General features: G+C 39.7%; 4 protein-coding genes and 2 pseudogenes across 37 annotated transcripts; 4 read left to right on the top strand and 2 right to left on the bottom strand.

Moving 5' to 3' along the window:
- The first annotated feature begins 401,122 nt into the window (after positions 1-401,122).
- Positions 401,123-496,518, top strand: ACVR2A (activin A receptor type 2A). 4 transcript variants are annotated; one of them, XM_089329208.1, is made up of 12 exons: positions 401,302-401,440; positions 401,808-401,941; positions 461,936-462,143; positions 464,996-465,105; positions 465,315-465,469; positions 480,631-480,774; positions 482,644-482,787; positions 483,517-483,662; positions 486,173-486,287; positions 488,897-489,035; positions 491,914-492,044; positions 492,809-496,518. In XM_089329208.1, the coding sequence occupies exons 2-12, from the start codon at positions 401,887-401,889 to the stop codon at positions 493,001-493,003; spliced, it is 1,542 nt and encodes a 513-aa protein (XP_089185334.1). In that variant the 5' UTR covers positions 401,302-401,440; positions 401,808-401,886; the 3' UTR covers positions 493,004-496,518. The 4 variants fall into 4 exon arrangements, 2 of the variants coding, with proteins under 2 accessions (XP_017198324.1, XP_089185334.1); XM_017342835.4 differs by having other exon boundaries at positions 401,123-401,941; XR_016231555.1 differs by lacking the exon at positions 488,897-489,035.
- A 2,365-nt stretch (positions 496,519-498,883) lies between these two features.
- Positions 498,884-573,771, bottom strand: ORC4 (origin recognition complex subunit 4). Of its 14 annotated transcripts, none has more exons than XM_017342836.4 (15): positions 573,614-573,771; positions 572,576-572,683; positions 549,386-549,459; positions 545,310-545,386; positions 544,639-544,729; positions 529,860-529,935; positions 527,426-527,511; positions 525,170-525,218; positions 523,503-523,654; positions 518,644-518,817; positions 509,311-509,397; positions 504,310-504,418; positions 503,153-503,248; positions 503,008-503,075; positions 498,884-499,196 (listed from the first exon to the last, which is right to left on the bottom strand). In XM_017342836.4, exons 3-15 carry the CDS (start codon positions 549,440-549,442, stop codon positions 499,008-499,010), a joined length of 1,311 nt encoding a protein of 436 aa, XP_017198325.2. In that variant the 5' UTR covers positions 549,443-549,459; positions 572,576-572,683; positions 573,614-573,771; the 3' UTR covers positions 498,884-499,007. The 14 variants fall into 14 exon arrangements, with proteins under 14 accessions (XP_017198325.2, XP_017198326.2, XP_051705527.3 ...); XM_017342837.4 differs by having other exon boundaries at positions 572,601-572,683; positions 573,614-573,766; XM_051849567.3 differs by having other exon boundaries at positions 572,601-572,683; positions 573,426-573,625.
- Positions 572,886-1,062,283, top strand: MBD5 (methyl-CpG binding domain protein 5). Of its 18 annotated transcripts, none has more exons than XM_089329193.1 (17): positions 572,888-573,014; positions 573,635-573,671; positions 624,750-624,792; positions 732,308-732,400; positions 789,251-789,397; positions 890,233-890,354; positions 982,003-982,176; positions 995,616-996,289; positions 999,647-999,749; positions 1,000,775-1,000,955; positions 1,006,159-1,008,294; positions 1,020,179-1,021,204; positions 1,022,769-1,022,977; positions 1,032,740-1,033,948; positions 1,046,130-1,046,242; positions 1,055,631-1,055,706; positions 1,059,490-1,062,283. In XM_089329193.1, exons 8-17 carry the CDS (start codon positions 996,177-996,179, stop codon positions 1,059,559-1,059,561), a joined length of 5,238 nt encoding a protein of 1,745 aa, XP_089185319.1. In that variant the 5' UTR covers positions 572,888-573,014; positions 573,635-573,671; positions 624,750-624,792; positions 732,308-732,400; positions 789,251-789,397; positions 890,233-890,354; positions 982,003-982,176; positions 995,616-996,176; the 3' UTR covers positions 1,059,562-1,062,283. The 18 variants fall into 18 exon arrangements, with proteins under 18 accessions (XP_069927053.2, XP_089185319.1, XP_089185322.1 ...); XM_017342829.4 differs by lacking the exon at positions 572,888-573,014 and adding an exon at positions 978,886-978,968 and having other exon boundaries at positions 573,534-573,671; XM_070070950.2 differs by lacking the exon at positions 572,888-573,014 and adding an exon at positions 688,422-688,464 and having other exon boundaries at positions 573,534-573,671.
- Positions 1,062,284-1,103,447: 41,164 nt separating this feature from the next.
- LOC149127432 (uncharacterized) lies at positions 1,103,448-1,118,529 on the bottom strand (annotated as a pseudogene).
- Positions 1,118,530-1,140,340: 21,811 nt separating this feature from the next.
- On the top strand, positions 1,140,341-1,141,276 carry LOC149127431 (actin, cytoplasmic 1 pseudogene; annotated as a pseudogene).
- LOC149127430 (actin, alpha skeletal muscle) lies at positions 1,141,233-1,141,617 on the top strand. Its single transcript, XM_089329177.1, has one exon. It carries the CDS (start codon positions 1,141,265-1,141,267, stop codon positions 1,141,544-1,141,546), a length of 282 nt encoding a protein of 93 aa, XP_089185303.1. The 5' UTR covers positions 1,141,233-1,141,264; the 3' UTR covers positions 1,141,547-1,141,617.
- The last annotated feature ends 11,816 nt before the right edge of the window (positions 1,141,618-1,153,433 follow it).

Raw genomic sequence — 1,153,433 nt, 5'->3', positions numbered from 1 at the left:
TCTGATGGGTCTATGTTCAAAATCCAAGCTACAGTCATTCACTGGAAACCTTGGGCCTATTTTCAGCTCTGTAAAATGGATGTAAAATAGTATTTATCTCATAGGACTCAGAATTAAATAAGATAACAATTCTCAAGCACTTAGAATGAGGCTGGCTGACTTTAAAGATTTCTACTGTGTTCAACAACTATTATTACTACTATTATTTTTACATTATAACTGCAAAATCAGAAGACCATAATGAGAACACATAAATTTGTTGATTTTCAGGAGCATTTCTCTAGAAAGTGACAAAAGTATGACTCATTTTTCCATTCTTGGGGTCAGCCTGATCAAAGCAAAGTAATATAGGACAAAGGCCGTAAGTGAAATGGTCAATAAGGCAAAAGACCATGGGTTTTATCACAGAGGTGATCAGAAGCCAGATTTCAGTATCTTCTTTAAACCTGGTAGATAAACAGAACTGCCTGTGAAAAACGTCTTCAAAGTTTTATTCCAATAAGTAGTTTGTATTAATAATTGTGCAATTTAAATAGCTTTCAAAGTTGGTATTATTTAAATGAGTTCATTGGATCTGTCTGTGTTATTTCTTACAGCTGTGCATGAATTTACAATTACCTCAAAGTAAAAATTAAAAGAGAAGCCTGCACCATTTCAAAATGCCTGACCCAGAACATGGGATCATAGAATGTTTGATTCAAAAGGGAACTGGGAGACAAACCATATGGCCCAGCCTTCTCTTTCATGGATTAAAAAGTGAGACTCGAGAAACTCTGCTTTTGAATTGGTCAGTAGCTTCTAATCAAAAGCACAACCCAGTGTTTTTTTCTCCTCCACCCATCAGGATGTATTGTGTGCCCTGCTGTTTGCTCAGTCCCTTGAAAGAAGCTAAAAAGTTGGGCGTCATCAACTGTGATTCACACACAGGAGAAGAAAGGTACAAAAGTGCAGTATTATTTTAAAAGTTTATGATTCTGTTTTCCCTCTGGTTCTAGTATATGGCATGCAATAGTTTCCAAAGGTTGCGATCACAAAGTCCCACAAACTGAATGGCTTAAAACAACAGAAACGTATTGCCTCACAGTTCTGAAAGGCTAGAGGCTCAAAACCAGGCAATGGCTGGGCCAGGTTGACCCAACCTACTGGAGAATCCTCCCTCTTACCTTTTTAGCTTCTGGTAGCTCTGGGTGTTCCTGGGGTTGTGCATGAACCACTCCAGTCCTCTGTCTTCACTCAACATTCTCCCTGTGAGTCTTCACCTTGTCTGTCCTCTCTGTGTGCCTGTCTCTGTGTCCATATTTCCCTTTTCCATAGGGACAACAGTCATGTTGGATTAAGGCCTGCCCCAGTAACCTCATTTTAATTTGATTGTCTCTGTAAAGACCCTGTTTTCAGATGAGGTCGGGTTCTGAGGTATTATTAGGTCTTTAGCATATCTTTTGCAGGAACAAAATTCAACTCATCATGTGGCACATAGTAGATGCAAAATAAATTTTTGATCACTATCTGACAAAAAAAGGAAGGAAACTCACTCACATTACAAACCAAAGAAGCCACAGGTATCAGCTGATGGAGGTAGATATGGGACAGATCATTGGATTCAAAGATCTATAGCAGAGAACTTTGGAAGGAGAGAGAAGTGACGCTGAAAGATAGGCAGGCACCAGGCAAGTAGAGGCTGACTATTACTCTGAGGCAGCTCACAGTAACTGGCAAGAGCAGACAACTGTTTCAGAGCTGTTTTTTTTTTTTTTTTGTTTGTTTGTTTTTTTGAAATAAGAATGGAAGGTAAATAAGACAACTGCCTCGGTCTTTGTGCAGGGGAAAGCAGGTTGTAAGCAAATCATTTCAGTTCAGTGTGTAGTGCTACGTCCATAATGTCCTCAGGCATAGCCTGCAGCAGGTAGTGACTGACTGCTGAAGGGTTTTATCAGTGTCAACTTTTTCTCATTATTTCAGATATAAATATAACAAATAACAAAGGTAATAGTACAGCAATGTATGAAAAGAACTGTGGGAAACATTTTGATGCATTATCTCAATTTTCATCAGGATGCTGTAAACTACCACTGTTGTTAAGTTCTACAGATACAATGTGCCATGTTTTTTGTTTTTTTTTTTTTTTAAGATTTATTTATTTATTTGAAAGGCAGGGGCCGGCTCTGTGGCGTAGTGGGTAAAGCCGCCGCCTTGCAGTGCCAACATCCCATATGGGCATCTGTTCGGGTCCTGGCTGCTCCACTTCTGATCCAACTCTCTCCTATGGCCTGGGAAAGCAGTAGAAGAAGGCCCAAGTCCTTGGGCCCCTGCACCCACATGGGAGACCTGGAAGAAGCTCCTGGCTCCTGGCTTCAGATTGGCGCAGCTCCAGCCGTTGTGGCCAACTAGAGTGTGAACCATCGGACCATCCGATGGAAGTCCTCTCTCTGCCTCTTCTTTCTCTGTGTAACTCTGACTTTCAAATAAATAAATTAAAAAAAAAAAAACTTAAAAAAAGACAGAGAGAGAGAGAGAGAGAGAGAGAAAGAGATCACTCCCCAAATGACCAAAATAGCTGGAGCTGGGCAGATCTGAAACCATGAGCCAGGAGATTCTTTCAGGTCTCCCACATAGGGGCAGGGGCCTGAGCCCTTAGGCCATCTTTCCCAGGCACATTAGCAGGGAGCTGGGTCAGAAGTGGAGCAGCCAGGACCCGAACAGATGCCCATATGGGATGCTGGCCCTGCAGGCAGTGGTTTTACTCGCTATGCCACAGAGCCGGCCCCAGTGAGCTTTGAGAGTTACCCAAAGTCACAGGTCTATGCAGAGCTGGGACTTGAACCCAAATTCACATGACCCTAAGCCCAGGATCTTATCTATAATGCTGTGAGTTAAATTGGTGAGCTTTCCAATTATCTCTTGTTTGTATTCCAATTCTAGAGTTAATGGTTAGGTTTTAAGTAAATCATTATCCTTTCATCACAGGGGGTAAAATCTATATAAAAATGCTGATTGAGTGAAATTCAAGAGCAGTGTGTTTGTCAATGGCGATTAATCAATCTATAATCAATGTGTAAACAGTTTGCTAAACAATTAACTTGCTGGAAAATGTGTAAACAAGACAATTCCAGCTAGGGCAGATATTAGGCAATAGTTAGGTCACGGAGAGCACAGCATTAGTGCTCAAAAGACCAGCATGCTGCCTTGCGTTTAATTATTTTTGTAACATACCTATCCTATATGTAATGAACTGCCCTAGAAATCAGCCCCCTGGGACCCACAGGTAATTGGGGATCCTTGCTGTCTGCCTGATTCACAAAACAATCAGTCTCAATAATAATAAATGGAAAATCTAGTTTTAAGGCAGCAAGTAACAAATAAACAATTAATAAAATTATCTTGGGTTCAAATATACGATCTGGTGGTTTTGGAAGGGAGGCTTCAGAGTCCCGGAGACTTTAAGGACCCAGAAACCACCCTGCACCTGTTTGCCTGTGTACACATGTAACGTGAATACGCACAGAAGGCAGAGGAATCCACAGTTTGGTCAAATTCTTATTGGGCCCTCTCCTCAAGAAAAGTTGAAAGCCAAATGCCCCTTCATGCAAGTGAGTAAACTAAGATAGTCAGACAGTGCCATACTGTCATCTGTGGAAAATGCAGGACAAGGACTATGGCCTCCAGCCTGGAACTCCATCTCCTTCACCAAAAATGCAGTAAACACTGGACCTGACATGAACATGATCAATAAGTAGCTGCAGCCAGAAAGCAATGTTTGGAGGAAGCAAACATCTCCCCACTTCATGTGGCAGTCCCAAACCCCAAATAGCTCACCAGATGCAATAGGGCCATGTTAGGCCATGTATTTTAAGGTAAGTGTTTACTGTCTAACAGGTCTTCCTTTATTTTTTAAAAGAAATTTATCTTCAGGGCCGGCACTGTGGCGTAGAAGGTAAAGCCACCACCTGCAGTGCCAGCATTCCATATGGGCACCAGTTGAGACCCAGCTGCTCCACTTCCGATCCAGCTCTCTGCTATGGCCTGGGAAAGCAGTGAAAGATGGTCCAAGTCCTTGGGCCCCCGCACCTGCATGGGAAACCCGGAAGAAGCTCTTAGCTCCTGGCTGTGGATCCGCACAGCTCCAGCCATTGCAGCCAACTGGGGAGTGAACCAGCGGATGGAAGACCTCTCTCTCTCTCTGCCTTTCCTTCTCTCTCTGTGTAACTCTGACTTTCAAGTAAATAAATCTTTAAAAAAAAAGGAAAGAAAGAAATTTATCTTCAAATACTTTGTGGATTGTATTTAAATAAGATGTAAAAGAAACTGCCCTTTTCTCTCCCTGTCTTTCCCCCAATGCCTCCTTCCCTGCTGCCATGATCGGCCACCTCCTCCAGCAGCAATGACAAGATCCCCTGCTAAGAACCCTGCTGCTATTTGGAATGTAACTGCCTTGCATCCCACAGAGATCGCATTCTCTGAAGCAGCAGCAAAGCTGTTCCGTGGAGACCTGGCAGAACACAGGGAAGGCTAATCTGAAGGATGTTAAGGACTTGCTACAATAACAAACTTTATGTTTTTGAATGAAAATAAAAGCCCTCAAATCAAGGTTTTGACATTCACCTCCATTTTCCTATCATCCCTCCACTAGGGCTATAGTTTCCCAGCCTGGCTGACATAACTGTGGGATTCTAGGAGACACAGACCATCCCAAACATGCAATCCTTCTGATTGATTGAGAAGCTTCCTGACACACGACTGAGGTTTCTAATTCCCACTGAACCTAGATACACACCTCTTCCGTGCAAACTGTGGCCCACTTCTGATTTTCCTAAATCCAGTATTAGGCAGTCCTGAGACAGCAAAGGAAGCAGGGAGGCCATGTCTCCCTTCCCTGATTCCACCACACCCACCAATACTATGTGTGTTGATCAGAGGACCGAAACAACTGGCAATCAGGAAAGAGCAATGATCAAAACCCACGAATCCATTTACCCTAAGGTGCTTTGCTTCAAGTTCATGGGTTTTACGTATCTACAGACATGCATTCGCTTGAGTAATTTAAAGGTAATTTAAAACTTTCATGGGGAATAGAATTAAAAGATAAGCTTATTTTGGTTCAAAATAATTTTCAAACTATGCATAGCTTTTCCATATTACGCATTTCCCATGAAATTATAAAGACCCCTCATGTTGGACTAGGATAGAGAGAGCTCCTCGTTTGCTTCCCGGGATGCCAAGTACCTATGCTTATTGCTCAGATGCTGCAAACTGACACAGGATGTTCTGTGTGTTTTTATTTTAAGTGATAGGAAATATATGTGCTGTTTGCTGCCATGACAGTGAGGGAGCTTAGATGACATAAACGTCTCCAGAAAGATGAGCGAATTGGCCCTTTCAGACAGCAAGGCTGCCAAGAAAGCGAAGGAGTGGGGGTGGTGTCAGCTTCAGGGAAACACAGTCTGGCCTATAAATTAGGCAAATCACTTCCTCTTATAACTGTATTTTAGAAACCAATTTTTATAATAAAGTGGACAGATTGATAGGGCATTCAATTAACACGCCTCACCTTTATCTCCTTTGGTTCAAATTAACCCCCTGTTTAAAAAGCTGTGGGCACCAATGAAATTAAATTTAACGAATTATGTGAAAGTTGCTAATCCCTGATAAGAATCAAATTATTGTATTTTTACTACTGCAAACATCAAAACACTTTTTGAGAGGGTATTTTTTTTTCCTTTGTAGAATGCATTTGTAGAAGAAAAGAGTGTCCTTTTCAAGACAACAGAGAAATCTTTACACTACTGGACACCAGCATCTCATTTCACACCCACAAGACCAAAATCAAAGTTGAGATCTTCCATCTTCAAATCAATTTTCTTGTTTCCTTGGACAGCTGCACTGGTCTCCAGCAATTAAGAAATCAGGGGCTGGCACTGTAGGTAGCGGGTAAAGCCACTGCCTTAAGTGCCGACATCCCATATGGGTGCTGGTTCGAGTCCCGGCTGCGCCTCTTCCCATCCAGCTCTCTGCTATGGACTGGGAAAGCAGTAAAAGATGGCTGGGGTCCTGCACACACATGGGAGACCCAGAAGGAGCTCCTTGTTTCTGGCTTTGAATCAGCCCAGCTCCAGCCATTGTGGCCATTTGGGGAGTGAAGCAGCAGATGGAAGATATCTCTCTCTCTCTCTCTCTCTCTCTCTCTCTCTCTCTCTGTAACTCTGCCTTTCAAAAAAATAATAAATCTTAAAAATTCAGTCATTCATTCACAAATTTTTATTGATCTCCTATGAAGTATCCTGAGGTAGTAGAAAATAACTAACGTCTTCCTCAATGAGTTGACCTAACAGGTAGACAATAAATAAGTAACTGTGGCCTCTATTTTCATATATATTGCTGTGAAGATATGTAAAACAAGGTGGATGGACAGGGAAAGATGCAGTCAGTTAACAAAGGATTCCTCTTCGAAGGGGGTCGTTTGAGTAGAGACCTGTGTAAGTGAAATAGCAGTGTCTCATGAATATCTGGAGAAGGGCTTCTCAAGTAAGGGGAATGAACAGCAGGGTGTGGGGAGCAACTCGGACTAGACTAAGTTACTGGAATTAAGACTTATTCTATGCATCTGCTCTCCCACAATATGGCGCTGAGAAGGGAGAAACAACTTCTACGCAGCTGCCTCTCGCCAATTTGATTGACTGAGCTGCAGGAGCTGATCCTGCTCCTGATTGGAGGAGAGCAGCATACTCGGCGTGTGGGTAGCAGAGTTGGGATTGGTGGAAGAGGACTATAAAGGAGGAGAGAGACAACATGCACCAGGAACATCTAAGAGGAACATCTATCTGAAGGAACACCTGTGCAGCCCCCGAGAGAGCCGGCCAGCGGTGTGCCGCTCCCCCGCGGAAGTGGGGAAAGTGGCCAGGGGGAACCGCCCTTCCACGGAGGTGGAAGGGACGGCAGCCAACCCGGGAAGAACCAGCAGCAAACCCGGGGAGGGCCGAGCAGACAAAAGAACAGCGCAGGGTCCTGTGTTGCTCCTCCATGAAGAGGGGGAGCGACACAGGGGCTAAAGTTCTCTGGATGAGAAGACTACTTGCAAGGAGACTGATATGGCTGAACCTCATGGGACTTGGTCTTAGGAATAAAGTCAGAGAGGTAGTCAGAAGCCCACTGTAGCTTCTCGTGGGCTATGAATTTAATTCTAAGTATCAGGAGAAACTATTGGAGAGTTTTGAGCATGTGAGTTGATCTGCTTCATGCTTTAAGAGAATTTTTCAACCAATAAGAATTAAAATCCCTTCCAGGTCTCTCCTATCGTTATTTATTGTTTTGACCAAAAACTCAGTTGATTCTCTGTCATATAGTTTTCATATCCAGCCCCAACCTAGAGCTCAGATACAGTTCCTTATACATGGACCATCACAATAAACTTCCAGTTTGTATCCTCTGCACCCAGTTTCTTCAGAGTCTAGTCTATCTAGTGGAAATGCCAAACCAACCTTCCAAAAATACAACCTATCCATGCCATTGACTCCCTATGCCCGGAAGGCAAAGCTCAAATTTCTCTTTCTGTCCTGAAGAATTTCACAACATGGCCCCAACGTTACAACCATTGAAGTTATAGGAAAGAAAATAAATCAGCTGATCTCAACATCAGCCCCTCAACATTCCTAGCTCACTGCTGATTCACAGCCATGCCCCTACAATGGGGTCACTTCTCCCTTTATATCAGCCACTTATATGACTTGTCTTTGGGGGCCTTCTTCTCTAAGACCCTTAGCAATGACTCAAGCTCAGAATGTCCACACTACACACATCCAGCACCACATATTTTGGTATGAATTTTTATATTCCACCCTGAAACATGATGTGCCTACTTTCTATCATTATATGCTATCCTCACACTAAAACTGTTAGCTCCTGGGGGACTTAATATTTCTGTAGCCAATTCAACAGCTTGCACACATGGCAAAGAATTGATCTTCTAGCAATGCTTAGAATCATAGATCTTTTAAATGAAGGAAAAGTTAGAACTTTTCCAGTCCCAAGTCCTCATCATATGGGTTAGAAAACTGTTAGCCAGGGGTGGGAGGAAGGGCTTTGCTCAGGATCATGAATACTAAATGGCACAAAAAGAACTCAAGGACAAGTCTTCTGGCTCTTTCTAAGACATCCTGCTGAGTGGATCAAATAATCAGGTCTGATAGCTTGTCTGACTATTACCACATTCTAGCTGTTAGGGTACAAGCTTCTATTACTCTACCACCTTTTTCTTCACTACCAGGAAATAGGGAGAGAAGTTTGGACACTTCAGCTTCTACAGTGGAAAGCAGGTATCAGAAATAGCATTTCCACCAAGACCATTCACAAAGGCAGATTGATCACCACTAATGAAATTGTGTGCTATCCTGAAGGAGGAATGACAAAAGGCAAACACATTTCAAATATGCCCTATACCAATCATCTCAACTGAGGCTGGAGCAAATTTTGAGCTCTTTGATTCCTTGTCTGCCTGCAGTGACAAAGTCAGGAGAGGGTGAGGAAGATGAGAGGATGAGGTTTGACTGCCTTGAAAGGAGATCCATCACTTGTTTGAAATGGGTCAGGATCATTTCTTCTCTTAAGTAATGCCAAAACATAGGTATAATTATTGCCAATTACCCCTATTCACACAGGGGAAATGACTCAGAGTTCTGGCTAAAACAAAAGAGAGACTAAAAAAATCAAAATTCTCCCAAGAGGTATACTTAAATGCAAATGTTCATAGTTCTGTGTTGACCTCTTAGGTCCTGAGTGCTCTAAGTTCAATTATTAATAATAATGATAATAAAATATTATTTTGATCTACTATATACCTACACTTAACCAGGGAGTTCATATACATTTTCTAATTTATTCCTTGGGGACAAAAATCACATAAGTTCAGTATTGTTTTCCCACATTTTAGGCAGGAGAACTGAAATTCAGACAGCATGAGCCAGAATGTGAACCTAAATCTATTCGAATCCAAAATTTTTGTGCTTCCCATCATTGCTATTGGAGAAAAGAGAGAATTTGGGGTTGGAACATTTGGATGCAAGTCCTAGCTCAAATAGATGTTGGTGGACAGCTTTGAGAAAATTGTTTTAGTTTTTGCTGTGCTTCAGCAGCATCATCTACAAAACAAGGTGATTAATAATTACTGTTCATTTTCTTTAAGAGAAAGTCATGGGACAAAGTCTTGGAAACTGTACCTGTAAGTATACATAATGTTATTCTATTAGATCTTAGTATTACCATTTCTTTAATGTGTTAGACAACTGGAGACAAGCAGAATGCAGGCTCAGGCACAAATAACATTCTGGGTTTCCATAGAACATAGGTGAGGAAGAGAAAGGAACCCCCTAGTATCTAACTTTGTTCTGACCAACACTGTGTAGGAAAAGAAATGTCTCGAAAGACTGCACTCAAAAGGATCTGAAATTTAGTACATGATTTTGCAGCTGCCTTGCTGTTACAGGAATTAATGAAACAAAATCATTGAATTTAAAGAAAATCTTGTTACTCTTGATAGATCGGCTGCCTGAAAACATTTTGGAGCTGCCAGAAGAGGAAAAGTCACATTTATATAACTTTAAAACTGTCAGAAAAGTAGAGATCAAAATTAAGTTTGCTCCTTTTTACAAATACAGGTAGAAGTAAATTGCTCTGCTAGATGAAGGAGAAGCCATGTGACAGGTCTAATATTACAAAGGAATATCTTTATGAATACTGAAAGTTTGTGTACAGAGCATGATTTTTCTCCAATTTGGTAGGATTACAGAAAACTGATATATTGCAGATCCAAGCCAAACGAGAAAAGTGGAACCAGTAACAATATAAAAAGCATTCGACAGAAGTCCAGATGCAAAAGCAGATGCATTTGCTTCAATTTAAAGACATTTTGGTTTGAAGGAGATGGGAAAATAGAAGTACCTCAACAGATGTTTACATAGAGCTGCTTCCAATTTACACATTATGAGTTTTCCTCCTTTTCATTGGAGTTTATAAATCATGATCATAACACAAGCATTTATTTATAAATATTGCACTCAAATGCACCCTCCTAACTCCAAAAGCTGTGTCTGATATCACTCCCCACTTTCTCTCCAATGACAATGAAGACTTACCCAAGGACCCTGGGTACCAAACCCCCAACCCTCCACAAACACTACTCACAGCACCCCCTGGCTCCAGAACCACCACTCTCCAGGCTCCTCTCCATCATCACTCAGTATCTCAACCATCTCCTGCCTGGGAGAAGCAAAAGTCTATACTCCAAGTCATCATTCAGTCACTCTTCTTTCACTCTGGCACCCTGCTTAGCCAAAAAGCTCAAAATGAGGCTTTTGACTTCAGCTTCTTCTCACACTTTGTTCAATCCACTCCAATCAGGAATCTGCCCACATTAAAAACCACCCACCACCATCTTGATAGAAATTATTCACATTGCTTGCTTGAATGTGATGTTTCCCACCTTTTATTAAAATCATTTTCAACTCCTCAACAGCAGTCAATGCATGTGACCACTTGCTCCTTTTCCTTTCTCTTGGCTTCCTTAGCCGTGCACTATACCCCCACCCCACCCCAGCTTTTATCTCTCTCTGACTATTTCTTGGTCTCTTCTGCTACCTGCTCCTCTTCCATCTGATGTTAAATGACCTTGACATCTGTTTTTTCATATTATAGTTTAGATTATTTTCACAGGCAATCTTATTTACTATTGCTTTAAATTTCAAACAAAGAAAATAATTATCAAATTTTTATATCAAGCCCATCCTCTTCTTCAATGCTTCAGAACTGCATAGCAAACTAACCACTCAACGAGTCACTTGGTTGTCTAACATTCATCTCATAACAGTCTAAACTCAACTTCTGACATCCCTTCCCATCCCAAATTGGCTACTCTTTCAACATATCCTATATTAGCACTTGATTTATTTTTATGAACCCTAGTGTTCATGACAGAAACCCTCAGAATTAGTTTTGGCTTAAGAGACCCCACATCCACCCCATGGGATCTGTGCACCAAATGTAGCTCACTCCTCTCTAAAAGTGCTAACAATTAAGTTCAAATGCTTGGCATCTTCATGTGATAGCTACAATGGCCTGGTAATTGATCTCCCACTTCCATCTCCGATTCTTTTTATACATGGGACATATAGGCTTTTCAATGCAGCTCTAATCATGCCACTCCCCTACTTAAACACTTTCTGTGGTTACGCTGCACAAAGGATAAAGTCTTCATACACATATACTTGTCCTCACCTTAAGCCATGCTCATCTCTCTGATCATTCACTTGTCTACCCAGGACTTTCACATATTTGTTACACATCCTAAAATGCTTTCTCCTGGCCTACTCCTGGCCTACCTGAAAATCCAGGTTCAATGCTTATGGAAGTTTTCTCCAAGGCTACCCAAAATCTAAATTAGAAGTCCTAATTATATTTTCTCATTGTACTCTTCACATTTGCTTCAATGCATGCAACACTGTTTTGCATTATGTGATGGGACAAATGTTCATTTGTGTCTCTCTTCACTTGCCCCTCTGTTTCTTATGAGCAGAAGTTGTGTTGTATTCATCACCATCTCTAATCTGATAGTGCGGAACACCAGAGGAGGTGTTTAATTAGCATATGTTGAACCAACAAATGAAACAAGTTTATTTTTCCCAGGAATTTTTCTTTTAAAATACATTAACACTACAGGTGTAACATCTGGGTACTGCCTAATTTTTAAGGATTTACAAAAATGCTGAAATCCTAGAAGAAAAAATATTGCTTCAAGTGTGTCACAAAATAAATTGCAAAATTGAAATCCATGTGCTCAGTTAACGTTTCTATAAGACACAACAGTGGTTATTAATTGGCCACAGTTCCATTTGCCTTTTACATGTTACATACAAATTAATTTTAGGAAATGGATGCATTTTAATGTGTATTTCATGTGGGACATGAAGTAGAGCTTCCAAAATTAAGAATGCCTTGGGCAGGGGGCCAGCACTTTGGTGTAGTGGGCTAAGCTTCTGCCTGCGGCACCAACATCCCACATGGGTGCTGGTTCATGTCCCAAGTGCTCCTTTTCTAATCCAGCTCTCTGCTGTGGCCCGGGAAAGCAATAGAAGATGGCCCAAGTGCTTGGGCCCCTGCACCTGAATGGGAGCCCCAGAAGAAGCTCTTGGCTGCTGGCTTTGGATCAGCTCAACTCCGGCCGCTGTGCCATCTGGGGAGTGAACCAGTGGATGAAAAACCTCTCTCACTGTCTCTCCCTCTCTGTATCTGTGACTCTACCTCTTAAATAAATAAAATCTTAAAAAACAAAAAAAGAAAAAATGAATGCCTTCAGCCTACATCATTCTTAAAATGCACCAGGAATATGCATGACAAGAGACATGCAAATGAAGAGGGTAAAAAGAACAATTCCACATTTTATTGATACTATATCAAAAAATAGATACTTAAGAACATTTCCTGGGGGAAGCATTATGTGTTCAGTGGGGTAAGCTGCTGCTTGGGACTTCTGTATCCCACATCAGAGAGTAGATTCAAGGCCTGATGGTTATGCTTCTGATCCAGCTTCCTGGTACTGTGCCTGAGAAGGCAGCAGATGACGGCCCAAGTGCTTGGACCCTTGCCATCCACATGGGAAACCTGGATGGTGTTCCTGGCCCAGTCCCAGCTCTTATATGCATTTGAGGAGTGAACCAGTAAGTGGAAGATCTCTCTCTCTGTTATTCTGCTTTTCAAAGAAATAAATGAATCTTCTTATAGTATTAAAGTAAAACATACAGATTCAATGCTTTGTGTTCTTTTAAATGTTTGACAGAATATTTACAAATCTTTAGTCAATGCAATATCAAATTGGAAATTAGTCATGTTCCATTCACACATTCAGACAGTATCTTTGGCACATTCATTCAACATTTAATAAAATAATAAAATCCATTTTAAAACTCAATTAGAAAAGTGATTTAAATTTCAAATCAATACTTAAAAAACTACTTAAAGTCACAAAGTTATACTATTTTTTTAAATTTTAAATTAATATTGTTTTGCTTGCAAAATGCATTGTAAATTTTATAGATTTTTTTTACTCTTTCTAATTTCAATACGTGGCTTGCTCAAGATGGATTAAATATTGAGTATTGTACAATGAGACTTAAAATGGCAATTACTTTGCCATTTGAATCACTAGCTAAGTTACAAATTATACAAACCTTGAAAACAAAAGAAATAATTATTTCAGGATGCAGTATGATTTAGTAAAAATCATATAATTCAAATTGAATATATTAATTTATTTTAACTTCTCAACAGCCTTAGGAAATAGGCATAATTTTTAAAGTTAATTAATTTCAAAGGCAGAGCAACAGAGAGAGAGAGAGAATGAGAGAGAAATATTTCATTCCCTGGTTCACTCCCCAAATAGCCTCAAAAGCCAGAGCTGGGCCAGGCTGAAGCCAGGTACCAGGAAACTCCATCTAGGTCTCCCATGTGGATTGCAGGAACTCAAGCACTTGAGCCATTATCCACTGCTCCCCAGGCATATCAGTAGGGAGCTGGATAGGAATCAGATTAGTGAGGACTCAAGCTGTTCGAATGTGAGCTATGGACATTGCTGGCAGCAACTTAACCAACTGGACCATAATACCCACACTATGAGTACAATTTTTATCAATATCTTACATATGAGAAAACTGAGCCATAGAAGGTAAGCTGTACACTTAGTATAGGAATCCAACAAGTCTAATACCAGAAGCCATGGAAGTAAACACTGTGACACAGTCCCTCTCGGCATACTTGGTGAGCACAGAAAAGGATACTGTAGAGAAGCCTCCGATTTATTTTTATGGTGGCATTACTTAATAAATCTGAATGCATACCCTGCTTTTTTTCCAAATATTATTTAGTTTTTTTTTTTTTAACTTTTATTTAATGCATATAATTTTCCAAAGTACGACTTATGGATTACAATGGCTTCCCCCCCATACCGTCCCTCCCACCCACAACCCTCCCCTTTCCCGCTCCCTCTCCCCTTCCATTCACATCATGATTCATTTTCGATTATCTTAATATACAGAAGATCAGCTTAGTATACATTAAGTATGGATTTCAACAGTTTGCTCCCACACAGAAACATAAAGTGAAAAATAATAGATGATTTTTTTAAATGATGATGAAATCAGATTTAGTTTTAAGATTTATTGATTTGAAAGGCAGAATTAGAGAGGGAGACAGAGAGACAGAGAGAGAGAGATCTTCCCTCTGCTGCCTAACTCCCCAAATGGCCACAACAGCCAGGATGGACCAGGACAAAGCCAGGAGCCAGGAGCTTCTTCTGGATCTCCCACATGGATGCAGGGGCCCAAGCACTTGGGCCATTTTCCACTGCTTTCCCAGGCACATTAGAGGGCACTGGGTTGGAAGTGGACCAGCTGGGACTCAAACAAGTGCCCATATGGGGTGCCAATGTCACAAGCAGTGGCTTTACCTGCCATGACACAACACTAGCCCCTCCTCCCCTCTTTTTCTAAGAGTCTCTTTTATGAAACAGAGTGAAATATGCTGCTCATGGAAACTCTGCTCCCCACCACTCTAGCATCACTACCCACAACACCTCTTCCTCCATGTCTACTAGTGGGTTCCCATGGGCAGGACCTGGTCCTTGACTATCACCATGTATAGATCATGCCAAGAGGTTACAACATGCAAATGCATATAGAAACAACTTAAGGCAGCCTTGCCTTCAGTGTGCTTGGAAGAGCAAATATCATGTGTGTAAGATAAACATAAGTCTGCTAGATGAGAAGTTATACTTTAATCATGTTTTAAAACAAAAATTATCCAAAAAATCATTCTATAAATATACCCTCTTATCAGTTTTAACTTCACCAATCCATGAAATGTTCCAACTGGTACTATTCCAGAACTTCTTTAAATGGTGGGCATTTGGAGCAGATTAAGATACTGCTTGGAAAGTTACACGAGGTATCAAGAGACATGCAGAAGATCCAAAGAAATGTAAGGACACTGTGAGCACCAAGGAAATGAGAACCAGAAGGCATTGTGATGATGTTCAGCAATGAAACTGAAGCAAGGAAAATATAAAGTTAGTTTAGTGAAAATTTCAGTAGAACTTTTGCTATCTATGTAAAATGAATTCTGTAAGTAATGCTATTGATCTGTTTAAGAGAAATAAGGGTATAATTTTCCAGTTCAATGATCTTCAAAAGGTCATGGAGGGGATTGCTGGGTCTCTTAGAGTGATAAACATTTAAGGAGTACAGGGTGGGAAGTGGAGCTGGGGCCACGGTATGGCCTCTGCATTACAAAATAAAGCCCTGAATATCCACACACACAAAAAAAAGATACTGCTTGGTATACCCACATCCCATATCAGAGGGCCCGAGTTCAAGTGGCAGTGTTGCTTCTGACTCGAGCTTTCTACCAGTGTACAAACTGGGAGGCAGCAGACAGTGGCTCAAGTATTTAGGTCCCTGTCATCCACATGGGAGACCCAAAAGAAGTGCCTGGCTCCTGGCTTCAGCCTGGCCCAGCCTCAGCCTGACCCAGCCTCAGCTCTTGGATACACTTGAGGAATGAACCAGCAGATGGAAGATTCTCTCTCTCTCTCTCTCTCTCTCTCTCTCTCTCCCCTTTCAAATAAAAAATAAAAATAATTTTTTAATTTCAAAAATGTTTAAAAACATCTCTACAAAAAAGAATTTCTTGAAAGAATTTCTCAAGTTAAAAGCAAAATTATTATTCTTTTATACAGTTCCCAATAAAAGTTTTTACTATCTTGAGTCTACTTAAATATAAAGAAGTAAAGAAAATGCAAATTTCATATCCACTTTACAAAAACCTTCCATAAACCTTTGGAAACATTTTTCATTTCAAATTAAGTTTTTTCAATGGAATGTAAACTTTGATTTTCTTATCTTCAAAATTATTTATATAGGAAAATAATAAACATGTGCATGTATATATATAATTTGCATTGTTTCCTGGAGGCCTAAAAAATGGTACCAAATATTCCAAAAAGTCAAACTCATCTATACTCTCTAGCTAGAATAATTAAACATGAATAATGAGTGAGTAGTTAGGGTGACATCATTCACAGTTTTCTGAACTCCAGAATAACTTTTTCAAGATGACTTTTGCAGTTGTTGATAACCATATAAATTCAAGAGATAGTTCATGATTTATTTACTTCTATCATCACCCTTCATTCAGTTACTTTATTGCCACCACAAAGTTGTATAAAATTTCTCTGGTTCCCATCTCATCCACCCACCACCACGCAGAGCTGAGCTGACCAGACAGCTAGGCAAAAATGCATGAGGCCACACTGTTTTCACACCAGAATGTCAGGTTTCCCACCTGTCTCCTGTTTGTGGATCACTTTTTAGTCATCAGCTCAGAAAACCTGTACTTGCTGTGCTGGTAGTAATCCTATCCCTGATGGATCCACATTTATGGGCTGCCAGAGCCGACCAACTAATGCTCCAGTGGAGGGACCATTTAACCCCCGAGTCCCTAGGTTCTCTAAGCTCTGTTCCCATAACAGTTAGGACATCAAAAAACCAATATCTCTGGATTGTACTAACCTACTTCCTGAATTGCAATTTAATGTAACGAGCTCACCATTTCAATGTATTGGCTAGATCTTTTGCAAAACTGTAGCTGAACACTTTGTCTACTTTGTCTCAGAGACAATTCGACAAATTCCTGCTGAATATTATTAGCTTTGAGAAGTTTATCTTTTTAAGAAAATGGGGAATCTTTTATATGTTAGCCATGGAGAACGATATAATTTTTGTATATTTTTTTCTCCTTGGCGGCTAGGAATCAAAGAACTAAATTTACTATTCAATTCCCATGACAAGCTCACTGAAAGCTCTGAGTAAGTATTTCCCCCTTTACTCCAATTTTTTCCCATCTTTCTCTTCCCTATTGCAATAACAGGACACAAGGCACACTCAGCAGTAACAACGACTGCCTACAACTGACCCAGAGGTAGTTAAAAAGGCCCCACAAAAAGGCCTCTTTATTGAGCAAGGATGTTACTTTGAGAGAATTGCAGATTCTTATCAGTGACTCATCAGGCACAAAAGTGAGAATTCTCACTCTAGATTATCCTGAACACACATTCTCTCCTTGATCTCGAACAGATGTTTGACCTAGCATTTAGGATGCCTCCACCTCCTGACTCCAGATTTCTGCTAATACAGATCTTAGGAGGTAGTGGTGATGGTTCATGTAATTGGGTTCCTGCCACCCACTTGGGAAACCTGGGTTGAGTTCCCAGCTCCCAGACATAGCCCAGCCCCAGCTGTTGAAGGCATTTGGAGAATGGACCAACAAATGGGAGGGGTGTGTGTGTGTGTGTGTGTGTCTCCCTCCACCACTCTTTGCCTCTCAAATAAGTAAATTTTTAAAGATTTATTTATTTTATTTGAAGTCAGAGTTACACAGAGAGAGGAGAGGCAGAGAGAGAGGTCTTCCATCCACTGACTCACTCCCCAGTTGGCTGCAATGGCTGGAGCTGTGCCGATCTGAAGCCAGGGGTCAGGAACCTCCTCCAGGTCTCCCACGCAGGTGCAGGGGCCCAAGGACCTGGTCCATCTTCTACTGCCTTCCCAGGCCATAGCAGAGAACTAGATCAGAAGTGGAGCAGCTGGGATCCGAACCAGCACCCACAAGGGATGCCAGCATTGCAGGAGGCAGCTTCACCTGCTACGCCACAGCACTGGCCCCAGTAGATATTTTTTGAAATAATCATCTTTGCCAATCAGGGGTTGACAAACCTCTCGAAAAGAGGCAGATGTAAATATCTTAGGTTTTACAGTTCCTAAAGTCTCTGTCCCAGGTATTCAATTCTGCCACTGTAGCATGGAAGCAACCACAGACAACATGTAAATGTGGCCATGTTCCAGTAAAACTTTATTTATAAAAACACACTATGGGGGGCTGGCACTGTGGCTCACTTGGTTAATCCTCCATCTGCGGTGCCAGCATCCCATATGGGCTCCAGGTTCTAGTCCCAGTTGCTCCTCTTCCAGTCCAGCTCTCTGCTGTGGCCCGGGAGAGCAATGGAGGATGGCCCAGGTGTTTGGGCCCTCCACCTGCATGGGAGACCAGGAAGAAACACCTGGCTCCTGGCTTCGGATTGGCGCAGCACTGGCTGTAGCGGCCATTTGGGGAGTGAACCAACGGAAGGAAGACCTGTCTCTCTGTCTCTCTCTCTCTCTCTCTCTCACTGTCTATAACTCTAACCTGTCAAATAATAAAACACACACACACACGCACACACACAATGGGTCAAATTGGGCCATAGAATATAGTTTGCTGAACTTGATCTAAATGATTTCTCATAAGGGGTGGGAATTTGGCATAGGAGCTAAGACATGGCTTGGTATTACTGCATTAAATATCAAATTTGACTTCTGATCCAGCTTCCTGCTAATGTCTACCCTGGGAGGCAGCAGATATCTCAAGAACTTGGGTCCCTAACGGATACCTACAGAACTTTTCATCCTACAGTTGTAGAATACAGATTCTTCACACCAGTGTATGGAACTTTCTCTAGGATTGACCATATGGTAGGGCATAAAGCAAATCTCAGAAAATTTAAAAAAAAATTGAAATCATACCACGCATCTTCTTGGACCACAATGGAATGAAGCTGGAAATCAACAACTCAAGAATCTCTAGAACATCTACAAACACATGGAGACTGAATAACATGCTCTTGAATGAACAGTGGGTGATAGAATAAATAAAAAGAGAAATTAAAAAATTTCTGGAAATGAATGAAGACTACAGTAAAACATACCAAAACTTATAGAATACAGCAAAAGCAGTGTTACAAGGGAAGTTTATAGCAATTGGTGCCTACAGGAAGAAATTGGAAAGGTATCAAATAAATGAGCTATCATTGCATCTCAAGGATCAATAAAAACAACAACAAATCAAGCCCAAAATTAATAGGAGACAAGAAATAATTAAAATTAGAGAAGAAATAAACAAAATTAAGACAAAAAATACCTCAATGGCCCAACTAACCAAAGGGGCAGGGGAGAGAGAGAGGAAATCCAAATTAATAAAATCAGAGATGAAAAAGGAAATGTGACAACAGATAGTATAGAAATAAAAAGAATCATCAAGAATTACAACAAAGAGCTGTATGCCAACATATCAAGAAACCTAAAAGAAATGGATAGATTTCTGGACATACACTGATGGAACAAGAACATAAGCCTCAGTCATTTTAGGTTCTTATTACCCCTGCCTTCTTTCAAGAGACCAGTTCAGTCTCACACTCTGTACTGTTCCCCACCCCACCTCCTGCATTCCTCTCCAGGCTTGGAAGCCATTGGACCAAACTTGAAGAATCAGTATGGAGAAGCTGACCTCCACCTACTGCCCTAGCCCACCTAAGATATAAAAAGGCCCAGCCTGCTGGGGTATGGGCCTTCTGCTACAGTTCTTTCAGTCTGTGTACAAGCTGGCAGTTGGTCAACCTTTGTGAGTTTATTTTCTCTGAATTCAGTCTGGCTGCAAATTTGTACCCTGTCTCCTCTCTCTTCTGTGCCCCCTTTTCTCTTACATTTGGTGCCTTGTGTGAGGAGTCACCAGTCTGACTCTTTTCCTTACATTTTGATGCCCCGTATGAGGACAGTGGAGGACCCAGTCTCTGGGTAAGAGCTGTGATCTCCCACCTTTTCTCCAAACTTTCTTCTCCTTCTGAACACCTTCCACTCTTTACTGTCTCTGCCTACTCCTTACTTTCTCCTTCCTACAATCTACTTTTACTCTTCTAACTCAGATAGTCCTGAGATTCCTCTCCAGAATACTTTCTCACTCCCACTTGCACTTCACAATTCCTAACAAATTCACAGCCAGAGCCATTGCCAGATCTCATTGCTACATGCCCACACTGGACTTTATTCTCAACCAACTAGATTGGTAAGAGAGGTCTCTGTCAGCTCAAGTGCACTGGGATGGAGCCTGTGACTAGTAAATCCCCACTCTTAGGGCCTGGGTTGATGGTAGGTTTCCTTCGCTCCGGGTAATTGCTCATCTGCCACAGCTTAGAACTGGGATGCTGGTTTGCTTGGGGATTCTCATTCTCTCCTCTAGAGGACTCAGAACTTGGGTTCTCCATTGGGGTAAATCTTTCCTGGGAACACCCTATGAAAAGTCTCTTCCCCCTGACCATATTTTGATTAATCCATGGGTTCCAAATTCCAACTCCCCTCTGGTCTGCCTCTAAAAGGACTTGCACAAGCTGGGCCTGAAGAGGAGATAAAGAAAAGGCAATTTTTTTAAGAAAACTTTTATTTAAAATAAATATAAATTTCAAAAGTACAACTTTTGGATTATAGTGTTTTCCCCCCTCCCACCCGCAAATCATCCTATCTCCTACTCCCTCTCCCATTCCATTCTTCATTAAGATTCATTTTTAATTATCTTTATATACAGAAGATCAACTTAGTATATACTAAGTAAAGATTTCAACTGATTGCACCCACACAGACACACAAAGTATAAAGTACTGTTTAAAGACGAGTTTTACCATTAATGCGCATAGTACAACACATTAAGGACAGAGATCCTACATGGGGAGTAAGTGCACAGTAACTCCTGTTGTTGATTTAACATTTGACACTCTTACTTATAACGTCAGTAATCACCCTAGGCTCTTGTCATGAGCTTCCAAGGCTATGGAAGTCTCTTGCGTTCACAAACTCTGACCTTATTTAGACAAGTCCATAATCAAAGTGGAAGATCTCTCCTCCCTTCAGAGAAAGTATCTCCTTCTTTGATGGCCTGTTCTTTCCACTGGGATCTCACTCACAGATATCTTTCATTTAGGTCATTTTTTTGCCACAGTGTCTTGGCTTTCCATGCCTGAGAAACTCTCATGGACTTTTTAGCCAGGTCTAAATGCCTTAAGGGCTGATTCTGAGACCAGAGTGCTGTTTAGGGCATTTGCCATTCTATGAATCTGCTGTGTACCCTGCTTCATGTTGGATGGTTTTCTCCTTTTTTTTTCAACTTTTATTTAATAAATATAAATTTCCAAAGTACAACTTTTGAATTATAGTGGCCTTTCTCTACATAACCTCCCTCCCACCCACAACCATCCCATCTCCCACTCCCTCTCCCATCCCAATCTTCATCAAAATTCATTTTCAATTATGTTTATATACAGAAGATCAACTTAGCATATACTAAGATTTCAACAGACTGCACCCACAAAGACACACAAAGTATAGAGTACTGTTTGGGTAGCAGTTTTACCGTTAATTTGCATAGTACAACACATTAAGGACAGAGGTCCTACATGGGGAGCAGGAGCAAGGTGACTCACGTTGTTGATTTAATAATTGACACTCTTATTTATGAGGTCAGTAATCACCAGAGGCTCTTGTCATGAGCTTCTAAGAACTATGGAAGCCTCTTGAGTTCACCAACTCCGATCTTATTTAGAGAAGGCCATAGTCAAAGTGGAAGTTCTCTTCTCCCTTCAGAGAAAGGTACCTCCTTCTTTGATGGCCTGTTCTTTCCACTGGGATCTAACTCACAGAAATCTTTCATTTAGGTTTTGGGTTTTTGTTTGTTTGTTTTTGTTTGTTTTTGTTGTTGTTTTTTTGTTTGTTTTTTGCCAGAGTGTCTTGGCTTTCCATGCCTGAGAAACTCTCATGGGCTTTTGAGCCAGATCTGAATGCCTGAAGGGCTGATTCTGAGGCCAGAGTAATGTTTAGGGCATTTGCCATTCTAGGTGTCCGCTGTGTATCCTGCTTCCCATGTAGGATCATTTTCTACTTTTTAATTATATCAATTATTATTTGCAGACACTGGTCTTATTTATATAATCCCTTTGACACTTACCCCTATCTTTTTGATCAATTACGAACTGATCACTTTAACAAGTAAGATGCCATTGGTATATGCCACCTTCATGGGATTGAATTAGAATCCCTTGGCATGTTTCTAGCTGTACCACTAGGGGTAAGTCCAAGTGAGCATGTGCCGAACTGTACATCTCCTCCCTCTCTTATTCCCACTCTTATATTTAACAGGGATCACTTTTAAGTTAAATTTAAATGACTAAGAATAATTGTGCATTAATTACAGAGTTCAACCAATGGCATTAAGTAGAACAAAATATACTAAAAGGAATAAAATAGTAAGTTGTTCCTTGACAGTCAGGACAAGGGCTAATCAAGTCATTGTTTATCATTGTGTCCATTTCACTTCAACAGGTTTCATTTTAGGTGCTCAGTTAGTTGTCACAGATAAGGGAGAACATATGATATTTGTCCTTTTGGGACTGGCTTAATTCACTCAGCATGATGTTTTCCAGATTCCTCCATTTTGTTCCAAATTACCAGATTTCATTTTTTTTTTTACTGCTGTGTAGTATTCTATAGAGTACATATCCCATAATTTCTTTATCCAGTCATCTGTTGATGGGCATTTAGGTCCATGTCTTAGCTATTGTGAATTGAGCTGCAATAAACATTGAGGTACACACAGCTCTTTTATTTGCCAATTTAATTTCCTTAGGGTAAATTCCAAGGAGTGGGATGGCTGGGTTGAATGGTAGGGCTATATTCAGGTTTCTGAGCAATCTCCAAACTGACTTTCATAGTGGCCTTACTAGTTTGCATTCCCACCAACAGTGGATTAGTGTGCCTTTTTCCCCACATCCTCACCAGCATCGTTTGTTAGTTGATTTCTGTATGTAAGCCATTCTATCCGGGTGAGGTGAAACCTCATTGTGGTTTTTATTTGAATTTCCCTGATTGCTAGTGATCCTGAACATTTTTTCATGTGTCTGTTGGCCATTTGGATTTCCTCTTTTGAAAAAAATATATTGAGGTCCTTGGCCCATCTCTTAAGTGGGTTGTTTGTTTTGTTGTTGTGGAGTTTCTGGATCCCTTTGTAGATTCTGGTTATTAATCCTTTATCTGTAGCATAGTTTGAAAATATTTTTTCCCATTCTGTCAGTTGCCTCTTCACTTTCTTGACTGTATCTTTTGCAGTACAGAAACTTCTCAATTTGATGCAATCCCAATAGTTAATTTTAGCTTTGACTGCCTATGCCTCTGGGGTCTTTTCCAAGAAGCCTTTGCCTGTGCTTATATCTTGCAGGGTTTCTCCAATGTCCTCTAATAATTTGATGGCATTGGGCCATAGATTTAGATCTTTAATCCACATTGAGTGGATTTTTGTGTAAGGTGTAATGTAGGGGTCTTGCTTCATGCTTCTGAACATGGAAATCCAGTTTTCTCAGCACCATTTATTGAATAGACTGTCCTTACTCCAGGGATTGGTTTTAGATCCTTGATCAAATGTAAGTTGGCTGTAGATGTTTGGGTTGATTTCTGGTGTTTCTATTCTGTTCCATCAGTCTATCCATCTGTTTCTGTACCAGTACCATGCTATTTTGATTATAACTGCCCTGTAGTATGTCCTGAAATCTGGTATTGTGATGCCTCTGGCTTTGTTTTTGTTGTACAAGATTGGTTTAACTATTTTTGGTCTCCTGTGCCTTCATATGAATTTCAGCATCATTTTTTCTAGATCTGAGAAGAATGTCTTTGGTATTTTAATTGGCGTCGCATTGAATCTATAAATTGCTTTTGGGAGAATGGACATTTTGATGATATTGATTCTTCTAATCCATGAGCATGGAAGATTTTTCCATTTTTTGGTATCCTCTTCTATCTCTTTCTTTAAGATTTTGTACTTCTCATCGTAGAGATCTTTAACATCCTTGGTTAAGTTTATTCCAAGGTATTTGACTGTTTTTGTAGCTATTGTGAATGGGATTGATCTTAGCAGTTCTTTCTCAGCTGTGGCATTGCCTCTGTATACAAAGGCTGTTGATTTTTGTGCATTAATTTTATATCCTGCTACTTTGCCAAACTCTTCTATGAGTTCCAATAGTCTCTTAGTAGAGTTCTTTGGATGCCCTAAATAAAGAATCATATCATCTGCAAAGAGGGATAGTTTGAGTTCTTCCTTCCCAATTTGTATCCCTTTAATTTCTTTTCCTTGCCTAATAGCTCTCGGCTAAAACTTCCATTACTATATTGAATAGCAGTGGGTAGAGTGGGCATCCCTGTCTGGTACCAGATCTCAGTGGAAATGCTTCCAACTTTTCCCCATTCAATAGGATGCTGGTCGTGGGTTTTTCATAAATTGCTTTGATTTTATTGAGGAATGTTCCTTCTATACCCAATTTGCTTAGAGTTTTCATCATAAAAGTGTGTTGTATTTTATCAAATGCTTTCTCTGCATCTATTGAGATAATCATATGGTTTTTCTTCTGCAGTTTATTAATGTGGTGTATCACATTGATTGATTTACGAACATTGAACCATCCCTGCATACCAGGGATAAATCCCACTTGGTCTGGGTGGATGATCTTTCTGATGTGTTGTTGCATTCTATTGGCCAGAATTTTATTAAGGATTTTTTGCATCTATGTTCATCGAGGAAATTGGTCTGTAATTCTCTTTCTCTGCTGCTTCTTTTTCAGGTTTAGGAATTAAGGTTATGCTGGCTTCATAGAAAGAATTTGAAAGGATTCCCTGTTTTTCAATTGTTCTGAATAGTTTGAGAAGAATTGGAGTTAGTTCTACTTTAAGTGTCTGGTAGAATTCAGCAGTGAATCCACCCGGTCCTGGGCTTTTCTTTGTTGGGAGGGCCTTTATTACTGATTCAATTTTTGACTTGGTTATGGCTCTGGCTAAAACTTCCAGTACTATATTGAATAGCAATGGTGAGAGTGGGCATCCCTGTCTGCTACCGGATCTCAGTGGAAATGCTTCCAACTTTTCCCCATTCATTATGAAAGCAAACGCAATTAACCCACCTCTGCACAAATTTGGCATTTAGGTCTCAAAGTTCTCTAACGTTTTAATAAATTTACACAGAGAAATAGCAAATTGTCAGAAGTTCCCTAAGTCCCAGCCCTTGTTCCCCTAGGAAGTCATCTTTCCTTATTCCAAGCCCTCAGGCAGGAGAAAGACTTGGAACCTCCCCTCAACTTTCCCTTCCTCCACTCTTGCTTTTCCTCAGGGATGTTGCCTTCTTCGGAACATGACCCTCTACTAGCCCTGTCCCTCTGTCTGGCTCTACCCCACACCCTCCTCACTGGCAGCCAAAATTGTCTTGCTCCTCCCTTCCTGACATCCACCCCTCCAGCCTGCCATTCTCTCCCCCTGAGCACAGAAAGATAGTGAATGTTTATTGCTCTGGAATTGCACCTGCAACATTCCAAACTGCTAAGAAAATTCACTGTAAACGTCACCCAGAAGCCTTTCTCATATCTTCCTGCCCCCCTTATCAGGGTCTGTGTGGGTGCTCTGCACCTCCCTCAAAAAGCAGCTGCAGAAAGAACTCTGCCTGTTCTTCAAATGCAATGAAACCTGACTTCAGCACCCCCAGCTTCACCACCTCCCCTGCCCTCTGTCCAGGGAGTCCACCCCTATACTCCCTGTATCCTCCCCATTCTATCTTCCCTAAAATAAAGGCTTCTTTAATGAGCCATCTCCTCACTAAAATCCCAAAACCTAATATAATGGAGCCATCTCTAGTTACATATTTGACAGGGCTAGCAAAGGAAAACTCCAGAACATTGGTAAGTCCTAAACAACTTTGCTCCAAAATGTGCTTCACGTCTAGCCTCCTTCTATCTTTCCCCCATCTTGTCTAGTGACAGCCAAAATCTCTTTGCTAATAACTTAAACTGTTTTGTTGTTCTCTTTCCTGTAGTGTCTTAAACCTTTGTACATATTGCATGTCTACATGGGAAAATTTATTAACAGTTCTGTTTTAATTGGCTTACACTTGCATAGATATTCAAGAAATATTTCCAACTACATGTGCTCTTAAAATTTACAGAAGATATTGGACCTTTTGGTAAATGTTTTTGTAAGTTATTTGAAAGCTAAAATTATTTACCAAGTTTTCACTTGATATTAAGAAATCTGGGAAACCTGACTTGTTTCCTCATTTCTCCTCTATTCTCTTCAAGACAGAAAACTGATTCAATTCTGTAGGACTCTCCATCAGGATGTACAGTTTGATCTTTAGACCTTATATAAGACAGATTGTATGAAGTGGTCTTAATGTTTGATCTTACACAGAAGGACATAGCTTTCTTCATGGGCATCATCTTATCTAACAGGTAGAATATTGTCATAATATGCCCGTGACCACAGATTTCTAGTTCAGGCCACCAAAGATTAGGGATGGGATTGAGTGCCCCCTTGGCTGACATTCTTAAAAGATCCCTCATAGATTCTCTAATGACTATCTCTTTTTTTCTGGACCCTGTGTTAGATTGTTAGATTCATTTGCTCCAGGCAATAAAATTCTAGATGGCCATGCACATGAAACCTCAAATGGAGACTGTTTCTCTGAGTTAGTTCTGCAGACCCCTCAAGAGGCCACCTGCTGGAACCCTGTCTTGACCACAGATCCCTACTCCACCCCTACTCAGCTTGAAGTACTTAACTTCAGTCCTGCCCAAACTCCTGACAACAGCCAGGGTTTCCATATGCAGAGGGAGAAAATGAGGGATCTCAGGACTAGAAGCAGGCCAGACTAACTCCATCCCACAGCTGATTGCCAGCACATTCACACTAAATAGGAGCATCCTTTCTCTTTGGCAACCAGGCATATGCCTATCTTCCCAAAAACTGGGCAAGACTCTTGTTTTTCTATTTTCCCCTTTGTCCCCCTCACTTTGGCCATCTTTTCCACCCTGGACAATGTCTCCAATACCTCCTTTACGCTCATAATCATAGTGCTCCTATTTCTACCATGTATAATTAACTTATTCCAAAGGTTCTTCCAGGAATGGATGATTGTTATATCCCAAGCCATCATGCAGGAACAATACAAGACTGCTTTTTAATCAATCCAATCCCAAGTATAAATCCTCACCCCATGTCTACACCCCACATCAGCAGGAAGTAACTAGAAAAAAAAACAGTGCCCAATCTCCTTATCTATACTCAAGAGTCAGGATTGATGGAACAAGGACACAAGCCTCAGCCATTTTAAGTTCTTGTTACCCCTGCCTTAATTCAAGTGACCTGTTCAGTCTCACACTCTGTATTGTTCCCCATCCCCCACCCCTGGATTCTTCCCCAGGTTTGGAAGCCAGTGCACCAAAAGTGAATAACCAGTAAGGGGATGCTCACCTTAAGTACTGCCCCCCACCCCCACCCCTAGCCCACCTAAGATTTAAAAAGGCCCAGCTTGCTGGGTCTGGGCCCTCTGCCATGTATTCTTTCAGACAATGTACATGCTGGCAGTTGGTATACCTCTGCAAGTTTATTTTCTCTGAATAAATTTGGTCTGGATGCAAGTTTGTATTCTGTCTCCTCTCTGTTATGCTCCCTTTTCCTTATATTTGGGGCCCTGTGTGAAGCAGAACCAATCTGCAACCTTTTTCTTACATTTGGTGCCCTGAGTGAGAGGCATCAATCTGCACTCTTTTCCTTACACATACAACCTACCAAAATTGAGCCATAAAGACATAGAAAGCCTAAACAGACCAATAACCATGACAGAGATTGAATAAAGACCCTCCCAAGGAAGAAAAACCCAGGACTGGACAGCTTCACTGCTGAATTCTACCAGACATTTAAATAAATAACTCCAATTCTTCTCAAGCTCTTTAAAACAATTGAAAGGGATAGAATTCTCCCATAGACCTTCTACAAAGCCTGCATCACTTTATTCCTAAACCTGGAAAAGATAAAAAAAGAGGAAGAGAACCATAGTCCAATTTCTCCAATGAACAAACACACAAAAATCCTCAACAAAATGCTAGCCAATTGAATCCAACAATGCATCAAAAAGATGATTCACCTGGTCCAAGTGGGATTTATCCCTGGTATACAGGGATGGTTCAACATTCACAAATCAATCAATGTGATACATTAACAGATTGAAGAACAAAAACCATATGATTATCTCAATAGACACAGAGGAAGCATTTGATAAAATACAACACCTTCAAGATGAAAACCAATGCAAATTGATTATAGAAGGAACATTCCTCAACACAATCAAGGCAATCTATGACAAACCCATGGCCAACATCTTATTTAATGGAAAAAAGTTGGAAGTATTCCCACTAAGATCCAGAACCAGACAAGGATTCCCACTCTCACCATTGTTTCAATATAGTCCTGAAAGTTTTAGCCAAAGCCATTAGGCAAGAAAAATAATTCAAAGGGATACAAATGGGAAGGAGGAAGTCAAACTATCCCTATTTGCAGATGATAAGATTCTACATAGAGGGGATCCAAAAGATGCCATGAAGAGACTATTTGAACTCATAAAAGAGTTTGGTAAATTGGTAGGATATAAAACTAACACACAAAAGTCAATAGCCTTTGTGTACACAGACAGTGCCATGGCTGAGAAAGAACTTTTAAAATCAATGCCATTCATAATAGCTACAAAAAATTAAATACCTTGGAATAAATTTAACCAAGGACTTAAGATCTCTACCATGAAAATTACAAAACACTAAAGAAAGAAATGTAAGAAGACACACACACACAAGAAAAAAGGAAAAATCACCCATGTTCATGGATGGGAAGAATCAATATCATCAACATATCACGCTACCAAAAGCAATCTACAGATTAAACAGATCCCAATCAAAATACCAATGACATTTTTCTCAGATCTAGAAATGATGATGCTGAAATTCATATGGAAACACAGGAGGCCCCCCATAGCTAAAGTAATCTTATAAAACAAAAGAAAAGCTGGATTCATCACTATACCAGATTTCAAGACATACTACAGGACAGTTATAATCAAAACAGCCTGGCACCAGCCAAAAAATGGATGGCTAGACCAATGGAACAGAATATAAACTCCAGAAATCAACCCATACATCTGTAACCAACTGATCTTTGACAAATGAGCTAAAAATCAATCCCTAGAGCAAGGACAATCTCTTCAACAAATGGTGCTGGGAAAATGGAGCTCCACATGCAGAAGTATGAAGCGAGACCTCCATCTTATATCTTACAGAAAAATCTACTCAAAGTGGATCAAAGACCTAAATCTACAACCCAATACCATCAAATTATTAGAGAACATTGGGAAAACCCTGCAAGATATTGGCATAGGCAAAGACTGCTTGGAAAAGACCCCCAAAACACAGGCAATCAAAGCCAAACTTGACAAATGGGATTACATCAAATTGAGAAGGTTCTGCACTGCAAAAGAAACACTCAGCAAAGTGAAGAGGCAACTAATAATGGGAGGAAATATTTTTAAACTATGCTACTGATAAAGGCTGAATATCCAGAATATATAAAGAGCTCAAAAAATTCAACAACAAAACAAACAATTCATTAAGAAATGGGCAAAGGACTTTAACATACTTTTTTCAAAAGAGGAAATCCAAATGACCAAAGACACATGAAAAAATGCTCAGGGTCACTAGCCATCAGGCAAATAAAAATCAAAACCAAAATAAGGTTTCACCTCACCCCAGTTAGAATGGCTTTCATACAGAAATCAACAAACAACAAACACTGGCAACGATGTGGGAAAAAAGGTACCCTAATCCATTGCTGGAGGGAATGTAACCTGGACCTGGTACAGCTACTGTGGAAGACAATATGGAGATACTTCAGAAATCTGAATATAGACCTACCATATGACTCAGCCATCCTACTCCTGGAAATCTACCCAAAGGAAGTGAAATCAGCTTATGAAAGAGTTACCTGTACTCCCATGTTTACTGGAGCACAATTCACAATAGCTAAGATATGGAATCAACACAGATGTCCATCAACTGAAGACTGGATAAAGAAATTATGGTATATGTATCCACTGAATATCACACAGCAGTAAAAAAATAAAAAAGTGAAATCTTATCATTTGCAACAAAATGCATGCAACTGGAAAACATTATATTTAGTGAAATAAGCCAGTCTCCAAAAGACACACTATTCCTGATCTGCAGTAACTAATAAAGTACCTAAAAGGTAATCTACAGACATGAAATTGACATTTTGAGATGCTATGACTTTGAAAAGCCCTTGTCTTGACTGTTGAGGAACAATGTTTTTTTTTTTTAATATTATTTATTGAACTCTTTGCTTATTGTAGGATTAACCTTATGTATATAAAGTTAATTAAAATAGATCTTTATAAAAAATAAGAATGGGAATAGGAGAGGGAGGAGGAAGAAGGGTGGGAGTGTAGGTGGTAGGGAGGGTGGGTTGGGAAGAATCACTAAAGTTGTATTTATGAAATGCATTATGTATACCTTAAATAAAAGGTTTCTAAGTAAAAAATAAAATAATTTTCAAAACGTACTTGGGTACCAGCCACCCATGTTGGAGAACCAGATCGAATTCCTGGCTCACAGGTTTGTCCAGTACATCTCTGGCTTTCAGGGACATCTGGGAATAAACTAGCAGTTGCAAGACCTCTCTCTGTCCATCTGCCTTTTAAATAAAATGAAAATGAATAAATAAAATTTAAATGGTTTCTAATAATGATTTTTAATCTTTAATGTTCCGATTTATGTTCAGTATTGTAAGCCATTTCAAAATATTTTATTCAAGTAGAAGAAGGGTAAATTATAAATTAGGAATGAAACAACACTGAGACTCTCTATATAGTAGACAGCTAAACTATAATTCATTAAAGTCTTAGACTGAAAACTGGAAGTGGGTCTAAGCTCCCATAAATTTTCTCTACTGTGGGAGAAAAGTTGCCTCCATAAATAAGTGTAACATCAGTGGTGAAAGAGAGCCGCAAATATGTCCTGAAGGCATCCACATGAGAAAGGATCCTTCACACCCTGGGAGCAGGAAGACATCCTTTAGAAATGATTCTGGATCTGAGTGAGATTTTACCAAGTGAGGTATAGGGAGCTGGTATTTCAGATAAGGGTGTGGTGTGGTCCAATCAGAGCTGAAACGGCCTGGGTGCTCAGAAACTGAGGAGTTTCGCCACATATAGGGTAAGCATAAAAAACATTGAGTGGTCATAACGAAGCTCCTCCAGGTGCAAACTTTATAACTGCAATTTTTAGTAGGTAGTAGAAAACTATTGAAGGCTTTAGAGCAGAGGAAGATTATTCCAATGATTATTAAGAATCAAAAAATTAGTCCATCAGCAGCTTACAAAAAGAATGAAAAATAATCACAAAATCTTTAGCAGAATGATATCAGAGATGCTAAAGGCATGGGGGAGGGGCGCATGTCTCTTTTTTGGAGCATATACCAATCACCTATAGAAAATTTGCACACTGCACACCCTGATCTCAAAGATTTTGATATGATTTCTACTGGAGAATAGTCCATACTGGCTCATTACTGGTGACTGAGAATCATTGACTTTGCAAACCATTGTTAGCATGTGTGTGTGTCAAAAATGTATGAGGGCAGAAAAGAAAACTTGAAAAAAGAACTGATAAGAAGGCTGTTGCAAAGAAGTGAAAAGAGAGGTGAAAATATGGTGGTAACAGTGAGAATACAAATGAGGTTTGAGCAGCCTTCTTCCCAACATGACTTGTCTCCCCAGGAAGAGTCCCCTCTGAGTTATCTGGGAATTCATGCGACATCACTAGAAATGAGAAGCTAAAGGAAAAGGTGAATTCAGAGACAGGCGTGTGGAGTCTGAAGTGTCAAACTGACCATACAGGTGAAGAGCAAGCAAAACACTGAGTGTGTGAACCTGAAAAGTGAGGATTTGAGACTGGTTATTGTCCAAAGGTGATAGTCACAGCCACCATTGTGCATTGGGTCACTGCGAGAGCATGTTTAGAGAGAAGCAACTATATGAAGATCCCTCATTTTCAGTGGCACAAGAAGAAAGAGCCAAAAAAGAATGGTTTTCAAAGGGAGGAGAGAAAACATAATTGCTCCAGAAACTAAGAATTGATATAAAGGGGACTAATGGAGATCAAAAAAACAAATAAACTGAACACCGAGAACCAGGCTTTTGGACAGAGCAAAGATGCCATCATCCACCTTAGAGAGAATAGCAGATGGGTTACAGCGCAGCACACACTGCAAGGGCTGAAGGCGTGAGCTGGGTGAGGAATTGCAAGTAGCAACTGTAAATCCTCTTGAGAAATTTGGGAGTGGTTTGTTCCTAGAATACTATAAATAACAGGAACGCAGGAAGCAGGAAGTCGGAAGATGAAAGGACATCTTAGTAACAGGAGAGGAGTTCCCAATGGACAGTGTTTGGGATTAACTAGCCCCAGGGTTACAATCACCTCATGGTATGATCTGCAGGCCTTGAGATTTTTGCCATCCAAAGGATGGAGGGTTCTAGCTTTTGGTAATGGGACAACTGGTCAGCAGTCACCATCACCATCCTCGAAAGTAGTTAGAGAGCCCTGAGTGCAAGTCCCATAATAGGACACTAAAGTAACTCAAGCAAATGAGGCTTATATTATGGAGAAGTGAAGAAATTCTCACAAAGAAATAACCAATTTTGACATGCATGTGACAAAGAAGCAGTTGAGAAAACACTGAGCTAATTGAAATAATGACTACATATTATGGGCGAATGATACAGACCTTTCATTTTATAAGACAGAATGTGAAGACAAACATGACTGGGAAATGATGAAGCAGTGTTGTTGGGGTGGCTCCAGTCCCTTCAGGGAGCCCAGAGACTGTCATAACCATCAGCCACCCACCAATTAACCACAAGCATCCACAGACCAGCTCATTTCAGGAGCAATATCAATTTCTGGGTGTCCCAGCCATGCCTCCTGAATTCACTATAGCCAATTCAGCTTCCTGTTGATTTCTTTGCTCCTACAAATGCAAAAAAAAATTCACATCATTATGGGCAGAATGTAGAAAGATGTCATCACCCTTAGACTTCTTTCAACTTTCTCTTTGCATGAAGTCCTTGGGCTTCTGTGACTTTCCGTGACCAGGGCCTAGCCTTACAGTGAGATCACAGTCATGCCAGGTAACAGGAACATAAAGGCCAAGGGTTTTTCTCAATTGCACTTCGCCTCAGTTGCCTTTCGTTCCAAAGTCCTGGTCCCCGGAGTACTTGAGAAATGGAGTGTCTGGGACCCCGGGGAACTCTTCTTGCCCTAGAGCTGAGAACAATCATCATTCATTCAAGGAGTGATATAGGAACAGCCACCATTTCTTATTAGACGCAAGCAACATTTTGTGTTGCCACGAGGAAAAAAGCCAAAAGTGCTTTTTCAGACTTTGCCATGGTGTCTGCAAAGCTGAGCTGAGCAGATTTCACAGCCCAGGCCATTCTGGCTGCAGGCCTTGCGTTCCAGAGTTCACTCTTCCCCTGCTGGAAAGGTTTCTCCCAACTATTTTGTGGAGTGAGTTTTCTAGCTGGGGAGTTTGATGAATCCTACCATCCACCAGGTCTGAGCCTGGGGGAGGCCGTCATGCCCCCTCACTGCTGAGTGGGAATCAGCTGTGTCAGGTAGCCCAGCAAGGGTGATTGATGGAAATATTCCCAAGAGCCAAATAACTCATAGCCTCCCTGCCACAGGGGGAGACCTTCACAATTACTCTGGTGTCCTTGTTCCTACTCGAATCCAAACTGTTCATTTCTAGGCCAGGCCACTGAAAAAGTTCCAATTGGTGTTCCTAATAACATAGCTACAGTCTCTTAGCACCTCCTTTCATGTTAGTGAGTTTCTACTCTTCCTCTGAGTAGAAATCATACTAAACTCAACAGCTAATGGCCTCATCTTTACTGGAATCCTGCCATATATACTTGATGGCCTTCTACACGCCCTGTCATGGGGCTCTTTATGTTCTCTGACAGGAGTGCATAGAGTGGTAATATGGTGACTACACAGCAACTGCATGGAGACCACCCAGCAAGTAGTCTTGGAGCACAGCTCACCCACAAGCAGCCTCAAACAGGTTCACAATGCATTTTCCCATCCTATGTGATGTCATGGGAGAGGCTGGGAGACGATTCTGATCGTAGAATCCTTAGCAAATGAGCTGCATACAGCTCTATCTTTTGGCTTCTTCTGAACTTTGCTTAACTGATCTTGGTACTAAAATAAAGCAGAAGCTGCGGTCCAATCTACCGCCCCAGTATCTCTCAAATCCATCATTTCGTGGAAAAATTTTAAGCTACTGCAGAGCAAAAAATAGCATAATTTCAGAAAAAAGAAAACAACAGATTGTCATCCATATTTGCTGAAAATATTTTCCCCAAAGAGTTAATATTTATATTACATAAAACTCATATAAAGTGATAAGAGAAAAACCTCTAACTATGCCACTTATCAGGAATTCAACTTTGGATATAAAATTTCACTTCTTCAAGACTTGGTCTTCTCATCCACAGAATGTGAAAAGACATATCCACCTGTCTGAGGCCTATGTGATTAAATGAGATGATTTATTTAAAGTGCCAAGAGCAGGATCTGAGCACAGAAGGTTCCCTTTTTTTTCCCCTGAAATTCTTCAACAGCAAAATGGGGACAGTCAGAAAAATAATTTTATATTGGTGAAACAGAGGAAACAAGCAAGAGAAAATACTCAAGAAATGCACAGTAAAAAATTCCATATAACTACTATAGGGAACAAATTTAAAATGACAAGTACTGCACGGTTGTTGATGAGGTAGTAGGAAGGAATAGGTGTTCATGTATTCACTATTCCTGGAAGTACAAGCTGGCACGGCCCTTTTGAATAGGCATTTGGCAATTCTTTTACACAAATAACATCTTCATATCTTTTGACTGGCTTTTCATATCAGACATTTCTCTCAAGGAAACAATCAGAAAAATGGGCAGAATGACAAACACAAAAATGTTCATTGCTACAAGATTCATGAGAGTGAAAAGATCTAGAAACAACTTAGTGTACAACATCAGATAGATTAATAATTTAATGACATAAGGAAAAAAGCAGGGAATGCAAAATGATATCTGCAGTGGGGTTATGCCATTATATGTGCATGTAAGCAAGTAGCAGATAAGAGTCTGAGCCAATTTTAAGCGACTATTAGCATCTGAGGTAACAATTGTTACCTCATTGGAGTATTTTGCTTTGCTTTCTTATACTATTGCCGTAATAGTAATTGTACAATCAATAATGCTTTTAAACAGTAACTCTACTCCTACTTCGACAGCTTTCACCTAACAAGGACCTCTTCACCTCTTGGCTACATCAGGTACTCACCTCCTAATGTTTCGATTCTCCCTGTTTTGTTTTTCCTATACCAATGTTGGCAACCATGGTATGCAGTCCTCACAGGGTTTTCCCATTTGTCCTTGGCACTGTGCCTTCAAATCCATCTTTAAGACACTTTAAACACATTTGTGTCCCCTTTAACCCTCACACCCATTGTGAGGAAGTTCTCATAATGATCCACACAGTTCAAGTGAGGAGTGTGAGAGTTAATATCCCTGTCAGAATTGTGCATTCCTTGTGCTCAGGATCCAAAGTGGAAGCTATATTTCTCCAGCCTTAACCTTATTTTGAACATGGATTTCAGTTTATAAAAATTGTACATTTTAACTAGAAGAGAGCATGAAAGGTTTAATCCTCTCATTTCTATAGGACAAAATACACCCGTAAGGCCCAGTCATGGAGCTAGAGGCAAGGTTTTCCTGAATTTTTCTTATATCTTGAATCCCTTTTTTTCTACTATCTATGAAGTCCTATCAAATGGGAAATGGCATGTAATTTTGAGCACACCTCTGAGCATAGAGGACATACCTAGTAAATAAGCAATGGTAAAATTAACCACCTGCCCTAAGCCCAGGCAAGATTGTGAAGTCAGTTTTCAAAGCTTCCAGGCTCTCCTTCCCACCTTCCTATGCACATCTTTCTACCAACTCTATTTAACCACACAAACCCTTGCTAATACTCATTATCCATATGCTCTAACCCCCTGCCTTTAAGGAAAAACATGGGTAAATATCCAAGTGCTCCTGTGTTACTTTTTTGATGTTGTTATCATTTAAGTCAGAAAATCTCAGGACAAAGAAACAACTACCCAACCATGCAATATTAGATTTCCAGTTATTAGCCACCGGAGAAAGAAACTTGAAAGAGGCAACCAACTATCAATAAATGCTTTAAGTGATATTTGAAGGAAGTGTTCTACTTCATTAACAAAAGGCATACAACAGGCCTACCTATTATCACAGGTGTACAATAAATCACTTTTTTCAAACCTCAACTATACAAGGGTCTTCAAAAAAGTTCATGGGAAAACAGAATTGGAAGGTAAAGTTCATTTTGATACAAAAGCATTTTGAAATCATCCTTATTTTTATAACATGAACTTTTTGAAGACCCTTCATCCTTGAGCATCTTAATTATAAAATGTTATATGTCCTTTTATAAATCCTTTAGTGCATGTTCATTTGTAAATTTAAAGAAATGAAAGCACTAGGAAACTTTTCTATTATAAGGTCCAGCTAGAGAAAAAACGGATAAATAAAAACTGCCCTGATTACATAATATCTATGATAGATAAGAACATCCATGCAAAACAAGGTGATACAGCAGCTGAAAACAGCATTAAAATGTAAAAAAACGACATTTGCCAAACTCCTTAAGGTTGCCAGATTGATTAAACTTGACATCTGTCTAACTTAATAGGACTGATGTAAGGAATTTGGCTCTTCTCTTCTTATCCATTGTTGCTGCAGTTGAACCTCGTTAACAGCTTTATTAGTGTCAGACTAGATAAGAGGGATTGGCCCTTCCACCTTCCTCCACAGGGTTTCCTGACATGCAGATTCAGGAAATGAAAAGGACCAAGCACTTCTAGAATTTACCATCTCCAAAGACAAATTTTCTTGAAACAATTCTTGGAACGAATTTGAAATACCCCTTCTACTTGACCACACGATCCAAGGAGGAAAAAATATTTTCTGATTAAAGAATTTCACCTGGCAGGGATGGTGTTCACATTTCACTCGGAGCCATCAGCTGTGTTTCAGCTATCCTGAGGCAACAGTCTGCTTAGCAGGATGGGCAGTAATTGACCATCATGTTTCACTAGCAGAACAATCCATACCAATGGATTGAGCCAGCTCTCCTCCCAGGGGGTCAGTGCATGAAGCAGGCATTCTAATTGTCTGCAACCACCTGAAACCATACCTGCTGGGGCTTTTTCCATTGACTTCTTGGCTAGGAAAGCTAGAGAAGCACACAATGTGTCTGTGCAGTTACTATATATCCAAAGTCAGCACCCAAACAATACTTAGTCCCACATCAAGCAGGCATTAGTCTAGTAGCCCTGGTATCTATGTTGGACCCCTCCAGTCTCCTTAAACTCTCCACCTTGGTGTTGAACCCTGGACAATGCCTAAGGACCAGGGTGAGTTTAAATACTGAAACTGAAAATCATTGCCAGAAATTCTCACAAAGCAAAAGTTTCTGCTCTCTCTCTCTCTCTCTCCCCCTTCCCCTCATCCTTCTTTCCTCCCTCCTTCTGTCTGTCTCTCTCTATCTCTATCTCTCTCTCTCTCCCCACCCCAAATCAGAAATTGTGAACCACATGTAAATTATATGGAAGTCAAATTAATAGATAATGTGTTGATCTTGCAAGATATAATGAGAGCTCTATCTGCATACATAAAATCTCATCTATATTCAGATATGTCCATGCAGTGAACCTACAAAAAGCTAAATTTCGCAATGCACATTTTTTCTCAAATATTTTGCCCCAGGAAAATCTAACTGATAATCTACATTTCCTTGCCTATTCAGGGAGACTCAGGTGAGCATGTGCAGGGCCCTTTGGGATCTATCCAGGTTTTCTTCACCAGCCTCATCTTTCCCTCCCCTCCCCTCCCCTGGCTTGGATTCTAGGCTCTGCTACACAGGCTGAATGCCTCTTAAAAACAGGAACAGACTGGCAGGAGTGCAAACCCATACCCTTAAGCATCGTCTCTCTTTTTTGCCTGGCTACTGCCTACTCATCAAAATACCCTTCCTCCAGGAAGCCCTTCCTGGTTTCCTGATTGCATTCAAGCTGCTTCTTGCAGTCTCATCATGCTGTTACATTCATATGATGGTATCTGCCATGTTTATGATAGTAATAAGGCTAAATCATCCACCCACAGATTATATCTGAAAAATCTTTCTATTACAAGAACACAGTCCCATATCTGACTCATGCTAAGGACTCAATAATTGTTAAATAAGTAAATGGATGAATGAATGACCAAATCTTCACCCTTTTGCCTATATTATTGCTTCTCCTGCTCTGTAGCTATTTAAACTTTCCTTATCCCATAGACAAATGGGTAATGGATATACAAAAACAACCACTAAGACAATGTAAACATGAATAGAATTCTCAAATCAGATTGTGGCGATGGTGGCACAGCTCTGTGAGTTTATTACAGATTATTGAATTGCAACTAGTGATTTCTATGCTATTTAAATTATACCTCTTTAAAGCTGTTAAAAAACATGAATAGAAAATAAAATGTTCACATTATAAATGGTCCATAGTGAGAGCATTTCAGAGTAGAAAATGGTTTAGAAAATGAGGTGATGGGTGAGAAAATAAGTACAGAAATTCCTCACTGAGATTTTTTTCATATTTTGTTAGTGAATTTGTTTTTTACTTAGAAAAAACACTACTAGGAACTTTGCAGTAAATGCATTTAATGAGAATATAAGAGTTCACAAATCAAATTGGTCTATTTCCAAATTGATAGATGGACTAATCTAATTTCAGAGTTTGATTCCTGGTTTGGAAAAACAACAAATCTATTTTTAATCCTATTTTTATTAAATTAATGAGTAGGATTCAAATTAAGTAACAACTCTAAAAACTGTGTTGGTAGTAAATTAAAAACAATAAATTTTTGCAATGAAACTATTGATTTAGTTTCTGTGATTTGCTATTTCTAAACAAATGTAAGTATAATCTATTTTTAATCAGTTTTACTTAATTTCCCTTAAAATTTTATCTGCCAGGTCTTGTCTGACAGGTTGCCCATGAAGTGACTCCTTCACATCTTTAGTCTTTAACATCTAAATTATGTGAAAGTAGCCCTGTCTTTCTTTAAGTTCTTAACTATTTTAAATTAAGATTGGGTCTGTTTTAAATAGATCCTCTTTTATAAATAATAATAATAAATGCTTTCATCTGTCAGTCAAAATCATGTTGAAAATTCCTTTCCAAGTTCAATTTTATGATACCTCCACTTTTTCTGATAGAGTTTATTATTAAGAAGGGAAATCCCACCACAACAGTGACTGACTTCAGACTTCTCTGCTTTGTAGAGATCGCCTGAGGTATAAATCCAACATGCAAACAATTCCTTTCATTACCTGCCTGTTAAAACACAGAAGAAAAGTTAAAGACAATGAATTCCTGTTGGAAACATCAAAGTGAAATACACTCCTTGACAGACGTTTAATAAAATGAGATAGGACGAGCAGGAAGGTGAAGCTGTAATAAACATCAGTTGGCGTGCCTGGGAGTTCTTGGTGGTCTGAGAGCACCGCTTTCTATTTCAAAGGCGGTGAATAAAGAGCTTCACAGTTGCTCTCAAGCCTTCCCATCTGAAAGAATCCTTTCACAGATCTAAAACGGGCTGATTTGATATTTATTACAGAGCCGTCATGGTCTTGCAAGAAATCAGTGATTTACATTTGTAACCAGATTTCCAATGTGCGTTTCTGTTTGATGAAGTGGGGGGGAGAGGAATCTGAGGGGGTACATAGATTATACACAGCTGTCTTTGTCAAGCAGTTGCTTTTTGTTTGCATCCCAATCCTGGAATCAACACCATCCTGGCACTTCCATACTTGTTATGAGGGTTTCTGTGTTACTGTTGTTGCTGCTCTGATTAAAAGCATGCATTACTTGCTTTTTAAATGGCATGTCACTTTGTTGTGATTGTTATTTCTGGCAATTTAATAGTCTGTGAACAAGAAAGCTTTGAAATGACTGTCCTCTGTCCTTTGGCATAAACCAATTACCAGGATTTAAACTTATCTGACAAAAATTGCAGCGATGATGCGTTTGAGAACAAAGTGGTTTTAAATTGTTATTTTTGAATATTTAACCTTTCCTGTTTTCAGGTAAAGTATGTGATCATGAATACAGCATCAACTTTTCTAACAGTTCTTCCAGACTTTCCTACACACCATAGCAATGAGAAATAGCTTAATTCATTTACAGTGAACTCCCTCCCATTGTTGTAATAGCCTTAGCAATATGCATATGTGAAAGTTCAGAAAAAAGATTTAGGGGCTGGGGCTGTGGCACAGTAGGTTAATCCTCCACCTGAAGCACTGGCATCCCATACGGGTACCGGTTATAGTCCTGGCTGTTCCTCTTCCAATCCAGCTCTCTGATGAGTTCTGGGAGGGCAGTGGAAGATGGCCCAAGTCCTTGGGCCCCTGCTCCCGCATGGGAGACCCGGAGGAAGCTCCTGGCTTCAGATCGGCAAAGTTCGAGCCATTGCGGCCAACTGGGGAGTGAAACAATGGAAGAAAGACCTTTCTCTCTGTCTCTCCCTCTCACTGTCTGTAACTCTACCTCTCAAATAAATAAATAAATAAAATATTTTTTTAAAAAATAAAGATTTAGTCCTAAGCACAGAATTTGTCTTTTAAAGAAACATATGCAATTGTTTCTTCAAGTTTTCATTAAGGGAAAAGAATTCGAAGCAGAAATCCTTTTTCTCAACTTAAAAGTGTATCTGAAAGGTCCCCAAACCAAGTTTAGAATGCACTACTCCCAGGGTCAGTGTTGGGGCTCAGCAGGTTAAGCCTCCACTTAAGGATACTGGTTTCCCACATCACCTGCTCCACTTCTGATCCAGCTCCCTGCTAATGCTCCTGAGAAAGCAGTGGAGGATCACCCAAGTCCTTGGGCCCCAGTCACCCATGTGGGAGACCCAGGCGTTCCTGTATCCTGGCTCAGCCACTGTGGCCATTTGAGAGTGGAAGGTCTTTCTCTCTCTCTCTCTCTCTCTCTCTCTCTCTCTCTCTCTCTGTCACTCTGCCTTTCAAACAAAAATAAAATAAATATTTTTTAAAAAAGTGTTACTCCCAGGTTTCCCTGAAGCATATTCAAATGTTTTATTAGCTATGGATGATTAATATTCACAATAAACCTGTAGAAGGGTTCCTCATACTCTGACTAGTAACAACAGAATAGTTGTGAAGAGAAAGCATAGTGTGTGCTCACCAGACACCCTACCAGCAAAGCAGCTCCTTGGCAGTTTGATAAAGTGGCAAAAATAGCCAAATTCCTCCCCTGCCACATATTGCCCAAAAGTTGACATCATTTTCCCAAGGCCGTGAAAGAGTTGAAACACTTAAAGATATATCTGGCTAAAAGGATATGAAGGAAAACAATGAAATGCACTTTTCTTTGGTTATTCTCAAACAGGTCATAAATATTTACATCCCATTATAAAACACCTTAACAGCTCAGTGAGATTGAATGAAATAACACTTAATACAATATAACTCCCAACACCGATAGATTTTATAACTACACTTTCCAGGGTTTACCCAGGCAGGTAAATCTGGGAATTGACTGGTTAATGATCTTTGTTTTTAAAAAGTGTTAAAGAAACACTATATGCCCTATATGGAGGTATTTATTAAAACAACATCTATTTTAATTACCACTTCATTGAAAAGATCACGTGAGTCTCCAAGGAATAAGACAAAGGCCCTGGGTTTGTTTCCTCTCATTACACCAGTTATCCACTCGTCTTATAAAAATGAAACTGCATTTACTTAAAGCAAAGCATCTTATGTTTCAAGAATCTAAGTTGAAATAGTGCTTTATGGTTCACCAGCCCTTTTTGTTGTTGTATTTTCTTGTTGATCATCAAAATAGTCATCTGAGATAAGTAAAAAGAGAAAGAGAGAAAAAGTTATAGGAGGAGGGACTGGATACTTACTGACCACCTACTACTTGTTGGTTCCCCTGACAACCATGTGGGTGGAGTGCATGTTTGTATCTACATTTTAGAGGAGAAGCTCACAAAGATTAATTATTTTTCCCAGTGTCTTATAGGAAATAACAGCAGAAATGGTATCGAATCCCAAATCTTACTCCCCTAAAGAAAAGTCCTTTTCTCTATTCAAGTAGTTAACAACATTGATCTGAACAATTCTGAGAGTTTGATTCTTTTAAAATCTTGGTATTATAATGAACTTTCTTTTAGGAAGCATCAAAGCTTTCTGAAGTATCCTTTAATATTTGCTCTTTCAAGTAGCATTTTGTTTTGTTTTGCAAAATAAAACAAGGAAGGCCGTGTTCGTCTCCCTGGTTTCGTCTTAGTTTCACAGCTCTATGAAGCACAGAACTCTGAATCTGTGTATTCTGGTTTTCTGTATACAATGATCCACTGCAGTTCTCTCAAATATGGTGGCCCCCTATCCATGTGGAATGCACTCCAAGATCCCCAGTAAATACCCAACACTGCAGATAGTACTGAACCATACATGTACGGTGCTTTCCCTATCCATATATAACTGTGATAAAGTTCAGTCTGCAAATTAGGCACAGCATGAAATTAACAACTAATAATAAAATTGAATGATTATAACAATATACCAAAATAAAAGTTATTTAAAATGTATGAATTATTTATTTCTGGATTCACCATTTGATATTGTTAGGTGGCAAGTGATGGTACATAATTGGAACTGTAGAAAAGGAATTTGTGAGTAATAAGGGGACTACTGTGGGGTCACAGACCAGAGCTTCTACATCTGTGGACAAATGGGATAGGGTAGAGGAAGTCAAGGTCTCCTTGGTTCATGAGTAATGTATGAATGATTCTTAAGTGGATAATCGGTTAGTTTACTACTATCCCTGTTATCTGCTATTTACTGTGCAAGGAGGACTGGGGATGTTGCTGAGGCAATAGTAGTAGGAAAGGAAGTAAAGAGAATGTGCTCTTCACCCATATTAGCAATATTTTCAGCTGCTTTACTTACGGAGGTTTACTTTTGTCAATTCTTTGAATAATGAGCTTTGTTGGGGACAACGCTGTGGCATAGTAGGTAAAGCCACCACCTGTGGGCCCTGCATCCACATAGGCACCAATTTGAATCCTGGCTGCTCCATATCTGATCCAGCTCCTTGCTACTGTGCCTGAGAAAGCAGTGGAAGATGGCCCAAGTGCTTGGGCCCCTGTACCCACGTGGGAGACCCGGAAGAAGCTCCTGGCTCCTGGCTCCTGGCTTCGGATCGGCCCAGATCCAGTCGTTGCAGCCATTTGAGAACTGAACCAGTGGGTGGAAGATCTCTCTGTGTGTCTTTCCCTCTCTCTCCCTGTAACTGTGCCTTTCAAATAAATCTTTTTTAAAAAGGAAGAAAGAACTTTGTACTATCTAAGCATATTTATATACAGATTATATAGTTACAGTATATATGTATATAAAAAGATAGAGAGGCATATAGATATTAAACACTATCACTCTTAGCTTCATACTTATCACTTACTTTGGAATTCCCACATCCCCCAATATCTAAAACCTAGTAATAAGTTTTTGGAAATGATTTTTGATATTTTTAGCATTACACACTAATATTCCATTTTTAATTAGTTGATTAATTTATTTGAGAGGTAAAGAAAAAGAGATAGAGCGAGATCAGTCAGCTGGATAGAAAGAGAGCTTTGTTTAGCTGGCTCATTCCCCATGTGCCCACAGTGGCTGGTACTGGGTCAGGTCAAAGCTGGGAGCCAGAAATTCAATCCAGATCTTCCATCAGGCTGGTGGGGACCTGATGGATTGAGCCATCACCTGCTAAAGAAAACTGGAATCAAGAAAGGAATTGGGACTCAATTCCAGGCACTCCAGATATGGGATGTGCATAATTCAAGAAGCATTTCTACTGTCAACTACCCACCCCTGCTAGCAATTTTCACATAATGAAAAAGACTTCTAGAAAAAGATATTTGTGAATCAATGGTTAACTATTCACTTTATAGGAAGTCAGTGATTTATATCTCAAGGTACTCAGAGTATCTTGCCAGCAATTACAGTGATCTTTGATGACCAAAAAGAATAAAGACACTGATACTTTAAATAAAGGCATTAGTTTGAAAGACCAAGTGATTCAAAACATGGAACCCATATTCAGAGAAAGATCATTAAAAAGATGACCAAGTCAGGTATTTAGCCTAGCAGTTAAGATTTTAATTAAAGATATCCACATTCTACATCAGAGTGTCCAAGTTCAAGTCCCATTTCCAGCTCCTGACTCCAGCTTCTTGCCAATGTAGCAGTCATGGCTCAAGTGAAATCCCTGCTAACTGTTCCTGTCACCCAAATGGGAGACCTGGATTGAGTGCCTGGCTACTGCCTTCAGCCCAGCCCAATAGGCACGAACCATTAGAAGGAAGTACCCTTCTCCCTTGTTCTCTTTCTGATTCCCTCTCTCTCCCACTGAAGAAAAAGATTTTCCCTATCAGGCTCTTTTCCTTTACAGCACTCTAATGTCCACCTTCTCTGTTAACCTTCACTAAACTCTAAAGGCTATCGAGAGCATGTGGTACTGTTAGGTGTGAAAACTGGCACTTAGAGGACCTTCTGACTATAACTGCTCATATTTGGCAGAGCCAGGAATCCAGGACATGTGCTTCATCCACTAATTCTTTTCTAGAGGCTTGTAGAAATTCCACCCCACTCCCCATTTTGAAGAACTAAACAAGCATCTAGCAGTACCACTTAGCTGTATAATGGCATCAAAGGTTAATACTACTAAATTCATACTAACAATGCTAACAGTAACTGCATTACTTGAAAGTGAAGAATATTACTTTACATTGAAGAACACTGGTAAAATGCAGAGTAAAGGGAATAAAATTCAAGAAACCCTCCAACCATCCCCAGTGCTTACTTGCCTAACTGGGTCCTTATCCCACTAGCATTACTCTTTTCCTTTTAAGAGTGTTACATGGACACTAGGATTTACTTGCTAGGCTGCAATCGTAGGTCATAAACAGAAATAAAAAACAAACCATGCAATAGCTTTTCCCTATCAGAGATAAGGTGAGGGTCTCTGTTTCATTGATTTCTTGCTAATATTTTTAAGATAGAAAGTTCAGTGATTTATTTCTTAAGATTGCAAAATAGTGTGACACTCTTGGCTACTTTCTGCTGTTACCATTTGGCCTAATTATACCATTTCAATGTTACACTTCAAAATGTGGTCAGACACATTAGGGAGCCATGAGATGAGTGAGTTAGAAGTTTCGGAACAAAACTTGGATGATACAAGTACATAGTTTCCTCTTTTCCACACTACAAGATATGCCTCTAGTACCTTCTGGAAAGAGTTTCAAGAGATTTTCCTTCTCCAGCTTAGGTGCTTTACATATTCCAGTCTACTGTTTTTTGTTTTTTGTTTTTTTTTTTTTTTTTATCTTATAACTTGCCCTACTTCATGTATTTGCTGAATATCTTTTGTCTTTTTGTCCCCATCTCACTGACTTCCTTAAAACTGATTCCACTATTAGTACAGTTGAGCTCTCATCTGGGGAAGACCACCGTGGTTTCACATTAGTTGTGGCTGGGTTTCTTCTAGGCTCGCCAATAACATACCTTGTAGAACATGCATTCATTTCTCTCCAAAGACCACCTGTCTGGTCTATATCACAAATCCTGTTTCTCCCAGTTATATGACTGTGATTCAATCTCTTGTGAAATAATATTCCTAGTTTTTTTCAGATATAAAATGCAGTTACGTCCTCCCTACTCTGGGTTTTATTACACAATCTTTTGTATCAAGCATTTTAGAATTCACTGAAACTTCCCTCCCTATTGCTTTGTCTGAACTAGGCACTGGTTTCTACAGTTAGCTTTTTGTGTTTCTTACCAGCAGGGATGTTGGAAGAGCCCCATTATTTAAAGAATAAAGGACAAGGTGAAAGGTAGGGCAACTAATTGAACATCCATTAAACAAATGTGAAAAGTGTAGGTCAGAGAAATCCAGTGACCTGTCAATCCAGAACAGCTACCAAGGAGAAGGACTTAAGGCCTAAAACTCAGATTTCCTGTTAAGTAATACACAGCCAGTACACAGCCTGACACTCACTTTACAGAATGCATTTGTTTAAGAAAAAAAAAAGTGTTTTTATGTAGAACAGTTTAATCAAGCAGAGAGAAGAGAAGCCACAGAACAAGTTTTTGAAGATAAATTTAAACTCTTGCAAAGACCAGAGATACGTCTACTTCATCCAGTCTAATAGCACAACAGGTTCCTATGAACCCTCTTTGAGAATTCAAAGAACATTCTATCTACAGGTTAGAAAGTCAAGATCACACTGAGTCCTCTCTTCAGCCCCAGGGTCAGGCTTCTCAGCAAATTAGCTTAAGTCCAACACTAGTTAATGGGGCTAAGTTTCACACACGTCATCTTTCAGTTTAAAGGTGTTGCTTTCAGTCCAGGAACTGAGATAAAAACATTTCTCTAGTGAAAGTGGCTTAGAATAGTCCCTCTCCCATCCTAGAGGCACTAAGAGAACCAAGAATAAGCTATGCAATGGGCATCTAAGGCATCTAGTTCTGATAGCCCCAGGCTGCGAAACTTTATAGGTCACCAATAGAAAGACTATAAATGTCAAACTTTGACCTATAGGAGCATGAATCTTTCAACATTTGAGCCACTTCATTTTTCTCCTTGGGATGATAAGATAACCATCATCATTTAGAGGATTTCTCAATCATTTTCCAAAAAATGTCAGCAACCCATGATCAATACCTAAGAACCAGACTACAGAGAAATGATAATTAACAAGGGAAGTGTAAAGGTTTTGGACTAACACCAAGAACTTAACATCCCACAACCACCACCACCAAAAAAAAAAAAAAAAAAAAAAAAAAAAAGAGAAAGCTTTACTTATTTACTTATGCTAAAAAAGAATCAGCATTTCTCAGGATTTTATATGCAGATTAGCCATTTCCCCCTTCCTGATAGCTCTCTTGATCATTGTTGATAAGTCCTACAGAAATCATTACATTGCTGTTATGACTAATCCTATCACTATTCTCAAATAATGCTAATTAGCCATTAAACCAGGACCATGGCCTAGTTCTTAACTGATTGACAGCCAAAGAAAGGTCATTTGGTCACAAACATACACACTAAAAGTATAGAAAAATCACTTGACATGCACTGCCTCTTTTGGTTGCTTAGATTTACAGATTTCTTTTTTTTTTTTAATTCAAAGGCCATGAATGCAGATAGCTTTTCAGTTGTCCTTGTGTTTCTTGCCTGAAAGAATCCTTTAAGTGCTCTTGAAATGGTTAGATGAGTAGCAGAAACAATTATATCTTTTCATTTTTGATCACAAGCATTCTAAGATTTTGATGAGTAAAAAGTATTGGGCAGTATTAAGTCAATGGTGGCCCTCGAGTTCTTAAAGTTCTTTCAGAGTGTAAACACACTGCTTGAACTTCTCTGGCATGGTTTTGCTCATTTGCAGGAAAACCATATTTTGTACCACATCCTCACATATTGATATGTTGAGGAAATAAACAGCAAACATCACTTCCCATCCATCTGCTAAGCTTGTTAGAAAGATGAACACCAAGTGCTCAGATGTTTTTCACTCAGGTTGAAAATTCCATGCTCAACATAATTTGCTTTACTTTTCAAGACAAATTTTAATCCAATAAGAGGAAATTCTGCTCCTTTGTTGAAAACAAATGATACTAATAAAGTAGAAAAGCCAGCCATGTTAGACGTTGTCAAGATACTTCTACCATGAAGTTTCTGTTGGAACTCTAGCAACATATGCAACAATTTTGACAGAAGACAATTCCCCCCACTTTATATAAGTGAGTCTAGTAATTAATGTTCATATAGTGATAATGTAAATCGAAGTCACAGAAGAAATGTTAAAAATCGAGGGTAAGGCACTTAATCTGTCATTTCTAACAAACTGTTTTTTCAAAAGATCTTTTCACTCATCCATCAGTATCCAGAATTACACAAGCTTTTCTTGGGTTGCAAATACTTTAAAAGCCTGCAGAAAAGCAATAAAAGCCAATTGAACAAGCAAAAACCTGGCAATGGTAGTGCCCACTGGACACTCAGCCAAATGCTTTAGTTTAAAAAGCATTGAAAACAGAAGGTGCACACATCCCTACATTTGTACCTACCAAAATTTTTGCTTCCTCATCTACTCAGAATTCTAACTCGTCAGAAGTTTGCCTTCCTCCTACTTTTGAGAGGTTCTTCACGTAATAAAGGTAAAACTGGTGATTTTGCAAATTATATGTCAGTGGGAAAGAAAACAGCAATGAAGCAGGCACACAACTGAGAATTCCTAAGTTACAGCAAACACAAACACTTGGGGTTCTGTACAACATATTTTTATAATACCCATGTTGATCTTTCTTTGTATGATTATAAGATGGATATATTATAAATCTCTCAGCTTTTCATATTGGCATGAAGCACCTCAGTATAATGAGTACAGCCTCACATGCTATTTTACAAAATTCAGTATATCATTTTGTCGTGGGGCAATAGTTCCTGGAAGGACCAAAATGACTCTGCAGGAGCCTCTGAGAAGTTTTAATGAAGATGTAAATAATATGAAAATACATAGCACTCAACAGAAAAGGATTTCAAAACTTTACCTATAGTCCAATGCGTCTCAAATTGCCATGTAACATGATAACCAGGTCACTTGGGAATTTTGTTACAATGCAGATTCTGATTCAGTAGGTTGGAGGTAGGGCCCTCAGCACTCTGCTCAGCTTTCATGTGATGCTAATGCTGCTACTCCATGGGCCAGAGTTTGAGTGACAAGCATCTGGCAGCCCAGTCCCCAGGAACCAAAAAATCCAAACCATGAAACTGTTGAACAACAGTTGTTCATGAAATAAATGTTATTAAATAAACTTAATAAGCATTAGCACTGTGGGGAAAAAATTGAAGTAAAAGAAAGATAAATGGTTAAATTCTACACACAAACTTCTAAACGACTATAAATCAAAAGACATTCATCATTGGGTCTAGTATATGTAAGGCGTATTGCATAAGCAATAAAAATTTTAAAAGGGGGGCCTGCGCTGTGGCATAGTGAGTTAAAGCCCCAGCTTGCAGCACTGGCATCCCATATGGGCACCAATTCAGGTCCCGGCTGCTCCTCTTCAGATCCAGCTCTCTGCCATGGCCTGGGAAAGCAGTACAGGATGGTCCAGGTCCTTGGGCCCCTGCACCCACGTGGGAGACCTGGAAGAAGCTCCTGGCTCCTGGCTTCAGATCAGCTCAGCTCTGACCATTGCAGTCATTTGGAGAGTGAACTACCGCAATGGAGGACCTCTCTCTGCCTCTTCTTCTCTTTCTGTGTCACTCTGACTTTCAAATAAATTAAATAATTCTTTAAAAAATTTTAAAAGTAATAACTAAAATAAATTAAAATAAATAGTCTTTATCTTCCCATGGCTAGGGCCTGGTACTCTAGTTCCTTGGTTCTTACCTTTCCCCAGATACAGGGCATCTCCGTAAGAATAATTCTTTTGACCTGGTTACCGAATTTCCACGTCCTCCTGCCTAATCACTTCCTGTATGGTGAATCTGTCCCCCCAGCCTTCTTCCCTTCTGCTATTTACTCTTCCAAAAGTAATCGTATTACCCTCTATTACCAGGGCTTCAATGACAGTGGTTCCCAGTCCTCCACCTAAGAAAGACAGAGACTCCTCACTTAAGACAAAGCCCTTATTTCAATCTGCCCACTGGCCATCCTATGCCATGTACAATTCAACTGAGTTCATTAGCACAGCCACAGAGAGCTCCTCTATTCTTTTCCTACTTTCCAGAACTCAACCTTTCCTCTGCGTCTCACCACTTGTAGCTTAGATCCATAACTGGCTTCCCTGCTACCGTCTCTCTCCACTCTGGTCCACAATCCATTATTTGTACCAGAATTCTCTATCAAATAAATCTGACTGTGTTAGTTCTTATAAATTGTAGCACTCCAAAAGCAAAATATACAAACTTCTCAATGCCACAAAGCAGATAAGGACCCTGGCAAACTGGCCCCACTTGGGCTATTATTTTAATATTTTTCCCTCCTTTCAAACCACACAAGCACTATATATACTTAAGTCCCATTACTCAGTTCACCAACACCACTGTGCCCTCACATAACTCTGCTTCTACACGGCTTACTCCTTTTTCCTGGAAAATCCTTCCTACTCTTCTGCCTAGAAAACTTCAACACATCCTGTAAGATCCAACCCAGTCCACATGAAACCTTTCCTGTTGGAATTAAGCATTCCCTCCTTTCGGTGCTTGTAGGAATCTAAATCACTCACTTTATACCCCCTCTTAAAGCACATACCAAATTGAAGTGCTAATAGCATGTTTTCTTCCACTAACATAAGAACTCATTAAGATCAGGCACAATGCCTGTCTTGCTCTTCTTTCTGTTACCAGCACCAGGCACATCACAGTATCCAGACTGAAGCAGATTTTCAATAAATGTTTATTGAAAGGATATAAAACAGAAATTAATAATGCAAAACCACAGATGAAAAATGTCTTGTATGCGTGAAAAGGATTATAAGCATGCAGAAGGAAGTGTTGATCATGTGTAATGAAGTGCTAAAGTGCATGCACTGTGAGGGTCAGAGCATACATTCAAGGAAAGCCTCATTCAGGAAAAGGAAGTACGAGCCGGGCATAAGACGATGCATGGCTCTTGGACAGGGGGAAGAGGTAGCATTGCCTGTAAGAAGCCATAGGCGTAAGGCAGGGATGTAATTGTATGCTGCTTGCCATAAGCTGATCATCCTGATTAGGGTGGACAGTATTTTGTTACAAGATAAACAAGTGATAAAGTTGATTAAGGAGCTGGGGATAGGTATCAACCTCCAGAGGAAACTGGCTTGGCTGCAGTAGGGTCTAGGCCTATGGAGAACACACCACACCCTTTCATGGTAGCAAATCATATTTATTATCAGTTCTTGCTAGTTCCTTTATATCATTTGTGAGACAATGCAAATCCATTATTTCCAGTGCCATGTCAAAGCACCTGCAATTGTAAATTCTCATGGTAACCAACTTCATCATCATCTAAACCTTTCCTCATCAGGTCTTTTCTTCTCTGGAGTTTATCCAACTTCTTACCTTCTCCTGGAACTTGGACCCCCTAAGCCTATTTGAGTATGACCAAGGAATACTGACCCAGCTGCTGTGAGTCTAGCTCCCTGGGTTGGGGGTTGGGGTGGGGGGACTGTACTGGTATCGAGGACTCACAATTCAAGAAAATCCCACTGAACAGCACTGCTCACTTCTCCTCAGTGCCTCGAAGACTAGCTTGGTCCTGGTTGCTGGTGCTGGTTCTGGCCCCAGACTAGCAGGGACTCTCCCAGGTCACTCACTGGGAGAGTTGCCAATGATACTTGAGTAGAGGAAATGTAAACCTTGCTAGTTGCTACTGTGTTCCTGCTGGTTCCTGTCTTGGTTTAGTTGCTGCAGAAAGTAAGTCCTGCAGAAATCCAGCACACAAAGTCAACTTTAATGCAGGAATAGTTAACGCTCTGTGTAAAAGGATGACCAGATTAAATTAAGTCTACTCTCTCTTTGCTTCACTTTTCTCCCCCTGAGCCTGGGAAAACTACCATTTCAAAACCAAAGCCACTTTCTCTCAAAAGAAAGGGAGAACGGAATTCACCTTTGGGGTAGACTGTTGCTTTGATGGGGGATAATTGCTTCAAGTGGGCCCACAAATGTAAAGGAAGTTCCCACCCACTATTGTTCTTGGGGAAAACTGTGAAGTAAACTGAGTGCAGGTGTTTTCTACTGCAAAAACAAGTGCTCTGTTTGGTGATAAGAGTACAAACTAACATAATCCCACAGGGTATGAGTTTTAGCCAGACTCCTAATACTTTTTCAGAGAGGGGTTGCTTTTACCACCCTGTTTGACAGAGAACCTGTCACCAAAATAAACATCTCTTCCTTTCATTTTTTCCATGGATTTTTGAAGTACCCTCATATTTCCTTTCCACTGCTCCATGGCTTTAGTAAAGTCTTCTAAAGTTTTCCAGCTGGCTCTCAGCTGTGCTTCTAGAGAATGTGAGCGATGATCCTCAGATGTGTTAAGGAAAACGGGTACAGGAGGCAGCAGCCCTCCCCTTCCTGGCCAGGGCCTTGTGCAAATTGGTAATGGTGCCCAGGAAAGACCAGCTGCCCAGCACTGAAAGAGTGACAAGGAGGTCAAAGTAGAAGAAAACCATGCACAGGAAGAAAGAACCAGAAGACTCATTAATACCCAGAGAGCAGTTTGAGGAGCCTAACCTCCTCCAGGGGCAGGTGGGGCAAAGTCATTATCACTGACATATTCAGGAAAATGTAACCTACTTGGGGCCAGACAGGCCAAGGAGGGCTAGTGGTACTTGTGAATTAGAGGATTTTATTGTTATTTTTGCTGATTATAAAACTGAAGCATGATGTTCTTTGCTGAGAAATCAGAAAATAAAGGTACCAATAAGAAGATTAAAAAAAACCCACAACGCTGACAACATAAGTAACCATGGTTACTGCTAGGCAGTTTTATAATCTACTTCCTTGATCTTCTGTTAAAAGAAATTCAAAACTACTTCCTCTTTTAAAAAATTTCGTTTATTTATTTGAAAAGCAGAGAGGAGAGGAGAGAGAGACAGACAGACAGACAGACAGATCTTTCTTTCATTCCTTTCATAATTCTCCAAATTCATGCAACAGCTGGGATTGAGCCAGGTCAAAGCCAGGAGGTTGGAGCCTGAAATTTAATACATTTCCCAGGTGGGTAGAGAGGCAGGAACCCAGGTACTTAAACCATCACCTGCTGTCTCCCAGTGTGCAGCACATTAGCAAGAAGCTGGAATACGGAGATTTAAATCCAGGCACTCCAATATGAATGTGGGTGTCCCAATTGACACCTTAACCAAATGCCCACCCCCAAACTATTTTCTAAAGGAATTCTTGATCCCATCTATAGGTATTCTTGATTTTCCTCTAAGCCAAGGCAAGAGGGTCTTTTACTTAGGCATGTTCCTAAAGAGGGCTCCTTAATTTCAAAGATGTCAATCTCCATCTTGGCTCTAACTTGAAAAATAGCACTATACACTATCAGCAACATAAAAACATTGCATTCCAGGTGTTAAGAAATGGAGTGTGAACTTGGAGCCACTGCTTCCAAATATTATTCAAAAATGTCACATAGAGAAAAAGTACTAAGCAAGGATATTTGTAAGCAAGCACAGTTAATGTTTCTTCTTTGTATGCCAAAATTCACCCTGATACATGCACAGAACCATGCACATAATTATACTCTATTTGCTCATTTGACGTGGTGATATTATGCATGTTCTCAGGTCACTAAATAATTTTTGAAAACTATAATCTCTATATCTATCTATATATATGTATACATACACACACACTATATATATATATATATATATATATATATTTGCTTTGGAAACTTCTTGCAATTTGGATATTTCATTTAATTCCAATTTTTTACGATTATGTCCAAAACAGCAGTGAGCATTGTGGTGCATAAATCTTACATAAAGACAGAGAGTGGGACAGAGAAAAATGACAGAGATGGGATGCTTAGTGAAGAGCCCTAGTCAACTAGAGGCTGCATGAGAAGTGAAGTTCACACCAAGGGGTAAGAGAGCTGTAAACCAAAATACAAGGAACTTGAACAATTCAGTAGTAAGAAAACTAATAACCAAATTAAATCATGAGTAAAAATATTGGACAGACATTTTTTAAAAGAAGACACACAAAAGGCCAACAAGTACATGGGAGCATGCCTGACATTAGGGAAATGCAAAGTAAAGCCAAAATGTGGGGTTCAGCACTGTGGCACAGCTGGTTAAGCCATAGCCTGCTGCACTGGCGTCTCATATTGACACTGGTTCAAGCCCTGGCCTCTCCGTTTCCAATACAGCTCCTTCTAATGCCCTTGGGAAAGCAACGGAGGACAATCCAAGTCCTTAGGACCCTGAGCCCAATTGAGAGTCCTAAAAGAAGCTCCCAGCTCTAGCTTCGACCTGGCCCAGTGCCAGTTTTTGTGGCCATTTGGGGAGTGAACCAGCGGATGCAAGATCTCTCTCTCTCTCTCTCTCCCCCCAACCCCCATACCTTTGTTTTTGAAATAAATAAATAAAGCTTTTTTAAAAAAAAAAAGTGCAATGGGATACCATCTCACACCTGTTAAATAGTATTTATCAAAATGGTGAAAGGTAAATGCAAAAAAAGGGAACCTGTCATACATGGTTGGTGGGGATGTAAATTAGTACAGCGATTATGCAAAACACTAAAACAAGAACTTCCAATGTTCCCATTTCTGGGTATACATCCAAACACACTGAAATATTGAAGGGATGTCTGCACTCACACACTCACTGGAACCTTACTCATAAAACCAAAACATGGAACCAAACTAAGCATTCTTCAACAACTGAATGGATTTTAAAAGTGTTTCATATATACTTTTATATATGTATATATATAAAATAAGTAATGAAATATCATTCATTCATAAGGAAGCACAGAAACCTCTCCCTCCACTGCAGAAACATGGACAAATCTGGACTACAAAGTGCTGAGTGGAATAAGCCAGACACAGATCAACAAATACCTCTTAATCTCGCTTACATGTGGAATCTAAAAAAAGTTAAAGTCACTGAGGCAGAGAGTAGAGTGGTGGCTACCAGAAGCTGGGCGAGGGGGTGGGGGGGGGAATAGAGAATGGACAAAAGGATGCACAGTTTTAGATAGATAAGAGGAATAGGTTTTATATATATTGCACAGCAGGTGATTAAAAAAACATATATTCAAAATAACTAAAAGAATAAATTTCAAATGTCTCAGCATAAAAAATAAGTAAGCAAATTGATGGACACAATAATTAACTTTATTTAAATATTCCACATGTAGACATATAGCAATACCTCCCATCATACCCCATAATGTATACAATTATGAATTGCCACTCAAAAATAATATTAACAGTAAAGAGGAACTAACCATGTCCCCTTCTCAATTTTATCTAAGGGCAGTGTAGCCCTCAGCTTATGAGGTATTGAGATATCTGTCAATAATGTTATCTACTTCTATCAGTTATCTGCCAAGTGGTATCACAGGAAATGATAGATTTATTTTGATTAATTAAAATGCTGTTATGCTAAACACCAATGGCTAATCATACAAGGCTAGAATATAACAAAGCTTACTAAATCCTAAAGCTAATGATTTAAAATTTATGTTCTTGTTGATAATTCCAAAGATATTTCAGAATCTGTCCATTATTTATTTCCCAAATACCTATTAGCAACCACTAATTACGCAAGGTGTTTTAGTATGTTATTACATTATAATATTTCTATTGATTTCTATCAGTATGTATGTCATTCTGACTTTTCACAAGATTTGAGGTGAGTCTGCCTTTTAAGAGAGTTAAAATCATGATTTTTAGAAAGTCTAGGTTTCTTAGTTCAAGCTGCTTTAATGAAATAACACAGATTGGGTGACTTAAACAACAGAAATTTATTTCCCACAGTTCTGGACTATGAAGTCCAAGATCAAACAGCCAGTAGTTGTGGTTCCTGGTAAGGGCCCTCCTCATCATTTGCAGAAGTTCATATCCTCATCGTACCTTCTGTGGTGGGGAGAGAGATCATGTAAGCACTAATTCCATTCATAATGGCTGCACCCTCATGATCTCATCTAAACCTAATCACCTCCCACCACATTGGAGCTCTAGAGCTTCAACAAATAAATTTGAGGAGACACATTCTGTCCCTAGCCCCAGGCTATTCAAAGTTATTGTTAAAAAGCAGAAGCAATTTTTAAAAATTACCAAATTGGATTTAAAAATCATCCTGCAAAGCCTTCAAATATTATAAAATAGAGTCAACACCTAAGTGAAATGCTGTGGCACACATAAATTTTTGTTTTGGTTTTTTATTTTTAATGTTATATTTTTAATTTTTAATTATTGATGAACAGATTCAATGTGATTTGTAGATATAATTCTAAGAACACAATTATATTCCCTTTTTCCTTCCCTCCCTTCTTCTTCCTGTCTCCCTCCCTCCCCGTTTCCCTCCTATCCTCTTTTCTTCTCCTTTCCTTTCTTTTTTCTTTTTTTTTTTTTTTTTAGTTTTTGAGATAACATGTTTTAAATGACAGTAAAAAAAGGCTTAATACTTCACCAAATAAAAAGTTTAACATGTAAAAAACTGGTTTAGTGGAAATATAGACAATGGCTATAAATAATAATTGAATGGGAAAATGACCATTTCACCCATATACAATACATTTTAAAGTAATCACAAATTATTAAAATTATAGTAGTAGGGGCTGATGCTGTGGCATAGCAGGTAAAACCTGCAGGACCAGCATCCCATATGGGTGCCAGTTCAAGTCCCAGCTGGTCCACTTCTGATCCAGCTCTCTGCTATAGCCTGGGAAAGCAGTGGAAGATGGCTCAAGTCCTTGGGCCCCTGCCCCATGTGAGAGACCTGGAAGAAGCTCCTGGCCCCTGGATTTGGTCTAGCCCAGCTCTGGCTGTTGTAGCCATTTGGAGAGAGAACCAGTGGATAGAATCAATCTCTCTCTTTCTACCTCTCTGTAACTCTGCCTTTCAAATAAATAAATAAATCTTGATTAAAAAAACCCACAATCTTTAAAAAAATAAAAAATAAAACTATAGTAGTATAGCATTCTTAACCATTGGTTTCTTAACCATTGGTTTAACAAAGGTACAAAACAAAGTTTTACAAATATTTGCAGCAATACTGATACACACAGACATTTCTTTTTTTCTCTTTCTTTTTTGCTTAATTTTTAAATTTTAGCTCCAATATATAAGTAGAACATGCAGTATTTGTCTTTCTGGGTTCAGCTTATTTCAGTCAACATGATATCCTTCAGTTGCTTCCATTTTGCTGCAGATGGTAGAATTTCATTCTATTTTATAGCTGAATAATATACCATTGTGGGTGTATTCCACATTTTGCTTATCCATTCAGCTGATGATGGACACCTTGATTGGTTCCAAATTTTGGCTATTGTGAACCATGGTGCTATAGACATGGTGGTACAGGTATCTCTTTGATACATTGTGTTCAAGTCTTTTGGGTATATACCCAGTAGAAGGATTGATGGATCATATGGCAAGTCTATTTCTAGTTTTGTAAGAAATTTCCACATTGTTTTCCAGAGTAGTTGCATTAATTTACATTCCCCCAACAGTGTATAGCTATTCTCCTTTATCCACATCCTCGCCAGCATTTGTTATTCTATATGTTCTCGATTTTAGCCATTCTGACAGGGGTAGGTTATATCTCATGGCTTTGGTTTGCATTTATTTTATGGCTAGTGATGTTGAGCAATTTTTCTTTTATTTGCTGGCCATTTGTGTTTCTTCTTTTGAGAACTGTCTATTAAATTCCTTTGACCATTTCTCAACTGGATTGGTTGATTTTTGTTGTTGAGTTTTTTAAGTTACTGATATATTAATCCTTTGTCAGATAGGGGGTTTGCAAATATTTTTTCCTAATCTGTTGGATTTCTCTTCACTCTATTGATCATTTCCTTTGCTATGCAAAAGTTTCTAAGTTTGATATAATCCCATTTGTTTAGTTTTGCTTTTATTGCCTATGCTTTGGGGGTCTTATCCAAGAAATCCCATACATCAATGTCTTGGAGTGTTTCCCCTACATTTTCTTCCAGCAACATCATTGTCTAAAGTCTTAAATTTAGGTCTTTGATCCATCTTGAGTTGATTTTTGTATTTTGTATATATGTATTTTCTACATATATACATCCCATTTTGACAGCATCATTTTTTGAAGATTATCTATACTCCACCGTATGGTCTGAGCACTTCTGTCCAAAAATCACTTGGCTGTATGCATGTGAATGAATTTCTGGGCTCTCTTTTCTGTTTCATTGATCTATGTGTTGGTTTTTATGCCAGTACCAAGCTGTTTTAATACTATTACTTTGTAGTATGGTTTGAATTCAGATACTGTGATGCCTCCAGCTTGGCTTTTCTTGCTCTGGATTGCTTTGGCTCTTATTTTAATAAGAATTTCATTGAATCTGTAAATTGCTTCAGGTAGTATACACATTTTGATGATATTGATTCTTCTGATCCATGAGCAAGAAATATCTTCTCATTTTATTGTATTTTTGATTATTTCTTTCATCAGTTTGATCATTTTCACTATAGAGATCTGTGACTTCTTTGGTTAAATTTATTCCTAAATATTTGATTTTTCATGGCTATTGTGAATGGAATTTCTCTCTTGATTTCTCTTTCTGTGAACGCATTAGAATACAAAAAAGCTACTGTGTTTTGTATGTTATTTTGTAACATAAAACTCTACTGGGCCGGCGCCGCGGCTCACTAGGCTAATCCTCCGCCTAGCGGCGCCGGCACACCGGGTTCTAGTCCCGGTCGGGGCGCCGGATTCTGTCCTGGTTGCCCCTCTTCCAGGCCAGCCCTCTGCTGTGGCCAGGGAGTGCAGTGGAGGATGGCCCAGGTGCTTGGGCCCTGCACCCCATGGGAGACCAGGAAAAGCACCTGGCTCCTGGCTCCTGCCATCGGATCAGCGCGGTGTGCCGGCCGCAGCGCGCTGGCCGCGGCGGCCATTGGAGGGTGAACCAACGGCAAAAGGAAGACCTTTCTCTCTGTCTCTCTCTCTCACTGTCCACTCTGCCTGTCAAAAAAAAAAAAAAAAAAAAAAAAAAAAAAAAAAAAAAAAAAAAACTCTACTGAATTGTTTTATCAATTCTAACAGCTTTTTGGTGGAATGTTTAGGTTTTTCCAAGTACAGCATCTTGTCATCTGCAAACACAGATAATTTGACATCTTTCTTTTCAATTTTGAAGCCCTTTATTTATTCCTCCTCTCTAATTGCTTTTTTCTAAAACTTCCAGTACTATATTGATTATGAATGGTGAAAATGGACATCCTTGTCTTGCTCCAGACCTGAGAGTAAATGCTTTCAGTTTTTCCCCATTCAGTATGATATTGGCTGTTGGTTTGTGATACATAGCCTTTATAAATTTGGGAAATGTTCTTTCCCAAATGTTCTTTCCCTTTCTGTGTAAGGTTTTTTTCATGAAGGGGTGTTGAATGTTATCAAATGCTTTCTCTGCATCTATTGAGATGACCATATGCTTTTTGTTCTTCATTCTATTGATGTGATTTATGACATTTACTGATTTGCAAATGTTGAGCCACGCTTGTATTTCTGAGAGAAATCCAATTTGATTGTGATGTAGAATCTTTTTGATGTGGTTTTGGATTTGATTTGCTAGTATTTTGTTTAGAATCTTTACATCTATGTTCATTAAGGATATAAGTCTATAGTTTTCATGTTGTATCTTTATTTGCTTTTGGTATCAAAGTAATGCTGGCCTCATAAAAAGAGTTTGGCAGAGTTCCATCCTGTTCAATATTTTGGAATAGTTTGGAGAGCGTTGGAGTTGCTTCCTCTTTGAATGTTTTGGAGAATTCAGTAGTAAAGCCATCAGGTCCCAGACTTTTCCTTGATGGAAGACTTTTGACTACTGTTTCAATCTCATTGCTTCTTATGGTTCTGTTTGTCTATATTTTCTTGATTTAATCTTGGTAAATTATATGAATCCAGGAATTTATCTATTTCTTCAAAGTTTTTCCAGTTTATTAGCATATAGTTCCTCAAAGAAGTTTCTTCTGAGCTTTTGTATTTCATTTTTGTTGGTTGTAATGTCTCCTTTTTCATCATTTCTAATTTTATTTATTTGAAGTTTTTTTCTCTTTTTTTCTTTGTTAGTCTGGCTAGTGATTTATCTATTTTTTATCTTCTCAAAAAACCAACTTTTTGTTTTGTTGATCTTTTGTGGGTTTTTTTTAAGCTTCAATTTCATTTATTTCTGCTCTGATCATTATTTCTTGTCTCTTGCTGATTTGGGGTTTGGTTTGTTCTTTCTTTTCTAACTTTTCAATATGTATCATTAACCCTTTAATTTGAGACATTTCTCTTTTTTAATGTAAGCACTTAATGCTATAAACGTCAATATTCATATTGCCTTTGCTGTATCCTACTCATTTTGATATGTTGTGTTTTCATTTTTATTTATTTCACAAAAGTTTTTTATTTCCTTTTTAATTTATTCAGTGACCCCTTAATCATTCAGTAGCTTTCATTTAATTTCCAAGTATTTTTGAGTGTTCTATTGTTCTTCTTGTTGTTGATTTCTAGTTTTATTTCTTTGTGGTTTGAGAAGATATGTGGTGTGATTTCATTCTTTTTGAATTTGCTCAGACTTGATTTGTGACCTAATATGTGGTTTATTCTAGAAAATGTTCCATGTGCTGATGAGAAGAAGTAAGCTTGTAAGAAGTACCATGTCTTTATTTTCTGTAAATCAACTTAATTTTCAGGCTCTCCCTTCCTACCAGCCTGGGAAGTGGGAAATGCAACTCTGTGTTCTGGCCCAGAGCTGGGCCAAGGTACAGGGTCTTTCAGAGTTCCTAGGTTTTGTGGCATCCCTTAGTGTCTTTAGCCATCTGCAAAGTTTTGGGGCTTAGACATCCTCTGTCCCAGCCAGCCTGCCTAGTCTCTTCACATATGACACAATGGTGTCCCTGACATGCACTTAGGGTCTGAGTACTGGGCAAGGTTAGCCCCTCAGGCCTACCAGCTATTCTTCTGGGAGCCACTGACCACTTGCTCTGTGTCTGTGCTTTTATATAATCAGGGTACAGGCTGGCAGCAAATCTGTTCATCTTCTCTCTGGACCCAAAGACCTTGTCTTCCATCCACAACCCAGAGGGAATTTTTTTGAGTCTCAGATCTCTATATGTTTCCTCAAAAGCCAATTGATCCTCTCCAATGGAGCTTATGGGCAGTTGATACATACAAACATGGTTCTGAAAGCTATGTGTGCATCACTTTGTTGAATGTGATTCAGTCCTTACCACCACCCTGCAAATGAGGTCTTATCCCCAATTTACAGTTAAGGAAACTGAAGCCAAGAGGACAGGTCACAAGCTAGCAAGCTAGAACTACAAGTTATTCTCTGTCATTCTCATTCTTACATTTCTATGCTTTATATCTCTTACCTTGCTTAAAAGCCAGAACATCTGAGATATGAGAGTTTAAGTGATATATTCAAGGGCACACAATCCAATATAAAGAAAATAGCATTTAGGCTCATGTGCACATAAAATTTAAGCAAGGCATGATCATCATAATGGCTAGAGTACAAATTTAGCCAGACTTGTCAAGAAAACAGGGACTTACCAAAAGGATCAAAATGCACTCCTTTTGTAAAAAAAAAAAAGTATTATTTTGTAAATATGGATTGTATGTGCAAAACTCTGTGTTCACTGTTCTGAAAGATAAGAACATCTCTATCATCCCTGAACTTGCCAGTTAATGGAGCACTTACAGGTGTATGAATTGATCAAGGAGAATAAATCCAGGGAAGAGTGATGTTGCAAGCGGCAGAACGTAGGCTGAGCGTGGACACAGCCAGCCTCAAGTTTCCAAACCAGAGTGTAGGAGCGTGAGTATCAAGGCAAACAGTGTGGGTGACCCTGTCTTTCTCCTCCTCCCAGGGGATGAGCCTGCTGGAAGCTCAGCTGTTGCAGAATGTAAACCATACGGATTGCCCAGAGTTACTGATTTGCCTAAAGCCATAAAAAAATTATGAGTTATTTTTCACTTCTTTTTCTGCCAGGATCAAGTATCAGCATTGTTATATTCAGAAGCATGCCACTTTTAACACACTAAAGAAGAGTTGGCCCAGCCCGGGGTAGGCATAAAACAGTTGTCAAGGCAGGAAGTCTCCCAGACTCCAGCCCCAAGCTACAGTGGAGTAAATTTGAGACATTCAACAGATTTCTAATGCACTGAAATGCCTGAACTAGCCTTAGTATTTACTGGTGAAGAGACAAAGAATGTTGTTTTGACAGAGCCAAAAGGCGATTTCAGGCAGATTTTGAATACTCATGAGTTTTTCAAGTTATAGCTGAAAAATTGTAAAATCACTGCCCAGAACCTTAAAACTATTGCAGAGACGTTTTTCCCTTCATTGCTGGTTTCCTGGAGCTGTGTATACCCAACAGTATTTCTACAAGAAATAATTTGACTTCATATGTCCCCCCACTGTTTGTTGAATTCTTTACCAAACAGAAAAATGTCAAGAGGCTCCAGTTGCTGGGATTTTTGGTTTTGACTGACTCCTACCCTATCAGGGGCCAGGATCTCCATTTTCTTTGTCTTTGACTTTTCAGGAGACCCAGAGACTGAAATCCAATACTTTTGTCTGCATCTGCTGCTAAAAGCCTTTTTTCCCTGGCCATGCCACAGCTCCCTGGAGGCTCATTAAGCACATTTACATTTGGCTCTTAAAATCCTAAATAGCCCATTTCACGCCTAGCAATGGTGTATTGATGAAAGAAGCACTCAGTGATGGCCTGTAGGATGAGAGGGAGGACTCCTTTGACTCCAGCTACCTCCCACAAAAGATTTGAACATGCTGTTAAGGACTTAAACAGAATCACGTGAGAAACAGATTATTGTCAGAAAGACACATACATGCACACACCACCTCTGTGGATCACCCATTTGTGTGCAGGAAAAAATGGCAACAGCGAGGGTCTAAAATTTAGTGGAAATGCATAGAGATGGTCACAGTGGCCTCTGTGGGGGAGGGGAGGAGACAGACACAGAAAAGGAAGAACAAGGTGGAAGAGAGGAAAGAGAGAAAACAAGGGCCAGCACAGTGCAATAGCAGGTAAGGCCATGGCTTACAGAACTGACATCCCATATGGGCGCCAGTTTGAGTCCTGGCTGCTCCACTTCCAATCTAGCTCTCTGGTGTGGCCTGGGAAAGGCAGTACAAGATGGCCCAAGTGCTTGGGCCCCTGTATCCATGTGGGGGACCCAGAAGAAGTTCCTGGCCCCTGGCTTTTATCTTCAGATTGGCCCAGGTCTGGCTGTTGTGGTCATTTGGGGAGTGAACCAGCAGAAGGAAGATTCTCTCTCTCTCTCTCTCTCTCTGTAATTCTGCTTTTCAAACAAATAAATCTTTTAAAGAAGAAGGGGTGGGGGGGGACAAGGATAAGTAGAAAAGAGAATTCACATTGGATTGGATTATAAATTTTCCCCCACAGAGTTGTAGCGATAAAAAGGAGGCCATAAGCTAAAGCAGCTAATAAAATCACAGGAATCATGTTTAGTGTGGATGGAAATAATTGAGCTGGGGCTGGGTCATGGAAGATTAATGAAGGACCAAAGGGCTCAAATCATTGTGAAGATTAAGGTGGACACAGTTGGGCAGAAACGGGAGAGCCAATGGTTAGCATTTTCTCTTGCACAATCTCCCTTTCCACCCACTCCCTACATGTAATGACTAGAACAAAGTAATACAAACAGTCTCAAGTTTTCAGTTGTTCTATTTAGGATTTTTTTATTTCACAGTGGTGTGAAAGAGAAACATATTTGATTGAAACCATGCTCTGGATTTTGATCTTTTCCCTTTTGCAATATGGGAATATGCAGTACAATACTCTTGCAGCCGTGAGCCATGGTGCCCAGGCAGCCACATAGTCTTGACGGCAAGCAATTGCTCCTCTACAGTATATGTGTCGCTAAGCTATGATGTTTGGTAGCCAAGGTGTATAAGGCACATTTTCAACTTCCAGTATTTGCAACTGACAATGGGTTTATCGGGATGTGATAAGTCAAGGAGCATCTGTATCTATTTCTGTGACCTCTACCTTCTGCGGGGACTCAGTGCATGACAGAAAGGACCTTCTTAGTCCTATTAGCCATGTCAAGAAAGGTTCAGTTCCACATTGATTTCTCAAAGGTATACAAGAAATTCTTGCTGATATTCGAGGATTGAGGTGGAAAATAAATATTTTCTTTTTCATGTTATATCTTTCTGTATTTTTACACAAGAAAAATAGTAGATGCATAGGGTTAAGGTCAGTAAAAGTTATCTGTGTGTTGGCATAGTTTATATTTTAGTTTCCTTCATTATATTTTTCTGTATTTAAAAAATTATCAATAAAGTATTTTCAGAGGCAGAGTAGAGCAAAAAGGGTATTCACAGGATCCCTTTTTTCACCCTCTGCTATACTCATATGTATAAGCTGATTACAATTTTATATCCATATAACCAAGTAAATTTCTCATTACAAAATAGATACATTCTTAAAGACAAGAGCATAAATCAAACGTTTGCCAACTGAATCTTCTTTTAAATGTGTCAAAATCATTTACTATTTACAGAAACATTTTACAAAATCCTCCTATAAAAGTGAATAATCTAGCTTTATGTATAGGAAGCTGCAGTTGACACAATGTTCAAAAATGGAGTCCCTGTGTGTTGCACAGACAGCTGTTTATGAGGCTGGGTTCTGAAGCCAGACCACTCGGGTGGAAGCACAATGCTGCCACTTACTACTAGGATGACCTTGGTCACGATGTGTAACTTCTGTGCCTCTGCCTTCTAATCTATCAAATGGACAAATTATTAGCACCTCTTTCATCAGGTACATTTGAGAACTGCATAAACAACCTGTTGTATTAGTTTGTTATCTGTTGCTACTACAAAATACCTGAGGTTTATGCAGCTCACAGTTCTGGTGATTCAAGAGCACGGTGCCAGAATCTGCTTGCCTTTTGGTGAAAGCCTTCAGGATACCTGAAAATGTGGCAGATGGCAACATGGCAGAGGCATGGGCAAGAGGGAGAGAGTTCAAGATAAGACAGGAAGCAGGAAGGATTCAGGGGCCACACTTGCTCTCTTTATAATAACTCACCCTTGTGAGAACTAACTGGAAACCCGTGAGACTACCTTAATGCCTTCCCAGGGCAGCACCTCCAGTGACCTAACCACCTTTCACTAAGCCCTAAGGAGCCACCATCTTGACACCACCACACTAGGGTCCAAGCTTCTTGAACATGAACCTTTGGCTGACTCACTCAAATCATATCCAAGCCATAGTATCTGTTTAGATTACTTATGATCTTCTACATAGTAACAAAATCATTGTTAGCTATCATCATTTTTATTATCATGATGATGATGACTCTTCTGATACATTATTAGTATTACAGTACTAAAGGCTCCAAGTCAATCTTTCTTCTCCTACAACCGAATGGCAAGCCCTTTGAGGGCAAGACCTGTGTCTAAGCTCTCTTGCCTGGGTCTAAGCTCTGGGTCAGATCCAGTGCTAGAACGAAGAGACTGCCAATTGAATGGGGTGTACAGCTTTAAAAAACGACCACTGAAGAGCATAATGAGTCCCAGCTGCTATGTGGCTTGCCACTCTGAGACCTAGTGGTATGCCTGCAACACAGTAGGAGCCTGATAAAGGTCAGCGAATGAATGAATGAATCCACACAAATGGGAAATAGCCCCTGTAGAGTCTAAAAGATAATATATACATATTCATATAATTAAATCCTAATTTTATTTTTCTTAACAAGGCCTTTAGGAAATATAAGGCCCTCAAAGGCAAAAGCACAATTAGCAAGCCAAAAACAGATGATATTTTCAGGAGGTGTCCATCTTGTTAAAAGGAAACAAATTGTACAGTCCTCACTAAATGCACCTCATCTATCACTCTCTCAAGTCCCCGAGCTCTCCCCAGAGCTCATAGCCCTGCTTTGCCTCCTCAGTTCTCCATGTTGCGCTAACAGACTTTAAATGTTTGTCAACTGAGAGTGAAGTCAGGCCTCTGAAACTGGCCTTCCCCATGACTGCTGCTACCAAAGGGTCTCTTTAGCCTAAACACGTATTTTATAAGAAGTGTCCCGGGCTGGCGCCGCGGCTCACGAGGCTAATCCTCCACCTTGCAGCACCAGCACCCCGGGTTCTAGTCCCGGTCGGGGCGCTGGATTCTGTCCCGGTTGCCCCTCTTCCAGGCCAGCTCTCTGCTGTGGCCCGGGAAGGCAGTGGAGGATGGCCCAAGTGCTTGGGCCCTGCACCCACATGGGAGACCAGGAGAAGCACCTGGCTCCTGGCTTCCAATCAGCGCGGTGCACCGGCCACAGCTCAACGGCCACAGCAGCCATTGGAGGGTGAACCAACGGCAAAGGAAGACCTTTCTCTCTGTCTCTCTCTCACTGTCCACTCTGCCTGTCAAAAGAAAAAAAAGAAAGAAAAGAAGTGTCCCCAAACCTAGCCATTCCCACACCAATAAAGTGAGGCTGCCAAGGCCCCAATTACAAGGCTAGTTGAAATTGCCAAGGTTAATCCAGGCCCTTGATGTTATTTTATTGTGCACATGCAGGGTTGTGTGTGTGTGTGTGTGTGTGTGTAAACCAGTTAAGGCTACTAGTCAAAATGCTTCTTGAAGTGTATTCTTCATGCAGCTAGCTATTGCCTAAAATAATACAGCTTCTCAGCAAGACTGAGGTGTGGGAGGATGAATAACAGAACTCAAGAACAAAGAACCAGGCTTGGTCAGCCTGCTCCATTGAGTAGAGCACACGGAAAGCCCAAAACGGCCATTAGTTCACCAGATCTCTCTCCATCCCTACCTCCTTTTTACAAAGGAGGAAACTTCAGCTCAGAAGAGTAAAATGACCTCATCAAGGACTCATAACAAGTAAGAGTCAGCTAGGATCTGAGTCTACTCCATGCTTGCTTTTCTCTGATCATCACAAGGTCAGAAAACTCTCCTGAGCCACATGGGAAAGGGAGAAAGGAGAATCTAAGAGAAGAATGGTTGAGCATCCTTCCTACTCAGCTGGGCTCTCACAAAATGAAAGCAGTTTTGTGTATTATTAGCAGTAGCAATATTTACTAAGTATAATATTTTTTTTCTTGACAGGCAGAGTTAGACAATGAGAGAGAGATAGTCAGAGAAAAAAGGTCTTCCTTCCATTGGTTCACCCCCCAAATGGCCGCTACGGTAGGTACGCTGCGCTGATCAGAAGCCAGGAGCCAGGTGCTTCTTCCTGGTCTCCCATGCGGGTACAGGGCCCAAGCACTTGGGCCATCCTCCACTGCCTTCCTGAGCCACAGCAGAGAGCTGGACTGGAAGAGGAGCAACTGGGACAGAATCTGGTGCCCTAACCGGGACTAGAACCCTGGGTGCCGGCGCCGCAGGCGGAGGATTAGCCTAGTGAGCCACTGTACCTGCCAGTATAATATTTGTTAAGAAACTACCACAGGTGGCTGGCGCCGCGGCTCACTAGGCTAATCCTCCGCCTAGCGGCGCCGGCACACCGGGTTCTAGTCCCGGTCGGGGCGCCGGATTCTGTCCCGGTTGCCCCTCTTCCAGGCCAGCTCTCTGCTGTGGTCAGGGAGTGCAGTGGAGGATGGCCCAGGTGCTTGGGCCCTGCACCCCATGGGAGACCAGGAAAAGCACCTGGCTCCTGGCTCCTGCCATCGGATCAGCGCGGTGCGCCGGCTGCAGCGCGCCGGCCGCGGCGGCCATTGGAGGGTGAACCAATGGCAAAGGAAGACCTTTCTCTCTGTCTCTCTCTCTCACTGTCCACTCTGCCTGTCAAAAAATAAAAAAAAAATAAAAAAAAAAAAGAAACTACCACAGGCAATATCCAATGCTAGGTGAAATGGTATAAAGTATGGTCCTTTGAAAGGCCTAAAAAGCAGCCTCCTGATTAAGATGCACAAACAAGGAGATAATTACAGCTAACAATAATCATGATCTAGCACTAGCCTCTTTGCAAAGATCACCTCATTTAATCAGTAGTACTATTGGGTGGGTATAGGTACAATATCCATTTTATAGATGAGAAAATGGAAGCTGGGAGAGGCTCAGTAACTTGTTTCCACGTAGCTTATCAATCAAAAGACAGGTCTTTAATTTAGGATGTCTGACTTGAGAGCCTGTACCCATACTGTGTTTTGTTTCTAGATCTGCCATAACAAAGTACCACAATATAGATAGCTTAAGAACAATAGAAATGTACTGTCACACAGTTCCGGAGGCTCTGAATTTGCAACCAAGATATTGGCCCTGCTAAGGGCTCTCAGGAAGAATCTGTCTCATGTGTCTGTCCTAGCTATGAGTGACAGCAGGGAAGTCTTGGTGTTTCTTGTCTTACGGATACTTTATTCTACTCCCCGCCCCTACTATCACATGGCATTCCCTCAGTGCATCTATGTCCAAATTTTGCTCTTCTTCTAGGACACTAGTCATATTGCAGCAAGGGTCACTCTAATGGCCTCATCCTAACTTGATTAAATCTGCAAAAACCTTATTTCGATAAGGCCACATCAGTGCTAGGGATTAGAATGTCAGCAAATCACTTTGAAGGAGATACAATTCAAGCAAGCACATAACCAGTACCTCATGCTGTCTCCTATAATCCCAGTGGTGACCGCCAAATGCTCTTATAGAGATGTTTTGTACTGCTTATGTTTCCTTTTTAATTTAACAAACACAACATCACATCTCACCATCTATACTGGCAGCTGAACAATTTCAGACCAAAAAAGTCCAAGGAACTTTTCTGACCCAGGCCATGGGGATCTGAATCCTGACTCTGCAAGTGGTTATTTAAAAATGAGTGTCTATAGAGATTTGAACTTTGTTTTGCCACAAATTGACCTCTTGAAGCAGATTTAGCTCAAAGCTACTATTAAGACATCTAGAAACAAGTCATACATAGAATTCTGGAATACCCCAGCAGAAAAGGTGCTGAGAAACCAAGCCACCACATTTCACAAGTAATTAGCATGAGACTCAGGGTCAGTGACCTTCCTGAAGTCACATGGCCAATCACACTAGCAGCAGGAGACTTCAGCGTCCTGGCCTGCAGCCCTAATCTCTTTCCAGGACTCACAGACAGCTGGTCGTCTGTCTGTCCATGACAAATGTGACAAGAGACATTGCTGGTGCTTTGCACTATGCTGGATGCCTAGAGAGGCAGGTATATCCATTGAGGGCCACACACAGGCTCCAAGACAAGAGTTCCTACCACACATGCTTTCTGATATGCATGGTTTGACTGGTGAAGCTGAGCATCACCTGTCTGGTAGCTGGAGCAATCCAAGTGCTAGTGTTTTATACTCAGTCCCAGGAGCCTACTTTCACTCTAGAATCCTTGGCTGTAAATGACAACTTAACAGCACTTCCTCTCTTCACTCCTTTCAGTTTGACAATTCACATTTGAAAACATTTGCCAAAGTGAGTGTAAAGTAAAAGACTCCAAAGAGAAAAACTACATAGGTTCACCTTGGAGAATAGACCCCACTGGCAGTGTCTTGTCGAGGCTCTTCCGATGACGTCCTGCACTAATGTATCACACGTGAAGATCGCTCAGATCAGGGCAGCAGAAAGGAGCAGCTTACATCCCATGACTGTCCTGGCCAAAGCAGGGTTAGGCCTGCAGCACTTTCAGTGTCTGACTTTACAAATAATTCTCTTACCCAAGTGGCGTTTCTATCCAAGAATTGAGCCTGGTTAAATAAATCAATGATGAAAAGCGCCAATGTGGATCACAGTGGAACTCTACTTAATGGCTACTCAATAGATTAATTTAGATTAAAATGTCTCTGCAAAGTTAGTTCTTTTATGGAATCCCAAAATCACAATCACATCTCACCTTATGTTCTGAGTGTTGTCCTACAGGAGCCAGGATGTCAAGAGTATTTATGCTCAGGTGGGAAAAGGGACTATGGGATAGGGGGAGGAATAGGCAATTGGGGGCAGTGCAAGACTGGCTCTTCAGACATCTGTTTTCTTTTTTTTAATGCTTTTCCTCTTAGCCCCTTGACAAGTGAGTATTTATTCCTAGGCAGATAGAATGTATTAAAGCATCCTTGGCACTCCCCTTGCCTGAAAGTCCCTCCTAGTCCTTCTCCCTCCTGATCAACTCCAGTGCTTCCTCTCCAGGGCACCCTGCATGCTCCCTGGCTCTCAAACCATTCTTGCAGCCCTTGAAATGAGGGAGTTCCTACATTCATTTCTGTGTGCCTAGTAGCTGAACAGCAATGCCTGCCCTACAGCAGGTCTCCCTAAGTGGGTGTTCCTGCACCTTGTCCATCTTCCCATATGCAAGAAGAACTCCCTTCTCACAGGATAACTCTGAGAGGTGATCAGGAGCTTCCAGTTGGCCCTTTCACCTGAATTCAGGTAAGACAGCTCTCTTCTCTCAGGCAGGTCTTGCCAGGTGTGGGCTAGAAACTGAGCCGCTGCAACTGAGTGCAAAACATGGGCATGTGTAATGTCCCAGCTACCCACACTGATGTTGCTCAGTTTTGCCAAAAGAGAGGCTATAGGAGGACCTCTCATACTCACACATGCACACCCCTGTAACATGCACACTTGAGTCTCGGTTCTGCCCTCTGGAGCCACCCTGAATAAGTCTTCCTCTGTCCCTTTTCCACAGGCCACTGCCACCCCAAGGACAGAGACTTAGGAATGCTCCTACACACATCTTCTGAAGCTAATGTGATCATGTCACCTTATTTTCTCAGGAAGATGGGTTTGAACGATGTAGACTTGGAAAACCCATCATGTATCCCTATTTCCCCTAGGAAATATTCCCTGAGTACACTTCAGCTACAGTGGGTTCATCTGTTTTGTCTAATATCACCTTGTACTTCTCTTTTGTGAAATGTCTCACAATTGTGACTTAAATAATCAACATGGAGGTGGTTATTTAATGCTGTGTCCTCTGTAAGACGGCAAGCTTCGCATGTGTTACTCATCTTTGTATACTCATCTTATGCCTGGCCCAATTTAGTAAATAATTTTTTAAAAGATTTTATTTATTTATTTGAGAGGAAGAGTTACAGACAGTGAGAGGGAGAGACAGAGAGAAAGGTCTTCCATCCATTGGTTCACTCCCCAAATGGCCACAACAGCCGGAGCTGTGCCGATCCGAAGCCAGGAGCTTCTTCCAGGTCTCCCACATGGGTGCAGGGCCCCAAGGACTTGGGCCATCTTCTACTGCTTTCCCAGGCCATAGCAGAGAGCTGGATTGGAAGAGGAGTAGCTGGGACTAGAACCGGTGCCCATATGGAATGCTGGTGCCGCAGGCGGAGGATTAACCTGCTGTGCCACAGCGCCAGCCCCAATACTTAATTTTTTTTATTTAATTGAAGTTTCTCAATTTTTTTCTACAGAAGACCAGCATCAAGTTCATAGTTCTACAGTTTATGGCTTCCAGTAAATGATAGTGTTCCAGAGACAGCTTATCAAGTGCTGAGATTTTATCAGAAGGAAAGGTCAAGCTGTCTGGATGGGGGAATTTGCCCAAGATGCTGCCCCGCAGGGACTCTGCTTCGGTGATTACATCAGCACTTGCATTTTTCACCTGACCAGGTAACACAGTATGCCCACACCCCAACCCTCAAATCTCCTGTGTGTGCTCTCCTTTTATGTTCAGTAATGTTCTCTAGCATGCGCTCATGCTTCAGCTGTATGCATGTCCATAAATAGCTAAGGCTCTGGGGCATGTCCATCATTTCTATTTCATTGGTCTGTTTCCTTTGAACAAGACAAACCTTTGTGTGTTGTTCTAAATTCTAGCCCACAGAGTTCTGATGCTTTCCATGTCATTGGATTTAGTTCCTAGTACTAAAACTCCAGGTTGACTTATTTATTACTTACAATCTGAGATCATAAATATAGTTCTCAAACATCTCCCCTGTTATTTTTTTCAGTAAATTACTGGGCACCTCTTTCATCACTGTTCTTTCTGTGCCACACTGACTGTCTTCCATAATATCTAGTTTATAGACCTTTTATCTCCTCCTCCTCAAATTTCAGTTTCAAGCTTTCTTAATTGGACTTGTGAGTCTTCTTGCTTTTTAACCTTATTCTTGACTCTTTTCACTGTTTTTTGGTGTATATTTTGCCTCTGGTCATTTTGCTTTCATGAGACACATTTGAGAAAACTCAATCTGTGACTCTCTAGAGGTGACGGATTCCTTTTTGAATTTTCTTTTCACCTTCAAAATTATTATCATTACCTTAGAAGGAGAATTGAAAACAGCACTGTGGCTTGGAGTTATTGAAATTCCTAACTCTGATTTTCATAGACAATAGAGAAAACCTTCGTTGGAAATTTCAGAGGAGAAAGAGGGAGTAGATTTGTTAGGTTTCTAGGCTGTGCTTCATATCCTAGATGTCCATAAAGGAGAAATGATAATATTTAAAATAAAGGATGATTATTGAAGACCCACTACATGCCAGACAGAGCTTTAAGCATTTTCATTCATTAACTTGTTCAGTGCAGGTTCTGGAAACAGGGCCAGTCTCTGTTCATCATTGTAGGCTCTCCATGCGACGTATCTTGTAATCCTTCTGCTTGTATGAATTCTCTCCATTGCTCTGTGAAACACAGAGCTCCAATTCCTTTACACAGGAGTCCAGCTTCCCCTCAAGGGGATAAATCAGCCTTTTCTAGGAACTCCAGGGATGCAGAATCTAATCTCCTTCATATTTCTTCTCTATGTCATATTTTTGTAACCACTAGCATCTGACTACTTTTAACTCCTCCTATACCCTTCAATACCTTTTTCTTTATGTTGTCTTCCTTGAATAAAACTCCTTGCCCATCCAGAAAGGTTTCTTCAGCCTTTCCAAGAATCCAGGTTTCAGAGCAGCTTTCTTCACATCCTTTGATCTTATATCCAAGCAGGAGATCAACCTGCATTGATAGTACAAGAATGTTCATCCCCTAAATCCACAAAGGTGCAAAGAGTTAACATAATTGCTCATACCCAAGGATGAGGATAGAGTTCTTTCAGTTTGACCTTCTATAATAATTTACATAAACCTAACGAGGACAGTAGGTGGGGCAGGGTTGGGATGGGATGGGGAGAGCAAGGGGAGAGGAAGGAAGAGAGGGAGGAAAACATTCAATATATAATTTTAGTTCTTTAAAAGAAATATCTCAATCTAGTTCTCCACTCAACAAAATCAATTCATTTGGCCACTCTTTAGTTGTTATTTAATTGTTGCATTCTTTAAGGTTTACAATGATTAGACACATCTATATGTGTGGAAAAAATTTACTAGAGCTCTGCTGATTTTCTCCTGCCATTTCCAACTCCAGGGGTTACTAGGGAGGCCATTTATATGCTTCCGAGAGGGGATATAGTAACAGGTGGCATGGGGACCCCTTGCATAGAAGACTATTTTCCATGGTCTTTCCCATTGCAGTGTGGGAATATGTTTAATAATCAAATTCACTCAGCAAACATTTGTTGCAAGCCTATCCAGAGTACACCTGGTACTGGATACAAAATGAATATCATAGGCAAATGGGATGACCAGAAAATGGGCTATAAGTTTAAAGAATTGAATTAAGTGAATGAATGAATGAACTGCCCCTGCACATGTTGAGAAATGGCTTTCTTCACCTTCTGGGTGAATATTTCCTACTTGCTAATAGCAGTGGTGTCACTATTCTAGATGCACTAAATTGACTGTCACACTGCATTGACAAGTGTTTTGAGATACATATCTATGTTTGTAGGTCTTCATCTCTGCCAGAGAAACATCTTTTCAAAGCCATTAACTGTTTATTTAAAACTATTTAAATTTATTTTATTTATTAAATCTATATAATCATAACTATAGTTCAGGTTCTCATCTACACTCTATCCACAACTTCCTGTTCAGCATTTTCATTAATCTGCCTTGCATGCCACCATCACCATCACATTACCTCTATCACATTCAGGGTAGATTCCCAGGCTTCACAAGCCCTACAGATCTATTACAAGTGGGCTTACAGGTATCTTTCAAGCCTCCTTTCTCTTTCCCCTTAAAATAATACTACACTTATCAATTGTTAGCTCTTAGAGGCAAAAAAAAAAAAAAAAGAGAGAGAGAGAGAGTGAGAGAAACCATACCCTCTCTCTATCTCTGTACAGGCTGCTTCCTTTTTAATTGGATGACACCCATTGGTATTTGAGGATTCAACTCAAGTATCCTCAGAAAGCTTTTCTAGAAAAACCCAGACAGATATGGATGATTCTTCTAAGGTTCCCAAAGCATCCTGAACGTGTAGTATGCTTAAATGGGCAGCTTTTAAAAATATGTATCTCACCGATTACTCCTGCTGTTGAGAACAGAGACTGTGCCTTATTCTTAACTTTATCTCTAATGGCCATCGCAACAGCTAGAAGACAGTAGGCATGTGTGTGCATGTGAGTGTGTATGTGTGCATACAGGATAGAAAAAGATAATGGGAAAAAAAAAACATTTAGAAAAAATAGCACCTGGTTCTGGGATCTTTGCCTCCCAGAGGTAGCTGGCAGGCAAGCAGGAAATTGCCAGTGTTGACTGAGTTCTCTCTCTAAGGCTGGAAAGAAGCCAAAGGAACAGAATATTCTAGCACTTAGAGAGACGTTACAGCCTAAGAAAGAAAAAAAAAAAAATTGGGCATTTAAAAAAAGGCATAATCCCTTGAAAACGTACAAAGAACAGTGTACAAATTACATTATCATGATGCTACCAGATTTTTAGAAGATGTTTTGTAATACAAACTTTCAGCATTATTTCCATGTTTGGGAATAGGTTTTATAAGAAATATAGGTGATCACTGAAGTTCACCTATGCTATCATTAAGGGATAAGCCAGTCTATTTTCAGAGCCTCCAGTGCCCTCTTAGCTGCATCCTTCTTCCTCACCCACTAGGTGGGTTTGGGATGAGAGGTTGTGTGAATCAGTGCTTGTGGCCTGCTCACTTCATGGTCAAGTTACACCTCACTGGTAAAGAAAATCTTCCTTTGTCCTGATCCCCTCTGCCCACAGAATTATGTACATCCCCAGGCTCATGGGCTCTGCTTTTTGAAAGGAGAGGGGACATTTCTTGAGCACTTTCCATGTGTCATACACATCTGATTTAATCTCCAAATGCCTGCAGGAATGGAAGAATACGCCCATTTTTATATTAAGGACATACAAAACTCTTCAAGATGGATAACCTGCCCACGGCCCCAAGGTTGGTAAGGTGAACATCCAGGATCCAAGCATTTGAAAGCTTGATTCTAAGGACTGAGTCCCTTCCATCACAATACACTCTTTGTGTTGGGGCAGCCCTACAGTGCTATGTCTCTTACCCCAAAGAGTTAACCACTAAGGCTGTTCCAGGTACCATGGCAAGATTAGCAGATGGGATAATTTTGGCCATAAGTGTCTTGCAGCTCTCTCTAATCATAGTAGTGAAGATAACTTGGACTTTAAGAACTGTTCTGCAATAACTATTCAGGGTTTTTTTTTTTTTCTTTAATTGCTCACTGTGTGTGATCAAAAGCACAATTATATGGAAATTCAGAGTAAGATAAACTATGACACGCTATCTATCCACAAAACTGCCTTTGTATTTATAATTTCATCAGGAAGGACAAACTTATAGAAAGATAATGGCACCATTAATTCTCAAAAGCAGGTTTATACCTGTGACTACGTATGAGTTAAGGTTAGTTTAAACACAGTAATCTCTTTTCATGCATATTTAAAATTTTAATTTGTGTTTAAAATATTTAGATGGCTTCTTTGTACCCATGAATAAATAATTGTATATGCGTTATTTTGGCCCACTAAGCACAGAATGACTGATCTGTATTTTAATCCTTTCTCGAAGTTAATACTAAAATCACAGCTTTCCTAAGATCTCAGCAGAGATGTGGGCTCTACCCTTGGTGTGCACAGCTTCCCTGCTCAACTCTGTATCTGAGGAGAAATAACACAAGATAGTTCTGGAAGAGAAAGAGGGTATGGTGTTGTGGTGCCTCCAGAGGATTGGCATGATGATGCGATGTGAAGGGAATGCTGCTTCCAGGTACTCTGTTGGCAGTAAGAACTCGGCTTGGAACTGCCATTACAATTCTGAGGCCTGTTTGTAGGAGATGCACTGAGTGATTGGGGTGGCTCATTATGACTGAGACCTCTGAATGAATGTGAAAGAAGAGTACAGTGTGAAGAGAGGTGTTCATTTGAGGCCCAACACTGGCATAGAGTTATTGAGAAAAGCAGGGTGCAGTGTTGAAGCCAGATTGATGTTTGCACATGATTAGCATAGTCACCAACATCAGATGCTCAGAAGCCAGCCCTTCCTCACTTCCCACTTCCACTGCATCCAAAACACAGTTTCAAGAATTAACACTAATGAAAATAATTCCCTCATGCACATGCTAAAGGTGTTTTCCCTTTCATCTAAGATTCTTTATAGACCCTGGCAAAATAAATCTAATGACAACTTGTGCAGCCTAAATAGTCCATTCAGGGAGCCTGAATAGAGCAGAAGTGGGCATAACCATGGGCCCTATGCCAGTCTCAGTTTTCACTTCATAGATTGACATTCTCCAGTTGAGCACTAAGGAAGTGATTTTCAGGAGGTCTCATTGCTGGCACTAGGGGAAGACCCTCCGGTGAGGTGAAAGGTCACAGTTTTGTAACATCTCTGTGGTTTTGATGACAAAGCCAGAGATTCAGATAATCAATGCTCATCTCAATACTCGTTATCAACATAAAACTCTTTATTAAAGTAATTAAGGTTAATGATTTGAAAAAGCACTCTAAGAACATAATACTTAATTCAAGTTCTGAAAAAATATTTAATTGATCGATTTTCTCACTAATACTTCATTTTGCTAAACAGAAAGCAACAGAAATTTACACATCTATAAAAAGGTTTCAGTAAAGGCCTGTGACAAAAACAAAGTTAGATAAGGTCCTAAGGAAATGTGTTTCACATAAGTAAGAATTATAATTAAAATTGACACTAAGCTTGACAACATTGGTCTTAGACTAATAATAGCTGGTATTTAAGTAAAATAAATGCTATGAAAGCACACTGGGTTTGATAAAAATATGTTTCATCTGTTATTTCCTTTTATCATCATGAAATTCTCATAAGATCCATTAGGCAAATATGATCTTTTTTAATTTTATAAATCAGAGTTAGGAGGGACTGAAGAAAAAATTTGAAATGTGCTGTGGTGTTAAAACAAGTAACACTGTACAGTGTTACACAGACAGTGATGATGGGAGCAAGGTCAAGATTCCAGGTCTTGCAATTCTCCCTCCTTCTTCCATCCCCAAGGCCAGTCCAGCTGCTCACACTTCTGAGACTCACCACCATCAAGGAGCCCTGGAGAAATAATAGTGAGATGAGACTGAATGGTGTTCAAGCATATGTATATATGTAAAAATGCGTGCACACTTAAACTACATTAGGCATAAAGCAAGAAAGGAACAATTGAAAAATGGATGACAGACTCATGATCCCAAAAGGACATAGGCTGAATTGAAAACACACTTCCTCCTGAGGGAATTCATCTATCCTTGGATCGCTCTGATTTTTCTACTTAAAATCCACAGTCCTTCTTTTCGCCAAATGCCTTATTCAAAAAATATGTATTAAGTGTTCATTCTGCAAAAGGTAGGCATGTATGTTAGGTCCTAAAGTCACAATGATGTATCAGTTAGCTGTTGCTACATAACAAACCACCCCAAAACTCAGTGACTTTAAATAATAAGTATTTTTTATTGATCACTAGTCCACAGGATAGCTGGGTGGGTCTACCTATCCAAGCCAACATCACCCCATATACCCAGTCAGCTGGGTGTTTTGGTTGTGGCTTAATTTTACATGTCTGGCAGTTGGCTGACTGTTGCTTATGTACCTGTTGTCCTACAGCAAGAAGCTGCAGGGGACTAAGAGAGCGAGCGGAAACATCTAATGCTTCTTGAGGTCCAGCCTCAGAAGTTCCACAATGTCAATCTCACTGAATTCTATCAGCAACAGTAAGGACAAGTCCAGCTCAGAAATAAGAATTGAGATAATAGAATCCACATTTTTATGGGAAAGCGGAAAAGTCACATTGCAGGCCATGAGTGCAGAAAGCTATGAAAATTGGGGCCATTTCTATAAATAGTTTACTACAAATGATGAACCAGATAAACATAGACCCTATCCTATCAGAACTCAAGGAACTCTATTGCTATAACTTCCTCCTGTGAATTCAGAGAAAAAAATATAATAACTTTGCACATGACCAGTTCTTCAAATGCTTGGAGGCATCTTTTATATCTCATGTGAATTTTCTTTTAAGAACAATTATGTCAACTTCCTTCCAAACTTCATGGTGCCACATGTAAGATGGTACTCTGCTATCATGGGAATGTTCATCTCATGTGGTTTCTGAGAGCAAAGCAGGATAAATTCGGCAACAACATGAGGCAACTTGTTTCAGTTTAGAGTCTCACTTTCAAAGAAACCCATAGCTATCTGGCAGCAAAGCTTTGGTGCACACGCTTGCATGATTGTACATTCTTAAATAAAAATTATTAAGTCACATTTGGGGTGAACTTGAATAAACCAGAAAGTAAACCAGTGGACGTCATTTTTTAAAACATGACATGAGGATGAAGCAACACCAAGAAAAATGGGACTTTCACGGGCATAAACTCAGGGAGAGCAGGGAGAGTATACAAGACATTGATCTAAGATATACCTTGTCCATAGGATTTATGAGAAAATGGCTACAAGATTAAAAGTTTGGGGTCATTTAAACAAAGAGATGAACTTGAGAATTTCAGCTGAATAGGAAATAGTAGGTAAAGAAATGAAGTCAATGTGGGGGGCATGAATGTACACTTTTTTTTTTTAATTGTCCTATCAATTATGAGGAATAGTCACAGATAACAATATAAGTTTCTATCAATCGGGAAATCAACACCACCTTATTTTTATGTAATAAGCAGTGATGAGCAGTAAGTTTCCAGCATGACCAGAAAATAAATCAGAACCATCTCCAGTAGGAAGCTCTTAACAACTCAAGATTAAACAATAACAACCAAAAGACAAGTACACCACACAAGTATAGAGGATTTTACATTTGTTTCTCCAATATCAATAGTATTATTTGGAGGAAAATTCATTCCTAAAGCCAGGTCGATTATTGGATTCAGCATGAAAATATTTGAAAGATTTGAAAGTGTGTGCTCCACAGAAGGGAGTGAATGGCAGCCTATTATGGGGCTCTGGTTTACAATGAGCTTGTTTCTGAAAAAGTCATTGACTGAAAGACCATCTCCCAGTTTGATCACCTTTTGTATAAATCAACTTTGGCTCTAAATGACCAGCACAGAAATTTCTAAAACTGCAATTCACCTCATCTTAAAAGATAATCCCAAAAAACAATTTCAAGGCATTTAAATAATAAAACAGCATTAGAATGAATGGATGGTTGCCTCTAGAAACCATTTTTGAAGGATATTCTGTAAATAGATTGCTTTGCTTTTTATCAAGCAGACACTGGAATGCATGACCACTAGTATTCGTATTTCAAAACTTAGATTAGGGTCAGGAAACTGGCATTCTTAGTCCAAATGCACCCCTCAGCCTGTTTTTATGAATTAAGTTTGGAACACAGCCCCACACATTTATCTACCTGTTGTCTGTAACTGCTTTTGCCTTTAGCAGCAAAGCTGAGTGGCCAAGACAGAGACCTTACAACCCATCAAGCTGAAAATATGCAGTATCTGGTGCATTCAAAAAATACTTATGGGGCCAACACTGTGGCATAGTGGGTAAAGTTGCCACCTGCAGTGTCATCATCCCATATAGGTGCTGTTTCGAGTCCTAGCTGCTCCCCTTCCGATTCAGCTCTCTGCTATGGCCTGGGAAAGCAGTAGAAGATGGCCCAAGTCCTTGGGACCCTGCACGCACGTTGGAAAGTGGGAAGAAGCTCCAACTCCTGGTTCCTGGCTTCAGATTGGCCCAGCTCCAGCCATTGCGGCCATCTGGGGAGTGAACCAGCAGATGGAAGACTTTCTCTCTCTCTCTCTCTCTCTCTCTCTGCCTCCCTGTAGCTCTACCTTTCTGTGGCGAGCAACCCGGACTAGACTAATTTACTGGAATTAAGACTTATTCTATGCATCTGCTCTCCCACAATATGGCGCTGAGAAGGGAGAAGCAGCTTCTACACAGCTGCCTCCAGTTCAACCAATAAACTGTAGGACCTGCTCCTGATTGGAGGAGAGCAGCGTACTCGGCGTGTGGGTAGCAGAGTTGGGATTGGCGGAAGAGGACTATAAAGGAGGAGAGAGACGGCATGCACCAGGAACATCTAAGGGGAACATCCACCTGAGGAACACCTGTGTAGCCCCCGAGAGAGCCGGCCGGCGGTGTGCCGCTCCCCCGCGGAAGTGGGGAATGTGGCAGGGGGAACCGCCCTTCCACGGAGGTGGAAGGGACGGTAGCCAACCCGGGAAGAACCAGCAGCAAACCCGGGGAGGGCCGAGCAGACGAAAGAACAGCGCAGGGTCCTGTGTCGTTCCTCCACGAAGATGGGGAGCGACACTTTCAAATAAATAAATAAAAAATACTTATTTACTTAAAAGAGTTACACAGACAGGGGAAGAGAGACAGAGAAAGAGAGAGAGAGAGAGAGAGAGAGAGAGAGAGAGAATGTCTTCCATCCACTGGTTCACTCCCCACAGTGGGTGGGGTTGCACCAGGCCAAAGCCAAGAGTCTTGAGCTTCTTTGGGGTCTTCCACGTGGGTGAAGGGGCCCCAAGGACTTGAGCCATGTTCTGCTGCTTCCCCAGGCATATTGGCAGGGAGATGGATCAGAAATAGAGCAACCAGGACTCAAATCAGCACCCATATGGGATGCTGGTGTCCCAGGTGGCAGCTTTACTTGCTGCACCACAACACTGGCCCCAAAGAAGTATGTATTATATCACAAAATTTTTGAACAATTTTACAGACACAAAGTTTCCAGTGAATATTTTCCTCAGGGACTAGAAAATCAGGACTATCAGAAGCAAACCTGGATTCTTCATGTTAGAAATTACTCAGAATCACTAATAAATTTTTAATTGTTTCTGTTTTCTATTTTTAATTTTGCTTTTTATTTATTTTAATTTTCAGTGTTGAACAGGTTCAGTGTGATTTGTAGATACAATTCTAAGAACATAATAATATTCCCTTCCTCACTCCCCCAATTCCTCCCAGCCTCCTTCCCTTTCTTTGTCTTTTTTTTTTTTTCAGTTTTTGAGATAATGTTTTAAATTCACATTATGAAAGTCAGTGTTTCAGGGAGAGAGGAAGAGACAAACAGAGTGGGAGAGAAAGAGCTTCCATCCACTGATTCACCCCACATGGCAGCAATGGCCAGAGCTGAGCAGACCCAAGCCAGGAGTCAGGAGCTTCAGCCAGGTCTCCCACGTGGAAGGCAGGGGCCCAAGTACTTGGATCACCTTCTGCTGCTTTCCCAGACCATTAGCAGGGAGCTGGATTAGAAGTGGAGCTGAGGGCCGACGCCATGGAGCAGTAGGTTAATCCTCTGCCTGAGGTGCCAGCATCCCATATGGGCTCCAGTTTGAGTCCCGGCTGCTTCTATTCCAATCCAGCTCTCTGCTATGGCCTGGGAAAGCAGTGGAAGATGGCCCAAGTCCTTGGGCCCCTGCACCCACATGGGACACCAGGAAGAAGCACCTGGATCCTGGCTTAGGATAGGTGCAGCTCCAGAGGTTGTGGCCATTTGGGGAGTGAACCAATGGAAGGAAGACCTCTCTCTGTCTCTGCCTCTCACTGTCTGTAACTCTTACTCTCAAATAAATAAATAAAATCTTAAAAAAAAAAAAAAAAGAAGGGGAGGAGCCGAGACACAAACCAGCACCTATATGGGATACTGGCTTTGCAGGCAGTGGCTTTACCAGCTGGACCACAATTCCAGCACCAGGATCTAATACTTCACTGAGAAAGTTTAGCCAGTGCTGGTTTAGGCCATCACCAGTGTATGTATTTATTGAAATATCTCTTATTTTGTAGTTATTGCTCTGAATTATTTGTTAATTTGTTATCTATTTGTACTGTTTCATTTTATTTGTTAGACTACCTCATTAGAAAGTAAAGGAAAGATACAGCAAACTGCTCAAACATGTAGAGTGGAATGTATTGTTAGAAGACAACAACTCCAGTACCATTAACCAGGCAAAGAAATAGAACATGGCCACTCCAGATGTCTTCTATGTGTTTCATCCCAATCAGAGAGGCTTCCATCTCCCCAAATACATAGCCAACATCTTAACTTTTAAGGTAATCTTTTTTTTTTATATTTGTATAGGTTTATCATCCAGGTATGCATCCTTGGATACTAATTTTATCTTGATTATTGAAAAAGACTCATGTCTTTTGAGTTACTGTATTTTTTAATTTTTGAGGAGAGAGAAAAATAGAAAAAAAGACAGCTCCCATCTGATGGTTTACTCCTCAAGTGCCCCCAACATCCAGGGCTGCTCCAGGCCAAAGCCAAGGAACCAGGAATTCAGTTTGATCTCCTATACAAGTGGCAGGAATCCGACCACCTGAGCCATCATCTGCTGCCTCCCAGGGTGTGCATTAGCAGGAAGCTGGAGTCAGGAGCTAGGGCCAGGCACCAGAGCCAGTCATTCCAGTGTGGAGTGGGATATGGGCATCTTTACCAAGGTCTTAGCCACTAGGCTAAACTCCCATACTTTAAACCACTTTAATGTACGGTTCCTTGCCTTTGCTACTCACTTACCTTTTCCTTATAATTTGGCTGTCACCATTTGTATTATTCTCACGCCATTTAACATGTTCCTCTGTACTAGTACTTCCTGAAAATTGGGAGCTAGATCCAAAAGCTCCATCAGAATGTTTTGGTTTATTTGCATATAACTTTCATATGAACAGGCTTCACAAAGCAAATAAAGTCAAACATATCATTTTTATAAAGCTATGAAAAAATTATAGCACCAGTGAAAGAATGGGGCTGAGTGATCACATGCATATGCCCCTCTCCATCTAGTCCTTACAATACCTTGCAGGGCACATGTGCAGCTGTTTGCAGCCCTATTTTACAAATGAGGATAGGGAGGCTCAGGAGGGTAAGGGGCCTGCCCAGGGCAAATCAGCCAGTCAGTGAGGAAGCAGGACCAAGAGCCAGCCCTTCACCTTCCAGACTCCATGGAGTCTCTGTGTATCTGTTCCCAGTCTGACAGTCTTTTTAATTTCTTAAATGTAGTGTACATTAATTTGGCACCTACAGCATTCTGGAATGGTGTCAGACACTGAGGACATAAGTAGACATGGTGCCTATCTTCAAATCACATAAAGTATTACATGCAATGAAAGAAAAACATAGAGTGCTTTGTGAGTAAGTAAATACAGTCAGGAACTCAGATTAGGGGAGTGTTAGGGAGCTAAAAGGATGATGCAAGAGATAAGCAAGCTGGGAAGAGAAAGGAGTGGAAATGGAGGTCAAGGAGGCAGAGGCTTGAACTCCAGGCACAAGGAACACATTTCTGAAGTCCATGTAATAAGAAGGTTGCACAGCTCTGGAAGACATAGTGCAGTACGGAGGTTGGGGTCCAACTTTGGAGCTGGACTGACTGGCTTGGAATTCCAGTTCTGTCCCCTACTAGTTACCTGGCCCTGGGCAAGTTATTTAACCTGTGCTACAACTTCCCCATCTGTAAAAGGAGAAGGAGAAACCTAATAACAACTGTCTTAGGCATGGGCACTGCTATAACAAAATACAGACCGTGTGGCTTATAAACAACAATTATTTCTCGCAGTTCCTGAGATTGAGAAATACAAGATCAAGCTAGATTTATTTGGTGTCTGGTTGATGCCCTGCTTTCTGGTTCATGGACAGCACCTTCCTTCTCTTTTCACATGTCGGGGAAAGGGCTATTGAGCTTTCTAGGATTTCCTCCATGAGGGCATTCATCTGTTAAGAGAGCTCTACCCTTGTGGCCTAATCACTTCCCAAATGTTCTGTCTCCTTGTTCTGTCACATTGGGTGCTAGGTTTCAACACATGAATTTGGGGGACACAGATATGTAGTCCACAATAATAATAATCACATAATCTAGCATTATTATGGGGGTCAAAGTAGTTAATAGATACGAAACACTTAACACAGGGCACATACACAGCAAGATAAGTATTTGCTAAATAAAAGAGGGCAAATACGCTGAGAAAACAGAGAAGTTGGTGGTGGTTACATTGTCATTTCTGGACTTTATCCTAGGAATAATGGTAGACCTTGAAAGTGTTACATATGAGAGAGAACAAGAGGGAGACAGGATCAAAAGAGTGGGAAGACGAATCTCTGAGATGGCAGCCTCGGCAAAGGGAGCATACGACACTCACTATCTAACATTAATATTTTAATCTGCTCAAACTTCTGAAGAAAACAGCCACCCTCAATCAAATAAACAAAGGACTAGATAAAAATGAAAGTTCTCACATATACACCATCTCTTTCGCCACAGCTAATGAATCATCAGCTAGGAATTCAACATTCAGAGAAAAATGATTTAGATACTGGACAAGCCTGATAATTGTAATGCAATGATTCTGTCCTTGCAAAATAGTGATTTGTACATGTATCTCAAGCTCAGAAGGGCCAATAGCTACCTTTTAGGTCAAGGATTAAGTCTTGCTCATCTTTGTGTTCCTTGCCTTGTATCTTTGCTTATAGTAGGCACTTGAAAAATCCTGTTGCAGTGGGTTGAACAATTCTGTGACATTTGATCTCAGAGCTGTGTCCATTCATGCTGCTCCAAGCTAGGAGAATGATCTACACAGTGCACAGTTGGGAAACTCAACCACATTTCAGGGGTGTGATCAGGCTAGAAGGCCTGGCTCTTTGCACCAAATAGCACGTATTTCCACCAGGAGCTGCGGCAGTAGGAGGCTCTAAGTAAACTATTGTCCAACTGCCTCACTGACAGAGGGTCACTTTAAGAATCAGCCTTCCATTTGGTTGTGTCTTTGTGTCCAGTATAACTTTAAATGAATACTTTCTTAATTTGTCCAGTTTCCTGTTCTTTCTAAAAATGTTGGCTTAATAGCAGTACTTCCTCCCAGATGTCCTAATGCCATTAGAAGATATGGTGAGTTCCCAAGAAACCACCGTAAGAAACCATGAAGATGACCTCTCCCATTTGCTCAAACATGAGGAGCATTTCTCCCTCTTGACTATGGCAGGTCCAGACTCCTGCTTCCCATGGTAAGATTTGACCTTCATGACTACACTTGCTATGTGACCTTGGCCATGACCTCACCTCTTCCCACCTCAAGTTTATCATCTCTAAAGCAGTGCTCATAAAAAGACCCACTTCATAGGGCTGTGGAGGATATAAGGAAAACTAAATCACTTCGCCCTGGGCCAAACACAAAGGTAAGAATTCACTCAGCGTAAGCTACAATTACCTTCTCAGAACCTTGGAAGCAACAAATTCAGTCCCAGTTTTATACTGTCCCAAATTCTGAAAACAAACAGTGCCAATTCACTTTAATTTTAAAAGTGCCACACAGCACTTTTAAGAGAAGTGTAGGAGGGTGACATGAAGTATTTGGTATTTGCAACTCCAAAAAAAGGTCAGGAATTATAGTCTAGAGGTGGACTATTTTGGTCTGGCCTTGCTGCCTCAACCATACACTGAACAAATCGTCCTGCTCCACCTGGGTCACAAAACTTTGAGGAGGACCCACAGTAAAAGACTCTCCCCAGATACACAGCAAGGACCTGAAAGGTACAGCACGCCAGAAAAGGGCATGCAAGCTCTGGACCAACTTTGCCCCCACAAAACCCCAAACTCAGTTTGGCTATAGCCCATTTTCCAATGCAAATTTAATAGACTTCACAAGGGAAGATAAACCTAACATTTCTTTCACAAGTACATACAGAGTTCAGATTTCAGAATATAAATCAATTCTGTGTGCTACAAACAAACGGTAATGCATTCAGCCTTCAGAGCCATGGGCAGCAGACAAGCCCTGTAAGAGCCACCATGCAGGCACATTCCTTGCCTTTAGTCTTTGACAAAGTAATTCTCCCTACTCCTTTTTCATAAAGGCACAAGCATGGCCACACACACACACACACAGCTATTGCTTTTTAATTACAGAAAAGTTACACTTTCTGAACAGGCTAAGATCATTTTTGTCTAGTAACCCATATGTTTTTGTACTTAATTTTAATACTTTATAGATGAAATTCTCTCTTTCATGAACTCTAAAGTCAGTACAGATTCACTCTTAAAGTGAGCTAACCTGCTGCAGTAATTCACAGTGATTGTTCTGTGGGGATATTTGTTTTGAATCCAAATACATGAAGTCACTAGCCATTCTTATTATTGCTCAGAAATTGAATGAGAGAAGAGTTACATAGGGAGGAGAAACTGAGACACTAAACCTCTTCCTTTGCCTCACCTAGCTCCAAATTCTCTTGGAATGCAAATACTGGCAGTAAGAATTTCAAAATCTCTCACAATTTTACACCATTTTATACTAAAAAAATCAGTGTGTGCCAGCCCATAAAACTCTTACAGGAATTTATTCAATAGAGTTGTAAATAAACAAATGTAGTTGCGTATTGAGACAAGATTAACGCCAGCGCCGCGGCTCACTAGGCTAATCCTCCGCCTTGCGGCGCTGGCACACGGGGTTCTAGTCCCGGTCGGGGCGCCGGATTCTGTCCCGGTTGTCCCTCTTCCAGGCCAGCTCTCTGCTGTGGGCAGGGACTGCAATGGAGGATGGCCCAAGTGCTTGGGCCCTGCACCCCATGGGAGACCAGGATAAGTACCTGGTTCCTGCCATTGGATCAGCGTGGTGCGCCACAGCGCGCTGGCCACGGCGGCCATTGGAGGGTGAACTAATGGCAAAGGAAGACCTTTCTTTCTGTCTCTCTCACTGTCCACTCTGCCTGTCAAAAAATAAAAAAATTAAATTAAATTAAAAAAGAGACAAAATTAACAAGGGGAAGGGCTAAATACTTCCTGAATCAGGTAGTACTAAGCACAAATTAGTCTTTTTATTTTATAGATGATAATAATAATACACACACAAAAAAAAAAAACAGACAAAATAGCCAATATGAGACATTGATCCTAAAGATCTCCTCCCTATTCCAGGAAATAGATTGTTATTAGCCAGGTCTTCAATAAAGTGAGGGCATCCCTGTCCATTCAAGGTCCAGCATGGCTCTGAATCTGAGGAGAGCCTGACTGATCTAGGGATGGGCAAATGTGGTGTGCAGCAGGTCAGCTGGAAGTCCGGAACCCAAGAAGGAAATTGTGTTCCCAACATCCCAATCACTTCTCGTTCTTGGCAAGTCACTGTTAGTGTGTGAGGCTACTGGCCTTAGCTGCACATCTCCAAGGCATCAGTGTCCAGCCTACATGGCAGGACACAGCAGCCCTGACCAGCAGTTCTGTCTTCTGTCCAGGCAACATGGTGACCAGGGTGAAGCTCTGCGAGGAGAAAGACACTCCAGAAAAACACAGTGTGCTCTGCCACAATAGGGGAGAGAGGTCCAGGAAAGGCTCCCCACATCGTTCCCTCGATGACAGTGTCACACTAGCCTCACTCCTAACGTGAGTAAGAGCTGAGACAAGAGGCTGCAAAGCAAGACTGTGGGGCAGCGCCGTGGCTCACTAGGCTAATCCTCTGACTGCGGCGCCGGCACACCGGGTTCTAGTCCCGGTCAGGGCGCTGGATTCTGTCCCGGTTGCCCCCCCCCTCCAGGCCAGCTCTCTGCTGTGGCCAGGGAGTGCAGTGGAGGATGGCCCAAGTGCTTGGGCCCTGCACTCGCATGGGAGACCAGGAGAAGCACCTGGCTCCTGGCTTCGGATCAGCGCAGTGCACCGGCTACAGTGGCCATTGGGGGGTGAACCAACGGATAAAGGAAGACCTTTTTCTCCATCTCTCTCTCACCGTCCACTCTGACTGTCAAAAAACGAAAAACAAAAAAAGCAAGACTGTGACAACTTTCATGGCTGATCTTCACATTGCCCAAATGAGGTAAGAATTGATGGACAATGCCAGAATTATGAGCAGGCTCCTGGGCTCTGGCTCTGATTATGACTTCAACTATCTGTGTGCTTTTAAATAAATCACCTCTGAAATAAAAATAAACTCATTTTTCAAAGTGTTAAGTGCTAAACATATATTGACTTCCATTGTTATTACAACAGTACCACAATGGAGCAGTGTAAGAACGTGGGATTCAGAAGATTTGCTTCAGTGTATATCCTTTCACTTACCACCTAGACAATTTCTTTATTTTTGACTCATTTTTTAATTCTATAAAATGGGGATAAAATTATATATTATCTCATTCAATCATCTATAAAATTAATACACAATACCTCATATATTTTCAATGAAGTGAGGTTGCTTCTCTTCTTTTTGTTCATAGTGTCCAAATAAAGTCACCTAGATAGTAAAGATGATCATTTACCCCTCAGGATTCCTGTTCTAGGGAGCCCAGAGAAATCCTTCACAAAGCCTGGGTCCATCTGCTTAGAAAAAATTTCCCAGAACTTGGCTCTTGCTCTACAAACTCCTTACTTAGTCGTGTTTTGTACCTCAGACATATTTAACACAAGCAGCTCAAGGGAATTGAATGATATCTCTGCCCTGGTGTGAGACACGAAGCCATCTGGAGAACATAACTTCTAATACTGCCTCCCGGTTGCATCACACCTAACCACAAAACCCCATCCAAGCTCTGAGTCTCTTCCACTTTCCTCTCTCCATGGACTGAAATTCATGAGCCTGCTATGACCTTTTAAAGCTTACAAAAGGCAATCCATTCTCCCTTTAGTCTCCTCTGGGCTTTTTCCCTAATGAGGGAACAGAAATGTGGAGAAGGCAACTTAAGAATAAAGCCAAACCATCAAAAGTAAGTCATTGTATGCATTGTTCTGGAATGTATGGCACATGTTTTCTAGGGAGCAAGTTTATCTTCTTAATTGAGTTTTATTTAGGCAACTATTGAAATTAATTTCCAATCCCTGAGCACATTTCATCTGATGCAATGGCAGTCAGCCTGACATTAAAATATCACTATGAATAAGCTATAGAAGAAATTGTGTGGCTAATCAATATAGCACATCTTTGATACACACCTAAAGATGTCAAAGCTCTAACTCAGGGATAGATCAGTGTCCTGCTGAACAACCAACAGTCTATTAAAATTTGCCTTCCTGCCTACACATTTGGTCTTAATTTTTATCCTGGTATCATTCCCAAACTTTCCATCCCTGTTGGACTAAAGTTACTTCAGAAATCCTTCCACATGAGATACAATCATTAATTGCTCACTGCCACGTTGGCCCAAGCCAAAGAGAGCTGGCCACCTCCATTGCCTCAAGGTGGCTTATTGTTCCCAAGACACGTTTTCCAGCATAAAGAATGTTGCTGCAGTCCTGAGATTTGGCTCTAGTTAGAGGGTGGACTCTGTCTGTGACCAAGAAAACAGCTGAGGTGCAGGCTGGTGAGTGTTCTGAGTCAACATAAGGCAACCAGATACTTAGAGAAAGGAAGTTATGAAATATATTCAATAAATATCCATATCCAGCTATGGTCTCTTTCTGTAGTTCTGACAGGGAATACAAACAAATCTGCAGAACACAATCAGTTTTCCATCCATGGAATGGAATTTCTCAAAATTTCCACTTGGCAACTCATTCTAAGACTGCCACGTAAACTCAAACACTTATATGAATGCTGACTGAGATATACAGAGTGTGCTGTTTTGGTTGATTCTGTCCATTGTCTTAACCATCTTCTCAGACTCTGAATTTGGTGAATCTTTTTTGCCCTGGTAATTGACTAAGGTCCTGATATGCATTTTTGTCAATTGTTTGAAATAAATTGATCCTAATATCAGGGATTTCTCTAAAAGCAGGAGGAAAGAAGCAGCCCTAATGGTAACAGCACTAATCAAAAGGGTTTTTTTTTTCCTGAAAATTCATAACTAATAGGTAGAAGTGGAATCAACATGATAATAAATTCAACAGTATAAGTATCATCAAGCAACTTGATCCCATTGTGACTAAAGTGATTTTACTTGGGTATTCAAAGGTGGGAGCAAAAGCATTAGCATGGAAGAATACAGTGGTTAAGAGTTGGGCTGTGGGGGTCAGACCTACATTCAGATCATAGCTGTACTATTTATCAGCTATGTGACTCTCAGAAAGTAATTTAACCTCTAAGCCTCAGTTTCTTTTACTATGTGCTTAGTGGAGACGACCACATAGTAAGAAGTCAACAAAAGATGAGCAATGGAGGTCAAAGTTGTAGCACAGTGGGCTAACTTTGCATGGGATATCTGTACCCCATTCCAGAGTGCTGGTCCAAGTCTTGGATGCCCCAACCTCTAATCCAGCTTCTTACTGACATATCCTGAAAGCATCAGATGATGGCTCAAGTACTTGGGTCCTTGCCACCCATATGGGAGACCCAGATGGAGTTCCTGGCTCCTGGCTTTGACTGTCTAGCCCCAACAGTTGTAGGCATTTGGGGATTGAGATAGCCAGTGGATAGAGGAACTCTCTCTCTCTCTCTCTCTCTCTCCACCATCACCAATTTTCAGAAAAATAAAAAGAAATAAAATTTTTAAGTTAACAATAATAAAGTTCCAACACAATCTTTACGGAACTATCTTAGGCCCAACTTTATCTGAGCCCAAGCAATCAGCAGGGTACCAAGCAATTAGAGCAGGATTTACAAAACAGATGTTTTCAAGCTGTTTTAAGACCCTTGTCCTCTTACCAATTGATGGGCACTAAAATTAGTTTAGTACTGGATGAACTGAAGAGTGGGGAGAAGCTTTTTTTTCCTTTCTTTCTTTCTTTTTTCTTAGTAAATATAAATTTCCAAAGTACAGTTTATGGATTACAATGGCTCCCCCCCCATAATTTCCCTCCCACTCGCACCCCTCCCATCTCCCATTCCCTCTCCCATTCCATTCACATCAAGATTCATTTTTAATTATCTTTATATACAGAAGATCAATTCAGTATATATTAAGTAAAGATTTCATCAGTTTGCACCCACACAGAAACATAAAGTGAAAAATACTGTTTGAGTACTAGTTATAGCATTAATTTACATTGGACAGCACATTAAGGACAGAGATCCCACATGAGGAGTAAGTACACAGTGTCTCCTGTTGTTGACTTAACAATTTGACACTCTTGTTTATGGCATCAGTAATCTCCCTAGGCTCTAGTCATGAGTTGCCAAGGCTATGGAAGCCTTTTGAGTTCACCGACTTCAATCTTATTCCGACAGGGTCATAGTCAAAGTGGAAGTTCTCTCCTGCCTTCAGAGAAAGGTACCTCCTTCTTTGATGGCCCCGTTCTTTCCACAGAGATCTTTCATTTAGGTCTTTTTTTTTTTTCCCCAGAGTGTCTTGGCTTTCCATGCCTAAAATACTCTCATGGGCTTTTCAGCCAGATCCAAATGCCTTAAGGGCTGATTCTGAGGCCAGAGTGCTATTTAGGACATCTGCCATTCTATGAGTCTGCTGTGTATCCCGCTTCCCATGATGGATCGTTCTCTCCCTTTTTGATTCTATCAGTTAGTATTAGCAGACACTAGTCTTGTTTGTGTGATCCCTTTGACTCTTAGACCTATCAGTGTCATCAATTGTGAACTGAAATTGATCACTGGGACTAGTGAGATGGCATTGTACCAACATGCCACCTTGATGGGATTGAATTAGAATCCCCTGGTATGTTTCCAACTCTACCGTTTGAGGTAAGTCAGCTTGAGCATGTCCCAAATTGTACATCTCCTCCCTTTCTTATTCCCACTCTAATATTTAACAGGGGTCACTTCTCAGTTAAAATTTAAACAGCTAAGAATAATTGGGAGAAGTTTTTGAAAGGTCTACCCCTACTTCCACACTGAGAAAGACTAAACAATTAATAGAGAGTTGACTATGATAATCTGGATTTTGAGTAAATGGAAACTGGGCCACATCTGGGGAACAGAAGAGGACAGAGGAGGCTAAAGAGACCTAGGGAAAAAGAGTAGAGAATGAGAGCTGAAGAGCAATTGGATTCCCACAGAAAGAGCCTCAGATAGGGGCCCCATAAAGGAGATGGCAGCAGCATGAGGAGGCCTCATGTAACCTTCCCAATAGACATAAAGTGGGAAAAACTCTAAGATGCCCCTCATGGTTCCACTCCCTTTCATACGTTCCTGTATAGCCCTCTCCCCTTGTGTAATAACACCCATAAGGAGAGACCTGTGGATACGGTAAGATAACACTCTCAGGCTAGGCTACTAATCAGTGGACTTTGAGTTGATCAAAGGAGAGGATGCCTAAGTAGGCTTGACCCAACTGGTGTCCCTTTAAAAGAAGACACAGTGTCAGAGAGACAGTGTCCCACTGGCCTGGAAGAAGCAGCTTCCTTGAGTTCTGGTGCTGCAAGGAGATGCATTTTCCTGACAGCCATGTGAGCTCAGAAGAGGACCCCCAGCCCCAGATGAGGTCACAGCTCAGGCCATCGCCTGGATTTCAACCTGGACTTCTGACCTACAGAAGCTGTGAGACAATAAATTTACATTGTTATAAGCTAGTACCCCTGAAGTGATTTGTTTCACAGTAATAGAAAACTGACTTGAGGACACTGGAGGAAAAAGGAGCTAAATGGGCAGAATCCCAGTGCTGAGGAAGGCAGCAGTGACAGCCAGCCAGAATGTACCTCATTTGTGACAGAGCACAGCAGGTGAAAGATCCTCAGCAGTGGGCTGTTAGGGGTGGAGGGGAAGCTGAACACTAACAACCATGATCTCTCCACAGGAGAGTCATCTTCAATCATCTCCCTCAACCACAAGGCTCCAATCACACAAGACCTTCTCTGTCCTCTTGCCTTGCTCTCAGGGCATCCCCAACTTGAACCCATCAATGTGAATATGAGAATCAGAAAACACACACACTAAGCTGAGAGAGGAAGACAGACCTATCATTAATAATGAGGGCACAGACGTCTGTTAAGATTCTACTTGGGATGACTTCATTTCATATCCCAGTACCTGGGTGCAAAATCCTGGCCATGCTCCTAATTCCAGCTTCCTCTTAAGGCCTACCATGAGAGGCAGCACATGATGATAGCTCAAGTACTCAGGCCCCAGCCACTCACACAGGAGAGCCAGACTGAGTTCCTAGCTCCCAGCTTTAGCCTGGCCAAGCCCTGGCTGTTGCAGCATTTGGTGACTGACTCAGAAGAAGGGAGCTCTCTGTCACTCTTTCTAACTTTCAAATGAATAAAGTTAATTAATTTTCTTTTTTTAATGTAATTTTTTTGACAGATAGAGTTAGACAGTGAGAGAGAGACAGAGAGAAAGGTCTTCCTTCAGTTGGCCACTATGGCCAGAGCTACGCCAATCCGAAGCCAAGAGCCAGGTGCTTCCTCCTGGTCTCCCATGCGGGTGCAGGTACCCAAGCACTTGGGCCATCCTCCACTGCCTTCCCGGGCCACAGCAGAGAGCTGGACTGGAAGAGGAGCAGCCAGGACTAGAACCCGATGCCGGCACCGCAGGCAGAGGATTAGCTAAGTGAGCCACAGCACAGGCCCCAAGTTAATTAATTTTCTAAAAAGAAATGCAACACTGAGAAATGTGGAAGAAGTCCTTTAGCACCCCATCCTTCCTGCTGCCAGTTTGTATCGGCATAGCTTTAACTTCAAGTGAGGTTTCTGCTTTTGATCCTTCCACTAAACTGAACCTAGTAAAAGGAATAGAGTCTAATTTTTTTCCTTTCCAGTTAAAGTGACTAAAGAGAATTTTACTATTTGAAAATAAGAAGATACATTTCAGGCTTAACTAAGATTTTATCCAAGGTTAGGAGAAAAAACTGAGTAGGTTTATTAAAGAGTTATTAAGAAAAATTAATGTGGGACCAGGGTTGTAGCATAGCAGGTTAAGCCACTACCTACAATGCCAGCATTCTATGTGAGCGCCAATACCAATCCTGGCTTCTCCACTTCCAACCCAGTTCCTGGGAAAAACCCAGTTCCTAATGTTCCTGGGAAAGCACTTGGGTCCATGCTAACCACATGGGAGACCTGAGTGGAGTTCCAGGCTCCTGGCTTTAGCCTGGCCCAACAAAAACGGTTGTGGCCATTTTTTGAGTGAACCAGCAGATGGAAGGTGTGTGTGTGTGTGTGTGTTTGTGTGTGTGTCTGTATAACTCTGCCTTCAAATAAATAAATAAATAATCTTTTAAAAAAATAAGGTTTCTTCACTGTGGCCCCTGACTCAGTGTGTTCTTTGAACATGAGAGTTAAAGAGATGCTGACAATGACTAAATACACCAAAAAAACCTTCTTTTCCAGTTTCTAGAGAGAATCCATCAGTTTTCAAGAATGAAGTGAGACAAATTATGTCCATGTTATTAAAGAGTCTTGAAGATGACATATTGCAATGACTGATCAGGCCAACCACAAAAATTCTGCCATCAGGTTGTGTTAAATTCTGCTCCAAAGGGGATCTAAGGCTCTGAATTCTTTCTTGAGGGGAAAAGGAAGAAGAATTGGGTGCTTAATATAGCTTTCAGAGTCTAGTCTAAAGTGAGGCAACTGCTTTCCAAGCAACACTGCTGCCCAGTTGAAGTGGAAGCGATTTCCTACACACTAAAATTTGAAAATTCTTCCAAGGTAATTCATTATTTATTCAGTGCAAATGCACTTGAGAACTGTCCTAAGCAAGATCCAATCTTACTCCTGAAAAGCTTGCTGTCTAATAGAGTGTTTTTCATATAAATTCTCTCCCTAAAATAAAGGTGAGCATGAATGGTAAGCACGTATAGAAATACGCTCACAAGGAGCCAGCACTGTGGTGTAGTGGGTAAAGCTGCCACCTGCAATACGTCCCCATATAGGCACCGGTTCAAGTCCTGGATGCTCCATTTCCAATCCAGCTCTCTGCTATGGCCTGGGAAAGCAGTAGAAGATGGCCCAAGTCCTTGGGCCCTGCACCCACCTGGGAGAACCAGAAGAAGCTCCTGGCTCCTGGCTTCGAACTGGTGCAGCTCCAGCCGTTACAGCCAATTGGGGGGTGAAACAGTGGATGGAAGACCTCTCTCTCTGCCTCTCCTTCTCTCTGTGTGACTCTTTCAAATAAATAAATCTTAAAAAATAAATAAATAAATACACTCACGGGCACTACCTCTTTTTAAGAGCTGTCCATTTTTCATTAAAGTGTGAAAAAGTGGCAAAAGCTATATTTTTATTTCTACTCCTACAAAAGAAATGCTGCTTTTGTGGCTTGAAGTGACTCAAGAAACTGATAACTAGAATAGCTGGGTTTGGAAGATTCCCACCTCAAATCTCTTTCTTTCACACACCTGTTACCTAAGCTGAGATGACTAAAGAACAGCTCAACGAACACTCAACTAAAGTGTCTACACATGGCCACCTCAGCATGAAGATCTAAGATACCCAGACTTCTTATATAATAGCTCAGAGTTTCAAAAAAAAAAAAAAAAAAAGAATGCTGTCCAACCATTTATTCAGCTGGCCTTAGAGGCCATATGCCATCAGTTTTCCAGTCCTCTTTTGGTCCAAGCAGAAACAATCTGTCCAGATTCAAAGGGGAATATATACAGTCCACCCCTCAATGGAAGAAATGGCAAAGTTTTGCAAGTACATTTTTTTGGTAAGATATATTTTATTTATTTGATAGGGTTACAGAGAAAGGTAGAGACAGAGAGAGAGAGAGAAAGAGAAAGAAGTCTTCTGTCTACTGCTTCACCCCCTAAATGGCCACAACGGCTGGAGCTGAGCCAAACCCAGGGAGCAGCCAGGACACCAGCGCTCATATGGTATGCCGGTGCTGCAGGCCAGGGCCTTAATCTGCTGCACCATGGCACTGGCCATGCAGTTACATTTAAAACCACCACAGAGCCAATCACACACTTAATTCTCACAGAAATGTTTACAAAGCATTAGTGCTTCTCCTTCACAGATGAGGAAAATCAAGGCTCAAAAAATTTAAGCAAGGTGATTATTATGTCTCACACCTGGAGAACGGAGACCAAGTTTTTCTCATTTCAATGCCACTGGCTCATTTAGAATTTCTGGCCCCCTTAAGTCAACATCTCATTGACACTCTATAATCTTAAATGCTTCAATAGTACAGATGATAGCTTTTGTTTCTTATGGAATATACATCATCCAAAGGCCTAAACTAATAGTGGGAGTTCTTACAATATTAGCCAGCTGGTTTGCACTCTTTCTTCTACTAAGAAATTAATTTTTTTACTGACAAAGCTTTATTTTTTATTTTTTTAATTTTTAGTGTTTTTCCCTAGAAACCTTTTATTTAAGGTATACAAACTTCAAGCATTTCATAAATGCAACTATAGGAACATTGTGATTCTTCCCACCATCCCACCCCGACTCCCACTCCCACCACTCTATCCCTCTCCTATTCCCAATCACTTTTTACTAAGATCTATTTTCAATTAACTTTATACACGTAAGATTAACTCTATGCTAAATAAAGTGTTTAACAAATAGTATGAAAAAAATTTTTCCTCATGAGTCAAAACAAGGGCACTTCAAAGTCATTGGATCTCAAAGTGTAAATTTCACTTCTGTAAATTACATTTTAAGCACTCTAATAGTTACCACAGATCAGGGAAAACATATGGTATTTGTCCTTTTGGGACTGGCTTATTTCACTAAATATAATGCTTTCTAGTTACACCCGTTTTGTTGCAAACAACAGGATTTCATTTTTCCTTATTGCTGTGTAGTACTCCATGGTATACATAGCCCATAATTTCTTTATCCAGTCTTCAGTTGACAGATGATTTTATTGATTCCATATCTTAGCTATTGTGAATTGAGCTGCAATAAACAGAGGTACAGATAACTCTTCCACATGCTGATTTCATTTCTCTTGAGTAAATTCCCAGGAGTGGCATGGCTGGGTCATATGGAAGGTCTATATTCAGATTTCTGAGGTATCTCCATACTGTCTTCTAAAGTGGCTGTACCAGGTTACATTTCCTCCAGCAGTGGATTAGGTTCCTTTCCCACCACATCCTTGCCAGCATTTGAAAATTGTTGATTTCTCTATGAAAGCTATTCTAACTGGGGTAAAGTGAAATCTCATTGTGATTTTGATTTGTAGTTCCCTGACAACTAGTGATTCTGAACATTTTTTCATGTGTCTGCTGGTCATTGGGTTTTGTATTTTGAAAAATACCTGCTTACATCTTTTGCCCATTTCTTAAAAGCATTGTTTGTTTTGTTGTTGAGTTTCTTTAGCTCTTTATATATTCTGGATATTAGTCCTTTATCATTGTATAGATTGAAAATAATTTCTCCTACTCATCGATTGCCTCTTCACTTTGCTGAGTGTTTCTTTTGCAGTATAGAAGCTTCTCAGTTTGATGTAATTACATTTGTCAATTTTGGCTTTGATTGCCTGTGCTTCTGGGGTCTTTTGCAAGAAGTCTTTGCCTATGCCGATGTCTTTCAGGGCTTCTCCAATGTTCTCTAATAATTGGTGGTATTTAGTTGTAGATTAAGGAGATTTAGGTCTTTGAATGGATTTTTCTGTAAGGTGTATGGTAGAGGTTTTGCTTTATACTTCTGCACATGAAGATGCAGTTTTCACAGAATGATTTGTTGAAGAGACAGTCCTTGCTGCAGGAATTGATGTTAGCTTCGTTGTCAAAGATAAGTTGGTTGTAGATGCATGAATTGATTTTTGGCATTTCTATTCTGTTCCATTGGTCTATCTATCGTTTGTTGTTGTTGTTTTGCCAGTACCAACCTGTTTTGATTATAACTGCCCTATTGTATGTCTTGAAATCTAGTATTGTGATCCCTCTGGCATTGTTTTTGTTGTAAAATGTTTTAGCTATTTAGATATTCAGCGTCTCCCATGTTTCTATATCAATTTCAGCATTATTTTTCCTGTATCTGAGAAGAATGTCATTGGCATTTTGATTGGTATTGCATTGAACTGTAAATCGCTTTTGGTAATATGGACATTTTGATAATATTGATTCTTCCAATCCATGATCATGGAAGATTTTTCCATTTTTTGGTGTCTTCTTCTGTTCCTTTCTTTAATGTTTTGTAATTCTCATCATAGAGATTTTTTATGTCCTTGGTTAAATTTATTCCAAAATATTTAAATTTTTTGCAGCTATTGTGAACAGGATTGATATTAGAAGTTCTCTCTCAGCCATGGCATTGTCTGTGTACACAAAGGCTATTAATTTTTGTGTGACATTGTATCAAACTCTTATGAGTTCCAATAGTCTCTTTGGTAGTTTTTTGGATCCCCTGTATATAGAATCATGTCATCTGCAAATAGGGATAGTTTGATTACATCCTTCACAATTTGTATCCCTTTAATTTTTTTGTTTTTGCCTAATGGCTCTGGCTGAATTTCCAGGACTACACTGGCTAGCAATGGTGAGAGTGGGCATCCTTGTCTGGTTCCAGATATCAGTAGGAATGCTTCCAACTTTTTCCCATTCAATAGTATGTTGGCTGTGGGTTTGTCATAAATTGCCTTGATTGTGTTGAGGAATGTTCCTTCTATACCCAATTTGCTTAAAGTTTACATCATGAAAGGGTGTTGTATTTTATCAAATGCTTTCTCTGCATCTATTGAGATAATCATATGGTTTTTGTTCCGCAGTTTGCTAATGTGATGTATCACATTTATTGATTTGCAAATGTTGAACCATCCTTGCATATCAGGGATAAATCTCACTTGGTGCAGGTGAATGATCTTTCTGATGTGTTCTTGGATTCAATTGGCTAGTATTTTGTTGAGGATTTTTGCATCTATGCTCATCAGGGAAATTGGTCTGTAGTTCTCTTTCTCTGTAGAATCTTTTTCAGGTTTAAGTATTAAGGTGAGGCTAACTTCATAGAAGGGGTTTAGGATGATTCCCCCCCTTTCAACTGTTTTGAATAGCTTGAGAAGAATTGAAATTAGTTCTTTAAATGTCTGGTAGAATTCAGCAGTGAAACCAACTGGTCCTGTTTTTCTTTGTTGGTCATTATTACTGATTCAATTTCTGCCTTGGCTATTGGTCTGTTTAGGCTTTCTATATCTTCGTGGTTCAATTTAGGTAGTTTGTATGCATCTAGAAATCTGTTTCCTCTAGGCTTCCCAATTTGTTGGCATGGAGCTCTTTGTAGTACTTTCAGATGATTCTTTTTATTTCTCTGGTATCTGTTGTTATATTTTATTTAAACCTCTAATTTTATTGATTTGGGTCTTCTCCCTTTTTTTGTGACTAGTTGGGTCAATGGTGTGTCAATTTTGTTTATTTTTTTCAAAAACCCAGTCTTCATTTTGCTGATTATTTTCTATTTTTATTTCAATTTTGTTTCTTTCTTGTCTAATTTTAATCATTTCTTCTCTCCTTCTAATTTTGGGCTTGGTTTGTTGTTGTTTTTCTAAGTCCTTAAGATGCATTATAGCTCATTAATTTGTGCCTTTCCAATTTCTTCATGTAGACACCAATTTGTATAAACTTCCCTTTTAACATTGCTTTTGCTGTATCCCTTAAGTTTTGATATTTTGTATTGTCTTCATTTGTTTCCAGAAATTTTTTATTTCTCTTTTGATTTATTCTATAACCCAGTGTTCATTCAGGAGCATGTTGTGCAGTCTCCATGTGTTTTCATATGTTCTAGAAATTCTTGAGTTGATTTCCAGCTTCATTCCATTGTGGTCAGAGAATATGCATGGTATGATTTCAATTTTTTTGAATTTTCTGAGACTTCTTTATAGTCTAGCATGTGGTCTATCCTAGGGAAAGTTCCATGCATTAGTGAGAAAAATGTGTATTCTGCATCTGTAGGATGAAAAGTTCTGTAGATAACTGTTAGGTCCATTTGGTATAGAGCATCAAATAACTCTGTTGTTTCCTTGCTGGTTTTCTGTCTGGTTGATGTGCTCATTGCTGAAAGTGGGGTATTGAAGTCCCTCATTAATATTGTATTGTAGTCTATGTCTCCCTTTAGATCCATTAACATTTCATTTCAATAGCCCAGTGCCTTGTAGTTGGATGCATATACATTTATTACAGTCATATCTTCGTGTTGAATTGACCTCTTAACCATTATATAGTGCTACTATTTGTCTCTTTCAACAGTTTTTGTGTTGAAGTCTATTTTGTCTGATATTAGGATGGCTACACCAGCTCTTTTTTAGTTTCTGTTAGTATGAAATACTTTTTCTATCCTTTCACTTTCAGTCTGTGTGTATCTTTGTTGGCAGATGTGCTTCTTATGGACAGCAAATAGATGAGTCTTTCTTTTTAATCCATTGAGCCAGCCTGTGTTTTTTAACTGGAGGGTTGAGGCCATTTACATCCAAGGTGACTATTGATAACTAACAACTTAGCCCTGTCATTTTTCCATAAATATTCCTATTGTTTACTTTGGATTTCCTTTGCACTTACTGGAAGATTTTTTTGCCTTCACCCTCTTTCATAGTTATGACCATGTTTCTGTGTTTCTGTTTGTAGCACATCCATAAGCTTTTTTAAAGTTTAGATCAATACTAACAAATTATTTCAATTTCTGTTTGATATGGAAGGGTTTTATTTCACCTTCATTCATAAATGGCAGCTTTGCAGGGTATAATATTCTGGGTTTACAGTTTTTTTCTCTCAAGACTTGAAATAAATCTTGCCATTCTCTTCTAGCCTGTAGGGTTTCTAATGAGAAGTCAGCTGTGAGTCAATTTGAAGCCCCTCTGGAAGTAATCTGGCATTTCTCTTATGCACATTTTAGAATGTTTTCTTTATGTTTTACTGTGGAGAGTTTGACTACAATGTGTCGTGGTGAAGATCTTCTCTGGTCATGACTGTTAGGAGTTCTATGTGCTTCTTCTACTTGGCATCCCTTTCTTTCTCCAAATTAGGGAAGTTTTCTATAATTATTTCACTGAAAAGGCCTTCTAATCCATTCTCTCTTTCCACACCTTCAGTAATTTCTAAGATGCATATGTTGGGTCATTTGATAGTATCCCATAAATCTCTAACACAGTTTTTTTAGTTTTCTAATTTCTTCTTCTTCTTCTTCTTCTTCTTCTTCTTCTTCTTCTTCTTCTTCTTCGTCTGACTGTAAAATTTCTATTTGTCTTCTAACTCAGATATTTCTTCTTCTGCTTCACTGAATTTGTTGTGATAGCTTTCCACTGCACCCTTTTTATTTGATCTATTGAATACTTCATTTCCAATATTTCATTGTGGTTTCTCTCTAAAATCTCAATTTCATGGGAAAAATTTTCATTCATGTCATGTATGGGTTTCTTTAATTTTTGGATTTGCTTTTGATTACTTCTAAGTAATCATGATCAATTTTTGTAATTCCACTTTGGGCATTTCTTCAATCTCCTCATCTTCACATTCTTATATTGAAGTGTGGGTGTGTTCTTTTGGGGGCATCATGTTTATTTCCTTATTCTTATGTGTTGAATTTCTGCATTTATTTTTAGGCATTTGTGAAGATACTTGTTCCCTGCCCCCACAATGGTTTTTAGCTTTGGACTATGCCTCTGCGGCTTAGTTGAGTGTCTGCTCTTTCAATGAGTACCCAGAGGCATGTTCTGGGTATGGCCAGGGAGCTCTGTTCAGTGCTCCAGGTTAAGGGGAAATCCAAGGTGATGCCCAAGTTGGGTGTGGTAAATCATCTTTTTTTTTTCATCAGAGTGGAGGATTCAATAGCTCTATTGATATAGTCTCATACTTACCTCTTCTCCAAGGAGACCAATGCCTGGGTGCTAGTCCCAGTGGGCACAATATTCATCCACGCTGCCACTAGAACCACACAAAGGATCTGTGTAGTCTTCAGTGTGAGCACATATCTCACAGCAATGACCCTCACCAGGCAATCAGGGAGCCCTGAACATGTGGAGCTGCCCACAGTGACTGCCCAGAGACTAAGCCACATCTTGCACCTTCCCAAATAGCCACAGTGTATTCATAGACCCAGCACACAGGGCTCCCACAGTTATGAGCACCCAGCCCCCTGTCAATTCTCCCAGCCAGACTCAGGTTATGCTGCTGTTACATATGTTTAAAATGGCACCCACCCTCTCTCAACCAATTGCAGGATGCCTGTGCTGAGTGGTTGGGGAGAAAGAATTGTGAACCCACCCTTTTACGTCTCTAGGTTGGTAGGTACACTGTCCCCCACATGCTTCATGCCAGACTCATGCCAGGCTTTTACAACAGCTTTATAGCTAGTGGTGTGGGCTGATGCTGTCTGGTCTCACCTTACTCTCCAAAGCTGGTGCTGAGGCTCTCATCTGCTTAGGTCATAAGTTGTGTGTTTCCACACTGTCCACATAGATCCACAGTGTCCCTCCAATTTGTGTAGAGTTTCTGCTGCAGTTTTCTTCCTAACTGTTCCCCAAGACTGCACTCTCTACTTTTTTCTATCTTCCCCTAGACCAGAGCAGCAAGATCCCTCCCTATTCCACCATCTTGGAATCTCAAGAGAGAATTGTATCTTTCATCTCCCTTCCTCTCCTTGAGTCTGATGCCTTAGACCACTTGGCCATCCTGACTACTCCCTTCCTCTCCTTATGCTGCATAGGTAAATGGACTTGACTGACACCAAGACTACTTCTACAGGGAAAGAAGGAAGGTACAGCAGCATAAAGTCAAAGGTACAAAAATTTAATTGGCCTCTTTATTCCTATGAAAGGAAAAAATGTAAACACGACTATTTGTTAATTCAACAAATATTGATAGAGTACCTGTAACAAAACTGTTAAGCAATGAAGATATGAAATCTCCCTGCACTGATGCTCAGGCTAAGTAGTGCTAATCACAGATAAAAAAAAAAAAAAAACACTATATAATGTCAAGTAATGATACATTCCTTGGAGGCAAATAATGTAGGGCAATGGTATAGAAAGCAACAAGGCACTACTTTAGATAGGGTTTCAGAGAGTACAATGAAAAAGGTGACAATGAAAATGAGAAAGTTGATCAAGAATCTGATGTATAGAATCTCCCAGTGCATAGTTGCAAGTTTTAATGCTATCCTGAGTGTGATGTATAGACACAATAGTTTTAAAACACTGGTGAAGCTCCTTGCTAATATGCCTGGGAAAGCAGCAGAAGATGGCCCATGTCTTTGGACCCCTGCACTCATATGGGAAACCTGGAAGAAGCTCCAGGCTCCTGGCTTCAGATCAAGCCCAACTCTGGCTGTTGTGGCCATTTCGGGAGTGAACCAATGGATGGAAAACCTCTCTCTCACTGCCTCTGCCTCTTTATCTATTTATTTTTTTAGAAAATTTTTATTTAAAATAAATATAAATTTCAAAAGTACAACTTTTGTATTATAGTGTTTTTCCCCCATAACCTCCCTCCCACCCACAAACCATCCCATCTCCTACTCCCTCTCCCATTCCATTTTTCATTAAGATTCATTTTAATTATCTTTATATACAGAAGATCAACTTAGTATATATTAAGTCAAGATTTCAACAGATTGCACCCACACAGACACACAAAGTATAAAGTACTGTTTGAAGGCAAGTTTTACCATTAATTCGCATAGTATGACACATTAAGGACAGAGATCCTACATGGGGAGTAAGTGCACAGTGACTCCTATTGTTGATTTAACATTTGAAACTCTTACTTATGATGTCAGTAATCACCTGAGGCTCTTGACATGTGTTTCCAAGGCCATGGAAGTCTCTTGAATTCACAAACTCCAACCTTATTTAGACAAGTCCATAATCAAAGTGGAAGTTCTCTCCTCCCTTCAGAGAAAGGTATCTCCTTCTATGATGGCCCGTTCTTTCCACTGGGATCTCACAGAGATCTTTCATTTCCTCTGCCTCTTCATAACTCTGTCTTTCAAATACATAAATAAATCTTTAAAAAAATAAAACACTGGTGAATGACATGTCTGATTTGTGTTTTCTTTTTTTAAGATTTATTTGTGTATTTGAAAGGCAGAGTTACAGAGAGAGAGGCAAAGACAGAGAGAGAGAGAAAGATATCTTTCATCTTCCAGCTCACTCCACAAATGGCCACAAAGAACAGGGCCAAAGCCATGAGCCTTAGATTCTATGTGGGTCTCACAGTGGGTGGCAGGGATCCAAATTCTGGGACCATCTTCTATTGCTTTAGTAGAGAATTGAATCAGAAGAGGAGCAGCCAGGACTTAAACAGTTGTCATATGGGTGCCATGGTTGTAGATGGTAGCATAAACCAAGCACTACAACACTGGTCTTTTGATTTGTGTTTTCTAAAATCATATGTGATTTGACAGTAATTGATTGCAGAGGAGCCTGGTAGATTAAAGTCACAAATATTTTGTCTTTCTTCTTGTTGAAAAGTGAGGTCTGCCATTCTTCCCTTTAACTCTGGGTAGGCTCTGTAATTTTATTGAGCTAAAGAATATGATGAAAGTGATTTTTTGCCATTTATTCAGGCCTAGGTCTTAAAAAACTTCCATCTTCCACTTCCAATGTCTTGGACACTCATCCATGTGATCTAAGCACTTCTTGCAAGAAAGCCTAGGTAGCTCAAGAAAGGGACTTTTATGGGAATTGAGACTCCCAGATAGCAATACTCACTAAGCTCACAGCCAAGAGTCAACACCAACCTGCTAGCCAGATGAGTGGACCACCTTGGAAGTGGCTCCTCCAAACTCAATTAAGTTATACTAGGTGACAATGCAAGGAGTATACACAAGCTGTGTTCCTGAGCTCTTTTGAATTCCTGATGACAAAGTTAGGTGGGTAGGTTTTGGTACAGTTCATTTTGCAACAATCAAGAAACAGAACAAAGGACAAGAAAGGAAGCAGAAGGACAAATGAGGAGGAGGCATTGCAGGAATCTATGTGAGAGATAATGAGGTCTAGAGTGTTGTCAGTAGAGAGGATGAGAATTATTAAGATATAATTATTAAGGAGGTAATTTTACATAAAGAATTGATAAACATGTATGTATTCATGGCTACATAAAATCTAATGTGAAAAGAACACTGATGTAAAATTAATGGTAAGAAGTTTCATTATTAAGTGATAGGCATTGTTTTAAAAGTCCTCTGTGGGGCCAGCACTGTGGCAAGAAGGTTAAAGTCACTGCCTGCAGCAACAGCATCCCCTATGGGCACCGGTTCAAGTCCTGGCTGCTTCATTTCCAATCCAGCTCTCTGCCATGGCCTGGGAAAGCGGTAGAAGATGGCCCAAGTCCTTGGGCCCCTGCACTCGCATGGGAGAACCTGGTTCCTGGCTTCAAATCAGCTCAGCTTTCACCACTGCAGTCATTTGGGGAGTGAACCAGCTGATGGAAGATTCTCTCTCTCTCTCTCTCTCCATTTCTCTCTGTAATTCTTTCAAATAAATAAAATCAATCTTTAAAAAAAAAAGTCCTCTGGATGTTTCACCTGGTGTAAACCTTATTACTCACGGGTTACATGAGAATAAATAGAGGCACAGAGAACTTAAGCACTCTCCAAAGGTAATTACTTAGAAAAAGTTGTTCCTGATAACTTCAAAATAGGTTGTATGGCTCTGGAACTAGAGTCCTTAACCAGTCTTACCCACTGTGTTGTACAAATGCACTAAATTCTTGATTATTCCAGGAATTAGCTACATGACCTTTGACAAGTTACTTGGCCCTTTTGAAACTCAATTTTTTAAACTTTGAGGAGAAGATAATCTTTAAGGTCTCTGCAGACTGTAACATCCTGTGATTCTAAATACCAAAGTTCCTAGAATTTGGTATGTTTGTTTCTGGAATTTAGAATGGATAACTTTAAGTATAGTGATGAGAAATAAGAGACAGAAAGTTTATGACAATCCAAGGGACATTCCAGGCCAATGTAATCTATGCAAGATTAGGCACTTTAAAAAAGTCCCTTCAAGACAAGATTATGCACCCCAAGTCAGCTGCAATTTATCTCCCTCCTTTGTCTCCTCTGGCTCTTTGGCTGAGGATGACCAGCAAGACTGCCTGGAAGTTCAGCCCCAAGATCCATTTAATGTTGGCTACAAATCACTCTATGGCCCAAATACTAGACAAGCTCATCACGGATGGTAGGGAGATACACAAGCACTTACGGATTCTAACCACTTTGGTACTTTCCTTATTGCCTCAAACATGTTACCAAAAATCAAAGTATTTTTGAAAATTGAGAACATACACTGGGCTTATTTCTGAATTCCAGATGCCTCCAATTATCTCAAATGATTTCCAACTCCCAAGATACCATGAAGACAACAATGATTACAAATAGGGAACACTTTGAACACTTTGTTCTTAGAGGAAGGGTACTATATATACTCACACAAGGCTAGATTGGTCTCTACTATAAATGTTGCATGCTAATATAACATAAAAATGAAGCACTCTCAAGACCCAAGATCAGAACCACAGGCTCCTAACAGCCTAAAAGTCAGTTTTTCTAAATCTGCAAGGTTCCAAGAACACTTTCAGAAATTACCCCATTGTATGTAGCATGAATATTTTAGTAGGGGATGGAAGGATCCTAAGTCTTCCCTACACATCCACCAAGAGAAAAGTTACTAATATTGGACATGTTTCAGGAAGCTGCTAGGAACACAGTGGATAAAACCATTGTACATGAAAAGATCCCACCCAGGAGAATTCACTTCTTCCAACTTTCAGCTGCCATTTCTTTGGTTGATTTATCACCTGAACTGATCTAGCCATCTTATCTTGGCCTCTACATCATGTTACATGGCCAGTCTCATGGGCTGAGCCAGACCACTCAGAAATCTGTTCATCTTGTTATCTGCTCATTGCTTTCCATCTGGCTCAATGAGCACCTAAGCAGGCCAGGAACTTCCTCAGACCTACCCTGTTATTCTCTTTGTCACGCTCCCAATTCAATGACTTTTCCTGTACAAGGTTCTAGACCAGCAGTGTTGGGCCCATATTCCAGTGGGTGGAATTACAATGCATTTCAAGGTCACCTAGCTGCAAATGGTTTCTTTTCATGACTCCCAATCTCTATCCTCCTGGAAGAGTCATGGATCCTCATCTCAGGGGGCGGTCACCTTGCTTTCACTTCCCCATGGGACCTGCGGTACCTCAAGATATCCAGAAGCCCAGGTTCTACTCTCTTCTCAAACATGATAATAAATGTACTGCATGTGTCTCTGTAGTGAATGGTTTTTTTCAAAGGAGTTCAGATTCAGAGTTTTCAGTTTTAGGACAGAAGGGGCTGGGCCTATCTGTGCCAATCCAAATTTTACTGGAAAGTCCTACATTAGTGAAAGAGACATTCATCCAATCACTAATAAATTATAACATGGTTTCCCAGGTCATTTCATTTTAAAAAAAAATTATTTATGTGTTTATTTGAAAGGTAGAGTGACAGAAAGATTTTTACATCTGCCAGTTTAATTCCCAAATGGCTGCAATGACTGAGGCTGGTCCAGGCCAAAGCCAGGAGCCCAGAACTCCATTTGGGTCTCCCACATGGGTGGCATGAGCCCTAGTGTATGGGCCATCATTTGCTATTTTCCCAAGCACTTTAGCAGGAGGCTAGATCAGAAATAGAGCAGCTGGGACTCAATCGGTGTTCCAATATGGGATGCCAGGACGCCAGCATCACTAGAGGTGGCTTTACCCACTGTACCACGATGCTGGTCCCACTCAGGTCATTTTTATTCATGGGTTGAGCTCCCTGGGAAACTTCCTGCCTTTTAAGAGGCTGAAGGAAGGCAAAAATTCTTGCATTCTTAGATCCTGTGACTGTACTACATCTTAGTACCGACAAAACCCCAACTGAATTCCTAGCATACTAACTCAGCTTTTGTTAGAGAGCTCTATATTGATTTTTCAGAATAACAGCTTATTATAAGAGTGGGATTTTCTTTCCTATCTGCTGTTGTTCTTTGGGTATATTGTCTGCCTCAACAACTTACAGAAAAGAATACTTGAACTAACCCAGGATCTAGACATTCCTCTTGTTCTGCCCATAATATCAAGTCTTCTCCTGATTCTTAATTGTTATCTTCTCTTTCCTAAAGATGCAAAGCAGAGGCAACCTCCTCCTGCTGCTCCTGGGAAAACCTGCAAAGCAAGGATAACATGGTTCAAGGACCACCAACCAAATTCAAATGAGGAGGGCAAAGCTGTGCTTTAAGAAAGCTACTCTCGGCCGGCGCCGCGGCTCACTAGGCTAATCCTCCGCCTAGCGGCGCCAGCACACCGGGTTCTAGTCCCGGTCGGGGCGCCGGATTCTGTCCCGGTTGCCCCTCTTCCAGGCCAGCTCTCTTCTGTGGCCAGGGAGTGCAGTGGAGGATGGCCCAGGTGCTTGGGCCCTGCACCCCATGGGAGACCAGGAAAAGCACCTGGCTCCTGGCTCCTGCCATCGGATCAGCGCGGTGCGCCGGCTGCGGCGGCCATTGGAGGGTGAACCAACGGCAAAGGAAGACCTTTCTCTCTGTCTCTCTCTCTCACTGTCCACTCTGCCTGTCAAAAAAAAAAAAAAAAAAAAAAAAAAGAAAGAAAGCAAGCTTCTCTCTGGCTGGTATTGTAGCACAGTGGGTTAAGACACCACCTGCAATGCCAATACCACATATGGGTACCAGTTCATATCCTTACTGTTCTACTTCCAACCAGCTCTCTGCTAATGCACCTGGGAAAGAAGTGGAAGATGGCCCAAGTGTTTGTGACCCTGCCACCCACACGAGAGACCCTGATGGAGCTCCTGGTTCTTGACTTCAGCCTGGCCCAGCTCTGACCTTTGTGGCCATGTGGAGAGTGAATCAGTGGATGGAAGATAGCTCTCTCTCTCTCTTCTCCCACCCTTCCTCTCTGTCACTCCCCCTCTCTCTGTCACCCCCTCTCTTTCTGTAACTCTGACTTTGAAAAGAAAGAAAGAAAACTTTTTTTCAATAAAGCCACTCTATTTATGTTTGCCCTCACCAGAAGCTTGTCAATTTGGTTTTTATAGCACTGTTTCCATAGAATAAATGAAAATCCAGATGGCTATATGCCCCAAGTGACCTGACACATTTTCAATAGCATCAGCAGGAACAGAAGTGACATGAAGCATCCTGATAAGTTGCTCAGTCACAAAATCTTAAAGTGAGGACCTTAGAGGTCATGTACTTTAACTATCTCTTCATAGAGAATTACTGCTCACATCTGCCTCAGGATTAGATCACTGGCCTCTGTTTTCCCACAACTTGAAATTTCTGTGAATAGAAACATTCCTCACCTACCAGTGTCATCATTCTGCCCTTTGAGGCATGAAATAAGGAGTTTAGATCCTCTCACAATTTTTATTTCCTTGAGAATTTAAATTAATCTTCATTCCTTGATGATGGGTCAAAGGATCTAATACCTTGAACTACCACCAATTCTTCAGAAAATTTAGCTCCAGTTTCAGTGTTTTCTCATGGTTTTCCAGACCTTGTGTCATTTGGTTCATTTGCTTCTGGGTGTCCTCTAGGGTGTCAAAATTATTGTGTAAGTGTAATACCATGAGGGATCACTATTCCAGATATGCTGTGGCCATCACAGAGACTCTCCCTCTCTGTTGGTAGGATTACTAACATCTCTTTAGTGAGATCCATGATTATGTTACATGTTTAGCAGGTAGATCACGACTGCAGATAGTCAAAGACCAGACTGTAAGTGGGATGAAACTAAGAAAATGACACGTTCGTGCCTCCTTCCTTCCCTGAGCTTAAATTCTATCCCAGTTCTAAAGCAACTTTTTAGTCCTCATGTGCGATGGCATAACTCCTTGAAAACTACAGTGTAGTTGGCTAGAGTGGGCATCCAGATATAATAGTCATACAAAACTATTGAAAGTTCTGGGAGGGGCACCCACAAGGAAAGCCAGGGGAACATTAACATTTTATGGGTCCCCATCCAACCACTCAGAGTTTAAAGAACTAGTCCAAGATGGCAGAGCTATGTGGAAGTATAGCTGACCAAATCGGTCTGGGTAGTGTCCTTGTTCACTACTCTAGAACTGGCTAGATTTGTCTTTCTCAAGTTATAATCTATTCTATTAGAACCTGAAAAAGACAGATTCTTGGATGCCACAGTAGCCTTACTGAATCAGATTCTCTGATGGGACTCTAAAATCATCTTTTTCACAGACTCCCTAAGAGATCCTCAAGTACATCAATGTTTGATAACATTGGGTATTGGGTATTTGGGTAACTCCAGTTAAATCATTCTCTACTTAGGAGAATAAGAAGATAAAGGTCAGAGAATCCTTTAGAAAAGGAACAAATTCTCCCAGGTGTGTAAATGGAAATGTCTTCTCTCTTAGTCTTTAAGATTTGCTAGGAGGCAAAAAAAATTTTTCAACTATTCCACAGAACATCAAACAGTGGTTAAGCAATAGTGCTCACAATACCTTGTCTTTTTTGTTTGGTGGGAAAAAGTGTTGAGAAAAGCTGGTTGGCACCAAGGGACTAAAGATAAAAAGATCAAAAGATTTGAGTAATTGCTAGTCACTGTTCTACTGGCAGACAATGTTATTACATGAGCTATCAACACCTCAGGAATCTCTATGATTTTGTGACCTGAAACAGAAGAAAGTTCAAAAGACAAGATGAGGTTCTAGATGTAAACAGGAACCAATCATGAAGGATCGTGAAGTGCTGGAGGAATAGTTCAGACTTTACTCCTTAGAGATGAAGATTTGTTAACAGAGAAAGGCTCCTTGTTTCCTAACTCTTTGCCTTTCCTGCTTGGTAAGAAGATTGCTCCTGGACTACATTTCCTAGCTTCTCTTTGGCTACGTGTGGCCATGTAACTGATGTCTGGCCAATGGCCTATGGTTGAAGTTTTGTACTCTATGTCTATGATTGGGCCATAAAGTCATAAAGTCTCCCATATCATCCTCAAATGTCTCTTTCTCTCCATCCAACTAGCAGAAGATAAGAACTACAAGGTCATACAAGTTGATAGAATCAAAAGAAAGAAGGAGCCTAAATCTCTGACCCACCATGCTAAAAGCCTATTTATTGCAAGGGCTGGGACTGTGGCACAGGTTAATCCTCCACCTGGGGCTCCAACATCCCATATGGGCACTGGTTCTAGTCCCAGCTGCTCCTCTTCCAATCCAGCTCTCTACTGTGGTCTGGGAAAGCAATAGAAGAGGGCCCAAGTGTTTGGGCCGCTGCAGCTGTGTGGGAGAACTGGAGGAAGATCCTGGCTTCTGGCTCCTGGCTACTGGCTCCTGGCTCCTGGCTTCGGATCTGCTCATCTCTGGCTGTTGTGGCCATTTGGGGAGTGAACCAGTGGATGGAAGACCTTTCTCTCTGTCTCTCTCTCTCACTGTCTGTCACTCTACCTCTCAAATAATAAATAATTTTTAAAGAAAAAAAGAAAGCATATTGCAGACTCATACTGGCCATAAGCAAGAAATAAACTTGTATTTCAGCATGAAATTGAAATTTGGGGGATTTCTCATTACAATGAATAACATTATCTTAAGTAATACAGGAATTATTATAGGACTGAAGGTAATATGAGTTCTTTATATAGAAAGTCCACCCTGTTGTCATGCTATTTGGCAAGAAAAAAATAAAGATCACAGACACTAAAAATCATGTAGCTTAGAATGACATCTATGGGGGCCGGCACTGTGGTACAGCACGTTAATCTGCTGCCTGCAGTGCTGATATCCCATATGGGCATCAATTCAAGTCCCAACCTCTCCACTTGTGATCCAGCTCACTGTGAGTGCACCTGGGGAAAGAATGCAGTGGAAAATGGCCCATGTTCTTGGGTGCCTATACCCATGTGGAAGACCCAGATGAAGCTCCTGACTCCTAGCTTCTGCCTGGCCCAGCCATGGCCATTGTGGCCATTTGGGGAGTGAACCAGAAGATGGAAGAGCTCTCTCTCTCTGTGTCTCTCCCTCTCTCTTTATCTGTAACTCTGCATTTCAAATAAAATGCATAAATCTTAAAAAAAAAATGACATCTATGGATGGTATGACTCTGTAACCTGACTATGGACTGGTGAACATCCATCAAAAATGCAAATCAGTATTACTTTCATATTTTTAAAGAGTTCCAACAACTTATCCAACCTTCCATAGTAATTCAGTATTACCCTTTGGCTCAAAGCATTTTTCTTTATAAAAATAATTTTGCCGTATTTGAAAAAATGTTCTCTGAATGCTTTTATGGTGGTCTACTAAGTTTTCCCAAACTCTACTCTTGTCAACAGCTAAACTATCAGTGTTTCTGCAGGACACATGTAGGACTAGTTAGAAACTATGTTTTCCTGTCTCTCTTGCAGCTAGGTATGGCTAGGTGACTGCATTCTCTCATGGAACGTGAATGGAAGTGTTACAAGTAACCACCTCCAGTTAGACAAAATATTTGTTAAGGTATTTGACAGATTTGGTTTTAGACTACCTGTCAGATTGCTTTCTATCCCATTTAATCTCAGTTTTGAACTCAAAACAATACATTTAAAGTTATATTATTATCTGAGTTCAAGAAAATTGAATCAAAGAACAAGGAATTGGATCTTCTGGCTCATTGTACCAGAGTTCATGGTTCCCATTTGGTGCATATTTCCCAGGTCCACATTTCCCGTGTTGTTTTTTTTTTTTTTTTAAAGTATGCTTACTGAAGTCACCATTGACGCTTCTTTTTCTTAAATTTAAAAATTACACTTATCTTCAAAGTTTTATAAAATAAGTCAGCACGACTTTTTGTAACTGTAAAAAATACAGATAAGCCCAAAGAAGAAAATGCAATATTCTCTTATAATATCATCCATGGTAATATATCAATCTAGTCTTTTCTATTCATATATGCCAATACCTGCTTTGTTTCTAAAAAATAAGATTTTCAGTAGTAAATGATTTAGGTAATTTACTTTTTTGTTATTGTTTTTAGCCTCATTTTATATACATACATATGTATATGTGCATGTGTATGTGTGTATATATATATAACTATAGACAGATAGATAGATAGATAGATATCAGGTTGAGATGTAACTCACATAGCATGAAAGTCACCCTTTCAAAATGCATAGTATAGTGTGATATTCTATATATTCAGTTTGCAACCATCCTATCTAACTCCAGAAACTTTTTACCACTCTGAAAAGAAAGTCAATATCCATGAGCAATCACTGCCCATTTTCTCCTCTGCCCAGTCCCTGGCAACCACTAGTCTAATTTCTGCTCTAGGTAGTTTCTGCCTCTATCCAGTGGGACTATTCTGTATGTTTCAGATGAATGAAACAATGTAATATGTGGCATTTTGTGTCTGTCTTCTTTTTATAACATGCTTCAAAAGCATCTTTCTTGTAGCATATATCAGTACTTTATTCCTTTTTAAAGATAAGTAATATTCTATTGCATGGATACATGTATTTTATTTATCCATTCATCAATTGATGGATAGTCAGATTAATAAGTTGCTTTTTCACTTATCAAATTTTATTAACCTACAAGTGATCTTTAACAACATGTTAATGCCTGTAGAGTCTTCCATTGAAAACTAAGAATCATTGTGCTGAATGAAATGTACTATATCATTTAATCTAACCCACCTGTTTACAAACATATCTCAATACATACCTCTACAGACAAAGCTTAGCAATTCTGTCTCCGTTTAGGTTAGAACTGAGCAGCCAGAAGGGAACCAACACTACCCTAAATTGTATTCTGGAAAGAAAGTAAATGCAACTATGAGGTGAGGAGGGTAGAAAAGGGAGAGAGGAAGGCTACCTTCTTAAGCTATCTATCATCAAGGAAAACAAATTCAGGAATATCCCACTGAAAATATCTGTTCTCCTTCAAATAAATGATTTGCCTGACCAAGGGCAGATGTAGGTCACAGACTGCCAAGATGTAGCTCTCATCTCTTTCAGACCTGAAGCAGCCTGAGGCAGTACTCCCCCAGTCTTAAAAGGTTGAATATAAATCATGCTTCTTGGCAATTTCTGCTGACGTGCTGCCTGACACATGGCTAAAAGCCTTTCTCAGAGCTGAGAATAAATTCCAAGACAGCAATGACAGCTATAACAATGATGCCACATGCTAAAGCATTTAAAAGCCCTCAACAGGAGTAGTCATTCAACACAACATCCTTTGCTTAGATAGATCCTGCACATTGCAAGACAATGGGAAGGGGGTGGGTGCTATGCTAAAGAAGAAAAGGAGAATAAAATTGTTTTGAGAAAGACTACATGAGTGAAGTTTAGAAGCAATATTTAGATGAAGTAGAAGCCCCTGTCCCTTCCTCGCTTCCCCTAGCCCACAGAGAACAAGTTCTAAGACATTTCAGTCATGAGCAGATGTCTACTGAGCAACAAGAAAATGAGACAAAGGGGGATAGAGCATTGCTGGAGGGAGCATAATAAACACAAATCATGCTGCCCCCAATAGATTGCATGGCTTTCATTAGCAATCTGGCTTATTCCACGTGATGTGTATCTAAATAACGCAGGTTAGTTCTGGGTTAGGGTGGTGGTATTTGGTGAGGCAACACTATGTCCTTCTGTGGGGGCGTCTACTCAGGAACATGTGCTCTAAGAACTTATCTGAGGTTCAGGGGTTTTGCTTCAAAAGCAAAGTCACAAAAGGGAAAAGGTTTTCCAGCCTCTCAGAAGGGATAAAAATTATCCCTTTTTATCAGTTTGCCTTTGCAAAAATTAGTCAGAGACTAATATTTAACCAGTAAAACTGTATGTGTGTGCATATGTGTATATGTGTGTGTTTTCAGAGAGAGTTGTTTTGCAAAGAGAACATGCTTTGAGGTTTACAAGAAGACTTGGCAACATGGAGCAAACTGAGAGACCTTCATGAGTCAAAAGAAAAAAAAAAAAAAAGAAAAGAAATGAAAAAGAAAAAGAAATCCCCCGGTGGTTGCTGGCTCACAGATCCTCTGCAAAAAGTCCTAGGATGGGGACCATCTGGACAAAAATATTCCCACCCCATTAAACAAAATGTGAGTTAGAAAACAGGAAAAACACACCCCCACACACAAAGCCGAGCCAAGAAGCCAAATAATATAAGGGTGACAACTCTACACACTGCCATGAGGAAGTGGTGCTCCATCAGCACCTTGGAACACATGGACCCCCCCTCAAATGACCAAGGAGAGGGAAAGAGCCTGGGTTCTGCTGCCCTGGGGACCTTATAAGGCTGGCCAAAGGAAAGAGGAAGACAGGAAATTGAGAAATTTTCATTTTCATTACCATTTTCCATGCTTTCTCCAAGTACTCAGCGACTGTCCAAAATAAAGATTATTTCCTGGTTGGCTTTTGAAGATAGAATGGCCACTTCTCTTCCTGGGATTCAACAGTATATTTGAAATCTTAGGAGGACAAAAAAGGATGAAGATTTCATCTGCTAAATTGTATGGACAGTCATGTTATCAAGCATGTAAATAAACATGGAAGACAATCACAAACACAAAAGGAGTTGTCACTGACAAGAGAGAGTATCTACAAACTTAACTGATTTTTTTTAAAGTTTACTAAAAAAAAACAGTTTAAAAATTCTCCTACCAGACCAAGTTCTCTAATGCACAGGTTATTTCGAAAAAAATCTTTTATCATCGCCTTTAGTGGTCCACAGAAATAAAGCAAATATGTGTGCTGTGGTATCACAGTTGTTTTCATGGCATTGGTTTTCCAACTATAGCATGGTGTCAGGCTTTGCATTATTTACACAGAAAAATTACCAATGACTTTGTATGGAGCAGAGTCTAAAAATATTATTTTCTCATCAGCAGGGTAAGGGATGCTCCCAAATGACTTCAACAATCTATTTCTTTTCACTGTATCTTTGATCTGCGTGGCCAGAGTGTCATCTGGTACTCAACAGGCCATCCTTCCCCATCTAAGAAGCCATTGGTTACAGGCTTCTTCTTTTCAGAACTGCTATTCATAGCTCACGGTCTGCAGCTCTGTGCCGATCCAGGGAGACCCAGCAAGTGGTCCTAACCGACCTGCCTTGACAGAGGTGCAGTAAAAAGAAGCTTGACTGCTGCCTGTGAAAACGGCTCTACAAACACAGGTTGGGAATCACTAATACAGACCACAGGATAGTCTTCAGCTGTTATCAGAGATTTAAAACACAAAATCAATCCATGTGGCCAAGCCAGAGACATTGTGGTCTCTGGCCTCCACTGCTTGCAATTTTCTCTAAAAGGTTTTGGTGCATTTGTGTATTTCACTCTCTTTACCTCTGAACCGGAGATAAAAAGATACTAGGACTTTAAGATTAGACCATTCAGGGAAAAGAAAATGGAGTAAAAATAGACATGTTCTAGTGTTTCTTTTCTTTTTCTTTCTTTTCTCCTTCTTTTCTTCCTTCTATCCTTCCCACTCTCCTTCCTCTTTTTTGTTTCTGTCAGTGGATTGCTTCTCCGTAGAAGAAACCTCTGTTAAAGAAACCTCATTGTATAAAGTGGTAAAAGCGAAGTTGCTCTGTTTAAGGCTGGAGTAAGAGATCCTGATTCTTGCTCTATCTTCCCTGACAAGTACTACTCTTCTTTGTCAGCTACTGTCACCATTCTAACATGTCCTGGGGATCTGCAAAGTCTGATAACCACTGGTGTGGTCAAAAGACCATTGGATGTGGATAGGGGTGTCAGGAGACTCAGATTCTCATCTAGAAATGGAGCTCAGCCTGTGTTGGGCCATGTCGGGAACCAGCAGGACCAGAACAGTCTCAACAGGAATAAATTGGCCAGAGGGTTGTAGCTCCCATACTTCAAAAAGAGCAATTTGGTCTTGCAACTGGTTTTCATGTCAGGGTTCCACTGGAAATCCAGAATTTGTAAAGGTGATCCTCCTGACTTTAGTGAGCTCTTTCAATCACAAAGCTCTCCCCTAAGGTTCTAATTCAGTTGCAGCCCAGTCAACTTTTCTTTGGAGAAAATACTTTATGAGAGTCATAGAACATAGCCAGTTTATTCACTTGCAAGCTGTTGAGCAAACATTATTAGCATTTTTCAGTACTTCCTTTCTTGTTATGCAAAGTCTCACAGGAAAAATTGCCTGGCTATGGAAAGATCACCATGACAATTCAGAAAATAAAGCATTAATTAATTTAGTTTTATTCTTTAAAAATGACTCAAAGAGGAGGGCACTGTCGCACAATGGGGTAAATTGCCACTTGGGATACCTGCATTCTATATCTGAGTGCCTGGGATCAAGTTCTGCCTCTATTTCTGATCCATCTTCCTGCTAATGCACCTGGGAGGCAGTGGATGATGGCCCTAGTATTTGAGTCCCTGCCATTCATATGGGATACCTGGATGGAGTTCCTGTTTCCTGCCTTTGGCCTGGCCCAGCCCTAGATGTTGCAGGCATTTGGAGGCATGAACCAATAGATGGAAAAATATCAATCTCTCTCTCTCTCCCTCTTTCTCTCTTACTTTCAAATAAATAAACTTAAAAAAAATATTTAGATGGGCATTTATCCTAGCATTAAGACAAACAGTTAAGAGGCTTGCAACCCACATTGGAGTACCTTGGTTTGATACTTGGCTTCAGCTCCTGATACCAGCTACCTACTAATGCAGATCCTGAGAGGCAATAGGTATTGGGTCGGATAATTTTGTCCCTGTCACCCATCTGGGGCACTCAGATTGAGTTCCTAATTCCTGAATTTGGCCTAGCCCAGTCCCAGTTATTATAGGTATTTGGGGAGTGAATTAACAGTTGTGAGATCTGTCTTCCCTTCTTTCTTTCTTTTTTTCACTCTCCCTCTCAAATAGATAATTGTTAAAAAGTTATTTCTTACATATATTAACATAAGATATAAATACTACAACCAAGTCAACTTCATGAGTTTGTCCCAACTCATGTCTATTAAGTTTCAACACTATTACCAAGCATACATATTTCAAAAACTGTCTACTTCAGTTTTCTAAATTATACCAAGCATCGGTGGGTTGTTTGTATAAAAATTATGTTGTTAAGAAATGGTGGAAATACAGTAAATAACTTTTTGAAAAAAAAAAAAAGAATCCCCAAATAAGCCAACTTTACCTCTTAATTTTTGTATCTCACCTTCTAGTTCCCAATTACAGTTTAGAGTACATAGCTGTCACCATTGTGTCCATGTCAATTTACAATATGATTTTCAATTACTTTATGAACAGTTTATAAGTTTTTCCATAATATTCCTAGTTATAATTGCTAAAGACTACACAATGTCCCCTTGTGTTGGCATATTATAGTTTTGAATCATTTCCTACCTGTGCAAGTGTCAGTGACAGATCAAACAGCAAGAAAAGTTAACAGTCACAATGCCAGAGGTTATAGGTCTGTTTTGTAAAGGTCTACCCCTGAACCATGAAAATACTTTGCTTGTCTTACATTATTCAGTCAAGGGCCACAAATTACAGGGCCTCATCTGATCTTCTCAAGGCTGGAAAATACATATGGGAGATGAAATGCAAAATTTTACCATGCAAGGGCATTTCAACCTACCCTGAGAAAATTAGAAGTATTAACCTTGACAGTCCCATCAGGTTTTGACTGAAGTTCCCAGGTCTCAGATACTGTCTTATCTAAATCATCAATTCTGCTTTCCAGGAAAATCTAAGTCAGAAATATCTATAGAAGTGACTCAGTTGGGAAGTATCATCTTCTTTTTTAAAAGTATGTAAATTGGAAATAAACTCACAAGCTTTGGAGCTGGAAATTTTTAAGGATCAAAGAAATATGTCCTCACCTAAAACAATATGCCTCTTCTGTTTGATGTTCTGTGAGCATCTGAGTATTTTGAACAAAGTTTTTCTCATCTTCTAAAACATTAGGCAACACTGGGGCTTCATTGAAAATGGATAGACCTCAACTTTCTTCAACCAAAATTTGGTTTTCAGATGGAGTGGGTGGTTGTTCTGACTATGTTCCACATATGTTCATAAGGTTTTGTCAACAGGAGCCTAAAAATGTCATTTCTTAGAAACATTCCTTCTTGCTCCCCTCTTACTGTTACTCCTTGTCATTCCTGCTCTAAAACACGCTAAATAATTCCAGCCTTCCAATGCTGTTTGCACCTTTCCAGTGCTCGTAGCAGGTACATGAGGCTGTATAAATACTAACAAGGAAATCAGTCTCTGAAAAGTGCTAAATAATCACATTGTTGGAGCTATAACAGCAATACAAAGCACTTTCATTTTCACAAGTACATTTTGAATGTAATAAAATAAAGAGTGTTAGTTAAACAGAGACATTTGCACCATGGGAGGTTGTAGAACTATTCAAAGGTAATGTTGAAAGAGGTTAATATATGAAAGGAGCTGCTGGGAACAGATTATTATTATTATTTTAAGTGGAAATATACTTACAGTGTTTAAAAAGGAATAGGACTGCCATCTTATTAAGACAGGTCCTCAAGTCCTTGAGTTTTTAAAATACAAATTTGCATGTGGTTATTATATATCCTTCAATGAAAAATGACATAATTCCAGTATTTCCCCACCTTCTCCTTCTTTCCATTAACCTTCCAAGTTCAGTATGTCAAGTTGGTAAAGTCCAACTGAGATAAAAGACTGGCTTGAAATGAACTTTGATTCTCAACAGCCACAATCAGGCAAAGAATAATGACCACTTTCCTTGGCTGTCACCAGAGCACATGTGTCATTAAGCAAATGGGATCTTAGCCTTGGTCTCCACTTATGAAACCTATCATTGGGATGCTGAAGATGGAAACTCCATTGCAATCAACACCAACCACCATGAAGCATTTTGTGCCAAAAAGTAAGTATGCTTTAGGTTTTCTCCCACACCACTCTGGAAATACACTATCAAAACTACATTTTGATAACCACTAATACTAATTTTTTGAAGGATTTACAGAGACGCATGTGGTCAAAGCAGTGTGTAAGTGTCCAGAATTGTCCTAATTGCTTACCTTCCTATTCCCTCTAACCTCATTTAAGAAACTTTTTTAAAATTTTTATTTGAAAGGCAGAACAAGAGAGAGAGATAGAGAGCAAACTCCTGTCTACTGGTTTGTTCTCCAAATGCCCAAATTGTCCTGGGCTAGACCAGGCTGAAGCCAAGAGCCAAGAACTCAACCCAGGTCTTCCACATGGGTGGCAGAAATCCAACTACTCAGGTCGTTATTACTGCCTTCCAAAGTGTGCAATAGCAGAAAGCTGATATTAAAAGCGAGAGGTAGGCATTGAACCAAAGCACTCCAATATGGATCAGAGGCATCTTAACTGCCCATCCCAACTGCATTTTTTTAATAGAAGGAAAGATGCACTGGATTCCTTTGCTGCATAGGACAATGATAACTGAGCATCAACCAAAATTCCATTTCATATGCTTTAAAATATTCTACTTGCCAAATTCATTATGTAAATCAAGGGAAGAAATGTCTTTAGCATTGTTTCTTCTCCTCCTCTGTAGTGTGTGCAACTCCTTTGTCAGACATTACTTTCTGGAGCGTTCAAAGCTGTAAGAAACTAAAAAAAAATACTACTCCCCAAAACAGTGTAGTCCTGGACTTCATGGAGCTTACAAACACACCTATCACTTTAACTCACAGGACAGGCATTGACTGGCAAGAATCACTAACTCTACATTTTCTTCCTCCATCCCACTTGTAACAAATTTGAATTTGGTTAAGCAAACATCTCAGTAAAGGCTAGAAAAACAGCAGAGCACATTAGCCTAAAACAGCACATCAAATTGCATCCCTATCACTCACTAGCTGTTTGATATGTGACAATCATGTAATTTCTCTAAGCCTCAGTGTCCTCATCTGTAAAACAGGACAATAATTGTGTCTATGAAATTATTGTTAAGAATTTAATAGAATGCATATGAAATAGCTAGCCAAGACTTAACACAAAATAAATTTAAAAATATGTTACTTGCTTTTTCATTACCTTTGTTTTTATTTTAGTGCCTTTTTGTTATGTTCAATGATGGCCTGGACTCTTAACTAGGACCAAATAAATATAGCTTCTATCCTTGTTCCATAGGTTGAAGCCACCTACACCATATTATCTTCCTTCTGATGATCTGGTGCCTTATAATTTGTTCTTAAATTATTTCCTGTTTTAACTTTTCATCTAGATTGTACACACTTTTGAGAAGGGATTTATCTTAAATTTATCTCTTGTGTTGAATTTTTCAAGGGAGAAATCATTTATTGAACATCTATTAGGTGCAAAGTATCCCACACACTGTCAATCAGCCAGCAAATTGTTGAGTACCTGATCTCTATGTACAAATATTATCAAATATTTACCCTGGGAGGAATTATCTTCTTACAATTTAGTTCTTATTTTGTAGAAGATTCAAGTTTAAAATAACCAAACTACTCTGCTTGGTGTAGATTTACATTGTCAGAAGAACTTTGCATTTAAGTGTAAACATCTTCTCAATGTGAGCAGGAAATTCAAACTCTATTAGAAATGTTCATGTACAATAAACATAAAGTTATAAAGATATCAGAATTTCAGTGCAAAGTTGCAGAGAGCTCAAGAATCCCACAACCATATAATGTTACGATTTCAAAATACTTTTTAATGAGCATCTGTCGGAATTGAGTTAAAACATCTTTCTTCTGAAGATTTGTAACATGATATGAATTGCCTATCAAAGTGAACCTCATGTTAGCTTCCAATTTAACATGTTACAAAACTGACTTTATTGCTCAACATCTGTTTTATCATCTGATTATTCTGTTCTAAGATTATGATACAAAAGTTATTCAGCAGAAGTCAAGAGACCCTTGTGTCACCATTATCTTTAGATTACTTTCCTATTGCTCTCATATCAGACACTCAGCTGGGTAGGCAGAATCATCTAGTTGGAGAAGATCATAGAATGTCACCATAAAATTCATGGATTCCAAGCAGTGCCCTCTCTCATCTTCTCCAAAGAACTGCCTATTTGTCAAGCAATATCCTTGGCAAATGCCAAAAGCAATTTCTGTAAACTCACAAAGGAAACATTTTTATAATTTCATTTCTTATTTTAGTTATTTCAGTAAATTTTTTCTTTACTTGACTTCAAAGTGTTTTAACTTGACAATCCTACAACCAATGTGATGTTCTGCTTACTGGTAAGTATATAGATATTGTTTCATGGTACCAATAAAGTCCATCTTACTGCTATTTTGCAAATATAAACTGCTAAACATATGATTAACAATTACTTTTGAATATTTAAGCTATTTGAAATAATCCACTCAGACTAATTTCATTATCAAAAGTCTCCAGTCCATACTGCACACATAGTAGGCACTCGAAAAGGTAAAATAAAGAGAGTTACATATACATGCATGGAACTTTATAATAACCTTTTGTGGCAACAGTAAGAACTAAGCACACATTTGATCATGTGTATTTTTGAAAGATATTTTGTTAGGGCAAGAGAATAAATTCTATGACAATGTGGGGAAATACAAGGCTAAAGTATAACTTGCTTTTTTCCAGAAGGAAAAGGAAAAAGAAGAGAAAATTTAAGGTTACATGAGTATGCTAGTATCACTATTCCTTGAGAAACCAGAGTCCCTCAATTATAGGAACCCATTTATCAAAACAGTTACAGTTTTAAAAAAATTGAATGTATTCCAAGTTTCTACAATAAACACACAATAAATTATTACTATCATCTTTCCTCACCATTCAAAAGTACAATAATGATAAGAGCAATAAAGTGTTTGTTACTGGTCTCCTATATTGTGCCCCTACTTTTCCAGTTGCTGGAGGATAGGAATTGCCTTCTTGATTCACTGCTGAATCTCCAGCTCCTAGAGGAATGTCTATAACAATAAAGAATTGTTGGCCAATGGATTGGTTCTTCCCTTGCCTCCCTCAGTCAATCTTAGTCCTGCCTCTCCTTCTAATCTCATTGGATCCTAAACCCAGGAGGTGGGAATCAGGTGAAGAGCAGAGAAGGTGACAAGTGGGGGCTGGGAAACCTGATGAAGGAGGCCTCAGCGTGTGGGACCACACGCTCGGGCTTGGATTTCATGATCTTTTTTTAGCTCTGACTAAATCGCCTGTAAAAGCATTAAAGATTAATGCCCTAATGCACCATTAGGACTTGACTGTTCATTATGGTAAATGATGCTTTGTTTGAAATTTGTAAATAAAAAATAATTTCTTCAAACTTTACAGAGGTTTCCATCCAAATCAATAAGACCCTTGGAACCTCTCAGAGCAGCAGGAGATTCAGATGAGAAAAACATTTTAAAATGCAAATCAATATAGGAATCCCATAAAAAGATAGAAAAACAGCATCAGTTAAAAAGAACAACTAGATTCTTATTTTATTTTCTGAAACCAAAATTGAACAAGGCAAGGTGTATTGAATCACTTTGAAGGGTCATCCGTCTTCAGATCTTAAAAAAATCACATTCTGGGATGCTATGATATTGGCAGGTTTATAAATCAGCCTTGTTTTGCTCAATCATTTCAGAAAATACAAGATCTGATCCTGTCGTCTTTATGAGGTAGGCTGCTCCAGAATAAAACCAATAGTATATACACAGTGGTACTTATGCATACTTAATAAGGAAACATATATACACATAGGAGGATACTTTTAAAAGTTAATGGAAAATTAAATTAAAACATCAATTTATTGTAGTACAAAAAACTTTTGAAGTCCATACATAGATTTTTTTTATAAGACACATTTTCTATGAACTTTCTGAAGATCCTTTAAATGCATATATTTCACAACTCTCAGACCAAAATAAGTGAAAATTACTTCCTAGTATTCCTTGTTTCAGCCCACTAGATAAAGCATTGTTTTCTCTTCAAACGACCCAGCACAAATATTCTGTTGGCACTGTGGAAATAACACTAAATTTAATCATGTAATGGAGTTAGTATTCTATTAGAACACATACACACATATTTAAGCTTAAGCAACATATAGGCCAAAGATTATTTTCTTCATAACTTGAATCAAAAAGAATTTAACTTACTTAACCATGTTAAATACTTGTAGGAGACTGTACAGAAGAAACATGGAATTTATAGCCAAATGAAAATTTGTGGTCTAGCAGTTATTGTTGGATTTTTTTAAACTCATTTAATAAGAAAGATGTTTCCAGTAATATTCAGGTCTTTAACATCCTGATATTAGGGAAGAAGGTAAGGGAGGAAGTTGTAGGATGTTAGACTACCATAATGAATTATAGATATTCTCTCTTGAATTGAAATTTTACTTCTTTTTTTAAAAAAGAGTTGTTTATTTGAAAGGCAGTGTTACAGAGAGGCAGATGTAGAGGCGGAGAGAGAACGAGAGAAGTCTTCCATTTGATGGTTTACTCCTAGATGGTTGCAATGGCTGGAGCTGAGCCAATCCAAAACCAGGAGCCAGGTGCCTCTTTGCAGTTACAAGGACCCAAGGACTTGGGCCATTTTCTACTGCTTTGTCAGGCCATCAACAGAGAGCTAGATGGGAAGTGGAGCAGCTGGGACTCGAACTAGCACCCATATGGAATGCTGGTACTGCAGGCAGCAGCTTTACCTGCTGAGCCACAGTGCCGGCCCCATGACTGTTTGTAAAGTAGGACATCATCCTGAAATATGTTGGAATACTCTTGAACATATAGGACAAACTATAAGTAAAAAGGAATAAAGTAAAATAGATGCATAGTCATTGTTTAGAAAGAATTTGCTGACATCAAAGTATAATACTCTAAATTGAAGGCCAAAGGTTACTTTCCTTATGTATTTGCACTCAATAAATGTTGACTTAGAGATAAAGATTGAGTTTACAGACTAACAAATTGTGACTCAAAGTTTAAATATCTTAACAAGATCACACTTTTAGAAGATCTAATCTGAACCCCAGATCTCGGAGTCCCTATTATCATCAGCACAGCTCTATGAAATGCAGATGGCTCAGGTCCACATCCAATTCTGCAAAGAGAAGAGGACGCAGAATTGTACAAAAGGAGGTGAGGAGGGAGAGAGAACCTAGTGGGATTCTGTAGGTGGGGAGGGGAGCAGTCAGAGTCCAAAATCAAATTCTAAAGGATAGAAATCAAACTCAAGTCTATCTCAAGCAAGTACTAGTTGCAGGCAAGAGAAAGGTGACTTCTGCCAGGTGGTAGTTCTTGCCAGGGAGAAGGGTTATAAAGAATGGAGTAGAGAGGTGGAAACCAAAAAAAAAGGAGAGGCTCTCTATACTGACAGGAGTCCCAAGCAAACCCTAGAACCTTGGAGTACACTCATTTCCAACGTACAGGAAATGTAGCAGAGAGAACAGAGGCTGGGACTTTGATTAAAACATCTGCTGGGATTAACCGGGTAAACACAGATGGATCATGGATGCTTTAGCTTGAGTTTGTCATTCAACCATGACTTATAATAGCCTCTAGATAATTGGGCAGTCAAATATTCTTTACAACCCTGCCATGAATAAGGATATGGCTAATGACACATACCCATTTTGTACCTACTGGTTCCATGCCTGGTAGGGAAGAATCTGCAGGGGTGATCTGAGGCGGCTTGGGCCAGGCAGAAACTGATACAACTCATCCAGAACAGTTCTAATAAATACATGACATCCACAATCCACATGTCACAAAAACTCACATAAATGCAGGCTTGGTGATTTCAAGGCCATATAATAAGGGATCAAAAGGTACAGACACTAAGAAAACAGTAAAAATTTAGTCACATTTTAAGCCAACCAAAAGGAGCAAAATGATGGTTATAGTGCCATGAGCAATTACTTAAGGTTGAAAATATAAAAATGTTTAAACTATTAATAGTGTAAAATATCAACATGCCATTTTAATGAAATTCACAAAGGATTTATATGCAGCGAGTGCTACCCTGATATAATGGAATTTCAAAAAGCTCACAAAGGATGAAATTAGGTAGCTATTCTGGTGCAAAAAAAGGTTTTGGAGCAAAGTTATTTGTTAAGGTATTCCATAAAGTACTGATATTGCATCCCATCCCAATAATGTCATGTATACGAAGACATGTGCTCCTGTGTATTTGTTCATAGGTATAGGTATGTGCTCATGTGTATCTACACAGCTGTAGATACAGGTATATATGAAAAAGAAAAGTGGATGGAACACCATCAAAATGTGGCTATTTTTGTTTTATCACTTAATATGAACTCTAAGTTTCTTACAATGAATCTATATTACTTTTTATAATCAGCATAATATAATAATTTATTTCTTTTTATTAGACTTTTTCATTTTAGATAGACATACATGGCTTGGACTTTGGGACCATATGACTTTTCACTGAAACCTTATTAGTCCCTTATACTAGTTCTGTGATTTGGCAGATTAGCTTTCTTCTCTGAAATGAATTTTCTTCACATGTAAAATATTCATATCACTTCAAAAGCTCGTAAAGGTTAGGTAAGAAATTAAAAGTGTTAGCCTGGTCACAGACAATTGTCTGTAGGTTCAATAAATATCTGCTATGTACTGCTATCCCAGTGACTTTGCCCCACCCCCAATTATAGCTTCCCACCACATACATGTTCCCTACCCCAAATGCATGTACGCAGATTTCGTAGACAAGGGGTATAATGATGTTAAATTAGCACCCTCTGCCAGGCAGTATACTACCTCCAGGGTTATAAGGAACTCAACCCTGGGATTAGAAAAGAAAACTACTTGGAACCACATGGTTCATAAAATTAAGTACCAGCAGCTTCCCTGTCAATTCATCTCAGCCCCACAATTACTTTCTTCCATATCTGAAGATCTTTAATGTCACTGCTGCTTACAACCTATCTCTTTTGTTGAGTTGCACAAGGTCCTATACTCCCATACTCTGTGAGATTAATTTTATGAGCTATAACTTGGCTTCCATGCTAAAAACATACTCCCCTGCATCCTTGTTTCTTCTGCATCCTTGGACAGATTTATTTGTTCACACAGTTTTTGGCCTAGGTTGAGTTAAACAATTTTCTCTGCTTGCAGAGTCTCAAATCCCTCTCCCTGAAGTAACATGTAACCAATTACCCACTGCAATGTGCACATATAGACAATTTCAACAGTGGTAAATTAATATTCAGCAAAAGATACTAAAGAATGTTATATTGTATAGCTTAGGAAAATAAAGACTATTGACTGATAGTCTGAGAGGTTTTACTATATAGACCTATTGTTTCTTCTGGTACTTACGTGAAAGAAAGACAAAGAGAGACAGAACCCAGGGAAAGAGATTGACTTAAGAAATAGCAAACTACCAAGTTCCCACCAAAAGACAGAAAGAAAGAAGTGGGGGTGGGGGTCCAGAGGGAGGAAGAGAGGGAGGGAGGGAGGGAAGAAGTGAGGGAGGAAGGGAGGGAGGAAGGAAAAATGAGATTTTCCAGGTGATAATACTCTTTAACACTGATACAAATACTTTCAGAAACTGTGGATTCTTCTTACTTGGGGTGGGAGGAGGAAATGGGGAGAAAATTTGGAAATAGCTTTCCATCTGTCTAAATTGTTGGATAAAGGTGGGGTTCATCTGATTCTACATGTTGTAACCATTCACTTATTCTACTGTAATCCTCTTCTTTGAAGATTATGTACAAACATACCCCACGATAGAAAGATTTTCAGATTTTGGAGATGTTTCTATATGAGGTCAATATGGGAGGAGAAATCAAGAAAGCAATGCTTTTCTGTATACTAAGTGCCACTTGCAAATCGCTCATTGACTCATTCAATAAATATTTATTCAGAACTTACTTTATGTCCTGCTGAGCAATAGGGCTACGGATACAGGAGTGAACAAGACCTTCAAGTCCTTGATCTCATGACTACATAGCTTTAACAGACAGTCGTAAAACTAAAAGAATAATATATGCCACATTTGCAATGTAGATTACTCCAAATAAAGTGATCACAAATTTCCAGCTTGCTTCATGCCTTGAAAATAAACAGCTGAATAGATAAGTGGATGGGTGGATGGATGCAAGTATGCATAAGTCAATCCTCATTATTTGCAGATTCTGTCTTTCCAAATGCACTTGCTCACTAAAATACAATTTCTAAGCCTAAAATCAATACTTATGGTGCTTTCCTAGTTACTCATGGACATGCACAGAGCACTTGATACACAGGTTTCCAGCTGAGCTCAAAGAAGGTGACATTCAACTTTCTTGTTCCAGGTTTCATACCATAAACAAGTGTGCTTTTTGTGGTCCATTTAGTGAAGCACTTTTCATATGTTTGAGAGTTTTGTTGTTGATTTCACTGTTATTTTGATTGCCAAGTATAACACTGAACTGCTGTCTAGAGTTCCTGAGCACAAGAAGTCTGTAACATGCTTTGTGGGGAAAATACTTGTGTCAGATAAATTTTGTTCAGGTATCCATAGTGAATGTTGTTGGTTGTGACTTCAACAATATGTATTATCTCATGTAACCAGATTATGTACTGCTTATTTGACAACAATGTCATGACCAGGGTGTTTTGGTCCCCAAACAGCCAACAGATACCTGGAAAGAAGAGAACCAGCAGGAAATCCACCAGCAGGAGTCTCCTGAGGGTCGGGCTCCCTGCTAAGAGATGGATTACAGGGGCCCAGCCTTAATGACCAACGACAATATGAAAGTTTGGGAAGAGAGAAAGGACCCATGGGCCAATACCTTTATTGGATCTAGGGTGCTATCAAACAGATTTTTCAGGGGGAGTTTTAATAAAGGGCTTAAAATAAGCAGGTATTAATTCCAGCTTATGCTGTCACTGAGAAGTGGTCACTTCAAGTTTAAGGGCAAATGCCTGAATGGTCCATTTAGGGGAAAGTGGGGAACCCATCCTGCTAGTGGATAATTCTAAGTTCTTATTTCTGGCCACCTGCTTGAGCCATGTGGGTGTGATGTGGAATTGGAAACTGTGCCAAGGGCTACTGAGATCTGCTTCTGGCTGTGGGAAATCAAACTTCTATTTAAAAATTTGATGCCGCAGTAACAAAATTATAAGCACTCAGTACACGGGGGCTCAGGACCCTCATTGTGTATTTCCCCCATGAGCAATGGTTCAGTATTCACTAATTCAGTGTTCACAGCAACCTTATACAACTATCATTAATAACTCCAATTCAATCCCATCAAGGTGGCATGTATCAATGCCATCTCACTAGTCCAAGTGATCAATTTCTGTTCACAATTGATCATAATGATAGGACTAAGAGTCAAAGGGATATACAGCAGACTCATAGAATGGCAGATGTCCTAAACAGCACTCTGGCCTCAGAATCAGCCCTAAAGGCATTTGGATCTGGCTAAAAAGCCCATGAGAGTATTTCAGGCATGGAAAGCCAAGACACTCTGGCAAAAAAAAAAAAATGACCTAAATGAAAGATCTCTGCGAGTGAGATCCCAGTGGAAAGAACAGGTCTTCAGAGAAGGAGGTACCTTTCTCTGAAGGGAGGAGAGAACTTCCACTTTGACTATGGACTTGTCTAAATATGATCAGAGTGATCATCAAAAGGTGAACTCAAAAGGCTTCCATAGCCTTGGAAACTCATGACTAGAGCCTAGGGAGATTACTGACGCCATAAACAAGAGTGTAAATTTGGTAAGTCAACAACAGGAGTCACTGTGCACTTACTCCCCATGTAGGATCTCTGTCCTTAATGTGCTGTGAATCATGATTTAATGCTATAACTAGTACTCAAACAGTATTTTTCACTTTGTGTTTCTGTGTGGGTGCAAACTGTTGAAAGCTTTACTTAATATACGCTAAATTGATCTTCTGTATATAAAGATAATTGAAAATGAATCTTGATGTGAATGCAATGGGAGAGGGAGCGGGAGAGGGGAGGGTTGAGGTTGGGAGGGAAGTTATAGGGGGAGAAAAGCCATTGTAATCCATAAGCTGTACTTTGGAAATTTATATTCATTAAATAAAAGTTAAAAAAATAAATTGCATTCAATAAAAAGAATTAGCTTCAGAGAGAGATTTTGAGAGCTCTTGGACAGGTCATATATAAATGAGTAAAGACACATGGTTTTTGTTTTGTGATTAAAAAATAATAGTCCTGGGGCCGGCGGCATGGCGCACTAGGTTAATCCTCCACCTGCAGTGCCAGCATCCCATATGGGCACTGGGTTCTAGTCCCGGTTGCTCCTCTTCCAGTCCAGCTTTCTGCTGTGGCCCAGGAGGGCAGTAGAGGATGGCCCAAGGGCTTGGGCCCTGCACCCACATGGGAGACCAGGAGGAAGCACCTGGCTCCTGGCTTTGGATCGGCATAGCTCCGGCTGTTGCGGCCATTTGAGGAGTGCACCAATGGAAGGAAGACCTTTCTCTCTGTCCCTCTCTCTCACTGTCTGTAACTCTACCTGTCAAATAAATAAATAAAAATAAATAAATTTAAAAAATCCTTACTCCTGGATATAGATCATTTTACCTTGAATTCTTCTGGAGTGATGAGTTTTAATCAGGAGGCTCTGCTTCCTGAAGGGATTCTAAAAAAGTAGGCTAACCTGTAGAGATCTCCCTGCATACCAGCAGTCACATTTCCTGCCTGCCCCATCAGAAAGGAATATTTTCCCAGGCCTCTATTTGATTTCAACACTCAATTATTTTCTTCAGGCTCACCCACATGCTAGTACATGTCCAATAAAGTCTTGATTTTTTTCCTTTTTAGCTGTAAACACAGCACAAATCCAACTCCCACATAAACAGTATCTACTGCAAAATCATGTAGCACCCACATATTTGTTTAATGAAACAAGGCCCAAATGGAAAAGTTACAATCTCATTTAAAGTTTAGATGCCTGGGGACAATTCTGATAATGTTTAGAGGTATATAATTGTGGGAAGCAGAAGAAATGAAAGATAAATATTGGCAGTGGCTGAAAGAAAACGAAAAGGCTATATTCAGCTCTGTGAGCAACACCAATAAATGGCATGATGTAAAGCTCAGAGCTTTCATGAGGATTTGATGTCCAGGTATAGATTCTCCTAGAGTGCCAGGAGACTTCTGATGGCCACAAACACAACTGCTTAGGAAAAGGAATAAGAAATGCTCATGGTTGCAAACCATGCTGTAATGACCTTGCCTTTACAAAATTTAACTAGAAGTCCTACTGTTTTCAGAGACCAAGGACTTCTAGGTAGATAAATAAGGCTCTAATAAATCTTGATCTTGGTAGCTGGGTCATGCCTGAAGGAAAAAGAAGGGGAGAAAAAGATGTTTTGATGCCTTTACTCAATTCCAGAGGGATGGGTGGCACATTGCATGGACATTACAGGGAGTCACTGAAAAGCTGACATTTTAGATGTAAATGGAAGAACTACAGGGGTTCATCACAAAGACTTCCTTTTGCTTTTATTTTTCAAGATAAAAAACTTAGAAATTATATAATTGAGTCTCAATGTGTAGTTCTGAGGATGACTTATTGTAACCTTTTGACTTAGTGTTTACAAAAAACCTTTCAAGTTACCAAAACATTCAATATTTACTTGAAAGGATCTGATGACCTTGTAGAAGCATCTGATGACCAGATTTAGCTTTTGTTAAAACTATGCATTTTATCATTATGGTTTTGCATCTGGTGTATGTACGTTTCAGATGTGGGTGTTTTTTGTCTTACAAAATACCAGGAAGAATATTACAAAAAAGTTAGTTGCAGGCAGAACAAGGAGTTAGAGGCCAGGGGCAAGGCTAAAAGGGGAAAGGATCAAGGTAAAATAGTTCATCAGAGATCATAGATGCCAAGAAGTCTGTCTCAGAGTCATTGGCCATGGGTCCTGATGTGAAGTTGACTGGACCATAGGCTCTGAACTTAACACAGCATCCCCTGTGCTATTCTTGACTGTGGCTACAACAACCTGGGCCACCCCACGTGATGTCAAGGTGCTAATTATATAAATGAGCTTGACAGTCATCTAGATCAGCTACTTCCACTTGGTTTCATAGCCAGAGGCATCCTCACTCTCTCTAATACATAACCATTGCACATGTGAACTCTTTACCATAGTCCATTTCACCCAATAGTTTAATGATAGGAGGTAATGGCCAGTGTATGAGTTCTAGAATCAGACTTCCTTGGTGCAGGTCCTGCCTTCACTGCTTCACACCTCTGTGGTCTTGGACAAATTACTTTATACTCTCTATGCTCCATTTTCCTCATCAAGAAAATCTTATCTAGTGAACACATTGTTTCTGTTGTTTGTTGTTGATCATAATTAATAAACTTCTCAAGTTTGTGTTGTAGAATCTTGACACAAGGTAGAGCCAGACTCCCATGACAGAAACTGAGGATGTGGGTCATTTATCCTCCCAGGTTCCTTTGCAGCTAGGATGCAATCACAGGGTCAATACTTGGCCACCATTCACCCACTCAGGAGTTTGCCTCAGAGAGGCAGAAATATTGGTAGAATAGCATTCCAGTGGTAGATGGTGCAGCCCTGGCAAGGGGGTCTACTGAGGCAAAAGTGCCAGTAAGAATGATCATGTGGGAAGCACTACAGTGAGATTTGGAGTGCAGTGGTATCAATTCTAAGACATAATTTTGGCTAAGGCAAAAAGCAATTGCTTAACAGAAACACATTATGACTAGAAGGAAAACAGAAATAGAGCAAGAAAAACAGACCTGCTCAAATCAGTCCTCTAATTTAAAACTTTTAATAGCTCACTATCCAATGAAACAATAAGCAAATTATTCATTTAGCCCATAAATCTCTTCTGAGATTTATGGAAAGTTAAACTTTCCAAATAGAAATCTCAAGGCTGGATCCACACAACTAAGTTTCAAACCACAACTGACTTCTCTCCAGGTGGCAAACATTATCTTGCCTTTACTGCCTACTCCTACTCACCTCTAAGAACACTTTCCAAAAATCCCTTCCTCGCTGTATCCTTTTCTAACTCTTCTACCAAGGCAGAATCAATTGTTCCCTCCTCTGTGTTTCTCTAGTCCTTTGTAATTGCCTTTGAGAGCATTTACCACATAGAATTGTTATTTGCATGTCTGACCTGGGGCAAATTAATTTTCTCATTTTCTGATTCCTGGCTTCTAGCACAGTGGCAGTCAGTTGATGGGTGATCAACAAATAATTAAGTGTAAGCATGAGGGTCAAGAACCTAGTTTGGACAGGAGCCAACAACAACAAGAAAAATCCTTTAATAATTAAGACACAGTTTGGTCCAAGCCAGGAAATACAGTTGGGTGCAGTGGGTCTACATAGTAAAAGCATACAAATGTGAATATTACACATAGCTTGTTGGTGGGCAACTAACTAAAAGGGGAATTAAGTGAACAGATCCTGACATTCCAACACACATTTTTCTCCAACAAACACATATGGTTTTTTCACTTTGGTTCTTAAGTTGCTACAAAGTCTTGGACTGCTGGAAGCCAAAGAAATCAACTCTGAATGACAAGGAATCCAGAGTAAAGCACTTTAAAGTAGCTTCCTAAATCATAAAGTTAAATCTACTTAATCATATCTCATCAAATTCTTGGTAAAGAAGTCATATAAACAACAGTACACCTCTGGGCAAAAAGAAATGTATTAAGACTATAAAAACATTAGGTAGTAAGAATACATGAAATTTAAGATAGGCTGACTTGTTTCACTCTTTTTCTTTAATCGCTAATCATTAGAACTTTTTTTTTTTTTTGACAGGCAGAGTGGACAGTGAGAGAGAGAGACAGAGAGAAAGGTCTTCCTTTTGCCGTTGGTTCACTCTCCAATGGCTGCTGCAGCCGGCGTGCTGCGGCTGGCGCACTGAGCTGATCCGATGGCAGGAGCCAGGTGCTTCTCCTGGTCTCCCATGTGGGTGCAGGGCCCAAGCACTTGGGCCATCCTCCACTGCACTCCCTGGCCACAGCAGAGAGCTGGCCTGGAGGAGGGGCAACCGGGACAGAATCCGGCGCCCCAACCGGGACTAGAACCCGGTGTGCCGGCGCCTTTGGGGAGAAGTTCTAGACATATTTTCAATCAAAATAGGGATGGATAGGCTGTGGAGAGAGAAGTTATAAAAAACAGTAAGAACCTAAATATGTATGAGTGAAGCTGATGGCCAATGTAAGGACTCTTGTCTTTAATGTATTCACTGTAGTAGTATGTTGTCATCAGTTCTTCAACTCATTGACTTCTCTCTGTTCATTAAACCCCTTACATTCTTGTTTCCTTTCTTGCCAAGATCAAGTCTGACCTATCGTTAAAATAACTCCTTGACAAATACCTATACTTTCCCCCTCCTTCTTTTATAAAGGGACCAATGATCTCTAACGGCACTCTAAGTGCTCTCTAAGTTATTATGTCCTCATCTTACCAAGCCACCATTCCTATTAAACAAAGGCATGCACTCTCTTCTTGCTGAAACATCCTCTTTTGTCCCTCCTGTGATGCTGTACTCTACTGAGTATCTTATCTCTCATACTAGTACCTTCTTGATCTCATTCACAGAATTTCTTATTTGTGATGTTTAAATTTTAGAGTTTCTCGGGGCTTATTCTTGGGAGTTCTTCTTGTCTTACCAGATGCTATTTTTCAGTAAAAATCTGATATACTCACATGGTTTTCAGTGGCATCTGTATATCAGTGAATTTTCAATTTATATCTCTAACCAGAGATCCTTATTCCCAACAATGTATTTAGTATCTTTAATATAATGTCCCAAAAACATTTGAACTATGGTATATTCAACACTGAATCTTGATTTACTTCTCCAATTTGTTCCAACTCCAGTCTTCCATATTTCAGTAAACATTATCATCTCCATCCACCTAATCACATTAACCAAAAGTTGGGCAGTTGAAATTCTTTTTTCCTTCTTTCTCACCTCCTTATTCAAGCCATTTACAAATCCTGTCTATTTTATTAACAAAATATATTTAAAATCTATTAACCCCTGCTCATCTTCATGTGGTTCAAGCTACCATAATCTTGTAGTAATCCTCCATTGTCCATAGTCCATACATGCTTCCCTCTGCAGTTGATTTTCCATATAGCTACAGTGGCCTTTGGCTACTTAAATCCCATTGTGCTATTCTCTTGCTTAAAAGTTTACAATGGCTTGCTATATTAGTCAGGATTTTCCAGAGAGCATGTGTGTGTGTGTGTCTGAGTGTGGGAGGGGGAAATGAGAGAGAGATTATGAGGAAGTCCCATTATCTGCTGTCTACAAGTTGGAGAACCAGGAAAGCCAGGGATGTAGTTCAGTTCAAGTCTGAAGGCCTGAGAACCAAGGTGGCTGATAATAAAAGTGCTGGTATGACTCCAAAAGTCCAAGAACTAGGTGCACTTATACCTGAGGGCAGGAGAATGAGTATGGCTTAGCTAAAGACGGAAGAGAGAATTAATCCTTCTTTGCCCCTTTTGTTCATCTAGACCACCAATAGATTAGATGATGCCCACCCACATGGGTAAGAGTGTTCTTCTTTATTTATTCTATGAATTCAAATGCTTATCTCTTCTGGAAACACCCTTACAGTCACACCCAGAAATAATGTTTTACCAGCTATTGGGTGTCCCCTAACCCAGTTAAGTTGACAAATAAAATTAACCATATCACTTGGTATAAATCTGTAAAATAGATCACAGGTCTTACATGATTTGCCCCTGCACATAGCTTTAGATTTCTTCCCACAACATACACCATGCTCTACCACACTGGATGCCTTCCATTCCACCAATGTTCTTCCCATGCCAGAATCTGCATACTTGCGCTTCTATATGCTTGAGACAACAGAGTCTCCAAATCACCCCTTGGCCAAATCTTATTCATCTTTCATGGTCATTCCTGACTTGTCAAATCAACTTCAATTTTAATCTTAGATTGTATTTTATATTTTTCTTCTACAGTCTCTAAAAGAATTTTGAATTATGGAATCTTTCCCTTAATTATCTGTATTCCCTTAATAATCTGTTTTCCATATGGACAAGAATTATGTTTTCTTTGCTCTTTGCAGCCTTCTCAGCATGTACATCATCATCTGATCCACTGATAGGTATTTGCTGAATTATGAGAAGTTAACATTTTTGAAATGCTGTATTTGCTTGTCATCTTCTGATGTAAAGAGCTTAAGAAATTGGTAATTTCCAAAGGAGTCAAAAAGAACTATATGCCTTCAAGACACAGAAGAAAAATACACAGAAAAAAGGATGTGGCTTTGATACCATGAGATAAAATCCTAGCTTAGTTCCCTGGATGACTGGTATAGAAGAAAGGGATCAGAATGTGAGATCAGATCTGATTAGGGTTATAAGTACTGTTAACTACAATTGCAACTATTCAATTTAATTTCTGCATCTTGCGCCTCTCTTCGTATCATTCAGGAACTTACAAGCTCTATTAAACCACCAGACCAAATGCTTCAAGTGTGATGCACATACTTTTGCAAGCATTTACAAGTATGTACTTTAGTACATTTCACACAGAACAATGAGGCTGACTGCTTCATATCACTGAGCTGCACACAGGTCTCTCTGTCCAAAGATATAAACATGAACATTATGCATTTGGTTTTATGATTCATCTTGTCACACACACACAATAACAAAGCTTAAAGAGATGCTACAGAGATGGAAAAAGAAAGGTTGCATGGATGAAAGAAAGTCCAGAGCTGTGAATAATATTCCTGGAGAATCTCAAGTAAAATAAAATAATAAGCAAATCCCATATCATTCCTGGGCCAGATCTAGTGGTTAAAATGTTATATTACAGAAATCCTGATACAGATTACAGAAATATCAGTGTTCATTAGAAATGCATGCACCAACATCCAGAAGAATCCTGTCAGTGCCCCTCATTGCTGCTCCCAAAGAATAAATGTCAGATCCTAAAGATCATATAAATTTTGCTTCACTGCTTTCTCCCCTTACCATAAACTTTACCATTCCAGAAAAAATGTATGCTAAGGATTCTTCTTATGTCCAGCTGAATACTTCCTAAGCAAAATTTTCTTGTATTCTACAGAGTACTCAAACCAAATACACTCAGAATGAGATGGATATTAATTCCTTAAGCTATATTGGTGAATAAATCTCAATTTATATTATAGCCTGAGAAAACATGTCTAAAGCTTAAATGTATTATCTTCCACACTAAATGGGAGGTCAATGCCATTCCATCCAAGCAACTAGCTCAGCAAAATTTCTCTCTCTTCCTACAGGGGCAGTAAAACTTAAATTAATCAGCAAGTTCAATAAGAGATTTGATAATGAGGGTTAAGCAAGAAAACACTGAGTTTCAAACTTTTTTATTCTTAAGACTTTCTGGATTTTTCTCTCATTTTTAAGGTTGTATTATGTCTTGTATCATTTCAGGATATTAATCATAGTCATAAACAGTAGTCACAAATTAGCAGGTATAAGAAATTAAACAGATTTTCCACTAATCCCACATATCATGAAATTTGGTTCCTTAAACAAAGCACCATCAGGTACTTCATTGGCATTTATATTTTTTTCTTGGAAACAGGATATATCAAAATTACAAACAACAACTCTTCTTCTAAATTAAAGCCTTTGTATTTTATGAACAAACAAAATGTCCCCAAGGAAAATCCCATGGAAGTAGGGACTTCTAATAGAGCAATCCTTTAATATATTCAAACTAGTCTGTAAGTTCACACGCAGTTTTCTCCTGGAATTCAAAGGAGGTTAGAGTTGTTCGAAAGAAGGGTGGGATTCTGATTCTGAGGGACTCTGAAGCCATTTGCTCAAACCTCTATGATATATGTTCACTGAATCTCAGTGAAGCATTTTACTATAAAGCAACTTGTAATAAACTGACACACAGCTTGAGAAGCCACAAGTTTTCACCATTATGCTTCAAATGCCATGCATTTTTCCTTCATATTCTGTCCTCATTCCCAACTTAGGCCCCAAAAATCTTACCTGAATGGCTAATTTTCGTTTTCACAACTGAGTGTCTTAGAATAAACAATCTTTTTAAATAAGTAGAAGTAATGCAAAATATAAAAACAAATACAAAAGCAGGGGCCATAGATAGCAAGGTAAGCTAACGGGAAAGTACTGACCATTTGAACCAGGCTGGTTTGGGTGCCCACATAGCTAGCCATACACTGACAGATACACAACAACCTCCCCAAAACACAGGCCTGAAGAGCAAGCTTTCCAAAGGTCTTGGGGTATGGATCCTGCACTGCCGCCCCGGTGACACCATGCAACTTTCACCCCTAAGACCCAAGGAAACCAGTGCCAAAAAGAGCCTCTCTGTGCTCTCTCATGGCAAACACTGTGGCATCCCAAGTCTGCCTTGCAGAGGCTCCTGAAATGAGATGCCAAATTCTGTTCCCTCCATGCTTCCTCTCACAGCCCTGGACTGTAAGAAGGTCAGAATCACAGGAGCAAAAGGTGAGCCCTGAAGAGCTGCTCCATCCTCCCCAGCCCTCGAGACCTAGTTACAGCAGGACTGGCCGCTCACTGGAAAACCTGAAGGAAGCTCAGCCTAAGGAGGATGTACTACTTACCCGAGGTCACCCTGCTGGTGGGAGCCCACACTGGGAGGTGAAAGTATCACTCTGCCCAACTAAATGTTTTTCCTTTTCCAGCCCACCAACCACCCCTCCGCCAAGCTTACTTGCTCGAAGAAGGGCTGGCTCAAACTTTCCTGTGTTTTGTTACTTTATTTACTTCAAATGTTGTTATTATTATGTGACTGTCCAGAAGCAGCATAACCAAGGGAGAGGGGCAGCAGCCTGAAGCATAACACAGTTCTGCAAAAGTCACTTCTCCCTTTAGTGTGGTCCAGCCACCAGCTCTCTGCTTCTCCATGTTTCCCAACCATGTTGGCTGCGTGTCATCTCTGCAGCCTCGAGAGTTACATATGGTGAAGATCTCACTGTGTAAACTGACAGCAGAACCACTCCAAGTTCTCCCCCATAGGAAGGGACTGGTGGGATCCCCTTGTGTCAGAAAAACAGAAAGAATTTGTACTGCAAATAGCAATGCTTCCACAGGGGGAGAAAGACTCCTTGTTCTAAGCAGTGGTCCCTAAACTTGTGCTTGCGTCCATTGGCAGTCAGGTAAATCTACAATTCCTTCTCACAATCATGTCTTTAAAAGCAAAAATTAAAACACATAGGCATACAAAGGGAATGAATCATATTTAAACAGTAATATCAAAATATTTAAAAACAAATTGGTGATATAGTAATATACCTGTCCTTTATTTATACATTAAATAACAATTTCTAGTTGCAGATTTAATTATCATATTTTCCCAGAAGTGTTGAACATAAACAATACTCCATGATATAGAAAACAACTATAATGTGACACAAAAAATGGCTTGTGATTTCTATTAATGACTGACTAAATCACAGGTAATGTAAATAGTACTATAATTAGTTGCCTACATTCACAATAAAAGAAAATGTTAAATTCCATCAGAAGATAAAGAAAATAAAGTGTTATCACTTTTTAATCCAATTTCCACAGAATTCCTGAATTGCATCTATGGAAGCCAAGTGAGGAATCTTACTCACTATGATTTTAGGATAGTTATTTGTTCCACCTAATGCTGCGTACATTTGAGCATTCTCAGTTTAACATTTCTTAATGTCATTACCTTTAAGTTGAAGGTTATCCAGGAGCCAGTAGGAATTAGATTATTCTGCCATCCTTTTCACAAAACCAATAGCTAATATATTCTCATTGGCTCAATTAGCTCATAAGCATTATTTCCCAGAGTGAGATCATCACACTAGAAAATATTGATTATTTGCATGTATTATAGCAAGTCTTTGGTGCAAGTCTGTCTGTTTCTCAGGTTGTCTGTACAGGTCAGATCTCAGCCGAAAATGCTCTGGTGAAGTGCCGGTTAAATGAGTTTAGGGATTTCCATTTACCATAGGGAAGTAAGGAAATACCCAGTACACAGCAAGTAAGGATAGACAAAATCTCAACACTTATAAATTCAACTTAGGCCGGCGCTGTGGCTCACTAGGCTAATCCTCCACCTTGTGGCGCCGGCACACTGGGTTCCAGTCCCGGTCGGGGTGCTGGATTCTGTCCCGGTTGCCCCTCTTCCAGGCTAGCTCTCTGCTGTGGCCAGGGAGTGCAGTGGAGGATGGCCCAAGTGCTTGGGCCCTGCACCCCATGGGAGACCAGGATAAGTACCTGGCTCCTGCCATCGGATCAGCGTGGTGGCCGGCCACGGCGGCCATTGGAGGGTGAACCAACGGCAAAGGAAGACCTTTCTCTCTGTCTCTCTTTCTCACTGTCCACTCTGCCTGTCAAAAATAAATAAATAAATAAATTCAACTTAGTTCATAAACCTGGTTTTGCCTTGTATTGTGCTTATTAATATCCCTATCCAATTTTTTATTGTTGAATTTTTAACTAAAAACTACCTCTAATCACATTCTTTTTACCACTGCTTGTCAGTTTTTGTTACACAACTAAACTCTAAGTTGTATCTAAGGCAGAATACACACCTTACTGGCCAAACTACCAAACTCAGTCCTGGGCACTTTGTAGTAATTTTTAAATTTCTTTATATTTTTTAAGATTTATTATTTATTTGAAAGCGTTACAAAGAGAGAGGGAGAGTCACAAAGAGAGAGAGAGAGATCTTCCACAGGCCAGTTCACTCTCCAAATGTCCACAATGGTCAGGGCTGGACCAGGGCCAAGCCAGGAGACTGGAACTCCATCCAGGTCTCCCATATGGGTAGCAGGAATCCAAGTACCTGGACCACCTCCTGTTGCCTTCCCAGGTGCATGATCAGGGAGCTGGATGGGAAGTCAAGCAGCCAGGACCCAAACCAGCACTCTTATAAGATGCCAGTGATGGAGGCAGTGGCTTAACCCATTGCACCACAAGGCTGGACCCTATATGAATTTTATAAATACGTGACTGTTGACCAGAAGTAAGAAATGCATTTAAAAGAGGAAAGTAAACATACTAATTTCTTTCTGACTACTGTTCGTTTTCATGGGTATTGTGTTTCTGAAAAAATAAATAAATATGGCAGACACATGAGAGGGAACTGGTGCATGGGGCTTGTTTGGGTAGCAGTTGCCAAGAATGGATAAAGCTTTCCTTAGGGGAGGTTATATGAGTAGGAGTTTTATATAGGAATATATCTTTTGTGACGGTCCTTGGCAGCAGCACCCACAGCTAGCATTCATTTGCTCATTCATTCATTCATTAAACAAATATGTGTTGAGAGCTCATTAGGTAAGGAAGAAGAAAACCTGGTGAGAGTCTTAAGGAAAACAAACTTGGGATGTTAATAATCCAGTTGATCTCCACTTTCCTTTCCTTTGCTACTACCTAACTTGGGCCTTGAGTCACTGAAATTTCTTCCTATCTTTGGCTCTCATTTGCAATCATTTGCTGTTTGTGCAACACAGCACTGATACAAAGTGAATCTTAACAAAATCATTATGAATTAATAATAGATAATAACCCAAGTGTTCAACAATAGGGAAATGGCTATGGAAAAGTAGCATTTTCACAAAATATTGTCCAATAAATAAAAAATCATGTTTATGAAGGGTTTTAATAATATTCTTGTTATACCAAATACAAAAAGCTGAAGATAAATTGTTTTTTGTGTGATCTCAAGCATGTAAACACACATATAAACAGAACAGGACAGAAACTTAACAAAATATTCATCAGCATTATGACTATGAGCAATTACAGAAATTTTTGAAAATGTAGAAATTCATAAAGAAAATTTATGAGAATGCATAACTTTCATATGTTTTCAAATCCACTTCTTCCTTTTATTAACCAAAAAAAAAGAATTTCTAGACTGTAAATCTGATTATGTAAGTCATAATCCTAGCTTCTCACCCTTCAGTGCCTTGCTGTGACTTAGTGAACTGATGCCAATTCTCTTACACCGGGCTATCCTCAAAAGCCCCTTCAAGCTGTTGGCCCTGCCTTTGAGCGTTCTTCCAGCTTCCCTTCTGCGGAGGGCACCTCCTGTTCTGGGATGTTACCCCAAGCCCTCAGCCTCTGAACTTTCGCTCAGACTGTTGCTTCTTCCTAGAGCAAGATAAAGGACAGGACCAGATGGCAACTACTCCAGCAATGCTCAAGAATGTAATGAAGTGAAGCAAACTGTGTTTACTAGGACTCCATTCATGAGCAGTGCTGTAGGTGTTAGAAAGGAATAATTTAATAAAGCCACCTAGGGGAGGGGAGGATTGGCAGGCATAGGTGTGAATAACCACAGATGGTAGGTAGTTAGCCTGCCTTCCAAGGAGAGCAGGTCCAGGTAACCACAGCACTTTCATCCTGCTAAATAGACTACTCAGTGTTGGGGTCGGAGCTGAATGACTCAGGGCAAAAGAGAAGAGAGTCATGGGGTTTGTTCCCTCCACTAAACAAAGGCTGAGAAACTACATAAGACCATCAGTGTGAAGGGTCCCCAGGTCATAAACCTGGTCAGAACATTCTTTGTCCAGTGTCTACTGCGAGGTGCTCCTGCACCTCCCAGTCGTTTCCTGCTCCTTTCCTACTGCACACGCACTCACACAATGGCTCCCCTTTCTGAACTCCTTTTGCTGTTGGCAGACTTGGTGCTTCTCATTCATTGTCTGAAAACTGTGACGGGATGTGCCTTTCTTCCTTCACTAGATGAAATACTTCTTGAGGACAAGTTTTATTTTTAACTGTGCCTAGCCTGCTACTCGTTACATATTAAACAAATGAATGGCTGAATTAATTCGTGGACAAGTAAACCATATCAATGCTAAACTGAGAAGACAGAGATTAATTAAGAAGAAGAAAGGTCCTATGGATCCATGACAGAAGGTAATTCATTTAGGGCAGCTTGGCATCGAGTAGAGGCTTGTTGAAGATTCCACTTTGGCCTGGTCATAACCTAGAGAAATAAAACCCTGAAGTATCTAGGGCCTTGCTCAGAGCACATTTCTGTATCACTATCTGACAGCTGGCTATAAACGGTCCTATATCTTTCATGAGAAAATGTCATTGATATGTGAATAATTTGAATCTCCATTGGAATCCCCTAAGTAATTTCACCTAGACGAGCAGCTCTTCAGCCTGATGTCACATTGAGTTCTCTGGGTGGAGGTGGAAGTTGAGCTAACGCTCAGAACAGCACTATAAATAGAAGAAGACTGCCTCACACATTCTAATAACAATAACCATCCCTGAACCATTTAGCCACTGCCTGCTATATTTCACACTCCTCATATTTCCTAGCTCATTTGCAAGAGTCAGGCCTCTCCTGTGAAACACTGTCTGTTGCTAGCTCAATCCACTCTTCCAGAATTAACCTACAGACTCAGCAAAAAATCACAAGTCCCAGAGTAAGGCTAGTCTCACTTGGATAAACCAGACCATCTCCATTCTCACTTCTCTGCAGGACACATCTCCCTGGGGAAGCCATCCTGCCATGCTTCGCCAGCCCCTTGCATCATCTTCCATAGGGATTTTGCTATTCTCTCCAGACTTCACTGCCAAAGCCCAGCTTTGCCACTCCCTGTGGTTGACTTCTTGGGAATTTCATGTGTATGAATCCTGGCTATCCATATAGACAGGAACTGTCTTAACCTGCTCAGATCATCATTTCCCCCTCCACATCAGAGCTCTATAAATTGTATCTGCTTAGAAGACCAAAATGGTTAGGAATGGTAGCATTCATTTTCTTTCCTTTTTTTTTTTTTTTTTTTTTTGACAGAGTGGACAGTGAGAGAGAGAGACAGAGAGAAAGGTCTTCCTTTTTGCCATTGGTTCACCCTCCAGTGGCCGCCACGGCTGGCGCGCTATGGCCTGCGCATCACGCTGATCCAAAGCCAGGAGCCAGGTACTTCTCCTGGTCTCCCATGTGGGTGCAGGGCCCAAGCACTTGGGCCATCCTCCACTGCACTCCCTGGCCACAGCAGAGAGCTGGCCTGGAAGAGGGGCAACCAGGATAGAATCCGGCGCCCTGAACAGGACTAGAACCCGGGGTGCCGGCGCCGCAAGGTGGAGGATTAGCCTAGTGAGCCACGGCGCCGGCCGGTATCATTCATTTTCTATCTTCTGAGGTTCCCACTACAACTTTTACTTTAGAATTAACTTAAAAAAAGACCAAAACAAGAATACACTTCAAAGAAAATGCTTGTTAAACATTAAATCACAGCTGGTGCCGCAGCTTACTTGGCTAATCCTCCACCTGTGGCGCGGGCACAACCGGGTTCTAGTCCCAGTCGGGGCGCCGGATTCTGTCCCGATTGTTCCTCTTCCAGTCCAGCTCTCTGCTGTGGCCCTGGAATTTAGTAGAGGGTGGCCCAAGTGCTTAGGCCTTGCACCCGCATGGGAGACCAGGAGAAAGCGCCTGGCTCTTGGCTTCAGATCGGCGCAGTGAGCTGGCTACAGCGCGTCGGCCGTAGCACGGAAAAGGAAGACCTTTCTCTCTCTCTCTCTCTTTCTCTCTCTCTCTCTCTCTCTCACTGTCTAACTCTGCCTGTCAAAGGAAAAAAAAAAAAAAAACATTAAATCACATTCTGTCTTTTGGCTACAGTTGATACATTTTTAGCCCATTTTACTTGTCTTATTGACCATTTTCACTTTCATAGTGTGGGGTGAAAACATTCCAGAAGGATCCTCTTCGAGTGGCTGGATAGAGATTGGTATTTTCAGTTCTGCCGAAATAAAGATTCTGATGAACAAAACTCTTCCTTCACTAAGTCCCAGAAATCACCCTTACAGACTTGATTATGCACCAGGAGTTACACAGGCTTTAAAGAAATCCACAGACCCTGTGCCTCTGTGCCCCCACAGCAGGTTGCCAGAGGACCTGAAGCTGCTCAAAACATATTTGTTCCTCGAGTAAAGTCACTGGGTTTCCTGGAAATCCTCCCTGGGATGATTCAATGTCCCCTCCAATACTCTGCACTCTGTAAGTAAAGGGAAACATACTGGTACTTAAGCCACTTCACCTCTTTTGGACAATGCCAGTTTTAAAACAATCTTTAATGTACAATAGTAAAATAGATATCCAAGTATCCTGGGACACATTTGGAACTTCTCACTTGGAAGTCCAGAGGCTGGTGTTGTGGCATAGCGGATAAGGCTGCCACCTGCAGTGCTGGCATCCCATATGGGCACCGGTTCAAGTCCCGGCTGCTCCACTTCCTATCCAGCTCTCTGTTGTGGCCTGGAAAAGCAGTAGAGGATGGCCCAAGTCCTTGGGCCCCTGAACCCACATGGGAGACCCAGAGGAAGCTCCTGGCTCCTGGCTTCGGATCGGCACAGCTCCAGGCACTGCAGCCTGGTGGGAAGTAAACCAGTGGATGGAAGACCTCTCTCTCTCTCTGCCTCTCCTTCTCTCTGTGTGTGACTCTGACTTTCAAATAAATAAATAAATCTTTTTAAAAAATAGATTACCAATTTGCTACTACCAGTGATCATAGTCAAAACTTCCACAACAATAAGTGAAATCTCACTTTTACCCACTCTCATCTAGCTCAACACGATCGAGGTTTTAAATTTTTTGCTAATGTAGGGGAAAAAATTGTTTCATCTGGTATTTAACTTTCACTCTTCCAATTATTTGTGGGATTGTGTAAGCTGTAGTTTCAAATAGTTTACCTTATGCCAAAATTTGTAATTTCTGCCCATTTATTTCTTTTGTCAGCAGTCTTCAAACTTTTGACCCCAGGATTCCTTTAGAATCTTCAAAAATCATTGCCTATACCAAAGAGCTTTTGTGTATGTATATTATATATTAAAATTTGCTATACTAAAATATTAATATTTACTATATTAGCAATTTTCATTGAAAACTGTTTACTCAATATAAAAAGTAGTGAACCAATTGCATATCAATTATTAAAAATGAAATTTATTTAAAATATTTTCTGAAACAAAAAATTTAATGAGGATAGTGGCCTTATTTTGCATCTTTACAATTTGTTTTAATGTCTGACTTAATAGAAGATGTGAAATTCTCATACCAGTTTCCACACTAATCTGTTGTGATATGTTCACTGAAATACACAAAGAAAATTCAGCCTCATATAGATATGTCCTTGGAAAACAAAAGAGAATTTTAATAGCTTTTGGAGATAACTATTGAAATTCTTTGATACTAACCAAGACAGCCTTGACAAATGGTAGTGTCTTAAAAGTTAGTTGTAATATGTAATCTGAGTCCATATCAATGAACATTTTGTTTTCTATTGTAGTAAATTCCATTAATCTTGTACTTTAAATGGATCTTTGACCCATCAATGGTTTTAGAACAGCAACATCGGTCATTCAGAAAATATTAATTCACTGAGTTATCATATCTCCCAAATGTTGACACACATTTCATACAATACCAAAATGTCATATTCATAATATTACCACCGATCTCATTAGCAAAGTCTCTAAGGATCAGGAAACTGTCAAGCTTAAGGCGGCAGATATGAGTTTTCCAAAAGCCTAACCTCCACTTGAAAGCTTGAATTCTATCGCTGGTAACAAATGCTCAGTTTTTCCTTGGAGTGACAGGCTCATTTTGTTGCTGATTTTTCAGAAAATGTCTACCAAATACCCAAGTTTGCATAACCATAGTCTGTCATTCACTCAATTTAAAATGCCATCCTATGAAAAATGCAGCCAGCTCAGCTTGCAATTCAAATAATTGCACACTTGCTTTTCCTCAAAACAATCATATTTGGATATGCAGCAGAATTACTTCATGCAATCTCATTTTTAAAGAGATGTGTATTCAAGATTTAAAATTTCATAAAATTAAGAACTCTAATTCTTTAATTCTTCATTGGAGACTTTTAAAAAAAAAAGATTTAGTTATTTTCTGGAAGGCAGAGTAACAGAGAGAGGGGGAGAGACAGAGAGAGACAGGGGGAGAGAGAGAGAGATTGTATTTGCTGGTTCCCTCCCTAAATGGCTGCAATGGCCAAGACTGTGCCAGGCAGAAGCCAGGAACCAAGAGCTTCATCTGGGTCTCTCACGTGGGTGGCAGGGGCCAAGTATTTGGGCCATCATCCACTGCTTTCCCAGGCACATTAGCAGGGAACTGGATCAGATGTGGAGCAGCTGGAACATGAACCAGCGCCCATATGGGATGCCAGCATTGCAAGCGCCACAACTCCAGTCCCATCAGGAGATTCTTAAAAGAAACGTCTCTGCCTGTGTGGAAGTGAGACGGCAATGACAAGGAGCATGGTTTGGTGCCATTGCTTTGTTTCCTACTAAGGTGTCAGAAGTTTTACCACCACTACCTTTGAACCATGAGTACTTATGTCAACACAATAAATTGTAATACTGTCATGAAAATAGTTTTGACATTGCAGACTTTCCAGAAGGCCTCCAGAAACCCAGGCCATCAGCAGATCACACTTTGAGACTCACCTAATATGCTCTTTGAGACCTTTGCCAGTTCTCAACTTATCATCTTTCAACTCCACATTCACCCTTCACTGTCTGCCCTGAGAGTAGAGTGGAGCCCTGGAAAAATTTTCCCTCTGCCACCTGGCACCATGTTGAGCTTTGCTAGTAGAGTGACAGGGGGACACTGCAGGTTGAAGGGGCCCTCCTCCTTGCCCTGAATCCAGCACACATGGCTTTCCTAGTTCCCAGCTCCCAGCTCTTGCAGCCCGTAAGACTCCCCCAGCAGCTGGCTCCTGTAGTGTGCAGAGGCTAGCAGCCTCCCTTGGCATCTCCCACTGGTGGTTTCCCGGCAGACAGTCTCCAGCAATACAACTCTCTGTGAGGAGCTCTCCCTGGCATTGCATCAGGTGTGCTGCTGACAAGTTCTGGAGGACAGAGTTTCAGCAAGTTCTTCCAGCGGTGCACCACAGTGAGCTCTCACGGCACAACTGGACCCCAGCCACACCCTTCAACAAGGTCTGAATCTTAGTCCAGGCCTAGGAGGTCCTTCCTTGTGTGCTCTAGCTCAGCACAAGGGTAGGGCTTCTCTTTATTTCTGTTTTTTCTATATTCCTTAAGGTTCTCTTTAGTTTTTCCTATCCAGTTCCTTAAAACTCCAATCTCTGTCATAGTCATCTTTCCTTATTCAAATAACTATGTTTTTTGTGCCTCCCCATTGGATCATGACTAATACAGACCTATATGAAATAAAATGTGATTCTCTTACTTCATAAATATAATCTATAATACTTATTGTCAGAGATTTCCCAGGTGTATAAAAAAAAAAAACACTATACGGGGCTGCTATTGTAGCATAGTGGGCAAAACAGCCATCTGCTCCTGACACTCATGTAGCAGGCCTGGAAGAAGCTCCTGACTCCCGGCTTCAGTCTGGTTCAACACTGGCCATTGCAGCCATCTGGGGAGTGAACTAGCACATGGAAGATCTCTCTCTCCCTCCCTCCCTCCCTTCCTCTCTGTAGCTCTTTCAAATAAATAAATATTTTTTTAAAAACTCTAAACAATGAGACTTAGAATAGGTAAGTTTGGGAGAGGAAAACAGAAGACTTGGAGAAATGCAATGTCCACAGCATGGAACTTGAGATGGGTAGGATAGAGGTGAGGATTTAGAGTGGAAATTGTCTCCAGGAGTTCAGACAGACAAACTGAGGACTCTGATAAGCATGAAGGGAATTGACTGGGAGAAGTGTTATGGTGAGCTGTTCGTGTTCACTGGTGTATTAGTCTCCTACGGCTGCTGTAACCTATTACCACAAACTCAATGGCTTATAACAGCACAAATTTATGATCTTAAAATTCTGGAGGTCAGAATCCACAATGAGTCTCACTGGTCTCAAAGCAAGGTATCAGCAAGGTTCTGCTCCTTTCTGCGGGGGAGAAAGCATTTCCTTGCCCTTTATGGCTTCCAGAGGCTGCCACCTTCCTTGCCCTGTGGTCCCTTCCTCCATCTTCAAAGCCAGACATGAGCTTATGCCCTCATGGGCCCACCCAAGAAAGCACAGAATCATTGCCTATTATTAGGTTAACTGATCAGCGGTCTTAATTCCCTTTACAATTCTTTCCTCACTTTACCCTGTGAGGGAACATATTTACAGGTTCCAAGGATGAGAATGTGGCCATCTTTAAAGGACCATTAATGGCCAACCACGACTTATTACAGGGTGCTTTGCAGAACTCTCTCAAGCAAGCTTAGAAGAAGAATGATTGGAGTGCTTGTCTGAGTTCCACCTGCTCCATTTCTGATCCAGTTCCCTGCTAATGCACCTGGGAAGACAGTGGAAGATGGCCCAAGTACTTGCAGCCCCATCATTCATGTGGTAGACCCAGATGAGTTCTAGGCTCCTGGCTTTGGCCTGGCCACCTCTGGATGTTGCAGCCATTTGAGGAGTGAACCAGCAGATGGGAGATCTCTTTCTGTTGCTGTCTCTCCCTCTCTTTCTGTCACTGTGCCTTTCAAATAAATGAAAAAATAAACAAATAAAAGCATCACCATTAAAGGGAGTTAATTAATGACACCAAAGAGAGTCACCACTTTTAATAAATAAGCTTTTATGATACACTGTTGTGTTTTTGTATTTGAGTATATTTATTTATATGATGCCAGTTTTTAGCCTTAAAGAAGTTAAAAATCTAAGAAAACAAACCATATGTCACTCTAAGAGAAGGGAACCTTATTATTAAGAACATAGAATATTTTATCCTTCTTTGTTTTACTGAGCCCAAAGCACAGTGCCTGCATATAGGAGAAAATATTTGTTAGTAGAGAGAAGGAAGAGAGAGCACTGATATAAAGAATAATATAATTTTACACACAAGCACGCATACACACATTCTGGAAGGCAAAGAAAGGAATGTAGGTTAGGACAATATTTTAAAATAAAGAGCTGTGGAAATATATAAAGCTTTAAATCCATGCCCATATTAGATTGTCTTTCTTTCAAAAATAGTCAAATGAAGCAAGCTTTCTGTTTCTCTTCCCATTTTAATAGAGGGAGAAAATGCATCCTTCTTCTTAAAAAATGCAAAATATCAGCAAAAATATATTGCAAGGTGATAGCTTTCAATTCAGAGGGTAAATGTTTATAGTTATGTTAAATTACAGCTCCCCCCATTCCCTGAGGTTTCCAGAATGGAAATGCAGACAGACCCTAAAATATACCAGCCATATCCAGGGACTCCTGCCCTTCTCTCTCTCTCTCTCTTTCCCACTCTCTCCCACCTGTCCCATTGCTACTGCCATTTCTACCACCAAGAAGAAACTGCTATTTTTAAATCAGCTTTTGATTTCAGTGCTCAAAGAAAACCTTGCCTTATAAATGAAAAATTCACAAAAATATTATTATATAGTTGCCAGAACTCCTGGTATCTTTGATTGACATGTCTGTCCTGGAACATGTTGTTATCTAACATCGCCTACTTTGTGTGACTCCAGACACTCCCAATTAGGGATTCTGAAGGGCAAAACCAGAAGCAGCAACTGCCAACTCATTATGTCTGAGTCCCCTGCTGCCTGTGGAAGGGGCTCTGAGAAATGGCAAAGTTGGCAGGGTGGGGGGGGGGCGGACGCAGTGGGGAAGTATCTTGGGACACATGGCCTCTGGCTATTGCCAAGCTTCCTTTCTCTTTGGAGAGCTCTGGGATTGTTATGATCCCGCGGGATCACCTCTGGGTTTACATTCTTCTGAAGTCTTTTGGAGGACTTTAAAGGAAGTGAATGCCTTTTGGAAATGCCTTTTATGTACAGCATGATATCTTGCTGGTCAGGGAGAGGATGGATGTCCTCACAGGTTACTGCCCACCTGGCAAGACCACAGCTGTCTACAGCTCTGCTGAGTGTGATCATTAAGGCTGGGCACAGAAGCAGGTGAGCACTTAGGGTTCGTGTTGTGCATTGGCAGCTCTGAATGCAGACCTGGGATTGCGTTGGAAAACCAAACAGGCAACATTTTCTAGTTACCTAGTGTTTTCAAAATCCCTATATCTCATCCTGGGAATACTTTGAAAGATGCAAAATATACGTCTTTTGATCCAAGTATCCAAGGACTCTTCCATCCAGAAGCATCCAACCCTGCATCCTTACCACCAGTCCTCTCTATTCACAAGACATTTTCTGCCCGTGACCCCTGCCCTCGAGACTCTATTCCCAGGTAAAACTCTGCTTTAACAGATGCTTTCTGAAAAAAAAAATATTAGCCCTGAAACAGAGAAAATTCAATGAAGAAATTTCAAATTGGAGAAAATAGGCTTAATAACAGTAGGTTTGATATCCCTCAAATCGACTCATATAGTTTATTAGTATGGCAGGCCTACATGATTTTCCCTTTCTATGTCTTTAATTGTAAAAGAAATCTTTACTAGCCACTGCTAATAGAGAGGTATATCTGAAGATCTGTGATGACAAAGAAGTTCCAGTATGGTAGGTAAGTGGCAAATGATTCTCCCTAATAAACAGAATATCTGCCTATATTCAGGGTCAATTTCCTACACAATATTTCCAATGTGATCATACAGTTTTCAACAACACATATGAGTTTCATTGAACCCCAGCTAGCCTTAACCCCTTTCTCTGTTTATAGTTTAATGGCAGGAACAGAAAGTGGAAGAGAAAAGTGATCTGATGAGAGAAAAGAAACAATTATGGAGCTTATAAAAATACCTAGGATGAATTTTGTTTCTTTCTAGCTGTCACTGATCTCAAAAACAAAAAGAATATTTGTAACTTGGGAAAAAAAAAAAACACAGAATTGGGTGCCAATTTGATTTTGTAGGAAATTAAGAAAATTGCAAAATGTATCACAGCTCTTTATACCTAAGGCACAATGAGCACCTCAACAGGAAAGAGCATCAAAAGATCATTTTCCTAGGTCTGCTTATCTGTATGTTGCTAGGGGAAAATTTAAAATATTCATCAAAAGTGCATTTGGAAATATTTACTGGCAGAGGAATAGCATCCCAGCCTTTTGGATATTTCATTGTCACCATTTCAGAAATCTCACCTGCCTGGCAGATTGCTTTGCTTAAAGTGGGGAAAAAAAAAATAGTGTATCTATTTTAAGCAACAAGATCTTTAATTTCTTAGTCTTCTTTTCTTGAGTTCTCTAACAATGTACATTCAAACCTGTATACATGCATTAAAAACACATAACAGTCACCTTTCCTTTCCTCTCAAAAACATGAAAATTTTTTTATTGTTTTTAAAAAGCTTTTTGTTCTTAGAGCATCTGAATCCCATGTCAAATTGCTTGGTTTGAGCCTGGCTCCCCAACTTCCAATCCAGCTTCTTATTCATGCAATTCATGGGAGGTTCAAGTACCCGGGTTCCTGCCACCCACTTCGGGATTGAGCTATGGGCTCTTAGCTTTGGCCTGGTCCAGGCCTGGCTGTTGTGGGCATTTGGGGAGTGAACCAGTGGATGCAAGATTCTGCCTGTCTCTCTATCTTTCTCTGTCTCTGTCTTTCAAATGAAAATGAAAATAAATAAATAAATAAATAAATAAAATGTTTCCAAAAACAAATTAGCTAAACCAACTTTCTAATCCATACATTATAAAACACGAGGATATGTTGGAGGCAATAGCTAGTGAAATATCTGGTAATTTATTTTACCCCTCATTAATTCAAGAGAATTAGACCTAAGGTCTGAATGTTTATATTCCCCCAAAATTCATAGGTTGAATTCTTTTCTTAAAAAAATTTATTTTATTTATTTGAAAGGCATAGTTAAAGAGAGGCAAAGGCAGAGAAGAGAGAGAAGTCTTCCATCTGCTGGTTCACTCCCCAGATGGCCACAACAGCCAGAGATGGGCTGATCCAAAGCCAGGAGCCAGGAGCTACTTCTGGGTCTCCCACGTGGGTTCAAGGGCCCAAGGTTTGGGCCATCTTCTACTGCTTTCCCAGGCCATAGCAGAGAGCTGGATCAGAAATGGAGCAGCCAGGACTTGAACCAGCGCCCAGATGGGATGCGGGCACGGTAGGCAGCTGCTTTACCCACTATACCACATCACCAGCCCTTGTAGGTTGAATTCTTAATCCCAAAGGTGATAATACTTCAAGATGGGGCCTCTGTGAGTGATTAGAGCCCTCAGGAATAGCATTAGGCCCCAGAGAGGCCCCTCACCCCTCCTACCATATGAGAACACAGTGAGAAAGCCATCAGTGAATCTGAAATTGGACCCTTACCAAATGCCAAATCTATTGGCATCTGGATCTTGGATTTCCCAGCCTCCTGCATGGTGAGAAATAATCTTCTGTTATATATAAACTACCCAGCTTATGGTATTTTGTTACAGCAGCTGGGATGGACTAAGACAAGTAGCTTCTGTGGCAGGGCCAGGACCAGCTTTGGAGAACAGAGTGGGAGTGTTGTATTCAGGATTTGCTCTCTCTCCCACCTAAACACAGCTCAGTTTTCACAAAGTCACCAAAATAGCAGTGAATAGAATCCATCAAGGACTCATTACAAGTGCCTTAATACTGATAGAGATCTCAAGACACACTGCAGGGAAGACTACCCTAATCCACATACTCCTTCATACATCCAAACCCCAAATACACCCACTATGGCCCCAGTTGGTTCTGAGATGGAGGTGTTTGTCCAGAGTTATTGATTAGGATAGAAAAAGCAAAACTCTCTCTCTCTCTCTTCCCCTCCCTCCCTCTCTCCCTCCCTCCCTCTCAAACATAGTAATAGACATCTTAGGCATAAGATTCAAAAAAAAACAATGATCTATAAACATCTCCACATTTCCATATTTGAATACTTGTCTGCTTTAGAAATTCAGAGGTAGATTTTCCAGAAAAATTAGCTCCTTTTTGCAATTATAGTGCTTGTGCTGACAAAATGTTCTATACTTTAAGGTCTCTGGGGGTCAAAGCCTGAATACCATCAAAGTAAGCCTCTCAACGTTATTGATCTTAATAAGTAAAACACACACCTACACACTCAATAATTACAAAGTACAACCATGATTTAGCAAGAGACGTTCTGCACAGCCCTCCCTGGCTTGTCTTGGGCTTTGCCTCATCAATGTTTCCGCTCCTGAAACTCCAGAGATCTCTTAGCCCATTCCATAAAAATCTCTCCTTTCAGGCTCACCTCAAGCGCCACATCTACAGATTTTTCACTATCCTGTGATCTCTCCTGCTTTTTTTTTTTTTTTTTTTTTTGACAGGCAGAGTTAGACAGTAAGAGAAAAAGATAGAGAGAAAGGTCTTCCTTTTCTGTTGGTTCACCCCTCAAATGGCTGCTACAGCCAGCCTGCCAGGAGCTTCCTCCTGGTCTCCCATGCAGGTGCAGGGCCCAAGCACTTGGGCCATCCTCCACTGCCTTCCCAGGCCACAGCAGAGAGCTGGACTGGAAGAGGAGCAACCGGGACAAAATCCAGCGCCCCAACTGGGACTAGAACCCGGTGTGCCGGCGCTGCAGACAGAGGATTAGCCAAGTGATCCGCAGTGCCGGGGCCTCTCCTGCCCTTTTTTTTTTTTTTTTTTTTTTTTTTTTTTTTTTTTTTTTTGACAGGCAGAGTGGACAGTGAGAGAGAGAGAAAGAAAGGTCTTCCTTTGCCGTTGGTTCAACCTCCAATGGCTGCCGCGGCCAGTGTGCTGCGGCCAGTGCACCTCACTGGTTCAAAGGCAGGAGCCAAGTGTTTCTCCTGGTCTCCCATGGCATGCAGGGCCCAAGTACTTGGGTCATCCTCCACTGCACTCCCGGACCACAGAAGAGAGCTGGACTGAAAGAGGAGCAGCTGGGACAGAATCCGGCGCCCCGACTGGGACCAGAACCGGGTGTGCCAGCGCTGTAGGCGGAGGATTAGCCTATTGAGCCGTAGCACAGGCCTCCTGCTCTTAATAATCAGTCATTGATGGGGGCTGGTGCTGTGGTGCAGTAGGTTAATCTCCTCCTGCAGCACCAGCATCCCATATTGGCACTGGTTCTAGTTTTGGCTGTTCCTCTTCCCATGCAGCTCTCTGCTATGGCCTGGGAAAGCAATAGAAGATGGCCCAACTCCTTGGGCCTCTGCACCCGCATGGGAGACCAGGAAGAAGCACCTGGCTCCTGGCTTTGGATTGGCACAGCTCCGGCCGTTGCGGCCATTTGGGGAATGAACCAACGGAAGGAAGACCTTTCTCTCCATCTCTCCCTCTCACTGTAACTTTACTTCTCAAATAAACAAATAAAACCTTTAAAAAGAGATTTGCTGTGTATTGATAATTTCTAAAAAAATAATAATTGGCCATTGATGACAACTCGCATTATAAAAGTCCTGAGATTTAGAACTTCTCTAGCTACTATGCCTTCTATCCATTCAAGGACGCTTCCAGGAAGTCTCGTACTAGGTTTCTCTAGTGATGCTGACAAAGTCAGTTTCCTGAACAGTCACCTAATGATTCCTTCAACATCCATGAATTACAGTGCCTTGGTGATGAACCCCAAACATTTTACCTGGGCCCCTCCCAGCATTCACAAGTCTTGAAGCAGCCAGCACCTCCCAGCTTCCAAGCTCACTATTGTGGTCATTTCCTCCCTCTGACACCAGCCCTGCATGTCTCTCCTCTTCTATCATCTTCATGCCTCTCCTCTTCTAACACCAAAGTCCAGCATTGCAACTTTATTCTTGCCAGCATCCTGGGATTCCCCCAAAATGTTCACCTTGTTCACCTACATAATTCAGGTTGTCAATGCTTCCATAATACTAGATAAAGTGGGCCAAACCTTTTTGCTCCTTCCCTGAATTACTGGCAGTGGTAAGAAAAACTGGCTGTCAGAGCTTACTGGCTCCTCCACAAATGCACACCTGTGCCCCACCAAGAAAGATCACAGGTTGCCTTCCTACTGTGGACAGAGACGAAACATCCCAAAGTATGGTGCTCCTTTTGTTGGCCCCAGGAAAGTACCAAGTTAACCCAGCTCCCCAAGGCTTTTCTCATCCTCTCCTTCGAACACTGGACTTTTCTCAAGGTTACAGTTTTCACTTCCCCTCCCCCAGGACACCAGAGTAAGCCGCTTCTGCAGAAGCTGGGAGGGAGAAGCGAAAATCCCTCCAATAAGGTGTCTAAGCTAAGGGACAGCAGTGCAGAGTGCAAAAACCCAGAGGTACACTTTCTTTTCTTCTTTTTTTAAGATTTCTCTTTTTATTTGAAAGTCAGAGTTACACAGAGAGAGGAGAGGCAGAGAGAGAGAGAGAGAGAGAGAGAGAGAGAGGTCGGTCTTCCATCCACTGGTTCATTCCTCAGTTGGCCACAGTGGCCGGAGCTGCACTGATCCAAAGCCAGGAGCCAGGAGCTTCCTCCGGGTCTCCCACACAGGTGCAGGGGCCCAAGGATTTGGGCCATCTTCTGCTGCTTTCCCAGGCCATAGCAGAGAGCTGGATATGATGTGGAGCAGCCTGGTCTCAAACCAGCACCCATGTGGGATGCCGGCACTGCAGGCCAGCGCGTTAACCCAGTGCGCCACAGCGCCAGCCCCTCAGAGGTACACTTTCAAAGTTCCAGCTCTCAGTGTACTGCTTATTTGCTGTGGGACACTGAGCACTTAATTTAACTTCCTTGTGCCTCAATTTTCTCATCTGAAAAATGAGAAGAATAACACCTAACTTTGTCTGCAAAGACAAAAAGAAGTTAATACTTATAAGCTGTTAGAGAGTACAAGTGGAAAATATTCAATAAATCATACTTTTGGTTATTAGAGAGCAGCATTCATTTTCTTAAATGAGCCTTCAAAAAGGTTATTTCCCCATTAGTGAGAATCCTGGTCTACCTCTGCTCGCTCTGCCCCAGGATTCTCAGTTGCACATTTTAAATGCCCCGTGCCCCATATATGGTGATGTTTCCCACACTCTCTGCTCCCCACAGGAAGACATGCACTAAGGTTTTATTCTTTTATATCTCAGCCTTTTGGTCATATCTCTAAGTCTTATGCCCAAGCTAAATGAAAGCCAAAGTTGGCTTAGACTGCTCCCCATCCCCTAGTCGTCATGATCATCATATTTAGTAAATAAGTCTTTGGCAGACTTTGACTTGATTTGCCTACTCAGATCCACAGAATTTCCCTAAGTGGCCTGAAGAAACCCAATCACCCATATGCACCAAAGCTCCAAATTCACAGTTTGTCCCTCAGGCACCAGGATCTATCAGGCCAAATGACACACAAATGTCTCTCCACTTCTAATAGGTGCCCATCCACTGCTCTCTCACTTGCCTCCCCTCAGATTTGGAAAGAGTTAACCTGTGAGGCTTAGTTCAGTAGCAGATCCTCAGAGATGATGAGCAGCTTTGGAGTAGAGCTCAAGTGTCTGGATTTTTATTTTAAAGATTTATTTTGATTTATTTGAAAGGCAGAGTTACAGAGAGGCAGAGAGAGGAGAGAAAGAGAGGTCTTCCATCTGCTGGTTCACTCCCCACATGGCTGCAACAGACAGATCTTGGCCAATCCAAAGCCAGGAGCCAGGAGCTTCTTCCAGGTCTCCCATGCAGGTATAGGGACCCAAGGACTTGGGACATCTTCTGCTTTCCCAGGCCATAGCAGAAAGTTGGATCAGAAGTGGAGCAGCCGGTTCTAAAGCCAGCACCCATATGGGATGCTGACACTGCAGGTGGCAGCTTTACCCTCTATGCCACAATGCCAGCCCCAATGGCCTGGATTTTTATTAAGTCTCTAGATGATGATGATGAAGACAATGACTCCTTTGGAGGACAGGGGAATGGATCTTACCCATGAGTGTCTTCTCCAGTACCTCGCACAATGTCTGGTACACATTCATTGGTCTGACCCCAAAGCAGTCAGCACTGTCGAGGGGCAAATCAATATGGAATTTAATTACAGGGGGGGCGGGCACTGGTGATGAAGTTGGAGATCCCAGTGACCCTGTGCTTTGTCGGCACCATCCTTTTCCCTACTTGGAGCCTTTCTCAGCCTCACTTTGTACGTTGCTACAACTTTTGGCTGATTCCAGGAGCACACAGCTCTCTTTCATCATCATGTTGTCTGTTCCACCATCCATAGCAGCTCCAAAAATAAGTTCAGGTGACTAGAGACTACAAGCAATCTGGAGGAAAGAGAAGAAATGCAGGCCAAATTCCAAGATGAAACTGAGCCGACACAGACATACTCAGCCCTTCTCCCTGTTTCCCTCTGACTGCACAGGAACTGGTGCCTTCGGGGAAATTGAGACTGTGGACGCCGGCATTTGTACACGTTGTCTGAGGGGGAATAGGTGATGATTAGGTGGGAAGAGAGTGAAGCCAATGCTAATGTTGTGGGCCAAAATAAGTGCTTCAGGAGTTTAAAAGTCTTTCACCAGGCTGATTTCCATTGTGTCCTGATTTCTGCCCACCCACCCCAGCTCCATCCAGAAAGCAAAGCAGAGGCAGGAAGGAAAGCTTCCCAGGTAATGCATTTGGAGTGGCTCAATGTGAGGCCCATTAGGGTTGAAGGAAACGGAGCTTCAAGAGACGATCTACCTGGATCCTACTCACAGCTACCATGACTTCAGCCACCATTGTTCATTCACTCTGCTGTCTACATGGAAAATTTAGGTGGTGCAAGGCAATGCACCAGGGGCTTTTTCATTTTTGACGCCAAACTAAACCTTGTATCCAAGTCCTTTTACCCATTCCTTCCTCAAATAGCATCATAAGAAGCTCACTTCTGTGCCCTGCAGGATCCCTGAATGCATTAAATAAGAACAATTTTGAGAGCCTCCATTTCACAAATATTGGTGCACAGAAAACTAACAAATGGAAGGAAGCACCTAGAAATGATAAATTATTGTAAATTTGTGCACTCATCTCATGAATGATGGTGTGCTGCTGTCTTCTCCATTATTAATGAACTAGACAACCTTATTTAAAATAGACAATGGTGAACAGCAAGAAGACAGATAGTTCACAGTTTGCATTCAAGGCCTTCTCTCTACAAAGAGAAATTTCATCTTATAAATATCTCATGTTGTTTATTCAATTACTTCATTGCACACTGATCTTTCCCACCTGAATTTATACGGGAAGAATAGCCCAGATTGTTTTTTCCTTTGTACTTGAAACTTGAGGTCATTCCTGTGTATTGCACTAAATAAGCTTCTTAACACATTTTCCTTTGCCTCTCTTAGATTTTAATATTTAAAAAGGGGGCAACTGCTTATCTTCCAGCAAGGTGATGATTTACTACTCATATAGTTCAACTCCCAAAATGTAATAGATCGCAGAACCTAAACAATGCTACTTGCCTTGCTGTGCCAATTTCAGCCAACTCCAATATGTATTACTCTCCAACTCTCAAGACATAACACAAGGACGAGGGCACTAAGTAGAAATTCCATCATGACTTAAACTCTGCAAACATTCAGTGGAGCGCATCAAACACAACCAGCCCTCACTACATGCTAATTAGCTAATCTGCACACATGTCCTAGTATATTTGAGGTGCTATCACAAAACACCTTAGCCTGAGCAGCTTATCAGCAACACACACTTACTGTTCACACTATGGAAGTCTGGGATGTCCAAAAGCAAAGTGCCAGCAGATTCAGTCAGTGTCTGGCAGGGGCTTGTCTCTGACTTACTGATGGTGTCTTGTTGTTGCAGAAGGGGTGAACAAGCTCCCTCCAGACTTTTTTTTAAGATTTATTTATTTATTTGAAAATCAGAGTTACACAGAGAGAAGGAGAGGCAGAGAGAGGTCTTCCATTTGCTGGTTCACTCCCCAGATGGCTGCAACAGCTGGAGCTGTGCCTATCCGAAGCCAGGAGCCTGGAGCTTCTTCCAGGTCTCCCACGTGGGTACAGGGGCCCAAGAACTTGGACCATCCTCGACTGCTTTCCCAGGCCACAGCAGAGAGCTGGATCAGAAGTAGAGCAGCCAAGACTCGAACCAGTGCCCACATGGGATGCCGGCACTGCAGGCGGTGGCTTCACCCACTACACCACAGTGCCAGCACCCCCTCTAGCCTCTTTTGTAAGGACACAAGTCCTTATTATAGGGCCAGAGTCCTCATGATCTAACCACTTCCTACCTCTTAACATCATTATACTAGAGATTAATTTTCAACATAGAAATTTGAGGAAATAAACTTTCAGATCAATGCACCACCCTTGAAGCAAGTTCTACAGGTAGTAAGAGCATAATGCTATGCATTTAAATTATACTTTCCAGAGAAAGAAATGCTAACATATTTTATATGATTCCCACATTAATGCAGCCATTAGCCTGTTTTATAAATTAAGGTGCTGAGCAAAAGCAAGAAGTCATTTCACCACTTTTAAAAAAGTCATAAAACCACTCCAAATAAGAAATGGGGGATTTTTTAACCCTCTCACTTCAAGCAACATTTATAGAAATAAAGCAGAAAGCTGAGTACACAGACTACAGGAAGCCAACAGATGTAAATCCAAATTCTAGTTCTGTCACTTGTCAACTGTGTGGGCAGAGCACCTTAGCCCCTTGAAGCTGAAAGTTTCACCAGTATAAATTGCACTAGTAAGAAGCACTCTCGCTGGGTTGCTAAGATGGTTAAATAAAATGCTGCAAGTGATGGGCCTGGCTTTGATGCCTGTCACTCAGTAACCACTCAGAAAAGGATAGTTTATACCAAAAGTTCACAGCACCACCTGTTCTTCCTAATTAACACCCCTCATTAACACACCCAAATGAAATAACAAACCAAGTAAAATCCCATCCATGTCCTGAGGAAGATGTAAGAACGTGCCACTTTCTCTTGCCATGAGCAGGTATTTTTCCTAGGGGCTTCCAGAAGCAGATTGTCTTTAAACTGGACTCAGAGAGTTTGGAAAATGAGTCTCCTTCAGTGGCAGTTTTTGTGGCCATCTTCAACCTACACAGAGAAGCTTTTCTTCTTCCTCTTAGCTGCTGATTAATGGCCTATTTCGTAAGTGATTTACAAGCCTTTAATTCATGATGTCCTGAGCAGCCTGGCAGAACCATAATCTTGGGTTTATCCACCTGTCACATTTCAGTAACCTACCCTGGGAAACATATCATTCTTTGTCAAAAGGAACTATCTCATGCACTTGGGCTATCCACGTTCCTCCCTTCCTGTCCTTACCCAGTCACCAAGCAAATGAGATTCCTTCAGAGAATGTTTGGATGGAATCCAATTCACAGACAATCTTTTCGTTTTTCAGAGGCCTTTTGTCAATAGTCATGATCCTACAGTCAGGCCCACTTTGATTCCCACAAAGCATGGCCTCACCTCTAAGACTGTTACTAGAATATAGAGAACATCATAGTCCTGAATGTATAGGCAGAAAGGCAAGATTTTCCTCCTACATGCAAAGGCCATTCAAACTCTTCCTCTGCTTTTCTGCAAGGCCAAGCTAAGGATAAAGGATGGAATCACCAGGATGGGATATTCGAAATAAAAGTCAGAAACCAGAGGGATGAGCCTGACTGGAAATGGAATGGGAAAGACCCTGTAGTATGGAAAGCTTTGCTTATGACAGTCACCAGTTACTAAGAGGACCAGATACCAGCATCAGAAAAGGTATCCACATGGATGCCCATGCATGTGTACATACAATCAGGAGAGGACATGAAAATTAGCCACAGGAGGCCAGCGCTGTGGTCTAGTAGGTTAAGCCTCTACCTGCAGCACCAGCATCCCATACGGGTGGTGGTTCATGCCCTGACTGCTCCTCTTCCAATCCAGCTCTCTGTTATGGCCTTGGAAAACAGTAGAAGGTGGCCCAAATGCTTGGACCCTTGCACCCATGTGGGAGACCACAAAGAAGCTCCTGGTTACTGGCTCCTGGCTTTGGATTGGCCCAGCTCTGGCCATTGTGGCCATTTGGGAAATGAATCAGCAGATGGAAGACCTCTCTCTGTCTCTCCCTATCTCTCTCTGTAACTCTGCCTCTCAAATAAATAAATAAATATTTAAAAAAAAAAAATCAGCCAGAGACTGAATGTCTCCACTCCTCCTTGTCTAAATTCAGAAAGTCAGAGAAGGAAGCTCTAGAATTTGTTAGGCACTAAACAGCTTGAGGCCCTATTAATATGTCAATATGGTATCTGAAAAGTTTTGCATTTTAAAGAGTTGTCCATGTGTTTTGTTTTTGTTTTTGTTTTTGTTTGTTTGTTTATTTGGGTTTTTTTGACAGGTAGAGATACAGACAGTGAGAGAGAGACAAAGAGAAATGTCTTCTTTCCATTGGTTCACCCCCAAAATGGCCACCATGGCCGGTGCTGCACTGATCCAAAGCCAGGAGCCAGGTGTTTCCTCCTGGTCTCCCATGTGGGTGCAGGGCCCAAGCACTTGGGCCATCCTCCACTGCCCTCCTGGGCCACAGCAGAGAGCTGGACTGGAAGGGGGCAGCCGGGACTAGAACCCAGCGCCCATATGGCATGCTGGCAGTGTAGGTGGAAGATTAACCTAGTGAGCCATGGTGCCGGCCCCCATGTATTTTTTTTTTAAATATTTACCCATTTATTTGAAAGTCAGAATTACACAGAGAGAAGGAGAGGCACAGAGAGAGAGAGCGAGGTCTTCCATCCGATGGTTCACTCTCCAATTGGCCGCAACAGCCAGAGCTGAGCTGATCCGTGAAGCCAGGAGTGGGCGCTACTTCCCAGTCTCCCAAGCCACTGCAGGGAGGGGCCCAAGCACCTGGGCCATCTTCTACTGCTTTCCCAGGCCATAGCAGAGAGATGGATCAGAAGTGGACCAGTGCCCATATGGGATGCCTGCACTGCAGGCAGTGGCTTTACCCGCTACGCCACAGCGTCGGCTTCATCCATGTGGTTTTTTAAAATACGTATTTTATTTGTTTGAGAAATAGAGAAAAAGAGAGAAACAGTGAGGGCCAGGCATGGAAAGGTTTTCCATCCACTAGTTCACCCCTCTACTGTGTACAACAGTTGAGGCTGGGTTGGACCAAAGCGAGGAGCCAGAAACTTAGTCAAAATCTCCCACATGGGTGGCAGGAACCCAAAGTACTTGCAATAGCACCTGCTGCCCACTGGAATGAGCATTAGCAGGAAGCTGGAATCAGGAGCAATCTGTAATGGAGCCATGACTCAAATCCAGGCATTCCAACATGGGATGTGAGCCTCCCAACTCAAAGCTTAAACCCAGGTCAAATACCCTCCTTCTGGCAGTTTTTAATATATCCACAAAGTCTTTGATATACTCTTTCCTTCCAAAAATAGAGCACAATTCTTTTTTCCTTAAGCATGACTGTATCTACTGACTCACTTTTCATTGTAAGAATGTGGTAGAGTGACAGCAATGCTGTCATAAAATCAGGATATGAAAGGCCAAGTGACTGCCTTCTTACGTTCTCTTACATAAACATTCTGGGGGAAGCCATGCCATGAGCACACTCAAGCAGCCAGTTGGAGAGTCTCACAAAGACAGAAACTGAGATAGGACTGCATTCAACAGCCAGGTGAGAGAGTTCTCTTGGAAGATTATCCTTCAGCCTTGAGGATTACTGCAGTCTCAGAACATATCTTGACTGCAGTGAACAGTCCCCAGGCAAAAACCATCGGATTAAACGCCACCCACACTCCTGACCAAATAGGTGTTTCTTGTTTTAAGACACTCAGTATTGGGTTAGTTTCTTTTGCAGCAGTAGATAACCTAATACATCCACTTTCATCCAGAAACACATTAGTTAAAATAAGTGAACAATCCAGCCACTGAAGAAATTGGGCCTGAAATTATTTTCAAGGGAGAGTCAGATATTTTTACACTCTCTTATCATTAATTCATATTGACAGAGAGCACAAGCCAGGATAGAAATGTTGGGAAAACATAGAGCACTAGACTAGAGCACTAGACTAGAGTCAGCAGGATCCAATAGAGATAGGAGTGATCTAGAGAGAAACTTTGACCTTTTCTCAGCATTTCCTAGCAACTGCCTATTGGTAGCATGGATCTGGACCCACCTCTGCTTCCAAGAAATGAGAGTTATTTGTTCTTAATGGGCAAAGCAACAAGCACAGAAGACCAGAGCAGGAATAAGACCCATCATGACTAAAAAAGAAAGCCTAAGCCGCCCTAGTTTGAATACCCTAAGATGGAAAGACTGACAGTTCAGAACCCCAAACAATTCATAAATCAGCGTTTGGCATGTACCATACAGGTTTAAACAATCAGACTAGTCAATGTGAACACGATAGGGTTCCTATAGCAACATTTCCCAAACCTAGTTATACTTCAACACCTGAGGAACTCTGGGAATACGCAGATTACTTGATCTCACTCTCAAACTGTGGAATCAGAATCTCCGGGAATGAGGCACAGATAGGCGCAATGAGGCTGCAGTTAGGAAATCATAAACTTCTCAGAATGCATCAGAAGACACTGGATCAGTGGCTATGGTCATACTATTACCTCACTGGCTCCAGATTCCTGAGCTATAGTAAATGTATAATAATAACTTCCTCACATCTTCCTAAGGATGAAGAAACATTATAATGCCAGAGACCTTGCACTCAACAGAGGAAAGTACCCAACAAATACAGGGTTTGCTGTTATACTTCTCAAGGAACATTCAAGATCTTGTTTGTAGACTTTGAGTTGCTGCAGAAGTTACTTCAAAGAAACCTTTGAAGCTGGTCAGGATCCACTTTCAGTGGACTGTATGAAGGACATTTATACTGGAAGTGGCCTTCAAGACACCTGATATTTAAGTGTGTATGTGAGTGTGGATAGTCACAGGCTAGCTGTTTGTTCTGTTTTTATTTCTTCATTTAATTTATTTGAGAGATAGAGACATACAGTAAGAGATCTTCCATCTGCTAATTCACTCCCCAAATGCCCACAACTACCAGAGCTGTGTCTGTCCAAAGCCAGGAGATGGGAACACAATCCATGTCTGCCATCTGAGTGGCAGGGACTCAGCTAGTTGAGCCATCACCTACTGACTCCTGGGGTGCACATTAGTAGAAAACTGGAATCAGGAGCAGAGCCAGGACTCAAATCCGTGCTCTTTTAAATGGGATGAGGATGCCCCAAGCAGCATCGTAACTGCTAGTCCACATATGTGCTCCAACTTGCTATATTTTGACATTTGTATCTATCATCCTGGGAACTGGACAGATAATTTAGATAGCACAAGCATTTATCAAAGAAGCTCATCCACAAAGTATAGCACTGAAAAGTTACTAACAGCATCTAGTAGGTGTTTCCAAAATCATTCCCAGTTTATGTACAGTGGAAAAACACACAGGAAGGAAATACACTGAAGATAGCTACTGCTGAGTAGTGGGATTCCAGGTAATTCATATTTTTGTTTTTATAGTTTTATGGCCATGTATTATGTATAATCAGAAAATAATGTGTTAGGATTTCTCTTTACTATAAATGGAAGGATGATGGTACCAGATCTGAGATCTAGCTGGATCTGAACAGGCTTTCTGGGGAGGGAAACTGAAACCACAGGTGGGGCCCATTTCAGAGCTGGAGATGTTCCATGAGGCAGAGAGAGGACAGAACAGCCAGGTTCTCCCCTCCTCCATGCCTCCAATTTCCTGCCCACACCTCCTTTGGCTAATTCAAACTATGGCGAGTAGAGCCCAAGAAGGACCAGGAATCAATCTGAGCACAAATAGTGATGACCCGAACACCCTCGCTCTTCACAACACCTTCCAATAACTCTGCTGTTGGCGAGCATAGAAAGAGAGAAGCCCACTGTCTTCTCCAGTGCTCCTGGCACCACCACACTAGAAAGACGATAAATTTTTAAAACTCCTTTTAAAAATCCTAGTAAGATTTCATAAGTTCATTTTTCTTTTTATGAATTTATTTATTTGACAGAATTAGACAGTGAGGGAGAAAGACAGAGAGAAAGGTCTTCCTTCTGTTGGTTCACTCCCCAAATGGCCGCTACGGCCTGCACTGTGCCAATCCAAAGCCAGGAGCCAGATGCTTCCTCCTGGTCTCCCACGTGGGTGCAGGGCCCAAGCACTTGGGCCATCCTCCACTGCCTTCCCAGGCCACAGCAGAGAGCTGGACTGGAAGAGGAGCAACCAGGACTAGAACCCAGTGCCCATTTGGGATGCCAGCACCTCAGGCGGAGGATTAGCCAAGTAAGCCACGGCACCGGCCCCAAGTTCATTTTTCTTTGTGTGAAATGATGCTAAGGCATCAAAACCCAGTATGTGGCCGGCACCGTGGCTCATTAGGCTAATCCTCCGCCTGCGGTGCCGGCACCCCGGGGTTCTAGTCCCGGTTGGGGCGCCGGATTCTGTCCCGCTTGCTCCTCTTCCAGTCCAGCTCTCTGCTGTGGCCCAGGAGGGCAGTGGAGGATGGCCCAAGTGCTTGGGCCCTGCACCCACATGGGAGACCAGGAGGAAGCACCTGGCTCCTGGCTTCGGATTGGCGCAGTGCGCCATTCGCAACGCACCGGCCATGGCAGCCATTTCGGGGTTGAACCAATGGAAAAGGAAGACCTTTGTCTCTGTCTCTGTCTCTCTCTCACTGTCTAACGCTGCCTGTCAAAACACACACACACACACACACACACACACAGTATGGAAGGAAAAACTCCAATCCACAGTATGAACTGTACCACTTATTTGGGAGTGTTTTATACATAGGTTTGTGTATTTAGGCCTATTCATAAAATTTAGAAATAGCTCTCTCTTGTGGATAAGGTTTCATCGCCTATTTGCAAGTGGTAGAAGTAGTTATCCAAGGCTGGGTTTTCTATGTAAATTGTCATTTTCTCCATCTTCTTTGTTCTTTGTGCAAGCAGGCACAGCTGGGAAACATGATGACTCCATTACAACAACAGCAACAGTAATAATCCACTTTAAAGAAGGAGACAAACACTCACCAAACCAACGAATGTTGTGCAGACATGCTGGAGGTTCTAGTTCTGAGAGAGAAGCACCGCCCACCTCCGCAGTAGTTCCCTATGCCTTCGCCTTCTAAAACAACATGAGATTCTGTTACATTTTACGACATACTCTGTTAAGTGTGAGTCAGTGAGGTTTCATTTTTAATTCTCTTTTATACATTTCCCATTCATTTATTAGAATGTTGAAAATTGCAGCCTTTGCTAAAAGCCAGTCCACAAACACAATAAAATTTTTCATTAAAATATTTAAAACCCAGAACAGCAGCAATGCCATCAAAACTAAATGCTTGCAGCCTGCATCAGCAAATCTCAAGTGGCCCTTCCACTCTGCAGCCCTGTTGAAAGAGGCAGACTTTCACACTTTATCCTAAACGCTATTATGCTCAGCCTCTCAAAGGTAAACATAGCTATCTAAAATCTTGAACTGTCCAAAGACAATGTCTGACAGCCTCCAACCTCACCCCTCTATTCTGTTTTTAGTGGACAGTTAAACAGAGGGTGGAGGGGCGAGGAGCAGGGTACATGAATAGATTGATAGACTTGATATATAATAGACAGATGCATGAAAAGATAATTAGGTAGATAGATGGATGAATAGATATGTAGGTGGATGGGTAGATAGATGACAGACAAAAAGAATTATCACATGAAGTTGACCGTGCTGTAAACATGCTTAGCAAGCCAAAGTACTCCAGTAACGAAGACCTAAAGCACTAGACACTGTCACTCCACCAGGAAGGACAAATAGAGGATCAACTTAACACCAACAAGTAGAGGCGTTCGTGTCTACTGCCATTTAACAAATCCATTAATATAACAATTAAGTGTCTAAGATGTACCAGACATAAATAGGTTCTCCAAACCAAACCCAGGAAGCAAAAACAAATGGTTTGATACACACAACAGAATATTGGACATAAGGACTGCCCTTGAAAATCAGCCTTGAAGTCTGTGAGGACAGGCCCAGGAGCTGGGGAATAGAGGACATCGCTTGCTTCCAGGATTCTGCTTTTAACAATCTGCCCTTCAACCCTACCCCCCAACACACACTCAGGCCCTATCCCAGAAAATTTTGGAGTTGTCTGCAATCCCTTTAACAGGGAGTTCCCCAACTGCCAATAAAAATGCCAGATTGCAAACACACCTGAGAAAGGTCATGGTGCTAATTTGACTTCATAGTGGCCTGCATAGCTGCCTTCTTGAGTGTGGTTTCAATTTGAGGGTGAGGTTTGGGTGTAATAGGGAGGAGGAGATACAAGACAAGGAGCTCGTGTTCCTGGAAAGGACTTGTCCTGTGAAGGGAGAAACTACAGGCAAAAGGGATGTCTGAAATTAGCTTCATGTATGCTGTAGTGTAACCCACAGAAGAACTTGCTTCCTTTGCTGGGTTTTAGATTGCCTTACAGACAATGAATATATCATAGCAACTGTCTCAAGGACCCCACTCCAGTGTGACAGTGCCTGGGTCAATTCCCTGCTGGTGACCGGAAACAGATTCTGGAGCCCAGTATCAAGAGCTCACAACATAGCTATTCTGCAACCAGGGAGAAAGCACCATTAACATGAAATGCAAAGGGAAGGGCTTACATTCTGAGGAGAAGAGGGAGAGACTCAGATTTACTTAGAAGATATGTTAGTTTTTTGTTTTTTTTTTTTTTTTTTTTTTTTTTTTTTTTTTTTTTTTGACAGGCAGAGTGGACAGTGAGAGAGAGAGACAGAGAGAGAAAGGTCTTCCTTTTGCCGTTGGTTCACCCTCCAATGGCCGCCGCTGCAGCCGGCGCACCGCGCTGATCCTGGCAGGAGCCAGGAGCCAGGTGCTTTTCCTGGTCTCCCATGGGGTGCAGGGCCCAAGCACCTGGGCCATCCTCCACTGCACTCCCTGGCCATAGCAGAGAGCTGGCCTGGAAGAGGGGCAACCGGGACAGAATCCGGCGCCCCAACCGGGACTAGAACCCGGTGTGCCGGCGCCGCAAGGTGGAGGATTAGCCTATTGAGCCACGGCGCCGGCTAGTTTTTTGTTTTTAAAGAGATCATTTTTCCTGTTTGGTTGCTGGTTTTGGTCATTCCCAGCTCTACAATGTTCTCATTAGCTATAGTGTAATAGAGTTCCTATTTTCCCATAAAAATTAAGTATCATTTAATCTTCCCAGCCATTCTGTTAGGCAGATACTGTCACTGCATTTTATTTATTTTAAAACTTTTTAAGAAGCTGAAAGACATAGATAGGCAGAGGGAGAGTTCCCAGATCTTGTTCACTCCCCATACGCCCTCAGTGGTTCCCTGCCTGGAACCAAAACTGGGAACTAAAAACTCAATCCCATGTAGGTGGTAGGAGCTCAATTACTTGAGCCATAACCATTGCATTAGCAGAAGGTTGGAATCAAGAGCCAAACCTGGAAATCAAACCCAGGCACTCCAATATGGAATGAGGACATCTGAACTTCTAGGCTATATGCCTGCCCCTGTCATCACATTTTAAAGTTAAGGAAATTGAGGCTTAACAAAATTACAAGGTATGCCCAAAGTCACAAAGCTAATGGAAGATACCAGAACTGGAGCCCAGATTTGCCTATCCTTTTCAAATCACTGAATCCCTGACAGCAAACACTATCAGAATATAAACTATCTGTACTTCGACATACTTAAAAATAGCTTCACTAACACCACACATTCTGTAAACAAACAGACTAAAACACAGTGTGTTTTTCTATTGTTCTGGTTCCCCCTTGTTCTTGTTGGACAACTCTCCTTTTCTCTTTTTCCCTCCCTATCATTTCCAAACACCAACCCCCTCCTCTCTATCCTCTACCCTTTCCTTTCTTACCCCTCCCTGACATTTCTTCTCTTTCTTTACAAAAGGGAATATTCCCCAAGCAGAGATAAGTAAGCTAATTGGTTCCACTTGACAAGAACAACCTCAAGAACCTTTCTCAGCCAGGGTTCTTTATCTGAACCACACAGAATATAGAGGAATTATTTTCCCAAGTCTCCTCCAAATGGTACATAGATCGTATTATTCTAAATAGATGCATGAAAACTTAACTCATTGCATACAGTAGACACAACTCTATTGAAGATCCTGAGGCAAAAAAGAATTCACCTATACCTAGAAAGTTAGTAAGAAATCAAAATAAGGGGTTTTACCAATCAAAACCTTATGACGTAGGAATAGTAAGAAGCCAGACTTGTATGGAACAGGTAATAGGGACTTCAGTGGAAAATGTGAGAGGGGCCAGCACCATGGTACACTAGGTTAATCCACCTGCGGCACCAGCAACCCATATGGGCACCGGTTCTAGTCCCAGTTGCTCCTCTTCCAGTTCAGCTCACTGCTGTGACCTGGGAAAGCAGTGGAGGATAGCCAAAGTGCTTGGGCCTCTGCACCCACATGGGAGACCAGGAAGAAGCACCTGGCTCCTGGCTCCAGTTCAGCACAGCTCCTGCCGTTGCGGCCATTTGAGTGAACCAATGGAAGGAAGACATTTCTTTCTGTCCCTCTCTCACTGTCTGTAACTCTACCTGTCAAACAAGCAAAAAAAATCTTTAAAAAAAATAAGAAAGAAAAATATAAGATAGTGATAACAATAGTTAATTTTAGGAATAAACCTAAATAACAAGAGAATTCTTTCCTAAGCCAGCTTTTTGACATTTATACAGCACCTGCACCATTGCTTACTTCTTCTATAAATAGTTTCACTTTTTCTACCTGGATTTATTGTATTGCCAAAAATGGACAAGCATTATCATTTACACCAAAAGCTGAACTAAGACATACTAGTATCTAACTCATCTGCTTCTTTTATATAATGAGAAAAATGCAAAGTAATTGGGAAAAAAGAGTAACTCTCAATGTGATTCAGCTTACTGTAAGGTAGGATCCTAGCCCCATCTAAAACTATCTTGACCATCACTAAAGCTACTCTCCTTACTGTGGGAAATCCTGTGTTTAAAAAATCCATCAACAAACGCTCACAGAGCCCAGTAGTTTTCATTGCACTGTACTTGGAATTACAAAGTCTCTTTGAATGAAGAGCTGATATTCTAATTTTGGAAGACCCACTCCACTACAATATGGCAGATGCTCAAAGTCAATTCCATCTGCCTCTTTGGAGGATACATAAAACCTTGCAACATGTAACACATTTCACGTTCTTAGGACCCCAGAAAAAGAAAGTGGTTGCCTAGACAGAACCCAGTTCTACAGTAAACAGTGAAAGCTCTGTCAACCAGGAGGTAAGAAAGGAGTTCCTGGGCAAGGGAAGCAGCAGCTCACAGGTCACAGGTTTGAGGATTAAATTCACACAACCAGCTAACCAGTCTTTGTTTACATGGATCAATTGCATTACTCGCATTATTAACCAAAATTCTAAAATTCCATCACAGGGTGCATTTATTGTTCATGTTTGAAGGTTGTTATTGAAATGATATCCTAATGTTATGGAAATAATCAAGCTACCACTTAGCACTTTTATGACAAGATATTTATTTTTAGCCTCTTACCCTTAACTATGCTATAGAAATGCCAACCCTTGTTATTATTCAAAGATTATGCATATTAGAGTAAAGAGAAACAAGAAAATGTCAATAAACCAAAGTAAAATTACCTTCCCTCTTTCCCATTATTCCTATAATAACCAGAAACACAACACAGGGATCATTATATTTCAGCAATTGTCATGGTGACAAAATAATGCCACGCAGCTGCTTAAGATTTTTTTTATTGTTTTCATTTGCTAAGATATTTAAAACATTGTTTGGATCCTTAAGCCATCTGGCCAGAAACAGAGTTCGGTTCACTTAATGTTACAATGTCTCCCAGGCCAAAGAGCCTCAGATTTTTTGAAGTGCCTAGATTAACAGGGTACACATGTGTAAATAAGGAAAGCCAGCTTTACAACTTGGAGGTGTGTAGCCCTGGACCTCACTCCCACAATGGTGAAAAATTCCCAACTTGATTAAATTTCAGAGCCCATAAACTTCTTTGAGCTCCTCCAAGAAAGATGTTGTATAAATACAAAGCATTATTATTAGGTGGCACTGGAATTTATTAATGGTTTAGTTACTCCATCAGTTTCTTGGGACATAGCTTTTCTTCTGCCTTGCACAAATTCACCTGTAGAGTTCAAACAGAAATCAGTCTGAAGGTCCAAGAAGCCACCCTCTCACAACAATTAAGAAAGCAAACATTCTCATCAACCAGTAATAGCTGATTAACCTTGCATGCTGTTGAGCCTTTATGCCTCAACTACCTGTGAGTAAAGTCACACTAAGCCACTGCCAGGGTCAGGCAAGCCACATTATTCTGTCTGTTTCAGAAGCCACCTTGGTGAACCCTTACTCTTACCTTTTATAATATCTACTACCGAGAGAATTTGCATACAAAATATTAATATATTTTAACTTTTTTCTCAATAATTGAGGCAAACTTCCATGCCCCAACTCTTTTAACATACATTTATGCATATGATGAGTTTCATTAGTAGAAACATCAGAATTCACAATTTATTTACCAGTTAAACAAAAAATATTAACTGATTTCTCTATAATAATTTTAAGAAAAACTCATAAATGCAAAGTTCTATGGATAAGACATTGAATGTGTTGGAGAGGAAAGAATATAAAAGATAAATATCCAAAGGATTTAGGATTCATCCAAGGAAATTAGAGCTTCGTAGCCTGAAAGATGATTAACAACACATGACTAACAAGAAACATGGCTATTTCTTGTTGAAAGAAAAAGCAGGTATTATATTAATTATGAGAGCATTCCAGCAAGAGGTCACAGGAACAAGTGAAATTGAGGAAGGAATGACCACAGTTGAATTGATAGTAAACTGGTGATCCAGGTCCATTAAAGTCTCCTGGAGAGCTTTAAAATAGTACTGATGCCTGGATCCCACCCCCAGACCAATTAATACAGAACTTCTGGGAATGGAGTCCTGCCACAGTAGCTATTAAAACCTCCCTGAGGGGGCCGGCGCCGTGGCTCACTTGGTTAATCCTCCGCCTGCGGCGCAGGCATCCCTTTTGGGCACCGAGTTCTAGTTCCGGTTGCTCCTCTTCCAGCCCAGCTCTCTGCTGTGGCCCGGGAAGGCAGTAGAGGATGGCCCAGGTGACTGGGTGCCTGAACCCACGTGGGAGGCCAGGAAGAAGCACCTGGCTCCTGGCTTCGGATCGGATCGGCGTAGCTCCAGCCATGGCAGCCATTTGTGGGGTGAACCAATGGAAGGAAGACCTTTCTCTGTCTCTCTCTCACTGTCTAACTCTGCCTGTCAAATAAAAAAAAAAAAAAAAAAAAAAAAAAAAAAAAAAAAAAAAAAAAAAACACCTCCCTGAGGAATTCTGATATGCATCTGGGGGTGAAAACCAGAGTTCAAGTCTCAAAAGGAGGAGACAATTGAGCAGAAAACCAGTGGGGGTAAGCATAAAGGTGGGGGAGTCCCCCAGTAGGTGTATTCGTGGACCATAAATTGACTCTCCTCCTGATATTACTGTTTTTTAAGATTTAAATTTTTAAAATCAAAAATGTTTTGAAGCAACAATTTCTAGGATGTCTCTAGAATGTTCACTTTTCTAGACTAACTCCCTCACAGTTCAAGCATTTTTCATAAGACATCCAAGCTTCCTCAAAATCCAAAGGCTAGAGAGACTCGGTCTTTGCAATGTGGTCTACTCTAGCTAGCGGAGCCTCTGTCTGCCTTGGCGCTAGATGCTTGCAAGGAGGAAGTTAGGTGCGAGAGCTCTTTGTGTTCAGCCACATCACTGCATGCATGCGGAGATCTGTCAATGCCAACCTCTGAGCTTAGGGGATACTGTTTTCATTTGCTTTGTTTTGATCTGTTTTGTTTTTAAAACACTGCATGGTTATTCTATGTATGTGCAGTCATTTTGCTTTTAAACTGCAGGACTTCACATCCATTCCTGCTCCATTTTAGCATATTTGTTTTGGCCTACTCTCCCAGCCTCCTTCCTTGAAAGTTAATTATGTTTGATTAACATGATCTGAATGTGTCTATTTCCAAGTGCCAAAGTGAAGTGTTCATTAGCCCTTCGGTGAGATGCACAAATTACTCCACCAAGTAGTAAGAAACCAATTTGGACACTTGGGAACAATTTAACTCAATTCCAAGACACTTCCCTGGTATTCCTCCCACCTAAACAATTTATGTGAAGGAAAGGCAGCAAGGCATCCAGGCACTAATCAAAGAAGCGAAGAAACATGAGGCGAGAGCTTCCTATCTGTTTTCCCAGGGCATTGGCTACCTCACGCATCATCTGCATTTCCTCTGCGCAAGTCCAGTGCCAGATGGCAACGTCGGCCTCCACTCTCCTTCTGCCTCTTGGTCTCCGCCTCACGATAGACTGACTTCTTTCATGCCAAGATCCTAAGCTTTAACCTGTTGTTCCTCATGAGCATCTTCGAAACTCACTCTAGGAAGAATGTAATTTCTCCTTGGAAGACAGGTGGAGGAAGGCATTATCTCCAATTAGCATTCCCTTCCACAGAGCAAACTCCACCCTCACCTGGACTCAGCTCTTGCCAGGCCCCTTTCCTCCTCTGTAAATCAGAAATTATATTGACCTACTTTCTTCAGCATAGCTAATAAAAAGTTGTGTGAAGCACCGTTCAGACACAACGCGGCCTATAAATGCTTTATGTTCTGCAAGTGGCATGGGACAGCTACACATTCTAAAGCTGAGGAGCCATATGCCTCTAAAGTTTGCATCTTAATTACAGCTAAGAGAGTTCCATGTGTTTGCAAGAGATTCTATTTTTACCTGGCAGGTTCATTTTCCTAAATAAATTAGATAATCCACTGGGTTCTTTTTGCCTTAATTTTGCACTATTTTCTTCTGAACAAGAAAAATGAAAGAATATATGATGCCTGTGGAATGTTTCAGACCTTGCATTAAAGGCTAATCTATCTGTGTGTGAACACACAGGCATGGAAGTGTATGTTCTCTAGGACATATGTTTGGGGCATGTTTAGATGGAGATTGACTCACCTGCCTCTTTGCGTGGTGACATATGGTAGAGAAAGAGGAGGGGAGCTCTGGACACCCAAACTATGAAGACAAAAGGCTGCTTCACAGCCCATCAGAAAGAGTGGAGATGGTGGAACTGAGGAGTCACGTGGCAGCAAGCACTTCACGTTCACCTTCTGCAGTTTCTAAAAGTGTTCGGTATGCTTAATTTTTCCCCTTTGCTGATATTAATAATGATAGCACTTAGCATTTCTAAAACACTTTTCATCTTCAAAGCACTATATGAACATTACCTAATTAACTAACATTAACTAATTATAATTAAACTTGCCCTGGGCTCACGAATCAGAAGAACTTTAAAAAGGGAGGGAGGTGGGGAGGAGACAAGAAGAAAAAGCTTTCTAGCCAGACAGGTTCTCCAAGTTTTTCTCAGAGTGAGTTTTCATTCAAATTATCACAGATTTTGAAACAAACCCTTAAGATAACCTAATAGACATCCCTGCTTCCCAGGAGTTAAATATTGATGAGAAAGGATGATAAACGGGTCTCCAGAAAAGGAAATTGTCACTCTTAAATCAACTTGTCTTAAGAGAAGGATGTAAATGCTACTTAAAAGTGTTTCTCTGAAGCAACATGATCTAAAATACAGAGACAAAGAAATCTCCTTTCCTATGGCAACTTCCTCATTTTACATACAATATACACATATAGGCACACACACACACACACACACACACTGCTGAGTGGCGTCAGAATTCCGACTTCCAAGCTTTAAGTGCAGTGAGCTCAGTGTTCTAACTCATGAGCCTATTTCAGACATTTTAATGTATCTATTGAATTTCGTTTTTATTAACCTTAGCAAAAACTTTCAGTAATATTATATCCCAAGATCAAATAAAACATCCTGTTTCCATAATTCCTAGACAGAAAAGCCATATAATCAAATGAGCCTATTTGGATGCTTATGTTCTGTACATTACACTTATCTAAATTTATGCTTGAAGGAGCTGGTGGGAAGATAGGGTTTAAGACCTCTTCAAAGTCCCCTCTCCTATTCATTCTCGAAATGTCTAAATGAAATATGTAGCTGTGCTTGACTGGAAGCCATTGCTAAGACTTTGTTCTAGTCAGAACTTGCTCAGACTCTGTTCTTAAGCACTCGCTTTGGTAACCTGCAAGTTCGGCATTGTATCAAAAAAGAACGCTCCTCCTTCATACAAACTCCTCTTCAAAGGTCAGTTTTTTGCAGGGTGGCTGTGAAAAATGTGGCCATGGTGGAACAATGCATCTTGTTTTTTGCTTTTATTTCATTCTGCTTGCATTGGTAAAACTATTCTATTTCCATCAATAAAACAGACCTCTGTAATGTTATAGAAAAATCATTGCCACACGCCTGTATCCCCCATAGGTTTGCTTCCTTTAATGGCCTCCAAGCTTGAACAGTATGTAATCTCCACTTCTCCTGAGTCGCAGAGAGGGGCTGATACAGCTGGGCTGACAGTGGTTACACTCAGAAGCCAGTTATCGATCAGCTAAGATGATGATGTGCATCGTCTATCTTGGCTGAATTTGATCTTTTTATTGTGCCCTTCCAACCTCCGCGTAACAAGAGCCGGCAAGCCCATGCTGCCCACTGAGGTCACTTCCGCCTTCTTATGGCCTACGTGTAAAGATACACTTCATCTTTCTCCTCTGAAGAACGAGTATCAGAGAGAGGGGGCAAGGACCAGGAGGCGTGAACAGAAAGCTGGAAGTATTATCAAAATGCCATCTGATAAGGGACCAGAGCCTCTCACCGAGTGCTAATACTTTTGGTTTCTCAAATATGACCCCTAGGCACATGGGCATATTAAATTCTTTGCTCTCTCAAGAGGACTGTGGTTTGTTTTTGTTTTGTTTTTTGGGTTTTTGTTTTGTGGTTTTTTGTTTTTTTGTTTTTTTTTGGGTTTTTTTTTTGGTTTTTGTGTTTTTTAGCAGCAGAATTAATTTAACACTTGGAAAGTGTCCAATATCAAAGGCAAACAAACTGTGGATTATACAGAATTCAACATGCCACATTAGGACAGGGATGATCCCTTGGGCACCCCCGTCACAGGCGTCCTTCAGAAATGTGAGACAAAGGAAAGGGACCACAGCATAAATCTAAAGAGGACATCATTTTCGAGAAAGATGCTTAAAATCCTTTCTCTGCAGGGCTAATGGCATGTGCCGTTTTTTATTTGATGGCCTCAGGCAAAGTCACCTAACAAACAACCCATAACATTCACATAATCGCGTCTCTATTTTTTAGCTTCTGCCAGGGAGGTTACATGACTCCTTACGGCATCTTAGGAAAGCTCAGTGTAAAACTCAGTGTACAGTGTATACAGATCTGCAAAGGCTTGCTTGCTCCCTTAATCCTTTAGAGAGATTTATTCACTGCTGATGAAAACCTAATTTCTGAGCCCCGCCTATTTGCTGAATTCAAAATCTCTGTTACCCTCTTGATAATTGCTCTACATAATTCCAGTTTCAAATGGCATAAAATCTGCCTCAGCAACAGTGAGATCTTTCTCAAACATTCTTCCAGGTACAGAAAACAGGGAGTAGTTTGTAGGCCATGAGTACTGAGCTTGGCAAGCCACACAGATTGGATGTGCAAAGATATTACAAACCCAATATAAATAGTTGGAGGCCAAAACTTGCTGTGCAGAGGTTCAAGACACAGCCTATTACACAATATTTTTATATTATTTAAATTTACAACCTCAATACTTTGTAATTCCTGCTGAAAAACCCAGGAGGCTATGGTATGCAGAGTCTCCACCTTGGCTTCTTTGATCTGTTCTGCTTGGGAGAGAATGAGGACTCTAATTAGAAGTTGAGTTTTGAATAACTTTTTCTGAGTAAAGGTAAAGTAACTTCAAAAGCTGAAACTGTCATCTTCCAAAATGAAATGATCTCAAGATCAAGGCTGTGTGGGGATTTTTAAGCAGAGAAAGGTTCCACATGTGAAGGGGTTGGGAGTGGAGAAAGAATCCATTTAGAATTTCATGTTTCAAAAGGAACTCTCTAGAATATACAGAATATCTGAATAACGTGCTAATGCCATTTGCCAGATCACCACTGTCAGCCTTTGCAAAAGGAACCCCAGGAGCCAAGCCAGGAAATCATGAGCAGAATAGAGAAACTGAAGACGTGGATTCGTGTTTAGTAAATGAAATAAGATGATCTTTAGAATGACTGTTACATTTGACTTATGTACCCAAAGTGAAATCTATAAAAAATAATTATATATGTTTAAACTGGAAGTGTTCCTAGCATAATGGCATAAAATACTCAGGGCTAAATCGAAATGATCATTCTAAAACTACAAAAATCTCAGGAACATAAATTATAATTTCATGGTATGCCTTGAATGTGGTGGTTCTGCAATAAAATTAAAATATATATTCTCAGTGTTTGTCTGGCAAATGCAAATACATGAAACAAACATGGTTAGTAAATGAACCAACAATTTGCTACATTTGAAGAAATCTGTTTTTACACTGAATACTTCAATTAGTAAAATCTAAAAATTGTATCTTTCTTGGGGAATTACCATTGCTACAATTCATATCATTGTCCCCAAATGATCAGTGATAGTAACAAGCACTTGCTGGTTTAAAATAAATAAATAAGTAACATAAGCAACAGAGGAAATGCTCTTGTTACATTAGTTTTCTTTGTTGCATGTGCATAGACTCCAAATAAGGACAAACACATATTAATTCAAACTTTCCTTGCTGAAGGATCAAGTAGCAGTAAAACTAGAGTTAAGAATTACAAAGCAAACAAAAACCAATCTGAAGCGAAGAAGACATTGCTCTGATGGTTTTTGCTTTCTTCTTACCTAATGCATGTTGTTTGCGAAGAAGCCTAAAAATGAGGCTTCTATGGTTTCAGTGAGGTACCCATTCAACTAACCTGTCACCCACAGAGCTTCTTGGATGCAGGTACTCATCTTTTTTGTTTTTGAATGTAAACAAACATCCTTGATTTACTAATTTTCAAAGTAATGACACAAATTTGGCATCCTCCTTCAGTTAACAACTTGCTTAGAAGTTACTTCACTCATTTTCTCTTTTTCGGAAGTGCATTTGGTAGCACCACCACCTGCTTATCTCCAAAGGAGTGCTTTTTTTAAAAGCGATTTGTTTATTTATTTGAAAGGCAGAACTGAAGAGAGAGAGAGAGAGAGAGAGAGAGAGAGAGATGAATCTTTCATCCTCTGGTCCACTTCCTAAACATCAGCAATGGCCAGGGCTGTTGATATTTACTTATTAGCAAGTTCTCCACTAGCCAAGTGCGGATCTTTTTTTTTTTTTTTTAATTTTTTTTTTTTGACAGGCAGAGTGGACAGTGAGAGAGAGAGACAGAGAGAAAGGTCTTCCTTTGCCATTGGTTCCCCCTCCAATGGCCACCACGGCTTGCGCGCTGCAGCCAGCGCACCGCGCTGATCTGATGGCAGGAGCCAGGTGCTTCTGGTCTCCCATGGGGTGCAGGGTCCAAGCACTTGGGCCATCCTCCACTGCACTCCCGAGCCACAGCAGAGAGCTGGCCTGGAAGAGGGGCAACCGGGACAGAATCCGGCGCCCCAACCGGGACTAGAACCCAGTGTGCTGGCGCCACAAGGCAGAGGATTAGTCTAGTGAGCCGCGGCGCCGGCTGCCAAGTGCGGATCTTTAACTCAAGTGCTCCAGCCCTAGAAAGCTATACAATCAGATCACACAGTCCTGTATATTTACAGAGGCAAAGGAAGGTCTGAATTACCATACCTGTTCATCTTTTACCTAAAAGGTCTTGAGAACCTTGTATTTAAACCTGTACTTAATTCTGTTACCTGGGGGCAATAATGCAGAGTGAAGAGATCAGGAAGCTACTAAGTTCCAAACCAGTGTTGCAGTTCAGAGACCCACATTCTGTCTGGTCCCAGCTGTCCTTCTACCATGGGAGGAGTTCTGACCAATCAGCTCCCACCCTTTATACCTCAGCATCTTTGCCTATTAAACCAGGTGGTTTGTCTGGCTATGAATGCTGAAGGCCATACCAGAGCCTCTGATCACACAGTGAGGTAAGGCAAGTGACTAACTAGGTGTTAGATATTGTTTAAACCTTATTTGAGAACATTTGCTGATTCTTTTCAGAGGTCATGGAAATTCTAGGCTACAAATGTTAATGGATAAAGCATTAATTAATACCTTTACAGACCAGAAAATAATACACCATCAGGTGGTTCATAGTTTACTCTTAGGGAGAATACTAATCAATATATACTAAATTTGCAAACTCAAATCTTATGGTACTTAGAAAACAGAACTTTCTGCTTTCATGCAATAAATCCTCCCTTTGGTTTTTACTATTTGAATTTAATGCCAACTTGCTTGCTAATTAGTAGGACAATATAAATTCTGTTGCTTTTTGGAAAGGAGGGGAAAGTTGCCTTTCTGGAAAACATGTTTATCAAAGCCCCTACATTTCTTCCACTCCATCCCTCTCTGTCCCCTTACTGTGGTAGATTTTTCTTTATAGCACCTGTTCCTTTATGGCATGATTTTATCTATGTATGTATGTATGTATGTATTGGTAGTTTTGTGCTTCTTCCAGTACAAAGAAAGTTCCATGAAGGTAGGATTTTTTTTTTCCTTGTTTACCTTTACATACCTACTCCATAAAATTACCTAGCATATTTGTGGGCATTTGGTAAATATTTTTTTGACTGAATGATGCTAGTTATTTTAAACACATTATCCTGTGGAATATCATCAAATACTAATAACAGGAACAGTAAATATGCCACATCATCTCATGGGGCAAACATTTGGCTTAGCAGTTAAGCTGCCAGTTAGGATGCGCCTATCACATATCCAAGTGCCTAAGTAAAACACTAAGTTCCACTCCCAATTTCAGCTATATGCTAATGTGCACCCTAGAAGGCAGTATTCATGGCTCAAGTATTTGGGTCTCTGCCACCCAAAGCAAGACCTGGATTGAATTTGTGGCTCTTGGCTCCAGCCTGCCCCACCCCCAGCTATTGCAGGCATTTGGAGAATGGACTAGCAGATAGAAGTTATATCTTTATCTCTATCTCTCTCTGCCTCTGAGATAAATAAATTAATAAATAAACTTCATCTTAGGAAAAGAGAAAATCAATAAAATACAAGATAGACTTGGAAGAGTAGAATCTTCTAGATCCTTGCTACTCAAATGGTGTGACCTAGGCATCGGGAACATTAACATCACAAATGAGGTTGTAAAAATGTAGACTATCAGGTGTCACTCAAAATCTCATGAATCAGAATCAGCAGTTTAATAATATGCCAGTGGAGGCCGGCGCCGCAGCTCACTAGGCTAATCCTCTGCCTTGCGACGCTGGCACACGGGGTTCTAGTCCCGGTCGGGGCACCAGATTCTGTCCCGGTTGCTCCTCTTCCAGGCCAGCTCTCTGCTGTAGCCAGGGAGTGCAGTGGAGGATGGCCCAAGTGCTTGGGGCCTGTACCCCATGGGAGACCAGGAGAAGTACCTGGCTCCTGCCATCGGATCAGCGCAGTGCGCCGGCCGCGGCGGCCATTGGAGGGCAAACCAACGGCAAAGGAAGACCTTTCTCTCTGTCTCTCTCTCTCACTGTCCACTCTGCCTGTCAAAAATAAAAAAAAAATAAAATAAAAATAAAAAAATAATAATAATATGCCAGTGGATTCAAATGCACATGAAATTTGAGAGGCACTACCATAGGGACTCTTATAAGAGACCTATATTTGGTGGGAGACACAAACCATACCTTTCTTTTCCTGGTACAAACTGCCAATAGCCATAACTGAGTAGAAGATTATTCCTGAAAATTCTAATTCAGATCCCTCCAGGGTAGAGAAATCAACTTCACCTGCAGAGCCTTACAATAAAATTTAGAATGATAACCAGATGACAATCTTACCCAGATCCAGAAAGACTCGTTTTTGGTTTAGTGATGAGTGAAACTCCTCCTACCAGGGAGAAAAGCGTTTTATTTCCCAACCAAAAAAAAAAAAAAAAAAAAAAACCTAAAGTACAAATGTGTAGAAAAGGTCAAATGTGAACAGAACTTTAATCACACTAAAGTGAAATCCAACAAGAAGAAGAAAAGACTGAGATCAGATTTCAACAAGTTTTGCTAGGAAAGGAAGGCTCAGGAGAAGAAGCGAATATTCAATGCTTGTAGGTTAGTCACTAAGAAAACGATATGACAGAAAGAATAGAATGTAGGACCCAGAAAAGATCATTTAAAGACATGACAACTTTTGTAGAGCAAATTCTACATTGAATTGAATGAAAATAATGTACAATACTCACATAAGTTTTTGAAGGTGTCTTAATTTCTGACTTTATTATCAAAGTGTTTTATTCCTATGGTTTTGAGAAATCAAATATCATCCAATAATCCAAAATAAATGTGGAGCCCAAAGAACTACAGTTCACATCAGCAATCCTACCTGTTAACAACACATCCAACAAAGAGGTGACCCCAGGGGGCCATGTTGAAGAGCAATATCCTGGCAGGTTTGCCCTTTGGAGCAAAGAGGACAATGAAAGCATACTTTTTCTGGGAATTCAACCTGCTACCAGCTGATAGTCATCTTAAGAGGCACTTTTCTATAAATCACTGTAATTTAAAAACCAAACGCTTTGATATTCTTTTTGCCAGATCAAATCAAAGTGACTCTCAGTTGGTGGAAGGCCCAGATGTGAGTTTCATAACATACATCAATTACTATCTAATCCATCATTTGTAATGACTGAATGTGCTCAGCACCATTCCCAGAACCAGTGTCATGGAAACAAATAGCAGCATCTACGTAGGAATGGAATTAAAAATGCTCTAGTCACTGTCTGTAAAGCATGAGTTGAACATGTGTAAGCACACACTCAGTTTGGCCTCTTAATCTCAAATCATATTACCTCTTGAGCTATTTAAAACCCAAGTTGTAAGAAGCAAGAAATGCTACTATAGTAAGATGTCTAATTTCTACTATACTTTCCTGGTAATAGCCAAAATTTTCTAGTCAATGGCATGACCACAAACATTCTCAGTGATACACACATGGATCCTTCCACAAGGGAAATGTTGGTTTATTTGTGTCCTTCACATTATCATAGAGTGCTTGGTACAGAAAATACCATCATAAATCTGCACAACATGAATAAGCTAACAAAAACTTGAACTAACACCCAGGCAATTTGAAAACCAAACCATCCTCACAACTGAATTTTTAGACATTTGCCAATCTGACCGGGTGTGTGAGCTATAGCTTCACTTCCTACTTGAACTGGCTGATTGAATCATGGTCAACCATCAGTGAGAAACCATCATCATCATCATCATCATTATTATCACCATCACCACTAAACTTTAACATTTAATATATGCTAAGTACTGATCTATTTATGTTACATCATTAATTCATTTCTTCCTCATAAAAATGATTATATGGCAGGTACTTTTATTATCTCCATTTTACAAATGAAGAACTGAGGTCAGAGTTGTTGATTAACTTGTGCAAGATCAGACAACCCTGCTGGGTGCTTGACAGAGTACAGCCCTTTCCTTCCTAGTCACAGCTCCCATAGCTCTGTTTTTTTGACAGGCACAAACACACTGCCCCCAGACTCTCTGAATAGTTAGAATGTTACCAAAGGGACCCAGCAGGGGTGGGTATTTGGCAGATAGCTGGGAAGCTGTTTGAGACAGCCTCATCTCTTATCACAGTGCCTTTCTTTCTTTCTTTCTTTCTTTCTTTCTTTCTTTCTTTCTTTCTTTCTTTCTTTCTTTCTTTCTTTCTTTCTTTCTTTCCTCTCTCTCTCTCTGCCTTTCAAATAACTAAAAATTTTATAAAGGAAGGAGCCAGATGACTAGAGGAGATACAGAGTTACCACTAGGGAGACTCCTTTGCACCAATGACTTTAGATATTTAAAAAGAATATCCACAAGGATGATATTGTATGAGCCCAGATTTATGGTTTTGGAGATACAATTTGTAACCTAAAGGGTAGGACCTCCATTATTAGGCTGCTTGGGAAGAAGGCCCATGTGAAAACAATCAAATGACAATTATCCCAACAAGCATATCATTCCATGTCAAGTATTATTCCTTTTGTCAGCTCACTCAGGGTTCTATAATCTTAAATGAGCCATCTGCAAGGGATACACCAGGTTGAAGATTTTATGGAGACTACCAATAATTAACTACAAAGACACATTTCTTTCTATGGAGGAACTATAAGCAGTTTTCTATACATTTAAGTTAAGCAAATATCACGTTGAAGAAAATACAAAATTCATACGACCCTAGACTACCTAACATAGCATCTGGCCAACAGTACTCACTTGGCAAATATTTTTCTTTCACTTCAACACCACCCATTAAAAAATTGGTGAAAACTCAGCCAGATATGGCTGAGGATAATGTCCCTGACCTCAAGTTCCTGTCTAGGATGGTCCATCACATTCTGTGTACTCTGCATTCCCCTTTCTTGCCTATGTCCTATGGTTGGGAATGTCATTTCCTCATGTAAATTTTCTCAGTACTATGTTGAGGCAACTTCTCATCTGTTTTTGCCCTTGTGTAGGACGTGGCTTACATGTGGAGTTTATGTAGGTAGTATTTCTAGGAATGTTTGCTTCCTCCAGCACATTTTATAGTGCTTCAACCCAACAAACTCACCATTTCCCAAGTGCCTGGTCCCACAATGCTGATCTTATCTGCTTGTCTCTGCTCCAGGGGATTCCTATGTTTGTCCCCAGTTTGGCCACCCTGAGTTTGTTGGAGGGATGTCTATTTACTTTTACTCATTTTGTTGTGAAAAACGTTTTACAGATTGAGGTGTAAGCAGAGAATGGCCCTCCCCAAGCTGTTTATGGGAATATGTGGCATTTTCCCCCATCATTCCTTACACTTTATTTCTGAAACAATTAAATAACCTTGTTGACTCTTCTAAAGAACTTAGCACACGATCTATCTCAGCTCAAAGAGCTGAAAATTAATTTACAGAGTTCACTTTCGGTGTTTACAGCAGGACACATTGAGGGCAAGCTAAGGAATCATTTGGGATTCACAAAACAGCTCCCCCAGGAAGGAACCTGGCTTCAGCTCCTGTTCTCAGTAGCTTTTGCCACATTCTTGGGCCCCAGAGCAATATTTAATGTGCTGGGATAATAAGCTTCCATATGCTATTATCTGAAGAACTGAAGAATATTTTTTAAAATCCCACAATGTTGTTAACTTTGACCAAGGAGGAAGGAAATTCTGATGCCAAAATTTGACCTAAAATGTGCTAAACAAACTCACTAGAAAAGCAAGAGAGAGTAACATTTTGTATTTGTAGAACTGCCAAAGAAAAACCCATTCCTTGGCTCCTATGATTCTTTTTAAAAAATCCAATCAATACTTTGCATTAGAAATTGCCTTAAATAACTTTATTTAGTGAAATAGTTAAGCCACGGAAAAGTCACAAAGCAATAATGCAATAGAAAAATCAAAACACTTTAATACTTAAGTCAGGATTCAATTTCAAGCAAAAGAATAGGTGAATTAAAAAAAAAGGAGGGAAATTGATGGCTTACAAAATAGTAAAACTCAAGGAAATATGATCCCAGGACTTTAAATGGTATCCTCTGGACTCAGTCTTTTCCCCATCCCCCACCGTGGCTCTACAAGCCCTTGGGTTGGCTTAATTCCCAGGTAGATGTTGCATGAAGACATTGCAGCTTGGATTCTCAGCCTGGAGCTAGCAAGCACTGTGGAAAGGGATCATCTCTTCCTTGTAATTCTAACAAATGTCCCAGAATTGAGTGTCACTGTCCTTCTAAGCCAACCATATGCCAAAGAAACATAATGTATTAGAGCTGGGGTGAAGGGGATGCTACAGGAAGCCCCGCCTAAACATCATGGACTAACATAACTGGGGAGGGGCAGTTACCCAAAGTAAAATCAAGGTATTGTTTCAAAAAGGGAATGGATGCCATATAAGCTTAAAAATGCACAATCCAATTCTCAAATAAATTGACTTCGGCACTGAAGCCTATAAAATATTGACAGGAATGTCTTAAAGAGAAATTAAGCACAGTGATACAATGTCACAATTCCAACTACTGATTAATCAGCCAACACAGGCATACATACATGAATATATTAGAACAGCAACCCTTCCAATTCAACAGGAAAATATATGGGTCACTCAGATGGAAATTGAAATCCAAGTCTATTCTGAAGCAATTGTTAACTCAGTTCTAAAGTCATGAGCTTCCAAGCACATGATAATATGCTCTCGTGTCAAAGAGGTCCTATTCCTCTTCACTTCAATTTGCATCTTGTCCTGACATTACACCATATGGTGTGGGCCAAGTGCTCTTGTATGCTAAGTGGGTTCAGAGTAAATGAGCTAAAAATGTCTTACATACATAATGGCTCTTGTTTCAACTAGGCTGTGAATACTAGATTGCTGCAAACACCAAAATAATAGTGCTGCTAATGAGGAGATTTGTTCATAACTTACTACACTGTCAACTCTAATGTTCAGCCATAATGGTTATTATTTATTGATATGTTGTGTGTACACAAAGCAGTAGCTGAGGCCAGAAGCTCTCTCTTACACAGTCCAAGCCTATTAGAATGTGAATAATCTCCTAAAGACAACAATGTAAGAAAAAAATTTTGTCCCAAATCTCTGTTCATGGTATTTTGACTCAAAAGATCAAGACCTATATTTAATGTCAGAATAACAAGGTTCATCCTGTAAGAGACCGGAATAAATTTACAAGTGACAACCTCCAGTGCTGGTGAGGATGCAGACAAACAGGCACTTTCATACATTGTCAGTGGTAATGTCTTTGATCCAGCCTTTTGGAGAGGAATCTGACATGATGTATTAAAATTTTAAAAGCACATATCCTTTTACTCAGCAAATTTACTTCTGGGAATCAATCCTGTAAAAATTAAAGTACCAGTACATAAGGACACACATAACAAGGATGTTTATTGCTGTTGTGTTAGTAATGGCAAAAACTTGAAACAACCTACGTGTCCACAGAAGCTGGAAAGGTGGAATAGGGTACAAGGTATCATGTGACTATTAAAAGAATGAGTCAGATTTACATCTTAACTTGAAGAGATGTACATGATCCAGTATTAAGTGGGAAAAGTGATTTGCAAAGAAGAGGATGGGGAGATACACAGACGGTACTTCAAAAAGTTTATAGAAAAGACAGAATCAAAAGATGAGTTTATTTTGGAGCAAAGATTTTTTGAAATACATGCATATGAGAGGCCTTCAGAAAGTTTGTAGAAATGAATGTTGTAAAAGAACTATGCATTAATGTCAACATTTTTGCATCAAAATGAACTTATCTTTTAATTCATTTTCGCAAACTTTTTGAACTACCCTTGTAGATAGATAGATAGATAGATAGACAGACAGATAGATGTTAGGAACAACAGATTCACATGTATATGTAGTATGATCATATCTTCATTGAAAAAAGCATAGCATATGCAGTTTAAGTGATCCTTGAGCTTCATATGCAAAAGTAAAGAAAATCTTTGATGGAGATCAAATGAGATGAAGAAAATGATTTATGATCTGTGAATAACAATAAAATGTGATATGATAATGTTAATATAAGATGATCTCATGTGAGTCTGAAGTTTAAGCCCCACAAAACCTCCAAAGAGTGATATCAACTTTAGGTCTTTCTATGCCATTGTCAGCTACCTTCTCTGGTTTCCAATTTTGTGAAAGTAGATTGGCAAGAGAAAAATAAATGGTGAACTGTGTTTAATACCCCGGAAGATGACTGATACTTGAAAAACAACTGCATGTACTCCCCAAAGAAACCACACAATCCGTTTAGCACTTTCAGGCCCCAAAAAGATGTATATTTTAGTGGTTACTTAAGCAGAAGACCGTAGAAGATAATGACCTTGCAGAAACATGACTGTATGCATTAGTGTTTTCACTTTTTTTTTTCTTGACAGGCAGAGTTAGACAGTGAGAGAGAGACAGACGGAGAGAAAGGTCTTCCTTCCATTGATTCACCCCCCAAATGGCCACTACAACCTGCACGCTGTGCTGATCCGAAGCCAGGAGCCAGGTGCTTCCTACTGGTCTCCCATGCGGGTGCAGGGCCCAAACACTTGGGCCATCCTCCACTGCCCTCCCGGGCCACAGCAGAGAGCTGGACTGGAAGAGGAGCAACCGGGACAGAATCCGGCGCCCCGACCAGGACTAGAACCCGGTGTGCCAGTGCCACAGGCAGAGTCTAAAATCAGTGTATCCCCTCTTCATCTAAGCTTTATAGGTATTTTTCATCACACAATGACACAGAATGTTTTTATCCTATCTCTGGGGCCAGATGGTCTGTATTCCAATCCTGGACTCCATTTCTTTCTGTGTAAACCTGGAAAATGATTTCACCTCTCTCTCTTTTTTTTTTTTTTGGACAGGCAGAGTGGACAGTGAGAGAGACAGAGAGAAAGGTCTTCCTTTTGCCGTTGGTTCACCCTCCAATGGCCGCTGCGGCCGGCACACCACGCTGATCCGAAGGCAGGAGCCAGGTGCTTCTCCTGGTCTCCCATTGGGTGCAGGGCCCAAGCACTTGGGCCATCCTCCACTGCACTCCCTGGCCACAGCAGAGAGCTGGCCTGGAAGAGGGGCAACCGGGACAGAATCCGGCGCCCCAACCGGGACTAGAACCCGGTGTGCGGGCGCTGCTAGGCGGAGGATTAGCCTAGTGAGCTGCGGTGCCGGCCGATTTCACCTCTCTTTATCTCAGTTCCTTCATTAGCAAACTGGGTGAAAACAATAGCTACCATTGAAGATTGTGATAATTAAATGAGTTAAAACATTTAAAGGACATAAAACAGAAATATTACCTAGTACGTGTTAAATAAATGCTAACTATTAGTACACACTTATTTTTACATTCAACTGAGTTCATATGCTTTTCATGTTTATTATTAGCCTTCATAATCATAATTTTATTAATGCTTAATAGTACATAAATAAATGGGCATACTATAATTTATTTGTATATTACTCCCAATAATGAATTGATGCTGCCTTTTTATTTTTGAGGTTTTTCTGAAATTTCACAATTATGAATAATGTCTTAATCAATGTTTTCTTATAGTGAATTCTTCCATATTCTGGATTATTTCCATGAGATACACCCTTGGAAAATTTGTAGAGAAATAAAGGGCAAAGCAATCTTTAGGTATTTTGACACATTTTAAAAGTAGGAAATTTAGATTGTGAATGTATATTCACTTGTTCTTAGCTGAACACCCTTCAGAACTTGACACATACTGTTCCTCCAGCTCTTCAACATGCTGATCTCTGTTCTCAAAGGTCACTTAAGAAAAGTCATGACAAGAAATTCTTATAATAAAATTAATCTATAAAATTATTTGAGTTACATATCTTTAAAACATTCCCAGAGAGGGGTTGGGCTTTTGGTGCAGCAGCTAAGACTCTCACATCCTATATAGGAATGCCTGGGTTCCACACCCAGTTTCCTGCTGATGAACACCCTGGGAAGCAGCAGGTGATGGCATTCCTGCCACCACCCTACATGGGAGACCCAAATTGGGGTCCTGGGCCTTCATTTTTGGCTTGGCTCAGCCCTGGCTGCTGTAGGCATTTGGGGAGTGAACCAACAGACAGAGATCCCTCTTTGTCTGCTCACCTTTCAAATAAAAATAAAACAAAAAAAAAAAGACAATATTCCAAACTCTTAAAAATAAATTAAATAAATAAAAATTTCCTGGTGTGAGCATTTGGCCTAATGGTTAAGACCCCAGTAAGATCCTGTGTCCCATGTCAGGGATGCCAGGGTTCAATTCCTGGCTGGAACTCCCAATTCCAGCTTCCTACCAAGTCAGATCCTGGGCAACAGCAGCAGATAGCTCAAACGGTTGGGTGCCTGGTATTCATGTGGGAGACCAATACTGAATTCTTAGCTCCTGGCTCTGGCTCTGCCCAGCCCCAGTTGTTGCAAGAGTAAACCAGTAAATGGGCTCTCTTTCTCTCTCCAGAAAAAAAAAAAAAAAAGTTCCCTTGGCTTTATGTTAGAACTCTGTTGCAAATAAGACAAATTTGGACTTAAAAAAAGACAGGAAAACCCACTTACTCAATGGCATTTTTAGCACATAAAATTCCCCCTATGAATCATATGATCACAAACCATGCACCCCTAAACACTGAGCTCTTTCTGACTCATTCTGAAACACTCTGGCAACTTCTTCATTGAAGTTTAAAATTTCCCAAAACTGTAAAGATCCTCCTTTCTTCTAATTAATTGGTTCCCTTTCCTAATAGTAAATGCAGTGGTGATGAACTCTATATTCACAGGTTGCAAAGTAAAGCACACAACTAGAATCTTCTACCACCCACTGCTTAAGTTTTCCCATCTTTAAGGTTTGCCTCTCTCTAAGCTAACACTGGACTTCCAATGCTGTTCTTTTCTACCACCCGCCTCCACTGCCCAAAGGTGATATCTTCCATCTTATCCTTCAAATTCTTGCATGTTTCCTAATGCCCTGTGTCCACCTGTATTAGAGTTCTTCAGAGAAAGAACATCAATAGGATATATATGTGAGTGTGTAGATAGTGTGTGTACACTCATATCTCTCTGTATGTCTGTCTCTGTCTTTCAGGATATATTGCCATTTCTGGATTCTGATTCCAGCTTTCCCCCAGTGCAGACCCTGGGAGGGAAGCAAAGCTTATAAAGAATTGGCTGGTGTGATAATGGAGGCGCTGAAGTCTCAGGATCTTCAGCTAGTAGTTGGAAAACTGGAGATCCAGGAGGACCAATGTGCAAGTGCCACACTGAAAGTTAGCAGGCTGAAGACCCAAGAGAAACCAATGTTTCAATTTGAGTCCAAAGGCAGGAAATTGCTCCAGCTCAAGCAGTCAGGTGTGAGGCATGTCCCCTTTACTCAGGGGAGGGTGAGCCTTTTTGTTCTAGTCAGGCTTCAACACACGAGGTGAGGTATTACCCAGTCTACTGGTTCAGATCTCAGTCTCATCCATAAATAGCCCCAGACACACCCAGAATCCTATGTGTTGAAATATCTGGGCACCTTATGGCCCAGTCAAGTGGAAATATGAGTTAACCATGACTGCCTCTAAGGTCTGATGGCTTCTCTGTCTTCTCTACTCTGTTGCTGAAGGAATCACAACGTTCCTCCCAATTCTGTGGATTGATCCAGTCTTGCAAAGCACAACTAGAACTCCCCTAACAACCTGCTCACTTTCCTTCTCTATCAGCACACCCTGAGTGCTCCATCATGTAGAGGGGTCACTCCACACAGACAGCTCTGTTCTACAAGAGAAAAACTGAATCCATGGTATTGGCTCTCCCTGGCCCCTTCCATTATTGTCAATTATTACAATACTCCTCCCCCCAAATAAACATGAAACTGATTCCTCTGGAATTTTTCCATTCTGTTGCTACAAATCACACTGGGCAACTGGTCTGACAAGCTTTCAAGTTCCTTTGCCACTAATTATTGAATTAATTAGTTTTCCAGCAAGCTTGCTCTTTGTTCTGTATAGCATGTAAGTGGCACTCAGGGATGGAAAGTTTATACTAAGGAAGCAAGACAAATGTTAATTTAAGTCACTATGACAAACCCTTAAAACACCCCACATCATCCAAGTTGAACTTAACTGACCATTATCTACCTCCAGGGCAGGACCAGGTGAGTGATTTCAGAGACCTGGAAAGTTCACCTCAGTGGCCTTGCGTGAACCCAGACTAAATTTGAAATTAAAGTCATCCCTTGAAACCTCACTGGAAATGTCAGCAATGCAGCTGGGGTGATGCTTCTGGCTGGCAAAATGGCAAGTCATTTATCCTTTCTGCCCTTGTTTCCTCATATGTGAAATGAGGAACACTGACTCACTTCACAGGAAGGCAGCGTGTGTTTAATTAATTAACAACACATCAAAAATACAAACTGCAAAATACCTCTGCACAGTCTCTGAGCCCAGTAAATCTACTAGGAGCACTCATTGCTCGGTTGGTCAAATCTTGATCGCTCCTGAAGTGGTCCCCATAGGTCTGAACCATGCTCACACTTTTTTCTGCACTCACAGATACTTACAGACACACAGATAGATTTTCATTTCCTTTTTTAATGTTTTCTTTTCATTGCTGCAATTGTTGAGGTCTCATGTTTTCTTCATCAAATGCTCACTGAGATCCCTATTTACTACAGAAAACTTGAGACACTCGTGCCAAAAGATTTCTTGTCCGACTAGCAGATACCCAGCCAAATGAGCCCACATTAAACTCAGCTTTACTTTCCCTACTCCAAAGTACCTTCTGTGACTAGACAAAAGATGATGAAAACTTCATCCTAGAACATCAAACCCTGCCAGGCACATTTCCATCTGTCCTATTGAAGATTGCCAAAAGCATTTTTTGAAGATTTTTTTCCCCCATAAAGTTAGTCAATCAAAAATTCTTTCAAGGCAGAAGTTATTTGAGGACTACCAAATGTGGTGGTTCCTACCCTGACTGATCTTTTGGATCATGGGAGATACACCTGACCAAAACATAGGAAAACAACTGATGTACAGAAGTGGTACCTACAGACTCTGCTCCCTTCTTTCCGTTAGCCACACATATACACACACACTCAAAGACATCCAGCCTAAGTGATGAAGAATCGTGTACTTGGAGAGAAAAGCCTATTTCTTAGATGCTAAAAGGAAGTAGAAAGCTTCACAGCCACAGCCTGGAGCCCAGAAGGTTAGAAGAGAAATTAGATTAATGCCAGTGAGAGGAGAGGAGGCTAAGGGTTTGGATTTGAATGATCTGTGGCTGGTCATCCAAGTCAAAAAGTAGATTGCTTGTGTTGACAATGGAGCAAGGGAAAGTCTTGTTCATAAACAGGTGCAAGGACGAAAGGCATTTGTGTTAAACATATTTGTTCTCTTCCATAGTGAAGACAAAATAGGTAAAGGGAAGAGGGTTTTTTAGATTCTACTCCTTGAATTGGCACCATGTTAATTTGTTAAACTAGCCCAAATTAGTAGTGCTACTCCATCAGTCATCTTTTGTCAGTTCTATTTTTCCATATTCCCTAAAGAGTCTGAGGACCACCAAATATGCCTGTAACCAGTTCCCATGCTTGGTTAGGCCTTTATTGCTTTAGGCTGTTCTGTCAATCTTCTTTTATGTTTTTCCTAAATAGTCATGGCAGTACTATACCTGGACATTCCAGTTTCTAGATACATCGCTATGTTAACAAGTGTTTATTTACAGAAGTTACGGAGTGCTGATCATCATGTTAGTGCTATAAGAATGCTTTTAAAAAATGAGGTCCTTCCTTCCCCTAATAAAACCTGCTAATTAAAGAGTTCATACCCCTACAATAGAGTAACATCGAACAAATACATTAACAAAATGATGTATGGACAAACAGAAGTTAAGATATTACAAATTAAGCAGAATCCTAAGGTCCTAAATAAGCACCCTGTAACCACAACCCCAGGAAATTAGGTCAGAACCAACTCAGGAAAAGGATCATTCATTTCTTACTTCCCATTCACTCATTAACCCTTCAGTGTCTGGTTTCCTTCCACCATATTCTTGCTTCCGGGTAGCTGGTGATTATTAAATTCAGTGTTTATTAGAATCACCCAGCGGGCTTGGTAGAACACAAATTACTGGGTCCACCCCAAGTGTGTCTGATTCGGTATGAATGGGGTGAAGCCTGAGAATTTGCATTACCAATGAGTTCCAGTGTGATACTGCTGCTGCTACTAGTTTTGGAACCTCACTTTGATAACCACCTCTCTGTGGACCTGAGCAAACATGACCTTGAACAAGTCTTCTCTGAACATGAGAATACATAGCCCCTCTTTACAGTAGAGAATTACTGAGACATGTCAATGACATGAAACATGGTAAAAACACTGCAATTCGTGGAGATGCAACTTTAGTGATCTTCAACTTTTAAAAAGACTTATTTATTTATTTTAAAGGTGAAGCATTGAAGTGGAGGGGGTGGAAAGAGAGAGAGAGAGAGAGAGAGAGAGATCTTCCATCAGCTGCTTCATTCCCCCAGATAGCCACAACAGCCAGGGCTGTGTCAGGCCTATGCTAGGAACTCCCTCTGGGTCTACAGCATGGGTGGCAAGGCCCAAGCTAGAACTTGGACCATCATCTACTGCCTTCCTAGCCACACTATCAGGAAGTTAAATAGGAAGCAGAACAGCCAGGACTGAACCAGCACCCAGTATGGGGTGCTGGCATCACAAGCCACTGTTTAACCAAGTGCACCAACAACCCTGGGCTCTTGATCTTCAAACTGCCTCATTGCTTGTCTTCATAGCATTTGATGTCAAGGGTCTCCTTCTTCCCTAGTCTATTGCTCTTCTCTGTCTTCTTCGCTCATTCTTCCTCCCCCATTCCCTTCTCTCTCCACACTTTCCCTTTGAAGATTCATCTAATACCACTGAACCAAAGACAAGTCATGAAAATCACTCCCAAGTTCATATTACATATCTCCAACTTAGCCTTTGCAGCTCACAGCTTCCCAGGCTCAAAGAGAGTTAGAAGCTTACTTAAAAATATTTCTTGGACAATGCATATTATGAATAAAACACACGCATTTCAAAAATATGTATCAAAACAAGTAGCTTTGAATTCCATCCTTCACGAACTTTTTGAAGTACAAGTAATCACATTTTACACTCACCCCTTCCTAACTCTTCCTCTCAGTTATCAACAGTCCCAAATGCTTTCTCATATGGCCTTTAATGTCAGCTTATCACTTTGCCTCCCCACTCTGCAATCCCAATGGTACCACGTGTGTTGATTCTGTCCCTCAGGCTTCATACCCAATTTCTCTGCTTCTAGACCCTCCAAGCCGAAGTCCTAAATATTTCCTCTTTTTGCAGCTGTTTAAAATACTGTCTCATCAAGTTACTCCACACTTTAGGCCTGGTTCTCATGACCTAAATAATAAACTCCCAAAGCTGGCTTAGATACTAAGGTCTCTGCAACCCGGACTAGGGTCTCTGCAATCTGGCTCACCTTTAAGTAGAGGCAGGATGGATCTCTAATTCATCAGTGACAGAAACAATTCCAGCAATAAGCAAAGTTTTCTCTGTCCATCCCACTGTATCAGTGATTTCAATCTTTATTTCAATTATTTCCCTAAAACTCATGGCTTCAACTAATGCATCCCACTAATATTTCACAAGATACAATCTTAACTGCCACATATGCATCTTTACTAATGATATTCACATTCATTTCTGCCCTAAAATATCCAAATCACCCATAGAGATCAAGTCCAGTGTCTTTTTTCCCACTGGTTCTCACAATCCTAAATCTCTTAAGCACTTTTTCTTACCATCTTCACCTTCATCTTCTTTCTCTTCTTCTCCTCCTTTTTCTCTCCTGATTCCTCCTCCTTCTTCTCCTCCTCTCCTCTCCTCTTCTCTCTCTCTCTCTCTCCACACAACAGGCTTTAGAATGAATTCTCCACTGAACTGTGTGACCCACCATCTGCACACTTTCTACTGACCAGTCCACCTTTTTGTTTGCTTTTCTTTTACAATGTTTTTATACACCGCTTTTCCATTTTGCATTTACTTATGCTTCAACATTTTGCAATTTAGCTTCTGGCTCCATAATTTTCTCTTTTCCATTCACCAAGAATATCCTCTGTGCCAAATCAATGTAAACATCTATATTCTAATTTTGTGCCCCAATAGACAACAACATGTTTACTCCCTATTTCTTAACACTCTTCTCTTGGCTTCCAGAACTCCACATTCTTCTACATTTTTTCATGCTTCATGGATTCCTCATTCTCTTTTCTGCCATAACTTCTCTTCCACTCAGGCTGTGCAGGGGTACAGTCCAGTCTCCTTCTCTTACTGTCTACACACATTCCACACAAGACATCATCTACTCTCATGGATTTACATGTTATCTAGTCACTGATGACTTCTTGTTTTATCCACAGGTTTAACATCTAGACTCTGATTTCTTAATTTTGCTGTCTAAAAAGTACATTAAATTTATGTAAACAGAGCTTTTAGTTCACCTCCCAATCACCCTCCTGATTTGACTCCACTCCTCTCTCTCTCAGGAAATGACATCATCTGTTTAACTCAGGCCAAAAATGTAGACATAATTTTCATATTCACCCACACTCAATCTATCAGCAAGTCCTGTATGTTCTAACAGAGAGATATATCTTGAGGATCTCCAATTCTCTCCATTTCTGCTTCTGCTATCCTACACCAGGCTACCAAATTATCTTTCCTAGCAAGTTGCAGTAGGTCCCTCAGTGGCCTTCTGCTCTGGTTTGAATGTGTCCCACTAAGTTCATTGTTAGAAACTTCATCCCTAGTGCCACATCTTTGGGAGGTGGAGCCTCAGATGAGATGATTAGGTCTGCTCTCATGAATGGGTTCCACATTGTGAATATGAGTTAATTATTGTGGGAGTGGATTATTGTAAAAATGAGTTCAGCTTCCTCTTGCACTCTGCTCTTTCCCCTTCCACCTTCTGCCATGAGATAACACAGCATGAAGGCACTTACCAGATGCCAATGGCAGGCTCTTGGGCTTCTTGACCTCCACTACTGTGAGCCAAATAAACTTCTATTCATTGGAAGTTATCCAGTCTCAGATACTCTGTTACACAAAACAGACTAAGACAACTTCCTGCATACATGCTTGGCCTTCTCCCATTGCAAAGTGTCTTTTTAAAATATAAATAATGTCACATCACTCTCCTGTGTTAAATATAGCAATGGCCTCTATTTTACATAAAATAAAATTCAAGCTTTTTACATAGCCTACAACATCAAAGTAGTTTCTGTGATCTCAAACAATCCAACAGTTGTTTACAAGAACATTACTCAGGCCACCTTCATCTGCCTTTCTTCTTCACACAAGCCACACTTTTCCCTTTTTGAAAAAAGATTTATTGATTTGAAAGGCAGAGAATGTTGAAACAGAGAGAGAAAGGGAAGGAGAGAGGGGGAAGGGAGGGAAGGAGGGAGAGAGAGAGAGAAAGAGAGTAAGAGAGAGAGATATCAGTCTTCCATTCACTGGTTCACTCTCCAAATGCCTGCAATAGCCAGGGACAGGCCAGACCAAAGCCAATAGACCGGAACTCTGTGTTTCCCATGTGGGTGGCAAGAACTCAAATACTTGGACATATCCGTTGCTTTCATGGGCACATTAGCAGAAATCTGATTGGGAAGCGGAGGAGCTAAGACTTGAACTGATATGGGATGAAGGCATCCCAAGCATCAGCTGAATCCTCTGTGCCACAGTGCCCACTCTCAGCCATTCTTTCTTGAGCTCAGGGGTTTTGGCTATTCTCTCTCTCACGAACATTCCCTGCTAAGTTTTAGTCCTGTTGGTGCTTCTTCATTCTTCAGATTTTAACTACAAAGGTCACTTTCTCAAAGATCTCTAATATACCTCTTATTAAAAACATACTTTTTGTCCTACCATCTTGGTAAGAGCTATCACAGTCTAAAGTATATTAGTATGTTTCCATTTGTTTCCTCGTCTCTAGCTGCATCTCCTAACATCCCCACAACTAGAAGAGAAGCTCTAAAAGAATAAAAAAATTCATCTGTATTTTTCTACAATTTATTCCTAGTACCTAAGAATAGTGCTTAGCATCTCATAATAAATATTCATTGAGGATTAAATGAATGGGAAACTTACTCATGAGTAAGGATGGGCTATAGAAAAACACAACTTCAAAATCTCAATGGGATGACACCATGATGATGTATACCTTGTGTTATATATTTATGTACATATCTTGATGTATATCTTCCTGGTCCTTTAGGCCAGCAACTGTCAGGCTTCCATTCAACATGCATGTCCGTGAGAAGAAACACACCTGTGGAAAGACAAGGTGTGGTTAATTGTTTGTGGATCTTAAGGTTTCCAACAGAAAGCAATGCATGTCACTTTTGCTTGCTTTGGCCAGTTATGTAGCCAGGCCTAACTCTGAGACAGCAGGAAAGTGTAATCCTGTATACATCCAAAACCAGGAAAGATGGAGATACATGGTCAGCAGCACTTAGGACTGCCACACTTAGCTTACACTACAAGATTTCTTACACTGAAACAGTGGGAATACTTGACCTTGGCATCTTTGACTTCCACATCCACCTTCTACTTCACACATTCCTCTATCACAACAACATAATGTAACATTTTGTATACTTGTAGCACTTATTTCTGCAATTCTCTCTTAGTCTTAACTGTCTCCAAATCTACGTGTAAATAAAGAGGAAAGTGACTAGATCTATTTTCTTCTTCATTATGTTCTGAAACTAACTCAGTGCCTATCACATAGCAGATTCTAAACTAACATTTATTGGAAGAATATCTTGTAGACTTTCTTGCATATGTGTTTTTATCTGCACAATTAAGATTGGATATTTCTCTACATTTAGTACATAAAGACAAGAATTTATGTTTCAGCTGACTCATCATGGAGATATTCACATATTGGCAGGAACACAGAAAATAATTGTTGAACTAAGCCAATTAGTCATATTGGAGCCAGTCATCCAGGTGCAATGTGCAAAATATTCCTATTAAAAAGGTACTTTCAGAGTCCTGGCACCATTATCTTTTGAACACAGTCTCACAGGAGATGCACATTGCCATCCTTGGCTTCCTGCAAAAGATCTCTGCCAGATTTTTTTGGTAGGGAAAAAGCAGCAGATGATTGCATGGGCCTTCTTGGTTCTGTTGGTGGTCAATCTGTGTCTGGAAATGAAACTACCCTTTCCATGGGATTTCATCATGTCAGTAACCACAAGCTTGAATTTTGCTCGTTGATAGTGCCTCTGCTCAGCTGTGTCTCCCAGTGTGAAAATGAAACGTGTTCCACTCCCTTATGTTCCACTCCTTTAGTTGCCAAATCCTAAAATGATGCTGTGATTAAAATCTGTTCTTCTTGAGCAGGGTCATCAGGTGTGACGACAGAACTGTCACTGAGACCTTTACTATATGAGGCAGAACTATGATACTGTTGAGATGTTTACATTAGAAAACATTCTTTCATTTCCAGGTGGTTTCTGTATCCTCTGACAAGTTCAAAGGACATGTATTCAGACATCTTCCTTGCTAAAATACTGTGGAACTCATAACTTCCTTAGACAAAATGCAGTTGCAGCTGACTGAATACTTCCTTAATCTTCCAAATCACCCAAGTGATATAGGAAGCTTCAGTTGCATGGTTGAAAGTGTCAGAAAGGGCTTCTTTAAGTCCATAGTATGCCTTGGGCCAGTTATTTAACTGGAACTTCAATGTCTTCATTCAAAAAATGAGGATAATAATACTTAATTTCATAAGATTAAATATCCAATATAGGAAATGTTGATCTCTGTTCCTGACACACAGATTTCAATAGATGTTTTTTTCCTAACAGCTACTTTAATTGTTCAACAAGTTAGCAATTTAAAGTCCCTTCAATTACAATCATGCAACAATCACAGAGTTATTTTGAATTCATGACTCTAAGAGCCCACAACAGGGTCCTGAACGTGAGCTCTCTGCCTAAATGTGGCCATCAGTAGCTACACTGGGATATGTCACATGCTACAATATGATTTTTGTACTTTCTCCATATTTGTATCTTGTGTATATAGTTTTTATACAACACATCATGCTCTCTCACCTTGTGATTGGAAATATAAATTAGTGCAACTCTTTTCTATGAAGAGCAATTTAGCATGTCCATCAAAATTTTAAATGCACAAATTCTTTCAGATAGCAATTCTATTTCTAGGAATTTATTCCATTCCATTTGACCACATATGCAATATGTAGAAAAACATTTATTGTGACATTATTTTCGATAGCAAAAGATGGAAAATAACTTAATATTCATTATAGAAAGGCAGTTAAACAAATAATGGTATATTCATTTACAGGGATACTGTGATGAGATGCAATTGTAAATACTGACAGTGTGGGGAGTAGGGCCTGTCTCCCGCAACATGGCGAAATAAGTACTGAGACTACCGAGACTAGACTAGACCACTGAAACTATTAAGACTAATTCCATGCATCTGATCTCCCATCATATGGCGCTGAGAGAGAGTAAACAAATCTTACACAGCTGCCTCGTTAATTAGCTGATTTCTGACCCAACCCCTTAAAAGGGGGAGAGAGACAACATGCACGGCCACGCCCCCTGAGAGAGTCGGTCAGAGAGCTCACCGGTGCCGCTCCTCCGCGGAGGCGGGGAGCGGCAGCAAATCCGGGAAGGACCAGGGTCGTTCCTCCGTGAGTGGGGGAGCGACAGACAGCAAAAATCTCCAAGATATATCATTAAGCAAAATAAACAAGTTGCAGAGCAATGTGTATGATACACGACCATCTGGGATTAAAAACTATATGCTCATACATGCTTATGTCAACGTAACACCCCTAGATGGATACAGGAGCCAGTGCTGACCATCTCTGGGAAGGTCCTGGGAAAGGACATGGGGTACGTAATTTTCACAGAATACCGTATTATAACTCCTGCTGAATTTTATACTATGTGCATGTAGCTCATTTTCAAAATTATTTTAATAAAAAAAAAAAAAGCTCAGCTTAATCCTATCACAACTCAGTGATTACATCTGGGAATAACTATATAGACAGAGAGAACCTGAAAAACTTTAAATTTTTCACAAGATATTTATATTGTTTTAAGGATTAGAAATTTAGTATAAAAAATTAAAAATGAGGCCTGGCATTTTGACACAGTAGGAATGTCAAAATATGTCAGAGAGCCAGTTCAAGATCTGGTTACTCTGCTCCCTATCCAGCTCCTTGCCAATGCACCTGGGAAGCAACAGATGATGGCTCAAGTACTTGAGTCCCTGCCACTCACATTGGAGATCCAGATGGAATTTCTGACTCTCAGCTTTGGCCTGGCCCAGCCTTGACTGTTGTGGCCATTCGGGATGGAAGATCTCTTTGTGTGTGTCTGTGTGTGTGTGTGTGTGTGTGTCTCCCCTATTTCCCCCCATCCCCTTATCTCTCTTCCTGTCTCTGACATTCTGTCTTTCAAATAAATAAATAATAAAAATGACCACAGGAAGAAAGAAGAATGACCAGAAAGCGAAAATAAAGCTAGTTAAACCAGTCACTTCCACACCGCATTGACTGTTCATGAATCAGTAAGCATTTGTTGAGTCCTTATTGATTTCCCAGAGTTCTGTTGAAGGCAGTGAGAGGGAGAGATACAAAAGAGACGGTAGACCCAGCTCTCCCCTGGAAGAGCTCACAGTCTGGCTGGCTGGATGAGACTAACAGATGAGTGGTCAACAGCATCCAGCAGTACAGAAGTATGAAAAAACAGGATGGCAGCTGGTGACAGAAGACTTTATACAAGAGGATTTCTCAGGGCCTCTGCAACACAGGTAATTATGACTTCAGGGACAAGTTATGTCTCTTCCTTTCTCCACTTCCCTGTCTTTAAAATGGAATGATCTTCCTTGGCTCTCCTCTCACAGGAAAGCTGTCAGGATCAATGAGGTAGTTTGTGCTTATGTAGCGTCTTTCTTCTGAGAACTCAGAGTGCTTTGCAAAGTATTCTTATTAATATTCATATGGTGGTTTATGTATTTTTCTACCTTTCACTTTGGAAGTTGCACATGTATACCTAAATACTCCAGTTCTTCTCTCATTCTTCCTCAGCCTCAACATCACTCTCTTTTTTGCATCAAAACAGTGCAGGTTCAAACTTTAGCATCTTGGTGGTTTTAAATAGCTCAGGGCTAATAACATCACACAGCTTGTTTGCAGGAGAACCCACCTGTACATTTTAAAACTTCTACAGTACCCATTGTATCCATATGCATGACAAACCTGAGCGCATGGTATTGTATCAAATGCACAACAAGGGGAAGAATTATCCATAGCCAAGACTGTTTTCTAAGAAGGGTGAGTTGCAATAGTAGCAAAGGGTTTGTGGTTGCACTTGCAAGTTAAGGAGCAAAGGCTAGGCCTGGTTTCTCTCCACTGACCTCAGGAACCACGCTGTTTTGCACAGTAGGGGTGGTCTGGGTTTGAGGTGGAAGGCAGACAATATGGAATGAGACAGGGTGTGGGAACAGAGAAGACAATAAGAATGGAGCAGGAGGGTAACAACTGGCCATGCGGAGTGGGATGTTACATTTTCTTGTATTCTTCCTCCCCAGTTATGAAAAAATTCCACTCAAGCTTACAAAACACTAGGAGTTCATGGATTTGTTATGGCAACCAGGCTGACTTTGCACTCAGCAAGATAAGAGTGGTAAAACAGACAAGCTGATGAGCCTGAGAAATTACAGAAATCATCTGAAAACTTTGGACTTTCTGTATCTTAGGACTAAGATCCAAGTTAATTAGACTAAATTTCTAGACTAAATTTTCTGAGGGAAAAAGGAACTGGGCTGGCACTAGGATATGCATATGTGATGTTTATTTAAGCCTGTATACAAATGTTAAAGTTTTTAAGAAATAAGGGACCAGCGCCGTGGCGCAGTAGGTTGATCCTCCACCTGCAGTGCCGGCATCCCATATGGGCGCCAGTCTGGTCCCAGTTGCTCCACTTTCAGTCCAGCTCTTGCTGTAGCCTGGGAGGGCAGTGGAGGATGGCTCGAGTGCTTGGCCCTCTGTACCCGCGTGGGAGACTGGGAGGGGCACCTGGCTCCTGGCTTCGGATTGGTGCAATTCTGGCCATTGCAGCCATTCAAAGAGTGAATCAACGGAAGGAAGACCTTTCTCTCTTTCTCTCCCTCTCACTATCTGTAACTCTACCTCTCAAATAAAATAAATAAAATCTTTAGAAAAAAAAAAAGAAAGAAAATTTTGGGTTTGGAAAGATGACTCAACTGTCTCTTCTGTTGGACTAGGTGGGGAATGAGAGCCAGAGAAGTCCCTAGGCCAAGAGTGGAACTCAGGTCTCCTACTTCCAGTCTGGTGCTGGCTACACGTAACCAAACCAGCATCTTTCTGCTGACTTGTTTTTGCCCTGTTTGGATGTTTGAAAGTGCACTGGCTGGAGCCTTCCTCCTGAGAGGTACTAGAAGTGCTGCCTACTCAGATCACCCTACCTGTTTGGCCCTAGGCCAATATCACAAAGCAAAGCTTCTTGCAGCAACTGAGAAGAAACAATTTGCATAACTTAAAGCTATGTTGGGTTGTTGTGCTTCATGTCTGAGCAGCATAAGTCTTGAGCTTTAAATAGCCCAACCTAACATACATTTAAGAACAATGTTCTAAAATCTTTGTTACATAAAGTCAAAGAGTAACACCACTGCTAAGTGCAAGAGCCCCATTCCTGCAAATTGACAGGTGCCAGCTCCAGTTAGGCAGCCAGGAGGAACACTTTCTTGTGATAGGGAACTAAAAAGAGGTCAGCCCTGTTCATAATTTGAGGAGCCCTACAGTATCTTCTGCTTTGGTCTGCTGTGGCCTCACCAACCTTCTGACAGAGTCACATGAGGTCTTTGTATTAGACAATAAAAGAGCAATCAAGATTCTTGGAAGGACACATAGGAATGCCTAAATGTGCCATACATGCAAAGGGAAAGCCCTGGTGGATGGAAGTAGTAGGCAACATTTTTTCTCTTTTAGCCTTCTCCTACTTAACATCTACACCCAGATGAGTTTTCATTACTCTCTTGGATTTCCTAAGAGTTGCTTCACACATTTGGAAAGCATGAGAGACCAAGTAATATAACTCTGATAGATATGTATTTTAAGTTCCAATCCAGTTTTACAAAGTCAGAGTCTAGAAACGAAAGGAGGTTTGAACAGGTATACTTTGAAAGTGCTCCCAGGGGCCAGCGCCATGGCTCACTTGGTTAATCCTCTGCCTGTGGCACCAGCATCCCATATGGGCACCGGGTTTTAGTCACGGTTGCTCCTCTTCCAGTCCAGCTCTCTGTTGTGGCCCAGAAAGGCAGTGGAGGATGGCCCAAGTGTTTGGGCCTCTGCACTCGCATGGGAGACCAGGAGGAAGCACCTGGCTCCTGGCTTCGGATCGGCATAGTTCTGGCAGTGGTGGCCATTTGGGGGGTGAGTCTCTCTCTCTCTCTCTCTCCCTCTCTCTCTCTCTCTCATTGTGTAACTCTATCTGTCAAATAAAAAAAAAATTAAAAAAAAAAGAAAATGCTCCCAAAGATATTCTGAGACAAGCTCCTGTCTAATAACCACTGGAGGTAGAATGGGGTGTAGATCAAGATCAGAGTTGGGAAAGAGTTGTACTGAAGAACTGGTGACTGGGGAAATAAAGCAATTGTAAAGGATAAGACCTAACAACATTACTAAAGGGCAAGTTCCCGATATGGAAGTAACGGAATTACTGAAAGGTAACCTCTGTGGAGAGAGGCTGGGAGTATTAAACTGTACTGAGGACAAATATCCCAAAAGGGACTGCCTGAAACAAATCCATGTGTATACTTACATGCTCGCACTTGTTTCTGCACTTAATTTGTGTTCATCACTAAATACCAGGCAGAAAGTTAGGTGCTGAGGATAGAATATTGAGAAAATCAGACACAGTGCGTGCCCTCCTCAAGTCTACATTCTAATGGGGAAGGCAAAAGATTAAGGAAGTAATTACAACTAAATGTGAGGAGCAGTGTCATAAGGAAGTAGAAGATGCTACAGGAATGCAGAAATGAAGAAACTAACCTAGTCAAAGGTCATCAAGAGGGGCTGGTGCTGTGGTAAAGTGGGTGGAGCTTCTGCCTGCAGTGAGGGCATCCCATATGGGTGCCAGTTTGAGTTCCGGCTGTTCCACTTCCAATCCAGCTCTCTGTTATGGCCTGGGAAAGCAGTGGAGGATGGTCCAGGTGCTTGGGCCTCTGCACCCACGCGGGAGACACAGCAGGGGCTCCAGGCTCCTGGCTTCAGATCGGTACAGCTCCAGCTGTTGCGGCCATTTGGGGAGTGAACCAGCAAAGGGAAGACCTCTCTCTCTCTGCTTCTGCCTTTCAAACAAATAAATAAATAATTTTTTTTTTAAAAAAAGTCATCAAGAGAAGTTTCTGGAGTCTAAATGACCCTCAGATTAAGAAGGACATCACCTGAAAAGGTCTTTAAACTCCCGGCTACATACTGCACAAGTAGAATAATAATCTCTGGAGGGAGAACACAAATGTCAGTAATTTTTATAGCATCCCTGGTAATTTCACTGTGCAGCCAAGGGGGGAAAAAACACTGGTTTAGAAAGAGAACTTTTCTGGGGTGGGCCTTTGGTGTGTGGTTAAGACACCGCTTGGGAAGCCTACTTCCTATATTAGAGTACCTGAGTTTCACTTTCAAGTGTACTTCTGATTCCAACTTCCTGCTAAGGCAGTAGTGATGGCTCAAGTGCTTGGGTTCCTAAACCCATGTGACAGACCTGGATTGAGTGTTGGACTCCCAACTTTGACCAGGCCCAACCCCAGGCAGCTGTTGCAAGCTCTTGGAGAATGAAATAATTAATATAAAATCGCTTCCACCCCCCTTCAAATAAACAGGAAGGAAGGAAGGAAGGAAGGAAGGAAGGAAGGAAGGAAGGAAGGAAGGAAGGATTAAACAGAAGAGAGAAGAGAACTTTCCATTCAAGGGATTGAAAGGATTCTGAGTATTGTCAAGCTGAGAGATTGTAAAAGTTGAAGCAGGAGATATAAGATCAGCTTAGCCTTGCTAAAGAGCTCATGTTACCTTAAAGCCATGAGACTCTTTTAAGCAAAGGAATATGATTTGATTCACATTAGCATGTTCATTGTACTTGCAATAAAATAATAAAGGGAGAGATACAAAGTAGTAAGTTCATTAAGAGGCTGTTGGAACAATCCAGGTATATGATACGGCAGCTTGGCCTAGGGTACTGACCAAAGGCATGAAGAGAGATGGAGAGACATGATCTATCTGCACAAGAGAAGATTCAACAGGACATGGGAACGATTGGATATGAAAAATGATGGGGAACAAAGATTCAAGAAAGACTTCCAGGTTCTCACTTGAACAGCTGGGTGAGTTGGAAGTCTACTCACTGAGATGGGACCCACAGTCCTTTAGAGAGCACTCTCTTCCAGACTGCACCTGGACCATCCAAAGCAGATGAATACACAGCTGGATTTCACCAGCCCTAAAAGAAAGTCCTAAGAGATGATGAAAAAGTACTGAGAAGCCAGATAAATAGAGGATAAATGTACTTGCAGTGCAAAAGCTTCTCAATTTGATGTAATTGATTCATTAACTTTATCTTTGGAAACCCAAAATTTTCCCCCTTTGCTTCCTATCGTAAGCTGAGGTTCTGCTTCAGAACAAATTGCAGAAGTCTTAGATCACAGCCTGGCATTGGTGGCAATAAGATGCTTTCACCCATAAGTGCTGCTCAAGTAGATGCAGTCAGATGGGTCACCTGCAAACCATATCACCTACCCTGGCCTCCATCAGATAACCATCAAGCCCTCTCAACTCAGAAAAAACCTCTACCTAGATCTTACATCCTTTATTCACAAACAAGGAGCATGGACCCTCCAAGTATAGAGAACAAGGCCACACTTACTAGTTTCATCATTCTTCTCCACTGGGGTGATGCAAGGGTAGCTGCTGACGCAGGGCCACTGCAGTGTGGGAACACTGTGGGCCCTGTGCCTGGCCTCACCACAGAAAACCTAAAAGCACCAGGTGCCCTTTTGCAAAGTTTCTTTCATAGGAGGTTTCCATAAACCCAGTTTCAGCACTGATTTGAGCAACTAAGCTCAGTAATATAATTGTATTTAGCTTGAGAAAGTACCTAAGTTGTGGTTGTTAGCTAGCAGAATGAAATTGTCAAGCAGCTAGATTCATTTCTAGGACTGCTGTAACAAGTTACCACAAAACTTGGAGGCTTAAAGTCACAGATATGTATTTGCTCACAATTCTGGAGGCTGAAAGTCAAAATCAAGGTGTCAACTAGGTTGATTCCTCTGGAGACTCATTTGGAGGGAGGGTCTGATCCACACCCCTGTCCTCACCTTTGGTGGTTGCCAGCAGTCTCTGGAGTTCTCAGTTTATAGATGGATTATTCCAACCTCTGCCTGTGGCTCCATATGATGTTCTTCTCTGTAACTGCTTCTCTTTTTATAAGGGCATCAGTTATTAAATTTGGGGCTCACTCTAATTCTGTATTATCTCACCTCAATGCTTTTTTTTTAACTTTTATTTAATGAATATAGATTTCCAAAGTACAGCTTATGGACTACATTGGCTTCCCCCACCCCACCATGACTTCCCTCCCACCCGCAACCCTCCCCTTTCCCGCTCTCTCTCCCCTTCCATTCATATCAAGATTCATTTTCAATTTTCTATATATACAGAAGATCAGTTTAGCATACATTAAGTAAAGAATTCAACAGTTTGCACCCACATAGAAACACAAAGTGAAATATACTCTTTGAGTACTCGTTATAGCATTAAATCTCAATGTACAGCACATTAAGGACAGAGATCCTACATGAGGAGTAAGTGCACAGTGACTCCTGTTGTTGACTTTACAAATTGACACTCTTGTTTATGGCATCAGTAATCTCCCTATGCTCCAGTCATGAGTTTCCAAGGCTATGGAAGCCTTTTGAGTTCTCCGACTCTTATCTTATTTAGACAAGGTCATAGTTAAAGTGGAGGTTCTCTCCTCCCTTCAGAGAAAGGTACCTCCTTCTTTGAAGACCTGTTTTTCCACTGGGATCTCACTCACAGAGATCTTTCATTTAGGTTGTTTTTGTTTGTTTGTTTGTTTTTTTGTTTGTTTGTTTGTTTGTTTTTGCCAGAGTGTCTTGGCTTTCCATGCCTGAGATACTCTCATGGGCTTTTCAGCCAGATCCGAATGCCTTTAGGGCTGATTCTGACCACCTCAATCCTTAACAAATTAATATAAAAGACCCAATTTCCAAATAAGGGCAGATTTTGAGGTTCCAGGTGGACATGAGTTTTAGGAGGAAAGTTCCTAGGTCTACTATGGTGCCATATCAAATTTGGTGTTATTAAATGGATGTCTACAATCAGCTATACACACATAGCTGTCATTCCTTCTTGGATCAAGGATCCAATGGGGGATTTCCAAAAGCCTATAGTGTTCGCCCCTGGAAATTTTACAAACTTCCCCACTCCCACTCTGCATTTCCCTTACTGAGTCCTTTTTTATGAATTAGAAACTTACTTTTCTCAACACATTCACCCATCACTTTCTCCTCCAATCTCAAAGAAACAAAACACAGCTGCAGTAGGATCTGACTGTTTATGAATGTATCAAATAAATAAACTGCAATCATTTTCTACTTCTCAATTTATTTAAAGTAGCTTGACACCTTACTCTTTTTTAGAGCAAAAGGATTTGAAGACTCGTGGGAGTCACAGCACTTCTTGGACGAAAGGGATGGTTAGAACAAAGACCATTTGAGAATCTAAGAAATTGTGACCCTCCTGGGGGAAATATTTGCAAATACAGGGAGCAATAAATATTATGTGCAGCTATCCTGGCTTAAGATGTTTCAATCCTAATGTATCACAGTCTGTTTTAAATGTAAGACATTCACACATACCTCAACCCAAGCCCATGAATGAAACAAAGCTGTGTCAGAGGAACAGTTTAGCTGTACTTCTTGTTGCCTAAATATAAACTTTCCTTTAGTCTCAGAGTAGTAACATCAAAAGAATGAAAGTTTGCCATTAAGAGTCCAAAAGCACTTTTCTTTATAAAAAAAGACAGATGCATTAAAATGTAATTATTTTCTCCCTACCTGATAATCAAACAAGGAGAAAGCACATTTGGGGAGGGAAATATACATGTGTTCATCCAGCACAGGAATATTTTGAGCCTCTTTAAGATGTCCCCCCATACCCAGGCCAAGTGGAAGGACACATGATCGACCTCATATTTATAAGAGCCAATATACCCGCTGCAATAGCTAATAGGTACAAATCTGGTACATAGGAAATGCTTTCAGCTTCTTAACCCCATGCCTGTTCCCATTGTCTCTGCAGACCGTGTGCGCATTTGACTTGGCGGGGGATCACATCACGGGTTTCTCAATCCACGTTTTCTGCTGCTTCAGGATAGGTGAGTAGATTCCTTTCCGGAGCGTGAAAGCTCGCAGCAGCAGGAACACAGCATATCGCATCTCTAATTTATGACTGACTAACTGAAACTCCTCACTGTCAGCAAACTCTGCCGTGTTTACTGGTCTGACAGCACACACACATATGGCAGAAGCCAGATGGGCCTTCTCCCCCAGCTTTGAGCTAAGGGTGCTTCATTAGGAAAGAACTGCAGCCAGTCTTTGAGATCTCTGAACAAGGCTTTCCAGCACGACAGCAAGGCACTCAGTCAGCAATCTGGAAAGAAAAGACCCTCCTCTAGGCAAGAGATTAGGTCAGAAAAGAGCTATAGTTGCCCAGTTGAAGCCCATCAAGTTTTAAAGAACAAATGGCCTGTCCTCCCTTCTACAAAAGTTGGCCAGCTGCTTCCAAGGAAATCAGTGGATGTGAAATCTGCGTTTCATCTGCCCAGACAAGGGTAAATAGGACGATAAATCCATTTCCTAAGCCCTGATTCATAGTTACTAGTGTCAAAAAGTTCCAGTAGGCTCCAAGAAAACAGCAGTGTTTTTTGCACTTACAAAGATTGCTGTTTCCTGCTACCATGAAATATTGTTCATATGTTATGAAATAAAATGCAACCTGCTGAACCCAACCACTTGAATCTAGAACTCCAAGGTGGGAGAACAACATTTTTCTTCAGTTTATCTAACAATACTGTGTGTCATTCTTATTTTCTTTCTCCTTGGCATGTAATATCCCCTGCACCTTTCCTGGCCACTTAGGTAGAGTCCTTTTCCTCTCCATTCTCTTGCCTCAGACTTTTGGAATGGGTGGCAAATGCAATGGGCTTAGGTACCCATCAGAGTCCTTGGTAGCCACACTTGAATGAGTTAAAGCAGAGGTCTTTCTCTCTAAACCTAGAAACAAGGGTTTGTATTAAAAAAAAAAAAAAGATTTATTTATTTATTTATTTGAAAGTCAGAGTTACACAGAGAGAGAAGGAGAGAGAATGAGAGAGAGAGAGAGAGAGAGGTCTTCCATTTGCTGGTTCACTCCCCAGATGGCTGCAACCGCTGAAGCTGCGCAAATCCGAAGCCAGGAGCCAGGAGCCTCCGGGTCCCCCACGTGGGTGCAGGGGCCCAAGGACTCTCCCAGAGAGCTGGATCAGAAGTGAAGCAGCTGGGTCTCGAATCAGCACCCATATGGGATGCCAGCACTGCAGGCAGCAGCCTCACCTGCTATGCCACAGCACCAGCCCCAGAAACAAGAGTGTGTCGGGTGGTAAAGGATAAGAAGAAGCATCAGGGTAGAAGGGGTCCCTAGCAAGGGACTAGATTGTCCCCTCTCTCAATTATCAGACTGATCCTCTGGGTCAGCTAGAGTCATTCATTTCTCATGTCTCAAGAGCCACTTTCAATCCAAGCAAGATCTAATCCCAGGGAGGAGAGTTGGGGGCCAGTTTCCCAGTTATGACCCTTTCTTCAGGACCTGGTAGATTTCACAGGATATCTAGAAGCCCCTCCACTGCCTCCATGGCCCTTCTGATGATTAAGCTTTAATGAATGGAAGTAGTGAGAAGGAACCACTGGACTTCGTAGAGAACTACCTCTCTATACCCTGCAATTAGTTCACACTGACTTGAAATTCTCCTCCCACTCAGAGAGGCAAAAAATTGCATATTGCTACAGAACAGGCTATAGAAGTAACCAGCAATTTTCTCAACATTCAACAATGCAGGGAAAAAACTCTACTTCTCAAGAACAGCCTTGTAATTGAATGTCGGAATATATGGGGCCACTTCTAGCTTCTGCCATTCTAGGAAGAGTAATTAGATCTAAGGCTTTTAGACGTACCTCAGGACTCCAGGCTGAGAGCAAGGCATTAACCTTCTGTTTAAATGCTACTCCATAGCACTAAAAAGAAGACCCTAGTGTGAGGCTGTGGGTATACTTTAGCCTGATGTTTTCCCCTCATGCCAGTGGGAAACAGATTCAAAATATGATTTGAAACAGAGTGATCATTGTGGGTGAAACTCCACAGAACCCAAGCTCCATGAATCCAAGTTCCATCCACAGCCAAACAGAAATTGAATGGTGTGCCCTCTGGGCGGAACTGCCCGGAGCCCTTGGGACACTGTATTTCACCTTATTCTTTTAGACCCTGTTAGCAAAGGTCCAGAAAACCATACTCCTCAAAGGATTCCACATCTTTCCCTCCCATTTGCACCTTTGATGAACTGTGAAATAGCCAGAAACATTACTATTAGTCCCCTTTCACAGGTAAAGAAACTGAGGATCAGATAGCTACATGGAGCATACCTAAGTGGTTAGTGGTAGGGACAGAATAAATCCTAGGAATCTAATGGTATCCTCTTATACAGGTTTTCTTCTGGGGCTATTTAAAGGTCTAATATTCAGTTAATGGGATTAAGTAACCAATGGGTTGGAAAGTATAGGCTGCTTGGTTGCAGTTGAGAGCATCTAAATATAAGAAGACAACTCAGAGTAAAGGGAAAGAAGAATAAAATAGAGCCAGCGCTGCCAAGTTTACGGCTCAGCACACATACTCCTGAATTTCTCCACGGTTTACACCTCAGACAGCCCCAGTCCATGAGAATGGAAGTGAAAAGAAAATGCAAATTCAGCTGCATGTTACATCCACAGTAAATGCAAAGACAAATTAAGAATTAAAGACAAATGCAAATTACTCTGCTCATAAAAGAAACCTATACAAAAGACAAGGAATGAAAAGGCTCTGACAGTTATAGATGAATCTCTGAAGAGGCACACAGCGACCGTATTTCCAAATTCAAGGCTTTGAAAAACTGGTTAGAAGAATGAGAGCAGCTGCTGCAAAAAAGGGAGGGAAACTGTTGCTAACAGTAAACCAAGCTACAGAAAAACCGAGAATTGTGTCCTTATTGTCAAGGTGAGGATGAAAAGCAGCAAAGGGACAAAGCCAAAGAATTCTCTCCCCAGAAACTGCATGGCAGACTTTAAAAGCCAAGCCCCTGGCAAGCCTTAGGCTGGGGAGAGGGAGACAGGAAGGGAACAAAAGAGAGAGGGAAGGTAGAGAAAGAGGCGTATGTTGGAAGACAGAAAAACCACAGATGTCAGAGTGGGAAAGGCTTGCAGAGGTCAGAGGTCATTCATGAACTCAGATGACTGACAGATCAGGCAGGTACTAGAGACTCCATTTTGGCTAGCAGAGGTACTGACTGCGGGGAACTCTTGAAAAGCATTCAAATTCACTCCTTAGGAAGATGTAGAAAGATGTTGGAGGCAAGTATTTAGCCCAGTAGTTAAGATGCAGGTTAAAACATCTACATCCCACAGACAAGTGCCTGAGTTCAAATCCCTGGCTCCAGCTCTTGACTTCAGCTCCCTAGAAGACCCTGAGAGGCCACAGTGAAGGCTCAAGTAATTGGGCTTCTGCCACCCACTGTGGAAAGCCCAGGCCATTGCAGGCATCTGGGGAGTGAACTGTGAACCAGTGAATGGGAGCTCACTGGCTCTCTACCTCCTCCCCCAACTCCGGGCTGTGTGTATGTGTGTGTGTGTGTGTGTGTGTGTGTTAACACACCTCTCAATTTAAAAAAAAAAAAAAAGTTGGACATCAATACAGAAACTGCCTACACAGCATCTGTTTGTGTAATTTTATAATTGAGCTCATTGATGAGTTTTCAAATCTGTGGAAGAGAATAGGTGTGTTTCAAATGTTAGTTGAATGAATCAATGAGCAAATGAACCCTTCACTTTCTGGATGAAGAAACTGAGGCTAGCAAGTGGCTCTCTTGAATTCATAGATCAGAGCAGGGATCACTAGATGCTAGTCCCTGCCCCTAGTTCAAGACTCTTCATCCATGCTGCAGTGCCCCATCCAGAAGACAGAAAAAGCAATATGTCCGCCAGAGAGGGGAAACCATGTGCCCTCACAGATGGCCATCACTGTGCTACAATGAAGTGAAGGCCTCCAGGGACCAAAGAAACAACACACATGAGTCAACCTATGGCAAACTGTAAAGTTCCTGCTCTGTACATGGGGCAGCTCTATGCAATCCTGGTCAATCAAGACCAAGGAGGAATCTGGGCCAGTCTTTCTTAGAATTTGCGCATTTTTCAAGAGAGTCTAGAAATAGGTCTATTTTTTTAATAATTTGAAACATCCTCAAGTTAAAACTTGCAACTAACTTGTTTTCTAACACAGTAAGAGCCAAACATAACACCAATTCCAGGTCAAAGGTGGGCTGAGCACTGTCAGCTGACACCCTCTGATGTTAGTCATGGCAGCCATTTTAAGAGAAAGTACAGTGTATTGGTTCTAAAACACCCTTAACAATTGAGCTACTTAGAAGTCTGTGATCTAAAAATGTCCAATTTATTAAAGGATCAAATAAATGAGACCCGTATTATGATTGGAATGAGTGCCTGCAATAGGCCACAGCATTTGCAAACTTGTCTATGACATTTGCTTGGAAGTTCATGTTCTATTTATCCCTGAGTGGCATTAACTTGTGTTTACTTTTCTTATCTACCTACAGTTGGGATGGTTGTCAAAATCAGACTCTGTGGCTTCCTCCTTTTTGGCATTTACAAAACACTTACCAGCCATCACATGAAAACTCATCCAGTCAGTACAGGCCTCAAGTGGTTACACAAGCAAGACAACAGTGCCTTAATTTGAGTCCAGTATTCAAAAAGTGCAATTTTATATAATAAGATTGTATTAGAAAATAAAAACCTATTGCATTTCTTATGACCCACAACTGAAAGAATTCCACAGCTCCTATCTAACAGATAGCAACTTATCTTTGAGTGTTGCTTATTCATTTAATTTTGAGGGGAAAATTTTTCTGTCTCCTAAAGCTATTAGAAAACCAGTTTCGAGAAATATCCAAGAAAAAGAATTCAAGCTGTTTATGAAGCAAAGAGCCCCTGAGGAATGACGTCCATACAATGAGCTTAGTCCTCTGAGAGGAGAGGCTGTAATTTAAAACCTGTAGGAATGCAATTTAGTTTAAGGTGCCTGCCCCTTTCTCCTCACAAAACCCTGGGCCATGGGAAAGAAAAGTGGTAAATGTTATATAAATAGTGCGTGACATTTGCAAAGGTTAAGAAGAGTCTCTTTACTGCTTTTCTTCTTTCCCCAAGCATTATATTTGAGCAGTGAACCCCAAGGTTTCAGTATTCAGGTACAAGACTACAGGTCAGATTACTAGTGATATAGAGGTGGATCAGGAATTTCCACCCTGTTTGTTCCCTGGAAGAAAGCAAGGCCTCACCAAGTAAGACTGTGCACAAACATCACCCAAGCAAAGGGTGATGTGGCATTCAGCCAAGGGGTCCTGGTGTTACTGAATTTGCACAAAACAATCTTGGCTTTGCCTCCAGTTTCCATAAGGAATGCAAGCAAAATATAGAAGCCCTGACATACAAAAACAAGCTCCATTTCATCTATTTGTGGCTAGTCTCTGATTTTTTTCTTTAATCCTCCTTTTCAAATGGCTAAACAAAGCAGCAGGGTGTTCCTGTTACCAAATCTGCAAAAAAACATTCAGTGTCTAGGATATCTGAGCAGTTGAGGTGTTGGGTTTTCCAATCTACAAACACAAAACTAAACTTAGGGCTAGAAGACCAGAGCAGGAGTCCATCAAAGCCCTGCCTTCCTCCTATGTCAAGCAGAATTTACACCCCAAATAAAACTTCGACATTCATAGAGAATAAACTTTGAAGTTCCTTCCTAAGTGAACACATCAGAGGCTCCCCAGAAATTGTCACCCATGTCTAATTTACTTCAATTCATGCTCTGTGTGTTCCATGTAACAGGGAGAACTTCTGTCATAGGTAGCATGAACATCCAACATTTGGAACTGTGTTCACATTCATGTAGTAGTGTAGATGGACTCCAGCAGGTTGCTCAAGTGAGATGTAACAAAGATCAATCTATACATTGCTTACAGGTCTTTGGAATGACTTTGTGGTTTTCTGGAGACTCCATAACTAGTTCTTCAGTGGCAACAGGCTTCTCTGATTCACAAATATTCACACAACTCATTCATCCACCACCCAAACCTTCTACTCCACACATACCCAACTCAGTGTCGATAGACAGTGAATAGCTGCATATTGATTGACTAATGTTGACCATTTGGCCTTATGGGAAGCCTTCTTGGCTCTTTCTAAGTCCTTAGCTAAACTTTATTTAACAGTTCTCTCATCCCTTGCGCTCTCTCATCTTTGCCCTGCTAAGGCACCCCTTAGTGTACTAGCCTTTAGATCCCAACCAACTAGAAAGTTTAACACAAAGCAAAAACCAAGTTTGCCACATCCTCAGTTGTGGTCCACTTTGGATTACTTAGTGTTTTGATTGGTATACTTGCTGTACTAATAGCCTGCCCAGGGTTCTTTTTCAATTGCACTTCAGGCTAGGTCTTCTCCTATCTTGCTTCCTGACCCCAGCAAAACTATCAAGAGATGAGCCAAGGATTGCCAGATCTTACAGTAAAGATGGCAGTGGGGGTTACTCAGGACCAAGCACTGCAGGTCCATAGAAGCTATTTAGCTATTTAGTTTATAAATAGACAAAAGAAGCTGCATTTGCTTAGAAAGAAGAAACTTTGTTTGAATAATCTAGATTTGGTCATTTAGGATGCAGCATCCCTACCCTAAGTCTTCCAATCAATGTGTAATGTGAAAACTAACAACATCAACAACACCTGAAAGCTTATTAGAAATATACAATCTAGAGCCCCACTTTGTACCGACTGGAAATAAGAATCTTTATCAAGACCCCCAGATGAGTGACATGCACATTAAAATTTGAGAAGTAGTAAGCTATAGCATTGCTTCTTCATTCTGGCTGTACACCTTCCCTGGGAAGATTCAAAAAAATACACCAGCCCCTGTACACACCAATGGTATCAGACCCTCTGGATGGGGGAGGTGCACTTCGGTACTTTATGAAGGCTTCACAGGTGACTCTAATGTGCAACCAGGGAGTGAGATCTACTCCCTTACAATTTAGTTTGCTTTACAGATGTGAAAAGCTGACCTTAATTGCTTAATTAAACTGCTTCAGGTCACATAGCTCATTAGTAGCAGATAAAGGTTTAGAATCACATAGATTCTGTGGTTAAAGGAACACAGACTTCAGAGTCAGGTTCAAATCCTACTTCCACAGCTTTCTAGAAGCATGACTTTGGGCAGTTTTTTTAACCTCTCTGAGTTGCAGTTCCTCATTTGTAAAATGGATAGATAATAAAATTCTCATGGGGCTGTTGAGAGGATTAAAGGAGATAATGTCTGTGAAGCCTCTATTATACTCTATCCTCTCCTTTCTCTTGTATTTTAATCCACTGTGCTTTCCAGTACACAATATTTGCACGAGTCCCAAGTCAGAATCATTTATTTATTCATTGGAGAAACATTCATTGAAAGCCTGCAAGGTAACAAGAACGGAGAATTCAGAAGCAGTGGAACAGCTCTTGCCCTCAAGGAGACAGCTCTTGCTTTCTGGTCTGGCCCCTGCTGGGAAGGAGAGATAGGTACATAAACAAATTACTACACAGCCTTGGAGAAGCCAAGCTGGGGGTGCTTGAAGGAACAGAAGTGCACACAGAATTAAGTTTCCATGTGAGATTTCAAGGAAATCTACCCTCGCCAACAATGTGACACCTGAGCCAGAGAAAAGAAGTAAAGATTTCCAAGCAGACAAGGGAAGAGAAGGGCATTTCACAAGGCAGGAACAGCATGTACAAATGCAAGGAAGTGTGAAATGCCTTGGTGTGTTAAGAGAACTGCAAGCACTTCAGTGTTACTGTTGCATGAAGTGAAAGAGGACAGTGGCAGAGGATAAGAGGGCAAGGAGGGCAGGAGCCAGAACACTGAGGGTGTTCTCTGCCATTCTAGGCAGTGTGGACTGGAGCCTGCGGATGACAGGAGTCAGGGGAAGGCCCTAAGAAGCTTATTCAGGTGGTGTCTTTCAGAGGGAGAGGGATTTAAGAGGTACACTCTGAGTTTCTAAGAAGGGAATAAGTCAGGGACTAGATGGAACTGAGATTCTCGACTTTATCACTTGGTTGTCACTGAACAGCCTAACCTTCAGTTCTTGCACCGCAGTAGGACTTACTGGACCTCAGACAACAGAGGTGATAGTTGCACAAGTAAGGCAAGCAGCAAAAGAAGAGAAGATCCAGAGATCCAGTGAGCTTGCGCTCATTGCTCACACATTCTATTCCCATGAAGGCACTGACAATTATCTGGGAGTGCTTTCTTCAGAATAATTAAATAACATTTAGAAATAAAAGCCAACGCCTCTCTTTGCTTGAAGTCCTTCCCCCAGTGCAATTGGACATTGCCTTTCTTAAGCCCTCTTTGCCTACACCCTAGATCTGGCTCCATTCTTGGACTTCGACCTAGGTCACTTGAATTTACTAAATGTATTTTGCCCTAGTTTTTGTTCTAATGATATTTTCACTTTTACAAAAATGATGTATTCTAATGATGGGAAAGTACATATATGCTCAAAGAAAAAAAATGAAAACCACCCATAAATCCATCACTTAGAGATAGCTATTAAGAAATTTTATTGTGTCTTTTCAGTTTTTCCCTAAGCTTACATACTTTATAGGATGAGATTGTACTATATGCATTTATTTATAACTTGCTTTACATGCATATTTATTCATTGGGTAGGTCTAGTTCTAGTGAGTCTGTTTTAAGAATGAACAAGGAAGTAAAGTCTTGAAGGAGCAGGCTGTGCCCAGAGAATCCTCGAAAGTCACTCTTTAGAGAGACACAAATGAAGCAGATGTGCAGAGGGAGACAGAGACAAGAGGCTACCAGATTCCAGAAAGCTGGAGAAAGTAATTTCTATTCTTTATTATTTTTATGTTAAAATTGCAGTATCCCATGAGCTCCAACCAACTTCCTTTCCTTGGGTTCCCTACTATTACTTGTACCTTCCTTTTTTCCTGGTTTTTCTTAAGCTTATTTGAATGGGTTCTCTTTCTTACAGACAAATAATTCCTAACCAAGACAAAATCCTGAAATATCACAGAGACAACTTGGGCATGAGAAAGCAGATGGATAATGACTTGCTTAAATAAACAAGTGATTTTTATCTAGAAGGTAAACCATCCCCCAAATAGCCAAGTCTCTTCTTGCTGAAGTTTCTATGCCATGTTGTTTCTTACCCTCAGATGTTAGATGAGAAATTCTATTTAACACACCATGACAACCTGTCAAGAAGAATGACTACCATGCATTGTATAGTCCAAGCATCCTGGTTTGTTTTTCCCTGGAGTTGGATAATTGCCCCCTGCTTGTTCCTGTCATACTGGGAGCCAGGTACAATGATAAACTAAATCAGTGTCCAAACAGGGATTGTTCAGATTCATGGTACTAGCAAAGCTACAGAGCGCTGCAGAATTTCAAGCCCAGAGTGTGTTAACTTTCTGGCAATGAGAGCCTATGAGGACTCAAGTCCTTTCCTAAGTATCCATTTAGTGGTACAGCCAAATGCCTTATGGTGTTCAAGAGGAAGTCTCATGAGCTATCTCTCGTAGTCACTCTGAAACCTACCCTTGCAGTTACATTCTGCTTGCTATGTTTTACTCCAAGAGTTTCTGTACAGACCAGTCCTTTGTTCAGAGTCTGATCTCAGAGTGTACTACCTTAAGCATTTTGTATAAAACAAAGCATCTCCCTCATTAAAATTTATTTCCCTTATCCTGCTTCTTTTAGTTATAGCAGTTAGCTCCACCTGATAGAGTCTCATATTTATTTGCTAATCATCCGTCTATCAGGGGTGGGGAATGTTCTGAAATCATTTGTTCAGGCCCTGCCAAGGCAACCACAGACAGGACTCAAAATTCAATAAATCTTTAGCAGGCTAATTTTTTTTAACTTTTATTTAATGAATATAAGTTTCCAAAGTACGATTTATGGATTACAATGGCTTCCCCCCCATAACGTCCCTCCCACCCACAACCCTCCCCTCTCCCACTCCCTCTCCCCTTCCATTCACATCAAGATTCATTTTCGATTCTCTTTATCTACAGAAGATCAGTTTAGCATACATTAAGTAAAGATTTCAACAGTTTGCTCCCACACAGAAACATAAAGTGAAAAATAATAGATGATTTTTTAAATGGTGATGAAATCAGATCAGACCTATTGTCATGTTTAATCCCAGTGAGAGTCAAGTTGGGAATTGATAATTTCTTCTTCTTTTTTTTTTTTTTTTTTTTACAGAAGATCAGTTTAGTATACATTAAGTAAAGCTTTCAACAGTTTGCACCCCCATAGAAACACAAAGTGAAATATACTGTTTGAGTACTCATTATAGCATTAAGTCTCAATGTACAGCACGCTAAGGACAGAGATCCTACCTGAGGAGCGAGTGTACAGTGACTCCTGTTGTTGACTTTACAAATTGACACTCTTGTTTATGGCCTCAGTAATCTCCCCATGCTCCAGTCATGAGTTTCCAAGGCTATGGAAGTAGCAGGCTAATTTTTAAGTTGATAATTTTGTATGCCCCGTGAATGGTATTATAAATATCCAAATGGCCCTTGATACAAAAAAAGATTCCCCATCCACAGACCCATCAGAATGTTAGCCTCCTGAAGATGAGGACTCTATCTGATTCACCGCTGACTGCCTACAGTGTAACACTGACTCTGGCACGTAACAGGCCCTTCATAAATGGTTGTTGAATTAATCTCAAAACTTGGGCAGGGATTAAATTCCTGACAGAATGGGATGCCATACTCAATTCCTTTCCTGCATTGACAATACTAATTTCTACTTAGATTTGGGCAAGAAAGTCAAAGGTCACCACTCTTTCCACCCTTCTTTTCAGACCTGTACATTCCAACACTGAATTTCCTGCCTTTTCTATCTCAACTATTAAAATGATGTTCAGCTGTTCCTTCTAAATTAAAAATGGAAGGAGGTAACATGTAGGTTTCGTGTGCATAATGCCATAATTTCTAGCCCAGGGATGCTTCCTGCCACAAAGTGCCTTTAATTACCCCAAGGGAACATCATTAGAACTTCAGAGAAAGGATCATTTTAATCCATTTGGAGTTTTAAATAAACATAGACCACAAATGACAAAATCAAGCAAACAATGATGTAAATGTTCAAATGGTAAAAATGCTAGGAAACCCTGCTTTAATGGATTTCAGGGGCTAGAGCCACAATTCTGAGCTGCAGTTAGCGTGATGAATGCCTACTATACATTTCCCAAAATGACTCACCTTTGAGTTTTCTGTAATTTACACACTTCACCTACTCTCCTTCCAAATTACCAGGTCAAGAAATGCCTCTAGTTTTCCTCTCTTAATATGCTGCTTTGCCCATTAAGCTTCACATATTAAGTTTTAACTTATTGGCTTCAGTGACACTCGATGATCCCAAAGGGGAGTGGGATAAAATACGTGTTTTTCCAAGGTGCTTTCATGCCTGGATTGCAGTTTCTAATCTCTGAACTATTGCTTGCTCTGTATCTACGTGTCTTGTAGAAGAGCTATTGATCTGTAATCTCACCAGTGTATTTTCCCCTCCTCATAATATCCCAGGGACATTCTAATTAAGGATGGACTCTAGCTATAAATTATAGAAAAAGAGGCACTCAGGCATCCAAATAAAATTCAGACCGATGTCCTTTCACACCCTGGGCAAATAGGAAGCAGGTCTGCAATTCTCCTTAATCAGTCACCTGGGTTCTGCTATGTCCCAAAGGCAACAATAGTAAATAAATAATAAATAAACAACAAACAAATGAAATATGCTATCGTGCGCAAAACTACTGGTGCCAGGTATACAACCTGTGAATTATGAGAGGCAGCATTGAGGTCTTAGGTAAACAGACTCTGATGTCAAAGCAACCTGGATCTTCAAAGACCTCTATTTGAATCCTGGCTCTTTCTTTACTGGCTGTATGCTAATTTGCTCTCTGAGCCCCAGTTTTCATACTTGCATAATAAAATCAGTACTACTTACTGCAAAGACTTGCTGCAGTGAAAATGGATTGTATGGTGTCCAATGTACCACAGTGTATGCTCAGCAGATGACAATTCAGATTTCCTGTTTCAGATTCCCATGCACAAGATTAGGAGTTGAAGACTGCAGAAGCACTAACGTTCTTATCCATCAAAGACCTTGACCGAGATAGGTGTTGGGGATCAGGTTGCCTTAAGCTAAAAGAGTAGGAGAAGAGGAAGCAAGGATAGCAAGTTGAAAGAACTCTTTTGAGTAGCTTACTTGTGAAGGGAAAGTAATTCTCACCTTCCTCATTTTGAGAAATAGAAATCTTAATGCCAAAAATAGTGCAAATTGGAGCTCTGAGCTACAGAGAAGGTCCAAATTACCAATACAATCCTTTACCCTTTCTCCTCCTCCCCAAGCAGTTCTTCAGCAGTGATTCTTTGGATACCACAAGTGCCTGTTTGAATCTTCCTTCCCTCTCTGAAAACTTCTGAGTTTCACTTACACTGGTTTTGTGCTTTGCTTCTTCCCACTGTACAGTGAGGGAGCTGGGAACATTGAGTTGGGAGTGAGAGATCTGGGTGGCATCCTGGCTCCACTACCCAAGGGCTCTGTGACTCTGGGCAAGATGCTAACATCTCTTTGTACCTCAGTTTCTCCTCATATATGATAATAATAACAATAATGCCTAGATAGGGGTATAATGTGGACTAAATGAGCTAACACTTGTAAAGCATTTAGGCTAGTGCTTTTCATATTATAAGTGCTCCATAAGTGTTAACTACTATTGTTAGAAGATTGGATAACCTGAAGGCCTATAGCTCTGAGAGTCTCTAGTCCATCTGTTTCTAGTCTTGTGTTGCTTTAGTCCACCACAAAATCCTGTGGTAACTCTTTTCTTCTGTCTGTCAACCTGAGCCAACCTCTCTCTTGTCCAAACTAGTTCTAGTAAATCCTATCTGTGATCCAGGCCCTATGCCACAGCAGTATACTCTAATAATTACTCTAACAACTGCCTTTTATTATTGGTTAGCCACATGCTGGCACTGTGCTAAGAGTTTTACATATCTGTAATCCTCACAAGCCTATGAGGTGGTTGTTATAAATAAGGAACCCAGCTAGTCAACAACACAGTCAGGATTTGAATCCAAGTCTAATTGCACAGCCACATTCCAAAGCCTTATGTTTCATTCACATATGTTACTCCTCAGGTCTCCTTTCAGTTAGATATATAGGTATCTGTATGGGACATTGCAAAAATGGATGCAAATTCACCCCAAGAGCTCTTGAAATTTATCAAGAAATAAATTTTAAATCTGTGCTGGCTTAATGACTTGCTTAAGCTAATATGGGAGCAGATACAATTCAAGCACAAACTTCAGGAAGTCTTACATTTCCACTGAGTGTTTTGGAACCTCCTTGCACCATAGCCATGTGAACAAGTCCTGGAAAATTACAGGCTACTTAAAAGCTGAAGCACCCCAACAAAAGGCAGTCAGCCTCAGTTGATCTAGCAACCAACAGTAAATACATGAACGAGCTTCAGCTAAGAGCAGGCAAACCTGACCAAAACTATCCGAGCAGCCCAGCTAAGCCCAGCCCAAATTATCCACCTGAAAAATCATCATTTAAGTACATAGTTATGTTTTTGTTTGTTTGTTTGTTTGTTTTTACTTTTATTTAATGAATATAAGTTTCCAAAGTACGATTTATGGATTACAATGGCTTCCCCCCCATAATGTCCCTCCCACCCACAACCCTCCCCTTTCCCATTCTCTCTCCCCTTCCATTCACATGAGAATTCATTTTCAATTCTCTTTATATACAGAAGATCAGTTTAGCATACATTAAGTAAAGATTTCAACAGTTTGCTCCCACACAGAAACATAAAGTGAAAAATAATAGATGATTTTTTAAATGATGATGAAATCAGATCAGACCTATTGTCATGTTTAATCCCAGTGAGAGTCAAGTTGGGAATTGATAATTTCTTCTTTTTTTTTTTAACAGAAGATCAATTTAGTATACATTAAGTAAAGCTTTCAACAGTTTGCACCCCCATAGAAACACAAAGTGAAATATATTGTTTGAGTACTTGTTATAGCATTAAGCCTCAATGTACAGCACATTAAGGACAGAGATCCTACATGAGGAGTAAGTGCACAGTGACTCCTGTTGTTGACTTTACAAATTGACACTCCTGTTTATGGCATCAGTAATCTCCCTATGCACCAGTCATGAGTTTCCAAGGCTATGGAAGCCCCTTGAGTTCTCCGACTCTTATCTTGTTTAGACAAGGTCATAGTCAAAGTGGAGGTTCTCTCCTCCCTTCAGAGAAAGGTACCTGCTTCTTTGATGACCTGTTCTTTCCACTGGGATCTCACTCACAGAGATCTTTCATTTAGGGTGTTTTTTGTTTTTTGTTTTTTGTTTTTTTTTTTTGCCAGAGTGTCTTGGCTTTCCATGCCTGAAATACTCTCATGGGCTTTTCAGCCAGATCGGAATGCCTTTAGGGCTGATTCTGAGGCCAGAGTGCTGTTTAGGACATCCGCCATTCTATGAGTCTTCTGTGTCCTAATCAGCTTAGGCTGTTAGAAAGCCATAGACATGATGCCTTAAATAACGAACATTTATTTTGCATAGTTCTGGAAATTGGCAAGTCCCAAATCAAGGTGCCAGCAGATCCAGAGTCTGGTGAGGGTCCGTTCCTGGTTTGCTGCTAGATGGCTGCCTTCTCACTGAATCCTGCATGACTGAGAGATCACTCTAGTTTCTCCGTCTCTCCTTTTAGGGACACTAATGCCATCATAGGTCTCCAACTCATGACCTCTTTCAAACCAAATTATTTCCCAAAGACCCTATATCCAAATACCATCGCATGGGGGATTCAGATACATATGAATTTGGAGATCCTAAAATTCAGTATGCAGTAGCCAATAAACTTTGGGTAGTTTATTTCATTACTGATTAATCCATCTCCTTGTCTTCTATTTGAGTCTCTGTTTACTGTTCGGTCCCAATTGCTAGACTTTCTGATACCTGCCTTTACCTTGCTCTTGATGAGAACTTGGACAAAAGATAAACAGTATTAAACGAGATTCTTCTAGCACTCTTGTAATAAACTTCTTTGGATAAGATCCTATTCTCTTTACATGAATTTCATGCTATGGTAAGTTGCATTATAGAAAAGTGCCCAGGAAATTGTTATACATGCAATAAAAGAATTGAAGTCAACTGCTAATAAGAGAGATCCAACTAAGACTTATATACTCATATATTCCCCCTTCTCTTACAGGTAAAAGAAGGCATACAAGGGTACTTCAAAAAGTTCTTGAAAAATGAAATGAAGAGAAAAGAAAATGAGCCTAAGGCTAATGTTGGGGCTCCCAAAGTCATCCAGGACCATTCTCCTTTTGTCTTTTTAGTCAGTCACACATAACTTTCATAGTCCAAGATGGCAGCTGGTTTTCCAGCCATTACATGTGTATTCCAAGCCACAGGAAGAAGGACATAAGCTTCTTCCCATATATTAATAACTCTGCCCCACATAGTACTATTCTTCACATATCTATATCCACAAACACTATAGTCATGGGGCCACATATCACTTGAAAGAGGATAGGAAATGTAGCCCAGGCTCTGTTGCTAAGGATGAAAGGTGAATGGATGTTGAGAGATAATTAGCAATATGTATGTTCAAAGCACAGTATTTCAATACTAACATAACTAGTTATCAGGTGGTTGGCTCCTGGCATCAGCTCAGCTCAGGGGAATGAACTAGTGGATGAAAGACCTCTCTGTCTCTTTCTCTGTAAATATGTCTCTCAGTTAAATTAATAAATTTAAAAAGAAAAAAAAAAAAAACAAGTTCAGCATGTGTACAACTAAAGTTATTTTGCCCTGAAAACATAGTCCTTCTCCAATAGGTCTTATCTCAGTGATCAATACTATCATTCACACAGATCTTCAAAACAGAATCCTGGGAGCTATTCTTAACCTTCCCTTTTCCTTAGCACTAGTATCCACTCAGTCACCACAACCTACCAACTTTCACTCTAATATCCACTGAATCTTCCTGTTCTTCTCCATGTCCTAGGCCAACGACCTTATTCAAGCTAGCTTCCAGTCTTGATTGGCTAGCAGCATTAGTTTCCCAATTGGTCTCCCCATCTCCATCCTCCCCACACATCCAATCCATTATCTGCATGGCAGCCAAGATGTTTACTTGGAAACATAGACGAGATCATATCACACCTCCATAGAAAACTCAATAGTTTTCTGTTACTTTCAGCACAAACACTAAAATTCTTTGCATAGCCTACAAAGCTATTTTTTTCTCCACCTAATTATATTTTCCGATTTTACTCACTCACCGCGATCCAGTCATACAACCTTCAATTCCCCAAATATGCCAAGTTCTTTTTCTGCCTCAGAGATTTTGCATAAGCTGCTCCTCTGCATAGAATATTCTACTTCCTTCCTTACCTGGTTAATACCACTCTGTGTTCCAGAACCAAGTTTGAATGTCACTTTTTCAAGGAGGTGAACTAATCAAGCTATTTGTTTAACCATATTACATATTCTGATAACATATGTTTCCTCACCTTAACCCATTGGTTTGTGGTGTCATTCATTCAAATTATTTAAGAATGATTTAATTGTGTCCATTGACTCCCCAGCTAAAAAGGATGCTTCATGAAGATAGCACCATTCCCTGTCTGCGTCCTGAGTTCCTAGTATGGTGCATAGCGTGGTGTCATCAATAAATATTAGGTGAAGGAATGAGTAATTAGTGAAAACAAGAATTGCACTCAAGCAGAAGGTCTCCTCTTCCCAGGAGGCCAGCAAGGGATTTGATGTAGTTACGAGAGAAAACTCACTTTCTGGGGAGGGTAGTGTGAAGAGGGGCCTCAGAAATAAAGTACATTGAGAATACTTCTACTCATCATCAGACCAGAGGTGGACAAACAGTAGTTATGACCAGCAAGCAACTGGATAAGGATTTTTACACTCATTTCACCTTGAACCAGTTAGATTCCAGGTCCCTAGGCAGGGTTGATGGATATTTCATTGGCTCAGTTGTAACCATAAGGGTAACTAGTATGGCAAGTTGGTCTCATTAAACTATAAACTCTATGTGGACAGAAGATTTCATTCACTGAGTAGCCCAGACACCAAGAGTGGTACCTCATAGAGAACCAATCCTGTAAATATTTGCTGAACTAAATATGTATGACCACAAGAAAGAAAGAAGCAGACATGAATTAAAAACAGACAGGGAGTGGTTGAAAATTGTTCAGATTGTCATTTTAAAAATAATAATAAGTTATTTTCAAGGGGATACCATGAAGTCTTTAGAGTTTTTTTTTTTTTCCTTCAATCACAGAAGCTGCAGAGTATCTCATTTAATCATACCTTTTTTAAAAAGATTTATTTGTTTATTTGAAAGTCAGAGTTACACACAGAGAGAGGCTGAGGCAGAGAGAGAGAGAGAGGTCTTCCATCCACTGACTCACTCCCCAGTTGGCCGCAACTGCCGGAGCTGCGCTGATCCAAAGCCAGGAGTCAGGAGCTTCCTCTGGGTCTCCCACATGGATGCCAGGGCCCAAGGACTTGGGCCAATCTCTACTGCTTTCCCAGGCAATAGCAGAGAGCTGGATAGAAATTGGAGCAGCCGGGACGTGAACTGGCACCCATATGGGATGCCAGCACTGCAGGTGGCGGCTTTACCCACTACGCCACAGCACCAGCCCCTTAATCACTTTTGACATCTTTCATTTTACCCCTACCGCTTGGCCAGTTTGTTTTAAGTACAGCTTTTCAACACGTTAATTCCTTTTATTTTGTAGAGCACATTCTTTTACCATTTTAACCATGTCACGAAACGGTGAGTTAAGGTGTTTTCAGTCCCATTTGGCACATGAAAAAGGTGAACATCAAGAGCACTAAGGTGTTTGTCCAAGTTAGCACAGCTCATATAATGGCATAGGGGGCAGGAGATATCAAGGGAGAAAAAAAAACTTTTTTTCTCTCTCTATTCACACTCAATCCAGAATGCTGCTATAATCAGATATATGGGGACCCTCCCCCCTTGGTACCAACTTGTTCAGCAGACGTCAGCTGGGGGTCCTAAACTTGAACTCAATTCTATTTACCTGCAGAGCTCTGGATCCCAGAGGTTGAGGGCTCAAATCCCCAGACTGTCTCCCAGTTCAGACACCAGTTGCAAGTAGGTTGCCACCTCCACTTATGACTCATGGGCTATAAATCAGTGTTCCCACTACTCTCTTTTTTTCTTTATAAAATTCAGTTGCATAGACTTTATCTTAATTTTTAAGTTTATTTATTGTTTTTATTTGAAAGGCAGAGTGACACAGAGATAGACAGATCTTCCATTCATTTGTGCATGTCCCATATACCCTCAACAGCTAGAACTTGGCAAGGCCAAAGTTGTGAGTCAGGAACTCCATCTGGGTCCCCCTTGTGGGTAGCAGAACCCACCTACCTGAGCACCATCTGAAGCTTACCAATGTGCTCATATTAGCAGGAACCTGGATCCAAAGCAGAGGCAAGATTCTATACCAGACACTCCAAGATGGGATGCAGACATCTCAACCTACTACACCACAACACCTGCCCCTACTTCATCTTTTGATACAATTAATCTGCTCAGGAGCTAAAAAAAAAATAAATAAATAAAACCCTCAGGAAATATATATACCAGTTTATTATATAGGATATTGTAAAGGGTGCAGATGAACAGTCAGATGAAGAGATGGATAGGGCAAGGAACGGGGGATAGATATAGAGCTACTCCTATTAATTGGGAAATTCCATAGATCTTAGAGTTCTGCGATAGACAGGACTGGCAACAAAGACCAAAAATATTCCATATGATGCCTGAAGTAACTTGGCATGGGCTTTTTTTGTTTGTTTTGTTTAAAGGTTTATTTACTTACTTATTTATTTATTTATTTATGTGAAAGGCAGAATTACAAAGAGGCAGAGAGAGAAAGAGAAAGAGAGAGAGGTCTTCCATCCACTGATTCACTCCCAAGATAGCCACAACGGCCAGAGCTGTGCCAATATGAAGCCAGGAGCCAGGAGCTTCTTCTGGGTCTCCCACTTAGGTGCAGGGGCCCAAGGACTTGGGCCATTTTCTTCTGTTTTCCCAGGCCATAGCAGAGATCTGGATTGGAAGAGGAGCAGCTGAGGCTCGAATCAGCGCTCACATGGGATGCCGGCACTGCAGACAGCAGCTTTACCCACTCCACCACAGCACTGGCCCTGACATGGTCTTTCCTTTACTTACTTCTGGGAAATAGCCACACAGAATGGAGCAGCACCTTCTAAATCACTGATCAGGTCTGGGGGACAAAATAACCCATGAAAAGTTTCAAGATAGCATCATTTAAAACCTGCACACAAGGGCTGGTGCTGTAGCATAGTAGAATAAGCTGGCATCCCATATGGGCACCAGATCATGTCTCAACTGCTCCTCTTCCTATCCAGCTCTCTGCTATGGCCTGGGAAAGCAGTAGAAGATGGCCCAAGTGTTTGGGCCCCTGCACCCACACAGGAGACCCGGAAGAAGCTCCTGGCTTCTGGCTTCAGATCAGCCTAGCTCTGGCTGTTGCAGCCATTTTGAGGAGTGAACCAGTGGATGGAAGACCTCTGCCTTTGTTAATCCCTTTCTCTGTCTGTAACCCTACCTCTCAAATAAAATCTTCAAAAAATAAAGCTGCACTTAAGATTTGCCTTGTCTTAGTTGCAAACACACAATTCTGCCTTTCTAACAGTTTCTTCTATTGTGGTTCATACAACAGTACATGTGAGTCTTAGCTGACGTTTACTCCTGCAGAAAGTATGTGGTGATCAAATGCCCTGCATCTGCTGATACAAGATATGGTCACTTTGAGAAAGATGTTTGTTTTCCCACAACATGCTTCAATGCATTGCAAAGACCCTATCTTCTAGGGCTCAACCTTCAGCTACTACAAAATAGCCAGCAGATCAAGTAGTTTCCTGGCTCTTCTACCTGAATGATCCTAAATGTCACCCAATCTCTGTCTTGCACCAGGCATAGCATCTAGCCTGCGGTGTTTGCCCAGGCAGGATTGAGAAACAGGCATTGCAAGCTTTCCTTGTTTATGTAGAGTTGTAACACAGCCCCCACGAGTTCTGTGAAATCACAGTAGATATGAGCTGGCAGCCCTGCACCACCGTGACCAGATTAAATGTAGATCCTGTTGTGGACTTTCTCTTCTGAGCTAGAGTTAAAATGCGGATTCTACATCAGCTGTAACTATGGTGGGATCTGGTATGCTCAGAAGTAACAAGATGACCCAGGGGATGGCAAGTGAGTAGTAGTACTCCTTAGCAGATCACAGTGTGCCATTACACATTTACAGGGCTGTATTAATATATCCATTCTCACACATGCACACACAAAAACATAAAGGATTAAGATTGTATCACACAAAGTCTAGTCAGGTAAGCAGAGACCACACCGGGTAGTCTAACAGAAGGAATTTATCTTAGAAAACTAGTTGCAAAGTTGTTGGAGACATTGAAAGTGAAAAAACGAAAAAGAGAAACAGAGTTAGGCAACAGCAAGGCACTTTTACCATCCCTAAATCTGGAAGTACAGAGCAAGAAAGGATTATTACATGATCATTCGTAGATCTGAATTGCCAGGTGAAAATTGTCCTCATGGCAAAAGCTCCTGACATGAGGTGAAACATGGAAAAGATATAGTCACTTTCTAAAGTGGGAAGCCAGGGATACAATGAGAAAGACTGTTGCTTCTCCTCTACTTCTTGCTCTATTATTCCCTTCTAATGTTTTCCATTGGCTGAATCTAGCATGAAGCAACTTGGCAAGGGAACCTGGAAACTACCATTTGCAGGAGAAGACCAGGAAATTAATCTGCTTGCAAATAGCTTAGCAGTGGAAGTATATCTGCTTTACCTATACTTGTAGCATGTGCCTACCATAGAGTAGACAGTCAGTAAATATTTATTGAAAGATTGAGCAACAAAAGAAGTAAAAGCCAGGTACCCCTTTTATACACAGATACACACATAATGTAGACACAAAGCTTACAATTATAGAAACCATGACAGTAGTTCTGTGGCCACTGGCCTGTTGAAACACCCAGCTTCTGCATCACTCAGGGTTACCATCATGTCCAGTCTCCAGCCACTTGGAATGGTTTCTGCAAGCAGTGAATGTGACAAGTCCAGTAAATTTCTTTTGAAGTGACTGAGGCCCATTCTTGAGAGGGTAGGGGCGGATGAACATAGAAGACCCTCAGGAAAATTGGGCTTTGCTACAGCATGATCTTTAGCCAATGCAAGCCTGATAATGGAACAAGCAATGAACTATTAAACTAAAACTTAATTTCTCCTAAAGATTCATCTCTTATCAATACAGTATTCAGCCAGCCATTCCTTTAAAGGATAAACTGAATTATCACTCTCAAGAATCCACAGAGACTGAGAAAAATTACTCATAATAATAGCCACCATTTTCTGACAACTCACTGTGTGTCTAGCACTTTATCAAGAACCTTTCGTGCTTTATTTAATTTAATCCTTACCACAACTCAGCAAGGTTGGTACTATTATCATCTCCATCTTGTAAAAGTGGAAACTGAGCTCAGCGACTAATTTTTCTCACTCAAGATCATGCAGTAGATAAGGAACAGAGTCCGACTCAAATTGAGGCAATGTGACTCTAAAGCCACATCACACCTCTGATTCACCAAGAAAGGCACTCGGCTTGAGGAGAGATTCCCCCAGGTGAGCTTTAGTATGTGATTTCATTCTTGAGCCATGGCACCATGCTGCTTCTGGAAAGTGAAGTCATATCTGCTGTGTATGCCTTTCTCAGGGACTCTGAATCACCCTGGGTTATTGTCTTAAGAAAGGGCTTTACATACCAGGGGATTCCAATTCAATCCCATCGAGGTGGCATGTACCAATGCCATCTCACTGTTCCAGGTGATCAATTTCAGTTCACAGTTGGTCATGGTGAAGGGACTGGGAGTCAAAGGGAGCACTTAGACAAGTCTAGTACCTGCTAACGCTAACTGATGGAGTAAATAAGGGGAGAGTGATCCAACATGGGAAGTGAGATACTCAGCAGACTCATAGAGTGGCAGATGTCCTAAATAGCACTCTGGCCTCAGAATCAGCCCTAAAGGCATTCGGAGCTGGCTGAAAAGCTCATGAGAGTATTTCAGGCATGGAAAGCCAAGACACTCTGGCAAAAGATCTCTGCGAGTGAGATCCCAGTGGAAAGAACAGGTCATCAAAGAAGGAGGTACCTTTCTCTGAAGGGAGGAGAGAACCTCCACTTTGACTATGACCTTGTCTAAACAAGATAAGAGTCAGAGAACTCAGAGGGCTTCCATAGCCTTGGAAACTCATGACTAGAGCATAGGGAGATTACTGATGCCATAGACAGGAGTGTCAATTGGTAAAGTCAACAACAGGAGTCACTGTGCACTTACTCCTCATGTAGGATCTCTATCCTTAATGTGCTGTACATCGAGATTTAATGCTATAACGAGTACTCAAACAATATATTTCACTTTGTGTTTCTATAGGGGTGCAAACTGTTGAAATCCTTACTTAATGCATACTAAACTGATCCTCTGTAAAAAAAAAAAAAAAAATTATCAATTCCCAACTTGACTCTCACTGGGATTAAACATGACAATAGGTCTGCTCTGATTTCATCATCATTTAAAAAAATCATCTATTATTTTTCACTTTATGTTTCTGTGTGGGAGCAAACTGTTGAAATCCATACTTGATGTATACTAAGCTGATCTTCTGTATATAAAGATAATCGAAAATGAATCTTGATGTGAATGGAAGGGGAGAGGGAATGGGAGAGGGGAGGGTTGTGGGTGGGAGGGACGTTATGGGGGGGAAGCCATTGTAATCCATAAGTCGTACTTGGAAAATTATATGCATTAAATAAAATTAAAAAAAAAAAGAAAATGAAAAAAAAAATAAATAAATATTTTTAGAAAAAAAAAAAAAAAAGAAAGGGCTTTAGATATTCAGTAATCAATGATAACTGCCCCAAGTTTTCTAAGAGATCTGAGCAGTTCTTAGACTTCCCGTGGCTTCATGAGTATAGCTACATGAAAAAGAGTGAGGCTGAATCTTTTGGGCAGTCCTTCCTCACTCCTGTGGTGATGGAAAATGACTATGACACAAAGCCGTCAACTCTGACCCACCTGACCAAAGTCCATGGAGCTCAGCGACTTTCTCTGGCAGTCTACTTAGCATCTGTCAGAGCCAAGCTTTACTGGGAAGGACAGGCATTCTAGAAAAGCTGTCAAATAGGATTTAGATTCCAGAAGTCATCGTGGGCATTTCTCCCATGTCAGCTTCTCTGTAGAGACATGCACCACCTCGTAAGGTATTCTGAAGCCCACCAGCCCCAAAGGGTGGAGGGGAGGTAGGTGACTTCTCTCTGGTCAGAAAGTCACTAGACATTCCATTCAGCTGCCTTACCCGGTCCCTTTCAGGGACTGCCTACAGAGCCCTTTCAAAAGAGCAAAGAGAAAGGAATGGGTGCTTTCTTCTTTCTGGCTGGAAAGTTTTAGAAAGGCCACCAACATTAGCTCAGGAAAGTTCCCATTTTTCATGATTCCAAAAGAGGTATTAAAACCTTTGACCATCTAAGTCCTATATTTATCAGTTATCAATTATATATTGAGCACTGATAGAAAAGACATGGCCCGGGGCTGGCACTGTGGTGTAGCAAGCAAAGTCGTTGCCTGTGGTGCCAGTGTCCCATATGGGTGCTGGTTCATGTCCAACTACTCCACTTCCAGTTCAGCTCCCTGCTAATGCACCTGGGAAAACAGCGGAAGATGACCCAAGTGTTTGGGCCCCTGTACCCATGTGGGTGACCTGGAAGAGGCTACTGGCTCCTGGCTTCAGATCAGCCCAGCTCTGACTGTTGCAGCCATTTGGGAAGTGAACTAATGGATGGGAGTACTCTCTCCCTCTCTTTCTCTCTCCCTCTCTCTCTCTCTCCCTCTCTCTCTCTCTCTCACTCTCTTACTCTCTCCCTCTGTCTCTCTGTGATTCTGCCTTTCAAATAAATAGTAAATCTAAAAAAGAAAAGACATGGCCCTGTCCTCAAGGAGTATACAGTCTATTTGGGTAATACATTAGTTTCATATTTCTACATTAACACTCATAATAAATGCCACATGCAAAATAAACACTTAGCGATCATATCCCTGGGGTTGCTGAGTGGCTCTGCTGATAACGGCTGAGTTCTCCCACACAGTTGTGTTTGACTGGCTGTAGCCTGGTGCAGTATGGTCTTGGCTAAGTTGACCAGTGTGACCTGGTTCCCTCACACATCTTTCCTTCTCCTTCTGGGATCAGCAGACTAACCTGAGCATGTTCCCCTCACAACAGTAGCAGTGTGCAAACCACAGGCAAAATACACTAGCATTTTTTTCAACAGGAGTTTCAGACATCTTATTACACAAGGCACGTCACATACCCAAATCCAGATTCAATCATGGAGAATAGACTCTGTCTATTTAATGAGGGGAACAACAATGACACATAGAAAAGGGCAAGGAAACAAGAGGTTGTGAGAAATAGGTTTATGAGTATTAACAGAATAGAATTAGTCTGTGCAAGTAGCTAAGAGAGAAAACATACGACCAAGCTGCTTACATGGTCTTCATGACCTGGCCAGTTCTGACCTATACCTTGAACTTCCCATCTCTTTTCCTGCTCAAATTGCTCCCATATCACTCTCTTAGTCTCCCTGTGTGACCTGGGTGACTTGAGTGCTCTCTCACTTCCTAGCACAGGCCCATTTCTCTCTACCTGGAAGGCTCTTTCCTGCTCATCTCACCTCACATTTGCTCAGTGAACTACTCTTTCCTCAGGCTTTGACTTGCCCATCGATTCCTTTCTTGAATCTTTTCAAAACTCTTGAACCTAAGATAGGAGCCTGTCTTCCTGTGCTCCAGCAGACTGAGGAATGCACTTGCAATCCCACGTTGTCATTTACTGTTTACCTAACTGTATGTTCCAAGATAACCTAGCACAGCCCTTGCTCAGAGCACTAAAATCAACAAACATCCTGTGATTGACACTGCTTTGTGCCTTGGCACAGATGGGACTGGGAGAAAAAAAATGGCAGAGAAGGGGGCAACAAGCAATGCATTCAAGAAAGGGAGGGGTGGTTTGTCCCTAAAACACTTAAGACGGATGCATTTTAGAGAGGCCTTAAAATGAACATATAGATTGTATAGATGTGCACAGTGCACCACTGAAAGTTCCTGAGAACAAGCATGTGGGAAAATTAGTTTTGTGCAAATACTCTGGAGCAGCACCATCCAACAGAAATATGTGAGCCACAAATGTGGGCCTGCTGATGTAAATTTTTACATTTCTTGGAAGTCACATTTTAAAGAAAATTAAACTGGTGAAATTCATTTTAATAACACATTTTATCCAAATATATCCAAAACATTATCATTCCTACACGTAATCAATACAAATAATTAGTAATGAGCTATTTTATACACATAGTTTTCCTTCATACTTTCTTTCTGAAATCCAATGTGTATTTTGTACTTGAAGTACGTCTCATTTTCAGAGCTTAGTAGCCACAATGGCTAGGACTACTATATTGAACAGTGCAGCTCTAGAGGCAAAGAAATCATCTGGGACTAATCCAGGATGATAATAGTGATGAACATGATGACAGCATTGAGAATGGAGAGAGAGGCAAGTGCGTGACATTCCACTGGCAGAATTAGTGTGTCAGCTTATCTGAGAGAGAGCCTTAGCACTGGTAATGTATATTTACACATTTGGCCTTCAGTCTGCACTGGAAAGGAGAACTGGTTCACATACAAGCTGTGATTTTGTTCATATTTCTGTTCTCAAACATAACTATTTGTTAGTGAAATCTACCACCTTTATCCTAGCCATGAAAATAGTGAAAATACTTTCTGAGGCTGATTCTTAGTGTGAAGTGCAAGATTTATGAAATTTGAGCATACTTGATAGAATTCAAACCCTTTTTTTATTTTATTTTTATTTTGAAAGGCAGAGTTACAGAGAGGCAGAAGCAGAAAAAAAGAGAGAGAGGTCTTCCATCCACTGGTTCATTCCCCATATGGCCACAACGGCCAGAGTTGTGCCATATCTGAAGTCAGGAGCCAAGGAGCTTCTTCCAGGTCTCCCACAAGGGTGCAATGGTCCAACCACTTGGGAGGTCTTCTACTAATTTCCCAGGCCATAGCAGAGATCTGGGTTGGAAGAGGAGCAGCCAGGACTAGAGCCAGTGCCCATATGGATGCCGGCGCCACTGGCAGAGAATGAACCTACTGCACCACAGCGCCAGCTCCCAAACCCATTTTTATATACCATTAGTTACAGTCAATTCAGTTCAAGCACCAGTGAATGAGTTCCTACTAGTTGAAAATCAGTAGTGAGAAATTATCCTTGGAAAAAGAGTGGGAAAAAAGCTTAATTTATTAATTTGCTAATTATTCTACCAGTTACATGAATAACTGTTATATATTTACATTGTCTATATAAGAGTGTACCGATGACATATTTAGAGTTTATCTACTCTAATGTCTTTCAAACTGCAATTTCTTCTTTACAAGTAAAAAAACTGACACAGAATAAAGGACTTACCTAAACATCATCAATGGGAGCTCTGTTGAGAAAATCCTCGATTCTTCTTCCTAGACAAGTGCTTTTCCTGGATTTTGTTTATTTTACATAATGCACTGACTTTTATAGGTTTTGCTCAATTTCATTCATTTGACATGAAAAACAAACATTCATAAACATTAGTTTCTTTTTAAAATATTTCTATGGTTGTGTGTATGAATAATAAATGAGTAAAATATAATGTATTAAATAGCTTCCTGCTTATGGAAATATTTTGACTATATATGTTTCTAATAAAGTGTATTTCAAGCAAAGACCTCAAGACTCTTACCACTAAATTTGATTTGTTCCCAAACTGTATCTTCATATTAGTAGATAACTCTCTTGCTCTTATGAGCATCCTTAACATATCTTTTTAAATGATCTGATTGACTGTCTAGACTGTTTCAAGTCCCTTGGATAATTTTGCAACTCCCTCTTTGCTCTGACAGTGTGCATGTGACCTTGAGTTAAATTAGAGAGCTTTCTTTTCTTCCAAATGCTTCCTATGCACTACATACAGCACTTAATATTGGAGATTTTTCCTTTAAAAGTATAGAAGAAAATTTCCTGTTGAGAAATATTAAATACCACTTATCTGAGATTATCAAGTTACATGGCTGCACATTTCCAGCCCTTCATTTCTGAAAATGAATCCATTGCTATGTTATTGAAATTTAAAGAAATTAATGCATTTTAATCAAATCAATATGCATTTGCTATAACAAGCACACAATCCATTTCGAATTGAGTGCTATGTTTTTCAAATTAATAAAATAAATGCTGTAGGTCAAGAAATAAGTATTGGAACTTAAATATATATAGATACTTCTTTGTTGCTAAGAATAACTTCATTTCTTAGGAGCATCTGATAAATGTCAAGGATTTGATAAAATCAGGAACACCTTGGAATAGGAGACAACATTCCCTTGTTCTGCTTTCTCACATGACAATATGGGCAATAAAGAAGTCATAAATTACTTTAAAGGGTATTCTCATGAGGCAAAATGAGAACCTTAAAGTTAAGCTCTTTGGATTCAATAGGCAGTCTCCAAATTTGACATTAAGGTGTTTTTTTTTTTCTTGTAGAAATTCAACTTCTGAATTGAAGGGATATGTCATTCAGGATCCCATAACTTCCATTAAGTATAATCGGAGTCATAGAATGTCAGAGTATTCTAATCCAAGTCTTTGAGTTGCATATTCAGTGTGGAATTTAAATCACATGTCCACCTGTTATTGAGGTAAATATCCATGAATTTGTTAATCATCCTCTTAGAATTCTGCTACATTTCCTTTATATCACTAATGGATTATTGTTAAGCTGCAGCTAAGTGTAAAGAGTTAGCCCTTTAACTTTAAAGCATTGACAATGGCTTTTAGCTTTCAGAGATTTGGTGAGCCAGTCTGTATTCACACTTCTCAGACCCTTCGTGTGACTTTATAGTCTTCAATCATGCCCCGCCAGCCTTCATCTTTCAAATTATTCCATCCAAACTCAAGACATCTGAAGATTTGAAACATTTGGAAGCATTCCCTTTCATTTCCAGCCAAGACAAAAATAGAGGGTTCTATTGTGCTCTCAAGGAAAAAAAAAGTCTATGTGTTGGGGCCTGGAGGCTGTCTCAAAAAAATGGGGTCTTAAAAAGTGCCTCTGTAGCAGGCACACCAATGAGTGCCATTTAGGCCTAGGAGAGATCCAAACACAAGCATGCAAATCCAGGTTCACCTTGAAAGGACCATACTTGTTGGCAGAAATAGGAATGCTAACTCATTTCCTTCTTTGGTGTGTGTTGACAGAAACCTGTCACCAGAGGAGGAAAGGTACACTGCCCCCAAATATTTTTCGTTTATCTTGATCTTCCACATACCTATTGCTGAGTTCTTTGATTTAACAAGTCGTGTAGTTTTTTTTTTTTTTTCAAATAAATATATTTCTCCTAGTATTCAGGACAATCTCCTAGATTGTCTCTGAATCAATTTATTCATTATTTAAATCTTACTCTGAATTGTCTTGATCAGATTGCTTTGCTTACTGATCTCCAAATAAAATGAACACAAAGAGAATCATGAGTTTCTGGAAGAATCATTTATGACAAGAAGCACCAGGCAGGGACAAGAAGGTCAAGACTGAATTGGTACACCAATAAAAAGCTTTCAATCACAACTGGAAAATTTAAGGTCCAAGATCCTTGGATACAGGAAGAGAAATGAGGAAACATAGGGAGAAGTGACAGGGAAATGTAGGAATGGTAGGAAAAGACCAGAGCACCCAGACTACTGTAGGTATTTCAAAAGAGCATTGGTTGAAATCTCACATTCATTATCTCATTCTCAGAACTGTCTTGAACATTATGGATTACTGAACCAATGTATGCTTATGTATAATTATGTATAGAGAGAATTAGTACAGTTATGAAAATTGAGAGACAGACCAATGGGGTTTCCAAAAACCACACAGCAAATGTATTGATTAAATCCTTTAGTTTTTTTTTTTTTCATAAAATCCTCACAATAATCTTACAAAGTAGATGTTATTATCTACATTGTAAAGTAGAAAAAACAGAGGCTTAGAGAGTTTGAGGTATCTCCCAAGCATTCAGAGCTAGTAAGCAATGAACTAGAATTAAAATTCAGGTTTTCATGACCATGATGTCACAGCCAAGTCTCCCAGCTAATCAGTAGCACTACCCTCTAGCCAAAGCTGAAGTTTTCTGGTAACCCACAACAGCCCAGTGTCATGACACTGAGAACCATAGATTTCTCATTGAGGTCTTGAGTCAGTGTTTTTTCTTGGAGGCTCTGGTGTAGCCCCACCTCCCTTTCTTCGCTAATTAAGATTATTCAGCAAGAACAGGTTAACCTGCTGCTTGCAACACGAGCATCTCAGATTAGTGTTGGTTTAAGTCTTAACTGCTCAGCTTTCAATCCAGCATTCTTGTTAATGCACCTGGGAAGGCAGCGGAAGATGGCCCAAGTACTTGGGCCCCTGCCCCCCATGTGGGAGACTAAGATGGAGTTCCTGGCTCCTAGCCTTGGCCTAGCACAGCTCTGGCTGTTGCAGACATTTGTCAGAAAATCAGGTGTCCTGAGTACTGAACAGCTCCAGAACTACCCACAAGCTGCACGCCTGTAGATCAAAAACAGAGCTACTACAGACATTGTCACATCTATGAAATAAAGCAACCAGAGGCTTCCTACCAAAAAATTTCACAATCCTACTACAGCAGTCTGTCATCCTGATATACTGCAAATCTGTTCATAAATGCTAAAACACTGTATCTTAGCAAGTCCTCAAAGAAGTGGAGAATAGAGGTAAGGGAAATGTCCTTTATCCTCCATTGTTTCCCCTGCCACACTCAAGGTAATATTGTTGGAAAGAAGATGGATGGGTTGTGTTCTTGGTGTGAATGCTCCATATTGACTTGGAGGCTTGCTTTGTATTTTGCTTAATTTGTTTTGCAAACTGGTTTTCACAGTGTCACCAAGAGTAAAGCATTTACTCATTCAACATCTATTGAGTATCGAATACATGCCAGGAACTAGAGGAACAGACATGAATGTTGACATATGCATTGGGTCCTATGGGATTTCAGTGTAAAGGAGGAGCCAAACAATTCACTATTACAGCCAGCTAACTTTTAATGAGTAGCCAATACACAACAGGCAGTGCTCCAAGGACTTTACATGGATTATCCCATCAAATCCTGATGCCAGCCCTTGGAGATAGGTACTCCTATCTATAGAATAGTGGTGGTACTCCCATTGCTAGATAGTGATGCCCTCACTTGACAGATGAAGAAACTGAATCTAAGGGAGTTACGAACTTGCTTAAAGTCACACAGATGCTAAGTGGTGGAGCTGGAATTGTTCTTCAACATTTGGACTTCAGCTTCCACTTTTTCCCTCCTTGTCGTGCTATTTTCTTTTGGTATTTGTAGTAAGAGTTGAGACAAAGGTATCCATTGGAAGCTATGGGATGCTGTGGGAACACAAGACCCAGATGGACATCAGAAATTTCAAAAAAAAAAAAATGTGCTTGGATTTGGGCCACTGAATTTTCTCTAGAGAAAAAAGGGGAGGGGGGAACAGGTTCTTTTCCTCAGTATTTATTTCTCAAATATATTTGAATTAAATACTACTTACTTTTCATAATATTTTTAACATTAGAATTCAGAAACTTTTCACTCCATTGAAGAGAAAGGGATCTGAGGAAACTCATATATTTTAGAAATTATTTATACAGGTTATTTGTTTTAATTCAAACCCTAAAACTATTAGGACATGTTATCACGAGGATAAATTCTGAGTAAGTGCAGAGCTTTAGAGCAAAGGATAAACTTAATGACTTCACACATAGTGTTTAACAAACCAGCTAAAGGTGTTTCTTTTTAGAGCTCTCTTAATTGTGTTTCAATAAAATTTTTTTAAGGAATGTAATTTTGCCTCATAAAATAAAAAGAAAAAAAAGGAGGTGGTAAATGTTTTCTGAAAACACAAATCTGAGACTCTGTCAACACTGAAGTTTACTTTTACCATCCTGGGCCAGCCGCATCTGACCTTTCTCTACTCTTCCCTCTAAGCAGAGCTCCCAATTCCAACTCCAACTTCTTCCATTGTCAAGTTATGTTACACTGCTTAATTAAATAGCAAAGCTGAAAACCAAACTGAGCAGTTAAAGCGGTCTTGCCCATGGGGTATATATCTAAGGAAGGGTCAGAAGGACAGAAGAGTGAGAACTAGGACTTCATTGCCCATTATCATCACCCTTTGATGCTTCAATAGCCACCCATCTGGATAACTTTTGTGAGAAGGTGAAATTCTCATTTAAAGAAGGGTGGCATGGAACCCAGAATAGACAACACAATGTTTAGGGTCATGCCCAAGCACACTTAAGACAAAGTGTATTGACAGGCTCATATTCTCTACCACCACCTCACCCACCCCCCACCCAAACACTAAGACAGTGTCATGAGCCACAGCTGACCTTGAAATCAATTCCCAGGTCATTACACACAATCTATACTGCTGAAGCCCTAGACACAGGCTACCTGGAGACTTTAACCAAACACCAGGGCTAAGAAATTTTACACATCACCTTCCTTCCTCCACTTAACATATGGCACCCATCGACACCTCCACCAACCACCAAGAGCAGGTTTTGCTTACCTGCTTTTTATCTACCTACTTCTCAATCATTTATTTTTAAAGATGAGCAAATTGATAGGAGTTATATACATTACTATACTTTCAATGATTTTTTGACTACTTAAAAATTTATATGAGTGAAACAGAACATCTTTTCAGTTGATTACTGTTTATAATCCTTGGCTATTTTTCTGCTGAACTATGGTCTTTTTTGATTTTTTAAAAATTTGTTAGAGTGGAAAAAACCAAAAAGATGATTCTGTGAGGATCCTTGTGTAGGAAATTCTGTGCCATGAAGCAAGTCAAACTGCTTCCTCATTTTTGTCTAATTTTTTCGTTTGTTCCAAAAATCCCTTTGAGGTCTTCTATTAAACAGATTTTTTTAAAAAAATTACCCTTCTGGGCCTGATGCTGTGATGTAGTAGATTAAGCAAGTACCTGCAGTGTCAGCAACCCATATGGGTGCTGATTCCTGTCCCGGCTGTCCCACTTCTAATCCAGCTCCATGCTATGGCCTGAGAAAACAGTGGAAAATGGCCCAAGTGCTTGGGCCCCTGCACCTGCATGGGAGGCTGGGAAGAAGCTCCTGGATTGTGGCTTTGGATTGACGCAGCTCCGACCATTGCAGCCATTTGGGAAGTGAAACAACTCTCTCTGTGTCTCTCCCTCTCTCTGTAACTCTAACTCTCAAGTAAATAAATAAAAATCTTTTTTTCTTTTTTTTAACTTTTATTTAATGAATATAAATTTCCAAAGTACAGCTTATGGATTACAATGGCTTCCCCCCCATAACGTCCTTCCAACCCGCAACCCTCCCCTTTCCCACTCCCTCTCCCCTTCCATTCACATCAAGATTCATTTTCGATTCTCTTTATATACAGAAGATCAGTTTAAAAATTATCCTTCTAATCATTATAATGTATTTCAAATCTTTATTTAAGTCTAATCTAACTAGAAAGAAAAGGACTGAATAAAACCACCTCTGACATCAATGCAAGATTTCATGACACCATAGGAATTCTCAGTAGGGGACTGATGTTGTGGTGCAGTGGGTAAAAGTGCCCTGTGCAACACTGGCATTCCATATCACAGAGCACCAGTTCCAGTCCCAGCTATACTGCTTCTGAGCTAGCTTCCTGCTGATGTACCTGGGAAGGCAACAGAAGATGGTCCAAATACTTGGGTCCTTGCCATCCATGTAGGAGAACAGGTAGAGTTCCTGGCTCCTGGATTCAGTCAAGCCCAATGCTGGCTAATGTGGCCATTTGGAAAGTGAATCAATATGTGGAAGACCTCTCTCTCTCCTCTCTCTCCCTCTCTCCATCTTGCAAATAAATCTTTTAAAAAATAAGAATTACTAGTAGAAAAGCAACTATAAAAATGAAATAGGAATATAGGAATGGCTTAGGTTTAATACAAAAAAGAAATTTCTAGATAGAGTAATCGTCAGAGATATTTCTAGAGGAGCTATTATGAATATTCAAGAAACACAGTTCTCTGTCTCTCTGCTTTAATATTCATACCTGTCGCTCCCCGTCTTCGTGGAGGAACGACACAGGACCCTGTGCTGTTCTTTTGTCTGCTCGGCCCTCCCCGGGTTTGCTGCTGGTTCTTCCCGGGTTGGCTACTGTCCCTTCCCGGGTTGGCTGCTGGTTCTTCCCGGGTTGGCTACTATCCCTTCCACCTCCGTGGAAGGGCGGTTCCCCCTGCCACATTCCCCACTTCCGCGGGGGAGCGGCACACCGCCGGCCGGCTCTCTCGGGGGCTGCACAGGTGTTCCTCTTAGATGTTCCCCTTAGATGTTCCTGGTGCATGTTGTCTCTCTCCTCCTTTATAGTCCTCTTCCACCAATCCCAACTCTGCTACCCACATGCCGAGTACGCTGCTCTCCTCCAATCAGGAGTAGGTCCTACAGTTTATTGGTTGAACTGGAGGCAGCTGTGTAGAAGCTGTTTCTCCCTTCTCAGCGCCATATTGTGGGAGAGCAGATGCATAGAATAAGTCTTAATTCCAGTAACTTAGTCTAGTCCGAGTTGCTCCCCACAATACCTTCATCCATTTAACCAACATTTCTTGGGCCAGTCATGTGCTAGGTATTTTGCCATTCCAATAGAGTTGTACTTTCATTGAAATTAGGTTTTAGGGTCAGTATTTGAGTCAAAAATCATACGGAATCAAAATTAACTTTGGGAAAAAGTCCATTAGGCAAACTTGTAACTCTGTTTCCCTCAGTCCCTTCTCTGACTGAATATCAGGTATAGTTGTTAGCTTGTTTTTAGCTGCTGTGGATGAAAATTGTCTCCCTAGACACTGGATATATTCATGGTGCAGGGAGATAGCAATGTGAGAAGAGCATAAGAACTGAGACAGACCCAGGGAACACTTTGGTTTCACATCTCCCATATCTTGCTCACTCATTAGGTTGAGAGGCAAGCAGAATCACTCATCCCATTTAAATTATTTTCTCTCTCCCTCCTCACTTCCAAGGAGATTGAGTTTAATCTTAATCTGAGTCATTTAAACCCAAGTACATGAAACCTCATGCCATTTATCCTGACCTGCCCTCATTTTGTGTTGTCCTGCTTCATCTACTTGCTGTTTTCTTGAATTGATTCACTTTCACCCACTGAAAAGAAAGAAGTGAGAGAATGTTTGTTAAGAGGTGCTCCTCAGTTTCCCACTGTATTATTATCTGCTTTTCAGTTATGTGGTTAGTGTTTTCCCATCTCCCTGTTCTTAACATCCAGACCAGGGGCCGGCACTGTAGCACAGTGGGTTAATGCCCTGGCCTGAGCGCCGGCCTCCCATGTGGGCACTGGTTTGAGACCCAGCTGCTCCACTTCTGATCCAGCTCTCTGCTATGGCCTGGGAAAGTAGTAGAAGATTGACCAAGTGCTTGGGCCCCTGCACTTGCGTGGGAGACTGGGAAGAAGCTCCTGGTTCCTGGCTCCTGGCTCCTGGCTTCTGATCGGCGCAGTTCCAGCTGTTGCGGCCAATTGGGGAGTGAACCATTGGATGGAAGACCTCTTTCTCTCTCTCTCTGCCTCTCCTCTCTCTCTGTGTAGCTCTGAATTTCAAATAAATAAATCTTAAAAAAAAAATCCAGGCCATAGTTCTTAAAACCTAAACAGCTGCAGACCCTGGAATGAACGGACTGGAAGGCTGCTGGCCATTTTCCACAGTGCTCTTGAAGCTTTCAGGCCCAAGGTGGACCCCAGTCTCTTTCACTCTGAGTTCTTTCTCCTACCATGGCCCCATTCTCCATGTAAGCCCACGATCCCAAAATAACTCTGAATAACATATTTGGATCTGTAATGAAGTTTCATTGCATTTCTGTCCATAGTTTACCCTATCAAATTGCCTAAGCTCTTAGAAGGGAGGGAGAAATTATGTATAAATTATTTCCAGAAGCCATTCCATTTGCAGCCCGTTTGTCAACCCTATGGAACTGAGAATACCATGTGACACTGAGTTACTGAGATTCTTGTTCATTAAAAGTAGGATTGACAGCAACAGCTTATCTCTCAGGATCCTCTAACTGGGGTCATGAAACCCAATGACTTCTTGATCAGCCCTGAATGGTAACCAAAAGATGAAAGGCTCCACACTTCCCTCTCTAATCTCATGAGCCTCTCAGTGTAAATCCAGAGTTTTATCATCAAGCATCATACTACATGGAGCAATATAATAAACTCCCAAGCAGGTCTAGTTCACTCAAGCCACACATAACTGCCTCAGGTGTAGGAACCTTTAGGCTAGTGACCACAACTTGTGAAGAACTAACTTTAGAACTAACTTTTCTCTAACTTTAGAAAGTCTGAAAACACCATTCTACCAAGAGAAACAATAATGGGACAGCTGGCAAGCACTGAAACTTGGGACTTTGTTCTATTTTATTTTGCTTTTATTTCCCTGTTCTCATTATGCTTTCTTCCCCCCCCCCTTTTCAGTAAGTGTCTCTTAATGAAAGACTTCAATAAAAAAATTACTAGAAACATGTAAAGAAATATTTTTAATATATAAATGGTCATTAAAATGAAAGCATGACCTGAGGGCAGAAAACCAATACCTCTGTTCAAAATTTCAAAGCTAATAAATACAGTGATATAAATGCACAATTAAATTGCTCTGTAACCAACAAACAGATATATGAATTATTGAGCCATACATAAACTTTGGGATCTGACAGAAGAAAAGGCCAAGAGGCAAACAACAAAAGGTCCAAATTAATTGAACAAGTAATAGGATCCAGAAGGTTTACAAATGGAACAACTGAAATATTCAAGACAACAGTCTCCAGAGAAGAACCCCCAAATGGACAAGAGAGCAGAGGAGAAACAACACCGAAGAGAGCAGAGGTTACTCTGGTCAAGGGGCACACTGTGGTTTAGATCTCAGCACTTATGCCATCTTAATTCTGAAGACAAAAGCAAGTTTCTAGAAAGAGCCCATCTGCAGAAACAAAAGGGATTCTGTTTTAAAAGTAATGTGTGACACCACCTGCCTCCCTTCCTTGCAAGTCTGTGGTGGGCTTGCATTTCTGCCTAGAATGGAGTATCAAAGACCGGATTTCCCACCACCACCTCCCACCAACGCACACCTTAAAAACTTTAAGAAGCAGACAAAACACATAAAGCAACTGTTTTTAGACATTGAACAACAGGGATCACTGGACAGTGAGTCCAGAGTGAAGGGAAGCAAACTAGGTGAGTTCCACCTCCATCATCACCTTTACACTGCCTAGAGAGAGTTTCCAGGCTGTGCCCAAGGAGGAAGCCTAAACAGAGCCTGGCTATTTTCCCTAGATTGAAGAAATAGAATTAAATGTTTGGGGAGGAGGCCACAGTGGCTGGAATTCATGGCACACAGAAGCATGGAAGAGAGAGCTGCATGGACCTATTCAGGAGAACTCATGGTTCTTCTGGGGCTTCAGATGGGTGCTGACCAGCCAGAGTGTGCAGAAAAATACTGGGAGCTTGATAAAGACCTCTGAAAAGGAGCAATCCACTGAGTTCACACAGGTCTGGAAATAGTTTATGTTCCCTCCGTCAGAATGAGAAACCCTCATAATACACAGGGCAGCAAGTAGTTCTTGGCAGCCCATTGCTTCTATAACAGGGAAAAACGATCCTTACATGAAAAGTTACTCTGATCCCACCTAAAGAAGTTCAAAAAACAAGCCTACAGGCTCACATGGTTTCCAAGCAACTTAAATGAATCCAGAAGAAAGCTCAAGAATATTTTTAAAAATGCAAGACCCAGTACTCAATAAGACAAAGTTCACAATAACTGGAATTTAGTAAAACATTACTAAGTATGCAAAGAAGCCTAGTGAAGAAAAAAAGCAATTAATGGAAACCAACTCAGAAATTGTACATATAATAGGACAAGTGGACAATGACATTAAAACATTTACTGTAACTATATCCCACATGGACAAGAAAGTAGAGCAGGGTTTCTCCTCCTGGCCACTACTGACATTCTGGGATGATTCTTTGTTGGGGAAGTCATCCTGTGCATTACAGGATGCTTAGTCGTTTCCCTGACCTCTACCCAGTACATTCCAATAGCATCCTCCCTGCTCCTGTTGTGGCAACCAAAAATATCTCTAGATACTGCCAAATGCCTCAGGAGGGGGATGAAACCCTCTCTGATTCAGAGCCACTAATGTAGAGAAAGAATGAACAAATTAAAGAGAGACATGGATAATAACAAAAATGAATCCAAATTTCTATAGATGAAAAGTACTGTGTCTAAAAAATACACTGAATGAAACAAAAGCAGATTAAATAAAGCAGAAAAAAATGAGTGAACCTGTATATACATCAATAGAAACTATTCAAAATGAAAGAGTGTATGGTACAGTTAGTTATTGTAGAAGATGCTCGGAGAATACAGTTAGAAATATCAGCTATGAGGCTGCTGTAGCAACCCAGGCAAATGAAAGAGTGTTACTGTAATGATGGTGGTAAAATAGTAGTACAAGAATAACAACAACTACTACTACTATATAAGTATAGGAACTAGCTAACATTAAGCTTTTTAGACCACTTTGCTGGGCATTTCTATTTCATTTCATTTTAGACAGAAAGAGAGACAGAGATCTCCTATCTGCTGATTCACTCTCCCAAATGCTCCTAGTGGCAATGCTGAGCCGCTTCGAATCCAGGAGCCAAGAACTCAATCCAGGTCTCCCATGTGAGTAGCAGGAACCCAAGTATTGGGCCATCAGCTGCTACCTCCCAGGATGCATGTTATCAGGAAGCTGGAATCAGGAGTAAAACCAAGACCCAAACCCAGGCACTCTGATATGGGATCTGGGTGTCTCAAGCAGCGTCTTAACCACTAAAGCAAACTTCCACATCTACTAAGAATATTATGAGCATTTTTAATATAATACTCCCAATAATCTGAAAAGTTAGGTGTCCCCTTTTACAGATAAGAGAATTTAAGACCACTAATTTAAAGAAACAAAGGTCACACAGATACTGACAAAATAAGAATTTGAAACTAAATCTATTTGACTTTAGAGACTGTGCTTTACTGTCGCTCCCCCTCTTCGTGGAGGAACGACACTAAACCCTGCCTAGGCTTCATATCCGAGTCACGGCACCATTATGTCGCTCCCCCTCTTCATGGAGGAACGACACTAAACCCTGCGCTGTTCTTTCGTCTGCTCGGCCCTCCCCGGGTTTGCTGCTGGTTCTTCCCGGGTTGGCTACTATCCCTTCCACCTCCGTGGAAGGGCAGTTCCCCCTGGCCACATTCCCCACTTCCGCAGGGGAGCGGCACACTGCCGGCCGGCTTTCTCGGGGGCTGCACAGGTGTTCCCCTTAGATGTTCCCCTTAGATGTTCCTGGTGCATACCGTCTCTCTCCTCCTTTATAGTCCTCCTCCGCCAATCCTAACTTGGCTGCCCACACGCCGAGTACGCTGCTCTCCAATCAGGAGCAAGTCCTACAGTTTATTAGCTGAACTGGAGGCAGCTGTGTAGAAACTGTTTTCTTCTCTCCCAGCGCCATATTGTGGGAGAGCAGATGCATAGAATAAGTCTTAATTCCAGTAACTTAGTCCAGTCCGGATTGCTCCCCACAGATCCCCCTTTCTTTTTATTTTTGGCGTTGATACGCGCCTGTCTTCGGTGTCCCGCGGCACACACTCTGCTCTACTTGCTAGAGTTGCCACAGGTTCTTACAAGTCCTATCAATCAGGCAAACCGAATCCGGGTCCTCTCTTCGCCATGTTGTGAGGAGGTTTTTAGGCGCTGATGCGTGCCTGTGTTCGGTGACCTGCAGCTCATACTCTGGTCGAGCTGCTTGCTGGTGCTTACCGCCTTAATCAGGCAGACCGAATCCAAGCCTTCTAATTGCGGTATTGTGGGGAGGCCTTACTGATGTTAATTCGTGCCTGTCTTCGGTGACCTGCGGCGCATAAGCTGCTAGCCGCCCGCAGGTGCTCATCGCCTCACTTAATCAGGCAGACCGAATCCAAGCTTTCTTATTGCCATGTTGAGGGGAGGCCTTTCTATTTCTCTATTTCTCTATCTCCGGGCATTCCTATTTCTCCCATTTTACTTCTGTCTGCCAACATTCCTATTTCTCTCATTTTACTTCTAAACTTCTGTTTCTCTTATCCCTGCGGCTTCCCGGCGGCGCTTGCCCCGAGGCTGCTTCTCGGCACCTCGCCCCGCGGCAGCTTCACGGCTCTGGGCGGCTTCCCGGCGCCTCGCCCCGCCGGCCGGTTCCGCCCCGAGGCTGCTTCTCGGCGCCTCGCCGGCTCTGAGCCGCTTCAGCCCGCGCCTCTCTCATCTGCGCGGCTCGGCTTTGCGCGCACACTCCGCGGTCTCGCACTAGCCCTTTCGCGTCTGAACCACGGCCTCGCGCCAGCCCCGCGTTCCTTATCTATTCACGCCGCGTGCTCTCTCTGCACGCGGCGGCTTCCGCGAATGTTTCCGCCACCACCGGCATTCAGTCCAAGTTCCCCGGACTAACCTGGAGAATTCCAACCTGGCGGCCCACGTCTCTGCCTCTGGTTCCAGATCTTCGCCTCTTGCTCCCCGGGGTGACTTGAAGAATTCCAAGGTGGCTTATGTCTCCGCCTCGGCCTGCACTCGTGGCTTCATCCTCCCTAACATTTTTCTCTACCCGGTATGTTTCCCTAAGTTTTCTTCCAACAATATTCCTCCCTCATTTCTCCTGGCCTCTCCCCACAGTCCGTATCCAAGTCTAAGTTTCTTATAGGTTTCACTTTCACTTTCAACCTGCAGTCCGTATCTGATTCTAAGTTTCTTCTTGCTTTCACTTTAAATCCTAACTTCTTTCCCACAGTCCGTATCCAAGTCTATGCCTAGGCTTTCAATAGCTTCTTCCGGCACCTTTCTCGTCCGGCTTTCCCTAGGCTGTTTGCTAGTCTCTCTCTCCGATATTTTCCACTTCTTCCCGTTTCTTCCCTCCTAAGTTTCCTATCCGTCCTAGGTTTCCTATCCGAGTCACGGCACCATTATGTCGCTCCCCCTCTTCATGGAGGAACGACACTAAACCCTGCGCTGTTCTTTCGTCTGCTCGGCCCTCCCCGGGTTTGCTGCTGGTTCTTCCCGGGTTGGCTACTATCCCTTCCACCTCCGTGGAAGGGCAGTTCCCCCTGGCCACATTCCCCACTTCCGCAGGGGAGCGGCACACCGCCGGCCGGCTCTCTCGGGGGCTGCACAGGTGTTCCCCTTAGATGTTCCTGGTGCATACCGTCTCTCTCCTCCTTTATAGTCCTCCTCCGCCAATCCTAACTCGGCTGCCCACACGCCGAGTACGCTGCTCTCCAATCAGGAGCAAGTCCTACAGTTTATTAGCTGAACTGGAGGCAGCTGTGTAGAAACTGTTTTCTTCTCTCCCAGCGCCATATTGTGGGAGAGCAGATGCATAGAATAAGTCTTAATTCCAGTAACTTAGTCCAGTCCGGATTGCTCCCCACACTTTACCACTGGTTTCTTGACATAAAATGATTGGTTGAAAGGAACACATCTGAGAGATATCTTCAACAAGAATTACAGTGGAATTTGATGACTGACTTGCATGCACAAAAAAAAGATAATTCAGTGTGCAAATGAACGGTACTTGTATGTTATCAAAAATAACAAAAGGGTAAAAAATATAAAGCCATATGCATGTATACACCATCAAACTTTAGAGTTGGAAGGAGCATGAAAGACAATCTCTTGTAGACACACACACCATTTTTAGATAGTAGAACAAATATAGGTCTAGAGAATTTTCTTTCCTCCCCTGCATTTGCTGAGTGTTTGAAATGACTTGCTTTGTTCTCTCTGCTCATTAGTGACCATACCAATAGTACAGTTCTAACTACCCTGCCCCTTCTACTCCAACGGCCTGCTTCTCCTAAATAAATATATACATGATCCTCTCCCAGGTCTAGCACATGGTGGATTTTTAACAAATATGTTCCTATTGACAACGAATTAAGCCATTCAGAATGACCTGTGCATATAGACACAGCATTGCTGGATTGGCCAGACCCAAACTAAGGCTGCCTCAGCCTCCTCTTCATGGAATAATCTTATCTGCTATCAAGTGATGTAGCCAGGGCACAGTGGATGGGAGAAGAGCCAATGTCCTTATGGTTATGTCCCCTCCTACAGTGTTTTCCTGAAATCCTCTCACTCCATAGTTCCCACTATCTGAGCAGAATGGGATGAGAATAAATATTTTCCCCTCAATAACACGGCCCATGTTTACAATCATTTACAAGAGGGATTAGTGATGCAGGCAGCCGGTCTACATGCACATTGCTGTGAACGTGATGGGAGCCAGGTGAGCTATTCTCTATGGGGCGCCATAATGTTCCCACTCCATGTGAATCCCACACTGGAAGCCTTCATTGCTTTATCCTCACTTTCTGCTCACATAATTGATATGCCCAGCTAGAGACGGCTTTCTCAGCCCGCGATTGCTGTCCAGAGCAACATGTGCACCATTCTGCTTTTAAAGAGCCTCTCCATTGCCCTTGGCACCGGCATCTCCCAATGTTTATGTTTTTGAGTGGAGAGCTTTGGTGATAAAGCCCTCGGTCACATGGAGGTGCCTTGTTGCTCTGGTGGTTCACAGGATCTTCAGTTTTATTTAATGGCTTAACTGCTTCGTAATTGCTCATATTCAGCTGTGCCTAAGCCTGAATGATCTCAGCTTTTAATATGCCTTGTCTAATTTTTAGCCACATCAATCTGTACAAGTAGCTCATCACCACTCTGAAATGCTAATGCTTGTCACATATTTCAATCGTGTCTATAAGACCTTGTTCCTGCGTCCATAAATCTTGTTAACATTGCAGGACCTTTATTTTCTTGTCCAGTGATTCAAAGATATATATACATATATAAAAGGCCTAGCCTTCTCCAAGGACAGAATTCTTTAAAAATACCAAATAAAAAAGATAAAGAACCTCTTTTTTTCACTCACCTTACATAACACTATTTATGATTATTTATAGCATTTTATACCCAATGCCTTTTTTATGGTTATTTGTATATTTTGTCTTACTTGCTCATGTTTGTAAATGCCTTAGGATTAGACAGGGAGATAAAAGAATAATGGGGAGGGGGAGGTCGGCTACCAAATGTGTAGATCAAAGTCCACACTGAGAGATGGTATCTGAGCTGAGGCCTAAGACATGGGAAAGATCAGCCACAGTGAAAATTGATTGGATATTTTCATCTTTGGTAGAAGAATAGCAGCAAAACATTATTTTTTACAGTGACATCATTGAAAAGAGGCAGATAATAAAAAGAAAAAGTTCTCAGACCCAAAGTGATGTCTAGGGATTTCTTTGTACAAATACTTATTTTTTTTTAATTTATTTGAAACGCAGAGATAGAGAAAGAAAGAGGGATCTTCCATCTGCTGGTTCATCTTCAGCCACCAAATGGCTCAAGCCAGGAGCCAGAAGCTTCTTTCAGGTTTCCCACATGAATGCAGGGCCCAAGCACTGGACCATCCTCCACTGCCTTCGCCTGTGCATCAGCAGAGAGCTGGATTGGAAGTGGAACAACCAGGACACAAACCAGTGCCCATATGGGATGCCAGCACTGCAGGCATCACCCTGACATTCTATGTCACAGTGGCTGCCCGTGACAAGACCCCTTAATAGGGCACACTGGATATTAGCTAGAGAGCCACAAATGTCCTTAAGTTAATGATACCATATTTTTATATTCATATAATAAGTTTATGCATATATATATTTGTCCAACTACAATGAGAGCTTCTCCAGGGTAGAAACCATTCCTCAAATGTCACCTGTTTATCTTTGTTGCTTATTGTATATCATACACACACACAAAACATGAGCTCCAAGTGTGATGCTGCAGAGACCACATTGGTCTGATTCATTACTGTACACACAATGCTGGAATAGAGCACATGGTAGTCATCCAGTAATCTAAAGAAATTAAACAACCTTGGGCACAGGTTAAAGCCCTGGCCTGAAGCGCCAGCATCCCATATGGGCACCGGTTCTAATCCTAGCTGCTCCTCTACCGATCCAGCTCTTTGCTATGGCCTGGGAAAGCAGTAGAAGATAGCCCAAGTCTTTGGGCACCTGCACCCACATGGGAGACCCAGAAGAAGCTCCTGGCTCCAGACTTCAGATCGGCACAGCTCCAGCCGTTGTGGCCAATTGGGGGGTGAACCAATGAATGGAAGACCTCTCTCTCTCTCTCTACCTCTCTCTGTAACTCGGTCTTTCAAATAAATAAAATCAATCTTTAAAAAAAAGGAAAGAAATTAAACAACCTGGTATCAATGTTAAATTTGTTGCTAATAAGACTGAAAGGCGCTTGGGTCTAAAGGAGAGCCTTTATTACTAATTTACATAATTAATATCTATTTTTGAAACCAGTAAAATGTCCCCACATAAATGACTATTAAAATGGTTCTAGGCAATGGTGCTGTGGTGAAGTAGGTTAAAGCCCTGGCCTGCACTGTCAGCATTCCCATTTGGGCACTGGTTTGAGTCTGGGCTCCTCCACTTCCTATCCAGCTTCCTGCTAATGCACATGGGAAAGCAGCAGAGAATGGCCCAAGCCCTTGGGCCCCTGCACCCATGGGGGAGACCTGGAAGAAGCTCCTGGCTCCTTCGTTCAGATCGGCTCAGCTCCAGCTGTTGCAGCCATTTGGGGAATGAACCAGTGGAAGGAAGATCTCTCTGTCTATGTCTCTACGTCTCTCTGTAACTCTTTCCAACAAAAAAATAAATCTTTTTTTAAAAGGTTCTATATTTTTTAGACTACAAGTGCTGGACATGGCATACCCACCCAGCACACTAAGCTGCCCCTCTCCAAGTACCATGCACCCCAGAAGCCCAAGCCCAAGCCCAGGGTGAAAACAAAAACAGGGGCTACAGGAAACTTCTCGTGTGAGCCGGTGCTGTTCCAGGGCACTTTCAGAGTGCCGCTATGGGGAGTAGGAAGGGAGATAATCTGGCTCCCATACCCCAGTTCTCCTCTTCTTAACCTCTATTCTTAGCAGAGAATATATAGGGTTTTACTCTTTTCTTGAGCCTAATGGCATACACACCATAGATGAAGTGTTTGTCTCATTTCATCCAGGTAAGAATCCATTTTCCTTAAACTCAGTGTTTTTTGCCTTCAAGAGCGCAATCATCCACAGGACTAACTGTTGCAGTTGTGTCTTCCAGAGTTTATCATTCCCGAACACTGTAAGATCATTTATGGATCACAGTGTTCCCCAAGACCTGGAAAATAAGGTACTGGACATAATTCTCCACTAGACTGACTGAACCTTGCACAAATGTGCCAATAAAAGAATTGTTTTCTCTTATTCCTTAAATGCTTATTACCCTTAATAGCACCTGCTATGGTGGAGGCCTTTAGCAAAAAGAATGTTAGTTTAAAATTGTATACTGTTAGTTATACTTTACTGCTGGGAAAAGGTTGCTTAAGTAATAAATACATTCTATTAATAGGTAACTAGGTAAAAATTTTAAAATGTATTCTCCAACTACCTTCTTTCTCCTTTTTCCTAATTTGTGCTGCTTTCCAAAAGCTTCAGGTGCTCTCAGGAATGATTCTAACAGCTGGGTCAGGGTTCTTCTTACAAGGAAGTCCTGGGAAAATACTTGAATTAGCCAAATTGGTCTCTTGTGTTCTTCCCTCCCTCTCTGTAACAATTTACCTCCACTTACCATCTCTTCCCTTCATTAAAGTCACATGACATCATGATTTGATAAACTCACTCAAAATAAAACATCAGAGGTATTGAAGGCTCAGTATGTCATTCTACTCAATAGTATTTGTGTCTCAAGAGAAAGTATGAGCAGGAAAGAGCAATGCTTACAACCAGGAAATTAATTTCTGCTAGTGGAATTTCAAGTAAGAGTAAAGGATCTACAACTGTCTTTTCTATCTACCAATAAAAGCCAACTATGCACAGATCTTGGAGGCATTCCTTGTATCTTTCATTCATTCACCAAATATTAAGGGCACATTATGCTAGTCACTGAACTAGATGCTGAAAATGTATTATGTGACACAACCTATCATGCACAGTTCTCTTGACCTTGATTCACAGAAAAAACACTGAACTTACGACTAAGACATTTCAAATACTCTTTGCTTAATAGAAGTCCCAAACTTCCAGATGTTTTGTATTGATTGCAGCTGAAAAGCATTACCTACTTAAGATTTCTGTTGCCTTTCCTTCCTCTTTAGCCTCTGTGGAAGAAAAGATGACCCACCAGGAGCTTCCTAAAGCTTTTCTCTGAAAGGATTCGGGGACAGTTTCAAACTCACAAACTTGGGAGACCCCTTGAGTGATTTCTATGTAAAATCATCCTCATGGTAGAAGTAGCAGCTTTCTTCAAACAGGAAAGTTGCTCATCACTGTAGGAAACAGGAAACCTTCCTTTCCAGAAGTCCATCACAGAAATGTGTAGCAAATCGGCTGACCCCTGGCTTAGCAGAATTCTAACAGTCTAGACACGGCCATTGGTATCAGTAATCACTACCACAACTGTATCAGGTGTCCCCATTCAGCCTCCATTCTGATGGTTGATGCCCAGTTTCCCCATAAATGTACCTCATTTTCCTTTTTTTATTTTTTTATTTTTTTACTTTTTGACAGGCAGAGTGGACAGTGAGAGAGAGAAAGAGAGAAAGGTCTTCCTTTGCCGTTGGTTCACCCCCCTCATTTTCCTTTAACTTTCATGTAGGCTCTTTCTCTTTTTGGTTACACCACTGAATATCTTTCTATTTAGCTGAGCCTTATCATTTACAAACATGGATCATGCATCTTGATCACATTCCATAGAAGAGAGGAAACAAAAGACAGTTTTGTCATTGAAACCCAAAGTTGCCAGCAAAATCTGATGAAATTTAATGATAGTCAGGAGGCTCATTGCTATATGAGCAGAGGGATCCAGGTGAAATTGTCAGTGGCTCCCTAGGAACATGGCAACAGTGATCAAAAGTGTATCAAACTAAAGTTGTAGTCCTAGTGAAGTGAAAGGATATCATTTTAGAGCAAACAGCATTTGTAAATTTGGGGACGGCTGACTTAAATTAGTAGGCTGAATAGAAACTTAATTATTTCTGGAGACAATTTTGAGAACTGCTCTAGCAGACTTTGAAGACCAGGAATTAGAGACACTTTTAGAAACTGTTTGATCTATATATAGGGAAAAGGAGCTATATAAAAGGAAAGGATGTACTGGGCTGCTTCTATATGAAGCCGAGCAGAGTCTTCTACAGTAATTTTCTGCATGTGGAGCCATGCTGCAGTTCCTTTAAAATGATTACAGTTAATAGCTGGAACAGTCAAAAAGCATTATAGGTTTTAGAAAGTTATAAATCAGTCGTTATTGAGACATTTGGGGGATAAGTTTAAACAGGTGTACAAATCTTAATGATGACTAAAAAATGAAAAATCTATGCTAGCAAACAAAATACCAGAAGAAAAAACACTGCAGATAATAATGATCAAGAGTTTAAATTTCTCTTGGGGCAAGCATATAACCTAGTGGTTAAGACCCTGGGTCCCCTGTGGGAGCACCAGAGTTCAATATTTGATTCCAGCTTCCTGATAATTCAGATTCTGGGAGGCAGCAGTGATGGCAGTGATTTGGTTCCTGTTACCCATGTAGGAGACCTGAAATAGGTTCCCAGCTCCTGGTTTTTGACCTAGCCTAGAACTGGACATTCTGGACATTTGGGGAGTGAACAAGCAGATGGAAGACATTTCTCTCTACCCCCACTCCCTTCTGCCATTCAAATATATAAATATTTAAAAATTAAACAAAAAGATTTTGAATTTCTTCTTTGGATTTAAGGCCAAAAAAATCTACATCTTTGGTCTTAACATATCTGCTTTAAATGGACATTATGCATATGTTGTAAGATTTTAGGATTAAAGCAAATAATCCTCTCATGCTCTTATATCAACTTCTTCTCTCTTCCAAGGAGATAGTCAATGTACAAGGGAAGTTCCTCCATGCTCCATCCCAACACACACACACACATGCACACATGCACGCACATGCATGCATACAAACAGTTCTTTCAATACAAGCACCCTTCCAGCCATGCAAGAGAGACTGGAAGTTGGAAGGAATACTCTCTCATTGCCCTGACCACAAATGTCCTCAGGATTTAGTCTCTCTGAGTAAGAGGTCAAGTAATTCATTTTTTAAAATAGAGCTATTGATTCACAGTTGTTGCACATGAATCTTCCCCATCTCCATGATAGAATATTCCACCCAGCCCTCTCTATCAGGACAAATGCTACCCCTGTTACAATGCTCCATTCAATTTCCATCTCATCCAAACACATTCCCTGATCCAACCAGAAATCTTAAACACTTTCTCCTCTCTGACACCATGTAACTCTCAAAATTGGGACAATACTGTAGGATTTGGGGCCATCCCAACCTGAGTAAATGCTCACTAGTCACAGACTGTGTAGTATTGAATAGTGTCCACCCCAAAATGCATATCCATCTGGAACCTCAGGTTGTGATCATATTTGGAAACAGGGTTTTGTGCATTCATTTAGTTATGATGGGATAATACTGGATTGGGTTGGGCCCTATCCCAATTACCGGCATCCTTGTAAGAACGGAGACACAAGTCCATGGTTATACTACAACTATCTAAAGAGCACAATGATTGCCACCATCAAAAGAGAGAAAACACAAGAGAGGATTTTTTCCTAGAGCCTGCAGAGGGAACACAGTTCTGCTCACCCCTTGGCTTCAGAATCTCGGCCTCTAGAACCATGAGAGATGTCTGCTATTTTAAGCCACTCAGTTTGGGGTGATTTGTTGCAGCCACTCTAGCAAAGTATTACATCATCCATGTCTTACACTTGTATCTCTTCAGAGTTGATAGGTAGTGATCAATAATCAATACTTTTTGACTACAGTAAGACACTTTACGAGGATCATGGAAGCCAGCACAGCTGGCCCCTGCAAGTATGAATGAAAGCTTGTCAACAGGTGGAGACAATGAAGGAGTTTCAAGATACTGTGAAGTACTAGAGCCCTTCTGGTGATTTAACAGGCCCAAGGAGAGATTCGAGTCCAAGAGGTAGACAAAAAATATCAGTGTTTGTGGATTTGTTATTGGGGGTGGTAGCTTACTACATGAAATTCATTTTCTACTCAAAACTATCTTCTCTCACTTACTCCTGTCTAGATTGAGAGCTGTTAGATTATAAGCAGAGGCAAAAATTCTTTTAGAAGCATTTTTCTCTGAGTCTTTGGTATTCTAATTTGATCATTAACTTCCATGACCATACATAGTTTTCAAATTTCCTGTGCTTATTTGATCATGGATTGCTTTGGGTTGGAGAACATATCTAGGGAATAGTATTTTGAGTTCTATGTTTCAGAAACCTGACCTAATTAGTTACCCTTACCTCTTGCTATGAAATTCTTTGGATGGGACAGTAGTAGCATAAATGATTCAAAATGGCTTGAAAATAAGAACAAACATTCTCAAATATAATAAATTCTTCATTAGGAATCTCCAGGGATGGTTATTTCAGCTAATCAATGACTTTGTCAAGCCCAGTGGGCTTTGTCTTTCTCAGTATGTTATGTCTGTCCTCAGACTGCAGCGCCACTGGCCAGTGTCTACCTGGAAAATAAAGTATTCATTTTCCTAATCTGTATCTTTCAGTCAGAGAGCAAATCTTTGCCAAAAGCTTCCTTTGCAATACCTTTCCCATCTCATTGGCCAATCACCACATCCAGGTTTAATCCACCACTGACAAGGGGAATTGGACAGAGGGTTGGCTTATCACTCATGATTGTAATTTACCCTCCAGGACTGGAAAGTTAGGCCTCCAGCATGAGTGAGTCACACACATCACCATGACAGGGTGGAGAAAACTCAGTGAAACTGTGGTTATGTGTCAGACACTGTTGATTGTCCCCTCAACAGCCATCCATTCCTTCCTCCATGCTAACAGAATTGTTTGGGGAAAAACAGCAATATGTCCAGACCCCATGTGTTTAAATAAACTAAGCGATTCCCAGAAATTCCAGTCACTTTTTTCCCAATTATTAGTTTTCTCAGACCTTGCATTGTGGTGGCCATGGTGTGAAAGTTTTCTGGAGCATTCAAATGTATTTACCTAGATCTATCTAGAAATAGATATAGATGATAGATGATAAATGGATAGATACAAGGAGGTCTTCAAAATTTCATGGAAATGTATACTATGAAAAATTTATGCATGAATTTCAAAAGATGTTTAAAGAGTTATTTATTTGGAAGACAGAATGAGAGAGAGAGAGAGAGAGAAGAAGAGAGACACTGATCTTCTTTCTGCTGGTTCACTGGCTAAATGGCCGCAATAGCTGAGGCTAGGCCAGGCCAAAGACAGGAGTCAAGAAATCCAGCCAGGTCTTCCATATGGATGCCAGGGGCCCAAATACGTGGGTCATCTTCTGCTGATTTCCCAGCTGCATTAACAAGTAACATAACTGGAAGCAGAGCAGTTGCAACTCAAGCTGGCTCTCCAACATGGGATGCCAATATTGCAAATGGTAGCTTAATGCAATACTCCATAACATCAGCACGGATTTCAAAAGTTTTTGCACCAAAGAAATTTATCTTTTAATTCCGTTTTCCTCCAACTTTTGAAGTACCCCCAAATATGTATATATTCATCTATGTATTAGTCCATCTACACAGAAAAAGATTAGCTTAAGCTACTTCCTCTCCCACAATGTGGATATGTTTGATATGAATACATTGCCAGGAGTTATGGCAGCCCTGTTGTGACCTTGAGGTGAACTACCCTAGTGTCAAACCAATATAAGGAGAGTGAGTAGGCAACAAATGGAAAGAACCTGGTTAACTGCTGTCCTCACCAAATCACAGAAGCCACCCAGATGCCTGCCCTCCAAACCATCTTTACAGCGCACTCAAGTACATCAAATGGATCAGCCACAAAACACAAAATGCAAGACTGGGGAACACAGAATCCTATAATGGGCCGGCTCCGCAGCTCACTAGGCTAATCCTCCACCTGCGGCGCCAGCACCCTAGGTTCTAGTCCCGGTTGGGGTGCCGGTTCTGTCTCGGTTGCTCCTCTTCCAGTCCAGCTCTCTGCTGTGGACCAAGTCTTTGGGCCCTGCACCCACATGGGAGACCAGGAGGAAGTTCCTGGCTCCTGGCTTCAGATCAGGGTAGCGCACAGGCCATAGTGGCCATTTGGGGGGTGAACCAACGGAAGGAAGACCTTTCTCTCTGTCTGTCTAAACTCTGCCTGTCAAAAAAAAAAAAAAAAAGAATCCTGCAATGGAGATAGTGTTGCAGCAGCAAAACACCCATCCCCTGTCCCATCAAGACAAAATGAAAAGACAAGAACTACTGTTTTAGGGAGCATCCAGAAAAGCATTGATAAACCAGGTTTGTCTGGAACTTTGCCTCATCCTGAACAGTTTGGAGGTACCCCTAAATTCCCTGTGTTAAGTGGAGAGATGCAGAGCGAACAGTTTGGAGCGCCAGAGGGATCTGGGATGGGAAGATGAGGCAGGTGTCCCCTCAAAAGAATCCCCATAATAATAATTTAACCAGTTTGTCTAAACGAACCTGTGATGTGAAAAGAAATGGATCATCCAGAATCATTGGCACTGGCTCTGGACCCCAGGACATCCTAGTAAGAAACCTCTCTCTTGAGTACTTTCCTTCAATCCTCCCACAAACCCCTTTCCAATCTCCTACTCCTTTCTGTCCAGTTTTTGTAAAACGCAGGAAAAGGACTGAACTTTCAAGTACACTTAGAAAAGAGGAAGTGAAAGTATCAGTAACAAAATGGGATGAGCTGGCAGCGCAGCACATGCTTGGTGCTGTACCACCAGTAAAGAGGAACTGAGCAAGTGCATAGAATCACCTGCTCACGTGGCCCAAATGATTGTCATACCCTCATCCTTACCAATTGTACAAGAACAATCTCATATGCCTTCCTCCAGCACTTTCATCACATACCATGGAAGTTTAAAATGCTATTACATGTATTTGTGAATTACATCATTCTTAAAAATGTACATATGATTCATGGCTTCTGAAATTTTTAAGACTGAGTTCAGGTCACATGAAGGAGGAAGAAAAGGAGAAATTGGGAGTGGAGGACAAGGAGAAGAAAAAGAAACGGATTTTCTAAGTGTCTTGTAGAGGTTTCCTCATTCCATACCCTTCCCTATTCACACACACACAAAAAAAACAGAAATTAGTTTTATGCCAACAGAAAAATCTGTATTTCTGTAATTCCTCTCCAGTGTGTCTCTCAAGGGACTCATCGTTTTAATTTCAGCACAAATTTGTCAGACTAAGAGTGGGAGAATTTTAATCATAAGTTATTCACATGGATGCACATTAAAAACATGCCATAAAAAAATATATATGCCTTGAAATACACACACAAATCACTTTCCATACCTCTGAGCTCTTTGATTTGTAACATGAGTGGTATCAGTTGAGCTTGTAATAGACGCATGATTTAAAAAGGCTTAAGAAGGCTTCTAAAACATGACTTTGTCACACTCATTCCTGATTTTCCAATCAGGACAGTATCAGGATTGATAAATATTCAGCTAAAATACCACCATGAATTACAGTTTTTCTGAGAGTTTATTTCATCACTGAAGACCCTTGGGGTCATGATCAGTCTCTCCCTCCACCATCCTCAAGGAAGGGTTGAAGCAGAGGGAAGTCAAAGGATGCTCTAAAGCTTCGGGCAATTCCTCTGGCTCTGCTGCTAGAGCTTTCTCCCAGCCTTCTGGTTCTCACTGGTTTCCTTCTTGCATTGATTTCAATCTCTAAGGTGATCTCAATAGAAACTCCAGTGTTGCCTGAACACTGGACTCTCATCTGGACAAGCATTTAGAGTTCCTTTTGTTCTTTTCACAATCAGTGAGCCAATTCTACCTACTCAACATTTCCTGACTTCCTGCGTCCTATTAGCCCAGGTCAAGCCTGTTCTAAGATCTGTTAGCTCTGCTTTGACAGATGCACAAAGACAAACAAATGAAGAATGAGCACAGATTTGGCTTTCCTACATGTTCAAAAAATCTAATTTGGAAAAATTATATGTCACACCTGAAAATAGCGCTGTCCTAGGAGTTAGAAAACCCATAAACAGCAGGAACACACCAACCAGTGCACCTCAGTTTTCTGAAGTCTGTGGTCAGAAGATTCGGATCACTCAACCCCTGAAATCCCTTCCAGATCTAAAATTCTATCATTTGATGAAATGAGTGGCTCAGAAATGATGAGCGCATAAACTTTCTAGTAAGAATGTTTCTTAAAGAACACAAAAAGACTGGGGAGTTCAGGAGAAAACACCAAGCAAGCAAAAATCTGGAGAGCTAAATCCTCTTCTGTTCTCCCTGCCCTCTTTTAGAGAAAGCAAATGGATTGTGATTCTAGGTGCGCTGACAAGCATTGCAGAACAAATCAAAGATATTTATTTACAGGATTCCTAAAACCCATCCATTTTTCCAAATCAGTGAATGTTAAATTATGATGAGGAAAGTAGACATGCATAATTGATCTTTTTGCCATTCTGGAGATTTTGATTCAAAAAAAAATGTGACAGTTAATTTTTATGTATCATTGCGACTGGGTCAAGCGATACCCAGATAGCCAGTAAAATGTTATCACTGGGTGTGACTATGAGAGCATTTCTGGAAAAGATTAGCACTTGAGTCTGTAGACTGACTACAGAAAATCAGCCTCTCTAATGCAAGAGGGCATCATCTAATCTATTGAGGGCCCTGGCTCTCCTGTTTCTCAAGCATGCAGACGACAGATCATGCGACTTCTTGACCTCCATAACTGTTTAAATCTCAGTTTAAATCTCCTGATATATATAAATGTGTGTATATATCCTATTGGTTCTATTTTTTTAGAGAATCTAGTCTAATACAGAACATATTACCAATTGTTATCCCATTTGAAGTAAGTCTGAATATCAAGTTTTAAACGGCCCAAACTTTAAATATATATACAATAAAAGAAACAACAACCTCTGGGTTGCATTTGAATAAGATACAGAATATATATTTTCCCTCAAATTCATCACTTTCCTTACAGGAAAATGAGTGCAACACACAAACAAATGTCCAGATTTACCCTGTAAAAACAAGGAGGACATCCAGAGAGACAGACTCACCCTTAACAGATTCTGCCCTCATTTCCTTGGCCTACATCTCCTATTTGTTTATTTATTTTGAAATGCAGAGGAAAGGGTAGAAGAAGATGGGGGGAGGAGAGAGCAAGAGAGAGACAGAGAGAGAGGTATCTCTCATCCTGTCAACCTGGTGCTGGGCCAGGTCAAAGCCAGGAGCCGGAACTCCATACCTCCAAGCAAGGGGTAGGGACCCAAGCAAGGAACTCTATACATCCAAGCAAGGGGTAGGGCTGGAATCCCTGGATTCCAGTGTGATATGTGAGTGTCCAAGAGGCACCTTAACCACTGAACCAAAGGCTCACTCCTACATATCCATTTTCTGCTGCTCTTCAACCAATATTCACTTCTTAGAAATCTTAATAACTAACTGTGAACTAGTCTCTCTACAGATAATGTTTTTTATCCAATAGTGGTTTAGGGTGTTCTTTTCCCAGGTTTACTTGCATATATAAATGAAAGTTTCAAGCCATCTGCCTGAAGTTAGGGATTAATTATGATTTGGGGGGATGTAGGGTCAGGGTGGAAAATAGGAAGCTCTTTGGTGGAAAATTCTCAATTGGTCAAAATCCAAAGGAGGGAGAGTTATAAATAGATATCAAGTTATTTAAACCAAAAATTGTCACCTGCTGGTATTTCAGATTTCTTTTAGTTGCAAGTGACAAAAACGTAATTCAAATCAGTTTGAACAAATATGGGGTTTTGCTGCTTTATAATAGTCACAAAAGAAAACAGCAGTAAGGCATGGGAAGGGCAGGGACATTGCTGAACCTTGGAAACACTGGAGTGGTTGACTTAAACATACATTAGGCTTTCGCTCTGTTCTTTGTTCCTGCTTTTCTACCTGTCTGCTTCATCTTTCCCTGCTGATCGGCATTCTTCAAATGAGAGGATACATGGCCCTTGACAGCTTCTAACTTAGGTCTGTAAGACACTTATAGACTTAACCCCTAGGAAGAGAGGATCCTCAATCTATCTGGATTGGGCCACTGTCCAGCCAAGGACATGACTCACTGGCCAATCAACCTTTGGACCAGAGGGCCGAGGGGACTGCCAGTTCCCGGGGTGGACCTGTCAGGTGGAGCCTGGGAATGGAGACATGAAAGATTACTCAAGTGTTCGTTCTGTGTTAACTATGACAAGAGGGGAAAGGGAGCGGGAGTTCTTCAGCAAAGGGATCCTGGCAGACAATCCCAGGTGCCAGGTGTCCTCTACATCTGAGCATAGCGCAGTGCTGCTTAAGCCTTAATGTCTCACATTGGCAGAAAACTCTCACTCCTTCAATATGGAACACCACATGGTTTCAGCTCATTGGATACTCCAAAGAACAAAGCCTTCTTGGATAGAAGTAATTGTAACATAGAGGTAGTAACAAGGCAGTGCTGAGGGGGTGCTCAGGCAGAAGGAAAGGATTTAGTAGATACTACACAATATATCAATATTCTCTGGTGCTCATCCATCAGATATTCTCTGACGCAGTTAGTGGTGGTGGTAAAGGGAGTGTTGCTGGAGCCTGGAGTTTCGGCAAACAAAATAAAAATTATTTTTGTTGGTGTAGGACACAAGGCCATAGTGCTCAGAATTGGGGCTCAGGAATTAGATTGAGTTCAAATTCTTGCTCCACTACTTCCTGTGGGGATTTAGGCAAGTGATGAGTGCCTCTGTGCCTCAGTATTCTCATCTATAAAATGGGACTAATGCTTATCTCACAGGGTTGTTTTTCAGGTCTGAGTTAATACTTGTAAAAAAGCTTTTAAAGGCCGGTGCCGCAGCTCACTAGGCTAATCCTCCGCCTGTGGCGCCAGTACCCCGGGTTCTAGACCCGGTTGCTCCTCTTCCAGTCCAGCTCTCTGCTGTGGCCTGGGAGTGCAGTGGAGGAAGGCCCAGGTATTTGGGCCCTGCACCTGCATGGGAGACCAGGAGGAAGCACCTGGCTCCTGGCTTCGGATCAGCGCAGTGTGCCGGTCCCAACACGCTGGCTGTAGCAACCACTTTGGGGGTGAACCAACAGAAAAAGGAAGACCTTCCTCTCTGTCTGTCTCTCTCTCTCACTAACTCTGCCTGTCAAAAAAAAAAAAAAAAAAAAAACGCTTCAAACTGTTGAAATCCTTACTTAATGCATACTAAACTGATCCTCTGTAAAAAAAAAAAAAAAAAAAAAAAAGAAAGAAAGAAATTATCAATTCCCAACTTGACTCTCACTGGGATTAAACATGACAATAGGTCTGCTCTGATTTCATCATCATTTAAAAAAATCATCTATTATTTTTCACTTTATGTTTCTGTGTGGGAGCAAACTGTTGAAATCCATACTTAATGTATACTAAGCTGATCTTCTGTATATTAAGATAATCGAAAATGAATCTTGATGTGAATGGAAGGGGAGAGGGAGTGGGAAAGGGGAGGGTTGTGGGTGGGAGGGACGGTATGGGGGGAAAGCCATTGTAATCCATAAGTCGTACTTTGGAAATTTATATACATTAAATAAAAGTTTAAAAAAAAAAAAAAATTTTATCTCCTAGACAAATGGAGATGGAGATTCCTGAAAACTGAAACATGCCCATATCCAAAGGAATGAATTCTCAGTGGTAAAGTTACAGATATTAACAGAATATTTCAGGGCATAGAGTTATGCCTAATATCCCCCGCAACAACTCAACATACAGGCATCTATGCTTTCTGATTATGGGTTCACTGCATCAGGCAGGAAGGGGCTATTTTTAGCCCTTCTCTTCCTAATACATCATTAAGATATGGTATTAAGAAACATTTGAGGATTGGCATTTTGGTGTAGCAGGTTAAGCTTCCACCTGATATGCTGGCATCCTGTATGGGCACCAGTTCAAGTCTTGGCTGCTCCACTTCTGATCCAGCTCCCTGCGAATGTGCCTGAGGAAGAAGCAGTGGAAGATGACCCAAGTCCCTGGGCCCCTGCATCCATGTGGAAGACCTGGATGGAGCTCCTGGCTCCTGGTTTCAGCTTGGCCCAGCCCCAGCTGTTGTGGCTATTTGGGGAATGAAGCAGCAGATGGAAGATTCTCTTCTCTCTCTCTCTCTCTCCCCCCACCCCCTTCAAACAAAATAAATAATTAAGAAAACAGGCTGGCGCCGTGGCTCAATAAGCTAATCCTCCACCTTGCGGCGCCGGCACACCGGGTTCTAGTCCCGGTCAGGGCGCCGGATTCTGTCCCGGTTGCCCCTCTTCCAGGCCAGCTCTCTGCTATGGCCAGGGAGTGCAGTGGAGGATGGCCCAGGTGCTTGGGCCCTGCACCCCATGGGAGACCAGGAAAAGCACCTGGATCCTGGCTCCTGCCATCGGATCAGCGCGGTGCGCCGGCTGCAGCGGCGGCCATTGGAGGGTGAACCAACGGCAAAGGAAGACCTTTCTCTCTGTCTCTCTCTCTCACTGTCCACTCTGCCTGTCAAAAAAAAAAAAAAAAAATAATCCTTTGGCCCAGACCTTGGATCATTCATCCAGTTTGTGCCTCATCTTCCACTGATTCTAGTCTGTAGAACCTGGAACTAAGAGTCTCTAAGAATTACTGGGGGGAGGGGTGAAGAAAGAAGAAAAACCCTGGAAAAACAGAGGACTATCCACAATGGCCCATTGAAGGAGATAGGAAAAAACTGGGAAGAATGTCCATCTGCACAACCTGATGTTATGGTCCAGGCTATCTCAGAGACAAATGATAACACCCAGCTGCCCTCCAGGACAAGGTCAAGGCAAACAAATTCATCCTTGGCCACCTACCATGGCTCTGAAAATAACAAGAAGGCAGAAGACAATGAGGTTAACCTCAGGCACCTGAGATCAAAAGGTGGCCACAGGGAGGCAGCTGCACTACCCCTACAGAAATGTCAACTCAGAAACAAGATGGAAAAGTGGACCCCTCTGAACTGTTGACAGGAGATAACCATTGATTGTGAATGCAGCAAGTTTTTTTTTTTTCCTCTTTAAAGGAAGTTGCTAAAGTTGTTACTGGAAAGAGTCTGATTCCTTAGATTGTTCCATATGCCCAAATCTGACAGTTACACTGGCACACTTTGATTCCCTATTTCAAAAACGTGTGTGGAGACGCAACTGAGCGACTTCCATGTCACATCCTGTTCTCTCAACCCAGCTTTGACATTTGCAGAGGACTCTTCCAAGGGAATAAACTAAGCGAAGAGACAACTCAGCCTTTTCCCTTTAAGCCATCTCTTGCGATAACATATTCTTCATCAAAGATGCACTAGAAAACACTGTCTAGTGCGTAGAGAAGGTGTAATTTTTCAGTTTCACACTGAGACGCAGGTTGGCAAATAGGTTAATTTTAACTTCACAGATTGCAAGGTGTGTGGATAGAACAGCTATATCAAGAACAAAATAGAGCTGAGAGGAAGGAGCTGCTCTGAACTGCCACGCTCTTCCATCCCCCGGGTCAGAGACGCAGCAAGCTCTGCCTAAGGAACGGCTGCAACAGCGCTGCATTGACGAAGCAACAGTATGTGCCCCATCAGTCTTACCAGGAAAAGAGAAGTGTGTGGGACACGAAGGAAAGGGGCATCCAAATTTTTCATGGCAAGTCATTACAGGTAATGTTGACAGGGAGCTCATGACATGCCAGTCAGCTGAGACTATGACATGCATGACCTCACTGACTCCTTACAACAACTCTACAAAAAAGGACAGTTTCATTGGCTTTTACAGATGAGGAAACCAAGGCTCAGAGAAGTTAAATAATTGCTTGAAATCACGTAGCTGGTAGGTGGAGGAGGTGAGATCTGTACCAAAGTCTGTTGACTTCAGAGCCCACAATCCCTCTCTCTATCCTGCCCTTAGCCACAAACCCAGTGACAAGAGAAGGCCATTCACAGCCCTGGCACCCTCAACCAGTTAAGGGAATACTGCAGTTACTTGGCACTCTGCCCACCACCATTTGTTTCATCTTCCTACAGAAGGGTGAACCAGCAAGGGTTGAGGGCAAAGGAACTGGGAGGAAGAGAACACTTAACTTGACCCACACAAGTACCAAACCCATGGAGGAAGTAATTAAAACGCATGGGTAGAGTGAGATTTAGGGATTATCTGTGTTTCAGTTATCAAAAGTATCCTCTGTTCTTCCTAAACCTACATAAGCACATTGGCTCCAAAGCAGTTTTGTTTGCTTTGCCCTTTTACCCACCTCATTAGCCTAGACAATAGCTTCACTTCTGATTTTAGATGAACAAGGTGATTCTGTATGAAATACAACTGGTTCTACAAGTCATACGGCAGCAAGGTCACACCCTTAGATTAAATACAATTTAAGACCAGTAATGAACAAGATCATTAAGTCATTTTCAGCCTCTTACTCCTACTACCTACCAAACCAGAATGTGTTTGTTCATTTTCAAATGCCAGAAAAGCCCAAAGAAGAAAATCATGCTCACATTATTAAGTGAATAATAATAAGTGAACCTTAAGGAGGTTAACTTACAAGTGACTTAGACACACAGTTTTGTTATTCCCTGGAAATTTTGCACATACAGATACATACTTTAAAAAAGGTTTTCAATGATAATGTTTTGAACTAAGTAAAGCTCTTTTAAATTCTTTGTTAAAAAAAAAAAAAAAAACCTAAGTAATAGCCTTGGGCTGTTAAATAACTGCCTTGGAGAATGAAGAAAGAATGTTATTCTGGTTTGATTTGAGGGCAGAGCAGACAGAGCTAGGGCAGCATGGAGTGCTGAAGTTTTGCAACCTTGTATATTAAAATAAAAACCTCTCCTTGCATGAAGTCACAGATCTTTGAATGCCTTGGAAACCAGAGCTTCCTTCTAAATCTTTTGGACAAAATGTATCCCTTGAATGACCTGTGTCTCTTTCTACAGCCTACAACAGCCATTGGTTGATAAATGGACACTGACGAAAAACTTGACTAAAACTCATGTTCTCCACTCTCCTGGGAACACAAGTAGGCTGTGTTTTCCACCCTCCTCTGCAGTTAGTTGTGGCCATGTAGCAGTGGAATGAGAGCAGCAGCGATGGTGTCCCTCCCAGGCCTGGCCCACAAGAGCCTTCCATTTATGTTCCTCTATAGCCTTTTCATCTCTCAGCTGGCAACACTGGAGGCCACATGTCAAAGATGGCATGGCCTCCACTGGCCTGCACCCCCTCAATAACTCCATGAAGAGAGACTCCTGCTGACCTGTTCACCTGCCCAGAGTCATCATGTGAGTGAGCCAGAAAGAAACTTCTGTTTAATCCACAATATCTCTTTTGGGGTCTATTCTTGTGGGTATCAGCCTGCTCTACTACAGGCACATTTTTTCAGCTAAAAATCAGCTTTGAATTTATTAAAATCATTTCAATCTTGACCAACCTCCTGGGGATCACTCAGGAGAAGCACTAACCAATCATGAGTGAATCCCTGTTGTTATTTACCTGGAAGCACAGCCACACGGAGCTGTCCATGTGAGAAGAACCCTGACTGCTAGTCAACAGAACACCTGTCCCTGAGACTGTTCACTAAAGATGAACTTTGAAACAACCGGTGGTTTTCTCTGTATAGTGAGTCTTAACATGGGCACAGTATCTTCCAACCCCCAAGCCAAGAATTTCTAATGATGTCTCCATTTCCACTTTCTGGAGAGTGAGCACCCATGTCTTTAAAGTGGACCCCAGGAAACTCACAAGTGCATTTCTGAGATGGCTTAGAGTAATTCTTTAAGATTATAGATTTTCTATGGACAAATTTTACATCAATTCTTATCCCAATTTCATGCTTAGAAGAAATTTTTAGTATTTTTTAACAATTTTGAGGAACAACCAGAAAACAGTAACTGGAACCCAGTGCAAGGTAAATGCTGTTTTTTCCCCGAATATTCTATATAATTAATCTGAAGTATTTTTAAAAATTGATTCAAAAGTACTTTACAATTATTTTTAATCTGCATAAATAACATTCATTATATATCCATTGTAGCATGCAAATTATTTTTCACATATAAGATCACCCAAGATCACTCCATTACTGAAGAGCCTGCATTTTAAGAAACTGATTGGGTTCCTTGGTTTCTGACTCCAAGATTGCTGGAACAGGGCAGCAGAATAGGGGTCAGAGCAAGGCCAGTGCTGGAAACCAAGGAAGGAGATTGGGAGGATGATAGACGAGAAGATGTAAGGGGAAAGAGGGAAGATCTGAGCTTAGAAAAAAGGGAAAGAAAGTACTAAGCTCAAAAACCAGGGAATATGGGATTGAGAATACATGAACAAGGTGTCAAGTAGTTAGTACTTGCAGTACTGAGGGGAGGGTGAGTCACACACCATCCCTTTATAGTCTGCTTGGAGTGACTCAGTAATGTGATCAATGTACTAAGATTCCATTGGCCTATAATCTACAAACTCAGCGTATATTTACTTTTTATTATTTTTAGTAATATAAAGACAACAGATTTCATAGATATAGCTCTAAGTATATAATGATACTTCCTTCCCTATCTCCTCCTCCTCTACCCCTCTCTCTTTCTCTCTCTCTCTCAATATGCTTCCCTTTAGGACAACTTTTGCATCCATTTCAATCCTGCCACTGCATCAGACTCATGTTACTTGGGCAGCACAGTGATAAATGATGCCTCTTCTAGTGGCATCTGCCCTGGGAAGGGCCCCAACTGAAGATTAAGAAGGAGGAAACCAGATAGAAAAGGGAATATGGTCATCTGTTAGGTGGGGTAGGGGCTGAAAGTGGAAGCTATTATTGGAGAAGCAAAGAGGATTGGTGTGCAATATTAGTCCCCATTTTTCTGCATGTAATCACATTTCTTCTACTCCTTAAGTATATGGCAAAGATCATCCAGTTTAGACTGAGACTTATTTTGGGAGTAGCTCAAGGTCATTCTCTGAACATCTTTGGGCCCTTGTTTGCTCCAACTATAAATGAAGAAGAACAATTCCATTCTTTTACACTTTGATGCCCAAATCACATGGCATTCCCTGCAAATCAAGATCTCAGCTTCCTGTCCAACCCCTGCAATGTGTTTACCCCCAAGTTAATTGTGGGACCCTGTAAAGGTGTGAGTTCTCTGTGCCTAAAAACAAGAAACTACACCCTGGTCACCTTTGTCTTCTGTGGTGTCTTCCATGGGTGATACCCATGTCCCTCCTGGAGGAAGCTTCTTGGTTGCCAGTGGGAACACAGTACTCACAACGTTAACTATCCCACAAGCAGGAATATCAGGAGTGTCGGTGGCTAGAGTAAAATCAAAAATTCAAATTAATGCCCGAGGTTTTGACAGCCACCTGTCCTCTCATCCAAATTCTGCTCATGTTAAACACTGGCCAAATGACGTCACTTTTTGGTTGCATGCTCTCTCCACACTTCAGTTCATCCTCTGTTTCCTCTAGTCATGATTTCTCCATACACAAGTCCTGAAGGCAAAAGGAAACTGATCTCAAAATGGAATTCTGTACTGGTTTTTGAGGTCTGCCAATAATTTGTACCATTGAAGGGCATCAGAAGGAGCTATTTTGACCATAACCAGATGGCAGCAACTTCCTAAAATACCAGTCTTTTATTTGTTTCATGGAACTTTCTGTGAATCTATTGGTATCTTTTATTTCAGCAACTGAAATTCCCCCAAGAAACATCTTTTTAGCCCACCTGCCAGCTTTTACCTGATAGTTGAAATTATGAGGTTAAAATATGGATTTAATAATATGTGCAACTGTATCATGCAGCAAAAAACATCAGTAACTTCTTGGTAGGCCATGCTTATTTAAACAGGCAAATCAGTTTGAGTCTCCAGAGTCTCAATATCTTAGTACGTCCCATTCTCCATCTACCTAAACCTCCCCTCAAAAAAGAAAGAAAAAAATTAAAATACTGTACATCAGGTGTATATGCATATGTGTGAATAAAATTTATATATTATAAAGATATGGATTAGGAAAATAGAGATACCTAGATTTTAACCAAAACTGGAAATAAAATGGAAAGAGGGTCCTCAGCTCTTTTGGGACACTTAATGAACAATTAGTGATTGGGGTTACTGATAGGAATTGGCATAAGACAGTGTTAAAAATGAAAGCAATGGAAAAGCCATTATTATTGTTATTGGACTGAAAATCAAGATGAGATTATTCAGTGTGTGTGTGTGTGTGTGTGTGTGTGTCTTTCTGTCTCTCTCTCCCCATCCCCATATGCTCCCCTTTAGAATGACAACTTTCGCATCCATTTCAATCCTGCCACTGCATCAGACTGGTGTCACTTACACAGCATGGTGATAAATGATGCCTCTTCCCATGAAGCCTACCCTGGGAAAGGCTCCAACTGAAGATTAAGAAGGACAAAATCAGATAGAAAAGGGAATATGGTCATCTGTTACATGGCGTAGAGGGCTGAGTGGAGGCTATTATTGTAGATGCAAAGAGTATTGGTGTGTGGTATTAGCCCCCATTTTTCTGCATGTAATCACATTTCTTCTACTCCTTAAGTATATGGCAAAGATCATCCAATTGAGGCTGAGACTTATTTTGGGAGTATATCAAGTCATTCTCTGAACCCGTTTGGACCCTTCTTTGCTCCAAGTATAAATCAAGAACGGGGTTTTTTGTTTCTTTGTTTGTTTTTGTTTTTTTTTTTTTTTTATTCCCCAGGGAGACTTTGAAGATTTGAGATGCTGATGTGTCGTCCTTAAACATTTTAATTTGTATTATCAGCATGGGCGGGGGGGGGGGGGGGGGACTATTCTGTGGTCAACAATAGCAGCAAACTAAACTACAAGCTCTGAGACTTTGCATGACACTAATGATGAGCTCATACAAAGGTCATAGCAGATCATGGCAACTTTCCCGAGCAGCTACGCTCTCTCCCAGCCTCGGGGTAGGAATCTCTGCCACCTAGACTCTGGTATTCAGATGTTCTTCCATGGCTGTGGAGGCAGGAAAAAAGAACCTGGAGAACCACCACTCACAGCTATGGCCAGAGTTTGTCCTATGACGTCTCCCAAACGTGAGAACATACACCCAAAAGGATCAAGAACTAAGAATCTGTTTCACAGAGTTAGAAAAGGAAGCCCACAAAACCAGAGATCATAGTTCAGAACATTATCAATATGCTCAGAAAGTAGCTAACAAATACAATATTTGGGCCCAAGACTCAACTACATGCTAAGGGAGCTGAAGACAATGCTAAGTAACAGCCCACTTCTCTCAAGGAGCTTTTGCTCTTGGTGCAGTCAAGATATGCTTCAAAGAATCAGAGCAACAAGAAATAGTGAGATCACTCTGTTAGGAGCCAGAGTGCCTAGATTCCAGAACCAGTTTTGTTACCTTCTATTTGTATCAACATGGGCAAGAACCTTAGCCATTCTCTGAGTCTTCATCTGAAGATATAAGAGCATCTACTTAACCACTCTTCAGGGCTGTGGGGAGGGTCAGATGGGATGCTATACCTGCCTGAGCATTGTGAATGAGGGAGTCATTCTACATGTAAAACATAGCTGGAGAACACTACAAAAGAGAACAAGAGTACATGATCCACTGATTGAACACCCACTCATTTATAAACTCTATGCTTTTCATAGAGTTCCTCTTCTTGACAGGACTGGGGTTGTGGCATAGTGAGTAAAGCCACTGCTTGTGAACTTGTTATTCCACATGGGTGCTACTTTGTGTCCTGGCTGCTCCACTTCCAATCTAGCTCCCTACTAATGGCCTGGGAAAAGCAGCAAAAGATGATCCAAGTACTTGGGCCCCTGCACCCATGTGGGAGACCTGAATGAAGCTCCTGGCTCCTGACTTCAGCCTGGCTCAGCCCTGGCCATTGCAGCCACCTGGGGAGTGAACCAGAGGATGGAACATTTCTGTCTCTCCCTCTGTCTCTATAACTTTGAATTTTGAGCAGAATACATAATTCTTTTAAAAAAAGAATTATTCTCCTTGGAATTTAGCTATGGATTTAAACAGGAAAAGAGAAGGCAGAGGAATTTGATTCCATGTGTGAGGAGCAGCTTGAAACAGATGGAGGACTGGAATCCTTGAGTTAAAGACAAAAAGAAGGCGAGTCTAGTAGTACAAATGGCTTCTGAGAAATAGTGTGGCAGAAACCTGTGGTGCTATAGGGAGGAACCCACTGATAGGGAAATTTTGAAGGCAGGCTGACAAGAGCTGCCTAGATCCAGGTGTTAATAGGAAGCCATAACAGGTTCTGGAATAGGAACCCGACACAACAAAAATGCTGTTTAGCAAGGTTAATTGGGCACAATATTCAGGGTGGTTTAGAGTACTGAGAAGCTGAGAACAAGAATCACTTAAAAGTGTGTGTTGAATGGGGTTGGGGAATAGAGAGGAAGGAAGCATGGCTGTGAACACAAAAATCAACACATGGATTAACTAAGAGGCTAAGAGGAGAGGCAAGAACGCCCCAAGTTTAAACCTGGAAGGTTAAAAAAAAAACTATTTTGCACCTTTATCTGATTAAAGAAAAAGGCCATCTTAAATATTGATACAGGGAAATGATGTGATTAAACATTTTTTAAAGATTTATTTCTTTTATTTGAAAGGCAAAGCTTCAGAGAGGCAGAGGCAGAGAGAGAGAAAAAGAGAAGTCTTCCATCCTCTGGCTTACTCCCCAGAAAGCCACAACGGCCGGAGCTGTGCTGATCTGAAGCCAGGAGCCAGGAATTCCTCTGGGTCTCCCACATGGATGCAGGGGCCCAAGGACTTGGGCCACCTTCTACTGCTTTCCCAGGCCATAGCAGAGAGCTGGGTCAGAAGTGGAGCAGCTGGGACTCTATCCAGTGCCCATATGGGATGCCAGCACTGCAGGTGGCAACTTTACCCACTATGCCACAGCGCCAGCCCTACCTTATACATTTAAATAAGGGAAAACGACCAATTGCTATTTTAATCTATTTGAAGTGGGCACATATGTTCTCATTGGAAAAGTAGAATTTGGGGGCCAACACTGTGGTGTAGCAGCTTCAAGCCCCATCCTGTCATACAGGCATCCCATATGGGCACCAGTTCGAGACCTGGGTGTTCCACTTCTGATCCAGCTCCCTGTTAATGGCCTAGGAAACCAGTGGAGGGTAGCCCAGGTGGTTGGGCCCCTGCACCTATGTGAGAGACCCGGAAGAGGCTTCCAGCTCCTGGTTTTAGATAGGTCCAGATCAGTCATTGTGGCCATTTGGGGAATGAACCAGTGATGGAAGACCTCGGTCTATCCCTCTCTCTGTAACTCTGCCTTTCAAATAAATAAGATAAAATCTAGGAAGGAAGGAAGGAAGGAAGGAAGGAAGGAAGGAAGGAAGGAAGGAGGGAAGGAAGGAAGGAGGGAAGGAGGGAGGGAGGGAGGGAGGGAGGGAGGGAGGGAGGGAAGGAGAAAGAAAAGAAGGAAGGAAAGAGGGAGGGAAGGAAGGAGGGAAGGAGGGAAGGAGGGAAGGAGGGAAGGAGGGAAGGAGGGAAGGAGGGAAGGAGGGAAGGAAGGAAGGAAGGAAGGAAGGAAGGAAGGAAGGAAGGAAAGTAGGGTCTGAGTAAGGTTTGAGACATACCCACCATAGTTCTGCTGCAGGCACTTGGACCTATTACTTCTGGAAAAATCCTCAGACTGGAGTGTGACACTCAAGGACCACACCTCCTGGAAATTTTAACTTACTCCAGTCTCTCACACACTTTCATGCCTCCCACACCAAACTGCTTCAGGCCTCCATAGCTGCTCTGGTGCTTTCTCACCTCCACACCTTTGCTTCCTCAGTGCGTGGCATATCCTTTCCCTCATCTCTAACAAGGAGCCTGCCGTGCCTTACCCTGTGCCTCAATATAACTTTGTGCCTCTACTATGCAACTTGATGCACTGTTAGAGATTATTGCCAACTAACATATGTTCCTCCATCTCTAGGGTGAGCAACTCATCCAGATTTGACTGACACTGCCAGTATCCAAAGGACCATGTACGAGGAAACTCATCAGCCCCAGGCACATTAAAGGGATGATAACTCTGTGCTTCCCTTGCTGTGCCACAAGCCAAAAGCAAAGAGAGTATTCTGGTCTCCTGGATGTTTACACGCTGCTGAGAATAGTAGCCTGCACACTATAAGTATGTAAAAGCACTTCTCAGAGCACTTAGTATTTTTTTGTAATCATCATAGCCACCCAATGAGAAAGGTGTTATTATTGCTTGATCACTGATGAGGAAAGTAGGGCCCCAAGTAGCATGTTTAAGAAACGTCAGAGCTGGTATTGGAAGACAGGAGGTCCGATTTTCTAAGCCTATTCAATGGGAACCTAAACATCAAAGATGTTGGAGCAAGGGATAGAAATGCTTCTCCATGTTTGTGCTTAAACCAAACCCTATCTCTCATCATAAAGAACTGTTTATTCTACATTCTAGTTGTGGCAACAACTGGCTAATAAATGCTCAGTAAATGTTCACTGAATTGAGGTTAAGTGATTGATAGGTACCTAATGTGAAAGATAAAAGAAATGGAGCAAGGTTAAGGGAGGCATGAAAGAGAAATTTTAACTAGCTTTCATTATTACAAAGGAGAACGAAGATGGCAATGTATTTCTAGTTAGAGTTTAAGACAAAATTACATCTAGTCTGACTGCTCTCCCAAGTCTCACCTCCTTTCAATCAGATGGAAACCAGACCCTTTTTGCAGCATTTTCTCAGAACACTTCCAAGTATTACTTCTCATTATTCTTATATTATTCCATTTGCATTTTAAGCATACAGTGTAAAGGCTGGAAAACAATGAAACATGCAAATAAGGAAGCTGAAAGTGTTCTTTGAAAAGTTAAGTGATGAAAAGTAATGGCATTCAAGTTCTTTAAATGCAATACATTATCTCCTAAATCGACTTTCCCATGCCTTTTCTACCTTCCCCCTGCTTTTGTTATACTGTGCCTTCAAATAAAAAAATCCACAATAGTGTTTTTGTAGGGAAAAATAACTTTTAGAGTTTAAATTATTTATTTTTAATCTTACAAACACAAAGCCTGTTTAGGAAAAGAAAAAAAAAAGTTTAACCTGGGTGGATAATTCGATGACAATACCCTGTCATTGCTATATGAGATGTTATGTAATTAACAGTGGTACATTGGGAGCTGTCATGAAACTCCAAGACTTTCTCTCATTCCAGTCCAGGGCTATGCCCCAAATTTCACTAAGGAAGATTTTAACCAATTGTATCCTCTCATAGCCTTCCAGGGTTTCATTGTGAGGAGCTACGTTTTATCAATTCTGTTTACATAAAGTAAGCTTTCAATTTGTGATCTTTAATAATCTGCAAGCTCTTAGAACAGAGGGAGCCATTTCTACTTAATTTGCCTGCTTTGGAAAATGCCTAAGATAGCCCTCCATATAGATCTTTCAGAATAAATGTATCCTCATGATGACAATGGGGGCATTAACTACAGAAACGTTCCTCAGGGATGCTGGGATGGTCAATAAAGCAGTGAGTATCTACTTTTAAATAAATTCAAGAGATCGCTGAACTCACCGAATGTCTTATGTGAACCATGCCCAGTCTCTTCATTATCAACCTTGGCCTCTCTCCTTCCCTCTCATTCCTGATTGCTAGCTGGGCCCTTTCTCAATTCTGTCAATTCTGGTTCTGCCTCTGCTACACCTTGGGAGAAATATCTTGGAAAGCATTGGCCCTCAAGCACTATGTCTTCCACATAAGAAAACTATGCAGGGCTGGAGTTGTGACTTAACAGGTTAAACTTCCACCTGCAACACCGGTTTGAGTCTCAGCTGCTCCACTTCCAGTCCAGACCCCTGCTAATTCACCTTGGAAAGCAACAGAAGACAGCCAGAGCACTTCAACCCCTGCACCCATGTGGGAGACCTGGAAGGAGCTCCTGGCTCCAGTCTGTCTCAGTCCTGCCATTGTAACCATTTGGGACATAAACCAGCAAATGGAAGATTCTCTATGTCTCAATCTATATCTCAGTCTTGATATTGTTCTCAATCTCTTTCTCTCTCTCTCTCTCTCTCTTTCTCTGTCAACCTTACCTTTCAAATAAATAAAATAAATCTTTAAAAAATAAGAAAACTATTTACTTTAATGATGAAATGTGTAAGTACTGGTCTTGGGTGTACATGAAGCTGATGAGGCTTCTCTTTAGCTTTATCTTTAGGATCCTTATAATCTACTCATCTGTGGTTCTCACAGCCACAGAGGGTTCCACCTATCCCACCTACCTTCATAAGCTACTGCCGCCCCCTCTTGCACCCCCGTCCACTGCCTTCACAAGGTAGGCTCCCAGGTTGTCAGGAGCTTGTCTTCTCAGTATTTACAATTAAAATGCAAAATCCCAATCCCCAGTGAAAACTACTTTATTGTTTTTAATTATAAAAACATCTTCTTTCATAAAACATAGAAAACTATAAAGAAGAGAAATCCATCATTATACCATCACTAAAAGGTAGGCTATATCCTAGATTATTACATGCACATACAAGGGGTTTTCAAAAAGTTCAGGAAAAAAAGTGTATCTCATGGAAAAACTATGCATGGATTTCAGATTTTGCACTAGAACAGGCTTATCTTTTCCACTTTTCTGAGACCTTTTTGAAGAACCTTCCTCCAAGTAAAGAAGACCACAACTTCATGCCATATTGCAAGCTGCTTTTCCACTGCACCGTTGAGACCATAAGGGCAGTCATAGCTCTTTCTTAAAGTACCTTCATAAATGCTAGCAGAGTATGAATCTAACATTTTGTCTTTTCCTGATAGAGACACCGTGCAGCATGCTCTCCCTCTGCTCCCCATCAGCACCAACAACATTTGGTTAGAACGATGCAGAGAGAAACCTCTAAATTCATTAAGTAACCGCAGTTCACTCCACACATAGAACTCAGAACAAACACCAAATGTGGCAGATCTGACTTCCCCCAACACTGGAGCCCCTGAGGGCAAATACCAGGTCCTGTTCTTCCTCTTTCTGCAAAACCTTCAGCAGGTAGTCCTTGCAGGGGATCCTTCATGTGTTTCCTCTTGCTGCTTTATTTTCTTCCCCTTCATTATCTCTGGTTTTATCTTATTTTGTTCTGTTTTGTTGTTGTTTTCTTTTAGGGGGGTGGGAAGATGATGGACCTCCTAAGTTGGTCCTCTTACCTCATGTGCTTTCACATATTTCTATTTCTTATTATGGCTTTATATTCTGGGAGAGTTCCTCTACTTCATTTTTCAACTCTTGCACTAAATTATTTTTATTATGGCAATAATATTTTTATTCCTTAAGAGCTCTTATTTTCTGACTGCTCTTATTTTATGTAATATTTTTCTTGATTTTCTCTGAGATTTTTTTAAAGGTTTTATTTTATTTTATTTGAAAGAGTTACAGAGAAAGAGAGGGAGAGATAGACCTTCCATCCACTGGTTCATTCCCCAGATGGCTGCAACAGCCTTTGGTGAGCCAGGCCAAAGCCAGGAACCGGGAGTTTCTTCCAGGTCTCCAATGTGGATGGCAGGGGCCCAAACTTGGGCTATCTTCTGCTATTTTTCTCAGGCCTTTAGCAGGGAGCTGGATCAGATGTGGAGTATCTGGAACTTAAAATGGCTCCCATATGGGATATCATTGTTGCTGGCAGTGGCTTTATCTGCTATACCATAACACCAGCCTCCAAGAGTTTTTTTTTTTTAATTTTATTGTTTCCTAAATGATTTTCGTTTCCTTTAGTTTTCTTTTTCTATTTATTCTTCTATATATTTTTTTCTTTTTTATTTAGTAAATATAAATTTTCAAAGTACAGTTAATGGATTACAATGGCTTCCCCCCCCCATAATTTCCCTCCCACTCACACCCCTCCTATCTCCCGCTCTATATATTTTTTTCAAGACTTATTTATTTGAAAAGCAGAGTTACAGAAAGAGAGGGAGAAACAGAGAGAGAAAGACATCTTTTATTCTCCGGTTCACTTCCCAAATGGCTACAATGGTCAGGACCGGGCCAAGCCGAAGTCAGGAGCCAGGAACTCCATCTGGGTTGCCCACATAAAAGGCAGTGGCCCCTGTCATTTTCTGCTGCTTTCCCAGATGCATTAGCAGGGAGCTAGATTGGAAGTGGAGGAGCTTGGACATGAACTGGTGCTGCAGGAAGAGACTTTACCCACTACACCACAATGCTGACCCCCATTCTTCTGCTTTACAGTGATAGTTTTCTTCATGCTTCTTGGTCATCCTGTCACACTTAAGAAAAGGGGAGTAAACCAAGAGGATGCCATCATTGTCACATAAGCCAGTTTGAAAGACTTTCCCCACAAGTCGGAAACCTGACAGAGAACTACACGTCCATCTGTTAACCACAAACTAGCAGCCCTCCTTTGTGGAGTGAGTGTAAGAAGCCAACTCTGGCTGAAGTCCCTGTCCTACCCAGCTTCTCCAAGGTACCAGCACCCTCATCAAAAGTCCTAACTTTGCTGCAAGGGTTAATTCCATTACTTAAGAAAGGAGTTCTCAGAATATGTTCTAAGAATAATTAACTCTTTAGGTTTTTAGAAATAGAAGCCAATTCACACTGGTTGGGGATGGGGTGGGAATCCAATATGACTGGCTCAGGTGCACAATCTCATATAAATTCTGAAATCCAAGCAACGTCAAAAACTCTTCAAAAATAAAGCTTTACTTAATATATGCTAAATCGATCTTCTGTATATAAAGATAATTGAAAATGAATCTTGATGTGAGTAGAAGGGGAGAGGGAGAGGGAGAGGGAAGGGTCGCGGGTGGAGGGAAGTTATGGGGGGGAAAAAGCTATTGTAATCCATAAGCTGTACTTTGGAAATTTATATTCATTAAATAAAAGTTTAAAAAAATCTTCAAAAATAATGTTTTTTCGAAGTTCAGGGCTGACTGTTCAGGTGGAAAACCTGACCTCAACTGATTGCAGCTGTTTATTTATCCACTTAGTGTGAAGGGTGCAAATAATAGGTCTTTATTTATCTGCTTAGTGTAAATAGCCATAGGTTTCACTGTAGCCCTAGTAAAGGCTTTGGTTATGAGTGGCTGATCGTTCTGAGGTGTTATTATAACATATGACATGTGTGTTTCTCCAAAACATCTTTTTTCCTTTCAAAGAAATTCCTCAAAATAAAAGATTCATATTCAAAAGGTAAACTGAAGAAAACTGATTTCCAATTCTAAATAGCTGTATTTTAATAGCAGTTTGGTGGAGACAAATTTTTGCTGGTTGGTTTTGTGGTTTTCTTTTTTCAGTTTATTTCTATAAAGTGTTTTTTAAAAAGTCTTAAGACTCAGTTTTAGCCAGAAACAAGGAAAGTGTTGATGATGCATTAATTTATTTGTTTTATCACCTGGAGTTAATGACACTGAATTTTCTAACCCTCTTTCTGATTCCTTTTATGCCTAGACCAGTTTTTTTATGTATTTTTTATTTTTAACTGGCACAAAGTAATTGTACATATTTGTGGGGTCCAGTGTGATATTTCAATATCATGTATACAGTGTGTAATGATCAAATCAGCATAATGGGCATTCAATTACCTCAACATTTATCATTTCTTAGTGTTGGAAACATTCAAAATCCTTTCCATTTGTTATTTTGGATCTGTCAAAGACCAGAATCTTTTCCTCCTGACACATATGTAATGGTGAGGCTAACTGATAGAAAATCTATAGTGAATTACCCTAGTGAAGAAAATGTGAAAATGAAGCTTCCTTTGAGCAATGGTTCTTAACCCAGAGTCATTCCTACTGGTTACAAAAGATTCGCCAGTTATCTCAAAATCATTTCTACAGTTGCATAAGATGGAAATCAGATTAGTCTCCCAATTGATTTTTATTTTTGTTTACTTATTTCAGAGAGAGAGATTTCCTAAACTCTGGTTCATTCACAGATGCCTACCAAGTCCAGGGTTGGGCCAAGCCATAGCCAGGACCCAGAAACTCAATCCAAGTCTTCCATGTGAGTAACAGAAACTCAGTTACCTGAGTTGTCACCACTGTCTCCCAGGGTCTGCATTAATAAGAAGCTAGAGAAAGGAGCCAGAGGCGGGAATCGAACCCAGGCACTCAATGTGGAGCATGTGCTTATTAATTGGCATCTTCACTGCTAGGCCAAACTCCCACCCCTAGCATACTTTTTTTACATAGTCCAAAGCTATTAATAATAAATCCAAGAGACATAATTTAATTTAAAAAAAACTAGAAACTATTGTTAGACAGAAGTCACCTAATAAAAAAGTTATTTATAATGCATACCCTAATTAATAATTTACCCCCTAGGATAAAAATAATTACCAAAAGTAATTACTATTAGAACATATTCTATTTCTTTTCTTAAGGAAAATAACAGAAGCTAGGGTAATCTCAAGTAACAAATTTAACTATTGCCATCACCCCTATCAAAAATTATGACTAATTTTAATGCTTTTTTTAAATACAGAATTTCCATTGCCTTCACTCACACTCCATTAAACTGGTAATTGTCACTTTACAAATGGTAAAATCTTCTAACCATAATCTAGCATAATTCTGTCTAAGAAAGATATCCACTAATTTAAAAGGATAAGAGAAATAGCAATCATGTGCTGAAGGTTTGAATAAGCGATTAAAATTGGCTTATATTAGGCCACCCTGAGTTACTGACCTAGAACCAATTTCTGATTAAACAAGAGACTGCAAGTAAGATTAAATACAAATAGCCTCCTGCAGGCAATAACCTGTAAGAACAGGAACCCCGTACAGATTTTTCATCATCATATCCCAGTCTATCTCAGAATGACTGGCAAAAATTTCACTCTTAAAAATTATGTTAAGTAAATGAGAGACTAAAGAATCACAGGTAGAAAAGCATATGAATATGAACAGTTGTGTTGGGTGCTCCAATGACATGCCCTGATCCCCCTGAAGGGGCAGGTGCTATTGGCCAATGGCTCAAGAGGGTAGTTTGTAGGACTTGCTCCATCCAGGGAACAAAAAACCTTACCTAAAGTCATACACTTTCCCCAGGATGACCCACACCCAGGAACAGATCCAAGGGGATATAAACAGCCCAGCCTCTCAACTTCACCTCTGAAAAAGTTATCTTCACTTTTTTTTTTTCTTTTAAGATTCATTCACCTTGGGGTTGGTGCTGTGGTGCAGCAGGTTAACGCCCTGGCTTGAAGTACCGGCATCCCGTATGGGAGCCAGTTCAAGACCTGGCTGCTCCACTTCTGATCCAGCTCTCTGCTATGGCCTGGGAAAGCAGTAGAGGATGGCCTAAGTCCTTGGGCCCCTGCACCCACGTGGGAGACCCGAAAGAAGCTCCTGGCTTCAGATTGGTGCAGCTCCAGACGTTGATGCCAATTGGGGAGTGAACCAGTGGATAGAAGACCTCTCTTTCTTCTCTCTCTGCCTCTCCTCTCTGTGTAACTCTGACTTTCAAGTAAATAAATAAATCTTTAAAAAAAAAAGATCCATTCACCTATCTATTTGAAAGTCAGAGTTATAATAGAGAGAGATCTTCCATCCATTGGTCTACTTTCCAAGTGACCACAATGGCCACAGCTGAGCCAGGCAAAGCCAGGAGCCCAGAGCTTCATTCACGTCTCCCACAAGGATATCAAGGGCCCAAACACTTGGACCATCTTCCGCTGCCCTTCTCAGCCCATTGGAAGCTGGATCAGAAGTGGAGAAGTGAAGCACAAACCAGTGCCCATATGAAATGTTGGCATAACAGGCAGCAGCTTAACCTGCTACACTACAATGCCACTCCCCTATCCTCACCTTCAAGCTCTTCCTAGGGCTGTCTAAGAACTTGGTTGAAATTGCATCATAGCTAAAATTCTTTCCTCTACCTCATCCTTCCTCCTTCCATTTCTTTCAAAGGTATTGATTCAAAGGTACTCCCAAATAAATGTCCTTTTCACTCAACTCCATTTCAGAGTCTGATTCCCAGAGGAGTCAACCTGTGACTAGCATTCACTTCAGTTGAAAAAAAAATTAAACATTTATAAACATATTTGTAAAGCATAATTTCCTGAATTCCTTCCTCCAATACTCAATCTACAAGTAAATTCAATGAGTCAGTGAAGAAACGCCAGAGAAGGAACATTTCCTTTGAAACAGACCAGAATCACCATGGGTACATCATCTTGCAATACCACATTGTTAGAAGTCAGACTTACAAGTCAAGTAGAGACCTAATTTGTGTGTTTGATATGTAGTAGTAGTGGTACCCTGGAGGAGTATAGCATGGCTGTCAACAACATGGAATTAGGTATCCAACAAAATTGGATTAGAATCCTTTCTCCACAACTTACTGATTAAGTGACCTTAGGCATGTTGCTTCATTTCTCTAATCTTCAGTGATGGAGATAACCATATATAAAATTGTTGTGAAATGCTTAACAAGGTATCTGACACATAGTAAGCACTTCCTAGATGGTAGATATACTTAATTTTTAAAATATTTAATACTAAGAAAGCAGAAAGGTGATATCCTTCCATTGTTAATCTCTCAATGTGAAAACTAGATGATTCCTATTGTCGCCAAGAAGAAAAGCAATCCTCTGCACATCGGTAGTCAGTGCTGAGAAATGAGAACACTGAGTGTTTACAAGAAAACAGAAGAAGAGGTGCAGGGAGAGCTCCAAGCCTGTTTGCTTCTGGAAGTATGAGTAATACATGGAGTATTTCCCATTTTTGGACATACTGTCAAATATAGTGCATGACATTTGGAACATGGACCAAGCTTTTATACCCATGGGCAAACAGTATTGGCAGGCCATCTTCAGTATAGGTCTTGTCATTAAAATTAAGATTGAGAGCCTCGTCAGAATAAAGGGGTCATAAAATCCCTTCTCCCAAAAGCAACAATAAAGTTGGATAGTCATACACAACCATCTTAGCACTCTGGATGTTGAATGAAAACACACAATAAACCAAGAAGCATTTATTCATGAAAACTATTTAACTTTTGAGTAAGACCAATAGAAGCTTATGGCATAAAGCTCACAGTCATTCCTTTTTCAACTCTGAGCCCAGTAGTTCAGCCAGAGCAGGGTAGACTATGAAAATAACGTTCACTGATACTGTAGGGAACTCTCTTGATTTGGAACACTTCTAGCAAAGAAGAGGCAAAGAAGGACCAGGGCTCTGGCCTGTTTGAGGGCAAATAGTGGACTGGAAGACTGGCCAGATTTTTAACAGGAAGTTGTAGAAAATGAGACATTCAGAGGGAAAGTGACAACTCTTAAAATATCCTGGATTGACCAGAGGCAATGCACATGCACAGCCATCCACACATCCTGGTTGACAGAACTAGATCTAGGTACATGAAGAGGAGACCCAAGAGAGTCCAGCAGAAAGTGAAAGCTGATGCCATCTTGAAAATGACCCGAAATTTGAATATGTTTCCTGGACTACGCACAAATCCCCTAGTAGGCACTTGAAGCCCTCAGGGCTCACAGTATTGGGCACAACTGCTGACCAATAGTTGGCTGAACATTAAATCATGTAGACACAGAAAGGACCCCTAAGAAGCCAGGTCTAAAAATAAAAACAAACAAACAAAAAGCTGAGTGACAGAATCTAGGGCCACAAATTACCGAGGACACAGATTTCATAGATTTAGTCTAGGCAACTTATTAAATAAACAAAAATAAATACCTCTAGAGGAATAAGAACCCAGCATTGCTATAAAAGATTATTTAAAATGTCTACAATTCAATAAAAAATTATGAGACATGCAAAGAAATGAGCAATTATGACCATACTCAGGGAATAGCAGTTGATGGAAACTGTCCCTGGGGGAGGACAGATGCTAGATTTAGCAGACAAAGACCTGAAAGCAATTAATGTAAATCTGTTTAAAGAACTAAAGAAAACTATGTTTAAAGAATTAAATGAAAATATGGTGACAATGCTTCAGCAAAAGAGAATCTCAATAAAGAACTACAAATTATTTTTAAAAATGAAAATTCTGGTATGAAAAAGTACAGTAATTAACATGAAATATTCATCAGAGCGTTTCATAGAAGATGTGGCATGGCAAAAAATATGGATATTTGAAGATAGACTGATAGAAATTATCTACTCAGAAGAACAGAGATTAAAAAAAGCGAAGAAAACTGAACAGAGACTTGGAGATCTATGGAGCAATATTAAGCGACAAACATGTACTCAAAGGCAATTTCAGAAGGAGAGGAGACAACAAGATAGACAGATAAAATGTGAAGAAACAAAGTTCAAACTTCCGAAATCTGATTGTTTTAAGAAAGGAAGTACAGTAATCTGCAGATTCAGGAATCTCTATGAGCCCGAAGTAGGATATATACAAGGAGATCCATTCCTAGACATATGAGGGTCAAACTGTTGGATGAAAAGCATCAAGAAAGAAGCAACTCATCTTGCACCAGTGAACAACAATGCAATTAATTACAAACTTCTTTTCAGATACAGTGGAAGCCAAACAAGTGAAATTATAAATCAAAATATTAAAAACTGTTGAATTGTACACTTGCACTAGGTGAATTTTATGGAAGATAAATTGTAAATCAATAAAAACGTTTAAACAAAAATAACCAGGGAGTGAGAGATCTCAATATAGGCATACTTGGAAGCATCTGCTACTCCCAGTCTCTACCTCCTTTTCTCCTTCCTTTTCCCTTTTCTTAGTCTCCTTTTTCTTTCCTCTCCATCACCATCTCTTGCTTCTTCCAGGCCACAATTTCTGTGGTAACTGCAACCCATGAGGTTCGCTCAGGCCCAGAAATAATCCTCAAAGAGAGAGGGCATCCAGTTGTTGTCTTTAAGTCATAGATATTCTGAGATGGACCTTCTCTGTGTTCAGATCTTTCTCTTTTCTTTCTTAAAAAAGAGATTATCTTCACACACACACAAAAAAAGAGGCAAATTGAAATTACCAAAATTTCAAGATGTTTAACATTCAAAGACAACTTAAGAAACCCAAAGGAGTGCTGTCAATCTATACTTGGTTTTGGCTCCACAAATGAGCACCATAGCACTTCTTATGTAAAGCTAGGTATTTCAACATAATGGTCAACTCTTTCACAATGTGCTCTAATTTATACTGACATTTTCTATGGAAAAAAATAACTTCATTTACTTCTGTGCATTGATTTGAAGCAGGTTTGGGGGAAGGCGTCCTTGATAATCACCAGACACTAAAGACAGCATCTTTCTGTAAAATTAGTCAGATACGGGGGAAATTGGACAGCCTTTCAAAATTAAAGCTGAACATGACAGATAGGGGCTAGCATCAGGTGGGACAAGTTACATAGTGTTCTTGGAGCCTAGTGATGGTACTGTGCTGGCTAAGCTGGTACACTGAGTTGGTGCAGTATGCTACCAGGACATTCAAATGAAGCTCCTTTTTACAGTGCTAAAAGTACATAATGTGATGCAGGCTTCACAAAACAAACTTTTATCAAAAATGAAATATCAATTATTAAAATTCTACCCAAGCCAGCAGCTTGATCTGGTGGGAAAATCTAAGGCAGCAGGCCCTAATAGCAAAGCCTTGGGCTAGGAACCAAGAATTCATTCTGGTTCCACTGCTAAAAGTTACGTAACCTAACGTGTGGCTTTTATATTCTGTGGGCTCAGTTTTCTCATCTGTAGAATGAAAGCATTAGTATGAATGACCTCAAGTCCCCTTCCAAGCTTAAACATAAGTGAAGTTATAAAATAGTCACCAACCTGACCTCAATTTGTTAATTGCTGGTGGATAAATCATTTTCAAACTCCTTCCCCAGGACTAGCTGTGACCCTTCTTGAACAATCTGGCAGATGATAATCCTACAACAGACCAAGAGGCCTCCAGATACCCCAGAGAACAACTTGTTATATAAATTTTACCATGTTATTTATAGTATTAAGACACTTCGAAGGCCCAATCCTAACTAGATATGAAAGAGCTTAAAGCTAACAACCACAAAAATGTCTTCTTTCAGACATTTTTATGTGTGGAATCGTGTCTAGGATTTCATCACAAGATATTCAAAATATTCCACCCACTTTCCGTGGAATTGTTAAAAGGTTTAGTCAGATATGAAGCAGGATCAATTCACCAGCCTTTTCTACTCAAGTTATTCACTGCCTGTGTGCCTCACAAAATGTACCCCTTGATGCTTCCAACATTCTTCAACCCAGTAAGAGACTTGGGGAAATGAATAGGGCAAAAACACCAAGGTAGAAAGTGTACCCAGGGTGTTCTCTTTCACTTTGAGCCAAGCCAATGTTGAGCAAAGAGAAACCAGACAAGAGATGAGAAGAAAAAGAGAAAGGGAAAAGAAATTCACAAATTCAGAATCTGGTCAATCTGCTCTCTACATTGAGTAATAACGCTACCATAAGGAACCCTGTTGTTTCTTATGTTCTGAAACTGAGTCAAAGCTCCTATTTTTGTGTTTTTCGGCAGGACTTCCATGTTGAGAGGATTATGTTTCAAGCTAGATATTTGCCAAAGTCAGTTGGTAGAAATTTTCTAATTTGCATTAGATCCAGTGTAGTCCTGGGGGCTTGTCCAGTAAAGCAGGAGCAGAAAAATTTGCATTTAGGCTCAATGACACCTCACAATTTAATCACCCAGTAAAAGAGAACCATCTTAGAAAATACACATTATCTTTAGGTGGCATTTAACTGTCAATAACTAGGCTTTTCAAGGATCACATTTGACCATAACAAATGTTTCCTTCATTTTAAAGTTCCTTAGAGTATGTGTGCTGCAACAACCTAACAAGAAACCAATGCTTTATTTCAGCAATTAGATATTGTCTCTCTAGACCCCCACTCCAGTGTCACTACCTATACTTTTTTCTACACGAATTCAATTCTTAATGAATCAATGAGAACTAAGTTACCTTCATTGATCATTTCCACCTGGAAATTAAAGGTTATTTTTATTACCCTGGATTTTTGTTGACTCTATTGATTCCATCCAAGAATTAGGAATAAGGGTTCAACTGAAGATGCACGAAAACTGGACATGATTCAGGGATGTTGTGCTTGATGAAATTTTTCATGGTCATACATCCCCTCTTTGCTTCTATCAGTTCTTGTGGGGAAGGCTAGACTGCCATCTGTGATTTTTAATGAAAGATGATCCCAAGCCATAAGAAGCAGCTAACCCTCACCACAGCAGCTGGGCTCTGTCTCTAAAGAGAGTTAAGGACAATCATTGCATGCATAGCATTGCTTTGCAAGAATCTGATTAGATACAGTGCAGTAACCAAAAATGTGAACAAGCACAGTAAAACTTCAGAAACTAAGTTTTGCTGTTCTATTCTCAGGTCCACATACTGTCTAGATTTCATGATAGAGTGCCATCATATCTCTAATGTTCACAGAAGCAAATAATTTTACATTGTATCTCTAGAAGTAAAATTATGGAAGGAGAAAAATAAACAAAGGTATGAAAATTATAAATAAGCTTATTCCCCCACTGCTGCACCTAAAGATCCGGGAGAAAGTAGGATGATTCTTACCCAGATAGAACTTGTAGCTTTTATTAGAGCATAAGATCAGAAAGAAGCCACAGGGAAACTAAGATCTTATGAGACAGAAAAAGAAAAGTAACTTGTCTAATGAACTTAATGAATTTAAGAGTAACTTAAACTTTTCCCACAGTGTTGTTCCTTGAAACAAAATCCAGAGTCAACTATTTTAGAAGGACAGGGGAACAAAGCCCCATAAAAGCCAAGGATGATAAACTATGGAATCTACAAGACCCAAGAAATTGCTGCTGTTTGAGAACACAGGCCCCCTGTTGCTAGATCTTCCAAATTGTTAAGTGATGCTAAAAGTCTTGCATGAAATTCCCTAACTTTGAAAAGTCATTGTGGCCCAAATCCAACATCAGTGCACATTCAACTTAAGCCTCCATTTGCAAGCCTTTCTTTGCACAAAATGAGGACACTGAGGCTGAAGGAGTTAAAATTCAAGGTCACATAGCATTTGTGGACAGATCCAGGTCTCCTAAGGCCGGCTCTGTGTTATGTCCATGTCCTTCACTAATTGGCTTTCCCTCAATATGTCAACAATGGAAAGACAATAAAAGGGAAAAACAAAACTACAGATAAGAACCCTTTCCATTCTCCCATATTAACTACCCAACCTTGCTGAAGAAAAGAATCTAATGCTTTCTGAAGGCCTGCACTTAACGCTATGAGAAGCACAATGCTTAGGCTGTGCAGCCACAGATCTTTTGAGAGATCACAGGGATACACAGGACACTTCTCAGATTAGAATGTGACACAAGGAGTGCAAACCATCTTCTTCTAGGATTGTGACACTTTCTCAAAATGACAAGCGTGTTGACATAAGGCAATAAACACAACTGACCAGTATTTTCTAAGAAGATTTTACTCTTTAATGCCTTGAAATAACAAACACTATTTTAAAACATTTTAAAATAACTCATACTGCAGTATTTACTTGTTCCTGTTGAGAACTACGAACAAAAATAGCCACTCATGGAGGTTTGTCTAAGAGTCTGCTATGTTTTTCAGTAAAATCAGAACCAATTCTCTAAGGTCAGAGGTTAAAATCCTCAAAACTTTTCACAAAACCAGATAATGCAAACTAAGGGGGCTATTTTATTACTACAAAGAAAAAAACATAATGTTCTATGTAAGAATGTTGTTATTAGGGTGCAGTGACTTGCATCTTGCCAGAGTGTGGAATGCATTGTGTATGCATAGTAGACTCATAATAAGGTTGAGGATTGGTATTTAACAAGTTTGCCTTAAAGGAACCTTCAGCATGAGCTCTAAGATGAGAATTTAAGTAACTAATACCACAAATACTATAAGGAAAAATCAAATATTTTTGTTTGTAAGTGCATATATTATTTTGCAAACAAGATCTGGTTTATGCAATATAGACATTTAATGTTTTTACAATCAAGTTGACAAAGCATGACTTGGTACATTTACAGACTGAAATTTTTGTGCCTCTGTAATTTAGAACTGCATGATCAACAAGGAAAGAAAGTTGGAGGTAATTCATTTATAGAGGGGTTGATTTCATTTCTTACCTAATGTCACTGTTTAGTCGGTTGTTTTGTGCCACTGCACAGTCTCAGAAGACCCTGGCTGCATGAAATAAATTGCGCTTACCACAGGTCATACAACTAAATGTCCTCTTATGTTATCAAAAACAATCAAATTAGAACAGCAGCACATTGTAAATAGCTGATCACATGATCAGACATTAAGCTAGGAGGTCATTTTGTTAGGACATACGTGCTTAAAAAAGATCTAGGAAGACAGGAAACTGAACCAATAACTAAATACTACCATGATCTCATGCTTCATTTTGGGAAACAGTGTAGAGGCAATAAAGAGAATTTTAGGACTATTTTAGATACAAGTATGCAAGGATGGTGAGCTTGCTGTCTGCAAAGGAGCTAACTGCTCCCTTATAAATGTCAGGACCGACTTCAGAAAGATCTGAGCCAATATAACATCATCTCAAAAAATAACAGGCATTAATATAGACCATACTGCAAATGGCATTTTGAATTTTTTCATCCACACAAAATTAATCATGTAATTCTGTAATAATCAGTGGTACATCTTCAACCAGTTTCTTAAGACTCAATATTTGAAAAGGCTACAGTTGTTGGGCTACTACTTTTTATTATATATCCTATAGTGAGAAATATTTTGTTCTCCCAAAAAGGCCATACTTTTTTAATGAAAATGAAATTTCCTACTTTGTATGAAAGCATTTGTCATCTTTCATGTACATATTTTTTAAAGACAAGGACCATGATTTATTCATCTTTATAACTCATACCAACTAATGGTGCTTCACTCATAGTAGATGTTTAATGCATGTTTGTAGATTGATAGTCATCAAATCTACCTTTCATTCATCCAGTTTAATCAAGCAATCTATGCATTCAGATAATTTAAATTTTTGGAGGGTTGAAATATAAAATTTGTTCTATTTGCTTTGTATGTTTTCTTTATAGATTTGCAGCAATTAAAGATTTTTTAACCAAGTTCTCTGCAGTCCACAAAGTACATTTTCTCCCTGACATTCCTAGACTTAGTGTTGCAATCAAGGGAAAATAAAATATTGATTTCAAATGTTGTTTATAACAGCAATATGTTCCTTAAGTCTTTTCCCTACATGCAATGACATATATGAATTTCATCTTCTCATGGAGAACTTACAAGGTTCGCAGTGCTAACCTCTTGTGTCATGAAACTTAATCTCCCAGCGTCTGGCCAAATTTAAATTGGAGCACATCCACTGTGCTTTTATAATCCAGCAAGATGCTAGCAGGAATTCAGGGACCATTTATCTCATCCTTCTCAGTTAATGGGGGTCCCTTCCCCCTTTACCCTGAGAAATATCCTTTGGCACCACCCTTAAGCCATTGCTGCTTTTGGATTTTCAGTTAGCAACTTGAACTGACAGTGTCAAATTCCAGCTGTGTTGGGGCAGAAACAACAGCCACTGTCTGGGTATCACACCTCTGCTATCTATCTCGTTCCTCTTCAGACCAGCTTCCCAAGTAGCATATGGTGATAGAGAGAGACCAGAGCTGGAAGGTAGATCTTCCAGCTGGCTTCTGGTCCTAGCTAACACTCTTTTCAGTCAAACAGAGTGACCTTTTAAATTTATTTCTCTGTTAGTAAAAATAAATGTTTAAATAAAAGTTTTTCCAATGTTCTAGAGTTGAAAATCTGTAGTCTCACTCTCTCAGCACTGTAATTTTGTCATCAATTAAGAGAGGATGTTGTACAGATGAAACCAAACAATACAAGTATTAAATCAGGAAACTTGACTCTTCTGTAACTGTGATAGCTCATGAGGGTCATAACAATACCTGCCACTACATAGACAACCCATAGAAATTTCTTGAGTGAATCAGCGAATGCTTTGAATGGGAACAAAAGGAATATGACTCCTTCTTAACGGCTGGTTACACTGGGGCTAACCAAGGAGATAATCCACTGTTCTGCATGTCTAATAAGCAGAATCAGCACAACTGCTACCCCACACTTTACATCTTCCTGTCTTATCTCTAGTGCAATTTAACACTATGCCCATCTTGGAAATGCCCCGTGGCTTTTCCCCTCATCTGGACAGCAGTATTAGAATTAATTATAGGATTGGACTAGTTCACACCATTTTCAGGTTGTGCTCCCACACAATGCTGCCAACTGCTAAGAATAACTTTGGAAGCTGGGGAGCAAAGACACTTTTCAGATGGGCTGCTACACAAAGTGTGCCAGGGATGATCCATCTCCCGTCACCTCTTGGCCTGAGGCACACATTGATCAAAAGTCCTGGATTCATTGATGCAGGGTAAATGTCAAATTATCAATTATAAGAAAACATGTGGGGCCAGCCTTGTGGCACAGCAGGTTCAGTTGCTACCAGCAATACTGGCATGTCTTATGGGTGCAGATTCGAGTCCCAGCTGCTCCATTTCTGATCCTGGCTCCTTATAATGGTACTGGGAAAGCAACAGAAGATGGCTCAAATGCTTGGGCCTCTGTCACCCACATGGGAGACCTGAATGGAGTTCCAGGCTTTTGGTTCTGGGTTGGCCTGGCTCTGGCTTGGCCCATCTCTGGCCAGTGGGGCCATTTGAGGAGTGAGCCAGTGGATGGAAGATCTCTCTGTACCTTTCCCTCTCTCTGTAACTCTACCTTTTAGATAAAATATAACAATCTTAAAAATATATGTAAAATGGTTTTGGCAATTTTTATTTCTGGTTATGTATCTCCTCCCTTCTCTGCTTATGTTCTTGTTTAGGATATCATTTCCCAATGCATTTCCCCCAAAACCTAGTCATCAGAGATATTCTGTGAATAAAACAGTTTGTGGGAAAGTAATTAGGGGGAAATATTGCCTCTATAATGAATATTACCCTGTTAAATGTTCTGAAAAATTCTTTAGAGAACAAACTTACCTGTTTTTCTAGCATTTCACCAATCTTGTCACAAGGAAATATTTTATTTTTTCCAGAAACACTTACAAGCACCTATGGAATGAAGAATACTTCTTGAAAAAATGCCCCCTAAGTGTATTTTAATTGGAGGGAAAGAAGGAAACACAACAAAATGTTTGAAAGAATGGCAATCTTCAATGTCATACCGATAAAGCCATGTTAATATTAAAATTTACATTTGAGTAAACTTCATAGTGAGGAGACAACTCTAGGTTTGATAGATGCTGGCTGGCAATAAACTGCTAAAAAGGACACAGGGCAGGCATTAGCCTAGTGGTTAAGATGCCTGTTGTGCCACCTGCATTCCATATGGAGTACCTAGGTTCAATACCTGGCTTCAACTCTGACCAACTTCATGCCAGTGCAGACTCTGGCAAACAGTGGTGATGGCTCAACTAATTGGTTCCCTGTGACCCATATGGGAGACCTGTGCTGCATTCCCAGCTCCTGGCTTCAGCTTGGCCCAGTGCCAGGCAGGCATTTAGAGATTTGAATCAGGTCTCTCTCTCAAATAAATAAACTTAGAATGTTTTAAAAAGAAGAAAAGCAGCGCCATGTTGAGGCATGTCTCCTTTACAGAACAGTCTGCTACCTCAGCTGTTTTAGCTAAGTTTGGGAGTGGAGAGGGTCTACACTTGACAGGTTAAAACAGCAAACTGCCTCAGAGAAAAGGACTTCTGACCCATAAGGGAAAAATCTTCCAAGAGACATGCAGATGGAGGGCTGTCTTCTTCCTCCTTGGTAACTCCTCTCAGATTCATTTTAGATGTGGAAGAAAGTTCTGTATTTTTCAAAAGCTGTTTTAAACCATATTGATTCACATGAGAGGAAAAGCACACATTTAAGTTTATCTCATATATTTTCACAAGAGTAACATGGAAAGTCTGAGTCAAAGACAATTACAATAGACACAGGTCCTGTGTGAAGTGAGAAAGCTATACTAGAGAAGGACATCCCAAAAGGACTGATCCCTTAAGGGGCAGACACAGAGCCCCCCAGTCCAAAGGGGCAGTTTGCTGCTCTCTTGATTGCTTTCCATGACTGTTGGTGGCCTTTGATTTCTGATCTGACAGGAATACCAAGGGGTGTCCTATGGAGGATTAGCTAAGCTATCTTCTGTGGGTTCCATGCCAGGCACCTGGGCACCTGCATGTTATTAACAGCTCTCCTCAGTTACTCCCCACAGCAACCTAGTGCACTGGAGAGTGGTGTTACTCTCCTACACAGAGAGAAAAGTAAAGCATGGAGAAGTTAGGTAACCTTCCCTAAGCTACACTGTTAGAAAGCAAGGGACAGAGGCAGGGTCAAGCTGGACCCTGTCTGACCAGAGTCCCATGCTTCTAATCACAGTGTCACACTACCTGGATGGAAAACCTATAATTGCACACTACCTGCAAGGCATGTGTTTATGATATGGACAAGGACCAGGCAGACCTCTGCATCTTTTCCACTGTGAAAGAATACTAGAGCTGAGAGTGTCCTTGTCCCATGTCATTCCTGAGGCAAGATAACATTGTCACATAGCTCCTGAACTTACACATGGCTACAGTGTCCAATTTCTTCATTTTCTTGGATTTGTAAGCACACTCACACTGCATCACATGAAGCATACTGAGAAGTGTTAGCTCATCCATGGTGATTCCAGGTGTTGTTCGCACAGCCTATGCTCTAGCTCCATAACTGGCAGTGTCCTTAGTTACACTGGTGGTCAGCCTTCGTACTCCCTCTTACAGCTCCACCTGTCCTGAATGGCATGCCCTTCAACCTTCATAGGGTATACTTATCTGACTGAAGGAAGAACCCCATTGGCTATAGCCTAGATCACAAATCTTAGCCCTAGAGTATAAGAAAGGATATATTTCTCTCCCCAGTTGCCTTTGGCCCAATAATAGCAACAATTTTCAAGAACAGATTGTTAGCTTCATTCCAAACAGGTAAACTATCATTTAATCAGTTCTGCTTAGTGCAGCAATTTCCAGGTCTCCAAGGAAAGGCCATAGTAACAGTGCTTCGCTGATCTGGTTTTGACAAAAAAAAAAATCTATTAAAAGAAAAGCCTTTAGAACAGATGTGTTGACAAATCCCTGTCCACAAGGCAGTCAAGCTATTTAACAAAAATGTTGGTTCAGTGTTTGTTCTCTCTGTTGTAACTGTGCATTTGCTGAGTCTCTGTGGGGGTGCACTGGTGGAGGTGGGGCATGGAGGACAGGGAAGGAAGCATTAGCAGAGCCAGGGAGGGTGAAAGAAAACAGCAATGGGCGTGAGAGTGAAGCAGGCAGGACTGTCAAAACCAAAATTCTCTGGCAGTTTCCAGAAAGCCGGGAAAGCGACAGCATGACATTGACCCTTGCAGGCAGGCAATGCTAGTCCCAGTGGTTCTAACGCCTCGAACTTTCTCTTCCCTCAACATACCCTGTGTAAGGACAAGAAGCCATCAGATTCTGAAGACTGAAATCTGTGAGTCGTCTTTGACTCTTCTCTCTTTCACACACCTGCACTGAGTCCATCACCCAGTTCTGGGAATGCTTCCACTTTACTGTTGCTCACACCTCTCCCCTCCTCCCCATTCCTGCTGTCACAAATCCTTCAGGTTTCCCAAGTCGTCTCCTACATGCCATCCCGTGGGCCCTTCCTTTCCCACCAGCCAGAGGATGTGATCGAAGATGCACATCGCCTACTTGTCTCTGCACAGTCATTCTACCCACATCTTTTGGTCCCCTTCCTCCTGCCCCTGATGCCAACATGAGGTTTAAATCCTCCAATGGCTCCCGCTTGGCATTCCAATTGGAATGACAGACAAGAACCTCTAAGATCAACCCTGCCCACATTTCCAGTCTATTTTATGCCATGTCTCTTACCAGACCTCATCTATAGCCCTGACAGCGTGCTCAGCCCCTGAGTGTTTCCCGTCTCTATAGCTTTGCACACGCTGAGTCCCATGTGGATCAGCTCATCACCCTCACCAACTCCTCCTCCTGCCCTTCTTTCAGTTCCTCAGCTCTGGTGGCAAAATTGAGAGCAAGGCAATTTCAGATAATTTTAATGAAGTTACATATACAGGGAATTATTCAACTGTATCTATCTGAGTGAGAGATCAGCTATAGAACTTGGCACAGATTGAATACTCCCCTCATTGCCCCTCTCCTGACTTCCTAAAATCATTTGGGCTTGCCTTTCTCAGAGCCCTTATCATTATCACAATCTTCTCATTGCCAAAACACTTTAGCCTTTTCAAGAGCAAGAACTCTTTCAGGATATCCTTAACATTAGCCTCATGGTCCCCACACAATAGCAATTGCTTCTTTTTTTTCGAAGATTTATTTATTTGTTTGAAAGGCAGAGTTACAGAGAGAAACAAACAGACACAGACAAACAGATCTTCCCTCTGCTGGCTCACTCCCCAAGTGTTTTCAGTGGCCAAGACTTAGCCAGATTGAAGCCAGCAGCCTGGAACACCGTCCAAGTCTCCCACATGGGTGGCACGGAGTCGTGCACTTGTGCCACCTTCTGCTGCTTTCCCTGGTGCATTATCAGGGAATTGAATCAGAAATAAAGCAACCAGGACACAAAATGGCACTCATGTGGGATGCCAGCATTACAGGCAGCAGTTTAACCTGCTGCACTATAACATCAACCCAACTATTGCTTCTTGAATGAAAAAAGAAAACCCATGTCCACACCAAAGACTTGTCATGTTCGGAAACTTACTACAAAGAGAGCATAACTAAGTAAGGTAGGTGAGGGGTAAACTGTCCACACTTTGAAGCACTTGCTTTTTACTGTGACATGATGGGAATTTAGCGAAACCATCTGACTAACTCATGTGTCTGGTTAAAATGAAATGTTTACCTGCAACAATGAGTAGAGATTTGAGAAAAGAAAAAAAAAGCTTTGCATAGTATTTGAATTGTTCTCTCTGATGGAATCCTATCTGGAGTTTAATCACAGCGTTTATTGATGTTTCCATAAATGTATCTGTACTGAAGCACAGTTTATTTTCTGGGCCACAGAGCTCTAATTTCGAACACCCCAGAGAATACCCATCATTTTCATCCAATTCTTTGACTTCATAGGAGGTCTTGCAGTCTGTTCCATGGGATAAATGAACCATTTTCCATCAGTTAAGCTCATAGTAGCTGCCGTAGTGAAAGTTCTTTGTGCAAGAGAGAACAATTCATTAGGCACTCAACAATACTACACTAAGTACCATGAGGGGAAATTAGGGACCCTGTAAACACCCTGCCATTGAGGAACAACCATTTTTAGATGTGAATCTTCAACAACGTGGAAGCACCTGCTGTGAGAGCATAGTACTCTTCCCAGTTAATCAACCTCTTTTCTCTGTTTGCTTTTGCTTTTCCTTTTCTGTTTCCTCAGCCCCTCTGTCCACTGCCCTCAAGGCTGACATTAACATCCCCAATAACTCAAAGCTTCCGGGGTAATACTAAAGTTTTCTCTTACTCCTGCCCTCAGCTTCTACTACCTCTGGCTCAGGGGGGTTATGCCAACAACCGCTCCCCACCAGTGAGGGGTCCTCTGCACATCATCTGACTGCTCTGCACCACCACTTCAATTGGCGGAAGTCGCATCTGCAGTCTTCCACTGAAGTTTGTTGTATCAGATGAGATAACTATAAAAATATGTCAGCATGGCAAAGTGCTACACAAATCTCACCATCATGACATTTATGATAATTTTTAAGTAAAAAGGATAAGAAATAAGCCTATGACACTACCTGGACCAAAATAGTTCATTTGACCTTGATTTTTAAGACTGCCAAAATTTGCTGTCCAAAAGCCAATCTCAACTTTTAAGAATGTATATGGTAGATGAATGGAAGTGGTACAGAAGCGATTCAAGATAGGGGGAGAAGACAGTCCTAGCAGGTAAGATGCTGGTTAGGAAGACTTTATCCCACATCAGAATGCCTGAGTTCATTGCCTTGCTCTGGCTCTGGATGCCAGCTTCATTCTTATGCAGACCCTAAGAGGCAGCAGTAACAGCTCAAATGATTGGGTCCTCACCACTCACGTGGGAGACCTGGGTTGGATCCCCAGCTCTCAGCTTTGGCCTGACTCAGACCTGACCATTATCAGCATTTGGGGAATGAATGAGCGGATGGCAGCTCTCTCTCTTCCCCTCCTGTCCTCCATCTCTTTTTTCTCTCTGCCTCTCAAATAAACACATAAATAAACAATTTTCAAAGAAAGATGAGAGAAGAAATAAATTCAGTGACAAAAGACAAGGACTTCCACAAAATCCCTTTGGGAAGCATTGTTTGCATGGCTATAGGGACTCTAGGTTCATAATATAGAAGTAACATTCATTAAGCAATTTACTCTGTGTGCCAGAGTGCTTTTCATGTATGAGAGGCCTTCATACAGTTTATGGAAAATGTGCTTTACTCATGGATTTCAAAACGTAGCAGCATCAATTACCTTTTAATTTCATTTTTCCACAAACTTTTTGAAGTACCCTCATATTAACTCTCTATCTTCCCAAAAATCATATGAGAGAGGAAATGTTAATACTCTGATTTTACAGAGAGGGAAGCTAAGGCGCATGAGGTTACATAACTCACCAATCTGAGCTGCAAGCCCTCACTCCTGGCCAACGTGTTATCTTCCAGCATGGAGCATGCTGAAGCACACAGAGCGCCAAACTGCCAAGGGTTGAAGCCGCGGCACCGTTTACAATTTCCCCCCAGATTAATGAGATAATAAATACACAGCACATAAGACACACACAGGAGATGTTAACTAGCAACGTGTTGGCTCAATTTGCTTTTCTTTGCTCCTCAATGAACTGGTGCTGTTGATCATCCCAAAGCAAAGCAGTGTTTGAAGGCAATACATTAAAAAATAAGATGCCAAGTGGACAGTCACTCCAGAAACAGACTGATCACAAGCTCAGTTAAGATCATTAAATTTGGGAGGCTCAGATTTCTCCAGACTTTACAGTGAAATACGGCAGTGAGAAACCAGCAGCATTCATTCTGTCATATACTCAGTGCTGAGATGACACTCTGTGGAAAAAAATAATTCACTATTTTGTCCCCAAACCGATCTATACAGGGTAAAAGCAGACCCAGTGTAATGCATCTCTAAACAGATAAGGTGAGAGAGAGGGCAAGACCATTTTAGATCATTTTAATGTAGTTAGCCCTGTTGAATAATTTAAACAAAAAGGCCCTGTTTAGCCTTAATTAAGTTTTCTTTTTAATGAAATAATTTGGGTAATTTTCCCAGATTTTCATTTCACCTTGTATGTATCACCAAAGCTGAAACTCGCAAAGGAGAAACTAGTTTTTAAAAGGATGAAGACTTTGGCTACCTATTTAGGTAGAAGGGAGAATCGTATCCAGTTTAACCTTCATCTGATCAGGATCATCCTTAGCTGGTTGTCCTTCAAAAGTCCTCCAACACTACCTCCCCTCTAGTCTTTATGATAAAAAAAAGACACAATCAATTATTTAATAATAATGTGTGAATTACTCAATATACTACACCTACATCTCTGGAGTATTCGCCATTTAGAAAAGAGCCACTGTTTGAGGGAAAGCTTTACAGAAAGCAGTGAATCATTCTCCCTGGCCTCGTATTTCCACAATAGGTCCCTATCTTAGAACAAAAAAATGTTTCTACTTCCTGGCACTTATTTGTACCGTATCAATCAAAAACATTCCAAAACTTTGGATTTTAAGAATCAGTGATAATACATTGCAATGGAGCTGGCATTGTGGCATAGCAGGTTAAACAAAAACCTGCAGTGCCGGCACCTTATATGATTGTCAGTTCAAGTCCTGGCTGCTCCACTTCCAATCCAGCTCTCTGCTAATGCAGCTAGGAAAGCAGCAGAAGATAGCTGAGTGTTTGGGCCCCTACACCCACGTGGGAGACCCAGATGGAGTTCCAGGCTCCTGGCTTCAGTCTGGCTCAGCCCAGGCCTATTGAGGCCATCTGGGGAGTGAACCAGCAGATGAAGGATCTCTCTCTCTCTCTCTCTCTCTCTCTTCCTCCCTCTCTTTACCTCTCTCTGTAATTCTTTCAAATAAAATAAATAAATATTATTAAAAATAATATATTACAATATCAAAATCAAATCAACATGAACTTTCATTAATGGGAAATAATGGATCATGGAATTATCTATTCCATATGCCAAAAGGCTATGAAATAACAAAAGATGCCTTCCTATTAATAATTGAAATATCTTCTATGTTTTAATATAATATATAAGGTAATGAAGATACTCTTTTCAAATGCAATGTGATATAGAGCAGTCCATCTTTATCTGTGGAGAATATGTTCTAGGATCCCTAATGGATGCCTGAAACCAAGGAGAGTACCCAACCTGTATATATCATGCTATTTCCTGTACATACATACCTACAATGAAGTTCAATTTTAAAATTAGATATAGTAAAGGATTAATAGCTATAACTAATAATGAAGTAAGACAATTATAACAATATACTGCACTAAATAAAGTTATGTGAACATGGTCTCTTTTTTTCTCTTTCTCAAAATATGGAATTTTCCCATTAATACTTTCAGAATACCATTGGCCATCAGTAACAAAAAATACAGGTAAGGGAGGAATACTGAATGCTCTAAAAGTAACAACAGCTAAGTCTGAACATGATATTTGGCACTATAAATGTGATTTTTAGACATAAAAAAGAGGAAGTGTAGACAGACACATGTGTCTCACAGGGAAGGCACTGGCTTATTAACTAATACATGTTTTCAGAGGAAGTTAATGGTTAGAAAATGTGTGATCTAGCTGTGAGTCTGCAAGAACTCAATGTCTGTGTGTGTCCCCAAAGGGGAAAAAAAAAAAAAAAAAACACCTGCAATCAAGTTTTGGAGAAACGAACCATGTCTTGAATTTTCACCAGTTTTTCTTAACAGCTATTCAACAACAAGATGACATTTGTATAAATTGTCTCAGTGAGTGCATGTGTGTCTTAACATAGTAACATTTTAAATCCAGAATTTAGGACAATTGCATTATGAAAGAATTTGACCAAACTCATCATTAGAACTACTATCTTTAGTAGCAAAATTGAGAGTGTATCATCAGAGGTAACACAGCACCACGTAATATTTCAGTCCACTCTTAAGAATAAGGTGTTTTTTTTTAAGATTTATTTATTGATTTGAAAGTCAGAGTTACACAGAGAGTGAAGAGAGGCACAGAGAGAAGGTCTTCCATCTGCTGGTTCATTTTCCCCAGTTGGCCGCTATGACCTGAGCTGCACCCATCCGAAGCCAGGGGCCAAGAGCTTCCTCCAGGACTTCCACACAGGTACAGGGCCCAAAGACTTGGGCCATCTTCCACTGCTTTCTCAGGCCACAGCAGAGAGCTGGATTGGAAGTGGAGCCGCCAGGACTCAAACTGGCACCCACATAGGATGCCAGCACTGTAAGTGGCAGCTTTACCTGCCATGCCACAGCGTCAACCCCGGGAATAAGGTTTTTTAATAGTGGTAAAATACACAAACATGAAATTTATCATTTTAACGGTTTTAAGTGTACTGTTCAGTATTAAGTATGTTTATATTTTTGTATGACCAGTCTCCAAAACTTTTCATATTGTAGTACTGAAACTCCATTTCTAGTAAACAACAACTACTTTTTCCACCTCCCAACAATAACTGGCAGCTGCCATTCTACTTTCTGTCTCTGTGAATCTGACTACTCTAAGCTACTCCATATAAGGGGATGCCTACAGTATCTCTTCAGATAATTGGCTTATTTCATGTAGTCTAATGTTCTTAAGGTTCATGCATGCTGTAGCATGTGACTGGAGTTCTTTCCATTTTAAAGTCTGAATAATATAGTCCTTTGTGTGTGTGAGTGCCACATTTTGTTTATCCATGCATCTGTCAATGAACATTCGAGTTGCTTATACCTTTATCTATTGTGAATACTGCCACTATGAATACGAAGATACAAATATATCCTTGAGAACCAGCTTCAAATTCTTTTAGGCATACACTCAGAAGTGGAATTGCTGGATAATATGGTAATTCTATTTCTAATTTTTCCAGGAACTGCCATACTGTCTTCCATAGCAACTGCATCATTTTACATTCCCACCAACAGTGCACAGGGGTTCCAATTTGGAATTGGTTCTAAGTAGGAAGAAAGTCACTGAATTAAGGCCATTATCTCAGGAATAGATTGGTTATCATGGGAGTGCGCTCCTGATAAAAGGATGACTTCAGCCAGACTTCTCTGATTCTCTCACACATACTCTTGCCAGTTGTTGGCACCATGCTCTTGGATTTGCCAGCCTCCAGAACAGTGTGTCAAATCTATTTTCTTTGTAAATTGCCCATTCTGTGGTATAATATTACAGCAGCAGAATTTTAGTGAGGCTATAGGGAAACAGTCTCAGACACTGGGGTGGGAGAATGTATAAATTGGTGTATTCTCACTGGAGAACAAATTAGCAATATTAAACTTTCAAGAGTACCTATACCCTTTGACCAAGCAAGCCTACTTCTGGCAATTGATCCTGTAGTAGATTTAGACATGTGCAAAATAGCAAATGTACAGGATATTCATTGAAGAATTATATTTTATAGCAAAAGTTTGGAAACAACATGAATATATATCATCAGGAAAGTTGTTAAGTAAATTGTGATTCATCTCAAAAATTGATATTATTCTGCCATTTAAAAGAATGACACAACTATGTGTATCATATGGAAGGTTCCTAAAGAAAAGTCAACTTTTAGATTAGTGTCTTAAGGATATTAATGATCTCTTATATACAAAAATAAAAGAATACAGATATAGTGTTCCTAGAATATCTCTGACAGGATACACAATAATCCACTTACCACAAGGTTGTCCTTGGTCATGAGAACTGTGTGAGGTGGGAGACTTAAACTCAGTTTAGAGCCTTTCGTATCTTTTGGATTTTACGCCATATATAACTATTACCCATTCAAAAAGTATTTAAGAAATTAAGTAAGGGGTGCTACCAAGAAGTCAAGTGAGATAGAAACTGAAAACTGACTGTTGCTAGGACAAGATGGAGATGCTGGGTGGCTTTGATAAGAGCAAGTTCTCTGGAATGGTGGCAAGGTGTCCCAGATCGGATATTCAAGAGAGAATGAGCAGAAAATTATGGTAGTCCATTAGAGTTCTCTGTACAAAGAACATTGGTCTTTCTGTATTTCTGTTTCTGAACCAGGCATTTCTCACCCTTCCAGCCTGGACAGTTCACTTAATTTCTGTGAGCCCCAGTTGCTTCCTGAGCAGATTAAAAAAAAAAAAAAAAGTTACATTTGATCTGCCTACTAGAGAGCATTTGTATTGTGCTCAAATGAAAGCATATACTTTAATTGGTTGATTATAAAACTCTATTAGATTAGCTACACCATTATTATTAGCATCCAAACACCATTTTACAACAGAAGAAATCTTAAAAGAAGTAATTTAGAGAATTTGAGATTTAATTTGTTTCTCTACTGGTCCATTTTTATAACAAAACCTACATTATATTCTAAGTATGTCTCTATTGCTACTTTCTTAAATACCTCTTTTTTTCCAAATGCAAATATATTTTATTTCTGACTTAAAATCCATTGATTTTAAAACCATCATTTTTAACACAAAGCTTTTTAAGTTCTCTTGGCTATCTTTGCTTTAACAATATTGTGCTAGGGGCCAGCGCCATGGCTAACTTGGTTAATCCTCCACCTTGTGGTGCCAGCATCCCATATGGGTGCCGGGTTCTAGTCCTGGTTGCTCCTCTTCCAGTCCAGCTCTCTGCTGTGGCCTGGGAGTGCAGTGGAGGATTGCCCAGGTGCTTGGGCCCCTGCACCCGCATGGGAGACCAGGAAGAACCATCTGGCTCCTGGCTTCAGATCAGCACAGCGCCAGCCATCATGGCCATTTGGGGAGTGAACCAACAGAAGGAAGATTTTTCTCTCTGTCTCTCTCTCTCACTGTCTATAACTCTACCTGTCAAATAAATTTTAAAAATATATATTGTGCTAAATCAGAAAAACATAAAGTATGAAAAAAAGAATATCACACAGCCTTATTTCCCAGAGATTCCCACTGTTAACTGGTACATGTTAAATAGTCTTTCCAGACATTTATCTATTATTACAATCAATAATACAATAAATATCTCTCTATACATTTACTTTGGATTTAAACAACAACAACAAAAAAATGGACCTGTCCTGACACTTCTTAATCCCAAAAAAAAAATTAGTCACAATGTCTCCCTCCCCAAACATATATTATCCATTAATATATGTCTACAATAGGAAAATTGAGAAAGCTTTTTCTGGTATAAAAGAGTAGACAGAAACAACAAGTTTAGATATTAGTTCCTTCCTAAATGATAAATTTTTGGATTGAGTTGAAGTTGTTGGACCTAATTTTGTTCACCAAATAATTCTTATCTCATTGGAAGCTGATGCAATAACGTGGATGGATGTCCTGCAGAAGGAGAATTGCAAAACTCTGCTACTAACTCCTTTGACCAAGATAATTAGGAATCTCCCAATTTGGTTCTGAATACTCAGTAGTGAATAACATATTTCCACTTGAAAGAGAAAATTTAAGATGTAATAAATATTCTTTTTAATCAAATTAATCTTTGTTTGCATAAGCAGCCCCATCTCTAGGGCAGGCTCAAGACTAGGATTTGCCCATAAATCATGCAGTACACCTGTCTACTTGTAAATTTGCAAGTCACAGAAACTTAGCATTCACTTCAAAGATGAAGATACTTCTGTTTTCCTTCTCACCTTCTAATTGCAACATCAATACTTGAAACAACATTAAATCAATGGGAAAACAGTGAAATTGACCATAAGAAAAAAAGTGTTTGTTCTTAATCTGATTGTACAAGGGGTCTTCAAAAATTCATGGAAATGCGGCTGGCGCCGTGGCTCACTAGGCTAATCCTCCACCTTGCATCGCCGGCACACCAGGTTCTAGTCCTGGTCAGGGAGCCGGATTCTGTCCCAGTTGCCCCTCTTCCAGGCCAGCTCTCTGCTGTGGCCAGGGAGTGCAGTGGAGGATGGCCCAAGTGCTTGGGCCCTGCACCCCATGGGAGAACAGGAGAAGCACCTGGCTCCTGCCATCGGATCAGTGCGGTGCGCCGGCCGCAGCGCGCCAGCCGCAGCGGCCATTGGAGGGTGAACCAACGGCAAAGGAAGACCTTTCTCTCTGTCTCTCTCTCTCACTGTCCACTCTGCCTGTCAAAAAGAAAAAATTCATGGAAATGCATATTATGGAAAAGCTATGCATGTTTTCAAAAATCCTTGCACCAAAATAAATTTATCTTTTAATTCCATTTTCCAAAAACGTTTTTGAAGTACTGTCCTGTTAGTCTACTCAACTACCATAACAAAATACCATAGATTGGGTGGCTTAAACCACAGAAATGTGTTCTCTCACAGCTTCCCAGTCTGAAGTCCAAGATCAGCACGCCAGCACAATCAGTTTTTGGTAAGAACTCTCTTCCTACCTTGCAGGTGGCCACCTTCTCACTATGTCCTCACATGGCAAAGAGAAAGTCAGCAAATTCTCTGTTATCTCTTGCTACACAGAACCTTAGTCCCAGCACCAGGCCACACCCCCATGACCTTATCTAACCCTGATTACCTCTGGAAGGCCCTATCTCCAAATGCCATCATTTGGAGGTTAGGCCTCCAAAATAACAACTGTCATGAGACACAAGCATTCAGTCCATAACATTAGTCTTTTCTGAGAATATTTTGTAATTGGAAATGTTATAGAAATAATGAAAAGTACCCTGGATTAGAAATCAAGACACTCGATTTGTGTTACAATTCCATGTGTGTTCTTGACCTACACTTTCAATATTTCTCAGTTTCTTCCATTTGTTAACCTGAAACAAGAAGACTAGAGACTCATTAGTAAAGCTAATATACTATTTATTCAAAGCAAAAGGAAAGTTGCAAATCTTAATTTTTCTAACATAAGCTAAAATTAATTTCTACCCAGCTGTGAAAATGATTGAATCACAACCTCTCCTTCCCTTTCAAAAGTTTTCTTTTATAAACAAAAACATCAGTTTTATTGCTAGAATCAAATCCCAGTGTCTATGGGAGAGATTGTGCTAATGTTGTAAAACCATGTATAATGTATATCATCTGACTGATGAAGAATGAAGACAGACACTGGGGAACCACCCACCAGAGAAAAAGTTTAAACGACTTCAAATTTCTTATTAATTTCTTCCTATCATCTCACCTTCATCTAAGATTTACTCCTTCAAACTATGGTAATGTTATTATGACTAAGATTTAATACAATTAGAAATCTTTCCACTTTCATAGTGATATCTAATTGCATAAGCCTCATTTTTTGAGGGTGATATGTGGGTTATGTGACTGTCACAATACACTTTGAATTTATATAGTAAGTATATAGGAATTTTGCTATTTGCAGGACTCGGACATCTTGTATACTCTAAGAATAAAAATATAAACTTGAAACTTACTCAGTAAGTGTTTATTGAGAGTTTAATAGTACCATGTAAGGTAAGCAGTGTTTATATTTTTAAAAATACGGATAGCATAGAAGATATTCCACCAGGAAGCCATTGAAATGATTTCCACACAATTGTGGATTATATTTCAGATAAAATCCAGCCAGTAGTTGCTTTCTTATGTCAAAAAATCATAGAAGTACATTTAATTATCTCCAGCCCCTCAATATAGGGCAGACCAAAAAACTGGGAAAAGCCAATGTTCAGTAATATTTGCAAACAACTCCATTCCAGAAACTAAAATGGAGGCAAGGGCATTGCAGAATTTAAAGGAGGCAGAGGGATTCTCCTTATATTGGTTGCAGTTGATACAGGCAAAAAGATAGCCAGCAGAAAGGAACTGAGGATTACCAGTGCTTACACTGCAGTCCCATGTGCACTACAGACCCTGTGTTCTGCCCAAACCTCATCAGCTTCCATGCTAACCACAGCTGCCAATGTTTTGCCACTTAAGAGAGGGCACTGACCAGAAATATCCAATATGGCTGCAATAAAAATGACTTCTAGGTCACTATAATAAAATTACTGTGTCTGGCACACCCTTTCCCATTAGGTACCTGATGCCATGACGCTACCAAGATTTCCAAAATGGGCATGGAAATAGGAAGTGCTGAAGTCCCACAACAAACTACAGTGTATTTGAATATTTAATTAAATACCACACCAGACGCTGCTCCCTGTGCCTCCAATCCCACAGGACAACCCCAAACTTTGTTCATTGTAGCACTGTTCTTCCAGGCTGTCCACCCTCCATAGTAGGCACTTCCCCTGTACTTTAAAATAAAGCTTACTTCTCTGCTCACCTTTATCTATGTCTCCTTGAATCCTTTCTCACGTGAAGACAAGGACCTAGACCAACCCTAGATGAGTCAAGCTTCTCACGACATAATTATGAATTTGATACAAAGTGCACTTGATGAAATTATCTAAAGAAATGGTTTATAAAAACTCTGCTTGAAGACTCCCTGAGGAACTGCACATGTAGCAACCAAATATCCTTTTCTAAAGGTAATCCTGACTCTGAGGCAATGCATGTCCATTCTAAGGCAGGCAGATGTAGGGTATGCAGAGTACAGGAAACAGAAAAAGGAGTCATGCAAAGGGATCAGCACGAAGTTGGAGATGTTACTCTGATCCACACTCATCTAAGGTCTCCCCCCTTCCCTCAAGTGGGTGCATGAATTTCACCATCAGAATCGCTTTCAATATTCATTGTCATTTATTGGATCTATATTCATGTTTAACTGAATTTTAAATATGCCAATACGTCATAGCATGTGTTAAGTTATTCTAGACTACAAATAATTCCTTCAACCTTTGGATTCAGAGAACATCAAGACCTCAGCTTATAGTAGCAGTTAAGATTCCATTGCTCAAAATGAGTAACTCAGGTAAGAACTGTTCCTAGCAGAGGGCATCTGAATGAATTATATTTTCATTATATCAGCCTTTCATTAAAGGGTGAATTGTCTCTGGTTTCCAGAAACTTATTAGGTCATTGAAGAGGCAAAATTGATATGATATACACTCACAAATCTATCCAACAAAAGTATATATGGCAGACACTATGCTAAGGAGATTATAAAACAAACAACATGGTCCCAGACTTCAACGTAATTACAAACTTGTAAGTAGAGGAAGATATAATAAGAGAAATACAATGCAATCAGGGTGGGCATTGTGGTGCAACGGTCAAGCAAGCAGCTTCTTGGGTTGCCTGTATGCCATATTGAGTCCCACCTCCACTTCTGATCCAAATGATGCTCAAGGACTTAGGCCCCTGCCACTGAAGTGGGAGACCCATGTGAAGTTCCTGGCTCCTTATTTTCTGCCTGGCTCAGCCCTGCTGATTGTGAGAATTTAGGGAGTGAACCAGTGGATAAAAACGCTTTGTCTCTCTCACTCTCTGCTGTTCTGCCTTTCAACCAAATTTTAAAAGTAAAGTAAAATATAGACAGCTCACATAATGTGCCAGAGATTATGCTAAGAGTACTATATCAAATATATGAATTCATTCAATCCTCATATTAACACCATAGGGTAGGTCTACTTAGTCTTATTTTACAGAAGAGAACTTCAGTTCACAGAATTTAAGGATGTAGTTCAAGTTAGAAAACTAGTAAGCAGGGCTTGTCTGTCTGTCTACTGTGATACCACATTGCTACAAATAGACAAATCATTGTGATATGGCAAGTATCATAAAACATGGAACAATACATTTTCTATAGTGCTCATTTCTGGCGAGAGGGAACTGGAATTCTTTGGTCCAGGAGACCATCTTTGAGCTGGCCCTGGAGTGATTACAAGGATTATAACAGGAGACGAATAACTATAGGAAGCTGGGTCCTTCAGGGGAAAGAAGGCACATGCACAGAGGAGCAGAGGTAAGGGAACATTTGGTTGGTAAAGGAGAGATGATTAAAAATCTACTGTGGTGGCAGTCTAGGAAAAAATATGGTGGAGTGGTGGGAAAAGTGAGTTGGAATCAGATTGGAGTCAAATGGTAACAAGCTGGTCATGAACGCTTCCTTAAGATGTTTAGGCTGCTCAGTAGGTGCCACAGAGTCAGTGAAACATGTTTGAAGAACAACAGGGTCTTAGTGTGATTAAATGAGAAAACCATAATTGGGTGATAACATGGATAATCATTAGCAAATTGTATTTTAAAGTGAGGAATATTCTTGTTGTAACAAAAGGAGGAAACTAGTAGATCTTTCAGAAACAGTAAGTGACTGATAGTTTCTTGACCAGGTCAGGTTTTACCAACTCCCAGCAGTGTGATCACCCTGGAAGAAAAGGGCAACGTGGCAAGGAAAATAAAACACTTATTTATGATAATAGCTGAGCTTAGTGGAGCTTACATTTTGTGCCAGGCATAGTCCTCAAGCTCTTTATTACTTATAACCTTGTGTCTCTTCCATGGGCCCAGATTCACTGCAAAGGAGGTTAGGCAGCCCTGTGAATTATTGGTATCAAGCTGTCTGAGAAATCAGGGAACTCATCAGTTTTCAAGCGATCAGAAAATTAGTGACACCAAGTCTAGTCTCTTCCTGCAGGGCAGTCATGGGTAAACACCAAAAAATACTCTCACCACATTCCCTTTCCTAAGCCCCACAGGACTATTTGTCACTAACATGTTTCCATTTCCAACATTATAGTTTCTTTTACATCAGTTACATTTTGTGGTCCTTGTTTCCCGGCACTTCTGTCTCTTCAGTAAACTCTCACTTAAAATCAGAGTGTAGGATGGGTTATTTCTAGGAAAAACTCCTCCAAATAAACTGATTCCGCCCACTGTGTATTCATTCTGGTGTCTTGTTCCTGCATTTTGAAGCACTCTTGGAACCTGAAGCTCACAATCTATAATTGACTAAACTTTGTCAGGGTAGGGGTGGGGGTAGGGGCTGGGAAACAAAAAGCAAGATGAAGTCCATTTTAACTCTAGCAGGCTTAGTTGCCTGTGCCCTCACTCACAAAACACCTACTGAAATTAAGCTATGTGCTTAACAAGACACAATAAGACAGAATGTGGGAGAATAAACACTAGTTTGAGCCAAATTATTATATATAAGTTCTCTAATGATAGAAATTACTTCTTAATTATTTTTGTGTCTCTGAATTGGCTGCATACTCTAGACACTGAATAAATAAATATATGTTGAATAAATGGGTAAATAAATGCCTTCCTGACAAACCATAAGTTGATGGAAGAGAGAGGAAGCAAAATTCAAATGTGCAGAATTCACTTATTTTAAGTATATCATGAAGATGGAGAGTGGATAAATTTGAGCAGAATGCTGGATTTTTGTAGAGATTCTATGAAGTACTTTTCACGGGATCAACATAATGAATGCCTCAATAATAATAATAATAATACCTGATGATTTAACTCAACAACTCAAGTCCACATCAGGGTCATCTCTGCTAAATAAAAACCGTATGCATTCCACCTGTGTTACCCACAACCAACCCATTTCAATAAATGATGTAGTGGGTGGCATATTACCTTATTGCCTAGAACCTCCAGGAGGGGTGCAGCCTGGCTGATACTTTGGTGTGGACTTCTGGCCTCCACAACTCTGAAAGAATACACTTCTATCATTTTTAGCCACCTAGTTTGTGGCAACTTATTAGACTGGCTAATGATCTGATACAAATGGCAAACCCCTCTTTGTCCCAGAATCATCCATAACTTGCATTTTTCTTTAATGACCAATCCAGCCAATAACATGGCTTTCACAATACATCCAGAGTCTGACCATTTCTTGGCACCTCCAGTGCTCCTTCCATTCAAGCCACCAGACAGAATTCACTTCCTAGATATTCCCCAGCCCAGATGCTGTGGCACAGAGGGTTAAGCTGCTGCCTATAGCACAAGCTTTCCATATGGTCACCAGTTCAAGTCCTGGTTACTACACTTCCAGTCCAGCTCCATGTAATGGCCTGGGAAAGCAGTAGAAGATGGTCCAAGTCTTTGGGCTCCATGTGGGAGACCAGGATGAAGCTCCTGGCTCCTGGCTTAGGTCTGACCCAGCCCTGGCCGTTGAGGCCACTTGGGGAATGAACCTGCAGAAGGAAGACTTCTCTCCTTCTCTGCCTCTGCTTCTCCCTCTCTGTAACTCTGACTTTAAAATAAATAAAAAATTTTTTTAAAAAAGGAGACTCTGGGGGCTGGCGCTGTGGCTCAGCAGTTTAACTCCTTGGCCTGAAGCACTGGCATCCCATATGGGTGCTGGTTTGAGATCCGGCTGCTCTACTTCTGATCCAGCTCTCTGCTATGGCCTGGAAAAGCAGTAGAAGATGGCCCAAGTCCTTAGGTGCCTGCATCCGCATGGGAGACCCGGAAGAAGCTCTTGGCTCCTGGCTTTGGATCAGCACAGCTCCAGCCATAGAGGCCAATTGGGGAGTGAACCATCAGATGGTAGATCTCTCTCTCTCTCGCTCTCTCTCTCTCTCTCTCTGCTTCTCCTCTCTCTGTGTAACTCTGACTTTCAAATAAATAAATAAACCTTTAAAAAAAAAAAGGGAGACTCCCCAATCCCTTCACCACTCCCTGCCTTCTATTCTCAACACCCAGACAGAGTGAGTCTTTTCAAACTTAACTTCTATCATGTCAAAATATATCCAGGCTTTCCCATCTCTCCAAGAATGAATGCTAACATCCCCACATTGTCCTCTACAGAGCTCAGTAGGTCACCATTTGACCCATCTTCCACCAGTCTTCCATGCATTTTTCTGCTGCAACTCTGAGACCCTGCACCTCTCTTGGCTCCTCCTCAAGGCCTTTGCACTTAAAGGTCCCTCTGTATGGAAGTTATTTCCTTAAGGTGCTTTCAAGTTCCACTCTATCACCTCCTTTAAGTCTTATTCAAATGTCCCCTTCTCAGAAATGAGTAAAAACTTATTAGGAGCCAGCATTTTGATGTAGCAGGTAAAGCTGCAGACTGCAGTGCCAGCATCCCGTATGGATGCTGGTTCAAGTCCTGGCTGCTCCACTTCCAATCCAGCTCTCTGCTAAGGCCTGGGAAAGCAGTAGAAGATGGCCCGAGTCCTTGGGCCCCTGCTCCCAAGTGGGAGACCCGGAAGAAGCTCCTGGCTCCTGGCTTCAGATCAACACAGCCCTGGCCATTGCAGCCATCTGGGGAGTGAACCAGCAGATGGAAGACCTCTCTCTCTCTGCTTCTGCCTCTCTGTAACTCTGCCTTTCAAATAAATAATTTTTTTAAAAAAAACTTCTTAGATAATTAAGAGTGTGCATTTCAAATAGATATCTTTTATAACCACCAGGAATTTTGCTTTATAATTATTTTAATTTCCTTAAAATTGTTTTTTTATTTTTTGACAATGTGACCTGGCTTTACTGTCCCATGCATTTTTTCTCAGACTCTACAGAATTAGATTCTTTCACAATGTCTCATATGTTAAATCCATGATTGCTTAATGATCTTGGATGCTTTAGAAACATACAATAATGTCCAACATTTTCTGAAGTACTATGTCATGTCTTGACCCAGTCATTAATTAGTTTTAATTTGCAACATAAGGGAAGTTGTCTTTGTTTTAGGATCAGGGAGACAATTATGTATCTTCTCATTTTTCTGGAAGTTACAATCTACTGCTAGAAGCACAAATGGTGATTAGTTAATGAATAATTTAAGAGAGTGGTTAGAGCAACAGAGAAAGTTAGCTTCAGAATGAGCAAATCTATCAAAGAAAAAGCTATTTCTCCAATATGGTCAGGATAGCAGGTATATTATCACTACAGGAAGCAAATTTGACTGTCAAGTTGATGAAGAATAATTACAATTGTCAGGCAGAGAAATGATGAGATTGTGGGAAATCAAGCATTCCAAAATTCTCACAAAAGTGTTGACTTCATGTTATAGTCCCCAAACTCATTTTAATGCTATAAGATCCAACTCACTTCTCCAGAAGTTATTGTTGCCAGTTTTTATGCTGCCAATTGTGAGATGTTCCAATGTGATTTTTGTGTTTGTTTGTTTTATTTGTTTGAGAATTCATTATCACATTGTCAGATTTCTAGGTCATTGCTTGGAAAGGCAATTTTAGTAGTGTTTTAAATCACCCATGTGATAAACCTTCCCTTTGGAAAGACCTCTGTCCCAATCATCCAAAATAATTTCATAATCTCTCTTGGTTTGAGAGTTTATAGATTTGAGATCCACGTGATTCTTTCTTTGGCTAGGATAATAAGCTAAAAAGAACTTTCCCAAACCATGTTGAAAACAAAATTGTGACATTTTACTAAGTTTCAATTTTACCAGATCAAATACTTTTGCAAAAATTTGGAGCAGATCAAACACTTCTCCAAGTTAGGCACTGTGCATGCCCTTCCTGTCTTGTAAGGCGTATGAGTTGTGAGATTTACAACAGTGCAGCATCTTCTTTGAAGTCGTGTTCTTGAAGGCTCTAGAGGCACTGGACTCAGATAAATTGTTCAGGGCTACTAAGAGACATACCTGTTACAATTTGTACAACAGCCCGTGGCGTTACCATTTCACACTATAATTTTGCCAGAGCTTACAAACTAAGCAGCCTCAGCCCTAGTCATTAGAGAGATGGGAAGCCTCCAGGGTAAACCCAGTTGTTGTAGAAACTATCATTAAGACTATTATTGAACATCTATCTGGTGCCAAAAATACATCCAAGTGATTGTAGTTGTTCAGAGCCACAGGAAGACAATGCCTGTGCACTTCACAAGGGACACATGAATGCGTTGGCAGTTTAACCCAGGGAAATGCTGAAATAGAAAAGCCCTAATCCTGGAAGGCATTCAGGAAACATCATTCTATCCCCTCTGATTCTGGGCCATTTCCAGTTCCAGCATCCTTTATCATCCCTCTTTGTAGCCAAGGCTCTGAAGGGAGGCCCAGAGGTCATTTGATCATGTTTGGCAAATGTTATCATTGAAAACACTTCTCAAACACTTCACAAACACCTCTCTCTTCTTGCCAAATACCAATCCCTTGGTTCAGTCCCTCATACTGTTGACCTGGACTAACACCAGAGCTTGCAAGTGGTCATTCTAACTCATTCATTCCCACTTCTCCTAACCCAGATTGCCCTCCTTGCATACATCCTCTGCACTAGAGAGGCAGTGATCTGCCTGATCATTTCACTCTCAAATTTTAAATGGTCCTAGATTAATTCATGGATTCACTCATTTCATTCATTCAACAAATCCTCAGTGTTCCAACAGTAAACACAGCAGACACATCTTTGCCTTCTTGAAGTTTATATTCGTGTGGGTGACTGACAATAAGTAGAAGAGAATACAAACACATATACTCATAAATATGAGAGAGAGAGAGAAACAGAGATCAGCTGGGGGCAAGTTTTAGCAACAGTTTCCAGGAGAACCATTTCTGAGTACAGAGGAATGAAGGGAGAATCTGCCATGAGAGGGAAGAGGAGTGTAGAAGCCAATGCAAGCAAAGCCTTGCCTTTCAGATCTTGGTAAGCATGCTGGTGTTCTGCTAGATGGGGAGTCATTGGAGGTTTGAGCACTGGAGTATGTCATTATCTAACTTGTGCTTTAGAGGAAACACTCTTGCCTCTAAGTGCAGAGAGACTTCGGAGGGGCAGAAATGAAAGTGAGGAGACCCGATACCCCCTTGATCGTGAGGCTATTGCCATGACTCAGGTGGAGGTGACGGTAGCTTAGACTAGGTCATTGATGAGGATCACATTTGGAATATCTGGCCAAGAGGATCTGCTTAAGGACAGAATATGAGTATGAAAGAAAGCAAGGAATGAAGGACTCAGCATGGCCTGCAGAATCAAACCCAAGCATGTCATCCAAGTCCTTTATGATCTAATTCACAATTCTTCATTCTGTTTCATCTCCCACCATTCCATGCCTACAAGATTCCCCTGCAGTAATTCCAAATCCTCTGAGTTACTCTGTCCATTTTCGCATGTTGCTTCCCATCTCTGTGATATTTCTCAAGCTGTTCTTTTCACGCAAATTTCCCTTCCCACCTAAACAATTCTCTGTCCTCTTTCAAGATTTAATTCAGCTATCATCTCTTTGGGAAACCTTTCCTGGATGCCAGGTTACACTGAATACCTTTCCTTTGTGCCTCCTCAGTGGCCAGAAGTCTTATTTTGGTATGAATTATGCTACATTGAAATGCTGAGGGTTTTTTTTTTTTTTTCTGTCTCTTCCGTTGGACTGCCATCTTCACAAAAATAGGGATCTTTGCATTATTGGGTTTGGGTGTCCTAGTGCATCACTCGGGGCTTGCACACAGCATAGGTTCAATATATCCTTGTTAATCTGAACTGAACCTCCCAGGAGTTCTCCACAAGAGCAGGTCAACCTGATCCTACACAAGAGGGAATGATATTGTCAATGAGAACTAGAGAGTAAAGCTCTCCTGGACAGATTGCAGACACAGATGGATGTGGTGACCGCATGAATCACATGTTCCTCTTATGGAGTGCTCAGGATCTTGGTCAAAGTTAGCCAGTCCCAACACATCTCTGGATGTGGTAAACATAGAAATCAAGGATTAATGGCTGAGGAGGGGCAGTGAAAAAGAATATAGGTATTCTCTTTTGCACATCAGGGTAACGGGCATCTAGAAGAATGAAACAGCCAGGCAGTAGCAGGCAGTTACCCTCACCTGTGTCCTGAACACCAATCCTTGCTGCTTTTCACATCTGGTAAAAGCAACATCAAGACAATCGGTGTGCATGCTGCAGGTAGAGAGCAGTTCAGGGGATCTATAATCATGTTACATAAAGTGGGGTTTATATAAAGTTGACAGAATGTGCTGATGTGAGCCATTCACAGTTCAATTGTAACAGCACAGTCTGGCAAGCAGCTAGCTTTATCTGGGATATGATGTACTTTGGATTCCGCTATCAAGTCAGATTTAGAATAACAATCTGAAGGGAACACAATCCCCTGTTTTAAAACCCTGCCTTTCTTCCTTGGATCTAGGAAAGTGAAAGAAGCTAGACAAGTCTGCATAATCCCAGCAAACTTTTCATTACTTTTTACAGAAAAGCAAATCAAGGGAAATACGTTCAATACAAAAGCTTAACTTAATACAATAGATAACAATTTTTTTTAAAATGAAATACAGTTCTCTGAATTTAAAAAACTTGTTAGATGAATTAATCAAATCTTAATTTTTCTGCATAATTTTAGTAGGTACTGTAAGACACATAGCCAATGAATATTCTGTGAGGGAACTAAATAATGGGAGAGATAGTCACAGTCTTTATACAAGGGTACTTCAAAAAGTTTGTGAGAAAATGGCATTAAAAGATAAGTTTATGGGGCAGGTTTTTGCCTTGCCATTAAGACATCAATTAAGATGCCCACACCTCTCATCAGAGTGCCTATGTTCAATTTCCAGCTCTGGCTCCTGACTTTAGCTTCCTGCTAATACAAAACTTTGGAGGTAGAAATGACGGCTCAAGTAGCAGAGTAGTGGACTTCCTAGGACCCACATGGTGTCCTAGATTTAGTCGCCTGCTTTGGCTTTGGTTGTGGCCTAATCCCAACTATTGGACACTTGGGAAGCAAATCAGAAGATGGGCACTTTCTCAAATAATTTTTTAAGTATTTCTTTATTTGAAAGGCACAGTAACAGAGAGAGAGGGAGAGACAGAGAGAGAAAAAGATAGCTTCCATCCAGTGGTTCACTCCCCCAAATGGCCACAATGTCTGGGACTAGGCCAAGCTGAAGCCAGGAGCCTGGAACTCCATCCAGGCCTCCCACATGGGTGACAGGGACCCAAACACTCTGGCCATCTTCTGCTGCTTTCCCAGGCACATTAGCAGGGAGGTGGATCAGATGTGAGGCAGCCAGGTCTTGAACTGAGGCTCATATGGGATGCTGGTATCAGAGGTGGTGGCTTAACACACTGCACCATAATGGTGACCCCAGGTCCTTCTTTTTTTACTGTACTGAAATATTTAGCTATAAAAGTTTTTTTTCTTTAAGGTTTAGGTGTAAATGTGTATGTGTGTACGTATGAGTAGGTGTGGTCTTGATGAAGAAAATCTTTCCTCACTGTAGGAGTATATAATACACAGCACCTTTTGTCTCATAGTTCTGTGGTTTGATTTTTATATTATATACTTGATCCATTTGAAACTTATGTTAATAGAGTGATTGAAGTCAGTATTGCTCTTTTTTTTCCTAATAACTAACTCTATTTCCCTAGCTCTATTCCTTAAACTCTGTTTCCTAATTCTATTCATTAAATAATACATCTTTTTTTGCATTTCCACCTTTGCCATATATTTTAGTCACCTAATTACATGAGTCTCCCTAATTACATATGGAATCACTGTTATATCTCATCCTTTTGTCTATTCCTACACTAAGGAGCCATATGCCTTTACTTAGCCCTCATCATTTTATTTTTCAGAATCTTATTGGCTATTATATTCATTGGCTATTATATATTTTCAGAATATTGTTGGCTGTCTTTATGTTTTCAAGATTATCTTTAGAATCAGTTAGTCAAGTTCCCTCCAAAAACCCAAAAACTCACTTGCAAACTGATTAGGGTTATCATTCTTGTACAGATTGAGTTTGAAATAATTCACCTATACATGTAGTAAGTATGCCTAGCCAGAAAAAAAGATAAATTTGTCTTTACATTTCTTCTCTTTTTTTACACCTTTCAGTACATCACTTTCTTTATGGGTAATGAATATCTCATGTTAAATTTATGCTTAAGTATTTTGGATATTTGCAACTTGGAAATTATGATTCGGCCACATCTGACTCATCAATCCAAAAAAAAAAAAATGGCTCCCAACTTTCAGTTGATACACCAGTTAGTAGATCACTAATTTAATTTCTAGCTCATCCTGGAACAAATGTGTCCTCACTGAGGTTATTTAGTCATAACCCTTGGAACTTTATTATTCATAGCTACTTGATATCTTGTGAACACTCAATATTTTGATAGATTCTCACATCTAGCCTCTTCAAAAATAGAATCACTATTACTCCTTCCAGACTCACTTGCAGCTAAACAGTATCAGACCTACATTCCACCAAGCAAAGACACCCGCAGGAGATTTGAGAAGTGAAGCATGTGGAAGGCAGCAACTTAAATATGTGGCCACATGTAGGGAGATTGGTCCTGTGATAACAAGGTAATGGAGGACTTTGATTCTTCAGGAGCTGTTTGTGGTTGATTTGTGGCATGTGGAGCAAGTACAATGTGAAGCATGGCAGAAGTAGTGTCTGGGTAATAACAATCTTGCGGCGTGGGGCGTGGCAGAGCTCTGGACTGTGTTATTGGAGAAGGCTCTGCATTCAAACCTGGCCTGATGGCCCTTGAAGAGATTCTAGGAGCTGAGCTACTTTAATAAATCACTTTCGCTTTAAACTATCCAGAATAGATTCTGTGGTTTGCAACTAAAAACCCTACTAATTCATAAATGAAGGATGGAAACTGGTGCAATAGGCACTTAAAGAAATGCGTATGAGCTTTGTCTAAACTTATCTTTCTATTCACTAGACACATATTTAATTATGCCCTTACCTTGCCTCTGGCTAACAAGCAAAGTTTCTGTTTGAATTCCTCAAGTGCTGGTAAACTCGGCACCCTGGTGTGAAAAGCAAACATTACTTTCATGACCCACAACTCTGATCCCTCAGTTTCTTAACTAAATTTGTGCTATAGAGAAAATGTGTGAATTTGTAAATTTGTTTTTTTTCTATCCTTGTTAATATCAGCCATCCTTGTGTCTGAAGGAGATTCAAGGATATGTATGCTTGGACACAAATTAACTTCTCATATATAACTATTAATCCACAGATAAAAACAATAAGCACATCTATTATTGCTAAACTACATACTTCTCAGCTACACCATTCACCACCACCAGTAACTGCATATTTTAGTCATGTCCTAGCCATGTTAATAAACTAGCCATGTTAATAAGCTAAGAGACTAAGTTTTTCAAATTGAATAGAGCCAGAGTTTATTGCTTGGGTTATTGAATTCACTTTCCCAAACACTACTGAAGGTTAAAAAAAAAAAAAAAAAAAAAAAAAAAAAAAAAAAAAAAAGACCCTGCCCTTAATGCCCTTAAGATTGCTAGGTTTAAAGTACAAAAATGTAAAGATGAACATAAATGCCAGTTTCTTTTTTTTTTTTCTAATCTCATTTTTTCATCCCCCTCATCTCATACACATGACTGATTCCCTTTGCTTTTCTTGTCTCCTATCCATTTTCTCAATTTAGATGGAGAAATATAACTTCTTGTCCTACTTAATCCAAGTCCAAAGGTACCTAGGACTTCTTTTCTATTTCCCTTATCCAAGAATAAGATCACTCCTGCTCATTCTCAGAAAGTGATCTGTCCAATGTGTTTGTTAGTCACTAGAACAAATACTAAAAGAAGATGGAGCCCTGGAATGCTCACCCCCAACTTAAAGGCCATTTTCTCTCTCTAGCTCCAGAACCTATAACCTCTCTAGGAAAGAACCTTGTGTGACCAGAGCCTAGCACAATTATTGATACTCACACAGGGTTCACAGTTCCCAATGCATACTCACTTACGATGTACAACTCCCATTGAATACTTACCCAAGGTACACATCTCCTGATTCATACTTGCACAGGCACACAAACAACATTGATTAAATCATGCTTTGCTTGAATTGATACTGATCAGTTTCTTGGGTATATATAAAAATGTGCCTTAAAAAAATCTTATATTTCCAGTGAATTTGAGACAGTCTACAGTCACAACAGCAAAGATATTTTCAATCAGCATATATTTGTCTCCTCTGAAATTCATTTTTCTAAATAACTTTAGAACAAAGAGGATGAAAGGAAATTCATATTCATTTCCCAAATCGCATTAACTAAATACTTTTTTGGAAACTTTATGACTCTGCTTATATTAGCAATTATATGTACTAGAACTAGCTAATTCAAGCTATTATTCAAGTAAAAATAATCAACAGGGACCATCTAATGAAAAGTTGAACTGAAGCATTTAGAAAGAGAGAGTCAGTGGGATTATCTTCACCATTTTGCATATGGAATCAGTACTTTTCTAGTCTTCATATTACAGAACAATTATGTGGAAAATCTTTTATCAAATTGAAAAGTCTGACTTCTCTTTTTTTTTCCATGCCGCCAAACGTAGTATTTCCCTGTGAAGACATGGCTAAAATGGACTTTTAAATACCAATTTTTTTGAGTCTAATTTTTTCCAATTGCCCATTTGATAGATAAGCCACAACTCAGGTGATTTCATTTTTCTCCCCCTGACCTTTCTTTTTCAGTAATAACTAAAGTAAAAAATTAATAGCAATTGAGAAACCAAGAAGAATTTTTACCCAAGAAACTCGAGGAGGTAAGAAAAATTAAAAACTGGAAGGGGCCAGCGCCGCGGCTCACTAGGCTAATCCTCCGCCTAGCAGCGCCGGCACACCAGGTTCTAGTCCCGGTTGGGGCGCCGGATTCTGTCCCGGTTGCCCCTCTTCCAGGCCAGCCCTCTGCTGTGGCCAGGGAGTGCAGTGGAGGATGGCCCAGGTGCTTGGGCCCTGCACCCCATGGGAGACCAGGAAAAGCACCTGGCTCCTGGCTCCTGCCATCGGATCAGCGCGGTGCGCCGGCCGCAGCACGCCAGCCGCGGCGGCCACTGGAGGGTGAACCAACGGCAAAGGAAGACCTTTCTCTCTGTCTCTCTCTCTCACTGTCCACTCTGCCTGTCAAAAAAAAAAAAAAGAAAAGAAAAGAAAAGAAAACTGGAAGGGTAGTAGCCTTTGCACATACTTGAAAGAATTTACTTATTGCATCAGACTAATCATGTTACTTGGCATTGTTGACTTGCAACATAAACACAATTAAGAAACACTTTTTTTTTCATATTAAAAAAAATGGATGGGTACTTGTTTTCTAATAAAGCAAAACTGATGACAGAATGAAAAAGAAAAAGCAGAGAAGCTCTCCAAAACCTAAACAATTGTAATTGCTGTTGCTGCTGCTGCTGCTGCTTAAAGAAGACGAAAGGGTCCTTTCTTGCTCTTTCATACATCAGTTATTCATCTCAGCTTCAATCACCTTTAACAGGAATCTCATGGTTTACTGCCTGTTCATCACATTGAAAAGAGAGGGAGAAACTCTAAAAAAGCCTTCTAAGTGATGAATTTGTTGTTAAAGAGCTTTCAAAACCACTCTGATGAAAATCAAATACATAATAGTTGGATACAAGAAATAAATAAGTGACAGTCTTCAATAGTAGGTGGCCACTTACAAAGCAGATGCTTCCTTGGCTCATACAATCTCCACATTGTGGATTTCAGTTTGGGTGATCCATTTCTTTGCTATTTCAAATTGTGTAAACTCTGGTCATCTCTTTTCCTTATGTACAACACTGCAGATTAAGGTCACTGATTTTGCACAAAGCAACATGAAGGGGAAAAAAAAAAAGAAAACAGAACAAGAACCAATTTCCATCAGTAACTAGGAAGGAAAAGGTCAGTCTGTTAGCAATTATCTGTTAAACAGCCATGATGTGTACAGTACTGGAATAGATTCTGTATTGGGGGAACAAGAAGCAAGAGATAGTAACCATACCTCTTGAAGAACTTATGATCTGGCAGGGAGAGTACAAATATAAAAATAATGACAAATAAAAACATGATGGGGTAAGGGTGTTAGTGTATGAACAGACTGAACAGTTCATGCAAGACCAAAATCAAAGCTCCCTGGTTTACCATCTTGACTTTGTAGTTCAGGTCTCCCCACATATCTTCCACATCTTCACTGCTTTTGCTGAACTCCCAGGATGGACCGAGGACAAAAAAGCAGGATAAACAGTTGGAGCCCACATGTATCAATCATTCATCGTGTGATTGCCTAAACTATTCCAAGTTCATCTCATATGTGTGAATTCAAAGAATTTAAAGGAACCTTTAATTCCAAAACCATATTTTAGAAACCCATCAACTTAAATCTTCATTTGGAAGTGAATGTTTCCCACTCCCTCTGGTTTAATAAAAACAATTCAAATAACGAGTATTTTTCATTGGATTCCTGAGAAAAAAGAATTTGAGAAAGCAAAGTTTCTCCATTTGTGAATCTAAGCCAAGTAAGCAGAAGACTGTGAAAACTGAAAGCTGGCTCTGGACACCCCATGGAGCTCTGGGGAGAGCGTCCTGTGACATCTCCTGCTTCTCCCCATGGGGGGCTATCCAAGCAGAGCAATTTTTGAAAAACAGTAAAAGATGAACACAGAACAGTACCCTGGGATAATCCACCAAGCTCACCAACAGATAAGGCTCTTAGTTTTTCCTTCCTTTTCCTATATTTTTTAATAATGAGAACCACCAAAACACAGGATCATGTGCATTCAACTTCTTCAAGACAAGTTCCTCTGTTAAAAATAGTAAGCTCCTGGTGGGAGCAGGTTAAGAGGTATGTTGATTCTTTTGCAGATAGATGGTTACTACTGTGGATGCCAGTGTTTTGTTGTTTTTTTTAAGTGCTTAAAAAAAAAAAAAAAAAGCTATCCATCTGTCCTTCATCCGGAAATGACTCAGTAATTTAGAAGCTTTTGTTTAGAGCTCTCGGGCTTGCTATACATTGACTTGATTGACTAAATGTAAAACCCAGGCCTTCAATTAGACACCTAAGTGAGAAAATTATGAGAGTAATGGAATTACATTTCTTATAACTATTTATTGTCATCTAGTGTATTTAACTTAATATCTTATGTCTTCCTTGACATCTAGTTAAAATGTTAGTCTCATCTCACTGAAATTGATGAAATCTAAAATGTATAATTAATGACCTCCTTTGCAGAAGAGTAGAAAATTAACTATATTTCTTTTAGAAAAGGTGTTATTCTCATGAATAACCAAATTTCTCTAAGTTGTTGGAAGTAGTTTAGCTTAATAGTCTTATAAAAAAAGATCACAGAATTTTTATTCTTCCTTTTGCAAAAGAAATGAAAGCTGCATTTACTGTATCACTAATGCTCATATTGGAAATTTTGTGGTGGCTACTTCTATCCTCAAACCCCCATTCATCACTTGCTCTGCCCCTTTTTTATTCTTTTGTATGATTTCTGCACTTCTCTGTCCCCCAACAAGACAGCAAGCTCTTTGGACGACATAAAACAAGTCTTATCGACTATAAGCTTCAGACCTCCTGTCTCCCACCCCAACAATATGCACCTAGTTGGTGCTTAGTAAATGTTTTCTTATAAATATGTTAAAACTCAAGTTAATAGATGAGTAAGAGATTGCTTAGTTTCTGTATACAAAAACAGAAGCATTATTGAGGTCCCAGCCCTGATGACAGCAAGACTTCCAAGTAGACAGATGGTGTGTGAGCATCGTTTACCCGCTGACACCTTTCCCCGACCTGGCTGGAGCTGCTGTTAGAGTGAATAGTGTAACATTCCTTCTCACTCCCAAGGCTGTTCTTGATACCAGCCAGAAGTGTGTCATAAATGCTCCAAGGTTGAGAACCCATATAAGCAGAGCTTAGTGGTGTGCAGTCTCTTATTTTCCAAAGACATATATGGCCCCTGGCAAAACTCCTCTAGACTTCCGCATCCCACTGATCTTCTGGGGGAGACAAATGCTGCCAGGGACAGGAAATTGCAAAGTTCCAAAGACAATGCAAATATGTTTTAGCATGCTAGTCCCATGGCCTAGGTCTGACTGGAGAAGAGAAGGTTTCCCAGCTTTTGAAAGTTGGTCGGGGGCGGTGCTGGCATGATGCTGATGAATGTCATGAGTCTGTGTAGTGCTTGTCCAAATTTCCTTGGAGTCAACTGAGCGTCTGCCATCAGCAGAGCAAGTGCTGCAGCACACATGGATTACAGTGTTTGACTTCTCATTGCCCATTCCTCTTCCACCCTGGTTGATAATGAAGGTCCTCAGTAGAGAATGAAAATGCTGGAATAGGAACCATTTGGGCTCAATCTTCATGAAAAGAAGAATCTAAGAGAAGAATGAGCACAGCTAGTTTGAGGCTGTGGCCAAAATGGCTTCAAAGTCCTAGTCTTGCACCAGATGGCCCAAAGCATCAAACCCAAGGATCAAGCATAGAACAGAAATAGTTCTAAGCACAAGATTTGTAACAGAAGGCAAAGAGCCAGTGGGTTCAGATTCAGAGCCACAATGACATACTGAGAAAGAAAGTTTTTGATGGTATTCCACACACTAATCCACAGAACTGTCAGTGGCTCTGGCCAGTTAGGACTTCTTGTTTTCTCAGTTCCCAAGGATATCAGAGTGGGAGGGGGAGCTAACGCAATCCAGGTACATGTCCTTCAAGGAGCAGTGTTGGGTTTGGGGTTGTTTTGTTTATTTTCCCAAATGAGAATCTGAAAACATCCACTGGTTCTGGAAGGGAGTGAAGAGCTTACACGTGGTTCATGGCAAAGTGAATGATGGAGGCAACATTGGAGATAGCAACAGAAAAAAAAAAGATTCAGGAAAGTCAGCAAAAAAGGAAATCTATCTATGGCTGCAAGAGAGACATCTCTGATGGAGACCAACAAAGGGAAAGCCAGAATAACTTGTTTGGCTGTACAAACATATTATCTTCAGCAACTAGGAGGGCATTTGAACAGCTAAGAGGATCCTGGGAGAATGAAGGCACCAAAGTAACATTTGAGGCAGAGTTTGCAAAAGGAAACAACTAGGAGTGGAAAGCTGTGCCTGTGAAGAACCAAGTTCTTCCATGAGTGAAACAAGTCTTCAAGAGGGGCTATCCTCCTGAGACTGGGACTTACCGGTGAGCTTGGGACATAGAAAGAAAGGCACAGGGATGTTTAATTTTCATCCACATCAGTGTCCCTCAAATTATTAGTGAACCATCACTTGGCACAAGAGATTATTCCACGCACTGGAGAAACACGGCCATAAGCAGAAAAAGATACCATTTCTGCTTTCATGGAGCTTTCTATTAAGGGAAATGATTGATAATGAAAACACAGTATTTCTGAGAATAGTGGTAAGAACTGTAGAGAAAATAAATCAAGGAAGTTGGATAAGGAATGTTGGTGGGCAAGAGGTTAGCAATAAGTAATGTGTCCAGAGGTCTTACTGAAAAGGTGAGGTTTGAAAAGTGACATCTTCACACACATTTTTAACCACAAAAATGTATATTATCTCTAAATGAGTGGACAACACTCCAGAGATATAAAAGGAGGGAGGCAACATCACTTAGGGGTAACACGCATCCTAAGAAGCATATGTGGAAATGGGGTTGTGGGGAGCAGGCCGTGGGCCCAGCAGTGGTATGTTTGGAAGGAACCTGGGAGTTCTCTGCAGCCCATTTCCTCCCCAGGACAATGGTGTCCTCTGTCATCGTGTGCAGTGACAGCTGCTCCTACCACATGTCCTCTCCACAAGTCCCCTCCTCCATGCTGATGTCTCTCGGGGCTCTCTTTGGTTACTAGACCCTGACCAGGAACACAGAGCACCACCGGAACCTGGGAGAAGTTGGGACGGGATGGAATTTCGTTCTTTTAGCACAACAGCCTTTTAGCTTCCACAAGAATTGCTCACTAGACTGTAGAGAAGTGAGCAGATTCTTTTCTAAAATAATGGTGGGATTTCAGAAGGGAAGGAAAACAAATACCAAAATTTTAGGAATGTAGCCTTTCTCCTTGAGAGTCAAACATACCTCACAGACACATCTCAATAATTAAACCTTTCCCAGGGCAGGCATTTGGCAAGGCAGTTAAAACTCAGTTTGAGGGGACAGCGCTGTAGCACAAGAGGTTAAGCCACCATTTACAGAGCCAGCATCCCATATGGGTGCTGGTTTGTGTCCCGGTTGCTCGAATTCCGATCTAGCTCTTCGCTACTGCACCTGGGAAAGCAGTGGAAGATGGCCCAAGTGCTTGGGCCCCTGCCCCCACATTGGGGACCCAGATGAAGCCTCTGGCTCCTGGCTTCAGTCTGGCCCAGCTCCAGCTATCACAGCCATTTGGAGAGTGAATCATGAGATGGAAGATCTCTGTGTGTCTCTTTCTCTCTCTCTCTCTCTGACTCTCTCTCTTTCTTTCTCTCTCTCTCTCAACTCTGCCTTTCAAATATGTAAATAAATCTTTTTAAAAAATGCAAGTTGGTGCAGGTGCTCTCTGCTATGGCCTGGAATGCAGTAGAAGATGGCCCAAGTGCTTAGGCCCCTGCACCTGTGTGGAAGACCCAGGGGAAGCTCCAGCTATTGTGGCCATTTGGGGAGTGAACCAGAGGATGAAAGATTCTCTCTCTCTCTCTCTCTCTCTGCCTCTCTGCAACTCTACCTTTGAAGTAAATAAATCAATATTTTTTAAAGAAAACTGCAATTTGCACACCTGCATCCCATATAGAGTGCCTGAGTTCAAGTTCTGACTACAGTCCTGATTCAAGCTTCCTAACAATGCAAACCCTTGGAGGTAACAGGTGCTGGCATGGGAAGATGGGTTCCTGACATCCATGTTAGAGACCTGTATTGAGTTCCTGGCTCCTGGCTTTGGTACAACTGAAACTGAGCACTTGTAGGCATTTGGGGAGTGAACAAGTGTATGAGAAATCTCTCTCTGGCTGACTGGGTAGATGTTTTGCTTTACGAATAAATTTTTAAAATAAAAGAAATAAACTCTTGCAAAGGAGGGTCCCTGCTTTTCCCAGCTCTGACCCTGGTTCTCTTACATAGACACACAAACATACACACACACTCCTTCAAGTGACTTTCTCTCCATCACCACCTCCCCACAGGTGGATGTTGATGCTAGATTTTAAAGAGACAAAACAATATAACCAGATGTGTGTAGTTTTTATTAGTTCTTATGTTACTGGTACATATATAAATTCCTCATTAATAAGTCTCCTGGATCCTTTGTAGTTTTGAATTTTTGGTGATTTTTTTAGTATTGGCTGTTAGAACTGTCTTATTATTTGCACTGTCTCCAACCTATAACCCACTGTTTTAGTTCCAAAGTGCTGGGAGTTCATCCTTTCCCCAAATTGACTATCTATATTTGAGGAATGGCTCCAAGCACAAAAGCAACATAGAAATCCAGCCACATGAAGAAAATGATTGGAAATAGGAAAATTACCCAAATTTTCCTCAGTAATGAGAAAATACAGAGTTTGAAATTTATCTATGAAATTTCCTCTTGGAATTGACATCCAGCTGAAAGAAGAGATTAAAATTACCAGTATATACTTTATTGAACAGCTATTGAAGAAGAGTGAAGGTTGAATGGTTTGTATTTTTAAATGATAGAGGGGAAATGACCAGTTTTAGCACAACCCACCCTGAGCCATGCCTCAACATGAGGAAACAGACCACTGTGGTCATTCTGATTTGTCAAGGGTCACTTTATGTCTAGCAGAGAAAATATTAAATATTCTAATATTTAATTAGAGGAATCCCATCTTTGAGAATACAGGGCGCTCATGTTTTCGGCTCAGTCTGATTTGGTGAGCACTGTCTTTCTTTCTACAGGTTATTTTCCTGTAAGGTTTTCTTGATAAAGTTGCATTTTCATCTGACTAATATTCTCTTTATGCAAATCGATGTTATTTACATGTATAAAGCTAGTTAAGAAATCAAAACGACATCCAATTGATATTTACAGGCAATTTCATCTGCTTATTTTTCAGTTTCGTGGAATTTAAATTTAGCATTTTCTGACTCGGCTTCCATTAGATTGGTACACTTAAGAGTTAAGTTGATTTTCTTTCATTAAAGTTTAGTTTCTGAGGCTTAATCAGTGAACATATAATTGCTTAAAGTATTCATTTTATGAGATTTTTCAATAAATTACCGAGGTTGTTTAATCTGAAAACTGGTGCTATTTCTGTACTTGTGGTCATAGATACACAGTGCAATCTTTGCAGCTCGTCAGCTTGCTCTACTTTAATCTAATAAACCAACTGGAAAAATGGTTCTGTTTTCTCCCTGCTGGATTTATTTTTTTCTATATCAATATGGTCTTTTCATACTTTATCATTAGGTCCAAAAGCCCACAAGTTTTTATTTTGATACATTAGGTAATCGTTAACGCTGACTGAGAGCTTACTACACGCTAAGCTCATAGTAATTGATTAACTCATCTATTACTCATAACAACCCTAAAGGATATCTACTACTACTGTCTTATAAAGATAAGGAAATCAATGCCAGAAAGGTCAACCTCAGGGAATAATATTCACCTTCCAAGTCTTCCATTCTCATTAAGTGCTAGAGTACATATGGAAAACTTGTGAGTACACATGGCCTGCCATGTTCTTATTCAACACGATGATATAAATGAGGCATGCAGCATACTCTTTGCACTGTACTCATTCAATTAGAGTTAGTTCCCACTGTATTTTCTGTTGCTCTATTATAGCAAGTGCCTCACCATGTTCCAATTATGTATTTGGCTAAATGACCTTGAGAAAATACTTAACAGCTAGTAAGTAGCACAGCAGGATTCTTATCCAGGAAATTCTTATCTAGAGACCTAGCTCTTAATCAATCTAATATCCTGCTAGACAAACAATATAGCATGGGTAATTCTGTCAGATTAGCACATGTGCCACTTATTATGCCATAGTGGTGCACAGGGGATGCCTCTGTCACCACACTGATACAAGGATATCCACTACAGCCACAGGTCAGTGACAATATAATAGGGAAATTATTTACATGGAATAAGTGCACATAGTCAATGGTGTATCTGAACAAGGCACTCTCATGAAATCTAGATTCAAGATCAGGTGAGACAAGAGCATGAGTTATCTGTCTCTGCAGAAAAGGGAGGATGCAAAACCCAAGCTCCCAAACGGGACAGGGATAATGCATTGTTTCATTATGGCCTTCATCTTGATGATGCGCTCAAGTCAATAAAGTATTACAGTAACCGTAATTGATAAAATTTTCATATAGAGTCATTCTTCTTAACTGCTACCAGATTGCTCTTTCTTAACTCATGTGAAATTCCTTTACCTAAATCTTGTGATGACTGCTCATCACCCTCAGAGTTCACTATGATCTTCCCCTAACACTTGCACTTTTCTCTTTTCCTTGCCTTGTACAGACCACTTTACATAGCAGTGAAAACTTGTGTTTGGAAGCCAGAAAGATACACACTACAATTCTTTGTTTCATGACTGCTGAGTGATATAGGGGAAATCACTTAGTCTGTCTGGCTCCTATATGACTTCTGTGTAATCTAGGGATTATTATACATACCTTTGGGGTAATATTATTTAGATTAAATATAAATGATGTATATAGATATATAGATATAGATAAAACATAATGCTTACCATACCATAGTCAATGTAGGCATTCACTTAACTTTAATCCCACTGTTTTGTTTGTTTGTTTTGTTTTTTTTTTGGTGTGTTTTTGTTTTTTTTTTTTTTTTTGACAGGCAGAGTTAAACAGTGAGAGAAAGGTCTTCCATCCGTTGGTTCACTCCCCAAATGGCCGCTATGGCCAGCGTGCTGTGCCAATCCGAAGCCAGGAGCCAGGTGCTTCCTCCTGGTCTCCCATGCGGGTGCAGGGCCCAAGCACTTGGGCCATCCTCCACTACCTTCCTGGGCCACAGCAGAGAGCTGGGCTGGAAGAGGAGCAACCGAGACAGAACCGGCGCCCCAACTGGGACTAGAACCCTGGGTGCCTGCGCCACAGGCAGAGGATTAGCCTAGTGAGCCATGGCGCCAGCTGATCCCACTGTATTTTATTTGCATGTTTTTCTCTTATAGCAAGGTTAACACTATATTCCAAATACTTGCAAGTTCCTTAACTTGTGTAGTTCTCATTTTCCTCTTCTTTAAAATTGGCACATAAATAACCATTCACCTAGAAGAGCTTTTGTGAGGATTAAAGGAAACAATGAAAACAAGGCAGGTAATAAGCACTCAGTAAATGTTAGCAGTATCAATACTTCTGCTGCTGTCCACAAACTCCTTAAGGACAAAACTCAGTCTTATTCTTATATAACATCTGTTTATGTAGCAGATGTTCAACAAAATTTCAAAATGTGAAGCAAGGGTTTTATTTTCTCTGCTCTTGAAGCAGGGCTTCCCAGGGATCCTCCAACAATGGTGGAACTTACAGCAGTTCCAAATCTCATATCCTCCTGAAGATTTCAGAGTGCAACTTTATTAGTGAAGGTAACTAACTACAATTGATACAGTAGACAACTCCCAAGCTCAACAGTTCAGCACAGCAAAATTTTTTTAAAGATTTATTTATTCATTTGAAAGACAGAGTTACAGAGAGGCAGAGAGACAGAGAGAAAGAGAAAGTGTCTTCCTCTGGCAAAAAAAGAAAAAAAAAAAAAAACCTAAATGAAAGATTTCTGTGAGTGAGATCCCAGTGGAAAGAATGGGCCATCAAAGAAGGTGGTACCTTTCTCCGAAGGGAGGAGAGAACTTTCACTTTGACTATGACCTTGTCTAAATAAGGTCAGAGTTGGCGAACTCAAAAGGCTTCCATAGCCTTGGCAACCCATGACAAGAGCCTAGGGTGATTACTGACGCCATAAACAAGAGTGTCAATTGTTAAGTCCACAACAGGAGTCACTGTGCACTTACTCCCCATGTAGGATCTCTGCCCTTAATGTGTTGTACAATGTGAATTAATGCTCTAACTAGTACTCAAACAGTACTTTAAACTTTGTGTTTCTGTTTGGGCGCAAACTGTTGAAATCTTTACTTAATATATACTAAATTGATCTTCGGTATATAGATAATTGAAAATGAATCTTGATGTGAATGGAATGAGAGAGGGAGCCGGAGATGGGAGGGTTGTGGGTGGGAGGGAAGTTATGGAGAGGGGGGGAAAGCCACTGTAATCCAAAAGCTGTACTTTGGAAATTTATATTTATTAAATAAAAGTTAAAAAAAAAAAAAGAACAAAGAGAAAGTGTCTTCCATCCATTGGTTCACTTCCCAGATGGCCACAAGGGCCAGAGCTGAACTGATCCAAAGCCAAGTGCCAGGAGCTTCTTTTGGGTCTCCCACGTGAGTGCAGGGTCCCAAGGACATGGCCATTGTCTACTGCTTTCCTAGGCTGTGAGAGAGAGCTGGATCAGAAGTGGAGCAGCTGAGACTCAAACTAGCACCCATATGGGATGCTGACACTGCAGGCAGTGGCTTTACCTGCTACACCACAGCACTGGCCTCTCAACACAATAAATTTACTTTTTACTCACAGTATAATCTGAAGCATATTGGTTTCCCAATGATTTGTGACAGAGATAAAATTACTAAGTGTCTAACTTCTTATCCAGTAGCATTGGTATTGGGTATATATTTTTACATGTGACTTTTTAAAATCACCACTACCCCTTGTCCACAGATACCAGCACAATACTTGTTTTCTGCAAGAATTCAGAAAACATTATTTACTGATCAAACTGTACAATCAACTTAGGCTATTATCCAAATATTGAGGGGGAAATCCTGGTATTGAAGAAAGGTTGTTATAAACGCTCATATCTGCTACTCTTATCTAAGTTAGTTAACTTTGTAAGAAATTTGCAAGAAAATTGCTGAAATTATATCCACACTTAACAGATCTTTGTGTACTAATTTCTAGCACTTCCACATCAAAAAAAAATTCTCAACTAGCTTAGTGTGTATGATGAGAGTTGATTAGTATTCTCTGGTAGACAGAGTTCTGAATTTTCCAGAGTGTGTCCTCATATAGGGAGTACTCATACACAGAATATAACAAATACAGAATGTCCCTGCCTGAGAATAGTTCAACGTATGATTTCTAAACTTTATAATGGTGCAAATGTGAAATGAATTTTGTAGACATTGAATTTCAAATTTTGGATTTTGTTCTTTCCTGGGCTAGTGATATGCAATAGGATACTCTGTCATGAAGCTGGGCAATGGCTGTGAAACAGCCCCCAGTCAGCCAGGCACTGACAAGAGGAAACAACCAATGCTCTGCAGTATACTGTGCAGCCAAGCCATGACGTCCAACAGGTGTATTCAGTGTTTTCAATTTACGATATTTGCTGTTTACAATGAGTTGCCAGGATGTAACCCCATCCTAAGTTGAGGAACATCTGTACTTGTGGAATGCTTTCGATTTGTAGGAATTGAACTAAATGTTTTGTATGTATTGACTTGCATAATCCTCTCAACAAACCCCATGAGTGAAGTCTTATAATAATTCTTTTTTCACATATGAAATAACTGCAGTACAGAGAGATTTAGAAACTTACCCAAAGTTTGATCTGTTAAGACATCAGTTAGAACACCTGCTGCCCATATCAGAGTGCCTGGGCTCTACTACCATCTTTGGTTCCTGACTCCAGCTTCCTGCTAGGGCACACCCTGGAAGGCAGCAGTGATGGTTCGTTCAAGTAGTTGAATCCTGACACTCACTTGGGAGACCTGGATTGAGTTGTCACTCCCACTCCCACTCAGGCCAATACAGTCATTGGTGAAGTGAACCAGTATATTGAAGTGTATGTTCACGTTCGCGTGCTCTCTCCTCTCCTCCCCCTCCCCCACACCCTTTGAAATAAATAAATAAATAAACACTTTTTTAAAGTGTTTGCTCAAAGTCTCATGGCTGGATAGTAAGGGAACCAGAATATAACTCTGTACAGTTAAACTCAGAGCCTGTGCTCTTAACAACTCTATTGTTTTGCATTGAAACACACACTAAAGAAAAAGACACAGTTTTGGTTTCCCACTACTGTCTTAGTTTTTACAAGTGGAAGAGACTGTGTAGTAAACCACATGGATGAATTGAACAAATTGTCACTAGAAACAATGTAGATATAATTGCCTTTTATCCTTTTAAATTTAAAAAAGCTAAAGTTTGAGCATAACCTAAATTGACAGCACTTGAATTATGAATAGGCTTGGGAGATGCTTTCTTTGATGCCAAAAAGGCATTTGATATGATGTGGCAAAATGATACAATCCAGTTTTAAAGGTAACATTTGAACTTAACTCAAGATTTGCTTTTTAAAAAACAATCTGGAATCTTCAGTTTCCAATGGCTGATTTCCAGGTTCTATTTTGAAAGTGATAATTAAGCCTGGAATTTTTTTGCTAACTTTGTTATGTAAATCACACCTTGTAGGGGGGAGGATTGGACAAAATAACACAATAGCTATAGAAAGCCATTTTCCCTTGGATGAGTTTTTTTCATCTATTCAGTCAGATGAGCTATATGCCAGGCTTGTTACCACACTCGATTCCCAGAGCATTTCAAAACTGAACTCCAATTTTTTTTTAAAAATGTATTTGTTTTTATCAGCCTTAGATATAACTTGAAGTTCTGCATCCCTTGCCTAGTCAGAAGCTCATTATAGAACCATGAACCCTCAGAATCTTAGACATTTTTCTCTTTTACATCATGTTCTTTCCCCCACTTCATTTACATTTACAATGATGCTTCTCTGTAAAGAATATAAATAAATCTCCTGTTTATGTTTTTAAATTCCTATGTCTACATCTTTTTAAAACTTTTAGGCTAAATTACACAATTGTCAAAGACGTTTCTTATTCAAGGTAATGCCTAAATAAAACTTCTATCACCTACAGTGCACTACCAATGGGAGATGACTTGTTGGGACTAGACCAGGAAGGAATAACTATACCAGCTTTTTAGCATCCTTGCTGCATCTCAGTGGAAGGCAAAATGGAAATGGTCCTACGAACAGCTCTGAGCACCCTATTCTGGCTCCTCAAGAAGCAGTGTCTGGTTTTGATGGGAAAGTCCAATTCCAATGACAGACTCAAGACATCTGCAGAACTAAATATATCTCTAAATACAGCACAGCTTGAAAAACAGACCAGATCTGGTTTCAAAACACTATATTGTTAACCCTTTTAAAGATATGGAATTCCTTGAAATGATTATCTTCATAGATAAAGAGGAAAAAAAAAATCACAGAAAATAATTTGGATCCAAATAATTGCTTATATCTCAAAATATGACCTTTGCATGATGATTGTATCTGGCTGTACATTTCTTACTAAGAGACATCCAATGGCTTACCAACTGCTGCAGCCAAGAACAAAAGAAAAGTGGATATAATTCTCTTATTCATATGCTGAGGACAGACTAGAGAGGCTGACTCATCACAGAGTCGTTAACAAGTCATAGTCTCTTCCACTATCACTTTGTTCATTTGTCATTATGAGTGACTTGATTGTTGTTTTTCTTTCTTCATTCAGGGCAGAAACATAAGGTCTAGGTCAGAGACAGTAGAGTCCTTAATGGTTCATTTCTCTTTGACTTTGCCACTTGACAAGATGGCCAGTTGGCTTACATAGCCAGTTGGACACAAATGCCTTTGTCTTCTCGCCTCCTCATGTCTTCCTGCTTTAATCACTTGCCAATGTGCTTTTGTCTCTTGTCTGTTGAAAGGATAGTTTTCCTGAGCACATATGCTCTCTCTGTTGCTAGCTATGACATTTATCATAGTGTAGTTTAAGTTTAATGTATATTTTAACAATGCATCTACTTTAAGGAAGTCACTTACCCATAATTCATTTTCTTCACAATGGTGAGGATTCTGCATGAATAAAAAGAGAACTTTTCTTTTTCAAAGTTCAGATCCTAGTGTATCTAATTTTTGGTAAACATGATGACTCAAATAAATCTTCCCTGATTTCACATAACATTTCCTTTTCCCTTCTATTGGTATTATTTGGGGGTATCTATTTACTACTTAATTCTATGGCATTTTAGTCTTAACTTCACTACCAGTAATTTCCAAACCTGTACCAACCTGAAATACTTTGAAAAAGACAACCCCTACAGATGCTGATTTGATAATTCACAAAACACTCAGGAATCTCTATTGCTTTTAAAGCTACGACATTTTTTTCTTACTCTTATTCACACTCACAAAAAGAGATTACTTGCATGGGTATAGTTAGTGTGAAATAGATTAAAAGGATCACCATATCTAGGAGGGTGTGGCCAGAAAATATAATTTTTAGAAGATCTCAAATGACTCTGAGGTAGATAGCCCATTCGCTGGTGATTAAATGTTTTTTGTTTTTTTGTTTTTGTTTTTGTTTTTTTTTGACAGGCAGAGTTAGACAGTGAGAGTGAGAGAGAGAGAGAGAAAGGTCTTCCTGCCATTGGTTCACTCCCCAAATGGCAGCTACAGCCAGCGCTGCACCGATCCGAAGCCAGGAGCCAGGTGCTTCCTCCTGGTCTCCCATGTGGGTGCAGGACCCAAGCACTTGGGCCATCCTCCACTGCACTCCTGGGCCACAGCAGAGAGCTGGCCTGGAAGAGGAGCAGCCGGGACAGAACCAGTGCTCCAACTGGGACTAGAACCCAGGGTGCTGGCATCGCAGCCGGAGGATTAGCCCAGAGAGCCACTGAGACAGCCGGTGTTTGAATCTTTAATAATGATCCATGCAGGTTGAATAGTCCTTGTCCAAAATGCTAGGGACCAGAGCTGTTTTGGATTTTGGATTTTCTCAGATACTGAAGATAGGATCCAAGTCCAATACAACAGTTCTTCTTTCCTTTATTTTTTTTTTATTTATTTATTTATTTTTTTTTTTTTGACAGGCAGAGTGGACAGTGAGAGAGAGAGACAGAGAGAAAGGTCTTCCTTTGCCGTTGGTTCACCCTCCAATGGCCGCCGCGGCCGGCGCGCTGTGGCCGGCGCACCGCGCTGATCCGATGGCAGGAGCCAGGATCCAGGTGCTTTTCCTGGTCTCCCATGGGGTGCAGGGCCAAGCACTTGGGCCATCCTCCACTGCACTCCCTGGCCACAGCAGAGAGCTGGCCTGGAAGAGGGGCAACCAGGACAGAATCCGGCGACCCGACCGGGACTAGAACCCAGTGTGCCGGTGCCACAAGGCGGAGGATTAGCCTAGTGAGCCACAGCGCCGGCAGCAAAATTATTATTTCTAGGGGCCAGCGCCGTGGCGCAGTAGTGGTGCCAGTGTCCCATATGGGTGCCAGTTCTAGTCCCAGCTGCTCCTTTCTCTCTGTTTCTCCCTCTCACTGTCTGTAACTCTATCTCTCAAATAAATAAATTAATTAAATCTTTAAAAAATAAAATAATTATTTCAAAATTTATTTTTAAATAAACTTAACTTATTTAAGATAGATAAAATTTATTATTTCAAATACACCTTATTATACACATAACCTTTATGGTAATTTTATGTGATAATTTTAGTGCATCTACGTTTTGATTGTGACCTGTCATGTAAGGTCAGGTGTGGAATTTCCACTTATGGCACTGGGTGCTCAAAAATCACTGGAATTTGGAGCATATGGGATTTCGGATTTTCATATTAAGGATTCTCAACCTGTGGTATTAATGGAGGATGGAGAATGTTATTGTGGGCTGGTCCTGCTCAAAGGAATTAGGTGGTGGAAGTATGCATGGAGAGACTGACTGTAAGAACAGGACAAGGTCTTTAAATGTGAAGCTGAAGAGTATGGATGTATTCTGTAGATAATGAAGTACTACCAACACTTCTTTGAAAAGGAGTGTCATGGGGCCAGTGTTGTGGTACAGCAGGTTAAGCCACCACTTGCAATGTCAACATCCTATGTTGGAACACAGGTTCCAGACCTGGCTGCTCTGCTCCCAGTACAGCTCCCTGATAATGCACCTGAAAAAACAGTGGAATATGATTCAAATACTTGGGCCCCTACTCCTCCTATGGGAAATCTGGATAGAATGCTTGACTCCTGGCTTCAGCCTGGCCCAGCCCTTTCCATTGTGGCCATCTGGGTAGTAAACCAAAGGATGATTTCTCTCTTTCTCTCTGACTCTGCCTTTCAGATAAATAAATCTTTCTTTTTAAAAAAAAAAAAAAAAAAAGGAGTGTCATGATCCAGTCACAATTTAAAATATATCATTCTGAACACACTATAAGGATGGAGTTACTAGGGTTTAGATTAGCGTCATGTGAAACCATTCATGGACCAGAAGTGAGATGCAAAGTCATCATTAACGAAGAAGAGAAAAGAAGGAAGAGATTTGACACAACAAAGGAAAACTGTCAGGCATGAAATTTTAAGAGAGCAGACGAGGGTCACATGGCAGGAGAGGCTGAAAATGACTTTCAAATCTCAAACTGGATTAGGGGAAGATGTATGATCACCTGGGCTGAAAAAGGAGGCACAGATTTTTGAGGGGGAAAGAATGACTGCAGCAATGTGCTTCTAACCTATAAACCCGACTCAAATGGATTTCAGAAAGACATTCATTAACCAGTTGGAAATTGAGCTTTGGGATTTAGAAGAGAGATTAAACACTGAAGTAGTCTACACAGAAGTCCTAATGAACAAGTTCAAGCAAGAGACCACTGGTCAGGAAATAGAATATATAGACCCCAAAGAGATTGGGTCAGTTGGGACCTTCAATACGAGGGTATGCTGGCAGCATCTTCCATCACTCCATTGAATCTGTGAGCCCACAGAAGAGGCTATTGTGGGGAATGTGAGAAGGAATTAATGCAGGACTCAAAGGATCCCCCAGGAGCAACAATGGCTGTACCAGTCAGGCTCTCTCAACCCCTGTGAGAGACAGTCCCCAAATCTCAGTGACTTAACACAGGAACAGTGTCTTTCTCCTTTTTGTCACAGTTCAATGAGGACTGGGGGGAAGGAGAGGCTAAAAGTAGAGCAAAGGATGAAGGTCTATGGGAGGCTTGATTCCACTCCACTTACTCATTCAGAAATCTCAGGACTCTTCACTTTTCAACAATGGTGTCAAGATCACCAGGCATCATCCAAACTCAGGATTGGAAAGGAGGGAATATGGAGGATTCATTAGGCATTTTAGGAGTCAGGTGTAGTAGAGGTGTATCCCACTCCTATCCACACTACACTGGTCAGAACTCAATTACATGGCTTCACTTAATTTCAAGAGATGCCAGGAAATATAATTTTACCACATGGGTTTTCTTAAGTTCTTGAAAAACAGAGGGGCTCAAGTAATCTGCCGCTCAATACACAGTCTCAGAAGTCAGTGGTGGAATGGGCACAAATGACCACTAGCAACACTCCCATTTGGGAAGGGGAAGTAGACGTTATTTCAAGCAATTCTAGAATCCTACTGGGCACTATGAGGGTTTTCTATCCTGGAATGGGGGTAGGGAAAGTTTTTATTATGCAGATCCTGATTCTGAGCTTTGGTAGTCTCCTCTGGCCATTTTACCCATGACCACCACCTTTGCCCTCTGGAAGCTTCTTCTTTGTCTATCTTCTTTGGCTATGTCTTCAAGGGCTCTGGGGAGTATTCCCTTTTGCAGATTGCATAGCTATTACAGGCTGCTTTCTGTTAGAGAAACTTGGAAGGCCAAGAGTGTCTTACTACTTGAACAGTTAAGGATTTTTTCATCCATGGTTTCAGTTTCTCTGGTGATACAGTTCCCTCAAAAGCATAGGATACTTCTGATCTACTTTACTGGAGTTTTACCCACCCCAACGCTTCGATAAATAAGTTCTTCCTTTTGTTTCTGCTAGCTAAGTGGCCAATGCTTTCCTAATGGTATCTGTTTTCAACATGTTTTTCAAAATGCAGCCAACAGTAGTCAATGCACATTAACACTTTGCTTCTTTTCAACCATTTCCTCCAGCATTATTTGCTCAGTAAGGATGTCATTGCTTCCCGAAATATAAGAGGTGACAGTTTTTCCAAACCATTTCTCACTATATAACATAGATTACCATTTCTAGCAGATAATATTGTCTCATTTCTTCTTGTTCCCTCCCCACCATCCCACCTACACACACTGGTAAGCCAGTGCCACACATTTTATTATAAACTTGTATCCCCCTCCCCCGAGTCTTGGTAGTGATTTCTGTCTTGGCCAAGATATGAAAGCTGCCGTAGTAACACCAAAACCTCCGTGAGTTAAATAATAAAAATCTTTAGCTCATGGCACCATCAATGCACATTAACGGCAGGGGCCATCTAGGCCCCCTCTAATTTTAACATACAGTTTCTGTTTGGGCTTAAACATGTACCTCCCAAAATTCATCATGTGCATATTAGCTTCCAATATCTCAAAATGTGAAGCATTTGGAGATGGGGTCTTGACAGATTCAATTAAATTAAAATATGGTTATTAGGACGAGACTTAAACCAACATAACTGGTGTCCTTGTGAAGGGGGAAATTTGGAAAGAGACAGAGAGATGACATGAAGACAGGAAGAAGACAGCCATCTACAAAGCAAGGAGAGAGGCTGTCGCTCCCCCTCTTCGTGGAGGAGCAACACAGGACCCTGCGCTGTTCTTTCTGTCTGCTCGGCCCTCCCCGGGTTAGCTGCTGGTTCTTCCCGGGTTGGCTACTATCCCTTCCACCTCCGTGGAAGGGCAGTTCCCCCTGGCCGCATTCCCCACTTCCGCAGGGGAGCGGCACACCGCCGGCCGGCTCTCTCGGGGGCTGCACAGGTGTTCCCCTTAGATGTTCCCCATAGATGTTCCTTGTGCATGCCGTCTCTCTCCTCCTTTATAGTCCTCCTCCGCCAATCCCAACTCGGCTGAGTACGCTGCTCTCCAATCAGGAGCAAGTCCTACAGTTAATTGGTTGAACTGGAGGCAGCTGTGCGGAAGCTGTTTACTTCTCTCCCAGCGCCATATTGTGGGAGAGCAGATGCATAGAATAAGTCCTAATTCGAGTAACTTAGTCTAGTCCGGATTGCTCCCCACAAGAGGCCTTGAACAGATCCTTCAGAACAAACAATGTTGATACACCTTGATCTCAGACTTTCAGCGTCCACAACGGTGGGAAGATTTAAATCTGTGGTTTAAGGATGACATGATGGTACAGGGAATTAAGCAGCCGCTTGGAACACCAGCATTCCATATCAGAGTGACAGTTCAAGTCCTGGCTGCTCCACTTCCGCTTTACTTCTTTGATAATGCACCTGGGATAAAAGTGGAAAATGACTCAAATTCTTGGGTCCCTGCCACCCACATGGAAGACCCATATGGAGCTGTGGTATCCTGGCTTCAGCCTGGCCCACCCCCAGCTGTTGCAGCCATTCAGGGAGTGAACCAGCAAAGGACAGATCTCTTTCTGTCTATCTATCTTTTCTATTTATCTATCTATAATTCTGCCTTTCAAAGATATAAAATAAATCTTTTTAAAAAAATCTGTGGGGCTGGCACTGTGGCATAGTAGGCTAAGAATCCACCTGCAGCATTGTCATCTCATATGGGAAGGAATTGATGTCCGGCTGCAACTCTTTGGTTCTAGCTCTATGCTATGGCCTGTGAAAGCAGTAGAAGATGGCCCAAATGCTTGAGCCCCTGCACCCAGTGGGATACCCGGAAGAAGCTCCAGGTTCCTGGCTTTGGATCAGCCCACCTCTGGCCATTGCGGCCATTTGGGGAGTGAATCAGTGTCGCTCCCCATCTTCGTGGAGGAACGACACAGGACCCTGCGCTGTTCTTTCGTCTGCTCGGCCCTCCCCGGGTTTGCTGCTGGTTCTTCCCGGGTTGGCTACCGTCCCTTCCACCTCCGTGGAAGGGCGGTTCCCCCTGCCACATTCCCCACTTCTGCAGGGGAGCGGCACACCGCCGGCCGGCTCTCTCGGGGGCTGCACAGGTGTTCCCCTTAGATGTTCCTGGTGCATGTTGTCTCTCTCCTCCTTTACAGTCCTCTTCCGCCAATCCCAACTCTGCTACCCACACGCCGAGTACGCTGCTCTCCTCCAATCAGGAGCAGGTCCTGCAGCTTGTCAAGTTGGTGAGAGGCAGCTGGGTAGAAGCTGTTGCCTCCTCTCCCAGCGCCATATTGTGGGAGAGCAGATGCATAGAATAAGTCTTAATTCCAGTAACTTAGTCTAGTCCGAGTTGCTCCCAGTTGCTCCCCACAAATCAGCAGATGGTTATCAGATGTCATGCTGATGGGGAAGGAGGGAATGTGGAGAATCTTATAGGAGATTGCAAGGGCAAAGCCTAAAGACTTCAGGGCCTCTGATGGTGTATCATATCCACTTAGGCCTCACCTAATTCCCGGAGAGGTAGGGAAATGTTTAGCTTTCTGCCAGGGATAAAAAGGAAGTGGGTTTGGTGAATCCATGAAAGCATCTCTGTTATTAAATGAACTTGCTTAAGGTGGGTAGCTTGAATTGAGAGTGGGAATGACTCTCCACTAAGACCAGGAATTGGTGTTATTTCAACAAAAAATTGAGGCCAAAGCAGAGGGAAAAGAATCTTCCCTCACTTACAAATTACTCTACTATCTACAAAATACTTTCCCAAATTATTACTTAAATCATTGGTTCCAAAACATCCCATTCAGGTTTTTACTGAACAAATATTGGTTAAATTCTGTTTTGGACTTTTTGTGTCCTCCAAAATTCATATGTTGAAACCTTAGCTTCCAATAGAAAGCTTTCAAGAGCTAGAGCTTTGGGGAGATGATCAGATTTATATGAGGGCATGGTGATGGGATTACTGTCCTTGTAAGAAGACAGAGAGATCACACAGTCTGGCCTTTCCTTTGTGAGACTACAGTAAGAAGACAGCCATTTGGAAACCAGGAAAAGGTCTCTTAACAGAACCCATTCTTGCTGGAATCCTGATCTGGGACTTCCCATCCTGTGAGAAACAAATGTCTGTTCTTTAAGTCATCCAGTCATGGCATTTTGTTATAGTGACCTGAGCTGATCACTAGTCTGTTATTCATGCTACACACAGAGGCTCCTGGCTCCTGGCTTCCGATCAGTGCAGCTCCAGCCATTGTGGCCATCTGGGGAGTGAACCAACAGAAGGAAGACCTTTCCCTCTGTCTCTCCCTCTCACTGTCTGTAACTTACCTCTCAAATAAAATAAATAAAATCTTAAAAAAAAAAGAACATTGGATTAGAAAGAGATAATAACACACAATGCTTTGTAAAGCATCTTTTGTTAAAGTTTTATTTATCTACTTTGAAAGTCAGCGTGACAGAGAGAGAGGGAGTGACAAAGAAAGAGAGAGAGAGAGATCTTCCATCTGTTGGTTCACTCCCCAGATGGCCACAAACAGCCTGCACTGGGCCAGGCCAAAGCCAGAAGCCAGGAGCTTAATCCAGGCCTCCCATGTAAGTGTCAAGAGCCCAAAGACTATGGTCATCTTCTGCTGCTTATCCTAGGCCATTAGCAGGGAGCTAGATCAGAAGTAGAGCAGATAGGACATGAACTAGGATGCTGGCACTGCAGGTAGTGGCTTTAAATGCTATGCCACAATACTGACCCTATAAAGCATCTCTGATAGTAAATTGGCCTAGAAGAAAAATAATGACTAGATTTACACATGAAAATCACTTGCTTTCCCTGTGAGTTGGTGGTTGGGTCACAGAAGGGTTCCACATCATTCAGAAGTAGCCCAGACAGGTTCTAAATGCTTCTGAGAGAGACTGGAAAGGGTAAGCTGTAAGACTCAAAAGTACCTGCAGCATTATCTTGTGATTCTCTTGGCACACTTTTCCACGGTACCATGCAGGTTGTTGATACTCAAATGTCATACAATACTAACATCAGAAATATCTTCATCTTTGTTTATGAGCCTCATGAACAGAAAAGGATACTCCACCTACACTCAAACATTCCCATAACATTTAAGGCTCAGCAGCTGAGATGTCTTCCCTCACTCCGTCATAAAGTGTTTTTATTATGCCAATAATAGGAAATCCAATCAGTCAAACAATTCATAGTATGATGGGGCAAAGTACGTGTGAAGAACCATGGGGAATAATCATAAAACTGGCCATGGATGTGAGTATAATGATATAAAAGTCTCTAATTTCAATGATTCCTGATTTCTGAAAAAAAAGTAAATTAATCGTTCATTCCTCCTTTTTAACTACAAACCTACATGTAAATGCACTTAGGTAAAGGAGTTGAGTTGCACATCATATTTTCAGTATGGATGAGGTCAACTCAAAGAAGGAAAAGACAAAGACTAAGGCATTTTCGCTGCCTCTCTCCTATACATACATACATGTACTCATCAGCAAGTTAAGCCTCGTATTTTTAACTTATTCTTTTTTAATTTTATTATTTGAAAGGCAGAGTTACAGAGAAGCAGAGGCAAAGAGAAAAAGAGAGAAAGGTCTTCCATTCGCTGTTTCACTCCCCAACTGGCCTCAGCTGCTGGAGCTGTGCCTCTCTGAAGCCAGGAGCCAGGAGCTTCTTCCGGGTCTCACACTCGGGTGCAGGGGTCCAAGGATTTTGGCCATCTTCTACTGCTTTCCCAGGCCATGGCAGAGAGCTGGATTGGAAGTAGAGCAGTCAGGACTCGAATGGGCACCAATATGGGATGCTGGCACTGCAGTCTGCAGCTTTACCCGCTACATCACAGCACTGGTCCCTAATTTATTCTTCAAATAAAAATAATTTAAGGATCTGTATTATACAACATCAAGATGAAAGAAGCAGAATTAGACCCTTCCTTCTTCCCTTCCTTTCTGGAATGTACCTACACATTTATAGGTATTTCAGCAATATCAATTTTCTTAATTACAGAACAAAAGTAGCATGCTGATTATCTGCAGCGTTTCTTAGCTCTATTTTCTTATCACACAAAAATGAAGAAACTATTCCCTTTGTTTTCCATTTAAACAACCTCACTGCCAATCGAATTAATATTAACATGTATATGAATCTTACAAACAAAACCCCGTAGAGATAAAAGTCTCCTTAATAATCTTTTTGTTGTCAGAAATTCTTCTCAACATCTTTACTGTGTTACAAAAAAAAAAAAAAAAAGAAAGAAAGAAAGAAAAAAAGCTAATCTAAAATCTTACTGGAAACAACAAACATTCCAAAAAGAAAATACTGTTGTCATGATCTTTCTTCAGTTCATTGCAACAGAGCTTCTCTGCACCAATGACAATGCTTTTGCACAATTCCTCATCAGCACTTTTATCTGTCCTACATCTAACCTCAGAAGATGTAAAATCTCAAGGAAGCACGCCTGCGTGAGTTTCGGGTGGAGAAGAATGAAGTTCTGCAGTTCCATTTCTGAATGAGTGATGAGTCAGCTTTCCCTTCCTCGTGTTCTGCTCTCTGCCCTGGAATGCACGCCCACGGATGGAGGTGGTAGAAACAGGTAGGGAGCTGTCACAGGTCCAACCAACCCTACTCAGGGCCGAGTCAATGGGATCTGTCTGTGGTCCTGTACATACGGGTGATAACTGGAGAAAGGAAAAAAAATACAAAGACGGAACTTCTCCAACCTCAGCTATTTGAATTCTTAACGATGCCAGGCAACCACTTTCAACAACTTACTGTACATTAACTGCAGATCTCTGTTCAAATGAAAGCGTTAATCCTCAAAGAGTGACTTTTCTAACGCTTCAAGTAGACAACCTACATGCTCACAAGGCAAACAAATTCTCGTTTATTTTTAAAATGTCTTATGTGCTTGGAACCAAAACACTCCTCTAAACAGTATCATGTGGTGGAAAGAGAAAGGAACAAAGGATGTTTTAGTAGCTGAGGTTTGTTGTGTTAAATAAATGCAGCATGAAGTTTACATATTTATGTGGGTGTAATGATGTAATCCAATCTCAGAATACTCATACATTAACAAATTGATGTGGGATATATGCATTCCTGAGCACTAAGATAAACAATACATTTATATAAAACTACAGTCATTGTTGACAAAGAAAAAAATATAGCCACCTTTATGAAAAGAACAATGAAGACAAAGACCAACCATTCATATAAAGTATCTCAGTCCTCTATTAATTTAAAACTGAATTATCTCAGCTTTCTGCTTCCAGTTTAAGAGAATCCAGAAAATTTTCTTCAAGTACCCTTAGCTGAGACAGGATCTCCTTTTCCTACTTATTTCTTTATTTTTACCCTAAATGTTTGTCTATTTTCTATCATGCTGTATTGCGAATATGCTACAAAAATCTTTTTGAACCCTTTATATATACCCTTTATATCCTTTTCAATCCCAAGGAGTAATTGGGATATACTCTGCCTTATTCATAGGATCTATGTCCAAGGCTCACCTCCTTGATGCCTTGGGAAAATTATCCATGGTAACTGCACTCTTAGCTTCATGTCGGCAAACAAGAGTTTGGGGGGATATGGGTGTTTGGACATTAAGAATCACTGCTTAGAAAACCTGGCTTGAGTTATATACAAAGCCAGGGCCTGCAATTAGAGTTGTTTCAGTGAGATCTATCTCAATTCTGCCCCTAATTTCAGGCAATGACAATAAACTGAATTGCCCCCTTCATATCCCTTCCCCAATCTGTTAACCCACTACCTGACAGGATTATGACCTCAAGTTTCTTGGCATTCCTCCTTGCATTCCCAATGACCTTACCCAATGCTGTACCCATAATTGTCAATATTTGTTGAGCACATACTATATATCAGGCAGTGTTCTACCCACTTAACATGCATTATTGCATTCAGTCGTTTCAACAACACTATAAAATAGGTATCAATTTTATCACGATTTTACAAATGATAGAATTAAGGTGCAGAGATGTTCAGTAACTTGTCAAAGTTCACATCCACATTTGTAAGTAGAAGAGCCAGAATCCAAAACCAGAGTATACACCCCTAACCACCCAGCACCCCTCTGCCCACTAAGCACATCACAGGTGTTTAATCCATTGTTGATAGGGAATGGGAGGTTTGAGCAACCAAGGTCATGAAAACATAGGAAAGCAGTTGAAAGGCCGGTTGTTAAAAGAAAGAAAGAAAGAAAGAAAGAAAGAAAGAAAGAAAGAAAGAAAGAAAGAAAGAAAGAAAGAAAGAAAGAAAGAAAGAGAGAGAGAGAGAAAAGAAAAAGAAGAGTATCCTTGACAACACAGAAGCTCTGCCTTATGTCATACATTCAGACACAGAACAATGGCATCTTTTGAGTCAGACTGTGCTATGGACACTGTCCTAATCTCAGTGACAACAGTAACTTCCTACCTGGCTTCCCTGTCTCCAATTTATCCTACTTTCAAATCATGTTCTAGGCTTTCCAAATAAATGACGTTAAGTATTCTGATGTAAATCAGATAAAAATAATGTAGTAAAATCATTTGTCTCCCCTTTTAGTCTCAAAATTTGAGATGGGAGCATACCTTATATATTTTATGTCTGGTGTATTGCCTTTCAAATAATAAGCATTCAGTAAATGTTGAAATTAAATGAGAGCCTTCACAGTGTAGCTACTCTTTAGTGCAAGAAAAGGGTAATCCTAATGGACAAAATATTATGGCAAGTGGGCAGCTATGAATGTATGCAAAATTATGCATATACATGCAATTTCTTCCCTTGCTTCTGTATTGTTAGGGATGTCTTCAGCTACAAGTGACAGAAATCCTAATCACCTGGCTCAAAGTAATAAAGAGCTTCTTTTTCTCAATAGCAAGATCAAGGTAGTGTTGCAGGGTTAGTTCAGTTGCCCAAGTATGTGCTGAGTATCTTCCCCTTCCCCTTCACCACACTCAACCTATTGGCTTTTCCACTTCATGGTTTTTCTCTTATGTTTGAGCAATGACTCTGAACATCCTGTTCATACTCAGGATAGGAAGAAATAGAAGCTACCCAGCCACCCTTTTACCATTAAAGGAATACTTTTCCAGCAACCACTATTCTCACTCCAAGCAGGTTCCTACTTATGTATAATTGGTCAGCGTTTTGTCACTGGTCACCCATATGAAAGGAAAATGAAGCTGGATTCTCCAGCACCTTTAATGGAGGTGGTTTGGGAGTGGTTGTGGTCAGCCAACAGTGCCATTGATGCTTCCTTTCCCATCTTCCTAGTCCCCATGACAGCCTCATCTTCAGACAGATCACATGCTTATGTTCTTCCCACCATCTCTTACTATCCCATATGTCAAAACTAATTCCAAGGGAATAATCTGGAATGTTTGGTAAATTCCGAGTGACAAAGGCAACTCTGACATTTACATGTTAAAAGGAATCATTCTTAAGGTAGATATAATCAGTCTCTCACCACACTCACCACTGACATTCTGAGTAGAATAATTCTTTGTTGTGCAAGGCTGATAGCTCATGCGAAATCTTTGCATCATTCCTTACTCCTACCATCTCACTGTAGTGATTCCAAAATGCATCCTCTTATTCCCAAATGCCCATAAGGAACTCTCAGTTAAGTACCACTGAGCTAAAGGAATGGACTGCTAGGGTGAAAGGTCAAAACCAACAGCTAGAGATGGGGTAAGAAATTGACTTGAGAAAGGAAATTTTGATGAGTGAACACTATCTCATCAAAAGTCCTGAGAAAAGTTAGTGGCATATGAAAAAGAGAAGAGCCTAAAAAACTTTTCTTCACTGTCAGCCATTAGCTCTTAAGAAAGAAGAGATCATCCAGGTCCTTGTTTAACTGGCATCACTACTTTGCATAATCCATCAATGACTAAAAATGGAAAGAGAAACAGGGTCAGTGAAGAAGTAGGTTTGCCACTTGGTTTGGAAACTGGCCAAAGAAGCAGGCATTTACACACACACACACACACACACACACACATATACACATGCATGCATATGCATGCACACACACTTTCTCATTCTGACTATTTTTAAAAATACATTTTTATTGCAATGTCATCCACCTACCATCCAGTTTACCCACTTAATATATACAATTATAGTTCTCTTTTTGAAGTGGATTTAACTTGGATCTGGAGACTGGATGATCTCTCTAAGGTAGATATTGCAGTGGAGGGATGCTCCAACTTGCTGTGCTTATCCACTTTTTCTTTTTAAGAGAAGGCGATAGGTGATGGAGAGAGAATGGCCCAGCCCTGCAAGCTACCCTTGCCCCTACCATGTATATACTAAGAATGGGGTGCTACTGAACAATGATCACTACAACTATAAATAGTATTGTCCTGCAAAGAGCTCAAAGCCAGCCTTACCTTACAGGAGTATTTCTTTTCATATCTGGATTAGGTAGATGGGGGTTAAGTATGATTATCTTCACTTCACTGATAATGAAAATGAAAGGCATTGGTTGTAGGTGGTTTAGTCAATGTTCCACCATTTATCACTGGGTTAACTGCGATTTCCAGGGAGAGTGCTCTGCTTTTATCTCTTAAAAGAATAAACTTTAATGGCAGTTTTCTACAGAGTTGAAAAGCAAAAATTACAATAAAATACAATTCCTTTGTACAATATGCTTGATGTGTTCTTTCAAACTTGAGCTTTTGTTAGTAACAATGAAGATTTAGCATTTATGTAGCACTTTTAATCCACAAAGCACTTTTCAAATGTTAACTAATTAAACATCACAAGCACCCTGGGAATAAGAAAGAAAGTTATTATATTAGAATTATATGCTTTCTGTAACATGTATATTAAATACTTTATTTTGAGTTCATCAGAATGTTCATGACATGGATGAAGAAAATCTCATTTTCACTAACTAATTGTCTTTTTTATGTGATGCAATAGAAAGTATTATCGAAAGTACTGGTTAGATATTCTGAAGTTTTCATTTAAATGAATAATATAGGCCTTGAACTCTTAATGTATTCTTGGTGTGACAGATTGTGATTTGAAAGCACAATAAAGTAATATTAATTGAATTGTTTAAAATCAACCATTGAGAAAGGGTAACAAAATCACCAACAATGATAAAAATTACTAACATTTATCAAGTCTCCTCTATGCCAGACACAATTCTAAGAGGTTTACATTTATCAGCTCATTTAATCCTGGCAACAGCAACAGCCCTATATGAAGTGTAATTATGTGTCCCCATTTCAGAGATGAGGAAATTGAGGGAAGAAAGGTTAATGACTTTGAACAAGACTGCAACAGCCGGTGCTAGGCTGATCCAAAGCCAAGAGCCAGGAGCTTCCTCCAGGACTCCCACGTAGGTATAGGGGCCCACACAATTGGGCCATCTTCCACTGCTTTCCCAGGCCATAAGCAGAGAGCAGGATGAGAAGAGGAGCAGCTGGAACATGAACCAGCGCCCATATGGGATGCCTGCTATGCCACCGCGTCAGCACCCTAAGAGTAACTTCTTAAGAAGAAGATTATAAGTTAAAGGCTCATGAACACTTATTAGGATACAATCTGTCCAGACACCTGAGAAGTCTTAAACATGCTTATTTGTGAGTATAGAAAACGAACTAAAGCGCTGGCACCATTTCAGATCTGTGGAAAATGAGAGATTTAATATATTTCAAGATGATTTTAATGCTTGATAATTATTTTAAATGCACATATATTAAAAATATTCTCTGACACTAACCACAGTTAAATTTTTGAATTTTTAATTTGTCAGTTTATCTGTTAATAACTTTAAAACAACTGTTAAATCTAACTGAGTAGGAAAAAAATACCATATGTAAAATTCTTCAGTAGTTATGTAAAGTACCTAATGGGATATATGTATGTGTGCATGTGTGTGTGTGTGTATGTGTGTGTGTGTTTTATAAGCTAAGAATAAGCATAATAAAACTCTCATATCAGAAAGAACCCAAACTTAACTAATGGGGGTCAATATAAATCATTTCAAAAAATATAGTAAGTTCAGTAAATAGTCAGCAAGAATTCTCTATGCACACGAAATCCATTGAGCTTCTACTACGAATTTTTGGCAAGGAAAAAGAATATTTTCAAATTTGTCTAGCATCTATACTTGAGTATATTACTACAAATATCTTGCTAGAACAAGCAATGCTCATTTACTATAATTTAATGTACCAAGATACATGACAGCATCTAGGTTCAATCAAAGTATAGTATCATTTTGCAATAAGTTGTCTCATTTTACTGTGAATTAGATTTATACTTTGGTTCAAATAGTGACCTTGAGTATCTCTTTCAATAAAATGCAGAAAAAGCTAATTGTTGAATATAAATTTTATCTCTGTCACCATGTTACAACAGTGGCTCCATTATATCATCAATGTTCTAATAACCATCTTTCAGAAAGCTACAGAATTCTCAACTGCTTGCTGAACCAAATTTCCAAGGCTCTTTTCTACTTCTCTTGTCTTCCTTTTCTTATCACATTGCCCTCCCCCACCTCCACCCCCAACTCCCCAAGCAATAATAGCCCTAAAAAGCCATGTATGGTCAAACACACTGGAAAATTTCTCAATGTAAAAAAAAATGCTTGCTATTATATCACATACTAGGAAGACATATGAACTATACTATTTTGTAACCCACCCATCCCCTCCCCATCAGCAGTTCTATCACTTCTATATTCCTGGAGATATAAACAGACTATGATGACAATTTTTTTTAAAGATTTATTTATTTATTTGAAAGTCAGAGTTACACAGAAAGGGGAGAGGCAGAGAGAGAGAGAGGTCTTCCAACCGATGGCTCACTCCCCAGAGCTGTGCCGATCCGAAGCCAGGAGCCAGGAGCTTCTTCCAGGTCTCCCATGCGGGTGCAGGGGCCCAAGGACGTGGGCCATTTTCTACTGCTTTCCCAGGCCATAGCAGAGAGCTGGATTGGAAGAGGAGCAGCCGGGAGCACCTACATGGGATACTGGTGCTTCAGGCCAGGGCGTTAATCCACTGCGTCACAGTGCCAGCCCCTATGATGACAATTTAAAATAAGCAAACTAGGCACTGAGTTTATAAATTGACCATGCCAATGATATTTTGAAATTTTTATTAGGTTAATGTCAGCCTGATTAGCCCTCCAATTTGAACCACTCATTTCCTTTGCTTTGTCAGAAAGACAATTAACTATTTAAAGGCTGTGGCACAGCGGGTTGACGCCCTGGCCTGAGGCGCCTGCATCCCATATGGGTGCCGGTTCAAGACCCAGCTGCTGCACTTCTGATCCAGCTCTCTGCTGTAGCCTGGGATAGCAGTGGAGGATGGCCCAAATCCTTGGGCTCCTATACCCATGTGGGAGATCTGGAAGAGGCTCCTGGCTCCTGGCTTCGGATTGTACAGCTCCGGCCATTGCGGCCATCTGGGGAGTGATCCAACGGATGGAAGACTACTCTCTCTCTCTGCTTCTCCTCTCTCTGTGTAACTCTGACTTTCAAATAAAAATAAATAAATCTTTTAAAAAAAGCTATATGTCAAGATAGGAACAATAAAATTAATAACAATTAGTGCATATAAAATCATTAAGACATTTTACATTTACCTTCAAGAGTGAAAGGCTTTTCTTTCACTCTTGCTTTGTTTCGTAGCTCCAACTTTAGGAATGAGAAACTTTGTACCTAACACATGTGCTAGGCAAGGCCAGTATTGATAACAACTCCATTCACAATCACTTAGAAATCTTCAGCAGAACTTGCTAATTCAAGATATGGAGCCTAACCATCAAATAAATCTTCCAATTTAGGAGTCAATCATTTTGATAAAAGCCCCAAATTTGGTGATGTTAAAAGAAAGGTACAATGAAAAGAGGGAAATGTGACAAAACAGCAGGGCACACTATATTCTAACTTGTCTCACTAGAGAATCAATGCACTGCAATGTTTGATCACAATCTGGTTGTTAACTGAGATAGTTGTGTGACAAATGAGCATAAGGTAAGTGCCACAAGGAAGATGTAGATAGGGAGGGAGTACTTCCTGCCTATGAAGAACAATGCCCTACTTTAACAGCTCATGGTAAGGAGGTGTATGCTGAATAACGTTTATGATTTTTGTCATTAAAGTAATATTTTCCTGTATGTTTCTACACAGCTGATATTGTGCTGTCTGTACAACAATATATGGATAAGTATGTATATGCTTTTTTCATTGTATGTCTAATACCTATTTTCTTAGGAAAGAGTTTTGAAAGTGTAATTAAGGGATCCTTATTCTGCTACACACCCCAAATCAAAAAGGAAGGAAAATAATGAGAAACAAGCAGTCAACTGACTGTGCCACAGTGGTAAAGCAGGGCTGTACCTCTGAAAAAACCAACAGAAAACCTCTCAGAGGCATTATTGATCACCTGAGTGTTAGGCATATAAATAGGGGTGTGGCACATAGTGTATTAATCTTTATGTTGCAGTTGACAGAAAATCCAACTCAAATGACCGTACACATTAAAATAAACTTATTAAGCTTAAGGAGTTAAATTACTTCAGGTGAGGATTGATTTAGTAGCTCCCTTGATCTTACCAACAAGCCAGCTTAACTCTATTTTCCGTTTCTACATTCTACTTGCTTGCTGTCAACTTTATCCCGCAGTCCCACATATTTTTCTTCTTGTGGCCCCATCTACAGCAGCTGCAGGCCTGACAACTTCATACCATACCAGTCAAGTAAAGAAAGACTTCAAAAGCAAAATACACGTTTTTAGTTCAAGATCTTCTTGGTCCATGTTGGATCACATGCCTAATTTAATCAATCATGAGGGCCAGAGAGATGAGATATTGATAAAACAGTGAGGACCCAGACAAGGTCAATCCTACCTACTAAGCCACTGGCCAAGAATAAAGACAAGATGAGAAATGAACAATACTAGACAAAATAATAAAATAAATACTCTATACCAGACTACTGTTTTTCCACTGAAATTGACTCAAATCAGAACTTCCTTTATCCACAGTCTTCATAGAATAAAATGATAAATGTGAAAAACGTATGGGTGAACATGCATAATGATAATTAAAAGTATTTAGATTCTTGAGCCTAAGGACAGAAAATCTGAAATCTGATACAACAGACTAAGTAGGAATAGTTATTAAAAATTATTATCTAAGGAGCCAGCACTATGGCGCAGCAGGTCAACGCCCTGGCCTGAAGTGCCAGCATCCCATATGGGTGTTGGTTCGAGTTCTGGCTGCTCCACTTCCAATCCAGCTCTCTGCTATGGTCTGGAAAAGCAGTAGAAGATGGCCCAAGTCCTTGGGCCCTTGCACCCACGTGGGAGATCCGGAAGAAGCTCTTGGCTCCTGGGTTCAGATCAGCTCAGCTCTGGCCATTGCAGCCAACTGGGGAGTGAACCAGTGGATGGAAGACCTCTCTCTCTCTCTTTCTCTCTGCCTCTTCTCTTTCTGTGTAACTCTGACTTTCAAATAAATAAATAAATAAATCTTTAAAAAAATTATTATCTAAGGGTGGGTATTTGGCCTATAGACTAGTTGGGATGCTGCCCGAATTGGATACCACTGGAAAAAGCAGGTCACGTGGCCTACATCAACATTAATGGGATAGAGAAATATATTTCTCCAAAATAGGTGTTTGAGAAGGAAGAGAGTAAATAATGTCTGAGCAATAATTTATAACTCCTCAAATAAAGATGAGAAGAGATTAGGATGTATTAGTCACATACCAATTTATTCATCAATTTAGAAAATATTATATATAGTAGGTATGATGTTGCAATTGAGGTAGATGATAAGTCAACAGTAGCGAACAACAGTCTATTGGAAACCTAATGTTTTTCTTTGTGAATACTAGCAGCAAATTTATTGGTAGACAAATTTTCCTAATTTTGTAGTTGAAAAAAGTAAGGCATCCCCTGTCAAATATGAGAGTGGGAATAAGAGAGGGAAGAGATGTACAATTTGGGACATGCTCAATTGGACTTACCCAAATGGTAGAGTTAGAAACATGCCAGGGGATTCCAATTCAATCCCATCAAGGTGGCATGTACCAATGCCATCTCACTAGTCCCAGTGATCAATTTCTGTTCACAATTGATCATAATGATAGGACTAAGAACCAAAGGGATCACATAAACAAGAATAGTGTCTGCTAATACTAACTGATAGAATCAAAAAGGGAGAGAAGGATCCATCATGGGAAGCGAGATACACAGCAGACCCATAGAATGGCAGATGTCCTAAACAGCACTCTGGCCTCAGAATCAGCCCTTAAGGCATTCAGATCCGGCTGAAAAGCCCATGAGAGTATTTTAGGCATGGAAAGCCAAGACACTCTGGGAAAAAAAAAATGACCTAAATGAAAGATCTCTGTGAGTGAGATCCCAGTGGAAAGAACAGGTCATCAAAGAAGGAGGTACCTTTCTCTGAAGGGAGGAGAGAACTTCCACTTTCACTATGATCTTGTCTAAATATGATCAGAGTTGGGGAACTCAAAAGGCCTCCATAGCCTTGGCATCTCATGCAAGAGCCTAGGGTGATTACTGATGCCAAAAACAAGAATGTCAATTTGTTAAGTCAACAACAGGAGTCACTGTGCACTTACTCCTCATGTAGGATCTCTGCCCTTAATGTGCTGTACATTGTGATTTAATGCTATAACTAGTACTCAAACAGTATTTCACACTTTATGTTCTGTGTGGGTGCAAACTGTTGAAATCTTTACTTAATATATGCTAAATTGATCTTCTGTATATAAAGATAATTGAAAATGAATCTTGATGTGAATGGAAGGGGAGAGGGAACAGGAGAGGAGAGGGTTGTGGGTGGGAGGGAAGTTATGGCGGGGGGGAAGCCATTGTAATCCATAAGCTGTACTTTGGAAATTTATATTCATCTAATAAAAGTTTAAAAAAAAATGGCCCAAATGCTTGCTTCCCTGCACCTACATAGGGGACACGGATGAAGCTCCTTTCTATGGTCTGGCCCAGCCATAGTCGTTACTGCCATTGGGGAGTGAACCAGTGGATGGAAGACATCTCTCTTTCTTTTGCTGTCTCTCCCATTCTCTCTCTGTAACTCTGACTTCCAAATAAATAAGTAAATCTTTAAAAGAGAGAAATTTTCCATACATTGGTTCATTTCCCAAATGGATACAAAGGCCAGGGCTGGACCAGGCCAAAGCCAAGAACTAGGAGCCTCTTCCTGGGCTCCCACAAGTGTGAGGAGCCCAAGGGCCCATGGCATCCTCTGCTGTCTTCCCAGATGCACCATCAGGGAGTTAGATGGGAGGGGACTAGTGGGAAACCAAACTGGCATTCATGTGGAATGCCAAGCACTGCAGGTCATGGCCCAAACCCCTGCACCATAGAACTGGCCACAATAAAAAAAAAAAAAAAAAAAAAAAGAATTCTCATGGCCAAGCCTAGCTTGAATCTATTTGAGAAGAGAGAAAAGTTAGGTATTTGATGAAGGAGAAAGTCATCAGATTATTTTAGAACTCTTACTATGAATTAATTAAAATAAGCAATATGAAATAAAATAATTTCCTAGAACTTCCAAGAGCAATAGAGTGAAAAAATACTGAGAGATATCAAAGAATTTCTGTCCAAAAACTTCTTGCTCAGCTTCCTTTCATTGTTAACTTTTAGGGGGGCAGTGACAGATCTTGAGTACTTTTCATTTATTTGGCACTAATTTTTCATACTCAGAGAATCTTCACATTTAGTTGTTCTCAGCACAAGGTTGTTCTAATGTATAGTTTTGGTTACAAGTGATAGGGCTCCAACTGAAGCTAGCTTAAGCAGGAAAGAGGGAATGTTGATTTGTACCTGGAAATTCAAGGATGACTCCCCCCTTCAGGCATGGTTTGGTTCAGGCACACAAATAGTGTCATTAGGGTTTGCTCAACATTTCTCAACTATGCTGCTCTCTGCTGCCTTGTATGAATCAGATTCATATCTTGTGACTCCAAGCAGACTGTCTCCACAGAGCAGACAATTTTGGTGCCAGTATTTCCCCAAAGAAATTCTCTCTATCTGCCCCCTTGCTCCTCAACACACACACACACTTACCATTCTCATGGGAGAACTCCAAGTCTGGGTCACACACCGACCAATGGAATCAAGCACCATAGGCAGCTAGCAATCCAAACTGGGACTGGCTCTTCCACCAAAACTTGTGGTGTGAGGAAGGAACAACTCATCAAAGGGCACAGGGATTCTGGTTGGACTACAACGGTGCCTTACTGGCATATATTTTAAACCAAAGAATCCTAAGATATCCTTTAATTTAGAAAGACGTTGCTATTTTTTTCCATTTTCTAAAAAGCATGGCAGTGGCAGAGGGAAGCACCTTTATCAATTCTCTGATAACAGACGGAGTGTAGGGGGAAAAGCTACACATATTGACTATAGAACCAAATGCAATTTTCTGTGGATAGCATTGGCCTACTACTGACCCAATTTAAAATATACTAAAGGAATTGCCATGAAATGAACAGCTTTAGCTTTGGGGGAAATAGAGAAAGCTAATGTCCAACATAAATCCTGGAATGGTTTGCTTTTCCCTGAGATTTTTTTTATTAACAACAATCTTGCATAACAGCTATTATATATTGGTCATTCATAGCCTGTATGTGTATATACATACATATATATATGTGTGTGTGTATATATATATATGTATATATATATAAGACATATTTCCTAATTGTAATGGATTTTGCTTCCAGATAAATTGGTAATAGCTAATTTTCACAGCATGACTTAAAATTATATTTTTAATGGCTTTGTTTCCAGACGTATGTGAATCCATAAATAATAAAACTGAAACTGGTTCACAACTAAAAGTAGTAAAGGGTTTACTCATTCATTCAATTCCTTCACTCTCTGTTGAGGGGCCACTCTGTGCCATGCACTGAGCAAAGCACTAGAAATATCAAAAGAATGTCCTTGCTTTGAATAAGTTCCCAGTGAAGTGGAAGAAAAAAGAAAACTCAAGAAACACGAAGTGCTATAATCTAATTGTGTCCAACCTACCATGACAGCAAACATTCACTTTTTTCTGAGCATGTCAGAGAAGGTCTTTTAGATGAAAATCTTGATGGAGAAATAGGAATGTTCTAAGCAGAGGCCTAGAAAAGGATATTTCAGGAATAAAAGGCAGCTTGCACTGTTATAGGGTCATTGACAGGACAGGAGCAGTAGACAGGAATGCTTGGAAAGGCAACAGGAATGAGAGCAGATAGAATGAGGTGGGAATAGTATGTCCTGTCAAGGAGCTGGGAAAGATAACAGTGGAATCAGGCGAAAGGGTAAGTGACAGATGGAAGCGGACGATTATGCTGAAACCTTGTGGAGGTTACAGAGAAGGCTGACAATGGGCCTTCATTAAGACAGTGGAAGTCTACAGAAGCTTCTCCATGCTAGAATGAAAATTAAGCAATAGATTGAATGAAGGTGCTAAGGAAGAGGAAGAAACCAAAATACCTCTCATGTGTCCTGATTAGGAGACTAGTTAAATGGGATTATCATTAAAGGTATTAGGGGAAACTACAAGAAATAGACATGGGGGTTGAGGGCAGGGTAGGGATGGATTAGGAAGAGAACAGAACTGTGATTGCCTGTGCTACTAGTTACTAATGTCATGTTTTAGTGCGATAGCTACTCAAAATAATGTCGTACTCACATATGTTATTATCTGATATATTTTGATTAACATTATTTACAAATGTATTTATATTGTTAATGCACATGTTAGTAAATAACAATATAAAACGAATCATCTAAATAATTCCCAATACTATATAAGGAGTAGCAATAATCTCATGTCATTTTTGGTATTCTACTTTCATGAGTAGTATATTTATTACAGATACTTAGGAGGAGTACAGAAATATTTTCTGTTTGTGAATGCCCACTTTTTTATCTCAACCTGTGATCTCCTTATTAAAACTGAGAACTGATACAGATCATATTTCCTAAATTCTATTTTTCATGTGGAGATGTTTTCAACCATATAACAAATGCTAAGCTTTTTCAAATGATATGTTTTGCATTAACTGGAAAAACTTGAGAGCTATGGATTCTGTTGGGTTAGAATTAAAGTGCATTCACCAGAAACAATGACAGCTACTAGTTGCTAAATACACATAGCATCTTTCAATGATGTTCTAAGAAATGAGCTTACTCCTGTATTATAACTTTCACAGTGATCTTAGATAAGGCATTAAAATGCATTACAAGAGAGGTTGCTGAGTTTTTTATCACCAGATGTCAGGAATAGGGGGAGGGTAGAGTGTCTAGTCTTATTTCACACTGAGTCTTTTTCATTTACTTTTCTTAATGCATTCAAAAGTTGTTAAAGTTCTTATATAAAAATATGATTGATTGTTACAGTGACAGTAATTGCATTTTAGCAAAAGTAACCATTATAGTAATTTTCTTCAGGGAAGAGAACTCTAACTAACTAAAGGAGCTAGTCACTTCCTCACACATTAACTCAGAAATTTTTTTAACAAGAAAATACTTGATAAGGGTAGTACAGACTGAAGAACATAAAATGATGTGCAATATTTATAAAACTACTCCCATTAGGTGGCTCACAATTTTATGTAACTCTTAATCACAAATGAAGTGAAAGAAAATAGGGGGGAAAACTAAAATTTCTGTAATGGGGAGGTCAATGAAACTAAGTCCTCTTATGAAGACTTTTAAAGGTGACTCTCAGGTGCCTCTTCCATTTCTAATCCACAGAAAGTAATGATTTTTTATACCAGGAAGATTTATTCATATCATGCCCTTAGAAGATCAAATCAAATGAATACATGAAGATGTTATGATTGCAAAGAAAAAACCAACAATTATACATGTGCATAGACAAGCTAATGTTGCATATCATAACAACTTGTACATGTTAAGTCACAAATGAAGCAGCATTAGCATTTAATTTCATGTCTTCCACTGCACACCTGAATACTAATTAGCAACTAAAATAGTGGATGTATGGTACTGCATGTATTGATAAAATCTCAGTTCAGTGTTCTTCAGACACCAATGATTAAGGATGAATTTCATGCTGGGACAAGCTAGTTCATCATTTTCATCATTTCCTTTCTAAAATTATTTTTCTGTATTATTAACTGCAACATGCTAATTTCAAAACTGATCAAAAGGAATTGAAATGTTGGCTAAGTCTGGAACTGCATCTTTTTAATATTTATTGTTTACAATGTATACAGTAACTGCTATGATAAATATAAGGCAAAAGCCTCAAATCCAGAATGTAAATACATGAATGTAATTCAAGGCAACCTAAAGTGTGTGTGTACATGCACATTCACCTGTTTATTTTTGAGTTGTATTCTAAGAATTTAGGGCAAAATTGGTCCATAGTAGTCTTATGGTAGTCTTTCAGCAATGTCCTATTTGCTTAAAATCTATCTTGTATCTCACATTTTCATGAACAGAACACAAAGGTGAAAGGTAATTATAAAAATAATTATGCTATCAGACACTGCAATAAAATCTTTCAACCTAATAAATATCAACTGAGAAAGTCACAGGGACTGTACCAGTTAGGATGCTTTTTTATTTTTTTTATTTTTTTTTTTTTACAAACAACAGAAAACCTACTCAAATTTGCCTAAACAATAAAGGAAATGTATTGGCTCATGTAACAGTCCAGAGGCTAGGAAAGACTCAGGTGCAAATAATCAGCATTCTGAGTCCATATGACTACAGTTGTTTGAGTTCTTCCATTCTCTGATTTTTGGTTCAGCCCTAGGCTAGCTTCTTTCCAGTTAGCGCAGTTTCAGCCAGCAACAACCAGAGCCATGTTCTTTCTTCTTCACATCTCCCAGGAGAAGGTATGTTCTCCCCCAGACAAAGAATAAAAGTCCTGAGCTTCATTCTGATTGGCCCAATTTGGGTCACTCTTGAGTCATTTGTAGAGGCAATAAGGAAAGATGTATTGGTTTAGACTATCCAGGGCACCTGCCTAGTAGACACTGAAAGAACCATGTAGGTGTTTAAAACACAGAAATGCTTCTAGACCATAGGATCAGAAATCAATGCTTTCAGTCTTTCCTCTCTCCTAACATTCTTCACCACAGCAAAAACAGAGCCTGGAATGACCCTGACTTTTCCACTTTCCAGCAACTAAAATGTTAACATCTGAAAAGTAAGAATCCAGTTGGATCTTGCTCCAGCCATACAGCAGACATTGCTTCTGTTTGAATGGATCATGTACTGCTTGTTAAACATTTGAATGCCATCCCAGTCTGCAGCTGAGGGCAAGATCAATTACACTGTATTAGTTCCCTAGGGCTTCTATAATGAAAAAACAAAAACCAAGCAGTTTAAAACAATAGAAACTCATTCCCTCATCATTCTGGAGGCAAGAAGTCCAAAATCTGGGTATTGACTGGACCATGTCCCTTTAAAGACTCCAAGAAAGACTCTTGCCTTGCTCCTCATTTTTGGTTGTTGCCAGCAATCTCTGGTGTTTCCTGGCAAATGGCAGTATAACTCTAAAGTCTGCCTCTATCTTCACTTAGCTATCTTCCTTATGTGTCTGTGTCTAAATTTCTCTCTTCATATATGAGCACCAGTCATTGGGTTAGGGCCTACTCTAGTCAAGTATGACCTCATCTGAATTTGATCGTATTTGCAAAAATTTTATTCCCAAATAAGGTCACATTCCCAGGCTCTGGCTAGACAAGAATTTGGGAAAAACACCTACCCAAGTAGAATGACTGCTATGCAATGGGAAAGTAGCCGGGCGACATTAGGGAAGTCACTTCACTGTCCAAACAAATACTGAATCCTTTGGGTCTCAGCTCTCTTCATTTACAGTTGCAGTCAATAGGTTTATAACTTACTGGCATTTCAAATTTTACAAAAGTGCTTTAAAATGATCATGGAAAAATGGAACTAGAAGATAATTTTACCTGTATTTTGGTTAAAAAAATTGTAATCCACGTATAGTTTACTAATAATATACATTTTCCATGGACTATTTGAGGACTCCTTATATGCATGGATGCCAAATTTTTTTTTGCCCCAAAATAAATGTGTCTTTTAATTTCATTTTCTACAAACTTTTTGGAGTACACTTATATTTGCATTTTCTGAGCTGGTTTCCATACTACTCAACCTGATTTTTAACTCTAAGACCTAGGTACATGGATTTTAAAAAGGATCTTAGAGGGAGGGGTTTGGTAAAGAGGGCTTAAATTCATAGGCCAATTCAACACATTACCAATAGAATGAATAGTATTACAGCTCATCTAAGTCAATACTGTTACTTTTCAAATCTATGTAGTGGTAATTAATAAAAAATCACTTTAAACCTTCCTGCATTTATAATATTTCCCTGTCATTATGTGTTTTCTCTATCAACAAATAAAATAAAGCTACCACAATATTTTAGTGCACCTGCCTCTATCGGGAGGGCCATGCGTACATTGGGATACAAGTCTGGCTGCTGTCACGTAGACCAAAAAAGCAATGGTTCAACAAGTAAACACCAATTTCTTTCTTATCTGGAAGCTGGAACATAAGCAGCCTAGGGGGTATATGGGCAGCTCCACAGCCTACACTTTCACTACAAGCAGCATATTTGTAAATCAGATAAATTCTCCTGGTCTTTAGTTCCTCTTCAAGTTGGTGGACCCAAGGGCTTAGGCTCTTGCTACCTATATTCCTCCCCTGATAGTACATCAACTTTAATATCCTAATGAACATTTCTATTTCAAAATGCAATAGGCATTTTAATATCAAAGTTAGCACATCTAAATCCAAACTAAGATCTCCTCCTCACGCCCACTCCAATTATGTTAACGTTTCAGTCCTTCTTTCAGCTGACCGGCAGCTTCAGTTTCAGATTCCAACCACTTCTCACCAGTTCCTCTGCTGCCTGCTACCTGCTGCTCTGGTCAAGCCACCACCACTGCTCCTGTGGATCGCTGTAGCGGCCTCTTCATTGCTCTTCCTGCCTCTGTCCTGGTCTTGCTAACACTCTTTTCCCAACACAGCAGCCAGACTGTTTCTTCCTAAACCATAGCCGGGTCATGTTATTCCTCTGTTCCAAACCCTCTGTTGGCTCTGCTTTCACACAGAGTAGCATCCAGGTCCATAGATTGCTTACCAGGTCCCACATGCTGTGGCCTCTGCTACTTGTCTGGCTGCATTTCCTACTCCTCCCCATATAAACCAGCCTCTTAGCTTCACTGTAAGTACTGAACGTCACCTCTTCCCCAGATATTTAAATGGCTCACTCTGTCAACTCTTTAAGTCTATATTTAGATATTACCTTCTCCTGGCACAACATACTTCTCTGTAGTAGTGATTATCACTTGACATATTATATATTTCACATATTTATTTCATTTGTTGTTTGTCTTTCCCATAAAGATATAAATTCTTGTACAAATTTAATACTTGCTGAATATTCTCAGTTTAATTTGCAACATATTCTCAGCTCTTATACCTGTACCTGGTACTAGGAAGGTACACAAAAATATTTTATGAATGAATGTAAGTACATACATATATGTTTTTAAAAATAAGTCCCTTTACATAAATATACAGGCCTGCTAATATCTCAGATAAATTTAAAAGGAACTCATAGGTATAGAGCACCAACTATGTGTTAGGCTCTGCGTAACACTTTACAAGTATGATCTCCAAGAATTTTCATATTAGGTCTTACATATTTGTTCTTATTATAATCAGTTTACAGATGACATGCTGTGTAACTTGTTTAAGAAGTGAAAAAGTCATTACAGGGGCCTGCACTGTGGTATAGTAGGCTAAGCCTCTGCCTGCGGCACCAGCATCCCATATGGGTGCTAGTTCGTGTCCCAGCTGCGCCTCTTCCGATCCAGCTCTCTGCTAATGGCCAGGAAAAGCAGTGGAAGATGGCCCAAGTGCTTGGGCCCCTGCACCCACATGGGATTCCCTGAGGAAGATCCTGGCTCCTGGCTTTGGATTAGCTCAGCTCCGGCTGTTATGGCCATTTGAGGAGTGAACCAGCAGATAGAAGACCTTTCTCTCTTTCTTTCCCTCTCTCTGCCTGTAACTCTACCTCTCACATAAATAAATAAAATCTTTCAAACAAAAAGCCACCAGCATGTGGGTTCAGATCCTGACATATCTACCTCCAGAGTTCATTCTTTGTTCAATGACTCTGAAATTAAAAAAAAAAAGAAAAGAGGCATCAGTAGCAGCAACAATAAAACAAAGGTGTTTAAATGACTACAGTTCAATGCCTGACTAGGATTCCAAATGTATAAAAATTATAAATCCTGGCCTTTAGAAGGAAAAACATTGAGTAGACCAGGCAAAAGGCTGAGTGCTGATGAGAATGGAAGACTTACTCACTCAAGCAGATCAGGGGATTATAAATGGAGAACGTCCTCTGAAAACCCTATCTGCTCCTCCCTTTTGTGGCTGTCACTGATGTAATAACAGTCAAAATGAAGTCCAGTCCCTTTGTGACCTCTGACCAGAGCAGAACCATGAAATAAATTTCAATCTACCATGGCCGGTGCTGTGGCGCAGTGGGTTAACACCCTGGCCTGAAGCGCTGGCATCCCATATGGGTGCAGGTTCTAGTCCCAGCTGCTCCTCTTCCGATCTAGCTCTCTGCTATAGACTGGGATAGCAGTAAAAGATAGCCCAACTCCTTGGGCCCCTTCACCCACAAGGGAGACCTGAAATAAGCTCCTGGCTCCTAGTTTCCCATCAGCGCAGCTCCGGCCATTGCGGTCATCTGGGGAGTAAACCAGTGGATGGAAGACCTCTCTCTCTGTCTCTACCTCCCTCTGTAACTCTGTCTTTCAAATAAATAAAATAAATCTTTAAAAAAATTTCAATGTACCTTCCCATACAACAGGAAGGTTATTGAACACAAAGCCATTTCTCACCAAGTAGGAAAGGAAAGGGGCAAACATAAGGAAGAAACAATTCAGAAGAGGCAGGAGTAAAGTCATCTTATATACATACAACTGTCTTTTAAAAGCTATTAAATTTGAAAAATAAAAATTCTCTGCTCATCCCCATCCATGTGGTCTACCTAATGCCCCACACTCCCACCATCCAAAATGTAAGACATTATTTCAACTTCTTGCTGATTGATTTTATCCCAATCTAGACCACACTGACATAGTAAAAGAGTTGCAGAAATAAAATTAAAGGCCTCTTTAGTGAAGACTTCTCCAGTCTTTGTCAACTGTACAGAGGTAGGAAGGGACTTCCTTTGCTTTCTGCTGCCACAGGAGAAACCTAGGCTTGGCTCTACCTCTGGTCTTCAAGTCTTTTTTCCTATGAAAGATGTACTATATTTAACAATCAGTTTTCTTTTAAAAGATTTATTTGAAAGTCAGATTTTCAGTGAGAGGGAGAGACAGAGAGAAAAGAGAGATATCTTCTACCCTCTGGTTCACTCTCCAAATGACCACAATGACCAGGGCTTAGCTGTGCAGAAATCAGGAGCCAAGACCTTCACCCGGGTCTCACATGAGTACAGGGCCCCAAGCACCTCCAACACTGTCCCAAGCCCATTAACAAGGAGCTGTATTAGAAGTGGAGCAGATGGGACTCGAACCAGTGCCCATATGGGATGATGGCACTGCAGATGGCAGTTTAACATACTATACCACAGCACTGGCCCCAACAACCGTTGTCTTTAAAGTAGCTAGCACAGAAAAGAAAAGGATAAAAGCCATAGCACTTGCCACATATAAGGAAATATTCTTAGGAAACATTTGCAAGTAAGTACCTGTGACTTTTTTTAACCATACAATAAGAGACAACCAGAATCACTTCTGAATATTAAAACTTCAAATACGTTGGCAAACAAAGATAGTTATAAAGTAAGACAATGCCCTTTCTACCATCTCCTAAGGTTTATCCCATAAACAGAGATTCCTAAGGAAAATTTAGGTAAGGAATTCCCATTTGAAGACATCAAATGTTTCCCATTGATGAGGGCCTTCCAATATCCAATGCCTTCTGGTTAACACAGAGACTATGAAGAGTCCAAGATTTCAGTTCTTCATGTTAACTGATCTGGTTTCACTGGTTCTATTTCAGAAGTAATGTTTCAGAGAAAAATAAACATTATATAAAAGTTGAGCATTTTATATCTTGGTTTTCTCCAGAGAAATTTATAGAAGAGGAGTAAAATACTAAAATTCAACCATACCTGAAACAAGGCAATAAAACTGAATTTAGTAGAGTATTCCAGTATCAATAGGTAAAATCTATATATTCATGATATTTAGTTACTCTATTAAAATACTTTTATGTATTGACACAACTGCCTAATATATGCATTTAAATTGTTTCTGAGAGTTGGAAACAAGGCACAACTTGTGATGCACATCAAATGAAGAGTCAACACAAATTTCACATTATAATAATGGCCAGCTCAGTATTAAGACTTGAGTGATAGCTGCAATTCTCTGGAAACTAGCACTTAAGGACACTAATGTCCTAGGATGTGCTTAAAGAAGACAAGCAGTCACAATTTGACCTGTGTATAGAAAAAACACCAGAAGTCTGTGCCTCCTAGCAAAAGAGAGTTGGACAACTCCTTCAAAAATGTAGCAAGGTATTACTCAAAAATCAAATATTTGCCTGTCCATTTACTAGGAAATAATATAGTCTCTCACCAAATCCAATATATGTTATTTAGAAAAGCTCTATACCCACCACTAAATGACTGATTTCAGCTATACATATGAGCTAACATGTCAAACAAAGAAAACAGGCTTGGCCACAAAGTCAGTGAAAGGCAAATAAAAAGCCAAACTAAACAGATGAGACATCAGGCCCTGAAGATCAACAATGGAGATCACTGTTAGGTCAGGAGGGCTTCGAAACTTCAGTAAGGAGGATTTCTATGTCCATCACAAACACAAAGCAACTCACTTGTGCTACTTAAACACAATCCTACTATAAGGCCTGAAAGGAGTTGTTGGTATTTAATTGGATTTTTTTTCTTTGCTGTACTGAATTAAGTTAAACTCCATTGCATCCTACATGGATATCCTGGAGATATTTTTTAAATTTTTGCAACAACAATTGTCATAGCAAAGAGGTAGCTTTGTATTAGTTATCTTCTCTAAAATAATGAGAAAGTGCCATATAAATGTCAGATGTGATGACAAGTATGATGACTAAGATTAGGATAATCAGGCAATATTCTGTATTAATACAATTTTTCATTCTGGCATAGCCCTTCTAAAACAATTGTACACTTTTGAACACTGGGCATCACCTGGGCTGATCAAGGAGTGTCCGTAATTCAAAAGTATTCACCTTTCCCGAAACTTGTCAAACGGAAACTCCTTGTCAAAAGAAAACATTAAACCTTGAAAAATCAGTATCCTCTCTTCCTGGCAGGTGTTACAATTATTTACCTGGAAAACTCAAGTATTCGAAGGATGTACCAGAATTCCTTTTAAACACTGCAGTGGAGAGGGCTTTATAATCATAACTCAAATTTCATCATCCATAACATAAAAGAAATAATAAATTTAACAACATAAAAATATAAAATATGTAAAAGACAAATGGCAAATTGAGAAATTCTCATCATATCTCCCTAATACATAAAGTGCTGCCAGAAACCAATAAAAGACCAACCACATAAATGAAAAGTAGACAAATATATATATATATTTATAATATATATATTTATAATATATATATTTATAATATATATACAATAAAAATGTCCCAACTGGCATTTTATTATAAAATAATTTATAATAAAATATATATTTATAACATAAATATTTATATTTTATAAATATTTATAACATAAATATATATTCAAGTTATGGAAATAAAGTAGAAATGGCTTATAAACATAAGCAGGGGTGATCAGGTCCACTTACAAAAATACTATACTGTTGGCTGGCGCCACGGCTCACTAGGCTAATCCTCCAGGCTCTAGTTCCAGTCAGGGCGCCGGATTCTGTCCCGGTTGACCTTCTTCCATTCCGGCTCTCTGCTGTGGCCCAGGAGTGCAGTGGAGGATGGCCCAAGTGCTTGGGCCCCTGCACCCGCATGGGAAACCAGGAGGAAGCACCTGGCTCCTGGCTTCGGATCGGCATAGCGCCAGCGGTAGCGGCCATTTTGGGGGTGAACCAATGGAAGGAAGACCTTTCTCTCTCTCTCACAATGTCTAACTCTGCCTGTCAAAAACAAAAAACAAAAAACAAACAAACAAAAAAAAAACTATACTGTCATACCATAATTGTCTATAAGCCTGGTAACACATTTTATTATTTGTAGGAAAACAGGCCTTCTCGTACATTTGGGAGAGTTGAAATGTGTACAAGCTTGACAGCAGGCAATTTTACAACACTTGTCAAAAACCAAAAGTGCATTGTCCCTCTGGGAATTTATAAGATAGACACATTTGTCCACATGTAAAATGATACTATGTTATCCGTACCAATATTGTTTGAAATTTTAAAATTGGAAGTAGTCCAAGTGCCCATCAAATAGGAGAATGGTTAAAAAGTTACTGTACTTTGCAGTGGTACACAGTGTTTTTTTTTTCCCAAAAAAGATGCAGAAGCTAGTATTGATCACCAAGCTGTACAAGCAATGCTTAAAAGAAAACATTAAAAACCACAATATATAAAATAGTGTATACTGTGTGAAACTTTTTGGGAAAAGAGAGATTTTCTGAAAATATGAAGTGAATACAGCTCTATGTGTGAGTATAAGAGAGCTGTGTAAATGGGGGGCTGAGTAGAGCAAAATTTCTGACCATGGCCTTTGATTTTATTTTTTAATGACATGATTGGATGATATTTTAGGGAAGGGATAGGGAAGTTTGAAGGGGAACAGAAGAGCTGTTCCTTACAGCCCTAGTCATAAGCACACCATCTGCTGTTAGGGTGAAGGGACAGTCCACTAAAAGTCATATTCATTGATAGATGATATACTAAAAAGTACACCACTAAGGCCGGTGTTTGGCCTAGCAGTTAAGATGCCAGTTGGGACAGCGGCATCCTTTACTAGAGAGCCTGGGTTTGAGTTCTGACCCCCCTCTCAATTTCATGCTAATGTATGCCCTGGGAGACAGCAGGTGATGGCTTAAGTGATTGGCTCCCTGCTACACTCAGGGTGGAAAGAACATTCTTCATTCACATTTTCTACTTACTTTTATTGTTTCACTTAAAACAAATGGAATTATGTTGAAATACTATTTGTTCTTCTTTGTCGTTCTCTTTTTAAATCTTTCTTCAATATAAAAAAGCCTCAAAGTGCCTTTTCATATTTTTTTAAGATTTATTTTATTTATTTGAAAGACAGGGTTATAGAGAGAGGCAGAGCCAGAGAGAGAGAGAGGTCTTCCATCCACTTGTTCACTCCCTAAATGGCCACAATTCCAGGTCTCCCACACAGGTGCAGGGGCCCAAACTCTGGGCCATCTTCTACTGCTTTTCCAGGCAAGAGCAGAGAGCTGAATTGGAAGTGGAGCAGCAGGGACTCGAACTAGTGCCTATATGGGATGCTAGCATTGCAAGTCAGGGCTTTAAGCAGCTACGCCACAGCAGTGGCCCCTTTCATATCTTTTAATACTATTTTGAGAGCTGAAATTCACTCTACTTTTGTTGATTTTGCTGTTAATGTTGCCAATTCTTCCAATTTGTGCATGAAATGTAAAGGTTTTCTGGCCAAGATGGATGTACAGAGTTAGTACAAGTCTGTCAAATGAAAAATATAGTGTCAAACAGTAGGTGGAATTTCCTTCATACTTAAGCCTTACCTTCTATTTGTCTCCTATGATTTCACACCATGATTTCAGACTAACATTTGCCAACTTATCAAGGTCATTTCTCAGCTCTAAGATATTAACAAACTACCTAATTCAGCTCTCTCTGAGACTAATAATACGGTCTGAATTCTTTCATCAGAACATCAGTAAAGATGTGAAGAGAACGATCTCATTGCAAGTTTCCACTAGTTGCCACTGATTCCTCTGCTCTGGAAGCATAGCCATGGCTAATGATGCTTCAGTGGCAACTTTGCCAAATACTTCAACTGCTTCGAAGTGGGGTAAACAAGACTGTACTATTTTAGTTCTTCGGAAGCTTCTTTCCTCGTGGTGCAGCTGCTTCAGCTGCTAATACTTCACCATCAATAGATGTTCCTAGACCTTAACTTGCCTAGATCGAAACTTATCCAATCTTCTTTCCAGAGGTTTCACTGAGGAACAAAGTGCCGGGTAACTATGACAACAGTGGTGTGATGAAAGAAAAGTGAACTCCAATAATCCAGAGTTCCCTTCAGCCATTGTTTTGGAGGAGAATTTATAACACACTTTGCACTGTAACTTGCCTCATGTGGCCAAGATAATATGAAACAGCTACCCCAGGGATTAAAAACCCTCTATTCAATTTGCTTGTATTTTTTATTTCCCACCACTATTTTGTTCTGGTATTTTAGTTGGATTTCAAGAATGGATTTAGAAATAAAAAGCAGAATGGTCCTAGGGGATAATTCTTAAGAAAACATTCTAATAATATAGAGGGATTTAAAATATTTCACTTGAAAGTAAATATAAACTGACTATGATAATTGTAGAAGTTAGGTGATAGATACCTGGAGGGTTCAATTTAACAGTCCTCTACTTTTGTCTATGTTTAAAGTTTCCCTTAAAGTAAATAATTAACAGTAAACACATTCTCAATCTCTTTTTGCTATGAGCATTTTATTAGCTATCCTCCAAATTACCCCTTGGTTCTAAACTGGATCTAAATCCAGACAAGGATTAAAGTACGATTGAGATAGAATGTACTATTTGATAATGTAGTGGGAAAAATAAAGATTTAATAGTAAAGTGATGAATGATCCCCGAGAGCCATTCAGGTTGGTTGTTGGTGTTTGTATTTAGAGGTGAGGAAGGAATAACACAGTGTGGGATCACTGTGTTGCTGTGGTTGCTGTGAGGAAGCCGGGTTTTAAAAAAAACTTTGGGGCCACACAGTAAATAACGTGAGACAAGAAGGGAAACACACTCCCAGGAAAGGCTGGTCTTTCAAGGCTGAGCTCGGAAGACCTCTGCGTGTTTCCACATATTCAAAACAAAGGAAAGAAAAGAGATCATGCAATTTCTGTGGGTTCCATCCCAATAACCCAGACAGACAGCCTGGAAACCCAGATCACTGCAAGGACTGTAGTTTTGACCTGAAGCTCATCCAGGAAGAAAAGGATTCTCTATCTTCAAAGATAAAGTTTTCTGGAAGAGGAGGAAGGGGAAGAGGAAGAGGAGGAGGAGGAGGAGGAGGAAAAGAAGAATTGGTGGCTTGGCACCATTGTCCCATACAGGCTCTGGTTTGAGTCCTGGCTGCTCTACTTCTGATCTAGCTCCCTGCTAGTGCACCGGGGAAATTAGTGGAAGATGGTCCATATCCTTGGGTCCCTGCACCCACATGGGAGACCTGGACGAAGCTCCTGGCTCCTGGCTCCTGGCTTCGGCCTGGCCCAGCCCTGGCCATTGCAGCCATTCGGGTAGTAAACCAGCAGATGGAAGATTCTCTCTCTCTCTCTCTCTCTCTCGCTCTCTCTGTAGCTCTTCCTTTCAAATAAAAGAATAAATCATAAAAAAATTTGTTTGCCTTTGGCTTGGGAACAAAAGTAAAGTGAACCAGAAAGAAAAGAATGATTTCAAGAGTTTGGGCTGAAGGAGAGAGCAGCAAGTAAAAGATATGACAGCATTGGAGAGATGGTTTACTGCTCTCAGGTTGTGTGGAGCTAATGAAGCAATACTCAACAGCAACTCATTTTGAATAGCTAGGGTGTGTTCCTGAAATTGCCCAAGAGGATAGTAGTAGCAGTTGTAGGATTGACTAGGGTTTGTGTACTGTGTTTTGGTGACTATAACAGTAAAGGTGTGCTGCAGAGAGGGGAAGGGGTGTCAGGCTGCACAAAGATATTTGGAAAAGACATCTCTTTCCTTTTGAACGTATAAGTGGTTGAGAAGGTTATGTTTTTGCTCAAGATGAAAGGCAGAGAAAATCCAGTTAAAGTTCCTTTCTGTTAGAGTGGTGTTTCATCATTTAGAATTAAATTGCAAAATCATAAATATGTTTTCCAAGCCTTTTATTCTCTTTATAAATAGCACTTTCTCATTTGTGTGTTATACTTCATTTGCCTGAAAAATAAATTAAGGCTTTCTAGTAGCAATCCACAAATACATAGCAGCTTTGTGGGTCCTGCTTTATTTATTATCCTCACTTGGGATTTCATAATTTTTAACTGAGAGTTTTCTTATTAAACTAGCCGAAGATGCAAAGTTATCTGACATGTCTATTATTTAAGAAAACATGATTGGGGCTGGCATTATCGTGTATCAGGTGAAGCCACCACCTGCAGTTCCAGCATCACTTATGGGCACTGGTTCATGTCCCAGCTGTTCCACTTCTGATCCAGCTCCCTGCTAATGGCCTGGGAGAGGCAGCAAAGGATGGCCTGACTGCTTGGGCCCATGTTACTTATGTAGCAGACCTGGAGGAAACTCCTGGCTCCTGGCCATGGCTTGGTCCAGCCCCAGCTGCTGAGGTCATCTGGGGAGTGAAACAGTGGATGGAAGACCTCTTTCTCTGTCTCTGTCTCTTTCTCTCTCTCTCTCTGCAACTCTGACTTTAAAATAAATAAATAAATAAATAAACAAACAAACAAATTCAAAGTCATCGTCACCAAGTCTAATGATCTTTAATGTGAACAAATGCAGATCAAATCACTTAAAGAAAAGAAGTAGATGCTACAAATGTGCACCAACATGAAAGAATACCTTCTAGTAATCATGATGCACCAGAAACAATAAAACAACAACAAAATCTTCATATTAACCACTGGTCAGGTCTTAATCAAAGTACTGTTTCTCAGAGGAAGTGTAGAGTCAATGAAATGACAAGATCAGAAAACTATCATTAAGATAAGGACAGGTTCTAATGTTCTTCAAATATCTTAAAAGGAATCACAGACCTGAGATCAACCATTCGGCATCTGAGTAGAAGACAGGGTAAGTTACAGGAATACTTAGTGTAATCATGGAATGACTCCCTTAACATAAAACATGTGATATTAGAATGAGTGCGCCTTGAGACATTTCAGTACATGGTATGTGTCAAGGGCAGGCATTGCGTTCCAGTGAGTTAGGCCACCACCTGTGATGCCTGCATCCCATATTACAGTGCCTGGGATCCAGTACCACCTCTGCTTCCCATCCAGCTTCTTGATAAAGTCCATCCTGGGAAGAAGCAAATGACGGCTCAAGTACTTCAGTCCCTGCCACCCAGGAGGGAGGCCTATGGGCAGTGTGATGGAGTTTCTGGCTCCTGGCTTCAGCCTGGTTCAGCCCTGGCTTTTGTGGGCATTTGAGGAGTAAACCTAGGAATGGAAAAATCTGTGTGTCTGTGTGTGTATGTGTGTGTGTGTATGCATTGCTCTGTCTTTCAAATAAATAAATATACTTAGAAAAAAAAGATATGTGTAAACTGAGTGACAAATAGTCTATCTCCCAAGATCTAAAAGTGGAAGTTTAAAATTCTTCTTATTACTGGAATCTTGAGCTAGTCTACAGAATCAAGGATTAATATTCTTTCAGAATTAACCGATATGGAGCTGGTATTGTGGTACAGCAGACTAAGCCGTTCTCTGTGAGACCAGCATCCCATATAAGAGCTGGTTTGAGTCCCAGATGCTCCAGTTATGATCCAGCTTCCTGCTTATGCACCTGGGATAACAACAGAAGATGGCCCAAATGCTTGGGCCCCTGTCACCCATACAACAGACCAGGATTGAGTTCCAGGCTTCTGGCTTTGGGCCTGGCCCCCAGGTGTTGTAGTCATTTGGAGAATGAACTAGTAGATGGAAGACCTCCCCTGTCTTTCCCTTTCTCTGTAGCTCTGCCTTTCAAATGAGTAAACCTTTAAAAAAAAAAAAGAATTAATTGATAGACAATTGTAAAACCTTGAGAACCTCTCTAATTCTCATGTTAATGGCCAGGAGCATTCTAAATATATGACTTAGCAGTAAGTATGGTAGAAAAGTATAATAATCTAAGAATAAGAAAATCCTGACTCTACTCTTCACAAATTCTGTAACTCTACATCTGAGACTCCCCATTTGGAAAATGTAACATTTGAAATCCAACTTCAAGAGTTGTACAGATGGTATGATAATGTTAAAGCAGTTTAAAAGCTATACAACATTGTAGACATGTAAGTTTTTCCTATTAGTAATACTACCATTAGAAACAAGTCGTTCCTATGCTTCAGTGGCACACATGAATCTCTTTAACTACAAATGTGAAACCTTTTACTCCTTGTGCAAAAAATCTGCCATAGAATATATCCAAGAATTGAAGAAGGCCTTAAAGGTAGCCATGCATTTTTATTTGTTTTGGAAGTTTTGTACGAGAGTATATATTCATATAGTAAAGTTTACAAAGTGTACATTTTGCTCTACCATTTTAATTAGCCAATATATCTGTAACTACCATTCAGATCAAGATACAGTTTTATCCACATCCTAGAATATTCTTTCATGCCCCATCCTAGTTAGCACTCCCTCTTTTGACTTCTGTTTTGGAAGTTCACATAATGAAATCATATCATTTGTATTCTTTGTAGCTGGCTTCTTTGACTTGATATTATTTCTCTAATTCATCAGTGTTGCTGCATAAAGCAATTGTTTTATTATTTTTATTGCTGTAGACCACTATTTTGCCTTAAGAAAATACCAAAACAGAAGCACTTCTGGATTGGCAGAGTAAGGATATCCAAACATCACCATTAACAGAAAGGTAGGAAGAAAACTAGTATAAAGTCAAAGTTACCTTTTTCAGAAGCCTAGAAATAAACCAAAGACTTGCAACAGTCTAAGTAACATTAATTAAAGAACAACTGAGTTTTATTAAGAACACTGAACTTTATGGTGCTTTAATTTGCCCTATTCCCATAGTTCTCTGTCCAGGAATGTGGTAGCTATGAAAATCTGCAGCACTGCAGCCACCATGGGATGTGCAAACCACCCAAGCAAACACAGGATGAGTTTGGAGCTCTCCAGAACTCCTCAGTGAGTTGTCACTAATGATTTATCTGGCAGCTCGGGGACAAAGCTCCATTCACAAAACTTGTCTTCATTTTCAGTGACTTATAGTTCACTGAGTGAGGAGAGCTCTATACCCAAGGCATTTGTTAAAAGCACTCAGTGGCAATTGATTAACATCATAGCTATCTAAGGCAGAGATAGCATTCGAGACAATTAAGAGGCCTGCCAAAAAAACTTAAAGGAAAAATCTGGAGAACAAGATGTGCACAGTAGGCCTGGAAAAGCTCCAACACATTCCTTCTAGGACCTGGGAATGCCCTATTCTCTCACCTCTAGCACAACTTGAGGCTCTGTGCAAGCAGGAAGGAAAGGTTAAGGCAGGGTAATAAAATAGCAGAGCACTGAAAACATGCCCCAACACAAACACAAACACAGCCTCTGGGCAAAATCTGGGAGACTTACTGTTGTAAGGCATTTAAGGAAATCTTCCTGCAATTCTTAGCTGGCCACTATTACAACCTAACAGAGACTTTAGTGGTCACATGGAACAAAAAAATAACAATGGTAGAGAATTAACACAAGGAAAGTCACTACACAAAAAAGACTAGCAACAGAATGACAACATTAAACCCTGGAGGACAAATTCTGATTTCTAAAACTCCTACTTTATATTACATAAAAATTTCCAACAATAATGAAAAATTATAAGATGTGCAAAGAAATGGGAAATATAGCCCATACATGGGACAGGGGTGGGGTTGTGTGGGAATCAGAGGGAGTAGTTAACGGAAACTTTCTCTGTGGAATCCCAGATGTTGAGCTTTTTCAGAAAAGAATTTAAGTCAGCCACTATCATCGTGTTCCCCAAAATTAAAGGAAATCATGGCTGAGGAATTAAAAGAAAGGATGAGAAAGCCATTTCATCAAATAGAGAATATCCATGAGATAGAAGCTATTTTTTAAATAAATAGAAAAGTCATGGTTTGAAAATATAACTAAAATGAAAAATCAACCAGAGAAGCACAATATATAAATTTGAGCTAGTAAAAGAAGAATAAACAAACCTGAAGAATGGACAACTGACATTGTTCATTCTGATATTTTTTAAAAATTAGGTCAAATGAACAGAACATCAGAGACCTATAAGACACCATCAAGAGTGTGAACATATGCATAATGGAAATCTCAGAAGGAAAAGAGAAAGAGAAAGGCACAGCAAGATTATTTTTTTAAAAAATGGTCAAACACTTTCAAAATTTGAAAAAAAAACTTAATTTGTAGATCTGTGCAATGAACCCAAAGTACGATGAATATGTATTCATCCCTAGACAAATAATCATCTGTCACAAGACAGTAAAAATTGATTTTTTGGAAACATTTTTCTTCTCCTGTATGATTCAAAAGCTATCTGCATAAAACAATAATCATAGACTCTGTTGATGTGATTTAATGTATAAAAACAGTTTGTGGGGCTGGTGCTGTGGGGCAGTGGGTAAAGCCGCCGCCTGCAGTGCCAGCATCCCAAATGGGCACCAGTTCTAGTCCCGACTGCTCCTCTTCTGATCCAGCTCTCTGCTATGTCCTGGGAAAGCAGTAGAAGATGGTCCAAGTCCTTGAGCCCCTGCACCCGCATAGGAGACCTGAAAGAAGCTCCTGGCTCCTGGCTTCAGATCAGCGCAGCTCCAGCCATTGCAGCCAATTGGGGAGTGAACCAGCAGATGGAAGACCTCTCCTCTCTCTGTCTTTCTCTCTCTCTCTCTCTCTTTCCTCTCTCTCTCTCTCTGCCTCTCCTTCTTTCTCTGTGTAACTCTGACTTTCAAATAAGTAAATCATTAAAAAAAATATGATCCAGTGGAATGCTGCATATATGAGTTATCTGAATGTATTCAGTTCAAAAATAGAGAGGTGAAGAAAGAAAGATAGTAGAAATCTGTTTGGTTACTATAACCAATGAAATCTAGCAAGCAAATGATACCTAGATTGAGGTGCTAATATCAGATTAGATAGAACTTAATACAAAAATGATCCCTATAAGCCAAGAAGGGCATTTGATAACAATAAGTGGGTCAGGGGCTGGTGCTGTGGTGCAGTCGGTTAAAGCCCTGGCCTGCGGTGCCTGCAAACCACATGGGCATTGGTTTGAGTCCCAGCTGCTCCTCTTCCAATCCAGCTCTCTGCTATGGCCTAGGAAAGCAGTAGGTTGCCCAAGTCATTGGGCCCCTGCACCCACATGGGAGATCTGAAAGAAGCTCTTGGCTCCTGGCTTTGAATAAGCTCAGCTCTGGCCATTGCAGTCATTTGGGGAGTGAACCAGCAGAAGGAAGATCTTTCTCTCTCTCTCTGGCTCTACCTCTCCCTGTAACTCAGAAAAACAATAAATGGATCAATTCAGCAGGATGGCCTGGCAATATGTGCATACAGCAGCAGAGTTCCAAAATACATGGAATAAAAGCTTGCAGACTTGAAATAAAAAAATAGTTTAAAGATAATAGTTTAAAATAGCAATATCCCACATTAAATAATAGATAGAACAAGAAGAATATGAACAAGAAAACAGAGGACCAGAATAGGATGACAACCAGACCTAATAGACTTCTACAGAACATTTCACCCAAAACTGCAGAATTCATATTCTTCTCACTTACACATGGAATAAATTTTCTAGGATAGACTGTGTGTCCAGAAAACATGCTTCAATCCATCTGAAATTATTAAAGTCATAACAAATATATTCTCCAACCACACTAACTAAAATTAACAGTTAATAACCAAAGGAAAATTTGAAAATTCACAAACAACTTATGCCATGTGATGAAAGCAGTGCTAAGAAAGAAATTTATAGTGACAAGTTAGGATATTTAGAAAAGAATAATGATATTAAATCAATAGTCTAATTTTCTACTTTAAGAAATTAGAAAAAGATAAGAAAAATAAATCTAAAATGAGCAAGAAGGAAATGAGAAATGTTGAAGAGTAAATAGAGGAGCCGGCGCCGCGGCTCACTAGGCTAATCCTCCGCCTTGCGGCGCCGGCACACCGGGTTCTAGTCCCGGTCGGGGCGCCGGATTCTGTCCCGGTTGCCCCTCTTCCAGGCCAGCCCTCTGCTGTGGCCAGGGAGTGCAGTGGAGGATGGCCCAGGTGCTTGGGCCCTGCACCCCATGGGAGACCAGGAAAAGCACCTGGCTCCTGGCTCCTGCCATTGGATCAGCGCGGTGCGCCGGCCGCAGCGCGCCGGCCGCGGCGGCCATTGGAGGGTGAACCAACGGCAAAGGAAGACCTTTCTCTCTGTCTCTCTCTCTCACTGTCCACTCTGCCTGTCAAAAAAAAAAAAAAAAAAAAAAAAAAAAAAAAAAAAAAAAAAGAGTAAATAGAGGAAACAGAACAGAAAAATTGAGAAACTACAATAGAAGTGGTTCTTTAAAAATCTCAACAAAATACATGATCCTTTGGCCAGAAAACAAGATAAGACAAAACCTGAAAGACCAAAATTACTAAAATCAAAGAGGAGAAAATGACCCATCACTATCAATTTTACAAAAACAAAAATAATTATAAAAAATATTTCAAACATCATATGCTATCATATTAGAAATGCAATATGAAGTGCAAAAAATACTAGAAAGACAAGTTACTGAGTCTGACTCAAGAAGAAATAGAGGCCGGCGCCGTGGCTCACTAGGCTGATCCTCTGCCTTGCGGTGCTGGCACAACGGGTTCTAGTCCCGGTCGGGGCACCAGATTCTGTCCCGGTTGCTCCTCTTCCAGACCAGCTCTCTGCTGTGGCCCGGGAGTGCAGTGGAGGATGGCCCAGGTCCTTGGGCTCTGCACCTGCATAGGAGACCAGGAGAAGCACCTGGCTCCTGCCATCAGATCAGCGTGGTGTGCCGGCCGCAGTGCACCGGCTGTGGTGGCCATTGGAGGGTGAACCAATGGCAAAAGGAAGACCTTTTTCTCTGTCTCTCTCTCTCTCACTGTCTACTCTTCCTGTTTAAAAAAAAAGAAGAAGAAGAAGAAGAAGAAGAAGAAGAAGAAGAAGAAGAAGAAGAAGAAGAAATGGAAAGTGTAAATGGAAAGTGTCAACAGACCTATAACAAGTAAAGAGATTGAATTAGTAGCTCAGACTCATATGACTTCACCAGTGAAATCTATGAAGCATTCTAAGAATACCAATCTCACACAAGCTCTTTTAAAAATTAAAGGGAGGGGCCGGCGCTGTGGCGTAGCAGGTAAAACTGCTGCCTGCAGTGCCAGCATCCCATATGGGCACCGGGTCAAGTACCGGATGCTCCTCTTCAATCCAGCTATCTGCTATGGCCTGGGAAAGCAGTAGAAGATGTCCCAAGTCCTTGGGCCCCTGCATCTGTATGGAGACCCGGAGAAGCTCCTGGCTCCTGGCTTCGGATCGGCACAGCTCCAGCCATTATGGCCAACTGGGAAGTGAACCAGCGAATGGAAGTCTTTTCTCTCTCTCTGCCTCTCCTCTCTCTGTGTAACTCTGCCTTTCAAATAACATAAATGGGCTGGCACCGTGGCTCACTTGGTTAATCCTCTGCCTGAGGCACCGGCATCCCATATGGGTGCCAGGTTCTAGTCCCATTTGCTCCTCTTCTAGTCCAGCTCTCTGCTGTGGCCCAGGAAGGCAGTGGAGGATGGCCCAAGTGCTTGGGCCATGCACCCACATGGGAGATCAGGAAGAAGTGACTAGCTCCTTCCTGGCTTCCGATCGGTGCAGTGCCTGCCGTGGGGGCCATTTGGGGATTGAACCCACGGAAGGAAGACCTTTCTCTCTGTCTCTCGCTCTCACTGTCTATAACTCCACCTGTCAAATAATTTTAAAAAATAATAACATAGGCTGGCACCGTGCTCGCTAGGCTAATCCTCCGCCTGCGGTGCCGGCACCCTGGGTTCTAGTCCCGGTTGGGGGTTCGGATTCTGCCCCGGTTGCTCCTCTTCCAGTCCAGCTCTCTGCTGTGGCCTGGAAGTGCAGTGGAGGATGGCCCAAGTGCTTAGGCCCTTGCATCCGCATGGGAGACCAGGAGGAAGCACCTGGCTCCTGGCTTCGGATCAGCGCAGCGCCATTTGGGTGGTGAACCAACGGAAAGAAGACCTTTCTCTGTCTCTCTCTCTCATTGTCTAACTCTGCCTGTCAAAAAAAAATAATAACAAATAAATCTTTAAACAAAAAATTAAAGGGAAGACTTCTCAAGTCATTCTACAAGGCCAGTATTATCGTGACACCAAACCACTCAAAGATGTTATAAGAAAAGAAAACCACCTTTAAAATATAGATGCAAAAATCCTCAACAAAATATTAGGAAATCAAATCTTGCAACATGTAAGAATGATTACACACCATGACCAAATAAGATTCTTCCCAGGAATGCAAGGTTTGTTTAACATTCTAAAATCAATCAATGTAAGGCCAGCATTGTCCACAGCAGGTTAAGCTGTCACCTGTGATGCTGGCATCCCATATGAGCACCAATTCTTGTCCAGGCTACTCCATTTCTGATCCAGCTCCCTGCTACTGCATCTGGGAAAGCAGTGGTAGATGGCCCAAGTACTTATGTCTCTGCACCATATGGGAGACCTGCATGGGATTCTAGGTTCCAGCTTCTAGGCTCCTGGCTTCAGCCTTGCCAGTCCCAGCCCATGTGGCCATTTGGGGTGAGAACCAATGGATAGAAAATCTCTTTCTCTGTCTCTGTCTCTGTAACTCTGCCATTTAAATAAACATAATGAATAAATTTTTTAAAAAACAGAATCAATTAAGGTTATGTATCATACAAACAGAATAAAGGACAAAAAAGCCACATGATCATTTCAACAAATGCTGGAAAAGCATTGATAAAATTCAATAGTCCTTCATGAAAAACCCTCAAAAGGGCAGACATAGAAGGAAACTTCCTTAATCTGATGAAGGGCCTACACAAACCATGTAGCTGACATCACATTTAAATGTGAAAGACTGAATGTTTCTTCACTAATATGAGGAATAAGGCACAAATACCCTTTCCTGCCTTTTTTTAATTCAAAATTTTATTGGGGATTCTAATCAGAGTAATTGGGCAAGGAAAAGGTAATCAAATACATCAAGATTATACAGACAGTAGTAAAACTATATTTAGTTTCAAATGACCTGTTCTCATATATAGAAAAACATATAGAATGTGAGCGTTTGTGCCCATATACACAAATTCTTAGTACTAATACAGAAGTTCAGTAAGAGTATAGGATACAAAGCAATACAAAAAATAAACTGCATTTTTATATTCGAGCATGAACAATTTGAAAGTAAAATTTAGAAGGCAATTCTATTTACAATATCATAAAAATAAATAACTGCCTAAGAATAAATTTTAAAAAGAAGCACAATACTGAAATCCATAAAACATTGTTTAAAGAAATAAAAGAAAATCTAAACAAATGGAAAGACATTCCATGAAAATGAATTGGAAAATTTAATGTTGTTATGATGGCGATATTACCAAAGTTATCAAGGAAACACAGTTTTTTTTTTTATCAAAATCCCAACTGGTTTTTCTGCAGAAATTGATAAACTGAATCTAAAAACTTACATGGCACTAAAAATTGTCAAAACAACCTTAAAACAAGAACCTTCTATAAGACTAACACTTTTGGGCTGGCGCCGCGGCTCAACAGGCTAATCCTCTGCCTGCAGCACCGGCACACTGGATTATAGTCCCGGTTGGGGCGCCAGATTCTGTCCCGGTTGCTTCTCTTCCAGTCCACTTCTCTGCTGTGCCCCGTGAGTGCAGTGGAGGATGGCCCAGGTCCTTGGACCCTGCACCCATATGGGAGACCAGGAGAAGGCGCCTGGCTCTTGGCTTCTGATCAGCGCAGTGCACTGGACGCAGCACGCCGGCTGTGGCAGCCACTGGGGGATGAACCAATGGAAAAAGGAAGACCTTTCTTTCTGTATCTCACTCTCACTGTCTCACTCTGCCTGTCAAAAAAAAAAAAAAAAAAAAAAAAGACTAACACTTTTGGATTGCAAAACTTACTACAAGACAGTGTGGTAAAGGCATCAAGACAGAGGCTTTAATAGTCCAGAAATGGGAGGTGCTGTGGCTCAATAAGCTAATCCTCTGCCTGCAGTGCCCGCACACTGGATTCTAGTCCCGGTCGGGGTGCCGGATTCTGTCCCGGTTGCCCCTCTTCCAGGCCAGCTCTCTGCTGTGGCCCGGGAGGGCAGTGAAGGATGGCCCAGGTCCTTGGGCCCTGCACCCCATGGGAGACCAGGAGAAGCACATGGCTCCTGCCTTCGGATTAGCGCGGTGCACCAGCCATAGCACGCCGGCCGCGGCAGCCATTGGAAGGTGAACCAACGGCAAAGGAAGACTGTTCTCTCTGTCTCTCTCTCACTGTCCACGCTACCTGTCAAAAAAAAAAAAAAAAAGTCCAGAAATGAACCTTTACATTTATAATCAACTGAATTTGTCAAGATTTTTAAGACAAGTCAATGAGTAAAGAACAGTCTTTTCAACAAACAGTTCTAAAACCACTAGATAGCCCATGTGAAAGAATGAAGTTGAACCCACACCACACACCATATACAGAAAATAATTTAAGAATTAAATTAATTCTCAGAGATCTAAAGTAAGACCTAAAACTATAAATCCCTTTGAAGAAAACATGGGCATAACTGGGATTTGGAGCGAGGCAATGTTTTCTTAGCCATGACATCAAAATTACAAGTGCTGAAAGAGAAAAACAAACGAGACTTCATCAAAATTAAAACCTTCAGTGTCATAGCAATAAAGCAAGACAAATAGGAAAGGAGGAGATGAGACCACTCCTATTTGTAGATGACACGATTTTGTGTGTAGAAAATTCTAGGGGTTGGCATTGTGGCACAGCAGGTTAAAAGATACTGCCTGCAACACCAATATTCCCATAGCAGAGTGCTGGCTGGAGTTCCTGTTGCTCGACTTCTAATCCACCTTCCAGCTAATGTGCCTGGGAAAGCAGAAGAAGATGGCCCAAGTCCTTGGGTCCCTGCCACCCACATGGTTGACAAGGATCGAATTCCTGGTTCCTGAATTCAGTCTGGCCCAGACCTGGGTTTTGCAATCATTTGGGGAATGAAGCAACAGATGGAAAATATCTCTTTCAAATAAATAAATAAATCTAAAAAAAAAAAAAAAAGAGTACTATGGACTTCACAAAAAGAAGAAGGAGGAGGAGGAGGGGAAGGAGAAGAAGAAGGAGAGGAGGAAGAAAGAGGAGAAACTGAGGAGGAGGAAGAGGAAGAAGAAAGGGAAGAAGAAGGAGGAGGAAGAGAAGGAGAAGAAGAAGAAAGAAGAAGAAGAAGGAAAGCAGCAGCAGCAGCAGCTGTTAAAACTGATAAACAATAAGGTGCAGGACACACAAAGCCCCCAAAAGTCCCCAAACTATAAAACTGCTAAAAGAAAACAGGGGAAGGGCTATAGGATTTTGGCCTTGGAAAATATTGGGGGGGGGGATTGGCTCCAAAAGCACGGATAACAAAAGTAAAATTTGACAAATGGGATTACATCAAATTAAAACACTGCACAGCAAAGGAAAAACTCAACAGAGTGAAGATATAATCTACAGAATGGGAGAAAAAATTGCAAACTATTCATCTGATAAAGAATTAATATGCATAATGTATAAAGAACTAAAAAAACTATACAACAAATCAAGAATAATTTTATGTTAAACTGGAAAAATTAGTGGTGGGCATTTGATGTAGCAATCACTATGCTCCTAAATCTTTATATATGAAATTTGCTTACCTTAAATGTTTGAAAAAATTTTTTAAAAATGCCTCTTAGAACCCACATCTCAAATCAGAGTATTTCGTTTCAGGTTCTGGCCCTGCTACCAATCCCAGCTTCTTGCTAATGTGTGTCCTGAGAGGCAGCCCATAATGATTCAAGTAGTCAGGTTCCTGCTATCCATATAGGAGACATGGACTGAATTTCTGACTCCTGGCTTTGGCCCCAACTATTGCAGGCTTTTCAGAGAGAACCAGCGAATATGAGACCCTCTCTCTCCCTCTCTCTCTCCAACTCTTCTATCTCCTTCTCTGTCTGCCTTTAGCAAAAAGTAAAGAAATAATTTTTAAAACACATGGAAAGGCCAGCGCCATGGCTCACTAGGCTAATCCTCCAGCTGTGGCACCAGCACCCCAGGTTCTAGTCACGGTTGGGGCGCCGGATTCTGTCCTGGTTGCTCCTCTTCCAGTCCAGCTCTCTGTTGTGGCCGGGAGTACAGTGGAGGATGGCCCAAGTGCTTGGGCCCTGTACCCCATGGGATATCAGGAGGAAGCACCTGGCTCCTGGCTTCGAATCAGCACAGCGCGCTGGCTGCAGCGCACTGGCCGTAGCAGCCATTTGTTGGGGGGGGGGGGGTGAACCAACGGCAAAGGAAGACCTTTCTCTCTGTCTCTTTCTCTCTCATTGTCTAACTCTGCCTGTCAGAAAAAAAAAAAAATGGAAAAAAACTTAAGAAAATGCACCAGTATCCCATATGGCTAAAATGTAAGGACCTTGCAATACCTTAACTTCATCTACTCCTTTAATGAATCAAATGTTTCTGTGCTCCCGAAATTCTGTGTTGAAGCCCTAACCCCCAGTGCGCTTTTGTTTGGAGGTGGGTCATTTGAGATGTAATTGTGTTTGGGTGAACTCATGAGGGAAGGAGCCTGACTTTAGGATTAGTGCCCCTATAAGAAGAAGAAAAGAGCCTAGAGCATATTCTTTCTCTATTATGTGAAGACATGAAAATGCCATGTACAAGAAAGGATAAACCTTCTGGAAACTTGATATTGGTTTCTAAGCCTCAGGAACTATGAGAAATATGTTTGTTGTGTAAGTTACCCAGTCCATGGTATCTTGTCTTAGAAGCCTGAACTGAATCCCCCTTTTGCACTTTGTGCTATAGTTGTCATGTATTTTAATCCTAGATCCATAAGGGTACTTCAGTAATTCATAGAAAATGGAATTATAAGATAAATTTATTTTGATACAATAATTTTTAAATCCATACACACTATTTTCATAATACACATTTCCCATGAACTTTTTGAAGACTCCTCATATTTTAAACTCCCAATATATTACTACACTTTTTTTACATTTATATTTATGTATATGTTTATCTTTCTCTGTTTTCTTAATTTTACTCTGTAGTTCCATTATTAAAACAGACTTATTTATTTCTTTGAAAGGCAGAGTTACAGAGAGGCGGGGGGGGGGAGAAAGAGAGAGAGGGAGAGAGAGAGAGAGAGAGAGAGAAAGAGAGAGAGAGAGCAGATTCACTTCCCAGATGGCCACAATGGAGCTGTGCCAATCTGAAGCTAGGAGCCAGGAGCTTCTTCTGGGTCTCCCCTGCAGGGGCACAGGCCCAAGGATTTGGGCCATCTTCTACTGCTTTCCCAGGCCATAGCAGAGAGATGGATCTGAAGTGGAGTGACCAGGACTCAAACCAGCACCCATATGGGATGCTGGCACTGCAGGTGGCAGCTTTACCCACCACACCACAGTGCCACCCCTGTAGTTCCATTTTTAAACATTAACAAATTCTCTTTAAACTGTCTTTTAGTGAAGGTCTGCTAGGAACAAATTTTCTATGTTTTTTATTATCTCAAAATGTATTTATTTATTTTTTAACTTTTATTTAATGAATATAAATTTCCAAAGTACAGCTTATGAATTACAATGGCTTCCCCTCCATAACGTCCCTCCCACCCGTGACCCTCCCCTCTCCTGCTCCCTCTCTCCTTTCATTCACATCAAGATTCATTTTCAATTCTCTTTATATACAGAAGATCAATTTAGTATATATAAAGTAAAGATTTCAACAGTTTGCACACAAATAGAAACACAAAGTGAAAAATACTGTTTGAGTACTAATTATAGCATTAAATCACAATGTATAGCACATTAAGGACAGAGATCCTACATGAGGAGTAAGTGCACAGTGACTCCTGTAGTCTTGGCATGACAAGAGCCTAGGGTGATGACTGACGCCATAAACAAGAGTGTCAATTTGTTAAGAAAATGTATTTATTTAACATTCTTTTTGACAGGCTTTCTTATGAGTGTATAGAAATTTGCTTGATAGATCTTTCAGAAGTTTAAAGAAAATATTCCATTGTCTCCTGGATAACATAGTCTCTGTTGAAAAGTCAGCATTAGGTCTCATTTTTGCTCCTCTGAAATTAATGTGTATTTTTCCTCTGATTACTTTCAATATTCTGCTATTACTTTTTAATAGATACTTGAGGCCAGCGCCATGGCTCAATAGGCTAATCCTCTGCCTGAAGTGCTGGCACACTGGATTCTAGTCCCGGTCGGAGTGCCAGATTCTGTCCCGGTTGCCCCTCTTCCAGGCCAGCTCTCTGATGTGGCCTGGGAGTGCAGTGGAGGATGGCCCAAGTGCCTGGGCCCTGCACCCCATGGGAGACCAGGAGAAGCACCTGGCTCCTGCCTTCGGATCAGTGCGGTGCACTGGCCTTAGCGCACCGGCCGTGGCAGCCATTGGAGGGTGAACCAATGGCAAAGGAAGACCTTTCTCTCTGTCTCTCTCTCTCACTGTCCACTCTGCCTGTCAAAAAAAAAATAGATACTTGAATATGATATTGATATTTTGGGTGTGGTTCTCTTTAATGTATTTTATATGTGATTTGTGGAGCCTCTTGGATTCATGATTTTCTTTCTTTTAGCATTTTTGTAAAATTAGTTGCCAACAGTTTTTCAAATGCTGCTTTTGTTCAATATGCTCCAGCTGTAGGTATCACAAATCTTTAAAATTCTGTTCACCTATCTCACTATTCTTTGCTATGTTAACCTTTTATAATGTCACTGTAAAGTGTGTTAGTTCTTATAATTTTTTGCTGGTCACATTTCTATTTGGTTTGGGTTTTTACAGGGTTGGTAATTTTTTAATCAAATGCTAGACATTGTGAAAAATTGCAAAGATCCTACAGAAATTTATTTTTTTTCATAGTGAATTTAATTTTAGGCTGTTTTTATTTAGAGGTTCATCAATTTCAGTTTAGTCTTTATTTTTTAAGGGGTAAGCTTCTTAGATTTTCATCTGAAGTCTTGAGGTTTCATTGGGGTTCTTCTTCCTTAATAGTTCCAAAAATTCCCATCTTGGTCTGCCAAAAACTCTAGATGCCAAAATATCAGATCAGTACTTTAATATAACAGACTTTCCTTAATGATTGACTTCTCTGCATTTTTCTGTATATTTAAGGAGTCAGCACATACTTTGTAGAGATTGCACAGAACTTTGTGCTTACTATTCTATTGTTTTCTTAACTCCCAGATATCAGTTCCTCAAGTCCTCTCACTGGCAGCCTCAAACTCTAACATTTGTCTCCCTAACTCAAGGAGAGTGCCATAACCCTAGAATGACACTTTCTTCTTATCCTCTATTATCCATGCATAAATCTGCAAATATGAAAGAAAAGTTTAGGTGCATTTGTGGCCTATTTCTTTAAATTTATGTCCTCTCTGGGATCTTTGGCCCTCTAGTACTGATTACTTAGTTCCTTTTTAGTGACTTCAAACAATTATTGTTCATGTAGTTTTTAATAGCTGTACTTAGCAGAATTAATGCAATACAAGCCATTTTATCATAGCCAGAAATGGAAGTAAATCCATTCATTTTCAAATTTGTATTTTCCTTAATTTCCACTTTAAAAAAAATCTTCTCATTGTTTTTTTAAAACTGCCAAGTTAGAGTTGATTAAAAAGATTATATACCTGGGTGAACTTAAAATACAATGAGTCAAGAAAGCATTTTTTGAAATATTAAGTAAAATTTGTACAATCACTTTTTTTCTATTATTAGCCCAAATAACAAATGGTACGTGGATTTCATTTTTTGTAAAAAATATTATTTATTTTACTTGAAAGTCAGAGTTACACAGAGAAAGAAGGAGAAGCAGAGAGAGAGAGAGAGAGAGGAGAGAGAGGAGAAAGAGAGAGAGAGAGAGAGAAGTCTTCCATCTGCTGGTTCACTCTGCAGATGGCCGCAATGGATCTGGAGCCAGGAGCCACGAGCTTCCTCCAGGTCTCCCACATGGGTGCAGAGGCCCAAGGACTTGGGCCATCTTCCACTGCTTTCCCAGGCCACAGCAGAGAGCTGGATCAGAAGTGGAGCAGCCAGGACTTGAACCAGCACCCATATGGGATGCTGGCACTGCAGGCGGTGGCTTTACCATCTACGCCACAGCACTGGCCCCGACAAATGGTACATGGATTTAAATTATCTGAATATTTACCTGGTTCAGCAAGTTCACTGTTCAGTATATCTCTTATCTAACAAAAGTCAGAATTGAAAACCAAAATCAAAACATCTGATTTTATGACTATAAAATTTAGTGCTTTCTGTGACATACATTTTTGTATTATTTTGTTGAATTTGTAACAGATTTCTTGTTAAAAAAAAAAGGTGAGCTTGACAGTTTTTTGTGTATTTTTAACTAAGTAAAAGAAGTAGGTCCCTTCACTATGTTGCATGGGTCTTCTGGATGGGACATGCTCCATTTAGAGCTCTGTTTCCTGCTTGCAGGGACAATTAATATGCTTACTACTTAAGAAACAGCATGGATCATTGGACTAAGCTTTGAGTCAGTAGCATGGAGTTACAATCCCACTTCTGCTACTGATTCAATTTGTGCCCCTGGGCAAGCCATTTACCCTTTGTATTTGTTCACCTGAAAAATGGGATAAAATTATTACTTCTTTGCAAGAACAACGAATATTAACTGATTTTAAATACAAAAGAAATACAATATATTTTGACCAGTTAAAGTTATTATAAACATTTCTACAGTTCACTTTCCCCTAAAGCATTACTACCTCTTTGATTAAAATTCTTCTGATCTAATTTAAAATGAAGCACAATAAAGTGCAGTTAAGTGTTTTGTTTAATTTGCATGCTTAAACAGGTGGAAAAATCCAGTGTAGTTAAGCTGGGAAAACAAAGATAATAATAAAAAATACATAGGAAAATAATCTTTCTTTCCCCCATTAGCTTTTTAAAAAATGTTTATTTCCATCTTCTTAAAAGGCACAGCAAGAGATGGAAAGAGAGAGAGAGGAGGAGAGGAGAGGAATCGAGAGGAGAGAAGAAGAGATGAAAGGAGAAGAGAGATCACCTATCTGCTGGTTCACTCCACAAATGCCCACAAAAGTCAAGACTGGGCAAGACCAAAGCCAGGAGCCCAGAACTCCATCTAGCTCTCTCAAGTGGGTGCAGGGACCCAAGCATTTAAGCCATCATCTGCTGTCTTCCAGGATGCATTAATAGGAAGCTGATCAGAAGCAGAGGAGTCAGGTCTCAAATCATTACTCTGATGGGGCAGCTTAACCCATTGCTCCACAACACCCACACTAGTGTTTATTTTTAATCATTTTTATTTAAAGATTTTATTTATTTATTTGACGGGTAGAGTTACAGACAGTGAGGGAGAGAGACAGAGAGAAAAGTCTTCCTTCTGCTGGTTTACTCCCCAAATGGCCGCTGCGGCCGGAGCTACGCAGATCCAAAGCCAGGTGCTTCCTCCTAGTCTCCCAGGTGGGTGCAGGGGCCCAAGCACTTGGGCCATCCTCCACTGCCTTCCCAGGTCACAACAGAGAGCTGGACTGGTAGAAAAGCAACCGTGACTAGAATCGGTGCCCATATGGGATGCTGGTGCTGCAGGAGGAGGATTAACCTACTGTGTCACGGCGTCAGCTCCTTATTTTTAATTGTAAAAAGTATATATTTTTTGTTCTACTTAATACTATTGGTTGAACTCTGTAATTAACACACAATTATTCTTAGGTGTTTACATTTAACTAAAAAGTGATCCCTGTTAAATATAAGAGTGGGAATAAGAGAGGGAAGAGATGTACAATTTGGGACATGCTCAATCAGACTTGCCCCAAATGGTGGAGTTAGAAATGTGCCAGGGGATTCCAATACAATCCCATTAATGTGGCATGTACCAATGCCATCTCACTAGTCCAAGTGATCAATTTCAGTTCAAAATTGATCATACTGATAGATCTAAGAGTCAAAGGGATCACACAAACAAGACTAGTGTCTGCTAATACTAACTGATAGAATAAAAAAGAGAGAGAATGATCCAACATGGGAAGTGAGATACACAGCAGACCCATAGAATGGCAGATGTCCTAAACAGCACTCTGGCCTCAGAATCAGCCCTTAAGGCATGCGGATCTGGCTGAAGAGCCCATGAGAGTATTTTAGGCATGGAAAGCCAAGACACTCTGGCCAAAAAAAAAAAAAAAACACTAAATGAAAGATCTCTGTGAGTGAGATCCCAGTAGAAAGAATGGGCCATCAAAGAAGGAGGTACCTTTCTCTGAAGGGAGGAGAGAACTTCTACTTTGACACCTTGTCAAAATAAGATCAAAGTCGGCAAACTCAAAAGGATTCCATAGCCTTGGCAACTCATGACTGGAGCCTAGGGAGATTATTGATGCCATAAACAAGAATGTCAAATTGTTAAAGTCAACAACAGGAGTCACTGTGTACTTACTCCTCATGTAGGATCTCTGTCCTTAATTTGTTGTTCAATGTGAATTAATGCTAAAACTAGTACTGAAACAGTATTTTACACTTTATGTTCTGTGTGGGTGCAAACTGATGAAATCTTTACTTAATATATACTAAATCGATCTTCTGTATATAAAGATAATTGAAAATGAATCTTGATGTGAATGGGATGGGAGAGGGAGCGGGAGATGGGAGGGGTGTGGGTGGGAGGGAAGTTATGGGGGGGAAAGCCATTGTAATCCATAAACTGTACTTTGAAAATTTATATTTACTATAAAAGTTTTTAAAAAAGCATTATATATCACATATAGATGTTATTGTATATCATTAATGTACAAAAAGTCACATTCCCTCAAAATAATACCAATAAGTTGACATTTATTCTATTGTTTTTCTTATTTTTAATTCTTTAGAAATAGTTTTAAATAATAATTATTCATAAAATTTTATGATTATTCTATATCAATACTGGTTCAAAAATGTTCTCCTCATATTATGAAAGCAGCAAATATTCAGATCAATTTTTTCTCTGGCATTTTTATCTTACTTTATATAATACACGCTTCTGAATTAATATTGATTGAATCTTTCTATATGCAAAGAAATTCAAAATTTGCTTATGCCTAAGATGCATTAAAAGGGACCCTGTACAAAGAATGCTTTTAAATATTTAATAAATGGGCCTCGATTTATTGCACAAATATGAGTTTAATTTAAAATATGGTACAATATACTGTCTGTCTTCACCATATGTTTCCTTATAAATGCCCCTAGTATATTTGTGGTTTCTCTGAGGCTCAAGTTTCTTCCTTCTCTACAGAATAGGAATAACATCATCAAACTACCTGTATCACAAAGTTGTACTGAAAGTCTAGTAGGAATGTATATAAAAACACTGAAAATAACTTTTCTTCTTATAGATAACACCGAGAAATGTCATGTACAACTTCACATCCTCGAAGTCTAATTTTTTACTCACCAGCTCAGTTTTTGTCACCATTACGTTACAGGTCATTTCAACATACTTGTGAATGACCTATCCAACTCTCTGGATACTCTGATATCCTGATTCCTGGACTTTCTCATCACCAGTGACCATTTTTCCTATCATCACAATGAAAACTCAATTGCCATTGTCATCACCTGACACAGTTCCTCTCCAAAACCTGCTTAATTCCTATTTTCCAATCATAGCTCTGATCCTTCGGGCTCACTTGCTTAAAAGTCTGCATGGGTCCTCACCCCTAATCCATTGCTCTGATTAATTTTTTCTACCTACAACAGCCTCTTCCAGGCTATTCTTCCTTATTATGAAACTCAAATTGGGGCCGGCGCCACGGCTCACTAGGCTAATCCTCCGCCTGCGGCGCCACCACCCCAGATTCTAGTCCTGGTTGGGGCGCTGGATTCTGTCCCGGTTGCTCCTCTTTCAGTCCAGCTCTCTGCTGTGGCCTGGGAAGGCAGTGGAGGATGGCCCAGGTCCTTGGGCCCTGCACCGACATGGGAGACCAGGAGAAGCACCTGGCTCCTGGCTTCGATCAGCGCAGCGCACTGGCTGCAGCGGCCATTGGAGGGTGAACCAACAGCAAAGGAAGACCTTTCTTTCTCTCTCTCTGTCCACTCTGCCTGTCCAAAAAAAAAAAAAAAAAACAAAACAAAACAAAAAAACCTCAAATTGACTCTGATACAACTCCCAAAACTTGTTTATTCCTTTTTTTTTTCTCAAAGTCATTGGCTTAACAAACTCAACTATGTGACAACACAATCATCTAACTTCTCTGTGCCTCACAACGCCTGTGTGTTGCAGGAAGTAACCACACAGCCAAGTAGAAAGGAGTCCCAATAGACACATGATCTCCAATCTAATGGAAACTCAGCCTTGGCAATTCCACTACAATCCTTCATCTCCCTCTCTCCAATCTCAGAACTACTCCACACATTTTCATCATGCCCCTTTCATTTTAAGATTAACACTTTTGCTTTATATTTCTGAGAAATTAAGAGTGCTCAGCTGAGATTACTATCATCCTCTAAACTCACTTCCTTCTCCTTCTTGTCTCCTTTTCCTTCCTGTTAAAAAAAAAATGGAAAGGTGCAGCCACCTTCCTTTCAAAGATCAAACCTATGTCATGTCTTGAAGCTTCTCCTTAACAAGCATTGTGGACATTTGATTTCCTGTGTTTCTTCTACTACCTTTTCAATCTTTCCTCTTAAGGTACCACACTTACCAGTTTACAAACATAATTTATGATTTTTTTGAAAACAGAAATGATAGAAGAATCTCCTAATTCCACCTTTCCCTCCTGCCTCTGTCTCATTTATTTGAATTTTATTGGAAAATAATATTGGCTTAATATGATTGTATGAAATTAAGGTATGATATAGGAGTCACTAAAGGCAAAATCCAAAGCAAAACAGTCTCATTAGCTTTCTGTTTCTTTTTTTTTTTCCTTTAAAATTTATTTTATTTGGAAGGTGGAGTTACAGAGAGAGCGAGAGACAGAGGAGGATCTTCCATCCACTGATTCAATCCCCAGATGGCTACTGGGCTAGACCAAAGCCAGGAGCCAGGAATATCTTCCAGATCTCCTACATGGGTGCAGGGGCCCCAAACACTTGGGTCATCTTCCACTGCTTTCCCAGGCAAATTAGCAGGGAGCAGGATTGGAAGTGAAGCAGCTGCAAATCAAACGGATGCCCATGTGGGATACTGGTGTTACGGGCAGCAGTTTAACCTGCTACACCACAGTGCCAACCCCTGGATTTCTGTTTCCTTAACTAGATGTTAATATAGTTTCATTTTCATAGACATAAACTAAATAATTTTAGTTCATCTTCCTGCTGTTAATTTATTTACTTTAAATTTTTTATTTCAGAATTGTTTTGAATTTACAAAACAAATATTGTGAAGTAGAGTTCCCATATATCCCTCATCCAACTTCCTCTTGTATTAGTATGACACACTTGTTACAATCTATAAACCACACCCAGTTTTCCATATTCAAATTTTCAGTTACAGCTGATTCCTCAAATATTTGTCTGGCTTCTGCTGAAACTATTGATAGACATACTATGTTAGGGCTGGCACTGTGGTGCAATGGGTTAACGTCCTGGCCTGAAGCACCAGCATCCCATATGGGCGCCGATCCACTTCCGATCCAGCTCTCCTCTATGGCCCGGGAAAGCAGTAGAAGATGATTCAAGTCCCTGGACGCCTGCACCCGCATGGGAGACCACGAAGAAGCACCTGGCTCCTGGCTTTGGTTTGCCGCAGCTCTGGCTGTTGAGGCCAATCGGGGAGTGAACTAGTAGATGGAAGACCTTTCTCTCTCTCTCTCTCTCTTTCTCTCCTCTCTCTGTGTAACTCTGACTTTCAAATAAATAAATACATCTTTAAAAAAAAAAAGACATGCTTGTGGATACTAGTAAAATATGATGGGAATAGTCTGCGTGTCAGACAACAAAGAAACATTGCACTGTCATTTTAAACATATTTTTCTTTTTTAGAATTATTAAAGGCCAAATCACAGGGGGAAAAAAGACATGCATTCTCTACATGATATTGTGTCCAGTGGTCTGTCATATTTTTGTTCTTCAATTTACTGGGTCTCTCTATAGAATTCAATAGTGATCCTATTTCTTTTTTATAAAAACTCTAATGTATAACTTATTTCTCTCCTAGTCCTTTTTTTTTTTAAGAAAAATTTATTTGAAAGGGAAAATATGAGGGAGGGGGAGAGGAAAGGGGAAGGGAGGGGAGAGAAAGGGAGGGAAGAGAGAATGATTTTCTATCTGCTAGTCTGGGCCAGGTTGAAGGCAGGAACCAAGAACTCCATCCTGGTCTTCCACATGTTGGCAGAGGCTTAAGCACTTTGGTTATTTTCTGTATTCTCAGGCAGGAAGATGGATAAGAAGAACAGCAGGGACTCAAACAGGCACTCATATGGGTTATCGGCATTATTAAGTGATGGTTTAATTCCCTGTACCACAACATGGCACATTTTTCCCTTAGGTTTTAGTTTATCTTTCTGGTTGCCATTTCTTCATCCCCTTTCTGGCATTTAGTCCCCAATTTGATTGCTAAAATTCTTTCTTTCCCCTCCCTATTTAGGTGCTCTCCTTTCTTTTTTTCCTTTTTCTTTATTTCTTTTTCTTTCTTTCTCTTTTTAAATAAAAATCTTTTCATTCAATTTTCCATGAATTTTTTTTTCTAATTTATTTACTCATTTGAAAGGCAGAGTTACAGAGAGGCAGAGGGAGAGAGAGAGAGAGGTCTTCCATACACTGGTTCACTCCCCAGATGGCTACAACAGCCACAGCTGTGCCAATCTGAAGCAGGAGCCAGGAGCTTCTGCCAGGTCCCCCATGTGTGTGCAGGGGCCTATGCACTTGGGCCATCATCTATTGCTTTCTCAGGCCAGAGCAGAGAGCTGGATGGGAAGTGGAGCAGCTGGGGCTCGGACTGACACCCATATAGGATGCTGGCACTATAGGCGGCGGCTTTACTCACTAGGCCACAGCGCTGGTCCCTCATTAATTGCTGGAGTCTTATACTCCATTCATATGTTGATTGTTCACAAATTTATATCTATATTATCCTATGTTCCTCCAAATTTCATTCACATACATTCCCTTGCTTACTTAACCTCTCAATTTGAGTATCTCACAGACATCTCAAATTTAACATTTTCAAGACTAAATCTTCCCACTATTCATCTCACCAATCTCTGTTGAATAACATGCTTCACAGCATAAATCTTCTCCATTTCAGTAAATACCACCTCCACTCATTTGCTCAAGAAAAAAAGGAGTAATACAGTCCATGAGTAAATTCTGTAGACTCCACTTCCAGAATACATTGTGAATCTGCCCACTTCTTTCCATATAAGTTCACAGAACAATTATCTCTTGCCTGGTTTACTGTAGTTCCCTTCTAATTAGTCTCTCCTCCTTTTTTTTTTTTTAAATTTGCAATCATCTCCATATAACAGAAAGTGATCTTTTAAATATAAACCAGACCACCTAACTGCCTTACTTAAAAATCTTCCAATGGCTTGATGCTTCACTTTGAATAAAATATAAGACTCTTACTTTGGTCTATACAATCTTGTATGATCTGGGGCCCATTTTCCTTTCTCCTTATTTACACTGCTCTTCTCATTGCCATGAGTGTTCTTTCGATTTCTTAAATACATCACAGGCTTTGTATACATGATTTTTTCTTCACTTGCTTCTTCCGTGGCTATCTCATTTGTATCTTTCAGGCTTCAGTTTAAATGCCACTTGCTTAGTTATTCCTTCTGAAATCATTCTCTCTAAATAGGTCCTCTTTCTCTCTCTTCCTTACCTCTTTTGTAAATAACCCTGCTTGTTTATTAGTTACTTATTTACTGCTATTTTTCTGTCTGCATCATGATATTGTAAATTCAGTGGGGGGTAAGAGATTATATCCATTTCATTTGTCACTTATACAATCAAAACTTAATACAAATCTTGTACCTAATAATTGTTGGATAAATGACTATCATAAATACAGATGGACAATGTAATGAAAATGAGTGACCTTTATGCAATCTTACATTATAGAACATTTCAGGATTGTAACATCAAACCTTTGATGAACATTCTAAGCATTTGTTGAAATGGAAAGAGGGCATTGATTTTGAGAATCAGCCTTTTCTCTAACACTTCTCAGATTCTCTATGTTGAACATCCAATCTATGAGACTTTTGTAAAGTGAAAGTATAATTAAAATGAATTAATGAAAACACAAAATAAAAGCAAACAAAACTTAAGTTTAAAATTTTTAGTTTCAACAAACAAAATTATGCTGTTTCTCCATAACTTTCTAAACAGTTGTCAACACACAGATACATCTCACTGAAAATCAATAAAAGTTTGAGATCAGGACTGGCTTGAGAACTGCAGTTTAAGAAGTACACTTTGACAATAGAATCAAAAAGGGAGAGAACGATCCAACATGGGAAGTGAGATACACAGCAGACCCATAGAATGGCAGATGTCCTAAACAGCACTCTGGCCTCAGAATCAGCCCTTAAGGCATGCGGATCCAGCTGAAAAGCCCATGAGAGTATTTTAGGCATGGAAAGCCAAGACACTCTGGCAAAAACAAAAAACAAAAAACAAACACCTAATGAAAGATCTCCACGAGTGAGATCCCAGTGGAAAGAACGGGTCATCAAAGAAGGAGGTACCTTTCTCTGAAGGGAGGAGAGAACTTCCACTTTGACCATGGCCTTGTCTAAATATGATCAGAGTCAGTGAACTCAGGGGGCTTCCATAGCCTTGGCAGCTCATGACAAGAGCCTAGGGTGATTACTGATGCCATAAACAAAGAGTGTCAATTTGTTAAGTCAACAACAGGAGTCACTCTGCACTTATTCCTCATGTAGGATCTCTGTCCTTAGTGTGCTGTACATTGAGATTTAATGCTATAACTAGTACTCAAACAGTATTTTTCACTTTATGTTTCCGTGTGGGAGCAAACTGTTGAAATCTTTACTTAATGTATGCTAAACTGATCGTCTGTATATAAAGAGAATCGAAAATGAATCTTGATGTGAATGGAAGGGGAGAGGGAGTGGGAAAGGGGAGGGTTTCGGGTTGGAGGGACGTTATGTGGGGGAAGCCATTGTAATCCATAAGCTGTACTTTGGAAATTTATATTCATTAAATAAAAGTTAAAAAAATTAAGTCAAAAAAAAAAAAAGAAGTACACTTTGAGTAGCGGTGATTATCATACTTTCATATGATTTAAGGTAGTACACGTCTTTAAAAAAGCCTGAATCATTCTTCACTGGGCAGGAATACCCAACCTACTATAATGTGTTTAGCATCTAGCCATAAGAAAAACACTGTCAGTGACACAATCTTTACCAGTTATTTTCCAAAAGAACACCTTGCTTCCCACCTCTTCCTCCTCCTCACTTCATATACATTTGCAGCTGCTGGGGGGCAGGTCAGTATAGCATTTGAATTCAGAAGCACTGAAGGGTGGGCAGGGGTTCTGTCAGCTGCTTAGTAATGATTAGAAAAGGTACTCTTTTATCAGTCTAGGGAGGACTTTAGACTTAGTACCTGTTCAGGAAGACTAACCATCTGTGGTCGTGGATATGGATTACAGAATGGGTGGGAAATCCTTTCCAAATTAAGTCTATTGTTTTTGTTTTCCACACATTTACTTGATTTTGAAGGGGATGATAATGGGGAGAAAAAGTCAAATGTTACTTCTGGGATGTCACAGAGAAACCAATTGGTTGTTGAGATTTATATTACTAACTGGGTCAGTGTAGCTTTTATAAAGTGTTGGATACATTATTTCCATCATGCTGGTTTCTCTGAACTCTTCTCATTTTCCTGCCCTAAAATATTTTGCCTTAGTGCTTTACCCTTCATCCATTCCCACATCCTTATTTTTCTCAGTATGTGTCTTTTGGGGGCCATTGGCACAGTGTAATTCAAGGGCTGGATATAAGCAGGAGAGGAATAAACAGCAAAACCTAGGATATAGGGAGTTTTCTTCCCACCATGGGCACTTAGGGAGAAGAGGATATTCATAAAAGATATGTTGATCCTTATCTGCCTTCCTTTAACTTACAAAGTTTGTGCCCCATGTATGCCTTAGAGAACTGGTATAAGAAGTTTGTTACTTTACCACTTCAGGAAGACTCATGTTATCTGAAAAGAGATTTTTGTAGTAGCTAAAAGCAGCAGTAATATTTTTAGGGGCCAGAGTTCTGGCATACTGGGTCAAGCCATTGCCTACAGCACCAGAAGCCCGTATGGGCAATGCTTTAAGTCCCACCTGCTCCACTTCTGATCCAGCTCCCTTTTAGTGCACCTGGGAAAGCAGCAGAAGATAGCCTGAGTACTTGGACCCCTGTACCCATGTGGGAGACCTGGATGAAGTTCCAGGCTCCTGGCTTCAGCCTGGCCAAACCTGGATGCTGTGGCCATTTGAGGAGTGAACCAGCAGATGGAATGTCTGTCTCCCTCTCTCTCTGCAACTCTGCCTTTCAAATAGCCTTTTTAAAAAAAATTTTTTTTTTTATTATTTGAGAGTTACAAAGACAGGGAGAGACAGAGACAAAGGTCTTCTATCCACTGGTTCATTCAAATAGCCTTCTGGGTCTCCCATGTGTGTTCAGGGGCCCAAGCACTTGGGCCATCTTCTGCTTTCCCAGGTCATAGCAGAGAGCTGGATTGGAAGAGAAGCAGCAGGGATAAGAACTGGTGTTGGGGCTGGCACTGTGGTGTAGCAGGTAAAGCCGCTGCCTGCATTTTTGGCACCCTATATGGGCACTGGTTGAGTCCTGGCTGCTCTACTTCCGATTCAGCTCTCTGCTATGGCCTGGGAAAGCAGTGGAAAATGACCAAAGTCCTTGGGCTCCTGCAATTGCCTGAGAGAACCACAAGAAGCTCCTGGCTCCAGGCTTTGGATTGACCCAGATCAGCCCAGCTATGGCCGTTGCGGCCATTTGGGGAATGAACCAGCAGATGGAAGACCTCTCTCTCTCTCTCTGCCTCTCTGTAACTCTGCCTTTCAGATAATAAATAAACAGCTTTTTTTAAAAAAAAAAAATTAGAAATGATTAGATTAGAATTAATGATTAGAAAAGGTACTCTTCTATCAGTTTTTTTTTTTTTTAAAGATTATTTATTAATTGAAAGGCAGAGTTACAAAGAAAGAGGAAAGGCAGTGAGAGAGAGAGAGAGGTCTTCCATCCGATGGTTCACTCCCTAACTGGCCGCAATGGCTGGAGCTGCGCCAATCCAAACCCAGGAGCCAGGAGCCTCCTCATGGTCTCCCAAGCGGGTGCAGGGGTCCAAGGACCTGGGCCATCTTCTATTGCTTTCCCAGGCCATAGCAGAGAGCTGGATCAGAAGAGGAGCAGCCGGGACTACAACCGGTGCCCATATGGGATGCCGGCGCTTCAGGCCAGGCTGTTAACCAGCTGTGCCATAGCACCAGCCCCAAATAAATAAATCTTAAAAAAAAAAAAAAGAAAAAAAAAAGAACTGGTGCTGTAGGTGGAGGCTTAACCCATCATGCCACAGTGCTGGCCCCTCAAATAATCTTAAAAAAAAAAAAAAAAGAATGTAGAAATATTTTATGTCTTTCATGTAAGGGAAACTTCTCTCTCATACCAAAGGTTTTTCAGTCTCTTCAAAAAAATGAAGGAAGATACATGACATTTTGCTCATAAGTGGATGTTGGTGTGTTCAAGAGCGAGTGAATTACCCTAAGGCTAATTTTCCCACATTACATGGCCCACTACCACATCTCAAAGGCAAGTTCATATATCTCAATTCAATTCCAGCCTTACTTATGAGTTGAAAATTTAAACTTTGTCTCTCTTTGAGCCATAAGAGTTCTTAAAAAATTATTTAAGAGGCAGAGAGCAAGTGAGTGAACAAGAGAACCTCTATCTCCTGGCTCACTCCCTAAATGCCTGCAATAGCCAGGCACAAAGCCAAGAGTCTGGAACTCAACCCTCCCAGGGTCTGCATTAGCAGGAAGCTGGAATCAGGAGCCCAAGCCCAGATGGCACTCTGACCAAGCCGGGGCATCCTAACCAGTCTTAACTGCTATACCAGTTGCCCACCTCCTGGCCCCCAACATGTGAGTTTGTAACACAAAACAGGAATTATCCTTTATTATAGAAGCAGTTTGTGTTACTTACCTCTGTGTCCTCACCCAGCCCACACATACTTGAATCTCAAGATTGAACTGGCTTCATAAGATTCTTCCTGGGAATAACTTGAGGTTGAACTAAAGTTCTTGGCTCAACTCTGGACTTGGCATTCCTGCATTGGAATAATACAAGGCTAGAACTTGGATTGGAGTAATGAATGGTGTTAGCTGAAGTTTCTCATTTCGTTTTGTCCTTCCTCACTTTCTTAGGCCGTACAGCTTGCATTGTTAGGAAACTCTTGGATTTGTGAATAAGAAAAGGTGATTCCAGAAAACAGGGAGTAAAGATCCACAGTAGGATTAACTGAAGCTTTCTTTTCTTTTTCTTTTTTTTAAGGTTTGGAACCCCAATGGGAATTAATCACACACTTTTTCAACTTAAGTTTTTGAATTCTCAAAACACACAGGGTGGGGCGGACAGATTTAGGGACAGGATGACTATTGTTACTGAGATTATTTTAACTCTTTGCTAGAAAAAAATCTTCTAGTGGAAACTTTGATTTGTTGCTCTTCTAATACCACAGGAAAGTAATTTTCACGTTCCCTATTCTTATACCGCAAATTTGGGTATTAAGATAAGGAATATATTTTCAAGTTTCAATTCTGTTACTTGTTATTCCAGTTAATCTACTTGAAGTGATGCAAAGATAAGACAACAGTGGGGCCCCATCTAGGTTATAACCAACATGAAACTCCTGAATGAACTGAAAGTTTAGTGGTTTTAAATTAAAATACAATCTTTCAATCCAGAACCGCAAGTGACAACTCTTAATTCATATATATTCCTCTGACCAGCTCATAAAGACAGGAAAACTACAGAACATCCCATCAGACACCTTTAAGACCAACTTGGGAATTTAACTGTTGCACAATATCAAATTCTGAGCACCAGGAGTCGAGAATAGAAATCTTGGAGAGAGTTTAAAGAGCCACAACGATTAATAATAATCCTGACAAGTTGTAGAAATGGACAGATAATTACAGGATGAACCTAATAGGCAGAAATAGAGTAATTTAAAGAGAGAGATAAAACACTATAAAATACAAGTGAGAAGGCTTGGGTTTGTGGAAAAAATGCAGGAATTGATAAACCACAAGTAAAATGCGAATTAGCCATATGTTTAGTTGCTTTACTATTATTAAAAACCAAAAACCTATGGACTAAATGCACATACTGTTTTAAGAAAAAGGCAGTCATCCCTAGTCATTTATACAATTATTTATTAATCATTGAGCATACAGTTCTGGGTGCTACACTTCACGCACGGAGCTCACTTGTGTGGTAAATGACAGAGCTGGTACCTTTAATAGTCTTTAGTTTACGTTCTGCAGCCAACTTCAAATATAGTAAATACCCTGAACTCCTTGAGGTAGGGAGCCTATTTTTACATTTTGGATCCCATTCCGTGCCTAGCACAGCACCTTGTAAGCAATCAACAAGGATTAAGGGGTAAAAATAGGCCCTAAACGAGCTAAAATTTGAAACAGTAAACACTTGTCTGTCAAATATGTCGATCGAAACCCCCAGTTTTCCCCTTCAAAGTGTAACAAATATTTGCGAACCTATCACTTGAGGAACATTTTCAAGCACAACGCTTTGTGTATAAACGGGATGTTGGGAACGGATTCAAATCGCACATGGTGATAATTGGCGTAGGTATTCAGACCGGGTGGACAGCCCTTCCTCCGTGAGTTTTTTTTTTTTCTTTTTTTTTTTCTTTTTTAGCTGAAAGACAAAACGCTTCTGTGTTAGCCTCATTGGTGGGATGCAGAGCTAAGGCTGGGGGTGCAGACAGCAGCTCGCAGGGGCAGCGCGGCGAGCGCGCCGGGCCGGCTCCCACTCCCGGCAGCACAGACTCGGCTCTCGGAAGCTCGGAGCGAAGCAGGCGGAGCCCCTCTGGAGGACGGAGAGCCGCAGACGCCCCTCGGGAGTCACCGGCCACTCGCCCCACGGCGGGGTCCTTGTTCCTCTCGGACGCCCCCTGACTATTCGGGAGGGCAGTGGGGCGCGATTCGGAAGCCCGGCGCGTAGGTCTCCGGCCCCGTCCACCCAGCCACAGCTTCAGGGACTTTGAGGCGCCCGCGCCCCTTTGTCGCGGGCTCTCTCCCCCAAGCAGGCCGGACGCCGAGGCCTCGCGGTATCGAGCCTCGGCCCGCCCCGCCTCCTCGCCATCCACTCGGCCCCGCCCTCGCTCCCACCCCTCCCCCGCTCCCGCCGCGCTTCCCCGACAATCTCCTCGCGCTCCCGGCCCGGCACGCGCGCTGCGCCCGGCCGCCGCCGCCGTTGCCGCCGCCACAGCCGCCGCCGCCGAGCGTTCCTCCGCTGCCTGGCTTCCAGCTTCGGGCCGGAACCGGAAGTCTGGGGGGCGGGGCCGGCGGAGGCCAGGAGACCGAAAACGCGGCCGAGCCCGGAGCCCGGAGCCGGAGCTAGAGCCTGGACCAGAACTTGGCCGCCGCCTGCAGCCCCGTCGCCGCCGACTCCCGCCGCCCTGCTCAGCGCCTTTGCCGCCTCGGCCGCCACCGCTACGAGCTCGGTCGCCAGTGGTCCGCGGACTTAAGGTGTCCGGGTTGAAGGTCGGTCCGGACGTCGGACCCAGCTCGGTTCCCGGACTGTCCGGGCGGCAGCGGACGCCGCCGCCGCCGCCTTCTCGTAGCCTCAGCCTGGCGTTTTGTTCCGAGAGACCCGAGAGGCGAGCGCAGCTGACAGTGATTTTGACAGTGATTTAAACCCGCTTTTGTTGTTGTTGGCTTTTCGTTGTTTGGTTTTGTGTGTTGTGCGTGTGTGTGGCGGTTTTTCCCCCGTGGTGCATTTTTTTTATTGTTGTGCTCTTTTTTTCCTCCTTTTTTTTTTCTTTTTTTAAACCCCGTGAACGTGGTTTTTTTTTTTTTTTTTTGGCTCGGGGCTTCCGAATATGTTTTATGACGGTTGATTTTACACCAGGAGGTTTGTCTCCGAGGAAGACCCAGGGGACTGGATATCTAGCGAGAACTTGCTACGGCTTCCCTGGCGCCTCGGGAAAATGGGAGCTGCTGCAAAGTTGGCGTTCGCCGTCTTTCTTATCTCTTGTTCTTCAGGTAGGTGCAGGGAGCGCGGCGCGGCGGGGCTGCGGGGCTGCGGGGCTGCCGCGGCAGGCGCTGCTGGCGGCGGCGGTTGTTGTCGGGTGGGAGAGCTCCCGCCGAGCCCGGGGAGGCTTCGCGCACGCCGAGCCCCTCGGCTGCCACCCCCAGGTCTGATTGTGATCTGGAAACCTCCATGAATTTTTCCTGGTTTTGAGTTGGGTTGGCGAACTGATAAGAGTGAGTGCTGTGTTGTTGTGGAAGTGAGAAAGTCATGGTTTGTGGCCATAACACTGGATGACAGCGCTGGTTGGGTTGCAGTGAAGCCGCAAATACCACAAGTGACAATTTCTGCAAAGGTTGAGACCCGAAAGGAGCATTCCGAAATGTCACTTGCTGCAGGCTCTCCCAAAACAGGGCTTATTTTTCTTTTTTTTTTTTTTTTTTTTTTTTTTTTGCCTCGCCTTTTAATTAGGGCTTCACCGTCGACTGTCACGATCAACTCCGTTGCTACTTAGGTTTTGACCGGGAGAAACAATGCACCATTACTACATCGTAATCTGGGGCTCCCCTCACGTTTTTCTTCAACTTGAGTGTCCAGCGGTGTTAAAAATAGTTGTAGTTGTTGTTGTTGGAGTGTTGACCATCACCCAGTGCAGGAGAGGTATGCCGCTGGTGTGCTGGTAATATGCTGGCTGGCGACCACCATTTGTGTGCTGTTTTCAGGCATAGATTCTGCTTACCTACGGAATACTTATCTGAAGCGCTTTGTATCGAAGCATTGTTTTCGCTTTAGAACAGCCCGTGTGAAATTGTTTGTGCTGTTAGATGTGCTATACTCATGAAATAGATTCTAGCCCAGGGTTGAAGAACGTTCTGGCCATTTTATATTCGAAATTTACGTTTTGTGAGGACGTTGTATGGTTGCAACCAGTGGTTGGAGAAACTATCTAGTCTTTTGTATTTGAATTCCTGTAAATGGATACAGCATCTAGCTAGCTCAAAGGTGTGAAGACATACATAACAGGAGAGTTAGTTCCATAGATGAAACCATTTAAAAGTCGCAGTGAATCTGCTTAGCATAATATTCAATATCCATTTGCTAGGTTGTGAAATAGAATCATGGGGGGGGGGGAGAATTGACAGGTTTCATTGCTATGTCTTTATCTCCTTTGCCACAGGAAAATTAGAGGGTGGTAGCCCTTTCTTTGTGTACCTCTGTGATATGTGTGTGTGTGTGTGTGTGTGTGTGTCTCCCTCCGTCTTCCCCACCCCCACCCCCTTTAATAGAATCTTGTAATGTATAGAATTTTGCTGAATGGTACATTTCCTTGTGGTTAATAAATGGATAAAGTCTAGTCTTATGTCTGTAGTGGTATTGATCAGTTCCGGGTGGGCTGAATGTGTTGTGAAATGGCGATCATTGCCAGAGATTAACCAAAAGAATCATGTCTGTTTAAATGGAAGAAGGAACATGCTTAAGGCAGGCTGACAGTTCTTTTTGTGCATGGTTTGCGGAGGAAGCTAAACAATGGTGTGTCTGAAATGAATGAAGGCCTTGATAACATTAAACCTCTTGCTTTTGTGAGATGACTTAGCCATGTAGTTTTTATCTTTCCCATGGTAATCTTTCTCCTCTGTCCCTGTATGTTCTGGCTGGTGAACTCATCTTGTTAAGATCCTTTTTCTGATCTGTTGCCCTTGAGGAGGAGGGGCAACATGGCCACTGACCAAGGAATTGTGGACATTATTTCCTCCCAAACCCACCTGAGTCACACTAATTGGTTAAAGGAGGTTATTCTTGAGCTGTCTCAAGGTTTACTTCTGAAAAAGCAGGTTGTCCTTACAGATCTTACAGCTTCCTCTGCTTGATTTGAAAGTAAAAGGAATGAGCATTAGTTTCTTGTAGGATTATTTTTCACTGGGTCAGGAAGTTAATAGTTAGATTTTTGAAGTAGTGATATTGTTGCTATAGAACACATATGTAGATATCATTTATATTAAACTAATATTAAGTATTGTTGAATAGGCTGTTTTTAAAAAAAACATTCTAGGTTAAACTAAACTCTGTGATTCTATTGAAGACAATTGAATTTATCTTAAAAGCCTTAATTTATACAGGAAAATTTTTAGTATTTAAAGTCTCAGATTTTTGAAAGAACTTTGTTATGCATCAAATGCCCTCTTAAAAGGGATTATTGTGTTTTCTCCTTCTAATTGATTTTTCTGTGTCATGTGTAATTTGACATACTGGAAGCATGAGGGTCGCTATTTTTGAGAATTTAAAAAATTTGTCAAGTTGTCAGTTTTCTGTCTTTGGATATTTGGTTTAAAATCAAATGGGAATAGTAGGAAAGAACAGTTTATTACAGGTGTTAAGGGTGGATGTTTACTGTTTCCTTTAGTAATTTGTGGACTTTGATTTTTTAGTTTCTGTATGTATTCTGGAGGCTGATTATGCTGATTATTCTTACAGGATATGGCCAACTAGATAATGTTCTTCTCTCTTACAGTCCAGGAGAAACATTTTGAGTTTTGCCCTCATCCTGGAATGTTTTCGGATTTCCTTTGACTTTGAATTTTTTTCATTCCCTTTATCCCTCCTCAGATTGTGTTTCCAAACAGGGAATCTCCTCAATTTTTTTTTCTTTTTAAAGCATCATGTTTAATTTGTATCTTTTCGCATAGTTTGTTAAAATGTGAGGATGAGTTTAATACCTGTCCTAGTACTTAGGTTTATTCTACCTAGAGTGATGCAGCTGTTGTGGTATTTGAGTTGCATTGAAGTAAGTTGAGAATTCTGAGATTCCTTTGGATTTGCTGGAAGCTGGAGAGGTATGGTCATTGTATTTGATGAAATAAGATGGAAATATCGTGGTTATGTTGCATATTCAGTTCAGCTAGGCAATAATGTGTGTGTGTCAGTGAGTATGTGTGGTTGGAGGGAGAGTTGGCAGTACAGACTCTTCTAACTTTGGCTAACAAGTATTAGATAGTAAGTGATGAGTTTTCTAAAAGGCAGAATCTCAAATGTCTGTGATCATATTCAAATATAATAGCAGGGATGCTGCCAAGTATCCAACAGTACACAGGACAGTGGAACAAAGAATTATCTGGCTGAGAATGTCCATAGTGTCAAGATTAGGAAACCTTCTTGAAACTTTTAATTTTAGTCCACTAGTAAAAGGGCACTGGCCATCACGGCCCCCCCATCCCCCACCCCCATAAAGGCAGTCATCTAAATTTTATGAATACATGGTTTGATGATCTCCAGGTGACCTTGAATTGAAAATTTTCATTATCTTTTAAAATTAGAATATGATTAGAGAAACAACAATAAATATGTATGTTATTTATCCTGTTATACCTTAATAAAAATTTTCTTTATGGCTTTTGGATAAACTCTCCAATCATCTAATTGATAGAATGCTCATGAAGACTGTATGTTCATGGATATGATGAATGATAGGTCAGGCTATCAAATTTAATAATACTTGCTTTTGATCCTGTATTCTTTTTGTCATAATCATCATCTTTAAGGATGTTTCATTTTATCCTTGTTGAAATCACTGGACTGCAAGGCAGGTGTGTGTGTGTGTGTGTTTAACATGGTGATTGAAAGTGTCGTAAGTATCATATGGAACAATATGTTCACTGTTAAATATTCCTTGAGTGGTTTCAAGGAAATTTGATTTTTTTAAAAAAGGGATTATTTCTTTTGTCTACTAGCTTTAAGAAACTTTTATGATGATTTCTTAATTACAGCATTCTCTTGAGAATCATTTGCTGGGTTTTTTTGTTCCTATTAGACTCATTTAGGGTACACCAAGTAATACTCTGTGATGTATTACAGGTCTTTTTCCCTTTTGAAGGTTAAATCTTGACCACAATACGTGCTTACTTTGTTTTAAACTGTAGTTTTCTGGAAATTAGCCGAACTAGCCTGATTAAAAATGACAGTAAAATTCTTAACAAAGTAAGTAGCACTATGCCATTGAGAGAAAAATTCGGAAGTCACTCCCACAAAAAGTATGCAAATAAGTTCATACTCTCTCTGTAACACACCTCCTCATAACCTCCTTCTAATACTTCTGACATTTTCACCTTTTGAGTCCATCAGAATCGCTGTTAGCTGTTCTTGAGAAGTGATGTATAGCTAAACAGGATGAGATTTTAATAATCTTTAAGTTGCTTCTCAGATTCTAAGGCTTTACTTGTTGCATTTTTACTTTTGTTAAGTACTATTTCTCATCTTTGATGTGTCGTAACTGTGATTTAAATTTGTCTTTTCATGCTCTCTTCTGTTGCTACTTGTCATGGTGTCTCTCAGATCATAGATAATCTTGGCAAGATATGATACTGGGGTTAATAGTATGCCTTTGCTTATTACTCCATGTTCTGGAACATACCACATCTCTTTCTCTTTCATTTTAGTTTTCTTCCCACTTGTCTCCCTTTTTTACTGTTTCGCTACTCTATCCCTTCTGAACTTCTGAATAATATAGGCTGCTTGCTAGGAAACCTAGCCATTGCTTAGTTTCATGGGTGGCTCATGTGGGATTTACGGGTTGGATTTAGGATGCTTGAGAATTGAGTAGATAGACTTTTCCATTTTTCTTTCATTTGCTGGTTTCCGTTTCTCCTTTCTCTCTCTCTCTCTCTCTCTCTCTCTCTCTCTCTTGTACACACACACGGAAGTAGTGTTACTCTCTTAGAAATCAGATGACTGGAATTTTAGATTGCTCTTATTCCCTTTTTAATATTTAGGTTTTCCTTATGTCTTTGTTGCTTCAAATGTGTATCACTTATTTTTATTCATTCGTCATCTCTGTTTAGGCCAAAATTTGACCAGACTCGAGAGTATATATATTTATTGCTACTGATAGGACCTCATTAGACTTCCTCTGTGGTAGATTTAATTCTGTTAGATTATAACAGTCATGTCTAGACAGAACATTGATTTCAAATTGACTATTGAACATGAAAGTTCCAGGAATAGTGTATAGAGGAAGAAGGCAAGAAAACTATTGGAGATAGCTATTGACTTTCCGTCATTCTCCAGTGAGATTTCTGTTAGTCACTTTCATATATCCAAAGCATCTAATGGTCAGGTTTTGTTGAATAAAGGATTTAAAGGAAATATGCTGTCTCTGAGGTTGAATTTCATGAATTGTTTAAATGGTAGGGTTAAGGGGAAAAAATGGGAGATTCTTAGGGATAGTGACCAAGAATATGGTCATGGTGGTTAGATGACTTGGCCTCTGGTGCCAGTACTGCCACTATCTGGCTTATCTGTCATTTTCTCTTACCTGAATTATTGTACTACCTTTCTAGCTAAGATGAGATGGTTTCCTGTCACTACTTCCTCTCTTCCTAATCCATCCACATAGCTGCCAGAGTGACCTCATTAAGAAATAAATCTAAATATGTCACTCTTGCTTGAAACCTTTTGCTGACTGTGAGTCACCTTTAGCATATAATCTAAAGCCTTAGAATGGCATATAATGTCCTTCATCATTTAGTTCCTGCCTTTTTTTGTATTACCTCTTGTTATGTAGTTAAGAGTGTGCATGCTGGAGTTAGACTTCCTTAGTTTAAATTCAGGCTTCACAACTTAGTCTTGATCAAATCATTTCACTTTTGGGCCTCACTTTTCTCAACTGCAAATGCGGTATTAATACTGCCTACTGTAAATAAATGGTTGCTATTCTGCCTCTGCTCCTGATCAACGTGAGTACTATATTCCGCCATAATAAACTTCACTTGCAGTTTCCTGAATGCTTCTTCCTTTATTGTGTATCAGTGTGTACCTTTTATATGTTAGTGCTACCTCTGTGTTTCTAAGACAGAGAAGTTATCACCTCCTTAGAAGCATTTTTCTCTGCTACCCAACCCAGACTGAATTAGTTGCCTTCTGTTCACTCAACACCTTGTAAATAACCTTGATTTCAGTAATTATTGCAAAATGTTTACATGCCTGTTTCTATTTTACATTATGTAAATGTTCACTTTCCTGGTTCTACTCTTTGAAGACATCTTCCCTTTATTTACAGATCCATTCCTGGAGAGTGGCACACCATAGGTGGTCAGCAAACGTTTATTGAATGAATACAAAAAAAACAATTTCACCACCTTGGGCCAGGTTTTTCCTCTTATGTATTGAAGTGATGATATTGGGTTGATGATCTCTGATTTTTTTCCTACTCTAAAAGCTTTATAATTATGTTCTTTTAAGATTGGAATTGGATAGTGACATTTTATTAAAAAATGAATTTGTTGTTTTAATATCCTCTTCATTTTTTAAAAAATATGTAGTCTTCTGAGCCTTAGATTAAATCTTTTGATATAATTTGAATTGTATAGATTTAAAAGGAATCTTTGATATTCAAGTTCAGCGGCTTTCATACTTTTTTGACCATAACCCACAGTAATAATTATACATTATGTCATGAGTTGCCTCCTATGTAATAGTAGTAGTCTGTGTGTGTATATACAGAGGCCAAATTGCATGAACTGTTTACCCTTACTGTGTGCAGGACTTTATTTAGTTTAATACTCTACTTCATTTTTAAAATGTGGATTTTGACCAATTAATTGATTCAGTGACCAACTAATGGATTGTAAACTCCTAAACAACACTGACAATAGTTCAGCAATCCCCTGTTTTGCCTATTTAGTACTCTCTGAAATAAGGAAACATCCTAAGTAAATATGTGCAATACAAATATATGCATTGAAAACAAACTGCAGTGAAAAATATAGTCATTAGTTAATTCAAAGTAGAGAATGTGTGCCTATGGGCCCCAAGGGGATAACATGGACTTTCCCTGATTGAACTGTTCTTTCTGCTGGACTAGTCGGATAAATTAAGCACACATGAAGGCCCTGAAACAAAATTAGATTTTGGGGAGTTTGGGTTTTTTTTCCATTTAGGAATGACTTGCTGGAGGAGATAGATCCTAATACCAGGGTAAAAAGTATTAGCAGGCAGTTAAAGGTATTCATGTTAACATGAAGGAAAAGGCACAAAATTTTATCAGTAACACAGAAGACATTTGAGGGTAAACTTGACCGTGATGGAAGATAAGTTGATTTGGAGAAATTTTGCCTAAGTCTGAAGAAGAGATTTGTGTGTTGAAGGGATATTCCTAATTGCTTGAAAGTTTGGGAGAGCCTCAGTTGAGAGGGTAAGTCCAGATAAAGAGTAATTAAAACCAAGGAAATATAGGAGTAGATGATGCAGATCCTGATGGACATAAATAGATATGGACAGAAACGCAATTTGAAGATTAAGACAGGATGGTTAAGAGATAATTGTAAAGAGAGAGCTTGCTGAAAATAGAAAGCATTTTCATAACTAAAGAAATTCACAGATAGAAATGGATTCAGAGGATAAGCAAGGGTGATGATACAGTCATAGATTTGGAAGAATAAAAGTGTAGGTGAGCGTATGCAGTACTCTTACAGGGGCAGACATTGTGTGATGGATATGTCTCCATTGTGCTGTCTAGTTAGAGAATTTTAAGCATTAGTGGCTCAATACATTGTTTGTGCTTAAATAATGGTCAAATTCCAGTAATTTCTCTTACTGGTCATCCAGATTATATTCTTTGAAATCTATGTGATGCATTGTCCTTAGAGCAAATTATGCTGTTCTATAGAAGTACCTTAGATACTTTTTTAAAAAAAGATTTATTTTATTTATTTGAAAGAGTTACAGAGAGAAGTAGAGACAGAGAGAGAGGTCTTCCATCCGCTGGTTCACTCCCCAGATGGCTACAATGGCCAGAGCTGAGCTGATCTGAAGCCAGTAGCCAGGAGCTTCTTCTGAGTCTCCCACACAGGTGAAGGGGCCCAAGGACCTGGACCATCTTCTACTGCTTTCCCAGGCTTTAGCAGAGAGCTGGATCAGAAGAGGAGCAGTCGAGACTAGAACTGGCGCCCATATGGGATGCCGGTGCTTCAGGCCAGGGCTTTAGCCCACTGCACCACAGCGCTGCCCCCAGATGCTTTTTGGATCTTAGTAGTGCCATCTTAAGGCTGCAGCCTAAACCTTTCTTTTGGACTAGATAGCAGTTTTTTGTTTGGTTGCCTGTAGTCACACTGGAAATCATTTTATTTAATTTATTTTTTAAAAAGATTTATTTTAGTTATTTACTTGAAAGTCAGAGTTACACAGAGAGAGTCTTCCATCTGCTGGTTTACTCCTGCGCTGATCCGAAGCCAGGAGCCAGGAACTTCTTCCTGGTCTCCCACATGGGTGCAGGGGCCCAAGGGCTTGAGCCATTTTCTGTGGCTTTCCCAGGCCATAGCAGAGAACTGGATCAGAAGTGGAGCAGCCGGGTTTCGAACCGGCACCCATATGGGATGCCAGCACTGCAGGTGGCAGCTTTACCAGCTACGCCACAGCACTGGCCCCTGGAAATCATTTTATTTCCTAATGTTGCTGAAGAAAATAAATGTAAAGCAAGAAGATCTAGATTAGAAGATCTGGCTATACACGGGGGAGTGGTTGACTTCTAAAAGATTTTTAAAACTAACCAAGTCTTGTCTAAATATGATCAGAGTCAGTGAACTCAGGGGGCTTCCATAGCCTTGGCAGCTCATGACAAGAGCCTAGGGTGATTACTGAGGCCATAAACAAGAGTGTCAATTTGTTAAGTCAACAACAGGAGTCACTGTGCACTTACTCCTCATGTAGGATCTCTGTCCTTAGTGTGCTGTACATTGAGATTTAATGCTATAACTAGTACTCAAACAGTATTTTTCACTTTATGTTTCTGTGTGGGAGCAAACTGCTGAAATCTTTACTTACTGTATGCTAAACTGATCGTCTGTATATAAAGAGAATCGAAAATGAATCTTGATGTGAATGGAAGGGGGGAGGGAGTGGGAAAGGGGAGGGTTTCGGGTGGGAGGGACGTTATGTGGGGGAAGCCATTGTAATCCATAAGCTGTACTTTGGAAATTTATATTCATTAAATAAAAGTTAAAAAAACTAATCAAGTCTTGGGGCTGCATGGGAAGACCAGAGAAAGCTCCTGGCTCTTGGCTTCAGATCAGTGCAGCTCTGGCCATTGCAGCCAGTCGGAGAGTAAACCATTGGATAGAAGACTGACTCTCTCACTCTCTCTCTCTCTCTCTCTCTGCCTCTCTTTTTCTCTCTTTTTCATGCTTTCAAATAAATAAATCTTTTAAAAACCTAATCAAGTCTTTACATATTGTAATAAAAAGTAAGCCTGTCTGTTTAGAAAGTGTGGAGTGAGAACTCTTCCTAGTTATAACTACTAATTTTAAAATTTATACTTTATAGAAATGAGACCACTACTGGTAAAATAGTATTCTCGTATTTATGACTATGTTTATTAAATCTAGCTTGCTCTAAGGCATTACAGTATTTCAGTTTGAAGGGGCATGAGCAGGTTATTAGATGTTGGCAATATTCTGAAACTCTGTGATTAATTTTTTAAATTTGTAAACGGAGATGTATTAAATGAAACAATGTGCCATGTAACACAGTAGCTACTTCAGGGAAGATGTTCCGTACATATGTTAGTTTTTAATCTAAGTTAATTTAAAAAGATACAGGATGTAAAATACTTGAAAAATATAGATCTATTTCCTGGGAGGTAATTTTTTAATTTGCAGGTAAAATTACTCATCAGATAATGTGAAATAATATTCTGACCACATGATCTAGCCAAAGAAAATGTCAATATAGGATGCCAGAGAGGTGCCAGGAAATATTTAGAATATTCAGATATGATGGTTGTTTACAAGGAATACTTTAAGGTTTCATTGTTCTAGCATGCATTAAAAAGAAACATTGGAGTCATTGGAGTAAATCTTTATTTAATTTGTTGGAAATATGTTTTTCTTAGACAACTTCACTCAAGTGTGTGAAAACTTTTTATTGTAGAACTAAAGTTTTGGAAGATAATCAAGTCTGTTTTTAGGTATGATGTGCTTAAGCTTTCAATGTAATCAAATTTTGAGATCAATTTTTTTTTTTTAAAGATTTATTTATTTACTTTGAAAGAGTTACGCAGAGAGAGATGGAGAGGGAGAGGGAGAGAGAAAGAGAGGTCTTTCATCTACTGGTTCACTCCCCAGTTGGCTGCAACGGCCAGAACTGCGCTGATTCGGAGCCAGGAGCTTCCTCCAGTCTCCCATATGGATGCAGGGGCCTAAGGGCTTGGGCCATATTCTTCTGCTTTCCCAGGCCGTAGCGGAAAGCTGGATCAGAATTGGATCAGCTGGATCTCAAACCGATGTCCATATGGGATGCTGGCACTGCAGGTGGCGACTTTACCTGCTACACCACAGTGCCGGCCCCGAGATCAATATTTTGAATGTGGTTTAATTTGGACTACTTCTTAACAGTTTATCATTCAAATTCCTACTGACTGTTCTTTGACTTTGACAACCATTAACCCCTTACTTCACTTATTCCTAAATTAGAGGATGGAATAGGTATTCATTCAATATCAAATAAATATTGAAGCACATGCTAGGCATTGTTCTAAATTCTTTTGATGCAGCAGTGATTAAGACCTGATTGCACCCTTATGGAGGGTAAATTCATAAAGTAAGTAGTCAGATGAATGAAATAATTACAGATTGTGATATGTGTTGTGATAGAAACAGGGTGCTGAGTGGATAACTGTTTGCATCATATCACGTGCCACAATCTATAGTAGTTATTTATTTATCTGCCTGCTTATTAATTTTCCTTGCCACTGCTAGAGTATAAGATGGGGAAGAGGGATGCTTTTGATTGGTTCATCACAGCACCTTCAGAGCATAGCAGTTTCTGGCACTAAGTGGAAGCTCAATAAATATTTAACTGTCTGCCTTAAGAAATGAATGCAGGGTTGGGACTGGAGAGATAGGGAAAAGATTATGTAGGTTTTGCTTTAACAAGAAGGAGTTAGGATAAAATGCAAAGGGCAGTGGGAAGCAGAGTTTTGAGGAGTACTAGATTTGTGTTACTCATTGAGATCACTCTGGCAGCTATCTGAAGAATATATTGGAAATATGTAGGAGTGAAGAGGTGAGACTGTGGTTAGAAGCCTGTTCATCAACATAAGCCAGAGAGACTGTCTAGGATCCTTCTAGGTTGGATGTTCTCTGTACTGTAAAGCTTACCTACACATATTGGTCTTCCTCTTATGTTTTTTCAGTCACACCATTTTTTCCTACTCATCATTGCTTAAAAAAAATGGATAGTATTCTTAAGCAAATGAGAACTGTGAATATAACGTCTCAGAAAAAAAAAAAATCCCCCAAAAGATAATAAAATACAAACCAGAAGTTATTGAATTTTTTGTGACAAATTCTTATCTTTAGGTTTTGTGCATCTGCTAATTTATATTCTTAAGTATGCCTATTTCTTACTGAAATTTTGCCTTTATTCCATTTCAAATACCTATTTTTTCTTTTCTTTTCTTTTTTTCTTTTGTTTTTTTTTGACAGGCAGAGTTAGAGAGAGAGAGAGAGAGAGAGAGAGAAAGGTCTTCCTTCTGTTGGTTCACCCCCAAATGGCTGCTACGGCTGGCGCCCTGCACTAATCCAAAGCCAGGAGCCAGGTGTTTCTCCTGGTCTTCCATGCGGGTGCAGGGCCCAAGGACTTGGGCCATCCTCCACTGCCTTCCTGGGCCAGAGCAGAGAGCTGGACTGGAAGAGGAGCAACCGGGACAGAATCCGGTGCCCCGACCAGGACTAAAACCCTGGGTGCTGGCACCGCAGGTGGAGGATTAGCCAAGTGAGACGTGGCGCCGGCCTCAAATACCTTATACCTATTTTTTCATACATTGTTTCCAACTTGTAATATTGGCATGGTCAGTGATTCATAAGTAGAAACTCAGTGTATTTTTTTTTTCTTTTTAATTTGAAAGTCAGAATTAGGAAGGAGGAGAGGGAGAAAGAAAGAGATATTACATTTCCTGGTTCACTCTCCAAATGACCACAGTGGCTTTGCCAGGACGAAGCCATGAGTCAGAAGCTTCCTTCTGGTCTCCTACATGGTACAGGGGCCCAAGCACTGCTTTCCTCAAGTGCGCTTGCAGGGAGCTGGATAGGAAGTGGAGGAACTGGAACCTGAATTGGCTCCCATATGGGATGCTGGCATTGCAGGCAGTGGCCCCAAAACTCAGTCTGTTTCTTAATTTTTAACCATTTGATGTCTTTTTTTATTTGATTATCAAGGACTTAAAGGATAAATAGTTAATATTTCCAGCTGTTAGTTTTACTGAGGGCTATAGCATCTAACTCTAGGTAGCCAGCTTGAATATTTTTATCTGGAAAGATTTCAGTCCTGTAGTGTTGGTGGGGGTTGTGGTACTTGTTGCAAGCAGATCAAATCCCTTTTATAACAGAAGTTCAGTAGTAGCATCCTTGGCTAGGAAAAGCTGCATTGTGACACATAGGTGAAACCACAAGAGTATTAAACTTTACTGAATTTAAAAAATATAATGGTGGCTGCCTCTGTTCATTTGGTCTCCTTCATTTTGGAAGCAGTTGAAGCTGACTATTTTTGGGAAGTTTCCTTCTATAAATAGGTGCAATTTTACACTATAAATATTATGAACCATTTTATTATTACCTTAAAGTATTTCTAGAAAAAGAGCTGATTACTAGACTTTGTGTTTCTTGGTAGTGGAGTGTCATTCTTTAGAACTGGTGAATACAATTTGCTAATTATTTTTTATTTAAACTAAGATTTGAAATGAACTTGCTTGCATTCACCTTATGATGATATGGGTAGAGATGAAGAGTCAAAGAGTATAAGAGAATGATGATAAATAATGAGTAAAAACAGTTTTAAGAAAATGACTTACTAGTGGGCATGGTAATAGTAAAGAAATTTGATTAGCAGGCATCCAGAAGTAGAGTAAAATGCTTTTCAAAACGGAAAAAATAATTGAATAATCACTGACTACCCTTTTGTGTGTGTGTATGTATGTAAATATTATATAACAGATATTACCTTTTCTTTCTCAGTTCTTTTTTTTTTTAAGATTTGTTTTATATTTATTTGAAAGTTAGAGTCATACAGAGAGAGAGAATGAGAGGCAGAGAGAGAGAGAGAGAGAGAGAGAATGAGAGAATGAGTGTCAGTCTTCCATCCGCTAGCTCACTTCCCACTTGGCCACAATGGCTGGGGCTGCGCCGATCTGAAGCCAGGAGCTTCTTCTGGGTTTTCCACGTGGGTGCAGGGGCCCAAGGCTTGGGCCATCTTCCACTGCTTTCCCAGGCCATAGCAGAGAGGTGGATTGGAAGTGGAGCAGCCGGGACTCGAACCAGCGCCCGTATGGGATGCCAGCACTGCAGGTGGTGGTTTTACCCACTGTGCCACAGCACCAGCCCCTTCCTCAGTCCTTTGAGATAAATAAGCTTGTTTTGAATATAGAATTAATAAATTAATTTCTAATTCTGTTGTTTGTTAGCTCAGAGGGCTAGAATAATAGAGGCAATTCAATTAGGAGGCTTTGCTGAGAGGGCCTAACAAACTGTGTTGCTGTTTCCTCCTATACTTGCTTGTATCAGAATGATTCTTGTGAAGAACGAACTACTCAAGCTGCTCTTCACTTCTGAAGCATGAAGTAAAAGTAAAATGGTCAGAGAAGAGGAGGGTGCTTATACCTTTTTTCTTTTGAATCTGAGAAAGGATAGTTTTGAGCTTTCATCTACAGATCTGATTTTTTATTACTGTAGCCCAAGAACTGTACCAATAATTGTAATTTCTGCTAAGTCTGGCAACATATTTAGCCACTCTGATTGAAGCAGTGTTTTAATAATTGATATCTAGCCCTGTATTCATGATGTGGAAGGAAATCAGCTAGTCACTAAGCCAGAGAACAGAAGAGTAGATAGCTGAGTCTGTTACAGATTATAGAATTTTCTATCATTGGAACATTTTTGATTTGCCAATAAGGGCTAGTTAATAAAAATAAAAGCTGATTATTGGCAAGAATGGTTTTCTCCAGAAAGCATACCTAAGAAATTTTATCTCCAATAAGAATTTTTATCTCTAAATTCAGTGTATATCTAAATTCAGCTGGTATAATAGAAACAGCAAACATTCTATAGGGATTAAACGTGGGTGTTGAGCTTCTCTATATAATGATACACCATGAGAACTCCATAACCTTTTTTCATCTGTAAAGTGGAATTTATAATGCATATTTCACAAGATTACAGTGAGGAGCCAAGGCAACACACACAAGTCCAAGCATAGTCATAATACATTATATGATTATATATATATATACACGCACATGAAACTTTTAAGCATTTTAATTATTTATTTGAGAGGTCAAGAGAGAAAGTGAGCTGTCACATTCATTTGTACACTCCCCAAATGCTCATGATAGCCGGTGCTGGACTGTAACTGGAGCCAGGAGCCAGGAGCCAGGAACACAATCCAGGTCTCTGATGTGGGTGGTAGGAACACAATTACTTGAGCTGTCACTGCTGTGTCTCAGTGTCTGCATTAGCAGGAAGCTGGAATCAGGAGCTGAGCTGGTAACTAGGTGTGGGATGCAGGCATGTCTTAACTACTAGGTTTAATGCACACTCCACATGAAAGTTTTTTTTATTTTTTTTTTTATTTTTTATTTTTTTGACAGGCAGAGTGGACAGTGAGAGAGAGAGAGAAAGGTCTTCCTTTTGCCGTTGGTTCACCCTCCAATGGCCGCCGCTGCTGGCGCGCTGCTGCCGGCGCACCGCGCTGATCCAAAGGCAGGAGCCAGGTGCTTCTCCTGGTCTCCCATGGGGTGCAGGGCCTAAGCACCTGGGCCATCCTCCACTGCACTCCCGGGCCACAGCAGAGGGCTGGCCTGGAAGGGGGCAACCGGGACAGAATCCGGCGCCCTGACCGGGACTAGAACCTGGAGTGCTGGCGCCGCTAGGCGGAGGATTAGCCTATTGAGCCGTGGCGCCGGCCCACATGAAAGTTTTAAAAATATTTTTAATTAATATAGTAATTTTTTCAAGGAATAGGGAGCAGTAGGAGGGGTTCAAGTAAACCATAACACTTCTAATTGAATTTGGGATTTTTTTCAATGGTTGAACATTTATTTTTGTTTCAGTTAAAGAGATTAATTCCATAACCATCTGAATACAAAATACTAGAGGAATGTTTATTCCTTATGATGATCTTAAAGGTGCTACACATTATAGCCTCACTCTAACTCCATTTTTCGCCACTTTGGAAATTGAGTAATTCCTAGAACCAACCAATTGTTTTATATTTCTCTGAGCTTTTTTTCACCTTCCATCAATATTTTTGAGAAGGAATATATATAACTAATTCCTGTGGCTCCCTCCAGAGCCTGGCACATAATATTACCAAATATTTGTGAATGGATGTTGAATACTTCCAAGCACTAAGTACAGGGATCTGAAAACTTTTTTGGTGAAGGACCGGATGTATGTATTTTAGGCAATCTCTTTTGCAGTTACTCAGCTCTGCCAGTTATAACACAAAAGTAGTTATAGACAAAATGTAAATGAATCAGTATGACAATATTCCAGTAAAACTTTATTTGTGGGCACTGAAATTTGCATTTCATATAATTTTCATGTGTTGCAAAATATTCTTTTGAATTTTTTCAGGCATTTACAATATAAAGAACATTTCTCAGGGGGTATAAAAACAGGCTGCAGATTGGATTTGACCTTTGGGCTGTGGTTTGCCAGTCACTTGGACATTTATAGGTAGTACCCCTCCTCCAACTTAAAAATGTATTATATTTGAGAAACTTTATAATGTAGTAGATATTTTCTTCTGTATTAAGTTTTTAGACCAGAAGCTCACATTGTGTAACTATGGGTTAAGCTGCAGGTTGAAGTCCTGGCTACTCTACTTCCAATCCAGCTACCTAACATTGTACTTAGGAAGACAGCTGATGATAGCCCAAATGGTTGACTTAGATGGAGATCTGGGCAACTGGCTTCAGCCTGTCCCAGTTCTGGCTGTTGCAGCCATCTGGGGAGTGAACCAATGGATTAAAGATCTGTTTCTTCCCCTCTTTCTCTTGCTCAGCCTATCAAGTAAGTCAGTCAATCAATCTTTTAAAAAAAGTTTTCAGACCAATCTACAAGTCTGTTTTACTTCCTGTGTTGCATTCTGGCAATACTATACAACTTTACCCCCCAGGAACAGCACTGTCTCTGAGGGAAAATGGATCTAGTATTCTTCTGGAACAGAAGAAGCACAAACTCTCCCCCATACTGGAAGAATTTCCTTCCTGATGTCTCTTCTACCTCCTGGACCTTACATCTGAGAAAGTACTCTGTTTTTAGGGGTTCCTTAGTGTGATGTGGTAACAAAACTAAAGAGTTTTGCATATTTGATTAGGGAGGAGGACTGGAAGGAGAAAGTTAAGGAGAGAAAAGAGGGCAAAGTAGTTTCTTTTCAAACTACTGTCACAACCTATAAGGTCATGAAAGTGTCACCACTAACAAAAAGAAGAAAAATAGAAAATACCAGAATGAATCACACACAGTAAAGGATAACACTGTTTTTATAAAATTTCAATTATATGTGTTATTGTGTATGTATATGCACTAGATCACAATGAAAAATGTATTTTTTTAAAGATTTATTTATTTGAAGGGAAGAGTTAGAGAGAGGTGGATCTTCCATCTGCAGGTTCACTCCCTAAATGGCTGCAATGACCCAGGCTAGACCAGACCATAGCTAGGAGCCAGGAACTTCTTCTAGGTCTCCCATGTGGGTACAGGGCCCCAAACACTTGGGCTATCTGCCTCTGCTTTCCCAGGTCATTAGCAGGGAGCTGGATCGGAAGTGGAGCAGCTGGGACTCAAACCAGTGCCCATATGGGATACTGGTGGCACAGGTGGTGGCTTTACCCTGAAAAATGTATTTTTTATTGTGGTTTGTCTTCGGAAAAATTTGAAAACCTGAATTCTTGCTGCAGTGTATTTTTAGTAAAACGACCGTATGAGATAGTTACTTGTTTTATAGATAAGAAAGCAAGGTCATGCAGCTAATAAGCCTCATAACTGAGAATCAGAAAAAAAAGTTGTGTATGACTTTCTTTGTGCTTTGGAGGACAAAAATAAGCCCAGCGGAATTCTTTGTTTTTATTTTAGTAAGCTCAATATTCAATATTTAATATTCAGTTTGAGAGGCAAAGAGAAGAAGAGGGAAATACCACTTCCATCTGCTGGTTTACTCACCAAATGCCTGTAGTGGCCTAAAACTGGGAGCCAGAAACTCAGTCTAGGTCTTCCACATGGGTGGCAGTTTTTGTTACTCGAGCCATCACATTTCTTTTTTTTTTTGACAGGCAGAGTGGACAGTGAGAGAGAGAGACAGAAAGGTCTTCCTTTGCGTTGCCAGGTGCTTCTCCTGGTCTCCCATGGGGTGCAGGGCCCAAGCACTTGGGCCATCCTCCGCTGCACTCCCTGGCCACAGCAGAGAGCTGGCCTGGAAGAGGGGCAACCAGGACAGAATCAGGTGCCCTGACCGGGACTAGAACCCGGTGTGCCGGTGCTGCAAGGCGGAGGATTAGCCTAGTGAGCCGCGGTGCCGGCCACATTTCTTAAACCAGAGGATTGGCTTCAGTGATAGGATGGGACCACTGGGCTGGTGTGAAGATAATGTGTGAAGGAAGATAGTGTGTAAGGAGAGGAGGGATTTTGCCTTTAGTTATTCTCTCTTCTGGACTGCTATTTCTACTCCTTTATGTCTCACCACCAGGTGGGCTTTTAACTCATGTTAGAAATAGCAAGGAATTGAGGATGAGGTGTTTTGAGGAAGAGCAGTAGAATCATACTCTACCTGACAGGGGAATGAGAGAAACCCAAGTAGCAAGACCACCTGGCCACCCAGATGGGAAGGCTGTCCCCAGGTGGCAATTTACAAGTGGGTGTAGGCGAAACAGGGCCTGCTACTAATTGTGTTACAGGCAGAAGTCTTGACTTTGGAGACTGGTAGCTTTGATATGGTAATTGAAAATAATTCTTTTAAAAGTTGTATTAAAGGAAAGCTTCTCAAGCAATACTTGATTAGTCCAGTTACCTACATTAAATACTTAAAGATATTTTAAAGACATGTATTATTATTTTTAACATAACAGGTATGGTGAAAATTCATTTATGGTGATTCTGATCTTTAACTTGATTTGGAATTGTCTTGGGGAGAAGATTGATGGAAATGTTATTATTCTTCACTAGAATAGTGACAAATTCACAGCAGACAGATCCCTGGTTAATTGGATGGAATGAAGACAGACCCTTAACAAAATGTGTCCATCTTTCCCAGGCTTTGTTGGGATTCTTGCTTTGTAATGAGAATTATTAATTCATATGGAATGAGTTTCAACTAGTAGTATCTGAAGATACATTTAATATTTTCTAGCCCATTGCTTACTTCTAGGGCATTCTGTATTATAATTGCTTGTTAATTTGTCCATCTATCTGCTAACTAACTTCTTATAGGTTAGGTGTAGGCTAAGAGCATTGGAACCACATTGCCTGGTTCTCATTTGGAAAATGGAGATAATAATGGTACCCGTTTTATACAATTATAAAGTATCAGTGAGTTAATACATAAAGTGCTTTGAAAAATTTCTCACATGTAGCCTTCTAAATAACTCAGCAAATATTAATTGCTAATGCCACTTGTTATTTCCTAGCAGGGTCTGGCTTAACTGTTTATTGACTATGAGGCAGGTAAAATGTAATGAATTTAAAACTCAGGGCATTCCTGTATGTTTAGTGAGAAACTATGTTTGCAGATGGCCATGCTGTTTTGTTCAGAATGCAAATAAAGTTTATTTTTTTTGCAATATTTGTATTTATTTTTTTACTCTGCTTCAATTCTAGAGCATTAGTTTTCAGGGAGGAGTGCTCACATTTCCAATGATGTAATTTATTTATTTTTTTCTAATAAAGATTTTAGAAGACATCTTTTTGAGAAAACTACTGAGTGGAATAGCATGTCATTCAGTAATTTATTCCCCAATAAGAAGACCTCAGAACTTTTTTTTTTTTTTTTTTTTTTTTTTTTTCAAAACATAGAGATAAAGGGAGGTGGATATGTTAGGGGAATAACTGAAATGTCAAAAGTTTATCTTGTTTACAGGTACCTGAATATCATCATTTCTAGGAAAATAGCTTCCATTTATTAATGCTTTATATGGTTTCTAGGTGAGTTCATGTGTGTTCCTACTTGATCCAGCGTGAAATAGATTCCATGAATTTGGATGTGGATGGTGGTTTTAATTCAGACCTTGAGATAGTATAAGTTGCCTGAAGTCACTAATCTGTGAAGCTACAGCTAAAAGTCAGTTTTTAAGTTCAGGCCTCTTTTGTAAAAATAAAGAATACATGCCAGCTTTTAGAGAGTCCTATTTTGCCACCTCCCACCCTTAGTGAGGGAAATGTTTGCAGTGATTTATAGAGGTGGTTGCTTTGTAGATATCCTTTGTACTCCGTTTTGAGAAACTCATGTTCAGAGCCTGGGGAGTCGGAAGTAGCAATATAGCAATCGGAAGCATCAGAGTGAGCTTTAATTCTAGGACAGATGTTGCTTTCCTCTTTCTTGGCTAGCCTGATGGCAACCATAAATCCACATGTGTTAATTGTTGCCTGAAGGAAATTTGCAGGTAAATCCTGCCCTTGATTGCTGCAGAAGTGCTTTTCTCAGTCACTTTTGCTTTTTGATTGGGAATGTTTAAAATTGTCTCATAATGAGCCTTAATTAGGTCAGTCTTATTACACATGTGCCAGAATTTTATATTTTTACTTTATTACATTTATTTAGTCAAAATTGGGGCTGGCAAGTTATGTCATAGTCTAGCTATTATGAATAACAATGATATTGCTAATGATTATGATTTGTTAAAACTGACGTTATTAACAACTACCACTTACAGCATGCTCTGGGCTAAGTGCTTTTAAGTTGTAGTGATAGTGTTCATGAATCACCCTGCAAGGTAAATACTATCCCCATTTTATAGATGAGGAAACTGAGACTTAGTAATTTGCTCAAGGCCATATAACTAAATAGAGCCAGATATCTAACCTGGGATTTCGGGGCTTAAATCTATTCTTTGTATTGAATCAAATGCTCTGAAACATATATTTAAATATGAGTTACCAGTTCTAGGGCAGTATGACTTTGAATTTCACTGGCCAAGTTTTCATCCCTTTACTCCAATAATAGCTGCTTCTGTTGCTGACAGCCCTTGAAACCCATGATGCAGTAAAAAATGCTGAGTTATCAAACTGAGGTGTTGATCTGCTGTGGCTTCTGTGACTGTTGTAGCTCTGAGATGAAAGTAATTGTTTGTACATAGCTTTTGGAAGGCTGAGAAGCAGAGGTTGTTCCTTTAGATTATAAATTGAGCCAGAATAAGAACTAGGTCAGGATTCATTTGCTCTGATCACTATTTGAGTAGTGAATCAAATGTTCAAAGTAAATGCACCTTCTTAAAATGTGTACCTTGATTCAGAGAAGTTGAGTTAATTGAAATTTGCTCATGTAGAAGAAAGCAAATTCATGTTCTTTTTGACTCAAGAATATAATTTAAAGCTAGTGGTCATTAATTACTCAGTTGGTACTGTTACCTATTCTGGTTATATGAGGGAGAACATGTTAGATAACTATACATGGCTCTGTGATTAGGATTGTGGTTGCTTTCCCCATATTCATACTAAGATTGATAAAAATATATAACACATGCTTTAGTTCCCCAATTCCAAGGACCTAACTTTTTTTTCTATAACTTACATTAAATTATCAACTAACTTGCAGAAACTGGGGAGAATAGGAAGAAAATCTTTTTTCTGTACTTTTTAGACTAGAGATTATGGATGAAAAGTTGTATTTTAATAGTGGAAACAAATAATGAATACATGAGGATTTGATTTGAAGGGACTGAATTTATAGAAAAACTGATATGATGTCCATAATCCATTTAGTTAAAATTTAACTCAGCCATTAAATATCTACTCTGCACTTCTCAGTGTGCCAGTATCTCAGAAACTAGTTGTGTTGGAAGGATAAACCTTATACTCTAAATATTCTGAAAGTGTAATATAAAAATATTTGACATATTATTAAATTAATGGCACCAAGTGTTTTTTGAAGGCTTTGTTGTCTTTAAAACTTGACTAGGTGAGAGGTGCATTTCAGATTCTCTTTGTTGGTTTTTTTGTCCTTCTTGGCCTCATTTCTTCCTTAATTTATTGCTACTAAATAAAAGCACCATGAGGATAGGATTATAGTCCTCATGTCCATCACTGCATTCCTAGTGGCCAGAACTCAATATTTTTTGAATAAATTACTGAGAAAGAGTCTCCGTTTTTCCTCTCACTGTCCAATTTCTTGAAATGGCTCAATATCTCTATCTTTTGTTCTCTCTTTAACCCATTGTTAATCTGAAGTAAGTGGAATAATTACCTCAAAGATTAATAGTTTTTTTTCTTTTTTTCTTTTTTTGTTTCTTGACAGGCAGAGTTAGACAGTGAGAGAGAGAGAGAAAGGTCTTCCTTCCGTTGATTCACCCCCAAAATGGCCACTACGGCCGGCCGGCGCGCTGCGCTGATCTGAAGCCAGGAGCCAGGTGCTTCCTCCTGGTCTCCCATGCGGGTGCAGGGCCCAAGCAGTTGGGCCATCCTCCACTACCTTCCCAGGCCACAGCAGAGAGCTGGACTGGAAAAGGAGCAACCGGGACAGAATCTGGTGCCCTAATAGAACCCGGTGTGCTGGCGCCACAGGTGGAGGATTAGCCAAATGAGCCGCAGCTCCGGCTAATTAATAGATTTTTTTAAAAAAAGGTTTATTTATTTCTTTGAAAATGTTACAGAAAAGGATAGAAATCTACCATCTGCTGGCTCACTCCCCAAGTAGCCACAACTACTGGGGTTGGGCCAGGCCTCAGCTAGGAACCAGGAGCTCCTTCCTGGTCTCCTACATGGGTGGTAAGGGCCCAAGATTCTGGGCCATCTTTCACAGCTTTCCCAGGCACATTAGCAGGGATCTGGGTTAGAAGTGGAGCGGCTGGGACTCAAACTAGCTTAACCTGCTGTGTCACAATGCTGGCCTCAAGATTAATAAATTTTTACTTTCCTTGTCTAAAGGGTTGTTGTTATCTAAATTTGGTTATAATTTGACTTTCTGTAAATTCGGTGCTATTGTCTGCTTTTCCTTTTTGAAATCCTTTTGTCCTTTTACCATCCCAATTCTGATTATAGTTCCTCATGAACTTAATATTCACCTGCCCATTCTTTTCCTGTTGCCTTTTCTCAGAATTTAATCTTACTTGTGGATGTTTTACTCTGTATACCCTTTCCTGCTAGAGTAATTCCACTGCTTCATCTTTAGTTTTAACTAAATGTTGGAGATGTCCAATAATATATTTCTGACTTTGATCTCCTTCTTGAGGCCCAGACGTATTTATTAGTCATCCTGTAAACATTAAGTATATGTCAGGTCTAGGACTATGGTGTTGAATGAAACATAGTCTTTACCCAGGAGAATTCACAGCCTGTTTGGAGGAAAATCATTAGTAAACTAGCAATTAGGCAACACATCATATCTACATTAGAGTGTTTTGGGATTACAGGAAAAGGCAGCCTCTTTAGTTTGAAGGGGATTAGATACTATTTTCTCACAGCAGTGCTTGATGTGATCATGAGAGATGATTAGAAATTCACCAGGTAAATAAAGTGGGAGTCAAATTTTTTGTTGTCTCTGTCCAGCCTGATGAGTGTGGTCCCTCCTGGTGGGATAGCTCTGTATGGGGAGATTCCCCAAAGCCTTAAGCTACTTGGCCTCAAGCAAAGGGTAAGAAGTGCAGTCCAGTAGAGGCAATGTCATGGCCAGCAAAGTGGTATCAAGCATTACATTTAGAAGGAGAGAGTGACTGTGAAAACAGGAGTTAATAACAGCTATCTCCACTCACTGAGTATACGTAAGGGAATAATTATACAACTGCTCTGAAACTGGTGTATGCTGGATTTGCCCCTGTTCTGTGTTGCCTGTTGTATATTTCAGTAGTGATCATGCTCTCATGAGAAGCAGTGCTTCTCATAGTTTAATGTGCATGTAAATCACTTGGAGATGTTGTTACAATGTAGATTTTTATTTGATATGTCTGTAGTGGGGCCTGAAGTTCTGCATTTCTAACAAGCTCCCAGGTATGCTATGCTATTGATTCAGGGGCCATACTTGGAGTGGAGATGTTAAAGGAGACAAAAATGGCTGGACTGCTGCAGAGGAAACAATTTATGAGAGGGCATGAATAATTGTTACATAGTTGAGGAACTGGAATTAGTTCAGGAAATCTAGATCACAATTTATGGGAAATGCAACAGTGTTGGAGGCTGGGTCTGGAGAGGTGGGTAGGGATCAGAAGGTAAAGGGCTTGATTTGCTAAAAAGAGTATTTCACGCTAAAGGCTGTTGGAGGAGCCATTTTGAACAGAGGAGTGCTTTCAGATCCCTACTTTAGAATTGAGAGATGCAGGCCGGCGCTGTGGCTCACTTGCTAATCCTCCGCCTGCTGCGCCGGTACCCTGGGTTCTAGTCCTGGTTGGGGCGCCAGATTCTGTCCCGGTTGCTCCTCTTCCAGTCCAGCTCTCTGCTGGCAGTGGAGGATGGCCCAACTGCTTGAGCCCTGCACAAGTAAGTTAGTAGATGTAGATCTAAACTGGAGGGAGAGATTTGAGTGTTTAGCATAGATGCACAGTCATGAAATCATCTGGGCAGAATGAAGAATGAAAATAGAAGATGAGGAAGAGCTTTTAGAGAAGACCAAGATGTGGCAAGAAAGAAAACAAGTAATTTCACTGTAAGAAATCTATATGGAGGGAGTATTTAGTACTGCCAGATCAAGTATGGAAGAGCCAGTTAAGTTACGAGGCATGTCAATTAGAGATTATTTGTAATTTAGGAAGGGAAGTTTCACTGCAGTGATAGAGACAAAAGCCAGGTTGTACAACATAGGGAGTGAATGTAGTTGAGGAAATGGCTTCAGCTGTGTGGTCTGTTACTTTTTGAGGAATGTAGGGTGAGAAAGATGTAAAGAGATGTGGAGGAAAGCAAGAATTGAGATGTGTATGTGTTTGAGGGGTGGATTCAGGAGAGAGTTTACAGAAAGAGGAAGAGTAAAATTAGAGCCAGAAACTGGGCTGCCATCTTCTTTCAGTTGTTCCAAATCGAAGCAATTACTAAATCTTGACATTTTGACCTTCTAAATGTTTATTCATTCTATTCATTTTATGCTGCCTTTCCCATTCCCTTCACCAGTGTTTTATTCCACCCTTACTATGTTTTGTTGAACTCTTAAATGGACCCTTTCCTCCTCCAGTCTGCAACGGAGCAAAGCAAACAGAAAAACACCAGGCAGGGAGAGAGTAAACCTGTCCTCTGCATTCTTTGCTAAAAGCCGAGAAGATCACTGAAGCTAAAGACCTATCCTAAATGATTAAAAAGACAAAATCAGACCTCAGCACTCAACTTCTTGAAACCCTGCTCACTGATTCTTCATCACCTATGGATGATGAAAGTCAGGGTTTTTGACAGACATAGAGTATCCCAGGTACTCTTTTTCTGACTTCATTTCCTGGTATTCATTTCTTCTACTTTGACACTTTGAAACTAAAAACTTTTAAACTCTCTTCTCCCACATTCTTGTTCCAGCCTGCACATTGCACTCATTTTGTACTTCTGCAGTTAGTTTTACCTCTTCGTGACAAGTTGTTAAGTATTCCCTTCTCTGTGTTCCTTGTAGCACCTTACTCATTCACTTACTGTTGTACTTCCAAATTATTGAGTTATTCTCTAGTCTTCCCTCTTCACAGTAGGTCTCTAGGGGGGTTTCTAACTCTTCTGTATCCTTGCTGTGTGGTCAATACTGGTGGAGTTGTTACTCACTCATTTCTTGTTTAGGGAGATAGAAGCGTAAGATTGGACCTGAGGAGAGTGGTAGGTTTCTGCAAGTGTCATTTTTTTTTTTTTTAATTTAGTTTATTTGAAAGGCAGAGCTACACACACACAGCAAGAGAGAGAAAGAGAGAGCGTGAGCAAGCTAGCAGAGAGATCTTCCATCTGCTGGTTTACTCCCAAATGGCCGCAATGGCCAGAACTGGGTCAGACCAAAGCTGGGAGCCAGGAGCTTCTTCCAGGTCTCCCATGTGGGTGGAGGAGCACAAGCACTTGGGCCGTCTTCTACTGCTTTTCCCAGGTGCATTAGCAGGGAGCTGGATTGGAAATGGATCAGCTGGGACTTGAGTCCATCCCACCCATGTGGGATGCCAGCATTGCAGGTAGTGGCTTTACCTGCTGTGCCACTGTGCTAGCAAGTGGCCTCTGATGAGAAGAAGTCTGTGCAAGATAGCCAGAATATCATGTATTCAAGAGCATTTAAGAAGTAATTATGGTGATGTTTGTAGATGTGCTGAATACTCCGTTTAGACAGGAGAGAAGTAGAAAAATATATTGGAGGATAGAGTTAGAAAAAATAAGTTGGGTACAAGTGAAATGGACCCTTGGGTGCTTTGCTTTAATATTTTTCTTTTCCTTTTCACCCTCCCCCACCTAGCAATGGACAACTCTTGTGGATTGATAAACTGGGAGGTAGCATCAGTTCTTGAATTTTGAGAAATGGCTTTTTATCTTCTGGAGGTATCATATGTAGATAACTCTGTCTTTACTTGTGTGTGAGGTTTTAGTAATTTATGCTTTTTGTTTTGTTCTTTTTCTGGTTTCCTTTCTAAAGATTATAAGATTGTGCCCTTTTTAGATATATTGGTACTTTCTGTCATTGTCTTTTCATTAAAACAATCCTTGATGTTGTCTAGATTTTTTTTTCTCAAAGAGAATCATGTAATACAGATTTTGTGGAATTTTTCCTTTAGTATTAGAAAGTGTTTTAATATTCATCTACTTATATCATTTAGAGAACTTTCTGAAGTTACTCCCTTTTGGCTTGATAACTGGCTGCTTAGACTTGTTTGTTGAAATCTGTACATCTGGAGGTTTTATTATTCATATGCCTTTCCAAGCTATTGGTAAAAATCTTAAAATTGATTTTGTATCATTCATGAAGGAGACTGTCCATTTTTGCCTTTTGCTTATTCCCTTAAGGCAATATCCAATTTATGATTATAAGATCTTCTCAATGTTATGTGTGTGGGTATGTATAAATGTGATATTGTGAAGTTGTAGAAGGAAAGCCAGTGATTGAATGTGTTTGGGGAACTATTAGACATGATTAGGTCTAAGAGGGAAGTAGTATGCAGGGTAATAGCCATTCAGAAGGGATGTGCCTTGTGTTGTGTGTCTATAGAGAAAACAGAAAGCTTTGGTCCATGCTCTGTGCTCTAGTTGAAGAGAGAATTCTATATATAAATCAACAGTAAATGTTACAATATAGTTTATATTTAAATGTTGAGTTGCATGAGAAACCAGCTGAATACCAGCTGAGTAACTAAGAAATCCAGGACAAAGAAAAATGAAGAGGCAAATTAGCCTGGAAAGCTTCACTGAGAAAATGGAACTTCAGTGAACCTTGATCTAACATGTAGATAAACGGGAAAGTGATTTAGGGCAGGGTGGAAGAGGGATGGAAAAGTAAGGGTAGTGGCATCAACTAAGATAGAGTGGGACAATGAGAATGACATATTTGCACTGTAGGAATTAGAACTAGCATGGGACTTAGGGTGAGATGGTAAATTATTATCAGATTGTTTAGGGCTTTGAATGTCAGAGTAAAGCCTTAGTGAGATGTTTGGGGGTATAGGAGGGGGTGTGTGGGGATGTGAAGGTCTGTGGGGATGTGAAGATATATGGGATGTGTAAGAGGGAAGTGTAGGGAGATATGTGTGAGGTGTGTGAGAGGAGCGTGTGTGGAGGGATGAGCAAGAGTGTATGTGTTCTAAAGCAAAAGCAAAAAACCTTTCAGTAGAGGGAGAAAAGTCCTAAGTATAAGAAAACTTTCAATATTCAGAAATGCCTCTTGGTCGTAGTAGTAACTCTGTAGCATCAAATTCAGTGTTGGCTTTTTTTCTTCCTTTGATATTGTATGTGGCCATTGCTTATTTAATCAAAATTGTTACTTTTAATCTAAAATAACTGTGTATGCCCCTTTTTGTATTAAGTCTTTGAGTAAAGTATGCCTTGCTAGAATGCTGAATTGAACTTATTTCTGAATTTTTTTTTAGTAAAGCGTTTGCATCTTGAGAGAAGATGTCAGATTTTGTATGCTTCTTTGGCCTAGCTAGTACACTGTGGGCTGCCCAGGATGGAGTTGGCATTAAATATTGGAGGTTTTTACCCTTACACCTTCAGGCCTGAAAACCTATAAAGTCAACGTGCAGTGACTTTGTTACAGATAATTATCATGAGTCTTTTAGTTGCAAAATCTGTTTACCCTGATTTATCTCATTTCATTCTCCTGTTTAATCCACTATCTCATGAAGGAGACCTCGTTTTTCCTTCTTTCCTTTTAATGAGTTTCTTTTTTCATTACTTCTCAGTACAGACTGCTTTCTGCATATGTGCCATTCTTTTCCCTGAGTACCCTTTTCCTTCTTTATGTACTTCTTTTTATACTTTCCAAATATAGCCAGAATCTTTTTCATATACTGCTTCTCCTATGAAGCTTTTCTAATTAATCCTCTTTATCCCTTTTAGTCTGTCTTCACATTTTTCATATACTTTGCTTGTCCATAAGTACACACATTATTTTAAATTATTTCTAAGTTTTTGGTGTGTTTGATATTCAGAGTGAATGGCAGATTCCCAAAAGGCAGAAATATTCCTGTCCTTGGTGTATGTTTTGCTTATTCTGGAGCATTTGGGTATGGCTGTCGCCTGAAGTCCTGTGTCCTTTCTTCCTTTCTTGTGCTCCAAGCTCATATGTGGAAAGCTGTCTCCCCTGCTGTGCCAAAAGTCCACTGGCTCTAGAACTTGCTGATTCTTATATTAAGCATTTATTAGGGGCTGGCGCTATGGCTCACTTGGTTAATCCTCCGCCTGCAGTGCCGGCATCCCATGTGGGTGCCGGGTTCTAGTCCTGGTTGCTCCTCTTCCAGGCCAGCTCTCTGCTGTGGCCCAGGAAGGCAATGGAGGATGGCCCAGGTGCTTGGGGCCCTGCATCCGTGTGGGAGACCAGGAGGAAGCAACTGGCTCCTGGCTTCGGATCGGCGTAGCAGCCATTTAGGGAGTGAACCAACGGAAGGAAGACCTTTCTCTCTGTCTCTCTCTCACACTAACTCTGTCAAATAAAAAAAAAAATTAAGCATTTATTAAAATTTTCTGGTCACTGTTAACATCAATACTGATTAAATTAATTTAAGTGGTATTTGCTGGGTACCTGCCTTGCTAATCATTTTCCTTACATTTTAATACTTAAATTTTAAGCACTTGAGGAGATATCAAAAAATAATTTGGCATACTTTACAAGTCAGGGTTTTATTTAAGAAAATTTACAGAATATTTAGCTTGGGCACCTCTTCATTTATATAGATATGATGTATTTAATGATGAATATATTTTAATATCAGCCATATAAATATTTTGTGAAGAAAAAAATAAAAAGCTGTGTTGTCTGCTCTGGGTAAGTTCTAGCAAGCAAAACTGTAGAACAGCTGTTCTTATGCCTTGTATTATCTTTTCAAATTCTGTGGAATTGAACAGAATAGATATTGAAAAAGTCATTATATAAATATTCTGAGGACTAAACTCATCTTAACCATCTGTTAAGATTTCATTTGGAAGACAAACTTGCCTCCTGCTTTTTGGGGTCACTCAGAGCTACTTAAATTGCCATCTTCTTCAAATTGACATCTTGTTAATTTTTCTGTTCTTTTGTTTCTTTCCTTTACATTCCTTATGACTTTACTTGTTCATTGGCCTTTTTCCTGAGTAGGAAATAGCAGTTTGTTGAGTGTCTACTCTGATGTGTGAAGTTTGCTTGCTTCTGATGCTGGTAGTGACAGATCTGACATGCTTTCCAGTTCCTTCTCTGAATTAGTGTTGAAAACACGGAACTTATGGTTTGGTATGTATGTATTCTATCACAGTTAACTTTTAATGGTTGATGGCTAACTTCTTAAATGTGTCTCATCTATCAGTTTTGCTTCTAACAAGAAGTTATACAGTATTTTTTTCCACATTAAACATTCTGTGTAAAACCCTATTAAAAAGTACAACGTGCCTTATGTAAAAAGCTTCTTATTATGTCTTAAGTGGAAAGTTGACTGCATGAATAATCAAACAGATTGTGAGCAGTTGATTTAAAGCCCTGATAGTTTACACTGTGCTGTAATTTTTAAAAAAGATTTATTAATTTATTGAAAGTCATAATTACAGAGAGTGAGGGAGGGAGGAAGGGAGTGTGAGAGAGAGATCTTCTGTCAGCTGGTTCACTTCCAAAATGGTCCCAAAGGCCATGGCTGGGTCAGGCAGAAGACAAGAGCCAAGAGCTTCTTATGGATTTCCCACGTGGGTCCAGGGGCCCCCTCTGCTTTCCCAGGTGCGTTAGCAGAGAGCTGGATTGGAAGTGGAGAAGCCTGGACTCAAACCAGCAGTTTAACCTGCTGTGCCACAGTGCCAGCCCCTGTGTTGTACTTTTATTTCAGATTATTTCCAAACAGATATCCCTCTGTCTTGCTTCTTTTCCAGTCTGAAAGTAACAGACTAAGGTTTTTTTTCTGATGTTTTAGTTTATGGCCACCACTTCAAATTCAAGAAAGTTGTCATGATGCATTTCATGGATCACACAATTAAAGAAATATTGGTTTGACTTTTTCCTTAACAAAAATACCACTAGATGACTGTAGTAGGAAGCTGAGTCACCTGCACTATCTCCTGGTCATATGGTTGAGCAGGTTTATGGCAGATATTATTGAATGAATTCCTCCTGAAAATTACAATGATTCTCCCACCCCTCTCCTTTATTAACATGTCTTCTAAGTCTTAGTACCTTTAAATATTGATAAAGCAACAAGAAAAGTTCCAGAAAATAATTTATAAACACCACAAAGGATTAATTGTAGTCATGCTGATTTATGTGCATTTGAATAGCTCATTTATTGATACCTGACTTAGATTTCCAACTTTGGAGATATTCATGGTAGCTTCATTTCCAGATGTGTTCTTTGAAATGCACACATGTGTTATTTTGTGATGAAACATTGTTTTGGATGTTTTCAGTCAGATGAACTAATTGTTGTAGCTGTGCGGAGATGATTGAACATTCTAAAATGGCCTCTCATACCAAGTGTCATAATGAGGGTATTGGGCCAGTTAAGCTTAGGATGATGGAGTATCTAGAGCAGTGCTGCAAAAGAAATAAAAAGTAAGCCATTATTTGAAGCCACAAAATGACGTTTTAGATTATCTGGTGCCCACATTTTTTAAAGTTTAAAAAAGTTATTCTCATACTTTATTTAATACAACATATTCAAAGTATTTCAACATATAACCTACATGACCTGCCAGTGAGGTAGCTGTTTTGTACTAACTCTTTGAAATGTGTGAATTTTATACTTCTGACACATTGCAATTCAGATTAGTCACATATCTAAGGTTCAGTAGGCCACACATGACTAGTGGCCAGTTTGCTGGGCAGCTCAAGTCTAGAGAAGGCATTTGGTAAAATGTGACTATACTAGAAAATTGGTAAAGACATGGGGAGAGCAACCTTTTTTTTTTTTTTTTTTTTTTTTTTTTTGGACAGGCAGAGTTAGAGACAGAGAGAAAGGTCTTCCTTCCGTTGGTTCATCCCCCAAATGGCCGCTATGGCCAGTGTGCTGCGGCCGGTGCACTGCGCCGATACGAAGCCAGGAGCCAGGTGCTTCTCCTGGTCTCCCATATGGGTGCAGGGCCAAAGCACTTGGGCCATCCTCCACTGCACTCCCGGGCCACAGCAGAGAGCTGGACTGAAAGAGGAGCAACTGGGACGGAATCCGGCGCCCCATCTGGGACTAGAACCCGGTGTGCCGGTGCCGCAGGCAGAGGATTAGCCAAGTGAGCCACAGTGCCGGCACACAACCATTAATTTTTAAGATAGACCTTGTGAGAAGAATTCTGTATGAAATGGTATGTATTTCAGTTTTAGGGAACTGATGTGAAAAAGCTTTGGTACATGATAATGAAATCATCTGGAAGATGAAAGTGGCAGAGATTGAAAAGAAGGTGTAATAGTGAGTGGGAAATGTCAGACCTTGCTTATGGCCAGTGGTGTGTAAGAAGACCAAAGTAATTGATTATTAAGAAAAACATCTTTACCAACCAGGGGCTGTTTAGCTTAGGCTGTCATTAGTTTGGAGGAGAGAGGTAGTTATTCATAATAACACCCAAGAGAAAACATTGAGATCATCAGATAAAATTGATTGCAGAAGAATAATGTCAGTAGCATGGAGGTAGAGAGGATGATTTATGCTAATCTAGTAGAGAGGAATTGTGAGGTAAATGATTGATTTTTATGAAGTAAAAACTGGACAAAGTTCTTGGTGACCTAAGAGCCAAAGAAAGATTATGCAAAATACTATATATCAAAATTTATTGCTTAAGCAGTGAGTAAGAGGATATTGGTCACTGGATATAAGTAAGCATAGATACGGGCTCAGCCCTTTAGTCCAGGACCACTTAAATTTGTGTTCATTATCTTGTATAGCCACCCAAGCATCATTTTTTTCATGTATAAAATGGGCAGAAATAGTGTGTACTTCTTAGAATTATATGGATTAGATGATATTATGTGAATAGGGATCTTGACTGAAGTTTTTACTCTTAGTTTGGGATGTCCACATAGAAACAAGTTACTTTTGTGTTTTCTTGGAAAACATGTTTACATCAGATGTAAGCTGTTACTTTTAAAGCAATTTTAAGAATTCAACTTGGTGAAACCTCTTGATTAAAAGTATAGGAAAACTTCCTTACACACAATTCCTTTTAAGTAAAGAAAGAACTTTTAAGTTTCATTTGGTGAATGCTGTTCTTAGTGAAAATGAGAACAGATATCCGAGATTGAGCCCCAACCCCACCACATAATGGCCTGATGGACTTCATCTCTCTGAGACTTAGTTTGGAATTGAATTGTTCTCAAACTGTGGTTTGAGGATTTCACAGGATGAGAGTCACTCTTGAATAGTGAATAAAAGTGTGAATTCTTGGACTCTACCTTAGGCCTACTCAATATCTGATGGTAAAATCAAGGAAGTTTTATTCAGCACTCAAGGATGGCTGTTGGCATATTGCATCCAATAGAAGAACCATCAGAAAGAATGACTCAGGCTGGTGCTGTGGCATAGCCACCGCCTGCAGTGCCGGCATCGCATATGTGGGTCGGATCAAGTCCTGGTCTCTGCTATGACCTGGGAAAGCAGTAGAAGATGGTCCAGTTCCTTGGGTCCCTACACCCTTGTGGAAGACCCAAAGAAGCTCCTGGCTCCTGGCTTTGGATCGGCATAGCTTTGGCCGTTGCGGCCAATTGGAAAATGAACCAGTGGATGGAAGACCTCTTTCTCTATCTCTCTCTCTCTGTAATTCTGACTTTCAAATAAATAAATAAATCTTAAAAAAAAAAGAATGACTGACTTTTAAGATTTGATTCAAATATGAATTTACTCATTGTATTGCAATGGTAGAGTGGGAGCTGGCTAGGGATAACCATATCTATTCCTTTTCATTTTGTAGGACTGTTGTGAGGATCAAATATTTTTATCTTTGTAAAAATAGGTTAAAGTTAAAAGCATTTCAAGTTTTAGATTGTTAATAGATTGTAATACCCAAAGGGCAGGGATTCTTATTTATAATGATTTCTGTAGTAGATCAATCTCAGTTCTTACTGAGTAGTTTTTGGTGGGGTCAGCGCTGTGGCGTAGTGGATAAAGCAGCCACCTGCAATGCTGGCTTTGATTTGACCGCTGGCTTGAGTCCCTGCTCCTCCACTTCTGATCCAGCTCCCTGCTAATGTGCCTGGAAAGCAGTGGAAGATGGCCTAAACCCTTGAGCCTATGTATCCACTTTGGGGACCTGGAAGAAACTCCAGGATCCTGGCTTCAGATCCGCTCCGCTCTGGCTATTGTGGCCATTTGAGGAGTGAACCAACAAATGGAAGACCTTTCACCCTCTCTGTCTCTCTGCCTCTGCCTCTCTCTAACTGCCTTTCAAATAAACTAATCTTAAAAGAAAAAAAGTAGCTTTTGGTTTCAGATTTCTTGTATTCAGTATTACAAGCTTGTTTTATCATGCCTGTCTCCATTCACTTTTTTGCTTTTATTAGTTGCATAGCAGCTACACAGGATTATTTACATTCAAACCAGATGAATACAGTTAGCCCTTTGTAGCCATAGGTTCTGCATCTTCAGATTCAACTAGCCATGGGTTGAAATATTTTAAAAAATATGTCTGTACTTAACATGTTCAGACCTTTTTTCTTGTCATTATTCTCCAAACAATACAGCATAACTAGAATTTACGTAGTATGAGGTCTAAGTAATCTAGAGATGACTTAAAGAGTATGGGAGGATTTTGCTGGTCTTATGCAAACAGTATATCATTTTATTTATTTACTTTTAAAGCCTTTAAAAATTTAAAAAAAAATTATTTTCAAAGGTAGTGGGGAGAGGAAGGGAGGGACGGGGAGAGGGAGAGGGAGGGAGAAGGGAAATGTATTTTTCATGTGCCGGTTCACTGCTCAAATGCCCACAACAGTGTCAGGGACCCAAGTACTTGATGCCCACACAGGGAGGCAGCAAATGATGTCTCAGCAGGAAGCTGGATTGAAAATGGAACCAGAACTTGAATGCAGGTGCTCTGATGTTGGATGTATGCATCCAGTGCTTAACTGCTGAGCCAATTGCCTGCCTATTTTATATGCAGAACTTGAGCATCTGCAAATTTAGGTATTTTGAAACCAGTTCTCTGAGGATACTGATTTTGACATAAACTAATATCTGGTCTGATTTTTAAGATTTATAATCCACCTAATAATCTTTCTCTATCAGTTAACCTCTTTTGCCCTCAAAAAATAAAATTACCAATCCAGAGGCAAAAGCCCCATCTCATTATGAGTGTACTTTCTGGAGGCAAAATATAATTCCCCATTTTCTCCATTTTCAGAGAGGACAGACTATTAGTGAGCATCTACTTTGTGTTACTCAAAATGTGTTTCATGCTTAAAAACATTCTCATGTAATTCCTACATATAAGTTAATAAACTCTTCTTATTTTCCTGGGAAAAATGAAATATGCACAGTCCCAAATGAACAATAAACTTTTGGAGAATCTGATAAAGTGGATATGGAATGGACCCCAAATTGGCATTTTGATTTTTTTTAAAGATTTATTTATTTAACTGGAAAGTCACAGTTACACAGAAAGAGGAGATGCAGAGAGAGATAGAGAAAGAGGGGGAGAGGGAGAGGGAGAGGGAGAGGTCTTCATTTGCTGGTTCATTCCCCAAATGGTTGCAATGGTCTTAGCTGCGCAGATCCAAAGCCAGGAGCTAGGAGCTTCTTTCGGGTCTCCCATGTGGGTGCAGGGGCCCAAGGACTTGGGCCATCTTCTGCTTTTGCAGTCCATACCAGAGAGCTGGATTGGAAGTGGAGCAGCTGGGTCTCAAACTGGCGCCCATATGGGATGCAGACACTGCAAGTGACAGCTTTACCCGCTACGCCACAGTGCTGGCCCCTTGATATTTTTTAACAAGAGGTTGTTCAGGACCCATGCTTTGAGAAACATTTCTGTTTCTTATTGCCTCCAGAAGCATAAATTGTAGTTAGTGACTTTTGTGTAAATTGGGAATGATAGGCTTCTAGCTTGAAAATGAGCATAAATATTGCGTATTAGAACTCCATGGGTGTTTATGTATTTTCCACAGAAAATCATGCAGGTATGGCAAATGAAGGGACAAACCCACTTTCTGCAAGTCATAGCTGACAAAACATTTTTATAAAAAGGAAAATCAGGAGATGGCTGGTTCTCAAAGGAGTTTGTTCTTAGTCTTCCCTTTTAGGTTAGTTTCAGGAATCCAGAAACCCAGGATCCATTAGAGAAAATTTGAGATTATGTAGCAGATAAATAGGGCAGCAGAAATAGAGTAGACAGGGGCCAGCGCCATGGCTCTCTTGGTTAATCTTCCCCTGTGGCGCTGGCATTCCATATGGGCGCCGGATTCCAGTCCTGGTTGCTTCTCTTCCAGTCCAGCTCTCTGCTGTGGCCCCAGAAGGCAGTGGAGGATGGCCCAAGTGCTTGGGCCCCTGCATCCGTATGGGAGACCAGGAGGAAGCTCCTGGCTTTGGACTGGTGTAGCTCGAGCCGTAGAGGCAATTTGGGGGATGAACCAGTGGAAGGAAGACCTTTCTTTCTCTCTCTCACTGTCTAATTCTGTCAAATAAATAAACAAACAAACAAAAAAGAAATAGAGTAGACAGGCAGTATCTGCTGTTCTTGTTAAGGAAAATTGTTGAGTTTTATTGTATGCTTAGCACTATATGTCTGCAAGCATCTTTTATGGCACTTGTGTTCACCTCTTTTTTTTTTTTTAAGATTTATTTATTTATTTGAAAGAGTTACACAGAATGAGAAGGAGAAACAGAGAAAGAGAGGTCTTCAATCCACTGTTTCACCCCAACAGTTGGCTGCATTGGCTGTAGCTGTGCCAATCCCAAGCCAGGAGCTTCTTCCAGGTCTCCCACACAGATGAGGGGGCCCAAGAACTTCAACTTCTACTGTTTTCCCAGCCCCTAGCAGAGAGCTGGATTGGAAGTGGAGCAGCCGGGACCCCAACCAGCACCCACATGGAATACTGGCACTGCAAATGGTGGCTTTACCTACTACGCCACAGTGCTGGCCCCTGTTCACCTCTTAAAAGATAAAGTGATATTGGCCTTGCCTTCATTCCTTCCCATGGACAGTTCCCCATTTTTGGTTCTTTTTGCTGTTTCTCATTTAAACAACTTAGTTATTTCTGTCCTTCCTGTGATTTTTTTTTCATTTTCTTGACTTTTTTGTTATATAGTGAAATTGCAAAATGAATAAAATAGTGTATAAAAGAAAATTAAAAATACCAGAGTACTGAAGTAAACAAAAAAAATAAAGCTTGGTTTGATAAAGCCCATTTTCTTTTTTAAAGATTTATTTATTTATTTGAAAGGTAGAGTTACAGAGAGGCAGAGGCAGAGAGAGAGAAGGCTTCGATCTGCTGATTCACACCCCAAATGACCAAACAGCCAGAGCTGGGCCGATCTGAAGCCAAGAATCAGGAGTCTCCTCCAGGTCTCCCACACGGGTGCAACGGCCCAAGGACTTGGGCCGTCTTCCACTACTTTCTCAGGGCATTGCGGAGAGCTGGATCTGAAGTGGAGCAGCTGGGACTTGAACTGGTGCCCATATGGGATGCTAGCACTGCAGGTGGCAGCTTTACATGCTACGCCACAACATTGGCCCCAAAACCCATTTTCCTTATATCACTGCTGTTGCCTTTTCTCAGCATCTCTTCTAGGTGTTACGTGTAGCCATAAGTGATTTATTTATATTTAAAAGTGCTAACATTAAAGGCTGATGTCTTTGGGTAGCACCTGGGGACATGATTGTCATCTGCTCACCACTGCGGCTGTCTTCATTAGATTCATGAGGATTTTAAAACCTGTAGATATCTGAGTTCCTGTTGGGCTGTAGCTTTTATTGCTGTTGTTCCTACTTTCTTAATTTGTTTTTAAAAAGCAAAATTGTTTTTTGCTGGAAGTTGGAGCAGGTGGAGTATAAGTGATAAATGGCAAGAAGGTGTGTGAATGCCTTCAGGAATTGGTCTTCAAATTTTGTAGAAGGGCCAGAGATTAGAATTGTTGATGCCTGACTCACAAGCCAGCTGGCTGCTTCACTGAGAACAACTCTGGTGGATTCAGTTGTGCCTCTTGTCCTTTCAACTGCATTTGTCCTTATCCTTTTCTTCTTTCTGATTGCTCCTGTCTCTTTCCCATTTTCTCAGTGCACAAATACCGTTTTGAGCATAAAAAGGAGTAGTAGCATTATTATTAAGCTGCTGTGTCTGAATTCTTTTACTTTCTGCTACACACATCTTGGTTCCAGGCATCCATGTGAGGATAGATCTAAACCTAAAAACTGACCAGCTGTGGCTTTACTTAGTTCTTAGCATTATAAAAATAACTTTCATTTTGAAGCAGAATACCATCTTATTTGAACTTCTTTGAGTTTTATTATTTATAAGTGGCCTAGTAGTAGGAATATTTTTTGTCTCCAGTTTAAATGTTTCACAAGTAGGAGATTGGGAATGTCCCTAGTAATTGTTATAGGTCTACATAATTTTTTTTTAAAGAGTATGATGGATGTAAATAAACATTTCTGTGTGGGATGATATGGAAGAATGGTGGGATGGCATTCCAGATGGACTAACAAAAGTCATAAATTCTTTTCAAGACATAATATTTCATTAGAACATAAATAAGGATGCTCGTTCCAGAGGCATACATGGTAAAGTTAGAATGTTGTGGTAAAGAGCACCATGACCCCTGGGTAAGAGTGACACTGCAAATTCAGAAAGATCATAAATAAAGGCATATTAGTTTGTTAACTCTAGTCCACTATTGGACTTAAAAACAGTTTACCTTCACTATGCACTATTTTTCTAAGGTTATCTGTCATATACCTGAAAAAAAAGTTTCTTTCTCTTAGCTTGGTAAACAGGAGTCTTCCTAGTTTAATTGTTTTATATGTGGTAGCATATTAGAAAATAGAAAATGGTTCATTCATATAGAAAGTGAAATTTGTTACTAATGTTGAAGTAAATGTGACATTTCGAATGAAAGCTTTACAATGAAGTTGATAAAATTTACAGAATAAATCTGAGTAATATGCTTTACAGATATTCATATGAAAATTTCCTGAAGGAGACCAGTCTAGACTATGTTCTGCTCTAACTGCGATCCTTGCTTAAAACTGCTAATGTTAACATTTATCATGGTTTTTTTTTTGACAGGCAGAGTGGACAGTGAGAGAGAGAGAGAGAGACAGAGAGAAAAGTCTTCCTTTGCCGTTGGTTCACCCTCCAATGGCTGCCGCGGCCTGCGCACTGCGCTGATCCGAAGGCAGGAGCCAGGTGCTTCTCCTGGTCTCCCATGGGGTGCAGGGCCCAAGGACTTGAGGCGTCCTCCACTGCACTCCCTGGCCATAGCAGAGAGCTGGCCTGGAAGAGGGGCAACCAGGACAGAATCTGGCGCCCCAACTGGGACTAGAACCTGATGTGCTGGCGCCGCAGGTGGAAGATTAGCCTATTGAGCCGTGGCGCTGGCCAAGATGGTATTTCTTTATTGGTACAGAGACAGAGACAAAGGTATTGTCTGTAGTATATATGTTTTTTTCCATTAAGTTTTAGAAAAATATATTGTACCATTAATGTAGAACAACATTATCTTTTAGTTAAATTTTGGGCATTACTAATACAGCAAGACTTTATAATGTTAGAGAAAAAAAATTTTTTCTTTGGGTTAAAAACATATAATAAAGCTAGCTTTGGTGGAAATGTTTTTAAATCATAGATCTGAAAGATTTATATTAAATACACTTTGAGGTATTAAGTAAAATGCTTGTTAATTTGATTTTATTACTCTTATGAGTCCTCATAATATCTAGGCAAGCTAATATATAAAACAACTTTAATTGTTGAAAGGTGTTAGATGAGTGTCTTTATCTTTAAAGTAGGCAAATATGACTTTTAAAAACATAACTTTTACTTTTTTATTAAACAAGAGGCCAGGAACTGTGAAGTAGATTTACATGTTCATTTGATTCAGACTGTTTATTTTTGTTTGATTTTCTCTTGTATTGGGCTGACTTACTGGGTTTTGGTAGAAAAGTGAATGTTTTGTGTTACTGCAATAGAGGGACTTTCAGAGAAGGATTATTAGATTTGAAGGCTTTCCTTTTTCTCTTACGAATTAAGTAGCAGATTAGGTAGCTTTTCTTTTGAGAGAGATAGTTAATGGTTAGAAAAATATTATAGAAATTGATTATTTTAATTTCTTAGGAGTTTAAAGTTCAGTAGTGTCTTGAATGAAGAAGAGAGTATATATACATATAGCTTGAAAACTTACTAATGCAGTCAAATTGTGTTCTCAGTGGTTTAAGAACTAATTGCAAATTCAAAATGATGTTTTGTGTTTTTTTCACTTCATGAACTGATCATTTTTCTTTAGCTTTGTCTTAGTCTGTTTTATGCTGCTATAACAGAATACCTGAGACTGGGTAATATATAGAGAACAGAAATTTATTCTCTCACTAGTCTGGAGGCTGTCATGTTCAAGATCAAAGCACAGACATTTGATGTGGGTCTTGTATCCTCACGTAGTAGAAGGACAAGAAATAGGAAGTACTCACTCTTGAAAGCCCTTTTAGAATAGCATTAACCTATGACTTAGATACCTCTCATTAGACCCTGCTTCCCAATACTATTGTATTGACAATTCAGTTTCATCATCTGAAGAGACAGATGTTCAAATCATAGCAATTTTTTTTTCATATTTTTCTCAATCTGTTGTCTCAAAGGGCTGGGAAAAGTTTGATGTTCAGACAAACAAGTTCATATGATAGGTGTGAGTTGAGGCTGAAGATGAGCCAAATTGTAGAAGGCCTCATAAGATTTGTTAACAATTTTGTTTTTAAAGCCAAGAGCAGTGGGAAACATTGAATATCTTTTAAGTTAGGGGAGTGACAATTTTGTTTGCTTTAGGAAGGGATTTGTCTGACTTCTACATGAAAAACTGATTGATTAAGGTTAAGTGGACCCTGGGAAACCCAGTTAAAGAGGCTACTACTGTTAGCAGTCCAGGAAGAGAAACAGGTGACTTGAAGGAATAACTTTCTTTTTACAATGGCACTCACCTTCTTTGAAAAAAACTAGCTCAGATTTTCTGACTTTATTGCTTATGACTTAAATTTCTCACCTGACTCTTCTTTTTTCGTTTCAGTTATCTGTACAACTTAATCTGACAAGATTTTTATTGTTTTATTAAGAATGCTAGTCTGAATGGGAGGTTTCTTTTTATGGCAATATGAGTGCTTTTATAGAGTGTTTATTCACTTTCTAAGGTGTCCTTACTCCCTACCAGTAAGGAGTTTTGATAGGGCTGCTGCTCTCCACTGTCAGGCAGTGGTGACTAGTAAGCATTTTTGTGTGCCAAATCAGGATATCTCACTCAATTTTTATATTTTTTATACATTTTTAAACTTTCTGAATGCAGTTTCAAGACAAAAATCTGTTTTATCTGATTTTTTCTCTAAAGTACATTGATAAAGAAGTATATTTGAAATTCCCTGGGCTTTTATGATATGGTTATCGCTCCTGCTTTCTTACTTCACAGGTGAAATTAGAATATGCTGTAAATAGGTTCACAAGTATCTGAAGAATTTTTTTCTCTTACTTCCACTGTTTTGTTTTGGAAATCAGTATTCTGTCCCCTCCCCCTTTTATTCTAGATTGAGTTTCGAGATTTCTCTGAGTTGAAATTACTTTCTTCTTCACTATTTGTATTTAGTATGTAGATGTCAAAGCGCCTGGCACATAATAAATCAGCAGTGTACAGTTGTTGAAGGCAGAAGATACTCTTCTACATGGATGAAAGACACTGTCCTTTTAGATTTGTGTAGCCCAGTACCAAAATAATTTTGAAGCTATCTACCATGGGTGGACATTGTGAAGAGGAAAGTACTTGGTTCCTGCAGTGCTGACATCCCATATGGGTACCAGTTCTAGTCCCAGCTGCTCCACTTCCCATCCAGCTCTCTGCTATGGCCTGGGAAAGCAGTGAGAGATGGCCCAAGTCCTTGGGCCCCTGCTCCCTCTTGGGAGACCCGGAAGAAACTCCTGGCTCCTGGCTTCGGATTGGCTCAGCTCTGGCCATTGCGGCCATCTGGGGAGTGAACCAGTGGATGAAAGACCTCTCTCTCTGTCACTGTGACTTTCAAGAAAAATAAACAAATCTTAAAAAAAGGAAATCTCTCTGCTATAATGTTTTGAATGAAATGAGGCCTACTTATATTGATGAAAAGTAGAAGAAAGCCACTCTTTTCTTAAAATCATCATCCTTTCCCTTTTTTAATGATCAAAAAGACACAGGAGGTTGAGATCTGGAAATTTGTCAGTCTTTCTTGGCTTATCCTAACAAAGCAATCTTAAATATGGTCCCAGGTGCTATTCAGTTCAATGATGTATTTGGGGTTGTGTGATTTGCTGTTTTCCTAGTTCCTGTTATTCTACATATACTTTCAGTATTTAGTAAAGTGAAGATCTTTGGTTGCTTTTTTCTGGGATACCGACCAAATAATACCAACATGAAGTATGTTTCTGCCCACCCAGATGTCAAGTAATTCCTTAAGCATGTGGGAACGATTACCTTTAAAGATGATTGCTCAGGGTCTTGAGGCTCTCTTACTGTTTTGCTGTGATTTTTAAAGAAAATTTTTCTTTCTTTTAGGTCTTTTTGGAGAAAGACTAATGAATGTCTTGTTATTTAGTAACTGAATACAATTTAGTATCTCTTATTGCACAGCCTTAATGTAGACTACCTTCTGTAGTTAGGGAAGAGAGAAAAAATGAGGTCCTTTAAAAATTTTGTTAATACAAACATGGACCTTTTGGTATTGAACTGGAGCTACTGTTAAGTTTAGAAATAGGCAAATTGTAAGGAGTTTTTTTTGAAGGGTGGTTGCTTCCTTTTATAAAAAGAAATCCTACCATTACAAATTTGTTTCTCTCTTTGGAGATCCAAAACCTTATGTTGAGGCTTTTTAAGAGGATTGAGGAATTAATGTAGTTCTTCAAATCTTGGTCTGTATCAGAGTAACTGTATATTACTTATTTGGAGCTATCTCTGTGGGGGAAAGTTGTTTTTTATGTGCTAATGTTGAAATTCATTTTAGTAGCTTACCTTTCTAATTTGTTGGGAATAAGCCTTAGGAATCCTTATATAATCAGTAGTTAAATATTGACTTCTAGATAGTTTTATTCTGTTTATTACACTCGTGTATGCACAGACTAGTGCCACAACATAGTGTTTATATTTTTAGTTTATATTTATTGTTTTAAATTTAGTTTTTTTTCCTTAAAATTTCTTTTATTTATGTGAAAGGTAGAGTTAAAGAGATAGAGCAGAAGGAGAGAGGTCTCTTCCATCTGCTGGTTCACTCTCCAAGTGGCTGCAATGACTGGGGCAGAGCCAGGCTGAAGCCAGGAATCAGGAACTTCTTCCAGGTCTCCCACATGGGTGCAGAGGCCCAAGCACTTGGGCCATCCTCTGCTGCTTTCCCAGGTGCATTAGCAGGGAGCTGGATCAAAAGTGGAGCAGCTGGGACTTGAACGATACTCATATGGGATATTGGCACTGCAGGCTGGGGCTTTAACCCACTGCGCCACAGTACCAACCCCTTTAGTAATATTAAATACATTATATTACTTATGTAAGATGGACAGAATCTTGTGATATTTTGTCAAACTCCTAGACACATTTGGTGAAACACATAGTGTCAGCCATGGGGTATATAATCGGTAAGGCAAAAAAAATTTTTTTTTTGGAAAAATACCAGATATATTGGTGTTCTTTTAGAAGTGATGGTTTGGTATTAGGAAGGTGTTCAGTTTAAAATAAAAATTTAGATTGACAGGGCTTAGAATATAGCACTGCCATGCAGAAATTTTGTTTGAAAACTTGCTCTGTTTCCTCATATTTCAAACTTGTCTCAGAAATGTTTTAGGGACATTTTAGGCTTTTTGGCAAGATTGGACTGTGTTACTATTTGTAATGTTTAAAAACAACCCAGGGCAGGCAAATAGGGAGGGTAACTGCATCTAAGAGGTGTATTAATACGTAAAATAAAGGATATCAAAAGGCCTGAAAGGTGTTTATAATTGTATAGAAACACATTACTAAAATTATTTTTCAAGTGGGAAAGAAAGTATGTAGCACAAAAAAGTAATAAACAAGAACTTTTGATTTGTTTCTGTTTTAATGCTAGATATCTTGCTTCTTATGAGTCAAAGCAACATAATTACCAGTATAAAAAAAAGCTGTTGGTGATTTTTAAAAATAAAGATCAGTGATTCTTTGTCCTTTGGTAATTAATGCTTCGGTGACTCATCAGTTTACATTCTTTAACTGTAATACGGCTATATTATTTAATTTTCTCCCATTGCTGGTTTAAACTGCCAGATATTGCTTTGATAAAAACATTTGTGGTGAGGTTCCCCGCCACCCCATGCCTTTGGTAACAGTTTTTCAGTTGGCATTCCTAGTTCCTCAAGGATGTTATTTCACATTCATCGAAAGCAAAAGTGATCCATTTTTACTCTTTGTACATCAAAGTTTGATGATTGACTAAAAAAGAAGGTCCCTATCTTCCCAAATAAACAATACACTAAAAACCCTAATGAGGGTTGTGATTTTCAGTTTAAATGAGGCTTGTATGTTGTTTTAAGTAGAAACACTGTATATGTGTGTGTGTGTGTGTGTGTGTGTTTCCTTCATCTATCTTTGTTCTGGTAATTTACTTTTCATCTCTTACTCTTCTAAATTTATGCCTAATTTTTGGCTTTTGCATGTTTTAAAAAATATATATTCTTTTAAAAATCTGTTTATTCATTTGAAAGAGTTACAGAGAGAGAGAGAGAGAAGAGAGAGAAAAGAGAGAGAAGATCTTTCTTCCACTGGTTCATCCTACAAATAGCCACAACAACCAGGGCTAGGTCAGGCGAAAACCATGAGCCAAGAGCTTCCTATTGGTCTCCTACATGTGTGCAGGGGCCCAAGCACTCAGGAAATCCCCTGCTGCCCTCCAAGGCACATTAGCAGGGAGCTGGATCAGGAGTGTAGTAGCCAGGACTCAAACTGGCAGCAAAATGAGATGCCAGCCCCACAGACAGTGGCCTAACCTGCTGTGCCACAGCACTGACCCTGTCCATTTAGTCTGACAGGTGTATTGTCCTGTAGTTAAAGTCTCAGTGATCTCCCTCTGTCCCTGCAAAATGAACGTCTAATTAGAGAAATCTCCTTTGCATGGTCTTGGTAAAACTTGTATCTACTTGTACCTGTTTTGATGTAAATTATCTTTGGAATGAATGCCAGAGAACTGTGTAGAACTGTTTTAATCTTAATATCTGGGCACTTATAGATACCTCACACGTTTTTGTGGCTGTGGGCAGAAACAATTTTCTGTTGTGCCTTATCTTTGAAGATATCCAACTTCTCTTAGACAGTATATTTCTTTCATGACAGAAAGGCTAAATATCAGGAAGAGAGTTAGCAACACAGAAACATAGGATAAATAAGTATGGAAGCAAGTTTGTTTTGTTGGGAGGTAAAAGGTAAATGTTTATAAATAGCAACCACTCAACCTGATAAAGCAAGCATTTTAATCTTTTACTTTCTTAGACTCAGGGAGACCAAATAAGGGGCTGTGAAAAGCAAAGCTTAATCTCTTTGTATTCTAATTTACCAATACTTTTGATATCTGTTGCTGTTTAGTCAGCATGTATATTATAAACCCTTGGTTTTTATTCAGTTAGTATGGCTTCCTGAGTTTCTTTCCATTCCAACACAACTCACTGTTTTCTGATTAATTTTGAAAACATTACTTGAATTTTTTTTAAAAGATTTATTTATTTACTTGAAAGAGTTATACAGAGAAGGAGAGGCAGAGAGAGAGAGGGCTTCTATCCACTGGTTCACTCCCCTATTGGCTGCAAAGGCCGGAGCTGTGCCGATCTGAAGCCAGGCTCCAGGAGCTTCCTCCAGGTCTCCTACGTGGATGCAGGGGCCCAAGGACTGCTGGGCCATCTTGTACTGCTTTCTCAGGCCATAGCAGAGAGCTGGATTGGAAGTGGAGCAGCCGGGGCTCTAACCAGCGCCTATATGGGATGCTGGCACTGCAGGCAGCTGCTTTACCCACTACAACACAGCACCAGCCCCAAATAGTACTTCTGTTCTTTTGATGTCTGTCACATTTGTCCTGACTATATCCAACACCATAGAATATAACACTCCTGGAGGCCAGCTTTGTGGCACAGTGGGTTAAGCCTCCACCTGCGATGCTGGCATCCCATATGGGTGCAGGTTAGTGTCCTGGCTGCTTCACTTCCCATCCATCTCCCTGCTAATGCATCCAGGAAAGCAACAGAAGATGGCTCAAGTGCTTGGGCCCCTACATCCATGTGGGAGACCAGGAAGAAGCTCCTGGCTTCTTGCTGTTGTGGCTGTTTGGGGAGTGAACCAGCAGATAGAAGATTTCTATCTCCCACTTTCTCTAACTCACCCTTTCAAATAAATATGCAAATAAGTCTTTAAAAATATATAACATTCCAATTCACTGAGGGCAGTCTTGTCACTCATATTCTTTGATCATCACCTTCCCTGCCTCTGTTTACCTTAGTGTGCCTCTCTTTGATACTCCTGCTTTAGTCCCATTTCCTCCATCAACCCTTTTCTTTCCATACTGTTCTAGACTTTTGGGACAGGGGAGGTGTGGTCAGAAGTTTAAATAAGTTAGAAATTGTTCAGTAGCAGGGAGTTAAACTGATATTTTGCTGTAAAAATAGCCTTCAAAATGATCACTTTTAAAAGCATTACTGTGATTAATTTATGAAGATCACAATATTTACCTGAAGAACAATTTTAAAAAACAATTGTCACAATACTGGATAATGGATATTTATGGCTTGGAAGAACATTTTTAATTGCAGTATTACCTGTGACTTCAAACATATTGTTTCTCAAAAGAAATGGAAGTTAAGATTATTCATTTTAGAGTAATTTTCAATAACTTACAGTAACAAGATAATACTTAAGATGAATGAAAATTTTGAATAAAATCACTTTGTGCTTAATAAAAGTTCATAAAATTAATAAAAACTGTGCATTGAACTGTCATGTAAATATACAATCATGTGCCACATAACATTTCAATCAACAACAGACTATATATACAAGAGTATATATGATAAGTACACCGTGTGATATTCATACAAGGTCGAAGTCACCGGACATATTTCACAGAACACATCCTTGTCATTCAGGGATGCATGACTAGTTAAAGGTTTGTATATTTTAACTTTATCAAAATTAAATCTTATTGAGGAAAATTGGGGGATTTCCTTATATTGAATGTTGCCTGATACTCATTCATTTGTGGTAGCTTGTAAGTTTCTGGGGGATTGAATGGTTACCTAGCACAGTTGAGAGGTAATTGAATAATACTTATTGAACCAATAAAATCCTGCATACATTTACTTATTGTAGGGTTCTTTTATGCCATGAAAGTTTGAACTGTACCATAATTTCCCAACTACTTAAAATAATTGATTTGTGTAGTATTTTTGTTACTACTTTGTTTTTATTGTACTATGTCTTGGATTAAAAACATTCAATTTGATCAGACCTCCACAGCCATTTTTCTGGACACGTGGTCTGATTGTAGAATAGTAGGAATGGCCTTTGAAAAGGGGTACAAGGATTTCTTTGGATGTTAAATTTGTTATGGTCACAACTTTACTAATTATTCTAGAGGAGGAAATTGCTTGTGGGAGGTATAAGTGTGGAGAATGCATTCAGCTGCAGAATTGTTTATACTTTTACTTTATTCTGTGGCTTATTGCTAGTTTCAAACATCATTATAATATTTTTCCAGGCGTTTCAGGTTTGTTAGTTGCCAAAACAAGTCTTTTTCCTTTTTTTCCTGTTTATTGTTAGTAATTCCTTGTAATATTATAAGGTGATAGGCTCATCACAGGTCATTATCAGCTTATCAGAAAAAATGTAAGTGGACTCATGATTGTGAGAGATCCTTTAATTTCATCCTTGTGTTTAGTAGTTGATTGGTTTTATTCAGCTTTTTAATTGCATTTTTTTATTTTATCATTCATTAAGTACTGTTTGTGTTTTGCAGGCAAGTAATATTAATAGTCTTAGACTTTATGGCATTTTTTGGGGGAACACTTGTATTGCATTTATTTGATTCAAAGCTGCAGGTCATGCAAACTTCATAATGGTAGTGATCAGATGGTTCCACCATATAGAGAATTATATAATCCAACCATAGTTATATTTTAGAAAACAATAAAACCTTCAAGAGGGGAAACTATATGGAAGAGTTACAACAGAAAATAGCTTGTTGATTTCAGATTAAGCTACATCCAGATATTCTGTGATTGACTACATATATTTGTTGCTTAATTCACCAAATATTGAGTGCCTTCTGAGTTTCAAACATCATGGTAGATAATAATGATTCAGTCTTGAATAAAGCACCATTTGTCAGCAAGAAACTGACAGTGTGATCGAGGGCATGCCTGTCTATCATCACCTTATATCTTCTATTTAAATGAATACATATCAATTCAGCCCTTTGACACTTGTGCAACCTGCAGTTGGTACAGCAGGCATCCATTGCTCTTTTTATTTTAAATCATTTCTTAATTGAAAATCAAAATTGTATATATTTAGCATGTACACATGTGTACAGCATGTGCAACTGTGGAATGGCTAAATCAAGCTATTGCATTACCTCACATACTTATGTTTTTGTGGTGAGAACACTTTGAATCTAACTCCCTAATTACATTCTCATGCATAAAAGGACATACAGGGTATTTCAAAAGGTTCGTGGGAAATGGACTTAAAAGATTAGTTTATTTTGGGGCCAGAATTGTGGCACAGTGAATTAAGCCATCACTTTTGATGCCAGCATCCCATATCTGAATGCTGGTTTGAGTTCTCTCTGCTCTGCTTCTGATCCAGCTCCCTACTGGTGTGCCTGGGAGAGTAGCAGATGCTGTCTTAGGTACTTGGGGCCTTGCCACTCACCTGGGAAACCTGGATGGAATTCCTGGTTCCTGGCTTTAGCCTGGCCCAGACCTGGCTGTTGTAGCCATTTGAGAGTGAACCAGCAGATGGAAGATCTTTTTCTCTGTTACTCTGCCTTTCAAATAAATAAAATAATTTTTAAAAATTATTTTGATGCAAACAAATTGATATCCATGCATACAAGAAATCTTCAAAAAGTTGATGAAAAAGTCATATTATGAAAAAACTGCATAGATTTCAAATTTTTTTTGCACAAAATAAACTCATCTTTTAATTCATTTCCATGAATTTTTAAAAATGTCTATATTTGAAACGTAGAGCAATAGCAAATCTTGCATTGATGGTCACTCCCTGTTGTCAGGGCTGGGCCATGCTGAAGCCGGGAACCCAGAACTCCATCCTGGTCTCTCACATGGGTAGCTGGGACACAAGTTTGTGAGCAATCATCTGCTTCCTCTCAGGGCATATATTCGCCGGAAGCTGAGGTTGGAAGCAGAGTAGCAGGGGCTCAAACCAGGTTCTGTGGTAATGGGATGTGGGCATCCCAAGTGGTGACTTAACCACTACACCATAGGCCCACTGCTTTCTGAACCTTTTGAAGTATCTTTGTACATAGGCAACTAATTAACAACAATAAACACATTTAATATAGGGGCAGTTGTTAAGCTAGTTGTTAAGATGTGAGTTAAGATGTCCACATCCCAAATTGGAATGAATGCCTGGATTCGATTCCTGTCAGGTTTCCTGATAATGCAGACCCTGGTAGGCAACATTGATGGTTCACCTTATTTGGTCCCTGCCAACTATGTGGAAGAGCCAGATAGTATTTTGTGGATCCTGGCTTTAATCTCGGCCCAGCCCTGACCATTGCAGACATCTGTGGAATGAACTAGCAGGTGGGAGCTCCCTCTGCCTCTCAAAAAAAAAAAAAAAAAAAAAAAAAAACCACTTACTTTAAAAATTATATACAAAATATTTTATATTGAATTGTAAGCAATTAGTACTTTGGAGGAGGAGGAATCCTTATAAAAGAACTTTCAATATTATGTGTGCTTTGGGAAAACTTGACATGTGTTCCATGTCTGCGGGTTAGTTTGGGAGGTTTTCTGCAAGAAGTAGGCTTGCAAGAACTACTAAAATCATGGTGGATAGCAAGGGAAGGACACTCAGGATGTGTATGCTTGAATCATGCCTTAGTTATTCCAGCACCTTTTTTTTTTTTTTTTTTTTTTTTTTTTTTTTTTAAGATTTATTTATTTGAAAGAGAGGAAGAAAGAGACAGGTTTTCCATTTACTGGTTCACTCCCCAAATGGCTTTGTCTGGGCCAGGCTGAAACCAGAAGCCTGGAGCTCCATCCAGTTCTCCCATGTGAGTGGAAGGGGCCTAAGTACTTGGACTATGTTCTGCTGCTTTCCCAGGTGCATCAGCAGGGCGCTGAATCAGAAGTGGAGCAGCTAGGACAGGAACCAGCACTCATTTGGGATGTCCATGTTGTAGGCAGCAGCCTTACCTGCTACAACATAATGCCAGCCCTCTCAACTATTTTTGAAAAAGCTATCCTCTGTTGAAATTGCTTTTGCTCATTTGTCAGAAATCATTTGGGCTTATTCATGTGAATCTATTTCTGAATTCTTTGTCAGGTCTACTGATCTATGTGCGTGTCCCTTTACTAGTACCATACTGTTTTGATGACTGCAGCTGCATGTTAAGCCTTAATATCAGGAAAGCGGGGAATAGTTTCTCTGACTTTATTCTTCTCTAGGTTTTTTATTTTTTTAGAAAAAACTTGTTTATAAATAAATTTCCTGAGATCTTGATATGAACTTCACTAAACCTGTATATCAATTTAGGAAGAATTGACATCTTTATTGTGTTCATTCTTCCAATCCATGAACATGGTGTATATCTCAAAATATTTAGATTTTGGATTTCTTTTATCATTTTATAATTTTCATGGTGTAGATCCCATACCTGTATTGTTAGATTATGTAATATATTTAGAACAATTGTAACTGATACTGCACTTATAAATGTAGTTCCATTCATTCATTGTCAGTGTTTAGAAATGCAGTTGATTTTTGTGTGTTGGTCTTGTATCCTGGGACATTACTGCATTACTGAACTTACTCATTGGTTCTAGCAGGTTTTTTTTTTTTTTTTTTTATTCTTTGGAATTTGCTACATAGACAATTACATCATTGTTTAGAAAATTTTTTAAAAGATTTATTTGTTTATTTGGAAGGTGGAGTTAGAGAAATTTTACATGCACTGGTTCACTCCCCAAATGGCAGCAACAGTTGGAGCTGGGCCCGTCTGAGGCCAGGAACCAGGAGCTCTTACAGGTCTCTGGGTACAGGGGCTCAAATATTTGACTCATCCTCTGTTGCTTTCCCAGGCACATTAGCAGGGAGCTGGATCCAAAGTGGAGCAGCCTGGACTTGAACCAGTGCCCACAGGGGATGCCCACATCAAAGGCAGCAGCTTTACCTGCTACACCACATCGTTGACACAAATCTAATCAAATTAACGTACCTGAAGTAAATTGTGCTCAGTTATGATGTAGTACATTTCTTTTCCTTTTAAAAATACATTGTTAAATTCTATAGGATAAAATTTTGTTGAGGACTTTTGTATTTAAATTAATGAGAGCTATTGGTCTGTAATTTATGTGGGTGTGTGTGTATACATGCACATACTGCCTTTGCTTGTTTTTGGTATCAAAATAATACCAACTCCATGAAATTGTTTGGGAAGTTGTCCCTCTTTCTGTTTCTGGAAGAGATTATGTAAAATTGATGTTGGTATATTAATGTTAATATTGCCATGTTTTTAAGAAACAAAACTTAGATTGTCCTCAGATGTAGTTACTTGGATGAAATTTACATTTGCTTTTAGGAAAACTGTTTTAGATTTGAACATGACTCCTTCAGGGTTATTTTGCTGCCCAGTATTCAACCAGATTTCCAGTCCTGTTATTTTTATTTATGGGAGGAAAAATGAAGCATTCAGTACTAGTCATTAATGCATACGCGCTTCTTTGAATATAGAATATTATCTAAATAGATTCTGATGCTGGATTAAGTGATTAGATTTATTGATTTAACATAATTAGACTGCATGTGAATTATGAATTTGAACATAAGAAATGCAATCAGTATGCTTACTTTTATCTGTATAAATAAAGCGGAGATTTGGTAGCTTATTCACGGTCACAGTTTGTGAACTATATTCCATGTTCATAGTGTAGTCTATTAAGCCAACAGTGAGTCTTTGCAAAAAAAAAAAAAAAAATGCAAAAAAGCACAAACACACAGTATCTGTGTGTGTATTTGTGTGTGCACATTATGAATGTAGTGTGTGTTTGTATATATTTGTCTCCAAAATGCACTTTTCAGCTACCTATTCCCAGGACCTACAAAATGGTACTCAAATGTGAATGTGAAAAAAATGAGATTCTGATGCACATCATTAAGAACCACTGTATTAAACTATGTATGCAAACCTTTTATATCTAGTTACTTTTTTTTTTTGCAAATGGAGTATTAACTATTTATAGATACTCTGGTAGACTAAATCTATAGGTAGAGATGGAAAGTTTCAGAAAATTAAGTTTCAGAAAATTTGATGAGAGATGCCAACAAAATATATGGGGAGTTAGTGCTCAGTGACTCTTGTTGTTAACAACGCCCTTTTATTTTTTTTCCCAAAGATTTATTTATTTACTTGAAAGAGTTACATTGAGAGAAGGAGCAGCAGAGAGAAAGAAAACAATTAACACTCTTAATGTATGATGTCAGTGACCACCCCAGGCTCTTGAAATGAGCTGCCTAGGCTATAGGAAGCCTTTTGAGTCCACAAACTCCGTCAGTATTTGAACAAGGCCATAAGCAAAGTAGAAATTCTCTTCTCCCTTTAGGGAAAAGAACATCCTTCTTTGATGGCCACTTCTTTCCACTGGGGTTTCACTCATAGAGATCCGTGTGTGTGTGTGTGTGTGTGTAGACTGTTGAGCTTTTTACTTAGTATAGAGTTGGTCTTCTGTTTACAAAGTTAATTGAAAATGAAACTTAATGGAGAATGCGACTGGCAAGGGGAGAGGGAGGAGGAGAAAGGGTGGGAGTCTGCCTACGGGTGGGAGGGCTGATATGGTGGGAAGAATCCTATATTTCTAAAGTTGACTTTTGAAATTTGTATTCCTTAAAAATAAATTAAAAAAAAAACTTAATATATGGTGCTGGTGCTGTGACATAATGGATAGAGTTGCCGCCTGCAGTGCTGGCATCCCACGTGGGCACTGGTTTGAGTCCCTGGTGCGCCACTTCCAATCCAGCTCGCTGCTATGGCCTAGGAAAGCAGTGGAAGATGGTCCAAGTCCTTGGGCCCCTCTGTCCATGTGGGAGACCTGGAAGAAGCTCCTGGCTTTGGATCAGCACAGCTCCAGCCATTGGGGCCAATTGGGGAGTGAACCAGCAATGGAGGACCTCTCTCTCTACCTTTTCTTTCTCTGTGTAACTCTGACTTTCAAGTAAATAAGTGAATCTTAAAAAAATGCTTAATATATGTAAATAACTTTGACATCCTTGTAGAACTGGCTTAAGTGAGCTTAAGAATATATAAATAATGTCATTTGATTTTTATAATTGTAATATTGTTATATTTAATACTTAGTTATATAATTGGATAGAGACTGATTTTACAGAATCAGTTTGTGGAGGGTTGAGAGATTGTCAAGGTTTTCCCCTTCTGTAATTTTCTGTCTATGAAAAATATCAACCAAATGAAAGTATGGAAATAATTTTTCATAAATAAATGCTACTAGTTTATCTTTTTATCTGTAGTAGGAGAGATGAATATAAGACACTGATGTTTCTCCATTCCTTCTGTACTATAAAATCCTTTCAAAAAAATTCTGAAAACTCTTTTTGGTATTATGCTCCAGGTAGCCACTCAACATTGTTTGAAATTGACACCAAAGGTGAAAACTATTTGGCAATTCTGCTGTAGGCCAGGTTCAAGTTTTTGTTGAGTTTAGTTTAAGGACTGTTGCTGTGCTTCAGTGGACTATTCCTTTTGAAGCTGAAAATTTTTAATAATGATTTTCATGTTCAAGCATGAGTTAAATGGGTGATAATTCACAAGATTCCCTTGTACAATGAGATATAACAGAAAAGTCAGATTAGCCAGACTGTTGGAATTAAGATGTTAAGACAGGGCATGGCAGACCATATAACCTATGGGACCAGAACAACCAGGTGTGCTAGTCCATTTTGTGTTGCTGTAACAAAGTACCTAAGATTGGGTCATGTATAAAGAAAAGAAGTTTACTAAGCTTACAGTTGTAAGGATTCAAGAGCATGATGCTAGTATCTACTTGGTTCTGAAGAGGGCCTCATAGCAGATGACATCAAGTGATGGAGGCATCTAAGAAGCACATATAATGAGAGAGTGAACTGAGACAGCCACTCACTGTCTAATAATCCGTTCTTGGGAACAAATTCACACTTGTGATACTTGCATTAATTCCTTTATGAAGGTGGAGCTCCCTTTTCCTAATTACCTTCCCCCAGCCCCTACCTGTTTTGCTGTTTTTTTTTTTTTTTTTTGACAGATAGACAGAAAGTTCTTCCTTCCTTTGATTCACACCCCCAAGTGGCCGCCACGGCTGGTGCTGCGCTGATCTGAAGCCAGGAGCCAGGAGCTTCTTCCTGGTCTCCAATGCGGGTGCAGGGCCCATGCGCTTGGGCCATCCTCCACTGCCCTCCCAGACCACAGCAGAGAGCTGCACTGGAAAAGGAGCAAGCGGAACTAGAACCGGCACCCATATGGGATTCCAGCTTCTCAGGCAGAGGATTAACCAAGTGAGCCAAGGCGCCGGCCCTGAGCCCCTACCTCTTAATGATCTACCAACTTAGCGCTGCCACCATACATCTAGTACATGAACTTTGGGTGACAAACACATCCAAAACCATAAGCACCAACCTAAATTCAAGAATGAGTTTTACATTTCTAAATGGTTAAAAAAAATTCAAAAAACATAATGTTAGAGGGGGGCCGGTGCTGTGACATAGTGGGTAAAGCCACTGCCTGCAGTGCCAACATCCCACATGGGTGCCGGTTCAAGGCCCAGTTGCTCCACTTCCAATCCAGCTCTCTGCTATAGCCTGGGAAAGCAGTAGAAGTTGACCCAAGTCCTTGGGCACTTGCACCCATGTGGGAGAGTCAGAAGAAGCTCCTGGCTCCTGGCTTTGGATCAGCCCAACTATCACCGTTGCGGCCATCTGAGGAGTGAACCAGTGGATGGAAGATCCCTTCCTCCCTCCCTCCATTCCTCCCTCTCTCCCTCTCTGTCTCTCTCTCTGCCTCTGCCTCTCTGTAACTCTGCCTTTCAAATAAAGTAAATAAATCTTTTAAAAAAATAATGTTGGTATGAGATGTAGAAATTACATGAAATTCAGTTTTCAGTGTCCATAATTAAAATTTTATTGGAATATAATCATGATCATTTATTCACTGTCTGCATGCTTTTGTGCTACAAAAGAAGAGAAGAGTTGGATAGTTACAACATTCTGTATAATTTACAAAGCCTAAAATATTTACCATCTGGACCTATGCAGATAAAGTTTGCCATTTATGTTTAAGATGGCAGTATGAGGCCGGTGCCGCGGCTCACTTGACTAATCCTCTGCCTGAGGCGCCGGTACTCCAGGTTCTAGTCCTGGTTGGGGCGCCAGGTTCTGTCCCAGTTGCTTCTCTTCCAGTCCAGCTCTGCTGTGGTCCGGGAGGGCAGTGGAGGATGGCCCAAGTGCTTGGGCCCTGTGCCCACATGGGAGACCAGGAGGAAGCACCTGGCTCCGGGCTTTGGATTGGCGCAGCGCCAGCCATGGCGGCCATCTGGGGAGTGAATCAATGGAAGGAAGACCTTTCTCTCTGTCTCTCTCTCTCTCTCACTGTCTAGCTTTGCCTGTCCAAAAAAAAAAAAAAAAAAAAAAAAAAAAAGATGGCAGTATGAGAAGCAAGTGATTGCTTTTGGATTTATTAATAAAGGAAAAGGAAACAATTTGCTCATATTTTCAGCAAGTTTCTGAAAAGGAGTAATTGGGAAAATGCCTGTTGTTTGCATACAGATAAATAGTACTAGCAATGCAGAAGATGTAGAGTCAGCTATCTAGATACAGTTGACATTGTATTACCAGCACAATTTTTATACATTGATTTATACTATTTCTGTCAGAGATGGGAGGGATTCCGTGGCACTGTTGCTGCTTACAGGCACTAGCAGCTAATAGTTATGTCTGTGCTGGTGTACTATATAGAACAGCTGTTCTTGGACTTTTTGGTTTTAAGATTTCTGTAGGCTCTTAAAAATTTGGAACCTTAGAAGAGCTTTTCTTTTTCTTATGTGGGTTATATCTATTGATGCTTGTATTAGAAATGAAGAAAGAACATTTAAAAATATTAATTTCCTGTTAAAATAGCACTAATAAATCCATTACATGTAAGTAAACCAGATTTTTGTGAAAAATATTTTCCAAAACCAAATGAAACTTGTGAAATGTTTAGATTTCCTTAATGATTTTTAGTAGAGGATAGCTGGATTCATGTGTCTGTTTCTCCATGCAGTTGGGCATAAGTGTGTGGATTTCAAATGCTTTTTTTTTTTTTTTGTACTGATTATTTGTCTTCAAATTTTATCTTTCCACAAACTTTTTGAAGTACTCTCTACAGTCATATACCACAACTTGTGAGGAATATTTCCATCATCCCTTGAAATTTCCTTATGTCATTTTGAATCACCTCCCCTCCCATCACCCCCCACCCCAGCTTCTGGCAACTTCTGATATAATTTCTATTTCTGCAGTTTTGCCTTTTCCTAGATACTGTATGAATGTAATCATATAGTATCACCATTTGAATATCTCTTTCACTCAATATAATAGGTTTGAGATCCATCCAGGTCATTGCAACTATCAGTACTTTTCATTGCATGGATGTTTGCTTATCCATTTACCAGTGAAGGGCACTGGGTTGTTTCTGTTTTGTAGAGGTTAATAAATAAGGTCACCGTAAACATTCATATGCAGATGTTTGCATGGACATATGTTTCCATTTTTAAATTAAATATCTAGAAATGTGTTTGCTGGGTAGTATGTCAGGTGTATATTTAACTATTAACAAGCTGTAAAACTGTTTTCCTAAGTGGCCAGACCATTCTGCATCCCTGTCACCAAAGTATGAACGTCTCAGTTGCCTGCATATTTAGCAACACTTGTTATTGTCCCTAATATGTTTGTGTTGTTTTTTAGTCTTTTTTTTTTTTTTTTAAGATTTTATTTGAGAGGTAGAGTTACAGGCAGTGAGTGGCCACAATGGTCGTAGCGACGCTGAACCGAAGCCAGGAGCTTCTTCTGGGTCTCCCATGTAGGCCCAGGGACTTGGGCCATCTTCTGCTTTCCCAGGCAACAGCAGAGAGCTGGATTGGAAGAGGAGCAGCCGGGACTAGAACCGGCGCCCATATGGGATGCCGGTGCTGCAGGCAGATTAACCTAGTGTACCACAGTTCCAGCCCCTTTAGTCATTTTTTTAAAAATCTTGTTTACTTCCATATAATTTGAAAGTAGGAGGGGGAGGGAGAGAGAGAGAGATGTGGATGGAAAGAGATCTTCTATCTGCTGGTTTACTCCTCAAATGCCCACAACAGCCAGGGCTGAATCCACAACTTAGGAACTCAATCTTAAGTTTCCCACATGGGTGGCAGGTATGACAGGGACCCAGATACTTGAGCCATCACCTGCTGCCTTCGAGGGTGTGCATGAGCAGGAAGCTGGATCGAAAATTGAGTAGCCAGAATTCCAATCAGGCCCTCCAATATAAGATGCAGGCAACTTAATCAAGGTGCCAAACACCAGCCCCAGTATTTAATCATTCTAATAAATATTTCATTTTGGTTTTAGTTTATATTTTTTGTAATGATTGATGGTGTTGAGTAGCTTTACTTTGCTTTTTTTTTCTTTAATGTATTCGCTTATTTGAAAGGCAGAGTTACAGAGAAGGAGGGAGAGCCGGAGAGAGATCTTCCGTCTGCTGGTTCACTCCCTAAATGGCCACAAAAGCCAAGACTGGGCCAGGCCAAAGCCAGAGGCTTCATCTGGGTCTCTGGTGTGGGTGGCAAGGGCTCAAGTACTTGAGCCATCTTCTGCTCCTTTCCCAGGCACATCAGCAGGGTGCTGAATGGGAAGTGGAGCAGCCAGAACAGGAACCATTGTGCATACAGTATGCTGGCATCCCAGGTGGCAGCTTTACCCACTATGTCACAACACTGGCACCATTCATAGTCTTTTTTGATGCTGAAACAACTGGACACTGACATGCCAAAAAAACAAAAGAGGAAGGATGGACAAATCATCTTATTTTGTGCCACATACAAAAAGTCTAAGTGTATCACAGACCTAAACATAAAACCTAACTTCTAAATTTCCAAAAGAAAACGAAAAATTTTTGCACTACAAATCTTAGACATACAAAAGATTTCTTAGAATGCAAACCATATAAACTAAAAAACAAAGAATTGATAAATTGAACCTCATTAAAATAAGAATTTTGACACTTTCTAAGTGAAAGGGGGAAAAAGACATACTGGGAGAACATAATTACGAAATACATTTCTAGAAAAGGACTGACACTCAGAATATATAAAGACACCTCACAAATAATAAAACAATGTCAAAATTTTCTTAATGGGCAAAAGAGTCAGATAGATGTTTTGCTGAAGAATAGCTTAGAACAGAAAAATTCTACATGAAAAGCTACTTGGGAAGCAGGCATTGTGGTACAGGGTTAAGCCACCATCTGTGATATCAGCATCATATATACCAATTTGAGTCCTAGCTGCTGTTCCTTCTGACCCAGCTCCCTGCTAATGCACCTGGGAAAGCAGCAAAAGATGGTCCAAAGGCTTGGGCAAAGTGCTTGGGTGGCTGACACCCATGTAGGTGGAAGATTGCTCTCTCTGTAACTCTTTAAAGTAAATTAAATCTTTTCTTTTTAAAAATATTTTTGAATATTCCAGTTTTCTTGCTTTTCCAGATAAGACATAATTTCCTTAAAAGTTAGTTTCAGTGTAAGATTTGAAACCATTAATGAACTTTTTGTCCTTTGTAACATTGAAATGTGTTGATCTGTCTCACATATTGAATAGATTATTTTTTTTACCGTGAATGCTGTTGTAACACAGTTAATTTAGTAAATATTTTCTCTGAATTTATAGAACTTCTAAATATTCATACATTTCATTATTTAAGACTAAAAAAATCACATTGTTAATCTCATCAGTGGTCTCATAAAAAGTTCTTAAATATTCACAAGGTATCATCCTGGTAGCGGATAGTTTTCCCAAATCCTTATTTATACTTGGAAACTCAGGTATTATCATTGCCAGTGCATTCTATTGTTTGCTTTACTTGAAGTAACAGGTCCACCTGGCTCACTTCTGGGAACTCAACTGCTAGATAACCAATTCTTAATAGCTGTGATTTGTTGAGTATACAGTGTGGTTATGTAAAAGCTGCTTCTTGAAGCAGCCATTGTACTCCACTCTGCAGGAGAATCATGTTTGCTTACTTCCTTTTTTGTCATACAGAATATTGAAAACTCTACTCAAGGGTTGAGACTTAATAAAATTAACAAATTGTGCTTTTCATCAAGGACATTCTTTTTTTTTTTTTTTTTAACTTTTCTTTAATGAATATAAATTTCCAAAGTACAGCCCATGGATTACAATGGCTTCCCCCCCATAACGTCCCTCCAACCCGCAACCCTCCCCCCCCACTCCCTCTCCCCTTCCATTCACATCAAGACTCACTTTCGACTCTTTATATACAGAAGATCAGCCTAGCATACATTAAGTAAAGATTTCAGCAGTTTGCTCCCACACAGAAACATAAAGTGAAAAATACTGTTTGAGTACTAGTTATAGCATTAAATCTCAATGTACAGCACACTAAGGACAGAGATCCTACATGAGGAGTAAGTGCACAGTGACTCCTGTTGTTGACTTAACAAATTGACACTCTTGGTTATGGCCTCAGTAATCACCCTAGGCTCTTGTCATGAGCCGCCAAGGCTATGGAAGCCCCCTGAGTTCACTGACTCTGATCATATTTAGACAAGGCCATGGCCAAAGTGGAGGTTCTCTCCTCCCTTCAGAGAAAGGTACCTCCTCCTTTGATGACCCGTTCTTTCCACTGGGATCTCACTCGCGGAGATCTTTCATTTAGGTCCCCCCCCCCCCCCCGAGTGTCTTGGCTTTCCATGCCTGAAATACTCTCATGGGCTTTTCAGCCGGATCCACATGCCTTAAGGGCTGATTCTGAGGCCAGAGTGCTGTTTAGGACATCTGCCATCCCATGTTGGATCATTCTCTCCCTTTTTGATTCTATCAGCTAGTATTTGCAGACACTATTCTTGTTTATGTGATCCCTTTGGTTCTTAGTCCTATCATTATGATCAATTGTGAACAGAAATTGATCACTGGGACTAGTGAGATGGCATTGGTACATTGAATTGGAATCCCCTGGTATGTTTCTAACTCTACCATTTGAGGTAAGTCAGCCAAGGACATTCTTAAGTGAAACTGGCATTGTCCAGAGAAATCTTTGGAAATATTTGGTCACTTCCCATTATTATTTTCATACTTAATATAAAGAGATTAACCTGAAGACCTAAACCCAAAATTGTAACACTGGGAAGATGAGATTTTTAGGAACATCTGAAGTTGCTATGTTGGAAGACAAACTCTTATTTAAGAGCTAATATATGGGGCCAGTGCTGTGGCATAGTGGATAAAGCCGCCACCTGCAGTTCTGGCATCACATATGGGCACCGGTTCAAGACCCAGCTGCTCCACTTCCCATCCAGCTCTCTGCTATGGCCTGGGAAGGCAGTACAAGATGGCCGAGTACTTGGGCCCCTGCACCGATGTAGGAGACCTGGAGGAAGCTCCTGGCTTCTGCTCAGTGTAGCTCTGGCCATTGCGGCTATTTGGGGAGGGAACCAGCAGATGGAAGACTTCTCTCTCTAACTCTTGCTTTCAAATAAATAAGTAAATCTTTAAAAAAAAAAAGAGCTAACATAATACATTGTTTTATTGTCTTATAGGTGCTATACTTGGTAGATCAGAAACTCAGGAGTGTCTTTTCTTTAACGCTAATTGGGAAAGAGACAGAACTAATCAAACTGGTGTTGAACCCTGTTATGGTGACAAAGATAAACGGCGGCATTGTTTTGCTACTTGGAAGAATATTTCTGGTTCCATCGAAATAGTGAAACAAGGTTGTTGGCTGGATGATATCAACTGCTATGATAGGTAAGGATGCATTTTATTTGTTAAGATAGTCTTAAGTAATTCTCATCACTGTCCCCTTTTTAAAGGAGAAAAAAAGATTATGAAGAGTTATGATATATTCTGTTGATAAAATATATTTAAAGAAGTAAGATAAACATGGTATATTTATATTTATCTTTGATATTTTTGAATAATCTAAGAAATGAGAATTTTTAGAAAAGAATCACTTTCCCTAGATTGTTAGGTCTTTACTTTTTAATGGCAATTTTAAGGAAGAAAGGACTTTTAAAACCACTTTAAAAGAGAGTGTATGTGTTGGAAAATCTATCCTCTTGGAGAATAAAACCTAATTGTAGTATTTAATTTTAAGTTTCCTTCATTATGTATCTGGAAGAAATTGATTTTGTTACACCATGCCCCCTTTTTTTTCTTGTGGAGGAGGCCTTTGTTCTTTACCCCAAGAGACATTTTAACTTGACATTCAGAATTACATCAGAACACAGAGTCCCTATAGAAAGCTACATTTTATTTAATGTACATTGTTTGAGTTGTTTTATTCTGTACTGGAAATAAAATACAGTGGTCATGTTATTGACTGCCTATGTTCTCTCTGTAAAGAGTCCCATAGATGTTGGGCTGATCGCTTCAACTGTTTGGGCCACAAGATTTCCACTGCGGTGGGTGCTGAAGACTGACATTTGCACCCAGAAAGTGTTGCTGTATACACTGGATTGTAGATACTGTGGGTCTACTTTTAGGAGCCTGAATTGTTATCTTTAAATTGTGATTGGTTAGCTGTAACGGATAGAAAAATGCATTTACTGAGCCCATAAAAAATAGTTCTACTTTTGTTGAGAGATTAAAACAGTCATTTAGATATATATTTAGTTTTTAGGATATACTTTTAAGTCTGTGAGTTTCCCAGGGATTATTCCTCTATAATTATGTTTTAGCTGCATTTCTGATTAACCCCTCTACTAACAGAAATGGTCATCGGGTGATATGTGGTATCCTGAAAGGTAAATAGAAGAAATTCAGAGGGGAAGGGAGATGAGATTTGAGAGTCATGTTTGTCCAAAACTGTCTTCATGAGTTGAAATCAAGAATTCTTACCTTTTGTGGTGAAAAATTACTAAAAACAGTATTTCATTTATGTGAACTGCAGGCAGTGGTGAAAAGGGTACTGAGCCGTTTTCCACTGGAGATCTGGATCGGGGAGTGCATTATTCAGTGCAAATGTTTGCTGTTGGAATGATAATTACTTCAACAGCTTTGTTTTGGGGGATTGAAGGCTGATTTAAAAATAAGTGAAATTTTGGTTTTATGCTCTGGTTTTGATTGAACAGTAATACAGATAGTAAGAGCAAGAAAAGTCAAAGAATGTCAATGTATGAAAGAAAAGGTAGTAATAAAAGATGAAATTGGATAGTGAAAGGTAATTCTTTTCAATTAGTTATTTAACTGTTCATCTACAATTTGAGGTGTGATTCTAAATATTTTTAAATTTATGCATTTATATTTATAAATTAATATTTAGCTTTGATTTGTTTTATCTTTTGGCAACTAGGTTTTTGTATACTCATAGGTTATATTTTAAAATTTCATTTGCTACAACTACTGTCTCCCTCATGTTTCTTGAGCTTTTCACTTAGGAGTTGAGTTCAAACTTATTCTAATAATCATCACAAAAGTTCACTTTATTGGTAAGATTGGTCTTTAAGTGCACCTGATGTTTATTAGCAATATTTAAAAGTTTGATTAAAAATGTAGATATAACTGTTTTCTTGCTGTTTCATTAGGGTTTGCTCTAGAGACTACACATTCATGTGTTCTCAGTGACTTCCTATTGAGTAGGCTGCCTTTTTTCCCAATGAACCTAATTCCATCTGTTTGCATTATTAGATCCTATATATTTAATGTTACATATTTGTTTTATACTTGTTGATTATCTCAGTTGTGTTCATTGTGTTCAGGGAATTTAAATCTACTATAAAAACATGACACTATTAATTCCCAAACCTTGTTTGGGTCTCGGATGTTGAAATATGTTCTGCCCAAGAGATATATGGGCTTGCAACATTTAGTGTGTATATGTGTATATGCCCATACAAATAGTTTTATGTATAGTTTTGATTTTGTGTTCACGAAATGAGAAAGCTCTGTTTCCTGTCAGTAAAAGCATTCTTAGACCAAATTGCTTCATTGACTTTGTTTCTCTTTAAGCTTTCCTAATAATTACAAAAACAAAAAAGGTGGTTGCTTTAGAATGCTCATTGAAAACCAAACTAAAGCAATAGTCTCAAGGAATCAGTGTGATTGTTATAAAATCAACCTATGATTTTTTTTCTCATGAGATTTAGTAACAGAAATTCAGAAACATTTGTTTTCTTTTAAGAATTGATCAGGGGTGGTGCTGTGACACAGTAGATGGAGCTGCCATCTGCAGTCCCTGGTTTGAGTCCCCACTGCTCCGCTTCCAATCTAGCTCCCTGCTAATGTGGTTGGGAAAGCAGTGGAGGATAGCCCAAGTACTTGGGACCCTGCACCCATGTGGGATACCTGAAACAAGCTCCTTTCTTCAGTGTGGCCTAGTCCCAGCTATTGCGGCCATTTGGGGCGTAAACCAACAAATGGAAACCCCTTCTCTCTCTTTCTCTCTCCCTCCCTCCTTCCCTGTCTCTGTAGCTCTACCTTTCAAATAAATAAAAATAAAATCTTAAAAATTATAGAGTTGATCCTTGGGCATTAATAAAAATCTTGAAGCTGAATACAGATGGACTCATTCAATATTTTATATCTGAGAAGAAAAAACACCTATTATAGGGACAACATAATGTTTATTTTGATTATTATTTTCCTCTGTTTGTTTGTAGGACTGACTGTATAGAAAAAAAAGACAGCCCTGAAGTATATTTTTGTTGCTGCGAGGGCAACATGTGTAATGAAAAGTTTTCTTATTTTCCGGAGATGGAAGTCACTCAGCGTAAGTTCACAGAGAAAATACATAAATTTGTTCAGTTAGTAGATTGGAAACAAAGAATATTAGAAAATTAATGATGGAATACATGACTCTGAATAACTGCCTCATATTTTGTTTGTTTTTTTTTTTTCTCCCAAATTTGACACTATGATATTTTAGTATAGAATTTTGTGGACAAAAATCTGAGTTGTTTTTCCCCTCCTTTTCTACAGCCACTTCAAATCCAGTTACACCTAAACCACCCTATTACAATATCCTGCTCTATTCCTTGGTGCCACTTATGTTAATTGCGGGGATTGTCATTTGTGCATTTTGGGTGTACAGGCATCACAAGATGGCCTACCCTCCTGTACTTGTTCCAACTCAGGTAAGTTATTGTCCTGCCCTTTGTACTGTTTTAAATTTTATATTTTTAAGGAATGTTACTGTGATGGAACTAGATTAATACAAATTGTTTTCTTTTGAAGTTAATTTTTGAATGTTTATCATCATGGGAATTATAACTATTTTGGTGAACTTGTGAATTTGCTACATTCTAAACTTTTCTTATTTAAGGGTAGGGGTAGAGTAGAATGAGGGGTATTCCCATTCCTGTTATTTTGGGAGTTTTTATTTTAATACTTTTAAGTGTGGGGTACACACTTTACTTTTTGAGAAGTAATGATGGAGAAGTGGTGTCATAACCGTTTTTTCTTTTTTATCCTCTTTTACATCTGTAAACTACCTTTTAACTATGGAGATAGGCCCAAAAGGTATCTAAAAAAAGAGTTAAAGAGATTTTATAAGGACTTCAGGAAGATACACTGACAAAAAAGTTATTTTAGGGAAGGGGAGTAGAAGAGCCAACATTTTTTATCATGTGTTGTTGTTGGTGTTGAAGTGTAATTTTTTTCTTCAGCCCATCAAATGTGTACTGAAGACTAAAAACTTCTTAATGTATTTGATTCTCATGCACCCCACCATAAGTATTTCTGAAAATAGATTAAATTCATTAAGTTATCCTCATAGTCTATCATGTAGATAATTGGTCAGTGCTTAACAAAGACATTTCATGGAATTAGTTAATATTCTACATGCCCAGAAAGCTGATAACTTTGGGTTTTACTAGCTTGAGTCATCTCTAAATTCTAGTTTTTCCTGTGTTTAACTTTTTAAGATCAGATTACCTTGGTCTTGTGGATCTCTTGGTTTAACTTTGTTTCTTTAATATCAGTAGGATTAATGGTTAAAACTTGATAGAAAAAAAAATGGTGAAGCTCTATAATTTAATGATCAAAACAGCTTCTTCTCTCAAAGCTTTATTTACATAACACACTTCTTTCAGTACTTGTAGCAATCTGTTAGCATTAAGTCATTGATCCCCTTAATCTTTCTAAGATGTGTGTATGGAGAAATAAACCCAAAGGTAAAATACCTTGCTCAGTAAATTAGGTAAACACACTCTGAGTTTTGTAGAGGTTAAATATTTTTAACTTTTAAAAAAATTATTTATTAACGAGGGGTGGGGGTGAGGGATGAAGGGAGGGGGAGAGAGAGAGCGATATCCCATATGCTGGTATACTCCAAACGAATGCAGCAATACAGGCCAACTGGAGCCAGGAACTCAATCCAGGTCTCCCACAAGGGAGGCAGGGACTCAAGTACTTGTCATAACTGCTGCTTCCTATGGCTCCCTGGAATGTGGAATGGGGCTAGGTGGGACTGGAACCCAGACAATCTGATATGGAATGCAGGCATCCCAAGTGGTGTCTTAACTACTGTGCCAAATGCTTGCCTCAGATATTTCATACTTTTCAACATTAGTTACTATATGTGTTTTTATTAAAAATCATTTGTAAAAAGTATTTTAAAAGACTGTCTAATGTGTATAGTTTATACCAAATGCACATAGAATGGCTAACAGTTTACCTCTGTCTGTGGTAACTTTTTAAAAATGTGTTTTAATATCTAAATTTGGAAGAGAAAGTATTTAATGTGATTATAGTTGTTCACCTTACCCTAGACTTGTGATATGGTAGAAAGATAGAAACAAGCTAGAAACCACATTTATGACTGCATATAAAGAGGTTTTAAGATGGCAATGTGATCTTATGGATAACATTGCTTTGCATATAATCTTGATATAACAAAAGTGAAACTAAGACATTTTTTAAAAAGACTTGATATGTTATATATGAGATCACATTATTTAGAAATGCTAATTAATTCAAGGATTTAGGCTTTTAGGAAGGGAAAGATACTGTTATTATTTATAAATAAGAATCAAGGTTCTTCCATGAGTATCCATTCTGAGGGTTTTAGATATTTATTGTTGTTAATGTTATTGTTCACATCTATTTAGTACTTGCGCTCATCTGTCATGAATTTACATGAACTGTATGAATTGCTGAAAAATAAGGGATATGTTTATGGATTTTTTTGGCATGGAATGACTTGGCATGGTAAAGCTACATTATGTGGAATATGACAAGTCTGCTTTTTTGCTTTCCTTTTGTCTGTTGTGGAAAATGGGCATTGTCATCATTGTCAAACTTCATTTTTGTCATCTTCCATTGTCTCTAAAGTATTATGATACCATGCTTTCAGTCTCATTTTTGATAGAGGTTTATGAAACTGTAGCTCTTCAAGGCTACTTAGTGACCATTTAGTCACAAATGCTTTAGTTTTATCTTTTATTTGAAAAGTGAATAATAATTACATCAACCATTTATTGATTAAGCATTTCCAAAATGTGGGACTGATATGTAAAGATAATTTTTGGAATTTATTAAAAAAACAGGTACTTCTGGATTATATACGTGAAAGTGTAGAATGAGACCTGGCATATTATGTTATTAATTAACTTCACAGGTGATTGTGGTGACTAGGCAGGTGTGCACAGCCCTGATTTAATTTTATATCAGAGAGTGGTTTATGTAGTATAAATCCCCATTTTATAGATAAAGAAGTTGAGACATAGCAAGACATACAAGTGTCAGAGCTCAGACCTGAACCAAGGCCCTCTTAACATTAAAGCTTTAACTCTTTTTTTTTTTTTTTAAGATTTATTTATTTATTTGAAAGGCAGAGTTACAGAGAGGCAGAGGCAGAGAGACAGAGGTCTTCCATCCGATGGTTCACTCTCCTGCTGGTTATAACAGCCGGAGCTGCCCCGATCTGAAGCCAGGAGCCAGGAGCTTCTTCCAGATCTCCCACACATGTGCAGGGGCCCAAGGACCTGGGTCATCTTGTACTGCCTTCCCAGGCCATAGCAGAGAGGTGGATGGGAAGTGGAGCAGCCGGGACTTGAACTGGGGCCCATTTGGGATGCCAGCACTGCAGGTGGCGGCTTTAACCCACTGTGCCACAGCACCAGCCCCTAAAGCTTTAACTCTAGTACTTATATTGTCCTACCTCTCTTTTCAGAAAGTATATGCTTTTGGTGTTTCACGTCATTCATTAAGCTTCTTGGTAGTTTGAAAATCATCTGTAGGCTCATTTATTTTCCTGCCTTTCATTATTGAATGGCTTGTGTGACTACTAAATTGAGTAATAGCATCATTTCACATTAGCATTGTTTCACATAGTACAAAAGCAAGTCATAGATAGTAGGACATAATGTGGTTTTCATTTAAAAAAAAATGTTTCAGCACATTTTTTTTAAAGATTTATTTATTTTACCTGAAAGTCAGACTTACAGAGAGAAGGAGAGGCAGAGAAAGAGAGAGGTCTTCCACCTGCTGGTTCACTCTGCAGTTGGCTGTAATGGCCAGAGCTGCACCAATCCTAAGCCAGGAGCCAGGAGCTTCTTCTAGGTCTCCCACGTGGTTGCAGAGGCCCAAGAACTTGAGCCATTTTCTACTGCTTTCCTAGGCACATTAGCAGAGAGCTGGATTGGAAGTGGAGCAGCTGGTACTCGAACCAGCACCCACATGGGATGCTGGTGCTGTAGTCTGGGGCTTTAACCTGCTGCACCACAGCTCTGGCTCCTCTTTGTAGCTGTTAAGCACTGTGCTTTGTGCTTTTACGATTGTTTTCATGTTTTCACTTTCTTCCCAATCATTCTGGATAAAAAATCTTGGTGACAGCTATTTGTGGCTCTGTCATTTATCAAGTCCTGTTCATTTACCTTTTCATCCTTATTGATCCTATTGTAATTAAGGGCATTATTATACTTGAGGCTGAGCTTATTTATATAATTTCATGGTTGATCTTTTTAAGGTTTATTTGTTCATTTATTTATTTAAAAGGAAAAACACCAGAGAGGAAAAGAGAGTGTGATATCAATCTTCCATCCTGTGGTTTACTCCCCAAATGGCTGTAACAATCAGGTCTGGGCCAGATTGAAGCCAGGAACCAGGAGCTCCATCCTGGTCTCACACATGTGTAGCAGGGTCCAAGTACTTGGGACTGTTTTCCACTGCCTTCCTAGACACATTAGCAGGAAGCTGGATCAGAAGTGAAGCAGCTGGGACTCAAACTGGCCCTCCAGAATGGGATGTGAGCATTCCAAGTGGTGGCTTAACCTGCTGTGCTGTTACGCTGGCATCTCCTGGTTGATCTTGCTGCCAGTTCTCTTCCTTTGTTCTGAACTGTTACTAGAACAGCAATTTTACTTTTTTTTTTTTAAGATGGTACTTCTGTGCTTTAAAATGTTTGCGAGCATCCCATGATCTATAGCTAAGAACAGTGTTTGGAGCACAACATGTCATTCCTCATACTCTGCCTTTTCATTCTTTCTTCCCATCACACTCTAAACCATTCATCATAGGCATTCAGCATTATATTATTTACAAACTATTCCTGAAAGAATTGAGAAAACATTTTCTTTCTTCTGTGATTGAGATGTGCAACTCCAGTTGAGAAGGGCTCCTTGAATACAAGGCATACATTATAATTGCTACTGTATCTTATACAGTATAAGTATTTAATGGCTATTTTAGTAAGTGCTGAAATACTGGATAGGGTTTTTGCATATAGAGTTAGCTGCTGAAATGCTAGTCATATGGGCAAGGATTCCTTTAATAAACATTCAGGTGCTTTAGCGCTTTGCCTTGAGATAACCTGAGGCCATGTTTTTGAGGGACATAAAAGAAGTTGAAGACTTCAGGAGTTCTATAAGAGAATGACATTATTCAGTTCTTTCACTAATGGCACACTGAAGCATCCTATCAGTTTGTGTTACCCAGGTCACTTTTCTTTTGCCTGTGCTGAAACTATCTTTCCACATGTAGGAAGATGCTTTTATAAAATGCACTGAGTAGACTGAAAGCAAACTGGTTTTTCTAGTGACAGTGAGTCATGAATTTGAGGGAATTGATGGACTCTATTATTAAGAAGTTTTATTGTGGTTAATGTGGTTTCAGTAAAACTGTTTGCATTGCTTTTATAACCACATGTGAGGTCAAGCTTCCTGCTTATAAGATCTATATTTGTCCTGATCAAAAAAAACTTGATAAGAAAATGAATTTTAGGAGAAAGAAATGACTTACCTTTAACAAAGTACGAAGTTAGCTTCTTGTTCATTCTTAAAGGCTATATAAATAGCTGATTAGTATGTCAACATTAATACTTTTATAAATTACATCAACATCTTTGGTCCTTACATCATGACATTTTACCTAGGTGTGGGTTCAGTAAGACCTGAAGGCTCCCAAATGTTTGGGATATCTGAGTTGGGCATATAGAATAATCCTCTTGTCCATAATATTAAAGTAATTTGGCATAGCATTAAATAACAAATCCACTGAGAATCCAAGCCATCTTTTGAATGCTTTGTAGGAGTTTCCTCTTGGACAGGGTTCCATATATGTACCCATTTAAAATGAATGAGACTCTGAAAGTAAAGGATAACATTATTCAGCCAAGTCAATTTAAGAAAGCATGCCACTTCCTTATTGGAGAGGATATAGGGGAAATTGATTGAATTTTATTTAGAGTAGTTAAAGAGCTAATATTAAGTTCTACTTACAGAATAAATATTACATCCACAGAAACGCATTTTGAAATGGGTTAACTACCTGGGCAGAGAAAGTTACCTTAAAGATTTAAATGGTTGGAGTTATGAACATATTCTCTCGCTTTCTCCCTCTCTTTAAACTCTTCTACTTAAACAGGTAGTTATAAATACATACTTTTTGTATGGAGATATATTATCTTTATAAAAGTGTGTCAAAAAAGAGAGAACCCCTTTGCTCTTACTTCTTTATCATTTTCTTGAAATAACCAATTTTTACATGCTGGTATGTATTCTTTGCCACTTTCTGCAATCTCTTTTTTTTTTTTTTTAAAGATTTGTTTATGTATTTGAAAGTCACAATTATATATAGAGAGCAAGGAGAGGCAGAGAGAGAGAGAGAGAGAGAGAGAGGTCTTCCATCTACTGGATCACTCTCCATTTGGCTACAATGGCTGGAGCTGTGCTGATCCAAAGCCAGGAGCCACGAGTGTCTTCCAGGTCTTCCACGTTGGTGCAGGGGCCCAAGCACTTGGGCCATCTTCTGCTTTCCCAGGCCATAGCGGAACACTGGATTGGAAGTGGAACAGCCAGAACTTGAACTGGTGCCCATATGGGATGCTGGCACTGCAGGCAGCGGCTTTACTCCCTACGCCACAGCGCCAGCCCCTCCAATCTCATTTGAATATATGCGTTGTCTTATTTATAGCTTATAAAAAGTAGTTGTACAACTGGCTTCTTTGACATTATATGGAACGCAGCTTTTTTAGCTCAATATATATATTTTAGCTCAATATATGTATTTAGCTCAATATATATAATTTAAATGGTGTTTTTTGGTGAAATTTAATGGGGCTGTATTGTAAACTCATGAAATACTGAAATTTTTTTATTTTGAGTAAAAATAGTGTATATTTCCATGTATCACATAGTATTTTATTAGCTTAGAGGTTGTGTTGGTTTTCTTCTAACAGATAGAACCTACATTTCACAGGTTTTTTTCAGTTTTATTTTAGCATATTTAAACAGTGGTGATATAATGCCTGGGTCTCAAGAAAGGAAAAAAAGAATGCTATTGTCTTACTCATGAGCGTCTTTTTTTGGTATGTGCCTAATAATAGGACAGGGCTACTATAGATGTTATTTTTTGTATCCTGGCAGTATATTATTGTTGTGTCAAAAGCTTAAATTATAACTTCCTTTAATATATCCAAACCATAGGAAGAAGTGTCATAAATTATCCATAGAAATTATTCTCATCAAGCATATATAATTTAGTCTACTTAAAAATGCTCAGACCGGGCCATTTGGAGACAGGCTAAAATTTCATATAAAACAAAAAAAGAGTAAGGGGGAAAGGAAAAACATCGTAAGCCTTATCAACAATTGAAAAAAAGTAAAAACTGTATATTAATCAATATACCTTATTTCTAGAAGTGGCTTCCATTTAAATTTTTAAGCTTTGAGTTTAGTTTTTGTTTGGGCTATGCTGGGCCTTCTATGCTAATTTACATATGGGGCTGATGCATAAAGATCAGAGTACATAATTTATCCTCTTTCCTATCTGCCAAGGAGATGGTAGATAGGAAGAAGTGAGTTTGCTTTTGTCTGTTTAATCTTCATTTCCTGGACCTCATCCTAGACTTGTTCCTTCATTGCTAGCTACTTAATTGCTGTGAAGTTTTTTCTATTAATTTAAGATAATAGAAGTGAAAAAGTCCATTTGTGAGTGAAAGCAGCTTATAGTAGATGGGCTGCATTTAGCTTTGATTGTTATTGTTTGGGCTTACCCCCTTATCAAAAGCCTGAGTGCCTATTGTGTGCCCAATATCCTGTGGACAGGGAATAAAAGAGGCACAGATATAGTCTTTTCTTGCCTTTCTTGAGCCTTCAGCTAATATGTAGTTGAACTAAAAACAGGTTGAGTAGTTGGTTGTTTGACTTTGCAGCTTATAAGTCAAATGGTAGAGTAAGAAGGGAGTTGCTTCAATAATTTTAGGCAAGAGTAGAGGAAAGAAGTGATTGGGAGAAGAACCCCATGTGTGGGGCTTGTCTAGTGTAAAATGGTCAGTTAAGGGGTAGTCACTATTGCTAACAGTAACAATATCAACATTGAACTTGAAAAGAATCCTTTTTTTTATTTTAAAGATTGATTTATTTATTTGAAAGGAAAGTTACAGAGAGGCAAAAAGAGAGAGGTCTTCCGTCCACTGGTTCACTTCCCAAATAACTGTAGCAGTCAGAGCTAGGCCGATCCACAGCCAGGAGCCAGGAGCTTCTTCTTGGTCTTCCACACGGGTGCAGTAGCCCAAGCAGTTGGGCCATCCTCTGCTGCTTTTCTAGGCACATTAGCAGGGAGCTGGATTGGAAGTGGAGCAGCTGGGGATCAAACCAGTGCCCATATGGGATACTGACACTGCAGGCGGCGGCTTTACCCACTATGCCACAGCGCCGGCCCCAAAAGGAATCCTTTTATTGAAACTGTTGTTGATGTGTATTATAGCTAATACTTTGAAATTAACATAAGGTAATAAAATATTTCATTTTGAGTACTGTGTCAAGAAGTATACAAAGCACTTTATACTCCATGAAATAGGCTCTGCTTTATCAAGTCCATTTTGTGGATAAGAAAATTAAAGCACATATAGGTGAAGTTATTTGATTTCAAGTTCCCTACTGAGTGGCAAAGCCTGGACATTTACAGCCAAGGATTATTGTCCATTGATTGAATGATTTATTTCAATAAATAGTTTTGAAATAAGTTGTAAAAATTAATATATTTATTCAAAAATTAATAATTAAGTGGCATCTATAAAAAACAAAATACAATGAAGGGATCAGAATACATAAATTACGTTTAAAATAATTTTTAGAGTCAGTATATATAGCTTTGTAATCAGACTTATTTCACCATATCAGAACTTATTAATGGTCCTTTTCCTTATTTTCATCTTTGCTTGCAGGATTCAAATGCTGAAGTAAATTTAAAAATGTCTTTTATAGCTATCATAAAGCTGATGCTTTTGAGCACTGGGCAGGAGAAATGGGCACACCTACATCCCTTTCAGATTTGCAGCCTTAGTGCTAGCTACCCTGAGTTGCTAGCCACTTCTTAGGGCACTATCCAGAATACTTGTTTCATTCTCCTTGATCTTTGCTTTGTTTTCAGAAGGAGTAAGATGAGGTCAGAAACATTTGTCCTAAACACACATTGTATTATTTCTTTATAGATTCTGTTGTGCTTGGCAATAGTCTTTTTAAAAAATGAACAAATTGAAAATATTTTAGAACGTAAGAAAATTCGATGACTAAGAGAAGAGAAATTCCAGAATTTGTCCATTTTCACATACTGTAGGTTGAAGGACCTTAATTCTTCATAGTCTTAAGAGATTGTTGAGTGAAGTGTACAAAAAAAGATCAGCTAGGCTGTTCATTCAGTGGTCTGTCTTTCCTTCTTCCTTTAGAGACAGGGACATCTTGGGATGGTTTAAGTAGTAAATAAAAGATATTTTATAATATGTATCATATATACACATTTATAGTATATAAACAAAAATCTATAGAAAGATTTCTTTGTATTTCAGATCTGTATATTTAACTACCTATTAAATATCTCCAACTTACATGTCTCTGAACAATTACCATTCAAAGATCATGAGTGTGTCTCTCAAACCTTCTTCTCAATAAACAGAACTACTTTCCCATATTGGTTAGATTATAGGTAGCCAGTTACTGGCCCAGAATAGGCCATCAATAAACATTTGCTGAGTGAATGAATGAATGAATGATTAGGAAGCTAAAAGTTCATTATTATCTGATGTTTGCAGTAATTTCTTTCCTACTTAAGAAATAAGCGGCAAGTCTCTTTCTTATCTACAACCCTAATTACTTGACATTAATGCGGATTTGATTTTTACTGTTAGCTACAGTAACAGTACATGATATTCAAGCTATATTTTTCATGTTGTGAATTCAGACTGGTTTTGGTTATTTTTTATCTGTTCATATATGACAGTGATGTTTATTTCTGCGGATTTTTTGCTTTGACCATTCTTTGGTCACTTTTTTTTTTTTTTTTTTTTTGACAGATAGAGTGGACAGTGAGAGAGAGAGACAGAGAAAGGTCTTCTTCTGCCGTTGGTTCACCCTCCAATGGCCGCCGAGGCCTGCGCACCGCGCTGATCCAATGGCAGGAGCCAGGTACTTATCCTGGTCTCCCATGGGGTGCAGGGCCCAAGCACTTGGGCCATCCTCCACTGCACTCCCTGGCCACAGCAGAGAGCTGGCCTGGAAGAGGGGCAACCGGGACAGAATCCGGCGCCCTGACCGGTACTAGAACCCAGTGTGCCCGCACCACAGGCGGAGGATTAGCCTAGTGAGCCGCAGCACCGGCCCATGGTCACATTTTATACATTGATGACTGGTATCTTGTTTAATTTGGACCATTTTGGTTATTTTCATGGTCACTTATGAGAAGTATATTAAGCAAATATATACTTGAGCTTTTGTAAAATGTATTTGTTGATTTCAGTGAATTAATTTTTTGAATTTTGTCTTGATCCTTCTTATTTTGTGGCATAGTGTATGCACTGAGTCCTGTTCTTGATGCTTCTTGTTTAGCATGGCTCACTCTATTCTAATGTTGATTTGTTGGAAAGTGTATTGAGTAGGGATTGTGTGTGTGTGTGTGTGTGTTAATCTATTTGGATGGCACCTCCTTGCACAATGTTAGTAGTACACTGCCATCTTTATCTCTAAAAGCACCTGTGTTTAAACAAGATTGAAGAGATTCTTGAACCTTGGGAAGCTATAGTCTGTAGTTACTCAGTTGGCTTGCATTTCTTTCAAGGGATGAATTTAACTCTGGAGTACTGATGTTTCAATAGCAGGATTAGCTCAGCCATTTGGTTGAATATAATAGTCTTGAATCATTATCACAGGAGAAATATCAGGAAGGAAGAAAAACTAGGTTGCAACTGGCATAGATAAATGAGTTGTCAGTTCTTGTCAGTGCTATTGTTCTTTGTAGAAATAATGGAAACTGGGGATATAATCATCCGTTAGAGGAATTCTTAGCCTTCCTTGACCCTAGTGACAAGATTTCTCTTAATTTTTCAATTTGAGCTCGTACCTGTTCTGTGATGATTGTAAAAATGAAAATCTTACTAATTCTCTGTCAGTATCTAAGTATCTTCAAGCTGTGATAAATAAGTGTGGATTCTCATTGCCAGGGCCACCACTGCTTAATTTCTTTACTTGGTGTGGCTGGTCAAATAGGTTAAAAATAGGCCTTGCCTGTCACTATGTTTTATAAACTTGTTCTTACCCTGTCTTATTTTCTTCCCATAGTGCATTATTTATGTTGCACACACTTAAGTAGCCACTAAAACATTTTTCTTTGTCACTGTTAGGATTCTGCTGTCCTCTATGGAAAGAGAATGAGGCAGTTCAGGAAGTAGGAAATTCTAGAGTTCCTTAACATAACTGTCAGAAAGTGTGATCTTTGAGATTTATTCTAGCTTTGTGTAAATTTCTTCAAGGCCGCTAGCTAGTTTTGTTAAAGGCAATACTGCCCTCTGGTGTCCAGAAACCAATTCTTACACATCTTCAGTTAAATTGCCCATCTTACAGTTTTGACTCTAGAATCTCTTTAGTAAAAATAAATGATAGTCTAATAGAAAAATAAAAAAAAAAATTTAAGTTTATTTGCTGACTTGAAGTCCATTGGGTCAGGTAACTTGGGTTATGCTAGAGTCAACAATTTGCTTAGTACCCCCTCATCTAATAGGTAATATCTAAAATTTTGGGGTTTTTTTTTGATGTTACTTTCCTATGTTTATAAGGAAAGTATACCCAATCCATATTTTAAAAATATACATTAAATCATTAATTATACATTAAAATATAATTATACATTAAATCATTAATAATACATTAAATCATTGCCAACTTTTTGAAAAGTTAAATCATTATTCTCTTTCCTTCACTTTTGTAACTTATGTGTCATTTTTCATTTCATTATGGATATGAATCGTAATTTCTTTTGCCTGTGTTTTTTCTTCACAAGCACGCCTTTCATATAATGATAGAGGTAAGATGCATTGATGTTTGTTTTATGGTTGTGGAACTTTTGTGGATGCCTAATAAACATCTTGTCCTTAGATTTTTATTGTTATTATTGCTTTACTGTGCATCCTTTATAGTTTATAACTTTACATTATGAAAGTTTTTCCTCCAATGTAGTATTAAAAATAAGGTTGACTTGACATAGTAGCAGCTTTTAATTTTAAAGGATTGTTAACAGTATTTATACTTATCTGAAGTAGAATATAGAAACAACTATTTTACCTAATTAGAAGTTAACACCTAATGCTTCCCATAGCCTTAAAAACCTTGTATTGGTTAATTTTTATAATGTACCATTGAATTAAATGCCAGTATGTACTCATTTTTAACAAGGGCTAGCTTTGTGGTCCATTCCATTATCTTTTAATGTGAAATCTATATTTTTCACAGTTTTATCTTTGCTGTCTTCAGCAGATAAGTAGCTGCAGAAGTATAACAGGATGATTTGCTATCTGGAGGGGTCAGGCTGTAACTAGATTAGAATTCACTCTTCAGGTGGAGAACTCAGAAGAAGTAAAATGATCACAGATGACTTTGCAGTGCCCCACCTCGAATAATGCATTCTTTCTTTATTGATTATAGTAACAATATTGGGTGATGGCATTGGGGTTGGGGATCTATATTCAGTCATTGTCATTTCAGAATGTTTTCTCAGCATGATATCTTCTGATGTCATAATTTTCACATACAGATAGGTAAAGAACAAATGTAATTGGAAATATGTTCTAATACCTATTGTTTTAATTTTACAAAGTAGCATGAATATTTCAAGAGAACTGGAGACCTAGGGAAAGGTTTTAGGAATTTTGGAGTCCTTATAGATGCCACACCAAAAGGAGTTTCTCTGTGTAGCAGGGCAAAGCCATGCTTTATGGATGGCATCAGAATATTACAGCTATATATGATGTTTAAGTCTGTATTTGTTTCAGTGGGTCCATATATTTTAAAGATGTAAACCAAGTGTTGAGGTTTTTTGTGGGTAAGTTAGTATAAGGATGCTAATAAACTAAAAATCATTTCTAATATTCTTAAAGGATAAGGAGTCTGAATAGTTTTGTTAGACATATAAAGCTTCATTCTAATAATTTTTCATTATAAAGGTATAGTGATTAATGTTAGAGATTTTATGCAGTTATAACCTACATAGCTATTCATATTTGAACCCCATACTTTATGTACCTTTATAGACCTTTCTTTCACTCTTTGAAAACTGGCTGCTGTTTTGAATTGAAGCTTATTACCTTAAACTAATTTTGACAACAGTGTATCTTCTGACCATTATGATACAATATTGAATGTAGTTGTTATGTTGGGAGGGTGATTCAGGATTTCTTTTTGAAATAATGGTAGCTTAGAAATTTGCTGAACAGAGCCTTGAAAATTTATGGTAACTTTGAAGTTAAATATAAACATAAACATAATACATTTGGAAAATCATTTAATGATCATTTTTTTCTTAACAAAGGAAGCTATTATATGTTTCCTAGAATTAAAGCTAGTCTTATGTACTTTGAACAGCTTGTATTTTCTTAATTTGAGATATGGATTAAAACTTCTAAATTGTATTATTATAAGATGATCACAACCATGTGGTTAGCAACCTTTAGAATAGAGAATGGATAATGTATATGTTATCTAGAGAAATATCAGTCAATTTATATAAGTTACTAAATATAGTATTTCAATTTAGAGCCATATTACTTCCTATGGTTATTTTCTCTCTTCAGCTTTCAGCCCTTTTCTGTATAATTTAGTTTTTGGCATCCATGCTTTGAAAACTCTGCCTTTCTAACTTTTAATCTTTAGCTTAACTATTCCTTAATGCTGTTATGTCATAGTTCTATGTGAGTACTGAATGGTTTTCTTTGCCTGTAGAAAAGTAATTTTCAACCCTTCCTGCCATCTTCACATTCCTAGAAGCAGTCTACTCCTGTCAGTAGTCTCTTATTACAGGTAGGGCTGATGCATTAAAGAATGAGATAGGGACAGGGTAGTTTCCAGATTCTTGTGTCCCCTTCCACTGCGAAGTATAAGATTTGTATATGCCCTGCTTGACCTCTCTGCTAAATGAAAACATTCTGACTTTACTAACTTGGTATTTGGAATGAGAAAGAAAAACAGTTTTGCATACATTTCAAAATAGATATCTGATTTTGAAGTGAGTCACAGAAAGTCTTACAGTGTATCTTACAGCTTTAAAATGGGAGTCTCCAGCCATTTGATGAAGATCTAGTTCTGTTTTTCTTATTAAATACCTTGCAATTTTTGTTTTATTGAGGGTCTTTCTAATGTAGATATAAACTTTTTAAACTTCTGAGTGGCACCATGGACTGATTGATGTGCAAAGAAAGCCTTAACAGTCTTCCAGGTGGTAGAAGAGGAGGAGATGAGAGCAAAGGCAGAGGGAGTTCTATTGATGGAAGGTGCCATGCCACTCCCATGTGTCTGAGGTGCCGTCCAGGGTCTTCCTAGCAATTATTCTTGCTGCAGAGATTGCAGCTCCTCCTCATGATGCTCCTCAGGCAGCTCTTGAAACATTCCTGTTGCCTTTCTTTGGAAGTTTTCCAAAAGGCTTCTTTCTTGCGTTAGTTATAGATAATGAACGAATGGAATGCTTTCAATGAAGTGTCCCCATTCTGCTTTGGATAGGGAGGACTCCCTTGTGACTGTACATGCTGTACTCATTTATTTACTGTGTTTGCTCTATTTAAAAACATGATAGCAGTTTACTTCTCTTTCAGTGACCATACCTTCTAATCTATGATGGCCACTTCTGGGTTTTTATTTTTACTTTATTTGCCAATCAGCCCCCAGAATACAAATATTTTGTATCTCAGATCAGTATTGAGAGATCATTATAAGAAAAGTGATGAATTGTTAATGTGTTAAACATTAGAATGAACACAACAGTCTGGCTATCACAGTGTGTTTCTTTGGTATACTATGTATTTGTTATACTTATCTGCAATATGTTTAAAAATGTCTGGGTATTTCTGAGGTTAATGAAGAAAAAACAGCCATTAGAGAAGGTAGCGTATTTTGAAAAGAGGTTGCCTTTGAGTCATAGGCATTATTTGCTATTTCTGGCAGTTTTCTAATATTCAACCTCTAAAGAACTATAAACTGGAGGAAAACAATGAAATAGTGTTCTAAAGTTCACAGAAACTGATAGTAGGGAAAATTAAGGAAACTGAATAAAAATAATCTAGATCTTTTCTCTTGCTGTACACATATAGCAATAATGCCAAAATATTATTATGAAAACTCTTAAATCAAGTTGCCTGCCTTGTAACTTTTACAGAGAACTAGTAATGCTGGAGAACTCAGTCCAGAGATTGAAGTTAATGTCATCCATATGTGTTTGCCATTTCTGTCAATTGATTCTTCAATAACCTTTTTTTCTCATTTTCAGAATTGATGTGTATCATGTTCTGCTTATTTACAGTATTATTATTGTTTATCTATAGGACCCGGGACCACCCCCACCTTCTCCATTACTAGGTTTGAAGCCACTACAGTTATTAGAAGTAAAAGCAAGGGGAAGATTTGGTTGTGTCTGGAAAGCCCAGTTGCTCAACGAATATGTAGCTGTCAAAATATTTCCAATACAGGTATATTTGTTGCAGATTTTTAATCTGCATATATGTTTTTAAAAGATGGAACTAGCTGTGTCATCATAAATCAGAAAGTCTGTAAACACAAGCTATATCTTCACGATGGTTCTTTGTAGTGCTGGGAAAAGCATTTAGCTCTTTTATGTTTGCCTTCACATCTGAGAAATGGAATTATTAGTACAATAATCATTATGTTTGTTTGAAGTGGTAGAATTACAAAAAATGAACATGTAGGAGATCTTTTGCCAGTAGGAAATCTACAGATACGCTAAATAAAGATGAGGATTCCAATTAAATGAAACCTTGTTGTCTGAGTGGTTAAATTTTAGTATCCCCTTGATATTTTCAGAAAAAAACAAACAGAAGAGCAAAGGAGTAGTGTGCTTTGTTTTAGAATTGCTGTTTAGAGGTATATTACCAGACCACTTTATTTTCATTGTACTTTGAGTATTTAAGTAATCATTTTAGTTTTGTTGTTTGGTAAATTTTCAAAGGCAATGGAATCAAGACTCCAAGTGGTTTGGTGTTAAATTGTTTTTATTTCAAAGGTGGCTGGACTTCTTATAAAATCCTGATCTAATATACCTTTGAGCTGTCTTTTGTTTTGTTCTCATGATGGTGTAGATGTAGGACGACTCCATCTTCCTTTATGCACTCCTCTAGTTAATGATATTTTTGGGACTGAAGTCCTGGCTGGATTAGATGCTATGAAAGATAGCATATAAGCAATTTCTTTGTCTTAATATACCTAGATTTTAACCTTTTTACTTTCTCTGAAGCTTATCTCATAGAATCTGTGAAGAGGTTTGTAATCTTATTTATTTCTTTTTGGTGGCAATGCAGATACTGTAAACTACAGTATTATAAATTATAGTGTAGTTCTGGGAGAGAGTTTATTCTGTTGTGCCAGATTCATAAATAAGATCAGGGAAGAGGTTATTTCAAAGTGTGAGGAATCTTTAAATTATAGATGGGTATTTGCAATGATGTTAATTTAAGAATACCAGTAATAACAGTAGGTAACATTTTATTGAATGCCTTTTTTTGTGTTAGGTCAAGGTGCTTTACCTTTGTGAGTACTCACTCATGTATGTACATATATTGCCCATGTATACATGTGATACAACAACTCTCTGAGACAGACCTCACCAAATCCTTGTTTAATTTAAAGAGGAAAAAGGTTATTTATGTAGCTTGCCAAAAAGGTTCATGTGAGAGCCACGATTCAGACTTAGATCGGGTCTAGAGGGTTCTTGACCCTTTTTCTCTGGTGCCTATGACTTTCTTAGTGAATAGAAATTAATTTCTTGTAAGTTGATGTAGTTGACATACATCACTTGCAGGCTTAAATAGCAGTGTGATGTTTTGAATTGCCATATTTGCATATGTATGCTCCTTGTTCCCTACTTGACTTTGCAGGGCATGCTAAACGTTTTTAAAAGAATGTTTGGTATTATGGTAGTTTTTGAAAAAAATTGTTTGATTTAGATGAAGTCCTTCTACCTGAATCTATTTTTCTGGAATAGTATCCTAAAAAGTGATACAAATAACTTCATACCATGAAATTTGTAATAACGATTATTGCTACTGTGAAATACAGAAGTGCAGCATTTCTGATCATCTCCTGTGTTTATGAACTAGATACACAGAAAAGTATGTTTTGAGGGAATGGACCAGGGCAGACATTTCATATGGAATGTTACCTGTGTCAGAGCTTTCACTCATTAAAAAGTAGGACAAAACCAAAGAATCTTTTAAAGAGTTGGCTTTATTTTTTTGTTTTACTTTGAATTTGAGTAATCTCCCAGACATGATTTATTTAACTGTGTTCTTTGCATTTTCACCATTCTTTCTTTTTAACTGCAGGACAAACAGTCATGGCAAAATGAGTATGAAGTCTATAGTTTGCCAGGAATGAAGCACGAGAACATACTACAGTTCATTGGTGCAGAAAAACGGGGCACCAGTGTTGATGTGGATCTTTGGCTAATCACAGCATTTCATGAAAAGGTAAAGCTACTCAGTAATTTAATCTAGTAACATCAGAGTTGGCCTAATCTAATTAATGTTAGCTATAAATCCCTCAGACTTAATTTTTAGAGGTACCACATAGTTGCTTAATATTTAACTTAAAGATATAAGTCACTCTTATCTAAAAATCTGTTTAAAAAATAATTTATTTTAATAGAAAAGCAAAGATGATACCATGTTATCCTAATTCTCTACTTATATTATTGATACCAGTCTTTTGTTTTTGGTTTCTTGTGCAGTAATTACATCTTATATAAATAATTACTTTAATACAGACAATGCTTAGTAATTTGCATTTACCATTATAATCTAATTTGATTATATGAACTATTTTTCAACTTCATATTTCTGTCACAAAATCCCTCAGTTAATCTAGCTTAGTGACAAAACCAGTCAGGAAATTTATATAATCTTTGATCTTTCATTAGCCTACTGGGTGATTATTGCTAAAACATGTTTGCACTTCAAAAAATTTATGGAAAATGGAATTAAAAGATAATTTTGGTGTAGAAATTGTTGAAATCCAATGTAATTAAGGTTTTTTTTTTTAAGTTCACGAAATATGTGTGCTATGAGATAAATGCATGAATTTCAGGTTTTTTTTTTTAATTCCATTTTCCATGAACTTTTTTATGTATCCTTGTACATATTGCTTTGTCAAGATGATGAGTTTTTGTTTTGTTCTTCCCCCTTTCCCTGCTTCTTTAGGGTTCATTGTCAGACTTTCTTAAGGCTAATGTGGTCTCTTGGAATGAACTGTGTCATATTGCAGAAACAATGGCGAGAGGACTAGCATATTTACATGAGGATATACCTGGCCTAAAAGATGGCCACAAACCTGCCATATCTCACAGGTAGAGCTACATTTATATTGTTTTCTCAAGTAATTTAGCATACGTATGTTATTTAAACTTTGAACACCTAGGGTGAAATTTACTTCCCTAGTTAGCCAGTCATGCTGTCAAGGCAGATGATTTCCATTTTTTTTTAAATATTTATTTATTTATTAGAGTTACAGAGAGAGTAAGACACACACAGACACACAGAAAGAGAGAGAGGAGAGAGAGAGAGAGAGATCTTCCATCCACTGGTTCACTCCCCAAATGGCTACAGTGGCCAGGGCTCGGCCAGGCCGGAGCCAGGAATCAGGAACTTCCAGAACTCCCTCATGGGTGCAGGGTCCTAAGCACTTGGGCCGTCTTCCACTGCTTTCCCAGGTGCATTAGCAGGGAGCTGGATTGGAAGTGGAGCAGCCACATCTCAAAACTGCACCCAGAAGGAATGCCAGCATCACAGGAGGCAGCTTTACCCACTATGCCACAACACTGGCCCCAATTTTCATTTTTTTAAAAGATTAACCTTGAGATTAGCTAGGAAGTATGTGAGTACTTCAAAAATTCATGGAAAATGGATCTAAAAGATATGTTAATTTTGTTGCAGCATTTTTGAAATTCACATGTATGAGGGATCTTCAAAAAGTTAATTTAATGCTTATTATGAAAAAAACTCTACATGACTTCTAAAATTTTTGACCAAAATAAAATTTTAATTCCATTCACATGAACTAAAGTTTATCTCTTTGTGTTTTAATTTGTCTCCATTTTGAAAGCAAGATTGAAAATGAAAGCATATTTTCTGGATCTCAAAGGAAAAATAAATTCTTTTACTTTAAAATATGATTTATGTTAAATATGATTGTAAATAGGGAAGAGTAAGATGTAATTAAGAAGATTGACTGTGATTGTCTTTCCTGTGTTTTGAATGATCACATGATTTTTACATTGAGCTAACATAGAGGGAGGCATCATCAACAACTGTCCAGTGAATAAATAGTAATGAGCCTCAACAATTGTCATACCTTTAAAGGGAAAAGTGTTTCTTAAATGTGGGGTTCTGTTTGCCATGGTTTTTAATTCCTTGAACATGGGATTCAGCTTGTCATCTCCAGTTTAAAGATGGTTGTGTTAAAAGTAGGCAATAATTCAATTTATTTATCAGAAACTTAATTGAGTGCCAACAGTTTGTGTTTTATGTTGCTGGGAGGCATTGCCTTAAATATACTTCTAATAAGGTAGATTCTGATCTTGTGAAACTTTAGTGATATTCTTGTCAGAGCCTCCCCCCTTTATCTTCATGCAATCTAATCACTTATTGCTGGATTTCCTTGTCCCATATTTGCCATAAAGGGAGCAAATCCTTTGGAGTCCTCAAAGTTGTTTGAAAGAGGGACCTTGAAAATCTTTTAAAATTAAAAGTGATTTTTTTGGCTGGCACCGCGGCTCATTAGGCTAATCCTCCGCCTTGCAGTGCCGGCACCCCGGGTTCTAGTCCCGGTCGGGGCACCGGATTCTGTCACGGTTGCCCCTCTTCCAGGCCAGCTCTCTGCTGTGGCCAGGGAGTGCAGTGGAGGATGGCCCAAGTGCTTGGGCCCTGCACCCCATGGGAGACCAGGAGAAGCTCCTGGCTCCTGGCTTCGGATCAGCGCGCCTGCGGCTGGCCGCAGCGGCCATTTGAGAGTGAACCAATGGCAAAGGAAGACCTTTCTCTCTGTCTTTTTCTCTCACTGTCCACTTTGCCTGTCAAAAAAATTAAAAAAAAAAAAGTGATTTTTTTTTTGGTAGCATTTGTATCTACCTGTCCTTCTTGTATTCCATTCTTGGTATAAATGTCTATCCACATAAAGTTAACCATTGTTCATGGCACAGATGCATTTAGCTAGGGTATTGTAATCTCTAGGATGTGTAGAGGAGAATACCTTATTGTTTTAAAAGTTACCCTTTTCAGATCACCAAGATTTAGCTAGAGCAGTGTAAGCATATAGTAAAAATGTTTTTATTTATTAATATTCCTAGAGATGCCTGTCTACAACCAGGTAAAAGAATATAAGAACTAGCAAAATAAGAGGCCATTCTAAGATTTTGTCTTTACCAATATGCAAAAGGCACTAACTCAGCTATGTTTTGAAAATTCTTTCACTTTGGCCTTTAATTTCAGTTCCTTTGGAAGTTTATAACCATAAACTTTGAAATATTCTACTGTCTTAACAAATAACAGTTTTGAGTTTGATAGGTAGGAGTCATACAGACCACATGTGTTTTGGAAGTGTAGTTCTTTAGAAAACTGCTTTATGGAGAAGATTCCTTTCTGTTATCCCTGTGGTGATAGGGATCTGCCACAGTACTCGTGTGCTTCAAGCTGTATAGGGCACTCTATTTAAATTGTTCATTCTTGCCCTTTCTCTGTATTTTATACTTTTAAGCAGCTCTTCTTCTGGAGCATACATATTTTCCTTCTTTCTTTATTAAAAGTTTTAAAAGGTAACTTTAAAAACATAGTTTGAATGCTTTATCTTTCTATTTGCAAGGGACATCAAAAGTAAAAATGTGCTGTTAAAAAACAATCTGACAGCTTGCATTGCTGATTTTGGGTTGGCGTTAAAGTTTGAAGCTGGCAAGTCTGCAGGTGATACCCATGGACAGGTAAGGATGATGATGACGCATGTAAAAATAAGCTTGCTTCACTTTTTCCTAGATGGCATATTAGGATTGAGGTGATCCAAATTAGTGGCAGCAGTGATTAAATCAGCATCTGATAGAATAGCGTGTTAAAAGCTTATGAAGAAGAGATTTTTAGATGGTGGTAGAGGACTCAGGTGGTTTAGATCAACCATTTCGTGAAACAATTGTTAGAAAAATATTATGGGACTTTTCTAACTGATCAAAGAAGAATCTAGCACCTTGTAATAGACCTCTCTCTCAAGGAGTTCTGAATAGTAACTGTAGTTTTAACTGTTGATTCTTTCACTGTCTTTAGAGGAGTGAAGGAATAATCAGTTACTATTTATTCTTGCTGTGATGTTTTAAGATCCCTTGCTCAGTTTTCCATGCAATTATAATTTCTTTTTTGCCTTTTATTCCTCAACTCTTTAAATCAAATGGCTTTTCTCTTAGTTCTTTTAAGAGCTCAGAGGACTTACAAAGCCATGGTGAGTGTCTGACACTAGTTAGGGTCTGTACAAAAAGGTCTGAGATATGAGAACCTTTAGGAAGGTCAAAGAGGCAAAACAAACATTATCCATTTATTTATTCTCAGAAACTGGGTGGCTACATCACTTTTTAATTATGAAAACCAGTTTGACCAGAAAAGTAACATTTCCTACAAACCAAATGATTCAGGCATTGGCATTATCATTTCTTCATCTTTCAAATCAGGTATATTATTTTGTCAGCTAATTCTGAGCTGTGTTTTTAGTTTAGGACACTGTCAGCAGTTTTACAGCTCTAGAAAAGTTGATAGCAAATGTGTTTGAAATGGAGGCAGTTTTAGAGAGAATTCTATTGAAATGGAGATTGTGGAGAAAGACCAGGTTATAAGCTCATTTTGTGACTGACCATCATTATACTAAATTTGGAGGGCAATTTCATCCCTTGATACTTCAAAACCCTCCTTTTTGCTTGAGAAAAAAATTGCGGCTCCATTGGTGCCATCTTTTAACTCCCTCATGACCCAGTTACCTGACATGGTCAAATGAACTAATTGCATATAATGGTGGCCCCTTGATTGGATTTCATGGGCTAGAAAATAGTCATAACTATTTGAAGGGACTTGGATACTGCACATTTTATATATTGCAAACAAAGAACACTGGCGAAGAAATACAGATCTTATGTATCATTGATTTATGAAAAAGAGGCTATTTTACACTAAAAAGATAAGACATAATATAATACATTTAAGAGAAAAGTAAATTTTAGTACAATTAAAATAGTTTAGCAAAGATGCTTGTTTTTCTATTGTTAAAGTGTTCTTATTAAATAAGTTAAACTTGAACTTTATTGTCTTAATGATTTTTCTTTATTTTTAAAAAATCTGTTATATGTAAGTTGGTATTTAATTGCTCAGCTTCTAGTCTAGACATTACAGTTGCTTTCAGGAAATACCACTATCTAAGCTGTTCCTTAGGTCCACTAAAGCTCAGGTATACTGTGGTCTACCCAGCTACCCTGACAAGGCTTTTTTTCCCCCAAAGCATTCAGATATGACAGTTGTTAAGCATCAACCAAAAGCTGTACTGGCTTAGTAGCCATGGTTACAGTACTAAGAAATACAAAATTGTTGGGGACAGATATAAATAAAGGACTCTAAAAATTTGTGAGTAAACAAATACGCTGATTTTGTACAAATAGAAATTTTTTTTAAAAAAGATTTATTTATTTACTTGAAAATCAGAGTTACACAGAGACGGAGAGGCAGAGAAAGGTCTTCCATCTGCTGGTTCACTCCCCAGTTGGCTGCAATGGCTGGAGCTGCACTGATCTGGAGCCAGGAGCCAGGAGATTCTTCCTGGTCTTCCACGTGGGTGCAGAGGCCCAAGGGCTTGGGTCATCTTCTACTGCTTTCCAAGGCCATAGCAGAGAGCTGGATCGGAAATGGAGCAGCTGGGCCTCGAACTGGTGCCCATATGGGATGCTGGCACTGCAGGTGGTGGCTTTTATCCACTATACCACAGCGCTGGCCCCACAAATAGAACTTTAAAAAAAAAAAAGTTTCTCCATCCTTTACTTGGCTAATTCTTGGACAATAATTTTTATAATGTTTAGTTTTAACACAGAGAAAAAGAAGCCTGTACAAAATATTTTTTTTCAGTATGTTTCAAGCAACATCCAAAGGTACAGTTGAAAAGGATGCAGCTTTCTTCTTTGTTCCATCCTCCCAACAAAAATCATTATTCAGTTCTTGTGATTACTTTTCGTAAGGGAAGAAAAAGTTTATTGCTTCTCAGCCATGATCTTATGTATCATCACTGATTTATAATCCATTTATAAATCCATGATCTTTGGCTAAGGTCAAGTGTGGGAGGAAAAAATTCTAAGCCTGTACCAGCGTATTATCTGTTGATAAATATTTGAAATGTGCTCAGTTAAGATCTTACTCTGTGGTCTGATGGTCATAGTTTAGTTCCAGTGGTCATAAGTTACCTTACATGGGTAATAGACCATTTTTGGTTTTGATTCTGTTTACAAAATCATAAAATGTTAGTTCTTAAAGTTAATGAATGAGTACTGTTTGCTTTCAACATCTTTTTCAGGTTGGTACCCGGAGGTATATGGCTCCAGAGGTATTAGAGGGTGCTATAAACTTCCAAAGGGATGCATTTTTGAGGATAGATATGTACGCCATGGGATTAGTCCTGTGGGAACTGGCTTCTCGCTGTACTGCTGCAGATGGTAAGGGAAAAATATTTTTTAAAAAAGGTACATATGCCTACTACTCATGATTACATCCAAAGGTAGTATTTTAAAATTATAAAAGAATTTTTAATAGACTCCAAAAAGTGATAGAGAATTCAGGAAGCAGGGAACCAAGCATGGGGCAGCAGAAAGGAACTGATACGTAGTGATCCGTTACCTTGTCAGGTGTTCTGCTGGACATCTCAGGTACCTTTGGCTTACCTTAAAACGGCTTTGCAGGCAGTTACCATCTCAGTTTAACAGATGAGGAAATTGAGACTCAGAAATGAAATAGCTTGTTTGCTCTAGATTCAAGCTGGTAAATGATGAAAAACCTCATTTCCAACTCTGATCCAGATTACAGGGAGGGGGCCACTGCTTTGGAAAAGGGGGTATGGGTTCTCAAGTCAGTGCTCATGGTGACAGATACTAGTAGGGTGGGAGGGACTAGCCACACTCAGCACTGCCAGCATATACCTAACTAAGCAGGTTAAATTTGCACTCTGTTGTCTGAGACGCAGCACCGTGAATGTGCTTTTTGGGTATGCCACAGGTTAAATTCTGCCTTCGTAAGCTTTGAAGGTCTGACCCGTATCCTAATTACATTGTCTAGCACAGCACCTTAACTGTAAAGAATTCCTGTTTTTTTTTTTTCTTACTACTAAAGTCATCATTCAAGTCCTATAAGTATGTGCTTATTTATTATTTTTTTGTAAACTCACAGACTGTGTATTCTTATTATTGACCAAACTAGTATTCTAGGTACTCCATCTTTAGGGTTCTACTTTCTTCTAATGTGATGCAGTGCTTTTTTGGAAAATATAAGGCAAACTTCCTGACCACTATATTTCTAAAAAGTAAATGACATGGCCTAGGTTTTATAATTACATATAATTGCCTAAAATCTTCCTGTAACTGTCAGAAGTACATAGAATACACAGTGTAGAATTTTTACAGTGACATAACAGACATAATCTGTGTTACTTAGAATATGTTATCTTTTGAGCACTTTAATAGGCTCTGGGCATAGGACAGACTACCCCTGCAAGATGAAATTTGAGTTGGGATACCATAAAAGGGAGCTTCATAGAATGCTCAGAAACTCATTTTTTCTTCCAACAGTGGGGATTTGGGTTAGAAGTGGATCCAAAATCTAAGTAAAGCTGCAGCAGTTTGGGAATAATTTGAGTTTGAGTGGAGAAGAGGCATTACATTTATTATGTGCATTTGTGGAAGAAGGTCAGGTGGCAAAGGAAATATAAGAAATATAAGAACTTTTAAATATACTTGTTCCCTATCAGACCATTATATTAAGTGTTATAGGAGATACAAAGCCCTACCCTCAAGGAAAATAGTTTCGTTAAGGTTCTAAAATATGTTCTGGACAATTAGCTCTAGAGTAAGGTAAGTGTGAATTATCTAGCTCAGTGCCCCATACGTATGCATTTAGTGTATAGTTTTGGATGAAAGCAATACCTGAGATACATAGAGGGGTGTTTTGGGAGTTAGAGGAGAAATTGTTTTGTGAAGTTTTCATGGAAAAAGAATGGATGCTGACTTTTCTTAAATACCTTACATGTGCTATGGAATCCTTAATTGTGAAGTCAGGTTTCTGACTTCTTAAGTCAAAACCTGGGGCATTGGGGACAATATGAACAATATTGCTAAAGCGGGTGCTTTGACATTTGTTGAAGGCTAGTTGCTGATGGTTAAATCTGATGATTTTTCAAACTTTAAGGTACATACCAGGCTTCTGGGAATCTTGCTAAAATTGACTCAGTAGGTCTAGGTTGAGGTTTGTGGGTCTACTTTTCTTACACGCTACCCATATAGATGCTGCTGACCTGTGAACCCAAGGGCTGAACACTTTCAGATGTCGGTGTTCTATGCAAGTGGAGGTGCTTACAGACTAAACATTCAGTCATCAAGCGGGTTGATTTAGATGACCCCTTGAGGATTCTTTGTTTTGTGCAGGAGTATTTGGTGCATTTCAGGGGCTTGCACAAAGTTTGTCTATACATATACAAACCATTGCTCAGTGGTGACTTAGGTCTGTCAAGGGGAAGACAATGCAATGCAGATTGCAGACCTCAGAGAAATGGGTTCAAACTCTACCACTTAACAACTTATGTTTAGCATGCTCTTACGTTTCTTGAGCTATTAATCTGTAAAGCAGAGGTAATTCCACCTTCACCCTTGGAAGACAAAAGGAAATTATGTAAAGTTTCTGGTCAGGTCAAGTGCCTATCAAATATTAGTTATTAACTCCTAACTGGGTTTTGCTTATTTATCTGAGTAGGCCTAGAAAAAAAGATCATGTGATTGAACACATCTTGTTATCTGTGAAGGCAACTTCTGATTTATTGGGAACCTTGGCTGGAGAGTGTGTGTGTATGTATTTTTTTTTTAAGTGCTTTGGGCAGCTCTTGTGAGGCACTGCAACAGAGGTGTGACTAAAGTGCCTAATTCCTTGTGAAGGACATGCAGGGATTTAAGTATCCCAGAGAATAAGATGGCATAAGGGATGGAACTTAGTCTCCAGAGATGGAATCACCACTGTTAATACATGATATGAAATGCAAGGGATGTGTACCTTCTAGGATATTACATCTTTGAGTTACAAACATCTTTTGTTTTCTGTGCCCTGTATACTGATGGGTATAGGCATTCCTTATACACAGTCCTTAACAGGGTGATATGCTCAGTCACAGACCTTTTAATTTCCCATAAATCTGATTGAAGTACAATGTAAGAACATTTTCCTCCTGCCATTATCATATAAACAGTTTGAAAAAGGTGATAGAATACATTTTGGAAAGTTTATACCACTTTGGAAGTCAGCAAGATTTTAATGATTTTTCCTTTTACATTTCAGGACCTGTAGATGAGTATATGTTGCCATTTGAGGAGGAAATTGGCCAGCATCCATCTCTTGAAGACATGCAGGAAGTTGTTGTGCATAAAAAGAAGAGGCCTGTTTTAAGAGATTATTGGCAGAAACATGCTGTAAGTTACAGAGTTAGCTTTTAATTTGAAATTCCAATAAAACGTTTTTCAGAGGAATGATTTCTCTGCACATTTCTCTTCCAGGAGGATTTTCTGAGAGAGCAATGGTCATCCAGGATGTTTTTAACTAGAAATCTAGATGCAGTAGAGTGACAGCTAGGTGGTATATGCCCGTAAGGAAGACTGAGGAGTCAGAATCTTAGAAAGGAATGTCTGGGCTGGCGCTGCAGCTCACTAGGCTAATCCTCCGCCTGCAGCGCCGGCTCCCCAGGTTCTAGTCCCGGTTGGGGCACCGGCTTCTGTCCCGGTTGCTCCTCTTCCAGTCCAGCTCTTTGCTGTGGCCCAGGAAGGCAGTGGAGGATGGCCCAAGTGCTTGGGCCCTGCACCCCATGGGAGACCAGGAGAAAGCACCTGGCTCCTGGCTTTGGATCAGCGCGGTGTACCGGCCATGGTGGCCATTTGGGGAGTGAACCAACGGAAGGAAGACCTTTCTGTCTGTCTGTCTGTCTCACTGTCTGTAACTCTACCTTTAACAAGAGGAAAAAAAAAAAACCACATTTTTATGATAGTCTCCAGTGCTAAAACAGAAAACAGTGTTCGTGCTTTTCAATCTTGCACACAGTACTCAAGAAAAGTGAATGCTTTAATTTTGAAACTTAAACTTTTGAACCACAGAATAGCAGTTTCTTCACAAAAATTTTACTCCATTCCCCCATAGAAAACAACAATGGATGGGGCGTTTGACAGTGTTTTTCTTCTTTCAGGGAATGGCAATGCTCTGTGAAACGATAGAAGAATGTTGGGATCACGATGCAGAAGCCAGGCTATCAGCTGGATGTGTAGGTGAAAGAATTACTCAGATGCAAAGACTAACAAATATCATCACCACAGAGGACATTGTAACAGTGGTCACGATGGTGACAAATGTTGACTTTCCTCCCAAAGAATCTAGTCTATGATGGTTGCACCATCTGTACACAGAGAAACGGGACTCTGAACTGGAGCTGCTGAGCTAACGAAACTGCTTACAGTTTATTTTCTGTGTGAAATGAGTAGGATGGATCCTGGAAATTGAAGAAAGAAAACCCTTGTTGGCAAATGTGGTTCTGGGAGACATTGCATTGCCTACAGCACAGATGTGAAGGACGAAAGACTAAGAAACATTGCAAACTGTAAAGAAGGTTTTGAAAAGCTCAAAGGATGTGGCCCTCTCCAAATCAAAGATCTTTTGGACCTGGCTAATTGAGTGTTTGAAAACTGACATCAGATTTCTTAATGTCTGTCAGAAGACACTAATTCCTTAAATGAACTACTGCTATTTTTTTTTTAAATCAAAAACTTTTCATTTCAGATTTTAAAAAGGGTAACTTGTTTTTATTGCATTTGCTGTTGTTGTTTCTATCAATGACTATTGTAATGCCAATATGACACAGCTTGTGAATGTTTCGTGTGCTGCTGTTCTGTGTACATAAACAAAGTCATCAAAGTGGGGTACAGTAAAGAGGCTTCCAAGCATTACTTTAACCTCCCTCAACAAGGTATACCTCAGTTCCACGGTTGCTAAATTATAAAATTGAAAACACTAACAAAATTTGAATAATAAACCGATCCATGTTTTGTAACAAGGTATTACAAATTCACTGTGTTATTTAAGAAAAACAGGTAAGCTATGCTTAGTGCCAATGCTAAGTGGCCATTCGTAAGCAGTGTTTTAGCTTTTCTTGTGCTGGCTTGTAATTTAGGAGAAAAAAGTGCTGTTTTTTGAAAGGAAAAAAATTGTGTCATCTCCCTCATCCTTCCAAGTTTTAAAGTTTCATCTTATATCCAGGTCCCAAAATACTGCATTCTTTCCTAAGTATTTTTTTAGATGTACTGTGTTTGGGGAATATTTGAAAACTTAAAGCATGATTTAAATTTTTAAGTGAGCTGTGACACTGGAAAGCTCTTTATTTTAGCTTTTAAAATATTTTTTTCCTATTTATATATGTAAAATTGTAGTGTATTTCATTTCACTCAACAGTGTGTGGGATGTTCTTAATCACTGTTTTAGGATCACCTCAGGAAATGTCATTACCCAAAATTCCCCACTTTCTGCTATGAGACTTGTTAACTCTATCAGTATACTTCTGCTTGGTGCCATCTTGTCAGAGTAATATTTGATGTCTGTGATATGTAAAGAATTATCCTAGGATAGTGATAATAAACTTTAAGCACAGATTTCAGATGTTACTGCTTTAAAACAAATCAGGGATGAGTTGAACCTGTAACTTAAAATATGCAATGACATTTAGAGGTAACCAATGTTGATATAGGTAACATAGCCTAGCCTCCTCTAAAATTGTTTTCACTATTAACTGATATTAACTTAGGATAGCTCATGCCTTATCCTTGCTAACAAAATGGAATTAATGGTAGGTAGGTGCCAAAGTAATTTTTAAATCAATATTACATTAGGATATAATTGGATTTGTGCTCAAATTTACATGGGCCAAAACTAAAACAATTTCCTGAATTTCTAGATTACTAACCAACAAATAGCCAGTATTATGTTACATACTATTGTCAGGTCATCTAAAAATCCATAGGTTGATTTTTATAAAAGAATTTTTTACAAGTCACTATCAGGATCTCACTGTGAATGTGTTATCTTAATGGTTATTTTACCACACAGTACACTACATTTTACACATACCATGCACTTAATCTCTGGGAATAATATTGTTATTTATAAACAACACATAGGTTGACTAGACTCTAAGCAGGGGAGGAAAGAAGAGTAACAGCATCTGGTTTGTGTGCCACATACCATACAGCTAGAGAAATGTTTGTGCTCTTGGTCACATATGTACCCAGGGTTTTATTGTATTCCTAAGAATTCCCATTTCAATGATGAGTTCAGTTTTTTATTTCACAAAGTATTTTCCTTCTCAATTTCTTGCTTTGGTTTTGCTTCCATTATAAAACTAATCAAGAAGGGAAAACATTGAGAATGCATATTAGAAAATTGTTGATCTCCTGATGACAAATTTCTACCAGCTGCAAACATTTAACCTTTTTCAAAGAAAAAAAATAAACAAGGGATATTGTAATGAATGTTTGGGTTATGTGAGTACTAGAGATAAATTTTATAAAACCAGTTAATCACAATATAAAATGTTTTCTCTTCATGTTAGGAACGATTTTTAGAAATCCTGGATATTGTGCTTAACTCTAGCTAAACAGTTTGAAACTTGTATCCATTTGAGAACTATATTAATAGAAAACCTTTTTATAAGCAGTAAAATAAGAATGTTCCAGTGACTACCTGTCCTGATATCTAGTCTTGTTAAAACTTTCTTTTGCAGGGCATTTGGTGTTTGGTTTACAGTTAGTACAAAGTGGGCAAGTTAAGAGTAAGTTTCAGCTAGGGATAATGGAAAAAAGATCAAAGAATGAGAAAAATGGTGATTTGTTTTGGGGCAAACTAAGACCCCCATTAACTTTTCCCTCATTTGTATGGTGCTCCTCATGATTTGTCTTGTGTTTTGCCTTTCTGATACCTATCAGAGCTGCTGCTCTAACTTACACTCTTTATCTTGCCCAGATCTCCTTTTAAGGAACGCTTTATGATCAACTGCCATAGGACTGATGGATTAACCAGTGTTTGACTTTATTTGAAGTCTATGCCCTGCGCAGCTCTTGTATGTATTTTAGATGCTAGGAAGTTTTCAGCATGTGATACGTGATTCTTGTTTGAATGTTTATTCCAGGTACCTTGTGAATTCCAGAACAGAGACTGTGCCTCACAATTGTTGGTCCCATGAACTTACACTTTCATGGTGATGTTTTGAAAACACAATCAGGAAGGAAAAAAATTCTTAAAATTTAAAAATAGAATCCTGTATCATGAAATTAAAAACTGAATCCCTTCTGTCCCCTCTCCTCAGTTAACAGCTACATCACGTAAATGAAGGTGGTTGGGAAAAACCCTTGGCCAGATGATAGTTTAGTGGAATAAAGTGAATATTTTTTTTCCTAAGAGCATCATAGGTATTTTCCAGTTTCTTCTTTCTTACTTTTTTTGAAAAATTACTTTTTAAGAATATTTGGTATACTGTGCATAAAATTATTTACCAATTTATGGGCAAAATGATACAAGTAGCATCTTGATTGAACATCATTTACCTCAGATATTCAACCAGCAGTACGTTTTTTATGCAGTCTCAACCCATATCCTATTTGTTACCTCTCAAAATATTGGTAAGCAATTACTTTAGCTTTACTCTGTATTTCCTGTCAGTGTTTTTGGGCACAGGTTGTTGTACTACTGTCAAATTGTACTTGCTATTTTTTTCTGCAAGTATTTAACAGAAAGCTTAAAAAAAAAAAAAAAAAAAGAAACCCCACCTTGGATAAGTGATTGTTAAATATTGTACAAATAAAATGTATGCTATCCCCATTCCATCCCCAAGTTAAATAAAAAATGAATATGGTATGATTTGCATATGCAGTTTTTCTTTAGCTACACATTATTCTTATAGAAGGGCATAGTAATTTTGTAATTTAGTGAGGTTTACACCTCGAGATTTGCAAGAATGGGGATAGTGGTGAAAGAATGAAGTTTTGTAAACTGGCATTTCCCTCCATTGTGTCTAAGCAGATTGTATCTCCACCTGAGTATGTATGTTGGTCTGCTGGTATTAGGAAGCCAAGGCTTACTGGTACTGTATCTTAGTTCAAACCAATGGATTCTTAATTTTTTAAGGCTAAAGATGAAGGTCCCTAAGTTAAAGATAATTTGGAAGAACCTGCATAGGTTTTCAAACCAACTGAAAATGCAAACCATAGTGAAATGTGCCTGGGATTTCTACAGAAAAGACTGAATCATTTTCCACAGTGTGTTCTGCAAAAACACTAATTCTTTATGAAGTTAAAAGATGGTGTGTTTGGACCACACAAAATTAAATTCTTCAGAGAATGTGAAATCAGAGGTCCTGGTGCAAGATTCTGTTTTTGTTGTGCCACCTGATTGGAACAGGAGTAAGACTGACCCTAAGGTAACATCAGCTGCTTTTCAACCTGGAGACCCTGAGTTCATGACAGTTTTGTTTTGTTTTGTTGTTCCTCTAGAAAATGAAGACAGTATCTTTTTAAGTGATCCTTACATTGTTTACATTGTTCTTAAAAGGTATTTTTATGAGAACTTTTCAGATGTTTTTATTTCACAGATGACAGTTTTAACAATTTAAGAGATGAAATTAGGTCAAACATTTTACAAATACTATATTTTAGTGTCTTTATATTAGGGAACATGGAAAGACCACGAAAATCCCTTCTGTCCACAAAAATCCCTTGGGAAGGTAGGCATTCAACGTCACTAATTTGACTTTTACTAGTTTTAATTTTTTCTAAGTTGCTTTGTAACTGTTGCATGTTTAACTCTATCACTGAAAATGAAGGCCCACCTTGCTGTTTATAGTTTTTTAATCCGTATACCTATTGTTGACTGATCTTCTGTATCTCATGTCGCCAGGGAGGCACATAACGTCTCTTGTCTTTTAAGTGGCATTTTAAGCTCATAAAATTTTGTCATTAGACTGTTAGCTTTTTGGGCAGACAGTGCTTTTCAAATAATTCAACTTTTTAAGGACCAGTTGCAGCTCAAGTATAAAGTCTTTGCTTTTAGTAATACTGATGCTACTGTGGTTACATATTTTGGAAAACTATTCCCCTAAAAATGTGTACACTATGACACAGAAACACTATGCAAGCCTTAGCCTTAATGAGATAGTATTGAAAAGTAACAGTGATTTGAGACCCAGAACTCTTTGTGGGGAAGGAATCACTATGTATACAAAAGAATGGGTTGTACTACTGAAGAGCTGCCTTTTTTTTGCACAAAAGCCAGATAACGTACTCCTTTTACTCTAAGAAATACTTGACAAGGAACCCATTCGTGAACATCCGGGTTTGGTGTCAATCAAACCTGAGTTGAATTCCAGGACCTCTCTGTCATTTCTAATTCTGATTCTGGACTCTGCCCTAGTTTTCCAATTTGTAAAAAACATTAATTCTTACAGAAGAATGAGTTACTAGCTACTTAAGGACAGGGATTTTGTAAACTTTCTCCCATGAACACAATATGCAATTAAGTAATCTTAAACAACTGAAGTCACTAATACTGAATGCTCAGTAAACTTCAATTTTTATCAGAAACCCTGTATTAGTACTTAGATTTCTAGCTTATGCTAAGAATTACATTTCTACATTCATGTTAGTGATTTATAGTCAGCTAACTGCCAAATACTTCCCATTATTCATGGGAGTAGTTTTCTAGGAATCTCAAGATACAAATAGGCAAATTTTGGTCCTTTTGGTCTAGGCAGGCTCAAGAATCTACATTTAAAAGACAAATCCTACAAAGGATTCAGATACAGATCATATGAACACCAGACAAAAATGTTCGGACTTTTTAAGCATTGTTCTTCCATGTGAACCATTCTCTGGCTAAGTTGACCAGTCTGCTGAACTAGAATTCCTGAATATGTAAGGAAAAAAAGTTATAGCACTCTACTACACCATAAGATTACTTCTAATACCTCAATTTTTACCATTCATTGTTTCTTCACTGCTTTAGTTTATGGTCTGTAAAAACATCTGCCTACTAATTTGAAATGAACTCTTCAAAGGGAGTGCATAAATGCAAATGTTACATAAGCATATAGTCTAACCCCTAAAACAGTTGCATTTATTCTTCTGAGTAAAATATGTCACTTAAGCATAATCTAAATCAATCACTGGAATTATAAATCAAGTAACTGCACAGGATTCAAAGGTAAGAAAAGACACAGCCAAGACACTTAACACATCAAACAATCTCTAATAAATACAAAAATATTTATAAGAAAATGTCATATCTTGTGAAACAATAACTTTTTAGTTCTTTATAGAGGAATGCATAAAATGCCAAAGCTGAAGTTACATTCATAACCAGCTTAGTGAGGATGTCGCCCACTGCCTAACATCTGTAGGACAGTTGGGGTACTTCTGCAGAGCATTCATAATTTGAGTATTATCCAAAAGTAGCTTCATCAGCTGGTACTCTCTCTGTGAATTTACTGAAGTTCTTTCGATGGGCTTTATTAGTTCTAATTGTTGTAAGTGTTCAAAAGCCTGAAAGATCAAAGAAAAAAGTTGAATAGAGGTGGAAAGTAAAAAATGTAACCCAGAGAACATTTATGGTTTTGGTCATTTGTAGAACAGAATACCAGGAAATAAAACTTAGCAAAAATCAATTGAGTTTAGAAACAACTAGCATAAACCCCATAAAAGTTTCATTACCTCTGGTAAAACAGTCTCAATGCAGTTTCTGTGTCTGTATTGTTGAATGTAAATAGGACAGACTAATTCAGCCTGCATAGTATGGTTTTGTTCCTAACCACATTCTAAATCGATTCCTTCTGGTACATTAACTGACAAAGTGTTTGCAGTTCTCTTTAAGAACCCAAGAATCTAATAAGACATTTTATCACCTAGGTTGCTCAAATCTGCACTTATGTTTTGTTTCTACCTTTATAAGACTCTGCTGGGTAAAAGTTTAACGTGGGAGGCAACTCCTGTTCATGCCAAGTCTGTTCAGCTAATACTGTAAGTAATTTTTTCAACAGTGTAATGCAGGCATGAATTAGAGCTAACCAATTCCTGATACTATTAAGTCTGGCTGACATTGTCTCCTTCTTCCATCATCCCTCTCCAAAAGGGCTATTTACTATCTGCTTTCTCTTACCCTAATATTCATGTTTTTATGTGGCTTCTAACTTTGTTGTGTTAGGTATATTATTAGGATATTAAAGAATAATGGCAACATATTAACCATTAGTGATACACTGAAAGATTCATGAGCATTCCCTTCTTATAGCTTACTGTAAAAATACTGTTTGAAGGGCTGGTGCTGTTGTGTAGTAGGTAAAGCTGCTGCTTGCAGTGCCGGCATCCCATGTTTGCCAGTTCAAGTCCTGGCTGCTACACTTCTGACCCAACTTCTGGCGAATGTGCCTGAGAAAGCAGTGGAGGACAGCCCAAATCCTAGGGCCCTCTGCAGCCACATGGAGACAGTGAAGAAGCAATGGGCTAAACTGGTCATTGCGGTTATTTGGGAAGTGAACCAGCAGATGGAAGAGCTGTCTCTCCTTTTCTCTCTCTATAATTGCCTTTCCAGTAAGTAAATAAATAAAATTTTAAAATACTGTTGGAATATATTCTCTATCACAGAATTCTTCTGCAAAGATAAACAGATACCATTGATTTCTGATAGTGAGAAAACGCTGGAGGTTCCAGATGTTGGGGCTCAATGAAATAAGACTTAAACTACTCCTAGGCAGCAAAATATTTTCCTTATTTAAAATACAGAATTGAGCTGTTGCAAATTATTTTTAAGAACTTAAATACTGTGATAGGCACTGGGCTCAGTGGTTTAAGCTGCTGTTTGGAAAGCCTGCATCCTATATCAGATTTCCTGGTTCCAATTCCCAGCTACTATGCCCTTAACGATTCAGCTTCCTGCCAATGTGGACCCCAGGAGGCTGTGGAAGATGGCTGAAGTACTTAGGCTCCTGCTACCCATGTAGGAGACCCAGGTGGAGTTCGTGGTTCCAGGCTTTGACCTTCTGTAGCCCAGAATGTTGCAAGCACTTGGGGAGTGAACCAGATGTATGATCTCCCTACTCAACACCCAACCTCCCCGAGGTCAAAGTAACTTTCAAAAAATAAATAAAAACAATTTTTGAATGCTTAGGTAAACTTTTCCACTTTTTAAAAATAAATTTATTTATTTGAAAGAATTACAGAGAAAAAGACACAGGGATCTTCCATCCACTGGTTTACACCCCAAATGGTCGCAACAGCCAGGCCTGGGCCAGGCTGAAGTTAGGAACAAGGAGCCAGGCGTTTCATCCAGGTATCCCATGTGCGCGCAGGGGCCCCAGTATTTGGGCCATCCTCCACTGCTTTCCCAGGTGCATTTGTAGGGAAATGGAGCAGTTGGGATTCAAACCAGCGCCCATATGGGATGCCAGTGCTATAGATGGCTTAACATGCTACGCTGCAGCACCTGCCTCAAACTTTCCACTTTTACAACTCCCAAAAACTATGAGATGTGGAGTTAGAGGGAAAAACACCACCTGCATGATGCTAAATACTCTGATTTCTTTTTGAAAAAAAAAAATGGCAGCATTCTCTGCACTCCCATTTTTTGGTGGTACAAGAAATAAAATTGTGATTACTAGAGCCTAATATCACAAGGCTGTTTCAAGTCCTTGTTCTTCCACTTCTTATGCAGCATCCTCTTGATGTGCCTGGGAAGGCAGCTGATGATGGCTCAAGTATGTGGGTCCCTGTACCCACGTGAGAGACCTGGATAGAGTTCTTTGCTCTAGGTTTCAGCATGGCCCAGCCCTGGCTGCTGCAGGCATCTGGGAATGAACTGATGGTTGGAAGATACCTCTTTGTGCTTTCAGATAAATCATTTCTTTAAAGTAGTTCTTTGTATAAAACCCTCTAGAACTGTATTGCCCATATTGAGCATTCAAGTACTTGAAACAGAGGACTCCATTTTTAATTTTATCTGTTATTCGCTTAATTTAAAAACTAATACTTGGCTCAATCAGAAAATTGTATGTCTGGAATAATCTCAATATATAAATTACTTTCTCATTTATTTTATGGATTCTTTTTTTTTTTTCCAGAAAGATTATTTATTTGAAAGGCAGAGTTACAGAGAGGCAGAGACAAAGAGAGAGAGATCATCTATCCACTGGTTTACTCCCTATGTGACCGCAACAGCCAGAGCTGTGCTGATCTGGAGTCAGGAGCCAGAGGCTTCTTCCGGGTCTCCCACATGGGTGCAGAGCCCAAGGACGTGGGCCTTCTTCCACTGCTTTCCCGGGCCATAACAGAGAGCTGGATTGGAAGTAGACAGCCGGGATTTGAACCGGCACTCATATGGGATGCTGGCACAGCAGATGGCAGCTTTACTAACCGCTACACCACAGCGCCGGTCCCTATTTTAAGGATTCTATAGAGCAAGTATTTCCAATGAATATTTAGAGGCTTGAAATGTGCTATAAATATAAACATACACAAAATTTCAAAAATTTACTGTAAAAGGAAATAAAGCTACATTCATTAATAACTTCTTATACTGACTGTGGTGTTTAAATATTTTTTATATACTGAGTTCGAGCTAATCCCCCCCTTTTTTAAGTCTTATGGGTAGAATGGAATCTAAAACTGTATCATATATTCACATTATCTTTATTGTGAAAAACAGTACCCTAAATAATACCTTAAGAGGGTGGGCATTGTGGTGCAGTGGGTAAAGTAGCCATTGGGGATGCCTGCATCCCATATCCGAGTGCTGAAATTCCAGTTTCATCTCCACTTCAGACGCACCTTCCTGTTAATGTGTACCCTCAGAAGCAGCTAGTGATGACCCAAGTGCCTGGGCCCCTGTCACCCATATGGAGAACCTGGATGGAGATTCCAACTCCTGGCTTCACCTGGCACTGGCCTGGCTATTGTGAGCATTTGTGCAGTGGGTAGAGGTTTCTTTTTCAAATAAATTAAATGTGAAATAATTTTAAAGTTTTAAATGACTCTTGTCTGCACTTTTATCTCCTTTTACTGGTGTGATGACAAGCAATTCTTGGACTAGAATGAGACGATTACAGCAATGTTTTTTTTTAACTGTAATGAGTAGCTCCTTTTCAGGATGCAAGTGCTATGAATAGACAGCAGAGGGCAGTGCAACACCACAAACTAAAACAGAACTAGTTGCCTTCAAAATACTGAAACATTTTAAAATTTTTGTCTGTTTAAAAAAAATCCCTAATACTTAATGTCTGAAAGTGCAACTTTGATATATATATATTTATAATCAAACTGGATGTAAAAGCTACTTGTCTAAAAAACAGCAAACCAATCTTACCTTCATGACAACAGGTTTCTCAAAATTATAAACAGAATGGGCCTTTCTTTGAACAAACTTTTGAAACTCTGGATAGGAAGAAATGAAAATATCAGAACCTTCACACAAGCAATAGAAGAGAGAAACAATCAAAGTCTTAGCTCACCATTATAGACCATTTGAAAATTAAAGGGCTCCTCTTCATAGATGTCATTTAAATGTTTCATTGCTATAATAAGACAGATTTCCAAAACTGACAGACCTGCAGTAAAATAAAAACTATGAGTTGTAGTTAAAGAGACATAAGATTATACTGTCTTCTGAAGAGCATAATACAGTCAAAGATCATAGCTTCGTGGGCTGGAGGCCAAGCCTCTCCTAGACCCAAATGGTTTCCATCACTATTATCTTTACAAACTTAAGTTACTTAACCATGTGAGGTTTAATTTTTCATAATCTGAAAAATAAGGTACTTTCTACACTTAGAAAAATTACAAGGATTAGAGACACGATAACCAAACATTCATGATATAGCCCACAGTAAACAATATATAGGAACTGCAATTACTGTTTTTAAATCACAAAGGTCCTTGGGTGGGATTTATTGAGAGAATCCCTAAACTTCTTCAAATCATATCCAAAACTGTACTGTTTCCCGGGAAAGAAAATGTTCATCAGAGACTCAAAAGGGATAATGAATCCCAAGTGACAAAAAAATTAGTGAATGCTCTTCAGTGGCACTGGTTTAATGAGAATGTCAGCAACATAGTCTTGCCTGGGTTTCCAAAGTGGCATGAGAAGTGTCAAGTTTCCATCACTTTAAATAGTAGTAGTAATGCCTTTTTAAGAACTGAGTTAGGGGCAAGCGCTGTGGCATAGTGGGTAAAACTGCCACCTGCAGTGCCAGCATGCCATATGGGTGTCGGTTCAAGTACCAAATGCTCCACTTCTGATCCAGCTCTCTGCTATGGCATAGGAAAGCAGTGAAAGATGGCTTGGGCCCCTGCACCCACGTGGGAGACCCGGAAGAAGCTCCAGGCTTTGGATCAGCGCAGCTCAACTCAGGCCATTGTGGCCAATTGGGGAGTGAACCAGCGGATGGGAAGACCCCCCTCTCTCTCTCTCTCTCTGCCTCTCCTTCTCTCTTTGTGTAACTCTTTCAAATAAATAAAATTTTTTTTTTAAAAAGAACTAAGCTAATGGTTCTCCATGAATATAAAAGTATTCTTAACATAAAATGATGCCAATGTTAATTTCGAAAAAAAATATATTATCTAAATTCAAACTTTTTATAACTAAAAAAATTATTATTAGGCTTCTCACCATGTACAATATTGGCTTTAGAATCCATGCTACACAGCTGGTTAGCCTCCATAAGATCTGCTGGAGTCACAAATGGATGAGATGCTGTTACTCGATTTAAAGCAAGCATCTAGGCAAATGTAGAATAGAGAAAGGATTACGTATTTACTGTGTGCTTTTGGAGATATAAGAGGGCAAAACTTCTGAATTTGCATAATTTATGCCTAAGAGAAAGTAAATATTAATGCTTGGCAAAGGTATTCTCCAGTTTAGGTCTAATAAACACAGTATTTCAACTCATTTCATATTACTCTACAAATGTACAATATGAACAAATTCTTGCCACTCTTCCTACCCCTTTCCTCATGTGTAATTTACCCCTCAAAAGAACATTTCAAAGCGTAAGGTGATGAGAAGAAACAAAGTAAAAATGCTAATCAACCAGCCAAAGTTAGTGTAAGATAGAAAGAAGTCAGCTATTTTCTGTTTGATTGTACAAAGAATATCTATACCATGAAATAATTCTCCTTGAAAGCAGAGCCTGCTTCTTATTTAACTAACATTGTCACACAAATACCTTGAGATTTCTTTTTGCTTTCTTTATATACATAAAATTTTTCATAAAAGTTAAATTTTTTCATTTAAGGTTAGCAGATAAAAACTGGTATCATCGGGGCCGGGGTTGTGGTGTAGCAGGTGAAGCTACTGCCTGCAATGCCGGCATCCCATATAGGCACCTGTTCTTGTCCTAGCTGTTCCATTTCTGATTCAGCTCCCTGCTAATGCACCTGGGAAAGCAGCAGAGGATGGCTCAAGCCCTTGGGGGCCCTGCACCAATGTGGGAGACCCGGAGGAAGCGCCTGATCCTTGGCTTTGGCCTCACCCAGCCCTGGCTGTTATGGCCATTTGGGGAGTGAACCAGCGGATGGAAGATTTCTTTAGCTCCCCTCTGTTTCTTTGTAACTCTGCCTTTCAAATAAATAAATCAAAAATCTTCAAAAAGAACAAAAAAAATCCCTGATATCATCAGGTTAGAATTGAATTTTGGATAAACAATGAGAAACTGCTTAGTAAAAGTATATACCATGCAATATTTGGGATATACTTATCTTCCATCAAAACCCAGGCACAGGTGCCTTACTTGAGCAGAGGAGTTTGGCAATCCTTGTCTTTCATCCTCTGCCTGGCTGGAAACCAGGTCACCAGTAGCTGTTTCCCTTCCTCTGATGTTTCTTTTTTTCCTTTCACTTTTTTATTTTATTTTGAAAGGTAGAGTGACAGGGACACATACATACCTATCTACTATCCACTGGTTCACCTCCTCAAATGCCTGAATCAGTCAGGACCCAGAACTCTATCAAGGTCTCCTTTGGGTGTGCTCTGGTACTTAAGCCCTCATTTGCTCCCTCCCAGGATGCACATTATCAGGAAGCTGGATCAAAATTGAAGCAGGACTCAATCCCAGGTACCAGCTTAAGCTGCAGTGCCACACATGCCCTTCATTTTTCATTCTGAAATACTTTTTAACACGCAAAAAGACAACAGAGTAATACAATGCAGTATCTATGGCCCCTTTCCCAGTTTAATGTAATTTTACAGAGATGAAGCCCCTCTCCTCCTAGACTCTCTAGACTTCTCCACACAAAATAAATCGGTATGTATTCCTAGAAAACAGAGTAATTTTCAAATATCATATAAATACTATTGTAGTTTCACAACTATCTTTTGACTTACCATCTATTAACAGAATTATCCATGTTGAGGTATCAATTCTACTTTATTAATTTTTGGCTGCTATACTGTATTCCTTTGGATATATCCATTATTATTCATTTTCTATTGATGCACATGTCATTTCAATTTTTTTCCTGATTATAAACATGATTCTAATCAGCAATCCTATATCAGACTTCTTGTGCTTTTGAGTTTCTCTAGTTACCTACTTAGCTAAATGGATCTCCAAAGCGACTATACACATTTACATTAAAAGTAGTAACTTTTGGGGCCCTAGCAGGTAAGGCTGCCACCTATGGTGACAGTATCACATATGGATCCTGGCTTGAGTCTTAGATGTTCTACTATGATCTAGCTTCCTGTTAGTATGCCTGGGAAAGCAGCAGAAGGTGGCTCAAGTACTTGGGCTCCTGCACCCACATGGGAGACCTGGAAGAAGCTCCTGGCTTCTGACCAGCCCAGCTCTGGCGGTTGTGGCCATCTGGAGAATGAACAAGTGGGTGGAAGATCTCACTCTGTCTCTAACTCTGCCTTTCAAATAAATGGATAATTTAAAAAAAAAAAACCTTTTTATATTCATACTATAACATAACATGTAAACGCTAATACACATCAGACTAGTAGAAAAGTCTAATTGCAGCATTTGTCTGTAATCTTCTCAAATGTAAAGATCTTCCACAGCAAAGAAAAAGATAATCAATAAAGGAATGAGATAAGAATATGAGCAAGCAACCCATCAAAGTAGAAGTCTACATTACTAAGCAAGCTATTATTTAATTCATTATGATGCATTAAAAATTTAAGAGGAAACTGGCAAAATAATAGTTGTTCCTGTTGACAATACTGAGGCAGAGATACTTTCCCAGAATAATGGGAGATATATATATATGTATATGTGTATGTATGTATTTTTTTTACTCTAAAAATTCTTATTAACCAAATTCCTTCATGATAAAAACAGCTGGTGCTAGTGCTGAGGAGCTAGTGTTGTGGCATGACAGGCAAAGCTGCTGTTGCCTGCAACAATGGTACCTCATACAGGTGCTAGTTTGGTTCCAGGCTGCTCTTCTCTGATCCAGCTCCCCGCTAATGGCCTGGGGAAAGCAATGGAACATGGCTCAAGTGTATGGCCCCCTGCCAGCCATGTGAGAGACCTGAAAGCAGCTCTTGGCTCCTGGTTTCAGCCTAGATGAGCCCTGGCTGTTGCAGCCATTTGGGGAGTAAACCACAGCAGGTGGAAGATCTCTCTCTGTCTCTCTCTCTCTGAAATTCTAATAAATAAATCAATCTTTGTTTAAAAACATAGCTGGTGCTGAAAATATCAGTGTACTTTTGATTGATGGACAGGAGATAAACTAATAAGTAGGAAGCCATATAAAAAGAAAAAGACTTAAATTTCCTTAGCAAAACAAGAAAAGGGAAGGCAATCTGTAACGAACATGGCAGAACCACAGAATAAAGTAGAAAAGAAACTTGAAGTCAGCCAGCCTTGGATGCAAGTATTGCTGACTAATATCTCTCAGATCTTTATCAAGTTATTTAGTGTCAAGGTGCCTCAGTATCTACAAGGGTAAGGATAAAAGTACCTAAGGAAAAAAAGTAAGATTGTAGAGGTTAGTAATGTAGGTAAATTAACAATAATAGTAACATTTCTTGTCAAGAAATATTAGCAATTATCACTATTGTCCTATTACTATTAATGAATATTGACCAAGAGACTCCTAAAACCAAAGCTATTTTCTTTGAAAGGTATTTGCCCAAGACAATTTTCTAGAAATACTACACTAATTTCAAACTGTTAGGAAGAAGTTCTTTAATTTTCAGAATAAAGTAATTTTAATTGATATTGTTTAAGGTTAGATGCAATTACTTGGTGAAAGACTATGATTAACTAGAATGTATTCCAGGTATAAGATACTGGTTGATTTTTCAAAAATCTATCACTGTTACCCAAGCAAATCAACAGGTTAGAGAGAAATTATATAATCATATTATACTGATTAAGAGTAAGCATTTGACAAAATCCAACATCTACTCATAAACTCTCAGCAAGTTAGAAATGAGGAGGAATTACCTCAAATGTTTAAAGAGCGTGTATAAAAAATGCATAACTAACATCATTATATTTCATAGTAAAAGACTGAATGCTTTCCTTATAGGATTGAGAATGAGGAAGGATATTTACTTTAATTGTAGAGTTATTTCTAGGCACTGCAATAAAACATAAGAAAATCAGGATACACATTTGGTACTGTTATTAAAATGCCTCTTGGGAATGCACATTACGTATCAGAGTGCCTGCTTCAAATGCAAGTTCCTTCGCTTCCAACCTAGCTTTCTGCTATTGCATGCTCTGTGAGGCAGCAGATTTTAGATAGCGTAAGTACTTGCATCCTTGTCACCCACAGGGGAGAGCTGGTATGAGTTCTGGGCTTGCCCTTAGCTGCTGAGGATATTTGGTGTTTGGGGAGTAAACCAGCAGATGGAAGATCTTGCTCCAATCTCCTGCTCTGGCTCCAAATAAAATTTTGTTAAAAAGAAAAAAATAAAATGCATACAGTCTAAAAAAGCAAGTAACACCATCTCTATTCATTGTGATTGTTAACATGGAAAATCCCAAAGAATCTTAAAACAAATTCATAGAATTACTAAATTTAGCGAAATCATAGCAGATCAAAACAATCACATTCCTGTATAGTAACAATGAGAATACTAAAACCAAAATTTAAAAATGCTGTCTACAGGAGCCAGCACTGTGGTGCAGTAGTTTAAGCCAAGCATCCTATACTGACGTGCTGGCTAGAGACCTGGGTGCTCTGCTTCCGATCTAATTCCTTGCTAATGCTCCTGGGGAAGCAGCAGATTTGCCTGAGTGCTTGAACACCTACAATCCATGTGGGAAACCAGGATGGAGCTCTGGGCTCCTGGCTTTAGAAAAGACCAGTCCAAGCCATTGTGGCCATTTGGGGAGTGTACCAGCAGATGGAAGATCTCTGTCTTCACCCTCCTCATTTTCTTTCACCCTGCCTTTCCAAAAAAAAAACAACTTATTTAAAATTGTATCAAAATTAATTAAGTATAAACATTAAATATATTTATTATCTGTGTGGTGAAAAACATTACAAAAAAGATTAAGTAAAATGAGATACATAACATATTCAGGAATTGGAATACTCAAAGTGGTAAGCATGTCAGTTCTCCCAAATTTATCTATAGGTTTGATCATTTCCTGTGAAAACTTAATCACTTGGTGAAAGAAAGTGACTGATAAATCAAACTAATACCAACCAATAGCATGTGTAATGACCGCAGGTTTTTGCTGACATTGAAATGCTTCTGTAGTACTTCTCTCACACTTCTATCTTCTGAGAGACACTAAAGAAAATAACAACAGAACAATGTTGTTTAAAACCTAAGTAATATATGGGGTGGGCATTTAGCCTAGCAATTACAATGCCTGTGCCTCATATCAAAGTATCTGGATTTGCTAACCCAGCTCTGGGTTCTGACTCCAGCTTCCTGCTAACATAGATCCTGTGAGGCAACTGTGATGAGTTCCTGCCACCCACCACGTGGACCTAGACTGAGTTCCCAGCTTTGGCCCAGCACAGCCCCAGAGATTTCTCACAATTGAGGAGTAAACCTGCAGACAGGATTGCTCTGTGTGTCAGTCTTTCTCTCTCTCTTAAATAAATAAAAAAAAAAAAAACCATACTAAATATAATCTTGTGCTTCATTGGTTGGTATACTTTTTAAATCTATCTGATACTGACTCAGTTTTCATATATTGTGGTTTTCAATGCTAAAATCACAAGATTTCAAGTCCATTGATTTTCTTCATATCCTTTAACATTAATCTGCTATTCCAAAATTTCTAGTCTAACAAGGGAAACTACACAGTCACACTAATGCAGCATGGAGCACAGAGAATGAGAGCTACTGTACCTGAGAGAACGAGGAAAAGTATTACAAGAACATTTAAGCTGCACGAGTTACTATGTTAAAATGAAAAGGGGGCTGACGCCATGGCCCACTTGGCTAATCCTCCGCCAGCAGCGCCGGCACCCTGGGCTGTAGTCCCGGTTGGGGCACGGGGTACTAGTCCTGGTTGCTCCTCTTCCAGTCCAGCTCTCTGCTGTGACCCGGGAGGGCAGTGGAGGATGGTCCAAGTGCTTGGCTAATCCTCCGCCAGCAGCGCCGGCACCCTGGGCTGTAGTCCTGGTTGGGGCGCGGGGTACTAGTCCTGGTTGCTCCTCTTCCAGTCCAGCTCTCTGCTGTGACCCGGGAGGGCAGTGGAGGATGGTCCAAGTGCTTGGGTCCCTTGCACCCACATGGGGGACCGGGAGGAAGTACCCGGCTCCTGGCTTTGGATCGGTGCAGTGCCTGCCGTGGCGGCCATTAGGGGAGTGCACCAATGGAAGGAAGACCTTTCTCTCTGTCTCTCTCTCACTGTCTATTAACTCTATCTCTCTCTCTAACTCTGCCTGGGCAAAAAAAAAAGTGGGGGGGGGGAACATTTCAGTTATGGGAACTGTATAAGCATATAGGAGGATCGTTGCATACTGATAGACACTTTTGAGTTGCAGTTATTGGCAAATGAAGAATATGTAAAGAAAACAGAAAAAGTTAGTTGGAGGCAATTTCACCCAACAGTGAAGGAGGGTGTGAAATAACAGAGTGGTACAAAGACAAAAGAGAATTAAGACATTCATAGAAGGCATCTCTGATGGAGAATTAACTAATTGGGAGAAGAGAAGGAAATGACTGAAAGAGGGAAGGAAAAGTTAAAGATGATATAGGAGCAGAATGAACCACAAACAGTATAATGAGGTCAAAAAAATAAACCTTGGATTATCAGTTCTTATAGTATAGATGGAAAAATAAAGAGCAAAGAAGACAGAAGAGAACACAAGAGGGAAGTGATCCAGAACACAAGAGGAAAACTTCAAGACCAAAGGTGATGATCAACAATGTCTACTTTTCTAAATTAAGATAATTAAGATTAGAAATTCAGAGATCAGTAAGGTCCTCTGAGAAAGCAATACCTAAACGAGCCACATATCTGCAATGAATTAGGATTGAATGAAAAGTGAAAAGTACTTGGTAATGAGAAAAGATTAGATGAAAGGAGACTAAATTCAGAGGCGGCAGTTCCAAGAAGGGCTCGGGGAAGATTAACGGAATTTTTCAAAACTCACTGGCATGAAATAAGGATTCTATTTCCTTATTAAAAAATAAATCCCAGAAAACTAAGCATTTCTGTATTTTCTACATCTATTATTGCATGTCTTTACTTCTGGCACTACAAGAAAAAACCAGATTCAGGAGTAAGTTCTATTCTATTCGAAAGGAATTTCTAATATTTTCTCAGTAAATATGTTATCCTAGATACTATTTTAGTTATAGTTCCTACTATTTTAATATTACTTTTAGCTGTTGACTCTTATTTAAAAAAAAACAAAAAACAAACAGTCTTAAAGACTGGAAGAAGACTCTGTAGAACAGGTGACTCTCTGAATTGACTTCTTATTATTTATTTGAGAGGCACAGTTAGAGATAGAGAGAGGCCTTCCATTCGCTGATTCACATCCCAAATGGCTGCAACAGCGGGAGCTGAGCCGATCCAAAGCCAGGAGCCAAGAGCTTCATCCAGGTCTCCCACATGGGTGCAGGGGCCCTAGTACTTGGATCATCTTCTGCTGCTTTCCCAGGCCATTAGTAGGGAACTGGATCAGAAGTGGAACAGCTAGGACTTGAACCGGTGCTCATATGGGATGTCAGCGCTGCAGGCAGAGGCTTAACCTACTATACCACAGCGCCAACCTCTGTTTACATTTTAAAGGTACTTTTTTCGTTTATAAATTTTTATCATAAATAAAGGCAAATATATTTTGAAGTCCAGAGGATGAACATAAAATAATAAAGCTAAGAAATATAAATAAAAACATTTTAGAAATAGGGCTGGCACTGTGGCGTAGCAGGTAAAGCCAACGTGGTTGTGTTCCTATCCCAGTTGTTCCACTTTTGATCCAGGTAAGGCTAGTGGCCTGAGAAAAGCAATGGAAGATGGCCCAAGTACTCAGTCCCTTGACACAGACTTGGGGGACCTTGATGAAGCTCCTGGCTCCTAGCCACTTCAGGGAGCAAATCAGCAGATGGAAGACTTGTTTTCTCAGTCTCTCTCTCTCTGTTGCTCCGAGTTTAAAATAAATAAATCAATCTTTAGGAACAAAACCTTTTTTTCCCCTAAAGATTTATTTATTTATTTGAAAGGCAGAGTTAGAGAGAGGCAGATGCAGAGGCAGAGGCAGAGGCAGAGGCAGAGAGAGAGGTTTTCAATCTGCTGGTTCACTCCTCAAATGGCCACAACGGCTGTAGCTGGGCAGAAGCCGAAGCCAGGAACCTGGAGCTTCCTCTGGGTCTCCCACTGGGGGTGCAGGTGCCCAAGGACTTGGGCCATCTTCCACTGCTATCTCAGGCCACAGCAGAGAGCTGGATCACAGGTGTAGGAACCAGGACTTAAACCAGTGCCCCTATGTGATGCCGGCACAGCAGGTGGCGGCTATACCTGCTATGCCAAAGTGCTGGCCTCAGAAAGAAAACTTTTTATAGATAACAATTTTAGCTTTTCGAACTATTTTTCACTGTTCAGTATGGAAGAAATGTAAGAAACATGTAACTAAATATCATGGACAAACTATAGTCATGACTTTTGTGCTGGATCATATTAAGTCATCTATAAAGCTAAAGTAGTAAAATCAGAGCACTTTCCCAGGAAAAACTAAAGAAAACCACTTGGGACAAAAATAACTGATGAAAACATTTTCTCTTCAAGAAATAAGTTATTTTTTTCTTTTTTAAAATATTTATTTATTTGGAAAGCACAGTTACAGAGAGGCAGTGGCAGTGGCAGTGGCAGTGCAAGAAGTCTTGCATCAGCTGGTTCACTCTCCAAATGGCCACAGCAGCTGTGGATAGACGAGACCAAAGTCAGAAGCAAGGAGTTTCCTCCAGCTCTCCCACCAGGGTACAGGTGACCAAGCACTTTGGCCCTCACCTGCTACTTTCCCAGGCCATAGCAGAGAGCTGGATAGGAAATAGAGCAGCTGGGACTCAAACCCGCACCCGGAAGGGATGCTAGCCCTGCAGGTGGTGGCTCTACCCACTACACCACAGGGCAGACTCTGTAAATTACTTTTAAAATCCCTATTTGCCTTTCTTTGATAAAATACTTCAAAAGGTTCCCTGTATTTTGCCTTCCTATCTCTATACATTTAGAGCTCTGACTCCAACTCCCCCTTTTTCTAAAAGGTATTACTTTTTATTTCCATAATTACTTTATCTGTTTAGGAAAAAAAAGTCTATGTCATTTAAATGTTAGCCACTACTAACAAAAACTTCTCTCATTTTATTTTTTTGATTCCTTCAATATTCAAACACTATGAAATACAAGGATAAGGCTATTATCAATAATCAACTCAACTTAGCTGAAGTGCTTTGGGGAATTTCCTTTGAGGAGAATTAGCTAAAATTTTTTAAATTGCTCTTTTCCAGAGAATTCTCAGCTGTGCTGAGATGGGGCCTGTTCTGCTTATTTATTTGACTAATTTGAGTGCTAAAATAAACCTTGAAATCAAGGAGTTTGTTTAGGTTCAATTCTATACTGAAGCTATTTATTAGATGAGACTTGATGGGTGATTTATTATCTATACTACTGCTTTTGGTTTAACCTTGTTATTAAAAACAACTGCTAGGGGGATGGTAATGTGGCATAGTTGGTAAAGTTGCTGTCTGCAGCGCTGGCATCCCATATGGACACGGGTTTCAGTCCTGGATGCTCTACTTCCTATACAGCTCCCTGCTAATGAGCTTGGGAAAGCAGCAGGAGGTGACCCAAGTACATGGGCCACTAGACCCATGGGGGAGACCTGGATGAAGCTCCTGACTCCTGGCTTTGGCCTGGTCCAGCACTGGCTCTTGTGGCCATGAACCAGTGGATGGAAGATTTATTCCCCTCCACTCCCTCCCTCTCCCTTTCTGTAACTATACCTTTCAAATAAATAAATAAATAATTCAAAAAAAAAACAAAAAAAAAAACACCCAAACCTGGATAGTCAGCACTGAGCAAAGGACAGCTCCTTTAATATAGCCCATCTCCTTTCCTTGCAGGGCAGGGACTCTGGCCATGGTGCTGACAGGTTTTTCAAGTGAAACTTATGCGTATTTGAAAGGGTGGTGGTACAAAGTGGTCTGGTTAGGAAAAGTAAACATTAGAACAAAGAGAAACAAATCTTAGTGGTTCTAGCTCTACTTTATGACACTGGTTTTAAGATTAAACAAAAAAAGGGTAGTGCTCACATTCATTCCTAGCATCTGCTACTAAGTTTGGGGGATTACAAGTGTCTTTAATTGCGATTCAGAAAACTAGTGCTGAACCATCCTAAATACAGTGTTACCATTTTATAAGCAACCCAGAGTTATGCTTTACCAGTAATCCCTCATCATTCTCTTAACTTATATACTGTCATTCCTTGGTATTCTCACGTGTGGGGAGGAGAGTAGAGAAGGGAGAGGACTGGTTCCAAGACGTCCTATGGACACCAAAATCCATGGATGCTCAAGTCCCATATATGAAATGGCCTAGTATTTGTATAACTTATACAATCCTTCCACATAGTTCAAATCATCTCTACATTACTTAAAATATTTAATGTTATGTAGTAACTTCAGAATAAAAGAGTGAGCAGGGATGGAAATTAAATCCCTAGGAGAGTGTAGATACTCTAGAATGGCTCCATTTGAATTTCTACCAATCAGAGAAACATACCGCTGGAATGAGACAATCAGATGTAGCAGGTCTGTGAGGCACTGAAAAATGGATCCAGAGGCTAAAGATCCAGAGTTCAGGTCTGCTCCAGGACTAGGTAAGAGAGTGATAATGTGAGGGTATCAAGTATAAACTGTTCCTAGAGAATTCTTATCAGGTAATGGAATCCAGTAACACATCAGAAAGATCATTCACCTGGACCAAGTTTGTTTATCCCTGGTATGCAAGGATGGTTCAACATTCACAAACCAATCAATGTGATACATCACATTAACAAAAACCATATAATTATCTCTGCATCTGTTGAGATACATATAATTATCCCAACAGAAGCGAAGAAAGCATCTGATAAAATACAACACACTTCCATGATGAAAACTCTAAACAAATTGGGCATAGAAGGAACACTACTCAACACAATCAAGGCAATTTATGACAAACCCACAGCCAGGATACTCTTGATTGAGGAAAAGTTGGAAGCATTCCTACTGAGATCTGTAACCAGACAGGGATGCTCACTCTCACCACTATTATTCAATATAGTCATGGAAGTTCTAGACAGAGCCATTAAGCACAAAAAAGAAATCAAAGAGATACAAATTTGGAAGTAGTACATCAGGCTATCCCTATTTGAAGACAACATGACTCTATATATAGGGGATACAAAAGACTCCACTAAGAGACTACTGGAACTCAAAGAAGAGTTTAGTAAAGTGGCAGGATAGAAAATCAACAACCACAAATCAACAACCTTTATATACACAGACAATGCCATGGCTGAGAAAGAAATTCTAAGATCAATCCCATTCATAATAGATGCAAAAAAAAAAATCAAATACCTTGGAATAAATTTAAGAAAGGATGTCAAAGATCCATATGATAAGAATTACAAAACATTAAAGAAATAGGAGATACAAAAAAAAAAAGGAAAAATCTTCCATGTTCATGGATTCGCAGAATCAATATCATCAAAATGTCTACACTACCAAAGATTTTAGAGATTCAATGCAATAGCAATTTACAGATTCAATGCAATACCAATCAAAATACCAAAGACATCCTTCTAGATATAGAAAAAGTGATGCTGAAATTCATATGGAAACACAGGAGACCCCGAATAGCTAAAGCAATCGTACACAAGAAAAACAAACCAGAGGCATCACAATACCAGATTTCAAGACATACTACAAGGCAGTTATAATCAAAACAGTTTGGTACTGGTACGAAGATAGATAAACCAATGGAACAGAATAGAAATACCAGCAATCAATCCATGCATCCATAGCCAACTTATCTTTGACAAAGGAGCTAAAACCAATCCCTGGAGTAAGGACAGTCTCTTCAACAAATGATACTGGGAAGCAGGACCCCTACCTTAAACCTTACACAAAAATCCATTCAAGATGGATTAAAGACCTAAATCTACAACCTGATACCATCAAATTATTAGAGAACATTGGGGAAATCCTGCAAAATATTGGCACATGCAAAAAGTTCTTGGAAAGGAAAAGACCACAGAGGAACAGACCATCAAAGTCAGAATTTACAAATGGGATGACATCAAATTGAGAAGCTTCTGTACTGCAAAAGAAACACAGGAAAGTAAAGAGGCAACCAACATAATAGGAGAAATTATTTGTAAACAATGCAACTGATAAAGCATTAATAACAGAATATATAAGCAGATCAAGAAACTCCACAACAAACAACCTACTTATGAAATGGGCAAAGGACTTAAACAGACATTTTTCAAAAGAGGAAATCCAAATGGCCAACAGACACGTGAAAAACTGCTCAGGATCATGAGTCATCAGAGAAATGGAAATCAAAACCACAATGAAGTTTCACCTCACCCACGTTAGAATGGCTTTCACACAGAAATCAACAAACAACAAATGCTGGTGAGGATAGTGGAAAAAGGTACCCTAATCCACTGTTGGTGGGAATGTAAACTGGTAAAGCCATTATGGAGGAAAGTTTGGTGATACCTCAGAAATCTGAATATAGACCTACCACATTTTCCAGCTATCCCACTGCTGGGAATTTAACCAAGGGAAATGAACTCAGCATATGAAAGAGTTATCTGCATCTCCATGTTTATTGCAGCTCAATCCATAATAGCTAAGATATGGAATCATGGCCGGCGCCGCGGCTCAACAGGCTAATCCTCCGCCTTGCGGCGCCAGCATACCGGGTTCTAGTCCCGGTCGGGGCGCCGGATTCTGTCCCGGTTGCCCCTCTTCCAGGCCAGCTCTCTGCTGTGGCCAGGGAGTGCAGTGGAGGATGGCCCAATTGCTTGGGCCCTGCACCTCATGGGAGACCAGGAGAAGCACCTGGCTCGTGGCTTTGGATCAGCCCAGTGCGCAGGCCGCAGTGCGCAGGCCACAGTGCGCCAGCCATGGCGGCCATTGGAGGGTGAACCAACGGCAAAAGGAAGACCTTTTTCTCTGTCTCTCTCTTTCACTGTCCACTCTGCCTGTCAAAAAAAAAAAAAAAAAAAAAAAAAAAAAAGATATGGAATCACCCCAAATACCCATCAACTGCAAACTGGATAAAGAAATTAGGGGATATGTACACCATGGAATATTACACAGCAGTAAAAAACAAAAAAACAAAAAACGTTGTTTGCAACAAAATGGATAATGCTGGAAAACATCATACTTAGTGAAATAAGCCAGTCTGATAAGGACAAATACGATATGTTTCCCTTGACTTGTGATACAGAACACCTAATAGGTAATCTAGAGAAGTGAAATTGACACTCTGAAAAGCAATGAGTTTGAAAAGCCCTTGTCTCACCTGTTGAGGAAGTTTTTTTTTTAATACTATTAGTTGAACTCTTTACTTAACATAGAGTTAATCATATGTGTATAAAGTTAACTAAGAATAGATCTTACAAAAAAGTAACAATAGGAATAGGAGAGAGAGGAGGAAAAGGGCTTGGAGAGTAAGTGGAGGGTGGGAACGGTGGAAAGAATCACCATGTTCCTAAAGTTGTAATTATGAAATATATGAAGTTTATATTCCTCAAATAAAAGGTTTCTGGGAAAAAATAATCCAGTGAGATAAAAGCTGAAATTGTGGGGCTGCATTGTGGTGCAGTGGATTAAACAGTACCATCTGTGACTCTGGCATCCCCTATGAGCACTGGTTCACTGGTTATTCCAATTTCAATCCAGCTCCCTGGTAATGCATCTGGGAAAGCATCAGAAAATGGCCCAAGTACAAGGCTCCTGGCTTCAGCCTGGCCCAGCTCTGGCCACTGCAGACATCTGGGGTATGAACCAGGGTGTGCTCAATTTTTGTTTTTCTTTTTTCTCTCTCTCTCTCTGTAAACTCTGCATTTCAAATAAATAAATAAATCTTTTTTAAAAAACAGCTGTAGTTGTTTATGAGAACTGAAGGTGGGAAAAAAAGCTGCACAGGATATATATAAACCACTAACAAAGTAACTTGCTAAAGCTGCAAAAGATAGAAAATAACTTTTACTTTTCACATTCATTAATAAAATGCTCTACAATATAAAGCAGATTTGGATAACACACAAATCTCATTAAAGTTTACTTGATATTACTGACATAAGTCCTATGGTTTGAATTTAGGAGATATTTCAATTGCCTTTAATAGAAGAAAATAAGAAAACAAAGTGCATAATTTGCATTCTTGTGGTTACGTTTTTAAACCATAGTAACACCAGAGTTAATGCACAAATTCTTAAGATTTGTAATTTTCATTTTTTTTGTTTGGTATACAAGGATATGTAAGTCACTTTAACATAATTGTCTTCAAGTTACCTGAACATTCTCATTCCATTTTTCAGCAAAAACCTTGTCTGGAAATTCTGCAGGTAGAGATAATTGTTCCTTAAATATTTTAACATACTGTGGAAAACCAAACGAATTCATTAAGTGTATCTGTCTGTGAGAAAATCGTGACTTCACTCTTTTTTCTAGGAGTTCCAAAATATCCTTAAAAACAAACAGAAATCTTTGTTAAGATAATTACACCAATGTTATAGGTATATGTAAACTACCACCTCTAATTAATAATGCTTATTCTTTAATACATTATTAAGCATTAAAAAAAAAAAACTTCATGAAAATTAAACAAAACACTTCCAGCCACTTGCAGGCTTGGAGATGCCATGTCTTTTTCCTGTATTATTCTCAGCTAATGTGATCTATAATGATTGCTAAGGAAAAATTGTGACAATTTAATGACTAGTCATATCCCTCAGTAAAAATAAAAGGAAACTTGATACATTCTATGAAGAATTCAAATAACAAATTAATAAAACACAGTGAGCTTATTACATTCATAAGAATTTAAACATCTTCATAGTTTTATGTAACAAAGACTCAAGAAGCAGGAGGTGTAATGAGGCAAACTTCAGTTTGTTAAGCTATCTATAAAATTAAGCTACCACAATCAGCTATAGGAATCAACTGCAGGAGAGCAAACAGGTAAGAATACAGTATAACACTGGGAAGGAATCTGCCTTTTTGTTTTTTTATAGTAATATTCTTAAAAACCACTTGTATTTGTATCATTTCTTCTTTTTTTCTAAAAATGTATTTTATTTGAAAGGTAGACTTATATATAGAGACAGAGCCAGAAAGAAAGATTTTTCATCTGCTGGTTCACTCCCCAAATGGCCACAACGGCCACATCTGAGCTAACTGTAAACCAGGAGGAGCCTAAAGCTTCTTCCAGGTCTCCCATGTTGGGGCAGGAGCCCAAGCAGTTAGGCCATCCTCCATTATTTTCCCAGGCACATTACCAGGGAGCTGGATTGGAAGTGGAGTAGGCAGGACTTCCACCAGCACCCATATGGGCTGCCAGTGCTGCAGGCAGAGGCTTTACACACTATATCACGGCGCTGGCCCCTGTGCCATTTTTCTTAAGGAGAAATTAGATACTAAGTTTACTGTCAAAGAACACTAGATGCCAAAAGATAACTAACATATCCTACTTGTAAGAATGAAGGAAATACTCTCACAAAACTGATATGCATTCAAACTGCCCCAGATATCAGGAGCACAGTATGGAAGTTGTCTTTGTCATGTATGAGGAAACATCAAACACTGAGTGAAAAATGGAATTAAAAGATAATATACATTTCCCATGAACTTATGGAAGTCTCCTTACAGCTGGATAAGAACTCATTTCTAATTTTTTTAAAGATTTATTTATTTATTTGAAAGGCAGAGTTACAGAGAGACAGAGGCAGAGAGAGAGAAGTCTTCCATCCGTTGGTTCACGCACCAGATGGCTGCAATGAATGGAGCTGTGCCGATCCAAAGGCAGGAGCCTGGATCTTCTTCCTGGTCTCCTATGCGGGTGCAGGGGCCCAAGGACGTGGGCCATCTTCTACTACTTTCCCAGACCACAGAAGAGAGCTGAATTGGAAGAGGAGCAGCCACAACTCGAACTGGTGCCCACATTGGATGCTGGCACTGTAGGCAGCAGCTTTACCTGCTACACCACAGCGCTGGCCCCTCTAAATATATTTTTAACACTGAGCTTAAACAATCTTTCAAAAGATTTTATGGTATACAGAATTACCCAAATCACCTAACAATTCCCCTTCTACTTATACAACCAAGGGAAATGTAAAAGTATATGCAACAGGTCCAGCACTGTGGTGCAATAGGTAAAGCCATAGCCCTCAGTGCCAGCATTACATATGGGCACAAGTTGGAGTTCTGGCTGCTCCACTTCCAATCCATCTCCCTGCTAATGTGCCTGGGAAAGCAGTGGAGAATGGCCCAGGTGATTGGGTCCCTGCACCCACATGGGAGACCCGGATGAAGTTCCTGGCTTTGGCCTGGCCCAGCCCTGGATGTTGTGGCCATTTAGGGAGTGAACCAGCAGATGGAAGATCTTTCTGTTTCTCCCTCACTCTAACTCTGCCTTTCAAATAAATAAATCTTTTTAGAAATGTATATCCACCAAAAAACACATAAATGAATGTTTACAGCACTATTATTCATAGTAACTTAAAACATGTAAAGACCCCAAATGTCCATAAATTTGTGATTAGATAAACACAATGTGGAATAGCTATACAATGGAACATTAGTTGGCAATAAAAAGGAACAAAGAACTGATAAATTCTACATTATGGATATATCTTGAAAACATTATGCTAAGTGAAAGAAGTCAGTCAAAAAGACTATTTTTATCTTCTAAAAACATTCATGAAATGACACAATGTCTGGCAGGGATGGAAGGATTCAGTGAAGGATAACAAGAGCTAGTTTGTTGTTACTGCTGAAGCTATGGAAATCAGGGATTACTACTTGATTCTCTTCTATGCATACTGTTGAAATTTTCTATAATAAATTATTTTAAAAGAGCATGCAGAGAAGCCCAAAAATAAAATTTTTAAATATAGCCAGGTAATTCTCATAATAGCAAGGTAAGGAAACCAGGCACAAAGAAACAATTCAAATGATCAAAATGGGATAATGGTTAGTTTGTGAAAGATAACTAGAACGATGAAAAGCTTGGGGTGGGAGGAAAGGAAATGGTAAATGGAAAATGTAGAATGCTTTTAAAGGTCAAGGAAAAGTGTCAGTATGACAAAAATGAAAGAAATGATATTCAGAGAGATAGGAATATTCACCTTCTAAAATTTTCTATTAAGGAAGACTTCTAAATTAACCATACAGGTAGGTGCTAAAAAAACAGTAAAAATGATATTTATGCAATTAACAATTAACAGCCCAAACATAGGAATGTCATGGAAATGGAAGTAAAAGATGTTTTAGTGGTAGATAGCAATATCAACACAAGTTAGCAATGTGGGGATACAGGGTTCAGTTTGAAAAACGGGGGACAGGAGAGGACAGTGCAGCATTATGGTTTAATGAGTTAGGCTACCACTTGTGGTACCAGCATCCCTTGTTGGGGTGTCGGTGTGAGTCTCAGCAGCTCTGCTTCTTCTGATTCAGCTCCCTGCTGATGCACCTGGAAGGCAGGAGATGAAGGCCTCAGGTGCTTAGACCCTTTCCATCTTTGTAGGAGATCTGGATGGGTTTTCTGATTCCTGGCTTTGAATTGGCCCAGCCTAGGCTTCTGAGACTGTTTTGGGGATAACCAGTGGCTAGAAAATCTCTTTGTCTCTGTCTGTCTCTCTTTCTCTGTCACTCTGTCTTAAATAAAAGGAAAAAAATAAAGCCGGAATTCCTTGCACAGCAAAAAAGGCTGCCTGCTCCCAGGCAATTACTGCTCCATCCATCCTTCTATTCTCCGTAAATATGAATACCTAGATACAATTACACTTGAAAGAACTATGCAGTTGGAGAATTATACATACAGAATAAAAATAAATCTCTGGGAGCCAGGATTGTGGCGTTATCAGATAAAGCCATTGCCTGTGACACCGGCATCCCAAATGGGTGCCAGTTTGAGTCTTAGCTGCTCCTTTTTTGATCCAGCTCCTTACTAACATGCCTGGGAAAGCTGCAGAGGATGGCCCAAGTGCTTGGGCCCCTGCACCCATGTGGAAGGACCTGGAAGAAGCTCCTGGCTCTGATTTGGTCTAGCCCTAGTCATTGTGGCCATCTGGGGAATGAACCAACAGATAGAAAGTCCCTCCCTCTCTCTTTCTTTAACTCTTTCAAATAAATAAATCTTAAAACAAAAACACAAACAAAGAAAACTGAGAAAACTGCAAGTTACTCTGAGTCAATAAAATTTGCCACTGCCTCCTCTATGTAAAAATAATCTTTTAGATATGAAAACTGGTGCTTCCTTTAACCCTGTGATATCTCATACTTTTGGCAAGGTTGGAATACATACAATAGAGAGCCTTTAGTCAGATGCTCTATAAGGGAGGCTAATTCTGAAGGTATACATCATAAGCTCTAGAGTGCAAGGAAAGGAGGTACAAAGACAGTAACTCTGTAGATAAAGAGCACTGGAAAGAGGACTCTTGAACAATGATTTACACTTTTCTAAAGAAGAAAAGTAACTATAGGAAAGGAGAATAAGTAAATGGGCCTGATATAGCCTGCCAGGAAAGGAGAGTAAAAAAGATGGAAAAAGCGTTGGAGGGATGGCAGTCATGGTATGGGAGAAGAGTTTTACTTGAATTCACAAGTTCATACTATGCGAGGAAAAAAAGCAAACATAAAAAGGCCTGTCTAGCTATCCAATGGCACATAAGATTCACTATGTATAATTCCCTCACAAAGTAAAGTGACAATGACATTGAAATTAAGGTTAAAATCATTCTAAAATCTTCCAAGGAATGAAGAAACCACTCTGCTGTAACTGCTAGATGGAATCTCTACCATTTCTGGAGATGCATAATTACAAAGTTAGGATAATTCATTTTTTGAGTTGATTTCAAGCATTTCAAAAATATTAAAAGAATCCTAAGTGTAAAAATAAAATTAGCATAATCCAATTGCATTTTTTTTCCTGTAGTTATTTCGTTGGGAAGAGGGTGGTCATTAGTATATAGGTAGCTATAGGTTCTCCTCAATTTAAGGATCAATGCACTATGCATTGTTAGAATAAAATTTTGAAAATCCTTAATACAATGACCAACATAAATGAAAAAAAGACTAATTATATGGTCAATTGTCAATTAAGTTTGAATTTTGTGAATACTAAACTCCATTTTTTAAGTAGAAATACTTACCAGTCTACACGTAAGACCAATAACTGATACTGGAGTCTGTGCAGTCTGAGAAATATCAAAAAGATTATAAAGGAGTGTTTGATTTTTATGATGAGCAAAAAGATCAAATTCATCTAATATGAAGATCACAGGGCAACTGTTAGTACGGTCACCTAAGATGAAAGAAAAGCTTCATATTAATGAGCTATTATGTAAATATTTTTCAAATTTCCAAAGTATCTACTACATTTCAGTAAGCCTCAATTCAAAAAGCATACAGTTATAACTTACTTTAGGTAGGGTACTTACCAGTGCATGTACACTCATTAAACAGAAAAAATTATTCCCTCAGGTAATTTATAGTCTAGTTACTAGAATCCAGTTTGTGGATAAAAAACTTTAAAATAATTTAAATGACTAATTATGCAAATGTAATTCTTTAATAATTATAAAATTGGCAAAGGTTTTTCAATACCTATATAGAACCAAAACACACTGGGATTGAAATATAGTCACTAACTAATGAATAAAATTGCTTTAAAAGAGAACTGTTTCACTAGTAGAAATGCAAAATATTTTACTATAGAAATAATAAACAATGTTGAGACTACTGAAGTTCAAGTTAAATTTTAATTTCTTTTAACCACAATTTTAAATTTGGTATTTATTTATTTAATTTCTATAAAAGGGAGAGAGGCAGAGAAAGTGGTATCTCCTATCTGTTTGTTCACTCCCCAAATATCCACTGACACTGAGGCTGGGCCAAGCTGAAGCAGGAGCTAGGAGCTACAGCCAGGCTTCCCATGTGAGCGGGAAGGACTAACTACTTGAGCCATCACTGCTGCTTCCCAAAGGTACACATTACCAGGAAGCTGGAATCACCTTTTAAGGAAGAGTTTAGAAATATGGTTTCTCTTAAGTATAAAGCTTTTATTCCAGAATTCTACTCATTAAAGTTCACGCCAGGAAGTATCTGCATGATCATCTAAGCATTTCCTAACTATTAAAAAGACAGAAACAAAAGTCAGTAACTTAAAAAATTATGGTGGGGCTGGCACTATGGCATAGCAGGTAAAGCCCCCACCAGCAGTGCTGGCATCCCATGTGGAAGCTGGTTCAGGTTCACTTCCAATCCAGCTCCCCGCTAATGTGCCTGAGAAAGCACAGAACATGGCCCAAGAACTGGGCCCTGCACCCACATGGGAGACCTGGAAGAAGCCCCTGGCTCCTGACATTAGCATGGCCCAGCCATGGCCATTATGGCCATTTGGGGAGTGAATCAGTGGATAAAAATCTCTCTTCTCTCTCTGTAACTCTTTGAAATATATAAATAAATCTTAAAAAACTCATCACATATTTATAAAATGGAATGTATAAGAAATCATAAAATGATGCACAGCAAAATTTACTGATTACAAAACAAGAAAAATGATTTCATTCTTGTAAAAAACTCTATCTCTCTCTCATTTGTATCAGTGGTGTAGGATGTAGGTGAATAAAAATAAAAAGCCAAATGTTAACTGAGATAATCACCATTATAGTAGTGGAATAACAGTAATCATTATTTTACTTTTTTATATTTGTGTATTTTATGAGTTTTTTCCTAAATGTATGTATTACCTTTATTCAGGAGAAAAGTAAAATTAAAAACAAATTATTTTGACAGCACAAAACAAGTTAATATTTACCTTTTTTTAAAGCTTCCAGAAGAAATGAAAGGTTTTCAGCAAAGCTTCCCTGGGTAACAAAATAAGATACCATGACATGAAGTCCAGTGAAATAAAGAATAAAAATGGGCTATCTGACTCTCAGACTTTATGTAGACACTATATGTAAACTTTTTCCTAGTAAACCAGGGTTAGTGGTCAGTTTTCAACTGTCTGAGAATGTGTATTATGATCTAAAACTCAAACATAAAGGTAGAGATGATACTACACCAAAACCAGCAATACTGTGTCATATTTATAATTTTACATAGATATAACCAGAATACTTTAGAATACAACCTTAATATTATAGATGATTTTTAATAAGTTATTAGATATAATTATCCAGATACTGCAGATTGAGGGCAGAGTAAGAACTTCCACATATTGTGATGACTGCATGCTGTAATGCTGACACCATTTCTAAGGCAGGGCAAAAGCCATTGCCCATAATTTACTATAACATAATAAATATAACATACCATAATAATAACCATAATTGGCATATAACCTTTCAACCTGTTGGGAAATTAGTGTTCAAAGTTACTAAAAGGTTGAGCTGTGTTTTAAAAAATGCTGAGTATATACTTACATATAAATATATGAAGGAACTTTCCATAAAATTCATGGAAAAACAGAATTAAAAGACAAGTTTGTTTTGGTGAAAAAAACTGAAGTCCATACATTTTTTTTTTTTTTTACAAAATGTATCTTCTGTGAACTTTTTGAATATCCCTTACATAAAATGGCATAGTATTGGAATATAACCTACAGAAATTCTCTGTTATACTATTTATCATCTCCAGATTACTTGTATTATCTAGTACAATGTAAGTCCTATAGAGTTGCACTATATATACTGTACTGTTTAGGTAATAATGACAAAGAAAAATAACTGTACATGTTCAGCCCAATTGCAATTTCCTTCCTACATATTTTTAACCTATAGTAAGTTGAATTTGCAGATCCAGAACCATAGCGATGAAGGACCAATTACACGTGATGAAGAATGACAACAGAATTAGGATAGGATGATAAATTTTGTCTTTTATTTCATATAAGTTCAATATGAATATTTTCAGTTAGGAATGTTAGAAAAGGCTATCGAGAGCACATGGAAACCAAAAGCCAAACTGAACTCATTCAATGGGAACTCTTATTTGATTACACAGGGCACTAACTTCAACACTGCTTTGTAAATAAGAGGTAGAATATTAAAATTTATAGAAGGGACATTTTGAACTTGTACTTTAAAGATCTACAAACTATGGAATGAGAACATATGGTTCACTCCAATTTTTATGCACATTAAAAAATTAGAATCCTAAATGCTAGGAATCTTACACACTACGGCTGCAGCACTGCAAAGGGAGCATAAGGTTGCAAAGTTATAATGGCAGCACTACATAATTACCAGTGACCAGAAAATGAACTTGGAATATATGTAACCTACTTCAATTGTGTAACTAGTATGAGGACAGGTAATTTCATTGTGAAAATCAGGGCAGGTACATTAATCATGCTTTTTTAGATCTCATAAATTAGGCAATAGGTAAAAAGTTTAGTGAAAGTTATAAAACATTTAAACCAGTTTCTTTACTGATGTTCACTTTCCTGAGAATTCAAGATGTTACAGTAAGAAGGGATAAATTTATGAAAACATGATAGTAAGAGAGAACAGATTTATAGCACATCACTACTCAAAGTACTTTTTTTTAAAAAAAAAACTTAAATGTTTATTGTTTCCTGTATTCTTTATAATAGTTCTGTGAAGTACATATAAAATAATGCCCACTTAAAACATGAAGAATCTTAAATTAGGAGACATTCATTAATCCAGGATCACTAAGAAGTCAACTGGTAGTAAGACAAAAAAATCTAAAATCACTTATTGTAGCTTCAAATTCAGCACATTTTCCACTATGCTCTGCTACCCAAATGTGCTAGAGCATAGAATGGAGAATCAGAGTATTTAGTTTATACATAAATAGGCAAACTTAAAGAGTATCTGATCTAAACCTTGACTTTTCAGGTATTTTATGGCTAGTATAATCTTACTCCAAAAACACCCAAATGCAAGATTTAGTGACTGTATCCTAATACATTATATATTATTATGAAAATTTGGCAAATTTTGATTTATAATCCTAGAACTCCTAACCTAAATGTCCAGAAATATAAAACATATGTTATAGAGACTTTAATTTGAAGTTTAATAAAATAACTGCAGATACTTACAAAAACTTTATCTCCAACTGCATTTTCCAGATTTAACTGCCTTGTGATTTCCTTTAGAGCAATTTTATCATTGATCTGCAAGAGTCCTAAAATAAAGTCCATTTAAAAGTATTTAATTTAAATGAAATATGCGTTTGACACAGATCGCTTTATAGTCAAGCCTATTTTCCACTATTTTTAAAATTTAAGTGGAGGGGCCAGCACTGTGGTGCAGCAGGTTAACAACCTGGCCTGAAGCGCTGGCATCCCACATGGGCGTCAGTTCGAGACCCGGCTGCTCCACTTCCTATCCAGCTCTCTGCTATGGCCTGGGAAAGCAGTGGAGGATGGCCCAAGTCCTTGGGCCCCTGCACCCTCACGGGAGACCCGGAACAAGCTCCTGGCTCCTGGCTTCGGATCGCCGCAGCTCCAGCCATTGCGGCCAACTGGGGAGTGAACCATAGGATGGAAGACCTCTCTCTCTCTCTGCCTCTTCTCTCTCTGTGTAACTCTGACTTTCAAATAAATAAATTAATTTAAAAAAAATTAAGTGGAAAGAAGAGTCAAACCCATTCACAGTACTTTCTTTTTAAAACTTAACAATAATGACATTATCTCATAGAGACAAAAAACAATCTTTCTTGGAGTTAGTATTATTTTCCAAAAGGAAAACTAAGACAAAACTAGAATTCTTATGTGCCTCTTTTATTGTTAGTTTGTAATTTATTTGAGGTAGAAAGAGATGAAAAGAATGAGACACACAGACAAAGCAGTGCACTGCCATCCACTGGTTCAGTTCATGAACTCAGCAAAGGCTGAGGATGAGAAGGACAGAAGCCAGGAACCTGGAACTTAAACCAGTTTTCCCAAGTAGGTGGCAGGAATCCAGCTACCTGAGCCACCACCTCTTCCTAACAGGAAGCTAGAATCAGAAGCTGGAGTCTGGAGTCGAATTCACATACTCTAATATGAGATGTGGATGTTTTAAGCAGTGTCTTAACCACTAGACCAGATGTCTAGCACTATTATGATTTTAATTTCTAAAATTATTGTTTGTTTTGCATGCCATCCTTCAAATCAGTTTTATTCTCTGAAGGGACAGGGCACCAAAGATTAGTTTTTTACAAATGGCCAATAGCCTACAGTGGAGACCAAATGCCCATCCCTATCCTATCATTTGTAACATTGTAAATTGCATTACTCTTGTCATTTATCCACTATTAATATATTTTTTTTGACAGGCAGAGTGGACAGTGAGAGAGAGGACAGAGAGAAAGGTCTTCCTTTGCCTTTGGTTCACCCTCCAATGGCCGCTGCGGCCTGCAGGCTGCGGCCGGCGCACCGCGCTGATCCGAAGGCAGGAGCCAGGTACTTCTCCTGGTCTCCCATGGGGTGCAGGGCCCAAGCACTTGGGTCATCCTCCACTGCACTCCCTGGCCACAGCAGAGAGCTGGCCTGGAAGAGGGGCAACCGGGACAGAATCCGGTGCCCCGACCGGGACTAGAACCCAGTGTACCGGCACTGCAAGGCAGAGGATTAGCCTACTGAGCTGTGGCGCCGGCTATCCACTATTAATATTTGCTGAGACTGTTCAGTGTTACGGTTACAAGGATGGAAGATCTGCCTTTCACACTCGGATAAAGGATATGAACAAACAGAAGCAACTTCAGTGTGGTAACAATGACAGTTCAGGACCCTACAGATTCACAGTGAGAAATGAGGATATCCAGGGCTTTATTTTGTAATGCAGAGGCCACACAGTGGCCCCAACCCCACTTCCCATCCTGCACCTCTTAAATGTTTATCACTCTAGGAGACCCAGCAATCCCCTTCATGATCTTTTGAAGATCACTGAACTGGAAAATTATACCCTTATTTCTCTTAAACAGATCAATAGCATTACTTACAGAATTCATTTTACATAGATAGCAAAAGTTACAGTAAAATTTACTAAAATTTAATTTCTAAAATTATTGTTTACCATATGCTAAAGGTTGCTAACATGGATCTAAGTTTTAAAATCTAATTATTGGCCGGCGCTGCGGCTCACTTGGCTAATCCTCCGCCTGCAGCAACAGCACCCTGAGTTCTAGATCCAGTTGGGGTGCCGGGTTCTGTCCTGGTTGCTACTCTTCCAGTCCAGCTCTCTGTTGTGGCCTGGGAGTGCAGTGGAGGATGGCCCAAGTGCTTGGGCCCTGCACCCACATGGGATACCAGGAGGAAGTACCTGGCTCCTGGCTTCGGATCGACGCAGCGCACCTGCTGAGGCGGCCATTTTGAGGCGGTGAACCAACAGAAAGGAAGACCTTTCTCTCTGTCTCTCTCTCACTAACTCTGCTGGAAAAAAAATCTAATTATCACTACAGAAGTAAAACATACAAGTGGGTTTAGATTAACAATGTAAGAACCCCATGTGGTTAATATCATTTCCAATGGAAAATGATAATATACTTACCATTTAGGTGAACTTGTAATATATTTTCACTTGCTTCTCCTATTTCCATGAGTTCTTTCAAAGCATGATTTATTAACTAAATAAATATGAAAAGTTTATTGAATATTTAATAATACATAAAAGATGAAAATAAAAATTTTTTAAACTATAAATGAGAACAGACCATAAACAAATTGTTTCTTTTAATTAACAAATAAGATCTAATTTTTCACATTTTTTATATCTTTTTCTTCTTAAGATATCAGAGCCAGGACTGTTAATCACATTCACCAAACCATCTATCTAAACTTCTAATAAGCCTACAAATATGCCTCAGGTTTTAAGATATATTTCTTTTTATTTTAACATTTATTTTACTTATTCAAAGACAGAGTTAGAGGGGGGGACAGGGAAGGAAGGAGACAGGGATATAGGAAGAGAGGGGGAGAGGGAGAGGAAGAGATACAGAGAGAGAAACAGAGGGGGAGAGACAGAGAGGGATTTTTCATCTGTTGACTACTCTCCAAATGACTGCAATGGCCAGGACTCGGCCACGTCAAAGCCAAGAGCTTCATCCAGGTCTCCCATGTGGGAGCAGGGACCCAAGCACTTGCACCTTCCTCAGCTGCTTTTCCAGTCCCATCAGCAGGGAGCTAGGCTGGAAATGTAGCAGCTGGGATTCAAATTGATGCCAGTGCTGCAGGTGGTAGCCTAACTGTTACACCACAACACTGGCCCCTGAGATATATTCCTTTGCACAGCACTCTAAACTATAGTCCCTCATGAATTTGATGACTTAGTATATTATTTATCTCATTAACATCTGCTCTATCAAACATCATTAAAATCAGTTAAAAGTTATTTAATAATGTATATCAGAACAACACTAAATGATTATAAAGTCTACTCCCCATTATAATAATGCTATGAAGTCTACTCCCTATAATAATGACTACTAAAACAGTTATACTCAGAGCACAGTATCACTTTAAACTGTTTACAGACTCACATTGTCATAATTAAACGTATTTCTATGCCACTTGACATTCTTTGATTTGTGACACTGTCATTCTTGTGTTACAATATCATATATCTCTTCATAACATTATTGCATAAATTTTCAAAAAATTGAAAACAGAATTAAGAAAAGCTGAAATCTTTTTTTAAAGGAAAAGTCATTATAAAGTACTATTTCCAATATTAGAACAGGAAGGAACTATCAAAAAATAAATGGTCGTGCAAAGAGACTATAAACTAAAAAAATAAAAAAAATTAGATGGGATCATTAAAATTTAATGAAAACAGAAGGGTCATTCAGCAAAGTGTGACAATGAGTGAACTTTCATAAACAAAATTCACAATATGCTACTTTTATTTGTTACTGTACCGTATCTGTGCACAAGGAAAAAAACCAATATCAACATTATCTTAGATTTCACAAGAGAATATTAAACATGCCAGCTCTGTCTGGTTTATTCACATACCAGGGAATTCTACCTGGATCACAGGTAGATTAGGTCCTTAGGAAACATAGAAATCTCAGGATATAAACTGTCATTCCACTAGTAAGACACCGGACTACTAGTACAACTAAGAAGTGACATTGAAGAATTGCCTGAAACAAAAGTGGTACTTCTCTGCCTTTGGATCAGGTCAGTCTCTATCACAAGAGTATTCCCATATCCCTAACACGATACAAACTTGGTTCCACAAAATATTCTTTTGAGCATGTTTTTCATAGTAATCCACAGTGATTCTTTCCTCATCTCTTTTACTTACATGAGGGTTTTTTAAAAAACACAGGAAATAAGTGTTATCAAACACCTGCAAGGATTTCAAAAATTTTTTGCACTCTTATCTTTCAATTCCATTTTCCACAAACTTTTTGAAAAACACTTGTAATTATATTTTCTTTGGCTCTGATTTTAATTCATATATCAATTTATGTTTTGATGAATTACTGAAGAACATTCTAAATTCTTTGCATAATGAACCAAGAATACATTAATAATAACCCCATCTTTTATATATATATATATATATAGCGAGAACATGTATACGCAGACTTAGATAGGATTATAGCATTCTCTACACGTACCTTATTCTTTTTTTTTAAAAAGATTTTATTTATTTATTTGACAGGTAGAGTTATAGACACTGAGAGGGAGAATCAGAGAGAAAGGTCTTCCTTCCATCGGTTTACCCCACAAATGGCCACTAGGGCCAGCGCTGCGCCGATCTGAAGCCAGGAGCCAGGTGCTTCTTCCTGGTCTCCCATGTGGCAGCAGGGGCCCAAGCACTTGGGCCATCCTCCACTGCCTTCCCGGGTCACAGCAGAGCACTGGACTGGAAGAGGAGCAGCCAGGACTACAACTGGCACCCATATGGGATCCCGGGGCTGCAGGCAGAGGATTAACCTAGCACGCCAACGGCACTGGCCCCATCCACGTACCTTATTCTAAACACCAGCTTACTATGCTCTGCTTGAATCTGCTCACTAATGTTTTACGGAGGGTGTGTATGGCTTGAAATGATAAATTAATTGTGCATCTTCAAATAATTATTTTAGCTTCTATCTGGATATTGCTAAAATTTGTGGCATAATTAGCTAGGTAATCAACCATACCATTTAAGTCATTTTTTCTACGATCTGTCATCTTTTCAAAAATTTAAACTACATTTTACATTAAAAGTTTTTTTCTAGTTATTAATAGTACACTTACCAAAATAAAAAATTTGGTTTATCTTATGTAGCTAAAAATTAATATTATAAACATACCAGGACAACTCTCTTAAATTTGTCAGCATCCAGGGATTTTACAGGATCACCAAAAAGTACTGCAATAAACGGAAGATTCACCAATATGCAACTGGAAGAAATAACCTGTTTAACCATCGAGGAAGTTTGTCTACAATCAAAGTCTATGTAGAAGAGTACATTCAGTTTGATGCAATCCCAAATGTTAATTTTAGCTTTGACTGCCTGTGCTTCCGGGGTCTTTTCCAAAAAGTCTTGGCCTGTGCCTATATCTTGCAGGATTTCTCCAATGTCTCTAATAATTTGATGGTGTCAGGACGTAGATTTAAGTCTTTAATCCATGTTGAGTGGATTGTTGCGTAAGGTGAAAGGTAGGGGTCTTGCTTCATGCTTCTGCACGTGGAAATCCAATTTTCCCAGCACCATTTATTGAATAGACTGCCCTTACTCCAGGGATTGGTTTTGGATCCTTGATCAAATATAAGTTGGCTATATATGTTTGGATTGATTTCTGGTGTTTCTATTCTGTTCCATTGGTCTATCCATCTGTTTCTGTACCAGTACCATGCTGTTCTGATAACAACTGCCCTGTAGTATGTCCTGAAATCTGGAATTGTGATGCCTCCAGCTTTGTTTTTGTTGTACAAGATTGCGTTAGCTATTGGAGGTCTCCTGTGTCTCCATATGAATTTCAGCATCATTTTTTCCAGATCTGAGAAGAATGTCTCTGGTATTTTGATTGGTATCACATTGAATCTATAAATTGCTTTTGGGAGAATGGACATTTTGATGATATTGATTCTTCCAATCCATGAGCATGGAATATTTTTCCATTTTTTGGTATGTTCTTCCATTTCTTTCTTTAAGATTTTGTAATTCTCATCGTAGAGATCTTTAACATCCTTGGTTAAGTTTATTCCAAGGTATTTGCTTGTTTCTGTGGCTATTGTGATTATTGTGGCTAATGTTAATGGCTATTAACATTTGGGACTGCAACAAAGAGAAGTTTCTGTACTGCAAAAGAAACAGCCAGGAAAGTGAAGAGACAACTGACAGAATGGGAAAAAATATTTGCAAACTACCCAACAGATAAAGGGTTAATAACCAGAATCTACAAAGAGATCAAGAAACTCCACTACATCAAAACCAACAACCCACTTAAGAGATGGGCCAAGGACCTCAATAGACATGTTTCAAAAGAGGAAATCCAAATGGCCAACAGACACATGAAAAAATGTTCAGGGTCACTAGCCATCAGGGAAATGCAAATCAAAACCACAATGAGGTTTCTCCTCACCCCAGTTAGAATGGCTCACATACAGAAATCTACCAACAACAGATGCTGGCGAGGATGTGGGGAAAAGGGGACACTAACCTACTGTTGGTGGGAATGCAAACTGGTCAAGCCACTATGGAAGTCAGTCTGGAGATTCCTAGCATACAACCCAGCCACCCCACTCCTTGGATTTTACCCAAAAGAAATTAAATTGGCAAACAAGAAAGCTGTCTGCACCTTAATGTTTATTGCAGCTCAATTCACAATAGCTAAGACCTGGAATCTACCTAAATGCCCATCAACAGATGACTGGATAAAGAAATTATGGGACATATACTCTATAGAATACCATACAGCAGTAAAAAACAATGAAATCCGGTCATTTGCAACAAAACGGAGGAATCTGGAAAACATTATGCTGAGTGAATTAAGCAATATCATATGTTCTCCCTGATTGGTGACAACTAACTGAGCACTTAAAAGGAAACCTTGTGACGTGAAATGGACACTATGGGAAACAGTGATTTGATTAGCCCTTGTCCCAATTGTTGATGTACAATTTAATACTTTATCCCTTTTAGTATTTTTTTTGTTTTACTTAATACTTTTGGTTGAAGTCTGTAATTAACACACAATTATTCTTAGGTGTTTACATTTAACTGAAAAGTGATCCCTGTTAAATGTAAGAGTGGGAATAAGAGAGGGAGGAGATGTACAATTTGGGACATGCTCAATTGGACTTGCCCCAAATGGTGGAGTTAGAAATGTGCCAGGGGATTCCAATACAATCCCATCAAGGTGGCATGTACCAATGCCATCTCACTAGTCCAAGTGATCAATTTCAGTTCACAATTGATCACACTGATAGGTCTAAGGGTCAAAGGGATCACATAAACAAGACTAGTGTCTGCTAAAACTGATAGAATAAAAAAAGGGAGAGAAGGATCCAACATGGGAAGTGGGATACACAGCAGACTCAGAGAATGGCAGATGTCCTAAACAACACTCTGGCCTCAGAATCAGCCCTTAAGGCACTCAGATCTGGCTGAAGAGCCCGTGAGAGTATTTCAGGCATGGAAAGCCAAGACACTCTGGAAAAAACAAAACAAAACAAAACAAAACAAACACCTAAATGAAAGATCTCTGTGAGTGAGATCCCATTAGAAAGAACGGGCCATCAAAGAAGGAGGTACCTTTCTCTGAAGGGAGGAGAGAACTTCCACTTTGACTATGACCTTGTCAAAATAAGATCGAAGTCAGCGAACTCAAGAGGCTTCCATAGCCTTGGCAACTCACGACAAGAGCCTAGGGAGATTATTGATGCCATAAACAAGAGTGTCAATTTGTTAAATCAACAACAGGAGTCACTGTATACTTACTCCTCATGTAGGATCTCTGTCCTTAATATGTTGTCCAATGTGAAGTAATGCTATAACTAGTACTCAAACAGTATTTTACACTTTACGTTTCTGTGTGGGTGCAAACTGATGAAATCTTTACTTAATATATACTAAATCAATCTTCTGTATATAAAGAGAATTGAAAATGAATCTTGATGTGAATGGAATGGGAGAGGGAGCAGGAGATGGGAGGGTTGCAGGTGGGAGGGAAGTTATGGGGCTGGGGAAAGCCATTGTAATCCATAAACTGCACTTTGGAAATTATATTTACTAAATAAAAGTTTAAAAAAAATTTTGTGAATGGAATGTAATAGGAGAGGGAGCAGGAGATGGGAGGGTTGCGGGTTGGGGGGAAGTTATGAAAGGAAAAAGCCATTGTAATCCATAAACTGTACTTTGGAAATTTATATTTAGTAAATAAAAGTTAAAAAAGATTAAAAAATCAAAAAAAACAAAACAAAACAAAGAAGAGTACATACTGGGGCTTGACCTTGTATTTAGAATCACAGCTATTTTTTTAATGAAATTTTACAATAGAACAAACCACACTATTATGTTTTTGAATTAACTATAGGTTTAGAATTTTTTGTGTTTCAGATAGTTTGACCAAAGATAGTTTGATCTTTTTTTTTTTTTTTAAAGTTTTACCAATCTATTTATTTATTTATTCCAAAGGCAGTGTTATGGGGAGGGGAGAGGGCAGACAATGAGAGAAAAAGGGATCTTCCATCCAGTTGCTTATGCCCCAAATGGACTCAGCAGTCAGGGCTGGGCCAGGCCGAAGCCAGGAGCCTGGAATTGCATCTGGGTCTCCCACATGGGTGGTAGGGGCACCATCACTTGGGCCATCTTCTGCTGCCTTCACTGGTATATTAGCAGGCAGCTGAATTGGAAATGAAACAGCTACTACTTGAACGGGTGTTCATATGGGATGCCTGCCATTCGGCAGGCGGCTAAACCCACCAGGCACAATGCTGGCTCCCACAATAGTGTTTTAATTGTACTATGTTCTCATTTTTAAATTTGAACACATACTTTGCATTCTGGCTGCTCCACTTCCAATCCAGCTCTACTATGTGCCTGGGAAAGCAGTGGAAGATGGCCCAAGTGCTTGAACGGCTGGACCCTCGTGGGAGACCTGGAAGAAGCTCCTGGCTCCTGGCTTTGGCCTGGCCCAGCTTTGGCTGTTGTGGTCATTTGCGATGTGAACCAGCAGATGGAAGAATTGTTTCTCTTTGTCTCTTCCTCTCTGTGTAACTCTGACTTTCAAATAAATAAATAAATCTCTAAAAAAATTTCTGAATATCTATAATTATGTTGTGGTGAGTTCTTCTCCAAGAATAATCTATATCTCACAATTTACTGAATCTTTTTTATATCTAAGTGTACTGTTGCCTAAATCAGAAAATATAAAAGTGGAACAAGTCAAAGACTCCTCTTCATCTTTTCAATCTCTCAATATTAAAGTACAGCAGGAATAAACTGAGCTGTAACAAAATGGAACACTAGATGGGGAATTCTTCCAGATCTACTGAAGTCATACTAGGTGAATGGCTCCAGTGTACCAGAAAGGGGCTCTGATTTAAGAAATAAAAACAACTAAATTCAGCCTGGCCAAGAATAATCTATCAATTTTATTAACTGATATTACTTTTAAAATTTAATATACATAATAAAAAACACAGAAGCTTAAAAAAGAGATGAAAGAAAGAACACCAAACTAATGAAAAAGATTAACCACTATTAAAAATGTGTATTTTATGAAATAAATGTTTTGGCTTATTTAAGGCAGACTTAGATAAACAAAAAACAGACTAATAAAATGCATGACAAGGAACTAGACAAGAAGGAAGAGCTGTTTGAAAACTAAAAGGCAATATCACATTAGACTTTCAAATAAAGAAATAAATCTCTTTTTTTGGTTGTTTTTAAGAAAAATGCAGCAGCAGTAAAAATAGAACTGTCAGTGAAGGAAATCACATTGGTCATATGGTAGAATGCTGAGGGATAGGACAAAGGAATATAGGCATAGAGAAAAAGAAAACAAAGGTTTAATAACTGGATATTTTCTAATGGTAAAAAAGGACAAGATGAAATGAAAGCAAATATTCAAAATAAACTATTATTTACTGAAGAAAGGCTTAAGTTCATATTAACAGGGCATATACAGAATATCAGTTAAATTTTAAATGTTTATATATTTTTATTTATTTGAAAGTGACGAAAACATAAACAAACCAAGACAGATATCTTCCATCTGTTGGTCCACTTTCCAAATGCCTGGAACAGCCAGAGGTAGGCCAGGCTGAAACCAGGAGCCCAGAACTAAACCATTATATATTAGCAGGAAAACCAAGATAAATTAGCAGGACACTAGATCAGAAGTAGATGACGAAGGACTTGAACCAGCACTCTGATATGGATGCAGGCTTACCAAGTGGCAGCTAAACCCACTGTACAACAATGCCTATCCCTTGAGTATCAGTTAATTTTATGATCAACCCTTACACATAGCCTAAAAATAACTAATGCAGTAAGACAAGGAAAAGAAACTGAAAAGTATACGGTATGGGATGAAGAAGTAAAACTGTATTTGTTTACAGGTAACATGACTGCCTACTTAGAAAATCTCCAAAAATGAACCAAATAACTTCCTGCAACTGACAAAGAACTGTAGCAAAGTTGTGAGAAACAAGGTTATATACAAAAGCCTATATACTGGCTTAGATCCTTGGAAAATAAAACTAAAAACACAGTATGATTCACAAATGTAAATACTTAGGTATGTGTCTAAAAAATACATGTGAGTGAGCTGGTGCCATGGCTCAATAGGCTAATCCTCCGCCTTGTGGCGCCGGCACACCGGGTTCTAGTCCCGGTCGGGGCACCGGATTCTGTCCCGGTTGCCCCTCTTCCAGGCCAGCTCTCTGCTGTGGCCAGGGAGTGCAGTGGAGGATGGCCCAAGTGCTTGGGCCCTGCACCCCATGGGAGACCAGGAGAAGCACCTGGCTCCTGCCTTCGGATCAGCGCAGTACGCCAGCCGCGGCGGCCACTGGAGGGTGAACCAACGGCAAAAGGAAGATCTTTCTCTCTGTCTCTCTCACTGTCCACTCTGCCTATCCAAAAAAAAAAAAAAAAAAAAAAAAGTGAGCTCTAAATGAAGAAACTCACTACAAAAAGTATTCTGATGAAATACCTACATGAATGGGAAGACTCAATACAGTTAAGATGTCAACTCTTCCTAAAATCCTAGTAATTCAATATAAGGATTCCTAATATCTTCTGGATATTGACAAATTGATTCTAAATGTAGTATGCAAAGACAAAGTGCCCAGAATAGCCAAATAACAAAGAAAGAATGAAGTCAGAAAACTGACAGTACCTGACTTCAAGTCATTAATTACAATACATCAAGACAATCTGATACTGGGAAACAGAAAAATAAATCCTCACAAATATAGCCATCTGATTTTGACAAAGAAGTAAAAGCCATTCAGTTGAGAAAAGACGATCTTTTCCCCAGTTGTATATTCCCAAAGCAAAAAAATGAATCTAGATAAAATCTTTAAGCATTTCATAAAAATTAATTCAAAATGAATCAGACTTAAATATAAAAGGCAAAATTATGAAACTTCTAGAAGACAACATAAAAAAAAACTAGGTGACCTTAGGTTTGGTCATGAGGTTTTAGAAAAAAAAACACCAAATCATTATCCATGAAAGAATACATTGACTCACTGGACCTAGTAAGGCTAAAAACTTCCCCTCTGGCAAAGACACTGTTAACAGAATAAAAAGACCAGCCATATACAGGGAGGAAATATTTTTAAACACAACTAAAAACCAAAAATACACAAAGAACGCTTAAAACCTACCAAAAAGAAAACAACCAAATTAAAAAAATGTTATGAAGGCAAATATCTCAGAGACACGCTGATGAAAAATAAACATGAAAAGACACATGTCATTAGAGAAGAGCAAATAAATACAAGGAGACACCAGTTCATACCTACTAGAATGACTAAAATTAAAAAGAATGACAATACCAAATGCAGGTAAGGATGTGGAGCAACAAGAAATATCATTCATTGCTGTACCTAAAGAAAACTTGGATGTTACATTAGGAGACAGTTTAGTAGCTTTGTCCAAAGCCAAACAGCCTTATACGGCTCAGAAATCATGTTCCAAAGTATTTTACCCAACTGAGTAAGAAACTTTATTCACACAAAAACATGAACGCACATGTAGTAGCTGCATTCATAACTGCCAAACTGGAAACTACCAAGATATCCTCAGGGTCCCATGTTGTGGAGTAGGGGGTTAAGCCACTGTCTGCCATGCGAGCATCCCATGAGGGCCCCTGGTTCTTGTCCTGGATGCTCTACTTCCCATCCAGCTCCCTGTTAATAAATCTGGGAAAGTAGCAGAAGATGGCTAAAATACTTGACTCCTGCACAAAGATGAAGATCTTGGCTTCTGGCTGTCACTCAGGCCAGCCCTGGCTGTTGCAGCCATTTGACATGTGAAGCAGGGGATGGAAGATCTCTCACTCTTTCTCTCTCATTCTAATTCTGCCTTTCAAGTAAGTAATTTTTCTTGAAAGATGTCCTTCAAAACGTGACTGTATAAATAAATCATGGTATATGCAAACACAACAGAATACTGTTCAGTGATAAAAAGAAATGAGCTGGGGCTGGTGCTGTGGGATAGTGGGTAAGGCTGCTGCATACAGTGCCAGCATCCCATATGGGCACTGGTTCCAGTCCTGGCTGCTCCACTTCTGATTCAGCTCTCTGCTATGGCCTGGGAAAGCAGAAGATGGCCCAAGTCCTTGGAAGACCCAGAGGAAGCTCCTGGCTCCTGGCTCCAGATAGGTGCAGCTCCAGCCATTGCAGTCAACTGGGGAGTGAACCAGTGGATGTAAGACCTCTCTCTCTCTCTCTCTCTCTCTCTCTCTCTGCCTCTCGGTTTAACTCTGACTTTCAAATAAAAAAAAAAAAAAAAGAAAGAAACCAATAACCAATGAGCTCAAAAGACACAAAAGGACGTATAAGAACTATAAATCCAAGTGCTAAGTAGAAGAAGCCAATATGAAAGGCTACATATAAGATTCCAATTGTGTAACATTCTGGAAAAAGCAGAACTATGGAGACAGTAAAAAGGTCAGTGGTTATCGAGGGTTGAAGTTGAAGAATGAATGGGTAAAGTACAAGGGATTTTTAAGGCAGGAAAACTATTTTCAAAGATATTGTGATGGTGTATATATACATGTTATTACCCATTTTGTCAACCCTATAGAACTGATGTAGTTAATAAACTTTATCTTAAACTTCAAACTTTAGTTTATAAAAATTTATTAATATTGGTTTCTTAATTATAACAACTCTAAGGCAAGATGTTAGCAACAATGGGAACTCCGTGCACATCTGTTGGGAGTTGAGTTATGCGGGAACTCTTTAGACTACTGGCTCAACTCTTCTGTTAAAAAATATTTCTATCTAGCCAATTTACTAATGAAGTGATATTTCCTTCATCTGTATTTACTTGAACTTTTTTTAATTTTTTTTTTTAATTTTTTGACAGGCAGAGTGGACAGTGAGAGAGAGAGACAAAGAGGAAGGTCTTCCTTTTTCCGTTGGTTCACCCCTCAATGGCTGCTGCGTCTGGCGCACTGCACTGATCCAAAGCCCGGAGCCAGGTGCTTCTCCTGGTCTCACATGCGTGTGCAGAGCCCAAGGACTTGGGCCATCCTCCACTGCACTCCCAGAGCAGAGAGCCGGACAGGAAGAGGAGCAATCGGGACAGAATCTGGTGCCCCAAATGGGACTAGAACCTGGTGTGCTGGCGCCACAAGCGGAGGATTAGCCTATTGAGCCATGCGCCAGCCTACTTGAACATTTTTACCACTTCTATTAATGTTTACTAGATTTTTTTCCCTTTTTTTCTAAATTTTTCCTGTGTCTGTGGCAACAAACTGCTAGGAAGTAAGTTTGAATAAATTTAGCTACTAGCTGCTGCAGTTGTATGTTTAGGCTCAACACACACTGATGTGCAAATCACACAGATTAACCTACTTTGTTCTAAAGCCAACTTGTTTAAAGGTGTAGAGTTGACTACTGAACATGTTGAATGTACTAACTTTCTAGATCTCATTTTTCCATCCACTAATACAAAAATATCACTATGGAGCTTATCTAAGAATTAAAGAAACTATTACCTAAAAATGTTCTCTAACTGTTAATATGATAATGTCTATTCCAAAGGTAATAATGAAAATTGGGGGAAAAAGCTATCATTTACTAAAGCCTGAATTCATACTAAAAAGGTTTCTAGAATATCAGTATTTTTTAAATCATTAACTCTTAGACATGGTGCTTGAAATTTTCACATTTCTAAAATGAATTCTAGAAGCATCCAGAAAGGGAAAAATCACATACAAATCTATAACAAGTTAGTTTTGGCAGTCCTTACTAACATTTACCAAATATTTTAAGGTTGACCTCCCTTTTAGGTACTTTACTTTCTTTAAGTTAGAAGTGAACAAGTGACTTACTCCAGCCATTGAATAGTGAAGAGATAAATAGTGATCACTTCTGGGGGTTGGCGCTGTGGCACAGTGGGTTAATGCCCTGGCCTGAAGCACGGGCATCCCATATGGGTGCCAGTTTAAGTCCCAAATGCTCCACTTCCGATCCAGCTCTCTGCTATGATCTGGGAAAGCAGCAGAAGATGGCCCAAGTGCTTGGGCCCTTGCACCTGTGTGGAAGGCCCGGAAATTGTTCCTATCTTTTGGCTTCAGATCGGTGCAGCTCCAGCCATTGTGGCCAATTGGGGAGTGAACCAGCGGATGAAGACCTCTCTCTTTTTCTCTCTGCTTCTCCTCTCTCTGTATAACTCTGATTTTCAAGTAAATAAATAAGTCTTTAAAAAAGAAAAAAAAAAGTAGGTTTGCCTGCACAGGACCACTTGCAAGGAAGTGTGCAGCCTCGTGGCCCAGGACTGAGTCCAGCGCAGGTAGGACTGCATGACTGTCCAGGGTATTGGCAAAAAAAGGCAAACCATCACAAAAAACAAAAACAAAAACAACCTGATCACTTCTGGGTAAAACCTTTTAACAGCATTTCCATGATTTGCCCGTCATTTCACTGGAGCACTAGTGAAGAACACACTGAGGTAACCTCAATTTGAGTAACTACAAAGCAGAATGCCTTTTGTTGATCCACACTGAGCACAGAGTAAGAGCAGCTCTAACCTTCTGTTGTATCAAGTAACTAAAATGTGAGGGTGTGATGACTGTGTAATATACTGTCTATTCAAACAGATAATTTATAAAGAAAAAAATGAAACCTGTCCTTGGAGTTTCCCCACAAAACATGAGTTGAGTAAAATCTATAAAGTCCCAAGGAAAGAAAACTGACACAAGAATTCAATGTCCAGACTTGTATGTGACCTGCGATACCAGCATCCTATATGGGTACCAGTTCGAGCCCTGGCTGTTCCACTTCCAATCCAGCTCCCTGCTAATTGCCTTGGTAAAGCAGCAGAATATAGTCCAAGTGCCTGGGCCACTACTACCCATGTGGGAGATACAGATGAAGGCCCTGGCTCCTGGCTATTGCTTGACCCAGCCCTGGCTGTTGTGGCCATCTGGGTAGTGAACCAGTGAGTGGAAGATCTTTCTCCTTCTCTCTCTCCCCCTCTCTAACTCTTTCAAATAAATAAATAAATCTTAAAAAAAAAAAAAAAAGGCAATGAAAAATACTGTGTGCAACAAAAGCATCTCATAGGGATGCCAGTTCAAGTCCTGGTTGCTCTACTTCTGATCCAGCTCCCAATGAATATGTCCAGGAAAGCAGGGGAAGATGGCTCAAGTGCTCAGGCTCCTGCCAACCATGTGGGAGACCCACATGGAATCTCTGGCTCCTGGCTTTGGCATGGCCCAGTCTTGGCCACTGTGACCATTTGCGGAGTGAACCAGTGGCTGGAAGACTCTCTCTTCTCGGTAACTCTGCCTTTCAAAGAAATAAATAAATAAATTTAAACAAACACAAAATGAGGGAAAGTAGAAAAGATTTTTGAGTGTAAGATATGAGTGTATTGGGGCTGGTGCTATGGCATAGTAGGTTAAGCCTCCGCCTGCAGCACTGGCATCCTATAGGGACACTGGTTTGAGTCCTAGCTGCTCCAATTCTGACCCAGCTCTCTGTTAATGGCCTTGGGAAAGCAGGGGAAGATGGCCCACATGGGGGACTTGGAAGAAACTCCTGGCTTTGGATCAGTTCAGCTCTGACCACTGTGGCCATTTGGGGTATGAGCCAGCAGATGGAAGATCGATCTCTCTTTTTAACTCTGACTCTCAAATAAATAAGTAGAGCTTTAAAAAAAGAAAGAAAAATATTTGAGTGTATGTATGAGAAAATTGCTAAATGTTAGACTTAAACAATAAACAGTCAAAAGAAAAAAATGTATGGCATGATAGTTCTTAGACTTATAAAAAGAGGATAAGGGGCAAATGTTATAGTAGAGTAGGTTAAGGCTCCACTAAAGATGCCTGCATCCCATATTAGAGTGCCCGGTTGAAGTTCCAGTTACTCCACACTTTCAATCCAGCTTCCTGCTAAGGCATCTTGGAAGCAGTAGATTCTAGCTGTGGCCTGTCCTAGCACAGACAGTAACAGGCATCTGGGGAGTGAACCAGCAGAAGGAAGATCTGTCACTCTGCCTTTCAGACAGATAATCTTTACAATCTCTAATTTTTGAAGGACAGAAACTATGATGGAACAAACATAATTGATAATTTGTCAGGAGGAGGAAATATGGTTAAAAAAAAAAAAAGGTATGCCCAACTCACATATACTTGGGGCCAGCACTATGGCATAGCGTGTAAAACTCCTGCCTACAACGCCAACATCCCATATGGGTACTGGTTTAAGTCCTAGCTGCTCCACTTCCAATCCAGCTCCCTGCTAATGGCCTGGGAAAGCAGCAGAAGATGGCCCAAGTGCTTGGGCTCCGGCCACCCAAGTGGGAAACTTGGATGAAGCTCCTGGCTCTTGGTTTTAGTCTGGCCCAGCCCTGGCCATTGCGGCTATCTGGGGAATAACCCAGCAGATGCAAGCTCACTACCTTGGTCTCTCTCTCTCTCTCTCTCTCTTTCTCTCTGCCTCTCTAACTCTGCCTTTCAAATAGATAAATAAATCTTGAAAAAAATATATATTTTATAAGGTTTTTGCTTACCTTCTATGATTAAAGAAAAAAAGGAACAAAACAAAACAATGAAGTGAAACACATTTTCACTATTATGTGAAATAAGAATCACCATATGCCCACCAAAGCAAAGAAATGCTAGAAATTAACAAGTTTTACCATTGTCTTTCCTGATCCTCGAGGTCCAATAATAAGTACAGAGTTACTTTCTCCATGGATAGCAGTTCTTTTTAACAGCTCAATCAAATGTCTAAAATGACATAAACAGGAAAAAACTTAAAAAAATAAAACTGGAATAATTGGCTAGGTAGTACTTTTTAAGAACTGAATATGAATATACACAAATTCCTTTTTCTTTTTTTCCCTTAGGGTACTTGACTTAGGCTCCAAATAGTCATAAACAGGAATATACTGATTCTCTGGAAACCTCAAGAGAAAACCTAGAAAGTTTAATATATTTGAATATTTTGATGGTAAGGAACAACTTGGCACTTATAGAACCTTTGCATTTATATCCCCTTTCCCACTAACACTACAGCCTTTATTTTCTAGCTGGCTGCCAGGGATTCAGGGCAAGAAGATCAGAATCTTCTGAGCAGACAACAGAAACAAACTAAGATTGAGAGTTAAAAGACCTTCTTATCAGGAGAATATCTTTACCTACTCATATGTCATAATATTCAGTTTATCTATAAAGCAAAGTATTATGATTCTATGAAAGTATTCATTAGTCATATTTAAGATCAAATTTGTGTAAATTTTTTTTTTTGCAAAAACCGGAAGGACATTTATAAATAGATTTATAGAGATAATGAATTAGACAAACTTACTTGTACTGTACTTGCACTCCAAATAGGTTACTATGTGGATTCTGGTGACAAAATCTTGCACGTAAAATTCTTTGTACCTGAAGAAAATATAATAAATATTAGACATGTAATCAAAAATGAAAGGGAAAATACATTTATAGCATTCAGAATCAGGTATTAATGAGCCAATTGAATCCTCCTTAAAAACTTGTCCTTAAGAATTCTGGAACCATTTTCATGACCTATAAAATTAATCGCACTCTTAATCTAACTCAAAGCCCAAATAAAGGATGAAAATTCAGTTGTTACTATTTCAAAAAGAAGGTGAATTAAATAACCAATTTGAGGACTGTTTTAATGCATACGAATGAATGTATAACATCACAACCAAGGAACAAAGACAGGAGAATATCTAATAATGCTTTTCAAGCTAAATGCTCATGAACTACATAATCTCTAGAGAACATCACATCTAAATTGGCTTCAGTCAAACACTACAATCTGTTGAAGAAAACAAATACATTTTATAGTTCAGTTATTAAGAACTTGTTGGGCTCAGAACACAGTATATTAAAATGGCAATGATCCATACCTAAATAGATATTGCAAATAATTGGAAAAAAATGCTAAACCATACTTTAATAGACACTGTAAATAACTTGAAAGAAATGCCAAATTTAGGATGTCCCATACCAGACTGCCTAGAATAGATTCCCAGCTCTGGTTCCTGATTCAAACTTCCTGCTGATGTGTGCCGTGAGAGGCAGTACTGATGTGTGATATAATTGGGTTCCTGCCATCCACATGGGAGACCTGGTCTGAGATCCTAGCTGCTGGCTTCAATCTCCCTGTGGGCATCTACGAGTAAACCAGGGGATTAGAGCGGGTGTGCACTCTCTCCTTGTCTCTCAAATAGATAAAAAGTTCACAAAAAAGTAAAATTCAAGAAACAAACTGCAAAAATGTAGTACTCTGGTATTTAAGCAAGCATGCCAGAAGCCACATTTACCTAGGCTATGAAGTATGGAATTACTGAAATGAATTAAGAAAAATTATTGGCCGGCACCACGGCTCACTAGGCTAATCCCCCACCTGCGGCGCCAGCACCCCAGTTCTAGTCCCGGTTGGGGCGCCGGATTCTGTCCTGGTTGCTCCTCTTCCAGTTCAGCTCTCTGCTGTGGCCTGGGAAGGCAGTGGAGGATGGCCCAGGTCCTTGGGTCCTGCACCCGCATGGGAGACCAGGAGGAAGCACCTGGCTCCTGGCTTTGGATTGGCACAGCGCGCCGGCCATAGCGGCCACTTTGGGGGTGAACCAATGGAAAAAGGAAGACCTTTCTCTCTCTCTCTCTCTCACTGTCTAACTCTGCCTTTCAAAAAAAAAAAAAAAAAATTTGGGGCCAGCACTGTGGCTCAGTAGGTCAATTCTCTGCCTGCAGTGCCAGCATCCCATATGGGCACCAATTCAAGTCTGCTCCTCCTCCAGTCCAGCTCTCTGCTATGGCCTGGGAAAGCAGTAGAAGATGGCCCAAATCCTTGGGCCCCTGCACCTGCGTGGGAGACCAGAAAGAAGCTCCTGGCTCCTGGCTTCGGATTGACACAGCTCTGGAGTGAACCATGGAAGGAAGACCTTTCTCTCTGTCTTTTCCTCTCACTGTCTGTAACTCTACCTCTCAAATAAATAAATAAAATCTTTAAAAAATTATTTTAAGGTAATATAAAAGGGCACATCAAAAAGTTTATGAAAAATTAGAATCAAAAGATAAGTGTAGAGGCTAGTGTTGTGGCATAGCAGGTTAAGCTGCTGCTTATGAGCTGACATCCCATATCAGATGTTTGCCAGGTCAAACCCAGCTGCTCTGCTTCTGATGCAGATTCCTGCTAAGTGCTTGGGAAGCAGCAGATGATAGCTCAAGTACTTGGGCCCTTGCCACCCACATGGAGTTCCTGGATCTTGGACTCACCCTAGCACAGCCCTGGCTGCTGTTAACCATTTGGGGAGTGAAACCACAGATGGAAGACATCTTTCTCTCCCCCTCTCCACCCACCACCATCTCTTTCCTTGCCATATTCTCTCTGATGTCCTTCCTTTCAAATAAATAAATATTTTAAAAATTAAAAAAACAAATTTATTATGGTGCAAAAAATTTTGAAATCTGTACATAAAGAAACTTCAAAAAACTCATGGAAATGTGTATTATGAAAAACCTATCTGTGGATGTCAGAACTTTTTCATCAAAATAAAATTTTAATAACATTTTCCACTATTCTCTTTTTCAAAGATTTATTTATTTATTTGAAAGTCAGAGTTACAGAGAGAGAGAGAGAATCAGGAATCGTCCATCTGTTGGTTCACTCCTAGGAAGGCCACAATGGCCAGGGCTGTGCCAGGGCTGTGCCAGGCCGAAGCCAGGAGAAAGGAGCTTCATCTAGGTCTCCTACGCATTTTCCACTAACTTTTTTGAAGTACACTTGTAGTTTGAATTCACCATGGAATCAGGTACTTAGACTTATTTGTAAAGAATCATGTCATACAATCTAGCAGAGTCTTTTGGAAAAGGGACCAGTAAAGTCATTACTTTTCTGGATCTGCTGCAAATACAGTGTTCCTTCCTTAGGAAGGGACAAAAACCTTGCGGAACCATCTCAAATTTGACTACATTTACTAAGAGGTTCCACGATTATTTGGTTTTTCTTTAATGTACCTGAGATGAATCTTAGTTTGCTTTACATGTAGCAGACCTTAAGCAAAAAAGAACTAATTCACTAGGAATAAAACAATTCATATTTAGCACTACAAATAAAAAGACAGAACAAAGAGATTGGTGCCAGAAGAGACAGTAATATGAATTTAAGAAGGTAAAGTCCTTTCTAATTTTCAACTTCTCTACCTACAAAATGGTAATAAAATCTTTCATGATTAAATAAGACAATTATTTGTAACAATTCAGAAATTGTATACATAGTAGCTCATACCTGTATAACATTTAAATGAGTGCACATGCACATACACACATGGACTTTATTAATCTTCCTCTATCTAGACTAGAAATAAAGACAAATCTCGGCCGGCGCCGCGGCTCACTAGGCTAATCCTCTACCTTGCGGCACCGGCACACCGGGTTCTAGTCCCAGTCGGGGCGCCGGATTCTGTCCCGGTTGCCCCTCTTCCAGGCCAGCTCTCTGCTGTGGCCAGGGAAGTGCAGTGGAGGATGGCCCAAGTGCTTGGGCCCTGCACCCCATGGGAGACCAGGAGAAGCACCTGGCTCCTGCCATCGGATCAGCGCGGTGCGCTGGCCGCAGCGCGCCGGCCGCGGTGGCCATTGGAGGGTGAACCAACGGCAAAGGAAGACCTTTTTCTCTGTCTCTCTCTCTCACTGTCCACTCTGCCTGTAAAAAATAAATAAATAAAAAAATAAAAATAAAAAAGACAAATCTCAATCCTTTCCTTTAAAAAAAAACAAAAAAGCAACATAACTTAGTAGAACAAATTAAAAAATTAGTAGAGCTATTTATTAAATCATTTTAGCAAAGTTACCAGATACAACATGAAGAAACAGAAATCAATGGTATTTCTATACACTAGCACCGAATTATCAAAAAGGAAATTAAGAAAACAATCCCATTTACAACTGTATTACAAGGAATAAAACATCTAGAAATAAATTTTTTTATTTTTAATTTCTTAGAAATAAATTTAACAAAAAAAGTCCAATAGTTATACTCTAAAGATAACATTTAACTAAATTGAAATTAAGTCTCTTTTAGAAAAACAAGAGTAAAAATTAATGTTCTAACTAACCAAAGACTTACAAAAGATGAAATTAAATAGTAGTGTCAATAATAAGCAAACAACATGCATTGGCAGAAAGGGATCAAGAACAACAAAATTTGTAGATGCAGAAATTAATTTTAACTAAGAGTTTAGAAAGATTTGCTCCCAGATGATTGTTGTTAGGTTCTTGCACAGGTATCTCCTTAAGAACAGAATGTGAATCTTACTAGCTGCTAAGGGACAAATTCAACCTAAGATGACAACTATTTTTCTGGTCACCTTTGTATAGTAACAGACCTTCAGATTAATAAAAATACATACTAACCTGTGAAAGGCATTCTGCATGCATTAAGTTGTTATTCTTTGATTTACGATTGCTCATTTCAACAAATTCAAATCCTTAAAAGAAGAAAATTTAGCATGAATATAATACACACTATTGGCTTAGTGAGATTATTTAAGTTTCCTATTCTACAGTTAAAATAAATATAATTTTTAAGTGTGAAAAATGCTTACAGTTATCAAACATTAAAAATGCTCATTGGGTCCTGTTTGTGTGACTACAGGCTTAATTTGACATCGCCATACCAAATTTTATACAGTATTTACAACTACTCCTACCTTTCTCGTAAATCTACTATTCCTATTTCCTTCCTTTTTCTTTTTTTCAACCTATAATCCCTGTATGCAGAATATTGCTCTCACCTACCCAATCCACAAGATCATCTCTTATAGAGAATCTTCCCTTCCTTGCTCCACTCAACAACCATACACAGTTATTACAGATGAGATTAAATGATTCTCTGTAAACAGCCATGAGTGTCTATATTTCTTTTTCCATAATTAAATTACAGTGAACAAAATTCTGTTTAATAGTGACACCAAATTTAGTACATTTTCATATTTCAAACATTTTAGCATAAATTTCAAGACAAAGTTGACAATGAACTAATATGTGGAATGAGAAGCAATACTAATGAAACATATTATAAATTTTGTAAACTTCTAGAGGGCAACATACTCACAGATAAATGCCTTTGCTACAAGAACTAATTTTCTTAGCACTGACTATGAATAGGAATACTTTAACAGTCAGGCTATAATAGCATAAACTATGTTTACTTAAGAATTATTATAAATGCTCTGCTAATTTAAACATCAAAAAAACCATACAGAATAAATAATATTATAACCCCATTTAATATTATAAGACACAGAAAGGTTAAGTAACCTGACCAAAACCAAACAGTAGGTAAGTGGAAGAGCCAAAACTTGAAATAAACCAAGCATACACTTTTTAAAATAATGCTTTCTGCTCTCTCCTGAAGTCTCCAGAAGGAACACAGATCTGCTGATACTCTGATTTTAGCTCAGTGAAAACCATTTCAGAACTTCTGATCTTCAGAACTCATAAAATTCAAGACATGCTGGCCTACCATCAAATCACCAATGACTAACAATACTACAAGGTGAGCATGACAGCACCAAGAGGGAATAAAGAGACTCATCCTTGTTTGTATCCCCACAGAGCAACAATTTTGTAGCTGTGCAGATAAAAGTGCCTTTGTGAGAAATCTTCCAATTGGGGGAGCACTTTATTAAAATCTTGGTGGAGTCAAGGCCTACAAAGATAGTTTTGAGAGGGCAGACCCTTCACTCAGGAAACAGACTTGATGACTGTGGACCTGTCTCCAAGGGCTCAGCCACAGTCCATCATGATTTTGATACTGTTACCTAAACTATGAGGCTAGGAGTCAAACACATAAGTGCATTATAAGATAGCATGCCACTCCCACTCCCCACCCTTCCATTTTTCACACTTGCCTTATAGACTAGAAACATCAACTCTCAAACTTAGCTCTAGCCCTCTCATTGTGGTCTGAGATCAGTTCTGCTCCCCTCAAAATCTAGAAGACATACCTGTCGGAGTCCATGGGACAGGCTTTCCAAACTGAGTCCCACCCAGATCCCAACTTTCCTGAACCTTGGTCACTGCTACTCTTGGCTTTGGGCCAAAAGCAATCATGCCTGTACAAAGAACTCTTGGGAGACTTACTTGTCTGTGCCACTAAAAACAGGCTTGCCAACCTCAATCCCTAGCAAATGGTCAACCAGCTATGAATCCTGGACCTCGCCCTTCTTCGACAGTCCTGAGAGCAATACTACATAGGCACAAACTAGATAGGAGACATGCCCTTCTGTGTCCATGTGGCAGGCCTGCCAACTTCAATCCCACATTAGATCCTAAAACAACACTGAATCTTATTCCCATTTCCTCTCAGCTGTGGATGGAGAGCAGTTCTGCCTACTCACATCCCAGGGGAAGGGAGGCCCATCTGTGCCCTTGGAGGCAGACAACCTGTGTCCTACAGTAGACCATGAAACTGCCCAATAAAGCTGTTCTAGCCTCTCTCAGTCAGACTTCAGAGCAGGTCTGCCCACTCAAGGACCTACTGGGAAACACACATGTTCATGATCCCAGAAGTAGGCTTAAAAACTTTGGTCTTGGCTATAGACCTGAAGCAGCACTGCAACCTACTTCCAAGTCCCACTCACCATGAACTTGGCAGTACTGCCTGCCTAATGATCCAGCAGAAGTCCTACCAGGGACTTAAAATAAGTCATATTTGTCTGCACATCTTTATCCCAGTGCTATCCATATGGACAAAGGTTCTGGAGACAGTCCAGTCCACCCATTGGGACCAAACAGAATTCACACCCACTACAATCCCAGATAACAGGTCCAATAACCAGGAGACAGCAGCAGTCACATGACTCAGTTCCAACTCCACTGACCAAGATACAGGAATCTCATAGGGAACCAGTCTGTAAGGACAAGAGTGCTCCTTCAAATGCACAGAATGACAATGTAAGGCTATAAGGATAACAAAGAATCAGGTAAATACGGCATAACAAAGGAAAATTAAATAAAGCTCAAGAAGCTGCCCCCAAGGAAATGGAGATCTACAAACTGTCTGAAAAAGAAATCAAAATAATTATCTTATAGAAGCTCACTGAAGTAACAGAAAACACTGAAAACTCAGATTAGGAAAATAATGCATGAGAAAAATGAGAACTTTAATAATAATAACAGAAACCAAAAGTTAACTATTATTCTGGAACTGAAGAACACAGTGACATGAATGAAAATTTCAATGACAAGTTTTACTGAAGAATTCAATAGAAACTTTCAACAGCAGACCAGATCAGCAGACCAAATCATGCAAAAGTCATGTCATTTGAAATGACCCAATTACAGGAACAAGAAAAGAAGAACAAGAAAGAGTCAGGAAAATATAAGGGTGCTCTGGGACAGTAATATATAAATGATCAGAGTCCCAGAAAAAAGAGAGAAAGTGAAAGAAAGAAGTACTATCAAAAAACATTCCAAATCTTAAGAGGCACATAAACACCAGATTCATGAAGCTCAAAGGGCACTAAGAAGGATCAACCTGAAGAATATACCAAGATATATTATGATTAAACTATGCGCTGTAGCACAGTAGGCTAAGACTCTGTCTGCCATGCAGGCATCCCATATGGGCACCGGTTGTGTCTAGGCTGTTCCTCTTCTGATCCAGCTCTCTACTATGAACCTGGGAAAGCAGTAGAAGATGGCCCAACTTTATCCTGCATCTATGTGGAAGTCTTGCAAGAAGCTCCTAGCTCCTGGCTCTTGGCTTCAGACTGACCCATCTCCAGCTGCTTGTGGTCATTTGGGGAGTGAATTGGTAGATGGAAGACCTTCCTCTTTGTCTCTCCCTCTCTGTATCTCTCTCTCTCAAATAAACAAACAGAAATTTAAAAAAAAATGAAAAGAAAATGACAGATTCTAGAAAGCAGCAGGACATAAAAGACTTGTCACATACAAGCAAACTTCCATAAGCTATTAGTGGTTTTCTGAACAGAAAATTCTACAAGTCAGAAGAGAGGACAGTGATATATTTAGAGTATTAAAATTAAACATTCTTAGCCAAAGATTGAGGGAGTTCATTAACACCAAGCTTACCCAAAAGAAATACTAAAGGGGAGTTCTTTAAGTTAAAAAAAAAATGGTTAAATATGTAGTCAAATTCAGAGTACTCTTAATAATATTTTGGTAGTGTGTAAATCCCTTATATTTCTAGAACAAAGGTTAAAATACAGAAATAACAAAAATAACTAGACTTACACTAATCTGTTAAGGCAAACATAATATTAAAAACAGTAAATTTAGCCTTCAAATTCAAAATGTGGAGGTAGTAAAAGTACAGAGCTTTTATATATGATCAAATATACATTATCAGCTTAACATAACATGTTTTAAAGAGAAAATGTTTTATCTACATCTTATGGTTACCATACAGCAAAAATCTGCATTAGCCATAAAAGAAGCAAAAGAAGAAAAAAGGAAGAATGGATTTATGAAACAGCCTGAACACAATTAATAAAATAGCAGTAGTTGGGGCTGGTGCTGTGGCTCACTTGGCTAATCCTCCGCCTGCAGTGCTGGCATACCATATGGGTGCCGGGTTCTAGTTACGGCTGCTCCTCTTTCAGTCCAGCTCTCTGCTGTGACCTGGGAGGGCAGAGGAGGATGGCCCAAGTGCTTGGGCCCCTGTGCCCGCATGGGAGACCTGGAAGAAGCTCCTGGCTCCTGCCTTCAGATTGGCGCAGCACCGGCCGTGGCAGCCATTTGGGGAGTGAACCAACGGAAGGAAGACCTTTCTCTCTGTCTCTCTCTCACTGTCTCTAACTCTACCTGTCAAATAAATAAAAAAAAATAGCAGTAGTAAGTTCTTAATCTATTATTATTCTGAATGTAAATGAATATATTCTTCAATCAAAAGATGAGCAGATGCATAGGGAAAAAAAGCAAGATTCAGTTATATTCTGTCTAGAAGAGACCCACTTCACCTTTAAGGACACACATATACTTAAAGTGAAGGAATGAAAAAGATATTCCCTTTTAATGGAAACAGAAAGAAAGGATAGCTATATGTAGAAGATATAGACTTTGAGTCAAAAACTCAGATATCTGTCAGAGACATCTGCACTCCATGTTTATTGTACCACTATTCACAATAACCAAGAAATTAACAACCTAAGAGTCCAACCACTGATGAATGGCTAAAGAAAATGTGGTACATACATACAATGGAATATTAATAGGCTATATAAAAAGGATGAAATGTTGTCATTTATGACAACATAGATGGAACTGAAGGTCATTATGTTAAGTGAAAAAAGCAAGGCACAGAAAAACAAATATCACATGATCTCATTCAAACGTGCAGTTTAAAAAATAGGTGAGAGGCCAGCCTTGTGAAACAGTAAATTAAGGTGCTGTGTGCCAATCTGGCATTCCCTATCAGAATGCTGGCTAAGTCATAGCGGTTCCACTTCTGATCCAGCTCCCCACTAATGTTCCTGGGAGGGCAGTGGAGGATGGCTCAACTACTTGGGCCTCTGGCACTCATGCGGGAAACTGAGATGGAGTTCTTGGCTCCTGGTTTTGGCCTGGCTGAAACCTAGCTGTTGTAGACATTTGAGAGGCATGAACCCAAGGATGAATGATCTCTCCCTCCCTACCCCCCGCCCCCTTTTTAAGATTTATTTTATTTATTTGAGAGGCAGAGAGGGGAAAAGACAGAGAGAAAGACATCTTCCTTCCACTGGTTCACTTCCTAAACCTTAAGAGTCAGGAGCCAATGTAGTTAAGCTATCATCTGAGGCTTTCTCATGCACATTAGCAGGGAGCTGGATCAGAAGCAGAACAGCAGGGACTGTAAACAGTGCTCTGATATGGGATGCTGGCACTGTTAATCAGCTGTGCCACAACACCAGCCCACACTCTGCTTTTCAAACAAACAAATAAATAAACCTTTTTTTAAAAAAATTTAAAAACAGGCAGTCTAACATAATTTAAAAATATAATGGTGGTTACTAGCAGCTTGGAGGGAAGTGGGGAAGGCTGGGGAAAAGCTGATTGACAAATATTAAGTTACAGCTGGATAGTGAATGAGTAGTTCTATTGCAGAATAGGGTAACTACAGATAATGTGAATGTACTGTATATTTCTAAGAAAAAAGAAAAACAAGTATTAGATGCTCCAAATAAAATCATGAAGAGGAAGTCCATTATCACTGCTAATATTTAATACTAAAGAAATCAAACAAAAAAAGTCCTTCTGATCCAATTTTATGTGGTTACCACAGGAAATGAGCTTAAAAACAACCATTCTTCCCAACAAAACTATAAGAGTCCTTCAATCTGAAAAATGCTCAATTTTAGTTCCCAAATGGAAAATTTTGCCACTGGAAAAATAGTCATGAATTCATTTTTTTTCCAAAAAATTATAAACAACTCTTATTTCAGTGTTTGTAATATTAATGGGGTAAATGGAGATGTTCTATTGTTTACCATGTTCTACTCCCTTTTTAACTCACACTTATAAGTGGCAAAATCATTAAATTATAAAGTGATGTTAATGCAAAATAACAAAACAAATATCTCAAATTTAAAAACCAATTACTTATTATACAGGAAAAGTGTTCTCTCTTAAAAAGTAAATGTGATTCCATTTTGGCATACAAAAGTAAAGAGTGTTTTGTTTTGTTTTGTTTTAGTTAATAGTCAACAGTCCCAGTTGATGGAGTTGCAGTTAATGGAAGTAAGACAGAATCATGGTAGAAGCACCTTACCACTGATATGGTGTAAATAGGCAGGTGGTTAGTTAGGCCTAGATGAGCTGAAATTCTTGCCAGCCCTGCAATACGTTATCTCTTTACCTGTCAGTCTGCAATGCCCAACTTCCCAGAATATAACCTGTGTCTCATCAAAGACTAGGAAGGAAGAGATGCCTCGATACCACATGGATATTAAGCTCCACATAGAGGTGCCATAAAAATCCTAGAGAGCTTCACACATGCTAAGACCCCAGCCCATTTGTTTATTCAATTAAAGTACCATATCCTACCTCATAAAAAAGGCTGAGAACAGGGAGGAGCTCTCTTTTTGTTCCTGAGTACTATTTAGGCTTTTGTTTTTCTCATAGGCAACCTTCTGGTCCATTCATAATGGGTATTTCTCCATGTGGAGTGGCCCACACTCATGTGTTATGTTTTCTCTCTCACTGCTAAATAAATCCTGTTCTCATGCCTATATATGCCTCCACTTAGAATTCTTGCCTCTGTCAGGGGCAAGAACCTGGATTGAAAATTAAAGTGCCAGACCCACATCACTATGGTCTTTTATCCAGCTACTCTATCTCTAGGACTTTACTCCATAAGAAATAATCATAGATATGCACTATGGGTGTGTTTACTATAGTAGTTACAACAAAGGAAATATGCAGTAGTTGGAGATTGGATAACTTAGCATGATACATATACATAGTGAAAGACTATTCAACATAGCAATTAGTTGATCAGCCTTGATTAATTTAGTTGTATTATTAATAAAGATTAATGAGTAATTTTTGGTTCAAAAAGTCTCAAGGAGTTGGGGATATCGTGGTGCTGTGAATCAAGCCACCACTTGGAATGCCTGAATCCCAAATCAGAGTGCCTGATTCCAGTCCTAGCCATTCCATTTCTGATCCAGCTTCTTAATAATGTGATCCTCTCTCTGTGTCACTCTTTTCAAACTAACAAAAAATCCCATAAATACATAGTTTTTCATAAAATTTTTACAAAAAAATTATAAAAGTTTCAAGGTCTCTCATATAAGGCATTTGGAAGCTGACAACCTTGTCACAAGCGAAAGGCTGGACAAACTGAAAGCAACTCATACATAGATCCAAGAAAAAACAGAAGTCACAGAACCAACTGTTTTCCCTCAAACTGGAAAGACACAGGCAGATATTCACAGCTTATCAGGAACAGAGACAGAAATCACACTGGAGCCCTTATTGGGGTGTCAATGAAGGTTCAATGAAGAGGTCTGACAGTTATGAACTCCAAGGCAATTTATTCTAAGGGAGGTTTCAACAGTCCTGAGTTTTTACTTCCCAGAATCTACCAGGTTATTACAGTGACGATCAGAGAAAAACTCCTCCTGTTTTAGCAGAAGTCTGGAAAAAGTAGCCATAATGAAATATACCCAGAGCACTGTTTCCCTTAATAAAGCTTGGCTTTAAGAGAATCAGTCTTAGCAGAACCTAACTAGAATTTTATCAAAGCCTAATAGATCTGGGGAAAGGAAATATCCAATTGCAGTCCTCTCTCATCTTCCTGAAACACTTCGGGAGGAGGGAATAAAGCACCTGTAAAGGATACAGGCTCACACACAAAAATCTGGGACTTATTTCTTCAAAGGATTACAGAATGGCTATCTCCACTAGTTAATACCTCATCAATAAAGACTCCTACTTTTTTTTTTTTTTTAATTGATTTGAGAGGTAGAGTTACAGACAGTGAGAAAGCAGAAAGGTCTTCCTTCCGTTGGTTCACTCCCCAAATGGCTGCTACGGCTGGCACTGTGCCAATCCAAAGCCAGGAGCCAGGCACTTCTCCCTGGTCTCCGATGTGGGTGCAGGGCCCCAAGCACTTGGGCCATCTTATACTGCTTTCCCAGGCCACAGCAGAGAGCTTGATGGGAAGAGGAGCAGCCAGGACTAGAACCGGCACCCATAAGGGATGCCAGTGTCCAGGCAGAGGATTAACCTACTGTGCCATGGCACCTGCCCCCCAGCTGCTACTCTTCCAATCCAGCTCTCTGTTTATGGCCTGGGAAAGTAGTGGAAGATGATTCAAGTACTTGGGCCCCTGTACCCTTGTGGGAGAACAAGATGACACTCCTGGCTCCTGGCTTTGGATTGGCTCAGTTCTGAAAGTTGTGGTCATTTGGGGAGTGAACCAGTGGATTGAAGACCTTTCTCTCTGTGTCTCTTCCCCTCTCTGTAACTCTACTTCTCAAATAAATAAATAAAATCTTTAAATAATAATCTGAATGGATTAGAAGGTTTTTATTCCATTTTTCACAAACTTCAAGTGCCCTTGTATAAATTATCACACCAAATACTTCTTTACTCAGTTCCTTATATCAAGTGTACATGTTTGACCATAAACAAAAAATGTAAAGCATATAAAAAAAAATACCTTAATGTGGTGGAATGAGAAGTCCATGCCAAGATGGCCAGTGAGCATCAGTTACTCAGGAATGGCTTCAGAAACCCCCTGGGAACCCCCCCCCCCCCCCGGAAACCACCTGGCAACAGAGCCTGCTTGGCAATGGGCTGTGATTGGTTAGGGCATAAATTGCCCCTTGACTGGATTGGCTGCCTCCGTTATTTAAGCTGCTGTACCAGCTGAAATAAACAAGTCTGTGGGCTGCTCCCCTCTGGCCCGCTTTCACCAGACTCCTGGTGTCTTTGTGGTGACTCTGCGCCTCTTGCCCCCATCACGCTCCTCCTCTCAGAACAAATCCACAGCAACACCTTAAAGAGACTGATGAGCCAGAGCTGCATTTGGATCAGATACAATAAGATAGTGAAATTATCAGACTGGGAATTTAAAAACAACTATAAATAGTAGGATATTACTTCAAAAAATTCATAGAAAATAGAATTAAAAGTTTATTTTGGTCTAAAAACCCACGTATACAAGGGGTCTTCAAAATGTTTAATGGAAAATGTATATTATGAAAAGATTCACACAGATTTCAAAAATATTTTGCACCAAAATAGAAGTTCTAATTACATTTTTCCATGACTTTTTGAAGTATCCTTGTTACATGTAAGCAGAAAGCTGGAAATTCTGAGAAAGACTCAGGAAGATATGCTAAAAGTCAAAATCTGTGACAAAAATAAAGAACACCCTTGATGGGCTCAACAGGGACATGATCCAGAAAATAATCAGTAAGGAAAAATCTTTACTTGCAAAACTGAAATGCAACAAGAAAAAAAATGAATAAAAGGGATGGAAAAGAATAGCTAAGAATCATGAGATGACTACAAAAGATATAACATGCATAAGGGAAAAACCAGAGAGAACAGACGAAAACCTTTGAATGATTGAGGTTTTTTCAAAATAAAGGCACCAAACCACAGAAACAGTACATTCAGTAAGGTGGACCCCAAAAATTTTTTTTAAAAAAGTATATCAAATTCAAACTGCAGAGGAATCATAGACAAATAGAAAATCTTGCAGGTAGAAGAAATGGAACACTTGACCTGTAGAGGAGCAGTGATGTTTTACATCAGACTTCTCTTCAAAAACCATGTAAACAGGAAGAAAGTGGAACAAGGGATTTAATATGTTCGAAATAAAACCATCTAGAATCTGGATCAAGTGAAATTATCCTTCAAAAAAATGAAGGACAAATAAAAGACTCTTCCAAACATTGAAGGAATTGTGCTGTCAGCAAGATATGTTTAAAAAAAAGTTAGAAAGCAATTATGTAGTTCAGAAATTCAGATCAACATAAACAAAGGAAAAGTATTACAGAAAGAATAAACAAAGTTAAAATAAATGTTATTCTTATATTCTTAACTGATCTAGCAGATAAGCATTTGTTCAAATAATAGGAATGAGGGCAGCCTGTGGTACATAGGCTAAGCTACCACGTGGAATGTCTACCATCCCATACTGGAATGCCTGGGAAGGAGTCTCATCTCTACTTCTCATTTAGCTTCTCAATAATGCATACTGGGAGGCAGCAGATGATGGTTCAAGTGTGTGAGCCCCTACCATATACATGAGATACACAGATGAAGTTTCTGACTCCTGGATTCAAACTGAATCAGCTCTAACTGTTGTGAGCATTTGTGGAGTGATTCAGTGGATGGAAAATCTCTCTACACCTGTGTCTCTCTCTCTCTTTCAAACACATCAAAATAAACAAAAAACCTTTAAGAATTAAAAAAATGTATATATTAAGGGGAAAATGTTTCACAGTGGAATCTGGCATAGGAATAAAGATGCTGCTTGAGACATCCGCATCCCATACCTGAGTGCTTAGATTCAAATCCCAGCTCCACTCCTAATTCCAGCTTCCTGTTAATGTACGACCTGGGAGGCAGAAGACAATGACTCAAGTTCTTGGGTCACTGTCACTCATATAGGAGAACTGGATTGAGTTTCTGGCTTCTAGCTTTGGTCTGCCACAATCCTGGCTGTTGTAAGCATTTGGGGAGTGAAGAAGTAGTTGGAGATTTTTCTTTGTGGTTCAAATAAAATTAATTAAATAAAATTTTAAAATGTGATCAGTAATCACGGTTTATAGATGAGTGCAATGAATAAAAATGTTTTAAGGGATGGGGTGGAGGATTTAGAATACTGGTGATACATTGTACCATCCAGTAAATGGTACAGTGTTATCTGAAAGCGAACTTGAATTGGATGTAACTGTATACAGCAAACTCAAAGGCAATCACTAAAAGAAGTAAATAAGAAGTATGAATATGAATATGATAGGCTGAGTGAGGAAAAAACTGAACATATTAAAAGCATAACGAAAACCAGAGAAAGCAGAAAAGAACGGCGGACACATACAGAAAAAAATTAAGAATAAAGATAGGGAAAAGAAATAGCAACAAACATGGTAGATGTTGATTCAAAAGAGCAACTCCACCTTTCAAATAAATTAATCTTTTTTTAAAAAAAGGAATATCAATTATGAAAAGACATGGAGGAAACAGACGCATGGATGCATATTGCTAAGTTAAAAAAAGACACTCTGAAGAAGTTACATACTGTATGACTCAATATATGAGATTATGGAAAGGCAAAAGGACAAAGAGTGAAAAGACCAATGGATATCGAGAGTTCAAGGGAAGGAAGGAATGGTGGAACAAAGGAGATTTATTTTCAAAGGGCAGTGAAACCATTTTGTATGACACTGTAATGGTAGATCTATGTAATTTCAAATTTGCCAACACTCATGGAATATTCAACAAGAAGGCTGAACCCTAAAGAAAATTAGACTTATTGATAATAACGTTAACATCAGTTTAGCAATTGTTAATATCAAATATATCACAACACCTATTACTAGCATACTGCTAGTAATAGGCCAGACTAAGTTAATAATTAGTAAAGGAGGTTGAGTGGAAGAAAAACAGAGACATATGAAAACTTCCTACTTTCTACTCAATTTTTCATGAACCTATCTTATTCAAAGCATTTATTTAGAGAATTTTTAAACCTAAAAATCCTCTTAAAAGCCCATTAATTTTAAAAAACCTGAACAGACCACATCAATCATGGGAAGGAAAGAAACAAGCAAGGAAAAAGGAAGGACAATGGAGGGAAGGTAGGATCAAAGGCCTAAGTTTTACTTTCCATTGCAGGCAACATTTTTTTTAAGATAGCTTTTATTTAATGAATACAATTTTCATAGGTACAGCTTTAGGATTATAGCTTTCTTTTTTTTTTTTTTTAACAAAACTTAAAGTCAACTTTTTTTTTATGATTTATTTACTTGAAAGTCAGAGAGAGAAGGAGAGGGAGAGGGAGAAAGAGATAGAGAGAGGTCTTCCATCTGCCAGTTCACTCCCTAATTGGCCTAAATGGCAGGAGCTGCACAAACCCAAGGCCAGGAGCCAGGAGCTTCCCTCAGGTCTCCCACGTAGGTGCAGGGGCCCAAGGACTTGGGCCATCTTCTACGGCTTTCCCAGGCCACAGCAGAGCCGGAAAAGAAGCAGAACAGCCAGGTCTCAAACCGGCACCCATATGGGATGCTGGCACTGCAGATGGTGGCTTTACCTGCTACGCCACAGCGCCAGCCCCACAGTCAACTGCTGAGATTCAAAATATGCGTAGAAGTCTAGGCCTGAAAAATACTTCAACCTTATTTATGACAATCAGTAAAAAAGCCAGGTGATCTACACAATCTTAGGGGAGATTTGTGAAAAAAAAATGTAAGTACAAAAGTTACTTACTTTCAAGCCAGTAAGGCAGACAACCTACAAAATGAGGCACAAATATCAGTAAAATAAAATGTATGGGAAATACCTGCCTTAGCAGATTGTGTCCCTACAGCAATGTTGGCAAAACAATGAAAGATAATTCAAGGGAAATATTAGCTACTAAAATAATGCTTTAAAACTCATTCATCTATTTCTTGTGTATTTGTTATTTTTAAGAAATCAGAGGCCTCAAGAGCATTTAAATACCAAAGTAAGAAAATTTTTATATTGTATTTTCCTTTGTCAACACCAATCATGGCACTATCCACAAACATAACTCTCAAAAGTTGGGAAAGAAATTTTTGGCAATTTCAAGCAAATAATCATACCATTATTCTTTAAAGGTTTTTAATATAAAGATGGTGTCTACATATTATTCCTTTTAAATGTAAACAACAAAACTATATGATACCACTCTGATAATATATAAGAACAAAGTTAAGAGTCTAAAATTATACGTATAAGTATCTTAATATTAATAGGAGCAGAAATTACAGGTGATTCTCATCTTTTTCTGTTAGTTTTACACTAAACATGTATTTTTTAAAAAGATTTATTTATTTTACTTGAAAGTCAGTTACACAGAGAGAGGAGAGGCAGAGAGAGAGGTCTTCCATCCAATGGTTCACTCCCCAATTGGCCCCAACGGCCTGAGCTGCGCCGATCCAAAGCCAGTAGCCAGGAGCTTCCTCCGAGTCTCCCACACGGGTGCAGGGGCCCAAGGACTTCGACCATCTTCTACTGCTTTCCCAGGCCACAGCGGAGAGCTGGATTGGAAGTGGAGCAGCCGGGTCTTGAACCAGCACCCAGTTGGGATGCCGGCACTTCAGGCCAGGGTGTTAACCTGCTGCATCACAGTGCCGGCCCAAATATGTATTGTTTTTATAACTAATTTGACTATATAAATTTCTGTGTGCTAATTAGGATATTTGTTTTAACTTTTAAATATGTCAGAAGTGGTGGGCATGTGGTACAGTGGTTAAGTCCCCACTTGGGACACCTGTATCCCGTATCATAGTGGCTGGTTTGTCTCAGCTAATCCAATTCTGATCCTCTTCCTGTTAACACTCCCCATGGGAGGCAGCAGATGATGGTTTAAGATCTTAAGTTCCTGTCATTCATATGGCAAACCTGAACTGAGTCTGGGCTTCAGGCCTTGACATGGCCCAGCTCTGGCTGTAGGGGTCATTTAGGGAGTTTACCAGCTGATGGAAGAGCTCTCTCTGTCTCTCTCTCTCTGCCTTTCAAATAAAAAGAAAATAACATGTCACAAATATATATGAGTTTTAAGGGAAATTTTTAAAAGCATAAAAGTTGTCAGACATTATAGCAGGGTGATGCTGCAACACATGGAGATAATACAGTTTTTGTGTTATATATTCCAATAAGTCTAACGGTTATTAGATACACCCAGAATTTTAGGGAAACATTTTTGGTATTTACTTATTAAAAAATAAGATGACAGAGATATACACAAACTCTGGAAGTGATTATCTTAAGACAGGAACATAAACTGAATTTATGGATTATCTAGATTAAAAACAAAAATATATTTTTATAAATGGTAAAATATGAAAACAGATTTTGGAGGAAGTTAAAATGTGTATGTAGCAAAATAAAAGATAACAGACTCACAAGTTTAATGCTGAAAAGTCTAAACTTTATACTATTCTCAATCTCCCTATTCCTCATGAAAGTAGTACAGGATTAATATTTTATTATGTTTCACTGGAGGAGGCAGGTGGGCAAATATGGATTTAAAGGTAAAAAGAAATAAGGAGGGCCGGTGCCTTGGCTCACTTGGTTAATCCTCCGCCTGCGGCAACAGCATCCCATATGGGTGCTGGGGTCTAGTCCTGGCTGCTGATCTTCCAGTCCAGCTCTCTGCTATGGCCTGGGAAGGCAGTGGAGGATGACCCAAGTTCTTGGGCCTCTGCACCTGCATGGGAGACCAGGAGGAAGCACCTGGCTCCTGGCTTTAGATCAGTGCAGTGCTGGCCGTAGTGGCCATTTGGGGAATAAACCAACAGAAGGCTGACTTTTCTGTCTGTCTCTCTCTCACTGTCTCTAACTCTACCTGTCAAATAAATAAAAAAAAAAAGAAAAGAAAGGAAAGGTACTAATTCCAATAAATGTGTTTGAAGGTCAGTATTTTGTGCAGGAATTGAATAAAACTGAAATAAAAGGATGGGAAAAACCATCAATTCCAGATTTCATATATTTTCTAGTTTATAATCTTCAACTTGTACCTTATTTTCCTATTTATGCATGTACTAAAAACCACAAGGTAACCAGTCTCACTAGCCAATCCTGTCCAAATATTATCAGCATGCAATACCATGTTCATTGATAACTAGCCTTTTAATTTGGGCTAGAATTGATTGATAAATCTGTCACCTGAAAGATCTAACATGGTTTACGTTAAATTAAAGGGAAGCCTCTATTTCATGTCCCCAGAAGACAAGGCATTTTTTGTTTATAGGTTAAAACAAAAACAGTTTACACTGGGAAAACAGGAGACTTAGCAGAAAGTGTGAGTACCACAGACAAAAAAATATTAAAAAACTGAGAGGGAGAATATTAAAAGTGTTCATATATTGACTGTTGAAATTCTAAAGCTCTTTTCTTCCAATGTGTTCTGAGAACATTGACAGCTTTATCACCTGGAGCAAGGTTTCTCAAGATAGGCACTACTGATATTTTACATTGGATAATTGTTCATTATGAGAGCTGCCCTACACATTGCAGCATTCCCAGCTTCTACCCACTAGTTTTCAGTAGCAACCTACCTATAGACAAAACATTTCTCTGGCAAATTTCCCCTGGGGAGCCAAACTGTTCCAGTGGAGAATCACTGACAGGAGATTAGAAAATTCTTAGACCAATCTTAACAGCCCTAGAGGAAGTTTTTCAAACACCTAAAGATATTGACATCAGGATTTCTCCCTTAAAAAATGTTGCAGTTAATGTGGCCAGTGGCTTTACCTGCTAGGCCACAGCATCGGTATCTCATATGGGCACAGGTTCGAGACCTGGCTGCTCCACTTCCGTTCCAGCACTCTGCTATGGCCTGGGAAACCAGCAGAATATGGTCCAAGTCCTTGGGCCCCTGCACTGGCGTGGGAGACTCAGAAGAAGCTCCTGGCTCCTGACTTTGGACCAGCCCAGCTCTGGCCATTGTGGTCAATTGGGGGAATGAACCAGCAGGTGAAAGACCTCTCTCTGCCTCTCCCTTCTCTCTCTGTGTAATTCTGATGTTCAAATAAATAAATCTTTTTTTAAAAAAAAAAATGCTGCAGTTAAATAGTTCCATGATGAGAAGCATCTACAGCTAGTTCACAAAGTCCTGAAACAGCTTTCTTTTTTTTTAAAAAAAAAATTAGGTATTTCTTATTTTTTCTTTAAGATTTATTTCATTTATCTGAAAGAGTTATAGAGAGAGGTAGAGAGAGAGAGAGAGAGGTCTTCCATCCAATGGTTCACTCCCCAGATGGCTGCAACGGCCAGAGCTGCACCGATCCGAAGCCAGGAGCCAGGAGCTTCTTCTGTGTCTCCCACACTGGTAAAAGGGCCCAAGGACTTGGGCCATCTTCTACTGCTTTCCCAGGCCATAGTAGAGAGCTGGATGAGAAGAGGAGTGGCCGGGACTAGAACCAGCGCCCATATGGGATGCCAGCACTTCAGGCCAGGGCTTTAACCCACTGCACCACAGCACTGGCCTCCTGAAACAGCTTCCTAACACCCCTAACATCAGTTTGAACACAATCAGGGATCAAAACTCAGCTGAAGAAGCCTTCAAAGTTTAAAAACAAACAAATAAAAAACCCAAAACATACTAACAGAAAGAGTAACTTTGAGGAAATAGAGAAGGTATGGAGAAATAAACTTCAAAACAAAATTCTAAAAACTTTAATTAAATTCCTATTGATATTAAAAACCAGAATGTCGTCAAAAATAAAACACACCAAAAACATGGCTTTCAGAAATTAAAAACACAATAGCAAATGTGAAAGTCTCAAAGGTCTGAAAAAGTAAAGTAAAATTCCACAAAGTATAAAGAAAACGGCAGATAAGAAATAGGACCAGGAAATACAGCATGTAAATAGAGTTCCAAAATCAAATACACAGAAGTGAGAAAATTAAAGAAAAAAAAAAAAAAAACAGAAACTTTCTCAGAGCTGACAGGTAAGTTGCTAGACTGAAGGACTCATAAAACGCTTGGTAAATAGAATTAAATCATATTACTGTGACATTTCAAAACTTTAATACAGAAAAGCAGATTCCATAAACTTCAGATAAACAGAATGTAAAAGCTTCCAGGGGGAGATAAAAGTATGTAAAGTATTTGAAATAAAAGTGGTTTCAGATTGACCAGATGCTAAGAATTCTTTCATAATCCCCCCCAAAATCTTCCAACTTATAATTCTACATCCAGCCTAACTTACAGCTGCTTTGAAATAGACACTTAAACAAATATAACATGTCAAAACATAAGCTTCTCAGAAATCCATTGAAGACTGAAGAATCAAAATGAAGACAAAGGATTACACAAAATATAGGAAACAGGATGCACAATAGGAGGATGTACAAGTGGCAACCATATCAGGCAAAGGGCTTAAACTGGAGCAGATCAAAAGGTTCCAGGAGAAATTTCATAATGGTGGTTAAATAGAAATTACTTGAACTTCCAAATACATGGAGAGGATAAGCTGAAAACCAGCAGACAAGCTAGGACCCAACTAATGGCATGTTAAAACTATACAGACACAGAAAAGTTATCTACAAAAAACTATCACATCAGTGAGAAGAGGAAGGAGTGTAAGTGGAAATAATCTAAATGTGCACTGTCCACAGTAGTAATTTGACAATGCCTGAAATTGAAACAAAAAGAGGCAGCTATCTAAGATGTTTTTTAGAGATTTGAAACTTTAATATCAAAGGAATCAGCCAAAAATTTCTAAATGTGTTTGCTTTGTGGTGTGTGATAGTGGTGGTGGGGAGAAATGACGGACATGGAATCCACTTTGTCTAACATCACACCCTTCATGGGAATAAGCAAAGTAAGGGAATAAAGGCTCAGTCATTTTGTCCACCATGGAGCAAATGCAACAGGAAATACTTTCAAGAACTCAATCTGTGACAAAGAGCTATTTTTATTATTAAGACATGCAGATGTATTTGAAACTTAAATAATATATTAGATTCTTCCACCCTTGAAACTGTAAGCTTTTCATTAACTTCACTTCTTATACTAAATAGGCTAACATGATTTTAGAAAAATAAAACAAATATGAGTTAAGTTTAATCATAAAATTTTGATTAGAAGCATAAAGATCTGAAAACCAAATCTAAGGAAAAAAAAAGGAAAGAGAGTTGAGTATGCCATTTATTGCACTGTCAAACTGGACCAAGACTCCTGCTAAGGATGACAACAACAACAACAAAAACCTTCAAAGTGAGGATGAAAGAAATAAGGCAGTGTGAAATTACATGCCAAAATCTAGGAGAAAGTAAACCAGAAATAAACTACATTCTCACTTCTGCTCCGAGAGCATTTGTCTACCCAAAAGAAAAGGCTGAGAAATAAGGCTGAGCTGCTACAAACTCTGCTAGGATATTTTAAAAAGTCAAAACACAGGGCCTCACAACACAGTTGGAGACTCTGATAAAACACAGCCTAATTTAAGTTGAGACTTCAAGGGCAACATCATCAAAACGAAGATTGGAAGTAAAGTAGAAATATGAATTCAAATCTGTTTACTGTTATGTGTGTTAACAGAAGGAATCCCAAATATTAAAAATCCAGCAAGTGACCTGAGATTGGTAGCATCCCTAAGTATCTTTCTGAGAAAAGTGCACCTTCTTAGGAAAGATACTATTGGGGCCTGTGCTGTGGCTTAACAGGTAAAGTTGCCGCCTGCAGTGCCGGCATCCCATATGGGCGCCAGTTAAGTCCCAACTGCTCTACTTCTGATCCAGCTCTCTGCTATGGCCTGGGAAAATAGCAGAAGTTGGCCCAAGGACTTGGGCCCCTGCACCCACGTGGGAGACCTGGAAGAAGCTCTGGCTCCTGGCTTTGGATTGGCGCAGCTCCAGCCATTATAGCCAATTGGGGAATGAACCAAAGGATGGAAGATCTTTCTCTGTTTTTCTTCCTCTCTCCGTGTAACTCTTTCCAATAAAAAAATAAAGCATTTTTTTTTTTTTGACAGGCAGAGTGGACAGTGAGAGAGAGGCAGAGAGAGAAAGGTCTTCCTTTGCCGTTGGTTCACCCTCCAATGGCCGCCGCGGTCAGCGCGCTGCGGCCGGCGCACCGCGCCGATCCGATGGCAGGAGCCAGGAGCCAGGTGCTTTTCCTGGTCTCCCATGGGGTGCAGGGCCCAAGCACCTGGGCCATCCTCCACTGCACTCCCTGGCCACAGCAGAGGGCTGGCCTGGAAGAGGGGCAACCGGGACAGAATCCGGCGCCCCGACCGGGACTAGAACCCGGTGTGCCGGCGCCGCTAGGCGGAGGATTAGCCTAGTGAGCCGCGGCGCCGGCCCAAAATAAAGCATTTTTTAAAAAAGATACTATTATACTATGACTCATATAGACTTATATAATCTTTTTTGAAAAAGACTTATTTATTTCTTTGAAAGAGGTACACACACACACACACTCATACAGAGAGAGAGGGGATTTTCACCTGCTGGGTCACTCTCCAACTGACCGCAACAGCCCAAGCTGAGCTGATATGAAGCCAGGAGCCAGGAGCTTCTTCACAGTCTCCCATGCTGGTGCAGGAGCCCAAGGACTTGGGCCATAGCAGAGAGCTGGATAAGAAGTGGAGCAGACGGGACTCAAACCGCTACCCATATGGGATGCTGGCACTGCAGGCGCTGGCCCCTATATATTCTTTTCTAATACAATACTTGGAAGACCAATATGTGTGCATGCACACACATACGCACACACACACAGACACAAAAATGAGCCGGCACAAACAGATTTATCAAAAATTTAGAAACTACAGTTATCTGGCATAGACAATAAATGAACTACAAACACTAAGCCAATAAAAGCTGGCATTTTCAGCAGGTAACTAGAAACAGTACAGATGGACATGGCCAATATTTTTAAAAAATACTGATGAATGAGTTAAGAATCCCAGTGAACTCAAAGCAGGAAAAAGAATACCAACACAAAAACATCTTAGAGGAATGGAAGAAAAATTATGGGGTCTGGCGCTGTGGCATAGCAGGTAAAGCCGCTGCCTGTGGTGCCAGCATCCCATATGGGTGCCAGTTCGAGTCCCGGCTGCTCCACTTCTGATCCAGCTCTCTACCATAGCCTGGGAAAGCAGGGGAAGATGGCCCAAGATCCTGAGCTCCTGCAGCCACGTGAGAGTCCCAGAAGTTCTTGGCTCCTGGCACCGGATCAGCCCAGCTCTGGCAGTTGCGGCCATTTGGGGAGTGAACCAGTGGATGGAAGACCTTTCTCTCTCCGCCTCTGCCTCTCCTTTTCTGTAACCCTGACTTTCAAATAAATAAATCTTAAAAAAAAAAAACTTTGACAAACAAAATATGCTAAAAGACAGATTCCCTTCAAAGTAGCAAGAACCTGACAGCTGACTTCTCAAAATAAAGAATAAAAACCAAAATAGGGAGAGTGTTATCTTCAAGGTAGTAAAAAATAAATAACCACAAATGTATAATTTAATATCCCCAATATACTCCTAAAGATTTAAGGCAAAACAAGGACATTGTAAGATAAGCAAAAACTTAAGAGAATTGGCTAACAGAATGGAATGTCTAATGGATATATATACACATACATATATATATTTTAAGATTTACTTATTTATTTGAAAGGCAGAGTTACAGAGAGGCAAGAGCCTCTTCCAGGTCTCCCATATGGGTCAGGGGCTTTCCCTGGCCATAGCAGAGAGCTGGAATGGAAGTGGAGCAGCCTGGACTCCAACTGCTGCCCACAAGGTATGCCAGCACCACAGGTGGCAACCTCACCCACTAAGCTACAGTGCTAGCCCCTGATGGATATTTAAAATTAGATATTTCTAAAGAGTATACTCACATTAAAACAGAAAGATCCCAAAATAAATGAAGGAATTAAGAACAAAGAGGGGGGTAAATATATTAAGAACTAACACTGATGGCAGAAAATAGGGCTGGCCAACAGAAATACATAAAATAATTTGACATTTTGTAACAACTATATTTCAAAAAACAAGGTTAAATTAACTATAATCTCAACTTGCAATCAAAATGAAAAGGACAGATATTTTAAATGTTGTCATATTAAGTCTTTGAAATCTGGTATTTATTTTACATTTACAAACATCACAACCTAGACTGTCACACTAGCCAAATTTCAAATGCTCAAAATCCACATGCAGCCACTGGCACTATAATGGGTATGGTAACTGCAGAACTTGCTTTCTGAAGTCATGGCTACACATAAAATTCAAATAACAACATCAGCAGAATATAAACCAATAATGGACTAAAAGGAGACAAAGCTATGATCTAGGAAGAGAGTAATACTCCAAGCACAGAAAAGATATTTGCCATATTGCTACAAATCTTTAAGTAAAACAGAAAACCCCATATAAAACTGGGAAAGACCTAAAAAGACAATGAGATAATTCCAAAAAAAGGGACACCTAAATAACTAAAATGTTTTTGAGAAAGTGCTCAATATCATTAGTAACCAGAACAGTATAAACTAAAACAACATAAAGCTACATTCCTCAGAATCTACATCCAACTGTTAGTTGGATGGCAGAAATAAAGGGATCTATCATATACTATTGTGAGGATATAAACTGCTATATCCAGTGATAGAGAAGTTTGACTAAACAAAGTGATGTTGAAGATAAATATATGTAAATGCATGTTATGAGGATAAGAATACTACAAGTATAAGGACATTCATTGTGGCACTGTGCATAACTGCTAAGAATGAAACACAATACAAATGTCCACCAATAATTAGACTAGTTAACTCCACTTATTCCTAAAAAGATTGTACTGTTACACTATAAACATTACCATACAGCAATGAAAATATCTGAACAAGGTTAAGTTCAATAAACATTAACAGTTAAATCTCAGAGAAAAAAGCATACAAAATGATATATAAGTCAATTTTCACAAAGTAAAAAGAAAAGCAAAACTAGTGTATATTGTTTGGAATGCTGACATATGTGGTTAAAAAAATACTAGGAGGAAACATGGAAAATTATTACCACAGAAATCAAGATAATGTCACCCTCTGAGGTGCAAAGGGGGATGTCAGGAATGAATGGATGACAGGTGCTCCTCTGGTGCCACTTATATTCTAGTTCTTGACTTTAGTAGTGATTACAGAGTTCACTTTAGTTACACATTATACTATGCATATGTTTGTGACACTTTTCTGCATATTTAGTATTTTTTCATAAAAAGATTTAAAAATTCTAAGGCAAATTAATTGCCTTGTACTTTTTCTACTGTGGTAAATATTCAGTTTCAGTACAAAGGAATCTAGTTTTGAATCTATCTGACATGACTGTACAAATAGAGAGCAGTAAGCACTAAGCAATAATGCAAAAATAGGATCCACGGCCCAAACTTTTACAGTATGTAATCTGTGACTTCCATAGTGTACCCTAAAAAGGTCACACCACACAATCAATAATACCAACACAATAAACGGGAGGAATTTTCAATTCGTAGTTTTAAAAAAATACATAAGTGATGATTCCTCAAAGTATCTTTATAAAGAAGAAAACGCAAAGATTGGGATTTTTTAAAAGTAAGATAATATAAAACGAAAGTGAAAAAGAAATTGCAGTTTCACTATGAAAGTTTTACAAATCCTTTCTTAAAAAATGCTGAACCCTTATAAGGTATAAACATTATTTCCAACAAAAACAGGTAGCGTTTAACTGAGAAACCAAAAGCTTAAAATATAGCACGTATCCACAGAAAGGTAAGATAAACAACCTTTTAAAAAAATCTATCATCCACGGTATTGGGAGAGAAAATTTGACTATGACCCTTCTCTATCAACCATAAAACTCAGTATCAGCAACTACACAACTGCATATCCCTCTGAGAGCAAGCACTGGCTTTTCGTTGCGGCAACAACAGAAGACAAGGAGAGAAATTCTACTCCAGGGTCCGCTACCCGCTCCTTCCTGCAAGCCGCCCAGGGAAGGCTTCGAGCTCAGCAAAGAAGCGGGCACAGCCACTTAAATGCAATGCTCTGGTCAAGTCAAAATGCACACACCGGGGTTGTCTCTCTCCCTGGTTAGGTTCCCTGCTCTGTGAAAGTCATCAGTCACCTGCCGAGGCGGCAGAGATCCCATTTCTCTCGAACCCGGACAGCGTGCATCTCACCCAGCACCTCGCTGCAGGCCCAAGCGTCCTCAGGACTCCCGCTACTCGTCAGAGATTTAAAGACAGGCTTATGGTGAGGTCACGAGAGAGAACGATCCCGACTGGTCCTGGCCTGCCCGGCCTAGAAAAGCCTTCCCACTTCCCACATTCTCGGTCTCCCCAACCTTCTATCCGCCCCTTTTCGGTTTGCCTTTGGCCACCCGCTCCCCTGACCGTCCTTGTCAGGACAGCCTACCCCCATATTACCTCGCGCAAGAAAGCGTGTCTTTACCAGGACAAAGCGGGGATCCCGCGACTGTAAGTACCGCTTCCCAAGACCGCCTCGCTGCGTTCTCTACTGGGCTCCACCTGCAGCTGCCAACGGTAAAACAATTACTCCCGACATGCCCCGCGCACGCACAGCCTCTCCTAGCCCGCACGCCCCCAGAGCAAGCACGTGACCTCCTTGGGCCTCCGTCCACGCCCACTTCCGTTCCTCCACTTTCTCTTAGGAGGGAGGAGGGAGCTAGGGGTGTTAAAGAGAAGCGACTTCCTCCTCCTTCCAGCCCCCGCCCCTCTACCCCCTGCTACAATGTCTTCCGGGTCGTGAGCGCCTCGGAGCCTTCTGGGAAAACATCTCATTTCCTCCCCTCCCCCTCCTCCTGCCTTCAACCAACCAGCCTCCCGTCAGAGAGTGACATGCGCAGTGAGTGCCTCCAGTCTCTTCTACCCGAACCCCCCCTCCCCCCCAAGCAGAGAGACCCCAGCAGCAGCAGCAGCTGATGATGAAGAGGGAGGCAGTGGCAGAGGGGGGGCACCTTTTATTTCTATTTTTAAAGGGACAGGACACTAATTTTACCCCACTTCAACCTTGAATTGAGGGGGGTTGGGGGAAGGCGACTGAGTTCCTTCCCCCACCCTCCAGCCCCGAGCCCTGAGAGGGGGATTGAGCCAGAGAGAGAAGGAGAAGGAGTTTCTTCTTCTTCGAAAATCCCCATCCACGACTCCTACCCCCTCACCCCTCCACTCGCCTCCCTCTCGAGCCCCCTCCACCCTCCTCCTCTTTGGCCGTGAGAGGAGGAGAGAAAGAGACCAAAAGCCTCTTAGCAACACAGACCCTTCTCTGCTGCTACTGCTGCTGCTGCTGCTGCTGCTGCTGTTGCTGCTGTTGCTGCTGCTGTTGCTGCTGCTGCTGCTGCTGCTTGGCCCTGGCTGGAGACATCTCACTACACCCAGGAGCAGCCACTTCCCCAGCTCTCCTCCTCCTCCTTCGCCTCCTCCTCCTCCACTCCCCCCCTTTATTACCCTTTGTGTCATCCTCCACAGCTCCAGGGAAGGCACTCAAAAGTGGGGGGCAGGAAAGGTAAGTGTGTCTGTGGGGGCTTCACTGCCTTCCTCTGGCTCTGACTTTCACTCCGGGGCAACAGTAGCACCAAACCACAGACGCAGTGGCGCTCCGGGGTGAGGAGGGGGTGGTGCTGGGGGGGTGGTGAGTGAAGGAGGGGTTGGAGTGGGGAGGGGCGTGTGAGGTGGGGTGTCCATCCTGTCAGGGGAGGAAGGGCACTTTTATTTTTATTTGCTGTTGTCAAAAGTGGTTTCTCTCCTCCAGCTAACATCTGATTGTGTCTTGCTCCACTGGGGGAGAATACAAAAACAACCCCCTCCTTCCTCCAATGAGGCGCCAGGGAAAGAGACAGAAAGAGGCACACTTTCTAGATGTCACTTACAAAATTCATTGGGAGAGCTTTTTTCTCTTTTCCTAGGAAAAGCTCCACTGCATTTGTTTCTGAGTGGGAAAATGTCGGGATCTGAATTGTATTGGAACTGCTTATCCATTTGTAGACCTGAGTGTTTCCCCCCTTTTTGGTCCTGTATGTGATTTGGATATTGACTTCAGGATTGGAAGACTTGATTGGTTTTGGCTTTAGGGTTTGAATTTTCCATTTTTTGATCTTGTCTGACTTGCATAGAAAATTTCAGATTTTTAGTTCATAGAGGCCTTAGGTTGGGTTTTGACTTGTATTATGGCTTTTTTGGTTAATGTGTGTTTGATGTATCAGTGTATAAAGTTAGGAGCTCAGAATGCTTGAAGTTTAAATGCCACTGGTATTGTCTCTTCCCACATATGTTCCTGATATTTATTTTCCATAAGATGAGAATGTGAACTATTTTGTAATTAATCTGAGTATTTTTATAATCTTTGTAACTTGTCTGAACAAGTAATCCTCATTGAAAACTTCATGTTGCCTGGCTTCATGGAAGGCCAGACCTCTCCATCAATAGTTTGCTGGATTGGTACCACTTTTAGTTTTAACTGAATTATTTATTTTAGTGTTGTAAATTGAGATGAGTTTTTCTTCTCTCAGGGTACTGAACCAAATTGCTCACTATATGTAAAAGGAGACAGATTTTTAAAATGTTTGTATAAGTCAAAGAAATCATGAAGTTATAGTTGGTACACTAATTGTAGTTACAGATAAACTGAAAGGTAAATCCACATTTAGGTTTTTAAATTAGCAATTTTGATAAAAATCACTGTTCATTTTTACATGGTATGTTCTTAGTGAACAAATTTCATTCAGTGCTGTATTTTATTTCAGAAACGCTGGAAAGTATTTTTATCTGGTGTAGGCTTTTTACCAGAGCTTACATTGGAAACTAGCATTTTGTTTCATACATATATTTCTTGATCTTTTCCTTGAAGATGGATGCACACATTCATTCTCTCTCTCCCTCTCCCCCACCTCTCGTTTTTTTCTCTCTCTTTCTCTCCCTCCCTCTTTTTTTTTTTTTGTAACTGCATTGGTATCTCTGATCCCATAATTTATGTCAGCAAAAAATATTCCTCTGTAAAGCAGCAATTTTGCGATCAGACTGGCAATATGAAAACAGCAATTTGATCAGCTAGAAAGGATTGAAGAAATATAAATCTAGAAAGATATTTGACAAATATTATAAGGGCATGATAATACTTTTAATTTTTTTACTTTCCTCATGGTAAAGGAAAGATATAACATACTCATTTTAATAACAGAAAAGCATTGCATATGTGGAAACGTGTTCTGGAAAATTTTAATTACAAACTGTGTGCAAAAGTAGACATTTACACACAGGAGGAAAAAAGCTGTGTAGCAATAAATACTATGGCTTTATTTCCCTCTTTCTGTTAGAAATTTGAACAGTTTCTTCCCTTACTGTGAGATATAATTGGTATGCTTAAATGGAAATTTGTGCCAGCTCAAATTTTTCTCCCAACATCAATACTACTATTCCAGGCCACCTAGGATTTCTTATCCTCTAACCCTAACATAAGAGTTAGAAAGTAGAACTTAGTGAAGAATACATTTTAAGTAAGTGAATTGTGTAGATAATTGAAGTGGTAGTTGCCCAGCAGGCAGCTGAATAAAAATTTACTCAAATACCTTTACTTATTTTGTTTCTGTTTTTCTTTGAAAACATTTCTTATCCTTCTCCGCTCCCCCAGATGACCCTTTATGATTGTTGGAAGATTCTAGACTTTCTCCAAATTGAATAATGATTTATGCTGGAAACTTTTTATTATATTTTTTATTACAGCTAATTTTTTAAGCACTAAAACCTGGATTTTTGGTGTGGTGATTTTTCAACTAGGTGATATCTTAGAAGTCAGATGGACCCAGCTCTTTTTAAATATTTATTTATTTATTTATATTTGAAAGGCAGAGAGGCAGAGGGGGGACATCTTGCATGCACTGATTTACTTCCCAGATTCCTATAATGGCAGGACTGGGCCAAAACAATGCCAGGAGCCTGGACTTCAATCTAGGCTCCCATGTGGGTGGCCAGGACCCTACTTCTTGAGACATCATTGGCTGCTTCCCAGAGTGTGCATTAGCAGGAAGCTAGAATCTGAAGTGGAGCCAGGACTGGAATCCATGCACATCAGTACTGGATGCAGGTGTCCGAAGTGAAATCTTAGCTGCTGGGCCAAATGCCTACCCCTATCCACCTCTTCATGTTGCATACTGCTGAAGTTCAGGGAGCTTGAAGAACTTCCCCAAGGTTGCAAGGCCTGCAAGTAGGCAGAGGAGGTCTGGAGGATTCAGGTCTCTTGACACTATGCTGCACTACCTCAATTTACTTTGTCAGGCTTAAAACTAGCATGTATGATTTCTGTGTATAGCATTTTAGGGCTTTTTTTTTTTTGACAGGCAGAGTGGACAGTGAGAGAGAGAGACAGAGAGAAAGGTCTTCCTTTGCCTTTGGTTCACCCTCCAGTGGCCGCCACGGCCGGCGCACCGCGCTTATCCGATGGCAGGAGCCATGTGCTTCTCCTGGTTTCCCATGGGGTGCAGGGACCAAGGACTTGGGCCATCCTCCACTGCACTCCCTGGCCGCAGCAGAGAGCTGGCCTGGAAAAGGGGCAACCGGGACAGAATCTGGCGCCCCGACCGGGACTAGAACCCGGTGTGCCGGCGCCGCAAGGTGGAGGATTAGCCTATTGAGCCACGGCACCGGCCCAAGCATTTTAGGGCTTTATGTGGAAGAATATTAAGGTAAATAGCTTTGAAGCCATAAGCCTGTCTATAATTCAGTAATTTTCACTGATTTTTTAAAAAGTAATAATTTCACTCACTGTTAATGGTTCTATTTTAAAAATTATTTTAACTTTCTCTAATGCTTATGTTTCTCCCTGTGCTTCAATTTACTTACTAGTCTTGTGTTAAGGATATATATATATGTGTGTGTGTGTGTGTGTGTGTATGTATATATACATATATTAAGAAATAGAATTCAAGTTGCATTTTAAATATTTACTTGTGAGTCTTGTCACATGAACTAGTTAAGGACAAAGCCTAGTACACAGTAGGCCTTACTGGTTGTTTGTCATAAAACATACTAGTTTTGGAGTTTAATGTGTTTGAATTTCTTTATTTCTGTTTGTGGCATTCCTTTCTTTTCCTTCTTGCTATACTTTTCACTATTATGAAATTCTTTTCATGAGAATTTCCTTTTATTTTTTTTTTAATCTCTGCTGTAGCTTTCTCTTTTTCTAATTAACAACCAAGTTAAATACTGTTAACAACATAACACTCATAATAAGAAGTAAAAACATGTTCCTTTGTAATCCTTGTACAGTATATAATTTATAAAAAAGTGAGTTATTTTCTATAAGCAATGATTTAGAAAATCCATTTAAAAATATACTTGTAATTGTTTAGGGTACACTGAAATTTCATTTCATTGAGTTACTAGTGCAATGGGTTATTGGAATGATTAGACTAATATTACCATCTCTATAAAGCAACAGTTATTTAGGTAACACATTTCCCTGACTTTGTTTTTTTGATCCTTACCCAGACAGTTATCAACTTTCCAGTTTTCTATGGATATGAAGATTTACTCCTAGTCATCAGTGGGACCCCATGAAGTCAGCCAGAAAGCCTTTGTCCAACTTATGTACCTTTGTAAACTTGTCTGGATTTTGAATGTATGTGCAAAACAGATTGTATTTAGCTATTCATTAAAAGTCTATTATGTCTATCAGGCATTGTGCTAGGTATTTGAAAACAAGGGTGGTTGTTATAGGTTAATGTGAAAGAATATCTTAATTGTCTGTAAGTGTATTTGTCATATCTTTATTCTGGTGTTTTAGCTAAATGAATTTTATATTAACTAAATGGATACTGTTAGGTGGGAAGATATATGTTAAGTAGGATATTTCTGCATTTTGTTAGAAAAATATTTTTCAAAATTTTCCACTTAATGCTATATTTTAAGGTTGTCTTCTATATAGAGTTTATTCATTTTGGACAGCCATAAAGTCCATGTGGCTATCATTGCTGAATTTTTATTGCTAGCCATATATAATTCCATTATTTGAATATGATTTATACTCTTTATTAAATTAATTCATTACTTTTTCGAAAACACTAAATGCAAATTCTCCAAACTTAAACTTTCTTCTCAAAAGTAAATTTCCTACCTCATATAGCAGGTAATCTTATATGGTTGAATTGAAAGACGTTATATGTTTTGATTTTGACTTTTAAAATATTTTCTACTATATATCATGCAAATCTAACATCATGATTTAATTATTGTGCGGTAATGCGCAATACTTAGGAGCTTTGGGGTTTTTATTATATTTTGGATAAATTACTCCAAGATTCTCACACAGAACTTCCCAGTACTAGTTCTAAATCTGTAGTGATTTTAAATATTTTTGGTATGGTTTCTTCAGCTTTAGGAAAATTACTTGGAAGTTTCTTAGTAGATGAATGTTTCAAAAATCTTATCTCAGTCTTTGCCATGGCTTTCATATGTAATAGAAATGTTTGTTGAGAGAAAAAGTACTGGATTAAATTTGTCCTCCTTAAAGTCTTAACTTTTAGGATACTGTTGATTCACAGTTTTTAAAAAGGAAGGGGTGGCTGTGTGAGTGTGGTATACTAGGAACACAAATAGATTTGTGAGTGGTAAATTCTGATCTCTTTCACATTCATTCCTAAATTTCTATTTTATAAATAGTCATAGTTTCATTTAATACTACCCAGCAATGTGATAAACACATCAATTCCAATCAGTCCTTAGGGTGCTCCTGTGAACTTTCATTATGTTCCCCATGTTACAAATTCAGAAACTGATTACTAAGCAACAGCATTTTGTCATTATATAGCAGCAAAGTACTTTAGCACATTAACTTTGACACTTCCTAATTGAAGACACAGTCATAGTAAAGAGTATTTGTCAACCTATGCTTGAGAAACATTAGTAAAACTATGGCCTGATAGCTTATTGATACCGTGTTAAGAAAATTTCTGAAGGTTTACAGTCAGAAAAACAAACAGTAATCCCCAGTCTTTATAAGAAATGTAGGTGTAGACAAGTCAGCAACTTAAAGTATGCATGAAGTCAGTCTTCACTTTATATGACAAAAATAACGTTTGGGCCTTCTAGATACTGAATTTCCTTTAAATTGCAAAGATTTGGGTTTAGTGTTCTGTTACATGAAGTTTAGAGGATCCAACAATATATGGCCCAATGAGTATTTATTATAAAATTTTTATGTAAATGTGTTGATAGTGAAAAATCACTAAACAAAAGGGAATTCTGTTTAGTGCTTTGATGTGTTTGTACACATTATCTTCTAGACTCTTGTCATAAAACCTTCTCATATTATATTACATACATAGAATTAAGTTTAATATATTTTTAGCACTACAGAAAATCAAAATTAAAAAAATATTTGAGAGGCAGAGAAAAAGAAAATTCCTATCTCTGATCACAATGGCCAGGACTGGACCAGGCTGGGACTAGACCAGGCTGAGAACTCAATCCGAGTCTCCTTTGTGGAAGGCAAAAACTCAGTAATTAGGACTATCACTAGAGGAAGCTGCAGTCTAGACCCAAGGTATCATACCCAGTGATTCAGATATAAAAGACAGGGATCTTTTAAAAATATACTTATTCACTTATTTATTTATTTGAAAGAGTTATGGAGAGCTAGGAAGAGACAGAGAGAGATCTTCCATTCATTGATTCATTCCACAAAGGCCAGGACTGAACCAGGAGCTTCACCCGGATCTCCCACGGGGGTTCAGGGACCCAAAGACTTGGGCTCTCTTCTGCTGCTTTTCCCAGGCCTGTAGCAGGGAGCTGGAACAGAAGTGGAACAGCTCAGACGTGAACTCTTGCCCATATGGGATTGCCAGCATCACAAGCAGTGGCTTTACCTGCTAAGCCACAGCACAAGTCCCAGAACACAGATATCTTAACTAACATGTTGACCACTAGGCTAAATGCTTGCCCCCAGAAATAGTTTTTAGCATAAGAACGAACAACTTGGGACCAGTGCTGTGGCATAGCAGGTTAAGCTGCCATCTGCAGTGTCAGCATCTCACATGGGCACTGGTTTGAGTCCTGGATGCTCCACTTCTGATCCAGCTCCCTGGTAATGAACCTGGGAAAGCAGTGGAGAATGGCCCAACTGCTTCAGTCCCTGCACCCTCGTGGGAGAACTAGGTGAAGCTTCTGGCTCCTGGCTTCTTCCTGGCCCAGCTATGGCCTTCACAGCTATCTGGGGAGTGAACCAGCAGAAGGAAGATCTCTGTCTCTGTCTCTCTCTAATTCTGACTTTTAAATAAATAAATAAGTCTTTAAAAAAAAAGAGTGGACAACTTGTTGAATTCTCTAGATTACTAAGTTGCCCCATAGTTAGTTGTTCCTTAAAATTGCTACTAAATTAAAATCTGTTTTTCAACCAGCTAATCAGAATTGATGTCTACATCATTGTTTTTTAGGAGAAAAGAGAAATAAAAAAATTTGTTTTTGTATTTTATTTATCAAGTAAGTTTAATGTTCTCAAGTACATACACATTCATTTATATATGCTTGTACTGATTATCATCATATAAACTTGGAGGCCCACAGATTTTGGAAATACTTTTAAATGCTAAAGAAATTGTACTTTTATAAATTATACTATTATATTTCAAAGACAAAAATTTTTTACAAATGATTTCTTGCTAACAAAAACAATCTGAATAGTGAGCAGGATAGAGTTTATCTCTGGACCCAAATAATTTCTGTAGATAATTTAAAGTTAAGTCAATTTAAACTGAAGATTCTACTCAGCATTTCCATTTCAAACATCTCAGAAGTTATAATGTGTCGATATCACTCCTGAAAGAGACCAGGAGGATCCAGGGTTAACATACTTAGATATGTCTTCTAAATGTAGTTGTACATAATAGATAATGGAAAAGAAAATCGCTAATGATAGCGAACATGGTTTAAAACTTATACTTTATTCAGAGTTGTTGCAAATTTTTGTTTGAGTCTTTATTTCTGTTGACCTATAAAACCTTTCTTAGAGAACTTATAATTAACTTTTGTTATACTGAGTAAGTTGTTAGAACATACTGTTTTGAAGGACTCAGGTAAGTTTTGTAAGTTAGTCAGCAATTCTACAATGGAGAACAATTATTTGTACATTTGTGTTTTACTGAGTTTTTTTTTTATTTGTTTGGTTTGGTTTGTTTTTGCCAACCAACCAAAAATCCAGCATTAAGAAGAAATTTTTCTGTGAGGTGTTAATGTTAAAACTTATATTCCTGTACTACATTTGTTTTTTAATTTAGTGACTCTATCTCAAGTTAGGAGTAAACCTAAAATATGTTTTAAGATTAAGTGCCAAATTCTATTTAGTTTCACTCTTATATTCACAGCTATTTTTTTTAACACACATTGTGAAGTATCTACTAATCTGTTGGCCGTTAATTAACCTAATCTGTACATTTTTAATATTAGCATCTAAAAAGAATAATTCAAACTGTATGTAACAATAATTGGGGGAAACGGGGCGGCCAGTGCTGTTGCAAAGCAGGTAAAGCCACTGCCTGCAGTGCCAGTAACCCATATGGGCACCAGGTTCGAATCCCGGTGCTCAACTTCCGATCCAGCTCCCTGCTGATGGCCTGGGAAAGCAGTGGAAGATGGCCTAAGTCCTTGGGCCCCTGCACCCATGTGGGGGATCCTGAGGAGGCTCCTGGCTTCTGGCTTTGGATTTGCACAGCTCTGACTGTTGCGACCAATTGAGGAGTGAACCAGCGGATGGAAGACCTCTCTCTCTCTGCTACTCCTCTCTCTGTGTAACTCTGACTTTCAAATAAAATAAATAAATCTTAAAAAAAAAAAAGATATATCAATGTAAAACACAGCTACTGAGTAAGAATAAAAGGAATTCTGTTTGGAAGTTAAATGTAAAATTTATCATTAATATTAAATGGCATCAGAATATCAGAATATGTAGAAAATCATCCTTAATAACAGAAATTTAATGTTATTTTTAAAGCATTGTTCTGAAATCATTTTCTTCCTTCCACATTTATTATACTGGAGTTTGTGCTGAAGGATTTCTTGGTCATTTTAGAGACTGTAATCTAGTTAAAAGGTTTGTTTATGCTTCCATCCCTGTTCTGCTGATGGTATTAGAATGCAGGCCAGAGCCAGACGTCTAACTGTTTACAATATTCAAACTTCAATTAAAGCTACAGTATTAAGCCTACTATATATCAAGAAACTCATACCAGCTACAAGCATCACTAGACTTTCCTAATTCTACCACTTCTTGAGAATATTTCTCTTATGAAATGTTAGCATTGAATTCTTTCATAGATGTGTAAAAGGAAGCTTGTTTTTCTACCAGAAGTAATAAAGTATTTTGATTTAACAATTTGTTTGGATAATAGAAGTCTTAACAACTTATATTAATGCATATATCTCAGTTTAAGAAGTCCATCTTAGTTGTTTTAAAATTAATATATTCTTTTTTTTAAAGATTTGTTTTTTATTTATTTGAAAAGCAGAGTTACAGAGAGAGAGATCTTTCATCCACTGATTCACTCTGCAAATGGCTGCAAAGGTCAGGGCTGTGCCAGGCTGAAGCCAGGAGATTGGAGCCTCTTCTAGGTCTCCCATGTGAGTATAAGGGCCCAAGTACTTTAGCCATCCTCTGCTGCATTTCCCAGTTACATTAGCAGTGAACTGGGTCAGAAGAGGAGCAGCAGTGTCTCAAACTGGTGTTCATATGGGATTCCCGTGTTACAGGTAGCAGTTTTATTTGCTATACCACAGGACTGGCCCTGATACAGTCTATGACAGATGTAACTTTGCAATCCAGTTGGTTGGAAAACTACAGCATAAAAACATAACAGTATATTGCTATTAGTACATTACTCTTAGATGTGAAAGGAATGTAGGTAATACTTAAATTTAATCTTACGTTGCTTTTCTGTGTTACTGCTCTTGCTGTTTGTAGTTTTTTTTTTCTTCTTTTTTTTTGACAGGCAGAGTGGACAGTGAGAGAGACAGAGAGAAAGGTCTTCCTTTGCCGTTGGTTCACCCTCCAATGGCCACCGCGGCCAGCGCGCTGCGGCCGGCGCAACGCACTGATCCGATGGCAGGAGCCAGGTGCTTCTCCTGGTCTCCCATGGGGTGCAGGGCCCAAGCACTTGGGCCATCCTCCACTGCACTCCCTGGCCACAGCAGAGAGCTGGCCTGGAAGAGGGGCAACTGGGACAGAATCCGGTGCCCCAACTGGGACTAGAACCTGGTGTGCCGGCGCCGCAAGGCGGAGGATTAGCCTAGTGAGCCGCGGCGCCGGCCAGTTTTTATGTTTTAAGCATAGTGTTAAATTGTTTTAAAGGTTATCAAGAAGTCTTTAAAACATTTCTTCAGCAGCTTTTTATTTTTTGCCGCTAACCTTTGCCAGTTAAAAAATTATTTGAGTTCTAAGTGTGTTTTTCTAATTAATAGGCATATTTGCTATATACATCTTTCTTTTCTGTAAAACTTGAATGTATTCTTTAATTTTAGATATTGATTGGTAAAATGTATATGTTATTTAGGTATGTATGTACATTTTTATTGGAGTCTAAGTTTATAGCAGATATAGACAAAATGCATCCATTCTTTATGTATACATATTTTCATTAAATACTAAGTTTATAACAGGTATAAAAATATTCAGAAAAGATGGAAAATTAGACTGTATCAAATTAATTGCCACTAGCACACTTTTAATTAAGAAATAATGCAGTGAATAATACAGTGTAAAGGTTTACATGACTCATTTTCCTGACCACTGAAAGAAACAAGAGATTTATTTAGGAATAATATAAGAAAATTAAATAACTACCAGTGGTATGTGAGGATACGAACTAAAAACAACCATGTAAAATTTAGATTTGTAAGTTAAGTAAATGGGAAGACCTCTATAATAAGCTAAGTGGAAAGAAAATGATAGAATAAATGGAATAGTGTAAACCAAATTATGTAAAAAAAAGTGTGTAATAATACACATGTAATGTTTAAGAATAGTATACATGGATTTCAAAATTTTTTACCAAAATAATTTACATTTTAATTCAGCTTTCCATGAACTTTTCAAAAATTTTGAAATCCATGTAGTTTTTTCAAAATACTTGTTTTCCATGTATATTTTGAAGACCCCTTGTATGTTTATGTGGGATATAATACATGTTTTTACTATACATACCATATATCCATAAAATATATACCATATTAAAATATAGTTCAAAAAATTCATGGAATATGGAATGAATTTTAAGTTTATTTAGTGCAAAAAATTTTTGAAATCCATGCATACATGGAGTTTTGAGAAAACACATGAAAAATTTCTACTATGAAAAAACTGCATTATTTTCACAACTTCTTTTGAACCAAAATAAACTTGTTTCTCAATTCTATTTTCTATGAACTAGAAATACACTAAGAAAATGACTGGAAGATATATATCAAATTATTTCCTTGATATACAGAAATTGTGCTGAAAGGGTAAGGATGAACTTATTGTTCATATATATATATATATATGTTCAATAATAACCTATTATATGTATAACCTTGCTGTATATATTTCAGTACTACTTGTTTTTTTAAATAATAGATTATATTCATATAATAATTATGTGATGAAAATATACTTATGTGTTAAAGGAATGAGGGGGAAAAAAAGACCCAAGTTAATTACAGTTCTAGCCAAATAGTCACATGAATATATTCCTTGAATACCTTGGTTAGACTTTAGTAGTTGCTGACAATTGTTATAACTTGATGTGTAATAAAGTCTGAGACTGATTTTATCTTTTCTAACAGTGTAAAAAGCCTACTCAGTTGAGAAAGGAACAATGGAAATAATCTGTCCTGACTTTTTAAATATTTTGCTTCTTAGTGAGAAATGCACCTCTCAGTAGCCTGAGAAAATGGAGACTGGAGTGCTGATGGTGTTGAAGGATGTCAGCTATGAAGTGATACACAGTCAGTCTCAGTCTTAAATGACGTATAATATATGGGTCTAAGGTGAACTTTTGTTATTTTAATCAGTGATCCAAATTATATGTTCACTCAAAGTACAGATGGTACAGTCACTTAACATTCTGTAATGTTTTCTATATTCAGGTACTGGTTTAGATGGAGGACAAAAATAAAACAGCTTTGAAGACTAAATAGTTTTCTTGTGTGACTAAAACATGTACTTGAAAAACACTTTAGGAACCTTTGTAAGGTAACATCAAACTGAGTATGCAAATATGCCTAGTAAAGAAGCAATTAGATTCTGTAGAGCTAATCAAGATTTGGGTAGAGGAGAGATACTTGGAGAGATCACAGAACATGGTATTCAAGTACAGATAAAACTTCCAATGGGTCAAGGAATTGAGAATCTTATTTTTATTAATTTGAAAGCTGGAATTAAAATTCAGAATAGCTGCTAAATTAGGGAAGTAGTTGCATGTATGTACCTTTATGTTTATGTAAAAAAAATTTATTTTTCAGAATTAGGTCAAAAGAAAGAAGAAGAAAAAATTGGGAAATAACTTGCATAAAACATTAGGAAATGAGTTTTTCTTTGCAATTATGACTAGAAAATCCACTGAAGTCTGAAATAAGTATTCAAAATATGAGTTAGAAATGAAACACTAGTTAAAATAGCAAAATATTATGCAAGAATATCAGCTGAGGTTGTTTTTCCTTTTATAATTAAAATTCATTCCCAGGTTGTTCCTGGGATCAGTAGTAAATAATATGCAATTAAAGCTATAAATCTTATACATAAATAAATGCCAAAAGTAGAAAAAAGATATAGCTTATATTTTTTCCATTTATGTTATAAGTTGTCAGCATCTTATTTCTTTCCTGTTAGCCCTATCATGTAAAGCACAATTCCATCTACCTCTGAACATTATTTTTTTTTTTTTGTAAACTGGCAAGTTTAAACAGTTCTACCATATATGGCTCTGTGTTTTGTTTTGTTTTCAGGTGAACAGTTATAGTGATTTTTCTTTCAAAACTTTATGGTTACCATTGACTCAGTGTTTGTTACCTCTCTTTTACTGATGGTTTGCCAGTGTCTTTCTTCAACAAGTATGAATATGATGATTATTTGTTCTTAGTGCTAATGAGCAAAAATAGATCTGGGTCTTGGTCTTCTGGAACGTATGTCATAGAGATAGAAAAGGTACTTGTGTTAATCAAAAAATCATACAATTAAATACGAAGTTGGAACTATTTCAGTTGTTGTAGAGAGAGAGGTACGTGATATTTAATATGTGGTTGTTTTTTTTTTTTTTTTTTTTTTTTTTTAATTTTTGACAGGCAGAGTGGACAGTGAGAGAGAGAGAGACAGACAGAGAAAGGTCTTCCTTTGCCGTTGGTTCACCCTCCAGTGGCCACCGCTGCAGCCGGCGCACCGCGCTGATCCGATGGCAGGAGCCAGGATCCAGGTGCTTTTCCTGGTCTCCCATGGGGTGCAGGGCCCAAGCACCTGGGCCATCCTCCACTGCACTCCCTGGCCATAGCAGAGAGCTGGCCTGGAAGAGGGGCAACCGGGACAGAATCCGGCGCCCCAACCGGGACTAGAACCCGGTGTGCCGGCGCCGCAAGGTGGAGGATTAGCCTATCGAGCCACGGCGCCGGCTCAATATGTGGGTTTTATAAGAAGAGTTTAGCCTTTCATTGAGATCAAATGAAATTTTTTAAGTGTTTATTTGGCTGATAATTTAATGAGTAAGTGTTGACTTGATTAAGATGAAGAAAAGAGCTTTCTGGAAAGAAGGAGTAGCATGTATAAAGATCCTGAAAGTAGGAAGTACCCTGTTACCTAATGTTAAACAGAGTTAGAAGTTTAAAGCAACAGGATACATGGAGAAAGATATTAAGGAGTTCAATAACAGCGAAACTGTAGGACATTGTAGGCCTACCTTTTCTTTATTCTCAGGGTTGAATTTATATTTTCACTGAAATTCTTCTTTCTCAATGGAGAGAGCTTTCTATTAGATATGAAAAAGTTATGTTACAAGACTTCATTTTTATTTCAATTTAAAACTCATTACATGTTTTCCTGTAGAATTGTAGTGATAGTGTCAGATCTCCAAAATACCCTATTAACTTTGGATAGGACAACATTGGAAACTAGTGGTTATCACATAGTACCCTAAATGTAATCTGGTAGAAATTAAAAAATAAAAGGAAGATAGGGATTAAAGATGATATCTCTTATGTTCAAAAGAGAATGCAGAATGCTGTGGATATGACTGACTAAACTATGAATAATGAAGACAAAAAGCCTTCAAGTGCACTCTAATAGTGAGTTTCATAACCAAAGATTTTAAAAGGTTCACATTCAGTAGGGAAACTTCAGAAGACCCTCAAGTGGAACCTGGATATATGGTATATTACGATATCTAGAGCACATCAAGGTAAAGAGAGAGTAGAAAGCATCACGTTCACAAATTTAATATTTGGGAATATAGAGTATATGGGTGACCTCAAAAACTTCATGGAAAACTATAATTGGAAGATAAATTATTTTGATGCAAAAGAATTCTGAAATCCAGGCATAAAGTTTCCATGATAGACATTTTCTGTGAACTTTTTTGAAAATCGCCCATATGCATGGATCAGTATTTTTTTGCACCTAAATAAACTTAGATTTTAATTCCATCTTCATGAATACTTTAGAGTGTACTCATGTGTCTCAGTTATTGGAGTACTTTTTTTTTTTTTTTTTTTTTTTTAGAGTTATAGACAGTGAGAGAGAGAGACAGAGAGAAACGTCTTCCTTCCATTGGTTCACTCCCCAAATGCCGCTACCGGAGCTGTGCCGATCTGAAGCCAGGAGCCAGGTGCTTCTTCCTGGTCTCCCATGTGGGTGCAGGGTCCAAGCACTTGTGCCATCCTCCACTGCTCTCCAGGGCCACAGCAGAGAGCTGGACTGGAAGAGGAGCAACTGGGACTAGAACCCGGTGCCCATTAGGGATGCTGGCACCGCAGGCAGAGGATTAACCAAGTGAGCCATGGCGCCAGCCCTTGAGTACATTTTATAAAGTTCTTTCATTTATTGGTATGAAAAGTAGAATTACAAAATAATAGCATTACAAATGCTACAATTTTTGTTATGTTTAGAGTAATTCTTAAAGTCATAAGTGATTATAAATTACTAAGTTAACTTTTCCAGACCATGATACTAGCCTTGTGTATGTGAATACTGATGTAAATCATTTAAAATGGTACATCTTGAAAGATATTATTTATTTTTATTTATTTGAAAGAGAGGAGATCTTGTATTTATTGGTTCACTTCCCAGACACCACAGCAGCTGGGGTTGAGCCAAGCTGAAGATAGGAGGCCAGAACTCAATCCAGGTCTCCCACGTGGGTAGCAGGGCCCCAAGTACTTGAGCCATTACCTGGGCCTTTCCATGGTGTGCATTCCCCACAAGCTGAAATCAGAAGTGGAACTGGAACATGAACCCAGGCACTCCCAATAGGATGCCCAGGTGAGCATCATAATGCCTGCATTAAACATCTCCCTCTCCTTGGAATAGTAACTTCTAAATATAAAATTGAAGAAATATAATTTTTAATTCTTGTTTCAATAAAATTGTCTTGATTTTATGTTGATGTTCAGTTTTAAGGCTCTTTGGACCACAGTTTCTATTTGTATTAAGTAATTAATAGCCTAATTATTAACTAGAGGTTAAAGAAGTACCCAAAATATATAAAAGTCATTATAAAAATAGATTAAATCACTTTCAGTAAGAACAGTAGCACAAAGATATATTAAATTGTATGAAAGAATGTATATACAAGTATTAATTACGTTGACAGGGTATGTCACATTACTGTTGTTAAATCAGTTGTACCAACGCAACCCATTGAATATTGAACATTGTTCATCAAGTGATCTTGAATGTAACTTTCTGACATTCTCAGGTATAGCATATCAAGCTTTGAAAACAGATTATCAACGATTCATATCTAAAAATAATAACTACGGAATTGAATTGTAGTTATTTGTTTACTTGTTTATAAGATATCACTAGTATTAATTTATTTTTCAGTATTGCTTTTGGAACCATCCTAGAAATTTTATGATTCTTTCTGTTTTGTTTCTCTGAACAGACTCTGAAGTGTAAAGGAATATGCACATTGAAATTTGGAAAGCACTAGATTTATAAGGTGTATAGTATCTGTTTTTATTAGCATTTTTTAAAGATTTATTTATTTACTTGAAAGTCAGAGTTATAGAGAGAAGGAGAGGCAGAGAGAGATAGAGAGAGAGAGAGAGAGGTATTTTCCATCCGTTGGTTCACTCCCCAGTTGGCCGAAACAGCTGGAGCTCTGCTGATCTGAAGCCAAGAGCCAGGAACTTCTTCCAGGTCTCTCACGTGGGTGCAGGGGCCCAAGAACTTGGGCCATCTACTACTGCTTTCCCAGGTCATAGCAGAGAGCTGGATGGGAAGTAGAGCAGCTGGGACTCAAACTGAAGGCCATATGAGATGTTGGCACTGCAGGTAGTGCCTCTATCCACTATACCACAGTGCTGGCCCCTATTAACATTTCTTAAAGAACATTTTAAATAGGTGTTTATTCTTATTTAGAATATATCCTAGTATCTGTAAGTTTAAAAAAGTGATTAACTTTCTTCTCACAGGTTAAATTCAGAAAGTAATAAATGATGACAATCAAAAAATTCAGAATCATCTCTTTCAGAGAGAATTGTAAATGATTGTTTAGATAAATATATTTAATTTCAGATTTTTACTTCATGTTGACAGTTGTAACCAAAATAAAGGTTTTATGTAAAGGCAGACTGAATTTTCTAATTAAAAATAAAAACCTTATTAATTAAATATTTAATTATTTTTTTAAATTTTAAATTCAAAAATTTAAATTTTAATTTTTAAATAATTTAATATTAAATTTAATATTCTACTCTGAATATTGTCTGCATATATGGAGATTTCCACATAAAGGCCATTTTTATTCTAGAAAAGAAAACAAATATAACTCTATAATTCTTTAAAATAGCAAGGTATTGACTGATTTCATATTCACAGTGTCCCTCCAATTTTTCAGATGAAATAATATTCAAATGTTATAAAGAAATTGTCCAAAATTTTTTAAAATATTTTTTGTGTTTTCAGTTCTTTCTATTGATCAGATTGCATAGATTCAGGAAACCTAATCACCCAAAATTCCAGTTTGAAGTTTATTTTATAAGTCCTGATATGATTAAACCACCTTGAATTTCTGCTTAAAGATGTCAAGTTTGTTTAAATATGCCTTTTGAAAGCTTTGGCTTTTGCAAAGGATTATTCTCTTAAACTGAGTAAATTATAGACATTTTAGGCTATTAAGGCTAACATCAACTGCTAAGAGACAAAAAGAATAGTAATTTTTTCATGGGCACAAATTTTTCTCAAAGTAAAAAAAATACTGTTCTACATGATTCATATTATAAATAGAGTTAGCAAAAGAGAGTCCTAGGACTGGAGAAGCAATCTCGAGCTTTTCATACTGATATAAAATATAAATATTCATTGAATTACTCAGTCAAGAGAAATTAATTAACTTTTGTTACCTGGTATTCAGCAATGAATAAAACAGGGAAGGGTCATGCAGTTTTTTAGTCTCTACAGTGAAGACCAGTAATACAGAAATACTTTTAAGAGTGATATACATTACAAAAGCATGAACAGTTCTTTCAGGTGCCAAAAAAAGAGAGAGCAAGAGAGAAATGGATGTAGGTTGAGTTGTAAGACAGACATTTCTCAGTGGTAATAAAAAAGGCATATAATTTTTTTATTCTTTCAATTTTGTTGAGGAAATAAGAGACCTAGTAAAGGTCAGTGGGTTGTCCAGGGTCATATAGCTAGTAATGTGTCTGGGTATGAGGTTACTAGCTTCCTAATCTACTTATATTTACTGTGTGAAATAAACCGGGAATCTAAGACAGGAATTTCAGGTAAGGTTACTGTAAAACCACTTTGAGCTTGAATATACTCAATTATCATATGAAGAGTCAGACTTTCTAAACTTTTTTCAGTGTCTATTTTATTTTAATTTCTTTCCCTCTACTTTAGCATTTACTATGCTTTTCAGGATCTTTGCTAAGTCCATACTTACACAGAATTTTACAAGAATGTTCTCTTGGAAGCCAGTATGCTGGTGCCATGACACCTAAATCTCATCTCTACAAAACTGCTCTGGGTTTTATAGTGTTTTTCCTAAGAAAATAGTGTTGTTTTGTTTAATTATCATGAACTTACTAAGTTACTGTCTGTCTATTGCTAGAAATAAGAAAAAGGAGGATGGCCGGCACCATGGCTCAGTAGGCTAATCCTCCAACTAGCGGCGCCGGCACACTGGGTTCTGTCCCGGTTGGGGCGCCGGATTCTGTCCTGGTTGCCCCTCTTCCAGGCCAGCTCTCTGCTGTGGCCAGGGAGTGCAGTGGAGGATGGCCCAAGTGCTTGGGCCCTGCACCCCATGGGAGACCAGGAGAAGCACCTGGCTCCTGCCTTCGGATCAGCGCTGTGCGCTGGCCACAGCACGCCAGCCATGGCGACCATTGGCGGGTGAACCAACGGCAAAGGAAGACCTTTCTCTCTGTCTCTCTCTCTCACTATCCACTCTGCCTGTAAAAAAAAAAAAAAAAAGAAAAATGAGGAATCCCGGACATTAAGGACATCTTTTTTCCTGGGATCATTTTGATCTGCTACTGTTTTAAAATTCTGTTACTATAGAGCAACCCTTGATATGTCTGATAAGAAAAGAGTTCATAATAAATCAGAAAAACTATAATCATGTTTAAGGTTTTGACTAAACTAATGGATAGAGATGAAGTTTTGTAAGAAAAGTGATTTTACCTTATTTCCATTATATTCTTTATTTGGTTTTTGGTCTTACTGTTTGTCTAGATTAATAAAAGTTGGTTTCTTGTTTCCATAAAAAAAAGAATATTAAATAGCAAAATTACCCATCCTAGCAACTTACTTTGACTTGGGGCAAAATACAATTATAGGTTCATAAGTATGAAAAGCAAATAAACAGTATGAAAGTTGAGTCTGCAATGCTAGACATAGTAACAACAGGAAACATCCCACCTACAATGCATATGGCAAAGGAGAAAGATAATGCAACAGACTATAGTCAAAAATAATAGCTGGGAGTTCAAAAACTGAGAATTCTGCTTTACAACCTTAGAAACAGTCATCCAAAAAACCGTTGTCTTTTTCTGGATGTATTACAGTGATATAAACATACTTTAATTTAGAAGAAAAACCTTTAAGTATCCCCCTTCATAATTTTGTGTCATAGTTATAGTATAATATCTCCTGTGTGTTTTAAATGTAATTTTTCTCATGTACATGTGGTTTTGTCTCAAAGGAACACATACTGTTTTTACTTTATTGTGGTGCCATTTTTTAAGAAATTTGTTACATGAAAAATAGATCATACAGTATCTACAAAATAGGTGGTGAAAAGTTTTCACTGAAGAATTCCTTTAAATAGAAAGCTCTTCTGGTATACCTGTTTGTAAAATTGCTTCCTTCCCTGGACTAAAATAGACACACAAAAACTATGTGAAAATGTCAGAAGTCACTGCTGCTTGAATAGTAATCAGAAATAAGAAAAAAATCATTTCTGAAATTTTAATTATGAACTAATGGAAAATTATTCTGCATGTAGAAACTTCATTTATATCTCACTTCTGAATATATTCATCTTATTAAGTAAATTACTACTGTATATAGTTTAATTTTTTTGAGAGTAGTTTGAAGCATCTCTATGAAAACAGTGCATGGAATAATGTACTGTAGTACAAAGAGTTATATATTAAAATGACATTAATAATGGGTATCAATTAAGTACAAGAGTGCTGGCCTGTCAGTTATGTTTCTTCTATTATTTTGTTTGAGACAAATGTGTTTGGGAATGCAGTGGTCTATAATACTACAGTATTGTCTACTTTGATGTTTAATATTCAAAGCACCTTATTGGCAGATAATATCCAATTTAGTTTTTAATTTGTAAGAAAGACTCGAGAGGTTTTTTATTTATTTGAAAGATAAAGGAACTCAAGAGAGATCATCTATCCACTGATTCACCTCTCAAATGCCCAGTTATCAGGGGTGAACCAGGATAAAGCCAGAATTGCCAACTCCCACTTGGATGTAAGGAACCTAATTGCTTGAACCATTACCTGCTACCTCCCAGGGTGCATATCAGCAGGAAGCTGGAATTGGGAACAGAGTTGGAACATGAAACCAGGCCCTCTAATATAGGATGTGGGCACCCCAAGGGGAAAAAGGTCAAAAGCCTATCCATTCTTTAGTTCTTCAAAATGATGAGCAAAGTCATATCCATTAATTCTAAGCTTGTATAGTATATGGAATATGTAGTGTGGAATGTCCAGCTGTCTGATTCTCTTAATTCTCTATTTCTGTGGTCTACTTAAATAAAAGTGTTGGTTTGATATATATATTTCATAGTATTCATAATAGTTATTGAAATTCACAAGTATGATCATTGTTGTAAATTACAGTGATAGTTTTTTAAAATACAACCAGCTTTTTATGTTGTTGTTGCTTCATTTTTCCAACTCCAGCATTAGTTTTGGTAACACAATTACATCTTCATTGTGTTTACACATTCATTAAATTATTAATTGCATGCCCCATGTTAAAATAATACTTTTTGTTTGTTTTTACATACATCTTTCTCCTAGAGCAATCTTAACTTATTTTTGCTAGTTTACTTCACAGATAATTCAGAATTGAATTTCACTTCCGTAGGGACATGCCATTACGTCATTTCAAATTATTGAAATGATAGTATGCCCATGGAACTAAATAATTTAATATTGAGAATAATACTATTGTACCATGGCACTGAGAGATTGATTATAAGTCCACTCTTCTTATGAATTACTTTTTTAAACACAGAATAACGAATTGTCTATTCAAAGATTATTCCAGCTATTTTAGTCACCTTTTTCATCAGACATGTTTTGGGGGGGCTAAAATAAATCAGATTAAATAATATGAGTGGCTCACTAAAGAACATTTATTGCTAAGGGGAAATTCATGTTATAAGATGATGAGTGGGTAAGTTAGAAATACATTTTCTATGTGGGAAAATACTTGCTTCTGTTATATTCATTTGTATAATAAAAACGCTTAATGTTAATCTGTGTATTTTTTTCCTAGAAACAAAATTAGTTCAGTAAATATTGCCATGTGAAATAGGTTATTCCCAAGGTTCTTATATCTGGCAAAATACATAAAAATACTCTATAAAGTTTTTATTTCTCCTGTAGTCATCTAAATTTATATAAAAATAATAGGTTAGATAGTTATTCTACAAATATTAAAATTTATTTTACCACTATCTCTTATTTCTGACTGAAAATTCATTTGTTTTACTGGAAGATGATGCAACTTTGGGGGTATACTTTTTGGTGGCTGTTGAATTATTTCTTGGTTCCCTTTGACTTTTCTCCTCATGTGTTCCTAAAGGGTAAATACATTCATGCAAATACACAAACAAGTCTAATGTTTTACCTTTGCAATAGAGGCACATTATATTTTGATATTTTACAAAATGGAGCATAATGACTGCAATAGCAGCTAACTCTTTTATTAGCACTCTAGGTACATAATAAATACATACTTCACAAATGTGTTCTGTCATTTAATCCACAGTCACCTTCAAATTTAGTACAATTTTTTTTTCCATTTAACAAATGAGAGAAAACTTATTTAGGTGAATTAATTCAACTAAAATTAAACAAATAGTAAATTTTGAACTGGATTTAATTTTAGTACTTTACTTCTTAACCACTCACTATGCTTTACTAACTCTTGAAAGTGACTTTAAAATTCAGTGTCCAAACTGTTCATTTTAAAAACAGGATTAAATATGGATAGCTAAATGAATAGATTCCTTCACCCCCACCTGGTACTGAAGGCTACATGAAGGAAAGAGAGATACTAACTTACCCACTTTGTGCCCAGTATAGTTAAAGACGCTGTGTGTGTGTGTATGTGTGGCATTTAATCTTTATCTGGATGATACATCTTGTGATCCTTTTCTACAGATAACTAAATTAAGGGTCTGGTGTTCGGTGGCTGTCTCAAGGGCATTCCTTAGATGTCATTTCTTTTTTCCTCATTGCCTTTATGCTATTAAGCATATTTGGGTTCATTGTATGTAGAAATTTTGAAGACTTATGCTCCTAGTTCTAGAATATATAATAAAATTGCATCTTAATTTATGTAAACAATCATAGTCCATTCAAATCAAATCAGCTTACCAGAGCTTGTGGTTTTAATGAGGGCTCACTATATGCTAGTAAAGTTGAAAATGAGATAAACTAGAAGATCTTCAAAGACTATCATTGGCTGAAAAGTCCACATAAACACACCAAAATAATTTGATATTTAAGCATATGTTTACTTCCTAGCCTGAGTGTTTATCAGTAAATCCCAAGGATCCATCAAATTCAGCACTTATTAACAATTCTTAACTTACTTTTTTGGATGGTGTCATCCCTGCTTTCCCCAGTTCCGAAATTCGAAATATATTAGCCTTCTGCCACCCTTTACTTTACTTCCATGCTCAGCCCATTTCCAAATCCTTTAGAATTTTGTTGTTTTCTAACCTTTAGATCTGTTCTGTCTTCACATTATGCATATTACTGCTGCTTTAACTCATTTCTTGACTAAAGAATTACAGTAAGTAGTCTCCTCAGTTAATCTGAGTCTGGCTTTTTCTTTTATATCTTGTCCATATTCTGTCTGTTGCTCAGTTGTTCCCAAATGTAAATCTAGTTATGTCACTACCATAATTCAAATCCTTCAAGAATGTACTTTGATCTTTAACGTGAGATCCTAATTTCAGTCTAGCCTCCGAGCTAGACTTCATCTTCAATTTAGACCTCCAACCTCTTCAGTCATTACTTTAACCTTTATATCTTTTGTTGCAGCTCACTGAATTATTTCCTTTTCAGGATATGCTGTGTTTCTTTAGGTCCCCTAGGCTCTACATGTGTGCTGTCTCCAGTGCAATGTCTCCTGCCATAACCATCTACTTCCCTCAACATAATTTTACTACAGGTCCCAAATTTAGTATCACTTACCAAATCATTCTGGCCACCCTTGGGCAGAATTAACTTACCCCTTCTAAGTAAGTGGTACACACATTTAATGTTATGAAAAGATGGTCTTCTGTTTCCTTTTAGTGCCAGTCTACCCTGAGATTAACTGAACCTACCTTCCAAAGTTTTAGGAAGGTTCAGAGAGGTAGTGCATACAAATTGTTGACCCACTGTCTTGTTCATAAGAAGATCTGGATAGGACTCAAGAAATGTTAACATATATTTGGCTTCTGATAGGATTTTTTTTCATGATTTAAGAAATAATTTATTAAACAGTTACTGTTTATTAGGTGCTGGGATTACAAAGAAGAGCAAGACTCAATTACTGCCCTTGAATTTATAATTTCCTTAGGTTATGTAAGTGTGTGTGTGTGTTGTATATGCCTATTGTTGATAATCAAAATTATAATACAGCTTAAGTAATGCTTTTGTGGATAGGTTTATGAGAAAATAAAGACTGAGAAAAGGAGTCCCCAAAGAGGAAATAGGAAATTTCCAAATTGGAAAATCTTCATCAAAGATGACTGTGACCTGAAACAATCAAGGGCAAATTTTTGAGGTGAAGGTAACATGACTTGTTCAGAAAAAGACGAATAGTAAGACAACCTCTAAAAGAGAAAAAGGTGGGAGTAGAAAACAGGGAAGGGACAAAATCTACTCAGAGAAAATCTCCATCATTGAAAAGTTCCCCAAAGAGTCTTAAATTATAATTTCCCTCCTCTGAGAAAAGGAAAATGAATTCCATACAGTGGGTATGAGAAAGCGCTGTGTGAAAAATTGCCCTTTCTCAGGCTGGGATGCTGGGGTAGTATATTCATCTGGCATCGATTCTTGCCCAGTTTAAGAACATTGCTCAGACAAAGGGTAAGGTAGGAGGAGCAAAGGAACAGCATGTCATTAATTTTTCATCTAAGGATATACCTCATTTTGTTTATCCATTCATCGGTATTTGATGGATATTTGGGGCCCTTTCATAGCTAATGCTGTTATAAACAACCATGTACACATTTTGTGTATGCATGTATACTACTAGATATTCCTACGAGTAAGAATTGCTAGATCTCACGGTACTGTGTTTGACATTTGAGTAACTGCCAGACTGTTTTTCAAAATGGTTACACCATTTTATGTTCCTACCCGCAACATATGAGAATACTAGTTTCAGGACTGCTTTAAAAAATATGTTGATTATAGATGTATTTCAGACTCAGTTCTAGTGTACTGGTCTATTTGTCTCTCTTTATGTTAGTACCACACTGTTTTGATTACTTTGCTGTTGTATATTTCGTTTTGTAATCAGGAAATGTAAGTCCTTCAACTTTTCTTTGGTTGGTTATTTGTTTTTCTAAGATTGAAGATCAGCTGCTTAGTTTCTGGAAAAAAAAATATACGTAGGCTGTTAACATATTGATAGTTTTAGTGTTGAGTCTTTTGGTTTATTTTATGTACATGTTTTCATATATATCTTCTTTAATTTCTTTAAGCAGTATTTTGTAGTCTACAACGTACATGTCTTGTACCTCTTGGTTAAATTCTTTACTAAGTGCTGCCAGCATTGTCTCAGTCAGTTAATGCACCATTTGTGACAGTGACATTCCATATCAGAGTGCCAGTTCAAGTCTTGGCTATTCCAATTCCAATCCAGCTTCCTGCTAATGTGCCTGGGGAGGAATTGAAAGATGTTCCAATTACTTGGGCCACTTCTACTCGTGGTGGAGACCAGGATTGAATTACTGTTCCCCAGCTTCTACCTGTCCCAAACCTGGCTGTTGTGGCCATTAGGGTGTCAACCAATGGATAAAAGATTTCTCTCTCTCCTTTGAAAAGTCACTCTGCCTTTCAAATAAGTAAATAAATCTTTTTTAAAAAATTGCTTAATATTTTATTAATTTTGATTCTGTTCTAAATATATAATTTTTTTAGAAATTTCAATTTTGGTTTGTTCATTACTAGTATTTACAAGTAAAATGGCATCTTGCATGTTGATGTGGTATTCTGCAACTTTGCTGAATTCATTAACAATTTTTAGTGGATTCATCAGTGTTTTTTTTATAGATAATATTACATCAGCAAATGGAGATAGCTTTTACCTCTTCCTTTCTTATCTTTTTTTTTTTTAAGCTTTATTTATTTATTTGAAAGGCAGAGTTACAGAGAGGCAGAGGTGGAGAGAGGTTTTCCATCCACTGGTTCACTCCCTGATGACCACAACAGCTGGAGCTTCCTTCTGCTCTCCCATGCAGGTGCAGTGATCCAAGGACTTGGGCCATCTCCTACTGCTCTCCCAGGTGCATTAGCTGGGAGATGGATTGGAAGTGGAGCAGCTGGGACTCAAACCTGCATCTATATGGGTTGCTGCCACTGCAGGCAGTGCTTTACCTGCTGTGCCACAGCTCTGGCCTTTTACTCCTTCCTTGCTAATCTGGATGCTTTTTATTTCTTCTTTTTTCCTACTTGCCTTGGCTAGACTGTACCATGTCGAATAGAAGAGATATGAGAAGTCCTTTACATGCTCCTGAATTTAGAGGGAAATCTTTCAGGGTGTTACTGTAAAGCATAATGTTAACTATGGGTTTTTCATAGCTGTTGCTTTAGGTTGAAGAGGTTTCCTTCTGCTTTTAGTCTGTTTGAGAGTTGAGCTTTTTTTTTCTTCTCTGTATGTGTATAGCCTTGAAAGGGTGTTGTATTCTGTTTCATGATTTTTCTGCATTATTAAGATGAACATATGGGTGTCTTTTTCCATTGTTCTTTTAATATGGTATTAAACTCATTGATTTTCATGTTTTGTAACAACTTTGCATTTCTGGGGTAAATCCCACCTGCTGTCATTTGTAATCCTTCTAATATATTTCTGTTTTTTTGTTTTGTTTTGTTTTGTTTTGTTTTTTGACAGGCAGAGTTAGAGAGAGAGACAGAGAGAAAGGTCTTCCTTTTCCATTGGTTCATCCCCCAAATGGCCCCCAAATCGGCCGCACTGCGCCCGATCCGAAACCAGGAGCTAGGAGCTTCCTCCTGGTCTCCCATGCAGGTGCAGAGCCCAAGCACTTGGGCCATCCTCCACTGCCTTTCCAGTCCACAGCAGAGAGCTGGACTGGAAGAGGAGCAACTGGGACTAGAACCTGGGGTTACCGGCGCCTCAGGCGGAGGATTAGCCGAGTGAGCCGCGGTGCTGCCTTATTTCTGCATTTTTATAGTGTTTTGTTGAAGATTGTTGAATTTACATTCAAAAGAGATTAAGAGATACTGGTCTGTAGTTTTCTAGTGATTTCTTTGGTGTTGGTATCTGGGTGTACCAGTCTCATAGAATGAATTAGTAAATGTTCTTTCATCTTTGATTTTGAGACACGCTTTAAAAGGATTGGTGTTAATTTTTAATTGAATGTTTGATATGATGTCCTAAACAGCACTCTGGCCTCAGAATCAGCCCTTAAGGCATTCAGATCTGGCTGAAGAGCCCATGAGAGTATTTTAGGCATGGAAAGCCAAGACACTCTGGCAAAAAAAAAAAAAAAAAAAAGGACCTAAAAAAAGTTGACCTAAATGATATAATCACCAGTGAAGCCATTTGGTTCTGGGCTTGTTTATTAGAAATGTTTTGGTTATTGATTCAGTTTCTTCATTTTATAACTATATTCATTTTCTCCTTCTTCTTCCATCAGTTTTGGTAGTTCATGTGTTTTTAAGAATCTGTCCGTTTCATTTAGATTATCTAATTTGTTGGCATACAATTACTTGTATCAGTTTATTTTAACTCTTTCCAATTTTATAAAATCAGTAATATTGTCACTGCTTTCATTAATTTGAGACTTTACTGTATTTTTTTGGGGCGTGGGGAGGGTGAGGTGAGTCCAGCTACAGATTTGTCAAATTTATTGATCATTTCAAAGAATAATTTTTTCTCATTGATTATTCTCTTTTGTTCTATTATTAATTTCATATGTCCACTGTAATGCTTATTATTTTCTTTATCATGTGGATTTAGTTTTCACCTTCTTTTCCTGGTTGTGGAAGATTGTTACTGATTTGATTTTTAATTTCTTATTTTTATTTATTTTTTCTTAAGATTTATTTATTTATTTAAAAGGTAGACTATCAGAGAGAGAGAGAGAGAGATCTTCCATCCATTGATTCACTCCTCAGATGTCTACAGTCAGAGCTACACCAGTCTGAAACCAGGAACCAGAAATACTTGGCCATGATCCACTGCTTCCCAAGCTCATTAGCAGGAAGCTATGTTTTAAATGTGTTTATCCCATGTTTTGATCCTTTATCCACCAATACTTTGATTTGATTTTGGTGTAGAGTTTGAGATGAGAATGTAATCTTTTTATTCCCCTGTGTGATTAACAACCTTATCATTATTTATCAAGTAGATTCTCCTTTACCATTGTTTTTCAAAGTTAATGTTGTCTTACATTGTCTTTTCCTGTGTGTATGTATCAAACCTCTGGATTCACTATTATATTTGAGTGCTCAGCTTGTCTAATCTTTACCTTAATTTCTATAACTTTAAAATAAGTCTTAACATCTGATAGTGCAAAATTTGTCTAGAGTTCTTCCTTTGAAATCTCATAATCAGTTTGTCATTATCTGCATAGAAACTTCTGGACATCTTGATTGGATTTGCTCTTGTTATTTTAGTTAGTCTAGGAATATTTCTTATATTTTGCTCTTTAATATCTCTCAATGTTTTGCCTGCACTGCGGCTCACTAGGCTAATCTTCTGCCTTGCGGCGCCGGCACACCGGGTTCTAGTCCCGGTTGGGGCGCCGGATTCTGTCCCGGTTGCCCCTCTTCCAGGCCAGCTCTCTGCTATGGCCAGGGAGTGCAGTGGAGGATGGCCCAAGTGCTTGGGCCCTGCACCCCATGGGAGACCAGGAGAAGCACCTGGTTCCTGCCTTCGGATCAGCGTGGTGCGCCAGCCGCGGCGGCCATTGGAGGGTGAACCAACGGCAAAAGGAAGACCTTTCTTTCTGTCTCTCTCTCTCTCACTGTCCACTCTGCCTGTCAATAAATAAATAAATAAATAAAAATATCTCTCAATGTTTTAAAAGTTTCTATTTTTTTTTACATATAGTCTGGGTACTCTCATGAATTTTATACCCCTTGTTTGTAATCAAAATTGAAATTGGCTGTTTATTTGTTTAAAAAGTTAGTAAAACATTGTTTTAATTCTAATTTATTTGTAAATTTTTGGGAGCTTTTTTATTTTTTAATTTTGAAGGTTTTTATTTAATGAATACAAATTTCATATGTACAGCTTTTAGGAATATAATGTTTATTGTCCCTATTCCCACCCTCCCACCCCCACTCCCATACCACCTCCTACTCCTCTCCCATTCTATTTTTCATTAAGATTCATTTTTAATTAACTTTATATACAGAAAACCAACTCTATATTAAGTCGATTTCAACTGTTTGTACCCACATAGACACACAAAGTTTAAAGTACAGTTTAAAGACAAATTTTACAGTTAATTCTCATAGTACACCCCATTAAGGACAGAGGTTCAACATGGGGAGTAAGTTCGCAGTGACTCCTGTTGTTGATTTAACAATAAACACTCTTATTTTTCACGTCAGTGATCATCAGAGGCTCTTGACTTGAGCTGCCAAGGCTATGGAAGCCTTTTGAGTCCACAAACTCTGTTGGTATTTAGAGGGAGCTATTTTTAAATAGATGAATAATCTCAGCAAATAATACCACCTTATTTCCAAACCTTCATGCCTTTTATTTCTTCTTTTTTCTTTCTGTCTGTGCTAGAATCTCCTCTGCTATTTATATTCTTGGGAATATTGCTGATCATTAAAAAAGAGCTTTCTATATATAAACTTTAAGAGTGACTTATTTTTCTTGTAGGCACATTTAATTAGATTTTTAAAATTCTCTTCTATTGATAGTATAAGAATTTATAGCATGAACAAATAATGAATTATATTAAATGCATTTATTGAGATGACTATATTCTTGTCTCATTTGTTAATTCAGTGAATTATATCTATGCAATTTACCTTTATTTTTTCCAAAGTGGACTTTTTTTTTTTTTTTTTTTTTTTTTTTTTTTTGACAGGCAGAGTGGACAGTGAGATAGAGAGACAGAAAGGTCTTCCTTTTGCCGTTGGTTCACCCTCCAATGGCTGCCATGGCTGGCGCGCTGTGGCTGGCGCACTGCGCTGATCCAAAGTCAGAAGCCAGGTGCTTCTCCTGGTCTCCCATGCGGGTGCAGGGCCCAAGCACTTGGGCCATCCTCCACTGCACTCCCTGGCCACAGCAGAGAGCTGGCCTGGAAGAGGGGCAACTGGGACAGAATCCGGCACCCCGACCGGGACTAGAACCCAGTGTGTTGGTGCCGCATGCAGAGGATTAGCCTATTGAGCTGTGGAGCCGGCCTCCACAAGTGAACTTTAAAAAGTACATGAAAAATAAAATTAAAAGATAAGTTAACTTGGTGCAAAAATTTTTTAAGTCTATGAAAAGGCAACCATTCAAAAAATTCATGGAAAATGTAGATTATATAAAAACTGTGATGGATTTCAAAATTTTTTGTATCACATAAATTTACCTTTTGATACCATTTACCATGAACTTTTTGAAGTACCCTCATACTTTAGTCCTTAAAGGACTATTCAGCTTCTCAGTTTGTAATTTAGGTAATATACACAATGTATTTTTTCTAAAGATTTATTTTATTTATTAGGATTATAATTCTTAGCGTTCCATACTGTAGTATGTATGTATATATGCATGTAAGTATAAATGGATGAATGGGTGTGCTTTAGGGCTTGTAATTTAGGCATATGCTTTTGCAGTATTGTTATTATATAGGTTTCTCCCTTGAATCTTTCTTTTTAATATCTATTCATTTTCATCTATTTGAAATGCAGAATGACAGAGACAGACAGACAGACTTTCTGTCTACTCATTCACACCACGGATGTCTCCAGCAGCCAGGGCAGGGCCATATTTTGGCAGGGGCCCAAACGCTTTGAGCCATTGTCTATAGCCTCCTGTGATACACTAGCAGCAAGGTGAATCCGAGTCCAGCTGGGACTTGAACCACCACTCTGACAGGAGATGTAGGTATCCCAAGTAGCAGCCTTTTTGTGCCACAATTTCTGTCTCCTCTTTCTTGAACCTTATATCCTAGAGATTAGCAGTTGCTTGAAGAGTATGTCCACAGAATTATTTTCAAAGTTAATAATGTTAGATTCTAAATTGATTTGCCATTTTTTTCTGTTTTCTGTTTTGTTTGGTTATATTTTCTGAGTCCTACAATAAATCTGTTGTAGGTTTATTGATGTTAAAGAATAGATATTAAAATCTTCAATATTATCCACAGTTCATTCCAGAAGGTATTTTTTCAAGGATGTTGTTCTTTGTTCTGTATTTTAAATACTTGTAGCTCCACAAGGAATATTTTTCTTTGAGTCCTGCTTTTTTTAAAAAAAGATTTGTTTATTGATTTTGAAAGCCCAGAGTTAGAGAGAGAATGAGAGAGAGAGAGAAAATGATCTTCCATCAGCTGGTTCCCTACCCAGATGGCTTTAAACAGTCATTGAGTGCTGGGCCATTCAGAAGCCAGGAGCTTCATCCAGGTCTCCCATGAATGTAGCAGGAGCCCAAGCACTTACAGGATTCTGGTGTCACAGGCAGCAGATTTACCTGCTGCACTCAAATGACAGCCCTTTGGAGTACTGTTTTAAGCCAGGAAGGTGTTACTCGCACCTCTCTACCTTTTCTTTTGATTTGGGTCAGTATTTTTTTCTTTTTGTTTCCCTCCTCCCACCCTGTTTCCTTCTTGTTATATGTATTACACTTATGTAGCATTAAACTCTTGGTAAGCTGTTTTCTCTGACACAGTTTCTTGGATATTCATAGAAACCTGGAAAATCAGATAGTGTCCATATTTTCCAGATAATGAAACCAGGACTGAAATGTTAAATTGAATTGTTATATCTCCCAGCAAGGGAGTAGGAACAGCCAGAATTCAAATCTTTATCATCCCTGTGCTGCCAGCTTTATATTTGTCTAAGTTTTTATTTCTGTTTGTCATTGAAAAGCAAGTTTTGGCCATCAGTGAACTGGTATGTTCTAATATGTAAATTTTTAAAAAAGATTTATTTATTTCAGAAGCAGAGTTACAGAGTGGGAGAGGGAGAAGGAGAAGGAGAAGGACAGAGAGAGATCTTCCATCTACTAGTTCACTCCAAATGGCCACAACTGCCAGAGCGGACCTGATCCGAGGCCAGGAGCCAGGAGCTTCCTCATGGTCTCCCATGTTGGTGTAGGGGCCAAGCACTTGGGTTATCTTCCACTGGTTTCCCAGGCTATGAGCAGAGCTGGATCAGAAGAGGAGCAGCTGGGATAGGAACCACTACCCATATGGGGTGTGGGTACTGCAGGGGAGGTTTATCCTGCTGTGCCACAGCACTAGCCTCATGTAAATATTTTTGTTTAACCAGATTGCTTTCATTTATTTGTATTACAATTCCCTTTTGGAAAGTTTTTTGGAGGCTATTACTTATTTATACTTAATATTTTCCACTCTCATTTCTTCTTAGTTTAATTGCATCATTACAAATTATTGAGCAGTATTTTCATAAAGTTTGATTCTATCTCTTTGCATATTTTTCCATTATTTCCAGCTACTATATAGGACAGACACAATGCTTGAAGTTATGCTCAAATAGATTTAACTTATTTCTGTTTGACTTCAAAAGATGTAGTCAAAGAATGATTGTTAAGCAGAGAATCTGGTTGAGTTATTAGTTTAAATATGTCTTGCCAGAAAGTTTTTTTTTTGAGCATAGTGTTCCAGAAGAACATAGTGACCTTATATGAGATTGATCGGAGTTTCTTTTGGCTATTTCAGTCTGTAAATTAAGCCATTAGAATACAATGAAAGTGGTTTATGTATTATATTGAATGGCTGTTGGATGGATGGATGTTGGAAGGATGGGTGAATGGGTAATTAAGTGAAGATTTTTATGTAGATTTTTAAAATATCAAACTTCCTGTATAATATAACTTTGTTGTGATATTGCTGATTTTAGAGGCATTAGCAAAAGGAAGACTTTTTTTTGAAGAACCCTGGCAAGAGCTTTTTATAATAACTTGTTGTGGTATTCTTTGCTTATGTAAAAAGTAGTTTGCATAATATGTATATTCTAGCATCACTTATACATGCATATATTTTTAAAATATTTATTAATTTGGAAGTCAAGAGTTACAGAGAGGCAGAAGCAGAGTGAGGTAGGTCTTCTATCTGCTGGTTCACTCCCCAAATGGCGGGAGTTGGGCTGATCTAAAGCCCAGAGCCAAGAGTTTCTTAAGGTACTGCAGGCAGCAGCTTTACCCTCTGTGCCACAGTGCTGGCCCTTATACATTCGGACAATTGAAAAAAAAATGTTTACTGCTTGGTTTCCATATATACCAAAAATGTGTACATTTAATAATATAGTACCCACTAATACTTTTTCTGCCCTTTTGACATCACCTTTGTTATTAAAAAGTTGTGTTTAGTAAGACAGTTTTACCTTAATATATTACGTTAGTGGAAATTCAATTAATGTTAAGTGAGCTATGTAAATATACTAACATAATTAAACTGTTGTTTAATAGTCTGAATTTAAATACATTTAAATTACTTTTCAATGAAGAAATACCAAAGGACATGCCTCCAGTTCCTTAAAGGATTTTTCTAGCACAGAACCAGAGAGGAATCTTGCTTCTTGCTGGCTGATGAGATTCTTTTCTCAGATCTCAAATGTATGAAGCCATGCCTTAAAAATGTCCCACTGGAGAAGAACACTCTATAAATCTTTTTTTTAATTTATAAATCTTTTCATTATATGATTCATACAAAACTACATTTGGTCATTCATTCTTATGACACTTGATAAATTTTCATATCACAGTAGTAAGATTTAATTGTTAGTCTGCTTATATGTTATATATTTTTAAGAAAAAAATATGTTGTATATTTTTATAAATTGATTATGTTCTCAAATATTCCAAAATACACTGAAATGTTTAAGGTAAAATATATTTATTCCTTTTTTATAGTATTCTCCTTAATAATGTCTAGAATTTTATTACAGTTTTGAACAGAGTAATTCACCAAGGAAATGGGAAATAATTATTTCTTTGTTTTTTAAGATGACTAATAGAGTATGATTATATTGTTCTATAAGTATATTTATGTCATATGTTCAAAATGTGTTATTGTAATCAAATCATGTACCAGCTTTTAAAGATTTATTTGAAAGAAAGAATGAGAGAGAGAGAAAAGGAAAGACAGACAGAAACAGAGAGATGTCTTCCATTCACTGGCTCACTCCCCAAATAGCCACAAAACCAGTTCTGAGCCTGGCTGAGACCAGAAACCAGGAACTCTATCTGAATCTCCAAATGGGCAGAGGCCCAGGGACTTCGGTCATCTTTCTTTGCCTTCCCAGGCTCATTGATAGGAAGCTAGATCAGAAGTGGAGCAGCTGGACTCAAACTGGGACTCTCTGATATGAGATGCCAGCTTTTCAAGCTGCAGACTACCCCACTGTATCACAGTAATGACCCCCATAGTACCATTTTTACCTACTTTTTGTAGACTGAGAGATTATTGTGCTATATAGTTCACCACTTTGGCATTTTACTGTATGTTAATCAGCTAACCAGAGACTTTATATATACTTTCATTAAGATTGTGAAAAACTTAAATAATTAGGACTATTTCTGATACTGACGTTTTTATCTTCCCTTTTCTCGTTTGTATTTTATACATTTTCTTTTCCACTGCAAAAGACATCCCCAAACCTAGAGTGACTCGGTTGTTTTTTAAAGATTTATTTTATTTCTTTGAAAAGCAGTGTTACATGAGTTAGAAATAAAGAGAGAGATGTTCCATTCACTGGTTCATTTCCAGATGGCAACAACTAGGGTGGTGGACAGGCTTAAGCCAGGAACCAGGAGCTTCATCTGGGTCTCTCACCTGGTGGAGCCAGGGGACCAAATCGTTGGTCCATTTTCCACTGCTTTTGCCATGTTAGCAGGGAACTGGATCATAGCAGCCATGACTTGAACCAGCATTGTGGACATGTTTTTATCCACTGTACCACAATGCCAGCCCCATTCTTGAGGTCATTTTTAAGTTTTGATATTATCAGAGTATGTAAAAATCAAATACATAAAATTTCTACTAATTTTTCATTCTTCTGAGCTTATTTACAATCCTTGTTTTTATTCGGAATGATGCTCTTTATCATGTGCTCTTTCCCTATACCATATCCTGCTTGTTTCTTAGAGATGCAATCTCAGTGATCTACAATTACAAGATTGTGGTAATTATATGTAGCTGATAATACTATTCACACTGGCCAATTCTTTTTCTCTCTTTTTTTTTTTTTTCTCTTTCCTCTGTTAGTCTTCTTCATGTTCACTTTGGCAAATCCAGGTAGTACATACAGAAACAGTCAGTGTTTTTGTTTTTGGGTAAGATTTTCTTGACATTTCTGTTTCCAAAGACTAGAATTTTTGAAAATGAAATTCCAGAATAATAATTTGAGAAATTTTGAACTTGCTGGTTTATATCATCAATTTACTTCTTGGAAAAAGTGAATCTAATTTACACATCCAAATTAGCAATATATCAGAATGTCTATACCAGTGAAAACTTTAAATTTTCTCCAGTTTAAATCTTTAATTTTTATTTCTTGTGTCCTTGGGATTTCAAACATTTCCTATAGATTTTCTACCATCTCTTTTTAGGTATCTATTCATGTACATTAATGTTGATACTTATTGAGCACTTATTTTTACTTCAAAAATGTATATGAGTGTATGATAAAGTATACATGTTAACATTTTTGTCATGTTGGCTGAAGGTCTTTCCCATTTTTTGTGTGTTAATTTGCAATTAAAAGAGAATTGTTTACTGTCTTAACCTTCAGCTGAGCAGAGGTAATATATATTCACACATAAAATAATGATCATTTTAACTTACTTTGTCAGAGGACAGTTGCAAGATTATAAAATGATGATAATTCCTAGAATTTTAATTTACTAAAAAAAAAACTTCAATAATGTTCTTGAAACAGTTAGATGGTTTATTCAATATTTGCTTTCTTTCCGAACTTTGACACGCTGATAAAATAATGTGAGCCCTTTCAAAATGTAGAATTTTTAAAGATTTACTTATTTATTTATTTGAAGAGAGTTACAGAGAGAGGCAGAGAGAGAGATGTCTTCCATCCACTGGGTCACTCCCCAAATGGCCGCAATGGCAAGGACTGGGCCAGGCCCAAGCTAGGAGCCAGGAGCTTCATACAGGTCTCCCATGTGAGTGCAGGGGCCCAAGTGCTTGGGCCGGCCTCCACTACTTTCCTAAGCACATTAGCAGTGAACTGGATTGGAAATGGAGCATCTGGGACTCTTAACTGGCACCAACATGGAATGTTGGCACTGGAAGCAGTGGCTTTACCTACTGTGACACAGCATCAGCCCCTGTGAATGATTTTTTATTGATTACCTAAATATGGTAACATCTGTTTAGTAAATTATGAAGCTCAGCGTAATGTAAAAACATTTGCTTAAGATGTTCTTTGTTTCAAATTCAAGTAAACAGTGTTTTTTACAGGAAGTAAGTATCTAGTTTAAACTTTGGTTTAGGCATTTTTAATAATTATTGGAATCATAAGTTCATTCCTGAGTTTTGTTAAGTATGTAGTCATAATTCTTTAGATATTATTTTGATTTCCTCATTGACATAACTCAGTTGTGGATTTCTCTAATTTACTACTGCTTTTTTCAACTCCAAAAGGAAAAGATTTCCAGATTCTTATTTTAATCTAGAAAGCTTCTTCAGTACATATCAATATAAATAAAGGATTAATTCAGTTTCTTACATTTCTTGCATAGGTGTAATTACCACCCTTCATTATTGAAAATAGGGAGCAAGCAAAAAATAAATGTTACAAATTTTCCTGGAGACTGCAGAAATTTCTGAGTAGTTATTCTCAGACTCATTGGGTCCTGTGACATAGTTCAAGAAGTTCAGTTAGCTTCTCTGTGTTTCAGTATCTTTAAAAAAATTGGTAAAAATATTTACTATTAATCCAGATAAAAACTACACGTTTTTAAACAAATTTGAAGTACATATTACTCTTGGAATTTTTTAGGGATTACAGAAGGGGTTGTTGTTTCTTTAGAATTAACTTATTCTTTAGGAGTTTTGAATTTCTGTTTTTCCTGATGTTTTAGGGCCTTTATTCATTTGTTGTCTGTGTTTTGGTATGAACTGTCTTTGAAAAACATCTAGATTTTAATCTGCCTCAGAAATAGATGTAAAATAATGACAGGAATGGAAGTTGCAAATCCTTAGGATTCTTTCCAGATTATGTTACTGTAATGCAGGGCTCAGCACCTTTCTCTATAAAGGTCCAGATAGTAAATATTTAGGCCTTTGGAGCCATACCAAACTCTGCTTTTAGAGAAAGCAGCCACTGACAATATATACGTGAATGGGCAGGCCTCCATTCCCCTAAACCTTTTTTTTTCTTTTTTTGAACAGCAATAGGCTTACTTTGCTGATTCCTGTACTAATGCACATTTTGGATGATACAGCTTGTGTGAACAATGGCTCACTTTTTGTAATGTGATCTTGGTAGGAGCCTCTCCAATGATCACTTTTTGCCACCACTGTTCAATTTACACATTCTGAAAAACATACCAATATACCAAATAATATTTCTGCTTTCTTATTTACTGATAGCTAAGATATTTTGTTTTACAGACCATATCCAACCTTGTTGCTGAATCAAAGCATCGAGATTAATCTTTTACATTTTAGCTTAGTATTCAAGTGCCTTCCTTGAGTCTGTAAGTACAGTAATAGCATTCTCCTACCATTGACTCCTGTTCACTGAGTCCGAAGCGTTGACCTAACACTAGCATACATCCTTTTCCTGGGGTCTGTCCCTCTTGCACAGGTAAAAATTCCTTATTCCTTGGCTCCTTCTTTTCAGAGTAGATCTCCAGGAAACTTACTGCTCCTGCTACTTATCTTCAAGTGTCACCACTATACAATGATTTCTTACTTATTGCCCCTCCTACCAGATGAGATAATATAGAAATTGGTGCTTGCCTGAATAAAATCTCCATTTTTTTTAAAAGATTCATTTATTTACTTGAGAGAGAGTTACAGACAGAGAGGGAAAGACAGAGAGAAAGGTCTTCCATCTGCTTGTTAACTCTCCAGATGGCCACAGTTTCCCGAGGAGCTGGGCCCTTCCAAAGCCAGAAGCCAGAAACCAGGAGTCAGGAGCTTCTTCCGGGTCTCCTATTTGGGTGCAGGGGCCCAAGCTGGATCTCAAGTGGAGCATCCAGGACCTGACCTGACACCCACGTGGGATGTCGGTGTCACAGGCAGATGCTGAACCTGCTATGCCACAGATCCAGTCTTTCAAACCTTCATTCTTTTTCAAAACCCTGGAGAGACTTCGTTTGAATGCTACTTGTATTTCTCCAAGGGACACCAGATCCCCTAGACCCTGCTCTGCCCAGTCCCAGCTGTTTTGTGTAGGGTTTACAAACCTTATAGCTGTAATTTGCCCTGTTTCTCTTACTCAGTAACAAATGATAGGAGCATATCTCAGATAAGCACCTAGAAAAATGATTGGAGACTCATTCTTCTTCTCTTATTTCCTTACTTTCTTTTTCTTCTTTCCTTCCTTTATTCCTTTAATAATTAGTTATGGAAAACAATACTTATAATATTGACAGTTCTGCCATATAGATAGCTCACTACTTTTATATTAATGTATTTCTGATAATATACCAAGAACTGAAATCACATACTACAGTCCTTCGTGATTTCCGAAATTATGGCTTCTGCTTGTCTTGCTACTTTCAGGCCCTACACCGCATGAGGAAGATGAAAATCTCCCCCTGCTTTAGAGTGTAGTAGAGATGGAGTTGCACAGGCAGTATCTGAGGCATCACAATTCTCCAAGGGAAGATTAAGTGTTTAATAGTTGCAACTTCATCCCCAGTCTTCACATACATAAGCCCCACCTGTTTGTAGTAGTAGGTGTGAAAGAGTAAAACATCTTTGCTGTCTTGTGGACATGCTTCAAGAATGGCCTAGCACATCTCCTTCCAGCCTTCATAATGAGGCTCTCCTATTTTAAGACAGCCTAGTATTTCACGGTGTCATTAAGGCAATAGAGAAAGAAAGGTAATATGAGAATACTTCTGAGGTTGGAGCAGTGTCATCTGTTGTGAGTTTGTGAGATATTTCTGTGTTCTAGATTGTGAGCATTTTCTGTCCTTTGGTGAAAATCAGACTGTCCTTTAGCAATAGCAGCAGTGTCATAAGCAGTTTTTTGAACGGGTAAGATCATGCTTCAACAAAATGTAGGAAAAAAACCCCGCCAAAGTAAATTAATGTAGGAATATCATGGTATAATGTAAGAAATTATGGATTGCTTCAAGGTTGAATGTTATTAAAGTAAATGACTGCCTGTAAGGTAAACCATGGATGACATGGAAATTGGAGACTAGGAAGATTACAAAATAAAATGCTAAATTTGAATATTCTGTGGATTATAGGCTTTCAAGTGAAAAACACTGTAAATTGAGAATCACATGAGCTTTCTTCAAGGTAAAAGATTTTGTTTCTATTCATGCTCATTGCTTGGAATATATGCAAAGAAGAATTTAATTGATGTGTGTTAATAGAAATCTCTAATTTGTATGTTCCAAAATTAATAATATATACCATTTGTTAAAATTTTAAGGGTGAGAAGAAGACAAGGGACATTTACATCATTATTATCATTGGATAGATTTATATACTTGTCAGTCAAATTCCATTATGTTAATAGATAAGTATTTTATGTTTATCTCATGATGAAGCCTCATTACTTACTTCCTATCCCTAGCATTTAGTATTTCCCTCAGTGGTACTAAACTATTTTTAGATCTACCACATAATATTGTGTTATTTCTCACCTGCAGGCCTTTGCTCAACTTATTCCTTCTTTGTAGAATGCACTTCACTTACCCATGTTTGTCTCATTCTTATTTAAGATTTGGCTTGAACATCCTGTTTGAAAGACCTCCTTTGTCCTCCTTCAGGACACACTATGTCATACATCTGCTTTTTTTTGTCCTCTGTCATTTTATTAGAATTGTTGGAGAACACCTAGAAAGCAAGTGGTATTCCTAGTACATATTCCAGAACGTGGCACATAGAGGTGTCCAATAAATGTGTGTTGCAATGATTATAGATTTAAGAGTGCAACACCTACTCTTGTTAATGGCCAGAAATGCTAGTTGATATAAGTTTTGACCCTGTTCATAATAGGTGCAAAATAGAATATGAAATGTACCTACTCTGAGTATTTATTAATTTGGTACATTTATTATGTACCCACTCTGAAGATCTGTGCTACAAATTGAAATGTATATGAATTTTCAATATAACTTCATCAAAAAAGTTTTCAACTCCTGATTAAAAGCCAGCCCTTAATTTGTTTGTAACAATAATAAAGAATATTTATTAGAGTAGTTCCGAAAGTTAGTTGGAAGATAAGATCAAAAGGCAATTTTAGGGTAGGCATTTGGCACAGCAGTTAAGGTTCCACTTGGGACACCCACAATACCTATCAGAGTGCCTGGGTTCAAATGCGAGCTCTGCTCCTGTTTCTAATTTCCTGCCAATGACCACTGTGGGATGCATTAGGTGATGGCTAAAGTGCTTGGGTTCCTGCCATCCATGTGGAAGATCCGGATTAAATTGAGGCTCCTGTCTTTAGCCTGGCACAGTTCTGGCTGTTGTCAGCATTTGAAGAGTGAACCAGCAGATGGGAAATATCTCTGTCTCTGTCACTTTCTCTCTCCATGCCTTTCAAAAAAGAAAAAAAAAACTTAATTCTAATACAAAAAATTTTTGAAATCTATTCATATAAGGATCATTAAAAAGTTCCTGGAAATTTTGTACTATGAAAATTTATACATGGATTTCATGTTGGTCACAAAAATAAACATATTTTTATTCCATCTTTCCGCTAGCTTTTTGAATTACCCTTGTGTTTGATTTTCTTTAAAAATTATCGTTAGACCATAGGGCAAAATAAAAATCTTCAGTTCTAAAAACATATTATTTCCCAGGACATAAAGTTTTCTTTGTCTTTTTTTTTTAAGATTTATTTATTTATTTATTTGAAATGCAAAATGACATACAGGGAGGAAGAAAGATCTGCCATCTGTTGGTTCACTCCCCAAATGGTACTAGGCCTGGGCCAGGCTGAACCCAGGAGCCAGGGAACTTCATGCTAGTTTCCCATATATGTGGCAGGGGCCCAACTACTTGTATAAGCATCTGTTGTCTTCCCATTTGCATTAGCAGGAAGTTGGATGGAAAGCAGAGAATCCAGCACCTAAACCAATCATTATAGATGCTGGCATCATGGAGAGCAGCTTAATCTGCTACACCACAGCAATGGCCTCAAAAAGTTTTCTGAATCTAGTCCTGGTTGGGGCACCGGATTCTGTCCCTGTTGCTCCTCTTCCAGTCCAGCTCTCTGCTGTGGCCTGGGAAGGCAATGGAGGATGGCCCAAGTGCTTGGGCCCTACACCCACATGGGAGACCAGGAGGAACCACCTGGCTCCTGGCTTTGGATCGGCGCAGCACTCCAGCTGTGACAGCCATTTGGGGGGGTGAACCAACAGAAAAATGAAGACCTTTCTCTCTGTCTCTCTCTCTCACTGTCCACTCTGCCTGTCAAAAAAAAAAAGTTTTCCAAAATTCTGAATCTTCTAAAACCCCCTGAAATAAATCTGTACTTTATAGATTCATTTAGATAAAAAAATGAATTGATTCTATTTTTATGCATCTATCACCTGGAATTAAAACACTTAGAAGTGGGCTATTGTTAGGGGAGACAAGAACATCTCATTCATCTCCTTTCCTCTATCTTAAACTACCTTCTCCTCCAATTCCCTTCCACCCAGTCAGTAAGAAAATTTGGCCTGTTTATTCTCTAGCTTGGTAATCTGATAAGGGTAGTATGTCAGCTAAATTACTAGGCTATATTGCATACGGTAGAAATGATCCCTTAAGTGGTAAACTACATCTGGTCTAGTAGCACTGTAAATAGCCTGACAGGAGACCATATCTTTGGGCTTCTCTACATGTGGTAACTCATAAATGGACATGTCCCTTGAAGGGATTCTGGAAACCATGCATTTGGAGTTGTTACAGGAAATATTGGCCCTGGCAGGACATGAAGCCCTTAAGTCAGTGCAGCGCTCTTGCTTGCTGCCTGTGAATCTCAGCTTGCATCCAAGCCATGATCTAGGAGGACAAAAAAGAAAGCTCCCAGATGAGTGTTTGAACCATTGTTAGACTGCCTCAGAGATTCCTGAAGAAGAGGTGTACCCAAGGCTGTCCTGCTGACAAGTCCCCATTCTTATTTCATTACCTTCTGGGTAGAGTGGTGTCCAGAGTGGCCTATGGTTGTCCTGTAACCTAGCATGTTCAGTTAAACCTTAGAAGACCCCTTAGTGGTCATGCCAGATCTGGCTGCCCTTTGTTCCTGGATCGAAGAAAGAGACTGTATGGAAAAAACAGAAGCAAAGATCTTGGATTAGTTATTTCATGTTGATACTGTCTCTTTGTGATATAGACCCTGTATTTTCTGAGTCCTAAGAGCTCTTTCTACACTAGGTTGTAGGAGGAATACTTCTAGCCTATAACTTCTGTTGGAGAAAGTCTCATGTGGCTGTGTAGTGCAAGGTTTCATTCATCAAATATTTCTCCTGATCACATATTGATTGGTTCTTTTTTCTTGGTTTTAGTTTTTGAGATCACTTTAAAAAGTGAGGAAATGACTTGAGATAATTGTAACTAATTAGCACTTTGTGGGAACCTTATTTAACTTTTCACTATATTGTTATTCTTTATCATGTTTATGAATTCTTTATCTAATTTGACTACTACACTTATTATATTCTTATATATTAAGATATTGCCTTTGAAGCCATTATAAGGAAGCTTTATTATCCCTGGTTTTTAAGTGATGGGTTGTATAATAAGTGAAAGATTATGTAACAGTTTTTTAATAACTGGAAAAAACTTCAACCAAATTGAACTTTTCAACTAATGCTAGATTTACTCATTAAATTGTGTGTGTGTGTGTGTGTGTGTGGTATAGAAACAGTGTTAGTTCTCTTTGGAAAAGTTGTAATGTATGGAAATATGAGACAAAAGTTTCAAAATGTACAATGCCATTATTTAGAGATACCCCCTATTTCCATGCATGTTTTTCATTCCACACCTCTTACATGTATATACAGAGAAAGAAAAAGGGGAGCGAGGAAGTGAGAGAGATGAAGAGGTATACTTATTTCTCTTATTTTTAAATTGAATAAAAATGTACTTACTGTTGTGAACCTTTTTTACTTGATACATCATGAATGTATTTTCATATCAATGCATGTTCATCAGCATCATTTCAAAATACAGAATAGCATTCTACTAAATGAAAATAATCTTATTTGACCAGTGGGTTATTGTTGGCATTTATTTTTGTTTTCTTAATGCCAGGAGTCTCTGTTAATTGCTCACAGTAGGTGATTATGTAGGCAGGGCTTTTTTCTAGGTTTACCATTTGTATAAATGCCTTCTTAAGGTATATTACTGTGTTTAGTAGCCATGTCACAATATCTGCTATTAGAGAATTTGTAATGAGGTTTCTGTTTATAAAAAGCAGTGAGGCCGGCACCGCAGCTCAATAGGCTAATCCTCCGCCTGCAGCGCCAGCACCCCGGGCTCTAGTCTCGGTTGGGGCGCCGGATTCTGTCCTGGTTGCTCCTCTTCCAGTCCAGCTCTCTGTTATTGCCCAGGAATGCAGTGGAGGATGGCCCAAGTGCTTGGACCCTGCATCCGCATGGGACACCAGGAAGAACCATCTGGCTTCTGGCTTCGGATTGGCGCAGCACGCCGGCCATAGCAGCCATTTGGGGGGTGAACCAACGGAAGGAAGACCTTTCTCTCTCTCTCTCTCTCTCTCACTAACTCTGCCTGTCAAAAATAAAAAAAATAATAAAAAAATAAAGAGTAAGTTGGGAATCTTTTATTCATTGCTTTGGTAAACTTCATGCCATTCCTCTGGTACTATCTGACACTTTTTAGATTGTTAAAATTATAGACCGGTGTGACAACATCCATAGTGTGAAATTGGGAATACAGAAATAACATAACAAGATGTTACAGCAATCTTTTTAAATGGCAGTGTCAAAATTATAATACCACAAATTAATAATCCTGCCAAGTAAAGTATGAATTTAACAGAACAACAAACATGTTAAAATATTGAGAATCATTTTTTGTTCAAAATTAAAGTCACAGATATTGGCCTAATAGGGTATGATAGTCTCCATTTCTGTCAAACTACAACTATCCTCTGTATATAAATATGCAACAGTATTCATTTACAGTAGTTTTTCTGTTTATGTATGTATGTATGGTTGAGTTTTATGTACTTGTACATGTAAATGTATGAAGTGTTTGGAAGCCACATTTTTTACAATTTATTTATTTAATTGAAAGAGCTACAGAAAGAGATGAATGAGAGAGAGAGAGAGATCAATCTTCCATCCGCCAATTCACTCCCCAAATCGCCAAAACAGCCAGGGCTGGGCCACGCCAGAGCCATGGATCTTGTTCTGGGTCTTTCACTTGGGTGGCAGGGGCCCAAGGACTTGGGCCATCTTCCCTGCTTTCCCATATACATTAGCAGGTATCTGGATCAGAAGTGGAGCAGCCAGGTCTGGAACCATTACCCATATGGGATGCTGGCACTTTAGGTGATGGCTTAATCAGCTGTGCCATAGGGCTTGTCAGTTACTGAGTTGTAGGTGTTGTGCTGAGTCAGTTTATGTTTTCATTTAAACCCCTAGTAATGCAATGATTCTTGAACCCATTTTTGAGGGGATTAGGAAACTGACTTGCAGAGATTTACACAGACCTGGTATGTCCAAATACATAACCCTGGTAGGGTTATGTAGTCATTAAATAATAGATCTTGGGGCTCAAATCAAGTTCATTGTCTTATAGTTTTGTAGATTTGCCCAATATGTTCTTACCTGATGGACGACCCTGGTTATTAAAGATGTATGTTCTCCCTGATAATTCAACACTACCCAGTTCTCTCCTTGAGTTCTTTTGCGACTTCCCTCTGTCTTTAAAATGCAGTGTTTTTAAATTCTTTTAAATAATAATTTGGCTATTTTTGTCCTAAAAATATTTCATAGAGGGTACTATGTTGGATAATTCTCTTTTCGGTTGAAAATATGATAAAAATATAACATTGTTTTTTTAACATTTTACATAAGTTTAGTATTTTACAAATGTTTCTAATGAGTTCTAAAACCCGATTTGAAATATCATGTGGAGAAGATTTTGTTTCATTGGACATTGTATTTTTTTAAAAAGTAAACAAGATTAGGCATTCTTAGCTTCTGATGCAAATAAATTATAGCTAAATAGACATATCTGTCTGTAATTTTTATATATCAATGTTTATTTACTTAGAAAATTCAGTATTCCAACTTGAATATAGGTTAGATAATAGACCTGCATAAACATATATGGTTACCTGAAAGTCATCATTAGTTTATAGTAAGCTTACTTGTACCATCTCACAGTGTGTCAACTATAGGTATACATATTTTTAGATGCAAAACAAATTCCTGTTTCATCAGGAATCAGACATTTTATTTGGGTCCCTTGATTGCCCCTTATTTTTTGTAACAGGTCCATTTATTATGAATGCATAAGATTTATTTATTAACTCAAAACCTTTATCATTGCAAATTTTTATGTGCCTTTTATTACTAGATCAGTTGAATCTTAATGAGGGTATATGTCCCTTTGATAACTGTAAATGTTTATGAAATTTTGAAGTATAATATTTCTAAATTATATGAATTTAATTAAAAATATAAATTTCTAGTATTATTTTGTTAACGTTCTGGAGTATACATATATAGCTGTAAAGTTTACCTTTTTTTTTTTCTTTTTTTTTAAAGCTAATCTTTTTTTTTTGACAGGCAGAGTGGAGAGTGAGAGAGAGGCAGAGAAAAAGGTCTTCCTTTTGCTGTTGGTTCACCCTCCAATGGCCGCCGCGGCCGGCGCACCGTGCTGATCTGAAGGCAGGAGCCAGGTGCTTCTCCTGGTCTCCCATGGGGTGCAGGGCCCAAGCACTTGGGCCATCCTCCACTGCCTTCCCGGGCCACAGCAGAGAGCTGGCCTGGAAGAGGGGCAACCGGGACAGAATCTGGTGCCCCGACCGGGACTAGAACCCAGTGTGCCGGCACTGCTGGTTGGAGGATTAGCCTATTGAGCCGCGGCACCGGCCAAGTTTACCTTTTAAGAAAAAAATGACATTGGACATAAAAATGATAGACACTAGAGTGAATACCCTATCTAGGCTTTTTTGCAAACCCAAGGGCTTAGACCCCTCCTACAGAACTGGCCAAGAATTTCTCCACTTACCAGACTTAATCTAAATAGCCTTCACTTCTTAGACATGTGAGATTTTCACTGTGATGATTTTCTGTGCTGTGTGCCAAAAGATCGTCAGATGAATACTCCTACTATGCTGATGAAGTCAATGTAGAAGAGAAGAAAGGTCACTGTTGTCTTAATTTTAGTTACAGTTTTCTTGGGGCTAGAAGGGGAGGTAATAGCGGAGTCTCTTAAATATTTTCTCTTGATGTGCAAAGTAATCTCTTGGAGTTAAGGCTTAGAACCATTGTTAAAAATGTTAGTTTTGAAGTTCATTTTAAAATTCAGTGTCATATTAGTTTTTAATGATAAAATTAAAACTATATATATAATCTTCTTAACCACTCTTTCCAGCCAATCTTATATTTAGAGGCATTGCTAATGTGGAAACTTTGTAAATGTGTATCAATAGAAGAGTATTTAAATACAAATGGCACATGCTTATAATGACCCACTGGGTAGACAAATGGATTCTATAGGTGTAGAAGTAAAAATTATACTTATTGAGCAGTACATGTATGCTAGAGAGTGTTCTAAGGAATTAGCATGCTAGGTCTCAGTGAATTTTCCTAACAGCCCTACAAAATAGATACTATTCTTACTCATCATGATTTTAAAAATGATTGCATGAGAAAAAGAAAAATAATTAACTCAAAGTCACATAGATATAAGGAAAAAAAGATAGCTTATGGATCTAGGCTGTATGATTCTAGAACAAGTGCTCTTAAATACTATGCCATATAGAAACATGTTGCTGGTATGGAAATGTATCTCATTTGTAAACCAATAGGTTAAAATAGCCTATCATTTATAGCATGATTCTATTTTCATAAAACTGTTAACCCTGCTTATTTTCTTTTTTTAATTTTTATTAATATGAGAACAGATTTCATATATTGCTACAATTCTAATACAATATAGCTACAGTTCTAAGAGGATAACCATACTTCTCTCCACCTTTCTCTTTCCCTCAATCCCCCTCCTTCCTTCCTTTCTTGTTTTTTTTCAGTTTTTGCTAAAACATGATTTCAATCCATTCCATAATCACAGGCTTAATTCACCACTAACCATAATATTAGTTGACATAATAAATACCATAGAGTCTTTGTTTCCTTCCACAAATTTTTTTACATTGAGTACTTTTAATTTTTCTAATTAGGAAAAACAAAGCTTTTGTGTTCTGTAAATAAATCACCACACAGACTATTCTCTCCTCCATTTCTCTGAGTTTAAATTTTCCTTCCTATCTCTATCAATCTTGAGGTGTTAACTCCTACACAGCAGCAATAACCAGTTACACTGCTTAATCTGTTTACTTTCACCAACTGTTTCAGTGTTAGAAGAACTTTCTCATTTGTATTTTGTATATAGGTTATTTTTAATTCCTTTGGATACTTCCTCTTTCTCTATAAACGTACATAGTGTTTAACTTGATGTTTGTTGGACTGCTAATAAGTTTTTGAATTGATGAGGAAAAAATAAGCTAATGTGAGCATTCTGGCTAAGTAGTTTTATAAAGGATACTGTTTCCTTTTATAAGTATTATTTTTATATATTTGAAAGAGAGAGAGTGGCAAAGAAATTTCCCATCAGCAAATCCCCAAATACCTACAAGAGCCAGGGCTAGGCAAGGACAAAGCCAGGAGCCCAAAACTGCTCCTGGGTCCCTCATGTGGATAGTAGGGACATAAGTACTTGAGCCATCATTTGGTGCCTCCCAGTGTGTGTGTTAGCAGGAATCTCAAATTGGAAGCAGAGCCAGGACTGAAAACCCAGGCACTCTGATATGGAATGCAGGCATCCCAAACAGTGCCTTAACTGCCTTCCTGAATGCCTACCCTGTGTTTCCTTTTGAAAGTAGATGTGGATACAACTGGAAAACAGTACACCTCAAATGAGTAGAATCGGGCCGGCACCATGGCTCACTTGGTTAATCCTCCGCCTGCAGTGCCGGCATCCTATATGGGCGCCAGTTCTAGTCCCGGTTGCTCCTCTTCCAGTCCAGCTCTCTGCTGTGGCCCAGGAGGGCAGTGGAGGATGGCCCAAGTGCTTGGGCCCCTGCACCCGCTTGGGAGACCAGGAGGAAGCACCTGGCTCCTGGCTTCAGATCAGTGCAGCGCTGGCCATGGAAGCCATTTGGGGGTTGAACCAACGGAAGGAAGACCTTTCTCTCTGTCTCTGTCTCACACTGTCTATAACTCTACCTGTTAAATAAATTAAAAAAAAAAAAAGTAGAATTTTTATATGAGGATACGTCAGTAATGATTTGGAAATGATTAAGAGTGGCTAAAAGAATGCTGACTCAGTGTTTCTCCAGACTCGATTACAATGTTACGAAAAGGTCTTTGGGTGAATAAAAGTTTCTCTAGAAAGGGCCACCAGAGGAAAGCTGTCCTCTGTGTTTCCCTCAAAGAGGTCTCCAGAGAGAGCATTTTGTGAAGACAGTAAGATACAAGGGATTACCAAATGTGAATTGATAATTATAGGAACAGTGGTAGAGATACAGTAGAAAATGTTTATGGGAAGAGATGAATGCAGAGATGGCTCAGGGGAGAGGCAGCTTGCAAGTAGAATGAGGCAGCGAAGGAAAAATAGAGACGATAGGAGAGGGGATTATGTGCTGGCATGTGACCAAAGAGGGCAAGGCTATCATTCATCCTTAGGTAAAGTAGGACTTGAAGATTCAGTCAAGTTTATTTCTTTGTTTTTTCAGTAATGAGAGGCAAAGTTACAAACTGATTTGCTGTCTGAAACAAGAATGGGGATCTGGAAGACCAACAGCCGTATTTCATGGTTATCTTACCTAAACCGCTAGACTGGACAAAGAGAAATGGAATTAGTTTTCTTAAAAGGAGTATGTCATTCGGTCTATTAGAACTTTTTCATCAATGGCTCTTTAAAATATCTACAATAGAGACCGGAACTGTGGCACAGTAGATTAAGCCTGTGATGCAGATATCCCATAAGAGTGTAAGTTTGCGTCCCACTTGCTGCACTTCTGATCAGCTCCCTGCTAATGGACATGGGAAAGCAGCAGAGTATGGCCTCAGTGCCTGGGCTCCTGCCACCACATGGAAGTCATAGATGGAGTTCCAGGCTTCTGGCTTTGCCCTGGCCCAGCCCTGACCATTGCGCTCATTGTGACCATTTGGGGAGTGGACCAGTGGATGGAAAAATCTCTCCGTCACATTCTGTGTGTATGTCTCCCTCTCTGTAACTCTGCCTTTCAAATAAATAAATCTATAAAAAATAAAAAACAATACTGATGTCATACTGATAAGTTAAAAAGTGCCCTTAATTATTGTCATACATCATTTACTTTTCCGATTTTTACAATTGCATTCCAAGTTTAGCTTTTTTTGTTTTTTTATTTGCCATTGTTTGAATCAAGTTATAAATAAGATCCATATATTGCAGTTGGTTGATATATTCTTTTTTTTTAATTTACTTTTTTTTTAACTTTTATTTAATGAATATAAATTTCCAAAGTACGATTTATGGATTACAATGGCTTCCCCCACATACCATCCCTCCCACCCACTACCCTCCCTTTCCCACTCCCTCTCCCCTTCCATTCACATCAAGATTCATTTTCGATTATCTTAATATACAGAAGATCAGCTTAGTATACATTAAGTAAGGATTTCAATAGTTTGCTCCCACACAGAAACACAAAGTGAAAAATAATAGATGATTTTTTTTTAAATGATGATGAAATCAGATCAGACCTATTGTCATGTTTAATCCCAGTGAGAGTCAAGTTGGGAGTTGATAATTTCTTTTTTTTTTTTTTTTTTTTTTTTTTACAGAGGATCAGTGTAGTATACATTAAGTAAAGATTTCAACAGTTTGCACCCCCATAGAAACACAAAGTGAAATATATTGTTTGAGTACTCGTTATAGCATTAAATCTCAATACACAGCACATTAAGGACAGAGATCCTACATGAGGAGTAAGTGCACAGTGACTCCTGTTGTTGACTTTACCAATTGACACTCCTGTCTATGGCATCAGTAATCTCCCTATGCTCCAGTCATGAGTTTGCAAGGCTATGGAAGCCCTCTGAGTTCTCCGATTCTTATCTTGTTTAGACAAGGTCATAGTCAAAGTGGAGGTTCTCTCCTCCCTTCAGAGAAAGGTACCTCCTTCTTTGAAGACCTGTTCTTTCCACTGGGATCTCACTCACAGAGATCTTTTGCCAGAGTGTCTTAGCTTTCCATGCCTGAAATACTCTCATGGGCTTTTCAGCCAGATCCGAATGGGTTGATATAGTCTTTTTTTTTTTTTTTTTTTTTTTTGGACAGGCAGAGTGGATAGTGAGAAAGAGAGACAGACAGAAAGGTCTTCCTTTGCCCTCCAATGGCCACCGCAGCCGGTGCACCGCGTTGATCCGATGGCAGGAGCCAGGTACTTATCCTGGTCTCCCATGGGGTGCAGGGCCCAAGTACTTGGGCCATCCTCCACTGCACTCCCAGGCCACAGCAGAGAGCTGGCCTGGAAGAGGGACAACCAGGACAGAATCCGGTGCCCCGACCGGGACTAGAACCCTGTGTGCCGGCGCCGCAAGGTGGAGGATTAGCCTAGTGAGCCGCGGCGCCGGCTGATATGTTCTTAATTGTTTCTCAATCCATAGGTCTTTTTTTCTCAGGGTTGGCTAGACTTAATTTTATATGTGTACTTTAACTGTAATGATCTTAGGAAATGATAGTTTATGTTGTAAAGCTTAAATTTATTAGAAAGTACTGGTCTCACTATGGATTTAAAGACATTTAAAGATCCACATCTTAAAATTCTTACCAACTTTTGATTCAATACTCACAATTTATTAATGATCAAAATAACTAGTTTGTTAGCACTCTGGAGCCACTAGTAATTCATCAATTTATTTGATTGTAAATGATATCTGTATAGTTGTCTTAAGTTGCTTTACAAATACAATCTTGGAAAGTCAATATTGTGATGGTTAAGAGGACAGGTCACATTTTTTTCAAATTGCATCCTGTACAAGGATTAGAAGGAAATATGTTTTTCTTATTATGAGTATTAACATTGTTAACAGTATTTCATGTGGTTCGTAGTTTGAAAAAGCACAGCAAATTTAAGAAAATTTGAGAAAAAATTTTCACAATAGTGAAAAATTACAGGAAGAAGGAAAGGAAAGGAATCCTGCATATGGGAGTAAAGAAATTCAAATACATTGAACTCCAAAATTAGTATATTTTATTACAAACAACCAGTAAAACCTTCTGTGCACTAGGCATTGTGCTGAGAGTGACACAGATAATTTTTCTCCTTAAGTACTTCATATGGCAAGATTCACAATCAGATATTTTAAATATAGTTTGCATCCTATTTCATTATATATAGATAGATATAGAACCTTAATACAAGACTGGCAAATATATTTATTGATTAAATGGAAGCACATGGTGAAATATAAGCATTAGAAAAAGTTAAAATAATTTCTGAAATAGGAATCATCCACAATAAATGAAATTACTTTTATAAATTAGCAAAAACTAGGTGCCTAGGAGAGAAGGATCAGCTGTTATGAATACAAATAATTAAATCATTATAATTGTACTAATATATTAAGTAATAATTCTGTCTGTGACTGCTAACAGATATATTCACTTAAATATCACTTATTGAATAGCTGCTTTATGCATGTCACTGTAGTAGTCAGTAGAAAAATTAAAGTGAATAAAACACATTCCACCCCTCTTCTCTAGGTTTTCTTAGTATATTGGGGACAGAAGGCATAATTCTGTGAATAAAGTAGATTGGCAATCCAACATTCTCAGGCCAAATATGGCCCACAGCCTATTTTTTATGGCCCATAGCTAAAAATGTCTTATGTTTTTTAAAGGTTGAGAGCACAAATGAACAAAGAAGAATATGCAACAAAAACTGTAAGTGGCCTGAACTGCCTAAAATATATGTCCTCTAACCCTTTAAAGGAAATAGTTTGCTGGTGTCTATCCTATACAATCTGTACTTAAAATTGGAGCTCTTGGAGCTCTTCAAACTAATTAACTTCAAGCCTACTACAAGATAAAAGGCACAAAGTTGTCTTGTAAGCTCTCAGTATCTCTTACTAGTGTACCTGTGTTCTTCAATCTGATACTACATGTTTATGAAAATGTATGTCTTTTCCATATTGTTAGAATGGTGATTTTATTAGCACTTGGGTTGTCTTTCACTGGGATTAGCATCATGGAGTGCCTATTGGTTTTAATGCATTGTTAGGTAGTTATGAGATGGACAGATCCCTAAGAAGCATATATGCGGATACTAAATGATGATATCTTTTGGAACAGAAGATAAAGCAACCTTGAGGATATCTGCTTCCTTAAGGAAAATGACCTAACGTTTTTGTTATTTGGAATTCAGATGACAGTGAATGAAAGAAAATACATAAAAAGATAGATTCTTTCTTTCTGTGCTATGGAATAAGCTACCCTTGTGATAATTATAATTTTAAACTTAATAGGAGGCTGTAACTCCCAAGTATGTAGGATTCAAAGACAGTATGTAGAAAGTCCTGCTATGTGTAAGGCACTCGTGGAGATATAAGGACAAGTAAGAATCACATGTGGTGCTTAAGTTCAGGATAAAAGTAGAGCATATTCTGTTTCAGACTGAAAGGGATAGTGTTGTATAAAACAAACCTGGTTTGTTCTAAAGCAATTTTGGATGGAAAGTCTGCAAAATATGACACTTTTATAGTGGGAAGGTAGAGTGAACAATGAGAAAGATGCCTTGAGCTTTTATCGTCCATCAGCAGTCAATTTAATTATATCCTCACTTTTGGGATCCATATTAGGTTATCTAACTCTGCCAGATTCCACACCAATTTTGGGATCTACTTAAGGTGTTCTGATATGTGGAATGTAAATTGTCAGTTCTTAAAGTACCTGTTGTCTGTAGAATTCCAACCTTGGTCAAGGTCGTCATCTATCTTGTAGAGTTGCTTTCTAATCTTAGACAAGGTCATCTTCTATCCTGCTGAGTTGCTTAATAGGCAGGAAATTTTTATAGATTTGAGAAGAATCCTTATAAGTATTAGTTGCTTCAGAGCTTAAACCCTTAACTGTCACTCTTAACTCATTTGAAAGCATTAGATTCTTTTCCTTTACAGTGAAGAAGTGCGATTTTCCAGGTGATTCCTGAATTTTAGACGGATTATGATAGGATGACAGTCCTGACTTAAGTTTATGATTCTAGTGACTTGAACTTAGCTCTGACCTTGATCACCTGTCTTATATATCAAGCTAGTGCTTGTTTACTTGTTTGCATCATTTCATGAGTGTTTGTAGACTAGCAGATCACTCTGTATACAGCAAATGTTCCAGTTTTTATTATGGATTATGTATAATCTATTTCTCATGGCTACCAACTATCACATGATGTAATTATGGATTCATTTAAAGTTTTATTTTCCTTGCATATATTTTATTGTTAATTTTTGTAAAGTGAACTGCCACACTGCATGACTATTTTCTACAGTAGTTAAAGAAGTCTAGTGTAAATATATCTTATCCATTGTTACTTTTACTATATTCTTTAACCCTTTCAGATCTCCGATTTCTGTGTTATAAATGTAGCATTTTTATTGGTAATTGTGAGCCTCTTTTAGTTAATGCTAATTGTAATTATTTATTTTTATCAGAATTGTTTTATTAACATTTAATTATTCATGGAGGTGAATATTACACAGATTGGAACAAATGACCCCATACTGAAACTTTCCAAGACACAATTATAGGGACATGTTTAATGTTGATTCATCTCTCTCATGTTAGGGATCTTCTTGATGTAATTTTATAGCATTTCTCTCTTCCTTTTGCTTTGTGGTGCAGCAGGTTAAGAACCACTTGCTTACATCAGTATCTGAAATCTGAGTGATCGTTCAAGTTCCAGCTACTTGTCTTTCTTTTTTTTTTGAAAAAAGATTTATTTATTTGAGAGACAGAAAGACATACAGAAATATCTTCCACCCACTGGTTCACTCCACACATGGTCACAACTCCACGGCTTGGCCAAGCTAAAGCCAGGAGCTAGGATCTTCTTTCAGGTCTCCCACATTGGTGCAGAACTCCAAGCACTTGAGCCATCTTCTGCTGCTTTCCCAGACCGTTAGCAGGGAGCTAGATCGAAAGTGGAGTAACTCAGAAGAACCAGTACCCATATGGGATGCAGACAGTGGTTTTACCCACTTTGCCACAATGTCATCCCTCCCTTAGCTGCTTGGCTCTTAATCAAGCTTCCTGGTCACATGCCTGTAAGGCAGTGGATGATGGCCCATGTGCTTGGGCCCCTGCCAGTCATATGGGAGATCTGGATTGAGTTCCTGGCTCATGGCTTCAGCCTGGTCCAATTCTGACTATTGTGGCCATTTGGGAAGTGAACCAGTGGATAGAGGATCACCTTCTCCCTCTCCCCCCCGCCCCAACTCTGATTTTCCAACAAATAAATTAATCTTTTATAAAAATAAGTAAATGATCTGGTAAAAGGCAAATACATGTCCTTGCTTTTATCCTAATTTCTAAATCTAGTAAACAAAATATGAAATAATGAAAATGCTCAAAATAAACTCAAATAAAATAAAACAGTATGTTTTATATAACATTATTTTATATTATGATTGTAACCTAGTAAATTCGTAGCTATGTAAAGATTTAGGAATATTAGAAGGTAATACATGAAAATCCTGAATGTATGAAGGTACTTGATTAGGGCACTTTTTTCTTATACATTATGTTTTTTCTGTAATTTAGTTGTTATTGTTTTAATGAGAAGGATAAAGTTTTATAAAATGCAGCATAAGAAGCTACCATTAAATATAGAAAGGCATTTGCTGTTTCTAATTATGGAAAGTGTTTCAAAGGCACTTGTATCAAATACAAAGATAATTCATGTACCCAAAGATCATGCTTTCTTTAGAGTGTATGTCAGCATAACAGGCAGCTCACAACTCAAACTGTCAGACAGGCAATTTTCAAAATTGATGTCCAGTAAGTTTTTATGTAAAAAGGGTTTAAAACTGTTAACTTGTTAATTATCTTCTCCAGAACTCCTCATTCTCTGTAACAAACCCTTGAATAAAAGCATAACAAGGGTGGCATTCTTGTCTGTATTTTAAAATTGTATCCTTGCATTTAGAGTAGTTCCTGGTACAAAATAGAAGCTAAAGAAGTTATTTGTTGAATGAATAAATAAAAAACAGATGAAGGAGATATGCAGTTCACTACTAAGTTTATATGCAAGGATTACTCCTAATATGTATTATTTAGATTCCCTCATTGTATTTTGGTTTATGGTATAAAATTAGAGCAATATTAGACTTATTGTACGTATTAAATTTGCTTTGAACTATACGATAAACAGCATAGCAAGAAGGAGCCAAGTAAACCCAACTTTGATAATGAATTATATCACCATTGCTTTTTGTAAAACACTCTGGTTGTAAGGAGGAAGGAGAGACTACAGTAAATAGGGCAGACCAGTGGTAACAGTATCTCACAATTCCAGCTCTGCTTGTGTGGCAGCACAACACAACGTGGCATCCACTCAGAAGGCTTCCCAGATGATCCTGTACATGCTTAAATGACCTGAGGTGGAACCCTTCTGTGAGCCTCTACCAGCATCATGACTTTAATCTTTGTTTTTCTTACATTGAACCTACTACATTGTAGTAGGTTCTGTGCTTTTGTCAGGAAATTCTACATATTTTAGAATACAAATGATACAAAACAGAAATTACTACTCATCTTGAAAGATGTTACTTTAATTTTTGTCATAGTCAATATATTCCCCTTTATTCAATTCAGCATGATTCTTTATAAATCATGTTAGACTCTTCTAGATTGTTGTGTTTTCATGTATTCTGTGTCCTCCTTTTTGGTTGCTGTGTCCCTCCATACATCTTTCCTCTTTAAGAAAACATTTCATATGCAAAATCAAAGGTCCAATTCTTATTGGTCCTTTAGATTAGGAGGAAGCTGACTTTCATTTCTCTGATCCTCTACCACTCTAATTTTAAGCTGAAACTGCTCTCACCAGAACCACTTGAATGCTGGTATATCAGTGTAACTGTGGGCCTTGAGTTTTCCAATTTTTGTGATTCATTCATTGTTTTCTGTGGTGTATTCCATTTTCTAGAGCACACAGCCATCTCCCTAGCAAGCTTTCTCTAAGATTCTTCATTCATTTTGATTGCAACAATTTCTCTGAACTCACTAGGTCCTTTGCCATTTGCCTAGGACTACCAGTAACTCACTCTGAATTACCTCCTATCTTAGATGTCTTATTTCTTGTTATTCATTTACATACCCTTCTATATTCTCCCTGGTTATTCATTCAGTTATTCAAAAGATGTTTATTGGGTCAATAATATGTTTCTGAGCTCCCTAAAGTGTTAGGATTAGTGGGAAAAGAATGTACTTGAACTTGTGGGGTTTACTGTGTAGTTGATGCATAATGTTAATCTTTCATATCTACAACTCAGACTTCTAGCACTTATTCTGGTTGTGATTTCTGGAGAACACTGTCTTTATTATAGAATTCCCTTGTGGTTTTGTAACCTAAAAAAAGAGTACAATAAGCTTACTTTTTTTCTGGTGATATTGTCACAATTTTAAAACAGTTTGGTGTTTTTCTAAAAAAATCAATAGGTTATCCTCTGTAAAAATCTTATTAATAATTATAACCAACATTTATTAGGTATTATGCTTCTTGCCCTGTGTAAACATGACCTTACATAATCCTCACAACAAACTAATGAGGAAATGTGTTAGAAAGTGGTTGTCATGTGCACAAAGTCATTCATATACAGAGAGAGTAATGTTTTGTATTTAAATATGTTCAGTCCCAGAACATGAGTTCTGTTAACATGTTTGCTAGTTTCCATCACTAGTAATATTAATTGAAAGTTGAATCTTTTTTTATTCACTTTATTTTATTTTATTTAAGGAATACAAATGTCATGCATTTCATAGATACACATTTGAGAATGTGTTGATTCTTCCCACCTTACCTCCCTCCTCTCCATAATCCCCGCCTTCTTCCTCCTCCATCTCTCATTGTTAGTTTTTACAACAATCTATTTTCAGTTAATTTTACACTCATAAGATTAACCCTACATGAAGTAGAGTGTTTACCGAACAGTATGAAGAAAAAAGAACAAAAACAAACAAAAGTTTTGTTCCTTAACAGTGAAGGCAAGGATTGTTCAAAATCATCACATCTCAGAGTGGTACTAAAATTTTTGAAAACAATACGTAGCTTTCTCGTTGAATCTATTTTTGTGTCTATTTTTGTTACCCCTTTGCTCTTCCTAACCCTTCATATTTGTGCTGTATAAGGTGTTAAGGAGTCTTAGTTCCAAAATATTAACATAAATATATAACATTCATAAAGCTATGTATTAGTTGGTTAGTTAATTTTGCTTATGAAAGATATTATGACTTTTGACATACTGGGTCATGTTTACTATTAAGTGGAAAATATTTTAGTGAAGATTGATTACATTTGGGTATTATTTATTATTTTAAATTGTAGCCTCTGTAAAATTGGGGATCAGCAAACTTTGTTAAAAATGAACGCCGCGGCTCACTAGGCTAATCCTCTGCCTGCGGCGCCGGCACCCTGCGTTCTAGTCCCAGTCGGGGTGCCAGATTCTGTCCCAGTTGCCCCTCTTCCAGGCCAGCTCTCTGCTGTGGCCAGGGAGTGCAGTGGAGGATGGCCCAAGTGCTTGGGCCCTGCACCCGCATGGGAGACCGGAAGGAAGCACCTGACTCCTGGCTTTGGATCAGCACAGTGTTCTGGCCTCAGTGGCCATTGGAGGGTGAACCAACGGAAAAGGAAGACCTTTCTCTGTCTCTCTCTCTCTTTCACTACTCTGCCTGTCAAAAAATTAAAAAAGAAAAAAAAGTGAAGTGAAATGACACTTATGTGGTTTTCTCCATGGTATATTATCTGTATTTTTAACTTTGCCATATTTATTTAATAGAGCATCCTAATCAAGGTTGTGTATTCTACTCTGTACTTATTCAAATAGTTCCTTTTTAATTCATTACTTTCATAGTATATAAAAAAATCATACTTATTACATTTTCAGCACCAGACTTTTCCCCCTACTTAAAGATAACACAAATAAGACTGAAAACATGACTTAGAAATATATTATAAGTGTGTACTGTTACAACTGTTTACAACTTAAGACAGTTTCATGTTGTGGAAAACATACTTGTGTAATACTTGAAACTTTTGGACTTGCAGTCGTACTAAGACCTCTGTTAGCATTAATACTGGACAGTTCATTTACCTTTTCCATGCTTCTGTTCTCCCATTGAGATACCACCAGCTCCTTGTGACATGTCTAGTCAGAAGACCCATCTACACTGAAATTACAAAATTTTGCCCAATTAGATTTAAAAATATTCTAAAACCATGGACACATAAAGGTATTATAGTTGTTGAAGAAATAAAACAATTTTTACAGATCTAAGGTAGTATTTACCTTAAGTTTCTGCCTCTTAAAATATAATTTTAAAGATGCTTCAATACAGTGTTGATTTCTAAGTTATTATTTCAATGTAGATTTTTCAGCATTGTAAAAATTGGTCTTTTCAGTGGAATCTTGAACCTATTAAGGTCGTTGAAGACTTATATACTGAGATGCTTAAAACTCACGCCTCTCTTATGAAAACTGGGACCATTTAATTATTAGATTTCACATTAATAAACTTTTCAAAGTGTATAGTATAAATATTAGGAGCAGTATATGAATGTATGCACAGTATTCATTTTTAAATTAATTCCATTACTATGAGCTAGAGTTTTTGATGACTCTTGTTGCAACTTCCATGAGATTCAGAAAAAAGTGCCATGAATGGAGAAGCAGGTTTTGGAATGTTAAATGTTAACTGAGATCTCTGGGCTGTAAAGTCAAGTTAAACCTTGTTATGTGTGGGAGAAGGAAAATCAAGGTATCCTTTCTTCCTAAAAGAGAATACAGAAAAACTAATTGAAATACTGTTAAGATTTAAAAGAGTAATATTATCAATTTTAATTACCCAACCTTTGATAATAAGTTTAACATTTACACATTTCCATTTTCTTTCTTTGATATGCTTTTGGCCATTTAAGAGCAAATTACAAGAGAACAAAGAAGGAAAAGGAAATGATACAGACAGACTATAAACATTTAGCCTGGTAATTTTTTAGGCATTCTGGAAAAAAGTTGGGGGATAATTTGCTAAAATGACAAAGCTGTAGAATTATACAGTATTGTTGTTCCTTACCTTAAAGTAGCAGTTCTCAACTGGGAATGATTGCCTCGGGGCAAAGTTGGCGGTATTTGGAGATGTTTTTGGCTATCCAGACCTGAAGTAGTCAGGATATTAGTGCTAGCATCTAGCGTGTAGAGTTCATAATGCTACTAAAATCTTGGGCACAGGATAGCCTTTTACAACAAAGCATTATCTAGTCTAAAAAAGTCAATGATGTAGGCCGCTGCCATGGCTCAATAGGCTAATCCTCTGCCTGTGGCACTGGCACACCGGGTTCTAGTCCTGGTTGGGGCGCCGGATTCTGTCCCGGTTGCCCCTCTTCCAGACCAGCTCTCTGCTGTGGCCTGGGAGTGCAGTGGAGGATGGCCCAAGTGCTTGGGCCCTGCACCTGCGTGGGAGACCAGGAGAAGCATCTGGCTTCTGGCTTTGGATCAGCACGTGGCAGGCTAACGCCCTGGCCTGAGGCGCCGGCATCCCACTGGCTGCTCCACTTCCGAGCTGATCCAGCTCTCTGCTATGGCCTGGGAAAGCAGTAGAGGATGGCCCAAGTCCTTGGGCCCTTGCATCCACATGGGAGACCCAGAGGAGGCTCCTGGCTCCTGGCTTCGGATCCGCACATCCGGCCGTTACAGCCAATTAGGGAGTGAACCACTGGATGGAAGACCTCTCTCTCTGCCTCTCCTCTCTCTCTGTGTAACTCTGACTTTCAAATACTATATATATATATATATATATATATATGGAAGGAAGGAAGGAAGGAAGGAAGGAAGGAAGGAAGGAAGGAAGGAAGGAAGGAAGGAAGGAAGGAAGGAAGGAAACAGAACAAAACCCTGGCCTTATAAATTGACACACTTGGCTCCTGGCTTCAGATCGGCCGAGGCGGCCATTTGGGGGGTGAGCCAACGGAAAAGGAAGACCTTTCTCTCTGTCTCTCTCTCTCGTTATCTAACTGCCTGTCAAAAAAAAAAAAAAAAAAAAAAAAGATAAAAGATACTGCTTGGGGTGCTCATTTGCCATATTAGCATGGGTTTAAATCCCAGCTCCACTACTAATTTCAACTTCCTACTAATGGCATCCTGGGAGGCAGCAGGTGATGGTTCAAGTACTTCAATCCTTACAACTCACTTGGGAGAAATGGATTGAATTTTGGTCTCCAGACTTCAGTCTGGCCCAGCCCTTGACTTTGCAGGCATTTGGGGAGTAAACCAGCAAATAGAAATTGTCTTTTCTTTTTCTTCCTGCCTTTCTTTCTCTTTCTTTTGTTCTCTTTGCCTTTCATATAAAAATAAAGTTCACAACCTAATATTAAAATATTATACAAATAAAGAAATATTAAGCAATGTACTTGAAGGCTGTGCAGTATTAAGTAAAGAAGCCAAAACTTCAACCCAAATCTCCTGACACTAAGCCATGGTGCTTTCCTTAGTTCTTGTTGTTCTTAAAATCAAATCCTCAGTTATCTTTGGAGTATTAAAAAAGATAAGAATTATCAAAGACTATACTGTGCTCCATTTTTACTATGTTCCTCTTAATGGTAATATAATTGGGGTTATATTTCGTTGTTCAAAAGTTTCATTAACATGATATCTAGAAGTACCCTTTGTTTTGGAATTGATAACTTCATTAACATTTAATCAATACCTATTTTCAGTGCTTATTTATTTCAGTGCATCTGCCAAGGCATACCATTAGGGGTATAAGAATATTAAGGGGCCGGCGCCGTGGCTCACTTGGTTAATCCTCTGCCTGCGGCACCAGCATCCCGTATGGGCACCGGATTCTAGTCCTGGTTGCTCCTCTTCCAGTCCAGTCTCTGGTGTGGCCCAGGAAGGCAGTGGAGGATGGCCCTGGTGCTTGGGCCCCTGCACCTGCTTGGGAGGCCAGGAAGAAGCACCTGGCTCCTAGCTTCTTCAGATTGGCACAGTGATGGCTGTAGCGGCCATTTGGGGAGTGAACCAATGGAAGGAAGATCTTTCTCTCTGTCTCTCTCTCACTGTCTATAACTCTACCTGTCAAATAAGTAAAAAAAAATTTTTTTAAAGAATATTAAGAAAAAATTCAAACTTTCTAGGACGCTCTAGAATAAAAAGAATATGCAACCCTTAAACTACATGGGAAAAATTACTTGAAATGTAAGTTGAACAAGGATAGAAACAATCTTGCATCTAAAATTGATTGCAGGAAGCTACCTAAATGTCCAAGAACAGGAAATATTGGGTACAAAGAGATTTATATATAAAGAAATTTTGTGTACTCATTATAAATGATACATGTTGTTATAAAACATGCTTGTGTTAAATGAAAAGATACAAAATTCATAGATGCTTTTAACTAAATGGAAAGATGTAAGAATACCAGCAGTTTAATTACCTGGTGTGAAGTAATAGTTTCAAGTTTAAAGTGGTAGTACTATTGTATTCTAAACAGTATAGATTGACCATTCATTCATGTAGAAAATATTTTCTTAGTCCTTTCTGTTTTGATCACGTTGCTTGAGTTGAAAGACAGTGGTGAGCCAGAGAGATACAGAACTTTTGCTTAAGATGGTGAAAGTCCTATAGGAAAGACAGATTACGAACACCAAACTGTGTTAAGTACTTCCTGTGGAACTGGACAGCTGCAGCTTTATATTGTTTTTAGTAAGTGTAGGCTAGGCTAACTGCGGTAACCAATTAACCCAGAAATCTTCACATAATTTACCACAGAAGGAATTTGTTTCTCACTCAGGTAATAATCCAGTTTCTTTCAGAAGAATCCAGATTCTTCTGAGAGAGTAATGGCTTTTGAAATAAGGCCTGAGACCTTTAAGAGGAGTAGGAATTTGCCAAATGAAGGTCAGTGTGAAAGTTGTGTCACTAGGGGGAATGTCGCAGACTGAAGGAATAGCTGGAGTAGAATGTTCTTTAAAAAAAAAAGCAAATAATCATATATTGACTATGAAAATTAGATCACATAGTGACCTCCTTTTGCCTCAGTTATCAGAGGAATACTCTTATTTTCATATGAGTACAAGACTCTACATATAGCAATCCAGTGGCAAGATCTCAGCCTTCTTGTAGAAACCTTTTATTCCTGTTCTCTAATGCTGCATCAAAAATTGCCCAAAATTAATAGAATACAGAAGCCATTTATAATACAAATTCTGGATCAGGAATTCAGAGAGAGCACACTGGGGATGGCTTATCTCAGTTCCATGTTTGAAGTCTCAACTTGAGGACTAGAAAATGATGAAGCTAAAAATTATCTGCTGCATTTGTCATTCATGTCTAGCTTGGATGCTCTGTTCCTCTCTAAAATAATCTGTACATATAGTGTCTCCTCATAGGCTGATTTGGACTTCCTCACAGCATTGTGACGAGTTCCCAAGAGCAAGAAGAAGAAAACTAGGTGGAAGCTTTATCCTTTTTGTGACCTAGTACTGAAAGACTTGTAGCATCATTTTTGCCATTCTCTCTTTGTTGCAACTGTCACAAACCCTAACCTATAATCAAAGGAAGGGAGCAAAGAACCTGCTTCTTACTTAGTAGGCAGAGGGTCAGTCACATTGTAAGAAGAGAATGTAGGCAAATGATTGATTGATTGATTGACATCTTTGTAAAGTTATGACATACTTGAACATTCGTCACTTAAAAAAATGTTCACCCGTAAAAACAAATCTATGATCCACTGTCACTAATTCTCAGTTTTAGCTTACTTGCTAGTTATTCATCCATGGTGTCTGTAGTCTGTAGTCTTACTTTTGGGGTAGGCTCTAAATTTTAGTAGCCCCATGCCTGTGTTTGTGCAAAAGCAGATGAAGGCTAAAGAAAGAATGAAAAAAATAAAATGATTCTGTTGGAAATTACGGAAGATTTTTAATTAAAATGATAAAAGTATAATTAGCACATATATATTATCATGTTAGACATATAACTGGACTTAAATGAACATCCTTTAAGAATCTATAATGATTTCAAGTACAGGAATCTCAGTATTGTTTTATCATCTTTATAAAGTCATCTATCTGGATAAGGTAGTTATTTTTAATTATATTTTATTGTACTGTGCTCTCTGCTAGTTTGAGCTATGATATAAACAAAATATTAAGCTAGAAAAATTGCATTCTCAGTAAAATTGGTGCTTAAGTTAGTAGTACAACTTAGTACATCACTGTTTTTCCTTGGTTGGCTCTGATTTTTTTATGCACAGAATTGTTCTGTATGTGGTATGTATGTATGTGCCCATGAGCCATACATGAATATATAGACATACAAATATGTTGAGCAGTTTTTATATACATACATACTTACCAATAAATCTGAAATGAAAACATTTCTCGTTTCATTTACTCTTTTGTTTTTAAGATTCATTGATTTGAAAGGCTAAGTGATAAATTAAGATATTTCAACTGCTGGTTCAAACGGCCGCAATGAACAGGACTGGTTCAGGCCAGGAGCCTGGAACTACTTCCAGTCTCCTATGCGGGTTGCAGGGGTCCAAGTACTTAGGCCATTAGCAGGGAGCTTGATCAGAACTGGAGCAGCCAGAACTCGATCTGCCTAATTCCAAATTCTGTGTTCTTTCAATTATATCATTAGTTGAGGGTATTTTGCAGGAGTTTTGAGTTTACCTTAATTTTGATTTAACATTTGTATGAGTGGTCAGAATTAAATTGCTTTGCTTATTTTACTCAACTAGATGGAAATTCATATTTATAAATGTATGAATTTATAAATATGTGATGTGTATGTATATGCACATGAGCATATATGAATATATAGTCATGCAAATATGTTGAGCGGTCTTTATGTACATAAACACTTAGCAATAAATCTAAAATGAAGACATTACTGGAAGACTTACCAAACCAAAACACTAGTACTAGTACAAACTCACAGTCTGTTCATTGGCAGATTGAATGTTTTGCATGAGGTTTTTTTGTTGTTGTTTTAGCTCTTTGTTACTACTAAAAAAGTATACAGAAAAAGTTAAGAGGAGGTGGGCACCATGGCACAGCAAGGTAAGTTGCTACTTGAGTTAAGCCACTGTTTGGGATGCCCATATCCCATATTGGAGTGCCTGGGCTCTGCTTCCAGTTCAGTTTCCTGAGAATGCATCCTGGGAAGCAGCAGATTATGCCTCTAGTACCTAGGCCCCTGCCAATCATGTGGGATACCTGGATAGAGTTCTTGGCTCCTAGTTTCAGCCTGGGCTAGCACTGGCTGTTGCTGGCATTTGGGGAGTAAACCAGTACATGGAAGATCTCTCTCCCTGTCTGTCACTCTGGCTTTCAAATATTAAATCTAAAAGGAAAAAAAAACTATGAAAAGCATAATTTATTATAAGTTTTACAGGACTAGGACATTCTAAGTCACCAACAATAGAAGGAAAAGTTTAACCAAAATATAATGTTTCTTATGAGGAAATATAACTAATTTTTTAAGAAATCAGACTATTGCCTTAGAATAAATTCCTCAGGTAATATGAAGAAAATAAAATTCATACTGTTCATTTGTATTGTACCAAAGCCAAATATAACTCCAACTGTGTTGCTACTTGGTCACTTTGTAATTTGCTTTCCGTCAGTGATTTTCTTTCCTTCTCAGGCAACATATCTCTAATCGTAGGGTTGCATTTCTTACAGAGATCAAAATTAGTGTAATTGAAAACATTGCAGCTTTGAAAATTTTTAATACTTAATGTAGTGACTCATAAGTAAATATTTGTGGAGCCATAGAAAAGTAAAGATAGAAGCAATGGTGTTAGAAATTCTCCCAGAAACCAGTCACTGAAGGTGGGAGAGCCAGACAGTGCTCTTAGCTTATGGAACCTTTCCAGGAAGCCACACAAACTGTTAAAGTCCTGACACATTCTACACTATAAGGGGACAAGTAAATGAATGGAACCATTGTTTTCAAAACAGCCTCAGAATTTAGTGAAGTGCCTTTTTTGCTCTGGATCAGAGTTACCCCCAACTTTCTCATTTCATCATACATCCCCAGCTTTGTGTTTGTTTGTTTTTTGACAGGCAGAGTTAGTGAGAGAGAGAGAGAGACAGAGAAAGGTCTTCCTTTTCCGTTGGTTCACCCCCCAAATGGCCGCTATGGCCGGCATGCTGCTGAGCTGATCTGAAGCCAGGAGTCAGGTGCTTCCTCCTGGTCTCCCATGTGGTTGCAGGGCCCAAGCACTTGGGCCATCCTCCACTGCCCTCCTGGGCCACAGCAGAGAGCTAGACTGGAAGAGGAGCAGCCGGGACAGAATCCGGCGCCCCAACTGGGACTAGAGCCCGGGGTGCCAGTGCCACAGGCGGAGGATTAGCCAAGTGAGCCGTGGCACTGGCCTCCAGCTTTGTTCTTGTCGCTCCCCGTCTTCGTGGAGGAACAACACAGGACCCTGCGCTGTTCTTTTGTCTGCTCGGCCCTTCCTGGGTTTGCTGCTGGTTCTTCCCGGGTTGGCTACCGTCCCTCCACCTCCATGGAGGGGCGGGCCCCCTGCCACTTTCCCCACTTCCGCAGGGGAGCGGCACACCGCCGGCCGGCCCTCTCGGGGGCTGCACAGGTGTTCCTTCAGATAGATGTTCCCGGTGCATGTTGTCTCTCTCCTCCTTTATAGTCCTCTTCCACCAATCCCAACTCTGCTACCCACATGCCGAGTACGCTGCTCTCCTCCAATCAGGAGCAGGTCCTACAGTTTATTGGTTGAACTGGAGGCAGCTGTGTAGAAGCTGTTTCCTCCTCTCCCAGTGCCATATTGTGGGAGAGCAGATGCATAGAATAAGTCTTAATTCCAGTAACTTAGTCTAGTCCGAGTTGCTCCCAGTTGCTCCCCACAGTTCTTAAATTATTAGTTATGCCAGTATATGGGGAATAGAAACAAGATGGGCATGGCTTTTAAAAATTTGTTTGTATTTTAGTCAGGTATGAATCTCTGAAGCTTGATTTCAAAATAAAACATGCAGCTTAGAAGTCATTGCTTCAGGAGACATTCTCTGGTCTCTTTGTTTTGCATTAGGTGTATCTCCTCTGTAAACATCTGTAGCATCCTGGGCCAACTTCTTTCATAGTACTTCTCCATCTTTCTTCCTCACTGAACTGTATGATTGCTGCAAGCTTTACTGTTTTTCATCTTTTTATTATCAGCAACTAATCTTATGCACTAACATCTTTATTGAATGAATGCATACGTGAAAAAAAAAAGAATAGATTTATTTACTGATATTCTATGTAGCATACATTCATATATTATATTATAGGAAGAAAACAGCATGAAATCATTTCCCATGAAACACTGAGCCAGTATCTTTTGTATGCTGGTTCACCCCATCCTGGGAATTTTTTTTTTTTTTAACATCTTCAGCCCATTGAACAAAACAAATCCGACAGTTGTTATTTAACTTAAAGTCTGTAACTTTGCCAGTAATGTTTTAACACACAATTTTGGTTATGTAAAAATTTGTGTTTAAAAATTTTTTGGTTCTTGATTTGCGATTATATTATTTTGCAGCAAATTTTCTTTCCAATTTTTGTTACCTTACTTAGTGGATGCCAATAGCTAAGGAAGATTTGCCTTGTGGCAGAAACTTGACATTTTGCAGTGTGTCTATATTCAGTGTTATAGGTTTTGTGATTTAAATCTAAACAGTAGTGGATAATATTTACAGTTTTTATAACACTTTCTAGTTTAGAGATTGCCCTTATGTACTTTTTCGTATAATCCTTGAATCAAATGCTTATAAAATAGTACTCATAATTCTTGTCATCTACCTTAATTGAGTACTATCTCACTTCATGAGCAAATACACCTACTGTCATACAGTTTTAATAAAACTTGAAATTGTACAGCTAGACAAATTTTACTCATGGAAACAATTTTACTATTAAGTCAATTTCTTTAACAGTATTATTTTAGATTTTCTTATTTCATCTTGACTCAGTTTTAGTAAGTTATCTTTTTCTAGGAATCTGTCCATTTCATCTACATCAACTGTGTTGACATGAAATTGTTTAAATATCCTCTTATTATTAATGTCTGCACAGTTTTATGTGAGCCTCCCTCCATCTCTCCCTTTTCTGTTTAGTTTTTTTTTCTATGTCATTAGTTTCTCTGAACATAATTATTTCTTTTCCTATGTTTTAAATTTATTTTGTTTCTGTCATCAAACTTACTTTATTGGAATCTCAGATCACTAAATTTCATCCTTTTTTCTAGTAAGGGCATTTATTGTGATTAAATTCTCATCAAATATTGCTTTTGTTTTATGCCACAGAAATAGTACATTTACCTTTATTGTAATTATTATTCTATTTGAGTTTGTTTTTACTTTTCTGCCATTTGTTTCTGTTTCTTTTCTCTTGCCTTCAGTTCATGCTATTCATTGTTCTTTTTGTTTTATGTATTTCTGTTGTGTTTATTTAATCTTGTCAGTTTTAATAATGTAAGAAATAACTATAGTTGCTTTATGTATAATGTTGCTTATATTTATAACCTTTTTTTTCCCATCATTCCTGTAGCATTTACAATCTTCATCTGTTATTTTTCTTTTCCCAAATGTGTATTCAGTGAGGATATTAGAATGATGAAGCCTTTATTTCACTATCATTCTTAGATGTTATTTTTTTCTGGGTATAGAATTTTAGGCTATATCTGAACTACTTTTACTGTGTTGAAGCTATTGTCTGTCTTCTGGGATCTACGAATTTTAAAATTTTTTATTTATTTGAGAGGCAGAAAGCCAAAGTCAGAGAGAGACAGAGAACAAACTCCATTTGCTGACCCACACTGGCCAGCGGTGGACCTGTGCTAGATCAGGGCCAAAACTGGGAGCTGGGACTCAATCCAGGTCTCCCACATGGGTCACAGGATCCTGGTTACTTGAACCATCATCACTCCCACCTTCTGAGTTGACAGGAAGTTGGAGTCAGGAGCAAGAACCAGAAACTGAATCCAGATACTTTAGTGTGGGGTGCTAACATCTTAACTGCTAGTCTAAATCCCTTTTCTTTGGCTTCTATCTCTTAGAAAAACTCAATTACTACAAATTTGTTGGCCATTTGAATGTAATTTGTCAGACCTCTGATTGTTTACTTTTAAAATCTTTTTTTTTGTTTTCTACTTTAATATAAGCGTAGATTCTTTTTATTTATTCTAGTTGAAATTTGTTGGGATTCTTGAATGTTTAAGTTGATGTTTTTCTTTAGACACAGGAATTTTGTAGATATTATCTCTTCTAGTTTAACCATTACCTCCTCTGTTTGCTGGAATTCTAATTCACGTATGTGTTAGATCTTTTCAAATTATTTCCATACCTCTTTACTTCTCAGTACTACATGTAGCATAATTTATTAACTTCTCATTCTAGTTCTCTAATTCTCTTTTCAACTATATTAAAGTTAGAATTTAACTTTTCACTCATTTTTTGCTTTACTTCTTGAACTTTGGATTCTTAGAAATTGTTTTCTGTTTATTCAGTATTCATTTTCTTTATGTTGTTAAGTCTTTCTTAAAACATTATACATCTTTTGTGTACAGTTGTGGTATTTCTTTTTTTTTTTTTTTTTTTTTGACAGTCAGAGTGGACAGTGAGAGAGAGAGACAGAGAGAAAGGTCTTCCTTTTGCCGTTGGTTCACCCTCTAATGGTCCTCGCGGCCGGCGCACCGCACTGATCTGATGGCAGGAGCCAGGTGCTTCTCCTGGTCTCCCATACGGGTGCAGGGCCCAAGCACTTGGGCCATCCTCCACTGCACTCCCTGGCCACAGCTGAGAGCTAGACTGGAAGAGGAACATCCCGTGGGGGGGGGGGGGGGCGGGGGGGGGCGGGCGACAGAATCTGGCGCCCCGACTGGGACTAGAACCCGGTGTGCCGGCACCGCAGGCGGAGGATTAAGCCTAGTGAGCTGCTGCGCTGGCCCAGTTGTGGAGTTTCTAATCTTTTGATTCTTTTATTTCACATGTAGTGTTTTTTAAAATGAATTTAAAGAGCTTTTTTCCAATCTTCATTCATTTTTCTTTAAATGTGAAAATATTTTGATATCTGATAAATGTGGATTTTTCAAGAAAATATTGCTTTGTTTTTATCAGATACTAAGAACAATATTAGTATACTAGTATTGATATTGGATCATCTGAAATTCTTGGCTTGAGCTTTTGTGTATCAAACGAGATGTGTGAATTCAGACTACAAACTTCACCAAGGACTACTTTATGATTTAATATTGTCAGAGATGTGGTGAGTTTTCGGCCTGGGTGTCAAGATGCTTCTTGGAATGCTTGCATTCAAGTCAGAGTGCTGGATTTGAATTCTGGCTCCCAGCCAGGTTCCAGCTTCCAGCTTCCTGTTATTGAGGACCATAGGAGGCAGTGATGATGGCTCACGTTGCTGAGTCCTCGCTGCACATATGGGAGACTTAAATTGAGCTCTCTGCTCCCAGCACTGGCCTGGCCTAGCTCCAATTTCTAGTTCATTTCTGGGGAATGAACTTGCAGATAAGAGTGCCCTTCTCTCTTTCCTTGTCAAATAAAGAAAATAAATAAATTTTCTAAAAAATCAATTCTCAGAGCGGATTTATTTTCCCCATTTACCTAAAACCAAAATTTTGTCCAGATGATTTTACTTGCATTTCCTTTAACAATAAGGATCTCACGAGGTTGGGGAGTGGAGAAGAGTGCTAGAGGACTGGGTAGTATGGCATATTGCTTTAAAGCATAATTTCAGAAACAGACTTTCAGGATTTGCAGTTTTGCTTCTTCTACCAACCAAGCACAAATTACATAACCTTTCTGTACTTCACTGACTTGGTCTCTACTATCAGGATGATAATGCTGCCTTTTTTATGGTTCTCACTGTGCATCTGTCAGGATTTCATAGTTCTTGTCTTTGAGTACTTTGAATATAGTAAGCTCTGTAAGTCTTTACTTTTGTCATGATCAAATACCTATATCTAGCTTACAGTAAGTGAGCAATGAACTGTGGTCCCAGCACTATGGACCATATGCTATTGGATATCTCATTCTCTGAGGCAACAAAAAATTAATGCCCAGTTCACTTGATCCAGCAAATATTCTGAAACTAAAAAAAAAAAACAATCTCAGAACTGCTGTACCTTTCTGAATACCAGTCTTCACTTAATCTTGTCCTCAATAGTCCTTACCATTTTTGGTTGGTTCATGGGTACATTATAACAGATTTTTTTTTAATATATACTCTTCCTGGTATTTTAGTTTCTTGTAAGTGGTACTTATATTAGAGGAAATAGTAACCCTTTATACTAATTGTGAATGTCAAAGCCAAGACTAAAATCCCAAATTGATTCTGAACATGTGTATCAAGAAGTAACTTGACAAAGGACATAAGCAGACGCTTCCTAAAGAAGAACTGCTTCTTGGGGATAACATTCAAAATCACCAGAAATGCCAATAAAATACCTTTTTTCTTATCTACAGTTGAAACTCAAAATCAGTAAGTATTCAAGAATCACATAGATTTATCCTTGGCAAGAATGCTAATTGCCACAGCTCCCATACATACAGTTTTAGGAATGTATACCTAGATTGTTAAAATGTTTCTATTTGTAATACATAAAGTTGATTTCCAAGAATTTATAAAAGAAATCAAAGATATGTGCAAAGAATTAGCACAATTTCATCATCACTTTATAGAAAATTGGAATTTTGAAAACCTGAAATTGCCTCATAATGAGAGAATGGGGTGAGTATGCAATATCCATGTAATGAAATGCTAAGTAGCACTTCTGAAAGATGATTTTGAAATGTATTTATGTCGTGGGAATAAGTTCTTTTGATTATTTGGGAAAAAATTGTAAACTATAATATACATAAAAAATTTAAATAATGGTATATGTTAATATTACCAATAACATTAATTATTATGTTATTAATAATTAATATAATTAATAATATAATTAATATTAATAATTATATTATGTTATTAATGGAAACTTGTTAATCTCAAAGGGTTTTAAGTGTTCTAACTTATACATTGTATACATTAAATATATGCAATTTTGTGTAATTCAATTATACCTCAATGAAGCTGCGAGTTTGTGGTTTTTTAAAAAGTGTTAAAACTTACATCTCTTGTGGCAGGCCTGTGATAGCAATGCCTGCAACCCCTATCAGACTGCCTGCTAATGCACACTCTGAGAGGCAGCAGGTGATGGCTGCAGTAGTTGGGTGTTGCAGTTGATTTCTCAACAATGTTGCAGTGGATTCCTTTCTGAGAGGAGGAGCATGGCGGGGGCAAGAGGCACGGAGTCACCACACAGACCCCGCAAGTCGGGTGAAAGCGGGCTTGAGGCAAGCAGCCTGCAGACTCGTTTATTTCAGTTGGTACAACATCTTATATAGCCAAGACCAGCCAATCCGGTCAAGGGGCGGTCTATGCCCCAACCAATCACAGCCTGTTGCCAGGCAGTTTCCAAAGCCTTCCGATCACAGCCTGTTGCCAGGCAGGCTCTGTTGCCAGGTGGGTTTCAAAGCCATTCCTGAGTAACTGACGCTCACTTGCCAGTGGCCACCTTGGCATGGCCTTCTCATTCCACCACAGTTGGGTCCCTGCCACCCAGTGGGTAGACCTGGATTCAGTTCTTGAGTTTTAGCTTTGGCCAGGCCCAGCCCTGGCTGTTGCAGGCATTTGAGGAGTGAACAAATGGTGGAAAAACTCTCTCTCTCTCTTTATCTATCTTTTTCCCTCTCTCTTTCAAATAACATTTAAAAATTTTTAAGTTGTATCTCTTGGGCCGGCGCCGCAGCTCACTAGGCTAATCCTCCGCCTTGCGGCACCGGCACACCGGGTTCTAGTCCCAGTCAGGGCACCCTATTCTGTCCTGGTTGCCCCTCTTCCAGGCCAGCTCTCTGCTGTGGCCGGGAGTGCAGTGGAGGATGGCCCAAGTGCTTGGGCCCTGCACCCCATGGGAGACCAGGATAAGTACCTGGTTCCTGGCTTCGGATCAGCGCAGTGCGCCGGCCGCGGCGGCCATTGGAGGGTGAACCATAGGCAAAAGGAAGACCTTTCTGTCTGTCTCTCTCTCTCACTGTCCACTCTGCCTGTCAAAAAATAAAAAAAAATTTTAAAAAAAGTTGTATCTCTTGGGAGAGATTTTTGTTTGATTTTCAAAACATTTTCTTTTAACTTTTTCATATTTTCTGCAATGATTGAACATTATTAAAAAGAAATAACGTCATTTAATTCTTAAATGAGAAACAAGAATTTATAATATCAGTACTAGTACATATTTTTTTTCATATTAGCCTTCTAATTCTAATGCACAGTAAAATATTGTTATGTGATTAAAATTATTTTATACATATAATTTTTTTATATTTATTTATTTGAAAGCCAGAGTAACAGAGAGAAAAGAGAGAGAGAGAAAGAGAGAGAAAGAGAAAGAGAAAGATGTCTTCTAATTGCTGGTTTGCCCGCATTTAGCCACAATAAATGGGGCTGGTCCAGGCCAAGAACCTGGAACTCCATGTGGGTCTCCCACATGGGTGGCAGTGGCCCAGTTACTTGGGCTGTCCTCCCTTGCTTTCCCACATACATTAGCAAGGATCTAGGTTGGAAGCTATGCAACCAGGACTCAAACTGGAATATGGAATGCCAGTGTTACAAGTAGTGGCATAACTCACTATGCCGCAATGCTGGTACCTCTACATATGCATTATACAATTTGACTTTTTCCTTGGCATGGTTTTGTATTTCTCATGTTTCTATATGGGTTTGCAATTTTCAGTTTGATGATGATTATATCCTAATTGCTTAAGGTATTGTTTAAAATATTTTCACCAGTTGCTTAAATATCTACTTTTTAAACATTTATTTATAAGGGATAGCACATCAATTAAAATAATAAAAATGATAATTCTGAAGTTAATAAGCACAGCTATAACTTATCAAGTACATTTTTGTTGCTTCACAGAAGTAATCACATTTAATTCTTAGAAGTCTATGAGGTAAGCATTATTCGCCTCCCATTAAAATGATGAAGTTGAATCAAAGAAGCACAATAATTTATTGGTAGAGTTTGAGCCAAAATTCTGTCCAGTTTTACCTGATTATCTTCTCGTTTGACTCTTTTCTGATAGTGTTTTTGAAGCTGTTCTGTGAATGGTAATAGGAATGGAAATTAGTTTGCATTAATTCTGTTTTGTAGTTCCCATAACTATTTCAGAATTTGTAAGACCATTTTCTTTGAATATCCAGTGTTTCTATTAAGACCAGTACCCTTCAGATTCTCATCTTGTGCATAAGAGCTCCCCTCTTCAGTCTCCAGAAGCATCTACTATCATTTCTTTCTCCTTGGTGTTCTATACTTTCTTAATAATGAACCTGTTGTTTGTTTGATTTTCATTCTTTGACTTGCCTGTTAGCTAAACATATTCTATTTGGAAGTTGCTCATATGTTATTAATTTATCTGTTCTTGTTTTGTTATTTTGTTATTGTTGGTAGTGTTGTTGCGGCCTCCATTTGGCCTTCATCATGTTTGGATGTCAGACCTCTTCTACTAGTCCTAGGTTGTTCACTCTTTTTTTTGCCCTGTTGTTCATTTTTCTGTCCACATGTAAAAACAAGATTTTATCTGCTAAACTTAAACTTATGATATTTTTATTGTTTCTGGTAAACCTTTTCTATTTGCTTAGAGTTTCTTTTCTGTAGCTTCTGATTCTTGGTACATACAATATATTTTCTTATTTCTGTGAGTTGTTTTATTTTAAATACCATTTTTAAGTTTTTCCTTTCCCTGAATTGTTAACAATTTCTCCAAGTTCACTGTTTTTCTAATTTTATAGTTAGTATACTGTCTGTGCCATGAGAAGAGCTTGCTTCCCTGACAGTTGAGTAAGCATTGAATTGACCTCTTGAAAGATCACCAAATATCAGTATTTGAAGATATTTACTCTTGAGTAAATTACCAATTGAGTTACAATTGGTTACACAAAGAGGAATTTTCCAGTCTTTTGCTTCTGGAGTCAAAGCCTGAATGCCAGCATTCTAGGAGGCAGTCAATGCGAAGGAAGTGGCAATAGCAAAGATCCTTACTTAATCCTACTGTATTAACAAGGCACCTCATCACATGTAAGTTTGTGATGTTTCTGAATCTAAGACCTCTCTAGTTCAGCCTTGTAGAGACTAAACCTCTAGTAACCTATAGAAGTAGTTACCTGGCTTCAGAGTGGGGAAGGAAATCAGTTTATTTTGCATCCTTGAAAATCATTTTTTGAACAAATCCTATTTAAAGTCTTCTCTTTAAAAAAAAAAAAAGATTTACTTATATTTATTTGAAATGCAGACTTAGAGAGACAGAGAGGGAGAGACTGACAGAGAAAGAGGTCTTCCACCCACTAGGTCATTCCCCAGCTGGCTTAAATGGCTGGGGATGATCCAGACTGAAGCCAGGAGCCTTTTCCAGGTCTCGCACATGGATGCAAGGACCGAAATACTTGGGCCATATTCTGCTGCTTTTACCAGGCCATTAGAAGGAAACTGGATTGGAACTAGTGCAACTCGGTCTCAAAACTGGGACCCATATGGGATGCCAAGCACTGCAGGTGGCAGCTTTACCCTCTAAGCCACAGTGCCGGCCCCAAAATGAAAATTTTAAATTTAAATGATATCCTATTAAATATCAATTTTCAATGTCCTGCATGTGATAATTATGTAGGGCAATGTCATTGTTTTTAGGGGATACATATTGAAATGTGTGTCTTCAGAATAAGTGTAACTATTCAAATCATTCAGAAAGAAAAAATACATATACTTGTATATGCAAATATATATACACACATAAATAAATACTCAGAAGAGAGAATAAATGTGGCATGAAACTAGAGATAGGTTAAACTAGGTAAAAATAAATGGGTATCAACTGGGTACTATTTTAGAACTTACCTTAAATTTGAAATTTTTCAAAGAAATTGGGAAAGTGAAATATGTTCTTGTAATTCTAATATGTAACATCATAAAAGTTTAACCTATAATGCAAATTTTATCACCTTCGAAGTAATTTTTTTCCAGCAATTTGTTTTAATTCACATTTTCTCAGCCTATATAAGAAATTTGTGTGTGTACGTGTGGACACACAGCATTTGTGAGACTCTGGGATCTCTACTGAAATCCTATTCCCCAAGGCACTTTCATGGAATGTCTGTTTTCTGTCAGTGATTCTGTTATGTCATAAATATCCTGAACTAAAATGGGCTTTCCTTTTTTAAGAGTACTATACCATTTATTAATTTTTCTTGGAACACTTTCCTAAAATGGCCTAGAAAACCTTTGAAACCTTTGTCCCAAATACTTTCTACATGGTGCAAAATGAATGTCTTTGAATTTTTCTCACCACAAAATTACATGAGCATGTAGACTTATCATTTGAACCTCTTTTGAATTTGTGATTTTCAATACTTAATAAAAGTAGTTTTTAATACGATTCTGAACAGATTTGCAATTTTCAACTAATTATTTTCACTCTCTTTTGACACCCATTATACCTAATTTTTATTTAAATCTTCCATTATGTTCTCTTTCTGACTCATCAATCTCATTTGGTTTAGTATATTGCTGAATTTGAAAAAAATAATCTTTCACTCTGGGCTGAAATCCTAGGAGCACAGTCCTGCCACTAACTAGCTGTAAAACTCAAGCACAGCCGGCGCCGCAGCTCACTAGGCTAATCTTCCGCCTTGCAGCGCCGGCACACCGGGTTCTAGTCCCGGTCGGGGCGCCAGATTCTGTCCCGGTTGCCCCTCTTCCAGGCCAGCTCTCTGCTGTGGCCAGGGAGTGCAGTGGAGGATGGCCCAAGTGCTTGGGCCCTGCACCCCATGGGAGACCAGGAGAAGCACCTGGCTGCTGCCTTCGGATCAGCGCAGCACGCCGGCCGTGGCAGCCTTTGGAGGGTGAACCAATGGCAAAGGAAGACCTTTCTCTCTGTCTTTCTCTCTCTCACACACCGTCCACTCTGCCTGTCAAAAAAAAACAAAAAAACAAAACTCAAGCACTTGTTTGGTCATCTAGAAATGTCATTAGATTGGATACCCAGATAACTGTCCTCAATATTGCTTCTACTTTAACATACAGTGGAATCAATCATGTCCCCCTTTAATAATCTGCCTTCTGCAGGTATTCACTTCCAAAGTGTAGCCACCGATTGTTTCTTTTATCACACAAACTCTAACTTTTGAGATTCCATCGAGAAATGGATGGAATGACCTGCAGCTTCTTCCTATTTAAAATAATTCATTCAAAGGTGCTTAATTGATGCATCCCTTTTGCTCATAAAGTTTAACTGTTAGTGTCAAGAGCATTATATTTCATCTGCAGGGGCTATTACCGTGTGGAAAACTGTCTTGTTTATAGTACATTCTCTCAAATTTGTGTTATTGATATTTTTACCATTTATCATGGACACTCTGTAATCTGTAGTTTAAATATTCTTGAAATCCCTAATTTTAGAGGTGCTTGAGAGCTTAAAATTACATATGTAGACAAACCATTTTAAACTTTCTGATTGAGGGGACTGAAGTTGCCTCAGTGTGCTTCACTCTGTTTTGAGCAACCATGTTTTACAATGGAAGTGGTCCTAGGAAAAGTTAGTCAGTAGGATAGGATGGTGAAACTGGACTAATGAATGATGAGCTCATTATTTTGCTTTTGTATCCCAATTTTCTTCTCTAAATGAAAAATGTGAAGGTAACTTGTACCTGACATACAAGTTTGATTCTTTTGTTTTAAACTGATATTGTTATTACAAGTAATTTTTTTCATATAGAAAACATATTTAAAAAGACAAAAATAAAAATAACATGTAATTATGCCATGCAGGGGTAATAATTTACTTTAGGGATTTTGATTTTTTAATATTTGACAGAGTTATAGACAGTGAGAGAGAAAGACACAGAGAGAAAGGTCTTCATTCCATTGGTTCACTCCCCAAGTGGCCACTACAGCCGGCACTGCGCCTATCTGAAGCTAGGAGCAAAGTGCTTCTTCCTGGTCTCCCATGCGGGTGCAGGAGCCCAAGCACTTGGGCCATCCTCCACTGCCTTCCCAGGACACAGCAGAGAGCTGGACTGGAAGAGGAGCAACCAGGACTAGAACTCGACGCCCATATGGGATGCTGGCACGGCAGGCGGGGGATTAACCAAGTAAGCCAAGGCGCCAGCCCTGAGGGATTTTGATTTTTTAACTAAATTCATATTATAAATGTCATTTTGCTATCTGATTTTTTAAAACAGTATTTTGTAACTATCTTTCTAGATTTTCTTCACCATTACCATTTTATTTGGCTATACCATCAGTGTAGTTGTTAGGACTTCTTTAAATAACATCCCACTGTTGATTCAAATAGTTTAATATACTAAAGGGTAGTATGAAATAAATCTTGGGCACAGTTTCTTCTGGATAAAAAAAGGCAGCGTCTAGGAAAGGAGGAGTTAAGTGTTTAAAAATTTGATATATATTGCTTAACCGCTTTTCTTAAGTACTCCATATTTGAATAGTTTACTTTTTAGAGAAAGCAAATAAGGAATATTGTGCTGGCTTAAATACTAAGAACTCCTCTTAAAAGGCCTAAAAATAGTTTAGGTGGTAATAAGTTATCATCTACATCTGATAGGAATAACTTATTAGAAATTACCAATATAAATTAATAAAAATTATCAATATAAATTAAAAGTTATATCTATATAACAGCATAGGACATTTTACCAAATAATACTTCTTTAGAAAGTTCTTGGAAAATGCATGCTATGAAAAAAAATGCATGAATTTCAAAAATTTTTGCACAAAAGGAATCAATCTATTGCACATACATTTCCCTTATTCTTTTTGACTATGAAATGATATTCCATGGTATAGAGGTATTGTATTTTATTAAATTGTTCCCTGTTTATAATTATTTATGCTATTCCTTCTCAATTACAATTAGTGGGCACTCTGATTGTCTTGTCTTTTATAAATGTATGTTTATCATTATTTACATAAAATAAGCATGCCTTTAATAATGAAATTATTTGTTATTGGTGAGCAGTGATAAGACACTGAGCCTGAATCCCATCCTCCACCACTGACATGCTATGTAATATAGCAAGCTAATTGACCTCACTATAAAACTGATATGATCTTTGAAACCTCTTTTAGAATTTTGTATTCTTTTCAGATGAGGAAATGCATGTAAAGCCCCTATTTTGTGCCTATTACTAAAATATTTGAATTTCTCTCAGTAAATTTCCTTTTTGTTTCTTTTTATTTTCTCAGAATAACATGTCTATTGAATTGTAGCCTTTTTTATAATAAGAATATTTACTGTTCTTTTTTGTAAGCTATAAATATTTTTTCTAATTTATCATGTCTTGCGTTATTTTATGTCTTTTACTGCATGTAAGTTTCACAGCTTTCTTTGGTAAAATTTGTCAATCTTTTTTTCTTCTTCTTTTTTATGATTTCCAGGCTTTGTCTTTTACCTAAAAGGGAAATCTCTACTCTAATGTTATTATAATCTCCCTGTATTCTCTCCTAGAGATTGTTTTACTTCTTCTTTCTACTTTTAAATTTTTATCTCTATAATTGTTTAATGTGACTAAAACAGCTCCTCCCTCCCTTCTTCATGGAACATATTGGAAATTATAGGGTCCTTATTAGGTTATCACCATCCTTAAGAAGCAATACTGGTATTCAGTAGTCAGAAGCCAGGGATGCCTGCCAGACTCCTGTAGTGCACAGGATCATCCCTCAACAAGGAATTTCCTACTTGACTTTGAAATGTCCTGCCAAACATCAGAATCTTAGTATAATTATTACTTTCTGCCAGCAGCAAATATGAAGACTAAGCATCTAAGAATTAGAAATGAAAATAGTGATGGAATTCAACCATTGCTTCTCATATTATTTGAGTTTAAACATAATACCTAAGTATGTGGAGAAATTATAAATTTCATGTGGTAGATTAGGTATTTAGATTAATTTTTTGGTTTTATTTTTATTTTTATTTTTTATTTTTTGACAGGCAGAGTGGACAGTGAGAGAGAAAGACAGAGAGAAAGGTCTTCCTTTGCCGTTGGTTCGCCCTCCAATGGCCGCCGCGGCCAGCGCACCGTGCTGATCCGAAGGCAAGAGCCAGGTGCTTCTCCTGGTCTCCCATGGGGTGCAGGGCCCAAGCACTTGGGCCATCCTCCACTGCCTTCCCAGGCCACAGCAGAGAGCTGGCCTGGAAGAGGGGCAACCAGGACAGAATCTGGCGCCCTGACCGGGACTAGAACCCGGTGTGCCGGTGCCACAAGGCGGAGGATTAGCCTAGTGAGCCGCGGTGCTGGCCAATTTTTTTTGTTTATTATTATTTGTTCCTTTTCCTTGGTAGAATACAAAGGGGGAAATGGAATTAATAGATAAGCTCATTTTAGGTCACAAATTTTAGAAATCCCTATATACACTAGTGGACAGTATTTTGAAAAAGCTATACATTGGTTTGAAAATTTTGTTGCACAAAAGTATGTGTATTATACTTTTCAACCAACTTTTGAAGTATTGTATTTCTCTTTTATTGATACAGTATCTCCCAAATATAATAAAACAAAATTAGAAAATTTCAGTCACCTCTGCAGTTTTGTACATTATATCTCTTCTTTGGGTACCATTTACACTGATTGAGAGTGATCTTTTTCTTTGAACTGCTGATACTACTTTCTGTCCAGTAATCTTTATTCATGTAGATCCATTGTTAGTATTGTTGGCTCTCTCAGGCTTGTGCAGACACACATTTTTCTGGCTTCCAGAGTAGGCTGGAAACAATGAGTTTTTAACTACTGAATCTGATAAATTGCTGGAATAGAAGATCAGTTATTTTCTATTCATTACAATTGTCAGATAAGTCATTCCTTGTTATTTGGTACCTTTTCATGCAATATCAGCCAGATAATATAGTTTGATTTTATATCCTTCTAATGATTAATGTTTACTTAAGTGTAATATCTAAAAGGTTGATAAAGATATTGCTTACATAAAATTTTCCAGAAATATCATTTCTCTCATTAATGTTTTTCATAAAAGAAGTTACCCACAGGAGAAGCAGAAAAAAAAGCTTTCTATAATGTGAAGTCATCACTGGAAATAATGATGCAAGCGTAGTAGATAGATACAGTTTCTGCAGAACTTAAGCAATAAATGCAGAAATAGATCTCTTATTGCTGTTTCTTATTCCTTTTCAATTACACAGACTAAGTTTCTGCAGTGACCTAAGATAAACATAGCCCAAGTGTATAGCCTTTTATTTTGTCTAACCAAAAAACGTAAAATATTTAGAATAATGAACAAATTACATCAGGGGTGGGGAGCCTTTTATCTGCCAAGGGCCACTTGGATATTTACAACATTTGTAGGGCATACAAAATTATCATCTTAAAAGGTAGCCTGCTGTAGGTTTATTAAATTTGAAATCCCACCTGCAGTTGACTAGGTAGGACCAGACCAAATGATTTTGTGGTCCTTATAGGGCCCATGATATACCCCATCCCTGCTAAGTGGTTTCCCACTTACCATTTTTCTCAGATCTCACATGGAAGCTTAATAGAAAGCAGTTGTTAATAGTTTCCAATCCAAGACATACCCATATTTTTTAAAGTCAGATGAAGAAAGTATAAAGTTAACATCCTTTTAAAATAATTAGAAAGACTAAACGGAAGAATGAAAAATGACTTGCCGTTGTATGTAAAGAAATGCTTGAATGTAAACCACCACCACTGTTGTTGACTTCATCTTCATCGTGTTGAGTGCTTAACTGTGTGTTGGGCAATACTTTATGTACTTTAAATGGATTATCATTTAATTTTCATAAGAACCCAATAAGGTAGATATTATCCCCGTTTTGCAAGACTGAAAACTGAGACAAAGAGGATATAAATAATTTTATTCTTTATAGTCTTTCACAAGTAAGACATTTCTCCCTAAGAGTAATTTTATACACAAATAGTTTATTTAAAGATAAGATGGTGTTGAAATTAATAGCTTTATTCACACATAACTCAGACTATGTAATTCACCAATTGAAAGTACACAATTCATTCATTTTTAATATATTCATAGTGATGTGCAGCAATCAGCAAAATCAATTATTGAATGTTTTCATTACAACCCATAGAAACCCCACATCCATCATTAGTGATTGTTACCCATCCTCTCGTGAACTCGTACCTCCAACTCTAGCCAATCATTAATTTACTACCTTTTCTTATAGATTTGCCTATACTAGACTTCATAGAAATGGAATAATATGGTATGTTACTTTTATGGCTAGCTTCTTTAGCATAATGTTTTCAAGATTCATCCATTTAGTATAAATCCTAATTTTATTCCTTTCTGTTGACAAATAGTATTCCATCTTCCCTCATCAGTTGATACATTTGGATTGTTTCTACTTCTTGCTATTAAGAGTATAGCTGCTACTCTGGCCTCAGAATCAGCCCTTAAGGCATTCAGATCTGGCTAAAAAGCTCATGAGAGTATATCAGGCATGGAAAGCCAAGATTCTGTGGAAAAAAAAATGACCTAAATGAAAGATTTCTGTGAGTGAGATCCTGGTGGAAAGAAGGATCCATCAAAGAAGGAGGTACCTTTCTCTGAAGGGAGGAGAGAGCTTCCACTTTGATTATGGTCTTATCTAAATAAGGTTGGAGTTTGTGAACTCAAGAGGCTTCCACAGCCTTGGCAGCTCATGATGAGAGCCTCGAGTGATTACTGACGTCATATATAAGAGTGTCAATTGTTAAATCAACAACAGGAGACACTGTGCACTTACTCCCCATATAGGACCTCTGTCCTTAATGTGTTGTACTATGAAAATTAACGGTAAAAATAATCTTCAAACAGTGTGTGTCTGTGTGGGTGCAAACTGTTAAAATTTTTACTTAGTATAGAGTTGATCTTCTGTATATAAAGATAATTAAAAATGAATCTTAATGCAGAATGGGATGGGAGAGGGAGTACGTGAGTGGTTATGGGGGGAAGAACCACTATAAAGTTGTACTTTTGAAATTTATATTTATTAAAGGAAAGTTTTCAGAAAAAAAGAGTATAGCTGCTATGAATATTGTATGCAAGTATCTGGGGGAACATTTTACTCCTCTTGAGTATATATCCAGTAGTAGAATTGCTGGCTAACTTTATGTTTTGACATTTTAAGGAGCTTCCACAATATTTTGAAAAGCAGCTATGCCATTTTACATCTCCAGTAGTAACATACTAGGGTGGTACAGTCTCCGTGTCCTCACAAATATTTGTTTTAGAATTTTTATTGTAGCTGTCTTAGTGAAGTGGCATCTCAGTACAGTTTCTCTAATCACTAGTGATGTTGAGCTTGTTTTTCTTGTCCATATAAACCAATTTTATAATTTCTTTGGGAAAAAAAATCTGTGTAGATACTTTGCTCACTTTAATTGAGCTGTCTTCATTACTGAGTTACCATAATTCTTTATATAGTCGGAATAAAGATCCTTTATTCTACATGATTTAAAATAATTTCCCCTCTTCTGGGGAATATCTTCGTTTTCTTGATGATACACTTCAAAGTACAAAGGTTTCTAATTTTTTTTTTTTTTTTTTTGACAGGCAGAGTGGACAGTGAGAGAGAGAGACAGAGAGAAAGGTCTTCCTTTTGCCATTGGTTCACCCTCCAATGGCCGCCGCTGCAGCCGGCGCACCGCGCTGATCCGATGGCAGGAGCCAGGAGCCAGGTGCTTCTCCTGGTCTCCCATGGGGTGCAGGGCCCAAGCACCTGGGCCATCCTCCACTGCACTCCCTGGCCATAGCAGAGAGCTGGCCTGGAAGAGGGGCAACCGGGACAGAATCCGGCGCCCCGACCGGGACTAGAACCCGGTGTGCCGGCGCCACTAGGCGGAGGATTAGCCTATTGAGCCACGGCGCCGGCCCGGTTTCTAATTTTTAAAAAATCAAATTTGTTTTTTTTTTCCCTTTTGTTCCCCATTTTTTGGGTGTGTGTCTAAAGAGAGCTTTGCCTAAGCCAAGATCAGAAATACTATCCTATTCTTTTAAGATTTTATAGCTTTACCTCTTGGATTAGCATAGGTACAAGACCAGTTCTGAGCTAATTCTGGGGTATAAAGAAGGGGTCCAACTTCATTATTTTTCATGTGGCTCTCCAGTTGATCCAGCAACATATGTTGAAAAGACTATTTTTCCTCTTCAGTGGTCCTAGTACCCTTGTCAAAAAGCAGGTGATTATAAATGCAATGATTTATTTCTTGACATAATTTCTGTTCCGTTAGTCTGTGTGTCTCATCATATGCCACCATGTTTTGATTACAATAGCTTTGTAGTAAGCTTTGAATTGTGAAAGGTGAATTTTCTAACTTTGTTTCTCTCTTTCATGGTGGCTTCACTTATTTCTGCATTTCCTTGTGAAATTCTAATCAGTTTGGCAATTTCTGCAAAATCACTAGTGAAGGTCTTGAAAGAATTTACATTGAATCTGAAGATCAATTTGGAAATAGCACATTTTAATAATATTGTCTTTAATTCATGAGAATAACATTTCTATTTATTTAGCTTTTCATTAAAATATTTCAGCAATGCTATGTGGTTTTTAAAGCATAACTCATACTTTTTTAGTTAAATTTATTTTTTAGTATTTTCTTTTTAATGCTAACATAGTTCTAATTTCACTGTCAGATTTTTTTTATTGTTAGTGTACTAACATAAATTGATTTTTTTTATACTGGACCTGTTTCCTGGTACTTTACTGAACTCATTTATCAGTTCTATAGTTTTTTTACTTGACTTCTTAGGATTTTCTATATATAAATTCTGTGCTCTGCAAATAAAGATTGATTTAATTCTTCATTTTTAATATAGATATTTTTAACTCTTTATCTTGCCTAATAGCCTTGGCTAGAAACTCCAATGAGGTATTGAATAAAAGTGACAAAAGTCATGTTCCTAGTGCTACAGGGATTGAATCTAGCGTCTCACCAATAAGTATGACAGTAGTGGCTCTGGGGCTTTTTTCATAGATACTCTTTATCAGGTTGAGGAAGTTCCCATCTTGTTCCAAGTTTGTATGTGTGTCATTTAACTTCATGAATTCAAAATACTTATTTCTACATTCACATAATAGATCTGACATATTGTATTTTAGAATCCACAGCATATAAGACTGAAGTAGCCAGAATATCCTTCAGTTATATTAACAGCATAGTCTTGCAATTCCTCTTTCTACCTGTGTGAACTTAGGCAATTTTTCTGCACCTAAGTTTCCTCATCTGTAAAATGAGGTTTGATTGTAGTGCCTAGATTATAGGCATTGTAAAGGTTAAACTATTTACAAGTAAAATATTCAGTCCTTATAAGCACTGATACATCTTCTTTGTCCTTAAGAAGAAGCATCATTTATGTGTAAATTAGTTACAATATATTATTTTTACATGTGCAGCTTATTTGAAAGATACTTCTTTAAGTAAGTAGCATTTTATTCAAATCCTTATTTCATTTTCTGGCCTTTTTATAATTTTTTTCCCTTAGTTGTAGAATATTCAATTCAACTTGTCTATGGCTACATATCTAACACCTACAAAATTGAGTGATACACAACTCAGAATCCCTTGTTCGATTTTTGGAAGATGTTTAAGTTTATGTCTTTCCTGATTCTGCCGATGACTTTAGTTCTTCAAATTATGTTTCTTTAAAAAATATGCACTTCAAATAATTTGAGGTATCTTCCTGGTTTTGAAATATAGTTAGCTAAACTACTTCCGTAAAGAACCTGACTGAATAGATATGAAAGCAATACATTATGTCTTGGCTAGCTAGACATATTAAAGATATCCTAAAATTTAAAAATGTTAAGCTTTTTATATCAGTAACCAAGATGATTTTGTGTTCTAAAAATTCCTTGTGATGTAAATTGAAAGAGAAAGGGACAGATAGTGCTTTCTTATTTCCTGTTGGTACGAATTAGATGTGTAGATCAAAGAAATGTCAAAAATCAAAAACATTGGATTTTTTTGGAGTCAACTATGAGAAAATTAGTTTCAGCATGTTAATTTCCTTACATAATGGACAACCAGTGCATATGATCTGCAGTCATAGGATCAATATCATTTTTTAAATCATTCTTATAAATCTGTAGATTTAACTGACCTCCCCACTTTTGATCAGAAAAAAATTTGTGCAAGTGACCATTGGGCACAACTAATAAGGTACAACGGTAAAATAAGATATTTAGAGCCTTAGAGCACTGAAAATAGTTATCATGAAAATACTTTGTTAAAGCAAAGTTTAGGAGTGATACCTGATTATGAAGATTTGTAAAGGTATTCTGGTGGACAAGAGAGAATCTATCTGAAAAGAGGAATGTAAAAACTGCAAGTGATATTTTGACGATGTATCCTGATAGATGGGCTGCAATTATCAAGGAAGTTAAAATTATTCTTTGCCTTTCTATTTATGGAGGTAGGAATGTATATGATTTTAGAATGTTTTTCTTCAAAAATGGTTATATTTTGTAAAATTTTGACATTTGAAGACATAGCTATCTAGAAAATTAATTATTTCAGACATTTCATTTCTTAAAAGCTACATCAGTGAAGTGTTTCATTTTCTTAACTTTTTTAAATCATTGCTCCTCACAATGATTTAATGAAACCTAACACATACGCTTACCGTTGATTAAATTAACTCTTCTTCTGCCTGGATTTAGTAAACTATGCAAGACTAAAAGTGTAAAATAAATAGTTAATAGCTATGTTAAATACTAAAGATGTGAAAACAACCTTGTAAACTGAAGTGCTATGTAAGCATACAGTTCATTTTTGGCAGTTTTTATCACCTTCAAAGCTACATTTTATTTTCTTTGATCATTGCTTTCTTTGTTTAAGAAGCATTGGATAAGTGAATTTGAGGAACATATATGAGACATATATTTCCAAAGGTAAGGGCAACTAAGGATAGCCAGATTAGGGTGAGCAATGGAGAGTGCTGGGAGGAGATGGTAAAGATTAAGAGCATAGAACTTTGTGGTCTTGGCAAGTTCTGCTCTTCTCTTTATATTTTACCTCTAATCCTAATGGTTTTTTGAAGTCTTATCATATATGCAGGTACATATTAATATCTGTAGAATTATTAGAAATTAAAGAATTTGAGTTTTATTCTCATATTTAGGAGCTTTTCAAGTTTTTAAGTTAAGAGTATCAGTTTGAACAAAGTTATAAGAAAATTAATATGATATGAATTGATGTGGGGAACTTACAAATGGAAGACTCACAAAACTGTTGTAAGCCAAGGGAGAAATAGATACAAGTTATGGTCTCTTGAGAGGGAGACAAATGTTAGAAACACTGTAACTGTAAATTCAACATTATTTGGGATCTTATTTAAAGGATAGTCATCAGAGATGATTCTCAGAGCTCTAGGATGAAAGTTTCTGATTTCATTATCTAAGATGTAGAACAAATGTCAAAGTAGGATTAGTGATGAATAAATACATGGGTTTTGTTTTGAGTGTACTCATTCTACATAGACTATGTGCTGCCTACTTAGCAATGTTCACAAGACAGCTAGAAATAGACATCTATTTTTCATACAGGAGAGATTAGGTCCAAGGAACAGATGCTGAACAGATAAGAGTTGACCCATTAAAATAGGTGAAGTCCCCTGAGAAGGTATCTCTGCAGGAAGAAGACAGTCAGGAACTAGAGAGTTTGTATGCAAAGTTGAGCATTAGAAGAGGATCCAGAGAAAGAGATTCTGTATAACATTTAGAAAAGCAGAAACTCAGAAAAGTGAGGAATTGAAGAAGACAAATGACAAATCACTTCCATAATGGTAATTAACTTAAATATCTATAGTGTTTTCCTAAAAGAAACTTTAATTTCAAGAGTAATACATTTGGGCCTGGTGCTGTAGTGTAGAAGGTTAAGCCTCCGCCTGAAGTACTGGCATCCCATGTGGTCGCCAGTTCAAGTCCCAGCTGCTTGGCTTCTGATCCAGCTCCCTGCTAATGTGCCTGGCAAAGCAGAAAATGGCTCACGTGCTTGCACCCCTGTACCCATGTAGGAGACCCAGATGAAGCTCTTGGCTCCCGGCTTTGGCCTGGTTCAGCCCAAGCTGTTGCAGCCATTTGGGGAGTGAACCAGCAGATGGAAAATCTCTCGCTCTCCTTCTCTCTCTGTATCTCTGCCTTTCAAATAAAATAAATCCTTAAAAAAAAAAAAAAAAACAAAAAAAAAAACTAAGAGTAAGCTTATTTGTGTTGATTTAAAAAAAAATCGCTGAAAGAATTTCAAGAGACAGTGGAAAATAGGTGCTACTTTCCCCACTAAGATCTTCTCTGTAGTACTAATGTTAAATTTCTTCTGCACAAATATTTTTCTTCTGTATACTGGCATTACTCTCTTCTATTTCTAGATGCAGAACTGTCCTAATTTTAATCTTTCTGAAATTGGGAGTTTTTACAAGTACAGTTTATGGGTATGTTAATTTTAAAGAATTTTTTTTCTGGAAAGACTGATACTGAATTAATACTATTTGAAAATCAGAATATACATACATACATACATACATTTATAATATTTCAAATCAAGAAAATGTAACAGTTTTCCCTCTGTATCCACGAGTTTCACATAAACAGATTCAAACAACTAAATTTTTAAAAATTGTGTTATACTAAACTTGTGCAGATTGTATTCTTGCCATTATTGTCTAAACAATACAGTAGAACAGCTATTTACAGAGTGTTTACATTATATTCATCTTTTAGATGACTTAAGATATACAAGCTGATATGAGTAGATTATATGCAATTTCATATAAAAATACAAAATTTTTAAAAGTATATCCATGTATGCTGGAAGTCCTAGAAGCAGTCCCTCAAGGATATTTAGAGTCATCCATAAATAAATATAAACAATATATTATATATATCTGATATATATATAAAAACACACACAAACACAGATAGGTCCTTTTTATATATAATTGGGATCAGGATATATATATATATATTATGCTAGAAGATGCTTTATAAGCATAAGATGCTTTTGAAATACAGAAGTTTCAGATTCCTTATTTCTTTATGACTAAGATAGCCATTTCACATTTTAACATACCTGAATCCAGGTCATATGTTTTTTTTAAACATTTATTTTATTTATTTGAAAGACAGAGTTACAGTGAGAGGTAGAGACAGAGAGAGAGAGGTCTTTCATCTGCTGGTTCACTCCCAATAGGCCGCAGAGGCTGGAGCTGCGCCAATCCAAAGCCAGGAGCCAGGAGCTTCCTCAGGGTCTCCCACGTGGGTGCAGGAGCCCAAGGACGTCGGCCATCTGCCACTGCCATCCCAGGCAATAGCAGAGAGCTGGACCGGAAGAGGAGCAGCCAGGACTAGAACCGGCGCCTGTATGGGATGCTGGCACTTATTTGACCATTGTTAGCATATTAGACTCAAAGAAAATACAGTAATTAGTTCTTTCTCTTTGCTGCATATTACTCTGTATGTCTTTGGTAGTTTTTTAAATTACTGTAGTCCCTTATTTAGGGCAAGGGATTTTATTTTTTTTATTATTTTTAATTTTATGTCTTACTTTTTTTTTTTGGTTTGTTTTCAACTTTTTACTATTGCCTAAAATGGCTTTATAAACATTATTTTCTACCTCAAATGTTGTGTTTTTTAATTTCATGTAAGTGCTCACAAGTTCTGTTTATTGTCACCTAGGTCATCTTTCTAAAAGGTAAATGTGGGCATAGCAAACATGGAATGTAGTATGTAAATTCATATGGCAGCCCCTCTGTGGACTACCCTTTATGATTGTTTACATTCCCATTCTGACATCAGGGCTCAGCCTGATAACCATGCTGAAATCCTTTCTGTACTTAGCTCATGGTACTGCTGATATCTTATGTATTATTCTCAGCCTCCTGCAAGGCTTTCTTGAGGTCTAGTACTATGCAGCTAACACAAGTGTTGTGACTGTCACTAAATGGGTCAATAAGTTTGAAAAGCGTGGATCATGCTATATAATGTTTTGTTTCCAAATATTTTTAAAGGTGTGCTATGAAAAGTTCTTTACTATGAAAAATATATTGGCAATACAGATACAAGTTTTCCTCTCTAAAAAGCCACCAAAAAATAAGCAAGAACTAATATAAAGCTATATTCAAGATGTGTTAACCAGCCATCTGGGGTTTTCAGAATTGTATCTCAAGAAATAGGTAACCTTACCAAGGAAAAATTACTAAAAGTTTTAGATGAGGAAATATAATTGTAGTTATTAGATGGCTATTATTACCTTACATTTGTGAAAACCAGAGTGTCTGTGTTAATTCTAATAGTGAGTGCCTTCTCCCCATTCTTTCCCCCCACATTTTCCTCAAACAGCAAAAGGTAAAAACAGAGCAATCCTTTGTATGAGAGTCTAAAAGAGTTAATGGGAAATGAATATTATTTTTTAAGATTAATTTATTTATTTGAAAGTCAGAGTTACACAGAGAAAGAACGAGAGGCATAGAGAGAGAGAGACAGAGATCTTCCATCTGCTGGTTCTCTCCCCAATTGGCCACAAAGTGGGAGCTGCACCGATCTGGAGCCAGGAGCCAGGGACTTCTTCCAGGTCTCCCACATGGGTGCAGGGGCCCAAGGTCTTGGGCCATCTTCTATTGCTTACCCAGGCTATAGCAGAGAGCTGGATTGGAAGTGGAGCAGCTGGGACTCGAACTTGCGCCCATATCGGAAGTCCGCACTCCAGGTGGTGGCTTTACCCACTACGCCATAGCACCAGACCCATGAATATTATTTTTAAAACTGCATTGATTTTAAGAAATTTCGCACCAAAATAAACTTACCTTTTAATTTAATTTTCCCATTAATTTTTTGAAGTTTTTTTTTTTTTTTTTAACTTTTATTTAATGCATATAATTTTCCAAAGTACGACTTATGGATTACAATGGCTTCCCCCCCATACCGTCCCTCCCACCCACAACCCTCTCCTTTCCCACTCCCTCTCCCCTTCCATTCACATCATGATTCATTTTTGATTATCTTAATATACAGAAGATCAGCTTAGTATACATTAAGTATGGATTTCAACAGTTTGCTCCCACACAGAAACATAAAGTGAAAAATAATAGATGATTTTTTTAAATGATGATGAAATCAGAGCAGACCTATTGTCATGTTTAATCCCAGTGAGAGTCAAGTTGGGAATTGATAATTCCTTTTTTTTTTTCATTGATTTTAAGAAATTTCGCACCAAAATAAACTTACCTTTTAATTTAATTTTCCCATTAATTTTTTGAAGTTTATACTTCATTTCTCAGGATGACATTTGTGTATTACAGTATTAAGAAGGAGACACCCTAACCTTGGTTGTTTTACTAATAAGAACAATGATAGTATCCATCCAATTCTCCCCTCCTCCAGCTCTTTATCCTTAAATGGCAGTTTTCAGTCTCTTATCCAACAGAAATTCATGATGAATAGTGGTCACATTTCAAAGTATCCTCAAAAAATGTAAGGAAAATGCATATTATGGAGAAACAACACATACATTTCAGATATCTTTGCCTCAGGATAAATTTCTAATTCTGTTTTGCGTGAAGTAGCCTTGTGTAATACTTTTTTTTTTTTTTTTTTTTGTAGTAACCTGATTAACACTCATTACTGAAGAAATGTTGACTGCAAACTTTGGTACTTAATTATAAATTACAAATTACTGTAACTCTGTAGTTGAGAAATCCCACTTTAAAAATCCTGTCTACATGTGTTACTTTTCATATATACATATATACAATATGCTTATTATTGATCTTTATATTAGCTCTGCAGTTTTTGACAGAATAGATCCTGGTACCCTGAAGACTAATGACAAACAGTTACACAGTGTCACACATTAAATAAATGTAGAATACAAACTGAGTGCCAAGTTTCTTTTTTCATAGGATTACCCTTTTTCCTTCCTACCACATTTTTATATCATTAGCTGAAAATGATAGTGTAATGAAGTAATACATAAATTTTCGCTCACACACGCTTATATACACATGCATGTGTGTGTGCATATATTGCCAATGAGCTACTCTTTAAATATTGGAAAATGACTCTATCACCAAAAATCTAGGGCATCAATTCTACCTGTGTTCTAGGAAAACCTTAACTAAAATTAAAGGATTTCATGTACATTAAATTTTTGTACTTTTTTTACCATACTGTCAAAATTCCTGATTTAAAAAAAAGAAAGGTAATGTAGCATCTGCTTGAATGGTTCCTCAAATGTAAGATTTAGTGCAGAGTTTTCATCTCTAAGATCTGCGTTTATTTTGGGGGTAGCAATTTCCCATTGCTCTTTGTCATTTTTAAAATTACCTCTATCCAGCCAATTTTAAAGACCTTCACATTCCAAGAGAGTTAAAAGCAGCAAAGCATTGTTGCCATTTCTGACCTGTCAGATGGAAAAACAATGGCTGAGGGAAACGTAAGAAACTTCTCAAAGTGTTGATTTAGATCATAGTGATCTCTTAAAACATTAGGTGAATGAACATACAACTCATGTGTTGTGCAAAGATTGCCACAGTATTGAAAATGTCACTGATCATTAAAACAAGGTAGATTTGATTGATAATAGGTTTTATAAATCTGACATTTGATGAAAATTTTTAAATTTGAGGGCAGAATTCTATATGTTTCCCTTTTCTGTCAATGTATAGTTATTTCAAAGATTACATATGTACGTCACTGGTTAAACATAGGCAATAGGGGCCAGCACTGTGGCGCAGTAGGTTTACGCCCTGGCCTGAAGCGCTGACATCCCAAATGGGCACCGGTTCTAGTCCCGGCTGCTTCTCTTCTCATCCAGCTCTCTGCTATGGCCTGGGAAAGCAGTGGAAGATGGCCCAAGTCTTTGGGCCCCTGCACCTCTGTGGGAGACCCAGAAGAAGCTCCTGGCTCCTGGCTTCAGATTGGCATGGCTCCAGCCATTGCAGCCATCTGGGGAGTGAACCATTGGATGGAAGACCTCTCTCTCTGCTTCTCCTCTCTCTGTGTAATTCTGACTTTGAAATAAATAAATAAAAATCTTTAAAAAAAATAGGCAATAGTGGAATTTAGTACTCATAATTAATTTATTATATGGGCCTTCATTTTTTATTTTTGTACTAGCATTTATAGAATACTTAGGCATAATTTAAAAGCATATTATCTGAACATTTAGGAAAATATTAGCTTCAAATCCATGTATGATTTCCTAAGAGTAGTGTACCCATCATTGCTTTTCTGAAAAAAGGTTAGTATAAATTTTAGCTCAATTAAGTAAATAGCTTCACCTCTGATTTATTCTGATGGATTTCAGTTTTCACACATAGAATTGTGTTTGTAATAGCTTAGACAATATAGCAGTCTCTATCCCTCAGATGCCTCTAGAATATCCTTCTTTTATAGAATAGTAGGGTAAGTGATGAAGTAGTCGCTGGAAACATGCACAATTATTTTTAATATGTTGTTTACTATAAAGGGAATATTTCCATTTGTTACTATGAACATCTGGACACAAGAAAATTTTCACTAACTTTTTTTTTTTAAACAGGCAGAGTTAGTCAGAGAGAGAGAGAGAGAGAGGTCTTCCTTTTTCCGTTGGTTCACCCTCCAATGGCCGCTACAGCCAGCACGCTGCGCTGATCCAAAGCCAGGAGCCAGGTGTTTCTCCTGGTCTCCCATGCGGGTGGAGGGCCCAAGGACCCACTACCTTCCCAGACCACAGCAGAGAGCTGGACTGGAAGAGGAGCAACCGGGACAGAATCCAGCACCCCGACCTGGACTAGAACCCGGGGTGCAGGCGCTGCAGGCAGAGGATTAGCCTATTGAGCCATGGCGCCGGCCAAATTTTCACTAAGTTTTAAACTTTTATTTGAGATGGTCTAACAAATTACAATCTATGTGATATAAATAAAAGTCATTCTGGGGACCACAGAAACCTGTCTTACAGACCAAATGTAATGATCTTACTAAAGGATATCCCAGGAATTCTGATCAGGAGAGACATGCATATATGTTTAGACACTGTAGAAGGAGAAAACAATAATGTTAAATGTGAATCTCCAGGCCAGTGCCGCGGCTCGCATTGGAGGCCGCAGCATGCTGGCTGTAGTGGCCATTTGGGGGGTGAACCAATGGAAGGAAGACCTTTCTCTCTGTCTCTCTCTCTCACTGTCTAACTCTGCCTGTCAAAAAAAAAAGTGAATTTCCAATTAGAAATCCCAAGGAAGGACCTGCCAAATTGCAGGGTTTGATTTGCTATCCCATTCCTTCTCATTTAGCATACACCAAGGTGAGCAGCAGCAGGAATTTACTCACTTAATGATGGTGAATGATTCTCATGGGCAAGGTCAGAGACCTGCTAACATGTAACATACGTTAGAAAGCTCACCAAAGGTAATTAGAATCAAAATACTTTGGGCATGTAAGTGAAGCTTCACTTACCTAAAAACTGCATTCATCCATAACATTTATTTCCTGTTAAAAATAAAAGATGAATGAATTATTTGTCATAAAATACAGTATAAAGGTGATTCAAAAGAACTTATGTTGTTGATGTTTTTATAAAGAAGATTTATGGCCTCAAGTTATCAACTAATTGCAATAATCATTTGTCTGTATGCTAAAGTTAAAAGTATTGGGAGCTTATTAATTTAAAATATTGCTTTTTGTTTTTACTATTTTTACAAACATTAGATTCTGAGAATTTTTTTTTTTTTTATTTGAGAGAAGGCTCACATTTGCTGGATTTGCACTCCCCAAATGACCTCAAAAGCCAGGGAGGGCCAGGGTGACACTAAGAACCAGAAACTCATTTCCTGTCTCTCATGTGGGTAGCAGAGACCCAGGTGCTCCAGCCATTATCTATTGCCTTGAAAAGTGAGCAGCAGGAGGCAGCTGGGATTGGGAGCAGAGGTGGGATTCAAACCCAGGCACTCTGGTATGGGATACAGGTTTCTTAACTACTAGACCAAATGCCTGTGCCACCCTTGTTTTTTCAGCTCAAGGACTGTTTTGGTCATCTTTATACTACCAATGTCTACATATACTGAGTGACATGTAGTGATTGTTCTGTAAATCTTTAATGGATGAATGAAACAGCCTTTCAGGTTTTTTCACATTGTTTTTTTTTAACTTTTATTTAATAAATATAAATTTCCAAAGTACAACTATCGGATTATAGCGGCCTTTTCCCCCCATAATCTCCCTCCCACCCGCAACCATCCTATCTCCTACTCCCTCTCCCATCCCATTCATATCAAGATTCATTTTTAATTATCTTTATACATGGAAGATCAACTTAGTATATACTAAGTAAAGATTTCAACAGTTTGTACCCACACAAAAACATAAAGTATAAAGTACTGTTTGAGTACTAGTTATACCGTTATTTCTCATAGCACAACACGTTAAGGACAGAGATCCTACATGGGAAGTAAGTGCACAGTGACTCCTGTTTTTGATTTAACAATTGACACTCTTATTTATGACCTCAGTAATTACATTGTATTTTAAACTCCTCTGTTTATAAGGCAGCTCCTTTTACATCACCACTGTCATTCTTTTTGTCTGGAAAGAGATACCATCTTACACTCAAGAAATGAAGCATTAAGTGGAAACTATAAATTCATCTTAAAATATTTATTAGATAGCTCAATGCCTCAATAATGACAAAAGCATTTTAGGAAAATTGTTTATCAGTAATTTTCACAGTTATAAAATCTAATTTTTGCTAGCATCTAGCACCTAAAATAGATAAACAATATTTGTGAATTAGAAGAAGGGAGAAAGGTTGAAATATCAGCTTATTTTTCTGCTTTCTCATCCTGCAATTGCTTGAGGAATTTTTTTTTAGGGAGTGAGGATACTTCCAGCAGACATAGACATGCTTATAGTAGCCAGCTTATAAGAAGCAATAGAAAAATTGTTAGAATAAAGATTTAAGAAATCAAAAGCATGATCATCTGAATCCTATCACTGTAAATAGCAGTCCAGTCATTGACAGCTGAGGTCACTACTATAATCGCAGAACATTGACTGAATTTGTTAGCCAGAATAGTTCCCAATTTTCATAGAAAGTAACTTGCATTATCAAGAAAAGTTATATTATCTTCAGAATATTAAGAAAATAGCAAGTTATTATGTGCATTTAGGAAAATTCCTTTAAATATTTTCGGTGGTGTGTAGAGTTCTATATTTTGGTTACCTGGAAACATTTTTTACTTACAGTTCCTGATATCTTTATAGATACCGATGAGTGACGTGTTGTTGTCCTTTCAGCATGATGGCCTCTTCATCTAAGGGGCATGTGTGTGTGTATGTGTGTGTGTATACATGCTCATTTTTTTATGTAAGGTAGTAACTAATGACTGTTTTGGATCTAGACAGATTAGGGTTAAATGTTTTTAATAAATGACCTTTCTGTTGTTTCAAAGTACTTTAAAGTCTGACTTGAACTCTGATTTTGCCCAATGTTATGTTTTCTCATTAGCAAAATTGAGTGTGTGTGCCTGCTTAATAGATCTGTTACAAGGTTCAAATGAGGTAATATGCTGAGCACAAGACTTGGCACATTGAAAGTGCTCAATAAATACGTATTATTAGAGGATTACAAAAAGAATTTTATATGTATTTTTGGGATCTGCTGTTCACAATTTTATTTTTCTAGATATCTAAAGTCTACTATTTAAAAACTGGACGGGAAATAAAATACATATAGATGATACATAAATTATCCTCTTTGCTTTCAACTTTATTGTAAACAGAAATTCTCCAGGCCTTCAATAAGAATGAATCTTCAGTGAAATACATCCATATGGCAATTCTGAAATGTAAAAATGAACTGCTTTTTTAATATTGAATACACATAAAAATCAAATTATGTTGCTTAAAAAGGAATACTCACACTTCTTTTCTCATATTGCATAAAACAAAAATAACTAACTGCTTGGCTCATAAAATCATATTTGGAGAATGACTAAGCATGAGACAGTTCCTAAACAAATCTTTGAGAAAGTTATGCAGGAGTGGAAGTGGTATTTCAGCTGTAATCAGTCCTCCGAACTGGGTTAGTGAAGTGAGAGTAGACCGGCAAACTTTAAAAACATGATTTAATCATAGATTGTTTTGACGTGTTTTGGATTTTGATGAAATATTAAAATTTGAAATGATTTCTTTTAAACTGTTACCTGGATTTGTAGGCTATAGGTACTATGTACTTTTTTCTTTATAAGCATACTACTTAATTTCATAAGAATACTGGTTTATTTATATAAAATGCAGGCAGCAGTGAAGCCTTATCTGAAGAATGACTTGGTAATCTTACTTGGATCTTGTATGTTCACGTACTATCCTTGACACCTAAAAGTAATTGTATGGCTCAAATTTAAGGCAACATGATTTTTATTGGAAAGTGAGGATATTGATAGTGCTTTTCCAGAGTGTTACTTTTTTTCTTAGATATATTTTATTCATTTGAAAGAGTTATACAGCAAGGTAGAGAGAGAGAAAGTCTTCTATCTGCTGGTTCACTACCCAAATGGACACAATGTCTAGAGCAGAAGGCAGGAAGCCACAATCCGAAGCCAGGAAGCCAGCTTCCTTCAGGTCCTCCTCATGAGTGCAGGGGCACAAGGACTTGGGCCATCCTCCACTGCTTTCCCAGGTGCATCAGCAGGGAGCTGGATTGAAAGTGGAGCAGCAGGGACTCGAACTGGTGCCTATATAAGATGCCAGTGCTGTAGGCTGGGTCTTTAACCCACTGTGCCACAGTGCCGTTCACAAGAGTGTTGTTTTAAAAAGTTCAGAGTTTGTGTCTCAGAATACACGTAAATTAGAGGGTTTAGGCAATCATTTATAAAGAAAACCAACAAGTTTACTAAAAAGTCTGATAAAGAGCATACGTGGGGCTTGTGCTGTGGCGTAGCGGGTAAAGCTGTGGCCTGCAGTGCCGGCATCCCATATTGGCGCCAGTTCAAGTCCTGGCTGCTCCATTTCCGATCCAGCTCTCAGCTATGGCCTGGGAAAGCAGTAGAAGATGGTCCAAGTCCTTGGACCCCTGCATCCACTTGGGAGATCCGGAAGAAGCTCCTGACTTCAGATCAGTACAGCTCTGGCCATGCGGCCATCTGGGGATTGAACCAGCGGATAGAATACCTCTCTCTCTCTCTCTCTCTCTCTCTTTCTCTGCCTCTCGTTCTCTCCCTGTGTAACTCTGACTTTAAATAAATAAATAAATAAATTTTTTTTTAAAAAAAGTGCATATGTGCATTTTTTAGGACAACTTCGTATAATTTTTTCTAGGGGTAATAAAATGCCATTTCAAGGTACATCAAGACATTTGGTATATTGCAATATAATTTATAGATTTTAAATTTACAGGTTGTACCATGCCAAGTAAATTATTCAGAGTAGCAGATTGAGACATGATTTTCATTTGGAAAAGCTTTCCTAGTTGAACATTTCTATGTATTCTTCCTTTTTTGTTTGTTTGTTTTGGTTGTCAAATATAGAAAATGGTATGTTTAAATGAAAGAATACTATTTTCAGAAAAAATATTATTTTTAATATTTTTAAAAGAAAAATTGCTGCCTGAAAACTTTATGAAAATTTGTTTTCAGTGCAAAGATAATGAGAGCAGATACCCTGTCTGATGCTGTGATTTCATTGACATTCCCAAAAGAAAATATTCCCCTAGGATATCCCAGAATATGAAAAGAAAAATGTGTTCTGCTAATGGCTAAGTTTCAGCTGGTCTTTGAACTAAATTTGATTTGACTTACTATTGATCAAGCCTGGTTCTTATTTTAACTTTAGTGCTAAGTGACATATATATTGGTAGGGAGGGAGGTAGAAAAGACTTAGATGTACAATACATTGAAATTCTTGGCACTAAAGTGAGGAAGCTACTCAACATTTCACATTATTTCTAAAAAATATCCTATAACTGTATTTTGTTTTTTACCCCATCTTAGGCTTTCAGAATGTAAATACAGTTTATTTCCCTTCCTAACTTGATAATGTGGAAATCCTGTGCTTTTTATTCTAACATTCATACCTAATACATACTTATCCACAATTATATGAAAGCCAGAAAGCAAATAACCTCTCACTAGTACACTCTATTTCCCTCTCACATCGAAAAGCTTTAGAATGTTTTAATTCACCATTTCTTTCTCATTCCCAAATGAAACTTGTAGGGTGCTTTTACTTTTTTCCACCTCTTTTAACTTCTCAGTTTGCTGATTTAGTTCAAAATTTTGGTTCTAGATTTAGCAGCTTTTCTCTTTCCATTTATCTCTTTTATTTTAAGAATCTTTCATTAACCTTTATATTACAAATAATCATTATCCTTTTAATTTGAAGATGCATATTATGAAACTTATTGCACTATTTTCTTTTTATCTTCCTCTAATTTGAGATTTCTGTTCTAATTCATACATAGTTTCATTCAGTTACTTGAGTATTTTCCTCAGGTAGGGTATATGGGTACTATTATCTCTCAGTCTTTGGATATCCAGTATTGTTTTTCATCTAACCTGCAGGAAAGCTATGTGGTTGGGCATATTGTTTGCTAGCACTTCTTTTCTCTCTGTTCTCAGTATTTCACCATCTTCTAGCTTCAGTGTTAAACATCTGATATACAGTGCAAATATGATTATTTTTCCTTTGTAAGTAGCCTTCTGGAATTTTGTAACAGTTTCTCTAAATGACTAGAATGTAGGAATTTCACCAAAATACCAAGGTTGCATGCTTCATTTTCATCAATCTACTTAGAACTTAGTGAAACCTCCTCCTCTTTTTGTGAATATAAATTCACAAACTCATTTCTTCAAACCAGGGAACTTTACTATGTCATTTCTTTATTCCCAAATCTATTTTTGATTACTTTTTCCTATTTCACCCTTGAGATTCCCTTGGAGGTTTTTGTCAATTCTGTTTTCCTTAAATATTTCCCTTCTCTATAGTTAACTCTGTATTTTTTTTAACTTTTATTTAATGAATATAGATTTCCTAAGTACAGCTTATGGATTACATTGGCTCCCCCCACTCCCCCAGTTAACTCTATATTTTGAAATATTTCTTCCATTTGGTCTTAAAGGCCACTAATTGTGGGCTCAGCAGGATTCTTGTTTTACTTCTTTTTGAATTTAAAAGTCACATTTTAAAATTCTAGAATGTTTTAAAGCTGGCCATTCTTCTGTTTTGCTTTTGTTCAAATTTTTTTTTCTCTCTCCTCTGACTATTCCATTCCAACAGGAGCCTCTGTTTATTTTTTCTCTTCAATTATTGGGTCTTCTTAAGTAGCATATTGTGTCACTTTCCTAAAATTTGTTCTGTACAGCTTTTGAGTTTTGAGAGTCCAGGATTCTCTGCTCTGTGAGCATTAAATGTAAAAATTGGCGAAGTTACTTCTGGTTTCTTGAAATACAGGGATATTTGGGTTTAAGTTCTACTCAGGGATGTAGAGCAACTCTGACCATTTTTATACCTGCTTGGACGTCTTAGACTAACACCATCCAGACCACCTAGGACCACACACATTGGCAGGCACGCACTCTGAGCAAAAGCCAAGATCTCTCCAGGACCCTGTGACTTTTAGTAATACCTCTGGCCCCTCAACCATAGCTATTCAAGCCTCTGTCAGCTCTAAAATGAACAAAATTGGGTACTTCTTCCTTCTTTCTGTAATCCCAGCATGTCTCATGGCCTTGCACATTTTCTGAGCTGTGTGATCACCAAATAATGCTCACCAGAGGGGGCATATCAGAATCCTGAGATGAAAACATCAGGGACAGGATCCCAGGTGGCCATTTTCCCAGCAAGTTAAATGAAAAGAATTTGTTTAACTTCAAAGTTCAACTTTTTCCCAGAACTACAGAATCATCATCTTACATGTACTGTAATTATGATATCTTATTTTACAAATAAAGAACCTGAGATGAAGAGCTATATTCTATGCTTCTATATCTTCAGCTTGAATTTATTTTGTGGAGATCAGGGGAAGGAATGGCCACAGACAAGTTATAAATAGCAAGAGAAATAGATATTTTGGCTTAAAATAGATGTTTTCAGGAAATAGGATATTGGGAACATTTATAAATGAATGAATTAAGCAGAGTATCATGAAACAGTAGTCTCTTTCTGGGTACATTTATTTTTGTGGCCATCACCGGAGATTTGGGATCTCTTTCCAGAAAAATATTTGGTTAAGTGATTTTAATTCTCTTTCTAAAAGAAGGCAGGAATAATCATTAGGTCCATAAAGTTACATGACTAAAATGTGAGGTTTTATTAGTTGCTAGTCAAAGTAAGTAAGTGGGTTAGGTACTAGCTGGTTTTTAGTAGAAATTTTACTTAGTCCACAATACAAGAGTCTTGTGTTCAATTCACTGAATCCAACCCCTTCTTAATTGAATTGAATCTATCTATAGATAATAATTAGAGAATTACAACTCTTATTTTCATTTAGACCCTTTGCCCAAGTTCCCTAAATCTTCCTATCTGTAGCCAACAGGTATCTCCTTCCCAATTTTCTTGCTTACTTGCTTACTGCATGGCACTTGCATTTCGTACATGCTAGGTTTAGTCTTTCTGAAACATTCATGATGTTTCTCACTACTGACTTTTCCAGTTGCTAAACCCATTTTTCAAACTACTTTTGAACCCATCATATCAACCATTATTTCTGTTTTATCCTGTGCTGAATCTGTGTAGTGCAGTTGTTCCCTGTAGTTTCCCTCCCTTGCTTTTTTTGTGATTTCCCCCTACTCCTAGAACAACCTTCTTTTCCATTTTTGTCTGCTAAAATCTTAAATATCTTCCAACATCCATCCTAAAGCTCCACCGCATAGTATGTAATGGAGGAAACTATATATAAATGTCAAGTTGAGATTTTAAATTATTTCTTAGAAGACAGACTACTGGCACAGGTGTTGTGGTGCCACTTGATAACACCTGCATCCCTTATGAGAGTGCTGGTTGAGTGTCCGATACTCTGCTTCCACTCCACCTGTTTGGGAAGGTAGCAAATAAGGGTCCAGGTACTTGTGTCTCTACCATCCATGTGGGAGACCAGGATGGAGTTCCTAGCTTCAGCCTGACTTAGAACAGCTGTTGCAAGCATTTTAGAAGTGAATCAGCAAAAAAAAAAAAAAAAAAAAAAAAGAAAGAAAGCAAAAAAAAAAAAAAAACCCTCTTCCAGGACAGCTCTCTGCTATGGCCCTGGAGTGCAGTGGAGGATGGCCCAAGTGCTTGGGCCCTGCACCCGCATGGGAGACCAGGAGAAGCACCTGGCTCCTGGCTTCGGATCAGCACAGTGCGCTGGCTGCAGCAGCCATTGGAGGGTGAACCAACAGCAAAAAGGAAGACCTTTCTCTCTATCTCTCTCCCTTACTGTCTACTCTGCCTGTCAAAAAAAAAAAAAAAAAAAAAAAAAAGAAGAAGAAGAAGAAGAAGAAGTGAATCAACAGATGGAAGTTTTCTGTTTCTCTCTTTCTGTTACTCTGCCTTTCAAATAAATAAATAAATTTAAAAAAATACTTAACATAGGCAGAGTCCGGAAGTGGGTAGAGGATTGAACCAAACCTTAGAAAACAATAAAATACTTAAATCTTTGTTAACAATAAGCAGCAACAAAAAAATAAAATAAAATATAGTGCCACCAGCAGTAACTATCTTTCATCATTTTCTGATATGTGAAAATCCTGTGCGAAGACTTCATACACACTGTCATGTGAGTTCTAAGACTTGTATGTATTTTTACATAGTTTATCTATAGGACAACCCTAAGGTATTCTTGCAGTTATCCTCACTTTTAAAATGTGAAAAATAAGCACTTGATAGATGAAGATGTTCAAAGTCACATTCAAGTTCAGTCAGTATAGCCCTAGATTTCAAGCTTAAATTTCAGATTATCAAGGAAAAAGTATATTTATTAAGTAACTTTGCTTAATTCATTTGGAATAAAACATTCTTAAAATAGAATGTATACAAATTTTTTGGAATGTAACATATAGTATAATGTGACTTATTCCTGAATAGCAGAATGTTGCTTAAGGGAACATAATGGGGAAATTTGCATTTAAGGGGCTAACTATAGAACAAAAAAGTAGAAAGTTAGGAAACTGTTATAATACTTTAATCAAGAGATAGTGTGATTTAGGACTAGTTGAGGAAGTGGGAATGTAAAGGAAAATTTGAATGCTTTAGATAAGAAAGTTGAATAAAAATGACCTGACATTTGAATGGTTATGGAAAACAAGTTCCAGAAAGTATTCAGTTAACTCAAAGCCCCAAATTATATGTCTGCTGAACTCTACAGAATAAATCTTTTAGAAAGAACTGTTAAAACATTTGGTTTTGAGATCTTTCTAAATACTTACCTTAAAAGAATATTAAACAATTGATATTTCATGTCAAGGTAACAATTTAGCTGTATCACTTGCAGACCTCAGAAAATGCAGTTTCTGGTGTTTTTTTGTTTATTTTTAAAATCTAAATTGATATCTAATGACTCTTGATGTCATTTAAAAATATTTTTATTTGATGTTTCAAATAAAAATTTTGAATTATGATTTTTAGCAAATTTAGCTTGTACCCTATTGATTATGAAATTAGAGGCTAGGTTCAAGACATATATTGGTGAAGGGGAAACTATTGAGTCCCTGAGTTTATATCTCAAATGATATTTTTTTAAGATTTATTTATTTGAAAGGCAGAGTTACAGAGACAAAGAGAGGGAGAGAGATAAAGAAGTCTCCCATGCTGGTTCTCTCTCCAAATGGCCACAACAACCAGAGCAGAACCGATCTAAAGCCAGGAGCCAGAAGCTTCTTCCGGGTCTCCCACTTAGGTGTAGGGGCCCAAGAAATTGGGCCATCTTCCACTGCTTTTCAGGCTCACTGGAAGGGAGCTGGATCAGAAGTGGAGCAGCCAGTGCTCAAATTGTCACTATATGGGATGCCAGCACTGCAGGAGGCGGCTTTACCCATTATACCACACGGCATAGGCCCCAAGATCATTTCTTTGAATTTTTTCTTTTGAGGTAATATGTAGATGGGATATTTGTTAGGTCTATAATGCATAAACAGACCAGTGTGAAAGCTAGGCTTTGGTATATGTAGACAAAATAATTATATATCAGTCTTTTTTATGCCCACTCTCCCCAGACAACAGAAAGTACAGAACTCCTCACACTTGTGCCTTTCCTCCCAAGATATCTTCTCTAATATCAGACTGTGATCCTGTTACCTCCCAGTGTGTTCACCAGACTAAACATGTACTTGTGCACCTGTGAACTTCAGTTCCTGCTCTTCCCTGGCTTGGTGGGTCCCAACACATTCAGTTCATTTTCCACCCCATAAAGTCAAGCTGCTGCTCAGTAGTGATAGCACAATGAGTGATTGTGGCAAAACCTAAACATCAGAATTGTAAAACTAAATATCGCCAAAATTATGGGTTAGTAAATATTGTTACCTTGGAAATAATTGCATTGAGGTAATGAAACATTCAATGCTAGGGAGGCCCTTAGAGATAACTAGTCTAATGTTTTTATTAAGTATTAGACAGAGCTGACACCCAGAGAAGTTAAAGGATTTGCTCAGATTCAAAATATTGCTGGCAGAAAAGAACCCAGGTGCCTTTACTTCCATTTCAGTATACTTTTTGCCACATTATATTGGCACTGTCACTTTTTAAAATTTCATCCTATGGGCAGTCTGTCTATGTATAATGACAGTGAATTTTTGTTTTGAATTGTGGAAAAATAATGTGATTTTTAAATATTTCAATGAAAAGTGCCAAAGACTACTAATGATTTTGGTATCAATTAAATACTGTAAGAGTATAGGTTGTTTTGCCGCAGATAAAAATGTTGTATGATACATTAATTTGAAATACTTGACCTCTTTTTTTGGAGAGTTTATTTGCACTTTTGCTTCTCCTATGAAAGTAATTAACTAGTCACAGTTCCCCTATTTAGTTAATCTCTTGAGTGAATTACCCAAATTCTGCTTCCTGTTCTTCAGCACAAGGTAGTAGATCTGGAGTGATATCTCCAAATCCTTTCTAGCTCTATATTTATCTGAATCAGGGCTATCTAAAACTTGAATTTTAAAATATTGTGTCACCGAAAGTACTTTTTTTTTTTCTAATACATATGTGGTAAGTAGGTTGGTAAAGATATATGAAACCTAACATATTGTGAAAATCTGTAGGAGTGTCTGAAATAATTTGAACTTTATCTTGAGTAATGCATTTAAATTGACATATATAAAAGTATAACCAAATTTAATTATAAAAGAATTTAAGGGATTTTTGAAAATTCAGTTGGCAAATAAGAACTGGATATGTGGGAAACAATGTGATGTTTTCATCTACATATATGCTGTAGAAAGATTTGATCAAGCTAATTAACATATTCACCATCTCTACCAGTCTTACCTTTTTTATGGTGACAATATTAAAAATCTGTGTTAGCAACATTCAAATACACATTTTTGTTAACTGTGGTCACCACTCAATATAGTAGATCACCAAAGTTTTTTCCTCTCATCTAACAAAATTTGTTCCCTTTGATCAACATCTTTCCTTTCCCCATCCTTCTCCCTCTCTCCCTCTAGCAGCTGGTAACCACCTTTTTCTCCTTTTTAAAAGAATATTTATTCATTTGAATGGCAGAGTGACAGAGAGAGAAGGAGAAACAGAGATCTTCCAACCACTGGCTCATTCCCTAAATGGCCACAATAGCCAGAGCTGGACCTGGCCAAAACTAGGAGCCTGGAACTCTATCTGAACCTCCCATGTTTGACAGGGGCCCAAGTACTTGGGCCATCAACCCATACTTTCCCAAGCACATAACTAGAGGAAGCTACATGATAAGCCAAATAGGCTCAGATAAGCAGTCTGATATGAGATGCCATTATCACAAGTGGCAGCTTAATCCACTATGTCATAATACCAGCCCAAGGTAACCACCTTTCTACTCTAAGTTGCTATGAGATTCACTATTTTAGATTCCACGTTTAAGTGATAGCATATAGTATTTGTCATTCTATGCCATTTTGATTCCATTCATTATAATGTCCTTGAATTCCGTCTATATTGTTGAAAATAACAAGGGTTTTTTTTCTTTTTAAGGGTTGTGTAGTATTCTGTTGTGTATGTATGCACAGTTTCTTTATCCATTCATTTATTGATGGATACTTATGATGCTCCCTTCTCTTGACTATTGTGATTAATGTTAAAATGAACATATGAGTGCATATATCCCTCAACATCCCAATTTTAATTCCTTTGGATATATTCACAAAAGTATAATTGCTGAGTCATATGATAATTCTGTGTGTTTGGTTTTGGGGGAACCTCCAAACAGCTTTCCAAATTGGCTATACTAATTTCAATTTCCACCAGCATTATACACATGTTCCCTCTTCTCCACATTCCCTCCAACACTTATCATCTTTTTGAGAACAATCATCTTTAACAAGGGTAAGACGCTATCTTGTTTTGGTTTAAATTTGTATTTCCCTAATGATTACAGATGTTGAGATCTTTATATCTGATAGACATTCATTTCTATTCATTTGAAAAATCAGTATCCAGATCCTTTGCCCATTTTTCAAATTGCATTTTTTTGCCATTGAAATATTTGGATTCCTTAAATAATTCAGGAACTAGCCCCTTTCAGTTGTATGGTTTACAAATATTTTCTCTCAGGGCTACCTCTTCACTTTGTGAATTACTTCCTTTGCTATGTAAAAGCTTTGTGCTGTATTGCAGTCCTAGCTGTGTACTTCAATTTTGTTGCCTGTACATTTTGGTCTCGTATCTAAGAAAGTAATGCCCACACCAATATTGTGAAGCTTTCTCCCTGTGTTTTCTTCTAGAAGCATTAAAATTTCAGGTTCTATATTATATCCATTGTGAGTTGATTTTTGTATATGATGTTAGACAACTGTACAATTTCATTGTTGTGTGTGTAGATATCCAACATTACTTGTTAAAGAATCTGTAAATTCCCCCCATTGAATGCTCTTGGCATCTTTGTCAAAAATCAGTTGACCCACAGCTAGTATCATGGCACAGCAGGTTAAGCCATCTCTTGTGATGCAATTTGGGAGTGGCAGTTCAAGTCCCTTCTACTCCACTTGCAGTCCAGCATTCCTGCTAATGTGCCTGGAAAGACAGCAGAAAATCGTGCAAGTATTTGCCACCCAAGAAGGAGACCTGGATGGAGTTCTGGGTTCCTGGCTTCAGCCTGACCCAGTCCTGGCTGTTGTAAACTTTTGAGAAATGAACCACTGGTTGGAGGATCTCTCTCCGCACCCCCCCCCCCCCGCCATGTATCTGTGTGTCTGTGTCTGTTTGTGTGTGTGTTTCAATATGCCAGCACTTTAAGAAAAATCAGTTGAACTTAAGTTCTTGGGTTTATTTTATGGATTTCTACCTTGCAACTTTGGTCAGTGTGTCTGCTTTTTGGTTTTATGTTATATTGTAAACCAGAGAGTGCAGTACTTCTAGCTTTGTTGTACTTATTCAAGATAGCTTTATAGTCTTCAGTGTGCAAATATTTCACTTCATTGATTAAATTTACTTTCAAGTATACTTTTTTTTGAAGATTTATTTATTTATTTGAAAGACAGAGCTACAAAGAGGCAAAGGCATAGAAAAAGAGAGAGGTCTTCCATCCTCTGGTTCACTCCAGAAATGGCTGCAATGGCCAGAGCTGGGCTGATCTGAAGCCAGGAACCTGGAGCTTCTTCCAGGTCTCCCACGTGGGTGCAGGGGCCCAAGAACTTGGGCCATCTTCTGCTGCTTTCCCAGACCATAGTAGAGGGCTGGATCAGAAGTAGAGCAGCTGGGCCTAGACATGCACCCATATGGGATGCCAGTACTGCAGGTGGCAGCTTTACCTGTTAGACCACAGTGTTGGCCCTCAAATATCCTTTGATGTTATGGTAATTGGGATTGTTTTCTTCATTTCTTTTTCAAATAGTTCATTGTTATAAATACATTACTGATTTTTATGCTTGTTTTATAATGTGCAACTTTATGGAAGTTTCCTTTCTGGAAGATGGTTAGAATTCCCTATATTTAAGATCATGTCATCAGCAAACAGAAACAATTTCAATTCTTTCCTTTATCAGCTTCCAATATTATGTTGAATCAAGCGATGAGAGTAGGCATCCTTGTGTTGTTAGCTCTGGGCTAGTTATTTGTTGACTTTTGCCATTAGGTACAGTATTTCTGTGACATTTTTTGAGAGTTCTAGAACAAATAGATACTAAATTTTGTTAAATGCCTTTTCTGAGTCTGTTGAGATGACAGTGTGGTTTTTGTCCTCTTATTTTGTTAATACGATGGATCACACTTATTGACATATGTTGAACAATTTTTGCATCTTGAGGATAAATCTCACTTGATCATGGTGAGTCATCTTTTAAATATGCTGTTGAATTTGGTTTGCTCATATTTGTTGAGGATTTTCGCATCTTATTCATCAAGGATATTGGCTTGTCATTTTATGCATTGTCCTTGTTTAACTTTGGTGTCAGGGTTATTGGCCTTTTAAAAATTACTTTGAGGCCGGAGCTGCGGCTCACTAGGCTAATCCTCCTTCTTGCGGCGCCGGCACACCAGATTCTAGTCCCGGTCGGGACGCCGGATTCTGTCCCAGTTGCCCCTCTTCCAGGCCAGCTCTCTGCTGTGGCCAGGGAGTGCAGTGGAGGATGGCCCAAGTGCTTGGGCCCTGCACCCCATGGGAGACCAGGAGAAGTACCTGGCTCCTGCCATTGGATCAGCGCGGTGCACCGGCCACAGCACGCCGGCCACGGCAGCCATTGGAGGGTGAACTAACGGCAAAGGAAGATCTTCCTCTCTGTCTCTCTCATTGTCCACTCTGCCTGTCCAAAAAAAAAAAAAATAGTTTGAAAGTATTTCCTCCTTCAGTTTTAAGAATAGTTTGAAAAGAATTGGTCAAATTACATGAATATACCTCATTATGAACATTTTGAGATTAATGCAAGTTTAGGAATAACTGTTAAAATAAATTTTTAACCGATGTATCAACTTTGTGTAGTAAAACGAAGTAAGGAAGTAGTTTTTTACTGAAGAGTTCTCTTGAATATTCAAACAAGATCTCTAGGTCTTGACAGGTGAAAATATACCTATAAATTGTCCATCTTAGCCGATTAACCAAATTAATGCTCAGTGAAGTCTATCAGTTGACAAGTCCAACCCACTCACATCATGTGTTTTCTTGTACTTTCTTTTTTCATTTTTGCTTTGCATTTTTGCTCACTACGTACTTACTTCTCACATGAGATCTGTCCTTAGTGTGTTGTCCAATGTGAAGTAATGCTATAACTAGTACTGAAACAGTATTTTACACTTTGTGTTTCTGTGTGAGTGCAAACTGATGAAATCTTTACTTAATACATACTAAATCGATCTTCTGTATATAAAGAGAATTGAAAATCTTGATGTGAATGGAATGGGAGAGGGAGCGGGAGATGGGAGGGGTGTGAGTGGGAGGGAAAATAAAAAATAAATAAAAAATACACAATTACTCTTAGGTGTTTAATTAATGCTATAACTAGTACTCAAATAGTATTTTACACTTTGTGTTTCTGTGTGGGTGCAAACTAGAAATCTTTACTTAATATATGCTAAATTGATCTTCTGTATATAAAGATAATTGAAAATTAATCTTGATGTGAATGGGAGGGGAGAGGGAGTGGGAGAGGGGAGTGTTTTGGGTGGGAGGGAAGTTATAGGGGGGGAAGCTATTGTAATCCATAAGCTGTACTTTGGAAATTTATGTTCATTAAATAAAATAAAATAAAAAAGGAAAAAAATATATTATTTAAGTAATACAAGTTTCATGTATTTCATATATACAGACTTAAGAACATAGTGACACTTCCCACCCACCCTTCCTCCAGCTCACGCTCCAACCCTTCCTCCTCCTCCCTCTCACATTCCCACTCTTAATTTTTACAAATATTTATTTACAGTTTACTTAATGATTGTATAGTTAACCCTGTATTAATCAGAAGAGTTCAAAGAATATGAAGAGAAAGAAAAAAACATTTTTTGGTTGGTTTGTTTCTGTTTGCACTTTCTTTTTAATCTCTTGGCTTTCTATTCCACTCTCTAGGACCAGTCCATAATTTTTTCTCTCATCTTTTTGGTTTCTAATTCAGTTTTTGCTTATGGTATAATTTCCTTTTTTAAAATATTTTAAATTTATTTTTATAATTTATTTGAAAGGCACACACACACACACAAAGAGGGAGAAAAGCAGAAAGAGATTTATCCACTGGTTCGCTCCCAAAATGATGTTAACAACTCCAAGTTAAGCCAAGCTGAAGTTGGGAGCCAGGAACTCAATCCATGTCTCCCATGTACAAGACAGTGCATGCATTTGAGGTATCAGTTGTTTGCCTCCCAGGCTACACATTAGCAGGAAGTTAATCAGGGCAGCAGTCAGTACTTGAACACTGATATGGGTATCCTAAACAGCTTCTTAATTGCTACATCAAATGCCCATCCCTATATTTTTAATATTATATATTAAAATATATAATATATATATATACATACACATATATATTTTTTGGGTGTTAATTAACCTTTTTTTTATTTAGTAAATATAAATTTCCAAAGTACAGTTTATGGATTACAATGGCTCCCCCCCCCATAATTTCCCTCCCACTCACACCCCTCCCATCTCCCGCTCCCTCTCCCATTCCATTCACATCAAGATTCATTTTCAATTCTCTTTATATACAGAAGATCAATTCAGTATATATTAAGTAAAGATTTCATCAGTTTGCACCCACACAGAAACACAAAGTGCAAAATACTGTTTCAGTACTAGTTATAGCATTACGTCACATTGGACAACACACTAAGGACAGATCCCACATGAGAAGTAAGTACACAGTGACTCCTGTTGTTGACTTAACAAATTGACACTCTTGTTTATGGCGTTAGTAATCTCCCTAGGCTCAAGTCATGAGTTGCCAAGGCTATGGAAGCCTTTTGAGTTCACCGACTTCGATCTTATTCCGACAGGGTCATAGTCAAAGTGGAAGTTCTCTCCTCCCTTCAGAGAAAGGTACCTCTTTCTTTGATGGCCCCATTCTTTCCACTGGGATCTCACTCGCAGAGATCTTTCATTTAGGTTTGTTTTTTTGTTTGTTTGTTTTTTGTTTTTTGTTTTTTTTCTCCAGGGTGCCTTGGCTTTCCATGCCTAAAATACTCTCATGGGCTCTTCAGCCATATCCGAATGCCTTAAGGGCTGATTCTGAGGCCAGAGTGCTATTTAGGACATCTGCCATTCTATGAGTCTGCTGTGTATCCTGCTTCCCATGATGGATCGTTCTCTCCCTTTTTGATTCTATCAGCTAGTATTAGCAGACACTAGTCTTGTTTCTGTGATCCCTTTGATTCTTAGACCTATCATTGTGATCAATTGTGAACTGAAATGTACCAATGCCATCTCACTAGTCCAAGTGATCAATTTTAGTTCACATATATATTTTAACATATGCCCACTGTATTCAGAATACCAGGATTAAAGATAAGATCATAAGCACTTATCTAGTACAATAAGTTGGAATTGTTCACATTCAAAGGAGGGAACAGGTGTTGGTTCTCCAATATTCTAATTATAGACCTATTTCTTCACAATTGTAAGAGAGCCAATTTCATTACTTAGCATTTGTTATCCAGCCAAATCAAGTATGATGGTAGAATGAAGAGAGTTTTACCACCACACTCAAATACTTCTTGTTCAGTTTCTGAGGGAACTTCTGGAGAACATGATTCTTCTACATGATGATTAAATCAAAAGGTAAATCAAAAAAAGTGAAAAAGGTGATAACTGAATATAGCTCAGGAGAGAGACAAAGAAAAGTTCCAGCACTGATCTTATTCAGTAAATCAAAAGGGAAACCACATCGAGCTTGTGCCCTAAAAACAATGGAAATTGATTCTAGAGTATATAGAGAAAAATACTGGTATGCAGATAAGAGGTATGTTGGAAAAGTACATAAAATCTGTGATTAGTACATAGAAAGTTCAATGTGAGAAAATCTTGCAATTAATAACTACAGGAAAAATAATAGTCATGGTGCTAGTTCTTTTTTTTTTGCTTTCATTATTTTTCTTTTTTTAAGTATTCCTTTTTTATCCATTCTCAAATTAATGTGATATTAATACAAAAGGAAGAGATTTAATGTAGTTCGTAGATACAATTCAGAATAAAATAATACTTCCTTTCTTTCCTCCCTCCCCCTTTCTTTTCCTTTCTTTCTTCTTTCCTTCCTTCTTTCCTACCTTTCTTTCTTTCTTAATTTTTGAGATAATATATTTTTAATTTATATAAAGAATTCAGCAAGTGAAAATCAAAAACACCATAGTTCAGCAAAAAATAGGCCTGGCCTATGAACCATAATCAAATGAAAAGATGTTCACCTCATTCATTTATACTAATTTTTAATCACAAATCATTAAAACTATAGTAATACTGCTATATTTACTACTACAAAGAAGAGAAAACATGATGTTTTTCTTCTTGAGTCTGCATTATTTCAGTTAATATAATAATCTCTGCAGTAGCATCCATTTTGTATTATATCACAGTAGTGTAGACATTGGCTGTTCATTTGACCCAATATTGTAATGTCATTTTGGCATCAGAAGTGTATGGAAATGTGGAATAGTGATACAAAAAATCTAAGTCTTAATACATGATGGAGATGCAAATAATAGTGTTTAAAATTGGTAAATGAAGAAATAGACCTATAAAGTATATTTTAAAAATAGAGGTTAGAGGGGCTAGCACTGTGGCACAGCAGGTTGACGCCCTGGCCTGAAGTGCCGGCATCCTATATGGACACCGATTCTAGTCCCAGCTGCTCCTCTTCGGATCCAGCTCTCTGCTATGGCCTGGGAAGGCATTAGAAGATGGCCCAAGGACTTGGGCCCCTGCACCCACGTGGGAGACCTGGAAGAAGCTCCTGGCTCCTGGCTTCGGATCGGTGCAGCTCCAGCCGTTGCGGCCAATTGGGGAGTGAACCATCGGATGGAAGACCTCTCTCTCTCTCTGCCTCTCCTCTCTCTGTGTAACTCTGACTTTCAAATAAATAAATAAATCTTTACAAAAAAAAAAAAAATAGAGGTTAGAGATAGGTTCTGGCCCAGAGGTTAAGCCACCATTTTTGGATACATACATCCCACATCAACGTTGCTGGATTTGATTTTCATCTCTTTTCCTGATTCTAACTTTCTGGGAGGTAGCAGTTGACGGCTCAAATATTTGGGTACCTACCACCCATATATGAGCCCTGTTTCCAGGCAGTGTGGGCATTTAGGAATTGAGCCAGCTGATGGAAAAATATCTCTCTACCTCTCTCTATCCATCCATCTCTCTCTCTCTCTCCCTCACCCTCTCCCTCTCTCCCTCCCTCCCTACCTTTCTCCCTCTCTCCTTCCCTCCACCCTATTCTTCAAATATATTAGTTTTGTTTTTTTTTTTTAAGAGAAGAAATGTGGAGGATAATTCTAAAGCAGAAAGGCAGAAAAGTTGAGGACAGTTAACTACCTCTTAGGATATAAGCAGGAGTTGAGAACCTTTTTTCTGCCAAAGGTCATTTGGATATTTATAAGATCATCCACTGATTATACAGAAATATCAACTTAAAAATTAGCTTGCTATAGACTTCCCGCATATCAAACTCTACCTGTGGTTACCTTGCAAGAACAAACCAAGTGATTTTATGGGCCATATGCAACCTGTAGGCCAGGTGTTCCCTACCCCTGACAGAAATGCAGCAGGGTAATGCTGTTTTCACTGTAAGCCTTTTTTACTTGATTTTACTTTAGAAACTACATTATGTGTATTGCCTTGCTAAAAAAATCAATTTAAAATAAAATAACCAACTTTTGTAACAGCGAGTTAAGTTTGTATTGATAAGACACTTTGGAGAAGATTGAAAAACAATGACAGAAAATGCAATGCTTAATGCTTTTATCTAGATTATCTGAGTCATTGCTATGCATTTGTTTATAGTATATCCTTCTAATTCTTTTCATGTCTTTAAAGTTGGCAGTGATGTCACTATCTTATTCCTGATTTTTGGTAATTTGAGTCTAATCTGTTTTTTTTAGCCTACCTTAAGAATTTCAACTATACCAATTATTGATTCATTGATTTCTCTCTTTTGTTTTGCTATTATTTTTCATTTATTTCTAGTCTTTATTCTTTTCTTCTGCTGCTTTGAGTTTAGTTAACTTCTTTTCTAGAAAAAGATGGAAAATTAAGATGTTGGCTCAATTTTTTTAATGTTGGCACATATAATTTAATTGCTGCTGTAGCTGAATCCTGTAAGTTTGATGCAGTCTGTTTCTGTTTCCATTCATTAATTGAATTTTCAAATTTTCCTTGTGTTATCTTACTTGATTTGTGGGTTATATAGGAATGTCAGTTAATTTCCATATATTTATGAATTTCCAAGTATTTGTGAATTTCCATGTTTACTCAGAAAGAATGTTATTCTCTCATTGAGTAGAGTGAGTAGAGTGTACGATAGATATAGATGTCTGTTAAGCCCAGTTGGTTTATATTGCTGTTCATGTCTTCAATTTATCTGTTGATCTTCTGCTTATTCTACCTGTTCTTGAAAATGAGATAGTGAAGTCTCCAACTAGTTCTGTTAAATTCTCTGTTTCTTCCTTCAAGTCTATAAGTGTTTTTTTCATGTATTTTTGAGCTTTGTTGTTGGGTACATATATGTATCTTATACTTATGTCTTTCTGATGAATTTTTTATTATAAGATGTCTGTCTCTAGTAAAATTTTTATATTAAAGCCTATTTTGCAATATTAATATATCTTCTCCAGCTCACTTTTGATTATTCTTTCCATGGCATATTTTTCTTTTTCTTTTTTTTTCTTTTTTTACTATTTTTTTTAACTTTTATTTAATGAATATAAATTTCCAAAGTACAGCTTATGGATTACAATGGCTTCCCCCCCACCCCGGCATATTTTTCTAATCCTTCTATTTTCAACCTTTGAATCAAAAGTACATCTCTTATTGACAGTATATAATCAGATCATTTTTAAAATCAATTTTGCCAACATCTGTCCTTCATTAAAGTATATGTTCCACTTACAATTCAGTAATTATTGATGATAGGAATTACATCTGTCATTTTACTATTTGTTTTTATGTGTCTAAGATCTTCCCCCACATTCCTTTATCACTTCCTTCTTTTGAGTTTGATATGTGTTTTTAACATAACATTTTAACTATTATTTCTTTTCCTGTGTGTATAAGAGTTATTTTATTAGTAGTTGCCCTGGAGTTAGTGATTAACCTTTTAATCTAGAATAATCTAATTTAGATTAATATTAACTTAATTTCAATACACAAAGTGTGGTATACTTCCATTACCTACTCCTCTAATTTGTACTATTACTGTCATGCAAACAATATTTTTAGATTATATACCTACCAACACACTTTAAAGTTATATATTCTTTTAAATTGTGAGAAGAAAAGTTACAGGGAAAACTATATGTATTCTTTTTAAAAGATTTATTTGAAAGGCAGGGTGACAGACAGAAAGAGGGAGATACAGAGAAAGATCAAACTTCCATCCACTGGTTCACTCTCCAGGTGGCGACAAAGGGTTGACCTGGGCTGGGCCAAGCTAAGGCCAGGAAGCAAAAACTCCCAACAAATTTTTCCCACATGGATGGCAGGAACCAAACACTTGGGCCACCATCCGCTGCTCTCCCAGGCACATTAACAGGGCACTGGATTGGTATTCTGATGAGGGATCCTAGCATTGCAGGTGGAGGCTTAATCTGTCTTGTATTACCCATGTAGCAGCCTTCACTGGTGCTCCTTATTTATTTGTGGAGAATACTGTCTGGAGTCCTTCGTATGAGCCCAAAAGGTTCTGTTCCTTGTTTCATGGAAGGAACTGCTAATGATATGCTCTTTTGTTTTACTGGGAGGATCTTGATCTCTCCCTATTTTTGATGAATAGTTTCCTGAATGCAAATTTCTTGCTTGGCAGCCTTTTTTATTTCAGCATTTTGAATATGTCATCCCAATGCCTTTTGGCCTCCATAGTGTTTGATGAGAAGTTATCTCTTAATCTTATTGTAACTATCTTGTATGTGATAAGGCTTTTCTTGCTGTTTTTAGATTATCTCTGTGCCTTTTGATGTCTTGACTGTGATAAATTTGGGTATGTATTTTTTTGAGTTTATACTACTTGTGAGTAGAACTGGTTGGATGTTCAGATTACTTATGTTTTAAATTTATTTTTGGGAAGTTTCAGTCATTTTATCTTGAAGATATTCTTGCTGTTCCTTTCTCTTTTCTCATCTCCTTCTGTGACCTCTGTTACATATGTGTAAGGATACTGGATGATACCCCATGAGTATATTAAGGCTATGGTAATTTTTCTTTATTCTTTCTGCTTTTGCTTCTTATCTCAAGTGAACTTTAGCTTTACTGATTCTTCCACCAACTCAAATATGCTGTTCAGAGTTTTAGTAAATTATTGTGTTTCATTTTAGTTCCACATTTTTACTCCAGTTTTTTATTTAAAAAAAAAAGTATTTTGGGGGGCCCACTCTGTGGTGCAGCAGGTTAAAGCCCCAGCCTGCAGAGCCAGCATTCCATATGGGCACCGGTTCGAGTCCCGGCTTCTCCACTTATGATTCAGCTCCATGCTAATGTACCTGGGAAAGCAGCAGAGGATGACCCAAGTACTTGGGCCTCTGTACCCCTGTAGGAGACTCAGAATAAGATTCTGGTTCCTGGTTTCGGATCGGCTCAGCTCCAGCTGTTGCGGCCATTTGGGGAGTGAACTATTATATGGAAGACCGACCTCTCTGTACCTCTCTCTGTAACTCTGTCTTTCAAATAAATAAAATAAATCTTTAAAAAAAATTTTCATCACTATCTCTATTTGATGAACCATTATTTGCATATTTTAGTTCTTAGACATCATTTCTTGTAATTCATTGAAAAAAATCTGTTATAAGAGAATTAATACCTTTATCTAAAAAGTCCAAAATTTGGACTTCCACAGAGACAGTTTCCCTTGACTGTTATTTTTCATGTATAGGCCATATCTCCCTGTTTGGATAACTCATAAATTGTTGTTGAAGTTGGATATTTTGAATAATGTAATGGTGCCAGTTCTGGAAATTTCATGCCCCATCCCCTTTCCCTTAGTCATTATAATTTGGTGTTCTTAGTGTTTCTATGTGTTTTTTAAATGATCTTTTGTTCCTTAAAGCCTTTCCTTCTTTGTTGTGTGTGACCACTTAAGTTTCTACATTCTATTACTTTCAGGATCAGTAATGGTATATTAAACCAGTAAGCCTACCAGCCTTTGCCAGAGGGTTTGGTGTGTTAGGGGCATTTCTTTAGTGCTCTATGAACAGACAGTTTATAACTCTGCTTTAGCCTTGGCTCTGACTTTCTGCTTGCACAGAGCCTCAAGCTGACCTCTAAGCAAGAGCTTAGAGGCGTCTCAGGTCTTTCATAATCACACACAAAGTATTGTACATATGTATGGTTCTTTAGATAGATTCTCAGAAGGACTTTAGAGTTTTTCGTAGATCCCTGTGGAAGTTTCATCCCTCAGTTTTTCCCCTCATTTCTTTGATCTACTTCTTGTTAGCCCCAACTGTTAAAGCTGTCTCCAGTGATTGCTTTATTAAGCAACTGCCACTGATTGTTTTTGACAATACTTGCGAGGTGCAACTGTTTGCAGAAGGCAGTTCTGAGTTAGCTGAAACAGAAGACCACCCATGAGAAAAGCTTAGTGAGCAGCCAGATGGGTCAACATGTCTCTGAGTGTGGACATTTGGGAACTCTTTAAATTGTTTCCAAAAGTAGAAGTCTTAGAACTGTTCCAGCTTCTCAGTGACTGCTAGACTGATAGTTTACACAGCTACCACAGTAGTGAAGCTCTTGGCTTTCAATATTATTCCACAGCTAGAAAGGGAAATGGGATTAGAACAAATTAAAATGCCACAAAATTTGTTCTTACAGAGATTCAGCCATTTTGCTTGAATCAATACTCCTTGGATTGTTGCAAGCCTTTAGTTAATTTCCAGAGTTCTATAAAAGATGATTTAAACAATAATTTTTCCAGTGTTGTCATTGCCTTTTTTTTTTTTTTCTTTGACAGGCAGAGTGGACAGTGAGAGAGAGAGAGAGAGAGAGAGAGAGAGAAAGGTCTTCCTTTTGCCGTTGGTTCACCCTCCAATGGCCACCGAAGCCAGGAGCCAGGTGCTTTTCCTAGTCTCCTATGCGGGTGCAGGGCCCAAGGACTTGGGCCATCCTCCACTGCACTCCCGGGCCATAGCAGAGAGCTGGCCTGGAAGAGGGGCAGCCGGGACAGAATCCGGCGCCCCGACCGGGACTAGAACCCGGTGTGCCGACGCCACAAGGTGGAGGATTAGCCTAATGTGCCACAGCGCCGGCTGTCATTGCCTTTTTATACAGAAACAGATTTTTGGAGGTCTTGTCATTCCAAAAATTGACTTATGTTTTAAATAGTAATTCAACCAGTACAAATAGAACAATAAAGAGTATTGTGACTATGATGCTACCTTGACTGTCTAGTCCCTCTTATTCTAGCCAGAACATTAACTAACGCTAACATTTATTGTGTATTCTTCATAAAGGTCCCTAGAGAAGCATATATGTGTATAAGGATAATATCAATATTTCTTTTATATATGTAAGAGAATATTAGATATTAATTATGTTTTGTGTTTGACTTGGTAAGAGAGCTTGATCCATGTTAATACACAGTGCTGCCTTAGTTTTTTGTGTTGCTTGATGGGTATTTTATGGCTTGCTTTTGTTTTGTTCTTTGGTGGTGGTTTATTTCATGGATGGATAATCTATAATTTATATATATTCTACTATCAAACTTTTGGATTGGTCTACTGTTTTTGTTACTTTAAACAATGATGGAGTAAATATTCTTGCATCTTTTTTTTTACCGTGTATGCTGGTATAGTGATAGGATAAAATCCTACCTTTGAAATATAAGATGTTTTTGTTTTTAGATTTTTTTTTATTTTTTGCAAGGCAGAGTTAGACATTGAGAGAGAGGGACAGAGAGAGTTATAGACAATGAGAGAGAGACAGAGAGAGAAAGGTCTTCCTTCCGTTAGTTCATTCCCCTAATGACCGCTACGGCCGGCACTGTGCCGATCCAAAGCCAGGAGCCTGGTACTTCTTCCCGGTCTCCCATGTGGGTGCAGGGACCCAAGCACTTGGGCCATCCTCCACTGCCTGCCCGGGCCACAGCAGAGAGCTGGACTGGAAGAGGAGCAACTGGGACTAGTACCTGGCGCCCCCAACTGGGACTAGAACATGGGGTGCCAATGCCACTGGCAGAGGATTACCCAAGTTTTTAGATTTTGATGGATGTTGCTACATTGCCTCCCTCACCCCTCTGCCACCCACAGTGAAGTTTCATCTGTTTATACCTCTGTGGTTTAAGAAAAAAAAAACTGGCTACTTCCCTTCACTTATGCCACATTGTATTATCAATTGTTCTTTGCCTGTTTCAAAGAATTGTAAGATACCTCTTAATTTTTTTTTTAATTTTCTTTAACTCTAAAGTAAACAAATTTCTTTTCATATACTTCCTTTTTTTAAGATTTATTCATTTATTTGAAAGTCAGAGTTACACAGAGAGAGGAGAGGCAGAAAGAGAGGGAGAAAAAGAAAGAGGTCTTCCATCCACTGGTTCACTCCCCAAATGGCTGCAGTGGCGAGAGCTGTACCAACCTGAAGCCAGGAGCCAGGAGCTTCCTCAGGGTCCCCCACACAGGTACAGGGGCCCAAGGACTTGGGCCATCTTCCACTGCTTTCCCAGGCCATTGCAGAGAGCTGGATTGGAAGTGGAGCACTTGAGACTCAAACCAGGGCCCGTATGGGATGCGGGAACTGCAGGCAATGGCTTTACCCTCTGCACCACAGCACTGGCCCCTTTTCATGTACTTGTGTACTGTCTTCCTCCACTCACCACACATACTACAGGGGAAAATGCCTCTTTGTGTCTTTCATTCATTTTTTTAAATTATTCAATTTAATTTAAGGACCAGCGCTGTGGCTTAACAGGTAAAGCTGCCCCCTGCAGTGCCGGCATCCCATATGGGAGCCGGTTTGGGTCCTGGCTGCTCCACTTCTGATCTAGCTCTCTCCTAAGACCTAGGAAAGCAGTAGCGGATGGCCCAAGTCCTTGGCCCCCTGCACCTGTGTGGGAGACCCGGAGGAGGCTCCTGGCTACTGGCTTGAATAGCCGACTGGGGAGTGAACCAGTGGATGGCAGACCTCTCTCTCTCTCTCTCTCTCTCTCTCTCTCTTTTTCTGCATCTCCTCTCTCTGTGTAATTCTGACTTTCAAGTAAATAAATAAATATTTAAAATAAATAAATAATTCAATTTAAATTAAAATTTATTACTTATTTTTCAATTTAATTTAAAATAAAGTTTGGGGATAATTCTTTGTCAGTTAGGGCAACTGGTCTTTTTGTCTATTTTATACGCTTCAGGTATTTCTCCAATTGATAATTTTTTTCCTATTTTTTTTCTTGCTCAGGCCTTTGCTTCTTCTCAGTTCATACATATTTGTTCACAGTCCCTCCAATAACCTACTGTTATATTGATTGATTGATTGTTGGTCCATTGTTTATGAGTACTAACCTATTCTCATGTAGGAAATTCTTTTATATAAAGAAAATATTTCTGAACTCTCACTTCTTTTCTATTAGTTATCTTTAACAATGTGTTCCATCTCTAGTTCCAAAATTTTAATGCTTATTTTTCTTTCTGACCTTTAGAATATTTTTGTCTAGTTCTACTTCCTTTTTGTGGTACCATTTTTGTTATTGCTTTTGTTGAGATGCTAAATCAGTAGTTCTGAAATTTTTGAATATATCAATCAGGATATAGAAGGCTTATGAAAACATACAAAGTTCACTGAAATGCTTGAATTTCAATATTTATCTTTTAGGGTTGGGTGTTGGCACAGTGGTTTGGTCACCACTTGAGATGCTCCCATCCCGTATGATAGGGCCTGGTTCAAATCATGGCTCCTCTGTTTCTGATCCAGCTTCCTTCTAATACATAGTCTGTGAAGCAGCAAGTAAGGGTTCAACTTCTTTTGTCCCTGATAAAAACTAGGAAAACCTACATTAAGTTGCAGGCTCCTGACTTCATCCTGGCTCAGTCTTGGTATGTGTGGAGTGAATCAGTAGATGGAAGATGATTCTCTTTTTCTCTGACTTTCAAATAAAATGAAAATAAATAAAACTGTTAAAAAGAGAGAAAATTTGTCTTTTAAATCCATTTTTCCATGAATTTTTTAAGTCTCCTCGTAATATGATGGGCTTCACCTTTTGAGATTCTGATTCTTGAAGTTTGGATTGGGGCCTAAGGATTAATATTTGTAATAAATTCCAAAGGTGATGTTGATTCTGCTGATCATGGACATCATACTTTGAGAACCACTACAGCAAATACATATGCACACATGAATTTTGGACTAAATGTCATGCTTCTAGTATTAATATAATTCTAAGAACAAGATATAATCAGTTTACATCTTATTTTGTCAGTAGAGTTTCAGAGTTTTATTTATGTTGTTTTTAAATATTTATTGTTATATAATTTGCTTTTCTGTTGATGTCATAATAAAAGCTAGTTTGTAATTATTATCTAAATCAGAGATTCCTCTCCCCCTTTATTTGTGAATTATTATTTTAAACATTTATGGCTATCTGTTCCTCTTTGCTGTATAGGAATGATGAAATAATATTAAATTACTCTCTGGACAATTGAAAGAAAAGTTGATGGTAAAGAACAGAAGATGGGGGCTGGTGCTGTGATACAACAGGTTAAGCCACTATATGCAGTGCCAGCGTTCCATATGGGCACTGGTTCAAATCCTGGGTGCTCCACTTCCGATCCAGCTCCCTGCTAATTTACCTGGAAAGTAGCAGAGTATGGCCCAAGTGTTTGGTCCCCTGCACCCACATGGGAGACCCAGATGAAGCTTCTGGCTCCTGGCTTTGGTTTAACCCAGCCCTGACCATTGTGGCCATCTGAGGAGTGAGCAGGCAGATGGAAGATCTCTTTCCTCTTTCTCTCTGCCTCTCTCTCCCTCTTGCTTTAACTCTGACTTTCAAATAAATAAATAAATAAATTTATGTTAAAAATGGCCTTACAATGAAAGATATTTTAAAAAATAAATTTAAAGAAAAGAAGGTGAAGCCATGGTAATACCAAAGCTTTCCCAGCTCCTGGCTTAAAAATCATTCCCTCATGTATTTCTGCTGCTGAAAGATTAGTTGTGATAGTTGACTCTGAAAAATGTAGCTCTCACTACTTACAAAGAATTAATTACAAATATTTTCATTCAATCAGCATGATTTTATATTGTATATGTAAATATATAGGCCAAATGGCATCCTGGGGCAGATTCAGAGTTTGTAAATTGTGAGGGCATAAGATGAAGATTAAAGTGTGGATGAAGACTTAACAAGAAGGTACTTTTACTTTTATTAAAAAAGACTGTGTTTGAGAACCATAGCTATATACTGTGAAATATTATTGCCTAGGATGTTTGACAATTAATTTTTAAGACCCATAAATCAAACTTTTTTAAAATCGTTTTTTTTCTGTTAGATACTGTAATACAATTTATTTAGCATTTCCCAGTTTGCCTAGTATCTCTTCCCTACCATGTCCTTCAATAAGAGAATATACAAAATTCTTACCTTCATTTCTTTTAATAGTAGAATCACATTATGCTATAGTTGAGAGATTTTCTGTGTTTTATAGTAGGCAGAATAGTGGCTCCCTAAAGAAAACTAGGATTCTTACATTAAAAAAAAAAGGAAATTAACATTACAGATGGGATCAAAGATGCTAATTAACTAACTTTAAATAATGAAGGTCTACCTGGATTATCCAGGTGAGCCCCTTGTAATCATAAAGGTCCTTAAAAGCAGAAGGTCATTGATTCCATTCAAGATGACTTGACCTTTGTGGTCTTTGAAAATGGAGGAAGAGAAGCAGAAACCAAGGATGTGGGTGACCTTTAGAGTTAAATATGTGAGTTTTTGAATTAAATGCCCAGAGATCTAAAACTTCTGCTTTGACTGGCTGTTTGACATTGTATACATTATTTAACCTCTTCAAGTCTTTCCCTTAATAATAGAACTCAACTCATAAGGTTTTGCTGAATATATAGGCTGACAAATTGTAAAATGAAAGCATCAATACTAGAAAACTTAGGAGATCCCAAAGACACAAATTCAGCAATTCATAATAACATTCTTGAGTTAGCAATTAAATTATAAGATTTCGAATTTTCTTCTATAGATCTTTAAAGGATAAGAGTATAGATGCTAAAAGTAGAAAGCTTTTGGGACCTGGGAAATTAATTTATATAGACTTCGTATCAACAGTGTCACATGAATAAATTATTTTAAAGTACATTATTATGATGGCTCATGGCTCAATCTTCAACTCTCTCGCTTTTTAGCCATCTAAGTAAACATGAAGCACTTAACCTCTTTGAGCCCAATTTCTTCCATAAAATTTAGATAAGAATATGGCTACTTGACATTATGGTTGGGAGAATTAAAGACATAATGTATTTTGCACATAAAGAATATAAGTACTTGCTTAGTAAATGATATATTTTACAATCCTCTAAAGCTGCATTTCCTGAAGTCAACAGTGGCCTTCTGATACAACCCTCTGGGTCCTTCTGTGTATTTGATACCATTTAAAATCCTAATTTTTCCTTTTCTAACAGCCTTCCTATCTGGTCATTACTTTTCACACTTCCCTGCTAGATCTTCCTTTGCCCATTCCTTAAATATTTGGTGTTTCCCAGTGTATATGAGTTTTATAAATTCTCTTTTCATCCACACCTTATCTCAGGATATTTCCAGCTTGATAGCACCAAAAACCTTTTCCCTACATGCTGGCTAGATGTGCCAGAGACAGCCTAATTAAGCTTATTTTAAAATGAACTTACAGTTATCATCTATATTTGTTTTTCTGTCTCTGTGTCCACATGGGCAACACTGTTCATTCAATCATTAATTTGACACATTTTTATTGAGTACCTACTAGTTTCTAGCCCCTAAGGCTATAGCAGTGAAGTAAACAAACAAACCTTTACCTCTTAGGGGATTTTTCTGTGAAAGAGATAAAACAAAATCTATTGTTTCTCTGATATTCCTGTAAAGAAAAAGAAAGCAGGGAAGATTGCTAAGGAGTGTGAAATGACATTTGAGGTTACAGTTCTAAGTAGGATGATTGGGGTTGTCACCACCAAAAAAAATGTACCATATGAGCAAATATCTCAGGAAGTGATGAAGCGAACCTTGTGCACATCTAGGGGAAAGGTTGTTTCAGGTTGCACAAACAACAACAAATTGTGAGGCAGGAGTGTCCCATTTTGGAGAAACACTCTCATGGTACTTGAGTGAGAAGGAAAACCATATGAGAGAGCTCAGAGAGATAATAGGAAACATGATTGATTGTATTCATGTTGTCAACCCATTTTTTTAAAAATTGGAAGCTGTCCTTCATTCTTTAAATTCTGTCATTCTTTTTTTCTCCTCCTTTGAAAACTCTTTAGTGACATTTTATTGATTCTGACTCCTGTTTTGCCCATCCTCTTCATTCTAAATACTTATGCCTTAGTTCAGGGCCTTATGATTGGTCACCCAACTGGTCTGCTACGTGATTCATACCTCATATTCAGCTCTTTTTTAGAAATCTTATTTAATACCTTCTGTGTCATTCCCTCTGTCTGCTATTATGGATAAAATGGTCACAAAACTAGAAATGAGCATTCCATTTACAAAATAGTAAATCATAGAAAACCATAACACAATAGCATAATAAGTATCTTGAGAACAAGCAGTCCTATTCACACATGGGAAGTAGGTGAGTAGCTCAGATATATGAGGGTTAGTGCAAACTTATGGTAGAAAATTATACTTCTGTTGATAAGTAAAAGGTTAGACCCTAAAAGAGAAAACAGTGTTCAAGCAATGGTACCAAATGCTCAGAAAATGGAACTCAAGCAGTTAGTGTTACCATATGGAGGACAGACGAGGGTGATTTAGGATTAGTTTGTAGGAACTACATCCTACGTAATATCCTCAGGCCCTACTAATATGGTTAATTCATTTGCCACCAAAATAATCATTAAACCCACCAATGATTCCTTACAGACTTTAAATCAAACTCTGGAAAACAGCGCACAAAGTGCTTTAATCTGACTTTTGCCTCTTCAGCATTAGCTCTCACAAATCCCATTCCTACCTTTGTACAGTAATGGTGAAGAACTGCCACTGCCACACCCTCAAAGACAGATTTCAAATCTCTAGGCCCTAGAAAATTCTCCAAATACTCCTTGACCCTTGCTAACTTTATAAATTCATATTAGTCCTTAAAAATTAGTCTCAGATGTTATTTTCTATAAGAATCTTCACCCGAAAATACAAAATAGAGCTCGTCATTTCCTCTTCTGTGCTGGCACCCACATCGGTATGATCTTTTCTTTTTTTTTTTTTTTTTTAAAGATGTATTTATTTATTTATTTGAGAGGTAGAGTTACAGACAGTGAGAGGCAGAGACAAAGAGTAGGAGAGAACTTCCACTTTGATTATGGCCTTATCTAAATGAGGTTGGAGTTTGTGAACTCAAGAGGCTTCCATAGCCTGGGCAGCTCATGACAAAAGCCTGGGGTGATTACTGACGTCATAAATAAGAGTGTCAATTGTTAAATCAACAACGGGAGTCACTGTGCACTTACTCCCCATGTAGGATCTCTGTCCTTAATGTGTTGTACTATCCATATTAACAGTAAAACTAGTATTCCATCAGTACTTTATACTTTGTGTATCTGTGTGGGAGCAAACTGTTGAAATCTTTACTTAGTATATACTAAGTTGATCTTCTATGTATAAAGATAATTAAAAATGAATCTTAATGCAGAATGGGATGGGAGAGGGAGTAGGAGATGGGATGGTTTGCCGAAGGGAGGGTGGTGATAGGGGGAAAACTGCTATAATCCAAAAGCTGTACTTTGGAAATTTATATTTATTAAAGAAAAGTTAAAAAAGAAAGAAAGGTCTTCCTTCCGTTCGTTCACTCCCCAGATGGCCACAAAGGCCAGAGCTATGCCAGTCTGAAGCCAGGAGCCAGGTGCCTCTTCCTGCCCATGTGGGTGCAGGGACCCAAGCACTTGGGCCATCTTCTCCTGCTTTCCCAGGCCATAGCAGAGCTGGACTGGAAGAGGAGCAGCCAGGACTAGAACCGGTGCCCAAATGGGATGCTGGCACCACAGGCAGGGGATTAATCTACTGCGTCACAGTGCTAGCCCTGTGTGATCTTTTCATTTCAGTTATGATTGATGATGTTTAATGTGTTCAACTTCTCCACTTGTACAAGCTCTTTGATAGTGTAAGGTTTGGGGGTGTTTTTTGTTTTTATTTTTTTTGTACACTTAGTACCTAGCATAGGGAATTAGCTACAGTCATTTAGCTTTGCTTAATAAATAGTGAATTTAATTACTATAAAGGAAGGCTTGGTTGATTTTGAAAAAAATTTTTAATAATTTGTAGAAAAGAATTGCTAACTTATAGCTCACTTAAATCAAAATATTATGATAGTGCTCAGCACACTTCTTATTTATGGGATAGCAGTCAATCATGTTATAATATGAACTTCATGAAGACAGAAAGCATATCTATCAATTTAATTGCTCTGTCTCCACACCTAGCACAATATCAGACACATAGGGAGATATTCTATAAGGACCTATCCCTGTCATACTTGATATATTATTGTCGATTTTACGATTTTTGGAATTCTTTCATTTTGTCACAGAGAATGATAAGGTCACCAATAAGTCTCTAAATAATTTAATCAACATTATAGATATCAATGTTAATAGTTTGACTGGACAAAATTTATCTTCTTTGAGCTCCGCTAAGTACAAAATGCCCTTGTCTCAAGGGTTTAAAGGCCAGGTATTCTATTCAACAACAGATATAAACTCAGTTTTACATATATTTAGAAACACAACCAGAGAGTTCATAAATTATTTTCAACTTCAGAAGCCTGGTTAGACTAACATAAAAAAACATTTTGTCATGTAAGCATGTACTATTCCTTCAGAAATACATTTTGGTCATAATATTTAAGTTTCATTCTTAGGCTAATGATACTATTTATTTCCTATAGTCTGTTTGGAGAACCAAGAAATACCATATCAAACCTCTATCTCTGAATCAAGCAAGAGAGGGAAGAAAGAAAGTAGGAGGCAGAGATAATTTTAAATATATGCTGTATGTAATTTTGTCCCCTCACAAGATTTTGCAATGTCTTGCCTAGAAGTGGAGCACCTGGAATGTCAGGTTGTTTCCCTTTGCACATTTTCCACCCCATTAATCACATTAGAGGCATGTGAATTTAAGTATTGACAGACACACTGGATATGTAACCCTTTGGCTTAGTTGAGGAGTGTCAGCTTTCCTCACAGTAGTGAGGAATCTCTTCTACAGTAAGATCAAAAGCATTTGTAGGATAAAAGCCAGGCTTGTAGTAAGTCATGTTATGCTATACACTATCTGTGAACTATGATAAATGAATAATTTCTGTATCTCTAGATGAAACTGATTTGAATTATAATTAATAAATAATTAAATGAAAAAATATGTTCAAAATTAATTTTATGGGTGTTATTTTAGAAATGGTAAATACATAGAAGTCTTACTTGTTTATGATTTCTTCTTCCTATGTTCCACATATAATATGACTAACATTGGCTGTTAATGTAATTTGTTGAAGTGAGTTACCCTGATTTGACTTAATGTGTCTCTGGGCATGAATATATTAGGACCTGGAAACATCTATGTAGGTGCTCTTGGTCATTGCAGTAGTTTTCCCACAGACTTTCTTTATTACTCTGTTAGATATAAAATAACTAAAACCTCTAACCCCATGGTTCACATTGTCCCCTTTTCCCCACTTTGGTAATTTACTATTTTGGAATTGGTAATATATTATCTACTTATAAGAACTGTATAGTAAATGGAACTAGATCACAAGGAAAATGTTCGCAGATACCAAACCATCCTGGTTATTTGAGGAAATGGATGCATGACTGAGTTTTGGGTAATTGTTGACAACTACATCACTGAAATCAGAGGAATACATAGAGAAGAGAATTTTAAAGACTTCATACTTTACAACACTGGTGGGCCTGTCATTCAATTTGTTTTGTTAATATTTTGAACAAACCTCTATTTTAGTAAGGCAGGTCATATATGTTAATGTCATTGTACCATCAACAGTGATTTTTTAAAAAAATGTGTGTCCTACAACTCTTTATTAAACTTTTGCTGTTTATAATTTTCCTTTGCCTCAATTTTTTCACTTATTTCCATTTTAATAAATGGTACTGATTTTTTTAAGCTACCTTGATCACTTTGGAATAAAACAGGGACAAATAAATAAAGATTTTTTAAAAATATTGTTAAATCTAAACTTTGGCACAACTGTAAATCAGTTTTGTGAAAGCACAGAAAATGTGGCAAGATAGAACAGAGAACCATAGGGGGTTGGTGCTGTGGCACAGTGGGTTAAGCCACTGCCTGTGATGTGAGCATTCCATATGGGTACCAGTTTGAGACTTGGCTGTTACACTTCCAATCCAGCTCCATGATAGTGCACCTGGAAAAGCAGAGGACAGTGGCCCAAGTCTCAGGCCACTGTACCAACGTGGGAGACCTAGAAGAAGCTCTGGGCTCCTGGCTTCAACCTGTCCCAGGTTTGGTCTTCGGGTCATTTGGGGAGTGAGGCAGCATATGAAAAAATCTCTCACTCTCTCTTCCCTCCCTCTCTCTAACCCTGCCTTTCAAATAAATAAAAAAATGAATCTTAATAAAGAGAGAGAACTAGGCTTTCGGATGAGATTCCAGCTTCAACACTGTCCACCAGAGCAGAGGCTTGGTCTTTGTTAGTCTTCAGTTTTCTCGTCTCCTAAATGAGGATGATAATAAACATACTTTTAAGGGCTTTTTTTTTTTTTTAAGAAAAATGTATATTTATTTGAAAAGCAGAGTGACAGAGAAGAAGAGAGAAAAAGAGAATCTTGCATCCTCTGGTTCATTCTCTAATAACTGCAATAGCCACAGCTGGGCCAGGCTGAAGCCATGAGCCAGGAACCCCATCCTTGTCTCCCACATGAGTGGCAGGGGCCCAGCTACTTCGACTGTCCTCCACTGCTTTCCCAGGCACATTAATAGGGAGCTGGATCAGAAGCAGAGCAGCCAGGACTGAAACTGTCAATCATAAGGATTGCTGGCATCACAAGCAATGGCTTATCCACTACACCACAACACCTGCCCCTTTGAGAAAGTTGATGGAATAAACCATCAATTTAGTAAATGATAATTAAATCTAATCAATTCTTTACAGATTGGAAAAAAATATTTTCATTCCTGACCTTCAAAACCTTTAACTCCTGTGGCTAAATTGTTGCAATTTCTTCTCATTCATTAGGAATATGAGTCAGGACATTCTGCATTCTGAGCACTGGTTTATGATGAATGCTGCATTTATGCTATGCCTGTAGAACTCCCTCTGGACTGGAAGGATGATTATCTGAGTTTCCGTGTTGCCTCTTCCCATAGAGTATCCACAGCCAGAGGAAGATATTTTTCCAGACTTGAAAGAAGGGACATAAAACACATTTTCTTATAAAAGCTGCACTATAAATAGTATTATTTTGTCATGATTTTTTGTCCAAAGCTGTTTCACTCAACATAATTAAACAATTGTGCATTTGTGGGAGTATATAAATGCTTCCTATATCTCCAATTGCAAATGGGCCTTCCCACTACCCCTGCCCCACTGGATCTAGATGGAGACTTGTAATCTCCATGTTGGCTTTCCTTCTGAGCCAGCTTTTAGAAGATTGGAACTTCCTCCAACTTCTTTCACATCCAAGCCAACAAGCCATATACCTATGCTATTTGCTAATAAAGTAGGATTGTATGGTTGCCTTGAAACCTTTTATAGATTAGTAAACAACCATAAAAGTACTTTTTCATATTTGTGTTTAGCTTGGCAGAGGAATGAAAGCCTTAATAAAAACAGTAGACCAGGCCGGCGCCATGGCTCAATAGGCTAATCCTCCGCCTGCGTCGCCGGCACACCGGGTTCTAGTCCCATTTGGGGCGCTGGGTTCTGTCCCGGTTGCCCCTCTTCCAGGCCAGCTCTCTGCTGTGGCCAGGGAGTGCAGTGGAGGATGGTCCAAGTGCTTGGGCCCTGCACCCCATGGGAGACCAGGAGAAGCACCTGGCTCCTGCCTTTGGATCAGCGCGGTGCGCCGGCCGCAGTGCGCTGGCCGCGGCGGCCATTGGAGGGTGAACCAACGGCAAAGGAAGACCTTTCTCTCTGTCTCTCTCTCTCACTGTCCACTCTGCCTGTCAAAAAAAAAAAAAAAAAAAAAAAAAAGTAGACCAAATTAAATAAATAAATAATGCTTCAAGAGTGCTGGAAAAATCTTTTAAAAATTCATTATGTCTGAGTTCCCTTTTCTCAATTTCCTTACTTTTAGAAGGTATGCCTTTTAGAACATGAGTTAATCTGTAAAATTGATACTTTAATGTAAATTTAAGTAGAATTACAGGGGTAAGCATTTGGTATAGTATAGTTGGTAAAACCACCCCAGCTGCGATACTGGCATACCATAAAGGCACCTGTTAAAGTCCCAGCTGCTCCACTTCCAATCCAGCTCCCAGCTAATATACCTGGGAAAGCATCAGAAGATAGAGCAAGTGCTTGGGCTCCTCAACTCACATAGGAAACTTGAATGAAATGACCATTTTGCCATTTTAGGGGTGAATCAGAGGATGGAAAATTAGCCTCTCTCTCTCTCTCTCTCTCTCTCTCTCTGTCTTTCTCTCTCCTCCTCCTCTCCCTCACTCCCTCATTCCCTCCTTTACTCCCCCCATAATTCTGCCTTTCAAAGAAATAAATCTTTTTTTTTAAAAATTACAGAAAATCAGATGTATTTCATATTAATGATTAAGAATGTGGTCAAGGCCTAGTTCCTAATATATAGCTTATCCAAATGTTTATCTCAAGTATTCCCTTAATAGGGAAATGATTTGAAAGTAGAGATATGCAGATTTCAGATGTGTTCATGTTGGGAGGTGATATAATGCTAATAATACTTTCTATAGTTATCATTTATGTTGAAAGTGTTAGATTTTCGCACGCAAATGAAAAGCGCTAAAAATCACAAAAGAAAGAAAAAGCAATAGTAATAGTATTTTTAATTTATTTGTGAAAAGGGCTTTTGAGAGGAAATGAGGAGACCTAAATCCTCACTCTTCTTCTGTCACTATGACCTTTAGCAAGTCAACCTTTTAGCTCTGTGTTCTCTTTTTCTTAAAAAGGAAACAAGATTTTCAGCATTGCTATGGTTCTTCTTAGTTGTGAATTTCTTTTCCTGTTAATAAAATTTGAGGTAAGAAGAAATTAGTTATTCTCTCCATAAAATAGTTGTTTTAGTAATGAATATTAATAGCATATAATTTTATATTGCAGAGTGGTATTTTTAGAATGTAGAAAAAAAAAAGATTTTTATCCCTTTTTACTAGGTGTCTACTGTTTAATGCACTGTATTGCTTTTCCAAATCTCCCAAAATTCTCATTTCCTCCTACATCTGTCACCTCTGCAGAATCACCCCAACCCTTTCTGCCATTCCCACACTTTAAGGGTAACTCTAGTAACTCTAGAATTCCATAGAGCCATAGCAGAGGTGCCCTGACAAATTCTGGGGCACACTGTATTCTGCAGTAGCAGTAGACCCATGCTTGGCAACTATGTTTTGAAAATATAATTCAGATTAAATAAATGCATATCACTGACTCAAAGAGAACCATTCATAACATAGCACCTTTTAAGAGGTAATAACATTTCTTCGTTTTCTTTTTTTTTCTTTCTTTTTTTTTTTTTTCTTTTTTGACAGGCAGAGTGGACAGTGAGAGAGAGAGACAGAGAGAAAGGTCTTCCTTTTGCCGTTGGTTCACCCTCCAATGGCCGCCGCGGCCAGCGCACTACGGCCAGCGCACTGCGCTGATCCAAAGGCAGGAGCCAGGTGCTTCTCCTGGTCTCCCATGGGGTGCAGGGCCCAAGGACTTGGGCCATCCTCCACTGCACTCCCTGGCCACTCCCTGGCCACAGCAGAGAGCTGGCCTGGAAGAGGAGCAACTGGGACAGAATCCGGCGCCCCAACCGGGACTGGAACCCGGTGTGCCAGCGCTGCAGGCGGAGGACTAGCCTAGTGAGCCGCGGCGCCGGCCCATTTCTTCATTTTCTCACACATATACCCGCTTTCCACTATTTTTCCTATATTCTTTGCAAAAAAGTAAAAATAACAAATCAGTTTCATAGATATAAATTTTGGACTTGGTATAGACATTCAGTTTACATACACTTATGTATTTTACGGATATACATAGTTTTCAGAAGATTACCATGAAAGTATATCAAAAAGTCCATGGAAAATGGAATTTAAAGATAAAAAAATGTAGCAAAATAAGCTTAAATCCATATATAGTTTTCTTTGTTTTTTTTTTTAATGACAATTTAAACATACCAAATATAATTAGCTCTCCTCCCTCTTCCACCCAGGTATAAAAGGTAGTTATTTTGTGATAGTTGACAAAAATGGATTATGGTGAGTATATTCCTTGTAACATAGAACCCTGAAAAATGCCTGAGACCACATATTTATGTAGTCAGGCCTTTCAGTTAAAGACCACTTGTGGTTCTGTTTCATTGCTTTTAAACACTTAACGAATTTCAGATCAAAGGTGATGACTGTGAAATGCACTGTCCAGAACTCCTGTCAAAGGGAGCATGGGTGACTGACAGTTCCAGCTGGTGCTTCTCTGGATTTACCACCATGATTGCACTGACATCAGGTTTCTCCGTGGCTGCTCCCAGCCAATGACCAAGAGTGATGGGGGTCCCAATGTGTGTTTTTTTGTTGTTTTTTTTTTGTTTGTTTTTTTGTTTGTTTTTTTTTGTTTGTTTGTTTGTTTGTTTTTGACAGGCAGAGTTAGACAGTGAGAGAGAGAGACAGAGAAAGATCTTCCTTCATTGGTTCACCCCCAAAATGGCCACTGCTGGTGCGCTGCAGCGGGCACGCTGTGCTGATCCGAAGCCAGGAGCCAGGTGCTTTCTCCTGGTCTCCCATGCGAGTGCAGGGCCCAAGGACCTGGGCCATCCTCCACTGCCTTCCCAGGCCACAGCAGAGAACTGGCCTGGAAGAGGGGCAGCTGGGACAGAATCCGGCGCCCCAACCAGGACTAGAACCCAGGGTGCTGGCGCCGCAGGCAGAGGATTAGCCAAGTGAGCCGCAGCGCCGGCCCAATGGGTTTTTCTAACTGCCAACTTTTTTTGAGGACATCCCACTGGTTGAATTGAAAATTTTTTAGAACTTCATTGCATTCTTTATAGTTTTTTATTTAATCATTTCCATTGAGTTTTGGAAGACCTCTGTTATGCATGGATTATAAAATATTTTGCACCAAAATTAACTTGGCCTTTAATTCTGTTTTTCCCTGAAGTTTCTGAATACCTTCATGCTCGGGTAAATCCACATCAGTAGCTAGCATATGACCAGAGCCATGCCTTTCTAACAAGCGCTCAAGATTTAGCCAGCCTGTCTATTGTAGTCGTTCATTCAACTGTAAGCTGTTTTCCAGAGTGAGATATTGAACAAAGTAAAGATACAGAAATAATATTTTATCAGACTTGTCATCACAGTGTTAAAAGAAACTCTGGCATTCTGGTGATTCTAGGATCTGGACATGAGGCCTCCTCTTCATCACTAATTACCTGTCCCCAAAAACATAATGCTGTGAAACAATCTGAAATAAAAGAAACCCTAAGATTTACATCAAAAGATTATCAAAGAGGGACCAAGAAAGGCTTGAACCTGATGGAAAATCAAAGCTTAGAGAAGTTTTACTTAGGTTGAGGAATACTGTGTCTACTCAGAGAAAAATATTTAAGGATCCAGATGCCTTTAATACATAATTAGATTTTTTTTCCTTACCAGCATCTACTTTCAAATTGCATTGGGAATGTAGCCATTTATACTTAAGGGAACAGCCAGGTTGATCATTTTGGATGGTGCTTCACATCTTTGGCTCTTGTTCTTGTGGGTGATTGTTTTTTCTATACTTTGGGCTATTGCAGTAATCTTTAGTTATTCAGAGTCAGGCCACAGCCTATTATTATTATTTGAATTTATCCATGGTTTCCTTTTGTTTTTTGTTATTAATACTTAGAATTGAGAAGAAGTTGGCAATTACTTTATTACTAATAATGCTTAACTATTGTTAAATACATTTAGCTTCCAGGCAAAAATGGTTTACCAGAATTTTACCAACATTCCGTGCTAGATTGGCTGCATCAGAATTATTGCTGTCATGATACTGGAGGCCTAATGGTTTCGCTTGTGTGGTAAATGATGTGGGGTGTTCTCCCCATACTGCTGTTTGAGCTCCTTGCCCTTTTGTTTATATCAGCCGTCCAAAGGCCAGCTTCTGCATCTGAGTTTTAAGTCTGCCTTTGGGTTGCTGTAAGCCAGCCATTGGCATGCAAACACCCCTGCTTCCATGGTTTAGGCAATTTTAACACATGTGTTTTATACCATTTGCCAGAGTTTTCCCCATGGGATTAACCTTCAGTTGGCTTCTGTCATAGCTAGTTTAATAATTTGTCCTATATTAGCTGCCTGCTCTCCTGTTAATATGATCCCCACATCCCTGCCAGTCTCAGGATCTGCTTCTACGGAACTCCAACTGAAATACTTGTCTAACAACCCAAAAATTAGAGATCTTCACATTTAGTATTTTATGTTGTTAGGATAAATCATTTGGGAAGAATAATAACTAAAAGGGTAATCTATTTGAGTTTCTTTGGGACTTAATATATTTAGTATGGTAGATTCCTTTGTGTGCATGTGAGTGTGTGTGTATGTGACCTAAAATTTAAATTACTAGCCATCAAATGTTAGTAAAAATTCGCAAAGGTTCGTAAGTAAAAGGGTCTTACACAGTCACTCTTTCATTAAACTTCTAAGTCAAACCTTAAAATACTACAGTCAATTTAAGTACTGAAGTCTTAACATTAGAAATAAGGAAAAATGCATTTTAGCCAAAGTAAAGAATATACTTCTAACAAAGTTTACTGAGACCTCTGATCTAAACTAAAACAAACCTTAACTTTTTTTAAGATTTTTATTTATTTATTTGACGGTAGAGTTACAGACAGTGAGAGAGAGAGAGAGAGAGAGAGACAGAGAGACAGAGAGAAAGGTCTTCCTTCCATTGGTTCATGCCCCAAATGGCCACTACGGCTGGCACTGCACTGATCCAAAGCCAGGAGCCAGGTGCTTCTTCCTGGTCTCCCACGCGGGTACAGGGACCCAAGCACTTAGGCCATCCTCCACTACTATCCCACGCCATAGCAGAGAGCTGGACTGGAAGAGGAGCAACTGGAACTAGAACTGGCACCCATATGGGTTGCCGGTGCCGCAGGCAGACGATTAACCTAGTGCACCACTGCACCAGGCCCAGTGTTTTTAAAATGCCTGAGTGAAAATGCTAAAGAACTGAAAACCATTTTAAAAAGTAAAGAAGTAGAGCCTGAGACACTAAAAACTAATATTCAAAGAACATACCAAATAAACTAATAAAATACTTAACAACCATCTTGATACTAAGATATAATAAACTGTGGGGCCAGAGCTGTGGCATAGTGGGTAGAACACTGCCTGCAGTGCTAGCATTCCATATGGGTGCCAGTTTGAATACAAACTGCTTCACTTCCGATTCAGCTCTCTGCTATAGCCTGGGAAAGCAGTAGAAGATAGCCCAAATCCTTGCACCCCTGCACCCGCGTGGGAGACCCGGAAGAAGCTCCTGGCTCCTGGCTTCAGATTGGCGCAGATCTGGCTGTTGAGGCCAATAGAGTGAACCAGCGGATGGAAGACCTCTCTCTTTGCCTCCCCTTCTCTCTCTGTGTAACTCTGCCTTTCAAGTAAATAAATAAATCTTTAAAAAATAAAATAATAAATGCTCAAATGAAAGTATTAAAAGTGTTCTAAAAATGCTAAGAATATTAGAATAGAAACCATTTTAAATTCAAAAACTGAATTTAAAAAATGCAAGGCAAGGGACTGGCACTGTGGCATAGCAGGTAAAGCTGCCACCTGCAGTGCTGGCATTCCATGTAGGCGCCGGTTTGAGTCCTGGCTGCTCCACTTCTGATCCAGCTCTCTGCTGTAGCCTGGAAAAGCAGCAGCAGATGGCCCCAGTCCTTGGGCCCCTTCACCTGGCTCCTTGCTTTGGGTTGGCGCAGCTCCGGCCATTGAGGCCAATTGGGAGTGAACCAGCAGATGGAAGACTATCTCTCTCTCTGCCTCTCCTTCTCTCTCTGTGTAACTCAAATGAATATATAAATCTTTAAAAAAAGAAGTGCAATGCAAGAGGAAGAGCTGTTGATAGCTCCTATTTGGGATCCCTGGCCAATTGAAGCTAAGGCCTGTTTGCAATCTGTTGCTTAAAAAAGACATTTCCTCTGAAACAAGAGGGAGAGATCAAGCCTGTGTTAGCGACATCAGGCTTTCTTAACTGTAAGTAACATCTTGTAAGAGGCAATGGCAGATATGTAAATAAGAAAAGGAAATAAAAGAGTAATGTTGTCTGAAATATTAGATGTGAAGAACCAATGATAGCATTAAAACCCTACACAGCAGACTGTCCACATCATATATACACAAATCTTAGCTTCCTCAGCCTGCTTTTCCACAAGCCACCAACATGTTACTTAAGTTCATTTTATCTTTTTATTCTTTAATTGACCAGATTTTTTTTCTATATCACAAGTTGAGAAGCTACCATGTATTTTTTATAAAATGATCTGGTTTTTAAAAATAAGAATGTTTTATGATTCAAGTAATTAACAACAAAATATAGTAATTATGAACATCCATCTGGAAGCCTTTTTGCTTGGGTCTTCTTGGCTCTTCCACTTATTATCTGTCGACCTACAGCACTTCAGCTATTTCCCTTAGTCTCCTCATCTGTTAGGTGGAGCTGATGAGGTTGTACTCTCCCACAAGATTCTTCAGAGGATTAAATAACTTGCACAATGCTTAGAATACTATGTGGCATATATATTAAAAATATTACCGTTTTCAGTTATGAAAATTGTAGAGTATAGATAAAAATGGATGTATAAAATTGTTGAGATATATGACCACCTTTCATAGAATTATTATTTTGGAGAAAATGAATTCTAGTTACCAGACTAGACTTTGAATGTGGATATTTGAAACACACCCATTTTTAAGTATCAGGCTGTGATTTTTTTTTTTTTTTTACTTATGTTTCCATGAAGTATTTATTGTGTTTCCAATAAGGTAAAAACAAAGTGCATGTTATGCCTATTCTGTGCTGCTAAGCACTTCATGTCATTCTCTGTAATCTGTAAACATTCATATTACTTATCTAGTAATAGCCTCCTTTTAAGAAGAGAATATACAGTTTCAGAAAGGTCCAGTGATTTGCCCAGATAGTAGACCTGGTATAAACAGAACCTGTGTGAAGCCAAGCTCAAAGCATCTGCTACTATCCCTATCCTACTATCAGGGGAAGTTTAAAATGGTACTGTTAACTAGTATTGCATAGTCACCTCCAAGTTAGTGGATATAGAGTCCTGAAAGCTCTTTACTGTACTAGTTGTTGACATTTCATAGGGAAGATTGAAGTATCTTAGCTGGGGAGAGTTCCATAAAGAAGGAGAACTTAGAGCAATGGCCATTTTCAAATTAATTACAAAGTCATTTTCTGTTTAGTATTTTAGCAGCCACACTGTTAATGCTGACCAATCAACCATAACAATATTAGGTAATTTTAATGTACCACATGTTACAATTAACTATATAAAATTTCTGAATGCCATTTTGATTGTTGTTGTTAATACATTTTTTATATTTCTGACATTTCTATTCTGTTCCATTGGTCTATCCATCTGTTTTTGTACCAGTACCAGGCTGTTTTGATTATAACTTCCCTGTAGTATATCTTCAAATCTGGTGTTGTGTTGTCACCTTCTTTGTTTTTGTTGTATAATATTGCTTTAGCTATTCCGGATATCCTGTGTTTCCATATGAATTTCAGCATCATTTTCTTTATATCTGAGAATAATCTCCTTGGTATTTTGATTATTATCACATTGATTCTGTAAATTACTTTAGGTATTATAGATGTTTTATGATATAGAATCTTTTTTTTAAAGATGTATTTATTTATTTTATTTGAAAGTTAGAGTTACACAGAGAGAGAAGGAGATGCTGAGGGAGAAAAAGAGAGGTGTTTCATCCACTGGTTCACTCCCCAGTTGGCCTCAATGGCCGGAGCTGGGCCTATCTGAAGCCAGTAGCCAGGAGCTTCTTCCACGTCTCCCATGCAGGTGCAGGGACCCAAGGATTTTGGCCATCTTCTACTACTTTCCCAGGCCAGAGCAGATTGCTGGATCAGAAGTGGAGCAGCTGGGACTCGAACTAGCACCCATATGGATCGCCGGCACTGCAGGCGGCGGCTTTACCTTCTACACCACAGCACCAGGGCCAATGATATTGATTCTTTGAATCCATGAACATGGAAGATTTTTCCATTTTTTCATATCTTCTATTTCTTTCTATATGTTTTGTAATTCTCATTGTACAGATCTTTGACATCCTTGGTTAAATTTACTCCAAAGTATTTGATATTTTTTGTAGCTATTGTGAATGGGATTGATATTGGAAGTTTTTTCTCAGCCATGGCATTTTCTATGTATACAAAGGCCTTCTCTGGCTCCAGATCTCAGTTGGAATGCTTCTAAATTTCCCCCATTCCATAGGACCATGGCCTTTCCAATTTTTTTGACGTAGGCACCAATTGCTATAAACTTTCCTGTTAATACTGCTTTTGCTATATCCCATAAGATTTGATATGTTGTATTGTCTTCATTTGTTTCCAGAAATTTTTTGATTTCTCTTTTAATTTCTTCTATGACCCACTGTTCATTCAGGAACATGTCATGCAGTCTCCATGTGTTTGCGTATGTTCTTGAGATTCGTGTGTTGTTGATTTCCAGCTTCATTCTATTGTGGTTTGAGAAGATGCATGGTATGAATTTGATTTTTTTAACTTGCTGAGACTTGCTTTACGGCCTAGCATTTGGTCAATCCTAGAGAAAGTTCCATGCACTAGTGAGAAGACATGTACTCTGCAACTCTAAGATGGAAAGTTCTGTAGATATCTATTACGTCCATTTAGTTTATAATGTCAATTAATTCGGTTGTTTCCTTGCTGGTTTTCTGTATGGGAGACCTGGAAGAAGCTCCTGGCTCCTTGCTTTGGGTTGGCGCAGCTCCGGCCGTTGAGGACAATTGGGAGTGAACCAGCAGATGGAAGACTCTCTCTCTCTCTCTCTCTCTCTCTCTCTCTGCCTCTCCTTCTCTCTCTGTGTAACTCAAATGGATAAATAAATCTTTAAAAAAAGAAGTGCAATGCAAGAGGAAGAGCTGTTGATAGCTCCTATTTGGGATCCCTTTCCATTGCTGCAAGTGGGATATTGAAGTCCTCCATTACTATTTTATGGGAGTCTATATCTCCTTTGAGTTCCATTATCATTTCTTTTAAATAGTCATGGATCCTGTAATTAGGTGAATATACGCTGAAAACAGTCACACCTTCCTGTTGAATGGATCCCTTAACCATTACATAGTGCCCTTTTCTGTCTCTTTTAACAGTTTTTGTTTGCAAGTCTATTTTTTCTGATATTAGGATGGCTACACCAGCTCTTTTTTGGTTTCTATTTGCATGAAATAACTTTTACCATCCTTTCACTTTCACATATATCTTTGTTGGTGAGATATGTTTCTTGTAGTCAGCAAATAGATGGGTTTTATTTTTTAATCCATTCTGCCAGTCTGTATCTTTTACTACAATGTTGAGTCCATTTATATTCAAGGTGAAGATTGATAAGTAACAACGGCATTGCCATTTTTCCATAAACATTATTATTATTTACTTTGGATTTATTTTGTTCTTTTACTGGGAGATTATCTGTTTCACCTTCTTTCATAGTAATGACCGTGTTCCTGTGTTTCTATGTATGTGTAGCACATCCTTAAGCATCTTTTGTAAGCTGGACGGGTGGTGACAAATTCTTTCAATTTCTGTTTTTTATGGAAGGTCTTTGTTTCATCTTCATTCATAAATGATAGCTTTGCAGAGTACAGTATTCTGGGTTCACAGTTTTTTTTCTCTTAATAGTTGGAATATAGCTTACTGTTCTCTTCCAGCCTGTAGGGTTTCTGATAGAAGCCAGTTGTAAGTCTAGTTGAAGATCCTGGAAAGTAATCTGGTGTTTTCTCTCAAGCGCATGTTAAAATCTTTTCATTATGTTTCACTGTAAAGAGTTTGACTACAATGTATCATAGTTAAGATCTTTTCTGGTCATGTCTACTTGGAGTTCTATGTACTTCTGTATTTGGAAGTCCCTTTCTGAACTTAGAGAACTTTTCTGTAATTATTTCACTAAAAAGGCCTTCTAATCCATTCTTTCTTCCTACGCCTCAGGAACTCCTAAGACCCATATATTGGGTCGTTTGATAGCATCCCATAGATCTCCAACACTGTTTTAAAGTTTTCTGATTTCTTCTTTTTTTTGTCTGACTGTAAAATTTTTAGCGATTTGTCTTCTAACTTGGATATTCTTTCTTCTGCTACTGAGTCTGTTGTTAATGTTTTCCACCACATTTTTTATTTGTTCTATTGAATTCTTCCAAGATTTCATTTTGAGATCTCAATTTCATGGAAGAAATTTTCTTTCATGTAATGTATAGATTGAATAAGTTTGTACATTTGCTTCTGATTACTTCTAAGTAATCCTACAATCAATTTTATGGATTCCATTTCTGATATTTCTTCAGTCTCTTCATCTTCACATTCTAGTATTGAAGTGTTGTATTCTTTTGGGGGCATTATGTTCTCTTCCTTATTGTTTCCTGAATTGCTGTGTTTATTATTCTGCATTTGTGGATACACTTGTTGGTTTCTTTATTTTTTTTATTTTTTTTTTTTTAATTCTGTGATGGCTTTTATCTTTGGATTATGCCTCTGTGACTTAGTGGAGTGTCTGCTTTTTCAGTGAATACCTAGAGGTGGGTGGTAGGTGTGGCCAGGGAGCTCTGTTGTGTGCTCTAGGATGAAGGGAGTGTCCAAGGTAACACCCAGGTTGGGCATAATACGCCTTTTTTTTTTTTTTAATCATAGGGAAGGTTCATTCAGCTCTCTTGGCCTAGTCTCAGCTCACCTCCTCTCCCAAAGGAGTAAGTGCCTGGGTACCAGCCCCCAGTGGATATGATACTCATCTGCGCTGCCACAAGAACCACACAAAGGATCAGTGCTCAGCATGAGCTCAGATTCTGTAGCAATGACCTTCATCAGGGAATCAGGGAGACCCGAGCTGTGGAGCCTCCCATAGTGACTGCCCAAAGTCTCAGCCACACCCTGAGCCTTCTCACAAAGCCACAGTGTTTTCACAATCCCCACACACAAACCTCCCACAGTCATAAGCACCCAGTCCCCTGTCAATTTCCCAGCCAGACTCTGGCATCTCCACTCAGCTAGTTGGCTGAATGCATGGACACAAACTGGCACAACTGTTACTTCTGTCCAAAATTGCGCTCACCCTCTTGGCTTGTTACAGGATACTGGTGAAGGGTGGTCAGGGAGAAAAAAGCATGCCCCCTTTTTGTCTTCTCTAGTTTGGCAGGTACACTGTCCCTCACAGGGCTCTAAAGCAGTTTCCTACCATGCTCTTCCCACAGCTTTATCGTCGGTGGCTTGGCCTGCTGCAGTCTGGTCTCACTTCACTCCATAGCAGGTGCTGAGGTTCTCATCTGCTAGCGTCCTGAGTTGTGTGTGTCCACACCCTCCACATATGTCCACAGTGTTCCTCCAGTTTGCATGGAGTTTCTCTGCTATTTTCTCCCTAACTCTTCCCTGAGACTGTACTCGCTCCAGTTTTTTTTTTTTTTTTTTTTTTTTTTTTTTTTTGTTTCACAGGCAGAGTGGACAGAGAGAGAGACAGAGAGAAAGGTCTTCCTTTACCGTTGGTTCACCCTCCAATGGCCGCCGCGGCTGGCGTGCTGCGGCTAGCGCACTGTGCTAATCCAAAGGCAGGAGGCAGGTGCTTCTCCCTGTCTCCCATGGGGTGCAGGACCCAAGCACCTGGGCCATCCTCCACTGCACTCCTTGGCCACAGCAGAGAGCTGGCCTGGAAGAGGGGCAACCGGGACAGAATCCGGCGCCCTGACTGGGACTAGAACCCGGTATGCCAGCGCCGCAAGGCAGAGGATTAGCCTGTTGAGCTGCGGCGCCAGCCTTTTTTTTTTTAAACTGTCTTCCCCTAAACTAGAGCAGTAAGCTCCTTCCCCATTCCACTGTGTTGTATCTGGTCTCCACAGCTATATTCTCAATGCTGAGGAATCACTGGTAAATCATAGCATTGTAAATGCCAACAATATAGGAAACACTTACTATTTAATTTACTGTAAAGATCACTTGAAGCTCTATGTGAAACATAGTATTAACTTACTTATATAGAGCAAAAAGCTGATAATGTTTTCATTTAATAATTTTGTTAATTCTTTGCATAGTTATTTTTCGTTATTTATAAGCACAGAGAAGATTCAGCAAGTGTCTGGAAATACTTCACATTGTTTTCTGTATTACTTTCAATTTTTCACCTATGAAATCTAAAATGATACTCCATTTATTTTCTGTATTTTTTGAAAATGACAGGATAATGCTCTAAACCTAAAAAAAAATCTCTAATAAGTGAGAGTGACTCAGATGTCCTTTATCATTGTAGCTTCTTGTATTCTGATTTCATTTTTTTGATTTCCCAATTATCAGTCAGTGAGTCAGTAATGATCCCATCTTTGTTTACTCTTGTAGGTAATTGATGTCAACCAGACGTTTTTTGTTGATAAGGATTTTATGTGTCATTAAATCAATGAATGTGTTGTTTTCTCACAAATCTCTTCCGTATTGGGCAGTTTGGGAGTGATATTGAGCTATTCTTGGTACGATTTGAAATATCCTGCTCTGTTGGTAAAGATAGCTGTTTCCAGACATGAGAAATCAGGCACTACTGCTGTCTCACAGAATTCCTCACATTATGTGGTTTATTTTGCTGTTGTGCGTGCCTGCACCAAAAATCTGCAGAAACAAGGCACCAGCTATATTGATGCTAGAGTCATATGAACCTACCTCTTATACTCTTATTCTCATGTGTATTTGCATTTCCTGTGCTTCTTATTTTATTCTTTCAGTTTCTTGACATGTGGAAATTTTTCATTTCTTATACAAAGTTGTAATACCTTTCCCTGCTATTCTTTTGTGCCTATTGTAAGTTATTGTAGAATTTCCTTTAATTATGTTGGAAATTTTCATTTTTCTTTTATTTTTTCTATATTCCACTTTTTTGTAATTCCTTAATATTTTCCCAAGATGTAGCTACTTGCTGCTTTTTTGGCAGCTACGCTGTCTAAAGTATCCTTTGAGGGCTTATTTCCAATAATTAGAACTCTTCCATTTTGAAGGATTTTTTTAAAGATTGATTTATTTATTTGACAGAGGCAGAGAGGGAGAGAGAGGTCGTCCATGTGCTGGTTCACTCCTCAAATGGCCACAGTGGCTGAAGCAGGGCTGATCCAAAGCCAGGAGCATGGAATTTCTTCCAGGTTTCCCAGGTGGGAGCAGGGGCCCAAGGACTTGAACCATCTTCTACTGCTTCCTCAGGCAAAAGCTGAATCAGAAGTGAAGCAGCTGGAACTTGAACCAGTGCCCATATGGGAGACTGGCGCTACAGGAAGCTGGTTTACCTGCTGCACCACGGCACTGGTGCACCATTTTGAAGTTTTGTTTTTGGTTTTTGATCATTTTTAAAATTCACTTTTGAGGGATGGTGTTGTGACACAGTTGGTTAAGCTGCTACTTGGAATACAGGCATCCCATATCAAAGTTCAAGTCTCAGTTGTTCTGCTTCATTTTTGTTTGATGGGTTTTACTTTTATTTTATTTTAATTAGTTTTTAATAGATTCAGTATAGTTTTTAAAAAAATTTTAAAAATTAGTTAATGATTTAATAGATACAATTCTAAGTGTAGAATGGTATTCCCTTTATCCCTTTCCCTTTCTCCCACATTCCCCCTTTTTTCTTTAACTTTATATTACAGTAAAAAAATGTAATGCTTCACCAAATATGAAATTTAACAAGAAGCAAAAAGACACTAAAAAGAACTGAAAGGAAAAATGATCATTTCACCTATGTACAGTAAATTTTAAAGTGATCACAGATCATTAAAACTATCTCAGTATAACATTCTTAACCATTAGTTTGACAAAGGTATAAAACAAAGTTTTGGGCCGGCGCCGCGGCTCACTAGGCTAATCCTCCGCCTAGCGGCGCCGGCACACCGGGTTCTAGTCCCGGTCGGGCGCCGGATTCTGTCCCGGTTGCCCCTCTTCCAGGCCAGCCCTCTGCTGTGGCCAGGGAGTGCAGTGGAGGATGGCCCAGGTGCTTGGGCCCTGCACCCCATGGGAGACCAGGAAAAGCACCTGGCTCCTGGCTCCTGCCATCGGATCAGCGCGGTGCGCCGGCCGCAGCGCGCCGGCCGCGGCGGCCATTGGAGGGTGAACCAACGGCAAAGGAAGACCTTTCTCTCTGTCTCTCTCTCTCACTGTCCACTCTGCCTGTCAAAAAAAAAAAAAAAAAAAGTTTTACCAAACTGTATGCAACAATACTGATGTACACACACAGGCATTTCTTTTTGAGTTTTTTATTTCTTTTTTTTCCTTTATTTTAGCCCCTATATAGGGGATGTCATGTGATATTTGTCTTTTTGTATATGGTTTATTTCACTCAACATAATATCATCCAGTTGCATCCATTTTGCTGCAAATGGTAGAATTTCATTGTTTTTTATAGTTGACTGATATTCTGTTGTGTTTTTATACCACATTTTCTTTATCCATTCATCTGATAATGTACCCTTTGGTTGAACAATTCTGGCCTTTGTGAACAATGCTACTTATAAACATGGTGATAGAAATATCTCTCATGTCTTTTGGATATATAGCCAGTAGTGAGATTGCTGGATCATATAGCAAATCTATTTCTAGGTTTTTTTTTTAAGAATCTCCATACTGTTTTCCACAGTGGCTACCCTAGTTTACATTCCCTCCAACAGTGTACAGTTGTTCGCCTTTCTTCACATCCTCACCAATATTTGTTATTCTTTGTCTTTTAGATTTTAGCCATCCTGGCAAGAGTGAGATGATATTTCATTTTGATTTGCATTTCCCCAGTGGCGAGTGATGTTGAACATTTTTTTGATATATTTGTATTTCTTATTTTGAGAACTATCTATTGAGGTCCTTTGCCCACTATTTTATTTGGATGTATTTGTTGGTATTGAGTTTTTAAGTTGCTGATTTTTTTGGATTTTTTTTTGTCAGATAGGTAACTTAAAAATACTCTTTTTCCCCATCTGTTGAATGTCTCTTCCCTCTCTTGATTGTTTCTTTTGCTATGTAAAAGCTTCTGAGTTTCATATAGTCCCATTTGTTTAGGTTTGATTTTATTGACTGTCCAGCAGCTTTGCTCCAGATCCAGCTTCCTGCTACCCCACCTGGGAAGGCAACCACCCTGGCCAACCATCCAAGTGGGAAACTGGGGAAGTTTCTGGCTCTTGGCCTCAACCTGGCCCACACCTGAATATTGCCGCCATTTGGCGAGTGAGCCAGCAGATGAATGATCTCGTTCCCTCTCTTTCAAATAAATACGTAACTAATTTTTTTAAAGTCATTTTGCATTGTATAAAAAAATTGTGCTTCTCATTATCAATGTCATAAATATTAGGTGGATGTTTACATAATACAGAACATCTTTAAAGTCATATAGTTAAAATGATCTTTGCATATAAGCAGTTTGTATGCTAATTTTAATAATAAATAGCTGCATCTTAAATATACTCCTTTAAAATATATCTGAAAGAGAGTATGCACCTACTTTAAAATTGTATTTATTTAAAAGTTCTTGATAACTTAATTTAAACATATCTTCCCTCTAATTAGTTTTCTCTCATATTAGTCTTAATTAACAAGTACTAATTAATCAACCTACCATAGCTCATTAATATTTTTAACTTACATGCTTTTCTTTTTCTTTATATAAATAAAGTCTTCTCAGAAGACATTTTCTTATTTCTAACTCAGTACTTCTGCTGTAGTTATTACAACACAATGGTAATTTGATCAGCTCAACCCAGTAGAATTATTTTTAGACCTATCATTATCTTCACTATCACCATGTAAATAAAGCCTAATGGTTTGTGTTCTGCATCTGGATATCTTTTCATGCAGTGGAGTAGATTTATGATAGGTTAATGAAATTTACCTTTAGAAGAGTATTTATCTTTGGGACAGCAATGTGTTTCCAGTGTTCAAGAATGTTGTCACAGCACTTTGAAAATATATGAACCTTCTGTAGGACACCCTAATTTTTGTTCATAAGAATAACAGTATCAGCCTCTCTCTTGCCCCACAGGGTCATGGGCCCATTTTCTTCTTGATCATGAGCAAAATAATCATTTTTTGTTGTTGAGTAAGACCTCAATTATTTTATGGTTTTTTATTTGGTGATTTTTTTGTTGTTATTGTTCTGGTTTTGTCCGTTTATCATGTTGGCCCATCACCAATTGGAGTTAGTTAAATATTAGGTAATACTCTGCTGACTGGTACAGCTCAGCCTTGTATTTTGCCATATTGCTTTAGATTTTAAAAACTGATGATATCGGCTGGCGCCGCAGCTCACTAGGCTAATCCTCCACCTGCAGCGCCGGCACACCGGGTTCTAGTCCCGGTCGGGGCGCCAGATTCTGTCCCAGTTGCTCCTCTTCCAGGCCAGCTCTCTGCTGTGGCCCGGGAGTGCAGTGGAGGATGGCCCAAGTGCTTGGGCCCTGCACCCCATGGGAGACCAGGAGAAGCACCTGGCTCCTGGCTTCGGATCAGCGCAGTGTGTCGGCCGCAGCAGCCTTTGGAGGGTGAACCAACGGTAAAAGGAAGACCTTTCTCTCTGTCTCTCTCTTTCCCTGTCCATTCTGCCTGTCAAAAAAAAAAAAAAAAAAAAACTGATGATATCGTGTACATGCTTATGAATTTCTTTTGTCTGTCTCCAAAAAAGAAGGCAGTACAGCTTTGGTGTTTAATTTGTGAATGCATTTTTCAAAACATCCTCCTCTTGTTTGCTCATATATTTTCTGTGATTAGTATCATCAAATCTTAGAGTTGTAAGGACCTTACCATGATTCAGAGGGACTTTAAGTATACCATCTCATGCCTGCATTCCTTGTTTAAGTATACCATCTCATGCCTGCATTCATTGTTTGGTGTCCCAGTCTCTTATTCAGTAATTCTACACAGAGATTCAGCATAATTCTATACAGTGAAATCAGCAAGATCACTCACTTGTGTTTTTGTCCCTTCCCTTTTCCTTCTTTGTAGAACTTTCTGGCATTGAAAAATATTTAATTCCTAACAATCTGGAAAGGTTGGCAACTTCTGTTGATGATCATAATGAATAAAAGAATATAATATTAAAAAAAGAAAACAGAAGTGTGTCAGTGGTGATGAGTTAAAGAAGCCATGAAAAAGATAAAGACTGCTACTGTGGAAAAGTAAATTTAGAATTTCAAACTGCACTTCACTGATACCCATAATGAAGGGCATGCTACTAGCAACAAGAAATAGAATCCAAGAAGACATAAACATATTCCTTTTATTTTTTTCAGTGTAACAGCATTTCTTTATTTATTTGAAAGGCAGAGTTACCGAGAGGCAGAGGCAGAAAGAGAGAGAGGTCTTCCATCTGCTGGCCTACTCCCCAAATAGCCACAAGGGCTGGAACTAGGCCGATCAGGATCTAGGAGCCAGGAGTTTCTTCTGGATCTGCCACCTGGGAGCCAGGGTCCGAGCACTTAGGCCATATTGTACTGCTTTCCCAGGCCATAGCAGAAAGCTCGATAGAAATGAAACAGCCAGGACTCAACCCAGCGCCCACATGGGATGCCAGCAATGTAGACAGAGGCTTTACCCGCTATGCCACAGCGCTGGCCCATAAACATAATCTTTTTTTTTAATAAATATAAATTTCCAAAGTACAGTTAATGGATTACAATGGCTTCCCCCCCCCATAATTTCCCTCCTACTCACAGCCCTCCCATCTCCCGCTCCCTCTCCCATTCATTCACATCAAGATTCATTTTCAATTATCTTTATATACAGAAGATCGATTTAGTATATATTAAGTAAAGATTTCATCAGTTTGCACCCACACAGAAACACAAAGTGTAAAATACTGAGTACTAGTTATAGCGTTACTTCACATTGGACAACACACTAAGGACAGATCCCACATGAGAAGTAAGTACACAGTGACTCCTGTTGTTGACTTAACAATTTGACACTCTTGTTTATGGCGTCAGTAATCTCCCTAGGCTCTTGTCATGAGTTTCCAAGGCTATGGAAGCCTTTTGAGTTCGCTGACTTCAATCTTATTCAGACAAGGTCATAGTCAAAGTGGAAGTTCTCTCCTCCCTTCAGAGAAAGGTACCTCCTTCTTTGATGACCCCATTCTTTCCACTGGGATCTCACTCACGGAGATCTTCCATTTAGTGTCGCTCCCCCATTCGCAGAGGAACGACACTGGACCCTGCGCTGTTCCTTTTGCCCAGCTCTTCCCGGGTTAGCTGCCGGTCCCTCACTCACGGAGGAACGATGCCGTCCCGGGTTACCTGCCGCCCCCCCCCCCCCGCCTCCGCGGAGGGGTGGCACCCCCCGCCGTTTTCCCCGCTTCCACGGGGGAGCAGCACACCACCGGCCGGCTCTCTCAGGGGTCGCTCAGATGTTCCTCAGATGTTCCCCGGTGCATATTGTCTCTCTCCTCCTTTATAGTCCTCTTCCACCAATCCCAACTCTGCTACCCACACGCCGAGCATGCTGCTCTCCTCCAATCAGGAGCAGGATCAGCTCCTGCCACTTGTTTGTCAAATTAGCGAGGCAGCTGCGTAGAAGTTGTTTGCTCCTCCCCAGCGCCATATTGTGGGAGAGCAGATGCATAGAATGAGTCTTAATTCCAGTAACTTAGTCTAGTCTCAGTTGTTCCCCACAATTTAGGTCTTCTTTTTTTGTTTTTTTTGTTTTTTGTTTTTTGTTTTATGTTTTTTTTCCCCCAGGGTGTCTTGACTTTCCATGCCTAAAATACTCTCATGGGCTCTTCAGCCATATCCGAATGCCTTAAGGGCTGATTCTGAGGCCAGAGTGCTATTTAGGACATCTGCCATTCTATGAGTCTGCTGTGTATCCTGCTTCCCATGATGGATCGTTCTCTCCCTTTTTGATTCTGTCAGCTAGTAATAGCAGACACTAGACTTTTTTTTTATTTTTTTTTATTTTTAACTTATTTAATGAATATAAATTTCCAAAGTACAGCTTATGGATTACAAAGGCTTCCCCCCCATAACGTCCCTCCCACCCGCAACCCTCCCCTTTCCCAGTCTTGTTTGTGTGATCCCTTTGACTCTTAGACCTATCAGTGTGATCAATTGTGAACTGAAATGGATCACTTAGACTAGTGAGATGGCATTGGTACATGCCACCTTGATAGGATTGTATTGGGATCCCCTGGCATGATTCTAACTCCACCTTTTGGTGGAGTTAGATTGAGCTTGTCCCAAATTGTACATCTCCTCCCTCACTTATTCCTACTCTTATATTTAACAGGGATCACTTTTCAGTTAAAATTTAAACACCTAAGAATAATTGTGTGTTAATTACAGAGTTCAACCAATAGTACTAGAACAAAACAAAGAGAAAATACTAGAATGGATAAAGTATTACATTGTACATCAACCATCAGGACAAGAGCTGATCAAGTCACTGTTTCTCATAGTGTCCATTTCACTTCAACAGGTTTCCCCTTTGCTGCTCAGTTAGTTGTCGCCAATCACGGAGAACATATGATATTTGTCCCTTTGGGACTGGCTTAATTCACTCAGTATAATGTTTTCCAGATTCCTCCATCTTGTTGCAAATGACTGGATTTCGTTGTTTTTGACTGCTGTATAGTATTCTATGGAGTACATGTCCCATAATTTCTTTATCCAGTCTACTGTTGATGGGCATTTGGGTTGGTTCCAGGTCTTAGCTATTGTGAATTGAGCTGCAATAAACATTAATGTGTAGACAGCTTGTTTGTTTGCCAATTTCATTTCCTTTGGGTAAATTCCAAGGAGTGGGATGGCTGGGTTGAATGGTAGGGTTATATTCAGGTTTCTGAGGAATCTCCAGACTGACTTCCATAGTGGCTTAACCAATTTGCATTCCCACCAACAGTGGGTTAGTGTCCCTTTTTCCGCACATCCTCTCCAGCATCTGTTGTTGGTAGATTTCTGAATGTGAGCCATTCTAACCGGGGTGAGGTGAAACCTCATTTAAACATAATCTTAATTATAATCTTCTAAAGAGGCCAATATTTGAATGGAGGCAAACATCAAAGTCACTATTTCATCTGTTAGTCACTAATAACTGCCTACCTAGATAAAGAGATATAATTAGTAAAAGTAAGGTAGGTTTATAGTATTTCTATGACATTACAAAAGAAGTTATTGAATGGTTTTAACAAGCATGGAAGAATAAATGGAAATGATGCATAAATTCAAATTTATTCATTGATCAGATTTTTCATTTGCTCTCAAAGTTCTCTTTTAGTGAATGTAAACTTACTGACATAGGATCGCTGTCACTTAATCCTGTTTGCCTTCACAATGTATTTATTTTATAAACCTTGAGTTCTCAATCCTTGATCTTCAAGATTCTTATTTTTGAGGTAAGAGAGATGCTACATAAAATTGGAGTTATGAATGAGCTGCCAGTCCATTCACTGGATTACAAATTGATTAGCTCATAATAGTCTTCTCATTGACATGCCCAATCAGATAACAAAGCTAAAGTTGAATTTATTATTACCAGAATGCTAATATCCATCTTCTTGGTAATATATGTATTATATATAATATCTATATATACACATGTATAATGTATATATATATATAAACATACATTTATCAATAAGTTGTACTCCTTTCTCTCTCTAAAAGCTCTCAAGGTATTTTCCAATGAATGTACAGGAAAAAAAAAAAAAAAAAAGAGTCACTCTCTAGCATCCCAAACTAATGTATACAATATAAATGAACTATCAGAACCAAAATGCATATCATTCCACCAGAAGAATACCTGGTCCAGATTAGATGGGCATTTTTAGAAAATTGTGATGAGAAGGGTCAGCGCTGTGGCAAAGTGGGTAAGGACACAGCCTGCAGTACCGGCATCCCTTATGGGTGCCGGTTCAATTCCCGGCTTCTCTGTTTCCAATCCAGCTTCTTGCTGTGGCCTCTGAAGGCAGTAGAAGATGGCCCAAGTCCTTGGGCCCCTGCATCCACATAGGAGACCTGGAGGAAGCCCCTGGCTCCTGGCTTTGGATCTGCTCAGTTCTAGCTGCTGCAGCCATTTGGGGAATGAACCATCAGATGGAAGACCTCTCTCTCTTTCTGCCTCTGCCTCTGCCTCTGCCTCTCTGTAGCTCTGCCTTTCAAATAAATAAACTTTTAAAAAATAAAAAATATAGATAAAAAAGAAAATTATGATGAGAAAATAGATGAGAGGATTTAAAAAAACCTTTTCATTTCTCTCATTAAAATGCATCTTATACAAGGGTACTTCAAGAAGTCTGTAGGAAAATCGAATCAAGATAAGTTTATTGGAGTGCAAAAATTTTGATACCCATGCATGGTTTTTTCATAATGTACTATCTCCATGAACTGGTTGAAGATTGTGCATATTTATGTATTTTGAAACCTTTATATCCAAAGCAACTTATCCTTTAATTCCAGTTTTCCGTGAACCTTTTAAAGTACCCTATACTATTAATACCCTGTTTATTATCAACTTTTTTTTTGGACAGGCAGAGTTAGAGAGAGAAAGACAGAGAGAAAGGTCTTCCTTCTGTTGGCTCACCCCACAGTGGCCTCTATGGCCGGCGCACTGTGCCAATCTGAAGCCAGGAGCCAGGTACTTTCTTCTGGTCTCCTATGCGGGTGAAAGGCCCAGGCACTTGGGCAATCCTCCACTGCACTCCCAGGCCAAAGCAGAGAGCTGGACTGGAAGACGAGCAACCAGGACAGAATCTGGTGCCCCAACTGGGACTAGAACCAGGGGTGCTGGCACCACAGGCGGAGGATTAGCCTAGTGAGCTGCGGCGCCGGCCATTATCAACTTTCATAGACAGAACTTTGGTGGTTTCTTCAGGTTTTTTTTTTTTTGTTAAATTTTAAAGAAATTTTAACAGACACACAAAAACTGCACTTTTATGGGATACTGTGTGACATTTTCTTACATGTATCCATTCATAATATCCAACCATGGTGAATGTATTTATCCTTTCAATCATTTAACATTTCTTTATAATAAAAGCATCTAAAAACCTATCTCCTAGTTTTTTTTAATAGAGAAATACACAGTATAATCACATTATAGTCACTTTACTATACAATAGAACTCCAGAATATGCTTTAAATATAGTTTCTTACTGAAAGCAGATTGGATAGGTTTGCAGTAGAACTAGGCTTAATTTGGAGCACAGGACTAAGAATTAGCTTTGGATCTTTGTTTTTGAAAGTGACTTAAGCATACACTATAATGACTGCTGTTCTTTGTCACAAAAATAAAATAGCTGCCTTAGCAACACAAATAAAAGTAACTTAAAGTCCACCAAAAGAGTGACCTAGATTAAAGCTACTAATAGTTTTAACTGGTACTAAGCAATGAGTTGGATATGCTCAGGCTAAATTTATTTTCTGTGATGAAAACTGTTAAGAATGTAAATCCTCCATAGATCGCATGATTAAAAATCTTTTTATATTGGAGAAACTTGGGATCTTTTAAAATGCAGAAACTAAAAATATTGTTAATCCTTTGCATGTTTAATTTCTATCAGACAGTAATGTTTTTATTTTTATTTTATAGTTACCTGTTATGATCTCTTTCCATTCAACCATCCATGAAATTTGTGAATTAGAATTTTTGTTAAAAGTCAAATCAGAATGAGTAGCTCTTGAGGACTATTAATGTTGTAGACTGCTAATGGTGTGAAAATATTCAGCTATGAAGTTTATGCTTGGATACAATGCTGATAATGCAAGGATACAGAAAGCATGTTTTCCTCTTGCATACATTGCCATATTTCAATCCTAGGAGTGTCATTACATTTTAAGACAATTTCTATAAGAGATCTGAAAATGTAATCTTAAAAGATATTAGAAATGTAATCTTAAAATAAAATCCAATAAGTGTGTACAGTTGCTAATAGTGTGAGTTTAGTAATAGCACTTATAAATGCTCAGAGCACTTTTTTATAGAGATTGTAGGTCTGCATTTAATCTCCAAAGATTCAAGTGAAAAACAGAATCTGAACTCAGCCTAATTCTTTGAGTGAGAATCTCTGGGCATGACCATTAGGGTTCTAAATTTTAGTCTTACCTTTTTATTACATTTGACATTCACTGCCAATTAAGTCATGCATGTGATCCTAAGATATTACATGGCTGTTGAGGTATGTTTATGTGTATGTTTTTGGGTATCATGAAACTTTGAAGTCACTTTATATAGTAGTCAGATTAGCAAAATCTCAGTGCTTTTTAAAAGATTGATTGATTGATTGATTTAAAAGAGTTATAGAGAGAGGGTGATAGAGAGAACCATCTGATGGTTCACTCACCAGATGGCCACAACAGCCAGGGTTGGGCCAGACTGAAGCTAGGAACCAGAAGTTATTTCCAGGTCTCTCACCTGGGTAACAGAGGCTCAAGCTCTTGGTCCATCCTCTGCTGCTTTTCCCAGGCCATTAGCAGGGAGCTGAGTTTGAAGTGGAGCAGCCAGGACATGAACCAGTGCCCATATGGGATTCCAGCATTGCAGGCAACAGCATTACCCAGTATGCCACAGTACTGGCCCCTCAGCATTTTTCATAGACATTTGTGCTCAGAATTATTTGGAAGTTAACATTGTATGAATGTGTAGAAACTAAGCCAAATAGTTGCTGCAAAATTGTTCCTGAACTGGAAGGAAAGAAAAGATTCCATTCTGTAATGCTTTTTAAAAATATCACGGCCCTGGCCCTATCTAATATACAGTACGCAACTGAGTCTGTCATATATTTTAAAAGTGTACCAAGTGTTTTTAATATAAAGCTGCAGCTAAGAAATAAGCATCTACACTAATGATATTAACTAGGTGAAAAGCCATTTATGTTTGCCTTAAAGCATGCTCAAAACCACATTCTAGGGGCCAGCACTGTGGCGTAGCTGGTAAAGCCACTGCCTGCAATGCAGGCATCCCATATGGGCACTGGTTCGAGTCCCAGATGCTCCACTTCCCATCCAGCTCTCTGCTATGGCCTGGAAAAGTAGAAGATGGCTCAAGTCCTTGGGCCCCTGCACCCATGTGGGAGACCTGGAAGAAGGTCTAGGCTCCCGGCTTCAGATTGGCACAGCTCCAGCCATTGTGGCCAATTGGGGAGTGAACCAGTGGATAGAAGACCTCTCTCTCTGCCTCTCCTTCTCTCTCTGTGCAACTCTGACTTTCAAATAAATAAATAAATCTTAAAAAAAAAAAAAAAACACACACACACACACATCCTAAAGTATGGCACTGTAGCATTCAAATCCTGCTTCCTAATTTTATCATCAAAGAAGACAGAATCCATTTCTTTAGGCAAAGGTTATTTTCTCTGTTTAATCCTATTTGTCACTAAAAGGCAGTTTCTCTTACAAGGTATTTTTTTTTTTTTTTAGCTAGATTTATGATGAGATGGCTAGGTCTAAATACTTGTCTCCCATGCAAGAACTATTTCAAAGATGAAGTGTATAGGAAAAGGTTAGAGGAACAGGATTCAATGTTAGCCATGCAGAGTACACATTTGAGGAGTATGGGCATGTTTGACAGAGACCTGCGCCCACTGAGAATCCACACTATCTCTTTATATAATTTGGAAACAAAGTTATGGTTTCTGTTGGGAAGTTAATCCTTAACTTTTTTGAAAGTCTTGAAAGTGCCATGGCATCAGATGCATGATGGAAGTAGGAGTGTAAGCATGGTAATTTCATTATAATGATACTTAAATTCAGTTTGGGTCGATCAGCTATGTTTATTTCCAGCCAGTGCTGGTTCTCAGCAGCGTTTCGTGGAGACTATGGTTTTCCACAGAACAAAAAGGGTCAGGGACTTTGTGGAGTAGGTGGGATTATAAGGACTTGATGACTTTAGCTTCTCCTTGTCTATTTCATCTTTTCCTTTCAGATTTTTGTCTTTCAAAATTTATAGTATGTGAAGAGAGGAAGGTCTGTAAGTTCTGTATGCTATGTTAACTTGTCATCCTGCCAGCTAATCTAGAGGTTCATCACCAGCCACTGGTAATGGCTAACATTTCTGCATAACTGTCATCTTTACATGAAACTTTTGAATTTGGGAAAACACAGATTTGACTGTTAGGATGAATATATATGGGCCAAAAAGATCAAGAGTGGGAACCATGTCAGAGAAGGGAGAGAGAGCACTTTTCAGGTGGTGGAAGTCAGAGAACTTCCCTTACTAAAATCTTTGAACCAGGCTTGATCATAAACTCTTTTACTATCTTATTGAATTAAGTGCAGCAGGTTTTATTACTCATTGAACATACTCCTCCATGTTCAGCCAGTAGGTAATGTAGAGCTAGTTAGTTGTCTATGACAGCTTTAGCTAGGGAAACTAAAGAATCTTTTAGTTGTTCTAGGGCTTGTCCAGCAGTCTGGGCTACATGACCCAAAGCACCAGATGGGTTTCTTAAAGCAACTTCATGGTCTGTAGTACCTTTTGTTACCTTGTTGGGAAAGTTTACTGGCAGGATTTCTTAACAATGGCAGTTTCCTGAAGAAGATAGTGTGAGTATTCATGGGCTTTCCTTTCTCTGACATGGTTCATACTCTTGCTCCTTTTTGACCTATGGAATAAGAAGGAAGAAAAGCATGTTATCAGGAAATGCAGCCTCATTGAGGGGAAATTTCTCCCAATCAGAAAGCCTCTCTCTCCATAATCACCATGTGTGCTTGTGGCACAAGGCAAGTATATTTGGAATCTGTGTAAATATTGAATCTCCAGTCTTTTCCCAGATTTAATTTATCTAATCAAAGCAATAAATTCAGCCTTTTGAGCCAAAGTATTGTGTGGTAGTGACTGGACCTACACAGCTTTGCTATCAATTTCTGTGACATATCCTGCTTTTCTGATCCCTTTCTTTATGAAACTACTGCCATCAGTGAATCCTTCATGGTCTAGACTTTCCAGAGGTTCATCTTCCGAATCAGGTCTATTGGAGTAGGCCTATTCTGTGAACTTTACACAAGACTGAGCCAGCTTTTCAGTATCTTCAGAAGGTGTAAGAGTGGATTGAGGACTTGGCATGCTTTGAGAATTACCTATGGCAAATTTAAAAGGAGAGTCTGGTGTTCAGTGAGTATCCTCCTGTTAGCCATTGGTGTACTTTTAATCTCTAGATATCCTTTGTGTGGCGTTTGAACTTCAAGCGACTGGCCTGAAGTCAATTTGGTAGTTTTCCTCTACCAAAAGTACAGTAGCATCCAGGCCATTCTGTAGCCACAGAATCCAGCTGTTTAGAAAAATAGGCCACTTGTCATGGAAGAATACCCACTTTTTGTTTTTTGGTTTTTTTTTTTCAGCTAGAAACGGGGTGACGGGCTTGTCTAAATTAGGAATCCTTAGTGCAGGGATTGTTGGCACCAGACCTTTCATCTTTTTAAAGGCCCTGTGTTGTTTTCCCATCCACTCAAGTGTATCAGCATCTGAACTCTTTAAGCCTCCATCTAGGGATTTGGCAATCAGTCTGCTGGGCTGCCAAGAAGTCAGCATGGGTGTGGGGCTTGGCCCAGATCCAATCTCTTATTTCAGGGGCGCACAAAGAGGAAAAAACATTATCACATCTGGTCGATTCAAAGGTCAGAGTAAGGGCATGAAATTCCTCCATAAATTTGGTAGCATATTCTGAAAACTTCCCTAGCTTTTCTTTACAATTATTTACATCAGTCATGGAAAAAGGAACATGTACTCTAATTGTGCCAACATGACTGTCAGCCATCCCTTTCAGATGACAAAGCTAACTTGTACCTGGATAAGATGCCCCATTGAAAGTGCTTCTGGCTAGGCTGTCCTCCAGAGAGAGGTTGTAGAGTGAAAGCAGTAGGATAGCAGATGAAAAAAATTGGGGCATGAGGAAAAAGGGGAGGACTCGTTGCCCCCCAATGACAGTTTTGATGAAATAAGAGGGAGGTGGTTGAGTTCTGGGTAGTGGAGGACCACTCAATAGCAGATCATCCATCAGATCTATCTGGTGCTCTTTTGACTCTGTTATCTATAAGAGGAAATAGGCATAAAAGAGCCTACAGCTCCCCCTAAGTACCTGAGTAAGGTTATGAAATAGTGCCATAAAGGCCTAGACATAAGGAATTTCTGACCTTTTTTTTTTTTTTCTCCTTTGCAGAAGAAGTCAAGTTGGAGGATAAAATTAAAGTTGTGGGTTCCTTTTTGTGACCAGGTTTCCCTTGGTCAGTCTTGTAATGGGGCCAGATAATGTTGCAAAAGAAAATAAGTGTTTTCTTTTTCAAAATATCTACTTTAATGATTTCCCAATTATTAAGGAATTGAGTCAATGGGAATGGACAGATTGTTATCCATGGTTGAAAGAGCTTTTTTATAACCTAGGGAGGGACAAAGAAAGATAGTGGAATGAATAGGTCTGGACTCTATTAGAGCATTGGCAGTGGTCTATATCAGTTCTGGACCCTCTTGTGAACTGATTGAAACCTGACTGAGCACCTTCAGACCCCTTCATTTTGGCCAAGCATCCACAGCCTCTGAGTATTTCTGTGCAGAGGAGAAGGGGTATAGGGGGAGTCATGAAAGATCAACAGATCTTAAACCTCATCTTTAGCATTTTAGCAAAATGTAACGTGTTTAATGCTTCAAGTGCAGTCTGTAGTGGTTTGCTATGAACGTTAAAAGAATCTGGAAAGTTACCAAAAGAAAGGAGCGTAGAGGAACCTTCTTTAGAAGAATACAGAGAAACTCATGCATGGACTGCTCCTTAGAGCATCCATCAGTCATGTCCCAATACCACATCCAGACCCCTCATTCTAGCCATTGCCATGAATATGGGAGACAATAACACTGTACCAAATGAGTGAGTGGCATAGTCTCCTGATCAGATTTATTTTGGGTCCAAGAACATGAGGGTGGCCATATTCCAAAGGCTTATCCACAGAGACAATATGGGTTCCTGGGAGTCCCAAAATTGATTTTTCCATATATAGATATATGCTTATTGTAGTGGAATAAAACACCTCATTGATAAGGGTGGTAAAATGTGTAATGGGGCATTCATCCCAGTGGTGCCAAAAAATTGGTGTTTTAGAAGGCATAGATGAAAGAGAGGTCAGGCAGTGTAGAATGTCCATGCCCAAATAGTACCAAAACAAGGCAGAATGAAAACAAGACTCTAGTGCAAGCAAGGTTGAGTTGGGAGAAAGACACATTAGCTGATTTCTGGATGGGCTTTCACCTTTCCCCTGGCTGACTCTCCACAGATATCCTGGGGTGGCTAGATTCAGATTCTTGCCTCCAACACAAGAAAAAATTTGAGGATGTGATGTACATAGTGGTTTGGTTATTAGCTAAGCAAAAGTGCACACTCAAGAGGACATATGGTTATGCTCGAAAAAGTTGTGCCCAAAGAGGTTCAGTGCCATTCTCTTGTATGAAATGGAGGCATGGAGATGGTGTCTGGGATGAATTAATAAATATTCATAGGGGGCAGTGTTCAGGCAGGATGGAGAATTGCCCATTTCCTTGGTTTTCTTTGGAATTCTCAGAAGTTTGGTTACGGTCAGGTGTGTGATGAGAGTAGGAGTGTTACCGTGGTGATTTTATTGTAATAATATCTGATTTAGTTATAGGTCATCACAAGCATGCAATCAGCAGCCATGTTGGCTATTTTTTAGTCAGTGTCAGTTCTGGGTGATGATTTTATGGAAACTGTGGGAGTATATTGGATGAAATAGACCAGGATTATAAGGAGATTCTGCTAACCCCAGCTCTGCCTTGCAAGCTACCTCCTTGCCTATATTAAGTTGGTATACCGTACTGATTAGGAAGTTTAAGTGATAAGGGGAATTGAAATTTCACTTTTTTTATGAGCACAAAAAACTGAGGTAGTTAATTTCTATGATTTGGGGTCTTCTCAAAGTCAACTCAAGTGTAATCAAGAGTATGTTTTTGTAATAATGTTGGACTGTGTCCATACATGATATGAGAATCAATGTATTAAAAGTATATTTATGAAGAATTTTCATGGAAACTATGTACCCAGATAAAATTAGGTTTATATCCAGTTCTCAACTTTATGACATACATCAAAATCTGTGTTCCACAGAACTTTCAGATTATTCAGAAGGGGAAATCTCGATGTTACTGTGTTTATTTACATAAAATCATGCCCTATGTTGCACACCTTTCTTTGCCCAAATGTATTAAAGAAACTCATGAAGAATAACTACATGGATTTACTTTATGTTTAAAAAAATGAAATAATATTTATAACCTCAAATTCATGGATTTTTTTTCCATGTGTTTTAGATGAACATTGAAGATGGGAGTTTCTGCATGTGGGAACTAGACACTGAAGCTTTATGGTTTACAGACAAGATCTTTAGAAGTTAGACACTCAAGGTGAGTAATAACTGTAACCTCATGAATAATTTAATTTAAATGATTCAAGTTGCCAGATAATGATTTTTTCTTTCTAAGCTTTCTTTTTATCAGTGAACCCATCTAAGTGACCTCATAACTACATTCATTTATATTCAGGTACAAATTTTCATACCCTAATACCATTTTCTCAGGAGGTATCAGATTTCATATATAATAGGCATCTGATTTTAAAAATTATGTAATATTATGGGTAAAAGCAAATCAATAAATATATAAAGAATAAATTAGCTCCTATCGTACCAGTGAGTACACTCAGTTACTTGATAAAATAATTAAACAAAAACTTCCTTCAACCACTGTACAGTGTTGCATTTAATGAATCAGCTCCCTTAACAATGTAAAGTTTTTTCTTTACCCACTCCAAAACTCCCTGTAAATAGGTTCCATTCTCACAGTATTAATACCACTGAGTATTAATAAAAACCTCTTCATTATTTCATAACTTGCCAAAGATTTGCCCTGACCAAGCATATCCTCTAACTTAGCATGGCTGTGCATGCTTCCAATGGCTGGCTGCTTATATGACTAGGAAAATTTGTTACGATATTTTGATATAATTTCAGTTGAGTTACAAGAGGAACAAGAATACTTTAAATAATATTATCTAACAGGTGGGACAATGGAAGCCTGGAGAATATATGACCTATATATGATCTTATATATGATATGATCTTATATATGATCTTATATATAAGATGAATTCCTGTTCTTCTCTAGTGTCTGCTAAGTGTGAATGAGAGACTGTACTATCAAATCTAAGGATTTTTTTTTCAAAAGAAACCAGAAATAAATACTTGAAAAGCCCATTTCAATATCAGCCTAAGCATTTACCTTTGAGGGGGAAAGGAAACAGCATCTGCCACTGTAAACCAAGTAGAAAGAATTTACAGATTCTAGTTACAGGACTTTTTTGGCTTTTTTTTTCCTTTGTTCCATTTTGCTTTATTCTTTTAGAGTACAAGTACTTAGAGCCTGGTAGTTTGGGTTTTTTTTCCTCTCCTTAATATGTGGTTAGCAGCTTCCTGATTTTTCTAGCTTCTGTGTTGAATATGTTTGTTAGAAATGACTTCTCATGGATGGATAAGTGATATAACTTGCTTTTAATTCAGTTCTGTTGCACAAGGTTATTCAAAAATTTCTTGGAAAAGAGAATTAAAGTTAGGGGTTTTTTTTGGTACATGTTTTGAAATGTATGCATAGTTTTTCCATAATAACCATTTTCCATGAAAATTTTGAAGATCCCTCATAAATAGAGTTTATTACTTAAAACAGTTATTAAAGCACAAGAATTGTGGCACAGTAGATTAGGCTGATGCTGGGATGCCTATATCCCATAAGGGAATGCCAGTTCCTGTCCTGGCTTCTCCACTTCCAATCAGGCTTCCTGCTTATGCATCCTAAAGGCAGCAGATAATGGCTTAGTGCTGGAACCCTTGCCACACACACGGGACACCCTGATGGAGTTCTAGTCTTTTGGCTTCAACCTAACCCAGCTCTGGCTATTATGGGCATTTGTAGAGTGAACCACTCAATGGAAAATCTCTCTCTTTGTCTGATCATTGTTCCATATACATTCCCACATTCCAGATCAGCATGCTAGTTCAAGTCCTGCTGCCTCTGCTTTCAATCCAGCTTCCTGTTAATGTTCCCTGTATGAGTTCCTGGCTCCTGGCTTTGGGCTGAGCCTAGCCCCAGCTGTTGTGGGCATTTGGGGAGTGAACTAGTCGAAGGAAGATCTCTGTCTCTATCTCCCTCTCTCTCTATGTGTCATTCTACCAAATAAAAAGAGAGAGAGAGAATAATACTATGAATTACCTTGTGCCCATCTCTCATGCTTCAGCAGTATTATCCCAAGGTTGAGTATATTTAACTTATATCTACCACCCCCCGAATTATGTAGCTAAAATTTAAGTATGCCATACATTTTATTGTGCTCTGTATTTCATTATATGTAGAATTTTACTTTATTTAAATTAAATTTTAACATTTATTTACGTTGCTATATGTACATTGTATCTGACTGCTGCATGGTATTCTGTTGTTATAGGTACTATGTTTCTATTATCCATTTCCTTCATTGGTTGCTAACCTAGATTGTTTCTAATTCCCTGTCACCAAAAATAAGACCATGATGAACATCTTCATGATGGACTTATCAATCATGGAACTTCGTGAAAATTTCTTTGAAGCAAAATGTCTAGTTAATTGGGTATTTCTTTATACTTAATTTGACCCTCCCATCTGCAACCCTCCCATCTCCAGCTCCCTCTCTCATTCCATTCACATCAAGATTCATTTTCAATTATCTTTATATACAGAAGATCAATTTAGTATATATTAAGTAAAGATTTCAACAGTTTGCACCCACACAGAAACACAAAGTGTAAAATACTGTTTGAGTACTAGTTATAGCATTAAATCACATTGTACCACACATTAAGGACAGAGATCCTACATGAGGAGTAAGTGCACAGTGACTCCTGTTGTTGACATAACAAATTGACAGATGGCGTCAGTAATCACCCTAGGCTCTAGTCATGAGTTGCCAAGGCTATGGAAGCCTCTTGAGTTTGCCAACTCCAATCTTATTTAGACAAGGCCATAGTCAAAGTGGAAGTTCTCTCCTCCCTTCAGAGAAAGGCACCTCCTTCTTTGATGGCCCATACTTTCCACTGGGATCTCACTCACAGAGATCTTTCATTTAGGTGGTTTGGTTTTTTTTTTTTGTTTTTTGTTTTTTGTTTTTTTTTTTGCCAGAGTGTCTTGGCTTTTCATGCCTAAAATACTCTCATGGGCTCTTCAACCATATCCGAATGCCTTAAGGGCTGATTCTGAGGCCAGAGTGCTGTTTAGGACATCTGCCATTCTATGAGTCGGCTGTGTATCCCACTTCCCATGTTGGATTGTTCTCTACCTTTTTAATTCTATCAGTATTAGCAGACACTAGTCTTGTTTCTCTGATCCCTTTGACTCTTATTCCTATCATTATGATCAATTGTGAACAGAAATTGATCACTTGGACTAGTGAGATGGCATTGGTACATGCCACCTTGATGGGATTGAATTGGAATCACCTAGTACGTTTCTAACTCTACCATTAGGGGCAAGTCTGATTGAGCATTTCCCAAATTGTACATCTCCTCCCTCTCTTATTCCCATTCTTATATTTAACAGGGATCACTTTTCAGTTAAATTTAAACACCTAAGAATAATTTCGTGTTAATTAAAGGGTTCAACCAAGGCTAATAAAGGTGTTCTAAAAACAAACAAAAAAAATACTAAAAGGGATAAAGTATTACATTGTACATCAATAGTCAGGACAAGGGCTGATCAAGTCACTGTTTCTCATAGTGTCCATTTCACTTCAACAGGTTTCCTTTTTGCTGCTCAGTTAGTTGTCACCAGTCAGGGAGAACATATGATATTTGTCCCTTTGGGACTGGCTTATTTCACTCAGCATGATGTGTTCCAGATTCCTCCATGTTGTTGCAAATGACCGGATTTCATTGTTTTTTATTGCTGTATAGTATTCTATAGAGTACATGTCCCATAACTTCTTTATCCAGTCTACTGTTGATGGGCAATTAGGTTGATTCCAGGTCTTAGCTATTGTGAATTGAACTGCAATAAACATTAAGGTGCATCTAACATTCTCGTGTTTTTAAATGTGTGTGATTTTTTTAGCTTATTATTTTGATTTAGATTTCTCTACTGCTTATGAGTTTGAATATCTCTTCACATAATTGTTCACCTTTTGGCTTCCATCTTCTGAAATTGCTTGTTTATGGTCTATATTCACTTTTACTTTGCATTTTTGTCTCTTTTTTAAAAAATGATTTATTTACTTGAGAGGCAGAGTTACAGATAGAGAGAGGGAAAGACAGAGAGAGAAATCTTCCATCTGCTGATTCACTCCCCAAATGGCCACAATGTCTGGACCTAGGCCGATTAGAAGCCAGGAGCCAGGAGCTTCTTCCGAGTCTCCCATGCAGGTGCGGGAGCCTAAGCACTTGGGCCACCCCATATTGCTTTCCCAGGCCATCAGCAGGGAGCTGAATTAGAAGTGAAGCAGCCAAAACTCAAACCAGCCCAATGCAGCCAAATGCTTAACCTACTATACCAAGAGCTGGCCCCGCATTTCTGTCTCTTGATTAATAATGTATTCTAAAAAATTTTTAGTCCTAAATATCAATTTTTATCAGCTTTTTATATTATATCTATATATGTATATACATTTCCACTTTTTAAATGAATGATGTTTAGGGAGACATTCAAATTTTAAATATTCCATTGACTATTTTCTTGATGCTTATTACTAACACTAATATAGACTACTAATTTTTTCAACATTGATTTTGATTGTAAAAATATTCCAGAGCTCTTTAAATCTTAGTAGGTTATTCTTTTTTCTAGATATGTGATCATACCATTTACAGGTAATGACAATTTTATTTCTACCCTCCCCTTCTGTATATGTAAACTACTACTTCTTTTCCATACCTTGAGCTAATTCCACTAGTATGTTAAAGGGCTATTGTAACAGTGAAGCATCCTCACCTTATACCCAGTCTTAAAGGAGATGCATATAAAGTTTCTCAATAAAATATAATACTAAGTTTTTTAGTTTATAGCTTTTACTAAATTGACAATGATTCTTCTAGGACTGGTGTGTAGCCTAACAGTTAAGATGCCAGCATCAGAACACCTGGTTTGATGCCTGGCACTCCTGACTCCAACTTTGCTAATGCAAAACCTGGGAGGCAGCAGTGATGTCTCAAGTGATTGTTTTCCTACCATCCAGGTAGTAGACCTGGCATCTGGCTGCAGCCTCAGTCCATCCTCAGCCATTGCAGACGTGTTGGGGGCGAACCAAGAGATAGGAGCTTGCTCTCTTTCTCTGCGTCTTAAATAAATAAACGATTTTTTAAAAATATTTTATTTCTAGTTTGCTATGCATCTTATACATACCTGTGAGCCTTATCAAATGCTTTTTATGGTATATATTAAATGACTATATGATACTTATCCAGTGATATTTTCATGTTTTGAATTATTAGCATTACTAATGTTAAATTTTCATGCATTTCTCATTAATACTGTGATGTATTACTGGATCATGATATATTACTTTTTTTTAAAGATTTTATTTATTTATTTGAGAGGTAGAGTTACAGACAGTGAGAGGGAGAGACAAATAGAAAGGTCTCCCTTCCATTGGTTCACTCCCCTAATGGCCAGCCACAACAGCTGGAGCTGCGCCAATCCAAAGCCAGGAGCCAGGTGCTTCTTCTCAGTCTCCCACACAGGTGCAGGGTCCCAAGGACTTGGGCCATCCTCCACTGCTTTCCCAGGCCATAGCAGAGAGCTGGATTTGAAGAGGGGCAGCCAGGACTAGAACCGGGGCCTATATGGTATGCCGGCACCGCAGGCAGAGGATTAACCTACTGTGCCACGGAGCCGGCCCCATGATATATTACTTTTAATATAATTTTCTGTTTGGTTAGCAAATATATTTTTAATTATTTATTTATTTGAAAGGTGGAGTTACGGAGAGGGAGAGGCAGAGGCAGAGAAAGAGAAAGTCTTCCATCTACTGGTTCAGGGCTGGGCAAGAACGAAGCAACAGCCAAGAGCTTCATCCAGGTCTCCCACATGGATTCAGGTGCCCAAGCACTTGGACCATCTTCCACCGCCTTCCCAGGTGCATTAGCAGGGAGCTGGATAGGAAGTGGAGCACATCAAGATTCATTTTCAATTATCTTTATTAAACAGAAGACCGATTTAGTATATATTAAGTAAAGATTTCATCAATTTGCACCCACAAAGAACATAAAGTGTAAAATACTGTTTGAGTACTGATTATAGCATTAATTCACATTGGACAACACATTAAGGACAGAGATCCTACATGAGGAGTAAGTGCACAGTGACTCCTGTTGTTGACTTAACAATTTGACACTCTTGTTTATGGCGTCAGAAATCTCCCTAGGCTCTAGTCATGAGTTTCCAAGGCTATGGAAACCTCTTGAGTGGATGGGAGGGAAGTTATGGGAGGGAAAAAGTCATTGTAATCCATAAACTGTACTTTGGAAAATTATTTGTACTAAATAAAAGTTAAAAAAAAAAAAAAGGAAGTGGAGCAGCAGGGACTCGAACCGGTACTCACATGGAATGCTGGACCTGTAGGCAGCAGCTTTACCCATTACATTATAGAGCTGACCCCTTGGTTAGCAGATATCTTATTGAGGATCTCAGAATCTATATTCCAAATGGGATATGCTATAATGTTCTTCATCTTCCTGTCTGGCTGTACAATTCGGGTTATACTAATCTTATAAAAGAGATAGGCAGCTTTTGCTCTTTTATTTTCTGAAGTAATATTATAAATTTAATGTAAATTAAAGCTCACATGTAAAGCTGTCTAGCTGTGGGCATAAGTCTTTAATTATTATATATATGTATCTTCAATACTTATTGGTCTGTTGGAGTTTTCTTCTCAGCTTCCTCTACTCCCTTTCATGTGAGTATTGATAGCAGCATTCTCCCTACATGTAGGTATAACCTAGACCCTGTTTCCTTTGAGTCAGAAAGTAACTCTGTAATCTCAATGCCCCTGTCCAGCTGAGCCATATAATGGCCACCTTCCTTTGGACCAAACAGGAATTTAGTGTACTAAAACTCAGCACTGAGCTCCACTCTGTCCAGTCTTGCTTCAAGTAAACTTCTGTTGCCACCTACATTTATCAGCCCTGCATTTTAACACTTTTCTGCCTTTCTGTAACTAGAAACTTGGGTTAATAATGTACTGAATTGACTTTCTTACATCTCTTAAAACTGTTGCAATACCACTGTTTACATGTATCAAGATTATGTAAAAAGCAAATATTCTGATAAAAGAATAAGATGTCCATATTCAGGGGGAAGATAAATTTTAGAGAAGAAATTAGCCATTATCTGGTCTTGTGTCCTTTACAGTATATACATAATTATAGTGCACTCTATAATATTTTCATAATATCTCTAGAGTTTGAATCTTATAGTAACAGAAGAAAAATTGAAGGTGTTTCCACTTACAAAAATAAATGGGAGTAGCAAAGAGAGCAGCAAATGTAACCAAGGAGTCCATAGATACACTAATAAGGAGATGAACTAGTCAATATATAATGTTAATTTTTATATATTTCAGTTCATTTCTGTGATCTTAAATGCTTCAATTTTTCCCATACTTTATTTCTTTTTACTTTTAGCACTTTCTTACTTTAAAAAAAGCCTTGATATTTATATATCTCCTCAAAAAGATTCTTACAAATTCTGACATCCCTTTGTCTTCTTCACTTCCTCCTTCTCCAGAATGTTGCTGTTACCTGCTTTAAGTTCTAAACTTTTTTGCTCATATTTTCTCATTTTTGTTTATCCCTAGCTATTTTAAAAGTCAACAAAAAATGTACTGGAATATATTTTCAGCATTACTTCATACATCTTTTAAGCATCTTCTGTATTTATCTTTTCTATTTGAGTATTTCATCGAAAATTGTTTTCTGAGGACTTTGTATGCATAAAAATATGTATTATCATATCTTATATGTGAATGACTACATAGCTGACTATAAAATTCTAAGCTTAAATTTTACTCCATCAGTACTTTGAAAATCCGTGGTCTTTTGGTCATATTTATCTCCATTTCTTCAAATATATCCTCCCTTATATTTTCATTTTTTATCTCTGAGTCTTTTTTATTCAGATATTATCACTGCTAGTACCTTAGCCTTTATTTCATGTTTTTATTTCCTTATCCTTTCTTGAAACATCCTCCAAATATATTAATAATTTTAAGTCTAATGTTAATCTGTTCTGTATGTGTCAAGTATTATTCATATCTAATATTTCTGCTTGCTTCTTTGTTCTTTTGTTCTTATTATGTTAAAATCTTCCCATGTATCTTAATATGATGATTAGACTGTTTTAATTCTTGTGTCATCAGATCTAACATTCCTGTTTCTCTTAGAATATGTGTGCAGTATGTTGATTTTTTATTGATGTTATTCTTATTAGAAATAGTTTGCTTCCTAAATGTCTTGATACTTTGACCTATAACATCCTTTGTCCCTGGTGATATTGACTACTCTGGCATCTGACATATATGGAGAGGCCAGCCCCCAATCTGTGTCATTCTCAATGAGCTCAGAGGATAGAAGGTAGATTGAAAAGCCCTAAGCCACCTGAGAAATCACAGTAATTTTTCAAGTCAACACAATGATGCCCCAAGTCTCTGCTTTACCATCCTCTCTCCCTACTCTCTCACTCCCCCAGGAAGAAGCAATATCCAAAACTAGTGGTTATAGTGCACCAACTCAGCGTTTGGTAGGAAAGGCAGAGAAATGACTATCCAAGATTTGTTAATCCTCACCTATTTTTCTCAGCTGTCTATCAGCAGTCTGTTTACGCTTGACAGCAATGTTGTAGTAGTTGTAGATCCTGCAGATGGGAGAACATTTTCTATCTCAAGTTGGGGAAGAAACAAAAGTAGAACTCTAAATAATTCATTTCCTTGTCTTATCCTCTCAGCCTTGGAAAGGGTTGTCTCCTGCCCTAGAGCAGCGGATTCCCAAGTCCAAGCCACCAATCTAGTAATACTTACCAGTTCATGACCCTTCCTTCTCTAGGAATTTTCAGGATGTTTTAGTTTTCTTTCTCTCTATCATTCCTACTGGAGTTGATGTTTGGACAGGAACCCAGCGGTTGTACTATTCTAACATCTACTACTCTTTGTACAGGAAACTCTAATAAAAACAGCATATAGGTATGTACCCTTTGACCCAGAGATCATAGTTCCAGAAATTTCTCTTAAGTGCATTATCAATAATTATTTAACCATGAAGATGGAACAGAAAAATACCCTACAATAGGGATTACATAAATGCTTGCTCATAGAATAAGATATTCTGAATAATTTGCTATTCATTTTTATTTTTTTAAAGATTTTATTTATTTATTTATTTGAGAGTTACAGACAGTGAGAGGGAGAGACAGAGAGAAAGGTCTTCCTGCCATTGGTTTACTCCCCAGATGGCCGCAGACAGGAGCCAGGTGTTTCTTCCCGGTCTCTCATGCAGGTGCAAGGCCCAAGCATTTGGGCCATCTTCTACTGCTTTTCCAGGCCATAGCAGAGAGCTGTATTAGAAGAGGGACAGCTGAGAGTAGGACCAGCACCCATATGGGATGCCAGCACCACAGGCAGAGAATTAACCTACTGCACCACGTTCCGGCCCCTCATTTTTGTTTTTTTTAAAGAATGGATATCTGCACACACATGCACCTAAATGTAACTAATTTTATCTTTTGATATAAAGTGATGGATAAATTTATTTTTGCTATCCTTTTTTGTGCTTCCCTAAATTCTATAATAAGTAGGTATTGCTTTTGTACTGCAAATTAATGAAGAAACAAGTAGCTATAAATAAAACCACAGGAATCCATTAGAATGTGAGGCATTGATGTGCCAAGCATATAATCCACATTTTTGTTCTCTACTTGTTCACTTGATTTTTATCTGATAGTTTGAAATTAAGAGAAAAGTATTGGCTTATATAACTTCATTTCTTTGTCAAAATAAGGAAACTAGTTCATGTGAAAGGTCAGACATTTCCGTTAGATATGTAAGGAATAATGGGTATCACAGTGGATAATAACATTTACACAGAAGGCTTTCCTGACCTCTTACTTTTGGAATAAAATATATTTTTTATGATGCTGATCATCCCTTTTTTAATATTTCTTTTATTCATTTGAAAGGCAGAGGTACAGAAAGAGAGAGAGAGACAGAAAAAGAGATATCTTCCATCTGCTGGTTTACTCCACAAATGGCTGCAACAGCCAGGGCTGAGCCAGGCTGAAGCTGGGAGCCAGGAGCTTCATCTGGGTCTTCCACATGGGTTCAGGGCCCCAGGACTTTGGCCATCTTCCACTGCTTTCCTAGCTGCATTAACAGGGAGATAGATTGGAAGTGTAGCAACCAGGCTATAACTGGAGCCCATATAGGGTGCTGGCATTGCTGATGGCAGCCTCATCTGCTACACCACAATGCTGGCCCGATCTGCTTTTTATTTTAATGCTTGATTTTATGCACAAGTAGCTATTTCAGAGTTTTTACAAGTTATATTATTGCTGTCCGTTCTTGTTCTGTTTCCATTGACTGTATATTCCTGTGTTTGTGTATTCTATGATTCTTGACTAGGTGACCTTGCGTTGGATAGTCCTTATATATATTTAGCATTATTTACATATCTAATTAAAGTACTTTTCAGATTTTACCTCCTTGTCTCCAATTGTAGCATTCTTAGCAAAACAGTATTATGCCTACTTGAACATATATCCTTATACATGTTAATGAATATTATAACTTGGAAAATTAGAATTGCAGTTGGCATTTACATCCTGATTTGGTTTCAGTTTAGTACTACGGTGAAATTCAGAGAGGATAAAGAAAATGAACGGCAACAAAATCCTTTCATGTAGTTTGTTAACAAGAGAGTAGATGCATATTTTTTCCCAGAAACATTTTATTTAAGGTATACAAACTTCAAACATTTCATAAATACAACTTTAGGAATATAGTGATTCTTCCCACCTTACCCACCCTCCCACCCACTCTTCCACCCTTCTTCCACTTCTCTGTCCTATTCTCATTCTTATTTTTTACAAAGGTCAATTTTCATTTAACTTTATACACATAAGATTATATACTAAGTAAAGAATTCAACAAAAGTGTCAATTTCACTTCTACAGATTGCCTTTTGGGTGCTCTATTAGTTATCACAGGTCAGGGATAACATATGATATTTGTCCCTTTGTGACTGGCGTATTTCACTAAGTATGATGTTTTCCAGTTTCATCCATTTTGTTGCAAACCACAGGATTTCATTTTTTTTACCACTATGTATTATTCCATGGTGTAGATATCCTATAATTTCCTTATCCAGTCTTCAGTTGATGGGCATTTGGGTTGATTCCATGTTTTAGTTATTGTGAATTGAGCTCCATTAAACTTGGGGGTGCAGATAACTCTTTCATATGCTGATTTCTCTTGGTTTGGGTAAATTCCCATGATTGTGATGGCTGGTTAATATGGTAGGTCTATATTGAGATTTCTGAGGTATCTCCAAACTGTCTTCCATAGTGACTTTACCAGTTTACATTCCCACCAACTGTGGATTAGGGTACTTTTTCCCCACATCTTCACCAGCATTTGTTGTTTGTTGATTTCTTTATGAAAGACATTCTACCCAGGGGATGAGGTAAAATCTCATTATGGTTTCTTTTTTCTTTTCTTTTCTTTTTTTTTTTTTTTTTTTTTTTTTTTTTGACAAGCAGAGTTAGGCTGTGAGAGAGAGAGAGACAGAGAGAAAGGTCTTCCTTTCCGTTGGTTCACCCCCCAAATGGCTGCTACGGCCGGCACACTGCGCCGATCCAAAGCCAGGAGCCAGGCGCTTTCTCCTGGTCTCCCATGCAGGTGCAGGGCCCAAGCACTTGGGTCATCCTCCACTGCCTTCCCAGGCCACAGCAGAGAGCTGGACTGGAAGAGGAGCAACCAGGACAGAATCCGGCGCCCCAACCGGAACTAGGACCCGGGATGCCAGCGCCACAGGTGGAGGATTAGCCAAGTGAGCCGCGGCACCGGCCTCATTGTAGTTTCAATTTGTATTTCCCGGATGGCTAGTGACCCTAAGCATTATTTCATGTGTCTCTTGGATATTTGGATTTCCTCTTTTGAAAAATGTCTAGGCCGGCGCCGCGGCTCACTAGGCTAATCCTCCGCCTTGCGGCGCCGGCACACCGGGTTCTAGTCCCGGTCGGGGCGCCGGATTCTGTCCCGGTTGCCCCCCTTCCAGGCCAGCTCTCTGCTGTGGCCAGGGAGTGCAGTGGAGGATGGCCCAAGTGCTTGGGCCCTGCACCCCATGGGAGACCAGGAGAAGCACCTGGCTCCTGCCATCGGATCAGCGCGGTGCACCGGCCGTGGCGGCCATTGGAGGGAAAACCAACGGAAAAGGAAGACCTTTCTCTCTGTCTCTCTCTCTCACTGTCCACTCTGCCTGTCAAAAAAAAAAAAAAAAAAAAAAAGAAAAATGTCTAAGTCCTTTGCCCATTTCTTAACTGGGTTGTATGTTTTGTTGTTGGGGAGTTCCTTGATTTCTTTGTATATTCTAGTATTAATCCTTTATCAATGGCATAGTTTGCAAATAATATCTCTCATTCTGTCAGTTGCCTTTTCACTTTGCTGAGTGTTTCTTTTGCAGTGCAAAAACTTCTCAATTTGATGTAATCCCATTTTGACAGTTTTGGCTTTGATTGCCTGTGCCTCTGGGGTCTTTTCCAAGAACTCTTTGCCTATGCCAGTGTCTTGCAGGGTTTCCCCAATGTTGATTTTTTTCCCCCTGTGATGGATATTAGCTTTGGACTGTGCCTCTGTGACTTAGTGGAATGTCTGCTCTTTCAGTGAATACCCTGAGAGTGTGCTGGGTGTGGCCAGGGATCTCTGTTCTGTGCTCCAGGATCAGGGGAATATCCAAGGTGACACCCAAGTTGGGCATGGTAAATCTTTTTTTCTTTAATCAAAGGGAAAATTAATCAGCTCTGTTGGCATAGTCTCAGGCTCACCTCCTCTCTTCCAAGGAGACCAATACCAGGGTACTAGCCCCAGTGGTTACAATATTATCTGTGCTTTTCAAGAACCACACAAAGGATCCACGCAGCCCTCAGTATGAGTATGGATCCTGCGGCAGTGACCCTCACCAGGGAATCAGGAAGCCCTGAGCGTTTGGAGCCACCCACAGTGACTACCCAAAGACCCAGCCACACCCTGTACTCTCCCACGTCACCACAGTGTTTTCACAGTTCCAGCAAACAAGGCTCCCAGTCATGAGCACCCAGCCCCCTGTCATTCTTCCAACCAGACTCAGGCATCCTCTCAGCGGATTGCTGGACACACAGACACAAGTTGGTGCAGCTATTTTATATATCCAAAATGATACCTGCCCTCTCTCAGCTAGTTACAGGATGCCCGTGCTGGGTGGTTGGGGAGTGAGAAATATTCCCCTCCTTTCTTTTAACTACATTGGCAGGTACACTGTCCCACACTTGGCTTCAAGCCAGACTTACTCCAGACCCTTCCTACAACTTTATTTCCAGTGGCTTGGGCTGCTGCAGTCTGTTCTCACCTCACTCTCCAAAGCTGATGCCGAGTCTCACCTGCTGGGCTCCAGAGTTGTGCACGTTTACACCCTCCACATAGGTCCACAGTGTCCCTCTAATTTGCGTGGAGTTTCCTCTGCAGTTTTCTCCCTAACTCTTTCCTGAGATTGCATTCTCTCCACTGGTTGTTTTTTTTTTTTTTTTTTTTTTTTTTTTTTTTTTTTTTGACAGGCAGAGTGGACAGTGAGAGAGAGAGACAGAGAGAAAGGTCTTCCTTTGCCGTTGGTTCACCCTCCAATGGCCGCTGCGGCAGGCGCGCTGCGGCCGGCGCACCGCACTGATCTGATGGCAGGAGCCAGGAGCCAGGTGCTTTTCCTGGTCTCCCATGGGGTGCAGGGCCCAAGCACTTGGGCCATCCTCCACTGCACTCCCTGGCCACAGCAGAGAGCTGGCCTGGAAGAGGGGCAACTGGGACAGAATCCGGTGCCCCGACCGGGACTAGAACCCGGTGTGCCGGCGCCGCAAGGCGGAGGATTAGCCTAGTGAGCCGCGGCGCCGGCCCTCTCCACTGTTTTTTAACTGTCTTTCCCAGACTAGAGCAGTAAGCCCCCTCCCTATTACGCCATCTTGGAAACTGTGTTATACATGCATATTTATGAAGGAAAAATCGTAAGGCCTCAAACATCAATAAAATCAGGTGGCCTTCCAAAGAAGGAGGTACCTTTCTCTGAAGGGAGGGAAAGAACTTCCACTATGATTATGGCCTTGTCTAAATAAGATCAGAGTTTGTGAACTCAAGAGGCTTCCATAGCCTTGGCAGCTCATGACAAGAGCCTAGGGTGATTACTGATATATAAATAAGAGTGTCAGTTGTTAAATCAACAATGGGAGTCACTGTGCACTTGCTCCCCATGTTGGACCTCTGTCCTTAACATGTTGTACCATGAGAATTAATAGTAAAGCTAGTCTTCAAACAGTACTTTACACTTTAGTTTCTATGCAGGTGCAAACTGTTGAAATCTTTACTTAATATAGAGTTGATCTTCTGTATATAAAGATAATTAAAAATGAATCTTAATGAAGAATGGGATGGTAAAGGGAGTAGGAGATGGGGTGGTTTGCGGGAGGGAGGGTGGTTATGGGGGGAAATCACTATAATTGAAAAGTTTTACTTTCAAAATTTATATTTATTAAATAAAAGGTTTCTATTAAAAACTAATTAATTAATTAAATGTTTACCATGAAAAGAGAAAAAAATCAGATGGCCTTCAAAAGATTAAAGAGAAGTAAAGGGATTAAAATTAAAGTATTTACTATTAAATAGCAAAATATTTTGCTTTCATGGTTTTGGAAAAGTTAGTCACATTTTGTTTTCTTACAGTTTTTAACCAAATAGAGAATAGACACAAGGAGGCAAATGATAAGGCAAATAGTTCTGGATATTTAACACAACCTTCATAGTGTACACCTAGCCATGATTTCCGAGATATGTGGGAAAGTAGGAAAATGTAAATCAAAAATGAAGAAACAAGACAGTCAATACAAGCAGACCAAAAATGAAGGTAGTAATTAAATTAGCAAACACTTTCTTTTGGGGAAAAAGATTTATTGATTTATTGGAAAGGAAGAATTACAGAGAGAGAAAGAGAGAACTTCCATCTGGTGGTTCACTCTCCAAATGGCCACAACAGCCAGGGCTAGGCCAGACCAGAGCCAGAATTCAGGAGCTTAATATACTTCTTCCACATGCGTGCAGTGGCCCAAGCATTTTCTCAGGAATTTGAAGCATCTGGCACTTGAACCAGTGCACATATGGGAAGCCAGCATTTCAGGTGGCAGCTTTACAGTCTATGCCACAAGAGCCCCCTAGCAAACTCTTTAAAAGAGCAAATGGTACACATCTTCAAGCATTTAGAGAAAAATATTAAAATAATGAAAAGAGTTCTGGAAATACCACATCTGAAATGAAATCAACTGAATATGATTATCAATGCATTAGATAAATGAAAAGATCAAGACTTAAAGAATGTTTTCAAACTGAAGAAAGGGTCTGAAAACTGAAAAAACAAACATCCCCTCAATGTTTTGGTACTATGTGATATAAGGACCATGTAATTAGAGTTCTAGCAGTGGTGGCAGGGCAGAAAAAAAGCATTTGAAGAAATAATGGCTGGTATTTTCCATAATTAGTGAAAAATAGAAACCCACAAATCCAAGACTCAACTAACTCCAAAAAGGAAGAAAAAACCACCAAAATACATCATTGCTGAAACCAGTGGTAAAGTCATAAAACAAATAGAAAAAACATATATATTATATATAAAATATAGATATAAAAGTGAGCTGACATTACATCAGAAACGATGCAAGTAAGACAGCAGAATGGGATCAGCATTAATCTCACTGATAAACCTAAAATCCTATATCCAGTAAAAATATCTAAGTAATGAAATTCTCAGATAAAAATAAATGAGCTGAGAAAATTGAATAGAAGTGGATCTGTTGTACATGAACATTAAGTCTTGGCGAGTGAATCAATGGATGGAAAGCCTCCCTCTTGCTCTGCCTCTGCCTCTCTGTAACTCTACCTTTCAAATAAATAAATACATCTTTTTAAAAAAAAACAGCAACAATAAAAACTGTTACTATATGCAAAAAAAATGAGAAGCCTCGGAGATGATATGCATAAGGGTAGGCATAAAAGATTTTATTCTCATAATCGAAAGTTTTTAAGATAACTGACTTTAAGTAAAAAACAACAAAAATAAGAACATTGTGTAATATATGTAAAATTTATGACAAGGGTGCAAAGAATGGGAAGCAGAAATTGAAGTATAATGTCCTAAGATTATTATGTTATTCAGCAAGTAGTATACTATTATTTAAAGTTGGACTATAATAAAGATTAATACCTGAACCCTAGAGCAACCACTAAAGAACAACAACAACAAAAAGAAATATAACAAATAATTCAGTAGAGGAAGTAAATTGGAATACTGAAAATTTAATTAGTTCTAAAAGAGGCTCACATTGAGATGAAAAAACCAATGGGACAACTGGTTAACAAATAGCAAGACAATAGATACAACCAACTCATGAATTTTCTTTCAACTTTTTGCACCATAACAAGCTTATCTTTTAATTCTATTTTCTCTGAACTTTTTGAAGTACTCTCATGTAGACTCCAAAGTTTTGGAAAACTTTACTATAGGGATACATGGTAAACATTTTAAGCTTATAGTCACAACTATTTAGCTCTGCTGTTGGAGCTCAAAAGCAATCATACACAAAATGTAAACAATTATATCTGTGCCCACAGTAAAACTTTAAGTATGTGCTGGGCATTTTGGCACAGCAGATTGGGACACCTGCATCGCATATCATAGTTCCTGGGATCAAGTCTTGCCTCCACCTGTGCTTCTTATTCATCTTCCTTCTGTTGCTCCTAGGAGGCAGCAGATGATGGCTAAAGAATGAGTCCCTGCCACCCACATTGGAGACTGGATGGAATTTTTGGCTTCTTGGCTTCTGCTTGGTACACTCCCAGCTGTTGAAGCCATTTGGGGAATAAACCAACAAAAGATACAAGATATCCTCTCTTTCTCTCTCTCTTTTTCTCTCTTGCTTTGCCTTTCAAATTAATTTTTTTAAATGTAAAATGCAGCTGGGCTTTTCTTTTTGTAGTGTACCAACTCCCAGCATATTGGATAGAAGAAGTACATTTTAAACATAAAAATACAGGTAGGTTAAAAGTAAATGGATGTCAAAAAATATACTAGACAAGCACTTCAGAAAAATTAAAAAAAAAAAAAAACTAATGTTAGACAAAAAAAAAGTCTCAACAGAGTTTTACCAGAGATAAAGAAGAAATTTTATAATGATCAGACAGTTCATTAAGAGTACATACTATCCTAAATGTATGTCCAATTAGCAGTACATCTTTTTTTTTTTCATTTTCAATTTACTTTATGCACAAAATACCAACTTTACACTAACTAAAGAATGCAACAAGTGGGAAAAAAAAAAACTGTTCCTTAACAGCCCAGACAAGGGCTGTTCAAAGTCATTATATCTCAAAGTTAACTTTACTTTTTTTTTTTTTAGAAACTTAATTAACCTTAAAGAAGCACCCAAGAGGCCAGCGCCACAGCTCAATAGGCTAATCCTCCGCCTGGGATGCTGGCACCCCGGGTTCTAGTCCTGGTCGGGGCGCCAGATTCTGTCCCAGTCACTTCTCTTCCTGTCCAGCTCTCTGCTGTGGCCCAGGAGTGCAGTGGAGGATGGCCCAAGTGCTTGGGCCCTGCACCCGCATGGGAGACCAGGAGAAGCTCCTGGCTTCGGATCAGCATGGTGCGCCGGCCGCAGCGTGCCTGCTGCAGCGGCCATTGAGGGGTGAACAAACGGAGAAGGAAGACCTTTCTCTCTGTCTCTCTCTCACTGTCCACTCTGCCTGTCAAAAAAAAAAACAAACAAACAAACAACAACAACAACAACAAAAAAAGAATAATACATCTTTTTGGAGCACTTAGACATAACTGTAACTTATGAGACATAAGAATATCCTCCACTTAATACATTAAATGAAAGTAAGTCCTGAGAACAGATTTTAACATTAAGATACACCTAAGAAAACAAACAATGGAGTTGGACACTTAGGCATAATTAAAACTCATGAGACATAAGAATATCCTATATATATATACACTAAAACAAAATAAATCTTTGAGAACAAGGTTTACTGCTAACTCATATAGTACAACTCCTTGAAGACAGAGGTCTTGCATGGGAAATTAGTGCACAGTTAATCCTGTTGTTAATTTAACAATTAACACTCTTACATATGATATCAGTGATCACCTGAGCCTCTTGAAATGAGCTGCCTAAGCTATGGAAGCCTTTTGAATCCACAAACTCCCATCAGTTTTTAGACAAGGCCATGAGCAAAGTGGAAGTTCTCTCTTCCTTTCAGAGAAAAGTACATCTTTCTTTGAAGACCACTTCTTTCCACTGGGTTCTCACCCTACAAGGTCCTTCATGTAGGACATTTTTTGCCACAATGTCCTATCTTTCCATGCCTGAAATGCACTTGTGGGCTTTTCATCCAGACCAGAATGCCTTAAGTGCTGATTCTTATGTCAGAATGCTACTTAAAGCAATTGTCATTCTGTAATTCTGTTGTATGGGCTGCTTCCCATGTAGGAGCATTCACTCTTTTTTAACTCTATCTATTATTATTATTACCAGACACTTAATCCTATCTATATGATCATTTTAATACTTAAAATGCTGTTTTTACCACCCAGCTTCAGGGGATTTGGGGTCCCATGGGAAGTTTTTAAACTGTACCCTTAGAAGTAAGTTTGTAGGAATGTATGCAGAACTGTACAGCTTTACAGTTACAAACTTCATATACTTCATAATCACAACTTTCAGAACATGGTGATTATTTCCACCATGCCTACAATTCCACCCCTCACCCTCCTCCCTCACTTATTCTCATTCTTATTTTTTATTAAGATCTATTTTCAATTGACTTTATATACATACGAATAACTATGTAAAATAAAGAATTCAACAAATAATATGAAAAAAAACTATTTCTCAGCAGTCAAGACAAGGGCTGTTCAAGTCATTGCTTCTCAAAGTGTCAATTTCACTTCTGCAGATTGCCTTTTAGGTGCTCTATTAGATGTCATGGGTCAGGGAGAACATATGGTATTTGTCCCTTTGCGACTGGCTTATTTCACTAGGTCTGATGTTTTCCAGATTCATCCATTTTTTTTACAAATGACCTAATTTCATTTGTTACCCTTGTGTAGTATTCCATGGTGCATATATCCTATAATTTTCTTATCCAGTCTTCAGTTGATGGGCATTAGGTTGATTCCATCTCTTAGCTGTAGTGAATTGAGCTGCAATAAACGTGGGAGTATAGATAACTGGTTCATATGCTGATTTCATTTCCTTTGTCTAAATTCCCAGTAGTGGGATGAAACATCTTAATATTTGAAACAGAAACTGTAAAGGTTGAAAGAAGAAATATAAATCCATGATTGTAGTTATTTGTTTCAGCCTTCTTCTCTGAATTATTATTGGAGCAAGTAGTTAGAAGCCAATAAATAAACAGAAAGTTTGAACAACACCAAAAACTAACCTGAGCAAGTTGACATTTATAGAACATGCAACCAATAATAACAGAATGTACAGGGTTTTTCCCTGCGTGCCTGGAGCCTTCACCATGATAGATCATACTCTGAGCCATCAAACAAATGCCAATAGATTTTAAAAATTTGATATCAAATATGTTCTCTTCACAACACAGAATAAAGTTATGAACCAATAACTAAAAAATTGGGATCCACCCCGCAAATATTTGGAAGTTAAAAGCCACACTTCAAAACTATGAGTCAGAAGGAATTCATAAGGGAAATGTGAAAATACTTTGAACTGGCATAATGATGAAAGCACAACATATCAAAATTTGTGGAATGCTGTTAAATAGTCCCTAGAGAGAAATACATAATGTTAAAAAGAAAAGCAAATGAAACACAAAGTAACAACAAACAAGGAAATAATATAAAAGCAGAAATTAGTGAAATAGGAAATAAACTGAACAAATGGGAAAACACGTGAAACTAAAAGATAGTTCTTTGAAAATATCAATAAACTTCATAAACTTCTGATCAAGAGTAAAGAGAGAGGAGAGGATCAATTAACATAGCAGTGGGAATCTTGATGGTTAGGGCCCTGGGTTTTTTTTGTCACACTACTGCACTGAGATCCTGCTGCCAGCTCTTGATTATACAGATCACCCAGGGATCTCTCTTTCATCAGGATTCCCTTTGTCTCTCCTGTGTTGAAACAATTGTTTTTGTTGTTGTTGTTGTTAAATATTTATTTATTTATTTGAAAGTCGGAGTTACACAGAGAGAAAAGGAGAGGCAAAAAGAGTGAAAGAGAGAGAGAGACACAGGCAGACAGACAGAGAGAGAGACATAGGTCTTCCATCCACTGGCTCACTCCCCAGTTGGCTGCAACAGCCAGAGCTGCTCCGATCTGAAGCCAGGAGCCTGGATCTTCTTGGTCTCCCACATGGGTGCAGGGGCCCAAGTACTTGAGCCATCTTCTACTGCTTTCCCAGACCATAGCAGAGAGCTGGATCGGAAGTGGAGCAGCTGTACTCGAACCAGCATCCATATGGGATGCCTGCACAGCAGACGGTGGCTTTACCCGCTATGCCACAGTGCCAGCCCCACAACTGTTTCTTAAATCTGGTTTCTGTTGCATTCTCATTTTGTAGAGCAAGTCCTTCAGCAGGTTCTTGAGAAAGTCTTTGTAGGATGTAACTTTTTTTGGTAGTACTTTTATTTTTTACTAAGCTTTAAATTTCATAGTATTAGATCTTTCCACTTTGCTTTCATTTATATTGCCTTAAACTGTTATGTCTTGGGAAGATAATTACAAGTAGCTATTTAAAGCTATTTTTACCAGCATTAAAGTACTTTTGCTTTCCTTTATTTAATGCCTTTAACTACATGGGGGAAACATTCTCAAAGAGTTTCATTTGTAAGAAAGAAAATTTAGAAGACATTCTTATAAAAAGAATCAGTCCCTTACATAAGGTTTATTTCCCTGAATTTTATCTACCAAAATGGGCATATCTCCATTTGTTTACATTTCTTATATTTCAAATTAAGATTTTTTTCATCACTAATATTGTTAATACTCATTCTCTGGAAACTTGTTGTGTTATATGAAATGTAAGCATCTACACAATTTGTTCACGTAAGTGGTCAGTGGGAAATCTGTGGGCTAGACTCTGCTTTGAGTCCTATGGTTACTTCATATGAATTTGAATGAATGGTGCCTCACAGTGTTTGAGACTCTCTGTGTCAGAGGAATTTCTGTAAGCAAAGTGAAGTGTGTGTGTAAAAAACAAATATTTAACAGATATATAGCAGCACGTGATGTGTCTTTATCCACATTTATCAAAATAGGTATAGCACTTTAAAAAAAAAGTGTGGCTAATTATATTTCCTGTAACTGACCACAGAAATATTTCTGATGTTACCCAAGCTACATGAGGATTTACAGGCACAACCAGGCATGTGGCTGAGCAAGTTTTCAGATGATCCCAGTCTAGAGCCTTCAGGTTGCCCCCGCTAGCCCCAAGTAGGATGGAGACATGCTATCCCTGCTGAACTCTTCCTAAACTTGTAAGCAAAGAGTTGTTTGTTATGTAGGATTAGTTGATTGGGACCAACAGGTTCTGTTTTCAGTTAAGCCTGGAAAAGGAAGATTTCTCACTGTGGGAAAGCCTGTAGTATATGCTACAAGATGATAGAGCATTCACACTGCAAGACTATCTCCTGTGTCTGTCTACCTACCCTCCTGTGGAGCACAGCCTGGTAAATCCTTGTCCTTAGACATCATTTTAGTAGCTGTGCATTCTATTAAACTAACATGCTCCTCTTCATTCATGTGTACTTCAAATTTAGATTTAGATTATTTACAACATTTTGCTATTACATGTGGTTTAGATTTTTTTCTTTCAGGCTCTATATCTTGCTATTATGCCATTGCACTTTAAAAATTTAATGTTTGAAGACTAGTGTCTGCTAATACTAACTGATATAATTAAAAAGGAGAGAACGATCCAACATGGGAAGTGGGATACACAGCAGACTCAGAGAATGGCAGATGTCCTAAATAGTACTCTGACCTCAGAATCAGCCCTTAAGGCACTCAGATCTGGTTGAAGAGCCCATGAGAGTATTTTAGGCATGGAAAGCCAAGACACTCTTCAAACACACACACACACACACACACACACACACATCTAAATGAAAGATCTCTGCAAGTGTGATCCCAGTGGAAAGAACAGGTCTCCAAAGAAGGAGGTACCTTTCTCTGAAGGGAGGAGAGAACTTCCACTTTAACTATGACCTTGTCTAAATAAGATCGGAGTTGGCAAGGCTTCCATAGCCTTGGCAACTCATGACAAGAGCCTAGGGTGATTACTGATGCCATAAACAAGAGTGTCAATTTGTTAAGTCAACAACAGGAGTCACTGTGCACTTACTCCTCATGTAGGATCTCTGTCCTTAATGTGTTGTCCAATATGATTTAATGCTATAACTAGTACTCAAACAGTATTTTACACTTTGTGCTTCTGTGTGGGTGCAAACTGTTGATATCTTTACTTAATATATACTAAACTGATTTTCTGTATATAAAGAGAATTGAAAATGAATCTTGATGTGAATGGAATGGGAGAGGGATCGGGAGATGGGAGGGTTGCGGGTGGGAGGGAAGTTATGAGGGGAAAAAGCCATTGTAATCCATAAGCTGTACTTTGTAAATTTATATGTATTAAATAGAAGTTTAAAAAAAGAGAAGGACTAAATCTATGAGGTTTTCCAGAGAAACTAAATCAATAAGCAAAATGTGTGTGTTTCTATATGTATGTATGTAGATATTATATACATTTTTTGTGCCTTTATCTATATAGCTTTATTTTAGGGAATAAGCTTAAGCAAAAACGGAGCTGGCTTAAAGAAATTTGTAGGGCAGGCTGAAAATTCTCAAGCAGGAGCCGATGCTGCAGTCTTGAAGCAGAATTTCATCTTTGTAAATCTCAGTTTTATTCTTAAAGCCTTTCTACAGATTGGCTAAAGCTCACACAGATTTTGGAAGATAATCACTTTTATTTGAAGTCCACTGTTTGTAAATCTTAACCTATTTATAAATTACCTTCATAGCAATATCTAAATACATGTTTGATTGTATAACCAGGTACAGTAGCCTATCCAAGTTGATGCAGAAAATTGTCACCAACCAAAGACCAAAAAATATGACTTTTTATTGTGCTTTTTCCTAATATTTCAGAATTTCAGTATTCACAACTTGAATTTAATTTAATTTTTAAAAAACAAAAAATTACTGCATTGATGTGAAAGAATAAAGGTTTGTTATCAACGTAGATTCCATGGGTTTCTTTATTATCAACAGTTCTCTTTAACATATTTCCTATAAGTGTCTACTATGCACATAAAGGTATCATTTGCAATATATAAAATATGACTAACTGATAAAATCATTTGACTTTTAAACAACTTTATCATGTCATCTGATTTTCAGTCCTCTAAAATATAGGAAACTGTGTTTCTTATCAAGCTAAACTTCCTTAATATTTTCATTTGTTCTTTAAAATTGCCTATTGATTCTGAAATACATCCTTTTGACTATATTTAATATGTCCCTCAGCTTCTTTGTATTTATTTATTTTTTCATTTATTTATTGATTTGAAAGGCAGAGTTACAGAGAGGCAGAAGCAAAGAGGGAGAGAGATCTTCCATCCACTGGTTCACCCCCAAATGACCAAAACTGTCAGAGGTGGGCGGATCTAAAGCCAGGAGCCAGGAGTTTCTTCTGTATCTCCCATGCAAGTGCAGGGGCCCAAGGACTTGGGCCATCTTCTGCTTTCCCAGGCCATAGCAGAGAGCTGGATCAGAAGACGAACAGCCAGGACTTGAACCAGCGCCCATATAGAATGCTGGCACTGTAGTTGGTAGCTAGCTGTACCCATGACACCACAGCCCTAGCCCCTCCCTCAGCTTCTTTAATGTTCTTTAAACATTTGCTCAAATGTCAGCTCCTCAGTAAGGTTGATTAATCTGTTTTAAATTCCATTCTTTCCTTACCTTGCTTTCCTTATTTTTTTTTCTAACTTAACATTTTGTAACGCCTTATATAATCTACATGTTTGCTATCTGCTTAGTCCAGAAGCTAAGGAACACTGGAGCCAAATGTTTTTTGCTTCTGCTTTGCCAATACAATATAGACACTTTCTGAAAGATTTTGTAACTTAGATCATTATAAACAAATATATGATCTGGTTTCACCACAGAAGAAATGCTGAATATACTTACACTGACGAATGCTAATACTAGGAACATAATTAAGCAAAACTTTTTTTTAAAGATTCATTTATTTATGTGAAAGTCAGAGTTACAGAGAGAGAGAAGGAGAGGCAGAAAGAGAGAGGTCTTCCATCCACTAGTTCACTCCCCAAATGGCCACAATTTTGGGATTTGTGCCAATCCAAAGCCAGTAGCCAGGAGCTTCTTCCAGGTATCCCATATGGGTAAAGGGACCCAAGGACTTGGGCCTTCTTCTGCTGCTTTCCCAGGCCATAGCAAATAGCTGGATCAGAAGTAGAGCAGCCAGGAGGTGAACTGGTGCCCATACGGGGCGCTGGCACTGGCTTTACCCACTACTCTACAGTGCCAGCCAAGGAAAACTTTTCATGCAAGAAGTAAAAGAGGGGCCGCACTGTGGCAAAGGAGGTTAATCCTCCCTCCATCTGTGGTGCCAGCATCCCATATGGGTGCTGGTTCTAGTCTCAGTTGCTCCTCTTCCAATCCAACTCTCTGCTATGGCCTGGGAAAAGCAGTGGAGGATGGCCTCAGTCCTTGGGACCTTGCCCCCAAATGGGAGACCAGGAAAAAGCACCTGGCTCCTGGCTTCAAGTCGGCAAAGCTCAGACCGTTGCCGCCATTTAAGGAGTGAGCCAACAGAAAGAAGACCTGTCTCTCCCTATCACTGTCTGTAACTCTACCTCGCAAATAAATAAATAAATAAATCTTTTTTAAAAAAAGAAGTAAAAGATGCTTTTATGATCTAAATAATCGCCTATGTTATCTTTTTATTTATGGAGGAATTTTTTTTTTTTTTTTTGACAGAGTGGACAGTGAGAGAGAGAGACAGAGAGAAAGGTCTTCCTTTGCGGTTGGTTCAACTTCCATTGGCCCCCGCAGCCGGCGCGGCCGGCGCACCCCGCCTATCCAAAGGAAGGAGCCAAGTGCTTCTCCTGGTCTCCCATGGGGTGCAGGGCCCAAGCACTTGGGCCATCCTCCACTGCACTCCCTGGCCACAGCAGAGAGCTGGCCTGGAAGAGGGGCAACCGGGACAGAATCTGGCGCCCCGACTGGGGCTAAAACCCGGTGTGCCAGCGCCGCAAGGCAGAGGATTAGCCTAGTGAGCCGCGGCGCCAGCCAATGGAGGAATTTTTTTAAAAGGAGGCTTTTTTAAAAACTTTTTAAATTCAACATTGAAAAAAAGTCTATTTTTATACCAACTTTTTAATTTTTTATTTATTTGTTTGTTTTAAAGATTTTTTGGCAGAGCTATAGAGAAAGGAGGAGAGACAGAGAGAGAGCAAGATCTTCCATCCATTGGTTAACGTTCCAAATGGGCACAATAGCCAGGTCTGTGCCAGATGAAAACCAGGAACCACGAGCTTCATCTGGGTATCCGAGGCAGGTTTAGGGGCCTAACATCTTGGGCCATCTTCCAGTGCTTTCCCAGGTGCATTAACAGGGAGCTAGATCATTAGTAGAGCATCAGGGTCTCAAATCAGTGCCCATATGGGATGCCACTTTGCAGGCAAAGCCTAACCTGCTACACCACAATGCCGTCTCCAGTACACCAACTGTTGTTCTAGCAACTGATATATACTATGAGGAAGTCATAGTCCTTGCTCTCATGGAAATTACTAACTAACTTCCTTATTAAGACAAATAATTCCCTCGTGTAGTTTCAAAAATGTAAAAAAAAAAAAAATGTTTAAAAGTAAATAATTAAACCGACACCGCGGCTCACTAGGCTAATCCTCCGCCTTGCGGCGCTGGCACACCAGGTTCTAGTCCCGGTCGGGGCGCCGGATTCTGTCCCGGTTGCCCCTCTTCCAGGCCAGCTCTCTGCTGTGGCCAGGGAGTGCAGTGGAGGATGGCCCAAGTGCTTGGGCCCTGCACCCCATGGGAGACCAGGAGAAGCACCTGGCTCCTGTCTTCGGATCAGCGCAGTGCGCTGGCCACAGTGGCCATTGGAGGGTGAACCAACGGCACAGGAAGACCTTTCTCTCTGTCTCTCTCTCTCTCACTGTCCACTCTGCCTGTAAAAAAAAAAAAAAAAAAAAAAAAACTAAATAGTTAAACAGATCAAATGTTTCAGTGAGAAGAGTTCTGTTTGAGGCAAGATGATCAGGGAAGACTTCTGAGGATCTAAGACACATATTTAAGCAAAAACATCCTGACTGATGGAAGTGGTGAGCAATCCCTAGAAGAAGAATGGTTCACACAGCAAAATGGACAGCAAATGAAGACTGTTAAGGGGCTGGGGCTATGGCATAGCGGGTCAAGCTGCTGCCTGTAGCGCCAGCATCCAGTATGGGCACTGGTTTGGGTCCCGGCTACTCCACTTCTGCTATGGCCTGGGAAAGCAGTGGAAGATGGCCCAAATCCTTGGGCCCCTGCACCCGTGTGGGAAATCTGGAGAAGCTCCTGGCTCCAGGCTTTGGATCGGCTCAGCTCCAGGCGTTGCGTCCGGTAGGGAGTGAACCAGTGGACGGAAGACTCTCTCTCTCTCTCTCTCTCTCTCTCTACTCTCTCTCTCTCTCTCCTTCTCTATCTGTGTAACTCTGCCTTTCCAATAAATAAATAAAAATTTTTTTTTAAAAAAAAAGACTGTTAAGTCAGCTAAAACTAATGTTTTGAGATACAGTGAGAAATCTGGTATGCTGGTATGGAGGAAGTGAGAGAACAATTAAAATAACACTGAAAAATTGTAAGGGCCTTATAGAGCATATTAAGGAATTTTAAATGGGAATTTAATTTTAACTGTGAAGAGAAGCCTTTGGTGAGTTTTGCACATTGAATTGATGTGACTTTTTTTTTTAACTTTTATTTAATAGATATAAATTTCCAAAGTACAGCTTATGGATTACAATGGCTTTTTCCCCTCATAACTTCCTTCCCACCCGCAACCCTCCCATCTCCCGATCCCTCTCTCATTCCATTCACATCGATTCATTTTCAATTCTCTTTATATACAAAAGATCAGTATATATTAAGTAAAGATTTCAACAGTTTGCACTCACACAGAAGCACTAAGTGTAAAATACTGTTTGAGTATTAGTTATAGCATTACTTCACATTGGACAACACATTAAGGACAGAGACCCTACATGAGGAGTAAGTGCACAGTGGCTCCTGTTGTTGACTTAACAAATTGACACTCTTGTTTATAGCATCAGTAATCTCCCTAGGCTCTAGTCATGAGTTGCCAAGGCTATGGAAGCCTTTTGAGTTCACCGACTCTGATCATTTTTGGACAAGGTCATAGTCAAAGTGGAAGTTCTCCCTTCAGAGAAAGGTACCTCCTTCTTTGGTGACCTGTTCTTTCCACTGGGATCTCACTCACAGAGATCTTTCATTTAGGTGGCTTTTGTTTTTTTGTTTGTTTGTTTCTTTGTTTGCCAGAGTGTCTTGGCTTTCCATGCCTAAAATACTCTCATGGGCTTTTCAGCCAGATCTGAATGCCTTAAGGGCTGATTCTGAGGTCAGAGTGCTATTTAGGACATCTGCCATTTTATGAGTCTGCTGTGTATCCCACTTCCCATGTTGGATTGTTCTCTACCTTTTCAATTCTATCAGTATTAGCAGACACTAGTCTTGTTTCTCTGATCCCTTTGACTCTTAATCCTATCATTATGATCAACTGTAAACTGAAATTGATCACCTGGAGTAGTGAGATGGCATTGGTACATGCCACCTTGATGGGATTGAATTGGAATTCCCTGGTACGTTTCTAACTCCACCATTTCTGGCAAGTCTGATTGAGCATGTCCCAAATTATACATCTCCTCCCTCTCTTAGTCCCACTCTTATATTTAACAGGGATCACTTTTCAGTTACAATTTAAACACCTAAGAATAATTGTGTGTTAATTACAGAGTTCAACCAATAGTATTAAGTAAAACAACAAAAAATACTAAAAGGGATAAAGTATTACATTGTACATCAACAGTCAGGACAAGGGCTGATCAAGTCACTGTTTCTCATAGTGTCCATTTCACGACAACAGGTTTCCTTTTTGCTGCTCAGTTAGTTGTCACCAGTCAGGGAGAACATATGATATTTGTCCCTTTGGGACTGGCTTATTTCACTCAGCATGATGTGTTCCAGATTCCTCCATTTTGTTGTAAATGACCGGATTTCATTGCTTTTGACTGCTGTATAGTATTCTATAGAGTACATGTCCCATAATTTCTTTATCCAGTCTACCATTGATGGGCAATTAGGTTGATTCCAGGTCTTAGCTATTGTGAATTGAGCTGCAATAAACATTAAGGTGCAGACCGCTTTTTTGTTTGCCAATTTAAATTCCTTTGGGTAAATTCCAAGGAGTGGGATGGCTGGGTCGAACGGTAGGGTTATATTCAGGTTTCTGAGGAATCTCCAGACTGACTTCCATAGTGGCTTAACCAGTTTGCATTCCCACCAACAGTGGGTTAGTGTCCCTTTTTCCCCACATCCACGCCAGCTTCTGTTTTTGGTAGATATCTGTATGTGAGCCATTGTAACCGCGGTGAGGTGAAACCTTATTGTGGTTTTGATTTTCATTTCCCTGATTACTAGTAATCCTGAACATTTTTTCATGTGTCTGTTGGCCCTTTGGATTTCCTCTTTTGAAAATGTCTGTTGAGGTCCCTGGCCCATATCTTAAGTGGGTTGTCTGTTTTATTGTTGTGGAGTTTCTTGATCTCTTTGCAGATTCAGTTATTAACCCTTTTTGATGTGACTTTTTAATTTAAAATGTTTTTGGAACACGTCTTTGATGTATTAAGATGACTACATTGATTATAACCTAAGTATTTTAAAAGCAACTCTTCAAAAGCCATGAAATAATATATTACTAAGTTTGTACTATAATTATTTTTAAATAAAAAAATCTAGAAATCAAATCAAGTCTGGTAGACATTAAAAGGAAGATGCTGATTTCCTAATATGCAAAGAGTGTTAGCAAATCAATATTGAAACTATAGCACATTTGTATAGAACAAAAATGCAGTTTTATCAAAGAGAAAATGCAAGTGACTATGAAAATATTGAATTTCTAATGTCTTGTTTGTACTCTAATAACATTTTCTAGCAATGGATTGCTGTTTTTATGATTTACTGTTTTTTGATCAAAGAATATATTTGTTATTAATGTTTTGCTAATTCCTTCATCACTCATGAATAATTATAATAGTTTTTCTTTGCCATTTTCTTTTTTGGGGGGAGTTGTTTTTTGACAGTGTTAAGACAGTGAGAGAGAGAAAGAGACAAAGGTCTTCCTTCCCTTGGTTTACCCCCCAAATGGCCGCTATGGCTGGCGTACTGTGGCCAACTCGCTGCACCGATTCGAAGCTAGGAGCCAGGTGCTTCCTCCTGGTCTCCCATGCGGGTGCAGGGCCCAAGCACTTGGGCCATCCTCTACTGCACTCCCAGGCCACAGCAGAGAGCTGTACTGGAAGAGGAGCAACTGAGACAGAATCCAGCGCCCCAACCAGGACTAGAACCTCGGGGTGCCAGTGCTGCAGGCAGAGAATTAGCCTATTGAGCCGCGGCGCTGGCCTTTCTTTGCTATTTTCAAGAGGTATGTGTGTGTGTGTGTATTGGGATGGAGGGTTGGGGTAAGGGAAAGTCCAAAATATTGCACCAGTTTTGCTACCCTTCACTGGCAGGTAATCTTTGCAGCCTCATTCTCAAAATACTTCTGGGCGCTGGATTCTGTCCTGGTTGTCCCTCTTCCAGGCCAGCTCTCTGCTATGGCCCGGGAGTGCAGTGGAGGATGGCCCAGGTGCTTGGGCCCTGCACCCGCATGGGAGTCCAGGAGATGCACCTGGCTCCTGGCTTCAGATCAGTGTGATACGCCAGCAGCAGCGGCCATTGGAGGGTGAACCAACAGAAAAGGAAGACCTTTCTCTCTGTCCCTCTCTCTCACTTCCCTCTGCCTGTCAAAAAAAAAAAAAAATACTTCTGACTAAAAGGACTTTCCTGTGATTTCTTTGTGTGTCTGTATCTTTTCTGCCTCTCTCAGCCTAAGTCTAGCAGGATTCTGCTGACGACTCAGCTCATCTGTGTGCCCATAACTCTGATGATGAGCAACACTGTTCGAATTTGGGGTCTGTTATATACCTTCAGAGCATACTTGATTTTCTGGGATCTGCTCTGCAAGGCCATTTCCCAATGATACATAGCTCAAAGACTGCCTTTCTTTACCTTCTTTCACGTGTCTCCTACTTGATTTGTGGCTGAGATCTGCCTTTACCTAATTTACAGTGTGAGAATTCAACCTGAGTACTTACTTTTCTGAACATATGTAGTGGTCGGTGTTCTGTGTGAAGGAGCAGGAGGGAGAAGTAGAGGAAAAGAGAAGAGGACAGGGAGGGTAGAAAGGAGAAAACAAGTGAAATACACCTCTGTTAGAAAAATCCACAATCAAGAAAGCAAAAAAAAAAGTCTATAAATGGCATTGTAAAACAACAGGAGAAGATGTATTATGAGCTGGTCAAACTTAGAAAAGAAATGTTTATATCAAACATGAAACTAGAAGGAGCGTAAGGGAAGCTACACAGCAGAGAAAGTACATTAAGTAACATAAAGGATTTTTCTCCGAAGAATCAGTAAATCAGACTAAGGAAAGAAGAAATGATGGGGCAGGGGATGTGCTGGGTGTATACATAGAGACAAACACTAAAGAAATCAAAATAATATAAAGAAATGAAGATTTAAGATAAAATTGGTTGGCATTTTTATAAAATAGAGGACAATTTGTATCAGCATACTCAGAGATCACATCATGGCCAGAGAAAACTGACTTAAAGCTGTTTGTACTGAAACATGTTATCAGAAACATACTGGACTTTAAACATGCAGAACAGATGATCAGGGCACTGATGAAAGGAGGGGAAATAAGTCAAGCTTGTCTGTTTTTTATCCACATACTATTTAGTGTCAGTTGGAAGTAGAATAACATTTGCAGAGCCTTGTGTGTCGCTCCCCCTCTTCGTGGAGGAACGACACAGGACCCTGCGCTGTTCTTTTGTCTGCTCGGCCCTCCCCGGGTTTGCTGCTGGTTCTTCCCGGGTTGGCTACTATCCCTTCCACCTCCGTGGAAGGGCAGTTCCCCCTGGCCGCATTCCCCACTTCCGCAGGGGAGCGGCACACCGCCGGCCGGCTTTCTCGGGGGCTGCACGGGTTCCCTTAGATGTTCCCCATAGATGTTCCTGGTGCATGCCGTCTCTCTCCTCCTTTATAGTCCTCCTCCGCCAATCCCAACTCGGCTGCCCACACGCCGAGTACGCTGCTCTCCTCCAATCAGGAGCAAGTCCTACAGTTTATTAGTTGAACTGGAGGCAGCTGTGCGGAAGCTGTTTACTTCTCTCCCAGCGCCATATTGTGGGAGAGCAGATGCATAGAATAAGTCTTAATTCCAGTAACTCAGTCCAGTCCGGATTGCTCCCCACACTTGTGGAAAGGAAAATGTTGTCTTGAAGTATAAAGATAACAGTTTTGAACTCAAGCAACGTTGTTCAAACGTGCCCTTGAAAAAATTACTAGAAAATAAATTACTGCCAATCAGATGGAAATAACTAGAATGATTACCATAGAAGGACTGATAGCAGGCACTGAAAAGAATTAACTGTAAAATGAAAACAGAAGTATGGGAATTAGAGCTAAGGAACAAAATGTACATACTATATTCCCTAAAAATAAAAAGGATATACCACCTCTACAATTTTCTCCCTTTTTTCCCAGTTCGCACATTTGTTTTAATTTTTCATTTTCTAATACTTAAAAGGCAAATAACGTCCATTACAGCTGACAGATTGTAAAGAAGAAGCATTATTTAAATAGTGCAAAGAAAAACAATGAAAATTATTATTAACTGAACTATGATGAAGGAAAAAGCCCAGGAATGAACTAATATATCTCAATACTAAAAAAAGGACTAAGATATAAATTATATAAATTAATTTAGAAATACAAAGTTTCCTGAAGTGATAAATATGTAACTTACATTTTAAAATATAAATAGTTTATATAAACTATTGGAACAAAGATCCAGAGAAACTGCACATGGAGAATAAGATGAAATACATATAAAAATATTTTCTTTAAAAAATGTAGAAAACAAAATAATAACAGAATTAAGACCAATTCTCTTCCAGATGTGCTGTGTCCCAATTATCATTTAATATTGTACTAATGGGAATCAACCAAGGATAAAATTAGTGTAGATAGCCATAAGTGGCATATTGGCTTTTTCAAAAATAGATTTCTGATTAAATCCTATATCAGAGGAGAGGAATTCAGTCCACATAAACATTAAATGAGATGAACATTGTCATTTCTTAATATAAAGAATACATTTCACAATGTAGAAGCTGTTTTGAGTATAAATCAAATGCCATGGCATAAATACTTGTTCAGCAAAAGTAATCAGACACAATAGAAAACTGCAACACAACTAGACTTGTAAAGTTTATTTTCCTCTCACCTTAAAACAGATCAGTCAGGGATTGGGGTGATAGAGAAATAAGAAAGCACTAAAAGCATATGTACAAAAGTCAGTAACACTGCAATACATCCACTATCATTTAATATTGTATTGAGTGGTAGAACCCAAGCGAAAGATCTTATAAGTTAAAAAAAGAAAAAGAAGAAATGAAATGAACCCGCTGCATGCAGATGAAATAATTATATACCTTAACTCATCACCCAGTACAAAATCAACTCAGTAGCTACCACAAATAACAAAATTCATTAGCATATGTGGCAAAAGGGATAGTTGTTTGGTGCGATGTCGCTCCCCCTCTTCGCGGAGGAACAACACAGGACCCTGCGCTGTTCTTTCGTCTGCTTGGCCCTCCCCGGGTTTGCTGCTGGTTCTTCCCGGGTTGGCTACCGACCCTTCCACCTCCGTGGAAGGGCGGTTCCCCCTGCCACTTTCCCCACTTCCGCGGGGGAGCGGCACACCGCCGGCCGGCTCTCTCGGGGGCTGCACAGGTGTTCCCTCAGATGTTCCTCGGTGCATGTTGTCTCTCTCCTCCTTTATAGTCCTCTTCCGCCAATCCCAACTCTGCTACCCACACGCCGAGTACGCTGCTCTCCTCCAATCAGGAGTAAGTCCTACAGTTTATTGGTTGAACTGGAGGCAGCTGTGTAGAAGCTGTTTCTCCCTTCTCAGCGCCATATTGTGGGAGAGCAGATGCATAGAATAAGTCTTTTTTTTTTTTTTTTTTTTTTGACAGGCAGAGTGGACAGTGAGAGAGAAAGACAGAGAGAGAAAGGTCTTCCTTTGCCATTGGTTCACCCTCCAATGGCCGCCGCTGCAGCCGGCGCACCGCGCTGATCCGATGGCAGGAGCCAGGATCCAGGTGCTTTACCTGGTCTCCCATGGGGTGCAGGGCCCAAGCACCTGGGCCATCCTCCACTGCACTCCCTGGCCATAGCAGAGAGCTGGCCTGGAAGAGGGGCAACTGGGACAGAATCCGGCGCCCCAACCGGGACTAGAACCCGGTGTGCCGGCGCCGCAAGGTGGAGGATTAGCCTATTGAGCCACGGCGCCGGCCAGATGCATAGAATAAGTCTTAATTCCAGTAACTTAGTCTAGTCCGAGTTGCTCCCCACAGTGCGACAGTTAAAACATGGAGTGAGATACTGCTTCCTTTTCAGATTGTCTGCATTCCAGTCCCATCTCTTCTCTAGGTTTTTAGCTTCCTGCTAATTTGCACCCTGAGGGGCAGTCCTGTTGTATATTGTTTATTTATTTGTTTCTAATGACTTCTGTAACAAATGACCCCAAATTACTTACTTATACTTGCTTAATGTAAAGTATATAGATTCTCTCACATTTCCAGAGGGCAGAAGCCTAAAATCAGTATCACAGAACCAAAATCAAAATGTTTGGCAAGGCCATTCTCTAAAAGTTCTTAGAGAGAGTTTTTTCATCACCTCTTCTGGCTTCTGAACACTGCTGGCATTTCTCTGCATACAGAAACATCACTTTGGCCTCTGTCACCATGGCAACATTGTCTCCTTCCTTCTGTGTATATTTGTTTGTCTCTAATAATCACCCTTGTGTTTGCATTTAGGTCCTACATGGATAATCTAGGATAATATCCACATTCCCAAAATCTTTCCTCACACATGGAAAGACCCTTTTTCTTTATAAAGTAGCATTATAGGTTCCAAAAGTCAGTACATGATATCTTTGGCCATCATTCAGCCTACTGCAGTATAAAATGAATTAACTTCCTATCCATTATAGGTAATGTTACTAGCCATGTACCGTCCTTGGGAAAAATCAGGAAAGTAACACCCCTGCAATAACTAGGAAAGTAGCCACACATCATCTTCTTTAAGGTGTAATTCTCTCATTTAGTGCTATTTACAAAAGGCTATATTATTACTTGTACTGGTAGAATGTACAGGATTACCAACTCCAAAAGATTCTAATAAATGCAGAATGTTGTAAATGATAAGGTTGACATGTCAGTGGAAAAAAAAGAATTATTAAGTACATATTGTTAAGCTGGCTGTGTAGTCTTCTGGAAAGAAATGTTGCATACATACCTCACACTGTACACCAAAGAAAATAGGCCAAATATTTAAATATAAAATGTGAAGACACAGAAGTAAAAGAAAAACATTTTGCCTATGACTTCAGTGAGGAAAAAAAATTTTCTAATTCCAAAGCCATAAGGGAAAATGATTAAAAACAGGATCATGTTAAAGCACACATACACAAACATGCAAAATTTAATCTACCATTTTTAAAAATTAGGATTTATATTTAAAAGGCTGAGTTTTCTGAAATATAACTAGATAAAAATACAAAACAGTAAAAGACTAACAATGCTGTCAAAAATGGCAAAGGATACAGTCTATATTAAAGAAACACAAATGGCTCTTAAGTGTATGCATCTTTAAACCTCACTTCTCATAAGAGAAAAACAGATTTAACCTGCAACAAAATACATTTCACCTTCAGAGTTTATGGAGAGCTGAAGATTGGCCTAGCAGTTAAGAATCCCAGGTCCCATATCAGAGTACCTGAGTAGGATTCCCGGTTCACTCCTAACTCCAGCATTCTGCTGATGCAGATCTGGGAGGCAGCAGTGATAAGTCAAATAACTGGGCTCCTGACACCCACACAAAAGTTCTGGATTGCATTCTCGAGCTCCCTGCTTCAGCCCTGGCCCATCCCCAGCTACTGTGGGCATTTGAGGAGTAATCCAGTGAATGGAAGTGTTTTTGTATGTGTGTGTGTGTGTGTGTGTGTGTGTGTCATCCTCTGCCTCTCAAATTAAAATTTTAAAAACAGAATTTCCAAATATCCTAAAGTTTCATATAATGCTCTTGGTAAGACTGAAGGAAGCAGGGGCCAGCACTGTGGCGCAGCAGCTTAAAGCCCTGGCCTGCAGTGCCGGCATCCCACATGGGCGCCAGTTCTAGTCCTGCCTGCTCCTCTTCGGATCCAGCTCTCTGCTATGGCTTGGGATACCAGTAGAAGATGGCCCAAGTCCTTGGGCCCCTGCACCTGCATGAGAGACCTGGAAGAAGCTCCTGGCTCCTGGCTTCAGTTCGGCGCAACTCTAGCCTTTGCGGCCATCTTGGGAGTGAACCAGTTGGTGGAAGACCTCTCTCTCTGTCTCTACCTCTCTAACTCTAACTAAAAAAAAAAAAAAAAAGACTAAAGGAAGCAAGGATTCTTTTACAGTCCTAGTGGAAGTGTAAATTGGCATGATGGATAATTGTCAATGCCTATCAAAATTAGAAAAAACACTTTTTCCATAAATCTAGCTATTTATCCTCCAGATATACTCACCCTTGTATGAAATGAAGTATTTATTTTACAATATTTATTTATCAAAGGTTGAATAAACTTGCATGTGCTTGCTTGCTTATTTATTTGGAAAGGCAGAGTTAGAGAGAGGCAGAGAGAGAGAGTGAGTCTTCCATCCACTGGTTCACTCCCCAAATGACCACAATGGCCAGAGCTAGACCAATCCGAAGCCAGGAGCCAGGAGCTTCTTCCAGGTCTCCCACGTAGATGCAGGGGCCCAAGGACATGGGCCATCTTCTACTGCTTTCCCAAGCCATACAGAGAGCTGGATCAGAAGTGGAGCTGCTGAGACACAAAATGATGCCCAAATGGGATTCTGACACTGCAGGTGGCAGCTTTACCAGTTACACCATAGCACCAGCCCCTCTCATTGATTATAATATAAAGAATCTTCAAGGTCTGTTCTTTTTTTTTACAGTTAAAATGCAGAAATCTACACTTCAGATGTTACCTTTTGGCTCAAAGATACTACAGAAAAGAATATTCATGTATCTTTGCATACTAATGAAAAAAATTATAGTAGTTACACACGAAGAATAATGATAATATTATGTCAGGGAGGGGCTAAGGATTAGGTGAGTGAACATGGGAGTGGGAAGAAACTTTTACTATGAGTATTTGTCATGTTAATATTTTTTAAATGTTTAAACTAAGAGTATTAACTATCAAATTAAATGAGTAAATTTTTATTGAAGGCCTACCTTTTTTTTGGACAGGCAGAGTTAGACAGTAAGAGACAGAGAGAGCAAGGTCTTCCTTCCATTGGTTAACCCCCAAGATGGCCACTACAGCCGGCGCGCTGCACCGATCCGAAGCCAGGAGCCAGGTGCTTCCTCCTGGTCTCCCATGTGGGTGCAGGGCCCAAGCACTTGGGCCATCCTCCACTGCCCTCCCGGGCCACAGCAGAGAGCTGGACTGGAAGAGGAACAACCTGGACAGAACCGGCGCCCCAACCAGGACTAGAACCCTGGTTGCCAGCGCCGCAGGTGGAGGATTTATTGATTGATTGACTGATTGATTTTTTGACAGGCAGAGTTAGACAGTGAGAGAGAGACAGAGAGAAGAAGGCCTACTTTAAAACAGGTGTGTGCTCAGTGTTTGGGATCAGTGAACAAAACAGATAAAGATCCTGACCCTTTTGGAGCTTACATTCTTCTGGTAATAGACAGGCATTAAAAAATAACCATCATATGGAGTGGGCATTTGGCCTAACTGTCACGCTAGTTAGTAAGATAGCTGCATCCAGGGGCCAGCGCTGTGGCGTAGCATTGTAAAGCCACCGCCTGCAGTGCCAGCATCCCATGTGGGAGCCGGTTGGAGTTCCAGCTGCTCCACTAACGATCCAGCTCTCTGATATGGCCTGGGAAAGCAGTGGAAGATGTCCTTGGGCCCCTACACCCACATGGGAGATCTGGAAGAAGCCCCTGGCTTGGCTTTGGAAAGGCCATTTGGGGAGTAAACCAGGAAATGGAAGACCTTTCTCCCTCTCTCACTCCCTGTAACTCTGCCTCTCAAATAAATAAAGAAAATATTTAAAAAATAGTAAAAGAAGAAGACAATTTGGCCTTTGGGAGAAACATGAAGCAGATTAAGTTGTATTGGCAGTGTCAGTAGGATTGGGAGTGGTATTCAGTATTAAATTTGATTGTCAGGGTAGTTGTCATTGAGAAAGAGAATATTTGAGCAAAGACTTAAAGGAAGCTGGAAGGTTGGTTTTATTTATATCCAAGTAGAGTTTGTTGGTTAATTAGAAGAGTTAACAAGAACTTTGAGAGAGCAGTATGACAGATAGCTTAAATAGTAGGTTAAGAGGCCAGAGAGACTTGAGCAATTTAAGAGGAATAGGTAGGACATGAAGTCAGAAAGATAGTGATGCTCATTGGAGGGTTTTTTGTTTGTCTGTTTGTTTTAGCAAATTAGTGACTTGATCTGACTTAACGTTTAAATGGCTTACTCTGCTATATGACTGACAGACTTACCAGGGTAAGGGTAAAATGCTAGGAGATAATCTAAAGATCATGGTGCCTTAAACCAGAGAAATGACATGAGAAGTGTTGAGAAGTAGCTGGAGTATGAATGTAATTTGAAGTTAAGCAAACTGGATTCCTGACAGACTGAATAGGGAGTGTGACGGAGAGGACTAAAGGAGAAGATGTAAAAATGTTTCTTAAGAAAATAGGAAACTGGACTAAGGAAATGTACTATGATTGCCTGGGACCTTGAAGAGCCTACTGGAGTTCTTCATGAATTTAAAAGTGAGGCCAGTCATTGGTTACAGGATTTTCCCCTGCCATACTCAAGTGCACTAAATAGGCCTAAACATCTCTATAAGGAGGTAGATCTATTTGGTAAAATTGGAAGGATGAGGGTGAGCATTTACGCAGCAGTTGGGATGCCCACATCACATGGTACTTAGAATTGAGTACTTAGAATTATATGTGCAAGGTACTTAGAATTGAGTCCCAGTTCTACTTCTGATTCTAGCTCCCTGCTAATGTGTACCCTAGGAGGCAACAGGTGATGGCACAAGTAAGTGGGTCCCTACCACTCATGGGTAGATTTAGATTGAATGCCTGACCCACCTATGGCTATAGCAACTATTAGCTTTTTGGGATGTGAACCAGCAAATAGAAGATTCCTTAATGACTATTTCTCTCTATCTCTGTCTGCCTTCCAAATAAAAATAAATAAAATTTTGGAGAAAAGATACCATTGTTAATTAGAAAAGTTAATGATATATATATATATATACACACACACACACACACACACAGGCCGGCACCGTGGCTCACTAGGCTAATCCTCCGCCTTGCAGCGCCAGCACACCAGGTTCTAGTCCCGGTCGGGGCACCGGATTCTGTCCTGGTTGCCCCTCTTCCAGGCCAGCTCTCTGCTGTGGCCCGGGAGTGCAGTGGAGGATGGCCCAGGTGCTTGGGCCCTGCACCCCATGGGAGACCAGGATAAGTACCTGGCTCCTGCCATCGGATCAGCGCGGTGCGCCGGCCGCAGCGCGCCAGCCGCGGCGCACCAGCCGCGGCGGCCATTGGAGGGTGAACCAGCGGCAAAGGAAGACCTTTCTCTCTGTCTCTCTCTCTCTCACTATCCACTCTGCCTTTAAAAAAATAAAAAATATGATTGATTTGCAGAGACTTACTTTATGACCTAGCAAATGGTCTATCCTAGATAATGTTCCCTGCACTGATGAGATAAAGGTGTTTATGAAACTCTAGGGTGAAAAGTTCCGTAGATATAAGTTAGGTCCATTTGGTCCATAGTGTCAATTAGCTCTTTTGCTCTTTGTTTTTTCTATTTAGCTGATCTATCCATTGATGAAAGTGGGGTGTTGAAATATCCCTTTATATTGTATTATAGTCTATGTCTCCCTTTAGATCTATTAAAATTTCCTTTAAATATCCTGGTGCCCTGTAATTGGGTGTGTATACATTTATTATAGCCACATCTTCCTGTTGAATTGATTCCTTATTCATTACATAATGCCCTTCTTTGGCTCTTTAATGGTTTTTGTGTTAAAGTCTATTTTGTCTGATGTTAGGATGGAAACACCTGCCCTTTTTTGATTTCCATTAACTTGGACTATCTTTTTCCATCCTTTCACTTTCAGTCTGCATGTATCTTTGTTGGTGAAATGTGTTGCTTGTAGGCAGCAAATAGATGGATCTTGTTTTTTAATCCATTCGGCAGTCTGTATCTTTTAACTAGAAAGTTAAGCCATTTACATTCAAGGTGACTATTGATAAATAATGACTTTGCCCTACCATTTTTCCGTAAATATTCCTGTTGTTTACTTTGGATTTTGTTTGTGCTTTTACTGGGGGATTTTCTGCCTTCACATTCTTTCATAATGATGGCCATCTTTTCTTTGTAAAGCTGGACGAATAGTGACAAATTCTTTCAATTTCTACTTATTATTGAAGGTCTTTATTTCACCTTCATCCATAAATAAGATCTTGGCAAGTTACAGTATTGTGCATTGACATTATTTTTCTCTTAAGACTTGGACTATGTCCCTCTTTCTCTCCTAGCTTGTAAGGTTTCTGATGAGAAACCAGCTGTGATTCTTTCTTGGTGATCCTCTAAAAGTAATCTGGGGTTTCTCTGTGGCACATTTCAGAATCATAGTCACTGTTGAAACTTTGACTATAATGTCATAGTGAAGATCTTTTCAGGACCTATCTATAAGGAGTTCTATGTGCTTTATGTTCTTGGATGTCCCTTTCTTTCTCGAAAATGGGGAACTTTTCTGTAATTATTTCACTAAATAGGCTTTCTAGTTCATATTTTGGGTCATCTGATGGTATCCCATAAATCTCCAACACTGTTTTTAAGTTTTCTAATTTCTTTTTAGTGTTTTGTTGTTGTTGTTGTTGTTATTGTTCTGACTGAAAGGTTTCCCAAGATTTGTCTTCTAACTCAGATATTCTTTCTTCTGCCTCACCAAGTCTGCTGTTAAGGCTTTCTACTGCATTTTTTATTTCATCTATTGAATTCTTCATTTCTAATATTTCATTTTGATTTCTCTTTAGAATAACAATTTCATAGGAAAAATTTTCTTTCATGTCATGTATGGTTTATTTTGTGGATTTGCTTCTGATTGCTTTTGAGTAATCCTATGATTAATTCTTTGCCCTCCATTCCCAGCCTTTCCTCAGTCTGTTCATCTTCTCATTCTAATATTGAAATATTGTTGTGTTCCTTTGGAGACATCCTAGTATCTTCATTATTCTTGTTTCTTGAATTTCTGCATTCATTTTTAGGCATTTATGGAGTTAATTTTTTTTCTCTGATGGTTTTTATCTTTGAGCTATGCCTCTGTGGCTTAGTGGAATGTTTGCACTTTTAGTGAATACCAAGACGTGTGTGGTAGGTATGACCAGGGATCTCTGGTCAGTGCTCCAGTGTGGGGAGAGTATCCAAGGTAACACCCAAGTAGGGCATGGTAGGTCTCTTCTTGTTAACAGAAAGGGGAAATATTCACCTCTGTTGGTATTATCACCACCTCTCCTCCTCTCCTCCAGGCTAAGCAATGCCCAGGTGTTAATCCCCGGTGTGTTCAATACTCATCCATGCCACCATATGAACCACACAAATCATCTGCACAGTCCTCACTGTGAGAATGGTTCCCACCACAATGTCCCACCCCAGGCAACCAAGAAGCCCCTGAGCCTGGGAAGCCACATCCAGTGATTGCCCAGAGACCCAGCTGCACCCTGCACTCCCCCACGGTCTCAGCACACCAGACTCCCACAGTCTCTTGGGTATAGAGGTTTCACTCTGCCCTGCCAGCCTATCCAGTCAACAGAGAGGCAGATGTTCCCCAAGCCAGCTCCACCTAGGTATCCTTGATACTAGCAGACTAGGGGCAGTGCACAGTCCTATGTGGGTGCCCAGCCACCTCTCAGCTAGGCTCAAAATCAGTGGGGACTGCAGATTTTTACCTCCACTACAATGTCTGGATTACATGCATACATAAGAGCCGAATGTTGCTCTCTCTCCACCACTGCCACCAGTACTGCCGAGAAGTTGGTGTCCTGTCTCAGCCAGTTGCTGTGCACACAGAGTCTTCTGCTGCTTTTGCCCAAACCCAAAATGGTGCCCTCCATTTCTCAGCCAAGCAGCAGGAGCTGTTGTGTTGAAGCTGGGATGAGATAAATGTACCCCCTCTCTAATTCCACTGCTTCCGCGGAAAACCACTGGCAACCACTAGCCCCCAGGTCTCCAGTCCAGACTCATGCCACACTTCCCCTCTGGCTATACCACCACAGGCTGCTGCAGTGTTTCCAAGCTGCCGCCCGCTCCAGCTCTCAGCTGCTGCAGTTGTGTTGTGTTCCTGCTGCACCTTCCACACAGGTCCACAGTCTTTGTCTTCCTCTTACAGGATTTCTCATGGTTTTTTTTCTTCAGTTCTCCTCTAAGAGTGTACTTCCTACACTTTTTTAAAATTTTTTTACTATTTATCCCTAGCCTAGCACAGTATGTCGTTCCTTAATCCACCGTCTTGGACTCTTTAGGTTCATATCTGTCCTAAGAGTTTCTAAGACAGGTCTATGAAATTGTAACATGAGAGACACTATTGATAGTGTTCATATGTGGTAAGAAGAGGTGGGACTTTTATTTTTCACTTTACACCTTTCTGTGCTCTTTGAATTTTTATCACTAGCACAAATTTTTTACTAAATAAATTATGACTTTGAAAATGTGACAGTGGAAAAATAAGTTTACTTTTACTGTGTCTCATCAGTTTTTAGTTGATGTTATTCTTTTTGTCAAGTTTTATTTTATGTGTTTGAAACACTATCATAAAAGGAAAGAAAAAGAGAGCAAGCTTCAATCTGTTGGTTCACTCCCCAGATGGCTGCAACAGCTGGAGCTGGGTTGATCCAAGCCAGGAACTAGGAGCTTTTTCCAGGTCTCCCACATGGATGGAGGGGCCCAAGGACTTGGGCCATCTTCTGCTTTCCCAGGCCATAGCAGAGAGCTGGATCAGAAGTGGAGCAGCCAGGACTTGAACCTGCGCCCATATGTGATGCTGGTGCTGCAGGCAGTGGCTTTACCTGCTATCTTTGAAATTACATTGACATTATATAACTTATTCACTTGATTTATCTGAATACATAATTTTCATTGTATTCTGAAACTGGTAGGTCAACATAGGAGTATCGCAAGTAGCTGAATTTGCTACATGACTGTTTTAGTGTATGTATTCTTGTTTTATTTTTCTAAGATTTTATTTATTTGAGAGGTAGAGTTACACACAGAGAGAGTGAGAGACAGAGAGGAAGGTCTTCCATCTGCTATTTCACTCTTCAAATGGCCACAGTGGCTGTAGCCAGACCGATTCAAAGCCAGGAACCAGGAACTTCTTCTGGATCTCCCACACAGGTGCGGGGTCCCAAGCACTTTGGCCATCTTCTACTGCTTCCCCAAGCCATAGCAGAGAACTGGATTGGAAAAGGAGCAGCCAGGACTAGAACCGGCGATCATATGGGATGTCAGTGCCCCAGGCGGAGGCTTAGCCCACTATACCACAGTGCTGGCCCCCATATATTTCCTGTTGTTTCATATTTTTAGTTTTGTGTATTACTTAGTGCTATGGTCTGAATATTTGTGACCACCAAAACTTCTTGTTAAAATCTATTCCCCAGTGAAATAATATCAAGAGGCATGGTATTGATGAAGTGATTGAATTATGAGGGCAGATCCCTCAGGATGAAATTAATATCTTTGCATAAATATTAACAAGGGGTCTCGTGCTGTGGCTTAGCAGGTAATGTGGTACCAGCATCTCAGATGGGTGCAAGTTGAAGTCCTGCTGCTCCTCTTCTGACCCAGCTCTCTGCTGTGGCCTGGGAAGGCAGTGAAAGATGGCCCAAGGGCTTTGGGCATTTGAGCCGGCTTGAGACCCAGGTGAAGCTCCTGGCTCCTGGCTTCAGATCTTCCCATCTCTAGCTGTTGCGTCAATTTGGGGAATGAACAGCAAATCAAGGACCTTTCTGTCTGTCTCTCCCTCTCTCTGCAACTCTACCTCTCAAATAAATAAATAAACTATTGCCAAAGTATCTCTTCAACCTTTCTACCAAATGAGAACACAAAACAGGTGCTGTCCGTGAGAAAGAAGTTGTTACCAGATATCAAACCTTTTAGTGCCTTGATCCCACCCATCAGAACTAGGAAAATAAATTTATGACATTTACCAATTACCCAGTCTAATATAAAACAAAAACTGTTATCTGTTGAAGAAAGGCATTGGTTTTTTCAGTGCTTTTCAATTCCATTTAAAATTCTGATGATGACCTTTAGAAGGCTAACAATATTTGATCATAATGTGTTATTCTAGATAAATACTTCAGAGATGTCAAGGAAAATAAAATTGAAACATAAGTTTATTTTGGTGCAAATTGTTTTGAAATCCATGCATATAAGTATAAAAGATCTTTTTTTAATTAAAGATTTTTATTTTTTTACTTACCAGGTAGAGTTACAGATAGTGAGAAAGAGAGACAGAGAGAAAGGTCTTCCTTCCGTTGGTTCACTCCTCAAATGGCCGCAACAGCCGGAGCTATGCCAGTCCAAAGCCAGGAGCCAGGTGCTTCCTCCCGGTCTCCCATGCGGGTGCAGGGACCCACACACTTGGGCCATCCTCCACTGCCCTCCCGGGCCACAGCAGAGAGCTGGACTGGAAGAGGAGCAACCAGAACTAGAACCCGGCACCCATATGGGATGCCAGCACCGCAGGCGGAGGATTAACCAAGTGAGCCACGGTGTTGGCCCCAGTATAAAAGATCTTAATTTCATTTTCATTTCAAAAAGAAAAAACCCACAAAACTCCTTATTTCAAGCTGTAACCATTAGCCAAATTTCTACATTCTAAATAAGTACTACATATTTTTATGTAAAACAGTTGCTGTTGCTATATTATCTCATATAATGTCTACCTACCTTTTCTAACCCCAATGTTAAAGAAAAGATTAACTTTTATGAAAGACTGGTGAATTATTTTCATCTAATACTCAGACATAGTGCATTATTTTGCCTGGATTGTTAAAGAGATACTATATCTTATAAAGTGATTGGCAAGCTCACATTTGGCAAAATTACCTAGATACAATTACATTTATACTTTAATATTATTAAAATCTCTATAATATTAAATTTATGTTATCACCTTGAAGACACAAAGTAGTGAAAAAATTTTGAAAACCTGTTATAGTTTATCATGTGTTAGGGTAAATGCTAGAAGTTTCTTAAATTTAACTCATGATCATATAATAGTAATCAGATTTATAGTCAAAATTTACCTAATTTTTTATAATTAATTGTGCAATATGAGGAAAACATATAAATTATTAAAAAAGTAAAAGATGCTGATTTATTTCTGTATGCTTATATATACTATTTTTGATTATGCTAAACTTTTCATAGTAACGTGATTTATTGTTTAAGATTAAAATTGTGTAGTTGTACAATCATGTAGACTTTCCCAATCTAAAGTAAATTTCCCTCTTTACTCATTTCTGTCATTGATGACAAGCAGTATCTGCCAGTGGAAGTGATCATTCAACAGGTCTTTATACTGTGATTATCAAGCCAGTGTATCAGTTCTGGAGACTAATATCTTCTGCCCAAGCCTGCTAGATTATCAGTCTGGACCCAAATGAATGAACATATTTTGGTGGACTTTGTTGTCCATATCTTCACTTGTTTCTTGTTTCTTCTTTTCCCTCTATAATTAATATTTTAAGTGTGAAACTGAGATTTATTCAAAATCAGATAGATTCTAGTTTCTTTATTCTTTCTTTCTTTTGGTTGAATCTTCATTTTTTATTTTTTCCAATTTTAAAAAGCCATTGTTTAAGTGATCCTGTTGTAGTGGCTTTAGATTCATTTTTGAATATTCCCTAACCTGAATTGGAATCAAAAGAGTTTAGACTTTAGATTCAGAAAGAAAATTGCAAGATGAACTCTTTATTGCTATTTTTACTACTAGATATTTTGTATTTTTTTATTTTTGTAATAAGGAATACACTGTAACCCAGCCTTATTGTACTATTGGCTTCTTTTCCTGTTTTTCTTTATCTATACTAATTATATATGTTCCATGTTTAAATTTAGTGTTTTGTGTTTAGATTTTTCCAAGGAACCTTATTTCCTCTTTATTTTCAGTGAATCTTGAAAGATCAGTGTGGTTATTCAGAGTCACAGATAGATCTGTTTCCCTATTGTAATTCACTTTGGGAAATTATTTTAAATGAGTTCTCTGATAAAAGTGAATTATCATTTGAAAAAAAAATGTTAGCAGCTTTATTCAGATATGATTCATATGGCATAAAGTTTATATTTTAAATTGTGTAATTTGTTGCCTTTTAGCATATTCACAGTGTTCTACATCATTCACTAGTATCCAGTTCTAGAACATTGATAACAGTTCTTCACAGCATCCTCCTCTCCTGCCAGTCCTGCGATCTCTAGGCTACTTTCAGTCTCTATGGCTTAGCCTATTCTGGACATTTTCATAGACACAGAATCATTCAACATATAGCCTTTTATGTTTTTCATTTGCTTTACTTTTTTTTAAGGTTTTTCTGTGTTGTAGTTTAAAACTGCATTCTTTTTGTGGCCAAATAATATTTTATTATATAAATATACTACTTTGTCTTTATTCATCAGTCCATGGGAATCTGTTCTCTTCCATTGTTGTTAATCTTCAACAACAAGTAGCCTGAAGTTATAATTTGGTATAGAGCAATCTTAGATGTCTACTTTAAATATTAAAAATGTGTGTTTATGTTTTAAACTTTTATGTTTGTTTAAAAGTTATGGATTCACAACTCTAAAAAATCCTTAGTTCTGAAACATGTCTGGCTCCCACAGGTTTTGGGTGACAGATTGTGTAGAATATCTGGAAATTTAGAGGAAAGGAGTATTCAGTTATCTGTCAAGGAGAATGTTTAACTTTTCAGCTTTTTCTAGGCAAGCATTTACTAGACTTCACCCTTCTTTCTAGGTATCCATTAAAAAGATCCTTATTGACAATTGTTTCAAATCTTTGCGTTACTAGTTTAAAATAAGTAGTTGCTAGGCAGACTGGATTTGTTCTATGGGCTGAAGTTGAGCAGTACTTGCTCCAAATGGTTAAATCCACTGATTGGAAAAATCTGCTTTAGTAATACATTCTTCAGTTCCTGCAGTACCACTTCTACCACTGCATCCCAAGGTCATGCTGATCTAAACTTAAGCCTTATTAAGAAAAAAAAAAAAAAGCTATTCAATTTGTTACCTGTAGCTTCTGTGTATGTGACCTCAATATTGTTGCTCCTCTGTCCCACTTCACAAGTAGTTCAGTTCTAGACACTGTGAAGGTATTTGTCTTTGGTTATGATGATGTAGTATAATAGGAATAAAACTAGGAGATTTGGAAACCAGGCTGTAACTCTGCTTCTACTACTAGTCAAAGTCCTCAAGTTTCTCAGATTTCTGGGGCTCCATTTTCTCACCTGATCAATGTAAAGGAGTAGTAAGGCATTATATTATTATAGTAATAGATATAATTTATATCACTTACTTTTAGCTTACTATTGCCATTTTTGGCTATTGCCATAGCACTGTTGTAATTATTATTGCTTTTACATATGACTTCTAGGAGGCCTCCCTACAGATAAGGAGTTTTCAGAAAGTTCATAGGAAATGCATATTATGAAAAAAAGAACTATGGATTTGTTTCTAAATAGCTTGCATCAAAATAATCTTATCTTTTAATTTCATTTCCCATCAACTTTTAAAAACACTCTTCTCTGCTGATATATCACTCTTCAAGACTAGATATAGGTTATGGATTGCTTATACATTTATTCCAGGCATTTTTTTTATTACCCTTACATTTTAAGCTATTCTTATGTTCTTCATAGTGGTAGATGTACCAGGTTCATTACTATGAAAGCTTCACATTATAATCCAAAAAAAATTATTTATTTATTTTAGAGGTACAGTTACAGACAGAGAGAGGGAGAGACAGAGAGAAAAGTCTTTCATCTGCTGGTTCACTCCCCAAATGGCCCCAGTGGCTGCAACTGGGCCGATCTGAACTGGGCCAGAAGCTTCTTCCAGGCCTCCTACATAGGGTGCAGGGGCCCAGGCACTTGGACCATCTTTTTTTTTTTTTTTTTTTTTTTTTTTAATTTAATTTTTTTTTTTTTTTGACAGGCAGAGTGGACAGTGAGAGAGAGAGACAGAGAGAAAGGTCTTCCTTTTGCCGTTGGTTTACCCTCCAATGGCCGCTGCGGCCGGCGAACTACGCTGATCCGATGGCAGGAGCCAGGTGCTTCTCCTGGTCTCCCATGGGGTGCAGGGCCCAAGGACTTGGGCCATCCTCCACTGCCTTCCCAGGCCATTAGCAGAGAGCTAGATCAGAAGAGGAGCAGCCAGGACACAAACCACTGCCCATGTGGGATGCCAGCACTGGAAGTTGAGGCTTATCCTACTATGCCACAGTGCTAGTTTCCAAATATTCTTTCTTATTACTACTGTATGAGGGTAAACTTTGTCTATTTTGTCCCTATTGTATCTCCAGCACATGAAAAAATATCTGGAATATATTTGAGTCTCATTAATTGTTTCTAAGTAAATCATTGATGCATATAATCCCGTATGTTCACTTGCCTTGTATTATCAAAAGGACTATAGAAAGCTCATTATAAGTAATGTGTTTTTAGTTCATAAAATACAATACATAGGATTACTAAGGAAACTATTTAACTTCATTGAAATATAGTTCTGCCACAGACCCCTTGAGGGCCCATGGGCCCTGTTTTTTAAATATGGAAGAATTTTTAATTAATATGCAGGGGAATATAATATATAACTATCAATTTCAAACTTACTTTGATAGCATTTAAAGCAAATATGAGCTTTACTTCATCTCTTTGAGATATCTATCTTTTGTACTTTTAAAAAACATTAAAAATTGTGTTATTTTTAGCCAGTTTTAGTTAAATTTCATTGGTTTTTATCAATGTTCACATTGCTTGAAATGTAAAGAGACAAAGATCTTCCCTTTGCTCATTCACTCCCCAAATGCCCACTCCATCCAGGTCTTCCAAGAACTGAAGTACCTGAAGCATCATGTGTTGCCTTCCAGGCCATGCCTTAGCAGGAAGTTGGATTGAAAGCAGAGGAGCTGAAACTCAAATCAGGCTATCCAATGTGGTATGCAGGCATCCCAAGCACAAATAACCACTGTGCTAAACATCTTCCCCAGTTAGATTTCTTAGTTGTAACAAGCAAAACATATTTCAGAAAGCTTATATAAAAAGTGGCAAAAAGTGGCACTTTCTGGGAAGATAATGAAGTATCTCAATAAGTTGACAGATACAAAGGAAAGGAACAAGGGTAGCTGTGGGGACATCAGCTTTCTCCCAAGTATAACTTTTGATGAGAGCTCCCAGTCATGCATCCAAATTTGAAAGTACTAGAAGAGATACTTGGCTGATGCAGACTGAATCACAGATTCATGCCTGAACCAGTTAGCCACAATCTGAGAGTGGAATCATATGGTAGAGTTGTCAACTGTCCACCATTTGGTATAGTAAGAGCTAGAAAACTACCCCAGGATCAGGCCAGGATTGTGACACAGGAGATGAAGGCACCACTTGCAACACTGGCATCCAATCCAGGCTGTTCCACTTTGGAGCCAACTCCCTGCTAATACACCTGGAATGGCATCAGAAGATGGTCCAGGTTCTCAAGCCCCTATCACCCATGCCAGAGAACAGAGTTCCTGGTTCCTGGCTGTTGACTATCTGCAACCATTTGGTGAATGAACCAGTGGCTGGAAGAACTCTTTGTTTTCCTTTCCCTCTGTTATTCTGCCTTTCAAATAAAAAAAAAGATTAAAAAAAAAGATAGCCCTACAAGAAATGTCCATCATGTAGATGTACTAATCTTCCTCCTGAAAACATTTGTTTGCCTTTAATTTATGCTTTTTTAATATTTTAAGATAAAAAATTTCCACTCCAAACTGCAAGACAGCTTTGTCCACTGACAATTTTATAGACAACATTTATGATTATACATTTTAATGTGTGCCTAACTACCCTCTGGCATATTTATAAATAATTTAGTTCCATGTAATATAGCCAGCATAGTATAGTGGCAAAATAGAACAGGGGTTAAGAGTATAGATTCTTAAGCCAAATTTGCATGACTTTGTATCTGATTTCTACCACTTAGTAGTTGTGCAAGTTTGTGCTAATTGCCCATTTCCTGTCCCTCATTTTCATTATATGTAAAAATGGAAGGAAGAATGCTTAGTTCTTGATTAGGTATTTGCATGTGAGCTGAAGTAGGTCTGTTCCCTGTTGCGTTTAGTGAACTTGGTTGTAAGTAGAGGATGGGTCTAAGGCTGTACCACTTATCTCTCATCTCCTTTGAACCAGCAGATGCCTGAGACATTTATGCTTACTGTGGAAGACAGGATTCCAAGGGGATAGGCCCAATTGCACAAGCATATTTTAAAACTCTTATTATATAAGAGTCTGTCTGCAGTTATTCCGTTGGCCAAAGGAAATCACATGGCAAAGCACAATATCCAAGTACAGAAAGATACATGTGTTTCCACTGAGATATGTTGCAGGAAAGAGAGAATTAATCTAATTTACTATAGAGTAATTTTTAGTGCCTACCTGTTAGAGTTGTCATAAGGCTAATTAGAGAGGTCCTCAAAATGTTCATGGAAAATGCACATTATCTTTTTAAAAAAAAAAAGAATTATTTGAAAGTCAGTTACAGAGCAAGAAGAAGAGACAGAAAGATGTTTTCCATTAACCGGTTCACTCCCCCAGGTGGCCAAAACTGCCAGGACTGGGCCAGATCAAAGCCAGGAGTCAGGAGCTTCATCTGGTGTGGGGAGCAACCCGGACTAGACTAAGTTACTCGAATTAAGACTTATTCTATGCATCTGCTCTCCCACAATATGGCGCTGAGAAGGGAGAAACAGCTTCTACACAGCTGCCTCCAGTTCAACCAATGAACTGTAGGACCTGCTCCTGATTGGAGGAGAGCAGCGTAGTCGGCGTGTGGGTAGCAGAGTTGGGATTGGCGGAAGAGGACTATAAAGGAGGAGAGAGACAACATGCACCGAGGAACATCTAAGGGGAACATCCGAATAACATCTGAGCAGCCCCCGAGAGAGCCGGCCAGCGGTGTGCCGCTCCCCTGCGGAAGTGGGGAAAGTGGCAGGGGGGCCCGCCCCTCCACGGAGGTGGAGGGATGGCAGCCAACCCGGGAAGAACCAGCAGCAAACCCGGGGAGGGCCGAGCAGACAAAAGAACAGTGCAGGGTCCTGTGTCGTTCCTTCGCGAAGAAGGGGAGCGACAATCTGGGTCTCCCACTTGAGTACTGGGGTTCAAACACACCCAAAATTCAGTATTATATAACTATAACAAATACATATTTGGAAAATGTTAACTTAGTTGGAGTCAGATGTTCTTAAATGTAATTAAAAAGGCAATATGTTGTTTAAATTGTATTTTTGGTTAATAAGATTATATCTTTTTTTTTTTTTTTTAATTTAACAGAGTTAGACAGTGAGAGAGAGAGAGGTCTTCTTTCCATTGGTTCACTCCCCAAATGGCTGCCACAGCTGGTGCTGCACCAATCCGAAGCCAGGAGCCAGGTGCTTCTTCCTGGTCTCCCACGTGGGTGCAGGGTCCCAAACACTTGGGCCATCCTCCACTGCATTCCCAGGCCACAACAGAGAGCTGGGCTGGAAGAGGAGCAACCGGAACTAGAACCCAGCACCCATATGGGATGCCAGCGCCACAGGCAGAGGATTAACCAAGAGAGCCATGGCACCAGCCCAATAAGATTATATCTTTAAGGCTGATCAGCCAACTTCTAGGATAGTCAAATTGGTTGCTACCATAGTTACTTAACTGTTAATTAAAATCAAGGAGCTACTAAACATCATTGTGCTCTACTCTCTAATTTTACACATAGTAAATTAAGCCAAAATGCTGAGATATATATCTTACTCAAAGAGGGACCAATGTTATACTGCAGTAGGTTAAGCTGCTGCCTACAATGCTAGAATCCCAAATGGGTGCAGTTCCAGTTCTAGCTGTTGCACTTCCAATCCAACTCTGTGCTAATGTGCCTGTGAAAATCATGGAAAATGGCCCAAATCCTTGGTCCCTACGTTTCTGCGAGACACCTGAATGGAGTTCCAGGCTCTTGGCTTTGGCCTGGCCCAGTCCCAGCCATTGTAGCTGTTTCGGGTGTGAACCAGGGAATGGACAATCTTGCTATTTCTCTGTGCATGTATGTTTCTGCCTCTCTCTCTGTAGCTCTGCCTTTCACATGAATAAATCATATATATGTATATATATATACACACACACAGATATATTTACAAATACACATGTGTATGTACACTCAGAGAAAAAGCTGGATGAATGGAAAATAGAGGAAATTAAATAATTATCTAAATAGAAAAAGGAATTGCAAGGAAGCCAACAGAGATGTCTAGAATTCTAGTTGAGAACTCTTGCCACTCTTCATACGTCCCAGGTATTGATTTCTGTAGTTTTTGTTGTTGTTGTTGTTGTTGTTTGTTTTGTTTGTTTGTTTGTTTTTGACAGAGTGGACAGTGAGAGAGAGACAGAGAGAAAGGTCTTCCTTTGCCGTTGGTTCACCCTCCAATGGCCGCCGCGGCCGGCGCGCTGCGGCCGGCGCACCGTGCTGATCCGATGGCAGGAGCCAGGAGCCAGGTGCTTTTCCTGGTCTCCCATGGGGTGCAGGGCCCAAGCACCTGGGCCATCCTCCACTGCACTCCCTGGCCACAGCAGAGAGCTGGCCTGGAAGAGGGGCAACCGGGGATTTCTGTAGTTTTCACACGAACACTGTTTATCATATTTTTTTCTATCCTTCTGCCTTTCAATGAACTCTAAACAGAAATAATTTTAGGAAACGTTTGAAAGATTTTTAAGAACTATTTCTTTAATTGAGAAGTGACTGTAGTATACGATTTACTTAAAATGTAAAAATTGAAAACCTAATCCTTTTTTGACAGGCAGAGTTAGACAGTGAGAGAGAGAGGCAGAGAGAAAGGTCTTCATTCCGTTGGTTCACTCCCCAAATGGCCACTATGTACGGCGCACTGCGCCAATCCAAAGCCAGGAGCCAGGTGCTTCCTCCTGGTCTCCCATGCGGGTGCAGGGCCCAACGTCCTGGGCCATCCTCCACTGCACTCCTGAGCCACAGCAGAGAGCTGGACAGGAAGAGGAGCAACCGGGACAGAATCTCACGCCCCGACCCGGACTAGAACCCAGGGTGCCCGGCACCGCAGGCAAAGGATTAGCCTAGTGAGCCGCAGCGCCGGCTGAAAAACTAATCCTTACAGGGGCCTTCATTTATCCACTTAATTAAAAGAAATTTCTATTGTGGTATACAGTATGTAGGGAAAACAAACACATTAACAAACTAACATGTAGTATGTCCCAAACTCCTTTATCTGCAATTCAAAAAATCAAAAATCTCTGAAAACAGAGTTTTGCAATTCATAATGGTAAAACTTGACCTAATCTTAACTCCTTTAGTAGTAAAAATGATCTTAGGCTATTTGTAGTCTTTTAAATTCCTGCTTAGAGTGAGTATATGTTTTGCTGCAGGGATCGTAACATATTTCAGAGTGCTGTTACAGATGTCTTAGATGAAGGTAAAGAATATATTACATTATTACAGTATATACCATATTGCCTTTAAAAACTCAAAAAATACTTAATTCTAAAACATATGTGGCTCTCAAACGGATTGTGGTGCTGTACAATTATGGTATTGAGGAGTCATAAATATTATGAAGAGAAATGAACCATATGTGACTAAAAAGAATGAGGGGCAGTGGGTACAGGGGAATGGGCTCCAGAGGGAAGTTATTTATCTGGGGGGTGGGAGAAGCCTCTTTGGAAGTGACCGTGGCACAGATCCCAGAGCCATGCTGTGGGACTCTCAGGGAGAGAGACTATTTTAGTCATTGGGTACAGATGTGAGGCTGTCTGGAGGTGCTCCAGTCGGAGGGAAGACCAAGTTCAAACACCTAAACCAAGAGTGAGTTTGGCATGTTTGAGAAAGAACATGAAGGCCACTAAGGCTGTAGATTACCAAGCAAAAGGAGGAATGATCAGAGAAGAGCAAGGAGCTTAGCCACCTAAAAATTTTATCATAAATCTTATGGGAGGCCTAGGAGGATTTAGAGCAAAAAAGTGTCCTGAATCCAACTTCTTAAAAATATATATCACTTTTGGATCTCTGTTAAATATAGGAGTGGGAATAAGAGAGGGAGGAGATATATAGGTTGGCACATGCTCACTCAGACTTACCTCCAATGGTGGAACTAGAAATGTGCCAGGGGATTTCAACTCAATATTACCAAGGATGCAGGTACCAATGCCAGCACACTTGGTAAAGTGACAAATATAAATACACAACTGATCAAAAAGATAGGGTATGTGTCGATGAGATTTCACAAATAAGACCAGTGTAAGCAAATAATGAAGGATAGAATTAAAAGGGAGAGAATGATCCTGTCGCTCCCCCTCTTCATGGAGGAACGACACTAAACTCTGCCTAGGCTTCCTATCCGAGTCACGGCACCATTATGTCGCTCCCCCTCTTCATGGAGGAACGACACTAAACTCTGCCTAGGCTTCCTATCCGAGTCACGGCACCATTATGTCGCTCCCCCTCTTCATGGAGGAACGACACTAAACTCTGCCTAGGCTTCCTATCCGAGTCACGGCACCATTATGTCGCTCCCCCTCTTCGTGGAGGAGCAACACAGGACCCTGCGCTGTTCTTTCGTCTGCTCGGCCCTCCCCGGGTTTGCTGCTGGTTCTTCCCGGGTTGGCTACTATCCCTTCCACCTCCGTGGAAGGGCAGTTCCCCCTGGCCGCATTCCCCACTTCCGCAGGGGAGCGGCACACCGCCGGCCGGCTTTCTCGGGGGCTGCACGGGTTCCCTTAGATGTTCCCCATAGATGTTCCCGGTGCATGCCGTCTCTCTCCTCCTTTATAGTCCTCCTCTGCCAATCCCAACTCGGCTGTCCACACGCCGAGTACGCTGCTCTCCAATCAGGAGCAAGTCCTACAGTTTATTAGTTGAACTGGAGGCAGCTGTGCGGAAGCTGTTTACTTCTCTCCCAACGCCATGTTGTGGGAGAGCAGATGCACAGAATAAGTCCCAATTTCAGTAACTTAGTCCAGTCCGGATTGCTCCCCACAGATCCTGCGGAGGAAACAGGGCACACAGGAGACTCATAGAATGGCAGCACTCCTGCCTCAGAATCAACCCTTGGGACATTCGGATCTGGCTAAAAGGTCCATGAGAGTCTCACAGGCATGGAAAGCCATGACACAGTGGCAAAAAACAATCTAAATGAAAGATCCTGGTGAACAAGACCCAAGCGGAAGGATCAGGCCATCAAGGAGAGAGGCGCCTTTCTCTGAAGGGAGGAAGGAACCTCTACTGTGATACGGCCTTGACTAAACAAGTTCAGAGTCGGTGAACTCAAGGGGCTTTCATAGCCTAGACAGCTCATAGCAAGAGTCTCGGGTGAGTGCCAATTGTTAAATCAACAACGGGAGTCACTGGGTACATGCTCCCCACGTAGGATCTCTGTCCTTAATGTGTTCTACTATGAAACTTAAAAACAACACTACTAGTCGAACAATACCCTATACCTTGTGCGGGTTGTGTGAGTGCAGCCTGTTGAAATCCTTGCTTAGTATTTACTAAGTTGGTCTTTAGTATATGAAGGTAATTGAAAATGAAACTTGATGAAGGGCGGGATGGGAGAGGGAGTGGGAGAGGGGAGGACCACAGGAGGGAGGGAGGTGGGGGGGGGGACCCACAACAATACAAAAGCTGCACTTTGTAAATTCACATTTATTAAATAAAAAAATAACTATATAACAAACAAACAAAAAGAAACAGAAAAAAATAACTTAATACTTTACCCTTTTAGTATTTTTTATGTTCTACTTAAAACTATTGGTTGAACTCTGTAATTAATACACAATTACTCTTAGGTGTTTAATGCTATAACTAGTACTCAAATAGTATTTTACACTTTGTGTTTCTGTATGGGTGCAAACTGTGGAAATCTTTACTTAATATATGCTAAATTGATCTTCTGTATATAAAGATAATTGAAAATTAATCTTGATGTGAGTGGAAGGGGAGAGGGAGTGGGAGAGGGGAGTGTTGTGGGTGGGAATGAAGTTATGGGGTGGGGGCTATTGTAATCCATAAGCTGTACTTTGGAAATTTATGTTCATTAAATAAAATAAAATATAAATATAAAAAAATATATATCACTTTTACTCTGTGGATAGCTTTGTTATAGTAGTAAGAATTGTGCAAAATAAATGATTGTTATAGGGCCTGTGCTGTGGCATAGCGGGTAATGCCACCACCACCAGTGCCAGCATCCCATGTGGATGCTGGTTTGAGTCCCAGCTACTCCACTTCTGATCCAGCTCTCTGCTATGGCCTGGGAAAGCAGTAGAAGATGGCCCAAGTCCTTGGGCCCTTGCACCCATATGGGAGACCTGGAGGAACATCCTGGCTCCTGGCTTCGGATCGGTACAGCTCTAGCTGTCGCAGCCAACTGAGGAGTGAACAGTAGATGGAAGACCTATCTCTCTCTGGCTCTGTGTAACTCTGACTTTCAAATAAATAAATAAATCTTTTAAAAAATAAAATAAAAATAAATGATTATGTCTCTGAATAAAATTTAGAAATTTAATAGTTACTGGCCATACTTTTTAATAAAATAATATCTTAATTAAATAATATCTTCAATAAGCAACTGTGCTATAAAGTAATAACCTAAGTATTATTATACTGCCTTTGTTGTTCCTTGTGCTGGATTTTCCTCTAAGCAGTAGGGTGAGAAATTAACATTATGGTGATAATGTTCTTCCCCATCTCCCTCCTTATTCTTAAAGATGCTTCCTTTCTGCCTGCTGAGAGACAATTGGAGAAAAGAGCCATAGACTTGGAGTACCAAGAACTGGTTTCACACATTGGCTCTGCCGCTGACTGGCTGTAACTCTGGTTTTGTTAATTAACCTCTGGATTTTAGCTCCAGTAGTATAAAATAAGGAGATTGAATCATCTGGTTGACAGAGGTCTTTTTAGTTGCAGTCTTAAGTTTATAGTCCTTTGTGTTAGACTCTAAAATTATTGTATTCTAGATGAAACCTCATAAAATGCATCAAAATGTCCTTAAATATTAATGTAAAAATATTAATGAATCACTGCATATCTGTTCATAATTAGTAAATTTGCCCTTCTTTCCCTTTTAACAGGACCAAGAAAATAAACACCAGAAACCAAGAGCACAAAATATTTTCTTCATCAGTACATAGAATCCTGATATTTCTCTAATTCCATCAGACGCAGAGGAATGACTACCTTGGTAGATGGCCACAGAGGATGTCAACAATTTTTTGGAGGCAAGCAATGAAATATTTGTGCTATGAGTTTTCTGTTATTAACTATATAGAAACAAGTACAATTAACCAAAAGATCACTTCAATATGAAACTTTTTATAAACACAGTTATTTCTTTCTTTCCTTTTTTTAAGCACTGTTGTGTATCACTTATATTAACATGGTTTTACCCTTTGCTGGAGTATTTTATTAAATAAATTGGCATTAAATACCTAAATACAAAATAAGAATATAAATAACAAATTAAATATCAATATTATAAAACCAGGCTCTTTGTATCTATCTTGGACATATATAACTACAAATACTAAATAGACTGGAAAATGATAAACTATTTTCTACCTACTTCTGAGTTGTACCTTTTATGATTTTTTAAAAAGTAATTCCAACTCTTTTTTTACTTGCTTATCTTTAACAACTATTCTAAAGGGCTCCAAAATCTTGGGAAGCCAGCCTTTTATTTCTCTCACAGCATAAATTTTGTGGGACTTCTACATCAAAAGATTACATTTAACTTGTAGTTCATTTCATGCCTACTCATGGAAGAGCCGTCAGACAAGGGTCCTGGGCCACTATTGCCATCTTCAAAATTGAAATAAATTACATTACCATTTAAAGGGAAGGTTTGCTTGAAAAGAAATTGACCTTATTTAAAACGGAAAAAAACAGTAAGGTATCTGCATTCCTCCCCATATTCGTTAAGATTTAAGTAGATAAAATTTTGTACAAAAATGAACTCTTAAACAATATGTACAATGCACTAAAATGGAATTTCCCAGCAGAGTTTGTACAAACAGAAACTATGGATATTCTCAGAATTTCATTTGTGGTGTTAATTCAACTCATAGACCTAAGGTCATTCAGTAAGCATGTCTACTTATCAAGCTGTACATCGAGGAAGGTTTTCTTTTTTTTGTTTGTTTCCACAGGCAGAGTGGACAGTGAGAGAGAGAGACAGAGAGAAAGGTCTTCCTTTGCCGTTGGGTAACCCTCCAATGGCCGCCATGGCCGGCACACTACAGCCGGCGCACCACGCTGATCCGATGGCAGGAGCCAGGAGCCAGGTGCTTTTCCTGGTCTCCCATGGGGTGCAGGGCCCAAGCACCTGGGCCATCCTCCACTGCACTCCCTGGCCACAGCAGAGAGCTGGCCTGGAAGAGGGGCAACCGGGACAGAATCCGGCGCCCCGACCGGGACTAGAACCCAGTGTGCCGGTGCTGCAAGGCGGAGGATTAGCCTAGTGAGCCGCGGCGCCGGCCAAGAAAGGTTTTCTATAAGTAAAGAAGTCTATAAATGTTTAGAAAACCCAGTGAAGAGTTTCTGAGTTTTCTTTCAATAAGTAGAATTAAAATTAATTCTTTTCTGTTGGGGAAAATTTCATCTAATTACAGTCAATTTATTCTGCAACTTTCTGGACAGCAAGTCCTGATCACCAAAGAGAAACAGCTATGCTGCCCTTGCCGCACAGTTCTTTTATTTATTTATTTATTTTTATTTTTTACAGGCAGAGTTAGACAGTGAGAGAGAGAGACAGGGAGAAAGGTCTTCCTTTTCTGTTGGTTCACCCCTCAAATGGCCACTATGGCCGGCACACTGCACCAATCCAAAACCAGGAGCCAGGCACTTCTTCCTGGTCTCCCATGCGGTTGCAGGGCCCAAACTCTTGGTCATCCTCAACTGCCTTCCCGGGCCACAGCAGAGAGCTGTACTGGAAGAAGAGTAACCGGGACAGAACCAATGCCCCAACCGGAACTAGAACCCTGAGTACCAGAGCTGCAGATGGAGGTTTAGCCTAGTGAGCTGCAGCGCTGACCTGCCGCACAGTTCTAACAATGGTATTATTTTGCAGTCACTGGGCTTTATGAAACCATGAAGTGTAGTTATCCACTGGCTGCCTCCTGGCACAGACACACCTGAACCTTTCTGAACCACTGATAATGTATGCCTTCTGTTTGTATGAATCTTCAAAGAAACACATTCCCTGGCTTTCTTCAGCAAGCCAATTTAGTAAAACAGCTCTCAGGGTAAGAAATTCTTTCTTACAGCCTTTTATGTACTTTCATTAAGTGACTATTTCTAAAACTTTTGTTCCCAGAATTACACTTTAAACATTATTTAAATCTTTTCTTAGTTTGATATAACTAACTTAAGTATTTTGGTGGAGGTGCTGAAAATTAACCATTGCTTAATTAGTGCAAAGAGTTCTCATAAATCATGCTTGTCCATAAGCAATGTACTATATAAAATATAGTACTTTGGGGAGCAACTCGGACTAGACTGTTACTCGAATTAAGACTTATTCTATGCATCTGCTCTCCCACAATATGGCGCTGAGAGAGGAGGAAACAGCTTCTACACAGCTGCCTCCAGTTCAACCAATGAACTGTAGGACCTGCTCCTGATTGGAGGAGAGCAGCGTAGTCGGCGTGTGGGTAGCAGAGTTGGGATTGGCGGAAGAGGACTATAAAGGAGGAGAGAGACAACACGCACCGGGAACATCTATCTGAAGGAACACCTGTGCAGCCCCCGAGAGAGCCGGCCGGCGGTGTGCCGCTCCCCCGCGGAAGTGGGGAAAGTGGCAGGGGGAACCGCCCTTCCACGGAGGTGGAAGGGACGGTAGCCAACCCGGGAAGAACCAGCAGCAAACCCGGGGAGGTCCGAGCAGACAAAAGAACAGCTCAGGGTCCTGTGTTGTTCCTCCACAAAGACGGGGAGCGACAAGTACATTTTCATTCATCCTCATAACTTGTCTTACCTTGCACTGTTATTCTTTGCCACTGCAACATATCTGTTAGATAGCTTTAATTTATATTTATTCTACATAACAAAAACTCAGTCCTTTATTCTGTTAATTCATTCTATTTATGATCATGTTATTAATAAGCCACTAATATTTAGAATAATCTAGAGTACTATATTTTATTTCCCATGTCATTAGAATTATTTACAAGTTATAGTGGTGACATCTTTTAGGGGTTAGAAAGGCAATTGGGTGGCCAGCACCGTGGCTCACTTGGTTAATCCTCTGCCTGCTGCGCCAGCATCCCATATGGGTGTCAGTTCTAGTCCCAGTTGCTCTTCTTCCAGTCAGCTCTCTGCTGTGGCCCGGGAAGGCAGTGGAGGATGGCCCAAGTGCTTGGGCCCTGCACCCGCATGGGAGACCAGGAGGAAGCACCTGGCTCCTGGCTTCGGATCAGCGCAGCGCCAGCTATAGCGGCCATCTGGGGAGTGAACCAATGGAAGGAAGACCTTTCTCTCTGTCTCTGTCTCTCTCTCTCTCCCTCTCACTGTCTATAACTCTACCTGTCAAATAAAAAAAAAAGCAATTGGAGTATGTTAGCTATGATTTATAAACCTGGTATGCAAGAACACGAATTCACAGAACAGATTGAAACCCACCGATTACCTACTACTGTACCACTCACCCAACATTGTGACCTTCAGCCAATCGTTGACTCTCTATGACCCCCAATTTATACAACTTTAAAATCTCGGTGCTAATAATAATATAATTGTGATGATTAAATTGGATAAGTAATATAAGAGTACTTGCTTAATACCTAATTCAATAAATAAATGATATAGCTATTCCACTTTTACAAATGAAAACAAGTTTACCCACAGCAAGATCTGTTGTAGTGCTATCAAATTCTGTTGAGACTGAAGCATCTCAACCATCAATGTAAAATTCCTGTTTAACAATATTAAAATGCAATTGATGATGCAGATGTCACCATTAAAAGCATGTTACTGGGGCCGGCATTATGGTGTAGCAGATTAAGCCTCCGCCTGAGACCTTGGCATCCCATATGGGCACCAGTTCAAGAACTAGCTGCTCTTCTTCAGATAGGCTCCCTCTAATGACCTGGGAAAGCAGTGGAGGATAGCCCAAGTGCTTGGGCCTGGGAACCCACAGGGGAGACCCTGGAAGAAGCTCCTGGCTCCTGGCTTCCACCTGGCCCTCCTGACCATTTGGAGAATGAACAAGCGGATGAAAGATCAATCTCTCTCTCCATCTCTCTCTCTCTCTCCTCTAATTCTGCCATTCAAATAAATAAAAAAAAATCTTTAAAACAAACAAAGAAGCATTATACCCCTGATTCTTAATTTCAGTTACTTGGAAACTGTGAACATCCAAATTTTGTAAAATTGTAGGGTGTCCATAGACTCATTAAAATTTTAACTTTATGTTAACCACTATTATTTAGAGAAATATTTCATTTACAGAGCAGTGATTTGAAGAATTTTCTGTGTGGGACTAAATATATTATATATACACATTAAGCAGATGTTTCTTTAGTCTAAGAAAATGATTTGATGTCCATACTAGGAAAATAAAAGTAAACAAATAATTTTATTCTATTAGTTTCCTGGTCTGATGTAACAGAGTACCACAACTGGTAGATTAAAATAAGAAAAATTCATTCTCTTGCAGTTCATTAGGCTAAAGGTTGAAAACTAAGTTTTCAACACCGCAATGCTCTTTGAAGTCTGTTAGGGAGAGTTTATTCCATGTTGTTGATAATCCTTGGCATTTGTGACTGATAGATATGTCACTTCAGTCTCCACCTCTGTTGTGTATCTTTGCCTCTCCTTTTCATCTGAGGACCCAGTCTTACTAGATTAGAGCCTGCCCTATTTCAGTTTGACCTCAACCTGATGATACCTGCAAAGGTTACTCAGTATTTACAAATTTAGTCCCATTCATAGTTACTGTGGGTAGGATTTGAGCATAACTTTTGGGGGAAGATAATTCAACTCACAAACCCTGTCTTTTTTTTTTTTTAACTATAAATTTAGGGAGTAAAATGTAGATTTGAAAAGTAGAGAATTTTCTTCTGTTCAACCTGTGGAAACAGGCTGTTACTTTTATGATATGACATTGTCTCTATAGTAGCTGTAATTGTTTTGCCTAAGAGTATAGGATAGCACTGCATTTTTAGTTTAGTTTCTTGATCATTTTCCTGTTTACTCAAAAGCTGTGTTTTCCTTGTAAATAGCACTATAATTCAGTTATTTACATGAGATAAGACCTCAAATACTAAGCTTATGGATTTATGATGAAAGGCTACATATCACATGTGTCAATAAGAGATTTCCCAAAGATTCTAGAGATGGACAAATGATTGCATTTATAATTATACTAAAGTATTACTTTGTAAACAAGTTGAGATAATATTTCGCTGCTAAGCTTATTTATTGGCTATTTTTTATTTTCATTACTAAGAAATTCACTTTAAGTTGAAATTGAGGAAAATTGTTGACCTTTCAAAATGATCATGTTCATTATATATCTTTAACATTAATTCTACTGCTTGTTCTAGAAAAGCTTATTCTAGTAAAGATGCTTTTCTAATGTATAACTTAATATCTGGAATATAGTTCATCAGTACAATTTAGTTCATCAGTACAATTTTATATTACATTTTCTTTTTAGGCATCTTCCATAATTGTTAGGCAATTGTCAAAGATTTTTCATATACTAAAGCTTACACAGGTGTATACTCTTACTTTAGCACTCCCAAAATGGAATTTTCTGTGTGCTTTCTCCTCTTTGAACTTCTGAATTGGAAAGGAAGTGAAGTATTATAAAATCCTATTATGGAATCCTCTGGGTTTATAATCTTGCATGAAACACACAAAATTTCCAAAAAATAGTTTTCCTGCAAGTAAAACCTGCTTCAAATTAGTCTTTCCATATAGTAAGCACTCAATGAATTTTTATGAATCAAAAGAAAAAATTATGAGCCCTTATGCTTACAGTAACATCCAGAAAGAGAGCTCTTAAAGGATACGACGTTTCTGAAGCCAACCCAGTTATGTGTCTTTCATGTCAAGTATCTTCGTTGAATTTGATAAAAAAAAAAAAAAAGCAGAGACAACAACTGGATGCAATGCTATAAAATGGATATATTTTCTTTATTTCCCAGAACTTTTTTGTGAACTGTAAGACCTCAGGCATTGGTTTATAATTGCATTTCATTTTCTAAATGAAAGCTGAAACTTTGCCAAAAAACTGTGAAGTGTGTGGATAAGTAAATAGCTGAGTATGTACTTGAGGAGTGGGAGTGACTGTCAAAACGATGGATTAAAATACTATAGCAATAGTTCTCCTGGACCATGCTTCAGTGTAACCTAGAGAACCCTATCTCTAGTATATAATTTCTGCTATGCTTCCTTGAGCATCATTTAACTCACAGAGTCAGAATCTTTAGAAGTGTGGATTACACAAGAGTAGTAGGATTTTACATAAAAATATGTCTTACAGCAACTGGAAATAACAGATTTGGATACAGATATGCTGATCTAATAAAGAGAACTACAAATTGGAAAATTTGATAAGGAATTTAAGGAAATAAATAAGCATATAAAGCCATAAGGATTTAGTGTGGAAGATAACAGTAACAACAAAATAAATAACCCTGAATTAGTAGTAAAAATACCTTGGAAAAATGCCATGAATTGTACTTTTGCCCTTAAATGTCTACATTCCAAGGCTGGGGGTTTGTCTAAAGTTGGACTGGACAGGTGTAAGTGGAGGATTTAAAATCAGTAAGGTATTCCCAGAGAGACTGAGTAACCATTTTCTGGAAGTATAAAAATGGTGGCTGTGGTATGATTAGGGATAGGATGGGGATGATTTATGGAATTGTTATACATTTGAAAACCTCTAAATTGTCTTCCAACTGTAGTTTACTGTGTTTCTGAGTGTCAGTCCTTTGCATTCATTTATTCATCTATATATTTTTAAAAATTTTTATGTGGGGCCAGCATTGTTACATAGCAGGTAAACCCACCACCTGCTGAGCTAACATCCCAAATGGGTACCAGTTCCAGTTCCTGCTGCTCCACTTCTGATCCAGCTCCCTGTTCATGGCTTTGGAAAGGCAGCAGAAGATGCCCAGGTGTTTGGGCCCCTACCACCCACATGGGAGACCCGGATGAAGCTCCTGGCTCCTGGCTTTGGCCTGGCTCAGCCCTGGCCATTGTAGCCAACTTAGGAGGAGCCAGCTGTGGAACATCTCTCTGTCTCTCCCTGTCTCTGTATGTAACTCTGACGCTCAAAATAAATAAATAAATCTTTTAAAAATTTTACAGGCTAGACACTATACTGAAATATAAAACATATGGATATGAACAAAAATAGAACATACTAGGTTTGATAACCCCTACAATAAAACATGAAGGCAATTAAATGAGATAGTAATTTTTTCTCTATACATGCATTGGTTATTTCTGTTACTATTTAGGAATTAACAAATTTATGAAGTAGGAATTCCAATATAATTAATTGTTTAGACAGAAATTCTATTATCAAGGCAGGCATTGTATCACAGAGCGTTAAGCCCTGCTTGCAACACCCACATCCTACATCAGAGTACTGGTTCAACTCCTGGCATCTCAACTTCCAATCCAGTTTCCTGCTAATATATCCTGGAAGACAGCAGTGATGTCTCAAGTGCTTAAACCCTTGCTATCCACATGGAAGACTAAGATGCAGACCAGTCTCCTGGCATCAACCTTGCCAACCCTTGCTGTTGCAGACATTTGGAGAATGAGCCAGCAGAAGGAAGATATCTCTCTCTCATTCTGCCTTTCAAATAGGTGAAATATAAATAAGTCAACGTTTTAAAAAAACTATCATGATTACTGGATAAATTGTCATCTGGATCTTGAGTCTTTGAGAAGAAACTTCTTGAAAATTCTGTAGTGGGCCAGCTCTGTGGCATAGCAGGTAAAGTCACCTCCATACGGGCAGGTTCATGTTCCAACTGCTCCACTTCTGACCCAGCACTGTGCCAACGGCCTGGGAAAAGCAGTGGAAGATGGCCCTAGTATTTGGGCCCCTGTCTCCCATGTGGGAGACCTGGATGAAGCTACTGGCTCTTGACTTTACCCTGGCCGAGCTCTGGCCATTGTAGCCATCTGGGGAATAGAAGATCTCTCTCTCCATGTCTCCCTCTCACTCTGTAGCTCTGCCTTTCAATTAAAATAAATAATTCTAAAAAAAATTCTGTACAATATTTAGTAATTAAACCCAGATGTTAATTACTGTTATTGTTCTTGGCCTTTTGGCTCCAATACTGAACAGCATAGCTTTTGATGCAGCTATTGCTTGTTAATAGTCAATATCTTGGGGTGCGAGGCCAGTTTCCTATTTAAAACAAACAAACAAACAAAAAACACCTCTGCTCTGGTCAGAGAAGCTGCATCCTTAAGAGAGGTCTGAGTGTGAAGAGGCATGGAGGATGAAGTCAATTTACTCCAGAGCCCCAGATAGTGAAGAGAAATGAATTCCTCAAGAAAGCTCTCTATTTCTGAACTTCAAAGAAACAAAATGAAAACAGCAATAATTATTTCCTTTTTTTTCTGTATATTTCAGAAGCAATTTGTGGATAGCAAAATAAGTTCACAAGTAAAACCAAGCTCTCTTTAATTACTTATCTTCCTTTACTCTAGAGTTTTAATGCCTGTGTTTTACTAGATTTTAGTAAATCACTCCTTTTAAAAATATTTTTACTCTGTATTAGAACTTAACAGATCACACTCTCAGTAAGAGAAGAGAGACACTATAGAAAGTTCAAACAATCAGCCTATTACTGCTGTGTTTTTTTAGCAGAATGAATATATACTGGTGGTAAGTTTTCCTTTTGAATTATAAAAGCTAAACATACTCATGGTCTTTAAAATAATATAAAAAAGTATAACATAAAAGCTAAAATTTGTCTAACCATCTTGTATCATTTGAGAAATATTTTATCCACTTGAAAATGCATGTATGCACATATATATAAGTGTTACATTTATATATATGCTTTTATAGCCTTTTTTAAAACAAACATAACTGATATATTATTCTTTGCTAGTGCTCTTTTGTATTGTTGTTTTGGTTCCAATTTTGTTTATTTCTTCTCCAATTTTAATTGTTTCTTTTCTCCTAATAGTTTTGGGTTTGGTTTGCTGTTGTTTGTCTACATCCTTGAGAAGCATTGATAGCTCACTTATTTTGTGCCTTTCTGATTTCTTGATATAGGCACCATTTTCTATAAACTTTCCTCTTCAACACTGTTTTGGCTATATCCCTTAAGTTTTCATATGTTGTATTGTCATCTTCATTTGTTTCCAGAAATTTTTTGATTTCTCTTTTGATTTCTTCTATGACCCACTGTTAATTCAGAAGCATAGTGTTCAGTCTCCATGTGTTTGCATATGTTCTAGAGATTCCTGAATTGCTGATTTCCAGCTTCATTCCATTGTAGTGCAATCAGATGTATGGTATGATTTCGATTTTTCTGAACTTGCTGAGTATTGCTTTATGGCCTACCATGTGGTCAATTCTATAAAAAGTTCCTTGCTCTGCTGAGAAGAATCTGTATTTTGCAACTAGAAGAAGAAAAGTTCTATAATTACCTTAGGTCCCTCTGGTCTATAGTGTCAGTTAACTCTGTTGTTTCCTTGCTGATTTTCTGTCTGGTTGATCTGTCCATTATAGAAAGCGGGCTGTTGAAGTCTCCCATTACTATTGTATTTGAGTCTATGTCTCCCTTACATCCCTTAAAATGTTAAATAACGATGTGCCCTGTAATTAAGTGCATATACATTTATAATAGTGACAGCTTCTTGTTGAATTGATACCTTAATCATTACATAATGCCCTTCTTTGTCTCTTTTAACAGTTCTTGTGTTAAAGTCTATTTTGTCTGATATTAGGGTGGCCACACCAGCTCTTTTGTAGTTTCTGTTATCATGGAATATCTTTTTCCATTCTTTCACTTTCAATTTGTGTGCATCTTTGTTGGTGAGAGTGTTTCTTGTATGCAGCAAATAGAGGTGTTTGGTTTTGTTTTTTTCTCCATTCAGCCAATGTGTGTCTTTTAACTGCAGAGTTGAGGACATTAAAATGCAAGGTTACTAATGATAAGTAATGACTTTACCCTGCCATTTTTCCTTAAATATTCCTATTTTCTACTTTTAATTTCCCTTGTAACTTTTCTGGGCAATTTTGTTCCTTTACCTTCTTTAAGAATGATGACCCTGTTTCTGTGTACAACACATCCTTCAGCATTGTTTACAAGGCTGGATGGGTGATGACAAATTCTTTCAATTTCTGTTTGTTATGGAAGGTCTTTATTTCACCTTTATTCATAAATGAGAGCTTTGCAGGATTCAGTATTCTGAGTTGCCAGTTTTTTTCTCTGAAGACTTGGAATATATCTCACCATTCTCTTCAAGCCTGTAGCCTTCTTATGAGAAGTTACTATGGGTAAAACTGGAGATCCTCTGAAAGTAATCTGGCACTTCTCTCATATACATTTTAGAATCTTTTCTGTATGTTTTACTGTGAAGAGTTTGATTACAATGTATCATGGTGAAGATCTTTTCTAGTCATGTCTATTTGGAGTTCTATGGACTTCCTGTCTTTGGATATCCCTTTCTTTTTCCAAATTAGGGAAGTTTCCTGTTATTATTTCACTAAAAAGGTCTTCTAATCCTTTTTCTCTTTCCACAGCTTCAGGAACTCCTAGAATATGTATGTTGGGTTAATTGTTAGCATCCCATAAATCTCCAACACTGTTTTTTAGTTTTCTGTTTTCTTATTCATATTTTTTGTCTGACTGTATAATTTCCTGCAATTTGTCTTCTAGTCGGATATTCTTTCTTCTGCTTCACCGATTCTGTGTTAAGGCTTTCCACTATTGAATTCTTCATTGGAAGATTTCATTTATATTTCTCTTTAAGATCTCAATTTTGTGGGAGTAACTTTTCCATGTCTTGTATGGATTTAATTAGTTCATGCATTTCCTTTTGATTGCTTCTAAGTAATCCTATGATCAATTTTTTAAATTCCATTTCTGGCATTTCTTCAATCTCTTCATCTTCACAAGCTAGTACTGAAGTGTTGTATTCTTTTGGGGGAATCATGTTGAATTCTTCTTTCTTTCTTTTATTCTGCATCCATGGAGATACTTGTTGGTTTCTTCTTTGCTTTTTTTGCTGTGGCAGCTTTTTTTTTTTTTTTTTTTTTTTTGACAGGCAGAGTGGACAATGAGAGAGAGAGACAGAGAGAAAGGTCTTCCTTTGCCGTTGGGTAACCCTCCAATGGCTGCCATGGCCGGCGCGCTGCGGCTGGGGCACCGTGCTGATCCGAAGGCAGGAGCCAGGTACTTATCCTGGTCTCCCATGGGGTGCAGGGCCCAAGCACTTGGGCCATCCTCCACTGCACTCCCTGGCCACAGCAGAGAGCTGGCCTGGAAGAGGGGCAACCGGGACAGAATCCGGCGCCCCGACCGGGACTAGAACCCGGTGTGCCGGCTCCGGAAGGCAGAGGATTAACCTAGTGAGCCGCAGCGCCGGCCGCTATGGCAGCTTTTATCTTTGGACTATGTCTATGTGGATTAGTGGAGTGTCTGCTTTCATCGAATACCTAGAGGCCTGTGGTGGGTTTGGCCAGAGAGCTCTTTCAGTGCTCCAGGTTGAAGGAATTAAGGTGACTGACACCCAGGTTGGACATGGTAAATCTTTTTTTTGTCACAGGGAAGGGTTGTCCTGCTCTGTTGGTGTAGACTCAGCTCACTTCCTCTCTTCAAAAGACACCAGTGCCTGGGTGCTAGCCTCAGTGGGTATATAATAAATGTGCTTCCACAAGTAGCACACAAAGGGTTTATGCAGTCTTCACTGTAAGCAGATTCACCAGCAGTGTCCCTCACCGTGGAACCAGGGAACCCTGAACATGTGGAGTCTCCCACGGTGACTGCTCAAAGTCCCAGCCATACCTTGAGTCCTCCCATGCAGCCTCAGTGTTTTCAGAGTGCTGGCACTCAAGCCTCCCACAGTCACGAGCTCCCAGCCCCTGTCAGTTCTCCTTGCCTGACTTAGGAGTTTCTGCTTGGCTGGTTCCTGGACCCGGACAGGAGCTGGCTCAGCTGTTAGGTATGTCCATAATGGCACACTCTCTCTATCCACTCATTACAGAGCACTATTAGGGTGATTGGGGAGAAAGTAACGTGCCCCCCCTCTTGTTTTCCAAATCCGATTCCAAATCCGATTCCCTCCAGGCTTCTCCTGCAGCTTTATCCCCAGTGGCTTGGGCTGTGGCAGTCTGATTTCAACCCACTCTCCAAAGCTGGTATGGAGGCTCTCTGCTGCTGAGGTCCTGATTTATGTGTATCCACACCCTCTACACTGAGTCACTCTAATTTTTTTTGTTAAGATTTATTTATTTGTTTGTTTGCAAGTCAGTTACACAGAGAATGAGATGCTGAGAGAGTCTTCCATCTGCTGGTTCACTCCCCAGATGGCTGCGATGGCTGGAGCTGCACCAATCCGAAGCCAGGAGCCAAGAGCCTCTTCCGAGTCTCCCATGTGGGTGCAGGGGCCCAAGGACATGGGCCATCCTCTGCTCTTTCCCAGGCCACAGCAGAGAACTGGATGACAAGTGGAGCAGCCGGGACTTGACTTGCGCTCATATGGGATGCCAACACTGTGGGCAGCGGCTTTACCTGCTATGCCACAACGCCGGCCCCGAGTCCCTCTAATTTGCATGGAGTTTCTTCTGCTGTTTTCTCCCTAACTCTTTCCTGAGACTGCGCTCTCTCCACTTTTTTTAATAAACTATCTTCTAGACTAATCTTAATCAAATCCCTGCTCTAATTCTCATCCAGCTCCCTGCCTATGCACCTGGGAAAGCAGCAAAGAATAGCCCAGATACTTGGACCCCTTCACCCACATGGGAGACCAGGACAAAGTTTCTGGCTCCTGTCTTTGGTTTGGCCTGTCCATGGTCATTTATGCATGTCCACATAATTTATGAAGTGAACCAATGGATAGAAGATATCTCTCTGTGACTCTCCTTCTCTCTATAAGACTGCCTCTCAAAGAAATAAATTTTTTAAAATGTAATGTATATGAGCAAAATTGACATTTTGACATTTGATTATTGTACAGCCATTGTCTCTACTGTTGAGTAACCGTTCTCTTTTTTTCTACTTACTATTTCTTGAATTATTTACTTAGTGGAGGGTTAAGCTTACGATTATAAAATAAACTGAAAGTATGTAATTGTAAAAATTGAAAGGAAGGAGGAGAGAGGATGGGCAGGAGGGTGGGTAGGGTAGGAAGTATTACTATCTCCTAAATCTGTATATATGAAACCCATGAAATTTGTTCACTTTATATAAATAACAACATTTTTAAATATTATTGATACTATAATTCAAATCTTATTAAAGTAACAAACTAATTTAGGCAGAATCAACAGTCTATGAATATTGATTATATATATCCTGAAAACAATATACATGTCATATATATATATAGTTTTGTTTATTCCAAGTAGTTTTATCTTTGTGTTTTTCATAATAATTTGTTTTGTTTTTAATACCATCAATTTCCATATGTCAATTTTATAACTAGCCACTCTTCTAAATTATTATTTTTTCCTAGTTTTTCATTAATTTTCTTGGCTTTATCAGGTGTATATTCATCTCATAATGTAAATAATAATATAAACTCCTCTTCTAATGTTTATATCTCTACTGTTTTCTTATCTAATTAGCTAGTATATTTAGAATTATATTGAATATAATTGTTTTTATTTTGTGGGATCCATTAATACTTTTACTACCTCTGGTAACACATAACATTATAACTGTCTTGTGTTTTTCTGATTTGCTTTTTTAAGAAATAATTCCTTTTATTTTTAGATTTATTTTATTAATTTGAAAAGTAGAGTTACAGAGAGAGAGAGAGGAAGAGACAGCGAGATCTTCTATCTTCTGGTTCACTCCCCAGATGACCATAGCTGCCAGGGCTGGGCCAGGCTGAATCCAGGATCCAGGAGCTTTTCCAGGTCTCCCATATGGATGCAGGGACCCAAGTTCTTGGGCCATTTTCTACTGTTTCTCTAGGTGCATCAGCAGGGAGCTGGATTGGAGGTAGAGCAGGCAGGTCTGAAACCAGTGCCCTAATTGGATACCAGCATTGCAGGTGGAGGCTTAACCTGTTACACCACAGCGCTGACCCTAACATAACTTTCATAGCTCCAAGAAAAGAAAAAAGTGGTTTTTACAAAATGTAATATTCTTAGAAAGTGAAATAAAACCATATAACTGAATTCCTAGAGTTACGTGAATTAAATGACCAAAAAAAATCCCTCTTTTTTCTGTGGCTACTTTATGATTTACTGTTTATCTATGGTCTTCAATAGTTTGACATGATGTCCTTAGATGTAATTTTCTTTTGATATTTTCTGCTTCAGATTCGCTCAGTTTCTTGGATCTGTGAGGGTTTTTGGTTTATTTGTTTTGTTTTGTATTCATTTTGTTTTTACCAAACATCTGAGAGTTTGGCTTTTACTTTTTCAGATATTTCTCATGCCTCATTTTCTTTCTCTTCTCCTTCTACGATGTCCAATACAAACAGGATTGATTAGTCAGTTTTGTTATTGTTATATGGATATGTGAGTTCCTGAAATCCCTTTTTCCCTTAATATTTTTCTCACTGTTCTTTAGTGATTTCTATTTATCTATCCTCAATTCATTGGTTGGTTTCTCTACCATCTCCACTATGTTGTTAATCTCATCCAGTTAATTTTTCATTGTGAAAAATTTGTCTTTTTCAGTTCTATAATCTGATTTCACTTCTTTTGAAAAAAATTTGATAAAATATATGTAACATTATATTTTCCACTATTATCTATTTTTTTAAAGATTTATTTTTAATTTATTTGAAAGTCAGAGTTACACAGAGAGAGAAGGGGAGGCAGAGAGAGAAGAGGTCTTCCATCTGATGGTTCACTCCCCAATTGACTGCAGCAGCCAGAGCTGCACTCATCCAAAGCCAGGAGCCAGGAGCATCTTCTGGGTCTCTCATGTGGGTGCAGGAGCCCAAGGACTTGGGCCATCTTGTACTGCTTTCCCAGGCCATAGCAGAGAACTGGATGAGAAGTGGAGCAGCTAGGACTTGAACTGGTGCCCACATGGGATGCTGGCACTGCATGCAGCACTTTACCCCTACACCACAGTGCCAGCCCCCCATTTTGATTTTTATGTATACTTGATCCTTTTTATTGCTTCATTTCCCTGCTGCAATTCAGATTTTATATTAATTATGATTATCTTTTCCTTTAGGTTCTTGATAATAGCTACGTTAAAATACTTGTCTGAACCATCTCAGAGTCTGTTCTTTTGACTGCTTTTTTCTAAGGACTTAGGTCATATTTTTCTTTGGGGTTAGATTCTCTTTTCCATTGAAGCTTTTTGACTTTTTCCTAACACTTAAAAACTGATTGTTACCTTTATCTAGTCAAGGCATGGTTTTATGTCGTCTTTGCATTGGTCTGTTTTGCTTTTGACCTTAATCCTGGGGTAATTCCCAAAATCCTAGTGATATAATCTTTCTTCTAAAATGTGACCTTCTAGTATTTCTGTGGAAATCCTGAATTGCCTCATGTAGTGAATGCAGCAGATCCCTGTCTCAGCTGGTTTTTGTTTTTTGTTGTTGTTGTTGTTGTTGTTGTTTTCACCATTGGGTTCCTTGGAAACTTAACCAGGCAGAGGTCAGGTTAGGTGGGAGTTCATATGAAAAATTTGTAGGTCTCCCTCTGTTTTTCCCTTTCCGGAACCCCTTCCTCTACCTTCAATTTTCAGCTATTCTCTCAACCCTGAATTCTGGCCTCTGATACCTCCATTCAATAATGCTGTGGTTTTCTGCTGAAATTCTACCTGTTCTCAAAACTTTGGACCTCAGAGAAAAGCCATATAAAAATAAATCTTTGCTGGGCGATATTCTCTTCTTTCAAAGGTCAAATCCTCTCTCATCCTGTTTTAGCTCATGTATGTTTGTACAAGTGACTTTTGATCACTCTTCAGTATGTCTTCAAATAGTTGTTTTTGTTTGTTTCACTATTTTTCCATAGTTTATAATTGTTATCGCTGAGTGACTGTGATTCAAATCACTCCACTTTTAACCAGAATTGGAACTCCTAGCTCTTTCTATAAAAATAAATAAATAAATAAAATTGCCAGTTAAACTCATTATTCACACTCATGTGACCACTTAGACCTAGATTTGTTCCTGACTCTATTTATTAGTGTGATACTTCAAATTTCTGATCATCACTGTCCCCGTATGTAAAGTAGAAGTGGTCATTTCTACTTCAAAGAACTGCTTTTAGATATTAAATGTAAAAATACCTGTAAATCATGTGGCACTTTAATAACATAGTTCTTTTAAAACATCAGAAGGGCAAATATTACTCTGTGGAGTGTTACTACTGGGTACCAGGAGTATAAGTTAATTTTGTGTTACCCAGAGGTCCCAGTTTCAGTATTATCCCAATACATTGTGATAATATTTCACAGGAGGAGCAGCCAAACAAGGGTCAGTCATAGCATACTCAGTGATACAGGAAATGTTGCTGTCTCTTCTGGGTACATTTAAAACCAGCAAACTGGTGATCAGAAAATACTTCTGTAGCTTTTTTTGTTTCTCTGCATAAGAAGACTGAGTCTAAAGAATTGTCAGATTTTAAAGCCATGTGGAGGGGCCTGTGCTGTGGTGCAGTGGGTTAATGCCCTGACCTGAGGCACCAGCATCCCAAAAGGGCTCCATTTCAAATCCCAGCTGCTCCACTTCCAATCCAGCTCTCTGCTATGGCCTGGGATAGCAGTAGTGAAGTAGGCAGGCATATAGGTTAAAATTGATTAGGTTTGTGAGCTGGAGGACCACATCTTCACCACGCCCCTGTGTGACCTCATCCCCCTACCTGGCCACACCTGGGTGCCCACCAGCCAATCAGGTTAATTAACCACTCCCCTTGGAAGTGAGTTAAAAGCCTGGGACACAGTGTGTCCGGCCCAGCTCTTCTTCCCTGGCCTCTTGCCAGGATGGGGGCTTGCTGTAGCCCTGTGCCTCCAGGGCACGTGGCCTTCGGGCCACTTCCTCTAGGCTTCCTGGCCTAAATGCTCCTCCACGTGGCTGGCTGGTTCCTGGTGCTCGGTATGAACCCAGATTTACCTCTCTCTCTTAATAAAGCTCTCACTCTCCCATGCATCTTTCGCACTAAATAAAACTTAAAACGTACCATGCTGCCTCATTTATCTGTGCCGGTATTTAGAATTCTTCTCTAAATATTAGGCAGGAACCCTCTTGGGCTTACTAATATTGGGGATTTATTAGTAAGCATATGGTGAAATTGTATGGTACCCCAAATTCCGGTAGCATTTGTTTATGTGGTCGGTATAGAGTGTAATAAAACATACACCACTATTTAATGACTATTCTATCATCAGAGATTCCTTACAACTCAAAAATGAATGATTTGTACCCTGGGTAAACATGCAGTTTCTGAAATTGGTTATTGAATGGGTTTTTCTATGAATAGTTAACATTAGTGTCCAGACTGTCTGCTAGAATTATGTTATGAATGTGTGCTTATATGTTGTTTTCTTATAATTTAAGAAATACATAGGATATGTGTGTGATTTTTCAGATACAATTTGCAATAGTGGAAGCAATATAATGCTGAAGATAAAAGGGGAACTAGCTGAGGTTGCATTACTCTCCCCCCCTTCCTGCTTTCTCTCTCCCTCTCTACATCCCTCCCCTTCCCACTCCCCCCCCCCCCCCGGTCTGGTAAGCATTATTACAGTTGCTTTTCACATTTATGCCTGTTCAAATAACAATCCATCAATCATGTAAACTTAGCCCCAGATTCTGATCTCTAATACATAGCATGAAATACATGTATTTCTTTGCCACCACCCCCCCCAAAATGCTCAAGTAACATCTGAGATTAAAATCTATCCTTTCAAATTGATTTTATTTTTATCTAAGTAAGAAGCAAACTGCAGTGTCAGATGAAGAAATAAAATATTTCATGTCAGGATGTGGTTTCCTTTTTAATATATAAAATACTTACAGAATCAAGTCTGCCTGTATTTCTTTAATCATAATAATGGCTTTGAAAGAAAGTAGAAACATTGTTATTTATGCTTTTTACAATGGAATCTTTTATCCTGGAGCAATCATATACACTAATACGTTTTGTAGTAGAAGGCCATGTTATAAAAAGAACATTACCTAAGGTTATAATATCTGAAAAGCAAATGAAGACTATTTAACATAGAAGGTGAAATTCATCAGAATATGTTTTATATATGTTTCCAAGGAAATTAACAATTTTTATAACAACTATAAAATAAAAACTTATCAGTAAAATAAAAATATTTAAAATAATAAAGCTGTCTTGTATTGCTATTTATGTTACTTTTTAAAATTATGGGATAACTGATAAATAATTTGAAGATATAATTTTTATTTTAATTTTCTCTCAGTCACAGAAAATTCATTCAATTTATGCACATTTTTCTTTGTTTTTAAGCAGTGTTCATTAACATTTGTGAGCAAAACACTAAGCTAGTCAGTTTAGGAGATTAAAAAATACATCTGTATCATTCTTCCTCAAAAAAGAGTGTGGTTTAGTACAACAAACAAAATTATACACATCACACAGAGGTACATATAGATAGAAAATCACTAGTTACTAACAATAAGACTGCAGAGAAGACTTGGTATGTGCCACTTTTTAATTGTATTTCAGAATCACAAGTTGTTTTTATGCAAGAATAGTATAGTGCCTGGAGCATAACAGGAGTTCAATATGTTGAAAGAATAGGTGAATATTCTCTCACGCCTGGGTTAAAGAGCTAGTTAGCTGTAGTGTGAGTTGTATATGTATATTAACTATTTCTGCAGGTAACCAATTATTTTAGAATAAGAATGATTTTTATCTGAGTTCTAACATCTTTGTGACTTTGGGCAAATTATTTCTTTAAACTCCAGTTTCTTTATCTGTAAAACATGATAATCCCTATAAGTTTGCTCTTAAGAATAAATGACATAATGTATATAAAGCCGATATTACGGTGGCTATCATAGGTTAGGTTAGAAAAATTGTTACAGTTACTATTACTACTCCTTTTTTTATTGATAAGAGATGGATGAAAGTACCTCACTATGAAACACTAATAATTAAACTGTATCACTGACTTTACATGTGCAGAAGTAGAATAATTTTTATTCCAGATAAGTACCACTTCATTCAGTCTACAATTACTTGATTTTTTTACCTAAAGAAAAATATGTTTTGAGTTATAAATTAATTACTTAACTTTGTACTTGATAATTTTGTGTCTGTACCCTGAAAACTCAGATGAGAACTTGGGAATTATTATTTACTCTTTTATTCATTTATTTATTCATTGAACAAATAGTTACTCACATTGTGGTAGGCACTGGTGCGACAGTGATGAGTAGACAATTTGCAAGTCTAGCCTGTCACAGATTGTTCATTATAGGTAGTTGTATCCTAAATACAGTTCTTAAGATATAGGGACTAAAACAAGGCTTTCTTGATATAGGGACTAAAACAAGGCTTTCTTGATCTGACCCCATGAATCAACCAGATCAGTCATAAGGTTTGAAAAGTTACAAAGCCCACATTCCTGTAAGTTGTATAAAGGAGACTTCAAAATGTTCATGGAAAAAATGGAATTTAAAAAATAACTTATTTTGGCACCCAAAAAATTGGAAATCTGTGTATATTTTTTCATAATAAGCATTTTCATAAACCCCCACATATGTAATTATCTGTTCTCCTCTGTCATCTTAAAGAAAAGATAAGCTTTGGAACATGCTTTACAAAACTATGAGAACCTAGATATAAAGAAAGAATTAAGGTCAGGATGTAAATGATCACAACTAAATGTAAATGATTTTCAGTATTCTACTATAAGTGCACTTGTACCTACGCTCACAACTATATTCTTTTTTTAAAAAAGGACTTACTTATTTATTTGAAAGTCAGAGTTATACAGAGAGAGAAGGATAGGTAGAGGGAGGGAGGGAGAAAGATACTGCATCCACTGGTTCACTCCCCAATTGATCACAACAGCCGAAACTACACAGATCCAAAGCCAGGAGCCTGGAGCTTCTTCTGGGTTTCCCATGCATGTGCAGGGGCCCAAGGACTTGGGCCATCTTCTACTGCATTCCCAGGCCATAACAGAGAGTTGGATAGGAAGTGGAGTAGCCGGGGTCTTGAACAGGCATCCATATGGGATGCCAGCACTGCAGGTGGCGGTTTAACCTGCTACAGCACAGTGCCGGCCCCTCAACTATATTCTGATTGAAACTTTTTGACTGTCTTCTCCACTATTAATTACCTTATTACTAATTGTAGTGAAAGAAATTTATTGGTGAAAACATTGTTATAAACCTTAAAAGTCTATGGTCCTGTTTTTCTCTTTTTTCCTGTTCACTGATTGATTACATGACACATTAATTGACACATAATAATTATACATAATTATAGAGTTCAGTGTGATTTAATAAAGAGTACAAAGTGTGATTATCAAATCTGGGTAATAAGCATACCCATCGCCTAAAAGATTTATCATTTCTCTGCTGGCTCCTCTGAAATACACAGTGTATGATTATTCACTGTAGTCACCCTAGTGCCCAGCAGAGCACTGGAATTTATTCCTCCTTAGTAACTGTCATTTTGTATCTATTTGTACTTTTACCCCCACCCAGCCTCCTCAGCCTCTGATAACCACTGTTCGATTCTTGACTTCTGTGAGACAAACATTTTTTACATTCCACATATGAGTGAGAAGATGTAGTATGCTTCTTAAAATAATTCCTTCTGGATTCATCTGTGTTGTCTCAGAGGACAGGAACCCATCTGTTTTATGGCTGAATAGTATTCCATTGTGTACAGGATTCCAGAAATTTTCATGGAAGATGTATATTATGAAAAAACTAAGAATGGATTTCAAAAAAAAACTATACAACAAAATAAACTTAACTTAAACTGCACCTTCTATTTTTCCATGATTTCATGATTCTATACAGATTCCATTTCCTTTACTCAGGAACTTCTGTAGTATATTCTGTAATGGCTATTGATTTACATTCTGACCAGCAGTACATAAATGTTCCTTTTTCTCCACATATTCACTAGTACTTGTTATTTCTTGGGTTTTTTTAATTACCATTTTGACAGGTGTGAGGTGAGATCTTATTGTTGTTTTGATTTGCACTTTCCTGATGATTAGTAGTGTTGAGCATTCTTCCGTATACCTGTTGGCTATTTGTATGTCTTCTTTTGAGAAGTGTCTATTATTTTATGTTATTTGCCCATATTTTAATCATATTGTTTGCTTGAATTCCTTGTATATTCTGAGTTTAACCACTTGCCAGATGTATAGTTTATGAATATTTTCTGACGTTCTATAGGTTGTCTCTTCACTGTTGATTATTTCCTCTGCTGTGCAAAAGCTTTTCAGTTGATGTCATTTTATTTGCCTATTTTTGCTTGTTGTATGTGCCCTTGAGTTATTCTCAAGAAACAAATTAAAAAGACAGCTTGGGGGCCAGCGCTGTGGCACAGCAGGTTAATGCCCTAGCCTGAAGCGCTGGCATCCCCTATGAGCGCCGGTTCGAGTCGCTCCATTTCCCATCCACCTCTCTGCTATTGCCTGGAAAAGCAGTAGAAGACGGCCCAAGTCCTTGGGCCCCTGCACCTGCATGGGAGACCGGGAACAAGCTCCTGGCTCCTGGCTTCGGATTGGCTCAGCTCCAGCTGTTGCGGCCAATTGGGGAGTGAACCATTGGATGGAAGACCTCTCTCTCTGCCTCTCCTCTTTCTGTGTAACTCTGACTTTCAAATAAATAAATAAATCTAAAAAAAAAAAAAAAAAAAAAAAAGACAGCTTGGACCACAAGTAGGTTCTGTGGCATAGATAGCAGGTTTAGCTGCCAATTGGGATACCCAGATTCACTATTGCAATGCCTGGGATCAAGTGCTGCCTCTGCTTCTGATCCAGCTTTCTGTTAATGCATTTTCTGGGAGGCAGCAGATGATGATGATTCCAATATTTAAGTCTCTACCACCCATGTGGGAAACTTGGATTGAGTTCCAAGCTCTGCTCTCAATGGCTATTGGGGGGATTTAGGGGCTGAACCAGTGTAGTAGAGAAGATTCATTCTCTCTCTCTCTCTCTCTCTCTCTCTCTCTCTCTCTCTTTCTCTCTCTCTCTCTCTCTTTCTCCCACCCTCACTCCCTCTCTCTCTCCCTTTCCTTTCCTCCCTCCCTCCCTCCCCTCTCATTCTGCCTCAAATATAAATATTTTTTTTAAATGCTCTACTCAATCCAATGTCATTAAACATTTCCCCCTGTGTTTACTGTAGCAGTTTCATAGGTTGGGTTATTAGATTTAAATGTTTAATCTATTCGATTCAAATTTTTAAAAAGATTTATTTATTTGAAGGCAGAGTTACAGAGAGATAGAGAGAGGAAGAAAGAGAAATCTTTAATCTGCTAGTTCATTCCCCAAATGATCACAACAGCCAGGGCTGGGCCAGGCCAAAGCCAGGAGTCTGGAACTCCATCCAGATCTCCCAGGGCTCAAACCAGAATTCTGATTTGGGATTCTGACCTCGCAAGGAACAGCTTTAACCCACAGCACCATAATGCTGACCTTCAATTTTTTGTTATTATTATTAACAATATGTTGTTATATTAATAATGTGGGAAGAGATAAGCACCTAGTTAATTTTCTTCTTCTGGATATGGATCTGATTTTCCAAGCACCATTTGTTGAAGAGATTGTCTATTCCTGCATGGACTCTTGTGTGGACTTTTTACACTAGTACCAGGCTCTTTTGCTTACTGTAACTGTAGAATATGTTGAGGTCAGGCTTTTTCTTTTTCTTTTTTTAAGCTCAAGATAGTTGTGGCTAATACAGTTCTTTTGTCATTCCATATGAATTTTAGGGTTATGTTTTTGTAGTTCCATGAAGAATGCTGTTATTATTTTGATAGGAATTGCATAAATCTAAAGATTGCCTTGGATAGTATTGACATTTTAACAATATTAAATCTTCTAAATCATGAATGTGGAATACTTTCCATTTACTTGTATCTTCAATATTCTACCAATGTTTTATGGTTTACAATATAGAGAAATTTTTATGTAGATTGTTTGTATCTAAGTAACAAAATTTTGTGGCTATTAAAAATGAGATATTTTTCTTTTTTTGACAGGCAGAGTGGACAGTGTGAGAGAGAGACAGAGAGAAAGGTCTTCCTCTGCCGTTGGTTCACCCTCCAATGGCCGCCACGGCCAGTGCGCGGCCCAAGCACTTGGGCCAGTGCAGGGCCCAAGCACTTGGGCCATCCTCCACTGCACTCCCTGGCCACAGCAGAGAGCTGGCCTGGAAGAGGGGCAACTGGGACAGAATCCAGCGCCCCAACCGGGACTAGAACCCGGTGTGCCAGCGCTGCAAGGCGGAGGATTAGCCTAGTGAGCCGCGGCACCGGCCGGAGATATTTTTCTGAGAATTTACTATTAGCATACGGAAATGATATTGATTTTTACATGTTGATTTTGTTTCTTGCAAGTTTGCAGAATTTGTTTATTCTAACTTTTATGGGTGAAGTTTTTAAAGTTTTCTAACAAAGCTTGACTTCCTCCTTTCCAATTTGAAAGCCTTTCACCTCTTTTTACTGCCTAGAGGCTATGGCTAAAGTTTCTACTACTATGTTGAATAGTAATAGAGTGAGCATTCTTGTCTTAATCCAGATCTTAGAGGAAAAATTTTCATTTTTAGTTCTGTGTTTGTCATATATGGTCATTATTGTGTTAAGATATGTATCTTCTATACCTGATTTCACTGAGAGTTGTTAACATGAATGGATGTTGAATTTTGTCAGATGCTTTTTTTTACATTCATTGAATTGATATAATTTTTCTCATTTCAGCTAATGTATCGTATTTATTGGTTTGTGTGTGTTAAAACATCCTTGCATCCTTTGGATGAATCACACTTGATCATAAGAAATGATCTGTTCAGTACACTGTTGAATTAGGATTGATAGTATTTTGTTAAGAAATTTTGCATCTATGTTTACCAGATATCGTGACATCTACAGTTTTCTTTCTGTGTTATGCCTGGTTTTGATATCAGAGTAATTCTGGCATCATGGAATGAGTTTTAAATTGTTTCTTCTTCTACACACTGTTGTTTGTTTGTTTTAGGAGGGGATGGGGAATAGTTTGAGTAGAATTGATAATATTTCCTTTAAATGTGTGATAAAATTCGGAGGTGAAGCTGTCAGCTCATTTACTTTTCTTTGATAGAAGGCTTTTTATCACTGATTCCACTTGCTCACTCATTATTGGTCTGTTCATATTTTCTGTTCATAATCCCATATCATTAGATTATCTGTGTCCAAGAATTTACCCATTTCTCCTGTTTCCCAGTATGTGGTCATGCAATTATGCTTAATAGTTTCTCATGATCCTTTGTATTTCTGAGATATCTGTTGTATCTCATTTGGCATCTCTGACTTTTTTGAGCCATCTCTAGTTTTCTTTTAAAGTTTCCAATAAACGAACTCTTTATTTCATTGCTATTTTATATTGTTTTTCTATTCTCTATTTTATTTATTTCTGATCTCATTTTTTTTTCTCCATCTAATTGAATGAGCAACAATGAGAGAGAGAAATCTTCTGTCCACTGGTTCACTTCCCAAATACCCACAAAATTGGAGCAGGGTCAGGCTGAAGCCAGTAGCCCAGAACTCCAGGCCTATCTCCCAAATGGGTGGCAGGAGCCCAAGAGCTTGAGCCATCATTTGCTGCCTCCCAGAGTACATTATCAGGAAGTTGCATCTGAAGCAGAAGGGCCGGGACTCAAACCCAGCACTCCAGTATGAGATGTGGGTGTCCCAGCTTGCAGTTTAACCAACCTCTCCACAATGCCCACTCCTCTGCTGTGATCTTTATTATTTCCTTCCTTTCATTAATTTGGGGCTTCCTTTGTTCTTCTTTTTTCTAGTTCCCTCAGTTGCAGTGTTGGGTTGTTTATGTGAGATGTTTCTGCTCAATATGTAGTCATTTATTACTATAAACTTCTCTTTTATAACTCCTTTTAGTGTATCATGTAAGTTTTGGTAACTTGTATTTCCATTTCCATTTTCAATCCATTGACCCCTTGTTTATTCAGGAAACTGTTGTTTAATTTCCCATGTATTTGTAAAGCTTCTAAAGTTTCTATAATTTTTGAACTCAAGTTATACACTTCTGTGGTCAGAAAAAAATATTTGATAAGATCTCTGGTTCCTCTTCCAGTCCAGCTCTCTGCTGTGGCCTGGGAAGGCAGTGGAGGATGGTCCAAGTGCTTGGGCCCTGCACCCCATGGGAGACCAGGAGGAATCACCTGGCTCCTGGCTTCAGGTCGGCACAGCACGCCGGCCGTAGCAGCCATTTGGGGAAGTGAACCAACAGAAGGAAGACCTTTCTCTCTGTCTCTCTCTCTCACTGTCTAACTCTACCTGTCCAAAAAAAAAAAAAAAAAATCTCTGTCTTCTTAATATTTTTCAGGCTTGTTTTGTGGCCTAACACATGATTGCTCCCAAAGAATTGCCCATGTACAGTTGAGAGGAATGTATATTCTCAAGTGCTTGGATGTAATGTTCTCAGAGATACCTATTTTTTTTATTAATTTTGTTCAAGGTATACAAATTTTATGTATTGCAAATATACAGATTTAGGAACATAACACTATTTCTCACCCTATCCTCTATCCCACCCATGCTCTTACCCTCTTCTTCTACCCTCTCCTATTTTTACAAAGATCTGTTTTCATTTTACTTTATATGCATAAGATTAACCATACACTAAGTAAAGGGTCCAACAAATAGTATGAGAAAAATCACTGTTCCTCAACAATACAGACAAGGACTATAAACAATCATTGATTCTCAAAATGTCAATTTGAATTCAGTACATTACATTGTAGGTACTCTATTGGTAACCACAGATCAGGCAAAACATATGATATCTGTCTTTTGGGGACTAGCTTATTTTCACCAAGTTAATAGTTTCCAGTTGCATCCATTTTGTTGCAAAACAGGATTTCTTTTTTTCTTTTCTTAACCACTGAGAACTATTCCATAGTGTATATATAGCATAATTTCTTTATCCAGTCATCCGTTGATGGACATCTGAGTTGATTCCCTATCTTAGCTACTATGAATTCAGCTGCAGTTAACATGGGGGTACAGATAAATCCTTCAACTGCTGATTTCATTTTGTTTGGGTAAATTTTAGGAGTGGGATTGCTGGGTCATATCATAGATCTATTTTCAGATTTCTGAGTTATCTCCATACTGTCTTCTACAGTAGCTATGCCAATGTAGTTTTCAGCAGTGTGTTTAGGATACTTTTTCCCCATATCCTTACCATCATTTGTTTGCTGATTTGTATGAGAGCCATTCTGACTTGAGTGAGGTGAAAACTCACTTTGGTTTTGATTCGCGTTTCCCTGATGGCTAGTGATCCTGAGTATTTTTTCAAGTGTCTGTTGGCCATTTGAATTTCCTATTTTGAAGACTGCCTATTCATGTCCCTTTCCCATTTCAAAACTGAATTGTTTTATTGTTGTAGAGTTTCTTGAGCTCTTTATAGATCCTAGATATTAATCCTTTATTTGTTGCATAGTGTGCAAATATTTTCTACCATTCTGTTGATGGCCTCTTTGCTTTGCTGAATGTTTGCCTTGCTGAATGTTTTCTTTGCAGTTCAGAAGCTTCTCAGCTTGATTTTATCCCATGTATCAATTTTGCTTGGATTGGTTGTGTTTCTGGGGTTTGTTTCAACAAGTCTTTGCCTCTGCCAATGTATTTCAGAGCTCCTCCCAATGTTCTCTAGTAACTTGATGGTATCAGATCATGGATTTAAGGCTTTGATCCATTTTGAGTGGATTTTTGTGTCAGGTGGAAGGTAGTGCTCTTGTTTCATACTTCTGCATGGGGAGATATAATTTTCCCAGCCCTGTTTGGTGAAGAGATTGTCCTTGCTCCAGCAATTGATTTTAGCTCCTTTGTTAAAGACAAGTTGGTTGTAGATGCATGGATTGATTCTGAAGTTTATATTCTGTTCCATTAGTGTATGTGTCTGGTTTTTTTGTTTCATTTTGTTTTCTTTCCTTTTTTTTCTTTTCTTCCAGTACCAGGCTGTTTTGATTATACCTGCCCTGTATTATATCTTGAAATCAGATATTGTGATGCCACCAGCTTTGTTTTGGTTGTATAAGATTACTTTAGCTATTTTGGGTCTCTTGTATTTCCATATGAATTTTAAAATCATTTTTTCTGTGTCTGAGAAGAACGTTTTTGTTATTTTGATTGGGAGTGCATGTTTCCAGTTGTATTTACATTTTCATGACATTGATTCTTCGAATTTATGAACATGGAAGACTTCCATTTTTTGTGTGTCTTCTATTTATTTCATTAATGTTTTATAATTTTCATCATATAGATCTTTCACCTCCTAGATTAACTGTATTCCACAATTTTTAAAATTTTTTGTAGCTACTATGAATGGGAATGATTTTGGAAGCTCCTTCTCAGCCAAGGCATTGTCTGTGTATACAAAGACTATTGATTTTTGTGTGTTGATTTTATATCCTGCCACTTTACCAAACTCTTTCACGAGTTCCAGTAGTTTCTCAGTGGGGTCTTTTGGATTTCCTATATATAGAATCATGTCATCTGCAAATACAGATAGTCTGATTTTCTCCTTTCTAATTTGTATCCCTTTGATTTTTTTTTTCACGCCTAAAGGCTCCAGCTAAAACTTCCAGGACTATATGAATAGCAATGGTGAGAGTGGGCATCCTTGTCTGGTTCCAGATCTTAGTGTGAATGCTTCTAATTTTTCCCAATTCAATTAGATGCTGACTGTGGGTTTATTATAAATTGCCTTGAATGTGTTGAGGAATGTTCCATCTAAACCCAGTTTGGTTAAGGTTTTTCATCATGAAAAAATTTTGTGTTTTATCAAATGTTTCTCTACAGCTATTGAGATGATCATAACAATTTTTATTCTTATGTTTGTTAATGTGATGTATCACATAAATGATTTGTGATTATTAAACTATCCCTGCATACCAGTTATATTTCCCACTAAGTTTGGGTAAATGGTCTTTATGGTATGTTGTTAAATTTGATTAGCTAGTATTTTGTTGAATTTTTGCATCCATGTTCATCAAGGATATTAGTCTTTAGTTCTCTTTCTGTGTTGTTTCTTTTTCTGCTTTAGGAATTAAGGTGATGCTGACCTCATAGAAGTAATTTGGTAGGATTCCCTCCCTTTCATTTGTTTTGAATAGTTTGAAAAGGATTGGAATTAATTCTTCCTTATATATCTGGTAGAATTCAACAGTAAAACCGTCTGGTCCTGGGCTTTTGTTTGTTGGGAGGGTCTTTATTACTGATTCAATGTGTGTTTTGGTTATTGGTCTGTTTAGATGTTCTATGTCTTCATGAATCAATTTTGATAGATGGTATGTGTCCAGGAATATCTGTGTATATCATAGATTTTTCAGTTTGTTGGCATATAGCTCTTTGTAGTAATTCCTTGGTGATTCCTTTTATTTCTGTGTTACCTGTTGTTACATTTCCTTTTTCATCACAGATCTCGTTGATTTGGGTCTTCTCCCTTTTTTTTTTTTTTTTTTTTGGTTGGTTGGGCCAACAATATATTAATTTTCTTTATTTTCTTCAAATAACCAACTCTTTGTTTCACTGATCTTTTATAATGTTTTTGTTTGTTTCAATTTTATTTCTTCTCTGATTTTAATTATTTCTTTCCTCTTATTAATTTGGAATTTGGTTTGTTGGTTTGTTGTTTTTCTAGGTCCATGAGATGCATTGATAGCTCATCTATATGATGCCTTTCCAATTTCTTCATGTAGACACCAACTGCTACAAACTTCCCTCTTAACACTGTCTTTGCTATATTCTGCAAGTTTTGATATGTTGTATTATGTTCATTCATTTCCAGAAAAAATTTTTTTTATTTCTCTTGATTTCTTCCATGATCCAGTGTTCTTTCAGGAACATATTATACAGTCTCCACTTGTTTGCATAAGTTCTAGAGATTCTCGAATTGTTGATTTCCAGCTTCATTCCATTGTGGTCAGAAAAGATGCATGGTATGTTTTCAACTTTTTTGAATTTCCTGAGACTTACTTTAAGGCCTAGCATATGATCTGTCCTAGAGAAAGTTGCATCCACTGATGAAAGGAATGTTTATTCTGCAACTGTGGGATGAAAGTTTCTATAGATATGTTAGGTCCATTTGGTCTGTAGTGTAGATTACTCTATTGTTTCTTTGTTGAATCTCTGTCTGATTGATCTGTCCATTGATGAAAGTGTAGTGTTGGAGTCCCCCATTACTATTGTATCCAAATTTGTATCTCCCTTTGAATCCATTAACAGTTGCTTTAGAATAGCAAGACCCCTTGGCATTTGGGTACATATACATTTATTATAGTCACATCTTCCTGTTGAATTGATTCCTTGATCATAACATAATGGCCTTTGTCTCCTTTAACAGCTTTTCTGTAAAGTCTATTTTATCTGATATTAGGATGGCTACACCTGCTCAATTCTGCTTTCCATAAACATGGAATATCTTTCCATCCTTATAGTTTCAGCTGGTGTGTATCTTTGTTGTGAGGTGTTTTTCATGGAGACAGCAAATATATGAGCCTTGTTTTTTAATCCATTCATTAGCCTGTATATTTTAACTGGATAATTTAATTAGAGAAATGGAGAGTTGAAACCATTTACATTCAAGGTTACTATTGATGTAACAACTTGCCCCTTCCATTTCTTGGTAAATATTGTTTGCTTTGGATTTCCTTTTTACTTTTATTGGAAGATTTTCCTCCTTTACAGTCTTTCATAATGGTGACTGTCTTTCTGTGTTTCCTTGTGTAGCACATCCTACTGCATCATTTGTAAGTCTGGATGAGTGGTCACAAATTCTTTCCATTTCCATTTGTTCTGAAAGGTCTTTCACCTTTATGCATAAATGAGAGGTTTGCCAGGTACAGTATTCTGGGTTGCTAGCCCCAGCCAATACTGGTTTCAGAATGGTGGCTTCTCCCCACTCATTGCCAATGTGGGCACCTGAGCTGCTGCAGCCACTAAGTGCGTCAAGATGGTACCCTCTCACTGCCAGTTACCAGGCATGGTTGTAGGAGGATGGAGAGAGAGAAATGTGCCCTTTTTTTTGCTGAGTTAGACAGATACGCTGTCCCCCTTTGTGCTCCAGGCTGGACTCAGCCAGGTTCTCCCTCTCACTATATTGCCAGTGGCACAAGTTACTGCAATCTGCTCTCACCTTTCTCTCCAAAACTGGCTCTTCCTCCAGCTCTCAGCTGTGGGGATAGTGTGTTATGTCTGCATTCGTAGCTATGAGTCTGCACTTTCCAAGCTGATCCACACATCCCTCTATCTTCTGTAGAATTTCCACTGCAAATTTTTCTCCAACTCTCCCCTGGGAATACCCTTCCTCCACTTTTTTGCTGCTCTTTTTACCTAGCCTAAAGCAGTATATCCTTCTGCTATTTCACCATCTTAAGGATCTCTAGACAGAACTATTTTTGAGAGAGAGCAATATCCAGTTTTGTTTCAAGTTTAAATTCTACCTTAGAGAATCTGGGCATGTTAACGCCTCCTTTTTTGCTCAACTGTGAAGTGCAGATTATAAAATTCTCCCAATAGTTATATGATTCATATTTCCAAATGAGAATGAAACTTTTAAAATGTAAGATTTAATATAGTTATCATTTTTATTGATGAGAAGAGAAATAATAATTTATTGTTAATAGAGCATTTTAAGTGTCCTATACTTTACTTAGATTACCAGTAGTTTTCACATGATAGAAATTATTATTTCCTAATTATATAGAAAGAGAAATGTGCTCTCAAAATCATAAGTGACTTGCACAAAGACTTTCAAATTAGTCAGTTGCAGAAACAGAATTCAAGTTCAGGTTTTAGTGGATCTTAATCCAATACTCATTGTAACATATTACCTCTCTGATGAATGCTAAAACACAGCAGTGGAGTAAGAATGCAGGCTCAATCTTAGGTTCCATTAATGGCCTTCCCCATTTTTCCCTTCTAGATTTTTATTCATGTCTTATATGCACATGTTAAATAGTATTGAGTGTCCCCTCCCTTGGAATGCAGTAGAGGTAACTACTTATAAGTATTCTCTCTTATTTACCAAACTATTTCTAAATCATGTAGTTTTTACTTCTATCTCTAAGTTTACCTAAATTCAACATTATTTATATGTAAAAAATATAGGAAATTTTCTCTGTCATAGATGATGACTTAGCTCACTTATACCAACTCATATTTCTGGGTCATCCCACTCTTTAAATACAAAACAAAAACAAATATTTACTTTATTGATCCTATATAAATACCATTTACTGTAAAACCAAGTAGTATATTGTATTTCCTTCCTTATACAAAATTTTTATTGCCTAGAGTTTTCCTCCCATTTCCCACTATAAGTTCTTTATAACATGCAGATAAATTTTTCCATATATTCCTTTTCCTGTTTCCATCACTATTCTTTGAAGCATTGTTTGGTTTAATTAAATTTTTATTCAGTTAATGTCATGATTAAATTTTATAGCAAGTTTTCCTGTAGGACTGCAGTTCGTCTTTGCCAGTAATGCCTTGTAATCCTTTTTTAAAAAAGATTTGTTTACTTGAAAAGCAGAACTCCAGAGAGAGGGATCTTCCATCCAGTGGTTCATTCCCTGAGATAGCTGTACCATCTGCTCTCCCACCTGAGTGGCAAGGGCCCAAGTACATGGGCCATCTTCTGCTACTTCCCATGGAGTAGAGACCCGTTAGCAGGGAGCTGATTCACAAGTGAAGCTGGCTCCCTAAATTGTAATTCTTAAAAAACCTACACCTTTGTTTCCAAAATCTCCCCTAAAAGTTACATTTACAACTTCTTTGCATAAAATACACAAACTTTAAAACAGAGATCTGCATGCTTTTTCTCACAATAAATAACCCCCGTGGAAGGAGTATTTTATATTAATCAGTAAGGATTTAAAATATATTATCAATTTTTAGCTTATATTTTTAAAAATGTGTAATCACTACCTTTTTTGATAAGTAGACATTGAAAATATTAAAGATAATAGATGTCGTTAATTGTTCATTTGATCCCTCAAAAGAGATAGTCTTTCCCCATATATACAAAATAGAAAAGATAGTAGCCCAAGACCAGTTAGAAAATTGAGTCCCTTACTTGAGTTTAACAGCTACTTGGAATCCACAATTGGGCTGTTGAAATTGAAAGTTGGATAGTATGTCAAAACACTTTGTAAGTCTTCTAAATATGAGAGCAAACTGTTAACAATATCTTTTCCTAAGGGTTATGTGGAAGTTGGAAAAGAGGACTGTGATTTTTTTTTTTTTTACCTGTATACTGCCTTAACATTTCAAATTATTTTGAGCATGTGTTTTTTGAAGCCAAGGTCGGAAAGGAATAGATACATTTTAAAAGAAATAAAGTAAAGAATAAAGCTGAGGCGGATAAAGGTATTTTAATTTTTATGTATTATTAAAATGGTGAGCTAGGTACCCCGATATCTCAGGGTAAATAACTAATAAAGATGTGAAAGTTACAAAACTTGTGTTAGCATGCAACTGTGAACTGAAAAGATGGAGACTATTACAAGGCTACAACAGAGAAAATAGTGTCTAGAGAGATGAGGCTTGAGAGTGTTTGCTGAACTAGAAAAACCCTGGATTACAGTTTTTGTGGCCTCCTGTTGAAAGAGGAACAGGAAGCAAGATTAAGATTCATCCAAGGTAGAGCATCATCGGTACTTAAGGTCTTCTCAGCACAGACTCCAAATCTCTACCCATTCATTGTAAAGGTACAAAATAAAATCAGCCTATTACTTTCCTCAACACTCTAAGAAAATTATGTTGCTTAAAATGACGCCAAGAATTGACATCTCCTTGATCATTGATAAACAAGAGCTACTGTTGGAAATTGCTATTGAAGTTCACACTACACATGTGATACTTAAGAAAAGAAACACTTAAAAGGAGTTTTAGATGACCCCAAACCTTTGGTCCCCCTCTAGTAGCCAGCAAAAATAAACATAAATCCTTCCTGAAGGACTCAAAAAATAGTTATATGGCTTTTCTTTTTCACCTATTAATATGATAATATATTTTATTAAATTTCCCATCATAGGCATGGAAAATATTAAAATATCATGACAGTTATCTGTTCTACTTGTCTTTAAAGAGCCAGTTTATATGTTTAGCTACATCTACATTTGGGTTTGTTTCATTTCTTCTTGTTTTTAATCTATGCCTCCTTTTTTTCTGTGTTTTCATATTTAAATTATCCTTTTATGATTTCTTGGATTAAATATCTGGATCATGTATATCAAATTTTATTTTTTTGAAATTTTACTTATTCATTACAGAGAGGGAGAGAGAGCACCCATCTACCGATTTTTTTTTTAGTGTTTTTTAAAGATTTATTTTATTTATTTGAAAGGCAGTTACAAAGAGAAAGGGAGAGACAGAGAGAGCAAGATATCTTCTATCCACTGGTCAACTCCCCAGATGGCCGCAATGGCCCAGGCTGGGCCAGGCCAAAGCCAGGAGCCAGGAGTTTCTTGTAGGTCTCCCACATGGGTGCTGAGACCCAAGCACTCCTGTCCTCGTCTGCTGCTTTCCCAGGCACATTAGCAGAGAGTGGAGTCAGAAGTGGAGCAGACGGTATTTGTACTGGCACCCATTTGGGATGCCAGCATTGCCACAAAGCCAGCCTCCATAATCCTCACAATGGCTGGGACTTGGCTGTGCCAAAGCCAGGAGCAGGTCATTGAATTCAGGTCTCCAATATGGGTGGCAAGAACCCAATTCCTTGAGCCATTTCCACTGCCTTGCAAGGTCTGTATCAGCAAGAATTCAGAGTCAAAAGTGAGAGCTGAGTATTGAGTTGATATACTAAGATATGGGACATGGACATCTTAACCCAGCTACCCACCTGCCCTTTATTTATTTCTGTATTTTAATGAATGAGTTTAAAGCTCCAAGTTTTATACTGATCACTACTAAGTAGTCTGTGATTTACTTTTAACTTCTGTTATACAAGTATTATTTAGGAAAATGTTTTCCTTTAAGTTGAAAGAGAATACAGTTTTAGCTGTCCTTTTGTTATAGGTTTATATTTTATTTCTTCACATAATGTGGTATACATAATTTCTACTTTGGAAAACTCATTAAAATTTTCTTTATGCTCAATAACCATCACTTATATTGGCATCAAATAATATGTATTCTCTGTTGTTCATGCAGCTTGATATTTCTGTTATGTATTTTTGACTACTCATTTGTTGATTTGTTAGAGCCCTATATTTTGTTTCCCACTGTGGTTATAGATAAATTTCTCTTTGTATTATGAAACAGTATTTTTGTGTGCCTGTGCATATATATAAAGTATAATATATGGGACAAGGCTTTGAGAGTATTATATATTTTCCTTGAAATTTAACTTTGATCAATTTAAGTATTATTCTCATCCTATTTAATGAATGTTGTATTTAATTCTGATAATTCTTCTGATAGCATTGCTATGATTCATCTTTTTTCTCTGATTGTAACATCTCTCCAACATATTAATTGTGTAGTTTTTAATATTATGTCACTATCTATTTTGTTAGTTGGAGTCTGTGTCTTTTAATGGAGGAATAAAATTCATTAGTACATATTGTTGACTATTGATAAATTAACATTGAATCCTGCCCCCTCAGTGGGTTGGTTTTCTACTCTATTTTCTTGTGTATTTGTTCATCTTTTCTCTATTTTTTTCTCAGACTGACCTTTTATTCTGATGTTTTGCAAATTTTATGTCCTGTTCTAATTTTTGCCACATACACATATATGTAAACTTCTATTTTCTAATGAATTCTAAGTAGTCAGTACTTATGTCACTCAGTTGTAATAAAACAAAAGGAAACTTTGAATTTTCTCTCCCATTTCCTCACATTTCTGTATGCCCATTGCCATCTCCCTTTGCTAGATTATATTTGTTAGTCTGACCCTGAAACATGTATCTAACCTGTGTATCTGAATGAAGTACTGTGTTTCTTAGATAACCCCGCCCTTCTTTCTTGATTTCTTCTGTTGTTGTTTTTTTTTTTTTTTTTTTTTTTTTTTTTGCAGGCAGAGTGGACAGTGAGAGAGAGAGAGACAGAGAGAGAAAGGTCTTCCTTTGCCGCTGGTTCACCCTCCAATGGCCGCCGCTGCAGCCGGCGCACCGCGCTGATCCTGGCAGGAGCCAGGAGCCAGGTGCTTTTCCTGGTCTCCCATGGGGTGCAGGGCCCAAGCACCTGGGCCATCCTCCACTGCACTCCCTGGCCATAGCAGAGAGCTGGCCTGGAAGAGGGGCAACCGGGACAGAATCCGGCGCCCCAACCGGGACTAGAACCCGGTGTGCCGGCGCCGCAAGGTGGAGGATTAGCCTATTGAGCCACGGCGCCGGCCCGATTTCTTCTGTTGTTAAAGGAGTGCTCAGCTCAAGTGAAATATGCATTCAAGAAAGGATACATAGGAGAGAAATTTTCCAAGTCTTTGCATGTAAAAAAAAAAATCTATTTTATTTTTTTATTTGAGAACTGCTTTTGTTGGATACCAGAGTTAAAAATCATTCTCACAATTTTTAAGATTTTTCTGTTTCTTTAACATTGTTAATCAAATGATTGATATATGACTTTTTTTTCCTTATAAAAACCTGTAAGATCTCTTTACCTAGTGATCCAAAATTTTATAAAGTCCAATCGTGATTTCCCTCCATTGACTTGACTTGGCGTACTCGTAAAGGGGCTTTCATTCTGAAGTCTTAGTCCTTTTTATCTCTGAAAAATTATCTTCTAGTAGTCTATGATTATTTTCCCTCTATATTTCCCTTCTTTTTTTACCCCATTCATTTTATTTTAACCCTATATAATCTGTCCTATTTACCTCTTAACTTCTTTCTCATATTTTACCTGTCTTGTGTTTTTATTCTAGTTTTTGAAGATTTTTATCAATTTTATTTCAAAATCCCCTATTAAACTGGTTAGTCATATATTTAATTTCCAAGAGCACTTTCTTATTCCATTGTTAGTCTTTCTTGTTTTATGGATTAGAGGTTTTGCGTTCTATAAATAATCTCCCTTTACTCAATGATCAAGTTTTTCATTTGTTATCTTTTTTTCTTCCTTGTGATATGTATTTCAAACTGTCTGGTGATTCTTGGTCCCTTTTTACTTTTTAAATAGATTAGCAGATAAGCTCTGAGTTCTGTATACCTGAACACAGAATATTAGCTAGTTTCCCTTAGATGAGGAGTATGTGAAGATAGTTATTATGTTTTACAACCGCTAAATTTGAAGATGCTATTGTTTCTGATGGGCATAGAATTACCTCTTATTCTAGTCACCTTGGTTCTAGTATGTTCCATTCCTTTTGAAAAGGAATCTCCCCTTTTTCCTTTGAAATCTTGGTAGAGGGGCAGGTGTTGTGGCACAGCAGTTAAGCTGCAGCTTGGCATACCCACATCCAATATCAGAGTGCAAATTCAAGTCCTGACTCCTCTGTTTCCCATGCAGCTGCCTGCTAATGTGTTCCGGGAGACAGCAGGTGATAGCTTGGGCCCCTACCAACCACATGAGAAACAGGGGTGGAGTTCTGGCTTTGGTGTGGCCCAGCCCTAGCTGTTACTGGCATTTGGGACTATATGAGTAGATGGAAGATCTCTCTCTCTCTCTTTCCCCCTCTCTCTCCCTTGCTGCCTTTCAAGTAAATGGAAAATAAAATTTTTTTAAAAAAAAATTTTAATGGAGGAGGTTACCTGTCTGCTGAGTGTTCTGAGGCCCTGAGTAGGTCTGAAGTCCATCCACACCTTTGTTCAACACTGCACATCTCTACTCAAGTCCAGAACACTTTGTGTTTCTGATTTCCCTGTCTTTCTAGGGTCCTCCTGCAAGTTGGTCTCTCCCTTCTACCATCCCCTTAACTGCTGTACTTCATCACTCACTACCCCTTCTAATTTTCTTCCTTCTGAATTGTTATACTCCTTTTCCACTGATAGGTGACCCCTCAACCCTTTCCCTTATTGTTTGTTTTCCCTTTAAAATTTTATTTCTTTACTGCTGATTTAATGAGATCTCAAGAGAGAAGAGATAGGAATATGAGCTCAACCTATCATCACATAACAGAAACCCATCTTAAGAGCTGTGACTTCCTTTATTGTTATTTTTAAAATATGGAATCTTTAATTGATGTTTTGATTTCCACTTGGAGATTGATTTCTAGTCTCTAGGTAGTTTTATTTACTCTCCTTATCTTTAGTCAGTAATTTCTAGTTTTATTGCCCTGTGATCAGTGACTGGCCTATAAAATTTTAATTTTTGGAGCACAATGAAATTTCCTTTGTAGTAGGGAATCTAATCAGTTTTGGTAAACATTCCACGGATGTTTGGAGATAATTATGTACTCTGTTATAGTCACAGATATATGCATCTATCATATTGGTTACTTTTGTAATTTACTTTTGAATGCTTGATTTGTAAATGACTATGTGAAAGAAGTTTTTTTCCCAAAACAATTATTTCCATCTTTTCATGTTCTCCTTTAATTTCAAATATCTTTTGTGTCATGTCTCAGTGCCATGTTGCTTGTAGTATAAAAGTTCATAAAACAGGGACCAGGGTTGTGACATGGCGGGTAAAGCCACTGCTTGCAATTCTGGCGTCCTTTATGGGTGCCAATTTGTGTTCCAGCTGCTTCACATCCAAACCAACTCCTTGCTAATGACCTGAAAAAAGCAGCAGAAGATGACCCAAGTGTTTGGACCCTTGCCACCTACATGGGAGACCCAGATGAAACTCCTGACTTTGGCCTGGCCCAGTGCTGGCTGATGCTGCCATCTGTGGAGTGAACCAGCAAATGGAAGATCTCTCACTCTCTGTAACTCTGACTTTCAAAATAAATAAATAAATCTTTTTAAAAATTTTCATCAAGCTCATAAAACTGCATCCTCACGGTGGATCTGTACTCTTTAGAAGAAAAATTTTGAGAGACAGAGGTAGAGAGGGAGATATAGACAGAACTCCTATTCACTGGTTCAGTCACCAAATGCCAGTAACAGATCTGTGAATTTAGTCCGAGTCTCCTACTTGGTGACAGAAACCCGAACCTGAGCCTTCACTACTGCCTCCCAGAGTCTGTATTAGCAAGAAGATGGAATCGGGAGCCAAAGCCAAGTTTTTTACTCAGGCAGTCTAATATGGGATATATGCATCCTAACTGATATCTCAATTGATAGGTCAAACACCCACTCCATGTACTTTTGTATCATCTTAAAATAACACACTTTGCCTACATATTTTGTTTTAATTTCTTCAGATATGCTATTAATACTGCATATTTTATTGTTATTTTAATTGACAGAGTAAAATTATATATAGTCTACAAAATGATGCTGTGAAATATACATATTTAAATGACTAAATCAAGCTGATTAACATATGTATTACTTCACATATTTACCTTTCTTGTCTTGGAAGGCACTTAAAATTTAATCTCTTAGCAATTTTAAATTTTATAATACATTGTTTTTCATTATAATGAAAAATGGTGACTATAGTCACCATGTTGTAGAATAACTTTATCTTATCCCTCCTAATTGAAATTTTTACCCGTTAACCAATAGCTCCACAGTTCCCTTTCCTACCCAAGCCCCTGATAATCAGTTCAACTTTTTTCTATTTTAATATTTTATTTATTTATTTGAGAGAGCCACAGACAGAGAGGGAGAGACAGAATGTTCTTCCATTCACTGGTTCACTCCCCAAATGGCAACAACGGCCAAGCTGGGCCAATCCAAAGCCAGGAGCCAAGAGGTTCTCCCACATGGATGCAGGGGCCCAAACACTTGGGCCATCTTCCACTGCTTTCAGCAGAGAGCTGGATCAGAAGAGGAGTGACCAGGACAGGAACTGGTGCCTGTATGGGATGCTGGCACCACAGATGAAGGCTTAGCCTACTGCACCACAGTGAAGACCCCAAGTTCAACATTTTTAGCTATTTCTTCCTTCCTTCTATCCTTCTTTCCTCTCTCCCTCCCTCCCTTCCTTACTTGCTTCCTTCCTTCGCTTTTAAATTATTTATTAGAATCAAGGACTTCCCGCCAGACCTTGTGGAGGTGGGCTTCCAAGAGAGGAAAACCCAAAGGGGACTGGTGACAGTTGGGCTTTAAGTACAATTTCAAAGGAGAAAAAACTTGTCCATTAGATTGGCATTCAGTTACCAGGTAGGGACAAAAAACCATCAAAAGAACTCATTTACAGTTCTCCATTCTGTCTGGCCTGCTAAGGGTGGGAGCTCTGAGGAACTCCCTTGCTATTCTCATGGTAAAAGGAGAACAGCCTGTTAGTTCTTGTTAAAGATAACATTTGGGGGAAGGAAGCAAATATTTTACACCCCAAATTCCACTGGGATTCCCTGGCTATTAACCTATCTGACTCCTCCAGGATGGAAACCCTAACAAAATCTGTTAGTGGGAACTGGGCGATGATCCCTCTAGCTGCTTCATGCTGAAAGGGGGCATCTTTGGGAAGGGGAGTCAAGGCAAGGTTGCAGCAGGAGGTGGTTTCTGCAGGGGGATGCAGTGCCAGCTTGCAGAAACTGCTTCCATCAGAGGGTTCATGTGCATGGCCACCTAGAATTTTACTTTTTTAAGTCTGGAGAAAACAACTCTAACAAGCAGTTTAAACTCACAGGATCTAAAATCACAGGATCTAAAAACAAGGCCAGAGTCATTATTAGAGGCCCTAAGAAAAGTGTCTAAACCATGAGCAAGTTTTTTTCATTGAGAGGCAAATACAAAGTAACAGGAAGGGCTTGAAAATAATCAGATGGGTTTAAGGCCTTTTCGGTTATGAGGCTCAGACACATCTATATCTCTTCACAGGCACCCTGTTGACTTCCATTACCTAGCTGGCCTGGGAGGAGAACTGGCTTAAAGAGAAGATAGGTGGCATTTCTAAAAGGAAAACATTTATTAGTTAGTATACAGTTCTGCCTGCAATGTTGTTGACCCTACTTGGCCATCCCCTTGATAGCAGTGGTTACTTTGGAAGCTGCTTCGCGTGAAGGGCGTGGCTTTTCTGCTTAGAGCGAACAAGGAGCCCTGACCTGGATCCCTCCGACTTCAGGACTGGTCCATTTCCAGTGACCCAACCCTTGGCTGGCATAGCTGCCAAGCGCTCTTCTTAAGCTGATTTCTGCTAAAGCCCTGGCTTTCCACATGGAAAACCAGTGCAGTGGATTGGCCTGTTGGGTCTCTAATGGCACATCACTGTGTAAAGCAGCCATTAATTGGCCTGCCACCTATCTTTATACTACTTCTGCAGCCTCGCTTCCTCTTCCTCCTGTTTTTTTGTTAACACGGACCAGAGGAAACCTTTAAGAGAATGCAAGTCAAGGGGGTGCTCCACCCTCATCTTTGTTAGCCTAAACTAGAAATGTATAGTCACAGGCATGTTCTGATAGTGGTTCTTCTTTGAGGTAGACAGTGCCCATGAGGAAATCTATGTCAAAAATGATGACCACCTTATTTATTACATTTTAAGTCATTAGTAAAACTCTCTCCCTTTGTTTGGTTAAAAAAAAAAAAGGGAAGGGAGGTTTTGCCTGTTCACTGTGCCTATGGCAAAGTAAATGTAGCTGGGGAATCATAATTTAAGTTCTCATTTTGGCAATGCTATTATTACAGAAAAAATGTTAGCCATCCCTTTTATAAGGTCTAAAGATCACATTGTACATTCTAGAGAGTTCTTCAGAATAGAATTAGCTTTCTTTAAGAGAATGGAGAAATGAAGGAACAAGTTAGGCTTCCCAGATTGCTTGCTGACAATAACAATATCAAATGAAAACTAGCAAACAATTTTAACTGTTAAGTAACAACTTAACATTTACCCGAAAACATTTACCGGAAAGTCCAATGCCTTTTTTTTTTTTTTTTTTTTTTTTTTTTTGACAGGCAGAGTGGACAGTGAGAGAGACAGACAGAGAGAAAGGTCTTCCTTTGCCGTTGGTTCACCCTCCAATGGCCGCCATGGCTGGCGCGCTGCGGCCAGTGCACCGCGCTGATCCGATGGCAACAGCCAGGTACTTATCCTGGTCTCCCATGGGGTGCAGGGCCCAAGCACTTGGGCCATCCTCCACTGCACTCCCTGGCCACAGCAGAGAGCTGGCCTGGAAGAGGGGCAACCAGGACAGAATCCGGCGACCGGGACTAGAACCCGGTGTGCCGGCGCCACAAGGTGGAGGATTAGCCTAGTGAGCCACGGCGCCGGCCCCAATGCCTTCTATAAATTTCAAGAAGTAGTGTACGTATTCGGAAATATTGCTTGTATATCTAACAGAAGTGTAACTTAACATCAATAAATTTATAACATCTGGTACAGAAATTTAGGTCACACGAACCAAAAAAGTATCTTTGATTAATTTAGCAGCTTGCATTTACGAGTGATATTTTATCTATAAGCCAATTAAAACAGAACTCTTAATAAATTTTCCCATGTAGACATATACTATGTGCATATGTGTAACATAACATACAAGATATAACAATAGAGTAGCTTCAGTAAGTTTTCTAAAATCTTTAGCTGTTTTTCTTATTACCATCAATCAATTAGAATTACTTTCTGCTCTTAGTAATCTGAATTAACATACTTTTTTAAGTTGGAAACTGTAGAACGTTATTGGCTTTATCTACTTACAGAACTGTCCCAGAATATTGAACACAATAGAGGTCAGGGTAAAAAGAGATCCTTTGGAATCTAGAAGGACACATTTAAACATAGAACCAACAAAAATATGTTTTAACGTCATGAGCAGTAAATCTGATTTTTAAGATTTGGAGAATACAAAACTGTGGGTGACAAAGGCTTTAAATAGCCATGTTTAAAATAATAAACTCATTAACTAACAAAAGTAGGCACTTGCTTATTCCATGCAGTATTTTTGAAAGCACCTGTTGGATTTTATCAAACATTTAACTCTTTTAGGCCTCTGGGCCTTTTTCATTAAAATAATCATCATGTCTGATAACAACACAAGATCATTAGAATTTTGGACATTTGTATCAGTAGGAATTTACATTATTATAACAAAATTTAGCACCACTTCACATCTTGACAGTGCCTTTAATCTAATCCAAATAACCATGTTAGTTAAGACTCAAAATATCTGGTTGAAATAGGATCCCTTTACATAACAACATAATGTGGACCAAATTTGATCATTGAGACAAAATGATTACTCAAATGCTTTAAAATAAGCACATATAACAACCCATAGCTCTTAATTAAAAAAAAAAACTCTACCGTTTTTGTTTTTTAACAATTAGAATTTAACAGAGACATTAAGAGAACACAATAGATAACTTCAACAGAACACAAAACCTGTCTTTGGTCATCCCAAGAATTAAGTAAATAAAACTTAAATTAGCACATGGAATTATCCCATAACTTGGAACAATTTTAACAGAGTCAGAATAGGGAAGAAAAAATAGCTTACTTACTGGAGCTAGTTAGAAAACTGACAGAGAGTCACCAATTAAACAAAACTATTAAAAGGAGATGCTGCAGTTTCAAAAAACAGATTTTTAACATTATTTTAGAATATTTACTAACATATATGCATTGCAAAAACCTTATTGCTTTAACAGAGGATTGGATTCTAATTCTATGTCAAATAAAAATGGATAAATGGCTTTTGTATCCAAAAATTTCTTTTTTTCATAACCTTCTGTGACTTCCAACACCTTTTCCAACTTACTTGAAACGTCCTGTAATTTCCATTCTAGTCTAAAACTAGCCATCAGGATAATGTGCTTCTTACAAACCATGACCTGTCTGTATTCAAAAAAACTCTCCATCTTAACTTTCCTTACCAAGAACACTGTTTCCTTCTTAACCTCTCTTGATTTACATTTTGAAATAACCCTTTAGATGTCTCCAAATTAAGACAACATTTTTAAATAAGTTAACACATCAAATTTCAGTTTAGTTACTTTCAAGTGGTGAACTATTTTCATATGGACAATTTATGAAACATATGTTAGCAAACCAAGTAGTTTTTTCTCCACAGTATATAAGGTGCCAAGAGTACCAAAGTTTACATCTAGACACATTTATCTCATTTGCTTTACCCGATTTACATTTAGCGATTACACCTAGATGACTGAAGATGCTGATACTGTATCATACCTCTATCTGAATTAAAGTCAAAGTTATATTTATATCAAATTCTACTCCTTTTACTCAAAGGAAAAAACACCTTAGGCCTGTGATGCCTAGTCAGCAGTCAACTACTTGGGACTGCCTCTGAAACACAAGGTTTAGCAGCTGTGAGGTGGGTCTCAAGGGTTACTGTAGGCTAGGGATCCATGTGCAAGACAGGAAGTCCACTGGAGATTGTTCACCATTGTTGGTTTTTGTTGTTTTGTTTTGTTTTTTTAAGATTTTATTTATTTTATTTAAGTCTCAGTGAGAGGGGGAAACAGAGAGAAAGGTCTTCTTTCCATTGGTTCACTCCCCAAATGGCCGCAATGGCCAGAGCTGCACCAATCCGAAGCCAGGAGCCAGGCGCTTCTTCCAGGTCTCCCACGTGGGTGCAGGGGCCCAAGGACTTGGGCCATCTTCTACTGCTTTCCCAGGCCATTGCAGAGAGCTGGACTGGAATTGGAGCTGCCAGGACTAGAACCGGTGCCCATATAGGATGCCAAGCACTGCAGGTGAAGGATTTACCTATTGCACCATGTCACTGGCCCCTACTGTTAGATTTTAATAGGAGAGAGCATCCATCAGAGCAGGTGGACACCCCTCCAGATATTCCTAAGGAGAGTCTGATAGGTGGTAGAAGAGGGCAGTTACTACAAGGAGCTCCTGTAAAAGCCCACAAAGGGGCAGGGTAGAGAAAAACTGGAGGCCCTGCAAAGAGACAATAACCTTATACTCTAAAAACCAAAAACCAATACTGGACATGTCTAATAGTGAAGCTGTCACTCAAACCAGTGTCAGGAACTGTCAGGGACGAGGAGTCAGGTCAAGAGGTGTCTCAAGAAGTCATAATGTGGATTAATCCATATGCATTCAATAGCATCTGAAGTTATTGGGCCTAGATTCTTGCCTAGAAACTCCCAGGCAAAATTAAAACAATGGGGCAATTGTCACCTGATTAAAAAACTCCACTGGGATTAAAATCTCAACAGTCACAAGCATTAACAGCAGAATGCTGGTGGCTCAATGAATAGAACCAGGGACTCCGACACTGTGGAAAAGAATTTAATACATATCCGAGCACATGCAGGGAAATGGAGGCAAGAGGTCTGCTAGGAGACAGAGTTCTGAGACAGGGAGTCAGAGTAGAGGGGCTGGCACTTTCTGTAACTCACTTAAGCTAACTTCTCCATACTCTACCTTGTAACCAAGCCAGGTGGTGGTGTAGAAAATGACAACACATTTTTCACTGAGGCATGGAGCTGGGAGCCCATGGCCTCACTCCAGGCTGTGCCCAGTTTCACCGACAGATTAATCTCTGGGAAGGAAGAACAGAATGGGGTCTTCAGCTGACATCCTCACAGGCCTTTGGGATCTGGTGTCCAGTCAGGGAGTCCTTGAAAAACACCAGAGTGGCCCTGGCCTGAATTTTAAGGTTACTCCAAACCTTTCCTCCAGTCCTGTGTGTCGGGCCCGTCCCCACAAAAGGAAGCTGAGTGGGCCAGACCAACATTCCCAGAGCTGAGATGAGAAGCAACGAGAGTGGAGTCTCTGGCTTTCCAGCTTGTGAGGACTCCAAAAGGGCAGGGGACTGGCTCCCCACTAGAAATTGTGTTTCTCAGCCCAACACCATTCCAGCAGTGGGAGCCTGGTGCCCAGCCAGGAGACCTGAAAATGCTGGAGTGTAGCCCCAACCAGAAGCAATCCGTTGTCTCTAGGCCTTCCTCCATGAAGGGCTGATCCACGCAAGAGGGAGGGGAGGTGTTAGGATAAAGGCCCAGCTCCAGGGGATTGATCTGGCCTTAGTCACGAAGCCTCACCCCTGAGTCTTAGGACCGGCAGCTGGCTAATCACTTCTGACTGGCTGAAAGGGACCCGGTGTTTTAGGGAAGATGCGTGTTACCATGAAGCAGAGAGAGACTCTCTGAAAAAAAGCGAAAGCAGTCTGCATGTTCACCTGTCTGGTGGGATGATCCGACATTGCATCCACTTCATGTAGGAGTTACAATCCAAGTCACAGCAACCAACATGTTACCAGAAATGGTGGCAGAGAAACTATGGTTACCTCGGTTCTTTGTCTCACATGGAAGAATTTCCAAGCAGAGAGCAGAGAGATTTAAAAGTATTTATTAGAATCAAGGACCTCCAGCCACAGCGGTGTGGAAGGGGACTTCCAAGAGAGAAAAAGCCCTTTAATGAACAGTTAAGTTGATTCTGTGTCTTCGCTATGGAGAATAATGTTGCAGTGAAAATTGGTATCTCTCTGACAGACTGATTTTGTTTCCTGTGAATAAATGCAGTAGTGGATTAATAAATCGTGTTAGTTGCATTGATAATTTTTTGAGGAACTTCCACTGTGTTTTCCACCAGCAGTGTGTATGACTTCACCTTTCTACACATCTTCACCAACACTTTTCTTTCATATTTTTATAATAGCTGTCGTAACAAGCATGAGGCAGCATCTCCTTGTGGCTTCAGTTTGCATTTCCTTGATGTTAACGTTAACTTTTCTTCTTTCTTTTTCTTTTTTTAAATACTTTTGTTTTTTTTTTAATAAATCTTTTTTTAAGATTTATTTATTTATTTGAAAGTCAAAGTTACACAAAGAGAGAAGCGAGGCAGACAGAGAGAGATCTTCCATCTGATGGATCACTCCCCAATTGGCCACAATGGCTGGAGCTGCGCCAATCCAAAGCCAGGAGCCAGGAGCTTCTTCCAGGTCTCCCACGTGGGTGCAGGGGCCCAAGGACTTGGGCCATCTTCTACTGCTTTCCCAGGCCATAGCAGAGAGCTGGATCAGAGGAGGAACAACTGGGACTAGAACTTGCGCCCATATGCGATGCCAGTGCTTCAGGCCAGGGTGTTAACCTGCTGCGGCACCACAGCACCAGTCCCTTATTTTTTTTCTTTTCTTTTTTTTTTTCTTTTTTTTTTTTTTTTGTCATATTTCTTTTAGCAGTTTGTATGTCATCTTTTGAGAAATATCTATTCAGGTACTTTGCCCACTTCTTAATTGGATTGTTTTCTTGCTAGTGAACTGAGTTCCTTGCGTATTTGGATGTAAACCCCTCCTTTATCAGATGTATGGCTCACAAATATTTTCTCTAGTTCTGTAGATTATTTTCTCTGTCTTTTGCTGTACAGAAGCCTTTTAGTTTGATGCAGTCCCTTTTGTCTATTTTTGCTTTTGGTGTCTGTGCTTTTGGGGTCATATCCAAAAACATCATGGCCCAGACAACTTTTGATTTTTAATGTTACTGATTTTTTACACTAAACAGATTTTGTCAAATGATTTTATCATGCCATTGCCATACAGCTGTTACAGAACAACCCATTACTAGTTGGAGAGTTGCTATAGAACTCCTATACCTGGGTCTACTCACTGGATGCACAGAAAGCCAATCACTAACATCAGTGTGGCAAAAGAAAGTAGATATTTATTGCAAAGCACAGCTCATGAAGGAGGGCAGCAATTGGTTAATTCCCAGCTCCCTAAGGGGTTCAGGTATAAAGGTTCTTAAAGATTGTAATTGGGGGCCGGCGCTGTGACTCACTAAGCTAATCCTCTGCCTGCGGCGCCAGCACTCCAGGTTCTAGTCCTGGTTGGGGCTCCAGATTCTGTCCTGGTCGCTCCTCTTCCAGTCCAGCTCTCTGCTGTGGCCTCGGAGTGCAGTGGAGGATGGCCCAAGTGCTTGGGCCCTGCACCCCATGGGAGACCAGGAGAAGCACCTGGCTCCTGGCTTCAGATCAGCGCGGTGCGCCAACTGCACAGCCACTGGGGGGTGAACCAATGGAAAAGGAAGACCTTTGTCTCTCTCTCTCACTGTCCACTCTACCTGTCAAAAAAAAAAAAAAAAAAAGAGAGAGAGAGAGAGATTGTAATTGGGGCTGAGAGATGCATGTTCTGCTTAATTCCAAGTTTCTAGTTAGTCAGTGGTGCTCTTTACCTTTATTTGATTGGTAAGTGATGCTGTGTTCTTCATGGGATTCTTATGATGGCCAAGTGGGCTTCCAACAGTCTTGGGGCTACATGCAGATAGTAGTTGCCTCCTCCCCTGGACCGAAAGTACCTTAAAAGGAGGCCCTGTGAGAAGATAGTGGCCATTTAGATATTAATTACTGGAGAATTTTGCTGGACCATTTGCACCACTCCCTCGATTCCATGAATTTCTTTTGATAAGTGGTTAATTAGCTATCTTTAAGGAAGGGCAAGGACACCTTGGGCCAAGGGTGGGAGGTTGGGTCCTCATGATATCTTACTTCTGCTTTGAGGACACTTGTATAGGGGTTAAGTTTGGGAGCCATGCTAAATTAGACATAACCCAAAGTTTTACTGAATTTCTTGCTAATCCATCCTCATAGTTAAAATACTTTGCCTTTCTATTTTAAAAATATTGTTTTATGTTATTTGAAATGTGGAGTTACAGAGAGAGACAAAGGGAGAGACAGAGCAATATCTTCCATCCTCTGGTCCACTCCCCAAATGGCACAGGGCTGGGGCTGGGCCAGAACAAAGCCAGGAACCAGAAGTTTCATCCAGGTGGCCTGTGTGAATGCAGGAGCCCAAGGACCTGGGCCATCTTCCACTGCTTTCCCAGGCATATTAGCAGGGAGCTGGATTGGAAGTAGAGCAATCAGGACACAAATTAGCCTCCATATGGAATGCCAGCAATACAGGCTCCTTGCCTTTAAGTTAAAATTTTCAGGAAGGATGGTGAGGTTCCTGGGTCCTTGAATGACTGTGATATACTTTTGTATCTGAAAACTAAAGATAAAACTAGGATAGGCTTAGAAATCTTGGTCAGAGATACTTTACTTTTTAAAATTAATTGAGTGTTCTTATCTCTTTTTTTTTTTGCACAGAGTTAGAAAGTGAGAGGTAGAGACAGAGAGAGAAAGGTCTTCCTTCCATTGGTTCACCCCCCAAATGGCTGCCACGACTGGCGCTGTGCTGATCCGAAGCCAGGAACCAGGTTCTTCCTCCTGGTCTCCCATGCAGGTGCAGGGGCCCAAGCACTTGGGCCATCCTCCACTGCCTTCCTGGGCCACAGCAGAGAGCTGGACTGGAAGAGGAGCAGCTGGGACAGAATCCGGCACCCATATGGGATGCCGGGGCCTCAGGCAGAGGATTAACCAAGTGAGCCACGGCAGCAGCCCCGAGTTCTGTTATCTTTTATTACATATGATTATATAAGGAAGGTTTGATATCATTCTACATTTAGTTTTGCTTTAAAAAAAAAAAAAAAAAAACTTTATTGGGGACCAGCACTGTGGCATAGCAAGTAAAGCTGCCACCTGCAATGCCGGCATCCCATATGGGCACCATATGGGCTCCTCGTCTCTCTGTGTAAATTTTTATTTATTTATTTGAAAGTCAGAGTTACACAGATAGAGGAGAGGGGCCATCTTCTACTGCTTTCCCAGGCCATAGCAGAAAGCTGGATCGGAAGTGGAGCAGCTGGGTCTCAAACCTGTGACTATATGGGATGCTGGCACTTCAGGCCAGAATGTTAACCCACTGCACCACAGCGCTGGTCCCAATAAATCTTTAAAAAACAAACAAACAAACAAACAAAACCCTTTTTTTCTGCTGATACCCATACAATAATTTGTTTTTTCTTTATTCTTTATTTCTTTATTCTGTAAATTTGTACATACCATCAAGTTCTTCTAGGTGACAGCCTTTTTTGGCTACATTTGAGCAAGCCCTTTTCAGTTTGAAAATTTACGTTTTCGTAATCTCAGGAAAATTCTCAGTATTATTTCTTTGATTATTACTTCCCTTCCATCTATTATCGTCTCACTTAAATTCTTATTGTATTGGAACTACTGTATTTATCTTCTGTATATTAGGGTTCTCCTGAGAAAACAATCAACAGAATATATTCATACATGGAGAGGGGAGGAGAGAAGGGAAGAAAGAGAGATTAAGGAATTGCCTTGCATGATTATGGGGTTGGCAGGACATCAGACTGTAAACTCCAACATGTATTACAGTCTTGATCTCACAGTTTTCTCCCTCACATTTAATCTACTTCACTCAGAGTCTACTGATTTAAATATTATCACTTTTAAAACCTACCTTCACAATATATCTAGACTGCTGATACCCTGAAAATAACCATCTTCTAAGTCATCTATTTTCTGCCTACAGCATTTGCCTGTTATAAATTTGATAGTCATGTTTTACATTTAAGAGCAGCAATTTCTGATTTCATTTTTTATACTTCAGAGTTTCCTTACATTTTATTGAAAAAATATTTTAATTTGAAATATTTCTTGGACTTTTATGTTTTTATTAGCTTTTACTGTTTTCTAACAACTTTTTTGAACAATGTAAGAGTTACGGAAAATGTGTAACACTAGCATAATTATTACCATTACATCTTTCACTAAGATTGCCATTTGTTAACATTTGCCATATTTGATTTTATCTTTTACCATGTGTACGTGTATCACTTACTATTTGACTAAACCATTTGAGAGAAGTACTTAAGTACTTCAGCATGTATCTGCTAGGAACAGGGACATGTATTCACATAATTTAAAACACTTACCAAGAGCTGACATTTGGCTTGGTGGTTAATATACCCATTGAGATGCCTGTATCCTCTGGTTCAAGTCCTAGCTGCTCTGCTTTTGATCCCACTCTCCACAAATGCACCTCGGAAAGCAGTAGAAGATGACGCAATATGCCTTTGTTCCCTGCCACCCATATGGGAAACCAGGATGGAATTCCAGGCTTCTGGTTTTGGTCTGGCTGTTGTGGCCATCTGGGGAGTGAACCAGTCAATGGAAAATCTCTTTTTGACTCTAATTCTGTCTGCCTCCTTCTCTATGTCACTCAGCCTTTCAAATAAATAAGTAAATAAATATTTTTTTTTAAAAAAAAAAGATGCCACATCACATAGCAGAGTCCCTGGGCTTGATACCTAGCTCCACTACTAACTTCAGATTCCTTATAATGTAGACTCAGGGAGATGGTGATGATAGCTCTAGTAATTGAGTTCCTAACACCAATTTGAGAAACCCAGATTGAGTTCTAGGCTCCTAGCTTTGGCCTGGCACAGTCCTGGACATTGTGGGTGTTTAATGAACAAGCAGATGTAGCACACACCCAGATTTCTCTCGTTCTTTCCTTGCCTCTCAAATAAAAGATTTTTTAAATTATCAGTTATTTAACACTGATAAAGTACCATTATCCAGTTAACAATTTTGTTCAAAATTTTTCAATCATTTTAATAATCTTTTATAGCCATTTTTTTCCGATCTAGATGCCAGTCAAGAATGAAACTTTAGTTATCATGTAACACTTTCTTACTAATCTGCTTTCTTGACGTAAATGTTTCATAGGAAATATTTGATATGACTCCTTCAGATGAATCTCTTTTTATATTTATGATGAGTTTTCTTTATTTTGTCATCTTCCAACAACAATTGTATACATATACAGTGTGAGGATTTCAGAACTTTTCATAAAGATTATATTGGTTCTTGTTCAAAAATTTAAAACCAGAAATGAACAAAGCAATGTTTGTTTTTTCTGTAGTTTTAATATACTCAGATAGGGTACTTCAGCTCTTTTACTTTGGAAAACTCCTGTGCCTTCCTTTTTCAATATCATTCTTTTTTTTTTTGGACAGGCAGAGTGGACAGTGAGAGAGAGAGACAGAGAGAAAGGTCTTCCTTTTGCCGTTGGTTCACCCTCCAGTGGCTGCCGCAGCTATCACGCTGCGGCCGGCGCACCGCACTGATCCGAAGGCAGGAGCCAGGTGCTTCTCCTGGTCTCCCATGGGGTGCAGGGCCCAAGCACCTGGGCCATCCTCCACTGCACTCCCGGGCCACAGCAGAGAGCTGGCCTGGAAGAGGGGCAACCGGGACAGAATCCGGCGCCCTGACCGGGACTAGAACCCGGTGTGCCGGTGCCGCTAGGCAGAGGATTAGCCTGTTGAGCCGCAGCGCCGGCCTCAATATCATTCTTAAGGTGTAATCTTCAGTTATCATCCGCAGGTTTTTTTTTTTTTTTAACTTTATTTAAGTTACACAAGTTTCATGTGTTTCATATATACAGATTTAGGAGCATAGTGATGTCATCCACAATTTTTATAGAGCATTATGATAAGCACAGGTGATGTTACGCAATAAGTATAAGATTTGGTTCAAGGGATAATAATCATAGTTAAGGCAATAATGAGAATTGGTAAAAGCTGATAGAAAGCTCAAAGGCTTGAATCTTAAAAAAAAGATAAATAAGATTTCGGTAATCAACATTTCTCAGAGTTCAGGAAAAACAGAGATCATTACAATTTGTTATAACACTATGAAGCATATTTTAGGACTCATCCCTTTACTTGAATTTTACTAGAGGAAATCTGAGCATTAAAATATATATAATATAATATATAATCTATTATGGATGAAAATATATGTATAAATTATGCTGTTCCCCCAAGCTATCAAATATTTCTTAATTTTTTTAATATTCTGTTACCTTTTATCTACCTTATAATTATGTCCCTTTTGTCATTTACAGTGCCTTTGACCTTCTCCATTTTCTTTGACAGTCTTGTTAGAGATAGGTCTATATTATTTATCTTTTTCCTCCTTCTTCTTTCTTACATTTACTCTCATTGTTTCTTCACTTCTTTGATTGGAACACTTAATTGATGGGTTCTAGTATTTTTCCAAATGTAATAAATACATTTGTGGCAATACTTTATTTTTGTTTTAATTAAATGAATGAGGTTTTTATATAATTTACTTAAAGTGAAGTCAGCTTGTTAGTAAATAGTTCTCAGTTTTGGCATGTGTACACATTGGTTTAACTAGCACCATAATCAAGATATAGAACCTCCTTTCCCAACAGAAAGTTTCTCATGCTCTGTTTTAGTCAGTCCCTTTCCTCAACTCCTAGCAACCAGTTGGTTTTGCCTTTTTCAGAATGTCATATAAATAATAAAAATGTGGCCTTTTGGTTCTGTCTTCCTTCAGTTATCATAGTGCATTTGAGATTCACTTGCATTGTTATGTGAATCAATTGGTCATTATGATCAGAAGTCTGCTTTATGTAATTCTGATTCTGTGACATTTGTTGAGTTAGGCTAATTTTGAGGTTTAGCGTGTGATCCATGTTTGTGAATAGTCTTTGTGTGTGATTGATTTCTCTATTTTTCGGTGTAGAATTTTATATACATGGAGGTATTAGTAAGTCTTGTTAATTGCATTGTTCAAATCTATTATTAATTTTTTACCTGTCTAATCTATCATTTCTTGGTGGCAGTAGGGTGTGTGTGTGTAGCAATGTCTTGCAATATTTGTGAATTTTTCCATTTCTTTGTATGATTTCTATGTGTTTCAGTATATCTAGAATATATTTTTAAATCATCATAGGTTCATACATTTTTAATGATGCATCTTTTTCTCTTTTTATGTTTACTTTCCCTGAATTCTATTTATTTTAGTCAAGGTTCTCCAGAGAGACAGACTGATAAGATATCTGGAAAAATGTGTGCAAAGTGATTTCACTTGATTAAGATGGCTTGAGATGCCTATTTATTTTTATGTCTATCTTTGTATTTGTTGATGATAATGCCTTAAATCTAAGGTATTGATCTTTGGTACTGAATATATCTCAGATATTATCTTTCCAAACTTTTTCTTCTGCCATGCCTTCTGTATTCTATTTTTAAAATTTGTTTTGGTGTATGTTAAAGCCTCTATCCTCCATGACTTTTAACTGCTGTTTCAGTTTTTTGTCTCTTTGTATATCTGCATCTCATTCTCAGTGAATTCCTCAGTTTCTATTTGCGGTTTACTCTTTTCTACTATATCCAATATAGAATTTGTAGTGTCTAGTAGAGTTTTCTAATTAACAGACTTTTCATTTCCACTCATTTTTATTGTATTTTAATGTACATGTCTTGTCAACTTTTCTTGTTGCTTTTGTTTTAAAATCTTTAATTTTATATTTAAATGTTATTTCTTCCTTTATTTCTTTATGGATCTTAGCCTCTCTAAGATGTTTTCTGATTGCTCTGTATATATATTTCATCTTCCTTTTTTCCTTTTTTACCCTTGTTTTTTAACCCTACATACTTTTCTAACTGTTGTGATCATTTACCTTCTTAACTTTTGTTTTCCTCAAGTGTTTGTGAAATTAGTTTGCAGGTTCATGTGGAGAGAATTTTTTTTTTCTATATCTTCTACTTATCCTAATCACTGAATCATCGGAGACTTTGCCTAAGTCTTAGGAGCCACACTTTGTTTTCTTCCTCTTTTCTTGGTTTTACGTAAAATTGAGTCCCACAAGCTTTTTCCAGCTTATTTTCTCAGTTTGAGGAATCATGCCTTAGTGCAGATTTCATGCACTGAGACTGGATCAAGTGTTTTGCCAGAAGTTTTTTTTTTTTTTAAACTGTAACTGCTATCAGATATGAGCCTAACAAGTATACAATGTCAGTCTTTCCTTTCTATTTTACATGGTGAGTTTATTTTTAGTACAGTTCTGTCTCTTGCTTTTTCCTCTTCATCATTTACATTTATATATATAAATGTCTATCTATATATATATGTGTATATATAAAATTTATCTACATTTCATCTATAGTTGCTGAGTTCTGGAAACAGAGAAGTCTGTAATGTGTCTACTTTCATCCCATCTTGACCAGAAGTCCTGTCAATATAGTTTATCATAAGAATTTGGAAATTGGATGTGAATTTTTCTCAAATCCATCATCTTTGGCTTATGTAAGATTCATTCTCCTATCTTCTTTAGGGCACAGATATAGTACATTAAAACACAAATATAAATGCGACTTCATATTCTAGAAGAATGACTTCTAGACTTAAACTGGTCCAAGCCATGGCATCAACATTTGCTTCCTGTGTGTCTCAACCTTTATAAGTCTTTGTTTCCATATCTGTATTTATGACAATTTATTTACTTCATAGTTATCTTTAAAGGAATATATAAGGGAATATCTAAAGCATTAGCATAGTACATGACTCACAGTGAGCCTTCAGTGAATGTTATCCATAATTTGTACAGTGGAGTTGCAATATTTACATGGTTAATGTATAAATTCACCTGTAACCATTTTTTCTTGTGGAATATATGTAGAATAAAATTCTATTTTAGATATATACTATTATATGTGACATTCATTTCAATTTAAAAAAAAAGGATTTCTTTATTTATATGAAATTCAGAGTTACACAGAGAGAGGATAGGCAGAGAGAGAGAGAAGTCCTCCATCTCTGGTTCACTCCCCATTTGGCCACAATGGACAGAGCTGAGCCGATCCGATCTGAAGCTAGGAGTCAGGAGCTTCCTCCGGGTCTCCCATGCAGGTGTAGGGGCCCAAGGACTTGGGCCAACTTCTGCTTCTTTCCCAGGCCATAGCAGAGAGCTGGACTGGAAGTGGAGCAGCTGGGTCTTGAACCGGCGCCCATATGAGATGCCAGCACCACAGGCTGCGGCTTTTAACCACTACGCCACGGTGCTAACCCCTATTTATACTTTTAAATGAAATAGTGTTGAGGTTTTTAATCACCTCACACGTTGGATCTCCTATAATTTTTGAAGTGATTCAGATGATATTCAAAGATAATTTGCACTACTGTATATTTTTTCCTCATAGACTAACTTTTTTTTATTTTTTATTTATTTATTTTTTTTATTTTTGACAGGCAGAGTGGACAGTGAGAGAGAGAGAGAGACAGAGAGAAAGGTCTTCCTTTTTGCCGTTGGTTCACCCTCCAATGGTCACCGCAGCCGGCACACCGCACTGATCCGAAGGCAGGAGCCAGGTGCTTCTCCTGGTCTCCCATGGGGTGCAGGGCCCAAAGACTTGGAGCATCCTCCACTGCACTCCCGGGCCACAGCAGAGAGCTGGCCTGGAAGAGGGGCAACCGGGACAGAATCCGGCGCCCCAACCAGGACTAGAACCTGGTGTGCCGGCGCCGCAAGGTGGAGGATTAGCCTATTGAGCCACGGCGCCGGCCCATAGACTAACTTTTGACTTATTCCCTCCTCAGATATATATATTACTATATTATATTAGCTATCTCTCTATTAATCAGGAATACATTTATGTCAGGCATTGAAAACTATACAAAACTGTAAAAATTTGGGCTAAACTTTGGCTTCTGCAGTTCACTGAAAAGGTATTATATCAGATTACCTCTTTGAACATTGGTTTTCTCATTTGTAAAAGAGAAATGATAATACCCACATACCAGGGTGTTTGAAAAATTAAATGAAATAAGGTTTGAGACTGCAGTCTGTAAACTGAGAATCACTACATGTGTAAGCTGTGGTTGCTGTCTTCATTATAGTTGCTTTACAGAGCCGTCAGGGAGAAGATGTGCCCCTGAGCCTGCATGGTCAGTTGCATCTCATACCTTTCCTGCACGTTTGTAGTAGGAATAATTTTTTGTGAGAGTCCTGTGAAGAATGATTAGAATTTTTTCTCTTTCAGCCACAACATATAATATTGAGTTTTTAGCAATTTGAAACAGAAATAAAAGAAACTTTTAGTTCTGAAGTGTGTTGAGCAGACATTTCCTTTCCTGTTCACATCAACTTTTACCTGTGGTGAGTCTAAGAACTAAGCTTCTCATCCTTAGCTGATGGCTCTGTTTTAAGTCACAAGAAGCATGTTTTCCACCTGAGTCCTCCATTTGGCTTCTCTCCTCTTTCTCCACAGTTAAATGTGGCAGAAAGTTCTCTAAATGAAACATGCTTTGTTCTTGCTAGGGCAGGACAAAGGTTAAAATAAAATGGCAGCTTCTGTGAGCGGAGTAAAAAGCTCCCTACATAAACTTGTAGCTTTACTCAGCTGCTTTTTAGTCCCCTTCTTTATTAACTACCTTCTTACATTTCCTCTCATAATTCAAAATCAGAGCAAAAAAGTATATAATCAGTATCTTGTTTCCACCAGCCTCAGCCACTAACCCCTTATATTCACTGCTACTACTAATTTCCTTTGAATCCTTCTGGTATTTGTTTATACAAATACAAACATAACAATATAGATACCCACATATTCTTGCTCCATCTTGCACAAATGGTAACATACTAAAAATACTATTAGATATGTCTCTGTCTCAGTACATATACATTTTCGTTCCTATTTGAGCTGCGTTGTATTCCGGTAGAAGTTTATGCTATAGTTTATTTAAGCAGCCCCACATGGAGGAACACTTGAGTTCTCAGTATTTTCTGATATAAACACTGGTACAGTGAATAACCTTGTGTGTTGTCATTTTATACACATGCAGGATATCTATAGGGGAAATTTCCAAAGGTAGGATTATTGAGACTTAGAGTAAATGCATTTTCTTTCATCTCTTAGTTTTTAACTACCTCAAAACAACAGATAGTGAGGAAGAACATCAGAGGAGGAACCTGCTGGTCACTCTCAGCATGTAGCTTTGGGCAAGTCACTTCCCCTGTTAGTGAGGTCCACCCCATATCCTCCACTATAAAGAATGGAGATTAGTTCCTATCTCCATTGAATGATCATAAAGTTAGATGATATCATGGATGGAAATTGTGTTTAAGGTGTTGAGATTATTGAACTGAAATTAGCCACCACAAACTATGTCTATGTGCTATGCATATGCTATGCGCACTTCCTTATTTTTTTAATTATCATGCAGTACAACCAACTTTTTCTTTATTTTGATCTTGCAGTCTATAATTATTTTATTTGTTTGTTTACTTGAAAAGCAGAGAAACTTCAAGACAGGTAGCGCTCTCTCTCAACCACTGGTTCACTCTGGAAGAGCCAGGGCTAGGTCAAGCTGACATATAAACTTGGAACTATATCGCATCTCCCACATTGATGGCAGAGAACCAAATGCTTGGGCCATTACCTGCTACCTCCAAGGGTGCATATTAGAAGGAAGCGGCAATCAGGAGCTAAGCCAGGACTTGAACTCAGGCACTCATTATAGGATATGAGTAGCATTTTAACTGCTACACCTACCACCAGCCCCACCTTCTATAAATTTTAATACATATGATTTGTGTAATGATCATCAAAAAACAGTGAATACATTTTTAATTTTGATGGACAGTGGATATTTACCCTCCATAAAGGTTGTAAATTCCAGTCTCCACTCCCCCAATAACATATGAGTGACTTTTTCCTCACAGCCATACAAAAGATAGAGTTGATTATTTGTTTGCATGCATTAGCATAAGTGGTGGACTAGAGCTGCAGCAGCTGTCTGGTACTTCTTCCCTTGATTAAAGTTGCTTAAGCCTAAAATCTGAAGCTTAAAAAGAAAAATAAATACTAAACAGAGGCCTCATATTTTAATCACACTTTGAAGCAGCTACTTTCCCCATCTGCTCCTGGAACAAACAGCTTAGTTTACAGCAGTCTTTCATTTTGAATAACTAAGAGACAACTGAAGGAAAGCAGAAAGAGAACAACTCCACGTGGTTGAGATGGAGATGTTTAACTGGTCTTCACTGAGTGTTCAAGTTCTCATCCACATAAAACTTTTCTCTTCTGCCTCAACCTAATATCAAAACATTTGGAAATAAAAGCTCATTAAAAAACTTGTATAATTTTAAATTTCCATTTGTAAACTTACCAAAAGAATGTATTTTAATGGAATTGACATGAAAAAATTGGACTAAAGTGTTTTTCATCTTCTGTCCTTCTTGTTCATGTAAATAAGCCATACCAAAATAGCATAACCAAATAGCATTCTCTTATATCAGATTTGCAAACCAGTAGCCTGCAGGCCAGATTCAGCAAATGGGCTTGTATCATGGGCTTCACATAATCTTCTAAAATTTGGATAAAATACATTAAAATCCAAATCTCTGGCTTCTCTTGAATAACAAAAATATTAGGCATAATTTCTTATCACATCACAGCTATTGATTGGGGCATGTTTATACCCAACTACTCCACTTATTTTTTTTCTCTTCTTATTCTTCTGAATATTATATAATTTAGTTAAAGTGTTGCTTTATTATCAGCAACTATTTGTTTTATTACCAGAATTTTCAGTTGCATATGTAATATTTAACAAAATTCAGTTAAAATTATAATTATTATGATTAAAATATTCTTACAAACATGAAATCTGTTATTTGTCGTAATTGTTGAACCACTTAACATAAAGCAGAGGTATTTTGTTCTTTTTATAAGTGAATTTTTTTTACCATCTTATTGATTTGTATCTCGTTCCAAATGCTTCTTTCTTTTACCTGATATATTGATTATTCTATAACTGTTTCGTTTGACTTTTAATATACACCTACAAAAAATTTCCATTGCTAAAAATTGTTGCAGCGAGATTAATCAGAGTTATGATCATATTTCTTTGGCATTTCGATCTTGAGCTGATGAGCTGACTTACCATATAACTTCTCATTGATTTTAATCTTCCAGACTTTGCAGACCCCTGTTTATTTAGGTGAGCTTTAATCACTTTTTAACACTACCCCTACATTCTCTGAATTGAAATCTATCATGGTATAAACAGAGATTGAAAATGATGGAAATTTCTTTGTTAATGGTATATGAGAGCTATGGGTGCTTTGTTTATGAGCCTAATAAAGTTTGCATCTGTGTCAAAAAAGCATTCACTTGATCTGGCTGTATTCATTATTTAAGATCTAAATTCCCCTTTTTGACTTGTCCTTTATTATTCTTGTTACATAACAATAATTGCTACCAAGAAAAGGAATCTAAGTGAAATAGAAACCAAATATTTCTAGCAGATAGAGAGGGCATGAAATTATGGGAGGGAAGGTTTTATTATGAAAATTATTAAAACAAAATCTGTTTAAATTCAGTTTAAGATTTTAGCTGTGGGAATAAAGAAAATCAAAAAAGAAGGAATGATATTTTGATTTTCTTTTTAGTAACTTCTAACAAAGTTGATGATAACATAGTACGACATCCTGCCCTTAATGTTTAACATTCTAGCATAATTTGAAAGAAGTTCTTTTTTGGCAAAGCAATTGGAAGATTTTTCAGTTTTCCTAAGGAACTCTCCAACCTTTTGATATTCAAATTATTGTTCTTTGACATCTATTGAATTATAATCTTCATCAATTTTCTCTGTTTCAAGTTTTAGTTGGTCTTACTGGCTTTGTGTATGTACTGAATAGTAGTCATATATCACTTTTCTTAACTCCCTGAAATCCCATTCCTTTCTCAACTACTGATTCTGAATCAGTTGTATTAAATTGTTTAGAGCTATAAATAGTATCACAAAAGAAGGGATGCAAGAATCCTTAACAAAGTTCAGGAAAATGAAATTAAAAGGTCAGTTTATTTTTTTGTGCAGAAAATTTTGCAATTTGTGCATGTGAGGAGTCTTCAAAAAGTTCATTAAAAATTGCATACTTTGAAAAAAATTGTGCATGGATTTCCAAATCTTTTATACCAAATTAAACTTGCCTCTTTTGATTTTTTTATTTGAAAGGCTCAGTGATAGAGAGAAAGAGAGAGGATCGTCTATCCACTGCTTCACTACCCAAATGGCTGCAACAGCCAGAAATGGGCCAGTCCTATGACGGGAGCCAGGAACTCTATTCTGGTCTCCCACATGGTGTCAGGGGTTCAAACATTTGGACAATCATCTGCTGCCTCCCCCAGTTCATTAGCAAGGGGCTGGATCAGAAGCAGAGTAGGGCATCTTGAACCAGCACTCTGATATGAGATACCAGCATCCCAACTGTTGAGTTAACCTGCTGTACTACAAAAGGAAGGAATTATAAAACTATCTCTTAATTCCATTTTCCACAAACATTTTGAAGTACCCTCCTACATATATACCCTCCAATGATTTTGGAAAGAATAACAAACTTCTGTCATGAAGGTTAAGAAAAGGTTCTTTATAATTTTTTCTAAGATTTATTTATTTGAGAGAGCAACAGAGAAAGGGGGAGAGACAGACATGCACCACACACACACACACACACACACACACAGAGAGAGAGAGAGAGAGAGAGAGAGAAATCTTCCATCTGCTGATTCACTCTCTAGGTGGCTGCCAACAGCCTGGGCTAAGGGAGGCTGAAGCCAGGAGACAGGGGCTTCCTACAGGTCTCCCCCATGTGTAGCTAGGGTCCAAACATGGGCCATCTTCCGCTGCTTTTCCCAGCCCATTAGCAGGGAGATAGATCTGAAGTAGAGCAACTGGGACATGAACCAGCACCCATAATGGGATGCTGGCATTGCAGACAGCAGCTGTACCCAGTACACCACTATGCCTGTCCTTTTTTTTTTTTTTAAGATTTATTTACTTATTTGAAAGGCAGAGTGACCGAGTGAGGGAGACAAACATGGAGAGATCTTTTATATGCTGGTTAACTCCCAAAAAGTGGAGTACTGGAACTCAACCCCAGGCAGTCTAATATTGGACACAGCATCCCAAGCATCAACTTAGTCCACTGTGCCACAACACTCACCCCAAAACATGTTTCTTTAAAAATGAAAAATGAGAATGAAGTTCTGGGCTCCTGGCTTCACTCTGGTTCACCCTTGATCGTTACAACCATTTGGAGAATGAACTAGCTGATGGAAGATCTCTCTCCCTCCCTCTCTGCTGTTCAAATAAATAAATAAATCTTTTTAAAAAATGATATCCCTTTATGTTCTTAGACTTGTATCTACAAATTATATTGAACCTGTTAAAAATTAATTAAAATTAAAGTGTAAAAAATAAGATTCTTGTATTTTAACAAGGTTTAGGATTTTATTTTAAAAAAAAGAGAGAGAGCTAGAACTAGTTTAGAATACTGCACACCTGATCAAATTCACAGTTACATTGACGTGATTTTCTCCTTCCTGATGAATTAGGCTTCAAAACAACTCATCAGTCTCTATACCATGCCTTAAAAGATCTCTCTTGCCTTATCAAAACTAACCTGAATGTCCAACCATCTTAGTGTGGCAACTGCAGACTCCTGCCCTACTCTTTATTTGTTGTTCATTTTGTTCTTCCAAGACCAGCCAGAATGGCCCCTCTCAACTTTTACCTAATAGGTGCTGAGTCCTACCTGTTGTATTCTGTGTGTGGCTCCAACCCCTCTGGCACAAAACTTCATTTTCTGAAATGCATCTCATATCAGATTCTTATTTCAGGCACTGTTGTTCATCTTTTGCACATGCTAGTATAGTTGGGCCATTAAATTTTTTAAATACAAGGATATTTTTTAAAAATTTATGGAAAAATAAAATTAAAACATAAGTTTATCTTGGTGCACAGTATTTTGAAATCCTTGTATACAAAGGGTTTTCAGAAAGTTTCTGGAAAATGCATATTATGAAAAAAACAATGCAGTTTTTGAGTATGTTGTGAGGAATGGCCCCAACTTTTGTCAGTTTGGATATCTAGTTCTCATAGCAACATTTGTTTAAGACTATCCTTTGTCCAATGAGTTGTCTTGAAACTCTTATTGAAATTTAGTCGACCATAAATGTGAAGATATGTTTCTGGATTTTCAATTCTATTCTGTTGATCTGTGTGTCTGTCTTGATTACTGTGGCTTTCATAAACATGAAATAAAGGAGTATTAGTCCCTCAGATTTATTCTTGTATTTCAAGATTGTTTTGGCTGTTTTGGGTCTCTTCAATTTCCTTGTGAATTTTAAGGTAAATGTAACAATTTCTCAAGCCAGCTGGTCTTTTGATAGAGATTTCATTATAGTTTGATTTGCACTTCTCCAGTGATTAGTGATGTTGTATATTCTTTCACATATTTCTTGACCGTTTTGCTGGCTGTCTTTGATTAAATCTTCTGCTCATTTTTAAATTGATTATTTGGTTTTTCACCATTGAATTGTGTGAGTTCTAAATATTTTCTGGTTCTTAAATTCTTGTCAGATACATAACCTGCAATTATTTTCTCCCATTCTCTGGGTTGTCTGTTCATACTCTTTATTGTTTTTTCCACTGTTCAGAAACTTTTGACTTTAATAAAATCATATTTGTCTAATTTGCTTTTGTTTGTTGTACTTTTGAGATCTGAGCCAAGAAATCTTTGCCATTCCATTCTCCTGAAACACTTTCCTAAGTTTTCTTCTAGTAGTTTCATTATTTCAGGTCTTACATTGGAGTCCTTAATCTACTTTGAGTTTATTGTTATATATGGTGAGAGAAAAGGGTCTAATTTCATTCTTCTGCATGTAGATATACACTTTTTTCAACAACATTTATTGAAGAGTGGGTTTTTTCCAGTTCATGTTCTTATTATAACCATTTTCAAAATTCAGTTGCCTCCCAGTGCATGAGTTTACTTTTAAGGATCTATATTCTGTTCCATTGATCTAGGTACCAATTTTTTATATATCCTATGCTGTGTTAATGACTGTAGCTTCGCAATATATTTTAAAGTCAGGTAGCATAACACCTACTGCTTTGTTCTTTTTGCTCAAGATTGTTTTGCCTATTTGGAGTCTTTTTTGGTTACATACAAATTTTAATATTGTTTTTTCTAGTGCTATAAAATATGTTACGGATATATCATTAGGGAATGCTTTGAATTTGCTAATCATTCTGGATAGGATGGACATTTTAATAATGTAGATTATACCAATCCTTGAACACAGGATTTCCATTTCTTTGTGTTCAGTGCCCTTCATCAGTTGTTTATAGTTGTCATTGTAGAGCTCTTTCACCACTTTGGTAAATTTATTCCTAGGTATTTATTTATTTGAGCTATTGACAATGGGATTGCTTCTCTTATTTCTATTTTTTTTTAAAGATTTATTTATTTATTTGAAAGGCATAGCTACAGAAGCAGATGCAAAAAGAGAGAAGGAGAGAGATCTTCCATCCTCCAGTTCACTCTCTAGATGGCTGCAATGCCGGAGATGCCCCAATCCGAAGCTAGGAGCCAGGAGCTTCTTCTGGGTCTCCCACGTGGGTATAGGGGCCCAAGGACTTGTACCATCTTCTACTGCTTTCCCAGGCCATAGCAGAGAGTTGGATGGGAAGTGGAGCAGCCAGGACTTGAACCGACATCCATATGGTTTTCTGGCACTGCAGGTGGTGGCTTTACCCGCTATGCCACAGCACTGGCCCCTCTCTGATTTCTTTTTCACATGAATCACATTTGGTACATGAAAACACTGCTGATTTTTTCACATTGACTTTGTATCCTGAAATTTGCTATTTCTAATAGCTTTTGTGTGGAATCTTCAAGGTTTTTCTGTATGTAAGATAATATTATCTGCAGACAGTGAGAGTTTGACTTGACTCCCACCTTTCCAATTTGGATACCCTTTATTTCTTTCCCTTGTCTAACTGCTCTGACAAGACCTTGTACTGTATTGGATAAAAGTAATGAAATTGAACATCCTTGTCTTGTTCCAGATCTAAGAGAGACAGCCTTCAGCTTTTCCCCATTCAATGTAAAGTTAGCTGTTGGCTTGTAATATATATACATTTCTTATATTGAAGTACATTCCTTTTTTTTTTAACTTTTATTTAATGAATATAAATTTCCAAAGTACAGCTTATGGATTACAATGGCTTCCCCCATATAACGTCCCTCCCACCCGCAACCCTCCCCTTTCCCACTCCCTCTCCCCTTCCATTCACATCAAGATTCATTTTCAATTCTCTTTATATACAGAAGATCAGTTTAGCATACATTAAGTAAAGATTTCAACAGTTTGCTCCCACACAGAAACATAAAGTGAAAAATACTGTTTGAGTACTAGTTATAGCATTAAATCTCAATGTACAGCACACTAAGGACAAAGATCCTACATGAGGAGTAAGTGCACAGTGACTCCTGTTGTTGACTTAACAAATTGACACTCTTGTTATGGCATCAGTAATCACCCTAGGCTCTTGTCATGAGTTGCCAAGGCTATGGAAGCCCCCTGAGTTCACTGACTCTGATCATATTTAGACAAGGCCATGGTCAAAGTGGAACTTCTCTCCTCCCTTCAGAGAAAGGTACCTCCTTCTTTGATGACCCATTCTTTCCACTGGGATCTCACTCGTGGAGATCTTTCATTTAGGTGTTTTTTTTTTCCCCCAGAGTGTCTTGGCTTTCCATGCCTGAAATACTCTCATGGGCTTTTCAGCCGGATCTGCATGCCTTAAGGGCTGATTATGAGGCCAGAGTGCTATTTAGGACATCTGCCATTCTATGAGTCGGCTGTGTATCCCGCTTCCCATGATGGATCATTCTCTCCCTTTTTTATTCTATCAGCTAGTATTTGCAGACACTAGTCTTGTTTATGTGATCCCTTTGGTTCTTAGTCCTATCCTTATGATCAATTGTGAACAGAAATTTATCACTGGGACTAGTGAGATAGCATTGGTACATGCCACCTTGATGGGATTGAATTGGAATCCCCTGGTATGTTTCTAACTCTACCGTTTGAGGTAAGTCAGCTTGAGCATGTCCCGAATTGCACATCTCTTCCCTCTCTTATTCCCACTCTTACATTTAACAGCGATCACTTTTCAGTTAAGTTTCAGCACTTAAGAAGAATTGTGTATTGATTACAGTATTCAAGCAAAAGTATTAAGTAGAACAAACAATAAAAAAGTATATTCCTTCTATACCTAATTTGTTTTATCATGAAGTAATGAAATGTCTTTGCTACATCATTGAGATCATCATAAGATTTTTTCCTTCATTCTGTTGATGCTGTGTATCATGTTTATTGATTTGTACTCATCGAACCATCTTTGCACTCCTCAGATGAATCCCACTTGATTGTGATCAATAACCTTTTTCATGTGTTATTGGACTCAATTTGCTATATCTTTTTGAGGATTTCTGCATTTGTGTTCATCAAAGATATTAGCCTATAGCTTTCTTTTCTTGTGTTTTTGTCTGATTTTGGTATCAAGATAATGCTGACTTCAATAATGAGTTTGGAAGGATTTCTTTCTCTTTTATATTCTGGAATAATTTGGATGGGCAGGGAAGCAGGAGCAGCAAATCCCATTAGGATGGGGGTGGAGCTTGACATCAGTGGTTGGGTCATGTGGCCACCTGGCTACCAGCAGTGGCGACGGGGGCTAGAGCCTAGGATGGTGTCAGGGTGTAGATCACGCCATAGATAAGACTGTGCCATTTTACTAACATTCCTCTCTTTCTTGTTTTTGTATAATGCAGGAGTTGTATGGGATTACATTAGTGTCCTGGGCTTTTCTTCAATGGGAGATATTATTACTTATTCAGTCTCACTGCTACTTATTGGTCTATTTAGCCATTCTGCTCTATTATGATTCAATCTTGGAAAGATGTATAGTCCAGGAATTTGTCCATTTCTTCAAGCTTGTCAAATTTGTTGCTTATAATTATTCATACTAATCTCTAGCAGTTTTTGTATTCTGTGGCATCAAATTATCTCTAATTTTATGTATTTGATCCTCCTTTTTTCTTAGGCTAGCTAATAGTCTGTCAATATTGTTTATTTTTTCATAAAACCAAGTTATCATTTCATTGATTTTTGTGAGGAGGGTCTTCTCTCCATGTCATTTATTTGTGCTCTGGAGTTTCATTATTTCCGTTCTTGTACTAATTTGGGGTTTGATTTGTTCTTATTTTTCCTCATTCATGGGGGCAGCAGTTAGGTCTCTGAGATTTTTCTGGGTTTTTTGGTACAGGCATTGATTGCCAAAAATCACCCTCAGAGTACTGCTTTTGCTGTATCCCATAGCTGTTGCTATGTATGTTTCCCATTATATTCATCTCAATAAATCTCTAATTTTCCTCTTCACCTATTCCTTGAACTATTGGTTGTTTAGCAGTAAGTTGTTTAATTTCCATGTATTTCTTTTTTTTTCTCAATTTGTTGATACTCATTTTGTGACCTACTATATGACTGTCATGGACAATGTTCCATGTGCTCCTGAGAACAGGGTTTATTCTGCAGCTGTTAGATGCAAAGTTCTAGAGATATTTGCCCAGCTGAACTAGAGTGCAGTTTAGTTCTGCTGTTTCTTTAAAGGTCGAATGGTGTGTCCATTTCTAAAAGAGCGATGTTAAAGTCCATCACTATTACTATACCAAACTTTATCTCTCCCTTTATGTATATTAATATATACTTCATGTGTTCAGTTGCTGCATTATTTGATGCATATATATTTATAATTGTTACTTTCATTGCTGAGTTTATACCTTTATTATTATATAATAACCTTTCCTGTCTCTTCTTACTGCTTTTAACTTAAAATATATTTTTTCTGATATAAGTACAACTACTGTTTTATTTAGGGTTCCATGCAATATGTTATTTCATTGTTTCTATTCTAATTCTATATGTGTCTTTAGAGTTTCTTGAGAGCAGCATATAGTTGTCTTATTTTTTATTCCCTCAGTTATTCTATGTATTTTTTATTTGAAAATGTGATAAAGTCAATTAATACTTTTGTTCTCTCAGAAATGCTTGCAGGATGTCTACTAATAAACCCAACCCAATGCCTGATCCTGTGACCAGCAACACTAAAACATGCCTGGAGCCCACTAACAGCCACTGGTGATGCTGGCTGGAATGTAAGACATAAGTGGAGCCATGGAATTAAAGCAGGTCCAGTCTGCAGACACTGGCCTGGGGACAAGGGATATTTAGGATATGTTCAATGCTGGGTTTTACTAGCCTTTATCAGTTTGGGGTTTCTCCACAGCAGTCTGGGCAGTGAACTATAAAGCAAAGTGCTAAAATCCTTATTCTGCCTTACTCTGTAGGAGCTATAGTCTGGCTTCCCTTGCAGCCTGCGTGAGGTTGGAAGAGATGCGATGGAGATATTTTTCTGGCCTCCTGGCTGCAGAAGATCCAAATGCTAAGTCTGCAGGTACAGTTCTGTGGGCAGGAGCCATGAGGCCCTATCTGAATGAATTTTTTTTTTTTTTTCATTTTATTTGAAAGAGACAGAGACAGCAGGAGCAGGGGCAAGAGGGAGGGAGAAGAAGGATCTTCATTTACTAGTTCACTCCCCCAGATACTCACAACAGTGAGGTCTGAGCCAGGCCAAATCCCTGAGCTGGGAACTCAGTCCAGATCTTCAACATAAGTGGCAGGGACTCAACTACTTGAGCGATTACTTGCTGCCTCCTAGGGTTAGCATTAGCAGAAAGATAGGCTCAAGCAGAGCCAGCACTGCAACCCGGGCATTCTTTTAAGGCATGTGTACATCCCAAGTGGCAACACCTAACCGGTGCACTGAAAGGCAAACTCTGTTTAACTAAATTTTTTTTAAAGATTTATTAATTTATTTGAAAGGCAGAGTTATTGAGAAAAGGAGAGAGACACGGCCAGAGAGAACTTGCATCTGGTTCATTTCGCAGATGGCCACAAAAATTGGCCAAGATGAGGCCAGGATGCTGGAACTCCATCCAGTGTGCTCCTTAGGCCATCTTCCTCTGCTTTCTCAGGCACATTAGCAGAGAGCTGGATAGGCAATGGGCTAGCCAGGACTCAGAACTGTCACACATATGGGATATGGTATCACAGGCAGTGGTTTAACCCACTGCAACATGATTCCATCCCTGATCATTTAATTTTATCACAGAACACAGGGATTCAACTCTAAGGACTGAAGTTCATTCAAAACTAAGGACTTAAGTTCATTCCCTATGGCATATCTCCCCATGCTGGGTTCTGGAGCCCAGGAAGGAGTGATATGGTTAATTCTTTCCTTCTTGCCTTCTTCCATGCATCTTTTCTTAGGCATTGTGTTCCCTCATTTGGCTTTCTGAGTACTTGTAAAGGTGACTTGGTACATGAATAGCTTTCAGTTGGTGTCTCGGGGCTGGTGCTATGGCGTAGCTGGTTCATGGTTCCTGTTCAAGTCCTGGCTGCTCCACTTATGATCCAGCTCTCTGCAATGGACTGGGAAAATAGTAGAAGATGGCTCAAGTCCTTGGGTCCCTGCACCCACATGGGAGACCCAGAAGAAGTTCCTAGCTCCTGGCTTCAAGTCGGCCCAGCTCAGGTTGTTGCAGCCATCCAGGGAGTGAATCAGCAAATGAAGACCTCTCTCTGTCTCTGCGCATCAGCCTCTCTGTAACTCTGCCTTTCAAATAAATAAATAAATAAATCTTAAACAAAAGAATTTGTGTCTTTGGGAAGATGCTCAGTGGAGCATCTTATTCTACTCCCTTCTTACTCTACCCTCTGTGTTTAAGTTTATACTTCCTTTGTTAAGTGTAGTTTTTTAAAAGTTTTATTTATTTATTTGAAAGTCAAAGTTACACACAGAGAGGAGAGGCAGAGAGAGAGACAGGTCTTCCATTCACTGATCCACTCCCCAATTGGCCCTGATGGCCGGAGCTGCGCTGATCTGAAGCCAGGAGCCAGGAGCTTCTTCCAGCTCTCCCACGTGGGTGCAGGGACCCAAGGACTTAGGCCATCTTCTGCTGTTTCCCCAAGCCATACCAGAGAGCTGGATCAGAAATGGAGCAGCCAGGACTTGAACCAGTGCCCATAGGGGATGCCAGCACGATAGGAGGCGGCTTTACCCATTAAGCCACAGTGCCTGCCCAAATATATTTTTCAGTGTTTTTCTTTTGATACAGTTTTAATGGAATTGTTTCTTCACTTCATTTCAGATCATTCATTCATTGCTAGTTTAGAGAATATGACTAATTCTATATATTGATCTTACATCCTATAATTTCGCTGAATTCATTTATTAATTTTTACGTTGTCTTAGAAGATTCCTTTAAACTTTCTATGTACAAGATTATATCATCTGAAATGGATATGATTTTTCTTCTTTTTATTTTCTTGTCTACTTTCCCTGGCACCTCCAGTACAGTGTTGAATAGAAGTAGTAGGAAATGAACATCCTTTTTGTTATTCCTGATTAAGGGAAGAACCCCCTTTCATAGATGTCCATAACTGTTGAGGAAATACCTTTCTATGTCTATGAGTATTTTTAACATGAAAATATATTAGATTGTGTCAAATGCCTATTCTATGTCCCCGTATATTGTTGTCAAATATATTTCTACATGTTATAGGCACAACAGACTTTATTCTACAATATTATTCTGTAAAACTCCCTTTAAATCACTTAAGAAAGGAGAAAAATATTATCCTGTCCTTTATAATTATCTTTATTAGTGTTCTTCCTGTGAAGTCAAATCACCAACTAATGTCCTGGAGAACTTTCATTAGAATTTCTTATCCAGTAGGTATGTTAACAATGATTTCACTGAGTTTTGTTTATTTCTCTTTTCTTTTTAAAGAATGTTTGACTTGATAGAAAGTCTTGGTTGAAAATTTTATCTGAGTGTGCTTTATTTATGTCATTCCACTGCCTTCTGGTCTTCACTATTTCTAATGAAAAGTCATCTGTTAATCCTAATTGGCTAAGTCTTGGTGTAGATCTCTTTCTGTTCATCCTACTTAGAGATCATCCTACTTACTTCCAAGCTTCTTGTGTAAGAAAAAGGGTGCAGAACAGAGAGGACACAAACTTGCAGCCAGACCACATTTATTCAGAGAAAATAAATCTGCAAAGGTGGGTGACCAACTGCCAGTGTGCACACAGGTTGAACACTTGGCAGAGGGCCAAGGCCCCAGGGACTGGACTTTTTTATATCTTACATGGGCTAGCAGTGGGTGGGTGTGGGGGAAGGAGGCAGAGATGAATTGCTCCATGCAAGTCTTTCAACTTTGGCCCACCAGCTTCCAAACCTGAGGAAGAATGGGAGTGGGAGGGCAAACAATAGGGTGTGGGACCGAATTTGAATTCAGGGTCAAGGGATAAATTCTGATTTTATTTATCTTTTGGGAAATGAGCAAAAATGCCCAAGGCTTATGTCTTTGTTCCATCATCTTAGACATGCTGAGTAATGTTTTTTATCAAATTTGGGGAATTTCTGTGGTGGGTATTGTTGTGAAGCTGGTTAAGCCACTACTTGTGATGTCTGTATCAATATCAGAATGCTTAGGATCAAGTCCCACCTCCACTTCAGTCAAATTTCTTGGTAATGTGTGCCATGGGAAGCAGCAGGTGATAGCTCAAGTACTTGGCTCCTAGTCACCCCCATGGAGATACAGATGGAGTTCCTGGCTTCAGCCTGATTCAGCTCTGGATATTGCAAGCATTTACAGCTGTTGGGCAGGTGTAGGATTTCTCTCTCTTTCTCTATGTCTGTCATTCTGTGTTTCAGATAAATATAAATAAATAAAAAAACTTCAAAATTATTGGGGACAATTCCAGCCATTATTTTCTTTAATATTATTTCTATTCCTTTTTGTTGTCCTTGTACTCTGATTATGCATATGTTGTGATGTTTAGTAGTGTCTTGCATTTCTCTGAAATTCTATTCAATTTTATGCCTTTTTAAAAATCTGTTCCTACTTTCTATCAATCTATAAATTGATCTTCAAGTTCACTCAATTTTTTCTTCTGCCAGTGCAAATAGCCATTGATCTCCTTTAGTCAATTTTTATTTTTATTTTTATTTTATTTATTTTTTTTTACAGGTAGAGTGGATAGTGAGAGAGAGAGAGAGAGACAGAGAGAAAGGTCTTCCTTTTTGCCGTTGGTTCACCCTCCAATGACCGCCACGCTGATCCAGCAGGAGCCAGGTGCTTATCCTGGTCTCCCATGGGGTGCAGGGCCCAAGCACTTGGGCCACCCTCCACTGCACTCCCAGGCCACAGCAGAGAGCTGGCCTCGAAGAGGGGCAACCGGGACAGAATCCGGCACCCTGACCAGGACTAGAACCCGGTGTGCCGGCGCTGCAGGTGGAGGATTAGCCTATTGAGCCACGGCGCCGGCCTCTTTAGTCAATTTTTTATTCATTGTCCTTTTCAATACAAAATTTCCATTTGGTTCTTTTAGATGTTTATCCCTTTATTAATATTTTAAGACTATTAAATATTGTATCCATACTTTCCTTTAGTTCTTTAAGCATGATCTCCTTTAGTTATTTTAGTTTATTTGTAATGTTTCTTTTAATGTCTTTGTGTGCTAAATCTTGACATCTAGGCCTTCTTGTAGCCAGTTTTTGTTCAGTACTTTTTTCCTGAATATGGATCACACTTTCCTGTTTCTTTGCATGTCTTAACAATATTTTGCTGACAACTGATCTTTTTAGGTAGCATATTGTGACAACTCTGGACAAAGGTCCTTTACCCAAGGACTCACTGATAGTCCCCTGTTTATTTAGTGATTCTGCTAGACTATTTTAATGGAGTTTTACCAAATGAGTCAGGTTTTAGATGTTACTTCTCAAGGGACACAACCTTGCCCTTGCGTATAGTAACCTTGGGATGGCAATGGTTGTAACAGAGCTCTCTGACCCTTTGATTTCTGTTATGCTGCTTGCCCCTTTATTGATCACACACATCTGTTAAGCTCCACTAATTGTTGGTGGAATATTATGTTGTTTTCAGGCACAAATGCTCTAGCCTGCTGCAGTTAAATTCTGGTCCCTTCTTATTCCCTTTTTCTGAGAGAAACTCATTCCCCAAACTAGGTACAACTGACCAAGCCATACTCTCCTCTTTTCTCCAACAGCTATTTTCTTCCCAGAGCTTCCCTGCATGGCAAAATATGAGCTTTGCTCTGTCCTGTTTAAAGAACTTTCTTTTAAAAACTTTGTCTAAATTTCTTTATAAGTTTAAAAGTTCTGCTCTACGCTGTAACCCTTACTTCTCCCTATCCAATCTCCATTGACTGCTAGTCCTCCTTTTTAATTTACACAAGAAACATGGAAGAACAGATCTGGGTTTATAGCTTGATTAAGCCTTTGTGCAGATGCATACAAGAAGTATAAAAGGCTCAATTTATTCCATTTCCTTGGGACTCTTTTTTTTTTTTAATGTTACCATTCATTTCCTATTGTATTTACTAGAGTATTGTATTTTATACAAATGAAGGTGATATAAAGCTCCCCAGAAGTGCTTGGATTAGTTGCTTATAGAAACCCCACCCCCACCCCCACCAACTGGTCCACTCACCCAGTGTGTAGAAAGTCAATTACTGACCCTGGGGTGGTGGAAGAAAGGAGGTGTTTACTGCAAAGTATAAGCAAGAAGCCAGGCATCTGTCACCCATAACCAAGGGGTTAAGGGTGAAGATTCTTACAGATTGAAGTTGGGGCTGAGAGATGCATATTTAACTTGTGCCCAAGTTCCTAGTTGGTCTGCAGTGCTTGTGGCCTGCCTTTGACTGGTTGGCAATATCCTGTACCTTAGGGAATTTTGATGATGGCAGAGTGGGCACCAGTGAATCCAGAGACTACATACAGGTGGTAGTTACCAATCTGGGGGCTGGCTGGAGTTCCTAGAAAAGACACCCCTCAAGACAAGACTGAGCATCAAGATGTTATCTGTAAGGGAAATTAATGGCCTCATACGTCTATTGATTAGGGGTCTAGTGTATTGGGGCTTAGAGATCTCGTAGGGCTGGCTGCAGCACTCCTTTAGTATAGTGAGCTAATTTTTCTAAGAGTTTGATTTGCAATTATAAAAGCTGGACAAGGAAACTTTAAACCAAGGAAGAGGGACTGGAGGCTAGGAACTGATACTCTCTACCATCTGCATCTACGGCACTGTATAGGGGCTTGGTTTCACAGCATTAACAGATTTATATGTTGTGTGATTTCCATTTTCAGAATGTCTAGGGGCCTGCAGAATAACTTCAAACTGTTCAGAATGTCACTTATAACCTTTCCAATTTTCTCACAGTTTATTTTCTTGCCTTATTTCTAATATTCTCCCTGTGTTCCACCTATACTTGGCCAACAACTTACTACTTTATCCAAACATATGATTTATTTCATATACTGTTGCTATTTATTTTATAGATACTTAACCAAGTGATTAGTGATTGCCACAGAATGTTCTCATCATGCCAGGTGCCAGAAACCAAATCCACATCTAACTTTACATTTGAAGATTAAAAACAATAAATAAAAACCCTCTTCAATTGATTCTAAAACTACTTACCTCTTAAGAACCATTTCTATTCTCTTTTCTCTCCCTACAGTGCCCTCTGATCAATTGCTTTCACCTTATCTGATAAAATATTGCTTAGCAAAAGCAAAAATAACTAGACAAGCTAAAATATTAACTCCATAAAGATCTTTTTCTCAGTTCTCTAGATTATACCTAATCTGCTGTATATTTGTTTCTATTCAGGGTTAAGTGGTATCAGATCCCCCTTTCTGTGCTTTGGGAATATCCTGCTTTCTGAATCAGTGATATTCTGCCTTAGAGGCTCAAAACAACTTTATTTCCCAGCCACCTTTACACATTGGCCATAGTCCATAAATAAGACTCTGGCAACCTAGAATATCCACTAGGGACATTGCAGGAAAAATTAGAGACATGAAAAAACAAAACTATAGATTCCATTTCTATAGTCTTCATTTTTGAAGTTACAGCCTCAGCTTTTTCCGGTTGCCAGATATAAAAGTTAATTCTAGTAGCAGCTTCTATCCTGCAGCTTCCAGACAGCAGCATTGTACACTGCAAGCTCCCTTCCTAGTTGAGTAGCCCACAAAGCTGATTCTGTAGTCTCCTAGAGAATTCTGTAGGTACTTCCTATCTCTTAAAACATTTATTTTCTGCTAAAACTACAGAAATTTTCTGCTGAGTTGGTTTCAATTTCTGGTAATTAAGACCCAAGGACACCAAATAAAACCATCACATCTCTATGCCCCCCATAGCACTTTATTCACAGGCCCATGTAACAGTAGATAATATTGTCTTACAATAAATTGCCAGTGGAATATGGGTTAACTGAATCAAGAGAGAAGGTAAAAGTAATCTAGTCAGAAGACATAGCAGAAAGCTGATTAACTAGAAGGAGCACAGAAGACATAGCAGGAAGCTGATTAACTAGGAGGAACAGAAGGGATAGTATTTCTAGAAGATAAAATGAACTATCTGGTGAAGGCTGTCAAAGGATAGAATTTACTGGAGGAATTAAGTAACAGGATCATATTAACTCCACAAGACCTTGTGAAGACAATTTTATTGCTGTTGAGGCTTTATAACTGCCAAATGTTTTGCTCAGATTTGTATTTTTTAAAAGACTTACTTTTTTGAAAGGCAAAGTGACAGAGAGAGGTATCTTCTATCCACTAGTTCACTCCCCATGTGCTGACTTTAAGGGCTGGGCCGGGCTGAAGCCAGGAGGCAAGAACTCCATCCAGGTCTCCCACATGGGCAACAGGGATCTAGACATTTGAGCCATCAACTGTTACCTTCCCAGGATACACATTAGCAAGAAGTTGGATCTCAATCAGGGTAACTGAGACTCAAGATACACACTGTGAGATGGAATGTGGGTGCCCCAAGCAGTGGTTTAATGGCCCACTTGTCTCCCTATTTTTATGTAAAAACAGTTCCTCATTGTTGCATGGAGAATAAAGTAGAGGCAGAGAAATACTGATGATTTTACTTCCATTGGAGACATGCTCAAGGTGTTAAGAGGTTCTGTGTTGTTTATCCCTGCCTTCTGGCCATGTTGTTCTACTAATCCTAATTTTGGAGCAGTGCAGAATAAAGACTTCCCTTCCCTACCAAACAGCCTTTTAACCATTGAAACTAGCCGAGACACAGAACATACCAAAGCAAAATCTGCTTGCTTCTTGCTATTATTAATAGCTATTGTTAATAGCTATTGTTAATTGAAGATACCTACATTTTTATGAAGTCCACTTACTTTCATATAGATGCATAACTGAAACTATCTTATCATAATTATCTTATAATTATCTTATCATCCAGATGTTAAAGCAATTCTGCTTTGTTTTGTTTTGTTTTGAAGAGGGAATTGCTTTGGAAACTAAAAATGAAATTTAAAAAAGGATATACAACACTAAAATATGAACAATGTTGTTCTATTTTATATACTATTCTCTTTATTTAAAGGGTTATTAGGCCGGCGCCACGGCTCACTAAGCTAATCCTCCGCCTTGCGGCGCCAGCACACCAGGTTCTAGTCCCGATCAGGGCGCCGGATTCTGTCCCGGTTGTTCCTCTTCCAGGCCAACTCTCTGCTGTGGCCAGGGAGTGCAGTGGAGGATGGCCCAAGTATTTGGGCCCTGCACCCCATGGAAGACCAGGAGAAGCACCTGGCTCCTGCCATCGGATCAGCGCGGTGCGCCGGCCGCAGCGCGCTGGCCACAGCGGGCATTGGAGGGTGAACCAATGGCAAAGGAAGACCTTTCTCTCTGTCTCTCTCTCTCACTGTCCACTCTGCCTGTCAAAAAAAAAAAAAAAGAGCTATTAAAAATAAAATTTTGAAGGTATTATTTATATTTCAGTTGGTCTCAGGGAATGAAATAATGATTGCAGATGGCCAGCCAAATAAATTGGAGTGGCCACTGATTTTTATAAGTACATCCATTTGAAACGTAGCAAACCCGTCAAATCATTACAAAAGACATGAAACAATAATTCAAACAATTTGGTGTTTCATTCATTAATCATAAGCCTTTAAGTTTTGAAGAAAAAATGTTACTGTGCCAGAAAATCTTTCTAAGCATATGTGAAAAAGCAATGTCCTAAGCAGAGGTGCAACATTTGGTGAGTAATGCATGCAGAGTGGGTAGGGCAGTCTCTGTGCCAGCCTGCTCACCTCAGCAGCACAGCTGGAGCAAGGGGAAGAATCAGAGGTAGAGGCAAAGGATTTTCCCAAGTTCCAGAGTGTTAGTTTATATGAGTGATTTGGTTTGCTATTGTTGAACTTACTGTCTCTTCGTTTCTTTATTATTTTAATTGATAATAAGAAAAGTATAAGTATATATTATTTATCTAAAAGTATAATTAAGGAAATGTTGCATTAAACCATATAAAATTACCATTTTTGGTCATCAAAAAGGATTGAATATGATGTAAGAAAGCCTAATAAAACCTTCTACTGCATTGTAATACTCCATAATATACAGTATATCTTAATCATTGAATTTTCCCATTCTGACTAGATGTGGATACATTCTTCTACCTTTTCTTTATTGTCAACAATTTTTTGTAACAGAAAATACTTACTTCTCTCAAATAAATTTAATTTTATTGAATGCTGAAAATACTTGGTAGAGACATTTGAAAAAAATTATTGTACTCAAAGGAAACATTTTAATAGTAATGAAGAAGCCGGCACTGCGGCTCAGTAGGCTAATCCTCCGTCTTGCGGCACCAGCACACTGGGTTCTAGTCCCGGTAGGGGCGCCGGATTCTGTCCCGGTTGCTCCTCTTCCAGGCCAGCTCTCTGCTGTGGCCAGAGTGCAGTGGAGGATGGCCCAAGTATTTGGGCCCTGCACCTCACGGGAGACCAGGAGAAGCACCTGGCTCCTGCCGTCGGATCAGTGCGGTGCACCGGCCACAGCGCGCCAGCCACAGTGGCCATTGGAGGGTGAACCAACGGCAAAAGGAAGACCTTTCTCTCTGTCTCTCTCTCTCACTGTCCACTCTACCTGTCAAAACAAAACAAAACAAAAAAGTAATGAAGAAACCCAATGAACTCAATGCCCAAAGTTGATGTTTTCAATGCCCTCAGCAGTCTCTTAACTGATATTCAAGGATTCCCTTCAGCCATACATTCATACTGTATGTAATCCTTGATTTCTGGGAACTTGAAATCTCAGGAAACGTGAGAGTCAATACAAATAATGCTATTACCACTAATAATAATGACAGCTAGGACTTCCTGTGCCAGGTGTTGTTTTAAGTTATTACATGTAATAACTCATTTAATCCTCATAGCAGTCTAATGAAGTAGGTAATATTATCATTATCCCCATTATACAGATGAGGAAATGGAGCCAGGGAGCAATTTAGTAACTTATACAAAAGTCATCTAGTGAGTAAGTGCCTGAGCCAAAATTTAAACCCCAGCAATCTGGGACATGAAGCAATATTTAGCCAACAGTAAAAAAGCTCCTCAGTATAAAGATATTCTAGCATTGTTGAATTAATTCTAATATATTATGGAGTATAAAAATCATTGAAATACTACCTTCCTTAATGGAGATTGTAAAGCTTCCCCCCAGTCTAATAGCTATCATATATGTCTATTTTAAAGAAAATGTATTCATGACACTTATTAAAGACAGTAAGGAAGATTTTATTCAAGTAGATGGTACAGTGGAAACTTGCAGTTTTGAGAGATTGCACTCAAGTAGGTCTCCAACAGGAAAATTGGAATGTATCCCCAAGGAACAGGGTGAGGTCAGGAGAGACAAAGTACTAAGAGGAAATAGGGGTAAAGGGAATTCTCACTAGATGGACTGATGTGACAGGATTATGGAAGAAAGCGGCCCTAGATGATAAAATATTGAGTGTGGGGAATGAGAGTTTGATCAGATATCAGCAGTTTCACTAAACTACTCCAACAGTATTCTTGCTGAATTGGAGGAAAGAGGCAGAATCTGACTAAGGACAGAGCCCAATTTGGGACCTATTTAGAAAGAAGACTTGGAAAAGCCTGATTAAAATTTGTTAAAAGAAATCATTCACTGATTCTGTAGTTAGGATTCAGATTCTTCTCCCTATTCTGGGCCAATCTGCATCATGCTGGTAGATTAATGTAACTACATCATCACTTTAACCCTGTTTCTGTCTTTCTCAAATCCCTTTCATGATTCTACATATCCACTGCAAGCAAGATATAAATGGGTACCCACTAGGACCTGGTAGCATAGCAGAAAGCACCTCGCTCGAGCTTAACATTTCTTTGAAGTCCCATGTTTTATCTTAAAAATTCACATAATACTTGAATCCCACTCCAAAATACATGTTTATTTTGACATAAAAATAATTTTTTAAATAGGATATCACTTAAATTATTCACTCAGCACTTCAAATTTTCAAAGAAATTGATTAGTCAAGAAATTACTCCATATTTATCATGGGCCTTCCAGTTCCCCATGGGTGCACAACATATGTTTTAGATAACTTTGTTTCATATTTAAGAACCTCAGTTATCTGAGCCCAGTACAATCTTCCATGTTGTAACTTGATGTTTTCCTGCATTAATTGTCTAATAAATCCATCCATCCACTCATCCAAATTTTTTTTTTTTACTATATACTCACTAGGTATCAGGCACTGCCTTGGAAAGATGTCTTGTCTTATACTGAATTGCACCATGCATCTTTGCTTTTATCTTTTCTACCTACTTAGAATACCTTTTCCCCTTATTTCCATCTATTGAAATGCTAATATTTCAAGACTTAGCTTTTCATGACTGCTCCAGTCAATACTCTAAGTTCTTAAGACTTGATGTTCATTACATAAGAAGTTATATTTCTTAAATTTTTATTACTATGTCTTTTATATACATTTTTAAGTAATAGTTTAACATCCAGAAAACAGTATTGATCTGAGTATTTAAGATGAAAGTGAACTTACTCACTTATTTATATTTCTGTGGTAACAGTTGTAATAGCTCTTTCTTTGTCTCTTTAATTATTTGTGTCTTCCCTCTTTTTCTGTGTTAGTCTAGCTAAAGGTTTGTTACCTTTTTTTTTTTTTTTTGCCCAAAACCAACTGATAATTTCATTGGTCTTTTGTGTTCTTTTTAAGTCTATTTCATTTATTATTTCTCTGATCTTTGTTATTTCTTTCTCTCTACTAATTTTGTTCTTTCTTTTCTAATTCCTTGAGATACTTCAGTAGATTACTTATTTAAAATCTTTCTCTTTTTTTTTAATTTGATGTGGATGCTTACTTCTATAAACTTCCCTCTTTTTTTTTTTTTTTTTTTTTTTTTTTTGACAGGCAGAGTGGACAGTGAGAGAGAGAGACAGAGAGAGAAAGGTCTTCCTTTGCCGTTGGATCACCCTCCAATGGCCGCCGCTGCAGCCGGCGCACCGCGCTGATCCGATGGCAGGAGCCAGGATCCAGGTGCTTTTCCTGGTCTCCCATGGGGTGCAGGGCCCAAGCACCTGGGTCATCCTCCACTGCACTCCCTGGCCATAGCAGAGAGCTGGCCTGGAAGAGGGGCAACCGGGACAGAATCCGGCGCCCCAACCGGGACTAGAACCCGGTGTGCCGGCGCCGCAAGGTGGAGGATTAGCCTATTGAGCCACGGCGCCGGCTAACTTCCCTCTTGATACTGCTTTTGCTATGTGCCTTAAGTTTGGTATTTTATATTTCCATTTTCAGTTATTGCAAAAATTGTATTTACTTTTCATTTTGATTATTTTGATACCTCAGTGTTTCTTCAACAGTTTTTTTTTTTTTTCTTGAGGGGGGCTCCTTGTAATTATACAATCTCTAAAATTTCTTTCATTTTCAGTTTTTAGTTATTTCAGTTGTGGTCCAAAGTGATAGATGATATGATTTTGATTTTTGAATTAGCTGAGATCTATCCTATATAATGTTCCATGTGCTAATGAAAAGGAAGTCTATTTTGCAACTACTAGATGAAATGTTCTGTAAATGTCAGTTAGGTACATTTGGTCTTCAGTGTAGTTTCTTTTACAATTAACTTATTTTTTATGACTATAAGGAGGACAAATTTCATTATAGTTCATAAAGTTCTGAGAATATAATGATGCTTCCCTATGCTCATCCTCTTGCCTTTTTTTGTTTAATTTTTAATAACATATATTTAATTTATTTTATAATCACAGACATATTCCTCCACTAAATAAGGAGTTCAACAAGTAAAAAGTAGAAAGACCACTGTTCTGCAAGAATGTGGACAAGGGCTTAAACAATAATCAATTCCAAGATGTTAATTTCACTCATATACATTAAATACTTTTTTATGTGCTCTGTATACTAGCTACCACAAGTCAGAGAAAACATAATATTTGTCTGTTGGGTTCTGGCTTTTTTCACTAAGCATATTGGTCTCCATTTCCATTCATTTTGTTCAAAAGACAGGAATTTCATTCTTATGGCTGAGTAATATTCCATTATAAATATATACTCTATTTTCTTTTTTCTTTTAAAGACTTTATTTATTTATTTGAGAGGTAGAGTTACAGACAGTGAGAGAGAAAGACAGAGAGATAGGTCTTCCCTCCACTGATTCATTCTCCAAATGGCTGCAATGGCCAGAACTGAGCCAATTTAAAGCCAGGAGCCAGAATTTTCTTCAAGGTCCTCTATGTGAATGCATGGGCTCAAGGACTTGGGCCATCATCTGCTGCTTTCCCAGGCCATAGCAGAGAGCTGCATCAGAAGAGGAGCAGCCTGGACATGAAACTGTGCCCATATGGAATGCTGGCGCTGCAGGCGGAGAATTAACCTACTGGGCCATAGCATCAGCCCGTACTTTATTTTCTTTATCCAGGCATCAACTGATGGACATCATGGTTGATTCTATATCTTAGCTACTGTGAATTGAGATGCTATAAATATGGGGTTACACATAACTTTTTCATATGCTGATTTCATTTCCTTTTGGTACATTCTCAGGAGTGGAATAGCTGGATTATATGGTAGATTTATTTTTACATTTCCAAGGGATATCATGCTGTCTTCCACAATGGTTGAACCAGTTTACATTCCCACAGACACTGTATTAGGGTGCCTTTTTTTTCCACATCCTCACCAGCTCTTGTTATTTTTCAGTTTTTGTGTGATAGCCATTCTAACTTGAGTGAAATAACCTCATCTGGCTTTCATTTGCATTTCCCTGATGGCTACTGATCCTGAACATTATTATTTCATGTCTGTTGGCTATTTGCAATTCATCCTTTAAAAAAAAATAATGCCTGTTCATTTCTTTTGCCCATTTCTTTTTTTTTTAATACTTATTTATTTATTTGAAAGAGTTACAGAGAAGCAGAAGCAGAGAGAGAGAAGGTCTTCCATCCACTGGTTTACTCCCCAAATGGCTGTAACGGCCAGGGCTGCGCTGATCTGGAGCCAGGAGCCTCTTCTGGATCTCCCATATGGGTGCAGGGGCCCAAGGGCTTGAGCCACCTGCTTCCTTCCCAGGCACATTAGCAGGGAGCAGGATCAGAAGTGGAGCAGCCAGGACTTGAACTGCCACCCATATGGGATGCTGGCACTGCAGGTGGTGTGACTTTACCCACTACACCACAGCACCGACCCCTTGCCCATTTCTTAACTGGACTGTTTTGTTGTTGTTGAGTTTATGGAACCCCTTATGTAGTTTGGGTGTTAATCTTTTATCAGTTGCAAATATTTTCTCCCATTCTGTTAGTTGCCTCTTGACTTTTGAGAGTTTCCTTTGATTGCAGAAGTTTCTTAGCTTACTGCAATCCCATTTCTATACTTTTATTGTTTGCGCTTCTGAGGTCTTATCCAAGAAATCTTTGCCTACTCCAATGTCTTGCAGTGTTTCCCCTATGTTTTCCTCTAAATATTTTATTGTTTCAGATCTCTCTGATGTTTCTTTGTTGATTTTTTTCCTGGCTGCTCTGTGCATTGATGTAAGATGATATAGACACCTACCATCATTATGTCAAAGCCTGTGTTTTTCTTTCGATCTAATAATTTTTGCTTTATAAAATTGGGTGTGCTGGCATTACATATACCTTTCAATCTATATCTTCTTGTTAAATTATTCCTTTAATTATTATATAGTAATCTTTGTCTTTTTTTACAGTTTTTTAAAGTCTATTTTGTCTGATATAAATATAGCTATTCATGGTTGATTTGGTGTCCATTTACATGAAATAATCTTTTTCTATCCTTTCACATTTACTCTCTATGGGTCCTTGCTGATGGTGTGCGTTTTCCTTTTGGCAGCATATAATCAGGTCTCACTTTTTTTTATCCATTTGATCTATATCTTTTAAATGGGGAATTTAATACATTTACATTCAAGAATATTATTGATATGTGAATTTCCTGCCATTAACTTTCTTTTGTGTGGTTTGAATAAGCTTTTTTCTTTTCTTCTTCATGTTTATAGTTGTAGTTTGATCGATTTCTGTACTGTCTGTGTTTGATTCTTTGCTGTTTCTCTTTTGTATTTATGCTTTCTTTGTTTCCTGATTTATTTTGTGTTATTTTTAATTTTAATTTATACATGTTTCATGTATTTTATGTATTCAAATTTAGGAACATACTGATACTTTCCCACCCACCCTCCCTCCCACCTGAGCTCCAACCCTTCTTCCTCCTTCCTGTCACATTCCCAGTCTTAATTTTTACAAAGATCTACTTTTAGTTTTACATCTAGTTAACTCTACACTAAGTAAAAGAGTACAACAAATAGTAGGAAGAAAAAAAAAAAAGACACCATTCCTCAACAGAAGAGACAAGGGATGTAAACAATCATCGAATCGCAAGATGTCCATTTCACTCCTAAACATTACATTTTAGGTACTCTATTAGTTACCTTAGATCTGGGAAAACATATGATATCTGTCTTTTTGAGACTGGTTCACTTCACTAAGTATAATTGTTTCCTGCATTTGTCTTATTGTAAAAGACCGGATTTTTTTATAGCTGAGTAGTACACGATAGTGTATATATACCATAATTTCTTTATCCGGTCAATATTAAAGGACATCTGGGTTGATTCCATATATTAGTATTGTGAATTGTGCTGCAATGAATATAGGGGTACAGAAACTCTTTCAGATGATGATTTCTCTTGGTTTGGGTAAATTCCCAATAATTGGATATCTGAATCACATGGTAGGTCCATATTCAGATTTCTGAGGTATCGCCATTCCATCTTCCACAGTGGCTGCACCAGTTTCCATTCCCACCAACAGCAGATTAGGGTACCAGTTTTCCCACATCCTTGCCAGCATTTGTTCTTTGTTGGTTTCTATATGAAAGCTATGCTGACTGGGGTGAGGTGAAACTCACTGTGATTTTTGATTAGCATTTCCCTGATGGCTAGTGATCTTGAACATTTTTTCAAATGTCTGTTGGCCATTGAATTTCCTCTCTTGAAAAATGCCTGTTCAGGATGGTGCCATGGGTCAGTAGGGTAATCCTCTGCCTGCAGTGCCAGCACACTGGGTTCTAGTCCCGGTCGGGGCGCCGGATTCTGTCCCAGTTACCCCTCTTCCAGGCCAGCTCTCTGCTGTGGCCCGGGAGTGCAGTGGAGGGTAGCCCAAGTCCTTGGGCCCTGCACCCGCATGGAAGACCAGGATAAGCACCTGGCTACTGGCTTCAGATCAGCGCGATGCGCTGGCTGCAGCGCGCCAGCCATGGTGCCCATTGGAGGGTGAACCAACGGCAAAGGAAGACCTTTCTCTCTGTCTCTGTCTCTCTCTCTCACTGTCCACTCTGCCTGTCCAAAAAAAAAAAAAAAAAAAAAAGAAAGAAAGAAAGAAAAAAAAGAAAAATGCCTGTTCAAGTCTTTTGCCCATTTATTAACTGGATCATTTATTGTTGTTTCTTAGCTCTTTATAGATTCTGAATGTTATCCCGTTATCAGTAGCGTACTTTGCAAATATTTTCTCCCATTCTCTCAGTTGCCTCTTCACTTTGCTGAGTTTTTGTTTTACAGTGCAGGAGCTTCTCATTTGATGTAATCCCATTTGTCAATTTTGTCTTTGATTGACTGTGCCTCTGAGGTCTTTTCCAAGAAGTCTTTGACTATGCTAAAGTCTTGCAAACTTTCTCCAAGGTTCTATAATAATTTGATGGTATCGGTTGTAGATTTAGGTCTTTAATCCATTCTGAGTGGATTTATGTGTAAGGTGTAAGGTATGGGTCTAGTTTCATATTTCTGCATGTAGAGAGCTAGTTTCACCAGCACCATTTGTTGAAGAAACTGTCCTTGCTCTGGAATTGGTTTTAGCTCCTTTGTTAAAGATAGTTGGTTGTAGATACATGGATTGATTTCTGAAGTTTCTGTTCTGTTCCATTGGTTTATGTGGCTGTGTTTTTTTGCCAGTACCAGGCTGGTGTTTTTTGTTTGTTTGTTTGTTTTGTTGTTGTTGTTGTTTTGTTTTTCGTTTTTTGTTTTTGTTTTTTTGTTTTTTTTTTTTTTTTGGGACAGGCAGAGTGGACAGTGAGAGAGAGAGACAGAGAGAAAGGTCTTCCTTTGCCATTGGTTCACCCTCCAATGGCTGGCGCGCTGCGGCAAGTGCATCATGCTGATCTGAAGCCAGTAGCCAGGTGCTTCTCCTGGTCTCCCATGCGGGTGCAGGGCCCAAGGACTTGGGCCACCCTCCACTGCACTCCCGGGCCATAGCAGAGAGCTGGCCTGGAAGAGGGGCAACCGGCAAAGAATCCGGTGCCCCGACCGGAACTAGAACCCGGTGTGCTGGCACTGCAGGCAGAGGATTAGCCTATTGAGCCACGGCGCCAGCAAGGCTGTTTTAATTATAACTGCCCTGTAGTATGTCTTGAAATCAGTTATTGTGATGCCTCCAGTTTTGTGTTTGTTGTACGAGATTGCCTTAGCTACTGAGGGTCTCATGTTTCCATATGAATTTTAGCATTCTTTTCTCTAGATCTGCAAAGAATGCCATTGGTATTTTGATTAGGATCACACTGAATCTGTAAATAGCTTTTGGTAGTATGGACATTTTGATGATGTTGGTTCTTCTAATAATGAACATTGAAGACTTTTCCAATTTTTAATGTCTTCTGTTTATTTAATGTTTTGTAATTTTCATTGTGGAGGTCTTTGACATCCTTGGTTAAATTTATTCCAAGTTATTTAATTCTTTTTGGAGCTATTATTAATGGTTCTGATCTTAAAAGTTCTTTCTGAGCCATGGCATTGTCTGTATACAAAACCTATTAATTTTTCTGTGTTGATTTTATATCCTGCCACTTTACCAAACTCTTTTATGAGTTCCAATAGTCTCTCAGTGCAGTCTTTTGGGTCCCCTATATATAGAATCATGTCATCTACAAATAGTGATAGTTTGACTTCCTCCTTTCCAATTTGTGTCCCTTTGATTTCTTTTTCTTGCCTAATGTCTCTGATTAAAACATACAGGATTATATTAAATAACAGTGGTGAGAATGGGCATTCTTGTCTGGTTGGATATCAGTGGGAATGCTTCCAGCTTTTCCCTGTTCAATAGGATGCTGGCCAAGAGTTTGTCATAAATTGCCTTGATTGTGTTGAGGAATATCCCTTCTGTACCCACTTTGTTCATCATAAAAGGATTTTTTTATCAAATGATTTCTCTACATCTATTGAGATAGTCATGTTTTTTGTTCTTCAATTTGTTAAAGTGATGTATCACATTGGTTGATATGCAAATATTGAACCATCCCTGCATACTGGAGATAAATCCCACTTGGCCCGGGGAAGTGATCTTTCTGTTATGTTGTTGGATTCAATTACCTACTATTTTATTGAGGATTTTTGCATCTATGTTCATTAGGGATATTGGTCTATAATTCTCTTTCTCTGTTGTATCTTTTTCTGGTTTAGGAATTAGGGTGATGCTGACTTCATAGACATAATTTGTGAGGATTCCCTCCCTTTTATTTGTTTTGAATAGCTTGAGAAAAATTGGAGTTAGTTCTTCTGTAAATGTTTGGTAAAATTCAGCAGTTAAGCAGTCTAGTCCTGAGCTTTCTTTGTTGGGAAGGTCTTTATTACAGATTCAATCTCTGTCTTGATTATTGGTCTGTTTAGTTTTTCTTTGTCTTCATGTTTCAAATTTGGTAGATTATAGTGTCTAGGAATCTATCCATTTCTTCTAGGTTTCCCAATTTGTTTCCGTCCACCTCTTTGTAGTAATTCTTCATGATTCTTTTTATTTCTGTGGTATCTGTTGTTACATTTCCTTTTTCATCTCTAATCATTTTTTTTGTTGTTGTTGTTAGTGGGGCCAGTGATGTATCATTTCTGTTTATTCTTTCAAAAAGCCAGCACTTCATTTCCTGATCATTTTTTTTTGTTTTGGTATAAATTCTGTTTATTCTCTAATTTTAAGTATTTCTTTCCTCCTACTAATTTCGATTTGGTTTATTGTTTTTCTAGGTTCTTAAAATGCATTGATAACTCATTTTTTTAGTACCGTTCCAATTTCTTCATCAATGCACTGATCACTATAAACTTCTCTGTTAATACTGCTTTTGCTGTATTGCAGTTTTGATATGTTGTATTGTCATCTTCATTCATTTCCAGAAATTTTTTGATTTCTCTTTTGCTTTCTTCTGTGATCCACTGTTCATTCAGGAATATGTTGTTCATTCTCCATATGTTGGCATGCATATGATCTGGGGATTCTTGAGTTGTTGATTTCCATCTTCATTCCATTGTGGTCAGAGAAGTTGCATGATATGATTTTGGTTTTTTTTATTTTCTGAGACTTGCTTTATGTCCTAGCATATGTTCTATTCTAGAGAATGTTCCATGTACTGATGAGAAGAATGTGTATTCTGTAATTCTGTATTCTGTGGAGTGAAAAGATCTCTAGATATCAGTTAGATCCATTTGGTCCATAGTGTTGATTATCTGTGTTTCTTTGTTGATTTCTGTCTAGTTGATTTGTCCATTGATGAAAGTGGGGTATTAAAATCCACCTTATGTTGTACTGGAGTCTGTGTCTCTCTTTAGATCCATTAACATGTATTTTAAATAGCCCAGTACCCTACAATTGGGTACATATACATTTATTATAGTCACATCTCCCTGTTTCATTGATCCCTTTATTATTACATAGTTCCCTTCTTCCTCTCTTTTAACAGTTTTTGTGTTAATGTCTATTTTGTCTGATACAAGATGGCAACACCTGCCTTTTTTCTGGCTTTTCATTAGCATTGAATATCTCTTTCCATCCTTCCCTTTCAGTGTCCTTATATATTTGTTGGTGAGATGTGCATCTTGTGAACAGCAAATAGATGGATCTTGTTTTTTCAATCCATTCAGCCAGTCAATATCTTAGAACTGCAGACTTGAGGCCATTTATATTCAAGGTGGCTATTGATACTAATAAGTAACGAATTGACCCTGTACTTTTCCATAAATATTCCTGTTCTTTACTTTGGATTTCCTTTATACTTTAACTGGGGAATTTTCTGCTTTTACATTATTTTGTGATGATGGCCATGTTTCTGTGTTTCTGTGTGTAGCACATGCTTCCCATGTTGGATCACATAAATAACACCAAGTGTCTGCTAATAATAATAGATAGAATTAAAAAGGAGAAAATGATCCAACATGGGAAGATCTTTTTTTGGTCGTGTCTAGTAGGAGTTCTATGTGTTTCATCTACTTGGATGTCCCTTTCTTTCTCCACATTGGGGAAGTTTTCTACAATTATTTCACTAAAGATGCCTTCTAGTCCATTCTCTTTTCACACCCTGGGGAGCTCCTAAGAATCGTATGTTGAGGCCGGCACCACAGCTCACTAGGCTAATCTTCCACCTGCAGCACTGGCACCCTGGATTCTAGTCCCGATTGGGGCGCCTGGTTCTGTCCCAGTTGCTCCTCTTCCAGACCAGCTCTCTGCTGTGGCCCGGGAGGGCAGTGGAGGATGGCCCAAGTGCTTGGACCCTGCACCCGCATGGGAGACCAGGAGGAAGCACTTGGCTCCTGGCTTCGGATCAATGCAGCGCACTGGCCATAGCAGCCATTAGGGGAGTGAACCAACGGAATGAAGACCTTTCTCTCTGTCTCTCTCACTGTCTAACTCTGCCTGTCAAAAAAAAAAAAAAAATCATATGTTGAGTCATTCGATAGTATCCCTTTAATCTCCAACACTGCTTTTAAGTTTTCTAATTTTGGTTGTTGTTTTTCTCTTGATCTGACGGGAATATATCCAAAGACTTGTCTTCTAGCTCAAATATTCCTTCATTTGCCTTGCCAAGGCTGCTGTAAGGCATTCCACCACAATTTTTATTTGATCTATTAAATTCTTCATTACTAGTATTTCATTTTGATTTCTCTGTACAATCTTAATTTCATGGGAAAAATTTTCATTTATGTTATGTTTATTTCTTTATTTCATGGATTTGCTTTTGATTGCATTTGAGTAATACTGTGAATAATTTTTTGAATTCCATTTCCAGCATTTTCTCAGTCTCTTCATCTTCACATTCTAATATGGAAATGTTATGTTCGTTTGAGTGGGTCATGATGTCTCCCTTATTCTTGTTTCTTGAATTTTTGTGTTTATTTTTGGGTATTTGTAGAATTGTTTTTTTTTCTGATGGCTTTTATCTTTGAGCTTTGCCTCTGTGGCTTAGTGGAATTTCTGCACTTTCAGTGAATACCAAGAGGTATGTAGTAGTTACGGCCAGGGAACTCTGGTCAGAGCTCCAGGATGGGACAATTATCCAGGGTAACACCCAAGTTGGGCTTGGTAGATCTCCTCTTGTTAACAGAAAGAGAGGAATGTTCACCTCTGTTAGTATAGTCACCTCAGCTTCTCTCCACGCTGAGCAACACCCAGGGGTTAGCCCCCATTGTGTTCTGTGCCACTGTACGGACCGTACAAATCATCTGCACGGTCCTCACTGTGAGTGTAGTTCCCACTGCAATGACCTGCCCTAAGCAAGCAAAGAGCTCCGAGAGTGATTGCCCAGAGACCCAACCACACCCTACACCTTCTCATGTAACCACTGAATCCCCACCGTCTCAGTGTATAGGGCTCCCACAGCTGCTGGGTGCTGAGGTTTGGCTCTGCCCTACCAGTCTGACTAGTCAACAGAGAGGCAGATGGCTCCCCACACCAGCTCCACCTAGCATCTTAATCCTGGGAGGCTGGGGGCCCAGACACCTCCCAGCCAGGCTCAAAGTCAGAGGGGAGTGCAGATTTTTCCCTCCACTGGCCAAATGTTGCTCTCCCTGCCACTGCTGCCAGTACTGCCAAGGAGGCGTCCTTTCTCAGCCAGTTGCTGTGCACAAGCATGGAGTTTTCCACAGTTCCCACCCAGACCCAAAAAGGCACCTGCACTTTCTCAGCCAGGCAGTAGGTGCTGTTATGGGGAAGCTGGGGAGAGATACACAGCCAGAAGCCAGGAGCTTCTTCCTGTTCTCCCATGTGGGTGCAGGGGCCCAAGGACCTGGGCCATCTTCCACTGCTTTCCCAGGCCACAGCAGAGAGATGGATCAGAAGTTGAGCAACCGGGTCTCGAACAGGCACCCATATGGGATGCTGGCGCTTCAGGCTCGAGCATTAACCTACTACACCACAGCTCTGGCCCCTTGTCAGTCTTTTTCTTTGAGGCCTGTTACCAGAAAGCTAACTGTATTCCTTTGAAAGTTTTACGTTTCTGTGCATTTTCATATCTTATGTCCCTGTATGAGATTTGCACATCTGGCAGATCAGATTTCTCTACCAGTTTTATAAGGTAGCTTGCATAGAGAAGACTTCCTTCTAAAGATGTGTTTTAAGATGTTAGTTTAGTGGACTTGTTGGTTTGGGTTCTACTCAGGCACTGCTGTGTAATCTCTTCTTTATTTATAATCCGTGACTCTGTTCATGGTGTGCAGCTGTGGTGTTCGGGAGCCTGTCAATCTCCAAGGGCCATGCCAGAGTATAGGCAGTCCAGCTCAGGTGGATGTAGTACCCACAGCAATAGGAGTGGGACACTCACTGTGTGGGAATTCCATCAGAGTAATAGAAGCACAGTGTACCAGAGTGACAACTACCACCAAGCTGAACAGTGTCCCCTATACTACAAGGCACTACATGGGCATGGGTGATGGTTACAATGGTGCTGTGTTATGGTTTGAAAAGGATGTGGCTCCTGAATCAAGCAGACAGTCACAAGTTGATGGTCCTAAAAGGGTAGAAACTTAATTTAGTTGTGATGTCCAGGAAGAGGGCCAAGTTGGAGATCCTTAAGTTATCGGGGAGCCCTCACAAGAAGACAGGATATAAAAACCGACTTGGGCCCAGCTGCTCTCTCTGCTCCTTCATTCAATATGTGGTCATTCCTCCACTCCATCATTGCCATCTTCTGGCCTCACCAGATGGCCAAACCAGTGGGGCCTGCCTAAGGACTGTCAGCCTCCAAAATTGTGTGCCAAAATAAACCTCCTTTCCTAAGTAGCTTAGGGATTTATTTATAGTGGCAAAAGGCTGACTGATACCCACTGCTAAGTCTACTTGGGTTTGTAAGGCTGCAGCTTCCTGTGCTGTGTACTGTGTCTGTCGAGACCAGGAATGGGAACATGCAATTGTTTCTTTCCTCTATAGCAACATTAATTCCTACAGTGTTCATTCTCAACATGGCACCAAGCTGCAGCAGCCTGGCCTCTTGAAATACAGCTATTCACCATCACTTTGGTTTTTCCTTAAAGAAGAGGAAGTGAGCAGAATTGGGCTATCTTTGAATCTGCTAAGTTAATTGGTTTTAATGGATTAGAACTTACACATTTTCTTGACTAATAATCTAGTACTATTTTTGACTGGCATTGAAATTTTTCTAGTGACCCTGACATTATAACTTGTTTTTAATTAGATAATATCCTTATTTCATTATTTTCTTTCTTTGAAAAGTATGCCTTTATAGCTCGGGGTTTTTTTTCCTTTTTCATTAGATATTGTTCATCATGAGAAAAATTATTCCATCATGCTCATGATGAATTTCACTTTATTATATTCATGACAGTTAAGGATAAGTCCAAAAATCAACCTCACTACCTCATTTTCTATCATTTACATAATGAATCATAATCTGGAGATAAGATGAAGGACCTACCAAATGGAACCAATGCTGTAAAACAACATTTATTTCAATTGCACACATTCAGCTTCTGAGAAATGAAGCAAAAGTTGAACCAGAAAGAAAAGAATTGCCAGTCAGATTAATCCTATAGATATGAGGAGAATGATCTGTTTAAGAAAACCACTGTCTTTTTAAAGTCTGTGAGCTCAATCGGAACATCCATTTACTTTCTTTTTTTTCTTCTGTCTAAAAAGAATTTTATTTGAAAGTTTATAAAATTACCTTCTAGTATGTGCTAGGTCCCCTTTTTCAATTTCCCTACAATTTATTTATAAATTTTAAAAAGTGTACCTCCCAAGAATTTACTAATTAACCCTGATATCATTCATTTGAGAGTAATTAGTATTCACTATATATATTTTTTAAATGTCTCAGACAGGTCTGTGGAACATTAATATCAAAGGGTATAATAGGAGGAATCAACATGGTGGTTAAGCAGGTTAAGCCACCACTTGGGATGCCCATTTGCCAGTTGAGTCCTAGCTACTCCCTCCTTCCCATTCAGCTTCCTGCTAATGTGCCTGGGAAGCTGTTCATGGTTATCCAAGTACTTAGGTTCCTGCCACTCTCATCAAAATCCCAAACTGAGTTCCTGGATCCTTGCTTTGGCCTGCCCCAGCCTTGGAGGTTGCTGGCATTTGGAGGGTAAACCAAAAGACGGAAGATCTCTCTCTCTCTCTCTCTCTCTCTCTCTCTTTATTTCTCTCTTACTCAGTCACTCTGCCTTTCAAATAAATAAACAGATAAATCTTTTTAAAAAAAGTAAAATAGGGATTTGGAGGGGGTGTGCTAGCTTAACATTTTATATTTTATGGATAAGGAAACCAAAAGAGCTGCTGTCAGATGCATAACCTACAATGATTTGAACACTCATGCATTCTTATATTTGTATAGAAAAATATACATTTATAAATAATACCAACTTTTTAATGGAGTACTTTGATATTTATAAAAATTACTTATAGCTTGCTTTGTGAAAAAAATTGGGATTATTTATTAAAAATTGTGATGATAATAATATCAGCTAGCATTTTATACTGCTTTAAGTTTACCAGATGTTTTTATATTCATTATATCAGTTGATATAGAAACATTGCAGATGTTTCCTATAAGGTGGATAGGAGTTAAGACTCCTTTGATTTCAGAGAAGAACATTCTCCTACCCCCACTTCCCTCTGTCTCCTTTCTGCTACACACACACATACACACTCAGAGATATACTGTGTTGTGCCAAAACAGGATGTAGGTCCATTCAAAAAGACTAACTTGAGGCAACTATGTCTTTCCCTCTGGATTGATGCCATTATCGTTTGCACACTTGGTGTCCCTGATTGTTTTGAGTATCACTGGCTATGGTTTTGTTGAGTGCTCATCCCTAGATGAGGAGTGAAGGATAATATTGATCTTGGCAGTTAGGTCCATGTCTGGAGCTAAGGTGAGCTGTCTAAATGAAAATCTATATCCAATTACCAGAAGTAGCAGGAAAGAATGGTGAGGAGGCAAACAAAGCAAGGATTGTCATCTCCATTTTGCTGATGAGAGAATGGATACTCAGAGAAGCTGAATGACCTACCCAAACCTAGATCCTCTTACTAGAAATCCTATTCCAGGCTGCCTTATAAGGAAAGAGAAGCAGCAATGCATAAGGAAAGGGAGGTGATTCCATGTAGGATATTCATTGCCATTCTGTTTGGAAGTGAATTACTTTCAGGAACCCAAGTATGCAGACCATCATCCTGTACCTCCCAGGCACATTAGCACGAAGCTGGAGTGGAATTACAGAATAGCCAGGACTCAAACCAGCAATCCAGTATGGGGTATGGGTGTCCTAAGCAGTGAGTTAACCCTGCTACACCACAGTGCCTACCTTCCAAGTATTTTTGTTCTGTGGTTGATTGAATCCAACAACATGAAACCCCTAGATACAGAAGGATGACTAAACTGGTTACCACTAGTCCTTAAGTCTTTTGGAAAATGTGTGGTTCAGATACAATTGCTTCCTGACTTTTTCCACTGCTAGTTTAGGATTCACCTTGCTTTGTCTTCCATGGCTGTTAGCAGTCGTCCTGCTTTCTGACTTCCAAGTTTTGGTTACTCAAATGCTTCTCATTTTCCTTTTCCTTGTTGGTTTATACTTTCTTCATGAAATATTATTTTGATGTGATTTTGGAAGGAGATGAAGGTAAATAGTTGTGTTCAATCTATTATCTTTAACAAGATTTAGTACTGTTGGGCCGGCGCTGCAGCTCACTAGGCTAATCCTCTGCCTTGCGGCGCTGGCATACCGGGTTTTAGTCCCGGTCGGGGCACCGGATTCTGTCCCGGTTGCCTCTCTTCCAGGCCAGCTCTCTGCTGTGGCCAAGGAGTGCAGTGGAGGATGGCCCAAGTGCTTGGGCCCTGCACCCCATGGGAGACCAGGCCAGCCGCAGCGGCCATTGGAGGGTGAACTAACGGCAAAAGGAAGACCTTTCTCTCTATCTCTCTCACTGTCCACTCCGCCTGTCAAAAAAAAAAAAAAAAGATTTAGTACTGTTATTATCTCACGTGTAGTTTATTCTTTTAAACATTTGTTAGAGTTGAGTTAAATGCCTTTAAAAGGATGATTTATATTTGGGGAAAAAAAAAAAACAAAACAGGAAATTACCGTATCCAAGCCCTACACTCAGTCTCAGGGTAAGAGTTAGAGGTATTTCTGTTTATGTATCATATAATTTGTATTTAAGTGCTGTTATTATGACCCAGACCTGCTTCCTGTACAGCCTAAGGAGATGTATATTACTCCTCAAACCTGGGAACAATAACTAGAATTTATTTATTACAGAACTCAGACTCTTGTAGTCAGAATGTTTAAGATGATCCAATTTTCCAAATCAAAATATAAGTAACATAATTTAAACTTTGAGAAAGTAGGCATGCCAGCCATGTGCAATATACATTTTATTATCTCACATAAAATATACACAAAATAATTTTTATTTCTATGTCTTATGGATAAAAACCTGGAGACTTCCTCAAATTTATATAGCTTAGTAGAGACAAAGGTAGAATTTGAACTCAGGATTCACTTCTCGACAGCTAATACTCTTTGGAAGTAAGACTGTATAAGAAAAGCCAGAATGTTTAGTTTCTATATATGATGATGCATTGAAGATTTCCAAAACTTGGAGAGAAGTCAAAGAAAGATTACTATCAGAAAATTGTATCATTCCATCATTTAAATATCTCCACACACCCATTTTAACATCCCTACAAACTGCCCATGTAAATTCAAGTGTGTAAAACATCATTTACTTATATGTAAAATTGACTTGTCTCACCAACCTCTCTTCCGGGCACCCCAGGCACTGTTTCCACAGATAAAAGAAAACATCATCATGCTCATTTCAAGTTACTTGTTCATTTCTGAGTTAAAAATTGAGTAAATTTAAACTTCAAACTAGGATTCTACCCCTTTACTTCTTTCTTTTCCTTCTGCTCTTCCTTGAATCCCAAGACTCACCCTGTCAGACATTAATGGCTGAATACGAGTTTACACACCCTTCTCTCTCCTTGCTGGCCCCTGATGAATTACTGCTTGCCCATGGCCTTTCAGTATCATATGCCAGCATCTCTGTAAGTATAGTTCCTCTTTCCTGACCTCTGAACTTCATATCCTGGGTCTATTGTCATGGTCTTTTCCATGCTGTCCAGTTGCAAAGACTTAACATTCCTCACCCCTTTTCTTCAAACCCATCTCCTTTACATCTTCTAGTGCTGTCTTGGTCATTTTGGCACCCTTCCCAGGACAAAGGCTTCAGTAACTTTTCATATGCTCTGCCATAATATCCTGGAATGTTTGATCCAGAGAAATTTCTAGACAAACCCTCCCAGGTACTTCCTCAGCCACTGTCTTTGGTACATTATAATTGGATACTTCATTCACAGCCCCTTCAGCTTTTTCTTACCTAGTGACCAGTATTATTCCTTTGCGTGGGAAAAAAATCTGTTATTTCCTCTTACATTCTTATGTACTTTTTTCCTTAAGATTTATTTGTTTATTTATTTGAAAGAGTTATAGTGAGAGAGGGACAGACAAAGAGAGCAAGGAGGTAGATTGTCCATCTGCTGGTTCACTCCCCAAATGTCCACACTGACCAGGGCTGGGCCAGGAGCTTCATCAAGGTCTCTCACATGGTTGCAAGGTCCTAAGCACTTGGGCCATTTCCCACTGCTTTTCCCAGGCACATTTGCAGCGAGCTGGATCAGAAGTGAAATAGACAGGACTCAAACCAGCACCTATATGGGATGCCGGTGCTGCAGATGGCAGCTTAACCCACTGTACTGCAGCGCCAGCCCCAGTACTTTGTTTTTTGATGTACAAACTTTATATAAATGAATAATTGGTTATATTGTTTTATCTTCTTGTCTATTCTGTTTTTTTTTATCATATAAGCATTATATAATGAAGTTTTTTTAATAAGGCTGCTCTATACATACTGATATGGACAGTTGCCTTGAAGAAAACAAGGTATAGAACACTGTGTATAGCCTGTTCCATTTCTGGAAATAAATGTGTAGATATGGCAGTGCATTGAACATCTCTGGAAGGACACATGAAGCTGGTAACAGGGGTTGCCTCCAGGGAAAGAAAACAGATGGCTGGGGGACAAGACTGGGAAAGAGATTTTTCACTGCCTGTTTATGTCTTTCAAATTCTGTATCACATGAATAACCTATTTACAAAATAAATACAAGATAATTATAAAGCCTTTATAATTTGGCTTCTTCAATCCTACTAGGCTCCAGATTACCTGATTCTTAGCCACAGACAGAAAGTAGCTCTGTTAGCAAAGCCATCTTTTTTCCTTCCTCTACTTCCTGAGCTGCCAGTCTTTCTTGTAGGTCTTTACTGAAGGCAGAATAAAGCAGCCAACCTGCTCCAACATTCAGAATTTTTCCCTTCTATTAGAAAGGAAAATGTTTCAGTAGGCAGATGGTCTGAGTCTCAAAATATAACAGATGATAGTGTAGCTATTTTGTTAACTTGCCAGACTGAGATAGCAGAGATAGCAGGGTCCTCTCTACCCTCACCTGACCCCTTTGGCCAAGCCAAGTATATATTTTTGGGTCTGTTACTTGCAAGAATTTTTTATTTGCAGGCTTTTCACACTGAATAGGTCTTTAAAAAATAGTGATGATTGCAAATGCATGCACATTTATAATAATTTTATCAGGAGGAATTAGCCACTTAAGATGGCTTTAAATGGGCTACTGATGAAGATTCTAGAAGTCTGTGTTTAAAATTTTCTAGTTGTCCAGTAATATAGCTACAGTTTTTATTTCCTGTTTCAGGATCCTGTCAAAGTTCATACATTGCATTTGGTTGACAAAATCGATTTAATCCCCTTTGATATATATATAAAAAAGTTGTACTCTCTTTGTTTATTGGCATTTACATGGTTTTTAAATTTTATTGATATGCTTAAGAGATAGCAAGAGAGACACAGATGTACAGAGCAAACTTCTATCCACTGGTTCACTCCCTAATGCCCACAATGGCTGGACTGGGCCACAGCAGGAGCCAAGAGCCAGAATCATGATCCAGGTCTCCCACATAAGTGGCAGGAGCCCAGTAACTGGGGCCATCACTGCTCCCTCCCAGGATCTACATTGGCAGGAATCTAGAGTCAGGAGATGGAACCAGGAATCAAAACCTGGCACTGGGACACAGGCTTAACTTTCAGGCTAAATACCTGTTCAAGTCATTGACATTTTTAATGAATGACCAAACTGGTAGCAAAAATGGCCCCCTTTTTTTTTTTCTAAATAATGAATTTTCTTTTATTGTGAGAATCTATACAGTTTTTCTTATACTTTCTTTTTTTTATTTAGTAAATATAAATTTCCAAAGTACAGTTTATGGGTTACAATGGCTCCCCCCCCCATAATTTCCCTCCCACTCGCACCCCTCCCATCTCCCGCTCCCTCTCCCATTCCATTCACATCAAGATTCATTTTCAATTATCTTTATATACAGAAGATTGATTTAGTATATATTAAGTAAAGATTTCATCAGTTTGCACCCACACAGAAACACAAAGTGTATACTGTTTGAGTACTAGTTATAGCATTACTTCACATTGGACAACACATTAAGGATAGATCCCACGTGAGAAGTAAGTACACAGTGACTCCTGTTGTTAACAATTTCCACTCTTGTTTATGGCGTCAGTAATCTCCCTAGGCTCTACTCATGGGTTGTCAAGGCTATGAAAGCCTTTTCAGTTCGACAACTTCGATCTTATTCTGACAGGGTCATAGTCAAAGTGGAAGTTCTCTCCTCCCTTCAGAGAAAGGTACCTCCTTCTTTGATGGCCCCGTTCTTTCCAGTGGGATCTCACTCGCAGAGATCTTCCATTTAGGTCTTCTTCTTCTTCTTTTTTTTTTTTTTTCTCTTTTCTCCAGAGTGTCTTGGCTTTCCATGCCTAAAATACTCTCATGGGCTCTTCAGCCATATCCGAATGCCTTAAGGGCTGATTCTGAGGCCAGAGTGCTATTTAGGACATCTGCTATTCTATGAATCTGCTGTGTATCCCGCTTCCCATGATGGATCTTTCTCTCCCTTTTTGATTCTATCAGTTAGTATTAGCAGACACTAGTCTTGTTTGTGTGATCCCTTTGACTCTTAGACCTATCAGTATGGTCAATTGTGAACTGAAATTGATCACTTGGACTAGTGAGATGGCATTGGTACATGCCACCTTGATGGGATTGTATTGGAATCCCCTGGCACGAGTCTAACTCCACCTTTTGGGGCAATGGACACTATGAGAAACAGTGACTTGATCAGCTCTTGTGCTGACTGTTGATGTACAATGTAATACTTTACCCATTTTAGTATTTTTTCTTTGTTCTAGTACTATTGGTTGAACTCTGTAATTAACACACAATTATTCTTAGGTGTTTAAATTTTAACTGAAAAGTGATCCCTGTTAAATATAAGAGTGGGAATAAGAGAGTGAGGAGATGTACAATTTGGGACATGCTCAATCGGACTTGCCCCAAATGGTGGAGTTAGAATCATGCAAAAATGGCCCTTTTTTAGAATTTTTTGAATTTTTTTTACTTATTAAATTCAATTTAGACATTTTTGGCAAGAATATTGCATTGATTATGCCTTACCTTTTCAAAGTGTCATATCAAAGGTAAGAGACAATTCTTAACATAGTAAACAAGCTATGGCTTGATGGAAGGTCCAATTTGAGTTTGCAATTTTCCTTGCTTTAACTGTGTACTAATCAGGCAATTGCTATGTGATTTGGTTTTTAGGATGTACTTGATATTAGTAAACAGTGGTCCCTTTTCAGTTGATCAGTTTCTTTAAGTTTGTTTTTAACAACTTGGAGAGCTGAGGGCCAGTAATGATATCTACCTCACAGGACTAAAGTGAGGATTACTGAAGATGTTAACAGATGTAAAATCTGACTGATGGGGCCAGCGCCTTGGCTCACTTGGCTTAATCTCCACCTGCGGTGCCAGCACCCCAGGTTCTAGTCCCAGTGGGGCACCGGGTACTAGTCCCGGTTGCTCCTCTTCCAGTCCAGCTCTCTGCTATGGCCCGGGAAGGCAGTGGAGGATGGCCCAAGTGCTTGGGTCCCTACACCTGCATGGGAGACCGGGAGGAAGCACCTGGCTCCTGGCTTCAGATCTTCGCAGCACCAGCTGTAGCGGCCATTAGGGGAGTGAACCAACGGAAGGAAGACCTTTCTCCCTATCTCTCTTTCACTGTCTATAACTCTCTCTCTGTCTCTCTGTCTCTCTCACTGTCTAACTCTGCCTGTCAAAAAAATTTAAAAAAAAAAATTCTGACTGATGCTAATATGCTCTGTGAGGGGGCTCTATTAATATTAACTAACCCAGGGCTTGCATTATGGCATAGCAGATTAAGCCTCCACCTGCAACACTGGCATCCCATATGGGCACTGGTTCGAGACCTGGCTGCTCCACTTCTGATCCAGCACCTTGCTGATGTTTCTGGGAAAGCAGTGGAAGATGGCCGAAGTTCTTGGGCCCCTACACCCAACTCCAGACTCCTAGCTTTGGCCTCACGCAGCCCTAACCATTGTGGCCATTTGGAGAGTGAACCAGCAGATGGAACATACCTCTCTCTCTCTCTCTTTGTATCTCCTCCACTTTATGTAACTCTGACTTTCAAGTAAGTACAAATAGATAAAATCTTTAATATATACATATATATGTAAAATTAATCCCATCCAGGTATTTGTTTAAAAAAATAAAAAGACATATAGATAGGATTTATATTGTGCTAGGTATGGTAAGTGCTTTAAGAGTATAAATCTTTATAAAAGCCCTACTCATTAAGTATTGTTATCTCCATTTACAAATAAGGAAACTGACACCCAGAGAAGATAAATATCTTTCCCAGAGTCATACAGCAAGTGGTAATATTTCCTACTATTTATCTGTGAGACCCCACTTAAAAGCAGGCAGCCTGCATAGCTACAATCTGTACTTGAAGATGACTTTCGTTCAGTTTCTCCTTCCTAGATAGCTATTTTCACCTGTTACTACCATGTAGGTGTGTGACTGTGTGTGTGTAGTATGTGTCAGTGCATAGGTTTATCAGACTTTTTAATTGAGTTATTGTTCTTACTGCCTTATTTCTTTTCAACATATAAAATTTTTCTTACTCCTTTTGATTTTAGGAACAAATTCAGAAGACCTAGACTTAAGCTTACTATGTCACTATTCCCTGTAAGCCACATTGTTATCATCTTAACCAGGGGAGGGGAACCTTTTTACGGCCAAGGGTCATTTGGATATTTATAACATCATTCATGACCATACAAAATTATGAATTTAAATGTCAGTTTGCTGTATATTTAATGAATTTCAGGTCCTGCCTACAGCTGCCCTGGAAGGGCCAGACCAAATGATTTTGCAGGCCTTATTCAGCCCACAGGCCAGACATTCCCCAGGCCTGAACAATGAGACTGCTAACACCTATATTATGGTATTGTGTGAATATTAAATTAGGTGGTATTACAAGTCATAAAAGCCATATAAAAATATTTTGTATATATGTCATACTGCATTGAAATTGGCAATTATTCTTTGGTGGTTTCTTCATTTTAACATAAAAGGTTTGGGGTTTTGTGGTTTTTGGTTGTTGCTGGTACTCATGGTGTTAAGACTTGGAACTAGATTAACTTTTTTTTTTTAAGGTTTATGTTTTTGAAAGGCAGCGTGACAGGAAGAAGGAAAAAGAGAGACCCTCCATTCACTGATCCACTCCCCAAATGGCCACAAAGACTGGGCTGGGCCAGGTCAAAGCAAGGAGCCAGGAGCTTCTTCTAGCTCTCCCACGTAGGTGCAGGGGCCCAAGGACCTGGGCCATACCCAGCTTTTTTCCCAGGAACATCAGCAAAAAGCTGGATCAGAAGTAGAGCAGCCAGGACTCGAACCGGTGCCCATAGGGGATGCTGGCACTGCAGGCCATGTCTTTGACCTGCTGTGCCACCCTAGATAAACTTTTTTTTTTAATTGAGCTATAATAGAGTAGCTTTGAAGTTAGGCTATTTGAGATCAAATCTCAAAGCCTCAATTGCCCCATTTAAAAGTGGGAATAGAAGTAGATACTTTATATCATGGTTGCAATCACCATTGCATCTCTATGCTTCACGTGGTGCCTGAGACAGAGTTCATTATATTCAGTAAATTTTTCTGAATACTGAATGAAAAGGATTGGGCATATTAAATGAGATTCAGAGGCACACTGCCAGGTCATAGATATACAAAAATTACATTAATATATTCATTGACAAAATGTTAAATTATTATATTTCTGCATATATTAACAAACATATGAAAATAAACAACAGTAATTTTTCTTTACTATTTGTATTAATGAACAATAGTATTCTTAAGGATGAAGTTACTTATACCGTGATTCCCCCTTTATTGATGTGTGGAAATGCAGAAGTAGCAAATAGCATCATTAAATAAATTGTAAATCAGCATTTGAATAAATGAGTGTGCCCATGTCACTTCTGTTACAGAAAGAAGAGGTACTCCCTTACAAAGGCCCGTAAAGGCATAGAGCATCTGGAGAGCTGCTACCCCCCTTACACAGCTGGATCCCACAACATTTGTTATGTTGTCATCACTTTCTCTCCAGAAGGTAGGAATTAAGTTTACTCTCCATACGGATACAGTTTTCTTATCTGTGGACTTAATTTTTTACTAAGCATGGAAAGCATTTGATGTCTATAGATTAAAATGTCAGGCATCTCCGAATAGTTAAGAGGCTTAAATATGTTGCCTCTAAAAACTGTTTCTATTATGAAGTTAAAAATGTTCATTGTATTTAGAAAAAGTAATCCAGAAAAATATGGTAGTCCTACTACCTTGAGAAAACTACTGTTTAGATTTTGTTTTATATATGTGTGTAGGTTGGATATAATATGTGTATTTATATAATCATAATAATTATTGATAGAAGACATAGAAGTAAATGCTCTTTGTCTACCCTGCTTATTGGTAAATATCATCTACATCATTTTTAGTTGTTGTTAATGTTCCAGCTTAAGATATAACATAAATCATGTAACCACTTTCTTATTATTTAATATTTGAGATGTTTCCGATTTTTCCTTTGGCAAATATTACTTATACCCATTCCTTGTACTCATGTTTGATGATTTTATAAAACCATTTCCAAAAGCAAGTATTGCAGAATCTTTTCACCTAAATAGGCTTTCTGATAGAATTATTCCGTGGCAAATAGCATAACATGACCATAAACATACTTAGTATAATGAGGGCTTAGAAATCAAACTTACTTGACCATAGATCTTTTCTTGAAATAACATCTGTCCTCAGGATGTTAATAATGGAGAGTTAGTCTGAGGATAAGGAGTATATGGGAAATCCATCTACTTTCCACTCAGTTTTGCCAACATCCTAGGACTATTTTTTTTTTTTTTTTTTCAAAGCAAAGGTGGACATTGTGGTGCAGCAGTTAAGCCACTGTTTGGGGCGCCCATATCCCATATCAGAGTGCTAGGGACCAAGTCCTGCCTCCACTTCCAATCCAGATTCCTGCTTATTTACCTGGGAGGCAGGAGGTAATGGTCCAAGCACTTGGGTCCCTGGTCCCTGCTACCCACATAGGAAAGGAGTAACTGGCACCTGACTTCAGCCTGGTCCAGCCCTGACTTTTGTGGGTATTTCGGAAGTGAACCAGCAGATGGAAGATTCTCTCTCTCTCTCTCTCTCTCTTTCTCTCTCGTTCTCATTCTCTTCCTCTCTCTTTCTCTCTCTCCCTCAGTATCCCTATTGCTTGTGTTTTCAAGTAAATAAATACATCCTTTGTTAAACAAATTTGTGGATCAAAGGTTAAGTAACTTGAAAACTCTACCAATTTACACTCTCACCAACAATGAGTGATGATATGAGAGTGCTACTTACTCTGAAGTTTTTGTCAATATTTGGTATTAACTGTTCTTAATTTTAAATAAAGCTGGTATGAGAAATGTATATGTCATAGCATTTTTAATTTTCATTTACATTACTAGTGAGACAAGTATCTTTTTATTTGAGTTTTGAGTTCTTTTATGAGTATGCTGTTTATGCCCCATGCCAAACTTCATGGAGTCTTTGTTGTGATTTTTTTTTGATTGATAAGACTCAGGAATCATATTAAGAATATTAAATCTATTAATCATATCCGTTGCACTTATGCTTTCCCATTTTTTAATTTTCACTTTATATTTTGTTTTGGCATTTTATTTGATGTTTTATATGGCTTTATTTTTGCCATAAAAAGTTGGCATTTTTATGAGATCACATCTATCATTTTCTGCATGGTTTATAGTTTTGGTGTTTGTACCTTGGGTTTATTTTTTCTTTCTGCTATTTATTATGGAAAGTTGCAGTTATAGAAGATAAAATAGTATGAAGAACTCCCATGTACCTGTTTGGCTTAACTAATTAAGAACTAATGGCTAATCTTATTTCATTTCTATTTCCTGTATAATTCTGAAGCAAAACTCAGACATTGTATCATTTCATCTTTTATTATTTTAGTGTGTATGCTGACTTTAGATGTAATTTTACCTAACCCATATTTTATGTCTGCCTTAGTTTGGCTGAAATCCCTGACTTCCAGCATAACATACTTATAATGTTAAAGCAAACATCAGCATTGCCTGAGATTAATGTTACTTAATTTACTATTTTTAAATATCCCATTTAAAGGTTTAATTATATTAAATATCTGTGACAAAAATATTGCTTATCTTTCATATATTAAAAGCAGAATGTTGAACATATACAAAAAGCCTCTGTTTCTTTTTATACTAAAGTTAGGTCTTATTAGAATCTATAAATCATTGCACCTTTATTTAAGTTTCATTTTGTATCCTGAGAATGTACTGTCCTAAATTGTAGATTTTGTTGTCATACTGGCATGGATTTTCTCAAGTCTTTAGAGTAAAACTTTCTCTAGAAACATAAGATTTTTAAAAAAAAAATCATGGATTAAATACAAAATTTTGCATGTAAAAATGTTTTTGCGAGTTATTTTGTGTGATTAGTATCTGATTTTTAAAGCATCAGTTCAGTAGAAGGCATTACCTTCTTAAGGTCTTCTGTAGAATTTGATTGTGGCTGGCGCCGTGGCTCAATAGGCTAATCCTCTGCCTTGCGGTGCCAGCACACCGGGTTCTAGTCCCGGTCGGGGCGCCAGATTCTGTCCCAGTTGCCCCTCTTCCAGGCCAGCTCTCTGCTGTGGCCCGGGAGTGCAGTGGAGGATGGCCCAAGTGCTTGGGTCCTGTACCCACATGGGAGACCAGGAAAAGCACCTGGCTCCTGGCTTCGGATCAGCGCGATGCGCCGGCCGCAGTGTGCCGGCTGTGGCGGCCATTGGAGTGTGAACCAACAGCAAAAAAAGGAAGACCTTTCTCTCTGTCTCTCTCTCTCTCCCTGTCCACTCTGCCTGTCAAAAATAAAAAAAAATAAAAAAATAAATTAAAGAAAAGAATTTGATTGTGAATGTTGTGCTAATCAGGAAACTAGGAAATTATCCCATGATAATTAATGCTAGAAAACGTACAAAGTATTGTCAGATGTGGTTCTTTTTCACAGGATACAAAAACAAAATTAGTCTCCACTAGAAATTGAAATTGGCACTACTGTGAAAATCAGAGGAAAAGTAAGTTGTACCTTTATGGCAACTATGTAATGTCACATAAATTATTACCATTAAGAGGGACCTTTCGGAACCAGCACCATGGCTCAACTTAGTTAATCCTCTGCCTGCAGTGCCAGCATCCCATATGGGCCCTGGGTTCTAGTCCCGGTTGCTCCTCTTCCAGTCCAGCTCTCTGCTGTGACCTGGAAAGGCAGTGGAGGATGGCCCAAGTGCCTGGACCCCTGCACCCGCATGGGAGACCTGGAGGAAGCACCTGGCTCCTGGCTTCGGATCGGCGTAGCTCTGGCCGTGGCGGCCATTTGGGGCATGAACCAACAGAAGGAAGACTTTTCTCTCTGTCTCTCTCTCTCACTGTCTAACTCTGTCTGTCAAATCAAAAAAAAAAAAAAAAAAAAAAGGACCTTTGAGGTAATATAATCAAATTATTTCCTTTTATGATTGGGAAAACCAAAGTCACAAAAAAATTTTTTTACAATATTCCCTGAAGACATTTTGCAAGTTAATAAAATATTCTAAACATTGATAATTGACAACTATTGAGTATACTATGTATAAGACTAAATACTTGTAATCACTTGTTTCAATCCCAATAACATCTCCGTGAGAAAAGAACTATTATTATGCCGTTTATAAAGGTAAGGAATCTGACTCTGATTCAGGAAGTCTGAGACATATAACTCTAAGCTTTCAATCACTGTTCTTGAGGGAGATTATTTCCCCATTTTTTTTTAACAACTAGTAAGCAATTTATGGAATTAGTTGGTTGACTTAGGTATCTGCAATGGTAACTTCCTCTTCTACTCCTGGCTCAGTGCTGAGGGAAGTAATCTGTTTAACAATCTCAGAAGGACTGTGCACATCAGTGTGCCACTTGTGGATTTTCACCTGAAGGGGATCACATCTTAGAACCTTCACCACTAGGTATTTTTCTTTTAGTGATTCACCGATTCTTTTTCAGATTCTTTTCCTTTATGCTCTGAGCAAGTCAGCACACACCTTCTCCAGAGACTTCGCTTTTCCTCTGGGCAGGGTGAAGCCAACTCAGCAAATGGCCACCACTGGTTCCACAGGTGTCTTTCAAGTATCTTTAAAAGCCATGACTGCAACGCTGCTTCCTGAACAACTTGGTTCTTTAGCGAGAGCAAACAGCAGTGAGTCAGGAGCAGGAGCAGGTGAAGGGACTCTGCAGCTGGTCCTACATGTCTTCCTCAGAGAGCTATTCACTATGTTTACTAATGTATAAATGAGAGATTAAAACTACATATATCTATATTGTATAGCATCGTGTTCTAGTGTTTGACTTTGCAGTACATGTTATTAATTTTTTAAATTTTATTTAAGTTATGCAAATTTCATGTATTACATATATAAAGATTTAGGAACATAGTGATAGTTCTTACCCTACCCTCCCTCCCACTCACATTCCCATCCTTCTTCCTCCTCCGTCTCCTATTCTCACTTTTAATTTTTTACAAACATCTATTTTCAGTATACTCATAAGTATACTGAATACTTATAATATTAACCCTACACTAAGAGTTCAGATATTATGAAGAAAATAACACTGTTCCTCAACAGTAGAGACAAAGCCTGTAAACAATTGTGCAATCTCAAACTGTCAATTTCACTCCAATAAATTACATTTTAGGTACTTTGTTAGTTACCATAGATCAGGGAAAACATATGGTATCTATCTTTTTGGGACTGGCTTATTTCACTAAGAGTAACAATTTCCAGTGGCATCCATTTTGTTGCAAAAGACAGGATTTCCTTTTTTTTTTTTTTAACTACTGAGTAGTAGTCCATGGTGTATAAATACCATAATTTGTTTATCCAGTCATCAGTTGATGGACATCTGGGTTGGTTCTGTATCTTAGCTATTGTAAATTAAGTTGCAATAAATGTGGGTGTACAGATAACTCTTTCATATGCTGTTTTTTTGGTTTTTTTTTTTGTTTTTTTTGTTTTTTTTTTTGGACAGGCAGAGTGGACAGTGAGAGAGAGAGACAGAGAGAAAGGTCTTCCTTTTTGCCGTTGGTTCACCCTCCAATGGCCACCGCGGCCGGCGCATCACACTGATCTGAAGCCAGGAGCCAGGTACTTATCCTGGTCTCCCATGCGGGTGCAGGGCCCAAGTACTTGGGCCATCCTCCACTCCACTCCCAGGCCATAGCAGAGAGCTGGCCTGGAAGAGGGGCAACTGGGACAGAATCCGGCACCCACCAGGACTAGAAGCTGATGTGCCGGTGCCTCAGGCGGAGGATTAGCCTAGTGAGCCACGGCGCCGGCCGCTGATTTTGTTTCCATTGAAATTCCCAGGAGTGCAAATGCTAGGTCATATGGTAGAACTATTTTCAGCTTTCTGGGGTATCTCCATACCATCTTTCACAATGGATGTACCAATTTACATTCTCACCAACAGCAGATTAGGGTACCTTTTCCCCCATATCCTCACCAACATTTGTTGTTTATTGATTTCTGTATTAAAGCCATTCTAATGGGTGTGAGGTGAAACCTCATGGTGGTTTTGATTTGCTCTTCCTTGATGGGTAGTGATCCTGAGCATTGTTTCATGTGTCTTGGCCATTTGAGTTTCCTCTTTTAAAAATTTCTTGTTCAAGTCCTTTGCCCATTTCTTAACTAGATTATTTGTTTTGTTGTTTTGAGTTTCTTGAGTTCTTTATAGATTCTGGATATTAATCCTTTATCAGTTTCATAGTTTTCAAATATTTTCTGCCATTCTGTCAGTCTTTTCTTCACTTTGCTGAGTGTGTCTTTTGCAGTGCAAAAGTCTCAGCTAGATATAATCCCATATTCAAATTTGGCTTTGATTGACTGTGTTTCTAGTGTCTTTTCTAAGAAATTCTTGCCTAATCAAATGTCAAATTTCCCAAAAATTCTCTAAATTTGATGCTTTCAGGTTGTAGATTTAGGTCTTTGATCTGTTTTGGACAGATTTTTGTGTAAAGCATAAAGTAGGGGTCTTGTTTCATATTTGTGTATGTGGAGATCCAGTTTTCCCATCACCCTTTGTTAAAGAGACTGTTCTTGCTCCAGGGATTGATTTTAGCTCCTTTGTCAAAGGTAAGTTGGTTGTAGAGACATGGATTGATTTCTGGAGTTTCTATTCTGTTCCATTGATCTGCACATCTATTTTTTGCCAGTACCAGGCTGCTTTGATTATAAGTGACCTGTAGTATGTCTTCAAATCTGGTATTATGATGCCTCTGCCTTGGTTTTTGTTGTATAAGATTGCTTTAGCAGGACCAGTACTGTGGTGCAGTGGGTTAAAGCCCTGGCCTGCAGTGCCGGCATCCCATGTGGGCACTGTTCAAGTCAGGGCTGTTCCACTTCCAATCCAGCTCTCTGCTATGGCCTGGGAAAGAAGTAGAAGATGGCCCAAGTCCTTGGGCCCCTGCACCCACATGGGAGACCAGGAAGAAGATCCTGGTTCCTGGCTTCAGTTTAGCTCAGCTCTGGCTGATGCAGTCATTTGGGGAGTGAACCAGAGGATGGAAGACTCTCTCTCTCTGGCTCTACCTCTCTCAGTAACTCTGTCTTTCAAATAAAGCACATAAATCTTTAAAAAAAAAAAAAGAGATTGCTTTAGCTATTTGGGATCTATTTTGTTTTCATATGAATTGCAGCACCCAGTTGTCTAGATCTGAGAAGAATGATTTTGGTGTTCTTCTTGGGATCATATCAAATCTGTAAATTGCTTTAGGTAATGTGGACATTTTGATGATATTAATTCTTCTAATCCACAAACATGGAAGATTTTTCTATTTTCTTTGTATCTTCTATTTACTTGTTTTAGTGTGTTGTAATTTTCATTGTAGGGATCCTTTCCTTTCATGGTTAAATATATTACAAAGTATTTAATTGTTTTTGTAGCTATTGTAAATGCGATTGATCTGAAAGTTCTTTCTCAACCATGGCATAGTTTACAAAGGCTATTGATTTTTTTTTTTTTTTTTTAATTTTGACAGGCAGAGTGGACAGTGAGAGAGAGAAACAGAGAGAAAGGTCTTCCTTTTGCCATTGGTTCACCCTCCAATGGCCCCTGCGGCCTGCGTACCGCGTTGATCCGATGGCAGGTCTCCCATGGGGTGCAGGGCCCAAGCACCTGGGCCATCCTCCACTGCATTCCCTGGCCACAGCAGAGAGCTGGCCTGGAAGAGGGGCAACTGGGACAGAATCCGGCGCCCCGACCAGGACTAGAACCCGGTGTGCCAGCGCAGCAAGGCGGAGGATTAACCTAGTGAGCCGTGGCGCCAGCTAAGGCTATTGATTTTTGTGTGCTAATTTTATATCCTGCCATTTTACCAAACACTTATAAGTTCCAGTAGTCTCTCAGTGGAGTCTTTTGGATCCCTATATATATAGAATCATGTCATCTGCAAATAGGGATGGTTTGAATTCCTCCTTTCCAATATGTATCCCTTTGATTTCTTTTTCTTGCCTAATGACTTTGGCCAAACCATCCAGGACTATGTGGAATAGCAGTGGTAACAGTGTTCATCCTTGTCTGGTTCCATATCTTAGTGGGAATGCTTCCAACTTTTCCCCATTCAATAAGATGCTGGCTGTGGGTTTGTTATAAAGTGTCTTGATTGTGTTAAGGAATGATCCTTCTACACCCAATTTGCTTAAGGTTTTCATCACAAAAGCATGTTTTATCACATGTTTCTCTGCATCTATTGAAATAATCATGTGGTGTTTCTTCTTCAATTTGTTAATGTGCTGTATCACAGTATTGATTTGTGAATGTTGAAAAATCCCTGCATACCAGGGATAAATCCCACTTGGTCCTGGTAAATGATTAGCTAATATTTAAATTGAAGATTTTTGCATCTGTGTTCATCAGGGATATTGGTTTATAGTTCTCTTTCTCTGTTGTTTCATTTTCTTTTTTAGGAATTAGGATGATGCTGAATTCATAGGAGATTGGGAGGATTCCCTCCCTTTCATTTGTTTTGAATAGCTTGAGAAGAATTGGAATTAGTTTTTTAAATGTCTGGTAAAATTCAGCAGTGAAGCCAACCAGTCCTGGGTTTTTCTTTGTTGTGAGGGTCTTGATTACTGATTCAGTCTCTATCTTGGTTATCAGTCTATTTAGGTTTTCTGTGTATTCATGGTGCAGTTTTGGTAGATTTTATGTGTTCAGGAATCTATTTCCTCTAGATTTTCAGATTTGTTGGCATGTAGCTATTTGCAGTAATTCCTGATGATTCTTTTTATTTCTGTGGTATCTTATTACATTTACTTTTTTCATCTCTGATTATATTGATTTGGTTCTTCTCCCTCTGTTTTGTTTTGGTTAGTTTGGCCAATGATATATCAATTCTGTTATGTTTTCAAAAAACAGCACTTCATTTCACTGATTTTTTTGTTTCAGTTTTTTTTTAATTTCTTCTCTATTATTTTTTTAAAGATGTATTTCTTTTGAAAGTCAGAGTTACACAGACAAAGGAGAGGCAGAGAGTCAGAGAGGTCTTCCATCTGCTGGTACAGTCCTCAGATGGCCGCTACGGCCGGAATTGTGCTGATACAAAGCAGGAGCCAGAAGCTTCTTCTTGGTGTCCCACACCTTGGGCAGGAGCCCAAGGACTTGGGCCATCTTCTACTTCTTTCCCAGGCCGTAGCAGAGAGCTGGATTGGAAGTATAGCTGCCAGGACTTGAACCGTTGCCCATCTGGGATCCCAGCACTGCAAGCAGTGGCTTTACCCACTACACCATAGCGGTAGTCCCTCTTCTCTAATTTTAAGTATTTCTTTCCTCCTACTAATTTTGAGTTTAGTTTATTGTTGTTTTTCTAGGGCCTTGAGATACATTAATAGCTCATTTATCTGGTACCTTTCTAATTTTTTGATGTAGGCACCAGTAGATATAAACTTCCTCTTAGCACTGTTTTTACTGTATCCCATAGGTATTTTTTTTAATTACTTATTTATTTGAAAGGCAGAGTTACAGAGAGGCAGAGGCAGACAGAGAGAGGTCTTCCATCAGCTGCTTCACTCCCCGGATGGCCACAACAGCCAGAGATGGCCAATCCAAAGCCAGGAGCCAGGAGTTTTCTTCCAGGTCTCCCATGTGGGTGCAGGGGTCCAAGGACTTGGGCCATCTTCCACTGCTTTCCCAGGCCATAGCAGAGAGCTGGATTGGAAGTGAAGCAGCCGGGACAAGAACCAGCATCCATATGAGATGCAGATATTGCAGGAGGTGGCAGCTTTACCCACTACGTCACAGTACCGACCCTCCATAAGTTTTGATATGTTGTGCTATTTTCTTTCATTTCCAGAAATTTTTTGATTTCTCTTGATTTCTTCTGTGACCCACTGTTCATTCAGGAGCATGTTGTTCACTCTCCATGTGTTTGCATGTTTTCTTGAGATTCCTGAGTTGTTCATTGCCAACTTCATTTCATTGTGGTGAGAAAAGGTACATAGTGGGGCCGGCACTGTGGCACAGCAGGTTAACGCACTGGTCTGAAGCACCGGCATCCCATATGGGAACCAGTTCTAGTCCCAACTGCTCCTCTTCTGATCCAGCTCTCTGCTATGGCCTGGGATAGCGTAGAAGATGGTCCAAGCCCTTGGGCCCCTGCACCCACTTGGGAGACCTGGAAAAGGCTCCTGGCTCTTGGCTTCAGATGGGTACAGCTCCTCTGGGAAGTGAACCAGTGGATGGAAGTCCTTTCTCTCTGTCTCTACCTCTCTCTGTAATTCTTTCAAATACATAAAATAAATCTTTAAAAAAATTAAAAAAGGAAAGTTGCATGATATGACTTCAGTTTCTTTTTAATTGATGTGAGACTTGATTTATAGCCTAACATATGGTCTATCCTTGAGATAATTTCATGCACTGATGGAAAGAATGTGTTTTCTGCAACTGTGGGATTAAAGGTTCTGTACTATTAGGCCCATTTCGTCCATAGTGTAGATTAGCCCTGTTGTTTCTTTATTGATTTTCTGTCTAGTTGATCTGTCCATTGATGGAAGTGTGGATGTTGAAGTTCCCCATTAGTATTGTATTAGAGTTTATGTCTCTCTTTATATCCATTAACATTTGTTTTAGAGTCAGGCGCCCTGGCATTGAGTACATACACATTTATTATGGTCACATCTTCCTGTTGAATTGATCCATTAATCATTACATAGTGCCCTTCTTTGTCTCTTTTAACAGTTTTTGGGAAGAGAGAAATGTGCCCCTTATTTTTTACTGTGTTAGCAAGTACCCTGACCTCTTAGGGCTCCAGGCTGACTTAAGCCATGCCAAGCTCTCCATCTAGCTATATCCCCAGTTGCTGCAGTGTGATCTTACCTCACTCTCCAGTGTTTCTCTTCTTTCCATAGAATTTCCATGGTGGTTTTTTCTCTCTAACTTTCTCCTTAAAATGTACTTCCTGCTCTTTTTTTTTTTTTTTTTTTTTTTTTTTTTAAGTATTTACCCCCTAGCCTACAGCAGTACAACCTTCCCTATTCCACCATCTTGGAATCGACCCATTGTTACTAATTATCATCACCATGCCATACCAATGATCTTTAGAACTTATTCACATTATCTGAGTACCTAGAATGTAATGTATTGGGGTGAAGTGGACATTTTGAGATTCGATGATTTTTTATAGCTCTTGCCTCTACTGTTGAGGAACGGTGTTTTTTTTCTTCATACTATTTGTTGAACCCTTTACTTAGTATAAGGTTAACCTTATGAGTATAAAGTAAACTGAAAATTGATCTTTGTAAAAATTAACAGTGGAAATAGAAGTGGGAGGATGAAGAAAGGTTGGAGCATGGGAAGGAAGGAGGGTAGGATGAGAAGTATCACTATGTTCCTGAATCTGTATATATGAAATACATGAAACATATACTTTAAATAATTTCTTTAATTAAACAACAAAAAAGAGACAAATAAAGTCTCATCATGACCATTCTCTTACTCCCTGACAACTCCCATTCTACTCTGTTTCAATGAGTTCAACACATTTGGATTCCATATATATAAGTGAGAGCATGTGGTATTTGTCTTTCTGTGCTTGGCTTTTTTCAGTTAGCATAATGTCTCTAGCTTCACCCATTTTGTTGCAAATGACAGGATTTACTTCTTTTGTAAGGCTGAATAGTGTTTCATTGGGGAAGATATATATATATATATATATATATATATATACACACACACACACACTTATATATATATATAAATCTCCGCTCTAACAATGCACAAGTTTTCTCTGTTCTCTTCATTCTCACCAACACTTTATCTTTTGTGTGTTTTTAATAGTCATCCTAACAGGTGTGAGGAAACCGCTCATTGTGATTTGGGAAAGGAGATCCTTAAATGCAATAATCAATAAGAAGTTGCATTTCACTTTAAATCAAGCAGAGTTACTGGAAGAAGAGGGAAAGGATTGTCTTGGTCAATCCTAGAAATAAAGGAAGAATGGAAAGTTTTAGCTGGGTAAATTTAAAAATTAGTACATTTTATGTTTTATGTAAGAAAATATGAAAGATCTAATTAATGTATGACATGATTTGACTCTGGGTAATACCCTGCTATTGAGAGACTGCTGCATCCTTAAACTAACTTTTGCACTTATGAAACTTATTTTGGCTTTTAAAATAAAAGCTAACTTATGAAAAGTATACTATAAAATTCTAAATTTACCAAATTCTTCCTCCTTATTACTGCTTTTCATATCACCTTGAAGGACTTTATCCACTTGCATGCATGAGATAATGAAGTCCTTAGGCATTTTTATTATTAGCATATCTTTTTTTATAAGTGAGTACAGACAGCCGTCACGTAAAACATATTGGCTGTTCTTCTAGGTTTTAATGCTTGCAGTTGGTATCTGAGGATGCATATGAATTAATCAAAATATGAAGTAATGAAAGCAAAAGAAAGGATGTTCAAAAATGCATTTGCAAGTTTAGCTGTAAATAGCAATCGCAGTTTCAGCTTAGGGTTTTTCTGGGATATTTAGAATCATGTTTAGGTTGGCCTCAGGCAAAGCCTCAAGGCCTTAGTGCTCCTAGCCAGTCATTCATCCTCAAAAAATGCTCCTTTGGTTGTAGGGTTCTGTTTGAAATAACAGAGGGAATCAAACCTGAGTCTTTCACTTTATTCCAAGAATCATCTCAGGAGTCTGAAGCTTTGATGATAAGATAAATGTTTACCAAAACAAAAAGCTCAAGTAGGCTTTCCATTTAGTGTTACTTTCTTTTATTTTTACTCTTTGGGGGCACATATTTTTATTGATCTGCAGAAAGAATTAGGAATAAAATTTTTTTTAAGATTTATTTTCTTTATTTGAAAGGCAGAGTTACAGAGAGGGATAGAGACAGAGAGATCTTCCATCCGCTGGTTCACTGCCCAGATGACCACAATGGCTAGAGCTGAGCCTATCCAAAGCCAGGAGCCAGGAGCTTCTTCTGGTCTCCCATATGGGTGGAGGGGACCAAGGACTTGGGTCATCTTCTGCTGCTTTCTCAGGCCATAGCAGAGAGATTGATCAGAAGTGGAGCAGCCAGGACTAGAACTAGCACCCATATAGGATGCTGGCACTTCAGGCCAGGGCCTTAACTTGCTGTGCCACAGCGCCACCAGGAATAAAAATTATACACCATGAAAGTAGTCACTATTGAAAATTGTCTGCAACTATGTTGAGCATCTATTAAAGCATCTTTTAAAGAGAATGAATTCCATGTCCCACATTTATTTGATTATCATGGCAAGTTTATATTTGAAAGCATTCTGATTTACTCTTCCTAACTAAAAATATTCCTCTACCTGATTATATCATATAAAAATATGAACTAGTTAGTGTGGGCACTTTGATAGCCCTGAAGTCTAGAATTCTTGGTTAATTATTTCCAGTTATGTAAACCTCAGTTTGCTTTCATCTTGATAGCTCCTTTCTTTCTTTCATGAAAACTTTGGGCCTTAAAGTTTCTGTGAATGACTCCAATCCTTTGTAAAATGCACTCGTGAAACAGTAAAAGGGAGGGAACTAACAAACCAAAACACTTACTTAACCCACCTTGTTTGTGGAATAATAATGAGGATAATAGTAACAAAATAGTATAGTAGTAATCATCTAATAGTATGAAGAAGAATAGCCAGCACTATTCTGACTCATATTCTAATTCATAATTCCATTTATTATCATCATTTTAAAAATGAAGAAACTGGGACTGGCACTGTGGCATAGCGGGTAAAGCTGTCACCTACAGTGCCGGCAATCCTATATGGGTTCTAGTTTGAGCCCCAGCTGTACCACTTCTGATCCAGCTCTCTGGAAAAGCAGTGGAAGATGTTCCAAGTCCTTGGACCCCTGCATCGGTGTGGGAGACCCAGAAGAAGCTCCTGGCTCCTGGCTTCGGATCTGTGCAGCTCCGGCAGTTGCGGCCATCTGGGGAGTGAACCAGCAGATGGAAGACCTCTCTCTGTCTGCCTCTGCCTCTCTGTAACTGTGCCTTTCAAATAAATAAATAAATCATTTTTAAAAATGAAGAAACTGAGTCAAGAAGGATCTACATAGGAGATTAAATGGTGAAAAGTAAATCTGGAATCAGGAACTTGGACTGAAAATGTATCCCACTTACAGAAACCTGGAATTTAGGAGTAGTGTTTTTCATCTGCTAAGACTGTTTTTCTTTATCCTTTAACATCAATTCTCTTATTTTCTTGATAAAACAGAAAATGTTATGGTCTTTGTTTCTCTTTAATTTTAGAATAAATTAAATATAATGACTAAAAATAAATCAAAAAGTTGTACAGAGCAACTGATGTTGTTAAACTACCCATCGTCTTCCTATTCCTAGCTGAAGCTCTCTGGTTTGAAATATCAGTTTAGTTTATTCAATAAGCAACTATTTTTTAAAATATTTATTTATTTATTTGAAAGTCAGAGTTACAGACAAAGAGGGAGAGACAGAGAGAGCAAGATCTTCCAGTTACTGATTCACTCCCCAGATGGCCTCAACAGTCATGGCTAGGCCATACCTAAGTCAGGAGCCAGGAGCTTCATTTAGATTTCCCACATAGGTCGCAGGAGCCCAAATACTTGAGCCGCCATCTTCTGCTTTTCCCAGGCCATTAGCAAGTGGAAGTAGAGCGAAGACACAAACCAGCACCATTATAGGATGTCAGCACTGCAAGCAGCGGCCTTGCCCGCTACACCACAAGCCCCATCACCAAATAACTACTCAGGGTCCACTGTGTGTCAAATGTTATACACAGGATCTTCAAGGTTGTGGAAAATGAAATTGCAAGATAAGATTATTGTGTTGAAAAAATTTGGAAATGACATGCATGATACACATTTTCCCTGAACTTTTTTGAAGACGGCTCCCACTAGGGGCTATTGTGTAAATCGAAAGCAAACCACTTCTGAATGAGAAGCAGGATAGAAAAACTGGACAACTTTCTGGTGATTTTTAAGTCTTTCCAAAAATCCAAATGCAAGAAATTCAAATGCAGTAACAAAAACTCATTACAGAGCCACATGCTAGTTGCCTACAATGTTTGAGTGTCTGTACCCATAACCCCTTCTTTTAGCACAAATAAAAACACTGAATCAATTTATAATTCAGTAATATTAGGATTGTTTCTCATTGTTTTGCCAAGTATTTCTTAGAATGTTTAGATTTGCAAGACTACTCTCAAAAATTTCTTAATTCAGGCCCAGCGCCACCACTCACTAGGCTAATCCTCCACCTGCAGTGCTGGCACCTCGGGTTCTAGTCCCAGTCGGGGCGCCGGATTCTGTCCCGGTTGCCCCTCTTCCAGGCCAGCTCTCTGCTGTGGCCTGGGAGTACAGTGGAGGATGGCCCAGGTCCTTGGGGCCTGCACCCGCATGGGAGACCAGGAGGAAGCACCTGGCTCCTGGCTTCGGATCGGCGCAGCACGTTGGCCGAAGCGGACACTTGGGGGATGAACCAACAGGAAAAGGAAGACCTTTCTCTCTGTTTCTCTCTCTCTCTCTCTCTCTCTCTCTCTCTCTCTCTCTCTCACTGTCTAACTCTGCCTGTCAAAAAAAAATTGTTAATTCTTCCAAAGCAGCCATCCTATAATTTATGTAGCAGCTATTTATTCTATATTACTTCATTGAATGCCCCAGTATGGAAGAAAATGAGCCAGAGCACATAAACCTCAAAAATGCTAGGCATTAGGAGGTGTCAGAAATGTTTTCTAATTTGGAGGAAGAAGGAATGTACAGAGCTTTAATGAGGGGATCAGCTAAAGTTCAGCTAATTTAAGGAAGAGTTAGATTAAGTATGGTTCTTGCAGGAGAGAGGAGTTGTTCTTGTGGATTTGTAGCCATTGTTTAGTCAATCTGGATTTTATCAAGATGGATAGAGGGAAACAATGTCTAGACAAAGGTGGGGAGGTATTCTCAGCCTTTCATTTTTGTTAGCTCCTAAATAGATTTTGTGCCTAATGGATAAGTCAGCCCAGCCATGTTGGGATATTGGGCGAAGAACGTTTTAGATAGAAGGAATAGAATTTACAGAAGCTTCCAAGGGCTGGTTTGCTCAGGGAACTAAAAGGAGATCAGTGTAGCTAAGGCAGAGAGGGCAGCATGAGGTAAGGCTTGTCAGCGAGGCAGTGCCCTGTAGGCCCTGCTCAGGATTCTGATATTTACCCTAAGAGAAATGGATAAACCTCTGAAGAGGGTATGTGTTTAAATCAAATTAATATAAACACATGATTAAAATCAATAGAGTTGGGGCTCAGCTTTTCCCACTGAAGACTCTTTTGTCTTTCTACTGTAACATTGATATTCATCTCTATTAATCCACATAAAAGTCATTTTCTTCCACCTCACATTTTTTATTTATCATATATTAACATGCGGGCACATACAAATAAACAAACGACAAATTAAAGAGGCATGCAGTCACTCACCCCACTCAACCTCCTTCCACCCTTTCTGTTCCTGTAGCTCTTCGTTTGATTTCATCTCCATATTTGGTTTCTCTGTTGTAGCTGTGGATAATAAATAAATACCTTCATTTTGGCTTCCATGAATTATAGAGGCTGCTTTGTGAAGATCCCCTCTGTCAAATGAAGATACTAGTACACCTATCTTCTCCTTCACTTGTATTTCTAAAATAGATGCGATTTATATCTACTTTATAACCATAATTAATTTACATTTATGTGTGAAAAGAGCTTTTGCATTTGCTATTCCCACCACCTGGAAGATAAGTTAACCCAGAACTGCATTACTGATACTCTTCTTTCCTTAAATTCTTGACCCAGTGGCAGCTGCTCAGCAAGGCCTTTCTCTGGTCATCTTACTTTGTTTTTGTTATTTTTGTGGTCTTTAAAGATTTATTCATTTATTTATTTATATAAAAGGCCAAATGACAAAGATGGGGGTAGTGGAGAGAGAGATCATCCATCAATAGCAAGAACTCTATTGAGGTTTCCCACATGGGTGGCTGGAACCCAAGCTCTTGGGACATCCCTGCTACCTCCCAGGCACATTAGCAGGAAACTGGAGCAGAAGAGCAGAGTAGCTAGGACTCAGACCAGGCACCCTGATATGGGATGTGGGTTTCCCATGGGCGGTTTAATTAACTGCATCATAACGCCATTTCCTGACCATCCTATATATTAAATAGCAATTCCCCTATCTGGTATTATCATTGTACTTTCCTTGTTCTGCTTTTTCTTCAAAGCTCATACAATTAGTATAAATTCTATATTTTATTTTACTTAATTATTTTTAAATAATTATTTATTTACTTGAAAGGTAGTGTGACAGAGAAGGAGAGACAGAGAGACAGAGATCTTCCATGCACTGGTTCATTCCCCAAATGGCCAAAACAGTCAGGACTGGGCCAGGCTGAAGCCAGGAACCAGGAACTCTATTCTGGTCTCCTGTATGGGTGACATGGGCCCAAGTACTTGGGCCATCCTCCATTGCTTTCACAGGCACATTAGTAGGAGCTGGATCAGAAGTAAAGCAGTGGAACTCCAACCAGCACTCAAGTGTGGGATGCCAGCAACATGAATGGCAGCTTAACCTGATGCACTACAATGTCAGCTCCTGTTTTGCTTAATTATTAAGATTGTTGTCACTCTCCTGCTACTGAACTATAAAGCTTCAATAAGACAAGCTAATTAGGGGCTGTTGCAGTGGCATAGGGGATAAAGCCTCTGTCTACACTGCTAGCATCTCATGTGGGAATCGGTTTGAGTCCTGGCTGTTCCACTTCAGAACCCTGCTAGTGCACCCAGGAAAGCAGTACAAGATGGGCCCCTGCACTTACATGGGAGACCTAGAAGAAGCTCCTGGCTCCTGGCTTCAGACTAGCTTAGCTCTGGCCATTGTGGCCATTTGGGGAATAAAGTAGTGGATTCAAGTTCACTCTTTGTATCTTCCTCTTTCTCTCTCTATAACTCTACCATTCAAATAAATAAATAAATCTTTTAAAAAAAGATGATGAAGAAGAAGGAGCAGCAGCTTGAAAGGAAAATCCTTAAAAAAAAAAAAGAGAGAGAGAGAGAAGCTAATTGGATATACTATTCCAACTAATTTGTTTTAATTTTTGTCAGTTATTTCTATATATTTACTGTATTCTCAGTGCCATGTACCCACCTGACACTAGATAAGTATTTTTTTTGGCTTTAAATTTTTTTTTACTTAGTAAATATAAATTTCCAAAGTATAGTTTATGGATTACAATGGCTCCCCCCCCATAATTTCCCTCCCACTCGCACCAATCCTATCTCCCGCTCCCTCTCCCATTCCATTAAAATCAAGATTCATTTTCAATTCTCTTTATGTACAGAAAATCGATTTAGTGTATATTAAGTAAAGATTTCATCAGTTTGCACCCACACAGAAACACAAAGTGTAAAATACTGTTTGAGTACTAGTTATAGCATTACTTCACATTGGACAACACATTAAGGACAGATCCTACATGAGAAGTAAGTACACAGTGACTCCTGTTGTTGACTTAACAATTTGACACTCTTGTTTATAGCCTCAGTAATCTCCCTAGGCTCTACTCATGGGTTGCCAAGGCTATGGAAGCCTTTTGAGTTCACTGACTTCGATCTTATTCCAACAGGGTCATAGTCAAAGTGGAAGTTCTCTCCTCCCTTCAGAGAAAGTACCTCCTTCTTTGATGGCCTGTTCTTTCCATTGGGATCTCACTCGCGGAGATCTTTCATTTAGGTGTTTTTCTTTTAACCAGAGTGTCTTGGCTTTCCATGCCTAAAATACTCTTATGGGCTCTTCAGCCATATCCGAATGCCTTAAGGGCTGATTCTGAGGCCAGAGTGCTTAGGACATCTGCCATTCTATGAGTCTGCTGTGTATCCCACTTCCCGTGATGGATCATTCTCTCCCTTTTTGATTCTATCAGTTAGTATTAGCAGACACTAGTCTTGTTTGTGTGATCCCTTTGATTCTTAGCCCTATCAGTGTGATCAATTGTACTGAAATTGATCACTTGGACTAGTGAGATGGCATTGGTACATGCCACCTTGATGGGATTGTATTGGAATCCCCTGGCACAATTCTAACTCCACCATTTGGGGCTAGTCTGATTGAGCATGTCCCAAATTGTACATCTCCTCCCTCTCTTATTCCCACTCTTATATTTAACAGGGATCACTTTTCAGTTAAAATTTAAACACCTAAGAATAATTGTGTGTTAATTACAGAGTTCAACCAACGGTACTAGAACAAAACAAAGGAAAAATACTAAAATGGATAAAGTATTAAGGTGTACATCAACCATCAGGACAAGAGCTGATCAAGTCATTGTTTCTCATAGTGTCCATTTCACTTCAACAGGTTTCCCCTTTGGTACTCAGTTAGTTGTCACAGATCAGGGAGAACATATGATATTTGTCCCTTTGGGACTGGCTTAATTCACTCAGCATGATGTGTTCCAGATTCCTCCATCTTGTTGCAAATGACTGGATTGCATTGTTTTTGACTGCTGTATAGTATTCTATAGAGTACATGTCCCATAATTTCTTTATCCAGTCTACTGTTGATGGGCATTTGGGTTGGTTCCAGGTCTCAGCTATTGTGAATTGAGCTGCAATAAACATTAAGGTGCAGACAGCTTGTTTGTTTGCCAATTTAATTTCCTTTGGGTAAATTCCAAGGAGTGGGATGGCTGGGTTGTATGGTAGGGTTATATTCAGGTTTCTGAGGAATCCTCAAACTGATTCCATAGTGGCTTAACCAGTTTGCATTCCCACCAACAGTGGATTAGTGTCTCTTTTTCCCCCACATCCTCTCCAGCATCTGTTGTTGGTAGATTTCTGAATGTGAGCCATTCTAACCGGGGTGAGGTGAAACCTCATTGTAGTTTTGATTTAAATTTCCCTGATTGCTAGTGATCTTGACATTTTTTCATGTGTCTGTTGGCCCTTTGCATTTCCTCTTTTGAAAAATGTCTATTGAGGTCCTTGGTTCATCTCTTATGTGGGTTGTTTGTTTTGATGTTGTGGAGTTTCTTGATTTCTTTGTAGATTCTGGTTATCAACCCTTCATCTGTTGCGTAGTCTGCAAATATTTATTCCCATTCTGTCAGTTGCCTCTTCACTTTCCTGACTGTTTCTTTTGAAGTACAGAAACTTCTCAATTTGATGCAATCCCAATAGTTAATTTTGGCTTTGACTGCCTGCACCTCGAGGGTCTTTTCTAGGAGGTCTTTGCCGGTACCTATATCTTGCAGGGTTTTTGCAATTTTCTCTAATAATTTGATGGTGTCAGGTCATAGATTTAAGTCGTTAATCCATGTTGAGTGAATTTTTGTGTAAGGTGAAAGGTAGGGGTCTTGCTTCATGATTCTGCACGTGGAAATCCAATTTTCCCAGCACCATTTATTGAATAGACTGTCCTTACTCCAGGGATTGGTTTTAGATCCCTGATGAAATATAAGTTAGCTGTAGATGTTTGGATTGATTTCTGGTGTTTCTATTCTGTTCCATTGGTCTATCCATACCAGTACCATGCTGTTTTGATAACAACTGCCCTGTAGTATGTCCTGAAGTCTGGTATTGTGATGCCTCCGGCTTTGTTTTTGTCGTACAAGATTGCTTTAGCTATTGGAGGTCTCCTGTGTCTCCATATGAATTTCAGCATCATTTTTTCCAGATCTGAGAAGAAGGTCTTTGGTATCTTGACTGGTATTGCATTGAATCTATAAACTGCTTTTGGGAGAATGGACATTTTGATGATATTGATTCTTCCAATCCATGAGCATGGAAGCTTTTTCCATTTTTTGATATCCTCTTCTATTTCTTTCTTTAAGGTTTTGTAATTTTCGTTGTAGAGATCTTTATCGTCCTTGGTTAAGTTGATTCCAAGGTATTAGATTGTTTTTGTAGCTATTGTGAATGGGATTGATCTTAGAAGTTCTTCCTCAGCCATGGCATTGCCTGTGTATACAAAGGCTGTTGATTTTTGCGCATTGATTTTATATCCTGCTACTTTGCCAAACTCTTCTATGAGTTCTAATAGTCTCTTAGTAGAGTTCTTTGCATCCCCTAAATAAAGAATCATATCATCTGCAAAGAGGGATAGTTTGAGTTCATCCTTCCCAATTTGTATCCCTTCAATTTCTTTTTCTTGCCTCATAGCTCTGGCTAGAACTTTCAGTACTATATTGAATAGCAGTGGTGAGAGTGGGTATCCCTGTCTGGTACCAGACCTCAGTGGAAATGCTTCCAACTTTTCCCCATTCAATAGGATGTTGGCCGTGGGTTTTTCATAGATTGCTTTGATTGTATTGAGGAATGTTCCTTCCATACCCAGTTTGCTTAGAGTTTTCACCATGAAAGGGTGTTGTATTTTATCAAATGCTTTCTCGGCATCTATTGAGATAATCATATGGTTTTTCTTCTGCAGTCTGTTAATGTGGTGTGTAACGTTGATTGTTTTGCGAACACTGAACCATCCCTGCATACCAGGGATAAATCCCACTTGGTCTGGGTGGATGATCTTTCTGATGTGTTGTTGCAATCTATTGGCCAGAATTTCATTGAGGATTTTTGCATCTATGTTCATCAGGGTTATTGGTCTGTAACTCTCTTTCAGTGCTGCATCTTTTTCCGGCTTAGGAATTAAGGTGATGCTGGCTTCATAAAAAGAATTTGGGAGGGTTACCTCTTTTTCAATTGTTCTGAATAGTTTGAGAAGAATTGGAGTTAATTCTTCTTAAATGTCTGGTAGAATTCAGCAGTGAATCCATCTGGTCCTGGGCTTTTCTTTGTTGGGAAGGCCTTTATTACTATTTCAATTACTATCTCAGTTATGGGTCTGTTTAGGTTTTCGATGTCTTCCTGGTTCAATTTAGGTAGGTTGCATGTGTCCAGGAATCTATCCATTTCTGATAGGTTTCCCTGTTTGCTGGCATACAAGTCCTTGTAGTAATTTCTGATGATTCTTTTTATTTCTGTGGTGTCTTGTTACATTTCCTTTTTCATCTCTGATTTTATTGATTTGGGTCTTTTCTTTTTTTAGTTAGTTGGGCCAATGGGGTATCAATTTTGTTTATTTTTTCAAAAAACCAGCTCCTCGTTTGGCTGATTTTTATAGTGGTTTTTTTTTTTTTTTGATTCAATCCTGTTGATTTCTTCTCTGATTTTAATTATTTCTCTTCTCCTACTATATTTGGGTCTGTTTTGCTGCAGATTTTCTAGATCCTTGAGATGCATTGAATGCTCATCTATTTGATGCCTTTCAATTTCTTGATGCAGACACCTATTGATACAAACTTTCCTCTTAACACTGCTTTTGCTGCGTCCCATAAGTTTTGGTATGTTGTGCTGTTATCCTCATTTACTTCCAGAAAATTTTTGATTTCTTTTTTAATTTCTCCTATGACCCATTATTCATTCCGGAGCATGTTGTTCAATCTCCATGTGTTTGCGTATGCTCTAGGGATTCCTGAGTTGCTAATTTCCAACTTCATTCCTATATGGTCTGAGAAGTTACATCGTATGATTCTAATTCTTTTTAATTTGCTGAGACTTGCTTTATGGCCTAGTATGTGGTCAATCCTCGAGAAGGTTCCATGTACTGCTGAGAAGAATATAAATGCTTTATGTGTAGGATGAAAAGTTCTGTAGATATCTGTTAGATCCATTTGGGCTATAGTGTCGTTTAAATCTACTGTATCCTTGTTGATCTTCTGTCCTATTGAGCTGTCTATTTCTGAGAGTGGAGTATTGAAGTCCACCATTACTATTGTAGTGGGGTCTAAGTCTCCCTTTAAGTCCCTTAACAAATCTTTTAAATAAACTGGTGCCCTGTAATTAGGTGCATATACATTGATAATTGTTATATCTTCCTGTTGAATTGATCTCTTAATCATTATATAGTGCCCCTCTTTGTCTCTCTTAACAGTTTTTGTGTTAAAGTTTATGTTGTCCGATATTAAGATGGCTACGCCCGCTCTTTTTTCATTTCTGTTGGCATGGTATTTCTTTTTCCAGCCTTTCACTTTCAGTCTGTATGCATCTTTGTTGGAAAGATGTGTTTCTTGTAAGCAGCAAATAGATGGGTTCTGTTCCTTAACCCAATCAGCCAATCGGTGTCTCTTAACTGGACAGTTCAGGCCATTAACGTTCAATGTGACTATTGATAAGTAGTAACTTTGCCCTGCCATTTGCCAAAGATATTTTCTAATATATGCTTTGAATTCCCTATGATCTTTTGCTATGAGATGTCCTTCCTTTACTTTCTTTCATATTGATGGCTGTGTTTCTGTGTTTCTGTGTGTAGCACATCTTTAAGCATCTTTTGCAGGGCTGGATGAGTGGCGACAAATTCTTTCAATTTCTGTTTGCTGTGAAAGGTCTTTATTTCACCTTCATTCACAAATGAGAGCTTTGCAGGATACAATATTCTGGGCTGGCAGTTTTTCTCTCTTAGTACCTGGGCTATGTCTCGCCATTCCCTTCTAGCTTGTAGGGTTTCTGATGAGAAGTCTGCTGTGAGTCTAATTGGAGATCCTCTGAGAGTAATCTGACATTTCTCTCTTGCATATTTTAGGATCTTTTCTTTCTGTTTCACTGTGGTGAGTTTAATTGTAATGTGTCGTGGTGAGGATCTCTTTTGGTCATGTTTACTAGGGGTTCTATGAGCTTCCTGTACTAGGATGTCTCTGTCCTTCTCCAAACCTGGGAAATTTTCTGCTAGTATCTCACTAAAAATGCCTTCTAATCCTTTCTCCCTCTCCATACCTTCAGGAACTCCTAGAACCCGAATGTTGGGTTTCTTAATAGTACCCTGTAGATTCCCGACAATATTTTTTAGATTTCTAACTTCCTCTTCTTTTCTTTGGTTTGACTGTATATTTTCCTGTTCTCTGTCTTCTAAGTCTGATATTCTCTCTTCTGCTTCACCCATTCTGTTTTTAAGGCTCTCTAATGTGTTTGTCATTTGATCAATTGAATTCTTCATTTCATTTTGATTCCTCCTTAATATTTCATTTTCGTGAGAGAGATGTTCTACCTTGTCCATTAAGGATTTCTGTAGTTCAAGAATTTGTTTTTGAGAACTTCTTAATGTTCTTATCAATTTTTTGAGATCTGCTTCTTGCATTTCTTCTAGCTCATCATCTTCATAATCTTGAATTGGGGTGTCTTTATCATTTCGGGGTGTCGTAGTGTCTTCCTTGTTCTTGTTACCTCGGTTTCTGCGTTTGTTTGGCATTGTGGAGATATTCTTTGGTTTCTTTGCTGTGGTGTTTTTTCTCGTTATACTATGACTCTAGATTAAGTGGACTGTCTGCTTTTGATGGAGCCTTAGAGGCTTGAGATGGGTGTGGCCTGAGAGCTCTGTTTGGTTCCTCAGGGTTAAGGGTGTGCCAAAGGTGACACTCCCAGGTTAGGCGTGGTCAACCTCTCTTTCTCTCTTTCTCTCTCTCTCTTTCTCTCTTTCTCTCTTTCTCTCTTTCTTTCTTTTCAAAAGGGAAGTAATTGAATGATATATCCACAGGAGCCAAAGATCAGAAGCTCTTTCCCAAGGACCACACAGGGAATTTGTGCTGCCCTCAGAGTGGGCTCAAATTCTCCTTCAGTCTCCCTCTGAGTTGCCAAGGTTACCGAATTGTAGCGTCTCTGGAGAGTACTCACATTAATTCCGTGAGTTCTCTTCCCCCACCGTCTCTTTTTTCACAGTCTCAGTTCATTAGCACCACACATTCACTAGGTCCTAATCTCCTGTTATTTCACCACCCCCACCCCCACCCCCAGAGTCAGGTTTTTCTGCTAGGCTCAGGGCCAGTGCAGACCTTAGGTCACCCTGCTTATAACCTATGTCCAAAATGGTGCCTGCTCTTTGTCTTGCTCGCCTTTGAGAGGTGAGTGGAGAGAGAGAAACTCGTATCCGTATCGGTCATTTTTTTTTTTCCTCTCTCTTCTAGTTAGCCTGGTGAACTTTTCCCCACGGGGTTTCAAGCCTCGTTCCCTCTAGTCTCCTCTTTCCGCTTTCCCACCAGTGTCTTGGGCTATTGAGGTTCGGCTCACCTTGCATTCCAGTGCTGGTGCGTTGATTCTGCCACTGGTATCCCGAGCCATGGGTTCCCACGCCCTCCACGCAGGTCCACCGTGAATCACTAGTTCCGGAAGAGTTTCCTCTGCTGTTTCTTCCCCTACTCTTCCTTGAACCTGCAGTATCTCCACTTTTATTAAACTGTCTCTTCCTGGACTATCAGTGTGCTCCCTTCCTATTCTGCCATCTTGCCGCTCTCCGATAAGTATTATTTTAATTAATGATTAATTACAGTTCCAAATAGTAGTGTTCTTTAATTAGTATTTCCCTACTTATATAATACATCAATATTTTAATTTTCTTGATATTTCTAATTGCCTTTTGTTTTTCTTGCATTATTTTTCTTTTGCCATATTCTCATTTCTCTCTCTCTCTCTTCCCTGAGACCTACTATTCCAGAGTCTTAACACCCTCTGGCTGCACAACTGTCATCCTAGGGCTTCCATTTTCTGCTTTTCTGGTTGACAACTCTTACTACTGCAACACTATATTTTTTCACTTTAACATTATACATCCTTCTGAAATGAAATGTCCCTTAGCAACCTACTAAAAAAGAATATATGGTTGATCAATTTTTAAACATTTTCCTTTTTTTTCTTCATAAATGCAATTCTTTTTCATCATTTTTTAAAATTTTATTTAAGCTATGCAAGTTTCATGCATTTCATATATACAGATTTAGGAACAGAGTGACACTTCCTCCCTGCTGCCCACGCTCCAACCCTTCCTCCTCCTCCCACCCACATTCACACTCTTAATTTTTTTTTTTTTTTGACAGGCAGAGTGGACAGTGAGAGAGAGAGACAGAGAGAAAGGTCTTCCTTTGCCATTGGTTCACCCTCCAATGGCCGCCGCGACCGGCGCGCTGTGACCGGCGCACCACGCTGATCTGAAACCAGGAGCCAGGTGCTTCTCCTGGTCTCCCATGGGGTGCAGGGCCCAAGCACTTGGGCCACCCTCCACTGCACTCCCTGGCCACAGCAGAGAGCTGGCCTGGAAGAGGGGCAGCCGGGACAGAATCCGGCGCCCCGACCGGGACTAGAACCCGGTGTGCCAGTGCCATTAGGCGGAGGATTAGCCCGTTGAGTCGCAGCACCAGCCTGCATGGTCTTTTCATAGTACACATTTTGAATAAAATTTTTGAAGGCCCCTGATATGCATGCATTTCAAAATTTTTTGCACCAAAATAAGTTCGTGTTTTACCTCTATTTTGCACAGACCTTTTGAAGGACTCTCATATGTGCATGTACACACAAATGTGTTTTAAACAAAATAAGGAAGAAATACTCATGATAAATCCAGTCCTCATTTCTGTAACTGGTCATGGCGTCATAGCTGGTATTTATAACTACTTTCCTTGGGCCGGCGCCACAGCTCACTAGGCTAATCCTCCGCCTGTGGCGCCGGCGCCCTGGGTTCTAGTCCCAGCTGGGGTGCCGGATTCTGTCCCAGTTGTTCCTCTTCCTGTCCAGCTCTCTGCTGTGGCCTGGGAGTGCAGTGGAGGATGGCCCAAGTCCTTGGGCCCTGCACCCACATGGGAGACCAGGAGGAAGCACCTGGCTCCTGGCTTCGGATCGGTGCAACGTGCCGGCCGTAGCGGCCACTTTGGGGGTGAGCCAACAGAAAAAAGAAGACCTTTCTTTGTCTCTCCCTCTCTCTCACTATCTAACTCTGCCTGTCAAAAAATAAAAATTTAAAAAAAAAAAAACTACTTTCCTCTGTTACCCATTGTGTATTCTCTTTGCCTTCAGCAAAAACCTAATCTGGTTTTGGTTCTTTACCTGTGAGGGTGACACAAGTCTTTGCTCCTGAAGAGTCTGGGCCACTCATCTGCTTACCTGGATTGGGTTGTAGCAGCTTTCCATTGACCTTAAATACAAGGTGTGTTGATACTAAGAGACACCCTGAGAAATCTGTATTCCAGACAAACTCTTCCAAATTTCTACTGTGGAACAGTAGGGCCATTTCTGCTTGGTAGTCCAGATCAGTCACTCCAGCCGTCACAATTCTCTTAGCCTATTCACTCAGATGCATGAGTTGCCTGGTAGCCAGTTGGCAGTCCTAATTTCTAGTGCAATGAGGTCATTGTTGTGTCTCCTGGTGGAAGCATTGCTCCCCCTGGAACTAAGAGTTGTAGGCAAGTAGAACATAAAGTCACAGGAACCAGAAGTGAATTTTTACTAGTGGATCACAAAGTAATGGTGAGTGGTCCCACTCTCATTTCTAATCCTTGATTCCTGGACCCAAAATTGTGGCTGTAGGAGGAAAAAATACCTTATACAGAATGCTGAGTTAATCCTTTGGAGACCATCTGCTATTTTTTAGGACCTATTCTTGTTTCTTCTTGGTATTTTTCAGTACCAAGTATGTGTCTTGGCACAGGCTTTTTCCCTTCATGTTATTTGGTGCTACTTTCTTAAGGGTGTGTCCTTCATCCCTAGAAACCCATCTTGCATTATTTGCTGTTCAACTCCCTCCCTTTTGGTCTTGCTGTTTCCTTCTGTAACTACTGTTACTCTAGGATGGACCACATGGACTGACCTTCTTGTCTTTCCACTGATGCTGTATGTTCCTTTTGTTGTTAATTTGGCAGTGTTCCCAAACAAACAAATTCATTGGAAGATTCTAAGTTTTGATTTTCCAAAAATCTTTAGGAATCCCTAGGATTTCTGTTTGTCACTCATTTTAAGTACAAGAAGGTAGTGACTAACAGACCAGTTTCTGGAGCCAAACTGCCTGTATTTGAATCCCCATCTTACACAATTTAATAACTCTGTAACCTTGAGCAATTTAAAAATCTGTGTGTATCTGTCCTAATCAGAAAAGGAAATAACAATTTACCTATCTCAGAATTCTGAGAGTTAAGTAAGTTAACACATAAAACAGTATCTAGAATGTAGTGGACCTCATATATCTTTATAATCATTATCATTATTACTGTTTTACAAGTAATATTTTCTTGCTGTCTCTGAAGATATCAGCCAGTGTTTCTTTTCAAAGTTCACTTTTTTCCCCATAGCAAACCTTTTCTTTCTTTTTTTTTTTAAAGATTTATTTATTCACTTGAAAGTCAGAGTTACACAGAGAAAGGAGAAGCAGAGAGAGAGAAAGAGAGAGAGGTCTCCCATCCACTGGTTCACCCCCCAAATTGGTCACAGTGGCTGGAGCTGTGCTGATCCAAATCCAGGAGCCAGAAGTTTCCTCCTGGTCTTCCATGCGAGCACCGGGGTCCAAGGACCTGGGCCGTCCTTCACTGCTCTCCCAGACCACTGCAGAGTGGATCAGAAGTGGAGCAGCTGAGTCTCAAACCAGTGCCCACATGGGATACCAGCACTTCAGGCCATGGCATTAACCTGCTGTGCCACAACGCTGGCCCCCAAACCTTTTTTTTCAATTCAACATCTTTTTTCAACAACTTTTTTTTTATGGCAAAGGCTTTTTGAACTATCTTACAACCCTTTTGTATTGGTTCATATTTGACAGTGAGACGATAAACAACTGATTGGAAGCTTTACCTTTCCTGATTTCAGGAGCTTTGGGGCGCGTGGGTCAGGGAACCAACCATTATACACAGTGGAGAGTCCCCCCAGCGCTAGATACCTAAGCTATTCTTTGTTCTAGGATTTCTTTTATTTTTTTTAAACTTTTATTTAATGAATATAAATTTCCAAAGTACAGCTTATGGATTACAATGGCTTCCCCCCCATAACGTCCCTCCCACCCGCAACCCTCCCTTTCCCACTCCCTCTCCCCTTCCATTCACATCAAGATTCATTTTCAATTCTCTTTATATACAGAAGATCAGTTTAGCATACACCAAGTAAATATTTCAACAGTTTGGTCCCACACAGAAACATAAAGTGAAAAATATTGTTTGAGTACTAGTCATAGCATTAAATCACAATGTACAGCACACTAAGGACAAAGATCCTACATGAGGAGTAAGTACACAGTGACTCCTGTTGTTGACTTAACAAATTGACACTCTTGTTATGGCATCAGTAATCACCCTAGGCTCTTGTCATGAACTGCCAAGGCTATGGAAGCCCCCTGAGTTCACCGACTCTGATAATTTTTAGGAAAGGCCATGGTCAAGGCCCTTCAGAGAAAGGTACCTCCTTCTTTGATGACCCGCTCTTTCCACTGGGATCTCACTCATGGAGATCTTTATTTAGGTTTTTTTTTTTTTTTTTTTTTTTTTTTTTTTTTTTTTTTTTTTCCAGAGTGTCTTGGCTTTCCATGCCTGAAATACTCTCATGGGCTTTTCAACCAGATCCGCATGCCTTAAGGGTTGATTCTGAGGCCAGAATGCTGTTTAGGACATCTGCCATTCTATGGGTCTGCTGTGTATCTCACTTCCCATGTTGGTCATTCTCTCCCTTTTTGATTCTATCAGCTAGTATTTGCAGACACTAGTCTTGTTTATGTGATCCCTTTGGCTCTTAGTCCTATCATTATGATCAATTGTGAACAGAAATTGATCACTGGGACTAGTGAGATGGCATTGGTACATGCCACCTTGATGGGATTGAATTGGAATCCCCTGGTGTGTTTCTAACTCTATTGTTTGAGGTAAGTCAGCTTGAGCATGTCCCGAATTGCACTTCTCTTCCTTTTCTTATTCCCACTCTTATATTAAACAGTGATCACTTTTCAGTTAAGTTTCAGCACTTAAGAAGAATTGTGTATTGATTACAGTATTCAACCAAAAGTATTAAGTAGAACAAACAAAAAAAAATACTAAGAGGGATAACATATTAAGTTGCTCCACAACATCAGAACAAACAACCCACTTAAGAGATGGGCCAAGGACCTCAATAGAAATTTTACAAAAGAGGAAATCCAAAGGGCCAACAGACACATGAAAAAATGTTCAAGATCACTAGCAATCAGGGAAATTTAAATCAAAACTACAATGAGGTTTCACCTCACCCCAGTTAGAATGGCTCACATTCAGAAATCTACCAACAATAGATGCTGGAGAGGATGTGGGGAAAAAGGGACACTAATCCACTGTTGGTCGGAATGCAAACTGGTTAAGCCACTATGGAAGTCAGTTTGGAGATTCCTCAGAAACCTGAATATAACCCTACCATACAACCCAGCCATCCCACTCCTTGGAATTTACCCAAAGGAAATTAAATTGGCAAACAAACAAGCTGTCTGCACCTTAATGTTTATTGCAGCTCAATTCACAATAGCTGAGACCTGGAACCAACCCAAATGCCCATCAACAGTAGACTGGATAAAGAAATTATGGGACATGTACTCTATAGAATACTATACAGCAATAAAAAACAATGAAACCCGGTCATTTGCAACAAGATGGAGGAATCTGGAACACATCATGCTGAGTGAATTAAGCCAGTCCCAAAGGGACAAATATCATATGTTCTCCCTGATCGGCGACAACTAACTGAGCACCAAAGGGGAAACTTGTTGAAATGAAATGGACACTATGAGAAACAGTGACTTGATTAGCTCTTGTCCTGACTGTTGATGCACAATGTAATACTTTATCCATTTTATTTATTTTTTGTTCTAGTACCGTTGGTTGAACTCTGTAATTAACACACAATTATTCTTAGGTGTTTAAATTGTAACTGAAAAGTGATCCCTGTTAGGAATTTGGAAAACATTATGCTGAGTGAAATAAGCCAATCCCAAAGGGACAAATACCACTTGTTCTCCTTGATAGGTGACAACTAACTGAGCACCAAAAAGGAAACCTGTTAAAGTGAAATGAACACTATGAGAAACGGTGACTTGATCAGCCCTCACCCTGACTGTTCTAGGATTTCTTACAATAGGAATCTCTTGATTTTTCCTTGGGGAATAAATGCCTCCCCTCAGTTGATAGGGATGCTGTTCCTTCTACAAACATTCAGTTAATCTCCCCATTTTCATCCCCTCCTATCACTCCCATTCACTGCTGCCCTCTTAGTAGGCATCACTGAACCACTGAACCTCTGTGTGGCTTTACAAATCAGTGGGTCCATTTGCTATAGGTGGAAGTGTCCTGTGCCCAGCTCACATTAAACTTCTTAAAGTCTCTCATCTGTTAACAGCCTGTCCTCTAGCTGTCCTGGTATTAACTATTTTTTATTACTGTCCTGTCATTTTAGTAGCCTTAAATGAAGTAAAAACATGTGTGGTCTACCTGCCATCTTTACCTGGAAATCATTGAAAGTTTGTAAGCAAAAGAATGACCAGATGAAATGACAATTTACAAAAATTTACAAATTTTATAAATTTATAATTTACAAAAATCACTCTAGAAAGAGTTTGAATTATAGCAGCTTAACTAACAGATTAGATTTTCCAGCATGTAATTATGTGATGCATATGACCCAACCAAGATATAAGTAATAAAACTATTTATTAAAATAATGACATAAATCATATTATTAGCTACAAATAAATAAGTTAAATATTTTCTCCTATTTAAAGCAAATATAATTATTCTCAGACCAAAAATAAACTGTCTTCAGAAATAATCTAATCTCTATTTACTGTAGCAGTGCTTTTCATGGATCACTTGCTCCTACCCCAGGTCTTATCCTTGAATAGAATGTTATATTCCATAGAAAAGCAGTAAATTAGCCTTAAACCAGCCTTGAAGTTTATAGGCCTTTATTTGCAGTTAGTAATGACATTAAAGATTAGACTACTATCTCATAAGAAAGCAATAACGACTAAAATAAGATAAAATATATAATGTTTATTTTTGCCTTTCTTCCTTTTTCTTATATACCCTTTAAAACCACCTCTAGAATATCTCCATAATAAGACTAAATTTTTTTGAAAAAACAAAGATTTATTTTTTGAAAGGCAGATTTACAGAGAAAGAGAGAGTGAGACACGTAGAGAAAGAAATCATGCATCAGCTGTTCACTACCCAAATGGCTGCAGTGGCCTGGGCTGGGCCAGACTGAAGGCAGGAACCAGGAGCTTCTGGGTCTCCCACACAGAAGCCCAAATGCTTGGGCCATCTGCTGCTGCTTTCCCAGTTGCGTTAGCTGTGAACCGGATCAGAAGTGCAGTAGCCAGGACTCAAACTGGCACCCATATAGGATGCTGGCATTGCAGGTGGCATTGCAGGCTACAGCTTAATCTGCTGTACCACAATGCTAGCCCCTGAGAATAAATTCTCTAGTCTAGTTCCCCAACTTGTATGTATATGAAAGTTTTGGTACTTCCAACCAGTGGAGCATTAGATTTGAAAATGTCCTCCAGCCTTTTAGCTGTCAAGCAACTCCTTTGTGCACTTCATTAAAAGATAACATGGAAGCTTTGATGCCATTAAAGAAACATACACAGGTTATACTTAGTTCTATAGATCTTTATGCTAATAGAGATCAATCTCTTTATCAAAGTCCTGTCTTTACAAACCCACTTCTCAGTGTTACTCATCCTAACTGTTGTACTGACACATGTATAATGCCCTTAATTATTTTTTTAAACTTTTATTTAGTAAATATAATTTTCCAAAGTACAGTTTATGGATTACAATGGCTTCCCCCCCCATAACTTCTCTCCCACTCCCACCCCTCCCATCTCCCGCTCCCTCTCCCATTCCATTCACATCAAGATTCATTTTCAATTCTCTTTATATACAGAAGATCAATTCAGTATATATTAAGTAAAGATTTTATCAGTTTGTACCCACACAGAACATAAAGTGTAAAATACTCTTTGAGTACTAGTTATAGCATTACTTCACATTGGACAACACATTAAGGACAGAGATCCCACATAAGGAGTAAGTACACAGTGACTCCTGTTGTTGACTTAACAATTTGACACTCTTGTTTATGGCGTCAGAAATCTCCCTAGGCTCTAGTCATGAGTTGCCAAGGCTATGGAAGCCTCTTGAGTTCGCTGACTTCGATCTTATTTAGATAAGGTCATAGTCAAAGTGGAAGTTCTCTCCTCCCTTCAGAGAAAGCACTTAAACAAATTGTTTTTACTCTGTCACCCTTAAAAAGAGCTACTCATATATAAAAATATGTCATAGTGGTTTCATTATACATTATTAGGGCCTTGGGGTTTTTTTTGTTTTGTTTTACTTTTTAAAATTTCTGATTAGTTTTTTTAGCAGAATCAATGTGCTTTGTAGATACAATTCTAAGAATATAATGATATTCTTTTCCACCTTCCCTCCCCCTCTTTCCCTCCCACCTCCTTCCTTCTCTCTGTCTTTTTTTCAGTTTTTGAGATAACATATTTTAAATTTACATTACAGTTGAGACATGGGCAAAGGACTTCAATAGTCAGTTCTCAAAAGAAGAAATACAAATGGCCAACAAATGTATGAAAAATAAATGCTCAGCTTCACTAGCCATCAGGGAAGGGCTTCTTGTTTTGCTGAGAAACATATTTACTTCCTGTTCTTCTCATAAAAACTTGGAGAAAGGGCGAGAACAAATGTTAAATCCATAACCTAACAAAATGCTGTAGATTTCAAGGAAAATAATAAATGTACAGTAAATACCATTCCAAGCTCCAAATAATAGCTAGTGTATAGTTTATAGTTAAAAAATTGCAAAAGCAGTGTGTGTTTTTTCATAATTAAAATATATTGGAAGCCCTGCTAGTCTCTCTCATGTAAATAACAAGATAGTAATTTCAGATATCATTATTATCGTATGTATTTGCCTTTATTGTAAGTACAAGCTATAGTTTCTGATTACTGCTAACTACTGCAGGATTTTTCCTGAAATTGCATATGCTTTGTGATTAACAATACAATTATTTTCAGTAAATGTCCTTCTTATCTATTCCTGACTGTTCATACACGCATACACTATCTGAGAGAGCAGTAAAAACAAAAGACATTTTATTAAGTAAATAACACCCCTAAGAGGTTTTATTCAGTTTACATAATAGATGAGGAGTTCATTTTTAGGGCACTTTTATTTAAGAATTATAATCTTTAAAATAATGTTAGGCTGTTTTTTTTTCCATAATTTGGATGTTGTTGTGATTTCCCGTTGGCTGTACAGAAATCTTGCTTTTTTTTTTCCTGTTCACTGCATTTAAAGTAGTTCATATGACCTAGATATTGAAAATCAAGGTAGAGTGTGCTGCATTGCTGATATTTACCGTGAAACCTCAGAAACATTCTGCTTTCACATGGTAGAATTAAAGGGTGCATACTGTTTAATATTGCTGGTATTTCAAAAGGTCTTGGATCATCTATGCAATCATTTTTCAAGCTGGCATTAACATAGTATTGAAAAAATCTCAAAAATGATCAAACAGAAAAGCAGTGTTTTTATAATTCATGGAAAATGCACATATAATCAATTTTCAGTTTTAAATTTTAGATCATGCTAGATAATACACATTATGATTTTTATTCATTATTTATGTTATATTTAAAATTATAGTAATCTGCTAAATTTAGAAATCTAAACCCCAATAATGCACAATTAATCTGCCATTTCCTAATTTGGAGTGAACTCTGTTAAATTATTAAAAAATAAAATATCTGGAGTCTGCATTACAAAATTATGTTCATCAAGAGAATTTTAACATATGTCATCTTGATATGAGCATTTCCTCCAATAAATAGCTTTTACATTTAGGAAGCCATATTCTCCCGGTGTGGAAAGATGTTTCATCCTTTAATACTTTTGGGTGAAAAATAAAACCCTAAAAGAAAAACATTGATTGAATTAAGGCATCCACAAAGATGGGTGAGCCGGCGCCGTGGTTCACTAGGCTAATCCTCCGCCTTGCGGCGCCGGCACACCGGGTTCTAGTCCCAGTCAGGGCTCTGGATTCTGTCCCGGTTGCCCCTCTTCCAGGCCAGCTCTCTGCTGTGGCCCGGGAGTGCAGTGGAGGATGGCCCAAGTGCTTGGGCCCTGCACCCCATGAGAGACCAGGATAAGTACCTGGCTGCTGCCATTGGATCAGTGCGGTGTGCCGGCTGCAGCGCGCCAGCCGCCGTGGCCATTGGAGGGTGAACCAACAGCAAAGAAAGACCTTTCTCTCTGTCTCTTTCTCTCACTGTCCACTCTGCCTGTCAAAAAAAAAAAAAAAAAGGTTGACTTTCAGGTAGAGAATCATGTATGTACCAACGCAATCTGATTGTTTTCTCTATAATCATTGCAGAAAAAAATATAAAATAGAGGGCCGGCGCTGTGGCTCACTTGGTTAATCCTCCGCCTGCAGCACCTGCATCCCATATGGGTGCCTGGCTCTAGTCCCGGCTGCTCCTCTTCCAGTCCAGCTCTCTGCTGTGGCCCGGGAGGGCAGTGGAGGATGGCCCAGGTGCTTGGGCCCCCGCACCCACATTGGGGACCAGGAGGAGGTGCCTGATTCCTGGCTTTGGATCAGCGTAGCTCTAGCCGTAGCAGCCATTCGGGGGGTGAACCAATGGAAGGAAGACCTTTCTCTCTGTCTCTCTGTCTCTCTCACTATCTAACTCTGTCAAATTAAAAAAAAAAATCTGAGCCTTTGCTACTGAGAAATGAAATAACACTGACCCTGTAGGTCGCGATGACAATTAAATCCTATGAGAAAGTGACAGGCTTAAAAAAAAAGAAAAATATAAAATAGAAGAAAGGACACAATTCTCAGTAGTAGTAGAAGTAGAAGTAGTGCTAAAGGTCAACTCTGTAGTTTTTGATGATAGAAAGAAAATGGTTTCTTGATATAGCCAGGGAGAACTACAAGGTACCAGGCAGATGACCAGAATCAGTATTAAGAAGTTTATAAGCATGAGCCAGAAACTCAGTTCCCTGGAACCAAATCTGAGTTCCAAGGAGATACAGAAATAAGTAAGGAATGCCGCTGGGTATGTAGAAGCTGAAAAGATTCAGATGTAATAAACAAATGCAAGGGAGTGGCCAGATGTAGAATTCCGGAGAGTGTGAGGCAGAACATCTTAATAATAGCTTTTGGGGAAGTGGGACTAGAAGCTTCCTATAAGGCAGCAGTAGGTCTAGCTCGGATTTGCCTCCAGTTCTTGTTGACTTCGTTCAGCCTTTCTTCCAAACTATTGTTTCCTAAATTGGTGACTCTTAGAACTGTCTTACAAATGCTGCATCATGAAGGTAGAGCATAAATTTGTAGAATTAAAATACACACACACACACATACACACATATTACTCATTTCTCTCGCTTGAAAATTCATAATGCCCTTCATATAAAAGCTTCTGAGAACTCCTGGAGAAAAGAAATCTATATACCCAACATTTCCCAAATTTGTTTGAATATCAAATACTGTTTTGTAGTAAGTCAGATCCTATCCATTGAGGAAGTGTTCTCAAGGACACCAGTTCAGGAAATTGTTCTGTGTCAATTGTGTTTGAATAGAGATTGCAAGCCATTTTTTAAGGTAGGGCATAGATTGAATTGAGTGAATGAATTTGTACAGTATTTACTAATGTAACTTTTACAGCTTTATACAGGATTCAGACTGTAACACAGAAGGGCCCACATTATTTTTATAATCAAATAAGAATTTTATCATAGTTACTTACTTTTAAAGGTGTGTTGCTGATCCCATGTTTTGGACAGCGGTCAGCAGGCATGAGTAAGTGTATATCACAGTGATTATATTCTCTAATTAGTAGTTTTTAGTAAAGAGAACTCTGATGGAAAAGATCCAAAAGTGACCTTGAGTTGATATGGGAAACACAATGTTTTTAGAAGACAAACAGGACTGTCAGTATTCAGGAGACTGTTTCTTCTACTATGGAGCTGCCATCATATCAATAAGATGATAGACAAGGTAGCCCTCCTCTGAAAAAAGAGACTATTGTTTCCCACATTGATATTAATAATTAATTTCTCAAAAATTCAAAATCTATGCTTGAATTTGGGAAATTCTGGGTTCGATTTTTATATAGCTAGAGTTAATGTGCATTGTGATGAATATGGTATTAAAGGTGTTTTGTTACCCTGTATCAGTACCACTTATAGGAAGTGAGCCTCCAAATGTAGTTTGGGAAATAAAGGACTGCATATACTGCAAGCCTCTTTCTAATTATGAAATGTTACAGTTCAATGATTTTAAATTATCTATTTACATTTTTTCTCCTTCAAAAAAAGAGACAGAGGGCTACATATTTATAATCAATGAACGTCACTGGACTGCTTGTGAGGAAAAGTGCCTCAGGTTATGGCATTATCATGACAACTCCACATTGAGTCTTTTTAAGTAATTAAAAATAATATGTGTTATTTAAGAATATTTAAAGGTTATTAAAGTCATTATATTATATTAGTCTTTATGATTTCTAGATAAAATACTCTAAAAGAATACATACATTTTCCTTTACAAAGTTGAACACACTACAACTGTATTGTAATGATAATAGCTTAAGAAGAAATAATTTTCCAAAATAGGAACAGTGTTGTGTTTTATAACTTAATTTTGAATCAGTGTAGTTATTCTTTTAGCATATTCTTCTGGAATGTTTTTAATTTTGAATTTATTATAACTTTCTGCTGGAAAGAAAATAATAGAAGTATATTTTATTGAGGTAAAGTAGAATATAAATTAGTTTTTGTTTGCCTTTTAAAGAAAGATTAATGGCAAAAAATACTTGGGGGCAAGAGTCATTTCAAAGGTATTCCACTTTGGGGCCAGCACTGTGATGCAGTGGGTAAAGCTACTGCCTGCAGTGCTGGCATTCCATATGGGCATCAGTATGAGTCCCAGCTGCTCTACTTCCAATCCAGCTCCCTGCTAATGTGCCTGGGAGAGCAGCAGAGGATGACCCGCGTGATTGGGCCCCTGCACCCAAGTGTGAAACCCAGAAGAAGCTCCTAGCTCCTAGCTTCATATCAGCCAATCTGGCTGTTGCAGCGATTTGGGGAGTGAGCCAATGTAATGGACAACTAACTCTCTCTCTCTCTCTCTCTCTCTTCTTCTGCCTGTCTGTAACTCTACCTTTCAAATAAATAATAGTAATTTTTTTAAAAAGGTACCCCATTTAAAAAAAAAAGTTTCCCACTGGTCAAATCCAAAACAATTGGAGCATCAAAATAAATAATAATCATGACTTCTAATACACAAAATTAAGTAATCACCCATTAGTTTATACCAATATAAATGAATACACATAAGTAAATAAATGAAAGAGATAGAAAGACTTCATTAGAATGCCAATGCTGGGCCAGGGCTGTAGCATAGTGGGTTAAGCCTCCACCTAAGTATAGGAGCTGGTTCGAGTCCTGACTGCTCCACTTCCAATCCAGCCCCCTGCTAGTGGCCTGGGAAGGCAGTGGAACTGCACCCATGTGAGAGACCCAGAGGAAGTGCTTGGCTCCTGGCTTTGGATCTGCCCAGATCTACCAATGCGCCAATTAGAGAGTGAACCAGCAAATGGATAACCTCTATCTGTCTATAACTCTGCCTCTCAAATAAATAAATCAATCTTAAAAAAAAAAAAATAGAATGCCAACTAATAGAAGGAATAGTGGAGTTAAAAAATCATCAATGGATACTAAATTTAGTGGCTAAATTTTCATATTAAATAATTTCAAAATGTTTCCCCAGTGATTATTTATTAGTTAGAAAAGAAACAGTAATTTGACAGTAGAGAAAATCAGTGATAATTGTGTTAGCAAATTAATCAAAGTTAACATCACCAATACAGGATTAAACTGACATTTCATGTTCTTCTGTTTCGCTTTGTTTTGTTTTTAAGATTCTATTTATTTATTTGAGAGGTAGAGTTATAGACACAGAGAGGGAGAGATAGAGAAAATGGTCTTCCATCTGCTGGTTTACTCCCAAAATGGCCACAACGCTGGAGCTAAGCCAATCCGAAGCCAGGAGCCAAAGCTTTTTCTGGGTCTCCTAAGCAGGTAGAGAGGCCCAAGCACTTGGGCCATCTTCCACTGCCTTCCCAGGCCGTAGCAGAGAGCTGAATCAGAAGTGGAGCAATAGGGACTTGAACCAATACCCATATGGGATACCAGCGCCACAGGCGGCAACCTAGGCCATTATACCACAGCGCCGACCTCCTTGTTCTTGATGTGATACATTGGAAAGAGCATACATTGCCTCTGTAGTGTGCTTAACAAGATGTATACCTAACGTTAATCATGAGAAAACATCAGACAAACTCAAACAGAAGCGCATTTAACAGAATAACTGGCCTATATTCTTCAAAATTGTCAAGGTCAAGAAAGACAAGGAAAAACTAAGTAGCAGTTCCCTTCTAAAGGAAATTAAAGAGATGTGCCAGCTAACTGTAATGTATGATAATGGATTTGCTTCTGGGCTAGAGATTTTAAGATCTGTAAAATGCTATAAAGGGTACTATAGGGACAATTATAAAAATCAAATATGGACTATGGATTAGACAAATTACATTTCTGGATTTGGGTACTTGCATAGTGGTTATGTAAGAGAGTGTCCATGTTCTCAGGGAATGTACACTAAAGTATCAAGAGGTAAATTTACATACTGCTCCAACTGACTCTCAGAGACTACAGAAGAATAATTTAGGTAGGTAGACTTAGATGACAAAATAAGTGGGGCAGAATATAAACAGTTGAAGAATCTGGATAAAGGATTATGAGACTTTCTCATCCTATTCTTGTAACTTTTGGTGAACTTGAATTTATAACAAAACAAAATATCATAATGCCTTTTAAAACTTGAAATTTCTGACTAAGAGCCAGGCAATTTCATTATAATGGAACAAGTTGTTCCAGCTATGTAAGCAAAGAACATTCCTATTGCAAGGCCAACCCTTAGAAACTTAGCCCTCACTGTTTATCCAGATTGATAAAATTATGAAGCAAATTACTAGTATGACTAATAATCTCACTCCTTCAAGAAAAGTTCATTTTTTTCAACTTTCATTTAATAAATATAAATTTCCAAAGTACAACTTTTGGATTATAATGGCTTTTCCACCATAACCTCCCTCCCTGCTGCTACTATCCCGTCTCCCACTCCCTCTCCCATCTCATTCTTCATCAAGATTCATTTTCAATTATCTTTAGATATAGAAGATCAACTTACTGTATACTAAGTAAATATTTCAACAGTTTGCACCCATGCAGATACACAAAGTATAAAATACTGTTTGAGTAGTAGTTTTACTGTTAACTCGCATAGTACAACACATTAAGGACAGAGATCCTATATGGGGAGTAGGTGCACAGTGACTCCCATTACTGATTTAACAGTTGACACTCTTATTTATGATGTCAGTAATCACCCAAGGCTCTTGTCAAGAGCTGCCAACACTATGGAAGCCTGTTGAGTTTGCCAACTCCGATCTTATTTAGACAAGACTATAGTCAAAGTGGAAGTTCTCTCCTCCCTTCAGAGAAAGGTACCTCCTTCTTTGATGGCTCGTTCTTTCTGCTGGGATCTCTCTCACAGAGATCTTTCATTTAGTTTTTTTTTTTTTCCTTTTGCCACAGTGTCTTGGCTTTCCATGCCTGAGAATCTCTCATGGGCTTTTTAGCCAGATCCAAATGCCTTAAGGGCTGATTCTGAGGCCAGAGTGCTGTTTAGGACATCTGCCATTCTATGACTCTGCTGTGTATCCTGCTTCCTATGTTAGATCGTTCTTTCTTTTTTAATTCTATCAGTTATTATTAGCAGACACTAGTCTTGTTTATGTGATCCCTTTGACACTGAATCCTAGGAACTTAAACTGATCACCTTGACTAGTAAGATGGCATTGGTACATGCCACGTTGATGGGGTTGAATTGGAATCCCCTGGCACATTTCTAGCTATACCATTACAGGTAAGTCCCAGTGAGCATGTGCCGAACTGTACATCTCCTCCCTCTCTTATTCCCACTCTTATATATAACAGGGATCTCTTTCCAGTTAAATTAGAACACCTAATAATAATAATAGAAAAAGAAAATACTGAAAGGAATAAAATCGTAAGTTGTTCCTCAACAGTCAGAACAAGGGCTGATCAAGTCATTGTTTCTCATAGTATCCATTTCACTTCAACAGGTTTCCCTTTAGGTGCGTCAGTTAGTTGTCACAGATCAGGGAAAACATATTATATTTTTCCCTTTGGTACTGGCTTATTTCACTCAGCATGATGTGTTCCAGATTCCTCCATTTTGTTGCAAATGACCGGATTTCATTTTTTTACGGCTTATAGTATTCTATAGAGTACGTATCCCATAATTTCTTTTTCCAGTCATCTGTTGATGGGCATTTAGGTTGATTCCATGTCTTAGCTATTGTGAATTGAGCTGCAATAAACATTGAGGTGCAGACAGCTCTTTTATTTGCCAATTTAATTTCCTTTGGGTAAATTCCAAGGAGTGGGATGGTTGGGTCATGTGATAGGGCTATATTCAGGTTTCTGAAGAAACTCCAAACTGTCTTCCACAGTGGCTTTACCAGTTTGCATTCCCACCAACAGTGGATTAGTGTCCCTTTTCCCCCACATCCTCTCCAGCATCTATTGTTGGTAGATTTCTGAATGTGAGCCATTCTAACTGGGGTGAGGTGAAACCTCATTGTGGTTTTGATTTGCATTTCCCTGATGGCTAGTGACCCTGAACATTTTTTCATGTGTCTGTTGGCCATTTGGATTTCCTCTTTTGAAAAATGTCTATTGAGGTCTTTGGCCCGTCTCTTAAGTGGGTTGTTTGTTTTGATGTTGTGGAGTTTCTTGATCTCTTTGTAGATTCTGGTTATTAAACCTTTATCGGTTGCTTAATTTGCAAATATTTTTTCCCATTCTGTCAGTTGTCTCTTCACTTTCCTGACTGTTTCTTTTGCAGTACAGAAACTCTTCAGTTTGATGTAATCTCAATTGTTGATTTTGGCTCTGACTGCCTATGCCTCTGGGGTCTTTTCCAAGAAGTCTTTGCCTGTGCCTGTCTTACAGTTTCTTCAATGTTCTCTAATAATTTGATGGTGTCAGGTTGTAGATTTATATCTTTATTCCATGTTGAGTGAATTTTTGTGTAAGGTGCTTCATGCTTTTGCATATAGAGATCCAGTTTTCCCAGCACCATTTATTGAATAGACTGTCCTTGCTCCAGGAATTGGTTTTAGATCCTTGATTAAATATAAGTTAGCTGTAGATGTTTGGATTGATTTCTGGTGTTTCTATTCTGTTCCATTGGTTTATCCATTTGTTTCTGTACCAGTACCATGCTGTTTTGATAACAACTGCCCTGTAGTATGTCCTGAAATCTGGTATTGTGATGCCTCTGCCTTTGTTTTTGTCGTACAAGATTGCTTTAGCTATTCGAGGTCTCCTGTGTCTCCATATGAATTTCAGCATCATTTTTTTCAGTTCTGAGAAGAATGTCTTTGGTATCTTGATTGGTATTGCATTGAATGTATAAATTGCTTTTGGGAGAATGGACATTTTGATGATATTGATTCTTCCAATCCATGAGCATGGAAGATTTTTCCATTTTTTGGTATCCTCTTCTATTTCTTTCTTTAAGGTTTTTTAATTCTCATTGTAGAGATCTTTGACATCCTTGGTTAAGTTTATTCCAAGGTATTAGATTGTTTTTGTAGCTATTGTGAATGGGATTGATCTTAGAAGTTCTTCCTCAGCCGTGGCATTGCCTGCATATACAAAGGCTGTTGATTTTTGTGCATTGATTTTGTATCCTGCAACTTTGCCAAATTCTTCTATGAGTTCCAATAGTCTCTTAGTAGAGTTCTTTGGATCCCCAAAATAAACAATCATATCATCTGCAAAAAGGGATAGTTTGACTTATTCCTTTCCAATTTGTATCCCTTTAATTTCTTTTTCTTGCCTAATGGCTCTGGCTAAAACTTTCAGTACTATATTGAATAGCAGTGGTGAGAGTGGGTATCCCTGTCTGGTACCAGACCTCAGTGGAAATGCTTCCAACTTTTCCCTATTCAATATGATGCTAGCTGTGGGTTTTTCATAAATTGTCTTGATTGTATTGAGGAATGTTCCTTCTGTACCCAATTTGCTTAGAGTAAGAAAAGGTCATTTATAGTGTATTTTGAACCATGTTAAATTCTTTATATTAAATATTGCATGAATTTAGAGCATTGATACTTTAAGTGAATGTACTTAGAGGATTTAAGTAAACAGCTTTTTCAAAGTCAACACAAAACTACTGCATCCATTCTCTCTCTAAAGTAGAGCAGCCCAGACTTGAACTGGCTTTTTTTTTTTTTTTTTTTAAGATTTATTTTATTTATTTGTTAGACAGAGTTACGGAGAGAGGTAGAGACAGAGAGAAAGGTCTTTCATCCACTGGTTCACTCCTGAGATGGCTGCAACAGCTGGAGCTGTGCTGATCCAAAGCCAGGAGCTTCTTTCAGATCTCCCATGTGGGTACAGGGGCCCAAGCACTTGGGCCATCTTCTGCTGCTTTCCCAGGCCACAGCAGAGCTGGATCGGAAGAGGAGCAGCCGGGACTAGAATCAGCATGTGTGAAAAACCTATGTCTCACAGTCTCTGTAATTTTGCCTTTCTAGTAAATAAGTAAATCTTTTTAAAGGGGGGGCATTATTAAAATGGTCACAATTTCAATATTTTTAGTGCATCATTATTTTTTAATACCTGGAACCATAGATGTGTTTGTATTTCATTTTACTTCCTTTATTTTTGTCAAGATGTAAATTCTACATTCTTTCTGTTTATGATCTGTTTAGTCTTTAGTCCAAAAAATGTGTTGTTTTTCTCTTTTTCTGTTCAAAAGTCAAATACTACATTTTGGTTTTTTTATAATGAGAGCTGCTAAGTTAGAGAAAAATCCAGAAGAGTAAATTGTGTTATTTAATTTTTTAAAGATAGTTACCATTTAATAGATAATCAAGAGAAAAAGACTTATAGAATCAGACATCAGCTGGTACGATTATTTAGTCTAAGAATCTAAAGCAAAAGTAGAAGTATAGGTTAGAGTGGTAAACTAGGGAACAAATATTTTGAAGCAGAATTTTAGAACTGTTTTGATGTTCTGTATAAGAAGGAATATTATTCTTAACATTCCAGATATTAAGAGGAACAAAATATTGGTGCATCATAGAAAATTTAATAGATGTCTAAGGAAAGATAAATGTATAACATTGTATTAAATGAATTGTTTTCATTTTTTCTGTATATCTTGGTTTTTAAAAATTCCTGGGAAGGCAGGTATGGGGGGAAGAACCGCTATATTCCTAAAGCTGTACCTATGAAATTTATATTTATTAAATAAAAGCTTTCTAAAAAACAATTCTACCAATAATTTTATAGTCTGCATTCAAAATATTTTGAATAAGACATCTTAATATTTTTGCCCTTTTAATGACTATGTATAATTTCTGTGAGAACAGGTCACATGTCACCATGTAAAATTATTTTATAGAATTAAATCTTGAAGCTCTCTTATTTGCACAGCAAGGATTTAACATCAATATTGACCTATTTTTTTCTCATTGAAATTTCTTTAGAGAATTAACTGTATCATAATAAGATATGGAGCCAGAGTTTTTATTATAGCATATTTAAAAAGAGAATCTTTTTCTTTCTGTGTTTCTGTAATCTGAACATAAGGTCATGCTATCTCAACAATGAGCAGATGGAGAAAAGAACAATCTAGGAAGCTAGACTGTAAGTACTAGATTAACTCCAGAACTTCAAAATTTTCAATATTTTACAAAAGCCTCCCTAAACTTTGTGATCTCTTAGTAGGAAATTCATAAAGTGGGAAAAAAAAAAAGGCACCAAATTTCGAGTAGAGGTCTGTTCATTACATCCTATAGTTTTAACATCTTCTTACACTTAATTTGAGGGCCATTTTTGGTTATCTGTACTCCTCCAACTTTTAAAAGTTGAAAGAAATAGCTACATCAGAAATAGAAATGTGACTTTTTTTTCTTCCACCAATGTTACAGTATTTTATACTTCCAGTGACCAGCACATTAAATTCACCCTTGGTGTTGGTTGACTGAATAACCTATTGACAAAGGTGCTTTGACTTGTATTCATTCATTCATTCATTCATTCATCTTAAAGCATGTATGTGCAAGTGTGTACCAAGTACTATAGACAGACATACAAACATAAAAGACATATTCCCCATTCTCAAGTTGTTGAAAACAAGTAAACCTTGACAATAAAATATAACATTATAAAGGTAAACACAGTATGCTATGGTGGTATGTAGTAAGAGCCTTTCACTGCTACTGGGTAGTTGTGGAAGGCAGTGATTTTGTTACCAAAGATAGGACTAGAAATATATAAGTTTTCTGATCCAAATCAGTAAGTCTTACAAACATTACCAATTTACTAGGGTGGACATTTGGCATAACAGTTAAAATGCTATTTGGGACACCTGTATGCTGTATCAGAACGCCTGGGTGTGAGTACCCGCTGTGCTCCTAGTTTTAGTTTTCTGCTAATGTATACCCTGGAAGGCAGCAAGTGATGACTTAAGTTCTTGGATCCCTGTCAGGAGAGCTGAATTGAGATCCTCTTTGTGTTTGGCCTGGCCTATCCCTGACTGTAGCAGACATTTGGAAAATAAACCAGCAGATGGGAGATCTCTATCTCTGTCACTCACTTAATCTCCACCTTTCAAAGAAATGTTTTTTTAATTTTAAAAAATATTATTGATTTACTGAATATATTTTATATGTTAAATGTTAATAAAAATACAATCATCATATGCACTAGATATCTAAAAATAATAGTTATTTTTTCTATGGAAATACTTGTCTCATTTCTTCTAATTATTGGGCTTTTTATGATTAAACTGCTCTGTATCAACTCAGGACACACAGATCACAAATACAACATCCAAAACACCATAGTTTGGTAGCATGCCAAAGAATCCTGAGTAACTTGATACAAAAATGTTTAGGGAAGAAATATGTTTCATATTTTATATTCCTCTGCCATTCAAGATTTCTTATTACTAGCAATACAACCCTCTCCAGCCAAATTAACAATTAAAGAGATGTGCCAAAAGGTGTTAATTAAGCAGTTAATTACATTAGCAGGACAGAGAGCTGGCTCTAACGGTATTCAGTCAGTATCATCGTTCAAGCACATTCCCAAAGCTATTCTACCAAAAACGCTGTTTCCACTAGCATCCAGTGCTTATGATCTATTAGTCTGCATACTCTCATCCTCAAAGAGCCTGATTCCTTTTCTAAAAAAGCACGTCTCCCAAGAAGAGTTCCATCTTCAGGTTGTTTGCTTCCCATTTCAAATCAAATTTTGTGGAAATTGGTTGCTGGGTCCTAGTGTGCTTGCCTAGCTGTAAGACAGTTAGGGAATGCTAGTTTTCTCATTTGTGCCCCGAGAAGATTGAAGTCATCTCCTAGAAAGCTACGAAAATATATGGAAAGTTTACAAAACTTTGGAGAGGGCACAGGTGACAAATGTCCATAGATACCAATGAACTAGAACAATTTTCACTTTAAGTCTATATTGTATCATTTAAATGGTCCAAGGTCAGAAATTTCCTTTCTTTGGGAAATTTACCGCTATTTTTGCCTTAGGTAAACATCCAAATCATTTTCTTAGTGAATCACTTTCATCAAATGCTAGCTATTTTAACCTAATCATCCATGCTTGTACTGAAAGAGGGAAGCACATGTAGTGTCATATGACAGTTTCTCAACCTTGGCACTATTGACATTGTAGACCAATGTTATTGAGATCTGCCTTGTGCATTGCAGGAGAGTTAGCAGCATCCCTGGCTTCCCCCACCATATGCCAGTAGCACAAACACACCCGTAATAACCAAACTTATCCTCACTGGAGTTTTAAGGGAGGTTTCTGAGGTGCTTGTCCTCTTTTGTTGGTCCATTGCTGGTTACATGGATATATTAATTTTGTAAAAATCCATTGAACTCTACATATATGACTTCTGCCCTTATAAATATTCATGATACATGAATAAATATATATATTAAGAAAAAAGTTGTCTTGAACATTAACAAATGTTCATTAGAGTACAAAATCACTGCTTGTTGAGAAACCAGTCAGATATATGTTAAGTCTTTGCTTAGTGGGCAATTAGGCAGGTAAATAGATGCCACTTTGGTTGGCTTCCTCTGTGTTTCTTACAGTCTGACCATTCTTATTGTAATTATGTCTCTCTCACTGTTTCCCCTAAATTATCTCTTCTCTGGAGACTTCCTATAATTCACAATGCATCCTGCAAAAGCCTCCTTTTGTATGTCTTCTGCCACTATGTACGGTATAAATATTCCACATGTTCTTCAATCTTTAAGGAGGGGGTTGCTCTTTAGGACCTACAGGAAAGAAGAGAGAAAGCATTTATACTTTGTCCTTCTGATATTTGGTAAATTTCATGACTATATATTTCTTAAGATTATCACGGGAACAAAGGAAACAAAAGTATCCATTTTATCATTATACTGATTTTACTGGAAAAGATGTTCTTCCATACAGAAATTAGGTAGTATGGAGACCAGAATTGAGATTGAGCCTGAGAACCCTCTTTAAATAACCTTTCTGTATTTCCTTTTGTAATTCAGAGTGTATGCAGGAAACTGGAGATAAGCCATATGAATTGCCTTTTTCTTTTAATGCATTCTGCAGTATGCATTAATTTAAACATATTTTCACTTGTTTAAAAAATGATAGCAAATGTAAGTAAAATCATTTTATATGTTAATTCTTAACTAGTCTAACCAAAGATAAAATAATAGAAAAATAAGTTTAATGACCTATGGTTTCCTGATAAATTTCCAAGTTGACCTGAATCGTATTGCTACTTTTTCACATTAACCTCCAAAACTGCTAACCTGTTATAAGAGTTTAGGAGCATGCCTTTCCAAAATTGAAGAATATTAATCTAATTTCCTTACTTTAGACATTTCTTTTACTGTCTAATTTTGCAAGTATGAGAGCATGATTAAATTTTTTCCTCTTGCTTTTAAGTAAAATAAATAATTCAGCTTTTTATCAGGGTGCTTTCAGTTTTATACTATATCATAAATACGCTTATCAGCTTTGTTAGAACTTTTTTCCTTACCAGAAATATTCAAGGCTTTTCTAAAGAAAAGAAAAAAATAGTTTGTGTTACTTTATTTTTTAACTAATCACTAAATCTAATCAATGTATTTTGTAAATTATTAATTTTGGCTTGCTTTATCTGAATGTATCTCCATGGTGCCACTATCTAATTAAAATTCAGTTAAGGTCTAGCACAGCTTAAGTAATATGTATAGGAAAAAACTTGTTCATGATGAGGTAATTGCAAACATAATGTCTCATTTGGAAACTAACAGGTTTTTGTGGCTTGAATTTTCCTATTTTTAATAATGTTCAATTTAAATTTTACATGTAATTGCACCAAATGAATGGAATTTGGAAAATCTGAGCTACATCATATGAAGATTTTACGATTAAACAGAAGAAATTGATATTCCTACTTTCTTCTTTATTGTTAAAATTAAAGGAAATACTTCAAAAATGGTGTAATATAATCTTGCTAATGTCTATATTACTGTTAAAAATTTTTAACTAGAATTTTTATTATAAAAATAATGCTCATTTTGAAAACATTCTAATACCACAGAAGTTGGGCTTTTTTTTTTTTTCAAGTAGAAAATCATTAGGGGATCCATTCAGCAGTATAACAGATTAGTTACTCTGAAGGGCTTTCCTAGTAGAGAACGAGCAAGTCCTGTGTGCAGTTTAATAGTATTTCATTAGGCCGGCGCCGCGGCTCACTAGGCTAATCCTCGGCTTTGCGGCGCCGGCACACCGGGTTCTAGTCCCGGTTGGGGCGCCGGATTCTGTCCCGATTGCCCCTCTTCCAGGCCAGCTCTCTGCTGTGGCCCGGGAGTGCAGTGGAGGATGGCTCAGGTGCTTGGGCCCTGCACCCCATGGGAGACCAGGAAAAGCACCTGGCTCCTGGCTCCTGCCATCGGATCAGTGCGGTGCGCCGGCCGCAGCGCGCCGGCCGCGGCGGCCATTGGAGGGTGAACCAACGGCAAAAAGGAAGACCTTTCTCTCTGTCTCTCTCTCTCACTGTCCACTCTGCCTGTCAAAAAAAAAAAAAATAGTATTTCATTACTAGGTAGGTTCCAGAGGTAGAAATAACATCTCAACAGCAAGAGAAATAGAAAACCTTGCACTGCAATTGAAGTATAAACAGTGAAAATATAAAACACTTGAAGTGGACATAGTGAAAATCACCATAAAGAAAATTGTGACTCAATAGCAAGATGAAGCATCTGAAAGAAGTACTTATTTTAAGCCTCTATGTGGATTTAATTTGGTTTGGTTTGGTTTATACATTATGTCAACCAGTCACAAAGGCTAACGAAGATGTAAGAAAAGCCACCCATGATTCAGAGTAAAAATGACAAATTACCGATTCAGAACCCAAGACATTGTAATTAATTTATACAGAATATGTAAAAGCAAATCTGGAATACTTAAAGATAAATCAGGCATATTTGAACATATAAAAGTAAAGCCATTGTAATCCATAAGCTATGCTTTAGAAATTTATATTCATTAAATAAAAGTTAAAAAAAAGATATAATTGTTGAAATGGAAAACAAATCTTCAATTAATAGATACATTGTAATTAGTCAAGAAAAGAGAAACTATTCTGGATATTTTAAACAGAGTATTCAATACAGGGAATTGGCCACAGAGGCTACTAGAAAGGAACAGAAGAGTGAAAGACAAGAAAACTGGCAGGCAAATAAAAGGGATAAAGAGATAATATTCAGAGCTCAAAAGCTAATAGCATTCCTTGGTTGAAGTTGACAAGCCAGTCCACTAAGATCCTGTTTCGATTCATTTGGGATCAAGCAAAACCTCAACAAGGACTAGAATTGTGGGGAGCAATCCGGACTAGACTAAGTTACTCGAATTAAGACTTATTCTATGCATCTGCTCTCCCACAATATGGCGCTGGGAGAGAAGTAAACAGCTTCCGCACAGCTGCCTCCAGTTCAACCAATTAACTGTAGGACTTGCTCCTGATTGGAGAGCAGTGTACTCGGCGTGTGGGCAGCCGAGTTGGGATTGGCGGAGGAGGACTATAAAGGAGGAGAGAGACGGCATGCACCAGGAACATCTAAGGGGAACATGTAGCTGAAGGAACACCTGTGCAGCCCCCGAGAAGAGCCGGCCGGCGGTGTGCCGCTCCCCTGCGCAAGTGGGGAATGTGGCCAGGGGGAACTGCCCTTCCACGGAGGTGGAAGGGATAGTAGCCAACCCGGGAAGAACCAGCAGCAAACCCGGGGAGGGCCGAGCAGACGAGAGAACAGCGCAGGGTCCTGTGTCGTTCCCCCACGAAGACGGGGAGCGACATAATGGTGCCGTGACTCGGATAGGAAACCTGACTCGGCTAGGAAACTTAGGACGGATAGCAAACTTAGGAGGGAAGAAACGGGAAGAAATGGGAAAATTACCGGAGAGAGAGAGAGACTAGCGAAGAGCCTAGGGGAAAGCCAGACGAGAAAGGTGCCGGAAGAAGCTATTGAAAGCCTAGGCATAGACTTGGATACGGACTGTGGGAAAGAAGTTAGGATTGAAAGCGAAAGTGAAAGCTTTCATAGACTCGGATGCGGACTATGGCGGGGAAGCTAGGAGATTGAAAGCGAAAGTGAAACCTGGAGGAGGCTTGGACTCGGATACGGACTGTGGGGAGTAGCCAGGAGAAATGAGAGGAATATTGTTGGAAGAAAACTTAAGGAAACACACCGGGTAGAGAAAAATGTTGGGGAGGATGAAGCCGCGAGTGCAGGCCAAGCCATCTTGGAATTCTTCAAGTCACCCCGGGGAGCAAGAGGCGAAGATCTGGAACCAGAGGCAGAGACGTGGGCCGCCAGGATTTGCCAGGTTAGTCCGGGGAACTTGGACTGAATGCCGGTGGTGGCGGAAACATTCGCGGAAGCCGCCGCGTGCAGAGAGAGCATGGGGCGTTGGCGCGAGGCCGTGGTGCGGGCGCGAAGTGCGTGGAGACCGCGGAGCGTGCGCGCAGAGCCGGGAACCCGCCGGCGGGGCGAGGCGCCGGGAAGCGGCGCAGAGCCGGGAACCCGCCGGCGGGGCGAGGTGCCGGAAAGCCGCAGGGATAAGAGAAACAGAAGTTTAGAAGTAAAGTGAGAAAAATAGGAATGCTGGAAGATAGAAGTAAAATGGGAGAAATAGGAATGCCCGGAGATAGAGAAATAGAGAAATAAAAAGGCCTCCCTACAACACTGCAATGTGAGAGCTTGGATTCGGTCTGCCTAATCAAGTGAGGCGATGAGCACCTGCGGGCAGCTAGCAGCTTATGCGCCGCAGGTCACCGAAGACAGGCACGAATTAACATCAGTAAGGCTTCCCCACAATACAACAATATTAAGCTTGGATTCGGTCTGCCTGATTTAAGGCGGTAAGCGCCAGCAAGCAGCTCGACCAGAGTATGAGCTGCAGGTCACCGAAGATAGGCACGAACCAACACTAATAAGTCTCCCCCACAATAAGGCAATGAGAAGGCTTGGATTCGGTTTGCCTGATAGGTCTTGTAAGTCCCCTGCAGGCAGAGCAGAGCATGCGCTGCAGGGCACCGAACACAGGCACGCATCAGCGCCTAAAAACCTCCTCACAACATGGCGAAGAGAGGACCCGGATTCGGTTTTCCTGATTGATAGGACTTGTAAGAGCCTGTGGCAACTCTAGCAAGTAGAGCAGAGTGTGTGCCGCGGGACACCGAAGACAGGCGCGTATCAACGCCAAAAATAAAAAGAAAGGGGGATCTGTGGGGAGCAATCCGGACTAGACTAAGTTACTCGAATTAAGACTTATTCTATGCATCTGCTCTCCCACAATATGGCGCTGGGAGAGAAGTAAACAGCTTCCGCACAGCTGCCTCCAGTTCAACTAATAAACTGTAGGACTTGCTCCTGATTGGAGAGCAGCGTACTCGGCGTGTGGGCAGCCGAGTTGGGATTGGCGGAGGAGGACTATAAAGGAGGAGAGAGACGGCATGCACCAGGAACATCTAAGGGGAACATGTAGCTGAAGGAACACCTGTGCAGCCCCCGAGAAGAGCCGGCCGGCGGTGTGCCGCTCCCCTGCGGAAGTGGGGAATGTGGCCAGGGGGAACTGCCCTTCCACGGAGGTGGAAGGGATAGTAGCCAACCCGGGAAGAACCAGCAGCAAACCCGGGGAGGGCCGAGCAGACGAGAGAACAGCGCAGGGTCCTGTGTCGTTCCCCCACGAAGACGGGGAGCGACAAGAATTAACAAAGAGTTACTGCCCCTTCCCAAGCTGCTGCATTCCAGAATCATCTTATGCCCAATTTTAAAGGAGCTAGTCAGCCCTCTCGCTAGTACTTCTTATTGACAAAACTCAATAGGAAACTTGTCAGTAGAGCCAGGCATTGCAGATTCTCATCCCCATGTACTATAAGGCAGCATATGGAAGAGTGAGAATGAGGGCTTTAAAAATAAACCGTTGGTGCCGGCGCTGTGGTGTAGTGAGTTAAAGCCCTGGTCTGCAGATCCAGCATCCCATGTAGGTGCTGGTTCAAGTCCCAGCTGCTCCACTTCTCTGCTGTGGCCTGAGAAGACGGTAGAAGATGGCCCAAATGCTCGGGCCCCAGCACCCACGTGGGGAGAGAGACCCAAAAGAGGCTCCTGGCTCCTGGCTTCGGACTGGTACGGCTCAGGCCGTTGGGGCCATCTAAGGAGTGAACCACCAGATAGATAGAAGACCTCTCTATCTCTCTGCCTCTGCCTCTCTGTGGCTCTGCCTTTCAAATAAATAACTCTTAAAAAAATAAATAAATAAACCGTTGATTAACAGAGTGGAATATCCAGCAGTTTAGATAACACTGAAGAGAGGATTCCTGAATTGAAAGATGTTTAAAAAGACAAGATAGGGGCGCCTGGTGCTGTGGCGTAGTGGGTAAAGCCATTGGCTGCAGTGCCGGCATCCCATATGAGCACCTGTTTGAGTCCTGGCTGCTCCACTTCTGATCCAGTTCTCTGCTATGGCCTGGGAAAGCAATGGAAGATGTCCCAAATCCCTTTTTTTTTTTTTTTTTTTTTGACAGGCATAGTGGACAGTGAGAGAGAGAGAGACAGAAAGGACTTCCTTTGCAGTTGGTTCACCCTCCAATTGCCGCCGCGGCCGGCACGCTGCAGCCGGCGCACTGCGCTGATCCGATAGCAGGAGCCAGGTGCTTCTCCTGGTCTCCCATGGGGTGCAGGGCCCAAGCACTTGGGCCAACCTCCACTGCACTCCCTGGCCACAGCAGAGAGCTGGCCTGGAAGAGGGGCAACCGGGACAGAATCCGGTGCCCCGACCAGGACTAGAACCCGGTGTGCCGGCGCCGCAAGGCCGAGGATTAGCCTAGTGAGCCGCGGCGCCGGCCACCAAATCCTTAGGCCTCTGCACCCACATGGGAAAACCAGAAGAGACTCCTGGCCCCTGGCTTCAGATCAGCGCAGCTCTGGCCATTACAGCCATTTGGGGAAAGAAGCAGCATATGGAAGACCTCTCTCTCTCTCTCTCCCACTCTCCCTTTCTCTCTGCCTTTCAAATAAATAAATAAATCTTTAAGAAGAAAGAGACAGGAGGCCGGCACTGTGGCCCGGCTGGTTAATGCCCTGGCCTAAAGCGGCGGCATCCCATATGGGCACCGGTTTGAGACCTGGCTGCTCCACTTCTGATCCAGCTCTGCTGTGGCCTGGGAAAGCAGTGGAATATGGCCCAAGTCCTTGGGTCCCTGCACCCGAATGGGAGACCTGAAGGAAGCTTCTGGTACCTGGCTTTGGATTGGCACAGCTCCAGCCGTTGCAGCCAATAGGGGAGTGAGCCATCGGATGGTGGACCTCTCTCTCTCTCTCTCTCTCTCTCTCTCTGCTTCTCCTCTCTCTGTGTAACTCTGACTTTAAATAAATAAAGTAAATCTTTAAAAAATAAATAAATTATAGAAAAATGTGAAAGAAGTAGATATTTGTACACTAAAATGTGGAATTCTGAGGCTCATCAAAGACTTACAGTCAAACAAAGCAAATGAAGGACAGGTGATATTTGAAGAGCTACTGACTGACAATTTTCCAGAAATGGTAAATAACAGGAGTTTACAGATAGTGAAAGTACAATGTATAATAAGCAAGAGAAGTAAAAATAAATCCATACCTTCAGAGAGTGTGATAAATGCCAATCACCAAAGTCAAAAGGTAGAGAAGCAGTTTGAGAGGACAAAATACAGACCTCCTAGAAAGAAATAATGGACAGATGCGCAATAGCAACAATATAATCTAGGGGAAAAAAATGGAAGGGTGTTTTCAGTGCTAAAACAGACTGCTTGTCAACCTAAAATTGAATGCATAGCAAAATTTTTTTTCAAGCCAAGAGTGAAAAAAATTAAAAATGGACGGTTTACCACAACAGTCATAAACTAAAGAAACATCTCAAAGGAATTGATTAAGAAAAATATTCAAGAAATATTCCAAAAGGAAAGTTTGAGAAAGTGAGTAAAAATTTGGCAAATGTTTACCCAAAAAGAATTCTATAAATACCATTACAACTGATAATATTGATATGATTTGTCTAGTTCCAGAGGCTGAAAGGACCAAAATAAAATATTGCACAACATAAGTATGAAAGTCAGAAAAGGGATACAGCAGGGATCATCAATACACATAGTAAAAGTTACAGTGTGTCCACCAAAATGGATTGTTAAATCCAATAAAAGAAGAAAATGAAGTGTTTTAGATAGATAATAAAGACAGTAACAGTGAATTTTTAAAAACAATAAAAATTTTTTTTAAAATTGTTCATTTATTTGAAAAACAGAAAGAGTTAGAAAAGAAATCTGAATTTTAGCATCATTTTTTTCCTAGATCTGAGAGGAATATCTTTGATATTTTGATTGGGATCACATTGAATCTGTAAATTGCTTTGAGTAGTATGGACATTCTGATTATATTAGTTCTTCCAATCCATCAATGTGTAAGATTTTTCCACTTTTTTTGTGTGTCTTCTTCTATTTCTTTCTTTAATGCAAGAATCTTTCTGAAATGTTGTTGGAATCAATTAGTTAGTACTTTGTTGAGGATTCTTGCACTTATGTTCATTATGGATATTGTCTATAGTCCTTTTTTTGTTGTTTTATTTTTCTGATTTGGAATTAATATCCTGGCCTAATATAAGGAGTTTGGGAGGATTCCCTACCCTTGAATTGTTTTAAATAGCTTAAGAATAATTGGAATTAATTCTTCTTTAACTGTGTGATGGAATTTTGCAGTGAAACCACCCATTCCTGGGATTTTCATTTTTTGGAGAGTCTTTGTTACTTATTCAATCTCTGCGTTGGTTATTGGTCTATTTAAGTTTTCTGTGTCTTCCTGAATCAATTTTGGTAATATGTATATGTCCAAGAATCTATCAATTCTTCTAGATTTTCCAAATTGTTGACATATAGCTATTTTTAGTAATTCCTGATGATTTATGATTTATTTCTGTAGTATCCATTGTTACATCTCCTTTTACATCTCTAATTTTATATTTGAGTCTTCTCCCTCTCTCTCTCTCTCTCTCTTTTTTTTTTTTTTTTTTTTTTTTTGGTTAGTTGGGAGAATGGTTTCTCATTTTCATTTATTTTTCCAAAACACCAAGAGACACCAAGGTGGTGGAATAGGGAGGAAACTAGTAAGCTCTAGTCTAGGGGAAGATAGTTAAAAAAAAAATCTTGGAGAGAGTGCAATCTCAGGGAAGAGTTAGGGAGAAAATGACAAAGGAAACTGCATGCAAATTACAGGGACACTGTGGATCTATGTAGAGGGTGTGGATGTGCACAACTGGGGACCCCAGCAGCTGAGAGCCTCAGCACCAGTTTTGGAGAGAAAGATGAGCCAAGAATGTAGCAGCTCAAGACACTGGCAATAGAGCTGCAGGAAGAGCCTGGCATGAGTCTAGCTTGTAGCTCTGTGAGTGACAGTATACCTGCCAACCTAGAGCAAAAAGAGGTGGGGCATATTTCTCGCTCCCTGACCACCTGGCACAGGTGTCCTGTAATTAGCTGAGGGGGCAGGCACCACTTTGGACATAAGTGACAGCTGGGCCAGCTCATGTCCATGTGCCCAGCCACTAGCTGAGAGGAGACACCTGCATCTGGCTGGGAGAACTGACCCAGGCCTGGGTGTTCATGACTGTGGGAGTCTTGTGTGCTGAGACCATGACTACACTGTGTGGCTGCATGTGAGGGCTCAGGGTGTGGCTGGGTCTTTGGTAGATACTGTGGGTGGCTCCACATGCTTGGGGCTCTCTGATTCCCTGGTGAGGGTCATTGCTGTGAGATCTGTGCTCACCGTGAGAACTACACAGATCCTTTGTGTGATTCTTGTGGCAACATGAATGAATATTATACCCACTGGGACTAGCAACCAGGCATTGGTCTCCTTTGAGAAGAGGAGGTAAATGTGATACTATGCCAACAGAGCAAAATAAACTACTCCTCTGATTTAAAAAAAAAAAATGGATTTCCCATGCCCAATTTGGGTGTCACCTTGGACACTCCTCCCACACTGGCTCACTGCACAGAGCTCCCTGACCACTCCCAGCACACGACTCAGAGTATTCACTGAAAAAGCAGACATTCCACTAAGCCACAGAGGCATAGTTCAGAGAAAAAAGCCATCACAGGGGCAAAACAAAACAAAACAAAACAATGCCCACAAATGCCTGAAAATAAACACAGCAATTCAAGAAACAAGAATAAGGAAGACAACATGGTGCCTTCAAAGCAACACAGCAACACTTTAATACTACAGTGTGAAAATGAAGAGACTGACCAAATGTCAGAAATGGAATTCAAAAAATTGGTCATAGAATTACTTAGAAATAATCAGAAGCAAATACATGAATTAAAAAAATCTATACATGACATGAATGAACCTTTTTCCCATGAAATTGAGATTTTTAGGGAGAAATCACAATGAAATATGGAAATGAAGAATTCAATAGATCAAATGAAAAATGTGGTGGAAAGCCTTAACAACAGACTCAGTGAGGCAGAAGAAAGAATATCTGAGTTAGAAGACAAATCTCTGGCAATTTCACAGTCAGACTGAGAAAAAGAAGAAAGTAGGAACTTTAGACTCCCATACAATAGTAATAGGGTACTTCAGTACCCTGCTTTTGACAGTGGACAGATTAACTAGACAGAAAATCAGCCAGGAAACAGTAGTTAACCAACACTACAGACCAAATGGTCCTAATGGATATCCACAGAACTTTTCATCCTACAGTTGCAGAATACAGATTCTTCTCAGCAGTGCATGGAACATTCTCTAGGATGGACCACATGCTATGCCATAAATCAAGTCTTCTGTTAAGGAACAGTGTTTTTTATACTATTTATTGAACTCTGTACTTAATATAGAGTTGATCTTATGTGTATAAAGTTAGTTGAAAATAGATTTTAGTAAAAAATAAGAATGGGAATAGGAGATGGAGGAGAAAGAAGGATTGGAGTATGGGTAGGAGGTCAGATATGATGGAAAGAATCACTATGTTCCTGAAGTTATATTTATGAAATACATGAAATTTGCATACCTTAAATGAAAGATTTTAGGGTAAAAAAATCCTCATTTCATGGATATTTTGTATTTTTTGTTTCAATTTTATTTCTTCCTTAATATTAATTATTTCTTTCCTCCTACTAATTTGACTTCGTTTTGTTGTTGATTTTTAGTTCTTTGAGTTGCATTGATAGCTCACTTATTTTATGCATTTTCATTTTTTTAAATATCTTTTTTTATTTGAAAGGCAGAGTTACAAAGAGAAAGAGGCAGAGAGAAAGAGAGAGAGGTCTTCCATCTGCTGATTCACACCCCAAGATGGCTGTAGCAGCCAGAGCTGCACCAATCTGAAGCCAGGAGCCAGGAGCTTCTTCGAGGTCTCCCACTTGGGCACAGGGACCCAAGCACTTGTGCCATCCTCCACTGCTCTTCCAGGCCATGGTAGAGAGCTAGATCAGAAGTAGAGCAACCGGGACTCCAACTGGTGCCAATGCCAGCACTGCAGGCAGCAGCTTTACCTGCCACACCACAGCACTGGCCCCTCATTTTTTTCTATGTAGGCACTAATTGTTATAAACTTTCCTCTTAATACTGCTTTTGCTGTCTCCCCTTAATTTTTATATGTTTTAATGTCATCTTCATTTGTTTCCAGGAATTTTTTACTTAAACTTTGCTTTCTTCTATGACCCACTGTTTATTCAGGAATATGTTCTTCAGTCTCTATGTGTTTGCATATGTTCTCGAGATTCTTTAGTTATTAATTTCTAGATTCATTCCACTGTGATCAGAAAAGATGCATTGTATGATTTCAATATTTTTGAATTTGGTGATACTTGCTTTATGGCCTAGCATATAGTGTATCCTAGAGAAAGTTCCATGAACTGATGAAGGGTATGTGTATTCTTCAACTTTGGGATGAAATATTCTATAGATACCAGTTAAGTCCGTTTGGTCCATAGTGAGGGTTAGCTCTGTTGTTTCTTTGTTGCTTTTCTATCTCGTTAATCTGTCCACTGATGAAAGTGGGGTGTTGAAATCCCCAATTACTATTATATCAGAATCTATATCTCCCTTTAGGTCCCTAAACATTTGTTTTAAATAGCCAGGTGCCCTGGCATTGATTGCATATACATTTATTATAGCCACATCTTTCTGTTGAATTGATCCCTCAATCATTATGTAATGCCCTTCTTTGTCTCTTTTAACAGTTTTTGTGTTACAGTCTATTTTATCTGATATTTTTGCTTTCCAATAGCATGAAATATATTTTTCCATTCTTTTACTTTCATTCTACATGTATCTTAGTTGGTGAGATGTGTTTCTTGTAGGCAGCAAATAAATGGGTCTTGTTTTTTAATCCATTCATTAGTGTGTATCTTTTAATTGGAAAAGTTAGGCCATTTACATTCCAGATTATTATTGATAAGTAACAATTTGGTCCTACCATTTTGCTATAAATATTCCCATGGTTTGCTTTGGATTTCCTTTCCTATTGTTACTAGAAGATTTTCTGCCTTCACATTCTTTCATAATGATTTCTATCATTTTCTGTTTCTGTGCATAGCACATACTTAGGAACCATTTGTAAGGCTGAAAGTTTCTTAAAGCGTAGGAAAAGTGGGACCAATTGAAATCAAGAGGTAAGATACTTGAAACAAACTTAACTTTATTAGCAATTACAATGAGTAGCACTCTGAAACATAACGATATAAAAGGTTGAAAATGAAAAGTTAGGAAAAAGTTAAAAAAGACAGAAACCAAACGAAATCTAAGGTATCAATTTTAATGTGATAAACATGACTAGAGAAAAGGGTGCTGGATCAGAAGTCGAGCAGCTGGGCATTGAACATATGCCCAAATGGGATGCTGGCACCGCAAGTGGAGGTTTAACCTGCTATGCTGCAACACTGGCCCCAAGTGATTAGGTTTTACAAAGATTTGGTCGTAGATTTTTCTGGATAGAAAGTAAACATATAAAATTTATAGGATATGGAAGCTTTCATTCTTACCTCAGAAAAATAAGAGTCTGAAACTTAATAATTTAGGCTTTCAAATGAATGGTTTATAAAATGAACTTTTTAAAAAAAAAATGTAAGGATGATATGTTAAAGAACACAAGTTAATGTAACATACATTGAAGAAGTGAGATCTATAAAACCTGATATTAATTCTTTACAGATCTACAAAGCAGACAAGTCTCTTAAACTTTTATATGCTCAAAATTAAAGAGAAAATTCAAAATAAATTAAATTATCATTAAAAATGGGGAAGGGTTTTCATGCCTACAGGTCAGGTGGAGGTTTAAAAGATAGAGGTTACTGTGAACAAATTTATTCCAGTTAATTTTGACATCTTAGAGCAAATGTACCAACTCCTAAGAATTACCAGAAATGATTCAGGAAAATAATTAAAGCCAAAATAGACCTCTAACCATTTAAAACATCAAATATTTAGCTACAGACTTCTCACTTAAAAAATTAAAGCAAAAAACCAGCAAAACTATGCTGTATGGTTACAGCTGACCTCTAACTTTTCAGGTAAAGGTCATTTCAAACATTTCAAACTTACACACTCTTCTGGAAAATAGAACAAGAGAGAGTATCTCCAGACTCCCCTTGTACATCTATATCAAATCCTTAATATCCAAACCAGAGAGAGACAGCAAGAGAAAGTGAAAATACAATTCAGTCTCACCCATGAATTTTAATACACGATTCTAAACAAAGTATTAGCCAACTAAATACAACAATGTATTTTTTTCTTGAATGCTTTATTTTACTTTTTTTATTTTTTATTCAGTAAATATAAATTTTCAAAGTACAGTTAATGGATTACAATGGCTCCCCCCCATAATTTCCCTCCCATTCACACCCCTCCCATCTCCCGCTCCCTCTCCCATTCCATTCACATCAAGATTCATTTTAAATTCTCTTTATATACAGAAGATCAATTCAGTATATATTAAGTAAAGATTTCATCAGTTTGCACCCACACAGAAACACAAGTATAAAATACTGTTTCAGTACTAGTTATAGCATTAATTCACATTGGACAACACACTAAGGACAGATCCCACATGAGAAGTAAATACACAGTGATTCCTGTTGTTGACTTAACAAATTGACGCTCTTGTTTATGGCGTCAGTAATCTCCCTAGGCTCTAGTCATGAGTTGCCAAGGCTATGGAAGCCTCTTGAGTTCACCGACTTGGATCTTATTCCGACAGGGTCATAGTCAAAGTGGAAGTTCTCTCCTCCCTTCAGAGAAAGGTACCTCCTTCTTTGATGACCTGTTCTTTCCACTGGGATCTCACTCGTGGAGATCTTCCATTTAGGGTGGTGGTTTTTTTTGTTGTTGTTTTTTTTTTTTTTTTTTTGCCAGAGTGTCTTGGCTTTCCATGCATGAAATACTCTCATGGGCTTTTCAGCTGGATCCGCATGCCTTAAGGGCTGATTCTGAGGCCAGAGTGCTATTTAGGACATCTGCCATTCTATGAGTCGGCTGTGTATCCCGCTTCCCATGATGGATCATTCTCTCCCTTTTTTATTCTATCAGCTAGTATTTGCAGACACTAGTCTTGTTTATGTGATCCCTTTGGCTCTTAGTCCTATCATTATGATCAATTGTGAACAGAAATTGATCACTGGGACTAGTGAGATAGCATTGGTACATGCCACCTTGATGGGATTGAATTGGAATCCCCTGGTATGTTTCTAACTCTACCGTTTGAGGTAAGTCAGCTTGAGCATGTCCCGAATTGCACATCTCTTCCCTCTCTTATTCCCACTCTTATATTTAACAGTGATCACTTTTCAGTTAAGTTTCAGCACTTAAGAATAACTGTGTATTGATTACAGTATTCAACCAAAAGTATTAAGTAGAACAAATAAAAGAAAAATACTAAGAGGGATAACGTATTAAGTTGTTCATCAACAGTCAGGGCAAGGGCTGATCAAGTCACCATTTCTCATAGTGTTCATTTCACTTTAACAGGTTTCCTTTTTGATGCTCGGTTAGTTGTCACCGATCAGGGAGAACATATGATATTTGTCCCTTTGGGACTGGCTTATTTCATGTAGTAATTTTTAATTAAAAAATTTAAGTAGGCCAGTGCCGTGGCTCACTTGGTTAATCCTCCGCCTGCGGCACCGGCATCCCATATGGGTGCCAGGCTCTAGTCCCGGTTGCTCCTCTTCAAGTCTAGCTCTCTGCTGTGGCACGGGAGGGCAGTGGAGGATGGCCCAAGTGCTTGGGCTCCTGCACCTGTATGGGAGACGAGGAAGAAGCACCTGGCTCCTGGCTTCGGATCGGTGCAGTGCCGGCGGTAGTGGCCATTTGGGGAGTAAACCAATGGAAGGAAGACCTTTCTCTCTATCTCTCTCACTGTCTGTAACTCTACCTGTCAAATAAAAATAAATAAATAAATAAAGTAAATCATGTAATCCCCACACTCTTTTTTGGTGTTCAGAAGTTCTTAACACTAATGTTTGGAATTTCTTTTATATTTCTCTAGGAAAAGCAATTAACATGCCCAATATAGGATAGAAATGGTTACATCCTTTAAAAGACATATTCACAAATTACTCAGTATAAGTTTGAAAAGCCTACATTTCAAATATTAAATTGAAGCGGCGCCGGCACACCGGGTTCTAGTCCCGGTCAGGGCGCCAGATTCTGTCCCGGTTGCCCCTCTTCCAGGCCAGCCCTCTGCTGTGGCCAGGGAGTGCAGTGGAGGATGGCCCAGGTGCTTGGGCCCTGCACCCCATGGGAGACCAGGAAAAGCACCTGGCTCCTGGCTCCTGCCATCGGATCAGCGCGGTGCGCCGGCCGCAGCGCGCCGGCCGCAGCGGCCATTGGAGGGTGAACCAACGGCAAAAAGGAAGACCTTTCTCTCTGTCTCTCTCTCACTGTCCACTCTGCCTGTCAAAAAAAAAAAAAAAAATTTTTAAATTGAAAGTCTTAAAAATCTTTAATAAACCCAGTAATGGAAGAGAGAATAGAAGAAATTATTCTGAGTTTTATGTCTATTTTAGTTAATTATTTATTTTAATCTCTCAAGTTATACTTCAAGGTATTTTTTCTTCCACAGCGGGATTAAAAAACTGTTGATTATTTTGTAAATGTTTTAAAAGACAGTATTAAAGAAAAGTATTTACTTGGGAAAAGCTTGTATCTTAAAAATAGTTTCATCACCTGAATTTGTATTTTGGCACACAAACAAAAACATTTGCAGGTTTCATTTGCATCTTAGCTATATTTCTGACGTTTTCATGGTTTGCCCATACTAAATGACTCTGAATTAATATTTCTCTGCATTGAGAGGTTTTTAACAATACCAAGATAGTTTCACGTAATATATGCTATTTAAACCTCTTTTTCCTGTCCAAATGTAACATTATAATGTTTTTTCTTTTGACATTATATATTTCACAAGTAATATATTTAGGGAGACATATAAAACAAGAAATGGGCTTCTTAGCAGCAGAGAGCATTACAGTCTAAAACATGTATGTTCATTTTCCTGATTTTGAAAATTACCTAGAAGAATTAATGGAAGATTCCAGAAATTTTTACAGTAAGCATATTTCTTCATTTTTTCTGTTTCCTGGTAAAGCCTAATAACCTGAAATCTAAAATATGTATTGATAAAGTTGTCAGATAAAGTGAATATTTGGGGCTGGCGCTGTGGCGTAGCAGGTAAAGCCACCACCTGCAGTGCCAGCATCCATGTGGGCACCGGTTTGAGTCCCAGCTGCTCCACTTCCGATCCAGCTCTCTGCTATGGCCTAGGAAAGCAGTGGAAGATGGCCAAGCCTGTGGGCCCCTGCACGTGCATGGGAGATCTGAAAGAAGCTCCTGGCTCCAGGCTTCGGATCGATGCAGCTCCAGCCATTGTGGCCAGTTCGGGAGTAAACCAGTGGATGGAAAACCTCTGTCTCTCTCTGCCTTTCTTTCTCTCTCTGTGTAACTCTGACTTCCAAACAAATACTAAAAATAAATCTTTTAAAAAAGTGAGTATTTACAAATCATTGTTCTTGAAAGAGACAATATTCTTTTGTCTTAGGTTTCGCATTTATTCCTCAAGGGATATAGATAGTAACATGTTTTATAAAAAAATACTACAGACCTTTATATATATATAGATAGATAGATAGATAGATAGATAGATATTTACTTTTTTCTCACAAAGTATAAGTTACTTGTTTTTTTTTTTTCTGAATGTAGAAGTGGTACTTTTGCTGGCGCTGTGGCTCAATAGGCTAATCCTCCGCCTAGCGGCGCCGGTACACTGGGTTCTAGTCCCGGTCGGGGCGCCGGATTCTGTCCCAGTTGCCCTTCTTCCAGGCCAGCTCTCTGCTGTGGCCCGGAGTGCAGTGGAGGATGGCCCAAGTGCTTGGGCCCTGCACCCCATGGGAGACCAGGAGAAACACCTGGCTCCTGGCTTCAGATCAGCGTGGTGTGCTGGCCGCACTGCGCCGGCCACGGTGTCCATTGGAGGTTGAACCAACGGTAAAGGAAGACCTTTCTCTCTGTCTCTCTCTCTCACTGTCCACTCTGCCTGTCCAAAAAAAAAAAAAAAAAGAAGTGGTACTTTTATATTGTCTGTTTTTTTAATAATATAGAGAAACTTCATATTAGAACAAGTTTTTCAGAGGTATATCGCATTTTATTATTGCCATGGTTATATCTATAATAAGAAAAATGTAGACAATACACAGTAATACAGCATGAATCAAAATTCCAAAACTTCATGATTCAATTTAATTAGTTTTTTTTAACAAGTTCAATTGGGGAACTGCCCAAATACTCTGCTTCTTTTTAATATTTTTTTAAATATGTTGTTTATTTATTTGAGAGGTAGAGTTATAGGTAGTGAGAGGGACAGAGAGAAAGGTCTTCCTTCCATTGGTTCACTCCCCAGATGGCCGCAACAGCCGGAGCTGTGCCAATCCGAAGCCAGGAGCCAGGTGCTTCTTCCTGGTCTCCCATGCAGGTGCAGGAACCAGGCCATAGCAGAGAGCTGCATTGGAAGAGGGGCAGCCAGGACTAGAACCGGTGCCCATATGGGATGCCAGAGCTGCAGGCAGAGGATTAACCTACTGCGCCACCACACCGCCCCTTTCTTTTTAATAATATAGACCAGTGTTTTTCAATATGTTCTACCTAGACTTCCACCTGTATCAAAATTATCTGAAAGTACTTGTCTAAAATATAAGCGCCTAAATGCTATCCTAGATCTTCATAATCAGAATTTCTTCACTATAGCCTAGAAGACTACATGTTAAAACAAGCAGTGCTGGAAATTCTTAAACACTCTACAGTTTAAGAACCAGCAGATGGGGCCCGCACCGTGGCTCAATAGGTTATCCTCTGCCTGCAGCACCGGCATCCCATATGGGTGCCAGGTTCTAGCCTCGGTTGCTTCTCTTCCAGTCCAGCTCTCTGCTGTGGCCCAGGAAGGCAGTGGAGGATGGCCCAAGTGCTTGGGCCCCTGCACCCGCATGGGAGACCAGGAGGAAGCACCTGGCTCCTGGCTTCGGATCGGCATAGCTCCGGCCTTAGTAGCCACTTGAGGGGTGAACCAATGGAAGGAAGACCTTTCTCTCTCTCTCTCTCTCTCTCTCTCTAACTCTATCTGTCAAATAAATAAATAAATATTAAAAGTAAAATAAAATAAAAAAAAGAACCAGCGGTGTACACCATAGCCTGAGCATTGTACAAGCTCTGTTCTTGTGTCTCTTGGTGTGTTTCCTACTTCAAATTACATTTTAAGAGTATTATATCTGTCTTATGGTTCTTTTAGGCCTTAGTTTAAGTCATGCAGCAAACTTAGGTGATCTAGCCACAGCTGTGGCTTTGTACTAAATGGCCCATCTCACTGTAGTTTGCCCAAGGAGCTTGAGCTTTTCTCATTCCTTTGCAGACTGTGGCTGCCCTAAGTTTGTGTTTATCAGTCCTACATATAGATAGCATTTATAAACTCTGACCCACTCTTTCATATTATAATGAGTTTAGGAATTATCTCTTGAGTTATTTAGAGAAATATTTTAGTCCTATGTTAACTTATGGGATAATGGTTACAATGAAGGATTCACTTTCTTGCCTTTGTTCAATGTAATCACAATTTGGAGAAGTTCCAAAAAAAAAAAAAATGCAGTACACTGCAGCCTCTTAAATATAACCTGTGATTATCTGCTAGTACTTACAGTTCATTTCTCTTTTGCATTTTAGGGATTTAGTTAGTTCCAGAAACATTATGGGCCACAGGCCTTTGAGTATTATTTTTGTTATACAGAGACCAAAAAAGCTAAAGATAAAGGATTCAAAAAAATTATTCAGCTCTCATTTCTTTGTGAATTTCTGAGTAAAAGGAAAAAAGAAGCTATCAGAATGTTTTATAGAATTGAGAAGCTTGACACTCCTGTAGGAAAGAATTCACATGTAATGTTTTGAATTTATGTCCAGTAATCTGTTTTCCATGGGTTTCAGGATCTCTTCTTCAACTCCCTATGACACTAATGTGAAGAAGAAATAAATTATCTTCAGAGTCAAAGTCTGAAATAAAGGAAACAATACATTACCTAGACTTCCCTGTTCTCCTCACCAGTTAAAATAACACAATGAAGTGATGTAATCTGTGATTGACATCTGCGTTTTCCAGATATCTCTCACATTATGTTATCTTCACAGATTGGCAGAAATATGATGTTGAAGCCATATTGACAACAGATTGTACATCCCCAAAGTCAAAACAACAAATTGCTAATTTCATTCCTACCTATGCATCATAAACCAATTATTCAAAGTTATTCCAACTCAAGTTAACCAGATTCCAGTGGCCAGCGGTAGACTCTCCTTGTCCGTGACTCTACTCCCCTTTCACGTTTATCCTGGTTCAGGAAGTCTTAGCCTCAAGTTTACCAGTTTTGAGAGAGAAAATCTGATGTCCTCTCAGATGGACTACAGATGGAGCAGATGTTCTTGGTGTTTGTGTTCAACCCCAACACACTGTGGGATCACCACCAGTTATACAGTACAGTGGCAGCAGAGTGGAAGTTGGCAAATCAGGGCAAAAGGAGTTACTGAGAATTAAAAGATAAACTGTTATTTTGACTATAGAAGGAAAACTTCATGCTTATTCAAATGAACATTTAGGCAGTGTTAATTTATTGCTGTCTTTATGTTACACTTTCTACTGCTTAATGTTATGAATCTTCAGATGTAAGATGTACAAATAACAAATGTGTTTTTTACATCAAAAACATATAGGTGCCTACTCTTGTTTTAGAATCAAGATTATATTAGCTTCATACATAACATGAGCAGCTTTCACTTTTTTATATTTTTTGGAACAACTTACATGAAATAGTAATTAACTGTACCTTGAATATTTGGTAGAACCTACTGGCAAATTCATTTGGTGTAGGTGTTCCCAGAGATGAGTAGTCTTTTAATACTCTTCAATTTATTTATTACTTATTCAAGTTCTTTATTTATTCTTGTAAGTTTCTTTCCTTTCTGTTTGTTTGGACTTGCTCTGTGTCTCTTTTTCAACTTTTTTAGGTGGATGTTTAACATATTTAATTTTAACTTTACATATAGTTGGGGGGGGGGTGAATTTTCTCCCAACTCCTGCATTGATATCTTACTTCCTTTCCTAAGTTCACTAAAGATTAGGTTTTCTTTCCCATTTGAGACCAAGCTTTTCCACTTTAACTTCTCTTTTCCTACTCCTTCATGGTCTTGTTGTTAGTATGTGTCTTAGTGTTAGTGTTCAAGATATAAGGAACTAAAAGCCCAGTCATGTTGAGAACAAAGAGGAGTTAGTAAAAGGATGCCAGTAGACCTGTGTCCCTGTCTCTCTTGAAGAACATGATCCCCCCTGGAACTTCTGCCTCTGTCTACATGCCTCTGCCTTCTTCTGAAACCTCTAACAGGGGTGGAGAACCTTTCTACTGCCAAGGGCCACTTGAATATTTATCACATCATTGACAAGCCATACAAAACCATCAACTTCCATACAAAACCATCAATTTAAAAATTAGCCTGCTATAGATTTATGGAATTTCGAGTCCTGCCTGAGGTTGCCCTTACAGGGCCAGACCAAATGATTTAGTGGGTCTTATATGGCCCATGGGCTGGTGGTTCTCCATTCCTGCTCTGAAGGCTAGCTTCTTCATGTTCTGCTTGATAGATGCTTCTTTTAGCCACTCATGGTTTTGTTTTCTCTGACTTTAGGCTTGGCTCATCACTGCAGCACCATCCCATCCATTCTTTTTTTTTTTTTTTTTTTTTTTTTTTGACAGGCAGAGTGGACAGTGAGAGAGAGAGACAGAGAGAAAGGTCTTCCTTTTTTTGCTGTTGGTTCACACTCCAATGGACACTGTGGCCGGCGCACTACAGCCAGCACACCGCGCTGATCTGAAGCCAGGAGCCAGGTGTTTCTCCTGGTCTCCCATGGGGTGCAGGGCCCAAGCACTTGGGCCATCCTCCACTGCACTCCGGGCCACAGCAGAGAGCTGGCCTGGAAGAGGGGCAACCGGGACAGAATCCGGCACCCTGACCAGGACTAGAACCCGATGTGCCGGCACCGCAAGGCGGATGATTAGCCTAGTGAGCCGCGGCGCCGGCCATCATCCATTCTTTTTATACCAATATCCTGTATCCTGTCCTCTGAGTTTCCATCACTAATCAGCCCATTCTTTCCACATTTCTTAATTTGTTCTCCTGATAAAAAGAATCTAGTTGATTCAGGTCATCTTTTCATAATAGGTAACATGTCACTAGCCAGTTTCTATGCCTACAATTAGTAATTTGTAATGAAGGGTGAGTATTCATAGCATATAAACCATGGATCATAGGCAACAGCTGAAGGCAGGACATTTTTCTTTTCTTTTCTTTTCTTTTTTTTTTTTTTTTTTTTTTTTTTTTTTTTTTTGTTTTTGACAGGCAGAGTGGATAGTGAGAAAGAGAAACAGAGAGAAAAGTCTTCCTTTTGCCATTGGTTCACCCTCCAATGGCCGCCATGGCTGGCGTGCTACGACCGGCACACCACGCTGATCCGAAGGCAGGAGCCAGGTGCTTCTCCTGGTCTCCCATGGGGTGCAGGGCCCAAGTACTTGGGCCATCCTCCACTGCACTCCCAGGCCACAGCAGAGAGCTGGCCTGGAAGAGGGGCAACCGGGAAAGAATCCGGCACCCCGACTGGGACTAGAACCCAGTGTACCGGCGCCACTAGGTGGAGGATTAGCCTAGTGAGCCATGGCGCTGGCCAGGACATTTTTCCTTAGAGGCCTATTGGTAGACTAGGCTCCAAGCCTCTCGAATGACCTTCTCATCCTAATACAGTTCCACTGTATTAATGCCTTTGCCCCATATTTCAATTTTATTTGGATTCCCACTGTAAAAGACAAAAACCACTCTGTATCCTTATTTTATGTATTAGTAAGCTTTTCATTATTATCATAAAATACTTGAGACAACTGAGACAACTGTCTTTATAAAGAAACAAATATTTAGTTCACAGTTTTGGAGGTTCAAGTCTAAGATCAGATGGCCACGTAGGTTTGACCCCTGATGAAGGTGGTGGGTGGGAGTGTGCAAAGGCAGAATCACATGAAGAGCCAGGAAGCAGAGAGAATGCGTAGACCCAAACTGGTCTTTTATCACAACCCTCACCAGAACTCATGAGATCACATGGAACTGTCTTTTGAGGGAAAGCCCCCAAAGACCTAAGAGCTTTCTACCATGCCCCACCTCCCAGTGGAAACACCCTGGGGACCAAGCCTTTAACACAAAGTAGTATCCAAACCATATCATTTTGCCTTGCTACTGACAACTCATTGTCCTTTTCACCTCATCAAATGTTCTCAAAAGAGTAATGTTTGCTGTACTCACATCTTCATCCCTCTTTTCATTAAAATTGGGGTTCCTCTTTTGTTATATCCCAAGAACTGCTCTCATAAAGGGCACCATTGACTTTTTTTTTTTAAGATTTATTTGCATTTTTTTTCTTGACAGAGTTAGTGAGAGACAGACAGAGAGAAAGGTCTTCCTCCGTTGGTTCACCCCCCCAAATGGCTGCCACGGCTGGCACTGCGCCAATCCGAAGCCAGGAGCCAGGTGCTTCCTCCTGGTCTCCCACACAGGTGCAGGAGCCCAAGCACTTGGGCCATCCTCCACTGCACTCCAGGGCCACAGCAGAGAGCTGGACTGGAAGAGGAGCAACCTGGATTAGAACCCGGCACCCATATGGGATGCTGGCACTGCAGGCAGAGGATTAACCTAGTGAGCCATGGCGCCGGCCCCTACAAGGGCACCGTTGACTTCTAATTGTCATATTCAAGGAATGTTTTCCAGTTCTTATTTCATTGCCCTTTCTTCAGTATCTAACATCCATGGCAACTTTCTTCTACAAATGTTGTATTCCTGTGTTTCTTATGAATCTACACTTCCATGGTGCTGCTTAAAACCTTCTGACTATTCATACGTGTTTTTTTAATTCCTTTCATAGGCAACCATTGTCTGTCAGCTGGGATTCATTCCATCCTTATTCTTTACCTTGCTTTGTGCAGTCACTGCATGAAACAGATTTCTTGCCATTTTGCATGTAGTTAGGTTTGGCCCAAAGGGAGACATTAGGACTTTTTTATCAGAAAGTCATAAAAGAGTGAGATTGAGTTGCTCTTATAGGTTTTCCACAGGTTGACTGCATCCTTTTAATGAAAGGCACAACAATATCTACAATCTACTCTTACCTATCTTAAGCGTGATAATAGCACTCCTGAATTGTCAGTTATGAAATCATACAGTATCCTTTGTCAGTCCCCCTAAAGCTTGCCCTTATTTTGTAGACAAAATTTTCTACAAATTATCCAGTTCAAGTATACTGTCTTGTTTTCTACAAGAACCTTCATGTAAGGCAGGGTTAGCACCCAAGACACAATAGGAAAATGACTTGTTGACATCTGTTAGCAGTGCTTAATAAGTGTTTGTCTTCTGCCACTCTTCTGTTGCCATACTGGCCCACAGCATAATAGGCTAATATTTTCTACTTTACTAAGAAAGAATTTATCTCACCCATGTTCACCAACATAATCATAAACTGGTTAAAATGAGGTCCCAGCTCTTGTTTCATCTGGGCAGAGGCAGAATGATATTTTTTAAAAAGTTTCTTGTTATAAGGACATTTGGAATTTCCATCTATCATGAGGATTTGGTCTCTTTTGTAATCCATAAAAGTATGATTTTGTTAGCATTTTTACTAACTGTAGTTTATGACTAGATTCACTGAACTTGCAGTTAGCAAAAAAAATTCTTTTTACATTATTATACTATAAATGTCCTCCATTGACCATTATATCATATTTTTAAAAGATGCTTTTTTTTAAAGATTTATTTATTTATTTATTTGAAAGTCAGAGTTACACAGAGAGAGGAGAGACAGAGAGAGAGATCTTCCATCCGATGGTTCACTCCCCAATTTGCTACAATGGCCAGAGCTACGCCAATCCAAAGCCAGGAGCCAGGAGCTTCTTCCAGCTTCTCCCTGCACATGGGTGCAGCGGCCCAAGGACTTGGGCCATCTTCTGCTATCCCAGGCCACAGCAGACAGCTGGATTGGAAGAGGAGCAGCCGGGACTAGAACTGGCACCCATATGGGATGCCGGTGCTTCAGGCCAGGGTGTTAACCCGCTGTTCCACAGTGCCAGCCCCAGATGCTTTATTTATTTATTTGAAAAGCAGAGTTAGAGAGAGAGACAGAGAGAGAGGGAAAGAGAGAGAGAGAGATTTTCCATTCACTGATTTACTCCCCAAATGGCCACAATGGCCAAGCTGAGCCAGGCCAAAGCCAGAAGCCCAGAACTCCCTCTGGATCTCCCATGTGGGTGGCAGGGACCTGAAAACTTGGGCCATCCTCTGCTACCTTCTCCGGTGCATTAGCAGGGAGCTGAATCAGAAGTGGAGCAACCGAGAGTTGAACCAATGCTCATATAGAATACTAGCATTAAGGGTGGTGGCTTACCCTCTGTAACACAATGCCAGCCTCTCTATCATGCTTTGTTTTGTTTGTTTTGTTTTCAATTTTAAAAATAAATTCCATCATGTTTTAAGGTGATTTTTTATCCCTTTAATGACATTTGGATTCTAGTTTTCTTCTGCATCCATTCTTCTGATTCAGTATATCTGCTTGTGTCTTATTGTCTTCATCCTACTTAACAGAAAATCATGCTTATTTGGATAGAACTGCAGAGGGAGCCTTTTGATCTTCCAATAGAGAACTCTCTCTAATAGAAAATTTACCTTGGGCATTGAGTCATAAATCTGTGAGTGGTCACAGTCAGTCAATAAAAAATATCTGATTTTTGAGATATTAACTAGCTCTTATTTTGCCATCTGGCTGAAGAAGAAATTATGAACAACTTTGCCAAATGCCTTCTTGAAATTAAATTTATACTGTCTAGAGCATTTCCAGAACTGCCAACCAAGTAATATTTTCAAAATGATTGGATTGGTCTGACATGATGTGTTCTTGATGAAGCCAAACTAGCTCCTAGTTATTACTGCCTTCCTTTCTAAGCACATGTAAAACTGCCTTCTCATTCATTCCTTCTAGAAATCTTTAAAAAGTTTAAAAGCCCAATTTTAAGCCTGGCTGGTTTGTAGTTTGGTTTTCCATATTCTTTCCCTTTTGGAAAAAAAAAAAAAAAAAAAGAGCAGCAGGTTTTGGCCTACCAGTCAAGACCCTAGTTAAGATGCCCACATCCCAAATGGAAGTGCCTGGCCCAGACTCCTAACTTCAGCTTCCTGCTAATACAGATGTGGGGAAGCTTCCATGATAAGTCAAGTGATTGCTTTCTTGTCTTCCACTTGGGACAGCTGGACTTAGGTCCTTGGCTCCTGGCTTTGTCTCTGGTCTGGAACCAGATGCAGATGAGCATCTCTCTCGCTGCCTCTCAAATTAATAAATAATATATCATATATGTATAAAGCAGCTATACATAATAATATATCATATATATGAAGCAGTTTCATTCTCCAGGATTTCAGTATCGCTTCTGTCTCTATAGCTTGTGAAGAGTGCCATCATCAGTCCAGTCATTTCACATCCAGGTTCTAGCATTCATTTCTTCTAGGAGATCATGTGAGTCAAAGTGCTGGGCCTAATGTAAAACAGGTAGAAGATCTACTACCACTTCCTCACCTATCTGGGCTTATGGTCTATCTATTTTAAAGTTGTTTTGTTTTGAGTAATTTTACTTACAGCATTTCCATATACACCTCACCTCTTCTCCCCCTAACATTAGCATCTGGCATAACCATAATCTAATTTCTTCCCATTTTGCCAGTTCCATTAATGTTCTCTTTCTGTTTCAAAATTCATTCCAGTACATGCCTCATGCCTCCTTACTCTCTCCAATCTATTAGAATTCCTTAGAATCCCCTTATTTTTTAACGATCTTGATGTTTTCGGTATTATTCAGGCATTTTGTAGAATGTCCTTCAGTTTGGGTCTGTCTGATGTTTTGGGTTCTTTTGATGTTTTCTGCTGATTAGGTTTACATTATGTATTTTGGGGACAGATATTTGGAAGTGATGTAAATTTATTAATGCATTATTGTAGACGGCACATGATGTTGATAATGCTAACCTTGATCACTTGTTTTAGGGAGATGTCTGTCAGATTTCTGCACTGAAAAGTCACTACTTTTCCACTTCATAATTAAAGTATTTGAAAGGAAATACTTAAAGAATTTGCAGCTATTCTTTCTTCTTAAACTTTCACCAGCTGTTTTAAGTAATCATTCATGGATTATATCCACTACAGTTATTAGTCTTGTGTTATAATAATGATTTTCCATTTTCCTCAATCCTTTTACATTTATTAATTGAAATTTTTGTGTAAGATAGATTTGTATCTTTTATTTATTTGCATATTTGATAGCTTCATTGAAATATAATTGACATACAATGAACAGCACATATTTAAAAGTACATTTGGCTGTTTTTAATACATGTGAAACCATCACTACAATCAAGGTAAACATATACATAACCACAAGAGATTTCCACATATTTCTTTTTAACCCCTCACACCACTTCTGTTTCCCTTCCTGTCCCCAAGCAACTGTATTTTTTCTGTCCCTCAATATTAACTGCATTTTTTTGAATTACAAAGTACATCACTTGAACATAGACAGTTTCTATTAATTTGTTTTCTGTTGCTTTTTTAACCTTTGACTCATTTTAAATAGTTTCTATTGTTATGTCCTCAGTTTTACTAATCTTTTCTTCAGTAGTATCTAATCTGTTAATTCCATCCCGTGTATTTTTCATCTTAGGCATTATACTTTTCATCTCTGAAAGTTCAACTTGAATCTTTTTCTTAGTATCTTGCATGTGTCTGTATTTTCAAGCATACAGAATATAGTTATGATAATTACTAATGTTCTTATCTCCTAATTATGAAATCTGGGCCAGTTCTGGGTCAATCTTTTTTTTTAAGATTTTTTTTTTATTTATTTGAAAGCCAGAGTTGCAGAGAAAGAGTGAGAGAGAAAGGAAGAGGGAGAGGGAGAAGCAGAGAGAGAGAGAGATCTCCCATCCACTGGTTTACTCCCAAAATGACTGCAAAAGGCAGAGCTGGGTCAATCCAAAGTGAAGAGCCAGGAGCATCTTTGCAGTCTTCCCTTGAGGGTAGCAGGGACCCAAACACGTGGGCCCATCCTCTGCTGTTTTTCCCAGACCATCACCAGGGAGCTGGACCAGAAGTGGAGCAGCCGGGACACAAACTGGTGCCCATATGGAATGCCAGCACCACAGGCTTTACCCACTTTAGCTGCTACATCACAGTGCCAGCCCCAATTTCAATCATTTTTAATTGAAATTCTTATTGATTTAATTGCAGATTTGCATGCAATTGTAAGGAATACTACACAGACATCTTGGATACCTTTATGAGATATCCTCCCATTGGTAACATTTTGTAAACCTGCAGTAAAAAAAAGGGTCTCACACTGGGGCATAGCAGGCTAAACCTCATCCTGAGGTGCCGGCATCCCATATAGACGCCGATCATGTCCCAGCTGCTCCTCTTAAAATCCAGCTCTCTGCTATGGCCTGGGAAAGCAGTAGAAGGTGGCCCAAGTGCTTAGGCCCTTGCACTCATGTGGGAGACCTGGAAGAAGTTCCTAGATCCTTACTTCAGATCAGTTCAGCTCCAGCCCTTGTGGCCATTTGGAGAGTAAACCAGTGATTGGAAGACCTCTCTCTCTGTCTCTCTCTAACTCTACATCTCAAATAAATAAATAAAATCTCTTTAAAAAAAAAAACTGTAGTAAAAGATCACAGCCAAAACATATTGATACAATATGTTCTTCTTGTTCAAATTTCTCTAATTTTACTTATATTTATTTGTGTGTGTGTTTTGTTCAGTACAGTTCTATGCCATGAGTAGGTTCATGCATCTTTTTCCATAGTCGAAGTTAAAATTAGTTGCATCACCAAAAGAATCCCTCATGGTGCCCTTCTATAAACACACTCACCTCTTTCTTGTCCCTGTCCCACCCTCCATCTCTAACCATATCAATAACTAATCTGTTCTCAATTTCTGAAATGTATCATATCAAAACTATTATATAGTAAAATCACAGAGTATATAACTTCTCAGGATTGGCTTTTTTCATTCATCATTATTCCCTGATTGATTGATTGATTCTCCTTCTCAATATGTGGTATATGTTCCTACTTCTTTGCAAATGTGATTTTTTTTTGGAACTCTATTTTTTGTTGTTTTTTTTTTGAATTCTAAACAATTGTAATTGTTTTTTTTCTTATTGAGATGTGGATATTTATGCCTTTAAATATTCTTAATCTTTATCCTGAACTGCATTTCAGTTATGAGAAAAAAATACTATTTGATCATTTCAGGTCGTGCCTCTAAGACCTGTTAGGCAGTACCAGAGCAGTGTTTTAGTCTAAGTCTACTTATTCTCCACTACTGAGTGAGACACTTCTGAGTATTCTATCCTATATCCATGTGTTAGGATGAGTATTTTATTCCTCAGGACTATGCCCTCTGACCTTTAAAGTGATCTTTCTTCAACCTGAATTACTTTCCTTACATGCATGCGCCGATCAATACTCTAATGAATACTCAAAGAGAACCCTCTGGAGATGTCTACGTTTTCTCTCTGTGTGGTTATCTCTTCCCACACTCTGTCCTGCAAACCTGCACTGACTTTGTCTCCCTTGATTGTTCAGATACATTTCCTCAACATAAAGGAATCTGCTGAAGTCCTACTAGGTTCCCTTTACCTGCATGCAGCCTAGAAACTCTCAAGGTAGTAAGCAAGGGGAGTTTTGGGGCTCACTTCATTTGTTAGCTCTTCCTTAGAGACCACTGCCTTTCAGTGCTGTGTTAAAGAAAAAAAGAAAACTCACCATTTCACATATTTTGTCTGTCTTGTCTTTTTTTTTTTTTTCTTTTTTGGTCACTTCAGGCAAGAGAGAAAATCTGGTTCATATTCTTCCATCTTGACAAGAAGCCAAAGTCCTCTGTGATTTATTCTTAATAAAATTGATTTTTATCATTTTTACATAAGATTTATTCTCTTTGATCAATACGATAGAAACAAAGTTGGGCTTTTTCTCTTATTTTCATTTTACGATTAACAGTTACTGACCAAGTAAAAGTCTTTTTCTTCTTGTTGTTTCAATTATACCCTTATGGTTTCTTTTTGTGTCTTTAGGGTTTTCTTTTTTCTTTTTATTTATTTGAACAGAAGACAGAGTTAGATGGAGAGAGTGAGAGATCTTCCATGCGTTGGTTCACCACCCAAATGTCTGCAATGGCAGGGACTGGACCAGGCTGAAGCCAGGATCCAGAAACTCCATCCTGGTCTCCCACACGGATGGCAGGGGCCCATCTTCCGCTGCCTTCCCATGCACATTTGCAGGGAACTAGATCAGAATTAGAGCAGCCAGGATTCAAACAGGCATTCATACGGGATGCCAGCATCACAGGTGGCAGCCCAACCCACTGTGCCGCAATGCCAGCCCCTAGGATTTTCTGAGTCTCATTCTGGACTTTCTACCATTTTTGTTATGTCTCTTTTCATTTTCTCTTTCTTTATCTTTTTGATCTCTCCTCTTTCTTTCCATTTAATAATTTATGAAAGCACATACTATGCCAGATATTGTGCTAAGTATCAGCAATAATGTCACAAGAAGGGTGGACAAAATCCTTGATCTTTTGGTTAAATTCTAGTGGAAGGGGCCTGCGCTGCGGCTCACTAGGCTAATCCTCCGCCTGCGGCACCGGCACCACGGGTTCTAGTCCCGGTTGGGGCGCCGGATTCTGTCCCAGTTGCCCCTCTTCCAGTCCAGCTCTCTGCTGTAGCCTGGGAGTGCAGTGGAAGATGGCCCAGGTCCTTGGGTCCTGCACCCGCATGGGAGACCAGGAGAGGCGCCTGGCTCCTGGCTTCGGATCAGCATGGTGCACCAGCCGCAGCGGCCATTGGAGGGTGAAGCAGTGGTAAAGGGGGACCTTTCTCTCTGTCGCTCGCTCTCTCTCACTGTCCACTCTGTCTGTCAAAAAAAAAAAAAAAAATTCTAGTGGAAGGGCAATAACACATAAGATCATTTCAGTTTAGTATATGTGCTATGAAGAAAACAGCATGAATTTTAAAGAGATATTTGAGGTACTATTAGTAATGCATACCAGAACAGTCTTTAGTGTACATTAACTTATTGCTTACTATCAAGCAAGATGCTTCTCAATATTATATGCTGTATGAAGTATGAGCAAAGCAGCTGTGAGAAAAGCTGCAAGAGTATTCCAGGAACAGTGAACTCCTGCAGAAGCCCAAACTCAGGACTCAGGTGGACGTGCTCAAGGGGAGAAAGACACCATGACTGGAGGGAGAGTCATTTGTTAAGAGGAAACTAGAACAAAATGAAGTCAGAGAAGTGTTCAAACATCAAATCACCTAAGGCTAAAGGGCTGCCTCTTCACTTGTATGCCTTTCCTCTTTCTTTTGAAGCATGGCTTCTTTTACCAAGCCATTTAGAAAACTGCCTGTACAACCTCTTGAGCCAGTACAGGTATCTTTGGTTTCTTCAACATTGGGCTGAATACTTACTTTATGTTCAGAGTGTCCTTTTTTATTTCTTTCTTACTTTTCTTAACTTCACATCCTTTTGGTCTTTGTACGACAGATGTTGGCCATATACATTTGAATATTTGAAGCATACTTTTTCAAAATCTTAAATAACTGCGTTACCATTCCCAGTGTACACTTCAGGGTGTTACAATATCCAAGATAACTTGATCATTATTCCTTTTTTTGGGTACTGTTATTGGTCAAAGTTAAATGCGAAGAAGCAGTTCTAACAGATAATTCTGAGCAAGGCCTCCAAAATTGTGTCATTCTACCAGTTTTTGTAATAAAGACTTCTAGCAGATTACTTCTCTCAATCCATTCTCAACACAGCAATATGAGATACCCTTGTAAAGTACAAAAAAGGTTTGTCACTCCCCTGCTATACTCTTTTGATGGCTTTTCTGATTGCAATAAAAATAAAACTAAAAAACATGATTATGGCTGTTGAGGCCTTACATGATTCCTTCCCTGCCCATTTCTCCAACGTCATCTGGTGCCACACTCTTCCTTCAGTTTCTGGAACACATTATGCACTTGTCCAGTTCTAACCATTTTGTATGCTGCTTCCTTTGCCTAGAATACTCTTCCCCTGAATGTCTTCTCATGACCCGCTTCTTTCTAATCCATCAGGTCATTTCTCAAACTTCCCATCCATCCTACCCCTCACCCTTAATCTCTCATAGTCCATTGTACTTAATGTGACCTGCAATTCTTTTATTTTTGTATTTGTTTATTGTTTTTTTACCTGTGTCCATCACTACAGTGTAACGTGCATGAAAGAAGGATCCAGATCTCTGTTGTTTCTTACAGTTGCCCTGGTGCATGGCACTATGATATATAGTACACTGTAATGAAATATTGACATTTGAGTTTATACTTAAATTATGTATTTTTGAGTGGATGAGTGAATAAGTGTATTAGAAAGAAAATCAACTTTCTCGCTCCCTGGCCATTTTTGTGGCTACTTTTGTTTGGGGGCCATCCTGCACATAAGGCAAGAATACGGTAGCAGCAAAGACAGAAATTCGGATCAACACCATGTTGATCAAAACTGGCATTTATCATTGCAGTGGCAATAATTTTGAATTGGGCACAGTGTGTGGAAAACAGTAGAGTTTGCACACTGGCTATCATTGTTCCAGATGATTCTGATATCATTTGGGAGCATGCCAGAACAGATGTTTCTTTAGTGAAACTTGCCAGAACTTGCTTAAAAAAAAAAAAAAAAGGAAAGGGAAAAAAAAAAAAATATGGGCTGGCATTGTTGCATAGGTTGCATAACTGGTAAAACCACCATCTGTTATGCTGTAATCACATAGGCTCTGGTTTGAGTCCAGGCTGCTCCACTTGCAATCCAGCCCCCTGCTAATGGCCTGGGAAAATCAGTGGAATATGGCCCAAGTGTGGGTCCCTGTCACCCACATGGGAGATCTGGATGAAGCTCTTGGCTTTGACCTGGCCCAGCTCCAGCCAATGCAGCATTTTGGGGAGTGAGCCAGCAGATGGAAGACCTCTCTGTCTCTCTGTCTCCTTATCTCTTGCTGTAACTCTTTCAAGTAAATAAGTAAATAAATCTTTAATTAGGAAGGAAGGGAGGGAGGGAAGAAGGAAAATCATAAACTTAAAAGTAACTTTTCAATGAATATTTTTCTTAATAATAAAGTATTTAAAATCCATACAGAGTTCATCTAGGTGTTGTGAAATCTTCTTTATCTGAATTATTGATTCAGTTTACCCATTTGCTCTCATAAATCTGTGGCTGAAAATATGAAGATGATTAACATGAACAGTATTGTATATCAAGCATTTTGCTAAATAAAATTTCATTTTTAATTATTTATAATTTATAATTTTATAAAATTAATAAGACTTAGTTATGTGAATTTTATATATGAATTAGATTAAAGCTGCCAGGGTTTTATTAGAAAAATAGAACTTATATGGCAGTGAGATATTTGATAATACTTGATAGGAAACCAAGGTTGAAAATATGAAATAGAATGAGATTTTTATCTGTATCATTCAGCATTAGTCTCATACTAGTGTTACATCACAGCACTTACAATATCCTGACTTTTTTTCAAAAATTGTTTTGTCTATTAAGTGTTCATGTTTAAAATATACAGATTATACTGCAATTATCTATTGGAATAATCATGCTTACAATATTAGAATTACCATTGCAGACCCATCTTAGGATTTATTACTAATAAATGACATAATTATTTATTTTAAATTTGAAATTTTGAGCTTTTCAGAAGTATTTTCTTACTAATTTGCCAAATTCCTTTCATCTGCTGTTGTTTTTGCTGTGAAAATTTATTGTTATGTTTTGGCGTGCTGTGTTTAATAGATGATTTATATGTCAACATCTGTTTTCTTATTCCATTTTTTTATATCTTTCTGACAAAAATAATGAATCAATAGCTAGTAGTGCTGCTTAGCTATGAATTAGAATTAATATATATTCCCAAATGTTATGTAACCTGTCTCAGAGACATTGAGTGTGCAGGTCATTAGAGACTGATTTGTCAGTGAAGACTGGTTAGTCTGATTCTTCAGTATCTATCTTGAGAACTATAAAAATTAAAGCATTAAAATATATCCCAACTGAAGTTTAAAAACAGAAACTACAATTAAGAGTAAAGTTTTCAAATGATAACTATAGTTAGAAATAAAGAAATCTTTATCATTTTATTCTGCACCTTTGCTTCTGTATCGAGTTGCCATGGAAATTTTTTCATTAGCATTAGATTGACTTGCCCAGAGATAAAATTGCTTGCATCATTTCATCTTCTAATGTTCCTAAAGCCTCCTAAGTCAACTTTATAGTGTTTTAACCTCCAAGTCATTCCAGATTCCCAAGAGTTCCTGCCATGCTGAGTGTTCTTGAAACTGAAATATAACACATTGATGTGTTCAATGTTAGTATCAAGGTCACTGTCATGTTTTCATTCTATAATGGTGCAAAAAAATTTTTAAATAATGCATCAAGGAAAAACTTTGAATTATAAGCTTAAGAATTCCAAGGACATTTACATAATAAAAATAAAGGCACAAAGTCAAATACTTTCATAATGACTTCTATTTAATGTTCTAGGCCCTTTTGCTATGAAACATCCAAGCCCATGATAATGAACATAGAAAACAGTTTTCAATTTGAGTAATTGGCTTCAGATACCTTTCTGTTTTATGTTAAAATCTATATTTGAGAGTAAATAATCAACTTGTGTAGATTGATAAAATAAGCTTAATTTTGTTCTTTCTAAGTGTTAGGATTGCTTCATGCCACTTAAGCGAATCTTCCATATGATTTCTAAAGTTATTCCACATTTTTAAAAGGAAGATACCATGTACCCTTTTTTTTTTGAGCACTTAGACATGTACTAGATATTCAATATATGTTTTTGAATATGTAATTTTAGTGTCTAAAGATTAAGACACAAATAATAAAATTTAGATGAATTTTTATTTTTCACAATGATAAGTCAAATGTGTCAATTTTCATAATCCTCTGAGTGCATACTTGATTATTTCTCCAGACATGATGAAGAAGACAGATTATTGTTTCAAAAGATAGGCACATCTTAAATTCATATAGATAAGATATATTACTTTCCCAGAAGATAAGACAGTTGGTCCTTCTGCCAGTATTCTATAACACTGTTTTCCTATACCTTTGACAAAACTTTAATTTAGCAATCTTTTTCAAATTTGTACAAATCTTGTCAGTGAAAAGCAGTATTCCTAGGGCCAGCATTTGGCGTAGCAGTTAAGAAGCTGCTTGGGATGCCCATATCCCATACCAGAATGTCTGGGTTCAACTCCAGGTGCTTCTATCTTATGTGCACCCAGGGAGGCAGCAGATGATGGGTCAAGTACTTGGGTTCCTGCTACTCACTGAGTTCCAGGCTCCTGACTTTAGTCTGGCCCAGCCCTAGTTGTTGGGGGCATTTGGGAAGTAAACCAGTAGGCAGATCTCCCTTCTATCTCTTTCTCTGCCTTTCAAATAAATATAAATAAATAATTTTTAAGATCTAGAATTCTTTATGGCTTTATTTCATATTTTGATTACTATAAGATTGTAAGATTGAATATCATTTCTTATGCTTACTGGCATTTTTGTATGTCCTCTTCTCTGTCCATTTTTCTTTTGGGTTCTTTTGTCTTGTTCTGAATTGATTCATAGGTTTTTTTTTTTTAATTCATTTATTTGAAAATCAGAGTTACAAAAAGCAAGGTAGAGACAGAGAAAGAGTGAAATCTTCCATCCACTGGTTCACTCCCCAGATGGCTACAATGGCCAGGGTTGAGCCAGGCCGAAGCCAGGAATGAGGAGCTTCACTGAGTCTCTTACATGGGCAACAGGGTCCCAAACACTTGGGCCATCTTCCCCTACCTTCCCAGGCCACCAGCAAGGAACTGGATAGAAAGTGGAGCAGCCAGGATACAAACCAGTACCCATGTTGGGTGCCAGTGTCACAGGTGATAGTGTTACCTGCTACCATCACAACACTAGCTGTGGATTCAGAGGTACTTTTTATACATTCCACATGTTAACACTTTCACTTTTATATACATTGCAGGCTATCATCTGACTTTCAAGGTTTTGTTAGTGGTTCCTTTACTGAATAGAAGCTTTAAATTTTTATGTAGTCAACTTTGCGAATTTTGTTCATTGTGGTATTTGCTTTTCATATCTCTTTTAGAAGGCCATCATAAATATGTCAGAAGTAAACATATTCTTTTGTGTTTTCTTAATATATTATATTTTTGTTTGGTTTAGTTTTTGGTTTTGATTTAAGTTGTGAATCAGCTGGGACGTGTTTTGTAAACTATATGTTATGGAAGTAACTCTGTTTCTTCCAGTTGCTGTAATGCCATATATTGAATTGGACATCCTTTTCCCACTGATTTAAAATACTACCACTATCATGAAGTAAATTTGCATTTATATGGGTTTATTTTTTGACCACTCTCTTCCATGAAACTACTTGCCTATTCCTGCAGCAGTACTTTTTAACATACTATAATATTGGATAAGGCAATTTCCCCTTCTTGTTTTATAAGTTAGTATTATATCCAGCCACCATCTAGCTAGCTTTCTCAGTGGTTCTAATTTTTCAGTTTGAATTTTCTAAGTAAATGATCATACTGACTGATAGTTTTATCTCTTTATGTCTATTAACCATGTCTCCTATAAGAGTTATTTGTCTTTCTAAATATTCAAAAACAATCTAATCCAATTCTACAGAAACACCTGGGAGGTGACCCATTTCTTTGAACTTTTCAAAGATTTTATCTGTTCCTACTCATCTCCCACCCAATTCAGTCCTTCTCCATTCATTTAAGATGAATTTGAGCTGTTTTTCCAAATGTCTATAGCTCCCTTACTGTTTTCTAGGTCTCTCATGTGAGTGCAGGGGCCCAAGCATTCCAAGTAGGGGCCCTGCTTTCCCAGGTCATAGCAGAGAGCTGGTTCGGAAGAGGAGTAGCCAGGACTAGAACCGCTTCCACAAGCAGAAGATTAACCTACTGCACCACGGCACCGGCCCAACATTTAATCATTTTTATGTGTTATGTTTTTCATTGGTCTATGATTATATCTACAACATCTTAGCTACTTCAGGTCACATTATTTTTTCTGCCTCTTTATACTCACTGTTCCTTTCCTTCCTCCCCTTATACCACTACTGCATATTTTTTAACTTCTTACATGCATTTATTTATTGTTAGATTCTATTTTTCATATCTTCAATAACAAAGTTATTGTATCTCAAAATCACTGCCCGTTTGTCTTTGCTCACCCAGCTTGCAAACCCTAGCCTTCATTTGTTTTTGTTTTTTTCTTACAGTCTGAGAACTTTTTATTTTGAAATCATTTCAATAGTGCAGAGGACTCAATTCACACAAATTCAGCAGTAGTTAACATTCCATCACCCTACCTTTCTTCCCCTCTCTGCGTATTTGTGTATATGTTTAGAACATTTTAATATTAGGTTGCAAGCATCACATGATCTATTTTATTTTTTGCTTTTTCCATGCCTATACTCAATAAGCCAGAAGGTCCAACTCTATCCATAGTGTTGTCTGATAAGTCATGTTCTACAAGATAAGGTTACACTTGGCATTCTGCCATAATTTAAAATCACTGACATCAAATTGGCTTTCAATATTGCTAGCATATGAATATTTTCCAAATTTGCAAACACATGAGTATTAGTCAATATCATTTTCTTATCATGTTCTATTTTTATGAGAATTTGATCAAATAATATATCTTAAGTGATTTCAGTTGTTTGGAGTCATTAGGCTTTCGTTTATAGCCAAGCAATTTGACTGATTTATTTACTTATTTGCCATTAATTTATTTAGTGCTTACTTCAGGCCAGGCACTGAGCACTTCATAAATCTTTATGTATTCAATTCTCTCAACAACACCGTATGGTGGGTACTATTATTATATTCATTTTGGAGATAAACAAACTGAGGGATAGTGAAGTAGCATGTCCTAAGTCACACACCAGATACCAGAGTTAATGTTTTTTCTTTTAATTTTTATTTACTTATTTAGTTTACTTGAAAAAACAGAGAGAGCAAGAGCGAGAGAGAGAGAGAGGCAGGTTTACTGAGATTTCCATCTGCTGGTTAACTCCCTAGATGCCCACAACAGCCGTAGCTGGGCCAACCTTATAGTAAGACCTAGAAATCAGTCTAGGTCTCCCACCTGGGTAGCCGGGTCTCTAGAACTTGAGCCATCACCTGCTGCCTCCCATAGTGTGTGTTAGCAGGAAGCTGGAATTAGGAACAGAGCTGGAACTCAAACCCAGGCATTCCAATATGGGATGCAGACAGCTAAGCTGATACACTCAATACCTACCCTAGAGAGGTAGAATTTTAATCCCAGTAGTGTGGATCTAGAATGCATTCTCTTAACCAATATATTATGTTAATTTTCCCAATTTCATGCTACTTTTTAAAAATGTGTGTCTGTAATTCTTATAGATTTATGTAATTACCTGTAAATTTCCCATAGATTGTGTTAATTGTATATTTCAGATCTTGTACATATTTATTAATTCTAGCTCGGTTGACTTATCCATTTCTCAGAAATGTTTTTTGACTTTTTTTAAAGATTTTTTTTACATATTTATGAAAGGTAGAGTTACAGAGAGAAAGAAACACACAGAAAAATATCTTCTATCTGCTGGTTCACTTCCCAAATGGCAGCAATGGTCAGAACTGGGCTAATCCAAAGCCAGGAACCAAGAGCTTCTTCCATATCTCCCACATGGGTGCAGGGGTCCAAGTACTTGGGCCATCTTCTACTGCTTTCCTAGGCCATCACAGAGAGCTGGATCAGAAGAGGAGCAGCCAGGACACGAACCAGCACCCATATGGGATGCCAGCATTGCAGGCAAAGGCTTATTAGCTCACTATTCCACAGCACTGGCCCCAACATATTTTCAAATAGAGATTGATCAGTTTTTCATTGTAATTCTCCCATTTTTATTTTATGGACATTTTAACATATCTGTTCTTAGTTATTATTTCTCTCTAATAGATCATCTATCTAACAGAGAAAAACTTTTTATAACTATTTTTTAAATAGTCAGATAATGAAATGAACATAAACCTTAGATTCCAAATTACATCATCATTCCACCATGAAATTCACTCTCAGTCACCAACAAAAGAGAAGGACTCTTACACAACACAATTTGAACCTGTAGTTATTTTATTGACTAAAACAGTCAGCTGGGACACGGGAGCCTTCTTCAGAAGAGTGCTATAGATAGCTAAGTGCTATGGATAGCTAAGATAGCTCCAGCTGGCTCTTTTATTATTTAGTGTAGGGTTCAGCTAGTAACATAACAATAAGCAATGTATAGCTGTACTAATCATTGTAAAAAAAATTACAAGCAGGCACAAGCAAGAGGAGATATAAGCATCACATTACATATTTATGGTGGGAAGCAAAAATTCATGTTGCTCCTGGTGATCATGTTCTTGGCTCATTTTCTAGGCTCTTGAAGTATGATAAGGAGTTTTCCTTAAAGTAATACCCAATAATAACCCAATAGCCTTCTGCTTACTATAGCCACCATGTTCCATTTAGGAAGGTGTGCCTTCACAAGGCCTCCTTAGGCTGAAGCAGGACCACAGTCATGTCCAATATTCAGGAGGTGGTGGCCTCACTGTAGACACTTAGACAGTATCCTCTAACTTTCAACTGGTTCATTCCCCAAATGGCTGCAATGGCCCGTGCTGGGCCAGGCCAAAGCAATGAGCCAGGAGCTTCTTCCAGGTCTCCTGCATGGGTGCAAGGGCCCAAGGACTTGGGCCATCATCCACTGCTTTCCCAGGCACATTAGCAGGGAGATGGATCAAAAGCAGAGCAGTTGGGACTCAGACTGGCACCCATATGGGATGCCAGTATTGCAGACAGCGGCTTAACCTACTGCACCACAGCACTGGCCCCACATTGAACTTTCTTTAGTTTATGATATTTTAAATATACGTTCAGTCAACAGTCTTGTTAGATCAAGGCCTTTCCTTATGCTTTACTGATTGAAGTACAGCATTGTCTTTTCACCAAAAGTATAGCATCAAATTTTTCCTTTTATTTATTTTCTTTACTTTGGAGGAAAATAAGAACTCAAAGGTAACTTGCAAAATTGTCTGAATGCAGAATTATTCAAGATTTTTAGCCCCTCCCCCATTCTCATTTCTCATCTCATTCAACCTTATTTTTTAATAATTTGAAAATTTTAACTGACCAATATAATTTATATATGTGTATGTGATGTTTTGACACATGATACATTGCATAATGTCCAATCAGAATAAAGATCTCTGTCTTCTCAACTATTTAACATTTCTTTATGTTGAAAACATTCAAAATCCTTTCTTCTAGTTGTTGATACTTTTGTTTACAGAACTATACAGTGTATGATTATCACTTAAAGTCACGCTACAGAGCAATAAGAGCCTAGTGTTACAAGTCTGCTTTCACCATAATTTGCATGGAAACAATCATTTACTTTTTGTACTTATGTTTTATGCATTTACAAAATACTTTATTAAATTTTAGAACACCAAATGTTATGACTCAGACAGCTTTGGAAACAGTATAGCTGATACTGAAAATCCTACAGCTGGTTAGACCAGAGGTAAACTTACTGTTTCAAAAAGGAAATGCAGGATTTTTTTTAAGGTTTATATATTTGAAAGGCAATATATTTATTTGACAGAGAGAGAAACAGGTAGACAGAAGGAAAGAGGGAGAGATATTCCATCCACTGGTTCACTCCCCAAATGGAGCAACAGCCAGGGCTGGGCCAGGCCAACACCAGAAACCAGGAACCCCAGCCCAGTTTTCCATGTGTGGGTGACAGGGACCCAAGTACTTGAACCATCTTCCACAGCTTTCTCGGGCACATTGGCAGGGGGCTGTATCAGAAATAGAGCAGCTAGGACTCCAATATGGCTGCACCACAATGCCAACCCTTTGATCAAGTCAGTTAATATTTAAGTGAGGCTTAAGGGAATTTCTTTGAGAGTTCATATCAGAATATGCTATTCAAGTAAATAAAAGTAAAAATCCTAAGTTATTTTTATATCCCACAAATGTAATTATCTGCAAGTAACTACATATGAGTGAAATTGCAATTATAAGATACCTATAAGGCCGGAGCCGCGGCTCACTAGGCTAATCCTCCGCCTTGCGGCGCCGGCACACTGGGTTCTAGTCCCGGTCAGGGCGCCGGATTCTGTCCCGGTTGCCCCTCTTCCAGGCCAGCTCTCTGCTGTGGCCAGGGAGTGCAGTGGAGGATGGCCCAAGTGCTTGGGCCCTGCACCCCATGGGAGACCAGGAGAAGTACCTGGCTCCTGCCATCAGATGAGCGCGGTTCGCTGGCCGCAGCACACTGGCCGCGGCGGCCATTAGAGGGTGAACCAACGGCAAAGGAAGACCTTTCTCTCTGTCTCTCTCTCTCACTGTCCACTCTGCCTGTCCAAAAAAAAAAAAAAAAAAAAAAAAAAAAGATACCTATAGCAAGCAATATTTATGTCAGAGATGTCATGAATCCATGATACCAAAGCAATTTTTAGGCTTGTGCACCTGAGCTCATCCTGTACCAGAGAGATGGGATTTTTTTTAACTATAAAAATAATTTTTTTAGCAGTAGACATGCTAGAAAAGTTTCTAAAAACAAAATTTTTAAAAGCTGTATTGCTTGATATTCTTGTATTGGTTCTTTTTTTTTTTAAAGATTTATTTGTTTGTTTGAAAGAGTTACTTAGAGAGGGAGAGAGAGAATGGGGTATCTTCCATCTGCTGGTTCATTCCTATTTGGCCACAACAGCCAGGGATGGGACATGCCAAAGACAAGAGCCAGGAGCTTTTTCCAGGTCTCCCATGTGGGTGGCAGGAGCCCAAGCACTCTTCCACTACTTTTTCCAGGCCATTAGCAGAGACCTGGATCAGAAGAGGAGCAGTCAGGACAGGAACCAGTGTCCATGTGATATGCCAGCGTTGCAGATGGCAGCTTTACCTACTCCACCACAACGCCGGCCCCAAGCTCTCTAATTCTTTGTGATTAGGTTCTTCCCTGCCGCATGTACATCTTTTTTTTTTTTTTTTTTTAAGATTTATTTATTTATTTGAAAGAGTTACACACAGAGAAGGAGAGGGAGAGAGAGAGGTCTTCCATCTGCTGGTTCACTACCCAATTGGCCACAACGGCCGGAGCTGCACTGATCCGAAGCCAGGAGCCAGGAGATTCTTCCAGGTCTCCCATGCGGGTGCAGAGGCCCAAGGACTTGGACCATCTTCCACTGCTTTCCCAGGCCATAGCAGGGAACTAGATCCAGAAGTGGAGCAGCTGAGACTCCAACCAGCACCCAGATAGGATGCCGGCACTGCAGGCAGCAGCTTTACCCGCTATGCCACAGCGCCGGCCCCTCCAGGTACATCTTAATATTAATAAATATGTACAAGATTGAACTTTTATAAAGTCTTGCTTTTCTAGCTTATATAGAAATGATAGAATTAGAAGAACCTGAAAGAACATTCATTTTATAGGAGTTTCCTCAAGGTTTTCCAAGTGTTGGACACAACATTTAACTTTTTGAAATATATTACTTGAGAGATCATAAAACCTTTTGGTAGTTTATTGTCTTATTTGTTTGTTTGAAAGATAGGGAAGTATAAAATGTGGGACTGTAATAAAACTCTTTTGGTAGTTTACATTTTTATGCACTACTGACTGAAAGCTCTCCTACTAATTTGCATGTACTGATTTGGACTCTGCCATCCACAGGAGACCTGGATTGATTCCCAGCTCCTGGTTTGGTTTAACCCAGCCACACTTCTTATGATCTTTCGGGGAGTGCTCTAGCAGAGGTGAGATCTGTCTTCATTCCTCTCTTTCTGTCTGTCTGTCTCTCTGCCTTTCAAATAAAGGAACAGTTAATTAATTGATTAAATTATTAGAAAAATAACACAAATATAGTTTAAAAAGAAAAAAGTGGGAAGAAATCTTCCTATGCCCATAGAACAGCACATAAATAGGCATAGAGTTGTGAGCAGATCACACATTTCCAGGAGAGTTAAATGCAGAGAATACCCTGGTGTTTTAGGAGGAATGATGAATAGGCAGTTTTAGGCTTTGAATGATTGAAGAATGGAAGTAATGAAATGTGAAGACTTCTTATTTTATGCTGTAGGTATTCCTTTTTTATTTTAATTCTATGCCTAAGTGTTAAGTTTGTTTGGAAATACAGGCCCACATTTTATACTTCCCTATCTTGTGGTAACTACCACTCAATGCTAAGCATGGCAAGGGCTTAGTATATGCTTACTGGTGAATTGTGATGCATCATTCACTCAACAGATATTTTTGGATCCAGCATTTGTAAGGTTCTGTACTTCATCTTTTGGGAAATAAAAATAAGATGTGATGCAAAGCCTACAAGAGGCTATTGAATCCAAAGCAAAAATAGCAGGAATTTTTGTCTGTTATGATGGCTTCTAAACCCCATGTGCTTATGGAGCTTGCATCCTTGTCAGAGGAGACAGATAATTATAGGATAAATAGTAAACTGTATCAGTTATGATAGATAATGATAAATACTACAGTAGAAAAAATACAAGGGGACAAATTATCAGAAAGGAAAATAGAAGGTAAAGTTCTATAATTTTTCTTACATCAGTTTCTTCAACTCTAGGATAGAAAAAATGAAAGGACGTGACTTGCAGGGTTGTGATGATGCTGAAATGAGTATATCCATGTCTACATAAACTGCTCAGTATAGTTCAGAGAAGATGACGAGAGAAATGTTAGCTAACATTGTTTATACATTTGGCTGAAATCACTTTGGCACTATAGTCATCTTTTCCTCACTGATGGACTTCTTTCATTAAAGGATGTACTTTCGAACGATTTTAAACTGCTTTATATAAGGGTGATACTCCTTCACCCATATCTGTTCATTTTGGCTCCTGCTTCTTAGCACTCAATCTAATATTCCTTTCTTATTGAAGTGAATCATCATTCTTTGATTCCTTTTCTAGAAAACAGTATTTGCTTATCTAGATGTCAGCTCATCATTTTCTATTTCAGGCATGAGGCCGGCACCTATGTCTTCCTGTGGAAAATATTCATTAATGCTTCATCAGTTATCACATATCAAGGTTAAAGGGTCAGAGAAAAGAAGCCTTTATGTTTGCTTACCAACTAAAAATGATGGCAATTTTGAAAATGTTATTAACAGACAGAAATGTAAAATCTCTGATTTTAATCTTTTGGAACTAAGACTGTTTGCAAGGGTTAGGTGATGTGTCAGCCCTCCTAGTAACTACTCTTTATATTACTCTTGTTAGCTATTTACATCCCTAGGTATATTAGATTATTTCAAAAAGTCTGTGGACAAATGGAATTAAAATTGCACATTTGCCATGAAATTTTTCAAGACTGACACCCCTCACCTTAAAAACTAGATTAACTGTGTCTTTGTGCTCACTTAGCATTTTATACATGGTCCTTTCGTAGCCAGTTCCATTCGATGTTATAATTATGTTTCCCATCCTGCATTTCTCTGATAATAAATTTCCTTGAGATGGGAGCTGTGTTTTTTTTCAAGTTTGGTGCCCCAGTATCTGTCATAGTGCCTCACACATAGCTAGTTCCCAATAAATACTCAACACATTAAATACAATTCCTGGGGTAGCTTTAGTATGAGAATTATAGAAATGTACTCATTTAATCTTGCTGATGCTTCCCTTAGCTGCTCCTTTGTCTCTCTTGGCTGCTTTCTGAAGGCATCACTGCTCAAGCATGGTGCCACATCCCATCATGCACATTTACCTGTCCTGCTCCAGCCCCAAATCATTCCTAATAGTCTCATAATAATGTAGTCAGCGGAAGGTAGCCCCAGAAACAGAACAAAACCTTGGACACTAGGTTCTCTATCAGGAAAGACCTAGGAGATGAAGGAGTACTCCGTGGAGAAACTATGATATAGAATATGTGGCCCCTAAATCCTCCAAGTTAAAAGCTTGACTTTGCTAGTGCTCTCTAGAGTGGGGGACCTTTGAAGCCTAACACAGACCCTCTATCCTTAAAAAGATAATTTATATACCAGATGATCTATGTATTTATTTTTGTGTATTTGTTTCCAGTAGCTGAAAGACTTGTACCTGCTCTCCAGGTTACCAACCTAATAATATCAGAATATCTATCCATAAAATCCATCAAATAATCAGAAGAGTGTTCAGTAGCCATGGAAACAGTAAAATGAATTTGACTGTCTGATTAATTTGCCCAGGCTGAGTAGCAGCATTCTAACATAACTGAGAGCAGCAGTACCTCCCTGAAGACCAGAAGATGGAGTAAGGGGTTATAAGGTCTCGGGTACACCTTTCAAAGACCTTCAGAAATATTTTTCTTATTTGCTACAAGAAAATAATTTAAATCCAGGGGGAAAAAATCAGTGGCATTGTTCATATCTTTTTTTTTAATTGTTCATATCTTAATAATAAGTAATAGTACAATTTGTTTTCATAATTCCTTCATTGCAAGATGAATTATGATAATGGTAATGTGATATTGCCAATGATGGTGCTAAGAAAGGAAGACTGTTGAACTCCAGTGAGACTTCTGTGTACCCCTTTATCTCTTATAACTCAGGAATCACTGAACTGTGGGTCAGTTCAGTTTTACTGAGATAGTCACCTGTGTGCTTGTGGTTTTAGCTGGCTTATGTCACTCTTACATATACTAGTAATGTGTGGTGGTCTAATGAGAGTTCATCCTCCACATTTTGGAAGAAACTGTGAAGTAGAGGTTAAATGGTCATTTTTTTTAAATGGGTTGTACCTCTTGCCAAGGGCTACAACAAGTCCTTCAACCCTTATCTGAAGGTCCTTTCTGTTCCAGAAGTTGGAAACCCAAATGCCTACAGAGGCCAGGCTGATGGGAATGAAGCAGGAAGCCACTGCAGTGACCTGGAGAGCCAAGTCCTTTCTGGAGGAGCAGCCACTGCTCTATTCCAGATAATTGTTGCAAGGCAGGAATGTTGACCTAGTGTTTCCACATTGTCCAGTTTCTCAGGTAAAGCAGGAAATGCAAATTTTCATGTGAAATCTTTCGATGTAAATACTGTCAATTAATTCACTTACATTATTATTTGAAACCATAGATAAGCCAAACGCTTCTGGAAGTGAGATTTGGTACAAAGTCCTCTGGTTTATAACTGCTCTTATATTTTGCTTATCGATTTGTTAAATTAGAGACTTTATTTTCTACAGGTTTTGCTTTTCTTCAATATGTCTACTTAAATACTTTATGCTTTGTTTTATGATATTGAAACTCTTCCCCTCCAACCTGAGCACATTAGTGTTCCTTAGTTGTTTTATTTTCTCTGCCACCCTCAACATTCTAGATTGCAATCACTCAAATGTTACATGAAGTCTCCTTGAGACACTTGAAATATGATACTGCTAACCATTTATTCCTTTCGTTCCTGATTTGTGAGTTGCATAAACACAATAGAAGATCATTCATTTCATGGGACTTAGTAGGCTCCCTTTGCTAAAATCCACAGGAAGACAGTTCTCCTCCTCCCCAGACACTGATTGGACCTGAGCACTCCTAAAAATTTATTCATACTCAGAGACAAAGTCTTTGGATGTGTCTTCAGACTAAGGAGTTGTCCTATTTTAACTTTGAGAGGAACCTGATTTTCATGGCTTATAAACAAAAGATTTAAATGTAAGACCCAAGAGTATGAAATTATCAGTGGAAGTACTTGATGATATTCGTCTGGGAAAACATATTTTGGGTACGACCTCAAAAGCAGGGACAACTGAGAAGACAACCAACAGAATGAGGATACAACTTACAGAATGGGAGAAGATATTTGAAAACTATACACCTGCCAAGGGTATATAGTATCTAAACTATGTAAGGAACTCAAAAGCAAAACCAGAATAACCCAATATTAAATTGGACAAAAGACCTGAATAGACATTTCTCAGAAGAAGACATACAAATGGCCTACTAGGTTTATAAAAATACTCACCATCACTATCTATTAGGGAAATGTAAATCAAAAGCACAATGAGGTATCTCCTCCCCCCAATTTAGCATGGCTTTTATCAGAAAGATAAGAGAACAAGTATTGGTGAGAAGGTAGAAAAAAGAGAATCCTTATACACTGTTGGTGGAAATGTAAATCAGCATATCCATTATGGAACAAAGTGTGGAGATGCCTCAAGAAACTAAAAATAGAGCTACCACATGATCCAGCAATCTTGCTTCTAGTTATATTTATCCAAAGGAAATGAAATTGATATGTCAAAGAGATATCTTCTCTCCTACGTTTATTGCAAAACTGTTCACAATAGCTAAGATGTGAAATGAGTCTGAGCATATATCAACTGATGAATGGATAAAGAAAATTGGTATATTTACAAATAGGATACTAGTCAGCCATTTAAAAAGAATGAAATCATGCCTTTTGTGACAGCATGGATGAACTTCAATGGCTTTATGTTAAATGAAATAAGACAGGCAGAGAAAGGTGGTCTCACTTATATATGGAATCTTTAAATATTGATCTTTTACAAGTAGAGAATATAATGGTGGTTACCAGAAACTGGAATGATTAGATGGAAGGGAAGATGGGGAGAAATTGGCCAAAGGATACATAATTACCAAGTAGATAGGAAGAATAAATACCAGGAGATCTCCTGTATAGAAAAGTTACTATAGTTAATGGAAATACTTTGTAATATTGAAAAATGTAAAAATTGTTTTGTACTATATGACCCAAAAAATAACTATGTGAAGTAATTATTTTAGTGAAATCCAAACTTGAGTTAGAATTAGTTAAATCTAACCAATCCGCAATGTATACATACTTTAGATCAGATAAAGACATAGAATGTTATATGTCAATTTAAAAAATAAATAAATTTTAAGTAGACGTAGTAGAGTGAGTGTTTGCACAGCAGTTAAGTCTCTGCTTGGAAAGCTTCTATCTCATATCCAGGTGTCTGGTTTGAATCCCAGCTACCCTTCCTCAAATTCACCTTCCTGCTAACATGCACCCTAGGAGGCAGCAGGCGATGGCTCAAGTAGATGGGTCCCTGCCACCTATGTGGGAGACCTAGATTGAATTCTAGGTTCCTGGCTTCAGTATGGCCCAGTCCTGGCTATTGCGGACATTTGGGGAGTGAACCAGCAGATGGAAGTCTCTTTCTCTCTGTCTCTCCTCCTTTCAAATAAAAAGATAAAATAAATAAATAAAATTTAAAAATCAAATACTCATAGTAATGTAATTTTGAAGGTCATGGGGGTATATGTTGCCTTTATTTGCTACTAATTTCTTCAAGTAAGAATTTGTGTCCACTGCCAAATGAATTGAAGAGTGCTGAACATTTTTGAAGGAAAAGAATATGTGGATATTAGTTGTTTCTACATATAGTCATGTGCTGCATAATAGCAGTTTCATTAAGAATGGACCATGTGGATAGTTGCATCCTCTGAGTACAATGGTGAGGTGGGCATTGTGGTGCAAAGGGTTAAGCCACTACTTGGGACACCAGATTATAGTATCAGAATGCCCATTGGAGTACTGGCTCCTCCATTTCTGATCCAGTTTCCTGCTAATAGAAAGGCAGCAGATGATGGACAAAGTAGTTGGGTCTCTGCCACCACACAGTGGACCCAGATAGAGTTCCATGCTCTTGCCTTCAACATGGCCTAGCCTTGCTGCAACCATCTGGGAAGTAAACCAACAGAAAGATCTCTTTCTCTGTTTCTCCCTCTCTGTCACTCTACCTTTCAAGTAAACAAATCTCTTTTTCAAAAGTAAAATGGAACTGATTAATTCCTATCAGCTACTCACATCATAGCCATTACTCACATATTTCTGGTGATGCTGGTATAACCAAGCCTACTGTACTGCCAGTTCTATGCAAGTATAGCACATAAACTTTTTAGAGAACATAACACTTGATAAGGAAAGCAAACAACTGCTACCTTTTGTATGTTTACTGTTTTTTATTGCTGTTCAAGTACACCTACCCATTAAAAAGATTAGGTTATTGTAAAACAGTATGCAGTCAGCAGCAGCCTCATACAGTCTTGTTTGGGTGACCATACTCTGTGATGTTTGCACAATGATCAAATCATCTCAACCATGCATTTCTCTGACTGTATTATTGTCACTGGGCAATGTGTGATTTATTGCATAACCCGAAGTGGGCACACATGTAATCCACAATGATTTTCTTATAGTACAATTTTAAGAAGAAAACTGTGTGTGTGTGTATGTGTGTGTGTGTATGAGATTTAAACTGCATGTTGTAACTTCTATCTGGAGTAGCCAAAATACTAGCAAAGCAAGGATAAGATGTTAAAATTGCCCTTAAACTTGCTTAGTATACTGTTAAATAGAATATGTAAATAAATGCAATTATTTTATTAATATTTCCTATGAGGAATTTCACTATAGTACAGGAAAGCAAAAATAAATAAATAAATAGGTAAAATATGCTGAGGGCCAACATAGAGAAATAAATCAGAAACAATTTTTCCTTCATAATTTATACATTTTATTGATTACTTTAGAGATGTTCTAGTGTGAAGTATTACTGTTCCTTAAAACAGTTTTCAAAGTTTTTTGAAAATATGTGAAGAACATGTATTTGAGAGCTAGTGATTATTCACTCTTTGGCTTTTAAGAAAGGAAGCATAGTAAGTACTTTCTACAAATGCATACAGAGCCTCACTTTCTACTTCTTTATGTTTTTCAAGGGCACAAAGGGAAGCCTTAATTTGCAGTTCTCTGTCTCATCTCCTTTTTCTTTGCAATCATGTGGCATGGCAAGGGCAAACAGAAAATTCAGTAATATGTCATAATTCACATGAAAGAAGAGAACTGGATAATAGATGGGAGAATTATAAGTGGGAATCTAATTTAGACTTAAGGCAATTAAAGACTGGGGAAACCAGGGAAGACCTCTCTGAGAAAGTGACAAGTACACTGAGATCAGTAGGAGCTATTTTAATGAAGAAAAAGAGCTTGGGGATGGGAGTTAGTATTCCAAGTTGAAAAATTTTAGACCCATTAAAAGGGATAGCCTTAATTTTTTCTTTTTAGTATTTAGGTCATCCATGTTAATACAGGGTTCTTTCTGAATCTCTATGTCTTTTTCTCTACTTGGCTAAAACTGAAAGAAATAATAGCATAATACTGACACTAGGTCTGTGATTATTTCTAATAAAAAGCTTCCTTAATTCGTATAAGGATCAGGGAAACATTAATAGCACTTCTATAGATATATAACTTAATTTTTTGGAAATAATATTTTTGTTACTACAGAGCCAATACATTTTTATTAAAGAAGATTTTGAAAATCTGAAGTATCAATGAAGAAAATGTAAGAGAATGTGAGAACATAAAGTAGTCACTGGAAGGATAGTGCTGCTATGTTCGTATAGCTACATAATAGTATTTTTGTATATTAAGATTATAATCATACATGCAGCTTTGTTGTATGTTTTTCCACATAGTATCACAGTACTTTCCAGTGCCATTAAGTTTTCTATAACATGATTTTAATAGGTATATACAAATGGATATTTACTATGTGCTACTCACATTAATATTAACTTAACTATTTCTCCCAGAAAAATCCTATGAGATTTTTATCTCCATTTTATAATGAAAACAATGTTTAAACTTTACCACATTTACAAGTTAATAAAGGATATGTGCCAAGATTCAAACCCTAACACTTGGATTCTAAGGCTGGTGCTCTTTTTTTTTTTTTTTAAGATTTATTTATTTACTGGAAAGTCAGAGTTACATATATATATATATATATATATATATATATATATATATGGAGAGAGAGAGAGAGAGAGAGAGATCTTCCATCCACTGGTTCACTTCCCATTGGCCGCAGCAGCCGGAGCTGTGCCAATACAAAGCCAGGAGCCAGGAGCTTCTTCCAAGTCTCCCATGCAGACACAGGGGCCCAAGCACTTGGGCCATCTTCTACTGCTTTCCCAGGCCATAGCAGAGAGCTGGATCGGAAGTGGAGCAGCTGGGACTCAAAGTGGCTCCCACATGGGATGCCGGCACTGGGGGCAGTGGGTTTACCCGCTACACTACAGTGCCAACCCCAGGGCTGGTGCTCTTAACCAGTGATGTTACATAGCTTCTCCATGTTGTAATTGACTTTAAATTAAATAATCCTATTTTAGACTTCCATGTTGTTTCTAGTAGTGTTTGGCTACTTGAAATAATACTTTTAATTCTGTGAGCTGACAATTTAGACTTGCTCAGCGGTGCCAGTTCTTCCCCATCCCACAAGGTGTTGTCCACACTCAGTAATGCTTCTGGGGCTTCAACTGGACTGGCTGCACCTCTGGACTTCTCTCTTTCCACATGGTCTGTCACCCTCAAGGGAGTGAGCTCAGGTTGTTCACATGGCAATGGCGTTCTGAGATACAAGAGTAAAAGATGCAAGGCCTTCTGAGGTTTAGACTCAAAACTTGGAACAGTGTCACATCCATCACCTTCTGTTGGTCAGAGCACATCACGAGGCCAGCCTAGATTCAATTTGTGGAAATAATCCCACCTCCTGATAGAAGGAACTGCAAAATACTTGTGGCTGTTTGCAGTCTACCATGCTCAGCATGTACTTCTCTGAAGACTTAATGTGACTAGAAGATAGAAGTTGCTGAATTCTGTAGTATAAAGAAAGAATCTTCCTAAGTGTACATGGTCACAGGCCAGGATGCTCGTTACCCTGACTCACTCTCGGGAACCTGTCCCTATACCTTCAGAGTTTGTGAAAAATGTATCCTTTTTACGTAATTGTGATCCCTCATTTGCAAGTTGTTAATTTTTTTAGTCTTCTACACTGATGGTGCAAAACCATCTGAAATTACAGAACTTCAGTTATCAGGAAACATATGCTTACCCAGGGAATCCCAACACAAATGTATGAAACAAAAACAGATGTACTGGGGCTAGTTTGGGAGTGTAAGTGGAGACTGGCAGAGGTAATGGATCTCTTACAAAAGATATCTAAGAGGTGGGTTTGGCAGTGCTGGCTGTGAAGATAACCAAATTGCAGCATAGTGGGGGAACAGTAAAAATAGGACTAATCTGTTGCAAAGTAAAAACCAAAAAATAAATGACATAACTGCAAAGTAAGTATGTTCATAAATAAAATTGCATAGCTTGAATAAGTAGGTAAAGGGTGAAAGAGTTGAGGGAAGATTGCATGGGGATGGACAAGGTACTGTTAAGGAGCTGCTTGCATCATTTACACGTGGATGAAAGATAGCTAGGAATGGAAATCATCATGTAGGGTTACTCTTACAACCGTTATTTAAGCAATAATGGTGGAAAGATTATAAGTATATTCATTTATTATCCAATGAAATGATAGGTTGTAGCTATTTGGACTTTGCCCTCCAAAATGCAAATGCTAGTATTACTTTTAATTCAATCGTATCTGTTGTTGTGAGTATATATTGTTTTGGATGTTAAGTATAGAGATAGGTTTTATGTGGAACTTGTTCTGCATGACAGAATATGAGATGTCCACTCTTGGAAATATAAGAGTAGAATGAATTATTCATTATCTGTAATTACTTTGTGAGCTAAGTGTTATAATCACAGTATAAAAAGTATACATGATTATTTAGACTCTTATAACATACGAAATATCCATGTTTTTCCTAATTTACGTAGTGTCATCTTGTCTCATTGGTGTTAATTCTATCCCACTATGTATCTAAGCATTCTCCACTCAGTACAAGATGATTGTGTGATGTCTTTGTAAATTTTTTAATAGAAATACTCCTAACACCACATGACTCAAAAACCAACTCATTATTTTTACCATTAATCAAATTTGTTTGATATTATTCAGAATAACTTATGGTATTTGATTTTATTCAGAAAGATTGTTGACAAATAGCTATTCACTTATTTTCTTGATATAATATTCTCTGATATTTAGTTTTCATGGTGTTTGGATATAACTTTTAAAATATAAGTTTAACACTGCAAAAATTTGTGTTTGTTGTTTTTTAAGATTTATTTATTTTATGTGAAAGGCAGAGTTACAGAGAAAGGGGAGAGACAGAGAATCTTCCATCCATGATTTACTGCCCAAATGGCCACAAAACCTGGAGATGGGCTGACCCAAAACCAAGGGACAGTAGCCAAGAGCTTCTTCCGGATCTCCCACGTGGGTGACAGGGGCCCAAAAACTTGGACCATTTTCCACTGCTTTCCCAGACACAGTAGCAGGGAGCTGGATTGGAAGTGGAGCAGCTGGGAATCAAACCAGTGCTCATGTGGAATGCCAATTCTACAAGTGGCAGCTTAACCCACTACACCACAGTGCTGGCCCCATGAGTTTGTTCTTAAATTGACAAGAATATCAGGAAAGCATACTGAGAAAAATGTCTATTGCATTAATTAGCATTCTGTTGAAATGTTTAATTTTCATGTTGTATTATTTATTTTAGTGATTCCTTTATTAATCCAATTAAAATATTTATGTGAACCACATAAATAAAATTCTAATACAGTTAACAAATAAAATTTTTTTTTGAGAGGCAGAGTTAGACAGACAGAGAGAGAGAGACAGCGAGAAAGGTTTTCCTTTTTCCATTGGTTCACCCCCCAAATGGTTGCCACGGCTGGAGCGCTGCGCCAATCCGAAGCCAGGAGCCAGGTGCTTTCTCCTGGTCTCCCATGCGGGTGTAGGCGCCCAAGCACTTGGGCCATCCTCCCCTGCCTTCCTGGGCCACAGCAGAGAGCTGGACTGGAAGAGGAGCAATCGGGACAGAATCCGGCACCCCAACCAGGACTAGAACCCGGGGTGCCGGCGCCTCAGGCGGAGGATTAGCTGTGGCACCGGCCAGCAAATAAAATTTAACATTACCACATCAATTTGCTCCGAAGCCCTGTCATACTTGTTTATTTGTTGCGGTTGGGCCATCTGCTGCTTTTCGCCAGCCATTAGCAGGGAGTTGCATGGAAAATGGGGCAGCTAAGACATGAACCGGTGCCCATTTGGGATGCTAGTGTTGCTTTACTGGCTATACCACAACGCCAGCCCCCATCACACTCTACTATACAGAAATAATCACTCAGAGATTGTAAAATCATTAGACATAAATCTAGATCAAAGATCCTTTTTATTTTTCAACATGCATACTTACTGTCTTCTTTTTTAAACCTCCCATTTTAGATATATGTATTTCTGAAATTTTGTAATGGTAAAAATCAGAATATAAAATTATGTTGACAAATTGGAATATGCACAGTCATCAGAAAATACTTAAGCACCTACTCTATGCCAGGAACTGTTCCAGGAACTGGGAATATAAGGGGGACTTAGAGAGACAATTTCCCTGCTCTGAGAATGTTTACATTCCTGTAAGAAGAGGTAGTCAATAAGTAAACAAATGATAAGGGATAATAATCAGATAATAAGAAATATCAGTAAATTAACAAAGTGTGAAACAGTCCTGAGTGTTACATTGAAGTCAGCCTTTGTCTGCTATCTGTCTATCTATATCTATTGATATTTAGATAAATCTTCTTTCTTTGAAAGCCAGAGAGTAACATATAGACCTCCCATCACTGATTCACTCCCCAAATGTTCACAGTGACCCCTGACTGGGACCAAAGCTGGGAGCCAGGAACTGCATTAAGGTTGCACACATGGGTGGCAGGGAGACAACTATTTGAGCCATCACTGCTGTCTCCCAGGGTGCAAATTAGCAGGAAGCTAGAATCAAGAATGGAGCTGCAGCTCAAACCCAGGCACTCCGACAGGGAATGTGAACATCCCAACTGGTAGGCCAAATGCCCACCTCACATTATAGTGTTTTTGAGTAGGTAACATATAATTTGAATTCTGAATGATCAGAAGGAGCCAATCAATATAAAGAAGAAAATCAAGTAACTGATAATTTACTAAAAGCCAGTTTTCAGAGATTAATTTGCATGTTGAAAGGATATAGGAAAAATGAAAGCATTGGTGGAATTGTGGCAAATATCTCAACATCAAACACACACACATACATACTTTCTGAATTTCATTATTATTGCTACAGAACTGCTTGTGAAAAAATATAAATTAGGTTCTAAGTATAAGATATACCCTGGATCCTTTGTGTTGTTAGGAGATGGAGGTGCCTATCATATCACAATATTTTTGATAGTGTGTTTATTAAACTTAAATGATGCTATATAAACAAAATAGGTCTTCAGGGGAAGTAAGGGGAAGATATCGTGACTGTTCAGTTTTTATAATATAAACTATTGAAAAAAAAGACTATATCTTGGATGATGGGTCTAAATAGCAAATAAAGTTATCTGACTCTTAGAGGTGAATATAATAGACTTTAATGTACATGTTGAGCAAAAAAAAAGCATGCATGTGTCAGGATTCTAGAAGCATGGCCTGAAATGCTTTCTGAAAATGACGCCCTCCTGGCACTTTAAGAAATCTGTCAAGGGCCCTAAAATTATACGGTTCTATTTTAGCAAATAATTCAGAGTGAATTATCAGGACTGACACAGATTTATGTATAGAAATATCTGTCTGATTTGTTTGTGATTGCAGAAGTTTGAGAGAAAAAGCTATGCCCACAAAAATAAATAAATTATATATCCAAGGGAATTTCAAAAAGATTGTGGAAATTGGAATTAAAAGATGTTTATTTTGGTGTAAAAATATTGAAATCCTTACATATGTGAGGTTTTCAGAAAGTTCATGGAAAAATAAGTATCCAAACCAAAGTCATGATGGTGGTTGTTTCTGGGGCAGAAGGGAGGGGTGGGGGCAGGGTAGAAAATAGTATGGAACTTCGTCTTTAAAATTTTCTGTGTTTCTTATTTTTAAAAATCAGAAAAAAAGACACAGTTCTTACATTGTGAGTTTAGAATGCTGATACCTTGTTATTTATTATATTTAACTCATTTTTATGCATCCTTTGAAAACTTTCTAAAAACAAATTATTTAAAAGAAAATATACCAATGTTTGCAGTGGTTATTATTCAGCAGTGAGATTACAATTCAATTATTTTTATCTTCACACTTCTGTTTTCCAAATTCACAAAATGAATGTTGAGGAAAACAGTGCCAACTTATAGATAAATCACAACAGTGTAGTTAATGGACCTCTGCTCTGTGCACAGTTCCTAAGGCCCTTACAACTGAGCTGCCGCTGAAAAGATGAAGTGCTATCAGCAAAGAGGGATGACTCTGTCTCTCATCTCACCTCCAAGTCCCGGACAAAGAAAATAGAGCACTGGTTGCCCATAAAATGTTAAGATGTAAAACTAACCCTGTCTTGAAAAGGGAGACTGGAGCATTAGAGGCTCAAACTTGAGTCAGTTACCTAAAGGACTTGTTTAAAACACACACACACACACACACACACACACACACATTGCCTCCTTAGTTTCTGATGCAATTAAGTTTGAGGTTGAGCCTGTAAATTTGCATTTTCTCCAATTTCCCAAATATTCCTAGCAATAATGATGCTTGTCCCAGGACCATGTTTGAGACCCACTGGGTTAAGCAAAACCCAGCCGTCAGATATTTGTATTTTTGATTACTGAAATGTGAGGGAGACATATGGCAGGAATCAATCTAATGTTGCCTAGCAGATCCTCAAATTACTTACTGGAAAGAGCCAGCCACATGGAGAATGGAGCCACATTCAAGAGCAAGCAAACCAAAAAAAAAAAAAAAAAAGGCAAGAAGGGGGTAAGCATGAAATGGTCAAAAGCAGAGAAAATAGAAGTGGGCCTAGTCTAATGATCAGAGACCAGTGAAGAGATTTCTTTGGAATAGCAACATAGTAATGGAAGCATACAAAGGTAATGTAAGAAAAGAGGTTCAGTCATCAGGATCTGTTGCTCTTTGGCAAAACTGGAAGTCCAGGATGGCAGAAAATTCATAACTCTTGCACAATCACTAGGAATTCCACTAAGCCAGGAACTCCTCGAGAAAAAGAACTAATCCTTCCTTTCTTCCTCTTTCATTTCTGTTCTTCCACATCAAAGAACTCATTAGTGCCAAACATTATACTGGACTTTGACAAAATGATATCTTTCTGTCTTAGATTATTTGGACTGCCAAAACAAAATACCACAAACTAGATGGCTCATGAAAACAAAGATGTTTCTCCCAATTTCAAGGCTGAGAAGTCAAGTCAAGGCACCAGCAGATCTAGTGTCTAGTTAGGGCTCACTTTCTGGTTCATAGATAGCCATCTCATCACTACAACCCCACCTAGAGGAAGAGAACACTAGTCCCACTCAGGAGCCTCTACCTCTCCCAAGGCCACACTGCCTAACGCCATCCTCTGGGGGGTTAGGATTTCAGTCCATGAACGGGGCAGGGAACACAGCATTCAGACCACAGCACTTACTATCTTTGTACTCCTAGCACTTAGCACAGTACCCAGAACATAGTGGAGCCCTTAACTAGCCATTGAATGACACATAGGTAAACACACACGCAAACAGCAGGAGTCACAATCAACAGCACATGAAAGGAAAATAGAAATAACAGGTTATGCCTGCAAGTGAGTTATTTCTGTAAGAAGCAGAAAACGTGGTGGAGTGGGCCCAATGATGCAAATTATCAGCTGGAGACCCACTGAGACTCTTACTACTTGATACCTTTCTTTATATCCCAAATTTTACCCAATAAATTTCTGCTACTTTTCCCACTGGCTGGCAGTGTTTGTCCTACCTTCCCCACACTTCCTGGTCTTCCAGTAAAATGAGTATGTGCTTCCGTACAATACTCTTAACCTTTCTCAAGGGCCAAGGTTATGACTAAGCTTTATGTATGAATCCATGATGGCTTTTCCTTTAAGGCAGTTCCCTGCTTTACTACTGAGGAAATCCAAAAAAAGGTTTCAGATCAACTTAAATTTGTAGTCTTTTAGGATCATAGCTTAAATAGTTACATGTCTGTTTATACCAGTTAATTTGCTAATCCATTAAGTTATAAGTGCATATTTAAATTACATTGTCTAAAATAATGTTAACTTTTTTATTGAATTTTATGAAACTTCTACTAATTCCATATGAATCATAAGCCATTTAACAAAGTTTTCCAGAGCTTTCTTTTAAGTCATTTGGGAAACTTGTATGCATTTCTTTTCATTTGTAGATGATGCTCTCATTAGAAATTTTCATCACAAACCACAAGTCTCACTCAGAAAACACTAAGATAATTTTTTTTCATTTAATCTATAGTGCAGTTTTATGAGTCCAACAATGTGACTACATGCTAGATATTAAATTGTTCAGAAAAGGCTTGTTTATAACAAAAAATAATACCAGAAATAGTAACATCACATTCTCCACAGTGTTCAGTAGTAAATCTTTCAAAAATTTTACTCTTGCCAGCGCCACGGCTCACTATGCTAATCCTCCACCTTGCAGCGCCGGCACACCGGGTTCTAGTCCTCGTCGGGGCGCCGGATTCTATCCCGGTTGCCCCTCTTCCAGGCCAGCTCTCTGCTGTGGCCAGGGAGTGCAGTGGAGGATGGCCCAAGTCCTTGGGCCCTGCACCCATGGGAGACCAGGATAAACACCTGGCTCCTGCCATCGGATCAGCGCAGTACGCTGGCCGCGGCAGCCATTGGAGGGTGAACCAATGGCAAAGGAAGACCTTTCTCTCTGTCTCTCTCTCTCACTATCCACTCTGCCTGTAAAAAAAAAAAAAAAAAAAAAAAAAAAAAAAAAAAACCACACACACACTTTTTTACTCTTGTCTTTTTTTAATCAGTTCCATCAAGAGGACCTCTGTAAGTCTTCCATGTTAGCCTTGATTACTGCTGCTTCAAGCTGGTGTAACTTCCCTAGATAGCAATTCCTGACTTAATAAAGAAATTCAGACAATACCCTATAAGATTAGTGACTATAACAGCAACTCCTATTCTTAATGTTCAATAACTTTGAGGAAAAGCCTTTTTTATTTGGAAATATACTGTAAGTTTATTTCCTTTTGACTCTTACTAAAAACAACAAAACACCAAAGAGCCCCTTTCTTCTGTCGGCCAAAATAATGACTAGAAAAGAAAACTGACTCACTGGGGAATGTAGTATTAAGAAGCCATCAAAAAGAGTGAATGGGTGTACATACAACTTTGCTGTTTATGGGTCATAAGAGGTAATAGACATTTTATTTCAAGTTTGAATGAGGTTGTCTGTGTGTGTGTGTGTGTGTGTAATGCTATAATTACAGGTCTCTAGTAATTACAAAGTTTTACATAGAAAAGAGTAAATAAATAGGCTTAACTGGAGTAAATGAAACAAGTGGGAAATAGAAAACAGATTCTATTTGACGTGATTTTGATGGCAGGAAACACCAATTGGTTAGGTACACACTTTGCAGCTTATTGTGTTTTAAAGTTGTACAGCTTCTCAATTTTATAGCATTAATGTACAGTGTATATATTTACATATGTTTCAGGCTACATTATTGGGATTTTGAAGTCATGAAAACATCAGATGAACCAACCTGCAACACCTTGGATTCAGATTGGAAGATAAAGAGAAAGTTTAAAGAATGTGGCCTATAAAAGCCGGTAGTACCTGGAAATATTAACCGACTCACACTGTAAAAATGAGACAGGTTTCCAAACAATAGAATTTATTTTAGTCCAACATCAAGGTTCAAGACAAAATGTACAACTAAGAACTTTACACTCCTCCCTCCCCAACTTCAGACAGGTACCAGCCTTGGTGAATTATGATTTTCCTTAGTTGGAAACACTCATTTTTACCCATGTAGGCCATCCTTAGGAAGTAAATATTGGTTATTTAATGTAGATTATAATGGGAAACTGATTTTTCCCCGATGGCAGATTTCAAGGACTTGGTTCCAAACTGAGCCGAAGCCTCCCAATGCCTTTCGTAGAGTCTGGGGGAAACTGTGCTGCATTGGCCCATTTTTGAAGGCCATCATGCTCTGTAACATAAGGATATCATCTTATTGCTGATATCTTTGGAGAGTCCCAAGCAGACACAGAAAATGAATGGAGGCAAAGAGTGTGACGGAGGGGACAAGGAAGGAGGTCTTCCAGCTATACAAGTTCCCGTGGGTTGGCAGCGTCGTGTGGATCAGAATGGAGTGCATTATGTCAGGTGAGCTCTTATTACCTGTGTTACTTCCAGAGTCTCAGTCCCAAGATTAAGGAAGCAGTGTCGGGTTGTTTTTGAGAGAACAAAATATTGTGACTGACAGCACCTGGAATAAATTTGAATAAATGACCTCTGTGCTAGAACTATGAGTACTCTTACTCTGTTCTATTTTTGCATTGTAAAGTACTTTAGATGAACAGAGAGAATTTTCATGTATTAATTGTGTGAACATAAGATGTGATTCTGCTTATCTCTGTAACAAGGAGACAGAAAACATGAAGATTTCTAAAAGACACAAGCGTCACTGCCATATTCACAGGGTAATAGACCTGTATCACTGCATAGTACTAACATCTCCTTCTCCGTGCTTCAACTAGCTTTCCTGAAATAAGATCATAATTTATCTATAGGCAGTTTCAACTATTAGACTTCCTAATGCCTGATATTGACTAAAATAATTTCCTAGTTTTTTCTGCACAGTTTTTAATGTATCCATTTCTATGTAATAGTAAAAATGAAAAAGCCATGATGGAGATGGTTATTTATCTTACAAGTAAAAAAATCTTACAAATAAAATGCAAATGCCTGCTCTTTTACATTTTGATGGTGTATAGCTCTTATAGAACAAGTTGAATGACATAACTATATTGTTGGCAAGAAGTTTGAGTCTTGTTTATTTAAAATATTGGCATATAAGTTTCTTACTTTGTACTTTTCCAGTATATATGTCACAAGTCAGTATCCCATCAATCTTTCTTTGCAATGTAATAAAAAACTTTTAGAAGTAGATAGACTACAAACTTTTGAAAAGATATCACATTGCCATTAAATTGATGTTATTACTTTCAGTGTGCCCGTTCATATCTCAACTTCAATAGAATTCTTCAGTTCTGCAAAGACATATTTGTATGAATTAGGTTACATAAACCCAATTTCATGCCATAACAACTCAGAGAGTTCAGATTCTCTCCTGGTCTGCTTGGCTGGTTTTATGTAAGGTGTGTCATGAGGTAAATTTAGTTACCAACTGAAATTCTTTTGTCAAGTCTTATGTTTCTGCAGTATTAAAGAAGTGCTCTATTGTTAATTGAGAAGAAGGGATAAGAAAGCAGAGAATGTGGCTCTCCAGATAACTTTCTCAAAGCAATCCTATTGCCAATAGTGTTAACAAAGACAGAAATATTTTGTTATAGTAGAACAAGATACCAGTGTCATTTATTTGTATTAATAGTTGTTCAAATTGGTAAACAGCAAATGTATGTTCAACAATGAGCAATGATTCTAAAATCTTGATGCTTTTTTTACTTCATCTCCATCCTATGAAAGATAAATCAGTTTTTTAGATTGCTGAGGGCAAAGTCCATATTAAATCTGGGAATCAAAAACCAAGTTAAGGTCTAAGAATCTGTCAGTTATCTTGTTCATGATTTTCCATGATCTGACTAGAATTCCCTAACTGATAACCCTGTTACCATGAGTTCTCCAAATCCAAATCTGTGTACTAAAAATTGTTTTAGTAACTACCTCTCTCAGATAAGGTAAAACATTTACAAATTAAATTAAAAGCAGCACGGTTTGATTTGTTTATACATTAACTGGTTATATTACTACTTAAACATATATAGGAAGCTAGCCTTCCATCTGTAGCTCCTGTCTCAACATACAGTTTGATTGTAATTTTTAGGTTAATCTCCAGCTGCTCTTCCCTCCTGGTGGCATTGAGGCTACACACCTGCTTCCAGTGTTCTAAACTTGATGCATAAGACTTGTAAACTATTCTTTACATTAATTAATGCTCCCAAAAGTTAATTAAAGAGCTACAACTGAAGAGAAGACTCCTACTGACTGACTAAGAGGAGGCATTTTTGAGTAGAGTACTGTAATAGGATTACGAATTTTTTGTCTTTAGGTTTGAGTTGCAGTCAAATTCCTCTAAGGATTTATCATATACACTCCTAAGTAAAATGTGCAGTTTCTGTTCACCAAATTCATGAGTTCTTCATGTGAAAAATTAGTAAGATAACTTTTGGTGACTATTGATTTGAATTACCAGACTTCTAGAAGCAACGTGTTGCCCCTACATGCCAAGGTGAAACTCCAGTCTTAAACATGTCAATTATTATTTTTTGCAACAAAGAAAATGCCAAAGTAAATAATTTGGCCCAAGTTGAGTATTTTCATTTAGATTTTTTACATGCATAAGTCATTTGTATGACTGCCCATAAACAAAATACAGTTCATTTATACATACAAAACTACTACTACCTGTGTTTTTGTAGAGGCAGAGTGGTCTATATCTAGTAGCTTAGTGCTTGGTATATGAAATGGAGAGTGCTGTTTCTGGATATATTCGACCAGAAGACTTAAGTGAAGGTTTTGGTAAATAATCTTAAATAAAACATAATCTCAAGTGAAAACTATATAATAATTTCAAAGCATAATATGCACTTAAGTTGTAAAAATAAAAATAGAAATCCTAAAATGCAAATTACTCATTTTAAACTAACTCCCACTGTATATAAAAACAAAAGAGTAATGGTGCCATCTCAACTAGTAACTCAGCTGTGGAATTGAAATTGACCAGTGTTCACATATCATACTGACTTTTATGATCTGAAGAGTGGTGACATCAAAACACCTACCCAAATACCAGCCCAAAGACATGTACATCACCTTTCTGCCTCCTAAAACCCTGTTTCCTCAAAAGTTCCCCATCTTAGGTCAGCTCTGCCTGATCCCTCTCTCCTTTGTACTATTTGGCTTTTCTGTATATTTTAAGTTAGACCACACTGATCAATCTTCAAAAGAACACAAGTGAGGAGGAGAAAAGAGAAACTTGCTTTTACATAGGGACAACTTGGTTTTAGACTCCAAGATAAATAGGGAAATAATTGTTAGCACCAGCTTTTATAGACTTGCCAACTTTCTGAGTTGAACCCCAAAGTGTTCCTAAATTTCCATTTATCCCTAAAGAGCTTCAAAAGTAGATCTTTTGGTTTAAAATGACAGTGATTACTTTTATGTCGTTTTTCTTGTTCCCTGTTCTTATCTTGCCAAGCTTCTGTCCTTTCTTAAGAATAGCATTTTTCACATGTTTACTCCACCTTTGGTTTTCAAAATACTTTTGTTTAATTTTCTATGGAGATCTGTAGTTTCCTGAGAAATACTTTGGTTCACAAGAAAGAGTGATAGTGTTAAAGGCTATAATTAAGTAGCTAACATAATATTGACAAAGAAAGCACTCTTCCCTAGTGGGAAAATATTATCCTGTGAAGGACAGTAAGACTATAAATTATGCCTTTTTCATATAATATGTGCAGTCAAAATTATTTCCTGATGTTTTTTTAAACTATTTTACAGTCCCAGTGGGTCTTTGTTATCTTGCTTGGAGCAGGTTAAAACATACCTGCTTACTGATGGAACATGCAAGTGTGGCTTGGAATGTCCTCTTATTCTTCCCAAGGTAACCATTTCACAATAGAGCTACAGCAGTTTTTTTTTTTTAATTTTTAAGTATTTTATATATTGACTTCTCTCATTTAGCATTTCATTTTTATATTACTTCTCCAATTACATATGCATCGTATTCTTTATCTAATTAAAGCCTCTTTCATGTGCATTTTTGAATGCTTAAAGATGTGGAAAATAGTTAAATCCAAGAATCATTTTCAAAGGTGATAAACTTATATTCATATTGAATATTTCATTAAAACTACCATTGTACCTTTTTGTTAGAGCTGTACTCTGCTCAGCATTTAACAGAGCATATTTTCTTTTACTACTAGAACCACTCAAATTCTCAGTGTTAATTTAAGCACTGGTGTTGGTAAATCTGCCACAAATAATCCTAAAATCACAAACCTGAGCCCTCATAGAAAATCATTTAAAATTCTAAACTATTATTTGCTACAGAAATAGATCATTAGTCTCTGAATCGCTACCATAATGCTAATTGAAAAACTAAAGATTAATAGACATTATTTTCCTTTTTTATTTCTATGTCACTGCATTCTAAAAAAAAAGATTTATAAATAAGTAAGGCTTACTTTTAAATAGAGTACTAGATTTTTTCAAATCAGTGAAAAGGTAATATAAACATAGTTATAAAATGAAACTAAAGAAAAAGCATGTAGAAATGTTATTGCTTTTTGGTTGTTTTTTAACTGTACCTCATTTCTTTTTGTGCTGTTTTAACATCAGGAGGTATCTAAAATTGGGAACATTATCAGATAATATACCTCTCCATATATTTATATTGGCTATCTTAGAATTAGGATAATTTTCATTATGTAACTTTGCCACAAAAACCCTGAGTTCAGCAAAAGTATTTATTAAGTTAAATAAAGTTACATTTCATACATTTAAAAACTTGAAAAAGTTTTATTGAGATTTATGGCTTAATTGATGCACAACTTTTTTTCTTTTTAAACAAGAGAATCTTTTTGTTAAATGTTCTCATATTCTAAACAAAGGCTGTGCTTTTTCCAGGTGTTTAATTTTGATCCTGGAGCTGCTGTGAAACAGAGAACTGCTGAAGATGTTAAGGCAGATGAAGATGTCACAAAGCTATGCATACATAAAAGAAAAATCATTGCAGTGGCCACACTTCATAAAAGCATGGAAGCCCCACATCCTTCTCTGGTGCTCACCAGTCCCGGAGGAGGAACAAGTATGTAACATGGTGAAGGATTTAGGAATCCTCCTTCCCCACTCTGCTTTTCTAGGAATCGCTACCAGTCACTTTGCCAAGCTTTTTCCCATTCCACTTTTCAAACATGCACATGCTTTAAAGGATCTGAATCTTCTATCATTTTACTACAAACAACAAATTAGCTCTGAAAAATTGTCATGAGGTTATTTCCCATCCAAATCATCTAGTTATCAGAATAAACACTAATTAGCACGTACAAGTGCTGTGAAGGTGTGTAGAGGTATGCTAACAAAAGAAAAAGTGTCATAGGTTTTTAGGAAACAAATGTAGTCTCTTTTCTAGGGCTGAAACAGAATGTGTGGTATCAGGTCCCCAAAGCCAACTTAGCAGTGTTCTCAGGAACTAGCAGTTCTTATTCTTTGAGCCATTTAATAGCTATTTATTCATTGAACACCTACTAGACAGAAATCTTGGTGGGAATTTTTTATTCTGTACCTCTCCCCAGAGCCACACATACACATGCACACACAAGTTTTCTTTTTTATAAAATTTTCAAAGCTGCAGAAAAATCACAAGAATACTTCACTGAGTATCTGTATACCCTTCACCTAGATTGGCCAATTAACATTTTGTTTCATAAGTTAGAGATATTTTGACAGTTCACCCCTAAATAATTTGGTACACATGGACATTCTCTTACATAATCACAACCTCACCACATTCAGGAAATTTGATACTGATACTATATTATTATCTTATATGCAGTCTATATTTCAATCCCCATGCCTGTCCTAGAATGTGTCCTCTAGCTTTTTTAAAATTCAGGCTTTTTTTTTTTAACTCTAGGATGCAATCAGAAGTTGTGCACCACATTTAGTTGTTTTTATATCAATTTCTCCATGTTTTTCTATCTTTCATGACATTGAAGTTTCTTTTAAAGAGCTCAAGCCAGCTTTGTAGGATGTTCCTAAATGTTGATCTGACTGATTTTCCCCCATCCTTATGGCTGGATTAAACACATTTTACACTGGTGTTGATGTATCCTCTTCAGGAGCCACATGAAGTGATTTTATCACACTTGGATACATTGTTACTTGGATAAGGTCGTATCCATCTGAGTTTTCCAGTGTTAAGTTACCTTTTGTCCTTTATGATTGAAGTATACTATGTGGAAGTATATTTTGAGACAGAAGAACTCCTTTTTTGGAAGGGCTAGAAAATGAAAGCTCTCCAAAATACTACTTAATAAATATAAATTTGATACTTAAATAATAATCAGAATACAATAGGTCTAAGCACCTAAGCATTTGTGTAGGAGGACAACGATACTAATCTTCAGAACTCTGAAAAATAGGGATGATGAGTGTAACCTGCAACAAGCAGAGAAGCCTTTCTGGCAGAAGGCAGATTTGGACCAGCCTTGGAAAACAACAAGATGCAGACATATGAGGAGAATAGGAAAATTCTCCACCGGAATTTATGTAGAATAATTAAGGATTATGTGGAAACCAATCTGACTTCAGTGGAAAATTAAACCTGTGGAGATAAATTAGGGCCAAATTGTTGAGAGCTGTGGATGGAAAGAACAGCTCCCACATCATTCAGGTAACAGAGGTGATTGAAGATTCAAACTTAGAACTCCTGGGAGAATGGCAGGCAGAGACAGATTTGGAGTTGCCAACATAGAGCTCCTTTCCAATAACTCTTTAACCTTTAAACTTTAACAGGAATAATCTGAAAAATTTGCTCCACTAAGGTATGTAAAAAAAAAATCTAGGAAACTTTTTTTCTTCTAGTGAGCTATATTTTTTTTCAGTTAAAATATATTGCAACAATTTAAAGGTACATTTCATAGTGATAAATTATTTTAAAATTACCATTATTCTACCACCTTGATAGAGCTATGCTTCCATTTTTCCATATTATCTTGCATCTGTGTCTCTATAAAATCTAATCTGCTGCTATTCTCATATAACATAACATCAAAGAGTTTCACTTGTATCTGCAAAATATGCCTTGTTGCTTTTTTTTTCTTTAAAGAATTTATTTATTTATTTGAAAGGCAGAGTTAGAGAAAGAGAATGGAGATCTCAACATCTGCTGGTTCACCCCCAAATGGCCACAACAGCCATGGCTGAGTCAGGCCCAAGCCAGGAGCCTAGAACTCCAGCCCTGTCTCCCACACAGGTGCAGTGGCCCAAGCATTTGGACCATTTTCCACTGCTTCTCCAGGTACATTAGCAGGAGGCTGGCTCAGAAGTAAAGCAGCCAAGACTTGAACAGGTGCCCGTTTAGGATGCTATCACTGCAGATGGTGGATTATCCTGCTGATCCACAATGCTCGTCATCTCTTGTTGCCTTTCTAAAATCTCTAGAAGAATCTAGATCTAGGTCCTTTGCCCTGTGTATATATACAAGTTTAATTACAAAAATTAAATGTAAACATTTAACTAGTACAGGTAGTAATGCATATGTTTCCATCCCCTTTAAAATGATAGTTTATTGGGTTAATAATGATTCTTTTACTAGCTACACACATAGCATTTAATTCCATTTCCTAATTCTATGTTATAAAGTTGAGAATTGAATAGTTAAAATTCAGAAGCCTCACATAGTTTTCATGCCTCTTCCTTTAAATCTTAAACATTTTATTTCTGTGTGTGCTTTTGAAACATCTTCTTGAATATACACAAAAGCATAAATGTGTAGCATTTACACTTGCAAACTCGTGTATACTTAACTCCTAATGTAACATAACATCAGCCTGACTTTTGTTTGTTTATTCAGTAGTCTATTATTTTCATAAAGATGGCAACTGGTTTTCCTCAGGTATGGAAGTCCTTTCTAAACCATAGCTAGTGTCTAAATTGTTAGTTGAACATAAAAAATGCTAATGCCTTTTTTTAGATTTATTTTATTTATTTGAAAGGCACAGTTAAAGAGAGATGGAGGGAGGGAAGGAGGGGGAGAGAGAGAGACGAGAGAGAGAGAGCTCGATCTTCCATCGACTGGTTCACTCCCCAAATAGCCACAACAGCTGAGGCTGAGTAAGGCCAAATCCAGGAGCCAGGAGCTTCTTCTAGGTCTCCCACGTGGGTGCAGGGGCCCAAGGATTTGGACCACCCTGCACTGCTTTCCCAGGCACATTAGCAGGGAGCTGGATCAGAAGTAGAACAGCCAGGATTTGAACACCCATATGGGATGCCAGCATCCCAGGCAGCAGCTTTACCACTACATCACAATGCTGTCCCCTTAATGTCTAATTTTTAATCACTGAGTTGTAGATAACCATATAAATACATTGATACCCAAGAAAAAAATACAGGTAGATGGTTTTGTCACTAAAGAGCAAGTCAGTCCTATGAAAATTCCAGTGATGCTCATGGGTGTAACTATGCTCTCAGTATATGCCATACACAGTGCCCCGCATGTTTTTTGTATATTACTTCTTTAAGTACAGTCCTCAAAAATCTCTCTTTAAAAAATAAGCTTCAGTTGAGTTTATCTGCTGTATTTTCTTACATCATGAGTTCTGAACTTTTCGTTTAGTATATCCAGAAATCACTCTGTCAAAGAACCTCTGCCATGCTAGAATTAGAGTCTGTATTTCCCACGAAAACATAATATTCACTGCATTCTCTTACTCCTGAATACTCCCTAGCTAGACTCCCGTGTACCCTATATTGAAAACGACCACCTTAGAAATTGTTATTATTTGACCTCTATACTGTCTAGCAGGTAGAAGTTTATCTTAAATGTGTAATTATTCATGTAAGTAAGCATGCCTCTGATTACAAATGAATCCTGTTAGAAGCACCTGGCTCCTGGCTTCCGATAAGCCCGGTGCGCCGGCCACAGCGCACCGGCCACAGCAGCGGCCATTGGGGGATGAACCAACGGAAAAGGAAGACCTTTCTCTGTCTCTCTCACTGTCCACTCTGCCTGTCAAAAAAAAAAAAAAAAAAAGAATCCTATTGTATACTTGCGAATGTGTTATAAAATAGTTACACCAAGTATATAGTATGAATGGTGCAAATATATAGTGTGAATGGTGCTACTAACATCTCCCGGCTGTGATGGGCTCATTAGCATCTTCTCCTGGAGTCCATCTAGAGCTCAGCATCTTTTCCCTCACAGCTCTCTAAACAATCAATACCAATAGCTAGTACTTCTCATCTGAAGTGAATTTTATTTGCCATCTCTAGGAAGGCATAACTTTATAAAAGAGTTAAATATCTGTAGGGGTTTAAAAAAAACTGAAACCGAGAGTTTTGATATGATAGAATGAAAATTCTGTATGATGAGCCAGCTTGCTTTTGTTGCCTATATTCTGTCTGATCTCCAAAAGAACTGAAGGGATTCCATAAAACCAGACAGGACAAAATACACTCATGTAAAAAGAGAATACTCAATTGGAATCTAGTATTGAAGGTTTTACACTCTGACTAAATTTTACATGAGAATTCTGTCCTAATAAAAGAATTGCAGTCTTTTATCTAAGTTGGTTGACTAAGGTGGTTTTCACAATAATGACTAATTAGGAGAAAATAAATTACAGTGTTGCAGACATGATGTGAAGCTATGCATGATTGCATTATCACCACATTTGTTTCTGTTACCACTCCCACTATAAAAGTTTTGGAGTTCCATTAACTTAATTCACAAAAATTAAGTCTTACTGTCATAGTGAGAGCAAACTGAAGTGAAAATGTCGTAAGGAAAGATTACTTGTATTCGCCTGAGAAGATTTCAATGAGGTAACATTTATAGAGTTACAAAATGTGGAAATAGCAATTCATGTAAAGCATCCAAAAATATATTGTGCCACAGAGACTATGATTTTCTGTTGTAACAGTTCTTAAAATTCCCAAATCCAACAAGGTAGTAACATCACCATTTCCACCTGAGCTGTCAATCTTGATTTTTCATATTCTAAGTGCTATTAAATGGTTAACTCACTATGTCTTGATTTAGATGCTTATGCTCTCTCAACAGGTAAACAAGAAAAATGAGCAATTTCTAAGAACCTTTGTTCAACTAAGGGAGAATAATACTAATTAATATAGAATGCAAAATTTTAATAGCATAGAATCACAGCTTTTATTTTCAAATTTCTGTTTCAGATGTTCTTCCTCCCTCACTCTTCCCGATTTCCTTCTCCTTCTCTCCCCCAACACAAAAGAAGACTATTAACAGATTTTTGTTTTTTCTTTCACATCAGATGCAACTCCAGTAGTACCTTCACGGGCAGCAACTCCAAGATCAGTGAGAAATAAGTCTCACGAAGGGATTACAAATTCTGTAATGCCGGAATGTAAGAATCCTTTCAAGTTAATGATTGGATCATCGAATGCCATGGGAAGGTTATATGTACAAGAACTGCCTGGAAGCCAGCAACAAGAACTCCACCCTGTCTACCCCCGGCAGAGATTGGGCAGCAGTGAACACGGACAGAAATCTCCATTCCGTGGCAGCCATGGAGGCCTGCCCAGCCCTGCATCATCAGGTTCCCAGATATATGGAGATGGCTCAATCTCTCCAAGGACTGACCCGCTTGGAAGCCCTGATGTTTTCACGAGAAATAATCCTGGTTTTCATGGAGCTCCCAATTCTAGTCCTATTCACCTGAATAGGACTCCTCTTTCTCCACCTTCAGTAATGCTACACGGTTCTCCTGTACAGTCATCCTGTGCAATGGCTGGAAGGACTAATATACCTCTTTCCCCAACCTTGACTACAAAGAGTCCAGTAATGAAAAAACCAATGTGTAATTTTTCGACTAATATGGAAATACCGCGAGCAATGTTCCACCACAAACCACCCCAAGGCCCACCCCCCCCACCTCCACCTTCTTGTGCTCTTCAGAAAAAGCCATTAACATCTGAGAAAGATCCACTTGGCATTCTTGACCCGATTCCTAGTAAACCAGTGAATCAGAACCCTGTTATCATTAATCCAACCAGTTTCCATTCAAATGTCCACTCTCAGGTACCTGTGATGAATGTAAGCATGCCTCCTGCTGTTGTTCCTTTGCCAAGTAATCTCCCTTTGCCAACTGTAAAACCTGGCCACATGAATCATGGGAGTCATGTACAAAGAGTTCAGCATTCAGCTTCAACCTCCCTGTCCCCTTCTCCAGTGACATCCCCAGTGCACATGATGGGGACTGGAATTGGAAGGATTGAGGCATCGCCCCAAAGATCACGCTCATCTTCCACATCATCAGATCATGGAAATTTCATGATGCCACCTGTAGGACCCCAGGCCACTTGTAGTGGTATTAAGGTTCCACCCAGGTCACCAAGGTCAACAATAGGGTCCCCAAGGCCATCAATGCCATCAAGCCCTTCTACCAAGTCCGATGGACATCATCAGTACAAGGATATCCCTAACCCATTAATTGCTGGAATGAGTAATGTACTAAATACCCCAAGCAGTGCAGCTTTTCCTACTGCATCTGCCGGAAGTGGTTCTGTAAAGAGTCAGCCTGGTTTGCTGGGAATGCCTTTAAATCAGATCTTGAACCAGCACAATGCTGCCTCCTTTCCAGCAAGTAGTTTACTCTCAGCAGCAGCCAAAGCACAGCTAGCAAATCAAAACAAACTTGCTGGTAACAACAGTAGCAGCAGTAGCAATTCTGGAGCTGTTGCCGGCAGTGGCAACACTGAAGGACATAGCACTTTAAACACCATGTTCCCTCCTACTGCCAACATGCTTCTCCCAACAGGTGAAGGGCAAAGTGGTCGAGCAGCACTAAGAGATAAGCTGATGTCTCAGCAAAAAGACTCATTACGGAAAAGAAAACAGCCACCTACCACAGTGTTGAGTTTGCTCAGACAGTCTCAAATGGATAGTTCTGCAGTTCCTAAACCTGCACCCGACTTGCTAAGGAAGCAGGGTCAGGGTTCATTTCCCATCAGTTCAATGTCTCAGTTACTACAGTCTATGAGTTGTCAAAGCTCTCACTTGAGTAGCAATAGTACCCCGGGTTGTGGGGGCTCAAATACTGCTTTGCCTTGCTCTGCTAACCAGCTGCATTTTCCAGATCCCAATATGAACTCCAGTGTTCTTCAGAATTCACTGACACAGAACATACCTTTAAGAGGGGAAGCCGTGCACTGCCACAATGCAAACACTAACTTTGTTCACAGTAACAGTCCAGTCCCTAACCACCATCTTGCAGGTTTAATAAATCAGATTCAGGCTAGCGGGAACTGTGGGATGCTCAGTCAGTCGGGCATGGCTTTAGGAAATTCATTACATCCCAATCCACCTCAGTCAAGAATTTCAACGTCCTCCACTCCAGTGATACCAAACAGCATTGTTAGCAGCTATAATCAAACAAGTTCTGAAGCAGGTATGGTTTTATTAGAAAAAAGTACCCAAAGGTACTAAACTTTTCTACGTTTTTTTAAAATTTGTACCAAAATATTTATTATGATGAGAAATGATCCTTTCCCCTTTGTGAAATTCTCTTTGTTTCTTTAGTATTTATAATTTTATTTACTGAATGCTAGGGATTTGTCTTTGGAAAGAATAACAGCTAAGGGAATTCAGCGCTTCCATTATTTGTTGTCAATCTATGTCATTTTGAATATTGTTTGACTTTCAGTTGGTTGTGTATTCATTGGACTCTAGACTGCAAAAGAAGCCATAGAAGGCAGGGTTTCCTGGCTCATGAGACATGACCTTGGTCTATGACAATATTAAAGCCGTTTCCCCTAGCTTTTGTTTGTATTCAGGTAAATGAAGCTCATCTTGGAAAACCCAAAAAAAGCAAAAATAAATGGATATTTTTTCTTGCTGCTGAACAGAAATAGGTAAATGGATAGGAAAAGGTAACTAGAAGTTGTATGAAGTAGAAAACTGTCTTTCTAATGTGTTCTTTTATCCTAGTTTGCTATACTTTATTATTATTTGTCTGAGAAAATTCAAAAATGGTTATTGGCTACTCCTTTTTTAAAAAAAAAGGTAATAATTTAAGTTTTCTAATAAAAAAAGGCTTGTCAACCTGATTTCTAGAATTTTTGATCTTGAAATTGTTTTACAATTTTCTTCTAGAACAAAATCATTATTTTTACCATTGACCTTAAGGATTTGAACCCAAATTTATTGTATCTCTTCACCCAAGACAAATTTATTTTAAAATTAGACACATTAGAGAAAGAACTATGTTTTGTGCAAGAGTCCTCAGAAATTGTTGTCAAAAACTGTACAGAAACATTAAAGAGGTAAATTCATTGAGTTGTAAGAAAGTATGACCTTGAAAACATTAGGAAAAAATACTCAGAACTCAACACTAATGATTCCAGATTTGTGGGAAATGACAGGGAGGAAATAAAAGATGATTGTAGAGATCTTATTATTCATCTATGAAAACAGCAGGCTTTAAAACCCGGATTGCTACTGGAAATGAGAAAACTGCTGAGGCTTCTACTAATAGGCTGTTGTGTAGATTTGTGTAGAGTGTATTATACCATTGTTCTGGGAAAGCATTATAACCTACATGTCTATTACTGATAGTAAAATCAAGAGTTTTCCTTCCTAATGTTGCCAACTTATACCTATACCATCCTTCACAATTTGTGTTACATGTTATGTTTTGATGTTAGTATTTAATGAACTGTTCGGTGACCTCTTTTGTTAAAAAAGAATATAAGGTTTAGAAGATATTTGAAATGCTTAGTGCCTTCTTGATAATTTTAGTTTAAGGAATCTTAAAAAACTTTATTTTTTGTGTGTTTAGCAGGATGCTTATCAGAGGGGCTTCCAAGTTTTCATTGATTCACATTCCTTTTTTTTTTAATAATTAGACACAAATAAAAATTTAATCTTATGAGTTTCACACATTAAAGTTACAAAACACCCATAACTATTTAAAAATACACCATATTCATTGAGTATATTTTCAATCATCTTGATGAGACATTATTAGTCGCCTTATATTATATAATTATGATACTCTTTACCTCAGTTTATTTCATTGCAGATCTAAGTTCATAGGAGCAAAGTGTATGAATTTTAGTATAATGATATATTTCAATTCATCTATAATGGAAGAGACCAACATTTATTTATATTCTGATTTTCAAGTTTAGACTTATTTCATCTAGTCTTGGTCATTTATTTTCTTGTTCCATGTATCTCTGTAAAACATATGACCTGGATTGCTAGTACTGGAGGTGTCAGAGCACACAGGTTAAAATTTATTAATATTTAAAATGCATTAGCATATAAATAGCTAAAAGGGGCAAGAATAAATGTCTAATAATGATAGGGATGTGACCAATTATGTGTGTGCTAACAGGAAGTGTATACTTAATAAAAATCTAGGTCAGTAAGAATTTTTAAAATATTAAACTTATTAAAATTAAATGCTAATTAACATGCATAGGTCTGATTTGCAGTTGGTTATAAAAATGGACTGATTAACTAATTAATGTTACTCTTTTCATGAAGTAAATATTGAAGAGGTCTCTAATGTCATGTTTCTCTTTGCTATATAGTGAACTGTGTCAATTGAGTGTACTAATTCCCCAGACTAAATATCTATTTACACTGACATTTTTTCATCCATCAAATAATCATTGAGTGCTGGAGGACAGGAATTCAGAATAAAACAGCAGATGACAGTCATGGCTTTCCATATAAGAATTTTACTTGGTATTCTTAGTGTAGCAGTAAGACATTGAAAGAAAAACATGTTTTATTCTTAAAATGTTGCTTATTGCTCTCTTACTTATTATGTGTCAAGGAATTTGCCTACATTATTTGCACTCTGGCAGTTTTCCAGAGCTTAAGGTATTCTTGTCTCCATTACACTGATGAGGAAATTGAGCCTTGGAGAACTTAAATAACTATCTAGGATCATCCATAATTGACTTAGAATCTGAACTCAGGCTCATCTGATTCTGAAATCCATTTTTCTTCCCAGTTGCATTGAGTTCTGCATCTGAAACATTGCTAATTGAAAATCCTGAAACGTATTGCTTTCCCTTTCTAAATCTTTTCAATTGCTCAATAGATAATGAATTAAAGCACATTAATCCATGTTTAAAGTCACATTTGCAAACTTCTGATGTACTTTTATACGAAAGTCAGTTGTTTTGCCTTCCCCCTTTGGACTCTGATTTTATAGCATATAATGATTAGAATGTTTGTTGCAGTACAATTGAAATGTCCAGAATATCAAGAGAACCACTCATTATTTGTGAATTGCATTTGGAAATCTTTCTTTTAAGGAATTATCGCCTCACTCAGATAAGAATGGGTCTCCTGGTAGAAGACATGTCAAAACACTTTTGAAAGAGGTGACTGCAGATTTTGCTAGTCTTGCCAGTCCAAGAATGAGAGATAGGATGGTGAGGGTGAAAAAGACCCACAGGAAACATGGTCCAGCCCTACTCTGGTAATTGTAGACACAACTAAGGCAACTTGCTGCTCAATCCAGTGCCTTTTGATACTCTTAAGCAATAATTCAAAAACACTGCATTAAGACAAGAAATAACCTGCTCTGAAAAGGCTTAATTAGATAATGTATTTTCAAAACTTGTTTTAGAGAGAATTTTTCTATCATATATTAATTTGGGGATGTATATGTGAATTCTGTGGAACACATTGAAAATGTACAACTTAGGTATGGAAATTGGAAGCAGATAAAATCAAAATCAGATAAAAATAAATACTTAGAAAATTTTTCTGAAACTTAAAAATATATAGGGCCCTATTGTTTTTAACATATTTTCATATCGCCTTTCTACTAAAGATTCTAAATACTTTGTCTTGTAAAGTTTATAGGCTTCTGTTAGCTCTTTGAATATCAAGGTGCAAGTAAAATTTAATAGTAACAGATTTAGAATCTGACCAGTAGGATAGTTGATGACATTCCTCAAAGTGTAAACCAAAGCTCTGGTGAATCTGGCAGCCAAACCCCAGAATTCCAGGTTCTCACTCAAAACACTCAAATACAGATATGTTCTGGAACTCCTTCAGTAATTTATATTTCAAGCAACTTTCAGTTTTCAGAAAGTGATAACCTTCAGTGTGTAAGTAGTTCCAGCACATGCCTTGTGGTTTTCTGGTTTAGAGAGGAATACAAAATCAAGTGCCCTTGACTGGCATATTTCAAAAGGCATATGCCTTGTGGGGCATCTGACTACTGCACACCTGCTTACTGTATAGCAAAAACACCTGTGCCAGTAACTAAGTCCAGTACTGAGAACTCAGCCCCATCAATATTCTCAAAACCCATCCATCCCGTGGCCTTGTTTTTCACAGTTTTCAAAGAAAAAAAGATTTAGATTATTCTGCTAACATACTTAATAAAAACCCTACCTCCTTTTAATATGATAATCATTGATTATAATATAGTTTTTTCACTTTAAATGCTTTTTATAGTCTTTTTTCCTAATGAAAACGTTTAATTAACTCTTCTGAACAAATGAAAATATCATCATATGAGAGGGCAGAGGGTGGGTTTGTGCCAGAAGAGAAAATAATTTAAACATTTATTTGCCTTAACTCTTAAAGATATACATTGACTAACAAGAATATAAATAAACCTACAAATAAATATATGTTCATGAGTATTTATATATAAATATAAAACTATTTTTTTAGCTCTACAAGAGAAAGTGTTTTCTTTCAGCACAAAATACCTTTGGTTGAAACTCAGGACAGCCATTGAAATGGTAGGTATAAGACAATGAAATAGTTCACAAAAGAACACTTTTGGTAAAAGACTACAAAGTAATGAATTTAGGAGTTTTTTGTTCTGTGTGTTTGTTTATCCTCAGAATTTGCAAGTAAAGAAAATAAAGGGAGTTGTGCTCTAATTTCAATTTGAGACTACACGTGTGGAAAGGTTACAGGGTGAAATGCTCAATGGTGGATTGTACCATGTAAGTTCTCTCAAAATATGGGGAGATTATATAGAAATAATCTAGTCTTATATATGCTAAAGTAGACTGGGAAAAAAGGCAGAAGTCTGTTGAAGGTTTTGGCTGAAAAAATAACAGTTGCTTTTAGAAAAAGTTCCACCCAAAGTTTTAAATGCCTAAATCGTATAGCCTATCTGAAACATAAGATTTATAGGTTAAAAGCTGCCCTCTGTTCTTGTTTTCTAACCAAACAACAAAGCTATATTGAATTCAGGACTGTATGATAAAAATCTATGTCTTTTCAAAAATTTTGCAAAATGAGCCATTTCTTCTTTGCTGTAAGATATTTTTACTACAGACAATGTCTTGCTGTTTAAGAAGGTCTTTTAATATCAGGGTTACACCACTTACTTTGTTTACATATTCCAGGGTTAATGTTTCTTTGTGTACAAAAGGAGTTAAGATTGTTTGACTAAAGAAATTGAGTCTGTGTAATCAGAGGTGATAACAGAACTCAGAGTGGTGTGATATGTTTGCTGATTCAATGATCTATTTTGTACCTTTCAAGAAATAAATTGTCCCAGTGTGAAAATTGGGAGAAATTTATTCCATTGCAATACCTTAAGCTTATTTGTAAAAGAAATTCTTCAGTTCTCTAGGAGATGCCTAGCTGCTGTTTACCAAAATCAAATGATCTGAAAACATTTTAAACAGTTTCAAAAAGTTCTCAGATTCGGTGGAGTAATGTTAACTCTACAGAAATTTGACTCTTAAAAAATAGTGCTAAAAAATTTTCTTGTGGTGTCATCAAAATAGATTTCAGTTCCACATACCCAGAGTACTAAGTAACTCAAATCATAAATAAAGGTCTTACCATCCAAGAACTTAAAAACATTAACACCAGTCAAGCAAAGAGTAGACTAAAAATTATTTCCTGAGAATTCCACATCTTACAAATTCAAAGCAACAGTTTACCTATTTACAGATTAAATGTGGAACTAGACAACAGAGGTCTGGAGGAGTTACTGAGGTATTCCTGGGGTTGGAAATGCATAGCATCTGTTGAAGACCCGTGGACATGGGTCTAGGAGTATTACTCATCACTGGTAAGCTGGAGCAGAGCTGCTGTGCTACACATGGGCACAGGGGCCCCTTGCGCCCTGCCGTCTGATAAACATGCTGCTTGGTGCACAGCTTCATAGAACACCCCCACAAATTGAGCAACTCAAAGATCTGATCCTAAAGCAGGGTTTTCAGCTGTTTTTACTTCCCACAATAAGTAATTAACTTGCATTATAATTCATTAAACATGTTTTTAATGTGTAACAATAAACATTTCATGAAAAAAAATCCTTACTATATGTGATGTACTCTGGTATATTTTCAATCTCCTTCTATCTTATTCCATTTCTTTTTTTTTTTTAATAGTAGTCATGGCCCAATGAAATTATTTTATCTCCCACTAACAGACATGACCAAGTAGTCACATATATAGCTTACGAAAAACAGATTTTCAGTAAAATAGTACCCTACCTCTTTTCTTCTTTTTTTTTATTTTTTAAAAAATTCTGTTCTGTTTCACTAGTCAAAAAATACTGGCCAGGGCTACTAAATGTTTTTGCAGCCACTAAAGATCTCAATACTGCTTTAAAATATTCATAATGAAACCAGTTGAGCAAGCACTTATTGAGCACTTAGGCTATGCAAAACACATTGTTAGTACTGCAGGTCAAATGCTATAACAGAAGGGTACAGAGTTAATCTAGAAACTCAGCTTGCCCTGGTCATTAAAATGAGATAAACTTCCAACTGAAACATTGCTGAAACATTTTAACCATTGTGCATTTTGGTGCATATTCGAAGAACAGAAATCCTACTGAGCAACAACTCTTCTTAGTATTTGTTTCTTCAGGTTAAATAACATGAGATAAAAAATACATTTGCTTTTAAAAAGGAGAATCTTTGTTACTTTAGTAACAAATCTGAACCATTTTCAAATTCCAGTAGTCTTCAGAATAATTTTGTGTGTTAAGAAAGAAACAAAACATGATTGGGAGAAAAAAAAAAAAAGAAAGAAAAATCTCTTTTCTGCCTGCATTACCACCACCAGACTGGCACGACTGACCACCCTGACACAGTCAACCGCACAGAGATCATCCCCAAGATGTGCGTCTCTTCCAGTGCTCTGCCATCCTCCCAGCAACTTGGCCCTGTCCAGGAGGGAGAGCATTTCTTCAGATTCTGCCACTGTGCCCTTCACCAGCTTCGCCACCTCCTAGTGTGTTGGGTTTTGGGTCCCTCCCTCCCTGCCTTGTAGGTACCAAATAGCCACTTGTCCTGGGGCTTCCCTTGGCCTACTGATAAAGGAATGTTAGGAATTCACATCAGAGTCCAAAGCACAAAGGTAGAGATTGATACATTCTTATAAATACCCATTACCATGCTCTATTACAAAGGTTTGAGAAGGTAGTTTTGAGAGATCCAACCTTCTCATGAAAGTTATCTTTCAGGTTTTTATTGTTACTAGAAGGTAGTATTTTAGAGAATAGAGATTTCACTATTGAAATGTGAATCACATTTGTTAGACTCACTAGACCATGATATTTTTTGTTTTATCTCTAACAGCATTTATTTGTATTAAAGATTACCATTGACCCTATTTGCAATGAAAGTACACTTTACCAAAGCAAATAGTAAAGGTCAAATGGTGAAGGAATACCTTCATATATGACTCATGCCTTCAGTTCTTGGGTTTTATGGATAAAAATCTGCATTTGGGCATATTCATTTAGAAAAAGCTTCCAAGCATAAAGTAGTGTTTCTTCCAAAGTGGAGATCTAAATCAAGCTGGTAAAATGGCATTTTTAAAACCCTTCATTGGTCTGAGCTACATGCTGTTTCTTAATGACAAGCAAAGATATGTATAACAATATCGTTAATATATAGGAGCCACATAAGAATTTCATAATAAGATTTTACTACAATATGAACGATGACTTTCCTCAAAGCAAATTGGTGACCCAGAAGAGAAGTAAGTGTGAAGAGGTCCACATTACCTTTATTGCAAAGCAAGTTCTAAAATGAGGCAGATAAAACATCTCAAAAAAGTAATTACATTAGGAAAATTTCTTTAAATAATGTTTACTGATGCTACACACACCTAAAATACAAAAACACACATACATAAATAAATACCTTAAACAACAAATGTGTGCAGAGTTCTATTTATATAAATCTACCCAACTGGGCAATCTAGTTCCAAACTGCTGGATGATCTGTCTCTGGGTGTTGAGGCAGTCACATGATCTCTCACCAACCAAGTTTGTTTTAGGGCTTTTCCAGTCTTCTGTCCTTTTTGAAAGAAATTACAGCAGTTTATGATGCTGCTGCTGGTGTGAAATAATTGTTGTTTCCAATTAAAGGGTTTCTCTGATTTACTAACCTGATCCAGTCTCCCAGCTGCCTTTTGATTATATAACTGCTCAATGTTTAGTGAACAGTTTGCCTTTTTTAAAAACTATCCCTTTCATTGGATTAAGCACAAAACATCTTGGCTAAAAAAAAAATGTTAACAGCTTTCACAAAACATTTTTCTGCCCATATTTCAACAGGCCATGCAGGTTTTATGCATGACTATGAAGTAGGTTCACCAGAGTGTGTGTATTCAAGATTAAGTAACTCAGAAATTAGCAATCTCCAAGTTTATCTTTAGCTATAAAAATTCATATGAATGCAGGATGCCTTGGGGTGAACCTCTTCCTCTATACATTTATTTAACCTTTTGGGTTCCCTGGAAGCCTTCTAAAGGAATTTAGCATCTTCCAGCCATCTCCTGTCCAATGTCCCTTATCTCTTTGGCAATCGGCCCCTCAAATCTACTAGAAAAGAGATTTTCACCTTGCCATATGTATATGTGCCCACACACACAGCATTAAGTTTATCTGATTCCTAGAAGTTAGGTACAACTTTTATCATTGCACAATTCATTCAACCAAAACACATCTTTTGAATGCCAATCATGTGTTAGAGACGGTGTTAGGTCTTAGAAACAGAGGAAAATGAATGATTGTTGCCTTTAATGATTTAGAAAGATGATTTCAAATTTCTTCACTGCTTGCTTAAGGCAGCAAGTTTAATCATGGCAGGAGGGAGTGGCTAGCATGGGGCAAAGAGTACCTGATGTCTGCAGTCTTACTTCTCTTTGGGAGAAATAGAACTCTTCATTATGCTCCTTCCACTTTGTTATTTCTTTGTCTTTAATTTTTTTTTTTTTTTACTTTGTCTCTACTTACAAGCCCTGTTTATCTCCCAGGTGAAATGTTGTCACTTATGTAGTTTTCCTGACTCCTTCCATTTTAAATTGTCCCATGTAACATATCTGTCACAGCTCTTTGCATATTGTATTGTACTTGCACTGGCTAATATGTGGAGAGTCTTAAGAATTCCTGGTTCATAATAAGCTGTTGATAAGTATTTAAGGGAGATTTCCATGGTTATCACTTGGCCTAAACTCTGAGTTCCTGTGGGAAAGGAAAGCACTTTGTTTGTTATTGTACCATTTCTATCCTGTTGTCTAGCAAGAAGGATGTAACTGTTTGTAGAACTGATTTGCTGAAAATTAGAAAAAATAAAATGCATCTTGATCCACATATTTGTAGTACCTTTAAGAAGTTTGGAGTATTTGCCACTTTCTTGTTGGTAAATCAAAAATTCACTCAGACTAACAACACGATGTAATTCCTTGAAAATATTTAGATTAAAATAATGTTATCCCAAAATGGCAGCTTCCTTAAATCATAAATATGGATGCTTTTCCGTTGCAAGTTAAAGATTATAAAAAGTATTAATAACCTTTAAGGAAAACATTCATCCTACAAAGCCATGCCATATACATGCTAGTGTGTTTTGAAAATGTACTCTGCCTGTGGTTAGAGGAATGGGGATCTCTGCATTTAAATCTGTCATTATTATTTGGCAGATAGGAAAACTTGCCACTGAGAGCAATTGCTAGTAAGCACTTTTTATTAGCTCATTTAAAAAGATGATTTCCAAATGCAAATAAGGCACAGTAAGTATTTATGGAAATAGCAGCAAGATTTGAGAAGCAATGAAATGTTTAAGGTGTTGATTATTTTGTAACAAATCTGAATTAATCTTTAAAGAATTGCCTACTTCAGCATTTGGTATGTCTTACCCTACTCTTGGTGGACATAGTCATTATTTCATGTTAATATTTCATAAATATTTATATATTTTCAAAGATAAGGTTTTTTTTAAAATCTCATTCTTTAAGTGAGAGCTTAAAGAAGACACTGAAACAATTACAAATTCTTGTTATAGAGATATTTGGCAAGGTGTGATGAATGTTCTGATTTATACTTATTGTTACCATAGCAACACAAACTGATGGCTAATATCAATAGGCATGATAATAACTCTTTTGTTTGTATAGATTTTGACATATTACAAATCTTCCACTTACTATTTTTGGTTCTAACAAAATATCTGTAAAAGATGTTCATCTTGCTGTTGTATATAATGAAAAAAGCCAAAATATAAACGCCTAACTTTAACATAATGATTGAATAAATTTGGTCAATTTATATATTACACAATTAAAATATGGATACAAAGTCTGTATATTAAAAATCCTATGGTATCCTATTAGGTGAAAATAAGAGGGATATGAAATTATATTGGCACTGCTGTTACAACTGTGAGAACACTTCTGTGTATTTGAACAAGGCTTCCATGGTAACATGGTCAAAGATGTTTGAATCATTTGAGATTTCCAGTGACATTGGTGGTGTTCTTGATATCATATACATGTTTAATATTTTAAAATGAAATTAAATGCATATACTTTTAATAATATATTTATCAAATGTATGACATAAAATAATGCACCTCTTTAGGGGAAGACCTTTTACAAAAAAATTAGAATATGATTCTGCCTTTCTCTAGCCCACCCTGTGTGCATCTGCAGCATGAGGGGTGATTTCAAAGAATGTACTGCCTACTCTGTACCCCAAGAGATGAGTTTCCAGCTGGTCTTGGTTAGGACCCAGGTTTCTTTTTATTTCTCTAGATAATTCTGTTGTCCAGGTTGAGAACCACTGATACAGTAACAGCTGAAATTTTATGTTTTGAAATAAATTCCCTGAAATTTTCACCTCTAGTATAAGACTTTCAAGAATAAAAATGCTATTTAGGTCTAATGTAAGGAATCATAAAGTACAAAGTGTCTTTATACTATCAGAACGACAGAGATTCTTAATCATTTTTATTCAGTTAAATATAATAGTATTATAAAACTCGTATTATTATACTTATTATATAAGTATAATAAGAGTATTGATGAGAAATTACCACTCATACACTATTTATAGGAATGTAAATTGAATGTGTATTGATCAATTTTACTGAAACTAATTTGACAATGTGTACTCAGAGTATTTAAAATATGTAACTCTTTTGTCACTGGAATTTCAAAATGTCTAATTTAAGTATTTGTCCTTAGAAAATAATTGGACATAATAGTGTTGATAACAATAGTTAGTATTACAACAGTGAAAGATTGGAAACCATCAACATATGATTGTGGATTTATTAACTTACAATAGATTCATACATGCCACTAGTAAAACGGTTCTGTACATAGAAGTTAAGATGTAAAGATATTCATAATACATGGATAAATGAAAAGTTACAAAATAGCACTATGATTTTAAAATACATGTAATATTGTGTTTGTTTAAAAATATATGTTTTATATATATATACTACGTATATATAACATTCTATATAAATATATGTCTCCATATGTATATACATATAGATGGGAAAAACCTAGAATGCTATACACTAAAATATTAATAGTAGTTTTCTTCATAGATGCTTTTTATTTTCTTGTGCTTTCGTGCACATTCCATTTTTGTGTTTATATTTTTGGGGGGTTAGTAAAACCAAGTACTAGGCTGATAAATCAAGATGAAAAGCATTTTTAAGTGAAAAAAAATATGCATTTTATGATGCTTTGTTACATATATGTAATGTGCAACACTCATTATCGCATCTCCACCTCATCCAGTTAGGAAAAGCAAGCTATTTGATAGTTAACAGCTGTGTCTTAATATACTAAACTTCTTCAATTTATTTATTTGCAAAGTAGGTGAAGAAGAATACATTTAAACCTAAGTCCCATCCCATTAGCAAATGTCAAACCATCTCTGGTTACAGTTAATCTAGTTACAATCAAGCAGGGTGACATTTAACAAATAAGTTGCAATGTATCTTAATGCATTTTTATGAGTAACCTTGATTAAAAGCCACAGTGAATAATTGTTTGTTTTTTCTTTTTAGGCGGTTCAGGACCATCATCTTCCATAGCCATAGCTGGCACCAACCACCCTGCCATCACAAAGACAACATCTGTTCTTCAAGATGGCGTCATAGTTACCACCGCAGCTGGAAACCCACTGCAGAGTCAGCTGCCCATTGGGAGTGATTTTCCTTTTGTTGGCCAGGAGCACGCACTTCATTTTCCATCCAACAGCACTTCAAACAACCATCTTCCACACCCCTTGAACCCCAGCCTCCTCAGTTCTCTACCTATCTCTTTGCCAGTGAATCAACAGCATCTCCTAAACCAGAATCTATTAAATATCCTCCAGCCTTCAGCAGGAGAAGGCAAGTCTGAGATCAACCTCCACCCTTTAGGTTTTCTCAATCCAAATGTAAACGCTGCTTTAGCCTTTCTCTCCGGTGACATGGATGGGCAGGTATTACAACCTGTTCACTTTCAGCTCTTAGCAGCCCTGCTTCAGAACCAAGCCCAAGCAGCTGCCAGGCTTCCCCTGCCATCTTTCAATCTGACCATCTCAGATCTTTTGCAACAGCAAAATACCCCTCTACCCTCATTAACACAGATGTCAGTCCCGCCAGACCATTTGCCAAGCAATCAGTCAGACAACAGCCGAGCTGAGACCCTTTTAACCAGCCCCATGGGGAACCCTTTACCAAGCTTTGCAGGCAGTGACACTACTTTTAACCCCCTGTTCCTCCCAGCTGTCACTGGGGCCTCGGGATTAATGGCCTTGAATCCCCAGCTGTTGGGAGGTGTCCTGAACTCGGCATCGGCCAACACCGCTAATCATCCAGAGGTTTCCATAGCAACCTCCTCCCAGGCAACCACTACCACAACCACTACATCATCAGCAGTGGCAGCACTGACTGTCTCAACACTTGGTGGGACAGCAGTGGTGTCAATGGCAGAAACATTGCTGAATATATCTAATAATGCTGGGAATACACCTGGTCCAGCTAAACTCAACAGTAACTCTGTGGTGCCACAGCTACTTAACCCTCTACTGGGGACAGGTCTGCTTGGTAAGTTAAATTTTTTCACAAATTGTTACAAAAGAAACGTTTTTCTAATTCTATTTTCTCCTTTTTAAAAACTCCATTTTGTCACACCATTTTTAAAAATGTTTTCGTTATGTCACAGATTGCTTAAGGAACTAAATATAACAACACCCACACACAACCGTAGTTATACAAACATGAGAATGACTTTTCCCTTTCCCTCTATTCTAGCAATTCTAACTCATTTTAACCTGCTTTTTCTTGCCTTCTAATTCTGATGCCACCTAAACCTAACCTACCCATCATTCTTTTAAACTGAGCCTTATTTTTCAAATAATGAAGCACAGGGACATCTTAAAACTAACTTTTATTTGAATTTTAGTTGATGTGGCATCACAGGGTTAGTATGAGCAGCTGCACGGTGGATGGAAACGGTTTGAGGAAGCGTTTTCCAGGTGAATCCTAAATAAACAACTAAATGCTTGTCCAGCAAAACAAGAAACAAGACATAAAAACACTGAAAACTGAACCTTGCCCAAGATCAATGAAACAGCCCCTCCAGCTGCTGCTAGGTTTTCTGAGATACTATTTTTTTTTTACTCCTTTGTGTCTTAAAAACAAAGTTCTTCATTTAGATGATCTTATCACAAAAAAGTTAATGTTGACTGGTAGATGCTGATAACAAGAACACAAAATGTAAAGATTCTGTCATGAAGTCTAGAAAGAGACAAATGTACATATTGGTGTCAAGGGCATTTTCAGTATGTTAAACAAAAAGAAAAAAAGTGAAAACTTTGTTAATTCTTAGATTTCCAGATTTAATGGATACCTTTGAAGTATAGCATGATTAGTCCTATTTTGCATTCAAATCATTGCAGTGAAATAACCGGAAAAGCATTACAGATTTACATATTTCAAGTTATAGGACAATTTTTATGAAATTATCCTTCAAACAATTTCACAATAATCTTGAATATAAATGTAATTATTATGATGGTTATACAATATTTGCTTTTAATAATTATGACAGCAGTTATTTTGTGTTGCTAGCTTTCCTTACAATTTTAATATTAGGTAACCAACTTTTTACTAGAAAACAAAGTGCATGTTTCTGACCAAATCTCTCAATTTATTTGGTGGTACTTACTGATGACTGTGGCTTGAGAACTGAACTTTGTAAACAAAGTCTAATTAAGCCAACTTATTTTAATTGTCAAATAGTTATAAGTTTTAGAACACTTTGGGAATAATTTCAACCTTTAATTTTGGTGCTTTAATAAAAATAGATTTAAGGAACCATATAATGCTGACGCTGAATATATATATAAAGATTGGTTAACAGAAAAAAAAAACAAAGAATAGTTAGCCCTTCCATTATATAAAATTAAAAAACTAATTATGCAAGGAAAACTAATTAATAAAACTACTCTTTCCTTACCACTTAATAAGACATTGAGGAGAAAAGAAAAAGTATTACCTAAGTAAGTTTAGCTTTTAGTTTTTGTTTCAGGAATTTTCAGGTACAAAGATAGGTGTAGGACTTCAAAAGAATCATATTGATTTATATTTTATGTTTTCCAAACTGTAGGTGATATGTCATCAATAAACAATACTTTGAATAACCATCAACTGACTCATCTACAGTCGCTGTTAAACAACAATCAAATGTTTCCTCCAAATCAGCAACAACAGCAACTTCTCCAGGGGTACCAGAATCTCCAGGCATTCCAAGGACAGACCACAATGCCTTGCCCAGCTAACAGTAATCCCATGGCTTGTCTGTTTCAGAACTTTCAGGTATTCTCCTTCTCAGGATCACGTCAGTAAAAAAAACAATGGCTGGATTTGTTTAAATGCTTAATTTGAGGCAAAGAAGAAAAAGATTATGTGTTCTTTGCTTCTATTTATTGTTAATTCTCATTCATAAGCATTGATAAAAATTTCAGGTTTTGGTGTGGTTATTTCATTTTGGTTGAAGCATCTCAGTCATCCTTTTTGAGCTGTTGGTAAAAACTGAACTTTTATCCTGAATTCTTACTTGATGAGTTCCAGTTTTTCATTGCTGTCAGATTAAGACCCACATCCTTAGCACACCCAGTTCCAGCATTTCCAGCCCAAGCTCTCACCTCTCTCCTCCTGGCTTCAGTCACATGGTCTTCCTGGGTTCTACGAAGTGAATAAATTTCTGATAGATTAAGAAGCTAAATGAAAACAGCATTAAATAAATATAAGAAAATATAGAAGTTTTTTAAAAATATAATCCTGAGGTAGAGAATGCTTTCTAAGCAGACACAAAACCACGATGTCAAAAGGAGAAGTTAATAGAGTTGAATACCTAAAAGGATCAAAGATATTTCAAACAATTAAAAACAAGTAGCAACCTGGCAGAAAATATTTGCATAATACATACCAAATATTTTACACCTGTAGTATAAAAAGACTTCCTGCAAATCAGAAAAATAAATAGCAAATGAATAGAAAAATGAAAAGTCAATATGAACAGACAATTCATAAAAAAATCAAGATAAACTATTAATAAACATGAAACTGATCATTTACACAAATTACAGCACTAATATGTCCATTAGACTGATGCTGTCTATTACTGACAAAGGTGTAGGGAAATGGATATTATTGGTTGGGTTGGAAACCTTTTATTTAAGGTATACAAACTTCATGTATTTCATAAATACAAATTTAGGAACACAGTGATTCTTCCCACCAGACCCCACCCTTCCACCTACACTATTATCCTTCTTCCTCTTCCCGCTCCTATTCCCATTCTTATTTTTTTACTAAGATAAATTTTCAATTAACTTTATACACATATGATTAACTCTCTAATAAGTAAAAAGTTCAGCAGATAGCATGAAAAAAAAAATTGTTCCTCAACAGTCGAGACAAGGGCTATTCAAACTCATTGCATCACAGAGTGTCAATTTCATTTCTATAGATTACCTTTTAGGTATTCTGTTATTTACCACAAATCAGGGAGAACATATGGTATTTGGTCTTTTGGGACTGCTTTATTTCACTAAGTATGATGTTTTCCAGTTGCATCCATTTGGTTGCAAAAGACAGGATTTCATTTTTTTTTACTGCTATGTAGTATTCCATGGTGTACATGTACCATAATTTCTTTCTCCAGTCTTTAGTTGAGAACATTTGGATTGTTTCCATATCTTAGCTATTGTGAATTTACCTGCAATAAACATGGGTACAGATATGCTGATTTCATTTCCCCTGGGTAAATTCCCAGGAATGGCGTGGCTGGGTCATATGGTAGGTCTATATTCAGATTTCTGAGATATCTCCATACTGTCTTCCACAGTAGCTGTACCAGTTTACATTCCCACCAACAGTGGATTAGAGTACCTTTTCCCCCAAATCCTGCCAGCATTTGTTGTTTGTTGATTTCTGTATGAAAACCATTCTAACATGGGTGAGGTGAAACCTCATTGTGGTTTTTTGATTTGCATTTCCCTGAAGGCTAGTGATCCTGAACATTTTTTCGTATGTCTGTTGGCCATTTGGATTTCCGCTTTTGAAATATGCCTGTTTAAGTCTTTTATCCATTTTTTAATTTTATTTTATTTTTTGATAGGCATAGTTAGACAGTGAGTGAGAGAGAGAGAGAAAGAGAGAGAGAGAAAGATCTTCCTTCCGTTTGTTCACCCCCCAAATGGCCGCTACAGCAGTTGCGAAGCGCCGATCCGAAGCCAGGAGCCAGGTGCTTCCTCCTGGTCTCCCATGCTGGTGCAGGTGCCCAAGCACTTGGGCCATCCTCCACTGCCTTCCCAGGCCACAGCAAAGAGCTGGACTGGAAGGGAACAACTGGAACAGAATCAGGTGCCCCGACCAGGACTAGAACCGGGGTGCCGGCACCGCAAGCAGAGGATTAGCCTAGTGAGCCGCAGCACCGGCCTTACCCATTTCTTAACTGGATTCTTTGTTTTGTTGATGTTGAGTTTCTTTATCTCTTTATATATTCTAGATATTAATCCTTTATCTAGTGCAGAGTTTGCAAAAATTTCTTTCATTCTGTTGGCTTCCTCTTCACTTTGCTGAGTGTTTCTTTTGCAGTTCAGAAATTTCTCAATTTGAAATAATCCCAGTTGTTAATTTTGGCTTTGACTGTCTGTGCCTCTGGGGTCTTTTCCAAGAACTCTGCCTATGCCAAAGTTTTTGCCATAGCATTGTCTGTGTATATGAAGGCTATTGATTTTTGTGTGTTGATTTTACCAAACTCTTTTTTATGAGTTCCAATAGCCTCTTAGTGGAGTCTTTTGGATCCCCTATAAATGGAATCATGTCTTCTAAAGTAGGGATAATTTGACTTCTGCCTTCCCAATTTGTATTTCTTTGATTTCGTTTTCTTGCCTAATGGCTCTGGCTAAAACTTTCAGGACTGTATTGAATGGCAATGGTGAGAATGGGCATCCTTGTCTGCTTCTGGATCTCAGTGGGAATGCTTCCAACTTTTCTCCATTCAGTAGGATGCTAGCCATGGGTTTCTCATAAATTGCCTTGATTGTGTTGAGAAATGTTCCTTTTTATACCCATTATGCTTAAATTTTTCATCATGAAAGGGTACTGTATTTTAGCAAGTGCTTTCTGTACATCAATTGAGAAAATCATATGGTCTTTGTTCTTCAGCTTGTTAATGTGATGCTATCACACTGATTAATTTATGAACATTGACCCATCCCTGCATACCAGGGATAAATCCCATTTGGCCCAAGTGAATCTTTCTGATGTATGGTTGTATTCGATTGCTTAGTATTTTGTTGGGGATTTTTGTGTCTGTGTTCATCAGGGAAATTGATCTGTAGTTCTTCTCTGCAGTCCCTTTTTCAGGTTTAGGAATTATGGTGATGTTGGCATCTTGGAGTTTGGGAGGATTCCCTCCCTTTCAGTTGTTTTGAGTAACTTGAGAAGAATTGGAGTTCGTTCTTCATTAAATGTCTGCTAGAATTCAGCAGTGAAGCTATCCGGTCCTGGGCTTTTCTCTGCTGGGAGGTTCTTTATTACTGATTTAATTTCCATCTGGTTATTAGTCTGTTTAGGTTTTCTATGTCTTCACGGCTCAATTTAGGTAGATTGTATGTGTCCAGGAATCTATCCATTTCTGCTAGGTTTCCTGATTTGTTGGCATACAGATCCTTGTAATAATTTCTGATGCCTCTTTTTATTTCTGTGGTGTATGTTGTTGCATTTCTTTTTCATCTCTAATTTTATTGATTTGGTTAGTTGGATCAGTGGTGTGTCAATTTTTTTTATTTTTTTCAAAAAACCAGCTCTTCATTTTGCTGATCATTTGTATTATTTTTTTTGTTTCCAATTTTGTTTATTCCTTCTCTAGTTTTAATTATTTCTTTTCACCTACTGTTTTGGGTCTGATTTGCTGTTGTTTTTCTAGGTCCTTGACATTCACTGATAGCTCATTTACTTGGTGCCCTTCCAGTTGCTTGATGTAAGAACCAATTGCTATAAACTTTCCTCTTAACACAGCTTTTGCTGTATCCCATAAGTTTTAATATGTTGTATTGTCATCTTCAGGTGTTTCCAGAAATTTTTTTTTATTTATCTATCACCCACTGTTCATTCAGGAGCATGTTGTTTAGTCTCCATGTGTTTGCGTATGTTCTAGAGAGTCTTGAGTTGTTGATTTCCAACTTCATTCCATTGTGGTCAGAGAAGATGCATGGTATGATTTTGATTTTTTTTTTTTTAATTTGCTGAGACTTGCTTTATGGCCTAGTGTGTGGTCCATCCTAGAGAAAGTTCCCTGCACTGCTGAGCAGAATGTGTATTCTGCAACTGTAGGGTGAAAAGTTCTGTACATATCCATTAGGTCCATTTGATCTATAGCATCAATTAACTCTTGTTGTTTCCTGGCTGATTTTCTGTCTAGTGATCTGTCCATTGCTGAAAGTGGGCTACTGAAGTCCCCCATTACTATTGTATTGGAGTTTATGTCTGCCTTTAGATCCATTAACATTTCTTTTAAATAGCCAAGTTACCTGTAATTGGATGTGTATATGTTTATTATTGTCAAATCTTCCTGTTGAATTAACCCCTAATCAATTCATAGTGCCGTTCTTTATCTCTTTTAACAGTTTTTGTGTTAAAGTCAATTTTGTTTGATATTAGAGTCACTACACCAGCTCTTTTTTGGTTTGTTTTAGCATGGATTATCTTTTTCCATCCTTTCACTTTCAGTCTGCATGTATCTTTATTGGTGAGATGTGTTGCTTATAGACAGCAAATAGATGAGTTTTGTTTTTTACTTCATTCAGCCAGTCTGTATCTCTTAACAGGAGAGTTTTTTTTTTTTTTTAATTTATTTAACAGATAGAGTGAGGCAGTGAGAGAGAGAGAGAAAGGTCCTTCTTCCGTTGGTTCACCCCCCAAATGACCGCCATGGCCGGCACTGTGCCGATCCGAAGCCAGGAGCCAGGTGCTTCTTCCTGGTCTCTCATGCGGGTGCAGGGCCCCAGCACTTGGGCCATCCTCCACTGCCCTCCCAGGCCACAGCAGACAGCTGGACTTGAAGAGGAGCAACTGGGACCATAACCCGGCACCCATATGGGATGCTGGCACCGCAGGCGGAGGATTAACCAAGTGAGCCGTGGCACCAGCCCCAACAAGAGAGTTTTAAAGGTGACTATTGATAAGTAACATCTTGGCCTTGCCATTTTTACATAAATAATACTATTTTTTACTCTGGATTTCCTTTGTACTTTTGCTGGGAGATTTTCTGCCTTCACCTTCTTTCATAGTGATGACTATGTTTCTGTGTCTCTATGTGTAGCACATCCTTAAGCATCTTTTGTAAGGCTGGATGAGTGGTGACAAATTCTTTCAATTTCTGTTTGTTATGGAAGTTCTTTATTTCACCTTCATTCATAAATGAGAGATTTGCAGGGTACAGTATTCTGGGTTGACAGTTTTTTTCTCTTAAGACGTTGAGTATATCTCACCATTCTCTCTGAGCCTATAGGGTTTCTGATGAGATGTCAGCTGTGAGTCTAATTGGAGATTCTCTGAGAGTAATCTGCCATTTTTCTCTTACACATTTTAGCTGCCTTTATGTTTTACTTTGGAGAATTTGACTACGATGTGTTGTGGTAAAGATCTTCTCTGGTCATGCCTATTAGGAGTTCTATGTGCTATACTTTAACATTCCTTTCTTTCTCCAAATTAGGGAAGTTTTCTGTAATTATTTTACTACAAAGTCCTTCCGATCCATTCTGTCTTTCCACACCTTCAGGAACTCCTAAGACCTATATGTTGGGTTGTTTGACAGTATACCATAAATCTCCAACACTGTTTTATAGTTTTCTAATTTCTTCTTCTTCTTCTTTTTTTTTTTTTTGGTCTGACTGTATAATTTCCAGAGATTTGTCTTCTAACTTGGATATTCTTTCTTCTGCCTTACTAAGTCTATTGTTAAGGCTTTCTAGCACATTTTTTATTTGATCTTTTGAATTCTTCATTTCCAATATTTCATTTTGATTTCTCTTTAAAATCTCTATTTCATGGGAAAAAATTTGATTCATGTCATATGTGTATTTATTTAATTTATGGATGTGCTTCTGATTACTTCTAAGTAATCCTATGATCAATTTTTTTTAGTTCTGTTTCCGGCATTTCTTCAATCTCTTCATCTTCACATTCTAGTATTGAAATGTTGTGGTGTTCCTTTGCAGGCATCATGTTGTCTTCCTTATTCTTGTTTCTTGAGTTTCTGTGTTTATTTTTAGGCATTTGTAGAGATACTTGTTGTTTTTTTTTTTTTTTCTTTTCCTGTGATGGCTTTTATCTTTGGACTATGCTTCTGTGTGTTAGTGGAGTGTCTGCTCTTTCTGTGAATACCCAGAGCTGTGTGCTGGGTGTGGTCAGGGAGCTCTGTTCAGTGCTCTGGGATGAGGGGACTGTCCAATGTGCCACCTAAGTTGGGTGTGGTAAATGCCTTTTTTTTTTTTTTTTTTTTAGCAGAGGAGTGGATTTGATCAGTTCTGTTGGTGTAGTCGCACGCTTATCTCCTCTACTCCAAGAAGACAAAGGCTCTAGCCCCAGTGGGTACAGTATTCATTCTCACTGGCAAGGACCACATAAAGGATCTGAGCAGTCCTTAGTGTGAGCACGGATCTCACAGCAATGCCTCTCACCAGGCAGTCAGGGAACTCTGAGCGTTTGGAGCTGCCCACAGTGATTGCTCAGCTACCCAGCTACACCCTGAGCCCTCCCACGCAAACACAGTCTTTTCACAGTCTGTCCAGCACACAAGGTTCCTACAGTCACAAGCACCCAGCCCTCTGTCAGTTCTCCAACCAGACTCAGGCATCTCCTCTCAGCTGGTTGCTATACATTCAGATACAAGCTGGCGCAGCTGTTACATGTGTCCAAAATGGTGCCTGCCCTCTCTCAGCTAGTTACAGGACACCAGTGTCAAGGCAGTCAGGGAGAGAGAGATGTGTCCCCTTCTTTGTACTGTCTGTGTTGGCAGGTGCACCCCACCCCGAACTGGACTCTAAGCTGGACTCATGCTAGACTGTTCCCACAGCTTTATCACCAATGGGTTGATCTGCTGTGGTCTGGTCTCACCTCACTCTCCATAGCTGGTGCTGAGGCTCTCAGCTGCTAGTATCCTGAGTTGTGTGTGTCCATACCCTCCACATAGATCCACAATGTCTGTCTAATTTGCATGGAGTTTCATGTGCCATTTTCTCCCTAACTCCTCCCTGAGATTGCATTATCTCGCTTTCCTTTTTTTAACTATCTTCCCCTAGACGAGAGCAGTAAGCTCCCTCCCTGTTCCACCATCTTGGAATCAGTCCCTGGATAGACTTTTAAATACACATGTCCTTTGGCCAGGAAGTTCAACTTCTTTGTCTGTTTCAGAGGAATCTTCAAATGAAAGCAAAACAGTCCATGAAGGAGGGAAGGAGAGAGGATAGAGTGGGAAGTATCATTATGCTCTTAAAAATATATATATATATTATAAAATACATGAAATTTGTTTCCTTTTTATAAGTAAAAAAAATTAGAAAAGCAAAAGAGCTCATACCTGAATTTCATTATAACGTGATTCATGGTATCAAAAATTTGAACCGCTTACTTGCCATCAGTAGTGAAATAGTTAAATATGTTATGGTATGGCCATTGAAAATATTAGGCAGATATACATAATCTTATATGAAAAATGTGTAAAATCACAAGACTTCAATACTGTGGTATTGCAGAACAGTGTGGTAGAATCCCATTTTTGATGAACAGAAGAAAGAAGGAGAGGAAGGAAGAAAGAAAGGAAGGGAGGGAGGGAGGAACACTAGGTATATACCTACACATATTAATGTGTTAGAAGTCGCTGCAAGGATGCAGTCCATCACTAGCTGCCTACGAGACAAGAAAAGAGTTTCAAATGGGGTAGGAAAATGTAGGTTTGAGTGAGGAATAGTGGTGCAGAAAATGTTTTTATCTTTTGACAATTACAAAATGTTCTTATGTATTTGTAATAAAGCAATTTAGAATGGAAGAGGAAACGCTAAACCAAGTCACCAAAGAGAAAAATAAGATAAAGGCTAAAGAGAGCCCATTAGTCTTTTATTTATTTATTTGACACAGTTACAGACAGTGAGAGAGAGAGACAGAGAGAAAGGTCTTCCTTCCATTGGTTCACTCCCCAAATGGCCGCCATGGCCGGCGCTGCGCCAATTTGAAGCCAGGAGCCAGGTGCTTCCTCCTGGTCTCCCATATGGGTGCAGGCACCCAAGCACTTGGGCCATCCTCCACTGCCTTCCCGGGCCACAGCAGAGAGCTGGACTGGAAGAGGAGCAACCGGGACAAGAACCCAGCGCCCATATGGGATGCCGGCACCTGCAAGCGGAGGATTAAACAAGTGAGCCACGGTGCCGGCCCCGGAGAGCCCATTAGTCTTAGCAGCAAAGTCATCACCAGTGACTGGGGAGAAGCAGTTTTGGGGAAGTGGTGGGAAGCCAGATTGCAGTGGATGGAATGGTGAATGAAAGGTGATGTATTAAAAAGAGTGGATTATTTTTTTCTAAAATTTAATTATGAAGAACCTAAGAGAAATAGGGCAGTGCCACAAGGGGATTATCACTTTGAGTGTGAACTTTTAGTATGTGAAAGCCAAGTATATAATCATTATGCTAAATGTGTAAGAGGTTGAACATAAAGGAAAAAAGTGATAACAGGTGAGGCAAGATCCCTAAGGAGGAACTTGGGATCCAGAGCATAAATGTAGGCCTCAGAATACGCGGGGGACTCTTACGTTGGGATTCAGGACTGGATTTACGACAAGTCCATTTGCAGAAAAGTGTGTGCTGTCAGGAGACTATCAGAACATAGAAATTAGAATTCTCACCTGATGAGCTCCATTTTCTCTGTTAAGTAAGGTCATCTACTAAGAATAGTGCCAGAGATGGTATAGCAGCCGGCTTGAAGAAATGGATGAAGATGTGAATAGTTATGGAGAATGAGAATGATATCTGACTATCTGACTAGAGGATCACAGGATTGATGAGCAGCAACAAGCCCCCAGATGAGGTTAGAAGCTATAATTCCTATAGACAGACACTCAGCACCCTCACTGTAGATGCAGGTAAGACAGGCAATTGAATTATTGCAATGTGGGGATTTTATCTGGTAGGTGTAGACAAGGGAAGAGTAGCAGAAGAATGGTTGATAGGCTGATGGATCCCAGGTTCTGCTTTAATAGGGAAAGATGTAAAGCCAGGAAGAAAATTATCTTTGGGAGGAAAAGTCAAAATATCAAGGGTCTGGAACAATAATTCTTAAGTGGATATTAATGAAGTCAGAGTAATCTCAAGGATGTTTTCAGACTGCACTCCTCCTTCCTGTACTGAGGTTCTGACATGCTCCACTGAGAGGCATCCATTGTCTTCCTTTACCTCTTCCCATTGAGAATCACTTCCTAGAGAGCCATTGTCATTGTTGGGCCTGTCCCTACGCCAGTCACCTAATAAAGCTAAGGAGCAGGTGTTACTGTCCCATCTACAAACTTCAAAAGCATAACCTCATATCAGAATATTTTACTGTTGAGAATGGAGTATATGTGTTTTGTTTTATGTTATATTTCACTTCATTAAGTAGAAACATCAGTAAATTAGAAATCATTTTCCTAATCCAGTTCCTTGGTTTGACCGTCTGTGACTTGACTCTCTCTTTGAATCTCAAGTTACAAAGACCTATAACAACACTGAATAGGTGGAATCATCCCCTGAAAACTTTTTATGTCTAGCCGCCTCAAATTTTATTTAGCAGAATTACAAAATGGTTAGCAATGATGGGGACAAAATAAGTGAATTATATCTGCCGAATGACTTCATCCAAACATACAGTGGGAAAATAATCAAGATGTATGCCAAGTGACTTTTTATTTCATTTTTTGAAGCTTGTTCTTTATATTTCCTCCTTATATTTATCTTTTGATAAATCTTAAAATTGTCTTTTTCCTTAAGGGCTTTATGTTTTTCTCTCCTTCTCTCACTGCTTACTGTCTGTTTCTTTAAGGTGAGAATGCAGGAAGATGCAGCTCTTCTAAATAAAAGAATAAACACTCAGCCGGGGCTCACAGCACTTCCTGAGAATCCAAACACTGCGCTTCCACCTTTCCAAGAGACACCTTGTGAGTTGCAACCGAGGATTGACCCATCTCTTGGTCAGCAAATGAAGGATGGCCTCGTTGTGGGTGGCCAAGGTGATGCTTCTGTAGATGCCATTTACAAGGCAGTTGTCGATGCAGCCAGCAAAGGAATGCAGGTTGTCATCACCACTGCGGTCAACAGTACAACTCAGATCAGCCCGATTCCCGCCCTGAGTGCCATGAGTGCCTTCACTGCCTCAATTGGTGACCCATTAAATCTCTCCAGTGCTGTCAGTGCTGTCATTCATGGACGAAACATGGGAGGTGTTGAGCATGATGGTAGACTGAGGAATGCAAGAGGGGCTCGGCTGCCCAAGAATCTAGACCATGGGAAAAACGCAAACGAAGGCGATGGGTTTGAGTATTTCAAGTCAGCAAGTTGCCAAGCCTCCAAAAAGCAGTGGGATGGGGAGCAGAGCCCCAGAGGAGAACGAAACAGGTGGAAGTATGAGGAATTTTTAGATCACCCAGGCCATATCCACAGTAGTCCCTGTCATGAAAGGTCCAACAACGTGTCCACACTGCCATTTCTGCCTGGGGAGCAGCACCCAATCCTGTTACCACCAAGAAACTGTCAAGGGGATAAAATTCTGGAGGAAAATTTCAGGTATAATAACTACAAAAGAACTATGATGAGTTTTAAGGAGAGACTGGAGAACACTGTGGAAAGATGTGCACACATTAATGGGAACAGACCCCGACAGAATCGGGGGTTTGGAGAGCTGCTCAGCACTGCAAAGCAAGACCTGATCCTAGAGGAGCAGTCTCCAAGTTCCTCAAATAGTTTGGAAAGTTCTCTGGTCAAAGACTACATCCATTACAATGGAGACTTCAATGCCAAAAGCATTAATGGGTGTGTGCCTAGCCCTTCAGACGCTAAAAGCATTAGTAGTGAAGATGACCTAAGGAATCCAGACTCCCCCTCTTCCAATGAGTTGATACATTACAGACCAAGGACGTTCAATGTTGGCGACTTGGTCTGGGGCCAAATCAAGGGACTGACTTCCTGGCCTGGAAAATTAGTAAGAGAAGACGATGTTCACAATTCATGTCAACAAAGCCCCGAGGAAGGGAAGGTATACCAATCTTTATCCATTGTCAAATACTAATCTTTGTCCAGGTATCGGTACTTGTATGTTGTTATCATCACACTGGAGTCTTTGGATTTGAAATTAGGATTCTTCGTGACTCACTGAGCATCAAATGGAGGGGAGTGGTGATTGTGGTCACCAAAATGCCCTATGCACAAGGGGTGAGTTGTGAAAGTACAGATCCCACTAGGCCCAGGGAGGCTCCAGTCCTGCAGTCAGGTGTCCAGAATTTTGTCAGTGCTGCCTTCCTTCCCTGCATTTATTAATTCTTCATTCCGTACACAGAGGAGGAAGGCAGTGGTGATGAATGGGGGTTGGGGGGGAATCTGGTAGCTGTTGGTGGTCCAGGAATGTGGCAGAGGGAGGGGCCCTCCCAGATGACAGAAGGTGACAGGGGACAGCAACTTCTACGTGTGCTTAAATGTGACACAGAGGGCTGGAGAGGGGATAAAATCTAGGCGGAGTTGCAGCTGTTTCTGGAATCAACAGGTAAGGTCTAAGTTCAAAATGGTGTCTCATTTCAGGAAAAGTTCTGGGCCTTTGTAACACATGGAAGTGTTTAACCCCCTAGTCTGGTTCTACTTAACACAATCTGATCATATAAATTAAATGAAAACTGCTCCATGAAACTACCATTCAATTTAGAAGAAATTAGTAGGGGTTTTCTGGGTTTCCTTGTTTCCTCCCTTACAAATGGTAAAATTGACTCACTAGGCAAGAAATAAACAGAATGTTTAAAATAGGTTGAAAAATTTACGTCTTACCAGAAGCAGATAATTATGCACATTCTGCTCCTATGTTGAGAGCGAATGTAGTTTTTTATTTTCTTAGGTAATAAAAATTACTCTTACAGGTATACATTATTCTCTTAAAGAGTATATTGTGTAATACTAGTCCAACTCTGCTTAGACTTTCTCTGGCACTTGGGTTTAATGGCAGGAAACCAAAAACGTTTTTGCCAGCACAATGAAAGGATTGTCTTTCTCCAGATGACCAGGAGGTCCTTAAACCTTTGCTTATAGTGCCTAATATATGCTTGTCAGGATACACTCCGAGAATAATGTCTCTGCGTTTGATAAGAAAATTAATTCCATACTCCTGTTCTCCAAACATTTTGCTCTCTGTACTTTCTGAGATCAGACAAACATTCTTTAAGTTGATAAACCTAAATATTTTGATAGTTTATTCAAGAAATAATTAGAAACAGCAAAAGTGGTCTTTTATGATACAAATGGAACTGCTGCAAATACTAGATGTAGACACTGAACAGTTTTACTACCTTTAGGCAGACACACCAAGTTTTTTTCATGGACCATTTTACAAAAAGCCTAACTAAAGATTACAGCCTCCTTTCCCTGGAAACATTCCTTCTGTCCTGTGTGGCTTGTCTGAATAATAATATTTTGCTGTCAGGGGAATAAAGGTGTGTATTTGAAACACATTTCACACTAAGCAGTGGTCTGAATCTTCTGATTAATTTGTGCCTGGAAACTCCTGTGACTGAGTTATCCACTCTTGTTAGGAGAGATGATTTTAAAAACGTATATATTACCTAAGAGTCCAAGAAATATTTATTTTGCTTCATTTAAATAATCAGCTGTTTTTCATTAGCCATAAGATAAGCAAGTGTTTTTAAAATCCAGAGTCTTCTTCCTTATTGTAGCAATGACTAATGTCTAATGCAGAGTATCAGATTACGTCTGTAAGTTCATGTGTTCCTCCACCCTTTGACTGACATCCTTATTTTGCATTGTCAAGTAAAAACCTTGCTATCAAGATACATTAAAATATCTTTAGTAATTCAAAAACATGATATAAAATACACATTAGAAGTAAAAAACTGAAAACATGTAATAAAGTGTTAAAAATTTATTCATGAAATATTTATCTATCATTAGAAAGCAAGGTTTAACAGCCTTAAAAATTCTAGTGAACATTTTAACATTCTTAAAAGCTTCTGGTCTCTTCAGGAGCTCCCTCACTTCTGCACTTGAAAAACCCAAGTACCACTTCACAGACACTTTTTTTCCTTCTGTCTTTCACAAAGCAAAGGAAAGACTCCTTCATGCCTTATTAAATGATGCCCAGTGAGTCCAACAGTGGTCTCCAAAGACACAGGTTTGTCTGATTTCAGGCCCTTACCTTTGTTTGCAGTATTAATGTCTCTGGTTCATCAAGGAAAGATAAAACTGTGTTCACTATCTTGTAAGGCAGAGCATGATCTGTGTGGGAAAGACCTGTAGGAGAACATTTTTTAAAAATTGTTAAAGTGAACCAATGATGATAGACATTTTATTTATCTAGAGCCCTTAAGGCTCAGCACAGTGTCGGATAAGGAGATCCTTGTACCTTAATAACCAGACTTCTGTTTTAAAAAGTTAAACAGTGCCTTAGGTTCCCTTGCGTATATTGTGGCCGTTTGTAACATTTTAATAAAGCCTAGAAAGAAAGAGACTAACTCCATAAATAATTTGTTTATTGCAGTAAAACCTTATTAATTCCACCTTATTAATGAGGGATATGGGATCATATCCTCTAGTGTTTATTATGTTTTTGTAGTTTCTCAGGAGAAAAAGTTTGCCAAACAATTTCCTTACATGTTATCATTTTAAAACCATTTTTAGCCTCCCAACTTTTGTACTATTTCTGTGACCATCAAAGTAAATTAATTCAAACTCCTGCCAGATCGCACCAGACAAAATCTATGTTAACTCAAGTTTTAGAATGCGTTTTTAAGCCCCCTCCATCCACCAGCCTATCATTTATTATTTTCAGTTGCAATCTCTGCTCTTAGCAACACTTCCAATTCGTTTTGTTTTTCGAAGAGTTGAAGTAGTAAAGCTAAATAATTAATTAGCAATATTGCACATTTACTATTTCAAAGCAAACTGGGAACTTCTCGAGCTTGCAGGTTGCACAAGTGGTCTCTGGTCTGAGAGAGGCCAGTGCAGGGATCAGAGCAAGAGCTGAGATCTCCACATTGTTTAGAAGTTACTATTTTAGCAGACATTGTTGGTCGTGATAGTAAATGACTTGGTCATTTCATCTTTGGTGGGAAATTTTACGTAGCAGAGCCACTGATAATGCATTAGAAAAGTTCAGCAGTTTCTGAGATGATTTCCCAGGAGGTATGATTTCTAAGCAGCAGGTTCTGTGCAAGCACAGTCTACAGAGAATTACAGAGAAAGGAGAGTGTAGGAGAGAGAGGTGTGGGCTCTGGGGGTTCATGGGAACTGAATCCCAATTCCAGTTACCTAAGTGGTCCTTTGTGGTCTGTTAATCTCCCAGGAGCTGCAGGGTCCTTGCTTCTCAAGTCACATGTTAATTCCTCCTCAAAATGATGTTTTAAGGATTAAATGAGACTCCATAGATAAGATTATTCAGCACACAAAAGAGGCTCAGTAAACTTTAGTCTTGAGACAAGCATGTTGTGCAGTGGTTGAAAAGCTGCCTGAAAACGCCCATATCCCATGTCTGGAGTTCTTAGGTCCAAGTTCTGGTTCCAATTCTGATTACAGCTTCCTGCTAATGCATACCCTTGGAGGGAGCAGACGATGGCTCAAGCACTTGGGTCCCTGCTGGCCATATGAGAGACTCAGATTGAGAACTGGTCTCCTGGCTTTGGCTTAGCCCAGCCCTGGCTGTTGCAGGCATTTGGGGAGGAAATCAGGAGACCTCTGTCTACTCCTTTCAGAAAAGGAAAAAAAAAAAAAAAAAAAAAAAAACCTGGCCTCCTCACCGTATTCTGTTAGGCAGTCTGATGAATTCTAATGCCACCATTATGGAATTGCAGTCATTTGACCTTAGATATTCTTTACCCATGCATTACCCTTGCACAAAGTTCTTATTAACCAAGTTGAGAATGGAAGGGTTATAAGGACTAATATTCAAAGAATGAAATAGCTCGTGATTATTTTTCTGCAGCATATTGTACACAGATTGATGTAGCTGACTGTAAGTTAATATTAGCCACTAATCAAGCACAAGTTGTATTTGAAAGTGTTTAAAGCACTGTTTATTGAGTGAGTTTGAAAGTCCCTCTTACCTCAGTGTTTCTAAGGAGTGTTAACTTCCTCTACCTTTCTACTTTCCCCCCACAAGCACAATATTAATTAGCAGGAATTGTTAACAGTCTGTCAAAAGTTGGGCTGAGTCATGTACATATTACTGTCCTAACAGTGAAGCTACGTGACACACTGAAGGATATGTGCCTGTCATTATGCTGTTCAGGAAGTGGCATCTCCCTACTCTCAGGCTTTTTTCTATTCCTTATCAGTTTATCATGGAGCACGTTCTGGGAGGTAGCTATATTTGTTCCGCATAATTGGTGCATATTTCCTTCAGAACTATGAGTCTTGCATTTTTTTGTGGCTCAGTGGCCAAGAATAAGCGCTCAGTGCTGTGCTCCCGTACCTGGTCATGGTCAGATAGATGCACTTTCAGATCTTGGCATCAGGTTAGAGAAATCTTGAGAAGGATTTCACTACCCCTCCTATTGCACCTAGGAGCCATAATGTGCAGTCATGTTTCAGTAAATGCAACTATGAGGGAAAACAGTCATCTTCATGTACTTATTCAATAATTATTAAAAATATGGGGAAATGCTTGTTTTCTAAAACATATTTTATAATTATCATCTTTGATCTTACATTAACTAGCCTAAAAAGTTGCCTCTCAAGTAATAATAATGAAAAACTAAAATTCTTTTTTTTCTGTGTAGATAATCTTTGCTCTTTTTGAACATTATCCCATTGGTCTTCACATTTTGTTGCTCTTCCCTTTGATGTGTATTTGCACCTGGGGCAAAACTGAAAAAGAACTTACTGCTGGTTTGGTATCAAAAAAAATTTTTTTTTTCGATGTAACATTTGTTGTTGGACAGGTAGAGAGACAGCTCCTGACTATGGAGAGAGGACCTACGCTTCTGTGCAATACCACTTGATTCACTGGAGACATGAGTTTCCAAGGGTCCGTGGCAGTGGGTAGGGTGCTCCTGGTTAGAATCACATGTTTACTTTTTCCCACACTGTAATATTTAGCAGTTAGAGATAAAAGTAACTTTCTGAATAGTCTTTCAAAACTGACAGAATTTGTCATTGTTTTAAAAAATCTTATCCAAATTTATTTGGGAGCCATTCGGTTGCTGTATGTCAGTGCCGCATCACAGACATGCACATTTTGACAGCGTGGAGCATAACCAGAGACAGCTTGCCCTGCTCTGGGCTCGTGTAACTTAAGACTCTGAGGCTGACTCTGAGAGGTGTGCCTTCCTGTGATGCTGAAACTTTGAAGAATGTTCTTTCTGTGCTTCATTACAGAGTTAGCTGATTGTGTTCTTTGGTGCTGTCGTTCTCTGTGTTCTTTCTGTATTTATTTTGCCTTATACCTTTTCCTAACGACCATTGGGAACAAGTCCTTTTATTGTACCCAGTCAATATTTGCAGTATTTGGGCTGCATTTTAGCTGACAGGTGCCGTCAATGGTTGTCAGCACCGGAATCTTCTAGAGAAGAGAGGCAAAAAGATTTTGGAAAGTAAGAAGGTTAAAATCCCAGCTAACAAAATCAGTTCCTGATGAAAACTTAAAAGATAAGTTTAAAAATCAAAGATGTGATATCAAGAAAAAGACTATGCTGAGTAAAGAGCTTGGGTGAGAATAAACTTTACTGTGGTGAGTTGTGGATTATTGTGAACTTTTTTCTCCTAAGTGAGATTAGGAGGAAGAGGAGGCCCATCTGTCTTCACACAGGTAAACCGAGACACAGCGCAGAATTCATGATCTTGTCAGTACAGTTTTCATGTAGATAGCGACCAGTGGAACCTCAGGTCCGGGGTAAATACAGTTCCATGAACTTTTAGAAATAGTTCACCCAAAACATTTAGTTCTATTTGTATGTTGTGGATTTTTATGCAATTTGCCATCACATTTAGAATAGATATACTTTCCAACTGAAATGTGGTTTTTTGGTGCCCCAAAAAATACTGTTCTCCAAAGTGAAGAGAATTGGAAGCCCCCCCCCAAAAAAAAAATTGCCTCCAATAGTGCCCCTGACTAACTCTGTGATGCTGTGGATTTGGTTAGTTTGTTTGAAAAGTCGGGGATTTCTTTAAGGGACTTCTCCATGAGTATTTTTGTTGTACTACTGTTGGAAAATTAGGTTCATCTGTTCTGTTATAGTTGTATCAAATTTTTACCCTAAATTTTTTATTTACCATTAACTCCTATTTCAAACATAGTGAAATATTGCACTTAAGCTGGAAGAATTTTACAGTTTGAAGATGTTATTTTTGAAATATTTACTATTATTTTAACATTTACTATTTAATAAATGTTTGCTAATAATGAATCTAATATTTGCCTCATATTTCCTTATTGCTGTAGAGCTGTATTTTCCAGGCTTCAGTTAAACTGTGTATTATTTATGCTGTTACTTACCTAACACTTTTCCTTCAATTCATTTACCAGTTTACTTATTCATTCAGCAAGTACTTTTTGAACACATATTTACTGGGGACTCTTCAAACTAATTTTTAAATTTAAATAACATCTTTAGTCTTATCTTAAGATATAATGTGTGAAATCAAATATATTACTTGTATTTATCTAATATAAATTTAAATGAAGATGTAACTCTTCTTTAAAATGTTTAAAACATCTGTCTGTGTTCCACCTAAAATAATTTCGCTAATACCCACAGCACTTTGGGAGAAAGGCTGCTTTGGTGTTTGTAGAGAATCTTCATGTTCATGGCATTCTTAGGTCCCATCAATGACCCATAATGATGTGCATAATGATCCCCCTTTTACAGATGAGAGAACGGAAGCCCAGTGAAGTACGTTCCTAAGGACCCAACTCACAGGCACTTAAGCCAGCCTCAACGCTGGTCCTGCAACTCTAAGCTTGGTACTCGTTGCCTTATAAATCCCCCCCAACAACAGGGCATGGGAAGTGAAGAATGAGAAGGGGAGCTTGAAGGCATTCATCTTGTCTGTTATGGAAGCTGTGATGTGATGTGGCTTGTGCTTCATCCTTTGACCTTTGTGTGACAGCTTTGCCTCAGCATTAAATAGCAGCAAAGAATTCACAAAGGGAGGTGTTATCCCGATGAAAGCCTGCAGGGAATTTTGACATCCTCTCCAGTAAACTAGCTCCATACAAAAGTGATCTAGCATCATTGATACAAGGTTTTCTAGTATGTGCTCACTTTAGGGGGTTAGTTTGGCTCTGTGAGCTTTGTGTCTTTTTGTCATAGACTTTAAGTTAATTCTGAGATATACTACAAGCCATGGTGCTGACCCCATATAAAAATTAAATTGCCAAATCTTTAGTATGTGCCTTGTGGACAAAATAAACAAGAGACTCAGCCTTTGTCAGGAAAATGCTTAATCCTCCACCATATAATAGAGTCTGGCTTTCTGAGTACATTTCTAACCCCATTAATCAGCCTATGTGACTGTTAATGCTGAAGAATCATTATAGCTAAAGAATCTGAAAGAGTTCAATGAAAGAAGAGTTTTAACATTCAGAAAATTCAGTATATGTGTATGTTTTCAATAGAGCTATATTTGATCTATAAATGCACATCATTTCCAGGCATCTTTTTTTAATTCTTATATATAATGTGTGTAAAGAGTATATACCATGATGGGTATTACTATCAGCATCATCATTAGTAGACGAGACCATGTGGGCAAATTATGAGTAAAGATAAATTCTTCTCCCAATTTCTCACAAAGATAGTAATTAAATAATTTCTGGAATTCCTATTCAAGATTATAATTACAAAATTATTACATACCTTGAATGACTTGCTCCTCTAGTGTGACTTAAAAATACTTGTGTGTTTACACTTTTTACTGTTGTATGTATATATTTGATTTCCTAGTACTTTTTTGATTTGCAAAGTAGCTGAGTGGTTTTCCATTTTTAAACCATTAAACATGATTTCTGTGTGACTAGAAATTGAATTTATTTTGTTTTTCCATGATACCATTTTTGGGGTATCTTTAAAGAGTTGTCTGAATGTTGTTCATGATTATGAATATTTTCCAGAAACAGTACACATTCAGTATATATTTTACGGTAAAGTACTAAAATTCTGAAATAAAATAAGCACTTTCTTTTGGATATGTATGACCTTGTTATGTCAGTAATGCACAGTGATGTGTATCCTATTTATATTTAGTTTCAGAAAGCACCATCATTGTATTCTCTTTCAAGGCCAATGAATATTTCCTAAATAATATATTTCATTGTGAGAATACCTTAAAGCCTTAGAGAAGATTTAAATGAAGAAAGAATAGTGGGCCGGCGCCACAGCTCAATAGGCTAATCCTCCGCCTGTGGCGTCAGTACCTTGGGTTCTAGTCCCAGTCGGGGCGCCGGATTCTGTCCCGGTTGCCCCTCTTCCAGGCCAGCTCTCTGCTGTGGCCAGGGAGTGCAGTGGAGGATGGCCCAAGTGCTTGGGCCCTGCACCCCATGGGAGACCAGGAGAAGCACCTGGCTCCTGCCTTCGGATCAGCGCGGTGTGCTGGCCACAGCGTGCCGGCTGCGGCGGCCATTGGGGGGTGAACCAACAGCAAAGGAAGACCTTTCTGTCTGTCTCTCTCTCTCACTGTCCACTCTGCCTGTCAAAAAAAAAAAAAAAAAAAAAAAGAGAGAGAGAGAGAATAGTAGATAATTATTTCAGAAAAAAATGACTAGGAAATTATCAAAGCATAAAAATTTTGAAGATAAATTTGGGTTAGTTATCATCTAAATGTTCTTTAAAAGTGTAACTTAATTTTAAATCATTTGACCTAAGTTTTTGAATGTGCATGTGTGGTTGTATTTTGTGTGTGGTAAGTGTAAACCTTACATATATAAAATGTTTATTTCAACATATGTCAGAATTAGTATGGTGAACATAGGTTAAGCACTTTGAAGTTAGACCTGAGCTTCAGTTCTGACCATGTTACTTAAACTCATTGAGCCACATCTGTAAAATAACAACAATAAGAATAGTTTGCAGTTTAATGCAGTTTAATAAAAATACTAGTTTGTAATGATGGATAAAGCATAATAAATGCACAAGAAATGCTTTTGCTGTCCCTTATTTTTTATTTAATTTAAAATAAACATTGAAGACAAAAATAGTTTTGTCACCAGAGAGAAGTCATGGGATTCTTGTCTTTGCGCAAAAAAGAATTCAGGCGTGAGAGAGCAAGGTAGCAAGGTTTTACTGGGGGCGGGGCATCCATCAGAATGTAATGGACAGAGAGTGCCCATCACTCAGACTGGGATTGAACGGAGAGAATACACCTGGCCGGCCAGTTGGGCGGCTCAGTGGAGAGCTGATTGTGCAGTCTTTGTTTAGACTGAGCCTATAATAGGAAAAGGGTCCAGTTTCCTCCTCCCCCCCACCCCTTCCCATCCCCATCCTCCTGGACAAAGGGTTTGCTGAGTGTAAATTAGGAAATTCCTCCCCAGGCTTGCTGGCACCTGGCAGAGGGCCCTGCCCACTAGGATGTAGGATGTAGTGGCTTCATTGCTCTATGTTATCAGGCCAGATGACCCATTTGGTGCTGAGGAGAGAGCTTTCCCATGGGGAAGGGCTGGGACCACCTGGGAGGTTATCAGGGTCTGGGCAGGACTTTGACGTGTAGATGCTGGGCTTTTGCCGGTTTCCTCAGGCCCCTCTCACACGCACATAGGCTAAATTGTAATTTCCTCCCGAACAGTTTGATCTCAGTTTTTATTAACATATTATAATTGTACATATTTGTGATAATTTGATGTATGTGTATAATGTATAATGATCAAATCAGGGTAATCTCTTTGTGTTAGGAACCTTTGGGTTCCTCTTTTCTAGTTCTGTTTGAAACGTATAGTAGATTGTTGTGAACTGAGTCCCCCTTCTGTGCTGCGGAACATTAGAAATCATTGCTCTTCTGTGACTGTCTTTGCCACCTGTTATCCAGGCTCCCTCTCTGCCCCTCCTTCTGCCTCTCCTAACCTCTGGTGACCACTATTCTGCATACTACTTCTATGAAATTGACATTTTTATTTGTCATTTTGTGCCTGGCTTTTATTTCACTTAGGATAATGACCTCCAGTTCCATCCATGTTACCACAAATAGCAGGATTTCATGCTTTTTATGACTGAATAATATTCCATGTGTGTATATACCACATTTTCTTTATCCATTCATCCATCAGTGGATACCTTGGTTGATTCCATATGTTGGCTATGGTAAATATTGCTGCAAGTAAACCTAGGGTAAACTTAGGTGTGCTGATAGCTTTTTGATATACTGATTTCATTTCCTTTGGATATATACCCAGAAGTGGGATAGCTGGATCATATGGTAATTCTATTTTTAGTTTTTTGAGGAACCTCTATACTGTTCTCCATAATGGCTTCACTAATTTCATGCTCCCACCAACAAACTAACTTAGTTTTTTTAATTAAGGATAAGCCTGAACTGGGATAAGTTTTCATTGTGATGGCATGCTTTGTTTCAGTGTGAATCTCCATCCAATGGCCTGATCCTGAGAGATCCTGAGATCTCTCACAACTGTTGTATCATTTGTGTCTAACAGAACCTTATATTAAAAGAGAGCTCCCTTCCTATTACCGAGAAGATCATTTAAATACAAGTGGAATTAGTTATTGGTTACATACAAATAATATGCAAAACTTTCTTATAGTCCATTCACGTAAGTGAATACAAGATGGAGCTTCCTTTCCAACATGAAATGTGAAAATATACAGACACCTTTCTTTTTTAACAGTTTATGGATACATTCAACTTACTTAAGCTTTTCTAGACTTCACAATAGGGCACTTTTCTCTATGTGACATTGCAACACCATTGTTTCGTATTCTAGCATGCAGTGGGTCAGGTGCCCAACTGAATTTGTGTGTTTAAGATTTTTGGGTTCTTTAGGACAAAATATAAAAATATGAATAATAAAACATTTCCATTATTTGAATATTTTTTCATTGAATAATGAGAAATGCTTGCTTACAGATTTGATAATGGAACCCCCTTTTAATCAGCATTTTCTAGATTTTAAGCAATCATAAATGTTATTCACAAATCAGTCACAAAAATATGATGGCAAAAATTAGTAAGCTTTTTTGTTCATTGGTGTTTATTTTCTTATCCATGAGACATTTAGCTAACCTCTGGGTTTTTATATAGAAGTGACTTAGGGGTGAAGGGAGAAACTGGGGTAAGAGGTAAGCAGGGTCCTTGTCTTGAAGCTGGGTTTATATAGCCAGCAACACTGGTTTCACTTACATTGATCAATAATGGCAGTGTTTTTCTAAAGGTGTTTTTATTTTCAAGTCACATTCAGGTTCTTCCTATTTATTGTTTTCCCTGGGAGGGCATGGCTTCAAGACCCATGACAGAGATCCTTGGGGGTACCTGTGGCAAAGGCGCTTATACAAGCACCCCTCTCATGTATACCCACACAAGCTCACTTGGTGGCCAAACTCTGTTGAGGTGTCACGGGCTGGCAGTGTGAAGCAGGATGGGAGAGAGGCCTCGAGGCACAGCAGCAACCCCGCCCCACTCAGTGTGGCTGTGCATGGCCTACTCCACGCTTGTCTTGTGGCCTCCACAGAGCATTAGGTAACAACAGGTGCTCCATGGCGGGCTGTGTTCAATTTGACTTGTAGCATTTAGATGCTCAAGCAACTCTAGTAGGAAGGTAGGTGTTTCTGCCCTTGTTTTAAAGAGGAAAAAACTGAGGCTCAGATCATTGAAGTGTTTTACTCATGCTCAGACACGAGACAGTGGGATTCAGACTGCTGGCTCCACAGGCTTTCCCCTTCACTAACCAGCACTCTTGTCTTCCTCAGAAGCAGTGTACGTGTGCAGTTGCTGGCCATCAGATGCGCAGAAAGTGAGCCAGGAGCTGTGATTTATATGATTCTGTTCACTGAAGCTTATTTAAATTCCAGGTTTTGTTCCCAACATTATTTTCAAAATGTTGACAATTTCCAAGCCAAACAGCCTTTCATTCCCACCGGTGTTGCTGCCACCTGGAGCCACAGAATCGCCCTCTCTCAAGCCAGGACAGAGCGTCTGATGGGGCAGGGAAGGTTAAGGCTCCCCTCCCCAGTGCAGCTCCTGCTCCTATAGCAGGAAAGTGAAACCCGTGCTTAATATTGCAGGTCTGGGTAATGTGGTTTGGTCTTCATACCTTCACTCAGGTGGAGCCCGAGAAGTTGAAGACACTAACAGAAGGTCTGGAAGCCTACAACCGAGCCCGGAAAAGGAACAGAAAGTAAGCACTTGGTTTTCTTTCCATTTTCTTTTTCAAGGATGTAGTTTACTGGTTTTCCTTAAAAGGGACCATACAGCCTCATTGATTTTGTCCATGCTGTAGCCTGCCCTAGTGATGTTTAAGAGTTGTCACCAAGGAGGACGTTATAGACAGGCCAAATTAGCTATAACAGAAAAGATTTTCTGTTCTTAATTATGTTACGCTTACATTGTGTGTGGGGATTTGCTTCTTCAACAGCTTTTTCTTCGTTCCTTCCATCTCCACCCCTCTCATTTAGTGGGAAAGAAAGTATGATTAATATTCTCTACATGTAGCAATTAAATAGGCTCTAGAAATGTGGCAAGTCTCTCTATTTGCAATTCGGATACTTTGGAAGGGAAATACACCTAGTTGTACACATGTAAATAATTTTGACAGATTTACTATTAGTCAAAGTGACGCCAACTAATGACTTTTTGTTGCGGCAGGGGTATAGACTTTGCTTTGTAATTATAACAATAAGTTGAACTTTGGGCCATTGTTATTCATGGGTCTTTTAAAATTTTATTTTCTGTGTAAATGTAGTATGGACAAGCAGATGATATTAGAAACACAGTTTTTGCTGTAATGAAATGTAGCTTTATATTATAACTGTTATTTCACATTAAGGTGGAAAACTATAAATATGCTTCTGTAAATGTACATAGGAAATTATTTAAGAATATATTATCCACAGACCTATTCAGTGGCTAACTCCACATTATCAAACAATCAAGAATTCCATGTTGATTTTTGTTCATTTGTAAAATGATCCTCACATTCTACTCCCCTCCAATATCCACAGATAGGCTTAGTGTTTTTGTATTTAATCATTTTTAAAATATTATTTTAACTTATGTTTGTGCACCAAGATTTATAACAGAGACCAGACTGGTTAACAGCATATCTTGCATAAAGAGCTTATATAATAGTATCAATAATATGTTAAAGGACACCCTTTTTCCCTTTGGAGTGTTTTTACCCCAAGTTTTAGAAGGCACCAAATCTTAGGGAGACTGTTTTCCCATGAATAGCATGTCCCATGAAAAGATATCCCTGAGAGACATTTTTTACAGAGAGAGGGAGACACAGAAAGGGGTCTTCCATCTATTGATTTCATTCCCCCAAATGGCCGCAATGGCCAGAGGTGGACCGATCGAAAGCCAGGAGCCAGGAGCTTCTCCTGAGTCTCCCACATGAGTACAGGGACCCAAGGACTTGGTCCATCTTCCACTGCTTTCCCAGCCCCTAGTAGAGAGTTGAATCGGAAGAGGAGCAGCCTGAATAAGAACTGGTGCCCATATAGGATGCTGGCACCACAAGTGGAGGCTTAGCCCACTATACCACAGCTCTGGCCCCTGAAATGACACTTCTTATGCAGGGGTTAGTAATAGAATAAGGCCTGTGAAATTAGTAGAAGGTATGGACGAAAGGAAGGGCATTATGAATTACTTATATCACAGATCTGCAGAGCACTCATTGCTGTACAACATTCAACAGCACCCATTTCTTTGGTGTAAAAGATCCCCAGAATGTTTCCTCCAGGGAAGTATACCAGCTTTCTGGATTGTGTGCGAAATAGGGATAGTAACACAGAAATGAAATTACTCCTGCAAGTATATAGACCCACTTCCTTGAAATGAACTGGATCTCCCCTTGTACATTTGCTGTCCAGCAGTTTCTGAAAGGTAATGAGTAGCAAACCACAATTTAAAAATTCTTCCTTCAAAGACAGCTTACTCTTCTTGGTGAGATAATATGATCACTCTGTAAAGGATTCCCCCTTTGCAGTACAGATCAGAGAGGTAAGAGAAGAAACAGGAAGTAAGAGGTAGTGAAAGCAGCTTTATGTATGATACTGTTGTCTAAGTAGTAGACTGACTTGCCTTGCGGATGTCCAGTACAATGATTTATGTTTTGCATGTATGATTTTAAGCTCATTATTTTATTCTCCAAACCGCAAGATGTGCCAGATTCACTGAGCCCACTTACAAATGAAGACACTCAGACCCAAGTAGCCCAAGCCGTTAGTTGAAAGTTGCATGACTGACAAATAATGTGTTAAACCTACTCATTTTTTATTATTCCCAATTTAAGAAGATTAATTTTACAAAATAAAGGAAAGATCTGTGTCAGGCACAGTGCTGCAGTCCCTGGAGCTCACTATTTAGTGAAAGAGATCCACAAACAAGTATTTAAAATGTAAAATGACAGCATTATGAGGGAACTCCAGAGGCTCATGGAAAAAATGGAATTAAATAAAATGTCTACTTTGGTATATCAGATATTGAGATCCATGCATAATTTTTTCATAATACACATTTTTTTATTTATTTGACAGGTAGAGCTAGACAGAGACAGAGAGAAAGGTATTCCTTCCATTGGTTCACCCCCCAAATGGCCGCTTCGGCCAGCGCTGTGCCAATCTGAAGCCAGGAGCCAGGTGCTTCTTCTTGGTTTCCCATGTAGGTGCAGGGCCCAAGCACTTGGGCCATCCTCCACTGCCTTCCCGGGCCACAGCAGAGAGCTGGACTGGAAGAGGAGCTTCTTCCAGGTCTCCCATGTGGGTGCAGGGGCCCAAGGCCTTGGGCCATCTTCCACTGCTTTCCCAAGTCATAGCAGAGAGCTGGATCGGAAGTAGAGTGGCCTGGACTAGAACCCGGTGCCCAAATGAGATGCCGGCACCGCAGGCGGAGGATTAACCAAGTGAGCCACGGCACTGGCCCCCTCATAATACACATTTTCCGTGAGCTTTTTGAAGACCCTTTGTATGTGTAGTGTATTTGGGGATCATGGAGAAACGGTATTAAACCTAGGTAAAGGAAGGGTTCCTATGATCCAGGCCCTCCACGCCACATAGGTCTTAGCTGGAGAGAGGAAGCAAAAACTAAGATGGGGTAGGGTGGGATGGTGTTTGGATAAGATCAGCAGGTGGGCCTGGGGGAATATGAAATAACAGACAGGGAGTTACAAGTGATGTGGTCAGAGGTAAAGCAGGAACAAGATCAGGAATCGCCTAATAGACAACAGGATCCTTTATCCTACTGGAAGCATCTGGGTGGGGATTGGATTGTCATTTGAGACCCGATGATGTAGGAAGATGAGTTTTAAGGAAATAGTACTGGAGACAAAGAGGCCGTCTGGGAGACTGTGCCTGCAGAAGACAGGAAGGATAAGGCTCCAAACCAATAGGCAGGCGCTGAGGATGAAAGAGAAGGCACGAGGTCGAGAAATGTCTAGGAGCTAAAATGGATGCAATGTGAAGAAGAGCAAACATTCAAGGAAGCTCCCCTAGTGTTTAGCTCTGACGACTTGGTGAGCGGTGGAAACACTGACTGAAGTGGAGAACTAAAGGGGAAATGGTTGAGTGCAGTATGGCGTACCCGTGGGATAGGCTGTGCATGTAAGTCTGCAAATGGGAAAAAGAGGCATTTGACAGTGTAAAAGTGGCTACTGCCACACAGGGGTGCTTTACCCAATTCAGCGAACAATGGGCTGAGGACAATTGAGCATTTAATAGAATGAGGAAGATGGGAGGAGATGGTCAGAAAGGAGGAGAATCAGGACAAAGGGGTGGGATCTGAGTAGCAAAAGACTGAAAAATTTCCGGATGATAAAATGACCAACAGAGGTCCAGTAAGACAAGAATTGAAACATCTCCAGTGCCTTAATCAGTTTGGAGGCCACTGGTAATCTTAGAGAGACCAGCTGGCCAAATAAAGTTGTAGGTATAAAAAATGGCCTTGGGTTGAGGAGTGAATAAGAATGAGGAAGTAGACAGGGCAGGTAGAAATTATTTACTCTCCTTTCTACCCTTAAGGTGAGAAGTTTCTGAAAAACAGCAGAAGAATTTTCAGATGACAAATACTTGACTGCTTTTGTAGACTAAGTGGAAAAAGAAAAGAGGGAAAAACTGAAAAAAGAAAGGTGACATTTGGAGCAAGATGGTTACGAGGTTATTTTTTATTTCTTTTTTTATTTATTTGAAAGAGTTGGAGGGGAGAGACACACATACAGAGAGAGAGAGAGAGGGAAACTTCCATCTGCTGATTCACTCCCCAGATGGCTGCAACAGCCGGGGCCAAGCCAGGAGCTTCATCTGGATCTCCCATGTGGGTACCAGGAGCCCAAACACATGGGTCACCTTTTGCTGCTTTTCTCAGGCTGTTAGCAGGGAGCTGGATGGGAAGTGGAGCAGCCACGACTCAAGCTGGTGTCCATATGGGATGCCAGCATTACAGGCAGCAGCTTCACCTGCTATCACAATGCTGGCCCCAGGAGATTGCTTTTTGACCTGTGTGCTCGTCCTATTCCACCATGTCATAGCTGTGTGCCCTTGAATGTGTTGTTTAGCCTTACTGAGCCTGCTTTTGGGTATGTTATAATATAGATAATATAAACAGAGCCTTAATATAGTACTTGGCAATGGTATTTGGTAAATAGTTCTTTTCTCATACAGATAAAAGACATAACATTTTCTGATATTTTTGCTACTTGAAACATTCTACCACCATATTAGATGTTTAGAACTTTAGTCACTTTACTCCAATCAAACTGTTTGATAAATAAACATCTTTGAACTGATATACTAATTGCATCCTAATCACCTAAGAAATATTAACATATATTTAACACATTATTCAGGACAATTTTGTACTTAAAAGCAGAAATAGCTTTATTAGAAAAAAAAAAAAAGCCCGTAGTTTTAGATATGATTTTCATTTAAGTGAGGACCAGGTCTTCTGTCTACATGTCTGGGAGCACTTCTAAATGTTCTGGAGAATGGAATTAAAAGACAAATTTAGGGGCTGGCATGTGGCAAAGCAAGTTAAGCCACTACTTGTGACACCAGCACTCCATATCAGAGTGTTGGTTCAAGTCCCAGCTACTCCATTTCCAATCCAGCTCCCCGTTAATCTGCCTGGGAAAACAGGGGATGATGGCTCAAGTGCTTGGGTCTCTGCCACCCATGTGGGAGACCTGGATGAAGTTTCTGGCTCCTGACTTTGACCTAGTCCAGCACTGGCTGTTGCAGACATTTGGGAAGTGAACCAGCAGACAGAAAATCTCTCCCTGTCTCTCCCACTCTCTGTGTTGCTCTTTCACATATATGAATAATAATTATTTTATTTTTTTAAAAAAGATTTATTTTTTTTATTTCAGAGGCAGAGAGAGAGAGAGAGAGAGAGATACAGAGAAAGAAAGATCTCTGTCTGCTGGTTCACTCCCCAGATAGCCACAATGGCCAGGGAGAGCTTGGCCGGCCAAACCCAGGAGCCAGGAGCTTCATCTGGGTCTCCCACATGGGTGCAGGGGCCCGAGGACTTGGGCCATCTAATGCTGCTTTCCCAGACACATTAGCAGGGAGCTTGATCGCAAGTGGAACAGCTAGGACATGAACTGGTACCCATATGGGATGCCAGGATTGTAGCGGTGGCTTAACCTATTATGTCATCATGCTAGCTCCTGAATAAGTAATTTTTTTAAAAAAGAAAATTTAATATGCCCAGTGTCACTTCTTGGTTTTAAAGTGAAAATTTAGTTTATCATTTTATCACTTTCCAACTTCAAAAAAAATCAGGTTACCGAAGAAAGTTTTGTGTACAATGGACTTCAAAAAGTTTTTGGAAAAAAAATTAAAAGATAATTTTATTTTCCAGGTGCATTAGCAGGGAGCAGATCAGGAATAGAGTAGCAGGACTCAAACCAGCCTTCTGATATGGGATGCCAGAGTTGCAAGCTGCAGCTTAACCCACTACACTACAACACTGGTCCCTAAATTTCTTAAATCTGCATGCTTTCTCTGTAGATTACATTTTTGGAATGCAGGGTTCTTCTTGACTTATTTAGATCTCACAAAGTAAATCATTTAAATTCTGAGCTGACAGTATAGGGCAACATGCAAGCTCCTGTTTCCCTCTCATTTCTTGTATCATTCACAGATGTGTACCTGGTTTTTTTTAATTAGTGAAGATAAGGGTAATTGTGACAATATAGGCAATGACGATGAGAAGTGGCAATTATCTCCATTAATAATTAGAAATGTGATTATATGAACATTTATTGCTTAATCAAGTAGGTTTTAGAGTGTCCATTAGTAAAAATGTTTATTAATAAATGCCAGCGGGGAATGGTAAATAGTAAAGGGAACGCCACAGGGGGGCCCTCTGGACTGCAAGACTGAATTTTGACTAATTGTTCATTTTAAGAACCCATGGAGCTTTTTCCTCTTCTTTTAAGTTTGTTCTTTATTGACCCAGCCAGTGTAAAACTTGCCCAACAGATGTGAGTCTGGGAGTCTCTCGGCACCTCTTGATTCTCATGATGCACTCAGATAACTTCATGCCCACATTTTTTTGTATTTTTTTCTCAAAGTATTCATTTCTCCCTGTACTAAATGCTTAAGTTTATTATAGGCAGAACATTATACTAAGTTAGTTTAGTTGTAAGGATTAAATGAGATAGTGTATTTAAAGAATTAACACAATTCTTGGCACATAGAAAAATTCAATAAATTAAAGTTTTTTTATTATTTGAGAAGCAGAGGGACATACAGACAAAAAGATAGCTCCCACTTGCTGGTTCACCGCCCCCCAAATGCCTGCATTGGGCCAAGATTACAATCCGGTTCCCGCTTCGCTCGCTCTCATGGGCAGCAGGAGCCTAATTTATTCAGCCAACACCACCACCGTCCAAGGCACCATTAGCAGACGGCTGACACCAGGAATTCCAGAATCAGGAATTGACCTCAGGTACTCTGATGTGGAATATGGGTGTCTTAACTGCTAGGCTAATGCCTTCTCCAAAGCAATTTTTGTTATAAAGATTAAAGGTGAGCAAGCGAATGTTTTCTGATTGTTTTTTCGTTGAAATATTTTACCCTCTTTTTAGATAGTTAGAACATGATATGCATAATAAATTTACACCCATAGATCTTATAATCAAAACAAATAATGAATAAATTTATTTTAAAACTTTTGATCATACTTCTTAATACAGAAGACATTTTAGGGGGCTGGCGCTGTGGCGTAGCCAGTGAACCTGCAGCCTGCGGTCCCAGCATCCCATATGCTGCTCCATTTCCATTCCAGCTCCCTGCTAATGCACCTGGGAAAGTAGCAGAGGATGGCCCAAGTGCTTGGGCCCCTGCACCCACGTGAGAAACCTGGAAGAAACTCCTGGCTCCTGGCTTCTGCCTGGCCCAGCTCCAGCCCTTGCAGTCTTTTGGGGAGTGAACCAGTGAATGAAAGATCTCTCTCTCTCTCTCTCTCTCTCTCTCTTTCTCTCTAACTCTGCCATTCAAATAAATAAATAAATAAATCTTCTTTTGAAAAAATATTAGGGATAAATCTGTTTAACACATTAAACAAAGTGTGATACGTTGAACATCTTGGCCATGTATAAAAGATACTGCCTAGCCCCTCACCAAGCAGCCCACAAAAGGGGCCCAGTCCAACCTCAACCAAACATAGATGGCCGCACAGAGTCCTGGGATTGGATTTCCACCCTTTAATGCAGGATCGTGCTTAGGAAACTTGTCTCGGGGAAAACAACTCAGACTGACGCCACAAGATGACCAGGCTCCCTTAAAACTAGAAAGGGTGGATAAGTGACGATACACACGTGATGATGTGAGAAGAAATGGATGAAACTCTAGCAACTTGAACATGACTCAGAAATGGTGGCTAGTGGAAAAAAGACGTGTGTGAATTGTGACACCTTTTGTGTACATATATAAAGCACATAAAACACATGAACTGTACTGTTCATATAAGTTTTAAAATATAAAAACAGACTAGAAATTGAGGAGGAGGGTGGGAGAGAATGTGACTAAGAATTGTTGACAAATGGGAACTCTTGATTTATTTTCTTTTTAAAGAAAGACAAATGAAATACAGAATTCAGTGACAGTTCATTCTGGAAAGTTAGATATGTTAGGGTGTTTTTTTATTCTGTGTACTTCTCTGTATTAAATTTCTGGAAATAAATAAAAATTTAAAAAGTGGGGCTTGTATAGGAGACCCACAAAAGAGGACTGGTGTCCTGTTGCCCTTACAATTTGGTTGAAACAATACACTGATCTTTCCTTTCAGTTAAACTGAAATACGTGTTTGCTACATACATGTTTTCTAAAGCATAGGACCATCTGTGCTAGCTTTGGACAAAAATTTTTGTTTAGCAAATACATGGAGCGTTTATCATGTGCCTCCAATATAGTACTTAGGAGAGGAAAACTCAGAATTGTAAGGTGTAGACAGAAAGTCAACTTAGGAATGTCTGGTCCTGCTATATGAGGATAAAACCTACAGAGCACTTTGGTAAACCAGAAAGTTTCACCTAAACGCATCCCACTACAGTTCCAAAGTGTTTTTGAACACCGCGCTACCCAAACTAAATGGGCCTGTGAGACAAGTCCTTCCACAACTGCAGATCTCCATCTCCATGGCGCGGCTGATAGGACTTGACTCTTGGAAAGCCAAGCTGACAGTCCGATGTGGAAAGGTTTCCAGTACTTCTGCAGCGTTTCTAGTAATTACAACATGGTGAATGAAATGAATGACCCTAATACTCGGAACAGTTGGGTAATTATGCATATGCATAAAGGAGGAAAACCAGTGAACAATTGGGAGGGGCAGTGCATATAACCACAGAGGTGGAGAGTGTAGGTTCCAAAAACAGCAGATGTGCCATGTGTGTTCCTCAGGCCAAGCTCGGGTGATGGAAGGCTGGGTGGAGAGAAAAGGTTGAGGAGAGCAGGCACTCTGAAATGGTCCTTCGTTGTTCAAGTAGCTGCATCCTTTCGGCCTTTGGGAAAAGCTCAGAGCTGTATGAGCACCTAAGCTGTTTCCCACATAGGAAGTGCACCAGGATTTCAGCCTTCACTAGCTCAACTCCAGAAGCTGGGATGCTCCAGAGAGGGCAGAGGGAGCTCCCTAGTGGCCAGAGCCTGCAGTTCAGCCCCTCCACCCTCCTGCACACGGCCTGGCTGCTTAAGAAAGAGCCAGCCAGACAAGAGGCAAAGCAGGCCAAGTTGGTATCAGGAAGAATGAACTGCACAGGTGCAAAAAGAGACCCTGGCTCCAACTTTCTTCCAGAATCACCAGATTGCGGAATAAGCATGTGGAAAGGGAAAGAATCCATCCCCCACCCGCATGTGTTCAATTTTTTTTAGTACTTTTGTCAATGTAATCATTAGTATTCAGTGGTGAGAATCCCAGAGTGATGTTTTGTCATCTAAATTTTCCAAATGTGAATACAAATTGACTTTCTCTGGTAGAACTGGCACTTTTGTTTTCTGATTAGGGAATTAAATTGAGATGATTTTATTTCTTTAATTTATTAATCTGGTGTGTTATTTCGTTAATTCCAGAAGTGGAAAGCTAAATAACCATTTAGAAGCTGCTATTCATGAGGCCATGAGTGAACTGGACAAAATGTCTGGGACTGTAAGTTAATTTATTTTTCCATTATACTATGTTTCTTTGAAAATAAATTGTGTTACACTTTTGGGGTAAAGTCTCTTGAATATTGTCAAGCAACTGGCATTAGAAATACTAAATTACTAGGTTGGAGAAAAAAGACTGATTTCATAAAAGATAGAAAGTCATTTAAGAAAAAAATAATCTAGCAGTATTAACTATGTCTTTTTTTCTGCAATAATAAACTTTAGTTTTCACACATCACATTCTTTTAAAATGTGAACAGCAAAATATTCATACTATACTTTTCTGCATTTGACTCTGTGTGCCACTATAGTTCAAAAATGTTTTTAAACCCTGTTGCCTACATATTCAATAATGCAAATTTAACCCTGTCCATTGAGTAAAAAATGAAATTGAACAGTAGGGTCAGGATCATTTTCTCTCTCTTGTTACCTTAGAAATTAAGTATTTGGCACAAACTTCTGTTGTTAAATTATTTAACATTCTATGTATGCTCTGGTCTTAAAGAAGTGATGTCTACTTTTTCTTACCTCTTTTATTGAACTAAGCATTTAATAATATTGAATGTGATAAATTTAATCATTAGCTTGTAATTTACATATTGACTAATGTAAATACACAAAATATAATTTCAGTAATCTCTAAAAATGGGAATTCTCTAAGGCAACAAAAGATAAATTCTTTTACATGTCATTTTGTGTTAAGTAGAGCAAAGGTTATCTCAAACAACCCCTCCAGTGGCTACTGGATGAACATGTTATAGATTCACAGAGTGTTGGAACTGGTATGGAGGCTGTGTAATCCAACTCATCATTTCCCACTGAATTGGGTAGATTGAAGCCCTGGGATGTGATACTTCCTGACAGAATTATCAGAAATGTCTATAGCAGAAATTATGAACCTGAAATGTCTTCTTGGGCCAGGCAGATATTATCAATGAGTAGAGTGGTTTGAGTATTAAGAAAAACATTAATTTGAGTGAACTAACAAATGCTAAGGAGATGTGCTGTCAGGTGGGCTGCCTACCAACTCCCAGTCTTGGGGACTCACTGTAGTAAAGGCCATTGCTAACCTGAGTCTGGTGCTGGTAGAGGAGCCCAGAATCATTCTACATCTAGTGTCCTCCATGGCTTCCAACCTTAGATTATTCTGTATATCCTTTGCATCCAGCCTACCAGGTGAAAGAAGAGAGTGCTGGAGACTGCCAGCATCAGTTGTAGGGACCCACCTAGAAGCTTATAACCTCTAGTGACTCTCCCACTGGCCAGACCCAGTCACAAGGCCTCCTTAACTAGTGAGGTAATACAATTTACAATATGCCTGCCAAGGAAAAGTAGAGAATGGGTTCGGCTATCATCTCACTCATCTCTGCCTCAAGACCCTGGGCCCTGTTGGCCCACAGGCAGTTGAGAGTGATGAGGATAACAACCTCTAGGGGCTGTGGCTGCTCCCTAGGAGGTCCCTCTGCACTTTAGCTGTGTTGGAAATTATTCTGCTGTTGTAATATCTCCTTATTTTTCAGGAGAGGCTAGAAATCTAGAAGTCAAATTCTCATTTTGCAACTATTTTAACAATATCAAAATGCCAGATGCCCTTGCAGCCCATGTTTGATCCAAGATTACTAGTTTACAGCCTTGAATAAAGACTTCTTTCCTCAATTATAAAATGTTTTCAGTTATGGCTTTTTACCAGAGCCCAGTAGTGTGTTTTTTTTTCTAACATATATGGAGTGGATTAGAAGGAAGAGGTGAGTTTGAGAAGCTCATAAGCATTATTTTAAAATTTCAGCTATTATTTTTTAAAAAGAATTCTGCATTTGACAAAATAGCCTTGGCCTTACTGTTGTCTAGACATTTTTTTTTGAAAGATTTATTTATGTATTTGAAAGGCAGAGTTACGAAGAGGCAGAGAGAGAGAAAGAGGTCTTCTATCCGCTGGTTCCCAGCTGCGCCAATCCGAAGCCAGGAGCTTTTTCTGGGTCTCCCACACAGGTGCAGGGACCCAAGGACTTGGGCATCTTCCACTGCTTTCCAGGCCATAGCAGAGAGCTGAATTAGAAGTGGAACAGCTAGGACTTGAACCAGCACCCACATGGGATGCTGGCACAGCAGACAGCAGCTTTACCCACTCTTCCACAGCACCGGCCTCTAGACATTATTATTATTATTATTATTATTATTATTATTATTATTTTGACAGGCAGAGTGGACAGTGAGAGAGAGACAGAGAGAAAGAGAGAAAGGTCTTCCTTTTCCGTTGGTTCACCCCGCAATGGCCGCTGCGGCCGGCGTGCTGCTGCCGGCGCACCGCGCTGATCCGAAGCCAGGAGCCAGGTGCTTCTCCTGGTCTCCCATGTGGGTGCAGGGCCCAAGCACTTGGGCCATCCTCCACTGCACTCCCTGGCCACAGCAGAGAGCTGGACTGGAAGAGGGGCAACCGGGACAGAATCCGGCGCCCTGACCGGGACTAGAACCTGGGGTGCTGGCGCCGCAGGCGGAGGATTAGCCTATTGAGCTGCGGCACCGGCCTCTAGACATTATTTTAAAAACATAATTGAATCAACTTGAAGGGGATCCCAAGAGCTAGTTGTGCACATCTTTTCCTAAGGCTAAGTTCTGTGATGTGGTGAAGGGAGGCCGAAATTGACCATAGTGTTAGTAATTACAGCACAGAAATTGGCAAATGCTACAGAGGGCTTGTTTTCAAATGCAGGTTGATAAGCATTTGCTACACCACTGCCTTGGGCCCATTCTGCCTTTCCTGAGTGTGACACTGCCCACTCCTCAGTGGCCATAATACAGTGTGAGGCACCTGCTTACCTCCTCCCTGCCTCTCGTAACCATACCTGCTGTCTAATGTTCCAGTAGCGCTCATCCCTGCTCCAGGCCTCTAATTCCTGCTGCAGTGTTATCAGATTGCCCTGGAATGCCACTCTGATCTGCTAACAGATGGAGGTGGCAGTTTCTTTTCCATCCTGATTCTTCTGGTAAATAAACATCCTCAGGCTGAGCTGTGTGTGCCATTCTTTTTTTTTTTTTTTTTTTTTTTTTTTTTTTTTTTGTGACAGGCAGAGTGGACAGTGAGAGAGAGAGAGACAGAGAGAAAGGTCTTCCTTTGCCGTTGGTTCACCTTCCAATGGCCGCCGCGGCCGGCGCGCTGCGGCCGGTGCACTGCACTGATCCAAAGCCAGGATCCTTGTACTTATTCCGGTCTCCCATTGGGTGCAGGGCCCAAGCACTTGGGCCATCCTCCACTGCACTCCCTGGCCACAGCAAAGAGCTGGCCTGGAAGAGGGGCAACCAGGACAGAATCCGGCGCCCCGACTGGGACTAGAACCCGGTGTGCCGACGCCGCAAGGCGGAGGATTAGCCTACTGAGCCAGGGCGCCGGCCTGTGTGTGCTGTTGTTACTGTCTTTGCCCCTTCTTCGTAGTTATGAAGTTAAGTAGAGTGTGTTTGTTTTTACCCACTTTCCCAGGCTAGTGAATTGGGAAGTACAAGGAAGGCTTTACTTTTTTCTTAAATGTGCGGTGAGGATAGCAACTGCCTGTCTCCTGCTTCTGATTTTCTCCAGTTGTTTATCAGAGTCCCCAGAGTGGTGCTCAGCTTATCAATTTCTTTGCAGTGACTGTGGGCTCACTAATGTCTCAGTAAAAAATTTAAATGCCTCAGGATATCAGAGATGAAAGTAGAAGCTAGAATCTGTTACCTACCCTGTTTGTTGGTCAGAAATTAGATGCTGCTTGTGATTTCAACTTCTGTTTTTTTTCTACCTTTTAACTTCCAGGTTCACCAAATCCCACAGGGAGACAGACAGATGAGACCCCCCAAACCCAAGAGGAGGAAGATCTCCAGATAACAGAGACTACTCCACTAATGCGCAGTGTTTATCAAAGGAACAGGCACAGATATATCTGTATATAGGTATTGATATGGCCCGTGTTATATCAATATTTAAACCATGGCAGATAGCTACCACCACCACAGGGTGCTAAAAGAAATAGTGATACAGATTTTTTTGATCAGGAAGGATAATGAATGCTGGAAAACCAATCAAAACCCCTGTATGATGAGAGTGAGAAATGGTCAAGAGATTACTGAGAAACTCTTTTTCTATAATGCTAAAATTGTGATTATAAGAAATAGTCCAGATGTTTCTGAAGAATTTTCAATGTTGTATATAAAAATACAGAATTTCATGGTGATATCAGAAATGTAAATATTGTACAATATTGTCATGTACAAGCGTACCTAATGCACACTTTATCTTTTATTGTACAAAGAAATAGTGTACAAAATTCTTTGGTTTCTATGGAGTACACCTACCAGAGACTACCAGTGTAAAGTGATAAATAAAAATACAACCTAAATGCTTTTCTATGATAATGTAAAAGATGCTGTTTTTGTATTTAACAGCAGAGAAAAGGCATGATGATGTAATACCTGAATTACGACGTACACTGCACACCACTGCGTGTCCATTTATATTGTCTGTTTGGAATGAACCTTACCTGGAAGCACTGGACTCAATTTCGGGTGTCTCGGAAATCGCAACCTTGTGGATTTCTAAAGGGATGAGGGCTCACAGGTCTAAATCAAGAATGCAGAAGCTGCAACCATTTGTTGCATATTTTTTTTACCTAAGTTTTAAAACAGAATAGGTTTTATAAAAAAAATCTTAGATGGAATATTTTGCTCGGCCATTTCTGTAGTTAATGTTTGATAGCCACCTGTTGAACTAGATAGCTTATCACCACTGATGGTCAGAATTACAAAGGGGTTCTCTTACAAATTATATCTGACAAGGGAAAACTTTCTGTTTCCATACAAGGAGGCAAAAGCCCCACTTTGAAACCATTATCAGAGGCAGGTTGATTGTTAATTCTTTTTTTTTTTTTTTTTGGTAGTAGCAAAAATAAATACAAATCATCAAAGCAAGTTTCAAATCCATTAATCCATGTTACTTAACCCCAGAAATTAAGGTGGCTTACAAAATTGTTAGCAGTGGTAATTTTTTATCAGTATTATGTAACATATCAGATTTATTTTATTTAAAGAATTATTTATACCATTAACAGATTCTTATATATATTCATGTGGCTGAAATGTGCAGGTTAAATCTATTAACCAAATTATTTATATTATATTAAGGAAAAATGTGAAACAAATGTAGAAAGAAAAATACTACAAGTATACAACCCTAAAACTGTGAGCCATTGTAAAGTACAAGGTAATTAATAAGAAATGTAGCACAACAAACTTTTCCGTCTTTTGTTCCCAGCTTTGGTGGTGGCGGTGTGACCCTATCTCCTACACAGGTAGCGAAGTTTCAGGTCTCCGGCCTGACTTCCCCTGGTGATTGTCAAAAGATGGGATTCATAGTCCTCCACCCCAAATGCTCCAGCCCCTGGAGAGAGAGCACTGCCTTGTCCTTTAGCTGGGGACTCACTCAACAGCCTCATTCTCAGGCTGCTGGGAGTCTCTCCAGTAGCAGGTTCTGAAACCACCCCGCCTCTCCTGAAGACTACCACCTCCCCTACTCCTCCTCGCCCATCCACCCCCAGCTCCTCAGCCCTGTCATGTAGCAGAGTTCCAGTAACTCAGGAAAAAGGAGACCAAGGTCATCCCTCAAGTTGGTTTCCTGGGGCCACAGCACAGAACATGCCACCTGGGCTCACTTTTGATAGCCACAGCTCCTCCTCAGTTCTTTTCTGGGTCTCCTGTGTGTCTCTGTCTCTGCGGTTCCCACCTTCACCCCTGTCCCCCAAGGCCCATGAAGTGCAACTGGCTACTCTGGGCTTCACGGCCTGGAAGCAGAGGATAGTTTCACTTTGCCTTTCGTGTAATGGTAGGATTGCCTGCCCAGCCCTTCATACAGCCCCGTGAAGGCATCTTTTGGGTATTTTATTTATGCATTTTTAATTATAAGTTGATGTATTTGATATGTTTAAACCATTAATGTCCTTTTTTTTTTTTTTTTGCACCAACCTACTTTTCTACGTTTTTTTCTTTACAGTTGTGTTTATTCAGATAGATCCACATGTGTGTTTGTATGTTGGGTTTGTGTGTGTGTGTTTGTGTGTGATGTGTGATATCTAGAAGACTTTCTAGTCTTTGATTCTTTGTCTTCAGGCTGAGTTTGTGTTGTCCAAGCCTTCTTTTTGGTACTTTGAGTGAATTTGGTTTGTGCTTCCCTGCCATTGTGTTCTTTACATCAGTAGAGCATGTAAAGTATGTTTGTGCCCATGATTTCACTGGTTGCTTATGGCTTTGATGTGGGTGCTAGGTATAGTTGTTGCAGTCCATGTGGGGCTTTTCCCCTCTCTTACAGTTTTACGGTTTCATGTAAGCAGTTAATGTAAATATTGTTAGCATTATAGGTCATGCAGTGCTGTAACATTTTTTTAAATGTTGCACCTACTTTACAATTAAAAGATTGGTCACTCATACTTCAGTTTTGCCCATAGAGCCATTTCTTTCTCACTGTACTGAAGCCAATTCATTTTTTTAAAATGAAGTCTAGCACTTCTATGTTAGCAATTTTTTATTCCCCAAAATAAACTTTTTTAAAACAAATCCAAGAATGGAAACAATGAAAACTTTTTTTGCTGCTTTAAAGGACATAATAGTGCCTGCTGGAAAAGGAAATCTGATTTTATTTTGTATCCCTAACAATCCTAGGAAGCACAAGTAGAATAAACTGCATCTCTACGTAGTTTCTAAATATTTCAAATACATGAAATTAACTGAGCAGCTCTTGTGTAGTTTGTCTTGTTTGTAGCATTAAAAGCAATCTAGGATTATTATTTATTTAAAGGAACATGTTTGGTTTGTAGTTTTCAGTCCCATTGTGAATGGGAGTGCTCTGTCCCTTGTGATATCATGGGCCACTTGTAGTTTTTTATTTGGATACTGGCTTTAAGTTTTTGCTATGTCTATGTCTTAAGTAAACAATGCCTTCTTATTTGAACATAACACTGCAGAATCATGGGAAAAGCAGAGGGAGATTATTTCTTTTTCTGTGAGTTTTCTGAAGATTCTCCAGCACACGATATGATTCATTGTTATTTCGGGCCATGACAGCAGGTTGTCGTTAACTTGGATCGTCTGCCATGGAGTTTGCAGTGTTCTCTTGTGAATCTCAAGCATTGTTGAGTTAAGATTTCAAAATCTAAGATGCTTGTGATGTTGATGGCATTGCTGTTTATGAAAAGAAAGCCAAGAGTCCAGACCTTATTGAAAATCTATTAGTATCTTATTGATGTTGCCCATTTATGCCCAAATGGTGTAATGCAAGACCAAGACTCTCCAGAGTAGTGTATAAATTGAGTTGTGCATTACTTGATTCATTTGGGGGATATAGACAAAAAGTATCAGCCAGCCAGAACTGTAATGTTGACTTTGTTTATTTTTTTCTTTCGTTCACTCTATCACATTTGCATTAGCCAAAGAGGTAAGAACATTAGTCGTTCGTACGTGTAAACAACCCAGAAGTGAATATTAAATCAGTGAGCCAAAAGCAATAATCAACTCAAGCATGAGAAATCCTGCTAACAATGGGGAGTATGATATAGAAAAAATATATAAAAAGCATTATCTTCAAATATGAAAGATTAATTTGTATCTGCTGTAAATATGTATTATCAGCCTTATCTGCTTTTATACACACTGTGTGTGTACCTCAGTGACCTTTTATAAACCGGAAAAATGGTTGATTTAATAATTTGTTATGTAAATACAAAGTTGTCTATAAATTGGAAAATTTGATGCCAGATGGCTTCATAATATACAAATGTGTTTTGTAACATCATGCCTTTATGGATTAAGTACAAATATACTGGATTGTCTGTTTAGAAGAGTAGCAGTTTACATTTCACCCATATTTCAAGTGGATATTTTTATTCAAATGGTTATACTATTAGAGAAAAAGGCGACCTGGGTGTTTGCAATGTGAAAAACAAATACGGTTTTGATTTCACCGGAACTCCTTTCCACACTCGAGAATCTGTTCTATCCCATGCTAAATGCCTTTCACTGTGAGATTTCTGTAGCACGTTTATTGATCCATGCCAGGAATCTACTTAGGAAAACTACCCAGAGTGAGCGGTCCTACTGAGTCAAGCTGCGCGTCTCTCTGTCTAAGCTGGGAAGAGCCCCAGCATTCTGACTGCTTTTTAACGTCTTTTCTACTTTGATTCCACGTGTCTGGGAAAACACTACACACAGAAATAGAGCTTTATCTTCTGAGCCCAGGTGGCTACAGAGTGTCACTTCAGGTCAGCGCTTCTCAACCCTGGCGCTCTGACATTTGAGACGAGATCAGTTTCGTTTTAGGGACGGTCCTGCGCATCATAGGTGTTTGGCAGCATCTCTGGCCTCAATCCACTAGATGCCAGTAGAACTCTCTCCCAATCATGATGGTCAAAAATGACTTGAGGTGTTACCAAATGTCTCCTATGGTGAGGGCTGGGGGCAGAGGACAAAATGGGATTCAGAAGCCCCAGAATCAGTGAAGGAACATGTGTCTATGTAAAATACAAGCATATTTGTATGTTGTCAATGACAGGAAACTCATGCCTACAACTAGCCAAAATCTATGCCAGTGGAGTAGTCTCAGCTCATGGTTCAAGAAATAAATGCATTAGCCATCAGCTTCACCTTGAACTCATTTGATGCACTCATGTTTTGAGAACTCCTAGGTAATGGCTTCAGAGCATTCCTTGATTGCATGTGGGTCAAGTTTGGGGGAAAAAAAACTGCTAGCCCATTTCAGGTCAGATAGGGAGCTTCAGGTAATGGAAGACTTCCAGATGATAGTGCAGCTGCCTGCTCTGAGCCAGGGTGACAAACTTGGCAAAGGGGACCATGAATTGTGTACATTCTAATAGCTATCAATAGCAGTCTGGCTCATACAGCAGTTTTTTTTTTAATTCTTTTTTTTTTTTTTTTTTTTTTTGACAGGCAGAGTTGCCCAGTGAGAGAGAAAGAGAGACAGAAAGAAAGGTCTTCCTTTTTCCATTGGTTCACCCCTACAAGTGGCCGCTGTAGCTGGCACGTTGTGGCCGGGGTGCTGCACTGATCCAAAGCCAGGAGCCAGGTGCTTCCTCCTGGTCTCCCATGTGGGTGCAGGGCCCAGGGACCTGGGCCATCCTCCACTGCACTCTTGGGCCACAGCAGAGAGCTGGACTGGAAGAGGAGCAACCAGGACAGAATCCGGTGCCTCAACCGGGACTAGAACCCAGGGTGCCGGCACTGCAAGTGGAGGATTAGCCTAGTGAGCCATGGCACTGGCCCATACATCAGTTTTTGTATGAACATCTTATAAGTTCTAAAAGAAGCAATTTAGGAGAGGTTGTAGGTATCATTGATATATTTATTCACTCAGTAAATATTGACAGAGTGCCATGCTTTGTGTACAGCAATGATGATACAAAGGTGAATGAGACAGGTCCATTCTCTGCCCTTGTCAAGCTGACAGTGGAGACAGCCAAATAAATGTGTAAGTATGATCAACAATAAGGACAAGATATGGAAGCACATTGTGGGGCTGCTGACTGAGTTTAATGGGGATGGGGATTGGCAAAGAATCAGAGAAAGATGACTGGGAACTAGTTAGAATTTCTGTGGCATGGTGTAGGGGAGGGTTGAGAGTATGGTAAGGACATAGAGAACAGCAAATGCAAAGTCTTGGAGGTGAGAGGAAGCATGGAAGAATGGCTGCAGATTACGGGTCTGGGTAAGTCGTCTCAAGACTTTGCACTTAATGTATAGTAGTGGGAAATTATTGTAGGGTTTTCAGGTAAAGGTGATATGAGCAGGTTTGTGTTTTAGAAAGATTATTCTAGCCAGTGTTGAGAATGGGCATCTTGATGGGGATAAGACTGAAGAATACATGGGAAGTACAGCAGTTCTAAAAAGCATGTACTTCCTCAAAAAATTTTTTGAAAAATTCCAAACCCACCATAATTCTTTGTATTATATTGTTGAGCAAGTTCTATCCTGGTCTTGAGGTACGTGTGTTTATCTGTATATAAATTCAGTTTTTTACAGGTTGAATATCCTTGGTCTGAAAACCAAAAGCCTGGAAACATTTAAGCACTGACATGGCACCACAAGTGACAACTGGCCTTATGTATATGACAGGCCAGTCAAAATGCAGGCACACTAAAAAAGTGTATAAAATTACCTTCAAGCTATGTGTGTCGTGTGTATATGAAAGCATAAATGAATTTCATATTTAAAGTTTGGTCCCATCATCAAGATAACTCAATATGTATATGCAAATATCCCCACATCCAAAACAAATCAGAAATCCCACACACCTCTGGTTTCAAGAATTTCATACAAAGGATATTCAACCTGCAGTCCTAAAGAAATGCTACTCAGTACATCGTTAGCTGCCAACAACATCATTTCCTGTTTTTTCTGTACCTATGAGAAAGCAGTAGTGTTTCTACTTTGATAGTCAAAATTTGGGAAAGTTTAAAATCCCGGAGCATTTTGCTAAAGCAATAGGAAGCAAGGCCTCCTCACCAGAATGCCCAGGTAAGTGGAGGCCAGGCATGGGCCTTTGGCATGATCGCTTCTTCCTATGCAAACGAGGAGCTGCAGCGCCGTGTGCGAGGTGCTGGAGGCGCCAGGTGAGCACTGAGGATTATGGAACACAGGAAAGCAGGTCCACAGGGGGTCAGGGCACAGAACAAGGCCATCTGGCTGCAGGGATCTCTGCCTCCCAGCAGGGGAGACCACAGTGGCCTTCCCTCATCCCTTCCAGCCTGTGATTATATACAGCCTCTCCGAAGTACCCCCGACAACAGTTAGTCACCTCCTACACTCAGCGAACAATGAACTGAGGGGTTTTAAAGCTAATTATGCACTAAAAACACAGATGCAATGAAACAAAAAGCATTCAATCCAGTGATCCAGAGGCCAGCAAATAGCCCTTCCCTCCAGCACAGGGACCTGTCCACAGGAACTGGACGCTTATTGGGAGAGGGGAGGACTGCTCATTATAATGAACTGGGCCCTGCAGGGTCCCAACCTAGACACATTCAAATCTAGTCTGTGCCACTAACTAGTTTTGTTTTGTCTGTGCTTCGTTTTTGTTTTGTTTTACTCTGGGCAAGTTACTTAACCTTGGTGTGCTCAGCTTCCTCAACTACAAAAGGCAGATAATAATAGCACTTCCTTCATGAACTTGATAGAGCATGAGATGCTACAGATAAAGTTTTTTTTTTTTTAATTTATTATTTTAAGAGCCATGAAGAGAGAAAGAGACAGACTGAGATCATCCATCTGCTGGTTCACACATTCCCCAGTCGGCCACAACAGCCATGTCTAGGCCAGGCCAAAGCCAGGAGCCAGAAACTGCATCTGAATCTCCCACATGGGTGGCAGGAACCCAAGAACTTGAGCCTTCACCTGTCGCCTCCCGGGAACATCAACAGGAAGCTGGATCGGAAGCAGAGCATCCAGAACTCACCACCAGCACTCTGGGACGCTGGTGTCACAAGCAACGTCTGACCCCACTGAATCACAGCACCAGCTTCAGATAAATCTGTTAAGGATCGAATGAGATCCTGTAGATAAAGCTCTTCACAATTAGCACCTAGCAGGCACTCTGGGAATGTTTATTAAACCATAGTGCCAAAGACTGAGATCAGCGAAGGGAGCCTCCTGCCAGTGAAGATGTCCACAAACCTAAGGAAGCGTTGTGTCCAGAGCTACTGTGCTTCCCAGGAAAGCCGTGAAAAGTAGCAGAGTGGTCGCCTGCCCAGGGCGGTGCTACCAGAAGAACCAGCTTCGAAGAGGCCTTCTCCGATTCTCCTTTCAGCCCCAGGGTCCTGGATCCATGCCCGAGGGTATTTCCTGGGTAGATTCTGTTCTGCCTCGTGCACAAGTGGACCAGCAAAAGTATTTCCCAGTAAATCAGAAAGTTATTTCTCCCAAGATGTGAAGTGGGTTGGCTGTGGTAACCATAGTAGAAAGGAAATCGGGTGGAACTGGGGAGCTTTCAACCTTCAGGCTCTCAGTGCATCTGGCACTGGCCCTATGAATAAGTAGCTTAAGATGTGCAAAGGGTGCACAGCCTACCATCCCTCAAACAGGGGGTGCAGGGGGCAGGGCGAGGAAAAGCATATTCGGACTTCAGAGACAGAAACTTGGGGTCTTGTTTTTTGCCGCTGAGTGCCTCCCATGATTTAGGAAAGATGACTTTAAAAAGTCCTGGGACCAGATTCCCAGGATGTGAATTTCGCTATTCGGTAGCTGTGTAGGTTACCTTGTTAGTGTCTCAGCTTTGTTGGCCAACAAACGGGGATGATAACAGAACCTGTCTTGTAAAATTGCTTGGGGATTGTGTAGGTTAATGTAGATGAAGTATTTAGAAGAGTTTCAGGCATAAAGTAAGAGTGATGTATGATTAGTTGTTGTTACTGGCAGAAATACAGGCAAAGCCTCACTGTGCTCTTTCCTGCACAGGTGGGAAATGACAAGGCCCTTGTGCATCTTAGAGAAAACCTATCTTCCGTGGGGCTGTCAGTAAGAGGGTCCTGCTGTTCACATTTAACCATAGGTGCTCCTCCCTCATTTAGACACGGGTAGTCTTGAGAGAAAAACAATGTTTCCCCAGCCCAGAGTCAGGAAACTCCCAGGAGACTTGGGAGTATGGGGAGTAGTGGTGGGAGGTGGAAGGTCAGTGTTCATCACTATCCTAGGATTAGCTGTACTCAAAAGAGCAGCATGAAAAAGAAAATAGATAATATTCCAAGGAGCGCTTTGAAAAAGGAGGAAAAGGACTTAGATTCTGAAGTGGTAATATTTGACAGTGCTGGTGAGGATTACCATTTATTTAAAGTGTATATCCAAATCCTGTACTTGGACTTTTCCAGACTCTGATGACTTGGACACATCTTGCTAAAACACGGGCTGGGTGTGTTGAACCCTGGTGGAGGGGCGGGTGCAGCTGAATGCTGAGCTCCCAGGGGCAGGGCCTCCGCGATGTGCCTGTTGATCCGGCCCTGGGCTGCTCTGCTGCATGCTTATGGGGGCATAGCCAGAAGCCCTGGATGCCACAGGCTTTGGGCCCCGGACTGTGGTGAGTCTCCCCAGAACCTGGCCCTCCCTGCCAAGTTAATTTTAAACAGCTTTCATGGAAGATGGCCTTGGTAATCTCCTTTGACCTTTCACGGACTCTGTCTCCATTTTCCAATCAAACAGGGATTACTTAGAATGGGGCGGTTCCTTCAGATTTCCAAATAAGCAGGGATGTCAGGGGCTTGTGCCTTCCTGCTGATCCTCACTGGCCTGGTTTATTTGGCAAAGAATGGGAAGCAAAAAATCACTGGAGCTGGAGGAAAGCAAGTATGAAGGAAACAACACTCTCTGGACAGGCCATCGTCCGCTTAAAAGCAGCAAAGCCAAGGAGAGGCTGCTTCCTCTCCTTTCTCTAGGCTTCCTGGCAGAGGATGAGGCATCCTAGGGAGAGGGCGAGTGTGTGTGTGTGTGGGGGGGGAGGGGCGGCTTTTAAGGCACCCAGATCAGCGCAAGGAGACCAGGCCGACGCAATTGCCGTCATGAGGGGCCGTTAGCTCTCCGCGTGGAGAACAAAGTGGTGCCTGCTTCAGAGAACAGCTTTCCTTTCGCAAGAGTGATTGTTTCCAACCTTTTTTAAAATCAAGAATTCTGGGTCATGGTAAGTTTCTGACCTGAACCCAGGGCCCTGACTTTTTTTAGCATGAAGAATAAACCAGGGCCGGCGCCACGGCTCACTAGGCTAATCCTCCGCCTAGCGGTGCCGGCACACCAGGTTCTAGTCCCAGTCGGGGCGCCGGATTCTGTCCCGGTTGCCCCTCTTCCAGGCCAGCTCTCTGCTGTGGCCAGGGAGTGCAGTGCAGGATGGCCCAAGTGCTTGGGCCCTGCACCCCATGGGAGACCATGAGAAGCACCTGGCTCCTGCCATCGGATCAGTGCGGTGCGCTGGCAGCCATTGGAGGGTGAACCAACAGCAAAAGGACGACCTTTCTCTCTGTCTCTCTCTCTCACTGTCCACTCTGCCTGTCAATAAATAAATAAATAAATAAATAAATAAATAAACCAGGTGGAAAGAGAAAATTTTGATAAAACAATTGGGTACATTTCCATGCTTCTAGGGACGGGCACTGTGGCAGAGTGGATTAAGCCCCTGAGTAGAATGGCTGCATCCTGAATTGGAGTGCCTGGGATTTAGTCCACCTTGGCTTCTCATCCAGCCTCCTGCATCCTAGGAGGCAGCAGATGATGGCGCAAGCGCTTGGGCCCCTGCCACCCATGAGGAAGAGCCAGGTGGAGCTACAGGCTTTGGTCGGGTCCACCCCCGGCTGTGGCAGCCATTTTGGGAGTGAAGCAGCAGATGGAAGATCTTTCTTTCTGTCTTTCCTTCTCTCTGTATCTCTGCCTTTCAAATAAATAAATCTTTTTTTTCAAGATTTATAAAAAAGATGCTCTCTGCTGCACAGAGGCACAATCTCCCTGTGTGCCTCCAAAAATCTTCAGTGAAATTGCAACAAATCATGCAGGGTTTGTTATAATTGGACTTATTGTTAGAGTTATTTTAGGGGCTGAGTATTGTACCAAGGATAGTGCAGAGTCAGCTCATGCTGATAAACTGAGACTTCTGTGTGCGTGTGCGTGTGTGTGTGCGTGTGTGTGTTTAATGTTTAGTTACTTATTTTCCTTTATTTGAAAGGAGGAGCAACAGAACAAGACAAACAGAGGTCCTCCATCTGCTGATTCACTCTCCAAGTGCCTACAACAGCCAGGGCTGGATCAGGCCAAAGCCAGGAGCCCAGAATTTCATCCTGTTCTCCCATGTGGGTGGCAGCGACCAAGAATTTGATCTCTCACCTGCTGCCTCCCAGGGTGCACTGGCAGAAAACTGAATCAGCAGCAAATTAGCCAGAATCAGCCCTTCAGGCATTCTGGTCTGCCTGAAAAGCCCATGAGAGCATTTCTGGCATGGAAAGCCAAGACACTGTGGCAAAATGTCCTACATGAAGGACCAGATTTGTTCCAGGAATCCTGTCCAGGGAGCAAAGACTGACTGAGAACCTATTACATTTATAGTACACAGGTACAAACTTCAATGAGACAAAATTCTACATTGAGGGCCTCTTAATAACTTCATTTAGGAGTCTAATGGGTTTATTTATTTTTAAAGAGTTACAGAGAGAGAGAGAGAGAGAGAGAGAGAGAAAGAGATCATCCATATGCTGGTGTACTCCCCCAGATGGCTGCAATATCCCAGGCTGGGCCAGGCCAAAGCCTGGAGCCAGGAGCTTCTTCCAGGTCTCCCACATGGATGCAGGGACCCAAGCACTTCAGCCATCTTCTGTTGCATTTCTCAGGCCTTTAGCAGGGAGCTGGATCAGAAGTAGAGTAGCTGGGACTCAAACTGGTGCCATAGGTGTCAGCTTTAGATGTTATGCCACCACGCCAGCCCCAAGGGAGCCCATTCAGTCCAGATATATAACAACGCCTCAGTGTATCTTTGAAATCTATTCCAAGTATTTTTTGGGTCAATCTGTGGTGAGAATGAGATATATATACATACATATATATATATATATATTTTTTTTTTTTTCCTCTATACTTAACAACAAATAACCTCGAGGATTACTTTTGGCGTCCCTCCATAAAAGGAAGTGGCAGTTACTCAGGCTGTCTAGTTGAAGGCATAGCTCTGGTCTCATCTAGGTCAACTTTTGGTTTCCCATGTTCTTTTCTGGTATCATCTGCTGCCTCTTGCCATGCATTCTTGTTGATAAGTCTCAGCCTTTGCACAAGCATAGCCCTTAAATGCAAAGTGTTAATGATCTTCTACAAAATCCTTTTATGCCTCTACAAAACTCTGAAAAGCCTGGCCCTGCATGGTGGTTTCTGTAGCCTCCTGTCTCCATTGCCTACCCGTTCTGGTGATGGTTGGTTTTCCCACTGGAGATGCAGACGCATTCACAGCGCCAAAAGGAGCAAAGGCTTTATGCCCCTTGTCACAGGAAGAACTGGTTATGTGTTGATTGGATGCACTTAACAGGGTTCCCTCCCTTGTGGAATTATGGTTGCCATGACACCTCCTGCATCGTACCTTTAAGCCTCTCTCTGCTAATGGTCACTTGAATGGTACGGTTTAGTCACTTTGTGACAATCTGTCACAATCTTCTAGAAGCTTACAATCTGAGACAGAAGATCAGACACCCAAGGCCCTGTTGAAGTGGCCGAAGTAAGTAAGCTCTTAGCAGCATGGAAAATGGGAAAAGAAATTTCATGTGGGATGCACTCAGACTCAGGGAGCCCAAGTAGAAAAGGAACTGAGGATTTTCTTTCCAGGAAGTAATTAGAGACTTCAAGGAAATACTTCTGGGGGAGGTGTGGCCAGAGTGGGAAGGCAGAGGCTGGGGTTAGGGAGGGGTTAGAAAAGCCGTTAAAAGAGACTTCTCTTGGGGTCAGTGCAGTGGCGTATCCACTTCCCATCCAGCTCTCTGCTATGGCCTGGGAAAGCAGTAGAGGATGGCCCAAGCCCCTGAGCCCCTGCACCCATGTGGGAGACCCGGAAGAAGCTCCTGGCTTCGGATCGGAGCAGCTCTGGCTGTTGCGGCCAATTGGGGAGTGAACTAGCGGATGGAAAACCTCTCTGTCTCTCCTTCTCTCTCTGACTTTCAAATAAATAAATAAATCATTTAAAGAAAAGAGAGAGACTTCTCTTTCAATATGGTGTGCAGTGAAATAACCCACACGGATGGGAAAGCCCCCAGTTGGGGTTGTTTCTAGGATGATGCTGTAGGAACAGGGTGTCTGCCTCGCTTCACTCCCTTCACAGAGTCTAGTCACACCCAAGTGCCTGCTGGGAGCAGAGGGAATTGGTTACCCTCCACTCTTCTAGCCCCAGATGATTGGCCTGGGCAGGCGCCTGATTGGAGGGGGGCAACTCAAGTTTCCTTGACTGGGTTCAACAAGATGAATAGGGAACAATCAGATTCCTTCTTTTAGAGATTTCAAACCAAGGGGCACAGACAAAAGATGTCGTCAACAACAGATCCTTGAGCTGAAAATCAAGTTGATGAGAAGAATGTGGCTGTTACTGGGTCGTGTGCGTGCCTCAGCCGTGAGGAAGTCAGGCAGTAACTGGGCAGGAGCGAACAGCTTCAAGGAGAAAGCAGAGGAGCCGCGAGTAAGATAACAAGTAACCGGTAGTGCTAACTCCATGCCAGGTGCGGTATGAAGCCCTTTCCGCTGGAATCGCCTCACTCGTTTCTCACATCCAGCCTGTGAGGTGGGTGCTATGATCATCCTCAGTTTTGCAGATGAAGATGCCAAGGCCCAGTTATACCAAGAAGACTTGCAACAAAGCCGTGATGGAAACCACACGAGCAGGCGCCGAGTCCTGGCTTCAGCTGACGGCCTTCCTGCCTCGCCGAGGGCGTGAGAGGGAAGTGCGCCCTGAAGCCAGCTGGGATGCAGCCCCTGCTCTGCTCAGGCCGTTCAGTTTCACTGGATTTTCCTGAGCTCATTATCCTGAATGGGTCTCAGGGCCTGGCAACCCAAGGAACCCTCACCTGACCAAGTGAGAACCAAGCTCTCTGAGTGGGAGAGACTGAAGGTGTTAGAGAGAAAAGGGCTTGTTGATGGCCCAGGCTGACCTACAAGGAGGCTTGAGGGGATGGGATTAGGCAGGAGCAGGAGATACTTCTTCTACCATAGGTGGGACCATCTGCTGTAGCTGAATTCCACTCACAAAACTAGGAGCAGTTAAACAGTAACCCATGCTGGTTGGGCCTTTCCGGCTGGCTCAGCCACCAGTGGTGTGGGTGACATTGCACCTGTCATGCCTCCTTCTTTCTTCCCACTGGGAAGATACTGATGTAAGATACAGAGAGTTGGATTTCCCAGGACCCTGGGAAGGCTGGGGAAATGCAGAGCACAGCGATGGGGCTGCCCCCAACCCCTGCACCCCTGCACCAGCAAGATTTACCACCTTGGGTGAGGCTCTCCAGAGACAGTCTGAGATGAGGACGGGGAAGTTTGGGGATGCTCTCAGGGTCAGCACTGCGAGGCCCGAGGCAGCAGGACTGAGCAGGGTAGAAGCTGCAGCAATGACGTCAGCCAATGCCACAGCGGACTTGATCTGAGACAGCCCTTCAGATCGTCCCAGACGGAGGCTGGAGCACCGTGCCTTTGTCCCCGACCTCCACAGAGAAGCCGCTGGCTCTGGATGCCTTGTTAGTTGAGGCAGCTCCTTTCACCCAGGGCAGCTCCCAGGGAAGGACCAGCTGTGAGAGCGTTAGGAGGCAACATCGTGTGCAGGTAGGGAGAGGCTCATCAATCCAGAAGCGGGGAGGGTAGTTCATCACGGCATCTACTCCACATGGGAGCCGGACCTCGCTTCTCAGGAGCCAAGTAAGGACAGAACTTGAACTTCAGGGAGGTGGAGGGCCTAGAGGGCCTGGGGCTGGGTGGTAGTCGGGGTGGTGGTGGCTGGGGATGGCAGAAGGTTGTTTCATGCTGATACAACCCTGCTCTGCCCCCATGGGAAATCATCAGGACATGAAGTGGTCCATGTGGCTGGCCCTGAGGGTGTGCAAACTGCAAAGGGCGGGCTTCTGCTGCTGTCTGAGGCCAGGAAGCGCAAGGCACTTGGCCTGGAGTCGGACAGAGCAGAAATCATGAGCCACGGAAGCCGTAGATGGCGTTTGGGTGGAACTCCGTCTAGATCCTGGAAGGGCAGGGCTGTCTCGAGTGCTGCATTAGACGGGGCGCCTTCCCCAAACCTCAGAGCACAAAACAGAAGGATGGCGCTCTCCCTGCCCACACAGGGGCTGGTGACCCAGTCACAGAGTCGGGCAGGCCTGATTCCAGGACCTCCGACAACACGTGGGCAAAGATAAACCTGTGCCAAAGCCACGCGACTTTGGGGAGTGCAGGGAATGTCCTGGATGAGATTGTACCCAAATTCATATATTGATGCCGCCACGTGACTATTTGGAAATAGGGCCTTCGTGGATGTAATTTGACTCACCACAAGAATCAAAGGGAAAAAAAGGCAACGATTTATGTTGTTTATTTTTTAAAGATGTATTTATTGATATGAGAGGCAAAGTTACAGACAGAGAAAGGGAGGGACAGAGAAAGAGGTCTTCCACCTGCTGATTCACTCCCCAAATGGCCACAACAGCCAGAGCTGGGCCGATCTGAAGCCGGGAGCCAGGAGCTTCCTCAGGGTCTTATGGGTGCAAGGGCCCAAGCACTTAGGCCACCCTCCACTGCTTTCCCAGGCCATAGCAGAGAGCTGAATAGGAAAAGGAGCAGCTGGGACATGAACTGACGCCCATGTAGGATGCCAGTGCCACAGGCAGAATCTTAACCTACTATGCCACAGTGCCAGCCCAGGGCAACAATTTTAAATGATGGAACCCTTAGAAAATGTTGTAGATGTTCATTTTAATATCAAAAATATCCAATTCTTATACCACTTTCTGTCTTTACTTTTTATTAAACCAAACTGTTTGTAAGGAAGTGTTAGAAACTCTGCCATTAGCTAATTGCATGATCTTGGACAAGTGTCACTTTGTGCCTCAGTTTCTCCATGTATATGGGCAGGAGTTGGGCTCTGTAATCTCTTGGTTCCTCCCCAACATACTCTAGACTTCCCCTGAGGGGAGTTCTTTGTCCCAGGCACAATGAAGCATAGCCAGATACACATACAAGCACACACCTAGCAAAGAAGTACTGGGGCACCATTGCCAATTGAATCTTGAATCTGCACCATGCAAAGCAGCACCACCTCAATAAGGGAAGTGCAAGGCCAGGTAGTGAGGGATGGTGGGTGTGCTTTGGCCACACAGGGCTCTGGCAGAGCAGGAATGCATGGGGCCCACAGGTGGGAGCTGTCTTGCTGAAGTTTGCCAGCTGGGGTCCCTGCTAGGGCAACCAGGCCCAGAATCTTCCATGTCTGCTCATCCTATCCTGTGACCAGATGCCCTCTGGGAAAGCAGATCTAACCGTCAACTTGATTGTTTGTCAGAACATCTGGGGCCAAACAGACTTCCTAAAGAAGCTCTCAGCATGAACAGCAGCTGGGCCAGTGCTGCTTGGGATCCAGCAGTCTGGCCTCACTGTGGCCTGCGGCTCTGCCCTCCCTGGGTGCGGCTTTGCCCCACTGCCACTGCTTGCAGATGGGGAGTCCCGACCTTTCCTGGCACTGCCAGACGGACTTCAGGAAGCCCTGTTCTGGGAGGAGGAGGCCTGCCATGGCCACACTGCTGTGATTCGTGTTGGTTCTGAGCAGTGGCCTGGTTAACAGATGGAAGCATAGGGGGACAGATGGCCACTTCCACAGCATACATTTACCTGAGAGATCACCCCATTGGTCTTGAACCCCCTCTCGTGGGAGGCCCCCAAGACTGAGCTAAAGAAACGGCATTGAGCCTTCCACAGAAGGGCCCTTTTGCATGCCTGGACACACAGCCATGGCCCTATGGCCCCTACACTATGGGGAACCAGCCCCTCGTGTCTCTCAGAGAGCCTGGGAGGAGAGGCACCACCATCAGTTGAGGTGGATGAGGAAGTCACCCAACACCCACATGGAGTTTCTCTCCTGTATCAGCTTCTCAGGCCCTAAAAGGAGCCAATGGCAGGAATCAGCCCCTCTGCCCCACTCCCTGGGGTGCTCACAGCCCAGCACGGGGTGGTGCTGAGGCTCCCCTTAGCGTCCCACGGCTGGGACCCAGCAGCTCGCGAATGTTTCACGTGGGCTGCATGCCAGGCCCTTTGTGGGCGCTCTGAGCAGTCGAGATGACGGTGATCCTGGGAGGGTCCCTGTGTCCAGGGGCTGGACTAAGGGCATCGCATGCTTCATCTCAGGTGAGTCTGCAGCCACTCAAGACGGCAGAAGCTGTTTTTATCCCTTGCACTTCCTGTGGCTTTGCCGGGCCCAGGACAGTGAGTGAGTGGCAGAGCTGGCAGTGAGCCCAGGTTACACACTGCTTCACAGGAAGGGAACAAGACCCACAGAAGCATAACACCAGCAACTTGCCAAAAAATGAATGAGCTCTCGAGAGCAGAAGGCAAGATTTGAACTCAGAACTATCTGATGCTAAAGCCCACTCTTTTGGTACCCAAAGTACACCTGGCTTACGTCGGATAGACCAGAGCCCAGCTCTCCATGAGCAGCAGCTCTGCCACCCAGAGGGTGCCCTGAGACCCCCCTGCTTACCCACCCATGGGCAGAGCAGGGCCCTTCTAGCCACCTCCTGGTGATTAGTGTGGCAGGGACGGGGTGTGGAGTGGCCACAAGACCTCTGCCCAGGAACAGAGTTAGGAGGGTTTCTTTTTGAGGGCCTGTCTCTGAGGACTTCTTCAGACAGAAGAAGAAACCCTCCAGATTCCAGGTAGATATGGGGTTCTCTGCAACTGCTTCCCATTGCCTCTCCCAGCTCACCTGCAAGCGACAGAAGTGAAGGGGGTGGGGTAGAGAGAAGAGGGATGGGAGAAAGGAGAAGATGGAGGGTGGGGGGTATGGGATAGGGAGGGAAGGTGAAAGGATGGAGAGGGGCCAGCGCTGTGGTGTAGCGGGTAAAGCTGGGTGCCGGTTTGAGTCCTGGCTGCTCCTCTCAGCTAAGGCCTGGGAAAGCAGTAGAAGACGGCCCAAGTCCTTGGGTCCCTGCACCTGCGTGGGAAACCCAGAAGAAGCTCCTGGCTTGTAGCTCCTGGCTTCGGATTGGCACAGCTCTGGCCGTTGCGGCCATCTGGGGAGTGAACCAGTGGATGGAAGACCACTCTCTCTCTCTGCCTCTCCTTCTCTGTATAACTCTGACTTTCAAGTAAATAAATAAATATTGAGGGAAAGAAAGAAAAGGAAAGAAAAGAAAGGACAGAGCAAGCACACCAAATAAGCACAGGTAGCCCAAACCCAAGTCTGGCTGCAGGCACTTGGGCTGGCTAAGGTCATCAAATATTTCTGGTAGTGCTGATTTTCAGGTGAAAACTGGTTGAGCAAACATGAATGTTTATTTAGTGACATGTAAGGGCATGCACTAAATTACATACTATAATATGTAGCATAGTAATAATGTAAAACATACACTAAAATGGCAACATTCAAATGCATGCAAGAGGAGCTCTAACATTTTCTTCCTACACAGGTGAACCGACTTATACATTCCTGGGCAACATCTTTGCCAATCCGTCAGGGTATGTAGACTCCTGAAGGGACACGGTAATGTGTTGGAGGCACTGGAAGCCTCAATAGACATGACACATCTTCATAGAGCATCAGTTTCACTCAGCTTAACTGAATTACGAGTGATTCAACCTACTGTAATACAGACGTGAACACAGCTATGTTGTAGAGTACAATGCACAACCCACATGGGCTTTTAAGATCTAACAGGAGGCTTTGGAGAAAGCTCTACTGCTGTGTGACACTCCAGGCTCTGGGCTAGATCACCAAGAGCATGGCTTCTTCTGAGGCTGCGGCACTTGGTGACAATGTTTCCATAGCCATGTTCTAAGTGGAGGCAATTAGGCTCAAGCAAGAAAAACAGTTTAACGAAACTTTGAGGTGTCAGGTGCCTGTTAGATAGGAACATCTAGGACCGGTGTTGCAGCACAGCAGGATGTCTTAGCACCGCTAGGGATGCCTGCATCCCATTCCAGAGTGCTAGGTTGAGTTCTGGCTCCTTTGCTCCCTGTCCAGCTTCCTGATAATGTGCAGATGATAGCCCAAGTGCTTGGGCCCCTGCCCGTATGGGAGACCTGGATGGATTTCCCGACTCCTGGTTTCAGCCTGTCCCAGACCTGACTGTCTTGGCTATTTGGAGAATGAACCAGTAGATGAATGACTTGTCTCACTGTCTCTTACTCTTACTGTCTCTCCCTTTCCCTCCCTCTCTCTCTGACATTCTGCCTTTCAAATAAATAAATCTCTTTATACGGCTGTCTTCTCCTCATGTCTTCCCTCTGTATGTGGCTGTGTCCTAATTTCTTTTTCTAAGTTCATTGGTCATGTTGAATCAGGGCCAACTCTGGTGACCTCATTTAACTATAATTATCTCTCTAAAGCCCCTGTCACCAAATACAGTCACATTCTGAGGTCCTGAGGGTTAAGGTTTGGGGGAAGGAAGACAGAATTCTGCTCAGAACAGAGTATTTTCTCAACTTTGGTATAACGGAGCAGTGAGAGAAAAGAGAACCAACCCTCTCACTGTGTGGAATGTTCTGAAGGCCTCACCAGGGATGACGAGAAAACTGACCCACCTTGGGCATTGTTGGCCAAGACCTCAGGATCTCCTCACAAATGCCCCTCTCCTGCAGGATGGTGAAGTTTCTAGGAGCATGAAGGCCCAACTGATATCGGGATTGGCTCCCTAAAATATGATGCCAGAATATGGCCCCCTTAAGGTTCCCCAAAAGTCCTATTTGGGTCACCATATGAAAGCAGAATTTGGGGTGCCATATGATATCACAGTATGCTTATTAATAAATTCCCAATATTAGGCCGGCGCCGCGGCTCACTAGGCTAATCCTCCGCCTAGCGGCGCCGGCACACCGGGTTCTAGTCCCGGTCGGGGCGCCGGATTCTGTCCCGGTTGCCCCTCTTCCAGGCCAGCTCTCTGCTGTGGCCAGGGAGTGCAGTGGAGGATGGCCCAAGTGCTTGGGCCCTGCACCCCATGGGAGACCAGGAAAAAGCACCTGGCTCCTGGCTCCTGCCTTCGGATCGGCGCGGTGCGCCGGCCGCAGCGCGCCGGCCGCGGCGGCCATTGGAGGGTGAACCAACGGTAAAGGAAGACCTTTCTCTCTGTCTCTCTCTCTCACTGTCCACTCTGCCTGTCAAAAAAAAAAAAATTCCCAATATTAATAAGCCCGTGTGGGTTCTTGCCTAATATTCAGAGAAGAATTCTGAATACTGGCATAAATGAACAAGGCTGCATGGTACATTTTTAAGCTTTTATTCAGTGCAAAAGATGCATAGGAGAGTGAGGGCGTTATCTCTAGGAGAGAGGTAGATCTGGGTTCATACCGAGTACCAGGAACCAGCCATGTGGAGGAGCATCTAGGCCAGGAAGCATGGGGTGGGTGGCCCAAAGGCCACATGCCCTGGAGGCGCAGGGCTGTAGCAAGCCTGTACTGGCAAAAGGTCAAAGCAAGAAAGGGACAGGCACACCATGTCCCAGACTTTTAATCCACTTCCAAAAAGGAGTGGTTAATTAAACTCATTGGCTGAGGGGGTCGGCACTGTGGCACTACTGGTTAACACCCTGGTCTGAAGCACCAGCATCCCATATGGGCACCAGTTTGAGACCCAGCTGCTCCACTTCCAATCAGCTCTCTGCTATGGCCTGGGAAGGCAGTAGAAGATGGTCCAAGTGCTTGGGCTCCTGCACCCATGTGGGAGACCCGGAAGAAGCACCTGGCTCCTGGCTTTGGATCGGCGCAGCTCTGGCTGTTGCGGCCAATTGGAGAGTGAACCACCAGATGGAAGACGTCTCTCTCTCTCTCTCTCTCTCTCTCTCTCTCTACCTCTCCTCTCTCTGTGTAACTCTGACTTTCAAATAAATAAATAAATATTAAAAAAAAAAACAACTCATTGGCCAGTGGGTGCACAGATGTGGCCAGGTAGGGGCATGCGGTCACACAGGAGCATGGTGAAGGCATGGTCTTCCAGCTCACAAACCTAATCAGTTTTAACTGTATGCCTGCCTACATCACAACCACATGCATGCAAAGGAAGAACCTCCTTAATCCCAAACATGACTTAACCCCAACTGCCCCATGGATTTGTGTCATCTACCCACAACAGCTGCGGACAGTCTACAGTTAGACCTACAGGCAGATCTTTCAGGGGACAGGACCTAGGCCTCCCCTTTTTTCCTAGAATGTGCCCCAGATTCCTACTGACCCACTAGGCAGAATTACAGAAAGAGAGGGAAAGAGGATGAGAGAAAGAGAGAGAATCTTCTATCCACTGGTTCACTTCCCACGTGGCCACAACAGCCAGGGCTGAGTGAGGCCAAAGCCAGGAGCCAGGAGCCTCTTCTAGATTTCCCACATGTGTGCAGGGGCCCAAGTACTTGGGCCAACCTTTACTGCTTTCCCAGGTGCATTAGCAGGGATCTGGATCAGAAGTGGAGCAGCTGGGATCCGAAGGGTGCCCATATGGGATGCCGGCACTGCAGGCAGCAGCTTTACCTGCTGCGCCACAACACTGCCCCCACCCCCTCCAAACTCTCTTCTTCAAGATGTGGTGCTCTGGGAGGCCATGTGGTCCAGTTGTGGGATCTGTCACTGTTGCGGTCTGAGTCTGTGAGAATGGATGGAGAGGAAGAGCTGGCTTCCCGGGTGCTGCCCCAGGAGGCCTTTGTGATGCTGCTAACAGCTCCTTGCAGTGCTAATCTGGTTTATGCAAACCCAGAAATTTAGCAGCTCTAGGGGAAGGCAGAGAGGAGGGGTCTGCTTTGATCTATTATCAAAGAAGATTTTGCATTTATATGGGAATGGCTAATGCTAAAAATATTGCTGCTTGGGAACACCAGGGGCCAGTCTCTGCTCTAAATTTAGATATTTACAATGATACCATGTCATCTCGGAACACTCATCATTAAACAAGCAAACAATGATGAAATACTTTGTTTTATTCTTCAAATAATAAAGAGAAGGCAAAGACCCATGAGCTGTGCGTGCTTCCCACCTCACACAGGAGTCCTCAATGACCCCAGGTTCCAGTGTGTTCATAGCTGCCAGAATGCCCAGGCTCTGCACACAAGGGCTGGGGGCTGGCCCCTTTGTGTCAGAAAGAAGTGTCTTCTGCATCCTCAGCCAAACTAAGGGCATGGAATTTGAGCTGGCGGACTGGGCCTGGATCTAAGCAATGCCACCCACCAGCTTTGGGGATTTCCTGGGGTGAGCTCTTGATCTCTGAGTCTGGACTTCTTCATTTATACAATGGGAGTAGCAGTATTTAACCTTCCTTCTTCCTGAGGTTTTTATGAAAGTCCAATGGAGTAGTGTGGGTGAGTATCTTTGTAAAAACACATCATCGTATGTCTTGCAGGGGACTCTTTTTAGTTTTGTCATCCAGAATGTTTTACCTCTCCCTCTAGCAGAAGTTTGATGGCTATCCTTCAACCCCAATTCCCACTGGACAACCAACCACATCCCACTATTAGCCCCTGGGCTACAGGTGGACGAAAACTTTCCCGGGCCCGGGAGCCAGGAAGGCCTTGGAGTGTCCCAGCCTCTTCCTGTGGAAAATTGGCTCTTAAAATGGTTGCCAATCCCTCTCCAACACGCCATCCTGTGTAGCAACACTTAAAAGGGCTGTACAGCTAAAAACTACCTTTTCCCAACCCTTCCATAGGCAATAATCCTACTGTCAATTATTGTCCAAAATGTTCTACTCAGAGACGAGATTTAGAAGGCAGATGTGCCACAGAGATGGCTTCCCTGTGACTTTAGCATTTTCTCTGGCAAAGACTCGTGCAGACCCTCGGCCCCACAACAGCAGTCCAGCACCTGCTCATGTGTCTTGGGTTTGAGAAGCAGTTTGGTGGCAATGGCAGCGGGCCCTGAGCTTCCTGGCTTCCTGACCCCTGGGTCATAAATGTGGCACACAGTCCCTAACTCCATTGTTCCATGGTAGCCTGCTAATCCCCTCCCCACCTTGCTGTGTTTTTGAGGGGCATGGCACCAGCTCTCCACAGCAGGTCAGCTCTGCTGTGCTTTGGGAGTCATTTCTGAAGAGTCCACCTAAATCACTTCTTCAAACCCCCAACAATTTTGCAAGCATCCAAAACCGGCCTTAACTCCTTCTCTGCTTTCAATGTCTACAGAGGTTTCTGTATTGCCCAAGTGAAACCTGCCTGGTGCGGATGAGATGGGCACTTGAAATCCAGCTTGGAGCCAGGACAGTTGGACCACAGAATTTCATTCACACAATTGGGAAATGAAGGCTAACTTTCTGGTGCATTTGGAGTATATCACCCAGAGCAGCTGGTGGCCATCTTGCCTTCCCACAAGAGCTCATCTGAGAGAAAAACCAACGCAACAAGGACCAAGGCAAGAGATGACAGAAGCCCATCTTGACGCCATGTGCCTAGCAGACCCAAGCCGCAGTGTGTGCCAACCTACCCCTGGACCTCACAGTTCCATGAGCCAGCAAATTCTGCCTTCTGTCAAAGACAGTTGGAGATGGGCTGCTCATTCATCCAACCAAATCATAACTTACGGGGCACAATAGCGAAAGTAGAAACCATGTGGCAGCCGTGGTAAGAAGATTACCAGTCACATACAGCCCCCAGGAGGTTTGATGGCACACAGGTAAACAGGGCCAGACCCCGCCTTCTGGGTCTGAGGGACACCTGTGCGCACTTGGCACATTCCCTCAGGTGAGCTAGTTCTCAGATACAGCCCTACCAGGAGGAGCTGCTATTGACTAACTCACAGGGGAGGCAGAGCAAGCAATGGACACTTGAATGCCTAAATTCCAGTATTAGGCACAAACATTATTTTTTACTTCTTCTTCTTCTTTTTTTTTTTTTTTTTTTTGACAGGCAGAGTGGACAGTGAGAGAAACAGAGAGAAAGGTCTTCCTTTGCCATTGGTTCACCCTCCAATGGCCGCTGCGGCCGGCGCACCACGCTGATCCGATGGCAGGAGCCAGGTGCTTCTCCTGGTCTCCCATGGGGTGCAGAGCCCAAGCACTTGGGGCATCCTCCACTGCACTCCCTGGCCACAGCAGAGAGCTGGCCTGGAAGAGGGGCAACTGGGACAGAATCCGGCACCCAGACCGGGACTAGAACCCGGTGTGCCGGAGCCGCAAGGCGGAGGATTAACCTAGTGAGCCGCGGCGCCGGCCTTTACTTTATTTTTATTCTCTTCCTTTAGAGTTAAAAAAAAAAAAAAAACTGCATTAATTCACTCAGTATTGTAACCAACAGATGAGAACACTATGGAGTAGAATATCTCAGCCCAGCTTGTGTAAGGCGAAGCAGCTGGGCCATTTTTTAAAAATTGTAATAAATAAGTGAATACATAATCAGTCCCGGGAGTGCCAGCTCTCTGTTCTGTGTGCTCCCAGAGCTGTGCTTTTTCATCTTTTTTTCTCTGCCCCCAAAAAGAAAAGCAATGTAGGGAAAACTGTTGACAGACTGTTCTCTGTGACGTTAGCCAACAAAAAAAGCAGGACGGCTGATGCTTGCTCCAGAAGGCATTTCTGTCGTGGGTTTTGGTGGGCGTAGATTTAGATAACCCTTCCATTTCTGGAGTAAATATTAGCTACTTAATATCAAAAAGCCATCTGAGAAGGGAAGGCGTGCTGTGATGCCTGGGGTCTGTAATGTGTATGAGACATCACAGTGATGAAAATAGTGCCGCGGCGTGGACACCACGGACATGAATATTCATCAGACATTTCTGATGTGCCTGGCTAGGGTTTGGGTGGCTGTAGATGAACCAGACATGCTCCACTGGTTCAAGAAATTTACAGTCTGTAGAGAAGTAGGCTGGGTAAAAAAGAGCGTAATTATTTGACAGAGGGTTTTATTTTTGGAATCAAACAGAGAGTATTCAAATGCAAAGCTAAAGAATAACTTGGGTGATCAACCCAGGTGACTCTAACTGATGACTCAGAAAATGGCTCTGAAGTCGCTCCCCAAAGACGATGTCTGAAAGTACCACGAGCGTCTTGGGATGCATGTGCAGTCTCCTGAAATGCCACTCTGAAGGGGAAAGTCATTCGATACAAGGTGTACGTTGCAATGTCTTTTTGTTTTTAGAAACATATATAGGCAAAACAGATCATGTGATGACATGCTTGGTTGATGGAATTTTCCTCTAACCTGAGTTTCCCCAAGCCTTTCCTGGGATGCAGGTATTTGTTAGGCCGCATACATATTAAGTAATGCTTGTTCACCGCCTCTGCCCTGGCATCACCTCTGAGCCCCCTGAGGGTACCGGTAGGATCTCCTCTGAGTAAAAAACAGGCTTCTCTTTCAGGATCCTTTTTTTTTTTTTTTTTTTTTTTTTTTTTTTTTGACAGGCAGAGTGGACAGTGAGAGAGAGAGAGAGAGACAAAGGTCTTCCTTTGCCGTTGGTTCACCCTCCAGTGGCCGCCACGGTGATCCGAAGGCAGGAGCCAGGTGCTTCTCCTGGTCTCCCATGGGGTGCAGGGTCCAAGCACTTGGGCCATCCTCCACTGCACTCCCTGGCCACAGCAGAGAGCTGGCCTGGAAGAGGGGCAACCGGGACAGAATCCAGCACCCCGACCGGGACTAGAACCCGGTGTGCCAGCGCTGCAAGGCGGAGGATTAGCCTAGTGAGCCGCGGCACCAGCTTCTTTCAAAATCCTCTGCAGAGACCCCCAGCTACTAACCACTACCCAGGAAGCTAGGACTACTTAGGCCTCTGTCGGCCAGGATCTCTGGCATGTTGCTTCCCCTGAGCCCCTGTTCACTCTGCAGACATGAGAGAAGGACCTGTACCCCAGCCCCATATTGTATTTTAACCTGTAGACCTATGATACCAACCCCAGGTACTTTAACTCCCTTTCAGTGGGCATTGATCAGAGAATGATATGCAACCCAGACAAGGTTTACTTAGGGGACTTAGGTTGGAGCACAAGGGAGACAGCACAGTGGAAAGAGGTCCCACTAATGAGCAGAGCTGGCAGAGGTTTTTATGCAGTGAGGATGTGTGGTGGCACCCCCCACCCAGCACACACCACCTCGATTTGCACCCAGCTTGGTCCTCTACACAGGGGCTGTCAGTCCTCTTTTTTTTTTTTTTGAAAAGCAGAGTGGACAGTGAGAGAGAGAGACAGAGAGGAGAGAAAGGTCTTCCTTTTCCTTTTCCGTTGGTTCACCCCCCAATGGCCGCTGTGGCCGGTGCACCGTGCTGATCCACAGCCAGGAGCCAGGTCCTGGTCTCCCATGCGGGTGCAGGGCCCAAGCACCTGGGCCATCCTCCACTGCACTCCGGGGCCACAGCAGAGAGCTGGCCTGGAAGAGGGGCAACCAGGACAGAATCCAGCACCCCGACCGGGACTAGAACCCAGGGTGCCGGCGCCGCAGGCGGAGGATTAGACTATTAAGCTGTGGCCCCGGCCTGTCATTCCTCTTGCACACGACATGCTCAAAGTGGTGGGGTTGCTCACCACCGCCACCCCAGGAATCTCACACATAGATTGCAGTGGGCTGCTCCGGGTGTGCGTGCAGGCAGCAGGGGGTCTTCCGTGGAGAAGGATGGGTATGCTTCTGGCTCCTGTAAAGTTTGGAGCTGGGTGGAACAACCTGTGCTCCATGGGGGATGGATACACATTGGTGTAAGAGGCGCTTGATACTAAGTCCCACTTCTTTCCTGTCTCACCTACTGTGAGGGGCTCATTGCCTTTTGTGTGTTGCTTCTTTTTAATTCCACTCCCAATCCAGAGCAGGGGGACAAAATTCATAATGGCCTGCTCCATCCTTCCTTCCTACCAGTCTCTGAATTGAAGTCCACATGACCTCCTCTCTTTATGCAAACAGATCCCTGAGTGCCTGGCTATCAGACTGTGACCACACTAGATGATGAATCTCCTGTCAGATTCAACCAGGACCTCAGCTACTTACAAAAGAAAGACCAGGCAAAGGCCTTAAGGAGTTAGATGCCGTCCTATTACCTCTCTTGGTTGCTGACAGAGCTGGCTCCAGGCCAAATCTTACATTTAATTAACAGGATGGGATCTGGGCATGAGGTTGTCTGTGTCCAGGCCAGGGACAATGTCTGCAAGTGACCCTACAGTAGAGACCCGTGCGCAGAGGTGCTCAACAACTTGGCAAAGCCAGTGGAACTAAGGACACTGCAGCTGCTGTTTTCCAGTGTTTCTTTTAGGGAGATTGTAGGGGATGTTCACAATCCGCCTTATAAAGCCTTTCATGTGTTTTGATTGTTTATTAAAGATTTATTTATTTATTTATTTGAAAGTCAGAATTACAAGGGAGAGACAGAAAAGCAAAAAATCTCAACTATTGGTTCACCCCCTAAAAGACTACAACAGCCAGGACTGGGCCAGGCCAAAGCCAGGAGCTTCATCCGGGTCTCCCACATGGGTGCAAGGGCCCAGCTGCTTGAGCCATCTTCCACTGCTTTCCCAGGTACATCATTAAGGAGCTGGAGCAGAACTGGAGCAGCCAGGACATGAACCAGTGCCAATATGGGATGCTGGCACTGTGGGCAGTGGCTTAACCAGCTACACCACAATACCGACCCCAAGCTTTTCATGTCTTTAAAGTTTTTAGTTGTTTATCTGAGAGGCAAACCTATAGAAAGACAGAGACAGAAAGACAAAGATCTCTCATCTGCTGGTTCACTTCTCAAATGTCTTCAATGGCCAAGACAGGCCCAGTCCAAAGCTAGGGGCTGGGAACTTAATCCGGAATCCCACATGGTTGTCAGGGACCCAACCACTTGAGCCTCAAGGTGTGTATTAGAAGGAAGTTGAGTGCAGCTGGGACTCAAACCCAAATCCTCGGATACAGGATGCGGGTGCCCAAGCTTGCATCTTAACTATTGGACCAAATGCCCGCCCCAACGTCTATTACATTCGATTTCTTTTATAGTAAAGATTGTTTCCACTGACAAAGGTCTCTACCTCACAGGGTTGTGGGGAGAATTAACCAAAGCTTCAGATGTGAGGGGGCACACTCTGCCTCTGCTTCCTAGCCACAGCCTCCTAGAATGGTTAGGTTTTATTTGAATATTTGAGGGAAAGAATATATTCATATTAAACAAGCATGAATAGATTATGAAGTAAGATGCAAAAGTCTCATGAATTTTTAAGATAGAGCAAGGAACTTAAAAGAAATTTCATATCTGGAGCTTCAGGGCATGCATTCGCTCTTGTTAGGGACACTTCAGCAGAAAAGTCTGAGTTCTGACGTGGGCCCTGGGGGCACCACTGGAAGCTTCTTTAGGGAGGACTGACAGCACGAGAGATGCCACTCTGAAGGCTGCAGGGTCAGGCAGGAACAAGGGCAGGTTCCTGAGCACAGCCCTTGAGCTTACGACTTTGCCAGTTGCCTCTTGTATCCTGTGTGCTAGGGGATCCCCATGATGTCTTGTTGGGTCCCCACAACCAGATCCAAGATGCCATAGGGTTTAAAGCCAGCCTCAGAGAGGCAAAGAGCTCTGAGTCACATTGCCTGGGCTCCAACTCGCCACCCCTGCACCTGCTGACAGACTGTCCCCAAGCTGTGCATCCCTAGCCTTCCCCATCTCCCCTGTGGAAGGGCCCCCTGGGTCCTGGTGGCTAAGCTGACCTGAAGGAGGCCACGATCTCGGTCTGGGTCCTTTTAACTCCAGGCTGCCCCCTCCCTGGCCCTTACTGCCACCCACCCAGTGAGTGAACCATTCACTCCCTGACAGAACAGCTTCACCCATTCATGTCTCACCCCAGGCTAATGTGAGCTCTTGGTTTCTCCAGAGAGACATGTAGAAGAGATTTGCAGGTGGTTGTGGCTGAGTCAAGAGAAGGGGGCCTTGAGTGCAGATGAGGCTGCTGTGGCCCTGAAGAGGAAGGCACCCCACTCTGTGGCCACATCTTGTAGGCAATTGAACAGCTCCAAATACCCACATTGTCTCCACGGAAGGGAAGCAGCAGTGCCCACCCAGGGGCTCCATGTGGTCCCCATCCCCTGGATGTCAGAGCTGTGGCTTCTCCCACCAGACCCCTGCCTGCAGCCTAGGACATGGTGCTGACCTGGGGACTTGGAAAGCCTCTACTGAGGAAGAAGGAGGTGGCCAAGAGTGCTCTTGCCACTGTTGGGAAACAGGAAACAGGCCCAGCCTGGCTTCTTCTTGGCCTTTGCTTTCTGTTTCAAGTCTGTAATCTGTGTCTTTGAGTCACACACGTTTCAGAACAAACAGTAAGAAATAAGTCTGCAGGCAAGGGGAATGTTCTGAATTCTAATAAGTCATTTTCTCTCTGCAAGGCAACAGCCGTGCTTCCAGGTTCCAAATTGGACCCTGATTTTTGTCTACATCTGTCCCCTCGCTGTTCTGTCCCCCCCCCCCAGGAACTTGGGGAGGTGTGATGCCCCATGATGCTTAGAGGCCAGCTAGGTCTCCACGATTCTCTGCAGATGTAGCAGGTGCTGTGCTCAACAGGCCGCCACCCAGCATTTGGCTACTGATCACTGGTGATGTGCTTGGGGTGGGGTGAGTAGTAGCATGGACAAAATCTCTACTCTCTTCAAATCTAATGGGGAAGAAAGACATGAGGGGCCTTCAAAAGTACATAGAGAATGGGTATTATAAAAAAAACTACCCATAGATTTCAGAACTTTTTTCACCAAAATAAACATCTTTTAATTCTATTTTCCATGCACCTTTTGACTTACCCTCACACAAAGCAGAAGTTTCCAGTGACACTGAGTATTTGCAGGAGCTGGGCTAGATACTGCGCGCAAGCTCATCAATAGGACGGAACTGGGGAGGCAGGGTCAGAAACCTCCCTGGGGAAGCGATGTCTGATCAAACGGAAAGGAGTTGGCTGCATGGAGAAGAGGGGAGGGGTGGGGCGCAGACAGCTCCATACTGAGGGAAGAGCTCAAGCAGGAGCCGGAGGTGAGTGAATGGGGCGTGTTTACCCAACTCAAGGTGAACTGGGAGCTTAGAGGGGACTCGGAAAGTAGACAAAAGGCACTGAGAACATCGTAGGCAGCAGGAAGCAATCAATAAGTTACAGGGAAGGAAAAGACACGATCAGGCTTGCATTTGTTTTTAAAGATTGATTTACTTGAAAGTGAGAGTTACAGAGAGGGAGAGAGAAAGACAGAGCTTCCATCCTCTGGTTTACTCCCCAGGTGGCTGCAATGGCCAGGGCTGGGCCAGGCTGAAGCCGGGAGCTGGGACCTTCTTCTAGGTCTCCCATGTGGGTATCAAGGGCCCAAGCACTAGAGCCATCTTCTGTCGTTCTTCCCAGGCCAGTAGCAGGGAGCTGGATCAGAAGTGGAGCAGCCAGGGCTGGCACTGTGGCCTAGTGGGTAAAGTCACCACCTGCAGTGCCAGCATCCACATCTGATCCAGTGCTCTGCTATGGCCTGGGAAAGCAGTAGGAGTTGGCCCAAGTCCTTAGGCCCCTGCACCCTCATGGGAGACCAGAAGAAGCTCCTGGCTCTTGGCTTCAGATTGGCACAGCTCCAGCCGCTGCGACCTACTGGGGAGTGAACCAGCAGATGGAAGACCTCTCTCTCTCTTTCTCTATGTCTGCTTCTGCCTCTCTGTAACTCTGCCTTTCAAATAAATAAATAAATCTTTTAAAAAGAAGGAGAAGGAGAAGTGGAGCACCTGGGACACGAACCAGCACCCATAGGGGATGCTGCTAGTATCTCAGCCAGTGGCTTTACACTCTTTCCCCCAGGCTTGCATTTTTAAAGGGTCACCTTTGCTGTTGTGGGGAGAATGGAGATGAGAGCTGCAGGAATCCATTCAGGGAGACTGTTGAGGGCTATTGTGATTGTTTCGGGCAGAGACTTGCAGTTCCGGTGATGACTTGCGGTGTGTGTAGGTGGGAGGGAGGGTCAGAGAAGGTGGCAAGGGAAAGGCGATTCAACCAGAGACCAAGATGGTGATAGGATGAAATGTTGGGGCTTGACTGCATGTGGTGGGGGCGGGAGACGGCGGAACCCAGGACACCCCTACTTGATTTCCCCAAAGTTACGTACTGGCCACTTCCTTAAATGTTCAACACCAGCCACTACTGGAAAACTAAGCGGAAGCTGTCTGCTTTATGAGTGACCAATCAATTCAGCCTTGTTCAGGCTCAATTCCAGGGCACCATCTGCTGGTTTTTGAGGCTACTTAAGAAGCATGGGAGAAATGGGAGACTTGAATGCAGCAGGAGACCAGCAATCCCATCTCTCATACATGGCACCAGTCAGAGTCCTCAACAGGCTACCTCCTGCCCCGCCACCAGAACTCTCGGTCCAGTGGCAAAGCTATAGTCCAGCCTCCTGCTGCCGCTAATGGCCTTTCTCAGCATCTCACAGATGTTCTAAAAATAAATAAATAAATTCTCCTCCAAGGGAAGAGTACCACCAATGCCCCAAAGGCAATCCACTGCAGCACATGTGAGTGCCACTCTCCGGTCAGGCAGACACTGCTGTGGACCTGAGAGGCTCAGAGCTGCGGACACCCCCTGCCAGGACCTGCAGGTCTGCTGTGTTAACCCGGGAGGCTGGGGACTTGGGGTGATGAAAGAACTCTCACTTCCTTTCCAAGTTTGCTGGGGGATGCCCCTGAAGAATGGTTCAGTGTTTCACAAAGATCTGCTCAAGGGCACGAACTTGTGTCTGGAAGGAGGAGTCATGTGGTGCGCCAAAGGGAGAAATCCGCTCCTCCCACCACTCGCTCTTTCCCTGCAGGAACTGTGGCTGAATTCCCCGGGAGCACAGACCAGCAAGATGGGGACATCCCAGGACTTTGTTTCCTTCACCCGCCATGACCCTTACCCAGCTCCCAGTCCCTGCCCGAAAATCTCCTTGACTCTGATAAAGGTGATGTTTCCCCAAGGGGAAGAGCTCTAGGGGTTTGAACTGTGTGACTCACAAAGCGTCCAGTAGTTTGGTGGCCCTCACTGCACACCTATGTGTTCCTCTAGGGCAGGTGTCATTTGCCATAGCACTCAGTCACCCCCTAGCAGCCTAGATAGTGTTCGTATTGCTAATGGCACTAGCGTGCAAGCTCGAGGACAGGGCTCTGTATTGATCACCCTCATACAGCACACACCCAGTAAACTGCTGAATAAACAAATAGCTAAATGATCACCTTTCCACTCCTGCCCACATGGAGGAGCTAAAACTCCTCTACTCTGGCAGTGGTGGAGGAGGGGACGACAGGGCTGGAAATAATGAATACAGTGGTCAGTGGGTAGAGGATGAAGAAAAAAATCACTTTTCCTTTGTCTGAGGAAGCAGGTGAGAGAGAGAATGAAGGCAGGGCCTACACTGGCTCTTTTCCATGCTGTGAGTTCAATGTCTCTGCTGTTTGAGGGCTTCTCCAGTTCTCTGCTAGCAGAGCCAACCTAGTGTGGGGTCTCCAAGAGCCACTTTGGTCAACAAAACCCAGGGATCTGATGGTTCAGGACAGAGTCCCGGAGCAGTCATGGAGCTCACCAAGTTGCATGTTTCAAGTTGCATGTTTGGAGGCCAAACACGCTCTGAGCTTGATTGCTATATAGGCAGTAGAGCCCTACCATTTACTAAACTCTGACTATCGCAAGGTGTGGCTGAGGCTTATCCATGAAACACATTAACAGCTCCAAGGCAGAAGCAGGTGCCATGGAATTGGGTAGCTTGGAAGGTGTGTGGCTTTCAGAGTTCAGAAAAAGAGGATATCAGTGTGGGTAGGGAGAGCAGGTGGTAGGTAGATGGCCAGGGCCTAGACTGAGACCTTGAAGGAAAGGGAAGAGTGGGAGAGCATTTCATGAGGAATAGTGTGAGTAAAGGCTTGGGTGTGGGATTACGTTTAGAAGATATGACTGCCCACGCAGAAGCAGAGTGGCCCAGCCATTTAATAAACCCACAAAAACCATAGCGAGGCAGATCGGGCTTGGACCTTCTCACCTGGCAACAAGTGTGTCCTGACGCCAAGAAAAGGGCAAAAGCGTTGGGCTTTGAGTTACAGAGGGAAACATCAGCCTTCTTCCTACTTAGATAAATAACTTCCTGATCGCCTGGTAATGGGAACTGGAGGTAAAATATAGCGACAGAGGTGATATAGCATCCAGTCAAGTTATCACAGAAGACGGTTACTGGGCAGAGTTGGACCAGAAATACGGTTCCCCTGAGGAGCTGACATCATCTATGGGATGGTAGAGAGGCCTGTCTCTTGTTTGTCTTTGCTTCTCCTCTGCAGAGTGATGGGCTATTTAAGGCAGCTCCCGCAGTAGCAGCCAATAGAACCTGAATGCCAAGGCCACACCCTCCTGTGTGGTATTTTGGAAAATGGACAGTGGAAGTTTAATGAGGGAGCCATAATGGGGTTAGAGAGTCAGCAGTGTGTGAATTATCTCGTGACACTGTTAATGTAGAATCGATTTCCGCGAAGGGATCAGTATTAACCACCAAGGTTAACACAATGGAATAAGTGGATACAAGTCTCAAAGACTATTAAGCCAACCACGTTTATAGTAGGCAATTGCTCTTCTTTATAATGACAATCACATGCAAGTTGATAACATGCTGTAGAAGTTATTAATTGATGTTCTATATGTCACCCCCGGGCACAAAATTAAAGAAAATATATTGCTGGCTGCAGCATCTTCCCCTAGGGTCATCAAGATCTTGTCAAATGAAATGCCTTGCTTTTCCCAGACTTAACTCATCCATCTTCCTTGTCAACCCAGCTTACTCAGCCACTGTGTATTTCTGGGTCCCTCTGCCTCCCCCCAGGACAGGCACCATTTAGATACTTATCTGACAATTAGGTGCTCAATTATACTGCCACTTTTGCCCCTTCCTGGCAGTGTCCAGCCCGCCATTGTTAGGAAGTGGGCCAAAGGTGTCTTCTTGAATACTCTGCAGGTGGGGTGGGGGTTCTAAAAGGGGGGAGTGCGGTGGGATGTTTGTGTTAACTCTTGTTGGATAGACATGTGCAGACTGCTTGGCACAGTACCTGGCAAGGAGCGGCAATTAATCAACATCGCCTTCCTGAGATGACCAGAGAATAGTCACAGAGACAGGTCCCACGCAGAGGCAGACACATGCAAGTACAACTTACATTCAGCCACAGATTGCTGGGACAAGGAAGAGGAGCAGGGGAAAGTTTTTCACTGGCATTGGGAAGGCTCTGAGGGCTTCTAGCCCTCAGTTTGTTCATAATCTTAAGGACTTCGTATGAACACCTATGTACCAAGTGTGATTCTCAGGTTTAAAGAAATAGCCTTTTTATACAATATGGCTCGTGGATGTGTGTCACCTACGCATCCAGAACTCAAGCAAATAAGTAAACAAAAAAGTAGTGATTTACCCATACTCAACCAGAAGAAAAACCACGAACTTGAACTGAATGTGCTGGCAGACGGTATGTTGGTCCCCAGTGTGGCACACAAATACCACCCTGTGAGCCACTTCAGTGGTTGGTTTCAAGGATGTTTAAGAGTAATTTTGACCACACGCAGGTTTCATATTCTGAGAAAACCCAAGTCAGACACAACATCCCCACCCAGAGGGTGCTCTCTTCAGCACTTCATGACTTAGAACACTGTCCTCTGCCAACTCTCCAGCCCCACGTCCCTAGTGAACAGTGGTCTCCAACCCTGTGTCCATTCTCTCTTCCACCTGACCTAGAGGATGGAGAGGGAGGCGTGGGCAGGAGGGGGCGTTACAATAGGGTCAGCTGGTAAGGAGGAACTAAATCTGTCTTAGCTGAGTCTCTCCAAGTCCTACAAGAATGCAGCCCTGTGTTTGCCTCCTTCCATTCCAAACAGACCTGAAAGTCCCAAGCAAGACAAGTAAGCCTTGTTAAAAAAAAAAAAAAAAAGAAGAAGAAGACGAAGAAGAAGCAAGAAACCTGTGGCAGTGACGCTGACAGGGCCAACCTGCCTTAGCTCCAGGCACCAGGGAACTGTCCTTTTTCCCTTCTGGGCAAGTCTCACTTGAAGCTCCAGCAGCAGCAGCCAATGGAACCTGAATGCCAAGAACAGCTTTGCCTTCCAAATGGAAGGCATCCTATATAGGCGCCAGTTGGAGTCCCGGCTGCTCCACTTCTGATCCAGCTCTCTGCTATGGCATGGGGAAGCAGCAGAAGATGGACCAAGCCCTTGGGCCCCTGTACCTGCATGGGAGACCCAGAAGAAGCTCCTGGCTCCTGGCTTCAGATCATTGCAGCTCTGGCCATTGCAGCCATTGCAGCGGATGGAAGACCTCTCTCTCTCTCTCTCTCTCTCTCTCTCTCTGCCTCTCCTTCTCTCTCTGTGTAACTCTGACTTTCGAATAAATAAATAAATATTTTAAAAAAGAAAAGAAAAAGGAAGAGAATCCAGTTCTGGAGGCTTAATTTCCAAAGTCCTGATTCCAAAAACTGCCTCCTAACAGTTCCCGCACCCCTCACCCATCATGATCTTGCTGTGGAGTGCTCTCAGCAGTGTAAAAAACCTCCTGGAGCCAAAACAGGGGGGATTGATATGTTGGTGTCTGGGGGCTTCTTTAATGATTCATCAAGGTTTCTCCCCATCAGGGCTTCCTGTCTTTCCCCATCTCATATGTGTTTCTGTCAAGGGTGCAGCGTGGCCCTCAGTGAGGGCTCTGTATTTAGAACAAGTGAAGCCATATAGGTTAGTGATGAGAGGATTTTTCACATGGTTTCTCTCTGAGTCAGTCTGCATTATTCAGTAATTAAAACTTATTTTATCAAACCAGCTCATGAAATATTTATTCTAATTATAGCTAGTCCTCTTCTTATTTCATCTCATGAAATGTTTAATCTTTTATAACTCCAAACAAAATAAATTTTGAAACTAAGGATGAAGCATTTAGATGTCAACTTCAGTTTGTGCAAGGGGGCATACAGTTGTTTAAGAGTGTCCTGGGAAGCACCTGGGCAAAAATGTTTGGCAACCATGGCCCAAGGAATCTCAGCTCCCCATCTCAAGTCTCATTCTTATAAGCTCTTTCTTCTGGAGCTGTGCTGTTAGACAGGAAGCCACTAGTCACATGTGGCTATTATCATTTAAACTAAGTCAAAAGTTCATTTCCTTAGTCACATTAACCATGTTTCAAGTGCTAAGTAGCCACATGGGGCTACTGGCTGCCATATTGTATGGTGCAAATCCAAGATAATTAATCATCACAGAAAGTTCTAGAATATCCTGGGAACACACATAGCCTCAAGGGCAGGTGCAGCTCCAAGAAAAGCTGATATAGTCAAGATGATTTCATTATCCAATATTTTTTAAAAGGTAGTTCAAGCACAAGACATGATTAAAAATGTATAAAATGCTTTATAGGAGAAAGTCTCCTTCCTGCCTCTGTCTCCCATCACCCAGTTTCTCCCCTTACTGGTTTCTTGTGATTCCCTGTAAAGATTTTCCACTTAAATGCAAGTATGTGTACACCTCTGTGGCAGTTTTAAAATATGGCTGCCACTCTTCTCTGACATTCCTCCCATAAGAGGAAAGGTTTGTGTTGCTAACTCTTTAATCTGAATGGGCTTTTGACTGCTTCAACCATTTCAATACAGTGAAAGTGACATATGACAAGTTCTAAAAGGCCACGAGGCTTTTACCTTATTTGCTGGGATACTCACTCTTGGAACTCTGAGCTGTAAAGTGGTAAGTCCAACTCCCTTACAACCACCACACTGGAGAGATCACACTCCACACCCTCAGCTAAGCTGCTCTTTAGCCCTAACAGTCAGGGTACCAGGTTTGACAATGGAAGAATTATTGTGATTGGTTACCTGTGACTTATGAGAAGGATTTTCAAAATTTGATTGGAATGCTTATTAATAAGTTAGTAATAGATTCTTAGAAAACCAAGCAATGGAGAAATGAGATAATCAATAACCCCAAGAAAACCAAAATTGACCCATAGAAGAGTATTGGCCTAGAAGGGTCAACAGTAAGTACTGATAGTAATGCTAACACAGAGCATTATTTTAGCTAGAAGTAGTGATGGAAACACATGGGGAGAATGGAAAGAAGAGAAATGTGGATGAAGGGGGTACAGGAAGATAATAGGAAGAGTCTAAAACTAAATAACCTAAAAATAGCCACATTATTTAAATGCACAGATATAAATTAGCGAGGAAACATTTGAGCGCTACTAAAGCATGTGTGTGGCAATTGGAATGACCCCACAGAGAGGGAGATGCTGATAAGTCATGAATGAGAAGAGACCTCTTCAGAGGTCCTGTGGTAGGGTGGTGGTCTTTGGTGGAGGGTGGACAGCGCCGAGCAGAGGAAAGAGCCAGCAAGCTTGGATGTGCTTGTAGCCTTCAGGCAGGAAAGTGAGAGAGTTCATACCTAATAGCGTCCTTTTAAACAGGGAAGGGTTGTGGGAGATTTAAAGATAAAAATGATGAACAAGTCATCCAGAATGAATGCTGGTTTCAACAGAAGAACACAACAATACTGCCTAGCGAGTTTGAACACCCCCTTTGAGGTCTGTGACCAGTTCTGAACTCGAGGGGAAAGTGGTCTTCTTGCTTGGTTTTTTCACAGTAATACTGACTTGCTTGAGTGCAGGCACAGAGACACAGACAGCTGGTTCAATTAGTGTTTTGTGGGAGACTAGACTAGAAGGGGATCCTGAAGGTGGGAGATTCTGAAGGGAGTGTTTACTGTGACAAACAATAAACCCTGAGTTGGACAACAAAGTGAACATGAGGCAGCTGGTGGAGCCAGTGGGAAGGAGGTATCACCAGAGTTGAAGATTTGCTGCAGTGGATGCTTAAGCACATGACAAGGACAGGGTGCTAGGGAGGAGGGTGGGCCTTTGGGCTTGCAGCAGCATGCATTCCTGGTGCTAACACGGTCTAGGCTATGACCTTGAGGTGGAGTGAAGAAGGAAGAGGTCACTATAGATAAGAAGTTCACAGCAACTCCCCTGCTTAGAATCCTCCAAAGGCTTTCCATACACAGCACAAGACTCCACCAGAGGTTCTCCAACTGTGGCCCCTGGCCCAGAAGCATCACCGTCACCATCACCAGAAACTTGTTAGAAATTCAAATTCTTGGGCCTTGCCCCATGCTGCTGAAGTAGAAACCCTGAGGGTAGGACCCGGTAGTGTGGTGCTCGTGATCTGACCCTTCCCTGTCTCTCCGACCTCAGAGCTTCCTGCCTTACTAAGCTGTACTTGAACTGGTCTTCTCTGTCCTCGAGCTCGTATTCTCCTTGGGCAGGGCCTTGACTCTGACTGTGCCATCTGCCTGGAAGGTTGTTGCCTCAGACCAGTATCTGCTTCCCTCTCTCACTGTGCAGGTCTCTGCCTGACCACTTCCCACCTCCCCTCCCTCACCGCCCCCAACCAAGACCCAGGCATGTTCTAATACACTACTGGCTCAGTTCTTTTTGGTTTGATAATGTTTCTGTCCATCTACCTCACTAGAATGTTCTGGCCAAATTGGAAACCCATCTGCTGTTTTAGTCTATTTCATATGTCTAATACCTATAATAGAGCTGGCGTGCAGTGGGGTGCATAATAATTAATTATTAATAAATAAATGAACAAGTGAAGCATAGTAGGATGAACCCTGATGCTTCTTAGCCTTTGATGTGCACACAAATCACTTGGAGATCAGTTCAATGCAGATTCTGCCTCAGTACCTCAGGGATGTGAATCCAAGTTCTCGGTGGTATTTTGCTTCTGGATCACAGGGTCACTCTGAGAAGTGTAACTTGATAGTGAGCCCTTGGGTGTCGTGTCTTGTGGTCTCAACTACTTGGTCAATTTGGTGACTTCCAGACAACATCCAGAACGTCCAGCTATATGCGATGATTCCATTTGAAATATTTTCTGGGCAGAAACAATAATGAGCTCCCTTTGTGGAAGAGAGATGTTTGGGCTCTTCCTAAAGATTACAGAATAATGAACAGGGGTTTGTTGTGGCAGTTATTGCTTTAAAGGAGGCCAAGTTTTGCTGAAAACAACTCAGCAGAAGCTGACTTCCAAGTTTTCAAGTTAATAAAGAAAAGAGACCCTAGATTATTGAAAGCCATGGCTTGTCTGCTAACTCTAAGGTAGGGAATAGTAAGAATCTGTTCCCATCCCAATGGTTTGCTAAACAACCCGAGAAACCACTGAGTGGCCTCTTTGCCTCTTCCTTTCCTTGCTCATATGCCAGAGGTTGCAATTAGGCAGGGAGACAGCAAAAGGAATTATTGAGACTGTCTTATCTAAAAACTCGTTAACCCTCATGGAAAATCATGAGCATCAGGTAAACATTTCTTAGAATGTGTTAAGACATATGCACTAAAGAGGTTTTTTTGACACAAAAAAGGTTGGAAAACGCTGGCTCATGGGAATACAACAGTAGGATTCCTGATTGCAGGACTTATCAGAGGCATTAAAATGCTAACCTCCCAAGGGCTTTCAGTTTACAGCTTTTCTCCAAATTATTGGAACACAGAACTTTCCAAGGGAAAGAGTGCTCCATGGAGTAACCCTGGAAAATCTCACTGGATGTAGTTGGCTGCTATTGAAGCATTTTCTGAGATGGGAAGGCTCAGGAGAGATAGGAAACAGGACCCAGGAGGGAGGCAAAAGTACTCGGTTTGTCTCCAAGACCCCTCGCTTTCCAAATAACATTTTCTTGTCATTTTCATTGTCATTCCTCTGTCCCTTTCTCTTGGAGATCTTTGAAAAACTAAAGAAATCACTCATTGTTGTGAATTAATTTGATTCACTTCCAAAGGTGTTAGGATTTTAATGAGAGTTGGGCTGGTGCTGTGGCGCAGCGGGTTAAAGCCCTGACCTGAAGCGCCTGCATCCCGTATGGGCACCGGTTCGAGTACCGGCTGCTCCACTTCCAATCCAGCTCTCTTCTATGGCCTGGGAAAGCAGTAGAAGATGGCCCAAGTGTTTGGGCCCCTGCACCCACGTTGGAAACCCAGAGGAAGCTCCTGGCTCCTGGCTTCGGATCAGCTCAGCTCCGGCCATTGTGGTCATTTGAGGGGTGAGCCAGCTGATGGAAGACCTCTCTCTCTGCCTCTACCTCTGTCTCTACATCTCTGTAACTCTGTCTTTAAAATAAATAAAATAAATCTTTAAAAAAAGAGAGAGAGACAGAATTTATGGGGAGCCAGCACTGTGGCTTGGTAGATTAAGCATCTGCCTGCGGCACCGGTATCCCATATAGACACTGGTGCAAGTCTCGGCTGCTGCATTTATACTCCAGCTCTCCGCTAATGTGCCTGGGAAAGCACTAGAAGATGGTCCAAGTCCTTGGGCCCCTGCACCCACGTGGGAGACCCAGAGGAAGCTCCTGGCTCCTGGCTCCTGTCTTTGGATTGGCCCAGCTCCAGCCAGTGCAGCCATTTGGAGAAGGCACCAGTGGATGGAAGACATACTCTCTCTCTCTCTCACTCTGACAGGAAGGCCAGAGTATGCCCATGTTGTGGGCTGGTAGAGTTATTAGCTCAACAGCGCAAGTAGATTGAAAGATATCTGTGGCCACTGCTGGTGCCACACTCAGGCCATTACCACAGGAAGAAGAGGACCATAAGAACCGCCTCTTCCTGTAGCTCTCTCATGGGAGCATGGGATTGCCTCAGGGGCTCCCAGGTTTCCCTTTGATTTGGCAGAGTTAGGGCATGTCCTCTTTTGGACCAATCACTTGCAAGAGGAATAGGATGACCATGGTTGCTTGGACCAATCAGGAAGAACCCTGGATGTGGGAGTAGTTCAACTGGCTCTGGAACATATGTAAGTGTGGGTGAGTGAACACCTGTCAGACAGCCTCCTGGCAGGAAACAGGTGGTCCATAAAAACTAGGTAATATGCAGAGATTTTAATAGTGAGACTATTTACAAAGATGTGGGCAAAGTATTGAGAAAACTCTAAGAGCACCATGTACCCTACAGGGCTAGAATAATGAATCACATTGTAAGCCGGCGCCGTGGCTCAATAGGCTAATCCTCCACCTTGCGGCGCCGGCACACCGGGTTCTAATCCCGGTCGGGGCACCGGATTCTGTCCCGGTTGCCCCTCTTCCAGGCCAGCTCTCTGCTATGGCCAGGGAGTGTAGTGGAGGATGGCCCAGGTGCTTGGGCCCTGCACCCCATGGGAGACCAGGAAAAGCACCTGAATCCTGGCTCCTGCCATCGGATCAGCGCGGTGCGCCGGCTGCAGCGGCGGCCATTGGAGGGTGAACCAACGGCAAAAGGAAGACCTTTCTCTCTCTGTCTCTCTCTCTCACTGTCCACTCTGCCTATCAAAAAAAAAATAAATAAATAAATGAATCACATTGTTACCACCTGTATTAGTTTCCACTGGCTGCTGTAACCAATTACCATAGATCAGGTGGCTTAAAACAAGAGATGTTTCTGGGGTCGGCTCCGTGGCACAGTAGGTTAATCCTCCGTGTGTGGCACCGGCATCCCATGTGGGCACCAGTTCTAGTCCCAGCTGCCCCTCTTCCAATATGGCCTGGGAAAGCAGTGGAGGATGGCCCAAGTGCTTGGGCCCCTGCACCTGCATGCGAGACTGGGGGGAAACACCTGACTCCTGGCCTTGGATTGGCACAGCGCCAGCCGCAACCTGGGAAGTGAACCAACGGAGGGAAGAGCTTTCTCTCTGTCTCTCCCTCTCATGTCTGTAACTCTACCTGTCAAATAAATAAAATCTTAAAAAAAAAAAAAAGAGATGTTTCTTCTCCCACTTACAGGAGGCTGGAATTCCAGAACTGCCTCTAGAGACCCAAGGGGCCACACTCCTTTGGGGGCCCTGGGGAGACTTGTTCTTGGTCTCTTCCAGCGCCTGGTGGTGGTTGGCACTCCTAGACTTGTGGCCATATCACTCGATCTCTGCAACCATGTTTACAATGTCACACCTTTAATATGTCAATCTCCCTCCACGTCTCTTATAGGGACACTTGTCATTGGGTTTAGGGCCCACCTGGATAATACAATGTGATCTCTTCATCTTAAAATCCTTAGCTCGATTATATCTGCAGAGACCCTTTTCACAAATAAGTCACATTCACAGGGTTGGGAGATTAGGACATGGAGGTGTCTTTTTAGGACACTTTTTAGGACATGGAGGGTTACCATTAACACCCCTCTCCAATGGAGAGGGGAGGGAACCAGAGACGGAGACAGCTTTGTGGAGAGGGCTGCCTGATGGAGCCATAGCCTTCAAAAAAGAGACACAGCTAGCCCAATGGGAGGAAGTCAGAGGGATCAATACCCCAGCCTCATGCTCTTGTCTCTCTTTGATCTCTTGCTGCCATCCCCTACTAGAAAACCCACCCAGTGCTTTTGATGTTGTCTGGAGAAGCCAACCTCCCTCCCAGGCTGCAGAGTGAGGAAGAGAGAAGTGCAGAGATGTGGGGGCCGACAGCAGACACAGAGCCCAACACTGAGCTCTGGCAGGAAGAGAAGGGAATGGATGCTGGCAGGCAAGTCACCTGTCCAGAGCTCTCAGAGACATCACATGGGACTACCAGCTTAAGAGAACTATCAATTTAAATGGAACCAGGGCTACAATTGTCCTCAGTTGTTCACAAAAGCCAGGCATGTGAATTACAGGACATTTGCAATGCACAAGAAAGTCACGAAAACAGGTTTTTCCAACAGTGCTACTACACAGAGAACCAGTGCTGGTATGCAGGGCAATGCCAAGTATACTGTGCTTCCAGTGTGGACATGTGTGCAGTCAGCAATATAACTGGACTGTGTCTACTGTTTGACATGCTAGTTTTTTCAGTTACAAATACATCATGAGACTTTTCCCATTACTTAAATAGTCTTAGAGTTTGATTTTAAAGGGCTGCCTAGCATTCTATCACATGGCAATACCATACTTGTCTAGGATGTCAGGTTAAACATCACCCAGGCCATGCTGCGGCTCTGACTCCTGGAAAGGTCAAGCTGGCAAGTGTCCTCGTCCTGTTGGCTGCCTGGCTATGCAGCTGGGAGTCCAGTCAAGCCCACCAGGGTTGGTGGCTTCTCCAAAGGAACCAGGAGCAGGTGCCTGGGCTTGGGCTGAGCTAATCTATCAGGTTTGAGCTTCATTGTGTCCTTTTCCGTTTCTCCCCTTCACCAAGGATTCTAGAATTTCCTCACCAGCTCCTGCCTGAGGAGCACCCCTTATATAACAATGAACTTGGCTCCTCCCAGTTGTCCCTCTGCCATGACTGCTTCCTCTTCCCGCCTCGCTAGCTGAATCTTGAGAAGGCCCCCAACGTGCTTCCCATACTCAGGTGTCTCAGCTTAATGTCTCGCCCTCCCTGGATTTTTGCAGCTGTTAGATAGTTTCTTAGAATTCCAGAAGAGTAATTTCAAGAATCTGGGGAGAAGCAAGAAATCTGTGTCCCTCTGCTCTGGTGAGGTCCCGGGCTCCTTACACTGAAACCAGCTCCCCAAATCAATCCTTGAAGTTGGGGACTGACCCCATGCCTGAAGCCTGGCCAGGAGGCCTAGGCACCCAAGACATGGTGGGGCTCTCCATGGTCTTGCCACAAGCAACCTCAGGCCCTCTCTCCCACCTTTCAAGCACATGGCCCAGGCCATGGTGCAGCCCCTGATGGAGACCAGCAGCACTTGCTGTGATCCCAGAGGTGTCCACAGCCCCCTGTAAGGGCTCAGATTTCAGAGCCTTTTCTTCCCAGAAAATCTGAACAAACGCAGGACCCCCGCACAGCTGGCAGTCATTAACCAGGAATCAAAGGGCAGCGTCAAGGGGAGGCAGGGCCTCAAGCTGGCCCAGAAACCTCACACTTGGCCTCGGAGGCGGGGGGGTGATGAATCAGCCTCGAGACAGAGCTAAGGGGCCCCGACTGGAGTTAACACAGGCTCTGCACAGGCCTGGGGGGGACGTGGGGGTGGTCCCCGCTGTAGGTACCATGTTTAGACTGGGGAGGTTGAGGTGGCCCTGAGGGATGGCACTCCTGGCCCCTGCATGTCCCCTTCATCGCTTGGGCACTTGTCCTGCCACTGGAGCCAGCCCCACTGCCTTAGCTCAGAACCTCACTGGCCCTTCAAGCGGCCTGCACAGGCTCCTGGGGCAGTCGGGGCTGCCACTTCAGACCACCCGCCCTGCTGCACCGCCTGTTTCCAGGGTCTTCTGCGGGGGCCTGTAAAGAATTCGGCAGACACGTGGGGCTTCGAGTAGGCCTGTCGGTATCCTGGACAAAGCGTCCGGATTGCTTGACTCAGCTGAAGTTCCCTCGTCGCTCCACTGGACGGCTTTCCTAGTTCCACCCTCAGCAGGCCTCTTGCGCAGCCTCCCTCGGTAGCCGCCTCCCTCCCCAGCATGGCGCCTGCTCTCCATAAGGTTGCCCGCCTGCTTCTCTCCCGCAGCCTGGTTCTTCCCTGTTTGAGGGTAGAACAAGCCTTGTTTTTTTTTTTTTTTTTTTTTCCTGTCCAGTGTCGGCCACAGCCCCTTTGTTGCTGCTGGGGCTCCTGTCAGCCCTGCCCTCAGCTATGGAAACAGCTCTCCTCTGCGCCCCTCAGGAGGGAGACCCCGGGGGTGGGGGTGGGGGTGGGGGGCCGAGAATGTGCAGCTACAGACCAGACTTCCTGCCTCCGGTGCCCTCTGACCTCCAGTAATTGCAGCTTCGGAAGTGGTTGGCTCCCCATCTAGAAATTGGAGATAATGAGCCCCAACTTCTTGCAGCCATTGAAGGCTTAATTGACTCGTGGTGGTGAAGTGGCTGGCAATCCTGGCCTGGAATCCAGGCGGAGGCTGCCCTGTCCACAAGGTAAGGAGTCAGCCTGGCGGGCCTGAAGCTGCCTCAATGAAGCAGCAGCCCCCGTGGGGAGCCGGCTAGTTGCTGGTGCCTCTCTGCCCAAGTACCCCTGCGCCGCCACATTATTCCTGGGTGCTGTGCTTCTAGAGCTCTCTGGCCAGGGTGGTCTGTTCCTGCACCCGGCTTATTGCTCCTTTCCTCACCTGGGGTGCCTCCCCCATCCGTTTGCCTAATTGATTTGAGTTGTGCCCTGTAGAAATCCTGCTTCGCTCACGCTCCCCAACTGTTTATACAGCTCCTGCCCCTGCGCCGGCCTAGGCACCAGCATGTTCCCAGCTCCACTGCTGGTGAGATCTGCTGGAGAGGCAGATCCTGACTCAGAAAGGGCTGGGGCTGAGATTCTGCGTGTAGACTGTAGCTCTCAGGTGCTGCTGGGCCGAGGGGCAGACCTGGGGTCCCAGGCCTTCTTCAGGGCACCTCAGACTCTGTTTGGGTAGCACAGGTCTGTGTTTGTTTTAACCCTTAAATGGAATCAGTAGTTCGTTAATTCAAGTGGGCAGGTTCAAACACCATTTAATAGTGAAGTGAGACTTTGATAAATTAAAAAAATGTGAAACTGAGTATTACAGATGACTTCAGTCTTTTTTTTAAAAAAAATATTTTATTTATTTATTTGAGAGCTAGAGTTATAGACAGTGAGAGGGAGAGACACACAGAAAGGTCTTCCATCCTCTGGTTCACTCCCCAAATGGCCACAACGGCTAGAACTGCGCTGATCTGAAGCCAGGATCCAGGAGCTTCTTCCAGGCCTCCCATCTGGGTGCAGGGGCCCAAGCACTTGGGCCATCCTCCACTGCTTTCCCAGACCACAGCAGAGAGCTGGACTGGAAAAGGAGCAGCCAGGACTAGATCCAGCGCCCATATGGGATGCCGGTGCTGCAGGCGGAGGATTAACCTACTGAGCCACAGCGCCAGCCGTGTCTGCAGTCTTACATCAGCTTCCATTTCCAGGTTTATTTCTGTATGTTATTGAGAAAACCCTGATACACAGTGATGAATAATTGGAAATGATCTTTTTTTGTTTTTTATTTTCTGTTTATTTAATTCAAAGGCAGAGTGACAAAGTTTTCTCTCTTCTGGTTCACACTCCAAATGGCCACAAAAGCCAGGGCTGAACCAGGTCAAAACCAGGAGCTGGGAACTCTGTCTCCCACATGAGTGACAGAGGCCCAAACACTTGGGCCATCCTCCACTGCTTTCCCAGGTGCATGAGCGGGAGCTGGATCAGGAGTGGAGCAGCCAGGACTCAGCTCAGGATTCCTACATGGGAGACCGTCATCCCAAGTGGTGGCTTAACACACTGTGCCACATGCTGACCCCTGAAGCGGTTAGTTTTTAAAAATAATAACTCACCTGGATGTTTTTCATAGTGAGTAACCTTACTAGACATCGTTCTCTTTTACAATCACTATGCCAGGAATATTTAGTCTAAGTTTGCCACAAACTATTCAATTTGGTAGCACAGCACAGCTTAATCCTTTGGTGAGTACAGTGTGTTAAATTTAATATGTAGTAATTTCAAGTGTATCTGTTGTTTTTGCCACTATTTGTTAGAGGTGTAGTTTTAAAAATGAAACCCAAATCAAGTAGTTGCATGAGTATCACCCTAGAGCAGTTTCCTCCATCGTTAACACCACTGGCACGTTGGGCTGGATCACTCTCTGCGGGGGTCCTGTCCACACACTTGTGGGGTGTTGAGCAGTAGCCCTGCCCTCTGCTGCTAGCAGCACACTCACCCCTGCTGCAAAGTTGTGAGAGTCAAAAACATCTCCACTCATTGCCAGATGTCCCCTAGGGGACAAAATCATTCCACCCTTTGGGAGGCCCTGGACACTAGGATCTGGGCCTCCGAGGAGCATAGTTCAGAGCCTTCAGGCAGCACTTGGACTTGGGAGGTACGTGGTTACACAGCCCCCTGCAGCGGCCCCTGTGTAAACCGCACCCTCCTTGTCTGGGCACCATGAGGAAACCCTCCCTGTGAACGGCGGCTTGCCAGGTGGGATGCCCAACAGATGCTTGTGCGTCCATCAGTAGAGGTTGATAGAGATCCTAGCATCTGCCCTGGCTGCTAATGCAGCAGTTTTGTTTTTTTTTTAATTTTATTTTATTTAATGAACATAAATTTCCAAAGTACAGCTTATGGATTACAATAGCTTCCCCCCCATAACTTCCCTCCCACCCACAACGTTCCCCTCTCCCACTCCCTCTCCCCTTCCATTCACATCAAGATTAATTTTCAATGATCTTTATATACAGATCAATTTAGCATATATTAAGTAAAGATTTCCACAGTTTGCACCCACACAGAAACACAAAGTGTAAAATACTATTTGAGTACTAGTTATAGCATTAATTAAACACCTAAGAGTACTTGTGTATTAATTACAGAGTTCAACCAATAGTTTTAAGTAGAACATAAAAAAAATACTAAAAGGGTAAAGTATTAAGTTCTTTTTTTTGTTTTCTTTTTTTTGTTTGTTATATAGTTTTTTTTATTTAATAAATGTGAATTTACAAAGTGCAACTTTTGTATTGTTGTGGCTTCTCCCCCACAACCTCCCTCCCTCCCGTGGCCCTCCCCTCTCCCACTCCCTCTCCCATCCCGCCCTTCATCAAGTTTCATTTTCAATAACCTTCATATACTGAAGATCAACTTAGTATATACTAAGCAAGGATTTCAACAGACTGCACTCACACAACCGCACAAGGTATAGGGTATTGTTCGACGAGTTGTGTTGTTTTTAAGTTTCATAGTAAAACACATTAAGGACAGAGATCCTACGTGGGGAGCAGGTACCCAGTGACTCCCGTTGTTGATTTAACAATTGGCACTCTTATTTATGACGTCAGCAATCACCCGAAACTATTGCTATGAGCTGTCTAGGCTATGGAAGCCCCTTGAGTTCACGGACTCTGAACTTGTTTAGTCAAGGCCGTATCACAGTGGAGGTTCCTTCCTCCCTTCAGAGAAAGGCGCCTCTCTCCTTGATGGCCTGTTCCTCCTGCTGGGGTCTTGTTCACCAGGATCTTTGATTTAGATTATTTTTTGCCACCGTGTCATGGCTTTCCATGCCTGTGAGACTCTCATGGACCTTTTAGCCAGATCCGAATGTCCCAAGGGTTGATTCTGAGGCAGGAGTGCTGCCATTCTATGAGTCTAATGCAGAAGTTTTGAAAGAAATTTGAGGTAAAAACTGGGAGCCTGTTTTGACATCATTAGCATATAAAATACGTGTAAGGTGTTATAGCTTTATCAGCCTGTCTTCCACCAACCAGAAATGGCAAGAATGTAAATTTCTTTCCTCTTTCTGGAAATTTCCTGTATTCTCCTAGAGTGGTATCAGTCCTGCTGTTCATCAACTAGAGGTTTTTAAAGCAGATTGCTTAATCTCTTTAGACTCAAATGAGGTAATAAAGGTAAAGTACTTAACCAACCAAAGAAGTCACCAAGGAAACATTTAGTAAATGCTGGTTGTTTATTCTGCCTTTGGAGTGTCTTTAAATATTCACACTCTGAAAAAGAGAGGTGGCAAGGTTACATAAAACAGCAGATAAGCTAAACGTCTTTTCAGCTGGCTCTGGAAAGAGCCTTTCCCTGACTCCATTCCTTCTACTCATAGGTATACACATTCCCCTGTGCATGCAGCCCCCCTCCCCTTCCGTGAAGGAAGGGATGCCCCCCACTTGCATACCCTCTGTCTCTCAGATCTCCATCATCCACTCCAACCACCCAGGCTAGAAACCAGGGAATCCTAACCCTCAACAAGGACTCCAAGTTCTGCCGATTTTGCTTCTCAAAGGTGAATCTCTGCATAGCCTGGCATCCTTCCCCTTAGGCTCAGGCCTTCTTCCATCCACTTCAGCAGCAGGTCCCTAGTAGCTTTCCCATCATCTAATCACAGTCCTTTCTGAACCATTCTCCACTGTGTTCTTACGTGGCTCGACACCATCTTGTGATTTCTTAAGTTCAATATCCAGGCAGGAAACACGTATTGACAGAGCCCTTGCTCTCAGCTTTATCTGCCCTTCTTTGCACTGTATGTTCAGATAATACTCACTTGCTGGTGCTCAGATCCGAGCCCACAGATTGGCTGCTTGGAATGCCCATCTCCTTTCTGCTAGTCTACCTGGAAATTCTTCTTTGTGCTTTGGTGGCCCCATTAAGGCATACTGGCTAATGAAGGGTATGGAACACAGTCAAATGGTAGACTACATCCCTGAGAATATAGGAAGTGCTGGATAAATTATCTTCAAGTTTACCCTAAGAAATGTAATGAACAAAAATTCTGCATAGTACATAGCAACACATACAGCATACACAAGTGTGAGTGTGTTCACTGACCTCCTCAGGCACCCATTTACCTCTTCCCATCTGGTGTTTTTTTTAAGGATTTATTTTATTTATTTGAAAGAGTTACAGAGACAACTAGAGCCAAAGAAGTCTTCCACCTGCTGGTTCACTCCCCAAATGACCACAATGGCCAGAGCTGAGCTGAGCTGAAGCCAGGATCCAGGAGCTTTTTCCAGGTCTCCCATGAGGGTGCAGGGGCCCAAGGACTTGGGTCATCTGCTGCTGCTTTCCTAGGCCACAGCAGAGAGCTGGATCGGAAGTGGAGCAACTGGAACTTGAACCGATGCCCATATATGTGCAGGCACTGCAGGCGGTGGCTTTAACCCAGTGTGCCACAGTGCTGGCCCCTCTTCCCCTCCGTGGACACAATATTCATTTCCTAGAATAAAGAACTCCTTCTTTCCTCTCCAGAGGAGAAGCTCCCTGACTGGACACACAGAGGCTTGGAAATATGCCTCTCAACTCTCCCCTTCTCTCTCTCTCTCTTTTTTTTTTTTATTTTGACAGGCGGAGTGGACGGTGAGAGAGAGAGACAGAGAAAGGTCTTCTTTTTCCATTGGTTCACCCCCCAATAGCTGCTGCGGCCGGAGCACCACGCTGATCCACAGCCAGGAACCAGGTGCCTCTCCTGGTCTCCCATGCGGATGCAGGGCCCAAGCACTTGGGCCATCCTCCACTGCACTTCCGGGCCACAGCAGAGAGCTGGACTGGAAGAGGAGCAACCGGGACAGAATCCGGCATCCTGACTGGGACTAGAACCCGGTGTGCCGGCGCCGTAGGAGGAGGAGGATTAGCCTAGTGAGCCGCGGCGCCGGCCCTCCCCTTCTCTTTACTCTGCCAGCCTAACTTTGTCCCCCTTCTTCTTCTCTTGGGTCTTTTTTTGCTGTTGTTGCTTAAGATTGACTGACTTGTTTCTGTGGCAGAACAAGAGAGAGAGGGAGAGAGTAAGGCTGGGGGGAGGGGGAGCGGGGCAGGAATCGATCTTCCATCAGCCAGTTTACTCCCCAAATGGCCACAATAGCTATGTCTGAGCCAGGCTGAAGCCAGGAACCAGTAACTCCAAGCTGGTCTCCCATGTGTGTGGCAGGGGCCCAAGTATTTGGTCCATCTTCTGCTGCCTTCCCAGGTGCACTACTGGGGATTTGGATTGGAAGTAGAATAGCCAGGGCTCAAACCAGCCCAGTCCCTGGTGTATATTAAGTGCTCAATAAATCAGGGCTAGGTGACAATTTTAGGACATCTTCTTTTACCCTTCCTGTGATGGAAATCTTTTCATTTTGCCCAGTAGACATAGAAGTGCAAGAAAAGACAAAACTCAAGGGGTAGGCGTTGTAGTGCAGTGTGTTAAACTGCCGTTTGGGATGCCTGCAAGATAGGTTCTTGTGTTTCCTGCTTTTATAGATAAAGAATTTGTGATCCAGAGAGCTTAAGTTACTTAACCAAGGCCTCACAGCTAGCAAAGGCCAGTGACCTTGAGAGGCCCGTGTTGTGGCACGGCAGGTAAAGCTGCTGCTTGCAATGCTGGCATCCCATAATCAGAGAGCCAGTTGAGTCTCAGCTGCTCTGCTTCAGATGCAGCTCTCTGCTAATGGGCCTAGGAAAGCAGCATATGACTGCCCAAGAACTTGAGTCCCTGGCACCCACATGGGAGACCTGGAGGGACTTCCAGGTTCCTGGCTTCAGTGTGGCCCAGACCCAGTCACTGAAACCATTTGGGACCTGAACCAATGGATAGAAGATGGATCAATTATCTCTCTGCTTCTCTTTCTCTCTGTCAATCTGCCTTTCAAACCTTTAAAAAAAAAAATTCAACCTCAGCATCTGACTCCAGGGCACACAGGGCCCTCACTGGAGAGTCCTGCAGCAGTTTCCTGTGACACGTGGCAATATCCTGCCATCCTGCCACTTCCACTCTGGCCTTCAGCCATCCTACTGGAACTGTTGCAGTGGGTCCCTAGTATTTTACCCATAATCTGATCACCATATTTTCAAAACCATTCTCCACCCACTTGTCCCACATAGATGTCTACTCTGGGGGGGGGGGGTCTCTCATACCACCTCTACATCAAAGGGAAACATTGTTGTGAAAAGAAAAAAGTAGGGAGAAAAAGAACATTGCTCTCTCCTCTGTGCTGTATCTGCAGCTGCTATTTATTAATTTATTTATTTGAAAAGCAGTTACAGAGAGGCAGAGGCATAGAGAGGGTGGTCTTCCATCCACTGGTTCACTCCCCAGGTGGCCATAACGGCTGGAGCTACACTGATCCAAAACCAGGAGCTTCTTCAGGGTCTCCCATGCGGGTTCAGGGGCCCAAGAACTTGGACCATCTTCTGCTGCTTTCCCAGGCCATAGCAGAGAGCTGGATCAAATGTGGAGCAGCCAGGACTCGAACTGGTACCCATATGGGATGCTGGCACTGCAGGCAGCAGCTTTACCCACTATGCCACAGTGCCAGCCTCTGCAGCTGCTCTTATTATTGCCTATGCCACTCCCTAATGGTGGGGCTTCAGGACTGCACCTTCTCAGCCATTTGCCTAGCATGAGGGCAAAGCAAGCACAGAAACTTGTCCAGGAGGGGACATTTTTCCAGAACCAGTCTAATCTTGGGATAGTAACTGTTGCTCATTCCACTGCATCTAGTCCTTTTGCACCTCTTCCAGATGGCAGGGACCAAAAGAGATCACTGGGCTTGTAGATGAAGAAGCTTCCAAGTGCCAGTGCTGTGGCGCGGTAGGTTAATCCTCTGCTTGCAGCACCGGCATCCCATATGGGCGCCAGTTCATGTCCTGGCTGCTCCTCTTTCGATCCAGCTCTCTGCTATGGCCTGGGAAAGCAGTAGAAGATGGCCCAAGTCCTTGGGCCCCTGCACCCATGTGGGAGACCAGAGGAAGCTCCTGGCTCCTGGCTTTGGATCGGCACAGCTCCAGCCATTTTGGGGAGTGAACCAGCGGACAGAAGACCTTTCTCTCTCTCTCATTGTCTGTAACTCTACCTGTCAAATAAATAAATCTTAAAAAGAAGAAGAAGAAGAAGAAGAAGCTTCCAATGGAAGGACAGGGCAAGTTAGGTCAAGGCATGACAGAATGTTCCAGAAAATTATGCATGCCATTACAGAGCACAGTTCATGCTGTCCTTTGGTTAGACCAGAGTGCTCCCTGAGCCTGAGTGTGGGCACGTTTGTCCTCATTGATTGACAGTTTCTAGACGTGAGTTGTCATTGAAAATGTCCCCTGTGAAACCAATGTGGCCCAGACTTGGGAGTGAGCTGGTGGCAGCAGTGTGGGTGTGTGATTACATCGGTAGCTGCACACCACTGTGCACCTTGTTGGCATGTGGTGGGTTATTCAGCACTACTGCATCCTGGCTCAGTCAGTACTTGTAAGGACAACATGGTACCTCCATGGGACTAACTTGGTCCAAGAAGGCTCCTGGGCCTTCTGCAAACATCCCTCCCCCCACCCCAAGCACTCAGAAAAGGAGTCTGAGAGTGATGCCAAGGAGAGGGAGCAGAAGGGAAGGGGTGGGGGAACCGTGCAGGACTGCCCTCTGCTCCCTTGTTGCAGTCTGGAGATGTAAAGTTGTCTGTAAGAGGAAAAGCACGCTTCATAATGTGGCCTCTGGAAGCAGCAGGGAAGAGTGAATGAGACAATCTGATTACTATAAAACTGACCATGCAGCCAATGGGCCACTGCACTGAAGCATCTTTGGTCACTTTGTCCTTTAGCCACCTGAAAACTCCCAGGTGACACAGGCAGCTTCCATCCGACAAGTCAACCCTGCCCATGTGTGACAAGCAGCACGGAAGGGCTGAAGTAAGTGTACCCAGCCATCCCTTCTATGCCCCACTTGGCACTCACAGTGTCACACTTTCTGGCCTGAGATACACTAGTCTAAGGGTGGGGGTAGGGAAGGGATAGATTGTAATATAGAACAAGTGCTGTTGCTTCCTGTCATTGCTTCCTTGCCCACAGAGAAGGCTCTGACTGGGGGAGGGGCAGAGGATACCAGCAGCCAAGTCCTTGAACCTGCCTGTGAGAGGGACCTGTTCTTTCCACTGCTTTGGCCTGATTGCAGGATGATGGGGAAGAAGCATCTGCAATGCTTCATTTAACTTTATATATCCTACTTGCTCTTTTTCCCTTTCCCTAATACTGACATTAAATCATGGAGATTCTACATTTCCCACTGTGGAAAATCTGGCTAAAATATACATATAAAATTTCTCACTTTGTGCTGGGCTCCACATCCACAAAGGGACATCATTGGATTCATTCATTTTCTCTCTTACTTCGTTTCTTGCCTGCTCTCAATGTCTTTTTTGGTGACTAACAGATCTTTAAAAACCAAAGATCTATTTTTTTATTTATTTGAAAGGCTGAGTTACAGAGAAAGGAGGAGAGGTAGTGAGATCTTCCATCCACAGGTTCACTCCCTAAATGGCCACAATGGCCAGGGTTGGACCAGCTGACGCCAGGAGCTTCATCCAGGTTTCCCAGTGGGTGCAGGAGTCCAAGCACTCAGACCATCTTCCGCTGTTTTCCCAGACACATTAGCCCAGAGTTGAACTGGAAGTGGAGTAGCCGGAACTCAAACCAGCACCTACGTGGGATGCTGGCGTTGCAGGCAGAGGCTTAACCTGCTACACCACAATACTGGCCCCTGTAGTAGATCTTGATCAGGATACATTAAAGAAGGTGAAGAGAATCGAAATGTGATGAATTGACTTTTGAGGTTAGTAAGGCTTCCTTTCGGATAAAGCTACCTTTTCCTGTAGGCTGCTAAAGTGTATTTTAAAAGACAGATGTTGAGCCATATCCTGCCTAGGAAATGTTCTTTAGTTTCTCAGTGAGGAGACATGGAGGAACTGAGTGGAAGCAACACTCTTGTTTTCATTCCTGGCAGTAGTTAACCACGGATTGTTTAACAAGATGTCTTCCAAAGATGCTGCAAGAGGCATAGTCAAGACCAAAGCAAAAAAGTCCTGAGAGGAAGGGTCTTCCGTCTTCAGGCTCTGTGAGAGTAGCTGAGAGAAGAAAATGTCCAGGATGTATGCCTTCTGCCTTCACTCCTGCTGCTTGCTGCTGCTGTTGCCCTGAAGAGCCCACAGCTAGCCAAGGAGGAGAGGGTGTGTTTCTGAGATTCCTTTGCCAATTCTCCACCTTTTGTGCCCTCAGTGACAGAGTCTGTCAAACAGACTCCACACATCAGCACTCAGTGATGCAAGTTTTCATTGGGATTTTCACTGGCCTCATTTGACCTGTCCAGCCCAGCAAAGTTTGTTTCCAGGCAGAAAGTCAGCTGAGGGGCTGGCATTGTGGCACAGCAGGTTAAGCCACCATTTGCAGTGACACCATCCCATATTGGAGTGCCAGTTCAACAAGTCCCAGCTGTTCTAGTTCTGATCCTGCTCCCTGCTAATGCAACTGGGAAAGCAGCAGAAGGTGACCCAAGTGCTTGGACCCCTGATATCCGTGTGGGAGACCTGGATGGAGTTCTGAACTCCTGGCTTCAGACTGGCCTGACCCTGGCTGTTGCGACCATTTTGGGTGTGAACCAGTAGATGGAGGATCTCCCCTCTCTCTGTCACTCTGCTTCCAAATAAAATAAATCTTAAAAAAAAAAAAGTCAGCTGGATACAGGTTTATGATTGCCAAAACTTGCAAACAAAAATATGCCCTTCAGTAGGTGAATGGATAAATACACTGATGCATCCAGACAATGGAATATTCAGCACTGAAAGGAAATGAGCTACCAAGACATGGAGGAAGCTTAAATGCATGCTACTGAGTGAAAGAAGCCAATCTGAAAAGGCTATATCCATGTAATTCCAACTTTGTGAAATTCTGCAAAAGTTAAACCATAGAGAAAGTAAAAAGATCTGTGAGCAGGAAGCTGGAATTGGAAGCAGAGGAGCCAGGATTGAAACCAGGCACTCTGAACGGGATGTGGGTGTCCCAGGTGGTGTCTTAATCACTGTGCCAAAAGCCTGCTCTGTGTATGGGATGTTTGGGGCATTGCTGCCCAGTGAAGAGACCAGCAGTACTCCCCCATGAGATGCAGAAGATCAGAGCACTGCTGTTTCCCACCCAAATCAAGGGAAGAACCTGAACCTCTGCTAAATGCCTGCAGGGTGAGGTGGTTTTAGTATACTTCCTCCGGGATGTTAAAGAGAATGGTCAAAATTCTTAGAAATCTTGTTCAGAAAAAGGCCATCATACCATATAGCTTGAACTCTTCCTGGGAGGTCATACCACCACCTGCCAGGACAGACCTTCAGGACTCTCCATGCTCTTCCTGAAGGGGCTGTCAAGGGTGCACCCACAACACGGTTTTGCTGCCTTTTTCTGGGCACGTGCAAACTGGAGGAGGACCGCGCCACCCTGTGGATGGATGAGCTGCACTGCTCTGAAAGAACCTTCTCCACTCCCCATGAGTGCACTGCAGACACCTCACCAGGCCTGTTACTAAAGATGGCATTTGAGCCGGCGCCGCGGCTCACTAGGCTAATCCTCCGCCTTGCAGCGCCGGCACACCGGGTTCTAGTCCCGGTCGGGGCGCCGGATTCTGTCCCGGTTGCCCCTCTTCCAGGCCAGCTCTCTGCTGTGGCCAGGGAGTGCAGTGGAGGATGGCCCAGGTGCTTGGGCCCTGCACCCCATGGGAGACCAGGAGAAGTACCTGGCTCCTGGCTCCTGCCATTGGATCAGCGCGGTGCGCCGGCCGCAGTGCGCCGGCCGTGGCGGCCATTGGAGGGTGAACCAACGGCAAAGGAAGACTTTTCTCTCTGTCTCTCTCTCTCACTGTCCACTCTGCCTGTCAAAAAAAAAAAAAAAAAAAAAAAGATGGCATTTGAATCCAGGAAATGTCTGGTTTACTGGTAGATTGATAACTTCCAGCAGGTCAATGCGGAAGCAACTCAGGAGTTCAGCCCTGTCCAGATTTAAGTCCAAGGCAGTATTCTTTCCCAACAGCTCCATTACTCAGAATACACTCTCTGACAAGATGTCTAAGAAACAGATTTGTTGTCAAAGTGTCCACTCATTACACAATGCTCTGTACAGTCAGGATCATTGCAACAGTTGCAATGTGCAACTGCAAGTGCTGTCTTTATGTAGACTCTACTACACAAATTCCGGGGCTTGATGGTTCAGTAGTGAGTTCCCAAGACAATCCTCACCTTGTCCAATAGGAATGCAATAGAGAACACTTTCCAACTTGTCCCATGGGTGTGCGCAGTAATTGATAATCTCGCAGGTTCATCTTGCAAAATTATTTGAAGCTACTGTTAAGAGGAAGACCTAGCACTATCAAATTCAATGCTTGTAATTTCTGAGTTACTGCCAGATAGGGAACCCTTGGGCTCACATTTGTCCCCAAATACGTCCCAAAGCTTGACTCTACGTCCATGCTTTCTTTGGCCATGGACTGGGAGCCTGACAGAATGGCTGGTATTGACTTGCCAGTCATGTGCATCAAAGACACACAAGGCAGTAGTAGATACCTTCATTTCTAGACCAGAATTAGGGTGAGTCCCCACATCTTCCTGGGGAACTCGAAAGGAAGAGAGAGAATATCTCATGGTTGCTCTACTGCTGACTCTCAGGGGAGTGGTCAGAGATTTTTGCCCACAATGACTTCATTAACATCCTGTTCCTTTGCTGTTGCTTCAAGTTCTTCTGTATCGGGTCTTGCTGCCTCCTGGAGTCCTTTTCACTGTCTATGTTGAGGCAACTGCCTCCTGTGCTTTCTTGACCACCACCCAGTGCCCAGTTCCTGATTCTCTTCAGCAGTTTTCCCCCAGGAAGAGGCTTACTATTCAGCCTCCAGGGTTGGGCTGACTGTCCTTACATCCCAAAGTTTACAGTGCAGTACGAGGCACTTGGTCTCTGGATCGGAGAGTCTGCAGGTTTCAGCTACTTTTGCTTCTTTCACTGCATCCTCCTGCCCTTCTGCTGCATGTGGTCATTCGGGCTGGTCACCAGTGGTGCTAAGTCCCTATGATTCTTATGCACATCAGTCAGTCCTTCTCGATGCTTAGTTCCCAGCAGGAACATTCTTGTAACTGACTGGCGTTCCGTGAGCCATCATGTTCAGGAGTTATCTTGTGCCTCTCTGTTGTGTCATGCTTTTCAGCTTGTAGTTTCTGGGCCAACATTGAGGGAAGATCTGACTTTTCCATGTCCTACAGCATGATCTCCAACACCTGCCTCTGCAGCTGGTCCTGGGGCCTCAGCTCTTTGGAGATGTGACACTTCTAGCAGGGGACATCAACAGTTGGAGACTATGTCAAGTGTTGCGCCACAATGCTAGCAGAGGCTGGTGGCCACAGACCACTACATGTGATGGACAGCAGGTGTGGGTAGGTCAGCAGCTCCAAAGTTCACCTCTACTGCCTCCAAACCAGCCCTCTTTTTTCTATTAAATCCGGTTATTCAAGTTTTCAATGGAGAATGGGTTTAATTCAAGTTAGACTGTTAGAGAGCAGAGTGGAAATACAGTTAATAGAGCATATTTGGATCCTCTACCATCTCCTCAGCTTTGCGGAGCTGCAATGCATATAACAGAAATAAAAGGCCCCCTGCTCATCATTCATACTGGGAAACAAGACAATACCTGGAACAACTACACAAGGAGAAAATAATTAGGAGAGAAGGGAGACACAGCGTGAGCTGTAGTGGTCCGTTTCCTCTGTTCCTCAGCCTCGGCACCAGAATGGTAATACAGACTCCTTGTCAAGGTGTAGATGCAGACAGATATGTCTCTGCACAGGGTCGGATTAGAGAGCGGAGGCCATAGCAGCCTCAGGCTGGGACATGCCTGCTGCCTCAGTCTTGCTATGGCCAATCCCATGCACACACAGAGATGCAGCTGATTTCCTCTTCTCACTTTGGTTCTTTATCATTTCCTGTCTCTTCCTTCCCTGCCTTACAACCAAGACTTCACTGGGATACTTTCTGTGGAAACGGGCAGGAGAATTTGCCTCCAAATGACCTGTACGGGCAAAAATATTGGAATTCTGCATATCTCGTTTAATATTCACCTTGGAGACAGGAATTATTCTCCCTGTGTTACAAACCGACAAAGTACAGGCAGGCTAAGTCACGGCTTTTACTCCAAAATGGGTGCCCTTTCCACTACTCTCATTCTGTTTTTCCCTTTACCAGAATCTCCTCAAACAAATGTGCTTTCCCACTTCCATCTGCTCTTAGTCTCTCTGACTCCTCTTCTAACTGCCCTTTTGGAAGGTCTAATACCCTGACGTTTGGGGAGATGATTTTCAGTCTGCTTTGCTCAGTCTCAGTATTAGCTTACAAAAGTTTCCTGGAGGCAAAAATTAGCTTTTAGATTGGTTGATGTTGGAGCACCAAGAACACGTGCTCATGTAGTGTTCAGTTGTGGCTGAATTGCTGGGGATCTGCAGATCAAAAGAACCACTTCAACCACCACTCAGCTTGGCAGCTTTGTCTGTGAGGTGATTAGGGCGGGTGCCCTTTGTGGCAGGGAAGTCAAGAAAGAAACCTCATGAGCAGGTGTGAAAAATGAACTAACACTGCAGCAGAGTTGCTGGATGGCCGCAGGGACTCTTCCACTGATTCTCCGCCTCATTGCAGCGTGTTTCCCCCAAGTGTGGCATTGTCAGCTCACGCCACTGACTTCTTTACTCACAGGTAGGCCTGCTGTTCATCTCTGGGTCGATGAGTGTCTTCCTCGTAGGATTTGCCAGGAAGGACAAAGAGCGCGCAGCAGGAAGGCTCAGCACTGGAGTGTTTGGGAAAGAGGCATTCTGCAAAGCAGCAGGTAGCGACTTAAGCCACAGTGACTTCTGAGGAGGCTCGGAAGAATATGGAGAGACAGCTTCGGAGAAGGGGTGGGGCGGAGGCAGTGTGGAGGGAGGAGGAGGGTCAGGAACAAAGACAAGGAAGGTATGAGTGTGTTTTTGTTCTCCCATCGTGATGATGGGCAGGTTCTTTGAAACCAAGTCACTATTTCCACTCTCTTTGGCCATGGCTGTCCCCTTTAAAGGGTGATGATACCAAGTGAGAACCAATGTCATGTATTCAGAAGGCAGAATGAACCTGGGAGGAACTACCCGTTGTTTGTCAAGTCAGCTGCTGAGGAAGCAAGTCACAGTTCAGCCACACACACAGCCCAGAAGGTCACCCCCTGTTTTAGGTTGAAGTCCTAACCAACAGTATTTCTGAATATAATCTTATTTGGATTACAGAGCTAAACAAATTAAACTGAAGTCATCAGTGGGGACGCTAATTCCATATGACTGTATCCTTATAAAAAGAAGAAATTTAGAGATGAAAGCACACATAAGGAGAGCACCATGGGAAGATGAAAGCAGAGGTCAGGTTGGCCAGCCAGCCACCAGAAGCTAGGGCAGAGGCATAGACAGGTTCTTCCTGACAGCCCTTAGAAGGAACCACACTGGATGACACCTTAATCTCGGACTGCTAGCCTCCAGAACTGTGAAACAGCAGAGGCCTGTTGGTTTCAACCACTCAGCCTGTAGTATTTTGTTGAAGCAGTCTTGGAAAACTATTATATCTCCTATGGTATCCAACTCTAATTCTCAAGCACAAGAGGGACTTCAAAAGGTTTGTTGGAAATTAAGTGATAAATTTGGTGCAAAAAAATATTTGAAGTCTGTGCATGGTTTTTTCATAACATGCATTTTCTGTGAACTTTTTTAAGACCCTTGGTATTTCCTGAGGGGATTGTGATCATTTTCTTTTAGTGAGGAAACTCAGAGCTTTAGGAATATGAAGGAAAAAGCATATCCAACTGTGAACAATGTGGTCAGTTTTTTATCCACAAACGCCTGAGAAAGTTTTATGTCAAAATGAAGGCAGGGCCAACACTGTGACCTAGCGGGTTACACCACGACCTGCAATGCCAGAATCCCAAGTGGGCACCAGTTGGAGCCCTGGCTGTTCCACTTCTGATCCAGCTCCCTGCTAACACACCTGGAAAAGCAGCAGAAGATGGCCCAAGTCCTTGGGCCCTGCCACCCATGTGGGAGACCCAGAAGAAGCTCCTAGCTTCAGCCTGGCCCAGCCCTGGCTGTTGTGGCCACTTGAGGAGTGAACCAGCAGATGGAATCTCAACCTCAGTATCATTCTCCCTCCCCCTCCACTTCCCCCTCCTCCCTCTCACCCTGCTTCCCTCCCTCCCCTTCTCCCCCCTCCTTCCTTCTTCCCCATCCCGCCCTCCCTCTCCCTCTCCAACTCTGCCTTTCATATAAACAACGTAAATCTTTAAAAGAAAATGAATGTAATATGGCTGTCACCTCATCTAATTTTCCTCACCATCATTATTCCCTAGAAGTTAAATATTCATAGCAGGAAAGAGTTGGTTTGATACATGAGTAGTTGAAAATTTTGGAGATGTTAGAACAGCAAGGAAAAACTTATTACAAAATCACATGAAGAAGGAGCAAAGAAAAAGGATGGAAATTGATAGAGGCTATTTGGTTGCAGGTGAAATGGGGTGAGATACGATAAGTAACAAAAAGACGAGATGTTTGGATCTGTGTCTTTTTATTTTTTTTTTTTTTTATTTTTTTTTTTTTGACAGGCAGAGTGGACAGTGAGAGAGAGAGACAGAGAGAGAAAGGTCTTCCTTTTGCCGTTGGTTCACCCTCCAATGGCCGCCGCTGCAGCCGGCGCACCGCGCTGATCCTGGCAGGAGCCAGGAGCCAGGTGCTTTTCCTGGTCTCCCATGGGGTGCAGGGCCCAAGCACCTGGGCCATCCTCCACTGCACTCCCTGGCCATAGCAGAGAGCTGGCCTGGAAGAGGGGCAACCGGGACAGAATCCGGCGCCCCAACCGGGACTAGAACCCGGTGTGCCGGCGCCGCAAGGTGGAGGATTAGCCTATTGAGCCACGGCGCCGGCTGATCTGTGTCTTTTTATATGTTGTATAGCATAGATATATATTTGTACCCTACGTCTTCACTCTAGAAGTCAGGTGCATTTTCAAAATGTAATCAAGATCACAAAGAGAAGGTTTGGAAGAGAATCCGTGAGAGATGGGCCAAGTTGAGGAGGAGGTGAATTTGTGGGTAGGATTCTGCAAATATGTCCTTCTACTGAAGCCATCCCCTTCCTGTCAGTGTCCTCATTTCTGTATCATAGAACAGATCTGCGTGCACCTGGGTCCCCCAGGATTCTGAAACACATTCCGCCACTTCGTGTGATTCCCCACAGCTTGTTCTTGTTCTTTGTGTGTGCCTCTGATAAACAGAGGATGCTTCCATTTGAGTGAGAATCTTTCCAGGTAGGAGACTTGAGAACTGAAAAGGCTGGTGCTGCAGCAAGTAGCATCCTCCCATAGCCCCCTGCCTATAGCCTTTTACACCAGCTGCCAAAACTAATGTCAAATGTCGATATTGGGGGAAGAGACTGACATCCACCAAAGAGTCTGATCAGGCCAAACCCCATCTTCTGTTGTATTATAGGCTTCATAAAACAAGTTGGTCCCCAGTATATTGAAACCTAACTAATGAAAGATTATGTTGTAGTGAGTTGATGCTATAGTAAGAACACAACCTAATACACCTTGTATAGTATATACCAAGACAGCAAGGTACATTACATAGTTTCTGATAACACAAATTTTTCAAAGGAACTCTTTCATAGAATGTGACATCTAAACACAACTTAGACTTACACACACATATTTGCAGAATATACTCGCACCATAAGAATTCCATTCAGTTCCTAAGAGCTCAGTGCCACCACAGCCAAGCATATCAAAGAGGGCAGAATCTTTGAAGGGCAATTGTTTGACTGTAAGTACAAAGTAAAGACAGTTACTCTCACAGTAGAATTTAGTCCCTGGCTACTTAAGTCCACAGAGCTCTCTTCTCCCATGGCTAATGTTGTGTCTAATCCCCCATTGAATGTTCCCTGCCTGACCCCCCTATCTGGTTATAACTTCACCTTGGCAATGAGGACCCTTGGGTGAAGTGAAGGGTATAGAGGGTTGAGAGGTGGTCCAAGGATCTCCACAGCTTTGCAGAGATGGACAGTGGGCATTCTGTGCTAAGACTCACCTGCTAATGAGGCGCTAGGTTCTGAATGACTCACTGTAACCTATGGTCACAGACCAGTGAAGCCAGCGGAGTTTCATGCCTTCCTAGTTTTGAGGAAATGATATGGTGCTATGGTACCTGTTGTGGATGGTGGGAATAAGGAGATAATCAAAGAAATGTTATGAATCACATGGTTTATCACCATACAAAGAGAATTTTTCTTAGTTTCACAATGTTTACTTGAAGGGAAGAGGAAAATGAACCTCATAAAAATTATACACAATAGATAAGGTATGTTAACCACATGCTAGTGAGTTCCAAAAATGTTGAAGTTGCTGGTGCTGCGGCTCACTAGGCTAATCCTCCACCTTGCGGCACCAACACACCAGGTTCTAGTCCCGGTCGGGGAGCCGGATTCTGTCCTGGTTGCCCCTCTTCCAGGCCAGCTCTCTGCTGTGGCCAGAGAGTGCAGTGGAGGATGGCCCAAGTGCTTGGGCCCTGCACCCCATGGGAGACCAGGAGAAGCACCTAGCTCCTGCCATCGGATCGGTGCGGTGCGCCGGCTGCAGCGCACCGACTGCGGCGGCCATTGGAGGGTGAACCAACGGCAAAAGGAAGACCTTTCCCTCTGTCTCTCTCTCTCTCACTGTCCACTCTGCCTGTCAAAAAAAAAAAAAAAAAAAAAGAAAGAAACATAAGGAGTGATGTTTTCAATCAATAATTACACTGAATTTTCAATAAATCTACCATTCTAACTACATGCTGATGATTTTAGTACAATACTATAAATCCATATGTTTAAAAGCAGTGGTTTTCAACCATGGCCCGCATGCAGGGAGCTTTTCAAAAATCTCGATGTCCTGAGTTCCACTTCAACCAACTGAATCAAAATTTCTGAGAATGGGATCTAAGCATTATTAAATAATTTTAAAGACCCCAAGGGATTCCAAAGTACAGCAGGGGCTGAGGACCATTACATTAGAATGTCTAGGGTAAGCTAGTCCAAAACAATACCAGGCACATAGCATGCTGATCTGTAACCTATTTTAACCTCATTGTTTTATCCACCTTTATTTCTTAGCAAGGAGTGCTTGGCACAGGATAGGGACACAGCAGCTGCTGATCCCTCCCACTCTTCCTCCTTGCTAGAAAGTATCTGGAAAAAATAAAAGTGCATTAATAATTAGAGTTTGAACTGTGCTCATCAAAATGTGTATGGACATGTCAATAAGTTCATGGAAAAAGGAGTTCAAAGATTTGATTATTTTGGTGTAAGACATTTGAAAACTAAGCATATCTTTTCCTAATATGCATTTTCCATGATGTTTTTGAGACCTTCCCTCATACTTGCTGAGGGGACTTTAATTTCAAATAAACATTATTCTTATACAGATTGATCAAAATCACCTATTATATATAATTACAAGAAATAATAATCCAATAATAACATTCACCCTTTATAGAACAGGAATTAATATGCTAATTATCTTGTGTCTAAGGATCAGATTATGGCTTTTGTAATACAACAGCATTTCCATGGTTAGGAGCAACAACTGGCATTTTGTTTTTTACTTTCTGTTTTCTAGTTACCTGGTGTCTTTTTTTATTTAATTTTTTATTTAGTAAATATAAATTTTTAAAGTACAGTTAATGGATTACAATGGCTCCCCCCCCCATAATTTCCCACCCACTCGCACCCCTCCAATCTCCCGCTCCCTCTCCCATTCCATTCACATCAAGATTCATTTTCAATTATCTTTATATACCGAAGATCAATTCAGTATATATTAAGTAAAGATTTCATCAGTTTACACTCACACAGAAACACAAAGTGTAAAATACTGTTTCAGTACTAGTTATAGCATTACTTCACATTGGACAACACACTAAGGACAGATCCCACATGAGAAGTAAGTACACAGTGACTCCTGTTGTTGACTTAACAATATGACATTCTTGTTTATGGCGTCAGTAATCTCCCTAGGCTCTAGTCATGAGTTGCCAAGGCTATGGAAGCCTTTTGAGTTCGCTGACTTCGATCTTATTCCGACAGGGTCATAGTCAAAGTGGAAGTTCTCTCCTCCCTTCAGAGAAAGGTACCTCCTTCTTTGATGGTCCCATTCTTTCCACTGGGATCTCACTCGCAGAAATCTTCCATTTAGGTCTTCCTTTTTTTTTTTTTTCCCCAGGGTGTCTTGGCTTTCCATGCCTAAAATACTCTCATGGGCTCTTCAGCCATATCCGAATGCCTTAAAGGCTGATTCTGAGGCCAGAGTGCTATTTAGGACATCTGCCATTCTATGAGTTTACTGTGTATCCCGCATCCCATGATGGATTGTTCTCTCCCTTTTTGATTCTATCAGCTAGTATTAGCAGACACTAGACTTGTTTGTGTGATCCCTTTGACTCTTAGCCCTATCATTGTGATCAATTGTGAACTGAAATTGATCACTTGGACTAGTGAGATGGCATTGGTACATGCAACCTTGATGGGATAATATTGGGATCCCCTGGCATGGTTCTAACTCCACCATTTGGGGCAAGTCCGATTGAGCATGTCCCAAATTGTACATCTCCTCCCTCTCTTATTCCCACTCTTAGATTTAACAGGGATCATTTTTCAGTTAAAATTTAAACACCTAAGAATAATTGTGTGTTAATCACAGAGTTCAACCAATAGTACTAAATCAAAACAAAGAGAAAAATACTAAAATGGATAAAGTATTAAGTTGTACATCAACAGTTAGGACAAGAGCTGATTAAGTCACTGTTTCTCATAGTGTCCATTTCACTTCAACAGGTTTCCCCTTTGGTGCTCAGTTAGTTGTCACTGATCAGGGGGAACATATGATATTTGTCCCTTTGGGACTGGCTTAATTCACTCAGCATGATGTTTTCCAGATTCCTCCATCTTGTTGCAAATGACCAGATTTCATTGTTTTTGACTGCTGTATAGTATTCTATAGAGTACATGTCCCATAATTTCTTTATCCAGTCTACTGTTGATGGGCATTTGGGTTGGTTCCAGGTCTTAGCTATTGTGAATTGAGCTGCAATAAACATTAAGGTGCAGACAGCTTGTTTGTTTGCCAATTTAATTTCCTTTGGGTAAATTCCAAAGAGTGGTATGTCTGGGTTGAATGGTAGGGTTATATTCAGGTTTCTGAGGAATCTCCAGACTGACTTCCATAGTGGCTTAACCAGTTTGCATTCCCACCAACAGTGGGTTAGTGTCCCTTTTTCCCCACATCCTCTCCAGCATCTGTTGTTGGTAGATTTTTGAATGTGAGCCATTCTAACGGGGGTGAGGTGAAACCTCATTGTGGTTTTGATTTGCATTTCCCTGATGGATAGTGATCTTGAACATTTTTTCATGTGCCTGTTGGCCATTTGGATTTCCTCTTTTGAAAAATGTCTGTTGAGGTCCTTGGCCCATCTCTTAAGTGGGTTGTTTGTTTTGATGTTGTGGAGTTTCTTGATTTCTTTGTAGATTCTGGTTATCAACCCTTTATCTGTTGCATAGTTTGGGAATATTTTTTCCCATTCTGTTGGTTGCCTCTTCACTTTCCTGACTGTTTCTTTTGAAGTACCGAAACTTCTCAATTTGATGCAATCCCAAATATTAATTTTGGCTTTGACTGCCTGTGCTTCTGGGGTATTTTCCAAGAAGTCTTTGCCAGTACCTATATCTTGCAGAGTTTCTCCAATGCTTTCTAATAATTTGATGGTGTTGGGTCATAGATTTAAGTCTTTAATCCATGTTGAGTGAATTTTTGTGTAAGGTGTAAGGTAGGGGTCTTGCTTCATGGTTCTGCACATGGAAATCCAATTTTCCCAGCACCATTTATTGAATAGACTGTCCTTACTCCAGGGATTGGTTTTGGATCCTTGATCAAATATAAGTTGGTTGTAGATGTTTGGATTGATTTCTGGTGTTTCTATTCTGTTCCATTGGTCTATCCATCTGTTTCTGTACCAGTCCATTGCTGTTTTGATAACAACTGCCCTGTAGTATGTCCTGAAATCTGGTATTGTGATGCCTCCGGTTTGTTTTTGTTGTACAAGATTGCTTTAGCTATTCGAGGTCTCCTGTGTCTCCAAATGAATTTCAGCATCGTTTTTTCCAGGTCTGAGAAGAATGTCTTCGGTATTTTGATTGGTATTGCATTGAATCTATAAATTGCTTTTGGGAGAATGGACATTTTGATGATATTGATTCTTCCAATCCATGAGCGTGGAAGATTTTTCCATTTTTTGGTATCCTCTTCTATTTCTTTCTTTAAGGTTTTGTAATTTTCATCGTAGAGATCCTTAATGTCCTTGGTTAAGTTTATTCCAAGGTATTTGATTGTTTTTGTAGCTATTGTGAATGGGATTGATCTTAGAAGTTCTTCCTCAGCCATGGCATTGCCTGTGTATACAAAGGCTGTTGATTTTTGTGCATTGATTTTTAACCTGCTACTTTGCCAAATTCTTCTATGAGTTCCAATAGTCTCTTAGTAGAGTTCTTTGGATCCCCTAAATAAAGAATCATATAATCTGCAAAGAGGGATAGTTTGAGTTCTTCCTTCCCAATTTGTATCCCTTTAATTTCTTTTTCTTGCCTAATAGCTCTGGCTAGAACTTCCAGAACTATATTGAATAGCAGTGGTGAGAGTGGGCATCCCTGTCTGGTACCAGATCTCAGTGGAAATGCTTCCAACTTTTCCCCATTCAATAGGATGTTGGCCGTGGGTTTTTCATAAATTGCTTTGATTGTATTGAGGAATGTTCCTTCAATGCCCAGTTAGCTTAGAGTTTTCATCATGAAAGGGTGTTGTATTTTATCAAATGCTTTCTCGGCATCTATTGAGGTAATCATATGGTTTTTCTTCTGCAGTCTGTTAATGTGGTGTATCACATTGTTGTTTTGCACACATTGAACCATCCCTGCATGCCAGGGATAAATCCCACTTGGTCTGGGTGGTCTAGTTACCTGGTTTCATTTGGTCTTCTTTATAATCAATTTCTGCTTGGTCCATAGAAGTTGTTAAAAATGTTTTATTCTGCTGTTAAGATGGCAGAAAACATAATATCAAATTGTCTTTGGCAAGAATCTAACAATTCTGCAGGAGCTTAGAGGGCTAGAAGGCTTTTGAGCTGTTGCCCATGACAGGGTGGGATTTCATTCATTAATTCACTATTTGTTGAGTATCAGTTAAAGGAAAGAAGGAACAGGGTCCTAAGGTCAATAAGAGGGTGCTCTGGGTAATGTTTTCCAGGGAAAGTGGTTCCCCACAGAAATGCGTTTCTCTTCCCTAGGTAAAAGTGCTCATTGTCTTTTTCATGTGGATAAATCCACCCAAACATCTTTCCCTTCATGTGGCTCTTGCTGTTTTGCAATGTAGGACAGATGTGTTTCCAGGCCAGCAGGTGCAGGGGGATGAGGTAACAGAGATCTGGTGGGAAGAAAGGAAAAACAATAAGTGCTATCTTAGTCTTTTTTTTTTTTTTTTTTTTTTTTTTTTTTTTTTTTTTTGACAGGCAGAGTGGACAGTGAGAGAGAGAGAGACAGAGGGAAAGGTCTTCCTTTTTGCCGTTGGTTCAGCCTCCAATAGCCGACGCGGCCAGCGTGCTGCGGCCGGCGCACCGCGCTGATCCGAAGGCAGGAGCCAGGTGCTTATCCTGGTCTCCCATGGGGTGCAGGGCCCAAGCACTTGGGCCATCCTCTACTGCACTCCCTGGCCACAGCAGAGAGCTGGCCTGGAAGAGGGGCAACCGGGACAGAATCTGGCGTCCCGACCGGGACTAGAACCGGTGTGCCGGCGCCACAAGGTGGAGGATTAGCCCATTGAGCCACGGTGCCAGCCGCTATCTTAGTCTTAGCCTGGGTCCCTCAGTTAGCTGAAGGACCACAAATTATGGTTTGGGGTTTTGATTTTTAGTTTCAATTGATGTTTGTTCCTCTCTGGCCCCCTCCACCCCACCTAAATAATGGAAACTTTCAGGTTCTCAGTTTTCTGTATATTGTGGTGTCCTTCAAAGATCACGGCAGGGAAGCACCTGAAATTCTAACATTTTCGATCAACCAGGGACCTCTGGTCTCCCTCCTACCTGCCCTAGGATATCTCTGTGAAGGACTATTTTTAGACAAGCCAAAGCCTGAGTGGCTTATAGTATTGTTTTGCAAACCTATACACACAGAGCACTTGGGATAAAGGAAACTACAGGTTGCAAGTGAGCAGGCTACTATGGGGACCTGACAGCTTGCCTTTCCAACAAGTTACCAGGCTCATCCAATGTCTACCAACAATGCTTTGAATCAAAAGGGCTCAGGGTGGAGGTAGAAAGGGATGAGGTCATGTCATTTCTAGATTTTTTTTTTTTTTTTTGACAGGCAGAGTGGACAGTGAGAGAGAGAGAGACAGAGGGAAAGGTCTTCCTTTTGCCGTTGGTTCACCCTCCAATGGCCGCCGCAGTCGGTGCGCTGCAGCCGGCGCACCGCACTGATCTGATGGCAGGAGCCAGGTGCTTCTCCTAGTCTCCCATGGGGTGCAGGGCCCAAGTACTTGGGCCGTCCTCCACTGCACTCTCTGGCCACAGCAGAGGGCTGGCCTGGAAGAGGGGCAACCGGGACAGAATCCGGAGCCCCAACCGGGACTAGAACCCTGTGTGCCAGCTCCGCAAGGCGGAGGATTAGCCTAGTGAGCCGCAGCGCCGGCCACATTTCTAGAATCTTTTACAAGAGGCTTTTCCCAGGCTCTTCAGAACACATTTGCACTCTTTATTTCCTAAACAAAATTTTTGAAAGTGTGTTTGTAGCAAAGAACATATCTGAAATCCCCCATGTACGTTTCCAAGTTTCAAAAGTTCTGATGCTTTTTGCCAGCAACGACTTATTAAACTTCAAGCTTCAGGAACAACAACAGTTATCCTTACTTAAAAGCCACAGGAATTGGTCTATTTTTGTGGTCTATTTTTGTGTTTATCATTGTACATATTGCTATTTATCCCTGGCAGCCTTGACCCTTAGATTTTAAACTTCAGGGGACAGATTATGTGCCTGTGACTTAAAGCCACAGAAACACCACAACAGGAGCTAAAGAGACACAAGAATCAGCTAATTCAGAGTCATCCAAGCATAACACAGCAGCCACTGCGGGTAGATGGAATGGTTTTAGGTGGACTACTAACAAACCTAAGTTTTTGTAGTTATGTATGTGTTTTATTTTTAATTTTTAAAACATCTGTTTTTGGAATACAGACCAATAGAGGAGAAACATACACAGAGAGAGAAAGAGAGGGAGGGAGGAAGGGAGAGGGGAGAGGGAGAGAGAGAAAATATCTTCCAAATCTGCTGGTTCACTCCTCTAGATGCCTGCAGTGGCTGAGACTGGGCCAGGCCAGGAGCCAGGAACTTCATCCAGGTCCCAAATCCTTGGACCACCCTCAGTTGCTTTCCCAGGCACATTAACAGGGAGCCCGATTGGAAGCAGAACAGCCAGGACTCAAACTTGCTGGGACTCCAATATAGGATGCAAGCTTTGCAAGTGGCAGCTTAGCCCATTACACCACAATGCCAGCCTCAGGAATAACATCCTTATGTGGAACTACAGCTATCACCCATGGCAGGTAGGTAGGTAAAAATAGTTTCAAACAGGAGCCCTCTCAAGGCCTTCTGAAATTTCCATTGTAGAAGATGTATTTCCCTGCCAATATCCTCTAGCCAAGAACCCACAGTAACTCACAGGTAAATGAACAGGCGAGATTCATTACTCAGTACATAAAGGAGGGCTATGGGGCATCTTAACACAGGGTGTTAGAAAGGACGCGTATAGGATCTGGGCTTGTACTGTGTGATTTGGAGGAAGGGTGAGGAGCTGGTCTTCTCTCCGGATTAGATGCTGTCCAGAGGCAGAGGTAATTCTGTGATTGAGCACACTCTTCACTCTTCTCTAGAAAGGGAGAGAAATGAAGGTAAGCCAACGCTAGGTTTGTTAAGGAAGAAGCAGGGTAAGGGAACGTTTGGACATTTTTGTGCTTTGGGTGATGTTAGTGTTTTGGTCCATGCTCAGTCTTAAGAGAGTGGTCAGGTCTTTGTCTTGATCCATCAGGATCATAGAGTGGTCTTATCTGATGTCAGTGTTCTGTGAAACTGTTTAGGTTCAACAGCAGAAGGAGACCTTGATGAGAGTCCGGACATCAGAGCTGCTTTTCCTTCTCACGCCTCCCTATGCAGCTCTCTCCTGAATCATCATGCTCCAGTTCTAGCCGAAATACTGGATACAAATTGCCAGCAGGTGGAGTTTTGTATTACGCTAACTAACTTAAGACCAGTCTTGGACGTCACTTAACTCTGAAAGTAACTGCTCTGCTATTTTCTCTCTTGCAGAGATTGTAATCAGGAGCCTCCTTGTCAATCAACGCTCCTCTGCAGCAGGTTCTGGGGGATGCAAGGATGTATGTGTTGGGCATGTCGTGTGACCAAAGAGGGTCAAGGGCAGTGGTCTGTGGACTCAGCCATCTCTCACATACACACCTGTTTATTAATATGACCAAGAGTGATTGTCCTGGATTCTCTGTGCTTAGTCAAGAAAACTTACCAAGGATGGAAGAGAGAAGTGACTGGAAGCACAATTGAAAATACAGGCACTGTTAACTAGAGGTATGTAGAAGGAACTGGAGTTAGATTACTGGTTTCTAGGAGCTGGGGGTAAGATCTTTTGGGGTGATTAAAACATTCTGGAGTTAATGGTGATAGTACAAGTTTGTGAAGATACTAACTGCTATTGACTTTTAACTCAGAAGAATGAATGTGATGGTATGTGAATTTTAAAATATTTAAAGGAGGGGCCTGTGCTGTGGCTTAGTGGGCTAAGCCTCCGCCTGCGGTGCCTGCATCCCATAATGGGTTCCGATTTGAGTCACTGCTGCTCCACTTCTGGTCAGCATCCCTGCTGATGGCCTGGGAAAGCAGTAGAAGATGATCCAAGGACTTGGGCCCCTGCACCACTATGGGAGACCCAGAAGAAGCTCTTGGCTCCTGGCTTCAGAGTGGGGAGTGAGCCAGTGGATGAGAGACCTCTCCCTGTTAATTCTGCCTCTCAAGTAAATAAATCTTTTAAAAAAATGTTTAAAGGAAATAAATAAAAGGGGTCAGATGATAGTTCAGAGATTTCTCTTATTAGTCATTTTTGGATTTCCCTTGTGTTTTTGTCCCCTACATTATGGAGTTTTCAAGTTCATCAGGAATTTGGAGTTCAGTGTGCTCATTCACTTAATAATAGAGTTACTAATAGGAATTGAAGCTTTTTTCTCTGGATGAAGATGACTAGTATATTTGGTAATGGGAAGCTTAATTTTCAAGAAGTTAGTCAATTGTGTGTCTTCAAAGAGAATTTGTACTCATCTTTTAAAATATTTTGTCACCATTAACAAGGAAAGACTAAACAGAAGCATCTATCCCAGTAAAAGGATTTCTCTTAAAGCTAAAGCCCAATTAGGAATAAGAATTAGAAAAATAATAGAATATGGGCCAGTGCTGTAGCGTAGCAGGTAAAGCCACTGCCTGCAATGCCGGCATCCCGTATGGATGCCAACTTGTGTCCCAGTTCCTCTATTTCCGATCCATCTCTCTGCTATGACCTGGGAAAGCAGTGGAAGATGACCCAAGTTATCGGGCCCCTGCACTCACATGGGAGACCCGGAAGAAGCTCCTGGCTCTAGGCTTCAGATCAACACAGCTCCGGCAGTTGCAGTCATCTGGGGAGTGAACCAGTGGATGGAAGACCTCTCTCTCTGCCTCTGCCTCTCCTCTCTCTGTGTAACTCTGACTTTCAAATAAAGAAATATTTTTAAAAAATGATAGAATAGTCACCCTGCTCAGGTTTGTAACGCATAGAAGAATGGTCCCTGCTCACTCATTCATGTGTGTGCCAAGCACTCTGCCAGGTTCTGGGGGATGCAAGTATGTGTTGGGCATGTCGTGTGCTACCAAAGAGGGTCAAGGGCAGGGCACAGCTGGGCTTGCCTTTCATGCCATCTGGGTAAATGGGCTGGGCTGCGTTTTGTTTGCTTAAGGTATTATCCATTTATACTGCCTCCACAATAGTGGGGATTAAGACCCTGGAACTTGGAAACTGAAAAGAGAAAATGTAATTTTTTTTACTCATCTAAGAAAAAAAAATTACTTTCAGGAAGGTCTCATGCTGGTTCACACCTCGAATGCCTGCAATGACTAGGGCTGGCTGGGACCACAGCCAGGAACCAGAACACAATCCAGGTCTTCCATGTGGGTAACAGGAACCCAATTGCTTGAGTCATCATTGTTGTCTCTCAGTGTCTGATTTAGGATGAAGCTGGAGTTAGGAGCCAGAGCCAGAATCTAACAAAGGTACTCTGATATGGCATGTGGGTAGGTTTAACTGCTGCCTGAAATGCCTACTCTCTAATAGAAATATAAACTCAAAGACAATTTATACATCAAATGCCAAAAGAACTATGCAATAAAAGCTCAGGTTGACAGATGATGTTGTACTAAAATGAGGTCTCTGATGAAGTTAAGATTGTAGAAAGATGTAACCTCAGATGCCAGTCTACATTAACCCATTTACATTTAGGTTTGATAGTACTCTTTGTATTGCTATTATGCTCCAAAAATCTGAAAACCTTCAAGTAGATGTTTGAAATTTAAGGGAACCAGACAACAGTTACCCAGAACTGTGGATCAGTTTTAATGCTATGGCATTTGATAACTCTACAATGGCTTTATTACCTTACAATTAAGGTTGATAAATTATGATTGGCTTTTTTGAGTTTTAAATATTTTGAGGAACAGGAAATATCTGACCTGCTTTATTTTATCACAGATATTGAAAGCATATTTCAATATAGAGTTGACAGTCAAGGTTTGAAAAATAAATGGTAAAAACTGAAAATGAATCATTTGTATCATTTAGAAAACCACCATAATTCAAGTTTTATCTTTGTTTCAAACCACTACCACCAACATGTTTTGTGGCTCCAATGAATCATCTTTATATTAAATCTGCTTTTGGTCTTTTCTCATTACCCCTCATTAATTAAAGTAGTGCATTACTCATTTTAATTATGTGAATGTTCAGGATGTCAACTTGAATTCTCAATTCATTAAATAATTTCAAAACCTTAAGTCTTTGTATATGAAAATTCCACTCAATTGCAAATTAATACAGCCAAATGGAAGTTTTTCTTTTTTATTTATTTAAAGATTATTTATTTATTTGAATGGCAGAGTTACAGAGAGATAGAGAGATCTTCCATCCACTGGTTCACTTCCCAAATGGCTGCAAATGCCAGGGATGGACCAGACCAAAAGCAGGGGCCTGGAGTTCCATCTGGGTCTCCCATATGAGTGGCATTGGCCCAAGAATTTGGGCCATCTTTCACTGCTTTCCCAGATGCATTAGCAGGTAGCTGGGTCAGCAGTGGAATAGCCAGGACTCAAATCGGCACTCATGTGGGATGCCAGCATTGCAGTCAGGGGCATAACCCACTGTGCCACAGTGTCAGCCCCAGAGAAATGTTTCTTGATAACTAGTAAAGACTTCACCACGAGGGTGACAGCATCATTTTGGTGTTCTGACTTGCCAGCTTTACAGCAGTCCCATCTGCTTCCCTGCTCAGCAGAGGTCAAAAACCAGAGGAGGATGGCCAAAATGCCATGGCATGAGATGGAGGACTTTGAGTGAGTTTTACTTTTACTTTTCCCTTGTCCTTTCATGTGATATTTGAAACTTTGTAGAGATGGCTAGTCTAATGCATTGATAAAATTAAAAATTATTGTGTAAAGAACTCATGGGCTTCAAACAATATGTCCAGAATCTCTGGTTTAAAAAATATTTCCTATCCTTCTATGTTGTTTAAAATTTTTTATGGTGCAGGTGTTGGGTACAGGGGTTAAGATGTCACATGGTGGGCCCAGCGCTGTGTTTGTTCAAGTCCTGGCTGCTTCACTTCCAATCCAGCTCCCTGCTGACAGCCTGGGAAAGCAGCTGAGTGTGGCCCAGGTATACCCACATGGGAGACCCAGAGTAAGCTCCTGGCTCCTGGCTTTGGACTGGCCCAACTCCAGCCATTGAGGCCATTTGGTAAGTGAACCAACAGATGGAAGATCTGTTTCTCTCTCTCTTTACCTCTCACTCTATAAATAAATAGGTAAATCTTAAAAAAAAAAAAAAAAAAAAAAAAAGGAGCCAGCACCATGGCTCACTTGGTTAATCTTCCACCTGCGACACTGCATCCCATATGGGCGCCAGGTTCTAAGTCCCGGTTGCTCCTCTTCTAGTCCAGCTCTCTGCTGTGGCCCAGGAAGGCAGTGGAGGATGGCCCAAGTGTTTGGTCCTCTGCACCTGCATGGGAGACCAGGAGGAAGCACCTGGCTCCTGGCTTCAGATCGGCATAGTTCTGGCCGTGTCGGCCATTTGGGGGGTGAACCAAAAGAAGGAAGATTTTTCTTTCTTTCTTTCTTTCTTTTCTTTTTTTTTTTTTTTTTGGACAGGCAAACAGGCAGAGTGGACAGTGAGAGAGAGAGACACAGAGAAAGGTCTTCCTTTGCCATTGGTTCACCCTCCAATGGCCACCACAGCCGGCGCACCGCGCTGATCTGATGGCAGGAGCCAGGTGCTTATCCTGGTCTCCCATGGGGTGCAGGGCCCAAGCACTTGGGCCATCCTCCACTGCACTCCCTGGCCACAGCAGAGAGCTGGACTGGAAGAGAGGCAACCGGGACAGAATCCGGCGCCCCGACCGGGACTAGAACCTGGTATGCCGGTGCCGCAAGGCGGAGGATTAGCCTAGTGAGCCAAGGCACCAGCCGGAAGGAAGATCTTTCTCTCTGTCTCTCTCTCTCACTCTCCATCTGTTAAAAAAAAAAAAATGCTACATGGGATGCCCACCAGAGGACCTGGTTTCAAGTGCTACCTGTGTTCCCAGTTCCAGCTTCCTGTTAATGCACACCCTGATTGGAAGCATCTGGTCAGTGAACCAAGAGATTTGAAGATCTCTATCTGTCTCTGTCTCTCTGCTTTTAAAATTAACTTAAAAAAAAAAAAAAACCTAAGCAAGACAAAAATAAAGTGGTGCCATCTTCCAGTCACCTGCCTTCTCATCATTCTCACTCCTTTTTCAGAATTTTCCAATCCCTTGTATGTCTACCTAGATCCTCTGCTGGTGATCTGTGAGATTTTCTTGTCTCACAAAGAGGTGCTCTGATTCCCTGACAGAACAGTGCAGAAAGGGCCACAATGGTCATGGCCAAGACCAAGAAAATAACAGTAAGCCAAAGAGTGGGTACCCAGTAAGAATCTCAATATAGCACAGAGTCCTGGCTAGGATTGGGAAATGGGAAAGGGCTCCAGGTTTTAAAGACTAAAATCATACTTCAAGGCTCCAAGTTAGGGAAGAAGAGTCTTCAAGCACCGTTGATTGGCTACCAATGTCTGCTTGTAGCTGGGGAGCAGGCTGCTGCCTCCCTGCCCTGCCCCACCAAGGATGGGTCTACCACCTCTGCTCATGGACAATGTGTTCCGGTCTAGATTTTGGACCCCAGCCAGGTCTGCTGGCTAGATGGCCTGATCAGGATTAGTCAGCATCTAGAAGATGTTTTAAGCCACCCACATCACAAGGAGACTCAGAGAGTTAGAGGAAACCTTAAAATTAGCTGGTCTAACTCTTGCAGACGGTGGAAAATGGGTCTCATGGTGATTATCACTTCCCCAGTGGATCGGTTGGAATTAGAATCCAATTCTCTTGACTGATTCCAAGGCAATTTGAAATTACAGTGCATTGCAAATTTGTCTGAAATGAGATGATCATTTTTCCTCTTGTCAGTTTCAACAAGGTGTGGTAAATGGCACCCACCAAGCCAGAGGTTTGTCAAAAAGAATTGCCTTTCATGAACCTCTCCCTCTGGCTTCCCAGAGAGGACCCTGAGACTAGGCTTCTGTGCTACCCAATGATTAAGAAAGTGCTTCAGAGAACCCAAGAGAGAACAGGGCAAGCATGACTGAGAAAGGAGAGAAGCCAATCAACATTATGTTTGAGGCAAACGCCAGAGGAAGGGAACTCTAGCCTGATCCCATGGGGAACCTCGAGTGTGGAAGGTACACTTCCCTGTTTTGTCCTTATGACTTGAGGCAAGAGAATTAGTTCTTCTGACCCTTTGTTTTAGGCAAGGATCTGCCTGCAGTTTCTGAGACTCCTGGGTATCCCTAGAAGGTAGAGCTGCTTCCGGAGCCAGAGGGCAGGCCATAGGAGACACAGACGCCAGGACACGGCACATTGGACAGGAGAAGGGACCCAGGGAGGTGGGGAGCAGTGTCCATGGCACCTCCAATTACTATTGTTCATTTCTCTGCAAGATCTTTTCCCTATTTTGTCTAGCAACCAACCAGATACAGGGCCTTGAGAAAAACACATCATAAAAATGCATTCTGTAGACCTGGGGCTGGTGGGCTGGTAGTTTCTTCATAAAGCTAGTAAAGGGCTCAAGATTCATGGTTCATAAAGTGCCTGTTGCCATGAACAAGCCTCTGCCAGCGCAGCCACACATGATGCACCAGCACATGGGTGTGGTTGTGTTCCAGGAGCGCTTCATGGACACTGACATCTGAAATTCACGTAATTTTTTCGCAACATGAAATATTCTTGTGAATTTTTTCTAAACGTTTAAAAATGCAAAAGACTCATCTCAGCTGCAGGCCGTGCGGACCACAGGCAGTGAGCTGGATTTGGCCTGTAGATGGTAGTTGGCCAACCTCTGCTCTAAGGCTGTTGATTTTCAGACTGTTTTGGTAGTGACTATCTGAAAGGTATTTAATTTTATATCAAGCCTAGAGCAGGGGCAGTCATTTGCCCTAGCAGTTAAGACACTGGTGCAGATGGCTGCATCTTACACTGGAGGACCTGGGTACCGTTCCCGACTCCTGCTCCTGATTCCGGTTTCCTGCTGACGTAGACTCTGGGCAGCAGCAGATGAAGGCTGTTGATGAGTCCCTGCCACCCACATGGGAGACCTACACTGAGTTCCCAGCTCGGAGCTTCCGGCTCTGTTCCAACCCTGGCCATTGCTGGTGTTTGGGGAGTGAACCAGCAGATGGCATTTCTGTTGCTCACGCTCCCTCAGAAAAATTGTGTTTTTAAAAAAAAAACTAGGCCCGCGCCGCGGCTCACTAGGCTAATCCTCCGCCTAGCGGTGCCGGCACACCGGGTTCTAGTCCCGGTCGGGGCGCCGGATCCTGTCCCGGTTGCCCCTCTTCCAGGCCAGCTCTCTGCTGTGGCCAGGGAGTGCAGTGGAGGATGGCCCAAGTGCTTGGGCCCTGCACCCCATGGGAGACCAGGAGAAGTACCTGGCTCCTGCCAGCGGATCAGCGCGGTGCGCTGGCCACAGCGCGCTGGCCGTGGCGGCCATTGGAGGGTGAACCAACAGCAAAAAAAAGGAAGACCTTTCTCTCTGTCTCTCTCTCACTGTCCACTCTGCCTGTCCAAAAAAAAAAAAACAAAACAAAACAAAACAAAACAAAACAAAACAAAAAAAACTAGAGCATACATTAGCACACATACATGTTCCCGTATGAAGGATCTTCTAAAAAGTGTGTGGAAAATGGACATTATGAAAAAAACTAAGTATGTGTTTCAAAAATGTTTTGCATCAAAATAAGCTTATTTTTAAATTCTGTTTTCCACAAACTTTTTGAAGTGCCTTGCTGGTATAATTAAATCTTAGGTTTCATGAAAACATTTCTTGAATTTTCTATGAACTACGAACTCTGATATTTTTCATTTTCTTACAGGTGATTTTGTTTTAAAATGCTGTTGAGATCCAGGGAATTGCTTTTCTGACTGCACCCCCACCCCTACCTGCAGTGGGTCAGCCACCTCAAGCAGTTTGAAAAACTCTGCTCTAGGGGGACCGAAGTCTGTGCTCTGGGTGGTGGTGGTGGTATGATAGTCCCAGTGGCTGTTTTGTATTCATCAATGCCGAGGTTTCTTCAAATTTGCCAGTAAATAACATAAGGACCAAAAAAAAGATGCTATCACAAACCTGCCAAGGGCAGCGTGACAGAACTGCCTGCCTCAACCTGCCTGGCACCAGGTGTTGTAGAGAATCTCACATGGCTCCCTGTCTTTCTTGATGTGTGATGCCTGCATTTCACGTGAGCTGAGCAGAATTCAGATGAAGTGAGAATTCAAAGCGACAGCAAGCCCCAGCCTGAAACCTCCCGTTTGGCAGCTATGAGAAGACTTTGGACCGTTTGCATGATAGTCATGTTTGTCACCAGCTGAGGTATTTGAAAAGTGTGACAATTTCAGATAGTAACCTCCTGGTGCACCACAGCTAAATATTATAATAGACCAGATCGTGGTTGGCTTTATTTCTTTATTTTTACAGAGTTCAATGTGATTGGAGGACAAAAAAATCAAATGCCTGGCAACTTTATTCCAGTGGGGGATGGCATTTCATACTCTTCGACTTACACCTCAAAGAGTTGGGACTGGAGAACAGAGACTAGATGACACTTGCCTGTCATTTCCCGTTGCCCATTTCTCTCCCATCACGCCTCTCCGGCCCCCTACTTTTGCATTTCTGTCTAGATTGTAAAGGTAGGATGAGGGAAGCAGAGAAAGAGCAACTTGAAATCCTATTAAGACTTCATGTCTATCCCTACTTTCTTTTTTTAATTATTATTTTTATTCTTTATTTATTTGAGAAGGCAGGAGAGAGAGATTTCCCATCTGCTGATTTATCCCCCAAAATGTCCACAAAGCTGGAACTGGGCCAGGCCAAAATCAGAGTATGGAACTGGTTCTAAGTCTTCAACATGTGTGACAGGGACCCAACTACTCGATTCTTTACCTGCTACCTTCCAGGGTCTGCATTAGCAGGAAGCTGGAGTCAGAAGCAATGGCTGGGAATCAAACCCAGGCACTCCAACGTGGGATGCAGGTGCCCTAACTGGTGCCATAACTGCTGGGCTAAACCCCTGCCCGTATCTCTGTTTTCACCTTTCTCCTCCCCGTGCCCGCTTTCCACCCAGGGCATGTGAATGGCAGGGCTCTTTCTGCTCCTTTCTCACCTCAGTGTCAGTTCAGTTCAGTTTAGAAAACCTCTATTGCAAGCAGTGCCTGAGCTAGTTTCTGGGCATACAGTGGTTTATGCGATGGGAACCTGCTCTTTAGAAGCATAGACTAGCATTGGGTCCTCTCGTTCGGTGAGTTGGGATGTGCAGAATGTCTCTGGGAGCTGTGAAGTTGTGGATAATTGTCATGATGTAAGCAATCAATCATTCCTCACCAGCATGGCTGTCCTATGCTGAACAGGATTACCTTCTGCCCGCCAGCAGCCTCTTCATTCCTTAAGCCCCAGCTCTTTTTACTTTAGGTACAAAAGACATACACTGTTATAACTACATTAGAGAAAAAAAAATCTTTTAAATTTATCCACGATAAACAGTTATATAGCAGTACTAAAGAAAAAGATTCTGGGGCCAGCATCATGGAGCAGTGGGTTAAGCTGCTGCTTCTCACACCTGCATCCCATGTCAGAGCACAGATTTGAGTCTCAGTTGCTTCATTTCCAATCCAGCTCCCTGCTAATGGCCTGGGAAAGCAGTGGAAGATGGCCTGAGTGCTTGGGCCCCTGCCACTCACGTGGGAGACCCAGATGAAGCTCCTGGCTTCAGTCTGGCCCAGCTCTTGTGGCCATTTGGGGAGTGAACCAGCATCTTTCTTTCCCTCACCCCCTTCCCCCACCCTTCCCCTTCTGCTTCTCAAATAAAATAAATCTTAAAAAAAAAAAAAAAAAAAAAAGATTACAGGATAACCTACACAGTAGAGCCTAAGAAATCTTAGTTTCTTCTCTAGTATGTTCTCTTTAAAATATCTTAAAATATTCCTGGGATGGTGTTGTGGTACAATGAATGAGTTAAGCCACTGCCTGCCACTCCAGTGTCCCAAATGAGCACCGGTTTGAGTCCTGGCTGCCCCACTTCTGATCCAGCTCACTGCTAATGTGCCTGGGAAAGCATAGGAAGAGGGCCCAAGTTGGGCCCTGGCCACCCATGAGGGAGACCCAGATAGAGTTCTGGGCTGTTGGCTACAACTGGGCCCAGTGCTGGCTGTTTTGTCCATTTGGGGAATGAACCATAGGATAGAAGATTCTCTCTCTCTCTCTCTAACTTTGCCTTTCAAATAAATAAATAAATCTTTTAAATATTTATATATATATTCCCTAATTTATGCATGTTTTGAGCTGCTAAGACATTAAATTTTAGTGAACATGATTTTTTTGATTACAGAAGATTCAATCATTTTTAAAACTATAAACAATAAAGATAAATAGGAACTAGACATTTCCCAATTCTCATCCTTTTTTTGTGTCCATCACTTAACACTTCAGTCTGTTTCTCTAATCTTTATTTTTACAAATAGAAGTATACACATACAGATATTTTGAACAAAACCAAGATTTGTAAATGTATTTGAAAGTGTATCTGAATGCACTTTAAAGGGTTTGTAGAAAATGGAATTCAACAATACATTTACTTTGGTATAAAAAAACCAAATCCATGCATATAAGGAATCTTCAAAAAGTTCAAGAAAATGTGTACTATGAAAAAACTGCATGGATTTCAAAAAGTTTTGCACTAAGATAACTTATTTATATATATGTAGCTATTATACATGCGTAATTGTGATGACTTTTTAACATTACAGTGTATTGTGGGAATATTTTCATATAAACCTACCTTATTGACTGCCGAGACCGCGTCCAGCTCGGGACCACCGCACCTCGCCCAGCCGCTCCGCCGCCGCTCCACACCCCCGCTCAGCTCACCATGGATGACGATATCGCCTCGCTCGTGGTCGACAATGGCTCCGGCATGTGCAAGGCAGGCTTCACGGGCGACGATGCCCCCCGGGCCGTCTTCCCCTCCATCGTGGGGCGTCCGCGGCACCAGGGTGTGATGGTGGGCATGGGCCAGAAGGACTCGTACGTGGGCGACGAGGCCCAGAGCAAGCGTGGCACCCTGATGCTCAAGTACCCCATCGAGCACGGCATCGTGACCAACTGGGACGACATGGAGAAGATCTGGCACCACACCTTCTACAACGAGCTGCGCGTGGCCCCGGAGGTGCACCCAGTGCTGCTGACCGAGGCCCCCCTGAACCCCAAGGCCAACTGCGAGAAGATGACCCAGATCATGTTCGAGATGTCCAACACGCCGGCCATGTACGTGGCCATCCAGGCCGTGCTGTCCCTGTACGCCTCTGGCCGCACCACAGGCATCGTGACGGACTCCGGCGACGGGGTCACCCACACGGTGCCCATCTACGAGGGCTACGCGCTGCCGCACGCCTTCCTGCGTCCGGACCTGGACGGTCGGGACCTGACCAGCTACCTCATGAAGATCCTCACGGAGCGCGGCTACAGCTTCACCACCACGGCAGAGCGCGAGATCATGCGCTACATCAAGGAGGAGCTGTGCTACGTGGCGCTGGACTCCGAGCAGGAGATGGCCACGGCCGCGTCCTCCTCCTCCCTGGAGAAGAGCTAGGAGCTGCCCGACGGCCAGGTCATCACCATCGACAACGAGTGCTTCCGCTGCCCCGAGGCGCTGTTCCAGCCCTCCTTCCTGGGCATGGAGTCGTGAGGCATCCACGAGACCACCTTCAACTCGATCATGGAGTGCGACGTGGACATCCGCAAGGACCTGTACGCCAACACGGTGCTGTCAGTCGGCACCACCATGTACCCCGGCATCGCCGACCACATGCAGAAGGAGATCACTGCCCTGGCGCCCAGCACCATGAAGATCAAGATCATCGCTCCCCCCGAGCGCAAGTACTCGGTGTGGATCGGCGGCTCCATCCTGGCCTCGCTGTCCACGTTCCAGCAGATGTGGATCAGCAAGCAGGAGTACGAAGAGTCGGGCCCCTCCATCGTGCACCGCAAGTGTTTCTAGGCGGACTGTTAACCGCAGTGGCGGGACGCCCTCTCTCGACGAAACCTAACGTGCAGAAAACGAGACGAGATGGGCATGGCTTTATTCGTTTTTTTTCTTTTTTTCTTTCTTTGTTTTTTTTTTTTTTTTTTTTTTTTGTTTGTTTTGGCGCTTTTGACTCAGGATTTAAAAACTGGAACGGTGAAGGTGACAGCAGTCGTTGGAGCGAGCATCCCCAAAGTCCCCAAAGTTCTGCAATGTGGCCGAGGACTTTGTACATTTTTTTTTTCTTTTGATAGTCATTCCAAATATCGTGAGATGCCATGTGACAGGAAGCCCCCGCCCACTCCTGCCAAGGGGCAGTCCTCGCCCGGGGCCACCCAGGGGAGGCAGCAGCATCGCTTTTGTGTAAATTATGTAATGCAAATTTTTTAAATCTTCGCTTTAATACTTTTTCAATTTTCTTTTTATTTTGAATGGTCAACCATCGTGGCTCCCCATTTTTTGTCCCCCAACTTGAGATGTATGAAGGCTTTTGGTCTCCCTGGGAATGGGTTGAGGTGTGGAGGCAGCCAGGACTTCCCTGTACACTAATGAGACCAGTTCAATAAAAGTCCACACCTGAAAAATAAATAAATAAACAAACCTACCTTATTGTTTTAGCATTAGCTTAACTTTCCATTATATGACTGTACAATTAAATTGTTTCCAGTTTTTATACTCTTGGTAACAGTGCTACCGTCAATAGCTTTAAACATTTGTTTTTATGCAGATGTGCGAGTATAAGCACATAAATAATGCCTGGAAGTGAGGTTGTTTTTCAGTTATAAACACATTATACCAGATTACTCTTCTTCTACCAAAATATAAGAGTTCCTCTACAACTGTGAAATGTTATATATTATGAATTTTTAGATCTTTGCTAATCAAATGATAAGAAATGAATACTGTTGTTTTCATCTGCATGTCCGATATTGCTAGTGAGTGTGATCATCTATTCCCAAGTTTATTGGCTACTTGCTTTTTAAGAATTTTTTGTAATAAAACTATAATTCACATTCTTTAAAATTCAGCATTTTTTATTATGTGTTTTTATTTATTTGAAAGGCAAAGTTACAGAAAGAGAGAGATCTGGCCAGCGCCGCGGCTCACTAGGCTAATCCTCCGCCTTGCGGCGCCGGCACACCGGGTTCTAGTCCCGGTCGGGGCACCGGATTCTGTCCCGGTTGCCCCTCTTCCAGGCCAGCTCTCTGCTGTGGCCAGGGAGTGCAGTGGAGGATGGCCCAAGTGCTTGGGCCCTGCACCCCATGGGAGACCAGGAGAAGTACCTGGCTCCTGCCATTGGATCAGCGTGGTGCGCCGGCTGCAGCGCGCTGGCCGCGGCGGCCATTGGAGGGTGAACCAACAGCAAAGGAAGACCTTTCTCTCTGTCTCTTTCTCTCACTCCACTCTGCCTGTCAAAAAAAAAAAAAAAAAAAAAAAGAAAGAAAGAAAGAAAGAAAAGAAAAGAAAAAGAAAAAAGAGAGAGAGAGATCTTCCATCCGCTGGTTCACTCCTCAAATGGCCGCAACGACCAGGGCTGGGTCAGGCTAAAGCCAGGAACCAGGAGCTTCTTCCCAGTCTCACACATGTGTCCAAGAGCCCAAGCACTTGGGCCATCTTCTGCTGCTTTTCCCAGGCCATTAGCATGGAGCTGGATAGGAAGTGGAGCAGCCTGAATTTGAATCGGCACCCATATGGATGCTGGCATCACATGCAGCAGCTTTACCCGCTACACCACAATGACTGCCCCTAAAATTCAGCATTTTAAAGTGAATAATTCAGTGGTTTCAGTGTATTCATCTGATTATGCCATTGTCACCACTGTCTAATTCTAGGAGACAAAAAGTTGGGGCATTTTGGCATGATTTAAGGTTAAGAACCAGGAACGGTGTTACTGATAAGAATAGGGATTTATGGGGCCAGCACCGTGGCTCACTTGGTTAATCCTTCGCCTGCAACACCGGCACCCCATATGGGCGCTGGGTTCTCGTCCCAGTTGCTCCTCTTCCAGTCCAGCTCTCTGCTGTGGCCTGAGAGGGCAGTGGAGGATGGCCCACGTGCTTGGGCCCCTGCACCCACGTGGGTGACTAGGAGGAAGCACCGGCTCCTGGCTTCGGATCGGCACAGTGCCAGCCGTAGCGGCCATTTGGGGGTGAACCAACGGAAGAAAGACCTTTCTCTCTGTCTCTCTCACTGTCTGTAACCCTACCTGTCAAAAAAAAAAAAAAAAAAAAAAAGGAGTAGGGATTTAGGACACTTAGTTAATTCTCATGGTTGAACTGTAGATCTAAAAAATTCTGAAAGTTTAATGAGTTGAAGCTAAGGGTTGGTGAGAGCAAGCATGTAAGTTAGTTAATGTATGTAAAGGGCTTACAGCAATATTTCATGTTTGGTCTCTGGGGAAGCAGACACTGAGATAGAATTAGAAGTACCAAAGAATAGTTGGGAATAAACTCTTAAATGATAAAAGAAAGGGGAAGCAAGACTGGGCTGGTGAAGCCTTTAGACAATCATGCAGATCTGACAGAATCTCTGCCGTCCTGTTAACTAACTGGGCAAACTGCCCATCAGAACAGAACTCGGTGAGGCCGAAATGACCTGAGCCTAAACAATGTCAGACGGTGATAAATGTTAAGGATGGAAGGAGAGGCTGGCACTGTGGGCTAAGCCTCTGCCTGCAGCTTCGGCATCCCATATGGGCACCAGTTCTAGTCCCAGCTGCTCCACTTCTGATCCAGCTCCCTGCTAATGGCCTGGGAAAGCAGAGGAAGATTACCAAAGTGCTTAGGTCCCTGCACCCACGGGGGAGACCTGAAGGCTCCTGGCTTCAGATCAGGCCCAGCTCCAGCCATGGTGGTCATTTGGGGAGTGAGCCAGCAGAAGGAAGATTGCTTTCTCTGTCTTTCTCCCTCTCTCTCTGTAATTCTGACTTTCAAATAAGTAGATAAATAAGTCTGTAAGAAAATAAAATAGACTAAGGCAGGGCTGAAGTGAAGGCAGAGAGAACGGGAAGACAGTTGGCAAAGTTCTCACATGAGACAGTGGTCCAAGTGGTGACAGTGGAGAGGGCGAGAAGTGGCTAGATTCTGGATGGAGTCCAAGGCAAAGCCTATAAGATTTTCTGATGGATTAGACATGGAATGTGAAAAAAAAAAAAAAAGAGGCATTAGGATAAAGCTAAGTGTGTTCGTTCTCTATTCTTCCATAACAAATTACCCCAAACTCGATAGCTTAAAACAAAAAACATGTATTATCTCATATGTTTTCAGTGGGTCAGGAATTTAGAAGTGGCAAGTTGGATGATTCAGGCAGGGTATTGCAGTCCAGATATAGGCCAGGGCTATGGTCATCTAAGGGCTTGATGGGCCCTGCAAGATCTCACACCTGTCAGTTGGTGCTGGCTGTCGGCAAGAGCTTCACCTCCTGGCCATGTGAACTTCCTCATAGGGCTGTCTGAACATCCTCATACCATGACAGCTGGCTTTCCCTAGAGCAAATTCTCTAAAACAACCAAGGTGAGAGTAGCTGTATCCTGTAAGATCGAGTCTTAGAAATCACACACGATCATTTCTGTCGTTGCACAAATCTTATTAGTTATGCAGGTAGCCATATTCAATGTGGGAAGGGACAAACGAGAGGAACTTACCAGGGGACAGAGATTGTTATGACCATGCTGGAGGCTGGCTACCACAGTGTATCCTCCCAAGCCCTCTCTGAAGTCTCGCGTTTTTAGATGAGGATTCCAAAATCCAGAATCCTGCCATCTAACCACAAATGAATGGAGTGCCACTTACTAAGATGGGGAAGACAGGAGTAGAAACAAGTTGAAGAGGGACGATCAATCAAGTGACAATCTTAGGTATGTTCAATTTGAAATGACAATTGGACTTCAAAGTAGACATTTCAAGTGTACAATTGAATATGAAAAGCTTGAGTTCAGAGACAACGTCTGGACTAGATATATAAATTTGGGAGTTTTCTGTGTATAGGTGACATTTAAAAATTCAAATTGGGATAAACTCACCAAGGCACTGGGTGTACATAAAGATGAAAAAATAAAAGAGGCTCTCCAGCATTTGGATGTCAAGAAAATGAGGAGGCACCAGAAAAGAAATCATGGTATGACTGAAAAGGAATAAGAATAGTTCCGTGATGCACACATGCAAATCAGTCCCCTTATGTTATACTCCACAAGGTTTCCTGCAGTTTCTAATGTCACACTGCCATTACCCTTGCATTAGCTGGGAAGTGTGCAGGCTCACTCGTAGCGGACCAGAGGACCACACAATTGTCTCCTTGTGTGGCTCAGTGTCAAACTCTGTCCTTTGGTTTCCTCTTGCTTCCTTTTTCTACCCTCTCTTCCCCAGAATCTCTCATTTGCCTTGCCTCCACTGTTGTTATTTGCTCCTATAATTCCCATTTACCCCTCATGCATCTCAGAATAAAGCATGCTAGGTAGGACAGCCTTCCTGGAATGACATATTTTCACTGCTGTCACTGTAGTTGCCACCACCGTAGCAAGTTCTACCTTCAAGGATTTCCTTTTGCATGGCACTCCCTGACAAAACGTATCCTCTGAAGTCCCTTTGGAGCCAGCCTTGGTACCTTCTAACTTTGGGAAAAATCCCAGCCAGCAGCACAGAAGCCAGCATGACAAATGACAGAGCCTGGACGGGGCCTGGACTCCTCATTTCCAGAGCTGAGGCCACAGCACCAGGGCCCACCTGCTCTGTGCCTAGGTTGCTAATTTGCCATTTAGCCTTTTTGAAAGGAGCCAATTCCAGCAAGGAAGTCTGCTTAGGCTTGGTTACCCTGACAACTGCATTGTGTTTCTCCTTTTCTTTATCAAAGAGAGGAAGATACAAACAAAGCACCTAGGAATCAGTGAGGTTGCACAGGTTAACGTTCAATGCTAATGGGTTAGGGCTTATACTCAGAGGTGTGTGCTGATCTACCTGCCTGCTCTGCCTAGCCCAGTGTATCTCTGTGGGGCTCTATTAACAATTTTGGGAAAGACAGATCTCCATTATGCAGGATTGTCCCAGGCACTGCAGGAAAATTAATATCCCTGCCCCAGTGCTACATACTGAAGCCCTGTACCAATACCAATAACGGCCACCAATCACTGTGATAACTGCAAGCTTCCCTGTACTTATCCACGTAATGCTGCCCCATTTAGAGCAATGGCTGGGCTGACTTCTCTTTTCCTCTAGTAATCTTCTCTCCTTAGCATTATTTTTATTTATTGTTTGTTTGCTTTTGAGAGAAAGCAATGGATATATAGAGAGAATTGCCATCCACTGGTTCATTCCCCAAATGCCCACAAAGGCTGCAGCTGTAGAGTCCAGTCCCAGTCCAGGCTCTGTCATTTGTCATGTTGGCTTCTGTGGTGCTGGCTGGGATTTTTCCCAAAATCAGAAGGCACCAAGGCTGGCTCCAAAGGGACTTCAGCGGATATGTTTTGAGCTAAACCAAAGCTGGAATCTGGGAACTCAATTTAAGTCTCCCAAGTTGGTGGCAGAATCACAATTACTTGAACCATCATCTGTTGCCTCCCAGAGTCTGTATTAGGAGGGAGCTGGAGTACAGAGCTGGAGATGGGGATCAACCCAGGCACTCCTGAAATGCATTGTGGGTGTCCCAACCAGTGTCTTAACCACTATGCCAAACACCCACTCCCCAGTATTATTTTTGTCATTGAGAATAAGGAACTCAGATGATACACAGAATTCTAAAGATGTCCCCCAAGGTCCCTAGTCTCTGGCTATTAAATACTAATCTAGGTACTTGTGTGTAAGGACTTTGCAGATGCAATTAAGGTGATTAGCCAGCTGAATTTACAATAGGGAGATTATCCTGGATTATTCATGGGCCAATGTAATGATAAGAGGCCTTAAAGGCAGCAGTAGGAGGTGGAAAATCAGAGAAGAGGCAGAAGATTTATCAGTGACCTTTGACGCATGAGAAGGATTTATACTGAAAGGTTAAGGTCAGGAGCCAGCATTATGGTATAGTGGGTAAAGCTGCTGGCATCCCATATGGGCGCCAGTTTGAGTACCAGCTGCTCCGTTTCCAATCCAGTTCTCTGCTATGGCCTGGGAAAGCTGTAGAAGATGGTCCAAGTCCTTGGGCCCCTGCATCCATGTGGGAGACCCGGAAGAAGCTCCTGGCTTTGGATTAGCCTGGTGTGGCCATTTGGGGAGTGAACCAGCAGATGAAAGACTTTCTCTCTCTCTGCCTCTGCCTCTCTCTAATTCTGCCTTTCAAATAAATAAATCTTGAAGGAAGGAAGTAGGTGGGTGGAGCTCATGGAAAGTGTGAAGGAATGCTTCACAGACCTAGGCACACAGCAGGTGGGCCCTGGTGCTGTGGCCTCAGCTCTGGAAACGAAGGCTGCAGCTGTAGAATCCAGGCCCTGCTCTGTCATTTGTCGTGTTGGTGCTGGCTGGGATTTTTCCCAAAGTCAGAAGCAGCCTCTAAGAGAAAAGACCAGACCTTGGCAGGCAGCCAGCAAGGAAACCAGGACCTCAGTCCTACAACCACAAGGAAGTGAATTTGGCCAACAACCAGAATGAGGTTGGAAGCAGATTCTTTGTTAGAGCTTTTGGAATAGAACACAGCCTTGCTGATGCCTTGACTTCAGCCTTGTGAAGGCCTGAGCAGAGCACCCAGCAGACCCGCCCTGTCCCGGAACTCTGACCAACAGAACTGCAAGGGAAGAGTACTGTCATTAAAGACATTTTTAAATGTATATAAAAGGCGGGGAGACAAGGAAAGAGAGAGAGGGAGAGATCTTCTATTTTTAGCTACTCCCCAAATACCTACAATAGCCTGGGCTGGGCCAGCCCAAAGCCAGGAGCCTCAAACTCAACCTGGGTCTCCCACAGGAGTGGCAGGGACCTAAGCACTTGACTTATCACCACATTTTCACAGGGTGTAAATTGGCAGGCAGCTGAATTGGCAGTAGAGCTAGAACTTGAATCCAGGTACTTAGTTAGGGGGTGCTGATGTCCCAAGTGGCATCTTTTCAGCTGTACCAAATGTCCACCTCTGGCTGTTGTTTTAAGCTGCTAATTTGTGGTAATTTTTAATGGAAGTTAAGAACGCTCATACAGCCTTCCAAGAAGTTTATGGTATCTTTCAATAGCTCACACTGTAAGGAACTATTTCCTTATTCATTGCACTGAGACAGTCTCTCTGTGCTTCCACTATAGACCTAATTTTACTTCTGGCAGCCATGTAGACAGCCAACAGTACATACTGAAGCCCATGTGGGCCTCCCTTTCTTTCTTTCTTTCTTTTTTTTAAGATTTTATTTATTATTTATTTGAGAGGCAGAGTTACAGAGAGAGAGAGGGAGAGAGAAGGAGAGGTCTTCCATCCACTGTTTCACTCCCCAAATGGCCACAATGGCTGGAGCTGGGCTGATCCAAAAGCAGGAGCCAGGAGCTAGGAGTTTCTTCCGGGTCTACCACATGGGTGCAGGGGCCCAAGCACTTGGGCCATCTTTTATTGCTTTCCCAGGCCATAGCAGAGAGTTGGATTGGAAGAGGAGCAGCCAGGACTTGAACCAGCGTCCATATGGGATGCCTGCGCTACAGGCAGAGGATTAACCCACTGCGCCACAGTGCTGGCCCCAGGGCCTCCCTTTCTCTAGGCCAAAGATTCCCTTTGTATTCTTTACCCTGGATACCTTTTTGTTCACATGTTTTTCATTTATGTCCCTGGATTTGCATTCTAGATAAATGGGAATTTACCAATAAAATCAGCTTGAAAAGTAGGATATCTTTTGTTCATTTGTCTTAAAGATTTAATTTATTTATTTGAAAGGCAAACTTAGAGGGAGAAACAGAGGGATCCTCTATCCACTTGTCAAATGGCCACAACAGCCAGGGCAAGGCCAGACAGAAGCCAGGAGCCAGGAGCTTCTTCCAGGTCTCCCATGTAGGTTCAGAGGCCCAAGAACTTGGACTGGCCTCTGCTGCTTTCCCAGGTGCATTAGCAGGGAGCTGGCACTCAAACAGGCGCCCATATGAGATGCCGGCGTAGCAGGCAGCTTCCATACCTACTACACTACTATGTTGCAACACCAGCCCCAAAGTAGGGTAACCTATTCACATAATTTTCTATACCATCAACCATTCTATTGCCCATTGTTACAAACAAACAAACAAACAAAAAATACCTTTGAGGGGCCCAGGGCTGTGGCCCACTTGGTTAATCCTCTGCCTGAGGTGCCGGCATCCCATATGGGCGCTGGGTTCTAGTCCCGGTTGCTCCTCTTCCAGTCCAGCTCTCTGCTGTGGCCTGGGAGGGCAGTGGAGGATGGCCCAAGTGCTTGGGCCCCTGCACCCGCATGGAAGACCAGGAAGAAGCACCTGGCTTCTGGCTTCGGATCAGTGCAGCGCTGGCCGTAGCAGCCATTTGGGGAGTGAACCAACGGAAGGAAGACCTTTCTTTCTCTCTCTCTCTCTCTCTAACTCTACCTGTCAAATAATAATAATAATAAAAATACCTTTGAGAGTGACCTGGAATTAAGGAAAATGAAGTAGAAAATTTTTGAGAAGTTTTCCAATGTGAATTTATGTGAATGTTAGTGGTTGAGATATTTCGAGTAGGATTAAAATTCAGTGCTTAGTTAACAGAAAGTTCCTTGTGTGAAATAAACTCAATGAAAACCAACAGCCTCTGGGAATTGGTTGCTGTATTTCATCTGTCCAGTTGGACCTCTGGTTACAATAACATTTTTTCATTGGTTCTTTAACACAGGACAGTACCAAGGGTTTTGCTAAAGGCACCGGAAAGGCCGGCGCCGTGGCTCACTAGGCTAATCCTCCGCCTTGCGGCGCCGGCACACCGGGTTCTAGTCCCGGTCGGGGCGCCGGATTCTGTCCCGGTTGCCCCTCTTCCAGGCCAGCTCTCTGCTGTGGCCAGGGAGTGCAGTGGAGGATGGCCCAGGTGCTTGGGCCCTGCACCCCATGGGAGACCAGGAAAAGCACCTGGCTCCTGGCTCCTGCCATCGGATCAGCGCGGTGCGCCAGCCGTGGCGGCCATTGGAGGGTGAACCAACGGCAAAGGAAGACCTTTCTCTCTGTCTCTCTCTCTCACTGTCCACTCTGCCTGTCAAAAAAAAATAAAAAATAAAAAAAAAAAATTATTAAAAAAATAAAAAAATAAAAAAAAAAAATAAAGGCACCGGAAAGGCAACTGGGGACCATTATTGCCATGATCCTCAACCCAGAGCCGCTGAAGTCTCTCAGCAGTGTGATTCATGGCTAACAAAGAACAATGACTACAAGAGGAAAAAATCCTTAAGACTGGAGGAAAGCGAACAGAGGAACAATTTATGAATGATTATTATTATTAAGTAAGACTGGCGCTGTGGCATAGTAGGCTGAGCCTCTGCCTGCACGCTGGCTTCCCATATGGGTGCTGGAGCTTGTCCCAGCTGCTCCTCTTCCAGTCCAGCTCTCTCCTAATGGTCTGGGAAAGCAGTAGAGGATGGCCCAAGAGCTTGGGCTTCTGCACCCATGTGGGAGATCTGAGAGAAGTTCCTGGCTCCTGGCTTCAGATCAGCTTAGCTCTGGCTATTGCAGCCATTTATGGAATGAACCAGTGGATGGAAGACCCTTCTCTGTCTTTCCCTCTCTCTGTCTGTAATTCTACATCTCAAATAATTAAAATCTTTTTAAAAAATTATTAAGTATTCCATTAAAAGTGACTTTAAAAATACACAGACATAAGAAATTCTAAATTTCAGGAGTACTTTGGAAAGTGATCAAGAAAAACTAGATTAAAAAACTAGTTTGAAGAAGCATCTTATTTGCTTTGTATTGTGACCAGTTTCATACATATATGGACATTTTCGTTCAATTAAATGTTAGCACTTTTGGAAAAATGGCTGACTTGTGATTTTTTTGAATAGGATAAATAGCAGGTAATCAGAAATAATTCGTTGGACTGAATGAAGTTGCCTGTTGATTGAGTAAGGAAGGGAGACATTGTTGTTCTAATTATAATACAGATCCCTTAGGAGAAAGCTTGGTTGAGTCAGAAGGAACCATATGTTCCTGATTCCTCGCTTCTTCTTCCCTAAATAACCTGCTGCTCTGGGATGTTTTTCAAAGTGTGGTCAAAGGACTTCTGCATTAGAATGCTATGGAGATGCTTGTCACAAATAAGGAATTTGGGGATGATCGGTTGGTGCAGCAGTCAAGGCTGCGTGGAATGCCAGCGTGTGGTGTAGGAGTGTCGGGTTCTAAATCAGCTTCTTACTAATGTGTATTCTGGGAGGCAGTGCGTGATAGCTCAAGAGCTTAGGGCCCTGCCATCCAGACGGGAGAATTGGAATGAGTTCCTGACTTCTGGCTTCAGCCTGGCCCAGCCCTGGTGTTGCAGGCATTTGGGGAGTGAACCAGCAGATGGAAGATCTTCCTTTTTTTGTCTCTGCCTTTGAAATAAAATGAAAAAAGTTATTTAAAAATCTAATGAGGAATTTGGGTTGTCTATTAGTTTTCTTTGCTGTGCAACAAATTCCTGCAGACTTAGCAGCTTAAAACAACAGACAGTTTATTATCTCACAGTATCCATGACTGGCTTCACGGGTCCCTCTGCCAGGGTCTCAGAAAGATGCAACCATGCTGCGAGGCAGGCTGCACTGCACTGGAGCTCCAGGTCCTCTTCCAAACTCACACGGTTGCTGACAGAATTCAGACCCTTGCAGTTGAAGGGCTGTGGAGCTTGGCTTCTTCCTGGCGTCATCTGGAGCCTGCCCTCTGCGGATCCCTGCCATGTGGCCCTCTCCACAGGCAGTCAGGGTATGGCTGCCTGCTCCTTCAGGGTCAGCAGGAAAGAATCCTTCAGCCTGTTCTCGTGGCGTCACAGAATGGAGCGGACTCAGCAGTGACAGCGCGTCTCCTTTGCTGTGTTGGCTGGAAGCAAGGCACAGTGTCAGCCACACTCGAGGGGATTATACAGGCTGTGGATGGTTGGGGGATGTGTCCACCAGAAGCTGTCTCTACTTTTCAGCTGCTAGAAGCATTGCACAAGTCTTTGTGTGAATTTATGCTTTCACTTCTCCTGGGTAAATACCTTGGAGTGGAATTGCGTGATCCCTGGGTAGGTATATGTTTAGTTTTGTAAGAAAAATGCCAGTTTTTCCAAAAGGTTTTTTAGTTTTATGCTCCTGTCAGCAGTGTAATGAGAGTTCCAGCTGTTCCACATCTTCATCAATATTTGCTGGTGCCTGCCTTTGTCATCTTAACCACTTTCTACCTGGGCATGGGATGTGCATTTTAATGAGTTCTGTGGGTGATCTTTATACATATTCAACCACTGCCTTAGAAGTGAGTCTCAGAGAGACTGCCCAGGACTTCTCAGCTCTTGTTACAGGTCCCTCAGAAGTAAGTCCCCACACCAGTGATCCATGGGCTCGCAAGACACTTCTGTGCCCTGCTTCAGACCTTGTTAGTCAACATCTCTAGGGGTATAATGTGGGGCTTTGTATTTCTGAAAGCCCGTTAGGTGTCCTTGAACTGCTGCGATGGGGAACTGGTGCCTTCACTGCTTCAAGACTCCGAAGTGCCTTTATTGTGCTGTCACACCGTGACGTGGGGCTGGGACTCTGCCGTGACACTGTAGCTCTTGCCTGCTTTATTCATAGCATCTGTTAGCAGGAGGGCTTATTTCCTTACTTGGGTCTCTTATATTAATGACACAACTTCATGGGAGAAAAGATTTGGGGAATTATAGCTCAGATGTGTAGCTTTCTTTCCTTTTCTTTTTTTCTATGATTTATTTATTCACTTGAAAGAGAGAATGACAGAGAGAGGGAGAGACAGAAAGAGAGAAATCCTCCATGTGCTTT

This window comes from Oryctolagus cuniculus, chromosome 3 (genome assembly GCF_051225735.1).
Source record: "Oryctolagus cuniculus isolate XC-2025 breed Fujian yellow rabbit chromosome 3, ASM5122573v1, whole genome shotgun sequence".
Lineage (NCBI taxonomy): Eukaryota > Metazoa > Chordata > Mammalia > Lagomorpha > Leporidae > Oryctolagus > Oryctolagus cuniculus.
The sequence above is the reverse complement of the archived record's forward strand: the minus strand, read 5'-3'. Positions and strand labels throughout refer to the sequence as shown.

Excerpts from the sequence above, each read along its gene's own strand:
- ACVR2A (XM_017342835.4), top strand. The coding sequence starts at position 401,887 with ATGGGAGCTGCTGCAAAGTTGGCGTTCGCCGTCTTTCTTATCTCTTGT. Across the intron at positions 401,942-461,935 it reads TCTTATCTCTTGTTCTTCAG|GTGCTATACTTGGTAGATCA; the intron begins GTAGGTGCAGGG and ends ATTGTCTTATAG. Across the intron at positions 482,788-483,516 it reads TCACAGCATTTCATGAAAAG|GGTTCATTGTCAGACTTTCT; the intron begins GTAAAGCTACTC and ends CTGCTTCTTTAG.
- ORC4 (XM_051849567.3), bottom strand. The coding sequence starts at position 573,625 with ATGACACAAAGGGTAATAAAGGGGGGGAGTGGAGGAGGAGGAGGCGAA. Across the intron at positions 527,512-529,859 it reads ATTACAAGTTCACCTAAATG|GACTCTTGCAGATCAATGAT; the intron begins GTAAGTATATTA and ends ACTTTATTTTAG. Across the intron at positions 518,818-523,502 it reads TTGGTCTTACGTGTAGACTG|GATATTTTGGAACTCCTAGA; the intron begins GTAAGTATTTCT and ends TTTGTTTTTAAG.
- MBD5 (XM_070070952.2), top strand. The coding sequence starts at position 996,177 with ATGAATGGAGGCAAAGAGTGTGACGGAGGGGACAAGGAAGGAGGTCTT. Across the intron at positions 1,021,205-1,022,768 it reads ACTGGGGACAGGTCTGCTTG|GTGATATGTCATCAATAAAC; the intron begins GTAAGTTAAATT and ends TCCAAACTGTAG. Across the intron at positions 1,055,707-1,059,489 it reads TGGACAAAATGTCTGGGACT|GTTCACCAAATCCCACAGGG; the intron begins GTAAGTTAATTT and ends TTTAACTTCCAG.
- LOC149127430 (XM_089329177.1), top strand. The coding sequence starts at position 1,141,265 with ATGGAGTGCGACGTGGACATCCGCAAGGACCTGTACGCCAACACGGTG.